The 1153433-nt window shown below is 45.0% G+C and overlaps 8 protein-coding genes, 7 long non-coding RNA genes and 3 pseudogenes across 33 annotated transcripts; 8 read left to right on the forward strand and 10 right to left on the reverse strand.

Moving 5' to 3' along the window:
• Positions 1-1606: 1606 nt before the first annotated feature.
• LOC311597357 lies at positions 1607-44415 on the forward strand. The gene is made up of 3 exons (XR_014779197.1): positions 1607-1920; positions 30250-30325; positions 44113-44415. It is a non-coding gene; the product is annotated as an uncharacterized lncRNA (long non-coding RNA).
• A 40651-nt stretch (positions 44416-85066) lies between these two features.
• On the forward strand, positions 85067-139577 carry LOC311598416 (large ribosomal subunit protein uL6-like; annotated as a pseudogene). The gene is made up of 2 exons: positions 85067-85211; positions 139043-139577. The product of its transcript is annotated as a large ribosomal subunit protein uL6-like (transcript).
• A 1567-nt stretch (positions 139578-141144) lies between these two features.
• Positions 141145-143466, forward strand: LOC311597767. The gene is made up of 3 exons (XR_014779345.1): positions 141145-141288; positions 142718-142856; positions 143450-143466. It is a non-coding gene; the product is annotated as an uncharacterized lncRNA (long non-coding RNA).
• Positions 143467-284718: 141252 nt separating this feature from the next.
• LOC311597373 lies at positions 284719-290490 on the reverse strand. Its single transcript, XR_014779207.1, has 3 exons — positions 290328-290490; positions 290093-290233; positions 284719-285875 (listed from the first exon to the last, which is right to left on the reverse strand). It is a non-coding gene; the product is annotated as an uncharacterized lncRNA (long non-coding RNA).
• Positions 290491-327823: 37333 nt separating this feature from the next.
• LOC311598417 (large ribosomal subunit protein uL1-like) lies at positions 327824-331377 on the forward strand (annotated as a pseudogene). The gene is made up of 2 exons: positions 327824-327969; positions 330878-331377. The product of its transcript is annotated as a large ribosomal subunit protein uL1-like (transcript).
• Positions 331378-388646: 57269 nt separating this feature from the next.
• Positions 388647-943575, forward strand: KIRREL3 (kirre like nephrin family adhesion molecule 3). 4 transcript variants are annotated; one of them, XM_084784204.1, is made up of 18 exons: positions 388647-388787; positions 391365-391816; positions 815647-815724; positions 846036-846185; positions 851352-851501; positions 898143-898300; positions 908190-908340; positions 914205-914310; positions 920360-920508; positions 922139-922266; positions 923258-923384; positions 927125-927225; positions 930573-930771; positions 932161-932196; positions 935345-935527; positions 936877-936986; positions 941390-941476; positions 942040-943575. In XM_084784204.1, the coding sequence occupies exons 2-18, from the start codon at positions 391762-391764 to the stop codon at positions 942481-942483; spliced, it is 2412 nt and encodes an 803-aa protein (XP_084640330.1). In that variant the 5' UTR covers positions 388647-388787; positions 391365-391761; the 3' UTR covers positions 942484-943575. The 4 variants fall into 4 exon arrangements, with proteins under 4 accessions (XP_084640330.1, XP_084640332.1, XP_084640331.1 ...); XM_084784206.1 differs by lacking the exon at positions 388647-388787 and having other exon boundaries at positions 935345-935452; XM_084784205.1 differs by lacking the exons at positions 388647-388787; positions 932161-932196.
• LOC311597679 lies at positions 710133-724828 on the reverse strand. The gene is made up of 3 exons (XR_014779320.1): positions 724730-724828; positions 717179-717896; positions 710133-711373 (listed from the first exon to the last, which is right to left on the reverse strand). It is a non-coding gene; the product is annotated as an uncharacterized lncRNA (long non-coding RNA).
• Positions 752195-777260, reverse strand: LOC311598808. Its single transcript, XR_014779676.1, has 7 exons — positions 776930-777260; positions 764362-764483; positions 763667-763858; positions 759738-760148; positions 755589-755639; positions 753381-753508; positions 752195-752408 (listed from the first exon to the last, which is right to left on the reverse strand). It is a non-coding gene; the product is annotated as an uncharacterized lncRNA (long non-coding RNA).
• Positions 882312-884795, reverse strand: LOC311597374. Its single transcript, XR_014779208.1, has 4 exons — positions 884466-884795; positions 884150-884275; positions 883586-883707; positions 882312-882634 (listed from the first exon to the last, which is right to left on the reverse strand). It is a non-coding gene; the product is annotated as an uncharacterized lncRNA (long non-coding RNA).
• Positions 943576-953242: 9667 nt separating the features above from the next.
• On the reverse strand, positions 953243-996406 carry ST3GAL4 (ST3 beta-galactoside alpha-2,3-sialyltransferase 4). 2 transcript variants are annotated; one of them, XM_084783788.1, is made up of 11 exons: positions 996268-996406; positions 962863-962938; positions 962513-962600; positions 962025-962105; positions 961753-961850; positions 961383-961443; positions 960619-960714; positions 960321-960510; positions 959437-959580; positions 954405-954548; positions 953243-954121 (listed from the first exon to the last, which is right to left on the reverse strand). In XM_084783788.1, the coding sequence occupies exons 2-11, from the start codon at positions 962876-962878 to the stop codon at positions 954035-954037; spliced, it is 1005 nt and encodes a 334-aa protein (XP_084639914.1). In that variant the 5' UTR covers positions 962879-962938; positions 996268-996406; the 3' UTR covers positions 953243-954034. The 2 variants fall into 2 exon arrangements, with proteins under 2 accessions (XP_084639914.1, XP_084639913.1); XM_084783787.1 differs by lacking the exon at positions 996268-996406 and adding an exon at positions 977486-977519.
• A 7270-nt stretch (positions 996407-1003676) lies between these two features.
• On the reverse strand, positions 1003677-1054192 carry DCPS (decapping enzyme, scavenger). The gene is made up of 6 exons (XM_084783574.1): positions 1053703-1054192; positions 1050650-1050824; positions 1016254-1016399; positions 1009424-1009537; positions 1005783-1005893; positions 1003677-1004126 (listed from the first exon to the last, which is right to left on the reverse strand). Exons 1-6 carry the CDS (start codon positions 1054042-1054044, stop codon positions 1003860-1003862), a joined length of 1155 nt encoding a protein of 384 aa, XP_084639700.1. The 5' UTR covers positions 1054045-1054192; the 3' UTR covers positions 1003677-1003859.
• Positions 1030600-1047336, reverse strand: LOC311598506. The gene is made up of 4 exons (XR_014779551.1): positions 1045973-1047336; positions 1042524-1043041; positions 1033785-1033924; positions 1030600-1033046 (listed from the first exon to the last, which is right to left on the reverse strand). It is a non-coding gene; the product is annotated as an uncharacterized lncRNA (long non-coding RNA).
• On the forward strand, positions 1035561-1037793 carry LOC311597507 (U3 small nucleolar RNA-interacting protein 2-like; annotated as a pseudogene). Its single transcript has 4 exons — positions 1035561-1035593; positions 1035885-1036428; positions 1036689-1036702; positions 1036878-1037793. The product of its transcript is annotated as a U3 small nucleolar RNA-interacting protein 2-like (transcript).
• Positions 1054193-1061363: 7171 nt separating the features above from the next.
• On the reverse strand, positions 1061364-1074992 carry TIRAP (TIR domain containing adaptor protein). 8 transcript variants are annotated; one of them, XM_084783579.1, is made up of 7 exons: positions 1074908-1074937; positions 1074272-1074371; positions 1067536-1067661; positions 1067288-1067348; positions 1066978-1067142; positions 1064730-1065392; positions 1061364-1064029 (listed from the first exon to the last, which is right to left on the reverse strand). In XM_084783579.1, the coding sequence occupies exons 5-7, from the start codon at positions 1067048-1067050 to the stop codon at positions 1064010-1064012; spliced, it is 756 nt and encodes a 251-aa protein (XP_084639705.1). In that variant the 5' UTR covers positions 1067051-1067142; positions 1067288-1067348; positions 1067536-1067661; positions 1074272-1074371; positions 1074908-1074937; the 3' UTR covers positions 1061364-1064009. The 8 variants fall into 8 exon arrangements, with proteins under 8 accessions (XP_084639705.1, XP_084639703.1, XP_084639706.1 ...); XM_084783577.1 differs by having other exon boundaries at positions 1067288-1067399; XM_084783580.1 differs by lacking the exon at positions 1067536-1067661 and having other exon boundaries at positions 1074908-1074929.
• Positions 1074993-1078936: 3944 nt separating this feature from the next.
• Positions 1078937-1086391, reverse strand: FOXRED1 (FAD dependent oxidoreductase domain containing 1). Its single transcript, XM_084784213.1, has 11 exons — positions 1086212-1086391; positions 1085331-1085551; positions 1084407-1084520; positions 1084028-1084146; positions 1082852-1082946; positions 1082472-1082573; positions 1081072-1081148; positions 1080571-1080731; positions 1080296-1080425; positions 1079857-1079961; positions 1078937-1079628 (listed from the first exon to the last, which is right to left on the reverse strand). Exons 1-11 carry the CDS (start codon positions 1086294-1086296, stop codon positions 1079374-1079376), a joined length of 1464 nt encoding a protein of 487 aa, XP_084640339.1. The 5' UTR covers positions 1086297-1086391; the 3' UTR covers positions 1078937-1079373.
• A 160-nt stretch (positions 1086392-1086551) lies between these two features.
• Positions 1086552-1092530, forward strand: SRPRA (SRP receptor subunit alpha). Its single transcript, XM_084782605.1, has 14 exons — positions 1086552-1086800; positions 1087383-1087466; positions 1087744-1087907; positions 1088115-1088275; positions 1088569-1088725; positions 1088844-1088997; positions 1089212-1089300; positions 1089406-1089524; positions 1089644-1089730; positions 1090018-1090190; positions 1090277-1090490; positions 1090977-1091140; positions 1091223-1091321; positions 1091440-1092530. Exons 1-14 carry the CDS (start codon positions 1086684-1086686, stop codon positions 1091566-1091568), a joined length of 1911 nt encoding a protein of 636 aa, XP_084638731.1. The 5' UTR covers positions 1086552-1086683; the 3' UTR covers positions 1091569-1092530.
• A 236-nt stretch (positions 1092531-1092766) lies between these two features.
• On the reverse strand, positions 1092767-1139801 carry FAM118B (family with sequence similarity 118 member B). Of its 5 annotated transcripts, none has more exons than XM_084782610.1 (8): positions 1139710-1139801; positions 1116936-1117022; positions 1110279-1110531; positions 1100249-1100476; positions 1098283-1098411; positions 1096966-1097251; positions 1093461-1093517; positions 1092767-1093254 (listed from the first exon to the last, which is right to left on the reverse strand). In XM_084782610.1, the coding sequence occupies exons 2-8, from the start codon at positions 1117013-1117015 to the stop codon at positions 1093241-1093243; spliced, it is 1047 nt and encodes a 348-aa protein (XP_084638736.1). In that variant the 5' UTR covers positions 1117016-1117022; positions 1139710-1139801; the 3' UTR covers positions 1092767-1093240. The 5 variants fall into 5 exon arrangements, with proteins under 5 accessions (XP_084638736.1, XP_084638735.1, XP_084638734.1 ...); XM_084782609.1 differs by having other exon boundaries at positions 1093461-1093520; XM_084782608.1 differs by having other exon boundaries at positions 1098283-1098456.
• Positions 1139802-1139860: 59 nt separating this feature from the next.
• RPUSD4 (RNA pseudouridine synthase D4) lies at positions 1139861-1149644 on the forward strand. Its single transcript, XM_084783266.1, has 7 exons — positions 1139861-1140070; positions 1140344-1140509; positions 1142276-1142477; positions 1145138-1145231; positions 1145306-1145450; positions 1146826-1146923; positions 1148740-1149644. Exons 1-7 carry the CDS (start codon positions 1139882-1139884, stop codon positions 1148977-1148979), a joined length of 1134 nt encoding a protein of 377 aa, XP_084639392.1. The 5' UTR covers positions 1139861-1139881; the 3' UTR covers positions 1148980-1149644.
• The last annotated feature ends 3789 nt before the right edge of the window (positions 1149645-1153433 follow it).

Below are 1153433 nucleotides of genomic sequence, written 5' to 3' on the forward strand. Positions count from 1 at the left end.
ATAGCAGCAACTTGAGGGACCAGGATTAAATCACTGGCATTGGCTGGTGCTGACAGCTGTCTGGTGTGGGTTTACACCTAAGCTGGGCTAGAGCTATTGGCTCTAGCATGGACTTTCCACTGGTATTGGCAATGATTCTAAAAAACAAAAACAACAACAACAAAAAATACACAAAAAGAAAGAAAGAAAGAAAAAGAAAAAGGAAAGGAGAGGAAAGGACCACACACAGACACACAATTAAACTTGATGATGAAGTAAGACAAATTTCAGTATGTAAGTTCCAACAAGGTTCCTCTACAAGCTTCTCTAACTCATACACACACACACACACATACACACACAGAGAGACACACACATATATACACATACACACACACATACACACACACAGAGACACACACACATATATACACATACACACACACTTATACACACACATTCACCTATTGGGTGGATAGAAACGGATCCCAAGAACCTTACCCAATACATATACACATACACACGTCTTTGTGGATGGAAAAAGATTACAAAATCTTTATTATTTCTCCCACAGTTTATATATCCTAGCAAAATCTTTCAAACAGTACAAAAAACCACATTGTAGTAATATTCTATTTTTAAGTGAATTATTACAATGAGTATATGTAAGAAAAACATGTTCCCCAATACCCTCACATGATCAAATGGCTTACATGTTATGGGTAAGAAACAAATATGAAAAACAAATTGTTCCCAAGAAGCCATATACAATTGTAACTAAGCAAATTGTTATATGTTAACAGAGCGTGAGCAATCAAGGTAAGTTCTCAGCAAGTTTTTTGGTTTTGGGGGTTTTTTTTGTTGTTGCTTTTTTTTTTTTTACAAGCAGGCTGCAATTTGTAGTTACAAGAAAAAAAAGATAAATTATATTTAAAAGTAATCATATAGAAATCTTAAAAGAATCACAAATCTAAACTTTTATATAAAAACTATCAGTCATTTTAACTTTAAATCTTAAAGGTATGCATCTATTCAGTAATAATTTTTATTAAATCATATCAGGAAGCTGAGTGCAAAAGAAAAAAGTAAGTATAATGAAATCAATCACTGTCTCAGTCACCAGGCCAATTTGAAAGAGTCACCTCAGCCAGTGCCATTCTGCTCTGTTGTTCCTGCATGCCAACCTCAAAAAGTCCCTAGTTTTACTATTGAGAATGTACTTTTCTTAACTTCAAATTGCTCCCAAAGATTTTCTACATCAGAGCCACTAGCAAAAACATCTTTACCTAACCTTGTTAAACAGTTTGTTTTCCAAATTCATTCTAAGGGTGGCGGTCGTTGCTAACAATCTACATCTATAAGTTCTTTTCAAGGGTGGTGGTTGAATCATTTCTTCTCCAGCAGCAGTGCCTGAGTGAGATGAGGCATTGTTCTTGTTAATGCCAGTGACGCTGCCCAGTGAGGGGCTGACAGCCCCTTAGAATTCTCACACAATTCATATATTATGAGGGATGTGGTGACCACAATGGCAACAATGAAAGTGACACTGCATAACAGCGCGTAGATCTCGGGGGCCCTGCCTCGCCAAGCCACGCCCATCATGGGTAGGCTAGCCTGTGGACCGCATTCCATGAATTCTAGAGCCATTTGCTGTTCCTCTTGCACAGACCCCGGCGAAAACCTCATAATTTTACTGCGAAGGGAGTAAGAAACAATAACAAGCTGTGGAGCGTGTAGTGTATAACCTTGCTTTGTCTAGGTTCCAAGAATTCCCCAAATATCATGTCATGTGAGAACCAAAAGACATACTACGCAAATGAGAGCGAGCTGGCGGGCAGCTGAGTGCTAGAGCATTTGTCAGCCTGAGCAAGGCCTGGGCTTGGCTCTCCAGTGCACAAAAGCAGAAGCAAGCAGCTGGGGATTATCTGAGGAAACACAAAGGTAAGCTGCATATATTCCTAGTATACAGTTCACGTAAGGGTAAAACTGAGTGAATTCCAACCACATGGTAGGTCTCAGAAATACAAATAAATAAAGCCATATAAAAAATAAAGGCAAGTCAGACAGAAATGTATTCAAAACAACTCAACTTCTATTTTTAAACTTTAGAAATAGTACATGTGGTAAACTATAAACAAGATTATAAAAAAACAAAAAACAAAATTAGAGTATCAATTATTTAGTGAATCAGAAAGTTCACTCATGTCCTTAAGCTATTGAGGACTTCATTTGTAAATGTGGGTAGTGATTTTGTTGTTTTATTGTTGACTTAAACCTGTATATTTATTTGCCTATCTTTGTAAAGATTAGTATTTTAGAATGTTTGGTTAGCTGGGCATATTGAGTCACTTCTTTGATTCCAGAAATCAGGAGACAGAGGCAGGATGATCTCTGAGTTCTGGGCCAGCCTGTCTGCATAGCGAATTCCAGGATGGTCATAGCTTCATGGTGAGGCCTTGTATGAAAAAACAAAAACAAAAAAAAAAAGAAAAAAAAAAAAAAAAGAAAAACAAAACTAGAACATTTGGATAAATTGGTATAAAAAGTACAATATAAACATAGAGTATATAAGAAAAGAAAGAAGAGGGAGGAGTGGAAGGAAAGGGTATTTTGCATCAATTAGAAGATTCTCAAAAGCACAGGAAAGGAAGGAAGTTAGAAAACATTCTTAAGTCATTAGCACACTTATGATTAGGTAATGAGCATATAGTTAACATACTCAACCAACTTGAGGCTCAGAAAAGATACCCAACAGCTTGCATCATTTCTTTTGTTTGTTTGGGGTTTTCTGGGGGGGAGGTTGTTTGGGTTTTTTTGCTTTGGCTTTTGGTTTTTCAAGAAAGTATTTCTCTGTGTAGCCTTGGCTGTCCTGTACTCACTTTGTAGACCAGGCTGACCTTGAACTCACAGAGATCTGCCTGCCTCTGCCTCCCTAAGGGCTGGGATTATGGGTGTGCACCACTGCACCCAGCTGGTTGCCTCATTTCTACATGGTAAGCTAGGATATTAAAGCATTTCTTTTGATTTGCTATTTTGGTTTTGTCTTGGTACTAGCCTGCCAAAGTTAGACTGTTCCTGAAGTCTTTAATAATAATCAATAGCTTCATATCAAAAGTAGGCTTTTACAATCATTATGACAGTGTTAAGTGTGTTAGAAAACAAGTGTTTATAGATAACATAGTACATTGCTTTCTTGAACAGCAAAATTTTCCTCTAAACATTGTTCTAAAGATAGAAACTGTCATTTAAATAATGATTATAGACTGTATTTTTCTTTGTAAAAAAAATAATAAATATCACAAATAAATTGGAATTTCCAAGCAGAAATTTTGGAAATGATGAAACTATGTATCAAACAAAAATTTTGTATTCCAAATTTTGCCCCGTCAGGAAAAGAAAAGAAATCCATTTATCTCAAAATGGGCAGCAAGACCAAACAAGAACAAAGGATAATGAGCACCAAGTGGTAGATGCTGAAGATCCTGGGGCCCTGGTTAATCTAAGAAAGTAGAGTAGTGGGGCGGGGGTGGGAGGGATGAGGGTCTGCTTTGTTTTAATTGGGGTGTGTTTGGCTTTCATTTTGTTTTGTTTTGTTTTGTTTTGTTTTGTTTTTAAGCCTAGTGCCTTTCCAAAGACTGAGCTGACCTTTCAAGAGTTAGTTCAACTTAGCTACAAGTTTCAAAGTGAAAGCCAGAGAGAGGAAAGGGTGTATAAGTGAGAGGAGGAGGCACCCGTTGACTAAGAAATATGCTTTTAGCAATGGGGTTCCTTTTCCAAGGCATAGGTTTGGGGATAGCAGAGCTTTATTTACAACAGTTTTGTGTGTGTATGCGTGTGTGTGTGTGTGTGTGTGTGTGTGTGTGTGTGTGTTTAATTTATTGGGTATTTTTGTCCATTCATGTATTGTCCATGGTATATTTTCTTATGCATGAGCATGTCTGTGAAGGTCGGAGTACGACCTCGGGTGCCATTCCTTTGGAGCCATGTATCCTTTTTAGTTCTGAGACAGGCTCCTTCCTCTCATTGGCCTGTACCTCACTAGCTAAGCTAGCTAAGCAGCAAATCCCAGGGTGGAGCTGCCTCTACTTCCCCCTATCTTACAAGCAACAAGCACATGCACGACACCTTAGTGGGCTATGTGGATTACAGGGCTGAGCTCAGGTTCTTGTGTTTGCCAAGACAAGCATTTATTGACTGAGCTATCTCTCAAGTCCTATAATATGCTTTTCTAAACTCTTGAAAATTAAACAAAATAGATTACCTAACACCCATGCACATTCTTAGAAAAACGGTTTTTCAGCTTCACCATTGCAGCTACAGCTCGTTGGTTGGATGCCTGCTACTCTACAGAATAGTAATGAAAAGTACAACTTGAGAAATTAAACATTGTGTGCAAATCTAAACCCCCAGCTTCCTAAACTGTAGGCTTCAGCCCCATATGGGGTGATATAACTTAGTGTGGGGGCTTTGAAAAAAATTGGCAATAAAAAGTTTCTGAACAGACACGAGCAAAAATTAATTCAAAACTAAATGTATAATGAACCCACAGTCCCACAGTGTTTCTAACACTGCACTCTCATGTTGATCACACAACTTCCTTGCAGCCTTTGTTTGAATGAACTAGATGCACACTCCATCCTTCCGTCGTGCATACAAGGACATTGAATGCTGCCTAATAAAACTGGTCCAGATTCAAGACTATTATATGTCACCTACTAAAGTGCTTTTTCTGCATACACACACACATGCGCGCGCACACACACACACACACACAGTTTTCTGCTCTTACAGAAAAACAGAACCAAACAAGGGTATTAGTATTTTCTTGACATCATTCTCCAGTTGGTAAGTATAAAATTCACATCTCTTTGTATTATATTGTTTTAGGATGTTTGATTAAATTTTTTTTTAGTTACTGACTTGAGTTTCAATTACACAAACACACACACAGAGAGACATACACATGATCATGATCACTAAATAAATTTTGGTTGGGATTATAAGAGGATTTCTGAAATTTTCTGAGATGGCCTATAAGTCAACACTTAAAAGCTACTCTTATCAAAAATATTAATCAACCCTGAAGATGTTCTATATCATATTCTATCAACTAAGCAGACAAGATTTAATTCTTTACGATAAGTAAATGCATCTATCTTATTCATATGCAGATTTGCTTTAATTTTTCACAAAGAGCAAATTAAGTATGCAACAAAGAATTGTTTCAAAATAAATTTCTTAATGATTTATCAGTAAGTGATCTGTGTATCTATTTATATATGTGTATGCCTAGGTGGTACAAAGTTTCTCAGATGATGGGATGTGCATACAGAGAGTTTAAAAGACAAAGGAGAGGTTCAGGAAGCATTTTGAATTTAGTACCTCTTAATCCATCATCTCATACTGTTTCAAAACAGGGGGGCTTTTACCTTGAATTACATACCAGGCAGCTATGAAAGTTTTAAGGGTATCTAGTCTTCACGAAGCTAACTGAAATTCAGCGTCCATCTGTGTGGCTAGGGTGAAACTACAGAGATATTTTATACTGAAATTTTACACTAGCTGCCCACAGTTAGTGCAGAGCCCACAAGTGGAAGAGCACAGTTCCTGGAGAATCTGCCACCTTTGCAGGTGCCAGCCAGTTGTGAGCAGTTCCGAGGCCGTATGCACTCCTAAACAACAGCTGGAAAGTTCAGAGTCTCCAGGGTGCCCTCTGCCTTAATAATCACTAGAATCCCTCAGAGAGCTTATTGGAGGGACTGCCACATTTGCTCTGTTTTCATCGTAAAAGGTCGTACCGCAAAAAGTGATTAAGGAAGAAATATGAGGAAGACTTAGCAGAACCCCACCGTGTTCTTTCGTTGGATGTTCCATCTTTTGACATCAGCATGGATCACACCTTCCAGTAGCACCAGGCTGAGCAACAAAGGCAATGATCCCTTGAGGCATGTTCCAGATCCCAAACACAAGAGTCTCTTTATAGCTAACTTCTACTCCTAATGTCTGTACTATAGCTGACAACAAATATAGACCTCTTGCCTCATTTTCCTTCATGAAACAAAGGGTGGACAACATCTTCAGGTCAAAAATTCAAGTAACGGACCACCAACTTGACGCTACTAGAGGATATTGGAAACATTAAGGGAAGGAGAGATGGTTCCTGATTGGGATGGTTTTCACTGGGGACCTGTCCTTAAAGTAAAGAATGGGACCCCAGCCCCCACGCTTTCTTTCATTCACCTCCTGAGCCCAAGTTCAGCAGCTTTGCTCAAGCATACAATCCCAGCCACGGTCCCCTACCACTCTCCACAGGCCTAGAGGCAGTCTTGCAATGAAGCCTTCAGACTGTGAGCTATAATAAACCCTTTCCCTTATTAAGTTGACTTAATTTATATACTTGTGACAGTAATGGAAAACCAGGTAACACGGTTTTATTAATGACTCCTTCACTACCTCAAGGCAGATAAAAACATGTGGATGATTTATGTGTTGTAAGACAAAAGAAGAAGAAGAAAAAAAAAAAACATGATTCTGTCGACATAAAGCAGTAACTTTGAATTAAGAGAATTAGAAAATATTTTTTCCTGAGCCAGATATTAGGGACTATGGATATACAGGAACTTCTAATCAAGTCACTCTGAGGGGCACATTCTACCACAGAAAAGGTTATATCCACGTTTATAGTGGCAGAGGGGAAAAAAAGGTATTTGCAAAGCATATAGGTGGGGCCATTAAGCCAGCAGGCAGAATTCAGCAAGGTAGGAAAATCTATAGGACTTATATGATGTCACTGTCACCTTCTAGTTTTAGGTTTGGTGGAGGCTAAGACTGTCAGGCTTGAGGCTACAGTCCAAGAATTTTATCAAGACGATATTTATTCATGGCAATATCAGGTCAGATAAAAGCCAAAATAACGTTGACTTTTGACCTACAATATTCCCTCCCTGGACAATCTTGATGCTCTAGTCAGCCAAGGTCAGATAAACTGCAGGATCTTTAATACAGATGCAGCTACTTCAGAGAACTTCAGTGAGCACCATCTGTGAAATTCCTTTGTCTTTTAAATTCCTTATGAATGAAATCGTGCAGCTCTTGCAGAGCTTACAAGGGGAGGGGGGGTGCTGGAGGTGAGGCTTAGCAGTCATTATGGTTGTGGGCTGCTCTTGCAGGGGAAGCAAGTTTGATTCCCAGAACCCACATTGAATAGATCCAAGCCATCTGTAGCTCCAGCTTCAGGGGATATGACACCCTTTTTGGCTTTCTCAGACATCTGCACCCACAAACACACATACACACAACTAAAAGTAAAAATGCATTTTAAGAAATGGAATCTACATAAGAACAAGCACATCCCTTGTAAGCGTTCAGTGCGAAATGAAAATTCAGAGATGTTTTTTTCAAAGTTAAGAATTTCAAGATAGCAAACAATAGAGATTGACATTGTTCGAAGAGTAAGAGGTCTTGGAATACTCAAGACCAAACAGGAAGTCTCCATCAAATCTCTTTCCTCAGTACTCAGATTACCCTGCAGTAGAGGAGGCAGAAAAAGTGTAAGAGCCAGATGGTCTGGAGACTCCAAGGCCTTCTAAATCAACATGCACAAAGGCTGAGTCAGCATGCATAGGGCCTGTATAGGTCTATACCACATTCTCTGCTTACATACTGTGGCTTCCAGGTGTGTGTGTGTGTGTGTGTGTGTGTGTGTGTGTGTGTGTGTGTGTGATTTCTGAGTGTGAGAACAAGTTTCTGATCCCTGTGCCTTCTCTTGGCCTCCTATTTTCTGTTTGTTTCCCCTGTCCAACCTGATGTGAAAGTTTTTATTTATCTTATTATAATTTCTATTTGTATTTTATTATGATCCTTTTTCTTTTCTAATGAGAGACAAAAAGGGAATGGATCCAGATGAGAGAAGATGGGGAAACTAGGAGAATTAGAGACCAAAACAATAAACAGACTACATTGTATGAGAAAAGAATCTATTTTCAATAAAAGGGGGAAAGAGAATGTGAGGATAGCAATAACACTGTGCAAAACAAAGCAGAGTCCTTCTGAAGTTAGGTGCCTATGTCATGGCAGGCCAATTACTATGATTTTCACAAGTTGCCATGTGAAGTTGCTGCTAATGACTCACAGACCGTAACTGGCATAGCAGAGGTCCACAGTTGCCCTCAGTTGCCTGCCCTCCATTTTGGATGCATACTTTTGTTTTTCTGTTGGCTTGTCTTTTTTACCCTAAATAAGAAATTCCTCGAGAAATTAATACAGAGGCTTGGGTTCTAGGATTCTCATGAAGACTAAATTAATTGCTCTAGAAATTTTAGTAAATACTTGTTAACATAATGAATAGCGTGCTACATGAGCATACAGCTTGCTCCTAACGCCCTTGCTTCTCTTTCCCTTTTCACAAAGGCCATCTCTTCCTACAAGCTTTGCTATGAAGCATCTGCATGAAAATGATGTACTCACTTCCTCCCATTCTTTTCACATCCTTTCTTCCAGGAAGTTCTTAGGTCAGACATTTTCACCTGCGTGATTATATGTAACAGTGGCTCTTCAGCAGATATGCTCTCACACAAGAACTGTGAGAGCTATAGATATAATTTCTAGAGATTACCAAGTTTCATTTCAGAGTATGATTAACAGTTTCAGCCATTATCTTAGCAAAATAATACTAAAACACATGTGTATTTGCAGCATTTAAAGCAGAGTGTGGAAGCCATGGTATGGGTTTTGGCATTCAGCTGATATTCCATGGATTGCTGTAAATCAGGGATTCCCTTGGAGCTTTTGCAAAGAGGCTCATACCTGTCACTGAAGCACATGAGAGGCTGAGGCAGAGGGATGATTACAAGTATGAAGACATCCTGGGTTATAGACTGAGACACTGCTTCAAAATATTAAAATCAAATAGTAGAAATAAACAAAATAATTTTTTTTCCGAGTCCAGCCATCGAAATACTGACTTTCTCATCTCATTTCTTGTGTATTTAAAACTTTTTCCCTAAATTATTATCTATAACTTCCTAGTGTTGGCAGTTTGTTTTCCTGAAATAGAATTTCCACTGTCAATCCTGTATTTCTAATATGATTTTGAAAATCAGATAGGCACACTTAGTAAGAGAATTTTTCAACAAAGTGGCAGCGATTTACTTAGATTCTATATATAAAGAATTAACTAAGAATAAAAAATTAAACCTTAAGTTTTGTCACACGGGGTCTGAGATACCAGTCTTTTAGTCATTCAGCTTATTTTTTTTTCTGCCTTCTGTATGCCAGATGAAACTGTTATCAGTGATCCAGATAATTATAGCCTTTCTGTGAGGGAGTTTGCCTGACAATAAAGTCCCCAATTCTAATTCACACTTGGATTCCAGATGATTATTTCATCTCTCTGTATTTCTGAGTGGACTAGTTTGTGATTTCCAAGTTTCTTAGATCTTTCCTTTTTTTTGAAAATGAAGTGGGTTAAATGTCTGTGCTTAAATGCATCTAAATTCACCTGCAGTAAATCATTTTCATATTCAGCTCTGCAGAATGTGGTCATTTGTCAGATAGATAACTCAGCAGCAGTCCACACCCACTTCATCTCTCCCGCTGCCCTGGAATCAGTCTCACTTCATCGCTTAGAGGGACGCTCCTGCTGTGTTAATTCCTAAAATGATATACTAATTTTTAAGTGTGTTGCATAGCTGGCTTTTGTGACAACTTCAAGTACAGATGGAATCTGGGAGCCAGTGCCCAACGGCAGGACACACCATAAAGAGAGAGAGTGAGGCAAGGATGTGGGGGCTTTTGCTACCAGGTCCTCGGATCCAGAAATGAGCTTCTGCCTGCAAAGCTCTAGGAGAAGAGGATACAACTTCTGCAACTACTGGGGAGGGAGTGCGAGTTTTCTTTAGCATGGTGGTCCCTAGTACATTGGCCTTGCTGTAGTGGGTGGCCTCACATTCCTGTATATATGGGCAGCACAATTAGACTCAGCATATTATTAAAAATTGAAGGAGGGGTCAGGGAAGGAAGACATGAAGCTAGGAGGAGTTAATGTGTGGGCGGTATCTAGGAGGGCAGTGTGGTGAGTGGGAAATGTATGCACATCTGAGATACTCAAAGAATAAAAAAAAATCCCTATATACATAAAAGTACTTCAGTGGGCAGTCTCTCCTGAAAGTCAAACACATGTCAGCCTTTATACATCAAGGAATCGGAACTTAATAGAGAATATATCACATTAAGTATAAATGAGTGGGGGATTCCTAAGGTGAGCAAGGTGGGGAAGAGAAATAAGGTGCCAACCGAAGTGGAGTAAAGCCATCCCTGTGTCGTACCAGCACTGTGTTCCATTAGGCTGAAGCAGCGCATTGACATTTTCAACTAGAACACTAAACATTTCAGAAAACAGGAAAGCATTCCAGATTTGTTTGGAGAGTAGAACAATAAAGCATTGTTGGCTACAACGAGGACTTAGCAGAAGTTTTTCAGAGAAGCCATTCTTTCAGTGACACTCTATTTTGGTTTCTTGTCCAGTCGCTGTGACACGAAAAGACAATATAATGGAGGAAGGGTTGGCTTTGGCTTATAGTTCCAGAAGAGATCCTGATCTGGAATACGTGGCTGCAGGATCCTGAGGTCAGACTGTCACAACGCATCCGGCTGAGTTGTGCAAGAGGTAGTGAAGAAACAGGAAGTAGGGCCGGACTAGAGACCCTCCAATCCCATCGCCAATGACAGGCTTCCTCTCTCAAGGCTCTCCCTCCTGCAGGCTCCATAACCTCTCTAAACAGTACCACTAGCTGCGGAACAAGTGTTCAAAACCCTGAGTCTATGGTGGACACTTCCCATTTAAACTACAACGCCCCGAAGCACAGAAACATGAAACTACAGTCCATAGGCTGAGTATATTTGCCTGTGCCAAGGAAACTAAATGTTTAAATGATTACCTACTCCAGCAGAGAGAAACTTAGATGCATCTCAGTGCCATTTCCTCTGTGTAACTTAAAATTTCTTATCAGAAACCTTGTTGCTTTCCAAATCCCCGTGTTTGTCCTTCAGCTTAGATCCCTCTGGGCATAAGCATCCAGGAAGAGCAAACTGACTTGGCAGAGACTAAAAATGCTTCACAAATGTATCAGCAGTTCATCCCAAAGAAAGGAATGGCTTGAGGGGAAGAGAGAAAGGGGGTAGGGGTAGGAGAGAGAGAGAGAGAGAGAGAGAGAGAGAGAGAGAGAGAGAGAGAGAGAGAGAGAGAATAATAGGTCTTTTCTTATCCTTATTCTGAACCCTGAATGAAGCTGAAGCGTAGGAGCCACCAGATGGCAATGTTGCAGACCAGCTCTCATTGCCTCCAGACACAGTAACCAAAGAGAGAAAGATACTAAAGAGAACCTCAGACTCTCAGAAGTTGTTGTCTGTGACCAGAAGGCAGTGATAGGAACTGCGGCTTAGCAAGGGTGGAGCTCACTTTCCTTCCAAGCCTTTTCAGAGATAGAAGGAAGCTACAGACATGGATTTGGGAAATTCTCTGTTTAGCCTCACCAGCCCGCTCAGCAGAAATAGAATATATTTCCAGAGAATGAAGATACATGGGACTTTCAGAACACTAGGAAAAAAAAACCAACAAGACAAGTAAGAACACCCAGGTAGCACCTGAGGATGCTTCCCTTGGTTCTTTTCCCCCTGACTGGCTCCCAGTGCTGCCGCTCTCCACAGATCCTCAGCCCTTCAACAGCACCTGCCCACACAGCCATTTCAAGATGAGAATAGTGCAGAATTACCAATAACCATGCCAGCCAACCAAAGAATACTCCCATTGATTTCCTGTGTTGTAAATTGATCCAAATAATTTCTGTGGTTTCAGGGGTTCATTAACTCACTAATTTGAAATAATCTGAACATAAGCTGAGTTAAAGTTTTCTCTTGCCCTGTGTCTAGACTCGTTTAGCTCAATTTCTTAGAGCACGATGCTAAGAAAGCCAGAGTTCAATGTGATAGCTGTAATGGAGATCCCTCTCTCTCTCTCTCTCTCTCTCCCTTTTTCATCTATCCTCCTCACTTTCTTTCTCTATCCATCCCTCTCTCTGCTCTAGGGCAGGCTCCTAGCCCTGCCTGACTTTTAGGAAATAAAATCAGGGGGAAAAAAGACTGAATGTGCATGATAGAAGAGATGAGTAAATATGAACACACTCTAATCCAGGCTCTAGTTTTGGTTTGAAACAAAATGAGTAAGCAAAATCCCCATTGTCCCCTACATTGAAGGAAGCTATGACATCTATACAGAATTCAAGAGAATTCTTTTGAAGACTCTAGTGAAACAGTACCTCAAGGAAGGATTGAGGGAGAGGAAAAAATTCAAAATAGCAATCACATGACAAGAACAAGGAGTTACATGCTTTTTCTCTCTTCTGACACATTGTAGACATATAATACCATAAAACAAGGAAGTGGGCACTGAAGGTGAGTAGAGAGCATTGCATGAGAAGTGAGAAAGACATAAAACACCCCCATCCTCAGATGAAATAATCTTCTCAGTTAAAAAAAAAATCTCAAGAGAATTACAGAAATGTAGAAATAAGAAACAGGTTTATCAATGTCAAACAACAAATAACAAATTCTTTATCCACATAGTGTAATGGACAGTTGGAAACATTAAACAAATCTGTCTAAAATAGCTTTAAGAAACACAAAATGACCAACAGCCCAGACATTAATGTCAACAATTAATAAATGGGATGTCATGAGGCTGAGAAGCTTCTGTAAGGCAGGAGACACTGTCAAGAGAACAAAGCAACAGCCTACAGACTGGGAAAAGATCTTCACCAACCCTACATCTGACAAAGGTCTAATATCCTAAATATATATAAAGAACTCAAGAAATTAAACACTACCAAACCAAATAACCCAATTGAGAAATGGGGCTTGGAACTAAACAGAGAATTCTCAACAGAGGAATATCAAATGGCTGAGAAACACTTAAAGAAATGCTCAACCTCCTTAATCATCAGGGAAATGCAAATCAAAACAACTCTGAGATTCCATCTTACACCCATCAGAATGGCTAAGATCAAAAATTCAAGCGACACCACATGCTGGCGAGGATGTGGGGAGAGAGAAACACTCCTTCATTGCTGGTGGGAATGCAAACTAGTACAACCACTTTGGAAATCTATCTGGTGCTATCTCAGAAAAATGGGAATAGGGCTTCCTCAAGACCCAGCTATTCCACTCCTTGGAATATACCCAGAAGATACTCCAGCACACAACAAGAAAATTTGCTCAACCATGTTCATAGCAGCCTTATTCATAATAGCCAGAACATGGAAACAGCCTAAGTGTCCCTCAATAGAAGAATGGATAAAGAAACTGTGGTACATATACACTATGGAATACTATTCAGCTATTAAAAACAAGGAATTCCCGAAATTTGTGGATAAATGGATTGAGCTAGAAATGATCATAATGAGTGAGTTAACCCAGAAGCAGAAAGACTCAAATGGTATATACTCACTTATATCTGCATATTAGCCCAAGAGGCATGTCCCACGAAAGCCTTCACTTACCAGGAAACTGAGACAGAGGGGAGGACATTCTAGTGGGACTCTAGATGAGTGAAGCATGGGAGAATGGCAAAGTAGAAGGATCCAGAGGGTCCTAGAAGCCTACAAGTAGAACATTATGATAGGCAGATTTGGGCTCAGGGGTCCCGCTCAAACTAAGGCACCAGCCAAGGACAATACAGGCGGTAAACCTTAAACCCCTACCCAGATCTAGACAATGGACAGAACACTCTCCACAGTAGAGTGGAGAGTGGGATATTACTTTCTCACATACTCTGGTGCCTCACCTTTGACCATGTCCCCTGGAGGGGGAGACCTGGTGGCACTCAGAGGAAGGACAGCAGGTTACCAAAAAGAGACTTGATACCCTATGAGCATATACAGGGGGAGGTAATCCCCCTCAGGAACAGTCATAGGGGAGTGGAATAAGGGGAAAATGGGAGGGAGGGAAGAATGGGAGGTTACAAGGGATGGGATAATCATTGAGATGTAACAAGAATAAATTAATAAAGGAGAAAAAACAAAAAAAACAAAACAAACAAACAAACAAAAAGAAACACAAAATGCTCAGATATAAACCCAATGCTATTCTGTATTGCATCTTCATGCTAAGAATGCTAGCACCATAAATCTACAAGGGATCACATATATGGAATACAATCAGAGTGTATGGACCGGAAGGCCTCGTGCAACAGAATAGTTAATTTTCAAATTGATTTGCAGGTAACACAATTTTAGTAGTAAAACATAATGGAATTTAAAAATTAGTGAAAACAATTTGAACCAACATCCCATCTAAGAGGAGGATTATATAGTGAAATAAAATAAATAAATAAATAAATAGCGGCACCACTAACCATTTTCAAAGTGGAAATTGAAGCCACATAGGTACTGCATCATACCTACCGTACTGTTTTGATGAAAGAAGGCATCTGTCAATGCCAAGCTCTGCATAGATCACATGGTAGCTCATATCCCCGAGTGATGCCTGTGGGAATGCGAGGCAGTACAGCCATGACATTTGTCAGCTTCTATAAAGCTAAACACGTGTTTACTGTTAATATGAATCAGAAATTCTGCTCCTGAAATTTTTACTTCAGAGATACATCAAGCGTTTGCAGTGTCTCTGGTTAGAGTTTCCAGATCGGGAAGCAGTCCAAGTGACTGTCGATGAGTGAATGCACAAAGAGTGAGACCTTCCTGCACGTGGACTCCTTTCAGCACCCAGAGACCATCTAATGATAAGGGGCGGCTCAGACTAACATCAACGGTGTTGCATAGAGCTCGGCAGTCTGACATAAAGAGCTAGTGCCTGATTCTTCTATATGGCACGTTTAGAAGGGTAGTCACAGTGATGGAGATGGTATGAGTGTCTGCCAAGAAGAGGGGAGCTGTGTGGGTAAAGGAGTAGTGCATTGAGTATTGGGAGTACGTGTCACTTTTTGTACCATGTCTGTTTAAGTGACATTATCCATAGAACTGTGCACCCCTCCCAAAGATTCAGTTTTATACCACATGTTGATGTAAGAACAAAATGTGAAACCCAATTGCTACTGACAGGTGATTGATAATATTTGCTTAACCTGTCTGAAGGAGAACACACTTCGTTCTGTGAGGGGAATTGCTCACGCCCTTGTAGGACAGCGATGATCTCACTTAATCCATGCAGTTCTGCACTGTATTAAGTTCAGTTACTCTCAGCTTAACAATAGATAGTCATTCAGAATGCCTGCTGTACAATGCTCAGGGTCAGAGAACTTGAACAGAAGATTGGACATTTGCAGAGAGGTGTGGATGCTCTCAGAGAATCTGTGCCTATCTGCTAATCAAGAGCTTCCCAACGTCTACCTAAAAGAGGCGTGGTCCTACTGCTTTGAAAATGAGCTTCCAGATCACTTTAAAGCTGCACTTAGAGCATCAAGTTCACCTCCTACTATCCGGACATAGAAGTACTTATTAACAACAAGTCAGGCTTTGTATACAGTTCCTAAGATGGCCTTCCTGCGACCCTATAGTTCGATGTCTACCAGATTACTCTTGGCTCTTTCCTGGATACCCAAGGGTAAGGCTTCATCTCCTGATAAATCTTACGCACCTGAAAAGCTCTGTTTCTAAGCTTGTTCTGTCTCGAAGCTGAAGCCTTACTCGGGCTCTAATTAAATATGGCACTGCTATTTAAACCCTGCGATTCAAGAACAAGATGGAAAGTGGCTCAACCCTTTAAACACCGTTCAGTATGCAGTTAGAAGAGTGGCGGTCACCTGTGTCTAAGCGTGGGACCCATAAAGCCGTGTCAAAAGGACTGTCATTATTCTGTCCTGCACAGGAAAGTAATAGCACACACCGAATTCCTCCCGTCATCCTGTCAGGCAGCATGCTACACCCCTACAAATGAAAATCCCAAAGAACTGAACCTAAAATAAGAAGCTTTAGCAGCTTCTGCAATAGGCATCCCCATCTTTGCCATTCGGCTCTCTCTGCCAGTAATGCACTGAGCATCTCATGTCCATAAGGGGACATGAACATCTTGCATAGAAGTTCTACGAATGCCAAAGGAAGGCTGAGCACAGTTCTAACTCATCTGTAAGGTATAAAGGGCATAGACAAACATGTGATAGTATTGGCACAAGGCTGTGACAGAGGTGTCTAGTCCAGCTGGTGGAAAAAAAAAAACAATGCTTGGAATTGTTCCACATTTGTTTACAACCCACGTAGAAAAGTACAAAGGATGTGTGGAAAGGAAATCCAAATGGAACTAAGCATAGAATAAAGGTCTTCACTTTATAGCTCTCTTCCTATATAAACACCTGTGAACTGAGGACACTATCACAAGTGGCCCCTCTGAGCCCAAAGTCCAGACCTAAGGCCAAGCACCCCACCCCTAGCTCTCCCGGAGACAGAGTGTATGGAAGACGGTTTGGCTAACTTACCTGCTCCTACCACACCTTCCCTGGTGAAGGGCTGGACCACTCTAGCCTGCCTGTTAGTAGCATGGTTCTTCCAAGTTCTGTTCCTCCTCACAGCCCATATGCTAGCATTGTACTTCTACATTCAGCTCAGCTTACATCACAATACCACTTGGGATTTTCAGTGAAGACAGATTCCAATGGACATCCAGGACCCTAGGTAGTCAAAACTCAACCTGCCTTCCCAGCATTACCCGTTCCATCCATTCCCTCAGACACTAGAACAGAAAATATTTCTTGGCTGTCCTTTGAGCAAACTTTCAGCCATCACTGCATACACTATTTCTTCTACCAAAAAGGACATTTCTTCATTGCACCACCTAAATGTCAGGTCCAAAAGGACAGTTTGATCCTCAAGGTCAACTCATATGCATTCAAGGGTTGCTTAATAATGTGGGTAGTGGCAGCAGTTCGTTCCTTTTATCATTGTGCAGTAATGGTAGATGTGCTTACATGGGACTAGAGGTGTAGGTCAGCCATCCACTAGAGGTTCTTGATGTGATCAAGGGACACAGTAAACATGAGATGTGTGAGGCTGCTGCCAGGGTAACAGGGAACTCTGCTGCACAGAAAGCATGCTTTTACACTTGGGAGGAGTACACTCTAAAATTATATATGGTACCATGCAATAATAGATGCTAAACTATTAGCAGCCACTTCAGTCATTATGAAGTTCATAATTTCATGGAAGATGCTCTCCTGCAGCTGGCAGAGCAGACCTGCCTTCACCACCATCCACAGTCTGCCATACAAGCATTGTGGTGTACTATGACATACAATGTCTGACATCTTTACACAGCAGGATTTTTTTTCCTTCATAAAAGGATCATTATCACGAATGTGGTCAATCTACTGCCTACTAAGATGCTCTTATGCAGCACATGACTGTATTACTTCCCCCACAATCTCTTGTTTGAAAGAATTAAGTGACACAAATAATACATTTGCCATCACCATGAGTAATCAGTGTATGTGCTCAATATACAATGTTAGTGGTATAACTTCCGCTTGACTTTGAATTATGTATCCTCTTTTTCTCCCATAGCTTTCATCCCTCTGCTGCAACAAGATGTTTTAAGAGCATCAATTAAGCATCACTCGTATTTCCAGTATAATTTCAGCATACTACCAGAAGAAGGATTACCTGGTCTGGTCTATGAGTTATTTGGGTGGACTATACACCCTGCTCAGAAAGCTTTCAGTGTTTCTTATTTTTATCCATACACAACACTAATGATACCATACACACTTAATGCTACCCATAATACTAATATTATACTAGTATTATCTGTGTGACGATGAGGAATAAGGGATATCTTAGCAACCTGGGACTCCACTTGGTTTGGGCTGTACACATGTCTCTTTCAATGGTGCATATGACAACTTATGAATTTGTCTGTATATTTTAATATAACACACACACACACACACACACCCCTCCAAATATGTGCAAGGCAGCCTGTTATCAACCTAAGACTCCCACCTGCATTGAGCTGCAGAAATACTTGATTTAAATAAAGGAAATAAGTTACTTCTCTTTACACCCTGTTATAACACCCATTTCTATTTAAACACATTCTGGAACGCTAGTAGAAACTGCAAGCAGTTGCCTTGTCTTGCCTAGACTATCTCTGGGTCCATGCCCAATAAAACACACTGTGTCTTCTAAGTGAATTTTTAGGTAGAATCTCATATTTACTTGTACCTATGCAAAATTAAACGTGTCCATGGTTAACATCAGATGCATCATGGGAGGGGACATGTACAATAATGAAAAGGTTATATACTCCAAGCCTGCCAATCAAAGCATACAACTTCCCATGCTATACTCTTTGGCAACCAAGTGCCCTTTTTTGCTGAACACCATAAAAGCAGCCCCAAGGAATGATCAAAATGCTTGAGTCCTTTACATCTTATGCGGTCTGCTGTTGTTAACTGGACAACATTCCTATGTCATATATGCCACTATTTTTTATTTGAATAGTTTCCATACTATTCTAAAATCTATTTAAACCTTTATTTAATTTCCTTGAATAAGATGTCAAGATGGTAGAGAACCAAACCCAGACCCCAACTGCCAGCCACCATTAGACATTTATGAGACACTGACACTGAGCTAGGTTTCTTTCCACAAATTATGAGGAAGAACCTGGAACCCAGACACACTTTGTGCTTATGTGCATGGGGTCCACTTGCCTTTTTCTAATAAGCACAAATGTATCAGTAATGTTATTCAATATTTCAAGAAGGTCAATGCCCAGTGGAGGATGAATAATATGTCCAGAGAGTAAAATATTAGGCTCCAATTTGTCATTGTATGGAATGAATTAATAAGTCCCCAGTTTGGGGCAATGGTTTCCAAAAAATTTAAATAAGACTTGTTTCCCAGATTTTTTTCATTTGTCTAGGAATCATTCTGTGCTCTGTGTTAAAGGCTGGATGAGATTTCCTTGGAGTTGAGTAGAGTTTGTGTTACTAACCAGTTCCCTAGTGATGGACATGACCTGTTCACTGGGCTACATTCTCAGGATCCAGAAAGATCCATAAGGTGATTCTTAGCACTGAGATTCTAAAGTGAGATAAAGACTAGAGGCTTGCACAGAGGTCTCTAGACTAACAGTGCCATAAATACCCTCAGCCAGACATCACTGGGAAGGGATGTCTTTCCTCCAGGACCCAGTAAGCTATGAAGAGAAAACAAAGATCTGCCTTGAAGAGAGCTAGGAGAAAGGTGACTGTCACCAAACCTGTGACGCTCCCAATGACAACTTCCCTGCCATGAAAATCTGCCTTGTAGAATTCTAAAAGCCTCCCTGCCTGCCACCCACACTGTTACAAAAACCAAGTTCTTGAACCATTTCCTTTGGAAAAACAAAACAAAAATCTGGAGTTCCAAAAAGGGGTGGGGCTGGGTGCTGTCAAGATGGAAAGGGCACAGTTCAGAATCTTTTACCCTCCAAATATTCACCTCCTTTAACACTCTACAGACTAAAGCTCATTAAGAGGGGAAGAAGAAAGTCTAGGCTTTCAATTTGCAAAGCACAGGCTTTCTGGAGAACAACCTTCCAAGTCATGAGGTAATACCAACTTCACAGGGAAGTAGGGGCCTCCATGAAAAAATAACCGCAGAACTGGTTTAGACCGTAGTCTTGAATCGTAAAACCAGCTCTGCCAGCTTATTATATACCCTAGGAATTAATTGGAACCAGCTGATCTGTAATCTGCAAAAATAATACAACATATCTTGTTTTCCTATGTTTGGTCTCTGAGTGACATTTCATTTGTTCAGAGGATTTCGCCTGCTCTTTCCTGTCATGAGACATTGGTGAAGCTGGGTGCAGTCAACATTTCATTCTGTCTGGCAAGGACTGTTAGATGTTTAGACACGAGATGCACAGTGCCGCACTCATGGGTTGGATACAAGGAAGGCTGATACGCTTTAATGAGATGCAGCACCTGAATGTGATCTGTTAGAATTCCCTGCCCCTCCCCCCAAAAAAAAACACAGCTGTTTCCTCCAGCTCTGTGCTGATATTCTCCCCATAAATGGAACAAGGCAAACAAACTCTGTGTGTGTGTGTGTGTGTGTGTGTGTGTGTGTGTGTGTGTGTGTGTGTGTGTGCAGATGACAATCTCACTCCTGCTACCTCTCAGGCTCACTCTGAAGCAAAGGCACAGAAATGGCCCACCCCACCTAATCAGTGTTTAGGACACCTGCTTTGTCCCGAGGGCTAAAGCAGGCAAGCAGGAGTGGAACGGAAAGTTCTCAACATGGAGTCCTTGCTTTCCCTGCTCTGAGGGAGATAAACTTGAGTTCTACAGAGCAGCTGACAATGGCAAAGTGACTTTCCCTCTCATCCACATGAGTGGATGGAAAATGAGGAGCGATGGGTGGGAGTTAAAAATGAGCTGTGGTTCTGCAGGGCTCCCAGGAGAGTGTAAAATGGAAAATGGGCCAAACAAAATAATGTATATTTTTAACTCATAAATAGGCCAACAAAATTATATTCAGTCATTGTAAAGTGCTCTGGTACACATCCGGCCACTAATAGCCTCCTTTGCCCAGCCACCTCTCCATTTCTTAATGCTTTTGAGTTTACTATGTGAGAAGCATGTTAGAGGCATTTGTGGGCAATGACTCCACGTCTCCGGAATTAGAAGTGCAGAAGCAGTCACTCTGGTTGTTTATTGCAGCCATGAAATGCTGGTCACAGGAGCATTTCAGGATATGTTTTCTGTGTACCTCATCTTCTGCCCAGACCCCTATTTTATCTGGGCTAACATTTCTCTTTCTGCTAAGCTCTTTGTTGTATGGCTAAGGACATCTTCTGTATTCTCACTTGGAAATCAAGTATGAGATCCTAGCATCTAGAGTCTATGAAGTTAAATTATAGGTAACAACCTTTGATTTTAGAAATTTACAAATCAAAAGTGTGTTCATTTACTCATTTTTTGTTTTGTTTTGTTCTGTTTTGTTTTCAAGTGGAAAAACCAAATCGCGCAGTGGGCCTGGAGAGATAGCTCAACGGTAAAGAGTGCTTATTGCCCTTACAGAGGACTCAGGCTTGGTTACCCAGACCCGCATGTGGCTCAAAACCACTCGTGATTCCAGTTCTAGGGTGTCTGATGATCTATCTCTTCAGATTTCCACGGGATCATGTTTATATGTGCACACACACGTGTGTGTGTGTGTGTGTGTGTGTGTGTGTGTGTAAAATATGTGTGTGTGTGTATATATATATATATATATATATATATATATATATTATGTGTGTGTACCCACACAGACACACACAATTAAAATAAGTTAAATAAGTATATATATATATATATATATATATATATATATATATATATATTTTAATAAAAATCCCACAAGGCATCAACCCTACACAAAGAACAATAAGCATCTGAGGAAAGCTGGGAGTGGAAGAGGTGATCTTCCCCAGAGGAGAACCACACCGATAGATGCGATAGATGGTCCATGCCAAGTGGTCTTCCCTGAAAATATATATCCAAGTAACATTATAAGACTGGACAGGTTGTATTTAGGAATTCCAGTTAGTGGAAAAGAGGTCATGAGTTTGAGGCAGAACAGGAATAGTATATGGAAAGCTTTTGAGGGAGAAAGGAAAAAAGAGAAATGTAATTATAATAAAGTCAAAAACATTTAAAAACACTAATAAACAACTGTTACCATTTCCAATGGATCTTGATATGAGGACTCATAGTAGGTTTTATAAGAGAAAGTGTTGAACTGAGGAAGCAACAGGTTAAGTTATAGAGGGAGGGTTCTAAGTAAAAGAGCAGGCAAAGGCCCGTGGAGGAGAGAATGCCTTGTAAGGAAGGAGTGAGAGGGTGAAAGAGAAGAAGACTAGAATCTTGGTGCACGTGGCACTGACTGTAAAATAAGTATTACACAATGTCAGGGAAGAAAGCGAGCCTGTAAGAAGTAGCGGTCTCCAAACACTGTGGGATTGGAGCTGCAGTTTAACGGAAAGTACAGACATGGTTAAGTAGCTAACACAGACTACTACACAGTCCTGGCAACTGACACAGAAAAACAAAGTCATCAGAGTAAAAACATGCCATTTTATTGCCTTTCTTACAATTTATAAATGCATGGATTTTTGCTAAAAAAAAAAAATCAAAGCTCTATGCTACCATATATTTTAAATAAACACAAGAATGAAGAGCACTTCTCATATAAACATTAATTTGAGTGCATTAGAGATGTAAATGCCATAGATAAAGTCATATCATTATTTTAAATCCTTTTATTTATTCTTTTCTCATATCTTACATTCTGATTGCAGTTCCCCTCCCTCCTTCCTCCCAGATCCTCCCTCCCTCCTCCCTCCCAGATCCTCTCTCCATCCTCTCCCAACCTGATCTCTCCCCGTCCTAGAATTAGGGTGGTCTCTGGGACCAGCTAGAAAACCAGGGCAATAGAAACTCCCAGAAATCTATGAGGGTGACCCTAGCTAAGACTTTTAGCAATGGGAGATACAGAGCCTAAACCAGTCATCTCCTGTAACCAAGTGTGACTTCCAATGGACACCAAAACTTTGACCTACAATTTGTCCTGTCTATAAGATGTGCTGGGGTAAAGGTGCAAAGAAATTGTGAAAGTGGTCAACCAGTGATTGGTTCAGCTTGAGAACCATGCCATGAGAGGAAATAGCCCCCTCCCCAACTCTGCTAGATAGTCCAAAGACCTAGGATAGAAACAAATAAACAAGACAGACAGACAGACACAGAGAGAGACAGAGAGAGACAGAGACAGAGACAGAGAGAGACAGAGATACAGACACAGACACAGAGACAGAGACAGAGACAAAGAGACAGAGAAAAGAAAAAGGAAAGAAAGAAAAATGGCAAAAAGGGTCAATGAAATGATTCTTAATGATATTTTTCTATATTTATAGACTGGTGCCTAGTCCAATTGTCATCAGAGAGGCTTCACCCAGTACCTACGCAAAAACCCACAGGCAAACATTAGGTGGAGCTTAGGGAATCCTGCTGACGACTGGGAGAAAGAATTTTAGAAGCTAGAAGGATCAAGGACACCACAAGAAAACCAAAAGAAACAACTAGCTTGGGCTCACAGGGGCCCAAAGAGACTGAACTGCCAAACAGGGAGCCTGCCTGGGACAGACCTAGGCCCTCCTCACTTATGTTGCAGTTAGGCAGCTTGCTCTTCTTGTGGGACTCCTAACAGTGGGAACAGTGGGGCAGTCTGTAATTCTGATGCCTGCCTTTGAGACCCTTTTCCTCCTACTGGGTTTCCTCAGCTTACTTTAACAGGCTAGGTAATGCCTAGACTTACTACAAATTGATGAGTCATGGCTAGTTTGTATCCTTGGGAGTCCTGATCTTTTCTGAAGAGAAATGAATGAGTAATTTGGGACAGAGGGGAGAGGGAGGGCGGGGGTAGGGAGTGGCAGGAGAGGAGGAAGGGAAAACATGGTCAGGATGTTAAATTAATTAATTAACTAATTAATTAATTAATAACAAAAATCTAGTTGCCTCCCTTCAAATCAAGACTGGACAAGGTAACCCAGTAAAGGGTCCTAAAATGAGGCAAAAGAGTAAGAGACTGCCCCTGTTCCCACTGTTAGAAGTCCCAAAAGAAGACCAAGATACCCAATCATAACATATATGCATAGGGCAGACCTATGCAGGCACCCTGATTGTCAATTCAGCCTCTTTGGACACCTATGAGCCCAGGTTCTGTGGGTTTTCTTGTCATGTCCTTGACCCCTCTGCTTCCTAAAATCCTTCTGTGCTTCAGCAGGATTCCTTGAGCTCTACCTAATGTTTAGCTGTGGATCTCAGCATCTGCTCCCATCAGTTGCTGATGTAGCCATAACATGTTATATAAAAAAAAAATCAAACGCAGAAGAGCATCTTTAAGATGTGTGATTCAACAAATAGTTCTTAATCTTAACAACAAAAGCACCATTTGTCAAAGGAAGACCTGATAAGTGCATCTCATCTAAATTAAAACTACAAAGGATCATATATAGAAGACAAAGTAGTCATTATTAAAAAAATATCTGCAATACAACAGAGGAATGGGATCTACAATATATACAGAAATATCAAAAGGCAATTCTCTCTCTCTCTCTCCACACAGCCACTCCCTCTCTCATCTCTTTCAATATGCACACATATGTACACTCAGCAAAAGGAAGAAGGACAGATAAGAGTGAATAGGATATAGACGTGGCAAACTAGCCAAAGGAATGACCTGTATTTTCATCAAAGAGACTATTTAAAGCCATGAGATAGATACCTTTCAGAATGGATAAAATGAAATAGGGATGAAATCAAATGCCAGCACAAGTGAAGAGGAACAGGGTTGGCCTTGTATTGCTGGTGAGAAGATGAAGTGGTCAAGGCACTCTATAAAAAAACAAAAAAAAACAAAAAACGGAGCACTTCCCTCATCTCTTCCATAGGACTCACCAAGCACTGCCTAATGTTTGGCTGTGAGTTTCTGCATCTGTTTTCATCAGCTACTGGGTGACGCCTCTCGGAGTAGTCATACTAGATTCCTGTCTACAAGCTTGGCAGAATAGCATTAATAGAAGCAAGGATTGGATCTCTCCCATGGGATAGGTCTCAAGCAGGGCCAGTCTTTTGTTGGCCAGTCCCTCAAACTTTGCTATCTTTGTCCCTATCTATCTTTGTCCCTACACATCTTTAGACAGAACAAATTTCAGGCCAAAGATTTTGTGCGTGAGTTGGTGTCTTTATTCCTCCACTGTCAGTCCTGTGTAGCTACAGAACGTGGCCACTACAAGCTCCATTTCCCCCACTGATTGGAGTCTCAGCTACAGTGATGCCCCCCATTAGACTTTCTAGGGCCTCCCCTAGCCTAGGTCTCTGGCAAATCCCAGAGATGGCCCCTACCTCCGATTTCCAGTCTTTCTTACCCGGCCCTCTCTCTCTGCTCTCCCTACTCCTAATCCCCACCCCAGCTCCCCTCCCTACCCAGTTCCATCTCTCCATCCACTTCCAAAGCTTACTTTATTGCCCTTTCTGGTGAAATTCAAGCATCCTCCTTTAAGCCCTCCTCATAACTTAGGTTCTTTGGGTCTATGATTTTAGCAAGGTTATCCCGCACGTTATGGCTAGCATCCACTTATAATCCACATATACCATTCATGTCTTTTGGGGTTTGGATTACCTAATTCAGGGTAACATTTTCTAGTTCATCCATTTTCGTGCAAATTTCAAGATATCATTGTTTTTAATAGCTGAGGGAAGCAGAGGGAACCAGGACTCTACAAGAAGACCTACAGAGTCAACTAACCTGGGCCCAGGGGGCCTCACAAGACTGAACCACCAACCAAAGAACATGCATGGACTGGTCCTAGGCCCCCTGCACATATGTAGCAGATGCACAGCTTGGTCTTCCTGTTGTTCCCCCAACAATTGGAGTGGGGGCCCTCTTTGACACCGATGGCTTCCTTTAGATCCCACTTCTTCTAATTGGACTTTGTTGTCTGACCTCAGTGGGAGAGGATGCACCTAGTTCTGCAGCAACTTAGTGTCCCAGGGCAGGTTTGTACCCATGGGGGCCTCTCCCTTCTCTGAGGAGAAGGACAGGAGGAGGAGGGGAGGGGTATGCAAGGCAGAGCTGGGAGGAAAAGAGAAAGGCTGCAGTCAGGATGTAAAGTGAATAAATAAATACAATTTTAAAAATAACTGTGCAGTTTCTCAGGAAGCCAAACAAGCAGCTATTGTAGGACCGTGATAGCTCATTTTAATCAACTTCATTGGACTGAAACCACCTTGACCACTAGTGAGGCACACTTCAGGTGTCTATAAAGGAATTTAAAAAAATAATTAATTCAAGAGGTTAGGCACACAGTGAATGTGCCTGGCACCATCCTGGGGGCTCAGGGTCTGGACAGAATAAAAAGAGAAAGAAATGTAATCCTCCTGTGCTCCAGCTTTCATTTCTTTTTGCTTCCTGACTGTAGATGCTGTGTGACCAGCTGCCTCACTCTTCCACCACTCCCCTCAACACGGGCTATAGCCCTGTTAAACCTGAGCAGAAGCCAAACCTTCCTCCCTTTGCTTGTTGTTTTCACAGATTTTGTCAAAGTGATGAGAGAAGCAACTAGTATAATACCTTAGCAATTACCTTCTTTGTTTCAGAGAAATGAAAATATTTTACATGAAAATAACTTACATGATTATTTATAATCATCTCATCCATAATAAACAGAGCCTGGAACCATCCCAGGTGTCCCTCAGTTGGGGACAGAGGCATCTGCTGCAATGGACTATTGTTTTGTGGGATGGCCAACTGAGCCATTAGTGATGTGCAAGGCCTTGTAGAGAGCTTTCTAGTAAAGTAAGTACAAGAGAATTTGGTCTTCAAAGATCACCTACATATCACTCCATTTTATGTGTTACATTTATAATAAAATCTTAGGTAAAGAAAATAAATTGGTGGCACAGTTAAGGATAGGGTACGAAAGGGCAGTTGGCAGTATTTTCATTCATAGAACTTTGAAGCTTGCCTGTTGTTATTGACTTCAGTTTGTTTGCTTGTTTTGTCCCTCCACAGCTTATATGTTAAAACCCAAATCCCTCATGAGCTGTGTGGGTAAAGCCCCTCACACAGTGGTTCTCAACCTTCCTAAGGCTGTGACCCTTTAATACAGCCCTTCATGCTGTGGTGACACTCAACCATAACATTATTTTGTTGCTAGTTCATAACTGTAATTTTGCTTCTGTGATGGGCGGGATATCTGATATGCGAACCCAGAGGGGTCGTGACCCACAGGTTAAGAACCACTGCTCTAGGATGTGAGTAGGTTTAGAGAAGGTCTGAAGGGTAGAGCCTCCATGACGGTTTAATGCCTATCAAGGATCACAAGAGGCTGGAGTATTTTCTTCCCTCCTTCCTCTCCTTCTATTTCTCCTTCTCTGTCTCTCCCTAAAGGAATACATCAGAAGGGGGCCGTCTGCACACCTCAAAGATGCTCATCATCACCACAAAGCAAGAGTACTGCCACCTTGATCGGGAACTTCCTAGGGATCCTTCCAAACTATGAAACCATGCCTGTTAACTATTGAGAGCCCTTTAATGGCTGACTACAGTGCTGGATAAATCTAGGATGTGTGTTAAAATTACACAGAACTAAGAACACACGAATGAGTGCAAGCAAACTGAGAAGCCCACAGTAGGAACTAAGAATGATGGGTTGCTTCAATGTCCCCACTATGGTACTGTTGGATAGTTTTTTGTACGATGTTCCCATTAGGAGAAACTGGGTAATGAGCACACTGCACTGTGATACAGCTGTATAAGAGCGCACAATTATATTCATATCAATTTAAGTGAAAATCATAGCCTTTAAAAGTGCAGCATTCTCCTTGGCCACAGAATAATAACAATACAGAAAAATCATAGGGATATAAAGTGATTTCCCACCTCCACGCGTGAACGTCAAGCCATGGGACAAAGAGTAGCCGGCACTCTGGTGATAATACTGTGAAGAAAATAAGGCACAAGTGGACCCTGAGTGACCAGGGGATTCTAGGTATCCATTCAGAACAGAACGCATCCATCAAAGCACTAAATAGCAGGCATGAGGGGGCCCTTAGAAGAGAAGCCGGGAAGGAAATAACCAGCTTTGCACATCCCCTTGGTTCAGACCATCCACCAGAGCCACCTGCTGTGTGCGCAAGAGCACCCAGTCTGCATGGACGCTGGCTACCTTTGTTCTCTAAGTTTTAGAAACATTATTTTTAAAAGAAGGAAAGAATGCCATCTCTTACCTCATTATAATGAAGGATTTCTGTTAATTTCTGTAACTACTCCATCTTAGGTCTCTGAGATGGCTTAGCCCTTAAAGGTACTTGTAGGTAAGCCTGCCAGTCTGGCCTTGGACCTGTGTGGTAGGGGTCAATCACCACCTATGGAGTAGTCCTCGGAACTCAGCATGTGAGCCCCTCCACTGCATAGATAAATAAGTAAAATGTAATTCAAAAATAAAATAAAGATCTGATTCATCTAAATTTTATGGCAACTTATATTTAGTGTTTGATATGATATATTTGTGTATGTACATATGTATTTTGCATCTTTTGTGTCTTTTGATTTTACTTAAGTTTATTATAATAGTGATGATATTTTAATTCCAATTTAGTTTCACACTTAATATTGGTAATTGGTTGACTTTTTGACACAGTATAAAAATCATTTTTTTTGAAGGGTCTTTTTCTTTTCTTTTTTTTTTAAACCAACAATATGGCAGCTGCTTATCATTTATTATGCCGAATTGGGGGACTAATTGGTATCAGAAGCTAGAAGTTTAGACAAAGGCACTATCAAAGTGAAATTTTTTGCGTGGCCCTAAGCACTACAGTTTGATCCAACATAGACAAGGACATGGTTTAGCTCAAATTTATTAAATCAATTAACGTTTATATAGGAGTGACTATTTAAGCACATTTTATAAAGAACCACTTGACATATCCTGTGCCCTGTACTCATGTGACAACTTAACCGGGAATACAGTGTGTCACTGAACACTTAACAGGTGTGAACATCAGGCCGCTGGATGAGGGTTACTGTATGCTGTGGCTTCTCTGTCCCTCTGGACCCTAGACTGTCTCTGATACCCTCCAACTTTAGCTTTACTGTATTTAAGTGTTTTCTCTCTCAACTCCATTTTGAGTTATCCACTCAGTGACAAAGAGTGCACTTCTGCAGAGGGATTCCAACAATCACTTTATATGTTTTATGTAATTTCAGTCCAATTGACCTATTGCCCTGACATCTCTCAGCTCTCATGTGTATTCTCTTCATGAATCAATGTCCACAATGAAATTTTACTTATACTTTCAAGAACTATTTATTTTTATTTATGTGTGTGTATACCGTGTGTGTGTGTGTGTGTGTGTGTGTGTGTGTGTGTGTGTGTGTGCATGCGTGCTTATGGAGATGAGGAGTCTTAGGTCCCCTGGAGCTGGAATTACAGGTGGTTGGGTGATTCCTGGGATGGGTACTGGGGGCTGAATTCAGGTCCTCCGCAAGAGCTGGAACCATTCTTAATTGCTGGAAATTCTCTCCAGCCCCTTTGTTTTATTTTGCACACTCATTTACTTTAGTCAAATAATTTGGGCATTGTGCAAGCATGATTTTAAATGCAGCTAACTGGAAATTTTCTTTTTAACTGCTGATATTAGATTAAAATAAAGAAGAAATAAAAATAGAAGACAGTTTTTAGAGTTAGTTAGATACCTGAGGTCGTTATATATTATTTCGAGCTGAACCAGAAGGAAAACTTCTAAATGGTGCCAACTCTTTCATTACCTTTGGCTAATATAAAGGCAAACAGAAAAAAATACAAAGTACCATATTTTTAGTGATAATAATTTGACACCACAGTATGAAAATTATGGAGCAGAAAATCTTTGCCCCAAGATTTTTCTCATTTTAGTTATGGTCACTGGGGTTTTATTAAATTTTAATTACAAATACAGAATGCTTATTATTAGTTATACTTTTATATTTAAAGATGACAAAATAAAAATGTATTATATACTATTAAATAGCAAGCTTTAATCTTGTAATTATTTCCTTCTGTAAAACCAAAGAAGTTACAAAAATACACATTTTATCAAGACCATTCTTCTTGTGTCTATGTGTTCGTGTGAATGCATGCATGTTTATGTGTGCCAGTAAAAGCAAGGCCATATGTGCTGGCATCTGTGTGTCTCAGGGTACACATGTGTGCATGTGCATTTGCATGTGGAAATCAGAGGTGAGACTCATGCCCTGTTCCTCATGTATTTAATACTAACCAATGCTAATTCACCTTTCCATTCTATTCTGTCTTATTTTGAGAGATCATTGCTTTATTACATAAATTACTTACATGTGTAAATTATTTAGATTATTTCTTTTCTGCATTGTTTTTTAGTATTTGAATTTCCTCTTACAATGCCTATGCATTTTTTTATAGTGGCTTTTCTTACAGCGGCTATGTCAGAGTCTATAGCATGTGTCTATAATATATTAAAATCTCAATATGAATCAATTTTCTTACCTATTACTACAGAAAGTAGGGACTTTGGGACATTAAAAAGTCTTCAAAGCCCTCCTGATGATTATCTCTTGGGCTTTCATTATAAATGTGTATGATATCTTTGGACATTATGCTATTAAATTCACTTTGTTTTAGTAAATGGTTCACTAGACTCACTGTCTTATTTGCCTACAGAGCTACTGTTTTTCCAGTTCAACACTGGTGGCTTGCTACAAGAAACAAATGGTGGACTAGTGAAATGCCTCAATGGGTAAGGTGTTTGCTGCCAAGCATGACCTGTATTCCTCGTTTGGGGCCCTCTAAACCTCCACATGTGTGCCATGATATATCCACACACACCCCATACACACATAAATAAAATAAGTAGATAATAAAGCAATTTAAAATGGAATAGATAGTGAAGATGTTAAAGTCTATTAGGTCCAATATCACAGAAAAAATGAACAAAGTAGAAGGCAAACCACAACAAAAGATCAAAATCCAAACACAGGGAAAGTGCTGACAATTCAGAGAAGGCAGGGGAGATGAGGTAATTTTAATGGTTAAGCAGTCTATTGTGTATGCCGGACTTTCTAGAGAATGGACTTTAGAGACTGAAATAGTCTAACACAGTTTAGCTGACAAGCCTGCTTTTAAAATGTACTTCCTTAGGCGTGACTGATAGCTCAGCAGGCCAAGTGCTTTCTGTGCAAGCATAAGGACCTGAGTTTGGGTCTCCAGCTCCCAGATAAAATCACAGTGGAGCAGTTGGAGTCTTGCAACCCTAATGGCGGAAGCTAGAGACTAGAGGACCTCAGGCACCTGCTGTCCAGCTAACCTAGCCAAATTAGCACACTCCAGGTTCACTGGGCAATTCTATCTCAAAAATAAGGTTGAGTGTTGGGGAGATGGCTAAATATGTAAAGAATTTGTCATGAAAGAATCAAACCCACAGAACCCATGGAAAGCCTTCCAGGGTAGGACAAGTCTCTAATACCAGTTCTCCCACAGTGACATAGGAGGCAGAGACAAAAATTCTCTAGGAAGTGTAGACAGACCTTCCTAAAGTTCATGGGTCAGACAGCTTGATGCACATACCATCTCAGTCAAGGTGGGGATGGACACCAGAGGTTATCCTCTGACCTCTCTCTCTCTCTCTCTCTCTCTCTCTCTCACACACACACACACACACACACACACACACACACACACACACCACATCAACATACACAAACAAAACAAATGTACACAAACAACTATGTGCACATAACTGTACATATATACAATACACACAGCAATTACAATTGAATAAGATTCAATGTAAAACTCTGATGTCAACTTCAGGCCTCTACAGACATGCAGCCACATGTAACCACATACAGATGTACACACATACATACACCATTAACATGAATAACATCAATAGTAGTAGTAGTAGTAGTAGTAGTAGTAGTAGTAGTAGTAGTAGTAGTAGATTTCCATGGAGCTTAATTTCAGCTTCGGATTCTAGAGCTTTGATGTTCATTTGCATATATTTAGTCCTTGGATGAACTCTCAATGTTACACTTAACATCTCTTAACGTATAAACCTTAGTTTGTGTGAACAGGATGCCACTTAACTCCATTTGCTCTGAGCTTCTCGTTACCCTTGGTTTCTTATACTATCTTTGCACTCCTGTTTGAACTCATTGTCTATTCATAGACATATTTGCCTTCCAGAATGACTGCCTTCCCTCTGAACATTGTCTTTTGACATGTAACTAGGGAAGTAGTAATTCCAAGTGATCTGAATCCAATAAGGCAATTGTGATTAAAATCAGTACATGAATCTATGCAAGAGATGACCTCATCTTATTTACCACCTATACTAGCATAGCCTCATTCAGCTTCTCAACCCTAAGCACAAGTACTTCACAAGACGCTTGTACTTATGAGCTACAAACACTATGGTTGATTTTTTTTTGTTTCATTTTGTTTTGGTTTGGTTTTCGAGACAGGGTCTCTCTGTGTAGCCTTGGCTGTCCTGGACTTACTTTGTAGATCAGGCTGGCTTCGAACTCACATTCAAATTTGTTCTCAAAGTTAAACCAACAAAAATAGATAGGTAAATATATAGGTAGGTAGATAGATAGATAGATAGATAGATAGATAGATAGATAGATAGATCATTGTGTCCAATTTGTGAAACTTTTCTGGCTATGATAATTTTGTTTTTTATATTTTTAACTGAGATGTTTAATCCAGTTTTCACTGTCAGCTTGACTGGATTCCACATTACCTAGGAATTACGAAAGCATCCACTGGGCATCTGTATGTATGTTTCTAAAAGGACTGAGAGGGGGAAACATCCTAAATGACTGTGCCATCTTTCAATGGGCTTCTGAGTGTCAGAAGAATAAGAGGGAAAAAGGCAAGAACCAGGAAAGGGGCAGCCTTGTATTTTCTCTAAGTCCCAGTTTGCCATAATGTGAACACCTCTCCTCCACCACATGCTCCAAGCATAATGGTCTGTCCAGTGTATAGGTCCTGGAGTGACACTCTGAAACCATGGACCAAAAACCTTCCATCCTGAACTTGGGTCAGTAGTTTCATCACCAAAATAAGAATAGTAACTAGTAAAGTCATATCTTCTTGCACTCATGGATCCTGGTGAGAACTCTATTGTGTCTGGAGAAATTTCTTCATATGTCTCCTTTTCACACCATGACTCTTTTCTTCCCCTGGTCACTGCTCCCTCTTGCTAATAAGTACTCTCTTCCCTCTATCTTCCCAGTGCCTTTCTATCAGGCAGCTGTTGGCTCTTCATTATTGGTCATCGATATTCTTATTTGTTCTCTATATTTTTTATCTTTATTGATTTTTGTAAGAAGATCTGGGCAACTTTCCCAATTTTATGTTTTATCCCCTGTATTAGATTTCTATGCATTTATTTTAGCAGTCATATTAATGATTTTCCCTTAATTTTATGAGTTTTTTTCTTGCTATCTCACTATTCAATCTTACAATAGCCCATTCCTGCTTTTGAAATGAAATGTCTACTTTTATCCAAGTACATTGTTTTTTGTGAATATCTCTACGCAGTTTTTACAAAATACACTCAACAAATTCTCCCTGAAATATGGAGACTAATTCTCATTCTCCTGAATGTTGGTTGACATTAATAATACGTTTTTAATTAATACAATACAGCAAAAGTTATCATCAATGATATCTCAGGTTAAACAGTTCAGGATCTAAAGATACCAAATTCATGTAAGCTTCACTTTCATAAATCTGTATTAATGGTTATAGAATAACATATGTGGCAATGACCAAAGATATGTTCAATTTAAGTACAGGGTTGCATATTCTAGGAAGCCAATATGTCATTTCAAATTACAAGGGGAGGGTACTTTAATAGTGACTTTAAATTCTACAAGCTAATAATACAGTTTTTCATAATCAGGCAAATTAAGCATTCTTTTCCAGCAAAGAAAGGCTTGTCTTAAAGGCCAATGTACAAAATCCTAACCTAGTCAACTATCGAGAAAATGAGTCCCATACGGGACATGTAGACAAGATGCTGGAAGGAACTGGAGCAACCCAGATCTAACCACAAAGACTTATCAGGGAAGCTCTTTCCCCAACCATCATGAGGCTTGATGAATAATGGAAGTCTTTGACAGCTCAATGGCATGGGTTGTGTGTATATTAATATATGACTTTATTATAACACTTGACATGTCAGGAGCTAGGTATGAACGATCCAGACTTGAACAGAAAAATAGGCATGGAGCCCATTTTGAAACATTTTCTTGAGAGAGATGGAAACATTAATCAAATAGTCACACAAATAATGATTTGACTAAGTCAGCAATTCCCAACTTTCCAACACAAAATGTATTAAAAATTAAAACATATTGATGCTACTCCAACAACAGATCATAAGATAAAACATGCAAATGAATTAAAGGAGTCAGCATGAAGTGGTATCACAGATTACTTAATTATTTTGAGAAGTGATAAAAATTTTGATTCATATGGATTTTTGTGTCATAGCACAAATCAGAGAGAAAATATTTTATTAAAAAGAAGAATAAACAAGATAATAAAATATCACCCCATATGCTAAAAAACAAGACAAGATATATAAGATACAACAGTGAAGACAAAATAGACCACATACATCAATATGATAGTTAGTTTGTAAACGCTGTCTATGCATCAGTGCACAAACTGAATGTCATTTACCCACACATCAGGTAATCAATCACACAGCATCTTGACATTTTTCATGATAGTACTCCCATTCCTTAAAAGGCCGCCTATCATAGAGCAAAACAAACAAGGGTATAAATGTTATTAAATTCTTTCATGTATGTATTAAAATGGCTCTTGCAAGAAAACCTATTCCGTGTACTTCTTTCTTATTTCATAGACAACTCTCTTCCATCAAGGATTTCTTGAAAGACTCAGGGAAAGTCCATGGGGGCAACATATTTTCACACTGTGTGCAACAACAGGGTAGGAGAACACTAATAATTATAATAGACTTCAGGAATAAAATTTAAAATCATAATACTATAAGTGAGGAAATCCAAACTTAGGAGATATTTTCAATTCTTTGGAGATGAAAGAGTTTTAAAGGCTCAGTAACTAGATCTCCCTCAGGAATCATGGCCCTGCTTACAATTCCTGCCACTCTATAATGTAAGTGCTGTGCAGCGTTCCCATCCAGCTATTCTTCTGTGGTGATTAGCATAAACTACATTGTTATGTCACAGAGCCTGGAGTTGGAGATGTTCAGAAAGCACCATCTTGTAAGCCCTCAAGAAGCATGACTTAAAATTGGATCATGAGACCATCAATATGGCTCAGTGGGTAAAGGCATGTGCAGCCAGCCCTGACAACCTGAGTTCAATCCCCAGAACTCACACGGTGACAGGAAGAAACTGACTCCTGAAAGCTGTCCTCTGTCCCCTTATTTTTACAAGCACTCAGTGGCTGTACACATGTACACAGAAGCACAGTCATACACACACACACACACACACACACACACACACACACACACACACACAAATAATAACAACAATACTTCCTAAAAGTTTCAAATAACTTATTTAACCGGAACATGATTTTAACAATGAAACAAACTATACTTAAGATGCGCTTTAAAAAAGGAAAAAGAAAACAGAATTCCAACCAAACTAAAAGTGCCGAATTAAATATTCAAATGAATAATGCAACCATAAGCTAGTTTCTCACTGACATTAACTAAAATGGGATGTTCCATGTCGAGTAGGGCTCCGGAGATGGACCTGACTAGGATGTCAAAAGACTTGGAGAAAAGGTAAGCACAGACAGATACCCAGAAAAGCTGTAACTGGATGGTCAGAGCTCTCTGCTTAACCCAGCACCCCAGAAGCTATGTGTGCTTATTATGTTAAGTGGAACAGAGAGGCACTCTAATTGCATACAGCTGAACAAGGAGACAGAGTTATTACATGCAGATAAACAAGAAGACAGGGTTTATGGTATACAGTTGAATTAAGGGGACAGGCTTAGCTAATCTTGATGGGATCAGTGTGTAGAGAAGCAGTTTTTAGGCAGCAAACATTGGGTAGGGGAATCTATGATGGACATTTTCTGCACACACTGTCAACACCCACACTCAGCCCCGAGGAAGGCTTTGCCATCCCTCTGAGGCTATCGGGCCCTTGGGGTGACCATGCCTATGTCAACAGCACACAGTCACTCCCTCGCTCAGGGCTTCCTCCCCTCCAAAGAAGGATGGCATTATTGTAGGCAAAAGACTTGCATGAACAGAGGTGTGCACACAAATAACCACAGTATACCGAGAACCCTCAGAAGTGCCTTAGCACTCAGTTTCACTGAGGCTGAAGTGTGGCATCTTCATTATTATAGGCTTCCTTTCAACCACAGTAGCAAGCACACATATCATCCCTGAGGGCTTTCTTGTGCCTCATTGCAGTCCTCCGCTCCTCTTCCACGTTCCAATCAGCCATATACAACCACTGATCTGGATTGGCCACATATCAGTGGTTTGCAAAATTTGTTACATGTGGACAATCAAAGGGTGTATAATCTTATCTTGCCTTGGTTCTGCCATTCTGCATAATTATTCGGAGACTTATGCATGTCATTTCACACATCAACAGTCCATTCATTTTTAATGTGAGTGCATGCATTACAATTTATTTAGCCACATTGATAGGCAAGTGGAAGACAGTTGCTTCCAGTCTGAGTCAATCAAAAACAAATCTGGGTTCCATTTTTGTTTAGACAGACATTTTTACTTTTGTTGCATAACTGTGTGTGTGTGTGTGTGTGTGTGTGTGTGTGTGTGTGTGTGTGTATAAAACCCAGGCTGAATGGGGACTGTTATGATGTTAAGCTTTTTAAAGAAGCATTCACATTGTTGTACGCCTCCTTGCCATGATTTTGTGTGTAGATGCTTCATAGTCTTGTCACTATTTGTCATGGAGATATGTGGTTTAGATAGGTTTCTATAAAGGCCTAACTCATAGTCTACTTTTGTAAGTTTTGCAAGTGTGTTTGAAGGGGGAAGTAGTATTGTTTCTGTCCACTCGGCTTAAGGTCCACATACGGTTGTATGAGAGTGAGGGCATCTGATAGCTTGCTGGAATAATCACTTATGATTGGTGCATTTGCTCTGCCAGCTTCAGAAAGGCAAAAGCTGCAACATTATTGATTCATGTGCATCTTATTTCCTGGTGGTTACTGTTTAATATATGTAGAGTTCTGTGGAAAGATCCATATGTGTTTATGATTTATATTTTCACTTTCCCATACTTAACATTATCAGTATATTATATAACTCATGTTTTGTAATGACATTATTTATTGAGTTCAGGTTTCCCAATGCTCATATTGGTTTCTTAGCTTTTCTTTAATTCATTTTACCTTTGCTTCACATTAACTTGTTATATCATTCCTGCTTGTTTATTTTCAATATTTATTAGCCCATTTATTTTAATGTCCCTTTTGGGGTAATATAATACCATAACATGAAAAAACATAGGGTTGGAAATAACAAATACATTTAATATTCTTACACAGAAAATATAAAATACTATTGAAAACTAAGAAATGCATAAATACAGGTACATAGTATGTTCAAGATTTAGTAGGCTCAATGTTATAAATGTATGAATTATATTAAATTGATCTATGCATCAAATACAATTCCAATAAAACTCTCCCAAGGTTATTTTGTAGGAAATTTCAAGCCAATTATAGAATTCACTTGGAAATACAAAGCAATAAAATCAGTAAAGAAATCTTGAGGTAAACAAAGATGTAAGACTTACTGTGTTGGATATTAAGACCACGGTGTTGTTTTGGAGACAGTGTCTTACTGGGTAGCCCATGCTGGCTTTTAACACACAATCCTGCCTTAGCTTCCTAAACAATAGAATTACAGGTTTAAGCTACCACACTTGGATAAGCCCACCATAATTAAAATTTAAAAATAAATACAGTTTTTAAAAACACACCACAAAATGGTGTTGCTCTACAGAGCGGTTAGTGATTTAAACATACTATACTATTAAACATCCTACTCACACCTGACTTAGGGTAAAGGGTAATCTGTTGATGACTGAGAGAGAACCAATGCCCTAGAGAAGATGTTATCTAATCAGAGATCTATATCGAAGTGTAAAAATTGATTCTGACTTCACTTTATTTGCAAAATTAAATTTCAAGTCAATTGTAACTTATTTACGCATGAGAAACAAAAACATCTAAGAGTAAAGATAGAGGACCTAACTAGACATCTCGGAGAACAGGCTATTACCATGATCAACAACTATGTAAAAGTATGTGACCTCATTAATAATAGGCCGAAATAAGTCAAAACAGTGCAAGGTTACTTAAAATACCCTTCCATAAGTGCTGATAATAAAACAAACAACAAACAACACATAGATGATATCAAGCAGCAAGCAATCGGTGGTGTAGGCTACTGGGAGTATAAGTACATAATGACCTCCAGCCTCAATTTGACAGGATCTGCTAGTATAGACTGGATGTGTAGGACCCAAAATGCGCATTCATAATTTAACTACCAGTGTAATGGCAGAAGCCAGGTGGGGCTCTGAGATGCGCTTAGGTCATGATGCAGAGCCCTCCTGTATAATAGACCTCAGAGAAGTCCTTCACCTTCTTCATCATGTGTAGATACCACAGTAAGAAGGCTGCCTGAGAACAGAGACATTGACATTCACTAAACCCTAAAACACCTACACTCTGCATTTCCTAGTCTCCAAGACTGTAAAAAAAATAAATCCCTTTGCCTATAAGGCACACGGCGCATGGTGGTTTTGTTCTACCTGTTCACAGAACCTCTAATATATAGTAATGTGATAAGCTATGACCCACATGTATCAGGAATCACTGAAATAGTCACAGTGGTTTCATTTGCAGTATTTCCCAAACGGACACGATTTAAATATCTATAAGGAATAGAAGAGATAAACTATATTATGTTTCCACAATAGAACGACTGCAAAGCAATGAAAATGACTTAGCTAGTATTGATATCTAACTTCTTTGAATTTCACAAAATATTTTTTCAATGAAGAAAGCAAACACAAAAGAAGAGATATTATACAGTTTTGTTTATATAAATTCGAAATACAGCCAGAGCTGGAACATTGGATTCAGGAATACAGACTTGGTTAGTAAACCTGTCAACAGGATTGTTTTTGAAAATCACAGTAATGCTTTGAGGGAGGGTGGATTCCCTGCCTGAAGGGAATGTGGGATTTCAGAGTGCTGGCAGGATTTTGTTCCAAGTCTATCAGTAACGACAAGTGTGCTTTCATTCTGGGTGCATTGTATAACCTGAACATCATCTGCTTTGTAGGATTTTAAGGTATGTATCTTATATGAGCTATATTTTAAATGAAATTATTTGTTTCCACAAGAATTATAAAATGAATTATTTGGAAAAAAGGAACACTGTTACAATGAAAGGTATTTCTTCAGAAGATAAATCTGAAGGAAAGTGCAGGTCAGAGTGGAAAGGTCAGACCTTGACATGAATGAATCCAGCTAAGATGACAGAAGTGATGAGGGTCTAAGCATTCATTGTCTAAACACCATGGGGGATTTTTATACTGTGATATTAAAGGGAATGACTAGGTCCTTAAAACAGTTTTGGAAAAGTCACTTCATTTGTGGCACTTGTGTGTTATTTTTAAATTGAAAAAAAAAATGTCCATAGCACACACTAAAAAGTAGCTCCTAAGAGTTTTAGTCATTCGGCTTCTGTCCATTGGGCTGCATAAAGTGAACTTTAGCCTCAATTTACAGAACATCCATTTGAGCATTCAACTATGATAAACACAGGTGGCTAAACTTGTGTAGCAATTTTAATAACAGAATAGTAGGTGTATTAGTTACTTTGTGCGTGGCTAGGACAAAATACCCAGTAATAGCAATTTACAGAAGGAAAGATCCATGTGGGCCCATAGTCAGCCATGTCAGAAAAGTCATAGTGTAGTTAAGCCCTGGTGGCTGGGGCTTGAGGGAGGCAATCACATGGCATCCGCACCTAGGAAGCAGAGAGAGATGAATGCTGGTATTTGTCTCGCTTTCTGTTTTATAGTCACCTCGTATCTCCAGCCCATGGAACGGAACGGTGCTACCCATATTGAGGGTGGGTCTCCCACATCAATGAATTGAACCTAGAGAGTCCCTGGTAGACACGCCCAAAGCTTACTCTCCACTGTGTGTGATTCTTAATGCCATCAACCTGACAGTCAGCCTGAAACATCGCAGTAGAGCCGCATGGAAGGTTGAGCTTGATTTTGTTTAGTCGTTCATCACCTAAATTAATCATTTTCATAAGGTCTCCCCCTGAACCATCTACTCAAAATACAGAAAGTTCCTAAAGAGATTGTTTCCAAACAATTATAACGTATTACAGAAACACACTAGAACTTTCACTCCCTGCTGTGGTTCTGAGTCTACACCATGCCAGTAACAGTCTCTTGTTTCATCAAAGCTAGTTGTTGTGACTGGATGATCCGGTTGTCAAACACTTGTTTTTTGTTGATTAGGGAGAAGCTACTAAAGATGACACATGTTGTGGGTTATCTTTGCCCAACCTGACAATTCACTAAAGCAGTACTTCTTTTCATTAATTAAGTTTAATTTAGACACTTTTACACATGTCCTTTCATTCTTGGCACTCTCCCTACCACCTCCCTGCTCCCTGCAACCTACCCACAAAATCTCTCTCTCTCTCTCTCTCTCTCTCTCTCTCTCTCTCTCTCTCTCTCTCTCTCTCTCTCTCTCTCTCTCATGTTCATGTGCATTTGCTTTATTATATAAGCTAGTGAGCTTAACCAGGAATATCTGTATGCCCTTTGGTTTGGATCTATACAAAGGAACGTGGTGGGCTCAGCAGTGAGTACAGAACTAAAGACACTGATTCTCCTTACCAAGAATCTATCAATAGTAGATTACTCAAGAGTAAGAGGTAAGGCTCTGTTCCCTCCTCCTGGTTCGATGACTGATTGTTAATTGGACCACTTTTCTGTGGACCTAGTTCAGCTATCAACTGTTACTGTGAGTTGCTAATAGTGGTTGTCCTGAGTCTAGAGCATGGATTTTCCTACATAATTACACTGTGGAGCTGAAGAGATGGATCAGCAGTTAAGAGTACTGGTTGCTCTTCCAAAGGTCCTGAGTTCAATTCCCAGAAACCACATGGTGGCTCACAACTATCTGTACGGAACCTGTTGCCTTCTTCTGTTGTACATGAAGACAGAGCACTCATGTATATAAAACACATAAATAAATCCTTAAAAAATAATTACACTGTATCTTTCTGAGCTTTAGAAGGTATGGTGGTTTGAATAAAAAAATGGCCCCCATCAGTCCATAGGGAGTGTCACTATTAGGAGGTACATACAGCCTTGTTGGGGTAGGAATGGTTTTGTTGGAGGAAGTGTGTCACTAGAAAGCAGGCTTTGCAGTCTCAGAAACTCAAACCAGGCTTAGTGGTCCACAGTTCTTTACCCTGTTGTCTTCAGACCCAGATGTACAACTATCAACTATCTCCCAGCACCATGTCTGCCTGTGTGCCACCAGGCTTCCTGTTATTATGATAATGGACTAAACCTCTGAACTACAGGTCAGCTCAGTTACATGTTTTCCTTTGTAAGAGTTGCCATGGCTGTGGTGTCTCATTACAGTAATAGAAACGCTAAGTCAGAGGGGTTGGTATAAATGTCTCGTTCAGGCCTGAGCCCACACTCATCATTTCTTATCAGAATCTTGCACAGCCACGAGTCTCTTCATTTATTATCATTCATTGTAAGAAGAAGCATCTATGGCTTAGGCTGAAAACCTCTTTGACAATGAGTATAAGGTTAGATTTGGAAGGCGGTTTAATGCTGTGTCAATTTGGTTAAACAACCCAAGCAAGTTCCTGACATGGACCTATCATCATGGTCCAAGGCTTGACTTATTAGCCAGGCTTACGGTAGGAAATCTGGGTCATTCCTCTTTACTCTCTACCATGGGACAGGCATCAAATCCAACTGGAGGACAGGTGATCACTCCCACAGCACTCAACCAGTTAATTCACAGGCAGGCCTACGGTATACCTTGCCCAGAAGGTTGGACTTCTGGTTCACAGGGTTCACAGCTGGCTAAGACCGATGATGCCATGCCCTGGCAGCAGCCCACACTGAACCCTCCCAACAGAGTAGAGTCTAGACAGCAGGGGGAGCACTTCCCATTCAGTTCCAGCCTGGACTTTTCTGTGGGGTGTTGTGCAAGGTGGTTTTTTTGTTTGTTTTTCTTTTTCTTTCTTTCTTTTTTTTTTTAGAAGGGGGTAATTTTATTTTATGGACTCTATTAGGTAGTTGCAAAAGTAGACTAATACACAACCTAGAAGATAGCAGAAAGTATATATCTAGCGGACAAGACTATGAAAGGACTAAAGTATATGAGAGGTGAATTGTGGGAACCTGGGTCTACAAAAAAATGAATTACTTATTTTCTGTATGATAAGACCAGTGGCCATACAAACATAGCAAAATCTCGACGAAGATATGAAGTCCAGAAACTGATCACCTAAATGTCTGCCTGTCAGATACACCATTGTTAGGTTTTTATGTTGGGGATTGTTTTCTGTTAGAAGGGTACTGAACAAATATTGATTTTTAAAATATAAAGTTATAATTATATGAAAATGATTTTTTTTAATGTTGAAAATTTTTCATCAGGTTCCTTGAATTTTTTGAACTACACCGAACAAACTAATGGGAAAATAGCTTTCTGATTAGATCTGTTGACTAATGAAATATATTTTAACATCTGTACCATTTGTCTTCTGTTTGCTAGAGTTTTTAAATTATTTCCTCTGTTTTTGAGATTTTAATATAATTACATCATTTTCCTCTTCCCTTTCTTCCATCCAAACCTTCCTATATAACCTCCATCCTCTTTTTCAAATGTATGGCCTCTCTTTTCATTAATTGTTGTTACATAAGTGTGTATGTATGCTTACATATATATCATATAATATATATGTGTGCATATTTATTTATGGAAATAAATGCACAAGTATATTCCTAAACATATAAACACACCCTGATCAGTCTGGATAATGTTACTTATATGTATGTTTAGGGGTGGTCATTTGGTATTAGATAACCAATGGGTGTGCTCTTCCAGGGAAGACTATTTCTCCTGCTCCCAGCATTCCTTAGTTGCCTGAACTTCCTTGTATAGGACTGAGGTCATGTGAGCTTTCTCCTATACATCCTACAAGTCTGTTGTTGTCTTTGTTCAGTTCATGTGTAGGGAGTCAGGCTGGTGAGACTTTATGGGTGTAGCTTATTCCATTCCTAGAAGACACAATCTCATAGCAAACTCCCTGGTCCCCTGGCTCTTTTTGCTCCCTCTGAACAATGATCCCTGAGACTTAGGTATGGGAGAGGAATTGTAAATGTATCAGTGAGGCATTGTCTCCATAACTCTTCATTTTGATTGGCTGTGTTTTTCTGTAAAGATCCCAATCTCTTGCAAATTTACTAGGTCTGGTGGGAACCACTGGGATTAACAAGGGCCCGTATTTGTTTTGCTTTCCTGCCTACCTGACTCAGTTTTGTGGAAGTTATTTTCTTTCTGGAACTAGAAACAGTATTTAGTTACCCACTGCTTCTTGGGGTAGTGCCATTCAGAAATGAAGGGTGAACTCTCCATCTCCATTTTGTATGTTTTACTTGTGTTACAAGACACAGGCTTCCATGTGATTTCTTTGTATTTCTTGGTCCAGCATTCTGCACCTTCTACCCTCAATATCTCCTCTCTTTATTTTCCTTTTACTTATGTTCCCCTATCTTTTTTTTTTATTTAAAACCTCTCCCTCCTGTATCCCCTTCCTATTTGACTGGCTTCCACTGGCACTCCATATTAAATAAACAGAACAGAAGAGTTAGAAACAGGACCACATGTAAGAGGCAATGGTACATCTGTCCTTCGGGGGCTGAGTTATCTCACTCAATATAATTTTTTCATTTCCTTGAAAATTTCATCTTCTTTAGAGCTGAATAAAATTTCACTATGTATGTCTAACAAATTTCATTATCCGTTCATCCGTTGATGAACATCAATCCTGGATCCATTTCCTAGCTACTGTGATAAAGGTGGCAATGAATATGGGAGGGCAGGTATCTCTACAGTGAGATATAGAGCCAAACAGAACACTTTTACAAGGAGCTACTTTTTTCTCATGACTTACATACAAGGTAAAGATACTTGAGTGTGAAAGCATGTGTGGGTAGGCAATAAGGCAATGGAGGAAGAAGGTAGACTGTCCTAAGTCCTATTGTTCTTCAGTAAGTCAGGAATTCACTAGCTTGACTGCTCTTGTCTAGCATTTTGGCTTGTTATAGCTATTGCTGCAGAGAATAACTTGGAAGCTTTTTTTGTAAATTTTTACAGCAATAATGTCATTCATTTCTCAGAATCTCTGATTTTAAATGTTAAAATCTTTATCTTTCATTCCAGGAAATTCAACTGAAGTACTACTCACAGGAAGAGAGGAGCAAGCCCTCTTACTTTCCGAAAGCTGGTATTTTCAGAGTTTACCATACACTACTTGTTTAGCAATCACCTAGAATACTTTCAACTTTGAAAGTAGCTAGACCTTTCGCAGAAATCTGTGGGGGTGGCGTGCTGTAAAGAAATCATGGATTGTATATTGAAGTATCTAGAAGGAGGTCATCGGTTGTTGCCAACCATTTGTATGCCTTTATTTAAAATCCATCATCACGGTAACTTCTCAGGTTCTCTGCATTTCACCACGTTCCAACAGAGACACATGGAGGTACTGTCTGTTGCGAGATGTACCCAATAAACATTCACTACAGAAAATTTACTTTTTAACTTTGTGTGCAATGTGATAATCAATCAATCAACTTACCATGTTTTTACCTACCTATTTTACAGACTGTCATGTAGCTGCCTCTCTTTAGTTAAGAAAAACTACATATTCAGCAGCCAACAGAAAGCTCACATGTGTCAAAGTCATTGCCAAAGCCACTTTATAAATAAGTCCTAGTTTCCATGAAGGTACATTAGGCACACTTCATTGCTGTTCCTACTAAATGCACCAGAAATTTGGAATAGAATGCATGCAGCAATAATGTAAGGACTGAAAAGCAACTGATGGCACAAATTGGAAGAAGAAGGAAGACAAGAAAGAGGATGTGGAAAAAAGGAAAGGAAAGAAGGAGAAAGAAGACCAACTAATTTGGCAGTAAGTTTCCTGGTGCAATTTTTCTTCCATACTTCTCACCTTTTATCTGAATGAAGCAAAATCTCTCAAGTTGTGCCATGTGCATAGTCAAAGAAATCTTTCCGAAGAGACCTTGGCAGATAGCAGGTCCCTTACAAGACAGAGGTCATAGAATAAACTCCAAGTTCCTTGCTTCTCTTTTCCCTTCTCTTTTCAAAGGCATCCCAATTTGAAAGTTGCAACTATACCATTTAAAAACTTTATTCTAGCATTAAGGTAATATGCACTGGAGGACGCTAGTTCTCTCAAACCCAACAGATATAGGTTTCAAGACCACTGAAAGAGTCCATGTTGCTCTTTTTCTCTCACTATCCTGCAGCTCTGAAGTATGACCTAGCTTAGATAAATGAGCATTCATAGACAAAAGACTGAAGTCCTGTTGGTCTCACTCCTGAGTGCTGAAAAGAATATATATCAGAGTAAAGAGAAGAGAACCATTGTTTGAGAAGCATAATTCCTAGAGTCATCTCAGCAGAAATATGCCCCTAAATGGGATGAGTAAGCTATCACAGGAAATCTACTAAAGAGTAGCCGGTGTCTACTCTTGAAGTTGTTCTTAGAGGGCACAAATGCTCAGTAGATGTGGTAGCACTCCATGGTGGTTTAAACAGAAATGTTAGAGGCATAGTCTATGGAAAGTGAGTCAGATTGACAAATCTCTCTCTCTCTCTCTCTCTCTCTCTCTCTCTCTCTCTCTGTCTTTCTCTCTGTGTCTGTCTCTCTCTGTCTCTCTCTGTCTCTCTCTGTCTCTCTCTCTCTCTCTCTCTCTCTCTCTCTCTCTCTCTTTCTCCCTCCCTCCTTCCCTCCCTCAAACACACACAATTTCTATAAGGTTTCTAAAACACTCAGACTCTCATTCTTCAAATTCTTAGTATCCAATAAATCATTACACTACACACAATGGACCAGAAAAGCTTGAAACCCAGAGGAATAAACAGTAGCCAAAAGTTACCTCTGATATGATCCAGATGTGATTATCTGACAAAGACTTTAAAGCAGTTATAATAACACAATAAAGGAAAGATCTAGGAAAGATCCAAAGTTTCATCAAGGAAATATAAGCTTTGTATCAGAGGGAAACTTTAGAGTTGAATAATACAATAATTGCTGTAAAACTCAATGGCTTAATTCAATAACATGATAGAGAAAACAAAAATATCAGTAAATTTGACAATAGGCTAGTAGAAAGTAATGTGAAGAAGTTTTAGAAGGTTGGGAATTATTCCACATGTCTGCAATCTCAACATTTTGCAAGTAGAGACAAGAGTATCAAGAGTTCAAGGTCATCCACAGCCAATTTGAAGCCAGCTTGTGCCACATGAGATCCAGTTTCCAAAAAATAAGGTAGGGAATGAGGACTTATAATTGAGAATTATTTTTAAAAGAACAAAGCCACTCGTATCAACAAAGCAATTAAACAATATCTAGTAGTGCTAGAGAGAAGAAAGAATTTGTTGTGGCAAACATTGGGAAGATACAAAGACTGTGAGACTTTGCATACTTGTTGGGAGACAATAAAAGGGCTTTCTAAACTGCAGTCAGCATAAGCAAGGAGAAATATATGCCCAGAAGTATTGTATCAAAGTGAGAATAAAACATGGTAAAGGTTTGTTTTGATTTTATCTTAATTTATTATTATTGTTTTACATGCTTGTTTTATCCTAACAAAAGAGAGAGAGGGGGCATATGGATTTGGCTGAATAAGAAAGTGGTGAGGAGTTGAGGCAGGAGAAATCATAATCAGAATATGTCACATAAAAATCAATTTTCAATAAAAGTAAGTTTAAAAAGTCAAACAAAGTGGAAAGAAAGAGAAAGAGACACTATTCAGTGCAACTAAAAGCAATCAATGTCATACACAGAAGGGACATCTTGAATTTTGGTGAATCCAAACGACTTTAGGATTCTCCTATGTAACCATTGCTAAGCCAGAACTCTTGAAACTGAACGATCTATGAAATTAATTGGATTATTGAGAGAATTAGTGGTTCTACTCAATAAAGACAATGTCCTAGAATTCCTGACTGCAAGACTGGAGAGCAGTTGGAAAATTATAAGGTCAACCTAGAGTTAACGGCACGTTCAGAAATGGACATTGAGGAAAGAGTTGCATGCATGGTTTATATTGGACATGCACTGGAAGAGAAGTGTGCACTGGCAAAGCAGCTGAGATGTGGGATACACACACAGTCCACAAAGAGAAGTGATTGCTGCTTCTGCGTCGATTTGTAAGGTGAATTTAAGGTGAAGTGAATGAGCACTTAAATATTTGACCCCCAGCTGGCACCCCTGTTTGGAGGAGTTATAGGAAGGTACAGCCTTGCTGAAAGATGACACTAGGAGAGAGCCTCAGGCCACTTCCAGTTCTGTCTCATGTTTGAGGTTAAAGATGTACCCCCTAATCTACCTTGCCTGCTGCTTGCTGTCATACCGCCACACCAGCACGATAGACCCTTACCCACAAAGCCACAGGCCAAATGCTACCATCCTTTCCTGACTTGGCTTGGTTCATGGTGTTTTATCTCAGAACCAGAAAGTAACTCATAGGGTGGGGTGAGCAGTCCGTGCAATAGAGTCAGGATGAGATTTAGGCCAACATTAAACATTAAAAAGGGTGAACGGTCTTTTGTTTCATTCTGCTATTTCTCTCCTGCTTGGCTTTCTAAGTAAATTTAGGATATTTCAGAAGTTTTCTTTTATCACCATGGAGGCCAGAAAATAAAAGAATGACATTTTCAAGTTCTGAAAGTAAATGACTGTCAGTCCACATTTCTATATTTAGTGGTCCCATATTCTGTAGATTTTTAAAACCCAACTTATCGTAGTATCCTCACAACACACTTGTAACACCAAATGTATCAAAGTCTGTCTCTAGAAACCAAGAAATCAATTACTATTGCAGTGAATAATAGCCCCTAACTCACTTTAATTCTGACACTGTTTAACTGGAAACACTGCCAGATCCCATAGGTTGAGGGATAAGTCACACAAGATTGTCCCCGATGCTAGACTCTTATCGAAACTCAGGCATCTGAAAAATCTGGTACACTCAAACAAACAAAACAAGACAAAACAAAACCAAAAACTTTGGATCTCTACAACCCCTTTCTTGTGTGGGTTAACTTTTGAGAAAGAACTTAATAAGGTAAATACTGTCACCAGTCTGTTATAAAGAATATCGTTATGTAAGTAAGGAGATGCTGTGGCACAGACAAAGGACACAGAGCTGCTGTGCAAGCTCCAGGTGCATCTTTCTCTAGGAAGCTGCTCAGCATCCAGAAGTCCATCCAAATCTACACTTCGCAACTTTCTGAATGCTTTTTTTCTACAGACATGCCCGATCAAATGATCACCATTGTGCTCAGTTTAATTATCAACCCTTCTCACCTCCCTTAAAGTTAGCAGTGAAAAATCCAAACCTTTATTTCCTGCTTTGGTTTTTCCTGACAGCAGCTTCCATTTTAATGCCAGCTACCGAGAGGCAGAGGCCAGCTGTAGCTCCACTCACCAGCATATAAAAACTCATTTATGCCTTTGGTGATTACAAGAATTTTGGGAATTATGTGCAAGAAATAAAGAAGTCTGTTGGGTTGGTCTTAATGTCAACTTGACACAAATCAGTATCACCTGAGTAGAGAGTCTCACCTGAAGAACTGTCCTGATGGCCTTAATTGATGTGGGAAGTTCCCCCAAAGTGCACAGTACCTTCTGGTCTCAACCCAGATTTTTTTAAGAACATGGCATAAAGAAGATTCTCTGCTTTTTTGTTTGCTTGGCCTTTCTTTTTTAAAAATGAAAAATAAAATCATTCATATTACATCTCAATTGCTATTCCCACCCTGTGCATCCTCCCATTCCTTCCTCCCTCCCGCTTTCACTCCATTCCCTTTCCCTATGACTGTGACTGAGGGGACCTCCTCCCGCTGAATATGATGCTAGGGTATCAAGTCTCTTCTTGGTAGTCTGTGTAGTCTGTTATCCTTCCTCCGAGTGCCACCAGGCCTCCCCATCAAGGGGCCATGATGCTTGGCCTTTCTTTTGCCACCAAGCTGGTTTACTTTCTTGCTGTCATTGCTGATTCCTTTACTTATATCAGAAGCAACATTTCCAAACTTCTATTACTCCAAATTTTGGTGGAAGGAGGGGCTACTGTTTTAACATAAACCAATTTAATAATTTTATAAGTTTTCTATATTCATCCTACTAGTTCCTTTACCTGGACAAAACTGACCAATACAAAGCACATTAGAACAAAAATTGGGTAGCACCATGCTGAAGCTAATCATGTTGTTTTTTTGGGAGAGGACAGTAGAAGTGTTTGAAACCGAAGTTCCAAGTGGCTCAAAAAGTCAAAGTTCATTTCGAACTAACTTGATGAGCTGCTATGAGCTCTTGCAAGATATAATATTGAGAGCAATACAGATGATAGAGACCTGGCTTGTGAAATTTTAGAAGGGAGCAAATACTTTGGATTAAAAAACTGTGGAAGTGACAGTTGATGTGTATAAGCTCACTTTGAAAATTATCTATGAATAAGAAGAGACCATGAACATTGAGGTGAAATCTTCTTGGAGGTATTTTTCTCAAGATCAGGAGACAGAAGCCAAGGTTCAGGGGTCCAAGGCTGCATCTCAAACTGGCAGATGAACTTATTCATTGTAAGAGTTGCTTATATGATGCTGGTTTGGGAAGCATGAAAGGTACAGGCTTGAATGGGTTAATTGTGCTGGTTGATTTTTATTAAATTGACATAAATTAAAGACAGCTGGGATGAGAGAACCTCAAGAGAGGAATTGCCACCATCAGCTTATCCTAAGGGCATTTCTGTAGGACTTTGTCTTAATAGATGATTGATGTAAGAAATCCAAGGTCATGGTGGGCTGTACCAGCTCTGAAGATGAAGTGGTCCTTGTTGTATTAGAAAACTGGATGAGTATGAAAACTCTGCCAGGAAGCACCATTCCTCCATGGTCTCTCTTTCAGGCCAAGCCTCCACTGTTCCTGTCTTGACTTTCCCCCACGTTAGATTGTGGCCTGCCATTTGTAAGATGAAATAAACCCTTTCTTTCCCAAGCTACTATTGGTATATCTTTATCACAGCAACATTAAGCAAACAAGAACAAAGTCCAAATATGTATTTCACCATGGCACACAGATCTATTCAGAAATAAAAGCAAAGTGAAGAAATTATAGGATGAAAGAAATCCAAGGGAACCCATTACCAAATGACAAGCTTTGAAATCAATGTTAAAGAAAATGAACATGGAAAAAATGCAACAGAAGGGAACTTGGCACTTTAGGAATGGGAAGGCAAAAAATAGGAATTTTAAGTATCAGAATTTGTATAACAGACCAATCTCTCCATTTGGATTCATTAAAACATATATTTCAGTTAACACAATAACAGTAATGAGTAAAGACATTGAATCCATCCTCAAATGACTCATCCAGGGAAAGTGGGTCTGAGAGGAAGGCATCTTACTGGGACTTTAGATGAGAAAAGCATGGGAGAATGGGGAAATAGAAGGATCCAGAGAAGAACATTATGATAGGCAGATCTTGGCCCAGGGGTCCTGCTTAAACTATGCCACCAGCCAAGGACAATACCTGTAGTAAACTTTGAACCCATACCCAGATCTAGCCAATGAACAGGACATTCTCCACAGTTGAGTGGAGAGTGGGGACTGACTTTCACACGTACTCTTGTACCCCGTATTTGACTACATCCCCTTGATAGGGAGGCCTGGTGGCACTTAGAGGAAGGATAGCAGGCTACCAAGATGAGACTTGATACCCTATGAGCATATATAGGGGCAAGAGGTCCCCCTCAGTCACAGACACAGGGGAGGGGAGTAGGGAGAAAGTAGGAGGGAGGGAAGAATGGGAGGATACAAGGGATGGGATACCAATTGAGATGTAATATTAATAAATTAATACAATATTTTTTTAAAAAGAGCTGAGTGTGGTAGTGGATACTTAACCCTAGTACCCTTGAGCAGAGGCAGGCAAAGCTCTGTCATTTTTAGACTAGCTTGTTTTACAAAGCAAGTTCCCATCCAGGCAAAAGTACATAATGAGAGTTTGTCTCAAAAACTATATGTACACATAAAAAAGGTCAGTGGGGCATTGGGACAGATGCTGAAACTTCACATTGGGACCTCAGGTGAGAGAGATATAAGAGAATGAGGAAATATAAGGAGGGTCCTGCCAGGGACCAAATGGCCTGAGGCCGACCTCCACCCATTCAGCATTTGCAGCAAACATCCTGCTGGGCCACTCATTAGGTATGCAAGGCATCCGGCTTAGTCCTGAGAAGACAGCGATCTGATCCTAAGATAACCACAGAGACATCCTGCTTTGTCTCACCTGGAAGACCCCTCCCCTTGCAAATGTTCCCGGGGCTCAACCCAGAAGATTTTGTACTTTTCCACTACTCTCCTTGCGTACCCCCGCCCTCCCTAAAGCAGGTTTTAAAAAGCCTGCCATTACCCTCAATAAACGGCTCTTGACAAGCAACTGTTCGCTTGAGCTCTGCGTCTCTCTCGCCCATGTCTTTAATTACAGGTTGCGACCCCCCTCGGCCCCCCAATAACTGACCAGCTGGACTGGTTGGTGGACTAGTTACATGGACTAGTTATCCTAGTTACGTGGACTAGTTAGGGTCCTGGATCCCTACAAGAAGAACATCAAGGCTGGTGGATCTGAACCCAGGGGGGGCCTGCACAAACTACTGTACCAATCAAGGACAATGCATGCAGTAAACCTAGGCCCCCCCCTAATCATATCTATCCAATGGACAGTGCATTCTCCATAGTTGTGTGGAGATCAGAGACTGCCTTTGACATGAACTCTGGTGACCCCTATTTGACCACTTCCCCTTGGAGGGGAATACCGGTGGCACTCAGAGGAAGGGTAAGTAGGCTACCCTGATGAGACCTGATAGGCAGTGATCATGGTGGGGGAGGAGGTCTCCTTCTGTCACAGGCCTAGGGGAGGGTAATAGGATGAAAGAGGGATGGGAGGGAGGGGGAACGGGAAGATACAAGTGAGGGGATAACAATTGAGATGTAATCTGGTTCCGTAGGCAAGAGTGCTTGCTGCACAAGCAGGACCATGTAAGCATTGATGCCAGCAGTATGGTTTTAGAAAGCTAGGCACTGCCCTGTAGGTGCCTGTAACTCCAGCAGTAAGGAAGGTGGGAGCAAGGGGATCACCAGGGAATACTAACAGGTAGCTTAGTTCCAAGTTTAGTGAGAGGACCCAACCTCAAAGAAATAAATCAGAGAGTAATAGAATGGGCCACCTGATTTCTTCCTCTGGCCCTGCGTATTCATAGGTATATATATATATATATATATATATATATATATATATATATATATATATATATATATATATACCCTCCACAAATATCACACACATAAATACATATATGCAAAATAAAATTAAGAATATTACAAGGAAAAAAACTATTATATGCCAAGAAATCAAATAACCTGGTTTAAAAATTGGTAAGTAATTCTAAGAGATTTGTCTCAAGTGGCGATATAAAAAGCATTTTAAAATGCTCATTAAAATCATTATAAATGCTCAACATCACGGCTTAGGAGAGAAACGCAAATTAAAACCATGGCAAGATATCCTCTTGTATCTTCTATAATGCCTATTCTCAAAAATAAGGTCAACAAGATGGCTTAGAGGGTAAATATATATCACATAGACCTGATGGCCCCATTTCTGTCCCTCCCACCCCAATATAGAAGAAAACTAACTTCACAAAGTTGTCTTCTGACCATGGCACATGCAAGCATATCAAGAGTCACACACGTCATACACATTCACACACATACATACTTAATAAGAATGATGACAAATAAGTGTTGGCGAAGATTTGGAGAGGAACCATCATCATTTGTGGGAATGTGGATGCACGTCTTGACCCTGGGGGGAAAATGAAAGGTCAACAAAAGATTGCAATAGGAATGGCATATGATCTAGCAATCTGATTGCTGAATACATATCAAAAAAAAATGAAGACAACATGTAGACATGATGCCTGCATTCCTGTGTTCACCGTAGCATTAGGAACAATAAGGAAGATATAGGCAGAATCAACCTAAGTTTCCATCCAGGCCTGAAGGGGAAAATATAATTTTACACTACACAATGGAATGCTTTTCAGGCTTTAAAAAGTAGGACTTTTGTTATTTGTAAGGATACAGACAAACCTAGAGAACAAACAAGATAATATAGAGAAAGAGCAATAGCACATGAACTCATACATGTATAGACACTATGAAACAAAAACAAGTAAACCCTCAGATTCACAGAATTAGAGAGTAGTGAACAGAAACTGGGGAAGAGAGAGAGATGATCAAAGCATATAAAATCTCACTTAGGAAAAATGATCCAAAGAGATCTACTATAGAATATGGTGGTGGTTAATGACAGGATTTGAAATTCCTAAAAACTGCTAAGAAAATTGATTTGAGATACTCTGTCCACAATAAGTGTATGAAGTAATCCATAAGAAAATTGGATCAATTTGGTGATTTCACAGGGTATGCCTATTTAAAGACATGTTTTAGGACACACACACACACACACACACACACACACACACACACACACACACATATTATCAATTAAAAATTTTAAAGTAAAACACATATTCTCTACTAATGAAAAAGTCTAATATTTTGAGGAAATTTTTTATTTATATTGACAACTATAACAAAAACCTATACAGTGGCAATGCTTCAAAATTCCATTTAAAGTAGTTAAATAATATTCTGAGAGGTATGTAAAAAGTTAAATAAGAACACTGCATCCCTTGATGAACCGCTGCAAAAGGAGCAATAACATCAAAGACTCAATAAACAGAAGATGTAAACAAGTCATAAACCATACAACTTTTATTGATTGGAAAGCTCAACATAGTAAAGGATTTATTCTCTAAAAATTGATGTATATATTTAATATGATTATAATAAAAAGACTAGTAGGATTTTGTGGGTAATTGTACTCTTAAGTTCACATAGAAAGATTAGATAAATAATAGCTACAAAAGTTGGAAAAATAACAAAGTTAGCAGGAAAAAACACGGCCCAACTTCAGGATTTATTGTAAAGTTACAGACATCATAACACTGTAGGACTAGAGAAAGATATGGGCAGATCAGCTGTATACATCAGTAGGATCTACACACCAGATAGACATGATACCATGATGCTAAGGATGAAACCAATGAAATTCAGTGCATGGGGGAGGATTTTGTCAAAAGTTGTCTTGACAACTAGAAACACACACACACACATACACACACACACACACACTCATGCACGCACGCACGCATGCACGCACACACACAGAGTTTCCATAAGGAAAAGAAAACTGAAAGGTCACCCCAAAATTATAGCAGGAATACCATATGATGTACCAATTTTATTGGTGACTATATATTCAAAGAAGATTAAATCAGTCAATCGAAGAGATGCACACACACACACACACACACACACACACACACACACACACACACACATGTGCATGTTATTGCTAGATGTTGGGAACAATCTACACGGCAAGTAGAAAGACTGGTGTATATACAGCTATACTCAAATCGCTTTCAAAATAACTTCTCGTTAATTGTGGCTGATTTGTAAAATATAAAACCCTTTCAGAAACAAACATCGGAAATTCTTGTTAGACCAAGAATTCTAAAATACAATATCAAGGATAAAACCCATAAATGAAAAAGAATTATACCTCAAACTTTAGCAAGATAAATAAAAATACAGGGGAGAGGTAACAAAAGATACTCCTGGAAAGTAAATGACAAGAAGTTTTTCCTAATCAAAATGTTTTATAAAATAGTTTTATCCAGAGTATGTAAAGGATTTTCATGATACAACAACAAATGTACAAACCATCTAGGTTTTTTTTTAGGGGCAAAATATTTGATCATACATTTCATATAAGAAAATATGTGATTATATGGATAGGAAAGAGTACACAAAAATAGATCCATAATGTCAGTAGGACTTTTGAAAAATACAAGTTAAAGCCCTCATGAGATGCTGTAATATTACAAACTAGACTAGGTCACATGTATTAATAAACTGATAATACCAAGTAATGGTGATGATTTAGAACTCTTAAACATTGTCAGTGCAGATGTAAAATGGAACAACCACCCGAAGAAAGGTTTGGCAGTGTTTTAGAGTTAAATTTGCAATTACCACATGACCTGGAAGTTAGACTTCTATACACCTCGTGTAAAAAAAATTAAACTTACAATCATACAAGACATATGTACTGGTATCTCAATGGATATTAGCTTACTCATAACTGCTAGAAATTAGAAGCAGTTTAAATGGGTAAATAGACAGGCTCAAGTCGGTTTGTAATGGAATGCTACTTGGCACTTGGAAGGGAGTAGCCATCAACGCACAAACAATTTGATGACTCGAAGTGAGAGAAGCCAGTTTCAAGAGGTTGGGTCCTTCATGACTCTCTGGACAAACTTTCAGGAACAACATGAGTAGGCGCTGGGAAGATGATGCGATACAAAGAGGCGATACCAGGAACTGCCTTTCATTATAATTCATCAACATATTTTGTGCCCTGCTTCTGCAGTTGTCTGCTTACAACTGTATTTGTTAAAAGTCACAAAACTATTCCCACAAGAGGCAATTTAGCAGCTTCTTATTTTTTAGTGGCATTTCAGTCTCTTTAAGGAAGCCATCTCTTATCTTTACCTCCTACACATCCAACAACATCAAAGAGCAGGCTGAGCAAAATCTCATGTCTCTTTTTAAATTCTGAATACAGAGCCATAAGAAAATGGGAACAATTAAATACATATAAACATTTTAGCAGTGTAATCAAGAAAATCCTATCAAGTAAAATTTATAACAAAGTTAATTTAACATGCATTACTATTATGAATCATTACTGTTGGGTCACATGGTATGCAGTACATTTAAATGACTGTAATTAAGATTGCTTTTACAGTCAAACCATTTAAATTTTTTTCTCTTGTACCTGAGACTTCTGCCAATGTTTTTAATCTTGATGTACATCATGCACAAAAATCTTTTTCTCTCAGTTGATTTGCAAAAATATGCATAGATTTGGCTCACAAAAGTCAAATGCAATTCATATTTTGGGGCATGAGTAACAAGACAAAGATTGCCTGGAAGTGGAAAACAATTGAAGCATGTATCTATACAAAAGGAACATTGGATTCTGGAGAAAAGAACTTAAAATACAAATGACTGCTTATACACTTACTCCTTACGAGGTAGGGGTTCTAAAACTGCAGACCCAATTACAATACTCCATGACCTCTGACCTACAAAGAGATGTACTGAGTGGTGACCGCAAATGACGTCCATGAAGTGACAAAGGCAACCTTTGTGAATTCTAAAATGCTATTTGATGTCAAAGGGAATGTACAGTGGGTTTGACTACAGTAATGAAATCTGGTTGTTTGGTGTGTGTGTGTGTGTGTGTGTGTGTGTGTGTGTGTGTGTGTGTGTTTAACAGAGGATAGTTTATTTCTAACTTTAAAACAGTGTAGAGCCTGGTGATTGAGCTGAAAAACAATTAGAGGCAAGGGTAGGGGCTTTGTGTAGGGCAGAGTCCCTACCCACAGCACAGAATTTCAATCAAGAGAGGCAGAATCTCTTTGAGAAGAAGTAAAGACCAGTGTGATCGTCACGAGTGGAAGTCTGGTGGGAAGGACTAGCGCTCACATGAAGTCTAGTTGGGAGTCTTCACAAGCCTGGAATGCGTGACTGCATGCTCAAGGCGTCATCCTCCAAGTGACTGTGTAGCCGTGTGAAAGACAAACTACAAGAGGCCTGAAGATGGAGTGGCTGGGAAGTGAACCGAATGCTTCTGAAGAGATCAAATCAATCCCAACCAGCATACAGGTATGGACAGGAAGAGCACATGAAATGCAGAGCGGAGATAGAGTACAGAGAGATATGTCTGCCTAGATTATCTTGATGAGGATTTAAAAAAAAAACGTAAAAACTTAAACTATGGTCAGGAATAGGGAGCTAAGTGATAGAGACTTGTGATGTCATCAGTTGTCAGGTGCCATTGGATTTGACACTGAAAAGGTGAGTTTGGTCAGGACAAGTTGAATTTGAGTTAAATGGAAATCCAGCCAGAAGCCCACAACTATTGTCAGAGGGAAGCCAAGTGCAGAAAAGCTAAAGTAAAAAAAAAAATGGATGGAGAAAGCACGTTGGACACAGGTTGGGCAAGGCCTTAAACAGTAAGGCAAAAGGGGAAAGCTCACAAGAAAGATAAACGAGGAACCACATTAAACCCTGCAAGATGGTGGTGGCTTTCTCTTGATAAGTTAGAATTCAAGAGAGCCAAATTTCAGGTGGATGAAACAGAATGAAAGCCAAGAAGGCAAAGCTACAAAGTGAGGTACATTTAAGAAATCAAGTATGAAAAGCTTTGCACAACCTTTTCACAATCTCAAAATAATTGCACGATGTCAGCCAAGAACTGAGTTAAGTAAGAATTGCCCCATTTCTTCTTTGAACAAATCTATACGTAGGTTGGAAAGACTGCTCACTTGGTAAGGCACTCACCTTGCAAGCGTGCGTAATCTGAGTTCCATCCACAGAACATATGAGGAGGATAGAAAGGGGGTGAAGAGCATCAAATAAATGAACTTACAGAGATGGAGCTACAGCAAGGCGTGGGAGCTTTCAGGGCTAGCTGATCCTACTTAGTCGAGAGACCCTCCTCTCAAGGGAAAACTAAATAAGCAATACTCGAATAAGGGAACAGCTCTCAAAGTTGTCCTGCCTTCATTCCCACACATGCACTTGTATACATCTGTACACACATGTGTATACAGACACACTAAAAAAAAAACATCAATTTATACCTTGCCATCACCATAGAGCCATTAAATTGACACTTGTGGCTCTAGCTAGACAGAGGATCCAGAAAAATCATTGGGAGAATACCTTTTTTTTTTCCTGACGATTTTCCATCCTTTGGGGAGAAATAATGAGAAGAGAAACATGAGCAGAGCTTATCTCCAGCTGTGACTAATTTCCCCACACCCCAGTGAAGCTATCACCTTGGGACTGACCATCTCAGAATCGAACCCCTTCTGTATCTCAGTGCCCATCAAAGGAACAAACAGGCACCTCCTCTTTCTCAGGTGACAGTTTTGCTTTTTGCCTTTTAAGGAACATGTTGACACCATCCACAACGGATTTCTTGGAAAAATCTGTCAGCAGTATTTTGAGGCACATTGTCAAGATTGGCCAAGACGGCCTTGTGATCACAGGGTGCTTTTGATTGGCTGTATACAACCCTCTTCCTAGTCAGCTGGAGGAAGAATGACTCATGACTGGGGAGATGATGGAATAGACAACTCTTCGCAGGCCTGTGGTCCAGCTTCTCAGTGGTCACATGAGATGATAGTGCTGTGGGACAAAATATGACGCTTCGCATACAAGAAAGCAGATGATAAGTATGGCGTGCCTTTCTTAGAATGTGTCAGCCTTCTCCTCCAGGACGTGGCCATTCTCGGAGATTTAAAAAAAAAAAAAATAACTTGCAGAAACAGGCTAAGTGGGCTGTTCAGAGTTGTGTGTTTTGTTTCATTTTCCTGTAGTTTTATTCCGTTGCTACAGAGATGTGGCTTGAGGGTATTAGATAAATGCTAAATAATAATCAGGCTGAGAAAGAGAAATGGATTTCCCAGCATAGTGGCTATAAAGCGAACAGGCTTAATTATTGATTCTCATTCCTGCCTTGTTCACACCTCGGCTCACATTCAAATAACTTGAGGGAGAAAATAGTTCAGAATCTAGTAAGGCAGAAACTATTCTGGGGCTGTTCGTGTGTCAATTCTACCTCTCCTTTAATTTGGAAACATATTTCTATGCCATTGTAGTAGATCAATAAAGAAAACACACAGGAGGCGAGTCTGGTAATGTATGGTCTAGCTGCCGACATCGGAGCTCACTGGATGGAAGAATCGGGAGACGAGAAGTCACGGGGTCTGGCTCATGGGAAGGCCTGAGGCCACTTTTCTATTGGATTTTCAGCTGGTTTCAGTTTAGAAATTGCTCTTAAGAACCAGTTTTTTTAAAAAAGGAACGCAAGGAAATCTCTCAGGTAGTAGCGTGAGTCCTATTTCGGCTTTTTGTAACAGTGAGTTTTGAATCAAGGTTGCTCTAGCTCTTTGCTAATGTACCACATTAAAAATTAAAGCTTTTCCAATTGTGAAACTGGTCCCAAACAGTCTCGTGGTGTGTGCAGGTCAAATCCAATGAGTAGATTTGGATGGTGCGAAGCATCTGATGGGCATATTACATTGTCTACTTTTAACAGGAAATAGCACATTTGAGCTTGCTCAGTAGATAAGGAACTTTAAAAAACGAATCCCAAAGCCATGACATGAGCAAGGACATGTTTGTAATTGTTTCACAATCGTGACTTTCAAGTAGTTTCTACTGACACCTAGTGAAGCTGAGAATTGGGTCAATTACATATTCAATCTACATGTCAATGGGGTCATCCTGCCCTATGAGACTTAAATAAACTAACTTCAACTGACTGTGCTTGTCATTAATAGGAATCCCAATATCCTCTGGAAGAGTTTTCACACATCTAAAATGTACCTCCCTGTGGCTATTTGCATTTTTAATGATCTACCCCCATTAAGATTAATGTCCTCTGCAGTGGCTTTTCCCATCTTCCCACTTGGTGATAATTCAGGCACCTACCCAGCCCTTCATCCCCTTGTCTCTCAAAATTCTGTTCCCACAAGGCAGTTATGTACAACAGATGGTTGTTGCCTCACAATCGAGAGACATAACTTTAAAATTAGGTGAGTGTATTACATACATGTTCTCTAAAGTTATGGCCATAGGAGGTTAAAAAAAAAAACAAAAACAAAAACCTTGAGAGGGCAGGTTCTGGGTCCTGTCCCAGCCTCATTTCCTCATGTAGAATTGCTAAATATCAAAGCATAAACTGTCTGTGCAAGGGGTTAAGAGCAAGTTCAAATCTTACCTTCCTTGAGAATCCTTACAAACTATGTTAGGAGTTCAATTGTGAGTGCACACTTAAAGAGCATCAACAACTCGAAATGAGGGGTATATATAAGTTTACAGACACTGAGATATCTAGTACATACAAATTCAGTAGCGAAGAGTCAAGTCTTTCCCACATTCTCTTGACCTCTGAACTGAAATGAGCATTTCTGCTTTGAACTGCCAATCATTGGACAAAATTCTGCCCCTGTGGACAGAGAGAATATCTATTTTCTCTTCATGTGAAACTACTTCAAATACCTAAGAACAACTGTAATACAAAGATATTTCTTTAATCTTTACTGATTTCCTTTTTTCCTTGTTCTCAAGAATTAGGAATAAAAAAAATGAAATTTTAAGGCACCAAATATTTCTAAAAAGTATAAAATAATGGTGAAAATCTCCATTTGTGTCCAACGCTGAATTATCAACACAACAGAAATTGACACTGGCCTTTTTAACTGCCCAATCATATAATCAGCTTCACAGCATAACTGAAGTCACACACAAACATAATTCTTTATAACTTGTTAGTAGGCCATATTTTCCATGTGCTGCACATCAGGAAGGTCTTTATGGGGAGGAAGGATCCTATAATTGAAGGATTGATCTAATCTGTTTTCTGTTTCTATAGTCGAATATCTGAAAGTAGATGGTTAATGAAGAAAAGAAGTTCTGAAAAATGGAAAGCCCAAGGTTAGGCAGCCCTATCTGGTAAGGGTCATGTGGTTTTTCAAGACATGGTTGAGCCCAGAGGGACACGTGGGTCCGTGCAGAGGCCTGAAACACCAGGGATGCCTCACTGTGCAATAGCCCTTTCATAATAATGGGTTTACTCTGCACAAAGGAGAACAATCTTTCTTCCATAGAGAATATTTGAATTGAATTGTAACTTTAAAAGATTACAAAAAAATATGGGGCTGGGGAGATGGTTCTGTGGTTGAACTACTTGTCTTGATGCTTAAGGACCAGAGTTCTGATCCCCATCACCCACTTAAATGCTGTGTGGGCATGAGAACTGACAAACAACACCGACACTCAGAAGGCAGAGATTGGGGATAACAAGAGCAAACTGGCCAGCTGGTTTAGCTCATTCTGGTGATTGCTGTATTCAGATGAGAGACCTGCCTTAATGAATAATAAGGTGCAGAGGCACCAAGGAAGGTTCCACGTGTCCACACATATCTAAGTGCTCATACTTACCACAAAATGCACATAGTAAGTAAATTAATAAGTATCACTATTACATGCTTTAGTTTGAGAAGTATGTTTTTACACTTTATTTTTAAAACTTCATGATTAAACCATAATGTAATCTATTAGTTTCAGTTCGTCTTTAACTAGCGCTTCAGAAAAAAAAATTTATATCCTTTCAGATATCAATCTGTATAATATATAGAATTACATAAAATATAACATTTGGCTATCCTTTTAGGTAATATGGTAAGGACTGACCAGGGATTTTCGAGATACATTGGTTAAGCAAACATTCTCCAACCATGTTAGGCTTGGATGAGACAGGACAAGAAACAGGATTAAGGTTTGGGAAGCCACCCAGGTCTGATTTACCACTTGGACTTTGATAGCTGCAGGACACTAGGTGGGGGCTTGTCAAAGGTTCTGCTTCTGTCTCACAGGGTCACACCATTATTTGCAAAATCTTACTTAAGAGTTTTTAAAACACAGGTTAGGGATGTAGCTCAGTGGTAGAGCACTTACCTTGCAAGTGTAAGGGCCGAATTCAATCCCTAGTACATATTTACACACACACTAGAAAGAAAGAAACAAAGAAACAAAGAAACAAAGAAACAAAGAAACAAAGAAAGAGACAAAGAAAGAAACAAAGAAAGAAACAAAGAAAGAAAGAGAAAGGAAAGAAAGAAAAATGATTATGTTATTTTATGAGGACACATCCTTACAATCCCAGCACTGAGACACTGAAAAAGGAGGAGTAAGAGTTCAAGGTCATCCCCAATACATAGTCAGTTCAAGGTCAGCTTGGCCACACAAGACTGTTTTTCATCTCTCCCCCAGACCCAGTTCTCAAGATCACCATGAGCACTGCAACAGAACACCACCTGCAGCCTCCACTTGCCCTGTCCACACCTCCTGTGGATCCCAAAGTCCAACCTCACATCTTCCCCTCTAAAAGCCAACCAACTATATGAAAATGATAGACGTCCTTAAGAAGAAAACGTATAAACACCTTAAGGAAATTCAGAAAAACACAAGCAATTGAAGGAAATAATAAATTCCTTAAATAAAGTCCTCCAAAATTAAACAAACAACTGAGGGAAATGAATAAAACTACTCAAGACCAGAAAATATAAATAAAGCCAATACAGACAATATACACTGAGGGAGTCTAGGAAATTAAATTTAGGTCTGTAAATAGGAACTACAGAGGCAAGCTTCACCAACAGAATCCAGATGACTGAAGAGAGAATCTCAGGGATTGAAGATACAAAGAAGAAACAGATACCCTGGTCAAAGTAAATGTTAAATCTAAAAAATAATCCTGGCATAAAACATTCAGAAAATCTGAAACATTATGAAAAGATCAAGCTTAAGGAAAATAGGAATGGAGAATAGAGACGAATCCTACCTCAAAGGCGCAAAATATATTTTCAACAAAAATCATAAAACGAAACTTTCCTAACCTAAAAAGGGTGCCTAAAAAGTTACAAGAAGCATACATAACAGCAAAGATTGGACTAGAAAAAAAAAAAATCTCCCCAGCACACAATGAAAAGAAATACTAAACATGCATAACAAATATTAAAAGCTGCAAGGGAAAAAAAGACCAAGTAACACATAAAGTCAGATCTGTTACAATTATACCTGACTTCTCAATGGAAACTCTAAAAGTCAGAAGAGCATAGGCAGATGTGGTACAGACTCTAAGAGACCACAGATGCCAGCTCAGAGTATTATACCCAGGAAAACTTTGAATCACCATAAATAGAGAAAATGAGATATTCCATGATAAAGTCAAATTTAAAAAATATTTATCTATAAATATAGCCCTATAGAAGATATCAGAGGGAAAGCTCCAAACCAAGGAGGCTAATTATGCCAATGAAACCAAAATAAATAAATAATCTCACACCAGCAAAACCAAAAGAAGGGAAGCACACACCACCTGCCACCACAATAGCAACAGCAACAAAATGACAGGAATAAACATTCATTGATATTTTGAATATGAATGTTCTCAGCTCCCCAATAAAAAGACACAGATTAACAGAACAGATGAGAAAGAAGGATCCGGCTTTTTGTTGCGTATGAGACACACACCTCAATATCGAATATAGTCATTACCTTAGGGTAAAGGGTTGGATAAAATATTCCTAGCAAATAAACCTAAAATGCAAGCTGATGTAGCCATTTTTGTATCTAAGAGAATAAGAATAAAACCAAAATTGATTTTTACAAATGGGAAAGGGCACTATATACTCATCAAAAAAAAAAAAAATCCACCAAGATGACATTTTAATTCTTAACGTCCATGTCCTAAACACAAGGGTACCCAAGTCTGTAAAAGAAACACTACTATAACTCAAAATGCATATTAACACTCAGTAGGAGTGTCAGTAGGAGACCTCAATACCCCAATCTCACCAATGGACAGATCATTCAGACAAAAACTAAACAGAGAAATCCTGGAGATAAGTGATAACCAAATTAACCCAATAGATTTTCATGGAACACCGCACCCAAAACAAAGTATATACGTCCTTCTCAGCACCTCAAGACACTTTCTCTAAAACTGACCACATACAAAATTTTAGAGAAGCTGTCACAGTAGATATAAGAAAATAGAAATAACTCCCTATCAGACAACCATGGATTAAAGCTGTATACCAACAATAAGAGAAATAAGAGAAGGCTTACAAACTCATAGAAATGAAACAGCTCCATTTCAATGAAAAGTAGGTCAAGACATAATAAAGAAATTAAAGATTTCCTAGGATTCAGTGAAAATGAATACACAACATACTCAAATTTATGGGACAAAATGAAAACCTTTCTAAGAGGAAAGTTCATAGTACTAAGTGCCTACATTAACAAAAACAAACAAACAAACAAAAAACCCACAAAGACATCTCTTACTAGCACCTTAACATACCTGAAAACTCTAGAACAACAACAACAAAAATAAGCATACACAAAAGGATACAAATTGTAAAGAAGTCAACGTATTCTTATTTGTAGATAACATGAAATTTTGCCAGCCAGCTCCTACAGCAGATAAAAAAAAAAAAAGCCTTCCGTTAAGTGGCAGCATAGGATTAACTCAAAAAAATTAGTAGCTCCCCTACATAAAATTGACAAATGGATTGAAAAAGAAATCAGAGAAACGCCTTTTTCAATAGCCTCAAATACTATAAAATATCTTGAGGTAACTCTAACCAAGCAAGTGAAAGACTTATATGATTAAAAACTTAAAGTCTTTGATGAAAGAAATTGAAGAAGATATCAGAAGATAGGAAGCTATGCCATGCTCATCGATCAGTAGGAATAACATAGTGAAAATGGCCATCATACCAAAGCCAATCTACAGACTCGATGCAATCCTCATCAAAATCCCAATACAATCCTCTACAGACCTTGAAAGGACAATTCTCAAACTCATATGGAAAAAACAACAACAACAAAACCGAGGAAAGCTAAAATGCTCCTTTATAATAAAAGAACTTGTGGAGGTATTACCATTCCTGATTTCAAGTTGCACTACAGAGCTATAGTAATAAAAAACAGACAAATTGATGAATGAAATAAAATTGAAAGTACAGACATAAGACCATACATTTAAAGATACTTATTTTCTTTTTTATAAAGAACCCAGAAATATGCACTGGGAATGGTGACAACATCTAGTGCTGGTTAAACTAGGTGTCTCCATGTAAAATAATGCAAATCAATCCATATTTATCACTGCACATAACTGAAGTCCAAATGGATCAAAGACCTCAATATAAAATCTGACACACTGAACCAACAGAAGAGAAAGTTCTCACTTGGTATAGGAGACAATGTCCTGAAAAGACCAGCAATAACGCAGACACTAGATCTAAAATTAATGAACAGGATTCCATAAAACTGAAATCTGTTATAAGGCAAAGGACACTGTCAATAGGACAGAGCAACAGCCTACAAAATGGAGAAAGATTTTTACCAACTCCACATCCAAAAGATGTCTAATATTCAAAGTATATAAAGAACTCAAGAAATTAGATATCAAAAAAAGAATCCAGTTTAAAATGGGCACAGATCTAAACAGAATTTTGAATAGAGGAGTTTCAAATGGCTGAGAAACAGTTGAAATGTTCAACATCCTTAACAACCAGGAAAATTCATATAAAAAAAAGACTGAGATTCCATTTTATATGAGTCAGAATCACTAAGATCAAAAGCATAAGTGACAGCTCATGCTGCCTATGATGTGGAGCAAGGGGAACACTCCTATGTTGCTGGTAGAAATGCAAACTTCCACATCCACTATAGAAATCAATATGGTGGTTACCCAGAAAACATGGAATCAATCTATCTCAAGACCTCATTATACTACTCTTGGGCATATACCCAAAGGATATTCCACCCTACAATAAGGACTTGCTCAATTGTGTTCACAGCAGCCTTATTCATAATAACCAGAAACTAGAAACAACCAAGTAACCATCTGAAGAATGGATAAAGAAAACCTGGTACATTTATACAATGGAGTATTATTCAGCTGCTGACAAAAATGGCATCATGGCATCATGAAATTTGCAGGCAAATGAATGTAAATAGAAAAAACTCATCCTAAGTGAGGTAACCCATACCCATAAATACAAAAATGTATTTATTTATAAGTGGTTATTACCTGTTAAGTAAATGATAATTAAACTATAATTCATAGATCTAGAGAGGTTATGTGAAGAGGAGAGCTCAAGAGAGAATGCATATGGTCGGGCATGGTGGCAAACGCCTTTAATCCCAGCACTCAGGAGGCAGAGGTTGCTGGATCGCTGTGAGTTTGAGGCCAGCCAGCCTGGTCTACAAATTGAGTCTAGGACAGCCAAGGCTACACAGAGAGACCCTGTCTCAAAAAACAGAGAGAGAGAGAGAGAGAGAGAGAGAGAGAGAGAGAGAGAGAGAGAGAGTACATAAAATAAATCTCCCTCTGTGAAGGAGAAATTTAATAGATACTTCAAGTGATTTGGGGAAGGAGGGGACAAGAGTAAAAGTGATCAGGTGGGAGAAAGTAAAGGGAAAGAGTTTGGGGAGAGACAGCTAGAACTGGGGGGTCAGTTGGGGGATGGTATAGAAATCCAGTGCAATGGAAATTTTCTGGAATCTATGAGCATGACTGTAGTTAGAACTCTTACATCCTCCTAGTAATGGAGGATACAGAGTCTGAACTGTTCATCTTTGATAACCAGGCAAGACTTCTAGTGGTGGGATTGGATTGCATTCATTTGAATTGTTAGTACCTAGAAGGTCCCATGGAGATCTCTAAACAACCCAGATTAATGCTAGGACAAAAAGTCGACATCTGAAAACTGACAGCAGGCCCCACTGGCACAGACAGCTTCTATTCAGCTCATTGAAAATACACAAGTCAAGCTGGTACTGTCTAGAAGCCTACGTTCTAGGCTCTTTGGAAGGAGAAGGTATTCTGCAGGCTATGGAAAAAGAAACCTGGACACCAGCTCACCCACAATACCCTCCACCTACAATCTGTCCTACCTGTAACATGTGTTAGGGCACTGGTAGCACAGAACATATAAAATTGGTCAACCAATATTTGATTTAACTTCAGGCCCACACCACAAAAGCTCTATACTGTCTCATTGGCTAGGAATCAGAGACTGGATAGCCCAGAGACCTAGGGTAGAATCAAACATAACCTGAACAATAAATCAATTAAATGGCTTATATATAGATAGGAACCTTGTCCAATTGTCCTCAGAGAGACTTCTTCCAGCAGCATGTGGGAACTGATGCAGAGACCCACAGGCTGACATTATGCAGAGAGAGATTCTAAACTGGAAGTCTCCATCAGATTCCTCCCCTGTAGAAGAAGGAGAGGAAAAATTGTAGGATTCAGAAGGGATGAAGGACATCAGAAGAACATGGAATATTCAATCAAGTAAGCAGGGTGCATATGGGCTCCCAGAATGTAAAGTGGCAAGAATAGGGCCAGCAGTGGTCTGCACCAGGTTCTCTGTATATATATCATGGCTGTTGGCATGGTATTTGGGGGGATTACTAACTCTGAGAGCAGTATGTCTTTGACTCTTTTGTCTGTTCTTGTGACCCTTTTCCTCCTATTGGGTTGCCTTGTCCAGCCTTGATGTGAAAGCCTTTGCCAGGTCTTATTGTATCTCCTTTTGTCATGTTTGCTTTTTATCTTTTGGAGGCCTGCTCTTTTCTGAAGAGAAATTAAAAGAGAGTAGATGAGGAGAGGAGGGAAGTCAGGGGGAGTTGTGAAGATTGGGGGAGGGGAAACTGTAGTCAGGATGTATTTATTATATGAGAGAAGAGTCTATTTTCACTAATAAAAAAATCCATTTCAAAACAAAAACAGCATGAATGAATGAGTGAATAAATAAACTGAAATTAAAATAAAAAGGAGCACAGGTTCAAATAATCCAAAATTAAAATAAGTAAAGCTATACATAAAGAAAATTAAAGTTCTGTGACCCAGGATCATCCAGCCTCCCATCTACAACCCTTCCCATCTTCCTGAGGAGATCTAAAAGACAGGTCCACAGGATCATTCAGGTTACACCCCCACCCCCACCCCAATCCTCTGCCTTGGGTCCAGCTAGGATACAACCAGAAGAGGAGAGCTGCAGGCTATTCCTTGAGTTCCAGCCTCAAGCTTAGGGCTCCTCTTGCCTTCCCAAGGAAGCCTACAGGGCCTGCAGGGACATGCGGTTCCAGCCTCCAGCCCAAAGCTCTACCAGCCTACTCATGGAGGGCTCCCAGGCCCCTGAATCATCAAGCATCCTGCCCACAGCCCTACTCACCTTATCAAGGAGGGCTGCTGGACCCCAGAAACAATCCAGCCTCTGGTCCAGAGCTCTACTTGCCTTCCTGAGGAGTAGTGCAGGCACCAGAAATATCTGTCCTACATCAGGGACAACCAGATAGCCAGGACAATATGACACTACCAGAACCCAGCTCTCCTACTACAGCAAACTGTAGAAATTCTAACACAGCTGAAACACACACACACACACACACACACACACACACGCCACCTTAAATTTATTCTTATGAAGATGATAGAGGCCTTTAAAGAGGAAATAAATCCCTTTTTAAAAATACAGGAAAATAAAATCAAACAGGTGAAAGAAATGAACAAAACAGTTTAACACCTGTAAATGGAAATAGAGACAATAAAGAAAACACAAACTGAGGGAATCCTGGAGATGGAAAACTTAGGGAAGTGAATAGGAGCTAGAGATGTAAACATCAGCAACAGAATACAAGAGATGGAGAAGAGAATCTCAGGTGTAGAGGAAGCAATGTCTTTTCAAATTCACCACAAATGAGGCATCCAGCAATCTGCTATCTAAGTCTTTTGGTGGCTGTGAGATAGCTAATGATGGTAATCTCTCTGTTTTTAAATAATTTTCCTTTTTACTTTTTAAAAGATTTATTTATTATTATGTATATAGTGCTCTGCCTGCATGTACACCTGAAAGCCAGAAAGCGTCAGATCACACTATAGATGGTTTTGAGCCACCCTGTGGTTGCTGGGAATTGAACTCAGGACCTCTGGAAGAGCAGTCAGTGTCTTTAACCTCTGAGCCATCTCTCCAGCCCAAGTAGATAATTTTTTAACAGGAGGCTGCTCCTCTGGCAGCTCAGCTTGCTGAAGATTAACCTTTTCTTTTTTTAAATTAATTTATTCATATTACATCTCAGTTGTTAGCCCATCCCTTGTATCCTCCCATTCCTCCCTTCCTCCCACCTCCCCCCCTACTCCCCTCCCCTATGTCTGTGACTGAGGGGGACCTCCTCCCCCTGTATATGTTCATAGGGTATCAAGTCTCTCCTTGGTGACCTATTATCCTTCCTCTGAGTGCCACCAGGCGTCTCCATCCAAAGGACATGGTCAAATATGGGGCACCAGAGTTTGTGTGAAAGTCAGATCTCCTTCTCCACTTAACGGTGGAGAATGTCCTGTCCATCGGCTAGTCTGGATAGGGGTTCGAAGTTGACTGCCTATATTTTCCTTGGCTGTTGCCATAGTTTGACCTTTTCTATTGAAGCGGAATGTTTCTCTTTAAGCCTTTTGTTCTGTATGGCCTTCTGCTCCTCCTGACTCCCCAGCCTGCCCAGGGGCTGTGGGAACTTGACACCAAAAATGTGCAGAGCAGGGCAAGGTGAGACTTTCAGGAAACTCTGGATCTTGGTTACCAGACCCAAACCCTCTTCTTCTCCTTTCTCCAGGGGCGCTATTCACTTCCCAAGCACTTCCATCTCTACCCATGGACTGTGTAGTTGCACAGCCAGCTCTGCAATCCTTTCAAAAATGAGAGAAATGAGTGACAATTCCAGTTGTTCTACGTTACCTAATTTTGTTTCTCAGACCCCTCCATATCCATTCACAACTTTGCCAGTTGTTCAACCATTCCTCCAACCTTTTTAAAACTGGGATACAGGAAGAAGATGAAGCAAAACCAGAAAATTCCCTCTAGAAGGAAAGCAAGAGTACCCAGTGGCAGAAGCTGCAGTAAACCTTTCACGCATGTCCTTAAACACTATAGTCATCCCTTAGTACCATGGTGTCCCTCTACAGCATTAGAAAGCAGGTTTTCCATTATTCCAAGCCCTATGTCAGGGCACTACTTGTAGGCACCTTTTTTTAAAAAAAAAAACTATTTTATTTTATTGCAGTTTATTATATCCTTTTCTTCCTTTTCCACCTCAATCCCTTCCAACATTCCAATACCAGGTAGGAGAGAAAGAAGATCAGTGGGGAGAGGGGTTGGAATTCTCTTTAGCTACTTCTTGCTGTTTAGGGTCATCAGGGTCCTTGAGAAAAACCCAATCTTCATTTCAGGGCATCTCCATCTTCTTCTTGTCAAACTGCATCACAACAATGAGGAGCAGCAGGGGGGGAGCAACTTCTTCTTTCTCGGAGGCCCCAACTTCCTCTGTGCTTTGGCTTTTATTCCCTTTTCAAGATTCCTCATAATTAAACAATCTGTAGCTGACCCCTTTCAGAAGCTGCATGAGGCAAATAGGTTGGTTGCTCTTCTGGACAATCTGAATCAACCCATATCCTATTCTTGGGATTAAAACAAAAAACATGTTTACATAATGTGAGTGTTTAGAGACACTAAAATTTCCCATTACACATCTCAATTCTGAACATCTATGCCCCAAATACAAGGGCACCAAGATTTGCAAAAGAAAGGTTACTAAAGCCTAAATCACATGTTTAACCCCACACATTAATAATGTGAGACTTCAATATCCTACTCTCACCAATGGACAGGTCATCAGAGAAATTAAACAGAAAAATAATTAAAACAGACTTTGTGTATCTCCAACAGCCAGTAGCTGGCTGTTCCTCAAAGGCCATCACAATTGGCTGCCCAGCTGTTGCCACATTTTTTCCCATAACCAGGGATAAAAAGTACTTCTACCAAGTCATTTGAATGCAGTTCAAAGTTATCCTTTTGCCAGATCTATTGATAGGATTGTTTTTCTCTCCTTTCTTTGCCTCTGTTTCTCCCTTCTTTGTTTTGTTTTCTGATTATAAATGAACAATATTAAGCAGCAGAGAAGACAGACATAAGTTTGTGTCTAATGGAACTGCCATATTACCTGTCAGTCTCTGATAGACACTCTTCCGTAATCAAAAGATTAATCTTCAGAACCTAGTCTCTCAGATGTGTTTCTGCTTCTTAAATACAGGGGAAAAAGAAGGATTAAAGAGAAAAATCAGAAAGTGAATTGATTGCCATCAAATATTATCAGCATTTTTCTGATTAGTGATACATTATTTTACATGAGATTCTGTACTGCCATACATTATAACCACAATAAGCCAGCTCTTTAATCTCAGGACTAATCCTACTTGGTCATGGCTTGTGATTATCTGGAGACAGTGCCAAATTTGATTTGGTAACAGTTTAAGTGTTTTACATCAATAAGCAATCAGAGAACGTCTATTTAGACACTTGCCAGTCTCTGGAAGATGTTGCTTTCTGCTTTTTTAAAAATTATTTTATTTTTGTACATATACATTATATATATATATATATATATATATATATATATATATATATATTAGATTATCTATGGCAAGAAGAACCGTGACACAATCAAGAATTATATAAATGTTACATTCTTAGTGTTTTGGCTATCTGTACTTGACAGCCTTGAAGAAGACATCTTTCCTATCTTGGTGCATCTAAATTTCTGAATGTAAATCAATCTCCATCACATATTGTCATCATCAACTTAGATCACCTATCTAGACCTAAAAACATCTTAACCTTAAACAATTAAGCTTTATTGTAAAACTAAGCTACCTCATGTTCAACTCCCTCAGAGACTTGAGAAGGAGTAAACTTGATTATCTGACTATTCCAGGAGTGCAGGTTAGTAGCTTTCCTGCTTTTATTTTATTTTATTTTTGGGTGGTGGAGCTATTGAAAGCAATGAAACAAATAGAAGTCTCTCTAAATGTTTTTGAAAATTGTGGGTGGAATCAAAATTATGTGCTCTGTGAAATTCTAACAGTAAAATTATTTGAACATGGGTCTGCTATTAAAGATTTTAAAAAATCATTTACTTTCTATTTTTGGTCAAACCAAATTTTCTACTTTTTTTAGTTAAATGTTGGACATCGAATTTTTTCCCAAGGAAATAATTTATTTAAAAAAATATCTACTGTGTAGTGTGAGTCATGTCTTCTTGACTTAGAAATTTATCCTCTCTTGTGTTCTCACATCAAAAACTGTGTTTATTTCCTTTCTTTTATCTTGGCTAGGCTCGCCTTTTGCCTTTTTTCATTGATATTGCTGCATTGTGTTTAAAGAAAAGCTCTTAGATTTACTGAGAAGTTACATTTTTTTCATTTTTGAATCCATTAAAAATCTCTCTGTCCTTGTTGTATGTTCTCTTCTGTTTCTTTAGGTGTATTCTGTGGTTCCTTTTTAAAAGTCACAGAGTTGATTGCTATATTTCTTTATTTTATTATTATTTTAATAATGAAAGCATTTAAGATTATTGCCTCTGAGAATAACTTCAGCTGCGTTGCAGTATAATAACGTATTTTTATTTCTATTATTTCCTAAATAGCCTATCATTGCAATTTTGATTTCTTCTTGTTTGTCCTAATAGGTTTTTTAAAGAATGTTTTAAATTACCAATTGCTAGGTCTTATTTCTGTTTGATTTTTAAAGCTTTGGTTATTAATTTACATGCATTATACGGCAACCAGATATTTTCTTATTCAATTTGTGATATGTACTTTATTTGTGAGCTATAATGTAATCAATTTTTATAATTATTCACTGAAATTTGAGAGTGAGATCTATATTTTGTGTACCATAGAGAGAGATCAATATATTTTCAATTTAAAACTTGTTACAATATCAAAATTACACACTTTCAAGTTATATTTTAATGTTCTACCATAATAATGGCGTTTTAGTCATTTGATCATTTACAAAATGATATTGAGCGGTTTCTCTGTGCCAACCTCACATCTAGGTGCTGCGGACACAGCTGTGAAGATGTGTGGATGATGCCATAAAGCAAGAACTAAAAACACAGGCATAGAAACCTAAAACACCTCCCAAGCCCACAATGGGTACAGCCAAGCACATCACACAAGTGCCCACCTTTTTAAAAACAGAGTGGAAGTGTTTTCCTAAATATTTTATTCGCTGTACACACTGTTTCACAATTAGCTGGTGATTTGACTTGAGGTTTCTCACTTCTTTTTTGAGATGGTGTCTTATGTAACCGAGGCTGGCTTTGAACCCTTGATCCTCTTACCTCTGCCTCCTTAGTTGTGGGATTATCAGAGCATGTCATCATGTGTCTTAGTTATGGTTTCTATTGCTGTGCAGAAAAAAAAAATAAAAAATAAAAACACAACCAACAAAAGCAAACTGAGAAAGAAAAGAAAGGGTTTGTTTCATTTATACTTCCAGATCATCAAAGAAAGTCAGCCCACAAACTCATGTAGGCAGAAACCTGGAGGCAGAAGCTAATGCAGAGGCCACAAAGGGATCCTGCTTACCAGCTTACTCCCAGAGGCTTGCTCAGCCTCTTACACTGCCTAGGAATAGCACCACCCACAACCATCTGAGTCCTGCCCCATCAATCACCAATCCAGAAAATGGACCACAGGCTTGCCCACTGTCCAGTTTTGCCAGGTCACTTTCTCAGTTGAGATTTACTCTTCCTAAATGACTATCTTGTGTCAAGTTGACATAAAACTAGTTAGCACACCATGCCTGCCTCGCTATTATCTTATTTTATTTTTTAGTGTTCCCTGTTTGGATGTCTTCTTGAAGATCACAGGGAAACAAACTGGACTCATCAGGAAACAGCACAGTATTTTTAGGGGGTAGGAAGTTTCCTGAGGATGGAATCCGTGGCTTTGGGCGTACTAGGTGGCAGACACTTGAAAGTGGACCCTACTCTATTCAACTGTACTTTTTACCTTTCACCTTATTCTAGCAGTTGTAGTTCAGTGGTTTAACATTCCCTCTCTGCTTTCTGTATGCATTACAACAATGCATTTCAAAGAGCATAAGCCCTATACTGGCATTGTCCACATCTACACACACACACACACACACACACACACACACGCACGCACGCACACACGCACACACATTGTGACAGGGGTAGACTAGGCTTGGATAGATTCCCTAGGTTTTATCCTTTATTCTGGCAGTAGCTGCATCCCAAGGAACCTACCGGAAGATTTCAGTAGTGCATGCACCTGCTTGCTACGTCCCCTCCCCCAAGCAAGACCAAGCTACAAGTGTAGAGAAATGAGCTCCATGCAGGAAGGCTCTCCAACATGCTTCCCCACTCAACAGCCAGATCTGATAGATTAAACAACCTGCTCTCAAGGCTAGACATCCAGACAGAGACTCCCAAAGCTTCTTCCAAGGCATATGGGTGTAGTTTCTTAGAATACTTTTATTGCTCTTTGAGAATCTCATACAATCTAGTGTGATCATATTCAATCCTAACTCCTCCCAGGTTCATCTCAACTTTATGTCCTATTTTGGCTCTTGCTTTTGTTTTACTATTTGACTCTAATTGTGGTGCTCATACACTCCTGGGTATGACTTCATCCTCTGGAGAATGGGAGACCTACCAGGAGCCACATCCTTGAAGAAAACTGACTCATCTTTCCCCAGAAGCCATCCAGTATCCTCCCTCAGAGGTGCTAGCTCCTGGACCATTTCACACTTTGTGCTGGAGTGTGAACTAGCATGATCTACTGCAGGCGACTGCAGCTGGGGTGAGATCGTGAGTACAGCCATCCCACCATGGTCAGGAGACATTGTTCTGTTCAAGTTCTTTGACTTTTGGCTTTCTTCTCCCTCTTCCAAGATGGTTCCTGAGCCTTAAGAGGGTGATAAACATTTCCCATTTGTGGCTGAGCATTCCACCGACACTGAGGTCTTTTATTTTTACCAGTTTTGAGTTTCTCCATTAACTCTCATCCACATCTCAGAGAAAAATCCCCAATGTGGTTTGAGAAAGGCACTAATCTATGAGTAGAGAAACACTGATTTAGAGGGCAGTTGGTACTATGTCATTCAGCAGAGTAATAGTAAGTAGATTCAGCCCTGGGGCCTATGATCTCCCCAACCATGGATTCTTAGCCAGAATGTCTGTGCCTGGCATGTTTTTCTTCCTGTGAAGGCTTCAAATCCAACCAGAAGGCAGTTTTACCTCTATAAGTTCCATGCCACTATTACATCAATGGGAATATATTGCCATGCTGGTTATGATTGCAGTTCACCGTATGTACACTTGGATAAGACTGTTAATGACATTTCCCTCTCTAGTGGCCTGCTTCGTAACTTCCAGTACTATGAGATTCAGCCATCATAGAGGAAGTTTCCCAATTAGTACTGACGTGATTTCTCCATGTCCTATGACTAATGTGTGTGATGTCTTCGGCAATAGGGTCACAACATCAATTTCTGGCAGGCAACTCAACAGTGACCAACTCTACCCTGCATTCTTCTGTGACTTCCCCTCTTCCTGTGGTGCTTGTGACTGCCTTTTTAGGGTTGCTTGTGAACACTTTCCTAGTATGCAAGCCTTTTCTCTGATGCTATTTCCTGGGAAATTCATATTCAGACATCTTCCTTCCTTAGCACCATGAGTTTTATGTTGCTTTTAAATCTCAGTGTTTGTTTGTTTGTTTGTTTGTTTGCTGAGACAGGGTGTTAAACAGCCTTGGCTGTCCTACACTCATTTTGTAGACCAGGCTGACCTACCAAGAAATCTGCCTGCCTCTCCCTCCCTGAGAGGTGGGGCCACAGGCCTGTGTCCTACCACACCTTGCAATCTCAGTGTTTTAAAAATCATCGTATCCAAATCTTTGTCTAACTTAATATTTCAGCTTCTGAAAAACCATTCCTATGCCCTGGCTTCTAAGTTGTTGTTTTGTGGCTTTCATTGATGTTTATTCAACATTTAGCATGTGTCCCTTTAAAATAGAAATCCAACTTGCAGCTTGACAGTTCATTAAGATTTGTAGATTATTTCTTTGCCATTATTAGAATAATTTCTCATTATATGGGATTATTTCCTCTAGTCTTCTTACCAAACCATCCTTCTTAGGTCATCATCGTTCCATCTTTTTTATGGTTTATACACCCACTCTTGTTTCCTGATTACCTTTATATTATTATTATTCAGTTCTGTGTTCTTCCAGGCTCTCTGGAACAATGCAGAATTGCTTTTCTCAAGGCCCTGCTGCTCTCATGACAACAGCCATTCCCTCCCTGCCATGGTTAGAATTAAATTAATAAAATAATTTCCTCTCTGTGGCTTTCTTAACAATAACTTTAGATGTATTTGTTTTACTTTGTGTATATGGATGGTTTGCCTGCATACATGTGTGTGCCTATTGGATCCCCTGGACCTGGGTTACAGATGGCTGTCAGCCATAATATTGGTATAGGAAGTCAAATCCAGGTCCTCTTAACAGCAGTAACTAACCTCTGAGCCAACTCTGCAGTGCTCTCTTTTTCTTTAAAATTTGAAATAAGAGTGGTCCATTGCTTGCATTAACAAGGTGCTTCACTTTTAGAAGTGTTTGCTCAGTGATGAAAGCATTCGAGGCAGCCAGTACCACTGCTGCCTCCTTGAGACGTTTTGTACTGCCTAAGGTACATCTCTATGCTACGTCTGGTGATCCGATCATGTCCTCCATCATCCAGCTCTCTCTCATTTCTGCTACTGGATTCATACATTTCCTTTCAGGACTCCAACCTGTTGCTGATATTGCAGATGATGGGTGTGCTGTATGCTAACAGATGACCTATTTTTTTTTTTTGCTCTTATATTTTATTACTTTTAAAAACAGGTATGCTCTCTCTACTACTAAATTGTATCCATGATCAAAACTCATGAAGTTTCAGCAATTGCACAAAATATTTAATAGTATTATATATGCATAATCTTGTATATGTCTACATGTATACACATATTATATACAAACACACATGTATTTATTCATAAATATAAAGCTGTATTTGGTTATTGAGAATGTTTGGCAGATGTAGATATATGAGTCCCACTAATGTTGTTCCTGTTACAATCAACATTTTCTCATCACTTCTCCACCCAAGAGGTACACCTTTTGCTTTCATTTCATCTGGGCAATTTTTCACCTTCTTTAAATGCTTGTTTATTCTGATCACATTGATGGGTGTGTTTCCATATTCTTCCAGGTATTTGATTGGCAGCTTGCACCATTTGCTCTGACAACATTATTCTTTCATGAGTCATCATGTAGAAAAACAATTTTCCCATTTTGTCAATGTAGTCAACAGGTTACTTCCCGCAGCCTTTCCCAGTCATGATCAAAATAACAACTATGGTTAAAAATGATTGAGTTTCTCCAATGCATCAGCTATATGTCATTTGCACACATTGTATCCAGTCTTAATGACATCCCTGATATATGGGGGTTCCTGAATCCTTTTCCCAGACTGAGCTCTCATAACTGGTAAATGATTGACCTAAATCTGTGATTCTGGATATTTTGTTCTTTCCAACACTTCTATAAGTGTAATAATTATCCTTCTAGATGGTTTTAATGTCCTTTGGATATTGTTGTCATAGGGGAGATAGGAAAGACATATTTTTAAGGCCTACTTGTTTGGTCACCTGTCAGATTTTCAGATGGAATAAAGGCATTTTGGTTTGATTACATTTATTTTTCCTGGTGAAATAAGTAATACTCAGTGTTTGATGCTACAGGTACTCAGGGAGGTTATGTAGCCTTCCAATGGGCATCTTGAATGAGTGTTGACCGTTTCTGTGTTTGTTGCCATTGGCATCATGTTGTCCTCTCAGGCCCATAGAGCCATCCCTACATTGCTATCTTTCTCATGGTAGCATAAGATATTCTTCTGGCTGGACATTGGCTTGTCACTCCACGGAAAGAGGGATAATTTCTTTAGTATCCCTTCTGTGGTTGTAATTTTTATTATCTAGTGGTGGAGGTAAGGAGAGAAGACTACCACTACCAATGATTTAATTGATCACAAAATAAAGAACACAGTAAATTGGTATTCAGACAGAAGTACCTGGAGTTCAACTCTGCTGCCAACTCACAGATATTTATAAAGATAATGGAGGATCACTTTCTTTTTTATTTTTCTTTTTTCCTTTTTTAAATTATAATTTATTCAGATTGCATCACTATTGTTATCCCCTCACTTGTATCTTTCCATTCCAACCCTCCCTCTCTCTTTTGCCCTATTCCCCTCCCCAAGACCTCTGAGAGAAGGGGACATCCTCCCCTACCCTATGACCACAGCTTATCTGGTCTCATCCAGATAGCCTGAATGCCCACCAAGGGAAAGTGATCAAATTGGGGGCACCAGAGTTAATGTCAGAGGCAGTCCCTGCTCTCCCCCATAACTATGAAGAATGAGCTGTCCATTGGCTACATCTGAGCAGAGGGTCTAGGTTTACTTGGTTGGTGCAACAGTTTGTGCAGGCCCCCTTAGATCCAGATCTGCCAGCCTTGATGGTCTCCTTGTGGGGCTCCTGAACTCTCTGGGTCCTTCCATTACCTTCTATGTTGGGCTAATGTCCACTTGTAAGTAAGTATATACCACGGATGTCTTTCTGGGTCTAGGTTACCTCACTCAGGATGATCTTTTCTAGTTCCATCCATTTGCCTGCAAATTTCAAGATTTCCTTGTTTTAAATAGCTGGGTGGTATTCCATTGTATAAATGTACCACAGTTTCTTTATCCATTCTTTGGTTGAGGGACATCATAAGGCTACTATGAACATATCTGGGCAAATACCCTTGTTATATGGTGAAGCATCTTTGGGTATATGCTCAGGAGTTGTATAGCTGGGTCTTGAGGTAGCACGTTTCCCAATTTTCTGAGAAAGCACCAGATTGATTTCCAAAGTGGTTGTACAAGTTTGCACTCCTACCAGCAATGGAGGAGTGTTTCCCTTTCTCCACATCCTCTCCAGCATGTGCTGTTACTTGAGTATTTGATCTTAGCTATTCTGGCCAGTATAAGGTGGAATCTCAGAGTCACTTTGATTGCATTTCCCTGATGACTAAAGATGCTGAATATTTCTTTAAGCGTTTCTCGGCCATTTGACATTCTTCTGTTGAAAATTCTATGTTTAGCTTTGAACCCCATTTCTCAATTGGGCTATTTGGTTTGGTGTTCTTTAATTTATTGAGTTCTTTATATATTTTAGATATTAGCCCTTTGTTGTAGGGTTGGAAAAGATCTTCTTTCCTTGAATTTCCTTATAATTTCTTGAACTTGGTTTTCCCAGGAATTCAGGTTCTGAAACTGACATTCACATTCTCAAATGGAGCCATATAGAGCAAAGATAAAGCAAAAAGTCCAATATCCTTGAATGCTTTTGTGGAGATGATTTTAAATCAAACATCTCTACACATGTGTCAATGTCTCCAATTTCTACAGAGCTGTGTCTCAGTGTGAATGGGTGTTGCCTAAATATGCAACACCTTTAGGATCTTAAATATACATGAGACATTGTGTGGCTTGAAACTTCACAGGGATTTTTGTGGATGCTCTAAAAATCCCCATAAACTTTCTCACTGCTGCTGTATTCCTACTGCTATAATGATATAGCCACTTGCTCAGCCCCATTAGTCCAGTGTTGGAGTACTCTTTTAGAGAAATTTATGTGGCTACAGACCTTAGTCTCTTTGTGTTTGGAATGGTATTCCACTGTGTTTTGGAGGGTCTCCCTTCTTCTTTCTGGGAGAGCATATCTTTAGTAGCTAGCACACACATTGCTAGTTTGCTCTCATAGAAAGTAAGATAGAAAAAATAAAGTGATCCACAAAGTTAAAAAAAAAAAAAAAAAGAAAGTAAGATAGAGGGTTTTTCCAGGTATAATTGAAAATAAAACTAAAAGTGACTCAGTACGCTTCCTCAAGTCATATGGTCAATGGGTGAGTATATCATATAAAATATGTATATCAAATAAAAATCTTTTAAATTTATAATCCAGTGTTTTAACTTTTTGCATTGTTATCCCTACAGGAAATCCCTTAGAAAAGATACTTCCAATACAAGCAAACGCCATATCATGAACACACAAACTTTAGGAGTCAAGTTAGGTTTAGGAATATTACTGGAATAGACCCAGAGATTTCTACATGAAATTCCACATGGGCGAACAAGGAAGAACGTGGGTGAACTCTGGGAAGTCAGAGGAAGAAAGTTCAGAAAGGGCACTAGAACAGCAAAGAAGCAAACAGCTCCTCAGGAACAAAATTCACCAAGTTTACAAGTTCACCTTAGGGTGATGGTGTATATTCTTAAGTTCTTTCTGAGTCAATACATTGAGTATTATTTGGAAAGAGCTTTTATTATGTAATTGAGATCTCATCTTAATTTGTAGAAAACAAGATGTGCAAGGTGCTCAGCACCCACAATTCTTAATAAATATTAATGGATGAGGAGGAGAGAGGAAAATAGAGATAGCAGTGCTGTTTGGCCTTGGGACATCTCACAGAACCCACCTCTTTAGTTTCAGTATCCCCAGTGGATGTGATACTAGTTTTGCTGCATTGATTGCTGTTTCATAATATAAAATTTAATTATCTCTATTATTTTACAATAAGTTTTTCTGCCTTAGGGCCTCTGGCACAGGGTACGGTTAGTAACAAATCTAATAAATAAAGAAATAAAACACTTCATTTCCTTTTCGGAAGGAGGTTGTGTTTTGCTCAGTATGTTTTGAGCTTAAGGGAATTCATGTGAGCTTTCTCAAATACACTTGTTTCTGGGCTCAGCTGAGGCAGAGGCATCTTCCAGAAGAAGAGTTTCAGAAAGGCAATCATCTCAGGGCTCCGGGACATTCATCCATGGGAGCCATTGTGCAGCGATGTCACAGAAGCTGGAGTAAGCACAGCTGTGTCTTCACACACTCTCAGGGAGCGCGCCTTACTCTTCATGCTTCTGTTATTGGATTCCCCCTCATTGCATTTGTTTAGCACAAGCTGCACAGACTGAAGAGCCCTGACTCTGATTAATCCTTCACCCACTTACACTTTTGTTTACCCAATTGTTTTCTTTAGAGCAAAGATCTCACTATTAGACAGATGCAGGTTAGTAGATACAAAACATAGCTTTGGAGAGATGAAAAATGCTATTGAGAATGTAATTGAAGTCAAACACTTAGCCGACCATGTACAATAGCCTAGTGAGATGAGAAATAGATGAGATGTATTTATTATTGAGCTAGCTAGACTTTGGGGAATATGCAATAAAGGGTCTGCCATCTAAATATATACTGTAGTTCTCAGCATCATGCATTTAATAAGCATTTTATAATCATAAATTATGCATATTCTCTAAGTCTAGTGCTATTGAAAACAAGAAAATCAGCGATAAACAGTCTGCCGTTTAAAGACCAATAAACCAGGAGTAAATATAAGAGAATATGAAAAATTATATTACAAGATAGAATATAGGAGTCCCTGGGAAATGAGGAAAAATAAAATTTTATTTGCAGACTATATAGAATCTAGTAGAAGGATAGGAGAATATTACAGAAAACACGAGGCTTAAAGTTGGACTGAAAAAAACTCATCTATTTGCAATTATGCAGGTTGATATGCTAAAAATGAATAGTTGAGCATACAACTGAGTGAAGAAACAATCCCAAAGAATACATTCAGATTCTAACCCTATATGTTTCAGATTTTAAAAATGAAGTATGGGTCATTCAAGATATAAACAAAAATGAATCTAGAAAAAAATGAAGACTGTAAATCATCATCATCATTATTACTACCACCTTTGGCCTTGGGAAGAGGCAATGGGTGTAACTCAATGTTTGACCCACAAAAAGGGTTCCTAGGGAACTGGCAATGATGCATTCTTAAACATGTTAGTTGCTTTATAAGCATTGTTATGGTTAGCTATGCAATTATATGTTTATGTGGGGTCTTCTGTGACTCTGATATATTTCAAAATAAAAAGCTTAAACTATACACAGCATAACTGGATAGTTTTTTATTAATATTGTGAATAGCAAGTGAGTTAGCTGCTGCAGAGGTCAAGCTATCTGGGGCAGGGAGATTGCATTAAAGCTCTATTAAGCCTTATAAGATTAAAGTAGATGAGATTGTGTATATTTAACATGTGAAAAATAGCATTAATATTAGAACTAATTTAATATCTATAGCGATTTTTAAAAAAATAAGATGGGAGGATGCTCTAAGGGTTTGAGAATTATAAGGTAATATCAGAGTTTTCAAACCACAAATTAAACACTGACTATCATAGTATTAAATATATATTATAGTATTACAGAGGTATATCATCCTCTGTTTGCAGTACATATGCTCAACAATGGATCTCTAATGTGAGCATCTTTTTCAGTCTGCAATGATAAGAGCAGAGTATCCAAAGGGAATAGTTCAGGTAGGTGATGTCACAATGGCAAAGGTATCCCAGGGGAGGTACCTCACAGTCTGAGGAATCTGGGAATTTACTCTGAAAGAAAAGGAAAGCCGCTTCGCAGTTTTGAGGAGTTGTGTGATTTCACATCGTTTTTTTTTAAGGCACTATCCTGCTACCTGAGTCTCGGTGGGACTAGGAATCAGCAAGGATAGAAACAAGTCAGACTGGCCAGGAGCCAGCTTCAGTGAGAAGAGAGAGGAGGGTTTGGGCCAGAGCTGCTGTATGTATGTATGCAGGTGGTGAAGATACTTTGAAAGTATAATCCATAAAGTTGATGATAAGGTATTAGAAAAAAGAACATGTAAAGAGAGTTTGAACAATTTGGAACACAGAGCTTTCATCTGATATGTGAAAGATGGGGGATGAACACTGTGCTTAGAGGTGCATCATCCAGGGGACACACATAAGTCTAGATGGGAAAGACCTCAGTTTCAAGGGGGAATTCCTGACGAGTTATTACTGTTTTACCCTCTTGCCTCTCTGTGTCTGTCCTCCATCTTGAAGGTTTCATGATGATGTGTTCAGGACTCTCACAGAGGGCTCCTGTAGTCCGACAGCTCTGTATTCATCTCTAGTGTTTTTTGGTCTTTTTTTTCCAATCTACCTCCCAGCAATCAATATGATAGAAGTTAATCATCGCTTTGCCCGTTAAAAGTATTTGTCCATGACAATGAAAACATGGATGCGGTACAAAGAAGTTGCAGTGTTATAAACATGAAATTGATTCTTCAGAAGAATCCTGCTGTCTCTCTGTCAATTGAGACTATTCTAGCTGAAAAAGTCACCTTTAAATATTCTGCCCATCCTGTCTTCCCAAAGACATTCACATAGCTTCATGTCATGTGAATCTTTTCTCAAAACAGAGAGGCTTTCCCAATCATCATGTATATGCTACTGTCACTTCTTGTGGCTTTAACTGCCTTGTTTTTCTCCATTGATATTCTGAGGTTTTATAGTTGGGTTCAGTTTTGTTATTATTTTATGACACTAGAACAAGGTTTTTAAGCTTTTTTCACTTGAAAACTCTTTCAACTGAGAAGTTTTTACATGACTCAAGAATAGATGTACTCATTAGCTTTAAATGTCTGTTTGCTATAACCTATAAGTACCTGGTATGCTGGTTGGTTGTGTACATTGGACACAAACTAGAACAGCCTGGGAGGACAAAGCCCCAGTTAAAGAATTGCCTCTATCATATTGGCCTGAAGACACGTCTGTGGAACATTTTTTTTAAATTGATGATTTAAATTGATGATTGATTCCTAGCAGGTTATGCTGTGTTGTATGAGAAATAAAAGCTGAGTGAGGCACAGAGGCCAAGTCATTTCTGCCTCTATGTTTCTGCCTTGAGTTTCTGCTATCTTCTCACCCCCAGCCCCCATACACACTGCTCATTATAAACTATAACCCATAAAGCAAATAAGCCTGTTCCTCTCCAAGTTGTTTTTTTTTTAATCAGTGTTTTATCGTAGAAACAGAAAAGCAAACTAGAATATCTAAGAAGAAAGCCTCAGATGAAATATCACCTGGATCAGTTGAGTACAGGCATGTTAATGGGGAACTATCTTGATTATTTATTGATATGGGAAAACTTAAGCCACTGTGGGTGGCGTCATTCTCTTGGCAGTTAGCGCTGATCTACATAAGTGAACAAAGCTCCTGAGCATAAGCGACATCAAAAACAGAAAACATAGGCCCATTCATTTCTCTCTGGATATGATGTGACCAGGTGATTGAGTTCCTACAGTGATTCCTTCTCAAGGATGGACTATAAATTTCAATCATACACAAAATAAACCCTTTGATATCATTTAAGTTAGTTTTGATCAGGGCACTTTCTCCACAGAAACAGAAATGAAAATAGAACCGTAGCTATAAAAAAATCACTATTGCAAATCAAACACTCAGCAATGATCATAAAGGCATTCATTTTAAAATAATTCTTTTTATACATATTTGTATTTATTAAAGATGAAATCAAATTGCATGATAATGAATTATATGGGCTTGTTTATTTTTACATAAAGAATTAAAAATCTTCAGTGGTCTTCAGAGTTAACCAATATTTTTATTTAAAACTGTCAATGTTGAAAACACCGCTTTGCACAAATAAATAATACAAAATGGCAAAAGTACCAATTAGGGGTATTTCAGAAATTGTTTGAAATTTTGTCCTAATCCCAAGCCAAAATTCATTTGGTGATTTTTTAAAAATAAAACTCAAGTCAGCAACTCAAAGAAGCAATTTTTCAAATCAAATATTTTAACACGGTGTAATCCAAAGATATACTAATTTGATACTGACACGCTGAGAAATGATGGTAGGAAAACACTCAAAAATCTTTGTTTTCCATAATTAGACCATGGTACTTCCATAAGAGCAGAAGACATAGTATTTACAGTAAAACACATCACAATGGATAACACTCAATAGTCTGGAATGTGAGCTGGGGTGTCTCAGTGTTTACACATGTTACGTGGCACAATGTGAGGTACGCACACAGAGTGCTCACATAATACCACATGGGTGGCATCTGCTGGACGCACTTCAGAGTCACAAAGCATTTGATTTTCAACCAGTTTTTGATCATTGAGCATCAAGAAACCATTCACATTTCTTCTCTTTGCTGCTGGGTCCCTGGCATTTCAAACAGGGCGTGGCAAAGAACAGGGCCACAGACATTACTTGCTCCACAAGTATGTCTGTGGTTGAAGGATCTTCGTAGATTCAATAGCTCCTGTGCCCAAAGAGCTGGCAGCAACCATGATCAAGCAGATGCCATGAATCTCCTTCTCCTCCTGTCTCTGTTAGGATGCTACATGACATGAGGGTTTGAATTAAAACACTATGACTAGCAATGAAGCAGAAACAAAACCTTTCACGGCAAAGCTTAAAGAGGAACCAGAAATTCTGGTGTGTGGAAAAAGCAGCACTTAAAGTGCCCTCACTCCTTCCGGGCTATACAAATAAACCAAGTGCAAGAATAGACTCTCAGGACACAGGTAAGTTCCAGCCACCTGTCCTGCCTAGCCCTTCTGCCAGCAGCATAACAGTTCATGGGCTGCTGTCACTGAAAATGATGCTCTGAATCCTTTGAGCATCAGAAAACTGTTTTGACAATCTTATAAGGAGCCCACAGGAAGAGGCAGAGAGATTTTTTACAGAATTTTCTTAAAAGAAAGTGGAGTGGATAGAAAATTAGGAGAGGGGAAGAGGAAGACTCGGGGGTATCTATGAAACGGATTATGAGAAAGTGAGCAAACAAGTCTCCTACTTGGATTTACTATTTTCAGTCTTCGGCTCTGTACAAAATTAAGGCTCTCGAGAAGCCTGCCCCCATGTTCCACACAACCTGCTCCTTCACTTTTCATCAGTCACAGAAAAGCAACTGATGTGTGCAGCTCATTTTCTTCGCGGGTTTTTTTTAAGGGTTTTTAAAAGATTTTTCTCTAATGAGTCCATCCCACTGTGTCCACGTTCTGTTTACCTGCAATTCCTCTAGATGGCATTCACTAGAAGAGCATTTGAAAAGAGGGATGAAAATCTCCTGAAGCTGGTCTTCACCTTGAGTCACATAACAGGAGCTGAAATTAGATCCCACCTACCGAGAGGCAAGGGAGCCTGTATCACCCAGCAAAGCTCAGACCCCTCCCCTTGGCACATCCAAAGTCCCATGTCCTTGCCTCCTGGGTTTTGGCACCAGGGGTTCCATAGCTGTGGCCAGGATAAAAGCACTGTCCCCAGTTTGCTCTGAGGCAAAGACAGCCTGCTTTTAATTAGGTGCAGGAGCTGTTGTTAGATTTGTATTTTTCTATCTTTTTTTATTCTTGATGGCATGATGTGTGTTACATATTTAATTAAAGAGGATCTAATGAGTACTTCTAACAGCCCTGAGGTCAAAAGAGCCACTGCAGAGATTCATGCAAATGAGCTGGGCTTTATTGCTTCCCTAGTGAGCAGCAGTGATGTGGTCCAAAATGGTAGAGTCTGTGGGAGCCCTTCAGCTTTCCAGCATCTACGGCAAAAACCCAAAGGGAAGCAAACAAAGACACGGGAAGTGCACTTGGCAGGCTTTGTGTCTGGGCCCAGAAAATGCATCTAAGCATATAAAGGGAAGTCTAAACTTATAAAATAAAATATTCAAATAAGCCAATTGGGACAATAGTCTAGGCCAGAGAACGTTCAAGAGAACAAAGACTCAAGACTCAGGAAAATGTTTCTGGGCATAAAAAAGATGAATCAGAAAAGAAAAGAGATAAAGGGGAGACAAAGCATAGTGTTCTGATGCATTTGGGTCATATCTTGTAGAAATAGGTCACTTCCTGTGCTTCCGTTGCCAGGAGCCATCTTTAAGTCTGTACTTACTGCTCAATAGCACCTGCCTCCTGATTTACCGCCAGACATGTCTACATTCCCAGTAGACTCTTGACTGACTGCTGCAGAGGGAAAGCCATGTGTCTTTGCTGTCATGATCCCTGATACACTTCCTCCGTCATATCTGGCACCTTCCTACACTGTATTTATCTATTGAGGTTTTTTTTTTTATTACCCTGACTGACTTTTAATTGTCTGTTTACTGTTTGTTTCTAGATACTTTTTTTTTTGGTTGGTTAAGCATTCTTAAATTGTTTGCTATATTCATGTTCCATGTTTGGGATATAACACAGTGTGTGGAATATGCCCTCCATGCTATTATTAAAGGAGCAAGTCATCCGAGCACAGTCTCATCTCAGTACACAAGCTGCATCTATAACAAAGAGGGGTTCTGAAAGCACTGAATCAGCTACATGGACAAAGAGGGATGCTTAGGATACTGCATTTTATACCAGTGGTATTCCCCAAAACAAGAAATAAAAAAAAATCAAACATATTATTCATAATAGGAACCAAAAAGCTTTGAAGGAAAAATGATAAACTAGATGTAGGAAAGTCTAACGTCAGAGAATCTTAAAATAATTCAATAACTGCATTGAATCTGTAGATTGCTTTTGGTAAGATGACCGTTTTTATTGGTAATCCTGCCAATCCATGAATTTAGGAGATCTTCCCATCTTTTGATATCTTCAACTAATGGTGCTAGTCTAACTAGATATCTACATGTAGAAGAATGCAAATCTATGCATACTTATCACTCTATGCATACATAACACTATGCATACATAACACACAAAACTCAAGTCCAAATAGACCAAATCTAACACACTGAACCAATAGACGAGAAAGTAGGGAATAGCCTTAAATGTGTCGGAACAGGAGACAACTTCCTGAACAGAACACCAACAGCTCAGGCACTAAGATTAACAATTAATAAATGAGACCTCATGAAATTAAAAAGCTTCTGTGAAGCAAGGGACATTATTCAGTAGAATAAAATGGCAGTCTACAGAATAAAAAAAAAATCTTCACCAACCCCACATCTGACAAATGGCAAACTGCCAAAATATATAAAGAATATTTCCTTTAGTGTTTCCCAGTCATTTGAGATTGTTCTGCTAAGAATTCTTTGTTTAGATACGTACCTCATTATTTAATTGTATTATTTAGTTTGTTGATGTGTGTATAAAGAACCTCCATAGCCATCAGGGAAATGCAAATAAAAATGACTCTGAGATTCCATCTTACACCTGTCAGAATGGCTACGATCAAAATCACAAGCGGGTTGGGATGTGGAGCAAGGGAACTACTCCTCCATTGCTGGTGGGAGTGTAAATTTGTACAACAGCTATGAAAATCAAGATGACTGTTTTTCTACAATTTGGAAATTGACCTATCTCAAGACCCAGCTAAACTGCTCCTAGACATATACCCAAAGGACCCTCCATCAAACCACAAGGACACTTGCCCAACTATGTTCATAGCAGCTTTACTCATAATAGCCAGAAACTAGATGTAACCCAGATGTCGCTCAACTGCAGAATAAAGAACATGCAATGCACTTACACAATGGAGTATTACTCAGCTGTTTAAAATAAGGAAATCTTTAAATTTGCAGGCAGATGGGTGGAACTTTAAAAAAAAATCAGCTTGAACGAAGTAACTCAGACTTAGAATGTCAAACATCATATATACCCACTAAGTGGGTATTAGCTGTAAAATAAAGGTGCAATCCATAGACCAACAGAAGCTAAATAATAAGGAGGGCTCAAGGGGAGTGGGTATGTGTGAATCTCCCTGGGAGGGAGAAATAAAAGTCATTCTAGGTAGAGAGGAGGCAGGGGGTAAGGGGACAGATGGACAGGAGAACAAGAGGGATCACTTGAGGGGGTGGCTAATAGAGACAATACTAAGAAGTTCTGAGACAAACTAGAAACCTAGTGCAATAGGAATTCCCAGGACTCTATGAGGGTGAGCCTAGCTAAGACTCCTAGCAATGGGGGATATGGAGCTTGAACTTGCAATCTCCTGGAACCAGGCAAGACTTCAGAAGAGGGGTTGGGATGCCAAGCCAGGCACACAACCTTTGACCTACAAATTGTTCTACCTACAAGATATGATGGATAAAGGTGGTGCAGAAATTGGAGTGACCAGTCAATGACTGGCCCAGCTTGAAACCCATATCATGAGAAAGAGGCGCCCACCAGACACTGCCTGGAGGGCCAGGACCCAGAGGCTGTATAGCCCAGAGACCTAGGATAGAACCAAATAGCACCATCAAAAAAAAGGTCAATAAAATGATTCCTAATGATATTCGCCTTTACTCATAGATTGGTGCCTAGCCCAATTGCTATCAGAGTGGCTTCAGCCAACAACTGGTTGGGTCAACAACAGGTTGTTCCTACCTGTATAAATAGAGCTCACTGAATGTAATGCTACATAGCTTCCTAGGCTACAGTAAAAAGCCCATTCAGATGCCTCCTGGGCTTCTGAGAACTTCTATTTCTATAGGCTCCTTCTTAAAAATGTTCCCTCTCAGAACCCAAGTCCCATGGTGGAAGATGCCCACAGTACAGGGAAGGACCATATGTAAGCTGTCCAGTGTCCACATCCAATTATATCTTGACTATGAATCATTCTTCATCTAATCTACAGAAACCTCCAGATAATTGTAGCCCTTAGCCATCTAATATTCCCACTAAAACTCCATATAATGTGTGGCAGGAACAAACCATCATTCTGAGCATCCCTGACACGTGGGATCTGTCGGGGACATAACACTCACAGTTGTTATTTTGTGCCCATGAGTTGAGAGAGGTATCTTAGGAAGAAAAATTAACTTGGCACTGTCTTGACAAATTCTGGAGATACCTACCAGAGACCTTAAAGATAAAATGCTGACTTGTAAATGGCTTTGAATAAACATGGGCAAAGATAGCCAGATAGATGGATTGAGCAGATTTAGAAAAACGCTGTCAATTTTCAAGTCTAAATGGTGAATATGTTGTTATTCATTGAACAATTTTTCAACCTTACTGCAAGCTTTAAATTTTTCATAACACTTTTTTAAGCAGTATTTTAAAATGTCTTTCTTTCCCCAAAGTTCTCTTTACCAGGGAAGCTCACATCCACTGCGCATGCCTTCCATTGCCCATAAATCTCTTAAAATAGTCTTTGGATGGGACCTGTTCCTTCCTCCTGCCTTCTTCAGAGCCTTTTTCTTGCTTGGCTGAGACTATCTAATGAAAGGCATCAAACAAACTTCTTCGAAGGACTCTGTCATTCTGCAAGATAGACGAAGGAGTAAGGATTATAACTAACAATACACTCATATATTTTCTTTAAATTATATGACAAGGTTAAAGGAATTTTAAAAAACTATCTAAGATCAATAAAATACAAGTGATTCCCATTAAATTTAATATCTGCTAGTAAAGCTACACACACACACAATGTACAGTTCAAAGGTTACAGTAAAATTTCTCCAGAGCAACTCTATGGGGTATTGTCACCATGCAGCTAAAACAAACAAACTTGGGGGTGGAGTGCGTGCATAAAACAGGCTTCACATCTATCAGCTCACAACCCCAGGCTTTCCTTGGTAAGAATTTATTCTTAATAGTCCTGGCTGAGAACCTTCCTCCTTTATGAGTCCCTGGTCATCTCTCCAACAAGTGTACCCCTCTGTTCTTGAAGGTACTGTTTCTCTAAGGAGCAGAACCAGGGCACACATGGAATCTGATTATATTGGGAACAAGACTCCTCATATCTTTGATATTTTAAGTTACTGTTCCACACCTGGCCACAGAAATTGAAACTCTCTTTTCCTTTGAAAGCACCCCACTTCCTGTATACATGCCCAATGATAATGGTAATAATGGGGAAGGAAGGGAAAACCATTTTTATTTATCATTAAGTGACCTTTATACTACCACTTTCTTTTTTAAATTTTGCAATTAATCCTTCAGGACCTTCTGGGTAGACATTATGTCATCATCATCATCATCATCATCATCATCATCATCATCACCATCACCATCATCAATCATCACTTTAGAAACAAGAGGGTCATATGGGTTGAGTAATTTACCCATGACTACACTACTAAGAGATGACAAAATCAAAATAGAATCAGGTCATCTGACCAAGAATCTGTGCCTATTACCACTATAGTCTTCTCTTCTTCAGAGTTCTTTCTCAACAGGGTTTATTCCTGCAGATGACTTCCAATCCTGGACACCCATATCATTAGAAGGGGTTAGTGTTTGTATATGACACCTTACACAACACTGTTCCTCACCACCACTGGATGTCTGCCAAGCTTTGAAGTCTATACATTATGTCCTCAGTTTCTACCAGATTCAGGAAAGTCAGGTTCTTCCATCTACCTAAAAATTTCAGTTTAATAAGGGCCAATAATCATGGTGGTGCTCTTGTAACTCTTTGGCAGGTAATATGTTCACCAGCACAGTCTATATATATACCACCACCCACCATTTACCACTGTGGCCTTCTAACTCTAGAGACTTGAGCATGCCATCGTTCTTTCCCAGTACTAGCCTTCTTGCCCTCCACTTTGCTTTGCCTCCATTTCAAATGAAATGGTTCACGTAGCTCGAAGTCCCAGAAACCAACCACGTCACACCGTACTCACCTTACTTCCACACTGACTCATGTCAGCCGGCCTTCAAATGCCTTACTTCCTATGCCAACACTCTTCCTTATAGCTCTCAACTTGAGAAGATTGCCATCTGCTTTTTCTATTCATTTTCCAAGGTTTAAAAATATAACTACAGGCCGGAGGTATGGCTCAGAGGTAGAGCCTGTGTTTTGTATGTGAAAATCCATGGGTTCAATTTTTTAGAGTGCTTGTGTATGTATGTGCCTCCACACAAGCACGCTCCACATGCGCTCTCTCTCACGCGCACACACATACACACACACACACACACACACACACACACACACACACACACACACACTGCTTGGGATATAATGTTAAATTATAACTGCATAAGTTCATGAAAATACATTAAACTTTCGTTCACCATAAGAGCCAATTTAATTAAACTCAGATAACATTTTAATCTTAGGTGGAATCTTTGTCCATATAGACTGATTTCATTTTGTCTAAAAGTCACCTGAAGTCTTCCCTCCCAGTCCCAACCACTCATGCTCTAACAGGTGATCCTAAGAATATTTGCATAATTTATGGTGATCACAGCATGCCTCTCTTTGCTGTCTTATTTTAAGCTCTAGACAGAGGCCACTGGGCTTCTTCCTGACTCAGGATGTCCATGCACACTTCTCTGACTACTCTTTCCTTTGCTCTATTGAAAATTCCCCACTTGTCTCAGGTCATCTAGCTTTCTTTCTTCCTGTTGCTGCTCTACTTTATACATATTTCTCCTCCCCTAGCCTATAAAATAAAATGTCATTCTGTTTGCTAGCTAATCAATCTCTTACTGTTTTCAAGCAGCTACTGCGCCCTCTCAGCAGAATTGAACCACAGACACTCAGGGGAGAAAATATCCATTGCCTTGTCACCTGCTTGCTCATGAGATCTTTCCCCCACCCAGCCTCTCCATGCGGTTACGTAAAATTTTTGAACTTGTGATTGTATGTATATAATTTATGTGGAAACACACATATGTGCTGACTGTATGTGGAGATCATAGGACAAGCTTGTGGAGTCAGTTCTCCCACCGTTGCCATGGGTTCGGGGATTTAGCTCAGGTCTATTTGGCAAGTGTTTTACCCACCGAGTATCTCACTGTCCCTCAAATGTAGTTTCTCAACCCCCTTCCCTGACTGAACAACCTAAAACCTTTCATATCCTCTTTATATCCCATATGCCTCTCCTGGCCCCTTACTCTCCTCACGTCTTTTTCACTTTTTCCTTCACTAAACCAGAGCCCTAAGAAGAGGAATCAGCAGGAATGGAAGGTGAACAACAGAGGGTAAAGGTGTGTGTGTGTGTGTGTGTGTGTGTGTGTGTGTGTGTGTGTGTGTGATAGAAACACATTTGCACATGTGTAAAGACGCCATAACAAAACCTGCTATTGTGTAAAACTAACACATGTGCCAGTTGAAAACACTAAAAGAAGCTCCCTAAGATGATGTTCAGTTGTCACCAGATGCCCCTAATCCCTCCACTCCTTTTTAACATTATTGGACTGTCACTTGTGTATGCATAGTTTGTGCATACACAAACTGATCTTTAATCTGCGGGTGCCCAAATGTTCTCAGATATCTACCAAATGACACACATTTTAGATTCCTCTGTAGGTGGGCCCCATACCAAAGCTGTTTACAGTATCTCATTACTCCTTTGTATAGTATGGCTGTCAAGACCACTAACGTCCATCCACTTCTACTGAACAACCCCACGTGGACATCAGCAGCACCACTGTGCAGCCCTCTCCAGTGCACTGCCCTTCTCAAGAGCCCTAGAAGACCCCTGCTGCCACAGAATCTGACCCAGCCTGTTCAGACAGATAAATCTGCCAGTTCTTTAGTTTTTCACCATCCCGCCATCTTCTGCCATGTATTTATATACTTCTTTGATAAGACAGCATTTGAAGAGTTTAGGCTCTTTTTAAATCTGTATGTCATCTGTCCGTGTATTAAAAATTACTTTCAAAAATATTCTCCCTAGTCCAGCATCAGACCCGCTTCCTCCTTATAAGTCCCTGGTCATCTCTGCAACCAGTGCACCCCCTGTTCTTGAAGGTAGTGCTTCTCTGAGGGGCAGAACTATCTCACCCGACCTTGATACTCCAAGGAGAGTTTTGTGACTAACAGCGTGGACTCTATGCTGAAGTTAAAGCAGCTTAGAGCGCCAGTTCTTCCCACTTGGGAGCTGAACACCTAGAGAAAAATTGTATAATCTTCCTAAGTTTCATCTATAAAGTGGGCATCCTAAGAATCAATAAGAGCAATGTAATTTAAATGCTTCCCTGTGTGTGTGTGTGTGTGTGTGTGTGTGTGTGTGTGTGTGTGTGTGAATTTTAATTGTCATTTTTGGTTTTTCATAGTGTATTGTAATGGTAGGTATTTTCTACTTTAATCTGAGCTCCCCCAGAGTCTTTCCTCCAAGGAGAGTCCAATAACAGCTAAGTCCTTCTGTCATAAAGCATTGGCCTTGGCTCTCATTAGCTAGTGCACCATTGTTCTGGTTTAGCAAAGCCAAGTGGCATGTAATCTGTCACTTTCGAGGAGCCACCTAATTTGATTATAAAACTGTCCCAGACCAACTAAAATTAGACATTGAGTACTCCAGCCTTCCAAGGAGGCAAAGAGAAGCCCATTTGTTCCATGGGGTTCTTTTCTTGTTTTTGTAACTCCAGCCATCAATCAGCTGATTGAGTTCTTTCTGAGCAAGGAGTGTGGGGAGTGAGGTGTGTGTTTTGTGGCGGGGAGTCCCGGATCTACTCTCCGATTTCTGGAAGATCGGGAGAAACGAACATTTTTTTCTGGGCCTCTGTTGTCCTCGTCTGTAAAATGAAAACAACAGAAATGCTTTCCATATTTGCCTAAGCCTAGGAAATGGCCTGCACTGGGGACTCCAGGAATAATGTGCCCACCTGAAGAAGAATACTTTACGACAAAATAAATGACTGAAAAGTAATAATTTAAATGTACACAATAGGTTTGTTAAGTGGAAGATGAGTATGCCAAGCCCTGAGGTTTAAAGGATCTACATGGTGCACATAGTCACCTGCTGAAAGCCCTCTGCCTCTCCAAGAAGGCCTAGGGAAACACTTTACAACAGTGCTGCAGAGGAGAAGGAGGGAGGGAGGGAGCGAGGGAGGGAGGGAGGGAGGGAGGGAGAGAGAGAGACAGAGAGAGAGAGAGAGAGAGAGAGAGAGAGAGAGAGAGAGAGAGAGAGAGCAACTGCCATCCTCTGGAGCACTCTTCTGTCTTGCCAGAGCTTGGGGATCTAACAGAATATCAATAACTCCTGCAAGATGCCTGCTACCTGCTCCTTAGCATTACATGAGGCCAGAGAGCTAGGGGAGCCTCCTGGGTACAGCACTAGCTCCTGGCTCCTGTCACCTGGTCCATCTGCTCTTCATGTGACCTCAGTCAGCTAGCAGCTCCCAGGTGCCTCACTTGCACGCAAGCCCCTCGGCTCACTCCCATTGGTTCCCTGAGTCTTGGCTTCTCAGCTAAGAGGCAGTGACTGAGGTAAACCTTGGCACCACAAACCCCACAGCCATAAATTTCACTTACATCTAGTAAAACACAGGCATCCAATTAAACCCATAATCCTATAAACTTGCCAGCAATCAAGCTCCAGGTTTAAAATGAAGACGGACAGGTGCACTCAATCAATACCATCGAGGTTACCAGCCCGCATTTTGTAGGCTGCTCCTACATTGAATCTTGCCCGCTGTTCATGCTGCTGTTTGTTTTCTGCCTGGGTAGAAATAACAAATGCTCTGTTTATTCTTCCGTTACATTGTCCTGTACGGTGATGTATGGCTGAATCCTGCGGGCTGCCACACGTGGGGGAATGTAGGAACATGGTCCCTCCTTGGTGCAGCCCTACTCTGTGGGGCAAGCCTGAATGGTCACGGTCAGGCCAGACTCCAGGTTTAAACCATGCAGGTTAGAGCTCATTGGTGAAATCCTCATCCTAAAATAGGGACGCCCTGAGCACCAGGTGGACTTTCCACTCATTTCCTTGGGCCTCTGGCCACCTCTAGAGGTGGCTGCCCACCCAGAAAGTTAACAAAGGATCGGGTTGCTATGGTTATCCAATTTACAGGGGATTTGGTTTAAAGGTTAAAACATTTGAGGAGTATTTGAAAATAGTGTATCAGTTAACGTTTTAGCAGGCAGCAGTACTCTGAAAACAGAGAGACCAGTATGTGACTTCCAGCACCTTCTTCCAGTTCACCCAGTGCCTCGCTGAGCTCCTCCTTGGCCCCTTCTTTCCTGGGGTTCTGCTTTCTCCACTCATCTCCGAGATTCCTCCTCCACAGAACCCTTCCCCTGACCCCAATTCATTTGCCTAACCCTTAAGCAAAGTCTACTGTGCACACTGTTTACATGCCCTCTCTCCTTGCACAGGCCCTGACAAAGCCTAAATCTATTTGATCTTTAAATGAAAGCCGAGCTTAGTTTTAACTGTACTCTATTTTTTTCCCCAAGAATAAAATGTCTGTAGATGCCTCTCAGTAGATTTCCTTGACTGAATTAATATCTCCCAAAGCTTTCCATCGCCTCCCTTACCTGTTGAAATAAAGATTCGCAAGGGGGAAACTCAGGTGATTAGAAAAGAATACACGTGAGAGACATATTAGTTGTTTTTTAGACTCAGAAGTGGTGTCAGTAGCTAACAAACTGTTTCTTCCTTTAGGAATTACAGGCTGAGCTTCGGGATGGGCTCGTGACCACCAGCTTCTCTGAGGTAGACATCCTCTGTTGGCTCTGGAACTGGGGCATGGCCGTTGCCAAGTCTTGTTCATTATCCTGGGGACATGAGTCATTACAACATATAGGAGAAATGTTCTTGGCAACGTGCAGGCCTCTCCCTGCAAGTAACAACGTCGGGGAGGCAGGAAGGCTTTTGAAGCAGCAGGCTTATTTTTCATGTCTGCTATCTAGGTTCCTCTTGGCCAGGGCTGACACAGTTCCTAAAATTGGGGGAGAAGATACAGAAGGTGATGCAAAGAGGATTGTTAAAGTCCAGTGAGATGGCTCCCGTGGTAAAGGCACTTGCCAAAAACCCTGATGACTTGGGTTTGACTGCTATAGCTCACATGGTGGAAGGATTCTGACCCCTGCACATGCAGGATCACATATGCATGCCCACATACATACACAAACATACATGTGTAATAGATAAATGTAATATTTTTTCTGATAGAATTTTTTTTTTAATTTTTAATTTTTAACTTGTTCACTTTGCATCCGGATGTTAGCACCCTCCCTCGTTGTTTCCAGGTCCCATCCTCTCTCCCTCATACCCTCTCCTTCCTCTGTTGGTCCTCAGAAAGGGAGCCCTCCTCCCCTACCATCTGACCTCAGCCCTATCAAGTCTCATCTGGACTGCCTGTACCCTCTTCCTCTGTAGCCTGACAAGGCGACCCGACCAGGGGAAAGTGATCAACATGTGGGGGCCAGAGTCCATGTCAGAAGTAGCCCCTACTTCCTACATTACGGGACCAACAAGGAGACTGTGCTGCCTATCGACTACATCTGAGCAAAGGGTCTAGTTCTACACCATGCATGGTCCTTGGTTGGCGCATAAGTCTCTGCAGCTCCCCCTGCCTCCTCCCAGATTCATTGGCTCCATTGGTCTCCTTGTGGAACTCCTGACCCCTCCAGGTCCCTCTACTCCCCAAGTCTTCTGTAAGACTCCCTGTGCTCCACCCCAAAGTTTGGCTGTGTGTCTCGGCATCTGCTTCGATCTCCTGCTGGGTAAAAGACTGTTAAGACTACATAAGCACATAGTATTGAAACTCACTCAAGGCTGATATCCATAAGACATTTCACATATTCCTATTCAAATGTAGTAGGAAACATGGCCTTGACCCTGTGCCCCTTACTGGCAGGCCCCAAAGGCTGGAAGAGAACATAAGAGCGTCTCTTCTTTCATGCCTTCCACCTTCTAACAAAGCTGCAAGTGGGCCAGAAAACAAACTCCACCTGATCGTAGTCAAGACAGTTGATTCCACAGATATGCCTGTTAATATTGTGCAATAGCCTCTGAGGCACCCAGAGGGGCACAAACAGTAGCCAGCAGCACAGGTCTAAGCACTTGGCCAGGCACCTCCTCCGGAGAGCCTTCATTTTCAAGGTAACCCATGACTTGAATATTATAGTTACTCCCATTGTGTAGGTAAGAGGGCATTGCCAGAACCAAGTCATAAGCGCATGTCTTCTCAACCTGCAGTTTGGCTTTGCCTTTTGTACTATTTTGCCCATGCTGGACCTGGGTCACTGGACACTAAGGGAACTGGTCAATATACCACTGACAGGTAAGCAGGTAAAGACTTTGTGCGGCAGCCTCAGTTCCAGAAGAATAACAGAGAGGCATTCGCCTCCTGTTTCTCCAAACCTAGTGACAGGATAAATCCAAGAAAGAGGGTTGACCTCAGCTAGTGTGGATAAGCTCCTTCGGAGACTGGTGCACAGGAAATATATAGATATATAGATATATATACTCTGTCATTAAAACAACCCCATTTTTCTAAGCTGCTAATAGGATTATTCAGAACGTTTCAAGCAAAATCCCAAAGCCTGTTATTGGTTTGCCAGAGAACTAAGTCTTTCATTTTATTTTAATCATTCTATGAATGTCAGTTCTCAGTCAGGCAAACAAATGGTCCCCAGTTTTTCAGCCGTGTTGGTCATTTAACATACAAAGATTCCCTGAGTTTAGTCTGTCCCAACAACATTGACTCCCTGGATGTAAGACCTTGCCTATCACCTCTGTTTCTCCCCCTACACACACACACACACACACACACACACACACACACACACACACACACAACTTTCCATTGCCAGGACCCTCTTTGGTTCTCTTTTGAACCATGACAAAACACAGAATGCTTCAAAGGTTAGCTCGTGGAGTTGTTGGGGGGGGAGAAGGGGGGAGGAGGGGTCAGGGGGAGGGCTGGGGGACCAGTGCAGATGTGGTCATGCTGTTTGTCTCCAGAGTTATCATCCTGGATAGGAGGAACTGGTAGTTGTCTAAAGGCTTGCCTGCACACATTCTCCAGCCATCTCAACTTCCTGTGTTTCCCCATCAGTTAGATTTTTAAGGAACCTGAGGACTCTTGTCGTTCTGTGTTGTCGACGCTGGGATTAAATATTGTGACCAAGGCAACGTAAGGAATACAAGGTTTATTTTGACTCACAGCCCCAGGTTTCAGTCCACTGTGGAGAGGAAGTCAGAGGAGAAGGGGCTTGAAAGAGCTAGCCACGCTGCATGTGTAGCCCAGAAGCATAGAGAGAAGAGACAAAGGCATGCTGGTACTCAGCATGCATTCTCCATCTTTTACAGTCTAGCATGCTCTGCCCAGGAAACGGTCCTGCTCTCAATTGAGATGACTCGTCCTACATGAATTAAAGTGATCAAAATCATCCCCACAGGCATTCCCAGAGGCTATCTGCCAGGTGACTCTCGGTCCTGTCGCATTGACAATTATCACTGCTTATCACAATTCTACCCCTTGTCAACTTGATACCCAAGCACTACTCTTAAGCCATAACTGGCCCTGAGACAGGTTCTTTGGTCCTCTCTCTCACCCTTTATTCTGTCTTTCTGTTTTAATGTGTGGTGGGGAATTGAGACAGAGACTCAGTATGTCACCTCAAGCTAATGATCTTCCTGCTTCAGTCTACGCAGCGGGATTGTAACCATGGGCCACCACCACACCCCTGCTTGCTTCTTTATTCTGGACGATCACCCTACCCGTTTGCATTTTTTTGCCACCAGCACACCATCGGTCTGTATACACACCCCCAAAAGAGGGCCGATTCATTAGGAGACAGCATGAGAGTTGGGGTCAGCTTTACACGTAGGGGTGATCTCAGCATTTGTGATCACAAGTCTAGTTAAACCATATGCAACAATACTGAGTGAGATGCAGAGGGAAGTAATATCCAGAAGGACCAAACAGTTGTGAACAGAGCTTACAAGGCGTTTGTGGAAGTTCTTTAGGAAATGTGAAGCTTAGGATGCTCCAGATCAATAAATTACATATGCACATCCCTTTCCCCTCATCGTCTTTGCAAAGCTCCTTTCTTCTCATCCTCCATCCTCTGCTTCAGCTACATCCCAAATTGTCATAGCAATGCAATACTGCTGAGATTCCAGTTTAATTAGTCTCCTTCATAAACACTTTTCCTGCCTGTTTCCTGCACTGTCTACAGCTCTGGCAGGACCCTTGGCTGCTGGACAGCTGTCCCTTCTAAGTCCCAGTTCCCACAGCACACAGAGCTCATGCCTGTTCTTTGGTGATAATTAATTCTTGTTCATTTCTTAAACTCCCAGTGCCAAGCATATGCAGAGAGGTCACTGAGCACATGCTTGTGCATTATGGGTATTTGAGATATGAAAGAATTGATAAATGGATGATAGGCACAGATCAGCAGGTCTCGTGCCTTTCCAGCCTGGCTCTGTTCCCGTGGGCTACTCTTCCGTAGATTTGACCTCTATACACAAACTGCTTAAACTGCAGTTCCAGTTCCTTATCCTTTTACCTGCCGGGGCTCAAGTTTTGTAACTAGTGAAAGGAAGGTAGCGGAATTATAGAATTACATTTATTTTTAGAGTGCCACTTCCTTCTATAACATTACGGCATAGCAGTTCCTATGTATACATACTGTGTATGTCTGTGTACAGCCGCAGCTTATCACAATGAACTTCTAGATAGGTAGACGGTAAAGTCCTCCTGGATTGTGTTAGGTTATTTGAGATATGTGAGGAAGAGTTGAGATTGTGGTAAAGGAGGCAATTAGTGCAATAGAGTCATTAAATTGGCAATGAAAGAAGCAGTGTTCCACATTCCTCCCACAGCGCAGGGTGTCCTAAAGTGGGACACAGGCAGTGATACTAAAAGAAATCGAACATACTCTGCCTCTTTTTGTAGTTCCCTGGGGTCTGGATTTCAGCAGAATGTGCATCTAGAGAGGAGTGTGTGTGTGTGTGTGTGTGTGTTTGTGTGTATGTATGTGTGTGTCTGTGTGTGTGTATGTGTGTGTGTGTGTATGTGTGTGTGTGTTTGTGTGTGTGTGTATGTGTTTGTGTGTGTATGTGTGTGTGTGTGTGTTTATGTGTGGTGTGTGTGTGTGTGTGTGTGTGTGTGTGTGTGTGTGTGTTACATTACAATGCTTGAGTTCTTGAAGGTAAGTGACTCAGAGGGCAGGAAGAGCTGGTAGACACTCTTGGAGTGGAATGGGACGGTACATGTATTAAGAGGATGGAAGTGAAAAAAAAAACCAGTCAATGAAAATGTGCAACTCAAAGAACGTTGTAGGAAGAGGTCCTCAGAAGAAACTTTCTAAAATTAATTTACCCATAACAAAAGCTGTGGTCAAAGACTCCCCTTAGATTCACCATCACACATCAAGTTCCTCACTCTCTGAGTCAGCGAGCTTTTTCTCCCTTGTTTCTCGTCTTCCTCATTATTACAATGGACATGCTAGGCACTCGTTACTCGTCCTTGGGTCTGCTTTCTTGTTCTTTCATCCTCCTAACCCAAGAGAACTGCAAATCCATGTACTCCATGAACCTCATTCCCTGAGCAGGCCAGGTCCTGGGCTTCACCTGGCCACTCTTTTCTCCCTGGCTGGCTGAACTTCCACCAACTCAACCCGGAGCCTTTCCTAGCCACCCTCTCAGGCACAGCTAAGACATAAGTCTCTCTCCTAGCGTTGCTCTCTTGTTTTCCATAGACTCTTTGCACCTTGCAATCATTTAATTTGTATTTTTAAGCCTCTTCTTATGTCCCCGCTAGGATCCAAACTCTGAGAGGAAAGGCCCTCTGTGCTGCTGTTGAGTTCACTGTGCTATCTCCAGAGGCCACTGTCTTACATTAAGGAAATTGGGCAAGTTTGATAAAGAAAATGAATTGATAAATAAGATGCAAAGGTGATACCACTATAAAGAAATGTACTTTGCGACTTGGGGGAGAGATAACATATTCTTGATGAGTCCTAATTCATTGAACAGATAAGACTCATTTATAGCCAGCAACGTCTATTTGTACCCATCTGCATTGCAGTAATTAATGCCAAGTTCTTAGAAGCAGTCTGCTCCCTTAAGAAGGTAAAAAAAAATATCCCTGTTTAAATTTAATAGAGGTGGTCTGGGTAATAGGGAACTTGACTGTATTATCTTGAATTGTTCACTCATTTTTCTCCGCATTTGAAAATCTTTTCAAACCAACTGTAGGATCCCCAATAGAAAAGATTTTGCTCTATAGTTTGGCTTTATTAAAACTGTTAAAAAAAACTGTGAGCTTTTCCTCCGGCTAATCCTAAACAGGAAGCATATGCTTTATATAGGAGGTGAATGTTGCTCGTGTCCCTGTGTGTGTGGTCATGGCAACCATCATTGTCCCAGATGTACCTACAAATAATGGGTTAGAATTTCTTGTTATCTGTTAGTCCAGGTGATGATGACTTTTGTTGTGCCTACCTGGTGTTTCCTTATGCTCTTCAGAATGTAATTGAAAAGGAAATGTGCTTTAATTTTGTGTAGGTAATCTAAAAATACTAATTCTATGAGAGCAGTAGACAAAGTATATTTTGTTCCCTGTTGATTCACCTGTCTGTACTGGGCACAGGAACTGGCACATTCTATTTCTTTTTCCTTTCCTTTTGTAAAAATGAAAGAAGTTATGATATAAAATAAAATAACAATATAATAATATAATATAATATAATATAATATAATATAATATAATATAATATAAATCACCATTCCCTCCTTCCTCCTTTTCCCTGCAAATCCTGCCTTATAGCCTTCCTCGCTCCCATTCAAATCCATGGCCTTTTGTTTATCATTAACTGTTGTTATAAATACATATATGTATACATGTATAGGTATTTATATGTATATATTTGTATTGTGTATGTACGTACAATATAGGTATACTTGTATGTATATAATCTGCTCAGCCTGTATAATGGTGTTTGTATGTATGTTTTCAGGGCTGTCACACTGTAGATCCCAAAGAACAACTAAGACAGGATGATTGCCACAGAGCTTCACTCCTCCCCCCTAAGCCATTCTGCCCCTGGACTCAGTGTAGACGCTCACAAATAAACACCTGTCAGTTTCCTTCAACAGCCTGTCGTCTGTGAATTCACAATTTCCCTTATGACGTCCGTCCCTCCAGCAAAGCTCTTTCTGGGAAGTATTTTCCAGTAGCGTGAGGGGCTATATGATTTATCTGCTGGCAGTTTTTTTTTTTTTTAACAGCTTAAACAAACCAGGGCGGGTGGGAGGTGGAGGGGCCTCAAAGGATCACTTAGCAATATCCAGCTCACAGAGCTGCCCCATGGGTCTGAGCCCTGCAGGGGTCCTCAGGGAAGGAGACTGCCCATCTCAGATCCCTGTGGCACTCCCAGAGTTAACACTTTAAGAGTTATCCCTGGCTTTTTTTTTCTGCTCTCAGATCACTCAGATGAGCTGGGATTAAGAATGTCAAAGTTGGCCTTTTGTTAATCCTCAATGCAGAAGGCAGCAGAGTTAAATCTGAAGAAAAATGGTTAAAGGATAAAGAGGTTCTGAGGCAGAAGAAGGAGCTGGCGATTCCTCCATGTGGGGGGAACCGGGTGTACGTTTCTAAATCCTTCCCAGCATTAAAAGGCTTGATGTTTTCCTTATATTTGCATGCCGCTTCTGGTGTAGGCTGCAGGACTGATGACAAAAGAGGGCTCCTGCAAGATTCCTTGAATTGAGAATCCTTCAGCAAGGGAATGCATCCATATTTTCAGCTCTGCCTCTGCATTCAAGAGCCTTGGCTCAGACTCTATTCCTGCCAGGTAGGATCACAGACCAGCCCTGTAACCTCTATGAACTTGTTTCTCACTCTAAAGTGACACTGTGCATGGTATCTCCCGTACACTGTTCTTATTACCTGTAACCTCAAGCAGCACTTCTAGCAAGTGCATAGTAAGTGCTTACTAAAGCTTGTGCACACCACCACCACCACCACTGTCGTCTTCAAAATCACTGTCGCTGATGTCTACGCTCATGCTTTCCTGTGCCCAACACCACAGTGCGGTAAATTAGCACCTTAGGGTAAAGACATGCCCACTGCATTTCCCTACTCAGTTTTTAAAAGATTTATTATTTATTTATTTATTTATTATGTCAACAGTGCTCTGACTGCACATACACCTGCAGGCCAGAAGAGGGCATCACACAGTTGTGCATCACCATGTGGTTGCTTTGGTAGCCAGCTCCTTTGTATCCTGGATCTCTCATCCCACATTCCCCTCGCTCACCCCTTCCCTTTCACCATGATTGTGGCTCCCAGTATCGTCAATGTAGGTGAGCCCCTGTGCCCTCTCCGTTTACACTACTCTCTGGGTCCTTCCTTACTTAGCCCATCTAACTGCTCATTTTTGTTCCCTCGTATTCTTGTCAATGCTACTGTGTCCAAGAAGCATTTTCTTACTATCAGTTCAGCTCTCCTACTCTGACAATCTCTGACCCTTCACAGTCATTTGTCTTCCATTAGAGAACCAAGTAATCAGACTTCCTTGTTCATGATTTATGTGGAATGCTCATTGGGAGAGCAAACAAGCCTTGTTTCTATCTGTGACATCGAGGCACTCAAGTAGTTTTCTGGGTCTCTATATACCACATATAAAATGAGATATGTTGTATATATAGTTTGAGTAGTAATTTAGATGAGCTAGTATCTCATCTAATGAGATATCACATACAGAAGTCACAAAGAACATGGCTAGGTTCATTTTAGAGAATTAATACAGAGCAATTGCCTTTATCTTTAGTATTGCTTTCCATGCTCCATATGGCATAGAAGAGAAAAGCTTGCGATAGCCTTAATGATATGGTGATTAATGCCTGTCTGTGAATGTCTGTGAATGCATGGTTATACTACACTTCCATCCAACATTTTTCCTATCTAAGTTAGTGTTTACCTAATTGCTATTGCGGTGGTGGTGGTCGTGGTGATATCTTAGTGTCTATCAGTCTCTGTCTCTCGGTCTTGCACTATCTATCTCTGTCTCTGTGTGTGGTGGGGGGTATGTGGGAGGATGGGCTTAAGAGCATAGGATTTGCAATTTATCTAATAGGCTTATTCTTAAGTGTAAAGTAAAATAATTAGAATATTCTAGAAGATCTTAAAATTGACTTCCAATATCATGGTGGCACAAAGACCGGAGGTCTGCCATTAGAGCTAGCCTCATCTGGGATAAGCTTTGAATTCACCCGACAATCTTTTTAAGCACCAGAGCTTTATACAGAGCTCACTCTTCTTATGATGAGAATGTGATCCCAAGTATTTTTCCCCTCCTACAAAGTTAGGGAATGAGTTTCTTTATGTGAGAAAATGACAGGCTTTGTGATTTAGGCAAACTGCACCATGGGCCTCTGAGTAAATTGTTTTCATTGCAACGCGTTCTCCTTGTTGAAAGAAGTATGCATTCCATGGTGGCACATGGCACTTGAGAGACTGAGGCAGGTGGACCAGGAATCCAAGGTCACACTACAAGGCTACAGGATAAGTTCAAGGATTTATATAGCCTGAGCTATATAAGAGTCTGGAGAGAGGGAGAGAGACAGAGACAGACAGACAACAGACAGAGAGATAGAGAGTTGTCACCATAAATTTGCATAGCAGTTCATCCCCTGTCTGTGAATCTTCTAAGCTCTGAGAGAGGAGGCTGGCTGTGAGCCACAGGCATCCACCCTAACATATCTAGTAAATTCTTGCCTTTCTGCCACAAACAGGAGTTGGAGATCACAGCTCTAGGTTTAAACCTGTATTGTTGGTGTTCTACTCTCTGTACCTTATGGAGATCCAAAGCCATGGTTACATACACCAAGAGGAAGAGAAAGGTCTTTGAAGAGAAAATAATTTTTGGAGGTGGGATCATCACTGAATTTCCCAATCATGACCTATGTGAGCACTCAGAATTCTGTTAGTCCAAACAAGGCTGCTGTGGCCTCTGAATATTAATATTGGCCTGCTGGAAAAGTACACTTAAGCTAGAACCATCCCATTCTTTTTCTGCTCTGTTGATTTCTGTGATTGATGCTGTTTTAAAGGGTCTCAATTAGTTGTCTTGCTAGGTTTAGTTTCTTAATTCTTTGAAACAAATTACTGTACAACTTAAAATGTCCCAGTGTTTGTATCTCACAGCTGCAGCACTCAGGACACAGGGCCCAGGTTAGCTGGGCCCTCGTCACCAGGCATCACAGAACTGAGAGTAAGGCGCTGCCTCTGACCTGAGAGAAACTGCATTCCGAATGTGTAAGTCTGAAGTTCCTTCTCTCTCTAAAGCCCCCCTCCAGACTGGCACCTGCCACCCTCTTTATGATATAGCTGCTTGGTCCTTCATACTGAAGAATTCTATGCCCAGGAAAGAGCCAAGCAGTAATTAGGCCCAGTTCTACCCTGAGACTCTCATCTCCTAGGTATTGTAAATCCATTAAGTAGAAAGTTTGGTTGTACTCACAACCCAGTAGCTTTTGCCATGTGTATAGCAGAGTAAAGGTGTTGACTGTCCCCGGGCCTTGCTTCACAATGAAAGGGAGATTAAAAGGCCTCATACATCAGGAGGCAGGAATCTCTCAGGACCTAGCTTGGGATTCCTTCCATCACATCCTCCATTGTGGACTTTGTTTGATTTTATCTCAATTCCTTAGGACTTTCCTGGTTCTCTCTCTCTCTCTCTCTCTCTCTCTCTCTCTCTCTCTCTCTCTCTCTCTCTCTCTCTCCTTCTCTCTCTCTCTCTCTCCTTCTCTCTCTCTCTCTCTCTCCTTCTCTCTCTCTCTCTCTCTCTCTCTCTCTCTCTCTCTCTCTCTCTCTCTCTCTTTCTCCATGCAATGCATACTCTACTCATCCTGCAAAAATCCCCAGGGCCCCATTATACTTCTAAAAACACAACAAAAGAGAGAGTTGCCCACTGAAGCTCTTCCGATTTCATAAAATAACTCTAATTCCATCACCATGCTAGATGACTTGAGTGGGCGCCCCACAGGTGTCCCTATCTCTTAGTCCATTTGAGCTGCCATAAAAACAAACCTCAGCCTGGGTCATTTATAATCAACAGAAGTTTATTGCTCATAGTTCTGAACACTGGGAAGTCTAAGTAGGTACTGGCTGATCTTGTGTCTGCTGAGGGGTGCTTCCTGTGTGTATGATGTGAGAAGCCACTTGCTGTACCCTCCCCTGATGAAAGAAGGAAATGTGGAAGGCTCACATGATGGAAACACCAAAGCCATTCTCTTCTACTCTTTTTTAAAAATAGAATACCTTTTAGTTATGCATTGACAATTTCATATATGCCTTGTCAACTCTCATTACTTAATCACCTACCCAAGCTTCCCTATCTTAATATCATTATAGTGAGTTTTATGTGCCAACATGCAACTTCAAGGGTCATCACTATTTAAGCCACAGAAACACTATTGAAAAAAATCGGAGGTACTTAGCGGGAAGGCAGACCTGAAATGAGACTTCCTGTATTCAGATCCTGACTCAGCACTTACTAGCAGGTGTCTCTTAGCTGTCTGTACCCCTAAAAGTAAGCTATAAGCATGACCATGCCCACATCAAGCCCCTCGTCCATAAGTTTAGGGCCTGTGCAAGAATGTCTGTCAGATCACTGGAAAGCAAAACACACACTAACAATTATTAAATAAAAATACTCTCTTGTGCCAAATCCAGTTTTACATTGGCTTAGAAGCACAGGGCTTGAGGTCAGAGTTCTTGCATTTCATTGGCCCTCTCCGGGTTCTAATGTGCAAGGAACACAACCCGAGCTTTGGCTCTCCTCTTGTTCCTCTTTTCTTCCAGTCCTGGTTCACTCCCATACCACATGCTCCCAGCTGGGTCGACCGGAAGCACTGTCCAAAAGCCACACCAATAGACAGCTTGTGGCCAAGAGGCCCGACATGGTGCTGCAGGCACAGTCGACATAGGATAAAACAGATAAAACTCTCACTCAGAGCCTGGATTGGTCTTAGGACGCTGGGACAGGGTTCCAGAAGGCTGGGGCAATAGCCCTCTTAGCCTCCTCGAGGAGTGTCTTCTTGAACTCACTGATGCCCTTGAAAGTGTCAAGGGCCAGAACAGACACCACAAGGTATCTAGGTAGAGGCCACCATGGTCTAAAGGCAAAAGAACCTGACTCATAGGATGCCAGTATGAAATAAAGAAGAAAATGCATGTTGAGCACACAAGCTAGGGGTTGATATAGGACAGTGTTTTTAGGATATACTAACTTGTTGACTCTGTTTCTTAACAATTAAACTTTATTATACAACCCAACTAGCTTACACAAGAAGGAAAAAAGGTTAAAGGGACAAAAGAGTGAACCTTCCGGTATCCTTCCCACGGGACCGGTCCTTAGGTGTCTCTCTGGCCCGCGTGCTGGTCCGGCCTGGTCGCTGCTCTCCACGGGCTGAACCTGTTGTTCTCTCCTCCCCACCTCCCTCAGTCACATAGAAAGGGCGGTCTCCTTCTCCTGTTGAGGGTCAATTAGGAAAACAATAGCCCAGGTGGGGTTCCCAGGTCTGCTTCCTGAATTCCAGGCCCAGGATGGCTCCACTAAGTCTATCACAAGGTATTCATGGGGTGCCCCAAGGGTAGAGCCCGCCAAGACTGCTTCCACCTGTAACAAAACTTAATCTTTCCCACACTAACTTTCAGTGTTTCCAGATGCTAGGAATTGAGGAATGAAGAAACATCAGTTTCAACAACAGAGCAAATCTCTCCTTTGCATGGCTACATTTTCTAGCATCTTCTCAAGCCTGAAAATAAACAGAGAAGAAAACGGGCAGACAAGATGTTGAGTTTTCAAATCATCTACTGCAGGCAGGGAGGATGTGTTCTAAGCCATGCAAGTCAAATTAAAATCCCTGCATTTGCCCCTGTTTCTAATGGAGCCTGCCTGATCAAACCACCAAACAGACAGAGACAAAACATGCATCTCACCGTGTCTGACACCGCAGATCCCTTCTCCATTTGGCCTGCACTCATTCCCTGTCTCTCTGACTACCTCACTCTGTTTGTGAGTTATCATTAATTACAGAATAAATCACGAATATATGCTAATCCTGGGGATCTTGTCTTTGAAATGCTTCTTTCTGCCTTCCCACTTTGCAGAGAGCTGTGTAGAGAAGCCAAACACATCCTCAGCTGGCAGACTTTGTCTTCCTTAGAGTTTAGGTGTGATCTATATTCAAATGACAGTTTAATGAGCCTTTTCCTATTTCCAGAAACCTTATCACATCATTAAAGCGAAGAAATGAATAATACATCTAGCAGTTGGATTACGCTGAACTTGAGGCCTGATGCGTCTTCAAACAGGGGTTGGGGATGGGGGGGAGGGTGGAGCACCAGCAAAATTTGAGGGCTCTTGAGCTAGAGCATAAGGGTTAAATGAAGTGGGCAGGAAGTGCTATTTTTATTCCAACGTATCAACATAGGTAAATATCACCAGTATTTTCAAAGTCTTAAAGGGGCAATCCTATTTCTTTGAGTGCGAACTAAAGGAGAATCTTTGAAATGATCTGCCAGCCATTACACTGAGAATGAAGAGTTTGCCTGCCATAACTTCATTGGGAGAGAGGCAGGCTGTTGCCATGATGTCCAGCCCATGCTAAGTGTCCTCTAAAGACAGGACAATTCTGGGGTCTCCAAGGAACTGGCATTGAACACCTTAATGTTATCTGAGCCTTGGTTTTCCTATCTACTAGATGAAAGTAGCAAGTATGCCTGTTCTGGGGAGCACACGAGGAAGATCCAAGGAGACAACCTGTACTCTATTGAAAGCATAATCCAATAATGACCTTCGTCACTGCCCCCCCTCCCCCGGCTCCATCAGGACCACTTTCCATCCTTAGCTATTCAGCCTTTTCTCCTTCTAAGAACTACTATTATATACAAAAGCTAGTGGAGATAGTCTCCATTGCCATATCAGATACTCTGGTCAGGTCATGTGCTTCCTTCTGCTGACATCCAACTGGCTTTGGCATGCTTTTGTGAGCACACTAACACTTTGCTGAGATTCCGGGTTCCTTGAAATACATTGGTTGAATGCAGGTTAATTTTCTTCTCCTTCTTAGTATTTAAGAACACAGTGGTAACAGCACATTTCTAGGTGGCCTTAAGACTTTACAATGAAGACAGATGCTCAATGATGACATGAAGCTCTTTAGTTGTTGATAGCAAGGCATATTAAGAAGTACAGATGGGTTGCCTTTTATTCTAATTTCTACTAGTCCTTACTCAAAAAAGGCATAGGTGGGGAAAGGTACATCCTCTTACATTTCACCAGGCCATATATATATGCATCCCCAACCCAAGTCTTATAATCTCTCTAATCTGGATGCTATCTATTTCCCTAATAAATACAGAAATCCAATACTTCACTCTTTCTTTTCTTAATATTTCTTTAGCCTAAGAAAAGGAGTCCATACTTATGGGGTACAAGTTAGGGATACTCATGCTCTGGTGCTGCTGTTCTTCATATTTGATTCTTCTTTCTTTCCCATGTGAATGTGATCTGAAATAAATCTTCAGTGTTGCTGTATCCCTGAAACTAGAGGTGCTTCCAGTGAATGAATCCAACCATGCCTCTCTTCTGCTTAAAGCCTTATCAGATCACAGTGGAGCACTGACTGTCAGGTCTTCTACATCAAGTCTGTGCCCTTGATACTTCTCTTCTTAAATAGACCCAACATAAAACCCTACACACACATATACACAAACACATACAGGCACACACACACACACACACACACACACACACACACACACACACACACACGCAAAGTTCTTCATGGGAAGGTATCAATAATAGCACCAGATGGAAAAGTCTAAGTGCCCTCAATAGAATAGTGAATAAACGCTGTTATAGCCACATGGGGTAATATTGCACAGTAATGATAATAAATTCTCTATAGATAATAAATCCCAATGAGTATCATAAATATAATTCTGAGAAAAAAAGTCAAGCACCAAAGTGTTGACACATATGTTTGAAACATATGATTCCATTTGTGTGAAGAAGGAAAGCAGATGAAGTGGAGCACTGTTGCCCTTGAGACCGTTAGCAATCAGAAGGCGCCTGCACCTGACTAATTTGGTTCTCATCCAAGAATGGTCCAAGTCATTGGACACTGGTGAAGGAGAGCTTATTTGGAAGGATTTTTTAATTGTCTCCTCATGTTTAGATACTGAATATCCCCTAAAGGCTTCTGTGTTAAATTTGGTTTCCAGCTTATGGCTCTATTGAGAAATGGTGGAACACTGAGGAGGTATAAGGAGGCTAGAACAGTGGACATGTTCTCTTGAAGGGGGTGATGGAATCACAGCCCCTTCCCTCCTATTCATTTTCTCTCTGTCTCTGTCTCTGTCTCTCTGTCTCTCTGTCTCTCTGTCTCTCTCCTCCTTCTCCCCCTCCTCCTCCCCTTCCTCCTTCTCCCTCCCTCCCTCCCTCCATCCCTCCCTCCCTCCCGAGTTCTCTGCTTCTTGGCTGCCATGAGATAGGCTTCATTTCTGCCATGACATACTTCCCTGAGCCAACCATTCACAAGATAAAACTTCCACAACTGCGGGACAAAAGGAATCCTTTCAGGTATTTTGAAAATGTAGCCAAATAGCAAGAAAACAGGACTCTCATAAACAGATCATCTGGATGAGTTGGTGAGTGCTCTTATGAAGAAGGAAGGAGCTTTGGGACACACAGGTGAAGACTGTGTGCAGATGGACACATGGACTGGGGCAATGCATTTGTTACACAGAACGATCCGAGGCTTGGTGAGAAGCATGCGCTTGTAAGAGAGAGCTAGTCCTCCCTCAGAGACTAAGTAAACACTAGACGCACCAGATCTGGACTGTAGACATCTGGCCTCCAGAATGTGCCTGGGGCTGTTGCCTTTACTATTTGTTATGTGAGCCATAATAAACTAATAATGGCTATTAAGATGCAGAAACAGTTCTGTATTATTTTTCTTTCTCTTATGAAAACTCACTGAACTGTGCAATCTATGTGAATGTATGCATGTAAGTATGCATACATATAGATAATATATGTGTATACATATACATATATATATGTACATTCTTGTGTGTCAAATTTCTCCTTACTACACTTAGAAATAATTTTTTTGTTATCATAGTACAGCAGCCAGAACATGGTAGGTCATTACATAGTAACGAAAGATTTTGCCCTCAAACCCATAACTATTAAGGACTACACTTCGCTCATGTAATGAATTTTGGGGGATAAACTATGTCTTTGCTTCACATCATCTTCACGAATCAGATCAAGTTGTAATTCCTACATGAGAACTTTTCAGAATTCTCCAGGCAGATAAGTGAGGCAGCAGAAGTCTTTCTCTAATTATATTCTTTGATTTTGGCCACTCGCTTGCACATTTATTTTTGGGTACTAGGTGTGAATGCACAGATTGCAGGATTATCATCTATATGTGTAGCTTAATGACTGGAATCACTTATATATCATACGTGGTGTCCAACAGATTGGTATTTTAATTCCATCTCTGGTGACCTGAGACAACTCAATCCCATGTAGCCTCGGCTTCCTCCTTCACTTTAACAGATTTGAAAATACCACAAGCCTTGTATTATTGGGAGGGTTAAAGATATAACAAATAGGCAAACTTTAAAGACAATCCAAAGCACAAATAAAGTTTTCAGCAAACATTGGCTATCCACTTAATGTTACAGTATACACACACTGCATGCTCCACTTTAATGAATTTCCAGGTTTAGAGGTGGTGAGAACAAAGTCTAGACCCTTAGTAGAAGAGGTGATTGGTTTATTATTCATGGTCTTTATTTGTATGCTCAGTAACAAAATAATAGCACTGCTATATGAAAATACAACACCACATACAGTAGACCCATAGTACATTACAACAAAAGGCACTCATCCTTTTTTTTTTTTTTAATGAAATCTAATTTTGTCTCCACTGTTTGGCCTTATCAGGTTTCCCTTAATATATTTTCTTCTTTGATTCTCATTCTCACTTTTCCATGAGTCATTCCTTTAAAAGATTCCCATTTTGGGTGAGTGTTTAAACCCAGTCATGTTAGCACTGCCTACATAATGATCCATCTTATGAGATGCCCTATTTATAAGGAAATGTAAAGTCATGATGTGGGGAAATTATTCATCTTACATTTTTGTTGAAGAAGCAAAAACACACAGTAAATTAAGTCTGGTCTTCCAGAAATTCTGCATTTAGAGGAATTGTGATCAGAGCTGGGGAACATGCTTTGAACACTGTGGCATTAATTATTTAGTCAGTCTGAATAGGTTTCAATTGCATTACACAAGAAAATGTAAGAGCCCTCCAGTGGCCAAATAATCCCACTCAAATCCCAAGGGTTGTTCACTGCAGACAACATCTCCAATGGAATGATGTGCCTGCTTCATCTTCTACAGGAAAAAAAAATGAGGGCAAGACCTATTAGAGTCCCTCGTTCCCATTTGAAAAAGGAATTTTGTCTGATCTCAAATACTCAGCTTTTGAAGCAAATTGTTTTGTCTTAAAGAAAAGATTGCGCCCCCCCCTCATTTTTCTGAAAGCTAACCTTTGCAAATAGCACTTCTATTTTTTTTTTTTTTAATGAGCCTTTTCTAAAGTCCCAGAATGATGCTGGACTTTGGGGAAAGGAAACAGTCTATTGTGGGGCTGGAAGAAAGCGGAACATGGTTTCGATCTTCAAGTGACTCATACACTGTGGAGGAGACTAAATTAACTCATTTGAAGAAAAGAATGCTCTTTTATAATGCTGGCCTTGATCTTGCTTGTTAGAAGCCACATTTGAGAAAAGGAAGTTTCTCATACAGATAAACACAATACCATTTGCTATATATTAAGGGGAGGCACTTTATATGGGAGGGGGTGGAGCAAGATAGGCATTGTCCTTGTTTTCTTGACCCTTCTCCTCAGGGAAGAGTAATGGTACGTGTAAATAGGTGTGGCAGATGCTGGGGTGTAGGCAGTATAGGAAAGAGCAAGACGCAGAGTAGTATCTAGCCAAAAATTGAGAAGGTAAAGTAGTTAAAAATGGCTTCCTAGAGGAAATTACGCTGAGACCACTGCTTTAAAAACTAAGCAACAGAGAATTATGTGGTGAGGAATGAGGGAAGAATATGAGAAAGAGAGAGAGAGAAAGAAAGAGAGAGAGAGAGAGAGAGAGAGAGAGAGAGAGAGAGAGAGAGAGAGAGAGAGAAGCATGGTGAGGGGTGTAGAATGGAGAATATTTACTGTCAGGATGGGAAATGAGAGTCACAGAATGAGAAGGGATGAGGGAGGGAAAGGACCACTATAATGAAGCCAGGCTCCATAATTATTGCCTAATTGTACTGCCTGATGGTTCGGTGTGGCCTGAGTACCACTGAATCCCATCATCTTACTACTTACCACTAACTCACCATGCTGCTTAATCAGAAATGATTATCATTCTGATTTAAATTTTGATTCTGTTATTGTTCGGGCTCCCTCCTACCTTCAGGCCTGGTGCCAGCCTGGCTTTAGCTCTGATGTTCACTTGCACATCCTGTGAAGAACAATCAATGTTCCTTTTATTTCACCGTTGCCATTCATTGGCTTTTGAGACACGTTTCATTCTGTAGACCAAGCTGGCATAAAATTTATCATGCATCACAGCTGCACCCAAACTCACAACAATCCTCCTGCCTCACCCTTTCAAGTTCTGTGATTAGAAGTGGGTGCCATCATGCTGGGCTTGTGACCATTTTTGGAATACTAGAGTATTACACCTCTGCCCCCCACCCTTCTCTTCTTGACATCTGGGTCATACCATGAGTTTCTCCCCCCCCCCCTCTGCTGGTGCTGATAGACACTAGAAGAAAGATCAGTGGAACATGGGTCAGGTGAGAAGGCCACATCATGAAAGCTCTAGAGGCTCAGCAGCAATGACATCTCTGCCATCAAAGCGGGCCACATGCCTACATTCACTCTCAGAATCAAGAAACAGCACAGCAAGCCTTTGAAATTGAGTGACCCAACATCACAGGCTGTGCAGGAGATCGGAGTGGGGTAGAATTTGTCACTGTGATGAACATCATCCTGAGGACTGGTCTTTGTTGTGAAATAACATCCCTATGCAACGCCACCATGCAGAGGCTTGTCAAAATGAACTCGGCCACAGAGACGAGAAGGAGAGATGCCCTCTTCCAGATCTGCCATGGCTGTGTGTGAAACCCTTCCCAGCACCCAGCTGACCGCCTCCTAGGGGCTATTAAACCTTTTCATGCTTCACTGGTGGCCAAAAAAATGACCCTGACAGTTGATATGGGGGGGGGGGGAATGGATCCTGAAAAGAAATAAATATGCTGTCTTTTTCATCTCAGAAAAAAAATTCCATTGCAGGGATGATCAAGAAGCCCAGATATTTGAGCCACATTAGCCTGAAAGGTCAAGATGGCAAGGTCATCCATTCACACTTGTACAGAAAGTAATTTAGACCCAACAGCTTTTTTTGGTCAGTAGAGAGCAAACCCAGCAATTTCCATCAGGCAGGACTACACATTACCTGCTGCCAGATGGCTTCCCTGTGACTGTCACAGATCAGAGAGAGGTGGCCTCTGAAGGGAAGATGCACATAATGTGGTTTTTTTTTTTAATAAAGGAAGATTTTGAATCCACAAATAGCACCCCAGACCTGCTAGGTCCTTACAGTTAAATGTATGTTGTAGTGCATTTTGCATTTCCATGTTCACAATTTTGAGTTTCTTTCAAGATGAATGTTCAATATCAGGGCTGGTTGGATTTTAATTTTTTTAAGTGGGAATGATAAAGGCTGTGTAGATCCCAGAACACCCCCCCACACACACAATATATGTATATCTGGTGTTTGCAGCCTTTTCAAAGATGCTAGTGAATAAATGTCACATCAGCTGCATCATCCTGTTGTCCTTATCTTCTTCCCGCTCCGTGTTTGTTGTGTTTACTGTGAGAGCACTTCACTTGAGATTTAGTTTCTTAACAACTTTTAAGTATACAGTTCACTGTTGAGGGCAGCAATGCTATTATGCAGCCAATATTTAAACTTACTCATCTAACAGAACTGAAACTTCATACTTAGTAAAAAACAACTCTCAGTGTGTGATATCTCCCTCTCCGGCTCCAGCACCACACGGTCAACTATTTTGATGTTTCTTGAAGAGGTGCTTAACGATCAACAGGAAAAAAAAAACCCATAAAATTAAATAATTAAAACTGAGCAAAAAAAATCAGACATTGTTTCCAAAGAAGAAAGGAGTATGAAGAGGTGAACATCACTGAACAGGGAAAATTTCCCTTTGTTTCACAGAGGAAGAGAATAAGTAGAAATATGCTAGACCTACCTCCAGATCAGAGAATGCCAATAAAGTGTGTGTGTGTGTGTGTGTGTGTGTGTGTGTGTGTGTGTGTGTGTGATGGGGTTGGGGAGTGTTTCTGGCATGTGTATATAGAAGGCAGAGACACAAGGAAGTTGGGCCCGGGTGACTGGGTTGAGCAATGACTTCCCAAGTATTGTATCTTATGTCTGTGGAGAGAAATTAAGTGCTTTGAAGACTGCTGTTCAAGCATTTGAGCTATGCCTCTGGTACTTAACCATACTTGTGATGCAGCCTCCCACATGCTCTCCTTGTCTCAGCTTCCTCAGCAGGGAAGGAAAGAACCACACCTGCCCTTATGGTGGTGTGGATTCACAAATGGCACAAAGGAAGTCAACAAGCCCCAATGACATCACGATGCAGGCAGTAGGACAAGAGTTAAATTCAACTGAGAACAAGGCACTGGAGGAAGTGAAGGGAGACTACTTGTATAAACTATCTGAAAGCCACCTTCTCAAAACCCAAGCGGTGTGTGTCTGCTAGACAGATGTGGACCAGACACCACCTATTTGTATTCCTTACTACAGTGCATGAGCCTAAAAGTAAGGATCGAACCATTTCATCCTTTCTCCCTCTAGGTGAAGCTTACAACCCGTCCACAGTCACCTCAAAACACCCCTGGCCTGAGTGAAGTTACTACGCCCACCTATGCGCGCCAGCCAAGAAGAACTATTGAGTCACAGGTAAAATCTAATAACGATTGGACAGGATGCTACTTTCTAGCCTCCTCTCATCTCTCTCCTATCTCTCACTCAGCTTCCAGGCCCTGCCTAGTGGCTGAGAGTTACTACAGGGTCACCTTGTCAAAGATGCTCGCTGCAGCTGTCCACAAGCCACATGTCAAACTCAAGACCGTACCCTGTTCTCTTCTTCTGCCCTCCTGAAAGTCAGAGCCTGGCCGTTGGAGTTCAAGAGAGGAGTTTGCCTACTTCTAGCCACTCAAAACCAGATAGAGGTCTCCAAACAGTGGGCTGGTGCCCTGGGGGACCACATAGGGAACAAATCAGGCCTAATTTTACCTTTCTCCATGGGAAAGCCTTCTGTCCTGCAGGCTAGAAATTGAAAATAGTCTTTGACTCAAGCTGACCACCCCTGCAGGCCAACCCAGGTGAAGCTTCCAATGCGAGACACAGGCAAGAAACAGAAAATAAAGAGGGGATGCTTTGAACTGCGCCTTTTCACACAGACCACGTCATTATCCCCATGACTTTGAAGATGCCCAAGCATCTTGTGGCTGGTCCTGCCTGTTACATCTCCCGTCAGTCCCAAGATGCAAAAGCCAGAACTGGATATTTTTCATGTAGGTTTGGTGGCTCCACATTCCTGCTGAGACGTGGTTGTCTTATTCTGTTTTATGTAGCTATAACAGGACAGCCAGACCAAGTAACAGACAAAAAAAAAAAATACATATTCTTTTCAGACTGGAGGATGGGAAGTCCAGTGCAGAAGACTGCTGTCATCTGATGAGGGCCTCCATGCTGTGTCATCCAGTGGCAGAAGGAGCTTTCCTTCTGAGACAAGAAAGGGACTGGGATATAGCTCATCCAGCATGCATGAGGAAATAGGTGTGAGCCCTTGTGCCACAAAACAAATATTGAGAAAATAAAGGTATTTTTAAGAAAGAGAAAGAGGTGGCAACATTATTTGCTCTTATAACAAGCCCGTGATTGTGATAACCAACCCACTCCTGGAACAATGGCCTTAATCTGATTTGTGATGGCAGTCTTACTTTTGACCTAATCACCTCTTTCTAGGGTTGGCCCAACACAATATTTGCATAGGGAATGTGTTTCCAATATATGGTGGAGGACACATTCAAGCATAGTTTTGAGCAGTAGTCTGCCCGAGGCAGTAATTCATGTCCTTCTTCCCAATGCAAAATATATTCATCCCATCCCTATAGTCACAAAGGTCTTTACTTGTTCCTGAATCAAAGGAAAACTCCCAAGTCCCCGGTCTCATCTAAATCAAACACAGGTGAGACTTCAGGCATGATTCATTCTGAGGTGAACTCCTCTCTCACTATGAGCCCACATGATGTCAAAACAAGTTACACACTTTTCAAAATGCAGTGGCAGCATTCGCATAAGCAAAACACCCCCTTTCCAAGGAGGAAATATAGACAAAAAGAAAGGGGTAAGACTTTCCCCAAGTCATTTGAAAGCTCAAAGGGGAAAATAAGATGGCATCTTTTCTGTTTTCATTTCTATTGTATGTGGAGTTTACCTTATGGTGTCATTAAGACACTTTGTACATGCGTCATGCATGTAATGACTTTCATCGGGTTCACGTCTCATTACTTTTCTGTGTTCCTCCTTTTGCCTCTTCTTTTACCGTATCCCCAGCAGCCCCCACTTTTAATCTCATGTCCTTTTCCCTCCGGCTTCCACATATGAAGGAAACTAAGTTACTCTTTTCTTTGTAAGACTGACTTATGGCGTTTCACATGATGATCTCCAGGTGCACCTGTTTTTTTGTAAACAACTTAATTTCATTCTTCTTTTTGGCTAAATGAAACTCCACTGTGTATATACCACATTTTCTTTATTTGTTCATCTGTTAATTTTGATTATGTCTTTGAGTCTTTTTAGTGAATATGTTAATGTTTTTGCCAATTTAAGAGGGTATAAAAGCCATGTATAAGGCTTTAGAAAAGTATACCTTGTGTAGTCATTAAACTTCTGGTTTATGAAAATGTTTAGCCATGACACTTTCTGCTAAGCAGCCCATCTGCTCTTACTACAGCTTTTTCTCTAACACCAAAGTTGAATTGGTGAAAAGTTATTATTAAGATAGGTATGGAGACAACAATAGGGGGAAATGGAGATATAGAATATGAAAAAACAGTGAAATAATACAGGAAAAGTTAGAGTTTAGAACAAAAATCTTTTTTTTTTTTACAAATTTGTAAGCTATCATACAAAGTATTAGGTTGCTTTATGCCATGTTCATCTATATGTGTCATTAAACCTTATTCTATCCATCTCCACAGTATCCTCCCTTGTGACCTCTGAACCCCTTTTATTGGTTCTCTTCATCATTCCCATAGGTCTCCCTTCTTTTGTTATATCATATCCCCTACATCACCCTCTACTTTCAACCATTCTTTAGTATTCCTTTCTCCTCTTAGTTGTTTGTGCCTCCAAGTATCTTTTCACTTTCACATGGCCAGGCTGTAAATTTTCCAATTTTTCCCATTCTGTTTCTACTTTAATTATAGATTCCTTATTTGAGCCATTTCCTTTCTCTCTCATCTTATTGCTTGTGGTTAAAAGTAGCCACACAGCTCCTTATACATTTTTCTAGAATATTTTTCTATCAAATATTCAAGCTCTTCAAGCTGGCCTTCCTTAAAACCAATGGGCAAGGGCAGAAGTCAGCCAAGTTCTCTGTCATGTGTCCCAAGGACAGCTTTTGCTCTAGCTTCTACTGTCTTGCTCTTTGTTTCCATATGTGACCTCATCAGAATGACCTTTACAGTCTACATTCCTAAAACAGTCTACTCATAGCTACTTAAGTTACCTCCGGAAAGTTACAAACTCTCCTTACATTCTTTACTTCCCCCAGAGTCTTCGCCAGAATCACCCGTGTTGCTTCTTTGATGACAATCTAGATCTTTTCAGAACTGAACCTCCAAATTCTTCCAGCTGCTACTCATTATAGAGCCCCAAGATGCTTACACACATTTCCAGCTTTGTTGTAGCAATAGCCCTACCTCCTGGGGCCAGTTTTCTATCTGCAATAGAATAGCACATTCCCAGTAATTCCTAAAGGATATGCATTTACTTCTCAGAGTTTTCTAGGCTGAGAAGTCTAACATAAAGCTATGTTCCCAAAGAAAGGTCCTTTATACTGCATCATCTACGTTGAAGATGGGTGGAAAAGAGAGTGTGAAATGAAGACACACAGTAGGCTAAGGATCAAGCACACCCAGTCCTACAAAACATAAGTTTCTTTCCTCTGTAATGATTTCAATCCAAATCACTTTTTTTTTATTTATTTAACCAGAACTCTATACTGTTATTGTGTGAATCAAGTTTCTAAACCTACATTCAAGGGACAAACCATAGCAATCATTAGACTGTATTGGAAAATACCCTAGGATCTACGGTATTCTGCAGGTTAGATTAAGAAAGTAGGAGGATCCAGGTGAGGTGGCACATTCCTGTAATCCCAGATCTCAGTGAGTTCGAGGCCAGCCTGGTCTTCAAAACGAGTCTAGGACAGCCAAGGATACACAGAGAAACCCTGGCTCAAAAAAAGCAGAGGAGGAGGAGGAGGAGAGAAAAGAAAAAAAGAAAAAAAGAAAAGAAAGAAAGAAAAATAAAGAAAATATGATGAGTTCTGCACAGATTTCCCCAAGACCAGCAAGAGAGACACACCCTGCTTCTGGCCAGATTCATCGTACATCCAGAAACCCTAATTTCATCCAGATCTTGTACTCCTCTTTTCAACTTTCTCCATCAATAATCACAACTACAAAGGCACAACTAACTGTGATATTTTGTATAGAAATGTTTATTCAGTGAGGTCCTCTGATTCTTGGAAGTGAGAACCCCTGGCCAGGAATCCAGCTTAAGAGAGGGAAGAGGAGACATGGATACAGCCTGGTGGCCTTTCATTCGGAGCTCCAGGAACTGGGACCATATTATCTCAATGTGTGAGCTATCAGAACCTAATGCAACCTGCTTTGCTTGATTAGTCTTTGCATAACATTTACTTAATATATGTATAACCAAAATAACCAGTATGCTGATTAAATCTCCCTCGGTTGTGTGGAAGTCATGAGTATTGATCGAGATGGGCCAGCAAGAGCCTTCCATTGGAATATGCAAATCCAAACTTGGTCCCGTCCCCACCCACCCAGATGACCTTGAGCTAGGGAGGCAGCTGACTTCCTTTCTGGTATGAGTTTCCTCACCAGTAATAAGATGAGGTTGGAATAAGTGATCAATAAAATGTACCCTTCCAAAAGAAAAATTATGTGATTAAGCAATTATGTAATGGACCTTTAATGAATTTAATTTTTTTCCTTTCCTTTCGAATATCAGTTCTCAGTTTCACAGTCTCCTAGCAGAATTGTGACAGAGGCTGACCGATTTAACTTTGCCATCCAATCCCTCTGCAGCCTTGGCTGAGCCTCTCCTCAGCACCCAGGGGAGAAAATTAAGGGAAGTACTATATGTTAGCAGAGCAACAAAGCACCCATGGCCAAGAATGGGACGGGGGCATGAGCTCACCCTTTGGCATCACCAGCAACATCCGCCTTGAGAGCAGCTGATACTGCAACTCCCAGCCAGTCAAGGACCTTTACCCTTGCCACGATTTTGAAGAAACAAAACAAAATAAAATAAACAAAGCCAAACAAGTAAGGGAGGGGAGAAAATTACAGCATTTGAAGTAAAATCATGAACCCAGGGAAAATGTTTTCAAAGACATCAATGATGCACCAGCAACTCCTTAAAATAATAGAAACCAGTTTAGATCCATTACTTAGTTTCCGTGGGAAACAAACAAGTTCGAATGGAATAGTAATAGTGCATTTAGCCCTCAGTCTTCACTCATCTTCTATGCCCACGCATTCTTAAGACAGGAAAGCATTTTTCCCAATCATAGGTGGAACAGGAAAGAGAAAGGCGAGTGAACGGGCTAGCCAGGTGTCTTGGTGCTTCCACAGACCTGGGATCAAGGTGGATGCAATGATGGTGGCAGTACATGAGCATCGTCTTTAGGGCACAGGAGGAAATTCCTGGGAATTTCCAGGTAAGATCAATCTGTAGGTAATGCCAGGAGAGTGGGGGCTTGCAAAACACTACGGCTATATCAGAAGTACAGTGGAGAACTCTTTGATTCCTGCTCTGGTATCTCAAATGGAGCACCAGCCCCACCCTGTCCTGTTCTCAAATGGAGCACCAGCCCCACCCAGTCCTGTGCCTCCTGGAAAGCAGAGCAGACAGACTGGGTGAATCTTTGCTGTCTGTGGCAGAGAAGCTGGAGCACCTAACTGTGGGCTTGCACTGTCTGACCACACTTCCTCACTTAAGAATAGAAATGACTTCACAAATCCAAAATAGCAGTAGCCGTGAAACCAAACAGTGAAGTTCGGGCAATAGAAGCCAAATGGAGAAACGAAAGAAGTTAAGATGGAAAATTTTAAATCCAACCCAGAATCTGGGCTGAGATTACTCTCTTCTCATGGGGCTCTGCTATGGTCAGCTGAGACACTGGGGCTGTAGCTAATCGGAATATTTTCATTCTAATGAGACAGCAGGGAAACTGATCTATTTTTTTTTTCCCTAATATTCTGCTTTGGTCATTTTGTCAAAGCATTTGAATATATCAGTTTGGGTACTGGGTAAAGTTGTTTATGATTTCTCTACAGTCAGGGGCATAGGGCACCTAGAATTCCAAAACTCATCTCCTCCTCCAGGTCCCAGGCCCCACTCTCCTCTGTCTACAGACATTACCCGTGGGCGAGAGGACCACAGTATGCCAACGCCAGCCGCTCCCATCTCACCTTTCAGGCTGAATTCCTGTCTAGTAATTACTGCCTGCCATCCCAGCTGTAATATGTACTTCTCAGCGAGCTCTCACTGGAGAGGTTAGCAGACCACGGCTTCCCAGTGCAGCCTCGCAGGAGAGGCTTCATTATAACGCTTCTTCAACCCACAGCTGTGTGGAGAGAGTTAGCTCCCCTCCCAAGCTCTGGTTTGCCGTGCACAGTACCACCCCGCTGCAGGTAGAAAAGGATCTAAGGTAACTAACTCTCCCTAGGAGAAGACAAAGCAGAAACAAAGCCTGGAGTGAGGCCTGTGCTCTGGGGAGTTCTCCCACCTCTAGCCTCTAGTTGGAAACCCTGCTTTTTAATTTGGTTATTCTGGGTTCGTCCATGCAGTGGGGTCAATAGCACTGACCTGTGGGGTTTGTGAGGCATAAACTATATAGCACAAATAAAATAAACCACATAGAAAAAGAAGTATACTCAGCACAGCCTCCTGTGTCTTGTGGGAGCTGAGAAACCATTGATGCTATTGTTAATATCAGTTATTTCTATGGTCATTTTGTTATGATAGTTGACAATTGATAATACACCATGTTTACAACAGCACTCAACAGATAATCCCACAGCCCATCTTTCCTAATCAGCCTCTGCTCCATTCACCAGCACACACTTTCACCTGGAGTAGATTAGGTTATCTGAATGAACCTATATGACGACAGTTCTGCCTCCCAGGCCACCGCTTGTGCTCTGCTCACAAGTTGTTGTACTGCACACAGGTGACTTGTACTCCTCAGCTTCCCCTGCAAGTGTTCACAAGGGGGACCTCTTTGGAGCTGCCGGATGGGTTGCTCGGGAATCCACACGCTTCCGTTTGCAAGGCTCCTCCATTTTATCAAGCAGTAGGAGAGAAACGGGAGAAGGCGCTAGGGTTTACACATGGAGCCTCGACATCAGCCCTGCAAGGAAGATATTATTACACCCATTTTACTCCATGCCTCAGTCTGCTTCCTGCTAATACAGAAGGAAAAGAGAGTTAGGTGGCCTAGGATCTTGGTGTTTGGAGAGTCCAAACAGCATGCTGCTCTCTGGTGAGGGCCCCAAGGGTGGATCACATGGGGAGAGGTAAAAAGAGACATAGAAAACAAAAAGGCCATGTGTAGAATGTGTGCTTCTGTGAGAAGTGAAACAAGACTGGGGACATTCAGATTCATCTTTTTATAACAACTCATGATTGTTTGTCTTACGTTGTCCTGTTGCTGTTGTCTTGAGGTACAGTGTCATGCAGCCCTGGCTCACTTTGACCCTCCTATGCAACTGAGGCTGTCCTTGAACTCCTGATCTTCCAGCCTCTAGCTCCCACCAGACAAGGCTCACTCCAGGGAGGCAGCAGTAGGCTACTCAGGAGGGTGGAGTCCACATGACTGAATCACCTCCTAAAGTTCCCACACTAAGCATTATGTGGCTGGACCCTCCAGCTTCCAGAATCATCAACCAAATAATTCTTTTTGCTTTATATATTAGATAGGGCCAGAGATTCCATTATAGCAGCACAAAATAGACTGAGGCACATAGTAAAAACAGTGTAATAATATCTTCCTGGCAGGTCTAACATAAAGGTTGAACAAAGAACCTATTAACTCACAACATGAGTTTTAGTATGAACGAACCACAGTCAAACCAGACCACTGTGATTTTTTTTTTTAAATAGGAGTTTAGCAACTTGTCTTTGTCTCGTAAACTATAGGCTGAAGAAGGGACTGTGCCCCAGACATCCGATAGGAAGCCTGGGCACAATGCCCAGCACACCAAGTAGGCTCGGCAATCTGACCTTTTAGTTCACTTTACCTTCATAATCCACTATTTATTGGGAGGGTGAGGAGATGGCTTAGTGTGTAAGCATGAGAGCCTGAGTTCAGATGCCCGGTAGCCAAGCTAAAAGCTGGGTGTGGTCATGGACACCTTTAAACAACACTTGGTGTTGGGGACAAGAGGCTTGCTGGGGGTTGCTTGCAAAAAAAGAAAGAAAAGAAAAAGCTCTAGGTTCAGTGAGCGACTGTGTCTCAGAAGAACAAGTCTGAGAAGCCTGAAGCCCTGAGAACCACTCCCCATCCCCCACACAGTGTCTGTCCCTTTACATCTGTGCTTGTCTCCCTAGGAGAAAGTCCCTCTTTCCCAAGACATCTTATCCAGTTTCCACTTTTGAAATTTCCCTTGACACAAAACATCAGTTTCCCAAGGAAGAAATGGTGGCATTAACTATGTGCATTTCAATAGCAACTCTCCACTCCACAGCTTTAGTGACGATTATTTTGTTTAGACTCTTTCTCCTACTGGACATAGAATCTTAGAGTCTCAGATTTGGAGGCTTATTCTTTTTTATAATTATAGCCTCTGGTAAATGGGCTGGCACACAGTAGGCATTTGACGCACATTTGTTGAATAAATTGAGGCTGTTGACTAAAACCCACAGACTACCATTATTTGCTAAGTCCCTGCTGACTTCTCTAAATACAGATAATGTAAGCTGAATTGGTAGAGGAACAGCAATTGAGAATCTGGAAAGAAATTCAAGGAAAACTAAGAGCCCACTTCAAGAGCTATCAGTGAGCAAACTGACTCTACATGTCTAGGAGGGATTTCAGTACAGCAAGCTCCATGAAAACTCTGGCCACCCCTCTATTGCTGAAAAATACCATGTCACATCTGTCGATAGCACATAGAGCAATGTGGTACCCTCCAGGGCTGTCCCGATTGGCTGAGCAAGCCTGAAGATAGCAGTCCAGGATGTGTAGATCTACAAGAGAAGCCCTCTAGGCCTGACACTGTGATGGACTATTATTGCAAGAACTGTTGGGAGGCACTTGGATAGCAATCCTGGCTGGGTTTGTGGGCAACTGTGGAGAACCTAAAGCCCCATGAAAGTGCACTGCTACAAATGAAGCCAATTTCCATTTTTCTTTTACTTTTCTCTCCATGTATTCTATAACAGGTCTTGGCTCCTCACAACTGCCCATCAGCCATGTTGAGAGTCAGATCAGGAAAAAATAGGAATCACCAAAAGCCAGGAGATTAAAAATAGCAAAGACTCAGCCAAACAACCAGGGTTGTATGAATATAGCAGAAAACCAGGGTGAGAAGCAGCTAGAGTGGTGTAGTGAAAGTTTCGGTTTCTTTAAAAGCTCAGTTATGTTTTGCAAACATATTTTTGTTTTAATCCCAACTGTGGGGTATGGAGCTGCTCTTAGTGTATCCACAGCTGGTAACAGCCTCCTGAAGCTCTGTGAGGGAGATGGGCCTGGTCTTTGTCAGCAGCAGTTGGCTTAAGCCTAAGGACTCCCATAGGAGATAAATATCAGAGCCCAGAGAGAGGAAGAGGACACTTTGAGGGACATACTCCAAGAAGAAAGAAGGCTGCTGCTGGTATATTCTGCTGTCTGCTGTTTTGTGGTTTAACTGGACTGCTGGATATCCTGACTATGAGGATTTAAATTGCCCCCAAGGAAGTAGGCCTAAAGAGGTCCACGTCCCCTTCCTTTCTAACCTTCTTTCTCTCCTGCCTAGGGTTAGGGGGCTGGTGGCAGGGAGGTAGAGGCAATAAGAAATCTGAATAAAATAGATTATTAAAAAGTAACACCTAGAGAGTGGTCTAAATTACCAGGTCAGGAAATGGTCCCCTTAAAGTTCAGTTTTTTTTTTTCAAATTATCTTGAATGTATCAGTGCTCATAAACGTGAGAAGGTAACATTTTATAATCATAACCTAACCACCCCCAGCAACTTGTTAGTGTGAAGCCTCTCACCTAAGGACAATTAGACAAGGGCTCAGAGAAGTCAAATGTTTCTTCCAACCTTGTACAGTTTGTAACAGTACTAGGAGGAGAAACTGAATGCCCCTCTTCCTCTCCATCACCACCAGTCATCCCAGAAGCATCAAAGATCCTAAGGAGACAGCATCCATTGCCAAATAAACTTTTGGGTTTGTTCTGTGTTGAACCCAGTGGCTGCAGACAGGTAAGCTGCACCTCCAGAAGATCAAGAGCTTTAGGTTTATTTGTATAAAGCTTATGCCTGTGGGTCTGTATTTGTGGTTAGAGACCACATTGAGCATGAAAGTCAGGTAGAGTAGGGGAAATACAACAATCAGATATTTCTTTCCTTGTTCATGCTCTATAAGCCTAAACTTGATGAGGACCCTAGGGAGTTTTGCTCACCATGCTTTCATTCCTGAAGCCTCTGTAATTTGGCTACCCATCAGGTCCTGCCCTGCCTGCCCTGGGTTGGTACATTCTTGTGCATCCACATGCCCACCCACGCTTACCAGATAGAAATAATTGCATCAAGTGGTCATGACGCCCATCACTTCTACACAGCTGGGATCAAAAAGTAAAGCTCTGGGAATGCATTGAGATCAGGAATTAGCTCCTCTGACATGCTCTTTCTGGATCTGCATGCACATGGGCTTATGTGGTAATTAGACTGTATACTGTTGTGGGCACACAGTTCCCAATGGACTGCTGGCCTTCTTAGGTGCATCGTGGAAGAAGACTACTTACTGTTCTTATCTAGAAAAATGAAACAGCACCTGGGTGTCTGTGTCTTGTTTATTTGAGTTTGACAACAGCTTATTGAGACTGTGAAGTTCCAGCATTGGCCTGGACTGTGGGAACTGTAAGAAAAATAGATGTGGATCCCATTCAAAGATGAGAACAGAGAGCAAATTCTAGTGATGTTAGAAACACGCACTATATGGTAAGTGTGAACACATGATGAGTTACAGATGACCAGAGATGGGACAACTAGTCCATCCCTGGATGGATGATGGGAGAAAGAGGAGCAGGATCCAGCACTGAGAATTGGGGAAGACTTTCTTGGGTAAATTGCCAAACCAACTCCTAATTATCTGGGCATACTAATAGGTAAAAGGAGGATGGCAGAGGAATGGGAACAAAGAAATGAAGATTCAGTAGCACGGCTGGAAGGCAGATCTCACAAGCCATGGGGCTTAATGTCCAGAAGGGGTGGGCAGCTGAAATAGGCTTAGAGAGGGTGTGAGTGGCAGGAGAATGGGAGGAGAAAAAAATGCAGGCCAAGAACTCAGTGGCGTCATTCATCTCATTTCACTATCTAGTTCTCTCAGGCAGATTATCTCATCCACCTCGGAGCAACCCCATTAAGTTTTCCTGCTAAGTTCTGGTCCTTACGCAAGTCCACCCTTAGCCACTACCCAGTGAGTCCTTTCTTATGTCCCTCCTGCCTGGTGGCATGAGCTCCTTGGCCCTTTCAGCCTCCAGAACATCAGTCATGCTTCATCTTCCCCCCTCAAGCTTGCCCGCTCATCTGCCTCAAGGTAACCCCAAATTACCCTTACTATCTTAGCTGTCTGGCCTTCCAATTCCTCTGACTCCAGAACCACACCTACTTAAGATCATCAAATCCAGACCGGAAGCTCCTGCCCCTTCTCCTAAAGTCTGACCATGAAGCCCACCTTGGACTGCTTCAGAGAACTCCACCCTGTTCCTTCCCGTCGTTCAAGGTGGAAGCTTATAAATTATCTCTTTGTTCTTCATCCCCAGCCCTCATCAACCTGCATGTAATCCCTTCTAATTCAGAGCCAATTCCTATTTCAGGCCCTCACTCTACTAACCCTATACTGCACCTCCTCGTATGAATGCCCTTCAAGCTGCGCTTGCTCCCTCAAGTCATTATAATAGCCCATACCTACTAAGGGCCCCCCAGAGATGCCTGGAATTACTTACTGGTGGTTCTGAACTCCATATCGACTATGATTTTATTTTACAACAGATACTTGCTAAATAAAGCCATAGTTATAAAAATCTGTGCCAATGTGACTTCCTCTATCCCCTTACCTTTATTTTGTGATGGTCCTTTTTAAAAGGCACTTTATTTGTACTCTCTTCTTAGTATTTCACTTTGCCAGCATCAATATTCTTTCACTTTGAGGTCATTATTAAGTAAAGCACAGGTTCCTTACCTTAAACATTCCAATGCCAAAACAGTATAGCTAATAATCAAGATGGGTCCCAAACTACTAAGGGGTACATAGTATGTATAGTCTAGGTACACTGGACAGATAGTAATTCACATTGCAGGCAGGAAAGAGACAGTCAAAGACCTCTTCACGCTACTCAGTACAGAACATAATTAAAGTCTGAGATTCTTTTATCTCTGGAATTTACTATTTAATATTATTGTAACCATGTTTACTTCTAGGTAAGGGAAAATCTCAGTGGGTGGGGGAATGACACAATGACTACTGTATTTCTAGTTTTCTGAGGAAATGTACCTATCGCTGCTCTAACTTTCTCTAATCAATAACAAAAACAAAGCCCTCTCATTTGGTGTGTTTCCCTAATTAAAATACCCCCATTGTGTTCAGATTAAAATCTGAACTTTTAATTAGACATGTGTAACCCTTCTCAGACTGTCTCTTAAATCATACTCCGGGCATCACATTCTTCCCCATAAACACCGTGCTGGGGCATGCTGTGACCTTCCGTGATTTGTCATCTTGACACAACCTGTTCTCTCTGCTTGAAATTCTCTCCCTGTCCCAGATTGAGACAGAGGTCCTCTTGTGTTTGCTCATCACACCTTGTAGCATAGCATGGCATAAATTGTGTCCCCCTCAATCAGATTAAGAATTTTAGCAATGAGATCTATGTCTTTGTAACAACTACATACATCAAAGCTTAACACAGCAACTGGTATATAGTACACACACACACACACACACACACACACACACACACACACACACACCCCACTGAATTTAATCCCCCATGTGGTTAATTTGTACATCTGCAAGACCTGGTTCAAATGTTTCCTCTTCATTGAAGCCTTTCTCAATTTCACCAAGCGTCTATAACAATTTTTCCTAGTATCTTTCTCCACTTCGTGCACTGATTTTGTTTTTAAATTATCTGTCAGAGAATTGAGTTACTGAAGGATAGAGAATATCTCTCCACCTTATAGCCAGTTCAAGGTTAGAACTCAACAAAACTGTCCAAATAAATCATTAATTTGCAGAAAGGGGAATTGAGACTTAGAGATGTTGGGAATTTTACTAAAAGTCAAACAATAATATACATGGGCCTCTGGATTCACAATTTTTTTTCCCTTGACAGAAAAAGCTAGAATTTCTGCTTTCTCTATGTAGTACTACCCTACTGAACTCTCCACATGCATCACTCCTTTTCTCATGTGGCAGAACTCCCCCACCCAACACATACACACCAGTGGGTCCACAAGAGACAGCCATCTCTCTCTACTGAGGGATACAAGATATCAACAGCCTTCACACCTGGGTAGCAGATTATGACCTCAAATGACCCTGGAAAGCAGTGGGACCTCCCAGTAGATCCTAAACCAGTCTGTCTGTATTTCTCCCTGTGGTAGAACCTGAATCGGACTCTGGTTCTTCCCTTTAGTAGCTTTGTGACCTTGACTAAGCCACAAGTCACTCTGAGCTTCTGTCTTCTAAATTATGAGCATGAAGAGAAATATCCTTCATGATTCTCAGGAAGAAAGCAGATAACAACAACTGCAATATGTATTTTTCATATATTTGTTATTGAATTTCTGCAAATGTATTGGCATAGCAAGAGCCGAACAAATACAAACCATGAATGGCGCCAGGCTATTCTTGGTCTGTATGACAATCTGTTCCCTTTTCAACAACTTCTTGTAGTCCTAAATCCACTCTAGCTCTCAGTTGGCTTCTCAGACTGCAGTATTGTAAAGAGAAGAAAATTAAAATACAAATTAAGAAGCATGGCATTGGTAGTGCTCCTTCTTAGACAAAAGCACCTCCTACTGTTGCTGTTGATCTAATGTGAACTTGCCCTGTTTGACATATTTACAATCCATGCCATAGCCATATAATGAATATTTTGATACTGTCAGTTAAAAACATACACAAATGAAATCCAAGATTAACAGAGAAGATAGAAGGAAATCTATGAAGAATTCCCTTTAGGTCCTTAGTAATCTCCCAAATGAATTGTGTAGATACTGTTCATGCTTTTCCACAGCATAGAGCACCTAGCATTAGAAATTCAGCCAAGTGAGCTGAACATGCAAGAATGAGTTAAGTCTATTTCAGGTGAACCTAAACAGGCTTAATCACTTTTATATGCCTGATATTGTAAACCAAAAGTTTTTGAGTTAAGAGCCAAGTGTCCTTGAACAATATGGAGCTACAGAAAACCATTTCAGATATTAGTGTGCATTAAGTGTCATCTTTCCCTTAGAAAAAAAGCAGTGGCTTGAGTATATAGCCACACTTATTTTATTTTCAAGTGCATTATATATAAATAAAATATATTATCTGGAAAAATCATTACTGAATTTATAATAGCATTTTTGTCATTGTGTGTTTCCCTACAAGATAAAAATTAAAAGGCAGTAATAGTATCATAAAATTTTATAGTGGTAAAATTGGCAACGGGTGAGTTCTGAAAGTTATTTGGGTGTAGATCCAGGTAGACTACCAGAATTCTCCTTCCTTATCAGGTCACCTAAGTCCCACAGCTGCTTGCCAGAGGTACCTACCTCTTCTCCGCCAATCTTCCTCCCTCTGCAGTTCACCAAAGCACATCTCACACTGCTACCCGGGACTCTGTAGCTACCACATGTAGCACAGACTCTTTCTCCACTTCTCCCTCCATTTGGGTCATCCATGTCCTGAGGCAACTTATCAGGGATAGCCTTTCCTCCCTATCTCTCTCCCTCTGACACTCATAAGATCACTACCGGATTCCCTCCAGGCAGCCATCACATGGGACTAAGAGTTCCAGAGCTCTATCTGTTGCTCTGTCTGTTCTGAGGACTCAGAACCAGCACACACTACCAGGGAATTTTCTCCTAGAGCAGAGAACAGAAGAACTGAAGAGAGGAGGCTATGTCCTCAAATACCAAACAAACAGAGGAAATCAACATCCAACCTCAACCTCATGTTGAATTAGCTTCATCCTGAATGTTGTACACACCTCTGTAGAAAGAAGAAAGATGACATGAATGACATAGCGGGGCGGGGGGGGGGGGAGGGGGGAGAGGGGAAGGAGGAAGAGAGAGAGAGAGAGATGTTTAACCAGTAAACTAACTCAATGCGAAAATTCTAATACAAAAACAAAAAGTATGAAAACTCAAAATAACATGTCTCCTCCTGTCACGACCCCTCCAGTGGAGTCTGTGTTACAAATACTACACAGGCTTGAGGCAATGACCCCAGGAAAGGGGAGAGCCGCCTGGACTGGGGCTGATGCTTCTGCCAGGAGGAAATGAATCGCAGTTCTTTTCTCTCGTTGTGCTGGAATCTATTCTTTCTTCTTTACTCTACTTCACTCTAAAATCAGGACTTCTCAGGCATGAACGCTGCTATACGACGACCCTAACTTAGGACTACAGCCAGGGACTGTCCAGGTCCAGAGCAGTTCTGCTTCACTTCCACTTATTAAAGTAAACATGACTAGAAATTAATCATTAGTTAATAAGTTGTATTATGGTTTACAAAGAAATAGAGTGTGTCAAAAAAAATTCCAGATATTGGCACTCAGATATCAGGAAAGGGAACTAAAGAAAAAAAACTGTCATGGCACACAAGTGTTGGGCATAAGTTTTGTTAGGGAGAGAACATTGACCCTGGACAAAGGGAGCACATTCATATTGATACCAAGCCAGTAACTTAGACCTGATGAAGTCTTTGCTGTGTGTTCTATACCCTGTATTGTTTCGTTTAAAGTTGTAATTCAAAATATGACAACACAATAACTTTGCATTCTGCACCTGAACTGTGTGTGTCTGATTGCTGACTTTCTTGAATCTACTCTGTGGGAAAATGTAACCACAGTCCCCCTGCTTTTGAAATGTATGTTTAAAAACTTAGGCTGCTTGGCTGCAAAATACACTCAGACGCAGACTCAATTTTGAGTTTTGTCTCTGTTTGCCACTGCTTTATCTTTGTCCACTGGTGCTTCAAGAACTCCCGATCCCAAGGACCTATCCCTGAATGAGCCAGTCCATGGCATCCTCCAAAGAACACAAATCCACAGTAATGGTGACTAATAAAATGACATGGAATTTATTGTCATACAGTGATGGTACATGCCTTTAGGCCAGCACTGAGGAGGCAGAGGCAGATGGATGTCAGAGTTCAAGGCCAGCCTGGTTTACAAAGCAAGTTCCCGGGCAGCCAAGGATAAACAGAGAAACCCTGTCTCAAAAAAAAAAAAAAAAAAAAAAAAAAAAAAAAAAAAAAGCAGAACATAGAAAAGCTTACAAAGAATTGGAGAGAATGATTTTAACTATGGTCAAACAACTCAAAGAAGACAAAGACAAAGGGAGAAATGAAATTAGAAAGTCAAACTAAGACACAAAAATAGAGTTTAGGACTTGCTTACCCTGTGTTGGCAGAGTTTGGCCTTCAGCTCTGCCTGCATCCAAGCATGCCCAATTTTAGGCATAATTCTGTGTGTGGCCGAAACAAGGACATTTTGCCCAGTGGCTTGTCTGCCACATTTGAAGCTATCTCCACAAGGAGATTCTTTGATGCTCATCATCTGCTTTGAGGTAGGTTGAGTGATGCCAGGAGTTAACCTGTAAATTAACTTGTAAAACTTCCTTATCCTAAACAGTCTGCAACAGCATTTTGGAAATATTGAAATTAAACCTTGTATTATAATTGAGTTGTATGGGTACAATACCTCATATAAGAGTAGAAAAAAAATATATATATATATATATGTATATATATACATATATATATGTATATATATACATATATATACATATACATATATATGAAGAATATTCTTAAATTTGAATTCTATATAATATATAAAGCAAGTCCTCAATAGTTCCTGCCTCACAGATATTTTTGTCAGATACATTGGGCCAGAGGCTGAAGATGATGCTCCAATGTTATAGAGAGTTTTGGGTGACTGTTCAGGCAGAAAACTGTCTCTGTCATCTTCTCATTTGGGAAGCTGCTAACCTGCACTCCTTGTATACTCAGGTAATTAGTTTTATCTCTTCTCACGTCTCTGAGGGGGTTGAAGACCAGATAGTTTAGTTTTACAATTAGGCTTAGTTGTTTAGGGGTTAAGATATTGTATATATGTGTAATAATATAAATATATATATATATATATATATATATATATATATATATATAGTAAATGAAACCCTGTGGAGGGGAATAGAGTTTAGATCTTACTAAAAATTAATTTCTGTAAATAAATAATTTCCTTATTTATCTGATAGTTTTGTTAAGTCCTAAGTTGCACTAGCCAGAAGGTGGAATGATATTCGGTACCCTTCAGCAACTGAATTCTGGGCAAATAACTTTTAAAAAGAAAAAAGAAAATCAGTGTATCAAGTGGAGAAAACACTAGGAGACATCATTGTTACAGATTATTGGTGTAATCATGAAATTCTCCAATTAAGAAGAAACATTTAAATCAGGTCTTGCAGGAATACAAATTAATCAAATAGGGGACTAAGTTCACTCTCTCTCTCTCTCTCTCTCTCTCTCTCTCTCTCTCTCTCTCTCTCTGTGTGTGTGTGTGTGTGTGTGTGTGTGTGTGTGTGTACCAGTTACTATGTTAGGCTTTGACATATATATGTGTGTGTATGTATGTATATATATATATATATATATATATATATATATATATATATGACAAAGACAGATATCATTGTCAAAATGCTTAATCTGATTGAAAGAAATACAACTTACAACATGCAATGCTGCAAAGTGTGATGAGCAGATGCAGGTGGGCCTCTGTCTCTTTATAGGACAATGAAAGAATTTTAAACAGAGAGAACAGGTTGTGCCTGTTTGTATTTAAGAAAATATGAACTGAAACAATTCTGGAAGTGAAAAACTTAATAAACCAGTTAAAATTCTCAGAGGAAAACTTCACCAACACAATGGATCTTGTTGAGAACCAAAAATCAGCAATGGAAGACACAGTAGAGGAACAGGATCATCAAGGAAAGGGTTAAAAATGAAGAAATCATGGAGAGAGTTTGAAGACACTATGAAAATATCTAGCCCATGAATTATGGTCATAGAAGGAGAATAATACTATAACAAAGACACAGGGAATAACTTCATTAAAATCATGGAAAAGAATTTCCTAAATTAGAGAATGAGGTCCATATTCATATTGAAGAGGCCTACAGAACACTAAATAGATAAGACAAGAAAATCAATTATTCATGGAATATTAAAGTTAAAACATTAAAAACACAGAACACAGAAAGTGTTTTGAAAGCTGCATAGGAGAAAAGTCAAAATACTTATACTGGTAGGCATATTAGAAAAACACCTAATTACTCAACAGAATAATTTAAAAGCAGAAGAAACTTGAAAGGTTTACTCCAAGTCCTGAAAGACCTCTATCAACTGAGACTATTATACCCAGCAAAGGTATCCATTAAAATAAAAAAGAAGTAAAACCTTTCAAAGATAAAAACAGATAAAAAGATTTTATGATTCCAAAACCAAAACTATAAAGAATTCTAGATGAAATATTTCAGTTTTAAGAGAAAAATAAGTAGGCTTAAGGAATAAATAAACAATGGTAGGAGAAATAATAAAAATAGACCTGACAAAACATTATCACAAAAGTAATAAAATGATAGAATTAGAGCATACTTCTCAATAGTAACTCTGAATATTAATGACCACAATTCCACAGTAAAAAGAAACAAAGTAAACAGATTAGATTAGAAAATAGAGTTCATCTTCTCTATCTCCAAGAAAAACCTCACCACCAACAATAGATTCCACCTTAGGCAAAAAGATAGAAAATGATATTCTAAGCAGAGGAAATTAAGAAGTAGGAAGGTGTATCTATTCTAATATCTGACAAAAATGACTTCAAACCAAAACTAGTAAGAAGAGATAAAGAGAATACATCATCAGAATATTAGAATCCTAAACATGTACATAACAGGTACAGGAGCACCTAATTTAATAAAAGAAACACTGTTAGACCTAAAACCACATGCTGACCTCAACACACTGATAGTGAGTGATTTCCATACCCCAACTCTTACCAACAGATAAGTCTTCTGGAAATAAATGAGACAGAGAAGCCTTGGAATTAAATGGCATCATAAATCAAATGAACCTAACATTATCTACAGTACATTTCATCGAAATTCTAAAAAATAGACATTCTTCTAGGCAGCCCACTGAACTTTCCTGAACATCAACACTTTAGTGCACAAAATAAGACAACAAATACAGAAAATTTGAAATCACACCATGCATTTTATCTGATCATAATGGAATAAAGCTGGATATCAACAGCAACAGAAACTACATTAATACAAAAACTCACAGAAATGAAACAACATTTACCAAATAACTGGGTCAAGGGTCAAGGATTGATTTTTGCAGAAGAAAATTTAAAGATTCCTACAAACTGAATGAAAATAAAAACACAATATACCAAAATCTATGGGATACAATGAAGGCAGTCCTAATAGGAAAGCTTATAGCTTAAAGTGCTTACATTACAAAAATTCAAGATATCTAAAATTAATGATTCACTTAAAAGCTTTGACAAAACAAGATGAAATAATACCTCCATCCCAAAAAGTAAGTAGGAATAGTTAATCCAAAAAAGGACTAGGACTACAATTAATGAAATAAAAATTAAAAAAAAAAACAGAGTAATGAATAGATGAAAACAATATTGATAAAGAGTTAGCTAATTCAACCAACAGAAAGCAAGGATGAGACTGAGTGTCTGAGAAGAGAGATGGGGTTTCCAAACTAACACAATCAGAGATGAAAAGGACGATTATACTTATAACAGACACTAAGGAAATTCAGAGAATCATTAGGACATACTTTAAAAATATGTATTCCATGAAAATGAAAAATCTAAAAGAAATGGATAAATTTGTAGATATATATGACCTATCAACCCTATATCAAGACAAAATAATTTACATAAACCCATGACATACAGTGAGATAAAGGCAATAATTTAAAATCTCACAACTAAAAACGTTCAATGCCAGATGGATTCAGTGCAGATTTCTACCAGACCCTCAAAGAAAAACTAACGCTGATAGTCCTTAAATAATTCTGTAAAATAGAAGATGAAGAAACATCTCCAAATTCTTTTTATAAAGTCAGTATCACTCTGATACCAAAACCAAAGAATCACACAAAAGAAAATTATAAGGCAATATCTCTGGAGAGCCCAGATGCAAAAACTCTAAAATACTTGCAAATTAAACTAATGATTACCCAAAAATATTTTCCGCCATGGTCAAATCAGCTTTATCCCAGAGATGCAAGGATGTTTCAACATATATAAATCATTAAACATAACCCACCACATAAATAGACTCAAATATAGAAATCATATCATAATCACATTAGATTCCAAAAGGCTTTCTGAAAAAATTTAACATCCTCTCATAATAGACGTCCAAGGGAATCCAGGAGTATGAGAGACATATCTCAGCTCAATAAAGGCAATACACAGCAAGTCCATAACCTGCATTGTTCTAAACAGGGGAAAGCTAAAAACATTCTCATTAAAACCAGGAACAATGTCCCTTTGTGGGGGAGGCCCAATGGCACTCGGAAGAGGGATAGAGGACTACCAAGAAGAGACTTGATGCCCTAGCACCATATTCAGGGGGAGGAGGTCCCCCACAGCCACAGTCATAGGGAAGGGGGATTGGGGTGAAAGTGGGAGGGAGGGAGGAATGGGAGGATGCATGGGATGGGATAGAAAATGAGATGTAATAGGAATTATTTTTAATTTTCAATAAAAATGTGTAAAAAAAAAAAAAGATCTTTCTTTGATTTTCAGTTTTCACCTATATAGTAGCCAATCACTGACTATAGCTTTATTAAATAATAAGAGGTTTCAAAATAGTAGAGAAGTTTGCAATGTCAACCACGATGAATTCTTGTTATTTCACAGAATCTTTTTCTTTACCTCATGTTTTGTTTAGTTAAATATTAACGTGTATTTAATTAACTCCTTGCAGCAATATTCCAATACTCTTAATGGTATCCTGTGTTATTTCTTAATTATTAAATTTATTTCAGTTGGGAGTAATACAATGACTATTAATGCCAAATGTAATTTAACTCATACATTATCCAATTTGTCTCCAATCTAAATATAAAACACCATTGACCTTATATGTTACAATAAAATGTATTGTTTAGAGTTATACACTGTAAATCTAAATGTGATTGAAAGGAACTCATCAGTTGGATTGTCTGTACACCTTAATGCCTTTATTTTATTTTTATTTATTTTTATCTTTTTATTAATTTATTCTTGTTACATCTCAATGGTTATCCCATCCTTTGTATCCTCCCATTCCTCCCTCCCTCCCATTTTTCCTTTATTCCCCTCCCCTATGACTGTTCCTAAGGGGGATTTCCTCCCACTGTATATGCTCATAGGGTATCAAGTCTCTTCTTGGTAACCTGCTGCCCTTCCTCTAAATAAAAAATGTATAGCATAAACTTCTTAAAGAATCAACAAAATATTTGCAGAAGCAAAAAAAAAAAAAAAAAAAACCAGGAACAAGACAAGGATGTCTACTCTCCTGCCTCCCACTCAATACAGTACAAGAAGTCTTAGTTAGGGCAATAAAATGAGTAAGAGAGGAATACAAATAAGGAAGGACAAAGTCAAAGAATTCTTGTTTGCTGATGGCTTGATTCTATACATAAAACACCTTAAAGACTCCACCACACCTTTCATACAGAGGACAAACACATTCAGCAACATAGCAGGATGCCAAATTAACATGCACAAAAATCAGTAGCCTTCCTATACACTAATTACAAGAATGTGCTGAGAAAGAAATCGGGGAAACAATTCCATTCACAATATCATAAAAAATATTATATTAGATCTAGGCAAGGAAGTTAAAAATTTATATAATGAAAATATTAAAAGCCTAAAAAAGGAAACTGTGGAAAATACCAGAAAGTCTCTCTTGCTCATGGATTTGAAGAATTAATTTATTGAATATGCCCATCACATACAAAGCAATTTACAGATTCAATAAAATCCTCGGAAAAATTATACCACAATTCTTTGTAAAATTGAGAAAGATAACTTTACATTTCATATGGAAACACAAAAGATCCAAGATAACCTAAACAATCCTAAGCAATGAAAGAATAACAGGAAGTATCATCATCCAAGATTACAAGTTATACTACAAAGCTAGTACAGGGCTAACATAAAAACAGTATAGGAATAACATAAAAACAGGAAGTTGATCAATGGAATATATCCACAATGAGTATCCACACTGAAGCCCATACTCATACACTCACTTAATATTTGATGAAGAGGCCAATAATACATGCTGAAAACAGAAAAGCATCTTTCAACAAGTAGTGCTGCTCAGACTGGACAGCTACATGTAGAAGACTGACAGTTGGATCTTATCTCTCTCACCCTACCCAAAACTCAAGTCCAAATGGATTAATAACTTCAACATAAGTCTTGATACCCTGAATCTAGTAGACGAGGAAGTGGAGAATACATATGATCTCAACGGCACAGGAAAGGACTCTCTGAACAGCACCCCCATAACACAGGAATAAAATCAACAATCAGACTGTAGACATTCTAATACAGTGATTCTCAACCTTCAGAATGCTATGAACCAATAATACAGTTTCCCTTGTTGTAGTGACCCCGCCCCCAGCCATAAAATTATTTTTGATGCTACTTCACAACTGTCATTGAAATATCTGTGTTTTTCCATGGTCTTAGGCAGCCCCTGTGAAATGGCCATTTGACTCCCAAAGGGGTTGTGACCCACGGGTTCAGAACCACTATTCTAGAAAATGTAAACATCACTCTGAAGGGGTGCACAGTTATCGTGGGAGGCAGCAGAGGAAACCTCAGGCAAAGAAAAAAGATAAGGCTCCAGACTGACAAATGGTGGAGAAACAAAATGGAGCTGGCTAGCGAATGAGCTATCTGTGGTCATGTTCAGAACACAATCAAGGGTGTAACATTGGGCTTCCATTACAACACGAGGTCTGTGTCTGCTCCCTTCTTCAGGAGCATCCTTATTCAGGAGAATGGGTCTCTGGTTGGAATGCAAATTTTCTAGGATGAAAAGTAAACCACAAGGTTCAGATGAGGACGGGTGTTGCTTGTTCTGTTCCTTAAGCTCAGAAGGATGAGTTAATCCTTGAAGGACATGATATTGAACCTGTTTCAAATTCAGCAGCTTTGATTCAGCAAGCCACAACAGTTAAAAACAAGGATATCAGTACGTTTTTGGATGGCACCTCTGTGTCTGAAAAAGCAACAGTGTGGCATGCTGATGAGTAAGACCTCAGTTACCCAGCTCCGGAATCAAGATCCGGCATTATAAGTACAGCTTGAGGTGTCTTTGAGGACAAGAAAGACTTCTATTTAAAAATAAAAACAAAGTCCACAGGTAAATAGATGGAACTAGACGCAATCATTCCGAACGAGGTATCCCAGACCCAGAATGGCAAACGTTATATTTTTTTTCTCTCTCTCGTTTATGGGTGTTAGCTGTGAGTGAATTCAGATATTTGTGTTCCATTTGAAATACCCACTGAAGTCAGGAAATCGGTACAGGCCACAGGGGAAGTCTGAAGAGAGTGGAGCTAGAAGACAGTGGTATAAAGGGTTTTAAAGCACTAATGGTACGGGAAGGGTTAAATGGTGAAGATGAGTGGGAGGGGAAGTCAGAGACGGGCATAGATGCAGTGAGCGCTAACTAAAGTGATGTTTTGAAAAATTCATGTGGTTCTCCACGGTTGTGTGGGGATCGGGGACCGCCTCTGACATGAACTCTGGTGCCTCCTATTTGGCCACTTCCCCTTGGTGGCGAGGCCTGGTGGTACTCAGTGGACCTGGATAATCTGTAATCATATGACTGACAGGGAGGAGGTCCCCTTCTGTCTCAGGTCCAGGGGAAGGGAATAGGGTGAAAGAGAGAAGGAGGGAGCAGGAAGATACAAGTGAGGGGATAACAATCAGGGTGTAATCTGAATAAATTATTTAAAAAAGAAAATTTCATATGAAAGCCTACTACCATAGAAGCTTCTTAAAATACATGTGAATATATATATATATATATATATATATATATATATATACATATATATATATACACACACACATATATACACACACACACACACACACACACATATATATATATATATATACACATATATGGAGAGAGAGAGAGAGAGAGAGAGAGAGAGAGAGAGAGAGAGAGAGAGGGAGGGAGGGAGAGGACACACCATGGTTGGGTGGGCTTGGAAGGGGAAACCATTTGAGGGGGCATGAATATTATCAAAATACACTATACGAAATTCTTAAAGACAATGAAAATATGAAGGGGAGAGGAAACCATTTGACATTTAAAAAGCAGTGCCGCACACAGAGTCAGCCCTGTGGTGATGGCGCACGCCTTTAATCCCAACACTCGGTAGGCAGAGACAGACAGATATTTGTGACTTTGAGGCCAGCCTGGTCTACAGTCAAAGCTACACAGAGAAATCCTGTCTCGAAAAAGAAAAAGAAAAAAAAAGTATAAGAAGCAGCGCCCATACTAAAGGAGTCTGGGGATCACTCTTAATAGTCAGAGCCGTAGGAATCGGCCAATGCACTGACGTGGGAGGCAATGTCCCAGAGCAACCTTAAAGCATCTGCGGTTGCAGGGTGACCTTGAGAAAGACTCTCCGACTCCTGAAGATGAAGCTATTCGGGTCTCTCTGCCAGCCTAATCCACCGCACAGCCCTGGCACGGGATGCAAGAAGAGCTAATCTTTCCTCTTTCCCATCTGGGGGGCCCTGTGGGAAGAGGGGCGTAGCTGAAGCTGCCAGCTGAGGGCCAACAGGAAGATGAGCTGCAAAGGGCAGCAGCAGCACCCAGACAGATGCAAGCCCCTCTCCTCTGTTCCTCTCAGATCCCTCTCCATCAACCCCCAAATGACAAGGCACTGGCGAGAAGTAAGTCTGTGGAGCACCGGGCCAGGAAAACACAGCGGTGCCGAGCAAGGTGAGTAACCTCATCAAGCCATCACAAATTAAATACTGTCTGTGCTGGAGAGTTCATCCCAGCTTGCTCTGGGAACAGGAAGCCCGAATTTTTCATGTTTCAGCCAGATAAGAGGCTGAAAGCTAGCCAGCCTGTGCAGGTGAGAGAGAGAGAGAGGGATGCATGAACCACAGGCTCAGCAGGCTTTGTGTTACATTGGCAACTAATTGCCAGCAGAACATACTGGTCACTCAGGCAGGTCACTGCCCGCCAATTCAGTGACACAAACATGGAACCTGGTAAATTGATTGAAGGCTCTTTTCTTCCCCGCTGAGCAGCAATTGCAGAACAGCCAAGTCACTGATGAACCAGTGAGCCCCACTGGGGCTTTGTCTCAGCAACTGGAAGGGTGCTGTTAATACATGCTTCCTTCCACAGAGGGCCGGAGAACAGAAGGCTTCATTAAGTGTGGTCTGTAAAGTGCTTTGAGGTCACCGCATGAAAGCTGAATGCCGAGTACAAACTATTATCATTAATTAATGATTGTCAACAGAATTATTTACTCCGTTTTCAGTCTGGGAGGCCTCACTTACTGGTAAAAATCAAGGCTCCTGCTTTAACCCGGCCCTTCCACTCCCAGCTGTGGCCTATAAATGTTCTCTTTCTTTCTCTTGTCTGTCTGTCTGCCGGTCTTTAATGCCATTCACCTTCCTTGGGTCTCTACCACAGACTGAAGTGTTTAGTCTCAGCTTTCACTGTAGACGCTGCACAGTGCACACAGCTTTCCGTACAGAGAAACTCCTTATTAATGTAAATGTAAGCAGTGAAGTGAGAGAGAGAGCTGAAACAAAATATCTGCTGCTTTGGCTTGAAATAGGAAACACAAAGCCCCTTGGGGAGGAAATATGCAATTAATCCTAAGCAGAACAGAAACCTAGAATATGGAACTCTTTCTGCTCAGACAGTTTCAACGGATACGCCATCATGACCTCTGAAAAGCAATGAGAGACACCATAAGAAGAGGGCATGGGGGAATTCTCAGAGCCACTTAGCCTGTTTTCTTTTTTTTTATTATTATTATTATTTTTTATTTTTTGCCACCTCCACCACACCACCACACACAAAGCAAAAGCCAATTCCACTCTGATTTCCCCTTCAATTAGTTAGGATAACATTTCTATAGAATTCCTAGCATGGAGTGAGCCTCTGAGATTAAGGAGAGGCTGCGCTGGCATTAGGGAACAAAGCAACCCTATGGAACAATGCATACTTTCCCATCTTGGCTGCCACCTGGCGCTCACCACACTGGCATCTGAATCGAGGGCATTGTGGATGCCAGACAAGAGAGTCCCCACTGAACTGTAGCTTTTATGAATAAATTGTACTTGCCAAAATTGGCCTGTTGTTTGTGGACATTGATTTATTTTCTCTGATTCTTTCTGATTGTTAGATTTTGGCTGGTGCTTACTGATGTGAAAAAGCCATCTCGCATTGCTGATAAATCTAAAGATAATGGCAGAGGTCAAAAAAAAAATGGGAAGGAAGGAAAAAGAAGTGTGCTTGCTGTACAATGGTAAAAAATTTAAAAGGTAAACAGCAATCCTCTGTGCCCATTTCAATGACATGTTGCCTCACTCTGTAATTGGGAAGTTGGTGGGGCCCTTGGTTGGTGTATATTTTTCTTCTAGAGTGAAGGAAAGAAAGCTGGGGCAGAAAGGAAGGTCTGTGTTCTGTGTGTGTGCTCAAGAATCCTTGTGAGATTCCCCTGCCATTCCTTTCCCTTCTGCTTTGACTCTGTGCGTTACTGTTTGCATGCTCGTGTGTGTGTGTGTGTGTAATATTTTAGAAAAACAATACACTGGAAAATGGGCTGTGTCCCTTGCACTTGCTTTGAGTGTACAGCTAGTGTGTTCAAGGTCATATGGAGAGATGTAGTCAACCTTCAAGGTGAACCAGAAGTTCTTGGATTCAGTCGGCCTGAGTGATCTTCTCCACTAGAGTTTCAATGTTAATGGTTCATCTTTCTGCTGTGTGTGTGTGTGTGTGTGTGTGTGTGTGTGTGTGTGTGTGTAATTTCCAGGTAGAGTTGGGCCACAAAGGAGGAGATTCAGAGAGAAGTCCCAGGGCCATGGTGGGTGGATGATCTTGACTGACTCTGACTATTTCCACCTTTGCATCACAGCTTTTGGAACATTACACCTAAAATAGGTCAACAGGGATTTGGGATAAAGTGGGATAAGCTTTAGTTAATTATCCCAATGAGAAGAATGTCTCTGTTTAAACCCCGAGATGGATTTAATCACAGAAGATGAGGATATCCGCCAACATCCACAACCATTTGAAAATTGACCAGAGGAGCGCCCTCTCCAGAGAGCTACCTTGTTCAATAATTGGGAGAAAGTACAACAGTTCTATAAAGACTTGTCTTACCAGGGCTCAGCCACGTGTTGGCTCCGAGTGTCCTTTCAGGTAGCAACCCAACAGACAAAGTCAAAGGAACAAGTGCAGTCTCTGATAATTTCTCCACATCCTCCCTGTCTGGTTGGGTCCGCTCAGCAGAACAAACCTCAAATCCAATACAGCAGAGACAGGAGAAGAGGCAAGGCCTGTCTGTGGTGCCTTGGTGGGGAGCCGTGAATAATACAAGCATTGAGATGGGCATGGCGAGGTTATAACGCCTTAGCTTAAGACACACTTTGTAGTTAAGAGTATTTTTACTCTCCAATAGTCGCATATGAACGAGAGTACAGGGCAGCCCACCTCCTCGGGCCAAGTGCTGCTAAAAGGACTAACTTTTGCCCTAAGTCAATAGCAAATTGATTTATTTCGAGGACAATTTGAAAGCTACTAGAGAAAACAGTTTAGATTCACCTCAGCTGACAGCTCTTAAAAAAAAAAAAAAAGAAAGAAAGAAAGAAAAGCTTCCTGTTACCTTATTGAAGCAAAGATATCAGCAGAAACCTCTCCACAAATTCATTCCCAATCATTAGCCTCCCTAAGTCACAAAGATACTGAATGTAACAGATCTAGTGCTGAAACGTTGTTACTGGTCCCCAGATTTGCCTGCTGGCTTAATATTTACACTTTTTTATTTGTCCATATGCCATATATTCTATATCATGTGTTTCAGGCCACGAATCAGACTCACTTAGGTACAGTTGTTCAAAAACCTCAAAGGTCCTATGATTGCTTTGAAGGGTACCTGGTATGTAATGGATGCTTATTAAATGTTGATGATGAAATGAATTGATGTGACAAGCGTTTATTGGTTCCCAGTATCCATAAATACTGAAATATTTGCAAGAAGTTCAGTCTACACTCAGAAAGGCTACAGAATAATGGAAGATCTATGAGCTTGAAGACATACAAGAAGTACTCTAGAGGGTGAGCCAAATGGGTGCTATGATACCGCCCCAGAACATACAGTCAGGGCAAGAAGGAGGAATAAGCATCACTGTTTGGAGGCTGGGAAGATAGCTCAGAGGTTAAGAGCACTGGCCTTTTCTTCCAAAGGTCCTGAGATCAATTCCCTTGCAACCACATGATGGCTCATCACCATCTCTGACAAGATCTGGTACCCTCTTCTGTCATCTAGGCATACATGCAGGTAGACTATTGTATAAATAATAAGTAAATCTTTTTAAAAAATTAAGAATCACTGTGCATGTGAGCTGGCTGGTTTTAGAGTAGAGCTTTGAGAAAACACAGTGGTGATGGGATTCCAGGCTAAGTGGTAAATTCACAGATAAATGACCATCATGGTGAAACAAGACAGTAGCTACACACTAGTGTCTACAGCGGTACCTAAATGAAGTAGGGATGCTCAAATGGAGGTTCTTGCTGCGGAATCATCTCACTGCCCTGCTTCTAGAAGTAACGAAGGAAGGAATCGGAGAAATGAGGTACCTTGCCGAGTCACACAGCTGGTGCAAGGCAGAGCACATGAAGTGACCGGGGGATTTCAATTCCCAGGTACAATGTAGTTCGAGACCTGAGCTTCCCTGATCTCATTCCTACTCCCCACCCCCTGCCTTCACCAAGAAGCCCTCTGAGGGACCTTGGAGTGACAGATGCAGAGCTTTCTGCAAGACTTTCAAAGCAAGAACTGCACTTTTAAGGTGAGAACGGATATGGGAAATTTCAGCCTAAAGAGTGATTTTTCCCTCAAGGCTGTCATGAGCACCTGAGAGCAGAGGTTTATAATGGAAGTGCCAAGACAACTGCGACTACATTGTGTGAGAGTGTGACCCTGTCCTCAAGTACGAGCTCTGTAATAAGAAGGAGCATTTAAATGCTGCTCAGAAGGACATCTAGGATAGGGAGCCTTCTCTTTCTAGATCAGCACCTCTCCCAATCTGTTCCATTTCCAACTAAAGAGAAGTGCAAGTTCCAGTGAGCTGGGAAGACAGGGACTGGAGAAAAATCAATTATGAAGGACACTGGTCTCTGTCTCCAGGCAACTGTCACAAGGAGGCCGTGATAACCCCGGGGCTCCAGGAGAGTTTACCAGGGTTCAGTCCCCTCCTGGCCAGGCCCCAAGCCTCTGAGCACAGTCCAGATGATACCCCAGAGCCATCGTCTTCCTATTCAGGTGGCATTTAGACACAGTATATTAGGCAGGATCAGCACAAAATGCCACTCTTTGAAGAAACTGTGGCTGATGCTTGCACAAAAGGGCGTCTTCCTCCAGGACTCTTATGAACTCCTTTAGTGACCTGCCTCCATATGCCAACATCATGTCAAAATTCACCAAACCACTAAAAACAAAATGAAAACAACCAACCAAAGAAAAACACCTTAAGATCTACACTCTACACAGAACATTAGGTAGCAAAGGCTAAAACAAACACTGACCCCTTATCACCAGGAAACCACACATACATATGCAAACACTACTGTGAGTGCACATAAAAACAGAAGTATATTTAATTCAAAGCTACAGCAAGTCTCTATACTATAAATGCCCCTGTCTATACAAATACACTTTTGCTATATCAGAATGCTACAACAAAAAGCTATTAGCTTCAGTCTTTCCTTCATGCTAAGTGGAGGCAATTTAGCTAATTCCTGCATGACTTTCCTTCCATTAGCTGAGTTCCAATCCTCTTTCAATGGCTTGCCAATTTTAAGGATCACAAAAGCCCCTCTTCCACTTGCAGCCTCAGAGAGTATTTGCCAAGGTGTGTCTGATGCCCCAGGAAAGATGGCGCAGCCACTTAGGAAAGTCAGGGGTGAAAATGCCTTGAATTTTTAGACTGCATACTTATATAATACTGGCTCTGAGAATCCTGCAGAATAGGGATGACATTTTTCCAGCAGTGTAGCTGTTCTGGAGTCACCTATACTCCTGAAAGCAACCTCACTAAAACTCACTTGTGCACCAACTTAGACATTGATGGAATGTTTTCTTTGCTCTGTCATTGGTGCCGTCTCTGTGGTGAGCAGACACTTGTTCATGTCTCTCCTCTGGCAAATAGTGCAATAGTCCCAAACTTATGAGAGTTAGAAGTTTGGGCTTCTAAATTTAGGAGAACACAAATCTTTCTTCTTCCTTTTAAACCGAATATCAATGATACCACAATGCTGAGCTCCCGTCATGCAAGTATTCTTCAGCAGGGCTTTTCCTCATAACCACGGAGTGAATGCTACACATTAAAGTTCTCAAAAACAAAGAAAAAAACATCTATGTTGAAGATTCTACAAGGTTGGTTAGGGGGCCATGACTGTGAAAACTTGAAACCTTGCAGATTCTTAGAGAAGTGGTTTAGTCTATGCTTAGTGTCCTTAGTAATTAGTTATTACCCACTTCTCCATCTGACCAAATATACTTGTGACTACCATTTTGGAATGTATTAACAGAGACTACTAGCTTCTAACAACCTGAAATCATAGAAAATCTGAAACCTATATCAAAGTTTCCTCCCTTTGGTGAACCACCTTTCACCGGTTGGACCCAGTTACATTGATATATGACTTCCCTTTGTTCCTGAGTCTGTGAAAGTTCATATAGCTGCTTCCATAACCCAAACAGTCCATGACTACTCATGTTTGGTTCAGAATAAGCATCCAACTATTTCTGTTAGAATGAGAGCTCGTGTGTGTGTGTGTGTGTGTGTGTGTGTGTGTGTGTGTGAGAGAGAGAGAGAGAGAGAGAGAGAGAGGCAGAGACAGAGACAGAGAGACAGAGAGAGAGAGAGAGAGAGAGAGAGAGAGAGAGACAGACAGACAGACAGACAGACAGACAGACAGACAGACAGACAGAGAGGGGCGACAATGTAGGAGTTGGTTCTCTTCTTCTACTGTGTGGGTCCTGGGGGTGGAACTTCAGGCTTGCTGGTTGCAAGCACTTTTCCCCAATGAGTGACCTATCTAGGAAAAGAGATGTGTTTTATGTTGGCCATAAGATTCACAGAAAGATCTCTAAGGTAGGACTGATACTAAAATCGATACTTCATTGGCCTACTTCTCCTTAAATTTGTGGTTTAAAAAGTATGTTTGTAAATTACAAATACAGCTGTGGGTGCCAAGGAAGCTTGTGTAGACATTCTCTCTCTAACATCAAGAAGTTGGTCATATTCTTTTCTAGAAGCTTCTAGAAGCAATACTTGAAGAAGAGTAAAAAGTATTAAGTTCTAGCAAGTTACTGGGGAAAAGCAGATGACAACATGCTAGTTGTTTGCAGAGTAGAGACAAGGATGGGAAACAAGGTAGATGCAAAACACAAGGCATTGCCTATTTCTGACCAATGGCTGGAGGTATGTCTGGAAAAACCCTATCCCTTTATTTTTTTCAATGGGTAATCCCTAATTACATAATAACATAGTTGGCCCTTGGCTTGCATTGTGCCATACCCTGATAAAGACTTCATGCACTGACAATACTGAAAATTTGGAGGTATCCAGCCCTCAAACATCAAGGCTTACCTTATCCTTCCTTTAATATGCATGGAGACTTACATAAGCCTATAGTTAGGAAGAGTCAACTGACCATGTGGTTGGTTTTTTTTGTAAACTTGACATAAATTGAAGTCACCTGGGAAGTAGAAACCTCAATTGAGAAATTGATTCCATCAGATTGGACTCTGAACACATCTATGGGATATTTTCTTGACTAATAATTGATGTTGGAGACCCCAGTTCACTGTGGGTGTTGGTACTCCAGCAGTTGGGTCTGAGGTCTGGGTTTTGTGAAGAAGCAAGCTGACCAAAGCAGTAAGCAATGTTCCTCAATGGCCTCTGTTCAGTTCCTGCCTCTATGTTCCTGCTTTGAGTTTCGGCCCTGACTTTCTCTTAATGAAGAGCTGTAACCTGAGAGTTTTATTATAGTAACAGAGAAGCAAACTAATATAGGCATAAATATTATTTTGTATCAGTCTCAGATTTCTCGTGTAATTTACTGAGTATGTCTGTCAAAATATGCAGAAAACAAGTTGACCTATAAAGACTAAGCTGTTATGCCATGATTATATGGCTGAGTGGAGCTGCACTCACCTCTGCTTCTTACCATCCCAGGAGAGAGCATACCACACATCAACAACCTGGGAAAAATAACAATTCAAAACTGGAAGTATAATTTCTAATGAAGGACTCTGTGTTGTTTGCATAACACTATAAAAAACAAATAAGCTGGGGGCCCTCTTTACTTTCCAAACCAAGATCTCTTTTAAAGAGGATGACTGAACAATATACATACATACAAAACAAGAAGCTATATCAGGAATACAAGTATCAAGTACTTGTTAAAATTCTTGGGAAAACAGGTTAAAAGTTGAGCTGTGAGAAACAGGAGCCTTAGCTTCACATCCCAGCTCCACTGCTTGTCTATTATCTTGGGCAGGAAATTATTTTCACTTTTTAATTTCCTTTTTTTTTCTTTTTTTCTTTTTATTCTTTATTTTTGGATTTTGAAATTAAGACATAATTTCATCATTCTCCTCTTTCTCTGTCCTCCCTCCAGCCCCTCCCATGTACCCCACCACCTTGATTCCTCTCAAATTCATATCTGCTGGCCTCTTTTTCTTTAATTATTATTATATTTTTCCTAAATGTATAAATACAATATGTTCAGTCCATATAATATTATTTGTGTGTGTGTATATAATTTCAGGACCGGCCACTTGCCATTGGGAAGCTAACTGATGGGGTTCATGCCCAGGGAAGACTATTTTGTTCTGCTCTCAGTATTCCTTAGGTGCCTGTAGTTCTCTGACTAGGATTTGGTACTAATGAGATTCCTTCTTGCTTAGGCAGCCTTGTTGTGGAGACGTCCTGGGTGTAGCTTCTCAGACATTTCTAGAATGTGCAATCTCTCCACAGACATGCTGTTCCTGTGACTTTTACAATCTTCTGTCCTATCTTCTGATATGTTCCTTCAGCATTATGTCTAGAAGTTGTATTGCAGATGGGTAAGTTGGGGTTGGGTACCCATGATCACTTGTTCTGGACAACTTGATCTGTTGTGGTTTTCTGTAATGGTCTGTGTTTGTTGTAATGGCCTAAGAAGCTTCTGTGAATATAAGGATGTTTAGAATATGGTTAGTAATTATGGAGTGTGTGGAGAGAGGGAAAGGGGAGAGGGGGGAGGGAGGGAAGGAGAGAGAGAGAGAGAGAGAGAGAGAGAGAGAGAGAGAGAGAGAGAGAGAATGTCTGGTGTATTCATATGTATATAGCAGTGATTCTCCCATCCCAACCCCTTACATTCTGGAGTTACAGGTATACATGATCACATCCAGTTCACCCAGTCTTTTATATGGTTTCTAGATCTTTAGACTCAGGTCCTTATGCTACTACAGCAAGTACTCTTACCTGTTGATCTACTTTGTCTCCAGGAATTTTTTATTTTCTCTTCTGGAAAGACATACATTTGAAGTGCTAAAAGTTAGGCAGACTTCCTGTTAGGCAGAGATGTTATAATAACTATTAGGGCCAGTGCATCATATTTGGTAGTCTTATTGTGGGAAAATGGGGAGGGGAGGGAGAAAAGGGGGGAGGGTGCCCCTGACAGAGAGAGAAGGAGACAGAGAGGTGGGGTGGGGAGCATGGGGTGGTGGTGGGTGGATCCTTTCTAGGGAGCACACACCTGGAGGCACATTTGACAGTGATGGCAGGTGATGACATCAAAGGTTACCAGGAACCTGAAAGGCAGAGGCAGGTTAGTGGGACCCTCTGTACACTAAAAAGAGAGATACAAAGAATGGGCATGACTAAGTAGTAAAGGTGGCCTGCTTCTTCCTCAGCCTTGTCACTTGACCAGCAACCCCCTACTCCCCACCCTTCCCATGGAGTGGCTCAATGGGCTTAAGGGTGGAACAGGACACATCACACAGCAGTTGTGGACCAATCAAACATCCCATCTGTCTTCAAACTGATCAACCCTAAAGTAGCAGAGGTAAACTTTTCAGGGGCTTTAAAAGCCCAGCCCTGAGGAAAGACCAGCTTTTTCTGAGTCCCCTCTCTGCTTTGCAGAGGGTCTTTTTCTCTGTGTCCTGCTGCATATGTTTGTTTCCACACTTTCACTTTCACCTTTTAAAAACTGCAGATTCTGTCTGAAATTTCCCTACTGTTACCTGTTGCACTTCAAATTTTTACTGCTTTTTAAATCTTAAACTGGAAGAGAAAACAAACCTGACCCAGACCCCTAGACTCCACCATTTCAAGATCCCAAGACTGCATGATCATGTATAGTTGTTCTTTGGAACTAACAATGAGTACTGCCCAAGTTAAAAGTAGGGCATTTTGTAACCCCTGACCTGTCAGTTGTAATTATTAATATCAATAGTAGTTGTATAATTACCAACAGTATTGCTATGTCTGAACTGCCGTTCTGCAGATGGTGATACATCTTTGTACTTGAAAGGATGATTATTAGTCTCAGTCTCCAGGCTGAAGCTGAGGAGTTTAAGCAAATACCCAAGGCTACTGCTACTTGGTAGGGGAGGAAGAGTTAAGCTCACAGCTCTGCGGTTGTCGTCACTCTCAGCTCTTTGCTCTGCTCTCCTTACTTCTACTCAGTGAAATTCATTTGCACCTGGAAACAAAAGTCCCCAGGCCCCTGTGAGCTGTTCACTTTGTGGAACACATTATCAGGGTCCCTTCTACGAGCACAATAGGCTCACCTGCCTTCCACATAGACTTGCAAATTGAAGAATCTGCTTTGATCTTAAAATTCTATGGTGCTTTTTGTGCTGTGCTTTACATAATCACCACATTTCTCAGTCACTTAAGAAATTTAATGAGGCCAGATAAGTTTTTAACTTGCTTTCCATTATTTTTACTGGAAAATTCCCTCCTATCACCAACTCTTTGGGCAAGAGTTTTTATCACTACAAGTGTATTTGACAAATCCCCAGCTCCTGTTTGGCCTTGCTTTTGAAAGTCTGGTGTTGCTTCTGCCCCATTAAGACAAACACCCATCTCTCCTTTTCCACTTGTGCTGGAGCATGATGATGATGGTGATGATGATGATGATGATGATGATGATGATGATGGGTTTTCACAAGAATGACTCAGAGTTGATGCTCAACCGTTATACCTTAAATGAATCTCTTCAATCCAAGGTCTGTTGATTTCTTTGAATGAAAGGCTTCTTCAGCCTCTGCGATGGCTACATCCAGAATGAACCAAAACACAAATGACTGGGCACATGGCTGCAAGGGATATTTTTCTCAGTTAAACCATTTGAATTGAGAAGATCCACTTCTAATCCAGTGCAAAGATAAAGCTTTAATGCAGACCTTTTGAGATGGGATGAGCCATCTTTAATCTGGGCCACACCTTCTGCTGCCAGTTTATATAAAGGGCAGGGAAGAAGAAAGCTTTATTTCTTTGCCTGTTTGTTCTTGCCTCCCTAGAAAGTCCATTCTTTCATGGGTATTAAAACCTACTTCTCCCTGGTTCCAGCATGTACTGGAGACCAGGTGAGGCATCCAGCCTCATGGACTGAATGACTTCTGGATTCTTGGACCTTTTGTTCATAGGCAGCCATTGTTGAATTAGGTGGACCACAGCCCATAAGTCATTGAATCAAATTCCCTTTCTATACATAGAGATTCATTCTATACCCTCTGTTACTCTAGAGAACCCTGATTAATAGAGATTTGGGTACCAGGAGTGGTTCTGGAACAACAGGAGTATAAAGATACTGTTTTAAGAATCTGGAATAGGCTTTCCAATTTGCCAACGCCTACACTAAATGAAGCCTCTCCAGTTACTGCGGCCTCTCCTGGGAGCTCAGGGAGTGCTGAAAGCCCATTGCGTGAACTAGTTTACAAACAAGAAGACAAATGTATTTGATTATCCTGACTCACCATTGTGAAAGCCAACATATTTGTTGACTCTATACATACAAAAACATTTTTCTTTTTTTGGAAAATTATGATGATGGTTGTTTGGTTCTAGCATCCCTGGATAAATTGACAAAAGAAAGGATGAGCTTCCTGATAAAATTATCCAACTTCTTTCATCTCAGGATATAGTAAAGGGCTGGGTTCAGTGGCAACCTCCTGTAATCCCAGCATTCATGGAGGCAGAGACAGATGTATCTCGGCCAGCCTGGTCTACAAAGGGAGTTCAGGATAGCTAGGGGTACACTGAGAAACCCTGCCCTCACAAGAAGAAGAAGAAGAAGAAGAAGAAGAAGAAGAAGAAGAAGAAGAAGAAGAAGAAGAAGAAGAAGAAGAAGAAGCAGCTGAAGGACAATGAACTCAATAATAAAACTGACTTACTCCAGATGTACATAAAGGTTTCTAAGTGGCCCTAAAAGAGAATCTTCTCTCCAACAGCCACAGAGTTTGAGTTTCAGAAAATCAAACTGAAGCTCTCATTATAAGCTTGGCTGGATTATGGAGAAAATCAAGTTCTAACCTCAAAGGGTGTCAGCAATTAAAATAAGGGCATTGCTTGGTAAAAATGGGATCCTGTATCTCAGGATGGAGATAGATCAGAGGACCCTATTGAAGCTAAGAACTTTGAACCCTCAGATTCTCAAGGGTTTATCTCACCCGAGGAAGCAGTCTCTCTACCCTCTGCATATGTACTCAACCCCTGAAGTAATTGCCCTTTTTACCTTTGTCTAAAGAAATTAATCCTTCATTATCTGCTAAACCAGCAGTGACTTTCTCTGAAGGAAATGCCAGAAAGACAATACTGATTTCCCTCAGGGCCCAGCAGTAGTTTCTCTAGACCTATCACCAGGCTTAAGGGGAAGCAGGCTCCAAGAGGGTAGGTAGAAAGTGTAGTCCATGAGGAGGCACGCTACACTACTGAAGAGCTTAATGAGCTTGCTAATTCATTCAAGCAGAAGTCTGGGGAATATATGTTGGAATGGATTTTAAGAGTGGGGGATAATAGTGGAAGCAAGGAAAAATTGGATCAGGCTGAGTTTATTGATATGGGCCCTCTGAGTAGAGATCCTATGTCTAATACAGAATCTTGTACCATTAAAAAAAAAATGCCAAAAGTTTGTTTAAATGGTTGGCGGAAGCATTTGTCAGAGGATGGCCAACTGAAAAGGAGCTGGAGATGCCTGAGATCCTTTGGCTTAGTGTTGATGAAGGGATTTTTAAGACTCAGGGAAATTGCAATGCCAGAGTGGGTACACTGTGTAAAACCTAATCCTTCACAATTGGAAAGCCCAGAAGACAGGCCCTTCATTAATCCTCTAAGACAGAAAATGGGGAGAGGGGAAGCAGCACATGTGAAGAGCCTTGTTGCTGCTGCCTTTCCTCTTGTGCCAGACTTTAAAGTTGGAGATGCTGCTGCTCCTTTGGATGAATTCAATGAAATGAGTTTAATAGGGCCCCTAAGACCAGGGGCCAGGTGGCAATGCTGAGTTGCCAAAGGCAAGGTGATCACAGTTATCTTAATGGGCAGCATAAACAAAACAATGTCCATAATGGCCTAACCCATAATGGTCAGCACAGGCAAAGCAGTTTTTATGGTCACATGACTCATATGGACCTTTGGTACTGGCTAATCAGTCATGGTGTTTCCTGGCATGCAATAGATAAGAAGCCTACTTGCATTTCTGTTTGATCTGTACAAGTGGAAAGTTTCTCAAACAAATGAAAAATGGCCTCATTGAATCATAGAAAAAGTGAATCTTGGCCTGTAAAGCAATTTCCAGACTTGCTCTTTGCAAGTTTGCATACCTAGAAGCCCTTGTATGAAGAGACAGCCAGGAATCCCTGAGGTAGACCTTGATAAAATCCATAAAGGTTTTACTATTAGCCTTTCCCCAGTCCTTCCCCAGAGGGAAGGGCTTTTTACAAGTGTAACTGTTCACTGGGGAAAGAAAACAACCACACTTCCTGGGGTCTTTTGAATACTGGGTTCTGAATTGACACTGATTCTGAGAGATACCAAAAAACACTGTGGCTCTCCACTTAAAGAGTCTTATGAAGGTCTGTTGATGAGTTTCGGCTGAAGTTTGATGCATGGGAGGTCCAGTGCGCCCCCAAACTCATCCTGTGGTTATTTTCCCAGTCCCAGAATATATATCTGGGATAGATATACTCAGAAGTTGTCAGAATCCTCCCATTGGTTCCCTGACCTGTGGAGGGAGGGCTATTATGATTGGAAAGGCTAAACGGAAGCCTTTAGAGTTGCATCTGCCAAGGAAAATGGTGAGTCAAAAATATTATAGCATCCCTGGAGGAGCTGCAGGAATTAACACCACCACTAAGGGTTTGAAAGGAGGAGGGGTTGGTGGGGTGGTTCCCACCATATTTCCCTTTAATTCTGCTGTCTGGCCAGCACAGAATGACAGTAAACTGTTGAAAACTCAGTTCAGTAGTGATTCCATTTCAGCCTCTGCATCAGAGGTGGTGTTCTTGCCTGAGCAGATTAACACATATCTCCTGGCACATTGTATGGAGCTATTGATCTAGAAAATGCCCTTTTTTCAGTACCTGTCCACAAAGACTACTAAAAGCAAGTTGCAGCATTCAGTTGGCAAGACAGTATACTTTTGTAGTGTTGCCTCAAAGATAAATTAACTCTCTAGCTCAGTGTCATAACTTAGTTAAAAGGGATCTGAAGCATCTGTCTCTTCCACAAAATATCACATTTGCCCATTATATCAATGACAGTATAATGCTGACTGTACCAAGTGAGCAGGAAGTGGCAACAACTTTCTACTCATTGGTAACAAATGAGTATCAAAAGATTAGGGAAAAAAAATTCACCCACCCAAAATTCAAAGGCCTTCTAAATCAGTGAAATTCTTAAATCTCCAGTGGTGTGGGGCTTACAGAGATATTCCTTCTAAGGTGACAGATAAGCTATTGTACCTGGTGCCTTCCACCACCAAGAAAGAAGCACAATGCTAGTGGGCCTATATTTTATTCTGGAACACATTCACTTGTATGTGTTACTCCAGTGCATATAGCAAATGACTCAGAAATCTACTAGCTTTGGGTGGGGCTGGAAGAGAAGAAAGCTCTTCAATTGGTCCAGGCTGATGTGCAGGCTACACACATGGACCACATGATCTAGCAGACCTAACAGTATTTGAGATCAGTGGCAGTTAGGGATGCTGTTTGGAGCCTTTGGCAGGCCCCTATAGGTGAATGACAGAAGAGACCTTTAGGGCTTTGAAATAAGGCCCTACCATCATCTGCAGACTACTATTCTCCCTTTGAGAGACAGCTCTTTGCCTGGTTGTGGGCATTGGTGGAAACTGAAATTAGATAATAGGCCACCAGTTACCACTCCACCTGAGGTGCCCATCATGAGTTGAGCATTATATGACCCAGTAAATCATGAAGTAAAGTGTGCATGCACAGGAGCAATCTATTAACAAATGAAAATAGTATATACATGATCTGGTCCAAGCAGGTCCTGAAGGCATAAGCAAATTACATGAAGAAGTTGCCCAAATGCCTATGGTTTCTATTCCTGTTACAATGCCATCTGCTGCCAAGCATGCACTCATAGCCTTATGGGATGTGCCCTATCATTGGTTGGTTAAGGAAGAGATGACTAGGAACTGATTTACTGATGGTTTTTCATGATATGCAGGCGCCACCAAGATGTGGACATCTGTAGTAACACAACCTCTTTCTGGGACAACCCTGAAAGACACCGGCAAAGGAAATTCTTCACAGTGGGCAGAACTTCAGGCAATATACATGGTCAAACATTTTATATGAAAAGAGAAATGGCCAGATGTGTGATTGCTCACATATTCATGATATGTAGCCAACAAATTGCTTGGGTGGTCAAGAGACTGGGAAAGAGGATGATTGGAAAATTGGTGAGAAAGACATCTGGGAAGTTGTATGTGCATAGATCTCTCCAAATGGGAGAAGAGTGTGAAGATATTTGTGTCCAATGTAACTGCTCATCAAAAGGTGACTTTAACTTAAGAGTTCAATTATCAAGTAGACAGGATGACCCATGGACAGTCAGCCTCTTTCCACACTCATTCTTGTCATTGTCCAATGGGCCTATGGACAAAATAGCCATAGCAGCAGAGATGGGAATTATGCCTGGGATTGATAACGTGGACTTCCATACTCCAAAGCTGACCTGACTTCAGCTGCTGCTGAAGGCCAGATTTGCCAATAGCAGAGAGCAACGTTGGGTACCAAATATGGCACCATTTCCCAGGGTGACCAGCCAGTGACATGGTGGCAGTTTGACTACATTGGACCACTTCCTCTAGACAATGCTGTGTTCTTACTGCAGTAGATATTTATTCTGGTTATGCATTTTCCTTTCTTGCACATAACCTGATTCTTCCAATACCACCACATGTGGACTTATAAAATACTTTGTCCACTATCATGGTATTGCACAAAGTATTGCTTCTTACCAAGGAAGTCACTTCACAGCCAGAGAATGTGTCAGTGGGTCCACAGTCATGGAATATGCTGTCTCATCATATTCCCCACCATCCTAAAGCAGGTGGCCTGAGAGAAAGATGGAATGTGTTGACACAGTTACAGTGCCAATTATGTGACAGCAGCCTGAATGGTTGGGGCAGGGTTCTACAGAAAGTGGTATATGCTTTGAATCAGCATCCAATATACAGTTATGTTTCTCCCAGAACCAGGAACCATGACTCTATGAATCAAGGAGTGGAAAAGAGAATAGTTTCACTCACCATCACCCATCTTGACTTGCTAGACAAACCTTTTCTTCCTGTTCCTGGCATAGAAGTTTTGGTACTAGACGAGAAAAAGCTCCTGCATGGAGCCACAACAAACATTTCAGTGACCTGAAAGGTCAGAATTCTCTTTGGCCACTTTGGGCTTCCTGATGCTCTTAACCAAAAGCCAAAGAAAGAAATAACAGTGTTAGGAGTGGTGATCCAGTTTACCAAGAGGAAATTGGATTGCTTTTCCAAAATGGAGGTAAGAAAGATTATGTCTAGAGTACAGGTGATCCTTTAGATGTCCAAAGAACCCTCTTGGTACTACCGTGTTGTCCTATGATTAAAGTCAATGGGAAACTACAACAACCTAATCCAGACAGGATGACAAAGGGCACAGACCCTTTAGGAATGAAGGTTTGGGTACTTTCTCCAGGAAAAAAGCCAAGACCTGAAGAGGGCAGTAGTAATAACTGTCAGCCAAGACCATGTGACCAGTTGCAGAAATGAGGAGTATAACTGCCATAAGTGTTTCTGTTTCTGATGTGTTTTGCTAAGAATGTGTTAGCATAGATACTTGTGTTTTCTTTCCTTGATTCTTTATCATGTGATATAACATAAATTATCAATAGTTATTATATTTTACCTTCAAAGGGTATTGCCAGCTATTCTAAATTTATAATGTGTCTGCAGTTGTACAAGGGGTAGTTATATCATGTTAGGCATACTTATGACCTGGTTAAAAATAGAATGCATTTGAAATTGTACATGTAATAGTTATATCATGTTTAAGTATAATCATAACTCTGGTTATTGGGTTTATTTGGAAATTAAGTATGCCATAAGACTATATGATGGTCTGTCAAGTTGGCAAGGGGTGGACTTGTGATGGCTATTCTTAGCCATCAGCTTTACTACATCTGGAATTAACTAAAACATAAATGACTGGGAAAAACCAGTGAGGGATTTTTTTTCTTAATTAAACCATGTAAAGTGAGAAGATTCACTTCTAATTCAGATCTTGGCTCTTTGAGTTGGGAAGATTCACCTTTTGTCTGGACCACAGCTTCTGATGGCAGTCTATACAAAGTATATGGAAGAAGTAAGCTCACTTTCTTTGCCTGCTTGCTCTCTCCTGGCAAGCAAGTGAATTCTTTCACTTAACAGCCTAATTCTTCTGGATTCCAGAGTGCACTGAAGACCAACTGAGGCATCCAGCCTTGAGGTCTGAACAACTACTGAACTCTTGCACTTTCAGTTCATAGGCAGCCATCCTTGGACTAGCTAGACCACAGCCTGTACATCATTCTAATAAATCTGTGTGTGTGTGTGTGTGTGTGTGTGTGTGTGTGTGTGTGTGTGTGTGTACGCATGTGTGTGTGTGTGTGTTCATTATACAAGTTCTGTTATTCCAGGGAATTCTGACTAACATAGTGCCATTTAAAAAAAAAGGCAGGGAGGGCTAGGAAGCCAATCTCCTAAAACATATCCTTCTACTTATTAATGCCTTGGGTGGAAAAAATGACACTGTACTCATGTAAGTGCTTACCAACTACGGACAACTGTACCACCAAAAGAGACATTTTACAATGTCTGGAGATGCTTTCAGTTGCCACACTGGCCATGTTACTGGTATTTGGTTGGTAAAAGCCAGAGACGTTCTAAATCCAGTAACACACAGGGAAGCTCTCCTCCCCTGAACAGAATTATCTGGCCCAAAATATCAATAGGTCGGGAAAACTCTGTATTAACATGATATTCTGGAAACTGCGGATATTTGCAAAGCACTTTAAAATTTACAGAGGGCTTTTGAATATGTCCTTCTACTTGATCTTATGACATTTCTCTGAAGTACAGAGGGCAGGCTTTACAATACCCACTCAGCCAATGAGGAATAGCCTGGGGTGGTGGCCCAGATGCACTGCCAATCCTTGCCCCTGGATCCAGTGTACTGTTTCTAGCACAGATATCGGTGCGGTCCAGTCATACTGTGAAAGTGTTGAATATGCTGCAGTGGCCTCCTCCCAGAAACGTTTATGTGGCTACAAACTCTTCCAGTAGCTTATGAAAATAACTAGAACCAAGTAATCATTTCCATCTCAATAACATACTAGAACCTAATAATTTGAAGTTTGCGGGGATACATCTTATGTAAATAAAAGCTCTATAATTTATGTTTTAAATCTATGAAAGCAACCTTATTTGATGCTTGCCTCTCCTTTCTGTAGCACTCATGACTAGCATGTGGGAGAAATGGGATTGGAAAATAAGATGGGTTCAGAGTAGCCTCCTACACTGGCCAAGCCCACAGGGACCAGATGGAACACGTCTTAGGGTGTGTAAAAGTTTGCCTCTGGTGAGGGGTTTCTAGCATCAGGCTTTGGCCCCGTCTGTCTCTTTCACATCTCTGCCTGAGTTAATTAAGCTCCTCTGACACTAAGGTACTACACCGGACACACCAAAGCCTTTGTGAAAGGTATGAGGTTTCAGCTCCAAAGTTTGGCTAAACACTGCTTAGATCCAGCAGAGACCTACCCAGCCCCTGAGCAGGCCTACCAGGCCTCATGGGCATCTCTGCCAACCACCAACCCCACTGGGAGGGCATCATACACCTGTACTAGGAACACTGATTTCACAATATTCCATTTAAACCACACCATCTGCTCTGGGCCCTCATTAGAAATTCATAACGCACATATGCAACAATTACATCTGCAAAGGAAAAAAAAAGATTTTTGTGCTTTAGGCGCAAGTAATTGCCCTTTGTGTAGGCTAGCATGTATGCAAAGTGCCTTTCTTTATTCTGTTGTTTGTTTTGTTTTCCTCTTAATGCATAAGAAGCTATGTGTAACTGGTAAGTTTGAAATCAAAGCTCTACCATTCAATGTAAACTTACCAAAAGTAAGAAGCGAGATACAATACCAAGTCAACCAAGATATACTAATTGGAACCAGGACAGAATATAATCATCATTGCCCCAGACAGCTGGAAACATGGAGTCAGATGGCTAGGGCCTTATCTTTTACCTAACCTGTTTCAAGCTGTGCAACCTGTGCAGTGGCTGAGGCTGTATTGTCCCTCTCCACATGACAGAAAGCACTGTAGTAGCTGTGGCACCGTGGGTGTGCTAAGCAGAGAGAGGAGGCCAACCAAGGAGCAGCACAGTGATGGGCACACAGGCAGGGCAGCAGCCATCACAGCTCTCACCTTTCTTTCTCAGTTTTCTCAACTGTGAAGTAGAGAGAGCGTTGGCTCTCTATGGGGAAAGATATGCAAATATATTTGTCTCTCATGATCATGGGGCTATAAGCTATCATTTTTAATTAAAAAGTAATTTGTGCCATATGTTTTCACCTTTTTCATTCCTTTCCCCCAACTCCTCCAAGATCTCCCCACCTTCTTATCCACCCAACTTAATGTTATCTGTGTGTCTGTGTTTCTGTCTGTCTCTCTGTCTCTCTGTCTCTGTCTCTGTCTCTGTCTGTCTGTCTGTCTGTCTGTGTGTGTGTCTGTCTGTCTGTCTGTCTCTCTGTCTCTCTGTCTCTGTCTCTTTCTCTGTCTGTCTGTCTGTGTGTGTGTGTCTGTCTGTCTGTCTGTCTGTCTCTCTCTCTCTCTCTCTCTCTCTCTCTCTCTCTCTCTCAAAAGAAAAACATGCTGGGCAGTGGTGGCATGCACCTTTAATCCCAGCACTTGGGAGACAAAAGTAGTCATATCTCTGTGAGTTCAAGACCAGCCTGGTCTACAGAATGAGTTCAAGGACAGCCAGACCTGCTACACACACACACACACACACACACACACACACACACACACACACACACACAACCTTTCTCAGAGTCTAAAGAAAGAAAGAAAACCAATAAGACCAAAACAAAACAAACAAACAAACAAACAAAAACAAGTTAACAGAACATCATGGATTCTGGATTGGATTTCCAGACCTGTGTTAGCCAACTCCTCCTGAGCATTGAGCCTGTCCTGGACTGTGGTTGATAATCCTGGGAAGAAAATTGTCCGCTTTCCCAGCAGGTATCAACTACAAAGAGCTTCTTTGTTAGGAGTGTGACATTGAGTCCATTTCCTCTTTTCAGTGCTGGGATTCTGTACAGTTTGAACCTCTGTAGGTCTCAGTTTTTGTGAGTTCATATGTGCACCAGCCATGCGGAGTCTGGAGGACACTGTTTCCTTGGAGTTATCCACCATGTCTAGTTCTTACAATCTTTCTGCCTCCTCTTCCACATACATCCTTCACCACTATTATCTCCTTAAATCCTAAAGGGATGGACTGAGATCTTTGAAACCTAGAGATGTGATTTTCAGAGTGTTTGCATGTTTGTTTTTATGTATATGTATGTGTGTGTATATGTGTGGGACAAAATAGGTAATAGATGGTAAACAAATAGGTAGGTAGTAGACGGATGGATGGATGGATGGATGAATAGACAAAGAGTAGATAGAGAGATATGTTATTACCTAAGGGAAGTTAATGAATCATTTTAGTAATAAATACTTCTGATATTATAATTGGAAAGACAAGGGAAGAAGAAAGTTATAAAAAGAAGAGAAACCAACCTGAATATAGTCTTTATGGAGACTCTGAGCACTATGTCCTGAAGAGTCTAAGATTTGACATTACTGAAATGAGATCTCTGCCACCAGCAATTGCCGTGGGAGACTTTACAGAACATTCTGAATTCATATGAATCTATAGGAGCCAGATTAGACCTAAGGTAACAACTTTAAAACCCAAGAAGCAGGATTTACAGCACTCAGAAATGGTTTCTAATTTGAAAAAGCACAAATTAGTTCTTTCCGGAGGATAAGCAATAGGGGAGGGGCGTGAGCATGGCTGGGAAACTCCATGGCTCTTGTCAGCAACAGGAGTTAGGACATACTAGATCAGGACAACACTTATATAGGACCACAGAGCTGCAGAGAGCTGTAATTCCTTCTAAGGCCTGCAGAGTAGAGCAATAGCCACACTCTGAAAGCAGGGATGTAAAGATCCAGACACACACCACATGGGGTAGATTTAACAAGCTTAGCACTACAGTTAGTTTCTTTTCTCTCTCTCTCTCTCTCTCTCTCTCTCTCTCTCTCTCTCTCTCTCTCTCTCTCTCTCTAAATGAAAAACAAAGTGTAGGGCCACCTGGTGAACAATAGTTGCTGGCTCTCTATCCTGGAGCAGATCAGGCTTGGTACTCATAAATCTCCTTTGTCCAGGAACAGGTCACAGTGACCAGCTAATGATGCTGAGCTAGTCCTAGCTCGGTAGCACTTGTCTGTGCACAACAGTGATGGCCAGGACACAGGAGCTCAGGCAAACTGTGGATCTATGTCTGTGTACCAGGATGCTACAGAGATGTTTGGGTGTCTACTCAGTCCGTTGCAGCAGCAAGTGCACTTGACAGTGAAAAGTCAGTGGTGACACTGATCCAAGTTGACAGTGACAAGTGTTAGAGGCTCAGCATCTCCTAATCTAATCATTTATCTCTTTCCCTCCAGAGGCCCGACCAATGAGGACACATAGAAACAACTTCCCAAAACTGAACTCCTGCCTCGTTAAGCTGCGTCATTAGCCTCCAGCTCCACAATGCTGGCTTCTGAAGAGAGGTCTTTGTGCCATGAACTTTCCCTGTTGTTGTTGCTGTGGAGGTCAAAATAAAAGCATTTGGGCTTTCCGCCTATATCAATATGATTTGTAGGTGTATCTGCCTTGAAGTGGTAGGAAATGAAAGTGCCCTGTCCACCTGTACTCAACAGAAGCCCCGAGTAAGAGGAAAGGACATTGCTGATCTGATCTCTGCATTCTAACTCTGTAACTCTACGCACTAGCAAGTAGTAGCTGGTTGGCCTCCGTCTCTACATGCTTGGCTTGCTGAATCTTTCCCTTTGGGGAAGCAGAGTGGACAGAACAAGAATCCCTTTCCCAAGTATGTGCCTGGTTTCTAGAAAAGGAGAGCAGAGACCATGAGTGACCCTCTCCACCATGGTCCCCACAAATAATTGGCCATCAGGAAGCTCAGGTTTGCCTCTCCTCCCGTGGCTTCCTTCTAGATAGGGAGGAGGGAGGAAAGTAAGCACCTGGAGAGCTTTAGGGCTTCTTTAGAGCTCACTTTCTTCTTCCTCCTCTGCTGCTTGGCTGCCTTATTTCACCCTCGACGGCTTCCTCTGTGCAGCTTAAAGTTCATGGCAGCAGAAGAACAGTAGCACACCGGGACTCAGAAGCCTTGGCCAGAACACTCAAGACTAATGTTGTTTGCTTAGGAACCAACTCGAAGGCTAAGTTGTAGAAAGAGTGTTCAGATAGGCACGTGGGATGATGCTCATGCAGTCTATGAGAGTTGTTGTTCTGGTTGGACCTTAGACGATAGTGCTGTAGACATACCTTAGCGACCCTGAGTTCAATGGTCCTGTCCGTCTTATAAATAAAAGAAATGAATGCTCCAGAGTGACCGTTACTTATAAGATAAAGTTAGTAGCAGCAGTGAACTGGGTGCCAACTTTTTAAACCCCATGTTCTTGCTTTTTATTGCCGAGGCACCTCTCTCACTCACTGAAGTCTCCTTGTACAATTCTGCCTGCTGTCACTCCCTCCATCACTGTTTTCGGGACCCATATGTTCTCAGAAAGGGGTAAAGGATGTGGCCTCATTAACTCAAATAGGTTGAAAAGAAGAACAAGAGGTCTTAATTATTTTTCCTGAATCTTATCTTTAAAGTATAGCTGAGATACACAGGATGCTTTTTTGCCTTATCCCCTGGCCTCCTGCCTCCCCTCCCTGCCCAGGTCCACATGCTTACTTGTTTTCAGTGGTTTCTCACTTACACTTAGAAACCTGACACTCAGTGGTCCCAAGCTTAATCAAATTATTTTAGAGATTCTTTAAATTCCTGTGGGCTTTTTTGATGATATGAAAATGAACAGAGGCATGCTCCAGGTTGCCAGAATAGTGACCTTACACAGGACACCACCAGGCAGTTACAGGGATGGATTTGTGTTTATATTTACAACAACAGTGACAGCCAGTGACACTTTGTACTCCTCTAATGCAGAAAACTAATGAGGAACAAATATAGGTTGAGTAAATACATAAATTACGATTTCTTTCAAAGAGAAGGTCAAATGACCTCAGCATTCACTGCTGTGGTGATGATTTCTCAGTAGACTGAACAGAGAGATAGGGTGGGAAGGTTGAGTCACCGCTCTGCACGTGGCAGCAGACATGTGCCAAACACAAAGGAGCCCACAGTGTGACAGTCAGCAGCCCACACACAACTGCAATTCAGTTTAGGCAAATAACCCAGGGTACTGTATAAATGTGTGTTGCTAATTGTATTGGTTTTTTAGCTTCATGTATTTTTGGTGATGTGTTTCTGTTACATTAGTTTTACTAGGGATGCAAAGCCAGCCTTCCTTAATATGTCTGTCCATACAAAGCTACCATGTAATAAAAATTATTCATCCATATTAGAGGTCCAAGAGTACATAAATCAGAATCCCCAGAGAAAGTGTTGCAGGTGTAGAAGGGTTTGCCTAAGATGAATTCAATGAAGGGGCTATTTACCGAAGAGAGAAGAGTTACACAAATGAGGTAAGGTGAGTATAGTCAGTAAGAAGGCATATTGCACCCTGGGATAGGAGGACAAAGGTGTGCAGCTCAGGAGCAGAGAACACTGGGTTGTCTGACAGAGCGGCCACATGGGCTACTTGCATAGAGCTTATAGAAACAGAACCCTTCCAGAACATTCCACTAAGGCAAGCAGTGTATCATGTCTGTAACTTGGAGGAAGCACAGTAGGACTTCCCTTTAGCTTTAGATCTCAGGCTTCCTCAGTGTGAAATATGCTGAATTTTCCTCTGATTCCTAGCAATGGCACAGTCTGGCATATTCTAGAAGCTCATGCTAGAAAAAGTGAGTGTGCTGATGTGGGGAAGAAGAGAGGAGAAAGGAAAGGGAAGGAGGGAAAAAGAAACAGGCCAGATGAAGACATACATTTTGTCACCGACGGGCACTTACAGAACTTCTCACTTCTATGGGTCTTAACATTCTTGCAAGAAAATAAAGAGAATGATATTCAGGCTCACCTGGACCCTGAAAACTAAGTGAGGATGGAAACTGAAAGCTTGAGGTGCAGGAGCTGACTTGTTGAAAACAAATAAAATTGCTCATTCTCCTATTTATCCAGTCTCCTTGCCTAGTGTTTTTCAGGACCTGGAAACATCTGAAACTCAAATACGTCCAAGTTTCCTAGATGTCTGTCAAAGCTTAATGAAACAACTGTGTGACCCTGGAGCTAGATCTCTCCATGGATGCTTGTGTTTCCCCTTGGAGAGTGAGTGTTCTTCCCTGGCTGGCTAATTAGGTGAGAGAAGGATGTTAAAGATGTGTAGATGCATGTATGTGTTCTTCCAGCTGAAGAGCCAAAGCCTGACAAGTATTCATTCCCAAGATGACCGAACAAAGGATTTTCTTCAGCACATAAATATCCTATTTACATGAAGGGTTCCACCATGAGTCAGCTAGTTTTACACATGGAGGAAAATTTTAGGCCAGGCCAGGCCCCAAAGGAACCCCTGAATGCATTGGGAACAATAGGACAAGTTCCCACCTGTTGCCTTAAACCAACTGAAATCAACTCAACCGTTAAGCTTTGCCTGGAAAGCCATTCATGGCTCCAAGTTTCACAGCAACAACCGCAGAACACAATGAAAATAAGCTTAGACAAGACTATTTCAAGCCCTAAACTTTCTCATGACTTTTGGCATCCCATATAAGTCCCTATAGACCTCTCTTCACTGACTCACTTTACCAAAAATGGCCTAAACAAATGTCAAACATCTACCAACCAGGTAGAAAGGGATTTGCTCCCAGTTTCAATCTGTTGGAAAGGCTGGACCAATGCCATGAATCAGCACTTTGATGATATAACTCTACAAGTATCAATGTTACCTTTTAGGAGAGTCAACAAATTATGTCGCAAACTGTCCAAGTAGGGAACTTACTAGTTATACAACTTGAATCTCAAACATGTTTACAGGGGGAACCTGCGAGTTTAACAGCAGCACCCACTGGATAGATGTCTTACCGCAGCTCGGGTTTATGTCATGTTGTAAATGACAAGAGGATGGGAATAAAACATGTGAGCAAAGAAAGAAGCACCGAGGACTTGCCAAGAATGCAGGAATTTCTCAGACTCGAAGAAATGTTGCTATTCTTTTCAAAATCTTCTCCAATTTTTCTGTATTTCCTTTAAAATACTCTCAATATCAAATTTTAATAGCGTAGGCCAAGCTCTTGTGGAAATATTACTTAAAAGTTTTACAGCATCTTGGTACTTTTCTTTCCATCCCACTGTGGTAAGCTTATTGCTGACTCACCTGCAACTTGTGGGGGTGGCCAGCCTTGGCTTCCTCCTATGCCACCCTGTATTAATTATGCCTGTTTATATTTCAGATGTAGATATTACTGCTGTGTACCTGTTGTGTTTAGAGTCCTGTCACAATTTTAACTTGTAAAGTTCATTTTCAACCTCCCTCATTTTTTTTCTTAGCAACCAGATATATGGTAGGATGGTGTTCAGCTTTTCTCACTGTCCATATGGAGCCTGCCAGGATCAAATTAACTACCAGGATCCTTCTCTGAAATGCCATAGGGGATATGTCTCTGATCTCCATGTGAGTTGACAATAGCCACCCTTTTGGAACTAGCTTCAAAGGATGGTTCATCCAAGACGCAGAGATGATGTGAAGATTGTCTTGACCATTAAAAAATGTATTCCACACAATAAGAAAACCCACTGAGGTTAGGAATGCCACACACTTCCTCTAGGGTCATAATAAGGAACTATACTGTGCAGAAGCCTCGCACTCAACGTGTTGCCCATGGGTCAGCAACAGGAAGGAGACTAGAAAGGCTGTCTAGAGACCAACCTCTCACCATAGTCAACAGGCACCGTGTGACTCGTAACCACACGAAGGTCTGAGAACCCTTGCTCTAGGTGATTTTTTCCTTTGATGAGTTAATGACTTGATTTATGTTTGACCAGAAGTTAATAGACGCATGGCTTCCAGGCTTATGTTGTTTTAGAGGATGGTACCTCATTTGTCTTTTCCAATTCTCCAGATGAGTTCCTGGTCCTATATGACTTCCCTGAAGAAATGTTCAGAAGGCCTGCATTATCAGGCCCACACTTTTTAGACTTTACCACCCCACTGCCCACCCTATCAAACTCAAAATCACACTCTGAATAGGGTAACAAGTCATTTAGAGGGGAAAACAATATTTTTGACTTAGCAAATTATTAAGTGCAAAATGTGCTTTAAGACTCTGCCTCTATAATAAACTGTTCTGTGACATCATAGTCAGTCCTTTCTCAGAACCATTGCTTTCACTATCAATGCTGTTAGTGAGGTCTCAGGGGGAGAGCTGGACGTCAATGCTGCCTTTGCTTGGCCGGCTACTTAATCTCCTTGGGCTTCTGATGTACCATCTGAAAAACAAAACAGCAACAGTACCTACCTCTCATATACTTGTGATAATCAGATGAACAATGCAAAAGCCCCTCTGGATTAGATGGAGCACACAAACAAAGTTATTATTGTTTAAAATTAACCTATAGCAAGCTAGGGGTATAGCTTAATACTAAAATACTTGCCTAGAATCCACAAAGTCCTACCTAGTCTCTCTCTCTCTCTCTCTCTCTCTCTCTCTCTCTCTCTCTCTCTCTCTCTCTCTCTCTCCACACACGCACAAGCACATGTACATGCATATACATACAGACATGCTCATGAGAAAGCTCAGTTTAAAAAAAAAATCAAATACCATCAAGGTCTCTGAAGTTTGAAAAATGCCACTGCATAAAGATTTTATGGCTACTGCCTGTCATACACTAGGGAATCACTGCTCATGGGCAGAATTAATGAGTAAATACTTTTGGGAAGGTGGGTGGGTGAGTGGATGGATTCACAGAGGCTTGAGAATAGGATTCCTAACCAGGAGAGTGACAAGACGAATCTAAACAATTATTAAATTTTCTCTCAAATTCTGACACACGTTTAACCACACTCTCTAGAATTTGAGTGAATATTCATTTGCAGAGATACCCATTTTTTTTCTCTCTTGCTAGGGTGGCAAACAGCAAGCCCCAGGGATCCTCCTGTTTCTATCCCCCACAGGCCGGGGTAACAAGAACACAATCACATAAGGTGACACTTTGCTTGCTACAGTGGATACTAGACTTTGAACTCAGCTCCTCGTGGTTGGATAATAAGTACTTATTTTTAAATTTATTTATTTATTTATTCCCATTACATCCTGGTCATAGCTCCCTCTCTCCTCTCCTCCCAGTCCCATCCTCTCTCTCCTATTCTCCTTTCCCTATTCCTCAAAAAGGGGAGCTCCCCCTACCCACCCGCCCCAGCCCATTAAGTAGCATTAGGACTGAGTTCATCCTCTTCCCCGTGTGGCCTAACAAGCAAGCAACAGAGTCCGTGTCAGAGACAGCACACACACACACACACACACACACACACACACACACACACATACACACACACACACACACACACACACACACACATACACACACACACACACACACACACACACACACACACACACACACAGGGGTCCCCTTACTAGAGGACCCACGTGAAACCTGAGCTGCTCTTTAACCACTGAGCAATCATCCCAGAATCTCAGCCTTAAAAGCAAAGAATTCAGATATTTAGCAGAAAACCTATGCTGTGGGTCTCTGAAAAAGTTACTAAACGTTTCTTTGGGAAGCAAGGGGACAAACTGTGACAGAGCCAGGGAGCACTTTCAGCCTGTCTTTCTGCCTGTGAATGTTATCCATTGTTGCTTTCAGCGAACCAGGGATCCAGAAAATAGGGAAGTGCTAATGACCCCGAGGAGAAAGCAGCTTCTCCATTTTCATACACACACCTAGAGGAAATCACAGTTTCCTGACAACTTGATTTAGATGAACTGTCATGGGGGAAAAGAATGTGATCAATTTTTCAACGAGGAGGAAAAAAAACCACTAAGGAACTATGCCAAGTCTTCAAGTTTCCTTGGAATTAAGAGATGACGCCTTGTGTGTAGCAACAGCCCTTTGGCCTTCGTTCGTATGAAAACCTAGTTTCGTTTCCTTCACAGGTTTTCTCTGTTAGAGCTGCTATCCACAACTGCACCTGCCCAGACCTGGAGCTTGGAGAAGGCTCCTTCAATGCCGTCATCTCCTTTAGTCCTCACACTACAATTTTAAGTAGTAAGTGGAGCTAAGTAAACATGTGTTTATTTTGCAGAACAGCATGCCAAAGATCTGTAAACAACGGCAAAACCAAGAATTTCATCGTCTGAGGTTTGTTTGTTTGTTTTTTGCTTTTTCAAGACATGGTTTCTCTCTATTAGCCTTGGCTGTCCTGGACTCACTTTGTAGACCAGGCTGGCCTCGAACTCACAGCAATCCGCCTGCCTCTGCTTCCCAAGTAAGGGGATTAAAGGCAGGCACCACCATACCCAGCCTCATCCTCTGAGTTTTATATCATCATCAGTACAATTACATTTGTACCACACCGCCTTCTTGAGGCTTCAGAGACCAAGAGTCACAGTACATGGAAGGCACCATCTACTTAATGATAATTATCAAAAAGAATTGCTGCCCCAAGAAAAGTTGATGACAAGCCCTAAGCTGGAAAATAACAAAGAAATGCTTCCCTCTGCTATCGGGGAATTATATTCCTGGACAATTAGAAATCTAGTTTACATTTTTCAGTAACTCATCAAAGAGCCCAGTGACTCAGGATAAAGTGGACCTAGGCTTTGCACTACAGCAGAGCGCATGGTAATCAACCCTCTCCCACTGCCCACATGCGGCACCTTGGAAAAATCAGGAGACTACTTTCCTGAATGCCAGTCTCATGGCCAGGAAAGCGGAGACACACTGTGCACATGAGAAACGAATCATTCAAGTTATATAATTTTTAATACAAGAAGGTCAGTAAGTCATTTTGCAAGAACTCTATAAACTTCATTTTTTCTGCCCTTTGTCATACTCCCCAAACCAAAGGCAAGTGCCTTAATTTTCTTTACATGTGCGTCTTATAAAAGGCAAGCCGAAGAGGAACAGAAGGAGAAGAACAGCAATTGGAAGGATGCTCGGCTGGAACGTCACTCCACATCTCAGTAGCTGTTGGACTGAGTGGCACCTGTTCAGTGGCTTTCCTCCCCCATGGAGCCTTAGCAGGGGACAGCCAAAGAATTCACACCTAAAGACCTTTGCATGACTCTCTCAAGCGCAAAAGATAGGGTTAAACATCTGTGAGTGGTCTTTGGCTCCCAGTACCTATGCAATTCCCAAGGACCTTTGATGAAAGAATGTGTATTAACTATTATCTGGTACTTCTATGATTGTATCAAAATCTGCCTTTCTACTGTGTCAAACTCCAGTTTTCTCCATAAACAGCTTGTATTCAGTCCAAGCTGGCTTACTTGATTTTACCTCGCTTTGTCCTGGTTTTCCAAGTATTAGATCACACACATTGCTCCCTATGGAGTGGCTTTTTCCTCTTTGTTACTTCGAGTCCTAATTATCCAACAAAACCCAGACCAAACATCTCACTTCCCTAGACTTTCTGGCAGAGTGCACTTCTCACCCAAAATTAAAGCTTCCTGGCCTTGGTCTGTCGTTGCATCATGCCTATTTTTTGCCACAATCTCGTTTTCTCTCTTGTACTTATGTATTTGTGTCTGATTTTTATCTCCTCTTTTAGATCAGACCCTCCCTGACACAGAGCACAACATTAGATCCACTTTTCTGCCCTGATGGAACTGAAAACAGAAAATAGCATAGACAGTGAAACAAATACTCAGGAAATGAATAGAAATGATGATGATGATGATGATGATGATGATGATGATGATGATATGAGGAAAGGCTTGCTGTCTGTCACCACAACTCTGGGTTCTTTATATAGCTTATTTCATTGGATGCACACAGCAAACCTTTGCAATAGCCATAGTCATTGCATTTGTTTAGTGGGTTATGATATTGAGGCTCAGAGATGTCAAAAATCGTACCGAAAGTCTGATTGACTAGAATTCAGAAGAATGAGAATTTTAACTAAGTTATACACCTTGAGAGATACCATTAAGGACTATAAATATTACCCTGGCTCACCCTTTCCTTGTCCTTCTAGCCTTATAATTTTAGAAAAGCATTCTCATGATTTTAGACTTAGGAAGTCTCTGAAGAAAAATTTCAAACTCCTTTATTTCCTTTCTTCTTTATCTTCTTTGTTTCCCCACTCTTTTTCAGAAATGAGGCTTTTAACTAATACTTAATGAAAAGACATTTGTGGTTAATTCAGACCAGAACAGGACTGAGAGGAGACTCCTGCTGGGCAGGCACCTGGCTTTGATGTAGACCAAGGGCTGGCTGAGGGAAGTGCTTTCAACTCCCCTTTAAAAAGAGCTATTCCCACAGGATTCTATTTAAAGCCCTTCAGATAGTCACAAAAGCAGACAGCATGGGGCAGCATAGCATCCCTAGGGGGTGTCAAAAGAGAAGGGGGTCCTAGAGTTCCTACCTCACCCCACATGTCAAGTTAACATAGCAAGTCTTACCACAGAGGGGGCATACTCAGAGGGGAAAATGGGCTTGCCTTCACCAGTTCAGAGCCAAATAGCTGCCTATGAACCAGAAGATGGTTCCAATAACTTCAGAGAAGAAAATTGAGGAGAGGAAGATAAGATGACCAAACATCTAGGGTGTGGCCAACGTGAAGGATGTGATGCTGAGGTGATAAGATGGGAAGACTGCAGACTCTGAGCTTTCAACAAACTGTCTTCCTCTGAAACGGTACACAGAGATTCTGTGGAATGGTACTCAGGGGTCCAAAGGCAAGTAGAAGAAACACAATCTGATGTTTGTTGACTGTGTTTCTATTAAAGTGCTTCTGATGTTTTGCTGTGTGTTTGATTCTTCTCAATGCTAGAGAACTGAGGCCAGGGCCTCCCACCTGCAAACATCCTCCCACTGAGTTGCATCCCAACTGTTGTATTAACATTTCTTCGGTATGAGTGGAGATTGAGGAGCCAGGGATTTCTTGATATCCCTTAGTCCTTCTTGCCTGGCAGATACCAGAATCTCACTTTTCACTTAAATCCAAGGACCACTTCCCATAGATTGTGAATTTCCTCGGCCATCTCTTTTTCTATTCTCCATCCATAAACACAGAGCAGGGCCTCATACTTTGTGGGTGTTCAGGAAACATTTATGGGGGTGATTTGGCAAAGAGTTATAGTTAGAGTATCCTTGGCATGAAACCTTTGATCAATAAATGCTGATTGCAATGGAATAAGGAGTGTCTAGCCAGAGAGGGCTTCTGGAACTCCGTGAGCTCGATTGCCTGATTTCAGAGAGCTATGGTGCCTTGGCAAGAAGATAGCCATTTCCAAATTTGAAACATAAATTCCATTTAATTAGTGGCATGAACTGGACGGCCACAGCTGCTGTTTCTTGCAGTGCCCACAGGCCTAGGGGGAGATGGCATCAGTGACTGCAGACTGAATCACACAAGCAAGAACAGAAAACGTGGTGGGTCCATATGGCCTCTGGACCCTCTTTAAGCTCAGCAGAAAGCAACTGATATCAGCCTTCACACTCTGTCTAGAAGAGTCTTGAGTGACCAAAAGATGAATACATACACAAAGACATACTAATCTATGGAGAAATGTAGATTTGGGGACTATATATATACACTTCAGAAGGAGAAGTCTAAAGTTCAAACATGTGGCTCCTTCTTGGAACACTGGCCCGGTGCTCTTGAGCAGCCCTGATGCTCCCTACCTTTGTACTGCTGTGGTTGGCAATGGCGATCATATGAAGATAAATGCTTGTTAACCAGCTGCCTGCTTATGTCACCAGATGACTTGAACAACCACAAAAGGATTTTATTGCACAATAATCTCCCCATACTTCTGTTAAATTACTATTTCCCGATCTAATTTGGAAGAAACTAAAGGTATTTTTTTTTTAATTTGCCAGTAGTCTCATGGTTCAGATTTATAACGTCTTACAATCTGTCAACCATTTTCGTCGATTGTTTCTGTCCCTACCTCAGCATAAATGGATCCACTGGTCCTGATTCTATCTAATTCTCCCTGGGGCTTGTTTGAAGCTTTCAGCCACAGTGTTTCTATCTTTCTATCTTCTGGACAACTAGGCCTGTGTGAAACTCAGACATGCTTTATCCTCGCCCCCTCCCCCCGCCCCCGAATCCAGACATGCATCGAGGCATGAGTTCGGAAGATTTCAAAGCATCTCATGAATGGCAATGTCTGCTTTCAAGACGCCTGCACTCTAGAAGGAAAAACAACCGTAAAAACTATGCAAGACACCACAAACCGCAGGCAAGCGCCACCACCACCAGGTGGGACTGGGTGTCCACCTTGTGCCAAATTGTCCTCTAAGCTTTTCCAATCCCCAGTTACAGGAATAAATAAAGCCCACCCAAATGAGAACAAACCATTTCCTCAGAGTCTACTGTAGTGTGAGGCGGCCACCAATCTTTGTGTTGGGCAGACAATCAGCTGTGAATGCAGGATTGGGATGCAGAATACATGGGTGAAATGCAGGAAGGCTCAGGAGTGTTCCAACAAGATGTTGTTGCTATGGACAATTAGAGCAAGGACCAGCTGCAGCAGGGCGCCGTGCAGTTGCATACAGGAGTGTGCTTGCCTCTCTTTGCTGGGTTGGAAGTTGTTGTACAAAATCTTGACCACTGTGGCCCCATTTTATCATTAGCTTGCTTCCTGGCCTTATCCCATCACACTGTGGGTCAGTGTTGTCTTTTGGCTATGTTCTAGCCATTTTCTGCTTCTATGATCAGCCTCTCATCATTTATTCAAGTCTTACAACAAGATGTGACATATACACTATGTTATCCAATGGAAATAAGGGCACAGAGGGATTAATTAGCCTGCCATGGTCACACAGCTCCAAACAGGCAGAACTATGATTCTAACTAGACTCTCCCTCAGAACCCACACTCTCACCCACTAAACTAATAGAATGCAATTAAATAAAAAAAAAGTGTCAACAATATGAAAGGAAATAAGCAGAACATCCACACAGAAGGAAATGCAATAACTTTTAATATAAAAATGATGTTTAAACTCAATCAAATTAAGGGAAATGGAAAATAAAATTACAATCAGATACCATTGTTTACCTATCTGGTAAGCTTAGTGCAAAAAGCTTGAAGATGGAGATTGCTAGTGAACTTGTAAATTGAAAAAAATCATCTATGAAAGAATTTGATGACATCTATTGAAATTAAGTATGCCCCTTCTGGACCCCAAAATTTCATTCCTGGTTATTTTTTTCTACAAATATAACTCCCATAGGATAGAAATGCATATGATGTTTGTTGTTAGACTTAAAGAGGAAATACTGGGAGTGCACCAAATAACAAACAGAGGACCATAATTCACTGTGTGTTCATAACCAGCGTGAGTGGAGCTGTGCCACACTGGTCCAAATGCTTCTGGGTACTGATTTTCATCATCATTTCATTCTTAGAGCCGTTCTGTGAGGTGGCACTCTTGCCACTCCCATTAACTGGTGAGTTCATTAAAGTACAGAGAGGCCAAGTTACCCAAAGTCAAAGAGGACAGGATTTAAAGTCAGGTGATCTGGCCCCAGAAGCTACATTTATAGGCAATGCATTAAAATGATTGTTCAAACACACACAAAGACACTGTTCTACATGCCTAAATATCATGACCTACAAAATGCTTTATAAAGTGAGAGGGAGGGTGGGGGGGTCTTAGTTAATTAATTAATGGTATTAATACACACAGTGTCATGTGCTGCTTAATGATGAAGCTTTGTGCTGGAAAATGTGTCTTTAAATCATTTCACCGTTAAGTGAAATCAACAGGGTATATTTATACAAGTGATGGCTACAGTGTCACTACAGAATAGTCTTAAGAGACCATGATATATATGAGGCCTATCACCGACCAAAATGCCACTATGCAGCATATGCCTATAAAAACGCATATACTTATCTTGTGTGTACATGTGTATAAAATATTATACATATTATATATACTTAATATGTGTATGTGTATGTATATATATAGGCATATATAATATTCAGAAGAGCATACACTAACCTGGCAGGCCAGCTGGATGCCTGAAGGGTAAGAACAAGTAGACTCATTGCACCAACAAAGATTTACATTTTGAGCTGGGTAGTGGTGGTGTACACACCTTTAATCCCAGAACTCAGAAGGCAGAGGCAGACATATCTCTGTGAGTTCAAGGCCAGCTTGGTCTCCAGAGTGAGTTCCAGGACAGCCAGAATTACATGAAACTCTGTCTTGAAAGAAAAAAAACAAGAGAGAAAAAAAAATTATACATTTTAAGATCTGACCCAAGGGCATGCTTTTCTACAACAACATAATTGGCAAAGTTAAAACAACATATACCACTCTTGCACTGCGAATCCTTAGTCAGATGTTGCCACTCTCGCCACAGCTGAGTCTAAACCTCACAGCATAGCGAATGGGAGAGCCCACCGGATCAACCTCTTGGTCAAAAGCAAGAAAAGCAAGTGTCCATGTGGACCCACCAGCCGTGGGTTCTTGGCCCATTTTTTTTTTAATAGCTTAAACCTGACCAGCTTTTTCCTGCCCCAGGGCTTCACATTTGATGCTCCTTCTGCGAAACACTCCTTCTGCCATGTTTTGCAACTGCTTGGCATCCTAGAGGCCTTGGCCTAGCCTCCTGGCCATTCACTCTAACTTGTTTTCCTGTCTCCTGTCACCTGTAGCAGTTCCGTACTCTGTACCCTCCCCCACCTTTTTTGTTTGTTTGTTTTGAAAATATTTTTTATTATGTTACTATGTTTCTTTTTTAACATATACATTTATATCATTGCACATGAGTGAAATAAACTACATACAGCAGGAAGAACCACGAGACAACCAGGAATTATGTGAATGTTACATTCGTAGTCATTTGGCCATTTGTATTTGGCAAACTCGAAGTAAGCATCTTTCCTATCTTGTTAGGTCTAAATTTCTGAATGGAGATTAATAACTATTATATCTCATCTCTGTTAACTTAAAGCATCTATCTTGATCTAAAAACATCTTAACCCCTAACCTACTAAGCTTAATTGAAAGACTAAACTATCTGGTCTTCAAACCCATCAGAGAATCGGAAAGGGATAAAACGTAAACACCTAAGTGAATCCGGAGTGTGGGTTAGCAGCTTCCAAAACGAAAAAATGATTGAGATAGTTTACTGACTGAACAGTCACCCAACACTCTCTATAATGCCAGAGCATCTTCTTCAGCCTTCTGGACCAATATATCTGACAGACATATTTGCGAGGCAAGAACTATTGAGGACGTGCTTACCTTGTCTTGGCAGAGTTTGACTGTTGACTCTGCCTGCATCTAACCTTTCCCAGTTTTCGGCAGAACTCTGTCTGTGGCAGAAATTAGGACATTTTGCCCAGTGGCTTGTTTGCCACATTTGAAGCCAACTCCATAAGGAGGTTCTTTGATGCTCAACTTTTTCTTTGAGGCAGGCTGGGTGTGGCCAGAAGTTAACTTGTCTTGTCAGAGAATCTTTAGAATAATAAAAAAAAATTTTAATGCCATATTCTGTAGGTCTCTGAGGTTTTTGAAGATCCTACTTAACTACTTTACCTCATATATCTATAGAATCATATCTATCATTAAACCTAGAGTATATATTCTTGTGATAAAATTAAACTGTTTTTTGACATGAGTATGAGTTGCATCAATATGCAAAATTCAATACCATTGAATTAAAAATTAACATTATTTGTGAGTAACAATTAGGGCCTTGAGGAGTAGATTCAATAATCTACATTTCGTTCTATCCTCTGTCTATATTTCTATATCCCCCTTTCCTTCTTTTCAGCTCCTATCTCCTTACCTACAAAAGAAAGATAAAGGAAAAGAGATATGTGCCTGAATCAAATGTAGGTTCCTCTCTGTAAAAGACCAATAATACTTATAACCAATTCCCAATGAAAATAAGCATCTGTAGACCAAGAAAGTAATAGGAACATATCCAACCCCGCTTAGAGGAAATGGGATGTCATTCTCTTAAGGTTTCTTCAGGCTGACTTAGGGTGAATAATTCCTTTGAAGGCCCCCCAAAAAATTTGGGGAAAATGGTTAGGTAAGCCAGGGATAGCATTGTGGTCCATTTTTCATAAGTTGTGAAATTCCAGGCTTAATAGGAGTCCTGTGTGGGACAGTCTGAACTGCTGGATCAATTGGGATCAGAAACTTTCTACAACGTTGCCCTGGAAGCTGTCCTGTTCTGATGGGTAACAGCAACTGAGGTGCCTGGGCCTCGAACGTGGAGGATGGCAGGATGGCAGCATCCAGCTTGCTGAGAGGAATGAATTCTGCCAGATCTGATCCAATGTTGGGGTCCAGATCTTTTGTTCTGAAAACATAACTTCTCAAAAGCATTATACAGTTCTAACATTGTGATGGTATGAAGTGTGCAGGATGCACAGGGCAATTAAGGCTGGTCCTCTGCTCATTGTATGAGCAGAAGTAAGACATCTGCAAATCTTCCTTCAAGCCATACTAAGAATGGACTCTAATTTTAAGTCACAGAGAATCTGTGACCAACATGAAGCCTTGTCTGTGCATAAACCTTCACATGTCAGCCAGTCTCAGAGCGGTACATCTACTCTATGGAATACTATTCAGCTATTAAAAACAAGGAAATCTTGGAATTTGTAGAGAAATGGACGGACCTAGAGACAATCACGCTGAGTGAGGTAACTCAGACCCAGACAGACACACATGGCATATTCTCACTCATAAGCAGGTATTAGCCACTTAATTCAGGTTAACCACATTACAATACCGAGACTAATGAGCCAACCAAGGTCCATGTGGAACGTGGACTTAGACGTCCTGCTCAGATGTAGTAGATAGGCAGCACAGTCTCTATGTGGGTCCCACACTATGTGGAGTAGGGACTAGTTCTGTTATGGATTCAGGCCTCCTAATGTTGTGCACTTCTACCCTGGCGGGTTGGCCTTGCCAGGCCACAGAGGAAGAGGTTACAGGCAGTACAGAGGACACTGAGTAAGCTGAGCTCAAATGTTAGGGGAGGAGGGCTCCCCTTGCTAAGGACTAGGGGAGGGAGGGAAAGGGGATGAAAGAGGGGATGGGATTGGGAGGGGATGAGGGAGGGGTCTTCAGTTGGGATGCAAAGAATTCAAAAGGCAGAACAAGCAGGTAATTAATATTGTTAATCCCACTACATGGAAATGGCGCTGAGACTGGCTGAAATATGAAGGCTTCTACATAGACAAGGTTTCATATTGGGCACAGATTCTCTGTTTCACTTCTTAAAATAGCACTACTCAAAAGCTAGACTCCTTTATTTTCATCCTATTTTCAATGCTTTTGTGAATTTGTTATTCCCTTTTCCCGAGTAGCGCTTGGTCATCTTTCACCTGACAATGGCCGCGTCTAGTCAAGTGTGTGACAAGTACTAGGACCTGAATAACTCCCATTTAATTGTTTCATTGATTAATTCACCCTGGTGTTCACAGAGAAAGAAAAGTAGCGTGAAGGAAAATTTGACGTAAACAGAAAGGATTTTCTTTCTCATCTCATAACATAGGAGGCAGGAAGACGGGATGCTCTTTACAGGACACTTTCCCCTCATTTACTGACAAGGACCTAGCCATCTCCAGCTGAAGTTGTTCTATAGTCTGCTAGGGAAAGATAAACATGTGAGCTTTGAAGTTAGACAGGCTAGAATCATTCCTGCGCAGCTGCAAGCTGGATGGCTTTGGGTAAAATTGCTTGGTACTTCGGAGCTCAACTCGTATCTTAACGCAAAATTAGCATGAAGGGATCGTTGTGAGGGTAAATCCTGCCTCGTGGCAGCCCCTCAATTAATGACAATTGTAGGGCCCTCTCCCATCTCTTTCCTAAGTGTGCAGATGTCTTCAGAGGCTACATCCCCATCTTTTGCATGTTTGAAAAGTGGGTTGTTCCTCTAGGTCCTGGAGCCCTGAGCCTGGAGATGATGAGCTGAACGCTGGAAACCTCTATTCCCACTCCCAGGCCCTGCTGTGCTCTCCTTGTAGTGGACCTACGGCTCTATCACCATGCCTTGCATCCCAGTAGACTGCGGCTTCATCACTATAGCCCAGCCTCTGCAGTCCTAATACACTTCAAGCAAAATGAATGCATGTCAAGTCCTTTCAAATGTTCTGACGAAGGAGAAGCCGGAAGTTCTTTTTCTTTCTCATTATTATTCCATTTCTCTTTGCCTGTGGGGTCAAAGATGGTTGAATTCTAGAAGGCAATCAGGTTATCACTAACCTACTGTATTCCTGTCACACAAGGTCAGGCGACCCAGGTGTCCACCACATGGAACACTACAAGGTTTCAGGCAGCTTGGGCGACGAGGCAAATTGTTCCCAAGGCAAGACTGAGCTTCAGCACTGGAGTCTCACTGCCCCCTGGCACCATCTAATGTGACTCAGTATACTCCTCAGAAGAAGCTGTCCATACCTGTGCCCTTGAACAGCGTCAATAAGCCTGTCTGGAAAATGCAATAAAGGCCAAGAGGAAGAAAAGGAAGCTGAAGCTGTCGAGATGAATTTCCTCCATGCTCCAGGAGGGAAGGGAAGCCCTGGTATGTAGCTTTCTCAAGCCAGGCTCCTGCAGACTGTGTCCCACCATTGCGGGAGGAAGAATGGAGTCAGAGGGTGAGCCAAGGAAAGAAAGAAACCACCCTGCCAACCAAACTCATCAGCCTGTCTCCAGGCTCCGAGAGCGTGAAATGGAAATGGATAGGATCCAATGACCCTGCTCTGATTTTGTTATTTCAAAGTGCTCTGGACACAGATCAACTCCCCTTTTCCTGGTGTTTAGCTCCTTCTTTCCTCCCGATTCTTTCTTCTTCTAGGGAACGGGAGTAGGCTTCTCAGTGATGAATTCATCAGGAGGTGTTATGTCTCCACCAGCACTCCTCAACATGCCTCTCTTGTCCCTTCAGGATGGAAACATGCCAGCTCTGAGCCATGCCCCTCCCTGAATCAGCCCAGACACTCTCACTCAATGCCTCTCCAAACAGCCCAGAACACTTGTCAAGGATCCGGGAGGAGGGAGCGAGCGACAGTAGGGGCTACCATCCCTCTCTGTGCAGGGCCGACTGCACACATCAGTCTCCCAGCAGCCTGTTTCCCGTCCTCTCAGCATTCCTAGCCACTTCAAAGTGACGCAGACGGGATTTCCCAACCACATTTGACTGCTTTGCTTCCAACACCTCGAGGAACCCTGGCAGGAGGTGGGACACCTAGAATGAGTGATGACATTGGCTTGTTCCAAACTGTAGCGGAGGGAAAGCCGCACGAAATACTCCAGACACCATCTGGGCAGGACACGGGTAGCCAGAAAGCAGACAGATCCCCCTGCAAAACAGAATAGGTTTTCAATGCCAAGGGCTAATGAGGAGGCTTCCCAGACAGCATCAAGGTGCCCCGACCTCTCCTCTCTGAATAACAACCCCCTTCTGATGTTGAAAACACCTCTGTCCCAGTTCCACCCTCTGTCAAATGAATTGACTCCAACCTGGAAAATAATCATTTTCCAAGTTTATCACATACTATTTTGGCTCCTTTGTCTTTTTTAGATATGTGCAGAGTCTCTTGGCTAATGATGCAGAGTGTAGTGAAAAGACAAATAAGTTTGAAAAAACAAAAAGGGGTGCGGAGAGATTGATCAATGGCTAAGAATACTTGTAACCCTTCCAGACGACCTAATTTGGTTTCCAGGACTCACATCAGACAGAATCACAAGTACTTGTAATTCTAGCTCCAGGAAATGCTCTGCTTTCTTCTGGCTTTCTCAGGCACCCCCCCACACACACATGTACACATGCATGCACACAGACACACAGACGCTGACGCACACATATGCGCAGAGACTCACACATATACTCAATCAGCTGTTGTACTACGGGAATGACTCTAGACCTCTCCCTCTCTGTTTTCCATTTTATACATTAGGAATTTGCTTTAGCAACTGACCCAGTTAGCTGTGGTTGTCACCTTGACACATCTGGGAAGACGGGACATTACATGAGGAATTGCCACCACAGACTGCCCCATGGCCATGTCTGCGAAGCATTTTCGTGATTGCCAAATGACGTATGTATCCCCAACCCACTGTGAGTAGCACCATGCCTAGGCCGGTGGGTCTGAGCTGTGTAAGAAATATGTCTGAACAGGACAGAGACAGCAGGGCACCAGGCAGCCCTCCTCCACGTTCTCTGCTTCATGTCCTGCCTCCAGGCTCCTGCCTGAGTTCCTCCTCTGACTTCCCTCAGGTAAGTGACTGTCTCACGGAAGTGCTAAGTAGCCCTCCCCTCCCCAAGTTGTTTTTGGTCAGTGGTTGATCACAGCAACAGAAAGCAAACTGGAACAGCCACCTGGTTGGGCGGTGGTGGCGCACACATTTAATCCAGCACTAGGGAAGCAGAGGCAGGTAGATCTCTATGGGTTCAAAGCCAGCTGGGTCTATATTTCTTGTCCAGGACAGCCAGGGCTCTGTTACACAGGGAAATTCTGTCTTTAAAAACAAACAAACAAACAAAACAAAAAACAAAAAAAGCAAAAAACTAAAACAAAAAAACAAAACAACAACAAAAAACCCCAGCAACCTGGGTAAGATGAGAAGAAGACTTGAAATAGCCAACACAGTAGCCCATGTTGTCATTGTCACCAACGTCAACACACTTTACTTTCATTCCTAGCCCAGTTTGGGCATATAGTGGACACTCAGTAAATATTTGCTAATTGATATATTTCAAGTTTGAAGGCAAAACAGAACTCTATTCGCTAATGGTGTCATCCTTGCAAAATGATTTTTATAACCCCATTAGTTTGAGAGAGCTAAATGGAGCTAAAAATGTTCACATCCAGAATTGTAGCATCCAGGCCACTAAAGCATTTGATTTTTCTCCTTCTCTCCATCAAGTGCCAACATGTGAGTGAATTCATCTCCACTCCCCATTTTGATGCCTGTCTCAACGCAAGGCTCATTCTGAAAACGAGCCGATGACACCCAAACCGTATCCTATTAACACATCCCCTCTCTGCTGCTGCTGCTGCTATTTTACAAAATGCTGTTGGGCGTGTTGCAGAGAAAACACTGGTGACAAAGGGAGCTGGGCTTTGATCAGGATTGTTTTCCTTGGCACTTCTCATTCGAGCAGTATGGGAAGATTTCTCTCACAGCAGATTGGCACAGTTATCTGTGGTTCTCATAAACCATCACATGCAAAGATAGCTTCTGTCACCCCTGGCCCTGCCTCGGATGCTGTTGCTCCTGGAATGTGCACGGTGCTCAGCTTTGATCCCCTTGGCCCTAAGGCTCTGACTGTCTCATACCAGTTATTTCCCAGACTCTAAGTATCCCCATATCTAAGAAGGTAGGACCACTTTGCCACCATCTGCAGGTGTAGGGTTGACCCAGCCTATGACTCTGACCCTAAGCCCAGATAGGAAAAAAGAATTTTGGCCTTGATCCAGCACCAAGCCAAAGTTTCTGCAAGGAACTCTGCAGGTCTCATTAAGTCACTCATGTAATCAGACAATCTATAAATGAGCAGCGTGCGTAAGGTCCACAAACCTGCAAGGTAGGCCACAGTATGCTTCCATTTTGCTGATGGAAAGACTGAAGCTCAGAGAAGGAAGCATATTGTTAAGACGTCATACTCAGAATGTTCCAGAGATTCCCCAAGAGAGGCAGGAACCACTCACTGTCCTTCAAGCCTTGCCTGCCAGTTTCTCCTGCATCCTGTCTGCCTGACACTAAAAGCTTCTCCCAGAATGCATGTCGCTGTTGTTAATTGGAATGGTCTTTTCCAAAAAAAATTCTATGAATCACCTAACTCATTTGATATATAATAGTTGTACATGTTGTGTGTATGACATACTACAAATCTCCTACTTTGATACCTGTATATCTGATGCAACGATCAAATCAGGGTAATTATCATACCTGTCACCTCAAACCTTCACCATTTCTTTGTGGTGTGAACATTTACAATCTCCTTTCTGCCTGTTTTGGAATTTTTGCTGCATTCTTGCTGATCTTTGCATCCTGCTGCGTAGTAGAATGTGAAAACTTCTTCCGCCCGTGTAACCGCAATTTGCACCCGTTGGATAATCTCAGTATCTTCTTCTCCCCTCTCCCACCTCATCAACACTGAGCTTCCTTGCCTTAAAAATCTATGCAAGGCTTCTCAGAGATCAGTGTATATCAATGACTTGTGAGGGGCTTGAGGAAGGGAGAGCCTTCACCGAGAAGTGCAGGGAAAGTGGCAAGAGCATGGGAGATGACAAGTGCAGCCACTGGAACATGGCCCTTGAGACTTTAAGGAGCCCAGCAGATCTTACAAACCCTCAGTTTCCACCCTGAAAATATCGCCGGGACTAGACGGTGAAGAGACAGCCCACAGCCAGATATACGTATTATGTGAGAGACATACCGAGGACACTGTACAAAGGCCCATCTGAAAGAGGAAAGATCTATCATGCTAAGTTTCTAGTGATGCTGGAATCCCCTATGTCCTTCCCAGGCGGAAAGGGCCAAGTAAAGTGCTGAGGAGCACAGAGATCCCACTAGAAAGAATCCTTGGTTGAGACTTGGCTGAGACAACAGTGACCACTGTTGGTGCACAGCATGGCCTACATACACTAGACTCAAAACAACATGGTCTGGGTCACAACACTACATCTCTGAAAGTACTACCAACAGTGCATACCTGAATCCTAATTAAGAGGAAACATCAGGCCACCTCAAGGCAAAGGACATTCTATACAATTATTGTACTGTACTATTCCAAATGGTCATGGTCAAGAAAAACATAAACAACTAAGCAACGCTTCCAAATTAAAGAAAACTCAGGGACACAAATGCAAATCTTGATCTTGGCATGGACCCTAAACCTAAGGGTGTGGGAAAACACTATAAAAAAACTATGCCTGGAATGAAAATGTTTACATTACGATGGTTTGGTAGCTAATGGTACTAATGCATCAGTAGCTAATATGTCCATCCTGATGATTGTAATGTCCTCATCCCTGAAGGGTTTAGGTGTGAAGGGATATGGATGAGATCAATTCTAAACAGTTTTTCTGGAAGACAGTGTACATGGATATGTAGAAAATATGTGAGAGCCTGTAGATGGTGGAAGGAACACAACCGAAGAATATGAGTTTTCCCGAAGCACTGAACACAGAGCATTCAATATTCCTGCAATCGTTTTTTGGTTTGGTTTGGTTTTGGAGACAGGGTTTCTCTTTGTAGCCTTGGCTGTCCTGTACTCACTTTGTAGACCAGGTCGGCCTTGAACTCCCAGTGACCCACCTGCCTGTGCCTCCATGAGAGCTGGGGTTAAAGGTGTTTGCCACCAAGCCCAGCTCTTTTCCCATAGTTTTTATTTAGGTTGAGAATTAGTATTATATTTAAAGATTATTTTTTATAAAGAGACATATAAGCATTTTATTTTACTAAGAGACATACAAGATACATACAATGATTCTTTAATCAGAAATTTATTGAAAAGCTAGTCTCTCCAGCTTGATCTGAGAACCAGAGAAAATAATTTACATTTTAACATGAACCCCAAATTATTTAGCTAAAAGTATATTCAGGTTTGAGACTTTGATCTTTGAAATTGATGATTGGGCACCCAATCTTAGCTATTAGGCATATTGATGACAAATCAACGAATTCCATGTTACAAACTCCCATTCACTTCCAAAGTACAATTTAAGCGTGTGTGTCTGGGGGAGAGGCATCCTATTTTCTCTGTGAGATGTTTCTTGTCCCTGATCAAGTCTGTATTCCAGAACATTGCACTATATTCAGTACCTTTCATGGACATCTGAAAAATAGAAATCTACGTTGTACTAAAAATCTATTTCCTTTTCTTGTTAGGCCAGAGTGAGTTGGTTTTGTATCCACAGAGCTGAGCTTTAGAAACATCTGAGTGAATGAATGAATGGCTATTCAAATCAATGAATTTAGCTCTGTCTCCCATTCCTATGTTATATTCATAGATCCAGGGAGATCTACTGGAGTCTCACAAAGAACAAGAGATCATTTCAAGTTGAGCAGACACCAGCAGGGACCAAAATGTTGCTAGGAAGAAATGTCTCAGCGCCAGATCTCCAGTCTCTAACCCAACTTTGCTGTGATGCACTACAAGCCTGGCTCTTTTCAATTTCTTCACAGTCTTAGCGGTTGTATACATTTCCAGTAGCTTTATGGCCTAGTAAAATATTGTTATAGCAGCAATCCATTGGTAATGTATACACCACACTAGATATTTGTGTGTTACAAAAATGCAATCAATAACAAAAGATAAACTTGGCCAACACTGTGGCTAGATCAGTGTTACTAGGGAAAAAAATGAAGGCCCAGGTGGCAGATATTTGGAGCTTCTTGTTGAAAAGCATTGTCATCCTGGACTAGGTCCTTTATCTCCATCTTAGCAGGTGGAGGTGGAAATACAAGGTGGGACATCAGAAGCTCAAAGGCCTGAAAGGATGTAACAGTTTTGGCTCAGGAAGCGTGGTTGCTCCCTCTTGCCTTCAAATGAAGGACAGGGAACAGATTTATAATGAGCTGATTCTGTCCAAGAAGTGAAGAGAATTTAAAAGAACATACTAGTTAGAATCCAGCCTCCCTGGGGTTTTCAGTAAAAGATAATTTTGGGTATCAAACGGAAGCATCCATGAGATAGGGAAGGCTGTATGGACTCAGGGACTTTCAATACAAGGAAGGTCTGCTACCACTGTAATTGTAAAAGAAGGATTTTATTTTAACTCAACGTGGATTTTAAAAGAATTCCCCCTAGGGACAAGGTTTTTTCCAAAAATTGGAGCCTAATTTAATGAGGGTGAAAAGTTTAAGAAGGAAGTATAAGAGGAAAGTCCTAAAAAGACAGAAGAAACTCAGAGTGGGAGTCTGTGCCCAAGCAACTAGTTGAAAATGCCAGTGATGGCAGCCAGCAGATTCATGGTACAGGTGCTGAGCCTCTCCTGGGATTTGCAGCAAGGCTACCTCTGGCCTGCCACACATGCAGGAAACGTCTAGAATGAGCAAAGAAGAGTCCTGTAGAGTTGCGAAAAGGAATGTTTTATTTGACCACTTCTGTTTGAGTTTATGAAGTAGGGTGAAAAGCCTGTGTTTCACACATTCAGAGAAGACAAGAGCAAAGTGACTGGCTTAAGACACGTGGCTTTCAGAAAGGCTCCCAGACCAGCTCAAGGGAGGCCAGAGCTGACCTTCACCATGATGTGTCTCTTTATCGGGCCATCAAGCCATGTTTTCCTGGTCTCTGCTGACTTGCCCTCTGACTCTTCTGGTCATGACTGAATTGCAAACACTGACTGAATGACTTCACCCTGGATGCGTTTGCCACTGTCTGGTTTCATGGATGTATCCATTTAACTCTTCCATTCACTCAAGGCCCCCCATCCCTGAGGTTCCTTCAGGTCACTCATATTGAGAGCTTGGTTCTGTATCCCATGCATTTTTCATCACTGTAGCCAAATCTCTGACAAGAAGCAAATGAGAGGAGAAGTTGGTCATGTGAAGGGCATTGAGTCTAGTGTGAGGTGGGAAGTATAGAGCAGGAACATGCAGCTCCTTGTCCAAAGCTTGTTAAACCCAGAAGCAGAGAAATTTGAGCCTGAAGCCGCCATGTTGGGCTATAGCCCTCAAACCCCACCACCAAGGAACCCTAAGCCACACCCTCTGAGCTCCAAGGTTCTATATGCTCCCATAATGTCACCACTGATTGAGAACTAATACCCAAACACACAAGTTCCCATAGCATCAACTTAAACACAATACATCCAGGTCTTCTGCCTACTCCTGGCACCCAGCATACATCTGAAAAAAAAAAAAAAAAGCAGAGACCTTTGATCTCCAGGGAGTTGAGATTTAAATTCAGATGTGCAAATTCAGACCCAAGTTCAGCCTCTTGTGTGAAGAAGTTTTGGTATATGTGGGAGTCTTGTTTCCAAACAGAAAACATAAAGCAGCTCTCAAGAGCTAAGTAAATTACAGGGGATTCAGATTCTAATGAAGCATCAAGACCTTAAATTTGGACTCCACTGATTAAGAATGTGTGATCATTCCAATGTTGGCAAGACGGAGAATTACCTTGGTACCACCTATGAAGGAAAAAAAATCATACCAGTTAGGCAAATGAATAATTTGAACTGAATCTACAGGTAAGAGAAAGACGGGCTCAGTGCGGGACCATCCTGCTTTTTTGAGCTACTGAAACCCAGAAGTGGCTAGAACAGAATTGGATGAATGGAAGGGTCCACCCTGGGGTCAGACATTATCATAGAAAAAGGAATGAAGAGGAGACCAGAGGCATCATCCTAACTAATTTCAGACAAAATGAGAACATTGTCTTTTGAAATATAGTACATTAGAGTTATTCAAATAATCTTTTGGTTCATTTTTCATTCTAACGGATGACTAGATGTTTGGTTTGCAGGATACTCTGGTCTGCATGTTGGCAGCCCCTCCATCTTCATTTGTTCAAAAGCCCCCAACTCTTAAAGTCACGGTGTTTGGAGGTAATCAGATCCTGACAGTAGACACCTTGGAAAAGTAATCAGAACTGGAACAAAATAAGCCAAAGAGAACCATGTCAGGGCGTGGCAAGAAAACACCATCAACAAATCAGGAAACAAGCCCTCCCAGAAAACCTGTACTGTCTTTGCTCTGATCTCAGATTGCCAGACTAGAGAAGCTTGAGAGAACTTCTGTGATTTATAAGCTGTGCAGCCTATAACATTTTGTTATAGGAATAAAGTTGAACCATGATATAGTTATCCCCCAGTTCTGAATACGCAATATGCTCACTGGATTGAGATCCCTGTGTCCTTCCAGCAGCACACAAGGCTGGCACACGAAGCTACCCATGACTGTGTAGACGGATAAGAAATCCATTGTATGGTGGTTTGTTATTGTGTTTGCACATACCAGGGGCTGAGAAGCCTGCTTTCCCATGTTTATTCTCTCAGTCAAACAGCTAGTTGCCGGGTAAGGCAAAAGCTATTTGCAATACACTCTAACCTCTATAATGTCACACTCTGGCCCTCAGGACTTACGAGCTGACCCCAAACAGCCTCACTAAAGTAAGTTTCCAGTGAATTGTTAACCAAGTACCACACTTGTTCCACCCAAGTTAGTCTTACATCAGCAAGCATGCCATAGATAGATCCGTTCTACATTTCGTCTCAGTATAAAAAAGACAACTATTTTCTATCATTTTTTTTAGCTTTTACTGTGGTAGAATCAACAAAAAAATGTATATACTACACACACACACACACACACACACACACACACACAACGTGTATAGTTTACTGTTTTGATATATGTATGTAGACACACATCGTGAGGTGATTACCACAATCAAGCTAATTAACACATCTGGCACCTCATCCTGTTATTTTTATGTGTGATAAGAATACTAAATCTATTCTCAACCTAAATTTCAAGGATACATTTTATTAGCTACAGTTACCATGCTATGCACTAGATTCCCCAGGATTCATTTATCTCCCAGCTCAAAGTTTGTGCCCATCTACCAGGATCCTCCATCACCCTCCCCTCCCACTCCTAATCCGTGGCAACCACAGGTCTACTGTCTGCTTCCACGTATTTCACATTTCTTTTTGTAATTGGCATGCAAGTGAGGTCATGTATTCTTCTTTCTGTGTCTGGCTTATTTCACTCAGCATAATATCCTCCAGGTTCATTGCAAATGGCTGGATCACTTTCTCTGTAAAAGCTGAACAACATTCTATTGTGCATACACACAATGGTTCCTTTATCCATTCATCCATCAACAGACACTTCTTTTTTCATAGCTTGCCTATTGTAAATCATGCTGCAGTGCGCAGAGGAGTGAAGGCTTCTCTTTACAGAAGTGATATCATTTTCTTGGTCTATAAACCCACAAGAAAAATTGTCAGATCCAGTGGTAGTTCTATATTTGTTTTATATTTTTTTATTTTTTTATATTCTTTTTTTATTAATTTATTCTTGTTACATCTCAATGATTATCCCATCCCTTGTATCCACCCATTCTTCCCTCCCTCCCATTTTCCCCTTATTCCCCTACCCTATGACTGTTCCTGAGGGGGACTTCCGCCCCCTGTATATGCTCATAGGGTATCAAGTCTCTTCTCGGTAACCTGCTGTCCTTCCTCTGAGTGCCACCAGATATCCCCCTCCAGGGGACATGGTCAAATGTGAGGCACCAGAGTATGTGAGAAAGTAATCTCCCACTCTCCACTCAATTGTGGAGACTGTTCTGACCATTGGCTAGATGTGGGTAGGGGTTTAAAGTTTACCGCCTGTATTGTCCTTGGATGGTGCTTTAGTTTGAGCAGGACCCTTGGGCCCAAATCTGCCTACCATAATGTTTGACTTGTAGGTTTCTGGGACCCTCTGGATCCTTCTACTTTGCTATTCTCCCATGCTTCTCTCATCCAGAGTCTCACTGGGATGTCCTCCCCTCTGTCCCAGTTTCCTGGTAAGTGAAGGCTTTCATGGGACATGCCCCTTGGGCTAGTATGCAGATATAAGTGAGTATATGCCATTTGAGTCTTTCTGCTTCTGGATCATTTCTAGCTCAATCCATTTGTCCACAAATTTTGGGAATTCCTTGTTTTTAATAGCTGAGTAGTATTCCATAGTGTATATGTACCACAGTTTCTTTATCCATTCTTCTATTGAGGGACACTTAGGCTGTTTCCATGATCTGGCTATTATGAATAAGGCTGCTATGAACATGGTTGAGCAAATTTTCTTGTTGTGTGCTGGAGCATCTTCTGGATATATTCCAAGGAGTGGAATAGCTGGGTCTTGAGGAAGCCCTATTCCCAGTTTTCTGAGACAGCACCAGATAGATTTCCAAAGTGGCTGTACTAGTTTGCATTCCCACCAGCAATGAAGGAGTGTTCCTCTCTCCCCACATCCTCGCCAGCATGTGGTGTCACTTGAATTTTTGATTTTAGCCATTCTGATGGGTGTAAGATGGAATCTCAGAGTTGTTTTGATTTGCATTTCCCTGATGACTAAGGAGGTTGAGCATTTCTTTAAGTGTTTCTCAGCCATTTGATATTCCTCTGTTGAGAATTCTGTTTAGTTCCAAGCCCCATTTCTCAATTGGATTATTTGGTTTGGTGGTGTTTAATTTCTTGAGTTCTTTATATATTTTGGATATTAGACCTTTGTCAGATGTAGGGTTGGTGAAGATCTTTTCCCAGTCTGTAGGCTGTTGTTTTGTTCTCTTGACAGTGTCTCCTGTCTTACAGAAGCTTCTCAGCCTCATGAGGTCCCATTTATTAATTGTTGACATTAAGGCCTGGGCTGTTGGTGTTCTGTTCAGGAAGTTGTCTCCTGTGCCAATATGTTCCAGGCTCTTCCCCACTTTTTCTTCTATCTGACTTAGTGTCTCTGGTTTTATGTTGAGGTCTTTAACTTGGATTTGAGTTTTGTGCAAGGTGACAAATATTTGTTTTATTTTTTAATGCCACAAGACTCTGTTCTTCTTCACAGGCCTTTTTAAATTTTTTTTGGTATTTTAATATAATTTATGTGACTTTACCATTCCCTTCTCTCACTCCAAACTGTCTTATATGCTTCTCCTTGCTCTCTTTCAGATTCATGGCCTCCTTTTCTTTAACTGCTGATGTACATGTGGATGGGATAGTCCTAAATATATAAATACAACTTGCTCAGTCAATATATTGTTTCCTGTATGTGTATTTTCAGGTCTGACCATTTGGTATTAGACAACTACTGGACTGCTCGTTCGTAAAGATGACCATATCTCTGCTCTCAGAATTCTTTAGTTGACTACAGTTCATTGTCTAGGATTGGGGCCACATAGGCTCTCTCTCATCCATGTTAGCATGTCCATTTGCCATCCTTGCTTCAACTATGTTCAGGCAGCCATGTTGTTGGGACTTCATGTGTGTAGCTACTCTAACATTTCTAGGAGAAACAAGCTCACATTAGACATCTTGTTCCTCTGACTTTTGAAAATATTCCTGGCCTTTCTTATGAAATGTTCTTTGAGCTTTAGATGAAGAAAGTTGTGATTGTGATAGATGTGTCAGCTGGGACTGGGCTCCACAACTCTGGGTTTTAATGGGTTGTGGCTTTCTGTAATGGTCTGTGTCTATTGAAAAGAAATGAGATGTTTCCTTGATTTAAAAAAATTTCACTTATCTGTTGATATAAGTACATATATTTAGAATGTAGTTACGGACTGCACTGGTTTAGGAAAGTGGTGGTTGAGGTTCCTCCTTCAACTTCCATGACTTCACAAGTCTTAGGCAGTTGGCCATGTCTCCTGTACCAGCCATGATTTCTCTCTTGTTGAATGGGCCCCTTGTAGTCATTGACAGATCATTAAGTTTTCTTCCCATAGACAGTGTAAAAAGATTTAAATTTCTCTCCATCCTGCATACATAGCTGCTGTCCATGTCTTCCTGAAACAACCATCCTAACAGAGAAGAGCTGGTAGCTCATTGTTATTTTGTTTGTGTTTCCTCCGATAATAAATATTGAACATTTCTCATGCACTGGCTAGCCATTAATATGTTTTTATGTGTTGATTTGGGGCTCTTGTATATTTAAAAATATTTTTGGTATTGAGTTGTATAAATTTACTGTGTTTTGAGTGTTAAGTGCTTATCAAATATATAGCTTGTAAACATTTTCTCCCAGTATTTATGTTGGTTTTTCATTCTGTTGTTCCCACTACTTTTAGCTTTATGTCATCTTGTTGGTGAATCTTTGCCTTTGCCACCAGAGCTTTGGCTGTTGTACTCAAAATATATTTCCAAGACCAATGTCAAGTTTTTTTTTATAAAGCTCTTTTGTTTCAGGTCTCTAATGCATTTTGAGCTCACTTTTCTGTGAAACATAAGGGCCCAATTCTATTCTTTGTATGTAGACATGTAGCTTTCCTTAAATCATTTATTAATGATATTATCATTTTCCCATTCTTGGCTACCTTCAAGCCTTAAAGGATCATACATGGTGGATGTTATTTCCTGGCTATCTACTGTGTTCCCCCACCATTTTTTTTATAGTATTTGTGCCAACCAGTAGTGCACTAGAGCTAGCGTACTAACATAACTTACAATCCACAGTAGTGTGCCTCCAAACCCATTCTTCTTCTCATGATTGCCTTGTCTGAGGCTTGCTGTAGTTCCATATGAACTTCAGAATTTTCTCTATGAAAAAATGGCATTGGAATCTTGATAGAGATTACACTGAATCGGGTTCTTCCATTAGGTAGTACAGATATTTACAGAATATCCACCATCCGATCCACCAGCGTGAAATAGCTTTCCCCTTAGTTGTATGGTCTTCAATTATTTCCATCACTGTTTTATTCTTCTCATAGTACAGACTTTTACTAACTTGAATCCTTTCTAGGAAAACTAGCTCACGCTGTCGTCAGATAACTTATGTTCTTAATTTCTTTTTAAGACAATTGTTGATGTAAAGAAACTAAACTGATTTTTGTATGTTGATTTTCTACTCTACTATGATTGTTTACTAGTTTCCAGCAAAATTGTGTGTGTGTGTGTGTGTGTGTGTGTGTGTGTGTGTGTGTGTGTGTATAGTCATTAGCATGTTCCACACATAGGATCATGCCATTCACAAATAGATGTGTTTTTTTCTTCCTTTCTAACATGAATTCCTTTTACTTCTTTAGTGTATGCCTGATCTTCCCTAATTTTCCTAGTATTCTTGCATGATTATTCTTGCTAGAACACTGTAGAATAGATCAAGAAAAAGCTTTTGGGTTTCCCACCCAACTTGGCTTCCTATTATGTATGGCTTGCCAATAAATTGTTTTACTCCGTTGAGACCATTTCTTTACATGCCTGTACTGTTGACAATTTATCGCAAAAGGATGAATTTTGTTAAACCTACATCTACTGAGATGATCAAGTGGTCCCTTTCTTCCTTCTCTCATAATCACCATGATTGGGTTGCAAATGAAACCTATATGCCAGGGGTTGACCCCAGTTGCTCATCATGTACCATCTTTTGAGTGTGTAGCCAAATTTAGTTTATTTGTATATATGAAGGAGTTTTCATCTGTGAACATCACAGATATTGGTCTGAACTTTTCTACTGGCAATGTAATCTGGGCTTCTTCAATTTGTTTTGAATGCATTCTCAGCATTCGCTTATTTGTTTGTTTGTTTGTTTGTTTGTTTGCTTGTAACTGGATTACATGTTCTTTGAATGGTAGAATTCAGTCATACAGCTGTCTGGTCCTGCATTTTTCTTTCTCAGGAGGTATTTAATTTCTGTTCAGTTTTCTTGTCTGTTATTAGACTGTTTCTATCTACTCTTGATTCATTCTTGGTCAGTTGCATGTTTCTAGGAATGTATTTCCTTAGTTATCCAATTTATTGGCTTATAATTGTCCATAACAATCCCTTGTGACCCTTTAAATTCCCAAGGCTTCCAATGTGCTGCCACATCTTTCATTTCTGATTTTATTAAGCTTGTCTGTTTTTTTTAGCTAACATTCATCTTTTTTGTTTATTTTATTAAAAACCACTGCCCGTTAGTAATTTCAAGCTTTAGCGTGGTGCCACCTCATGCTTGCTGTTTATGGTCTGAACACCATCTCTTCTTTGAGGGTTGCCAGACTGAGTTTCCATGGGAATGCTCAAAGGTCAACTTCCTTATGAAGCTTGATCCAATTCTCCACAGAATAAATCACTTCTTCTGAGCCACAGAAAGATGCTTTTGCAATTCCATTTGGCCCTGATTCTTCTGCCTTGAGCTGACCTTCTGTGCCCGGTTCTCAATAGACAGTAAGCAACTTGCCTACAGGCTTCTCTTACCTTTCCCTTCTCTCCTCTCTATTCATGTATCTGGGGAAAGCTTTCAACATATTCTACTGCTGTAATTGTGCCCAGGACTAAAGACAGGATGAGATTCTGCATTGAAGAATCTTGGTTGTCATGAGAGAAGAGAGTCTTTTGCATAGGAAATTATAACACAATGTGATTGGGTAAGACAGAGAGTGATTTGAGTTTTATCATCTTTTATAACAAGGTGCTTCATCCTTATAATGATGCTAACTATAGAAAGAAAGAATTCACCACTACAAAAACCTTTCTTCATTGATTTTTCTTTGTTTTTTTTTTTATCCACCCAACAACTTGGTGATTTAAAATTTTTTAAGTAGCTTTTTTTTTCTTTTTAAGGTATGTTTTCATTTTTGTTTGTCTGAAGATACATTTAAATCACCTTTGATGTCCTATTCATTTGATGTTTCCCTGTCTTCTGCCTAGCGAAACTCTACTATTCAAGTTTAATTCCCATTAGACTTGCTGGACCATTCCTCTCCACACTTTTGCAGGTAAGCCCTACTACCATTTAGTTTAACTGCCTTCCAAATTCCTTCATCTATTTTTAGTGCATGCCTGATTTTTCCAATGCTATGGGAAGAAATACGGCAGGAAAAAAAAACATACTATGTATTTCTTTATACATGGTCATACCTGAAATAGAATTTAAGCAAACAGACATAATTCAGTAATTTTGGAAGGTGAGAGAATAATAGTGAAACTATATTTATGCTCTAATAAGTTCAGAATGCATTACATGGAATGAACAATGAGGGCACCTAAGTTATTAAAAATTGTTTCATAGTTCTGAAGAAGGAATGGTGGGAAACTAGACAAACTGGTTTACAATATTATTGTGTAATTATTTACATATGCTTGTTTCTCCCTTTTCTCCCCAGTGTAAGCAAGGTCATCTTGTGCTAGCTTTCCTCTGTAGCCCGGGATATTCTAATCGCAAGCCAAAAGTCATTTAACAACTTAAAAAAAAAATTTTAGGAAATTCAAATCACCAATGAAAACAGAACCTTTTAATTAGAAAAAAAAAAAAACCTAACATAATCCGAATCAAACACAAGGTAATTTGGTACTTCGAGGATGAGGAACAATATAAAGATATTTGAAGTATTCATTTCTATCACTAAACTACTATGTTTCCATAACAGCAGAAGATTTTGCACAGTGAAGGCATCACAGTTCATAGCACACAGTAGTGTCTCATCTAAGCTGAGATGCTGCAGGTGGCATCTGTAGTGTTATATTGCGTGATGGTAAATGCAGTGCAAAATGCTCCTTCTGAGTGTTAGAGACCAAGTCTGTACTAAAGTCACATATGAACTATGAGCAAGCTCTGCCAGGTGCACCTGGGATTTATTACACATTCGATTTTGAATTAATTTTGGGTCATTGTGCATTCAATGAACTTTTACTGTTGCCATTTTTATGACCCCCGTGATATATGGGGTCATAGCCTGCAGTTTAAGAAGCTACAATCTAGGGTTCTCTTTGGCCACTGACTTCTGGTGAGTTTCCTAGGAAGTAGTTCAGAAAGCATGTGTCCTTACTCTCATCACAGTAGCCGCAAAGATCTGGCCTGACTTCATGCTGACAGTGGCTGCCCGGAGCCTCCCTCCCATTTTTCTCCCTACCTTGAAGGTTTCTCAGGGCCAAGACCTGAGCTTTCATAGTGATGGTGACTCTGTTAGAGACCCTGCTGGTGTTTAACAAATGTCACTCAGAGGCCCTTATGTCCCTGAGCAATTGGATATGTGCACATGCTGTGATCAGACAGAACCATCCTGGGCAGACTTTTAACTCTTGACCTCATTCTGGGGACAGCTGTTAGTGAGTGTCATCGGCAAACTAGCTAGGGCGGGACATTTAAAGTCTGAACACAAAAATCTGCTCTTACTTCAGAGACAACCTGGGCTGTGACGATCACAGGCCAGGTTTTGTTTTTCTGTCCTAGTCTATTGGCAACCTCACAGGTGGACAGGAGCTCTGATGTGGCTCTGTACTTGTGTGGCTCAGATCACTCCCAACTGACCCCAAAACCTCATCTTGCCAGTGGCCCTATGGAGTAATTTGCAAATGAGCTTTTCCCCATGCTCTCCTCAGTCTTATTCTCCCATTTGTCCTCTGGACATTACTTCATTTCTCTATGAAAGAGGAGAGAGGAGAAAGGAATAGATTCAAAATAAAGAAAAGCATATCCACATTTAATATACTTTTGTTTATCCCTGCAAAGACTTTCTTCCTGGCATTCATCTTCCAAAGATATTGGTTTGCTCACTTCCGGTAGGAGTTGAGGCCACACAGTCCTCCTTAAATCATCTGTCATCTTCATCTCCTCTCTATCCATCTCCAATCCATTTCAGGTTTGTCCCCCATGTGCACAGAACTCCCTGTACATACACTCATCCTAGCATTTGTCTCTAGGCCAAAATGCTTCCAAGCTTAAGATCTCTGTTTGCCTCATTTCTCCCTCTCCTTTTCAGTTTTTCTTTAGTACCATTTATATACTTATTATATTCCTGGTCTCAGTTATTAGAGCCAGTAATGTATGTAAAAAAAATCTTTTGTAACTTGAGTGTTGCTTCAAAATAGAGCTATATAACCAAAAAATTGTTAATTGGCAGATCAGATCATTTGACTGGATAACACTCTTTCTGATTTAATTAATTTATTCAGATTACCTCTCAATTGTTGTATAAGTACCTCGCGCTAACCGATTGCGTCACTGGAGCTCCGCTACCTCTCAATTGTTATCCCCTCACTTGTATCCTCTTGTTCCACTCTCCCTCCCTCTTTCACCCTATTCCCCTCCCCTAGGTCTGTGACAGAAGGGGACCTCCTCCCCCACCATATGATCACAGTCTATCAAGTCTCATCCTGGTAGCCTGCTTATCCTTTCTCTGAGTGCCACACTTAAAGAAATGTTCAACATCCTTAGTCATCAGAGAAATCAAAATTAAAACAACTCTGAGATTCTATCTTACAACCATCAAATCACTAAGATCAAAAACTCAAGTGACAGTGCATGCTGGTGAGGATGTGGAGAAAGGGGAACACTCCTTCATTGCTGGTGGGAGTGCAAACTTGTACAATCACTTTGTAAATAAATCTTGTGCTTTCTCAGAAAACTGAGAATATGCTACCTCAAGACCCAGCTATTCCACTCCTTGGAATATACCCAGAAGATGTTCTACCACACACACAAAAAAGGACATATGTTCAACCATATTCATAGCAGCCTTATTCGTAATAGCCAGAACCTAAAAACAACCTAAATGTCCCCCAGAAGAAGAATGGATAAAGAAACTGTGGTACATTTACACTATGGAATACTACTCAGCTATTAAAAACAAGGAAATCCTGAAATTTGTGGGCAAATGGATGGAACTAGAAATGATCATACTGAGTGAGTTAACCCAGACTCAGAAAGACACACATGGTCTATACTCACTTATAATTGGACACTATCCCAAAAGGGATGTCCCATGAAAGTCTTCACATACCGGGAGATTGGGATAGATGCAGGGACTTCCTATTGGAAGTCTAGGTGAGAAAAGTATGGGAGAGTGGGGAAATAGAAGGATCCAGAGCACCCTAGAAACCTACAAGAAGAACATCATGATGGGCGGATCTGGACCCAGGGGGTCTGTTCAAACTACTGTACCAACCAAGGACAATACATACAGTAAACATTGAACCCCTATTCAGATCTAGCCAATGGACAGGACATTCTCCACAGTGGTGTGGAGAGCAGAGACTGACTCTGACATGAACTCTGGTGCCCCATATATGACCACTGCCCCTTGGTAGGGAGGCCTGGTGCACACTCCTTTTTTTAATAGCTATACTGCAAACAATTCTCAAGAAAGTTCAGAGGCCAGCCGCATGTCTTAGTTAAGCAGTCAAGTTGGTGACTATCGGGTTTGGTTACATTCTTCTCAACTGTACCATATTTAAGACTTGCCTGGCCTGGTTTATAAAAGTGTTACATTGACTTTATTACTAGCCACAGTAATGTTCTCTTTGGATCCCTCCCCTTTGCAGTGTAATTTCATCACTTCCCCCATTAAAAGGTGAAGTCCACTTTCTGTCCTTTGGTCCTAATGTGACTACAATGGGATTGATGCATACTAGTAAATCATCGGGGTTTCAGGTCCTCCACTCTTTGGTTTCCTTTACAAGGAGACATTCCTGCCTGTTCTGCCCTGAGAATAATCTTTAGCTGCTGGGGCAAAAGAGACCAGCCATAGGTATGCATTATGTTGACCTATGATGGAGCCCAGCTGATAGAAGCAGAATATTATGTTCACTGCACAGTAGGGGGTGTTGAGCTGAAACCCACAGAATGGCCCACTTAATCCTGTGTGTTAGTTGATATTCATATATGACATATATGCATGTATATAAAATTTCATCTAGACTGTGCATGCAGATATGGAAATCTGAAGAAACTCACTCAACGTGGGGGGAAGGGGCTGACAAGTATAACATTAGCAGGTTAAGTTAGCAGGTAAGAAGACACAGGCAAGATTTCTAATATTATTGTTTTCAAATAGAATTCTTCAGAAAACCTTTGTATGTTCATGTAGCCCTCAAACAGCTAGATGTTTCTTTAAACTACTTACAGTATGTAGGCCAATTAACTAAAGTCTAATGATTATACATGTTAATCAAATCTATAAACAAAATCTTTACTGTGACATCTAGACTGGCATTTAACTAAACAACTGGGCACTGTAGCCTAAACAAACTGGTGAGCAAAATTAAGCATCACACCATGTACCTGTGAACAATGAGGAAAGTTTATTTTTATGTTTCCGGGTTTGTTATATAACATTATTGTGATAAGAGTTACATGAAGCCAAAATACACTCTTAATGACCTGATTTTATTTTCATTAAAACGTTAATCCTCACTGATACGGTGGGGCTTAGGTTTTAGTGTAAAGTCCCACCTCTACCTATGTTACATGTCTTAAATCTCTGATATACTAAAATGAGTCAAATTGCTTGCTAATATTTGCTCATTTTAATTTCTAATGAAAGGTCTAGAAACTCAGAGGAATGTTTCTGTGTGTTGTTAGGTCAGCTGAAATTGCAAGAACCCAGATCAGGGCTGGTCCTGTCTTCCCCTCCTTTGCTTTTCTGAAGATGAGGATGCAACAGCATTCTCCATGATTTCCTTTTGGTCCACTGAACCTGACACTTCCATTCTACACCTCTTTTGCCATCAGTCACAATTAGCTTGTTCTTCCCTGTAAACTCCTTTAGTGTATTCCATAAACCATTTATGTTTTTAAAATTATTCTTAAATATTAATTAAAGGGTTGTTCCTCACAAAGAAACACTAAAAAATATGTGATGGTGATCTTTCTATGAAGGTGAGGGGGCCTCTGAACTCATGTAGTTTTTCTTTTCTAAGTCACTAGTTAGGTACTATTGCCTTTACCACCTGTTGATTATCATCTGAATGGTGGCTCCTCGTTGGAGGATACTGGGTAGTTTCTTTGGAAAACCCCAAAGGTGGGCTTCCTTATGAAGCTTAATCTAATTTTCCCCAGAATTAATGTAATTCTCTTTCTTCTTTTGAGCCACAGCGAGATGTTTTTGAAACCTGTTTGGCCCCGATTCTCCTGCCCTGAACTGGATTTCTCTGCACTGGATTTATTTGTATCATGGATCATACATCAGCACAGATGGTGAGAAATGTGTGCACAAGGATCTTTCTCTTTTCTTCCTGTGCCTTATGATTTGGGAAATTTTCCTACTGTGTTCTAGTGCTGATGTTCGCTTCAGAGTTAAAGATATAATTGGTTTCTGAGCTTAAAGAACTCAACAGTCTTGGGGAAGAGAGTCTTATGCATAGGAAATTATAATGCAATGTGATGGTGCCTTGGCAGTTATTGATTTGAGTTTTATCATTCATTATAACAAAGAGCTTCATCCTTATAATGGGGCTAATATAGGAAAGAAATGGACTTGCTATTATAAAACTTCATTGTTAGTAATTTTTTCCATCCTTACTAGAATATATGATTCAGTAAGCAAAGAAACTTTTCTCCTTCATATGTACAGTAGAGGGTAGGTGAGTTTTTTTTCCTGCAGTTTCTCCTTCCCCTTTGCTGGGACTATGCTCTTGAATGCTCAGGGCCACAGAGTTGGTGATATGAGCCAAGCCAAGCCAATCAGAATCTCTCTTTGGGGCCTTTGGAAATTAATTTAAGGAAAGAGACACTCCTAAAGTCTGGCGGTGAAGATAAGAAGACACGAGCATTAGCAGAGCCTGTGGCCATGGATCTGGCCTCATGGAGAAAGCTAGTATGAAAAATTGGAAGTGACATTCATAAAGAAACATGATGAAAGGAAGAGCCCAGTCAGCATCTAGGTTTTGGCATTGTGATACCCATAGTCTCACAATTATCAAGGGATTTTCCCATACCTCACAAGCTTCTTTAAATTGAATTCCTTGAGAAACAAAAGAGTTTGACTCATATAAAGACTGACATCTACATTACCCAAGGCCCCACCACAATTTAATTCCAACCTGCCAATCCTCAAACCCTATGCATACCTTGGGTTTCAACAAACTTGCCTTTTTAAAAGATATTTTTGTGGTTTTTAATTATATGTGTATGTGTGTGTTAGAATGAAGGTATGTCTACAAGAATCCTAGGGTCTGCCAAGGCCAAAGGTGTCAGATTTCCCCTGGTACATGATTGTACATGTTAATACATGTATAAACAAAAGCTTTACTGTGGCATCTAGATTGGTTTTTGTGAGCTACCTGATGTGGTGCTAGGAACTGAACTTTGACCCTCTGCAGAACAGTCTGTGCTCTTGACTGCTGAGATGCCTCACAGGCCTCTTGTTCTTTTAATTAAAGTGAATGAATAGCAGTGAATAACATTTCACATTTTTTTTTCTCACAGACCTGAATTGTATTAGAATAACCATGTTATCAAATTAATATCCAAATATTTATTTTTGTACCCATAGATCTGTGATACTTTTAACCTTGGTCAGAGAAACTTCATTAGCAGTAGACACCAGTTAATAGAGAGATGTGTAACCAGTCAGAATGGTGAGACTATGAGCTGGGAGCTCAGCCTTAAATGGGACATCTCTATTACCTCCACCATCACTGCAGACTCAGCAAACATCCCCTAAGAGGAGAAAGAAAGAATGTAAGTGATGGAGCATGGATACTCCCCCATGAAATGGCAGCCTTGAAACGCTGTCTTCTAGACATGATATGTCTTTTGCTCTCATGAACTACACAAAGCAATACCAGACAGAAACTAAGCATACATGGGTGGATGAGCTCCAGGCCTACCCCTTACTGAGGAGATATTGGTAGGGGTTAGTTTCTGGAGGAAGGAGAATTGGGTTTGTTTTTTTTTTTTTTTTGGTGGGGTGGAATGTGGGGATTTAAGTAGCCACTGGGGTTTTCCATGTTCCAATGGATCATCTATACCCATGTACATATAGGCAGCACTAGCTGTACATAGAGAAGAAGAAGAAGAAGAAGAAGAAGAAGAAGAAGAAGAAGAAGAAGAAGAAGAAGAAGAGGAGGAGGAGGAGGAGGAGGAGGAGGAGGAGGAGGAGGAGGAGGAAGAGGAGGAGGAGGAGGAAGAGGAAGAGGCAGAAGAGGAGGAGGAGGAAGATGATTCCCCCCTTCCCTCTCATAGGAGGATGGGAGGAGGCATGTGGGGAGGGTAGACATATTCGTACAGAATATACGAAGCACTGTGCTGCTTTAATTTTTTAAAAAAATGTAAATATCAGGATTGGGGAGATAGTTGAATAGTTAAGAGTAATCATCACTCTTACAGAAGACCCAGGTTCTGTTCTCAGCATCCACTTAGCCTATAACTTCAGTTAAATTAATATAATGCCTGTTTCTGGCCTCTGAGGGCAATATACATACATAGTGGACATACATACATACAGGAAAAGAAATCATATGCATAAAATAAACAAATAAAAAATATTCATCAATGTTGAAAATAGTAAAGATGCTATATATCCTGCAATGTCAGACATTAAGCCAAGATTTAACTCTTTCTATAAAAATAAATAAGCATTGAATAGATATGATGACACACACACACCTTTAATCCCAGCACTTGGGAAGCAGAAGCAGGCAGATTGCTGTGTGTTCAAAGCCAGCCTGGTCTACATAGACAATTTTTAGGCTATCCAAGGCTACGGAATAATGTGCTGTCTCAAAAAAATTAATGTTTAATGTTTTAAAAAGGAACAAAAACATAAGTACAACAATGTCATTATTATGCAAAAATGCTTGCATCATTCAGAAATGATAAGATTATATGCGTACTAAATAACTGGTTTAGAATAAATTTCTTTAAGGCTTGTTGTCAGTATTTTATTTGCATACTTATTTTGTATATCTGAATACCCATAGTCATGCAAAACATTCTTGGGGTTAGGAGTGAAAAAAAAATTAAGAATCCCTGCTTCAGACAACCAAGAAGGAATGAAGTAGTTTAGAGTTGAGAGTATGAAGAGAGATTGGAAATTAATGATGTTAGAAGCCACCATCCACCCATTGCAGCCATCTTTGCAATTGTGGGCATTAGGGAAGGTTGCTAGAGAGTATGGCCAGGGGCAAGTGAAACTAAAAATAGAGGAAGGAATGGAAAAGGAAGTGTACAGGAGAAAGTCTAATGAATGAGAAATGAGTTGTAACTGCATATTCAATACGAAGGACCTCATGATATTGGAAAGGACACAAAACTGGATATTAAATAAGTCCATCCCAGTGCTCATTTTTCTGCTTATTAGTTATTACTTAACCTTCTCTTGTGTGATTGTAGTGTTGGGGGTTCAACCCAGGGTTGCATGTATACTAGGCAAGCCCCTGACCTCTCACCTACTCCCAGCCCCACTTACCCTCCTTGAGTCTCAGAAAATGGGACAATAATTCTAACTAACATGGCTTGTATGAGCATCAAAGGAGAAAAGATATATGGATATGCCCAGTAACTATAGATGCAGATATTTGAATGTTAATGCCTGCAATTGGTAATCACTTTTAATAAATCAGTGATTCCAGTACACATATTTGCATGCTAATTAAAAGCTAAGAGAATGCTCATGTTATAACTGTAGTCACTGCTGAGGAACCTGGAGCCAGCTAGATCTGTCAAAAAGAAAATAAGAGAAACATGACTCAAGAAGACCTGTCCTCCTTACAAAGCTGATAAGAAAAATAAAAAATAGGATGTATCCTTAGCAGAATGTCCCTTTAGTGCCTTCAGACTAAATATTCATTCTTGCCACTTTCAAAGCTATTCTGAGACAAAGGAGAGATCACCTTTTATCTCTTGGGCTTTTAATGTGCTCCATTTGTATGGTCTGAAATATTGAGACGGGCAAAGCCTAAAGCAGCTTGTACCAAACCTACATCTCCTGCAAACAGCTAGCACTTTTCTACCCAAGAGAATGCCCCTTCAGAAAGCCCAAGTTAAGAAAACACAGAAAAGATGTGAAATATTAAACAAATAAAGACCGAATAGGGAAAAGAAAAGACTATATTCTGAGACATATTTTCCAAATAAGAGAGATAAATTCTGAGAATGAAACATGTTGGGAGAACAAGACAAATGCTGGAATAAATATGAAAAGAAGATAAATTTCCTCATCTAGGAACAGAGGAAGTCAAACTCTAAAATGTTAGAGCATAGTGAAGGAAGGGTAAAACTGAGAGGGTAAGATAAACACCACAGGACAATAAATCACGGAAATAACACTTTGGAGAATTACTGTGAATAAAACACACCCCACAAAGCATGCTTGCAGGAGAAAGACAAATGCAACGGGACTAACAAATACAGATATCCTGGTGAGGGCGGAGACCACTGTTAGAAGGATAAATAACCAGAGCATTTCTACGGCCCTGGTCTTCCCTGGGGAATCATTTACACACACTCCACCCAACTCTCCCTCCTGGCTTGTCCTCCCTTCTCTTCCTTTTTTACACAGGAATGGAGGTCACCTCCCTCTCACCTGACACTGGCTCTTATTTTCCTTGTAAGTGACAGCTGGCACAATCGCCCAGGAGGACCCACAGCTCTCCTTCTGTCACTGGATCACTTCTCTTTCCCGAAGAGCTAGAGGCCTGCTCTTTTTACTCAAATTCAGGCCTCACGATGTGGAAGTGAGCATCTCCAACCCTTCACAGCTGGGCCACCTGTCCTCAAGTGGTTTGTTACTATCTCTCTCCCATATGGCCATCAGAAGCAAGGCTTCTAGTCAGGAGGCCTTACCAGAATGCCGTGGAGACAGCCCTAGAGCATGAAGGAGAGGAGGGAACAGCTTGTCAGAGTGAAATCCAGGCAGGCTTAGAAGCCAGGTGTACCGAGTTCTGTGGCAGTGCTCATTAGCTGTGGGAACCAGGGCTGGTGATGTAAGCACTCATCTCAGAGAGTGATGCTTAATATTCTGGCATTGTCAGGAAGCACATATGGGAAACATTTAACTGTTCTCGAGATTCAAACATGATAGCTTGCCCAGCAGGAATCGTGCAACACAATTTAACCTTCCCTGAATGTGGGTGCAAGGTCATGGTGTACTGTGAGCTCACAGACAAAGGTCAGAACAACAGAAGTCAGGACGGGGAGAAGAGAAACATGCCTGGTAACTAAGGGAACACAAGCGGTCCAGCACACAGTGACAAGCATTCTGCCTAAGGTTTGCATCACGCAGTACAAACTCACCAATGTGTTCCCTCAAGATGGAGCCTAACCTTCCAGTACTGGCTACAGATAACAGGAGGGTAAAAATATCATATTGGAAGGACATATTTTGTATTTTGTATTTTACAATATAGTCTTACATCCATTAGCTAATACGATCACCGCCACTTCATCATATAAGTAAGGCAAGGGTTACTCATCTCTCATTCCTATACACAAAAACCTGAGGACATTTCAAAGGTCATGCAAGGTCATGCCTTTGCTAGGGGGAAGCTGGTAAAAGGCTGGGAGGCTGGGATCCCAGGGAACCAAAGCCATCACTTGAAAAGGGAAATGTTTGTACTTAATGCTTCATCAAGAGGACCCTTGCAGCTAAAAATACCTCATGCAAATGAATTCTCCTTGAGAGAAGATAATGTACAACCAAACAATCAGTAGGGGAGGAAATTGAGTTAACACAACAGTGGAGAGCACGGCTACTGCTGCTCCTCCAGCCCTCACGGTGTGGTCTTCAAAGCACACAGCATTCACCTGCTTGCTTTAAACAACACAGGATCTCGAAATCTACCCCGGGACCACCGAATCAGAATCTTCATTTTAACGAAAGCCCCAAGTGATCCATACACAGGCTACTATTTCAGGAGCATTTGTCTTCCACAATTTAGAAAGGAAATCAGTTTGCCATTGATAAAGTTCTGAATTTACCTTGCCAGAGAAGAGCTCTACTTTGCACTGTCAGTCCAAGGTAATGACTTTTCAGACTGGTCCTCCTAATTAAACACCTCTTGCTCTCTTTCTCTTCTCAGCCACCCAGTTACCTATATTGATCTGTCCACATGCCGGCAGCCTCTTAGAGACCATACCTGGGAGAGACAGCTTTGGAAAGAGATTCCAAAGAGCCAGAAAGGGCATGAACCAGAACCAGACCTTAGCTAAGTTACCTTAGAGGTTGCTTTGCTCACCTCAGATTCTGTGGTCTTACACTTTTAAGCTACCTTCTTGCTTGGCATCCATGTGCAATGTCCCTTTTAGAAGATTCTTCTCTTGTCCTGGTCTTTGATATCCCTCGGTTCTGTTAACCTCGTCATTCCTATTCATTGGAAACAGATTGGCACGCATAGCTGAGGGCTCTCCTGACCACTTCTGCCTTCTGAAGTGAAGGGTTGCCAACGGCCTTTCTATCTACATGGTCACTTATTTTGATGGTTATTTCTGGGGCCAAGAGACAGGTCTCTCTCAAAATATTCTTGGGTGAGGCATGCTAACTCTAGGAGCTACTCCCCTTTCATTTAGCAAGACAGAGGCAGATCCACCTGGCTCAGTTTGGTAGCCATGTGGGAACACATTGCATCATGCATCGGGAGGTCTCCAAGTCTCTCATACAAAAGCACATCATTATTGCACAGTATTATTATCCTATTGCCCCCCTCAATTAAAATAAGTGGCTCTTTAAAATGCAGTAACAGCTGCTCCCAGCAGCATCTCCTTGAAATACGTTTGTGTTCTCAGTTTTCCCTTTTCTCTGGAGCCTTTTGCGTCTCTGTTTAAGCTGTGCTGTGCTTCACACTCACCATCGTGAAATCCACAGGACTTTCAAATAGGAAATACCCAATTCAAACTGGACCAAAAAATGTTTTTAAAAGAGCAAGAATCAAGCAAACGTGATATAGTTCCCAAGCCCACACCCCACAGGCCCTTTGCCCTAAGAGCATTTTTGCAGCAGTAGCAGGTGCCTTCCTGTGAGGCAAGCAAAGCCGTAGGCTTCACACTTGGGTCCTATAAGAAGCCAATGGCACGCAGTGAAAGGCAACACAATATGTCAGCTACATATGCTTGCCATTGGGGAAGAATCCAAAATGCATCTGACTGAACAGGGAAGATCATCACACTTATTTTCCATGGTATATTCTATGCCATGAAATAATTAGTGTCTCCAATATTGTGATTTATAAGAAAAATACAATTTGTTCTCCCGCTCCATTTCTGGCATACATCTCTTAAAATCTTAAGGATCGCTGAAGTGATAACCTGACTTCTTGCATGCTAATGAGATAACTGATGATGAGGGCTTCTGGACTGTCTCAGATTAGGGGCAGGTTGCCAGCAGGACCAAAAATGTCATTAGAACATTGATGCTCTCAGTCCTGTGACTGTGGAGGGGAACAGGGACTAAAAGCTGAGTTGCTCATCAATAGCCAATGATTTCCTCAGTCATGCCTACATTATGAAGCCTTTGTAAAAACTAAACAGAAAAGGAATAAGTTTGGAGAACTGCCTCATTGCTGAACAGGCAATACCCTTGAGAGTTCGCAAGTTGTATACTATTCCCTCCCACCCTTTGTCCAGTGCATCACTTCCATCTTGCCTTTCACCTGTATCCTTTGAAATGTCTTTTATAATAAGGGGATAAATATAAATCAAAATCCTTTGAGTTTTTTACAACCATTTTAGCAAATGGCAGAACCTGATCTAGTTGGTATACTCCATAGGGTAATGGGGGTCCTATGATTTCCAGCCACTCAGTTAGTTGAAAAGCCCAGATTACTGTCAGGCATCTGAAATGGGATGCTGTGTTACGTCACTGAGCCCCTAACACATGGGATTTGACTCTGACCTTAAACAAACAAACAGTACCAGAATGAATCCGAGTATAAGACACTCTGTGGGTGTCTACTGGATAGCTACTTCGAGTATGAGAAAACAGAAGCTTGACTGATGGTGTTTTGGACACTGAGTTTAGTATGATTTTCTATTATGCACTATCATACAAAAATAAAAGTCACAAGATTAGTTAACATTATAATTTACCTGTTCCCTAGCAATTCCTTCCTGCTCCTTAGTTTTAAGTGATAAGCTTGGTTTTTATTTCTCTAAAAGATACTAGAGAATTTTTGTAACCTATATCTATCCACATATTAGCCCTTATTACTGACTCCCTTCTATCAACCCGTGGTAAGATGGTCTAGTGAAGCCAAAAGCAGAAGCCTTACGTGCTCATCAAACCTCATCACCTGTCCCAACTCAGGGACACTCAAAGCACATTCTCTCCATTCCTCTTCACTCTTCTCTTCAACTGGACCATTCCATAGACATTGGGCATAGTATAACTCTCTCTGTTCAACAGTTAACCTTTGTAACCGCATTTCTGTCAGTTTACTTATCCTTTTGAACAATTTTAATACTGCAGTTCTCTGAAAGAATGGCTTATGTGTCCTATCTCCAGTCCTTCCTTCTTGAACTGGGCTTTCACATCTTCTGCCCAGCTCCAATAAACCTACCTTTGTCAAGGCAAATAGTGATTAGTATTTGGTTGACTCCAACTTACAGTGTGATGCATTAGCAACATTCTGTAGAGGCAATCACATCACCACCGATAAACTTTCTCTGCTGACTACAGTGATGATCTTCTGACCCCAGTGGTGGGTCTTCCTTGGTCTTCTTTACTGGATCCTCTTCAGTTCCCTGTCATATAAATATCTGAGTGTTTGAAGACTCAGAATTTTTTTTTGATTCTCCCTACTCTTCCTCAGGGACCTAATCTCATGACCTGAAATATAATCAAGTCTATATGGCTGGACTATCATTAAATGCTATATTCTAACTATTTTATAAATACCGTAACTTAATGTATCCAGAGATGAAATCGTTATTATCTTTCTCAAAGCTGTTCTTCTCACAATGAAAACAATAAGATGACTTATTCATCTTCTCAGGTGGAATTCATGTTTCTATCTATGACTTCCTTCTTTCTTCCTACTTTATAGTCAATGCACCGGAATTTTATTTACCATTGAACGATTGAGATGGGGAGCTCTTTTCACCAGCCACTTTACGCCTTCCACCTTGATTCAAGCTCATGTAAGTTCTCACCTCCTTTATCACTTCTATATTTCTGTTCCTGACCTCAACACTGCACATCACATCAAACTCCCCTTTAACATACTTTGGGCCATATCACTACCTAGCTCAGCCTCTTAATGACTCCCAGTATTTCTTAGAAGCTGGGTCAAGTTGGAATTTCTAGGCCTTCACTCATGCAGTCATGAAACAATGGCAATTATGGCATACAACTCATAAGAAAATTATGAAAAATAAATGAAATAGTATGTGTGGCATGCTTAGGAGAGTTCCTGGAACATTCCAAGAAGCAAGAAATACAACTTATCATCATAATTACCATCATGCATACACTGATGGCAGATTATAACAAAAAGATTCATAACATTGTATATCCAAAAGCTATTATATCTAAAACTAAAACTAATGAATCAGCTGATATTTTTGCAGAGAGCTAGACTTTAACATGAAGCAGAGAACATTACCCTCTTGGGCCTGGGCATCCTTCAAATGTCCATGGTTCTGTGTGTGTGTGTGTGTGTGTGTGTGTGTATGTGTGTGTGTGTGTGTGTTTATGTGTATATGTGTATTGTGTATATGTATATGTGTGTATGTATGTTTATGTATGTATGCATGCATATGTATGTATGTATGTGTATGTATGAATGTGTATAAGTGTGCACATGCACATGTATGTGCATGTGATGTTGGTTATAGTTGTGGTTGCACTCTGAACGCTCACAAATAAATCTTGAGAGATACATAAGATTGTTCAGCGAGTAACAAAAGTGTCTAGCAGGAGAGACAAAAAGATGATGACAACATTAACATCAGAGAAGAAACTGGTGAAAACCACCAGAAATTCAGATGGTAAGACCATCCTAGGCTAGTTAGTAAGTGGCATTCTGCCTCCTTGGTTCCTCTCCCAAGTGCTCTAACCCACAGCAGCTCCCCTCATGGGGAGTCAAAGGCTAGTAGATGCTCTCAGCCAGCTGGAATTGGCATCCTTAGTTCAAAAGGATGTTTTTCCTGCTTCTCTGTCTCTGACCACTCACTTCTGCCCTTCCCCAGACTTTCTGATTGGCTTACCTTCTGCTGGGTCAGCTCTGGTCCAGCTGGCAGAGAGGCCCACATGAGAAGGTAAGTGTTTGGATCTTTGTGCTGGCGTCTGTAATTGTTCTCTGTATGTGTGTGGTTTCTTTACTCCCTAAATTGGCTACTACCATTTTCTTTTCTTTCCTTTTTTTTCTAATCTGAATGGTGCCACTAATGCAATGAGAGAGAAAGAAAAAAGCCCAAAAAAGCCATTAAAATATAACAACAAAATAACCCACAGCTCAGAATGCTGAGGTAGCTCAAAACTCTCCTCTTTCTCATTATCGCTCTTTGCCAGCCAGCTCCCCACCCCCTACATCTGTCTCTGTCTTACTGTTTTAATTTATGTTATTTGGTTACCTACTTCCCCCACCCCCAATTCTCATTTCCTTTCTTCTGTCACAGCACCCTTCTATCTTCCTTCCTCTTCTGAACTATTTCCATTCACAGGCACCATTCTCTCTTCTCTCTGAGCATCGATTGGCTATTCCCTGGTGCTGTGAACTTTTGGGGCCTGGGAACTGAGAAGCTAATAAGGATAATGTGAGTGCAGGAATTCCCAAAGGAATTAGGAAATAGCCATGCCCCCTCAATGCGCCCCATAGCCAGAGGTGACCAAAAATGAGAGGCAAGCAGAAATTAGGAATCAACACACCATGGAGGGGACACCAGGATAGCATGTCATATGGCTTCTGAGACAGAGAGATGTACAGGGAAACACTGGGATGAGAGAGAAAAAAAATAACTGTCACAGTGACTTAAATAGTTAATTAAATATAGATACTTAAACCCTCTGAGCCTTATTTATAAAATGGACATCAAAACAGCATGTACTTCTAACATCTGTAATGATCAAGTGAATGAAGTGTGAATACTGCGAGCTACTGCCATCAGTGCTGAACTCTCTTTTGAGGACTGTCTTACTAATTGCCACAAAACCAACAGATGACCTTGTATGTGGTAGACAGTTAATAGTTTTACTTAATATCTGTTCTTCTCTGCCACATCCTGCATAGCTTGGTCCTGGAAACATGTGGGAATGACTAAATGACAGACACACATACAGAAAATCTGGCATCAGGTGGGCTGTGCTTGTTCTGATATAGAGCATCTACCATAAAACCCCAAAACTCAGGACTTGACAGAGCTGGGTGGTGGTGGCACACGCCTTTAATCCCAGCACTTGGGAGGCAGAGGCAGGTGGATCACTGTGAGTTCGAGGCCAGCCTGGTCTACAAAGTGAGTCCAGGACAGCCAAGGCTACACAGAGAAACCTAGTCTTGAAAAATCAAACAAACAACGACAACAACAAAAACTTGACAGATATATTATGTACAGCACAAAGAGAACAGGTTAGCGAGTCTCTGTGGGATGTCTCTGTAGGGGAGCAGTCTGAGGTTGTAGACAATCAGAAAGAGGAAGCTCTGGTTGCTAGATTTTGCACATTCTGGTCAATCATTGGACCAAAGGAAGGCACACCAATTCCCTGAGCCTGCCTCAAAAGTAGGCATCACCAGTCTCATGAGTCTAAGGCATTGGAATCCTTGACATCACTGTGCCCATGTCAACAATACACATGCACTCATGACTTCATCTGCTCCCTACGTTGCTCGACACTCTGGAACCCCGTACTTCATTCCAACAATAGCCATTTTGCCTTCGTCTTAAGATTGCTAGGACTAAATAAAAACACACTTCTGTCCTGTAATAAAACCCCTCTCCTGCATCGCTTAACAATGATTTTGCTAGTAAGTTGAAATAACCTAGCAAAATGTCCCTGTTGTATTATTGCCTTCAAAGATAGAAGGCACAAAATTATCTTTATAGTTTGAGTCCAATTATTTGTCCTACATATGTACATATTTTTAAACTAAAATTAATAACTAAATACTATTACTCCAGAACATTTATATTTCCAGACTGTAAGGTTATGATTGATTTTAATATTCTGGTATTTTAGGAGTTCTAGCATTAAGTAATATATTAATAATTAAAGGAAACATAAAAGGCAGTTTTGAACAATGACTAAGAACAGCTATATGCTTATTTTTTCAATTTTTACTTTATCGATGGTGCTGGATTCTCAAGAAGATATACGAATTAAAGACAGAAAACCTATAGAAGGCCCATAAGCATATGATTTATTTCATCTCTAGGATAGCATGCCTAAATCATAATGCCTTCGTTCTCTCCATTTACTGGCAACATATAGACAATTTGATCTGGAGTTTCATGTTAGTGGCCATGCTGCAGAAGAGGGAAGAAGGAGGAGGTGCCCACACTCATAACTCATGTGAACTTCCTAATGTCCTCTCTCAATCACCTGACAGCTACAGTCTATAGCCAACTCACTTCTGCTTGTCCTTGAAGGAGTCATGCTTAGTTTCTATTGAGAGAGGTTCAGCCTGTTGTTTCTACCAGTGTGCAGTTGGTACAGAGTTGGCTGTATCAAGGCCCTGGTGGATTTATGTGAAATATATTCAAACATATAGATATATACACATGTACCCATATACACATGCACATACCCATACAAATACATTCTCCAGGATGGAATAAGACACCTGGTCATGAACAAGGAGGGGGCTTTCTGAAACATTTTTGTTTTGTTTTATTTTTGTGCACATTATGTCTTTTGATGTAGTCACTGCTTATCTGAAAGACACACTTCTACCCAAACACACTCATTAGTTCCCATGCTCTCAACTATAGAAATAATGAATATAGCTTGCTTACACTTGCGTGTAGGTTTTTATGTACTTAAAGCTGGCAATCTCACAGAGTAGCCTTCTTGGTCCCATTCTGAGCTGAAGTGGTCTTCGCTCTGCTTCTCCAGGAGTGCATTTGTGTCAAAAGACAAGGGACCCTGCTTCAGCAAAGCTGAACAGGGATGTCCTCCTATAGGGAAAGGTTAAGCACGTCAAACCTGGCAGACTTTCTGAGCTGCACCAGAAGCAATTGCAGTATAAAGACATAAGCATAAAGGAGGACTCTAACAAAGCTGGGACTTGGCAATTTAATTCTTCATGGGAAGCCAACTATTGGCGAAGCTAAGCAAGAGCTCTGGACATAGGGAAGAATGTCTGAGACACTGGGATTTACCCTATTCCCCAGAGATGGGATCTGTACAGAGAAATGCCACTCTTGGACCTGCTTTTTATTAAAAAATAAAAACTATAACTAACTCTGTCTCTGCAGGATATTTTTAAACATTTCGATAAAACATGTGCATAATTTTAAGGGACAGTGTTGAACCATAATAGCCACAAGCAAGAAACTTTTGAGTAATATTCTTTGGTGTTTCTCTAAACAGCTTAGGGAAGGGAACGCTGGTTTGTTGCATGGGCCAAAGATTTATCCTTAAAGGCCTTTGTGTATAGAACAAGCCTTTTGTTTCATATGAATGCATGTTTGATGACTTCCACTGAGCAGCTTACCTTAAACCCCCTTACTCTCACTTAATTTATGAAAAATCACATAGATTCCTAGCCCTGGTTTGCTTCCCTGATGGTAAAATATGTGGTGAAGATCTTCCCTGAGGAAAATCATACATACATAAAGCAGGGGTGTACACATGACAAAGAGAGAAATGTGTGCACAAAAGCAAGTACAAACATACACAGATGTGCATACACAGAGAGACACGTGTATAAGCACACACACAAACTCATGCACACGCGCACACACAAATACACACACCCCAGGCACATCATTCAAGTTACTCTGATTTCAAATACTTACCTAGACTTAATCCACCCTTCCTAAAATTGAGCCATTTATCTTAACTTAGACTCCAAAAAAAGATTTTTTTTGAGCTTATAAGCTTTCAAAATTTGGCTCAGTAGTATTCTCTAGATGGCTCTCAATATTCAGAACAAATCTTTCTTTTTAATATTGAGTCACTGGGTGCTTAGTGCCTTCCCAAAATTCCATTTGTCTTTACCAACTTATTTTCCCATTGGCTGTAAATACATCGATTTGTGTTGTTGTTGTTTTTTTTTCATCTCGCCGTAGAGTGCGGACAAGGAACTCTGTCAACAGAGCTTACCTATTCCTCTTCTATAGTCACAAGAAGAAAAAGTCACAGAGAATGTCAAAACCCAGAGATCACCCGAAGTGCAAGGCCTTTTGTGACTAGATTTCACAACATAAACCACTTTGAGAGGCTTCCAGAATGGCAGGCACAATAGTAAATCGACGATGTCATCTGCCAAATGGCCTGGAGAGGCTGAGAACCATCGGACTCATTAATTATTGATGACAATCAGAGTCAATTTGACTTCATTATAGGCCAAGAAGAGGAAATCATTGAGGAGCTTGTTCTTAATGGACCTAAGTGAAACAGGGAAGCCATGGGGTGGGAGGGCCCAGCTCCCCAGCTCCTGTCTTCAATCTTTTTGAGAGCAACGTTGTGACCAGAACAAGATGAGGCACCTAAATAATTTAGACAAACATCAATTGGTGGGAGGCCATGAATTTCAAACATGTAATATGTGTCTGCATGGGTCATGGGTCACCAGCTAACTGTATTATCATGTCTTATAAGAATGGTGATTGTTTAACTGAAAATTTGGTTTCTTCCAGGATCTTTCTTCTCTCTCTTCAAGGGCTGATGTATGTCTTTGTAGGTGGGGAATGAGGGAGCTGAAGAGAATTGCTGAGGCTCTCTTTCCCTTCTTCATCTCCCTGTCCCTTTACCCAATCCTTAAGCAAGCATCCATTCGTCAGCAACCCACTCCTTACATGCAGCCTCCGCTTTAGGTAAGAAATGGAACAACTATCCTATCTGATTGGAACTGCAGGGGGCTTTCCATAGACAGGATGCAATTATTCAACTTGGGCTGCAGCCAAAACCCATGTTCCTCTGATCGCGCAGGCTCCTTTGTATTTCTCTAGTACCTTCTCTGACCTGGCACATTGCAGTTTCCTCCTTTGAGTGAGAAGTGTACCTGCTTCCTTAGCAGCTTTTCTTTTAAACAACTCACTTCAAGTGAAGAGCACTGAGCCTATGACAGGCCAAATGTCATACGATGCATATGGGCCATTCCAAGTCAAATAGAATTCATAAGCTATATCGTCAAGAAATCCTGTTGATGTGAAAAATTGTAGAACAAAGATGTAGTTAAGGGCAATAAGAAGTGGAGCAATTAAAAAAAAAAGGCAGGGGACCTCAGCTACCGTGTTCATTTTAGAGGGGGAGGGGAAGCATGAACTCTATTCTTGGCTAAAAGGAATACAAAATGAACCTTTAATTCCGTTATTTTACATTTTAGTCATGTATTGAGGAAGAGGATCGGTATGGTATGGTCAGCTATACTCAGTGTACGGATCAGCCTTTGAGTGATAAACACGGGTTTTCAAAAACAAACTACAGGACTGGGGAGATGATTCAGTGAATCAAATACCGCTGAGTGAGTACACAGCCTGAATTTAGTCCTAGGACCCACTTAAAAAGCTGGGTACAGATGTGCACATCTGTAAAGTCAGCACTGGGAAGCAGAGATAAAAGGATATTAAGAACTTGAAGGTTAGTCATTCTAGCTGAAAAGGCCCACACTGGATCCAGCGAGGACCTTGTTTCAAAGAATAAGGCTAAAAACGACAGAGAAATACTGTTTTCATCCTCTAATTGTTGACCTCTGGTTCTTATGTGCATATACATGAGTGTGCATACACACCTGTATATACATATATATATATATGCATGCACATTGCACACATACCATACACACACACACACACACACACACACACACACACACCTTCCTCCACTCTAATCTCTATTTAGCATGGCTTGATCAACGCCATACCCTACACTTGAACTCATCCGTGGACGTTTTGAGCTTCTAAGCACTGTGCATCCCTTTGAGCTTGGTGACACTTCACTCTAACAGCCTGACATATTCTCAGGATCTGTCCTCATTAGGCGCACTAAGCAATTAAATCACACACACACACACAAAAAAAAATCTCTTCTGTCCAATTTTGAAGTTTCCTGTGCAATCCACTTGTATTTATTCTTTGAAATCATTATTTCAAATTTTAATGGACACAGAATTAATTGGACATTATTGTTAAATTTAATAAGAAGCAAACCAAACGGCAATCATGAGAAATCCTCATTAGAGCCCACTATGCAGGCAGTGTGGTCCTTCTCCAAAGCTCACTATAAAGAGCGTATTGCCTTGTAGAGTGCCAGGAAGACTAGTGCTGTTCTCTCTAAGGAAGTGCTTTCATTCCTTTTGCTCAAGGTATTTGCACAGAGATGACTATGCTTGATCCTCCAGGAGGCAGCCAGTTGGGTAAAGTATATGCTACTATCCTGCCATGCATAATAGAGAAACCCAGATTTCACATGTTTATTATGATTTCTCTCAAGTTACACAGCCAGCTAAGTAGTGCAGCACATGATGCTGACCGCTGGGTCTAGTGCTTTCTCCACTACAAACTCTCCCGACATTCCACAGACCTAGGATAAGAGCTAAGAAATTATCAGGCATAGTGGGACACACCTGTCCTGTAATCCAGTACATGGAGGAGGCTGAGGCAGGAGGGATGTGTGTATAAGGCCAGCCCGGACTACATAGTAAGAATGAATCTCAAAAAAAAAAGATAACTTGGTGGTTTATTTTACAGGTTGGCTTCTGGCAGGAGATATGAAACTTCTGGTTTAATGACAAGGTAACACAGATGATCACTCACAGGAAATTCATGGCTGCAGAAACAACATTTTATCATACACTTTCCTCACGAAAGTTCCTGAACAATGCGGTAAGTTAAATCATAGGAGAGAGACTTTGGATATAAAGAGTCCAGGTTTTTTCAAACGGGCATTTACACATGCCTTTACCTTTTCTCAGAAGCAAAACATTGTCATTATTATAGTGATGGTAAGAAAGATACTTTTTTTCAGAAAGATGTGTTTCTGCTCAACATTCTTTGACAGAATCAGGAAAAAGAAAAATTAACCCATATCTGCAAAATGTATAGAGGCCACAGAAAACTGGGAAGTTTTTATCTTAAAGTACTAAGTGGAAAAGGCATTGTGGTCTACTTGAGTTGACGTAGCCGATATGACAGAAAGTAGTAAGTAGCTGAGTTGGGACTTGACCCCAGGGTCTTTTCTGTAAATCCTGTACTGTGGAATTTCATGCTGCCTCTCCAGGGGTGGGGCGATGTCTGGAGACTCTGAGTGTTTCAACATCTAGTAAATCTTGCCTCCTTTTCACAGATCTCTGTGCTCCAGTGTACACAAGTAGTAATAACAAATAGACAAACTTCACACAAATATGCTACACCCACAAGTGGCAGGAAAACATAATGTCAAGAGAGTAGATCGTGGCCACAGATGGGCCTTGGGTCTGTGGAACTATTAATACATGTTATTTTTTTCACCAAGTTTGGATCTAGAGAACAAAGCAGTTTGCAGGGAATGGAAGAAGCTAAAACAGAGAGGAGTGGGCTCGCAAGTTGAACAACTGCCATTGAGCTGCTGACTGAGGGAACTCAAGGCAGAGATTTAGGAAGACAGACTTATTTAATAGGAGGTTTATTTTTTATCATATACTTTAGTACTTTTGTTCAAATATATTTTTGCAAGGACTGGAAAAAGTGCCAATTTTCCTATCTGGGACTCTACGGTTCACAGACAATACAAAGCAAAGGTTTGCAGGGAAGGAATCCAAAGATCCATCCCCCTCTGAAAGTCACCTGGGTCTCAGGAAGGCCTGGGTGCTCTCTGAGATGCTGCTCTGTCAAGAGTCCCCCTGCCAGACTTCTGCCACTTGCCTTCCTCATAACCAGCATTTAGCTGGGTCTGGCCACGAGAGAAACTAAAGGGCCCAGAGTGGAAGTAGGCCCAGCTGAGGTATTACTCCCTTAACAATTATGGTTGGCTGGGCTTTCTCTCTTTGCCCAGGGACAGGGTCCGAGTTCTTGGCAACCAATCTTTACTTGTCACCACTATGTTGAGCTTTGTGTCTTGACCTCAAAGGAATCCCTAAGGGTAGAAAGGCACCAAAAGAGTTTAGAATGAAGGGCCAACCTGAGGTTTTTCATCGGGCATCACCAGTTGTTATGCTTGTGGCCTTGGTTAGTTAATGATCTTCTCTGTACTTCAACATTGTGAGGTATAAATGGGACTAGTAATAGCACCCGCATTAAGTAGGGTGTGTGGGGATTAAGTGAAAGTACCTAACACAGTGACTGGCATGGAAAGAGTCAACACCCACTAATTGTCGCCAGTATTGTTGCTACTGTTATTTTTCAACATCAACAGTGTAGAAAAAGAAGGAAGGTTTGCTCTCAAAGGCCCATTAACTTTTAAAACTAAAAGACCTTGCCAGAGACCCAGTAAATGTCAGTGAACATATGGCCCTCCTAAACTAGAAAAATGTCTAGGACAATCTCATCTTCCTAGCATACTCAGAGCATAGGCTGTGAGCCTTGCAATTGGCATGTCAAATATTAATAGTCCATGTTTGAGTATGTGCACTCAGTTCTAGAAAAGATGTCATCTCCATATCAAGGGATTAATATCATTGCTTGAATGTTTCCTCTAAGCTGAGATTTCTTTCGTATTATAGGATTTTCTATTATTAATCATTTTCTTTAATATCTTAATAATGTGATAGGAAAATCAAATTAGCCTGGTAGAAATTTCCCATCAAACTATATTAACCTAGTCTAGTAAAGACCTCAGCTTTCTTCCTAATGAGAGAGCTAACAGCTATCTCAGTCTGCACACTGCACCGGACACACAAGCTCCCCGCCCCATCTCCTTTTTCTGGTGAATGTAGCAGAGTTGTCTTGAAATTTCCCTTCATTTCTAGTTCTGGCCAATCCATTTCCAATGCTGCTCAATTCTTCCTCTAAATCAGTTTCCTATGATCTTTCCTCTAAACCACCAATTACCCAGCAGCCCTACAATCATGGATTCCAGGAAGGGACTCTGCCAGATCTGTTAATGCTGCATTTTACGCCCCCAGCCACAGAGGTGCTATACTGATTGTTCAAAGCCACATAGCTGATACTGTCACTTCAAAACCCTTCACCACACATGCAAGGGGTTGAATGTTGTCTCCTAAAGTCCCAGTGTTGGAAACTTAATCCCCAAAGACATGTAGTTAATGGCGTTTGTAGAGCAGGCTTTTGGGGCGTGAGATCACAGACATTACTTTTTAATATAAGGATAGGAAGGGCAGCAAGAGCTGTCACACTTGCTCTTACACATTACAGCACAGCAAGAGGGCTCTGGTAGAGTAACAAATGTGGGAGTTGCTGTAAGAAACTGGTCCTTACTGGTGCTTCAGGCTGTGGATTGGAAGGGCCCTGGGCAACTTTAAAAGAGAGAAGTGAGCCTCACTTGCAATAGCACACACACACAGATTATTCCAATTAACAATGGCGGCAGCACAGCACAGGTGGAGATCAAGCTGCTTTGGGACTGAGGTGACAACAGCGATTCTCAAAGTGGGACATCAGATGACTCTGCTCTTGACAGCTAGGGACTGTACAGGGAAGCAGATCCCCTGAACTCCTTCAACTTCAGCCTCAACGTGCGCCTGGGAAGTCAAAAGGCTCCATGACATCTTTGAAAGAGGCCCTCATCCCTACAGCTCTGGGAAGATGCGACTGAGCAAAGTCACAGTGGCAATCCAACATCAAAATTCACCAGGTGTCTTCTACAATGTAGGACACTAGTAGGGATGGAGCAGGACCCTGTGACATGAGATGGGGACTTTAGTCAGATGGAGGGGTCAAAGTCTGAGAACAGTGAGTGTGCAGCTCTCTCTCATACCAGGTTTTGTTTTCTGTGCAAGCTGCCGTCCCTCCCTCCATCCTCCTCAGGGGGCCAGATATCCCTGAGTCATATATTCCAGACCTTATTTTACAAGAGATTATTTTATAATCTAATACAGAACCATAACTTCTCCTCACTACCACCTGTATTGCCTTCAGGACCCCAGGAAGAGTTAGATTCTAGACAGGGAGGCACAAGGCATGATTCAGGACTCTCTGTTTGCCCATAGACAGAGATGATGGGATCACCCACTTGTGGTATGTAGTATGTAGGTGTCATGATCATTGGTATCCCCATAGAAACTGCTAGCCTTCTGAGGGAGTCCTCATCCTAAAGCTCATCCCTATAGAGCCAATATCCACTAGTTGCTCAATGCCTCTAGCCCACTTAGCTGAGAGTTGATTTTGACTCCTTATTGTCGTTTGCCCAAAGGGATTGCATCACCACATGATGGCTTTGCTTAGATCTACTTACTAAGCCATAACATTGAACTTTCCCTAGCTGTTCTGTATAAATGCACTGGACCCTGAAGGGCACTTTCTTCCCTATTTTTTTTTCTCCTGCCTTTCTGTGTAACAGGAAAGCCCAGCTGCGTCTCTTCTCCATTCACACTCAATTCCAAATACTTCACCTCGGGTCATCAAAACATGTCTGGAGCTTTTCTCACACTGACCAGTGCTCTGGTCCTATAATTCAATTCCCTATTCACACCACCAACCTGCAAATAGTGTGAGACCCCCATAGATAGAAGGTATAATTTCCACAGATCACACCCATACTAGATGCCAATCAAAAGAAGTACATTTCATCTATACTTCTGAACAGCCAGCTGTAAATGAGGCCTTCCACAGCCTCCTGCTGGTGTTTGACGAATTTACAGGATGGCTCACAGAACTCAGGAAAACATTTAAGATCGTTGGCTCACTATATATAGTGTTGGAAAGATAGGGGACAGTACAGAGGAGGGTTTGAAGGGCTCCCAGACTTTCTCCAGATGTGCTGCCTCCAGGAACCCTAGCTACTTTGCTATCTACCACATCTTCAAGTCGGGTTTATTTGGATGTTGTGCATCCTCAGGCATGGCTAGTTACACCACTGCTCTCTGGTGATGAAGTTTTTTTCTGCTTCCTCTCTCCTTCCTAGATCTGATGATCAGAGCAAAAATTTCAGCCCTTTCATTACTAGTTTGTTTCTCTGGAAGTCAGGAAGCCAGTTACCACCCGAATCCATTCAGGAGCTACCAAGAGTCACCAGCTAGAGCAAAAGATGCCCCAGAATCCAGGAAATCCTAGGGGAAATGGGAGTTCTATGTCAGGATGCAGAATCAGACATCAAATGTAAGGGGAAAAAAGAGTCCCTTAGTGATGCATCTACAAGGGTGTCAAGAGCTGACTGTCAAGGATAAAGGTGTGTGTGTGTGTGTGTGTGTGTGTGTGTGTGTGTGTGTGTGTGTGTCAAACTTGGGCCTGGAAAATAACATACCACTATATTTAATCAAATATAATTTTCTACATAGTATGTAAATATACTATTCATCTATTTTTTCATGTTCTTCAATCCTCCCTGCTTAGATTTTCTTCCACGCTGCCTTATCTTAAAGCTCTAAACAAGTCCCTGTGGCCAGCACTAAATGTACATTCATATCACACCCCTCCCCCAAAGGCTTAGGCGAATCTTCTCAGAAGAAAGGGCAGAAAGATTGTAAGAGCTAGAGGTGGTTGCCAATATAAAAAAAAAATGGTGTTTTCTAGATATAACAAGGCAGATACACATATGATCTCATAGCAGTTGTGATAGCATGCACAAGACCTGTACAAGAGTTAGCTAAACAAAATCCCAGCAGAGAAGAGAGAATGTAGACATATCATCCTGCCGTGGACTCAGGAGGTGCTGCCATTTGATAACTACTGTGACAAGGAGAATGAGTTTCTGTTAATGACGGGACACCTTGCAGGCTAACTTTATTGGGGGGGTGGGGAGGGCAGGCTTCATGCCTAGGAAAAACTGGACAACACAGACTGAACATGATGGGAGAAGAAAAAAAGGGAAGCAACCATCTCCAAATTAGATGGGAAGAAATAGAAAGGAAGAGAGGGTCATAGGGTGGTGAATACGCACAAACCACATTGGATGCAACTCTCAACAATAAACTCCCTATTTTGGAAGGTGATGTTGACCTCCTACATACATCTTACATATTTTTATCATTTTCTTATGCGTGTTATTGCTATTTTTAAATACAATATGTATACTTTCTCAAGCTATAATCATTATGAAGAAAATATTTAAGTTTGATTGTTATTATAATTTTTGGGGTGAGAGATTTTTTTCAGTTTTTTAATTAATTAAACATTTTTACTTTTTACATATACATTTATGGTATTACACACACATATATAATAGACTATCTATAGTAAGAAGAACCATGACACAATCAGGAATTATATAAATGTCAGGTAATCAGATTTATTCCTTCTCAAGTTTCTGATGGAATTGTTGAAGATCAGATAGCTTAGTTTTACAATGAAGCTTAGTTGTTTAGAGGTTAAGATGTTTTTAGGTCTAACTAGATTTTGTAAGTTGATAATGACAAGATGCAATGGAGATTAATTTACACTCAGAATTTTAGATGCACCAAGACAGGAAAGATGTTTTCTTCAAGACTGCTATTTTAATTTTTGATGGACCTTGTTAAACTATCTGGTAAATAAGAATAATAATTTTATTTTTTTTATTTTAGGTATTAGCCTATGATCTTTGCATAAATTAAATTATTCTATATGATGATAAACTCTAGAAATGACCACTATTGTAATAGCTACTTACAGGGAAAGAACTGGGCCCAAACTACTTGCTCAAGGCCACGCAGCTAGCAAATGAAAGGACAGGGTTAGAGCTCAGCATCCTGGCCTCAGAGTATAAACTCTCAATGAGAGTCATAAGCAGACCTTGTTAAATGAACAGAAACAAAAGGGAAGGAAATTGTGACACTCATGGCGCAGTGTGGAAAAACATTACTCACAGAATGCTCGTGAAGTAAGCAAGCCGCAAGCTCCGTGTGATTTGATTTCTATGAGGTCCAATGAAGAAAACGTTAGGAGAAGAGTTAAAACCAGAGGTTAATGGGAGAGAAGACTGGAGAGCTGGTGTTTTCTGGTTCCGAGTTCCAGTTCAGGAAGGCAGCATTCTGGAGTGACATCGGTCCCAATGTGTGGATATAGAGATACGTATTTGGAAGGTAATTTGGTGTTAAAACTATTATACATAATAACAAAATACTAGAAGCTTCATCCCTAAGACTCACAAACTCCCTGGCCTTGGTCAGAGAAACTTTTTTGTGTATTGGATAGTGATAAATACAAAGACTCATAATTAGCCAAACTATTATCTATGGCCAAGGAAGACTAAAACAATGCGTGCCTTCTGGACACAATGGACCCAGTGTACTCATGCACTAACAGCAGCAATGGTTGCCTAGGTAAAATGTGTACAATAGACATTACAGTGTGGAGGGGACAGGGGTCCACACGCTGCCACCCTCGTGGAGGAGCTATTGACTGTAGATGGCTCTTAGAGGAGGGAAAGCCAGCTTTCCTCAGGGGATGTGGCCCCTGACAGGTTGACTATGCTTCCAAATGCGCATGAGTAACATTAATGAAACTTAGCGGGCTATGGGGGACAAGGAATACATGAATTTGGGAGAGGGACTTGGAGGTTCTAATAACTATTAAATGAGAGGGTTTTTTTTTAATTAAATACTATAAAACTTGTATTTAAGACCAGAAATTTAAGTCTTTCTATTTCCCTCACCTTGAAAGATTTTTTATGTTCATGCTTCAATCCTCCCCACGTGTCTGATGAAACCATTGCTTACATTAGGAAGGGGGAAGGTGGTCGTGGCTACACAGCAGTGTCTGTGTGAATCTCAAGCCACTAAATAGCACACATTAAGATGAGGGTGACTCCTCTGCAAAGAGTCAGCCACCAGCAATACAAAACCCTGAACAAAAAGAAGTTCAAAGTTAAAATGTGTGCCATCTTTAAATTGCCATGGTAGAGGTATCGGTGAGAGAAGACAATTCTCAAGTCCATAAGAGCACATGGCTGGCCAGGTGAGGCAAAAGCATCTACACTGATTTCATCATCAGATCAGTGGCGGTGCTGTGACCAGGGCATGGGCTGCCATAGGCAGGTGTTGTTCATTCCTATTTGAGGGAATGTGACCTTAGGACTCACCTGGGCAAGATATCACATAACCTGAGAAGAACTTAAATAGCCTACCAATAGATAGCGGTGCGAATGGCCAATTTCCTCAAGGAGTATAACAATCAATGCAACTCTATTGGTTTTTTTTCTGAGATCAGTGCTATGTCCAGGGCCATGGTGACTGAGAAGGGGCTCTGTGACTTTTACCGCATCCAGGCTCCCTCACTTCTCCGTAATGAGTGACTGACTCCTCACCAGGATTCCTGTGTCACTCCTGCCTCCCACAGTCCATTCCTACAGTGAAAGCCAAGAATAGAATATTTTTATTGTTGTTTTTTTATTATACTTGCTATTTTATTCTTGAGAATTTTATACATATATCCAATGAAATATGACCATATCCAGTCCCTCTTATCATCCTCCAACAATTTCCCGTGCACTCTCCCTGCCAAATTTCATATCTTCTTTCCTTATAGATTATTAAGTCCAATCAACACTGCCTATATGTGCATAGATGCAGGGCCATACACTGGAGCATAGGAATCTGGCCAGCAAGAACACCCCCAGTAGAGGGAATCCCCCTCAGGAACTGTCATAGGGGAGGGGAATAAGGGGAAAATGGGAGGGAGGGAAGAATGGGAGGATACAAGGGATGGGATAACCATTGAGATGTAACAAGAATAAATTAATAAAGCAGAAAAAAAGAACACCCCCAGTAAAGAGTGATACCCCCTTTATCACTGCCTTATCAGTAGCTATCAACTGCCAATAGCTCCTCAGTAAGGGGTGGGGCCTAATAACCACCTTCCCATCAATGCAGAATTCAGGCTGCTTACTCTCGTGCAGTACTTGTGGAGGAACCCACATTTACCATGAGTTCATGAGTATGATAGCCATGCTGTGTCCAGAAAACAGCAGTTCTCAGCATTTCTCCTCGTCATCCATCTGTTCCACTCTTTGTGCCTCCTCCTCTTAGGTGTTCCCTAAGCGCTGGAGAGGGAGGAAATAAAGATATCCTATTTAGGGCTGAGAACTAAGCCACCACTGACTGCTGTCTGCTGCAGATAAAAGTTTCTTTGGCCTAAGTTGAGAGCAGCTTGAGTCTATGGGTGTAAAGAGAAATTCTTAGAGGCAATTGGACAACAGCGTTGTTGAGCAAAATAAGAGTAGGAGGTCTATATGTCCCCCCGCAGCCCTGGGCTTTTAGCCAGGGTTGCTATACCACACAGAATATTGTCTCCTGTACATCAGTCTCAAACACAATCAGAAAGTGGTCATCACCTCATAGCAGCCATGCCACTATTGCACCAAAGGGCACCTCTTGTCTGACAGAGCAGTATTGTAACAGGCAGGTTCTGCCACTAGGTGAGATGACAACGTTTTTCCTCCACCAGCAGCCCACATGGCACCACTAGTTGGTTTGAGCTTGGGTGTTTCTCTATCCTGCTGCCAAAGCACGTGGTATGCTCAGCTAGAGGGTCTTACCATGTAGTTGTGGTGGGTAAGCAAGGGAAAGGACAAGACCCTCTGTTTCTTTAGAGACACTTGGGGTCTTCCTTGCACTATTATTTACATTTAATGCGCATGTCCCCTGGGAGTAGCATTATGGGCGACGGGATAATAGATTAGACACAAGTAGAGACACAGAGTATTGAAAGTAGACAGGCTGAAGCAGGGAAGAGCTCATGAGTATGGGGAAAATCGATGGTAGAGAGATTGACACAAAGGAAGGGTGATGAGAGGCCTTAAGAAGCTTACTGTTCCAGAACTCAACTAAAACATAATTGCAGGGATAGTAGGATGTATGTGAGATGTGGACTATACTGTGGGTGAGAAAGGATTAAGTGGAAATATGGTAGGGGATGGTAGTGAGTGGGTTAACCAAATTTTAAAATTTATGAAAAAGCCTTATGGGAATTCACGAGTTTGAAAGAAAATAGAATATTAAACTAGAGAAAAGTAAGCTGTTCTCCAGTGCATACACGTATACACATACACATACATGCACAAACATATACACACATATACATAAGTATACATACATATACATGTGCATATACATATACATGCATATACATATATACATATGCATACATACATATACACATGCTTACACATATACATACATACACACAGAGATACAGACAAACACATACACATACACATACACACACACACACACACACACACACACACACACACACACACACACACGAAGCTCCTGATACTGCTTCCAGAAGAGTTAGCTCCACCTCTCCCACCTTACAGCTAGGTGTTTCCATTCATCTTTTACACTTCAGCCCTTGGTTGGTCAGGATGGCACTTCCTGGTCTACCAAGGAGACATTCTTCCTGTAGATCCTTTGCACTAACTGCCCAGTGCCTTCCCAGATTAGGCTACAACTGTTACAGTATCAGAGCTTCATTGGAAACATTATGTCTCCAAAGAGGTTCTCTGGACCACTGGTCCAAAATAGCCATCTACTTACACTGTCTCCATGACAGTTATCCTTCTCTCCCTCCCTCTCTTTCCTCCCTCCTTGTCTCACTTCCTTCTCTCTTTGCTCATTGTTTCTATCTCTCAAATAGAACAAAAGCCTTGTAAGAATAAGGACCATCTCTGTGTGTGGTGGTTCGAATTAAAAATGGCCCCCATAGGCCCAAAGGAAATGGCACTATTAGGAGGTGTGGCTGAGTTGGAGGAAGTGCATCATTGGGCGGGGCTTTAAGGTTTCAGATGCTCAAGCCAGGTCTGCCTGAATGCTGTCAAACTTCCTGCCATGATAACAATGGACTAAACCTCTGAACTATAAGTCAGCCCCAATTAAAATTTTTCCCTTCATAAAAGTTACTGTGGCTGGGCACCGTGGTGCACTCCTATAATCCCAGCACTCAGGAAGGCAGAGGCAGATGAATCTCTGTGAGTTCGGGGCCAGGGTCTACAAAATGAATACAGAGCAGTCAAATCTATGCAGAGAAACCCTGTATGGAAAAATCAACAAACAAAAAAGCTACCGTGGTCATGGTGTCTCTTCACAGCATTGTGCTAAGTATATTGGCCAATCGAATCGTATTTAGTACACAATGAGTATTAGTAGGTGCGTGTTGTACTTCACATATGTTGTGAATAGGTACTTTTATTTCTCTAATTGATTACATAGCCAATTACATGTAAATTAATATTTGAGCTGGGCATGCTAACATACACTTTTAATTACAGCATTTGGAAGGTGCAGAGGTAGTGGGATAATAAATTCAAGGCTATATCCAACTATATGAGTTCAAGGCCAGCCTAGTATATATATGAGATTCTTGTCTTTAAAAAAAATGTGGGGGGATATTTGAATCTAAATATATATGCAGACTGAGAGCTAAAGAAGATGCTAAAGTACAGTGTAAAATATGATTTTAAAAATTACATAACGAAATATAAAAGTAAATGCTCCAAATTTTAAGAAGCATTAAATAGATGAATAAAATATGGCTTGTTCATAATGTGGAATACCATGCAGTAACAAAGAGGAGTGGAATATTGATACAAGCTATGACATAAATGAACCTTTAAAAACTGTTGCAAAGTAAAAGACAGCAAATACAAAACTGCCATAGACTGCATGATTCCATTTGTATTAAGTTTCAGGAAGATGGAAAGATCTATGGAGTCAGAAAGTGGATCAGCAGGTGCTTGGGGGCAGAGGTGAGCCAGAGAACTGGCTATAAATGGGCACAAGAGCCTTCATCAAATGACGGCGCTCTGAAAGTGGAATGTTGCTGATGGGCGCCAAGCAGATAATTATATGAAAACCTCCGCTGAATTGTAAAGGTAAGTGAATTTCATGATAGGTGAAATTTTCCTCAATAAAATAGCAAAAGGAAAAGAAAGCACTACTCTTTCCTTTACTCCCTTCCCCTCACCCCACCCCCACCAAGAAACGTTTACACACTAAAAGCACTTGAAGGCTGCCCTAGGTATAGCCTGTGTGTGGATCTGATTTCCTTCCCACTTTACCCAGCCAAGGACCTACACTTTCTCAGTTTCCAGTAATGACTTCCTTAGCTTATCAACTTTCCATATTTCCCCCTCTCTGACACTTGGCACCTCTGTGGCTGTCACATAAACACAGAGTAAATAAGTTGTATTCACAAGTCCTCAAGCCCCAGGAGAAGCAAGGGCCTCAAGAAGCAGTTGGAAGCAATCACATAAAGACACATTTCTCATTCTAACAAATGGCAGGTTTCTAATCTTATGTGACATTATATGTTTTCAACAAGTTTAGCAAGAGCTGTGTTTTGTCACCTTTGCACCTTAAGTGACACGCTTTCGAATAGATGCACTCACTATGACACAAACGCCCTGCCCAAGATCCATCTCCATAACTATGTAATAATTCTTGTTCATCTGTTGTTCAGACAGGGTCACACCATGTAGACAAAGCTGACCCCTAACTCTATATGGAGTTCAAGGTGACCTCATACTCTGAGGCTGCAGCTGTGCATTATCACGCCCAGCCTCAGCCAGCTCTCTTCATTTTGGCTTACTCCACATGAGGGATGAAATGAGGATGTGGAAACACAGGGAATCAAAAGACCCTACATGAGAGGGTGCCATTCTCAAGTCTGAGCACCACTAGACAGAAGGACCACAGCATCTTTAGTATAAGAAACAACAGAGTAAATAGACTAGAAATGACGTCAGGCTTCCTAGAAGGAAGAGGCAGGCACACAAGGAAACCCAGGCCAGTGTTATCTCTGGATGTTAAGGATCCTGGCTGAGACCATCTCATCTTAACTCAGGAGAAAAAGTCTTTACTTACCAAATTCATTCCTATTTCTTGTTCAGTCACACCACAAATGTGCACTGGAGATTGAGTGTCAGACAATATTATGTTTAATAAATACCACATTCTATTTGCAAGCATAATGGGAAAACAGCATGTCCCGCTTCTAACTGGACTGTTCCAATTTACTGACTGTGCATCTCAAAGTAGAATCTTCTCTAAACCTGTTTGCACACCTATAAAATGGAAAGGAAATATAGACTTCCTCGCAGGTGTTCTTGAATTGTAGATAATAAATGTGAAATTCTTAGCCTGGGGCTTGGTTAATCGGCACACAATCAAACTCACCTTTTATCAATGAATGTTATACATTATTTCCTGGGAGAGTTTGTGAAGATTTACATTATCACTTTCTTAAACGCTGACAGAAATTATCAGCGAAGCAATTGGGGCCTGGAGTTTTCTTCAGGAGGTAATGAATCTAACTTCTGTAGTCAATAGATGTACAAAACAGGAATGATTTCATGCCCCATCTTCCACCAGGATAGCTCATTGTGTCCTCCAAAGCATTTACATCAACCAACTTGTTGAATATACTGACACCGCATTCTTCCTAATGCAGCATCATGTCTTATGCATGAGTATAACATGACTATTACTCCTGGTGTGGGAAGCATCTTCCAGAACTCTCGCAATTTGGTTCATTTTCTTCATAGAACCAACATCAGGTGGTCTTCATTTTGCGATTCTCAGTTTTCTTTTTCAGTAATTTCTGCTCATGTTTATTCTTTCCTTCTGCTTATTTTGGGCTCTCTTTCTTTTGTCTACCTTCTTAAGGCAGCCACAGGCTATTAATACTACATGCCCCTTCTCTGCTATCAAAGGCATTTTCGTGACGTAACTTTTTTTCTCATCACGGCTTTAACAAAAAAAAAAAGTTTAACATATTGTATTTTCATTACACTGAGTTGTGTTTTTTAACAGTTTTCGGTGATTTCCTCTTCGGCCATGGATTATTTAGAAATACATTGCTTAATTTTCGAATCATCAAGTTTTCCAGACAGCTTATTACTTATTTATAATTTAATTCCACTGTAATCAGAGAACATGATCTGTATAATTTCAATCCTTTTAAATTACCAAGGCTTGATTTATAGCCCAACATATGGTCTATCTTGGGGAACACATCATCTGTGCTTGGAAAGAATGTTCCCCACAGTTATTGGGCATAAAGTCTGTGAATATTAATTATATCAAGGCGGATGATTATGTTGTTCAGATACTCTGCATCTTTAGCAATTTTTTTAAAAAGTAATTCTGTGGCAACTGAGTGGAGGGGGTTAAATTTGTGATAAAATCTATGGCATTTTTATTTCTCCTTGTAATTCTACTAATATTATATTTGTCTTTTAAAGCTCCAGTGCCCACTAATGGCTTTTAAACTTGTAAACTGTGTTGTCCGTGAATTGGCCCTTTTGTTACTGTAAGTGGTGTTTCATCTCTAGGAACACTGTCATACTCAAACTCTCTGTGTCTGGAGTTGGGGGGGAGGGGGGCAGGGCAACCTTCCTGTGGCTGCCCATCTTATGCTCTACCTTTACCATCCCTTCCCTTTCGTGTCATCTCTGTCTTGGTACCTAAATCTCTGCTGAGGAGACTAAAATGGTACTTATTTATCATCATCCTCCTGCCTTTGGTTTGGAGTGTTTATAGTCTATTTATATTTAATGCAATGCTAATAAGCTGAATTTAAGTCCATCATTTTATCTTCATTCTTCAAGCTCATACTTCTGTCTCTTACTTCATTCTTTTTCTCAGATCTTTTCCTTAAAGGGACCAACCCCAGGCCTAGGCAGGTGCTCTCACACTGAGCTACACCCTCAGCCTTTTGTCTGTTCACCCTTACAGCATCACTTCTCATTTTTGGTCATTTGGGGATTACAGTTTATCTTTCATTTTTCATGGTACACTTAGAGTCAGTACCTAACCACATCAAAAAAAAAAAAAAAAGAATTTAGCAATTAATCTATTCACAAATCTTGCCTTGGCTGTCATATGCATGGCATAGATATTTATTATAAACTCCAATACAACATATTTTGGCTCAGGTAGCAAGTGTATTGCTTTAATTTTAACAAATATCAAACATTAATTTACTTATTTTACTGTGTATGTGTGTGCTGTGTATATGTTTGTGTGGATGTATGTATGTGCAAAGGCAAGAAGTCAATACTGGGTGTTTTCCTCTATTATTCTTTGTTGCTAGGACCCGTGTCCATGACCCTTTGGGGTGGTGAGCTGGCACTGAGTGAACATACAGACTCTGGGAGTCCGGCATGAGGTAGAAGCAGACTCCTTTATTGCTGAAATAAGGCATGCCTTTATACCCCACTCCCAGTATCCCACTGGCTCCCAGAAGCTCCCAGTGAGCTGCTTCTGTGGCCCCTTCTTCTTGGTTGCCATCGTGACTTCATCAGACGCTGGGCAGTCAGTCTCTGGGCATGCCCAGGCATATCCAGGTACGTCTCAGCCGACTCTAATTGAAGTCCCCTTTCTGCGCATGTGTGTTGCCAGGCGCGCAAGGCAAGTCTCGTTCCTCCTATAATTCTTCACCTTACTTTTTGAGATGGAATCTCTTGCTTAAAACCGAGTCTCAATATTGGGCTACAGTAGCTCTCCAAGGCGCTCCTCGATCTACCTTCCTCCACCTCCCAGTTCTGGGGGTCCAAACTCACACATGCATGCTTGTACAGAGATACCTTCTCCAGCCATCTCTCCAACCCCTAACATCAGACTCTTCTATTTGGTCATGTATGTGGTCTTTCCGATGTCTCTTGTTTTTTCCTAAAAACCCAAATTTCCCTGAAGTAATTCTCTTACAGCCTAAAAGAACTTCTTGTCGTGCAGATCGGGTCGTCATTTATCTCCTTATTTTGTTTTTATTTTAGAAGCTGCTTTTAGAACAATTCCAGTTGGTGGATTTTTGACTCAGCGCTTTAAAATGCCAGTCTGATGCCTTCCTACCGGTACCCACTGTTCTTGGTGCCAACTTTGCATTTACTTTGCCACCGTCCCCAACTCTTGCTGTCATTTTCCTCTGGCGGCTTTCAAGGCTCGACCTGTGGCTTTCAGCATTTGGACTTGACAGATGTAATTTCCTTGGTCATTGCTCTCTATGGAGTTTTCAGAGCTCTGGGGATCTGCAAATTTGTGCTTTACCAAACGTAAAGATTATTTTACTCTTTGTTTATTTAAATAACTTTCCACCAAATCTGAAAGACATGGTCCTGCAAACCTGACTGGGGCGACGAGGGGGTGAAGGGCAGACATACGGAGATCAGGTGGGCTTTACTTTGATGGAGATACACCGACAACAACAGCAACCAGCAACCTCAGCAAGCTTATACATCCGGAGGGAGGAAGCAGGTTTGTTCTATACATCTGAATAAGGAGATTCTTGCTAAACCGCTAAACCTGGAGGGAGGCGAGCCCCCAGTTTCAGGCTGCAGTCTTCCTGGAGAAAGAGGGTGTGTATACACTCTCAACTTTTGCCTCAGACCAGAGGAAGCCTTTGCCAATTTTCCTGAAGCATACCTTGGAAAGGCATTGCCATTTCCCATGGGTCTGAGGCAGTAGAGTCTTTGACATGGGTGTGTTCATGTCAATAGCACACATGCACTTGGGACTTCCCTACTCCCCACAACTTCCCTTCAGCATCTCTCATCGCCTCTCTTTCTGAGTTTCTCATTAAATGTATGTTAGAGTTTTCCTATCGCTCACAGGTGTCTGAACCCTTCTTTCTTTTGAAACAAAATTTTCTCTGCTATTTAACATGGGTAATTTTTATTGTTGTATTTTTAAGTAGAATACTTATTTCATCTCTCATTATTATCTCTCATTAAGCTAATCAGAAATACTGTTTATTTTTAAATTTTGTGAAATTAATTCTAGAAGTTCCATTTGATTCTTTCCTCATTTATATTTATCTGCTGAAATTACTTCCTTGTCCATTGCTACAAGCTTTCTTATAAATCACAGTAGCTGCTTTCAAATTCTTACCTGCTCAATCCAGCCTTATGGTTCCACTTATTTTGTCCTGTCTTAAATACAGCTTACCATACTTTGCCTTGTTGTTTTTCTTTGCCTGCTAAGTTTACATTGTCCTTTAAATTCTACACATTCCAATCATATGACTATAATTAATTTAATTTTACTTTAGTAATCATTAACTTAAATGGACACCTACTGCAAACTCCATGTACTTTTTGGTACTTTTTTTATATGGCAATTCGGATATTAGTAGAATTCTGTGTGTCTGTCTGCTGTTCTATTCTGTTTGTTTGTTACCATGTATTTTGGTTTGATTGAAAGTTCTGGGTTTCAAATCCAGGGTTTTGTGTGTGCTAGGCAAGTACTGTACTACTAAGCAGCTCACACCCCTGCATGTGTGCACTCCACACACCCCTGCATGTGTGCACTCCAGAGGTCAGCCATCCCTATGAACAGGGCCAAGTTTGTTACTACATAGATTTTGGGGCTCTGCCCCTATTCCCACCTTCCAAGGCTTCCTTTCATCTTTACATTCCAGCTGCTGCAAATGTCCTGAGCTCTGTCCTCTTCTCTAGGATAGGACAATAAGACAGCCACCTATTCCTAGAATGAGCTGCTGTCTTCATGGTATGGAAAATAAGTTAAAACAGAGAAAGCATAAAACCATAGCTGCTCTGACGAGTTGAGGAACAGGGCGGGAATGAAAGTGCAAAGTGTAAACTGACTCACTGTATAGAGCAGTCAAGAACTCATCTCAGTGACGGCTTTGTCCCACCTTGCTCACATCAAGTGCTGTGGTTTAGATTCTGCTGTTGTGATAAACAGTATGACCAAAAGCAACTTGCAAGGAAAGATGTCTTAGTTAGGGTTTCTGTTGCTGTGACGAAAATCCATGACCAAAAAGCAATTTGGGGGAGGGAAAGGTTTATTTGGTTTACACTTCTACATCACTGAAGGAAGTCAGGACAGGAACTCAAACAGGGCAGGAACCTGGAGGCAGGAGCTGACGCAGAGGCCGTGGAGGAACACTGTTTACTTCCTTGTTTCACATACTTGCTCAGCCTGCTTATTTATAGAACCCAGGATCACCAGCCCAGGAAGGGCAGCACCCACCTTGGGCTAGGCCCTCCCACCCTGATCACTAATTGAGAAAATGGCCTCACAGCTGGAGCTCATGGAGGCATTTCCTCACCTGAGGCTCCTTTTTCTCTGAGGGCTCTAGCTTGTGTCAACTTGCCTCACAAAACCAACCATTACAAAAGGGTTTATTTTATTTTATGGATTATAGTCCATTCATTGCTGAAGGGAGTCAAGACAGAAGAGGCAGGACCCACAAATGAGGCTGATTGCTGGCCTGTACCCAGGCCTTCATGAAGCGAGTGACCTTTCCCATACACCCCAGGCCCAGCTGCCCAGGCATGGCACTACCCACAATCAGCACTCAAGTGTCTCAGTCTCAGGATGTCGCAGGATTCTGAGAGCATCCTTCAGGGGGTGTTCTAGTTTGCGTCCTAATCCTGTAACAAACATTATCACCAAATGTAATTTGGAGAGTGAAGGGTTTCATTGGCTTACACATCCCAATCATGGTCCATCATTCAGGGAAGTCAGGGCAGGCGCTCAAGCAAAGGCAAAAGCAGAGGCACGAGACTACAGAGGAATGCTGCTTACTGGCTTGCCCTCCATGGCTTGTCTATACAACCGAGATGACCTGCCCAGTAGGTGGGCCTCTTCTCATGATTCATTAATCATAAATAAATAAATAAATAAATAAATAAATAAATGTATGTTCCACAGACTCCATACAGCCCAATCTGATAGGGGCATCTTCTAAATTGGGTTTCCTTCTTCCTGGGTGACTCTAGACAATGTCAAGTTGACAAAGACTAACCAGGGAGGAAGGCAGTCCTCTTCGTGCTGTCAAGTCTGCTGATCAGTTTAAAGTACCAGGTTTTGTCCAAGTTGTCCATTTTAAGGGGACAGAACAAATGCTGTAGTGAGGAAGAAAACTATGCTTTCAGAGGAGCTAAACACAAGAAGAAACGCACTGGGCCAGTGAAATACATCCCTGTACGTGACTCTGGCAACCCTCTGCCTGCTTCCAAGTGGAAACTGGTGAAATCTAGGAAATATGTTTTCTGCGACCAGAGGGGCAGTCCCTTTCAGCCTTACCTGTTGATACCAGAGCACAGCAAATCCTGTGCAGCATTTCAAAACATTGATGCATGACATTGCAGGCATAATGAATGTTAATCTACAGCTGCTCATACCCAAAGGCTTCCTAGGATAAATAACAAAATGCAAAATTATAACAATCAAAGTCTCTGGGCCTCTGTGATGTTCCCAGAAGGAAGCAAATCAAATCAGCACAAAACCCCCAAAGCAGCAGTAGCAGAAAGGGAAGTCAAGGTGCCTTGGCTCACAGAGCCCCACAGAGCTCCAGTGAAGCCAGTGAGAGGCCAGCTGGGGTCTCTCTGGGGAAGCCCTGAGCATCTGACAGTGTGCTGGAGCCCATCTTAAAGCTATACACACTCTCCATAGACAGTCACAAGGAATGAGGAAGCAAGCCTTAAAGCAGAGGTTTCAATGCCCGTTGACTTCCTCTCCTTGCAACAGCGAGGGAGACTTACAGAGAAACTCTACATGAATTAGGAGTCAAAACAGGCAGCGCTCGAGCAGGGGCAGGGACAGAATAAAAGCAAAATGCCTGCACAACTCTACATCCCCGGCTCTGCCCTGCTCACCTTTCCTGGTAATGTAGTTGAATGTCCTTGCTAGGCTGGCTTGGAATGAGATGAGTGAAGGTGTGTTCAATCCATGTTGAATACTGCTTAACAGAAGAATGGGCGTATTTATGGCCTCTCTTTCTCAAATAACACCCACCCCTCAGAACTTCCTTGACCCTAAAATGGGATCAGTCCAACACCGGATCGTTTCTCGGTCTCTGGTTCCCTTGCTGGATGGAATGTTCTGTAAAGACAGAGGCTTTGCCTGAGCCCACCTGGTAGCCATTGTGTCTTTCAGTACGAGGCTTGGCACAAGACTAGAGTTATGTCTTGAGCCCTTCATCTTTAAGTAAGGACAATTAAAGCACTTACTTCATACCACCTTGATGCTGTAATTCACTAAATAAATTAAACATTTAAAGCATTAACTCAATGCTAGTCTGTACTCAATGTCACACAAGTTTAATTTATAATGTTTGATACTAATACTATTAATTTATATCATCATGGCTGAGCTTTCATAGAGCAAAAACAAAATAAAACAAAAACAATCCCCCCCCAATGAAAATGTTCAGCACACCTGGAACGATCCTCTGTTTAAATATTTCCATCACTGAAATTAAAATTCCATATAACAGAGTACTGATCTTTTGTTAAGTTTTTCCCTTCACTTACTGTTCCTTTCATATACAAAACCTCTTGAATACATGCCTTCTGCCTGGATCGAATGGGGAAAAAAAACCAACAAGGCTCCTACGGGGGGTGGGGGGGGGGAGAGTATACAATCCTCAAGGCTTAAAATGTTAAGGAAAAGTAGTGACAAAAAGGATAGATACAAATTTCTCTGGGGTCATTTTTGATATACATAAGTGAACAACTGGAATATTTGTGTGAGAGAGATAAAGTCTCGCTATACAATCTAGGTAGCCTCCATCACTTGAGTGCTGGGGTTAAGGGCACGTGCCTCGTCAAGACTAAATGAGTCTAATGTGCTTTTGTTTCTACTAAGCCATGAGCCCATTTCACCTCAATTTTGAATTTGGATTTTCATCTAAGATCAGACTTGCTAGCTGTTGGGCTACAATGCAGAGAAATCTCATGATTTTCTTTCGTCCTAGCATTCTGATTAGCCAAGGTTCCGTTCTCTCACAGGTCGCATAGGTTAAACAGAAAGTTGTTAAGGTGCTCTCAGGCAACATGGGGGTCGGAAACCCTCACAGTGGAGAAAGAGAGAACTCCTTCAGCCTCTAAGTGTGTGAACGAAGTAAATCCTAGACCAAGACAGTAAGGCATAAATGTTTGTCCCTGCCCTGATTTGGAGTGGAAATGGTTCAAGCACATAGAAAATATGCAAAACAATGTTGTTCTAGAATATTCTTCTGATTACTTTGTTAAGACATAATTTATGCCTTTTTACAGGTAGAGGAAAATACTCTCCCCACAGGTTGCCACATTAGATGATCCTGAGCACTTTTCCTTTGAACCATGTGCTTGTGACTGGGTTCTTTGCACTTCTGTGAGTGAGCTTCCACCCCTCAAAAGCATACAATGCCCTAAGGATGAAGAAATACTTTTGCAAGGAACAGAGACTGTAGAACCAATTGTTGGCTCTGTTTCTTAACAATTAAACTTTATTATACAACCCAACTAGCTTACACAAGAGGGAAAAAAAGTTAAAGGGAAAAAAGAGTGAACCTTCTGGTATCTGTTCCACAGGACGGGTCCCTATGTGTCTCTGGCCTACACGCTAGTCTGGCCTGTTTGCTGATCCTCCTTCTGATCCACGTGCACTCAAGCCCGGTCTGAACCTGCTCCTCCTCTCTCCTGTCCACCTGCCTGTCTGTCGTGTGCAAAGGGCGGTCTCCCTCTCCCATTGAGGGTCAATTAGAAACACAATAGTCCAGGTGGAGTCCCTAGGTCGGCTTCCTGAATTCCAGGCCCAGGATGGCTCTACCCAGTCTATCTCAAGGTTAATCTCAGGGAGTATCCATGGTGTGTCCAAGGGCAAAGCCCACCAAGACTGCTTTCACCTGTGACAATGCCTACAATCCTTCCCACAACTAACAAAATTATTAGCTTCTACTTTCAACAACTCCAGAGAAAACCCATCCTAAACTGTAAATACTGTACAATGAGTAAGGTCTAGCAATCCTCAAAGTAGCAAAGATTGCCTTAAAGAAGCAAATGAGACCTCATGGAGCACCATCCAGGGTTCGGGAGGGCTCCTGGCTTTGGGATGGCTCCCAGATTCCTCTGTGGATCATCTTAAGCTCGCTAGGATATGCCTCTGCTCTGGCCAGGCTCTTCTTTTCATCGCTGCTGTTAAGACGAAGATGCCCAAGGGCTATGTTCAATCTGGCAGCCTCTTCACCTCCAAACTTAAGGAAAGGAAGTAGGGCCAGAATGAGGGTTAAAATGCCAACCTTTTCCTCCCACTGCTTTTAGCTCAAATGGCAAGAAAGGTGAAAAGTGAGATGTTTTGGCTGATTTCCAAGCCCAGAAAAGGAAAGATCTGAAGCCTGCCAGGGAGGGTAAAGAAAGGGATCTTTTACACCCAGAGGTGAGGCAGTCTGTTTGTGGGGAGAATGACCAAAGTATTTATTTACTGAGAAGCTCTCTCGACCTCTAGGATTCTCAAGTGGAAGAAAAGGGCTCAAAAACCTGCCAGTGGCTGCTTTGAGAAATCCCATTAAGCCTGTCCTTATAGAGCCTGCCTCTGCCCCTGCTCGTGGAGAGGCAGTAGCAGGGAAAAAGATGGCTGCCTGCTGGTGGTGCATGGAGGTGCTCTGCATCTCCTCATGGAGGATGAGCAACAACCAAAGATATAAACAAGAGCTTTAGAGAGCCAGGTGTCCCGTTACAGGCCTAGAGGGAGGGAGAATCTCAGCCACAAGAGGCAAGATAGGCCAATACAGAAGATCAGTTATGCAGTTCTCAGAAAGATGCTCACAACTGGCGTGGGAAGGCACGCATCCATCCAAAAAGGATGATACATATATGGAGGTTAAGCCTCTGTCCCTGGGCAGGATGTGTTGAAGCCACAGCTGCCAGTGGGACCACTGTGGGAAGAGAAAGTCCAAGAAAGTGACATAAGTACTGGAAACCCCAGGCTCTGAGATGGTTGGAGGTACCAAATGCCACTAAGAGTGTGTTCATCAACAGGGTCTCTACCAAGAGGTTTTCCTGGGCGTTTTGAGCCAGGAAATGGAAAGCACTGGAAATGTAGAAGGACTTTCCTAGGAGAAAGCCTCTGTAAGAGTTTGGCTGGAAGCCTGTGAACTCTGATGCTGATCTGTCAATTATTAACAGCCACAGAGAGATGAACCACCCCTTGTTAAAGTTAAGCTTTGATAAGTGTCTCGTGACTGAAAATTAGAGGTAATATGGAAGCCTATAGATGTAAATGTTTGGTAAATAATGGAGCGTGATGGTTATAAGTGGTCCAGTTCTTACGGTGAAACAGCCTCCAAGAGGATGTTTAGCCATCCTTAGAAGAGCTGAGTGTCCAGAAACACTTCATCTCTCCCTGGGGCAATGCATCTTACCTGCTCAGCATCCCAGCCACCAGAGCCTCTCATCCACTTGGTTTCACTCTTGTTTCTATTTACTTAGCTGGTAGGGATTCTGCAGGCAAGGAGGTGGACGCATAGATGCCTTGCATTAGGGAGCCTTCTATTTTGAGGGGTAGCACCCACCCCCTACCCCCTTTATTTCCACAAGCTCTCCAAACTGCCCAGCTCTATTCTAAGAGTTGGTTCATCTTCTGCCTCCTTCCATCCCCTGTGTTGGCTTTGAGGTGGCATTGTTCCTCTGTAGACCCAGCCTGGAGTAAATGTTCCTGACCCGAATGAACTTTTCCAGCTGGGTCCTTCTGACCTTTCCAGCATTCATCACGTTCCGCCAGGCTGTAAGAAAGGTAATAACTTCTTTTTGCTCTTCTTTTCTCACAATCCATCACCCGATCCTCAATTCAAGCCCATTAGCTTTGAAAGGATCAGGAAGAATTGTTTTTTCTTTTGTTGAATGTGAGCTGAAACAAATACTGTTTCTCCAGCACAGGCCCGAGACTTAGCTGCCTTCATCCGAGCATCACTTGTTAGATATCTATATTGACAACTACATTCTTGACCATTTGTTGAGAATCCAGGGGTTTTGTTGCTGTTACTTAAACAATCTTTACCTTGATACCTGTTACTACTCAAAAGCGAATTGTATTCAGGCAAAATATTTGTGGGATGGATCTTCCTATAGGGCCTGAGGCCATGTGTCCATCAGACTAACAAGTGCACTCTTAATCCTGCTTCCGAGGGAAAAGCTGGACATTCGCTCCAGTTTCTGGCCTTGCTGCTTTCCTTGTGTAAAAGCCTCCATTATTTTATTTTAAACAAAAATAAAAAACAAGTAGGTTTCGATCCTTTTTGGCATAAGCCAATGGAAAACTAAACGAATGTGATGGGCTGGACAGATGGCTCTGTAGTTCAGAATACTTACTGCTCTCCCAGAGGCCTCCAGTTCAGTTCCCTGCAGGTGGATGGAGGCTTGTAGCTACCTGTACTTTCAGTTCAATGGCATTTAAGGCTGTCTTTTAACCTCTTCCAGAACTTCATGCCTGTGGTACATAGATTTGATGCAGGTAAGCACTAACTCACATAAAAATAGAGACAAATAGCTCTTTTAATAAGTGATTAGATGAGTATTTGAAGTAACGTAGTATGGCAGTACCACTCATAGGCTGGATAGTTCCAAGGCTCATCTATAAATGGCTAGCGCTTTGGGAGGAAAGGACCACCTGTCATAATGAGTGCTTAGGGTACTAACAAGTTTCAGTGTGGGGAGAAACTTAGAACTCAAGCCATCATTTTTCCCACTGGCCATGATGTCACTCATTTTCCCACAAGTTCAAACTCCACATCCCCATCAAAAGAAGAGGAAGAAGATCCCAAGTTTCTACCACAGAACCCAAAGAGCTTGTACCACCCTGTCCCTGCCTCACTGGAAAAGGCATCTGGGAGCATCAGACACTCGCAAACAACTGTCCGATAAGCACCACACAACTCTCTTCTTTAATGTCCTTGCCTCTTTGTTTCCTAGTGGAGGTACCAATCTATGAAGGATAATGCATCTTTCAAAAATAAAAATATCCCACATAGTCTACTCTCAAAGAATCGAAAACAAATCCACATTTCCCTAAAACACATACAAGCAGTAGAGCAATGATTATGATTATCTATCTAGCTGCCTCAGCAGGGAAAAGAAATGTTTGTATTATGCCTAAAGGTCAAAAGCCTGGGGTCATTAAAATATCTGAAACCATGACCCAAAAGCTATCTTCTTTTTCCAGGACAAAAGACCTCCGTTTAAACCAAAAGACTCATGGGCAAGGTGGCTGCAAATGGAGAGCGGAGGAAACTCAAATGATTCGAGCCAGAGTGCTCCAGGGTAGAGGGGTGGAGTTAAACAGAGGAAAGCTATGGACCATTTGACAGGCCAGGACAGGAAGTTAAAGTGATCAAGGTCATCTGCTCTAGTGATTGCTGAGGGCAATTACTCCCACTGCCCACCAACTCCAGACAGGCCACTGTGCACATTAGGCCTTCGATCTAGTCCAGACATACTCCTGCAGTACCTTCACCAGGGCTGACAGCTTGACAGACAGATGGCTTGCATATTGACAGCCCAGACACCCAGCCCTGCCGCCTGGCTGGTCACCCGTCAGCACTTTTAGAAAGTGCACCAAATATCTCTCAGAGGAAACAAAGGCAAGAAGAGAGGGGGAACATTTTTCCGTGAAAAATTGTCAGACAATTTGCTCAGGTCGTAGTTGTGCCCTGGCTTGATTGATTCCCTGTAATGTCATTTAGGTTTAAGTTTTAAAGCTGCTGTGACCTTGACCCTAGGGTGGACAACTTGTAGGGCAGTATGGGCTGCTGGTCATATAATCAGTCACCTGTGGCTGATTCAGGCCTTGCTCCTTCTCTCAGTATTTTTCGAGCTGACCCAACTGTGCCAAAAGAAGCCTGAACTGCACCCTGAACTTATGGCCTACCTTACTGAGCTGTGTTTTTCTGCTCTGAGTCTCTTAACTATATCCTTGAGCAAAGAACACTATAAGCCCAAGAAACGATGAATATGTGGCTTGTTCAGCTATACCATGTGGCAAGACTACAAACACAGGCTAGACACTCAAATATTTGCAGAATGAAAGAATGAATAAGCAACTGAGCAAAGCTATCCCTGTGGCATTCACTGATCAGCCCAGGAAACTTGAATTCTCCATCTCACAGTAACAAGAGCTGGATGGAACAGCCCCTTTCCCTCCTTTGGGTAAGGACTTTGCTGGTGCTTTCACTTGACTCTATTACAGGTTTGTTTGTTTGTTTGTTTGCTTGTTTGTTTTAAACTTAGCAATGAGCTCTTTAGAGCAGAACCAATGCTCATTCCTCCTTTGTGTCACTCACTGGACATATTGCATTGAATACTAAATGCTCAAAAGTTTCAGACAATGAAGAGGTAACCAAAGTTTTGAAGTAAGCAAGCAAAGCACACCTAAATAGAAGAGTTGGGAGTGAGTAGAAATGGTTGGGACACAATCTTGCTGGTTGCTCATATCTGCTGAGTGTTTGCTGTGCTTACAGATCCTTAGTGAATGCTCAAGTGTTAATATCAGCTATTTCAAGACCATGAAAGAACTGTGCCCATTACCAGAGAAAGAAAGAGACTTACTCAGCCTTGGAATAGATAGATAATTAGGAAGGCCTAAGAATCTCAGATCATCTATGATCTTAGATTTAATCTTTCCTCCCCATCTCACCTCTCTCTCTCTCATACATACACAGCACATACATCTCTCTTTCAACACACACACACACACACACACACACACACACACACACTATATCACATCACATATTGACTGCTTTAGTGATAGTATTTCCATTGGTCAGTCTCAAATGTATACATATTTTATATGATAAACTGGATTTGCTAAACTCCAACCAAAAGAGTTAAAGTCCATTCTTCCACTATCCTTCAATTTTTCCTTGAATTAATCTGAAGTGGAAGTTTCTGTTTTCTTCAAAGACTCAGTTGTGTTATGTGATATTTTCCTGGAAGAGATCTTGTAAAAAAAAAAAAACATGCAGTGTCTTGCTTGGAGCAGACACATGAGAGGGCTTGTGGTGTTTGGAAGGATATAAATAGAACCCCAAGGACAGTGGGAGAAGGTTTTTGTGTTGCTACTCTGCCATGCAACATTTAGCTGATCTTTGTTAACCTTCCCTGATTTCCACTGGTCTTTGCTGGTCTTCACTGGTCTTTGCTGATCTTAGCTTCACAGAAAGAAATGTTCCAGAGAACTTCTCATGGTATTACGGCTGATTCTGGCCGCTTCCACTGGCTCATGCCAATTCTGTGGAACCTCGGAGTTTCTTCTGGATTTTGTCACCACTACAGAATCAGGTGACTGTTTGGTTTTGGCCATTGGACTGGACTGCTTGTATCCTGACAATGCAGAGTGTCATTGGCCCAAGGAACTGCATCTAAAGAGGTCCAAACCCTCTTTTTACTATTAACATTCTTTCTCTCCTTCCTCTGGCCAGTGGGTTAGAAGTGAGGTTGAAGTGTTTAAGAAGTAGAAAAATCGAAGCCAGCATTCATCATCCCTATCTCCGAGCTAAGATTTCCAGAAAGTCTTATGGTAGACTCAATTCAGTTGTTAAACTATCCAGTCCACTGTAACCAAAACCTTGATTTCATCCAACTTAAGCTCTGTTCCTTAGGCTCAAGTGTAGTCCCTTCAGGTTAAAAGCCAGAAGGAAGGCTGCAGGCATGGGAGGATTCCTCTTACTTTCCCATCTGCTTTCCTCTTCCTCCACCCTGCGCCTGTCCAGGAGGAGAAAGGAAACCATGGTTATTCAAGGAAATACGTTTGCAACCCCATGGATAACTTCCAGATAACAACTGTGTGATTGTTGAATTCTTCACTCATTTCGTTTATCAAGTTCTGGTTTTTAAACTTCTTGCTGAGCCTGCTAACTACATCCCTCTTGGTGGTAGCAAAGGCTGTGCTGCCATGGCCTCCCAGAACTCTGAAACACCAAGCATGTCTCCCTTAGCATTCATAGACACCTTCCTCGTAGAGCCCACATTTGGGCTCCAAGAACAGTTCTTTGTGTTAGGAAGAGGAGTCACTCCCCAGAGCCTCTTGGTGTTTTAACTCTTCCTCAGGCAGAAATTAAACAGGAAACCTTGCTTTCTCAAGCTCTAGGCATGACATCTGGAGTGTTCCTGGCCAGCTCTGGAAGGAAGCCCAAGGAAACTTTTCTGATAAGCTCTGCAAGCAGAAAGAACTGGTGAGTGCTCAGACACTCCCTCCTAGCCTCTCCATCCAGGTCTGCTCCTGTAGACTAGACTGGACACCCACTAATTTCAGAGTCTTCTCACCAGATTCCACATAGGTGGTCAGCTGCCCCTTTAAAGACACCTGCCCTCTGCCTAATAACCCCCAAGGAACATTAAGCTAGAAGCATTAAACTCTTTGGACCTGGGTGTGATTCCTCTACCTCTAATCCCAATGTGTTTAATGTCAAGCACCTGCAACACCCCACACTCTTGCACATATGTAGCGAAGCCGTGGCAGGCCCTTCCCTTTCAAATTCTTACTTGCTCTGCAGAAATGTCCACTGGTTGCAAATGTTCTTTCCAAATGCTAACTCCAGCCCTTCTGCCTCATTAACTCCAGATGAAGCCCCTCCTCAGAGAGGCCGTCAGGCAGAGTGGACAGCTGCTCATGCTCATCAGTCTGGGTCACACTTCTACCTACTAATCAGCTGGGTGAGGTGGGGCCACTCATTCAAGGTTCTAGAATCTGAAAAGGAGAGGGCAGTGGGAAAGGGAGCAAAAGTGAGCAAAGCCCTTGGGGAGGAGAACCAACAGAGGAAGAGAAGTTTTTTGTTTTCTGATTATTTTTTCTATTTATCTATTTATTTAATCACTTTACAGCCTGATTGAAGCCCCCTCCCTCCTATCCTCCATGTTCCACCCTTAAGCCTCTTCCCTCCCGTCTCATTCCCCTTCTTCTCAGAGAAGGTGAGACTCCTCATGGGTACCAACCCACACTGGCATAGCAAGTCACAGCAAGACCAAGTGCATTCTCTCCCACTGAGGCCAGACAAAGCATCCCAGCTAAAGGAAAGCAATCCAAAGACAGGCAACAGAGTCAGGCATCTCCCATTTTTAGGGGAGCCACATGATGACCAAGCTGCCCATCTGCTACATATGTTTAGGAGGCCTAGGTCAAGCCCATGCATGTTCTTTGGTTGGTAGTTCAGTCCCTGGAGCCCCCATGGGCTCTGTAGATCTTCTTGTTGAACAAGAAGAGTGTTTTAACAGGGCCTACTTTAACAATGCAGTTTTTATCAAGTGCTTTCTGCCAAGAGAGACTCAGAGAATGCAATATGGAGCAACCACTCTCAATCCTGGAGCATGTCAGGAGGGTCTCTACTGTCATTTCTGTGTCATAGATGAGAACACTGAGGTTCAGAGAGTCTGTGAAATTTGTTCAAACTCATTAGGCAAAAATACCAATGGTCTTCTCAAAGCCTGTGAACTTCACTCACCAACCTGTCGTAGTAAAAGAAGTGGAAGTTCAGAGGTGGACTATCCCAGTCTCTTGTGCTAAAATGAGTTTAGAATTATCCTCCCAGGCCTTGGCAAACTATAACCTGTTTTTGAATGGGCTGTGAAGTCAGAATGGTTCTTACATTTTTAGTAGTTGTTTGTATATAAAGCAGCACACAGAAATAAGTTTGGAGAGTGGCCTGCAAAGCCTAAACCACACATTATGCTTTACACAAGGTTGGGCAGTACTTCTCACTGTAGCATGTTGAGCAAATTGTATCTACAGGAATCATAGTGACCATTCTTAAAGGGCCAACAGAGGACAAAGGATGGTAGCTCATGTGCAGACTCAAGACTTGGCGCTCAATCTCCAGCATTAAAAGGGAAAATATTCATGAAAAAAAGAGCCAGTAAAAAAATGCCATATGTGTAATGATATGTGAAGACATAACGATAAAACCTATTATATGGTATTCTAATCTAAAACATCAATCTAAAAATAGTTTTAAAGGGCAATTCAGGATGAAGACTACCAAGTGTTTACCTGAACTGACCTCTTCAAATTCTCTAAACAGAATATTTCTGCATTCTTACGTTTTATTTTGCCTGGCCATTGATTTTTTTTTTAAGTGGAAGAGGGGGGGTGAATATCTGTGCCATAATGCAATAGTTAGTGTTAATCACAGACAGGCAGAACTGAGTATCCCCTAAGAGATCTGTTTCAGAGAATGCCTGTGGGGCTATCTCGTTCGATTTGTTGAGTTGGGATGGTTGCCCTCTGAGGGTGGCACCCATTCCAAGGGATAGAATCCTACATTTCAATAATAATAAGAATATGAACGGAATGCAAATATTGGTCTCTCTTTGCTTTCCTACTGAAGACGCAGTGTGACTGGCTCTCTCAAACTCCTGCCACTGTGACTCCAACCACAGAGGACTGTAAGCTACAACTATGAGCCAGGATAAATCATTTCATCCTTGAGTTGCTTTGGTCAGAGTATTTTATAACAGCAACAAGAAAAAAAAAAAACCTAAGACATGAAAATTCTAAGAAACCATGATGTTCTCCATAGTTAGGGAACGGGTTTACAAAGCAGAAAGGAAGACAGCCTGCTAGGGTGTCCAGGATCAACTACAGAAGGAGAAACTCCAAATGAGAGGGGACATGTTGGCAGTTTTGGTAGTCCTAGCTTGAAACTCCAAGGGTTAGGGATAGGAGAGATGACAGGAACAGAGTGAGGACTCGGGGGGGACTTCACTCGGGAAGAACTCATGGCTCCTCATAAATGACTGAAAATGGAAATCTCAAGAATAACACAAACATTTCACATGGTGGGCACTCGGTGGCAAAGGGATCTAGTAGGATGAAACAGTAGAATGTCATGAGGACAACATCTGAAAGAGGCCTCCATTTGGAAGGAGAGATGTTGAGCCAGTATTCCTTTGCTCAGTTCCTTCTTATAAACCCCCAGAAAAGAATCCGAAGGCTTTCCCTTCCATAACCTAACCTGAGCACCAGAGGACAGCAAAGAGCAGGACCACAGAACAGGAACCTTTGCATTCAAACCCAGCAGCAGGGCAGGGTCACCTGCTACCACAGCTCAAGATGGCGGCGCTCTTAACCATGTCTTTTGAAGTAGAAAACTCAGGCCGTGGGCTTTAAGGTTTTCTTTCATCTCTTTTTCTTTTTCAGTTTCAAACGCTATTTTATCAACAGATAGTAACAGCAATGACAAGGAGATCAGATGTTTAATTTGCATAGTTGAAATCGTGTTCGCTGTGTTTTCATCTTTTCCCTCTTGCGCCCCCAGACAATAAACCTTGGAACTTTGTCTTTCTTTCAGAGACAATCGCAAGCAACAATAGGTCCTTGGTACTGAATTCAACTTCCAGAGAAGCTTATAAAACCTTCTGTCATGAGACTTTAATTCTTTCCCTTCCTTTCAGATTGCTGCCCATCTCAGCAGGGGGCTATTAGAACACGGGACTTTATTACATCTTATCCAACTGTTGGCAAGTCCTGAATCTTAAAGAGCACTGTTTTGAAATATAAAGATTAGAGAGTTCCACTGCATACTGAGAAGGGAAAGGGAAGGAACGATGTCATCAGGAAAAGTTGTTTAAAAACCCTCGCTGGGTATGCTTATTTGAAGAGCCTGTATTATGCATTTGGAATTTACTTTAATTATTAACAGTGAAAGAAAACATACCTTTTCTTTCCCTTTCTTGAAGCATAGAAACTTCAAAGGGCAAATAGTCACCAGGTTTTGGCATCCCTTGCCTCAAGTGCTATGATAATAGCTGTTGCCACCCCATTTGGGAGGTTGGTTATTGTTTGTTTTGGTTTCATTCAGTAATAATAAAAATCTTTTTTAACTTAAAAAAGGGAGGCAGTAAAGCTTTTACTTGCATGGGCCAAACTAAGGCACTAACTCTGACTTAGGTCATGCAGTCAGATATCAGAGCGCTCTGCTCTGCTCTTGAAAACCAAGAACAATTGAGGATCTTGTCTAAGAGAAGACAGAAAGAAGAACCCTGTGTGTGACAGCTTGCTTCATGAACATCTGAGTCACACAAAGCATGCCAGTGACAGAGGAAAAGGACAGATTACTTAGACCCCGCCCCCCAAAGGAGGATGCCTTTTTAGCATCTGAACAGAACAGAAACCACTCACTGTCCAGTTATAGCATGTGACTCCAGGTGTCACTGTAAGTGGCCCATGGCTTCCCAAAGCAGATTCAGTGTGACTTGACTTAAAACTAAGCTGAGGAACATATGAGCCCTCCTTCCTCGGGGACCAGAAAGAACACACTAGCTATTTACCGATTTTACATCTTCACATCCGCTGCCTGGTGGGTTAGAGACAGGCCTTCTAGTGTGGAACAAATGGCTCAGAGGTCACATAGTCAGGCTTAGCTGGTGCTGACCTCTGCGAAGAGGTCTACAGTCATTTCCAAGTTATGGGTAATTATTTTCCTGTCTAGTTTACATTGGGTCCATTTTCTTGCACTTCCTTACCATCCATCTTTACCTGCCCCGTCTTTCACCTACTTCCCCGCAGTGGAAGAGTTTCTTCTCCACAATAGTACTATGACCTTGTTTCTATCAATTAGATTCTGGCCGTTTCTTCCAGTGTCACATCCACAGGAGAGTGTAAACAGGTGTGCTCATATATTCCAGTAGGTTACCAAGAGACCTGTCATTGGGAAGTCACCCGTGAGGTTGAATTGGGAGGCATACACATTCATGAACAAACAGGACGCTTTTGACATATTTGGTGGTGTCCTTGATTCCGTTACTATTTCAAAGGTAGCAAGAGAAAGGAGACAAAACCATGAGATAGGGACAACAGGGGGCATTCATTCGCTAATCAATTCAGTCAACAGAGGTTTATTGAAGTTGTAAATTCAAAATAGTCACACGTCCGGCTTTGTTCTTCAATGTGCTTGATTCTCCACAGAATTTCCTAATGGAGCAGTTAGCTAATGAATTCACCCTTCATCCACTGACAGTTTAAGCAAAGCAAACCCTGTAACCTTGTTTCCATTTGCATTTTGCCTTAGTTTTAGATAAAGTCAGCAAGGAGTCCTGATTGCAGCTCCCCGTCCAGTGTCCCCACACACAGCAACAGCTTTCCTCTTCACAATGCCACTTAATGGCTATCATCATTACCATTGGTACTGTCACTTAATATTATGGAGCAGGCACAGGGTGCTTATAATGAACCGACACCCTCAAGGATTTTGTAAGATCAAGCATGTGTGGCCCCTTTTTGTACAGAAGCTTAAAGAAGGGGCTGCTGCAAAGCCTCCAAGTTGACCAAACCTGGAAAAATGTGTTCTGTAGAATCAGTGCTTTTTGATTTGTGGAAAATACACTCTCCTCTCCTCTAATAACAAGCAAAAAAAAAAAAGCTATTTTCTTTTTTGCCCATAGGGATCTCTACATACAAATAATTCAAACAAAACTAAACTTTCAAACTTCATGCCTTCCCAAGGGAATCATCTTTTATTAGAAATAGTCACTTCAAAGGTTTGAATAAATGTGAGGGTATTTTTTTTTTAGGAAAAAAAAACCACTGGAAGCAATTTACATTTTTGTGTATACATTCTCTAAATGATTCTGATCAGATCCAGGGAAGCCATCCTGCCAGAAATGTTATGAAAGTGTGAAACTTCAGAGCACAGTGACATTAACCAATTAGTGACAGCAGTTGGCTGGGTCTTCAAACCCCCAAATAAGCCAGATCACATGAATGTGACCCATGCTAGGAACCTCCGTGTACTCGGGTGGAATCAGAGTCGTTTGAAGCCACACTTGGCTGACTAAGGTCATTTACAACATTAACCTGCCATTTTCTCTATCACCATACCAAAGTTTGAAAAATACTTCCTTCCCGAATGTATTTTATTTATGTTGTCTCTAAATGGTTGCATAAGTTTGAGCTAGTTATTCTTCTCCTTGTGAGATATGAAAACTAAAAATCAGGCTAAACAAAAACTGCATAGCTAAAATATGGGAGGGGGGAAAGTTGGAATCCTGAAGACAGATTTTATTTTAGTATATTGGAATTTATCCTAAATGTTTTGGCCTGAATTTTTCATGTATCAAACTGTGTAAGGAAGATGGTGATAATGGGGGGGAAAAATAGGACCAAAATTACCCAGAGTGACAGCATGTGCATAACAGCCGTTCTAGATTAATAATGTCCTTTGTATGTTCCCAGATATTAAGCTTAAGTACGTCAATAAAAGACTTAAACTAGTTCTGTCTGAGTAACTATCAAAACTGAATAACGTGAATAAATTGGAAAAAAAAAACCCTGAGACTCACTGATATTCAAGGCCAGTCGTCATGGGCATGCATTGGCACAGCGATGCTCGTTAGTTACAGCTAACTCCTCTTCTGATTAATGAACACTTGCAATTAGAAAGTAAATAATGGCTTCTATAAGCCTTGACACTAAGCTGGACAGCTTCTGCTATTTTGGCTCACAAAATCCACTCTGATAAGCATCTGCTAATTATTTATTCATTTTTATGTATCATAAAGGAATGGAAAAATGTACAATGATAGGTAACACAGGCTAGGATAGTAAAGCTGCTATATTTAGAGGCAGGGGAGGGGCAGTAGGTATTTCATAGTCGAAGCAATTATAGCCTATTGTGTAGCCATTGTGAGGGAGTTTTCTTTTTTTAATCTGCTTATCTTCCATTTAGGATTTATTTGCTTTTGACAAGGCCTCCCTCACACATAGTCTTGCATAATACACAACAGAATGTCAATGATGCAGGATAGCTCTCGGTCCTAGAAATCCTTAGGAAATCATCAGCTCCCCACAGGGACTGGAGTCATTGATTCCCTCCTGGGAGCTGCCTTTAGAAAGAATGATCTCAGAGGAATTTAGAAGCATTAGTTCTGTCAGTAAGCCCAGAGGAGGAAAAGTAGAGACAAATTCTCCTCTCAATCCAATTCAATTCCGTGAGTATTTATTAAGCCTAATACAGTCTTCTGGGTATAAAAGTAGGAAGTACTCCCTGTCATCAAAAAGCTGGGGACAGGGAGTCTGAGCCTAGAAAGGCCATTTACCTGAAGGGACTCCTACTGATGTATTGACGTGAGGTATCTACCCAAGAATACTTGGCCTGGAGAATTCTACCAGAGGACCTCTACCTGACAATCCTATACCTACAAGTACTTCACTTAGAGGTACTTCACCCTAGGTACACTCTCTGAAGTACTCGATCTACCTAAGATACTCTCTCCTAGGTACACTGTAAGATATTCTACCTGAACGTGCTCCCTGAAGTGCTCCCTGAAGGTGCTCCCCTTAAAGCACTCTACCATACTTTACTCAAGGTATAACTACCTGATCTACTTTGATCTGTTGCAATGATAAATGCCATGACCAAAAGAAATTGAGGGGAGAAGGATGTCTTTGGCTTATACTTCAAGGTCACAATCCATCATGGTAGAAACTTGGGCAGGAACTGAAGTAGGAACCTGGGAGGAATGCTGTTTAATGTCTTGTTTCCTGGTTTACGTTCAACTATCTTTATTATAAAGCCCAGACACCTGCCTACCTAGGAATGACACCACCCACTGTGGGCTGGGCCTTTCTCTATCTATTAGCCATCAAGACAATGCCCCACAGACATCCCTAAAGCCAATCTGATGGAAGCGATTTTTCAGTTGAGATTCCCTCTTCCGCGGTGATTCTAGGTTGTGTACAATTAACAGTTGAAGCTAACCCAGAGCACTACCTAAAGGTACTTACTGTAGATATCCTCAAATGGGAGTGCTCTATCAAGGGGTACTCCTCTCTTATGCCCCACCCCCACCCCAAGGAAGTTTCTGCCCAGAACATACTCTCTGGGCCTGTTTCCTACTGAGTGAACACCAGCTTCCAGAGTCCTCCTTAGGAAAGTGATATAACCCCACAAATTCCCAGATACAAAGAGATCTCAAGCACGGCTGGTCTTCAGCCCATGACACTGAAATGTTGCTGCTTTACTGACTTACTAAACTCTTAATGAAACAAAGATTCTGCCACGTTTACAAGAACCCAAATGGGGAACTGACCTGGAGATTCTCTTAGTGTTTCTGGCTTTCAAGCTAGCAAGTATGTGTGGAGAGGTCATAAGGTAATGTGTGCACCAAAGATAAATAAGGCATATCCCTAGGAGTGAGGGGTGTCTCTTGACATGGTCCACTGATGATTTTCAGGGGTCCTCTTCCCTAGTAATAAGTTTGTGAGCTCCATATTGCTTATCATGCAAACATGCTGAGCTTTACAAACACAGAAAACAGACCACAGCAGTCCTAGATACTATTCTATTTCCTAATACCTCAATAAGATTCCTCCCCCCCTCCCCCCGCCTCCCTCCATCCTCCTGGCACACACATGCCCATGAACATTCTCCAGAAAGTAAAGAAAATTTGGATTTGTTTTTCGCTTTGAAGTTGTTTTAATGGCTTTGTGCTGTGCTTACACATAAATCAAAATTTCTAATAAAGTTAATGAAGAATGAGGTTCAAAGGGGGCCTGTCATCTTGGGACAGTGACTTGGAAAAGAGACTTATGTACTTGTTAATAATGATGATTTTGAACAGAACTAAAAACAAATGGAACCTACTTTCAATTAAATGGATGATGTGTGTGTTCAGATCAGAAAATAACAACTGGATTTGAAAAATACTAATTAATATATACTGATTTTGAGAAATTACTAGTTAAGATATGTAAACTGCACATGTACGCGCACACACACACACACACACACACACACACATCACAAATCGTATTAGGTAGATATTGTTTTGTCTATAAATGTTGTGGGACCTAACTCAAGAGAGGACGACATATTTGACAGTCTCAGTACTTAAAAACATTAAACCAATTACTGTAATAAAATGGGTTTCACCAACTGTTGAATATAGTGTGTTTGTTTTGAGTTCAGATTTTCTGAGTTCTAGAGAACTGACCACTAAACAGCGTTTCTCCTCTAGCCACCTCTGGCTTTGTCAGACAGGGTCAAGCTCCTCACACATGGATGAAGATGGGGGAGTCTACAGTGTCCCAGCACACATCCCAGCTGTAGACATACCTACTGCCCACAGCCCACCCTTAGTCACCTGAGACCTAGTGTGTACATGAATGGCATGGTACATCCCCCATAAATGGGTCCTTTGGTATATTGTCAGTGACCTGAGATATAGGAGACTGAAAAACTATAGGAATATAAGTACCCATAGACTGACCCAAAAGAAGGTTCAGGCTCAAGTTAATCTCAGGGTCTTGCCCCATTGGATGAATTATAACTCTCAGGGTTTTTTTCTTTTTTAATAAGCCATCAATTTAGCATTTAAATGACCAGAGAATGGAGAAATTGTCATTTAACAAGGTCCTCAGGTGGAGTGAATGCATGGTGGTGAGGAGGAACTGCTCTGGTGAGTAGAGCCCAGCAACAGTCTACCTTACAAAGTCAAGAAAGTGCATCACTGACCCTGGCAGTATACACTCTGTACCCACACCCGAAAGATGTACATAGACAGCTAGCATATTGGCTTTGCTGGTAAGGGTGCTTGCTGCCAAGCCTGAGGACATGAGTTTAACCCCAGGAACGGACAAGGTAGAAGAAGAGAACCAACTTCCATAAGCTGCCCTCTGACCACAGGCACACCCTTAGAAGTAAACAAATGTAAAGCTGGATACGAAGTAAAAGTCAGTGATATCAGGTTCTCCTCTTGTTGTTTGATCATCCACTGCTGTTAATTGGTGTTGAATGATGTCCTTGATTTTAGCTAGGAGTCATCCAACCCCAAGTGAAGCAGCTCAGATATTCCAAGCCCATCTTCCCGTCCCTTGAAAAGATGTGGCAGAAGCTCAGATGAGCACAGTAAGCATAATTTCAATATCTAAGACCATGCTCCCCTTGGTGTGATATTTGTGACCCTCTAATGCAAAGTGGGTCAAGAAATTCAAAGATAATCAATGCATTTTAAATTGGGAATCTGTTCCCAGTTACTCCATAACAATTTGCAAATGCGAACTTCTCGCTCCTGTGTTTAATTCCTTTCAGAAGGTGTAGGTAGAGAGGGCCTACTTTGTTCCAAAATATCCCTGAGTCATAGCCCCTAGACTGCAGTTCTGAAAGCATTACCACATTGATCTGGGCGATGATTCTGAGCTTAAAGGGTGTCTATTATCGGAGGACCCTGCTGCTAGGCAACATTAAGAGTGCTAGAGGGACTTTAAACGGATATTAAGAGGCTCTAAGATATGAAATAGCTCCCCCGACTGTCATGACTCCGATGCACAGATTCAAACAAGGAATGGCAGAGAAGCAAATACCCAGAAGGAAGAAGAAGATGCACACTTAGAAGACTCCATATTCTAGACAGATTTCTTCCAGCTACTGACTCATGAGTGCTAAGGATTTTGACAGGATGCAAAGAAATTGACCTGTGTCTTTGATAATATTCTTCTCTTCAGCTCTGGAGAAGTCAGGAAGACTATGAGTGTGGCATTTCAGCAAGTGTGTTTCTTCATCAGAACTTTATGTACACAGGTTTCCCAGGGAACAGGGTTTGTCAGTCACCATCATTTTCCAATTCATAACCAAATAGAGACATTTGGGAGGTTGAGTTTTTGTTCTGTTATTTAGAGTGGGAAGGCATGTTCCAGAAGGTCCATTTTTAGGAAGATGACTAATTATTTGCTTAGAGTTATTGCTAATAAAATAGGTTGTCATAACTTGAAGTGGAAAGCAAAGAATCAGCAAGGGGATTTATAATTCATCCCAAATGCTCATCAGAATAACTGCCTTAAAACCCTAACTCACCCAACCCCACCCCACCCTTAAGGGAGTCCTCAGTAGTTCCTGCTTCACAAATACATCTGTCAGATATATTGGACCAGAAGGCTATAGATGATGCCCCAACATTATAAAGAGTTTTGGGTCACTATTCAAGAAGCAAACTGTTTCTGTCTTTTTTTTTTTTTTTTTTCACTTTGGAAGCTGCTATCCTGCACTTCCTGTCTACTCAGGTAATTCATTTTATTCCTTCTCAAGTCTCTGACGGGGTTAAAAACCAGATAGTTTAGTTTTACAATTAAGCTTAGTTGTTTAGGGGTTAAGATGTTTTTAGGTCTAGATAGATGTTTTAAGTTGGTAGAGATGAGATATGATAGATATTGACTTATATTCAGAATTTTAGATGCACCAAGATAGGAAATATATTTGTTTTCTTCAAGGTTTCCAAATACAAATAGCCAAAACACTATGAATGTAACATTAATATCATTCCTGATTGTTTCGTGGTTCTTCTCACTATATATAGTTTATTTTATATATGTGTAAGAATATAAATATATATGTAAACATTTTTTTAAAAACTCTAACTCACCATGTTAGTTTCTCTCAATATATGGACACAGACATGCAGCAGCCCCAGTTCCCCAGTCCATATGTACAACAGTACATCACAATCTGTTGTCTGTCATAGTTCCTCCAAAATGACTTGAATGCATAGTAAATTTTAGAGCTAATACTCATCATGTGGAGAGTGCTAAACAGATACCCAGGGCAGAACCCTACATGGACCAATTAAATCATAGTCCATAGGAGTGAGCCCCAAGCAGTGCCATGATTTTCAGATCTCCTCAGATGGTTCTAATATGCATACAGTGATTGTGAACTCCCGTGTTGGATAAGTTTAGATTGACAAACCCAGCTCTCATTTTCTTCTGAGAAAACTTCCACCTACGAGTCAGTAAGTCATGCAAACAAGGGCATGCTGTCAAAGGCCTATGCCATCGAGGTATGGTCACAAAGTCTCCCCAGGCTTTAGACATAACCTCACTCAAAACCCTTGTATTTTAGGCTACCAAAAGCCATTTGTATAGCTACAATTATTCCAGCCATGGTTAAAAATGAGACAGGAATTAAATTAGCTTGCAATCTTTTTACATGTTTCTAGAGAACATGTCACCTGTCACTCGAAATGAGATGTGCTTCTCCCTCTCTCAGGATGTGGTATAATGAGGTCTCTCTCAGCTATGAATGCAGAAATGTATTTATGGCACAAAAGGAGATTTATGTATTTTCTAAAAATCCTGGCAGCCAATAATAGCCTTGACTGACTCTCTAGGGCTCCAAATGCAACTAGATTGTATTTGGATATAAATCTGGATGCATTGTAATCTTAGTTCTGTTTCTCCCCATTAAAGGCCAGATGGGGCAAAGGGGTTTGGAGGGGGGAAAGAGGTAAAATTATTGATAAAATGCATAAAAATAAAATAGTAAGGCAGGGAAGACCATTTCAGTATAATTTGTGCAAATTCTCAGAGATATGTGTATGCCCAATTCTGGTGACTATGCTAATGAATTCTGAGATAACAAGGATTCTATACAATCACAGCTTGGCAATAACTTATATTTTCCCCCTTAATGTCATGGAAAGATGTAATGTAAATATATTCAGAAAAGGATTTGTCCCAGGGTAAGAAAGAAATTCCAAAACATCTGCAACCAGATATTCCCACTCAACTCTGTCTTTTCAGTATTCTAGAAAGAAATAATAGGAGACTGGAAGGTGAAATCCAGCACATTCCATCCTGGAGTCTGTAATACATGGATGACCTTGGTTCTCCAGCAGACAAGGAGTGAGGCCAAAACAAACAACATGTGCCTCACTCTGGATCTGAGGATGGCATAGACTCTAACAATTAAGTAATAACAATTATATTATATATATTTATATAATAATAATACATTATAATAACAATACTACTACTAATAGTAGTTTTGAAAGAAGGTCTGGCAACGTAGCCTTGGCTGGCCTGAAACTCACAGTATAAACCAGACTGGCCTTAAGCCCATACAAATCTATGTGTCTCTGTCTGCCAATTGCTGGGGTTCAAGGCATGTGCCACCATGCCCTGATGAGTAAAATTATTTTAAGTGCTAAATAGGAGTTCAAAAAAAAGTTAGCGTGCAGCAAAATACATGACAATGTGCTAAGTAAGTAGCACAATCACTTAAGGAACTTAGAGGAGGGAGACACATTTGGAGACAGAAGTGAAACTGGAGTTCAAACTACATCCTAAAAGGTTCTGGAAAATCCACTCTCAGGAAACCATTGTCCCTCCTCCTGTGCATTCATGGACATGACTTACGTTAGAAATTAAGCATCTTCCTGGCATTGTTTAGTCTTAACAAATTGTATTCATCACTCACTGGCTAGAACCAGCTGCAGATAGATCCTTGACCATATAGGAGTACAGTAGCAAAAAATCAAGACTTGTGGAAGCTGAGTGACAGGAAGCCAAGAGCCATGAGTCCTGACAGAAGACAGGCAACAGCACTGCTGTAAACTCCTATCCTTTTGCATGATAGTGACCTACATTAGTTTTGGCCACTTCCATTTGGGGACTTGACTTTTTTTTCTTAAGTGTCCTGTAGAGCAAATCCAAGAGTAGCAAAAATGCCCTAAAGACATTTTCCCCAACTAAATTACATGCATTTATTTTTCACCACGGGGGTCAGAATGGAAAAGCTAACAGGCTCCAGAGGGACAGTGCATGCTAATTCCACTCATGGTAAAGGTCCTCTAAAATGCCACTCATGCCCGAAGCACTGATGAGTTTGCGGGTTGCCAGGCACAAGGTATGTTGTGCACACTCCCATTGGAACCCATTAGACAGCCTATAGATAGATAGATGGGCGCTGAATAGCCACACATGCATGCATGCCATTCAAAGGTTTAAAAAAAAGTTACTCAGCAATTCCACAGATTCCCCAGCTCTAACAACAAGACTAATGGCAGCCTGTTTGCAATCAAGTACAGTAGATTAGCATGCCACAAAGAGAGCTAAACTGTTTAGTGTAGGGCTCAAAGCTCCCATAGAAATTGCATTCAGTTGGAATTATAGGAAATGATGGGGAGGGCTTGTGGCTTATGCTACACGTGCAGCACAGAACACTCATCATGGTGAGTACTCCACCCCCACCAACACACATGCATGGAGAGCTTTATAAATGCCCTCCCAAGGGGTTTACAGGGTCTGTGTCCTCTTACACATCAGCAGTACTGTTAAGAACTCAGACTCATTGATACAGGCACCAGGCTTGGTTTTCCTGCATCTATGGTGCATACAAGGAAACAGATGCTTCTCAGTCTATGCATGAACATGCATATATATATATATGCATAGGCTTCTGCGTGTATGTGCACACACTACAAACCATGCTGGTGTTAGCGTAACTGTCCAGGACTGAATTTTTTATGTCCTTGTATTCTCTCAGACCTGGGGAAAGCAAAAGATGTCATCACCACAGCATATCTAGACCTGCAATGAAAACAATGTAAAATCCTGAAAGCCGCTTGCATGAAGCATCGTCTGACAAAATTCTTTAAGGGAAATCTAATCCAATTACCCAAGTCTTTTGGAATTAAGAGCAGAAAGTACAGATTGCCACTGTCTGAGTTTCTACCTATTCTTGCCTAAATCATGGGGCACCAAGGGGGTAGTAGCACAGCACTGTGGCAATCGTGGTTAGTGATCTGTTTGCACAATTGTTTCTTCCATATCTCACTTACTGCCTTAACCTTCAAGAGGACAAAGTTGTGGTTATTACAGATACTCACTGTTTTATTCCCAATGCCTGGAACAGTGCCTGACCTATAGTAGACATTCCATAAATATTTGTTGAATTGAAGGAACAAATTAAGAAGAGAAGTGTGTGGGTGTTGTGGTGTGGGAGGAGGTTTAAATGGAGCCACACTGTCGAAGCACTCTGGTCTACAAATAGGAAGCCCAGAGAATACATAGTTGCTGCTTTGCAGGCAAAAGCTGACAGATTGTACTTTCCCACTCCATCTCAATCTTTGTTTAATATGAGCATTATTGGTCTGGTTTTCATAGATACAAGGAAATACTTGAGGCTACATATCTATAAAGAAAAAAGCTTAGTTGGGGTGGTGACACAGGTCTATAATCCTAATGTTTATAACAACGAGACATATTGAGGAAGAAGGAACATAAATTCAAGGCTATGGTGGGGGTATCAGCAAAATGAGACACGAACTCTGGTGCCTCGCCTTTGACCATGTCCCCTGGAGGGGGAGACCTGGTGGCACTCAGAGGAAGGACAGCAAGTTACCAAGAAGAGACTTGATACCCTATGAGCATATACAGGGGGAGGAAATCCCCCTCAGGAACAGTCATAGGGGAGGGGAATAAGGGGAAAATGGGAGGGAGGGAAGAATGGGAGGATACAAGGGATGGGATAACCATTGAGATGTAACAAGAATAAATTATTTAAAAATAAAAAAAAATGAGACCCTGGCTCAAAAGAAGAGGGATTGGGGAAGAAAGGAGAGAAAAGGGGAGAAGGTGCATGGAGGGAGAGGAGAGCAGAAGGGAGATGAGGAAAGGGGGAATGGAAAGAGAAAGGACAGGAGAATGAGGAGGGAAGAGAGGAGGGGAGAAGAAGAGGCAAAGAGAAGGAGAGGGAAGGAAGGAGGAAAGAGGAAAGGAAGGGAGATTTCTTCAGTTCACAGTTTTAGGAGCCTGGGTGCATGTCACTGGCATCTGCTTAACTGTGAGGTGCAGAGGGGCAGGGGCGGGGCATTCCTCTACCTATATGACCATCATCATGGACGATGGCATAACAGCATAAGACACAAATATTACATAGTGAGTGACACAGGAAGAATGAATTTGAGATGAGGCCAAGGTCATTCTATGACAACTCTCTCTTAAGGGCTAATTTAAGGTCACACAAAAGCTAGTAATTCCTACCAAGGGCAGTATGCCAATGACCATCTAATAGATCTACCTCTTAAAAGTTCTACCACCTCTCAACATCACCACAAATGAACTTTTGCTAGACACATTTAAACCACAGTCTCACTGCTGCTTTGAATATCAAGGATGAATGCAGGAAGAAGGCTAAGAAATGTTACCTGGCAATAAAGTAAAGGCAGAGTCATCATCCATCTCAGGATAGAATCAGTTTCATAAAGGATGTATGTGTAGGGCACACTTACCACATTTCCCTTATCTGCTCAGTTTCCAGAAGGAATAGGGTAGACCTCATTTGTGGGGGAAAGAGTAGGATAGAGTCCCACCACTATCCTTTGCATGGCATGCAAGGCAAGGCCTGGATCTGACCCAGAAAGCTCTGTGTCTCCCAACTAGCGCCTGCTGGAAACAGCATCCCCAAGGTCTAGAACCATAGCCAGCATGACGGAGGAATTCAATGCTGTTTGTTGGTAGCAACTGAGAGGAGGTGAGAAAAGTATAACCAGACAAAGAAGTTAGTGAGTTGTGATAGACACAAAACTTTACTTTGTTTCCGGTCTTGATAAGGACATAGAGCACAACAAGAGTGCAATGACACAAATGGAGAATGGAGATTTCCATGCCAGCCCAGCCACCTTCTTAAAGTCTGACAGGAAGGATCCAGAGCAGTGCATGTAGTTTTCTTGCACAAATGAAGAAATACTACCAAGCCCAATTAGCTCAGCAAATCAGCTAGTGCCTTATGGCATGATATAAGTTACTTAATTATTGACATGGCCTTCACACTCCACCCCCTCTACAAGAATCCCCAATATCCAATGGCAGCTACTTCACATCTTTTCCCCCTCCTCTGTTTAATTTCCCCCTGCAAGACCAGCTGCAGCTCAATTGTGGACTACGTAATTCAATAGATTTGCAGATATATCTTGAGTCAATTTTAATTCTATTTAAAGGACAGTCGATAGAGTCATCTCTGGGGCTTTTTCTGAGATGAATTTCATATTCCAAGCACTGAACAGAGTGGAAGGGGGAGATGTAGCTCTCTTTAAAGATACAATGAGTTCAGTTTCTGAAGCATTCTGTCTCTCCCACTTGTCCGTTACAACAAGATTGGGGATCACTTGTGAAATTATTTACGAAATCTGAATGGGTGGTAAAGGGGGTATGCATTTAAATGGAAAATGACCATGGCCTCTTGAGTTTGGCAGAGTGTCGTCAGCAGTTCTTTATCCTTGTGAATGCTATTCACTCCATTTGGGAGCCACTCTTTGCCTTTCCATAAGGAATCATGGAGCATCAAGCGCAGCTCGGATCCAGCCCCACCATAGAGCCTTCTCCTGTGGTCTTCTATCTTCTCAGAAGTCTGCTGGTGACTTCCCATCAATATCGCTTCTCTTGGGCATGCATCCGTTTCTTTTTTTTTTTTTTTTTCTGCTATTAAACAGATTTGCTTTCTTTTCCTACCTCATCTGGGATTTTCTTTGAGAGCAAGATTCATCTACCTTGTTTATTTTAGAGTCTTCTTAGAATAAATAGTCAGACGTGTAAGACGTTGGCTGTATAACAAGCATGTCCAAAGATATACTAACTATACCCGCCCAGATTTTCGGTGCCTAACAACAGTGGTTCTCTTCATTTGTCAGGATGCCAAACAGCTGATACTGACCTGGGGACCTAAGACTGAAGAGGCAGCAGCTTCCTGGAGCCAGCTCTTCCTGTGGTGTCTAGCAGAGCAGCAAGAGGTCATGGCAAGGCAACATGTCTAAAGCCTCTGTTCTGTCATAACCCATGCCATCTGGTAGGACGTGCCACAAGACCAGGTCCAAAGGCAGTGGTGGGAAGACAAACAGTCTGCACTACAAAGCCACGTTAAGGTAAAATTCTCCTGAACTCTACCTGCAGGTTGTCAGGGCCCTAAGCACCTTGACCTTCTAGGAGCTCTACTGGAGGCTCTAGCTCTTCTCAGGAGCTGAAGCATGGCCTTCATTGCCTGTCATTGGCTCAGCACAAGTCTGGAAGCTGTCTGAGAGCACGACACACAAGCAAACAGACATGGTCAAAAAATGACGATCTAAGACCCTTTTACTCGGTATTCCCCTAGCCCAGTGTGTGCGTACATACGGCAGGAGATGGGGGAGAGTGGAGGAGAGAGCAGACAGCCATTGCCGAAATCTGGTTGTAAAATTCAGGGGAAAAGTAATCCACTGCACTCGCACCACATCAGTACTAGCAAGAGAATTGTCAGTGGCCTTTAGAAGCGGAGTTCTGCAGATGAAAACAAGATATTTGCTACTTAAGATTTTCATCTGCCCGTGCTGCTTTTTCCCCCACCTAAAGCACTAATCCTCTGCTGACTACATCATAACCGTCTCTGCGGCAGGTCTCACTGCCAGCATCCAAATACCCATTTGTGGATTCAGGTGGTGAGTGGCCAGCAGGTGTGATGAAAACAGACAAACAACTCTAATCCAGATTTCTCCAGGGCTATAAACAAGAAGAAACGGGAAAGGAAAAACAAATGCATCTAAGGATGGTCCTCTTGCACTCCATTGACTTGGCCAAGTACAAGGAAGTCTTCCTACTTGAGCACTGTAGTGTAAGTAGATGGGAAAGAGAAGCACACATCTGCTCTTCCTCAACTGGCGCACAGCAGGGACCAGAAGAGGCAAGTCATCACTGGACAGTCTGCAAGGACTCAACCACTAGGCACGCCAGGATGCTGCTTCCCAAAGGCCCAATGCTCGTCGTCAGCCCGCTGTGTGCAAAGTGTTATTATTAAAGTACTTACTCCACTATTGAATTTCATTCCAGCCAGCGTTCAAGTAGGTTTTTAATTGTACAATAAAGTCCATTTGTTTGATGCACAGTCTCAGCTTTCTAAATTGCGTCTGTTCCCATTCACTCTCATGCACGCTGCTCAGTAATTAGTCAAGTCGATCCCAGCCTTTAGTGCAAATTAACGAGGTTCTACCAGAATGGGCTTCTGAGGTTTTGATGAGACACAAGAATAGCTCTCTCTCCCTTCTCTGACTCCCATGATATATGATCAATTTCTTTAACTCAAAATGTACTTTCAATAGCCCTCTCTTTTCAGAGTCAGCATATCTGCTGTATCTTAGACTTATAAAGGGAGTCTTTGCCAGGGAGTGTGGCTGGAAATATAAAATGAGTGAAAGCAAGTGTTTTCTTGTATACCACTTTGAATAAGAATGGTGACATCTTGAGTAAAGGCAACAATATGGGTATCAGCCCTAGCCCTCCTCAGCCAGTAACAATATCCTATCAGAGCGGTATGGTGTCCCTTCCCTGCATACTCCTGACATGATAGTATGTGGATAATTAATGTATCAAAACGAAACCTCCTCTCACTGACTGTTCAAACAGTTTGAGTATGCCCTTGTCAAATGGTTTCTTTTTAATCTCATAGAAAGCCCAAGTGAACATTTACTTTCCTATTATGTCTTCGACAGCACTAATAATAGCATTATTTTAAAATATATAGTCAAGGGGACATATTCTCCAGTGTCACCAGGATGGTATATTTGTCTTCTGCTTAATTTGCCCTCACTGTGTATTATTAGGAGTTAACACTGTAGTTTTGTTTAATAACTGGCTTCACCGCCCATGGCTGACTCCAAACTGATCACTCAGGCCTGCTGATGAAAGTCCTAATTCATCCTTGTTAGAGCAATTAGAGGGAAATTGGATAACCGCGGCACTTCTTGCAAAGGTCTACGTGTAGCTATAGCCTATCCCCCAAGAGGTTAAACAAACGCTCACTTTAGCTGCAAGTGAAATAGATACTTACCCTGTAAGTGAGATAGGACCAAATTAATTTAGACTTTAAGAAGTTTTTAAGTGGGAGATGCAACTAGGCTTCCTGTCTCCTTGCTCCCTGCCTTGCTCTGCACACAGCCAGGTTAAGCCTTGCCTGCCATTGGAAATCAATTATGTTTCTTGGCATTTACTGTGGGGACATGAGCCATACTTCAACATGCTAGCTTCAGAGGTCTTTCCACCGTGCCCTTGACAACAGCATCTTAAACACAGAATGCCCATAGGATTACCACACAAACTTACTACATTTTCCTGGTGGGAATTTATTGCTTGGCTGATGCATCAGAGGATAACACTTCTTCTGTAGGTAGATTTTTTAAAAACCATATTAGGAAAGTATAGGAGGTAAGAAAGGTTATTATGGTGGCTGAGGAGGTTAGGTGGAAAAGGAGAAATGGAAAAAATGGGTGAGATATGAAGGTGATCTGCTGAGGGCAGGATTTGTTTGGTCCCAGAAACCAAAAGAAGAAGAAACAAAAATCCTAAAAAAAAAAGAAAGAAAGAAAAAAGAAAGACCCTAACTTTCCAACCCCTACTCAGATGTTTCTGCTAATTTTTCTTAGTCTTGGGTGTGTGCTTTAACTTGTTCAGTCTAAGTTTTTTTTATCTGTGTAATAAGATCCTTATAATCTTTAAACTCCAGCTGAGTCCCCCAACTGAAATGCTCTCGGCAGTGAGGAACAGAATAAATGGGTTTCTTTGTGTCAAAGCACAGGAAACACACAGATAAGTGGCTGTTGACCTTGGGTCAGTTTGAAGTCACGCATGTCAGCATCTCTGCAAATCCTTTGGACGTCTTTTCATCCTGCCTTGGGTGACCACCAAGGTGACTGCTGTCTCCCCAATGTGATGTGCATGCTCCACATTAGAGAAAAAGGACAAAAAAGGAAACTTCACTTCCTCGAGCTTTCCCACCAAATTTCTGTCTATATCTCTTTTCTCCGGAGGTTGAACCAGGCACAAAGTATCTGGAAGCCAAGTAATCAGTTTTCCAGCTTGTGAAGGAAATGAGACAGACCAGGAAGGTGCTGAGATGGAAGCTGAGTCAACCTCTACTAGCTAACACACAGTATCTGCAACGTGGTGTAAATGCTACCTAGCTCGTCCTGCACTTGCTGTCACTTTATGTGCCTTCAAACAAAAACATGATGGGATGGGTCAGCCTTGATACCCTACAGCCACAGAGGAAAAGAAGTGTCTCCACCACATGAAGCCAGTCCAGACAGGTAATTTGTTTTGCCCAGTCTCTTGCATGCAGCACTGCTCTGTGCCTGCTGCAGATGAAAAGTGTTTAAACATCATTGTGCAATTACTAATCTCTCCTCCTCCTTTCTTGTCATCTAGAGAGGTCCCAATTTCTCCAACAGAGTAGTAAGTACAAATAACGTAAGATGTTAAAATCCTTTCTGTGTTGATCTAAAGAAATTTGAGAGAGTAGGTCAACTTGGTGAGGCCAAATCTAGGGATGTGGTCAGAATCCAGATGTGGACCGTCATCTACCCAGCTCTGGGGAAGAGGATGAACAGATGAGAGTCTCTGACTGGCACATGGTGGATAGAGCACTGGGTGCTATTATCACATGGCTTGGAGCACTCTGACTAAACAAGTTGGTATTGGTGAAAATCCCATAGCTATTGTCAGGCCCCAACCTAGCATCTAGCATTTCCATCTTTTTCCTGGCCACGGCCATTTACCTTCCTTGTTTAATACCCTATAGTCTGAAGAGCTTCTAAGTAGCCAAGTCCTCCACGGCCTTGAAGACACAATGACAGTGGAAATGAGCTGAGATACATGACTTTTAGAGCTCGGCCACTCTGTGCTGGGATGTGGGACCACATGGTGGGGTTTCTCTCAACAACCTTTTGTTACATTTCTCTCTGGTGCTTCAAAGTGGGAAGAGATTGGGGAATCTTTCTGAGCCGCAGCACTTGCAGTCACTTTTGTGCTGTGGCAAATGTGATAATAATAACGGCGATGGGTTTGCAACAATGCTCTGTGGGCATCATTGTCACCATCATCGTTACCACCACCACCACCATCATCATTATTGCTATTGTTGACACTAATAGCATTTAACACTCAGGGAGCTCTACCAAAGGGTTGGAGTCCTAAAACGTATACTCTCTTCCCATTGAACATGTATCTTTGAAAAGCCACTGGGATAAGTAACTCGTGGAAACCTCAAGAGAAATGGAAAATCTGTGCCTAAAAGTTCAGAGAAAGGTCGGGTCAGGAATAGGAGAACCAGAGGGATTAGGCACTTAGGAAATCTAGACCTTATTTGAACACCTTCTCTGTAACCCTATGCAAGGCTCCCATCTTTTTAGGGTTCTAGTTTCCCCAAAGCACTGTTAGCTATAAAGAACATAGGATACTTAGATCCCTTCTGCGTCTTAGTCAGACTGAGGAGATAATCATTGCTCTTGAGGAAATCTACATAGGGGTCGATTTGTCAAAGCCAAGTCTGGAGTGTGGTCTGGAGAAACAGTTTTTCCAAAGCAATGAGACCCCAGGCTGTGAGCAATTTTTCCTGCCCTGTAGGAACTGCATTGTCATTCAAAAGAGAAAAATCAAAGCAATAGAAAGAACTAACACATCAGGACCACCTAGCTGTTCATGGCCTAGAGTAGTTCCCTTCTAGCCACACACTTTCAGTCACCACTCAGACACGTGGACACCTCGTGACCTTCCCTATGAGGTTTAGTAACTGTGTGAGCATGGCCAGGAGACTTGCCTGGGCTTGTATGAGACAGACACAGTCTTCCACAGAGCTGTGTGCCTCTTTCCTATCAAAGGGCTGGTATATTCCATGTTCATAGAACAGGAAACAGTTAGCCCCTTAGTGATGAGTTTAAAGTCCAGCTCCCTTTGCTAAGACCGCTTCCTCTCGGTGGGGAGTCCTGGTGGCACTCAGAGAAAAAATAGGAAGGCTACCAAGATAAGACCTGACAGGCTGTGACCATATGATGGGGGAGGAGGTCCGCTTCTGTCACAGACCTAGGGGATGGGAAAAGGGTGAAAGAGGGAGGGAGGGAGGAATGGGAGGAGACAAGCAAGGGGATAAAAATTTAGATGTAATCTGAATAAATTAATAAAAAAGAAAAAAGAACAACAACAACAACAAAAAACCCCAAACAAATAAAAAGAAAAAGAAATATGGGCAGTAGAATCCACCCTAAAATGCTTCTCTTTCTTAATCTTTTGAGGGCACCATACATACCATTAACTAAGCCATAGATTGTGTTCCTGCTTTCCCAGATTCCTCATTCTTTTGTTGTTGTTGCTGCTGCTGTTGTTGTTGTTGTTGCTGCTGCTCCTGCTGTTGTTGTTGTTAAAGATACCATACTACATTCAGTTGTCGGAGCTCTGCAGGATTCTCTAATCTGTACATTTATCTTCCTTTCCCCAGTTTTCATGACATTAAACATTTTAAGGAATATTGGTCAGATATTTTGTACATTTATCCTGTGGGGTTTTTTTTTCATGATGGCATTAGAGTTGTAGGTTTGGGCATAAATATCTCAGGAGAGGAAGAGCACACTCCTCATTGTGAAGGAATACGTGATGTCTCCATGACTTCCCACAGAGCACGTCAGAGATGACCTCCTGGGTTGGCAATGCATCACTTCCAATCTTTCTGCACTGTGAGGTGTGACTGTTCCCTTCTCATACTCTGGTCCTTTACAGGACATCTCTGAGTCCAATCCACACTTGAAAGGATCGTGCTAAAACTCAAATGAAGGGTATCTGCATAAACAATACATGATTCTTCTGAAAGAAATACTTGTCTCTTCACGTATTATTCATTTGTATCAATATGAGCTGCTAACTGGTGATATTTTTCTTAGTGTATTTCCATTACAGTTATTGGGAGCTCTTTCACACTGACTCCTGTGTCCTTTTGATGTGTTTTCACCTCTCTCTTTCCTTCTGTTTTTCCCTTTCCTTTCCCCTCTTATAAATTATTTAGCACATTTTGGCCTTCGAACACTAAATTATGCTCTGAGCTTCTATTTCCCAGCCTTGTCTGTACACAGTTTTCCAAAGAACTCTGCTCTGTCCATTCAATGTGATATACAGAAACCAAGAGCTGGGTGCTCAGTGCACTCATTGGTATGAACTATCCTCCTCTCTCAGCCATGTCAACAGATTAAGCTAGGAACTATATTGAACACTATCATCGACTTAACATCCCTGCAAAAATATCTGAGGTGATCAAGTCATACAAAGAAAAAAGGTTGTTCAGCTCATAGCTTTAGGAGTTTCTAATCTACAAGTTGGTGGTCTTGTTTTGGGGTTCCATTGTCATGCACCACACAGGCAATGCATAGAACAGAACAGCACACCTCATGGACATGATCCAAAAGAAAGAAGTGGAAAGAGTTGGGTGCCCAGCTTTACCCTTTAGTGGCACACCCCAGTGATCTCAGACTTCTCACCCCAGTGATCTGAGATTTCCCACTAAGCTCCAAAGGGGCTTCCCACTGACCTCCTAAAGGTTCCACCAGCTCCTAGTAGAACCGAGCTGGGACTCAGCCTTTAACACATGGGGCTTCGATGGATGTTTCAGAGACAAACAATAGCAAAAAGTAACCCATGCATGCATAGAGAGTTGTAGCCACCTACCTGAACGTGCATATGTGCACCCATACATGTCTGTGTACCCACACAATAAATAGCAGTGTCTCGTGTGTGGCACAAATCCAGAATCACAAGAATTCCAGTTTTATTTCTATATTTTCTGCTAACTCTTAATTTCTTTATCTGGCTGTGGAAAGTCTGGCTTCTATTATCGAAAGATCATTATTTACTCAACTTTAACCTCATTTGAAGCCCCCCCCCCCAATCTGTAGTCTCAACTGAGTTTCTGTGCTTGGACCTCTCAGTACACGGGACACATCTCCTTCATGATGTCTGAGGAAATATCAAAATGTCTATCTGTGTGTTGCCCACCACCCTGACATCACAAGCTACCCTGTGATGCTGTGCTCATCGCTATGGACTGTGCAAGTGTTTCCTGAATAAATGAAAGCAGAAGTAATGAGACTCGCTGATGCCTTAGCTGCCTCTGTAAATCTACTTCTATGTGTGGTCTTCCCTGACTTCTCCCCTACACCCAGGCACATTATTCTGAGTGCTTCTGGCCTTCAAAGCGGTCACCATTGTCTGTTGCTCACTGTCTGTCTTCTTCACTAGCTGGAAGGACAATAGAGGAAAAGATCAGAGATTTTTGTCTGGTTTCAGTTGGGGGAAATTTTTGTTTGCTGTGAGTTTGTGGTCTTGTTTCTTTTGTTTGTTTGTTGTTTATTGGCATCTCCTGCCAATTGGATGTATTGCAAAGCAATCAGCTGGTTTTAAAAAGAAATAAGGACAGCATGCAAGCAGTCATTAGGGGGTATTGGAAGGTGGTTGATTTTTTTCTTCTGTTTATACAGACTAACTAGGTATGTGGTTTGTGATGTCAGTTTTGATCTAGTTAGATGATTTTACCGTACATATGGACTCAAGCAAAAACAAAAAACAAAAAGCAAAACAAAACAAAAAACAAAGGGAAAGACAGAGGAGGGAAGAACGGGAGAAAGAAGGAACAGTAGGAGAGAAGTATGAGGCAAGGAGAGAGAGGGGAGGGCAGAGAGAAAGGCAAAAGATGCAAGGCTAAGATAGCCCGAGTTGGACTTCTGTGGGAGACTGTCTTTTAGATGCTGGGAAGATGGCTTGTCTGCTAAGAGCACTTGCTAAACTTGCACAGGACAGAAGCCTGGCTCCCAGCACTCACCCCAAGCTCCCAATCACCTGGACTTCTAATTCCAGTGCATTCAATGCCTTCTTCTGGCACCTGGACACACACACACACACACACACACACACACACACACACACACACACACACACACCAGATATACCTACTTCACATAGGTGATTTGTAAAGATTTTTGTGCGTGTTGAAAAAACGAGAAAGTGTCTATTAGAGGATGTAAGCTTAGAAATACAACGAGGTCCCAGCGAGACCACACACAGCCTGCTTGAGGTTTTCTGCCATTCCTCTGCAAGGCTTCTCCCACCTTGCCCACAGCCCTGACTGGACAGATGGATATTTATGCTATTTCATGTCCCCTGGTCTTCCTCTATGTTTCTCAGAAAACTAATAAAAAAACATAAATTTTCCAAGTTGCAACTAGCTGGAGACTTACTGTCTAAAATAAAACAGGAAACTATCTGTCGAACAGGAAGACACAAGGTAGGTTGCAGAGAAGTCTGAGATTCACAGAAAACCCTGTTCCTGGTCCCAAATCTTCCCATTTCAGTTTGTTTCATATATCTGTAAGTGGCACCATTTTTAGAACTGAAGTTTTTTTTCTTTGGACTTTCTTCAGTCGAGTTGAGCAGCATTTGTAAAGGCACCATAATAAGACATCTGCTCCATGCTCCAGTGATGTCCTGCCCAAGCCAAGGTCAGCATCACCGGAGATACTTTTTTGTGTCTGTTTTGGGTTTTGATTTTTGAGGCTGGGTTTCTCTGTGGAGCCTTGGCTGTCCTGGGCTTCCTTTGTAGACCAGCCTGGCCTTTAACTCACATTGTTCTGCCTGCCTCTACCTCCCGAGTGCTGGGACTAAAGGTTTGCGCCACAACCCCAGACTGTGTTTAAAGGCACAGATTCCTGAAAAATCATTCCAGACCCACTAAGTTGCAGACCCACTGAGCCCTAGAATATGTGGGGTTTTTTTTTTCAGTTTCCTAGCAGAGGCTCATGGCAATAACCCAGAAGTGGACCCACCAAACATATATAGCAGAAGTGTAAACAGGCCATGTTGGCACAGTTTAAATAATACAGACTATTTTTGAGCATTGGATCTTTATTTTTAAAAAACAATAATAATTTCATTTTTTAAGTGCTGGTGACTAAGGCCAGGGCTCGTATAGGATAAGTACACATTCTGTAATATCATTGATTTATATTCCCACCTGAGTCACTCATAAAGTAATTTTTAGGTATTGTTTTTTTAAATATTTATTATTAATTATGTGTTTTCATGTATACATATGAGTTCAATGCCCGCAGAGGCCATAAGAGGGTGTTGGAGCCCCTCGAAAGCTGGAGCTACAGGCTGTTGAGAGCCTCCAGTGTGGGCGCTTGAAACTGACCTTTGTGTTTCCCTGGAGGAGCAGTATGCACTCCTACACACTGAACCTTATATCCAGCTGTAATTCTTAAATATTCCTGCTAAACAAAGGAAAGCAAACATCTCCCCCAGAGAGAAACACTGTACATTTACATTATATTCCAGGATGCATGGACCGCATACATACATACATATATGAGCACATGTGATATAGACTAAGAAAAATTCACTTAGAGAGAGTAAAGGGAGATATACTGCATATGTAAGGTGATCTTACAGAAACAAATATCAAATCAACCCTAAAGGTAGTTCCAAATAAACAATAAAAACTATCCTACTCAAAACCTGTACTTTTCAATCTCATGACCGATGAATGCAATGAGGTCTTGTGTTTAGAGACTATCCCCTAAGTGAATCTGATATTCCTACCACCCAGATCTCAAGCAACTGAAAATAACAAAACCATATTTTTTAAAAAAAATCTAAAATTTAGTAAATGTGCCCAAATGATGAGGTGCTGGTGACTTTTACAAAACTATTTCAAGCTCTCTGGATAAAAGGAAATATGCTAGTTATGGTGTTTGGCTATATGGAGTGCCATTAACTTAAAACCTCACAATTTCCCCATTCCCACCATGATTTCCCTACCACTGACTACATTCCATCCCTCAATTTGAACTCAAGGTTATCTGCTATTATTTTCTCTATAAAGACCAGAGTGGGACTGATTCTGATGATAAATTGTAGACATGTGCTATAATCAAGCGTTCATGCTCTCTTCCCGCTGCGAGGCACTTTTGACAGATGGGCAACAGTGCCCTTCTCATGTCACGTGGCTCCAGAAACCTCCTTACTTGTTAGCTGAGCAAAGTCTAACCAAAGCACTTACCCTGACCTGAACACAGCATCTCCTCACATCCCATCTAAATGCACTCTGACACTGCGCGCTGTTGGTTCCACGCATCTGGCTAGCTGCGTTACTTCTTCCTCTTGCCTTTCTTGTTGTAAAGTTCCAAGGCAGGCTCACCTCAGTGAATAAACATTCTATACAAGAATGCTCAAAATAATGACTACAGATTGAATTTGTTTCCACTCCCCTCTCCAACACTTTGGGACACCCTAAGCTTACAAAATATTTTAAACTGGAGGAGGTGGGTAACAAAGGAGACATTCTTTAAAGTCTGAAGTAATAAATTCATGAACCATTAAAATCTAGACAAGTTTTGCTTAATTAAAAAAAAATACAATGAATAAGAAAACCTGGGTGTGGTCATTTGAGCAAGAACGAGCTCCGTAAGTGAACATGTTTGAATTTTTGGTCTCTAGTTTGTAGAACTGTTTGGGAAGGATCAAGAGGTATGCCTTTGATGGAGAGGGTGTGTCTCTGGGGACTTTGAGGTTTCACATGCCCATGCCAGGCCCAGAGCTTCTCTCGCAGCTAGTACTCCGGCACCTGCTTTCTTCTGCCATGTTCCCCGCCATGATGGTCGTGGACTCTAAATCCCAACAACCTCTTTCTTCTGTTAGTTATCTTGGTCATGGTAACTAAAACACTGGCTGTAATAACTACTGGATGAGACTTCCTGGGAGACTTGCTGTACCATCAACAAACACTGTACACCTAGTGTTTTTCATTGTTGATCCCAAACCAATTTCAAATCTTAGTTTCTATTATTGACATAGCATCAGCTCTCCTTCATCAGATATTACTATGGCTGCCTTACTTGAGCCCAGTCACAGGGCTTAATGATTAACCAATTTAAAAACCAGCTGACTGAGACTTCGAAAAGCCATCTAGCCTGTGGTGCGCAGCTAGTGACCGTAGGACACAGACACTCCTGTCCAAAGCTCCCATCCTAAAGCTCACTTTCTGAATCATCTCATGAACACATTTCGAAGTCTCTGTAAGTAACTTTAAGTACAGAACTTCATGCAGATCCTCAGGAATTTGGAAGCAGAGTGGTCAGAGTTGCTAAAATGTCATTGTAACTGCCCTGGGATATCAGAAATAAAGGAGTGAATTGCTGAAACTAGCACTGTGACTTTAGGTTTTGAGAGCAATTCCCCTAAGGATCTTTGTGTTCAACCCTTATAAATATTCCCAGGCCAGTTCTTCAGGGACACCACCTGCTCACACCTCCCTTTCCTCTAGAGCAGGGTCATTTTGAAAGTTCCAGCCAAAGTGAAGGTACCCTTTGTGAGTTATAGGTCTGAGAAAAATGAACATGTTTTGGTGTGCTGGGGTATTTGTTTTGTTTTGTTTTTAAAAAGTCAAGACCTTTACCCCCAGCTCCCCCATAAGTCACAAATAGCTTTTCTTTCAAAGTTCAACCTTGTCAGGCCGTTAATCCTCTGTGAGGAAAAACACACCATGATAGGTTTAGAAAGGTTTAGCTTTCAAATAAGGAAGTTATTAACTTTTACATTCCTGTTTGGCTGTTCCTCTGTGGTTATGGAACATTCCTGGGATTTACACACCTGGCCAGAGCTCACTCTGAGGCAAGATGGCCACTTCCTCAGTGTACTTTTTCTGGCAGCACTGCACGTTCTTCACAGAAGAGATTCCTGGTCATGAGAAGTCACCACAGACAACAGGGCAGGACAGAAAAGAAAGATATGCCTCAGGGTGGCTCCTGGGAGCCAATTCAGACTCCTCAGGCAGGGAGGGTCCAGCCTGGAAGTTGTCAGGCTCTTGTGGATGATGGCTGAGAAATGCTATTCCACAGTAACAAACTGTCCCTAAGTTCTGATATCCGTAGCCGTAGATCAGTGTAACTCTCAACCCTCATTAGAAAAGATTCCTTTATTAACAGAGACCAACAACTGCTTAACAAGCAGAAAGTAAGACACTGTGGAGTGGTCAGTTCTACGTGGGACATTTATGCAATACTACATCCTCCCAAGGCTCAGGGGTCTGGGCAGAAGATGAGACAAAAATTCGGTAAGAGAAAGAATGGACATCTATAGCAAAACTGCACCTGCCAGACCCGCCTGCCGTGGAACACATGGAGTCATGGCAGCCATGATGCCATGCGGAAGACCTGCACGAGATCAAGCCAAACAAAATGCCAGAATGGATAGGGAAGGGGCTCCTGAAGTGTCCCCCCTGAGGAAATATTGACAGCTGGTGGCTTCTAGAGGAGGAAGAGTTTTTTTTTCTTTAAGAATGAGGTCTCTGAATGGTTGCTTCTGCTGCGGCGGATGGCCCTACACCCATGAGCACATAGGTAGTACTAAGTAGACATGGAGATTTTTTTAAAAGAGCACATCAATTTGGGAAGGAGGCATGGGAGGAACTGTAGGGAAGGCAGTGGGTTCTTGGATTTCACCAGAGCACATTACTTATACATATGAAATCATTAAGCCATAGAACAAATTCCATCACTGAAGGTAGTGACCATCCTCACTATTGGAAAATATCACAGCCCTTTCAGAATTATACCCTAAACAGAAGCGGGCTACAGAACATAACTGTGATCTCAAATAGTCCTTGAGCACACATCCTCCCTTGGTCACATTCCAAGAATTAACAAGATGTTGACGGTGGATTTTTTTAAAGGTAGCTTTAAGAAAAGCCTTAAAAAGGAAAATGATTTCAAGTAAGAAAGACCTGATGTGAAATCTTCAATATTCCTGAGTGGGTGTAACCCTGAAGTGATGCTGAAGAAAAGGGTCAGTTCCTGGATTAGCTCATCCCCACGCTGGGTACCAAGCCTGACAGTACCCTGTTTCCATAAACACATGAAGGAGCAAGCACCCACCTGTACCTACAGTCCAGTCTTTTGCTAGCCTAATTCCAATGCTTGGAACTTCATCCATTGGCATCACAATCAGAAATGCAGAGACTTGGCCCCATCTAGTCTTTACCGAGCAATCAGCTGTTTCTGAGGAGAGGCACTGGGTTGGCTTTCCATAACCTCTTTCCACATAAGGTGACCTGACGCCTGTAGGGATGCCGTGACCTATGTAAAGAGCGTCTCTGAAATGTCATGCTCTGACCTCCCAAGATTTTCCTTCCAAGCCATTTGCACAGATGCCCATCTAGGAGGAAGCTCTCCACTTCAGGGCATCCCAACTGTCACGTGAGGAACATTCCAGCATACTGCTAGGGATGCTCCAGAGCAGGTTGTCTGCCTGTATTCATTTGAGCAGACCCCCTGCTAAGTCTCCATGACCTTCACAAAGGTCATGGAAATGTTAGAGAAAATGACCACACGAGGCCCGAGGGTCTGATTACACAACCATCCTTCTACGGAGGCCTTCTAGCAGCTTCCCTATACTTCCTTTATTTAACTTTTACTACCAGAGTTTTCTTCAAGTCGGAGTCCCGCAGGCTTGACACGCATTCCATGGGTCTTTATTCATATTTGTAGGACTGCTTTAATATTAAAAGGGAAGAGATAGAGAGATTGACATCAAGATTGTCGGCTCATAAAACATTCAAGGGAACTTGGAGATTGTCTGGTTCACCCTTCATATTACTTTATTTTTAAAATTTTATTTGATTGCTTTTATGCTAAAAGGTGTAAGTTCAGTCTGGCCGTATTAAAGAACCTCAGAAAACGGAGAAAATAAAAGGGAAACTCACTCATCATCTTAATGTCCTGTTGTAACTGACATTACCAATTACCCTATTCATATTTTACTCACTTGTAATTGTAATAAACACAGAAGGTTGTTTGCGTCTGTTTTTAAAGTTAGAAGGACAGATGAAGTCACAAGTCACAGAAGCCCTAAACCTAAAATGTACGTAATATCCACCATTGCAGGTATTTATTTATTTATTTATTTATTTATTTATTTATTTATATTCAAGCTAAGAATGTGTTCTCTCTCTCTGTCTCTCTGTCTCTGTCTCTCTCTGTCTCTGTCTGTCTGTCTGTCTGTCTGTCTGTCTGTCTGTCTCTCTCTCTCTCTCTCTCTCTCTCTCTCTCTCTCTCTCTCTTTCTCAGTGTCCCCCACTGTGCCATCTCAGAGCCAGTCTCTAGAATGAGATTACTTAGGCTTGTTACCTGCCCATCACCAAATTGTTACCACTGTTCTTTAAACTTGGCTCGGCCTTCTTCCTCATCTGTGAGCCATGTAACGAGACATGTTGACACAGATGCTGGATTCGTCGTTGGTCCCCATGCCTTGCAGTTTGCAGATTTGGCCATTGCAAACTCTTACAGGTGACAGAGGGAAAGAGGAGAGTAGGGTCAGGATAGTAATTCTCAGGGTTTCTTCCTGCCTGCTAAGCTGGGTATGTTGTATCCTTTGGTGAAAGATCTCTCCTCCTTTGCTGGCAGCTCACTCTACATGAATTCTCACCAGACAACAAAACTGCTTCTTCCCTGCCCCTTCCTTCACCTAGATACTAGTTAAGCTACTATTAAGTTGCTGGTGGCTGGACCAGCCTGTGGTTCTCCCACTACCCACACATTGGGAAAAAAAAAACAACCTTTGTAAATAAGCCTTTATAAAAGGTTTCAGGACAACTGTTTCCTGGCTGGACCCTGACTGGTAGATACCACATGCCTCATCCCCTTTTCATTGAAATGAAATTTGAATTTTCAAAGGCTCATCATCAAGATTATCTGTTGAATGTGCCCAGGTTTTGAGACTAAAGCTCCTCACAGGATGAAGAATGGGTCAACCAGGAACAGGGAATCCAGGCGGCATCTGGGGATGATCTAAGGGCTACCTGGCTTATATTATTTGTAGCTTCCTAAACCACATAAATCTCCATTTATGACCTTCATGTGACAACATGGATACCTGAACAATTTCCTGAATTTGGCAAAGGCAGAGCAGACTTCTCCACCCTAAGATGGCCTTGAACCACATCTATAGTTCCCAAATAGTACCTCATTTGGAAGGTAATCAGAAATGTGGATTCCCAGGCCAGGCCCAGGCTCTCTGAATCAACCTTAGATAACATGTATTTGAGAAGCCATTGTGGGTGAACTAGGCATAATCTAAACTTGAGGAACCCTACTTTATGCAAGGATGCTTGCCCATGGCTTGTCCCACTCAGTCTGGAGGTTACTATGAGAGTCTGGAATTACACCCAGGATGCCACCATTTTGATAACGACAATATTTTTTAAAATGCCCCACAACTTATTATTTATCAAATGAGTTCGTACTCTGATTCAAGATGCTGTATACCATAGGAAAATAAGCAGGGTTCTTCTGAAGTGTATTAATTGGGAAGTGAATTCTGTCTTTTTGGAAGTTAGTAATCTAGTAGCTAAAAGGCCCAGAATCCTTGTTCATAAAATAAGATTAATAATACTATGTGTCCTCTGTGATTACTGGGGGGTTAAACAAGAACCCCATGTGTACAAAGTGTTTACCCAAAACAGTTGCTTAATAAATGCGAGCTATTATTTTTATAAAGCCTTAAGAGGTAGAGATTAGAATAACTGTTGATAGCTCTCCTCAAACCATATTTGCCCAGGAACATTAAGTCTGCTCCAGATAGGCAAAGGGTCTTCTGCTATTTAAAACTCTACGGAGTCCCCAATGTTGGACTTTGTGTTGGGGACAGACAGAGGTGAATGTGCTGAGAAACTAATACATCTTAATACTTCATTGTCCCTCACTGATATAATCTATTTTTAGGCTCTCTGAGTAATTCTGTTTGTGACTTTTGCATTCAGTGTTTTGTAGAGGAGGAATCCTCTGAATTGTATACATTTTAGATATTACAAAGTCGTATCTACTCTGTGGATCAATGTAAGGATTTTAGGCTACTCTGGTAGTACGTAATCTAACTGTGCTAAAGTTACAATCCCAGGGTATAGAAGAGGTCGTGTCTATGAGGCTGCTATAACACAGTTCCATAGGCTAGGTTGCTTATAAAAACAACAACAGAAATTGATTCCTTAGGCTACTGGTATGGCTCTGTGGTAAAACACTTGCTTAGCACACTCAACGCCCTGAGTTCAATCCCCAGCACTGAGAGAAAAAAGGGTTATTTCTCAGTCTGGTGGCCAGAAGTCCAACATCAAAATGCCAGTAGGTTAAGTGGCTGGTCAGTCCCTTAAGGTACCTACTCAGTGTCCTTGCATAGTGGAAGGAATACAGAGTCTACTTAGGAAGGGAACTAATCCCATGCATATTGCCCCACATGGCCTAATCACCTCTCAAAGGCCTTCCTTAGTATTACCCAAATACGAGTTAAGTTCCCATATGCAGTAAACACTGAACCCCTACTCAGATCTAGTCAATGGACAGGACATTCTCCACAGTTGTGTGGAGAGCAAGGACTGACTCTGACACGAACTCTGGTGCCCCATATTTGACCACTTCCCCTTGGTGGGGAGGCCTGGTAGCACTCAGAGAAAGGATAAGCAGGCTATCAAGAAGAGACTTGATAGTCTATGACCATATTGTGAGGGAGGAGGCCACCTTTGGTCACAGACCTAGGGGAGGGCAATAGGATGAAAGCGGGAGGGAGAGAGGAACAGGTGGATACAAGTAAGGGGGAAACAATTTAGATGTAATCTGAATAAATTAATTAAATTTAAAAAAATTTTAAGTTCCCATATTCAAATTTGAGAGGGACATAGATATTACAAGTACCTTATCTGTACAGTATATGTTTGATTTTTAACCGCCCCCCCAACAACCTTACCAAGTAGATGTAAAAAAGGAGAAGCTGGAATTTGCCAAAAATGTTTAAAGTTGAGAAGTACCTTTTTACAGCAACAGAATATATGTAAGTAAACCCATGAGAAACCAGATCTAATTGCGTAAGAGGAACAGTAAATACCAGTTGCCATGATCAATACAGGCAGTAGTAAGTCTAGCACGTTCAGTAAGAATGTGGGTTTGGGAGGACTGGAGAGCTAGCTGATTACTAGTTCTTGCTGATCTTTCAGAGGATCTGAGTTCAATTCCCAGCACCCACACAGGTCAGCTCATAATCACCTGTCTCCAGGTCCAGAGGACCCTGGGTCCCAGAGAATCCCTCTTCTGCCTCCTACAGGCAAGCACGTGGATTGTATATAAATAAAAAATTTTTTAGGAATGTGGTGTTGGGAGGTGGGACAAGCTCTACCTCTAATTCTTTGACCTCTAGCCTCCTTACTAAAGCCTCAATGTTGTCATTGAGAAAATAAGAACTGTAGGCTGTAACTGTAACTCAGTGGAGGGCATCTGCCTACTAATTTCAGGGCTTTGGGTTAATCTCCAACACTGAAACAGAGAAAGTAATCAAACAAGAGGACCAATGCCATCTTGTTGGGTTTTAAAACGGCAAAGTGAATTATTATGTACACCAGTCAAACTTCACACCAGCACTGCTTGTTCTGGAAACTGTAGCCATGGAATGTCAATCACTGGACCAGAAAAGATATCAGGTCACCTCAGTGATAATGGATATGTTTTAGTCACCTTCTCATGCTACTCCCTTGGCCCCAGACCTTCTCTCTGCTGTTTCCAATGTATCACTGATAACTATTACAACTTCACAGCTGTCTAAATGTGGACAACATGCCCTAGAAGGGAAGACAGAGACTTAAAATTACTTCTTCAAGTTGACAACAAACAGATCTCACCATTGGAAGTAGGAAATCTATTCTTAGAGAACACAAATAGTTCATGCTGGCAATCAAAGATTATTCCACCTTATATTTATTGGTGCCTACTATACACAGGGACATACTTGAAGCACTGGGGAAGTCAAAGATAAGAGATTTCCCCATTCTAGAAGAGCTTGCAGATTTCTGCAGTGAGGTTTTTTTGCTGTGAAGTACTATTTAATAGGTGTAATAGGCAAAGGGTACTGCGCAGACCAATACATCGTTAGGTTTTGTGCACAGGTTTCCTGGCACTCCATCTTCATGGTGCTATGCTACACAGAGCTGCCTAGAGAGAAGAACCAATACTGCAATGCTGCCTTCACCTACGGGACTAGCATACGAGCTCATGGGTCTGGTGATCCAAGAAGACACCCAGAGAGTATGGGCTGGGTTTGTGAAGAAAAGAAGAGAAGAGAAAAAGAGGACACAAAGTTGGATGGGTATGAAATGGAGGATGGATTTGGAGGCTTGGAGGGTGAAAATTATCAAAACACATTGTATGGAATTCTCAAAGAACTAAGAAAAGAACTGAGGGAAAAAAATAAAGGACATTCTGGGAAACACTGGAGCCTAAGAATCTCACCAGACACCAGACACAACACAGAATCTCAAGATCCAGCTACATTCAGCACGTAATAGAGGCTAGCAACAGATGGTAAGGATCTGAGTTAGGAAGTACCCGGAAAGGTGTTAGTAGAGGTATAGTTAGATGGATCAAATGGTGTGTGGTTATTGACACAGAGGCAAGAAGATCCCATCAAACAGTTATTGAACAACCAGGAGAGGAACAAAGTCAAGAACATGCAACAGTAAGATGACTCCAGCAGATAAGCAGAGAGCAAGGAGAGTGGGGGAAAAGAGCACAGGCAATAGTGTAGGGTTAGCAACAAGCCAGGGCTGAGAAGCACTGGAGATGACCAAGCAGAGACCAATATGTCCTTTAGGAAAAGCTTGACAGAAAGGTGAGGACTGGACTGGAGCCTGGGAATTTAGAAAATGGAAGAGCAAGCAAAGGCGTCTCATTAATCTCGCAAGAAGTAGTATGTTCATAGACGAGGTGGCAACTAGGATGCTGGGGCTGAAACATTATAGAGTGAAACATTTTAGTGACAAAGTAGAGGTGACCTGACAGCGTCTGCATATTTCCTCACATTGAGTGACATCTTCTAATGGTTGTAAGTGGTCACGTGGCGTGTGTTGCATTGAAGAGCTTGAACACAGCCTAAGTTATTCTCTGCCAGCCTGATGTGGATGAAAATATGATGAGATCACTAATGGACAGGGATGTAAATTGCCACAGTGAAGTATTTCACAGGAAGGACCTGTGAGACTGTGTCAGGCCAGATGGCAGATTCTAGTAAGGCCCCCAAAGTCACCCTGGGGTGGAACTTACCAAGAGGTAGACCTGAAATGCAGCGTGCCAATTCCTTGACACTTGGCTGCCAGAGACTTCCCCAAACACTACTCAGTCTGAATTCAAAGATTTGCAATCCAGAACTCAGACTTTAAACTGCACCCCGTGGTCTAGTCTCTGCCGTCTTGTGGACTAATTGGACAAAATCAAGCATGTGCTGTTTGGTGGCTAATTGTTCAGAAGGGGATCAAACTCCATGAGGGTCTGCTGACCTAGGTTTGGCAGTCCCAAGGTGGCTTACTCACTGCTGTTCCTGGGAGCAAGCCTGAACCAAGAAGGCTGCCCAGCATCAGTCACAAGCAGACCTTGCTGCCCCATATGGCGAGCAGCAGATGTTTTCCTCCTTAATTGTTGAATATTTGCAAAGTAGAATGTAAAAGCACTTCTCCCACACAATTAAAGCCAGTCAAACCACAGGCCTTGGGAAGAAAGGTGATAGTTGCCACATCCAGGTTCGTTCTGGTGAATGTTTTCCCCTTTCCTGAGTTTATTTGGTCACACGTTTATTTGAGTCACCTTCTTAGCCATTTTCTGTCCTGGGCCATTTCTTTCCCTAGGAAAACTGGATAGCCATGCACTTATTTACAAAAAACACTATCTTTGCCAGGAAGAGGTGGCGCACACCTTCAATCTATCTATCTGTCTGTCTATCTGTCTATCTATCTATCTATCTATCATCTCTCTCATCTATTTATCTATCTATCTATCATCTATATATCCATCTATCATGTATCTATTTTTGTATCATCTATCTGTCTGTCATTCATCCCCAGTAACTTAGTTTCAATATCCTAATGCAAAACAACATGCTAGATGCAGTAAGAGACAAAATAGAAAATCATGTATTTAAACTATTATACCTAACTGCGAGTTGTACCCTTTGGGCTGTGCTTGAAGACTGGGAAATTTTTGATAAGCAAACCTAAAAGAGGATTAAAAATAGTATAAGAAAGCAATTGTTAAGAAATTAAAAGTCCTATTCAAGATTCAGTCTCATAAATCAGATTGAAGGCATCAAATGAGTAATTATATGCCATTTATGCCTGAATTATATGAAGAGATAAATAAACGGATCTTGGATTATTTGCATGGCTGATAAAATAGCAATAACCCTATTTATATTTTGTGGGAAATTTGCACTATCTAAAAGGGCTTCGAAGAATTAACTTGCTTGAAGAACAATGTGCAAAATCAAATTAGAATTTGAATCACACCCACATACAGAAACTCTAATTGTCTGATGAAAGGGAGAAATGGACACGTCAACAATTGTTCCTCATTAGACAAGTCCACTCTGCTGTCTGGCCACCCAGCTGGCAGACACACTAATCTTTACACATCTAGACTTGGCAGAAATGAACTATGGCTCATTTTAAATCTCTACATTTGTTTTGGAAGCATAGATACACACCCATTTGGATATAATGAGATACGTTCTGAATGATAAATATTGGTTGATTAAAATGTGCAGCGATTCCATTCAATAACTGTTTAACAAAAAAGTATTTGGCTATTGTTAAAGCTTAATAAATGTTTTAAATAATAAATTCTCCTGTATTTATGACTAGTTATTAGCTGTCTTCCATGTTGTTATCTGCTAACATGGCTCTAGATTTAATGTGGAATTTATCATTGTTGATTTCCACAGTTGTTGCTTAGGCATAGCTCTGCATTTTATTTCTCTGGAGTCTCAAAGTTCATTGCTAATATTAATGATAACTTGTCTCTTTCAGAAGCTCAAAAGGCCTCAACCCAAACACAATTGTACCACTGAGCTTCTGCAAGAAACACCTCATCACATGCAAAATTTACTTAACAGGGTCTGCTGTGGTTCTCTCTCTCTCTCTCTCTCTCTCTCTCTCTCTCTCTCTCTCTCTCTTTCTCTCTCTGACTCTGTCTCTCTCTCTCTCTCTCTCTCTGTCACACACACACACACACACACACACACACACACACACCACAAAACCTCAACTGATTTCCATTTCAGTGATGCTCCAGAAAGTACTGAGGTCTGTGAGCCCTGAAGAAGAGGCGCATCTGTTGAGGAGACTTCCTGCATAGCACTCATCCTCCATGTGAACCTGTCTCCTCAGTCCTTCAATAAACATGAGGAGATTGTTCATTTTATAAGGAGGAATCTGAGGTAGCACAGCACAGCATGGACTCACAGTACTTGTGTTCCCTGGTGCTAGCTCCTGCCCACCTATTGGAGTATTTTTTTTTTTCCTCTACTTGAACCCTCAGAACAGATCTTGGTTCCTTTAAGAACCTTCAGCGAAAATTCAATAATTGTCTCTGTGGAAAGTACGAGTTTCCCCCTAGTGCAGCGTGATAAATCATGGATAATAATAGCTCTTTCCAAAATAATCTTTAGGCAGAAGCAAAATCCAACTGAGAAGGTTGTTCTGAGTCAAAACTAGGACCTGGATCTGTCTCTCTTCTAGCTCTGGGAATGCAGGCACTGAGGCCTTCCTTTGTCATTTCTGTTGACACGGTGCATTATTATTACGATTCAGCTGTTCTTCCCTGAATGTCTATATCCCCGTTGCCTGTCGTCTGTTTCTTGCCATGCCTTCATTCAACAAACCAACTGTCAACTGTTCACATTGAACTCCTAGCCAGCTGCCCAGATTAAGTTCTGTGCTTTGCCACTGTCACCACCAAAAGTCAGAACCATGCTTGAGAAAGATGCCTCGTACAGTATCTTAGAATGAGTGGAGCAGATGCGAGTTTCTAAATCACTCTCATTTTCACTCCATGGTTGCTGGAATTACTAGAGATGAGATTTTTTTTTCCCAGACATAATCCTCACAATATTTGTTTTGTCATTTTCACAGCGTAAAAACAAATTGAACTTTTTATGTCTAGACACAAGGACCCTCAGAACAACCACTGTTCTAACCACAGCCCATCATCTTGTACTAGCTGGGACTCTGATTTAATTGCCAGAGCTGTGGAAATCTTTCCAGGAAAGTATATCAATGGCATAACATACTATCCTGGCAATATTTCGCATTCTCAGTAAAGGCCATAACACTCTCTGGAGGGCCTGTTTCCCACTCTTGGGTTACTTGAATCTTGAACATTTATGTCTACAAAATTTTGCCTCTTGCTCTGGGAATAACGTCCTGTAATGGAAGAAGTCAAGTCCCAGTGTGAAGCATGCCAATCTGTAAACTAAGTTTCTAAGACCCTCAAGTCACTGCCTTACCCACAAGTCTGTGCTTTGCTTCTTTTTGATTTATGGTGCAAACCAAATTCATAATTCTATTTTAAACGATCATAAGGCAGATTGTTTCATTTCCTCCTTTAGAGTATAATTATTCCTAATTCCACAATTATTTTGCAAAGTGACAGCACAGTGATTAAGATCGCTCGCTTTTAGCAAATTTTCTTATCACCAAACCCTATAAAAATTTAACTTCCTCCAAAAATTATGACGTTGTTGGGGAGTTTTTATTGGACAGTTTGGGAGACTTGAAAATTCTGTGTGACTAGTCTTCCATACTCTAGCATGTATATAATTATAATTAATTGCTTCTTTCCATATTTCTCCTTTCTCTAGGAGAAAAGATATGGTTTGGGGGAAATAAGAACAGTGGGAAAAGCAGGGAAGGGACCTTTTCTTTGTTAATTGCACAGAGCTCGTGCCTGTCTAGTGTAAAGTCAGCATTTAAATCAGTCATCTTTTCAAAGCCTGGCTCTGAACAGCTGGAATGTGGTATGAGACGTAGGCCAAGGTACAAAGCCATGGCATAGCATTGTTTCAAAACCAGCAATTCATCACACACACACACACACACACACACACACACACACACACACACACAGTGCATTGAACTATCCTAGGGGCTGTAATTATAATCTATGCTCTCCACGCAGTAGTTGGTAAAAACCTATGCTCTTCACCTTCTCTAAGCCACAAGTCATGTCTGAAACCTCCAAAATCAGGAAAACTAAGAAGTCCAGTAAGTCAGTCAATACATCTACCAGGGACTCCATCACTGTTTGTATACACTCAGGTGTTAGGAAATCAAGCTACAAGGCTCAGAAGCCTCACTTTCCTGGAAGTCTGTGATTGAAGATGAGAATAAAAACTCAGACACAAGGTTGTATCCAAAGATCATGCGGCTATCAGAAGAACAGATTGGCCTGGTCATTAGGATCTTCCAAGCACCACTGCCAAATGGGCTCCTGTTATGAGACAATTGCTGCCGGTTAAAAAGAGGCCCATACTTCCTTGGCCAATCACAAAGGAAGGCTTACAGAAAAATAAGTACCCTGCATTTGATGGAGATGAGCGAGATGAATAATTCCTTATACTTGGGTCTCTTAATTATCAGAGATTCAACACACTGTGCTTGGCCTTTCCTTCATTATTTCTGACCCTTGCTTCCTGACTTTGGACAATGGAATTTGGAGCTAAAAGCTGGAGAAAGGGCAAAGAGCATAGCCACAAACTATTTCTTGGAGGAAGCACCAGTGACTTTTCCAAAACTCCAGCAAGCCATCAATGTGGAAATCACTGCCCACTTCTCAGTGTGGGAGACTTACACCACTTCCCCTTAAAGACAGGCAAAAAGTGCTGCTGTGCATCTCATGTGCATTGGATGTCAACTCTCAAAGTGTGTCCAAGTAAAACTTAAGTAAGGGTCAATGTGCTGAGAGAAGCATTGACAAGCTAACATCTCACTGGTGAATATGGATAAAATCCCTACTGTGTGCCTCAAGTTACTAAAGGAAATGATGGATGTGGCCATTTTTCTTGAGTATTAAAGACTTTTAAGGCAAGATATAAAGCACGATACAAATATACATAAAGTAACAAGGGAAAAAAATAGGACCACAAAGTGTTGTGCTCATCAGAGTTGGGGTATGGACTCTAACTGTTGTTGAGATCTTTGTGTTCAAGTCAGCCTTGGTAGGAAACAACTGTGGTCCTCTTTTCAGTGCCACAAATAAACTGCTGGAAGTGTGCAACAGCTCTCTAGGACTCTGCCTTGACTTCTATTTGCTCACAAAGACTTCCCGAATGCTTTTTTCTGAAATATGTCCTTAAGAACTGGTCTCCCTTCGATTCCACAAGCCGAAACTTCACAAGGACAAACATATGTCCCAGGAATGGTTGGTGACCCATCAGAGAGACAGGTTGCACCCATGATGTTCTGGAGTGGGCAGATGGTGGCCTGTGGTAGGGAGGGCACCCGTCTTCTTCGGAAATTGATTGCCGCAGTCCTTCCATTAATGAGCCCGAAGATCAAACCGAGATGCAAAGGTGGAGTGCGTGACTCTCCACTGCCCTCGGCCTCTCACCTCAAGGTTTCGGAGAGGAGCCCCAACGGCCCAGCTGGGCGGGGAGAGGCGTTCCCCCCTGTCTCTCTGTCAAAAAATAAAATAATAATAATAATAATGGTGATGATAGAAAGCCCATTACGGCCAAAGGGTGAAAATAACAGTTCCATTCCAAAGCCCGTATGAGGCATCAAGACATCTTTCCATAGAAAATGATGAACATGCACATTGAAAAGTGCAAAGACTGTTTAATCAAAGCCTTTAAGAAGATCAAACCTAATCATAAGATGTTAAAAAAATATATAAAAGCAGATAAGACGAGCTTTTGGGTGCATGACCAGAATCTAAAACTCAGAAAAGTGCCTTTTAGATTCTTCCACAGCAAAAGAAATATGTCATTTTTTTTTTCCTCAGCAATTCAATTTATTCACTACAGTGGGTTCGGGATAGAATTTAAACAGCATGGCCAGTCAAACAGCCTGGAGGACCAGGGTGTCCGGGCCAGTACTGCATTCTTCAAAGAGTTTGTTATCGACCATCCCTGCATTTTATATGGGGTATTTAAGAGAGAGAGAGAGAGAGAGAGAGAGAGAGAGAGAGAGAGAGAGAGAGAGAGGGAGAGAATATAGAAAAACTCCACAATTTGTGCCATTAAAAGAAAACAAGTCTAGGCTGGACAGTGGTGGCACATACCTTTAATTTGAGCACTTGGGGGCAGAGGCAGGGGATCTCAGTGAGTTCAATGTCAGCCTGGTCTACAGGAGAAACCCTGTCTTGGGAAAAGAAAAAAAAATTCTGAGGACAGTTCAATAGCCATTGTAATGGCTTCTCCATAAACTGTAGGTCTAGGTCTTTACTGTGCTTTTTTTCTTTTTTTAGCATGCACTTATTTACTTATCTTTGTGTGTTTGTGCATTTTTGTACATGCACAGATGAGATCAGAGTACTACCTTCAGGACTCTGTTCTCTCCTTCCACTTTGTGGATCTTTGGAATCAAATTCAGATCATTAGCTTTAGTGACAACCTCTTTTCCTCTCTGAGCCATTTTACCAGCCAGTTTCTTCATTGATTTGGCCAAGCAAGTATAAGCCACATAGGGTCACCACATAGACAGTGAGACACAAAGAAAGCCCTTAGGCAAGACGACATGAAAACAACACAATAAGGGAAGACTGATGACTAGGTAGACCAAGTTTCAATGCCAAGAGTTTGGCATCTTTTACTATCATTAATATGTCAGGCTTATCAAATTCTCTACCCAATATGTACGCACTGCAGGAAATGCAGACTTAGGATTGTTTAATGCCATTAACAACCAAGCACTTACTGTACACCACATCTAAACTAGATGTTTTCATAAGTTGTATCTACTTCTCTCATCCCTTTGTGGCAGATGCTACTTCAGCTCATTTTGCCTAATTTGTTGAAAGCTCAAATAATTCAATTCCTGCCATAAAGTTAAAGAAAAACAAGAACCCATGTCAGGAAAACAAAAATTCTTTTCTTTCAATTACTGGGGACCCCTCACTACTTTCAAAAGAAATATCTAGAATTTTTACAGAAAAACAGTTGGGTTTCCATGTGCCTGCTTGTAGTTCATGTAAACACTTAGTAGGTGTTTACATTCATATGCCCTTAGCCATCCTTCCACCAGTGTCCCTTGGTATCTACCATTCTTCACACACACACACACACACACACACACACACACACACAAAGTGCCATCCATAAGCATCAGTGATGGTCAAGCACTCAAACCTTCTCACTCCCAGGGCAGTCCTATGTAAAGAGCGAGGGGCTTATGAAGGAGCCCCAGAAGCTCCTCAGTCCCTTCTTGACATCCTCTGTGTGTCAGTACTCTTTTGTAATGCCTTCTTTCTCCATCAAGCTGCCAGAAGACTGCTGCCCAGGCTCCCTTGATGAAGGACTGCTCTTGTTACTAAGATGTCCATGAGATAATTTTCTGGATCCCTTACGTCTGACTAGAAATGGCTCTGTGTACAGTGGAATGGATAGACAAATGCATAAAATGCAATGAAGCATATGTGAAGAATATATATTATCCACAGACATAGGACCGACATTAACACAACTAACAACTACATCCTAAAATATAAATCTGTGGTAAGGGAAAGAGCAAAACAAACAAATAACAACAAAAATGACAGCCCTGTGAAGTTACTTAAACATCCTAACAAGATGGAAAGAAGAAAGAAGACAAAATGAACACTCACACAATAGGGAAATACTCATCAAGTGATAGTGAACCATGATGTATATAGAACACAGACTTTGATGTGTTTACAATTTAACTGAGGAAAATCAATAAACCATAGTTAAACAAAAAGAAAAATATTAAAACAAACAACAGAAGACCTCTTATAAAATGCACTGCCAAGTTTCATGCATCACACAGCATTTTCTGCCATATCTGAGAGGAAGGGACTGCTCGGTAGTGGGAGGCAAAGGATCTAGAACAAATACTGAGCCCAGACAAGCCGAGCCAAGCCCAGCAGACACACTGGGCGTTGCTCAGGAAGGCACAAGGGTGCCAGCTCCTCTGCTCATGCTTCTGGCTGGCCTCTCAGCTGCGGAAGCCTGCCACCTCCAAGGAAGGCAGTGAAAACAGTAGTGAGGAGCCTTTGGTGGGGAGGATGGGTTTGTCCTGAGGCCTGAACCCCGAGGAAGATGTAGACCTGAGTAACTGGGAGAGCTATTTTCAGTCTCTTGAGGAACACTCATTTTATGATAAGAAAAGTACATCTGAGAACTCAGGGTGCATCGAAACTTTCAAGAATTCTTAGGGAATTTTAGAGAAGTCAGAAGTCACCTTTAGTCTTCCCATCCTACATACATAACCAAAAGTACTCAGAGATTACAGAGTCAAACCCACAGGAAGCAATAAGCACATTGGAGACCGAGAGAGAGAGAAAGAGAGAGAGAGAGAGAGAGAGAGAGAGAGTGAGAGTGTGTGTGTGTTCTGGATTATAGCACATTCAGACACAGTGGCCATCTCAGTGCTACTTGCTGCTCTCCTATCTCGGCAAGGTCTGGCTTAGGGAGAGAAGACTACCTGGGTTTTGTTAGTAGCCTTGTTGCTTTAAAACAATCAACACCCATGACTTAATTTAATCCCTACAGCAGCCTTCCATATAGGCAGCATCACTACCATTTACTTTATCAAATCAAATCAGCCAATAGGGGATTTGATTCAAGGCCAGATGGTCTAATCTAAGTCCCATTTTCTTCACGTGAAATCATGCTCTGAAATCTAGAACAAAGGTCTTTAAACAGAAGTGACCTGAGGAAAATATGCAAGATGTCTGGCAGAAAACATTTAGAAAGCAAAATCTGGAAAGTAGAGTTAGGCATCAAGACAGACTAATGGCTTCAACAATATCCCAATGGCCTATTGGGTCACACTACTTGGTTCAGGACTTGGTTGTTGTTGTTGTTGCTGTTTTCTTTCAGAAAAACACTGAAGCAGGGTAGTTTGGTATGTACTTACAGCCCGATTCAGTCCCAAAGAGGCTACACCTGTGTCTTTGCTGGTACTTTGTTGAAAACTTGCTCTTTGTTTTTCCTCACCTCTAACTTCGGGTCTTGCTTTCATCACTCTCATATTGCCTCCTTTGCTCTCACCAGTACCTTCCCCTTCTTGCTTTGATTTTCTATCAACTTTCCTTTTTAGAGAAAGGAAGAGAACAAAAGATTGAAAATGGGAGCCGCCCTTTGCATCTCCCTGAATGATTCATTATCTGGGTTTTTTTTTTCCATTACACTCTTTCAATGAGCTTCACAGGATCTATGGCAACTAGGCACCCCATTTGTGTCAAATGTTCTTTTGATATGTTGACACTGCCTAAATAATCATTTCAGAGCATCTTCATTCTCTTCTGCAGTTTACAAATCTAGTGATTTGGCTTTTAGATGGAAAAAGGGGAAGAAAAAACGAACAGGTCTGCAGAAAGGGAAGACACAGAGAGAGCATGCATTCATCCATTCCCTAATTTTCTCAGACACTTGTATTCTTTCGGAAGAAGATGTAGACACTCATCTGTGTACACGTACACACACACACACACACACACACACACACACACACACACACACACACACGAGAGAGAGAGAGAGAGAGAGAGAGAGAGAGAGTTGCATAGATGGAAAATCACACTTTAGTGATCAGAGGGCAAGGCGCAGATATGCAAAGTAACATGCTAAGATCATAAAAGCAACTTATAGTTAACTTAGGCCTGGAGTAATGGCGCCCTGCGACCAGTACTGCTGTGTTCCTCCGGCTGACCCATCGAAAGGTGGAGCTGTGAATCTTCATAACTTCCACTTCTCTAGGCGTTTTTGGTCCTATTGTCCGCGCACTTGTCTGAAGTCTTCTTGAAGCTATTTCTGTCTTCGGTGTCATGCTCCCAAGCAGAGTCTGAAGCCACTGGGATAGAGGTGAATGGGAATGCAGCAGCTTTATTTTTTGTGCTCTCTCAGATCTCTGACCTCTTTCCTGCAGAGGAAGTCAGAGACCTTACCGCTTAGGAGACGAATCTCGAGGTGAGGTGGTCTCTGGGCAAGGTGTGTGTTTGAATTCCCTAAGAAATGAATTATCATTCCTTCCAGAGGAGGAGGCTGGCAGCAGACATGGCTATCAAAGCTTCTCCAGCCCCACTCTGGTCAGGGACACCAGTGCAGTGCTCACATCACAGTCCTTAGCAAACTTCCAGTTGAGACAAGCCAATGAGTTGTTTCAGCCAGGGACCCTCCCGCTCCCCCCCCCCCACCTGCTTCAGACTTCTTATTAGACCCTGGCAGACCTGGAGCCAAACTGCCCAACAAGGTCTGAAATCCTGGGGAAACAGCCAGCGGAAGTCAGCCAATTCGTTGTCCACATCCAGATCTTGAGATTCAAAACACAGCCCCAAGGGGCTTGACTCGGGCAAGCAGGGCAAGCTCTGGCTTTGTTCTGGGAGGCTTTTCTCTGCCTTTGCCAGCTGCTCAGAATAGAGAGGTTTTCAAATTTCTCTTGAAAATCAAAAGTTGAGAAAGGTCTCCTTTTTAATGGTCTTGGCCCCCTCCTGTTAATTTCTCAGCAACAGTGGTTTTTTCATCTCACCTCCAGCTCAGTAGAAAAGAGCCTGGCTCTGGTGAAGAAACAGACAGGAGGAAGCAGATAATCAGAATCTCAGGCCCTGGTGCAGGATTCTTCCTACTTAAAGGACAAGATACTAGCTGCCAGAGGGATTTGCATAATTAAAGGAATCTACTAATGCAAAAAAAAAAAAAAAAAAAGAACCCGGGGTGATTGTAGATCAGAAAGGCCTTCTAAGGTGTGGAGCAGGGGAAGCGAAGAAGGTGAGGAGTGCTGCCATAAAGAGAAAGTGACAGTCGGAGCCATGGGGAAATGAACTAAACTGTTCCCTTTCTTCTTAAGGAAATTATCATTTCAACTTTGCTCTGTCTTCTGTGTGACCACTTAGAGGAAGGAAGGCTCCCAATCTGCATTTAAATGGAATGATTTCAGGAAGCACAGAATAGGGCATGGGCTTTCAACATCCCACCAGAGCCCCTTAGGGAAAAGGCCTTAGATGCATTAAAATTGACAGCTGCTTCCTATAAATGCAAAGGGCTACACTCTCCCATTTTCCATGGCCCTAGTAGGCCATGGGCTTCTGTGATTTAGTTTTGGGGATGGAGACCATGCCCTACTCAAAGGAAAAGATCACATGTTACTGTCTGGGTTTCTACTATTCAATTTAATAAAACTCTTTCCTATATCATTTTGATTTGTTTTTTAAATACAGATGTCCCAGGAAAAGAGGCAAAGCTATAAGCTGCTGTTGTCCATTTACCTCTAGATGTGACTAGAGGCTTAAGGAACAGATAGGTTCTCACACCTTGAGCTAATATTTCAAACACACAGCTGCCAAGCATGCACTATGCTAGTTTCAGCAACTGCCCCTCTGAGCAGGGGAAATAGGAAGTTGCCTGGCTTAAAGATGTTCACAGCGATCTGGTCTAGCCGTTAAGAGCACTAGCTGCTTATCTAGGGGGCCTGAGTCCTATTCCTGCCACCCATTGCAGGTGGCTCTTGACTTCAGCCTCAGGATATCCAACACCCTTTTCTGGACCTCATGGATACCCACTTCATGTGAACACACCCCTACGAAGACCACCGTTTACACTTAAATAAATAAATAAATAAATAAAAAGACAAATCTTTTTTAAAATGTTCAGAACCGGTGGTTCCCTCCCGCAGGAAAAAGAAAGAAGACTGGAAAAGGGGAGGGGGGGTGGCAGAGGGAGAGACTGCAGGTCATAGGTATGAGAAGACTTGTGGAAGAGTGGGAGGAGCCTGAACTGGAAGCCCAGGAGCTCTGAAAAATGGCAGGTCCTGTCTCTGATGGATGGCACCTAGTAGGTTTCTGAGGATAAAAGGACATCTGTGCTTGTCCTTGCTGTCATCAAAAAGAGCAAGGAAAGGGGGGGGAAGCATTACCACACACCAGGATGCCTTCCTTCTAGTCATATGATCTGCTGCTAAGAGCAGGAGTCAGGGGGCCCCTCCCACTGAGATCTTCACACACGTTGCTTAGTTGGCCTGAGAAACGAGCCCTTTCATTAACACTATTTCTAATTAGGACAGGCTCTCAGGTGGGTCAAGAGGTAGATGTCTCTGCCCAAGGCTAGCTGATGGACCTCCCAGCTTGGTTTACCCTGATAATCACCTTGGGGTCTGACATGTAGCTGAGTGTGTTACCTAGGGCAGGGACAGCCCTGTGAACTCCTCTGAAGGTCAGCTAGATGCAGTGAAGGCAAAGGGTGAGTGGGATGTACGGAGAGAGGTCACTACAAGCAGAGTGAGTCTGTGAGACAGGACCCTGACTAGTACCCATCCTGGCTTCCAAAGAGACAAAATACTTTCCCAGAGGAGAGCTGGGCTGATGTTTCTCCCACTGTGGATCATTGATCAGAAGTAATGAAGGCATTTGGCAGGACAGGTTCACTGCACTTGTCCCTAAGGAAAAAGGTCTTTATTCTGATCTTTGAAGATTCTAGTCTCTGGCTTTGTTAGACAGGTCTTAGAAGCTTCCATTGGTGTCACAGAGTCTTCCGCATGGGAAATTTTGTCTGTCCAGGGACTGTTGTTGGTGATGAGTCTATTTGGGATAGCCCAAAAATGTAACCATGCTTGCCCTGACCACCTGCTGGGGTCTTACAAGAACTGATTGCCTTTCAGTAGGATTTAAGAGGAAGGTGCTGATGGTGTTCAGTAGCCAGGAGGAGCAGCTGCCTATGAGACAAGATAGAAAGGCTGGAGATCATAGGTACCGGGGAAGGGAAAGGGCTCCTTGTCACTTCATCTGGTTGAAGCCTATTGGTTGAAACTAACTGAGAAGCAGGAATCCATCTGGTACAGTTAACATTTGCTATGGAGGTTCTTAACATAGAGATTATATTCCTTTCTTATACAGATATTTAATAGTCACATAGCAATAAACCAGACATAAGGCCTGAATGTATATGGTCTTGCTTAGGGCCCTATTCCTTCACCCAGACATATTGTGGCTCACAAACAAGACCAATACAGGCTAGGTATCTTGATTGACTTCATTGTCTCTGCCAGTTGAAGAGCCAAAAGGCAGGAACATTTGGAGCCTGAGAGGTAGCAGTGGAGAAATCCTAAACAGCACAAACAGGAGCAGCAGTCGAAGGTGTTTGCTGAAGGAGAGGAAGCACACATCTGCAGTAGACTGACAGAGTAAAAGATCTTCTGCACAGCAGATGGGGAACTGGGGAATCCAAAGTTCCCAATCATTTCCCAGGGGCTGGAGAGTGAAGGCTCTGAAGAATTTTCCTCTCCTGATGGAGGGTCAGTCAGTCTGAAGGATGATAGCATGGTTGATGGCCCACAACTGTTGTGCAATCTGACTTGATCAGGCCTTGTCCAGAGAGTCCATTAGCAGTGGGGCTGCCAGCCTTTGCTTTAAGCAGCCACTCTCTCATCTCAGTTCAAGGGGGTGAGGAAGAAGCCAGCCATCTTGGAAGTCCACCACCTCCATTAGCTAGCCATGCCTCCTCTCCCTGTTGGTTTGCCTGCTGGGGAAACTGTCCAACTCCTAGTCTCTCAAAGACTATTAACTTTGTTTACAGGGAAGACATCCTATCTCCTGTCATCCCCTGAATCCAGAGGTTTATTTTATCAGCTGGGATCCTATCAGGTGCCTCTCATGAGCCTGATCTCATTTAGGTTCCTTAGCAACCCGTTAAAGATAACAATCACAAACCCACCAAAATCCTACACACGACTGCTGTAAAGACGAGGGAATGTGAATGGGCTTTGAGAAGCTCACAACCATGCTCCTGGGTGTATCTTACTGTTTTCCTAAGTATGTTCCTTCTTTTAACCCTACTGCTTATAAATCCATACTAAACACCCTTAAGAACTCCCAACTCCACTACACACTGGCTTGCCCTAAAACCCTATTAAAGCCCAGGATCTGGTTTTTACCTGCAATTAGGTCCCAAAATGATTAACAGAATTCTTCAGGCTGCCAGTGATAGTGGCAAGCTATGTCTCTATCTCTGTCACCACCAGAGCCTGGAATAGACCTACGGCCAGGTAAGGAAGAAGTATGAGATGATCATTTGTATTTTGTAGATTTTTTTTTAAAATTTTATCATTGGGACAAGTCAGATCCTAAGAGTCTTCAGGGACAAAAGGTACCACACCCTTGGTCTCCTGGCTCTTTCTACAGATACCTACGGAACCCTCGTCACTCAATTTAGGACTGAAATAAAGGAATTCAGGATTTGGTGAGCTGTGCAGAAGCCACCCTCCACATCTGGGCAGGGAGAGGCAGATGAGGTCCTCTGGAAGCATCTACTGTGGCTGCCCTGTGTCTTCCTCACTCTCAGAGGCCTAAGGCAAGTTCAGGTTCTGCCAGAAGTTTGGTGCCAAGTAGGCAAGGGGAGGTATTAGGAAGCAAGCCCTGGGGAAAATGGGACTTCTGAGACTCTTCCTTGCAGAACCAAATGTTTCCAAGGGTGCTCCTCCCATGCGCTGTCCACAACTTGAGACAGATATGAGAAGACCCTTCCTGTGCTTCAGTGGTCAGACCTACTGAGTTGACGTCTGTATTTATTCAGTCATTTATGCTGGGCTCACCTCATGGGCAGATTGATGCAGCCATATAGGGTGGTTAAAGGAAGACTTGCCTTCTAGAAGCTTCTCGTTCCACAAGGGCATGACATTGCCCTGCTGAACCTGAAAGCCAATATTTACAAAGCAAACTCCGGGGGTTCCTGTTTCCTGTTAATACATCCTAACACAGAGGCAGGGGTTGAATGGCCCAAGGTCACAAGCTTTGCCAAAGCTAAGATTTGAAACTGGCTCTCTGCCTGCAGAGTGTGTGTTTCCAGCCACCTTCTGAATGCAGGCAGATAAGCAGCTGTGGGTGGAAGGTAGACTCCAGGTGTCAGAAATCACAGTAGGTTAAAAAAAAAAAAAAGGATGTATCCCTCCTGCTGCCACCATCACTGCCAGGTGACTGGAGAGCTGCTTCTCCATGTTCCACCAAAAGCCCTGGCAGCTCTGCTGATCCGGCTTATAGACAGGGACAAAAGACCTTCTGCCGGATCGGCCCCTAGGACCAAAGCAAGGACGAATTTTCCATCTCTGGCTTCTCAGACACAATGTGTGGGATCTCTGTCTCTTCAGGGTCTGATAAAAGTTTACACTGGGAAGGGCTACTAGGACAATGTTGTCAAGAGACTCAACTCTAAGCCCAGGATACAGGGAGGGAAACTGAGGCTCAGAAACCCGAGGTCAGGTAGAGAGACTCCAGCCCTGGTTCCTAACTCCCAAACTCAACACTGTTCAGCAACTGGGAATCCCTGGATCTCTGGGAAGCCTTTCTTCAGAGAGAGAAGCGGTTGGCTTAAGGACATACCATCTATTAGATCAAACTAAACCTAAAGATCTAGATCCTGACTGCAGGCCTGGGGTGGTTCTTCACATTTGCCAAATACCAGAACCTGAAAATGCTCATTTAGAAGAAACCTCACCACTGATTGGCTCTCTGGCTTATGCTACCCAGCAGCCTTTATTGAACATACCTTGCAAAACTGGGGTTCTCTGACCAAAGGGTTGTGCTGTATTTGCACTCCTCTTAGGGGTGCGGCTCATCTCTGGGAACATCTGGACAGAAATCCTCTCTCTGTTCTGGTTTTCTCCTTGGCTCTCCTCACCCATATCCAGAAGATATAGTGAGGAGCAATCTGTATTGAGACCGGTGGACCTGCCTGTGCTGGCTGTACGCGTAGCCCATGGATGCACGATGTAATGTGGACACCCTGCGGCCCAGAGATGTTTTGAGTGGGGACCCAGAGCCACCTGGGGTTTGAGTCTGGAGAATGCACTTCTGGGGTCACCTCCTTAGTAGACAGGTTCTGTAAACAGTAGTAGGAGCATTACAGAGAAGGCTGTGGTGGCGATAACATCTCCTACGAGGAGCCAGAGTGATCATTTAACCAGCCCTGAGTCTAGGGCCTGACTCAGCACCAGCTCTTTGTTTTATTGTATCCAGTGAAACTTGATCATCCCCAGTGGGGCTTTGCCAGGGAATTGGGGAACCTTCAGGCCCTTGGTTAGGTAAGGATTAAATCGCTGATGCCAGCAAATGAGAAGTAATGAGCCAGGCTGGTCTCCCATTTATAGAAGACAAAGGCCTCGCGAGCGAGGTGGGAGCTTGCGTGCAATGAGGAAAATCGGGTTCTTGGCTGCCAGTGCATGTTGGACACTTGGGTTGTGTCCCCTTACCTCTAGGGTTCTGACATTCAAAGGACAGAGCATAGTGTCTTGCTGGGGCTCGGTTTCTTTCTGAGTCGGCACAGTGGGAGGGTGGGAGTGAAGAGGAGATCTGGGAATTTCGGGAATCTTACCCAAGCATCTTGTGAGCTCTTGTACAGGTGGCAAGTCACTCAATGTTGGCTCCACGCTGTGTCACATTCCTTAGGAGCATCTCTACCTCCCTTCAGATAATGCTCAGCGAGAGATCATCCGATCTTTGTTCCCACTCAAGGCTGGGAAGAAGATGGCTGCTCTCTTTAGGGCACATAAATTCTCTCCTTCAAGTATCTCCATCTGAAATGCAAATACAACTAAGGCCAATGCCTCATCAGGCAACACATTAGCCTGGCTTAATAACAATCAACGAGATTTTAAAAAAATGAGGCTTAGCATCTGCAATAATGATATTATCTATCATTTATTGAATAATTATTATGAACTAAGCACTATGCTAAGCTCTCTCTCTGTCTAAAAGAAAATCCTTTGTTTCTTTTTTAATCTTCCTAGAGCTGGAGGACTGAGATTCCATGTGTCACTCAAGAAGGCTCAGCTGTACCTGAGGTCACATCACAGATTAAAGAATTGTCAAGAGTCCAACCCAGGTGGCGAGGCCACCTTCCCCTTTGGTACAGGTGCTTAGGATTTCATCTGAAGTTGGGGAGAGGGAACACAAGTGTGACAGTGCATATTGTTGGCCAGGTGTCCTTAGAATCCTGTAGCTTCTGAGCCCAACCTAGATTCCGACAATCTCTCTACTTTGTGAGATCTCAAATGACTTACTTGTCACTGACTGTCATTCATGTGAGGGCCAAGCCTCATGAGTGAGTCCCTTCTCTCTCAGGGTCCTTTCAGGGTATCCCCCTCTTGGAAGCCTCCCTGAACTTTCCCTTTACACCTGTTTAACCATGCTAGCACCTGCTCAGCTGTGCTCCTGAAGGCAGGGCATGTGCCCCTCCACTGTTACGTACCCACAGATTCATGAGCTCTTAACCATTTAGGAAGTGAGTATAGTTACTGACCTAACAATGAGGCCCCGAGTCCAGCAGAACACAGATCGTACTCAAGAGATGAGTTACATTCGTGCCGTCACAGAACTCAGCTTCATGGTAAATCCCAGAGTCACGATTAGTGCCTCATAAGTTAGGAAGACAGGGAGACGGACTTCCAAAAGAAAAGTACTTGTCACTCTGACTTCCATTGACAATAGAGTTTCTTGTTGACAACATGATGTTCACATGGTCTAGCTTCCAGAATGCTGAAAGGCTGAGTTGGCCAGTTGTGAAATAAATGCTGAGAGGGCCAGAGCGGGTAGCATTCCTTCTGGAGAGGGTGAAGACTCATTCTGAAGCAGCACCAAAGCCCTGGAGGAGGAGTGAGTTATCCTGGCTCTCCCAGACCAGGGCGCAGAGTCCAGGCAGCTAGCCAAGAGCAGATGAGCCTGTGGGCAGAACCTGATTCATAGAGCCATCCCCTTAGGTCCTGACATTTGGTGCAAAGTAAGAGCCTCCCAACAGCATCCCAGGAAGATATGGGGCAGATGGTAGAGGCAATCATAGAAGTCTTGTCACTGCTCTAAATATGAACATCCCTGTACACTTTTTTTTTCTTTTGTGCTGACCAAAGAAATAATTCACTCACTCAGCTTGCCCTGTTACCTTCATCTTCATCTTAACATTTGATGCTATAAAGCAAACATATTATGTTTCCTTTCTGTATTTAAACATTTTGACACCTAGGTGGCCTCATTACCAGGTAAGTGGTCACCAGGAAAGGAATAAAATATGCGTAATGTTGTGTAAATGAATTTGAGACAGTGTTCAGCAGTGCAGGTCTTCTGCTCCTCCAGGTTCATCCCTATCTGTCTTTGTGGTATTCTATTTTACAGCAGCTACATGGAAATACAATATAAAAGCAAAACTTATAAGTATTCAAATTATGTGACATGATAATTTGGTTTACACCCATATGTGTAACACAAATATATATATATATATATGCATGCTGTAAGAATTGTTCCCACAGTCAAATTTACCAAAACACCTTACAAAGAGTTACCCTCACACCAGTGGCTGATGGACATGATAAGGACCTTTACTATCTAATGTGTGAACAAATGTCAAATGAAAAATACAGTGCGTGCGTGCCTCTGTGTGTGTGGTGTGGTATGTGGAACAACAGATACATGCAGAGGCCCAAAGTTAATATCTGGTGTCTTCTTAAATCACTCGCTATTTTAATTTTGAAATAGGGTTTTTCCACTGAACTAAGAGATTACGAATTTGGCTTGCTGGCCAAGAATCCTCCTGCCTATGCCTCCCCAGTGCTGGGATTACATGTGCACACTGTCATGTCCGCCTTTTACATGTGTGCTGGCATTAAACGAAGATACTCACACTTGCGCAGCAATCACTTTACCAGCTGTGCCATCTTTCTAGCCCTAAATACAACACTATTAGCTATAGATTCCAGAGTCTACTTTGGATCCACAGAAATTACATCTTTCCTCCATTTCCCCAATCTCAGCCCCTGGCATCTACCACTCTGTTCTCTTCTTCTGTCAGTTCAGTTATTTCAGGTTCCTCATGTGTCAACCTGGCTGGCCTGCAGACTGTCCAGAGACCTGGCGACACAGCATTTCTATGTGGCTGTACGTGACAGTGTCTCCAGAAACATTGGAATCAGTCAGTAGGCTATGGTTTTCATATAAAGTATCTTCAAAAGACTTGAGCACTCAAGGATTGATCCCCATTTGGTCCCTGTAACTCCTAGTTCTTCATCTACTCCCAGCATCCACCAGACCAGTTCTCTTCACCTGGGAGGGGCTGATGATCTTCCATCCTCTCTGCAAATATCAACATCCTCCTTCTCCTTCCAACACCAGTGGGTACAAATGCAAATCTGACATTCTGTATGTGGATTCTGCAAAACATGCTCACTGGACTTCCCAAGACCCACTCCTTCCCACTCCCTCTTTCTCTGTACACACACACACACACACACACACACACACACACACACACGCATGCACGCACGCACATATGCACACATCCATACACCTCCTAGACCCTGCCAGAAATACCAGCTACCACCCTCACCAGCAAGTGCCCTGGGTCTCCTTGTGCTAATGGAACATCTCCTCTTCCCTGGTGCCTTCCTCACCTACGTCGGCTTTTGACAACTAGGCAGATATTTTTCAAAGCACTTTTGTTTTTTACTGAACAAAGAAAAAAAAATGTTCCTGTCATTGTTCACTGTGCTGTGCCTTCCTCCTATTAGCTCTGCCGAGATGCACCCAAAGAAAAGAAAATACAATTGCGTACAATTAGCAATGGAAATTATTAATAGGAGCAAGAGATTCAATCCATTCTACAAGTAATTCTGCAGTGATTTTGGTAATTGATAGTAATTAAACACTAATTAATTCATTTCCCAAGTAATGTATTTACTTTATTTATGGGTATTCACTTTAATTACACTTGTTTGCATTCCTTGGGTTAAGTAATACAAATTTGCTCTGTTTTCTGAAAATGTTTATTTGGGCTTCTTTAAGCCATTCTTTGAGAACCTGTGGGAGCAGAGACTAATTGCTTTCCATTGCGGTTGGGCACATTGATTTCTCACTTTGGGATGCAATGCTAATGGAAGGTGAGGCTCTGCTGCCTTCCCATTATGGTACTTGGCTCCTCACGCTTAGCATTCGGTTCCTCTGTCTGATAAATGGTTTTTCTGGGTTCATACAGGGAAACGACCCTGACCCTTGGCCTGGGAATAAGGCAACTCTGAGCCTTATTTAGGAATGTACACAGCGACCCTGGGGAGACACTTCAGACTTGTCTGTCCTTGGGACTGAAGGGTTGTAACTTCGTCAGTTTGACTTCCAGATATGGAAGAGAAATGGAAAAAGCCACCTACTCCAGCCCTTGTCTGTCTCTGGAAAACAGACATCTTTATCTCATGCACCATTTTCCACACTTTCCCAGAGAAATAAAATATTAAGAAATAAAAAAAAAAAAAAAAAAGGAAATGGAGTTTTCTTTATCTATTTATCGTGCTTCTTCGTTTCTTGTTTATTTTCTTTTTTAAGTTATGTGTGTGAGTGTTCCTGTCTAGGTATATGCATGGGAGTGATCATCCCCAAAGAGGACAGGAGATGGCATCAGGTCCCCTGGAGCTGGAATTACAGGTGGCTGTGAACGACCCAACAAATGGGTGCTGGGATCCCAGCTCTGCCCCTCTGCCACAGCAACACGTGTCCCTCATAGCTGAGCCACCTCTCCAGCCCTACTTCTTCCCAAGACTGAATATATTGGTGGCACACAAGATGATGGTTTGATATATGCATGCCTTGAATAATGATTGCGAAATCAAACTAATTAGCACATTCCTTACCGCGCATCAATCTCCACATCAAGCCTCTGGACCTTCCCGTATTATAACCAATTGTGCATGTCTTTGGCCCAGCATCTGCCTATGTCTACCATGCTCCGGCCACTAAAGCCACCATCTGTTCTCTGTAAGTTCTTCTGTGAGTTATTTTTAATCAATTACTTACTTTACGTGTATGGATGTTTGGCATGTATGTATATCTGTGAACCACTTGAGTGCCTGAAAATAGCATTAGATTTCCTGGAACTGGAGCAATAGGTGGTTGGGAGCCAGTATGTGGGTTCTGGGAATCAAACCCATGTCCTTTGGAAAGGCAGCAAGTGCTCCTAAGCACGGAGATACTTATCAAGCCCCTAAACGATCTGTTATTTTAAAGATTCCATATAAGTAAAGTCATGTGTAACAGTTCTTACTGTGTGTGTGTGTGTGTGTGTGTGTGTGTGTGTGTGTGTGTGTGTATTTACTTTAACTCAGGATCCTCTGGGTTTATCAGTGTCATAATAAATGGAAAGAGTTTCTTCTTTTTGTGCCTGAACAACATCCTATTATACATATAGCCAATTCCTTTATTTACTCATCCATTGATGAACACTTAATTTTTCTGTTTACATACATAGGAGACCAATATATGTGTGTGTGTGTGTGTGTGTGTGTGTGTGTGTGTGTGTGTATGTGTGTGTACAATATATTTATGTTAATTATATCTATACCTACATATGTGTGTGATATTATATATAATCAATCCCATATTTTCCATGACAGATGCAACGATTTTAACCCCACCCACAGTGTACAAGTGTCCCTTTTCTCTACACCCTCACAAGCCTCTCTTACCTCTTGTCTTCTTGATCCAGCCACTCTAAAGGGTACAAGGTGATATCTCATAGAGATTCTGACTTATGTTTCCCTGGTGCTAAGGGATATTGAGCACTTTTTTTTTTATATAAACCATATTTTACTCCAGACTACCCAGAAGCAAATTAGTCAGGGGTCAACCACAAATATCTGCATGTGAATTTTGGGTTAAAATAAGCCTTCAGTCATGATAAGTTGTCTCGATAGCAATTTGTCCCTGATGTTTCTGCCTTTCTAGGTTTTATCCTGGGGAAAGTAGTCCACGGCAGGAGAGCCATGATTTCAGTAAGAAGACACAGAGAAGGGAAAGAAGGAACTGTCCTTGGAGAAGTTCTCAGACTAACCTCTGTGAGAAGTGGATGACAATGATGCAAGACAGACTCTCATATAAACTCATAATCCCCATAATCCCCAGCCAGGAGGATCACTTTTCCCCACTCTGGAACAGAGGGAAGGCTAACACGTCGAGCTGAAGGCACAATCAGAAGGTGAGTCTTTGCAGCACGCTCCTGCTTCCTTTGCTGGTCCTTGTAGCCGCAGTCATCCTGAGTGTGAGTCTGAAGCTTCCCCAGAGGAAAACAGTAAGGCACAGGCAAAGGTGAGGTCATGGGCACCAACAAAGAGCTTTCCAGAAGGGCAAGTGCCAGTCAGATGTCACCTCTTGGCACAGAAGCCACTGCCAGACCTGACTTCAGGGACTTCGCCTTTGCAAGGAAGGCAGGAAGTGGTGGAAATAGCCACAGCCTAAACTTTATAGGAATTGGAGTTTGCGATGTCATAAGAACGGTGTTGAAAAATGGGGAGACTCAAAGTCATGGAAGAAACCCATGCCAGTCCTAGAGAACCAGACACTTGTAGAAGATAGCTGATACACAAAAGAGAAGGGCCGCCACTCCCTTCCCTGGTTGATGGGGGGTCTGGTGTCTCCTGCGAAGATAACCCTTGACTTCCAACCCTCCTGTCATTGCTGTCTGTTCCTTAGAAATTCCTGTTGTTCCACCAAATCGCTCCTGCCTGGCTGCCTTTGGAAACTGGAAAATAAAGGATTTCCAGCTCTGCAGAAGAGAATATTGCAGTAACACTGACGATGTGTCTGCATCTTAATGAAAACCGTGTCCACGTGTCTGTGTGTGTACACGCCATCTAGGGATGACAGGCATGTGTGGCTTGCTGTCATCTGCATGTGGCTCAGCATTTGCATCTGCTCATCAGTTTTGGGATCCAGAAAAGGAGCTTTTGATAGAAGAATCCCATTACTAGTCAGCCGGCTGTGAAATACTGTACCTGTGCCATACCTTGTAAATAAAAGCCTGTTTTCATTCTCTGTATGTACACTCCCCACCCCCTCGCTGGCTGCCACAAGGGAAATCAGCTGAGAATTCCTGAAAAAGCCACAGGGGAGGTGCAGAATCCAGGGTTTTTTTTTTTTTAATGTAGTTTTTCTATGAACTGGAATGAGGTTGAGGAGCAGAAGGTTAACCATGTTTTGTAATTAAGAAAGGAAAGAAGGAAGACAAAGAGAGAAGGAAGGAGGAAGTGATTCCTGCAGATGTGGAGGAGCATGACCCCAATAAGTCATGCTAACTGAAATAACCAGGACAGGTGTAGGGTACCCGGGACCACAGGTAAAACAGACTGTCTTCCCTCATCTCATATCCTGTAGTCTTTGAAGGACTGGCATTTGGAAACTGACTGGAGTCACATCCTCTCAGTGATTCCACTTGAGGAGATGGCTCTGACTGGGTACTGTTATCCAAACTTTAAGAAAACAAGACTCGGAATGGGAAGTGAATCAGAGTGGCAACCATGGAGGGAGGGTGCTGGCCATTGTTAAAAAGTAATCTCTTAATACATTTGCTGCTAATCATGAGCTTCTGGCCAGGTTTCAGGTAGATCCTCTCTGCATTCAATGTAAGGTAAGTTTTTGATTCATTTTAGATAAGGAGATTTCTGACCCAGAAAAATGGACCAAGTGAATACCCACCATTGAAAGGGAATAATTCAAATTAGCAATTGAGTGACATTTCCACCATTTGGTCTAGGGAGCAAGCCAAAACTTTAGAGCAAATTAAATTTTGTAAACAATAGCCTAATTACTGAAAGGCTCTCATGGCCATGAGAGAGAACTGGGGCAAGCCCATGACCCAGTAATTTCCCACTCAGTGGAAGACCACAGCCGTGAAGTAAAGCAAACAGTTGAGAATCAGGTACTCAGTTTCCAACTTAATGGTTCAATAAATCAATGTAAAAACCAAGAAAATACTTAGTTCAATATATCTGTCCTGATGCATGATGATTCTGCTTCTTACTGTCTCTCTCTATATGTCTTTATCGAATTTCTTTCATCTCTATTGCTTCTGTAATTCCTGCTCCTCCAAACACCTAGATGAGAGTTGAGCGTATGCATAATGCTCAAGTGCTTGTATTCGTAGGAGCATAACCACTCCCCACCAACAAAGCCAGCTAGCTACCTGTGGTGCTTGAGCCTGGCTATTCTCTCTTCACTGGATGCTACTGCCCATCCCACCCCACCGCCCGCCCCCACTTCCTCCCTTGGTGACTGAAGCCCACACTCCCTTGTCTCTTTGTCTTCTCCCAACTGTGGGGAGTTGTCTGTAGTAGCAGGCTAGATCTGTCTGGTTTTCCACCTAAATGATGTGCACACACACTGACACCAGCTGCTGACAGTACACAGGGGTCTCTTCATCCTCCTTCCTTTTTTCTCTCCTCCTGAACATGGACAGCTATCATCCCGCCAGCTCATTAGTCTTTTCTGGGTCTGTTCTCCATTATGCGTTCACTTAGAAGACACCAACCACCTTCTCTCTAAATATGGTCATCAAGCTTAGCTTCAGTCATGTGATCCCTTCCCGGAGTACTGCTCACAATTACCCAATGTCCCGCTGAACTTCTCTACCCACTGGCAATACACCAAGTGTTGCCAACTTGGTATAACACAGAGTGTTTTCCTAGTAGGAGAAATGGCAGGTGCCACCCTCACAACATCATAGACAAACAACACTGGATACATTCTCCTGCTTTCCATCAAATAAAATGAACTTTCCATATCCCTCCCTCCCCCCACCCCCTGTGAACTATGACGCTCCTCTGGCCTTGTCCCCAGATCTTTCATCCTCCTCCTTCCCCCTGTAGTGGATTCACTATGAATGCTATCATATTGACTTGGTGATATTTTCTTTATCTACTCCTATCAGCACCTAAATTCAGGCCCTCATTATGTTAATCAGCTGTCAGTTATTATGACAAAATACCCAAGATAAATAACGTAAAAAGAATAGAGGGTTATTTTGGCTCACAGTTTCAGAAAAGCCATGTGTGCATTTATACGTTCAGTGTAGAAGTTAACCTATTCACTTACAATGTGCTCACAGGAAGACCCTTGTGTTTCTGATTGCACGTTCATGTACACCCATGCTGAAAAGGACAATAAAATGAACTCTTTGAAGACAGGATCAGTGGCTTCCTCTCCCTCTCTGAGTACTGAAAAACATATACTTGTCTGATATTGCTCTGAAGATGCCAGGCCACAGGAAAGTGCTGCTGAGGCTAAAAAGGAAAATCCACAGATAGTAGATAGATATGAAAAGCAGGACCACAGCCAACCTAGGCTTCCAGTGGTGGGGCTAAGAAAGGCCGCCCGAGAATAGGCTTAGAATGAAGAAAACAAAACGCACACAACCCCGATGTGGCTCACAAGCACAAGAAGTCACTTTCCAAGATACACAGCAGCCAACACTGATATGTAGAGAGCTCTCTCTCCTTCTTCCTCTTCTTCCCTCCTTTCGTGTGTGTGTGTGTGTGTGTGTGTGTGTGTGTGTGTGTGTGTGTGTGTGTGTGTGTGTTTGGGACCAGGAGGAATATAAGAATGAATGAATGAATGAATTTAGTGCGCCCTGATAAATTCCCCCAGGGATAAAATCCAACGCGTCTGCTTCTCAGAGATAAACAGAAAGCTTTGCTCCTCGGAGGCATGGCCAGTGGCTGAGCACGCTAATCTCCTCTGCACCAGGTCCCAGGCACCACAGCAAATGTGTATCAAAAAGAATTTTTTTTTTTAAATTGAGGCAAAGAAGAGAGATTCTTTCTCACTAAAGGCAGTAATGTGAATTCAAATGTTCTTTGCCGTCTGGATGAAAGCAACCAAAATTGATGTTGTTTCCAAAAGGGTGTAGGAGCGCTAGCAGAGGAATAGATTAATTTGGAGGTACTGATGAAGCCCACTCCCTGGGTAACGGGGTGGGGCTAGGCCAGCTGCCAGTGAGCCTGAGCCGAGGCACACTTCCCCTGTGTCGTGTGTTTGCCTTTACGAGTGCTTTCCTATCCAGTGTGTCATTTGATCTTCCAAGCACTGCAGTGAGCCGAAGCAGAGAAGCTAGGATTTCACATCCACAGAAGAAGTTAACTGCGGCCCAAGAGATCCCCTAGACAGGCATCCATTTCTGTTACTCCAAAACCAGGGCCCTGGGCCAGTGTTCCCCAGCTAAAAGACAAACATCACCTCCAAGAATATCCTGGAAGTCAGGCTTGCTCTTCAAGTGTGGGTGGGCCTGAGCTTCTGTATTTGAACTGGTTCCCAGGTGAGTCCAGTGCCACCGGGTTTGGGATCATTCAGCTTCGGAATCCCCGAAATTGGTACTGAGTTTGAAAAGGCCTTTCCAAAATGTCCACTAACAAACTCTTTCTTTGATAGGACACAGTTTAAACCATTAAGCTCAAGAACAGATGTCACAAGTGGACCCCAGCTAGGATCGAGTGGTTTTCAGCTCCCAGATATAGGCGCCAGAGGAAATGCCACCTAATGGTAGACTCAGTGACCCTGACATGGCTCTATCCTTTCCCAGGCTTCTGTGGCTTAGTTGTGCAAAAATCAGCCTCCCCCTCAGGTAAAAATGCCCAGAGAAGACCCCTGGTTTGAGTATGTTTGACTCTGGTGCATCCAAGTCTCCAGAAAAGACCCTTAATGACCCTCCAGGGCTTATTACAAGAAGGATCTCATTCATGCTGTCATCACTCCCTAGTTTTATTTTCCTTCAAAACTCTCAACTCTAAGGGCCAAGGGGATGAGAGAGACTGGTAGAGTACTCACATTGAAAACATGAGGGCTTGAATTTGCACCCCAGAACCCACACTGAAAACATCCAGGCATGGTGGCTTGTGCTTGTAGACTAACCTCTGGGTAGGAGATGGGTAGAACATGAGGCTAGCTGGAAAGCCAACCTATCCTGACTGTTGTTCCAGGCCAGTGAGAGACCCTGTCTCAAAAACAAATGTGCTCAGCACCTGAGGGAGGGCAATGAGGTTACACCACACACGCGCGTGCGCCATGCGCACACACACACACACACACACACATGACTTCACACCATATCACATCACATCACATTTGACATACAGAGAATCTTAACACATTTCATCCCAAACTTTGCCCCCTCCTAGGTTAAAAGCCCAGGTAATTGTCATTCTTCTGGTCTCATTTTGCGTGTAGGGATGGATGATGCCTAAGGAAAAAGAACTTTTCACCCAGCATCCTCGAACAGGGTGAAGACTATGCAGGGTGTCCTGTCCTCCCACCGCACACTTCAGTACTGTCTGTAAAGCAGAGGCTTGTCCTCTGGTCCTTCCTCATTAACCAAATGTGTCATCTTAATTTCACCATCTAAAGCAGATTCCTTTGGGATTCTGTGTCCTTTCTGGCTTCAAAAACGCCTTTCAGCAACTGTACACATTCCTGAGATGCATGTTTAACACCTTTGAACTAGAATTATCTCTCAGCATTGAGGGAGTTTATAGATAACAGACTCAGTGACAGCCAGATGACACCAAGAAAGTGCAACTGGAATGTGGTAACAGGGAGACAAGAGGTCAGAGAAGATTCCCAAAGCAACAGTGAGGAGTCCCAAAAGATGACCATTGTCTCCTGCCCGTTTTGCCAAGGCCAAACTTATTCCTATGTTTTCTCCAACATCCTCAGACTTGCTCTAACATCTTGCCCTGAAGGTCACTAGGCTACAGTAGTACTCCTCCTTTTACACTGTCGCCTTCCTGGGCAATTATCACTTAGGCTGCAGGGACTGCATGAGGCTATCTCAAAGGAAGCCAATTCAAGCTAGGAGGACTCAGGTCACAGCTTTCAGAGGCCTCAGTGCTGACCAGGCTCCCATCATGCAATCTGCCCTCAGTGGGCTCCAGGAGGCCAGGCCTCTATTCCCCTGATCTTCACTCTAAAGTCTCTACCTTGGCCTCCAAGGTAGCCCTAACTGCTCTTCAAAGATTACAAACCTCTAAGAAAAATTAAACCCTCACCAAACAACCTTTAATTTTATCCACTTGCTTTAATGAAGGTTCCGGTGTTAATGACCTCAGAGGCTTTTGTCTGACAGTTCTCCTGCTAACTGAACCCTGAGCTTACATCCCCCAGCACTGCAGCCTGGAATCTTGAGTGTTGCCTCTAATCTTATTTTCTATTTCTGGGCTATATTGCATTAGCACCTTTTTATTTCTCCTGGCATGTTTGACAGTGAGTTCAGGCTAGTGAGAATCATCTCTTTGTGCAGGCAAATGGGAATTGCATTGGTTGTTTTAGAATAATGACTTATAGTTAAAATTACCCCCAGGATGTCATAATTACATGGTCTCAGCTTTCTTCTCTGACTAGGCAGAGAAGCTGCACTCAGGTGGTCTGTGGAAAGTTGCTTAGAGTGGAGGTGGGGGGGTTACAGATGTGGAGGGCACGTCTTCCATAAAAAGCAGGCAGACGAGGAACAGGACTAAATGGCATCCTGTGATGAGGCAGGAAAGAGTCCCTCACCCTCCTTGATACTCATCCATACAGCAGGTGTATGCATACACTCATCCTGGAGGGCACCAGCCTAGCCAAGGTTGGGATGATTTTCAGGGTTCCTGACACTCTCTGGGATTCACAAGCATCTGAAATTCACAGATGAAGCTTGCCTTTAGCCTCACTCATTCAACAGAATATCTCGGCTAAAAGGCAAATATGATTTGGAAGGGCTCCCATCATTACCACAAACAACAGGAGCTGGATTAACTTGTGGGTGTTCTGTTGCAGTTACTTTTAGCAGTTAAATCGCCATAGCAGTAGGCACATGGTACTGTAGTGGGATTCGGCCCTCGTGGCCTGCAGCCCTATGCCACCTGAAAGAACTTCTAATGAGGAAAAGTGCTGTACTCTGCTTGGACACCTCCCAAAGGAGGACCCCTCTGCGGAACTTGGGGCAGGAGAAGATTCAAAATGTTTACTCCTGCTAAGGCAGAAGGGCAAGATCAGGCAGAGGACGAGGGCTCTGATCAAAGAGGGAAGTGATGGTGGCCCCAGAAGAACAGAAGGATACAGGTGCGGTCCACACTGTCAAGGCATATCAAACCAAGAGCCATGCTGTCACCACAACCTGCATTCCCAGGGAATATTATTCAACTTCTTGATGACTCCATTTCCTCATGGGAACCAACATATACTCTAGTGTCAAGTATCTGAAGAATCTGAAAGTGAGAACCGGTACTCAGAACAGCACTGGCCTGAGTCTTGCCTTTAAAAGGCAGAGGCGATTAGCGCTGTTTTCAGGCAGCTTTCATGGGACTTTCCCTCTCTATTGCCAACACATATTTGTCTTGTTCTTTTCCTTTGGAAGAGTCTAAAATGCCATAGTCATCCCTGGGGAAGAAGGACAGGGGGAAGGGATGGAAGCTGAATTGATTGGGTCCCAAGAGACCCCAGTGAAGTGTGATGGGGGAGCCAGGCAGGGTCCGCAGCCCATACTGTTTGTCAAGAAGGTGAAGAAGAGACCAGCCAATGCCTGGAATAGAGGCCAGGTGTGTGGTAAAGATGAGTTTTTAAAAAAAAATCATACCTTCTGATCTGTGTAATTACTGCCGCTGGGCCCCAGCACTAGAGAGAAGGCATCTTGCAGACCATCTTCTCTTTGTTTTTCTCTCCATCAGAGAGACCTAAGACTTCCCCAAGGCTTTTAAAACAAAATTACATTTTTTTCTCAAAGCAGGGCAGACTCAGCCTTCAGGGATGAGCTGACTCCCAGCCTCCCAGGACTGCAATTGAGGCTGGAGCGGAAGCAATGGTGCAGTGGGGCCTTCTCTGCAAATGACACTAATTAAGATGGGGCTTGCCGGTAAAGCAAATCTACTCCAACTCTTTTGTTAAAACCTTGAATGGTCCCCCAGAGGCTCCCCTTATTCACATGTGGGCTTTTAGGAACAACTGTGGAGGCAGCTGTCTGTGGGAAGAAGCACCTTCTTGCTTGATCTGTTGCCCCCATCCCAGATCTGTCACCTCAGCTAATCTGCCACCTGAGAGCCTGACTCAGGTTTCCCCTGGCTTCGGGATTGCCATCAGCACCCAAGGTGTGGGCAAAGAGGCCAACGTGATCTCCTGCAAAGTTCTCCCTACAGGGTGGGGGGCGGGGAGGCTACGCAGGCTAGCTCTACCTTCTAGGAGTCAGGCTTTCTATTTAGTGTCTTTGTCTGCTGCGCTGAACTGCTGTTTGTATACCCTACAAGCTTGGGATACGGAAAGAACGACTGGAAGGCTGCTAAAGAACCTTCAAACCTCAGACTTCGCACAGATAAATTACTAGGCCAGGATACAGGAGGGGAAAGTCTGCCTAGCAACACCAGCAGGTCAACAGAAGCCTTGGTGGAGTTGGGGAGCTTCTATACCTGGCCAGAAGGTCAGTGAACTTCACAGTGAACTTCTCCAGTGACAATGGATGGGCACGTTACCAGAGAACGCCCTGGATGAGGCTCCTGAGCCTGTTGCTTATTTTTTGAATATTTTAGTTGAGACATGAAAATTTTATCCGCTTACGGGACATGGAGTGATGGCTCCCGACATATGTACATTGTTTTATATACCAGTCACAGTAATCCTCTTTCCTCAAGCGTTTATCATTTCTTTGTAGTGAAAGCATCCAAAATTCTTTTGTATGGCTCTTTTGAAGTGCACGACAGAATGTCACTCTCTGTCGTCACCCCAGTCATAGCACAGCTGAATTCCTACGTGAGAGTAGCCTACCGCCCAATCATTCTCCTATCCCTCTCTCCTCGCTTGTTCTCCTGACCTCTGGCACTCACTTATCTCAGCTTATAGGAGGTCTACTTTTTACACCCTGCATATGAATGGGGAAATAAATATAATGCTTGCCTTTCTGTTCCTGGCTTACTTTAGGATGCATAGTGATCCTGAGGCTGGTGCTCTTATGAGGGTCTTCTTAAGCCTCACCTCTCTGTGATGCCACCCTGAGGGCCCCAGTCCACAGGGAGTTCTGTCTCCCTCTCCAAGGTTGCCAGCCAAGTCTCTCTGGTTCGTCAGTGAATTGGCAGATGTCCCTTTCATGGACACAGATGGCTTGGTGTGTCTTTGGGGCTCTTTGCTGTATAGCAAGTGTTTCTTTGTGTATGGATGGTTTTGCAGCCCCTAGACTGGGGCCTGATATGATACACTCTTTAGGCTATAACTCAGTTTTTATGAACTGCTTGAGTTGTCCTGGCTCATTGTTGCAGGCTCTGGCTGTGTGAAGATCCTTGGTGTCTTTATTTCCCAAGATTATGTCTCTCTGATGCCCTCCCTATAGATATTGGTTTTTTTTTTTGCAATATCACTTTGCAGTTCACAGAAGCACCTGTGCAGGAGGCTCTCCCTGTGCCCTAGTCTCTTGCCCTTTATGGCTCTGAAGTAAGCTCCATGTTGTTCTAGTAAAACTCAAAGCCAGGGGGCCTTAGGGTTGGAAGCTAGTGTTCACATTCTGATTTTTCCTCTTTCCGTGTGTTTTACTCATGATAGGTAATTTACTGCCCTGATCTTCAGTTTAAGCATTCGTTATCCAGATGAAGAACATAATGTATCTGTCTAATAGATCTTGGTGAAGACACACTAAGTGCTGTGCTTAGCTGTTGACACACTTTAAGTGCTCAGCGGATGATAGCTCAGGGATAAAAGCGGAGTCATGTGAGGGCCACACAGGGAGGTACAGCTTGTGAAGCTGTTTAAGACATTTGTGCCTTAAAGAGAAGGAATTTTAGAAATTAACCCTCAGGTCCCAGAGTCATGTGGGATTAAATGCGAGCTAGGCTAGCTCCAAGCCTGATGTCCCAGGACTTCTTGGGGTTCACTTTGTTCCTTAACATGAACTCTAACCCCTCCTATCTTTTGAAAGCATGATCTTACTCCCACACATACCTCTCTGGAAATGCCCATTGGGACCACGCTCCCTCCTAGGTACCTGCTCTAGGCTGGGATCCCCTCACACAAGAGAGTAGCATCTGCCTTCTTGGTATCTGAAAGCTGTGCCATGCCACTCTCTAGAGATGGCAGTTTCTTTGCTGACGTTCTGCTGAATGCATTTTTTAAAGACTCCCTTGGTCACTGCCGCCCCCCCCCCCTTTTCTTTGTGGTTAGATGCACTGACTAGAATCTCGCACGTCCTTACAAGTCAATTTTCCTTTAATGATGATTTTACTTGCTCTGAAGCTTATCAGAAAGAAGGAGGGTTCGCGCACCCGGGGTCTCGGCTTGCCGCTTTCAGTGGGCCGAGGCAGCTGTTCTATAGGCAGTTGCACCTGTTTTGAATGTCATCAATGTAGTGCTAATATGCAAAGCGATTCCTGAGGCAGGAAACCGGAACCAACAGTGAAAGAAACCGCATTCTGGATTATAAATCACTTTCCATCCGCCCAGGCACTTTCTTTGGGATTCAACAGAGGAAGTTCTGTAGGCAAAGGGACCCTGCAAAACTTCTGTTCTGATGAGGAGGTAGAGGAGGGGACCCAGAAGGACACTCTCATGTCTGGGCAAGGAATTGGTGCTGAAGTGGCAGAGAGGGCATTGGCCCAATGAGAGGGGGAAAGGCATATTTTGGACAAGAGCTCCAAAAAAAACATGCATTTGCTTCTATGGCCATGGCCCACAGCGTTTCCAAAGGATTTAGGGGGGAAATCTGGAAAGGTTCCAACAGGGCTCATCTGAAACTGATTCTAAAATCCTCACCTTCTATTTCAAAATACTTTAGGCTTCTTTTTTTTTTTTTTTTCCAGAACTAAGGGTAGAGCTCTCAGCCCTGAGTGCAGTGTCCCGCACCAAGCTATAAACCCAGTCCCAAAGCACTTTTCTGTCCCTTTGAACTAACCTAGTCCCTTAGCAAAGCATGAGGGGTAAATGTGTAGGATCCAGAAAGGAATGGAGAGCTCGTCCTGATGGGAATGCTTGATCTCTTGGCTTCTAGAATCCAGACAGCAGACTGCCTCACCTACCACACTTATAAAATGTATCCAAGCTATTTGATGAGGTGCCAGGCCTTGCAAATTTCTCCCAAAGAAGAGCTTTGCTGTTTGTCAAGGCTGACCAAGACTGACCTCACTCCCTTTGGTTTCACACAAGCGTGTGGATTTAGTGTAAAAACAATGAACAAGAAGTAGCTCTGAAAGCAGGCCCTTGCTATCACTAAAGCGGCAAGCCCTCTTCTGTTTAAGACCTAGGCAGAGAGAGCTTACATTTGTTTGGTTGCCCTGGTATGTAAGAAATTTCTGGAAAGTTGGGAGAGAATATTGAGCTGAAGGTGACAGAGGGCAGCAAGAGGTCAAACAAAAGAGAGAAGCAACCCTTGGGCATAAGGTTGCTCTATGACAGTGGTTCCCAGTCTTCCCAATGCTTTGGCTCTTTGATACAGTTAAATACGTGTTGTGGTGACCCTACCCATAAAGTTATTTGTTGCTACTTCATGACTGTAATTTTTCATAACATTTTATGAATCGTAATGCAAACATCTGTGTTTTCTGATGGCTTTAGGCAATCCCTAATTGAAAGGGTCGGATTCATGACCCACAGGTTGAGAACCACTCTTCTGCAGCAAGGGTTAGGAATTTGAGTTGCTGCAAGCTATAAGTTCCTGTGATAGACAAGGTTAGACCTCTCCTGTGTTTGGAACTCCTGTTAACCTCCCACCCACAGAGCTCTTACTGTAGCCCTACAAAGTTAAATACGGGCCAGGAGACTGAGTGGGAAGCAGAGGTTGGGGAACTGCCTCGGGGAGTGAAGTGTTTCCAGTGTAAGGATGAAGGGCCAAAGTGCTGACCTGCCTGTGAAAAGCCAGGCACAGCAGCACTTACCTGAAACCCCTGTGCGGGGGAGGTGGAGATAGGCACTGCCTCGGGCTTCCTGAATCTGTGAGAGAATGTCCCAAAACAGTAAGGAGAGTGATGGAGCAAGATATGTGACACTGACCTCTGAACACACACACACACACACACACACACACACACACACACGAAGCTAAATGAAAGCATACGTGCCTAATTGGCATGTCACAAATTTAAGTTATCGGTGCCCTAAAACACTAGAGGATTTGACGGCAAGCGAGCTTATTATCGTGTGTGACAAAGAGAAGAGGGAAATTGACCTGGAATGCGAATAATTGGCAAAGAAGTAGAAGGAATCTAGAAAAATGAATGGCAGAGTCAAGTGCGGTGACAAGAATAAACATCACAGCTTCACAGAGAGGGAAGAACAGGGGTGGGGACAGGCAGCCTGAGGCCACACACAGAGAGACACCTTGAATATAGCTGAACACCTGGAGCAGATGACCAAAGCTGTGATGGTGTCACCTTGGAACTTAAAAATTCTAGATCTCTGGTCTCCCCCACCAGCCCTGTGTCTGAGTTACAGGAGATGAACAGGGAACAGAACCCCCGCTCAGAGATTTACCACCCCCACACCCCCAATGGGCCTGCTCTGTTGTAGCAAATATTTATCTGAATCAACACTAGAGGGGGTTAGCTGCCAGTGTGTGAACCCGCAGGTGTCTGGGACTAGGGAAGTCCCAGAGCTGTGTACTCCACAGGTGACTCGTGCCTGTGTTTGGTGACAGCTGTGTTTCTTCTGTCCAAATGATAACCGTTAGAGTCAACCTGAAAGTCGGGGTGTACGAAGTTTTCCTGTCTTCATTCCGGCATCCCAGTTTCAAAGTACAATAGCATAGGCGTCCCTCTGGATTTCCCAGGGAGAGAATACAGTTATTTACCCATTGGCTTTATTAAAAATGCACCCATTACCTGAATGCCTCTAGGCAACAGCACAAAAATACACTTTCGAAAAGATGAGAATTCAATTAGGCAGAGATGCATATCCACCTTCGGCAAGTAGGCCAGCTGAGAAGTACCCCACCCACCCCCCAACCCCCGAGCCCAAAATCAATGGGAGCCCAAACAAAAGATGCCCCTGTCTACACACTGGAATATCAGGCACTGCTAAACCAAGAAGTGAGGGGCTGGGGGATATGAGCAGCAGCCCCCCAGTCCAGCCTATAGTTCCAAAAACGACTCCCAGATTGGGCGTTGAGCCTATGATGAGGCTAGGAAATGGGACTGGGTCTCAGGTAACAGAGAGAGAAAAACATTCAAGTAGGGACTTTTGAGACACTTTTAATTAGCTGTCGTGTGTGCTATTTTGACTTTGTGCTTAGCTACAATCTGTAGCGGTTTTGTGAGTCGGCTGAGCCTGTTTCCTGCAGAAATCTTATGAGACAGGCAGTGATTTTTCTAAAACTCAAATCTAATGATGTCACTCTCTACTAAGAATATACATAGCTCCCTATTGCTTCAGAACCCAGAATCTCCCCACTATGTGAGACTCTGAGGCCAGACGCTGGGCTATTTTTCTTCGTACCCCTCACCCCATGCCCACTTAGTCACACACATCCATCTGTAGGTCCTCAAGCTGTGCTGACCTAATCCACATCTCCTAGTCTTTCAAACACATCTTACATCTGCGTGTCTGGAGTACCATTTAACATAAGGCATGCTGCCGCTGGGACACTACTGTAGATCACACCAGTGACAGACTCCTCACCTCCCACAACACTTCTCTGCTTTTCCATCCTGAGACAGGTGAGCCTTCTCAAATCCTAAGGAGCCCAATCACACACTATCACACCCTTTGTTGACACTTCTGTCTCTCGCCGGATATATGTAGCCAAAACAGAACCCAGGAGCCAAAAGGCCAGAGCAGAAGGCAGCCTCCCCAAGATACAGCTCTAAGCTGCAAGCTCTTCAAACCATGGCCTCTCCTCTCCTGTAAAAAGGAGCTTATAACCAGAACCTGTCTCAGTCATTTCATTTAAAGACTGTGAGCGTACAATAAGACTGTACATGGGAAACTCCCAGCTCAGTGTCTCATGCCATGTCCCTGATCCTTGTTGATGGAACGCAAGGAATGTGCTATAACTAGTGAATTTGACAGTTTACAAGGAAGAGCCTAAGGTCAGCAACAAAGTCACTTGTCCAGGGTTACCCCATTGCTAAGGAAATGGCTGACCCCCTACAACCCTCTAACCTTCAGTGTCATCAAGGGCTCTGGAGAGGTAAGACCCCACTCTCGGCCTGGTCTCTATTCAGACAGAAAACCCAAAGCAAAGTGACTTCCCTTACAGAAAACTCACAAACTCTGGGTTCTTCTGCCTTTCTCCACCCTCAGCACCTAGAGCAGCGCTCCCCAAATAAAGCCAAATGCTAGAGACATTAATTTTTGTTTTGGAAACAAAATGCTATATTTAAAAAAAAGCAACAGACAGGAAGTTATTATTGCACAGTAATATGGTGCTGTCCAGCCAGTTCTCTGGTTCTTTTTCCTTAGTTTAAAGCTTTTGGAATAAACCATCTTGCTGGCCCACCCATCTCTAAAACCTCTGTGCCACCGTGAAATCAAACAACCATCACACCCTAGAGCAAACACAGTCCTGAGTTGCCAGCTCTTCAGGAGCATGCAGCTTTCTTGCTTGGTCTGCACTTTAATGGGATCTGGGTACACTGCTGTAGTCCCACTAGGTGAGGTCAGAGTGCTGAGGTCAGCTGCAGAAAGAAAGCACTCATGCCAAATAAAGGTGGCTCAAGCCTCCTCAGGTTCCGCTGCACTCTTGGGAAGAGGGAGGCAGTCTCAGACCCAAAGCCTGCAGTTTCTCAACCACCTGAACAGATGTCAGCCTCGCTGCCCACCAGCCCTACAATGGCAATTTTCCTGGGGTAATAAGCCTGGCAGAAAACCAAGCATCTCCATCAGTGCTACTGCAAGAAACTGATTTTAACTGCCAGAGAGTGACGCCACTAAGAGACAGTTCTCCTGTGGGGATAGCAGCTGTGCTTGCACTAACTGTCTAGGGTGACCTGCCTTCCTCTGAGGCTCCAGCATTCACTCAGCCCCAAAGCTCAGCTCAGAAAGGTCCTCGCTTTCAAGGAAAGAAGCAGTGTTTGCCATGGATCATGCTACTGGGAAACTGAGACTTGCTTGACTTGGCAGCAGCTGTGTGCACAAGTGCCATAAACTCCTGAGCAGACTGATAGATAACCCTCCCTGCTTAGTGCACAGCAAGAATCAACCCTCACATGCTATCTCCCCTGCAGGCTATCCAGTAGGAACCCAGGAGAAAGCCCCAGGGGCCTGCACATAACAGCTCGGGTTCCTGGGTGTGGTGGTACACATCCAGCACTAAAAGAAGCAGAAGTAGGTGGATCTCTGTGAATCCGAGGCCAGCCTGGTCTACAAAGCTAATCCAGGAAAGCCAGGACTACAAAAGAGAGACCCTGTCTCAAAAAACAAACAACTGCAGCAACAACAATCTGGGTTCCAGAGATGCTAAGTGGCCTTCCTCTCCATCATCCCTGCCATCCATGAACTGCCTGGGTTCCAGCGATGCTAAGTGGCTTTCCTCTCCATCACCCTTGCCATCCATGAACTGCTTGGGTCCCAGCGATGCTAAGCGGCCTTCCTCTCCATCATCCCTGCCATCCATGAACTGCCTGGGTTCCAGCGATGCTAAGTGGCCTTCCTCTCCATCACCCTTGCCATCCACGAACTTCAGCACAAACTCAAGCGCTTTCTGTAAAGAGTGAATGGATCCACAAACAGTATCTGACACCTAGTAAGCTGTGCTCACGGTTCAGCTGTTTTCATTCCTTCAGTCTAATGAGCATGCGTGGGGCACCCACCAAATGCCTGGAACAACCAGGTCACCCGCAACCCAAATGCTTTCTCTTTGCCCTTGAGACACTTCATCTCCTTGGGCAAAATTCTCCAGTGTCTGGGGACCTTCTCCACGGCATAAAAATCTGCCCTGAGGGGGTGTGCACGTGGACAGTAGTCGCTCAAATCCCCATTTTTTCAAAGAGCAGAGGCCAGAAATTCAGTGGCCACTTCTGCCTGCAAGGTGAGAGCGGCCGGTCCTCCCTCCAGCGCCCAAGATCCTCGGTGTCAACGCTGGCCCCCAAGACCGAGCATCTGTCTCCCTTTACTTCAACCCCATATGACTCCTGAGAAGCTATTTCTAGCCAGGGCCCTTTGGTCACACAGCCATTTCAGTCCAAGGACACTGGGACCCCAGCCTATCGGCAAAGCTATCCTTGTCTGGGATAAAGCTACACCAAGACCATGACCCCATCAGGGCCCTCAGCGTCCCCAGATTGGTGCCCGAAAGACCTTGTTGCCAAGTGGACAACGAGGATGAGTCTCCCTCTGAGGCCAGTGCTGTACCTCGGTCTCCTTTTCATCAGATTCAAGGACACTCACTCCCCATCCTCGAGGAAAACCCTTCAGAGTGGAAGGTGCGGCACAGCCTCAGCAAAGTCCACGCTCCTCCAGGGAAAGGGTCCTGATCGCTCATCAGTTGGCAGATACTGAGTACATAGTGTTTGCCGGGCACCAGGGGTAAAAAGAATAATAGGAAACATCTCTTCATCCAAAGAGCTGGTGATCCTGCAGGGAGACAAATGTAGATAGCTTACAATACAGTTGGATGAGTCTGATAATAGAAATATGCAGCCGGTGGCTCCTCACTGTGGGTAATTTGTTTAAAATGTTATTCCATTGCTGACAACCTTTTCATCCTCGGCAATTGCCACTCCATCTTCTCATCTGTTCTCTGGCAATTCCCTGGTTACTTCAGGTTGATCAGCTCCTTCACCTGCTACCCCCTTTCCTTTTGCTCCTTGTCCTATTATAAACTCCTATTCATCCTTTAAAACCCTTTTCACTGCTATTCTAACTCTCCTCAGCAGTCCTTATTCTCCACTATTTTTTCCAGTTTTCATATTTCTACTCTTGTACATATTTTTCTATACTCAAGAATATATTTCTTGCTGCAGTGTGGTGACACACATCTTTAATCCCAGCACTCAGGAGGCAGAAACAATTAGATCTCTATCGGTTCCAGGCTAGCCTCGGCTACCCAATGATCCCATGCCAGCCGAAGCTACATAGTGAGACCCTGTCTCAAACAAGCAAACAAGAGAATTACTTCCTTATGGCCCAATACAATGTGTCTATTTAACCTTAAGTGTTCATTGAATTGAACTGTGTATAAGATACAATAGCAAACCAGGTAGTGTACAGGTAGTATACACCTGTAATCCTAGCCTTGGAGGAAAGAGGCTGGATGGTTGAAAGCTGCAGGCCAGTTTGGTCTACACAGGAACAATCTGGTGGTGGTGGTGGTGGTGGTGGTGGTGGTGGTGGTGATAGGGGTCAGGTGATGATAGCGGTAGGGGTTCTAAAAACAGTGTTGTAGGTTGTAGACATAGCTCCTCCATTAAGAGTGCATACTGCTCTTGTAGTGGACCCAAGTTCAGTTCCTAGCACCCATGTCTCAGGGCTCACAACAGGGCCAGTGGAATCTGATGCCCTTTGCACTTGCATTCACAAGCACACATACAGACACACATAATTAAAAACAAAAACATCATTTTAAAGACTAATAAATAGAAAAAAATAGTATAACTACCAATAAGCACTATTTTGGTCATATCTGTGAGGCAGGAACTGTGGAAAGTGTTCCACATCCATTTCTCAGTTTTTCATTTAAACAACACTGAAAACACAAAATGTCACAGATGACTGCTTAAGTAAGTTACACCTGTCCCAAGGTTGCATTAAGTGAATTAGTACTTTCCCTAGACTGCATGAATGTCTGTCTCTGCCTGCCTCTTACATACACACACACACACACACACACACACACACACACACACACACACTCATACATACTCATACATAAAACATCACATCCCTCCAGGGAAGGGGTCCTAATCCCACTGACTATTTCTAGGCCTTGGTAGTCTGATGTAGAAGCTCCTTATGGATTGTCACAATACCTGTGTCCGCAAAAACATCTGAATCTAGTGTGACTATTGACATGCTTGCTTCTTGCCTTAGACTGTAAATTCCTTCAAGTCAGGGGTGTCTTACCCACATTTTTCCTTTGTTCCAAGTCACTCTCATGGTACATAGAGAACACTAAGTGGTCAATAAATGCATGTGGTAATTGAAGGAAAGAATTAAGAAAGGAGGGAAGGAGGGATCCAGAAAGAGGAGGAAGGAGAGGTGGAGACAGAGAGAGGGAGGGATGCTAGGAGGAAGGGAAGAAGAGGAGAGAGAAAAGATAATGTGTCTTAGACCAAGCAGGCTATTTAGATAGCAAATCTTTCCAATAAAACCTAAATGCCCTTTAGCCAGGCAAAGGACACCCAGGTATGTCAGTGAGCTTCGGGACATCACTCGCTTTGCGTCAAGCACCCTGGCTTCCTGGACTGTTGTTGAATGCCTGGACCCACAGCTATCTGCAGCCAGTCACACTGGCCTCCTGTGCTCTGTTTCGGCAAAGAACTGTGCACGGAACCAATGGAAATGGTGGAAACACTGACTTAATCAGATCTCTCATCTCAGTTTTGTGCCCTGTACACTGCCAGACTCTGGGAACACGGGCTCGGCTCTCTCTGGGTTAGTGCTTTCAACACAGGCTCAGTCTGCATGCCTCCCAGAACTCGCTCCATGCTGAGTCTGTGCACTCAAGCCAACAAAGCTTTTAGCTCTACACTAGGACTAAAGAAAGGGCAAGGCCAAACCCCAACATTGAATTGACCTATGATTTTGGCCTGTAACCTGGAGTGAGTGGGTTCCCGGTATGCAGGGAAGGTAAATAAGAAATGCGTCCACATCTTTTGCTGGATTGTACTTAACAACCATTTTATCCACAGTAAAAAACCCTTTCTAGAAAAAGGTCTCCAGATTTATGGGAAGCTATCTAGAGTGTGAAATCTAGCCGCCTGTGCTCCCTTCCAGTCATAATTTGCTATCTGGTTTGAAGATCTCATGACAGGAGTTAGTAGCCATGTGACAAAACACATCCTTCTCCTGAAATTCAGAAGGAACTATTAGTGGTGTTTAGTGTTCCTCAAATAGAGGAAGGTCAACAGCAGGCCTTGTGGAACCCTGTATCTCTGGCCCCATGCTCTCCACTGACAACCACTCTCCGACATCCCAGCATTTCAACCACTCTCCGACATCCCAGCATTTCAACCACTCTCCGACATCCCAGCATTTCGGTGAGGTATCAATCACCTAGGTCAATCCACTCACCAAAGGGTCCTACTGCCTCCTAGCTGGGGCAATTGCTGCCTAAGAAGAGACTCTGCCCCCTCTTCTTTGGTGAAAAGAGCCTGCACTTCTTCCACCCATAGCCGACTGTTCCCTTCCTCTCTCACCCTGTGAGTCCTGTCACACCTGTGGCCACAAGGCCACAGGAGAATATTCACCTGTCACATCTTACTTTGATGCCCTAAGTGTTCCCACCCACCAGCGCTCCTTAGCCAGCAGGAAAGTGATTAGAACCTGTAATTTCTCATAGCGGTTAGCAGGTGACAGGCTCCCATAGCATGGCATCCATATGGCGTCACCCCTTCTGTTGAGCACAATTTTAGGGCAAGATTCATACCGCTTTTCTCTGTGCTCAAAATAGATGCCCAAAATTGGGATAGAATTTACATAAGTTGGCTGAAGAGACTGTGTTCAATTAAAAAGCTTTTGTTGCCAAGGAATTTTTTTAGTTGATACATATGCTCCTTTATTGCAGTCCTCTGAGGAGAAATGATTCTCTCTCTCTCTCTCTCTCTCTCTCTCTCTCTCTCTCTCTCTCTCTCTCTCTCTCTCTCTCCTCCTCCTCCTCCTCCTCCTCCTCCTCCTCCTCCTCCTCCTCCTCCTCTCCCTCTCTCTCTCTCTCTCTCCTTATCTACCTGCCCTGAAGGTTGAGCAGACAAGAAGCCCCCTTTCTACACAGAAGTCACAGAGTCCCATGCTATGAGAAATAGAAGCTGAGGTGCCCACTTGCCTAGCCTTGACAGGCAAGTCATGAAGTTTCTTTCCGAGTCTGTTCTGGGCCCAGCCGTGAAGAAGACAGGCCACCCTACTTGCAATTGCCATAAATTCAATGCAATGTGTTTCTAGTTGCCCAGATGCAGAAACACACATATAAAAACTACAAAATGTGCTGGGGGAAAATATTTGGGAAACAGAAAAATATAAAGGGAGGGAAAATTCACTGGTAATTTTACCACTCCTAGAACTTTTAACATTTCTGAGTGTTTCTTCCCAGCCTTTACTAAAACTATGTATATTCACACAAATTTGGATTGCAACATATAAATTCTTTACATCTTGGCATTTTTGCTTAACATTATATCATTACTCTCTGAGCCTTTTTCTATATCAAGTACTTTGCAAGAACATCATTTTTTTTTTAATGACTGTACTACAAGGTAGCTGAGCCATACTTTACTTGAGATAGTCATTTGTTATTTTAGAACTTGCTGTTCTTCTTATATAGATGTTGGTACAATTAACATCCTCAACTCCTTGCACATGCCTCGGTGACTTTTTCAGGACAGTTTTGCATGGATTGTGAGTTGAGGTGTGTATTCCATAGACAAGCTGCCCTGAGCTCTTCACAAGCTTTGGGAATGACTTATCTTATGATTAATGCATGCTTTTTTTTTTTTTTGTACAATGCCTGTTTAGCATCAGAAATGAAATCAGTGTTAAAGAACATAACTTGGTGGTGGAGTATTTTCCCAGGAAAAGTTAAACAACCCCGGCTTGGGCATCTGCTGTTTGCGCCTGCTTAGCATCCACCGCCTTCTCTTCAGAGTGAGAGTCGACACCTGTTCCCTCTCCCGGCTTCAAGTAGGGGCTCATGACCTTCCCACACAGGAGTAGCCAATCAGATACATGACAAAGGGTCGGCCTTAAATTTGTGTCAGTGTTTCTAGGAAAGGGAGTTTCCTTTCCTCTGCAATGTCTGAGCAGGTGAGGCAGATGCCCAGAGATGCTGAGCACCACTTCTATCCTCTATTGCAAAAGGCAACCTATCTAAGAATGGAGTCAAGTTGGTGAGAAAGCAGACCTAAGAGATGAGGACGGACGAGCTCCTAGCAATATTTTCAAACTCCAATCTGCATAGACTAGAGGCTAGCAAAAACACACCACTTCCTGTTAAGTTTGCTGTTGTCCGACCTCAAGTGTCCGGCTAAGACAAGTCACTTCAAGGATCAAAGCCTTGGCCTCAAAACCTGTGTATTCCACAACACGTTGCTGGTACACTGTATGGTTGCTTGCTATATCCTGCTGAAGGGTTCTGTGCTGAAATGTATAGGTCCTGGCTTCGAGACACTTAGATCCCAGTAAGGTAATGGGGAAAGAACAAACAACACTGGGAGTCACAACACGGGATCAAAGAAATAATACAAGTTTCAGAGGGTGGGCCTGTCTGCCTTTCCGAAAAGGAGTGGGTCTAGTTTTACTAGGGAGGACTCAATTTGAACTTAACTCTGTGGCACCGTTCAAGGTTGAAGAGCGGCTTGCTAGCCAAGCCACACAGCATGAACCAAAGAGCAGAAGACGAAAGCACTGGGGCAGGTCAGAGTGAGTGCAGAGAGTCCCATGAGAAGTGTCAATAAGACTGACTGAAGAGGAGCCAAACGCAGCCTGCAGGGCTATGATTATGGGCTTGTTATTGTCCTGAATTGCAATTCCCCAGACTTGTAGCCCACTGTCATCTCCCCTGCTGAAGTGAAGGCTTCCTGAGGCTGGCCACAAGCCCTGTACATCAAGTGTTTAGCATTTTACCCTGTCTTCTTTGGATGGTCCCAAAGAATTTCATTGACCAATCTTAGCATAAGGCTAATTTCACTTTTGGCCTGAACAGGTTCTAACAGACACTGAGAAGCAACATCCTCACCTGGCATTGGCAGCTTCATTTTGGAAGTAGGGCAGTTGAACAAGCAACATCAGTGGTTTGAGACTGCTAAATGACCCACAGTGCTCATCCCTGGCTGCCTTTTATTTTCCCAGAAGACATTGTTTACCTACCATGCAAGACTGGACAAGGTACCTTTTTTGTAAATATGTACCCCTTGCCCAATTTTCGGTGCCATGAACTAGCCGCCCCTGTTTGCCCCAGCCTTCTCCTGAAGGCTTACTAGGTGTCTCTAACACAGGGAATACAAGATCTGAGTGCAAAGCTGGGAATCTCCGGGGAGGACTCTCTGGCCCAGAATTCCCCAGCTAGTCCTCATCAACAGAACCATCCAGAATTCTTCAGCAATATACAAACTACTGGGTCTTTCTTCTGGAAATCCTGACTTAGGAGGTTTGGATTCTATCACAGATGTCAGCGTTAAAGCAAACACCTGAAGTTATGGTTTGAGTAAATTTAGGAAGCCCCCAAAACTCAACAGTTATCCTGACTGGAGAGTGTTAATTACCTACAATCATAAGCAACCGTTTCCCTCGAGAAAAAGCAACCCCATCAAGCAGAAAGAGCACTGTCAAGGGAATTGAATATCTTTGACATGAGCACTTGCCAGCTGGGTGACTTTGAACGAATTATATAACCTCCTCGAAGTCATCCTTCTGCCTTTGTGAACTAAGGAAGACATTGCTTGCCTCTTTCCCTCTGAGGAATCCAATTAGATGATGTGTGTAAAAGAGTATCATCTATGTGAGGAATTTTCAGCATGCCATCTTGGCTGCAAGCGAAAGCCATGTGACAATGTGCTCAGTGGAGGAGATCGGCCTTGTGACACTTGCCAGCGACTTGTAAACATTAGGCACCACAACCCCCTCCATTATAACACGCTTCTCCTGCTTTGTGCCAATATACCAAAGCTGGAAGGTCACCTCAATAAATAGCAATTAGCATTTATTGAATGCTTACTCTATTTGACTCAGGATTAATTATTCAGAACCATTAAATTAATCCTCATAACAACTCTCTGGGCTCAGTATTATTTGTGTTGCCATTTGTGGAAGGGGAAACTGAGATTAAAAAAAAAAAAGAAAGAAAGGTATGAAGGGTACACTTAGCTTGGTACCTCAAAAGTTTCTCAGCAGACCACAGGCCTTCCCATGGTGATAAGAAGTGCAGACTGTAACACAGACCACATTGAAGGCCTCCAGCTCTTTTTCTTTACATTTCCAGAGTACAGAAGCTAACTATTTCCAATTGGCCTCTTCATGGTAGACACTGACTTCCATGCATTTCTGCCTCACCCTGTGAACTCCTTCATGGTTACTGTAGAAATTAGAGCTAGGAGCAATGTTAGCAGACATTTCATGCCCGAGGCCTCAAACTAAAAGTTCCCAAATGACCCCACAATCTTTACAAGTCTCTATACTGAGACTAAGCATACTGCCTACAGAGAAGACGTACACTAGGTGCCTTGCTCTGGTCTACACCTGACCATTTTACATCTGTGTTACCTTCCCAGCCCCCAAAGGGATTTGAGCTTGCTTTTTAAATCCAACAAGACCTTTTCCAAGAGTAAACGGATCAGATCGATGAGGTGGATCCCCCCCTTCCAAGTCCAAAGCAAGTGCATAGCAGAGTCCACACAGTAGTCTGACACTCGGCTCAGCAACCCCCAAAACATGAGAAAGAGAGGGTGAAGCGATATAGGGACTGGGACACCTCAGAGTCTTCTCCAAGTGGACCTCTTGACACTCAAAGCCCTGCCCAGCACCCAACAGTGTCTCTGCTCATAGCACCATTGCTCATTGCAGCCCCTGAAACATATGAGCGCATGGGAAAAACCAGGCTGCCAGGGCGACTGTGGTGTTTTAGGCAGAGGCAGCCCAGAAGAATACTGAAGACAGCTGCTTTCTCTTTGGCCTGGGAAGAAAGAAAAGGCGAGAAGAGCCACACAAAGCTATGCCTCCTGGTCTGCACTCAGGTTGCTGTCTCGGAGTGCCTCGGAGCTCTGGAGAACTTTTAATAGAAATCTGCAGAATGAAATGGGCTACAGCTGTTTGCCTTGATAAATATATTTTATGCTACATGCCTCAGCCCGCCATCTGTTTGCTGATACGAGCACTTCTTCGTGGCAACTAAGGAGAAGTCATCAAAAGGCATAGCAGGAGTGAGGTTCGGAGCAGGTAGACGGGGGCTGAGGAGGGCAGGGCCACGGATTGTGTGCAGGCTGAAAGGGGCCAGCCAGAGATCAAAGAAGATGGGGCCGGGTGCAGAACATCGAGGCCCACTGTACAAGTCGGATAGCTCGCCTGCCCAGGAGTCCCTCCATACCTTTCTTGGAGTCTTCTTAACATATTAAGCCATCCATTCTCCTTCCATGTTTCTCTGGCCTCTCCAGTTTAAAGATAAGTGAGGATCCAGATTGCGTCAGTGTCCACATCTCAGCCTGTGCTGCCCAGCAAGCATGCCCATGGGCCTGATCTGAAGAAGCTGCCCACTTACTTCAATCCATGCTGCTTCCTTACACAGACCACCCTGTCTACTAGCTCACCCTCACTTCCTCCAATCTGGGCTGGGTCCTCAGTAGGCACAGAGATGCTCCATGGCTGGGGGCTCTAGCAGTGATGGGACCTAGTCTTGGGCCAAAGCTTCAGAGCCTGCGAGCTGTTACTGAGCAATACGGTCATGCCGCTCCCCATCCCTACCACCAGTGCTAGAGAAGTCCTCTTCACTTGCTCAGGTTGGACGTGGCTGGGGAAGATGGACCCATTGTTATAGAGTGGCTCAGGCTTAAGTTCCAGCCTGAAAGGAGCAATCGTTAGAAATTTGATCCCTAGTATGGTACTTTTGAGAAGTACTGGAATCCTTAAGAGATGAGGACTAGTGAAAGACAAGTAGGCGGATGGGGCAACCTTTGCAAATTGATTAACGGAGTTCTCACAAAATCTGAGTTAGCCTCTGTGAAGGAGTGGATGTGGCTCCAAGTTCCCCTGCATTTTACCCACTCCTACCTGTTGTGATGGTGCCGGAAGACCCTCACCACACCTAAGCAAGTACCAGCATCGTGCTCCTGACTCCAGACCTGTAGACTAAGCTACTTTGCTTTAGCAGCTATCTAACCCTTGGCATTTTTTTTTATTATTATAACAATCAAAAAAGGAATTAGAACCCCATTCTAAGAAGCTACAATGCTTTTGTGAATGGAAACATTTCCCTGGATCCTGGACCATCACACCACAAAAACACTGTGCTTGCCATAGAAGAAGCCCGCCTCCTCAGGGACTGCCTTGGGTACCCGAAGATTTCTGCTGATCCAGAGTCTGTGTGAATCAATCCTGCTACTTTCCCTAGAGGAAAATGTGAGAGACCTGTGTGACTCACCACTGTCCTGAATGGATCCTATTTGCTGGCATCCCATGGGCACATCCAGGCTCTTCTGCCTCCTCCCTGCAGCTCTCCTGCCACGTCACTTTGAGAACACAGCCTGCCTGCCAAAATGGAGAAATGGAAGATCCCAAAAAGCAGAGCACAAGAGCAGAGGAGTACCCAAAGCATCCCTTCTGCTCTTCCCTAAACAGCTGCATCCAAGGGAAGGGAGGTGGTAGCTGTAGCTGGTCCTCTTGGCAACACAAAGGCTGCCTGTATTCCAGCATCTCCTTCAGCATCCTAATGGAGCTGTGAGCCTCCACAATGGCTGGGTGAGCGAAGAGTTATGATGTGGGGAGTCAGAAAGAAGCACCCCTCCCAACATTCATGGTTGTGAAGAGAATATGGGCACCGTAAACACACCAAAGCAAAAGAACTACTGTGGAGCTGAAAAGGCCACATGCTTCCAAGGACTAATGAGTCAGAAGCAAAGCAACCAAGCACCTGCTGCTCAGTGCCACCTCCTCCCAAGGATGCCAGTCGGGTGACGGCTGCTTACATGCTGCGAGATGCTCTGACAGAAGGCACTGAATCGCTGCGTACTGAGTATTGTCCAAGAAACCAAGTGCTTTGGACGAGCATCAGAACTGCTGGCTGCTCGCTACTCAGAGCAGAGCATGCCGCAGGCTCCACTGGAGCCCCAGCCCTGGTATTAATAAGTGTTTCCATGGCATTTGTTGGTTTACAAGGATCCTTCCGAACACAACTATCCCAGAAGTGGCAGGACAAAATGTAAATGCATCTGCCTTCCCTTCTGCCTGCCATCATTTGAGGCAGGAGTCCTGGTCTACCGTATACCTTGAGAGCCTAGAGCCTTTCTATATTGAAGAGGCCCACACTCACTGTTCTGCCTCTCTCCCCTCCACATTTCCAGGCCTGTTCACAACACGCTCCATCTGCTTACCCACTTATTCACTCAGTAAACACGTGTTGAGCACTGACTGTGTGTATTACATTTGGCACCAAGATATAGCAGTGATTAAGAGCGAAACAAAGATCTCCTTCCTCGTAGGACTTGAGTGAGATAAGGAGTTAGATAAGCCTACAGATACTTAATGCTATAAATAAAAGTGGAGCTGAGTAACTGGCAGAAATAAGCAGTGGGTTTGATTCCAGATCCAGAAGACAGAGGTTCTTATTTGAGCAAGAGTCTAAGTGGAATGAAGGGTCATGTTGGCCATGCAAAGGCCCTGCGGTGGGATCACAGTGCATGTAGAGAAGCAGCAAGCCCAACAAGGACAGGCAGGAACCAGGGAGGGAGAGGGTTGCTATGGCAACATACAGCCAAAAGCCAGATTGGACCCTCTTCCTGAATACCTGCAATGACCATGTGTCAGGTGGTTCCTGTGACCATGTCCAGCAGCTGCTCTGTAGTGTCTCCATCAGACATGCTTGAGGACTTTCATCCAAAGTCCTTGAAGGCTTCCGGGATTTTTCTTCCAGATCTCTGTGGCTTCCACTTATTCTCATGCTCTAGCATACTAGTTGATCTGGGTGCCCCTTTGAAGCCAAATATGTGGCTGAACCTTCCCCCATCCATGCCACGGGCTGGTAAACTCAGCTGTCCTTGCTTTATTTTCAGTTGGTGATGCAGCAATCAGATCAGTCTTACTCCATGATCCATCTTTGAGGAAGGCACATATTCACTTCACAGGCATTGGTCCAGTCATTTAACATTCTCTCTCTCTCTCTCTCTCTCTCTCTCTCTCTCTCTCTCTCTCTCTCTCTGCCTGTGAGAGTGCACATGCACAAGCAAGAACAGGTGGAGGTGAACCTCCCCCATTGTTCCTCAGGCACCATTCACTTATTTCTGAAAGACCCAGAGCTCACCAGTTTGACTAGACGAGCCTGCCAGTGAGTTTCAGGGATTTTCCGGTCTCCACCTCAGCACTAGAATAAGCCTGTGCTACCATGCATAGCTTTGTACATGGGTGCTGGAGACTGAACTCAAGTCCATGTGCTTGTGAGGTAGGAGTTTTAACAACTGGTCATCTCCCTAGCCACTAATTTATCTTTCTAAAAGAGTTATAACCTACTGCACACTAGACATTGACTTGGAGGCTGGAGAGAGCCTAGGACATCAGCAAGCCTGTGCACTGAAAGTGGTGATTTGGGGAGGAAGTGCCACACAAAAGCACAAAGTGCCGTAAAAGCAAAGCCAGAAAGCAATGATTGACTCTCGCTGGAGAAGGTGGGAAGGCTTTCCAGTGGGGACTAGCATGCCAGTGGGCACTGAAGGATATGTAGGAGTCTACTAGAGACAAAACAGAGAAGAGGTAAGGATAATGCTTCCCACCTTGGCGAAATTTTATCACCATGAGACATTTGACAATTCAAAGAGACTTTCTGAGTGATATGACCATGGGCAAGAGTACGGCCTTCCAGTAGGTTCCCCTTAAGGGGATCCTCACTTGGCTTAATATACAGTTGGACACAGAGACCCCATTAGGGTTAAAGAGACCACTGCATAAAGGCATTCAGATACACATGGGGCAGGCAGGTTCACAGAGCCCGTGTGGAGCAGCTATCAGAGAAATGGAAGCAGAGGGGCAGATGAGGCTGTGGGCTCCATCAGCCAGAGAAGCTTGCTCCCAGACAACAGAGCCAATTAAAGAGAGGCTCAGGTAGGGGAAAGCAACAGCTGGCAACTACTGAGCCTCGGCTTTGCTCAGGGCTGGTGCTTTACGTAACTTCCAAGGGTGGGGAGGGAGGGACAGGGGAGAGAGGGAGAGAGAGAGAGAGAGAGAGAGAGAGAGAGAGAGAGAGAGAGAGAGAGAGAGAGAGAGAGAGAGAGAGAGGTTGTTTCTGAATTAGAGATCAGAAAACAAGAAGTCAAATCTCAGAAGAGGAAGGAAGACTGTCTGTCTACTGTCTGTCTGCTGTCTATTCAAGGTCACCAGAGAATCATCAGCAAAGGATTCTGGTTCAAGTGGAGCTCAGTCTGACTCTTGAGCCAGACACTTGGAGCAGACAGTCAGCCTCTAAGCCTGACTTCAGATGGAGCTGAGAATATACAGTGGCTGCCATAGAAAGCTCCCCATGGCTACTTTACTCTGTTGGAATTTGGCCCTGTGGGGGCACACAGAGACTGAACCACCAACCAAGGACCAAGCATGGCTAGACTTAGACTCCCTACACATATGTACAGATGTGCAGCTTCGTCAACAGATAGGTCCCTTAACAATGGGAGTAGGGGCCTTCTCTGATCTGTTGCCTGCCTCTGGATCCCTTTCCCTTAGCTGGGCTGCCTGTCCAACCCCAGTTGGAGAGGATGCCATTGGGCCTACTGAGACTTGAGGTGCCAGGGTGGGTTTGTACACCTCGCGGGAGGCAGTCCTCTTCTCTGAGAAGGAGAGGTAAGAATGGGGAAGGGGTGTGTGAGAGTAGGACTGGGAGGAGGGGAGGGAGGTGGCTGAGATCAGGCTGTAAAGTGATTAAATAAATAAAAATATAGGCTTAAGTCCACTCCTCACCCCAAGGTCTCGGTGAGCATCCTGGGGGGACCAGAAGCACTGTGATGAGACCAAGACCATGGATACCCCTACATTGACATCAAGGCACTAAAGAAACTTCATAAGAACAAGAAGTTTGTAAAAAAAAAAAAACTGGCCAAGAAGTATGATGCTTTTTTGGCCTCAGAGTCTCTGGTCAAGCAGATCCTACATATCCTGGGCCCAGGCCTAACCAAGGCTGGCAAGTTCCTTTCCCTGCTGACACACAATGGAAACATGGTGATCAAAGTTGATGAGGTAAAAGTCGACGATCAAGTTCCAGATGAAGAAGGTGCTGTGTCTGGCTGTTGCTGTTGACCATGTAAAGATGACTATTGATGAGCTGTTCTATAACATCCACCTGGCTGTCAATTTCTTGGTGTCCTTGCTCAAGAGGAACTGGCGAAACGTCCAGGCTATGGACATTAAGAGCACTATGGGCAAGCCCCACCATCTGTACTAGGATGCCCCAATAAACCTTAGCACCACCATCTCACCAAATAAATAAATAAATAAATAAATAAATAAATAAATAAATATTTAAATTAGAAATAAAAAGAAAAGTCCCACGAGTGATCTGAGCACAGCAAAAGTCTAAGGAGGAGGAGGAGGTAGATACTGGTGACACAAAGTCAGCCAATAATCAGGTGACACTAGTTCTGGGTTTCTACTGCCTGTCAGGGTCTATGTCTCTATTTCCAGGAAGCATCAGCAGTTGCTTGTCTTTCCATCCCCTTCCTTCCCCTCCTTTTCTTTTCCTTCTCCTCCCCTTCCTTCCTCCCCTTCCTTCCTTCTCTCTCCTTGCCTCCTTCCCCATGCTCCCTTCTCTGCCCTTCTCTTCTTAACTTTCCTCTTCCTTTCTCAACCCTTCCCTTTCCTAGTTTCCCTTCCTCTCTTCCCTTCTCTTTTTTCTGCCCTTCTCCCATTCTTTCCTACTACCTTCCCTCTTTCCTCCCCACTTCTTCCATTTCCTTCTTTCCTTCTTTTTCTTTTCCTCTGTCTTTGGGTATGTTTTCAAACCAGGACATACTTACCAAACTTGAGTCCTTTGCCCTAGCACATATACAGACTGTACTCCCCACCTGCCTTTATAGAGCTGTGACTGAATTCTGGCAATAAATACTGGGGAAAAAATAGCATCTATTTCAATGGACCGTGGCCTAGGACGAGCTACCATGTGTCTTTCCTGCCCAGTTATCTCATCCTGTGCCTTCCAGATGACACTGTGCAGAGATTTTACTCAGTGGAGGCCCAGGATAGGGGGAGCACAGGGTACTCAGTCACAGGAAAGTAGCAGCCAACTCACTCCTTCTACACTGGGCCAGGGGTGTGAATGGCCAAGTGTTATAAGGTTAAATTATTAAGGTTTCCAAGTTGACTTGGAACAGCAGAGAGACTTTCCTGCTGACCTACTGTGGGAAACAGAGAGAAGGCATGTATGTCTCCCAGATTTAAGGGCCACTGCAGGCACAAAATGCTAAAAAAAAAAAATGGCTTTGTACACAGAAGTTCTAAATCAACAGATTCAGCCTTCCTCTGGCCTGTTCTATGCTACATGCTCCATGGTCCCCACTGTGCAGTGCTGTTACTGACCCCTTGAGAGCAGACATGCAGATATACAGTTGGGAGGTTCATGGAGAAAGGCCTTGCCCCTCTGCCTACCAGTGGCTTCCTTAGAAGCCAATGCTTGGTGACTTCCTGTGACTGACGTGCAAGAAAGGTTGTCAAGCTGTGTCTTCTGACTTGGTTTCTTTCTACTTAAGTCAGGTTTGTTCGTAGAGAAGGGAGATTGTTGAGTGGGAAAACAAAGTGTATCAAAGGAAGGGAAGGGGTACTGAGAAGAACAGCTCAGCTCCGTGATGCACTGGCCAGCTTTTCCTTTCTGCACAGGGCTAGTTTCCGACTTCCACAGTCCATGGGCTACAGGTGGAGGGCGAGAGATCAGAGTGCAGCCAACTTTCTCAATTTGTCCAAAGACCAATCTAGGAAGCAAGCATCTCACTCACCCCTTCTGTTCAGCCCAAACCCCACATGTAGTCATTCTATTTCTCAGGGTCCCTCGTCCCTCTTCTGCCTCTCCACATCATTTCTAGTAGAGTCTCCAGGGCGGGAACACAGCCCTGTAGCAGCCTTGGTGATCCAGGCACCTGAGAAGGAGCCGCGCTGGCACCCCGAACACTGCCTGCATTTCCCTTCTTCACAGTTAACACCATAAAAACACACATCTCCTTGCCTCCGACTCGGCCAATTTCCATGTGGAGTTAACGCTGCTCTCTCTGCCTCTCCTGCTTGGCGTTGCTAAATGCCATTCCCTGTGGCACTCAGTACAAGCCTGCAGGGAGAAAATAACACAGAATTAACCTTGAACATAGGTGTGGGGGTGAACAAAACAACCTTACCAAGACTAGAATAATAAAGGGCCAGTAATCACCCCTTTAATGTTATCTCTCTGGGGGGCCATGTGGGGGAAAAATCCAATGCTGGATTTTTGCCTTTGATAATAGGACTTAGGGCCTGGATTAGTTACTCCCCTTCTTTCCACCCTCATGTCCAGGCAGTGCTGGCAAACATGCCAGCTAAGAAACAGAAATTAGCAGCCTTGGCATCCGTCGCCCAGGAACCAAGCATGGTAGGACAGCCTAGTCAGGAGCCAAAGCTAGCTCCAGGAGCCTGAGACCCTGGCACATATATGTTGGGATTTCAAGGCCAGGTTTTACATGGCTCAGTATAACTCAGTGGTTTACGGCAAGTCCAACTGACTCCCTTTGTCTTCTCGAATTTCTATTTCATGAGTCTGATTCTAGAAACCCATCTTGTGTACCCATCACAAGGACATTGGAAAACTCTGGGTCCTGGTGCTCAGACAGTAATGTGCCTAGATGTTCCTCAGTGGAGTGGAATTGAGAGAGGGACTTGCTTAATGTAGTTGCTACTGTACTTGTCTGGGGTGTCTCTAGAGTGTATATTTTATCCAATTCCCAGGCAATATCAATGCTGCTGTGGCTCATACTTTCCTTGGCTTGGCATCCATAGCCAGTGAACTTTAATTGAGTTAAGCAACCTGGATGTGTATTTGTTAAAGCAGGACGAAGAAGATATTTAGGACCTTGGGTGGGAGACCCTGTGCCTTTCAGAACTGCTGATCTCTGCACCTCAAAAGGTCATGAGTCTAAACCTTAGAGCAACCTTTAAAGTTAGACACCCTGATTAATGAGACAGTCATGCAACATCAGATAGGAGAATGGACTCATTTCCAAGAGATAGATGAACTGTGTACAGGCTATAAACAGTGAGTGACTCTTAACTCTATGGCCAACTTGTCATGGCTTTGTCCTTCAAGTGGCCTCTCAAAAAGAGGGGTCAAGGAATCATAAGCTTCCTTCCTCTCTGGGGTCACCAAATGACTGGCAGAAACACCCCCAATGAGCTAGGAAAAGAAAGGTGGGGTAAAGGTACTTATAAGAAGGCCATTTCCTTCTACAAGAGCATTGCAAGGGTTGCCCAGTTGATGCTGGAGGAACTGGCCAACCAGTTCTGTGTTCTTCATGGCTGCTTTCAGACAGCAGGCAAGATCTATCAATGCTGGAGAGTGCTTCTCCAAACACAATGGGCTAAGTCATCACATCCACAGTTTTCTACTCCTCACCTAGTCTGATTCCTCCTTTCCTATAGATTCTTAACTAGCTCCTTCAGTCTTAGAGAGTTACCACTCCTGTTTGTTTTGTCCTTGTTTCACCCTTTTTGTATTCGACACACCCCATTGCCTTCCCAATTACAACTGTGGAAATTCACTTTCTCCTGCGTCTATTTCTGGCTCGAGAATGAGCCTGCCATCACCAGCCACTTCAGCTAAGACTCTTCTCTTGTTGCACTCTCCCACATGATCCTACCCAACTCACAGTGTCAACAGCCATCTATGCTCTGAGAGGCCCCAGATCTGTACCGCCAATGTTACAGGTTCCAATATCTACACACTCCTCAAAGGCTAGGTGGTCTGAAGAATGCTGATTGTCAGCCAGGGGGGAAAAAAAGTGGACAAAGAGGAAAGAAAGAAGGAAAGAGTTTGCTTTTGAGTCCTGCAAAGTCTCATAAAATGACAGGTATCTACCAAGAGGCTTCAGCCAGGCACCTAGGGATGGTCAGTTAAGTCCTAAAAATTCTTTATTGTGAATGTATGTGGAACAAAGAACTCATTTTTGATGACCGTTGCGTCTTCATACAGCCTCTTCCCATAGTTTAGGTACATTTTTCTCCCTTTTAGTAATCCAATTAAGTTTTTATATAAAAAACAAATTGTAATAAATTTTAACTTATTAAAAAATTCAATTAGCATTAGATTAGTATTCAGTTAGTACTAAATCTCATTCTGTAATTTTCAAACAATATTTGCTTTTGTTGATTCCCTCTTCCTCTCTTCCCCTAAGCCCCTAGAGCCTCCTTGGACTCCCTGCCCTCTTAGCATCCTTTCCACTTTCATTTCACTTGTGTCTGTTGCCCTCCCTCTATTCATCAACATCTCTTTTTTTCCGATCCCTTTGCCCTTTTCTAGCTTCATAGCTTGTTCCCACACTCACGCCCACTCACATATACACATATAAACACTGAGAGCTGGGACCAATATAAGAGAACAAACTTGTGATTTTAGTGGTTCTGAGTCCCGGTCCTGGCCTTCCAGCTACACCCATTCTCTTTTTTCTTTTCCTTTCTTCCATTTTTCTTCCTTCCTTCCTTTCTTCCTTTCTTTCTTTCTTTATTCAATTTAATATTTGTTTCTATTTTATTAAAGATCTGTTTGTTTTTGTATGTGTGTGTATGCACACATGTATGCATGTGTACATGCCTATCACCCTAGGAAACTAGAGAAGGCCAGATAACCTAGAAGTAGAGTTATTGATGTCCTTGACCTGCCATGTAGATGCTGGGAGCTAAAGCCAAGTCATCTACAAGAGCAGCAAGTGCTCAAAATCAACTGTAATTTTTTTCTTTACAGCTAAACAAAACTCCAGCTTCTGCTTTTTCTGTACTGGCAATCAAACACAAGACCTTGTACATAACAGCTCCTCCTCTTTTACATTGGCTTACCAGTAAATGCCTCTGAAGCTACTTCTCAGTCTTCCTTACCCTCCTACAGAGTGTTACTGCTTGCTGCACACCACTCTTACAGAGTAGCATGAGAAAGCAATGAAGGAATGACAAGGTCTGCCTGGACAGGCCTTTTAGCATGTTGGGAGTTTTAACAGGAGCCACATTAGCCTTGGCGTTTATGTCATTTAGGCAGCACTAATGTTTTCCCCAGGAGAGTGACAGCTCCAATTACTCTTAGAAAGAACTGCCCCCATGACTCAGCAGTCAACAGCAGACTCCACCCATCGATGCTGGGTTTTTTCTCTCTAGGGATAGGGTCCCTGCAGGTGGAAGTTTACCACACAAATCCCCTCTGACTTATTTCTGGTCCGTTGGGAAGACAGGAACAATAAAAGATTGGTTAGAAGGGCTTAATGAGCCCTCAGGCTGGTGGTTCAATAGGTTTGTTTTTCTCCTTTCTCTTTTACCTCTCCTCCATCTGCCTCGGAACACTTTTCATGAAGTCTTTCTAGTCCGTACATGAGCTAGTTACTACGGTGCCTTATCCCAAATATCAAAATGCTGTACAGCACCTAGAAAACAATGCATGCACTCTTCATGACTGTGTGCATGCTCAAATATGAAATTTCTAAACAAGACTTCCAGGTCTACTGCTTGTCCATAACAAGAAAGTGGTTGAGTATCTTATCATCTCATGATAAGACATCATGATGCCTTTACTTATAAAACCGACCCCCACAGCTATCATTTTACAAATGGAAATAGTATCTGAATTTTACAAACTCTAGTTCATATTATAAAAAATAAAGGTCATTACAACTGATGATAGTAGTGTTATAAATAGATTTTTGAAATTGGTTGGGATGAACCCAAATTATGAAACCAGGTAACTGAAAAGCTGTAAGCAGGGGTAAATTGACAATGGATCGTAAGAAGAGGAAAAGACCCAGTGCTGAGTTTGGTGGAGGAGAGAGACTGGCAAGTGACAGTGTGGGAAAGTAAAGTCTCAACTCATGCCGACTTTGAAGGGTACCCTAGAGAGTTTGGACATTTTCTGAAGAGTGTTTTAAGGCAAAAGAAGACAATGGTAAAAGTTTCCACTTAAGAAAATCATTGTAATGCATTATGGAAGAGAATAGACCCAAAACACATGAAACCAGAACGAGACACACACACTGGCATAAGACTGTGGTTGTAGGAATCCGTCTTTAATATGACCACTGCCTGGCCAATCAGATGGCCCCAGCATGCATTCCAAATGCTATCCAGTCAACAGAACCAACAAATAGTCAGCTGACCACTTAGTGCGGGATGAAGACCCAAATTGTGTCTCGATGTGTACTCTTCATGTTAGTGGATTCTGAGGAAGCCAGTGTGCATTCTGATGGCTATGAATCGGGTCTATCTAGCACAACATAGAAGATGCTTTCTCCTGCCTTGTGGTAAAGGGATCCACTTGCCTTGTTATCATTCAAGACACATTTTTGTCTATCCTCACATCCATTATAAACTATACTGTATATCTTTGGGTTTGTCTGACTATCTTTGGTTTCTGGGTACCTTCAGTCTTTCTTAGCTGATTACTATACACTGGGATTTTCCACGATTGCAAGTGATCCGAGTGAGAGAGGGCAATGGCCAGGGCTGGGATGGTAACAATGGAGATCAAGAGGGTTGGTTAGATGCACAACTAAATGAACACTGGCATCCAGGGGGTTCTCATCTCATCTGAGAAATAGTTACCCAAAATACTGCCCCCAGGAAGGTGAACTAGGTCAGCAGATGACATGAACTTCCAACCAGAAGATCTGTTTGATTCACAGCCTTGAAATGTATCAATTAGTTATGACTAGCTATATGAATTGGGTAAGCCACTTAACCTCCCCCAAAATCCCAGTTCCCTCCTCAATAAGACCGAATAATCACCTGCTTCATCAAGTAGTTGTAGGCTCCAGTCAAATACAATACACAGCATGTTTGTATATAGTCAAGTACTGCATAACTATCGAACAATGCCACCATTCTTCAGAGACCCAGTCACATCAGACACAAAAGAAATAGACAAAGAGACATCCATCCATCTTTTCATCCAGGGCCCTGCCTGGTGCTTCCTAGGCCTACCTTGATTTGTAACCACCAGGGCTTTATTTCCATGCTTCCTTAAATTTTATAAAGCCTTTCATCGTGAGAAAACTTCACAAGAATCGTATTAGACACAGCAAAGACCCAAATCAGCACAAAGCTTACATATAAAAGCTATAGCCAAAAAATAAGGATTTCTCTGGAGGCTCTATATGTGCTTAAATGGCGCGGAGAGCTAAATTGTGAAATTACAAATGAGATGTGGAATGGCATATTTGATTATACAGAGTCATCTGCAATGCCTCATAACATGTAAGAAATCTGAGAGGCTGTTTATCTGGCAGTGAGCCCTGGCAGGGTGTGCAGAAGAGCCCAGGGAGTTCTAACGGGACCTTCATGCCTGCAGCCTGCATCTCACTTTCTCCCCTGATTCTAAAGGTTCACGGAGACATGGAGAGATTTGACTTGATTTATGTGAAAAGAAATGAAAGGATCAGCTCTGTTTCGTGGACAAAGAGATAGTGTTATGAAGCAATGGAAAATCATGGTCTCTATTCTCAACCAGTTTACCAAGGGCCTAGGATCACCACATACAGCCCAGAGCTGACAGCGGCTACTTTATCTGCTGAAGATTCCCCCCCCCCCAGTCATTCTGGCAGTAAATTCTGGATCTACTGCTAACTAGCCTTGAGGAATTAACATCCCCTCTGCTGTAAAGAGGAGTTGGTGTCACATAGTGAAATGACACAGGTGCATAGCCAGCCCCTCCACCCAGCAACCATCCCATAGTTAGCCAAGTGCCTTGAGTTTTGTGGGTGGTGCTGTGACAAAAAGATGTGGTAGAAAGACACTCAGTGACCCTTCAGCTCCTGTGAGCCCCAGATGACTTCTGAGTTCTTGATTAAATGTCCCAAGATATACATGAGACGGAAGTATCTTCATAACCCATGAGTTTTGCTTCATTGCTCAAACTAAAGCCAAGAGCAAAAGCAGTAGCATCCAAAGCCAGACTTTGGCTTGACCCTGACCCTGACTTCTCCTCTCTGGTCTCCTAGAGCTGCACCAGAGCTTTCTTCTATACTGGCATTTCCCTGGAGGTGTTGACATGGCTTCAGGCAGGTGTGCGGGAGGCAAGCAGAGGAGAGCAGATTGAGGGGTGTGTCGGGAAGTCCCTGGTCCAGATGCAAAGGCAGAAGGAGAGTCTGTCTCTGTGTTCCATCATCTAGCTCTTAAAAATTCCAGAAGAGGGGCAGGGAACTCCACGTCAGGGAAGTGTCTTGCTTCTCCTCCCTCTTACCAGGCCACTGAGGTTGAATCCCTGGAGGTCAGCAGCAAGGTATATTTAAAGCCTTGTGCAGAGGGGTCCACAGCAGCCCTAACTACAAGAATTTATACCCTGCATATAGAGAGCCCAGACAGATCCATCACAGCGGACAACACACATAATAAATCTGTGTGTGTGTGTGTGTGTGTGTGTGTGTGTGTGTGTGTGTGTGTGTTAGTACAAAGGTGCACAGAACATGCTGAACGGATAGGATAAGAAGGGAGGTCACTGATGTATTTTAACTTGATTTTGTTTCTTAAGCATGGTTAAATGAATGGGGGCAAAGCATAAAGCAAATATCCTCTCTACATGGACCCTCTTCTTGTTTCCCTCATGCCATAAACCCATCTGTGCCATATATTGCATTCTCTCTCTCTCTCTCTCTCTCTCTCTCTCTCTCTCTCTCTCTCTCTCTCTCTCTCTCTCTCTCTCTCTCTCTCACACACACACACACACACACATACACACAGTTTGGTAACAGCCCTCAGTATGGGGAAACACTGTTTATCTACCCTTTTATTAGTGCTTTTGGTAGGCATATACTTCAGGAAACCTCAATTACAAGATCCTTTGAATAATGAACACAGAATTGTTTTAGGACCTGCCTAACCTCTTACCTAACTCCATTAGTGGACAGATGCTAAATGGATATCAAGGGATCGTACTGCACAGTACTTCCTAGAAGACTCAGGAAAATAAAAATGTATGCACCCTGCACCTACATCCAACCATGAAGCCCTACTGACTTGCTCTGCTGAATTTACCTGCAGTGTTTCTCCTCTCCTCTCTCTCTCTCTCTCTCTCTCTCTCTCTCTCTCTCTCTCTCTCTCTCTCTCTCTCTCTCTCTCTCTCTCTGTGTATGTGTGTGTGTGTGTGTGTGTGTGTGTGTGTGTGTGTGTGTGTGTGTGTGCTTCCCTTGTCTGACTCACCCCACACCCCACAATCTTGTTCCACGTCCCTTATCTATGTCCACAAAGACCTTGGGTGTACATTTTCACAGCACTTTTACCACATGGTATTAAAAATCATGTGTTTGGGGATCTGTCTTGGACATCAAACTGAAAACAGGGCTTTGTCGCCTTTAAGTGCCTAGGATGTGTCTGTCACCCTCAAGGTGTTCAAGAGGCATTGCTGGCCTGCTATGACACATCTTGCAAGGCTACCTGGTGATGTATCTGCCTGTCTCACTGGGCTGGAGGTGGATATACGGGCTTGAGGTCAGGGTGACATAATTTGGATACTCAAATGTCTGGCACAGCTCTGGGCACTGTGGTATGAACAGGGGAAAAAAATGAGTGAATTTGTGCATGCATAAGCCTTCATTTTTCCTCCGCATTCTTGAAGGCGTTTCCTAATTCTAAAATAATTCTGGTTGTAATTGTTATTGTCTGCTCTGTGTGTGCACACAGACAATAAGAACTAGTTCATTTGGCTAGGGGAAGACGACTTTCCTGTAGAACAGATGGGAAAAGCTTTCACCTGGGCCTGGAGCATGGCCCTGTGTTTTAGTCAGGGTTTCTATTACTGTGATAAAACATGGTGACTAGATACAACTTGGGGGAGAAAGAGTCTGTTTTGTCTTACAGTTTATGCTCCTTCATCCAAGGTAGTTACGGCAGGAATTCAGGACTGGAGTCTGGATGCAAGGTCTGATGCAGGAGCCATGGAAGAGTGCTGCTCACTGGCTTGCTCACCATGGCTTACTTAACCTGCTTTTTTTTTCTTTTTTGTAGCGCCCAGGAACCCCGATCCAGTGACAGCATAAGCCACAGTGATCTGGGCCATCCCACAGGGAAATCTGGTGGAAGCATTGTCTCAACTGAAGTTCTCTCTCCTACAATGTCTCTAGCCTGTGCCAGGCTGTCATAAAATTAGTCAGAGCACTATACTTGGGGAGACTGGAGGAAGGGAAAGGATACCCCAGAAGGAAGGGACAGTGGCAGGAAAGGGTAGCCACTCAGGCCTTGGCACTTGTTTTTCCAGTCTGATCTATAGAGAAGGGGACAAATGGGCATGGCCCCTTTCCTCCTGCTCTTTTCTCTGCATCCACTTCAGGTTTTCAGAGCAAGCATGTCACCTGGCTTGTTCTTCATGTGGAATTTCTCGTAGCTGAGGATGTTGGGACAGAAGTCAAAGGGTCAGTAAGTGAACAAATGTTTTCCCAGGATTAAGTGTTTTCTAGGACTCAAGATCAGGAGAATGTCAGGCAAACAAGGATGGGATGGTCACTTTAAGCCTATTAGCCAGATGAAAAGTAAAATAAAATAAAATAAAAATAACTTGAGACAGCTTTCAGAAAGCTCACCCTTCACACATTCCTTATTGTGGGTTCTAGTTTCTGGTTTATTTTCAAATTTGGAAATGGAACCAAACAATTTTGCAACTAAAACACAAAAGTTTCTCCCACCAAGGAGTTTCTTTCCACGACTTCGAAGCTTCCAGGGCACTGCAGCAGGACAATGACCTCCACGGATTTACAAGCTGTTGCACAGCCACCTTCAGCAGGGAGGATGTCCCAAGTACACAGCATTGCTCTTCCTGGAACTCGTCCTACAGGCCCGGTAACAGAGCAAGCACCTGGCACATATGTGGTGCCTGCTCCTGTTAGTCAAGTTGGCATTCTTGCACCTCTTGCAGGTAGGGAGCCTCACCTGAGAGGTTTTCCCTGTTAGACTGCCCTATGGTCATGTCTGTGGGGCATTTTATTGACTGCCAGTTGACAGGGATGGATTAATTCACTATGGGTGGTGCCATACATGGGCAGGTAGTAACGGGCTGTCAAAACGCTAACCAGAAGCGGGCCATTAAACAGAACTCCTCCACCCTCTCTAGTTCAGTGCCTGCCTCCATACATACACAAGATGGCTTCCAGTCTAGTGTTTTTATGGGACTCCTGAGTAATGTGAACAAGGGGGTCTCTGATATTTGTGCATTTTCTTGAGCTCATTTCCTTCTGCTGATTTTTTTTTTTTTTGGCCAATTGGGTGTTATAGTTTTGTTTTTATCTTATTATATCTTATTACATTACGTATTTTTAAATGGATGGATGGATGGATGGATGGATGGATGGATGGATGAATTAATAAATACCCAGCCACTAGGGTAAAGGTTAACAATGGAACTATCACTTATATCTGCTGAGAGGGAAATTTGTTTTTCTCCAAAAAAGTGCTTTTGGGTATATCAACCACTCCAGAGCAGGCCTCACGTTCAGTAGCTGACAAACATACTGGCCTCCACAGTAGTGTGTGTGTGTGTGTGTGTGTGTGTGTGTGTGTGTGTGTGTTTGGTGTTTTATCTTTTTAGGTGAGAGGGGAATTTGTTTTCTTGGTTTGGGGGCATTTGTGTTGTATTGGGTTTTTGTTGTTGTTGTTTTTTGAGAAAGAACTTAAAGATGGGTAGGTAGGAATGAGGAGGGGATCTGGAAGGACTTGAGGGAGGGAAAGAAAATGATCAAGATGCATTTAAATTTAAAAATTGTTTTAAATTACAAAAAGAAAAAAGTAATAAAGCTGCTTTTTCCTTGCAAACAAAATAATAATAATAACCATCTATTTTCAGCTCTGTTCTATCCTGAAGGGAAGCTAATTAAGACAGAAAATAAAAACTCAAAAATTGATTCAGGTAGCCCCTGAAACTGACAGGATTCATTCTGTTTAACTCCCATGAAGAAGCTCAGATCATTGATGCTATTTGGAAGAGGCCTTGGCAAACTGAACCACCAAAGTAGGATGCCCCTTAACCAGTAGATATGGCTGCATGCGGCAAGGGTGTCTGAGGCTGCTGCTGTTGTTGAGCAAAACCTACCCTGTTCCATCATCTTGAGACACAGAGATGCAAGTGATTACTCTATACGCACAAAGGCCCAGTAGTGTGGCCTTGGAAGCTCTCTGTCACACTCTTGGGTTCAGTGATGGGTCACACAGGTTCCACTAACAGTGGGGTGTTAGCATACAATCCCGAGGTGAGTGTCTCAAGCCCTCTCTGCTGATTTCGTAGGCCCCGGCACCATTGGGCCATTCAGCTTAAAGCAACTCTAGCTTTCTTCTGTTGAGATTTAAGAAGAGGAATTTCAGCTTAGATTTAGGATAAAGAAGTAATTTATAGATGAACTGATTTCAAAGTTTTACATTTTCTCCAAGTTTTTACTTTTAAAAAATATCATAAAAAGTTTAAAATACAATGGAGTGGAAACTCATTTGCCTTTCTTTCATCCTGGTTGCTACAATACTGCCTTATGTACGTGACATGTCCCCTCTTCGAAACCATTTGAAAATGAACCCTGGATATCTTAACACTTCACTCTTGAAATATTAAGTATGTTTTTTTTCCCCTAAGGAGATCATTATCCCACAGAAGCACAGTGATTTTTGCATTCTCAAGCTTCTTAGCTCCCATGATATTAACACAATAATATTATCTAATGTATTGTTCATATGCAAATTTTTCTAAGTGTTCTTTGTAGCATTGTTTGATCCAGAGTCCAATAAAAAAAATCATTTACTGCATACAATTGTCATTTTCATTAGTCTCTTTAATCTAAAACAGTCTCTCTGTTGGGTTTTTTTGCTGTTCCTTTGCTTGAGTGCTATTTTTTCTTAATTTTTAAGAGTTTTTAAATTATTTTTATTTATATATCTCTACACATGGGTATGTCCATAATTGTGTATGTGCTATCAAGGACAGACAATTGGGAGATCTACAGAGCTGGAGTCATAAGCAGTTATAGGATTCCCAATGTGGTGTGGGTGTTGGAAACTGAACATGGGACCTCTGGAAGAGCAGTATGCACTCCTAATAGCTGAGTCATCTCTCCAACTCTTTGTTTTCATTTCTTCTAAGGAACTGTACACTGTACCCAGCACTGGATCACATAAGAACAACTGTCATATAAGCAAATAATACATTCATTTGGTGCTTTTTTTTTTTTTTTTTTTTTTTTTTTTTTTTGTCTTTCATGGAGTTGATAGTTCTGAATTTGGGGCTAGTTTTATTATAGAATGTGCAATAGTCTAAAGTTATGAATTTATTTCTTCATTAATTGATTCCAACTGCATACTTACTGTATAAGTCCCCCTGGGTAGCATCTTCCAAACCACCATAGCAGGGAGTTCCAACTACCTTTCTGTTTCCATACTGGTACACCTCTACATCATGTTGAAGAGTCAGTATCCAGAAATTATGCAATGACTACTTTCTTCAGTAGTTCCCAGGATGAGACAATGGCAACACCACTTCTACAAGAGCTTTCTTCCAATGGTGCTACCATCCATGAGGGTCTTTACCTAATCAGTCATTGCAAATGATGGATTTCCTAATAATGTTATTTTTCTCTATGTAAAAAATGATATTCTATAAGAAATACTGCCCCCCTTACACACACACACACACACACACACACACACACAGAGAGAGAGAGAGAGAGAGAGAGAGAGAGAGAGAGAGAGAGAGAGTTTGGTTTTGTTTTGTTTATTTTAGAGAACAGTATGAAACCAGAAAACTGACATTGACATAATAGGATTAATTCGACCTAATTTGAATTAAAACACCTTTAAAGTTTCTCATATCTCTTTAACTCTCACCTTTTAAAATTGTATTATAATCTGTTGCCATCACTATTCTTTCAGCTGCTCACATTAAGGATGCTCAGCCAGAATACTGCATTCAAATGTTTCTGAAGTTCTTTATTTTCCATAGAGTTGTGTTGTAAATTTAATATATGGTTGATTTCTTTTGTTTCATCTTATATGCAGCTTTAAGCTCTGTTTTATATTCATTCCCCTTGATTTGATTTAATTTTATTTTGGCATGCATAAAACAGTCATATGATTTATAAGTCAACATTATATTAAAAGGTCTATGCAGAAAAGTCTCACTCCCATCCCTATCATGGTCACCCTACTCCTCCATACCCCCAGTAGGCAAGCATTCCAAATAGCTTCTGAGTCAAGCTTTCCACCTTCGTGTAAGTCTATATAAAAATAAGCAAATGAATATATGTCAGGAGGTATGATTCTTTATTTCTTCTACTAAAAATGTAGCACGCTACCTGTATTCTTTCACACCTTGCTGTTTGCCCTTAATAACACTTGCTAGAAATCATTGCATATCAATTCACAGAGAGCTTCCTCGTTCATTTTTGCATTGTGTGTATGCTGTTGTGAGAATGTACCAAACTTATTCACAGGTCTATCATAGACGGGCTTTAAGCCTATGCCAATGTTTTCTTACAGTAAATAATGTCTCAATTAAAAAAAACTTATCATAAGTAGTTCACATCTGTGGAGTCCGATCTCAAGGTAAATCTCATCAAGGAAAATTACAAGATTCCCAGAAGAAATGCATAACCTTGCTAGCTATTTTCCTCCATGGCGACTGGCCTTTCTACTTACCAGAGATTTATAGGGGTGCCTATTTCTCTGCAACCTCATGAAAGCTGAATTCTGCCAAACCAACAGGTAAAAAGGGAGTGTCTAAAGTACAGTTTTAGTTGGCATTTTCTGAGCAGTAACTTGTGCGCTGTCTCAGTCTTATTTGTATCTATTTTCTGTGAGATGCCTATTTGTTTCTTTTGCTCATATGTCTTTCAGGTTTGAGTGCTTTGATTTACTGATTCTTTAATGACCGTATGTACTAAGAAAACATCAACCTGTAGAAGTACACCACATGCTTTCTCCAACTTCGTCACTTGTGTTTTGGGTTTGTGCTTTGTCTCGCCATGTTTTCAGAAGGGTCGGAATTTTACTAGTTTCAAATTTGGAAGAATTGGAAAGTGTGGGGAAGTGGAAGGGGAAATGAGGGATCAGGTATTATTATGATACGTTGTATACGTGTGTGAAATTCTCAGAAAATGAGTTAGAAAGCAAAATACAACAAAGCAAAGGGAATGATGGTCTATCTTTTCTCATATTAAACCTGGATCTTGTTTTCTTCCACTACTTGTGTGTGGATTTTTTGTTGTTGTTGTTGTTACTGTTTAATTTGGTTTGTGTGCATGTTTTTAACTTTTATTTAAATCTCTGGTCCATTTAGCATTGTTTTGGAATTAGGATATGACGTGTTTTTGGCTTTTTCCAAATGGCTCTGCAGGTATCAGAACCTTTAGCTTTTAAAGTCCATCTACGCCCTGGTACTTCTTCAATTGGGATGCACTCCAGCATGCCACATCCAATGAGGCCTACAGTCAATACCAGGCATGTCAAAACAAAAGCAACATGCACAGAATTTTCTTTCTGTACATGTTCAATATAAACTGCCAATTGTGAAAGGAAGGCACTGGAGGGAAGGGGGCTCAGAAATCAGAAACTCAGAATTTCTAAGCTTGTATGTTTTTGCTTAATTTTGGTTTTATTTTTCCTTGTGTCCGTGCCAATGTAGTCCACTCGAGCCTTGAAGTCCTTCTGTAGCAGAGGCTAGCATTGAACTCCTCATCCTCCTGCTTTGACCCCTAAAGTCCTGATATTATAATCATGTGCCACCACGCCCAACACTTTGGTTTTTTTTTTTTTTTTGCTGAATATTTTAAACAATACAAGCTAATAGAGAGGCTTCAAGTGAAAATTACATGGAGAAAAGTAAAACCATTGTCTATATCAGATCACAGCCTCTCTAGAAGGAACCACACCCTGTCCAGAAGGCTCAACAAGTGGAAGTTTTTGCCTCCAAGACAGATGATCAGAATTTGATCCCAGAAACGCACATGGTGGAAGGAGCTGCCCAACTCTTTCGGGTTCTTCTCTAACCTCCACACAGGCACTGTGGCGCATCCATGCCTCCCTGCATAAAACAGAACAAATAAAAGAAAAATGAAAGCAATTGTTGTTGTCGGTTTCATAGAGATTCATCCATAGGTAATGTATGATTCCTATGCAGAAGGGAGTGGGGAACAGACCAACAAAGAGAGGGAGGAGTTTTTTAAAAAAGAGAGAAGGAATATTAAATATTAATTCATCTCCACCAAGGGACTGCTGGTGCACATGTGCCCATTATCACAACTTATCATGCCATAGTCGGCCAGGGTTACTATGTACATCATGTTGTGTTGATGAAAGGCTGACACTCATAGGGGGCAAAGAAACTTCCAAAGATGTGAGCCAGAATTCAGGTCTGAATCTGCTCTCCCCTTTGTACCACAGGGTGGGCATTCGGGAAGTGAATGCTTGCCTTGTACAATTGGCCATTTGGAACACAAGATGCACACTAAGAAAAGTGTGTTCCCCAAAATGGCTTGACAGCAGAAACAAAGGGCGTCAAAGGCCTGAATATGAAGCTAACACACCCGGTTATGTTCACATGCTTCTCTGTCAGGAAGCTATGCCGGTAATGGTGGCTCATGCGTAACAGTAAATGCACCCATCCCCAAACACTCAAACAAGAGTTTCTTAAGCAGTACTAGTAGAAGGAGGGGAAAAAATCAAAAGAAGAACAGATTGTGTCAAGTAATGTTAACAGCTATGACTCAAAGACGCATGGGGGCTAGAGATCTGGTGACTCAGAAGGGTCCATTTCTTAGTCACTTAGCAGTTTCTACTGCACTTTAATCTTTGAGAAAAAGAAGGATTTGCAAAGCTGAGAGGGGAGGCAAAAATAAAGGATGGCAACAGAAGGATTTTGCTTCGCAACAGCAGCTCTCCTGGCAGCATGCAAGGGAAATATAGAGGGGGAAAGCATTGTTATGCTGTTCCAGAGAGAGGGCTTTTGAATAGGGAAGTAGATGGGTGTCAATTTCTGTGTATTCAAACATTCAAAACACAGCTCCCTTCTAATAGAAGTCCCCTCTATTGTAGTGGAAATGTGGTTTTTTTTTCTTTTTCCCTTATCATCTCCAGTAGAGATGCGCATGTTAAAAGTAGGAAAGTGCAGCTCCCCTGGAAATGTCATATGCAGCTTTGCTGGAGGTTCAGGGGGATGCTGCTTTAGGACCCATGTCCTTGAATGACTCCACTTCTTGAGATCCTGCAGTGTTTAATTGTGCTGGGGCCCTTCAATGGATGCTTTATTAGGAAACGGTGTAAATCTAGCTCATGAGCAAGCCAATGATTCCCACCCCCACCCCCTTCTCACGATTACCCAGTTTTCACCACATCCAAAGGAATGTGGAGGTTCTGGGATTTGAGGTTTTCTATCTGTGCTTGACTCTGCGCGTCTTCTCTCTACCCTGCTCACCAACTGCATGTGCATGTCTCTAGCTTTGCAAGCACTCTTATTGACACCTGGATTCCTACCTGAACAGGAATGCTCATCTTTAGCCAGATGGTCGCATGTGCATGGATGCCCATTTTTGCATCAGTATTGACCCGAGTATGAATTCTCATCCTAGCATTAATGCCCATATTTTCAGAGGTGCCAATTCTTTCGTGAACGCCCATCTTTGCATGAATGCACAACCCTGCATAGTTGCCCTGCACGTTTTTGTGGATGGCTACCTGTAAATATATGGCCAGCCTTGCATAAATGTCCATCTTTATGTAGATCTCAGTGTGAATGTATACTTTTACAGGTGCCTATCTTTGCATGAATGCTCAACTTTGCCTGGATGCCCATCTTTGCATGGATGGCCAGGCTGCCATTAAATACCCATCCTTGTGTGAATTTTATTTTTACATGGATGCTTTTGTGTGGATATCATTTTTGCATGAAATGCCCATTTTGCATGTATGCCTATTCCTACATGGATGTCCAAGATTTCATGAATATCCATGTTTGCATGCCTGCCCACCCTTGAATTGATGCCCAGGCTTGCACAGATGTGCATCTTTTTGTGGTTTCTCATTTTTATTTACATGTTCAGTCTTGTGTAAATGCACATCCTTATGTGGATATTATTTTAATATAAATGTCATCTTTCACGGAAGCCCATCTCGTAGATAGCCATTTTACAGGCATGCCCAACTTTGCATGTATGTCTATCCTTGCATGAATGACTATCTTTAGTATCATAGTACACATATACTTAGTATGATAAATAATAATCTGGCATACATGCTCATTCTTGTATGGATTCCACCATGACATATATATATTCCTCTTTGCATGGATATGAGACCATCAGATAGTTAGTTCCTCAAGGAAAATCTCTAGTCCAGAATCTAACCTTTGACTTTTCAGCTCCTTCCATTAATTCTCCTTTCTCCACTCTTTACATTAAGTGCTTTTAACTGTGACTTTAAGAGTCGAGCCAAGGAAATTATGCTCCCCCCCCCTCAGATTTTCTCATCTCTGTAATGAGGAATGTCCCTCTGCTTTTCCTTGCAGGGATACACCCTCTCACTTAAAAACCCAACTAAAAGTCTGTGATTCAATTTGTTTGTTTGCTTCTTTGTTTGTGTGTGTATTCGTGTGTCTGTATACGTGTGTGTGTGTGTGTGTGTGTGTGTGAGAGAGAGAGAGAGAGAGAGAGAGAGAGAGAGAGAGAGAGAGAGAGAGAATATCAGAGGACAATTTCTGGGAATTTGTTCTCTCTGCTTTTTCTCTTCCCGCCATGTGCACTCCAGGGATCAAACTCAAGTCATCAGCTTTGGTGGCAGGTGCCTTTACTCACCCCAAGCCATCTTCCTGGCCCCACAAGTGTCCACAATTTATAATAGATTCCCTTGGATTTTGCAGATGTTGAAAGGACTATGCTTTTCTCCCATAGCATCAGCTGGCAGATTTAATTGCTACCTTGCTACCTGCTGGACAAAGCTAATAGCAGAAGTAAGTGAATTTGCGCAATATATCCTCATCTTGAACGCACTTCTACATGATTGTTTACATGAGCAGACGGGACAAAACACTTACTAGCCCAATTGCAGACTGAAAAACAGGCTCAGAAAGTCCAATGTTGACTAAGAAAAGGCAGGGCCAAACAATTCGAACACCATTTGTTTAAAAGTTTAAGCCTGACGTAGTTACCATAGAGCTCCGTGCATGTGCACACATATATCCTCTGCCCTACCGCCCTCCCCTCCTCCCAGCTATAGCCATAATTATGTGTAAGTATGTTTTTCTGGGTTTTTTTTTTCTAACGTGTTTGTTCTCTCTTCCCTTTAATCATAAGGTCCCTGCAGACAGGATCCCAGAGTGGCTCTGTGGATTTGAGGCTGAAAGCGGTGAGGAAAGTCAAGTACATGCGCAGATCACGCAGGCAAAGCTGGAGACAGGCTTCCACGTGCAGAGGAGCAACTCTGTCTGAGAGAAGAGCAGGAGGTGGTGGGAGCAGAGGCCGGTCGACTCCTCGGTTCTAGGCCCGCTGTCTAAGTATTAGCAGGTTTGGAGTTTCCATCCAGTCAACACAGCACTGAATGAATCAGCTCGGCACTCTCCAATCCAGCCACACTCCCTCCCCTTGACACGAAAGCCAGTGCTCATGAAAAGCCCCCATAGTGGGCACGTAATTATCATCAAGCCGCAAACCCATTTCTCAAGGATCCTTCCCCATTGCTAGAGAGCTGGATTAATCAGCACCGCTCGCGGTGGTTTTGCATCTCTTAATTTACGACCAAACACTCCTTCTCTCCTGAGAGGAGATGTTTTGTTACGTGTAATTAGACCATGTACGCAATCCTGTGTGGGCCTTGTTATTTTTGCACAGGAGGATTACGGCGCTGTCTCCAGGCGGGGAATGGTGACATGCTGCAGGAACAAAGGTATGCTGTGTGTTCATTTGCAAACCTCCGCCAGCCTGGCGCAAGCTCGGTTAGAGGAGATATTAGGCCTGGAGGCACACACGTGGGCTCAGCTCCTGCGCCTAATTGTCTGGGGCCTGGAGGTGCAGAAGATAATGGCTGAAACATATGCTCTCTACGGCTTCTAAGGTTTTGTGTCTCCTGAGAGCAACGCTGGCAGCAGCTACCACAGAGCGGAAGGGCTTGACAGTAACTTCACTGCCTGTCCTTCCTCGAACACAGCCTCTATGTGCGACTGGCTCTCAATTCAAAGAACCCTGGGGTGGTTGGTCTTTGGAAAATGAGCATCCTAGAAGGCCTTAAGCCCTATCCTGGGGTTTTCCACGTAAGTGTCTGCCTCCCTCCTTAACATCCAGCACCGTATGAGACGAAACTCTTGAAGTGCCTGACTCCCGCAGAAGTAGAGTGAAATACAGCACCGAGGCCTCATCTCTCCTGTTTCAAATGCTCTTCACCAACAGCCTCGGAAAGTCTCTCACAACTCAGGATGCTCTAGAGAAGGCTGCTCAGCCTCAGAATCAGTTGGCAGAACGGACACAACTCTTACATTTTTTTTTCCCTAAACTGTCCTCACATTCCCAAAGGATGTAGCGGTGAGAACTCCAGGATAGCATTAGTTTCATGAAGGCCTGAGCAGCCTGGCTAGCTGGGAGGAAAAAGATACTTGACACCAACCCCCAGGCCACAGTGAGGAGGCACTGGGTGTGTAGACTATGTTCTGGGTCAGTGCTTTCAGGTGTCTGCTTGTCACCTACTGCTGTGTGACCTTGGCCAAGTCACTCAGCTTCCTCAGCATCCATCCTCTAGTGCCTCTGAGGGCGATAATAGCAATACTGTATCTGACCTACCCTCCTGGGGCCTTGGTGAGGATCAAATGCGATAACGGCAGGAAAGAGCTGTGTAAACCGTATTCCAGGGTACAAAGGACAGTCCTTGTTATTAATAATAATGGCTCTTTCAGCTGATTGTAACTTCAACCTGGGAGTTGGGTGGGATTGCTTTTCTCTGATGCCACTACCCTTTGTGAAGAAACTGCACTGAGGAGCTGCCAGCCTGTGCCCTGTCACTCACCAGGGACATCTCAGGAGACAGCAGTTGAAGGTGCTGGAGGAAAGGTGCCATGACATTCTGTCCCTCAGGTTTGACACAGCGTAATTGTTTTGACATATGATGGAATTTGTCCTCTCACGGGTCAGAAAAAAAAGCCCAATACTGATGCTTTTCATCTAATTTCAATTACAGTCATTAAAACCCTTACTCCTGAGTCAAACCTTTCCAAAAAGCCATCAACGACAGCCCATTACAGATGAGTTATTTATAGCGGTGCATGTTAATTTTACAGTACCACAGACCGGTGATTCATGGCTTGGCATTAGGGAGAGACATCATTCATGGGCTGAGTGATCCCTGACATGACAAGCATCACTCTGTGTCTCCAGGAGGACAGTTCAAGGCCTCAGGGGCCAGATCCCAGCTATGGCTACAGTGGAGCAGGTGGGCCTCGCCCATGCCAGCCAAGATTGCCTATGCTGAGGAGGGAAGAAGGTCCCATTTGCTTTAGGATTGGCTAGAGACATCCTGAGAATTGGAGACAATCCTTGGCATTGGCCTGAGGTTCAGCTCCTCTTCTCATATTTATAGCTATGAGTGTGGGCAGCCGGTTGACCTCATAGTACTCGCCTCTCCTGCTCAATAACTATGAGGGGATGTCTGATATTCACCTGGACTTGGTGGGAGGCGGGGGGAATGATGTCTCTGGAGCCATAGAAAGCCCAGCATCCTTTTATCCAAACTGCTTCAACCTCAAGTTCGTAAGTGCCACTTTGGCCGATCAATATTGGGCCTCTTGATTCTTGGTCTATTTGTAGCTGAAATTCTCCCCCTTGATTAAAAATTCACCAGGAGGCAGCCTGATGTGACATTTATGAGTTCCTGGAAGTCCATAAATGTTGAATGTTAGAAATTAGCACCAAGTTGTTTAGATGATAAAAAAGCAATAAGCAAGAAAGCAAAAGGGCTAATATTCAACACTCTGGTGTTTTTATTGCCTTTCCATGTGGCCTGGTGGCAAAGGGGAAGTAAAACTTCATGCCAAGTCTTCTGCTGAATTTCACCATGACACCAATCCCTACAGCCTCCCCTAGTTAGACCCAATGAAACTATCTGGCCATTCTACTTCCTTCCAACTTTGTAGCACTGTGTCAGCTGGCAGCTTGCTCCAGGTCCTTCCTCTATTTTAATGCTGGCCATGATAACGAAGGCTGACACACTAGGCTCTTTTATCACAACAGCAATAGCTCTGCCAAAAGAGGGACCATAGATCACTGGTAGAAATAAATGTATGACCTTATTATTTTGGAGTTTGCAACGATATGATTGGCTTACATTGTTCCCATGAATAATTGTTTTCGCATTAGTCTCCGCCCGCATTCTAGCCCTTTCCTGAGTATCGTGTCCCTTATTTTAGTGAGTTTCTTTGATAGAAATTTCTCCCTGTAGACCAAATAGATGACTAACCATGGTTCTGGGAACTTTATACACTTGTAGGCTTTGTCTAGTCTTAAGCTGAGGCCAGTGAAGAGACAGAGAAGAGAAAATTAAATGACTGCATCTCCAATCACCCAGCCTGATGGCTGTCCTCCCTCCTCTGCTAATGTCCACACAGAGGGTGGCTTGTATATAGAATATCAATGCTGTCAAGTTGCTGATGAATTTTACAGAATACAGTAGACATTCTTTATGATGCTTATATGGGAAACTTTGGTGTTATTGTATGCACAGAAGAGAAGTGCAAGGAGAGGCCCAAAGCCAAGCCTTCTGGGTTATCTCAAAGCTCTGCTGTCTGCTAGGTTTGTGACCTCTTTACTCCATCTCTTTCTATACCGATGTCATCTTCTGTGAAAGGGCATCAATCAGAGCACTTTCTTCACAGAATGTGATGAGACCCTAATTGAGCCACTCTTTGAGGGCATTCCCTAGCCCATGGTAAATATAAATATATTATGTGTGTGTGTGTGTGTGTGTGTGTGTGTGTGTGTGTGTGTGTGTGTGTGTGCAGGAGATACAGAGATGGGGAGGACTGCGAATCTCTCACAGGGAGCATGTTAGAGGATGCACAGACAATAACTGGCAATCGGCAGAAGGCAATGGTAAATGTACTCCGAAGGAGCCTAGAGTCAAACTGTCCCTTTCTGCTCACCAATCCCAGCAAGTTCCCTCCACTGGCAAGCCACTGCCCAACTCCTCCTTTACCTGTCTTCCTTCTTCTTCTTATCCCTTCCTCCATTTGGAAATTGCAGGATCGCCTTTTCTCCTCAATCAATTCCCTCTTACTTCTATTTCTTGAACTCTCCAAAACAATGTAAGTGTTTAAAAAATAATAAACCAAATAATGTACAAGGATATAGTGTGAAAATCAGAGTCTTCCTCCTTGGCCTCCCACTCTTTAGAAATAAAGACTGGGCCACAAATTCCTGACACTTCTCTGCGAATATGAGTTTTGTAGCCTCTCCATGAATCTGAGGATGCCTCTGACTATGTCAGCCCATGTAGCACTATGGAAAGGATGCTATAACTTTCAAGAATAAGTCATAAAAGGCCATGAAGCAGCCACCTCATTCACCCAGCACTCTTTCTGGGAGCCTCAATTTGATAGCTAAGAAAGTTAGCTTCCCTAATACATTTTCTTTCTGGAAAAGGTACGTTGTGGCCAAGTCAGCCAGCTTCATCTGGTGTGTCTGTAACATTGTAGAAGCACAGCACAGTTCACTGTCCACTCTTAATGATAGATATTGTAGATACTTTCAGTTCTGACACTATAAACAATACAGCTTTACTCATTCTTTTCCATCTACCTTTATGTATTCCATGGGGACTTCTGCAAGATAAACTGCTAAAAATAAAACTACTGAGCAAAAGTGCAGGTAGGTTTTAAAACACTGCCAAGTACTGCAAATGCTCAACTAGTTTATGCTTCTGGTGATCTAGAAGAGTGGAAGTTTCCCTCCAACCTCACCAACACTGAGTATTATCCATCTTTTTAGTATTTCACATTCTGATGTTATCTCTGCCATTGCCGTGATGAGCCCCAGTGTACAAAGTAAAAGCAAGCTGGCCTAAACATAACTTACCCCCACCTCAAATTCAAAGCTGACACACATGTAGAAATGAGGAGTTGGTGAGTACAGTGCATGATGGAGATAACACAAAAAGCCGTACTATTAATAGCACAGGTGTCTGAGAGCTCATTTAACATAAAGGTGAGCCACAGCACATCACAGACTTGCCAAGCAAATGTGTCAGGACATAATGAGATTCAGCTCAATGACATTCTGGGAATGGCTGGTGTTATCTGAAGTCCAGAATAACTCAGTTGGGAAAAGACGGATGGGGAACATAAGGAATGCGGGAGAGAAAGAGGGAAGAATGGGAAAGAAAACTCTCCCAGTTAATAAAATGCTTGCTGGACGGTTGGATATAAATGGGACATTTTGCAATGATTGATTTTAACCTAGATGGCTTCAGGAGATGCTCAAAATCCTGCAGTTTAACAACATCATTCTGAGTATTCTTTTAGAAAATAGAACTCCTTTAACTCCCTCCTCATCTCATCCAAATGTGCACGAACACAGCCATTGGAGCTACTGATTCAGCTGGTCTGTGTTTCCATGATCCGATGATTCTGAGACAGAGCAAAGCAAACAAACATTTTCTAGAAAAGAGAAGGTAAATTTGCAATGCAAGCACACTGAAGACTTATAAATACAGACGCTGGCCTCCACCACCAGACCAAGAGTTTCAGGAAGTTTGGGGCTAAAGCTGAGAACTGTTGCCTTTCCATCAGGCTCCCAGGTGACAGAGACCCACATGTTAATGACCTTTGTCATAGCAACAGCAGCAGCAACATCTGGGGACTTACTGTAAATGCAACGCCACTAGCCTACCTCAGGCCTAATGGATTCTAATCTGTATCTAACAAGATCCCAGGTGACCTGTGTGAACCTTCTAAGTTTGAGAAGCGCTGCCTGCCAGTCCTGCAGGTGACTGTCGAGGAGTCAGGGTGAGGCTGCAGGAGTGGCAGGCTGCAGGAATGCCCTCAGAACTAGTATCAGCATAATCACTGATGACATTTGTGATAATAACAAATCCCTCCATTTTATGTAGCTTCACCTTCCTCCACTTAAAAAAAAATAGATGCTGGGTAAGGGGAAATTGCTGTCTGTAGTTGTATATATACCCTTTGATGAGCCCGCTGGGCTCCAATGGGCCAAAACCATGGTCCTGGTTAATCTTGATGGAGCACAGGGTAAAATGAATGGACATAAGGCTGAGAGAGAGAGAGAGAGAGAGAGAGAGAGAGAGAGAGAGAGAGAGAGAGAGAGAGAGAGAGAGATCTATGAAGAGGGTGGACAGGAGTGGTAGAAAGGTGGGATCTAGTCAGAACACATGGCCAAACATGTGAAATTATAAAATTATTATGTTTTGCTATTATAGTTTTAAAAGACTGGACTAAATTTGTTTGCTTGCTTGCTCTTTTGTATCTGAGACAAAGTCTCTCTAGGTAGTCCAAGCATGCCTTGAATTCATTATGTAGCCCAGGTTGGCCTTGAACTTTCAACATCATATTGCCTTAGCCTTGAGTCACAGGATTGTAGGAAGGCACCACCCCCCAACAGTGTGTGAGCTTGTTTTTGAGACAAAAGAGTCTTGGTATACACCCAGGGCTAGCCTTCTGTCTTGTGCCTCTGGCTGGAATAACAGCCATGTGCCACCAGATTCTACTAAAGTCATTGTTTTCCATTCTTCCTTTCTTTCTTGTAACTCTAATTGGTAATTTACATTGCTACAGACTGAATTATATCCATTTACACCTGTATATTGATGTCCTAACTCCCAGTGTCTCAGAACATGAGTTTATGCTTAGATAATGATTTTAATGGGGAGTGATTAGAGATGAACGTTGAGTTCACGTGGAGTAGTCCAGAATCCATGCAGACTATTGTTTTACAGGAATGGGAGATTAGAGAGTAAAAAAAAAATGGCTTAGCAAGTTAAGGGTCCTGCCACCAATCCTGATGACATGTGCTTAACCCCCAGAACCCTCACACGGTGTCCTCTGACCTTCACTTGTATTACATGGCATGCCCAAACACAAACACATACACAAAAGAATAAATAAATAAATAAATAAATAAATAAATAAATAAGAATAAAAATAAAAAAGAACAGGTTAGGACACAGGCTCCCACAGTGCAGGGGAAATGTCCTGTGAGACATAGTGAGTGACACAGCAGCCATCTATACACCAAGGAGAGAAGCCACACAAGAGACCAAACCTGGCGTCTTCATTTTGGACTTCGAACTCTTGGAATTGTGATAAAATAAATTCCTTATCTTTAGGCGAACCAGTCTGCAGTGCTCACCAGGACAACCTAGGCTGACTCCTGCATACATACTGAGCTTTAGAACAAAATCCAGATCAAATGCTAAGTGCAGAAATCTCACGTTTTATTACAGACCAATCTGCTAGTGTAGCCAGCTACTCCTGTGACCAGACTGTCATCAGCACCATTGCTCATGACCTCTAGGCAATACCCATAAATGGTGGACATCTAGTCTCCTGATCCATATCCTAGTGCTTAGAACTCCTTGCTTGTCATTCAACACCCATCCCATCTTCCCCTCTCTGAGCACCATCCCCACTCCTCCAGTCCCATCTTCCCTTTCCACTCCACCAGAATCTAGCTTTAAAGTTTTACCTCTGACCTCTGACATCCAGTTGCCTTCGTTTACAAAACTAGCCAATTGTACTTCTGTTCCCTGGATTGCTTCAGCCTCCTCTACCAGAGAACAGAGGGACATTTATTACGTTTTTATTTGATTTGTTTTTCCCTCTCATCGGCACTAGAGAACCCTTATAGTGCAAATACAAGTAGAGTAAGGAATGCAGGGCCCTTCCACTACAGAGCCCTGCTGAATCTCTGCAACTCCTAAGTGTGAAGAAAGAAAAAACCAAAATCTGAGAATCCCTTGGGTAAATGCAGAGAGACACAGTCACCAAAACAGAAACACAAGGGCAATTACTCTTTTTAAAAAGCCCTAAAAGTGAAGTAGTTGTTTTTACAAGCAATAAGAATTAGATATTGGGACTTTTTTAGTAGAGACACGAAGCAATCAAGAAAGCACCAAATCAACAGATGTTTAGACTTTTTCTGACTTATGAGAATACTTTTTTTTTTCTTCATATCATCATGGTCTAAGACAGTGGTTCTCAACCTTCCTAATGTGGTGACCCTTTAATACAATTCAACATGTTATGGTGGCCTTTAACGATAAAATTATTTCATAGCTACAATTACCTCACAACTGTAATTTTGCTACTTTTATGGATAGTAATGTAAGTATGTGATAGGTGATACCCATGAGAGTTGTGACCCACAAATTGAGAACCGCTAGTCTTAGACCATGCTTCTTGGCTTTAAATGTATGTTCATGACACTGAAGGCCTTCGTAATGAGTGGATCCTGAGTCAATGGGTCTGAGGGAGAGCCTGAGAATCTGCATTCTCCAAAAAGTTCCTAGTGGAAACACAACACTTTGTCACTTATTTTGAGTGACAAAGATTCAGCACCATAAGACTGAACACATGGTTTTTAAAGCACCAAATAACAGATGTTTAGACTTCTTCTGACCTATAAGAATAATTTTTTTTATATCATATCATAACAGAAGTTTGAATACTGACTGTGAAGGGCAATCTCCATTGTCTTCCTGACTGGGTATAAGAATTACCCACTACTCCCACATCTCTGAGTATGTATGTGAGGACATTTCCAGAGCAGTTTAGTTACAAAGGAAAGAGCCACCTTGAGCGTGGCACTATACCATAAACTAAGGCATGGTGTCAGATTGGATAAAAAAAGAAGAGAGGAAACAGTGAGCTAAACATCAGCATCCATCACCCCTTTCTGCTTCCTGACTTTGGATGCTTCATGCTTCTGGCTCTCTTAATCAGAGCCACAGGGACCCTCATAAGGGACTGTATCCCATGCAACTGTGAGCCAACATAAACAGCAAGGAGAAAAGTAACTAATGCACAGAATTCTGTTTTGACTGGGTTGTAGGCCACCACCCTCTGTGCAGGGGAGAATTTGAGAGGCCAACACTGATGACATTCACTTAAAATTGACCATCACTTGATCCTTCAAGAGGTAGGCGCCTGTAGGCAAAGACCTCCAATTTGTTGATTATATAACAGTCCAGCTTCCTCTCCTGCACCAACATTAATAAAGGGAAACAGATAACTAAGACAAACACGTGCAGAAATATTAGAGCATAACACCTTCACATATCCATGGAGACATACTCAACAACTGGGTAGAAGAGCTCAAAAGGTTGCCTGCTGGCTCTCAGAAGGCACATGGAGGACATTTCTTTTATTTGGGGGACCCATCAGGAAAGCCATCACAACATCATTTTTATTTCAATGCATTACAGAGTAAAGCTACAAAGCAGTGCTTTCCAACATTATCTGTGCACTAAAGTCACCTAGAGAGCTTAAAAAAAATCATTGATGTCTAGTCCACAAAATATTGTGATTTAATCAGTCTGGGTTGTGTCCCGGGCTTTGTAAAGACAACCCCCGAGGTGATTGCAATGTGCAAACAAGTCTGAGAATAACTGTTACAGTATATTGATTAAGTGAAAGCAATGAGATAGGAGAAAACTAGTATTCTGAAGGGCTCAAGAGAGCTGCCTCTCAATTGATTGTTAATTTAGTTATTTATTCATGCGTGTATGCAACAAATAATTACTGAGGACAGATTTTGCACCACTGCTATGTTGGATTCTTATGATTTAAAGAGGAAAATACATAGCCCCTTTCCTGACAGGCCTCTGAATCTAGCAGAAGTAGTACAGAGAAGAAAACAGACAAGCAGAGCAGAGCCCTCTGTGACATAATCACATGTTGCTTGATTACAGGCATGTTCTGAAGAACATGTTTGTTGGTTGATATTGTCATTGTGCACACGACAGAGTGCACTTACACAAACAAACGGCTACCACAATGTCACTAGTAGTGAAATATCCTTAGGAGACTTTGATTATATATGGGGTCCATAGTTGACCAAAATGCTCTCACACAGCATGTGACTGTCATTCCCTCTGAGTCCCATGAAATACTTGGAGGATGGACACAGAGCCACACAACTTCTGGGCAATCGTGTCTCTCAGGTTCTGGAAATCAGGCAGCAGTGCTGGCAGAAAGTGCACATTGCATTCATGCACTTTGTTTTCTCCTCCAACAAATATTTGAGGTATCCTGCCTCTATCACTGAGATAGCTGCCGAGTGGCTTACAAATGAAGTGGAGAATCAATAGCTCGGGTCTCATGCGCCTTTTCAGAATTTTTGAATTGGTTAATAAGAGCAGATGTTGCTTATCTTTACCTGCTTGTCACCCATCCTCCCTCTGGGCATCGGTAGTTGGAATTTCTGTAGAGAAGCGATTCCTCTCTTAGTCCATGCTGTCCCCAAGGAGAACACTCCTTAGCCATCTTTGGAGTACCAAATCTTTCTGACTTTCTTTTGGCTGTAGGAATTAAATCCAGATACATGAATGGGCATCAGACGACAGGTATACCATCCTCACTGACAAACAGGGCTAAGGATGAAGCTGTTCTGAAGAAATGACAAGAGGCCGACTTCATGACCTCACTGGACTAAACCATGTATGTTCTTCTCTGCTACACAAAGAAAGAAATACTCTGTATAGTCAAATCAATTTAAGGTTCCTTGCTCCACTGTTTTTGCAACCCAAAGAGTCCTAACTATGATACTTTTAAGATGGATTCATCCGGACTGTTTTCTTTGTGATTGAGGTAAATAAGTAAGTCCATTAGTACCCACTCATGCACTGCCCAGCTACCTGTTTTCTAAAACTACATTTAATATACACCCTGTGCTAATATATCTTCAGGGGTGTAAATGGAATTCTGTAAAATAAAGCGGAGTAAGGGCTCAAGATGTTCTGCAGGCAGTGATTTACATGATGCTCCACCCAGTCAGCAGCTGCCAGCCAATGGCTCAAGAGCAGGTGGAAAGAAATGTTCCAGGTTGTTCAACTTATCTTCCAGCAAGTGCCTGAGAAAACTTCTGGGTTGGAAGAGGCTGCTTGTGGCATCTGACTTTCTGAGTAATGTTGCTGCAGGAGCGGGAGCTGCAGATGAAGAGGAGGCAACAAACATTTCAAAGGTTGTAGGGCAAGCTGGAGACAGACAGGTAAGCTAAGGCTACCTCTTCACAAGATATTACTGGCCTTTCTCCTAAGCAACTTTTACTCCTCTAGTCACTGGCCAACTAAAGTGCAGCTGTGTAACAAACACCCAGCTGATGTTCCATGGGCCGAAGCGATTGCCTTCATCCCTAAGTCAGTGCTGAAGGTGACCTGGAAAGGAGTGTTCTAGAAATCTAGGGCAGGATGAAAATTAGGTTATGATGGCACAGATAGTAGCTCAGAATTTGTGATGAAATTTTTTCCATGTGTGATCATCTCCAAAAGATTATTTGATCTAATATGTAAGGCTTGCCAAATTTATCTTTTGCATTAGAGGTAATATATTGTAACTAATATCTAAAAGCCATGTATTTATAAAGTATGTACATTTGAGCTGAAATCCCATAAAATTTTCAAAAACATGCCCTTACTTATATCTAAACACCTTGTCGTTTACCCTGGAAGGAACAGGGGGGATTCTAATTATTTGCCATAATTAAGAATGTAAAAGAGTAAATATAAAAATGTAAATTATGTTCAAAGGGAGAGAGAGAGAGAGAGAGAGAGAGAGAGAGAGAGAGAGAGAGAGAGAGAGAAATGTTGTCTCAATCTTAAATATACAAAGCTAAGATTAAGTCCCTGAGACCACAGGCTAAATCCAAAAGGGTCAATGTGAGCCCAGGAAAGGGCCGATGTATCATCTCTACTCTGCTTGACTCAGGTGACTGCCTTCCTCAGCAAACACTTCAAACAATCCTGTCCAGACACAGGGATGGATCAGGTAGTCCTCTGTATTTCTTGTCTCTGAGCTTACCCTGATTGGACAAGTCCTACTGGCTCTGGGCCGTGTTCCTTCCTAGCAACAGAGCTATGGTATCGCTGTAAGTTGGCTGCAGTATACGAAAGGAGACACAACAGCAAGGGGAGGGGTGACTGCCTTGTAAATTGGCAAGGACTTTCACTTGCTTTTCCGCCGGCGCTTTTAAATTCAAGGCTGGTTTTTAATGGTCCGAGAGTCCTATTTCACTACCAACTGACCCTCAGTGGAAAAAGTAGAGCATTTGAGGGCAATTCTTTTCCATTTCACCTCTTGTTTAGCATTGCAATTTTCCTTGTTAACAAAACAAGATTAGCTGCACTGAGTGTGTAGCCTCCCCCATGCCAAGACCACCAGAATGTTCATAAGCACAATAAATAGGTTAAAAAAAAAACCCTAGCAATCAAGAGACAAATGTAACAACCTGGAATTTCGGGATTTTCCAGCAATCTAATTACAATAGCAGTGAAAGGACATGTACCTAATTAAACTGCCAATCACAGCAAAATGATATGCATCCCATTTATACAAATATTTACTCTCCTGGCTGGAACCAGACATTTTGGCAGAGAAAGAAGCATCTGGCTATTAAAAAGGAAGTAGGTCACACTTCAGCCAAGTAAACCAACTTTGCCTTCCCTGGAAGCTAAAATGCATCTTACTCCTTTCCCCTCCCCCTAACTTTACTTTTTAAAATCTTCTCAAGGTAAATGTATGTAGTACATATGTGGTTCCGTTTCTTCAAATGGCATACACCCATTTACCCCACACTCCATCTGTTACCAGTCCCTGCAAGACGGCCTTCTCCTCCCAAAGGTATAAGCTCTCCTAGCTGCTATCAGCATCACTTGAACTTGCTTGGTTTTCCTCCATATATATAAATAACAACCAGCAGAGGCATTGCTCAGGTGTCTGCTGCCTTTCACTCAGCAGTGGAGTCAACCTTGACGATTTCCCTTTACCCTACCAATTGTTTCCGTTCTCAGGAGCCTCTCAACTCAAGCAGAAAGGCCTCTTTGACTTCCAGAAATGGAATGTTCCCTGGTGCTCCTCCTTGATCTCTGAATGTACAGGTGCCTACCCTTGGCTTCTGGTGGTTGTGGTCACCACTAGTGCTCATGCCTGTGACCTGAGAATTCAGGACGCAGAGGCAGGAGAACCAGAAATCCAAGCTGATTCACCATCGGAGGCTACTACACCCAGTGTGGGCTGAGTGAGGACCTGTCCCATGAGAAATAGCTAAATAAACAAATAAATGGATAGTATACTTCACAATCTAGACAAATTTGGAATCCTGGACTTCTCTCACTTTCTCCCACTTTGGAGAGTCTTTAGTCATCCACATCTCAGGTAATCCTCAAATTTAGCATTCCTCTTGCTCCGGCTCAAAGCACAGTGTTGTTTTCTCTTCCTTATCCCCTTCCTCCCACATCACGCCCATTATTAGCAAGCCCCATGTGCTGGCTCACTTTCAAAGCACAAGCCGACTGTGACCCACCTCGTTACCCACCTTGGTCACCTATTCTAGACAGTGTGTTCCTCACAATGATCCCTCTTACCCTCCCCCCACATACTCAAGTGACAATACACCTTTCTGCTCCTCCTAGACCCTTTCCTTTTTACCCTCTGGTTCCTCTTTATTCTGTTTCTATGAGGAAAATCAGGGCTACACATGGCTTGCATTTTCACTTTTATCCCTGCTTCACAAGATGCATATATAACAATGGTGGTGCTGGGGGTGCTTTTGAAAGGCACACGGCTGAGTATTTCTATTTTAATATGCATTACTATACTTTAAACTACCACAGAACGCCTGAGAGATATTACAGCTTAGATGAAGTCAAACAAATTAGTTTAAGTCAGTTTAAAGTAAAATACTTAATAAATGACGCTTCAGTGTCTGAGGCAGGTAAAAATGTAAGTGGCAGGCAAATGACATGTAAGAAATACAGAATGGACTTTCAAATAACAAATGTACTCCATTTTCCTTAAGGGGTGGCTGGCTCTAATGGCCACCCATGGCAGTCCACTTGGGTGGGCCATCCTATCCTTACCATCAATAAACTAATCCCTATGCCCAATTCTTATATGAATTGAATAAGTGCATACTAGAGTAAGCTAGGGCCAACAACCCTTCATCCTTTTTGACTCACGCCTCCCTTTTGTCCTTTTCACTCATTAAAGTTTTTAATCTTGAAATGTCTATCACTTTTACTCTTTCCCTTTTAATCTCATTAACATCATCCCAAGCCATGACCCAATTACCTCATACCCAGATCATCACAATGACCTCCCAACTATTCTCCTGACTCCAGCGCAACTCAGTGGCCCCGAAACACCATTTCCATGTTCAAAACCTTCATTAGCTCCCGCTGAACACAGTGTTCATGATCCCTAACCCCAGGCCAATCATTACAAGCTTTTACTGACTGTTGTATGTTAAAAGATGTAGGACTTTTCTTATTTATGCCTCATGGCAACAGTATGAGTCAAATACCATAGACTGGGAGCTAAGTCAAATACCATAGACTGGGAGCTAAAGTTTGGGAGTCAAGCGATTTGCCAAGAACTGTAACTGTGAGAAGCAGAATCCTGAATAAGTAGCCACAGGTCAACACTTCTTCTCTTAAACTGACATCCTCTCCTCTGACTGTTGACAACTTCACGTTTTCTCATCACACACTATCCTTGTGTCCTGGGTTCTATTCTCCTTTCCTTCATTCAAGTAACTCTCATTTCTGTATCTTGGAACTCTTATGAAAATCCACTGGATTATGAAGTTCTCACTTTTACCCATAGAAATGCCACCATCTGATACAATGTCCAGAGTGTAGCTATATTTCAGGACTTAATCTAGAGTCACCACTGGAGCAAATAGATACTTTGTCTACCTGACTAAACTGTGCTTGTCCTAGACTCTGGATTGCCCAGCTGCAGTCTTGATAGCAGCTTGACACTGGGCAAATAGGTTGGAAGAAAACAAGCCCACAGCTCAGTCTTACAGAAGAAGGTCTCCTCACCTCTGAATTAAGAACATTTTGGAGTCATGCATGGGGTCTTTTTTGGCATTTGTTTGTTTGTTGGTTGGTTGGTATGTACTTGATAGCCATTTGGCAACTACAATAAACAGATTAACTTCCAATTGCACCAATAATTCAGGAAATAGGGACCTGCCCACTGGAGAATTTGACTGACTATGGAACATTTGACTCACTGATTCTTTTCTTCTTCAATTCAACAATTTATTCCTCAAGGCATTATCTACAGAGAAAAGATAGAAAGAAATTTGGTAAACATGCTTTACACTGTCTCTTCTGATCTTTTGTGTAATAAGAATTAAGGGGAAATTTAATCATGATCCTGTCCCTTCCTTTCAGGGATAAGAAAACCAAGACGTTGACTGGTGAAGTGATACAGCTAGGATCATGTCATTCAGAACTGACTGATCAAGAATTAGAACCCAGATGCCAGGCAGTGGTGGCACATGCCTTTAATCCTAGCACATCGGAGGCAGAAACAGGCAGATTGCTGTGAGCTCGAAGCCAGCCTGGTCTACAAAGAAAGTCCAGGACAACCAGGGCTACACAGAGAAACTCTGTCTCAAAACAATAAAAAACAAACAAACAAACAAACAAAAAATAAAGAAAAAAAAGAATTAGAACACATAACTTCAAGTATCAAGGTACCTAGACATTTGACCTTTATGAGGTTCAGGTTTTTTAATATATTTAGGAGGATAATATCAATGATAGCACCTACTGCAACAGAATAAGATAAAAGCACATTAAAGTCAAGCTCAGTACAATAGTGAGAGAGCATCTCACACATAGTAGGTGCCTATCTGGTGCTCACTTAGTCACTGTCAGCTGACACCCAGAAAGTACTGAGAAAAAACATTTGCTAGGACGATGACTGAAGTGAACATCATACCAAATTCCTGAAAGTCTGAAGAAATTAGAAATTAGAGTGGGGACAGGGTAGCAGCAGGAAGGGGAAGGTGTTCAGTGGAAGGAGTGTCTTGGGTGCTTGCTTCTAAAAAGAAAAGGTGTGTGTCAGCACTGTGACTCATGAAAAACACTAATTACATTTTTTATTCTTTTCCTCCTCATAAAACAAGCACACTGCTTTTAGCAATACGGAGCTCTTAGACCCAAGAAAATAATTGCTCAGGTTTCACCTTAATTGCTTTTAAAAGTTGATTTTTAAATTTGAAGTTTGGGGTCTGCTTTTCAAGAAGCTAAGTAAGTGTTAAAGCCAAATCCTAAATCATGTGGTGACTCCTAGCCTAGAGCAAGGTGGGGGCCTCCCAGCCTCTCTAAGTTAAGATCGCAGACTCCATACTGGCTGGCTGTTTAGCTCAGTGAGTTCATGGTGCCTGCTCCCAGCTGGGACATCACACCCCCAGCCGGCCCTTCACTTGCTGGGACTCTCAGCAAGGCAGTCTTCCTGAGTGCCTCTTCCTGTCCGCATGCTGGAATCCGGCTGTGGATACTGAATGGCCACTGAAATGCTGACATGGAAAAACGCTTGAAGATCTTTCTTTACATAGATTAGGTAGAGATGAAAATACACCAACACTCTTGTGCTGACTGGACTTAGTACGTCAAGTACCTTTTTTTTGTCTTTTTTGGAAAATAATGAAATAATATGCCTAATGTATTTGAGGGGCTGGAGAGAAGGCATGAGGGCCTGAGTTGAGCACTCCTGTAAAAAGTCAGTACTGGGAGGCAGAAACAAAAGGATCCCCTAGGACTCACTGGTGAGCCAGTTTAGAAAAGCAATGAACTCCAGGCTCAGTGACACAAAATAAGACAGAGAGCAACAGAGGACGGTACCTGATAGCCACCTCTGCCACACACTTGGATGAGTGAACACACACACACACACACACACACACACACACACACACACACACACACACAGAAAATGTAACTGAGCCCTTCCCTGTACCATTTATTCCTCACTTTTTCTCAGAGGTAACCACCACCTTGAAGTTTTCCCAGGTGGCTATAACAAAACACCACAAACCGGGTGGTGTTGAACAACAATGAGCTCATCAGCCTGCAGACGGATAGAATGGAGCCAGCTTGATTAGTTTCTACAAAAGAGATCTTTTCCTGGCTTGGAACCAGCCAGATGCCTTCCCTCTGGCTCACACAACCTTGAAAATAATTCTATTTATATCTATATTATTTGTTTTTTTGACTGTGTGTTCACAAAAATATGTAAAGGCAATTTGGTCTTGAGTCTTAAAAAGTTATATCTACATATATACTTTCAAAGTTGCCCTTTTTACTAGTATCATGATCTTGAGATGTATTTATATTGATGCATTTTGGTCAAGTTCATTTGATTTAACTGCTAATGAGTAATTCTTTATATATGAGAGAACTACATTTGCTCCATTAATTTATTGATGGACTTTTAGCTTTTATCTAATTTTTGTGATCAGTAACAGGACTGCAATGAGCATTTCTGATCATCCTTGATTGGATGCACGTGCAATATTTTCTTAGCCTGCCCATCTGAAAGTCAGCTCCTGGGACATGGCGTGTAGACGTTGAACGTTAGTAGATAACGATGAGCTGTTCTCTACACCAGAGCATGCTCCTACCCCCAGCTTGTCTGAGTTCCTACTCCCTGCTCCCCACTTGATATTCCAAGACTTTTAAATGTTGTCTCTAATTGGAAAGTAATGCAAATGACCTTTCTTAATTTTAACATGCATTTTCTTTTATACCAACAAATTTTCACATTTAAAAATAATTTCTTGGCTGTTTGAATTGCTTCTAGATTTCTTTTCAAGTCCTTTTCCAATTGCTCTTTTCTCATTTTGTTTTGAAAATGCATTTGTAGAAAAAATGTTCCTAAGATCTGGGCACAAATCTTTGGTTGAGTGTAAGATGTTGATTTCATTGCTTCTGACCTCTCAGGTTCCACTGGACAGATTCCAGTGCAAATCTGAGGGATGAGGCCTTGTGTTCTGAGTTTCCAGGCTCAGCCGGAACCAAGCAATCGCAGGCCTCTAAGGCATGTGGAGCCGGGGACCAGAAAGCAGCACATTCTAGAGCTCTGAGTTCTAGTGTCAGCGTGACTCTGATTAGCTGAGTGGTCTCAGGTTTCTCTTTTCTCATCCATAAAAATCAGAGAAACCATAACGGCCTCAGGGGCTTTTTTTTTTTTTTTTTTTTTTTTTTTTTTTGGTAAAGAACTCAAGATGCATAAAATCATCAAGCAAAATGTTCCACAAGCATGAGCTCTATTAGCAGCAATAACCTAGATACAAGTTCATTGCATTAGTCTGCTCAGGTGGCTATGAAAAAAAATACCATAAACTAGATGGTTTTAAACAGTAGAAATCAGCACAACCACTGGAAGTCATATATAAGCATGCCAGCATGAGTAGTTTCTGGAAGAAGGCTCTCTTCCTGGCTAACAGCCAGCCATCTACCTACTCCCTAGGTGTTTACAAACCCTCTTACTGACCCCAAGGAGAGAAGGAAAGAAATAGTGAGGAAGAGTTCTCTGAAGCTGTTTTGTCTCTAAGCCCCACTCTTGAGGCCTCACTTAACCTTTATCACATTTTGCAAGCTTTACCTCACATTAGTCACATTAGGCAACAGGACCCCAACATAGGCATTTGGAAGGACACAACCCAGTCCACAGCAGGTGGGATAGACCAATGCCCATCATTTATTTCCAAACAAACTTAAGCTCCTTTAATGTTCCATTTGGTGCCATTAATTTTGTTATCTCTGACTCACTCAATTCAAAGATAATATTGTTATCAAACCAAGGTTTGATCATTCCTGTGATTGTCACTCGAAAGAGACACATTTGACAGCGCCATCTTAAATCTGATTATGTGAAGAAAGTAGATGAGCTCTGTCCAATAGAAATTTCTGTCTATAAAATGGACTATATAATCTACCTACCCAGTACTGTCCTCACTAGTCAGATGTGACCACTGAGCACTCAGCCAGTGGTGAGTATGACTGAGCGTTGTGAATTTTATTTAACTGTGGCTAGAATGCTCTGCCTCTGTGATGTGGGTTAGACTACTGTGCTCTCCAACACACTCCCCTTTATTCACAGAGTCTATGCAAGATGGCACGTTGTGCCTCCCTCTCATACAATGGGACAGATGCAACAACAAAGGATAAGAAGAGACATTTGTTGCTGACATGGTAACTCCAAGCCTGTGTGATGAAGGAGCTAAGCTTTTGGAAGCCAAATAATAGAGGGATTGAGGAACAGTATTGAGGAGGGAAGCCCAGAGCTACAAGAAATAGCCCTGTCCTAGTTATATCAACTGTCAGCTTGACCACCTGGGAACAGGAGAGCCTCAACTACAGAACTGCCTAGATCAGGTTGGCCTGTGAGCACATCAGTAGGGCATTGTCTTAACTGATGATTGATGATGGTGGTGGTGACATTCTCAGAGAGTGGTCCTTGGATATATAAGAAAGCTAGCTGAGCATAAGTCAGTGAACAAGCCAGAGAGTGGGACAGTATATGTGGTATTCTTCCAAGGTTTCTATTTTAGTTCCTGCTTGAGTTCCAGTCCTGTCTTCCTTTAACGATGGGTTGTGACCTGGAAATATAAGTCAAATAAACCCTTTTCCTTCCCTTGCTTCCGGCCAGAGTGCTCTATCAGAGCAGCAGGAGAGCAAACTGGAAGAGACTCTGAAGAAAAAGCACAACCCTGACATGTGCCTCAAAGGTCAGGCATTCGGAAAAACATCAAGTTTTTTACCTTTCCTATTTCTCTTTTACTTTCAGAAAAATCTATGAAATATTGCGTAAGTACAGAGGACTTCCAGCCTTATGATGGAGAGGTCCCTCTGCAACCACTGTGAAGTAAAACTCAGCATGCCTGAAATGAGAAGAGAAAAAAGCAGCCACTTGTTACTTCAAAAGGTTTCAGCTTTTAAAATGATTTTCGCTGGGTCCAAACAGCAGCAGCTCATAGTGGGAGCTCACAGGGCTTAGAGCATTCAATCACCAGTCAGGACACACTGGTCCTCTTCTTAGCTCGTCATTTTGCCCTCAGATTCTTTAAGGATAACCAAGGAAGATGGAGAGATGCAAACTCCAGAGCATCTGAAGCCTAGTTCAAGTGAGGAAGGACCTTTGGCCTCCTGGACAGGATGGGTATTCATTGAAACCTTGATTCTGAGTTATTGGTCAAAGTAGAAGGGAGGGGTCCAAATCTTCTCTGAAAAATAGAGCCTCAAAAGTACTAGCTTTTCCAGAACATATACAGAATCGTTTCTTCTTTATGCAGAATTCTTAACGGCACAAGTAACAGTACGCACTAAAATCATCTCTTAACTAATCATATTGAAAACCTCACATAGAAAACTATTAGGACATATTTACATTTCAAGCAGTTATGGTTATATTATTTTCAACTATCTTCCTGATGAGCTTTCTTTGTGGAGGGGGTTTCAACTTTTCTCCAGTATACATTTATTTATATGTTGACAAAAATAAATATTATAAAAATATGACATCATTATATATTCTGCTTCCATTTTGCAAAACAGTTCAATTTCCACTTTGAAATGTTTTTCTTTTTCTTTTTTTTTTTAATGACATTTTATGAAGATGGCAGTCTCCTGAGAGCTGATTACATAAAGAGGATAACGGAACTTTAATTTTTATTCTTAGTTGACAAATAAAATTGCACATATTTATGGTATATAGAAAGATGCTTTGAAATACATACATCTGTAGCGTGGCTGACTTGAGCCAATTAGCATATGCATTACATCATATACTTATCAATTTTCTGTGGCAAAACACTTAAAGTCAGTTCTCTCTTAGCACACAGTGTATTGTCCTTAATTACAGTCGCAGGGTGTTCAGAATCTTGAGAGCTACTTCTCTTTTCTCCCACTGTCCTTATCCCTTGTCTCACCCCTGCCACTCACACTCCCAACTTGTACTTACTGTGCTCATGATGGAGACAAATTATTTAAAAAAAAAAAAACCTGTCTATTGGGGTCAGATCAATGGGCCAAACCCACACTTACTTTTTAGCTCCTAAAACAGCTTCCTATTTTCCCTCTCCTGTTGGCCTTTAACACGCTTGCCCAAAGCCATCAAGCCAGGAAAAGATGCTACAGAACAGGAACAAGAGACGAGACACATCTTCCTACAACCCCTTAGTCTTGGACACCGGAGCTCCCTCAAGAGATGTGCCTTTCCAGGGTCTTCATTCCTCCAAGGAGCCACTCAATCAACCTCCACCTTGCTTCTGTCTGCAGACACTTGTGCCTAGAACCCTGAGATGCCTGGGCCTCCTCTGCGTCTTACAAGTCACTGGAGCTTACGAAACAGCATTAGGGTCCAGATTTACTGCAGTGGCATGGTCTGGGCACACACCACAGAAGCGTGAAGGCCAGAGCACACAAGTGACTTCTGCGAAGTCTCGTTCTTATCCCATTACTCATTTAACAGACCCAATCCCATGGCTTTCCTTCTCTGCACATCTTGACTTCCAGTTTTAAAATAGCAAGAAGAAACAACTCTAAAAGAATGATTGTCAATTGACCCTCATACCCTGACTTACTTGGGGAAAAATCTCTTAACCTCTCAGAGTCTGTTCCTCTGCCATCCCAAGGAGATCATAACAGATATGGGCCAGGCCTTGTATTAATAGTGGGATATTTAATAGAAGTGGTGAATATACGGGATCTGTAAAGGGGCCACCTGCAGGCTCAGGTGTTTGCTGAATTTGATTCTTCGCCTCTGTTAAAACTTGCAGCAAGGCGTGAGCTAAAACTGTTTTTCTCATCCTCCCCCATCTTCTCACCTAGTCCCAAGAACAACAAATCATAGCAGGCCTAACACCATCCACCGGTGACATTCGAGCATGTCTTGCACCTACAAATTTGAAAGAAAAGAAAAGAAAAAAAAAGTGTCACTTGGCCAGCAACACAGAAAAACCAGGGGCAGAGCTCAGCACAGCCTAGGCACTTTCTGCCTGTCTCCTTTCCCAGCAGATCCCCCCCTCTGATTGCTTTACAGAGGCCCCTGCATGAAGGTGGGTCCCTCAGAGACTCCACACCCTTGGGACCCGTATTTCCTTGCATGCTTTGCAAGGATTCTAATATTTCCTTGAGCTCCTAGGTATATTCCTCTTTTCTGCACTAAGCTGCAGATCCATAAGCGCTACCAGGCTTGGCACGTAGCCCTCAGCAATCTTGTACCAACCAGCAGAGACAGCTGGAGGAGACACGAGTCACCCGGTCTTACTTTTAAAACCATGTCACTGTGGAGTAAGCAGCTGGACTGTTTTATCTTTGGAAAACGCATGGCTTGTCCCTCTCCACCTCCCATTCACACAGGCTTTGGAAGTAACCGGCCAACGACACACTGGTGAATTTTTCATAGCCATTTCAAAGGATTGTGCAGGGCCCACCAGTGTGCTGGACAGACCTGTGTCCACCTACTGGTGAGAAACAGGAAGAGACCCTCAGACAGAGCTTGGAAGGAGAAGGCTGGCTTTCAGGAGCCGAGGACACCTGCTCCATCATTTAAAGCAAAAGAGAAAGCAGACGAAGAAAGCTCTTTCCACAACCAGAGACAGTATGCTTAGGTGGGGTTGGTTCTAAGTCCCTTTGAATGTGGATGTTTTAGAGAAAATTTCTTTCCCCAAAGAGATAAATTTAAAACATTTGGAAAGTGGGAATATCAAGCTCCCCCCGCCCACAAATAATCATAGATTATAAAACTAACCAATCTTTTAGAGTCTTTTAAATTGATGAAAATGGAAAGAAAGTGCATTTTATAGATGTCTGGCCCCAAAACATCTCCGGTATGTTTTTCCCTGTGATTACATACCTATGGCATATAGACAAGGCCCATTCCTGGTCCCAGAGAAGCAAGGAGAAGCAGCTATTTTTCCCAACACATATGTTGATATGCAGAAAACAGGACAGCTCTACTTGCTGCAAGCTGTCCTATTGAAGCCCTGCTTCCTGTCAATCTTCCTTTTCCCCCCATGAAGCTTTAATTTTTTTGCCACAGCGCTTTCTACATTTGAGTTTCCTGCAAACCTCAGGAAATAGACTGAAATTAATATCGTCAGATGCTTCTGAAAGTGCTGGCTTGGCGGCATTGCAGAACGCTTTCCGCTGCCATTTTGGGATTAAAATATACCACTTCTGCCCCATTGTTTGTAAGAGAAATCTGGGGGAAGGATTGCACGGGAGATTGAAGTGCAGTGAAATGTAGGTTAAGAAACAATTCGAAACAGAGAGCTGACCTTTCAGAAAAAAGTGAAATCAGCAGGTAAGCAAACCAAGAGAGCAAGCTAGAAAAACAACGCCTTCATGACGCGCGCATCAGTGCGGGGGTGGGGGGTCGGGGAGGAAGCGGGGGGGGGGGGTATGGGGGGAACTGAGGCAGAGGAGCCTCCCTCTTGTTTTTAGTGTCTGTGGGCATTTAAAGCTTTGGGTAAGAACAGAGCCTAAAGGACTGACTCCGCAGAGAAGCCCAATGTATCACAAAGAAAGGAAGCGGCAGCGAGAATTTATTAGAATACGAGTTCAGAATCGTTCATATGTAACAAGGGAACATTCAAATCTTAGCTTTTCTCACATCTCAAGTTTCCAGAGGATTCCCATGTCAGGGGTGAGGCTAGCTTATTATATAGTCACTGGAGTCTGATATCAGCTCTACTTTGACCCTGCCTAGCGGTGGCACCGTGGGCAGATCCCTGCTCCTTCACACAACAGTCTCTCTGTCACTCAAGAGAGAGATGACACTTGCCTCTCTTCTCCTTTGCGCAAGGGCATAGCGATGATAAACTTGTAACAACTATATAAACATGCCTTGGGTTCTTGAGGAGGGGACATGTGACATGAATCAAAGTTATTTTTATTATTGTTGCCTTATGCAGCCCTGACTTCCCAAGAGTGTGAGAGAAAGTCACACACTATTTTTATATCTTATGAAAAAAAATCTATTCTAAATTTTTGTAATATCGAAGAATAATCACTCTTTTTGATATTCTTTGTGTTTTGTTCACCTTTTGAGTCAGTTAGCTGCAGCTTCTCTGCGCAGCACAGCTTCCACCGGATTGATCTAAGAGACCCATTGATTTCACACCCAGCTCCATTTCCTGCATCTACACTCCTCTGGTTCCCCTCACTGTTTTCTGCCTCTCCACGTAGAATAATTGTGTGGCTGGCTGGCTGACTGGCTCTATACTGTCACTTTGTAACCGGTCCCTACTCTTCCACCTGCCACCTCTCTAATACATTGGTCAAGTCAAGACTATGGGGTGGGATGGTCCTTCGGAGACCTCCTACGAAAACCATGGCTCCAACATGAGGATGCTAAGCGAGAGCCAGGATCCACCTGCCCAACAAGGATAAGAGCTAGATTTGCAGTAGCCGGATCCTTTCAGGCCAACTCTAGACTCTTCAGTCTAAGGATAGATGCTCATTAGAGGTAAAGTTCACTCAGTTCAGGTCTGCTCTGTCACTCTCCAGGCTCCAATGACTTCACCATCTGCAATGTAACCTCCAGCATTCAATTTATAGGCTGGTTTAAACAATTCATTTCTCTCCACCCCCTTTCCCCCCACCCCCGTCCCGCACCAAAAAAAAAAAAAAAAGAAAAGAAAAGAAAAAAGAAAAAGAAAAAGAAAAGATGACTATGGGTTTCATTTTCTCATGAAATAAAAAATCAGAAAGATGGCACAAGACAGAAGCTGCTCTTCTAGGAAGTGGCCAAAGATCCTGCTTCTTTCTCATTCTTTTTCTGCTCTTCCAAGGACACACGATGCCTGCTCTTCATTAGGCCTCACATTCTACCCAGGAAGATGAAGACAAGAGCTAGATGCACATGGTATGAGCAGCTGAGTCTCTTTATTAAGCATACAGCAGCTTTCTCAGAAACCTTGTCTAGTGGGTATCTACCTCCATGTGAGGGTGTAGTCAGGTGAGACTTGTGCAGTGGGAAATATACCTGGGGAAGCTGGTAGTTTATATGTATGCATACGTATGTTTTATATAGATAGCACCATTCAGAAAAGAAAGTGAGGGCTTTGTTAGTGTGTGACTCAGCCTTCTGTTATGTACAATACTTGGTGCAATCTACTTTTAATGAGACAAAGGTCATTTAACCCACACTTTTGATGGTTATAGTCTGTAATCATCTGCACTTATTGTTTATGGCTTAGAATAATGTAGCCAGGATGACGGGAGTGCCTGGCAGAGCAAAACCATTCACTTCATGAGCCAAAAAGAATAGAGGAAAGACCTAAAGTTCCCATAATCCCCTTCCAGGACACTGCTTCAACAGCCAAAGGACTTCTCATAATGACACCCACCCCTAAGACTTTAAACACATGCGCCCTTAGAGGACATTGCTCCAAACAATTGCAATAAAGATGAAGAAAATAAAAATATTGCACAGGCTGTCTCCATCCCATTTACCTCTGAATTATATTCAGCGGTACTCTGTGGTTCAAACTCTGCTGACTTTTTGAGTCCCATTGTCACAGCACCCAGCCACTCCCTGCATCTCAGCCCTTCCATACACTCCCACACACGACCTATACACAAATCATCACTTCTCTGTTGTTACCAACATCACTGCCCTCTATTTCTGAGATTTTTTTTTGTCCACTTGCTTCAGTGTTCATAGTTCAGCTTCCAACTTTGCTATTCTTCTGGCACATGTTGCATTTGCCTCCGCTGGATCACTTATCCTATCCCAGTTTGAATTATAATCCTCCACCTCACCTGACTCATTTTGAACAAAGAGCCTCAGAAGAGGGAAAAAAATTGCAAAGATCACATTGTGCCTGTCACTATACCCAGGGCAAAGTTCAAAACCTTGCATGCCAAAGTAAATGCTTAAATGCTTATAATTGTAATCGTTCGTTTCTAGTTTGCTTATGTGGCTGATAATGTATAAAAATGCACATCCTCCTGTGTGTCAGTAAAAATGCTGACATTCCCACATCTCCCTGGAATAGTCTAGCTTTATCCTTAGAGGCAGGGGCCTGGTGTCTGGAATTCTCTGTCAGCCTGTGCTATCTATAGGATCAGGGCTCTGAAAATTCAGTGACAGGTGGCTTTACTCTGTATCCTTCTTGCTCCTGTGACACTGAGGTGAGATAGACCGTACTTTCTTTGCCCTTTTTATTTGATCCTGAGCTACATGACACTTGGCCATATGTCTCTGCCTTGACCGGTCTTAGTCTCCAGTCTAAATCTCCGTTAGAAATGATTATTAACCTGTCTTCCCCACCATCACCACTAAAAGTTTTTTCTCCACCTTCATTTTTCTCTGTGCCCTCTGGTGCTGGCTCTGTGGAGTTCAGCCTCAGGCTCCTTTCCTTCTGGCCTTCTGCTCAGATCCAGCCATTAGGAGGCAACAGGAGAGGTCGAAGTACTGGCTGGAAAGAGAGGTCAATGCCTCCTACATGTTTCCTTCCTCTGGGACAATAGCTCCTGCTGGTGGTCACATCCCAGTGGGCCTATTCTTAAAAGGCTCAATAACCCTGATCCCTCCCTTTCCCACTTCAGGGCTAGGAGTGATAACAGCTTCCTATCGATTCTGCACCCCTGACAGTGTTCAGAACACTGCCACTCATCCCTTTAACTCTACACAGACCCTCTAAACCAGCAGTTCTCAACCTTCCTTTTAATTCAGTTCCTCATGCTGTGGTGACCGCTCCGCCCCCCCCCCCCCCCCCGCCAACCATAAAATTATTTTCATTGCTACTTCATAGCTGTAATTTTTTTCTACTGTTATGAATTGTAATATAAACATCTGTGTTTTCCAATGGTCTTAGGTGACCCCTTTGAAAGAGTAAGTCAGCCTCCAAGGGGGTTGGGACCCATGGGTGGAGAGCTGTTACTCTAAATAGTCATCTTATGATTCTTCATTAGAGTCCTATCTGAGTGCACCTTACCGTTAATAATTATCTATTTCTATTTTATCTGTATGTGTGCGAGTGCATTTATATGTAGCACATGTATGCATGAGCCCTAAGAGGTCAGAAGGTGGCATCACTTCCTTTGGAACTGTATTTACAGGCTGTCGTGAGATGCCTTGTGGGTGCTGGCAACTCACCCCCTGTCTTCTGTACAAGAAAGAGCTCTTAACAGCTGAACCGTAATTCCTACAGACCCCAACTACCAAGTGCACCATATCTTGTGTCAGGAGTCACCCTGACTTCTCTGCCAAGACCACTACCAGAGAATCAACTTTGTTTCTTCCTCATGCAAAGACTGTCAGTGTTTTGCCAGCAGTTCTCCAGGTGTGTTCTCTCTGATAGCTTCCCTAGATACCCTGGTGTCACTTCCCCTGTGCTCTTCAGGATTTAGTGAATCTTCACCGAAGACTTAGATGTTCTGCCTGTTTCCCCAGCTACACAAATGTAAATTCTAAGTCATTTTTATATACGACTCTCTCTCTCTCTCTCTCTCTCTCTCTCTCTCTCTCTTTCTCTCTCTCTCTCTCCCCACCCCCTCTTTCCCTCTCTCTCTTCTCTGTGTGGGTGTGGTTGGATGTACATGCACATGCGTGCATGTGTGTGTGATTGTGTACCACAGCAAGTACGTGAGGGCCCAAGGACAACTTTGGGGAGTTGATTTTTTTTTTCTCCTTTGACCAGGAAGGTCCTAGGAATTAAATTCAGATCATCAGACTCGGGAGCAACTGCCTCTACCTGCTGAACTATCTACCCAGGCTCTGCACCAAGATATTTTGTGTTTCGTGCATTCAATCATTAATCTCCTTTACCGATATAAAATCAATGCCTCTGAAGTTTTGATTGCTTATGCTTTGGGAGATAAGGAAGGGACAAGATGTCAGGGCTCCGTGGTTAATTGAGTCTAAAACCAAATAAAGCTGAGGGCTTCCCATGACTCAGCCCTCTCCACTGAGGACAGGGACAAGTATGGAGAGCAGATGAGCTTAGAAAAAACTACAGAGACCTTTTTTTTTTTCCCTCCTTCTGGGTGGCTGAAAAAACGAAGTCATCAATCACTACATGAGAAGTACCTGAAACTCACTATAGGCCCTGCAGAAGGTGGAGGCCTTTCCTTCCTTCCCCTACTCTCTTTCCTCCAAAACCACCTCACCTTTCTTCCCCCACCTCCTTCCCCTTCCAGGTTCCTCTAGCACTATCTCCCTTGCTCTATTTCTCTCTCTCTCTCTCTCTCTCTCTCTCTCTCTCTCTCTCTCTCTCTCTCACTCTCTTTTTCCTCCATAGAGGGGCAGTGCTGGGAAGAACATCACTAAAACACTTGGGATTTTTTTTCTTTTGCACATGAAAAACAATCGACAAATATGGACTTGCCAGTGAATAGTCTGAGATCAGGACTATCTTCCTCCGCAAAGCCAACCGATTATTGTGTGTCTAAAAGTTTCAAAAAATAATTCTCAGTCAAGTTTCCAGTCCCTGTATTTGGACTAGATGTTAAAACCTGAAGACCCAGTCAGTGTGGCTCATATTCTCTCCTCTGGCTTCACCTTCTTCTCCCCGCCCCCTTCCCCAGGGCTGGCCAGCAATTACTGCAACCATGAGAGCCTGGATCAGATATGAATGAAAGAAGGGAGCCTTCCCTGAGAAAGCAGAGCACAAAAGGAAATGAATGCTTCAATTTCTGTTTCCTCCAGGCATATTAAAGCAGAATATCATTGGGAAAAAAAATCTATGAGATGTATTGTTAAATTCAAAGAAGATGTAATTGCAAAATAATACATATTATATGAGACTCCCTTTATGTGCGCGTGTATAGGCACTTATTTTTATATGTGTACAAAAATGCCTAGCAAAAGACTAGAAATGTTCATAGTAAATTACTAGTAGTGGCTTTCTCTGCAGTTGCATGCAAGGGAAGGTAGGTTAGGAAAAAAAGATATTCTCATTGCAATCAATATGCTCCCATAATATTTGATTTTTAAGAAGTGAAAATATTTTTATTACATTTTGCTTATATAACTGCTATGTGGATTCTATCATTGGTAGTAAATTCTCAACATTATTTTAGACCTTTCATTTCTAGTATATTCTACAAGGGGGAAAAAAACCCTGGTTATTCAAAAAAGAAAGTTTAAAAAATTAAAAATTTCTTCTCTTGAAATACATTCCCTGTCATTTCGGGGTGTCATTGTGCTTCCTGATCATGATTTAAAATAGATGGTAATGAATCATCTTCCGCGGCAAGTTTGACTCAGGCAAGTAAAAACGCTTCAAAGGAAATCAAAATTAGGAATTAATCTCCTCCGTTACACGACGCCTCTCGCACTCTGCTTCATCATGGTGCTTTGGGAGAATGAGAGGGCAAAGGGTAGCAGGGTCTGACTCAGGTGGGAGGCGTTCAGGCTTGAAGCCTGTCCTTTCCTTCTTCAAAGGCCCAGCTGAGGGCAGCTGGAAAACAGCTAAGTGCTTACTTTCCAGAGTTCCTGCCTCCTGGGATCCTTTTTGGCTTCCTGCTGAAGTTTATGCTATCCCCCCCCCCCCCACTTTGCTCTCCCAGACTGCAAGGGATCTCTAAGGACACTTGTGTACCGTTTACATTCCTGCACTGCAAGTGGCCACACATAATGCCTGATGCAAAGTTGGTGCTCAGGTGGCTCCATAAATATTTATAGCGAGAACATTTGAATGAAGGCATAAATAGCAGCCAAATCAAATAATGCCTGTTTTTATAGCTTCATACTGAATTGGGAGGTACTTCGCGACAGCGGCCTGTACATCTTGGTTTCTTTTCTTTCTTATTTATTTGTTTGTTTGTTTATGTATTTAGGTGACAGGATCTTACAAAGCCAAGGACCAAGGACCTTAAATTTGCTATGTAGCAGTGTATGACCTTGGGCTTGTCCATCCTCCTGCTTCCCCTTCCGAAGTGCTAGGATTACAGGAACATATCACCATGCTCCAATTACAAGATATGAGCAAGTTGTGTACAGGCTTCACACACACACACACACACACACACACACACACAGAGAGAGAGAGAGGGGGGGGGGGGAGGGAGGGAGATCTTAGTTTATTTATCAGTCTGCTGTCAAGCAGGAGGAACTCTCTTATCTTTTGTTGTAGATAAATCTATTGAAACACACAAAGGTAAGAAATTTGGTGGTGGAGATTGGCTGTTTTCTCCCCAAACATTCCAGGTCCAGGCTGCTCTCCAGGGAGTTTTCTGGACTCTTAAGAGTCCAGTGTTTTCCTGCCATGAACTCTTCTCACACTTCAGGGAGCACCCAAAGCTCACTGGGGTCTGTAGCAAGGCCATCCCTGAATTTCATGTAGTTAAAGTAGGGACTAGCACTTCCTAAATAGATAGTAATAGCATAATTATTTGAAGGCACCTTATAAGTACATCCCACCCTGCCCCAAGCTTCGTTAGCAACTTCAAATGGAATCTCTAGTTCTGGTCTCCTTCCTTTCTTCTGCTAACACAATGCCACTGGCCAATACTGAGCATTCGTTAGAACTGGTTGTATTGTATTAAGGGAGAAGCCCGTTAGTAGATTCCCCCTAAAGAGCTTAAATCTCTCAGGTGACTGTTGCTACCACATGCTTTAGATCATTTTGCCCAGGTGGGTGAGCATCAGGTCTTTGAGACAGGAAACTTAGAAATCGCTGCACAGCCATTTAAACTTCATTAAAGCCTCTTGAGTATTTTTCTGAAAGGGACTCCTTGACCTTAACACACCACTCCAAAGATCCCTCACTGCCATGTGCAATTATTCCTTATTTCCAACTTCTAGTCCCCTGAAAAAGATCTTTACTACTGGTAAGAAAAATCACCACCCATTCCCGCCCCAGAAAGACTCTCTGTGCTTTCCTTGCCCCTTGAGGTGTAATGAACCTCTAAACCCAACAACCTCTGAGCAAGCAGCGCATCCATATTTAAGAGCAGAGAGCAAACGCAGTTGGCTCTGATGGGAGTAGTATGGAAGACTTCAGTCAATAGCATACATCTCCCCCCCCCCTTTGAAAAATGGCTGACTGAAAGAGCATCCCCTCTCAAGAAAGGCAGGGGAGCCATTAGTGAAAGCAAGAACCTCAGCTTTCCATCTCATTCGAAAGATGGATTCACTACCTTCCGCCCAGCCCAGGTGGGTGAGTTAGTTCAGAGTGGAATTTGTCTGCCCTCACTGAAAACTCCAGTTAGGCAATGAATTATTCCAAGTAAATTAAGTGTATTGATCCCCTCCCCTTTCTGACACTTTGCAGATATTGCTATCAAATCATGCTCCATGCAAGTGTCAGTTTTTGCTACAGACATCTGAAGGTGGGATCAAATATTCACTTGAGTTTCTCAGCATCTAATAAAAACTCACAGGCATGGCAGGACTTGGGGAGAACAGGCAACATAGCCCCAGGATGAGGTGCCTTTTATGGAAACAGCACACGTGGCTGATGAAAACAGGGTGATGGGTTGGCACCTCTTCATCAAATAACACCTAGTCAAGGTTACGGTTTGTGACTTAACTTTAGCCCATTTTTATACAAGCACACATATCAAAACAAAACTGAATGAAGGAGCATGGAGATACGTTGTAAATATATCCCAGTTCTGGCAAAACAACCCAGTCACGTTGTAAGTCACCCCCATCAGCTGCTCTGATTCAGTCTCTTTGAAGCCAAAGACACACATCATTCTAACAAGACACTAAATGGGACGCAATTCTTTGATGTGCATGTAGTTCCTCCTCAGTATGGACTGGGTGTTCGTTCCATCCAAAGGAAATTCAAATGAAAATCTAATCTCTGATTGGATGGCAGTAGGATGCAGGACCTTAGATTCATGGAGCGTAATTAGGTCATGAGTGTGGGGCCCACATGAATGGGGCTAATGAGAAGATGGCCATTGTCAAGCCAGAAAGTAAGGTCTCACCATCACCAGCTACACAAGCATTTTTATGTTAGAAGCAGACATAATGCCAGGCTCCTGAATGGTGAGAAATGTATTTTTGCTGGCTAAGACACCAGTCTACGGTATTCAGCAATAGCATCCCAGGCTGACTGAGATACCCACCATAATGATCAGACATCCATCTCCAGGTAATAAGTCCTTAATCCTCAAAAGGAAAAGAATCTTTTCCTGCCTGACACAGTTGAGATGACTTTTTTTTGACCAAAAAACTGTTATATTAAAACTGTTGCATATATTCTAAGAATAGATCATCTAAGGACAAAAGGTCTAGAGATTCTGATCAAGATCTAAGAAATGTAACAATAAAGTGTTGTGTTTTGTCTGTTTTAAAGGCCCTGACTGCACAGGGAATACACTCACAGGTGGAAGCCTATGATCTGTGAGTTGAATTTGCTTAAAAACAACACAATGGGATGGAGGGAAGCAAAAACGATAGGTATAACAGGTTCCAATACAGCTTCTTTATCGTTGTACTGGGTGATGGCACACAGGAGTGCTCATAACAATAGTCCTCTAACACATCAAGATTATCTGAAAGGATTGTTGAGACACTGAATCAGGGACTCTTATTCTGGCAGGCTAGTGGAGGGCTTCAGGATTCACACTGCAACAAGTTCTCAGGGTGTTGTTAGTCAGGGAGGTTTAGTTTTTGTTTCTGTCCCCGAACAAATTCCTGAAAGCAATATCCTAAGGCAGGAAAGGTTTGTTTGGGCTTACAGGTTCAAGGGTCTTAGTTCATGCTGGGCAGCTGTGGTGAGGCAGACCGACATGGTGCAAGTTGAGCATTAGCAGAACAGAGCCTCTCTCATTAGCAGCAGGAAGAAAGAGAGGAGGGAGCCAGGACAAGACGTGCCCTTTATTGGCAGACCTCCAGTGACTGACCTCCTTGAGCAAAGATTTACTTCTTAACGCCTCTCTCCCAAATAGCACCACAAACCGGGGAACAGAATAAGAAAACACAAGCCTGTCGGAGAGCATCCCATATTCAAAGCATAACACAAGGATGCAGATGCTGCAGCTCAAGGACCTCATGTTGAGATTCACCATATTATACTTACCCTCTATGTTTATGTGATCAAAAAAAAAGTCAAAAATCAAGTGGAGCTGTACCAAGCTGGCAAAAAAAGGCAAGATGCAAGAGGAATTGTCTCTGCTACTGCTGACTTCCGATCTCAGCCAGTCAGCAGCTGAAAAGATGAGGAAGAGACACACAGACTTCAGGAAAACACTGAACCATCAACTCTATTCAAATTGGTTCTAGTGTGGGGAAAATTAATGTTGGTTTTTCTCATTTACTTTGAACCTATGTCTGCATAATTGTTATAGAGTGTGACAGCTCCTGCGCTGGTTTGGAAATGTGTAGTTAAACAATATGAATAATAGGAGATTCTAGCTCTTTCTATGTGAGTGCCAGACTTAGGTAGTGATTTACACAGACTGTGATGGCATCACTTCCCACATTTGCCCGAGACTCAGGTTGGGTTCAAAAGGTAGTCAGAAGTATTTCTCTCCAACCTTCTCCTAGAGTAGACAAATGTGGACTTCTCTGTCTCCAGCTTGTTCAAACAACGCAGAGAATTTCAAAGCATAGATACTCAACGAGGTGGATACACAAAGGACAGTAGTACTTTGAGCTGACTTTTATTTCCTTTTACACTAACTAGCAAACAATTACCATAGGCCAGACATTGGGTTTCATATACTCTGGGATAGGCAAATACATAGTCAAAAGAAATGGTCCCAAGTCTTGAAGATCTCACATCTAGTTTTGAAATATATATAAATATAATTGCAATATGACAGTTGTGTAACAAGAGATTGTAAGGACACTAAAAAAAATCTATATGAAGACGCTACTTATAACGTACATACAAGTAAGAGTATAGAAACTGAGCAGGCTATGTTTATGCATTTAGTAGTGTGTGTGTGTGTGTGTGTGTGTGTGTGTGTGTGTGTGTGTGCGCGCGCGCGCGTGTGATAACAACAATGAAAAAAGAAAGGTCATGAGTTTGAAAAAACAGCAAGTAGGTGCATAAGAGAAGTTGAGAAGGAAGATAAGAAAGGGGGAAATGGTGCAATTATACTATAATCACAAAAGGAAGCCATTCATTATTGGCCAAGGGGGAGAAGTGGCATTTGTTATAGTTTGTATGACTGTCTCCAATGGGTCACTGAGGGTCATACACAGCCATATGCTTTTATAAAGGACCCTAGTCTCTCTTTCTTTCTCTGTTTCCTGGCTCACGAGGTGAACATTTTTGTTCTGACATGTGCTTTTCAGCAATAATGTACAGCTCACCACTAGTCCAAAACAATGAAGCCTTTGATCACAGAGCAGAGTCTCCGAGACTGTGAGCTAGAATAATTCCTTTCTCTCTTTAAGTTGATTACCTCAATGTTTTATTGCAATAAAAGAAAGCTGAGTTGCGAAGATTTTCACCTGATTCAAGGAACACCTACCATTTGCCAAAGGGACAGAATAAAGTGAGGGGGAGAAAAAAAAGCACACCAGGCAGAAGAAACAATACAGCAAACTCTACAGTGTGGATGAGTTCCTTGTTGACTGGAATCAGTGAACTAATTTGGTATGATTAAATTTCAGGTTGCAAAGGAGTATGATGAGGAGACCAGAATGGTGGTTTGACCTGCCCTATACAGTGTGGCATAAAAGTGTGCGCTCAGTGTTAAGGACTTGATGGGCTAAATGGTGCCCCTTGGATATTTTTGATAAGTACTACTGTACTTATAGATAGATAGAGCCTTTGGGTAGCAATAAAGACAAATTAGGTCATAAGGTTCAGGTAGCAAAACAGTAGCATTCGTGGCCACATAAGAAGAAAGAAGGTTCTGCCAAATCCAAAGAAAGGCCAAGTGAGTACATTAAAAAAAAAAAAAAAGCTGGCTACAGAGCAGAAAGGAGACTTTTGTCATAACCTGACTCTGTTTGGCATCTTGGTAGTGGACTTTTAGCCCTTCATATCTATGGGGAAAGAACTTTCTGTTGTTCAGTTCAGCAGTCAGCAGGCTATTGTTCTAGCCCCCTAAGCAGACCAAGTTGGCTACTTTCCACACATTTAAGCCTGAGGAGCTATTACAGAAATGTATTTCAAACAGAGTTAACAGCAGGTTAAACATGGGAGGGGGATATGCATGTCTGGGGGCCACACTACAAGGAGAGGATGTATAGATTCAAGTAGACATGAGAGAAGTTGGGCCGTGAGTTGAGGAGTTTGGGGTGTTGGAATAGGAGATTCATTGCTAGCGTGTAAATAATAAAGGTGTGTGTGTGTGTGTGTTTAAAATTTTATATTCACATAAACTCAGGCAACTTTGCATATTATAATTTTAATATCTTCTATGTGGAAGTATGTCATTTTATTATGTGAGTATGGAAAAGAAGAAAGATTGAGGAAGGGAGAAGGGAGAAAAAGAAAGAAGGAAAAGTTATATAAAACAGAAACTAATTTATAACATAGGCTAAGGTTGGGGTAGCATGGAAATAATAGAGAAAAAGAATAAATGTAGCATAATTTCTCTGACTTTGAATAGCAAAAATTAGTCATATAACAGGAATTTCATCTTTGTCTTCCAATATTTTCTACATAATTAGCCTATTCATATACACAAAAAGAGCACATGGCATATTCCAAAATGACGCCAGACCTGTTCCAAGCTCTGAATAAAGATGCTGAGGCCTTTTCTCATTGCTGTCCCTGGAGCTTAGATGCAGGTCTTGACCTGTCTACACAGCTACCAATGAAACAAAGCACAGGCACCACCACCTCCTTTTACAATATTCACCCTATCTTTTCTTCCCTGTAAAGAGTATATTCTTTGGGCCTTTACTGAGAAAGATAACGCCTCTCCCGTGTGAACTCAATACCCAGAGCCCTGAACGCATGAGTGTGTCAAGGCTAAACAGGTCTATTGTTCTTACACGGGGCTGCCAGAGAATCATAATCTTGTGCAGAATGATGCTAAAGAGATAAAAATATCTTTCATTTCTATAGTGCCATGCATCTTAAAGTGTGTTCCACATTTCACAAACTATATATAGGCTCAATTCATTACCCATCCCCATAAAATACAGCCAGAGCGTGGCAGGCACATGCCAGATGTTTGACAATGGTCTAATAACAGAATGAGGATGAAGTTAAATTGGATTTAGAAAACAGGAAGCAAGATGTGGGCCACTAGGTAAAGCTTTGTTATTCATTCAGCAGTGTGCATGGTGTTTCTTGCCTGCCAGAGTGAGAGCAGGGACACAAGTGAACTAGAGTGACATCTTCCCACATGCACGGAGCAGCCAGAGTATCAAAGAAAATATATTTGGCAGTTAAATGTGATTCATGTTAGGATCAAGTGCAAAGTGTTGTGGTCTTCACAGACTTCACAGGAATTCTTTTCCCATCAGCTGCACTGCCATCATCTTTCTCGTGTTAATAAAGGGTTTGCAGTCAACATAATGATAGGATTTATGGTGAAGAAAATCTATTCTGGAATCCAGAACCCAGATTGCATGTGAGGATGGGGAGGTGGGGCGGGGAAGAAGAGGAGGAAAATGCACAGTAAGTTCTGGACCCGGAGTACAATGCATGTGGAGCCACTGACAGAAAGCTTGAACTCTGAAATCAGAGAAGCCCCAGGAGACTTCATGGGGCCTAATTTCCCAGGAATGTTCCGCTGAAATAATCTACCCTAACGCTGATGGCACTGGCGACACTATTGTAAATCTCATAATGCTGACAACTGTGGCCTCTCAAAAACAGAAGGGTTTTAAGTTTGAGGAGGATCTCAAACATCCATAGTCATTTGGAGTAGTCCTTTTGTAAATGAAAGAGACACACCCAAGATATATACATATGTGTGTGTGTGTGTGTGTGTGTGTGTGTGTGTGTGTGTGTGTGTCCAGACCAGAAGATGGTCCAGAGGCAGACATGACCCACACAGCTGGACCTAATCTTGGGTGAATCAGGGAGCAGACACCCTGGGCTTTGGAAGATACTCTAAAAAACTGCACACCTGGTTCCTCCGGCCCTTTCCACTGCAACAGAGAGACCAACCACAGTGAACAGGGGTTAAGGTCTTATAATCCAGCTACACCAATGTGAGCAAGAAACGTGGCTCAGAGAAATGAAAAAGAAATAGGCTGGAAGATTGTCCCTGTCCGGGTCAGATGGCTGCCACCCAGAGAGGCCTCTATAAACCATTTGGTTTCTGGAAGTGTATGTAGTTAGTTTCCAGCCCTTATTAACTTCACCGGGCATGGAGAGCCAGCTTACTCTGAACTCCCAGTAGGGACCCCTTCAAAGTGTGTTAAGTCTCTGGCAAGAAAGTTTCAACCAAACAGGCAGAATGTGTAACAATCAAAAGACAATACAGTGTATAATGTATCTCTTACAAAGATGTCATCAGCTGGGAATTCTGTGCTGACTGCCTGACTCTAAAGAATAGCCACTCCCTTTCCTTAGGGGTCCTAAGGATACACATGGGTCCATCAAGTCAGGGTGTGGTGGGAAGCCAGCAGGGAGGAGCAGCAGAGGCTCAAGGCTACAGGATGTCTGCCTCCCCGTATGCCTAACCCTTGTGTCCTGGCATCTTTCAGCCCTGCAGTTTCCTCCAAGTCTTCAGGCAAATCAACTTGATCCAGTCTAGAAAGGATGGTCCTTGATAGACGACCTTCAGGGCAATTTCTGTCTTATTAAAAAGCCAGTAAGGTGTTTTATGGTTTTTCATAGGTATGCACCTATGCACACCTCTTCCCAATAAAGGACAAACTTTCCAAAAAGAGGAAATCATGTATTCTTTCTACAAGTCCTTAAAGAACACAAACCAAGCCTTTGCAGAAAACCCAGGCAACAATCGTTATTCATTGCAGATGGAGAGCCACAAAGGTCAACTGAAAGGTTGCCACTGGGACCGGAAGAAGCCTGAATCTGTAGGGTCTGTCTGAAGGCCAGCCTGTTCAAGACATAGAGCAACAGTACTCTCCTTTGATTTCACAAACAAACAAACAAACAAACAAACAAACAAAACCCAAAGGACATGCTCGCTGCCAAAGAACAGGGCTTGGAAGCTATCCCGGTGGAGCTTGACTTGATCCTTCTGCAACTTGTTGGCCTGCAGGTAGCAGAACTCAGAGCTAATAGAGATTCTCTGTGGGCACCCAGCTGCGTGCGGCTCTCCGGGAGATCTCCTTCCTGCTTGCCCCGCAGGAAAGTGGAGGTAAGGGATTTCGTTCACTAGCGAAAAGGTCTGGGGAAGGGGTCCTAGAGTCTAATGAAGTCCCCCTCCCAGGTTACAAGCCTGGAGAAGAAAGACTGGAGAGGGTGCCACCTGCTGGTGAGGGACCCAGCCTTGTACAGTGGACGCCAGAGAGACCTGGAGTCTGCATATAGGTTGAAAGCTGGATTTGGGCGGCTTCCCAACTTGCTGGTTTTCAGCTGTCTCTCGATAGCTACGAGCTCCGCAGGCTGTGTGCTCTGAAACCCCGACCCATGCATGTCACCCCTTAGATGGTGAGGTTGCCTTCAGGGATGGTGCTCGCTCTCCTTGGGCGCGCACTCCGGCTCTAAGGACTCTCCAAGCTTCTCCATCAGGTGGAGCCGTGCTCTCGCCGCCTGCCTCTCTCCTCCCTCGCTGCGAACTGCTAGCAGGCCATCCTGCAGCGTCGGGAAGTTAACCGAGCCCGCGGAGGAGGTGAGGCCGCCAGCCTGAGCGGGCGGAGATGGCGGGGCCGCCGTCGGGGCAGGCGCCAGAGCCTGGCAGCCTGTGGGTGCTGCAGGTACCACTCGCGTTCTCTCTGCCCCACGTGGTGGCCGCGGAAGATTGCCGTTGGTTTTCCGGCACTCAGGGCTTAAAACGCCTCCTGGTCCTTTTATAGGCAGGCAGCTCATTACTTAATCCAAGCCTTTTCTTTTTCTGCGAGAGACTAGAGGCTGCGGTAGAGAGTGAATGGGGTGGATGGGGAAGGGGGGGCTGAGCTGGGGGGGGGGGAGGGGGAGGAACAGACCCGACTGGCTGGAAAAGGGGAGTTCTGCCACCAGCTCTAGAGGTCATGAGGCAGATCTTGGGAACTAGCTCGAAAGCAAAAGGTGATTCTCCCAACCTTGGACTCCCACTCCTCTCTCAAGACTGAGCTTGCCTTCCCAGTGTGATGCGCACACACTGCTATGTGTGTCTGATGACCGGCTGCGCATTGCACACTTCACTGGCCTCATGACCCTGTTTATCTAATATTTCCCCCCAGAGGGGCTGAATTAAGCAAACCTGGGCCGCAGGCCATTTAGAAGCTTGCAATGAAAATTCACCAACAGCTGAGAGGATAAATCTTTAGTTAAAATATCAAATGCTGCCTGGGCAGGTACATTTCTTCTACATCTTAGCGGGGTTGGTTCGCTGCATGCTTTGGCCTTTGAAGTGGGACTCAGACCTTTCATCTCCCCTGGCCCTGAATATTTAGTGAAAAACTGCTACTATACTATACATACCAAATAATGTACAGCATTACACATACTAAATCCTCACCCTTCGTGTATTATATGCCATATGCTTCTCGGGATTATTATTCATCCGTTTTATGTTTCTGATTTACCTCTTATATTTTATTGCATTATCTCGTATGCCAAGCTAATGGACCAAGGCCATACTAATGTTGCTTCTGTGCCTGGCTAATTTGGCTGATGGGATTGCCTCTGTTATTCAGCATCACACACAAACACACACACACACACACACACACACATACACACACCTACCTACCTTTCTTATAGATATCCCTCGGATATGTTCAATACCCTCTAAGAGATGTGGTTATAAATAAGCTATAATGTTAAGATTGGAAAAGTCAACAAAGCAGACATCTATTAATTTATAGATCTTTGATGCCAGCTGGCAGGTATCACCAGCTCGTACCAGTACATGCTTGGGCACATATCCCTGCTTCCTTCTTTGTTGTTCATAAATTCTAAGATACGTATTTTTTCAGTTAACATCCACATGGAAACTCAAAGTTGGAATGTGCTTTGCAGTCAGCAAAGGCCCCATACCTGTAATACTGATGGAAGGGTAAGAGATTCCTAAAAGGACTCCCTAAGGTCCAAAGACTGCAGAAAGTAATGATTGATTTTATAATTGAATGTTGAATGGCACACGTTGAGAAAGCATCTTTCATTTTCCTCTTCTCTCCCTTCTGTCCCCCTTCACCCACTCTAGATAACACTCCACAGTTTTGTGTGCTGCTTTGTAAGATACTTACAGTGTGTGTCTCATGTGGACCCAACTTCCACTTTGCTCCTGGAGACCTTTCCAGCTGGTCTATTTTACTTCCCCCCATGGTGTGCTTATTCTAGGCATGCCTAAGTGTCCATCAAGTAAATAGACCTAGCTAAATTCATGTTGATGTCCTAGAGGAAATGGAGTTTGATTCAAGTGTGGATTTCATGACAGGTAAAAAGACTTGCAGGTTCTTAAGAAACGGTTGCCTATGACCTTGGCCTCTCCTTGGCAATCAGACTCACAGCACCTTTTGGTGAAAAGGCATCCTTAGAGTGATGGAGTGCTCATTAGGGGAGAGGCTCCAAATGCAAAGACAGAGTGCTGCTCCTGGTCCTTGTTAGGAAAGGCACAGACTGGGATAATAATAACAAATAGCTGTGTGTCACAAACCTGCCTGCGTTTGCTCTTGTCCCTGCATTTTGTTTTCTAGGAGCAGTGCAAAGCAAACTAAGATCCAAACAGTCAGGACTTATCAACCCCCGCTCCCCCCCCCCCCCGCCACATATCTACCAACACACACACACACACACACACACACACACACACACACACACACACACACCAGAAATGTCCCCCAAATGCAAAGCTTGCTTATCTATTCAACTCCTTATCCTTGGGCACACACATTAGCCAAGTCCTTGCTGGGGAAAGATGTACCCCCTCCTGGCCTCTCCCTACTCCCTTTTAGCCCAGTTACCAGTCCCTAGTGCAACAACGAGGAGGCAGGCACATTTTGATGCATGTGCACGAGTCTAATCATCGGTAACTTCACTCCCGTTTAACAACATTACATCTTGTGAAGAAAAAGTCACAGCTCCGCTTGGTTCTCACTAAGCGTTCTGGTCAATAATGGTAACAAAAGCGGAATATCCCTCTGTTTGGGGAAGAAAAGGAAAGCACAGCCTTTCTGCAACCCTCCCGTTTTGCAAAGCGTCCCCCTCTCCAAGTGTTTCCTCTTTAATTATGACCTGTTTCCCCTCCCTCTTCCCCCCGCCCCAGCTTCTGTGAAAGGAGCCCTTCTGTCACTCGTCACTCGCTCGCTCGCTTGCTTGCTCGCTCTCTCGCTCGCCGTGGGAGGAGCCCGCCAGAGGAAGCCGTGTGCCTGGGATGCCAAGAGCCAGAGAATGGATCTGCTCCGAGTGGGGACATTGCTGAGGATCCCGGCTTCCCGAGGCGGCTAAAAACAAGCATTTGGTTTTGGCTGCCTGTAGATATCCAGGGACAATAGGAGACCTAAGCGGACCGGAGGAGGGACGGACCGACGAACAGATAGATGGTCGGCGCGAACCCAGGAGGACCGGCGGCGGAGGCTGAGCACCGCGAGCCCAGCCGCCGCTCTTGAAGAGAAACTAACTGCACGCCCAAGTTGCCCCGCCGGCTGCCCGCGCGCTGAGGAATGAGACCATTCCAGCTGGATTTGCTCTTCCTCTGCTTCTTCCTCTTCAGTCAAGGTAGGAACCCGGCGCGCCGGAGTTGGAGCAAAGTCGGCGGTGGCGGAGGGCGCAGGAGGCTAAGGGCTGGGAGGTGGGCAGGCTCGGGAACTCGTACTGGCCGCGGGTCTCAAAGCAGGCTCAGAGGCAGTAAATAACGTCGCTTCTTATCGTTCGCAAATGCAACAATATGGTACTGTTGGTTTGCCTTCTGAAGGAAGGGGCTGAGAGAACAGGGAGGCTGCACTTTCTCCTCTCTGGTCCACGTCCAACTCAAACTCTCCGTTGCAGATGAGTTCTTTATGCACCCGGTATGTTAATTAGGTAGTATCCATGTGGCCAGGCCAGGGAACTTCTGGGCGCCCGCTTGTCGTTGCAGCCAGGTTGGGGAAAGGGAGCCTGGCATAGGTGGAGATTTCAGCTCAAATAAGGTCTAACTTGCCAGAGTGTGTTTAAAGCAAATCTGCTGTGCGAGCTTTGCACTGCTGCAGAAAAGGATGCGATTACGGAACGTACTGAGGCGGGTATTTACAGTGAGTAGGGGAAAGAAAGCTTGTAAAGAGTTACATTGAATGTCACCCGTTTCCCTGAGCAAGGCTGAATTCTGAATCCTACCAACCACTGGATTCAGTGTATGAAATGGAATTTCGCCCCTAGTGCTGATTGCTTCCTTTCTGCAGCCTAGCAGGTGGACTCTCCAGAAAGAACTTTACTACCTCTGGGCTTCTTGCCACTGAGAGCCATGGGGCTGGTCATGGTGGAGGGAGAACTAAGCGCCTACTTAGCTAAAGGCATCAACAGTCACCTGTGGAATTGAGACTGAAGGGGCCAAGTAAACGAGTTCCTTCCCACTCTTTTGGAATGCCAATGCCGCCTCTGCCATCTGAGGCAGCATTTGTGCCAGCCAGCACAGCTCTTGGAGGGACAGGACTCTCAGAAAAATCCACAACAGAAAAACGTCCATCTGTTGATTAAATGAAGGGTAAAAGTTTTCGAGAAAGCAGAACATCACCATGGGTGGCTGCCTTTGCAAGCAAGCAGCATGTGTTCCTTGCTTTCTCTTGTCAGGAGAAGACAAATATAAGTAAAGCCAGGCTTCTTTCTGTCTTTGCCCGGTCCCTGTGGTCACTGTAGCTTTCCCCCCTTATCCATGCAGTTAAAACTTTGCTGCGGTCGTTCCCTCCTGATTAAACTTAAGGGAGTCCTCACGCTACAAGTATGTGTAAAAGCGTGTATATGCAAGATTATAATGAGTTCACACACGCATACATGCAGTTGTGTACATGCGCCCAGGACTCCCTACAGCAACATGAAGATAAGTAGCCTTTCCACATGTTTGCAAGCTGGGTGAGTAAGAACCATCCCAGAATCCTGCTGTAGAGAGAGGCAAGTTTGGTTATAGTACGGACGGGATGTGTGCACGCTTGCATATAGACACTCCACACACAGACACACTCATATACTGAGTCTCTTTCTCCTTCACTTCTTAACTAATTCACTTGGGAAGTTTCCTGTAGAGTCCCTGAGGGGAGAAAGGGGACCTTAACACACACACACACACACACACACACACACACACACACACACACTTGCGTGGAACTCGTGCAAGTTTTTGTCAGTCTTTTTGTATTTTTAGAAGCTTGATCAGTACTTTCTCAGACTGGCATGAGAAGCCTGAGGTGTCTAAGTGCTTCCCTGCCTGCCTGAAGTATTAGAGTGTATTTTCTACTGTGCTTTTTCCTTTCTCAGTACCAAGCTATTTCTTGACTGCCTCATATGAATCTTTAAATATTTACCTACCAAGGGTAAACGCTGTGTTCCGTCCATTTTTAGCCCTGAGGGCAGTAGGAAGAAACCACAGCCCAATGCAATTTGTATTATCTCCTTATTCTTGGTGTTCTGAACTTGGCTTGAAATATCCAATGGTGGATGTATAGTCCATAGAATTCCAACGCAGGTTCAAGAAGACACTGAAAACAAAGTGGACCCAGGCAATCTAAGTAGCTTCCTGCTCTGAACACCAGCAATCATGAACATAGGAGCATCACCATACACTTAAGAGGGAAGATATTTGATTGGTTCATTGCAATGTGATATCAAGATCTTTTTACTTGATTGCTGAACACTTAAAAATTATATGACAATTCATCTACATGGTCTTTTGTGCCTGCTCTCATGCTGGGGCGGGGGGATGTAATAGTGCATGTGTCAGAGGACAACATGCAGAATTAGTTCTCTCCTTCCACCATGGGGTTCCTGGGGGTCAAATTCAGTTCATCAGCCTTGGTGGCAAGCTTATTTACTCATGGAGCCATCTCTCTGCCCTAATTCACAGTTTTTAAAATATGGGTGTTGTGTGGAACATTGTAAGTTCCCCCAGAAGATTTTGTTTGGGGAAAAATTATACACACACACACACACACACACACACACACACACACACACACACATATATATTATTAGACACAGCAGATCATGTTTCTAGATGACCCCCACTGTGATTTCCTAACCAAAGAGTGAGGTTGCAACCATAATTGGTGTGCGCACTCACACACACACTCACACAACCACTCACCTAGACCCTGCCTCCTACACACCGAACCCTCTGGATGCTTTCCCACAGAAATGAATAAAGAGTCAGGACAGTCTTCCACTCAGAGGGAACAAGCAGTCAGGGGTCTCATTAGGGCTATATAGGTCATGCTGGCGACATGACCGCCTGCTACCCAGCACTCATCCCAGTGGGAACCTGTATCTTCCTGGAGTTCTGAGAATGCAGTCTCCATGCTCTTCTCCCAGGATCCAGAGCACCCCAGCGCCATGAAGTTTTCATTAATATGTGAGTCAATTGCTAAAGTACATCTCAATCATCTTTCCCCTCCAGATTTTTTGACAATGGTTCCACCTTTACTTTGTCCCACAACCTTTATGAGAGGGCAGAAGTTAACGTCAGTAATGTTCTGTCTCTTTCTCTTAAAAGTTTGGGTTTCTCACACAGACTGGGATCAGGTATTTCTTGTTAAGGTAGCAGTAGAAAGGACAGTCTCCTGTTCTCGTGTGGGTCCGGCCGATGTCTCTGAGTTCGGCTTCTGATAGGGGATGGAGAGCTGCCAGCACAGGCTATTTGTGGCTCTCTCTCTTGCTGGGGATGCCTCTTCCCTCAGCTGTCAGGATGGCCATGCTTTGTATAGAGAAGGATAATGTCACAGCACAATTTGCCTCCCGCAGAGAAACGGTATATTCTGCCCCTGGGTGGAGAAGAGTCGATTCCCTTGTCATCCATAAACTTAGAACTTGCTACATTTTTCCCCTTTATTATTTCAGTTCACCACAAGTGTTTCCTTCTATGCCCTCCTTAGTCTTCCAGCCTCATTCCGTCTACCCTGCACACGCACACAGCTTAGGTGGCTTTGAAGAAATAGAGTCTCAGCACGACTGAAGACTCCCTGCTTCTCTCGCTTCTTAAGTTCCGAGACACTTTGGGCAACGTGCAGTGGTAAAGACATGGTGGCTTCTACTGCACATACTCTAGGGAAAGTGTTTCCACCATGTACGGGCATTCCACTCAGCATTCCTAGAGTGTCCTGCCCTGTCCAGTGATGGGATGTTCACAGGATTCCCAACTCTGCCCTACCTAGAACATGTGTTTGCTTTGCCTATGCGACTTGCTCTACTGAACACTTAGGGTAAAAAGAAACACATGCTTTTCCTGTGAGTGCTTTTCCCTAGCTGAAGATCAGTCTGGGTCCATCTCCTTAATAGATGCTCTTCTGATAATTGGGACACATCAAAAGGAGAGCCAGGTAGCCATTGGATGGCAGAGTTACAAGACAACCTGAATCTCCCAGGAAACAGAAGAACATCAGACAGAGTGAACAGAGTGGGTGATGAGAGCTGACCATGGTGCAGGAGCCCTCAGGGTGACAGGAAACGTGGAGGGAGAGGAGCCCCTGCAAGAAGCTCCAATTGCCAAGAGCTCTCTTGGGGATGGGAGTGTAAGGGAAGAGCTTGGGTAAAGAGCACAAACAAGTCAGGCAGGGCCCCCAAAATGAAGGAGGGGGTTGGGAGTACGGGTGGGGGAGAGGGATTGGTTCAGTCAGGGAAGAACCTGAAAAAAGAAACTGGGAGTGAGCCACCCTGGGAATACTTGTCCTCACCCAGAAATGTCATAGAAGGAACAATGACGTGAGTGACGTGAGTGATACAGATGGGGCTCCCTACTGCTGGCACCCCAGTAGCACAGCCCCTAGGGGAGGAAGAACCACTTCTTTTATCTCAAAAGGTCAGAGCACCACTGCCAAGGAGGATGTGTGACCACTCCTTTAGCAAACCTTCTGGGTGGGGAAATGGGGCCCGCCAGTAGGGCATGGGGGTGGTTTCAGTGGTTGCTGCCCAACAGGGAGCCCTCAGATCTATGGAGGAATAAAAAGGAGCTCTCCAGGGGCACAAGAGAGTGTGTGGGGAGTAGGGGGAGGGTCAGCATCTCAGCATGGCACTGAGAGCGTGCCATGAGTACAGGAAGGAGGATCTAGCTCAGAGCATAGCAGCAGTGAGCTAGGCATTGTACCAAGGAGCAGCCCTGCCTGCTGTGTGTGCCTCTGTTGGTGAAAGCCTGGGCCAGCAGGAGATGGGGTGGAGCCAGAGATTAGGCCTGAAGATGCAATTTTTCATTTTTGTTTTGCTCAGTGGGGGTGACTTAGGCAGTATTATAGTGCAGACCCCAAAAAAAAAAAGCACATGAATAATCCCGAGTGAATTCAAGAGATTTCAATAGCAAAATAATAACAATACTAATGATACCTTTGATTTGTGGAGTACTTTTCTTCCAAGGAGATAAAAAAAAAGATAAACTGTTTTGGAAACAGGAACGAGAAAAATAAAATTGCCTTTGATGGAGGAGTGGAGAGAAGGGCCAAGAATGCTTGTTTTAGGGTCTTGGTGGAGATGGCAATGGTGGGAGGAGTGAGGTGCGCACACCCACGATCTGAGCTGCAACCAGTCCTATTCCGTGGAAGATGTTGAGATTTCTAGGTGGAAAACCAGTTCAGCCATCTTTAAAACTGGGGTCAGTCAAGAGACAGAGAGGCCCTGAGGGTGACCTGTGCCTGTTCCTAGCCATGACCTAATCCATCAGTAGGTAGGCAAAACCACGAGCATGCCTTTATCCAGGGACAGCAAGCCTCCTTACTTCAGTGGTTGTTCTTGCAGCCATGGGGAGCCCTGGTTTTCCCTCAAAGCCAATGAATACCCCAGAATCCTTAGACCACCCCCCAGGGTTCAGCTGGGGCTGCTTTGCTGGAGGCTGTCCATTGCCTGGAGTTCCATGAGCCATCACTGATATCTATACGCTATCTACCGAAGTACCAGTCAGTGCCCGTGCCTGGGTTCTCACCGCCTCACCCGCACGCGCGCTGTAAGTGGAATAGGGCTTTATTTCCAGTTAGAGGAATGAAGTGAGAGCCGACTTCACCGGCACATAGCACTATTCCATATGTCATTGTGTGGCATTTTCTTTTCCTAAGGGGAAATCGGAATTTACCCAGTTAGGTGTGCACATCAAGCGAGAATATAGATGCCTTCTAGATCATTAAAACGCATCTCTCCCAGGCACACAAGGGATGATGGGCCCGCTTTCTACAGAGTTTTTAACGGGGAGCACGACAGAGCTTTGACCCCACTTGCACACCACTCCAAACCCACTCTGTGCTATAGAGTGAAAGGTCACGCACGAAGCCTATGAAGACACCAACACGCACGTTCATCTGGGTTCTGCTTTCCAGAGCTTAGCATCGAACGCCAGGCTTATCCTTGCCCCCTTCTCCTCTCCCACAGGTAAAGAATGAGTATTCTGGCTGCACACTTCCAGAAGTCAGTAAATGTCAATATTGGATAAGTGTTTCCTTTATATCATGGCAATTTAGCATAAGCTGCTTGGAAACAAATATCTTCCGTAAGCATACAGTGTTTCAGTGAGTACACAGTCAACACCACTATGAGGATTAAATAAATGTCAGCATCCTCTGGGTACACTTGGTAACAAGCTTAGACCTTGGAATAGTGGCCAGTATGGTAGACAATCGTCTGACTCCTTCCTGGCAATACCGGGCAAGACTGTGACCACACAGACACTTCCTACGTACACAGGAAGGTTTCTCCTGGCAACCTAGAAGCCTTACGTGCCCTCCTGCACTCCTCCACATGTACACACAGACCTGCCTATGTCTCTAATGTCAGGGTCAAACAAATTTGCCCAACTCTGGCTTTTGGACATTGAAACTAAACCCACCAGATTTTTACATGCGTCTGTCTTCGACACATCAGGCTGAATAGTCTAGGTGGCCTGTTCCCTTGAGAAAAAACACCGGATGGCTGTTGCAACTTTAGAGTCTTCTCAAGTGATGCTGACATGGTGGGAATTAAACATAGGAGGCCAATGGCTCTTGCCTTTAACCCTTCCACATTCCCCCCAGGAGCTCCATAGAGTCTGGTGTCTCAGGGGACAAAGCTGATTGCTCCTTGTTTTGTGACATGAAGCTCAGCTCTTGGCCACTCACTCAGGCAGTACTTATTGCAGACATACTGTGTGGCAGGTGTACAGCGTCAGAGGTTGATATGGAAGTAGGTCGACCATATTTCTGGACAGGAAGCCAACACTTCCACAAAGGCTATAGGATGGTGCTCTAAGAACAACAGAGACACCCTGGGACATCAGAAAAAGATGTCTAGAGGAGATGCTATGCACACTTGCTCTTCAAGGATGTATAGGAGCGCTCCAGATCAAGCTGGAAAGAAGTAGTTCAGGCTGTACCTGGGAGTGTTCACAGATAAGAAGACTGAATACAACGTGAGATACTCAGAAGCAGGGGCTAGAATGGGTGTGTCTGAAGTCAGAGAGGAACCCTGGGAAGGGCGAAGCTGGCTGGCTCATGGTTGTGAACAATATGAGACATCTTTTAAGGATGGATTGATAGCATGATGCTTAGTAGCTTAGGGTCTGGCGTCCTCTCTATATCAGAGCTTTGGGGATTCACCTGTTATTCTTGGTATTCCCAGTGCCTCCTCGGGGCTGAAAACCTGTAGAATTGAGCAGACATGCACTTACCTCTCTCTAGCTCATCTTCTTTTATGGCTGCTATGTTCAGATATGGGAAAGTGGGCAATAGAAAAACAATAGGGAACCTAGTTAACTGTTGGTCTGCCCTCCCAAGGGAAGACTGAGAATGGGTGGTGAAGAGAGCCCAAAGCACCAGAGGCCTGGAATGCTGAGGACACCCGGGCTGTGGGTGGTTGGAGAATATGAAGAATGGGAGTTGACTCTCTCTCTCTCTGAAGGCTACAGGGATGGAGGGGACACGACACTGAAGAGGGGGAGTGAATCAGAAGGAAGGAAGAAGGAAAGCTGTCTGGGGCATTTTGCTGGCAATGCCTTTCTTGTTCTCAAGGGGAGGTAAACTGTAAGCTTTGGGGAAAACAAGGTTACACATTAGATGGATCTACCCAGATGTCAGAAATACCTCCTAAGTCTCCCATGCCAAGGAACCTCTCACTCCAGAATAGAGACTGTATTTCAACAGATTTACCCATGCCTTCTGTGGCCTATCCTCTTCACGAACTGAGGGCAGCTATCAGGAAGCTCAGTGGAGGACAAAACCCTCAAATGTCCTACAAGAAGTAGTCAGTGACATTTCCAAAGCTGTAGATATCTGAAGGTCCTGTCTGAGGCTGGCCTGTTTAGCAGGACTCTGCTGTCAGTGTCCTCAGAGACAAATTCAGGTCATCAGGAATGCAGAAGGGGACGAGAGTGTACAAGGTGACGAGGTACCAAACTCTACAGTTCCCAGGATCCTATCTCTTAGCAACAACTGGGTTGTTTTGGATAGTTCTCCCCAGTAGGTGAGTTTGGTACCTAGAAAATTCCTTTGGCCAATGTTCCCGATAATAATAATAGCAATAACTGTTTTCATCACGGTGGCTATGATAATTAGCATCTATGCAAATCTTCAGAAATTACCGAGGTCAATCTGCACAAACAAGAGCAATGCAGGCAGGGTTGGATGGCATCAGACCCCCAGAGAGGTGACGTCTGACCAAAGTTCTTTCCAATCCTGTTTACTTCTTTGCGTGTGAGGGTCGATGCTTCTCAGAGAAGCTGGTAGCTTCCAGTTGCTTCAAATCAACATAAACTATACACAAAAAGTTCAGATGCTTGAACGGAAGAAAAACCATGTTCTCCCCCACCCCCACCCCCACTTCCACCCCCACCCGCCACCACCCCTCCCCGCACTGGAGATAGAATCCAGGGCCTCACTACACAAATGCCCTCCTACTGCCATCCCCTGCACGTTCATGTAATCCATGGTAATAATCTATGTCCAAGCATAAAATAGGGAGTTTAGCTGTTCCTTAAAAAGATCAGGGAGTTGAGTCCCAGAGCTGACCTTCAGAAGGTAACCCAGACTAGTATCCCCATTTCTTTATGATTCCAGACTCTTGCCAAGTTGGTTTGTCACATTTCTGAGGTTCGCCTTTACCCTAAAGGCTCAAGGTTTCCAGGCCACTGGGGCCTGGCAAATGTCAGGGCTGAAAAGTAAGTAAGAAGTTACCTTTGCAAATCCTTTTGTCTCTGCCCCACCCCACCCCACCACCAACTGTACCTTTACATATCTGTAAATCAAGGAGTTGAGGGATCTTTCATAATCAGTTGGTTAAAATACCTTACCTTTTATCATGCTGGTGTCTAGCACACTGACGGATACCTAGAAGTCTGTGCACAAATCAAAACTATCCGATGAAATATAAGGACTGATGAAAAAAGAGAGGAAAACAGAACCTGTGCTGTCAGGGCACATAAAGATGTTGAGGAGCCCAAGCTGCAGTCAAAGGGAAGCTTCAAGTTTATTTAAAGCTGTTTCTCCAAGGTAGGCCATGAATGCTCACCAGGTCACCAGGGATGCTGCCAAGAGAAACGTCCGCTGGGAAGCCACTCACTCCTGGGCAAGAGACCATTGTGCCCTTCTGTTCTCCAATGTATGTCACTGCCCATTTCTGTCAGTCACCTGCAAGTGTCACAGGTGACTCCACTCTGGTGCAGAGTGACAGTCCACCTGTCACCCTTGGCAATGCTGGAAGCTATGTCAGCTTCGGAATCACATTGGGGCTTAGTTAGCTCTTTGGGGGAAGCAAGCATTCGAGGGACAGAAAGTTAACTATACATCATCGAAGTGCTGTACAGGAAGATGCTAGGTCTTAGGCTGCTTTGCTGCCCTATGACTAAGGAGAAACCAGCACTTAATCCCGTAGTGGCTCTGCTCCCTCTACTGTGGGACTTGCTCTTTTCTGTGCCTCGGTCGTAGATTCTGGGGTCCACTTCATATTTGCGTTGAACTGTAGCTCTTAGGGGAAGCTGGCTTCTGGAGCCATTTTCTTAGACAAGGTGCTGAGCCTTTATGAGGGGCTAGGGCAGAGACCAGAGTTAGAGGAGTGTTTGGAGACTCAGATCAACGCCGGAAGATTGCAGTCCCGAATTCAGCCTGATGGTGGCAGCAGCCGCGCTTGCAAAGCCCAGGAGTGCGCTCAGAGCAAGATGTAGTGGGATGGATGCCCAGTGGTTTTAGGCACAGCAGGGCAGCCTGACGCTATACCCCTTTCCCTCATGCCTCCTTCCCCCAGAAACCAGGCGAAAAGCTGGGAGTGCAAACGCAGAAAGAGCACGATGAAACATTTCTGATAGCAACAGTTCTCCCTCCCAGGGAGAGGCTAGGCTCTGCTCTCCCCAGAGCCCACTATGTAGCCAAGATAGAATGTTCGGTAAAATTCCTACACAGAGAGGCTAGAGCTAGGTGGCTTCAATTAATAATGGTCAAAGGGGCTTGGAAGAGCTGCACGAAGGGGAGCGAGCAATCTCTGTTCATCAGCATACCAGCATTTTCCTCCAGCGAGGGCTGCTCCTTCTCCTGGATGTATTGAATCTCAACCCACCCCAAGCCAGCACACTTGCTGTCAGTCCTGTGCCCTCTGTCCCTCTTCAAGTTACCAATTGCTTCACATCCAAGAATCAGTATAGGCTATTTCCATGCTGCAAGGGGGCATCATTATCCCTGGTGTCCCAAGCAAGCTGTTGAGGTGCATTCTGTTTTCACTTCTGGGAAAAGATACTAAATTCTAATGGCACCCTTAGAAGAAGCTCACTACCAACTGCAGCTGTCTTTCCAGGGAAGGGAACAAGGTGCCAGGTGCTAAAAGCAGGTGTCCTGCACTGTGCAGGACAGATGGTAGCAGAGTGTCGGTGGGCCCACGGACTCCTTGCTGTTACTCTTTCTATTGATTTCCTGGATTTCCTCAGAGTATTCGTATTTGAGCCCCACTCCAGAGTTGGTCCATGAATCACCAACTGAGGTTGTGGGGATAGGCTAAAGGAAAGACGCAACCACTGTCAGGGACATACCACAATCCTGCCTGGTCTGAATGACCCAAGTCACTGGTAGCCTTAATGTTGCCTGAAGTCATCAGGTGATATGTGACCATTCTGTAGATAAAGGGTGTTAGTGGAATTTCCAGTGAGATTTGCCTAAACCCAAACCACATCCCTCACCTGGCTCACCATCATAGTCCGTTGCTGGTTGCACTGGAATAAGGTGAGCTGCTACCTCCTCAATGTGTCTTTACAACTGCCGTTCCCAGTGTTTAGAGGCAGCGGAGTTAGAGAGACAATATATATATTTAGTCTTCACAGGAAGATCAAGTGGTGAATGGCAGAGGTCATCTAAAGCATCTCGTGTCAAAGTGGAGAGGGCTTTTGCGTAAAAATGTCAAAGCCTTAATTGAGAACACAGAGCCTTCTAATCCTATTGTATGCTTTGAGAAGCTGATGAAAATATTAGGTACCCCCTCCTAAATTTAGGCTTGCTGTACCAATAAGACGTGTGACCTTGGCCTTGCTGTCCTTCTGCTCCCCCAGTTAGGTCACCTAACCACTCATGAGCAAGGTTTACTACTGGTGCTTCGAGAGCTCGCCTTGAAAAGGTGGGCTCGGAAGCGATGAGCAGTGGGGAAAATCAGCCTTGGAATGCTGCTATCTGGTGTTCAGCTGTGCCCTGGAGCCTGTAACTACTGAGTCAGCTGGGCCAGCTGTGGCTAGGTGTCCTTAAGGCCTGGTGACAGGTCCTTTGTTGGGCCTTGCACACTTTCTCTGACTTAGACCCACGGCTTCGAAATGAAGCAGCGATGGCTAAACCCATTCGCTAATGAGGACAGCTGAGGCTTTGCCTGAAGTTCACACAATTGGCAGAATGGCAGCTACGTTCCTGCGTGCAAGACCCCAAGAGCCCCTTCTGCCAGGCCGTTGCGAAGAATAGCAGTCACAGTGGTGCTTTGGCAGCTGTGTGAGTGTCGGCGAGCCAGAAAGCCTAGTGTGGCCTGTGACTCTTCTTTGTAACGTTGTCTACACTGGCTCAGGGAGAGGTTAGGCTCCTATTAGCCGTATGCTGTGAGAATGGAACTAGTCTATGTAAAAAGGCATTTCAGGACATCAAATCTCTCCTTTTTTTTTTTTTTCCAAGTCTGGAATAGTAAAAATGCCAGGAGACTACGTGGTTCTGAAATGATTAATAATTGTCGTTAAATGGAAATTTAGAGAGAGAGTGTGTGTGTGTGTGTGTCTTGGAGTGCAGGAGAGCCTGAATGCCGTTCAGCTTGCGATTCTCCTCGCTTTGGCTTCAGCAGCTGGCTTACCTGGTGTTAGAAATCACAGTGGAAGTTGGCACGTACCTTGCCTAGGCCATGCTTAAAATTGTAACATTGGCTTAAGATAGACACTTATGATAAACTAGCAATACATGAAAGTTCCTTGAAAGTTTAAAAGCACCTTTAAGATCAAATCAGAGGAAGAATGCATGGTACATAGACGTTGGCATGGAAGACATCAACTTCTGTCATCTTATCCCACAGCGTGAGCACTCCCCTGGGCCACAGGATCATATCAGCACTGCATTGTCAGACTGTGGCTGCCCAAGCTCCAAACCCACAGGGATGCCCAGGCTCGAGCTTTGCTTTGTGTTTACTCTTCAGCAAACCAGGGCAGTGGAATTCACAGATAGAAATCCATGCATTATGGGCAAAATGACTGTTAGAGCTGGTCAGAATCAAGTAGCATTCAGAAAGCTCTGTTAGTTTTCTCTTCTGGTCTCCTGCAAAAGAGAAAAGCAACCTACGTTTCTTTCTCATCAGCAGAAGACATTCTAAGATCAATAATCAAATTCATGCCAAGGAAAATGGAGAAGTTTTGTACTGTTATATAGTTAGGTTTTAGCCAGATTATTCTTTTCTCTCCTGTCATTGATTTTGAACTGATGTGAAATCCATTAGCTTCCTCATTCGGAATTGCAGAGAAAAGGGGATCTAAGGGGTATGGCCATATAGCCCTCTATTTGTAGATATAAACTTAATGTATGTGTTTTTAAGCTAGGAGCTCTTTGATATGTCAGGCCTGCTTAGGGCTCTCAGCTTCTCTATCACAATGCCTTTCAGCATGTTGTCTGCAGGTCAGCTACCTCGCCAGTAGCAGCATTTCGTGGGCAGAAGGAAGATTTCTTAGCCCTCAAACCTCCTAAATCAGAAACTCTGGGGCTGGTCCCAGCAGAATGTGCCTTAACAACTCCCCTCCCCCTACACACACACACACACACACACACACACACACACACACACCACTGATCTGGACACACGTGACGCTGCTTCTCTATTGCTCTGAATCTGGCTTCTGTACCTCTTTCCCTCACTGGTTTTGCATGAGCACTGCTGACACTGAGCCCACAGAGGTTTGAGAGATGTTTCTAGCCAGAGGATTTAAGGTGACTCAAGGGAGCTACTGCTAATGGTTTTCATATTACATTACCCTCGGGTGATTTGTAGCTAGAGAGGATGGAACGAAGAATTACACTCAGTCCTGAGTCTGAGAAACCAAAACTCACGATGAGATCAAGCACAGAGGACTGGGGACATGGCACTTATGCCAGGCTGCAATTAGCATCACTGCCTTCCTCACAGCTTAGAAGAAACGAAGATGCCTTCCTTTCAACATGACGTTCAGACCCATGCCACCTCCATAGAACCAGGACAACTGTATGGTGATCTATGCTGACAGAGAAGAATGTAGCTAAGCTCAGGCATAGATTTTCCTCACCTGCACTTTAGAATGCTTATTTTAAACGCAGCGCTGTACACTAGAGATGCACGGGTCCAGAAGGGGAGATTTTCTGCTTTGTATAGTGAAGCGGTTCAGAATGTCTATCATAATGCACCATGAGAGTTCTCGTTCTATTTTTTAGAAAAAAAATCTTCAAGGTCAATACCACCATAGACATTGATATTCATTTCATTGTGAACTGGGATCCGCTAGCTGCTTACTGTCATTTTATTTTTCAATTCATAAAAAAAAAAATGTTCTCATCACTAGGCCTCTGGGCCTCTTTCTTCAAGTCGCCAAAGGAAAATCACATGCCTGAGTTGCTGAGTCCACTAGGAGGGTGAGGGGAGCCAGTGGTGCTCAAAGGCACTCTTATCCCACTTATACTGCAATCTGTGCTTTCACTGCCTCACAAAGACCTGGGTATTAAAGCCATAGTCTCCAGAGCACTGAAATAGGGAGGTAGTGGGACCTTTAAGAAGAGTGGTGTAGTGGGAGGCTTTTGGGTCTCTTTGGCTGTGTCCTTGAGGGAGATTACAAGATGGCGGCCCCTCTATGCTCTTTTACTTCCTGGTGAGGAGGGAAGTAAGGTGAGGAGGAACTGCCCATGCTCCATCCTGATGGGCTGCCTTGCTCGTCATGGACAGGACTCCTCCCCCCTCCCCCCCCAACCTATAGCCTGAAATATTTTCCTTTATATGTCTCAGGTATTTTTCACAGTGACTGAAAACTGAGAAAAATAATTAAGGATGGCTGAGGAAAGACAAGGGGGAAAGAGGAGAGACAGGTGGACAGGCAAAAAAACTGAGCAGGCACGTGTAGGAGAGAGCTTGGCCAAGTCACAGCATTACTTCTCCTGATCCAGACAGGGACCACAAGGCATAACTTATACTCAAAGATGTTTGGAAGAGTCCATAGCCGGGTGTGCAGACATAGAGACCCACAGGAGATCCGGCTTTAGCACAGGGCCATGAGACACATTGGCTTTTAGGGACAAATTCATTCAGGATGGAGTTTTGGACTCCCTGGGTTTATCAAAAGTAGCCTGGGATCACTTTACTCCCCTCCCCAACACTCCCACATCTCTCTCTACAGCCAGCCACTCAAGCTGCTGCACTCTTCCCTTCCAGAATGCCCCCTCCCCCAGGTAACTCTGGCTAACTCCTGCTATAAACACTAAACTACTCCCACGAAGATGGAAGTTTCTACACCTTCCTCCCCATAAGCTCAAGCAAGTGCCTCCCTCCCTCCCATAGCCCATCTTGGAACCCGCTTAGGGATCTAATTACAGCCCATCTAAGTGGCTTATGTCCTTCCTGATTTCCCTTCCAGAGCCCGCAGAAGACCAGGCCAATCCTCTAGATTTTCTTGGGCTATACCTTTATTGGACTAGGATACATAGTAGGTACTCAGCCAATAGTTCCTAGGCAGAAAATGAATCTCACATATCATATGTCCATAACTATGGATGATGTCTTCCTCCTGTGTCATGCTGTAGTCCGTTATATAAACAATTAATACCAATATCAACCAAGACGTACCAGGAAGCTCCTCCCAGGGCAGGCTTTCATTGGGCATCTGACCACAGCTCTTTGCCGTACACCATTTCTACGTAGTGTCAGTCTGTCAACTGGTGAAAAACTTTCTGAGAGTCTAAAACTCCCAGTTCAAAGTCTCATCCTCCGAGAATGTAACCCTGGCCCTACACCACTCGCTCTACCTAGTACAGGACTTTGGGCCTGACCCTCCTATGTAAATAGAAATCAGAGATCCCCTCTTGCCTGCCCCAAATGGTTCTTGTGGCTCTATGAAAATAATATATTGGGGCTAGTGATTTGTCACACTGTGAAGGGCTCTCATCACAGGTGAGGTCACTCTGTCTGCATGCTTCCAGATGTGTCAATCTGCTCAGGGCAGTGTAGTCTCTTTTGAGGCTAGATTCTGTGTGGCTTTCAGGGGAAAGCAAGGAGGGTTTGTCAAAGCCAACTTCACAATGATCTCAAGGCATCCATTGTCCACCATAATAAGGAATTAAATCATTCCCCAGGCTTCTGAAACAGCACCAGGATTGATCCCATGATCTCTAGGGGAAGTGAGGAAAAGTTACTCATAATATTTGCTGAGTCCCCTGCTTGAGAAAAGGAACCCCAGCTGAGAAAAGCTGCACAGGAATGGTTTTAGTTTCCTTTCCTTCCCTGCCTTAATAAGCCATGGGAAAGTTATTGGCTTAAAATAACACAAATGATTATCTGACATTTTCGGAGGTGAGCAGTCTCGAAAAGGGTCCTGTGGGGCTGCAGTCTGGGTGTTGACAGGGCTTTTTCTTCCTGAGTGCTACAGAGAAGGGGGAAAAAAATGAAGAAATCCAGTTTCCTGCCTTTTCCAGCAGACTATCTGCATTCCTTGGCCCGTTGCCCTTCCTCTTATCCTCCCAACTCCCAGCTCGCATTACACAGCATCCATGGCTCCTGCCTCTCATCCTGGGCCTCCTCCTTACAAGGAGCCTTAGTGTTTATAGCAGGCCCAACAGGCTTGACATAATCATGGCCATCTTCTCCTCTAGATCTTTAACTTAATGATGTCCACCAAAATCTCTTTTGTCACACAGGGTTACCTATTCAGGGTTCAGGGACTAGACATGGGAATCTTTGGGGTCTATTCTTCTGTCTACTGCAGGGACCAATGACATAAAGCTGTATGGGTTCTCCCACTCTGGAAAAGCATCCTGCCCATGTGGAACTCTGCCTCAGTCTCTCTCTCTCTCTCTCTCTCTCTCTCTCTCTCTCTCTCTCTCTCTCTCTCTCTCTCTCTCTCTCTCTCTCTCTCTCTCTCTCTCTCTCTCTCTCTCTTCTCTCTCTCTTTCTCTCTCTCTCTCTCTCTCTGTCAGAGAGAAAGACACCCCTGATCTGCCATTTATACCTATAAATAAAGTACTTGGGGATTATTAAATAAAGGAGGTTGCTGAGTGCGAGATGGTTATTATACTATGAATTGACATAAATTCCGCCTGCATTATTCAATGGAGCCGCTGCTATCATTGGGTTCCGTAGGGGAGAGATTAGGGGCGCATCTATTAGATTCTGTAGTTAAATCGCACTAAATGGTTCTTAATAGCAATTGACTTTGCCTTCATTAGCATAGAGCAAGAGAACTCCCCTTTAAAACATCATCTATCCGGGGCCTCCTCCTGTCTTTGGAGTAATTGAAGTGAAATAGAGATGCAGTAGCAACAATGGGGCAGGAGAAGGGACAACTGCTCACTGTGACTTTCTGCATTCAGTCTGCTGCAGGTAGGTAAGGGTTTGCTGCGTGCACTTGGACTTTGCCTCCTGGCCTATGTTTGAGTGTCTGGCTTTTGACTGAGAATCTGGTATGCGGAAAAGGGCATTTTGATGGACAGGAGGGCTGGACTGGAGGACAGGTTGGTTTGTCTGCCTTGTCTTGGCGACGGAGCATCTCCCAGGACCATCTTGCGCTTTGGAGTCAGTCAATGTCCATTAGAGCTTTCATGAGGCCTGATTCTCATTAGAGAATAATTTTTAGAAAGTTGAAAGTTTAGGTCTCCCCATCCAGGTGCATCAAGGGCGTCAGGTGCTCCAGGTGCAACTGGTGCATCAAGCCTCCTTGGGAGTTTTGGGACCGTGAGGCCACTTCTCTGGAAGCTTACACATCAGTTCATTGTGGCCTGCCAAGGGTCAGAGAGATCAACTCTGGCTAAACTCGGCTCCTAGACCTCCCAGAGTCTGCCTCCACTTATCCACAACCCCTCCAACTCTATCTGAAGAGAAAGAGAAAGAAACAATTGGTACTTCATGATAATGTCTTTAAATAGATTTGTAAAGGGTTCAACCTTCAAAGACCCTGTGTCCAGAAAGGGTTCTTTTGGCCACTAAACAGTCCCAGGTGAGAGCATTAAGGCCAACTCCAGGCCTTGGGGCTTGGGGAATTAAAGGAGAGAGACAAACTCTGAGAATGATTATAATCCCATTATGCACAGCTTCCCCTATTTATTTCTTCATATGGATGAATTTGTATATATTTGCATTTTGTTCTATCTGATAATATGCATAGAATTCAAATTGAAGTGACTTGAATAGATTTGAATATTAATGAGGCGTTTAAAGGCTGCCATCCCTGGCAGAGTCCCCAGCAAGGGAATGTGCCAGGCAGAAGCTCCGATCTGTCCTCCAGCACTGCCACCAGAGGCCCCGCAGGCTCAGGGCCGGGAGGCACCCTGAGGAGAGACTGCCTCTGGAGTGGAGCTGGAGGACCCCCCAGCTCCCCAGGCCTGAACTTATGCTGTACTGAAGCGGCCATTGAGAAAAGGCCCTGGAGCATGTGAGCCTTAGACATTCAGACACAGGTTAAACAACACTGTAAAAGGCAAGCTATTTTCCAGACATACTTCACTGCTCTCCCTTCAGGGAGTTGGTGATAGGGGACAGGTTCTCCTCAGAGAGACTTTCCTCAGTACTCCTAAAAGTGCCGGAGCATCTTCTGCCTACGTCTGGAACACACATGACCCTTCTTCATTACTTTTCAACTAAAAATGCCCATTAGGCTGCATGCGTACAGAGGGTCTGAAGGCCTGGGAGTTCTGCTAGGAAGTCAGCCTATGTCTGTGCCCTGTAACACAGTCAAGCCTATTCATTGGTCTGCGTCAGTCAAGGGCTAAACCTTAAGGGGAAAAGAGAGAGAGAGAGAGAGAGAGAGAGAGAGAGAGAGAGAGAGAGAGAGAGAGAGAGAGACAATGGCTTGTGATAATAAAGTCATCAGTACAGTTCAGCTAGCCATTTTCTACTCCATTTGTTTTTTAAAAAATCTGGGTAATAAGTCATTCCAAGATGTGGGCCTATGGTACCAGGCTTCAAATATTGAAGTCTTCAAATATTAAAATCAAAAATTGTAGGCCAATCATTGAAGAATATAGTACCATTGTCTTAGGGTTTGTATCACTGTGAAGAGACACCGTGACCAGGGCAGCACTTATAAATGAAAACATTTCATTGGGGGCTGGTTTACAGTTTCAGAGGTTTAGTCCATTATCATTATGGCAAGAAGCATGGCAGCGTGCAGGCAGACATGGTGCTGGAGAAGGAGCGGAGAGTGCTACATCTTAATCCGTAGGCAGCAGAAGGAGACTGTGCCACATTGCCCATAGTTTGAGCATATGTGACCTCAAAGGCCACCCCAACAGTAACACACTTCCTCCAACAAGGCCACACCTACTTCAACAAGGCCACGCCTACTAACAGTGCCATATTCCTTATGGGTCTATGGAAGCCGTTTTATTCAAACCAACACAACCATGTAGTGATTTAAATAGCATTAATGGTAGTCTATAGAGAGCTAAATATACCACATTCATTTATAAAAGTTATAACTTCTAGTTATAACCTTTAAATTATGCTTTTTTTTTTTTTTTTTTTTTTTTTTTTTTTGGTTTTTCGAGACAGGGTTTCTCTGTGTAGCCTGGGCTGTCCTGGACTCACTTTGTAGACCAGGCTGGCCTCGAACTCACAGCGATCCGCCCGCCTCTGCCTCCCGAGTGCTGGGATTAAAGGTGTGCGCCACCACACCCAGCTCAAATTATGCTATTTTTATACTAATTGACTCTTATCTAGCTCGAAGTTCATACTCCTAACACCACTCTGATAGCAAATTTTAAGAGTAACAACAAATATGTACCTGTAGGCCATTCTATTTCCTTCTCGGTGGTGCTCTCTTGTATGCTTCAATGGCTTCCTTGTGGTATTCTGACAACCAAATTCATGATTTCTTTCCCCATTGTCCTAATTCTGTCACCATATTCCTAATACTCAGCTCTTGGGTTAGAGTCTCTCTCTCCTCCCTGACACCCAGTCATTCTTCCATCATGACACACATTTCTCTGGCTCTTTTCCTTTTCCTTCCATTGCCTGAGTAGACTTCTCATCTTCCCGAGGTGACACAGCATCCCATCCAGTCCCCCTTGTCCCCAAGTCACCCAGGACTATGGTCATTCTTCACTACTTGCATCTTCAGAGAACACACGACAGAGTCGACCTTCTCTTAAGAAGTTCACTTACTACCCTTTGCCTTCCAGGGTAAGGAACCTTGGATCACACCTTCATCCCATGTGGAAGGCCCTCCACCTCTAGGAACAACCACATCCAGCATCCTCTCTTGCTCTCCAAACTCCATCTCCCCAAAAGAGAAATAAATAATTTGCTCTTCCCTGGATGGGGCATGTGCGGTGTCTTTGTTTCTGCTATCCCTTCAGACTAAAATTTCTTTTCCTCCTCATCCTTTGTTGACATACTACTTAAACATCAAGGCTCTGCTTAGATGTCACTTCTTCCATGAAGCTTTTTCCTGATTCTTGCTCAGCCATTTTGTTCTTTCTTTTCCCTGGACGATACCATATATATTCTCCTACATCATATGTCCAATCCCATCCAGCTTCTTGTTTGCTTGACGCCTTCCAACTCAACTGAGAGCCCTACAAGGAGAGAAATTGTTTCAACGTTTATTTTGTCATCTCTGTCAGTGCTCAACACTGCTTGGGTGAATGAATAAACAAACAGGCAGAAAGTTCCAGGATTGTGTATGGCTCCTCCAGTTCTCCCCGGCATTCTTTCTATGCAGCTGTCTCCCCTGTCTCAGTTACTTTATTCCTTGTTGTGATAAAACACACAACTAAAGCAACTTAAAGAAGAAAGGGTTTAATTTGGTTCACAGTTCAAAGCTAGAGTCCATGATGGTGGACAAGTCATAGACAGCATCAGGATCTGCAGGCACCTGGTCTCACTTTCTCCACAGTGAGAAGGAAGCCATGGAGAATGCTGTTGCTCTATCCCCCTTGCTTCTTTTTAACATTCAGTTCATGACCCTAGCCCACGAAATGGTAACTCATATTTAAGGCAGGTCTTCCCACCTTAACTAACCTAATCTAGAAAAACCTCTTGCAGACATACCCAGAGCTATGTTTCCATGGTGATCATACATCCTGTCAAGTTGGCAATCAAGATTAACCATTCTACGCCCTGAAACACCTGATGCCTTGAAAATACACCAAGGTTACTAAGTACCCTCCAGCCTCTCAGATACTTTTCCTTCTCCGGTGAAAATATCCTTAGCTCAACTTTGTAGTTGAGGAACTGGAATCTCAATGAGGTTAATTTATTTGCCCCACCTTTAGATAATAGAATAAAAATTAAAGAGTGAGCCTTCTGTCTCCAGTCTAAATTTCCCCAGCCCCCCGGGCTCTTCTGAGTCAGCCCAGCAACAGACAGACACTCACCTTCCCCAGACTCTGAGTCAGGCTTCAGTGCTCCCAGAGAATGAATTCCCTGCGAATCAATCCTGGATGCAGTTATTATTTTATAGGGATGTTGTAAGTTGATAAGGTAGCTGTTATATGCTAATAGCTATTGTAATGTTGTTCTTAAGGCCTATTACTTGTGCCGGTTTGTACTTTAATGTGTGCAAAGGTGATTACAACTTTAATATGAATGTTAAACAGATTAGCTGATTTATATGTAAAATAAATAAATAAATGGAAACTCATACTCTCATTTCTATTCATTTCTCCCTCCCTTTCTTTCTTCCCACTCTGTCCAAAGGCTGATGTGGTCCATCGGGCATTGACAATGGGACAGAAAGAGAGTGTTTGCTGGGTGATAAATAATGGTTATAGATGGGTCTTTTGTAACAGGTAAATTCAGACTTTGTGTTCTTAATAGCTGCTTGTCTGAGAGTTGGTGCTTTTGACTGGATTTTAAACACTGAAGTTTTGTTTGAACATTGTGCAGTCTCCCCTCTCCACGACTATGAAATTGTTTCCCATCTCTGGTATTCCACTGATTGCTTAGTATACTCGAGAAAGTTTACCAAACTTTCTGAAAGGCAACCACAGCCCAATGCATGCAGACACACAGGACATAGTCCAGTAAGCAAGTGAGCAGCTCAAGGCTCAAGAGTTCCTTCTTTGGAGCAGACAGTAGCGATAGTGGCAAGAGCTCTTGAGGTAAGCATCTTTGTAAGGCAAACCTCCAGGGATAAATTGAAGTTACATATGCAAATGGGCAGGGAGTGGGATGCGGAAGCATGGAAGGACCAAATGGACTATCATTGCTGGAGTCTGGAAGAAGGAGAGAGTGTAGCCTACTGAAGGAGTGAGGAGTTTGGTATGTCCCTACTAAGGGACCTGGGAATCATTGGCAGTACCAGAATTTAATTCACTCTGCATAGAAGCCAAAGTCAGGAAGCTTCCTGAGAAAGTAATAGTGTCCTGGATTGATGGCGAAGGAAGCCTTGCAAGGTCACCAGCAGGCTTCTCTTTAGAAGGCCGTTGCTGCAAAGGACGAAGGGGAAGAAAAGAATGAGTGTGGATTGTTTGCAGAAATTACATAGGTAAGGATAGACAGATCCTAGCTGTGCTTTAAACTGATGTTTGTAAAGGAGAGAGAAACACACACACACAAAACTTACAAGGAAAGATATGACACACCCGTGAGTGTAGGGAAAAGAATATGTGACCTTCCAAAAAAGTGTTGGAGAAGAGGATCAGAAGCAATCCTGAGAGAACTGCATTGTTTATTACCTAAACCTGGTGAATAACAATAAAGTAATGGAGTATAAAAATCTAATGCTGCAGAATGTCCACTGCAGTGACTTGAACTTCATGTCTGTGTCAGTAGGAGGCACTTCCGATTGGGTCACAATGTTGGCAAAGATGCTTGTTCATAGACATACCAAAGAAGCATAGTCCTAGTACAGAAATCCCACAGGGTGGGATGCAACATGGAAAAAAGCTGAGTGGGGACACACACACATGCGTCATGCACACACACACACACACACACACACACACACACACACACACACACACACACAGAGGTGGGAGGGTTGAAGTGACTTCTCTCGGATTGTGTGTTAGACTGGTAAACTGGCTGTGGATGCTCTTTGTTTATCCAAAGCATCCATTGGCCCCAGGAGCCAATCACCGCAGGGAGGGCCTTGGAGCTTTGGATGAAGGCTGGAAAGCTCATCCTATTAACATAGAATTCCTGACATATTTTTAATTATCTTAGCGGCAGCTTGATGGCTCAGAAAGTTGGAGCAGGGGGAGGAGGGTGCATGGGGTGGGGGGGGGGATCAATAAGACTCTGTTACATTGGGCTTAAGTCAAACTCTTTTTCACTTTTTCGACAAATATTTATCAAGCACCCAATATGTGCCAGACATCGTGCCAACAAGGCATAAACTTCTCCACAGACTTGACAGGCATTTAATAGACACTTGAGAGACATGTGTTGAAGGAATGTAGAGATAAATGAATAAATAGAAATAGACCCTTAGAAAACACATAATAATCCTAGGAATTTGTAATTAAAAAAACCCAAGGCATTGGGTATGATAAGCTACCTATCCTAACTTTAGGACCGTCACTGAAGTCCACAGAAAAGGACAAAGCAAAATGATCAGTGACATAAGGGAAAAATGCTCTAGAAACATGGCAAGTCCAAAAACTAAAGTCTGTTTGGTGCCGTATAAGTTATTTTGACTTAGAAGGTAACAGTGTGGCCTCTGGAGAAACCAATATGGCTGCACAGATCCCCAGGAGCTCAGGTGTGAAGGTTCCATGCACAAAAGATTAAAGACAAGATACCTAGCAACAGATGAGGACAAAAGAGGAGCAGGTGCCTGTGACAATGGTGCCCAGTGACACGAAGAACCAGAATGAGATGAAGCTAGCAAAAGAAAGAAGAAAAAAAGGGGGGAAAGGGGAATCATGGGAAGTGATGAAAAGGAAATTTTTAGGTTCCAAGAAAGAAGAAAAAGGACAAACGAGCTGCAAATAACTTCCCATATCTCCTTTGCTTTTTTTTTCCCTCTCTCTCTCTCTTTGGATTTTGTTATTGTTTTGTTTTGTTTTGTTTCCTACCAATGCTTCTCATAGTTAAGTGAGAATAAGTGTAGTACACACACACACACATACACACACACACATACACTAATAATAATGATAATAAATGTTTTAAATTATAAATATTTTTAATTAGTACAACAAATTTTAGTTTTAGACCTGATGAAATTATCTCCCAGGATCTTTAAACAATTTGAGGACATGATCTTGGAATTAGTAGAATCTGAAAAAAATGCTGTGATTTTTTTTTAAAGAGTAAAAGTAACAAAAGCAAGGCCATGGTGACACACATCTTAATCCTAGCACTTGAGAGACTGAGACAGGTGGATCTCTGTGAATTTGAGGCCCACCTGGTCTACAAAGCAAGTTCCAGGATAGCCAGGGTGGCTACAAAGAGGAACCCTGTCTTAAAAACACACAAACAGAGGAACTAAAGAAAAGTAGACTCTGAGATAGCAGACAAGTGTACAGTTCCAGAAAAGGGGTCTGTAAGAGATGACTAATGGTTTGTCCCTACTCAAAATATCATCTGTGAGCACTGGAAGCAACCTTGGACTCACGAGGAACTAACATCATCTCATAAAGGGAAAAACTGTCATTAATGTACCTCCCCTTTGTGATATTGTGCTGCTCTAAATTTGATAAACACATCTTCTGTCCAGTGTATTTCAGAGTCCTAACTGGGGAGGTGGGGAGTTATCCTATTGAAATCTTAACACAAGCCAACAGTGTGACATACTTACACTGTTTGACTTCCTCTCTAGCAGGTAGTACATTCATACTGAAGATGGTCACACTCCGTGGTTCCTTCTGCTGATGTGCCCACATCTGCAATGGCGGTGTTCCACTCTGAGAGTAACATCTTAGAGTCACTTACAAATAAGAATGAACTGGGAATTTGTCATATGAGCAAAGATGGAATTGCAGGTTCCTTCAGCAGAAAAGACAAAGCATAAGTCTCCTCCCGCCGCCCTCCCACCACCCCAGAGTTTGAGGATGCTGAAGAACCACTCGGGGCATTTGCTTAAACTAAAGATTCCAGAGATGTCAGTCCCTACAACTACGAAGGGTTTGAGTCATTAATTGTAGGAGGAACCCAGGAAATTGTACTGGAAGAAAAGTCCCAGGGATTCTTACAGCCATGGTGTAAGGACTGGGCGTTCAGAAACACTGGTTTAGAGGAAAGCTGCTGAACTGCCCAGTGAGCTCAGCCTTGCTTCCCCAAATGGCTGAGAAGACAGACTCCTCATCCACAAGCTCTGACCTTGATCATTTCCTACTAAGGGGTGGGAGCACTGCATCGCACTTCTGTATCCCCATGTTTCAAATACACAGTGAGTGTGGAACGCAGTAGGTGGGCAGTAAAAGTCAGTGTGGTGATAGTATGAGATGGTCAGAGAAGGAAAGAAACCGGAAAGAACAAAGGCTTCCTAAAGATGCTGCAGGCCGCCTTGTTAAGCAGCCAGCCTGCCATCCATGCCATCCGTCTTCTTGGGAAGATTGGATAATAAGGTGGCGGAGATGGCAGAAAAGGGGCTTGTTTTCCGGAAGAGAGGTTCAGGGAAGGTGACCTCCAGGACATTACACATTCTTAAAACTCAGCCGGAGACACTCACATATATTGAGAAATTCTTCCCGAGGTAATAGAGCCAAAGAGATGTAAAAGGCAAAAGACAATGGAGAATAGTGAGTGCTACAGAAAAGAACATGGAACGAATATCGGGACACAAAGAGACGATCATGTAGGAGGAAGCCTGTGATCAGAGGCGTTCAGATTTTAGATGCGGCACCTGCAGTGTGTCACATTGCCTGGCATTTAATCTAGCCGTACATGTGCTTTAAGCACCCACCTTACACAGGCAGGAAGCAGGGTCTGACTCTCCTGCTCTCTCGCCCCCAGAAGTCCATGGGCCTCATTCTTCTAGTTAGGAGAAGTGTGAGAGTGCCACAGTGAGGAACATTATCTGTCACATGTATCACTGTGTTCCTGATGCTCTGAATGGAGCCCAGTGCACAGTGGCATTATCCGTAAGTATCTGAGCTGGCAAATGAGCAAAAGGGAGAAACTAACATGCGTTGAGGCCCTCCTTGCCAGATACTGCAGTATAAAGTTTGTATATGTGTTACTTTTTATTCTCCTAAACTCTGAAAAAGTACCAGCGTTCTCATTTATGATGTTTAAGTAGTAATGCATTGAATCACTCTTAAATGGCAAAAGCTGAGGGGTGTTTTTTTTTTAAACTCAAGTAATCTACCTCCTAAGTCCACATTATGATTTTTCAACTTACTAGTGTCAATAGCTTCATTTTCAGATAATTCTTTTACTCAAGATCAAGAGGTGAAAGGACTTCCTTGAGGCCACCGTGTTGTAGTTTGTAAGGGAGTAGGCTCTGGGAGTTAAGCAGCATCTCATTGCAGGTTGCTGATCTTGGACATCCGATGACTAGTTCCTGCTGATCCCACACTCCGACTGTCCGCAGGAAGGTCATGTTCCCTGGGCAGCTCTGTTATAACTGCATCATGGCACCTGAGGCTAGCTCCAGCGTTGGCTGGGTCAGTTAGAGCATGGCACTGTGAAACAGATGCTCTCCGTGATGCTGAAACCCTAGCAAGACCCCTCCAGCATGAAAATGGGCAGAGTGGTACACCATAGGGCTTTCAGCCTGCTACGCAGAGAGGTCTGCGACTACGATGCAGATCGACCCCAGCGTTCAATTTCTGTCCTCCTTATTTATTCTTTTTCAAAACTTAGATTTGGCAGCGGAATAAGTTATAAGTCGTATGCTCAGTTATTTTCCACTCTCCCTGGGTCGAGCGATGCCTTTAGTAATACAAATACAATTCCCATTGACTTTGGGGCTGCATCCTGCTTCAGCGGAAGGGCAAGGAGAATTTAAGGCGATCAACACAATCAGAGCCGCGCATCACTTCTTCTTCTTCTTCTTCTTCTTCTTCTTCTTCTTCTTCTTCTTCTTCTTCTTCTTTTTTTCTGTCAGCTTTTATGTGGGTGATAGAGAGAGGAAACTGAAAAGGAGGCTGTTTTAGTAAACCCTTGTTTGTTGTTCTGCCCCTACTACATCACTGCAGGCGAGGAGAGAGGACATTTGATGGGAAGACAAGGGGTGTGTGCATGGGGTGCATCAGGTGGGTGGGCACTGTGTCAACCAGGTCCTTAGTGGCAAGCAACAGAAGCAACCTGGCTGATATAAATGGAAGTAAATATTGGGCAGACCACAGAGCTGCCAGAAGAGCTGAGGGACCAGATTCTGGGGTGGTTCGATGGTATCCCAAACTATTGTTAGGAACAAACAGCTTCCCTTTTAAGTTCCGAGCAGAATTGCTCTGGTTCCTTTTTAAATGCCTCCCCCTCCAAGTCTGACCCTTTGGGGGATCTTAGTGTTGACAGGACACCTCTTCCCATCTGTGGAGGAGGTACATATCTATTATATTTGGAATATTTTTCAGGAAAAAAAAAAGGGGTGCCAAGGCATCATGCCCACCAGCTCAGCTAGAGTTCTTATCTGCCCAGACTAGAGAAAAAGCCAGAGGAGTTTCCATGTCACTTTTGTGCCGCTTTTGCAGCAGCAGCTGGGGTCACAAGCTGGAGGAAAGGCTGCTGCCCCACATCGCTCTTATTCTGTCCGTCTTGAGCTGATCGAATCTCTGGCTTTTCTCTGACCTCACTGAGTTCAGTTTCTGGCCGTGGTGGCCATAGCAAGCAGGCCCTCAGCCCAAGTCACAGGCATCACGCATGGTTGGAAATTCCTTGCAAGAGATTTATTAGAATCTTTAAAAATAGATGCTGTGGGCTTGGGAGGCACTTCCTGGGGCTTCCTGTCCAGCTAAAGTAGTCAGCTTGGCAAGTTCCAGGCCACTGAGTGGCTGCATTTTAAAAACATAACAAAAACAGGTAAACAGCATCTGAAGATTGTCCTCTAACATGGCCCCACATACCTGCACAAGTATGGACATGCACATACTGCACATGCAATTAATTAAAGGCACCAAGGATAGTCTTGTTGTACCTTGTGCATCCTAGTCAGACATGCTGTTATGGAACAAACATCTTCCCTTTTTAAGTTCCAAGCAGAATTGCTCTGGTTCCTTTTTAAATGACTCCCCTCCAAGTCTGACCCTACATTTATGGTTGCACACTTCAGGAAGAAAAAAGATCAGTGATCAAATGACAGCGTGGGGAAAAGGGTGTGCCCAGAGCAGACCATAAAATCCTGTCCAGTCCTCAGCAGCTTCCACATGTCTCATTTTCCACATGCCTAATTGTTACCGCTTGAGAATTTCCAAGCAATTTGTAGCGATCACAATCTTTTAGATAGAGATCAGAGTTCTGAGGTGATAGCTAGGAAAACCAGGGCACCTGAAGCTGCCTCAGCAACCCCTCCTCATTCAAGAATCAGGCACGTATCTTAATGATTTCTCACGAACGGCATAACCTTCAAAACATTGCACCTCCTAATGTTTATTCAGTTTTGCTTCTGGAATTTATCTCACTGGAAATGTAAATAATCTTTTCCATTCACAAATAGTCAAAAAAAAAACCCACCCAAATAAAAATCTTCCTTGGTAAAGGAAGATGACAATAAGGAGCCACTAAGGGAGACAACTGCCAGCACGCTGTGTGGGGGAGGTTACAGATAAAAGGGAAGCTAAAAGTGATGTTCAGTCAATGTGTCAAATGCCACATCCTGCAGAACCCTTTGGCACCACTGTCAGAGAGATGACCTCTCTCGATGAGAACCAGTAGAAGGGACCAGAGCTGGGACAGCATGCATTTCTGACAGTGGTTTCCTCAAACCATACACATCTGGTGGTCAGTGGACCACTTCAAATCCTCGCTTGAAGAGTTCCTACAGGTCCCTTGGCTGGCACTTCAGGACCCAGAAAATATTGCTTTTATAGTAGCAGTGCTCTGATAAATAAGCTGCGACCTTTTTCCAGTTCGTGTAATGTTATCTAACCAGGGATGGGGCCAGAATATTCTCCCTTTGTCATTTTACAAGTCAGAAGAAAGCAGTCCAGTTCCACTATCAGTGATCTCAGTGACAATTCAGTAACTGAATAAGCGAAAGGAAAAAAATGAAAAAACCCCAAACTTTTCTGTAGTTTGATATCTAATGAAAGTCACGTTTATTTAGATGATAGTATGTTTGCACAGAGTTTTCTAGACTCTGGAGGGCTGGCCATGTGCTTTGCAGGAAAAGGAAGGATAAAGATTTTTACTACTGGTTACTTTATGTTTATTGCATTCCAATCCTATAGCTTACAACTAGCTGATTTAGCTGTATTGCGTAACCTCACACTTACCTGTCTCCTGAAGGTCCTCCAGCAGTCTGCACTTAAGACTGCACAGACCTCCTGTCCAATAAGGAGAACGGGGAGAACCAAGGTCAGGAAGTCCCCCATAGCCCTCAGTCATATTAAGAGGAGCAAACAGGGTGCAGGCATGAAAAGCAGAGTATCAGGAGTAGAATTGCCTTGCCACTAATGTTGAATATCGTGACGAGGGAATTTTCCTGAAGGGACTTAGGTAGTGTCAGGGAGAGTACATTTCCCTACTTAGGCCTGTAAGTGGCAGTGCCAACTTAGAGCAGCTTGGCTGTTCTGTGAACAGTGTGCTCGTGGTGGCGGAGGGGAGGGTGAAGGCGGGGTAAAATATTAATTATGCCGAGCGGTCTTGCTTGTATTGTGATACCTTAATCCAGGTGGAGTCTCTCTTTTATCACGTCAGTAGAAAACTGCTCACATCTCCTCATTGGCTTTTCTGGAACTCCCTGCCACATTGCCTTTGCAGGAACTGTCTGCCCCTAAGTGTATGTGTCAGACTCAGCACCTTGTGAAGGCACACAGTATGGAAATGGCAGGGGAGGGAGGAACAAAGGCCTAGAGACCACCAACTTCCTATTTCCTCTACTCTACACCAGAACCCGGGAAGCATCCATCTCTTGCCTAGAAATGCCATAGAAGTGAGTTGTATGGGCCAAGTGGCTCCTTGGTTACGTCCCACACATCGGCCTGCTGTTGACAATAGTGCAAGGAGCGTCATGACCTCAGCTCAGCTCATGGAGCCACTTTTAAAACTACTCACAGATCTTTCTTCCTCAGCCCCATTGTCCTTGAGCATGCCACCTTGTGGGTATTTCTGGACTTTCTATGAGCCTGCTTGATTTATCCTAAACTGACGGGCACCTTTGTCACCTTGCTAGCCTGTCTCTCACCCCCCTCGTCACACCTACCCAGTTCTTCATGTTCTCTTGGCTCTGTAGCTTTCTCCACCTCTCCTGAAGGTCCTCCAGCAGTCTGCACTTAAGTCTGCATTACCTATTCCTGCCCCACCTCACAGACCTGCCCCCCTCCTCCCCTGAGTAAGCCCCCTTCTGTGGAACCTGCAACCTGCTTTATTATTCCCTATGGCCAAGAAGACATTAGGTACAGGGTTATGTGGTAATGAGTTAAATCAACAATGCCCAACTCCTCACCTCTTGTACTCAACCTTTTTTTTTTCCCTGACAGTGACTGGGAGGGCTGGGTGGTGGTGGTGCACACCTTTAATCCCTTTAATGCCTTTGGGAGGTAGAGACAAGCTCTGTGAGTTTGAGGCCAGCCTGATCTACACAGTGAAATCCAGCATATCCATGGCCAGGGCTACACAGAGAGAACCTATCTCAAAAATTCAAAACAAAAAGGAAAAGAAAAGAAAGAAAGAAAGAAAGAGTAACATAAAGTCTGGGGACACCTGGGCACCTCCCTTCTGAGGTCTACTCAAGGGTAAAGCAGGGTTTCAGGCTCTGAAGGGATTGACAGAAACATCTGAAAGGGTTTTGCAAAGTCTGAGAGGTGCAGTCTCATTCCCAGTGTCACACAGCAAACTTGATGTCAGGCTAGAGGTGGGACCTTCTACCTTCTGCCCTGACTCCCATTTCCATGGAAACATCCCTATGTGTGTGTGTAGTTCCGGATCTGTAGGATCCCCTGGGAGCCCACTCCAGGAACACATGGCATAAGGGGGCAGTGCAATTGATGGGCTAAATAAATGTAGATTGCCGTGTCTTCATCCGAGGGAGGCTTTCTTCGGGAGGGGCTTTACGAGTTTGATGGGGTGCTTGTAAACAGCAGCGATTTGAATAGTTTCTCCAGCACACTGTTAACATTTATATGTGCCCCATTTCATCTGTAATCTGCTTTTACAAGGCGCTGGTGGGCCTTTGATGGCAGCAGCGAATGACCCAGGCGGCTTCCTCCCACATGTTCAAACTGAGAAGGAAATTTGGGAGAATCTAAGGTTCCCGTCTCTGTAAACAACCCAAACCCATCGACTGAAATTGCCCAGCTCCATCCAGACACATGAACTTCTCCTTCTTCTGCGGCTTCCCACCCTCTGCCTTTCATATTTGCCATTACCCTGCTCTGGTTATTGCCCACATCTGGAGTATGGCAGCTGTCCTGTAATGTGCAAGCTGCGGTATGTAATTTGGAGAACTTGAATACAAATATCTGTTAATTAAAAAAAATACAGAAGCGTGTTTGTCAGCTTGTAATTATGTAAAGAGGAGCACCAACTCCCAAACTAATTAAAAAAAAACAAAAATAACTTTACCAGCGGCTCTACAAAAGATTCCATGGCTCTACATGTAGCTGTTGACTTTCTTCAGAGAATCCCGAAGTTCTTTTGCAAATGCGTGGGAAATGCTTTAGGGGTGACAGGTAGGGTTAGAAGCATAAACAGGAAAGCAGGACTGGGGTGACAGGTTTGTGATCTGAGTCTCTTATATGCCTTCATCTGATAAGCGTGACGTGGGTCTTCTCAGCCCACGCACTGTTGACACAGGCACCATAACGCTGTCATGAAAAGTGCGGGAGAGGCAGCTTATTTGGCCTCTTCCACTACATGTCAGCAGTGCTCACTCCCTCCTTAGTTGTGACGCACCGAAATAATGCCTCATGGAGCTAAATTGCCCCCAGGTGAGGACTCCTGTCATTTTCATTTGCTGTACAATATACATGGGTGTAAGTGGACGTTTTCTCTTTTGAGTTTGTGACCCTGTCTGGGTTACTGGCTTTTCTCCATGTTTGTCTCATCTTGAGCATGGATGTGACAAGTCCCGCAATGGCATTTTATGGGGTTGCCATGAAGATCAAATAAGATGTGGAAGATTTTCAAGCTCAGGAAAGGACATGTGGAAGGTGAAGTTTTATCATGGTTACTGTCGCAAGACGGGCCCTGAAGTGTGATGCTGCACCTGGTCCAGAAAAGCAGCCTGGCGACTTTGACCTTGGTAGCACAGTGGCCTCCAGCTCCCGGGAGAGGCAGTTAGAACTACCTTTGTACATGGCCCAAGAGCACAGAGGAAAGGCCTGCTGCAGAGGAAAAGCTAGGGCCAAAGGGATATTGTACAGACACAAAAGACAAGGCTGGATGAGGGGCTCAGCCTCCCGGCCCAAGGACACAGGGTGTCCAAGCTACTCTGCTGCTATTAACTTGTATAGAATGTGGCCTCCCAGCTCACATTTTCATATTTTTTCTAGCCTTTTTACTGTATCAGAGTATCACATTGTACCCCCAAATACAAATTATCACTATTTCTATTTTTATTATTATTTATAAAAACCATTTAGGGGCTAGAGAGATGGTTCATCTGCTCTTCCAGAGGACCTGGTTTGATTCCCAGCCCCATATGGTAGCTTACAGCCATCTGTAACTCCAGTTCCAGGGGATTCCCATGCCCTCTTCTGGCCTCAGCAGGTACCAGGTATGTATATGCAAACACACATATATAGGCAGGCATGACATCTATATGCATAAAAAAATAATAAAATACAGCAATTTCTATAAAAGAGTAAAGAAATTGTTAACTGTCTGGGAAGGCAGGTGATGTCTCGAGAAGATGGCTTCTCAGTGATCTTCTGGCTCAAGAATTCTGGGGTTTCAAGCCAGATCCTGCCCTTAGCTAATTAGGATTTGATGCTCAGCATTCATTAATAACCATGGCTACCACTTTTTGAGGACTGTTCTATCCAGAAGATAAGTTGATCACTTCCCATTTGTTATCTCAATCTTCTCCACAGTTCCATACAGTGTGTATGCTCCTATTTTACAGAGGGGAAAGCGGAAACACACATAGCTTGTGTAACCTGCCTCAGAGCACATCTGTCGATATGTCAGCAAAACAGATAAAGAGAAGGGTTTTGGCCTTGCATCTAGACTCCGAGGGTCCAGGGCCATGGAGAGCAGCCTCATCTCACCACAGCGCTGCCCTTTAGGAGAGATAGCTCACCTGTTGGGTGAACCCTTGGGATCTCTTTCTCCACACTCACTCATCCTCAAGTGTGAAGACTAAAAGGTTCATGACAGTTTGGGAGGTTCTTACCGTGGAGACAATAAAAAAATAAAGACAGGCAGGCAAATCCTACAGGCTGAGTGCTGCGTATACAATCAATACACCCAAGATAACAGTTTCTGCAGACGAGCGCCTTGCTTATTCAGGTCCCCAGGAGAGACACACACTGCTCTGACAGTCACAGAAATCCTGACTTGCTACAGATCCTTCATCTCCAGCCTGCTTCCCAGCTTTTTTTTATTTTATATTATTAAATATTAAACCCTGTAAACAGGTTCATTTGGCTGTATCATACTGCCCATCTGGTTAGCCTTTTGTACATATTTCAAGCAGTATTGATATCACTTGTGTCCCCGGACCACAAAGACAAGCTTCATATCCTACTGTAGGAAGGAACTGCTCCTGCCACAGTAGAGTGTGCCAGGACTCCTAAGTTCCCTTTTCAGATCCTGGCATTGGCTCTGCACTTACATCTCTACAAGTCAAATTGTTTCCTTTGAAAGTGAACCCGATAGTCATGCTAAGATTATTCCTTCCCTACATCAGATTTAAAACCTGTCGAAATAATTTTTAAGATTCTCAAATTCTGAAAGGTGAGCCCTATCCACTCAAGACTCTATTGCATGAATTTCACAAACCACACATCCCAGCTCCTGACTTGATATCCAGCATGCATCCAATTCCTTTCCCCTTCCCCCCCCCCCCCCATCATTTGCTCTTTCTCTGGAATTGCTCATTATTTCCTAATATTGGATATCCAGAGAAAAACATAATTAGAGCAGCATGATACATGGGAAAGTAATGTATTCTGAAGTCAGAGGGAAATAAGATCATTGAGCCCGGCTGATGTTTCGATTGTCCAAGGCTCTGTCCTCCCCAATAGCAAAGATAACAGAGCCTTGGGAAGCATAATTGCATCGATGCATCCAACTGTGAATGACTTTGGTGTTCTTATTTCAAAATGTTTCTAAGTCTCAGCACTCCAGGACCCCACAGTGAAAGACAAGGACTTCCTGAGTATTGGAATCTAGTAACTATTGTTCAAACAGAACAGTGGACCAGGAACTGTTCCCTCCCAGTGACTTTGAACTAACCATTGATGTACTGTCACCTAAGAGTTGAGTGCTAATGTTCAAAAGTAAAATGTATGATGTGTGAACACTCACACCATCCCTCTGAATGACCAATACAGTTGACCAGCCCAAGTAGGTTTGCTGACAATGGGAAATAGATTAACTAAATAAAAGTGGCTCAATCAAGTGGCTTTTATCCTTGTGCCAAGGAAATTAATCAAGGCTCCTTCTTGGTAGATCTTTGCTAGTTTTCCTGAAATCCACCCCAAAGTATCTTCATGGCCTATGTTGTACTTCCTGTGGCCTGGTCAAAATTATTAACTTTTTTTTTTATTCCAAGGATCCAGATGTTGAGTGGGGGAGAGAAACACTTTTATACATCTGGCAGAGGGTGATGCACTTTAATGAAGGTTTGGAAAGGACTTTGAACATGAAGTGTTTATATTAATATTGCTTTCCAATGCACTAGACATTCTACCAGAATGGCATCTTAATCCATGTCACAGCTAATTCATTTTGGAACTGAGTCTACTGTATACAGATTTCAGTGTGGGGGGGGGGCGTTACTGTGAAGATTTCTTTGCCTTGGGGCAAATATTGACTGGGTTTCCATCAATATTTACCTTTTGAGTCAATAAATCTGTGTTGACCTTGATTTTAAAAAGTCGACATTTCCACCAAATCTCAGAGTCTTCCTCATCTGTGCAGCCTGATACTGGGTCTGTCACTTAACTCTGTTCTAATAAACCCATATTGACAGGAGTTATGACACAGCTGTTGGCATGCCCTCAGGGGTGAAGTTGCAGGGTGTGTCCCTAGGCATTTGTGTAGAAATGCTGAAGTGAGAATATCATAGTGTTTCTAAAAGAATTTCTCATATTATGTTCTTACAGCACCCCCTCTCCCGGGAAGGGGCTTTCTTGAACGTTCTTTCTACTTATTGTAGCATAAAATATCAAGTAGGAAAACTGAGCTGTCAAATAGGACACAGTCAAGAAAGAAGTACTGCCCAACTTGTGTTTGTAGAAATCAGACATCGAGCCCTAATCTGGCTACCCTGGGGCCATCACTAGTGCTCTTCATAGCTAGACCATGCATGGTTCCAAACCACGAATGTCAGATGGGTTTTGCTGGTTTACAGGCAGATTGTATCAAGTAACAATTGTCTATTTATTGAATAATTATTGAGAAACTGCTATCTGTCTGATTTTTGAAATGCATTATTTTCCCTCTGCACAAATAAAATTCTTCTCTCTTTAGAATCCTATCATGGTCCAACATACTTGCTAGGAGTTGAGAATCTAAAATGGAATAGTCAGGCTCCTAATCCTGAGGGGACATCCTAGACACAGTGAAGTGGCATCTTCATTTTTTCCTGTATCTCTAGACACACAACATGTTGTGCACTCACTATTTTCATATCTGCATGGGCACATCTGGAAATGGCCCATATGAGTCCCTTTCAGCTATCTGCAAACATGCTACAAGCAACATATCTATCATTTCTGGCTACTGGAGTGGTTGTATTGGTTGAAGACATAAGAATCTTGTACCCAACTACCCACCTTGGGGGACATATGGAGAAGAAAGGGGACAAGGACAGTTGGGAAATGCCAAATCAATAGCACAGCTGCTGTGTTCATCATATTTTGTCTTTGGGGTTTGAATTTAATTGCTCTCCATATAGATTCTAGTAGAAAGAATGGTTCATCACAAAACATTTTGCTTAGAAATGTTGCACAGATAAACAGATTTCTAGAATAAATATATGTAAAACTCAAAACCCTGTCCAACAGGCCTTTATGATAAATGAGACTTTTTTATGCATTTCCCATTGATTTATCTGCTTTTAATGGGCCCATTTGCAAGCAGCAGTGTATCCAAACTCTCAACGATGGTGTGTGTGTGTGTGTGTGTGTGTGTGTCTGTGTGTGTGTGTGTGTGTGTGTGTGTTTCTGTTTGGTGAAGGATGATAAAGAGAGGCTAGCACTTTACTCCAGGAAGCCTTTAGAAGGCTGACTCTCTCCAACAACTTCCTATTATTTTATCAGCACTATCAGCAAGTCAAGCCATAAAAACTCATTTTTCATTTGCGTAGATATTTTCAAACAGTTCAGGAAAAAAAAAATACAAGGATAAGATGAAAAGGAAGGGGCTGCCTCGAGAGTGACACCCAAACTGGGTCCATTCTGTCTGAAGTTTTAGCTTCATAGTCAGCTTTCTGTGCATATTTTGCAGGGCATTCTGGGCTGCATCCTTTCCAAACCACAGCCAGCTCAGCAGTTCAGGCTCTGGACTGTTGGCAGCTGCCTGGAACCACGATTCCAATCAAATCCATCTTGATGACTTAGATTAATTGAGCTTCAGGAGTTTTGCTCTGTTCTGGTCCTTTGACCCAAAGCCTTGAGATCCCAGGCAGTGAGTGATCTGACAGCGAACAACTTAAATATACCCACGGGACTCCTTAGAAAGACTGGGCTCGCCTCAGTCCTTGGCTGGATTTCTGAAAAGAACAAACAAAAAAAGCAAAAACAGACAAACAAACCAACCAGAACCTCTTACAACAGTTAGTCCTGGCCCACAGGGGGTCGTTAGATCTTAGCTACCCTGCTTTGTAGAGACTTGTTTGTTTCTGTTTTCCTCACTTCAAATTTAATCAAGGAGAATTTGCCTTTTATTTATTTCTAAAAAACAAATTAACTTCTCATTCTATTTCCTGTCTCCAGAGTCAGGCCAAGGTTTCCTTGTAGCTCTGCCTCCTTCCTGACTCCCCACAGACTTTCAAGCAGACATCATTCATTCATCAATTCATTCCTTCAGAAAATGGCTACTTATTAGGAATTTGCTGTCTGCCAATCTCACACCCAGAGGGTGAAGTGTAGAAGCCATGGGCCCCTGGTCATTCCTATGCAGAACAAATATAGAAACTGACCTCATGAGGTAGGCCTTCATCAACCTGGATGATTAACTCTCTTGACAGGAGGAAGTCAAGAATGGCCTAAGGCTCTGGGAGTGCATATAGGAAGGAAGGTGTAGATTTGAGAGAAGTCAGAAGTGGGGGGTGTGTGGTGGTGGTGGTGGGGTCATCTGTTCTAGAACTTCAGTGTTCCAGTGGGTTTAGCAACAGCAGGAGGTATGGCCCAACACAGGTACCTGAGGAGGAGGTGGGACATTCCCTTCTGGGTAGGGAGCAAGACTCAGCTGGGTATTGATGATCTCATTGTCTTCTTCAGAGAAGAGGACTGAGGAAGACTTGTAAGATACTCAAAGGAAGGATACTATGAGACTGGTATCCCTGGGGTGATCTGGAGCTACTGATAAAGGTTGAGATTTTTGTGAAATACGTGATTATTGGAGGGCTGGAGGGATGACTCAGCTGTCAAATGCTAAGACTCACAACCAAGAGAACAAGAATGGTTGTTAGAGTCATGGTGGCCAGTGACATGACTGAAGTACAGTGTGAAGAGTGAAGAGAAAAATTTCAACAGAAAGACACAAACACACACACACACACACACACACACACACACACACACACACACACACAAATACTGTTTAGGAGTATATTCACTTAAGAATGTTCAGATAAATGGAACCAGTTGTGTGTCAGGCTGCAGACAGAAAGACAGACAGACAGATAGGATAGATAGATAGATAGATAGATAGATAGATAGATAGATAGATAGATAGATAGATAGAAGTTAGAGATTTATTATAAGAAATTGGCTTATAAGTGATTATAGAGACTAAAATAACCAAACTCGGCATTGCTGGAAACTAGAGACGTGGGAGAGCTGATGATGTGGTTCTGTTCTCTGAGCCTTCATTCAAACACCAAGAAGAACTTTTAGTTATAGTCAAGGAAAGCTGAGAGTCAATGTTCAAGATAGTCTGACAGGAGGATGTCCCTCTGAATGAGGACAAAGAAGGACTGGGAGAAAGGGCTCTCAGTCTTTCTGTTCCACTTCTCCTTTTTGGGCACAGCTCATGCACATTGGGAAGACACTAACTCAAATGCCAATCTCATACAGAAATAGCCTCACTGAGATACCAAGAAAAAGACTATCTAGATATCTGTGACCTAGTGGAGCCCACACATAACATTAAACACCACTAATGCCAGGCAGGGGAGAAAGACAAGATGCAGAAGGTGATTTTAAAAAACAGAAGAAATGTCTCACTTGTGTATAACCATCTGAACCACCTTAGCCACCCTTCCCTGAAGAAGTATTATATAGGTCTGTGTGTAATTGTGTATGTGTTTTAACATGATAAAGCAGAAAATCTGTGTGAGAGCCACTGTAAGAGACACTGTAGGTATGCTCTTATCCCATCAAACTTGATGAAAAAGGTAGGCAAGTCCACTGATGAACTGGGAGAAAGAGTAAACATGCCTTTGGGGCAGGAACATGGGCTGATAAGTACAAATATGGCCACACAAGTCTCAGGATCCTGTCTGTTAACTGCTATCACATATGAGCCCAGGGGCAGAAGGATCCATTGAGCCAGGAAATGGGAGGTGGGGCCAGATGGAAGACATTCCTACAGATGCTTGGCCAAAGTCAGATGGATAGTATCTCAGTGGAGAGCCAGGCCATGAAAACTTATTTAGGATCTGGCTTCCCCAAGGAACATCCCAGTGCTTCCAGCTTTCTTTGTGCTTGATCAATGTTCACGATCACACAATTATTCTTTCCTTGTCATACTCCCAGATGTCTCCCAATTTCATTATTTTTTTAACTTTGTATTTATTCTTTGTGGATGTCATATCATGCACCCAAATCCAGATCATCTCCCCATCCCCCCATATCCACTTTCTGCCCCTACAATCTCTCCCATAAAAATAAAATAAATAAATAAAGACAGAAAAAAAGACCCTGCAATGGAAGCTGCAGCATGTCACAGTGTGTCACACAGTACACCCTTTTGCCCAAACAGCTTTACTTGCAAGCATGCATTGCAGAGAGTCATTGGTCTGGTTCAAGGCCTCTGGCTTCTGCTACACTATCACTGTCAATACTAGATCCTCTTGGGGACTCCTCTCTAGTATTCTGTTGTTGCTCTGTGTCATGGAGATCCTGCAGCTTTGGTTCTGTAGGACCAACCCTTTTATGTGCTCCAGCCCATCATAGATGGAGTAAATGTTGGGGTGGGCCAACTCAAAGCCCTGGATCTGTGCCTGGGTAGTAGCTGAATGGTCAGCCTGCGAGCTCACTTATGTCTGTGTCACCAGGGCCAGCTCTCCCAATTTGCCCAGGTAACAGACAGGGCCAGCTCTTATGCCTACAGCAGCCAGCTCTCCCAATCTTATGTCACCAGAGCCAGCTCTTCAGCACTGCCCTAGTGAGGGTGAGGGGCAGGGCCATCTCTACATAGCCTTAGGACATCAACACAGTCCAGACCACAGCCCAGACTAGAGATATTCACATGGCCTTTGGTGCTAACATGGGCCATGAACATAGATGCAGACCTCCACTACTGTAAGGTCACAGACCCATACATGGCCCTCAGTGGCAGCATGGTTGAGGATAACACCATGGTCTCAGGTCTCGCTTTGCCTCTCACATCAGGCTGCTGTCCCTCACCATCCTTGCATCTCTAGTTCCACCTCTCTTCATAGTGCACAAACCTTTCTGCTTCTCTTTCTCTCCTATCTCTCTACCACATACTTGTCCATTGTAGTGGTGCCCACCCAGTTGCTATGTGGGGCAAGGGCAGGCTTCTGGGTCTCTTCTACTTGCACACCCTGGGTAACTTCTGCACTGCCTAGTGAGCCTCATTATTATTATTTTTTAAATCCCAAACTGCAGCCTCTAGAAGGAGTCAGCTAGCATTTGTTGAGTGGCCAGCACCATATTCTCAACGCACTGTCTCCTGCCAGCTGGCCTTTAAGGTGCACCAACAAAACCGCACTGTCAACCCATATAATATATCATAAGAGGCTGCCAGACTTGGGTAACAACAAAAACTTCCCCAGTCTTCATTTGCCTCGTGCGCTGCAAAGTCACATACAAGTAAACACTGTGGCTGCTGAGTGGGAGAGCAGCTTCTGGGAACCATGGCATGGCCCACTGAGCAAAGAAGAGATCTGAAATTCTCTGGGATGGTTTTCTGGAAAACAGTAATGACTGACGCCAAACATGGGTTTCCATATGTTGACCTAATGATAACCAAGCTTTTACCTACATGCCCTCATGGGCATAGCTCAAGGTAAGTTGGCCTCAGACCGCCTTCCGGTCCTGGCAGAAATCAGTGCAGCTCAGACAGAAGCCCCCTGCCCACACCAGAGCCAACCTGGTTTTCTGCTCCTCAGAAACTTCCTTTATCCAAGACCTTAGGAAATAGTCAGTGGATCAGCTTTCCTTTGCAGCCTGGGTTTTTCTTTAGGCTGGGAAATCACAAGCTGGTATGTCCAAAGGCCGTATTCTCAGTATACTGGAGCATCAAGGAGACTCACTCTGAATTCTCACCTTCCCCTGGAAACCTCTGATAAAAAATTAAATAGTAATGCTTGACAACTAATCTCTGATTTGAAAGAATCGCATGTACCATATGTGTAACCTCTGCACATTTCAACTCCCAATCTGAACAAGGAAGAGAACCCCCTGAAAATGAGATGTACTCATCAATTAGCAATGTTCCTCAGGACAGATGGATCTGCAGTGGTGAGCAGTTTTCACCACCCAGGCAATGGGTGGTTATTCCAGGCAGCAAGAACATCAGAGGAAGAGGAATGATGAGCTGTCCAGCTTCACAGTAAATAGCTGAGGCTGGAAGTTGGAGGACCAGTGTCCACAAAGCACGAGCATCTTCTGTCCTCTCTCTGCCTTCATGGGGCTGAGCTCAGGGAATCCATTAGTCAGCGTTCATTTGGCATGTGCTCCAGCACAAAGGTTTTGACTGGGGGACCCCAGTAGGGACATGCCACAAAATGGTGACTCTAGCTCCTTCGATGAAGACTTTGTGCGCTGGAACAAGTAGTTGGGAGAATGCTTGCTTAGCATATACAATACCCTGGCTTTGGTCCCTAGCATCACCAAGAAACAGAAGCTGATATCATGCGGTACCCTCATCCATGTCAAGAACATACCTGAGAGGTATGCGCAGGGGTATAAATTCTTACAGCAACATGTAAGAATCCTGGGCCTGTGTTTCTGTCTTTGTGTCACCAAGAGGGTGACAACTAGAAGTGCCAGGCAGCAGTTGTCAAAAGTGCTTGTAGATCCTTGGTGAGGGGTCGTCGGACCAGAACAGTGCTTTGTGACTTCTTATTATATTTAATGGAAAATTGAAGCACTCGGATATTTCCAAAGTGTAATTTGTTCTGATGGGTAGGCCGACAGTGGATTGGGCTGCTTCACCAGGGAAGAGGCAAAAAATAAATTAAACAAATTAATGACTGTGACGCATTCCAGGGGAAAGAAAATGCAGCTGATAATCCACCCCCACTCTGGTCCCGAACAAAAATCATCATTTTTATTGCAGTCACATCTCCTTGGGCTGCTGATTCTTGTGAGTATTTTTAAAGAAAACTTCCCCTCCAGTCGTTTTCTTTAGCCCAATAAGCACAGTTGCTAATTTTCTCTCATTTGGAGATTTCCCCCCTGGAACCATATGCCATTAAAATGCTTAGACGTGTGGAAATGGACTGATGAAGATATGAGGAGACAGGGAGTTTCAGACGAGGAGAGACTTTGTCAGATGGATGACTCTGACATCAGATTCCTTAACTGAAAGAGAAAGATCCTGCCACCTATGGAAGGGGGGGTGGATGGAGGGACTTCTGTCCAATCACTGGGATGGTCCAGCAGTCACAGAGAGAGAGGGATGGAGGAGGGAGGCACTGTGTCCCTATGTACCTTTCCAAATCTGACTTTTAGCAAGTGCGTATAGAGTGAGCAAATGAATGAGTGAGTGAACAAGATGGACAAGTGACTGAAGCAAACGGGGGGGCTTGCACACTGGTGGCTGTTCGTAGCCATGACAGCAGAGGGCAAGCCAGAGTGTGCAGGAGGTGAGCTTTGGCATGACTACCTGGTGGTGGCATGGTCTCAGAGCCCCTTGGACCTTTCTTCATAAGACGTTTCCCATTTCTGTGCAGTTACTCCGTTCATACTTCTACGGTACTCTTCAAAATATTTAAGAACGGATATTTCTGTAACTCTTACTAATCAGAACATAGAACATCTTATAACTCTCAGCAATGAAGGCCAGCACCGTGGTTCAGAAGAATAGCCCTGATGGACTCTTGCAGGAGAGTGAAGCATTCTGGGAGTACATATCACCTTTGTCTTTCCACTTTGTTAAATAAAGCACCTACCTCGGTGCTATGGGTTAAATCAAGCTCCTTACTTTAGTCACTGGGCAGAGTAGCCACTCAATAAACACACCCAGCCCTCCTTACTTTTGCATTCTGCATCCACAGACTCAGCCACCCATGGCTAGAAAATGTTTGCCAGGAAACAGTTCTAGCTATAATGAATATGTACGGCTGTTTTCCTCTTGGGCATTATCCCATAAACAATATAACGATTTCACTAAGATTTAGATTGTTTTAGGTTTTACCAGTAACCCAGTCGTGATTCCAAGTGTGTTCGGGGGTGTCTGCAAGCTATAAATGAACTCGAGAACTCCGTGTGAGATGTAAGCACCGTGGGAGTCCTAAGCCAATCTGCTTTGGATGCCTAAGAACTGCTGATATGTTGACTAGGAAATGAATGGCATAAAGACGGCATGATTGGGAGTGGGGTGAAATGAAACCTATCAGGAAATGTTATTGTCCTAAGATACTATCCTACCTAAACTACGGGGTGACTCACCTTCCCTCTGGGGCCAGATAAGTCTCTCTTAGGACTTGGGTGTGCTGGAAAGGAAGGGCCAGTGCAGACACTGGGTCCACAGGCATCCAGGGCACCATCGTCCAGAGCCTTCTCTGGCTTGGCAAAGTCAATCTGTTAATGCTCTCCAGCCTCCCTCTCTTTGTTAGGGAGCCCAGTGTATTAATTAAAAACTGCAGGCAGCTGTAAGTATCTCCAGAACAAGGATTAAGCCAGCTTTCTGTCAATTGCTTTCAAAGCCATTGCTATTTGCTAGAGCAGTGCTTTCTTTAGGGGTTAAAGCAACTTGCTTTTCACTTCTCTGTCTCCTCCATTACCACATAACCCTGCTGCCCCCTTCCCCTGATCCGTGCTTCAAATCAACTGCAAAAGGAAGACCGTGTGCAAAAGACACAGCGGTCCCCTTCACATAGTCACACATGTCCTCAAGCAGGACCAGTGCAGGAGAACCCCCCAGCCCCCTCCCTGGTATTTTTGCCAATCTCTCGCCCTCAGCTGTGTTAAAGTATTATTAGTCAATGCTTAGGTGTGCCAATGACAGTGAGCGGGGAGGCAGAGTTTCATCCTACATAACCCATTTTTGTTCATTCTTACTTTCACTTCTGTGCCCTAAGAGTTGCTCCCCCTCTGATAGTAAGTGAGCACTCCAGGACAGAAGGGTGTACCCACCAAGACAACAGTGGACAGATCACAGGTAGTCCAGCAGGGGTAAGCTATGGCACCTATGGAGGTGGAGCCCACCAATGTCGATCCTCAACAAACAAATGGCTGCTAAGACAAAGTTCCTGCCACGGTCTACTAGAGGGGCCTCAAAGGGCTCTGCCTAGGCTGGAAGACAACACTGTGAACCAAGACGTGCTGTTGTTAAGGTTTGTGAAGTTTGGCTTGAAGCCTGCAGCAGAGACAAACAGGGCCCGTGCACTCCACGTCCTTCCCAGGCAATATGTAAGCTGGAAGAGTACGTGGGGAGGAAGGTGGACATCTACAAAGGCAGGGCGTAATTAAACATCTCAGAGCCCCTAGACGATTTGTAATTTACAGATCTTTCATGTTATCAGCAATGAATATTAATAAAAATCAATACATTCTCTACTGAAGTGATAAATAATCAACAATAATAGCACAAAATCGGTCTGAACTCAACTCTAATGTGACTATAAAGTAAAATGTCAAATCCAAAGCAGGCTTTATTTATTTATTCATTTTTGAGGCCAAATGGGAATGCTCTAGAATTCCTCTCTATTGGTGACTGGAGGCCATTGCTGACTCCATATCCTTCTATCCTTACTTTAATGTCCTCAACACCTCACAGCGCCCTCACTTGGAAGCTTATGGAACTAACTGGATATGAAATAGCCACAGTCCTGAGTGCACACAAGCACTCAATGTGGCAGGCATATGTCTTGTTGCCATGCTACCCAGCAGAGTACACTATGAAAACCACTGCAGCAAAGAAGGCACGGGGACGAGGAGATCTAAATCAGGATAACATAAATAAGCCTGTGGCAGGCAGAGAAACCCAAACATCTAATAACACCAGGGAAAAGTCACTGCAGAATTTATATAAAAACAGTATATCAGAGAAGCCATTTGAGAGACCTTGGAGAGGCAGAAATCACACACACACACACACACACACACACACACACACACACACACACCATCTCTTGTTTACTACAGTGTGGCTTAAATGTGTAAGAATTACTCTTTTGTGAAGAATTGGAGGTCAATTTGATTATTTGCTGCCACCAATCAATCCTTTTTATCTGACCATCATACTTGTGCTCTCTGAACTCTGTGCTCTCTCTCTCTCTCTCTCTCTCTCTCTCTCTCTCTCTCTCTCTCTCTCTCTCTCTCTCTGTCTGTCTTTGTGTATTGTATCTGACCTACGCTTGTAATTGTGCATAAACAGTTTCGTTGTGATATGTTCACTCTTGCATCTTTCATCTTCTTTCTTAGATTTTATTGTCAACATGTTTAAATCATTAACACAGACTTGGGGGAATGACTCAGTTGGCAAAATGCTTTGTGCTCCAACTTGAGGACTGAAGTTCAAGTCTCAGCTCTTACATTAAAGCTGGGGGTAATAGTGTATGTCTTTGGCCCCAGTCCTGGGGAGATAGTGGAAAGAGGCTCTCTAGAGCTTGCATTAAGCTCGAGGTCCAGTAAGAGACTGTCTCAAACCATAAGGTGGAATGTGACAGAGAAAGACACCCAGTGTTAACCTTGGGCCTCCATAGCATATAGCTGCACACATAGAGAGATATATAAGCATGCACACACACAAAGATTAAATAAGTCATAAACAAAACTCCATTTATCCTTCAATCTTCATTTTCTTTACTTCCTCCAAACCCTTCCAGGATAGACAGGATGAGTAACATGGACTAGGTTTTGTTCTTGGTTGGCCCAGTTTGAAGCAGAATTTCTACCCTACTTTCCCTTTCCTTGCTCAACTGCTTTTTTCTTCCAGGTAAGCTCATTCATCTAGACTGCGTTAGCATGGCAAGGGTGTCCAAGGAACTTCAGCCAGTCCCACGGCTCGATGCAGGAGCGGCTGAGCCAGGCCATCTGTGCCTAGGAGGTTTGCATCTCCTGGTTGTATTGACTCCAGTGTCCCATCAGCCAATGACTGTGCAGCTTTTTCGGGCATATTTTCTGACCCTATAGGGCAGTTAGTCATTCAGTAAGGCGGGGGATATGAGCACAGGTTTCACACTGGGGCCTCAGCCTCATCTTAGTGTTCCTAACCTGGTTACATACTGGTATACTGACCTGTCTCACTCGTAAACAGATCTATACCCGACTTCCAGCACAACTGGCTCCATGGCTTCCTAGAAGCTCGGCACTCTCGCGCTGCTCAGTAAGACACCACTGGGCATCTACTGAGTGCCCTCAGTGAACCAGATGCTGCGGGCAATAAACTGGAAAATGTAAAACATGGTTTCTGCCCCTCTGCAGCTTATGTTCTCATTAGAGGAAATTCAGAAATATGAAAATCCATTACTGAACACCCAGAGCATCTCTCTTGATTTGCCACTTTGTTCCCAGTCTTGGCTCTCTTCTGTTTTGTTATAACATAAAGGGCATGGGTGAGCCCCCTCCTCCAGGAGGATCCTTACCAGGGTGTACTGCATCTGTGGCAGGTAGCCAGCCAGCTGCTCCCAGGCAGGTGCTAACATGTGGTTCTTGAATGTTCCTCAAATACCCATGTGTTAAAGGGGCAGTCTCCAAGGTGGTTTTCTTGGCACAGGCAGTCATAGGAAGGGATCATTGGAGGCAGACCTTTGACAGAAAGTATATAACTCAGAGCTCCTGTTTTGATTTCTGGGCAATGTGGTGGGAAGGTTTGCTCTGCCGTGCCACCTAGTACCCTCCTCGGAGGCTTAAGAACAACCCAGCCACAGCCTGGAGCTTCTAAGCATGAACCAATATAAACTCTTTCTCTTCAAAAGTTGCTTATCATTGGTATTTTGTTACAGTGATAGAAAACTGACTAACACAGGACTAAAGGAACACCAAGAAACTTTTTTTCTGAACTAGGTGTGCAGCTTTGAATTTTCTCCTACTTGAGAAAATTCTCTGGCCTCCAGGACCATGAATCTTTTCTCTAATTGGTCTAATATCGGCAATTCCCCCTCCTTTGCGAAGGTCAATCTTTGTTCCTAGGTAGGCTTGACTTTCAATCTCTTTAGTCACATTTTAGGTGAAGGAGTTGGCGTGCTGAATACAAATGAGACTCTTGGTAGAGCACCCTAGCATGCCAAAACTCCTAAGATAAGCATGCAGAAAAGACTCATGCCTTCGCACCCAACTTTCATTCTGTGAGGTGAGACTTGAGGAAGAAGAAGAGAGGGAGAATAAAAAGGGAGGGAAGGAGGGTAGGAGGGAGGGAGGAAGGGTGGGATGGAGGGAGGGAGGGGCATGGTGGCAAGGAACAGCACTGGTTGGCCAAAGTGTCCCCAGCTACGCCTCACAGAAGGCTATGTCTTCGTGTGTAAGAGGAAAGTGAAAGTGTCTTGAAATATGCCAAGCATGAGTAAGGAAGGACCTATAAACAGAAACAAGAATGAGTGATGAAAAAATCATAGTGAGGGAGCAAGCATTGTCAGAACTGGACCATTTATGAGTCATGAAATTAGGTGACTAAATGAGGCCAGATCCCAAAGACCTTAACCACCAAGCAATGCCAACAATGGAGGTCAGTGTTGTCGTTATGGACATAAGACACCCTTCTATATTTTAAAGCTGAGAAATAAGCTAATGCTTAGGATGAGAATTGTGGCCAGATGCCTTACATTCCTCTTGGGCCCATTGCCTGATCTATCTTGGACCCCAAACACACTGACATGCAGATTTTCTTGGATTCTTTATTTTGCTTTGGATGTACACAGAGGAGAACTCGATGTGAGCTTGGCTGGCTGGTTGCTCTGAAGGAAAGGGCTGTGTTGCATATGCATCTGTTGATGCAACTGGTACCAAGACCATCTGTGGGTGGTTCCTGCCATTCTTAGCAGCCTTCCTCTCTTGGAGAATGAAGGCTGCTACATTGAGTCACTTGGTGGCCACCAAAGTTTATTTTCAGAATGTGTCCTAGATACAGCAGGCTTCCCACTCATCAAGCAGAAGGAAATGCCCTTTTGGAAGAGGATCCCTGACAACTCTGTTTCAGCAACCTCTCTTCTGTCAGAGGCTGAATGGGGAGATGCCCAGCTTTTGGTCTCTGCCTGCAAAACAAATTAAGCATCCTGGGGTGTTCCCAGTCTGACGTGCACCTTCCTGTCACTCCACGCATAGCCATTTCCGTGTTCCAGAAGAATCAGAATACTAAAATCTGAGAGATAGAATGAACCAGAAATTCCAACAAGTCATATCACCCCCTCTGCAGCAGTTCTAATCTAAAGTCATTCTGCAGAGGCTTGCTAGCTTCCCCCGGTGGAAGACTTACCACCCCACAATGTGGGGAGGACATCATCACTGTGGAAACACTGAACTATGTATCCAGTGCTTGCTGAAAATCCCTGTGGGTCCAGCTGACTTGTGTCTAAGAACTTGTTCAAATGAATAAATGAATGAGTGAATATGGATAAATAAATGTATAGTATTTGTGTCTGTATGCACTAGTAGAGGACCATTTACTAGGTTCAAAGCCTGTTGAAGAATGCTGAATGTTAAGACACAGAACAAAGAATAGCCAACAATTTTGGCCCTTGCTGTGTGCCAGGCACTTTCCTGAAAACTTTCCATGGATTCTTTCATATGTTTTTCACTTGATCCTATGTGCTCTGTGAAGTATGTATTTGCGTGCTTGCAGCCCTTGACAGTGAGTACTCTAGAGATTTTGATGGGCAACTGGAGATGCCTTCTTCCTCACATCTCTTTCATACGGAGTCCTGAATTTCTCTTCTCTCTGGCTCCATACTGTAGAACTAACTTTTTGACTCAAGCCAGTCACCTTTTCCTCCCATCCAGGCAGAGCAGTCTGCCAGACCAAGTGGGGGCTTTAGCAGGACTTGTGGAGAAGAAAGGGAAACACAGGGAAAGCCTGGAGGAAAGAAACTGAATCCCACTGGTCTGTCAAATGTGTCTTTCTGTCAAATGCATTTTCCTGGTTAATTGTTTCCAATGTCTTAGGAAGCCTGAGTCTTCCAGAGCAATCTTCCTTTTAGCCCTAGAGTGGAGCTAATCCACCTCTTAGCATGCTGTATGGTGAGCCAGGGTTTCTACATGGTGTTCTACTTTCTTCTACCTCTCAGCCTAGCATGGGACCCTGTCTGTGGTTGGGACAGGACTGAGAACTTTGGGGTTCTCAGTTGCACTAATCTCTTCCATAAAGATCCATATAGTAAGAGAGCTTTTACTTTATTCTGATCTTGAAATTTGACCATTTTTTTTTACTATCGAGTGTAATTTCAATAATATAGAATTGGTTTCTTATTAAATCATAGGAGAAAGATATCAAGCGTGGTAGGTATTGTACTTTAAGTTGATTACAAAAAGCATTTATTGAGGTTTAGCCACTAGGAAGTGGATAGAAAATCAATTACACGGTAGTTAAGCATCCAATAATATGTGTTTTAATGAACAATTCATATTTAACACCTCTTATGAAATAATGAACTGTGTTGGAGTTTGGGGACAGCCAAGCAGCACTTGGTATATCAGGGCTGACTCTCAAGGAACCTGGCACCATGTTTGATCAAATAGCATCTCAGAGCTTTGGAAAAATGGTATGTGCGAGCTGGTTCACTGCCCATGCCAGCCTCATGCCTCAGGATTGGCTTCTGGGAGTTTCTCCATATAGACTGAGAAGTAAGCAGAGCCCTTGAATAGGTGGTGCTGTGCTCTAAGACAGCAGCATTCTAGATTTCCTGGGTACACGGAAACTAATTCTTCAATAATCCCATCCAGTCTATAACAGCTGCAGCGGCCCACCCTGCATTGCTGACTACAGTGCCCCCTATGTGATGTGTCAGATCCAATCCAGGACTCTCTCCCTGGAAGCTGTGTGTGCAATGCACATGTAACTCTGCTCAGTATAATCCAGGCTTCTCCTTTAATGCCACCCCTGAAATCAAATGTGATTTTTCAGGTCAGAAGGAGCTGGAGAGTTTCAGAACCTGCCAAGATCTTCACATTTCCAACCTCATTGAGAGTTGGTCTGGATTCTCCATCCCTAATTCCATTCTGGGCTCTGTATCATGGGGCTAATAAGAATAAAGGAATCCACAGGGTTTTGTTGCTTTTGTTGTGTAATGTATATATGTATCCGTGCAGTATAAGTGTGTGTGTGTGTGTGTGTGTGTGTGTGTGTGTGTGTGTGTGTGTGTGTGTGCAGGTGTATAGGCAGACATGTGTGTTATTGTGCTTCTGAAAGTCAAAGTATCTTCCTCCATCCATTTTATCTTTTCAGGAAAAATCTCTTACTGAACCTGGAGTTCTGCTGGTTGGCTGGACCTGCTGGCCAGAGATCGCTAGAGATCTGCCTATCCCCAACCCAGCTCCAGGATTAGGACTACAGATGTATGCTGCCTGGCAAGCCATTTTACATGGGTGCTGGGGATCCGAACTCAGATCCTTGTGCTTGAAGTGCAGGCACTTTACTCTGCAAGCAATCTCCTAGCCCTTACTAGCTCACAGCTTGTTCTTCTCAAGAGTCCTTCAGTTTATCCAATTCACAGGTCTTTGGCAGTTATAGGAGAGGTGAAGGAGAGTGCAAAAGTGGAAGACAAGAAGAAAATAGCTGTGTTCAGATGGCCATCAAAAATGAGAACCAGCAAGCACAGGGATTACAAAATACAAAATGCCCATTGCAAAAGGACCTCCACGGGGAAGGTTGGCCACGAATGGGAGAAGCTGAGGGGGAAAGGGATTGAGGAGTGAATGAGCTATTGATTTAGAAACATTGACTTTGGCTAGCATGAAGACATGGGTCTTGAAACCATGCTGTGGTGTGTCTGAGAACTGGCAGATGGGATTGGGCTCCAGTGCCTGGCAGACTGGGCCTCCTGGTTCTTTCTGCCACGTGCTTAACTTGTTATACCAACTGCCTAGTATACATCTCTCACATGCTAGTTAACAGGAAATATTGATTGACCAGTGTGTGTGTGTGTGTGTGTGTGTGTGTGTGTGTGTGTGTGATGGCATTCACCTTATGTGGTCAATTTGTGAGGATAAATTGAAGAACCTCATGTATTAGCTGGTATATAATCAGTACAAAATTAATACAGCAGTTATTATTATTATTACCTTTATTATTAGAATATCTAATCACCTGATTTCTGCAGCCGTTTAATCTTATTATCTAAGTAATGTCCTTCCTGTCATAGATGTGGGGACATATTTTATGACTTCTTTTCATAGTGACTGACATAAAACATGTTCTCAAGGTGTTTCAAGTAAATGAATCAATTAATTCATAGAATTTTACTGTGGGGGAAAAATCTCATTGAGTGTCTTACTCTAGCTATAGATTATGTGGACAAAACCCATTAGCCCCCTTCTGACCGTGAATAAATAGGTAAGGTAGAATGAAATTTTATTAATGAAGAAGCGGAGGCACAGAAAGGTTAGGTACTTTGGGCAAGATGATCCAGCCCATTAATACCATATAGATTTGTAGCCCAGGTCTTGAAAGTGCCAGTTTGGTGACATACTGTATCAACCAAATCTTCCCTTTCAGTGGACAAAGGTGGCTAGTTAGTTTCAAAGCCTCAGTAGCACAGTCTGGCCTGTACCTACTCATTCATTTTGCAGCCTCAGGGATCTTGAGGCCATTTCATGGGAAGCGATCACAACTGGACACCTATGCTTGAAGTTTTTATGATCGTGGGGTTAAAACACCTATTCTAGAGTTCTGTATTTCCACTTAGAAACCTCAGCAGTTATGCTTACAGCTCATGACCATCTGAATTCCCCCCTGCAACTTCCTTCCAGGGGGAGTAATAGATGCTGTAGGGTGTAGAAAGGACTCTTGGCAAAGCCAGATGGAAGGTGGAGAGGGCAATACCACAGTGAAGGACAATGGTGGCTCATCGCTGCTGATTGTGGGCTCTGTAATAGGTTGGAGAAAAAGGATGGTGTGTGTATGTGTGTGTGTGTGTGTGTGTGTGTGTGTGTGTGTGTGTGTGTAAGCAACAAGAGAAGATAACAGTTGGAAAGGGACTAAACAAAACTGTGAAGTGAGGAAAATGCCTGAAGATATGCATCCTGCCTCATCAAGGCCCCAGGTCAGCAGCTTTTACCAGAGAGGTCTCGACTCCTGGTGAGTATTGGATAAATAGATAAATAAACCAATGAAGAAATAGCTAAAGAGACTTTAACAGGCCCCAGGTAATGAATACAGCCATGTCATTGCACTATTAATCCCAACAAAGTGATAACAAAGCCACTAGCAGAGGCTTAGAGTGCAGAATGTGTGGTCATCAACATGGCGGCTCAACTGGGATACATCCCCTGTCTTTTTCAGCCATCCCAAGGAAATCAGACCGCTTAAGCACAGGAACTGTGTGAAAGGGAGAACACCTCTTGGGTCTAATGAGGCAATTAGGGTGGGTGTGGGTTAGCAGCATCCCCTGAAGGCACCAGGGAAACCTGAGATCTGTTTGCTCACTGCCTGGAGGGACATCTCTAAAGATTTGCTAAATTGCAAGTGCAGATTCAAATGGCACTGAAACTGCTCCAGGCCACATTCTCCTAGGGGCCTTGTGGAGAACAGGGCATGGAGAACGGCATCTTTGAAAGGCAGTGAAACGGGGCCTGGAAGGAAGGTGAGAAAAGAAGCTTCCACACCACCCACAGCCTGGTAGGTGGAAGTATTTCCTCCTCTGTGCTAGAGCCATCAGGAGCCCTTGTGTTGTGACTGTCATTTATAGGCAGCTGAGCATCCAGCCACAGGTGCCAGGACACTGGAGAAGGACAGCGGTGTTTTTTCCATTGCCAGGACCACAGTGGACAGGAGAGGTTTGAGGTGGGGTCAGGGCAAGAGTCCAGGCTGAGAACCTATGCACGTGTCAAAGCAGTTTTGTCATTGCCGAAGCAAACCCAAAGCGAAGCGTAATGGAGAACCCAAGGCAGATAGAGTCTGTCAGTGAGATTTAATTTGTTTCAGAACTGAGAGAACTGTGGGGCAGGGGCAGCGGCTCTTGATTGGAGTGGACAGCAGCGAGGTAGACAGAACGCGTGTGGCACAGGAGTGATTCATTCCAGATAGGACTGGGGTAAACCAATCCGATAAATCTCTTCATTAGGGTCTTGAATAAAAGGCAAGTGGAAAGAGGGCAGAGCACAGGCTGCAGATTAAATTTGGTCAGAGCCAATATCTGACAATCCCCCATGCTGTTATCCAAATGAAAGCTAATGCAACTATGAATTAGCAGCCCCAGGAGCCATGGAAGAGGGAATTCAATTCACTAAACCGGGCTCTAGCCTAGACTGAGAGAGGAGCCGCGGGGAGTCGGCTGCGGCTCTCCAAGTAGGCAGGTATCAGGAAGTAGGCAGGTATGGGGAAGAGCTGTACGATGCAAAAGCCCTGTGTGCATCTCTGCTCAAGTCTCAGGGAGTGGGCATCTTTAGTTGGCAATGGGATGGAAATACAGACCTTTAGGTGCCAACGGCCCGGGAACCCACCCACACCGAGTGTCAGCAGCCAAGAACCCATGCCTGTCCTCTCACGTTCACCTCGCCAACCTTGCGTATCGCTTTCTTCACAGCTTGCTCCATCACTTGAATCAAATAACAGGGAGCCCCAAACCCTGAGACTAGCTGCCACCGCCTTACTTTGTTCTGATTTATTTATATTGGATGGTATTGAAAGTAAGGGGACATAAAGAGTATGTGTGACCTTCCATCAGTTACAGAGATCATCCCTTAGTGCTTTCCTTAGAGCGCATATGCCTGCCCTTGACTCTTGTGTCTGTCGTTCTAAGCCCAGTGACCTTGCAGTCCTGCCCTCTGCCCTGTTCTTCTGCCCAGATGACATGCTTCGTGACGGGCTTGATTTGAATGCATTACTATCCATTTATCTCAGTCTCTGCTGACTTAATCTTGTCCTGAGCATGTCTGTCCTTCCCTAATAATCCATAGTATGATGGAAGTATGCCTGAATGCTTCTCATAGGCAAAGCCAGCCATGTGTAGGCTACTCTGTTCCTACAACGCAAAAGGGGGAGCCTTCTTCTAAGGATGTGGATAATAAGGACATCACATTGTGGGTGGACACACTGAAAAAAAAACATGGTTCATTCCAGGAGCCAGGCATCCTGAGTAGAGGTGGTCCCTTCCTACTGTCCCCAGTCCCACCTCACCCCCACCCCACCCCACCCCACCCCCACCCCCATCCCCAGCAGAGTTTTAACTGTAAGCCAGTTGATGAGAAGCAAGAAAGAATGAAGGTGAATGTTTGACCGCAGAAGCTATTCAAGGCCCAGAAGCAGCAGAAAACAATTCTGAGGATCCACAGAGAGTGAACCTCCAGACCAGCCCTGGGTCCTCTCACCCCAGTGAGATCATTCACCACTGAGATCTCTGTGTGCTAGCCTGAGCTCGAGAGTAGAGTCTGGTCTCAGGAGACTGGGTCTGCAGTGGGTAGGAGGCGGAAGCATCTGTGAGTAAGATCTTTTAAAGCTACTCTCCACTGCTGTATTGCCTCCTTAACATGACAAATTGGAGACCCTGTCTTACTCTACTGCCTGCATGTTAATGAGGCAAGTCTTGTAGCCCTGGTAAGGGGAGTTTACAAACAACATGCCTTTGATGTACTCATGGAAGAAAGAGAAATTGCACAGAACAGCAGCCTAAAGGAAAAAGGTGGCTTCTTGCAAGCCCTGGATTCAAGGGGGGGCTCTGAAAGGAAAGTGCCCACAGAGTACCGCCCAGGGGTGCAGGGTGAAGGCCAGGGTGTTTAGACCTCTGAGATCCCATTATGCTCAAGGACTTCATTTATTAAAATAATAAAGGATACAGCCTATAGCACAATGAATGCTGAGCCACTGCACCTGAGTAACCCTCTGCAGCTTAGAGAACAGATCTGGCTAGTGAGTGGGGCTTTCTCTGAAGGGAACCTCAGTTTTCTGAATCTGGGGTTGGAATAATGACTTGATTTTTTGATGTCAGGTTGCTGTGTTTATTTGGAGACATGTGGCTAGTGAGAATTTCACCCTTGAGGTACAAGAGATGATGATGATGATGATGATGATGATTACGATGATGATATTGTGCTAAGTGTACTGCTTATCATGTACCAGGCATGATGCTAGAGGTATACCATGCATTTCTCACTTAATCCTTAGTCCAATATGTGCTTAGTATAACACTTTAAGGGAAAATCAAGGTTGAGAAATGAATAAATTGATCACAGTTACAAAGCTCTTTAGTACAAACATTACTCAAAAGGAAAATATGTACTGGATACACTGGAGCATACTATTTTCTAGAGGGGGCTTAGGTATGACATAGCCAAATCTTTCTTATCCCAGAAAACTTCTTCAAGGCTATGCTGTGGGCTGTGGTATTAAAGTCTGTTTCTCCTAAATTTAGTCCTCTATCGTTTTCCCCTTGGCCCACTTATAACCTCTTTAAATTTCACTTTGGAGTAGTGCAGTATTTTAGTTCTTGGGGGAAACTGTTGGTGGCTTCCAGTGAATGGAATGTGCATTGGAAGGAGAATGTCTAAAAGCTGGATTCTGACCAGGAACAAATCCACGGAATGACCATACCCATAATAACAGAGATAGCTACCCAGGAGGCCAGCCCTCCTGCTCTGGTGACATCACCCGACTTGGGGCCAGCTACCTCCGAGAAGACTGAAAGAGTTAGAAGTGTCCTGTTCTACTCCTGAAAGCTTTGCTGATCCATCTAAGAAAGAATGACAGAAGGAAAATGATCGTTCTCGGATTTCCATCCATTAGCTCATGGGCTAGAGTGTTATCACTGCCACTGAATTCTCCATGCCAGGTCTCATTCTGTAGTCCAGGCTGCTCCAGACTAGCCTTGAGGGAAGTGGAGGATCACTTCCTCCTCTTTTCTCCCCACCCCCATGCCCAGTGCTGGGATTACAGCCATAGACTACGATAGTTCCTGGATCTAGAGAAATAATTTAAATGCATATATGTAAAGACTCTGCTTCTAGAATTTCTGACTCCATTTATACAATGTTTTAGTTCCTTCAGAGATGATTCTGCTATCGGTCAGAATTATAGTCACTCCCAAAAGCTTTATTTCTGTCGAGCAAACATGGACTGCAGAGATGGGAATAGCCCGACCAGTCAAATGAAAGTTCTTGTAGGGGGATCCGTTTGCTTGCGTACTTTCTTGCTTTGCTATGTTTCCAGCACCATAGCTAAAGAGGATACTTAGGAGGATTCCATCACCAAGGGACATAAGAGAAGGGATATGTACACAAGACTCATTCTTTTCGTGCCGATGAAACATTCAGTCATTACAACTTCTTGTCATACATGAAGGCTCAGTTGAGATAGAATCATGACCATCTAGATAATTCTAGATCAACTGGTCCCAATAGCAAGAAGATCAGATTTCCACCAAGCTAGGTAATTATCTGGACAAATACAATAACTAACTGCAAGCCAAAGCCAACCTCTCAGTAACACAGTCACATGTGAATGCACTGGAACAACTAGTGCCACAGAAGCAACAGGAGATGTAGAAGCCAGACCCCAAACATCTCATGACCATTATGACTTCCTCTGGTGTGTTTGCCCATAAGTACATATGCGTACTCACACACATGCCCTACGTGGAAATGAAGAAAAGTTCCTTCTCTCAGCTGTAAATTTAAATGAAGTCGGGATAGTGAAGGCCATTTGTAAGGTCTGCTGAGCTAATGGATTCATAATGACTTTTAAAGCTTCACTCGGGTAAGAAATACTGTTCATTTTTTTAATTGCATATAATTATACTTTTTCATAATCTAGGACGGCATAGCAAAAAGTAAATCTACTGGCTTAATTATAAATCTTTTTATTATCTGGAACCCTGCTGAAATAAGAGGACAAAAAAAAAAAAACAACTATTGTTTTTCCAATCTAAGAGAAAGGACTTAAACAGTTCATGTCCTCAGTGTTAAATGAGTTAGGTTGCTTTTGATGGGGGAACTCTAGTTAGTCATACATGCCTCTAGGAGGCAATGTGTAGATGTACTGGGACACTCTGATCTACCAGAATTAGTGTTGCACCATGGCATGGGCAACCAGACATGGGTGGTCTATTTGAGAAGCTAAGAGTTTTCCATGGCAGGAAAACTTCAGGCTTAAAGGAATTGAGGGTTGACTAATGCAGTGAAGGTGTTGAGAAGTCAAAGAAGATAACACTCCAAGAGCCGAATAAGAGTTCTCATCTTCAGAGTTTCGCCTAATAATTTCTCACCCAGACCCTTAGATGACTTTATAGCTATTCACGCTGCCACTTATGACCCTGGGGAAGGAGACTCGCTTCTTAGGAAGAAGCACAGGAGCACAATACGGCTGTGAGCATTGTCTTCAGAGTAATAAGGTTTGCTGAAATCTCAGTTTCTTGTAAAGTAGAAATGCTGAATCAATGAATCAATCCTACGTAGGACAACAGCGCCATCTCGAAGGATGCTGGGCAAGGTTGATTCTGAACAGTGATGCTGAGGGGACTGAAGGGACACATGCTTCATAAAGGTACCAGCATGCTGCCTCTTGAAGGGAGCAGAGCACATGACTGTAATCAGGAGAGGCCCTTTGCAAGAAACCTGGCAGAATAAGGTTGCTGCTGAGTGTACCAGCCACATTTTGTGGAAGGTGCTGAGAACTGTCTTCTTCCTAGCTTTAGGAATCCATGATCTTCTGAAAGGCTCGTCCATCAGTTTTGGATGCTCCAGTATAAGCCAATCAATTATTCAGTCATTGTTGGGGGTGGCAGGGAACCCAGAAGGAAAAACCAATTAAGTTCTTAAAGGTTGAACAACTCATTTGGGTCCAATAGAGATGAATGATGTTGCTGCCCGTCTCAGAGGGAGAGGGGGCTTCTTGTGGAGACACAGTACACTGCAATTAGCATCCTTCATATCCCTTGGAATAGTTTTGTACCACTCTCCTGTAAGTCTAGCCCAACCCACATAACTGCTATGGCAACACAAGTACAAACTACTAAGGCTGCCCTTAGTGTCCCAGCATGTAGACATGGAGTCTACACCCTGTGCCTGGGTACCAATTAATTTCTTCTCACACCAAAGCTCCAGTCCCGGCAGCCACTGGTCTCTGGAGCCTCCTTTTCTTCTCTTCTTACTTCTTCTGGGCCCAAACTGCTGTCCTTGCATCTAGTTCTAATGAGAAGTGTTGTTTGATTTTTAACCCTATCTCCAGTTAACAATTCCCTACATCCTGGAGGCAGTGTGAGCTCTTCTGAAAGACACAATGATGATTTATTTTTTTAAAGAGCAAAAAAGACCATGCTTCTAGGAACTTCTCTTCTGTGTCTTATAGGATCACAACCGCCGTAAACACAAACACAAAAACATTGGAAGTTGGCTATCTAATCTGAATGCCATATGGTAACCCAGGCCTGTTGTGTGGTTTTAGTGGGTGGAGACGCAGAACAGCAAGTGCCTTCTAGCCTAGGAACAGGTCTCATCCCTTAATCCCTCAGAGCACTCAAGGCATGCATGCCTCTAGTTAGCATCCCATTCGCTGTGACCTTCAGCAGCAGACTTGACTTTTCTTGACCTCAGTGTTTTCATCTAAAACCAAGGGATGAGGAGAATCCCTCACCTGTAGAGCTGTAAGAATTGGAAGACATAGGGAAGTCAAGTGCCCTACCGGTTCAGAGAGAGGCCTGGAGCTCTGGGCTCAGTAGTTGTTACTTCTATTATTAGGTACAGAAACCTGGCTACCAGTCCCTGCTTCTCCTCTCACCGATAACCTGACCTTGGTTGGGCTGCATAATTTTTTTCAGACTTAGTCTTTACGTCTATTAGATAGATGACTAATATTTTCTGCCTTACCAGCTATGTGTAGGTTTGGCAATAACATACAGAAAGCCCAACCAAGATGGCTTCAGCAGGCAGAAATCCATTTGTCTCAGTTAGCACAGAGTCCAAGGAGCTGCCACTTCAGCCAGCTCAGGACCAGGACTGACACCCCCTGGATGCTCTCTTTTTCAGCCTTTCTTACTCATTGATATTCCTTGATGTCCCAGTATGACGGCTCTTCTTTGAAGGTGTCATCAGTGTTCTTGGTGTGGAAAAAGAGGGAGAATTGGGGATAGAGAGTCTGCCTCATTGTGCACACACACACACACACACACACACACACACACACACACACACACACACAGCAAATTCCTGCTTTCATCCTGTTGACCAGGACTGAGCTGACTGCAGAGGTTATCAGCCAACACTGTCACTTGTACTGATAGAGCTGCTACAAGGATACATGAACTAGTGTGTGTTAAAGCGCTTTGTAAGTACCTAACAAAAATAAGTTGTTATCCTCACCCACACCCTGTACAAAGGAGAGGGCAGTCAGGTGGCAAGTGATAACTATATGGTTCGGGCCTTTTAACCCACACTGGGATAAACGGAAGGCATTTGGAAGGCGATGGTAGCTTTAGCAGCAGCTGACAGGTCCTGTCTTCTTGTAGGCTAAGCTGGAAGTTATCCTGTTTCACTCTGCTGGAGACATGATGCTTGGATTGAGTTTGGTTGCTTCAATTGTCTCTGCTTGATGTAACTGGGAGGCTGAAGCCTAGATAAATACAGAGACTCTCTAGGAACAGCAGGAAGTATTCCTGAAAGACTCATTCACCAGTAATGGGATTATGTTAAGCTAATGATAGGTAGTCCTTAATGTGTGCCCTCCCCATTCATGTAGCCTTCTGACATCCTTAATAAGCATCTGCTATTTTTTAACAGCTTTATTGAGGTATAATTTATGTACCACGAAATTCACTGCTTAGTAAATGTACACCATTGTGTGACTATCACTGCAATCCAATTTTAGAACAATCTCATCTCCCCCAAATGATCCTTCATGGCAATTTGAGGACAGCCCCCATTCCCAGGCTTTGCTGCAAATGACAGTCCTATTTTCTACGTCTGTGGTGTTGTCTTTTCTGGACACTTTGTCCCAATGGAGTTGTACAATAATGGAGCTTTGGATCTGCCTTTTTACGCATGATGGGATTTGAGGGTTTGTTCGTGTTATATCGGATAACAGTAGTCTGTTAACATTTGATTGTAGACAAGTATCTGTTACAAAGATTCACCCCATTTTATTTATCCTTTACCAGTTGGAGGACATTGTTTATTTTCCCACTTTACTGCCATTATGCCATGGGCATTTCTGTTCCTGTCTTGGCAGAGATGCATGTTTTCATTTCTCATGTGTAGATATCTAGAAACAGAATTGTTGGATATTATGACAGCTTGATGCTTTTCATGTTTAGAAGCTACCATTTTCATTCCTTCCATCAGTGTTGTGCATTCTCACCTGCACTGCTCCAGAAACACTGATCATCCCAGCTACATCGTATCCTCACCAACAGCTCTTAGGGATCACAGCCATTTTTCCGGGCATGAAGTAGCAACTTGTTATGGTTTAATCTTATTTCCTTGGTGACTAATGATGTTGAACATTTTTCCCATGGTATTAATCAGTTGGTATATATTTTGTGATAAGTCTTTTGACTATTTGAAAGTAGACTGGGGGGCTGGGGAGACAGCTTCGTTAATGCAATCTTTAATGCACAAGCATGACGGCCTGAGTTTGGATCCCTCAGAAAAAAAAATCTGAAGGTAACAGCACACATCTGTAATCCCAAAGCTGCTACAGTTATATGGGAGGTAGAGACAGGAAGCTTGTAAGCCAGCCAGCTCGGCGATCACAATGGTGAGCAAGAGACTCTGTGGCAAGGTGAACGGTAAAGATAGACACCTAAGGTTGCCCTGTGACCTGCACACGTGCTCTACACTACACCACACACTACCCTAACACACAAATCTCTCCCTCTCCCTCTCCCATCTCCCTCTCATACACTCATATATGTATCACACATACACAGTTCATTAAGTAGATTTCAATTTTTAGAACAGCTTTACATTCACAGCAAAATCCCCCATGTTGCTGCCCAACCTCCGTCCTGGCAGAGCCCAGAGCCTACTGCTTGTGTTAAGATTACCTTCTACTTGCTGCTGTGTACACCCTGCACGTTTAGAAAACACATAGAGGACAGGTGGCCACCATTAGAGTATCCTACCAAAGCAGTGTCTCTGCCCTGAACCCTCTGAATTCTGTCTATTCATTCTCCCCTCCCCTAAACCCCTGCAGATGCTACTGTTTTTACTGCCACCATAGGTTTGCCTTTTCTAGAGTGTCATATAATTGCAGTCATATACTGTGCAGCCTCTTTAGATTAACTTCTTTCACTCGCTAACATGTGCATAAGTTTCACCCATGTTGTTCTTATGGCTCGATAGATCTGCTTTTTTGGGGGGCGGGGGTTGTTTTGGTGAGGCCTTGGCACTGAATAATATTGCATTGTCTGGATAAAGTGGTCTGTCATCCATCCATTCATCTACTCAAGGACATCCATTGCTTCCAACTTTTGGCAATTATGAATAGCATCACTCTAAGCAACCATGTGCAGGTCTTTGTATAGACACAGGTTTTTTTTTTTTCTGGCTTAGTTGGGTAAATGCCAACAAGCACAGTAGCTGTGTCTTCTGTTACTGACCTCCAAGAGATGGCTTTCCCCATCCTTGCCATCAGTGAGCATCCCTACTCTCTTATCTGTCAGTGTTCACTTCTGGTGGTACTCTAGATGCTCTTTGTCGAGCAACTGTGTAGCTGTGTCTCTTGGTTTATTTTGAAATTCCTTCTTGACTTATGATGTTGAGATATTTTATTATGCTTATCTGCCCTCTGCTAATTTTCTTTAGGAAATAGCCTTAAGATTAGGCACTCGGCCTATTTGTCATTAGGGTATTTGTGTTGTTATTGCTGAGTCTTAGGAGTTCTTTGTCTATTTTGGATAACAATCCTATATCAGATCTCACTTTGGTAACTATTTCCTCTTGTGTTGTGTCTTACCTCCTTCTCTTGACTTTTGCCCAGTTTTAATTTGGGTTGTTGGCTTTCTTATTACTGACTTTCAAGAGCTCTTTATAAGCTCTGGGCATGCTATTCATCAAGGATATAATTTACAAAACGATCTCCCAGAGTGTGGCTCATGTTTTCACTTTCTTAATACAAGTCTTTTTTAAGTGCAAATGATTTTAATCCTGATGACATAGAAAGTCTTGATATGTTCTTTCATGGCTCATGTTTCTAGTGTGAATTAAAAGTCTCGAGTACACAATGATTTTACATTAGAATGTTGATAATGTCAGCTCTTACATTTTTGTCAGAATCAGTTTTTTGTTTAGTCTGTGGATGCGTGGTGTGATTGGATCTAAACTCATATATTCCCATGCAAGTTTCTAAATGAACATCAGACATTAAGAAGACTATTCTTCTTCCCTTACATGCCTAAGCACTTTATTTCAAAATCAGTTAATGACAAATGCTATAAACATGGGAGTGTATTTCTGAGTAGTAGTTGGCTCTGCCCTATTGACCTATGAGTCTATGATCCTGCCAGTACCATACTGTGCAGATTAAAATAGCTTCACGGCATGTTTTAAAACCAGACAGTATAAGTTTTCAATTTTACTCTTTTTTAGTTTTTGTTCATTTGGCTCTCCTGGGCCCTTTGAATTTCCATATAAATCTTAGGATTAGACTGTCAGCTTCTTAAAACCAATTATCTCAGGGACTGAGATTTTGATAGGACTTGTATTTAAATCCAAAGATAATTTAAGAAAAACTGCCATCTTAGCATTTTTCAGTTTTCCTGAATCAGTGTTCATTGTCTCTCTTTTTATTTAGAATTACTTTAATTTCTCTGAGCAACATTTTTAGTGGGAAGTAAAGAAAATTTTCACTCTTTTGCTAAGTTTTTCTCTAGTCTTTTGTTATTTGTATGTTATTGTGAATGGAATTGTTTTCTTAATTTCTCTTTGGGATCAGTGTTTGTACATGGAATCAAAATTATGCATTTTGCATATTGTCTTACATCTTGTAAACTTGCTGAACTTATTTATTAGGTATAGTGATATTTTTGTAGATTCCTTAGGTGTTTTAATATATATAGATTGTCTACAAATAAAGACAATTTGTCTTCTATCTGCCTTCCAGTCTGGTTGCTAGGCATCTCTTATTGAATTTGAGATGTTATAAGACACTCTGAAAGAGTGCAGGGAGGGTCCCCAGAGCAGATAATGTGATCATTCTAAGAAGGAAGGGTTTGCAAATTGGGGCTGGGATGGCCGAAGGGACCAGAGAGTCCCCACTGGGCTGCAATGAGTTTAAGTCTAAGGAACTAAGAGAGAAGAGTATGAGAAAGGCAGACACATACCTGAGGCAGGCACCTTGACAAGGACACCGGAGAGGCTGCTTGCCTTTCAGAGCTGTTGAACTATGCCCCATTGTTACTTTGCTCCCTGAAGAGAAGAGGTATCTCTTCTTCCCATTAATCTGGATGCTTTTCTCTTAAGCAGGCACAGTCTACACACTCCTTTCAATGAAGACGGGGTCACAGTGACGCCAGGCAGCCTTGTATATGTGTGTGAGCTCCTATGCCACCACAGCAATAACTCCACATTTAACAAGCCTCCCGCTCTCCAGCGAGATGGCTCTTAAATAACCCCTCATTACTTAATATGCAATGGCTGCTATGGCTCTGTGAGCTGTTATCTGTTTATGTTGACTATTAATAAATTATTAGACCATATCGTGTGGGTTTTAATAACTCCATAGAAAGAGAAGTGTGGCCAGAAGGTGAAATCTCAAGCAATTACAAATTCGTAGTTTGAGTGTATTTTTTTTTCCCCCTTCTTCTTCTAGTGCACAGAAGCCATTCACTTGCAGGGAAATTAAATACTCAGGCCTTTGCCCTTACTTAGGATTCTGGCCATGCACTGGGAAGGAGCTCACAACAGTCCTGGTGGGAGCAGCCTGCTGGGATGTCTATAGCAGAGACTGCCCCAGGCACGAGCCTGATGCTTGTTAGGCTCTCTGCCTTGAGTCTCAGCTTTTCCTTATGGACTGAAAACCTCTGTAAGGACAAAAAGGTTGTGGGTAGTCTGTGTGCAGCTAAGCAAGGCTTTAAAATGCATCACTCTAAATCAGCCTTGAAATAGGGCTTCTCAAGTTGGCCCGCTTGGCTGCTCCCAGATGAGACTCAGGAAGCTGCCCTGCACCCTCACGCGCATGTCCTTGCTGTTGGAGACAAACAGGCATGAGACCATGTGAGACTAGGATTGAAGTATCACCCTAGGAAGGGGGACTCCATCGTCATAGCCCTGGGAGGTCAGGCAGAGGCTGAGGGGGTGCCAGATCTCAGCCATAACACAGAAATAGACTCAAATCATTTTGGCATCAGTGTGGTTTTAGAAATCAATACCAAGCCTTTTGATACAGTCTTAATTCTTTTTCTTTTCTTGCTGTCTGTGGAGGGGTTGATAGATTTCCTTCTCCATGTAGCTATGGAAGAAAACATTGATCCTGTCTTTGGCATAGGAGTGCTTTGCTCAACCCTGGCATCCTGGCTGAGGGGCAGCATGCATCTGAAGCTCCCAGAATACACAACAATACCTCAGTCCATTACATCTTCTGTCAACAGATTTCTCTTTGCTTCAAGGGGGTTGGTTTGCACATTACCTATCCCATTGCAACCATCTGGAAACTTGTGGCAATCTGCTCTAGGATGTCAGAAAGGTGAGTGAGTGCAAATGTCCGCCTACCTATACTCCACTGAGTTTGTGGACACTAGCACTGCTCAGTATCTCCTTCTTACACTTTGTGCCCACAAGGTTGTGCAGATGGACCAGCTTCATTCTCTAGGATGGCGATCCTAGAGGGATGAACAGGTGAATAACCAGAAGAAGGCTGTTTAAGATTATTTCAAAGTCTCCCAAATCTGTGTGCCCCTAGACAACAGGGCAATCCCTCTGTGTGCCTCCTCTTCCATGTAACTGAATGCTTGTGAGGTGATGGGCAGAAAGGAAGAGAGAGGCAGGAGGAGATAGAAAACGGAAGGGAGGGAAGGAGAGGGTGAAGGATGGAGGGAAGGAAAAAGAGAAAGGTCATAATGTATTCCAGCCTATTGATTCATTCACTCACGCGTTCAGTCAATCTGATAGGCAGGCATAATGATAGGTAGGGTTTGTGACAGAAAGGCAGTGTGGTAGGCAGGCTCTGTGTCAGATGTCAGAGACACAGCAATGCCTAGAAGCAACCCCTTCCTTCTATGAGCTTGCTGACAACCTGAGGAAGCAAGTATTATTTATGTTCATACAACTGGGATCCATAGGCTCTATGATAGGCCAAGCTCTCAGGGTAGGGTGAAAACCCCATGGAGATTCCTGAGAGCAGGTATGCCTATTTTTTCCATGTGTGAAAACAGAAATGGACAGAGGGAATAAACCGTGCCAAGCTTAGAGGAAAACACCCATGGCATAGTATGGCAATGTTAGGGTGACTAGGAGTAAAGGCCTCTGCTGGCCTATGGTGAAGTCAAGGCAGCATGCCTGCAGGTCTTGAGTAGCCTAATAGTCTGGGGCAAGATTATGACACAGTTCTAAGAGAAAGGAGATGCCCTTTATGTAGAGGTGGAGTGTGACCTCTGGTTGCCATGGTATACGATGTGCCAGAGGGGGCATGGAAGAGCACAGGGAGAGGAAAGGAAGTTCCTTGCAGAGGAAGAAGACAACTGGTGAAATGGAGGTTAGGACCAAGGGATAGAGAGAACCCAGTGGCCAGCTTTGACCCACTGCTAACTTCCTAGTTAAGGTCTAAGGTTGTGGTAGCAAAGGGCAGAGTACTGGAGTCCAGAAAGACAGATTAGCCATAGACACACATGTTAAGTTGGAAAACCTTTGTGGTCAGGGAAGCACTCTTGCCACAGAATCTTAGTGGGCTTAGGAAAGGTGAGGAGGGCCTGCAGCAGATGTTCCTGCAGGGCAGGAGGTAACGGGCATCGGATGTTGTCTTAGGGTCCATGCCCAGGGCAGCCTCATTCCAATACACCAAGCACAGTGCTCCCTTGGCAAGGAAGAAACATGCGCATCTCAAATAATGGTGGAGGAGAGGGCTTTGTGGGCACAAAGGGGCTCATTCATGAACTCGCCAAGTTGTGCCTGTTGCCACAGTAACATGTCAAGGGTTTGGCAGATCAGGGAGGGAGGTTAAAAAAAAACCCCACACAACTAAAACAAAAACAAAACCCCCCTGAGTTACAGTACTCAAAGCAAATTAGGTCACTGTTACGAGTTATTAATTTTAATGCATTAAGAAAAGTGTGAGGGGGGAGGGAACGAAGGGCTGTTTTTTTTTTTAACGCAGCAAATGGGGAACAGGAAAAAGTACAACAATAATTATGTTGAAAGCAAAGTGAAGTGTTCCATAAAATGCAAGAAATGAACAAATTACACACCCCTCCCTCCTCTTCCCTCAAGTGTAGTTAGGAGTTGGTGGGGTGGGGGTGGGGTGGCTCCCTCACAGCCTTCTGATGCAATTACAAACTCTCATCTTGCTTCTTTGTGTTGTGTCGCTGTTGTTTAAGCCAGACTGAAGCTCAAGGATGAAAAGAAAGCACCACCGAGGACCACTTTCTGGGGCAGAGTCACGTTCAGTGTCGCGCTTAGGAGAATGTATACCCCGGTGAGGGGGAACTGGATGCTGTGGATAGATTCTCCGGTGCCTAGGGACTCAGAGACTCCAGGCATTTTGGTTTTTAGGCCTAGCTGACTCAGTGGGCCACCAGCTTCCCCAGTATAATGTCGTGTCTCTGTCTGCAAAACTGGGTCATGTGCCACTCTGGCTTCTTTGGCTTTGTTCAAGGCTTCCCCGGGGGGATGAAGAATCCTGCTAAGGAAACCTAGGCCTCTCCTCCCAGTGCCACCTTTGCCGCCTCTCACTCTCTGTCCTTAGGTCTAGTCCGGCCACAGTCCCTGAACTGCCAAAGAGGCAGGAGCTGTGAGCATTGTGTCTGATTTCTGAGCAATCTTCCCAAAGCCTAGCCCACATCAGGGGATTCCCCAGCTATGCTCTACACACACACACACACACACACACACACACACACACACACACACACACACTACTTATGCTCTCTCTCTCTCTCTCTCTCTCTCTCTCTCTCTCTCTCTCTCTCTTCTCTCTCTCTCTCTCTCTCTCTCTCTCTCTCTCTCACACACACACACACACACACACACACACATACACACACACACACACACACACACACACACACACACACACACACTGCCTACATGACAAATTGTGAAGCATTTCTAGCCCAAGGAAATCAGATCCCTTGCCCAATTTTCCTGTCCTCTTTTCTGGGCATCCTTCCCTCAACCTGTAATGCCGCCAAGGAAATGCCACTATGTTCTGCAAGTCAGAACCTTTGCCCCTTATTGTCCCTCTACTGGGAGGCATCCTAGTTCTCTGCTGAGCAATCATCTGTGCATCCTCAAGGTCACTGGCATTTTATGCAGAATGACACTCCCTTCTGTGGGCTCTCTTGAAAAACACCTTGACCATAGTATATATCAGTGGCTCAGGCATCACTACACTCAGCAGCTCCTGACACCCTGGACAAGCTCTGTCCAGCATGGGGAAGCAAGAGGGCACTCAGCAAGCAGTTGTTGTATAGCTTTCCTTGCCTAAATTCTCCACTTATAAATGGGGAAGCTCCCAGGCTTCACCAAAGACTATTTTAAACTGCAGATGCCCATGCAGCACCCCCTGCCATGTGACTTGGGAATCAGGGAGCTAGAACTCCTGCCTGGACAGTCTTCTTGGAAGATGCTGTCTCCAAGGTCACACATCCCAAGAACAGTTTCTCTGAGATTTTGTGAGCACACAGGAGTCTCAAGTGGATAAAGTGCTTGGCGCATACATGGGTGGTGCTGGAAGCTGGGGAGATGAGGCAAGGGGAGCTCATACATGGATAGTGCCGGAGGCCAGAAGATGGGCCAAGGGGAGTGTGGAAATACTTGAGCCCCTGCTATGTTTTCTACTCTGTGGTACCTCAGTAGATGGCATGGCCACATTTTCTTGTGCTTCCAGGAAGCAGGGGTTAAAGCAGACCTTTAATTATTTTTCATTTGTTAAAGTGTGTTTTTATTTTTTCTCTCGCAATAAACCGGGAAAGGAAGTTGCAAGCCCAGCAGGATCTCTTAGAAGCCTGACACATTTCACATCTAGCATTGCAAAATGAAAAGTAATGTGGACGCATGTGTGTGTGTAAATGGGCAGCATGTACGCAGACATGAGCATGTCCATGTGTCGCCGGAAGTTGAGCTAGTGTTTACTGGGTCACCCTTGGGTACCAGGTATGCACAGTGTGTTTGCAGTGCTTTCACGTGCAATCACCCCATTTCAGCTACCCTTAGTATTTTCCAGGCACTATAGGGAAGGGCAGATGTTTTCTCTAAAAGCTAATTTACTTGGTGAGTGGAAGGCTCCGTTTTAATTGATTCTATCTTTCAAGATGCAAGGAACTTGTAATCTCAGCCCAATTGTCAATCCTTCGCAGGCCCTCTCCCCCAGTCTTTAGCATGCAGATAGGGCAAGCAGGGAGCTGCTGTCACGGCTAAGGATGAAAAAGAAGAGCAGCTCAGGATAATAATCCGCTTTTGATTTTCCCCTTCCTTTCCCTACGCCCTCTCTCAAATCCACTAAAACGAGGGAAAATCCATAGCGATTAGAAAAACTTCTGACCAAGACATCTTTCTCCCTTTCCTTTCCTTTCCTCCCCCACTCGCTTTAGTATTCATAAGCTGCCCGAATAGAAGAGGTTTCCATAAGGCTTGGCTGTGCATGACGTCCAAACCACAGAATGGGCAAAGTCATGCCCGCTGAAGAGTCTGTGATTCCCCTCAGGTGGCTGCCAGGTGGCTTCTGTCACCTTATATCCTATCTGGCAGTCTGACAGCAAGTCACAGGGGTCACCATGGTGCAGTCCAGGGCCATCTACCAAGATAGGGAGAGTATGAGAGTCCCCTAAGTTCCTCCACTGACCACGGGGCCCTTTCTGTGGCCCCCCTGTATGCTGCTACATACCTTGGCAGGCCCTAAGAAGGAAAGCACAAAAAAGACTGGCATGGCTCCAGAGAGCCACAGTGAAGGGAGCGCGATAAGAAAAATGCTCTGGCATTTCTAGGCTTCAGCGTGCTTCACTGAGATGAGGGACTGTCTTAGTCACTGTTCTAGTGCTGTGAAGAGACACCATGACCACAGCAACTCTTATGAAGGAAACCATTTAGTTGGGGCTGGCTTCCAGTTTCAGAGGTTTAGTCCATTATCATCATGGTGGGGAGCTTGGCAGCATGGTGCTGGAGAAGTCAGTAGCTGTGAGTTCTACATCTGGGTCCGCAGGCAGCAGGAAGGGAGAGAGAGAGAGAGAGAGAGACTCTGGGCTTGGCATGGACTTTTGAAACTTCAAAGGGCACCCCCAGTGACACACTCCAACAGGGCCATACTTCCTAATCCTTTCAAATACTGCCACTCCTGGTGACCAAGCATTCAGGCCTATGAGCCTGTGAGAGCCATTTCCGTTCAAACCACAGCAGGAGGATACTAAGTTAGGAATGCTCAATGTTGCCTGGCCTTTCTTTTCTGTAGCTGTAGTCACACATTTGGATGCAGGGCAGTATGCATCTCTGACCAGAACACTTCACTCCTGGACACCTGGACCTAGCTAGACATTACCTAACAATCTGAGCAGAGAGACCATGGGCTGGTACACAAACGGCAAAGATAAGATTGTATGGGGAGCAGTGAGGGAAGAGCATTTATACGCTTGACCAAGTCATTGTCAGTCATGGATAGGACAGGCGATGCATCCATACATGGCTGGCAAGTGGAAGGATCCATTTTAATTGATTCTATCTTTCAAGATCGAAGTGGCCTGTAAGCTCAGCTCAAGTGTGCTGCAGGTTTCACTCCAGTGACAAGCCCTGTTCCCTGAGTTTCACAAGTGGAGGGAGGAGGAAGGAGTGGGTATCTGGTAGGGAAAGGAAAAAGACTCTGTAGTCCCGAGGAAGCTACTGTAGCACAGCCTCTTGGCCCCTGGCCTAGGGAATGGCTAAGCACAGGCAGGAGGGAGAGAGGCAACACATCATGACCACAATGCCCTCAGCTTGCCCAGGTACCCATGACCCCGGAAGTTGTTAGCATCACCTCAGTGAATAATGACTGGCAAGAAATCACAACTTCAAGGGGTAGAGAGCAGGCGGGTCCAAATGAGCTACCTGTCCCTGACATCAGCTCTCCTGCTAAGTTCAGCTGGGATAGCATTTTCTGCTTAATCCATGAACTTCCCAATATTCTCCAGGCAGCTCATGGGACTCCTGGTCTGTGGTGCAGAAGAGCCCCTCAGTCCACTGTTCATTCCTAGACTCTGGTCACTGACAGGGGACAGCTCCCTTGTGCTACCTACCATTCTCACTCAGTCAGAACACCTGAATATTAGACCCAGGGCTATCAACATCCTAGGGAATGGTCAAAGACCATCCTGTGAACAGATATGGTGTGGGACAGTGAAGCTACAGCAGAGGAGCTTATCTACCAAACCCTTGGCAAAGCTTTGAGGGAGACTATAAGCTCTTCCCTATCTTGTTAAGAAAAAGGTCACACCTCCCTCTAGGGCAAGGGAACCTCCTTTTCCCTTTGCTCTAAGGGCAAAGCTCTCAGGGATGGCTTCCCCCTCCCACTGCCCTCTCTCTTTCACACACACACACACACACACACACACACACACAGAGAGAGAGAGAGAGAGAGAGAGAGAGAGAGAGAGAGAGAGAGAGAGAGAGGCTTATAGTGAATACCCATACTACAGTAAAGTGAGTCACTCTACTAAACAACCTCATCCTCAACAACAAAGAAGCCACCAGAGTGTTGGGGAGGTGTAGAGGATGCTGGTGACCTCAGATCAGCAGACAACTGATTGTGTCAGTCAGCACAGTGAACAACAGCAGAGGCCAGAGTGAGCATGGTGCTCATATTTAGAAACATGTGGATTATAATGCAGCTAAAATACTTCTTATCTGTAATTCTTCCACACATCGCCCAAGATTCCCTCCTTCAAGTAAATCCTTCTCTGAGGCTGCTTTCTGAAAGGGAGCCAATAGGCAGAGAAGAGCAGCCGAGGGTCTAATGTGTGAAGTCAGATACACCCTAATTGCAAATGGACAAACACACACAATGACCAGAGCTAATGGGCATTTATGCTTCCTGCACTCACGGAAATCAAATCCTCTTTAGTGTAGATTCCAATCATTTTTTTTTCATGAACAAATATTTTTTGAGCACTTAATGAGTGTCTTGCACTATGACATGCGTGTGCGTGAAGAAGGCTTTCTGAAGCTGGGCGTAATCAAGAGAGTGAGAAGCTGGTTTATATTGCAAACTGTTCTACTCTCCCTGTAGTATGGGGAGTGGCCAGCTGAACGTGGCTTGTTCTGGGAAACCAAGTGGATACACTCAGCCAGGTGAAAGATGACAGTGGCTTCAACTAGGAAACAGAAGAAATGAAGGCAACCAAGTCAACAGGTGTCTGATCAGTCAGCCTAAGATATCTATTTGCAGGTATCCTTGCACAGGGTACCATGACAGATGCTACATACAGAATGAGGACCAGCAGTCAAATAAGAAGAATTTAGTGACTGATGGGTCCCAGGGGATGTGGGATGGGGGAATTCATTGACTACACAATATGCTTCAGTTTGAGCAAATGGGGAGATGAAGGAACTGCTCCTGATGATAGTCAAATGAAAGAAAGGGTTGAAAGGAAAAAGAAAAGAATTCTTCATTTGATACACCAAACAAGAACTGACTACAGAGAATTTGCATATGGGTGTCAATAAACATGTGGATACGTGGGCTGTGACCCAAGAGAGAAACTTCTCCTAGGATGAAGGGAAGAATCTAAACCAAACCTGGAAGGGATACAGGGAAATGAGAAAACGAGGAGGGATACACCAGCACACCAGAAGAAGCCTCCAAAGGAGTAGGCAGATCGAGTGAGCACGCTGCGAGGAAGCCCAGACAAGGAGGACAGCATTTAGTAAGCAAGGGACACTGACTCTAATGATGTGTACGCTTGACCACCACACTGGAACATCCAGCAACAAAGTCACTAGCAACCTCAGAGTGTCGTTTAGGAGGAATGGCAGACATAGACACCAGAATGCTCTGGGTTGTGGGCAGAGCGGGGTCTGGGAAATGAATATAAACTGTGAATAATGCTTTCAGGAAATTGAAGAGGAGGAAATAAAGAAGTAACCACAGAGGCCACTTTGTGGACCAAAGGTAGACTTTTCTGTTGCTGTTGTCACTGCTCCCATTGGATTTTTCTCTTAATTAACTAATCCTATTAAGAAAATAAAAAGGGTAAAAGTGGTCAGAACAACAGCTCTAAAGTGGTAATGAAAGAGTTCTGCAGATAGTGTCTTTAAGGTAAAGCCCCATGACTGAATACAGATGGCTTTATAAGAAGGAGAGGCTGTAAGAGACGCCCATGCTCCCTATCTCTTGAGTGCAGGTGGTGTGGAGGGGCTGAAAATGGGTAGGACACATGACAAATAGAACTCTGATCACAAGAATGGACCCAACAGGATATATAACTGTGAATCTCAGAAATGGATTGTATTAGGTTATGAGTGGGAAAGTGCCGTGATACACCATCTGTGATCTAAGCCAGTGGTGTGGCTCAGCCTGAGCCCAGTGGCTGCAGATATAGAAGGACCAGTGGTGTAACTACTGAGGCCACACATCCAGGAAGCTAAGTGACAACTATGCACATTCTAGGGTGCAAAGTCTGAAGAAACTGTATGTCCAAGGGCAGGGGTAGGGGTACCTGAGCACTAGAGGGAGAGAATTGTGTTTTTTTTCCCCCTCTGTCATTTGCTTTCTGTGGGATCAGCTAATTGGGGAATGCCCACCCATGTTGAGGGCAAACTTCCCTATTTATCTACAGATCTAGATGCTAGTCTGTTCCTAAAGCATCCTCAGTGACATCCCATTAATGATGCTTTACCAACTGTCTCACCATCCCTGAGGCCGGTCACACTGGCATCTATAAAGTAGCCATAACAAGGCCAGAACCTCTCATCCCAGGATTGGAGAAGTAGGTCATGATGCAACCTGGACTTTAGTGTGTGTGTGGGCCGGGGGCAGGGGGCCTCGAGGGTGCCTTGCTGAGTGTTTGTGTTGTGAGAACCTGCATAGGTGAGGATTTAGTATTGTGTATGGTGGTGATGAGGTTGCGTAAGTGAGGATTTGGTGTGTATGTGTGTTGTGTGTTGGTTATCTATGTGAGACTCTGTGTGTGTGTGTGTGTGTGTGTGTGTGTGTGTGTGTGTGTGTGTTATGGTGTGGTGTGGTGTGGCATGGTTCAGTGTGTGTGAGGGGGGCAGGTGCCTAGTCTGAAATGATAAACCTTAAATGCCCAGGCTGATTAAAGAAGAAAGTAAATGCACAGAAGTCTGTCTACAGGGTAGGGAGAAAGTCAAGCCAAATAGGGCAACTTTTTGAGAACAAAGAACTAGAGTCAAATTCCCAATGACTAAACTCCAATATACTCCCATGAGTATATTGGCAACACAAATTGGACAACGACTACTCCTCCTCCTCCTCCTCCTCCTCCTCCTCCTCCTCCTCTTTCTCCTTCTCCTACTCCTCCACCTCGCCCTCCTTCTTCTTCCTCTTTTGGGGGCATTACAAAGATGAGGGCAGACCTAGAAGAACTGAGGATTGAACGTAATCAGGGTACATGATGTGAAATTCCAAAATAAACAATAACAACAACAACAACAACAACAATAGTTTAGGCAGTAGCCAAGTATTATCGCAAGAGTTAGGGAATGGTGGGCATAGAGTATTAATAAAACTTCTAAATGGAAGAGAAAAAGCCCCCCCCCAAAAAAACACCAAAACTGAGCAAAGGTAGCAGCTTTTCACAGGACGTCTCATCTGAAAGCCCAAACCCACATCAAATGGACCAGAAAGCACACAGCCATATGGGGTTGTTACACACCAGCAGCTTTAGGGTTGCCTTTTGTTCAACAGTGAGGTGATTTGATGGTGCTATGACAGTGTTGGGCATTTGTCTTCATCTGACCACTAGCTCTCATGGAAGGTCAGGCACCCCTTACAGCGATGACAAAGTGAGGACATCCTATAGATGAAGTAAATTACAGGGGGGCAGAACAATGACAAGGTCAGTTAGGAGAATGATCTTGGGAGGGGGTGCCATATTTCTAACCTACCCGTTTACTGTCTAACTCTAGGAAAATTGTTTAATTTTTAAAATCTTTCCTTCATACAAGAGGGAGAGAGATAAGTGCTCTGAGGAGTTGGTGTGAAGATTAAACGATAGAATTGGATGACAAAATTAAATGGTATCATTATAAACACATTTAGCAAAATGCCACACATCTAGTAATCTCTCAATAAATGGCATGTAGATTAGCGATAGTACCGTTATTGCATATGTTGGAAGTCAAACCAAAGTATATCTCTTTTATCTATATTGTGCTAGCCTGTATGCTTTTAGCTCAGGCTAGTCCCATGCCTCTTCTTCTTACCCCGATGCCACCTCCAGCTGCAGCTCTTACAGTTTTCTTTGAATACATCAACTCAGAAACTTGTCTGTATCCATTCTGAAAGCCACGCATGCCTCTGCAGCCATGTTTGTATCAGGAAAAGGGCTTCTCTTCCAGACCACAAAGGCCTCAACTGGCTGTGTGTTCAAAAGAAACAATTGGCAGCGCGGGCGCGTGTGCACACACACACATACACACACACACACACACACACACACACACACACACACACACACAAATAAATAAATAAATAAATAACAAATAAAACAAAACCCCAGCACGTCCTTGGCCACTGCAGCTTATGTGACAAGAGAGCCCAGCTCCAGCACTGTGTTCTCTAACTGGTGAAGCCGGCTCTCCACTGATGTGTGGCAAGCCTTGGGTGGCAACTCCACATCAAGGACCTAGTTATCAATTACTCTAATTGTCATTCCATGGCCAGCACAGCCAAGCTTTAAAGTAGTTTCTGTCCTACAGATCTATAAACTTGCCTTTGGCTTATTGAGCCAACCATGCTCATTTAACAAAAGTGATTTTAATTACTCGACAGGAACTTCAGAAAGGGGAAAGTGAAGAGAATACGTGGCTATGATGAGTCTTTAACCAAGGGGCCCACTGTTCTCCTGTCTTGGAAGCAAGGCCGTTAATGAAGGTTCCACCTACCACAGGGCTCTTGCCCACTCATAGCACAAGAGATCCACACTGAGAAATCAGATTTAAGAAAGCAACAAAAGGCCTTAAAGTCTCTAAACAGCCTATATGTTAACCTGGAAAGTACAAAAGAACAAAAACAAACAAACAAACAACAACAAAAACAAAACACCAACCAACCAAATACACAAATAAAAAAACCAACCTTTTTCCTTTGATTCTCCCCTTTCTTCTCTTTGCGTAGGAAAAATATCTTGCAAGCTCATCCCTCCCTCCCAGGAATGTGCACAGAGTAGGAAGTCCTTGTACACACAGTAATCAGCTGATGGCGGCTACCTGGCATCCAATGCAGAAAATGATTCTACAAAGTGGCACTCAATTAATAATGTCTGCATCGGCACAAGGTTTAAGAACGAAACAGTCTCTGTTTTTATCTGAAACCTGTATCTTATATTTAAAAGAAAACCCCCAGGAGGCATAGAAATTATCATTTTCATTCTCTGTAAGTGTACCTAATATATGCCATGAATCATTCATGATGACGGTAAAGAATATTTATGCAAAAATAGAAGAATGTAACCAGTTCGCTGAAATCTGATGATCACCTCATGCTCTGTAAGCTCACTCATCACCTTGTCAGAGAATAAGCAACTCAGTTTGCAAAGACTTCCTTACACTAAAACTCCTTGAACAGTCTAAAGTACCACTGTAAATATTAGACACAAAATTGTCAAAATAAACGAAAGGGGAAGTTTTTGTGGTGTGGCAAATCCTTGTCTTCCGCTGTTAAATCATGTTTATTCGCTTACTTGTAATTCACTGGCTCTCCCCAGCAGACAGGTTGCGACTGAGTCCAGCCAAACACAGGCAGCGCAGGGGTGCGTCATGATGAGCAAGTGAACGACAAGCGTTTCACTGGCATTCCCGACATCCATCTCACTCACTCAAGTCGTGTGTCCTTCATCCACTGGGCCCAGCCTCTCCTCCCTCGGAGAGACATGTATCATGATGGGCCAGACTCATAATTCTGAGAACGCAGAAAACTAGTTTCCCAGGAAGCAATAAACATGCCAAGGATGAGCTCGGAGTCTTACGGAAACCCAGCTTGCAGAGGTGAGTCACAGGATTTTAAATTCTGCCCTGTCACCGTAAGCTGTGTAATCACACATCAAGAGAAACAGGAGTTGAACGTTCATCAGATGCACTGCCAGGCACCTGTCCCAGGCACAGCTGGGACGGAGGAAAAGCAAAGCCCTCACTAGTGTACCAGAGTCCCCAGAATCTTCTCTCCAGTGATAAGGAGGAAGTGTGTGTGTGTGTGTGTGTGTGTGTGTGTGTGTGTGTGTGTGTGTGTGTGTGCGTGCACGAGCGCACGCAAATGAGATTGCAGGAGGCCATGGGTTTCAGTTCACACCTAATTTGGGGCTACACAGGGCTCTGCAGGGAACAGTGTGTGTTGTGGTGTGGTGCAGTTTGGAAAGATTTTCTGGTTTATAGGTTTGTCATTATTCTTCTGTGTGTTTATTATAACAACATGTATAAAATGTTACACGGTCACCATTCTCAAGTATACAATTCAGTGGTGTTAATTACATACACAGGGCTGTACAAACTCCGCGGCCCTCTAGCTCCAGGATAGTCTCAGCATCCCAACTAGAGCTTCTGCTCCCACTAAATAGTAACGCTTTGGTGGCTCTTAGGAAGAGCTAAGGGTTTTTTTTCTTCTGTTTTTATAAATTTGACTCTTCTAGATGTTGCATTGCATGGATGTGGATTTATAGATTTGTCCTGGTTTGGGTTCACATAATTATCTTCATGGCCCGTTCTTATACGATGTGCATGCCAGAATTTCATTTCCTCTTTTGATACCGAATGATATCTGTTGCACTCTATAGGAGGACCACACTTACTACCAGAGAAGTAGCTGGGAGTCCTGCCTCCCTTTGATTATGGGAGATCAAATGGAAGGAGACGCTGGGTCTCTGGGTCAGGCGCATCTTTAAACCTTCATTTCCTTTATAGAGGTGTAGAAACGGGGAAACTGGACCAGCTCACTTCTAATGTCCTCGGCGACTTCAAAATCTAAACCTAACTCCAAACCCAGCTCATCCAAACCTACCTCATTCAGGAGAGCTCTAGGTGGTGATCAATCTACATCGAAGCATCCTTAATTTGCGATATCCTACCGCATGATCTGGATTCACAGAGGATTTGTTTGTCGTCACCACCCCTGCTTCTACTCTCCTCCTTTCTCCTTTTCTCTTCCCCTTCTGCTCATCCCTTTTCTTCCTCCTCTTCCCTGCCTCGTTCTCCTCATCTTTCTGCTGCTTCTTCTTGGTGGCAGTGGGAATTGAACCCAGGATCCCTCCACATCCACAGGAGCTCCATCCACAGCTGTTTTACATTTGTTTGTTTGTTACAGTGCCTCACTATGTAGCTCTGGCTGTCCAGGAACTCACTGTATACACCAGGCTGGCCTCGAACTCAGAGACCCACCTCCTTCTGCCTCCCCAGTGCTGGGATTGAACACCATCCCTCCCGGCACTGTTTTACTTTCTAATGAACAGCCTCTTCTGTAATTAGACCAGAGAGCTTGTCTTTCTACACTGATGATGAGTTTAGTTCTGTGCTCTGGTCACTGTCCCCGGGAATGTTAGGAACTGCCTGTGTCTCTTGTACACCTTTTGTTCCACACTTGGTAAAGAGATAGTCTTAATGGTTGTTTATCAACCTGGTCCATTGCTTCAACGTCACCTAGGAGCTTTTCAGAGAGCAGATTATTGAAGCTGGATCTCCTGAGGCTACACCTTGAGGGTGGAGCTCTACTGCATGCTAAACTGCCAGAAGCACAGACTTGTATAAAAATAGCACTTCCTGAAAACCAGGCGATCTGAAACCTCTACTTTTACCACTGATTAGCCATAAAGTCTTATGTTATACAATGGGCCTTCACTGACCTTAAAAATCACCCACGAATCCCTCTACCTATGTTATGGAATATAGTTGGAACACTATTGATCTGTGAGACTAGAGAGATGGGTCCTCAGTTAAAAGCACTGGTTGATCTTCCAGAAAACCAGGTTTAGTTCTTGCATTCACATGGTGGCTCACAACCATTCGCCACTCCAGTCACAGGGCATCTGACACTCCCCTCTGGCTTCTGAGGCCAGGTGTTCCAGTAGCGCACAGACACAGATGCTGGCAAATCACTTATATACATAAAATAATTTGTAAAAAAAAATGAATTAGTAAATGTGGAAGTACTGAGAAAAGGTTAAATATGATTTAGATACCATTAGATTGTTATTACTTCGTTTATTCCCTCAATAAATACTACACTGTACCAGACACTGGACAACACTGGGGAGAAAGCTTGCAGAGCACAAATGAGGCTCTGATGCTGTGAAGCCTAGATCTAAGGGTGTGTGTGTGTGAGTGTGTGTGTGTGTGTGTGTGTGTGTGTGTGTGTGTGTGTGTGTGTGTAAATGGTGATATGAGTTAGCGATATCCAGTTCAGATCTGTCAAAAGAATTAAGAGAATCTGAAATGGATTTGCCTATAAGTAAGATCTAGAATGTCAGATATAAGCAGTGCCAGCTGCCAGGAGATAATGTATGAAGAGCCTGAAACTGGCCTTAGCTGGATGAGGGTAGCTGACATGGATGAATGCTACCCCAGGCCTCTCCCACCTTGTAACACTTGGCTTCTATCTTCTTCAGATGACTCAAAGGTTGCAGCTTGCCCTGAGAAAACTGTGTACTACAAAGAGTCAAGTCAAGCGTGTAGCTCCTGGACCAGATCTCTACTCTCTGAGACACTGGCCCAAAGAGAATAGGCAAACAGGTATCAGACTGGTGGATTCAAGACAAATTCTAAGAATTACAGTTTTAATCCTTAGCCACTATCATGAACAAACAGCTGCCTTTGCTATTTTTTAAATCCCTTTTGGATCTAGAGCTAAAATTCAATTTCCTAAATTTTGGGAAAAGAAATGAAAAATGTGCTTGGGGCAAGGGGGGAGAGTGACTCAGGAGAGTTCCTGGACTTCAAAAACTCTCAAAGATCTTTTAATGATTTAAATGCGAAGGAATCACAAACATACTGATGAAATCTCCCCCTTGATATCCACATGGTGCTTACAGATTCTGGAGGGAAGATTCCAGCAATGAAATCTGCTGGGTTTTTTTTTTCAAACCTAAAGTATTTGAGATGCCTGGTGAACTCCAGGATGTAGTAATCATATCTTTTTCCTAACAATCTCTTCTCCCTAAGGCAGGAGAGGAAAGAAAGGCCTAATTAAGGCGCATTGATTTTTAAGGTCCGTCTTAGGAGAGTGTCTAGTATGCTGTGCTGAGTTGTTAGTGATGTTTACATTGACCCACAGATGTGTTGTGAATATACAAAGTTAAAATATTAATTGTCTAATCTTGCATCACTTTTCAACATACACTTGGCAAGACTTGTTGCACACTCAGTAGGAAAACAGTACATTTCCAAGCTGTCACAATATTGAGGTCTCATATGTATTACTTGCTCTGCATAATTAATTGTAAAGTGATAATTTGTACACACAGATTATTTTCATTCAAACGTGGAAGTGAGTGTCTCGGCATCTTTGCCTCTGGCAGGCAGAAGAAAGAGTGCAGTGGTGTTCATGTGCCAACCAGGCACTTGCGAAGCCACACCTCTCATGGGGCCAGCTGGCAAGGAGGGTGGCCGGGGGTGTGGGGTCTCCAAGCTTTACCTGTTCTTAGCCTTATCCATCATCTTCAGCACGTATCCTATCGTGAAAGTCATTCTAGCTGCCGTCCTCCTTCCACTGAATTCTAGAGTCCTCTACAGTGCCTGTGTACACTGTACTTCCAAGTTCTAATCCCCTCTATACGTCTTCTTGTATTGTGGCCATAAAATCAGAGCGGAAGCCATGGCTCATGATTCTTCATCATCCACATTTCTCTGAAGTATTATAGACATGCTAGCATGTCTGGTGTAGACTTGTTAGGCTCTCGGTGGTTTACAACATGAAGTGTTTCTATCCCACTCTTGTCATGAGTAAGTGATGGGACACATGTAACCCTGCCCCGTACCCATTTTATGTGAGGGACCTGTTTGCAGAGCACATCTACCTGACGTACTCTTTCCTCCTGACAAAGAACAGAAATTGACCAAGACAAATCAGACATTTGTGCTCAAAGCCCTTGTTTATACATCACAGGCATCACGTTCCTTTATAATCCACTGACCTAAGAGACATGCAAAGCAATGCCCAATACCAACCAGCAGTTGGGAACAAAATATGGCCAACCACAATACTCCTGACCCATGGCACAACATTTAGACACTGTGGGTTTCCTAAGTTGACTATGCAGCCTGGTCACGACTGCCCCCTAAAGGACAAACATAAGGTGTGACCTACATAGAGTGTCTTCTGTTTGGTCTTCACATGCCCCCTGCACTCCATTCTATTGGTGCACATTTACTGTTCTTCAGTAAGCTCCTGTACGGTGGTCTCTCCCCCAAGAAGACTCGAATGGAACTTCTAAATTCTACAGAAAACACTCATGGAGCTTCAATAACAGGAACAGACTCCAGTTGGCTAAAGCAATACAGAACTGTGCTGGTTAACAGAACCAGAAGTCCAGATTTAGGCACTGTTAAATGCAGGCATTGTCTTAGCCCCTTCCTCCTCCGTGGGTTTTCCCTTTCTCCAAGACAGTCTCTTTCATGGCCATCAGGTAGTGGCTAAGAGCAATTTAGGCAAAATGTTTCTAGGTTTACATCTAATAGGAGCAAACGTGGCTTCTCTTTATGAAGAATAAGTACCAGGCACCTTTCAGCCACCTTCTCTTGCATGGCTTTGGTCTGAATAGAGACACAGCCTATTCTGAGAGAGTCTCCAAGGGAAATCAGATAGCGCCAAAACCCGTCAAGCTCATTCAGCAAGCTGCCTTGGGCAGTTGGAGAATACTAAGTTAGGGGTGGTTAAGGGCAGAGTTGGATTCTAGATTTCACATCTAACAGGTGTTAATTATGTGTGCATGACTGAGAGCCTCTTTCAGTGAGCTGGTGGCTCCCTAAGGCACCCTTCTCTTGGCTTTTTGAGTGAGAGGTGCATCCCAGATGTCATGACTCGTCACCTGGTCTTGTGTCATGAGAATAAAATAGCATCTCTAATTATGCTAATGGATAGGCAGAGGGTCCAGGAAAGCTTATCACGGGATCCATTATTGCAACAAGTCCCCTCCCACTCCCAGTTACACTTGACTCACCATGCCAGTGGGAATGAGGGAGAAAGTGGTAATTAGGTGGATGGAGTGGACTGCTTTGTAGTACCACAGGTCAGAGACAAAGCCCCCAGAAATAGCATGCTACACAGCATGGCTGTTCCTTGGAGAGAAGCAAAGTTCTTCCTTTCCATGCTCACCAACATCATGTTACAAGATAATAGAGAAGACAGACTGCTTCTGTCTCACACTCAGGGAGTATTGCCTGCTTTTGCATGTATCTACAGTGCATCCTTGGTTGGGGTGTACGGTATGAAAGGGGTTCAGGCTGGGCCCTCAAAGTGCTGGAACTTTTACCAGGACCTGCTGGAAGAGTGTGAGACAGGAAGAAGGAAAGTGATGACTGATGTTAATCTAGGATCATAAAGAGTAGGAGATGGTATGGAACAAGGACCATTTCGGGGCAGATGTGGTACAGGAAGCCCCTCCAGGGACTGGGCCACATTAGTTTGTCAGGTATGAAATGGGAAGAAACTATTCCCTCCCAGGGAAGACACTCCTGCTGCCTGTTGCTTGTGCTTTCAGCCTACTTTGTCTTCCTAAGAGAAGGTTTGGGCTTTGGACTGGTCTTGCCATAGAGACCTTGCTCCATGTCATCCAGGCCTTTAGATTTAGCCCAGCTCTTGACATAGGCCCAAACATTGGTTTTTTGCCTCTCTTTTGGCATGCATGTGAGACTAGTAGCCACTTGGGAGGGCTACCGTTAGGTCCTACTGCATGGTCTCACATCTTATTAACGCTCCCACCACCCACCCTGGTCCAGAAGAGGAACACCCTTCCCAACACCCCTTCTCTCTCCTACTGTCCCCTCCTACTCCTGACAAGTTCTAAGGCTCCTCCACCCCTACATCATTATTCTTAGGAAAAGAAAAGGGGCAACACAGAAATCCGAGCTGAGCCTCCACCTCTCTGGCTGCCAGTAGCCACAAGGCCATAATTTAATGGCTGGGCAGTTTTAACACAAAGTCCCTGCTTGGTCTCTGCAGCAGAGTACACATTGGATTGGGCCATATGGAGACTTTTCCAGCAGATGCACTGGCGGATTCGCTCTGTCTGCAAAAAAAAAAAAAATCTCTATTAGTTTTTTTTTTTTAATTAAACAAATGTCAGTGTTTTATTCAGGGTGGGAAACTGTTTTCTGAGTTTGACAACAATGCCATTTTCAAAGAATCTCAGTATGGTGACTGCCTTTTCTTTGCAAGGCTCCTTCCCACCTTGTGTCTCCTGCTTAGATAGGCCATGCCTGGAACATAGAATTGTCATACTGTCACCACCAGCACCACCCTCTCTCCTTCTGTCACCCCTTGGAGCTTTATATTTTCTGTTGCTTCCCACCTCCCATACCCTCCTGCCCCATCTCCTTCTGTTCAGAGATACTGCTTCCCCAGAGAAGATAAAATGCAGAAAAGCCATTAGCCTGGGGCAGAGTGTTTGTGAAGCTCACCCTTTCTCCTGCAAATGAAACACATCTTGACTTGCTCACTGCTAAGCCCGAGGCTTAAACCAGAGTTACCTTTGGGCCCTTCTGCTGCCACAATCAGAGACTAGGAAGGATCTCTCCAGGCTTCATGAGCTTTGAGTGTTGAGAATTCACTGCACCCTGCTGGGATAAACACCCTGTTTCCTGGGAAGAGGAGCGTTGTCTTAGCCAGGGTTTTTATTAATGTGGTGAAACACCATGACCAAAAAGCAAGTTAGGAAGGGAAGGGTTTATTTGACTTATACTTCCAGATCATAGTCCATCAATGGAGGAAGTCAGGACAGGAACTCAGGAGGCACTAGGACCCAGAGGCAGGAGTTGGTGCAGAGACCATGGAAGGGTGCTGCCTAAAGGCTTGCTTCCCATGGCTTTCTCAGTGTGCTTTCTTATAGAACCCAGGAATGGCACCACAGACAATGGGTCGAGCCCCGCCCCCCACTGATCACTAATTGAGAAAATATGTTACAACTGGATCTTATGGAAACATTTTTCTCAACTGAGGCTCCTTCCTCTCTGATGACTCTACTTTGCATCAAGTTGATTCACAAAAGCAAGCAGTACAACTGTGTTCTGGAAAACACATCAAACTGTTTTATTGACTTTAGACTCCGGCTATCTTAGCTGTCTTACTGACTACCAGGTTTTCAGTCTTTGAGAGACTGGGAAACTCCCCCAATTTCCTTATCCATACAATAGTGATATTATGATTTACTTCGTGGGTCTGGTCTACGAGTTAATGAGTGAGCTTATGAAAATCTCTTAACACGGCATCTGTGCCTGGCTATTTGTAAATAGTAGCCAGGGTTTTCATTAGAATGGTCCCACTGGGTCTTACCTTAAGCTTTCCAGATCCTTGCCATGCCTTGTATTGCATGTACACACTAACTAAGGAGCACTGGTGACAATTTAAAGATTTTTCTGCTTGGCAAAAACAATCAAAAAGGCCTTATGATTCCCCAATTCCCAGATAGACTCTTCTGTGCTATAACCAGTGTCCCTTGGTTGAGCTGTTCCTCTTGTAAACCAAGGTTTCTTTCATCTGATAGGGTATTTATCACATAGCTATACCCTATCTCCTGACCCAGGTACTTACAATCACCTCTTCCAGGAAGGTCTGGGATTTGGTTCTGCAAAGCCCTGTGCCTTTGAGGAGTACAAGATTGAACATTGTGTCAGGTATACGAGAGCTAGGATGCTGTAGAGGAGGGTAACCTGCTTATACACATAGGGCCCAGTCAGGTTTGTTGCTCTGATTTCAGATAGACAATTTAGATGGATTCTAATGACTCTTAAATGTTTCATCTTTTATAACCCCTGAAACTGCTTTGAACCCTTAACAAATTGCAGGCTTTCCATCCCTTGCTGGCTGTCATCTTCAGTTAATACAGGGTCCATTAGGACTTGAGAAACTTATTATTGCAATAAAAAAATATATCCTATCCATATCACAGACCATATATCTGAATCTCGCATAACACTCTCCCAGGGATTAATGCATATTTTAACCAAGTGTTTTATAATGGTGATGTTTTGGCCCCATGCACAGCCATTTCTATGAATACTGTGATGGTGATAGCGAAAGGTCACTACTGAGGTCAAGGCCACCTCTCCAGGCTTTATGGAGGACAAAGGGCTTTTCCCTGTCTTCTGCTAGGCTTCCTGGGAGACCTCTGGCCAGCTGAAAATGTGACAGATAGTGAAGCCTGGAGTTTCTGTGGCACCTTCGGGAAGCCCACTCTTCATTGCTTCTTGCCTATGTGGTGCAGGATATGGTGTGTTCCTGAGTTCATAACACCAGTTCCTCATCAGAGCCATAGTCTGAGAGCCCATGCTAAGCATGTCCAGAAGGAACGTGTTATTACGCTTATTCTTTCAGCACCATGGCTAGCGGACACTGACTTGGCCAGAAGCAAATAAGACGTACAAGGCTTATTTCAATGAATCCTTGTGCTTTTGACTAGAGAAAATAGCAGGCTCTTGAAGAAGTTCACACCTATACACACATGCCATTTTCTTGGAGACATTCCTGTTATATCCTATGAAAAATACACCTGAAATCCCCTATTCCTCATGCTCCTATGTCTTCATAGCCTCCATCTACACTGTAATGCATGAGTGAGGCCCTGAGTTCAATCCCCATCCAGTATGGCAAAGCAAAACAAAACAATAACAACCATGACGCATACTCATGTAAGAAAAGCAAGCAGACAGGATCCTTCCTTTTATGGACTGACATTCTGATGTAAGAGGCAGAATCATAAATAAAACCATAGCATGTGTTATTTGTTTGGTATTGATTAACCTATGGGGAAAAGAGAAAGCAAGCAGGGAGCTTCGAGGGTTTGTGGGTGGCGGTATGATCTCATGTAAGGTAGTTGTGGAAGATGTCATTGAAAATAAGGCATGCAATAAAGATCTCAGGGCATTAGAAACACACAGCACAGCTCATGGGGAAAGGATGAGAAGGTACAGTCTGGATGTGGTGGTGAAACTTAGTGCTGTGTGCTTGGAACAGGTGAGAGAGAGGAGAGAGAAGGGCAGCAGGAGGCAGATCTGCTAGCTTTGTATGTATCACAGTCACACCCATTTTGTTTCTTACTTTTGAGACGTGTGCATCTTCCCTGCTAGATCAAAGGAGACATACGCCTGCCGATCAAGACCAGCCCTGAGCCCTGCTACACTTAGTCTCGGGATGCTCTCAGAACAAATTGCAGAGAAGCTGTGTTCTCCTTTTTTCTGCCTTTAATTTTGTTCTCCTGTGCTTTCCAGCTGTCTTTCCAGTCAGAGGTTTCCCAGCTAGCCCCACATCTGCAGGACATCTTTTTCTTAGAGTTCACTGTTATGTGCTGTGGGAAATGATCTTGCCTTTCAATTTCCTCTCTATCATAACCATCATAAAGTGTTGAGGAAACTATGATACTCTTTGATGAAAGTAATCATGACTATATTTGACACAGATGATTATTTGATAAACTACAGACCCAACCTCCTGGCAGGCTGTGAGGTATGTAGGGCGTCTCCACCAGGAATATGGGAGGCACGGGAATCTCAGTGGCACTCACAGAATTCCATCAATGGGGACATTTCCAAGTGGAAGAAGCATAGCTTGGGCTTTGACAGAGTCTCCTTTAGAAATCCAAACATTCGAACAGGGATGATACTGATGCTATTTGTTGGGGTCATTGTGTGATGTTCCACGACATGTGAGCTCATTTGCATGATGAGGGTGATCCAGTAAGAAAAAAAACTAAGGAAGCTGAGCACCCCTTCCTGGGTTTTCTTCCCTTCTAGCTTTGGATATTCATACAATGAGCCTTTTTTAGGGTCTTCTACTGAATAAAATTATTCAGAAGGCAAAATTCAGAGATTCGGCCAAACTATTCTGACTGTAGGTCATGATCCTCCAAAGGTGGAACAGCCCACAACAAAGGATAACAGATGTCCTACTAGGAAGCAGAGGGCAGCCTGGGACTTTTGGCAGAGAGGAAAGTGTTGGGGACTTAAAGGGCTTACAAATTTTCAGGTTGTAAATTGTTTTATGATACATGAGATTTACATCTTCTAGTTTTATTACTATTCCTTATTTCTAGTAGGTACGCCCAGCATCATGAAAAGAGATGAGGAAAATAACTACCTTTTTGCTGCAGGAACCCCACCTACTTACTTACTTGAAGAGCACAGATGGAAATTACTGATCAGGGGCTGGGGAAATAGCTCATTCAGTAGTGCTTGCCGCCAAAGCGTGAGGACCTGAGTTCAGAACCCTGGCGACACAAAGGCTAGTTGTGGCAGCGCAGTGTATAATCCCAACACTGGGAAACAGCTAGCCCCCTGAAGCTCAGTGTCTACGCATTTACTGGCCAGATCAACGAGCTCCACCTTCAGTGAGAAACCTTGTCTCAAAACAATATGGGAAGAACTGGACACCAGCCTTTGCCTTCCACATGCACCTGTGTGCATATGTACATGTAACTACCTAAACATGTATGTACATGCACACGTACACACGAGCGCACGCACACACACACACATACACACATACACACACACACTGTTCAGGAGAAATAGTGAGATAGTACTTCAAGCCTTTTGCCATCTGGTATTGGCTGAAACATGCCTCTTTGGGAGTCATCTTGTATTGATAGGCTCAATTTCTGATGGTATGGCTTACAGTTTTCCAATTTTACCACAGGACAAATAAGCTATGAATTCAGCAAGAATCATATACTGAATTTAGAAGGTGGGCTTTTATGATGATGGTTTTATATACTGTGATCCTCTCTGGAGATGCTAAACAGTGTCAGCAAGCCACTGCTGCCAATCATCGCCATGTCATGAGGGGCAACCATCAGCTCTGCAGCACGCTATGTTGTTCTTCCAGGATGTGTAGTGGGTCAAGTATGTTACAGGTATTTTCAATTTATAATAGTTCCAAATTACCATAGGTTTATCCATTGTAAGTTAAAGAGTACCTACACTTATGCCTCAGTTTCCCCTTCCTAGCAAAGGACAGAGGGCCTTTCTATGCATCTGCTACCTCGTAACTAAGCAATCAATACAGGAAAGTGCCTCTGAAGCCACACAAGGCAGGGTAACTTTGATTTCAGTGACTGGAGATACATCTTTGAACATGCTGCCTCTTGAGTGGTCAGCAGGCAAAAAGGGAGCTCATCAGAGGATCTTCAAAGGCAGTGGGGTGCATGGGGAGAACAGGGAGCCAGTGTCTGAGTAAAGAATTCAGAGAACGGCAGGCTGGGCTAGAGCCGCTGCCAAGAATGGCAGCCGGGGGCTCTGCATACCTCCTAGCCTTGAAGTCGGCCTGGCATTTTGTTCTATAAAGCATCTGCTTCAGCAGATAAAATGGTTTTTGACCCAGAGGCCTGAACTGGCAACTTTGTAGACAAACCCCAAGCAGAGCGGCCCTGCCAGTCTCTGGTCTCAGGGCCCCTATGCAGGCACTTTCGTGTACCTCTGCGGCACCAGGAGTGTCACACTGCTGAGTGTGGCTGAAGGAACCGCTGGCGTCACTCAGGGCCACATTCCCATTCTAGCCGTTCCTGGTGTGCTACTTCGTTCACTGTCACCACAGACTGACAGGTGTCAGATAGGGCTGTTGTCAGGGTGTAGTGGTGGGTGAGAGCTCCAGCTTGCATACCCCTCTGGTATTCTATAGCAGGTTCCTGAACAGACAGAGTAAAATAAAATAAATAAAAGGGTGAGACACCTTTTAGCAAGCTGAACTGCATGCCACTCTAACGTTCAGGGTAGGCTCTGGGTGTGTTTACAGATCATGCATGGAACAGGCCCTGAGCCATAAACAGCGGGTGTAATTAACTCATGGTCTTAGAATCTTGATGAGAAGGACGGTCTGAGAAGTCTTACGTATTGGAGGTCCCTCTGCTACACAGACGTGTTGAAGTTGTATCAGATTGTTTACATCTCAGGGCTGTTTTCTAAATGAGATGTGAGGTTTCCCCCACTGACTCCCAGAAGCCTGTCAATCAATAACCCTGAACTTTAATCTGCTTTAGGATCACTTCTTTTGCTAGAGCATATGCACCCCTACCTCTCTTTGCCTATGCATGGCAGTGGGTTAGTTAGGATGGAGACAAGCCCCGCCTTTGAAAACAGAAGCCTGTGGACCAAGCTTATGTGTCTTCTACAGATGAAGCCAGGTGCCATCAGAGCCTCCTCTGATGGCAATCATTTTCGTTGTGTTATACAGACACCAAGTGCAGTGCTGCCTTTTTTTTTTTTTTTTTTTTTTTTTTTTTTTTTTTTTTTTTTTGCCAAACCAGAGCAGCTCTCAGTCTCTCCCAGCTGCCTCTCCCTCTGCAGCATAGCTGCACATCTAAGGAAGGCCTGTTTTGCCACCCACTGGTTCTGTTGTCACCGTCACCATCGTCCAGCCAGTTATTTATCATATACGTTCCTTGAGGCTGTCCTAGATACACACCTTCGAAGAACATCTCACAGTTTCTATTCTCTGGGGTCTGAGTGTCTCTAAGGAATCCTGTGGATGCTGGTAGACACAGGGAGAATGCCGCAAATATTTAGTGAAAGCAGCTGAAAACCAGATGAGACAAGATTAAATATGTACATTGTGCGTATCTCCTCCTTGACCTCCTTACCCTGGGCTGTAGCTGTGTTGAACAGTAGCAGGAGACAGCTTATTTTCCTGGTGAAGTAAGAAGAGTATTGTAAAACAGATTATTTCCCCTCCTGCTGTCAAAAACATATATTTAAAGCCATCAGTTGGAAGCCATCAACAGCCGAGCTGAGAAGTGTGGCTAAGAAGTTTTAAGGAAATGCTATTAGCGATGACCTCTTATTCATAAGGGATACTGTGACCGTGTACCAGCTGTTACTGCTGTCCTGGAGGAAGTCCCCTTTGATGGCTGCCGTATTCTGACTAGTGATCAGTCTGCTTCGAGTGGGCCACGGAGTAAATATCAAGACACAATTTAACCAGCAACTGTGAGAGCAAATACAAGTTTGGGGGGGGGGGTCTGGGCCATAAAAATACAGACATTTACCTTGAATGTGGATTTATAGCATCAAGATTTTGCACCAAACGGAGCTTAAAATGGATCATCTGAAGTACAATGTCCAAGTGGTAAAAAATAGTCATAAAAACTTTACCTTTGTGTTAATGAGAGGCTTCAAAGGAAATGGTCCTCTTAAAACAAGGCAGTGTACTCTGTGCCACCTTTACAAAACCGTAGCGGGTTTGAGTTGGAAAAGACCTTTGGGGTCTTAAAGTAGAACTCCCTCCCTGTGCAGAGATCCTGCCTGAGAATTAGCCCCAGGCCGGTTTTGACATAGACCTCTACCAAAGGCGGGTCTACTCCAGAATAGTCGAAGGGACTGCTTTCATTGTTGGGTATGTGAGCCTACCAAGCATGGTACTCAAATAACCCACATCCCTAGAGGGAGCAGTGGTAGGACTTCTGATGTGTGGCATTTTCTTTGATTTAGGACCATCTTCTTATTTTTCCAGCCAGCTACACTCGTTGTTATGTTGACCTATTAAGGTGATTACAGAAAGCGTCGGCGGCCTAGCAGATCTCATTTTCATCATTCCCAGCCCCACGCAATTGCAAGCTTCAGAACGTGTCATAAATCCAACAGACTGACCGTGTCCAGGAGCTCAGCAAAGAGGTGGCAGCTTTTTGTTTGTTTGTTTGTTTCCGCTTAGGCCAGGCTTATGGGTAGTAATAAACTCGGCAGTCAAGGCCAGAAATGTGGTAATAGTGGGGAAAGGAGGAAAAGGAGTAGAAAGGGAAAGCAAAGCCAGAGAACTGCCCAGCTCTCCCTGCTTTGCTGAGTTTTCAAATTCATTAGCAACCTCAATTATTCATTCCCTCCATTTTAATCTCTAATTAAACACTGCCACAGACACAGTATCTATGGAGAGTTGAATTGAAGTGGCCTCTTTTTAATAACTGTGAACCTCTGATCTCTGTATTGTTAACCTGGGGGAAGGGGAGGCTTATTTTAAAACAGGAGAGGATGAAGAGAAGGAAAACCGTGAGTTCTAAAACTTTACAGGAAGTGGTAATTGCAGAAGGATATTATTTTCCCTCCAAATATAGCAAAGATGACTACACAGCTTCCAGCATTTTTCTGTACTAATTTCTTAAATCAAAAGCATATTTGCTGACAAGGGAGTGCTTTAACACAGCCATTCTTTCTGGAATAATTAGACAAGCAAAAAAAATGGGCAGGTACAAATTGTTGCCAAGGAATGATTTTTTTCCCCCTTATTTCTCAAGGTTCTTAGGCCCTGGGCTTCCTTTAAAAAATATATTGTTAGGATGAAGTAATGAGAAAAATATAGGCAATGACATTGGAAGGTAACATTTTGCTACCCAGATTTCTTTTTATATAAAGAAAAGACCTTGCTGAGAGATGAGGGCACATTCACAGAGCATCAAAGGGGGTGTGATTAATATACAGGTAAGAGGGGAAACAGAATATATAATAGATGGTATGCTTTCCATGATCATAGCCATGAACAAATATTGGCAGGGAGCTGAGTCCTTGCATCCTATCCACTTCCAAGCACACTGCCTGGTAGTTGTTCGCTCTGTTGCTCATCACCTCAATAGGTCGCGAAGCCAGCAGGGGAGTGGTATATACCTGCTCCCTCTGGACCCATGGGGATCAGCACCCACTGACAGAGAAAGTTCCAAACCAATGTTTGTGAGTCAGGTTCCTATTACCAGGAAGGCCTAATTATTGAGTGCATTCATTCAAATTCCATCCCCAGATTCTTAATGAGTTACACGAGAAGTGTGTGTTTTTTGATTTTTGGGATTATAATGAAAATATTTCTCTCTTCCCTTTCCTCCCTCCAGATCCTTTCACAATCGCCTCCTGACTCTACTTCAAACCTATGGCCTCTTTTTGCTCTTATGTTATTGCACACATAGATGGATATACATTTATATTCCTAAATATAATACTTTAAGTCACAAAAACATGAACTTTATACATACACACATATAAATGTATATGCATATATATTTCAAATAGCTAAATTAATTCCACAAAAAAATCAGACTGAATAAAAGCCAAAATTGTAAACAATGGGAATTGCTCTGCGACAGACATAAAAATTACATTCTATCTGGCCAAGAACAAGGCCTCTTTTATAGATTATCCCAACTCCTTCCCTAGAGTTGGTGCGTTTCTGTCAGTATGAAAGCTGGGATCCCTTCTTCAGGCCAGTTGATGCTCACATGGGACTAAAGCCCTGTGTATGCTCCAGGCAACTGACACTACTAAAGCGATACTCTGAGGGTCTTTCTGAATGAAAGATGGTGCTCAGAAGAATGCAACCAGAAGGTCCATTGACTGTTGCTAAGATTTTCCAGTGTGGCTGTCCCCAAAGCCACCTAGCAAACACTGCAATTGTTTTTTAGTTGAAAACTCTCGTATGATATCGAGTCCAGGGAAACTCATTGGCCCTTTTCTACTAGAAGGTAGAAAACCAGTTTTTGAAGTACCTGTCTTGAGTATTCTCAGGAGCATGGATTTGATTGGATATATCAAGTAAGAAAAAAGAGTTTTCAATCTCTGTCTTCCTGGTGATTATAACCATGTATGGGAGATTAATTATCATCTCCCAACACTGTCAGCATTGTACATCCTGGCTTATACATCCAAGTCATGACATAAATAATATAGTGTTATAATTTGTATCTGGAATGCTTCCCAAAGGCTGGTGAGTTGAAGGCTTGGTATCAAGTTTGTGACATTAGTAGCAAGTGGCAGAACCTTCAGGAGGCAGGACCTAGGAGAAGAAGTTAGGTTATTGGCATTGGCTCTCCATAGGGGGCCCTCAGCTCCTTTCTCTCTTTTGCTTTCTGCTACCATTTTGAACAGCTTTGCTTTCCCACTTGCTTCCTGCTATGATGTGCTACATTTCCATGAGCCCAAAATTGACAGGGCCAAATAATCATACTTGAAATATTGGAAATCATGAGCCACTGTAGACCTTGCCTCTAAAGTTGATCAGCTCAGGTATTTTGTTAGTGGCAGAGAGCTAACATGGAAAATGATTGAAATCACTGATGGGATACCAAGAGCTTCTAGCTGCTGTAAGAGTTTCCCAGAAGGACCACCGTCATCCCATCAGCCTTTGCCCATGTTTCCTCCAGTCAATATCTTCCTTCCTTACTGATCGAAGAGTCTCTGTGCTCCCTCTGGCTCTCTGAATTGCCCTCCTGAGAGAATGAGCATTAATTTGCTGAGGCAGTGCAGAATTTTTTTAGACTAGCAAGGAACTGTCTCCTCTTAAAGTAGCCCCTGATCCCCAAGGAAAAGGTCACAACTTTTTGCTGCATGGATAAAGATGGTTTCTTTGTCAGCACTTCCCTGAGAGAAGGAAAAGGATAAGAGCTGAACTTAAAAACAGTCAAAGCTCGAAGCAGATGCATGAGCTGATTAGAGCCACTATCCCAGAGCGCAGCATCTGGTCCCTGTTTTGGTCTTTACTGGCACCTACTTTAAGTCACTTCTTCTTCTCATCTCTTACCAACTTGCCCTTCTCCTCATAACTGAAAATGAAAAGATGATTACTTGAATGATCTTGAAACTGTTTTGAGCATGTCTTTAAACAGGTGCTATGCTTTCCCTCAAAAGGGACACCCTGAAGGAGCCCCACAGCCCTGAATATATACAATCAATACCTTGCCTGAACCATTGATACCTTGCCCATCAGTTAAATATCATTACAGGAAAGATTTCAACAAGATCAGGGCACATTATACTTTAAAGTTAGACTTTAAAGGATGCCTGTGCTTTGCTGAAAGGCATTAGTAATGGAATTCTTTATCTCTGAGCTTAATTTATTCTGAGGAGAATAGGCACATTATCTTAAATCTATTTTTTTTCCAACAGAGAAAACAGGCAGGCCTCAGAAGTCCAGCACTTATAAAGAAATCATTGTTTAATTACCTTTTTGTTTAACTCTTTGAGGAAGGAAAAGGAGAAGGAAGTGACTTCTTAGAAAATAAATAGCATTCCTATTGGACTGCCATTAATAAAGTAGCTTTCTTCTTTTCCTTTTCTCTTTTTTCTTCTTTCAGTCCTTTTTTTCCTCATGCTTCTTGCTTCCATCTCTCAAATGAAGTTAAGGAGACTTTTAAATAGGAGTGCCCTTGAACCCACTTTCGCTGGTGATGAGTGAGTCTCGAGTTTGATGACTACAGGGCTCATAAACAAAGGGAGACCATGCCAGTATCCCACTACCTGCTGCCAGATGAATGTGAGCTCTGTGTTTATGCACCGACCATGACATGTGATCTCTATGCAGATCAGCTGACTTGAGGAGTAAAGAAACAAGTAACCCATGAACCAGCTACATCTTTTACAAAGTACCAAATACCAAGGAATTAATAGGATGACTTGTTGCTTTCCACACTGGCTAACTGAAGACTATCACTGGCCTGGCAGGAGATCAGAGCTCTGAGTTAAGTCTCCAAGAAGATGCCGTAGCTGTGGGAGCTCTGCTAGCTTGCCCCACCCACACACTCTTGACTGTTTCTTCCAGTTCTAAAATGTAAAACTCAACCACTAGGCATCCAAGAGGGTCCCTTGTAAACAAAAATGGTATACTCTGCTGTTGTCAACCTTCAGGGCAGCTGCTTTCCTGGGCCTAGGCTAAAACAACACCCCTATTCATCCCTTTCACTTGATAGCACCTTTAACCACAGCTATTTCTGGAACCTGTCCTAGGATTTGTCTGCTCTGACAAACGACGTGACTTCCAGAGGCTGATCCAGCTCCGAGGAAGTCTCCTCCTACATCGCCACACACAGCTTCAATGGAAAAGAAAAGTGAGCCCTGTTATAATTCCAGGAACTGGAAGCTAATCAGAGCCCCACATCTGCCTTCCAGCTCCTTTCTGCCTCTGTCAGTAGGATAGGTGACCCTTTCTGTAAATACTGCCGTTATCAGAGATTTGTGTTTAATGGCTACAAGAGCAAATGACTTTGAGGCCCTCTGTTCACTTCTTCTAGGCAATCTGCATGTCTACCAGAAGTGAAAGGCTATAAAGAAGCAAGCACACTCCTGTTTGGGTCAGCTGCTCCTGTTGTTCATTATGCCCGAGTCTGAAAGTCACACAGATGGGAGTATATTTTAATTTTGTACGAGTAGAAGACACACAGTATCTCTCAGTTCTGTTTTCAGTTTAGCTTGGTTTTTGACAAGCCCCCGTCATTTTGGAAGTTATTTATTTGTGGTTGGCTAACTGGCCTTCTACCTTCAGGTAGCCTTTGTCAGCTGCAGCCACAGGGCCCTCTAGAATGAAGAGTTTGCGCTCCCCCCCCCCAACACCACATCTTTACAGCATTCTCATCTTACAGCATTCAGACAAGAAGGGTTTGAGGGCAATTGAAAAGGGGAAAACTGGACCATAACCATTGACATCGTCACTTATCTTGCCACTTACTATGTACTTTGAGTCATGCGCTGTCCTTTTAAGTTGACTATAAACTGGAAAGAACCAAATTAGTCATATTTTTCAGCTTTTGACATATTACTTTCACATATATAAAAAATATATATCTTACCCTTACCTCTGGTTCTCAGTTCTATTTCCCTTCTTTATCCACAGGTAACAGATTTAATATGTTTGACATCTGCCTTTGTCTATATCCATATATCATTGATATAGCATTGATATGTGATACATATATGTATCGTTTATGTGAAATTTTTTCAATTAATTTAAGTAATATTGTGCTGCAGCCACAACACTGAATATTTTCCCCCTAAGAATTCTCAGGAAGTTCTCACAATTGTTAGGCATTGACCCTACCCTAATCATTGTTTCTATTTGTTGCATCCTCAGAGTTTTATTTATCCATTTCTGTGTGACAGAGATCTCAGTGGTTTCAATTCTTCCCATCCCTATGGCCCTACCTGTGTGAAAATCCTAGCACTCGTGTCACCTGAGGAGAGAGATTTCTGTGTCTAAGTGTATTTCCACACACGATTCTATTAAAGCCTGATACACTGGGAAATAACTGACCACTTTACATTCTCAACAGTGGCTCACAGGATTCCAGTTTCCCCTCCTTGCTAATAACCTTGATCCTACCTCTTTATTCTCAACTGTCCATATGACAGGAAACCGTGGCATCAGGCACTGGAGTCAGGACACATGCTACCTGGCAATGACTGGATTAAAATAACCACATGGGTCAGCTAGTGAATCATAGTCCCCACACCAATCTGAGTGATCATAGAGAGTCTATGGGAATTCAGTGGCGCATGGGGACAGCCTGAGCGCCCACCCCCGTGCCCCAGCAGAAGGACAAAGCTGCAGGTGCTCCCAGGCCCCGCTGCACTGGGAGGTGCCCTGCATCAGCAGCTCTGTGCAGACTCGCTTGCTTTAACGTTTCTGACAAAGTCGCCCACAAGTGCCATCTTATCAGAGGATCAATTTTATATCAGAGGGTCATTAAATTCTTTTTCATGAGAATAAAATGGGCTTTCTCTGCTGCATGCTGTACTGCTGCTCGGCCGAAACTGGAGATGAAATCAAAGTGGAAGAGATTTAACCAAATTATCCGTCTTCAGAAAATAAGCTCCACTGCAAATGTATTTTTGATGTGGTATTGTGCAACATAGAGAGAGGAAAAATAAAAATACTCTAATGGCCCTGCTATATACAAACAGGAGGAGGCTGTGGGTTTAACTCTCTGTAGGAGCAGCTTTCTCTTGCCCTTCGAAGAGAGGGCAGTTTAGGGAGCTGAGCATTAAGTGATCAAGGTATATAGCTCATGATGGACTTAGGTGAGGGCCCAACTGCTATATATCCGTGTGTGTTGTGCATGCACATGTTCATATGTGTGTATTTGTGTGGATGCATACACATGTGTGCTCATGCACATGGATGCTAAGATCAGCATGAGTATGCTCCTCTCACACCTTGGACTTTTTTTTTTTTTTTTAGGCAGAGTCTCTCACTGAATTTATTGATTTAGCTGAGCTCCTTAGTGAGCATCAGAGATCCACCTATCTTGCTCTCTTCCTGTCCCCAGCTCTGGGGTAACAGACACATACCTCTGTTCATAGTAATTGTTTTTAACACGAGTGTTAGATATCTGAACACAGATCCTCATGTTAGGCAGCAGGCACTTGGCCCACGGAACCACGTCTTCAGCTCCAGGTTTTAATTGTCTAGGAAGGTGTAAGTCCTTAACATAAAAGCCTGTGCTGTACTGGGTCCTCTCACCTTCCAAAACGTGTCTCTTCCTCTTGAGATATCTTCCTACCTGCAAAAAGCATTTAGCAGGCTCCACCCACCATGGTGGCCCTGTGACCCAATCAGGGCTTTTCTCAAGGAGGCGCACAACCAATTGGACACCGGGTTTACTGTAGCTATGCAGTTAGTTACAGCCCACGTTCATGAACCCTTTTTCTCCCTTCATTTTGATCACATAGCTGGTAGAAAGAGCATGGTACGAAGAGGCCCAGAGAGTCTCCTCAGGATTGCTTAGCTCAGCACTGTATACAAACCCGAAGAGCAAAGTCTATTCCTGCTACATTTGCCCCCCATCTTCTTAGGGTCCTTTGACTCTACAAAGTCGCTGAGTAACAAAAGAAAGGAGTCAGATGTATCAAAGGAAAAAAATGGCGCTATCTATTGAAGCATGTAACACGTGCTTGCGTTTGGTTGGAGGTGGAGATGTGACCAGTAACAAACAAGGAGGACCTGTTTGCATAAGGCGTAAGTAGGTGCTTCTAGAAAGGAAAGCCGCAGTAAGAGTGAGTGAATACCCAGACGCCGGAGACTGCCACAAGGCATGCCATAACCTTGCTGCCTTTTATCTGTGGCCGAGCACAGTCTGGATCTCTACAGAAGTAAAGGCCCCATCCAGCTTACTTGGTCTCCTGCACCCTGGATGGTGGGCACGGAAGCCCATTGGGCAGTCACCACATTCTCCAGGCAGCTTTGCGGCGCATCTAGGCCATTGCTTCATGCTCGAGATCACCTTCAGTGTTCTGCTTTCAGATTTTGTTGCCTTTTCTATTCCCAGTAAAGATGCGCATTCTTTCTAAAGCTTGCTTTAGAGAGTAGGGCGTGGGAAGCTAGAGTTCGCTTTGGAGAACCAGGCAGCAGACCTCCCAGCCCAGAGCCCAGCGCTGGGAGATCAGAAGGCACGCACTGGTATGGGCGGGCGGGCTGGTCATTCTGCTCTGTCCTTTCCTCTTTGCAGACCAGCAAAGAGGAGGTTTTGCCTCGGGTAGTCTAGGGTTAGTTTCTTAGGTGTGGAGCTGCCTAACAGTGGATTAGGAGGCTCATGGGGCCTTTGAGAACGCCTTGCCTCGGATGAATGGGGCCTTGCCTCTCAGAGGTCCGGCTATATTTTATATTTGCCATAAGCCACACATGCGCTCTTTGAGGAGAATGGGAATTAAAAAAAAAAAAACTATTTGCAAGATAAGTAAAGAGAAATGTAATCCCTGAGTGGGATGAAGGGTGCTTTGAAATGAATGGGGGATAATCCTTTTGTTGACTATTACAAATGCACTTTATTTCTGCATTATCTGGCTGTGAGCATGTGCCATTCGCTCTAGTGACAAAGCCACTGCAGTTTCTTCTCTTTATGTCATCTTAAGTGTGACTGCAAGTCCTGTTTATTGCCTGGGGTCTGAAGCAGCCAGCTCAATGGGGGCAGCTGGGTCATATGGCCACTGTGGTTCCTGACAGATTGAGCTTTGTACCAGGCTCTGGACAGCAGTAAACAGGAGGTTAGTGGGGTGGCTATGCTGCCATCTAACACCCACCATCACCAGAGGCCATAACCCAACACTCTACAGGCACTTTGAATAGCCAGACTTGTAACTCTATTCTTGAACAGTCCAGGACCTGTGACTAATGCCTCTCTTTCATGTTTTTGTATTCAGTTCTCTTGAAGGGGGTGGTAGAAAAATTCAGAGGGCTTGTTAGAGAGCATTCATTGGAAATCACTGGGGTAGAGCACATAATTATGTGTGATTGGGGGCAGATCCGTAAATACTAAATAAGAAGGTGGAAATATGCTTGAATAGGGCTGAGTAGATGGTTCTAGACAGCAAACTTGTGATGGGAATAAGAACCCCTTAACTGAACTCTGATTTTTTTCTTCCATTCCACCTACACACACACACACACACACACACACACACACACACACACACACACACACACTCCTTGACAAGTAAGGTTTTCTCTGAGAAGGCAAGCCTTGTGGAAGCTAGCACTGGGAATTCATGGGTTACAACCACTAGGAATGGAGAGTCTCTCTTCCCAGAGGTAGTGTACCTGAAAATCTCAGGCTTGGGGAGAGCAGTGGAGCTCAGCACATGATTAGCATGCATGAGGCCCTGGGTGCCATCTCTAGCACAGGAAGGAAGGAGGGAGAGAAGAAGAGAGGGAAGAAGGGAGAGATGGAAGGTTCAGTCACCTAATAGTCTGTTGGTTTGAAGGGAGGACTCTGGAGCCTCATACCCTACGGACTCTTAGGACCACACACATTATGAATAATGGTTATATCCACCACTTTGGGCAGCTAAAATGATGTCAAGAGTGGTACCCAGAGTTTAAGAACTCTATCCTGACCCTGGTGAAGAAAACATCAGTGACAAGGAAAGGCATAAATGTTCATGTTGCTCTCCTTCTCAAGAGTCTCCAGTAGCTTCCCAAGGCAAAGACACAGATGGCACAGTATGATGTGCACATAGACTTCTCCATGGTCCAGCCCCAGCCTGGCTGGCCAGGTACATCAGCACCACCCTCTCTTGGCCTGTTGGCCATTACTACTCTTACTTCGGGGCCCTCATGCTTGCCACTCTTCACCCCAGATCAGCCTTTCCTCCTCTGACTATCTAGTCATTCGCACTCCCCAGAGCTCAGCTGACCCATCAGTGCCTCAAGGAGTCCCATGACCCTTCTGAGTAAATAGAGCAAACCAGTCACTCATGCATCATGCATGTCTTTATTATGCTTAACAGATTTAAAGTAAAAACCAGCCCCATAATTAGCTGCTTTCTATGGTCACCCCACACTGCCCTACAAACTCAAGGGGCTAGGATGATGCCTGTCTTATTCTGCACTGTGTTCCTACTAGCCCTTGGTATTCCCAAAACATTGCCCGGGGTAGACAGTCAGAGCAAATAAATGAAATTTAGACCACTTAGCTTCTCTCTCTCTCTCTCTCTCTCTCTCTCTCTCTCTCTCTCTCTCTCTCTCTCTCTCTCTCTCCCTCTCTCTCTCTCCTTCTCCCTCTCTCTCTCTTCCTCTCCCCCGCCTCTCTCTGTGTGTGTTTTTATCTGTCTGTCTGTCTGTCCATCCGTCCATCCATCCATCCATCCCATTCATCTCTTAGGTCCTTTAGAAGGAAGGCAGGAAGCTGATTTTTTAATCTAACCCATATCATCCTACAAAACTATGCTATCCAGCTGCACTGAAGGAGCCATCTGCTTCCAGTGTATAAGTCTTACCATCCTCGGACCCATCTTCCCAGTGTAGACAGCCCACCATAAAGCCCACATAAAGTACTGAGTCACTCATCATCCAGATTAGACATTTTATAGGAAAACTTGTGGGTTTGCAATCTGCCTCCTGACCACTTACAGTCTAAGGGGGGAGAGGGGCATTGACTCCAGCAGAATAGCCAGAATACATTGTCAGTAGGATTATGTCCTGAATCTGTGGGTGTTCTAGATACTCAGAATATACGCACTTGGGTTACAATAATCAGTGCTCTGGTGCTGTGACGAGACACTACAGGCTGAGTCATTTAAAAGGACTATCTGCTTAATTGTCTCAAAGTTCTGGAAAACAGGAAATCCTGACATTGACATCCATCAGGTGAGGGTCTTCTCGCTGTATCACAGCCTGGCTCAAGACAAAGTGAGGTGAGACAAGGCCAGCAGACCAGCTCCATTTCGTCTCTCTGTAAGGACACTAACAACATCGGGGGGCTCTGTGCTCATGGCTTCATCTCATTTTCACAACTTCCCAAATGCTCAACCCCAGATACTGTTAACTCATGAATCTGATGACTCGGCTTCCCAACACCTGAGCTTTTAGGGGCACACACTGTCCTGGTGTGTTTCTAACAACTTGACACAACTCAATGACCTGGGAAGAGGAAATTCAGATGAGAAAATGCCTCCATCAGAGTGCCTGTAGGCAAGTCTGCAGGGAGCTTTCCTGAGTATTATAACTGAGATGGAGGCACAGCCCACTAGGCCCAGTGCTGCTTCTGGGCAGGTGGTCCTGGGAGATCCAAGAAAGGAGGCTGAAGAAGCCACCGAATGCTAGCCGGTAAGCAGCATTCCGCCATGGTCTCTGAACCAGTCCTTGCCTCCAGGCTCCTGCCCTAAGTTCCTGCCTTGAGTTCTACCTTGGCTTCCCTCAGTGATGGGTTACAACTGTAAGCTTAAGAAAAAAAAACAACCCTTTTCTCGTTAAGTGGCTTTTAGCCAGTGTTCTTATCCCAGCAATAGAAAGTAAACCAGGGCACATTTAAGTATATTTGGAAGTGGGAGATGGAGTTGGAACAACCAGTAGATGACAAAGAGGATGTGGGGCTTCTAAGGCATAGGCAAACAAATGCCTACCTCTTGGTAATCCTTAGCTGGGCCTTAGATAGGATTGACTGTAGGAGAGTTTAAAACTTCTGGGCTTTCAGGTGCCTGGCTCACTTTCACTCTTAGGGCAGGAGCTCAGCAACAAATTAAGTGAAGTGTCCCAATAAATGCTAATAGGCCCCAAGAGGAAGTGGGGGCATTCCCATGCATACCAAATGCACTCATTAGAACCCCTGCCACTATGAAGAATAGCAAAATGACCTTGCAGTCGTTAGGAACTTAAAATGCTATGACTTAAGTTTAGAGAAACACATATTACATTGTAGAACCTAATTAGTGTTACGTTTGCTTAATTGCTGCCTAGCACCAAGCCTGGATGAATAAACGCTTGATGGACATTTGAAGCATCAGACATAACCCATCACTATTTTTAAAGATAGTGAAATTACAGAAGAGCCATTTGAAAAGGTGTTTATCCGAGCTGTTGTGAGTGGTTTGGGGGAGGGGGAGGGGCTGGGCAGTCAGAGTGTTTATTTGCATGAATGCTAAATGCTGGAATTTTCTCCTGAGAACACAATTTTTCTCCTATCCTTCTTGAATGTGAATGCAAGGATGTCAGACAATGGAGGAAAATTACCGTAGCGCCAAAATCCAACCCCAGCATGAAAACAGCTGCTCAGAGGTATGTATCGCACAGGCAATTAGACTCTTCAGCATTAGCCCAGCACAGCTCTGCAGCGAGGTGTTGGGCAGTACTCTGTGGCCAGGAGCAAGCAGATTTGTTCACCAGATAAGCACCACTCATGTCTGTCTTTTGTTCGTGCTTGAGAGTCCAGTGAGCTGCAGGTACTGTCTTGGCATTGGGAGGCAGCACAGAGCCCCTCTGTCCCATCTCAGTGCTGTAGTCACCAAAGCTCTGGAGACAGAACACAAGCTATGGCACTATTTCTGTACTTGCTACTGAAGATGAAATCAACAACAGAAAGGTTGAGCCTGCCAGTACACCCACTCACTAGCAACACACACACACACACACACACACACACACACACACACACACACACACTGCAGAGCATGCCTTACTTCCAGCTGTGCTCAGCATTTGTAATAAGGGTATAAAAAGGAAATCATTTTCTCAGTTGTCATTTTTCTTCTTCTTAAGGATAAATGATAGCTGATGTTTCAAGGGGAAAAAAAATGACTGTACCACACTCAGGGCCCCCAGTTGCATAGATCCTAAATGCTACAGATTAAAATCAGGCCATAAAATTCTATAACCTGGAGCAGCCCTGAAGTCAGCTGAGGGCTGGGAACTCATGTTGAGATCTGAGAGGAACAGAGGTTCTCCAAAACCCCTCAGCTGAGCAGGAAGGAGACAGAGCTGGTACTTTACATATTGAATCCATCCATGCTTTTGAGGAAAAGCAAGACACTTCCACTACTGAAAACTGCTGGAAGATCACCAAGAGGCCATGGAGATCAAGGAACTTGTGTATCTTGCCTAGAGCCGCAAGAGCACACACTAAGCGAGGACCAGAGCCCAGATGGAAGAAAAGCAGCCACCGCCAGCACTCATGATTGGCACAGCACTCACAACAGCAGGCATCAAACTCTGACCTCATTTTATAGGTTAGCTATCCATAGGTAAGATTCATTTCCTTATACTGGATTCCAATGACCTTTTCCCCTTGAAACATTAGAGGATCACAGATGATACTTTTAGGGTGTGGCTTGGCTAGGAAGATCAGAAGGTGCTGTTGCCACTGCTCCAATGTAGCCTGTCCTCCCCCATGCCCATGCTCTGGAGATAGCAGAACCTGGCAGACATTCTTCTCTGACTGTGCTGGCCAGGGCTGCACTTCAGAAACTAAACGACTTCTAGGTGATTGAAGTCTGTGTGCTCCTCCTCCCCTCATCCTTTCTCATGTATGTAAATGTATGTACAAGTGGGGGCTGGTACACAGGTACGCATGTGCATATGGAAGCCAGAGGTCAATGTCAGGTGCTGTCCACCTTATACTTTTGAGGCAGGGTCTCTCACTGGCCTGAAGCTTGCCAACCAGTCTAAGATCTTACTAGCTAGAGCCACCTCTGCTTCCTCGGTGCTGGGATTAGAAGCACTCCCCACCACACGCCAAGCTTCCTTAATGTGTGTTCTGGGGATTGTACTCGGGCACAGTGCTTGGACCCCAAGCTCTTTTGTCTCTGAGTGACCTATGGAGCCCCATGCATTTCTCTTGATTTCAGGGCCACTTGACTCCTTTACAACAGGCTTTTTCTGCCTGTCAGAAGAATGGCTGGCAAGAAGAACTACCACACTCCTTCAGCGAAAAACCTCATCTGTCCATGGATAGCGGGGCGCTGGCAAAGAGAAATGACATCTTCCCCACATCCCCTCTCCTTTCCCTTCCTCTTCCTTCTCTCCTGCCCTTCCTCCCAACTGCTCTCTCTGTTCTTTAAAATGCTAAAGATTCAAAAGTGAAAAAAAGGAGCAGCGGATAATTAAAATTAAATCTTTGTGGCCCCGATGTCTGAAACTCCAGGAAGTCATTATCAGAGTCAGACAGTGATATTTTGATATCCTGGAATCTTTTTGATATAAGGAATAAAGTTCTATGTCATGAGAAGATAGAAAGCCATGCGATTTCCTAATCACCCTTTATAATTTGCAGTGTCTTGGGAAGATTTCTCAGATGTTTCCACCATGGCTTATGTACACTTCAAACCCATGTGCCGTTAAATGCAGACGCTCAATGCTGAATTAATGACGGCAGCTTCAAATACCCACCTCACTGGCAGGCTGGAGATCTAAGGACGAACTCAAAGAGGGTGATGGGCCTTTGAAAATCACCAAGCACAAACAATAAATCTCATTAAATAAAGTCAGCAGAGTGGGCCCAAAAATGCAGTAGGACATAGGGACATAAAGGATTTGAGTCAGCCTTAGCATTGACTTTTATCAGGGAATTTGATGGGGCGAGCTGAAGGAAACCAGCTGTGTTTGGAAAATTCACATGACCCAAACAGAAGCAAAACTGAAGCCAGTGTCAGTAGGAGGCAGTGGGGACAAGGTTATCCTTGGCAAGAGAGTGCACTCCAGGCTCGTGATAGTGTCACAGTTGGCATCGTTAGTGACTCTCACCCCAACAGTTTTTGTACCAGTTTTGGTAGAGTTCAAGGAAGGAAGGGTTTTGAGCAGGGCTGACAAAAGAAGGGCAAAGCACACAAATTAATAGTCATCAGTGTGAGCCACCAGCCCCCAAAGTCCTTGGGTGAAATGTGTAGTCACTGTGTCCCACAGAGGCGGACCACCTTTCAAGGTACCTCTGGCCACAGGGACAGGGGAAGAAACCAAGGTACTGATATTGAGTGGCAAAGTAGTAGAAATGATCCAATAGAGAGCTGTACAAACACGGGGGGACAGCCATTGCACCAGACATGCATGTGGTATTTCCAGAAGGAAATTGGGTTACTGCCTCTCACATGGGAGATAATATAAAGCCTGGGAGCATGGACAAGGACTGCCAGACATAGGGGTATGGGTCCAGGCTAACCCAAAGACTCCGTGATGACAATGAAGCCCTTGGCTGGCTGCCACTCCTGGTCAGGGCTGAATGGTTCAAGAGCAGCACTCTCTGGGGGCTACTGAGGGAAAGCCAGGTCTCTTTTATGAGCTTGCCCAGCCCAATTCCTTCTCTCAATTCTCTCTCTCTCCCCTACCTCAGTTTTCTCCTCTTTCCCTCCCTCCCTTTCCCCAATGACTCTAACTCCATTTTAATGCAAGAATTTAACTACAGAGATCACACCGACCCTTTCCCCAAGAAAGAAAGGATGTGCGGTCCTCTACCGGAGATTTATTTGTGATTGTGACTGAGGGTTTATTTAAACTAATTTTATTATTCATGACACAGACAATTTATGCAGTGAATGCAATTAGGGGCTATGATTGGCTGCCACAGCTAAAGGCTAAAAGTGCCACTTCCTTGAATATGCAGGCAAGGAATATTAGAAAAATAATCAGTCGCACCAATGTTTTTATGAAGTGATCCCACAAACCTTCATTTTTTAAAAAAAGCTAATTTAATTTCCCAAACACTCGGCGAAAGATATCTAATTATCCACTTCTAAATTGCTCTCATAATTTTTCCAAAGTTTTCTATTGTTTATACCTTTGTGAGATGTCCCTGTATACAAGTGAAGAAGCTGTCAGATTGATGTACAGGTCCCAGTAAACCCTTTAAGAGGGTCCTCCTGATGCCAAGCACAGGGGCTCTACTGCAGCCTTTTAGGGGTTTGTCCACTTAACCAGGAAACAGTTGAGACACAAGACTGGTTTGTAATGATTTATAATTTTAAGTGAAGAAGAAAGAGAAAGGATTGACCCTTTTTTCTTTTTCTTTCTTTTCCTTTGAAAAGCAATCTTTAGAAAAATATCAGACATAAAATCAAAACAAATCCTGGTGTGCTCAAAGGATGGGGTACTCCTTGGTGCTCGAAGGGGATGAGTTGCAGATGCAGTCAGGTAGAGGTGCCCTGAGAGACAGATGTTAATGACAGAAGCCAGACAAAAAGGAGTTCATACTTTTTAATAACACTTACGGAAAGCACTAAAGAAGTAAACTACAGATAGAAAGTAGATTAATTTCCATAGTGAAACAGCTGAAGAAGGCAAAAGAGAGGACCCCCTACAAAGATATAAGAAAGGTTTGAAGTTTTGGTCCTGCCCACTGGCTTCATTGGAGTGATGGTTTCCAGAGAGTATGTATACCCAAACTGGTCACATTATACAGTATGATGAAGCCTTCTCTGCTTAATCCATGCAGATGTTATACATGCAATACAAGAAAGCAAGATGCACAGTACAGGCATATGTGTACTCATGAATCCACCCATGGACACCAATGCTGTCATCCTTGTAGATGTGAAAGAGGAGATGGCTATTTTCTTGGGGACTCAGTTATGCTTTTCAATTGTTCTAGGACTCAATGTCTCTGGGCCTGAAGTGAGCGATATTTAGTAAACCTCAGTTGGCACCACAATCTACTACTAATTTCTTTATTGAACATCTTCTTGGAACCCATAGAATCCTGAAACAAGACATCTTAGGATGTTCTGTGAGGGCCTGAAGAAAGCCTAGGCAACATGTCTTATCTTCAGGGAGATGAAACATACGCTGTGTGGTACCTGACTTGGGGCCTATAGCTTAGGCTCTAAAAATGATTAGAAAAGAGAGGAGGGAAGAGAGAGACAGAGATATAGATACAAACAGAGAAATAGAGACAAACAGAGAGAATAGTGTGTGGGGCAACCAAAAGAGAAGACCCAGAACTTTGAGCATGTTCTCCTATGATTATTCCTGTTGTAGGAAGAATCTGGAAAGAGCCCTTTAAATCTATAGCACAGCAGGGCAGGCCAGAGATGGAAGACAGGGTGTCCTCTCTCACTTCAAAGGCACGTCTGTTCCCCAAGAGCTTTTGGCTCACACCAGACTTTGTGGCTGCCACATAGTCCTCAGACTCTCAGGATTTTCTCCCTAGCTTCCTGACAATCAGTTCAGGCCTCTTGATCACACCCCTGTCTCATCCAGTAATGCACTGAACGTGTGTCACATGCCTCCTGGTGGATTTCAAGTGATTTCATGGAATCCCACCATGAGCTTCTCCTGTTTGTTCTGTGTGGTACATGGAGTAGGTCCTACTAGGATCCCTGATTGTCTGGATCTTGCAATTAAATGGAGAAACAGGGATAAAGCCTTTCCTCTTGCCTGTTCCCATCCTATCTTCTTCCTTCTTAGAACTCTTCTTACCCCCCTATGACGTGGCACCTCTAGTTACTGGTCATAACAGGACCTACATAAAGTCATCTCGCAGTTAAGAAGAGATTATGAATATTTCAAATGCCGCCTTCTTCCCACTAACCTGATTCCCTTGCTCTGCATTTGCTTAATTTCAAACATTACTTAAGCCAGGTGTGTTATCTTTAAATTCCTGGACATGTTGGAGACCCTGGAAGAATGTTACAGAAAGGCAGGGAAATGAAAACCCACTCGCCAAATCCCCCCAGATCTCTGTCTTTTCAGGTCCATACTGGCAGTTTTAGATGGATTAGAAGAAAATATAGCTAGCCAAGGGACAACAGTGACCTTTCTGACTTCATGAATTTGAATTTGGGAGCTAAATTGGGTCAGAGAGGAGGATCCTCCTTGGAAAGCTTGCTGACCATGACCAGAACCAGAGCGCATCTTGGTCTCTAATCCCTGAAACGTCTCCCCACCACCCCACCAGCAAGACATGCCTGTCTATCAGTCTTAGGATGATAAACGCTTACTTGCCCCTGTCCTCATAAGCTATGTTCAGAATGGAACCTGGGCAATTATCTTGAGTTTGAGATGTTGCCAGTGACATTATAGCTTAATTATTCATAGGCTATCATCTGCAAATTGCCTTCCATAATCTCACATGCCGTTCACTTTGCATGGATTCCTACCTTCACCCTCCCTAGGCCACTCTGCCTTTCCCTGGCCTTCTGGGAGGACAGTCAAGGTGAAGCAAGGTGAGGTAAGGGGCTCATCTCTAATGTATGTGATAACCTTAGGTTTTGACTTTCCTCCTCCCACTAAAAACCATTATCCGTTTTTTCCCCCCTTTGAACATTGAAGGTTTCTTTTTTCCCCTGAGGAGACATTTCTAAAACTGATCACCATGGGTGTGTGAATTTTCCTGTCAAGAGTGGGACAGGATAAAGAATGTGACCATTATTCCCTGCCTATAAAAGCAACCTCCTTCCAGCTGTTACTCCGAGAGCAGACTAACCCTCTTGACACCAGGTCACCCTGTGCCCTGGCATCCTAGATCCAAGACCAGCCCAAGACTTAAGCCATGGGACCAAGTTGTTGGCAGACTGCAGAACCTGGCTCTCTATCCCAACTGCTTGATAATGTTCTGATTAACTACTGCAAACTTCAGAGGACCCAGCTAACTAGAATTGAGAGATCAGCAGAGCCTTCATGGAGTTAGATGTGCATACTAATTACTGAATTATCCAACACCTGCTTGGGAGTGTAGCAACAGAAATATGGCTTTGTTTCCAAGCAGAAGACCTTTCATTGAAGAAGTTTGTCTTTGGTGACCAAAATGGAGCCCGCTTCTTGTCTGATGTCTCTTCCTGGTACTAGTAGGAGTGGAGACCAAGGCATTGATAATGAAACTAGATGATGAAATAGCTATGCAGCCAGATCTCAGGACTGATTCTGAGGGGCAGAATGGGGCTGCTGGAAATAGACATTAATGAGAACAGCATCGTCCTGATGGAGGGAGGGACACTCTGCATTGGCCCATTTAGGTCTATATCTGAACGGCAACATGCTTCTCCATTGTTTGCATCTGGCTCTGTCCCCTGGAACTGGATTGGCACCACCATCTAAAAGCTATTCATGGGTCATAGCCACTTAGCCTTTTTACTAAGAGTAGCATAAGCCTGCTGCAGGGAGAGAGTCACGGGTTGGGGGGAGGGGCAGGGGACATTGTACCCAATCAGGGTTTTGAGCTAGATAAGGGCAAGCAAGCAACAGAACATGAGGTTAAATTGGGAAACAGATGGAGCACAGGGAAGAGGCGAAACTTTGCCTTAATCCCATTTCTCATTTTTACTGATAGGTTCAATAACCTAAAATCAGTGAATTCAGGCCAGAGTGAAATCAGAGCTTAGCCTGCACCTCACAATTTTTTTAGAGGAGCATTTGTCATCAAATTGAAAGATGACACCTCTGTTTAAAGCTCAAAGAACCTTAGAATTAGACAGTACGGTGGAGTGTGTCTAAGACCTGCAACCTGAGACAGTACTCATGCCAGTGGCTGCCCTCTGCCACCCTCAAGGTAGCTCACGTTCTTTTACTCACAGAAGAGAAAGCTCCCAGTTACCACCTAAGAGCTGCCTGCAAGGAAACTGCAAGACAGCTTCACCACTTCCGGCTTTTTCTTGGTTGGAACAATGTTGATGACGGTAATGATAATAAGGTTGGCGGTGATAATGGTGATAATGATTAATATGATCATCAGCATTCACAAACAATGCAGACAAAACTTAAATAGATTGTGGGTACGCTGGGATTCTGTCATGGTCTAAGTGGGCGCTGTCTTCCCTAGAAACTCAATCCACTTGAAAAGTCTATGCCGGATATCCATCTCTCAAACACTCTGCATTCCCACGCTGCCATCCCCTTTCCCTGGGAAGGCTGTGCTCATCATAAAGCCAGCATATACTTAGAAGAAGCCACCATACTGAGACTCCTTATGTTTCCAACTGACTGCTATGTTTGGGAGCCAGTTAAACTTGACCATGATCTTTTCAGATTTTATACACCTCTGCGTTTGGGGTTTTTCTCATTGTTGACATGTAAAGTTGAAGCCCTGCTTGTCTAAGAATGAAGCACTGTAGTATCCACAGTTATCTATTGGCAACAAATTCTTCTCCCATATGGCAGCCTTTGAAACAACCCTGGTTTCCTTTACCATCCAAGTTGAATCTGTGGGCACTCTACTAACTTTAAACTTGCAGAAAGGTTTCAATATGTAAAAATGGCACGACAACATCTTAGCACATTTCCCTTTCACCCATCAGTTAGTCACAGAAGGTTGAGTTAAAATTCCTCAAATCCAAATGATGTGACACTTAGAAAACACTGCTGCATGGACACTATGTAACATGAAGGTACCTCACTGCCAAGAAAGCACTGTGGGTATATTTTTCAGATACCTACTATCCCCCACTCCTCTGCGATGAGTACGGCTGCTTTACATTCCAGATGACTTGACCTTTCCCTCCTCATTAGCCTCTCCAGATAGGTGATGCCATTGCCTTTGAGCTCTCCCACAATCTTGGTAAGTTGCCTTGTCTTTAGGAAGAGACCTCAAAATCTGCCATGGAGAGGGTTGATTAATTCTTCTCCTGAGTCATGGACCTTTCTTTCTTGCACATCTGTTTTATAACCCTGCTGAGTACCATGTTGTTTTACATGTCAGGCAAGTGGGACCTATAGTACTTTTGGGCACATACCTGTCCTACAGCTGCCCGACATTTTGCCAGCACTCTCCCAGAGCGTTTCCTAAGACAGCCCTTCATTCATTTGGCTTGATTGGCTCCCTGTACTTGAACTTTGAACCGAAATTACAATTTTTTTTCACATGCATGTATTGGGAAACACTTGGGTGTTGGGTGAACTATTGCGTAAAAGCGATTTAGGATCCCTTGACATATTCTAGAAAGTACGTCTTCAGCAATAGTCCTGGAGCTACTGAACCTAGAGATTTAACATGGGCTGAGATTGTTTGAGGTGCTCATGGCCAGTGACTACCACCACAATAATGAAGTCTTTCTAGGGATGGAGTCACACAAATGAAGTTTGTATACAACGAAAGCCATGGTGCTAGATACTTTTGTCTAACGAGTAGATATAAGCATGTTTAGTTATTTATTCATGAACCGCTGGTGACTTGTAGAGCCTTGAATTTCAAAAGTATTCTAGAGATCATTGAAGCCATTTGTACACTCTCCCCAGGGAGCCAGATAGCCTCCACTTTCATCTTGCTGTAATTGACAGCTCATGGCTTCCAGAAACTTCCACTGTTGCACTGCTTCAATGATGCTGAAATTCTTTGTGTTAATTCAGAGCCTATGTCTTCACTCTCCTTCCCAATGCTGACCCTGATAAATACATAATTCTTTCATACTACCTGCTGTCTAATTGTGTATGTTTAACTCCAATAAGGCATTTTATTCATTTTTATGAATCTATCATCTGGCTCATTTTAGACTTAGGAATTACAGTCCAAAGTTGTGAGCCTTCTCCTACTTCACAGGAGTCCCATGGTATGACCGGGGAGAAGGAGAGTATATCTGTATGGAAGTAAAAGCTAAAGAAAAAAAAAGCAGATGAATGTATCAATGCCATAATAGTGAATTCTTCTTAAAGCATTGAGCGAGCTGCCACAGAAATATACCGTTTTGTTAGTTTTTTTGTTTTGGTTCGTTTTTTGGTTTTTGAGACAGGGTTTCTCTGTGTTGCCCTGGCCATCCTGGAACTCATTCTGTAGAACAGGCTGGCCTCAAACTCAGAAATCTGTCTGCACCTGCCTTCCAAATGCTGGAATTAAAGGTATGCGCCACCACTACCTGGCTTAGAAAAGTAGCTTTTGGAAAACTTGAAGAAAGTATAGGATCTTTCCAGGTAAATAGTGTCGTAAAAGACATTCCAAGGAGAAGTGATGACTTGAGTATATCATAAAAATTATCATGGTAGCCATGTACTTTGGAAGTAATAAAATCCTGGGTGTACAGACCTCATGTAGCTAGGGATATAGGACAGGAAGGTGGCAGAGAGTTAGATGAAAGGATAAGATGCAGGGAACAAGCTGTAAATACTGGACTTCCTGAAGAGCACGGCTCTCTTACCTGCGTTGCCTTCCCAAGATGCCCCACTTTTCCTCTTTCCTACATCTCATCATCATGCAAGGCATCTCAGCAGTTGTCAAGTACCAGGGTCACTGTGATCATTTCCATGACTCAACTCATGCTTGAAACTATTTTGGAAACTCCTCCACCCCTTTTCTTTTCCAACCTGGAAACTCCTATCTCCTAATCAGTTGTCATGGAATTTGTCCTCAGGTTCTTTACCTGACTCAGTCCCTTTGGAGAAGTAGGGGCAAGGTAAAGTCTAGCCATGGTGTTGCTTTCATGGTAATACCATGCGTACCCATAGAAATTGGGCTACTATCAATCAGCCTGCAGCCCTGCAGTGTCTAAACACTGGGTTCTTATCTGTATTACACTGTCACTGGCTGTCCAGTAGGTCAAATTGAGGGAGGTCACAATCTCTGAATTCATGGTCTGTTAAACCAGATACTTCAAAGTTTCTTGCATTTGGGTGAGTTTTACACTTACTGCAGAAGTGGAAGGCTGTCACTCAACAGACACCCATTTACCTGCTCAGTAGAGAAATTCCCTCCACTCACTGCAATCAACCGAAATCAACTCTTTGCTATGCTTCAGGCAGTCAGCAATGTCAATGACTGCCTGATGCCTTTGCAACATTTGTTGCCATCACCAGAGAGCAGGAAAATCCTAGAAATAAGACTGTAGAAGAGCAGTGGATTTAGGGAGGGGGTGTCTCCCTGCCTTCGACTTTCTACCGAGATATCTCCAAGTCTTTTCATACCAAGAAGCAGAGTACCTGCCGTAGTTACAGGTGTGTGTGTGTGTGTGTGTGTGTGTGTGTGTGTGTGTGTGTGTGTGTGTGTGTGTGTGTTTTGTTTTTTGCAAAGGGCAAGCTGGACGAGCCATTCCAGGATTTCATAATACCAAAGGGCAGATATGTAAGTGTGATTCACACTGTAAGTTCAGCTAACCAGGGAGTGGACTATGCAGCATGGGGGAGGGGCGTCTACCCACGAGCTTACTCCCAACTAGTAGCTCCAGTGTGTATAAAGCAAAACTCCACAATGGACCCCACATGGAAAAGTTCAGCAATCAGAGTCTAGAGGGAAGTGATGTGTGCACCTGCTCACACTTCGGCAGGTGGGTGGCAAATTGTAGATGCATTTGAAAGGATCCTTCAGTGAAAAGTATCCTCAGAGAAAGTCAAGAGAGCATGAGCTGGGGCAGGCACACACAAAGTTTCCAGCACCAACATCCTCATTTCCTAGATGCGCCGGAGGACAGCACAGGATGATAGGAAGTGACACTGCTGGGGTCCTATTTAGGACTTGCCCTCTTCTCCACCCCAGGAAAGGTCCTGTGTAGGATTCCCGTTCTCCAAGCACTGATCCATTCACTCTGACACCATTTACAACTTGGGCGGCTTTTCTTCCAAACTAGACTCCTGTTGGGGGGCGGTGGGGATGGAGGTTGTTTGTTTACTCTGGATTTTTGTTGTTGTTGTTGTTTGTTTTGTTTTTCAAGACAGGGTTTCTGTGTAGCCTTGGCTGTTCTCGATTCGCATTGTAGACCAGACTGGCCTCAAACTCACAGGGATCTACCTGCCTCTGCCTCCAGAGTGCTGGGGTTAAAGGCATGTGCTACCACCACCACGTGGCTATTTTTTGGGTTTAAGATTTGCTAGCAGCTTTACGGGAAGCCCATCCAGGCAACTGCAGCAGTGTAGCCTAAGATGTCTCACCTCCATGACCAGGAGGAGCTGTTGCTAAGGAACTGGAGGAAGCCGTTGGCCAAGAGCCTGATCAGAATGCTAGTCTCCTAAGGCCAGCTAATTTCTAGGCTTTATAGCTTGTTGTTTTTTTGTTTGTTTGTTTATTTGTTTTTGTTTTTTTCAAATGAGGGCATGTCTCTAGAAGAGCAAAAGAGAACAGATAAAGGAAACGGGACGGGTGAACAACCTTGAGAAAGGCTTCATTAGCAGATATAAGAATGGATGGGAAAGCCACACACCAAGTTCAACCCATCCAAGCCAGTTGGCTCCATTCTAGCTAAGAAAGGATATACCCCTCCTATTAGGTATATTACAGTGACACGGTGATTGGTGGAGGAGAGCAAAGTACTTGTCAGCTGGGTGAGTATTGGCTGTCACTCCTGCTATCAAGCTGCCTGCTTATTTGCGATTTTATTTTCAGATGTGATTGACAGCTGGATGGCTCTGACATTCTCGGCGCAAACATACAGCCTGTTATTATGCTTGCATTAACATTTTGATAAACACACGGTGCAGCATTGGAGAAGTAATTACATGTCATCACTTCAGTGCTTCATCAAAGAAAAGTTTACTGTGTAATTGCGCTGTGATTTACCTACGTAGACTGTGTTACGCTCCACAAAAGCTCTCTCTATTTAATAGTTTACATTTACTCTTTAAAATACACAATATCCCTTCCCAGGGGCTTCTTTGGTCTAAAATAAACTTGGCAATATAATTTAGCTTTCCATAAATATACTTAGATATTACTGTGGAGTACTTTTGCATAATAGTTATTTAATGCTAAGCGTAAATATGCTGTGCATTATATTGGCTGAGCTATCCAAAAAAAAAAAAAAAGGACTTCTGATGACAAGGAAAAACAGGATATTGTTACCTTGGTTTCTACATTAAGGAAAAGGACTTTTGCTCTTATATTTATATCCATGCTTTTCACAATGACATCTAATTTTACAATAAAGTGACTTGAGCTGAAGCGCCTCGCAGTAGAATCTAAAATATTGGTTCTTGTTAGAGTTTAAAGAGCTCTTGTGATGTGCCTCTGAAAGAGGCTTCTGAAGAAAAGCACAAATGATTGCAGGGTACTTGGGAACCGGAGACGAATGAAGGGGTGATTTGACTGACGTTCGCTCGGTGAGATCTGTCTGAACAGCTGGGTATCCAGAAAGTAGAAGGTGTTGGGGGGGCTGGGCAGTAGCCAACAGTAATTTAAGAGCCCCCAGCAGAATCTCCAATGACAAATTATATTTTTATGGCTGATGTTGGCAGGGCATTTTGAATTGCTGTGGGCTTTGTAATTATTGATGAGGCAAACCCTTACAGTGGCAGCCCAGGTCAAGTAGGCAAGCCTTTCTAGTATGCTTAAAGATAATGGTGAATATTTGGATGAGTCTCCATTCTAGAAAGAATAGGCAAAGAGGAGGGACAGAAAGGCATGAGGTGGCTGGGATGCTCTCACTATGGTTCCTAAGGCTTCTCCATAGACACTAAATTTTCCTTCTTAAGTAACTGAGATGGGCAGAGCTGGGGAGTGGGGGATGGAGCCATAGTGATGAAGCAAGGCTGTGGAGTCCTTGAGCTGTCCTTCACCATTTCTCTAAGCATTCTCTTTACCAAAAGGCCATTCTCTCAAATGACCCACTCAGTGCTGCACAGAGGTCAAATGACTGAACCACACAAGTAGAGGTGAATGCCTTGTCATTTCGGGGGGGGAGGGGGGTGAGGGGAGACCTCATAGCTGCAGGGAAAGGAGCCTAGCAGTGAGAGAATTAGGACAAATGGAAGAGATCACAGCCTGAACTTGAACATGAAGGTGGAAAGCAAGGATAAAGAGAAGGAATGAAAGGATTGCCAGGGGGCAAGGACCTTCAACTGAGTCAGGAGACCCGAGTGTCATTTATTCAGCGGGGCACCAGGACCAATGGCAGTCACATCAGCTGCTTCTTCAATTCAGCTGGCAGCTGGGGAGGGGGGAGTTAAAACTTGTATTTCCAGATGTGTATAATGGTTCAATAATTCCACGTTAGTGTATATTAATCCTCCCTGGAAATTGGCATTAACTCAGCTTTAGCACTCGTCTAAATAAACACATCAACTCTGAGAACAGGCGCTCCTTTGCATAACAGCTGCATATGGCATCTGTATCCTGGTTATAGGTTCCCTGTGTGCACTACCTCTGGAGCAAGCTCCGTTCCTCCTTAGAATAGTTCCTCCTTTTGCTGTCAGTGCTAGGGGAAAATACAAGACACCATTGTAATTGCCAGTTGGCCTGCAGAGTAATGTCCTGTAATTGACAAAGATTGCTTAGCTGCAGGTAAGAAAGACACACTGATTAGAAAGGATCGTCTTTAATATCGCATTTAACCTGCATTCTTTCTCCGTTTTCTCTTCACCTAAGCCCTGCAAGGGATGTCTTGCTTTTGTTTCCCCCCCCCCCTTCCATTTCTCATAGAGGGAGAATGAAAAAGGGCAACAAGGTCCACATGGGGACACTTGGTGACCAAACAGTAATTTCATCGACTTGGGAGACTTAAAAGCTTTAACATGAATATATGCTGAACTATCCAAAAACAAAATTTGTTCACCATCACATTTAACGTACCCTTTGACCTGTGGCCCCAGAGGTGCTCAAGAATGCTGCCATTTTTCTTCTGTACTTCAAATTACTAGGTCAGATCTTTAGATCTTCATTATTCTTGTTTTTATCCTTTGCTCCTGATTCAGGGTTGTGTAGCTTTTTTTTTTCCTTGAGAATCACATTGACTCTCTCTCTCTCCCTCTTTAAGAGAGCTTTAAAAAATTGCTCTGTTAGAAAAAATGCGGGTTAAAATGCATTTTTCATGTCCTTTCATGCTCTATTGATTTTTTTCCTCTCGTTTTTCTTACAAAAGAAAGTTTTAATGCAGTTTTAGGGGGGAAACCATCAGCAGTTGTTCTCTTCCCCAGGAGTAAAAATACTGGACATCTTGCTTATAAATGCAATGTAATGCTATCTAGCCGTTATACATCTCTCTGTTTACCTATCAACTGTCTATCCGTTATCTATGTACGTGGGGATTGGAGGTAATGTGAAATGCCATCAGTCACCTGTAATACAATTTCCTCACTATGCCCTATTTTACTAGCTATGAAGACTTTTAACTCTTCTCAGTTTACAAAGGTTTAGATAGCCTATAAAGAATTTTGATGCACCCATGAAATAATCTTTCATGTGTCTAAAACATGAACACCATCTAGAGAATGTGTATTTTTAATCTCTCAGTTCCTGTCTATCTGCCTACTTGTCTGTTTTGTTTGTTTGTTTGTTTGAGGGGTTAGAAGGTCTTATGGGCAATGGGAAAGTGACAATTGACAGGTCAGAAGTCCAAGCAAGCCCCATGGATTAATCTGAGACCTCACAGAAGTTCTTTACACAGCTTGGGATGAAGGCCCCACTGTGTGTAAAATAAGAAGCATGAGGCCCACTGTGTGTGAGATGAGAAGCACAGGCTGGCCCACTGTGTGTGAGATGAGAAGCACAGGCTGGCCTACTGTGTGTGAGATGAGAAGCACAGGCTGGCCCACTGTGTGTGAGGTGAGAAGCACAGGCTGGCCCACTGTGTGTGAGGTGAGAAGCACAGGCTGGCCCACTGTGTGTGAGATGAGAAGCACAGGCTGGCCCACTGTGTGTGAGGTGAGAAGCACAGGCTGGCCCACTGTGTGTGAGGTGAGAAGCACAGGCTGGCCCACTGTGTGTGAGATGAGAGAAGCGGGGCAGGTATGTAAGGGGAAATGCAGGTATGACACTCCATACTGCTTTCTTTCCTTTGCACCGAGAGGCTGTTCTCCTCTGTGTGGATTGTATGACTGTGAGATATAGGCTCTCGCTTATTCCATGCTGCTCAGTGTCACTCCTGTGCTGTGTTATTCCTGTCATTTCTGTAGGTTTGTACACCATTCTGTACCCAGATATATTGCAGTGACAACTCAACCAAGTTGCTTCCCTGTTCAGAGTTTTCCTAGCCAGATAAATTTGACAAATGGGGATGATTTTCTAAATAAGTTAAAAAAAAAAACCCACATCTAAATCAATAGATGCAGAAATTATTTTATCTCAAACATTCATTTTCTAAGGAAGAGAGTCAGTGCACGTAGGTGTGGGGGAAGGACAGGGAAGGAGGTGAGTGAAGGTCATCACTGCATAACAAGATTCTGGTAGGTCACAAGCTGCATCTTCACCATGGTCCCATATTATGACTCGGTGACATCATGGGCATAAATAAGCACAGGTGCAGCCTATGATGCTCACCAATTACAAAACTGCCCAAGGCCATATCAGACTATCTCTCCATGGCATGTGGTCCTGCTTTCCACTGTAGGGTTGCTGATTCTCCCAATACTGCTTGGGCTTCACAGACCAGATGAGCTGGGCACAGGTGTCCATCTGCACTCATGTGTGTCTTGAGAGTAGACACAGGAACTTCCTGAAGTCTGTACAGAGGAAACCCACTTCTCCTGTCTGAGCCCAGTCTCGGGGGGGTGGGGGTGGGGGGGGTCATGCAGCTCCTGGCTGATTATCCAGGACAGAGAACTTTCCCACCAATGGATCCATGCCACTTTCTGTCAACTAAGAAGCGTGACCAAGGTCCTTCTTAATCAGTGGTCTCTTAATGGGGCTGGACATCTGCTTGGCTTCCCTTCTTCTCATTCAACACATCTGCCAGGCCTCCAATGTGCCCAGCAGGGGGTCCCCAGGCCTGCCCAGGCCCAGTGCACACACACAGCTTTTATGCTCGTGCAAACTCAGCAGCAGCTGCTGCTTCCAGCTCTCCCTCCCTTTCTTGGTCCACATTAATCCGAGCCTATTTCATCACATTAGTGTGAGTCCATCTCGAAGGCTTCTGTGATCTTTCATTGGAAGTATCAATTATAATATTTGCGCTTTGCGAAGAATTTATCCATTTCTAAAAAGTTCTCTTTAAAAATATATCTGCCCAGCATGTATTAGGAGCTAAGCACTGACATAGAGGCTGTAGGACGTTGAGCAAACAACGATGTTCTAATGTCTCGAGTGCCCAGCTATGTGTTTGTTACCATTTTGACGGCCTTCTCCTGCATTTTAATTTTTTTTTCTAGTCAGTGTCCTTAGCCTTAGAAACTGAGTTCAGGGATCTTGGCATCCAGGAGGGATCCTCCTTACCATATGGCCTCTCTCTTTTTTTTTTCATCCACGTAAAATTTATTTGGAACAATGGGTTTTAGTACATGACATAATGTTTCATAATAGAAATAAACACAAAACACTTACTCCATGGCTACATATATGTAGGTGTACACATTAACTGATTTAGGGTAACACAATTTTTCCTTTTTTTAAATTAATTTATTCATATTACATCTCGATTGTTAGCCCTTCTCTTGTTTCCTCCTATTCCTCCCTCCTTCCTACTTTCCCACATGGCCTCTCTTGAGTCCCACTGTAGCACACCATGGCCCATCAGGAGAACCTGCCAATGCTTATTCTTGGGAGAAAGTACTGCGCCTAATCTCAGTTGCTTGTTAAACAAGTTGTGGGGCCAGAAAGTTCTGAAGGGTAGACAGAAGAACAAACGCACTGTGAAGCGATCACTTCCAACATGAGGTCACCTCTCACACCCCCACCTGCCCCTCCCATCATCAAAGTCAGGCAGGGCCATGCTGCTCTCACTCCCTCTAGGGAGCCTAGGATTTAATTTGTTTCACCTCCAAACCTTTGCCTGTTTCTAATGTCTTATGATATAGGCACAAGTTCTCTCCTGGGATGCCATGTTTCCTCTCAAAGTATTCATTGCATTAATGATCATACTGTGCTATTATGTTTTCCTTGTACTGTTTCTATAGATCATTTTTATTATGTAGATACAAACTCTTTGATATTGTAATTGTGAAGTACATATTATGAAGACAAATGCATCTGGCATAATGAGAATGGATTGCCAATGAAAGTGGAAAAGCAGGGAGCAGGGGTTTTTTATTTTTATTGTTTTGGTTTGTTTTGTTTTTGTTTTTGTTTTTTAAGTGCTATGCTCTACCCAGAGCACTGCCAATCTGAATGCTCCATAGAAAGGCCCTTGGATAGAAAGAGCTTATTTTCAGTCTAATGTTGATAAAGGCTTGACTTTGGTAGCATCTTAATTATCTGATAAAAGCCAGCCTCCTCTGCCTCGCTCACCTCTAATGTCGAATGCCTTCTGCTGGTATTAAAAATTATTGCCACTGCTCCAGAGAGAAAAGTGAGAGATAGCAGTTGTGTTACATTTCCAAGATGTGAATTAGAGTTTAAAGAGTCACTTGGTTTCGTTTAAACAAATTGCAAAAATAATGGGTTGCCCTTAAAAGGTCTGTCTCATATATTGTTATCCGTCACTTGTGACACCCCTGTCAGTGTCATCCCTAATATTATGTCTTCCATTAGCTGCTAGAAGAGAGGAGTGATAGCTGGGGGTCCCATTGGTGCTTCTCCACTTTGTCCCTGATTGAAAAACAGAAGGGACTTGAAGGGGACAACCAGCGAGCCAATGATCCTATGCCCTGGGCACAGGGTCACATAGGGAGGGTACACTGAAGAATATGTGAATTGATTAATTGATTGACTGATTGAAATGTATTTTGCCGTTAGGGAATTTAGAAGTAGAAAAGCACAGGAAGTATAGTTGGCCACGTGACCTTGCTGTAAGATGAGGAGACTGGCCGCTCTGGGAATCTCCAGTCGGCTTCCTCCTTAGCATTTTTTTTTTCTGAGCCTCTGGAGGCTGCAAGCTACACTGCTATGATTCTAAGCACAGCCAACTGTGCCAGTTTAAGTATTTGAGGAAACATTTTGTAGGGCTGACCCAGTTCCCACATTAAGAAAATAATGCCCCAAAGCCCATATGGCTAATTCCTTCCCAAACTGTTTGTTTGCCATCATGAAGACCTACCCTGAGAATAAAGTGCCGAGGCGGCGTTCGGAATCTAAATGGAGCAGGATGCAAATGAGTGTGATAGTGGTGAAAAGAACGTTTACTTTGAAAATTCTTGGGGGTGTCACCATCATCGACACAGGCTCCGGCTCCACTGAGTTTTGCAGGGTGGGCTTATAGCTTCTGCCCTTTGCTTGCGGGCCTTTACCACTCCATCCTGCAGTGTTTGGGCTATGGCAGTACACCTATCCCGCCTCATGTGCATGGCCAGAGGTCTGGGAACCAGGATGTTTTTCTTGCATCTAAATAAAGGGAACCTTGGACCTCACATTATACCCTGCCCTCTAAGCCATGGCCAAGGTCGGAGAAATGAAGGGGCCTGAGAAAGCCAGACTGGGATTTCACCTCAAAATCCTGTTGGAGATTCTTGCCAGTTGAGAGTAAACAGATGAGAATGAGGTCTGGGTTGGGTAGTTGAGTCGTAGAATGTTTGCCTCACATTTATGGGGCCCTAATTTCAATCTTTAGGCCCTGCCAAGGGGAAGGGGGAGGGAGAGAGGAAGGGAGGGTGGAAGGAGGGAAGAGAAAGAAAGAGAGAAAATAAAAATGGGAAGAGCATCTAGAAAATGCTAATCAGGCAGGAACATTTGGGCGAGGCATGCTCCTCTCACCTTGCAATGTCTGCTCTGCACAGGAAGGGGGTGTGGCAGTCCAGAGACCTAGACATCACTAGAGCAATTTTAACGCTAGCACCAGGCTAAGAGGTGGGAATCCTTAAGGAAATTTTCTTTAGCAGGAGAAGGAGAAGTGGGGAGGTGGTCTGGATTGCTTAATCTGTGGCATTGCAGACTGAATTAAACTTTTTTTTTTTCTTTTTGGCTTCTCAAGACAGGGTTGCTCTATGTAGCCCTGGCTGTCCTGGATACTCGCTTTGTAGACCAGGCTGGCCTCGAACTCATGGAGATCAGCCTGCTTCTGCTTCCCCGAGTGATGGGATTACAGGCATGCGACACCATGCCTGGCTGAATGAATCTTACGACGTCAGACCACATGTTCTTTTATACTCAAGAAACCATTCCCCATTGTTTGCTTGCAGAAGCGCTGCCTTCTGATCACACGTGTAGCCACGTTAGAGACTGTGGCTCTACAAGTGAGTAGGACTGGATGGGAGGGGTCGCTTGATGCCCCTCCCTCCCGGGAGCAGCTCCTTGAGCCTGGAGAGGTGTCCTGGAGGCCTTTACACTCTGTGGCTCTCTCCTAAGCTTTTGGCATATTGAAAAATAATTTTCTATGAGCTGGTAATTATATAAAAATTGCTTTTGCCTAAAAAAAGAATTATGTTTGGATCTTTTGAGCAAAAAAAAAAAAAGAGAGAGAGAGAGAGAAATGTACAGAGGGAATCATTAATTTTGAATAAAAACAGGTACTTTTCCTGTAGCCAGCAAAGAAGACGAAATGCGAAATTGGTGTTTTCTACAAACAGCTCAGCGTCACTCCCTAATCTGTTTGCTTGATCTATTATCCAGTTGCCTGCAAACTTGAATGTCTTGTTTGGCCTAAATCTGACTTTTATTCTTTTCCCACTCCCTATTTTTTAAGGAGTGTGTTATATGCATAGCTCAGCCTTCATTTGCATCACATTAAAGTAAAACATTTTAAATTTCTTCACAGCAGAAGTAAATCTGACAGACTTTATGAAGCTATTATACCTGCAGGTATTTTATACTTTTAAAATACATTCTTGTCAAGCTATCTTAATTATATTATTATATGTACTTTTGAACTTGTATCCGCTATTCTGTGATATATTACACTTTTGACAGAGACGTCCTAAAAAGCTACAATTTATACCCAAGTTCTTTGGCTGAACAAAGATGTATCTGTTATGGGTTCTGGGGGAGGTTTGTTAATTTCCACATGGGACTACTGCATTACCATAGTCAGAACCAACTGCTTTAAGTTACCCATTCAGTTGATTAGAGGAGGCACCTGTGACCTCTGGCCTGTTTAAAACCTTGCATGAGCCAATGAACACTGGCCCTCCCCTAGGCCTGTTTAGGAAGAGGGCTTACTTTCAAATGCTCTTGTCATTCTGGTATTGTTCATCACGCCAAGAAAATACAGAGCAGACCATATCTAAATGACTTTGTCATTCATATGTGGTACCATCCTGGCAGGACCAGGGCCCATACTCATGAAACTGGAACCCAGGCATGGCTGGCAGCGGCATGAGATGAGATGAAGCCGAAGAAAGCTGAGCACCATGAGGCTTTCTCAAAGGGGTCAAGGCCTGAACTTCCTTAGGGCAGGTGACCGTTGTAGCTCCTCTCTGGCTAAAGTGCTCAACAGGAAAAAACGGCAGGCTGGAGCAGCCCAGCCCAGTAGACTGCATGACTGCAGGGCACATTTCTTCTTCTGCTCCCTGATAGCAGGTATCCAGGGGTGCAAACGCCTCAAATGTGGACCCAAGGGAATCTTTATTCACCCGTGTTTCTAGCATTCAGGACATTGAGGAACCAGTGTGATAAAGGCAGAGCTGATCTCCATTCCGACCAGGAAGAATTCCAAGTAGTCTGGTCTCATTTATAAACAGTTGGAGGAAAAAACCGTCTGCCTTGCTTCTTTCTTCTTGCTTGGGAACACGCAGCCCAAACCTGGAAGTCAGCACAGCGAGTAGAGTGCTCGGCATTCCCTAAGTGGCAGCACACAGCTGTTTGAGGCACGGATTCATTCGAAATGGTCCATTTGGGTGGTTTCGGACATCATCTGCTTCTTTTATCAAGCAGGCCTTCATGGATGCTCTTGAAGTCTGCCCCTGGCTCCAGAGTCCATGCTAGGCCAGCTTCCAGGGCTTGAGTGGGCTTCGTGTTTGGAGAAATCAGCTCTTTGTTGCTTGAGGCCAAGTAGCATAGTTCTGGTCCAACCTGTCCCTGCTCAGGGACTATCTTGCGCAGTTTCCAGCACATGTATGGTGTGCTGCGCACAGTGCAATGGCAGCCAGCCTGCTTTTGTTTGCTTCAGACTTTCTCATTTGGTAAGCAGCATGCCAGTGCCTCCAGGGAACATCTATTTTGGCAAATAGGCAGGAGGCAGAGGGTATGCCTGGATGTGCTCAGGGTAAAGCTCCTCCTCTGCGTGGCAGGAGGTGAGCAGGCCTTGAGGCCTCTTAGAGTTTTTGGACACCTGATCGATGCTACCTTCCCAGATGATCTATGCAAACAGATAGGTGGTTTGGAGGAAGCATCTGTCCATCCAGTTTAGGACCTGCCAAGCCTGGCACCATGCAGGTTTATTGGAGCCAGGGGGACCCGCCAAGACTATGGTGACATGGACTAGCCAGCAGCCTGCATTCTACTAAGCCGATTGCCTTCTCCAATGTGGCCTCTGATTTATCACAGAAGATTTGCCTTCTAAGAGATTGGCATCTCTAAAGTCCAAACTGGCAACCTTAAGGAGAGCCCTGCGGATCTGGGGAGCAGTTTGGTTGTGACCCATGCATCTCTGAGTGCCAATCATTTGCCTGGATGGGGCCTCTAGCTGGCCTCAGCACTAGAAACCAGCTTGGCTCAGGTGTCACATTCAGTAATTATACCCTCCCCAGTAGCCAGCTACCTTATGGATCAACAATTGAGTGTGTGGCACAGACAGCTCAGCATTTGGGGATGGCTTCTCAGTGCGATCATGATACTGCAGAACAACAAAGGCAGTCCAGAGTACCAGAGCATGAAACTGGGGCAGAAAGATCATGGACTGTGGCTGCACATCATAGGCAAGAGTCCTACCCCTGTGCATTGCACCTGCGTTACACATTGATTGGCTCCACACTCACCCCTGTGCATCAGTCAACTGCCCTCAGCCCAGTTTTCAAAGGAGGTGCCAGGCTATGGGTTCTAGAAGGGGTACTCAGGAGACTGAAAGGCCACTCATAGATAAATAAGGCAATGAATGCAGTGTGCATTCACACACAGAACCACTGTGGCTTTGGAAACTGGCCTTCATTGCTTGGAAAGTAGTGAAAGGAGTAGGGACTAGCTTGCCTTTGGATGGAGGGCGTTGGTGTTCAAGATGACTTACTTAGTGCCATTCTGCACAAGGAATTTACAGTAATGGTCCAGTGTGACAGAGCTCCTGTTTTCCAGGTCTTTAAAATACTGGTTGGAAGTGGGTAGAAGAAACAGGTAGATAATTTAAGTACCATGATGAGTGTCCCATGAGAGGGATTCAGCTCACTCCCAGTGGGTGACACCTAAGCTGTTGGGAATACATGGACCTGGCTTACAGTACTCGAGCAGGACCCAGTAGGACAACTGGGGAGATTTAGCAATTAGAAATATGCCTATCCCTACACTTAATTGGCTACAATGTCCTATGTTTGTGCCTGCCTCCAGAAGCAGAGCCAAGCACTTCATACGAAGTGACCCCTGAACACACTGCAAGAGAGTGGGAAGGAAAGCAGAGGATGAAGGCAGCCAGCCCATGGGTAGATCATTATCAACAGGTCACTATCTAGAATCCAGGCTTGACCCGGCTGGGAACAGAAGCCAGAGCCATCCCACCAAAGGCTGAGGAAGCAGTGTCCATCTGTCATCCTCATCTATGGCTAACTGGGGACAGTTCTGAGGAGTTAACTCCCTGGTAATTCTGCTTTTCCTAATAGAAAAATAGCCCTCAGGCAGAGAGAACCGCCTCTGAGAACCGCTCTCATGATAGCAGCTTCATGGGTTAGATGCCAACCTCCCCCCCCACCCCCCCCACCACATGCCTGTGTTATTCTGCTTCCCCAAAGCCCAAAGCCACATGTTGAAACCTAACCCCAGAGGTGATAGTATGAGGAGGCAGGGCCTTAAGGAGGTGACTAGCCCTTGAAGGTGGAGTCCTAGCAAATGGGATTAGTGCCTTTATAAAAGACACCCTTTATGTGTGGCTCCTTCACAACTTTCAGCCATGCAAAGACACAATGAGTAAACACCTGCATGTGAATGAGGAATCACACCTTCACCAGACACCACATCTACCTTGCACTTGGACTTTATGGCCTCCAGAAAGATCAGAAACACATAAGGCACCCAGCCTGTGGTGTTCTGTGATACCAGTGCAGAGAGAGAAGAGTGGAACCCTTCTCGGCGGATACAGCAGGATGTGTCTACCATCTCGGAACATGCTGTACTCTGTTCTTTATCAAGTGGTACCTTCCTGGCCAATCCTAAGAAAGCCTGTGTAGACAACACAGCTTAGGAGCCAGCATGAGTAGAGCAAAGGCCAAATATCCTAGTTGCTGCAGGATGCAACCACCACCAAATGAAGGCTGTCAGCAGGGAGGGAGCCAGCTCTTCCTTTTCTCTCCGCTGCCCATCTCAAAGCCCCAGCAGCCCTCCTTCTCCTGAGCTCTCTGCCCAGCCTCATTGGCGACTCGCATCCACCTGCAGAGCCCTTTGCTGCCCCTCCCCCTCCTCGCCCTCCCCTCATCCAGCGCTGCTTTGCTCAGCTCCTCCTGTATCCTCTTTGAGCTGGAGCCTTGTTACCTTCATGACACAAAGGTTTTGTTCCCGAGCCCCACGCATGGCCCGCAGTAGTACATGCTTAGCATTCATCCAGGTGGTTTGTTTGAAGTGGTGCAGAGTGACATTCCCCTAATGAGGAAATGGTTATGCTCACCCAGCACCCCCCCCACCCCCACCCCCAGCCCCAGTCTTCCTCCAGAACTATATTACTTAGGCCTTTCTGTAATGAGAAGAGAGTGCAGATCCCAAGTCTGGGAGCTGTCTGAGCAATCAATGGACGATCAAGTTTATATTGAATGCCTATCGCCTGTCTAGCTCTGAGGTTAGGTGCCGCAGGGGAGGCAGATATATAAGACATGCGTGGCCTCCTTGGGGAGTCCACAGTTTTATTGCGGAACTAAACTGAAACCTAAAAATCAATTACCTTAGAAGTAATACTGGACTGAGAGGCAGTAAAAAAAAAATAGTGGTTAAAGGATCATAAAGGAGAGAGAGAGAAAGAAAGATGGGGGGAGGGGCGAGGAAACGGAGGGAGGAGACAGACAGATGAGGGCACAAAGTCTGAGTTCAGATGCTGGCAGTGTATTTGCAGCCTGTTGTAGCTGCAACCCCATCCCCCGGAACTAGGAGTTGAAACCAGGGACTCATACATTCTCATGACGTTCTCTGCCCCTGAGCTTACATCCCCAGCCTGGGTGGGGCTTTAAATAAGGGCCTTATGCATACTAAGCCTCCATTTGTTTCCTTTACCTGGAAATATTGATAGGCCATCCTGGTGGGGCCGTTGTGAAAGTAAAGAGGGACGACACATAAGCCGCTCACTGGTCACCTTGTAAAATTTATTAGAATCATCGTCTAGTGATTTTACCGTTTGTTGTCTCATCATATTCATTGCCGGCTCTAGGGCTGGCTTGGTCACAGAGGGTGAAACAGGTAAAGTGAGTGTTCAGTGGGTTCTTGAGAAAAGGTTTTGGAGTGGGAGGAAGAGGACACGTTCCAGGCAGAGAGAAGGCCACACAGGAAACTTGATGGCTGACGCACATAGAGTGTGGTACCTCAAGCCACCTGGACCCTGAGGAGGCTAGGCGGTCAGAAAAGGTCCTACGGGCCTGCCATCACTAGTGAGCAACGATGGAATCTACCTTGGTACGGGGCTTTTTAGTACTTAAAGGGAGCGTGGCATGATAGCGGTAGGGTTTGAGGAGGTTAAACGCATCAAGGTTTAGAGTGGATCCAGGTGAAAAGACCTGGGCAGAAAAAGATCCCACGGGCTCTGGAAGAGCTGCCTTACATAGCCTAGCTAGGTGGAAATGGAAGCTGGAGCTCTCTATGAGATTCAAACCATTCTCTTCCCATTGTCTGTCTCCCTCAGCGCCGGACAGTCTTTGGCCCCTCGGAAGTGTTTAGGGAAGGACTAAAGCCCAGCCTGCCCTCTTCCCCATTGCTTTCTTAGGTCCTGATGTACAACAGGGCATGCATAATCCTGTCTCTTCTTTCTTTGTGCTCAAAGACAGGCTGACATTGGTAAATCACTGCGGCGGGCTTTAAATGATGTATGAAATGAAAAATCCCTTCCCTGTGCATTGGGAGCTCTCCCCGTAGTCAGGGGTTGTCTACTGGGCTGGCTACTGTTTTATTCAGCTCAGAAGGGGTAGCTGGAAACTCAGTGGAGGTGAGGAGGTAAGATCAGAAAGAAAAAGCAAAAGTAAAATTAAAACAGAAAAGGGAAAAGTATATTAAAATATACATAAGTCCATCTTATCTTTCAACCTTAATTTTTTTCTACTGAAGCATTCTAGAAAAAAAATTAATAGCATGTTAGTTATTTATTTTGTGTGTACTTGTGTGTATGTATGTGGAGGGTACCCATGTGCCATGGAGACCAGAAGATAGCTTGTAGGAGTTAATCCTCTTCTTCCACGGAATCCTGGAGATCAAACTCAGGTCACCAGACTTGAAGACAGACATCTCACCTGCCCAGCCATCTTTTTATTTTTCTTGCCCTCTTTTATTTTTCCTTCATGCATTTTATTCTAATCATGTCTATGCTCTCATTCTTTGACGTCATCAATAACAACAAAGACCGTACTGAACCCTCGGGGTCCTGAACAGTCGGGAGTACTTCTCAATGGTTCTCAATGTTCATCTTCAGTTTGGCCTTCTCTTTGTGAACTGTTTAGGATGTCCACTGTGACGAAGGTGTGAAAGACTCCCACAGTGGACCAGCTCTCTCACAGCAGCTCTCACTCCAGGGAATTCTGGAGGGGCCCTGCAGGGTGTGGGAGCATAGGGGCTATTGCAGTAATAACCCAAGTTGGCTGGAAGAAGCCTCCCTGATCTATTGTGCGGTACCTCCTGATCACGGACAAAGCACATCAATGACCACTCTGCGAACGCCTTCGCTACAGAAAGCAGCAGGCGGCCTGCACTCAGAGCGGCCGCTTCTCACATATCAGACTGAGCTACAAATAGACCGAGAGCCTCCTTAGTCTGGAGGGAAGACAAGAGCTTGATCAATTTGCTTTTAGCCGATGAAATAATCATTGACGTTTAGACGGACTTCTAATCTTGGCTCAGGGCAGTCAAGAGGCATTTTAGCTACAGATGGCAAATGGGTTCATACAGGGATATATTTAGTAATGTGGCCTGGGGGCAGCACAGAAAAATGCTTTGGAATCCAGAAAGCAGGCAGAAGCTGGAATAGCCACAGTACTGGAGGCAAATCACGTAATTTCATGAGCCTTCTCCCAAAAGCCTCTAGGTAGATCCCGAATTTATGCATCTCTCTCTCTCTCTCTCTCTCTCTCTCTCTCTCTCTCTCTCTCTCTCTCTCTCTCTCTCTCTCTGTGTGTGTGTGTGTAGGGAGGAACCTTTTGAGCTGTGTGCTGGGCTTTGCATATCTAAGCAAGAATATGCATGTCTTCTGTGACAATGAGAGAGAGACAGACAGACGGAGACAGAGACATACAGACAGACAGAGACAAATCTTTGGATGATATAGAGGATGAGATTTGAGCAAATTCCTAGTCAGGCCTTAGTTTCCTCAACTGAAAATAATTACCCCACTTGCTTGATTTCCCTGGAGAAACAGATGCACAAAAGTCTTCTACGAACTGCAGCATTCTCTAGCTTGGTAGCATGTGCTATCTCACGAGTCCCTCCCTTAAGCCAAGCCATAGAAGCCAACTTGGTCATCAGCAGATTGCCACTGATACAGCCACATATCAGAGGTGGTTCCAGGAAACTAGTGAGCCTGAAGCCTCTTTTTACTCCATGAGCTTCAGCAGGACAGAGCACAGAAAGAGGAGGCACAGGAGCTCCTCAGAGTCTCAGAGAAGCCAGGAGATACCATTTCAAGTGTCTTCAAGAATCTGAGCTACACTGGTTCTGTCCCTCTTCCTTCCTCTAACTGCACTGCAACACACATGTGCGCATGCACACATACACACACACCAGTGCACATGCATACATATACATGTATGTATATGCCTGTACTTACGTAAAAAGACAAATGCACATCTATGTACACGCATGTGTACATATGAATGTCCACACACACACACTTCTGAAGACCTAGCTTGGGCTGCACTGTATTTGTTTCTAGGCAGTAGGAAGATTCTGGAAAGCCTGCATAGGATGGCAGATTAAGCAGTCCCCTCACTCTCCCCCAGGTAGTTAGTTCCAAACCAGTAGCCCAGGTGCTGTAGAAACATTTCCATGTCAGCAAGCTGTAGCAGCAGCAGCCGTCCACAGGAGTTGCTGACAGCCCTTCAGAGGAGAGGAGAGAACAGAACATGGTGGGCCAGTTCCCTAACCATCACACTTCCTAAGCCTTGAATTAGCACCTTGTCATTCACAGCTCTGCTTTCCCAGTGCTGGCTGTCACAGCCACTGAACCAAGTGAGATGCTCAGGCTGTCCTTGGTCAGAGAGCCACAGCTAGCAGACACCGGCAACGCTCTCACTCTGTCTATCTCTTGAGTACCTAGCAGTGCAGACAGGCCTCAAGGGTGTGTACACTGTCAAAGAGATCACGCTGGCAGCTTGCTTCCTCTGACCCTAACCTGTCTTTGGACATCATGGGAGTCCAGAACTGAAGGGACCTTCAACATTGTCCATAGAATAATGAGGCTCAGTGGAGTCGGGTAGAAGGCAGCAGTGACTAGTAGGAGCTGGGAAAGCCAGGTGCCCTGCTTCCTGCAATGCCAGCTCTTGGCCGCACCATAGAAAGCACTGAGCTTCCTCTTTCATTGGCTCCTCACTGTAAAGAAGAGGTAAAGTGCTTCCCATGTGCCCATACAGCTTACATCAGTGTGCCAGGTGTCTGCCCAGATGGGCTCAGATTTATTCAGTGGAAGAAAAGCCACTCCCAGGAGGGATGGAGATTTTTGTCAATACCCACTGCAGAGGGCTGGCTTAATTTCCAGTAAGAGTCAGTGAAGCTGGGAAAATTACTCATTACAATTTTATTGATATTCACTTCACTCTGCAAATGACGTGGGATGGTTCTGACAGGATGTCTTAATGGGACTGGCCGAGAATCCATTTGGGTGGATGTGGGTTAATGGGGCTGAAGAGAAGAGAGGGCTCCACTGCACCAGCCCCATTACCCAAGCCTCTTCTCTGTTGTCAGAAGCAAATAACGCATGCAGAGTGCCCAGCCTGAGGCTGGGCAGGTGGACCAGCTGCTCCACACATGCACAGGTGTCTTCTACACCCCTTCTCCCCATCATCCGAATAGCATGGAAGCTCTTCACTGCTCACTGTGACTTCATTCCTCAGGGGGCACTCACTGCCAGAAAGGGTGGGTGTTGGAAGGTCTCCTTTCAAAATCCATGTGCCCATGAGCTCTGTCCATATAAACCAAACCAGCCAGGTACTGAAGGCTTTGAAGCAAGTGGTCAGAGGTCATCTGCAGGTGTCACCTGTAGTGGTTCACTAGCTCCCTGATATTGGTGACAGCCTGTTGGATGGTCAATGCCCTGTGTTCTGGCTCCAAAAGTATTCCCACACTCCAAACCCAGGCAGGGAGACAGTTAAGCTTGACTTTCTTTGACCTCCAGTCAAGGCTTGGATCCACCAGCATATATTTGAGTAGAAATTCATGACTTGTAAAGGCTTTTTTCCCATATTATCCCATTCAGTACTCACTGATAGTCTCTTGGGGAAAAGTAGGCTTGGTGGCTCTCTCTGTCTCTCTGTCTCTGTCTCTCTGTCTCTGTGTATGTGTGTATGTATGTATGTATGTATGTATGTATGTATGTGTGTGTTTTCATGCACAATTATCTTATGTTGGCTATTTCCTTTTGCACAGTCAAAGCCATTCCCCATGTGCTAGCTGCAAACTACACCTCCCAGGATTCCTTGCTAACTGATTTCCACGTAAGTTTAGTCAATGATAGATTCTATCTAAGGTTGGAGTATAAAGAATAGGAGATGTGAGCTGAAGAAACCTATGTTCCTCCTTGTCAGCTCTGGGTGACTTATAAGATAATAGTTTTGTCTCCTGGATGGACTAAGGGTCTCAGTTCCTCCAGGATGGCCTTGGTTCCTGAGTTCCAAAATCACCATATTTCTTTATCTAGCTCTGACAGGCAGCTTCCTGTTGCTAACTTTGAGCTGCCTCATCTTCCTGTTATTACCTGAATATCTCTATGATCCAGATAACAGCCTCAGTGGTACATTCCCCGAAAATGATATACCCAAGACTCCCAAAAAAGGGAAATAATTATTCCCAGTGCAATGTAAGAACTGACTATTGTATCATTAGTAAAGAACGAAACCTTAAACTTCCAGAACACCATCTTTTCCTTTAACCATGTTGAGAGCACAGAAAGTGGATACTCTAAACACCATCCATAAACCCAGCGAATCCAGAGAAAAAAGACAAGCAGATCAGGGAGCAAAGGAGGGGGAAACAGGTTTGTGCTGGAGCACAGGAAAGGCTTTGCAGATTAAAAAACAAACAAACAAACAAACAAAAACCAAAACAAAACAGCCCGTAAGATGGGGGAACATGAACCTATGCCACAGCAGTGAAGGAGGTAATTTTGTTCAAAGAATTAGAAAATATATCAAGCAAGTGCTTACTCAGCCTTTAAAGGGTCCCCAGATGCCTGCCATCCTGCATCTGCAGCTCTGCTCCTCCCTTGGGGCCACAGAGATTCTCACTCTCTGTCTCTTGGACCAGTGCAGGAGACTCTTCGGTAGCTTATATGTCCATTCTCCATCTCCATTGTTAGGCAGAGTCAAAAAGACACGAAACACACCAGGCATTCCAGAATCCCAGGACCCTGGGCCACCTGGCTCTACTGCCGCCTCTCAGCTTGTTTTCTGCGCACACCCACGAAAACTGCTAGGTCTTCTGGTTGTGTCATACCTCTTACAGAAGGTAACTTAAGGAAAACGTCGGTTTACCGTTGGCTTGCGGTTTGTGGGTACAGTCCGGGATGTTGGTTGGAGCAGCCTGAGCCTTGGTGACAGGGCTGTGGGACATCATTTCTGTCGTCAGGAAGCTGCTGCTCTTATCCTCTCCTCCTTCCCGTTTTTATCCATCCTCGGTTCTGAAACCCACGAAATGGTATCACATTAAGAGTGGGTCTTCCTCCTCAGTTATGCCTCCCCAGAAACATTCCCCACCCACAAGCCCAGAAGTGTGTCTACTAGGTGACTCTAAATCCACTGGTCAATGAAGACCAACTCTTGGTCAACTTTGGCTCAAGCTCTTCTTCTTCCTGCCCAGAATACTATTTCCCTTCTTCATTCAGTAACTTCTCTCCCACCACTTACTCTTCAATGATTTCATTCCCATAGCTTCTCCAAGTACTTATACCTAAAACATAAATAAAGTCTCCCTTTTCTGTGCTCCCAGACACAATGTCCACCTTTTATTATATTTTTATCACGATGTACTGTCATGGCACATTCATAAGTTAGTTCTCACACCCAAGAATATTCCAGATTCATGGGTGAGGACTTTTCTTCTGTATTCCCAACATCAACCAACTGGTAGATCATATATGCTCACATGAAAAGGAATCCCAACGTCAGGAACCATCCTCACCTCCTTGCTCTCTTTACTTCCTTCCCTAAATTCATTCAATTTACAGTATTAATCAAAAAGGTGTGTCCCCTGGGAAATTGTGTTGAGATTTCTCGAAAGTGCCTGTGAATCTGGGTGTGGAGACTATCAGGATACAGATAAGGGGAGCCACAAGGATGCCTTACTTTTGGTTGTTGCTTTCAGGCATTGGCAGGGTGAAGAATAGCAGGCAGGGACTGAGGAAGAAACATCGAAGGAAAAAAATCAGTTTTGAGCTATGTGAAGAGGTTGAAACTGGCCTAGGGTGGTAGACATGGCATAGAAAGCCGAGAGGTTAGTCCTATAAAGAGCAGTCTCAGCCATCAACAGCCCCTTGCTGGGCCTCTGTTCATCCAGGGAGCTAGGGATTGAGGAAGACATGGACTTTAAACTGTCTTTCACAGGCATGCATGCACACATATACATATATACTCTTACGTTCATGTGCCCATATACATGCATGGACACACACACACATATGCACAAAGGAAACACACACACCATCTGAATTTGTGTGCTGCTGACCCCCAGTTAGATCAAATCCAAAATTCAAGTGGGTCTTATAGGTGACATATGAAGTCTGTGTCGAGAGGGAGAAAAAAGAAGGGAGAGAGAAAGACAGAGAGAGAGAGAGAGAGCTAGAGACTTAAGAGAATAGAACTAAAATCACTCTCCTTTGCTGATAATAAACAGCACCCAGCAGCAAACAAGATGCACCTTGCCACATCATCACACACTCCTGCACCTCCCACATCTCTCTTCTCAATATCCCTGATGGATCCGTAGAGTGTATTAAGAGGGAAAGTGCACTTGGCAGTGCTGAGGTCTGCTGTGTAAGTCCTATTGCTTCATCGAACCTGATCTCATGATCACAGACTGCAGACAGCCTTCCACAGGATGTGCATTGTCCTGCAAGGTTAATGAGAGAAAAGCTCCGCTGTGAGAATGTTTGGGTGTTTCTCTGTGTGGCTTAAGAGCTGAAATGGACCTCGCTGCTTCTCAGCATGGGCACACAGTCATATTTCTCTGGCTTTCACTCACAAAGCTCCGGGCATGTCTGGCAAGGTGGTCTGTGTGGTAAGTGGAGCACTGGCTAGGTGCCAGTGTGTTAGCGTCGTATGTCTGTTGCTTTCTTCATCTTCATATGAGTGCTGTGTCCTTTGGCTGTCTGGGACTCTGGTGTGGGTTAATTTCTCTGAGGGGTGTATATGAAGGAATGAGGGGACACCTTTGGAATCTTTCTGGCAGCCTCCCTTCTACTGTGTACAGCCTAATCTAGTGCTAGTCCTATTCCAGGCACCTAGCTTGCCCAGCCTCACTGCAGCAGCCAGCAGAATCACATCCCACAAGTACCCGCTACCTCCGTTGGAACCCAGCAAAGAGTCATGATGCAAATCTGCTGACTCTGAGGTCTGGAGAACCTGGAAATGCTGCTTCTCCTTTCAACAGAAACTACCAAGAACCACTGAACCAGAGGTTGACCTTAAACAACAGAAACGGGCAGAACGGGGCCTCTAGGAGAAACAGGAAGGAGGAAGAGAAAACAAATAGAAACCTGGAAGAAGTCAGGGCACATTTCTGCTCCTGAACCAAGCCACAGGCTCAGCTTGATCCTGCAGGGCAGCTCCAGGATGTAAATTACACCCTGGAGTTTATCTGACTTTCGGCAAACATTCATCCTCCCGTGCCAGTCCTTGGCTAAGTGAACGCTCAGGCATTTCTTATCCTCTGTAAGCTAGGGAAGAAGAGCAAAGCCACAGTCTCGGGCACGCGTGTGCCATGATCAGCAGAGAAATCAGGTTAAGGACACCACAAGCGGAAGAGATGCAGGGGGTGGGTGGAGCACAGCCCCTCTCTAGTCCCGCGCTGCTCCATCCCCCTTGGCGTAGGGATAGTAATGCTCTGTATGCCAGGAAGCTGCCAGGTGAATAAAACACAGTCCCAAATGCCAATAATCCTACACAGGTACTCAAATTGTTACTAACCTTCCGTTGCCAGGCGAGCAGGACCAGCAGCTTCCTTGCTTCCTGTAGAAGCCCCCACTCAGGTCAGAAACCGAATTCTTAGGTAACATCAAGTGGAGAAGACAAATCTGAATATAAAACCCTATCTTTCAACATTTTATAAAGATATTATCTTATATATATATATATATATTTAAAATATCATTGAAAAACATTTGATTGTGAGCCTAGCCTTTAACGGCTGCAGGTTACCAAGAAGAGACTTGATACCCTATGAGCATATACAAGGGGAGTTAATCCCCCTCAGGAACACTCATAGGGGAGGGGAATAAGGGGAAAATGGGAGGGAGGGAAGAATGGGAGGATACAAGGCATGGGATAACCATTGAGATGTAATAAGAATAAACTAATAAAAAAAGGAAAAAAACAAAAAAAACAAATTAAGAAACTATCATGAAGTATACACATGTAATTTTATACTTTAGTGTTTATGATTTCAGTTAATATCAGTTTTATTCAAATTATTAAAGGATGTCAGATGATTCTTCAAAAAAAAAAAAAAAAAAAAGAAAAGAAAAACATTTGGCCTGATAATAGTGACGCTCTCGGGATATCGGGATTGTGGGTGGTTTTTTTGGTTTCTCTTTGGGCTTTTCTGATTTCTCTATCATAAGCAAGTGTTATTTTTCTGTTAAAAATGATACTTTAAAACACCACAGTTTAGAAAGACCAAGTAGTTTAATTAAATACCATGAGGAAAAAAAAACAAACAAACAAACTTAAAGCCATCCTGTTTTCACTTGTTTCCAATTCCTACATTTAGATGCAGAGGCAAAATCCTGAGGAGATAGGCACTTGCATTGCTTCATAATTCCCACTCTAGCTGTGTTTTGCATTTTAACAAAGATCTTGTTGGATAGCAAGGCCTAAGTAAAATGAATCCAGTTTCACTGGTGCAGAATTTCCCAGAAATGTCACTGAATTAAAGAGCATTGTGACCTTCCTGGACACAGGTGACCCACAAAATATCCCCCCAAACGTACCACAAGCATGTCTGGCATCCTTTATCATGGAATATTGGAAGAATTTTAACCCAAACAAGCCTCGGGGTATATCAAGTACAAGACAATTGGGAGGTGGGAGTCTTCAGTGCTCATTAAGGGGATGTTTGGGGACAATCCATAGTCTCCCCGTGTTAGCACTTCCTGCACATTCTCACCCCACCTCTACCACCATAACCCAGATTAGGCTCAGCCAACTGAAAAGCCCTGCTGGAGGAGCTCTCAGACTGCACAGCAGTAACACTGGGAGGAGAGAGAGCACAGGTCATCACCCAGAAGTACGGATTTCCCATACCCAGGAGTGGCTAGGGAAGCTACGAAGATTGGAGCCTCCACGCTGCAAGGGCTGCTGGTGAGACTGATAGGCGAGCATGCGCCTGGACCTTCCCATGTCTCCCACCACTGACTGGGCGTAACGCTACTGGCCATAAAGCAGTTCTGAGTTGTAAGCCAGTAAATTTGGAAAGTAAGGTTGCACTCTGAGAGCCATTTCCCCGAGAGCTGCTGTAGCGCTGTGACGGTGATAAATGTGTGTCCAAGCTCCTCATCCGACTGCCAGGGGGGATGAAGCCTGCTGCTACTCTGCTTCAGGCCCTCAGGCCCTGGCTGAGCATCACTATGCCTCTAACTCCTTGTTTACAACACGGACAGTGCTTAGGGACTAAGATGGATCTCCATCGCTTGTTTTAATGAGGAGGACAGCCAGTTATTCCAAGTGGAGATAAAGAGAAATGGAAATCAGAGCAGAGGAGAAGTGGGAACTCTGGTGCAGCGTCGTTGGGAGTGCGCAGTGATGCAGTCGCTATGGAAAACAGCATGGCAGTCCCTCAAAAACCTCAACATAGAATTACCATCTCGCCTAGCAAGTCCACTTCTACATATTTACCCCCAAAGAATTAAAAGCAGGGACTCAGACTGATGTTTGTAGGTCCATGTCCCTAGCAATGTTATTCACAATAGCTAAAAGATGAGAGCAGCTCAAAAATCTATAAATAGACAGATAAACAAATGTGCCACACCATAGAATATTATCTGGTCTTGAAATGGAAGGAAATCCTGACAACATGGATGTTCTAACACAGATGAGCCTAAAAGAACAGATAGAAATGATTCTGTCTCTATGAGGTACCTAGAATAATCAAATTCATTGTCAGAAAGTTGGAGTGTGGCTGCCAGGCACTGGGGAGAGGGGACCACATGTGTGGCAAGGTTATCCTTTATCAGGTACAGAGTTTCCTTTGGGAAAAATGGATGCTGGAAGCAGTGTGGATGCTCTGAACAGCAATGCCCTATACAACTCAACATGATTAAAATAAGAAATTGTATGCACACATATGTATCCAGCTCAATCAAAAATATTTATCAAGAGTTACAGGCAAAATAGGAATACTAACTTTCAAAAAAGAAACCAATGGCAGAAGTTGAGGCCATATGTTAATGGAAATTTTTCCTGGTGGGAAAGGGCATCATGGAACATGAAACGTGTTTCCCCTTGAGTGATTTAGGAGGGAATGTGCATGAGAGAAGGTGGCATCTGTGAGATGAGGAGATGCAGGCACAATTTTTATTGATGCAGAAGGTTCCATAATTGACCTTGAAGGCCAGTCACCATGTATTTGATTTTGGCTTCACTGAGAACGAAGATGGCTCAGCAGTTAAGAGCACTTGCTGCTCTTTCAGGGGACCCATGTTTGGATTCCCAGCACCCTCGTCAGGAGGCTCACAATCACCTGTAACTCCAGGCCACCCAGCACCATCTTTAAAATGAAAGTTAATCTTTTGAAAAATTAAAAAATAACATCCTGAGGATGTAGCCTTTGTCTCTTAAACATAAAGGGCCTGTATTATTCTGCAATGAAATAGAAAAATATTCCTTCCACACAGGTCTAGAGTTTGAGAAGAATAGTTAAGAAAATGTTGATTTAAATTTGTATATCATTTTTGTTCCTTTTTCTGTAGAATTATTTCAGACCATTGTTGTAGCTCCAGAAAAGCATATGCTTGGTGACAAAGACTTGGCGGAGGAGCAGGTAGATGTGAGTGGCTGTCTTCCGCTAGTGAAGCTGTGGGTGGATGCTTTTTATGCTTTTATTTCTTTTACGGCATCAAATATTGTATTAATAATAAATAAAGTCAACAAAATAGTAAAAAGTAACATTTGGGAAAATAAATCTATGAAAAGCATATTAAGACTGACATCACTTTTTTTTTCTTACTCATTTAAGACTCAGAAATGAGGAGTGGGTGTGATAAAAAGCTGAGTGTGCCTGCTGCTTATTATAAACAAAGACATTCTCCGTCTATTAGAGACTCAAATTAAGGCCATGAGATAACTTCATGAAATGGCAGTTCAGGGAATCAATAAAACTCCAGTTTGTTTAGAAAGCCAAGTTGCCTATGTGCCAAAATATGTATTTTGCAAATTGCTTCATTTACATTTGAAAAGACCAAACCTTAATTCTTCAAGAAGCTGAGTGGAAGGATTGAGAGACACACATACACACACAACACAACACAGAGAAAGGAGAGAGGTGGGGGGGGGGGAGAGAAACTTTAAGCATCTTAGCATCTTTTACAGGTCCTACAATATGCATCATTAGAATGAAACTGATAGTGTTTAGAAAAACAAACTCTCTTTCCTCTTTGTTGTTGTTGTCTTAAGCTAGAAAAAGCACAACTTGAGCTTCATGAAGTCCTTGTTGCCAGTGATCTGTACTGCCTCCTCCCAGCCCAGGGGGTGTCTGCCTTCATTCACAGGGACACCTGGCAGAGGACCTGGGGGCAATTTCTCCTCCCTAGACCTTCTCTATGTTGGCTCGGTTTTTTTTTCAATCCTGCTGAGGACCACATGGCTTCTGCTCAGAGCATCCATGTGCCCTCCAGAACTAGGCAGAGAGGGAAAAGCGAAGGAGCCAGAGCTGAGTGTGCCATCACTAGGCTGAGGGACTCCACGCCTCCATTTCCTTTGAGAAGAAAACACAGTGGATGTTCTGAGCTCAGACAAAGCATCTTAAATTTGAGCTGGGATTTTGAATTCATAATTTGCTTCTTCCCTGTCACTTGCCCATGATGCCCACATTTGACAGAGAGAACAGAAGTCAGGCTTTGGTGTCATAAAAGCTGGGTCACCCTATCCAATGGCTTATCTCAGAACATGAGTTCCTAGTTGTGGTGAGTCCTGGGAAGGCAGGCACACACACACACATACATACATACACACACACACACACACACACACACACACACACACACATATGCTTGTCAGGTACAGACTGAGTACTCAGGAATAGCCGTGCAAGTCAAGGTTTTATGCAGGTGGACTTAAGAGCGATTAGATGATTGGTCTCAGGCCAGACAGGTAATAAATAGCAGAGCTGAGATTAAAAAGATTAAAACTGTTATTTCTGAATGCAACAAGACCAGGGGTGATCCACCTTATTCTCTCTGAGGAGCTGTTCTGCGTGTAACAGTGGCAAGAGGAAAGCTGTTGGGCTTAGGCAAGGAGGCAGCCTCAGAAAGGCTTTGCACCAACCAGCCCCATCCTCCCCACAGCAAGAAACCAAGGCCTGCTTTGAAGCCCTGCCTTGCTGAAGCAGCTGAGCTGTCCAGCCTGTTTATTGGAGCCACCTGCCCATGTGGACTTTGATGGTCCCGAGGGAGCCTCAGGAAATGATCCAGCTTTGTGCTGTCCCATCAAAAATGAACAAATAAAGAGCTTGCCTCCTGCCAGGATGTCTTCATTGCTCTCACTAGGGACCTGAGTCCACAATTCACATCCTGCAGTCTGAACAGGAGAAAGAATACCCTGGGGAGATAGTGTGAGTGGCCTGAATAAAGGCACCTCGGGCCTGGTATGAGGAAGGGATGCAGTCTGGGGCCAAGTGGAGGACATTCGGGATGTTCTGTCTTAAATGCACAGTGTGGCCTGAACTGGAAAGCAGGGTAGGCACTTACCTTCCATCATGGACAGTCCCGCACACAGTCTAGATGCTTACTTCCCCTTTCAGACCCACTGGTTGGTAAGTGATACCCTGATCTCTGCTCCAGGATTTTTTTCCCCAATGACTACCAGCATTACAGCCCAGTGAACCCAACACTCAGATAACCAAGCCACCGCCCTTTCCTTCAATAGAGCACCTTGGAACACCTCATCTGTATGCACTAGCATGCTAGGCTTGTGTGTGGCTGGATACTGGCAAAATAGTTTGAGATGAAACCACCTCTGTGCAGAATCCTCCTCCTCCCCAAGCTCTGTGTCCCAGGAGGCTCACTCATATTCATCACCATCAGGCTGCTGGGGTGGGGGTGGGGGGGGGAGGGGGGAGAGGGTTTCTGCATGGCACTTCCTGGACCAGTGGGGACCACGCGTGCAGAACTCCAGGACTATTCTCTCTTCTGTTTCCTCTCGGCTTCCACTTCCTCTTTGGAAAAGTAGAAATAATAAAAAAAAACAAAAACAAAATAAAAACCCACTTGACAGGTGGTTGGGAAGCTCAAGCGAGACAATGGGATGGGGACTAAAACATTTGCAGAAACTCCAAGGGCTGTACAGATCCTGGCTGCTAGATCTGTGTCATGCACCATGTGACTCCTGACAATTCAAGCCCAAGCTGTGCCAGATTGCATGGGCCTCCCCTTTGTCTGGTAGCTAAAGAAAAATGTACTGTCATTCCCTGACCAAAAAAAAAAAAATGGATTGTTTGTGGTTGCTATTCACCTCTTATTTTAGAAAGCGAAATGAATAAAACTTATGCAGGTCATGGTCACTAAAGAGCCTTTTCATATCACTTTGGGAGGAGTTGTCAGCTTTGATTTATTAAGTAAAGTTCTGAGACAGGCAGTGGGTGTGTTGTCAATCTCCTGGTAATGGATGGACCTCACACTCGGTTATGCCATTCCTTGATGACTGTGTGCCGCAGCCCTCCATCTTCACATCTTCAACGGAGTCATGAATTGAAAAAGCAGAACATACACCAAAATGGCCTTAGCTCCAGTTATGTCCCACTTCCCAGGCCCCTCTACTTTGGGTCTCCGTCAGCTCTCAGTGTTCCTCTGACATTAGGAATACCACATTTCAATCCACCCTTTCGTACCTTCTTCTGGTCAGCAACTAGGAAATATTGTAGGGGATTCCAAGTCTGTCTTTTTTGTCTGCTTGGCTATCCACCTGTCTGAAGAGATAGGGCAGATAGGAAGACACAAACAGAATAGGCCGCCCCAGAAACTCCATGTTTTTGCCAGTATTGGCCTCTAGTGCTCGGCACTCCGATGGTGATTTTGTACCTGCTGCTTGGTAGACAGTTGAGTAAGCAGGAGGAATGCCTTGGGAGGAAGCTAGGTAGATCAACCCTAAATGCAGGGCATTTCTCCCTGTTAGAACAAACAGGAGACTGAGCCAGCTTTCCCACCCCAACACCTGGCACAAAATCTCTCTTGCTCTAAGTAATTCACAGACGCCTTTACAGCTGGACTCCTTCCAAGTTCCCTTTCACTTGGAGACAAGATCAAAGCCTATCTCTGGGCCCACACACTTGCCTTTCATGCTGATGGAGACACAGTTTGAACCGCACCAGTGAGTTTTCCATTAGTGTTTCTTCTTGTTTTTGTCTTGCTCAGAAACCATATCTTCCTCCCAGAGAGCAGCTCTGTGACATCTCTTGCTGCTCTGAGCATACAGGATATTGTCCTAAAGGGCAGGAGAGAACAAGGAGACTACCATACAAAAACATGGGCCAGCCCCTTGGCTCAGCTCTGGCTTGTGTGCAGTTAGGCAGGGAGTCTAGGATCAGATGAACTCGGAACTCTCTGGGTCTTCCCAGCACCAAGCAAAGGGCGTGCATTTGCAGATTGAAAAAAATATCTATCTGTGATGCTTGTTCCTTCTGAACTTGACCCACATTCTCTCCAGATGGAGAGGTCAACTTTAAATCGGACTGAGGTGATATCATATGGAGCCATACTTGTGGTCCAGTGCTCTGTCTGTGGTGAGGCCAAAGGGACATTGGCCCTCTGGGATGTATTAGTCCTGATTCTAAAAATAAATGTGTCTTCCTCATTCATAGTGATTACTTGCTCATCACAACCTCTGTGTCTCCATCACCTCTTTGCTTGAATAGGAAGGGTCTGTTTTCTTGTTGTAGGAAGGCCAGAGCCATATCAAGCCATGAAAATCTGAAGATTCTTCTATCTGACAAGGTGTAGACCATCTATTCCAAACTGGGGCTGTGTATTGCAGGGTCTACTCCCAAATGAAAGGAATCCCGAACAGGTGTTAGGAGATTTAGTGTAAAACGAAGATGGAGAATTTTAATATAATCTGATATTCCAATGCTAAGTGCTAATTACAACAAGGGAGGGAGCACGATGCTGGCTTTTTCCATTTAAAGCAGTGTTGATGGAAACAATGTATCTTATGGAAGCCTTGTATTTGATTCAATCAGTGTTTCTCTCACTGCTTAGATAATTAGATCCTGAAACAAGTTCATAGATGCTCTTCAGAAATTCATACACACCTAGGACACAGCTCAGTGCCAGGTCATAGCTCAGTTAGTAGAGTGCCTGCCTAGTATGTATGAAGCTCTGGGTTCGATTCCCCAGCACTACATAAAATGGGGATGGTGGTAAATTCCTGTAATCCCAAAATACAAGAGGCAGGGGTAGAAGGTTAAGAAATTCAAAGTTAATCTCAGATACATAGTGAGTTTGGGAACATTCTGGGCTACACAAAAACCTGTCTTAAAAGAGAAAAAAAAAGTTATGTATAGAGGGCTGAGCATAAAGGATCTTGGGGCAGGAGCAGAATGGGCTTAACATCATGTGTTAGCCATCTTATCTCAGTCCTTTGTTCCGGACAGAGACTAGGGACAACTTCTAGTGTATTCCACGCTTCCAAAACACAATCTCATCAAGGAAACCCCAGCAGGTGTTTGTACCCTGCCCCCCCTCCCCCGCCACTTCTCTGTAGGGTTCTGTCTTTTCTCCCTAGGCGTACTTCTTCATTTCTCCAGAACTCAATGGACCTGAGCACACCCAGCCATTCCTCATGCTGCCATATCCTCACTGGACTGAGAGGTTGCCTAGGACTGGTCCAGAGCTGAGGATAAAAAAGAGGAAGATGGCTTCTTTATCCTTTCTTATTTCAACCCAAAGACCACAGCTATAGCCTTGGTCTTTTCTGTTGAACCTAAGTGGAAAAAAAAGACAACCAATGGTGTGGCGCAGACATAAGAATACTGTTGCTGGAGCTAGCTGGCAGAAGTTCAGGAAGGACCATTGTCACTGGTCGCCTAGAACTGAACATAGCCCTGAGAGACAAAGATTACAATATAAGTATGCCAGAGCTAGTGAGTCTCAGGCTTGTTGCTCCAATCAACTGCAATGCAATGCATATAACATTCTTTCAATAAAAGAAACATTCATCAAATACTTATGTCACTTGGTACTGAGAACACAAGATCACTAGGAACTTTGCCTTTGAGGGCTCAGCTGTCTTGACAAGCCAGACTTACGTGTAAGCAAGCAACGAATCACAGTGGTCCCTCTTTATCTATTGAGGATATATTTTTAGATGTCTCACAGAATCCTGAAGCCATGAATAATAATAAATTTTCTATATATTTTTCCCTATGTATACACACCCATGATAAGGCTTCATTTATCAATTAGGCATAGTAAGAGATTAACATTAATAAAATATAATAGGCCAATTATAATAATGTACTATAAACACGTTTAAGAGTATGAATTTATGTGTATAACTTCCCTTTTAATATGTTTGGACCACAGTTGAGTATGACTAACTGAACTGCAGAAAGTGAAGGCATAGATTTGGAGGGGCAACTATATGGCAGTCTTCCAAGTAGCATAGAAAGATTTATGAAGTAAAGTTTAGCCACAAGAAGGGCTCTGTTCTGAATAGTTCTTCGTGCCCAGAATCATGCTAGATGCTAGGGAGACGTGGCAAAGAAGAGGATACAAACCTTGTCCTCATTGGCTTCCAAGAAGGTGAACATACCCGGCTCTGCTCGGAAAGAGCAGACTCTCACAGGAAAAGAAGTGTGGTTGTGTTAGTGAAAGGGGGATGGAAGCTCTGTACACAGGAAACAGAACATACAAGAACACATTAATATGAGAGCAGGACCTGGAAAAGTTTGAAAACTATTAATTTCTAACTCCAACTACATCTGCTCTTCAACCCAGATGCTCTCTTCTTCTCAGGCTTTGTTTTTTACTTTGTCTTTGTTTTTGCTTGAATGATGAAAAAAATAACACTGTGTCATAGAGGTGCAGCCTCCAGGGATTAATCGAGGTCTTCCGACTTGACTCTGAGAGCTGGAATGCTCTGGAAAGTGTAGACCAGGATGAGCCAATCTTCATGCCTGAAGATTCTGGTGGAAATCATGCACTATAGCTGGAATCCTAAGTGTCATACAAAGATGCACATGCCAAAGGCCTAGTAGGAGTGGGCCTATAGGAGTTGTGATGAAGTCGACATGCTAAGAGGTCTTTGGGGAACTAGGGAATATGCCACTTGAAGGAGTAGTAGGACTCCAAACCCTCCCTCTCTTTCATTTCTTGGCCATGAAGTGAGTTATTTTGCTCCATCACATGTTCAGAACCTGTCCTAATTAGCATTGTCAATTTGACAGAGCCTAGAATAGCCCTGAAAAAAAAAAGTCTCAATTAAGCAATTGCCTTTATCAGGTTGGCTTATAGGCATGTCTATGAGAGATTGTCTTCAGTGTTAAACAACATAGGAGGGCCTACATTGGGAATCTAAGCCCCTGGAGAATGGTGGCCAACACCTTTCTTTGGAAAAGCAGTCCTGGGCTATATAAGAAGTCTGGATGAGCGTGAGGCTCAGTGTGCCAGAGAGTGAGCTAGCAAGCAGCATTCTTCCATGGTCTCTGCTCTTAGTTCCTTCTTGAGTCCTGCCCTGATCTCCCTCAAAGATAAGACTATGACTTGGAACTATAAGCCGAATAAGTTATTTCTAAGTTGCTTTTGGTCCAAGTGTTTTATCACAGCAAAAGAAAGGAAGCCATGACACCATTATAATGTGTTGCCTCCACCTTCCACAGGCTGAAAAGTTGTCAATCAACCATGGACTGAAACCTCCAAGCTGTGCACCAAAACAAACTCTTTCACTTTATAAGTTGCTTGCCTCAGGTATTTATTTATGGTGCTTGGAGCTAACACACCATATATAAATCAGGAAGATGCTGGTCTGCATTTCAGTTCATTCTAGAGTTGAAATTTGTATCAACTGTCTGCTTCTACTCAGAGAATGATAAAACTGATAACTTCCCTCGAGCTCTGTGTCTCCACAATTGAGTGAAAAGGCAGCGATTTCCTGTGTCAGTAGACACCGATATAATTTAATCTCCATAATGGATCTCTTTTAAATGTATCACTCTTCCAAGCCAGATTTCTCAGTGTTCATGTCCCTGGTGAGGAGTCAATTTTGTTTCTCTAGCCTTGTTCAATTTCTTTCCTGAAAGCAAGAATGCAGAATGCACTCTGTAAGAAACATAGCAGGAAGATGGTTCATTCTTGTCCACTTAAATATTCATGACAGCTTGCATTTTGGTTCAAAAAGACACTTGTTTATTTAGATAAGATTTAATTTATTCATAATTTACCTAAATTTGCAGGAGCATGCATGTACATTTTAGCGTATAAGTAGCGTAATACATAAAACATCGCCAAGGCTTGCAAATTGTACAGTGACAGCAGTGGAATATGCCTGGATGTTTTAGGGAGATAACACATTTTCACCAGAGCAAAGACCTTCACGCAATAGCCTGGGAGTATGTACCTGTGATATGCTGACTCATCACCATCTTCTTAACCCAAGACAAATTTCTCATTAAAAACAAAATGTACATAATAATATAAAGGGATGTTGAAGAATTGCCTTTAGAGTCAGTATCGTATTTCTTTCTGTGTGTCCAGAGAGGAGCCATTACCTTCATTGTTGAATATGGAAAACCCCCTCTGTTCCTTAAGTCTTCCAAACAAACAAAGCAAACTTTCTGGTACCCCCTGTTGCCTCCCAAGCTAATTAATGGCAAGCTGACATCCATGTTTGATTCTGATACACTGTTCACTTGGTGCATGGAAAGACTGTTCTAGACCACCTCATCAGCCTTGTACAAGTACCTTCTCTTCAAAAGAGACCAAGTCTGGCCCAGTTCGTCCTTGCTTTGCAGCATCCTGCCCTGCCTCTGGCATATGGGCTGCGGTGAGTAAATACTCAAGATCTTGCTCAGCATTGTTTTGGGGGAGCATATGGAAATTCTTAGAAATAGAAGCCAAAGAAAATTTTCTATTCGTGCTGTTTTCTGCATGCTTCTGAGCCTGACATGGTCTTCACCTTGGCCCTCTACAAACAAGGAAAAGCTAAGTGGCAGGACGGCAGAAAGGACTAAGGCCAGGCCTTTTTGGTTTTGATATACAGCCTCTCTAACCCACGGGGAGCACCGTTTATAGGTTTTGGAGCAGGACTGTGGAAGATGTGAAGCTTAAAGAAAAGGATTTGTTTTGAGTCCTTGCTACCTAAAGGCATTAAAACTTTATAATGCCAAACAAGTCCCGTTTTTCTTTATTTATGGATCATATATTTCCCCCTTTATTACCACTATACATTTTTCCAACCTGACAGCTGATAACACCAAAATTCACAGCTAGAAAAAAAAACCCATTCACCACTCTCCAAGATAATAATTTTAAAGTTAAAGAGAAATGGAGAGAAATGGTGTGTGTATGTGTGTGTGTGTGTGTGTGTGTGTGTGTGTGTGTGTATGCAAAACTATCTATCTTTATTTATATCTTCTAAACTGATAAAAAAAATTCTTTGTTTTTATTCACCCCCACTGAATACAGATTTGGGGTTTGAAATCATACATTTTGATAAGAAAGGATTCTTTAGGAATATAACCCTTGCACTCCTATAATTCCAGCACAAGGGAGGCAGAGGCGGGTGGATCTCTGTGAGTTTAAGGCCAGCCTAGACTACAAAGGGAGTACAGGGTAGCCAAGGCTACATAGAGAAACCCCGTCTCAAAAAAAAAAAAAGCAGAAAAAAACAAACAAACAAAAGAATATAACCCTTGAGCAACCTTTTGTACCTGTTAACTGTTATCAGGAAAGAAATATCAAAGCATGTCATCTACGTTTCTCCAGAGCTGGTGCAATCTAATTTCAATTTGTCAGATATGGCATGATGGCAGAGACTTGTTTTTCCCCTTGATTTATTAGAAATATTTTAAAAGAAGCAGTCTGTCACACAGGTGATTACAGCCAAGCGCCTCGAACTTTCTTTTCCTTGGGCTTGCCATGGAAATCCACGGGAAGGGTAAAAACAGCCAAAGAGATATCAACCACAAAAAGAAGGAGAGAGAGAGAGAAATCAATGTGCTTTAAACATGATGGCAGGATGGGCTGTTTAAATTGCTTGTGCACATTGATTTAAAGCGTGCCCAGTAGAAGCCTCTATTATATTAACCATCTTTCCACTTCGTTTCAATCATTGGAGTTGCTATATCTTACTACCTTCAGACAGACGACATCCAAATATAATGTTAAGTGGGATTTTTTTTATTATTATTTGTTGGAGGAATCATGAGCAATGACTTAGAGATCTGGGGACAAGATTAGGAGCATAAATAACATAGATTCTAAATAACCTAAGATAATGATAAATCAACTGTGCACTTAACTGCAGATTATACCCTAAATATATTTCTACAAATGGCAGTTCTTGCCTGCTTCGGGAGTGTCAGGAGGCAGGATGTATTCCTGACTACTGCCTGCCTGCCAGTTGATAGGAATGCAAAGCAAGCAGCTGCCTGGTATTCAGTCAAAAAAAGCTTCCCATGTGAGAGATAGCACTGGGCTTTGATAAAATCGCCAGTAATCATCAGAGGTTGCTATGGATAACCTCTGCTGGACCACTGACACCTTTGTGACTTTCCTTGGCTCACCCACCTGTTGCTATGTTAGAGGACCTGGAGCCAGCATTCCCACGGTTGGTAGTTTTGCACCAGAGCGAGTTGCTCAGTGATGGGTAGGCTTGCAACTGTGTGGAAGTCCAGCTCCTTCTAATCTGGACCTGAGATCTGCCTCCCTTCTAGTGTTCCTGGGAATGATCCATGGTACAGAATCTAGTCAATCAGCATCTTAGACTAGATTTTTGGCAGAACCTACAAGGATCCGGATACAGCAGCTTCATAGATTTGAATTCTGATTTTTTTTAAATATCTTAGCAATGTTTGAAACCTTTTTGTTTGTTTATTTGGTTGGTTGGTTGGGTTTTCGTTGTTGTTGTTGTTGTTGTTGTTGTTGTTGTTGTTGTTGTTGTTTTGTGTGTGTGTGTGTGTGTGTGTGTGTGTTTTGTACTCGGAGAAGAAGAAAGGTTTACTGAGCATCAGACATAGAGTGTTTTTACTTGCATCACACCTTCCAAGGTTGGCTGGCTACATTAAACCCATTTCACAGTTGAGCTAACTGGGTTTTAGGCAAAGTTGTCATCCAAGGGCACACACCTGCCAAAGACTGAGATTCGATTTGACCTCAAGTGGGTTTTTGCTCCAAATCCCTTTTCCTCTATGTCACACTACTCCAAAGCTATTGTTTTGTTTATTCACTTAGAACCACAGTAGGTTCTGTAAATATATCCAAGTTCGCCTGTGTTTAAAGTGCTGAGAATACCAAAGCAAAGACCAATCTGCCTGCAAAAGCGGAGGGAGTCTCAGATGTCATCTGGATGCACAGGCTGCTGGAATGGCACAGATGTGGTCTCTATGACCACCAGGCTATCCATGGGATTCCCCAAGGATGTGATCTCAAGCAAGGCTCATGCCTCATTTCCCCAGAGGGCATCCACCTTGTGCACAAGGAGGTCATAACCCTTGCATACACTCACTCTGCAATGGGAGGAGGGGGGGGCGATCCCTGGGAATAAAAACAGCACTCCCTCTCTCTCTTCTCTCTACAAGTGAAAGGTTGCCTTTTAGTTATCACGTCCTTTCATTCACTGAAGAAAGAAAAGCAACTCCATCCTGGAGGAGCCTCGGACAGACATCTTTAACCAGATTGTCGATGAAGTAAAGACTTTTTGAATTGTTTGGTTTAACTTAAGTTCAGTCCGTCTGTTACCTGCCTGCTGCCTGCTAGGCTCAGATTCTTATCTTATGCCTTAGAATCCTGGTAGGGGAAACAAAGGCTATTTATCCAGGCTTTGTTGGAGTCAGGATTTATGCCAAGCAAGAACCTTCAAGATACCAGATTTAATAGTTATCCTCACAACACCTTTATTCTTTCCCTAACAAACTCTTCTATTCTTGTGTGAATTAAACTATACAGAGACCAACTCACTTCTAACATAAAGTACAAGTCCAAGACAGGTCCCAAAGCCACCTTTTTCCTAGGACCCTCAAGACCCCCCCCCCCGAAAGCTACTATATGTGTATTTAGAATGTGTAACAGAGAAAAATGTTAAAATTGGCTGGAGGAAATAACGTACAGAGCAGAGTCTGCAAAAGAACAGAACACAAAGCTTTGATGATCTTTCTCCTGTCCAGCAAGGGCAAGTTGCTTCCCTGGCATCAGTGATCCCTTGACATCAGTGTGTGACTGACTCTACTCAAAGACTGCTGCCAGCCAGAAAGCTCATCCAAGCCTCAGCACACAGTTTTTAGTGAGGATTTCCCTGTAGAGGTGCCTGGATTGATGGCTGAATGACTACCTGTGCTGTCTTTATCCTCCAGTTAAGTAATGTGTTGCAACCCCACCTTTACCCTAAATCTCCAAATATGAGCCAAGGTATACGGATCAAAGACAGATACCACGTCAGCGCTTCTCAGCCTTCCTAATGCTGCGACCCTTTAGTACAATTCCTCATGTTGTGGTAACCCCCAGCCGTTAAATTATTTCCACTGCTACTTCATAACTGTAATTTTGCTACTCTTATGAATCATAATGTAAATGTCTGTGTTTCCCGATGGCCTTAGGTGACCCCTGTGAAAGGGTCGCTTGACTCCCAAAGAAGTCACTGTCCACAGGTTGAGAACCATTGCCACAGCGACACCAGCAATGGCACTGGCACGGGCCAGATCCCTTTGAGGACCAGGTTCAATTCTTTATGTCAGCCTCCTCTATGCCCTGCCCCTATGTGATGTATCCCTCCATGCAGATCTGTGCTCTTGAATGAGTCTCCATGGTGCTATGCTTGTTGGCCTCAATTATACTATAAAATGTGAGGCACTGGGACTCACATCTGAATTCTTCTTCTACTTCCAATACTGACTAACTGTAGAGCCAAGCATATAGGGTGTATTTGCTATGTTTTCATTAGGTGGCATTTTCTCTTTTATGGGAACCTATCTACTCACCCCACAACCCCCCACCCTCACCCCCACTTCAATTTACAAGAAGCTTGGATCTCTCTAGCTGCATTTATTTTCCTTTCCGGCAGACATTTAATTTATTTTAATGCAGTATCACCCAGACATCCAAGTCAGAGATTGTACAGATTTAAAATTCCTTATGTACCTATAAACTGCTTGCCTCTACCAGTGGTCAAAGAAGGGGAGGGACTCACAAGACCCCATCTCTACCTGAGGTAGTTAATGGCTACTGGGGAGAGTCGGTTTTCTCCAAGAGAGTGGACCCCTGTAGGTTACCTGGACTCCAGTGGCTGGTGCTCCTCCACATGCATACATACAGTCAATACTGATTGACTCAGTGGGTTGTTTTGTCTTAAAGAAATAAGGACATGAAGTTGGCAGGGACACATACTGAGGGGGTTTCCTCTCGGGAAGAAGTTGGAGGGAGGGGTAGGGCATAGATATGGTCCCAACACATAAACACATGTATGATATTCTCAAAAAATTCTCAAAGAATAAATAATTTTTAAAAATTGTGACCATGCCAATGGTAGTAATCAGAGAAAATTGTTTTCAAACCCAAAAGGTATAGACCTCCAGACAGCCATTCTTTTGTTGTTGTTGTTGTTGTTGTTGTTGTTGCTGCTGCTGCTGCTGCTGCTGCTGCTGCTGCTGCTGCTGCTGTTGCTGTTGTTTTTCTCTCTCTGGTGACATGATTAAAGATAAGTCTCCATTGGAGAATGCAACTCACTGGAGATAATCAAACAGGACTTTGGCGGAGGAAACTCTACCGTAGTTGAAACAGAAATGTTCAAACAGAACTATGGGAAGGCAGAAAGTGGAGGGCCAACTACTGTCAAAGACACAACCGGACGCACCTGTTCCCCTGTTTGTTGTCATGTGGGCGGAGCTGCTATGCTCCAACCCTGATCAGTGGGAGGCTCTCTCACAAAACAGCAATGATTTGTTCACTCAGAGCTTCTAATTATGTACAGCTGTGGACTGCAGTGAAGGCGTAGAATAGGGCCCATTCCACCAGCTGTGCATATGACCAAGCAGGCTGACAGGACAGGCTCCAAACCAATGAAGAGGACCTACAAGGACATGGTTGCTGAGACTCTTGCTGTAATAATTCTCTTCTTTACAACTTGGGAGAGGGCAGTGGTGGAAGATGGCCAAGAGTTTTAAACCAACAGCATCTCAAAGTAATACTTAGTAATGATGTTCATAATACCCCCAATACTTAGTAGCAGTGTTCTCTATACTCCAATACTTAATAACAGTGTTCTTAATACTCCAATACTTAGTAACGGTTTCTCTATACTCTAATACTTAGTAACAGTGTTCCCTATACTTCAATACTTAGTAACAGTCTTCTTAATACTCCAATACTCACCAACTGTGTTGTTATCTGCCGAGTGAACTCATTTCTGATTTTTTTTTCTCAATGGCAAATGAATAAGAGGACCTTCAGTATCTCTTGTTGTTCTTTCTACCATTGAAATACCAGAGCCTGGTAAAGAAGATTCTTAGGGCTTCTGAAAAAGAAAGAAGCCTCTATGTAATTCCTTCTCAGCCCCAGCCGGGTTACTGGGTTAGCCGCTTTCTAATTAGCAGTTTCTCCCTGTCTTTGACCCATTCTGGTAGCTGCACTCGTCTGAAAGGTAAGCCCTCAAAAGGAAGCAAAGAGCAGGTCTGATAGTTCACACCCATAGTCGCAGCCCTCTGGATCTGACTACCTGTGGCATCATTGCTTACCTGCCATGAAAGCATGGCCCTGCCCAGGGCTTTATGTAAAAGGACAAACCCTCCTCATGGTCTCTCTCTGCTCCCCCTTACTCTTTCTCTTTCTCTCTCTCTCTCCCTCCCTCCTTCCCTCCCTCCTCTCCTCTTCTCTCCCCTCTCCTCTCCTCCTCTCTCCTCACCCTCTCTCTCCTCTCTTCTTCTTGCTCTTCCTGTCTCTGTCTTTCTATGGGGTACTCCTCCCCCTTTCCTTCTTCTCCTCCATGCTCACTTAATAAACCTCATATATTCGAATATCTGGCACCTGGTATCTTATTATACCTTATATCATATTCTTATATTAATCATAAAAATCATGAGTCAAGTCTAGTGAGTTCCAGGCTACCCTGGACTATAGAGTGAGACCCTTAAAAAATAATATTTCATATCAAACTCCACCTAATCTCTGGGCCATGTGAATTTTGCTGATGTCTGTTCCCTGCCTGTTATTTGCAGGTCAGGAGTTGGGATCTCAAAGCCCTAGATCATGGCTCTGGAATTGGAAGGGAGACAGCTCCCATCCACTGTGTAAATCCTGTATTATTGCAGAAAGTGTAAGGGTGGCATGTATTTATTTCTAGTGACATACATAATTACACAGTAGAAAAAAAAGAATGAATAGAAAACAAACTTTCTCCTGAAGGCATATGTATGTAGGTGAATTTATTTAAAGACATGGAAACTGAATACATTAGGATTTTCCAGAAAAGGGACTGGGGTAACAATTCAGTCAATAAAAGGGACCATGCTAGCCAATTGGTGAACCTTGTCTAAAAAGACAAGGTGAATGAGGAAGGATATCTATCTAGTGTTGACCTCTGTACACACGCGCACATACACACACACACACACACACACACACACACACACACACTAACACACACTCACACGCACGCACGCACGCATGCACGCGTGTGCATGCACTCATGCATGCGGTAGCCCCAAAAGCTAAGAGAGAAGCAGACCTTCAATGGAATAAAGCCTTAAAAAGCAACAGGGTGTCAATTCTTCCTCACAACTCTAGAGTCAGATCTAGGCCAAACCTCATTTTCAGGCAGGTAAAAATCTAATCAGACCTGTACAAACAATGAACAAAGAGAAATGTGAGACTCAAGGGTGGGCTGTCTTTGCAAGACTTCAAATCATGGCGTGCTGAACAAACAACCACAGGAAGCCCTGCGCGTCAGCAGCCTGTCCTTCCACCTGGAGACGCGCGGGGCTTCAGGGCTAAAGGCACAAGGGCAGACATGCTCCCTGTGTGCTATCATGCCACTGCCTGTCAACACAAAGCAATTCCAATTTGCATGTTTCTTCTGTGAGAGGAAACACCCTCATGACTCCCATCCTAGGGCTCTCAGAGTGGAAAGCTGACACTATTCCTAGGGAGCTGATTAAGTGGAGGCCACACACACACACACACACACACACACACACACACACACACACAGCGGGGTGTAAGTTTAGCTACAGCCAACACCCTGCTGGTGGAAACAGCCACACACACGTGGTCTCTCTCTCTGTCCATGGGATATTGTTCATGCAGATCCACAGTGGGCAAACTGGTCCTCAAACTATCCCCAGCTCCTAAGCCATGAATTGTTTCAACTTACCTTTGGGTGTGTGGTTTTGTAATATGTGGGTGTGCCTGCCCATCCTTTCAAGGGGGGAGAGGGGAGTCATTACCTCTGTAAATAAAGCACTTACTTGAGGAAAAGGAAGATAGGACCCCATTAAAGCAAGCTGGCTGTGCCATTTGCAGCAGGGAGGGTGCCGCTGTGTGACAAATCACTTCTGTTTGAAATAGTTGGAACGGAGCATCTAGGAGACCAGATAAGAGAACTTGAATGATCCTATTATGAGGCTAACAGCAGTGAGAAGAGTCCATGGACGGCCATACACCGGCACATTCCATTGATTTAAAGGCAGCATGGCAGCCTGAAACGTGGGACTCTCTGCCTGGGATTGCTTCACTGTGAAGCTTTATCATTATTTTAACTTAGCTGGAGCCACACCACAGTGAGGTCTGCTTGAACAAATCCACACTAAAAGGAATATGCTGTCTGTGCACCAAACAGAAACACCAAATCAGGCTCTGTTAGGGCCTTGAAGAATAAGAGCAGAGGGACTGGGTCCAGATCACAAAGGAATCGCTCTCTGTTCCCAGGGCCGCCTCCTGGGCCATGTAGACCCTTTCAGAATCCACTCTGCTCATTAAGATGTTCTCGGTTGTGCTAGCCCAGTGCCACCTCTGGGAGGAGAGGACTTTGAAGAGCCCCAGGGAGGATGCATTTTGCAAGAGCAACACTGCGGCACCACACATTTACTTGTACTCAAGGATGAGATACAGCCCTCGGTCTCAGAGCAGTTTTGAATGTTCCCGGAACCCACTGCCTTGATACTCACTCCTGCCTGGCACCTTCTGAGGGAGAATCTCTGAAACCTGGAGAGGGAGCAAGCTGCCTACATGCCCGCCTCCCTAGGGCTCTCCATTGGGTAACAGGTTTATGTTAAAATAATGACAGTTTTCACATTGATTTGTTTACTTTGCCCATAACATTGAGCTCCCACACATGTACTCATTGTGAGAGTCTCTTTCAAAATAAACATATTCTGACCCTTGGCTTTACATTAGCAGCTGCTGGTTACGTGCATTTAGCACAACACTGAGCTGAAAGGAGAGGCATCTGCTCCCAGGGATGACTCACTTGTTCGTGCCACTGAGCAGGAGATAGCGTGACCTCATTGTTCTGTATGGCTCTCAAGCGGGACATACCTCATTTCCTCATCTTAAAAGGTGCAGAAATGCTTGATAAGGAAATAAAGTTGAATTTTTTCAGAATGTCCGAGGCATAAGTTCTATGAAGCCTATTGCATATAAGGATGTAAGGAGAAATTACTTGGTCAGCTCTGTCCAACCTTCTGGCCTGCGGACTGTGTGTGGCTGAAGACAGCTGTGCATGTGCTCCGATGCATCACTGTAAATTATAAAGCATTATGGGATTTTGTTTGGAGTGACGGGTAGGTTCTTGAGTGTGTGAGCTGAAGATGGCAACTTCGTGTGGCAATGTCAAAAGGTGGGTCAAGGGGCTGGGCAGATGGTGCAGTGGGTGAAGTGCTTCCTGTGCAAGAATGAGGGCCTCGGTGTGGGTTCCCTGTGCACACCTGTAACACTTCCCTTGGGGAATAAGGATGAGGAGAAAGGGGAATTTCTGCAGTCACTGGACAGATAGTCTAGCTAAAGTAGGGAAGCCTAGTTCACGAAGAGACCCTGCCTCACAAAATAAGAGGGGAAACAAGAGAGTAAGACACTCAAAGCTATTCTCTTTCCTACACACACACACACACACACACACACACACACACACACACACACACACACACACGCAGAGAGAGAGAGAGGGAGAGGGAGAGGGAGAGAGGGAGGGAGGTAGGGAGAACATATACACATATGAACATGCATATATGTGTATATATATAGGCTATGTATATGCACGCATACATAAAAGGTTAACTTGGCTAGATTTTATATATATATATATATATATATATATATATATATATATATATATATATACACTGACAATAAGTAGATAGATAGATAGATAGATAGATATTCAGATGTTTTAATTTGTTTGTTGTCCGGTTATCTGACATAGAGACAATGTCTAAGCAATGTTTTACAAATAAAAAGGCATTTTCGGATCCTTAGCCATAAGATGAGCTCATCACTGGTTCTTTGGTCATCTCCTATGTTAAGCCACCACTTCAAATTGATTTACAACTCAAAATTGGTGTTTTAAAAGGATATTAGAATCCCCTCAGTAAATACTACAGATCCACATCACTTCAAAAACAGACAAGAAAGCAAAAAAGAAATGAAATGTTTTAAGTATTTTGTGTACCCCCTTGCCAGCTTGTAAGTTTGGGGTAGAAGTGATCTGGGGAGACAGTCTATAATCACTGAATTGACCAAGAAGGGTTGTGTTTACTGTTTCTAATGTGTCTTGGTGACCTCAGAATGATCCGTGAATATTTACTTGAAGAACATGGTTGAAAGAACACCTTCAGGTTGTGCAAAAGTCATCTGGTTAGCACAGGTGGCTATTCTGAACTGGGACAGGATGGGAGAAAGGAGAAAGAAGGAAGGGAGGGAGGGAGAAAGAGAGTGAAAGAGAGATATTGACGCTTAACAAGTGTAGGGAAACCCTGATGCCACTAAGGTTGAAGTCTGATGAACTTGGTGTGAAATGGCGGACTTCCCTTGTCAGGGATGCTTCCTTTGCTCTTCCTGTGGGGATCCCAGACCCCACACACTCTACCTGAGGGACGTCATGTAGCCCTTAGGGAAATCACAGGTCTTAACTAATAAGAACCCAGTCAGCAAGCACCTGGGATTCCTGGAATGCCTCCCTATGCTGTCTAGGTCTCTCAGCCCCTCAGCCATGCAGCCAAGGATATTTTCTCAGCCTGGATGTTCCTATCCTCTCCCCCAAAGTCCTTTATAAGCCTTGTTCAGCCCGAGGAAAATTGAGCTGCTCTCTGGAAACTGAGCCTGGCGTGTTGCCATTTCTGTTTATACTCACAGGGCTTCCAAACTGCCCGTCTGCGCTCCCTTTGCCCTCATGAACCAATATCAGGGCAGCAAGTACTGACCAAACTCTCCAGAAGAACTGGACTCTAACTTGATTCAGGAGCATTGCTAAGTCCATCACCCTCCTCCAAGAACAGCTCCTTGGTGAAGGTGAGGCTGGGGAAATAGAACATTGGTGATCTCCAAATTGTGCCCACTGCAAGAGCTGTCTCCTGCCACGGTTAGATTCTTACCCAGGAACCCAAAGTCAGTGGCACTGCTCAAGTGGGAGAGGGAATAAGTGACCGTGACAGTGCCAGGACTCAACTTACCCAAAGTCCGTGCTCCTAACTAACGTGCTGGAGTTCAGCATCTGTAACAGCTCGGTGATCACATCCAAAGGGTCCTATTATACATGAAAGGCATACACAGACCAGCTTTGTCTACTAAGCAACATTCTTGTTATTATAACATGATTTTTCCTCCAACTTTTCTAATAAAGAACCAGAGGTGACAAAATGCATGGAGACCAGGAATCCAGACAGCAGTGACATCAGCAGCGATGCCACCACTTGGCACGGGAAATGTGTGGATTGAGATGAAATCATTTCAAGAGCTCACACATTCAGGCGCTATGCTAAGTTAGTTTTGCATCCAAAGAGCGCTTCTGGCACTGACACCTCTCTAAATGCTTGCCGGTCCAATCCCTGCTTAGCTCGCTTTTCACAGCCGCACTAAGATGGAAACACTAAGAGAGCACTGTCACCACCACCAAGCCACCTGTGGAATCCAGGGATGCAAAGGATCAGACCCTCATTTAATTGTAAATGTGAGCTCCTTGCAGTCCAATCTGGAAACCTGTCACTTAGAACTGCTAATGCTAGTCATTGTGGCACGCCTGGGCTAATGGCACCTCTCAACATCTGTTTTCAGTTAAAGTTTCCAAGTTGCCTTTGTGAGTACCACCTTGGTAATGATTCAATTCAAGAGGAGGACGGTGGGAGGTGGCAAGTGGGAACCCAAACAAAATATTATTAATGAATACGTGCAGCTGCTGATGGGACTTGGTAAGAAGCTGTCAGTGCTGGTGACAGAATTCATCTTGTAAAATATGCCTGTGACAAATATCAACTTGGAGTGACTAGCAGCTTCCTGAACAGCTTCCAGGGAATCCAGCGGTTTGAGTAAGATGAGGACCAGGTTGATGTGTTTTCTTTCTTTTAAATATTTGGGATTATAATGCGGCCATTGTTGCTATGTTCTTGGCTTTCTTTCTGTGCCTTGAGAAGGTTTGTATGGCTAAACAAACAAAATGAGGTAGAAATGTCTGTGTACTTGGAGAAATGAAGCAGAAACAATAGAAAGGGTCAGATCAAAACCAACTTCTGCCTTACAGCCTTTCTTGGCAGTGCCAGCCTTCTGGAACCACCTAGGTTCCCATTGCATGGTCTGACACAGTTGTCCGTCTTGAGTGTTTAATTCATTTTTCTCCTTAATGGTAAAGCTCTTCATGTTTGTCTATTCCATCTTCTAATGACCATAGACACTCTCTATGTCTCTCAAGGGCTCACTCTCAAGGGGCTCAGTTTCTAGCACCTGGTAGGTCTTTGTTAATGTATGAATATGTAAATTAACAAAGGGGAAATCCAATGCCTGGGAGGGGGTAGGGGGATATACAACCCGAAGGTTTTAAGTAACTGTGGGGCAAATGAGGAAGTAGTTTGAAGCACCCAAGAACTCTGAAATTACATCTTATAGACAGTTCCTACTACCTATGAGTTAGATTATACTTTTAAAGAATCTATTTATTATCTTAATTGCATGTACCTACGTGTGTGTGTATACATAAAGTGTGTGCATCGTCCTTGGAGGTTAAGAAGTGTGTGTCACAAAGTTGTTGGCCACCAGTGTGAGGTAAGAAATGAGCCTGAGTCCTCTAGAAGAGCAGCGAGACCTTTTAACAGCTGCCCCAGCCCCTGAGCTGGGATCCTTCAGGCCTGTTGAATCCAGATGAGTGAATGTTAGTTAAAAAACATTACACAGGCTCTTTTCTATCAAACTGGACTGATTAGCAAAAGCTATTAATTCATGGCTGGCTCACACGCAAATTCCCTCTCACATCTGTTTCATGTCATGTGACTTTTGCTCTGTGTTCTTAAATGAGGTGCAGGATATCCCTCTTGTCTCAGCAGTTAGTGTCCTGTGACATCTCTCATGGATCCGCTTACAAGTTAGCCCAAGCTGGGCTGGACCATAAAGCTAAGACTCCATCCTGCCTCCACCTTAACTGTTCCCTAGCTCAGAGCCTTGGGCAACACTATGGAGGCTCCCTCTGCCTTCAAGTTGAGCTCTGCCAGAGAACAACCACCACAGGGAAGCCACCTCAGCCAGTGGTGGAGAAGGAACCCGAAGGTGAACCCTTCAGCTTCCTGTCACCTGAGGATGTGTCTGGAGGCATTCTGCATACTTCCCGGGAGGTCCAAGAGAGTCACAGCAGTGACCTTACTGACATTTCTCTCCTGCTTGCCTCTCCTTTCTCTCTCTTGCTCTCCTATCCTTTTTCAAGTCTATTTCTGGCTATCTCTCCCCAGTCCACTCCTCTTCCCACCACTGCTGAAAGAGGCGCCACACCACTCTTTCTGATCTTGAAAACTAAATATAAAGAAATCAAATGAAACTCTCAGAACATAGACATCTAAATGGGGGCTCTTTCAAAATCCCTCACACCAGAGGCTGCCTCTGCTGGAGTATCCTTGAGAGCTCCTGCACCGCCTGTCTGCCAGGGTACAGAATGTTAGCGGATAATCCATCACTAGCTGACCAGGTCATTAAGGGCAGGTGACACCTAAGACGGATGCTTCCCTGAAGATCACACCTTCGGTACCCACTTGTCTCCCTGGTACTTCCCCCTGTTCTTTATAAACCATGGTAGACAGCTATGCTCACTGCCTGAATACCATCCTGTGTTAAATCTGCCACATCCTAGGAAATGCAGCACCCTTGTGCAATGACCTTCAAGATCCCTGTGTGGGAGAGAGACAGCAAAGCTCTAGGTAGAGAAAGCCACCGCAGCCAAGGCCAGAAGGCCTACTTTATGTGATGGCTTTCCCAGGCACCACCTCTGTCGTTTCACCCCACTACCTTGCCAGCACCTCCTCGGCTTTAGCGGGGAAGTAGTGCCCATTCTACGGGGTAGATGCTGAGATCAGCTGGGACCCTGCACGGCAATGCATGCAGTATACTGTTTAGGAAGCCAGAATCTGTGATGAAGCACTGGGTGTTTAAAACTGCTTCAACTAAATGAGTGTTTACTGCTGTATTTAGTGCTGTACTAAATGTTGCACATTGCTTACTTCATTTAATGCCCATGGTAGTCCTTTGAGGGGAATAATAGTATCTGCATTTACAGAGGAGAAACTAGGACAGAAAACACAAGGAATAGCACTCCCTGGAGGTCAAAGCAGCTAAGATTGAACCCTGCTTGGTGTAATTCCTCAGACGCATTGCTCTTTTCACCGCACAAACCATTGGAATACTATGTACTGACAAGGAATACAAGGAAGCAGGACCAGTTCATCCTTTGAGGCAGTTCATGCAAATAGAAGACAGTTGAGGTAGCCATCATTTGGAGCATTCCTTCTTGTACCCGCAATACCTTCAGTTTCCTTGGGTGTAAGGAAAAGCAAGAATACATACCAAAAAAAGGGTCCTCATCTCCAGTGCAGGTACTTTGTGACCTGCCCAACTGAGTGCTGCGGCCGCACACTGATGTATTAGACATCCTTTAGAATGAGTTTCAAAGCCGTTTCAAATGAAGCTCCTCTAAAGTGCATTACTATTTTCATCACCCTCCAAGAGGTGATCCTCTAGAGCAAGCCAAATTGCTCAAAGCAAGGAATTCAATAAAACGCCTTCATCTTGGAAGGACTTCAGTAAGTCCTTAATATCTGGGAACTCAGGATGCCCGGATGGTACTTTGCTCCTATGCATTATTGATCTAAATATCAAACAGGGGAGCAGAGAAATACAGACTAGGCCGAAGGTAGCTGGGGTAGTGAGTACCCCATAAACAGACCAAGGAATCTCCTACAGGCTTACCATAATAATGCCTACAGAATGAAATGGGGTGGACACTGTGAGGTAGCCCAAACTTCAGACTAACAGCTCTGGAACTGAAGCCAAACATCTTCTTTTGCAGTAGGATCATAAATGAGATGTCCTTGTGAAGACATGCTGTTTTCAGGGAAGCATCATAGACACTGTGATAGACACCCATCGGTTGCCAGCCTAGACACTGTGATAGATACCCGTCGGTTGCCAGCCTAAACATTTGTTTCCTGTCTCTCGGCTTGTTCCTACAGAAGGGCAAGAACAGTGAGATCGGTGGAAACCCCATAGGTTTCTACCCTGTGGCAGACCAGACACATGGCTTTGGAAGGGAGCCAGCCCTTGTGGTTCACACCGTCTTCCGACACATCCAACAGATATTTCCCAGAACATCCAGTCCTGGAAGTTCAAAGTGAAAATAGTGTTTGAAAAGAAATTGGAGGAGATTCAGAGGAGAGAAAGAATGATGATCCGAAGGCCAGAGAGGCAAAAGGACCCATTTAATAAGCAGCAGTAAGAGAATGTAGCCAATGGGTGGTTGGAGGAGAATGGGGGAGACAGAAGCATCCAGAAAGTCAGCATCATGAGTAAGTACTCATTCGGTAGGTACCGAGCATCTACAGTGTGCCAGGCAGCTGGTGGTATAGAGATGCAAAGGTGATCCAGAGGAGGCAGAGAGCAGCAGCATGCATTCACTATCTAGTGAAAGAAATCAGTATCAACAGTCACACAGAACTAGAGACTCACTTGCCACAGTGACAAATGCTGTGGGCGAGTCTCACATGTGAGACTGTCTAAAAGATGACTAGGAGTTCATCAGGCCCAGGGCAGAGGACAGGGACTAGGTCTCCCCAGGCCCCCCAAATCTTTAGGAGGGTAAGCAACTAGACAACACTAAACTCAACTGGGGAGAATCCAAAAGGAAGATTCTTAGCGAAACAAAATTTCCTCGGTCAAGGCTGCAGGATCCAGGACACAGCGGGAAACACTGATTGGCTGTATCAACCCAGTAATCCTGTGAAACCCTGAAAAAAGGTCCTTTGCTCCTCTGTGCCCTGTAGGGAACCCCCTTCTGTGCATTGATTTGGAGGAATCAAGAGAGTCATGAAACTTGGGAATAAAAAAAACAAAACAAAACAAAACAAACAAAAAAAGAAAATCATGCAATAGGATCTTAGTATTCCCTTTAATAATAAAATATACAACAGACGCAAGAGTAGCAATTACTTGCGACTTTGCCACCTATGGAAATCACAGGCATTTTCACATTGCCTCGCTGTTTTTGCAGACATCTCAAAATATTAGTCACTTCCTCGCCACTTGAAAGTACGGCAGTTGTTGGAGTGGTGGCGGATATTGCTTGCACGTTAGATGAATAATGAAGTAGGGTCTTACTACAGCCCAGCCTTAAACATTTTTACAGTTGCAATGTCCTTGCTTTTGTTTGTAATTAAATGTCTTTTGTTTTTACATCTTAAAGCATTGCTGACAGAATGCTCCCCAGACTCACCGGAGTGCCAGTGCCTGTGTGTGGAGGACAGAGGCCAACCTCAGATGTGGTTCCTCAGGGCTTGTTCTCTTTCTTTCCTTTCAGACAGGATCTCTCAAGGACCTGGAACTCACCAAGACAGGCTGGCTAGTAAGACCCAAAGGCCTCCCCTGTTATGGGATTACAGGCACTTTCCACCACCATCCTGGACTCTTAAAAAAAAAATTGAGTATAAGAATCAAACTCTGGTCCTCCCGCTTGCAAGGCTAGCACTTTACCATCTGAGCCCTCTAAGCCTAATTTTGAGGGACATTTTTTTTAAATCCAGGAGCATATTAGTCCCTGGACCTGCTCTGAATTCATCCCAGGCTGAGGACTCTTTAGTTCATTTGCAAATTCAGATGGCAGCTTGTAGGATGAGAAGGCTTTTTTGTCTCCCTCCTGCTGGGATGCTCAGAGATGGCTCTGACAGCTAGGTGCCAAGAGGAAACCTGGGCTTCTGTTTCCAACCATGTCCCCATGGGCAACCCGGGCTGAGCCAGAGTTCACAAGGATCGGCATGAAAAGGGAAAACAATTTGTTCAGGAGCCCTAGAGTCAGACACTCAGCATGCTGAGCTAGTGGGGGTTTTCAGCTTTAATCAGCATCAACTTAATCTTATTTTGAGAGATGCCGAAGGATCCAGAAAAATCTACAGGTAGCTCCAGAAAGTAGGCCCTGCCCCTACACCTGGTCCTGGTCCTGTCTGCTGCTTCCTTTGGTCCACGATTCCCTCTTTTCTGGCCCTCCTGGAGCCAGCCTGGCAGCAGGCACCTGGCCTGTTCTAGATACAACTGCCAGCATTTGCCCCCAGGCTTCACCTGGGCCAACTCAGCAACAGAGCTGTGTCTCTCTTTTTTCACTCTTGTCATATTGGTTGAGGTTTTGTTTTTTTTCTTTCTTTTCTTTTTCCTTTTTCCCTCTGTCTCTTGCTAAAGTTCTTCCTGCCCCCATGCCCCCCCCCAACACACACACACAAATCAATTAATCACAGCTAGTTAGACGACAGATAGAACTTGGAGACTGATTGGCCTCTCTGCGTCTAAGACATCATCAGCCTTGTGATGGCAGCAACAAAGCATGCTATCTGTGGCAGACATCCACTGATGCAACAGACTAGCCAAGCCTCTACTGTCTGAGCTACTCAAAGCACTTTTGACACTTGAGCTTATTTGGGGTCTATTTTGAACCCATTCAAAGTACCTCTGGGTCTTCCCTAGACCCTGATGTCAAGCCAGCCTGCATCCTACTTAGCATTTTCTTCCTGCTTGGAGTTGGGAAAGTGGAGATACCAAGTCCCAGAACCCTATGCATGTGTGTAGAGCGATGCCTGAAGCTGAAGAAGCTGACCCAGTGTCCCCAAGGCTTTGGCTAATATCAGTGGTTCTCAACCTTCCTAATGCTGGAACCCTTTAATACTGGTCCTCATGAGGCAGTGACCCTCAACCATAGAACTATTTTTGTTGCTACCTTATAACTGTAATTTTGCTGCTGTTACGAATTGTAATGCAAACATCCGTTTGCCAGTCATCTTTTGGTGGGTTGCAACTCACAGGTAGAGAACCGCTAGCCTTAGATGGAGCTTTGTGCTTTCATTACAAAACATTCAAATAAACACACTTGGCAAAGTGCTTTCTAGACAGTAGAAACTCAGGAACTGCTGGCTGAAAGGTTGGTGGGAGGCGTGCTCTGGGCTGAGATGGGCAGCTGTGTCATGGCTTCTCATCCCTTGAGTCACCTTTAGTAAGTGTAGTCACAGCCACTTTGACATCCCTTCCATGAATAGGTTGGGTCACTGGAGAATCCTGAGTCTGGGCAGACTTTGACCTCTAAGATATAGAAGGTGGAATCTCTGAGACCATCCTGCCTCCACCTTTAAGACACAACCCCTGGAAACACTTTCCGGAAGCCCCAGATCTTCTTCATAGATATGATGAGAAAGCATCGCAAGCCAGACTCAAGTTCCCATAGCCATCCCAGTGTACCCAGAGCAGGCATGTGAATAAATCTAGATTGCCCCCTCACCCGAGACCTGCTGAGTATCTCTGAGTGACCTCAACAGGTGCTGTGTGCAGCAGGAGGCTCAGTGAACCCAGCCTTGTCTGCATTGTTAGCCAACAGCTTGAGAGCTGTGTGAATACCATGGCGATTAGAAGTCACTAAGTATTGGGGTTGTTGTTGAGTAACAGCAGAAGACCCCAACATGATGTGACTGGCAACAGCTACCCAACATCAGACCACTTTCCTTAGGATGACATATAAACTCCCATTAGCAGCGATTAGCCAAAGCATGCAAGAGTGGGGCTCCTGGAATCTGTGATGTGTGGCTGTATTACAGGTGTCACAGGAGCACTGGATGCTCCCACAGTAGGTGTCACTGTCTAGGCTGGGTGCTCCCAGTTTTGTGGTGTCCTTCTTCCTCCAAGAACTGAAGAAGTACATACAACAACCAAAGCAGCAGTGAAGGGTTTTATTCAGAATCAACATGGAAATACAGAGTAGACTTCCTGCAAGAGAGCAGCAGCACCTGACTACTTTGCTGAGAGCCTCTAGTTCCAGCCAGTGGCTTCTGGTGAATTGGTTGCTAGGAGCAAATATGGGTGGTTTCTGTGTATACTGATAGGCTTGGGTTATGTAAGCCTTTGTTCATGGTGTGTCTGATTTTAATCATGTACACATGACCATACATAGACATAATATAGGAAATAGGGGTTTCCCCTAACAGTTTGTTCAGAGAGTAGAGGCTGCCTTACTGCACAGGTTCCTAAAATCCAGTCTAGGCTGGATCTTCCTACTGCTGCTAGTTGCAGGGCATGTTTCAGGATTTGTCTGACCACAAAAAAAAGAAAATTATCAAGATGTCATTAGGGTGTTGCTAGGGTTTTTATGGCAGAGAAACCTGTTACTTTGGTGATTGGTGTGTATAGTGCATTGCAGATGGCAGCACCAGGATGCTGAGCTGTCCCCACAAACCACCTGCCTCACTTGGATTGGAACTGGTGCCACTACCAAAAAATAAAAAACCAAAAAATATCCCAAAGCAGTAGCCAAGGCCTCTCACCATGCTTTTCATCCACTAACTATTGTGTTTGAAGACATGTTACATATCCATGCTATGTGCTCTATAAAATAGCAATGCTGCCATTCTCGTAGCCCTAAGCACATGTCAGTGTTATAATATTTGTAGCCTTATCATCTGATTCAGAAAGCAGTCCCCCAGACAGCCCTTAGAATCAACCCCATGGGAGAATCAAATGTGGAGGGGGAGGAAAGAAGAGAGAAAATACATGGAGGGACAGCTAAAACTAAGGGCCATTCGAGGGGTTGTATGGAAACCTAATACGGTTAAAGTTTCCTAAAACATATATGTATGAACATGATCTAAATGGAACCACCAAATAATGGGGGAGCCCCAACTGGCCATTTCTTGTCACTTAATGAAGGTTCCAGTTCTGGAGATGGGTTATGTCTAGTCAAATTGTTGGCCAAGGAGGACCCAGGGAAACCCCCAAACATCCCAAGCTATTTCCAAGGTTACTGGTTGCTCTCCACAATCTGATGGTAAGGCCTCGTTGCAGGAGATAACACCTAAACAACTCATTGAACATGGATAAGTCAAGCTGGTGTCTACCCAGCACCTTCACTACTAACTAGCATTCATGGTACCAGAAGGTCCTCTGCTCACTACCAAAGGAGAAAGGTAAACACCATCGTAGGCACAAATCTTTCAATCTACAACGGTAGCCTGCCTGCAAAATGCGCTAGGGAAGTGGTGGCACAGAGCTTGTGGGAGCATCCAACCAATATCTGATTGGATTTAAGGCCCACTCCATGAGACAGAAGCCACCCTCAACACTGCTTGGGTGGCCAAAAACCTGCAATTAAAGAGGCCAGAGACCTAGGGCAAAGCCAAATACTATCATTCTGCTAAAGGAAGACAGCAGTAAAATGACTCCTAAAGACATTAGTCTCTACTCATAAATCAGTGGTTTGCTCACTCATCGTCAGATAAGCTTCCTCCTGCAGTAAATAGGAATAAATACTGGACTCACAGCTGAAGAATGTACAGAGAGTGAGGGTCCTTGGGACACTAAATGAGATGTCTTCATCAAATCTCTCCCTCCAATGCTCAGGGAACCCTGTGGAAAGTAGAAAGTAACAAGGAAACAAGGCCTTCTACACATGGCAGAAGCAATGCACATATGAGCTTACATAGACTACAGGAACATGAACAGAGCCTGTACAGGTGAGGGCCTAATGGGCTGCCAGTGCTGACAGGGGAAGCACATAGAAGCCCCCATCCCTGACTCAGAAGCTATCTCCAACTGATAAACTCTCTTACATGAAAAATTAGTTTTCTGCAACTGAGTCTTCACTTGTTATACATACTGCTTTTAAGGCCAGGCCACATGTCAAGTAAAAGATGGCTGGCACAAAACAAAGTCAGTGGCACTTCTGGGCGTTCATTGTCTCATAACACTTTGTCAGAGCTTTTTTTTTTCTTTCTTACAGATTCTTTGCATAAATATCTTGGTTTCTGGTTTTATGTTTTTATGGGATTGGTGTGTGTTTCTTGAGCTTTTTTTTTTTTTTTTGTCTCTTTTTCTTCTGTTTGTTTTATGCTATTCTGGCTCATTTGATTTTAAATAATAATAATAATAATAATAATAATTATTATTATTATTATTATTATTATTATTATTATTATTAGTCTGTATCCTAATGAGAGAGAGAAAGAAAGGGTATGTATGAACTTAGGTGGGAACGGAAATTGAGAGGATCTGGGAGGAGTTGGGGGAGGAAAAAAACGATAATCAGAATATACTGCTTTTTAAAAAATCTATTTTCAACGTAAAAAAATTTCTAAAAATAAACCCCATGTAATATGTAAATGAAGGAACCGAGGACTCAGGTCTAACCCAAGACAAGATTACTAATTTAGAAGTGCATTGTCATATTGAATTTAATATTTGCGCAAATCATTTCCTTATTGTTGCTATAACAACTTGCAACAAACTTGGTGACTTAAAATGACAAATATATTAACTTTTTCATTTGGAGGTTAGAAATATAACACATGTTTAACTGGGCTAACGTCATCAAGGTGTTGGTGGGGCAGTGACACTTACGGAGCTTTGAGGACAATTTTTTTCCTTATGACATCCAGTTCCTGGAGGTGGCTCCTATTTCTGAGGTGATGGCTTTCAACTTCAAAGCCAACGTGGAAGGCGGAGTGTTTTTCACACAGTGCTACTATCTCAAATTTCTAATTCTACCTGCAACTTCAATCCACTCCCCCGGACAGTAGAACACATTCTTGTGGCCATGGGCACCTTTAAGAGGAAGAAGTTGGCAACTGGTACTTTTCTGCTACGCCTTACATGACAGGAATAATTGCCTCCCTCCATTATGAGTGAGGGGCCGGGAGCCAGGGATGTTGATAGTTAAATCATGTTTTCAAGGTCACAGATAGAACATCACCGCCTCTCTCGAAGACAGAGGAGTCCTAGGTTAAAATCGCAGGAGGAATACCCTGGTAAATGGCCAAGATTTCCTCCCTAAAAAGCATGGATGTTATTTGGCAGACAAAGCAAAAGAAGAAAGAAAAAGAGAACAAAAGACAGAGGCGAGAGAGGAGGAAGAAAAGGAGACAGAGAGTGTTAGAGAGTGGGGTGGAGGAGAGGATGGAGGATGGAGCAAGGAGCAGGGAGCTTTGTACCAGTCCCTAGAAACGTGCTTTTCTGCCAGCTCTACAGTGGTGAGAGGCAAGGTTGTAGCTTTCCCTTGGCCAGCAGTTTCAGCTTCAACAAAGGGAGGAGGAGCCTAGGCCAGGAAAACTCCCCAGAAATGGCTTGCTCATCCATCCCTAGCATTGAAGAAGGAGACTTTTCCTGTTCGCTGAGATAAGGGACTCAATGATAAAGGCTCTGTTCACAGCAAAGCTACAAACTGTTACATTAGCTCCTGTGTGTGTGTGTGTGTGTGAGAGAGAGAGAGAGAGAGAGAGAGAGAGAGAGAGAGAGAGAGAGAGAGACAGACAGACAGACAGACAGACAGACAGACAGACAGACAGACAGACAGACAGAGAAAGAATGTTTTGGAATTATTTAGAAAGACCTTGTGAGGATGTCCCACAGCACAGTTCAGTAGCCCGCCCCAGTACAAGACCCTTTCCCTCACTCTACTGTGAGGCCCATGCAAACAGCATCCATAAACCGAGCTTAAAATAAAGCTTCTTATCTGGGGAAACCCGGCAGGTGATTAGCCTTAACCTCCTTTCCATGAATCTCCAGACCTGAGCCATGTACTTCCTATCCCTTTTACCTAAAAGCAGCCTGACGGGACCTTCTACTTCCTTCTCTAGTCTTAAGTTTTGTTCATTTTCCCTTTCTGGAAGATGACAAGCCTTTCTGGATCAGAACCCACGCTGTACACAGCGGTTTGCTTGGCGCCCTCATGGAGTCGCCCATAGCATCAGCATCCCAGCCGTTCCCAAGTGGTCAGTTGTTTCCACATGTTCTTGGTGGATATTTTTTATGGTTTGGTTTAGTTTTGTGGTGTTTTGTTTCTCGGTTTTTGTTTTTGAGACGGGGTCTTGATATGTACCTCAACTGGCGTTTACCTCAAGCTCCTCCTGCCTCAGCCTCCTGGAGCTTAGTGTGTCAGGTGCATGGCGGCCTTTCTGTATATGGCTTTGAAAATTACCATAAAGCTTCGTTCAGAAAACTAAGGAACTTATCTAGCACCGACGGCCAATTTAATACCGAGGCAAACTGAAACTCAGGCCTTCTGCCTCCACTGTATGTGGAAACTCCAAGTGTGGACTAATGTGCCTCCTAAAGAAAGCAGTCATGTGAATGAAATGAGAGGCTTTCTGGTCACCTGAGCCTTTGGTGCCGCTCCTTCCAGCACCTTCAAGGCTTGCCACATATAGAGGAGTTTGAAAAACAAATGAATGAAAGATTAGATAGGAAGGATTGAAAGCGCTCTCAATACATCTGAATCTGGTAATAAGACGGCTAGCTTGATTTGCCATGATCAAGTGGACCACAGGTGTTCCGGGCCTCCATCGTATGCAGGGACCAGCTCCAAGAGTTCGCAGTGGGCTAAGTAGTTTCGGTGAACCACTGTAATACGCAACAATGTTTCAGTGTGGTAGCCTTTAGGGACGTTGCTTGCTGTTGTTTCTGAGCCTTCCAAACACTTCTGAGTGCGTTGACAGGTTGTCTGAAGGTAAATTCCTTCTCGTAGGCAGGGGCTTGGTCCTTTATCCTATGCCCAGCTGGAAATGTGAGGATGCCTACATCCTCCAGCCCATCTTCCACAAGCTGACTCCAGCTCCACCGGGGAACTTCATGCTGCTGTCGTTGTAGGAAGGGTTCTGCTGGATGGTTGTAGAAGGGAGTGAGTGCCATGGGTGATTTGGAGGCAAGGTGGGAGAACAATTTATCACTTCTGTTGGTGGCAAAGAGCAGGAAGACATAGCCTCTGTGGAATAGGTCCACAGTATGTTATGCCTCAAAAATTAATATTCATGTTGCTTTGTCTTGATCAATAGGGTGCAGTGATGTCAGGCAGTTGCCCCCTATTTCCCCAGCCTCTTTTTCCATGTTTCCATGAGACCTCTGAAGGAAGAGGTGCTTCCAATCTTTAAGACTTCCTGGAGGAGAGGGCTGAACCTGGCCAGATGGCTCAGCATCCAAGGCATCCCTTGTTGATGTATCTCTGGAGTACTACCTCTCTCTCTTCTCATTTTCCTCCTTCCCTGGGGCTGGTAGGGTCTAAATACCTAAAGCCACCTATGGGTCCTCACCATGTACTTACATTCCGTTCACTTTCCTCACTCTCATTACCCCCAGCATCCTGGCCACTGACTTTATCTAGATCAATTCAACAAGACTTTGAGTATCATGGGCAAGGTGTTATCTGCCCAGTGGGAACAGAGGAGATGGCACCTATGTGTCCTACCTAAGGAAGTAGAGTGGCTACGAGAATCCCAACAGAACTTGGAAGATGGAGAACAAGTGAGGCAGACGTGAAAACCAAGACAAGAACTTTGTACAGCCCATATAATAAGCAGAAAGGAATGATTCCAATGGCAGAACTGTCCATCAGTGGGGACTTATTTCTCTATAGTACTCCTAGAGACTTTGGATGACTCTGAAGTCCCTTCCGCCAACACACAGAGCAGCTCTGTACTTTCCACTTTAAGAGCACTCATAGTAGAGAGGAGTGGTTCCCATTTCACTGAAGCCCTACAACATTCTAAATGTAGTGTGGATGTGTTTTTATTTATTATGTGCAAAAGCTCTGTGGAGGTGATGTTATCGTAATTAGGTGAAGATACTGTAGCATAGAGAGATTCTGGAATGGGCCACACGGCTAGTAAAGGGCACAGATAGGATTCAGGATTGTTCTGCAGTCCTTAAAGCCTATTGGGCAGTTCATTCTCTGTCACCCTGCCTCCCCAAAATGCAACCTTTCTTCTCTGTTCCTTGTCCTGCATCACTCCCTTGGCCTTTTGATGAACCACATGTGATTACACAGAGCTAGTCTATAATCTGTGCCTTTCCTTCAACCACCTAGCAAAACACTTTATCTGGCTCATGGCTGGCAGCTCCCCTGGATGTGCGGTGTCCTTGGCCCTAGCCATTTAGATGTGCCTCAGGCTGATCTCTGACAGATGCTCCTGAGCACCAGAGAGCAGCACCGCGCCGGTGTCTGCTAAGATGAGACTTCCTCCGACAGTTCCTAAGACCCTAATCAAGATTGATCCACACTTCTGTGGAGCTCAGTGACTGTCCTTAATCAGTGAGGACTCTGAGCCTCTGCTTTTTCTACGACCACTGATTTGAACGCTGACTGGCTCAGCAAAGGTGCTGAGTGGGAGACGCTTGTAGGGGTGCCAAGGTCTGGGGCCAGGACTCCGGGAGCCTCCTGCCCATGGGTTACAGTGGGTCCCCATTGTGGCCTATTACATTCATCCAGATGAAACTGGGACAGCCAGGCCCACCTGCAAGCATGGATCTATCATCAGTACCCCCTCCGGGTGGCCTAGAAATAGTCTCATATTCTGGAAGCCTTGAGACAAAGAAAGCAAAGGAACTCACGGACACTTGTTAGTTCATCTGAGATCTGGCTTGGGTTCAATTGTCCTTCATTGTGTCATTCCATGAGTGTCGCTTTGCTGTCATTGAGGCTAGAAAGGTGCAAACACAAAGCAGCCATCCTGGGCAGGGTCACTGGACCAGTTTTCTGTGGGACCAGAGCTTGACTGGTCACAGAATGGCCCTGCAAGCCTGAAGCTCTTGGCTCCCTCCTATGCTTGGGTCCAGTGCTAAGGGGGTCACCATGCCATTGGCCTTTGTTAACTGCCAGAACCACCGCCCTCAACAGGCTGCATTCACCAGCTTAAAAACCCGTTAAGTTTAGGTAAATCCTCATTTCGGTCCTGTTCAGTTGACAGACACAAAAGGGAACCTCACCGGAGTCATGGGAACTGGTCATCTTCTCTGCTTCCTCTGATCCTGATAAGCTGTTCTATGCACTAGGCTTTGGGGGCCTAGGAGTCCACAGGCTAGCTGCTTCATTTTTGGTTGTGGTTTTGGTTTTTCCTCCTTCCTGTTAATTTCATTAGAGTTGGTTCTTCCGTATTTAGAACACACGCACACACACACACACACACACACACACACATACACACACACACTTCCATACTCTTTGCCTTATTCCTGTTTTCAGTGCGACTGACTGTCCTTCTCATCCAGAATCACGATCCCTTTAAATGTTTTTGACTGTGCAGAGAGATATCCATGTATTTAAGGAAGCTCTGTTCCCTGCTTTCCTTGGGTGCTGTGCATATGGTTAGAAGGATTGTCTTGCTTGGGCCACGTCTGAAGACTTTTTCAATAAATCACTTATTTCTCTTCTCTGAGTTTGTTTCCTGGACAATTATTGATTGTGGTGAGCGTCCCACAGCTCCTGCAGCATCTTCAGGCTATTACAACAAAGAGTGCAGACTCTGGAGCACACGAGGGTCTCTAATTCTACTTTCCTGGGGGCCAATGACCTCTCCACAGGGGCAGAGAGAGAACGGTTAGAAGGAGGAGGTGACCACCACCCCAGGGACTTTGTGAACACTTAAGTGCTACACTCTGGTCTCACCTTGAAATTTGGCCGGAGGGATTACAAAATGGACTTTTGCATGGCTAGGCCACACGAGAGCCAGGACTAAGGTTTCCACCGTGAGTGTCTATCTCTAACATTCTAAACTTTCTAATATACCTCCTTCAGAGTTGAGGCAGAATCCTGAGCACAAAGACATAAAACTCACCCAGCGGTCCAGATCGTTGAGCCCCTGTCTGTGGTGTCCGCACTCACCCTCCACCAAAATGACTAGAAACTCAGGGAAAAGCCAATTTGCCTACTCTCTACACACTTACAGGATAATTGAGCTAGCAGGCATTTTAGTGATAAAGAATAAATGCTGTTCCTATTTGCTATTTACCCACTTTCTAATTTTAACATGTAACACTAGTAATAATTTGCATATTCCATATTTCCAGAAAACTGATTCCTTCTTACAAATCCAATGGGCAATTATTTTTGTACTGTATGTGTTGTTTTTGTATAAACGTTGAAGACTCAGTAATCATTGCTAGAAGGACCTTCAGCATGTGGAATACAGATACGTAAAAAGAAAAGAGGTCATCTGGCCGTTAATATTCAAAACACACACCAGCTCCTCTTCTATGGTGGATGAGCTCAGGTTTGCGTTTTCTGAGGTCTCTTCTAAGCCAGTTGAAACTCTGTAAATGTGTGGTTTTGGTTTATTAACAGTCAATAAGAGCTGTCTCATGGAGAAAAGAAAGCAAGCACATCTCATAATAAAAAATAATAGCTGTCATTTGTGGAGTGCCTCTCCTGTGCCAAGCAGTGTGTGGCTTCAGGGCTGTCCCTATGCATTTGCTCATCAGCTTTAAGGGATGGACTCCCACTGGAAAGCATGTCTAGAGCTCAGAGAAGCTAACTGTCCATTTCCATTGCCTTTTCTCTGCATCTGAGTCACCTCCAAGACTGTGTTGTATGGTTTTAGACTCACAGTGAGCCTAGGAACCAGTTGGAGCTGCATGTTACCTGTTTAGAAGTAAGCCAACACTGTAAAAATGGGCTTCACTTTTCTTTTTTAAAATTTATATGAGTATTTTGCCTCCTTTTATGTTAGTGTGCCAAGTGGCTGCTGTGCCCATGAAGGCCAGAACTGGACATCAGATCCCCGGAACTTAAGTTAAACAGAGAGTTTTGAGCTACCATGAGGGTTCTAGAAATTGAATCAGGGTCCTCTGGAAGAGCAGCCAGTGCTCTTAACCACTGAGCCAGCTCTCCAGCCAAGCTTTACTTTTCTTAAGGCCTTATGGCCAAAAGAATCTATGTTGATTTCAGATCCTATACATTTGAGGCACAGCTGCAGGAAGGGGGCGCTAAAAGAAATCCCCATGTAGATTTTTGAATGAAAAGCTTTCAGGTAAGGGCCCTATTATTTACTAACAGTAAAGATTCCGTTTGAACTTTGTCACCTCCATACACCACACCAGTTGTCTGTGTTCACAGGTCTGAGTAGCTAAAGGGTTAATGGTAGGCAGGATGAGTAGAAAGATGTGCTCACAAAAAAGCAAGGCGATTCATTCTTCAATCATTTTTTTTTTTTTTTTTGGATAAATTTGTCTGCCTGCTGTGCACATCGGGTGGACAAAAATCTCAAGATAATATTTTGGTCCAGAATATTTATAACTTCTTAATAAAAAAAATGCTCTTGGCAGTATGGCTTGTGATAAGGAGATGAAGGAGGAACTACCCTAGGAGCACTACGCTGCAAGGGTCCCAGGTTCCACCAATTTACTTCCTTCTCACACACAGGTGGTACCAGGTGCTCCGTACTAATGAACGTGTTTTTAATGATTCTGAAGTGAATCCCAGAGTCTTGTTAACGCCTCAGTCACAAAGGAAAAGCGAGGCTGCAGATGCCTTCATCTTCGCGGTTCCCAGGTATCTGAAGGCACAGTCCTTGAATCAAGCTATTTTCACCTCAAACAAGTGGCTGAATTATTTTCGCTCAATTTCTATCACTCCCTTAAAGCCTGGCCATTATTACAAGGAGTGAGTATTATGGCAATGGTGGAAATGAATTTCTAGGTCTGAACTGGGGGAAAAACAGGGCCTGACATGCAGTAAGCCATGCTAAGGGCATGGAGAGATGGGCATTAGGATTCATTATGTTCCACAGTGCCGTCCCACCAGGGCTGTGGACTGCAGCCCACCGTCCCCAGCCAGAACAGAGATGAGTGACTCTGATAGTCCCCCTTTCTTTAGATAGTCTCAATTAACTCAATGGGAAATGGGGAGGCATTGTCGAGACCAGAACGAGACAATTGCCAGGCTTGTCTGAAACACACTGATCTACTGCCTCAGCCTGCACCCCAGTGACACAGTGACTCAGCTGCTCGTTCCAAGGAAGAGACCTCCTCAACTTCCAGTCTAGTACTTTGAGGACAGAGACCCAACGTCAAGGCAATCTAGGAAAGCCTAGTTACTAAGCCTAATATACCTTGCCTCCAAAATCCATAAATGTGAATCTGGTTGTTGAATAGTTGTTTGCATCTACGAAATGTGTCTGTTTTGTGCCAGGAACCATGTGAGTACTGAAATGCAGACTAATGACTCTGTGTGTGTGTGTGTGTGTGTGTGTGTGTGTGTGTGTGTGTGTTGTGTCCTTACCTTTCTAATAGAAAAGTGCTTAGTGTGCATAATTCTGTGCCCCTAGGCAATAGTTACTGAGGAGCATCTGAGAGAGCATGCACACATGTATACACACATACACACACAAACACACACACACACACACACACACACACACACACACACACACACACTCAGCTTCATCCTTAGTAGCATCAGCCACATCTACAAAGCAATATTAGCAAAGGCGTACTGTGCATACAGAGTTGTCACAAAAGTTCCCCTACTTCCTCAGAAGGGTGAACACGGGCCTCTGACATCCTGTTTCTTATACTTATGATAGAAAGAGTAGGTTAAGTGGCAGCACAAGGCAAAGGGTTCAACTGTGCAGAATCTATTAAGTCTGAACATGAAGATGAACAGTTTTGTTGTACATCAAGTTTGGAAGTTCTGTAGGTCTAAAAAGTATCAGAATTGCTCATATTTACCGCTGGGAATAGATGTACACTTCTGTCCATGGCAGCAGGAGTTCTGGGTTCCAACCAAATCTAGGTATGCAAAGCACCATTTGGAAGTCTGACTCTGCTTGCTTTTGGAAGCACACTGCTAACATTGTATGCGATGAGAGAAAGCTTAGCTCTCACTGTCTCTGCCTGACACATACCCATCTTTATTTCTTTACTCATCCACATACTCCATCCACAACTTTTTATTGAGAATCCTGCATGCCAGGGACTTTGTGAGGTGTTAAGGGACATGGCAGATGCAGCTCCCTACCCTCTTGGATCTTATAGGCCATAACCACATGGACCAGGACTTCCTGGCTCCATAGCAATGCCATCTGGTCAAAGTTTCCCTAGAGGAAGTGGATGGTAAGGAGGAGGAGGAAGAGAGTGCTGAAAAACCCGGAGAAGAGAGAACTTCCCAGAGCAGAAGAAAGAAGACAATGTGGGTTCACACATGGCGACAGCCTTGGAGTCGCCGGCTGGCTGCTTAAGAGTTTAGCTGCAGCCAGAGCTTAGAATAAGGATGGCAACCCTCCCTGCCCAAGGCAGGGACTGCTAGGTGCTCTGAGGTACAGTCAGGGACAGGCAGAGAGGCTGGGTGGCCAGTAGAGTGGAGCAGATGGGGATTGTCAGATGGGCTGCACGGCTCATTAGTGTGCCACCTCCTCCCCGACAGCAGCCAGATGCACAGCAGCAGCACAGCTGTCAAGGGGAGAGCAAGGGGCTTGAAGGGCTTAAGGCAGCCATCACATCCTCAGAGTTTCAGCCAGGACCTGGACGGAAGGTGGAAGCTGCCCTCTCCACTCGGCCTCCCCGATTAAGTCTGTGTCTAAGACTCAGGAGCCCATGAGGTCTTCATCTCTTTCCCTTACTCCTCTAAACAGATGTCCACTTTATAGGCCGTTCCTAAGCCTTTCCTTAGGAGCCAGTTTCTCCACTTGTCGACACAAATGCCTCTGGCTTCTACAGGCCTCTGAAGCCCTCGCGACGATGGCCAGGTATAGCCAGAGCACAGACAAGCTCTCTGAGCTTCTGGTCTCTCTTTGCTCCCACATTGGGAATGTTTGCAAGCCTCTTATCCTAATGAGAGGACACGGTGCAGATTGGAAATGTACAGAAACCAGAGATTCTGGAGGGACTGATGGGGCTTGAGGGGTTATAGAGAATATTTTTAAATTCCTGTCCAGAAAGAAGGCCTCCCCCAAAGTCCCCGAGCTCTGCAGAAAGCAAACATATGCTAATCAGCATAGTGCGGAGGCTCTGTAAGTTTCCAGGACATAACAAGAAACTTATCACTGTTTTCCGCTGTTGCTGCATATTCCTGGAATCCGTGCTTGCTGGAGAGGCGTGAATGGAAGATTTATTTTGCATTGTTAGACTGTCAAGGCACTCTAGAGCAACAACTTTCAAATGATAACTTCCCAAGCTTACAGAAGTTGTGAATTACATGCTTTTAGTCTAGTGAGAGCGAGAAGCTGACAGCTCTCTCCTTCCCGTCATCCCTCACTCCGCCACTTTGATGCCTTGTGTGGCCAGTGACTCCACACGGCTGCCCTTCCCAAACCAAACGGGACTGTTATTAAGAATGACAGAAATCTATTTCTAGCTAGGAAGCAAGCTGAGGGACGGACATGTCATCACAGGAAGAGAACTTTTTCACACCAAAACCCCCAGAGCCCCAGGGAAAAAACATCATTGCCAAAATTCAGAGCATCTCAAGTAAACGGGATGCGAGAAGGGATCCCAGAGGGTCTAAGGAAAGGAGGAGGGATACATCAGAAGAGGGAGGAAGAGATGGGGATACGCTAGGGGTGAGAGGCTGTATCAAAGTGCTTTGTCTCTTTTCCATGTTAGCTTGTCACTTGGATCTTGGAGGGGCATAGCTATTTCCTATAAGTAGGAACAATACCGAAGCCTTAAGTGGTGTAGGTCCCAGCCAGGGTATTTGCCCTTGACCTGTAAGCGATCTCTATCAAGCCCCCTAATTTTTTCCAGTTAACATAGAGGAATTGAATCTCATAATTAGTTAGTAAGAATCTCTCCAATAAGGTAACCTTGCCATGAGGCCGTTGGTCTAAACACAGGGGTGAATAACCGGTTCATGTTTTCCCTGCTGCTGGTTTCTCTTAGCATGGGTGTGTCACTCTAATTATTACACAGGTACTTCTGCTCCACTCACCCACCTCCACCCTTCTGCTAACCTATAGGATTCTTCGTGGGCATGCTTTAGTGCCTTATTGGCCTATTCTCTGTACTTCCCAGCATGCATTGCCTCTGGGGTGGCTATTAGATTGGATTAGGGACCCTGATAATAAGACTTGTCTATAGCTCTGTAAATGCCACCCTCCTCACCCCACCCCTCACACAGAGGCTACTCTATTGCCTCTTGATTTGCTCCTAGCATATATGAACCAGGGCTTGTTTTCAGTACCGCAAACATCCTGTACTCCTGCGCCTCTTAATGAAACTTTGGCTGAAGCCAAACGCTCCAGGTTGTATGATTCTTATTGTAGGCTGCACATGACTGCTGAACAACTGGCCATGCGTTCAAGTTTATTATTTGAGGCCTGAACAGGAGAGCTGGCATTTTGCCTATTTTTCTTTCTCTCCTAAGGCAGAGAACACAGAATAGATGTATTTGTTTTGGGGGGAAAGAAAAAAACAAGAGATTTTTCAAACGGTTCTGAATAAAGGAGAATTGGTCCATTTTGGAACCTCTCGACCTTGACAGTGTCCCTCTAATGCCATATAAACATTTGTTTTGGGTATTTAATAAGCTGCCAGCTGACAAATTGAAGAACTTTTTTTTTTCGAGAGCGCCTTATCTTTTCTAGAACCACTGAGATGGCAAAATATGTTCTTCATTTCAACAATCCCCTCTCTATTTGCATGTGGAAATTGGAAAGCAAGTTGTTTTTCTTCGTTTGCATGACAAAACTCAGACCCCAAAATACAATTCAGCATTTAATTTGAGCTAGTTAGAGAGTGCAGAAAAAGAAGCCCAGCCCATTTGGCTCCATTTTGCTGCTGATGTTTCTGTTGTCACAATTAAAATTGATTTATAAGGCTAAGAACATAAAATACCTTCCACAGCATTGCAGAGAGCCTGGTGGAGTCTGAGTCCTCAGGAGGTCACTGGGAGGGAAAAAAAAAAAAACAAACAAATCCCCGACCATGCCTGTATCTTAGGGCACCAGTGACTCCCACTGCATCTAGTGGAGGCCCTCAACACAAATGCACATACAGAGTTAGAAGGTGGACACTGCTCAGGGGAAAGGAATGAAGGCACCGGAGTGACTTTTCAAAAGCTCCCCCACAATCACAGCTTGCCAAAAAGCAGGTCATGGGGCCTCTAGACAAAGAACGTAAGGCCTTTAATTTTTAACTAAGTGTTCTTTGCTAATGACTCCCCTGTAGGGATGTTTTACTACATTGATGCTGCTTTCTTTTGACTTCTACATTCAGGAGTGGGAGGGTTTGCCAAGCTACCTGCAATTGTTCTCCCTGCCCTCGCTAGCAAGGGAGCAGCCAGGTGGAAGTGACTCCTGTATGTGCCCAGTCCTCACCAGTTTGGGCGTGCCTTCCTTCCAGTGCTGAGTGAGCAGGGAGTGAATGACAATGCCAAGCATTCAGGAAGTGACCCCAAAATCAGAAATGAAATAAAAGACAGCTTTGCAGAATCCAGGTACCGAGTGAGAGGAAAAGACATTCCAAATCGCAGAGACATGCTCAGAGACGTGATGATGGAAATGAACGCAGAGCAACTGGGGACCTGGACGTGACTCTGTGTGACTATGAACAGGCGAGACGTGAGTTTCATGTCACGGTGGCCATCACTGAGAGACTCGAGGTGACATTTTTACCTTTCCACATTGAGACCATTTTAAATGTTAATAGCTATCTATGTAATAGGATGGTTAAGTGCATAACTGAGGAGATCTCCGTCACTAGAAGCTATGGGACAGGGTAGACCATCAGTGCCTGAAGAATCTCATTTATCTTCCTTAGCATCTTTCCCCAGGTATGAGAATAGGCCCCTCACTCCCCCAGCAGACTCACAGTCCCTGAACTACATTTAACATCTCAGCATCTATAGGTTCCTTTCTCAAATAGGATGTCGAGGTCTTTTTCAGTGGGCTAAAAGGAATCAGACTCCTGCAGTGGGCTACCCTGGGGCAGTCAGCACACCTGGCATCCAGGCCACATCCCCTCACAAACATGCCCACAGCCTTGGAAAGTGGAAATTAGCTTCTCAGGATAGAAGTCTCACACTACAGTTGGAAACAGCATGGTTAACAGCCCATCCTTATGTAGGAATGTTCTTATAGTCCCCCAGGCAAGCAAGGCAATGTTCTTATAGTCCCTAGCCAATTGTAAGGAGCTGAAGACAGAGGAGCACACACTATCCCTAGGCTCTCTAGTGCTAAGCATCCCTCCACAGTCTGTGAGGAGTGACTGTGGCAAGGAGCTGCCATAGTTGGCTGAATCAAAGACTTTTATAACATAAAAAAAACTTTGTGAGCCCCATGCTCTGAAATTATAGACTCTTGGGGCTAGGAAAGTCTAACTCGTCTCCCAGTCCACTCCCTTTACAGACATCTCTGCAGGGACAAGATGCTGCTAGCTCACGGCCCCAAGGCTACTTCAGGGCAATGCAAAGCAAAGGATGGGGTGCGGAGGCAATATATTCCTTTTATTACCATCACTATTAGTATTCATATTATTATTGTGAGTACACGAGGGAGAGTATCATTCATGCTTTTATTGTCTCCACGAGGCTCATCAAGGCTACAAAGTCGAGACAATAGCTGTCCCTGAAGATCTTAGCTGGGCTTCCATCTTACTGATTCCCTCACTTCTCTTCTTGTGTTTTCGCAGTTGGAACTCAAATTCAGATTCAGAGTCTAGATGTTTGTACAACCGCCAGGCAGGTGACTCCTCGGGTGTTTAGCCGAGGTGTGACAGGCTAAGGTGGGTCACGGGACAGCAAAGGATTGTCAGAAGGCAGACAGCCCTGGGCAAGAAGACAGAGGCTGGGCATCTATAGGACCAGGGAAATCTGTTCTAGGATTGCCCCCCCCCACTCCCAGAGCTGAGGCCCTTGTGGAAGGAGAACAGGAACTCGTGTGAAGAGGCTAGATAGAAGGCACTGATAAGGCTTCCTCCCACCTCTCCTTATCCACCTAGCTCTTTGTTACTCTTTTCTTCCCCTCCCCCCTTTCCCCTTGCATTATTTCTTCCCTCCCTCCCTCCTACCTTCCCTCCCTCCCTCCTTCCCTCCCTCCCTCTTATGTTCAAAGGCCTTGATTCTCCCCCTCTTCCTCCCTCCCTTCTTTATTTACCTGTAAATACATATTTAGTATCTGTTATATACTTTGAATGCAGAGCCTCTTAATCGCCTCGGAAATGGATGTTCTTCAAGGGACAAGTTGACAGACTGAGGAAGTATTCTTTAATTTGCTCATTAATTAATGAATGGCAACTTGGAGACAGTGTGCATTCAGATCAAGGCTTTCTTCTTCTGAAGGGACACTGCACTTCTCTAAATGTTATGCTCAGATCCAAACCAGATGAGACAGGGCAAGGCTAGTGAGGAGCTGCCCAGACAGGTGCCCTAGGACCTGTGCACAGGATGAGAAGAAACTGCATCTACCCAAGAGGATGCCCAGTAGCCTCCTCCCTCTAAACACCCCTCTTCATACTTGCTACTGGGCAATAATCTTTTTCCTGACATTCAGTGAGACCTGATTTTTAAAAACTTGTCGTTTTACAGTTTTTTAAACACTTGTCATCAGGACACTGTTTAATGCATTTATTTTGGAAAGCACGGATCTAAATACAGATGGTGTCTGAATGCATTAATGTATAAATATACACATGCATACTGGAGACTCTTTCGTTGCAGCTTAAGCCCCACCTACTAGGATGCCTTGGGTTTTATGAATTGCTGTCCTTAAGTAATATGCCAACTGTCTTCAATCCTAATCCCTTTGTCACCTCACCTCTCTCCCAAGCAACTGCCTGGATTCCTCTTCCACTCTGGGAGCATGGAATTTAAGGGATCATACAGGCACCCTGAGTACACGTGGGGAATGGTTCTTATTCTCTGTGAGGCTCATTGGAATTGGACAGATGGCCACTGGAAGGTGGTCTTTGACTACTTGTGTTGTGCATGAATCCTATCAATAACCTTCTTAAATCTGAAATCGCAGCCCTCAAAGCACAATTTTTGAGTTGTTCATATGTGTTGTGCATGAATCCTATCAATAACCTTAAATCTGAAATCGCAGCCCTCAAAGCACAATTTTTTGAGTTGTTCATCTGCTGCTGGGAATCTGGCATTCTCGGGTTGTGAGTCCAGTCCTGGGGGAAACAAAAGGAGATCATTATATACCTATGACTTTTCAATTTCTGTTAGTAAATGTTGCTGAAAATGTGATCCATCTACGGCTTTTATGGTTTTTTTTTTCCGCCTACAAATGTCCATGAATTTTTAAAAACAAAAAGAAATGACAAATTAAAACTGGGAGGCATATTTCATAGTTTCTTGGTTTTTATTTTTATATTTGCTTTAAAAAATGGTTTCTTCAAAAAGATATTTACCCAAATGCCACCTCCAACTCTCCAACCCAAAGCCCATTTGGGGAATCCATTTCAGCCTGACTTCTGGCTCCTTCTAGCATCCATCCATAAGGCAGTAACGGGACTGTTATCCTTTATCTCTCCAAGTAAGAGGAACTTGGCCATAGGAGAGCCTCTGTCCGTTTGTAGACATTTCCCTTCCACCCTTATGTATTTAAGGAGGAAAATTGCCACTGATTTGAACAAAGTAAATTGGCTTGCGCTCCATAATGGGCTTCTCCTTTCTCGCCTCTGCCAGGAAAAGGTCATCTGTAGACTTTTGCTCTGCACACAACTCAGGGATTCTTGACAGCAAGTAAAGAAATCACACACTCCTAAACTGTAATTTCCTCCTCTGATTAAGACCTCAGTGGTCACAGGTTTCTTGGCTGTAGCCAGTTTATTTTCTACTATGTTACTGGCTATTGACTAGGATGTAAATTGTCCCTCACATGCCCTTATTGAAATACAACCAGACACACGCATGGGGTGGCGGTGAGGGGGGTGAGGGGGGCGGGGGACACAGGCAGACAAAGACAGCAAAGCAGAAGCAGAGGCTGCCAAGCAGACACGATATACACATATTTTAAAAAAAATATTAGCAAGCACATATATGCATACAAGCAGGCACACACATGTCCACACACCGTCCCCTCCCTCTGAGTCCGGGCCACTCTTCTAGCTACCACGTATCTGTGTGCTATCACAAAGGGCCCCCCACAACTGGATTCCATTATCATCCGGTTGACAATAGATGGAGCTGTACGTGTGACAGTAGCATCCCAGATCCCTGTGGAACTCTTACTCTCGACTGTATCTGGTTGATATCTGGGACAGAATGAGCATAAACAAGCCTAGGATGATTGGTGGCAGCCCCGCTGATGGCACAGCTGACTGCCAGCAACTGCCCAAGGGCTATGTTTGGAAAGTTAACATGACTACGCCGAGTGGGCAGCCTCCTCCCAGCTCTCGCACTGCTCCTAATCTGTGGATTGAGTGACTTACAGAGGAATATGAGCATAGCTGGGGTTTACAAGGATTCTCCCAATCCTTTAGGAGGACACAGCCTTTCCTAACATGGCCCTCATGGGCCTAGACCCATCTCCAGGGAAAGCAATGAGGTCGCCGTTCCTCTAGACTTCTGCAAGAGCTGTGGCCTTATATTGCATTGGTGACCTCAGTCTCGCGCTGTGTCCACCTCTGCGAAGCCTTCACACAGGCCTCTGAACAGCAGTGATGGATGACATATTCTTGCAAAGTCCTACCCCGGGTAAGGCTTGTGGGAGCACACGTTGAATTTCACTAGCTGGGCTTGGACACCTCAGACTGAGCTCCTCCTCGGAGAGCCAGGTGTATCCCTCTGGGTCTTTCCACTCTGCATAGCACCTGGCATCGTGGCTGGCACTTAATTTTCACACATCCAGCATTTCTGGATTAATGAATGAAGGAATCAATTAGAAAACGCTGCCGTATCCATTTAGGAAGCACCCAGGGAATATAGTTCCTCCTCCCTCCCCCACTCCACGTGAGAGAGGAGCTGACAGGATGAATGTCTTGTTGCTTAGACTGCTCATGTCCCCCCACTTCTGCTCCCATGCCTTCCCCCCACTTCTGCTCCCATTTGCCACAGCCACAGCCCACTCACCTGTGGAACATGGGGCAATCCTCGGCTCACTTCTCCCACTGAGGTAGGGCCAAGGCTGAAAGAAGAAACCTAGACAGCCAAGGGCCAGGAGAAATGATCCATAACAGTATTAAACTGAGTGCCTGTTGTCCCAGTGCTGTTTACCCACATCATGTTCCACAAGCAAGTGGCAGGCAGTATGTTCTGCCAGTGGAATAGGAGGGATCTGTTTTTACGCCCCTTAATTGGCATTTGAGGTATATGAAGTCAGAAAGATAAAATATTTGCTTCTAGGGGGGAAAATTCAATGTTTTACTTTTATATGTTTATGCAGTGTGTATGCATGCGTGTGTGTGTGTGTGTATGTGTGTATGTGTATGTGTATGTGTGTGCATGTGTGTGCGTGTGTGTGTGTGTGTGTGTGTGTGTGTGTGTGTGTGTGTGTTTTGCTAGGGATAAAATCTAGAGCTTCATAGATAGCAATCAAGTATTCTGCCATTGAGCTATAGCCCCAACCCTCATATTTTATTTTAAACAAAAAGTAACTAAGAATTGGTTTTCTGACAGGTGGACACATGCATGTCTCTTCCTCACTTCTCCTTTCCCACTTTGTAGGGCATATGTTCTTATGATTTTATCTTACAGAGGAGGGACCTTTCAGGAAACACAGTGTTAGGGGGGATCCCACAGTGGATGAGTGGCATAGTGAGAATCAGCAGGGTCCCTTGCTGAGGGCCATGTTCTGTCCGGACTCTAACATGGCTCTGATTTCAGTCAGAATGTCTGTCATCTGACTTTCATGTATTTGGGGTCCATGGCTGATCACCCCACACAGAATTACCTCACAAGTAGGGGAACTTGACTTGGGATCTGTGCACAGAATGTGTACTGTCCACATTCATGGCTGTCCCTGAGGCTGCAGCATGGTAGCACTTGCAGGGCACTGGAGAAATGTTGGAGCAAATGACTCCATATAAATGATCTGCCTAGTGTCTCTGCAGACTCTGAAATCATCCATCTTTAATTCTTAGAAAAGAAAGGTAGTGTATTTAAAGAATATTTTCTACAAAAATTGAAATGTAAGAGGGGTGGAGTTTCTAGTTAATCCTCAATTATGCAGAGTACACTTAGTTAGCCATAAATTTACATACTTTTCAAGCACTCAAGCTAATCAAGGTTTTCCTGGAAATCAGAGAGTCCAATGGGATTGAATTTTTGCAAATATCAGATCTGTGGGCATGCATGCACAAGAGATATTAGCTGTGAAATTAGTGCCCAGTGTTCTGAAAGTCCCTGCCCTCACCAGCCGTGCATCACACTCCCAGCCAGCAGGCCTCCTGGTAACCATAGAATCCTAAAGCTGAGGTTCAGGAGCAGCCACTCTGCTCTGCATCCCCAAAACCCCAACCCAGCTGCACCCCAAAATCCTAACTGGTACCTGTACCATTGTACCTCCCTCATGGTCTGTGAAATGAATAGTCCCGTTAGACGCTGGAGTTCCTGCCTGGCCGCAGAGCTGTGTTGGTTGTGTCTTAGTCACTAGTATGACTGCAAAGGTGCCCAGAGCTCATTGTTCCTGAGGTGACGCTGAAGGTTGAATAACCACAAATTCTGTGTGCAGGCAGAAAAGGGGGTGAGAAGCCTATCTTAGCTATTTCAGAATCCCAGCACTTTTTTTGTGTTCTATATAGGAGTTGTAATGTGTGTATATATATATATATATATATATATATATATATATATATATATATATATATATATATATATTCCTCTGTTGCTGAATCTTAACTGGGGGAGAAAGGCCTCCCTGGAGGCCTGCGTACCTGCCAGTGGCACCGCTTGCGCACAGGCCCTAACAAGCTTTTGTTTTTCCTAGTTTCTAGCTTCTCACCTGGCTTATTGTAGTGACTCTGTCCCCAGAGCTCCTACAGGTGGCCTGGAGTCCAAATGTGGAGCTGGGGATGCCCAAGAGCGCAGGAATGGCAAGATAAAGACTCTAGGTCTGGTTCTGAGGAGCCTAACTTCATGCCTTTTCCACTGGTCTAGGCCTCTTTCCTAGGAGAGTATTTTTCCTCCTGGTTTAAAAAAAAATGTTTCTTAGGCAGGAGCTACTCAATTTGTTTTCTCCAAAGAGGTTATCATGCTAAAACCAAGTAAGTGTCCTCCCTGTCAGTCAGAACACAGAACCCAGCAGGGATCAGGGAATTGAGAAGGGAAGGACAGCAGTCGCATATCTAAAGATCTGTGTTCCTATTTTAAAAGTTTGTGCATCACCTCTGAGCCCAGGCCATTACAGATTTACAATCCTAAACTTAGCCCCCATCCACCACTTTTCCCTCAGCTCTTTAAAGGAGCTTTCAGTGATTCCAGATTCTTTCCAAAGCCTGCCTTCCTACACATTGATTGGTTACGTCTGCTTCTATTTCTGCAGCCTGCTAGAACCAAACCCTGAGCAAGGCCAACAGGGGGTACTTTGAACATCGGACAGCAGCTTAGGAATTTCAGCCAGCAGTAGAGGGAGACTGGACAGACAGAAAGGGAGAATGGAGCTGTGGACTTGCGGCCTCCCCAGCACACTCTGGTACACCAGAGAAGCAGAGTGGGTGCTGTAGGTGCCTGCCCAGGTCTGAATGCCCAGGGAAGTCTTTTCCCTCCACATGGCCATGGTGGGTGTGATATGCCATCACACTGCCCAGTCATCAGGTTTTCCTCACTGTAGGAGAACAGAAATCCACCAGGCCCCAAAAATATTAGCTTTCGTCCTCCACTCCAGGTGCTCATGAGAGTTGAGAAAAACAGCCCCAGGCATTACTTTGCAGCATCCGTAGGCCTCAGATTGGCGAGTACACGTGGATGAATTCTTTTGAGCAAGTCAGAATGCAATTATTTCATTTTCCTTCCAATTCCGAATTGTTGATGTTTAGAAATAAATTGCTCCCGGTGCTTCTGATTTACAAGGACAAAATGTGAAGGCAGAAAGCAGGTTCAGTGGAGTGATTTGAATTTCCATTACAATTACAGTTCTTTTCAACCATATGATTCTGTGCTTCCCTCGGATGGACGCATCATCCTGGTGCTGACTGTGCTTGGATGCTGATGCTTACACTGCCTGGGGTCTCCTCAGCATCCTCATCACATAGCCCCAGCTGCCGCAGGCCACTGAGTAGATTAAACTAAGCTTCCCAGAAGGCCACTAATAAAACTGAGGTGTCCATCAGGGCTGGCTTCTGGGGCTCAACAGAGAGTGGAGGGGTGGTGAGTTCAGCCACATAGACAGTGGGGGCATGTGGTATCTGCAGAAAGTAGTTTGGGAGACCCCAAACACTGACCAGCAGATTTCTTCCAACCACACAGAGCCATGTCAGCAAAGCTAGAAGAATCAAATAATTCTCTCTGCCAGATGTGCCCAGCACTGGGTAGGTATGATAGTCACCACAGTGCCAGTAAATAAGGTTATTACTGTTAGTTTGTTCTGCACATGAGAAGCAGAGTCTTGCTGAATTCACCAAGTGGCAGAGACAAAGGCTAAACTGAAATTAATTCACTATTCAGAACCTAATTTCCTAGGTCCTGAGTGCTAGGGATCTTTGTGGTCCTCCAGCTTGTGGAGTAAGCCCTTTACCTGCTAAACCAGATCCCCCAGCCCTTTATTTATTTATTTATTTATTTTTAAATTTAGCTTTTTAAATTCTTTGTGAGAGCCTTTTATTTTTAATGTATAATCAGCTTGTTCTTAATCTCTATCTGGGCCCCATCCTTCCTCCACTAGTCACCTCTAGCATCTTAAGACAGTGTGTTCCAGATGGAGCGTGGATGCAATAGCAAATACAAAGTAAAAAGCCTGTCCTCCCTGCCCCCAGGATACAGAAGTGTCCCAGTGAAAGGTTAGTCTAAATAACTAATTAAAAAGAAGACAGGATAGCAGAGTACCTTATTATTGGCTGAATGAAAAGCGAAATAACCAGACGCGATAATAGTTCGGCATGAAAAACGTGCTGTCATTTTTGATTCATGTTTTTCCTAATCCCCATGTGAGCCTTTTGCCTGGAGTGGAAAGGAGCCAGCAATACAGAGGGTGGGCAGGCTGTGGAGGGCTGACGTCCCCCCCCCCCCACCTAAGAGCGGGCTCTCTCGGGGTACCAGCGGTTTAAGCAGCTCTGTAATTAATGTTTTTAATTAATAGATTTTGTTTCTTGGAGTAGGTTTAGGTGTATAGTTAAGACTGGACTGAAATTGGAGATGAGTCCTCACATCCTCTCCCTCTCCACAGCCCCATCACATTTCACCTGTAATCAGCATCCTGCATGACTGCGGTACATGTGTTACCACTGGCAAGCCAAGTTCATGTTGTTACCGCTAAAAAAACACGCAAGTATTGATTAAAGCCCCTTCTTGACCTTAGGGTTGGTTGGACAAATGTATTAGATAAGAGTGTGTATACAGTATCATGGTGCCATTCCCCTAAAACCACTGTGGCCCTCTGTTCAAATCCCTCTTCCTTCCATTGTCCACTCTCTGACAATGACAACAACAGGTCAGAATGTGACATACTTGAAATCAATGAGTATTTATTTGCCTCTGGGAGATTTTAGTACTTCGTTTAGTATTGTGAATCTAGTTTTCTTCAGTGTACTTTGTTAGCTTGGTAGTTCATTACTTTTGGTTGACAAGTAGCATTCTACTGTATGGACATACCACAGTTGGTTTATCTAGTCTCCTATTGAAGGGCATCTTGGTTGATTCCTGGTTTTTTTTTTTTTTTACTTACTCATCTTGGGGAAAGCTGCCGCAAGCATTCGTATCAGGGGTGCAAGAAGCAATGCGTTTTTCACTGCCTTTGGATGAATACTAAGGATCTTTGTTGCAGGATCCTATGATAAGACTATGCTAATTTTACACAAAAGTCTTCCAGTTGTCTTTCAAGTAGTTAGTGCTCATTATTCCATACCCTCACCAGCAATGGGCTTTGAAAAACTTAGGAAACACACAGCTTAAAACGTTTTAACAACCACGCGATTATTTGACACATTCACATGTATTCTCTCCTTTAATCTCTGTTGCCACCTCTGAGGAAGGTTTTAATAGCCACATTTGATAGATAAGGAAACTAAAGTTCTGAGTGATCCTTTGAAAACCCCAGGATGACCACACACTGCCTGTCAATCAAGCCTGAGTGCCTGAGTTCAATTCCTAGAAGCCATTCAAAGGCAGACGGAGAAGATCAACGCCTCAAAAGCTGTCTGCTGACCTCCACGTGTGCACTGTGGCGTGTTTGTGCTCCCACACACAAATCAATCGATCAATATTTTAAATCCATTCTCTTAAACATATGTTATTTTCGGATTTTCAAAGAGCCACCGCTGAAGCTCCAGGCCTTGGCCGTATGTGTGTGTGGTTGTAGGATTGCTGGTCCTTACGTAGTCCATAGCAGGGCAACCGAGCTTAGTGCATTTCTGTCCATTCTCAGTCTCCAGTGAAACTGTGTCATCTCAAATTCCTCCCTTCTCCCTCTTAGAAAAGACTTTCTTGACCTTTCACTGGGTCCTCTGACTAATGTCGCCCAATTGACACAAGCCATGGCTATGGGCCTTTCTCTGGACCTTCTGGTGACATCTGAGGCTGGTGTGCCCATGGTCACCCATCTGACTTCCTCTATGTCTGCCTCTTTCTGCCCGCTTCATCAGACTCTTGTTTCACCCAAGGAGCTAAGAGGACTGGAAGAGGGCAAGTAAATCCTTCCTCACCCAGCCCCTTGCCCACACACAGGCTGCCCACACTGTGGCCTCCTGCGGTTTTGAGAATCCTTTACCTGCTGCCTCTGAATGAAACAACCTTTAGTTGTCTCATTAAAAATTCACTTGCGTATTGGGGTAGGCAGGGGTAGAAAGCTAAAACTGTATCCCATTACACATGTGGAATACTGAACACTTTAATTTTATTGGATAATATTTGAAACATTAAAAAAGAACAGGGTTCAGCCAAGATGTAAGCCAATAACCAAGTGGCCATGTGTGTGAACCTATGTAAGAACGGGAGCATATCCACACCACCAACCCTTAGCACCCTCCTCTAGCACACAAGAAACTATTTTTATTTCTCTTCTTCTCTTGCACCTTTTCCATGGTCTTATTTCATTTGCATGTACTTACACACAACATTTTAGCTCTGGAACTTTATGAAAATGAATTCAGACGTTATAAAATCTTTTGTAGCCTGCCTTTTATGCTTAGTATTGTATTTAAGATTTATCACATAACTGTCATTCGTAGCAGTGTGTGCATATGCCATCATTTATTTACTTGTTCTCCTATTGCTGGGCAATTAGGTTGTGTTATGCGTTGAATGTGAAATGTTCCCCACAGGCTCAGTACTGAATGTGTGGTGTCCACTTGGTGGCACTATTGGGGAAAGTTTGGGAAGCTAGAAGATGAGGCTATTTGGAGGAATAAGTCCTTGGAGGAATGCCGTTGGAGGCTATACCTGGTCCCCAGTCTCCTCCTCGCTTTCCGTTTCCAGTCCCTATTGGGGCACAGTCCCCTCCTTTACACTCTCCAGCCACCATGTTTTTCTGCTTCACGAGGATCTTAGAAGCAGTTAAGCGAGGGCATGCAGGACTCTGAAACCATAAGGCGAAATCAATAATTCCTCTCTCTAAGTTGTTTCTGTCAGACGTTTTATCATAGTGATGTACGGACAATAGTAATACTGGTCAGACCCAGCATGGGAGCTGTTATGTACAGTGCTGCTGTATATTGCTGCGTAGGTTTGAACATGAGGTCTCATGCCTGGAGGAATCATAGCATCATTGGAGAAGTAAAGGCTCACAGTCTGATGGAGCAGGATGGTGGAGAAGATGGGTTTTGGTGCCAGATTGCCTGTCTCTCATCCAGGCTCTGTCTCTGACCAGCTGTGTGCCTTGGAAAGAATTATGAACGTCATGGAACCTCCATTTTTCCTCACTATAGGATAAGGACAGTGATAGTGTCAGGGTGAAATAAGAGTAGTTTTGCCCACACCATTCATGAGTTCAGCTGCTCCTTAGATGCACCCCCACGGTGTGTGGTCGTGCACTCCTTTCTATAGCAGAAGTTTGGCTCCAGTCACTCATTTTCAAAAACACACAATGAACTCATTTCCTCTGGAATAAGGGTAGGAAAGGGCCACAGATCTGCCTGATATGTGTAATTTTCTGAGTAGCCTATAAAAATCAGGAGTGGCTACGCTTTCTTTGCTCAAAGCTGGAGCTGAGAGGAAGCTCCCACGAGTGGAGCCTCGTGGCTTGGTAGCTGGCTGTGTCAGCTGGGACCGGTGATGACAAATTGGGGTTTTTATTGTAACACCTGCCCTCTTCTTGGAACTTAATACCAGGACAATTTCCCATCTCATCAGGTCAACAAATACCAATCAGTTGTATGTGCAGGGCCCCAGAATGCACTCTTTCCCAATGAAAGGCTTCCTAAAAACAGAGCTTTTCTGAGTCACTCGGGCAGCACTCAGGAGGTAATTTCTGGTCTTTTGTTAGCAAACATGCCTTTCCCTTTCCCATCCTAACAGAAGAAAAGGGCCATTTAAGGGGTGCTTGTTGTTTTTATTGTTTTCCTCCCAAGACCTAAGAATTGACCTCCGTCTCATTTTCATTTTCATTTGCAACTGCCCCCCTCCCCACCGTGTTTATTGTCTTGTTCATATTTTGTAGAAGATCACAGGTCTTGTGGAAGCAGACACAGTAAGCATTGTTCTTGTCTGGGATGTCCCCATGCGTCATTGGCTCTTCCAGCAGTTGGACTAGGAGACTGCAGAAAAACTAGGTGATGATGGAGGTGGGCATAGGAACAGGGCTGCTGGGAGCAGGGAATACCCACACTGACGGCAGCAGCTGGTTCTCGCCATTGAGTGCCAGTCACTCATCCAGGCCTGGCAAAGCTTAGATCAGGGTTAACCTGACTCTTTCCCATCTCACCTGAGCTCATTTACTCACTGCAGCACATGCTGCTTAGGCTCAGCTAAAGCCGAGGGAGACATAGGCAAAGGCAGAAGGAGAAAGGGAATTGAGCAAGTGGTTGGATGTGGTTTTTTTTTTCCTCTCAAGTCCAAATTAAGAATTAACTCCATACTTGGTGGTGTGCTGTTAGATACTTATTTCTGTGAGGACTGACAAGATGGCTCAGTGGATAAAGGCATGGGCTGCCAAGCCTGGGGACCTGAGTCCATTCCCAGAGACCCTCATAGTGGAAGGAGAGAACTGGTTCCTACAAGTTGTCCTCTGGCCGCCATATGTTCGTTGTGGCACCTATGTGCCCACCCCCACATAGATACACAGACAGACAGATAGACAGATGGATGGATGGGTGAATGGATGGGTGGGTGGATGGATGGATGGTACTTAGGGGTGGGTTGCTTTTGCCCCTAAGGAGCTCATGGTCACATGGAAGAGACAGATACATATGTTCAACTTTGCTCTAGGCTCAGATACACCCCATCATGTAGCCATATCTGTGGCCTGTATCCCTTCACAGGGATTGGTTGATAGGGTGCCCAGCCTCACCCTCCTAGAGAGGCTTAATACATTTCTTTGTTGATGATAACGGTTAATTAGAATGCTGATTCCCCTACCAATGGAGGTCACAGCTTAGGGACTGATGTCTCCATAAGAGTTTGTTAGTTCTTACTTACAATGCAGATGTGACACATTGCTGCCTGGATGACTCCACGTTGAACTATGACCATTTCCAGTTCCAAACAATCATACCCTTAGATGGCAATCACACAGCCTCTGGGGGACAACAGAGCACTGGTGATGATGGGTCTGGCAAGCCTAACAAGGGCATTATCCCGGTCAGCAAAGAAACTGCAGCACACTCTGGAAGAGCACAGTCTTCTCCTTCCTCCAAGCAGACTTCTCAGAGGCTGCCTTGATGCTGCAAGTGTCTGGCCAGGGAAAGTCACCCTGAAGTGTCTGCATTCACTTGGATCCATTTGGTGGAAAAGTTTGTCGATGTGCAGGGCTCCTGTTAGGAAACCGACCTGTAAGATAAAGGATATGAGCATAGCCCTGTCTCAGGCTCAAAGCCAAAGGCATCCAAGCCCACAGATGTGTAGAGGGCAATTTGCATACCCTCTCTGAGAAGGACCTCAGACTAGCAACTTGACTCAGTGTTTTATGAGACCAAAATAAATGTCAGAGTGGAGGCTTACAGAGCAGCCGGGAAGAGAGCTTCCACGGGAACAGGAGAGTTAGGAGCACTGTATTTTCTGATTGTGGATTGGTCGGTTTTTGTCCCAATCCTAGCTCCATCGAATGCTGTGCGAGGCAGGATGCTGTCCTGGCGCAGAGCATGGGCTCCCAGGCCTTAAAAGCTGTTTCCTGTGCTACTGTGAGTTACCTGACCCCTCTCTCTCTACTTAAATGTTCTCATCCATAGCAGAAATGATAGCAGTAACTGTCTAGCATGGTCACAGGCACAGAGCAGGGATCCTTACCTGGAGTACCTAACAAATGAAGCCGGAGGAACACGGAGGGAAGCCGAGTGAGAAGGTACATTGCTGTGGACCCACAAGAGTGCTTCCTCTATGACAAGCCCACTTCCGGCTATAAGAAAGGCAAGCTTGGGTGCAAGGCCTGAGTGTAAAGCGTCTGTGCTTTACTGTGTAGTGAAACAGGACAGAACTAACAGGAAGGGGCAGCTGTATTCTAGAGACTGTCTGCCCATGAAGCACCATCCCACCCACAGAACTGAGGGACTGAACGAACATTTACTTTCATTCGAAATTAATCTTTCCCAGAAAAAAAAATAGTCAGTCATCTCTTTGCTCTAGTAAAACGGGATGTGTGTGGAGTAGGGGGAGGGCGCGGAATATGCCAAGAATTTGCCTGCCATGTTACATCTCACTTCCTTCTCTTTGGCAGAAAAGGCAATATTAGGGAAGTTCTTCTGTGTTTGGGGTGTGTTTATGCTGCTTTGGGGGTGGGGTATGTTCTACTTGTCTTCAGCATCTGGCCAGGCTTTTGCTTATGTCGAAAACAAACACTGCCAAGTTACTGCCTTTTGTAACACTCATTGTGCACTCCCCCAGGTAAAGCGGGCTATTTCTTTGTGGCTCCAAACTACAATACAAAAAAAAAAATCACAAACTGGGACTGGGACTGCGGGGGGCTCATAGTGCCCACTGGAAGCTGATTGGCTCCAGCACCTCATCCTCCTTTCATCCGTTCCTCAGCTGGCCTCTCCTCCGAGCAGCCTCCCCAGCCCAGCTCACACCCCTCCTGAAAACAAGGCTGCCCCCTGTGCTGTCCCTCGGCTTGCATTAATACAGGCAAAAGCCCAAACCCACCATCTTCCATTACCTGTAATGGTTTCCCTCCAGCTTAGACGAAGGTATCTGGAAACAGCCATTGCCCTCCCTTCACCCTCCTGCCTCCCACCAGGCACGGAGCCACTGATTGCTTGTTAGAGAAGCCCAGCTCAGTTTGATTTCTACAACTTGCCACCTGTCCAGCAGCTCCAGCACTGTTAGTGACTCAAGCCAGGGTTTCTTTGGGTGCCTGTGAGCTGGAGCAGACCAGCCTCACCAGAGTTCCAGAGTGCTGCCCAAGGACCCCCCAGGGCAGGAATATTGGCAGAGAGCTAAATGGGGCATCTGCTACTTGGCTGCACTCTGTGAGTAGCAAGCAAGCCTGGGTTGACCTGTTTTCTTAATCAGACAAAGCTACAGTCACTTTCATAAGAAAAAGACCCCAAAACTGATGCCAGAGGAAGTAGTGTCTGCGTTAGAACTCAGGGTACTATTCCTTCTCTGGCTGAGTTTCTTTTAATGTTATTAATTTTTATTAAGGTTGTTTTATTATTGATGACTATTATTATGTTTCTCTATAAACATAATAGAACCCTGTTCTACTATTCATATGCTTTGGGAGACAGGACCTGACACAGTTTAAAAATAATTTTTCTATTATAATGTGATATTACCACATCAGTGAAAATTTGGAAACAGAGAAAAGAAAAAAGAATATACCCAGTCCCACCAGTCTTACACAAACACTGTTAGCATTTAGGGGAATCTCCTGTGGGTCTTTATCTTATGTATATTTTAACAGGGTAGTAATTATCTCTACTTACATTTTTTATCTTTATTTGTTCACTTAGGATAGTTATCATATGTAATTTCCATATTATGTAATTCTCATAAATGATCATTTTAATGACTCCATCAAGTCTCTGAACCATAATTTATTTAACCATTTCTCAACTGTTGAATATTTTCACTGTTTTTGCAGTTATGCTTATAGGATGTTTTTGTTTGTTTGTTTTGGGGCTAGGGTCTTTTGTTTTGTTGTTTTGTTTTTAGAGGAGACCAACAAAGTCTGTTCAAATTCACTCAGAATTACTGAGTGAAATGGATGACTGTTTTAGAGCTATTGATATGTCCTAAGAATGGCTTTCTAGTCTATAGTCTAGCCTAACATATATATTTGTTAATGTTTGGAACGTTAACACTTGATGGAGAAGGCAGCAACAAATGAGATTTCTTCTAGCTGCCCATAGTGGAAGCCTCAGAAAAACACATACCATAACGTTTCTCTGCTAGAGTGAAAAGTAGAAAATTAATTTCCTACATAACTCAAAGAGCTTATTCTGCTGTGTGTAGAGGGTGCCATACAGATAGGGACCTGGCTCACTGTCACTGGGCCACAAATAATAATGACAAGCTGCTCTCTGAGGGCAAGGTTTTAGAGAGACACCCTCCCTTTGACCACCGTACCCCAAGCCACTGTGCCCACCACCCTTCTGTCCCCATGAGAACTCAGAAGACTGTGCTACAAGTGTTCATCTGCTTTATCCTTGAGGGCAAATGTGTTTTGAAGACCTTTTCCCTCTAAGAAGTGCATTCCCTTAGGTCGCTAACCCAGTGTGTTGAAGTTTCAAACCACAATGCCTCCAAATGTGAATTTGTATGCAAACGTCTGCTACAGATGTAACTAGTTCAGATGAAGTCGTAGTGGAATATGATAGGATGTCAACATCAGAGCCACTGGTGCCTTTACAGACACACACAGGGAAAAGAGGGTGATGATGGCAGAGACAGAAATGAGGTTTTCCATGAGGAACTTCCAGAGAGTGCTAAACATTACTTGAAAAACACCTAAAAGTAGGATGAGGAGGGGTAGGATTGCCCCACCCATGCACCCTATAGGTTTCAGGGGAAACGGGGCTCTGCAGACACCTTAATTTTAGTCTTCTATTCTTCAGGACTGTGAGAAGATAAACCGCTGCTGTTTCAAGCTGCCTAGTTCATTGTAATTCACCTTGGGAGACCTTGGGAACAGACAAGGCGCTTTTTCACACAGGCATGTGTCCTGGGCTTCTTACATCATAAGATGCCCTGGGATCTTCTTATGTACTTCCCGCCACAGTCCCAGAATGCACTCTTCTCGAGGAGCCCTGCTCTTTTCTTTTATAGAGAAAGGTATTAGAAACCAAAATCTGTGGTTTGGGAGGGCTTGTTGCTGTAAGAGTGCTGTTGCTTCCAGGCTTTGTCAGGAGACAGAGCAAGGAAGTACATATGTGCATCCTGGCCCTCACATGCCCGCCCACCTCTAAATACTCCCATCTATATTCAACTAAACATAAGTTCATCCCGATGTCTCCATCTCCAATCCATTACCACATGGATCCTTCTAGCATCCTCCTCTTGCTTTTCTGAAACTTCCCACTCACACCATCTGCCATCCATCCACTTAGTTGGCCAGTTCTGTGCACCTGCATAGCAGACAGTATGCTTTCCTAATTTATACGAGTGCTAGCTGATAGCCCAGCAGCACCCCATGTCCACGCACCCAAGCTCCAAGACCTGCACTTTCCTCCCCCCGCCCCACTTCCCTAAAACCTAAAGGTCCTCTCACGAAAGGATCTGTTATCAGTTATCGGTATCTTTGTATCAGTCCGGGTAAGCTAGGCTAAGCTGCAGGAACAATGAGACATCAAAGTCTCCGTAAGCTTTGCACAGCAAGGCTTTATTTCTCGTTGGCGTGAGAGGCAGTGTGGGCAAGCTTCCCCCACTTTCAGCTTTCTCATTTTGAACTTGCAGCCTCCAGAGCGGGGAGCAGAAAGGAAAGAGAGGGCTGAAGGAAAGCGCAGGGCTGGCTTTTAGAGCCAGGCTTGGAAGTCATTTCTGTTCCCTCGACAGGCATGCAGCGGTCAGAACAGTGAGTGTCACAGCTTGGTCCCAACTTGTAGCCAAGCTGAGCATCAGTCCTCTTCCCTGGGGCCCAGGAAGGACAGCCATGGGCCAAACACATACCCTTGTCTTCATCTCAGTGTGTTAACTTCCCTCAAAATTATTTTTATTTTAAATCTTAACTTTATAACTAATAGTCTTGCTTTATGATAGAAAAAAAAATGTTGAATGTCTACAGCCAGGGGAAAAAAGAAAGAGAAGTTCAATGGAAGTTTTAGCAATCTGCCCTTGAGAATCTATATCTAGTTAGTCCCTTCCTTGAGCATGTCCGGTCCTTCCTGGTGTTTTTTTTTTTAAAGCATATTCACGCACGTGTGCACGGAGGGGGGCCCGATGGCTGCTGTGACATGCTGCGGTGGCAGCGGGTGGATGGCAGCTCATGAGGCCTGTGATAGCCCAGGGCCTTGAGAGCAGTGTCCAGGCCCCCTGCCACTCCCTGCCACTGACATGTCGGGCCATTTGGTTTGGGTCAAGACCTGTAGCAGGGCCAAAGATGACATAAAGAAGGTGATGGCAGCCATTGAGAAAGTACGGAAATGGGAGAAGAAATGGGTGACACATCCCTGAGGATATTCAAAAGCGTGCCTGTGACAGATAGCAAGGAGGGATTTCGAACTTTAAACAAAATGAATCGTAGGGCTGGAGAGATGGCTCAGCAGTTTGGAGCACTGGATGCTGTTCCGGAGGACCTGAGTTCAGTTCCCCGCACCCACACTGTGGCTCACACCACGCCCCCCCCCCATCTGTAGCTCCAGTTCCAGATCTAATGCCCTGTTCTGGCCTCTGCTGGCACCAGGTACATTTGTGGTACATAGACGTACATGCAAGCATTGCACCCATACACATAAAATAAAAATTAAAAGAATAAAAAGTAAAAAAATAAAATAAAATAAAAAGTATATCCATTTGCCAATGCTACCCCAGAACAAGTCCATATCCCCCTTATTCTCCCCCTCAGGTGCTAAATCCAGGTACGTGAGCTCGGTCAGAGGAGGAGCCCTTGGCTGCCCTTGAATAATGCACAGGGCAAAGGGACTCAGGAGCCTGTGATGGAGGGCATGCCACAGGGTGTCTGATGCCATTGGGAAAGTTAATGCTTTCAATAGCACAGAAAGGCACCCCATTCTTCTGCAAAGTTAATGTCAGAGGGAACCTCACAAATGAGGCTCAAATAATGTTTTAATGACATAGCAGAAATGCTTATATAATTTAACATCGGCAAGAAAAAGCATGACACAAAATTGAGTGCACAGTCTGATTTCACTGTCTAATACACTATGTACCAAGAACGCAGAATATAGTAAAATATTAACAATGTTTTTCTCTGGGTGGTGGGATAACGTGTGGTTTGAATTATCTTAGACTTGTGTGTGTGTGTGTGTGTGTGTGTGTGTGTGTGTGTGTGTGTGTGTTTCTAAGCTTTCTATAATGAGTATACATGACTTGTGTAATCAGAAAAGGAGTGCTAAGAGGGAAATTCTTTAAAGCATCCAGTCCAGTGCACCTCCTATTGTAGGGATGAGGAAACTAATGGGCAGAGAGATCAGCTGAATTTGTTCAACACTGTGTCATTATTAACTTGAAAGGTCAGAAGCCAAGGCATTCACATAGAGTTGGCTCTTCCCCACAGATCCCCTTAGACTCTGGCAGCTTGACATAGCTGAGCCTCTACCTTATGGGGAATGTCACTCAACACCCCACCTCACACCACCCACTTACCCTGACCCCAAGATCCCACAGTTGCAAGTGCTTCCCAGAAGCCTGGGAACTCATAACGCTAGCCGAGAAGGAAAAGCAATCTCGTCTTCAGCATCTGCCATCAGCCAGGCATTCTGTTGGAACTCAGTAGGGAAAATGAGATGGCAACAGTGGACAGACACTTATACTCATGGCAAACGGAAACATGAGCCTGTTTCATCCCATTTTGTGGATGAAGAGACCCACGCACGCCCAGAGTGCCAATGGCTTTCTGACCTGAGGCCCGTGCATCCTCATCACTAAGCTACCGTGTATCTGGCACTAATTAAAAGTCATGGTGTATTAGCTGAATTCTCAGAAGGACCACAACTGCATCCTAATCTTGAGATTGCAGCCAGCTCTCCAACTCAGCCTCAGATCCTCCCGTCAGCCTCACCCAGGTGGCTTGTCCTGGCTTCTGAGGTGATGGATCTGTTGGCAGATGTAGACATCTGGGCTCTTCCGAGTCCCTGCTTACCTTTGCACAGGACAGTCCCCAAGCCTGCTGGCCTGTCAGGAAGCTGCTCTGAGAAGATGTATACTGATGAGGAATCTCGGCCCCCAAATTCATTTTTCAAAGAAGCCAAGCAAAGCTGGTGATTTATCCTCTGTCACTCTGATCCCAGCATATGTTCCACATCAGGTAAGTGAGATAGAAGGGATGGTTCAGCAAACATTAAGTTAAAAAGAAACCCTGTCAGGCTTTCCCTCGAAGAGCTGCTTTTTATTTAAAGCCACAAAGTAATTAATTATGTTGGGTAAAAAGCTAAGGCTGTCTCCTCCACCGCCCTTCTCCGTATTCAGCAAGAGATGCTCTCCTGACACAGTCACCGTGCACACGCCCACACTCGCTCTTGGTTGGTGTGGCTCCTACATTTCCTTCTGACTTATCAGCAAACAGGGCTCCCTTGTTTTCTTTCCATTGAATTTGACCCCTTGCTGCCTGTCTGCCCCTGTGCTTCTTATTTGGTCCCCTCTCATGCTCTTCTATTCTGTCACCTACACACACACACACACACACACACACACACACACACACACACACACACACACTTCTTTTTTGTTGTTCTAGAAGTATAGGTCTTTCTTCCACACAGAGCATGGGCTTCTTGTCCATCCCTTGTAGAATTGGTGGCAGAGGACTTGGTTCCGTCGATTTGCTTGATCCTAAGAAGGGAATATTATGGTATGTCATTAGTTCATGAAGTTTGGGAAAAATCATTTGGTTATGAGAAGTCAATGAAGACTCTAGCATGTTTATTACCAACAGTAACAGAACCCTACAGGTGGAAGGAAAGGAGGGAAGAAGGGAGGGAAGGCAGCCATCATTTCATTCAGACATGCAGAAAACACTTAGCACCTACCACGTGCCAAGCTTGGAGTCAGGCACTGGGGAGATGGACAGGAGTGAGACAAGGTTCTGGCTGGGGAGACTCCCACACAGACAATAACTACAACCAATGGGAGATGTGCCCTAGATAGTGATTGGGTAAGATTTTCAGAGCTATTCAACAACAGGATTGTATGGTTTGGGTCAGACAAGTAGAAAAAACCTACCTAGGTTTCCCAAGAGGCACATTTTATAAATAAACAAGGTAGGAAAGGCAGTAAAGGCATTTCAAGGGTGAAGACTATCCCTGTGCTAAAGCACAGAGGAGTAAGGGGATGAATCGGTCTGAGTCACCCACTGGCACTGCATGGCTGGACCATGGGTGAGCACAAACAACTGGAGATCTATAGGAGATGAGGCTGGTCTCTCTACAGACGACCCTGGGCCTTCTCGGGTTTACCACCAAGTCCTGTTCTTAGTGTGCCCATGGCGGAGAGCAGCTGAAGATATTTAAGCAAGGCAGGGACGTACTCCATCTTGTATTTTTGCTAAATCGTTCCAGTACTTATGTAAATCGGCATATTGGTTTTCAAGGCAGCAAGCTAGAGATGGCTCCAAGATAAGGCAAAAAGGGCTATCACCACAGCAGCAACCATGGGCATGGACAGTAGAAGCACTTCTCCAGTTTCCGCCATATTGCAGGCGCTATGTTACATACTGGTACCTATGTTTCCTCATGGGTATGTTCCGAAGCATGAAACCAACCGCATGACTCATCACGGCAAAACTGAACCACACATCCCTGTTAGCTGATGGCACAACAAATGGCAGTTCTTCTGTGCTAGAGTCACAGAGATAGGTCATGGGAAGGAGTGAAAGTCGTTTTACGTCTTTGTCTAGAAAGCTCTAACAGGAATGCTCTCGATGCAGTGCTGGTAGGATGTCTGTTCATTGGTACAACCATTCTGGAGAGCCTTGTGACTGCACTTTTCAAAATCTGCAAAATACGCATTTATTTTGCTCCAGCAATTTCTACTAGACAGGTTCAAAGTAGGAGAAATTAGAGATATGTGCAAAGATTTCACTAGAAGGGTATTTATCATAGCACTGTTGTCACAGTAAAATATAAACATAATACAAGTTCCAACAATTGAGGGCTGCTTTAATACATTACAGCACAACTATACGGCCGTCTGGTTTGCAGCCATTAAATGCTATGGAGTGGAAGTGTATTTATAGATATGGAAAGATGTTCACACCGATGGAGCCCCTCTTCAAAGGTGCAGCTTAAATAAAAATGGGTGATTGCTATGCAAACATGACTTTAAGACAAATCTCTTAGCCTACCTCTGTGCTAGTTCCCAATATATTTTAAGTGATTAGAAGCTGAGTGCCAAGCAACATGTATAATACAAACTCATTTTAATTAAAGAAAAAATAGATGCACGTGAATCTCATGAATACTGGGCCTCAGCAAGGGTGGCGAGGAGAATGAGCCGTTAAAGACATTTTTCACGGGGCAGGGAGATCATTGGGACGAAGTAATTTCACTGTATTCTCTTGCGTCATCTATAACTTTTCTTCCTTTTTTTTTCTACAATGAGCATGTGGGTTTTTTGTTTTGTTTTGTTTTGTTTTTGTACACTGTGTAGGATTTTTAACTTATTTTTTAATTTTTTAACAGTTTTTTTACACATAAATATAATACACTACACACAAGAAGAAGAAGAACCATGAAACAATCAGGAATTGTATAAATGTTACATTCATAGTATTTTGGTAATTTGGAGCATATGCTTCTTACATGCCAGAAAAAAAGGGAACAGATTCATTCCAACAGTCCGGCAGGTTGGCTGCCTCCTGCCGTGCCATTCGTTCAAGCATTGGACCCGATGTGCCTCATGGAAAGGGATACAGGGATGACCAGAACTTAGTTCTTGTACTCAGAGAGTTCACAGTCTAACAGAAAGGCTAATCTGAAGTCTAATTATAACCCAAGGTGGGACTTTAACCAGTGCACAGTTAACCTCTTCTGTTGGTGATGAAACTGGACTTGATTTGGTTGCTACGCCTCTGTGCCCCAGGAGCTTACTCCCATATAACAGTGGAGAGAAAACAATCAGAATGATACGGGGAAAGAGAGAGCACTGTTCTGGGAGTCACACTATTCAGGAAACCTTTGTAGTCTGAGGAGAAAATCTTGGCCACTGATCGATAAGACCCTTCTCTCCCTGGTCCCAACCCTCTTTTCTGCTTCCCCTCCCACTGTTGCCTTCACTAACTCCGTATTCCTGCTTCAAGCCTGACCTACCCCAGTCCCACAGACCTTTAAAAACCTCTCGATTAGTCTGTTTTGTCTCCTTACCTAAAATTTGAGGACACTGAAGCAGATGTGTGGTGATGTTCCGGAGGATCCAAGTGCCCACAGCTGTGCTTGGAGCGGTGTTTCCAGAGCCCCTCCCACACAGAGCCTTCTCCTAGGTGCTGAAAGGTTTGGGAAGGCACTGTGTGCTGTTGCTCTGAGATGGTAGGGAGGATATCTGTGCATCAGATAGCAACATGCCACACACGGGGGGTGAGTTGGCAAGAAAGGGGACCAACATGAGCTCACAGTCCCACGCCCCAGGTTATACACTGGATTTGGGGTGGACTCAATGGCTGGCAAAGGCCTGAGGGTATTACACTGCACACAGGAAACGTGCAGTACCCTCTGATCGCTCTCCTTCTAATGCCAGCAGTGCTCTATGCTGGTAAGTTCACCTAATCTCATCGCTTCCACAGGCCCCACCTCTAAACATCACAATCAACTAAGTGTCCATCCTCTTTACCTCATGGTAGGGGTTCAACCACAGCTTATTTCAAGGGGAGACAACTGCATTTCAGTCTTGGCATCCTTGCAACTCAGTTTCTTCATATGTATCCTCTTTACCTCTAAACCAAGATGTCTTTTATGTCGGTGCTGTTGACACTTTGGACCAGATAGTTTGGGGGATGCTATGTATGAGAATGGGTGCACCATCCTTGTTTGTCCTTAATTCACTGCCGCATCTCTGTGGTCACAATAATCAGTAATGTCCCCTGGAGGTCAAAGTTGCCCCCAGTTGAAAGCTGACATAATCACCAACAATGTAACCTGTAAAGGTCATTTAACATCTCTACGTCTAAGACCTTATCCAGAAAACTAGAACATGGAAGTAGATGTGTGCTTATGTCTTGAGGGCTCTGAATGCCCACAGCTGTCAACGGAGCAGTATTGTACAAGATGCCGAGGGCTTCAAGAAGGCATTGTGCTCTGGGGTGTAGGGGGGAAGAAACCTGTCGGTACCAGTTAGCAAGCAATCCATGCAATGCAGGAGTCGTGTGCAGTTCTGTGGCTTTGAGCGCCCCGTTATCACAGTACAACTGTTCATGTGGCTCAGGACCTATGCAATGAAGATGTTTCTCTCCTAACATGTGAAACTCAGGACAGTTCTTAGAAGACAGTGCTGCTGCCTCCCAACAAGCCAACATGGAGGACCTCTGGGTGCAAATCTAACTTTCCATGATCTTCTGAGAAGCCCAGTAGACACTGGGTACTGGACTTTACCTCTGCTTCAGCAGGCAGAGCATGGATACTGGGATACTCCTGGCTGGCTCAGAGTCTCATTGCCCTGGGCTTATTTGCAGATGCTGCCATGGGGGAAGGCAGCAAGGAGAGGCCTTGGTGAGTGACATCAGATATTCTGTAAGCAAGCCTGTTCCTCTCCAGTCACTGTGAGCTTTAGGCGGCTGGCCCCTGTTGGCCTCACATCTTTGATGTGTTTCAGAGCAGACACACTGAGGGAAGATATTCTGCCACTGGGTCACACTGGTGCCTCTTGTTAAAGAATAACTCTTGTCTCTAGTAAGGGACCTTGGTTCATCTTAAGCGTTGATTCAACTACCAGTGACACCCATCATAGACCTGCTCTTGCAATCAGCACCCTATATCAACACATCTCTGCCAAAATGTTTTTACAGTACAGTGTGTCACCTTTATAAGCTCGGTGTTCTTATTCTGCCAAGAGAGGGCTGTGGTGCACTGCAGTTTCATTGCTTTCTTAAGGCAGACCTCAGCCCCAAGGGTGTGGATTCCTCAGAAACATCCACTTTGTTCCCAGGGCTCAATGCATAGAAGAAACAAACCCAGGGGACAAAGCAGAATTGACTCTGCAGTGACGATGGGAGAAGAGGCATTTTGTGGACAGATGTAGCTTCTGGAGTCCAGGGTCCTGACAGCTGGCAGAGGCTCCTTTGGGAGCCTCCAAAGTTAGGGTCACCAGGTATCCCCTAGGCGAAGCATGACTTCCCTGTGGAGATCTGGGGAAGTTGCCACATACTTCCTGGTGCTAGCTCAGCAGCACCACCCCTAATCTGGCCCTGAGTGACATGAGTGACTCTTGCCCACTAGCATTGACGGGTCTCCAGGCAGCCTTTCAGAATTCTTCAAGCTAAAAGAGCAGGGCCATTGTCAGTGTGCCATGGCAAAGAAATGCATGCTTGGCTTAAGGAGACATAAACTCAAGTCCCCATGTCCTTGCCCCCAGCTGGATTCCCATGTCTATTATTGTACACCTGAGTCATAGCTTCATGCTGTGTCCAGGCATGGCAACACATGCCTGCGATCCAAGCAGTGAGGCAGCAGAGATGGGCAAGTGGAGACTTCAAGGACCCCTCGGGCTACATGGTGAGATGCTCCCTCAAACTATAAGATCCATACCAGTAGCCTATAAATAAGAACAATAATTATGTAATGACAAAAAAAAACCCACTTTTGAATACAAATAACACTTCTACCTCTAAGATCTGAGTGATGCTAAAAGTTAAAGTTATTAGAGCATATACTTAAGGCTGTTCTCAGTACCTGCTACCCAGAAAGCATTCTTCTACTAAAGGCTGTTTCTTGAGTACCTACTAATGCACCAAGAACCCTGAGTTACCAGCAGTGAACAAGGGCCAAGCTGGTCCGGAACTGGGCTTTTCACACTCACTGGAAAGGACGCATGGGGGAAATGGAAAAGAAGAGTGCGAAGAAAGGCCAGGGCTGCTGTGGAAGGAGAAGGGTAGTGAACAGTCCCAGGAGGCATTTCCTGCCTAGGGGTGGGCGTCAGCTCCCCATCAAGAAACTGCCAGCCTGCCTCCCTGAACAAAGTTTACTGTACTGGAAATGTCCACGCTGGCAGGGAAGATATGTAACATGGTGCTTAACTCGGTGGGGCTGGGGAGAATTCCATTTTGCTGCCGGGAACCCACATCTAGCACATCTATCTAAATTTTTAAAATCGATGGATTCCTTAAGTGAGCGCATCTGGCGCACAGCTCCTCGTGCTGGCCTCCCATGGCTTGAATATTCTCTTGCAGAAAAACTGGGAGGTGGAATCCATTGATGTCTAAGAATGGGAAGCTGTTCTGTGTTGGTAGTGGGAGGTAGTTGGAGGGGGGCAGTGTATTTATTCAGCAGCTTCCCCAGCTGCTTAGGCGAGCTGAAGCCTTGTGGACAGCAGCATGTTGAGCTGTCTCTGTTATTGTATTAGGGCAATCCCTGTTTAGAAGTTCTGGGCCACTGCAGGGGCCCATCCTGGGGTGATGTAGGTTAGAACAGCTTACAGGAATTGTCCAAGACTTGTTAAGGAACAGACAGGAGCATCACCATTAAAAATAGAAGCTTGGGGCAGTGGGCCCTGCAGAGGCCAGGCTGTCAACTCAGTTTCCATTCAGGATGCAGGTCCAATTGGCTCAGAAGATGGGCCAGCCCCTGAGAGCGCCGTCCTGGAGAAACCCACCAGCCCAGGGGCTCTGCTGTCCACATGAGACTCTTTCCAGCTGCCACTGAGAGAACCTGACAGGAGCCTCCCTTGTTTTGCCTCCATCCTGGAGAAGCACAGGCCCATATGCATGCAGTGGTGGGGTGCAGGAGTATGCAGCCCAGTCTGCCAGCATGCCAACCATTTTCACGGAGTGTACACCCGCTATAGTGGGATGCACATGGACACACTTAGCATCCTTACTGCAGGTTCAGCCAGACCACTTTAATATCTCCCTATGACTGTGTCTCTGAGGGTACAGTGATCAAAAAGACCACAGAGACCCCAATTCTACTTCCTCAGAGGACCAAAGGGACAGGCTTAGGACACTTGAGGGGGTTAACTAAGGTGGCCACTAACAGACTTACTATACTTTTCCCCTTCTCCTGTACATGAGTTCGTTCCTGGGGCCTGCTCTCTTACACATGTAGTGTAAGGTGTCAGAGCCTATGTCCCCAGCCTCCATCTCTGCTTTCCATTTCTTCTTCATTGTTTGAGATATATACTTATTCTACACATTTACATGAATATCATGAGTAAATAAGCTTGAGTAAATAAATACCCCACGGTATGGGATCCCCCCGAGGTATTTCCTATTCTTTCTCTTTCATTCAACCCTTAAGGACTCCTGTCATTTCTTCCTTGAGTCAGAGATGATACACTGCTCACTCCTACCCTTCTCCTTGTTTTTGATCAGGCCTTTGGGGTGCAGGTAGAAAAGAGACATGCAAACAAGCTTCCTGGATCCCTGGGATGTGATTGGAAGCCTGAAGCTTTGGAAAGTCCCCACAACTATCCACATTAAATTTAGAGACACAGAATTTTTTTTAACTGTCATCCATTTGCCTACACTCACTAGACACTGTCTGCCACATTTGGTCTTGGGGGATGGGACAATGGAGATGGGTAAGAGATGTGAGTCCCACCCTCCATGTTATTCACAGGGATAGACCATGAACGTAGGTACTAACAATGCACACGCACACCTGAACCCTGATGCCCTTCAAGGCAATGATGGAAGCTTGTGCCCTTCTCCATGTAGGGAGAACCATGAATGATGTCCTAAGTCCCACATCTCTGCGGTGATCTGGCATCTAGATCCAACTCTAGATCCTTGAATTAGCTAGACATTTCCAGGAAAACAAGACCAGCAGGATTTGTGCCCTAACTTGAATCATAAACATCTCCCCCCTTCACCAACAAAGAGCCATGTGCTAAGGACTGGCTCCTCATTGTGGCATTATTGACAGGCAGTAGAGCCTTGGAGGAAAGGAGCATCATGGGAGGCCTTTAGGTCATTGGGGATGTAACCCTAGGCCCTTCTGCCTTACGACATTTCTCCATAGCACAAGATATACGTGGTATTGCCCTAACATGGTGCTATGACGTGCTCCTTAGCCACTGGGCTAAAACCCATGAGGCCTATTGCTAATAATGGAGTAAAACCTCCAAAACCATGATCCAAGATAAACCTTTTCTCTTTATGAGCTTTATAACAGCTCAGCTATTTGGTTACAGTGATGAAAAGCTCATTAGCACAACATTGTATATATATATATATTAGAGAATTGGGTTTTTTGGGTTTGTTGTTGTTGTTGTTGTTTTTAAGGAAGTGGATCACACAAGAGTGGGACCTAGTACGCCTCAAATCTTACAAGGCAGTCATAGCCTGGAGACTCAAGTCTAATCCAAAGGCTATTTATGGACAGAGTTCCCTCTTGCTCTGGGAAGTTCAGCTTTTTGTTCTATTCTGTCCTGTTCATATCACAAGTGGCTTTCCATATGTACTATCCGTATCCACATCTCACCCAAAAGCAACACGACAGAGATATTCAGGATGCTTGACCAAGTATCTGGGCACCTCAAACCAGCCCAAGAGGACAGAAAAGTAATCAATCACAAGTTTATTCAGTGACTTCTTAGAGGACCTCTAGGCCCTTAGATGTTTTCCCAAGGTCAGAGTTCCTCAGCCATTACATGGTATGCTTCCCTGCCTCCCCTCAGAATCCGGGTTCTAGTGTTCATAATGTTCATCTGAGGAGCTTCTCCAACAAGCAGCCCCCGGGCCACCTGTAAGCATAAATCTTCTTATGTGTAGTGTGGATATGACAAAGCCTAACTCTAACCAGCAAGGAAATAGCTACCTAGGAGCGAGAAACACACAGGGAAGGGTGAGACTAGAACACCATGGCTGCAGCCCACGAGGGTGAGTGTGAGGATGACCTCATCCTAGGATGCTACTCTGGCCTGTGCAAAGCATCCAACACTGAAGCAGTGATGGGGAGACAAGACTATAAAGGATACAGGTGCCTTTGAAAAGTACAAGTTAGCAACTTGTCATCTGCCTCTGCTCTTTCTTGTTCTTCTTCACTGTGTTCACTACCCCCTCCAGCCCCATAAGCCTCACTGCGTGACTCAAAGCAGGAAAGGTAGACCACTGCAAGTCTTCAGAACAGCAGCTGTCTCAAAAGCCTGCTAGAAACTCCATCCAGGAACAGTCTATTGATAAGAAGCCACCCTTGTTATATACCTCCTCCACCTAAGCCCTGCCTCCTGAAGTCTCCAGAGATGCCAAAACTGGTACCACCATTAAGGACTATGTTGTTCAGTATGTAAACCGTTGGGGGAAATATCATGTTCAATCCATAATTCTTTCCTGCCCTGAATCTTGCCATATTTTGTGGTTTTCACTTGTCTTTTAGCCAGCACTTGGCAATATCATCAAAACCTAGCACTGTGCACGTCTGCTGTTCTAAAACTGACCAGTATTTGGCTAGAGAGATGGCGCAGAGGTTCAGATTGTATGTTGCTCTTCCAAAGGACCTGATTTGATTCTCAGCACCCATGTTGGATGGCTAGTAACCACCTGTAACCAGTTGCAGGGTACCCAACACCCTCTCTAGCCTGCGAGGACATGGACTCACATGAAAGAGCAGTGCATGGCAGAAAAACCTGTGTCCTGCTTCTGCCTACAAAGCCCAGGGAGCACAGCAAAGGTGAAATGTACTGCTTCCTATTGATGCATGCAGTGCAGACAGGCTCCCAAACTCCACCTCAGGGGGAGAGTATCGCAAGACAAAGTCTATGAACGCCTGCATTAGCCAGCACCAAATCTATTACTCCACAGGACAACATTTTTGTTTGCTTTTAAAAACAAAGATGTTAGCTTATCATCAGACAGTCTTATATTGGGCACTTTCATGATTCATCACAGCCGGAGAGAGCCAGTTATTCTTTCAGACAATATTTATTAACTGCCCTGGGGCATCAGCATTATTGCCTCTGACTACACAGTGCTGAATATGGAAGAGCATCTTCCCTGCCCTGGAAGATCCTGCAGCAAAGCCAGGCTGGGAGACCGACAGATGACCAGACAGGCACATAATGAGTGACAGTTTTAAGTACTGCAGGGAAGCAAGCACAGGAGCCTCATCCAGCAGAAAAGATTGTAGGCTCCATAAAGATGTACTTCAAAGTTCAGATTTCATTTCTGCTAACTGGCCTCCAGCAAGTCATTTAACCTCTCTAAACCTCAGTTTCCTCATCTATTTTTTAAGAAGTGAGGGAATAAAACTTCCTTGCCAGGCTGTTTAAGGACGTGCTGCAACATTGGCTGTAAAAGCAGCTAACACGACTTGGTGTGTAATAAATGCATGTTCTTCTTTCCTCAGACGCTGCTGATTTTCTGTTCCCTTTCCAGCCTTGGGGTATAGTGTGGGACTAAGAAAAGGGCTTTTTCCTCAAAAGCTGTCACTGAGGAAGACACCCAGGGGTTACAGGTTGAAAGCTGAGGCATCATCTATTGCTTGGTGTGTGGCTGGGTGGAAGGACCAGGTCACTCAGAATCTATGCAAAGCAGCCACCTCCATAATTACTTGCAACAAGAGGCAGGATGTGCCTTGACTTCCATTTTTTTCTAACCATCAAGGCATTTTTTAAAGATTCCATTAATTGCCATTTACAGACGATTATTATCTATTCAGAATCCCCTGATGCAAATGAGCCACCATACGCCTTGCCTGAGCTCTCAACCTACTCACTGACCCCAAGGGCTCCTGGCCCTCTAGAGACAAAAGGAGAAAAGTGAATGACTGGCAGGGAAAGGGCAGGAGTCTTGGGTGGAATCCAGATGGCATTTCCAGTGTCAGTGGGTAGTGGGTAAATCAGTGTATGATCTTTCTGGAGTCAAGAGAAGAGAAATGAGGGAAAATGGTAGAGCCTGTTTATGTCTAGAGATGGCTACAAAGTGAGCCCTTGCGAGACCAGAAGTCCTGAGGCTCTAGGTGCCCTTCCCTAACACAGGCTTCCTACTTGCTCAGGTAGTCACTGTTCCAAGTTGAATCATACTTTATTGGGGCTCTGGGGGCTTGGAGTTAAGAAAGAAGGAGGCTGGGCTCACCCTAAACAGAGTTCAGGCAAGATTTTTAATGAGCTCGGTGAATCCTTCACAGTTTCCATTTCCCGGAATCAGCAGCTTTAGTCTGAAAAAAAATATTAAATTGGAATTCCAGAAATAACCAATTTCAGTGTCAAATTGTGTTTTTGTTGAATGACATGATAAAATTCCATATTTGGGCTGTTTCATCTTCCATAGGACACGAGTCGTTCCCTTACCAGCATATCTACGATGTATGTCTGCTTTACCTACCTACTAGTTGCCTAGTAGCCAGAATTCTTAATTACCAGTCATGCAGTGTTCATGCCTGTGGGTTCGTGGATCCACAGACTGTAGTCTCCATGGAAAGGAGAAGGATGGACACATTACTACCTAGTTTCATAAATGTGGAAATGAAAGGTCAGAAAAGTTAAGCCCATTGCCCGAGACAGACAATACGGCACCTCAGAGTGACTACTCAGAGACGCGTTGTCTAATTTCAGAGCTCTAGGTGGAAACCATTGTGCCGTCCTGCCTCTCCCTTGGACTCTGAAATAATGAGTTTATATACTACTTGTTTGTCCTACATCGGGCCTAGCCCTATGTAAGATGTTCAGGAGACAATTCAAGGTTGTTAAATGAAGGACAGAAAGAAGGAGGGGATTGTAAAGTCTGTCTGTCTGTCTGTCCATGCATTTCATTGTAGATGAAAATGTGAAAAATGTACAAATATCATATGCAAAGCACCCTCTCCCGTTCTCCTTAACTGCCTGCATTCATTGTGCTGCTCTGCAGGAAAGATGAGGTCACATGGTTTTCATTAGGATGTGCGCTTTCCTTCTCCACAGCAATATCTTTCCAGTCATGCCTCACGTTGACTTGAACAGATATTGCAGGATTTGGGGGACTCTGGCTTTTCTTTATTACCTATCAAAATTCCATCCACCCACCAAGATTTGTTTCCATGGAGGCTACCCTGACCACTGGCCCTTAGCAAACTTATTAAGGCCCTACCGTGTCCCAGGCCCTTCACTAGAGGAGACACATGTAAGCAGGTGGTGGCAACGGCTTGAACTTCATGCACTATTAGAGGTATGCTGAAGCATTAGAGCGAGGAGGAGGCAGCAGGGGACAGAACCTGAAGAAGTTACAGGGAAGGAAAGGAAGAAGTATATGAGCCGGCATTCAGTGGCTATGCAGAGTGGCTGGAAAAGGTAAGGTAAGGAAGTCCCAGGGACCACATTATGTAGACACATAGATATATGTGTACTTTAGAAACTCTAAATAGTGATTTTAAAAAAATGGTTATGAAACATGTTGAATGTTTTGCATAATGCCTTTGATGGATCCCTTACAAACAAGAAGCAATCTCAGCTCCCTTCCTTGGCTTGTATTGATTTGATGGCCTTCTATACCCAGTCCTACCTTCTGCCCAGACGTGTTCCTGTACCACCTGTCACGCAGGATCTGCAGCTTCAGCCACAACATCCTTGTAGTTGTGCCCGAAGGAAACTAGGCTTGCGTCCACCTCAAGACCTTCACACCTGCTGCTCCATCTACCTGGAACATTTTCTTTAGCCTCATTCCTCCATTTGGAGAGACAGGCTCTCATATTCAGGTCCCAGGCCAAAAGTCACGCTCCTCCAGGGTTTAATCTGACCCTTACACCTAATCTTCCAACCAAGCTCCAGCCACTCTCCATCTTGGAATCTCCTTCCGCTCCCTCCCTTGCCCTTCTCAATGCTTGAGTCTCTCTTGCATCAGTCTTTCTACTTCCGGTCTCCTCTACTCCTTTCAAACCATCCATTCATGAGGCGCCAGCCTGGCTAACTCATTTACAAACTGGAAAACAGTGCTAATACGCACCTGGCATTCAGTATTTGTGGAATTAAGGGGGCAGGTGTGTGGGCAGGTGGATGATGGATGGATGAGTAGATTTGGTAGAATGAGAGGAGGATGAAATGAAAATGGTAGGCTGCTATGGGGAGCCGTATAGTTGTGCGGCTAAGGAGACCTTCAGGGAGCTAATCCCATAAAATGTCATGATTGGGCGCTTCATCCTATAGCTGATGAGGACATTAGAGAAACGGCCATTCTTACCAGTCAAGGGAGCACGGGCTTAGCTTTCTCTTTGATAAGCTTCTGACAGTTGCTTAGGCAACCTCGTCTCCCCATTCAAATTGTCAGCCATGTAACATTAGCCGCTTCTTTTTTTTTTTTTTTTTTTTTTTTTTTTTTTTTTGGCAAAGAATTCAACATACCCTTTCAGCATCCATTATTTTAGTGGATCCACATGGCAAGTTTCCTCCCTCACACTTTTGTAGCACTGAATTGAAAATATAGGGGGTTCTGAGTAGATATCAAGCTACTGGTATCTGAGGTAGTCTCTTCCATGAGTAAAATGAAGGAAGTGTTATGGTTTGGGCCTGAAATGGCCCCCATTTGGGGGTGTTTTTTCCCCAACTGGTGGTGCTCTTGGGTGGGGGAGGAGCTAGCCACAGGAGGCAGGCCTTTGATGCTTTACCCAGCTTCTACTTCTTACTGTGCTTTCTGCTCCCGGGTCTACTTTCATGCCCTGAGACCTGAGACCCCCCTCATCTTGTTTCTGTTGACTTTCCATGGCATGCCTATCCACAGGCCTGGTGGTCATGGCTGAGCCAAGAGCTTGATCATTAATGTCATATTCTCTGTCTCTTGACCCAAAGATGCCATCAGCATCAGCTTGATACACACTCTCAGTGTCTTCAGGTGCTGTGACTTTTGGACCTAGCTGGTGTGTCTAGTAGAAAAAGCAGCAGAAGGCTGCTTATGTGTTCTGCTGTGTGCTGTTAGGCTCCTTTCTCTCCCCATTTGCACTTGGCACCACCTCAAAACCCAGTATGCGCACTTCCAGTGTTGTTCCTTAATGTCTATGTTCAGCAGGAGTCTGACGTGTCCTCTGGGCCTGGCTCATCTTATTGTTGCCTTAAACTGACTCGACATTTGCACTGAATGCACTGCAACTACAAAGCAGCCATCCCCTGTGCAATGCCTGGACCAGTCTCTCATGGTCAAACAGGGCTATTACTTGGTCTTTGACCACAGCTTTATGCCTTGATTGGGCCATACACAAGATGGAGCAATCTCTTTGTCTTACCTCCACAAGGGAGTCCTATGAACTAATTACTGTAGGCAAATCACTTTCATTATCATAATTATCAACAGTACTTTATGATCCCCAGTCAGAGAGATGATCATTAAGTTTTGCAACACCCCATATCCCCCAGCCCAAGGCAGAAAGTTAATTCTGTGCATGCCTGTTGAGATTTCCCAAGCCCCAGCATAGAGCTGTGGTGTATGTATGCTGCCTTTGAGGAGACGATATTGGAATGGCATGCCAAGCTCCACTGGGAGGCACAATGATCTTTCAGATGGATCCCTAAGACCCAAGCGATACTGTCACCTTCTTGAAAATGTGTTATCTGACTTGGATTACCTAGTTGCTGGCCTGTTTATCTTTTTTAACAGAACAAAAGAGAAGGAAGATAGTGCCTGCATCTTAGGGGGGGGGGGGAAGAAAGAAAGCAAAACAGCACGTGATTCCTGCCCTGCCCCCTCTCTCCCCAGCTTCTCCCCCGCCCCCCCTTCCCTATGTAGGAGTGAGTGTTCTAATTCTGCAATGCTGTCATTACCGTAATGGGTTTGGCAGGCCCATATTACAGCACCGAGGCTGTCAGGAACGGATGACATGCTGTCTGTTATGAGCTCCTACTGTTCTCAGCCAACCGAGGGCCCAGGAAGACAGGAGGGAGAAGTGAGCGGAGGTAGGGGGAGGGGGACTCCAGCTAGTTTCAACAGTCTAAGAAGAGATGATGGTTCTAACCCACTCACAGCACTCACTACATAGGAAACTGATGCCAGGAAAGCTGGCAATAGCATGTGGGGTGGAGGTAGCAGGGGGGGCAGCAGCAGGAAACACCAAAATGAAGTGGTGAACTTGCTACTTGCTAGAGATTAGATTAAGGGTGTCCTCCCAATGTGGCCATGCTGGGTCTGCTGAGGGTGATGGGGGCGGGGGGGGGGGGGAGTGCCTCCTTCCTCAGTAGCCAATTGGAGGTGAGAATGATTAGCTGGGAAAAGAAACTATGAGTTTGAGCCTGGGAACACTGTAATCACTTCCTCACTTTTCTACCAGGCTTTGGGATTTACAAGCAGTTATTCCCACAAGGACTGAGTTATATTTACCTCTTCTGGCTGGGGTCAACTTTGTTGTGTGTGTGTGTGTGAGGGGGTCACTTCTGAGAGTGCCTGACTCCCTTTGTCTGACCCTTGACCTCATTAAAGTGAGATCGCGTATGAAATTATAGTATTGTGGTCTTAGTGGAACCAGGAGGGAAAGGGCTTTCTTCCATAAAGTAACTGTGGAAGTAAATAATGGTTACCTGGCAATTTTCAGAAAGTTGCTTATTCTGCAGTCAAACATGGGAGGGGGTGGGGGGGAAGACCTCCTCCACCAACCCACCCCCACCCCCACCGTGCTCATCTGCTGAGAGGCCATATTCTAGATATCTGTGACCGGGAGGATCAGAGGCAGGCCTTGTCGTCTGTGAGGACACCTGGGAAGGTTGTCCTCTGGGGTTGCTAGTCTTGTCTAGATGCCCCTCCTGTCCCCCTGACAATGTGACCAGGGTTGAAGTTTTGACACAGGTGATTTCTTTGCAACCTCTGCAGTGTTTGCTGCTGGGGGCCAGCCTGGGCTGGTGGGAGGAAGCGCAGAGCTTCACTCTCTAGCATTTCAGGGAGAGACTGACTCTTATCTACAGGTGTGCTTGAAATGATTTTGACAAGATTCTCCTTTTCAGCCCTGGATGACTGCCAGTGATAAGGCCACTGTTTCACAGGTGGTAAAACTGATATCTAGGGAGTGAGAGGGTTTGCAGAATTGTGACTGTGGTTGGACCAGGAGTGCTTGGTGACATATGGAGCTAGCTTCTCCGCTTTTGTTCTTTTAGCCATAGCTGTCTTGGAAGGGTCCAGATACTTCTAGTGTCTTTTGATAGCTGATGAGTGGTCTTTTGCTCAATCTGTTGAAGTATCACAATAGTCCCCTCCTTCACTTACATACTGGGTGTTGCTCAGAATGCCTCAGTCCCTAGCAAGACCATAGCTCTTGCCTAGGGAAAAGAACTGCAGTACCTATAGGAAGTGTCCCTAGGCCTGGCACTTGGGTAGTTCATGAAGGACGATCCAAGCCAACAAGAGTGGGATTTTGGGGCCTGAGCTAGTGCCAGGAGATCTGCTCCCTATGAACACTGAAATAGAACGATAAAAACACCCCTATTTGCAGAGCCTTATAGAGTGACAGTGCAGGCCCTAAGTAGCTGGGGCTCTATTCATCTGTGAAACAACAGAAAACCAGCATGCAGAACCTACATGATGAGAATGCATATGTATGTCTCTGAAAAAGTAAGCCAAGGGGGGGGGGATCACGCACACAGACTCATGGGTTGAGTGGAGAACAGTTTGGGAGATGAAAGCCCAGGTGTCAGTGGCTCCCAATGAGCTGACAGGAGCCTCAGGATGCAGTAGAAGACTGAATAAAGAAGGAAGTGAGACAGATGTGAAAGACACTCGAAGCCAGGCTGGCCTGCTTAGCCTCTGAGATCAGACGAGAGGGGACACACTCTGGGATGGGGTGTTTCCAGGCTGGAAAAGATCTTTCTCTGCAATCCCTCACTGACCACCAGGCTGGCAAATTCACACTGCTGCCTCTGAGCTCAACAGAAATGCACAGAAGCTGCTAGGGAGAGCAGAACTCAGCACAACACAGTCCTTTTCCTCTGCCTACACCTAGCTAACAAAGAGGTGGCAAGAGGCAGGACGAATGACAGAACTGACATTTGCCAAGAATGTGCCACTGCTGCTGCTGTCTGCCCACTGACCAGAATGACCTGTCTTCTGATGCCTTTCTTGGAGAAACTGAGTTATGCTTCGTTTTGCCCCAGGGTATGCGGGTGAGTCGGTTAGACAGGGGAGACGTTAGCATTTTATTCACTGTGAGCTGAATCCCTTTTAAAGCTCAAATGGCATGCATAATCTTCCCTTAATTAGAGCTTCTGAAATATCACTGGGCATCTGTATAACCCTACCTCTCCTTGCCCTTCCGTGAAGAAAGGAATGATGGGAGAACTTCGCCGCAGGTAGGGAGGGGGGTGAGGAGAGGGAGAAAAGAGAGACAGAGGAGGACAGCTCAGGGGGCAGAAGGCAGGGGAGCTTGCTTGGCAGCTGGAAACCAAGTAGTCTTTAATCAGACAGCCAGTTGCTGTCAGAGGAGTGAGGGCGCAGGAGCTGGAGTTTGCTCCGTGCCTGGAGCCTACTGTGTGCAGGTGCCTTGCCAGCCGTCCAGCCCCACCTCTCAGATTCAAGGGGCTGTTCTATTATTACTTCACAAGACAGGAAACTGAGGCTCCAAAGCCTGTAAACCTCCCTACGTAGAGCATCATAAAGAAGCTCTAAAAGAAAACAGGCCACAGCCTTGCGCTGACTGAATCCACCTTTGCTCACCTCTTATATGACCTCACCTTGCTCTACTCTCACACAGAGGGCACAGTCCAACAGTAAGTTACTATGCTACTCGCACAGATTTGTGCAATCTCATTTTTAGGCTCCCCAAAGAAAGGTGTCACTGGACATTTCTGTCAGGCCCCCTACCACCTCCTCCACCGTCTCCTCATTCCACCACCAGGAGCCTGTTCCCACTTAGTGCTGAGAGGCAAGTGAGCATGATGGAAAGTGACAGGGTGTGGGGGTATGTGGGGGGGAGCAGGGGGCCCTGATCCATCCTTTAGCATAGATGTGGACCTTTGGTTCATGGATTGAAGGAGCTGCCAGAGCCACAAAGTTGGTCGTCGATTTGCCGCTCTGTAGGAGGCTGACGCTGGATAGCCTTCTAGAAATTATTTAGTCTCCCTCATTGGACTTGGGGAGAAGAGTTGTTCAAGATGACACAGATGTTGAAGGACAGAGCTGGATTGGTTTCCAAACCCTGTGAGGCCCATCTCCTCTATGTCAGACCTTGACACCACAGCTAAAGGTAATAACACAACAGAGGTATCAGGACCAAATGTGTGTTAGGAAGTTTGGTTGCAAAAGATGACCCAAAACCCGCTGGAGTCTTGTTCTAGATCTTGCTCAGTTTTGAGCCACAAAGAGCCCATTGGGAAGGTTGAGACAGGAGAGTATGACATGAGTTCAAAAAAGAATACATGTCTCAATCATAAGAATTCTGGAGATGAGCAACAAAGCAGGACTTCCATCACTGACCCACAATGGATTCCCGTTGCCAGGGCCAGATTTCAGTCAGTGGGAAGGGCAGAAACAGTGGGAAAGGTCTAGTGCAAAAATTACACACAATCCTACTGCCCACATTCCATTGGGTAGGACTTGCTTATACAATTGCAAGGGAGTCTGGGAAATATAAGCTTACTCTGGGCAGTCATACTTTGGCTATTAATACCTAGAGCGTCTTGCAGTCAAATTTTTTAAAGGGGAAATGGATATTAAAGAACAGCTATTGCTTCCTTTCTTTTCCTTCCTTCTTTTCCCCCCTCTTCCACTCTGCTTCTTCCCATGCTCAACCTCTCCCTTTCTTTTGTGTCAGCATGTATTTTGCCCTGTCTGGAACTCCTGGGTACAATAGTTCTTCCTGTCTCATCTTTGTCTAGAGATATGCTCCACTGCATACCCAGCTTGGTGGGCACTATTTCTACTGAATACTACACATCAGGTTTGTAAACCAACCCAGACCCCGTTTCCAGCTAAGTGGTCCCTCTACAGAGGACTCATCGGGAAGTCTGCATAAGGAAAGGCAAATAAGCCAAGATGAATAGCCAGGAGCCCCAGACCAAGTCCAGTTATAGAAAATTCAGAATTGGTTATCAGAAAATGAGATAGAAAACAGGAAGCATCTTCTTGGAAAGGCACCTCCCAAGAGCTTTTATAAGAATGGAGATAAAACTAGTGCAGCCTGGTAAGTGATCCTACCCCCAGAGGCAGAATGGAGCCTACTGGTCTACCTCATAAGATCTGGGGATATACAAAAGCTACATAGTAATTACATTTCTACAAGATGAGTTAAGATTAGCAGTAACTGTGTCCCAAAGCAATAGCAGCACAACCAAATGGGACGCTCTGAGTGTCTTTCTGAATTCTCATTTACTAATCTCAATACCTCAGGGCATTTGCATTCAACTTTCACCTGGAAGCTATGCAAGGAGAGAGGAGGAGAGAACAGAACTGAAAGCGTCTTGCTTTTCCTCAGCAAAGATAAGACGTGGATACTGTACTTTCTTGGTGACTAGCAGGAGATGATTCACTGTGTGCCACAGGCTCCAATGAATCCTAACTCTCCTGAGAAGGCACTTTCTTAAGGTCTTCTCTGGAGAACCACAGAGGTGGGAGATCTAGTAACAGTATTTGCTCAGGAAGAACACAAAAGCCAGATACCTAATAAATACCCTTCTCTTCCGCCTTTCATTATCCCATAGTCCTCTATGTCCCATTTCTGGCCAGTTTTTCCATTCTTCTCAGACTGATAAAATAAGTATTCAAACCCCAGAAGTTTCTTCAAAAGAAAAAAAAAATGGGTTAGGGGAAGTGGGCCACCTTCATGCTCATCCTGTGGTCTCCCCATGGCCCAGCATAGCAGAATGCTCAAAGAAACACCTCCAGCTTCCCACTTGTACTGGTGTGTGACAGCATCCCTTCTAGTAGGCAGTAAAATAAAGCCTTGCCCAACTCTCCCAGGCAAAAATGACCACCTCATTTCTGTTAATAGTAATTCCTAATAGGTGTGTAACACTTGCTCCCTTACTAGGCATTTTCAGGTCCAGTGTCTCATTTAATCTTCAACAAGTACTATAATTCTATACTATACTATACTATACTATACTATACTATACTATACTATACTATACTGATGAGGAAACTGAGACCCAATTGCAGATAGAAATGGTTTGCCTGGGGACCTTTCCCTGATATATACCGCTAAGACAGGAATCGAGGTTTAAACACTACACCTACCTCGTCACAATTGCCTCTCAGCTCTCACCAGGTCCCAAAAATCTCCACTGCCCACCCTCATCTGCAATGGCACTTCTCTGTCTCCCCAACTACTGTGTCAGCTTGAGCGACAACAAGGGCAAGGCCAAGGAGTTTCTTGGGCTCTCTCTCTCTCATGGAACCCAAGATGGAGCATAAAGAACACTATCTGCATAACCAGAGTTATTCATTTTTGTTCTCCAGAAATTCAAGCATCAGTGCTCATCAATCCTAGCCGGAAATGCCTAAATCCAAGACAGTGCAGGGAGGGTGAGCAGAGAAGGCTCGGCCCTCTGCGACAGTTCTCACCTCTACTCTACCTGTCATAGCTCTACTTGAAGCCTGTGTGAAGACCTAGGTGTCTCACTAGCAGAACGAGGAGCGAATTTGTTGTTCTGATCTGTTGTTCTCCCAGACTCTGACTTTAGAGCCCAAGAGAAATGCTGAAAACCTCAAAACGGCCATAACTGTCTTAAGCATTGGGCAAGTATTTGTGGTTGAACAAATTGGGGACAAGAACAGAAGGCCAATGGGGATAAGGACAGAAATGTGAGGGTACAGGAAGTCTTAGGGGTCCTTCTGTCTATATACAGTCTTGGGGTTAGGGTTGGGTTGGCACAGAGGGGATTAGTGACAACACAGCAAGGCCAGGTGCTTAGACTTAACTTCTCTACTACTCTCCCAGCGACTTCTCCATCATGGCTGTTAGGCTGTTGAAAAAGCCCCCCCATCTCATTTGCATAAATCAGCTTTCTGTCGCTGTAACAAAAATGCCTGAGATGTACAACTTGAGAAAGGCAGTTGTAGAGACTGGACTCTGTGGTCCTATCTTTGGGCCTGTGATAAAGTAGGACACCATGGCAGAAGAACACAGCCCAGCTGCGCACCTCACCTCACGCATAGATGCCAGGAAAACAAGAAAAGGGGAGAAGGTGGCATTTCAATGGTCCCTTCAAGATCACACAGCCAGTGACCTAATTTCTCCTCTTAGTCTCTATCTCCTCAGAGTTCCAGTCTGTCCCCACAGTGCTAACCTGAGCACCAAACTTTTGGCAGAGAGGCCTTTGAGGAACTAAGGCCCAAATCTAGAGCTAAACTGTAGCGTGTATTGAAGATATGTTTTTCTATCTCCAAAAGAATTAAATCTGTAGTTCCTCATCTTGAAAGACAAATGATAAATGCATAGTTTTTTTTTCAGGACAGTACATTTCTTTGAATAGAAGGAAACAAAACATTAACATTTTCATCCAGGCTTCTTTAGGCCAAAGAAGTACATTCTCTAGCAATATATTTTATGGACATAGCCGTCCTTCTAGAAAATTCTGTTTAGGAAGCAGACCATGTCCTTGACCAGCATCATAAATATGTTCTAACAATAATCTCCCAATACTTTTCATTTACCACTGACTACTAATAGAAAAAAAAAAAAAGAGTCCAGCCTACATCCAGGATATACCCATTTCTCTGCCATACATATGTACTCCAATTCTAAAGATAGATATATATTTTTAAAGTACCATCAAAAATAGGAATGATTGAATTAAAAGATACAATAGCTTCTCTCTGTACCCGCAGAAAGTCAAATGAATTCCTTGAGGTATACTTAACCCACTTGGAAGTTGCACAAGATAGCAGCTGATAAACTCAAAGGAAATAGAATTTTACAAAGCACACATTTTAAATTGTTTTCTTGGTGTTTCCCTTTTCCAAATCAGTGCTCCAACTCCTAAGTCCAACAGGCCCCATTTCATTTTTTGAGTTTAAAAAAAAAATAATGACATGTCTTCTTTTATATCTTCCAAAGTGTGTGTGTGTGTGTGTGTGTGTGTGTGTGTGTGTGTGTGTGTGTGTGTGTGTTTTCCCTGCTATAGAAGCAGTCTGAGAGAGAAGTTGTCAAATAGCCCCACAGTTATGTAAATCAGATAGTTATTTTTGACACTGGTAAATAATAGTTCTGTGCACCGACGCTGTTTGCCTTCCTTATTGTGCAAGGTCTCAAGTCATAATTTAGATGTTGGTATGTGCTTAGTATTTTTGGGCTGTGGCAAGCAATTTGTACAGTGTTCTCCATCTCTCTTGAAAAGGTGATTAGCTTCTTTGATCAAGGCAAATCAAGCTGTGTGATGAGATGATCAGCTGGTATGTGTACACCATCCATACCCTGGTTTGTTCCACATTCAGGTTGGAATTAATGAGGTCTGCTTGTATCAGAAATTCATCTGACTTCTCTTTAGATAGTGTGAAAATTACTACCCTACGATAGGATTACTACAAATTACTTGATGCAGAGCAAAAATAGAATCAAAACGTACATGTGACAGTGGCAATACAAAAAAAAATAATACTATAATAAAAATGCCTAAAAGACTAAGACAATGTTTCCAGCCCATTCTAAAAATAGCTAATTGAGAAAGATTCCTTCATGCTAATGTTCTTAATTGCTGGGGCAGTTTTATAGAAAAGCCAGTTAGTTACTGGCTAGTGCTTTGAGAGTCTTAAAAGCCAAAGCCAGGGGCTTGCCTTAAATAACGTCACAGCAGGGGAGCCTTTGCCTTCCTGTATGGCTGTACTGGAAGTCTTTCTGGCTAATTAGTGAATCAGTCATTATGCAAATGAGCAACTCCTGATTGGCAACAGCTTGTATCTTTTCTCCACCACCCTTGCAAATGAGGCCAACTGAGTGGTTGTTTGCAGTCTTAATGCAGAATAAGAAAATGATAAAAATCCTACAGATGGGCTCCTTTGGAGATCACGTGGTCTAACATCTCACTTTGCAGATGAGGAAACAGCCCTCAGAGGTTGGAAGTCTTGCCTAGAGTCCCTGACTCAGCTAGGGTAAAACTGAGCTGAATTCCAGGGCTTTCGTTTTGGGTTTTGGGTTGGTTGGTTGTTTTTAACTTGAAAGAGGTTCTATTTTTTTTTCTGCTGTTTGTTTTTATCTCAGTTTGTAAATTTGGTATTGTACACACAGAACCTGGAGGTGGAGTAGAGTATAGCAATGGACAAACGGGATAGGATAAAAATTGTCACCAGGTCAAGGGTTCTTAAGACCTAAGCTGTTTTGGACTTGAACTTCTTAGTTTCTTTTCTGGGGACTTGGAGCTTTTTCTCAGGGGAAAAAAATCCCTGTGTCTTAGTCCAGTGAGTAAAGCGATGGATGTGACACTCACAAGCCCTTCATCACCTTCCCCACCTGCTTAGGAAACGCCCAGGGCTTCTGTTTTTCCCTAGAGATCTAAGCTGAGGCCAATGTTTTAGGTCAGAAAATGTATATTTTGAAACCTCTACACTTCTGAACAGTTGTGGCTGGATCCTTTCTTTCTTCTTTTCTTTTTTTCTTCTTTTTCCAATCCCCTTTGTAATCATCTCAAAGCCAAGTGCTCATTTGCAGCAGAACTTTAAACATTGTGCCTTTATGTAGCACAGCTTTTAATTTTCCTCCCTAACAGAAGTGATTGTTTATGTTGTAAATGCCACATTAGTCTCCATGAAATGGAGATGGAATTGATTTTCATTTCAGAGATTTCACAGCTTGCCCCAGAACTTTATGCTTGATTGCCAATGCTCTGAAATGCACGGGCTTCCGAGAGGCTTAGAAATGATGTGTGTAACACGGCATAGCAAAATGTGAGAAGAGGAGCCACATTTGTCACAGGACAGACCCCGTAAGTCTCAGGATGTATCTGGCCAGGAAGTCAAGGAAACCAATGTTCTGAGTGCAGGTGAGGGTGTTGTCAAGAAACAGAGTTCAGTCCAACAGGCATTCAACCCACAGAACCATCAGTTTCCCTGCCCAAGTGTCTGGAGGCTTAGCCACAGGGAATCTCTTTCCCGAGAAAACCTATTCAGAGCTTTTCACATCTTGGGAGCAAAAAGAGGTGACGTACATCCCTTAAGAAGCTTGTGATGTAGCTGGGAAGAGAAAACACAGGATGCCACCAGAGAATTTGGCAGGGACAAAAGGATGTGCTCCAAGTTAGGTTTTGAACATGTGCTGCTCAGAGCCAATGAAGGAGATGAGTGCACTGGCCCATTGTGAGATGGCGGGGGTGGGGGGTGGGGTGCAGATGTCAGACTGACCTAAAGGGAAGGTTTTTATGCTTGCCTTAACTCCCCCTCTGCCTTTGGATCTGCAGCCCCACCCCCTGGGGGAACCTGTTGCATTCAGCTGCAAAAGCCAACACTGAGCAGATGGCAACACTCTCTTCCAGGGATGTGAGATAATGCAACTGGCATTCCATGGCCTTGGACCACAATACATCTGTCCTGGTCTTAGTCAGCTGTTGGCCTAATCACCTAAAGTCCAGGTCTTCCAGAGAACCCAACATACTTGAGCATGCCCTGTCCTTGAACCCCCAGAAGTCTCTGCAGCTTCAAGAACTCCCCCGTAGCTGAAGGTTTCCGAATACAATTGGCATTCCATACAGTGCAATACAGACATTCATTATCTGCCTATGTATCATTTGTCACATCTGACAGACCACTTTCAAGGGTTTATGTTTAAATAAGGGGTGGGCAGAGCAACATCACCACCGCTCACGGTTTCCATGGCAAGGTTGGGGGTGGATCAGCCTGCTGGAAGACATCAGGGGAATCTCATTTTGAATGATTATCATCATTGTTAATTTGAACATTTCTACTTAATTATGTCTAGCTCCATTGAGTTATAAATATGTATATATTAATGTTAACAATATGAGCTTTATTGGCCAAATACATAATCGGTGATTAAAACAGAAATCTCCTGATGTGTCTGAAACTGCCACCCTAAATGAGTGATACAGTATAAAAGAGCCCCAGTTTTATTGCCAGTCAGTTAATGACACCTTTCCCTCAGCTGGGAGCAACTAGATGTGAGTGCATATTTTTACGAAAGGCTACAAAATTGGAGATTAACACGGACACTCTCTCTCTCTCTCTCTCTCTCTCTCTCTCTCTCTCTCTCTCTCTCTCTCCTTTCTTCCCTCCTCCCATTCCCTTTCCTCCCTCCCTTCCTGTTCCCCTTCCTCCCTTTCCTCCTCTGCCTTAATGTTAGATAGCAAACACACCCACACAGGGTGAATGTGGGGGGGGGAGGTTAGGAAAAAGATGCAATTGCATGGCACAGGAAAGAGTAACATGGAGACAACAGGAAGACACATTGTGACAAGGGGTAGCTGGAATTAGATCCTGCCAGAAGTTCACAGCAGGCATAAGGGGAGCGGATGGTGGGGAAGTTGAGACTGTCAGCATGCACTCTTTGTATTGCAGGGCCTCCTCTCTGTTTATTCATCCATTCACTCATCCATCCATCCATCCATTTTGGTACCTTCCAGTGTGGAAGAAGCAGGAGGAGGAGGAGGCAGCTCTATCGGCCCCAGTGCTCATTTTGCATCAGAGAGCAGTATTGATTTTCCACCCATGACTACTGAAATTAGAATTTCTTCATGAAGCAGGGCTCCTTTCTTGTCCTGTTCCTTATCTTTTTAAATATGATTACCTGCACTTCAGGGCTTCATGGCTAAAATTGTAATGAACTTCCCCGCCCACTCTAGTGGAAGGGATCAAGAGAAGCTGCCTGCAGGCCTCTGTTTGTGGCAGGAGGAGGGCAGGCACAGACCTTGGACTGGAATAAATTCTCCTTTGGTTACTTAATGCCCTATCTGTGGGCCACAGACTATTGACTTCCCGCTAATTTTCTTGCCAGGGTAACTCTTCCAATCAAGATTTAAAACAAACTAGGTTACAAAAGTGCTGGAGATTAAAGCCTAATACTTTTTTTAAAAAAAATATTTGATTAAGATGCCCTTATCTGGATTCTTTGGGCCCAATTTAAACTTCCGCAGAGTTTCCTTAAAGGGCCAGGTCTGTTTGTTTGCAGCACATGCCTGCCTCACACATCTGCCTCTCCTGCTATGTGTTTGCTCACCAGGAACAAGAAATAGATTATTCCCACTGCATCAACTCTCAGACAGCTGCTCCGTGCAATTTTCTGCACTGTCTTACCATGTAAAAAGAGACCACTCATTTCCAAAGTGGTGATTTGGACTGACCTATATTTTAGGAAACTGCTAGACTCACCGTCAGCTCCTCTCCTTCCATTGTATAGCCCCAAAGCCTTAATAGAGAGTTACACTTAGGGAGAGGATTGAGGAGCAGACAGCTCAGAAAGAGCCCAGCATGGCCACCTGATGAAGCTTCTCAGATCAGGCTCCCTGGTGGCTTTAAAGGTGGTCTTTTCTCTTGCCTCCCCACTCTTGACTCCTCAGGTGAGTTGGTATCCTTCTGACCGTCATCTGAAGAAACTTTTGTCTGACATCTAGGCCATGAGCCTGGCAGACGCTGGGCATTTGGCTCTTTGCTGTACATGCGCTGTGGAAAGAAAAGTCTCCAAGCTAACACTCAGCTCAGCTGCGTGGTGCGAGCGCAAGTCAGAGGGAGGGGTGCAGGGACCATACAGCCATGGAAGCCAGTTCTATGGAAATCTGGTTTCTGCACCAAACATCTTTATTTTTCCACCAAGTTTTCCTTTAATCTCGCTTTCTATTAAAAGTCTTCTCAGCGCTAATGCAATAAATTTAGATCTGTAGCCAGATGCAGAGCAAAACTTTTGGCAGGGAACACTCCATCAAAAGACATTGCAAATGAAATATGCATTCCCTTGGGGATTATTCTACAGTTTAATTTAATTTGAAATATCAAATTAAATTAATTCAAATGGTTATGCAGTTTCCAGGGAAAGCAGACTTCATTTATGACGTTCTGCCACCAAACTGTTTAGCAGCCATCATGTATCTTAGATTGTTAACTAAGTGATAAATAGTGACAGGGCAATGTCCTCCCCTGGTTTCCCAGGCCCTGACTTGCATAGAATGTACACAAGCCCTTCCAGCACGATATACCCTCTCCTTGGGCAGCATAAACATCTAATAAGACCATGTGTGTTGAGACAAATATTATCCATGGGTCTTTCTATCCACTCCTTCCAAGGAAATAATAAAACACAAGAAGCCTCATGAGGGCCTGGATCCGATGACTCTTATTTTATAAATGGGAGACAGGTGGCAAAAGATTTATCCAACAGGTTCCATATTTAAAAAAAAAAAAACAGGACAGGAGTCAAGAACGCTGACCTAGGGCTCAGGTTCTCAACCCTCTGTTTCATCAAGTGCTACTGCTAGTTTGTAGCCAATCTCAAAATTCTTTGCCTCCACTGCTCAAAAATTTAGAAAATTAAGTTGTTATTGAATCAATGAATCAATACAGAATCTGAGAAGCTGAAAAGGAGACCCCTTTCCAACCTCCCTGTAACTTTCTCTTATTTAATTTTATATCATCATGCTTTTTGTTTGTTTGTTTGTTTGTTTGTATGTGCTTTTTTTTCTAAGCAATCCAGAAAAGGGAGCCATCTTTATTCCAATAGTGCAGGAAGGTCACATCCCATAGTGGTAACCAAAGGATGCTCTGTCAGGGGCTGGAAGGAGCAGCTGCCTGTGAGCTGCAGCAAAGGCCACAGAAGCCTCTGAGAGCTATGATCCAAGTCCTTTTGATTTGAGAGGCATACTCAGGCATGGAAAATTGACAAACAAGAACTTGCTGGGACTTTTATTTTAGGAAATCCTCTCACCTGTTTTGTCCTTTTTTTTCTTTTTTTGGCGGGGGGATAGGTGGGAGTCTAATTAAAGTATTTTTCCCTTCCCTTTCCTCCTTCCAAACCTTTCCATATATTCCTCCTTGTCCTCTCTTTCTCTTTCATTCATTGCCTCTTTTTCTATTAATTTCTATTATTTAATATATATGTGTGCACATGTGTTTACACACATATATGGATATATTAGGAATAGCTATGGAGCATATACTATAGTGTATATACACACACATGCACACACACACACACACACACACACACACACATACACACAGATATATCTCCAGATCAGTCTGTATAATGTTGCTTGTATGTATGTTTTCAGTGCTGACCACTTGGTACTGAATAACCAGTTGGTGTGTTCTTACCTGGGGAAGACTAATTCTCCCACTCATAGCATTCTTTAGTTGCTTGTAGTTCCTTTTGTAGGGTTGAGACCTCACGGGGTTTCCCCCTCCACAGTGGCTTGTCTAATTAGTGTCATCCTTGTTCAGCCCATGCTTAGGGAGTCATGTTGGTGAGATTTTATGGGTGTAACTTCTGACATCACTAGGAGACACAATCTCACAGCAAACTCCCTGATCCTCTGTTTCTTACACTCTTCATCAATATTCCCTGAGCCATAGGTGCCAGATGTTTAGTCAACATATCCATTGGGCCTGGGATTCACAACTCTGCATTTTGATTGGTTGTGGTTTTCTGTAGTAGTCTCCATCTGCTTCAAAGAGAAGTTACTTTAGCAAAGGCTGAAGGCTTCACTTGTATGTGAAAATATACCAAGTGCAAGCAAGGACTCAGTGAAAACCACCAAACTAGACTACTCTGTGGGCAAAAAAAAAAGTGTATTGGGGAATTAAAACTCCCAGGGTTGACTCTAGGTAAGAGAAATATAGGAGAATGGGGAAATAGAAGGATCCAGAGGGTCCTAGAAACCTACAAGAAGAACATCATGATGGATGGATCTGGGCCCAGGGGGGGTCTGCTCAAACTATTGCACTAACCAAGGACAATACAAGCAGTAAACCTAGAACCCCTACTCTGATCTAGCCAATGGACAGGACATTCTCCACAGTTTTGTGGAGAGCGGGGACTGACTCTGACATGAGCTCTGGTGCTCCATATTTGAGCACTTCCCCTTGGTGGGGAGGCCTGGTGGCACTCAGAGAAAGGATAAGCAGGCTACCAAGATGAGACTTGATAGCCTATGACCATATAGTCGGGGAGGAGGTCCCCCTCAGTCATAGACCTAGGGGAGAGGAATAGGGTGAAAGTAGGATGGAGGAACAAGAGGATACAAGTGATGGAATAACAATTGAGATGTAATCTGAATAAATCAATAAAATTAAAAATTTAAAAAAAAAACCAACTCCCACAGTTGTTGTCTCTGGATCGAGGGGCAGGGAGAATAACAAAAGCCTGACAGGTTAAGGTGGGGATGGCATGTGACCTCCCCTTCAGATCCCTGAGGAAACATACAGGACTAGTTGTTCCTTCTCCCACTTTCCTCTTTGGGGATCTGTTTTTTCCCCTCTATAGTACAGCTAGAAAAAAATCCACGGATTTGGATTTTTTTTCCATCATAAGAAATGGAATTTCCATTCTTTCCCACGCAAATCTTTGGGAGGAGAAAACGATTAGTGATTACAATGTCTGCAGTAGGCGCAATGCCGTTCTGATGCTCAGAGACTAGTGAAGAGTCTTCGACTCTTGCGTCAGTTTCCAGGTACAACGCCCCGTGATCTTATTCTGCTGACATAATAACGTTATTATGCAATCATCAGTGTTAACACAGTAGTGATAATGTTAGTTCCACAACTACATAATTAACTCATCAGCTACTTAACGTGTAGAATTTCCTTGAACTCAAATAACACAGACGCCGGGCATCCTAAAACTCTCTTTCCCATTCTGGGGAGGAGGAATCTCCAAACTTCCAAAAGGTCGAATCTCCGAAAGATGATCTCAAAACCCAAGGCCCAGTGATCCTACTTGGCTTGCAGAGAGTGATGAAAGCTGCAGGGTTCTGAGAACCTTCCAGAGCCTGGGGGAATCTTTTCAATGAAGTATCTTCCTCCACTTTCATAACCAAGTGATAGAGATTGCTGCTGTACATATTTTAACAAAATTAAAGCAGGGGAGATGGAATAACTGGGCCATCGCCACGGTCAAACGGGAGTTGGAGTTTGAAGCTATGTCATTCTGCCCTATAGACCGCACTCTTACTGCAAATGTTCTGAATTGTGGGTGACGTAAAGTGTAGACTGAGAAGCTCGGACTGATGTGTTTTGTTCTTCCTTCACCCTCTCCCACGTTGTCTTTCCGTGCTTTCCCTCTTTAGCTTTCTTCTTCCCATCAGTTCCAGATAAACCTTGGAATCTTCTGCTCTACACTCGGAAGAACCCTGAGACAAGAATGCATTTTCCGTGTATATTGCGTAATTACTTGGCCCAGCTTTTGAACCAGTGGTCACTCTTGCCCCCTAAGAACTCACCCTCCAAAGTTATTGTGACTCTCCCATCAAACAGGTGCATGGGAGACAATTATCGCTCTGTGACAAACGCTAACGGAATCAAGTTTATTTGGCTGGCAGAAGAGAAACTGCAGCACTGTTTTTAAAACAGCTTTCCAGTTCATAACAGAGCTATCGAAACCTTCCCAGCTGCCAGCAAGAACGGAACAGAAGGAAAACGGATTCGTTCAAAGCAATAGACATCCTGATTATGTATAGGAACTTTCTGGCTGTTAGGAGTTATGAGAGGAGAGATAGTCACCCAAGCAGGTTGTCCTTGAAGATCCTCCAGAATGAGATAGTTGGCTTTCTGGGGTATTGGACTTTGGGGAGTAAGACTGAACAAGCTGAGAAGAGAGGTCACCCCATACCAGCCTAAGTGTTCTGTAGGATACATCCAGACCACATGTGTACACTCTGGACATGAAGAAGAAGTGTTATCAATTCTCTGGTTGATTCCACAGAACAGACACAACAGAAAATATTTAGTCTAAATAATCCTGATTGATTTCCCTGTCGAAACCACACTTGTACACATCCATATGGAGAAACTAGACAAGATCATATTAAGATAACTAACTTAATTGGATTTATAAAAATCTATAAATGTGCTTATCTCCTTAGAGAGAGGTTCCCTTCAAACCCAAGCCCTCTCTAGAGGGGGGCAGCGCCATGTGTTTTATTAGCACACTGCTAGGGAGGAGGGTGAGCATGGACGGGCCTGGTTCAGGTGCTGATGCTGCCTTTTGTCAGCTTGTGCGATGTGTGGGATATGTCTGCATGCTGTATCTTTCTCTGTAAAAGCAGAAACATTGTACCAACATCCTATATGGAAATGGAGGCCCTCAAATTAGACCAGACTTGTAAATGTCCCCAAAGAAGGCTTGGTGCTTCCCCAGTTTAAAAAAAAATCATGGAATGTTTTCCTAAAGCCAGGACCTTACTTCCATAGAAGACAACAGAGTTCTTTAGCTCTTGGCCCTTGAAACTTCCCTGTAAGCTCTGAGCTCCTGCAATGGGGAATCTGTCTGTACACCTGTGAGTCCTAAATGATGAACATTTCCCTGGTACCCTTAGGGCCCATACTGATGGGAAAGTGGCCATGCCACAATACCTGAACCAAGAAATAAAGGCCACAGTCCGGCGCGCAGGTTGCTGGAGTTGCTCTCGTCCATCACGTCACTGTCCGTGCCTCCGCAGTAACAGCCATTTATTCTGTCCCTACTGTGCACCAGACATGTATCTATTTCATTCGTTTTCTTTTCAGTGAGCATGATAAACTCCAAAGTGCGTTCTTCAGATGAGGATCTAGGTAACTGAGGTTTCATAAAGTGGGGAACCTTCATCAAGAGCCACTGTAGCTGAGGGGAAGCAAATAAGTGGACACTGGAACCTGGCATGTGTGACATCAAAAGGTGTGGCCCCGGCTTGGTTTCGTCCTGTAGAAAATGGTCAATCTGTGATCTCCAGAGTCCTCTGTGGCCCAGAGAGAGGAGTGTAAATCTGAAAGCTTCTGAGTCCCGTCAGCCAGACTGAGAACACACAACAATGGCGTTATAAAAAAAAAAGAAAGAAAGAAAGAATACAAGTCAATTTCCACATATACCCTCACTGAGTACTATCTTCTGTCCCTTTAGAGGCTGGTGTTGGGACGGGCATTAAAATTTCCTTCTTGGGAAAATACCTGTTGGCTTTTAGTTAGAGGCAAGGCCTTTCCCATGGCGCTGGGTTTAGGAACTGAAAGGAGTGCTTTGATAAACAAGTTCCTGGAGGTGTGACCTCACTTCCTCTGGCTCTGCTCTTGGAATATAATCATGAGCCATCTGTTAACCTCCTCTCCCTTTGCCTGATCTTCCTGGCTCTCAACAGCAAAGAGCCCCAAGAGAGAAGCCACGCAAATGAGGAGATGAGCTTTCCTTATTGGCACAGAGGGACCGGACGAGCTGAGCAACAGCAGTCAGTGCAGTTTAGAAGAGGTGCGGGAGGGCCCCAGCCAAACACAAGCACCAACAAATGGTCTAGGGATTAGCAGATAAATTGTGTCAGGAGAGAGTGAGAGAAGCAAATGCATGTAGTTGAGAAAGAATAGGCTCTGAGGGAACACACGCAAACAGTATATATAAAGGAAGAGAATCTTTGCTCCAAAGCCTCAGGATATGGTGCCGTCACCCTCAGCTTGGAGCAGAAGACAGACAGCAGAACAGAAGGAGTTCCAAGCTAGGAGCTGCCCGGGGCACCAGGACAAGCTCTGGGGAACACGGTGGCAGCCACCCCACTGCAGCCTGAAGACCAGAGGAGAGAGGGAGACAGAGAGAGAGAGAGTAAATGCACCTAGGAGCAGCAGCCAAGGAGGTCAAATAAGATCTGAAGGGTTCTTCCACCTAGGAGTCAATGACCTGAGAAGTAATTACTTGTTCTTGCAAATTGCTTGGTAAATACACTGAGTAAATCAAAGAGGCCAGTTTCAGCCGCTTGCTGGGTAGAGGCCAGTAGATGGAAGGCTGCAGATTCCGACTACAGCTTGTGCAAGGCCTCCTCTTCCCCCCCCCACCCCCCCATGAGAATTTATCAGCCCATCAGATAGCACAGGTGCCCAGTTTAATCCCCAGTTTCTAACACAGAGAGAAGTATCCCCTTTTGTTAGACTGCAGGCTGAGCCAGCTCCCTTCCTCAGCCCTTTCTTCTGCCTCCTCAGGCAGTCCACTTCCTGTCCTTCCTGCCCCACCCTCCCCTCCAACAATATTAATGGCTGCTGCCTGAGTACTTGAGAGGAGCAAGGCCTCTCCTCCACAGTGCCTGTTTAGCGATGGCCCAAAATGCCTGCTGGGAATAATTCTCGCCGTAGGCAAGCTCAAGAATTATTGATGAAATAACCTTTTGGGGCCTGAGTCTGGGTTTTTGCAGATGCAATGGCAAGATTATTGTTTAAGTGGGGACTTGATCAGGCGGTGACCTAGAAAACATTTAGTTCTTTTATTGCTTTCACAGCTTCCTGGGGCGAGCACAGCCTCTCTCACTAGGATGCTGGGCGGCTTATTGGGAAAGGGAGTAAAAAGGCACTGGGTGAGGCTGGGTGGTTGTAGGCACACTGCCCAGAAGCCAGGAAGCACCCAGGCAGGGTAAGAGGAACCCAGACTTCCCCTAGGTCCCCCAAACTAGATCCTGTTCAGAACAATATAGGTTCTGGGGGTGCATTTTTACCTTAAAAGGTCAACCTCTCTGAGATTCAAGGAACTACAATTGCACTCCTAGGGAAGCTGTTGGAGATGGGACAGACCTGTATAGGGGCCCTTGTACAAGGCATTGCTCACTTGGAAGAATGGAACCTCACCGAAAAGGCTACATCTAGGCCTCAGGGACAAGACAAGAAGGTGCCTAGTATCTCTGTTGTATAGCAGAGGCTGGGATGGCTGTGATTTTCCAGCGAGGGGGAGCCCACAGAGAGTCTCATCTGCAGACAGACAGATCTGCAGAGAACGGTGCACAGGGGTGTTGTTGTAATTTCCTTTCAGAAGAGTCCTTGCCTCACCCCATTCCTTCATCTGCTCAGTGTGTGCCAAGGGCTTTCTCTACACCAGGCACAATAGATCTGTAGATTCCAGAGCAAACAAAACTGTCTTTAGACTCACAGAGCTCAAGAGAGATGCACTCCAGGTCACACCAGGTGCCTAATGCCATACACGGAGAGTATCCAAAGCCATTTCTGTGAACACAGCAGCAACAGGAGAGGATGCTGCTTTAGGATACCATGCAAGCAAGCTTTGGAAGGATGAAGAGAAGTTTCCTGGCTAGGGAGGGGCAGTAGTCAGGTAGTCACAGTAGACTGAAATGGCTTAATGGGTTTTAGAGTGTCCAGTATGAACATGAGACGATCAGTTTAGCTTTGTGTTGTGGCCTTGCTACGTGCTAGGTCCTGAGCTGAGAGCTTTGCTACCACACTTTAATCCCTCCATAACAATGCAATCATTGCGTGACTTGTCACAGGTCAGAGCTCACCGGGAAGAACATGGATGTGAGGCCCACAAGCCAGGGGTGAAGCCAGGCTCTGGTCTCTACATTATTAGTGGAGTTTGTTCAAAGGAGGGCCAAGAAGCTGGAGAGTTAGAATCTACGGCAGCAGAGCTGACAATCGGTTCAGAGGCCATTGGGATGGGCTCACTCACTTGAGAGAGAAAGAAAGTCAATGAGTTACAAAGCTCAAAGGACTCTGGCTGCTTGACATTGGGCCTTCGAGGCCCATGAAGTCCAAAAGTACCGTAAGCTTTTAATCCAAGGCACAACATGCACCTGTCTGGGCTTCAGACCATTCTGTGGCAGTGACAACTAACTAGAGACAGGTAAACCAAAGCAGAGAAGTATCATTTCTGCAGTGAGGATCTACATATCACTGATTTTGGGGTCCACTGGCCTGAGCCAGAATCTTTAGGGGTGGGGCTGGTGAGTGAAGATTTCTGATGAGCTCCCTGGAGGGAGTGCCAGCACACTGAGAGCGGAGACAGTGAGTTGGGAGATGGCTAGGATACTGGACACACTCCAGGTTAGAGCTCACAAAAAGCTGGACTTGAATAGAATGATGGCTACGTACAAGGAGGCAGAACTTACGTATAGGTGTGACCACCAGGACGTGGTTGAGCAGAAAAGTAGGAGGAGCCCTTGACCCTTCTGAGATTTGAAGGCTGAGGTTGTAGTGGCTGATGATGGCAAGAGCAGAGGTTTAGGGAGACATGGGAGGTCCTTAGGTTTGAAGATCTTGTGGACGGGGCATCTGCAGGACATGCCAGTGGAGATGCCTAGCAGTCACTTGCTGCCTAAATGTGTGTCTTGAAAGACGGAGGCAGCTTAGGGCTGGAGATGGGAGTTTGGAAGTCCAGCTATGTGGCTGTCGGCTTCATAGCAGGGTCTTGAGGCACCGGACGCAGTCCGCCCTTTTTCTCTGCACTTCAGAACATAGGGTGCAGCTCTGTCTCCCTTACTTCTCTGCACCTACTTGTCGACCAACCCCTAGGCTGGTTAAGAGCAAGAACCTGGCATTCAGGATCATATTGCCAACAAATGCCTCAAGTACATATGAGGCTCTTTTTAAAAAAAAATTGCTGAATAGGGCTGGGTGACAACTCTTCCAGGAAAGTACTTGCAGGTGGTGGACCTGAGTTTGGTTCACAGACCACACATAAGAACCAATGACACGTGCTGTGGTTCCAGTACACTGGAGAGGCATAAACAAGTGCATCCCTGGATCTCACTGGTCAGCCAGCCTGGGATAACTCCATGCCAGAAGAGATACATCTCAAAAAACAAAGTGGATGATACCCAAGGAACCATCCTCACATTCCAGGTTGACATCTGTCCTCCACACGCACACATGTACACATGCATACAAACTGAATCAATGAATTAGTGAAGGAAAATAAAGAACATAGACAAAATTAAGAAAAATGATATGGCCATAACTTCAAGGGTCATCAACATTTAAAAAACATGTGGAAGATAGATCTATGAATAAACTAACTTTTATAGCACACAGCTATAATCCCAGAATGCTGGATTCTCTAACAAACAAACAATCCAAAGAACAGAAAAAAGAACTTAAGAGACTATGAAGAGTGTTGTGGGGAGACAGCATGGACTGAAAGAACATAGTGACATGGGAAATAAAGCTATTCAGGAGTAAGAACATGGCTTCCAGCATCAATTGCTACCAAGAGGCCAAGCAGAGCCTCTTCTGGCTGTATCCCACCATTGGGAATGATACCATGATGGCAAGGGTGCAAGAGACTCAGGAGAGTGGAGTAGAGACAGAAAGAAGAGTAAAAGTAAAGAGAGAAGAGACAGCGACAAAGACCAAGAGATGTTGCATGGTAAAATATGAATCTAGAGTCTAGGTGAGGCCAGCAACTCAGCAAGTCTTTCAAATAAATGCCTCAAGGACCCCAGGAGAACCATTTAACCCTTTCAGAGGGCATCATGACCAACCTAAGACTTCTCACTAGACCTCACATTTTAAAGGCTCCACCATCTCTAACATCATCAGACTGGAATCAAACCTTCAACACATAAAACCTTGTGGAAGAAACCACATACAGTGCTAGTAACAGGGACGCTGGGTGGTCAGACCGACCCAATCTACCTGAATAATGGTTTTATTGTCTCCTTCATCTCCACTGGCCTTGTCTTGTTTTGATGCAAGTATTTGAGAATTCCATGGTGGGGACAAAGGGCCCATAGAAACAGCTGTTCCAAGTGTTTGCGGCCGTGCAGCTAGTCATCTGGGGGGCGAGTGCTCTCTGGGTTAGTTTTCTTTCCTTTCTTCTTTCTTTCCTTTTGTTTCCCCCCATCTTGATCTCGCGTCAGTTGCTTCAGTTCATGTGGCCACGTTGTAAAATTTCATTTTGATTTCTCTCAGATGTTGAAATGTGAACCAAGTGCTGCTTTTAATGAGCTAAGAGATTGTTTAGACTTTTTCTTTCCCCCCTTTGGAGTTGCAACACACTGTACTGCAAAGCTTCACTTGGAAGCTGCAATTTGAACGCACTGTTGTATGTTGTAGGGATTTTGCTACGGGTCTGATTCAGAGAGAGCCTATGGGGGGAGAAACCTGGAGAGGAGAAGCTGGCTTGGAGGAAGGTCCTCTGTGTTCTTTCAAGTTAAGGGGCAGAGGCAAATGTCTGGGCTGAAAGGAAGCACCCACCAGGGAGCAAGGTCTCCCTCTCCAAACTGCACTTCTAGCCCATAAGACATGACTGTCAGTGGGGATTTCTCCCAGACAGGCCTACCACTTCAAACTGGTGTGCTTCAAAACCAGCCGATTGCATCCTCAGTAAGCCAGGGCTGGGACACAGCCGACCTCACTGTACCTGCCTCACAGAACCAACAAGCAAGCAGGCAAAACAATAGTGATGTGGGCATTAGCACTACAAATAATCATGTAAGAGTCCTTCCTTCTCTGTAGCCCCACAGTTTCAGTCACCGCTGGTTAACCTATGGTCTAAAATATTAAACATTCTAGAAATGACACTTAAGTCTTAAATCATTCTTATTGCTGGGCATTACCATAACTTCTATTATACTATTTCTTGTCACTGTTAATCTCTTATTTCCCAATTTGTAAATTGTGCTTTACCATAGATGAGGCTGTAATAGGAAAACATAATACATACAGGGTTTGTGTGAGTCACCTGTTCAGAAATCTAGATTCTAGAATTTATTCTTTCAGGGCAAGCAGGGCAGCTGATATAATGGATTAGCTGATATTACCAGGTTATTACTGCTTGACAGGTTCTCTAGCCCAGCACCATGGAGCATAGAACAGGGCCCCGCAGCCCACTGAAGGGCCTAGAAAACTTCAGAGTCTTTTTCCTCAGCCCCATTGGTCCCCATGTTCTTCCTGATAGTCTGATGGTCCATCCTACACCCATTCTCCCTCTGTCCCTTGCTCCCTCTCACGTTATCACAACACCTGGAATGGAAACGACCCTCTGCCCTCCCTTCCTCTGGCTTCCCTTCCATGTAGCTTACATATCACTTCCAGGTGAACTTTCCAGAAAGGCGGGTTCCCTGTTTGACAGCTGAGTGATTTGTTCAATGAATATTTATAAAATATGTGCGTGTGTTTCAAAAAAGAAGCTAAGTTGCTTGTGCCCATTGACTAAAGATGAAATCCCTCTTCATATGTGGTGACCTTTAAAGTCTTCTTCACTCAACATGTGGGCCTTTCCCCGAAGGCCAGCTGTCTGGGATCATCTCCATAAGTAGCCTTTTTATGACTCCCCCAAGCGTACCCCTGCTTTGCTGGATCCTCTACCCCTTGTTTTGTTTCCCATTTCCAAGAACACTGCCTGCTGTTCCTGCTTATTAAAATTCTACCTATCTTATAAGATAAGTGAGTACATACCATGTGTGTCTTTATGGGGTGTGGGTTACCTCACTCAGGATGATTATTTCTAGTTCCGTCTATTCGCCTGCAAATTTCATAATTTCTTTGTTTTTAATAGCTGTGTAAATGTACCACAGTTTCTTTATCCATTCTTCAGTTGAGGGACATCTAAGTTGTTTCCATATTCTAGCTATTACTGATGAAGCTGCTAGAACATAGTTGAGCAAATGTCTTTGTTGTATGGTGGAGCATCATTCGGGAATATGTCCAGGAATTGTATAGCTGAGTGTTGAGGTAGAACTATTCTCAATTTTCTGAGAAAGCACCCGATTAATTTCCAAAGTGGTTGCACAGCTTTCATTCCCACCAGCAATGAAGGAGTGTTCCCCTTTCTCCACATCCTCTCCAGAATGTGCTGTCACTTAAGATTTTTATCTTAGCCGTTCTGGTGTGTCTAAGATGGAATCTCAGAATCATATTTATTTGCATTTCCCTGATGACCAGGGACGTTGAGCATTTCTTCAAGTGTTTTTCAGCCATTCGATATTCCTTTGTTGAGAATTCTCTCCATTAGCCACATAATACAGGATAACCACACTACAATGCACAGAGCTAAAGAAGCTAAATAACAAAGGGGACCCTAGGGAGAATGCCTAATTCTCATTCAGAAGGGCAAATAGAATAGGCATCAGAAACAGTTGAAGAGAAGGAACAGGATGGGAGCCTACCTAAGAGGTCCTCCGAAAGACTCCATCCAGCTGGAGATCGAAGCAGATGCCGAGACTCACAAACTTTGGAGTGGAGCACAGGGAATTTTATTGAAGAGTTGTGGGGATAGAAGAACCTGGGGGGGGAGGGGAGAGGCAGGAGCTGCACAAGGAGACCAATGGAGCCAACAAACTGGGCCAAAGGGGGGTATGGGTGCCCCACACACTGATGCATCAGCCAAGGACCATTCATGACGAGGACCTAGACCCTCTGCTCAGATGTAACCAATAGGCAGCACAGTCTCCTTGTGGGTCCCATAATATGGGGAATAGGGGCTGCCTCTGACATGGATTCTGGTCCCCACTCATTTGATCGCTTCCCCCTGGTGGGGCAGCCTTGCCAAGTCACAGAGGAAGAGTGTGGCAGGCAGTCCAGATGAGACTTGATTGGCTGAGGTCAGATGATAAGGAAGGAGGGCTCCCCATTTCTGAGAATAAGTTGCAGGGGAAAGGGGATGGGGGGAGGGGCTACAATCAGGATGTAAAGTGAACAAATTAAAAAGACAAGAAAACATTCTACCCATCACCAATACTCAGTCTCACTCCATTGTCTCCTAATGAAGCAAAGCAGAAGATCAAAATAGTCTCTTGCTGTGGCTAACTGTCCCCACTGACACTACATGGCCCTGTGTGTCATACATTTGTACATACCTTACACACTTCTGTGGGAATATCTGTCACTGGCAAACATGGCTGTGTTACAGAAACTGTGCTGGGCAACTCGGCCTTGTTCATTTAGGTAAGAATCACAACTGCAATATGAAGTAGGCCCCATCACTACATGCCCAGAGTTCCGACGAGAGGTTAGGTGGGATTGCTTGCACTGGGTCATACATCTAGTAAGTGGGAAAGTGAAGAATTCAAACCCCAGTGTTGAGGAGCCCTTGTGCATCTAATAGGACACTACTGTTCATCAGGCCAAGAATTCTTCTGTAACCAAGGATGCAGTTGTCTTGCAGAGTGCTTTGTGTGCAGTGCACCCTCACAGTTATATCCCTGCATCTCCAAGATGCACGGTGATCCCTGTGAATGAAAAAGTAGAATTAATGTCTCCCGCTCCTCCTCCAGAGGAGGAGGGCACTTAAAGGGCAAATGTATTGATCTCTACAGCCCTACTAGATGACTAGCTAGCTCCTGTCTACAAACTGAAGCTACAAGAACTAGTATAGCTGGGCTAGGCTACAACTGGCAAAACTGGCCACACTAGCCAAGAGACTCGTCTAGGATGACCAGCACGCCTGCCCTCTGCTCCCAACCCATGTCACTGGCTGGATTTATGTTGTTGGCTTTTTCTTTTGTTTTTTGTTTTGTTTTGTTTTTCTCAGCCAGCTCCTCTGATTTTTAGCCTAGCTGAAAGATAAGATATAGTCCTAACATCAGGCAAGAAACAAGCCCATATCTTTATCTGCCCTGGCTAAAGGGATCTTAAATTGGTTTTCCCAACTCCTCTCTCTGAGGAGGTCTTTACTGATGGCCTCATCTCAGATAAGCTGAGCAGGGGACGGCCCCTGGGCAGCTGACCTAGAAACTCCAAACCACAGAAAACCATGTCTTTGACCTGAAAGTGTCTTGTTATTGGGTTTTGCTTAATGCAGATCCATCATCATTGGGGTCTCCTTTTTGTCTCGTCAGAGAAAAGCCATGTTGCCCAGCAACCTGCATGTCCCTGATGCCCCAACACTGTTTAATCAATACAGTGCTGGCTGCCTAGCCTCTTGTTGAAGTCTTATTTGCCATGGAGTTCCAAACTCTAGCATCTGATGATTTCTTAGCAGCTGGATAAAGTATAAAAGAAAATAAGATTTGGAATTAGACATCTCTGGATTGATGCCATAGTTCAGCCACATACTGACTGTGTGATGTTGAAAACCGCTTGCCCTCCCTGAACTTCTGTTTCTTCATGCCTGGGTGTGAGGACTTTTATGGAAAATCTCTCATTCCTTTCAACCCTGAATCCTGTGACCGAGGATGAAAGCTGTCCGTTACTACCCAAGTTCACTGTGATACAGAGACCGAGCTCTGCTTTGTGCTGGACATTTTGTGTTATGTATCCACCTCACTGTGGCATGAAAACCGATCTGGGCCACAGAGAGAGTAGGATACGTTCTCTTCCCATGGGTACCCCCTTTTCCCTGGCTTAGGTGGTAAAGCTCCCTTGCATACAGACAGACAGCAACTCTCTGGGAAATCTTCAAGAAACACCATCCATATGTTTTTGAGTCATTTACACTGAAACCCATCATAATATTGTTCTTTGAGGATCCATTTACATTTGTTCTAAAGGCTTATTTTAAAGCTTATGCAAATGAACAAGATTAAGGTTGCATTCTGGAAGCTGAAGCTGGAAAATGGGAAGTTCAGTTTAAAGCGGGATGTAAATAGAGCTTCACGTGTGCTCAAAGTCATTCTTCCTTTTTAGCCCAAGTGCCCTTCATTCAACCCCCTGGTGCCCGCAGATCCGCACGATTCCCCACCAACAATCTGATGGAGTTAGAAGAAGTAAGGAGAACAATAGAATGTTAATCTAATTCTGACCCTCTGGATAGACATCTGGATCTGTTAGTGTGTTCCAGCTGCAGTGGTTTTACTTGGGAGCCACCTAAGACCTCCATGGATCTCAAATACCAGCTGCCTTAGAACTGCCTAAGAAGTAGGTCCTTGCATTCTCTGTCCTAGTAACTTGTCATCCTCAAGAACAAAGCCCCAGAATACGAACCGCTCACAGTCTCTGCACTACAAGCTTTCTCATCTCTAGCCACACAAAGCTAGAGTATCCTCGTTTCAACCGGCATTTCTCTATCTGCCTCCTAAGCTCGTGTTAAAAGTTCCCGTTCTCCTGTAGCCCCAGTATGGGCTCCTTCTTGGGTGTTTTCTTGGAAGATTCGTGGTTCATTCATTGGTTACCCTCGGCACACTAAAGTGTGGGGTTCAGTGTCAATCAAAGGTCAAAACCTGCAAGGGTTAGTGTGCTTGCCATGGAAATAGATTGGTGTAAAGATACAGCAATATTAACTAAGAGGATGAAAAGACCCACAGAGGCTACATCATGAAAACTATAGGCATTTTTCATATGTGTTTGTGTGTGCATATGGAGGGGGTGCATGTTGGGGTGTGTGTGGAGATCGGTGGTATCATTTCTCAGGGACCATCCACCTTGGTTTTTAAGACAAGGTCTCTCACTGGCTTGGAACACAACAACCATAGGCTAGGACGGCCTGACTGAATTCGTTCATTAGTGATCTGCCTGTCTCTACTCCAGTGCTAGGGTTACAAGCACATGCCATCACCAAGCCTGGCCTTTTTGGACAAGTTCTAGAGCTCAAACTCAGGTTTTCATGACAAGCCTTTTACAAACTGATCTCTCCCGCCCCAATCGTAATTATCCAGGGTCTATATGCTTATGTAGGTGACAGTAGCACTATAGGGATCTGAGCTAGAACTTGGGACTGTGTTCCATGGAATGGGAAAATGATGAAACGGGACAAAGGCTTCAGCACACACAAAGAAATAAAAAAGAGGCGTAAGGTCCACACATAAGAGAGGACACTCTGTCTTGAACCCAAATCGCCTCCTCTACCATTTGAAAGAATAACCTACCTTCCATGACACTGGAGGCGGCTTCCCACCCCAGGCTTGTATTTTGTGCTGAAACCTCTTCCCTGGCCAGGCACTCCTCCTAATCCCACACTTCCCAAAATAAGCGCTGCTCAATGCTACCTCCAGAAGCCCAACACTTGTACCTTGGGGAAGACTTTATAGAACAAAATGTGTCTCCTGCTCTGCCGGTCTCTTTTATCCAAGGAGCATGACCTCATTTTAAATGTAAATCTAGCCTAAGGATGTAGTTTAGTGACAGAGCACTTCCCAGGCGAGAGAGCATGACCTTGGGGTTTGATCCTTAGCATCACTAATTAATTAACTAATTAATTAATTAAAATGAATGTAAATCTAGGGAGCATTACCGCTGTGTGCTCCTAACCCCCCCCCAAAAAAGGCTTGGCTATGCCAAAGTGAGAAGTTGCTCTAGAGTGTCTTTGTGCACTTTTGTGTTGTGTGTACCAAGCCCTGAGCTTTCCCTTGCTCCACAAAGACATCACATGCTCCCTGCCAGCTTTGGGGCCTTAGATCCTCGGTCAGCCAAAGGCAAGAATGTCTTGTTAGTTTTCACCCCCAAGATAAAAGAAGATGATGCCAGAATGCCCAGCTCTGCTGTAGGGAAATGGAAAATAGAAGCAAAGTGCTTCCGGGGAGGAAAACATCTGTGGATTGGGTGTATCTGTGTCCCCTCTACCTCAGGGCGACTCACAGCCACTGAAGTCAGGCCTGGTGTGTCCTTGAGAGCTCCCTCCAGATTGCAGACTACTTCAGGAAAAAAGGAGGCCATCTCCACTGCGGTTCACATTTCAGTCCTGTTTATAAAATTATATGTAGATTGTCACTTCTTTCCAGCCCTGTCTGCATTCCTTCTCGTTGATCATAATAGAACTCCCTTCTGCCGCCTTCATTACCTGATCAAAATGGATGTGGAAAGAAAACAGAACTAGATGCCACTTAAAACAAAAAGAAAAAAAAAAAGAAAAGAAAGAAGTGACTTAACTTTTTTCAAAAGGGGAAGGTGGAAAGCGCACAGTCTCAATGGATGGGCTAAACTATCCACTTGGGGGAGGCTGGATTTTAAGTGAGTTTTGCTTCCTTTCTGCCCCTGCCCCCACCTCTTCCCCTCTAGTGAATTGAGACAAATCAGTAGTTCACCTGGATGGATGATTACATTTCCTCCTCTTGGTTGCAACAATGAAATATTTCTATAATATTAAACCTGTCAAACTGATCAAAGTGCAGTGTCAAAATTCTAAGCACTCCTTCTTGTCCAATGCCCTCAGCTCTGGCAGAATGGAGCACATTTTATTTGCCTGCCCCAACCTCCCTGAGGTTTTTAAAATCTGATGCACATTGTTTCATCTGTGGCGTTCGCTGCATTGCTGTTGTAGGTGTCTGCCACTGCTGACACTGATGGCAAGAGTACTCACTCATTCACTGCCTGCCAAGCAGGCACACGCCTCTGAAAGCTGCTTGCTTCACCACATTCCTGCGTGAATGAAATACGAGTGTCAATTGCACACTGCCACTATGTTGTCGTGTGGAACCACTCAGCCAGGTGAGGAGCATAGGAGAGCGTCCTCGTTAGCAGGGACTGCTTATGGAACCAGCACACTAAATACATTTTGGCGCCGACTCTACCAAAGCCTTACTGTCTCAGAATCCCTGTTACTCCATGTATAAAATGAAAGTCCCACTGTTGCCTGTCTGTACATACACACAACATGACACAGACGAACAGGAAGCCCACGACCAAGCCCCAACAAGGTCAGATAAAAAGTATTATGGCTTGCTTCAGGAGAGGCAACTCATGAAGTGTGGATCTACACTAAGATCAATCTGACAGACGAATTCTGCTTTGAAGCCTCATGTGAACTTGGTTGTTTCCATTCTGCCATTTTCTATCTATGTGACCTTGAACAAATGACTTTGTCTTTTTGAAACCTAGCTTCTTCATTGAACAATGGAGATGTCTATCTGCCTTTCGACTGTTCTATCTTAAGAGAATTAAATGAAATATATGTATTATGTGTGTGATATACACATGTATTATGTATAACACACACACACACACACACACACACACACACACACACACACACACACACACACACACCATGGAGCATAGTAGCCCACAGCCCAAGAGAAGTCACCAGTCTGACACAGGTCTGGCCTGAGGATGAGGTGAGAGTCTGTCTGCTTCTTTTGGATTTTCATAATCCTCCTTTTTAAGCAGTGAGGAAAAAAAAAACCCTTTCTCTGTTTTTAGCTTTCTGTTCCTAAAACTTGCTAAGGTTAAAATAGTACAGGACATTTCTGGGAAGAATGATGGAGAAAAAGGAGCCAAAGGTGGTGGTGAAGGGGGTGGGGGTGGGCGGTAGCTCTGTCAACTTCATTTCTTAACAAATGAGAAGCAGGCTCCAGACTTACAGATTAAGTGCTATTAATTACCACCCAGCAGATATTGAACCACAGTGCTGCGCTCTTAGGAAGAAAGTCAGAAGCTCAACCTGAATACGAAAGACTCCATTAGCACTCTCTATAAGCCCTGCCTCAAAGACAGTCCTACCACTGTGTGAATTCCGGGGAGACACAGGAAGAGCTAGATGTGGGACATCCTCCACAAACCGCACTTCCTGTGTCTGGGAGTCTAGAGAGAAGAAAGACAGAATGAGATCATGGGTTTAGAGAGCCAGGTAGAGTGAGTGGGGCTCAAGGGGAGATGCCAACATGTGTCCCATAAACACTGAAAGAGACATTGGGTGTTGCTTCTGGGCACGGCTTCTAGCTTTACATACTCCGTATCTACCACATGTTGGAAGATTTGGGCATCCAGTTGATCCTTGATACCCACGGGAATGGATTCCCTCTGCAGCTATGAAAATCTGAGGATGCTTATATGATTCCTCCTTGCATGTACTTTAAATGTATCTCTAAATTCCCTACAGTATTTCATACAATGCAATATGTAATACACTGTAATGTAAACGAAGTGTAAGTACACACTCAGGACACAGGTCAAATATTCTAACAAATAAACATGTTGATCTGTCTTTGGTTAAATCTGTGGGTGTGTGGAGCCCACAGACACAGAAAGCCAAATGCACTGTAAAATGTCTTGCCTTAGACTAATGTTCTGACTATGTTCCATGCCTAAAGATGCCCTTGCACGCCCCAGGGAGAGACTAAATCATGATGAGATTCATGGGTCCTACTCTTGGCACTGGGCTCTGTTCCCAATGAAGACATTTCTCCAGATACTTGTATTACAGTCATCACTGAACCAGTAGGGACACTGAGACTCAGAGACAGTATCATCAAGAATGTCACCCAGAAGCCTTCTCTCTCTCTTCTCAAAGCTGTCCTGGGTAATAATGTCTAGAGGACCAGCCACCTCTGCCCTTCCCTCACTTAGCTCACAGTGAGTGCCCAGGGCTTGCTCTGAGCTCTGGAACGAGATGCTAATGTCAGGCCATGCTCTGCACTGAAGGTGTGTCGATACATCTTTTTCCAAGACCTGGGCCCCAGCACAATGGCCAGATAGCCACCGTTGTCCTTTAGGCCAGCTCCACCAGAGGAAACTTGTACTTCTCCTTCGGCAGGCTCATCCTACTCCAATTCTATCTGATATCCACAGAGAAAATTAGGAAACACAGGGTTTGGCTCCTTGGCTTTCACACATCCATATGGAGTGCCATTCTGAAGAAACCACTGTCTGATGTGACACATTTCTAGCTCTAGGATGGCTAGATGATGCCTTTTCACACCTAATGCTCACTAGCACCAGACAAGGGTACATCCCCAGAGGTCTTCCTAGGCTCTAGGGTGAGGGTGGTGATCCCTAGAAGGCTCTGTGCTGTAAGTAAGCAGGACCCTGAAGGATACCTCAGTTTTCTCATCTGTAGAGTTGAGCAGTTGGTGTAGACCTTAGCACTATGACATTAGTACAGAGACTTTCCTGTTCATTGCAGGATGCTTTATGACAATTTTGGCATCTACTCACCAGAAGCCAGTAGTGGGGACTTCTGTCTGCCCAGTTGTGATAACTTAAGTACCTCCTCACACTATCACACACACTCTTGAGGAAAAACAGCCTCAGTTGTGAACCTGAGGCCTAGGTGATCCTTGGGGAAGCGGGGTCCTCACAGCTCCCAGGCTTTAAAGTTGGAAAGGGATATGTGCCCCCACCGCAGCTGGGGTTGAGTCATCATCCATCACCACAGGTGCCAAGCTCTTACATTTACATTTTAGCTTTCTATAACCGGTACAATGGTTTCATCTCTTCGAGCCTCAGTTTGCTTATCTGCAAAGTGGAGGCGGTAATGGCAGTTACGCTTGGTTGATTGGAACACTAACTGAGGGGCCATGTATAAAACTCCCTGCATGTTGAATAGTGCCCCATCTATGCTCCCATGATTGCCATGACTAGGACTGAAAGTAAACCAACCCATCCACTCCCTCCACAATTCCTCTTGAGATGGAACCCACCCAAATGCAAAGTTTCCAGCAGGTATCACTGTGCAAAGAGAGAAACGAATGGATGCATGAAGCATGTGCTTTGTGCCAGGAACTATGCTAGGCAGTTTTGTAAGATTCCTCAAACTAAATCAAGGCCAATGACGACTGCCAACTGCAAAGACAACTGGTAGACCAACTTGGAACATAGCCACACCAACAAGCCAAGGCAAGGTCTCATAGATACTTGGGTATTTATAAGGCACCTTCACAGGAGGAATGATTTCTCTTTCTTTTGCCATTAAATTAAGATGACCAACTGTTGCCCGTGATAAATGCCTTCTATAAGGAAGAAGTGACGAGAAAGGAATTTTTAGCGAGATTTGTTCCCTTGCAACGAGTTCATGTCTTCTTTTCTTTTTGGCTCTACCTAAATGGCAATTGACTTCGGCTCATACAGAAAGAGACAAGGAAATAATATCTGTCCTTAAATCTGAGTTACAGGTTTCGATTTCTGCTACTCCCTGTTTCCCATTTCTTGGCCTGACAGCTGCCTGTTACCGCCAAAGCTACCTTAGGCAATAAGGCCCAGCTGGCCAGTGCACATCCCTGAGATCACATCCCTGCTATGGCCTGCCCCAAGAGAGGTTTTATTCTTCAGTGGAGTATTGATCTGTCACCAGTTATAGGCCTAGTTTCTATATTAAGTGTCAACAAAGAGTAGGTAAGAGAGGCTACAGACAGGCCACTGGAAGGGCTCCCGTCTTCTCTTCTTGGCCTACTGTCCCTCGGGTCTCTATCACTTCAGGCTTCGGTGGCACTTCCCTGGGATTGTTTTTATCCCGTCTTTGCTGTCACCCCCTTTCTTATTTATCATCCTCCACTTCATGTTCAGCTGATGTAGCCTACCGACTACCTGCTCCTGTCGCATACTCTAGCTCGGCTTCACAGCAAACATGGAATGACTTTGGGAAAGGCTCATGGAGTGGCGGGCTTACGGGCTGAGCTGAGTCTGCATGTCCCTGTCTGCTCTCCTCCACCCAGGCCACAGGATACACTCCTCTGTCCTGCAGAAGCTAACTGTGACCCCATGGGAAACCTTTTCTTTCTAATGCCCACCATGAAGCTCCCCACAGCAGGCACTGTGAACACACCAGCCCTGTCCTCCTCACAGCCAGACAGAACCAGATCAGAAGACGATGCCATTCCAGCCACAAACCCCATGCTGCCTCACTTACTGTTGTCCTCGAGCAATCCTTTCTGCCTAGGGAAACTGTGATGGTTTGAATAAGAATGCCCTTCATTGGCTCACGTGTTTAAACACTTGGACTCTAGTTAGTAGCACTATTTGGAGGCTTTGGAGGTGTGGCCTGGCTGGAGGAAGTGTGTTGCTGGAAGGGAGAGGCTTTGAGATCTTAGGGCCTTGCCCTGTTTCCAGTTTGCTCTCTACTTCATGTGTTCAGTTCATGATACCTGCTCCTATCACTGTGCCTGCTGCTAGTTGACAACCCCCCTCACCATGATGGCGATGAATTCTTATCCTTCTGGATAAGCCCAAATAACCCCTCCCTTCTATGAGTTGCCCTGGTCATGGTCTTTTATCAAAGCAACAGGATAGTAATTACTACAGAAATTCTTTTTCATCCTCCAATAGCCAGTTCCGAAGTCACTTTCCCAATGGAAACATCTCTAACCTGCCCATGATTGTCCACAGCTGCCTGTCTTCAGCATTTCAACCCATCTATGTTTGTGCGTATAGTCACACTACCTTCCCTCCTCCTTGACACGTGGTACTAGGTATGAGATTTCTTAATTGAATGAGTAGATGAATTAAAGCATTGGGTGTAGGGGGGTGGACACCAGAAAGAGGAAGAGAAAGAAGACCGGGTACAGTAGTATACACTTGTCATCTCGGTAGGGCAGGAAGGTTCAAGAACAAGAGTTCACCTCCAGTTCAAGAACAGACTGATTTATATAAGGACACTGTTTTCTTCACACTACCTGATTCCTTTAATGCTTTGCTTCTCAGATTGCAATGGTCAAACAAACCACATGAGAGGACCCAGTGGTCCCTGGGTAGGGTTATCTAGTGATGTCATTTTGAGAGGTAGAGTCTGATTTATTCCAAGTTGTACCATATCTGGCCTGATGTCACTGCCCTGCCCTCTGAGCCTCCAGCAAAGCCAAAATACCTCAGCTTCCCTGTGCCAGCTTGCCGAAGCATCTCTTGGTTGCCTTACCTAATCCCTCCCATTATCACTGCATGTGGGAGGGGAGGTGGGGGGAAACCAGACACATGCCACAGCTTGTTTACAGCAAGCCTAGGAAAAGAAAAAAGTACAAGTTTAAAAAAATGTATCATCAGCTCCTTAGAATCTCACATGTGAGGGAAAGGGGGCTAAAGGAAATTCATAAAATATTAAACGACACTGTGTCAAGACACAGATAGGGGCAGAACAATAATTAAAGTAAACAGCACATCAAAACCCCAGCTAAAACCGTTATTTCAATTGAAAGTAAATGCAGGAACTGATCATGTAGCCTTGTATAAATGTGTTTCCAGGAGCCTTTTAAGAATATTAATGATTATGGGAGTATAATGGCTGAATATCAATGATTGTTTTTACAACAAGTGACAGCTCAGAGGGAGAAGAAAAGAACCCAGATCTTTCCAGAGATGCACACTGGCTTGATCTCCCTAGCACATGCATCCCTTCTGGGGATAGAGGGAGGGCTGGGGGTGGGGACTAAGTGTTGGGGCTTAGCACACAGCTTTCTTACAGGGCAGATGAAAGGCTGTTCAGAGGTGCCTTGCCATGGTTGCAGGCCTCCTCCTCTCAAAGCCTATGGAGCTATTACGTGTGCCTCTGGAAGCTGGCAAACGGACTGTATGCAAGCCTCTTCCTGTAACTTGCCACCATCCACAAAACACTTTCCCATCTTGCCTAAAGCATTCAGAAAAGTTCACACCCCAACACAGAGTGATGATGTAAAGTGTGAGCTGACTTCTCAACAAAGATGCTTGAAATTATATGTGGGCATTCTTACCTTCAAGGTCAAATGGTCAGAATGCAAGGTAGCTCCAAGCCTAAACTTAGTTTCTTCTGGAGTCACCATGTGAATGGCTCCCTCCTTAGGTGTGACAGCTTACTGAAAAATCACTTGCAACATCTGTGAGGGCAGTGGGAGAACACTTTGCCTGGAGCCTCAAACAAGACACTGAAATGCTATCCCTAAAGGTAGGGTCCAGCCTACTGCTACCTTCTGATTTGATTCATTTCTGAGTAAAATAAGCCCAGGACAAGGCCACCTCTTCTGCCTGCAGCTCCCCGAGGACAGATCTCAAGACTGTCCTTGGAAGCAATCTCTACTGCAGCATAAAAGTCACTGTCTTTAGTGGCACCTGCCCCCGTGCACACCCCACACCCCCATACCCCCCCACACCCCAGCCCCTGCTTTCTTCCAAATGTCTCCAGCATGAAGATGATGCTGGCCCAACACCAGACTGCCCAAGCCACAGAGACCAGTAATTGAAGGAAAACATTCACTTCCATGGCCTCCCTGTCTTCAGCCACAGGCTACAGCCTTCTTATGTCAGCAACTATACTGGATTGGCTGCTATGAGGCTGGGTAGTCCTAACTTGCTTAGTAGCCATTGCCGAGTCAGCAGACCAAAGAGCTCTGGAGATGTGAGCATATGTCTGGCTCGCTGTCCAGCATCATTTTGCCTTCTTTTGTGAACTTGTTTTCTTGGGGGACCTCACAAGGACACCTGGCTATTTTGGTGACAGGATCAGGGCACTCCTGCAATCCTGGTCTCAATACACTTATCTACTACGTACTACACAAACTAAAAAAAAAAAATTACAGTGCTGATAATTTCTTATTAATGATTCTGTTATTCTACTCATCCCTTGTAATTCTCCTCCTCAAATCTCAGCTCAGATTGCCATTCCTGTAGGAATCCTAAATCTCCTAATGGAGCAGATTGTAAAGGCCCGAGGCAGGGCAGCAAGGAGGGGAGATTAATGAGACCCCCACACACCAACCGCTGTGCTTGCCAGAAGCCTGAAGAGAGGCTAGAAGCCCCCTCCCTGCCTGCAATGATTTTGCTCACCTTCTGGCAGCTCCTTCTCCTCACTGCTGGGGGCACCATCCCTGGTTGCTTCCTCAAAGACTTGCCTGCATCAAAGTGGCTACTGTTTCCAGTTCTTTCTTTCACAATCCTTTTTGTTCTCTGCTTTTGATCCGGCATATGCTACGGGCCAGGCTCTTGTCTTTCTGCTCGTGAATAAATGGAAACACTTAAGGAGGCAACAGAGCCAAGCGTGTTCTTGTTCTCTTCTAATGAGGAGTCACAGGGACCCCATTACAGCCTCTTGGTGTTTTGGGTCTGGCTAGGAGTGTAGATAGTGTGAAAGGTCAGAGACCTAAATCTGGTCCTGGCTTCCTAGAAGCAAAGATGAGCTTTGCCAAAGCCACCTTCTGTATCTGCTCCTCCCCCAGGCCCTGGGGCTGTGAAGATAAACATCATCACATGTGGGTGACCTCAAGGAACGTTCAGAAGCATGGGGGGGGGAGATAGGTGGTAATGGAAGCATAGCAAGTAGAAAAGCCTTTGCAGGGGAAACGCTGCTGGGCTGAGCCTGGAAAGACTGGGTGAGCTCTCATCAGAAGCCAACCTTGGGCGTGGTGTGGAAGACCCTGAGAAATGGCCATTTGAAACTTGGGAAGGGATCAAGATGCGTGCAAGAGCATGAGTCATGTAGAGAGCTGTGACTTGTCTGGTCTTGTGGGAACATGGAGTTGGGGGAGAAGTGAAGGTGGGGCCAGGGAGGTCATCAAGGCCTCGATGCTGAGAGTCTGGCAAATGGCACTAACTGCTGTATACCAGTTCATTTGTAGAATTAGAATTATGCCAGAAGGCAATGAACAGAGAGGAGTGAAAGGGAGGCTGCTGTCACAGAGACCAGACCATAAGCCCGAGTTTCTTTGCTTGGGTATACGCAGTTGGTGCTCAGCTGTGGAGGAGGCTCTCCCGGGATGTCCTGCAGCATCCCTGGTCTCCAAGCATCTGATGATAGAACAGTCGTTCAGGTAGGATGCTGGAAAATGCCACAGGCCACTGCTAGTACTCTCTGGGGGAGAAAACTCACCCCTGGGTGGAATCTCCAAGCTAAGCATCCCTGAAGCTGGGCGTTGGGCAAGTACAAAGATAGGAAGGCAAGGCCAACTGAAGTCAGTTGCAGGAGTTGGGTCAGGGTGGCCCCTGCCTTTTGGTGGACACCTAAGGTGTGCTCCGCTGGCCAGGGTTGCAGGAACAGTGGACAGACTAAGCCCAAAGAACAAAAGATTCAATAGTTGGGGCCCCAGTTGGAAAACTCTCTTGGTAGTGGTACCTAGAGTTCTGTAGGTCAGAGCAGAGCCAAGGGCCGGGTAAGAGACCCATATGGGAGAGTATTCTTGCGCACGATCAGAACACCTTCTGGAGACTAGAAGAAGAGGAAGAGGGCTGAGGTGAGAACACAAGATATCGGCGTTCGGTGTCTGTGCAGAAGGGGGATTGGCACAGATACCCAGGAGAAATGAAAGCCAGGGGGAAGTGTTCCAGAAAGAAGATGGCAAAAGACAGTTTCCAGAAGAATCTATCCAAATGTTGCAGAAGTGGGTTGGGAAGTGGAGGTGGGGGGGGAGGGGGAGAGTGGAGGCAGAATCTGCTGGATACCTAGAAGGAATAGTTTGGGAGCAGATGGGCTCATGAACATGAAGATTTGGAAAGGTTAAAAACACTAGACAGACATGCTGCCGTGTACACAATATTCCACCACAACTAGGGATTGCCAGGTACCCGCCCTTGAGCCTCAAGCTATACGGTCCTCTGAAGCTCATTAGACAGTAAGCGTGTGCCCTGCGGCCTGCCTCGGTGGCCATCACCTTCCTTGCCCAAAAGAACAAGTGTTCTGGGCCCTGTGAGTATCTACAAAGCATTCCTAGGCACCCACCTGTGGGACCCCTGACAGCCAGTCTTCTGGGCTCAACAGCAAAACACCAGGGTGCTCCCCTCCTAGCCCAACTGTCAGTCTCATTGTTTACCTGGATGATCCCCTGGCACATTAAGCCTAATCACTCTCTGATGCCATCGAGGAGAAGCACCTATTGACCCATCGATTCACTCGTGTGGCACAGTGAGGATCTGGCTGAGGCTGATTGGCCAGAAAAACTTCCTGTCTTTCCTGCATTATGTCCCTGTGTTTTCTCCCCACGGCCGGGAGGATGGAGCTCAGGCCCCTGTGCATATTAGCCACGTGCTCTGCTACCAAGCTACATCCCCCACCGCTGCTGATACCATTCATCCCTCACCAGGCTTCACTTGTTCCTTTTTGTCCACACTGCACCCCACCATCTCTTTCCTGACGGAGATTCCTTATTAAAGCAGAATTCTTGTGCTTGGAAGTCGGCTTCCCAAGAAAGATTTAGAAGCCAGGCTCGAGCAGGCCATCCCTTTATTGTTATTTCTCTGATCCCCACAACATGTTTTTGTCCTACCTACCAATTCCAGCAGCACTAGGGGTGAAGGCAGATGTCCCTCCAGAGGTGAAACGAGAGGGCCAAGGCTCTTGCTTCCTGGCAGGAGGACCTGCTTCCCATGGCCTTGGTTCACTCCACGCCTGCCAGCAAGCATGCCTGCCCCCCCAAAGCCACCTCCCCCAATATCTCCTCAGCAGTGCCCCAGCTCCTTCCCCAGCAAGCCCGTTTAGCATCACATCCTTTAAACCTCTTGGTTTAGACCCTGTTCTCTGAATATAGATAGCATCCTATAAAAGGAGTGGTACCTTCAGCGTAAAGGATTCAGGAAGCAGCTGCGGCCCTGCCCTGCTTGGGTTAGTAGAGGATGGAAGAGAAGCTACGGAATTAATGAAGGAAGCTGAAAGACCCGAAGGTCCAAGTCCCAGGGGATCCTCACTCACTAACCTAGATCGACCCACACCGCTTGAACCCAGCTGCTTTTACTCCACAGATAAGCATTCAGGGCTCGTGTCTTGCTCCCTCTCCTGCACAAAAAGACAAAGGTTTTTTTTTTCTCCAAGTTCCCATCAGTCCTGCATGAGCATGAAGCCAACAGCTGTAGGCACTTGTGGGCAGCCGTGTCCTGTTTATCACCTTGGCTCAGGTGAGCAGACGCTACTGAACTCCACGGGATGGGAGCAGACAGGACAAGATGCTCAGCACTGGGAATGGATCAGTAAATGAGATGCCAGCAGCCTCTCTAAGAAGCCTGCAGGGGACTAGGGAAAATGTGCCTCTGTGGTGGGGAAGTGAGACGTGCCCCTGCATGCCCAAATGGACACACACACAGCATATGGTGACCAAAGCACTGATACTGATAACACCTGTAAGGCATGCTCATCTTATTCTGCAAGTAGGATAACCGAGACTCCCAGCTTTTGCCTCCGTGGGACTCCTCCCAAGCTCCACGGCCACCAAGGGGCACTATGAGTCTGTGCTTCCTAAAGTCCTGGTCACTTCACAGGTCTGGTAATCATTGGCATGATAGCCCACTCTTTTACACTACTGGCATGGGCTTGCAACATGATAACCCGGGTGTCCTCTGTCTATGTTAGAGTTTCCAACAATGTGACAAATGCTGGCAGGACCTATTTAAAAGAAGACAGGTATATTTTGGCTCATATTTTTAACACTTCTGGTCCAGAGTTTCTGCCTCGATTTTTTTTTTCTGGGCCTGTAGTGAGGCAAGGCATCATGGTAAAACTGTACAGTGAATCATATGATGACAGCCAACAAAAAGAAGAGAGGCAGAAAGTGACCAGACACAAGATTGCTTTTGAAGACACACACACACACACACACACACATACACACACACATACACAAACACACACACACACACACACACACACACACACACACATACACACCACAGTGGCCTAATTCTTCCACTTAGGCCCCATCCCCTAAAACTCCTCCCACCCCTCAAAATTTCACTGCCAGCAAGACACTAATCTCCCCACACATCTGGTGGGGCATGCCAGAGCTAAACCATATCATAGCCTATATAAGTTAGCTTTCCCACCACTGGGACTAAAACACTTGAGAGACCAACTTAGGGGAAGAAATTGTGTTAGCCCATGGGTTTAAGGAGTTTAACCTATTGTGGTAAAATATAATGGTTCATTTCATGGCAGCCAAGAAGCAAAGAAAGGAAAAAATATAGGAAGATGCCAGCTTAAGACAGAGTGCCCAAGGACACACTGCCGTCCCATTATCTGTTTCCTCCCCCTGGGTCCTGCCTTCCACCCTTCACCACATCCCAAAAAGTCATCACATTATGAATCTATCAGGAATTAATCCATTTGTTACCTCATAGCCTTCATGATCACTAGTGGGCTGTGGAGACTACCTCAGAGGCACACCTAGAAGTGCCCTTCTAGATAAATCGTTAATCCCATCAAGTGGACAGTTAAAATTATTGAGGCCAGTTTTCTGGGACTCTGGTGTACGCCTCTGTATATTGACTGCTTTACATGCTTTTGGGGGGAATCTAGGCAGGGGGGAATCTCCCACAGTTCCTGGCGGGTGGGACATGGGTAAGGAATGCTCACATGTGGGACAGCCCCTTTCCAAAGCCTTCCTTGTGGTCCCTCGTCACTGGATTGTGGGACTCGGGGCTTCAGATCCATGTCCTTCAGCCTGCAGAAGTCTTTCCAGGGTCGCTGGGCACTCCCTGCACTGGGAGGTCCTACTTTGGTCCTTTCTTCCTTACAGAGACACTAACTGTCTCAGAAGCAATTGAGAAAATGGACCCAGGGAAGTCGAATCTGATTTTCTTGAGGAAGAAAATCGAATTCTCTACTTGGTGAGGCAGACAGCGACGAGCAGGAAGAGGATTGGAAGTACACAGCTCACCCAGGAACGGAGAGCCAGAGACCCAAAGGGTGAAGGAGAGAGAGCTGAGAAGCCAGAAATACCAGCAGAGTCAATGCTCACAGCACAGGCAAGCAGCCTTAGCTTTAGGCCTCTGGCTTACATGGATGTCAAGTCTTCCAAATTTAGAACAAACCCAGGGACTTCGGTGCATGTCCTCACTGGTTTCAGTCTTAAGCTCTGTAAGCTCCTCAGGTTGAGGCCACCACAAAGTCATTTTGGGAAAGTAACATCTTCCCTGAAGAGAAAAGGGGGAGGGAAAGAGCTGAGATTGAGACCCTGCTCCACTGTGTGTGGCCACCCAGGCTGCAATGAGCACCAGCACCCAGCCCAGCCACCAAAAAAGCTGCCTCTTCTGGGGAACTACCCAAGTGCATACCTGTCTTGGCTGTTTCACACTGTTGTTTTGCAAGCAAGATGCAGTAGCTTCTAAGCATCAAGGCCTATGAGAATTCACAAGTAAATCTGCCTTTAAGGAATTCTTCATTGTCTGGGGAAGGTGGCCATGTAAATTAGCCATGGTGAACTGTGTCCTGGGCTGTACAAAAGTATGTCTCAAAAGACAAAGCAACTCAGGGAAAATTGAAGCTAATTGCCTGTGTGGGTGAGTGAGTGATGGTTTTTGTGTTGTTGTTGTTGTTGTTGTTTGGGTTTGTTTTGTTTTTAAGAAAGGGGCATTGAGCCAGATCCTAAAGAATGAGTAGGAGTTTTAAGCTAGGAAACTGGGCATGGAATGCCATGGGGAATAACAGCATAAGCTGAGACAGGGACCCTCAAATGCATATATATGCCCAGAAATGATGCACAGCCCAACCAGGCCTTGTCAGGAGACTAGAAGCTCAGGATAGGGAGAAAAGACAGGTAAGGTGGGCTGGGACTGCTCAAAAACAGACAACTTAAGAATATTGCATGGCTTTATGAAACCAACAGAAGAGACCCCAGAGAATCCCCAGAAGAAATGCAAGGACATTCCTGAGAGAACATTCTAGAATACATGTGTCAGAGATCGTCCATAGATTGGTGAGGGATTTGAACTTAATGCCTCTCCTTGGTCACTGACTGTCAAAGCTTTAAGGAACTTATGACAGTGGTTGTCACACTGGGTCCCATGGAACAGTATCAGAGACCCACTGTAGGTATCAGGGCTGGGACTCAATGGAGATATTGGAGTTAAGAGTAAAGGGAGGCTTCTTGGCTGGTCTCCCAGGCCCTCCTCCCTGAGCACCAGAGCAGCCTTCTCTTATCTTTGCTTATTTGCTTTGACACATTCAGCAGTGGAGTTGGGTTTTCATTTGGCAACTTTTGCTACCAGCGAAGATAAAAGTGATACCTACTAACAATGGCTTGAGTTTTTGAGGAGGAAAGTGAGGGAGATAAAGCAATGTAACTAAATCTCACAGTGAGCTGACAGCTAAATCCCAACCCCTGCTCCCATGCTCTCCACAGGTAGAGCTTGCCTGTGCCTTAGCACAGGCTAGACCAGATACAGAGAGCCACCAACCCTTCCCTCTGCTGACCCTTTAACTAGGGTAAAGCTATAATACCATTCACAACAAACAGGGTGGTCTCCATTAGAATAGCCTAAAGGAAGACATTGAACATGAACACTCAGGAAGACACAGGAGGCCACCCAGATTTGGAATAAGCTTGGGCAAACTGAGAGGCATGGCAGTGTGCTTGGTGCTGGGCACACTGCCGTGAGCTCTAAGATGTAGCCAGAGGAAACTGATAGGTATGGGGCGGTGCGCTTGGTGCTGGACATGGCTGCCGTGAGATGGAAGGTGCAGATGGAGGCGGGACTCTAGGTGAGTGTGAGCGCATTTTCCAAGTTATGACAGCTTTCTTTGTGCCCAGCCTCAGCCAGGTAATCACCAGTGCACAAGACACCATAAAAGGCCCTTTTGTTTTGCTTTGATCCCGTCTGATAGCTGAGTCTGGCCCAGGGATCACGTCTTTGATCTCTCACATGGACGGCAAGTCTCTGGAGCTCACAGAAGCTCCTTGAGTTTAATTCTTAGTGGCATACCCAGCATCACACTGTCCTCTCCTATACATCACTTGCTGTCCTGGGTCCTTCTGGCCTGTTGCCTCTGTGGTTAAGATGGACATGGGAAACAACACCTGTTTCTCTCCCTCTCCTGGCCTCGCCTCACCTAAACCTGGGAAGTGGGGAAAGCCTGCATAAGAAGAGACGGCTTGGGTTCCTCAAGCAAGTACTTTCTAGACTGACTCTCTCACCTCTCTCAATGTCAGCCTCCTCCTAGGAAAAGGAGGAATGCGTGTGTGTACCTTGGCAATGGGCACACACACTGCCTGGCACTGTAAACAGTAAATGAAGGGCCCATTGACTACTTGCTCGACGACAAAGAGGAATGCAGGAGGCTTGATCCTGTTGTCACTTGAAGTGTGCTAAGGACTCTTGGCACATCAGCAGGGCTCAGACTTGCTTTTCAATCTCAATACACAAACTGGAGCAGAACAGAAAGGGAGAAGACTCCAGAAGGATAGAGGCTAAAGTATAGCCCTGGATTCGTTCCCAGCACGGTCCATTCACAGAACAGCTCGAGAGATTCCTCCATCCCTCAGGGAGAGAAAGGTTTTGCTCCAGCTGGAAAGATGCAGAGCCCACCTATTTCAGCAGCAGCAGCAGCAGCAGCCCCTCCCAGAGGCTTCTGGGATCTCTGGAGAGGGTTGATAAGGAGTGACATGGCTCAGAACCTCCAGGGTGTCCATCTGCTAGCTCACTCACTCCGCATCTTGTCCATAAGAGGAATGAACTATGACAACCAGCCTGCCTGTGCATGTGTGTAAGTGTGCCTGTGTTTACACACGTCCTGGACCAGGAGGGGAGGGCTCTCGCTTAGAATGGAGAGTACTACAGTGCTGACTCAAAGAGTATAGACAATTAGCTGACCTCAAAGGAGACAGGAAGGAAGGAATAAGATGGTTCCACAGGAAGCAGTCTTCCTGCTGCCACATCAGAGACATGGGGCAGGGGACACAGACTGTGCTGACCATCTCCAGAAGAAGACTTGATGGCCATGAAGCGCCACAGCCAGGCAAGACAAAGACTTTCAAGAGGTCTCAGTGTTTCTCACGTGATCACACAAGCCCTGTGTCTGCCCACACCGCTGTTCAACAGCACGGAGCTTCACAAGCGCCATCAGATCATAGGGCTAGTTTTTGACAAATGTGATCTCAAATAGAAGAAAATTCCCAGGCGCCCCAGCCTGGGAGAAAACAACAATAGTTTTTGTTTTGTTTTGTTTTTTTAACCTTCTCTTGAAGTATTTTGCTGATGATTAAGCATGTTACCCAGCAAATCCCAACAAGCATTTGTGAGGATCTCTTTCTCCTCCCCCACCCTTCTCTTCCCCCTCCTCCCGTCTTCTCTTCTCTTTTCAGATCGCATCATTTATGTAACTCAGCAAAAATTAATTAAGCATCTGTGATAGAATCATGGGCTAGGTACCAGGAATATAAAATGAATTAGACAACTGCTACTCTCGAAGTCTCACAATGCAGAAGGGCAGAAAACGTTCTGTTTGCTCCACTTGGGATCCACGAGGCGTCTTTAGTTTGAAAAGCATTAGGGAAATGAGTTCAGGAATGTTTTCTCCCCGGGTAAGGAAGCCATGAAGCAAAGGCTGGCTTCTGATAGTTTGCGATGCTGCAGGGCAGCTGTGTTGGAGGACGAGAGTAGCTCATTCTGAGGAACGGTGGCTTTGTGTGCAGAGTGGGACAGCAGAGCGGAGCGTTCCCTCTGCTTCTCCGCTTGGCCATTCCCAGCCCCCTCTGAATAGCCCCTACCAGCACAGTGTCCTGGGCTCCACACTGCTCCCTTGGCCTTCTGTTCTCTTCCAGTTATCCATAGCTACCGGCGGGCATGTCTCTACCAGGAAGACTTGTGGAGGTTTCCGTGAGGAAATCACCTCTGCTCATAGAGACCTACTATGTGCCAGAGCGGCAGGCTTTAGCTAGGTGCTGGGGACAGCAACGACCAAATCAGAAGCCATGCTCATGTGGCTCTCAGTCATCTGCAGATTCTGGCAAGTACCAAAGATTACCATAGCCCATGATGTGAGCAGCGACACATAGAAGGGTCAGTTTTGTCCCGGGAGACAAAGGACAGCTTCGCAACAGGAGAGATACCTGGAGCTCGCCATCTAGTGGGGGAAATGAGATTCTGTGTAGAAATCACTGCAATTCAAAGGAACATTAAAACATCCTGAACTCAGAAGGTAGAAGGATCTATTTAGCCAGGCAACGGTTACAGTTCTGAACTTCCTAACGCCGCGACCCTTTAATACAGTTCCTCATGATGTGGTGACCCCCCCCAGCATAAAATTATTCCATTGCTACTTCATATCTATAATTTTGCTACTGTTACAAATCATAATGCAAGTATCTGAAAAGTAATTGCCAGGGGGTCACGACCCCCAGGCTGAGAACCACTGAGCTAGATGCTCAAGGGGTACAAGATTAAAGGGTGATACTTCACTGCCTCCTTGCCAGTGAGTAGAATTTGCCACAACCATCACTCCACAGATATTTACTAAGTGGCCCATATGTTATTCTAGTAAGAAAGCAGCCTTGTCATGATGGAGCTTACATTTTAGTGGGGGTGATAAAAAAAAAAAAACAGAACCAATAAGCTAGAGCATGGGTCAGAGCCCTTTTCCTCGGAAGGCCTGGTTAATAAATATTATAGGACCATATGCTTCTCTGATGCAACTACTCAGTTTTGCCTTTGTAGTACAGTACAACCATTGAAACACATAAGTAAATAAAACATACAATAAAAGTTTATTTGCAAAAACAAAGGGTGGGCTGGCTCTGGTCCACAGATCATAGTTTGCCAACCCAACAGTCAGAAGCGCTAAAGGGAAAATAAATGCAAGAAATGTTAGAAAAACGGCTTGAATTTTAGTAAGGGAAAACATGAGACTTCCTACAGGAAGTGAGCCATGCAGACCATGCAGGGATCCAGCAGAGGAGCCATCAGGACGGGGGGGGGGGGGGGGGGGGGAGCAAGTTTAAACTGTAGAAGCAGCAATAGTGAGTCCGCCATGTTCAAAAGCAAAGAAGGAGGTGACCACCAGAAAGAGGGAGTTTCCAGGCAGAGAGAACTGGCGTGGAAGATGGACGTGACAGCAGATGCTTGAGGACAACAAAATGCCCTCAGAGCAACTAGACAGGAGCATGGAATGATAAGATAATGTTACAGATAGAAGAAAGGGCTGGGAAGCGAAAATCCACAGCGTACTGTCCGGGAGCCTCAAGCTCCGTGCTGAGGGAGCTTGGACTGGCTCAGAAGGAAGGACTTTCCTGAGAATTCTCTTATGGCACAAGAGTACACAAATAGTTCAAGGCCCCTAACAAACTTTGGCACTGCGAGATGCTGTTCTCTCATCAGCTGTATGAAACTGTCCCAAGTCAGGGACAATGCTTAGGAAACTAAAGCCTGTCCCCATCCCCTTTGGTGCACAGACCCCATGCCTGGCCCTGGAAGAAAGTGCAGTTAGAAGGCTTCAAGTTCATCCTCTCATTTCTCTCTGCAAGTCCAACGTGAAGCCTTCCCCTTCAGCATATCTCTGTCTTGAGGAGGAACAGGCTCCTTCGTTCGGTCGCCGGAGAAGCACCTACTGTGTGCACGTAGTGCTAGCTATCTGCCTTGGTTGTCTTCCTTATCCATCACGATTCTTTAAGGAAGGTGGTTTTCGCCTTGTTTTTAGAGGCATGGGAGCTGTGACTGAGTTCCATCAGTGACATTCCCACAGTCAGAGTCCGCGAGCACCAGGGCCAAGACCACACCAATCCCAATCTGGACTTGCAGATCTTTCCCAGTCACTGTGATGCTCTCTATTCAATCTGGCCCGGATAGCACTTTGGCTCCCATCCCAAGGTTTCCTCATTTCACGGACCCCTCCCTTGTTAGCTCAGCTGGTACCCAATTAGCTTCTTCCTCAGGAATCCCAATTGCTCTTTCCTCACTCAGGCATGTGGCAAGACCCTTCTCCAGACGGTGCTCAACCTTTCACAGTGAGATAGCAGATCCTTCTTGGCTGTTCCTCCTGGGAGCTTCCCTCTCCACCTCCTCCCACTCTCTCCCTGGCATCCCCCCAACCCTAGCTGACCTGCACCCACTTTGTGTCCCCAGGCAGAGCCCCTCCTTCTCTCCCTCCTGTACCAGGGTGCTTATACACTGTTTTCTGGAGGCCAGTACTGGTGTGTGCATCCCCCTGGGAATGTTGTCCTTGATTAGCTATTGATGACTCAGATTCATTCTAGAAGTGTCTCTATCTGAGTGGTGAAGTGTCTTATCTTGCATACAGAATAGGTATAAAAACCAATTTAAACCTTTTGGATTTAAGTTGCAAATAAGTTTCAGTTTGTCACAATCTTCTTTTTCTCTCTCTCTCTTTTAACTCTGTGTGTGTGTGTGTGTGTGTGTGTGTGTGTGTGTGTGTGCGCATGTTTGTGCACAACACAGCATGCAAGTGGAGGTAAGAATTAGTCCTCTCCATCCACCATGTGGGTACCAAGAACTAAACTCCGGTCACTAGGCTTGGCACCAAGTTCTTTACCCACTGAGCCATCTCACCAGTCCAATACCTTTCTTATTTGCTTCCGTGTGTATGCCCTGTGACCTAACATGTCTTGTTGGGGTCTGATTACTAAGTGCAGTGTTGAACTTCTTCTTGAAGGGATGTGGGCCTTTTTGGGCAGTTACAACTGTCTTCATGAGGGAACCAGGAAGATGCTCTCTTTTCATGCCACCCTCTGTGCCTCCTATTGTGACTCCCTCCAGGTGGACCAGGAGATCAAATAAATCAGTGATTCCTGAGACATTCAGTGCCCTTTGTACATATTTATTAGGGGCCTAGTATATTCCTGGTGTTAATACTTCAGTTGTAAACACTGACATATTGGTATAACAATGGACAAAACAAAGACAGTCCCTGCCTTTGGGAAACTTACATTCAGGCTGGGCAATATGACCAATTCACAAACAAATGTGATGAGGCTAAAAACAAAAAACAAAAACAAAAACAAAAACCACAAGACTATACAAAGGATAGCAGGAAGAAAATTCAGGAAAGTCAATATACTGAGAAGAAGCCTGCTTTGTGGATCTGAGGAACAGCAAGGCCTGTTCAATTAATAGGGAAAATGGAATGGGGAGCAAAAAGAGGAGAAATGTAAGACTAAACCTCATCCCTGAGTGTCAGAGGGTTTGAATGCCAGAGCACACGAAGATTCAGCTTATATGTATAAGGTTGTTTGGGGCTGTAGATTTGAGAAGAGACTCTAAATGACTCCTCCTCTTCCTCCTCTTCCTTCTCTTCCTCCTCCTCCTCTTCCTCCTCCTCCTCTTCTTCCTCTTTCTTTGTGCTCAGACTCGAACTCAGGGTTTTGCACCTGCTAAGCAAGAGCTCTACACTAAGTATGTGCCCAGTCAGGAGAGGCCCTCTTGGGAGCTAAGCGCCCTAATCCTGGTGCAGAATGGTGCTGTTTGGGATCATGTGGCAGCTCACAGAAAAGATGATTCAAAGCAGTTATGAGAGAGAGGGAGAAAGAGGGAGAGAGGGCGGCAGTAGGGAGGGAGGAAGGGACAGAGAGAAGGGGGCCGGGTAGGGAGGGAGAGATAACATCTTCCAAGGTGGTAACCTGAGCAAGAGGAAACACAATGTTCCTATTGCCTGCGTTGAAGATTTCGATTTTGACAACATCGGGAGGGAGGCCTCTGTGTGTAGGATACAGGCTGGGAACCAGGAGTGGCTTAATATAGATGACGAGTGAGATGTTTTGAGACATGTGAGTGTGGACATGCTGTGTTGATAGTACTTAAAGCCATGGGACTAAGATAACCTAGGTAGACAGAGCAAAGAGCCCTGAGACCCTTCAGCATCAGAGAGCAATAAAGATAGTGATGAGCCAACGAGAGGAACAGAAGCAAGTCAACCATGAGTAGGCCCAAAAATACCACTTTCCTGTGGGCTATAGGAAGAAAGGGGTCTAACAGGAAGAGTGGATATTATTTGGTATGGTAGCTACCTTTATCATAACTGTGGCCAATACTAGGCAGGACCAACTCAGAGAGAGGGAAGATTGAACTTAGCTCATGATTTCTGAAGTAGCCATCCGTCACGTGGAAGGGTACAGCCAAGCAAAGCTCTTCACACTAGAGTGGCCAGGAAGCAGAGAAAAGGAATACAAGAAGGGGTCACGACAAGACATAGCTCCCAAGGACATGGCCCAAATGCCTCCAATGGTGACCCCACTTGCTACTTTTTACCACCTGCCACATTGCCAACATATTCCAAATCCATCAAGAGATGAATCCATTCATTCAGTCAAAACCATAACAGACTGCTATGATAAAATGGCGGAGAAAAAACAATTGTGAAGAAGTGTCTTTTGGTTCATGGTTTTACTTCATGCTGGGCCTGTGACAAGGCAGAGTGCTGTGCAGAGAGTGTGTAGGAGAAGATAAGTTCTGCCTTCCAGCAACTGGAAAGCAAAGGGAACGTGAAGAGGACGCCGCATCTCCTCAGAGGGCACCCCCAAGTGACCTAACTTCCTCCTATAGGCCTCACCTCCTTAAGGGCCTACAACCTCCGAAGAGCACCACAAGTTCAGGACCAAGTTTTCAGCTCATGGACTCTGGAGGCCACCTCAGACCCAGCACATGGCAGTGAACAAGGCCTTGGCTGTGGGGTTGGCCCGGAAGGAACCGTCCATCAGAAAGCCTCCTCAGCTGACCTTGGGAAAAGCTGTCTTGGTGACAGATGAGATGACACCTGAAGGATGGGCTCAAGGAAAGATGGCTGAAGCTGACCACGAGAGGAGGGCCAGCGCTTGTGGGTTCTATGACAGGGACTCCACAGAAGGTACAGGACAGACAAGCATGGAAGGCAACACCTCCACCTAAAGACTCTAATGCTTCCTTGTGAGGTGATGATTAAGTTAAAGAGCATGACCATAGTGGTGCTGGCGGGAAAGGGATCAGACCTTTGTCTCTGAGTGGAGGGAAAGTTTAGGACTAAGCATCTCAGGCGGACTTGACCTCCTTCCTCTAGGACAGAAACGCCCCTATAGGGTCATAGCAGTGGGAGTGCCAGGCTAGCACAAAGTAGCCCAGAGACCAGGAAGCTCTGTGAGAGAGCAGCAAACAGCTGGACCCATGGATCTCCTCTGCCCCTGGTAAACTTGGAAGATTGATTATTATAGAATTCTCAGCTTCTTTATCTTAAATATCAGCTTACCATGCCCACTTCAAATAACTGTGAGGACTAAATGAAATCATATAGTAAATCACTGGGCTTATCTCTTGTGAGGATAAGCTGAAATGAAAGCCAGCTCCTTCTGCCCTCTCTCTGTCTGTTTGACATCCAGGGTTTCCCTGGGGACCTCTGACTCACCTCTGACTTTGCAATGGCCTTCTGCTCCGATGGCTCCTTAAAGGCCAACTGCAGCGGAAGCAGGACCAGGAGCTGCCAGTGTCCCAAAGCACCCCCTCCTTAGCTTTCTACCCATGGGTGTGATGAGTCATCTGCGCCTGATAGGGTTTTCTTGTCTGTGCAGCCTCTTGGAGCTGTTTCTGTAATCCCCACCTGTGTGCAGCTAAGATCTTCAAAGAGTTGCTTCCTGCGGAGTGGAGCCCAGCCAGCAAGCTCCATCCCTCCCTCAGAGCTACAGCAGAGGCAAGGTGGATGCCTGGCTGCAGCTTCAGGCCACCCAGCCTGCAGGAGCCTGAGGCAGGAGAAAGATCTTTCTTCTCTGTCTCTCTCTCTGTCTCTCTCTGTCTGTCTGTTTCTCTGAGGCAGGAGAAAGATCTCTCTTCTCTCTCTCTCTCTCTCTCTCTCTCTCTCTCTCTCTCTCTCTCTCTCTCTCTCTCTCTCTCTCTCTCTCTCTCCTGACACAGCCTCGAGGCAAACAGCCAAGGAGACAGCCCCATCCCACTGGGTCTTACAGACCTGCCTCTTTTGTGATGCTACCTGACCCAGGTAGGAGATCACTGAATCCCTGACCCAGAAAGACAGGGCTCTTGTCATAAGGTTGTCATAAGGAGAGGGATGTTTTAACTTCCATCTGCAAACCTCCTGAGGAAAAAAAATTAAAGTTCTGTCAAAGCAGGTTAGCATATTAGCAATCACGGCTCGGTACCATCTGTATTTGTTCCATTTGTGGCGTTTATGACGGTTATCCACATTAATTATTTCTCTGCTAAAGTCCCTTTTAATTTCTGAACACTGTTATTTCAAAGAAAGATGGATATTGGATATGCCACACATCAGCACAGGGTGGCATTACAGCATGCTATTAAGTTCAGATGCTGAGGCCCCAGCCGAAATAACTTTGTTATTTGTAATCGCAATAAAACAGTTTATGTTGTGGCTCAAAATGAGAAACAGCATTGGTAGAAGCTGACTTCTTCGTTTGTCAATGACCCCGAATTCACCAAGGAAGACAGAATCTACTTAGGCTGTGGTGGCTGAGCATCCAAGAGACAGCGGTGATGAGGGTGCTGTGAATATACCTCAGTGGCTAGAGACCAGGGTAGCATACTTGAGGCTCTGGGTTGATTCCCCAACACCCCTTAAAGCAGGATGGTAGAGACTAAAAGGTCTATCATGTCATCCCAGCCACTCCAGAGGTAGAAGTGGAGCATGAAGACTCTAAGGTTGCTATGAGGCTCAGGCAGCTCAAAGCCTGCCTGGACTGTGTTACACCTGAGCTCAGAACAACCAAAGGAAAATTAGCCTGAGAGTCCTGAGCAGGACAGAGGGAAGGTGTGTGGAAACAGTTGTTACCAAGCTTGAGGAGAACTGGCAAAGACCAGTTCACAATGAGAACACCCTGAGATCCTGATTCAATAGAGACAGGGTGAAGACCAGAGCATTTCTAGAACTTTCTATTACTGCCGGCTCACACACCCACTTGATGCAGCACCAAGAGGATGGCAATGTACAAACGCCAATCGCATGTCCACACACCAGCCCTGGAAGGCACCCCCTATTGCTCTATAGGAGAATAACTAAAATCCCTCCTACTTTCCGGCCATCAGCTCGAACAAAAGGAGTCAGTGGGTTAAATAACCACACGCCAGGAAAGGCAGGCAGCCTTGAATGAAGCCAAAGGGGGTGCTAGAAGGAGAAAAGAAAATGGCGTCTGTGGAGTGAGTTGCCAGAAGTGACATTAGTGCTTCTGAGTTGAGCTAGGCTAGGTAAGACCAGATGCCTCCTCAAGATTCCTTCCCGCTCAAGCATGTCTTAGCCTTCCCATTAGCTCATTCACTTGTCAAAAATATTCCGGCCATCTGTGATGCACCGGGCACTTTGCCGGCCCCAAGCCCATTGGTGTTAGTGAGCAGACATGCCTCGGTTGTCAAGGGTGACAGACAGATAACCACAGCACAGAAAGTCCACAGCTACTAGCTGGAAAGGGAAGCAAATCTGCCTTGAGGAACGGGTGGATCCCATTTGGGTGAGGTCCGAGACAAAAATGAAAATCAGCTGACTGGAATCGGCTTACTCTACTGTAGTCTGCCTTGAGCACCCCCAGATGCCCTACATTTTAAAATTCAAGATAGCAAATAATAACTGACTGCTTCAAGTGTCTGGTGCTTAGAGAAACTAGGTTCCTGCTTCTGCTAGAGACATAGCTCCTCCTGGTGGTCGGAGGCCCAAGGTCTCACAGGCTACAGTCTGTCCAGACTCTCTTCCTCAGGCATGCTTGGTTTAGATAGGAAACTAAAGTCCAAAAAGCAAATGCCCTCCTGTTTCCATTGGAGGAGGCAGTCTTGAGTCACCCGAAACTTTCATTATGCTGATTTTGAATCCCACCATCCCATCTTGCTTGGTGTTGTGATTTCAGGTGGTTAAGTGAAGCTCTCAGAGCAGTTTCAGGTTATTGTATTTGATCTTAGAAAAACAAAAAAGTGACCAAGCAATCCATTTCAGGGCAATGGTGCCAATGAGGAGCTGATAGGAAGATTAAATATGACAACACAATATTAAATATGACAACAGAATAATACCTAGCTTCTGGAAGATCGCGCCACACTGCTTTGTTTTTACCTTAAAGCTTCAAATTCTTTCTTCTCTGCATCCTGCCTCCCCCCTTCTCTCCCTGGCCTGTCTAACCCTTACCCCACCCTCTCTTCTCTTGCCCAGCTCTTCTTCTTCCCCTCCAGGCTTCCTTGCTTCTTTCCACCTCTGTTCTTTACAGTCAACACACACGCGCGCATGCACGCACCCACACGCGCACACACGTACGCACGCACGCACTCACGCACGCACGCACACACACCCCTATTCTTTCAATCCACCTCTTTTCTCCACCTTTTTCATCCCCGCCACGTGCCTAGGACCTATCACTGGGTACATTCAGATACTCAGACTATAATTTGCAATGCTGTGCTACGGCAAAGAGAAGCCTTTTTCCATGAGTAGTGAACACTGTGGCTCACTGCCTATTCTTCCGAGGGGCACTGGAAGCTTGTCCGCATGGGTTATGGGTTGCACCGGAGCACGAGTTCCTCCGCCCACCTTCGTCCGTGCTGGTATTTGAACACACTGCCTCCTCTCTAGTCCTTTTGAGGTCTCTGGTATTTGCAACCACTGTCTTTTCGTCCTTGCCTTGCCTATCTTCCCTTTTCTTTTTTCTTCTCTCATCTCACTTCTCTTTTGTATTACTTCACATGCTACGGTCCCTTCCCTCTTGTTTTTGATTTGCACAATGACCCACGTTCCTCCCTATTCCCAAACTGCATTTTCTCAAGCAGCATGCAATAGCTCTTCCCTGTCAGTGTAAAAGCTTTTTCATCTCCATTTGGAGCCATTTGCCCTGATCATGCCTCTCTTGGAGATCACACTGATAAAACCATGTGGTCTTTGGCTGTCAGCAATATCCTAGAAGGACAAGTATGTACTTAGGACGTGCATTTTAATTTGGAGACACCCCTCCTCAAAGGCTAGTGGGTGCAAGCAAAAGCTGCCAACAGGCCCAGCCAGCCCCAGTGGTGCAACAGTGCTCTTCCTGAAGGAAACTAAGAAATGCTAAATAGTTGCCTCGGCTACCCCCACAGAACAGATGAGGATGGGATGGACAGGCCAAGGCTGGCTTTCCCAATTGCTTTCTTTCTCAGCTCAGTTCCCTGTGAGGAGGGAAGCAACAGAATTATCTGATGACAAAACAGAAAGCAGCCTGGTTGTCTGGGCATTGTTCTTGGGGTGAAGGGGTAATCGGCTTGTGCAGGGTGTGATTGTGCGCGTGGAGAGTCCCCGTCCATTCAGTTCTACAGGCGGCTGGTGTGTGAGTTTGAAGCTAAAAAGGGGATTAAGCTCAAGTCTGCAGGCTGTGGCTTGAAGCCAGGGAGGGCTAGAAAGAACCCAAACAAACAAAACTCTGCCAATCAGCCAGAGGGAGACTCCCTCTCATGGCAGGACTTGGTACACAGGTCCTGCCTTAGGCAGCTTGGGGATACCCCAAATTTTATTTAGGCTCTTCTTGGGGCAGGTTCTGAGACAGCAATTCAAATGTGAGTCATTTGTTGTGGGAGAAATATGGGACACCCTGCAGAGGAAGGAGAAAGGGGTCGGGAAATGGGCAGAAGGATGTTAACAGACGAGTTTAACTAGGCACCAGGTACAGTTGCCTCTCAGCCCCGGTGGGAACGTAAAGACAAAATAGTCTTTCCCTCTGAAGAAGGATCCACCTGCCCATCGTTTGAGGAGGCTTCTTTCCCAGGACAGTTACTCTCTAGTGCCTGTCGCTTGGCTTGTACATGAAGCGAGCACACTTCCAGAGCCAGCCAGCCGGCCACCCCGCTACCATACCACACTCCTAGAACAATAAATCAGATAGGACCACAGCTACTACCTGCTTCCTAAAGGTGGTCATGGGGGCCTTGGCCAGTCCTGTGCCCCTGACACACTGCTTTAAAATCCAAGGTCAACCGGCTTTGTTTATATATATAAATAAATATTATAAACTTAAAAACTAGAAAGTCTCTCTTATGGCTCTTCTATTCTGTCATTGTCATGTGGTGAAGTGAGGAGAAGATGTATAAAGAAAGACGTTGTTGGAGCTCGTGTCCCCTCCTACTGGCTCAGACACCCAAAGCATCAAAGTTCCCACAACCCAAAAAGTCCGCAGAAATGAGTGTGGCTGTGAGTCAATAAAACGCCATTGAGTAAAACCAACAGAGCTGCGTTGGGCCCACAGACTACAGTTGGCGCATATCTACTCTAGCCAGACTGACTTATTAGGCCCCCTCAAATACCCTGCTACTCTTATGCCCATCTTTTCAGGAGTTGTTCTCTGTCCCATAATTGTCACGGACACCTGGATATTTCCTACTCACCCATTCCTAAGTGCTCAGCCAAATGTCATTACCTGAGGGAAGCCTCACCCACTAAGCTAACCAAGGCAGGTTAGCTTCCCCTGACAGGGCTCCAGACCTTCTGTCTTCTGGAGACTACTTCTCACAGTGGTAATTGCATAATTAATTATGTAATTAGTTATTTGATGCCTATCTCTCTCTCTCTCTCCAGCATGCCTGCTTCCCTCAGTCACTAAGGCCCATCCTGTGTTTCCTAGTGTCTGCTTCCTACTTTCCCAACCTAACTGCTATAAACAGCACAACCCAGTCCAGACTCTTCATCTCTGCAGCAGCTTCCTCACTCATCTTCCTGGAAGCACCCAGTGGCCCACTCTGCTTTCATGAGAATGCCTGACTTTTAAGAATGGCATCAGAGGCCTAACCACCCACAGCTTTTTCTTCCACACCTAAGCTAATTCCCTTACCTCCAATCATGTCATTCTTCCAACTGTCCTTTACCTTCAAACTCAAAACGCACTCTCAAGCCCCCAGGCCTCTGCAGATGCAATACCTCCTGCCTGAAAATTCAGGAAGAAAATAGGAGTATTGCAGTGTTTCCTACCAGTTAGCTTCCGTTTCCTGGGTCTCTGGTCAATCAGCTTGTCTTTACTTCCCACATCACTCAAGGCCGTTGGCTTTCCAAAGATGACACCCAAGACCATTTTTCATCACATCCCAACTGCTCTAGTCTCAGTTGACCCCAGGGCTTTCCAGATTTTCTGTTTTACACTACATTACAGCTGCCTATTTGCCTATCTGTTACTCCTACCAGACTCTAACTAAGAACCTAGCACCTAGCATGTAGCACTGAGAACCTAGCACCCAGCACCAATCTCTTTAGCGCCACGGCAGAGAATAGGAGTCATTCAGTAAACAACTACACAAACTCCCAGGGCACCTACTATGGTTCTCTTTGACAACAAGGTGGAAGGAATTCAGAGCCTCAGATCTTACATTTTGTAGGAGGAGCCAGATGAACAAGTGGGGGAGTCTCAGTCAGCATATCCTACCTCCTCCCATTGCGTTTATGTCCTGCCAGCCTCTCAGCAGTCACCCACCTCAGACAGCTGCTGTGCTAAGTTCAAAGATCTCACCCGCTTCCACTCCCTTCTCATGAGCTAACAATGTTACTAACCCAAAGCACAAACTCTGCAACCCCAGGAGAACAGGGCACCACACTGTCCCTCCACCACCGGCAGGGATGCCACCAGAAGGGGTAATGACCGTGGGCCTCCACCTTCTCCTCCCCTTCCTTATCCTTAGCAAGCAGAAAACAACTTGCAACTAGACTGCAGCCCCAGAGCTGGAGAGAAGGCCAGGTTGCAGGAAGGACTCCATGGCCTGAGAGATGCTAGCCTTCTGCTATTGATAACAGTACCCAGGCAGAAAGGACTGTGAGAGGCTCGCCCTTGCCAGCCCGGTTTCACCGAGCAAGGCTCACTTAGCATTTGCTTTGGTAAATAAGAACAGCCTGCCCCCATGTACACACTCACACCCACACCAGTGCACGCTCCTTCCTTATCCGAAACACTTCCTTCAGGCCATCTGCAGCCAGCCACACCATCACTTTTTATGATTGCGGATGATTCACACATTCAAACAAACTCACTTGTCAGAGACGCAGCAGGAGAGAAGGCCGCCTGGATGAGAGCCACTGCAGCTCTCTGGTTTTGCCCTCCTCTCCTCTGGTATCTTTTGTTTCCAGAGAGTGCCACTGGGAGAGGGTTTTGGCCAGTTGGTGGCTGAAACAGAGATACCAATGCAGGTGTGAAATCGTAAGCCTGTAGCACCCAGGAGTGGCCTTCTTGAATGCCACAGAAGCATTCTCACTGGAGTTTCAACTTTCAGACTCGCACAAGGCCATTTTCTAACCAAGTGGCTTCTTGTGAATCAATCAGCATCACCTGGAGAAGAGGGCTCTACAAAGAGTGGCTTGCCACCCTGGCCTTTGCTTGCCATAGAGGTTTCAGAGGGATAAAGATGCAGGTTCCCAAAGCCCATGACATCACTATCTTATGAAACCAACCCACTCAGCCTATCCCTACTAAAGCAGACTCTCTAATGGATAGGACATAGATCTCAATGTGTGTGTGTGTGTGTGTGTGTGTGTGTGTGTGTGTGTGTGTGTTTCTCCTTCACTCCCTCTTTCTTCTCAGATAACCTGATATTAAATCTTTTACTAAACAGTAACCATTGATTTAATAATGCGTTATGTCAACAGTTCTCCTTAAATCTGGTTGGCTGCCTGCACAAACATTAGGCAGGATGGAGATCATTACTTTGTGGGAAACCCATCACTCAACTACCCATTTGGCCCCATAAAAAAGTAGAGCAAGGACTTCTCTAAGGACCCCCAGCTCACTGCATTATCTCCCAAGGTTTATCTTGGAAGCCTGGGCAGCCAGAGTGATTGACAATGCTGTGCTTATCTTTATTAGCACAGACCCAGACTTTCCTGGGAACGCAGACCTGGACCACTCAACTTCCAGCCAAGAGGAGGCTGCTGCAGCTCTCCTAGCCCTGGGGAAGGCAACTGAGAGCCTAACCTTCCCTTGTCTGTTCTCTGATAAGCATCTTCCTGGCAGCCCACAGCCCAGTTGAAACCTGAAGCTTGTGAGATCTATTGAGTTGGCACTGTTGCCATGCACTAATTAAAGTTCAATTAATTATTAAAATGGTATTTGTTGAGGTTTAGCAACTTGGAAATAAGATTTGCGTTTGTGGTAGCTGTAGACTTCCGTCATCTAGTCTTAGTAATCAGTTGTGATCCGTTTGATTTGGAATCCTTTTTCTTATTAAATCAAAATCAAACCTTTCTTTGAGACACCTAATTGTAAGTGAAACTAATTTGCTTCCCCTCGGGGCACCAGGGACTCTGAGTCTATGCAAGATGAGGAGACCCCACATTAGGACAGAAACGGCCCCTCTCCCTGCCAGATATGAGGGGCGATGATTATTCATGGAGAGCATCAGTTAGAGAAATGGTCCCCCAAGCGCCCATCTGCGCACACGTTAGCTGGAGCTTCAAAGACTGCGTTCCTATCTCATTAGAAATGTCAGCAAACCGTGGGTGTCTCCTCCAATGATCCTGAACTGTCTCAGAGTTGCTTCTCCATTCAGGTAACTTCTGGGACTGTGCAGGACTGCAATAGGAGGGAGAGAAGGAAGGATCCTGAGTCACATATCTGTTCCTCTCGCTTCTCTAGCTTCCAGAAGCCCTGTGAGCTTAACCTCAGGAATCCAGTGAGCATAACTGCTCCTAAACCCCTCCTGGTGGTGAGTGCCCTGATGCTGCAGACAGGTCCTAGGGCAAATGGCCATCAGATGCCTGGCACACACACACAGTATAGAGTGAATATAAGCTTAATGGGGGACACAAAGATTGAAACCCCCCAGATCTGATGCTTAGTATTTGTGAGTCCTGGGGACATGTCCTAACATTCATAGCATGGAGTCTCACGTCTCTAACTTGACTGTGACAACAACACCCTCACAGGGTGTTTATAAAGGCCAGAGATAATGAATATGAGGTGCCTGCAAAGCAACACAGATCCTGGTGTTTAGAAGATGCTCAACCACTAGGCAGTTGATCTTTTGGGGTTTTTGTTGTTGTTATTTTGGTTTGGGTTTTCTGTTTGTTTGTTTCTTTGTTTTTGTTTTTTGACTATGGATTATCAAACATCCCTCAAATGGTATCAAATAACATAAACACAGAGAAGAACAGAGTGGCCCCAGGTGACCTAACCATCACTCTCCTGTTTTGATCAGGAGGGATGAGGGGACCATGGTGTTATAGAAAAACACATCTGATCATGGTAGCATGGGCTTCCTGGGAGGGACTGCTGTATTAACACAGATCAGGATAGTAAGTATGGGACAGGGAAACAGATTCCAGAGATGCCCTAGAAAAAAAGAAACCCTGGATTCAGGGATCACTGGGCGGAAGGGAGGAGGGAAGTAAGGTGAGAATACAAGGGATGAAGCGTTGGACAGGAATGGGGGCTTGAAGGTGCAGGGGCAGGGAAGAAGAAAGCAGGGGAGCCCCTCCTAGAAGTCGGGTTGCACTTCAAGCCAGGACCCTCGGCTTGTGTTGGGGATGGTTTTGTGCGCTGTGTTTTCAAATGCTGACTTCTGTACCCAGAGAGCTGGTTGCAGTCGGACATTAGCATTGTCCCTTCTATGGAGCATCTCCTGTCTCAGTGTTGTGTAAAAAGTGTTCACCATCACCTCTGATTGGTTAATAAAAAGACTAACAGCCTATAGCAGAGAGGAGAGGAGAGGCAAGGCATACGATCCTAGGGGGAGGGTCCCAGGTTGAGGAGAGAGAGTGGAGAAAGTTGCCATGAGGACACGGATGGAGCAGAAGCACCCAGGGCAAGACTAGTTGGCAAGTAACGGGGCATATGGCTGGGAAGTAGGCCAGGCCAGCACAGTCAGGTTAGAATAGATGAGTATCTCTGCCCTGCTATAGTGCTTGAAGCTTATTAATAAATGTAATAGGTCTCTGTGTTGTTATTTAGGCACTGGAACAGGTATAGAAAAAAACTCATTAGTTTTACAGGGCTGCTAGAGATGTGAAAGAGAAGGTTTAGCACTACCGACCAAGGAATGCCACACTAAGACTACTGCTCCTGCCTCTATGCATAGGGCCTCTTCAGGACATGATGATTTGTTTCCCAATCATGGCAAGCCGAAACGATATCTGCAGCTGTTCATTATCCTGTGCTAACTAGATGGTGGGGACGCCAGGTTTCATGTACCCTGGGCCAAGGTTTGAGATCCACGGGTAAAGGACTATCTTGCCTGTCTCTCCTTCCAGCTATTTTTTTAAAAAAGGAAATGGAGCAGACAAGGCAAAAATCTCAGGTCTGTGCTCCCATTTTCCAAGGGAAACACATAGGATTCCTACACAGGCCCGGCTTTCTGGCTAACCACCTTTGGTGAGTAGGAAATTATCATCCAATCCTGTTTACTCAGATTTTCTGGGACTTCTCCCATGCTTGATTTCACATACTCATTTTGGCTGCTTTAGCTGCAGAACAAACGTTGTAAATTGCTGAGGAGGAAAGAGAAGCAGCCTGGGCAGATGGTGGTTTCCTGACTCCTTGACTAGGGTTCTTTTCACATACGAGAAGCAGGTGGAAGAGGGAGACTGTTTCTTTTCAGATAGTCAGATAGCACAAGAAGCCCTCCTCTCCCTCAGGGAAATCTGTCCTTCTCCATCCACCAGTCTCCTGTTTTTCTTTTCACTCAACTTGCTCAAGTTACCCCCAAATGACTCTGCAGGTGAGTGAACTGTTGAGAGAGAGAGAAAGAGAGAGAGAGAAAGACAGAGACAGAGACAGAGACAGAGACAGAGACAGAGACAGAGAGAGATGTATATGCATGGCCCACACAGCAGATGAAGAGCCTAAGAGTCATGATTAGAAAGAATTCTTCTGGTCCAGGAGACATGGGCCAGATGAGGGAGCTGTCTATGGTGCTGAATGGAGGAGAGATTTACAGATGGGTTCGATTGGAACTGAAATGCATTAAAAACCCATTGTGTTGACTCATACCTGTGATCCTGGCCCTCAGGAGGCAGAGACAGAAGGATTTCTAGTTGGTAGCCAACCCGGAACAAATAATGAGATTCTTTCTTTAAAAAAAAAATCTTTGAGAATTAATTAATCAGGGCATGTAGCAAAGATAAATGGATTCCCAAACAAAACATCAGTCCCAGAGTAAATGCTAAGCCAACTTTCAGTAAAAACATTTGAACAAAAAGATTGATCAATGGAACAAAAAGAGGGTACAGTAATCGATCTAAATATATATATATAAGGAGGAGGCCATATATGATAAAGGAGTGTTTCCAAACATCGAGCCACCAGTCAATTAACAATCAATGCTCCTGAGCAACAGACTAGGTTATTTAAGGAGAAAAAAAACTTAACAAGATTCCCTTTTCAGCTCTCATAGCAAAACAACTCCCACCTGGATAAAAATGTGGCAAATAAAATTATAAATTGAGGAAAAGAAAACTGCATTGTGTGCTCCATGAAACATCCATGCGTTAGTGAATATACGTACAGCCAAGTGCCAAAGAGCAATCCACATAACACAATGGCAGATGAAGAACTCACTTAATTCTAATTTGACATTGGAGAATTACAACCCAACAAAGAAAGAAAAGGGAATTTTCTTAAGACTCAATAAAGATAAGAGCTCTTACAAGCCATTAGGAAAGTGGACAAAAGACATCCTCCGAACGGGGGAAATTTTCTTATAAACATATCAAAAGACGAACCACTTCAATTTTCATAGGAGAAAAGTAAACTAAATGATATTTTTGATCTATTAGACAAGATGAAAGGTGTAATTATGTCCTCATGCACTTGTACATGAGGGAACCGGAAATCAGCCATGTTCAGATACTTTTGGAGGATAAGAGTGAAACAAATGCCCTGAAAGTCTTAAATGTATGTATCAATTGTATCTAAATATACATTTTAATATATATCTAGGTTGTAACACTTGCTGTACAGTGAACACTTACTGCTCTATCTAATATCCAGTCTATCACCCTTGCAAAGAACCAGATACAACAATATAAATGTGAGTTTCCCCACAAGTCTGTACTATGCAGTTCTATATTTCTGGGTAACCACCTCCAAATGTACTAGCTTCCAACAAGAGCGTTTGCTATCCTTCCGGGCTCCATGGCGATGCTAAGTTCAGTTGTGGGGGGTCATCAGCTCCATGTAATGTGACCTGGTGCTGCAGTCACCCAGACAGAGGCTCTGCTGGGCTGGGAGGCACTACCTGGCCCACTCCTACGGCCACATATGGTGGTAGCCCAGCTCACGTTTCTCTTCGTGTGCACTGTGGATACTCACTGGGTACCAGCCAGATTCCCAGAGGGAGTGTTCTAAGCACCTGGAAACAAACCCACAGTCCTTAAGTTTTGTCTCCCATGTTTTGTAATGTTGCATGCTTCACTTTCCAGCTGTCAGAGTGAGTCTTGGAGATACTGCTATTCTACAAGAAAAATTATGGGAGAGATGGCAAAACCTGTGTGACCATCAATAATAAGACACAGGTTGCTTTCTATTTAAACTCAGACATAATGATGTATGCATATGTGTTCATGCATATATGCATATATGTATACACACACACACACACACACACACACACACACACACACATTTTTCACTAAACTGGCAGAATGATCCCTAAAAAAACCTGTTTATAAATTTGGCATCAATGAAAAATGAAAAAAGAGCCTGGCATTTTATTGCTGTTTGTATTCTTCCTATGAGTATATATACATACATATATATGTGCATTATACATATATATTAACTTTAAAAAGAAATGTGTTTTTAAGAAAACCAAACCCATTTATTAAGATATTGCAAGTTTTATTCAGTGGCTCAGGCATAAATTCCCCACCCACATATAGACTGTCATCAGCTTACAAAGGTTCTACCTAGGATTATTCAGCTTTACAATGTTGCTGAAACAATGTACATGTAGCAGAAACTGCGCTCCAAATCCTGATCTTTTTTCATGTTTGTGATTTGTGGTGTGATACTGTCTCTTAATGTTGGGCAGCAGCATCATGTCCTGGACCACAGGAAGACACAGCCAGCACCTTTGCACGCGCCCAGTTAGGATGCTCTGCAAAGATTTTTGCCTCCCAATTCCTTTCCCTCTAGTCACGTAGTTCTACCTTCCAAGGAACTGACAGATAGTTTCTAGGAAACTGATCTGCACCTGGAGGAAGGCCTCCCTCCAGCCCACTCCTCTGTTTAGGATGACACTGTTTCGCTTTGGGTGGTACCCTGGTATGAGCCCTGGTGTCTTCCCTTGGAAAAACCCATGGCTTATTCATCATTGATCTTTTTTTTTTTTTTTTAGCCAGCATCTTACCATGCAGCCCTGCCTGTCCTGGAACTTGCTATGTATGCCAGGCTGGCCTCAGGCATACAGTTATCCACTTACCCCAGCCTCTAAAATGCTGAGATTAAAGGTAGATGCCACTATGCCTTGCTGTTTGTCCTTAATTTTGGTGTGGTTAGTGAGACAAACCTTAGGACTAGCTTAGGTACTAGGGCCGAACGTAACTTGCTAAAACACAGAGGCAGAGTTATGGTGGAAACCCAGGTATCAGAAGAGAATAGGACATCCATTTGGCCATAACCTGAGAAAAAACAAGAGATTCCCCAAACACAGCCCTGCTTGTGGGTGGCAAGCTAGCTCAAGCCAAAGAGCCACATATGAGGCACAAGGCATGAACAGGATGGGCTGGTGGATCGTTAGACTTTCTAAATAGGAATCTAGAAGCCCTGCAGTCACCAGGGCTGGCTGCTGCAATCTGCTGCAAGCCTCCCATCTCACTTTTATTTTCCCCATACTTCCTCCACTCTCTCCTCACACATGGTCATATGTGTGCATACATGTGCACATGCAGAGGCCTACTACAAGCTGTTCTAAGCAGGTGTGCTCAATTAATTGTACTGTAAAACAGAATAGTGCACATGCAGGTGCATGAACATGTGTGCACAGTCGCATGTACTGTATGAGAATCAAATGCCCAGCTTTGGGGTGGGGCATGTAGATACATGGATGGTAGCAGGACTGAAGAGCAGCTTACTGAGCCTATTTATCATGAGCATGTGTGGGGCTCAAGCTATAAAGTATGTCAGAAGTGTGAAGGTATGTCTAGTGTGTGTGTGTGTGTGTGTGTGTGTGTGTGTGTGTAAGTAGCAGAGAGAGGAGTCTATTTGGAAGATATAATGGCAACTCTGGAGAATTAATCCAGATGACCTGAGTGTTGGCTTCATTGTATTTTCCATCTTGAGTAAGGGGGAGCAAAAGTCAGGAGTAGATAATTCCTCAACACACATACACCCAACCCTGGCTCTGGCCCTGGCCCTGGCCCTTGAATGGGAGTTGCTATCTGTTTGGGGGGAAATTCCCAGACGAGAATGACAAGTCGTGCAATGACCCCTGCCATTGAGAAGGGCTTCTGGCCCAGAGTCACTGGCCCATCAGTCAAAGGGCCCAGGTCTATGAGCCCTTCTTCCTGAGCCACTCATTTACAAGAAAGCAGATAGCTTTCACACTGACAAAAATAAATAAATTAATTAAGACAGATTTCCGTGTAGCAGGCTCTGCGTTAGGATCACGGTGCCCACACACCTTCTGTGAGTCACCATTGATGAGTTGCTTCTTCTCTCCGCTCTCAGCTTTCTAGTCCCTGAAAAAAGGAGTCGATGATGCTACCTATGCTCTCTAAGGTGCCAGGGACAATAAAATGTAAGGGGCTTAGCACAGAGCCCGGCACCAAATAGGTAAGCAATAGTTAGCTAATAAAATTAAATTAATTAAAGAAATAGGGGGAAGCAGCCTGTGCCACCGCTGCTGCTGCTGCTGTTGATGATAATGATGATGATGATGATGAAGAAGAAGAAGATGACAATGGTGGTGGTGATGGTGGTGATGTTTTGGTCTGAATCTTACAAGAGTGCTATGAGCAAAGTAGGCCAGACAGGAAACAAGAAGGAAGGGACAAGACGTAATAAGTCCATGTCTCCTGGGTCATCTTGCCATTGCACCTCTTGTCCGAGCACAGCAATGACCAGCTAGACTGATATTTTAGCTTGGAAAAAAATGCAATCCATTCAGCTCCCCATCTAGAGAGAGAGAGAGAGAGAGAGAGAGAGAGAGAGAGAGAGAGAGTCCTATCTTTCAGAATCCAGCTAGAAAAGCAAAAGAGTGTAGGTGGTACAAGCTTTGGCAAAGAGTCATAACTAGGACGTGTTCTCTTGTGCAGGCTTGTCCATCCTGGACACAGCTTGGGCCCAGGGTGGTACACAGGACTGCCTGGCTTTCCTTGGGTACAACATGCCTCTTTGTTAAATGAGAAACATTGAACTATCCCAAGCACCTGACTTCTAAGACCCCTGTGGCTAGTGTGATCAGTGTGATGCCTCAGCAGGAGGCTGGCAGCACAAAAAAAAAAAAAAGTGCCGAAAGCTGCCTCACTTGTGGCAGCATTGCTTGAGGCAAGCTGAAGGCCATTTCATAAGCCAGCATTCTCCACCAAGCAGCCTCCTGTGGTTTTGCTCTAAAAGGGCATCAGCACATCTGCTAAGATAAGCAAAAGAATTTGCCTCAGTGGTGACCTCAGCCTAAGAGGGGGCTCTTAACCCTAGGCCGTCCCGGCCTAAACAGTGTGGCTGCCGCCCACAGCCCTGACTCTTTGCACAACCTGTAACGTTTGCAGTGATGATCATAGCAACACGATGTCAGAGGTACCTGGATTCTTGCACAGTGTTTCCTTTCTTCAGCTTGCTTCCCAGAACAAGGGCGGTCTTCTACCATCAACAGGAATGTGTCTGAGACAGGCCCGTGCTGACTACCTTACACGCATGTGCCATGATGAAATCCCCACAGCAAGCCTATGATGTAGGTGATACTTGTCTCCACATACAGATGAGGATAGGACTACGAGACAGTGTCCTTATCTGACTTCTGGATGTGACACAGCAGAGCCCCAAGCCAAAGTCAGGTGTCTGGCCCCAAGCAAGCCCACACTCACTTTGCTTGTGCATTATATGAGGACAGAGGAGACTGCTCAGTGGGCCAAGTGCTCGCCTTACAAACCTGAGAACCCATGTAACAAAATGCCAGGGTGTCGCCACTTACTTGTAATCCCAACACTGAGAAAGCGAAAGCAAACAGGTCCCTGAGGCTCACCAGCCAGCCAGCCTAACCCGTGAGCTCCAGGCCAATAAGAGAGCATGTCTTAAAAAGCAAAGCATGTGGCGCCTGAGGAATGATGCCCGAGGTTAACCTCTGGCTAGATGCATGTGCATACACTCCTGCACACACATACACACACACACACACACACACACACACACACACACACACACAATTATATGGGGAGGTGGGTTGTTACTCTGATGTAAAAGTGGGGCCTAAATAAGTTTGTCAAAAATACCCAGATTAATGACAAGTCAAGGGCTGAAGAACAATCACCTATGAAGGAAAGAGTAGAGTGACAAGGTCTTGCTATGTGTAGCTCGGATTGGCCTTAAACTCAGGGTCCTCCTGCCTCTGTTTCCCTAGAGCTCGGAGTATATGCATGCACCACCATGCCAGTTTCATCATATTTTTAGACAAAATGGTACCGTAAAATATGCAGTAGCAGCTTTTTAGTGGAACAATATTGTGTTAGAAATGGCTGGAATGGCGTCAACAGTAGTTCAGTTTGCCCAGATATGCTGATGATATCAAACTAAACAAAAATGGGTGAGACACACATTGTTTCCAAGATTTCTTTTAAGGAAACATAAGGAAACACGGAGAAGTTGGGAGGCCTCTTCCTTAGCTGACTGGGATGGTTCCCACCATCGCTGAGAAGACTGTGGCTTCTCATATTTAGCTTGAAGGCATTACAGATTTGTCTGGGCAAGATCTGGGGAGGGAAGAAAGAGATTCTTGTTGGAAGGAAGAAAGCATCTTTGGGGGAGAGTATAGACATTTGTTCCATTATAAATGGAAACCTAGGGACCGGGCAGGAAAGGGTTTTTCCAAACCTCAGCAATGAAAATACGGCCTGCCTGTGAAATGGGCTCTCGGGGCTGTCAGACCACCTCCCCCTTGAAGCCCTGTCTCCTGCTGCGAGTGAAGAGCAGTGCTCTGCTGTCCCCTCTCCTCAGCATGCTGGGAAAGCCCTGGCTCAGGACATAAGAGAAGCTACTTTCATAAGGGCCCAACACAAAATCACTCTCCACGATGCCTTCGGCCTTGGGATGATGGGCCCCAGAGTAAGTCACAGAGGAGAAAGTCATTGACTCTCAGCACAGGTGCTGGATCCCTTCTCGCTGCTGCTGCTGCCTTTTTCCAGAAGCCCTTTCCCAGTAGGGTGAATAGCCCCCACTCCCTCTCCCACCAAGGCCTGGAGAACTCAGGAGCTCATGTTGCTGCCTGAATTACTGATGAGAGATGGGCACACAAACTGATCACCCATGACAGTGACTCATCTAGAAATGTACCAGAAAAACTCCCCTCCCTTTCTTTCCCTGCCACGCACGCACACACGCACGAACGCACGCACGCTCTCATACACATGCTGTTCACTCAATGTCTGGCTGACTGTGTTACTGAGAAACAAACCTTGATGCTGCAAAGTGATTGAAACCCATTGGGATGACCCCGCTGTGGTTACCTTGTCCAAATAGTCCTTTCATGACAATGCAGTGTCCCTCTGTAAAGGGACACTGACGTATGCGCAGGCTTTCAGAGGCTATTTTAGGATGAATGGGCGGCTGGGCTGGCTTTTGTGGCTTCTCACGAAATAAAATAAATCTGGAGGCCTTAATTCCGGGCTTTGTCTTCATGGCCAGACACAAAGCAAGGAGGATCTGGGATGAGGCAGTAACCAGTTTAAAGGGACTGGACTCATTAACCTGACACTGCCGCTGGGCTGAGAGTAGGTAAGATGAACTGCATAGCTGGGAGTAAGATCTCACAGAGATGGATGGCCACCACACCTCAGGCCTCTTCAACGTTGTGGGGCCAGAAGGGATCACAGCGGAGACCCACTGAAGTGTGGAGTGAGTCCACAAAAAAAAAAAAAAAAAAAACCTACAGCGCCTGGGCCCCAGCTCAGCTGCTTCCTGCGTCTTCTCTCAGCCCTCTGAGACTGGTATATACCAGGCATGCTTGGAGCAGAGGGCCAGCCAAAGGGGGAGCTCAGCTGACACAGGCACAGAGGGAAAGCGAGGGATATGCACGGAGCCCCGTGTCATGACCTGGGCTGTCCAGATCTGTTGCTCAGTGTGCTCTAAAATGAGAGGGGGCGGGGAGGGGACTGAAGAGATAGCTCAGCAGCTAAGAGCACCTACTGCCCTTCTGAAGGATCCAAGAGCTCATCCCAAAACCCATTTTGGATGGCTCACAACCCTCTGTAGCTCCAGGGTACCTCGAGCCCTCTTCCGACCTCCATGAGTACCCACACAGACATACTCACGTAAGACATAACTAAAAGGAAATCGAAGAGGAGGCTGCAGGGAAGTCCAAAGTAAGCCAACCCAAAAAGTTACGAGGAGTACATATATCACGGTCACTCTGTTAGGTGATCAAAGGGCTAGAGGGTGTTTACCTCACCCCCACTGGACTTTCTCGGGGATATAAATATTCTCAAGAGCCTGTGAGTTACTCTGCTGACCCATTGAATGAGATGGATGAGAGTGAAGAGGTTGTGACTATAATCAATATTCCTTCATTATAGCTGCAGCAGGGCGAACACTGACTCCAAGACGTGGACATGAGCTCAGCCCCTGGTGAGCAATGCTTCTGCATGCGGCTCCTTGCAAGGCTCTCCATTTATTCCTGAGCACTAGCATGCACTGGGGACAGCACCGGGGGAATGGATGGTGCAATAATAAGCAAAGGAGACATGTTCCCTGCCCTGGAGGAGCTCACAGTCTAGGGGCAGATATAGACATGTAAGTAGTTCTAATACCATTAAGTGTTCCAACAAATCACCGTGGAAGAGAGAAAGGCGCACGCGAGTGGCTAGCTACTGAATGAAGACCGTCTATGGGGTCTTTGCAAGAGACTGGAGATGCTCTTAAGGGATGAGCCAAGAAGGCAGAGGGAAGAGAAGGATATACTCAAAGAAGGAACGCCATGCGTACAACCCCCAAGGCCAGAAGGAGCACAGCACTAGCAGGAATCAGGAGGCACAGTGGGAGCAGTGTTCTTCCCTGGCTGAGATCTTCCAACCAGAGGAAAAGGTAGCCAGCAACTGCAACCTTGCCTGACGCAGTGGAGCCCGTGAGGGCTCTCACACACAGGAGCTTCTTTGATTGGATTTTCGGAGCAGCCCTGGGGGGTTCCAGCCCCATTCTACAGATGAGTAATGAGCTTGGGGTAGAAATAACACATTTAGCTGCTGTGCTAATGAGACAGGGCGGAGGAGGAGGGAGCCACCACAAATCCATAGAGCCCTTCCTCCATTCCAGTGTTGGTCTGGAGGGGGAGGCCACAGGTGGAGAGAGCAGGAGCTAGAGTCGGCCCAGATAGCCTCTTCATTGATCCTAGAAGGAATAAATGCCACCTCGCCACCTCGGGAAGCTAGGTGACTCCTAGTTAGCAAGAAGAGATGGCTTAGGAACTGCGTTCTCTTATGTACCAGAAAGTGCAAGCTGGAAAGGGAATATTAAGACATCACCACACTCACTTCTGCCCATTCCAGAAAGTTGAGAGAGTGGGGGGAGTCCCTCCAGGGAGGACTTCTCAGGGAGCACGGAAATTATGCTTCCTGGGACTGCCCTGCCTGTGCTCAGAGGAGCACTGTTTCTTGTCCTCAGAGCTGAAGCCATGGAGCCCTCCCTACCTTCCTTGTCCTGCAGCTTCTAGTCACAATGAGCTTTTAATGCCTCTTGCATCCATCTCTTTTCTTGTCCACTACTACTTTAGGCCTACACTGCACTAAGGGGCTCTTCTTCATTTCCTCTGCCTCTCCCTTGTCTCTCATCTCGGTCCACTCAACGGCTGTGATGACATCACTTGACCTAAGGCAAGGCTCTGGCTTCAGTAGGACATTCCAAGTTCTCAATTAATGTTTGATGTATGGAAGTCTTCAGTGGCTTTACAGTGGCTACTTAGTGAAATCCGTATCCACCCCGCTGGGTCCAGCACTTCATGCAACAAGGCCCTAAGTCACATTTCCAGCCCCCTCTTCCATGACTCCCTCTCTTAGCCTGTTCTACAGATAACTGAGCAAAGGCTACTCAGCTCTGAGCAGAACGTTTCTCAAATGAGAAATCTCATGACCACCTTCTCCACTCCCTGTAGATCAGCAGTTCTAGGCCTGTGGGGTCACAACCCCTTTGGGAGTCAAACAACTTTTTCACCTGGATCACCTAAGACTATCTGTATGTCAGGTATCTACATCATGATACATAACAGTAGCAAAATTACAGTTAACAAGTAACAACGAAAATAAGTTTATGGTTGGGGGTCACCACAACATGGAGAGCTGATCAAAAGGTCACAGCATTAGGAAAGTTGAGAACCTCCCATCACCAACATCCTATGGGATGCCTCCTCGGATGAGCCACGCTGCTGTCATTCCAGAGAGGTGTGTCTCCGTATGCGTTTAAGAAAGAAGAGAAGGGCCTGAGGAGATAGGTCAGTCAAGGATGTGCTCATCCCACAAGCATAAGGATCTGGGCATGGTCCCCAGCATCCATGTTTTGAAAAAGATGCATGGTAGCACATGCTTGTATTCTAGTACATGTATGTGTGGTTACCCATGTGTGCACATGAGTGTGCCTGTAACCACACATACATGCACAAGTATGTACATGCATACACACACATACACACACACACACACACACACACACGTTTACTTCTTTAAAGTCACAAGCACAAGCTATTTCAGTGCTCTTGTGTCTCGTGTTTATTTATCTGTTATAAAACAGCAATAACTGTCACCTCATAAAATTGCTGGGATTACATGAGATAATGCATGGGAAAGTGTTTAGCAAGTGGTTGTCTGGAGTTTAACTATGATAATTATCCTACACGTTTAAAAATTATAATTGAGAACACATTTTTTTTCTTCCCTTAGAAGCTCTGAGTCTTCACTGTCTAGAGAGTAACTACTGGCTACACACGGCCACTGAGCAATGAAAATGTGTCCTGTTCCAACTGGTCTGTGTGTAGCGATGGCAGATTTTGAAGGTTTATCATCTCAACAATAGTGGAATATCAAATAATTTTATAGTGATTATATATTGAGCTAATGTTGTGGATATGTTAGCTTAAATGAAGCCTAGTAATAAAATAAGTTCACGTTTCCTTTTGCTCACTCTGGCTCCTAGGGAATTTTAGATTGCAGATGGGCCTTGCTATGTACTTATAGTAGACAGCACTACCCTAGAGAATTGGATGCGTGCTGTATGCATCTTTTACAGCATCCTCTGGGAACCCTATCAGTATTTGTCCACTGAATTGGGATGCGAGCGAGCACTCATCTCCATCTGCTTGGCAGTCATGGGAGAAGATAAGCTGTGCTCTTGGCCTGAGTGAGGATAAGCTGGGTGGAGGCTCCAACTACGCCATAAGTTGCAAGGCTTTTCTGGTTCATCCCAAATCTAGTAAATAGCTCACAGGCACTATGCCAATGCCACCACACCTCTCAGCCTTCAGGAGACATTCAGGGAAACTGGCCCTTACTCCTTCTTTCTCCTATCACGAACCTCTCCCAGTTAACTTTCCTGAGATGGATTATCTTCCTGAGGAGGAACCTATAGAAGCATCTTAGCAGCAGCAGCAGCAGCAGCAGCAGCCTGAGAAAGCCACCCTGTCTATACAACAGGAATATGGGGTTCACTCTGCCTCCGCAGGGGAAAATCAGTGACTTGGGTGGGAAGCTTCTACTGAGCTACATGACCAGGCCACCTGTCTTCTCTGGGGCTCACTGCCAGGGTATGGAGAAGAGCCAAAGGCTCCCCTGAACTCAGAGCTGTCCATCACTGCTCAGAGCTCTGGTCAGTGGCACTAGGGAACCCTCCTCAGCCTGCAAGCTGAGCTATAGTCTGTGCCATGGCCATCCGCGGCCCCTCCCACTTGGCTTCTTTCTTCATTATCACCCAGCCCAAGCTTGGCTAAACACCTGGGACCCACTCCAGACTCTCTCGGACCTACCTATCAGAGCCTGTCACCTGGGAACACAAAGCCAGTGTCCACCAGACCAAGTCCCGGCCATGGAGTACTAGTCTTTCCAGCAGGATCTGCCCTGACAAGCCCATAGAGGAGAACACCCAAGCTGGAAGACCACATGGACCAACCACCTTTGACCCAATGAGAGCATTTGAAGAGATGACATGACTTTTAAAAATAGGGTCGTAGAAGGTTTGGGAGAGGGATTTGTCTCTCTAGAGTGTCTTTTCTTCGGGATCTGTGTCAGAAGGGTTCTTAAATCTTCAGAAAGCCCTCATCTCTCCGCAACCATGAGAACGTGGTAGCAGCGAGGCACAGTAAAAAACCTGCTGATAGACAGATGGAATGGTGTAATTATACGCAGGAGGGAGAGAGGGAGCGTTTGCTGAAATTATTAGTGTGGGCAGACAATTAGAGGCTTTTCCAGAAGATTACACTTTTCCCTCCCATCTGCGCTCCATTTAGGAGTTTTTACATTCACAATGCTATTTCCTCCTCAGCTGTGCCATTTGCCATTTTGCCCAAATTATTATTGTGCTTGACTTTGCGTTTGTTCAGACTTCACCAACACTGCCGTCTCTCTCTACTTGGCACTCGCCTCCTTCCCCAAGCCGCCCCACACCTCTCCCCTCCTTTCCATCCCTTCTTCCTATGCTTTCCCTCCTGTCCCCAGGTTAACCAAACAAGACTCTCAAATGCGTAGCAAGATGTGTGCCGCTTGTTTGTAGCACAGGACAGCCTAGTGCACAGTCATCATAGGTGAGCATGGCGCGAGGACAGCTCAGAAACCACGAAGGGGAAGCCCTGAGCCTGAAAAGAAAAGGTTCCTTTTTTAAAATCATGGTATACTTTTTGCAAATGTTATTGATTAGCATATGCTAATGGTGCATATCGATGGGGTACAGGGTGTACTATTAGATCAGGGTGATTAGCAATCTCGTCTTCTTATCAGCTCCTTCTGTTGGCAGCCTTCACTTTCCAGTCGTCTAGTTCCTAATAAAACATATACTAACTTATGGCGAACTACAGCCACCCACTACACCACATCTCGTCCTCCTAACTGTGCTTTGATGTCCTTTAGAATCTGTGGCCTGTGGTGAGAGGTGAGAGAGAGAGTCCTTGTTCGCTCCCTGTCCAGTTCTAACCTGTGGGTCTGAAGTTCTCAGGTTCCAGGGTCTCATTCGCCATCACTGTTATTTATCCATGTATCCAGTGGAGAGTTACTGAAAGGATTATATGTCGCCATAGTCTTTAACTCTGAAGAGGCCAAGGACAACCAGCATTGCTCCTGCCGCTGAACGGCTTTCCCGAGCTAGTGTCTGTGGAGGTTGCTTTGGCAAGTGGGAATTAGTGTCCTCCTACTACAGACAAAGGGGGGGGGGGGAAAAAAGAAAAGATTATGAGAGGTTGGATTGCTTGTTCAAGCTACAGCCATGGCGCCAGATCCTATATCCTGCTCCGCTCAGTCAGCCTCCAAGCTGATGCTCTCTACAGTAAATGCTCTTGCCTAGGAAAACAGGAGAACCCTGCCTTCTTGAAGTTCTGTCATATACTAAACAGAGACACACATAAGGAAATGAAGAAGGACTTGAGGAAGGCTGCAGAAGTCACTGAACATAGCTCTATATGCTCCCAGAACTTAGTACAGTTTCTGTTGCTATGACAAACTACCTAAGACCAGATAGTTTATAAAACCTAGAGATTTATTTGGCTCATGGCTCTGGATGCTGGGAAGTCCAAGGGCATGCCACTTGGCATCTTACCAAGGGCCCTGATACAGTGTTACAACTAATTGGAGGTTATTACACAGTGAGACAGAGCAAGTATGTTAGCTCAAGTGTCTCTTCCTCATCTCAAAAAATCACTAAAGGCATTCTGGGGACCCCCATCTTCATGACTTCATTTAATCCCAATTATACCCCCAAAGCTCCAACCCCCAAAATATCATTGACATATGAGTTTAGGGATTAAGTTTCTACTATATGACCCTTGAGGAAAATGTCAAACTATAGCAGCCCTAAGCATTTGTTCTCAAGAGGAATGGGAGGATGCCAGGCAGTTGGAATGGAAACGGGTTTTGAGCAAGGGTAGAAGCATGAAGCAGAAGCTTCAGGAAGGAGCCACCACTGAACATAATCATTTTTTTTTGGGCCCTTGTATCTATGTCAACCCTTGGGCCTACCCTCAAGTGGTTTTCTTCAACACAGATGAAGAAAATGGGTCTAAGAAAAGATACATAATTTTTCTTGAGAGTAAAAGGGGAATGCAGAGCCAGAGAAGAAGTCTGGTTACACTTATTCCAAAATGTAGCACTTGTCCTTGGCCTGGTGCTTGCCAGTGGGCCAGCCTGCAGTGCATGCAGGAAGGCCTGTATAACTCTAAGTGGGAATCAGTGCCTTATGGCAACTCTTCAAGGGCCTTAGGGACCAGTCATCAGGGCTTGAACCACCTTGGATAACAAAGCATCCTTATGGATTTTTAGTTATGGCATGATGATCAGTGATGTTTAGCAGTTAAGTGATGTCACAACGAGGATAAAAACTAGCCTAGCAGTCAGGAAGCAGGCTACAGTGGAGGTCCGAAAAGCAAGGTAGGTGATGCTGTACCTGCTCTGAGGCTAGAGGAGTTCGGAGGAAGGTCTGGTACCTGGTTAGAGATTTGGGTGAAGGAGGACCAGCAGGAGGCAATGACTCCAAAGAAGTTGTAGTCTGAAGAAGAAAGAAAAAATGGATGGCTGCAGTTGTCATTAGCCACTCGAGGGAATCAAGAAGGAACGCCAGGACCAAAGAAAGAAAGGAGATTTCCCCTCTCTCTGCAAGCCCTCTGTCCTCCCACCCCACACTCCCCACATCTGATGCTCATCCCCATTCCTCTCAGCACTCCCTCCTCTGTGCTGTTCTCTCTCTTCAACCACTCCCGCTGCCTACCCTATCCCCTTCTGAGTGAGATTCAAACATCCTCCCTTGGGCCCTACTTGTTACTTAGCCTCTTCGGGTCTGTGAATTGTAGTATGGTTATTCTATACTAACTAGCTAATATCTGCTTATGGGTGAGTACATATCATGTGTGCATGTGTGTCTTTCTGGATCTGGGTTACCTCGCTCAGGATGATCTTTTCTAGTTCCATCCATTCGCCTACCCATTTCATGATTTCCTTGTTTTTAATAGCCAAGTAGTATTCCATCATTGTGTAAATATATCAGTTTCTTTATCCATTCTTCAGTTGAGGGACATGTGGGTCGTTTCCAGTTTCTGGTTATTACAAATAAAACTGCTATGAACATAGTTGAGCAAATGTCCTGTTGCATGGTGGAGCACCTTTGGTTATATTCCCAGGAGTGGTATAGCTGACTCTTGAGGTAGAGTTATTCCCAATTTTCTGAGACAGCACAGGATTGATTTCCAAAGTAGTTTACAAGTGTGGGCAGGGGCATCTCTGAGACAAGCTGGAGACCTATGACAGGCTAGAATCTTGGGAGGATATGGGGGTGACTCTAGCCGAGACCCCCTAATAGCAGGTGTCATGGAGGCTGAAGAGGACACCCTCTAACTAGCCAGGACTCCTAGTGAAGGGATGGGGACTCCAACCAAGCCACACAAACTTCTACCCAAAATTTACCCTACCTGTAAGATGTGTAGGGATAAAGATACAACAAGCGTTGAGTGAACATGCAACCAGTACCTGGCCCAACCTGAGATCCACACCAACAGAGAGAGCCAACCCCTGACACTATGGACACTCTGCTAGGCTTCCAGTTGGGATCCTAGCATAGCTGTCCTTTGAGAGGCTGCACCCAGCAGCAGATAGAAACAGATGCTGAGACTCACAGCCAAACATTGGGTAGAGCATAGGGAGCCCTCTGGAAGAGTGGGGAGAAAGACAGAAGAACCTGGAGGGAATAGGAACTCAACAAGAAGACCAACAGAGCCATTAACCTGGTCCCAGGAGGCTTGTGGACACTGAAGCACCAACCAAAGTCCAAGCATGAACTGAATCTGGGCTCCCTACATATATGTACCTGACTGGCAGCTTGGTCTACATGTGGGTCCCCCTAGTAAAAGGAGTGAGGGCTGTCTCTGACATGGACTCTGTCGCATGCTTTTTAATCACTTCCCCCTAGAGGTACTGCTTTGCCAGGCCACTGAGGAAGAGGATACACTCAGTCCTGATGTGACTTGATTTACTGGGGTGGGTTGGTGGGGGTGATACTCTCCTTTTCTGAGGGCCAGGAGAGGGAGGATAGGAGGAAAAGGGAGGGAAGGTGGGACCCGGAGGAAAGGAGGGAGGAGCTACAGTTAGGATGTAAATTGAATAAATAAATTAATGAATTTAAAAGAAAGAAAGAAAGAAGGATAACAGTAATCCAGAAGGAAGCCACGGTCACAGAGGCCTTTGTAGCCCAGACCCTTGGGAGGAAGCATGACCAGGAACTGAGAGCCCACCATGAATTAGAGGAAACCAGACCCTTTCCCAGCCAAAATTAAAAAGAAAGGAAGGAAGGAAGGAAGGAAGGAAGGAAAGAAGGAAGGAAGGAAGGGAGGAAGGAAGGAAAGAAAGAAAAAAGGAAAGGAAGGAAGGAAAAGTCTTCCTAGGGTGTGGCTCTCCACCTGTGCCCTGCTTGCACATCTCTTCAGGATGTCCAAGTTCTTTCATCCAGATTCTTGTTGTAGTTCCACGGAGCCCCAGAGATGAGGAAGCCTACGCAGACACACAGAGACAGATCCCCTACTGAGGCACTGACTCAGACTCTGCATCCCAGAACAGGGGCCAGCAAACTGCCTCATAAAGCCTTCCAGCTGGGGCCAGGGCAATCAGTCTCTATTTTAACAGAGCATGAAGAAACAGGGGCAGGGACCAGGGGCACAAGGAAGGGACTTGAGACATGTAGGAGAAACCATTGCCAACTTGACCAGTCAGATAAATATCAGGTGCATGTGGCTTATTGATGCTCCCTTAGAAAGAAAGAAAGAAAGAAAGAAAGAAAGAAAGAAAGAAAGAAAGAAAGAAAGAAAGAAAGAAAAAAGAAAGCCCCCAAAGCTAATCCTGACAGTTTTGGTGTCTCTATGTAAGACAAATTTAAATGATATTTACAAAAAAAAAAATCTGGCTTCACTCTAACTCAGGTGACAACCGTGCAACAGTGACAATTTACTTTCTTCCCTGACGCTCAGATCCTCTCTGCTCTAATATGTTATAGGTTTTGATTCTTCTGGTGACACATAGAGATCCGCAGGAATACTCATGTCAGAGTAGGTGGGGACAATCTTCTGAGAAGGGTCACATGGTAAACATCTTGATGTTGAGAGTCCTAAGGTCTGTTTTGCCACTACCCTGAAAGCAGCCACAGAGAATGCACAAACAAGAGGGTGTGGCTATGTTCTAATAAAACTTTATTTATAGAAACACAGGCCAAATTTCTCAGGTTTGCTTAACTCTGGAATAGAACAGTAGGCAGAGTGAGCTACGCAACTCATCTTCCAAAGGGGGCGGGGGGGCGGGCTTTCATCTCTTTGGGAGAAAATGGGTTGGGACTACTGCCCTGCTCTTCCATCCCCCACTCTAGCCAAACCCAGAAGCAAATTGTATGGTTTGAGAGCATTTGCCGCATTTAAAAGTGAGCACTTTCACATATAGAGCAAATCTTCTTCATTGTCATCATTATTAATAGTCTTTCACTGATAAACTTTTATAGTTGTTTTTTTTTAAATGAGTCATAGAGGTTACGGAAATACACTCAAGATTTCATTGCTCTGAGTAGAATCAGATTAAAACTTCAAAGACTTCAAAGGCACACCGTCGTCCGCTAACCCCAACATGCAGATTCCTCTTCATCAGAAAGGCTGAGCAGTGTCCTTAGGCTAACCACGGGTGCCACTAACCCTACACCCAGCCAGGGCTAGATGCTTGATCCAGAACCTTGAGCCATCACTCCCCACGCTTCCCTTACTCCTTCAGCTGTATTTTTCCCCACTCCCCGTTAAATGCTATGGAGTGTGATGCTGACACAATCAGACAGAATTCCCCAGTCCAGACACAGCCCTCAGCCAGGGGAGACACAACTCTGGCATCTGCTCACTGGGATACAATGGAAAAGTGCAATTCACTTTAAATAGATTCCCATAAATAAGCAATAAAACAGGAACAGCCATTTGCAGTGAGCATTTCCAAGGTTTGATGAGCTAGGAGTTCGGACTGGGGGGGAAAACAAAGAGCCTTTTTCATTATTTCCCCATCCCTGCAATTTTCTTTTACTGCCTGATGACTTTGAGAAGGAACAAGCGAATGTGGCTCCCTTAGGGATGGAGCGCCGTGTCCATCGGCTGTGCAACTGCCAAATTGCCCAGGTATTAATTCCAGCGGATTGTCTTTCCTCTACCTCTTCTACCTGTGGCTTAGCGCTGTGGCCCTGCGACCTCCTCCTACCACGCACCCTAATGTCTGTCTTTAAGTTTCCAGGGTCCTAGGAGAAAGGGTGGGAAGACCAGGTGGGACCTGGGGCGGGAAGAGAGTAGATTGAGCCCAGATGTTCGGAGCTGAAAAGATGTAGCTCCATGGTGCCTGAAGTGCGGTGCCGCCAGGCTAGAGCTCAGTGGGAAGTGTCCGCTTCTTCGCATGGCTTCTCAGATGGCATGTGGAACTTGACCACATAGTGGCCCTATCTCAATTTACCTTAACATGGAAAGCTACAGAGGTTGTCCTCGTAGCTCTCCTCTCACTATGGAAGGAGTACAAGCACAGTTTTGCACTTACACACATGCTCAAGTATGCACTACACCATAAGCTTAAAGTTTTCCATGTCACGTCTGTCTTCCACGCTTCTGTGGTCTACTAGCATGGTCTTTATCCTTTATTTCTTTCCTCCCCGCAACCTCCCCAACACAGAATTTCTCTGTGTAGCCCTGGCTGTCCTGGACTCACTTTGTAGACCAGGATGGCCTCAAACTCACAGCAATCCACCTGCCTCTGCCTCGATGAGTGCTGAGATTACAGGCATGTGCCACCTCACCCACCTCTCTTTATCTTTCCTTGGTGATTTTTAAATTCACTCCTCGCCTCTCAATGGAAGTTGGTCTACATTGAAATTATTTGTGGGTCCAAGAAAGTGTCCTCCTTCTCTTGCGGTCAGAGTCTTCAGACACTCCTGTCCTCTGACTCCTTATATTAAGTCCTAGCTAAAAATATGCCTCAAACTAAAAATCACTGCAATCAATATCTTATCCCCTGCCCAACAAATGTCTAGTCACCCTTCCTGTTCCTTTCCTTGAATTCATCATCCCTCTTAGGACTGGTCAGTAAGTGTAGAATCCCAGAAGAGCTGTTATGCAGTGCAGTTCTCACCAAGGAATGACATAGGACCAGGTTGCCAGGTCACACAACTTAGCATGTGAGTTTACATTCCTCATTTTGTTTTCAAAGTGGTTATTAATCTGGTATGCTCTATGAAAACAAAAGGCAAAGATTGCATGCACACATGTGCACATACACACACACAGGAGGAGAGAGAAAGAAAGATAGATAGATAGATAGATAGATAGATAGATAGATAGATAGATATAGAGAGTTCTCATTTATACTTACAGCATCAATTAGTTATTGCTGAATAAGGAACAATGCCACACTTGATGACTTAAAAACAAGCATTTCTCTTTTTAAATTTAATTTATTTATTCACTTTAGATTCCAATAGTATCCCCTTCCCTCCTTTCCTCCAGGTACCACCCTTCCTCCTTCTTCCCCCTATCCTCTCTCCCATGCCTCTCAGAAAAGGGGAGTCCCTCACTAGTTCACCCTAGCACATCAAGGTGCACCAGGACTGAGTTCCTCCTCTTCCTCAGTGGCCTGGCAAGGCAAAGCCTCTAGGGAGAAGTGAAGGAAAAGCAGGAAACAGTGTCTGTGTCAGAGACAGGCCCTTCTCCTCTTATTACAGCACCCACATGAAGACCAAGCTACCCATTGGGTACATATGTGTAGAGGGTCTAGGTCTAGTTCATGCAGTTCTTGGTTGGTGCTTCAGTCTCTGCAAGGCCTCCTGGGCCCAGGTTAATTGGCTCTGTTGACCTTCTTATGGAAAACAAGCATTTCTTATTGCTCATTTCTCTGCATGAGCTGGCTTTTGCTGATGTGAACCAGGTTCTGTGGAATTAGTTGGAGCCATTCATCCAGCACACATCACCCAAGGGTCACCAGGTGGGTGGCCAGCCTAGGATGACATCACATGTCTAGTGTTTGCTGGATGGTTCTTGTGGTGACAGGGTGGCTGTACTGTATGATTGTATGTATGTCTTTCCTTGTGTTTTTGAAAAGCTGAGTGATAGTCCACTGTGTGTATATGTATGCCACATTTTGTTTATGTAGTCACCATTAATGGCTAACTAGTTCGTTCCATTTCTTGGAGTTTAGGACTAATGTGACTTTGAACACGAGTGTGCCCATATCACTCCAACACCTTGTTCTGATTAATTCAAATACACTTGCAGCATATTGTAGCAATTCTGTTCTTAATCTTTAGGGGCCCCTCCAAACTGTTTTCCATAATAGTTGCAACCATTTTACAGTCTATCAGCACAGAGTCCTGATTTCCTCATATCTCTAAAAGAGTTATCTATATTCTGGGGCTTGTGGTCATGGTCATTCTAATAGGCCATGTTTTGTTGTGGTTGTGATGTGCACGTCAACGACGGTTAGCGATGTCAGACATCTTATCACATGATCATTGCCCCTTGTATATCGTCTTTGGAGAAGTGCCCTTTGCCCGTTTTTAATCTGGTTTGTTTGATTTTTTTATTGTTTCACTTATGTGTTTCTTTCACAACTGTAATAACTATCTATTAAATCACCAAACTAGAAACCTAAAGGCTCAACTTTAATCTGTGCAGCATCCTTTCATCTTTTGCCAAGAGAAACCACTGTTTAGAATCTTACATTTATTGTCAACTTGCTTTCTTTTTTTTTCCAAATAAGGTTTTACCTGCCACATCTCTCTCTCTCTCTCTCTCTCTCTCTCTCTCTCTCTCTCTCTCTCTCTCTCTCTCTCTCTCTCTCTGTGTGTGTGTGTGTGTGTGTGTGTGTGTGTGTGTGTGTGCGTGTGCGCGTGCGCATGCGCGCACATGTGTAGGTACATCTATATCTGCTGACACTAGAGGAGAATATGGTATGTCTTACACTATCACTTTCTACCTTATTCCTTTGGTACACAGTCTCTCACTAAACCAAGAGTACTGACAGCCAACAAGTCCTCTTGTCCCCACCCCAACACTGTTGTGATTATAGACACACACGTGGTCATACTTACCTTTTTATGTGGCTATTAAAGAAAAGAACTCAGGTCTTCATCCGTGCACAGTAAGTGCTCTCACACTAAGCCTTCTCCCAATTCCTGACAGGGTCTCACTGTCTATCCTTGCCTGGCCTGAACTCACAGAGTTCCTGCCTCTGCTTTGTGAGTGCGGGGATTAAAGATATATGCACCCACTACTGGCCCCCTCCATGTATTTTTTTTTAGAAAAAGAATGGTTTTGGTTTGAGTTTTTAACTTTATACAAAGGATATCATGTGGTGTGTATTCTTTTGTGACTTGTTTTTTTTGCTCAAATTCTATTACTGAGGCTAATCCATATTGTTGCGTGTGGCTATTCTTCATCCCGTTTGAGGTTTATTATTCTGTTATATATACACACCATAATATACTTCTCCATTTTCCTGTCAGAGTGCATTTGTATTGGGTTTGCTTTTTACAAATAGCGCCAACACGAGCATTCTCACACATGTCGACCAACGTTCATATGCAAGAGTTGGTCTTGCAAACATTCCCATGAATAGATTGCTTGAGTTATGAAGTATTCAGATGTTCCATGTCACAAGATGATGCCAAAGTGTCTGTACAATTTCACACACCCACCAGCACAGACAGAAGGTTCTAGAGACCCACGTTCTCCCCAGTGTTGAATTGTCAGGCTTCTTTCTTAACAGCAAAACTGGCGACGTCAGTATCTCACTTGCCCTTGATACGTCTTTCTCTGATTATTTATGAGGACAGCCGTACCCTTCATATGTTTATTGGCCATATGTGTTTCTTTACTCAAATTAAGAATTCTGTTCATTAAGACATTGCAAAGAAACTGAAAAACAAGTTACAAGCGAAGACAAATTCCTTATCACATACATAGCTGACAAAGTATGCGTGTGAAGAATATACACAAGGAGAAGATAGCCCACTTAATTTTTTTTTAATGGGCAAAAGAAATGACAAGATTTCACAGAAAATCTCCAAGTCATTACTGTCAGTTGTAAAGATGTGCTGTGTTCATTCCATAAGCTAGCCATACAGGCGTGTTTTCCTCACTACTGAAGGGAAATATCGTTTTGTGGAGACAAAAGCTACCTTGTTGGGGGGGTTTCGTTTATCTGTTTGATTTTCGAGAGAGTATCTTGCAATATAACCTAGGATGGCCTCAGTATTGAAATCCCCCTGCCTCGGCCTCAAGAGTGATAGTCTTACAGCTCCTGCATGACCATGTCAGGTCACAGCTGTCTAGGCAGTCCTTAGTGCTAGGATTCATCTGAAGTCTTATGCTTGCCCCCTGCTGACTGTTTGATTCATCTGTATCCAGAGAAGGTGCTGACAGGAACAAAATCATGAAATGAAGATGCGCCTGCAGACGGTTACCGAAGAGCACTCTGATTTCATGTACCCTAAACCTGAGGGATGAAATAACTGAGGCTGGGGAGATGGCTGAACTGTTAAGAGCATGGACTCTTGCACAGGGCCCCAGATCAGTTTTTAGTGCCACATCCAGCGACTGATGACCACCTGTGCCTCCAGTTCCAGAAAGATCTGATGCTTCAGGCCTACATGAGCACCTCCACTTACATGCACACGCACACACACACACACACACACACACACACACACACACACACACACGCACACAGGCACATAATTAAAAATCAAACGCCTTTAGTCCCAGTACTCAGGAGGCAGAGGCAGGTGGACCTTTGTGAGTTGAGGCCAGCCTGGTCTGCAGAGTGAGTTCCAGGACAGACAAAGCTACACAGAGAAACTCTGTTTCAAAAACCAAAATAAATAAACACATAAATACATAAAATTTTAAAAAGAAAGATGAGATAATTATCTTTCCCAACTAGAAACCAGTAACATTTTCCTAACCACAGTACTTTCAGAGTAGGAGGTTGAGGATGTCATCACTAGCCTACTCACCAAAAAAGGAAGGACCTAAAATGGTGCTTAGACCAAAGAAAAAAATAAGAATTAAAAAAAAAATATATATATATACTGCCTCTCCCCTACTCAGAACTAATTTCTCTCAAACACTCCCTGGAGCAAAGAAATGGTTAAGCATTTAGACTTCAAAGAACTTCCCTGCTGGAGCAGGAGATACTCCTAAGAAGTAAGAAGACAGGGAAAGCTGCCTGCTAACACCCGCATTAAGGAGTGTAGACAGTGGCTGCCAAAGATCTCAGATATAGACTGCACTGAATAGTAGGTTCAAACCATCCGTTTTGAAGACACGCCCCTGAAGCAGGGCATGATGGGTGACTCTGGGGAAACATGTCAGTCACACACACATGACGGCAAAAGTTCTCCCCACACTTGGGGAAAACAAAAACAAACTGAGGGGAGACTCCACCCAGGAAAAGCAGTATGAGGTAGGGCAATGCAAATCAGCAGGAGGCGGAGCTCTCACACACCTGTGCCTGCATCACCAACGAGCTCCCTAAGGTGCGTGCGGCTTGCCACTTGCAGGTAACAGCTAGCATCTCCCCACAGAAATTCACTTACCCATCGTGGCATCTAGTCACTCCCTGTGCAGCCCTGTGCAATCTGACTGGCAGATTATGCTTTTGCCCTAAGTTGTAATTCCTGTACGGGGGTCCTCTGCAGACACCCAGGTGGCCAGAGAGCAGTGAGAGGCAGGGCAGCTAACTAGGTGCGCTTACATGAAGGGGGTATAGCAAAGATGAACCTTTCAGTCCAGGACACCAGAGTCACTCGCTGGGTTTGGATAGGATGACTAGACAGAAGCATGGAGGCTGGCCCTGCTTCACAGCATAGGAAAAGTCCCTCACTGCCCTGTGATCTTCACACACACACACACACACACACACACACACACAGTGTGGGGAGAGTTCTACACAGTATCCACATACCACGCCATAAACTATACTAGGAATGCAGGGGGAAATTCCCCCCCACAATCATTTTCTTGTTTTATCTCTTTCTCCCTCATCATCTTTCCATTTCTCTTTGGGGCCCAGAGAGCTCAAAAGTAGTTAGTGCTGGATGTTACTGAGCACAGATTTCCTGCGACAGCTATCTTGTCACCTCTAAGTTTTTCGACACTGACAAAGACAAGAACAGAGTTTGTAAAATACACGTTTCCTCCATCACAGAAAACTGGCGTGGCAACGGCACTGATAAAATGCACACCGCCCCCTCCTTACAGAGCACTGGCTGCACATATTCAGAGCAAGCGACTACCCCATCCTTTATTGTTTAATTATGAGCTGACGCTGTGAAGATAAAGGCCCGACCAATCCAGGGCTCAGGCCTGCCAATCATTCTCTGCAAAGAGGCTGAGGCTCACCCGCTCGCTCCCTTTCATTATATTTGTTATGATTTTTAGTTTGTTCAGCAGTAAATGCAATATTGACATTTAAAACCACGAAAAGGAAAAAAAATTAATAATAAAAGAAAGAAAAGAAACAGGCAACCAAAACATCATTAGCTTCCAAGATGTGAGCAGTTTCTAACTGGGGGCCATGAATCCATTTCCACTCTTTTTTCAGATTTTATTCCCCCACCCGTACCCCTTCCTAGCATGTCCACAGAGGCATGTTTTCCAGTCAACAATGTGTCCGCAGTCAATACCTCTTATGTACAGCATGCACGCGATAGTGTTCCAAATGGAAGAGGAAAGCACTGATCGCCTGACTGTGGCCAGAGCTAGGTGAGAAGGCAGCTGGGGAGTGCAAGCCGGGCAAGTGGGAGAGCAAGCTCTGCAGCTCTGCGGGCTGACTTATAAGGCTGGGGATAGCACCAAGCTCTCTAACTACATCCATCTTCGGCTCAAATCACTTTAGGCTCTCAGTCCTGACGTGCTAGCAGAGGTAGGAGTTATTCTCAAGGAAAGTTATACATTTCCTTCCCCTTGACATTTTCACAAACAAAACTATTTATCTCTCAAATGTAATCGGGGCCCTGAATACAATTTAGGGGCATTAAAACTTTCATTTTCTTTTCCTGGAGGTTGTGTTACTGGGGAGTAGGGAAGGGGTCTCCCTTGCTGACTGCAGAGCCTGTTCCTCACGCCAGCACCTCTCCTAGGCCTTGCCCACTGCCATGTTCCACCTCCATCTCTGACTGCCATAATGTATGGTCCTGACCAGCTTTCGCAACAAGCTGTGAGTATCAGATGATAGGGCCTTATAGCACTCATCTTTACACCCCCCAACATCCATGACAGGGTTGGTACTGAGCATATGAGAGGTGCTCTCAGGATAACTTCTCGGGGGGAAATAGTAAAGCCTCTTGAAAGCTAAGGGAAAAGCTGCAGTTCCCTCCCCTCCCCCCCCAAGATGTCTTTGAAACCAGCAGCTCTAAAGGACCATGGGAATTCCTGGAGGCTTTTGGTGTGTATTTCTTTGGATTCTCCACAGGAAAGATTCCAGCTGGGTGAGATTGCCGTGTTTTCGGCATTTAATCATCCGAAAGCGAAAATATTTTTAAATATCTTCCGACTAGGTAAATTTGGGGATGTTAAGACTCTAAGTGGAGGGGCGAATGTTATGAGTCTAGATGTGTGTGCATGCATGTGTATGTATGTGCTCATATATGTGCCTACATCATGTGTGTATGTGCGAGACTGTGTGTGTGTGTGTGTGTGTGTGTGTGTGTATGTGTGTGTGTGTATGCGCGTGCGCATGCATGCATATTTGTGCCTGTGTGTCTATAGGTATGTGCACACAGACTTGTTATTTCCTTTCTGGCAAATATGTTGAAAACTTTGCAAACCAGGAGGGCAAACACACCTAGCCTACTTCCGGGCACCAAGCAAGACTGACTGACACATTCCACAAGAGCGTGGTAGCCTTTAGTCAGCTCCTTTCTGTCATGGCTCAGAAACTCACACTTCCCTCAGAAGTGCCTTGAGTCTCTTGAATTCTACTCTCTGGCCAGCCATCTTCTTACCGCTCCAGGAACACCATGTTTCTGAGTGTGATGTGTGATATTGTGTGTGTGGATATTGGCACTCGGTCACATACATAGTATACTTTGCCAGCCTTCCAACAGTTTGGGTCAGAGCCCACCCTTGCAGAGTCCACACCAGCCAGCTCTTAGAAATCCTCTGCGGATCTTGTACTGCATTCCACTCAACCCAAAGGTTTACAGAGCCGGGAAGAAAGCTGTCCTTATGGCCTGTAAATATTTACCGAATACAATCACATGGCTGGATTAATAAAAGACTTACTACTGTCAAAATCTCAAGATGGTTTTGGGAATAGGTACCCATACATAAGAGCATGCCTCTAGACATGAGCCATGGGTCAGAAGTCACCTGCAGATAGGCAAGCTATGGCAGAGAAGCTGCAAGTGGAGGCAGAGACTCCAACTGATAACCAAACCAAGAGAGAAGACGGAAACAGAAGGCATCCTGGCTTCTCATTTCTCATCTGGTTTGCTCAGACCCATAGCATGATGCCCATGGAGCCAGAGCATGGAATCCCTTCCAAGGGAGTACAGTGGCCTGAGAGTACACACGTTCTAGTAAAGAGAGTCTGTCTGGGACCAAGCAGAGGCAGGATCCGCATGAGGGAAGCAGACACAGCTTTTCTTAGGTGCTCTGTGATAAGCTGACAGGAAAGTGGAAGGTTTGAGAGGTCCAGAGGACTTGCTCTCTGACCCAGGAGGTATGAAGCATCTTTGGACATCACTGAATGACGTGCAGGCAACTGCTCCGAACAGCTGCGCTGCTACCAGCAGTGGGGAGGCATTTGTCCTCACCAGCAAGAGCCCAAAATGAGATGGAAACGACATGTCACAGCATTTTAATCAGCCATTGTATTTTGGAATGTTTTAATTAAGGTTTATCTGTTACCATTATGACTATAATCCAGAGAAGCACCAAGCCTGCCCTGGCAGGGGGAAGAGAGGAGGAATACATGTCACAATTAAAATAATTATTAATTTAATCTCATTAAGTATGGATTATTAATTATTGTTGCTATTCTCATGCACAGGAGGCAAGCCCCTTTCCCAATGGGGCTCATCAGCCCGTGAGGAGGTAGGATGTGCAGCTGTGCTGGGGAACCCACCCCCACTTAGAAGGCAGAGACTTCACCCCCTCCTTGTAGACTTTACCTTAGGCCTCCACCCGAAAAACCCCCACAAAAATGTATTTAATGGATCTATGGATGTACCCTGCACTTGACTAGCACACTCAAGGCCCTAGGTTCCTTTCCCACTCTTTCCAAAAACATTGCTTAATAGTGGCTGAGAGAGAGTCTCCATGTGTGCTTAGCTCATGACACAAGCACCCACTCTGTCCCCCTTTCACTCCCTTGGACAAGGTTAGGTCCGTGTTCTGCTCTCAAGTGCCCGAGCATCCTAGCCCAATCTTTTTTACTCTGGGCTTCTCCCGGATGGCCTCTCACATTTGCCTATGACTTGGAAGAGGTTTTCTCTGTCCTTGCTCTTTGTATTTCTCCCAAAAAGCATTCTCTCTAACCTAACACCTACAGGGAGTATGTGACTAATATCACTTCAGATTAGAGGAGGAAGAAGAGAAGAGGGTGGAAGAAGAGTGCTTGAGGAGGGAGAAAAGACAGCATAAAGAAGCCCTTCCTGTCCAGGCTCATTGGTGTCAGGATTGAATTGTCAGCTTCTCCACCCTCCCACACACTGCTGCTGCAATGAGCCAGACCAACCCCTTACCCCCTCCGCACACAAACAGCCCACTCCATCTGTGTGAAATGACTAATGACAGTCAAAGCAAAGCGATTAGGTGGCCTTTACAAGCTTCAGCACCTACCAGCTTTACTATAAGTCACCCTGACATCATAAATGACTTCTCGGAAAATATAAACAAAAAAAGAGGCCACCTCAGAGAGATGAAGTCAATACTGAAACCTTCTCTTTTGTTTGGCCATCAGTGGGTCACATTAGACTGGCCTAGAAAGAGACATTCATCAGAATCATGCAGTGACATAGTAGCCCACAGAATGACCTACACAATGGACCTTAATGGCTTCCCAAGCATACCTGAGATACTGGGGTTCTTCTGTGCTGGTGACTTAGGACCACTTTGAGGGTGAGGGTAAGCCAATTAAGTTTAATCAGGAATCTCTGCTTTGATGTGCTTTTGTGTATCTTCTTTGTTTAGTTGCTACTTATAAAAAGGACTTTGCTGCTTAAAGAAAAAGCAGCCCTGAGAGTCCCTGACTTAGTCAACACTTTCTTTTAGAGGGGAGAGGTTTTAGAGGGGAGAGGTTGGAGAATCTTCCCAGAGTCACACAGTGACCTGGTGACAAGGATAGGCATGGGCATGTCACCTGCACACTCTGGTCCATTTTCCACCACAATACACACACCTTTCCCTTTGTCCCTGTATAGGGAGCCTCCTGGTTGAGGGCTTTGAGTAGCTGTCCAATGCTGGTATCTCCCTGTCTGGAGCATCAGGCTCAGCTGGCCTCACAGCTGTCAGCTGGTTGGACCACACCACACTGAGCTGCCTTCCGATGAAGCTGGAAGGCTCAGAGGCCCTTAGCCAAACCTCAGCCTCCTGCTCTCACATCCTGTGAGGCAGCTCTGTAGATGCAGCCCACTGCAGTTCTTGAAAGAGGACCCCAGTAGACTAATGGTAAGCAGACCCACACTTGTCTGAGGTCCGGTCAAGTGTTTCAAGCCTGCTGCTTATTTGCACTGGGTTTGTGTTCACCCAGTGAACACAAGGAAAGCTTTTCCCTTCTTTTTACAAATTTTTTGTTGTTTATTTTTAAGTTAGTTAATTTTTTCAGTTTATGTGCATTGGTGTGAGGGTGTTGCATCCCCTGGAACTGGAGTTACAGACAGCTGTGAGCTGCCATGTGGGTGCTGGGGATTGAACCTGGGTCCTTTAGAAGAGCAGACAGTGCTCTTAAGCACTGAGCCATCTCTCCAGCCCCCACCAAAGCTTTTCAAGTGGAGCTTATTTGGAGACTTGTGTTCCTCACAGACAAGGGCTAAGGGAGCTTCTTAGTTAAAGATATCATCACTTAACGTCCAGCTCCCATGCATTAAGCCCACATCACTACAGCCCCATGCCCCTCTCGATACATAGCCCCAGCCCGGCTGGGACCCCTCTTTAGATGACACATCTAAGGGATTTATCCCAATCCCTCAAGCTCTGCCACAAACCATATTACCACTTTTGACAATTTCATATGCGTGTACTATGATCATATTCAGCTCACATCACCCTCTAGTCCTCTTCATATTCCCACTGGCCCACTTTTCTCATATAGTCCCCCATTCTGTATTCATGTGTCTCTCATGTATGCCAGGTCTTGTGTGGGTAGCCACAACTGCTGTGTGTTTTACTGAAATGGCCCCGTTACATCCAGTAGACTGTTTTCCAGAACACTCCTCCCCCTCCCCTGACTCTCACAATCTTTCTGTCCTCTCTTCCTTGATGTTTCCTGAGCCTGGAAACAGTTGATATTGATTTCCCACTCAGGGCTGAACATTCAACAGTCACTTAATCTCAATCTTCTGCCCACTTACAAATCTCTGCTTAACTGGTACCTACTACAAAAGGAAGTTTTTCTGGCTGAGAGTAGCATTAATATAGGAGTATAAACACAAATATCAGAAGGCAGTTTGACTACGTGTCTATTTAGGGAAACAACAGCAGAAATTTCCCCCTTGGTTTTTTGTTTTTTTTCAAATCTCACCAGCCATAGAGTAAGCCTCTAACAATCAGGAAGCAGTTGGTTACCCCCAAAACATCCATACCACGATTACACTATTGCATATTGCTATTGTAGCAAACACAGTGTTCACAGCTGAATAAGACAACTGATGATGTCTCTGTCTTCCAGCAGCCTTCATAGCACTTCTGGTGCCTTGAACACAGCCAGCTTCCGTCCCAGTTCCAGTTTGATTTCTTTGTCTGTACCCAAGCAATAGGGTCTTATGATCTAGTTCTGGTGGCAATAGAAATAGCCTATATTGTTTGGGGTAGCTTCTGGGAACTCCCTGGTGAGCAACTCATAAGAAAGTCTGACGGCAGCATCAATACCCACACAGGGTTCCTACATTGAAACTCTTCTTTAAATTATATTTTTAATTAGGTTATGAAATAGTAGGTTTCTATATGTTTATTACATATATTCAAAGTTTGATTTACCCACACACACCCTACCTTTCCTCCATTCCCCTGCCCTAATCCCTGCTTCAACCATTCAACCTCTAGTATTTGTCCCCTAAATTCTCTATCACATATGTCTTACTGTCTGCCCCAAACCTCTTTTTGTCCCTATTTGCTTTTAGATTCTCTACCTCTCCCCGCTGTCCTTTCTTAAAGTTCCATCAGCCTAAATGGCAAGACAGTGACATCATAGCATCTGAACATAAAGCCATTTGCCGGATTTTCCCATCCTTTCTTAGAATCCTGACAATGGGCTCAGGACACAGGGATCATTGGTCATTCATGAGGAGGGCCTGAGGGTAGTGACAGATTAAAATGAAGCCTACTCAGCCTCCTCCCTGTCTCATGAGACACCTGATGCCCCGTCGCTCTGGTGCCTCATTTCTACCCTGCGAGCTGGTATCAGCACCCTGTTGACAGATGAAGAATCTGCTTCAGAGAAGCTGAGTGGACTGTCTAGCATCAACACTCCACTCTTGAAAGAAGAAAGTGTGAGAGAAAGAATGGAAGGAAGGAAGGAGGGCACTCAAGAGATGTTCAGGGAAGAAGGTGGCATACTTTTGAGCCCTGCAGTGCCCACTGATCTAGTGCAGAGAACATGAAGACACACTGTCCACCGGCTCTGTGACCCCATTCTCTCTACTTCCAGGTCCTTAGTGTGACCTACCTTTTCAGTGGCTTTGGGTCTGAGAAATATTTTATTGCTTTGCATCAAATAATATATAACCTAGAACTTTAAATTAAGAAACAGCTGCCAAGATGTTTCTAATCTTGTAATCTAATCTTGACATCTGGCCCCCCGATTCCCAAATAAATGCATTCTTTCTCCTTTCTGGATTATGTATCTTTTCAATACTGAGTGCACGAGGGAAAAAGCAGATTTTTTATTCCATGACTTCATATTTCTAATGTATATTTGATCTCCTCGCAAAATATTTCTTGTCTCTCAAGACTGGAGATTCTGAAAGCAGACTCATCAGGAATATCAATGTAATGTTGTTAGCCTTGAAGGCCTGAAACAGAAGAGCATGGGGGTAGGTTAACTCTGTGAAAAAATCAACTCAACTAGTATTGATCGAGCACCTACCGTGGGTGAGAGACGACAATTTGTAAGTCTGAAACATTGATCTCCAGGTTATACTCTGATCTGGTAGGTGAGTGGGTGGGTAGATATGTGCACACATGCGCACCTGTGCATAAATTCCACGGGCACGAATCCAGGAAAGTTACTGCCCACTCGGCACCACACACACACACACACACACACACACACACACACACACCCATTTTCCCCTAGTGAACTGAAATGAATAAATCTCTATAAACGGCCTTCCCCGTGTGAAACCTTGGAAATAAGTCCTATTTACAAATATTCCACTGGCCCACCTACATCAAGCACCACGCTCCCCTGATGACTGTAGGCAATAACGTGAATAAAGCTCAGAATGATTTATTTCTGCTGATGAATCATCACTTCTCCTGGACAGGTAGGCCTGAGTGATCAGGCACAGGGCTGCACTTGTTGATGCTGGGGAATGCCTGCAAATTCCAGGCCCCCCCCCAAAAAAAATCCCAGGGCTTCTGGCTTTGGATCCTAAAGAGCTTGACCAGGGAAAGAGAAGGTAGCATCCAGACAGGGGACAGCAGCTGTCTTTGGGAAGGACCCACCATTATTCTTAGCCATTTGCCACCCAAGAGGGAGATCTAAGTCCCTTTAGTCATCACTGCAGGAAAACGTTTTGACATGAACTCTCATACATCATGGCAGAGGTTAGTTACCAAGACGCACACACTTGCTTTAGCTGGATACATTTACTACCCTTTAAATTATTTCTCAGCCTTGCAAATCTTGCTGTGACAGACAGAGCAAGGAGGGGAGCACTAAGTGTTCCATTTTTTCGTATAATATATTCCAATCCTGTTAGGTCGTGCTGCTGAAGGTAATATTTCTGGCATTCTTTTAATGAAATTGACATTGATGAATGGTTAATTATACAAATTACATTCTTATTAAATCCCCTAGAATCAGTGCCTTACATTTTCCTAGCTATGGGCTCCTTACAGTTGATACTTTTTTTTTTTTTTTTTATGCTTTGCTCTGAGTATCTTCTCTATTGGCTGCTACGGAACTCACTCTGCATATTTTTCCTCCTTTAAGAAACTTTGAAAAACATTAAAAAAAATCCCCTAGTTAAGGCAATTACTGAAGATAAGTTAATCTTCACGGGATGTTTAAGCTCTAGCTCTTGCATATGTTTATTCTGGTTTCTCTCTCCTCTCTAGACAGCTCCTGCCCTGGAGGGGCTGTGGGGAGGGAAGATTGTCTGTCTCCTGCTGAATAAAAGGTCTGGTGGGTCAGGGAGGCTGCAAGGAAAGAGAATTTAGCTGTGTGGCCAAGTCCCTCTGTTGGATGCTACAGATCTTCTATGTATCTCCTGAGAAAAAGCGGATGAACCAGGCTAATAGTAAAAGATCGATAAGTGGCACTAAGTAGCCCCTTGAATACTAAGTACCTCGGGCTGGTACGTTTCCAAGAGAGCCAGCTTGGTTTTGCCTTCTCACTGGGGGGCGTGGAAGGGTGCGCCATGTTCACTGAGTTCGTTTTGTTTTTTGTTTGTTTGTTTGTTTGTTTTGTTTTGTTTTTCCTGTTACCTGGCTGTTCACAAAGGCAACAGATAGTTACTGAGCAGTTGTTAAGAAGTGAGATCACACTAGCCAACACCAGAAACTGGGGGCAGACTCAAAGAGTTGACTCATTTGTGGATTTGTGGCAGGAACTTACTATTAATGGACCATTGTCAACCTGGATTATTTTCTCCAATTGAGGGATAACAGAAATACTCCCTGGAAAAATCAGAGCCACTTTTCCAACTCACTTCATTCATCTTTCAAGGTTTCCCAATCTATGGACCAAGATGCTTCTTGCTCTGGGTATAAGAGCCATGGGTAGGCTCCAGTGAGCTCCAGAGGCTCAAGTCTAGGGTCTTTTAGCCTGAATTCTCCCTGAACCTTTCCTTCCCACAGCAGGTTTGGTCAGTGGACATCCCATTGCTAGGGTAGGTTAGGCTAGCTTGATTAGTTTCAATGTGAAAATGCACTTGTCTGGTCTGGGCTCCTCAGCAGTGAGCTGTGGCTGGGAATAGCATTCCATATCCAATCACCGGTTAGACTGAGCATCACCTGAGTTCAGTGGACCCTTTGGAGAAAGCTCATGGTTTGTGCTGAGTACTGTGAAGCCAACTGAGCTCTGAGAAACGGCACATCTAAGGGTTCACCTGTTTCTTGAGTGTTTCCAGGGCTTACTGCTCAGTTGACGCATCAAGGAAGTTGTAGAGAATAGTGATTAGTGCTAAGCATTTTGATTATCACAGAGACCTGGGTTCAAATCTGAGCTCTGCTCTTTCCCAGCTATGCGCGCGCACACACACACACACACACACACACACACACACACACACACACACACGCTCGCACGCACGCACACACCTGCGTCCTCATCTAAAACATGGAGGCAATGATAACACTTTCAAAAAAGTTTCAGAAGCAGAACGCCCCTCTAGCTACAGCTAAAGCCACAAAGCCATGCATCGCCTCTTCACAAAAGGTCTGAGAGTCAGGTGGCTTCAGCGCTGCTCTGTCAGCCAAGTGAGGTAATCAGCAAGCTTGACCCTTTCTGTCTTAGGACTCCACCTGTTTCCAGCGCATGTTGTCTTTCCGTCCTAATGCTCACAAAGTGGCTGCCAAACTTCAGAGTGCATCCCCATTAGGAAGGAGCAACCGGTGGCACCACATAGTCTTTGTGTGGCACCTTGCCTTTTTCTTTTTTCAAGAAAACCAAGTATTCCCCCACACACAACCAGAGATCCCTTAGCTGTTTTCTCTATATGGCTCATTGATCATAACTTGGCAAGGTGCCAGCTGTTTGGTAGCAGGCAGGACAGAGACGAAATTAGGAGTGGTTTTTGAGTGTGTGCGTCAGTTCCCTGCCTTCTTAGAAAGTGAGGCCACATCTAACCACCACCATTTTTGCTAATTTTCCTCGGCCGGCCTCTGTATGTGTGTGCACGGCCACACTCCCCGCCTTAAGGCATGGGGAATGGGTAGGACCGAGCTGTAGAAGTTGCCAGGGTGGGTTGCAGGGTGTTCTTCTGGAGTCTGTTGCATTCCGTATGAACAGTCCTTGAGAGGCTATGCCATCAAACCTGCACGAGCTCCCCTCCTGCTCCCCTCCATCACAACCTGGGATGGAAAGTTCTTCTCTAGGTCTTCCCTTAGCCTCTGATTCCATCTCCATCTGGGCCGGAGTCTGGCTGTGCAATCACATAGCACCAGTTTTAATTGTGTAGTGGGGGGGGGGGAACTCTGAGGGGAGGGAGAGGGGGGCGATATGAATCAGGTGCTGTAAGCTCTGAGAGTGAATGTAATAAATAGACTATTAAGTTAACCAAGTTTTCGGCTTCACTAGTGAGAGCTGCCATCTATCTTGTGTGGTTTTCTGCATGCTTCATTACCGCATATAACCATACTGAAAAAAAAATATGCCTATCCTTTATAATGAGATGATAGGTTCCCATGGCAGTAGACAGAATGGCCCCCACCCCCATTCTGAGGCTCTGTGAGAGAAAAGTCAGTGGGTGGTGGTGGGAGGGGGGGACAGATCATCACTCTGTGTCTCAACGGATGACAGTGGGGCCAGTGACTAGGCAGGATCAGGGATAATAGTGTCTTTAATTGTATAGCCCAGAACATCCCTATAGGCCCAGATGCCTAAGGACACCCTGTCCGCACAATAGAGAAGCACAGAAGAGGGACATTGACTCTGATCGGTGGGTAACTGTGAAGCTGCTCCCAGATGCAGCCCCATCTGCCTTTGACATGTCCTTTAGCCTCTCTGACCTTGCCTCTCTCATCTGTAGATGAGGTGAATTAGGGTACTACAGAAAAGCACCCATTACTCTGCACGCGGCCAGCATCTTTGCTCCAGAGTCTACAAAACATATTCAGAACAGACGGAGAAATCTATCGAAGTTATGAGAGACCATGTATATTACAGAATTCCTCCACTGAAGTGCCCAGCACAGGAAACACATAGTCAGAAAGTGGATTAGTGGTTGCCCAGGACTAAGGTTGCTGTCTTAGTTCATTTTCTCTTGCTATAACAGGATACTTGAGGCTAAGGAGTCTATAAAAACTGAATGTTTATTTGGGCCATGGTTCTGGAGGCTGGAAAGGCTAAAAGCATGGCTCCAGAGGGGACCTCATGCTACTTCAGGTCACGGCAGAAAGTGGAAAGGCCAGTGGCCATGAGGAAACACATAACATGCTGGACTCACACTGTAATAACTACCCCACCGCAAGAGGGCCTCTACTGACCTAGTCACTGCTTATAGCCCCACCCCCAGGACAGTGGATGAGAAGATGAGTTTCAGAGTAGACAAACGATGTTTGAACGACAGCAGAGGCTAAGTCTAGTAGGGCAGCTAAAGAGTTCTGGGTTTGGGAGAAGTAATAACAAAGCCTCAAATTGACTTGTGGGAGTGACTACACATATTGTGACTACACATGAACCCCTGGGTTGTGCACTTTAACTTGTAAATTACTGCAGGAAGTGTATCTTAAAGCAGCTGATTTTACAAAAGAGAAAAGAAAAGAAAAAGTAATCCAGGCATGGTGACTCAAACAGGTAATTCCAGAACTCAGGAGGCTGGGGCAGAGGAATCACCATGAGTTTGTAGCCAACTTTTGGTATATAGTGAATTCCCAGACACAAAGGAAAAGGAAAGGAAAGGAAAGGAAAAAACTACTAGTGCATGTTAAAATGAAAAAGTTACAGTAGTGAATACCAGAGCACGTGGTGGCAGGGAATGCACACCTGGGCCACAGCTGCACCTCTGGGTGAGGCAGATACCTCATGTCTAGGCAAGGAGAGTCCAGGGCCACATCAGAACCCCTTGATCACTGCAATGGCTGAGGGCCTTTATTCCCACACTGCTAAGGATTAGTCTTTAGGGAACTCACAGCACCAGTCCCTAACACAAAGCTGTGCACCTGCAGGTACAAGTTTGAGAAACTTGAAGAGCTTGGTGAGGGCATTCTCTCGAACCAAACCAGTTATGTGCGGGAGGGGAAGAGGAAGTGCTTCCCTTCTTCTGCCACAGCACATCTGTGACAGGATTCACCACAGGACAGCAGGAGCACTATATCCCTCCAGGGGCTGCTTCTCTGTCCCTCCTGCTCCTTGGGTGTGTACTCCAATGGGCCTGTGCTTCCCCCTCCTGGAAGGCTTTTGGCTGGACACTCCCTATGGACAGTCTCTAGTGTGGTCTCCTCCCAGTCTCCGTTACGTAGAAAAACCACTTCAGTACAGTATGTCTCAAACCTAACCAGCCTTCCTCTCCCTTTCTCCAACTTCTTCATCCTGCTGGATCCCCCACGTATTAATGAATTAATAAACAAAGCCAACCCCCTCCCCAATCTTCAAATCGGAAGCATGGATAATAAGACCACTTCCTCTTTCAGCCCCTCCATCAAAAGGCTGGGTTGGTCCTGCCTACTGACTCATTTCCTCTCCTCATCTAGGATTACTGCTATGGATCCCTGAGTGGTCTCTGGGATTCCAATCTTCCCTCGTTAATGCATTACCCAGACCACTGCTAACATGATCATTTTTCAGCTTCAAACAGCTTCCCGTTGCCCATAGAATAAAGTTCAGACTCCTACGCCTGGCTTACAAACCCTTTCATGAGTTGACCCTGTTGGTCCATCTCTTTTTAATCCCTATCTCCACCAGACCAGGCTCCAGCCATCCAGGAAGCAAGCTCTTTGTTCTTCTGAGTGGCAAAGACAGATGGGAGTCATTGGGATGCCTCCATATTACTTGCTGATTAACCCCCTTTGTCCCTGTCACTCCCAGGCCCCCAGACAGAGAAGAATTGTCTAACACTGCTCCCTGCCACCTTCAATATCATCATATCGGACTCCCCTTCCAACATCCCCCTCCATCCCTCACCCCCATGTGAAAGCAGATGCAAGCCTAGGCAAAGTGTTTTTTTGTTGTAGCCTCAGTCCAAAATGGTAGGCTGTTAAAATATAGAATAGAGCCTTAATTAATAACACGCTCAGTGCATAATCACAGAGCAAAACAAGGAAGGTCCGGCCCATTAGATCAAAGCCTGCTGAGTGCTGTGAGCAGCAGAAATCCATTTCTAAAGACTTGAACAGTTGCTGGGAACATAAAAGGTCAGCCCATTGGCTCAGTTGGACTTGATAATATGAGACTCGTGTGTAAATAAAGGCTATGATACCAGGATGATGTGTTCAACAGATAAACGGAGCCAGCAGGGAGCCTGCTGATATCATTCATTCCCCATGAAGATCAAAGAGGCCGAGGGAGAGGAGCCTGAGCAGACCTGAGCCCCAGGCTGAGGGTCGCCTACAAGCAATGACCTAGAAAGGGGCCCAGTAGAACCAGGTGCACCTCCTTTTCACACAAGATTGCCCCTTCGTCTGTTCGATGATTCACAGGAGCTCGCTGCAGCTGGCTTCCGTTTTCAGGTAGAGCTGAAACATGTTCTGCCATCTCCTCCAGTTGGCTCAACAATGGGGTAGACACGTTTCCACTCTGGCCCAGCTTAGGACACTGAACAAGTGTGCCCACAAAGCACATCAGCTCCTTGGAGCCCATGACCATCTCTTAGGCCAAAGGTAAAATTAGTCCCCCAAGAAAAAGTGAACTGCAAAGCCCCTTCTGGCTGTCCCTACTAATTCTTTCCAGTGCCCTGACAGGAAAACCTGGAGGAGAAGTGAATAGGTGCTGTTTTCTGAGTCCTTAAGCAGTAGCAGGCTTGTAGGTAAATATCTGTTACTGCAAGATAGGGTCTTCAGGTTAGGAAAAAGAGTGCACTGGGCAACAGCATCATGATTCTGAGTTGAACCTGGCAGGTGTCTGAAGCTCTGTCTCCTAAGTGAGCTCAGGAAGAGCCCTCCTCACAATTGAGCTGGCTGGAGCCCTTTCTTATACGACACTCTTCTATCTAAATGTCTTCAAAGAAATCGGGACCGAGTAGCACAAAGGTTTGCACGTGCATCCAATAAGTACTTGGGATGGCTGAAAACCTGACAGCACATCTCTTTGCATGCCTTCAAAACTTCAGTCATCCCGAGATGCAGTTGGGGATTGCTTTGGTCTGAGTGTTTGTGCCCCCTGCAAAATGTGTACGCTGAAATCCAATTCCCAATACCGTGGTGTTAAGAAAGGAAGTACATGGGAGGTGATTAGGTCTCTGTTTCTCTTGAATGACATAAGCTCCCTTGTGAAAGAGGCCTGAGGAAATGGGTTTGTTCCTTCTACCACTTGAGGACACATAAAAAGCACCATGAATGAGCAGCAAGCCTTTAGCAGACACCAAATCTGCTTGCTCCTTGATCTTGGCCATCAAAACTGTGAGCAATAAATCACCCACTTTAAGGTATTTCGGTATTTCAGCCCAAACTAACACAGGGATAAATCTGACATAAAGGTAGAAGATAAAGTCTTTGAAGTCTCTTCTAAGCTACAAAAACCCCAAAATACTTCTCAAAAGCAAACTGCTCTTGGACTGGGAGTGTAGCTCGGTGGTACAGTCCTTTGCCTACCAGGCATGAGGTCCTGGTGATCCCTAGCCATGAAAAATGTAACAACAAAAATTGTTCCTGCCTTCTTTCTGGAACATTCTAGCAGAACCATGTGACCTTCTAGTCTTGGCATGTAAACCTTTTGTCCACAACTAAAGATATACATGCCCAACCAGGGCTAAGAGTTCACTCAGTATCACAAAGGTAATGACAGAGCCAGGGACAAAAGTAGCATCATTCTCAGAGAAGACCTTACAGAGTTAAGAGCCTGCAGGTGTACACCGAGAGCCCTTCCCTCCAGACTCTTGCGTTAGATAGGAAGAAACTACATGGCAAGGAGAAACCCCAGTCTACTGTCTCAAGCTTGTTAAAACTCTTCTGTGGGCAGAACAGGAATTTAGGGAGAAAGGTTTCTCAGCATTCCACTCCCATCCACACACGCACAGACTCTCCTTGGACTGTGGCGATTCTAAACCCCTCTGCTTTGCTCCAGGACAGTTCTCAGAGTGTTCATGATGGGTGAGGCTCTGGGCTGCCATTTATTATTTATTTTTCTCTCTTCAGTTGCTGGGCCAACCCCAATGGCAGGCAATGAATGAAAACACAGATGAGTCTTGGAAACACGTGAAGAAGCAATTATAGATTCATTCCTTTCCCTGGCCCCTCCTCCCCGTTGGCTCCTGAGCATTAGCATAAATTCCTTGGTCAGGAGAAGCTATCAAAATCCCATCCATCTGGATCTAATTTCCAGAGCTTCTGAGCTGCAAAGTGACCAGAGTTAAAGGTCTATACATAAATTTTTCTCTTGCACTCTGCCAGAACCCAAATTCTGCCTGCAAGCTGTCTGTCCAGGGCAGATAACAGATGGAACTGGCTTGCACTGTGCACACGCAGCACAGCTCTCTCTCTGACCAATGGACTCCATGCCCTTCCCAGCCAGCTGTGGCCTTGAGGCCTTGAGGCCTTGAACTTCATCTGCCTGACTCTTCTGCTTTGCTCAGGTCCTCTGTCTCAGCAAGCTGCTTACAGCTGACTGCCGACCTTGCCCAGATCTGCTTCTACGGTTGTCCAAGCCTTTGTGGCATCCTTCCCTTCTGCCTTTCCAAATACAATTTCTTTCCTTTCTTTAATTGACTAATTTTGATCACTTTAGATACACATGTAATGTATTCTGTTTAATCTCTCTTAGATTCAGGGCTTTTGGTTTTGTTTTGTGGCCCACCTGTGTGACCACTGCATTTGAATTATCCATTGGAGCCATCCGTGAGTACATACCCGAGGGCACTGATTTCCCCCTTTCCATTACTTTATCAGTGGACAGTGAGATGGAGGAGGAGGGAACCATTGCTGTCTCTTGTTCTTTACCTCAGAGAATGAGGATGAACGCAGAAGGGGCAGGGAGACTCCCACCTTCTTACACTACTTTCTATAATTTGATAAAGGGCAGACTACTAATAATTGGCCTCTTTAACATCTGAAACTCAACACAAAGAAATCACAGCATTATTCATACAGAAGTGAGAGAAGTAGTTGATAGGTTAGTTGGCTGGTTTGTTAGTTTGGAGGGATAACAAGTCAAGGGGAGAATTAGATAAATCAAGAAAATAATTTCTTCATTCATCTAACTAGATAGCACAGTCCCTAAATATTATGAAGCTGTCTTAATTCTTCTTTGTTTCCTCTTAGCTCTATGCACAAAATAAAGACTATATGGTGCTGGAGAGATGGCTCAGCGGTTAAGAGCATTGGCTGCTCTTCCAGAGGTCCTGAGTTCAATTCCCAGCAACCACATGGGGGCTCACAACCATCTATAATGAGATCTGGTGCCCTCTTCTGGCGTGCAGGTGTACCAGCAGGCAGAAGACTGTATAAATAATTAATAAATAAATCTTTAAAAAAAAAAAGATCTGCATGTTGAATGATCTCTAGGGGGAAAAACAGAACATATACCATATACATGTGTGTGTTTATGTGTTTGTTCTATTCTATATTATATTAGTTCTTCAACTACTCAGCCCTCAGTCTTTCCAGGCCTTTAGCGTTAACCTAGCTGCACTTTCTCCGGTACGATACATGTGGAGTTGTAAAGTATGTGGTCTTATTCAGACTGGCATCTATCATTTTGCAATGGAGTTATCCATGTTATGGCCTGCCAGCTCTTTTCTTTTTCTTGTTCCATGGTAGTCATCCTATGGGTTTGCCCACCTTTATTTATCTAACTTTGTTACCTGCTGAGGGTCATCTTTGTTGCTTCCAGTTTTTGATAGCACACGTGAGCTTTCCAATCAGCTGGGCAGATGCCCAGGGATGTGGGTGCTTTTTCTCATGGTAAGACTGTGCCTAGCTTGCACAGTGCCTTGCCATGGATGGTGCCTTCCCACCAGCAGTGAGGAGAGGTCCTTGCTTTGCCAGTGCCACCAGCTCTTTGGATTTCAGCTGCTGTAATGCGTGTGTCAAGGTATCTCATTGTATTTTTTTTTAACTTGCATTTCCCTAGTTACAAGTGATGGGGACATCTTTTGTCTCGCTTCTTTGCTATCTGTTTATGTTCTTTAGAGCAATGTCATTGGTATCTTCTCCTCATTTTCACATAGGACAGCTTGTTTTCTCACTGATGAACTTTAAAGAGTTCGTTGTATATTTGGGGTTCAAGTCCTTTTACTGATATGTGACTAATCAATACTTTTCCCTTTGTTGGTGGTCTCTCTTTTCTGAAAGCAAAAAACTCTCAAGAGTATTTTCAGCAAAGAATGTTTATTTTAATAAAATCTAAGTTGCCAACTATTAGTCTTAAGGATCATGTCTTTTATGTTTAAAAATCCATTCCCAAACCCATAGCCATGCAGATTTTATTCCCCTACATTTTCTTTTGTAATTACTATAAGTTTTATATTTTACATGTGTCTTTATAATTCATCACAAGTTAGTTTTTAATGTGCCATATAAATCTATGTCTGTTTTCTTTTTCACATTTACATGGCTAATTGTTTTTGTTTTTGTTTCTGTTTTTTTGTTGTTGGTGGTGGTGGTGATGGTGGTTTTTTTTTTTTTCCAATACTATCTTTTCTCCATCTAATTGCCTGGCACCTTGGTTTTCTATAACAATTGACGTCACCTGAGTGTGGCTCTCCAGCCTGTTCCACTTGTCTGTCTCTTAGCTCACCAGTACTGTGCTGTCTTGATTCCTGTAGCTTATACTGAGTCTTGAAATCAGATCATATGAATCTTCCAACTTGGTTCTTTCTTAGCATTTTGCTGACTACTCTAGGTCCTTTGCCTTTCTATAAAAAAATGTTTGTACTTACTCTGCCAATATCTATAAAACAATTTTCTTGGATTTATGTTGTGGTTATATTGACTCTGTAGATCAGTTGAAAAAATAATTTACATTGTAACAAGGTTGGGTCTTCCAATCTCTGAACATGAAATTCATCTCCATTTTATTCTCCTCTGCTTTGATGTCTTCTATTAGGGTTTTTAGTTTTTGTTCCCACCTTGAAAGAAGAGAATTAATTACCCAAAATTGTTCTCTGGCCTTCATATCCTCCACACACAGCCAGTAGCATGTGCACTTCTTCATTCACACACACCAGACACACAAGCACAAAATAATAGTAGCAAGAATAACAGTTAATTTAAGTTAAAAATGTAAAGGAGCAGTAATAGAAAACCTAACTTCTGAATATCACTTTGTATCTCGGTTTACTACAGCAAGAACTTTTGGCGGACTACATATTTTTATACATTTATTTTTTATGCGGTTTTTGGTTGTTCTACATAAATAACCTCTGTGGACAAGAATAGTTGTAATTTCTTTTCCCAATCTATATTGTCTTACTACACCACCTAGGGCTCACAGAGCTATACTGAGTAGACTCTGACATCTTCAGTTCCTCCCAGACTTAGGACAGAAGCCTTCAGCCTCCTGCCTGGTTTTGTGATGTTAGTTCTGGGTTTTCCTCTTATTAAGTTAAAAAAAAAAGTCTTACATTCCTAATCACTTAACAGCTTTCACAATGGACATTGAACTCATAGAACATTGGAGTGTAATACAGGGCATATACATACATACATATATATATATACATATATATATATATATATATATATATATATATATATATATATATATATATATGTGTGTGTCAAAACACATCAGAGAAACTGTTGGGAAGACTAAAGCAGGAACTGAGACAGGAACTGGGGATGACCTAACTTAAAATGGAGGCAGTGCAAGGAAACCAGTTGTAGATATATCTCCAGAGAAAGGGACAACAGGACTTGCTGCCTATTGAATATGGTGGAAGAAGATAAGACAGACCCCAGGACACTTTTAGACAAAGGGCTTGAATAGCTGGAGGGATCCTGTTTAAACACACTGACTTACGAGGACTGAGAGAGACAGCCCAGCAGGGTAAGGATTACCAGTGTCTTTTGGACGTGTTACAGTTTTCAGTAGCTATAAGACATCACACACACACACACACACACACACACACACACACACACACACACACACACCAGGAAAGCAGTCAAATCCACAAATCTAGACCTCAGGGGATAGGCCGGGGCCAAATTTATAATTTTAAAAATCATCTGTATCTCAGTGGTAGTTGAAGCCTTGGAATTTCGTGCCATTACCTTGGGAGAAAAAAAAATTTTATATAAAAATGGAGAAGAGAGGAAAGCCCAGGAGCCCGCCAGCATTTGCTGGCTGGCTGCGTAATCTGACTCATGGGAGGGCTTGAGTGAGTGAGCCACGCAGAGAGCAAGCGTTCTGTACGTGTGGCTGAGATCTACAGCTGTACGCTTGGGAAGATGCATTGCTTCCACCACACCAGGAGCTGAAAATCCAGCTGCCCCCGCCCCCCCCCCCCGTGGTTAACAGAGCCCTGAAACATCCACTGAAACATTATGAGAGTTTGCTAACGAGGTGCAAGGACGAGGGACTGTGTTCGCGGTTTACTAGGTGGGGCTTATAGCAGAAAGGTGTCTGCGGAGGGAGAAGAAGCGATCTCGTCCGGGAAAGGAGAAGGACAAGCTAAGCATCTGAAGCAGCCTGGGGAGAGGAGGCCTCAAGACAGGGAGCTCAAGACCTATATCTTCTCATCTCTACAGTGGGTCTAGCAACTCCCTTTATCAGTCAAAAAGGGAAATTCCTGTCCCAAGAAAGGAGAGAAAGGTCCACGCCCCAGAGAAGCAAGGGTAGCACGGCCAGACAAGTTGAAAGCAGACATCGCCTGCTTAGCTGAGTACTGTCAACACTGTTGCCAGGGGTTGGGACAGGAAGTGCTAGTGACTGAGACCTGAGGCTGACCCCGGAAACTCACTTCTCATTCTCCCAGTACAGGCACCGCCCCCACCCCCCAATACCTGAGGAAGAATTCTTAGCTGCAGTGTAAGGGCTGGTGGGCGGGGGGGGGGGGGGGGGGGGGGTGCTTAAAATGAAACTGGGAGTTATTAAAAGACCAGGTAAGCCACTGAGGGCAATTACACTGTTTTTTTAAAAATGAATGGGCTGGAATGGGCTGCCAACTCCTCCTAAGAGACTTGAGACAGCAAAGGCCACCCCACCACCATCAAAGGATACCATTGAAATGGGCCTTCTCCCCTGAGGGACAATCTCCAAGCCTGGATACTCAGTCACAATGAAGGGGAAAGCACTCTGGGGAAAATCATAGGGCAGCCTCCTTCCAAGGCCAGGGCACCACGGCCTGAATACTTACTTCCACAAAGCTCTCGTTTTGAAATTCTTTGCCTCTAACGTAATGGTAGGGGGCAATGCATAGGAGGCCACTGGGTCCTGAGGAGAGTCTTCATGGGTAGGATTGCTGTTTATATTTGTCAGCTTTCTAGTAGTATTAGAAAATACATGAGACAAGATAATGATGAAGAAATTGGGACTTTTTTTTTTTTTTTTTTGCTCACGGTTTGGGGGACCCATAGGCATAGTGTCTCAGCTCTGCCGAGGGGCCTTTTGGCTGCATTATATCATGGCAGATGGCACGAAAAGAACATAAATGAGAGCTATGATCACACCCCAGTACATGAACATAAAGATAGCTGGGTGCTACCACATACAGGCCTTTACATCAACCCTCTAGTGAGTTCCCCCCACCCCCCAAGAGTTTTCACATGAACTACTGTAATCTATTCCAAGGGCAGGGTCCCCAGTGAACTACCAGCCACCCACCAAGACCCACCTCTTATATGGTCCATCCTTTCCCAACAGTGCCAGCTTAGATATAAAACCACTGACACGCTGGCCATTAGGGAACAAATTATACCCTAGCCATGGCAGAGATGTGTTCTGCCTCTTTCACCAGGTGATGCCACAGCTAGAAGTCACCATCTGTGGGTTTTCATCAAGTCCTGGTCCCACTGTTCCCTTGATCTTGGACTTCTCAGCCTCCGAAATCCTCAAAACGAAAGTTCTGTGCTTTATAGCCTGCGCTGTTTATAGCATCCGATCACGGCATCCTAAACGAGCTAAGACTCAGGATCAGGCAGCAACAAGGCTCCGAAGTTGTTCAGAGGCAGAGATTCCTTGTGACCTCATAGCCCAAACATTATGGCCACACAGTCCTTCCCCAGCATTATCTGTCTTGTGATTTCTCATGGCTGCAGGGGTTCCAAATCAGACGTCTGCCCCAGTCCTCTCCAAAGAAGAGTTTCCCTAAACATCACTGTCTCTGTTTTGCTGCTGTAAAATCGCACTAAACACACACACACACACACACACACACACACACACACACACACACACACGAAAGTTGTAAATATCCATGATACTACAAAATGGGTCTCGGAACCCAGGTAGACACCAGTGCAGCTGGGTGGACTATCTGGAAGAGACTCAGGGGCAAAGTCGAAGTTGTTTCAGGCACAGCTCTCTGGGGGAAACTGCTTCTGCAGAGGCAGCCAGCCTATCTCTCTCTATTCTCTGCCATTCTTTCTTCCACCGTTCATTGCAAGTCAAAAGTTCACCCTTAAAAGGCCCTGTTTTCCAGGCAATTCTCTTCTGCAAAACTCCGTTAGATGCGGAGGCAGTGTGTGCGAGCAAGCCGGCTCTTTCTAAATCCGTGGTATTGCAGCTGCAGCAGCCATCCCTAGGCAGGCAGTTCTGATCCAAAATGTTTATGGGGCAACTTAATACCCAGCCATGTATGTGCAGTGCTTCCGAAAGATACTCGTGAGATGGAAATTGTTTGTGTAGAATCCAAGGGAATAGAAAATGGAGTTCGCTTTGATTGAATTCATTAGTGGTACATTCTGGGGTTGTTGTTGGTGTTTTGGATTTTTTTTTTTAACTGTGACTTTCAGCTTTCATAGACATCCCATGAGATGAATTGTTCTCCGTCCTGGAGTCATCCAGACCTTTGTTCTTTTGGTTTTTCTCCCAAAGTGGTATTTTTCTGTGAAATAAATTGGACAGAAAGATGCAAAGCTATTGGCAAATTGAAGTGTCTTGTTCAAAACGCTTCCTACCTGAGCATTTCCTAGGCCAGACAGTAGCTATGGGAATTGGTAGGACTAGAAGAGGTGAGCCTGAGACCGTCCTCAGAGCCTGTCACTCCGCAAGAGTCTCTCAGCAGACGTTAACCCATTCTAGACCCAAAGAGAGCATTGTCACCCCAGCAACATACACAGACCTATACAACTGTGACCAAGACCATGGTGATTTGTTCCTCTGATGGAAGACATCACTGACAACACAAGTGAAATTAGTAAAAGCAAAACCTTCAGCCAAGAGAAAACAGAGCTGTGTTCAGCCTGCAGAATCAATGTCACTCCACAGAAAGTGAGCCAGGTTGGTGGAAAGAGTTGGAAATAGGCAGCATAAATTACTAACACCTTTTCCTGTACCCAAATGTAAGATTATGTCTTCATTGCTTTAGGTGACATGAATAGGTTATATTGTTCAACGAAAGTCACTATTTTTGTCCCATCTTTGTGAATTCTGAGGGATGTCAACAACCCCAGAGAGCTGCAGAGAGGATGGACCCTCTACCTGCCTTTACAGTTGGTGATTAGCCCACTCCAGTCTTTATCTCCCCCCCATTCTCCCCCCTGCCTCTCCCCACTACCCCCTGTTTCTCGGGTGCTCTCTGATCATATAAGTCTCTACAGGAAGGGGAAGTAATGTCTAGACAGGAGTGAAACCCAAAGCTAGCTCTTACTGATTCAGCAGGGAGATTGGTGAGATCATTTAGAAAAAAAAAATTGGCCTAAATGAGAATTGAGTGCTGGGAATCTATGTTCCCCCGGGTTAACCGAGATCGTATTGCACTTATCTAGTATTGACCTGTGTTTCCTGTTTCCGTAATATATGAACCCCAATAAAGAAGTGGCTCTGAATTGAGAGTACAACTCGGAATCCTTCAAGTAGTACTTCCAGATGAAAATGCCCAGATCATACCTGCAGAATTTCTGATTTCATAACTACAACAATTTACATGTCTATGGTATGGCATCAGCTAAACCCTCAGTATAAGTCCCCTTTGTGATCCCCATAGCCTTCCTGAGTAAATTCTATTATAATTCCACTTTACAAATGGAGAAATGACAGACACAAAGAGTGGGAAACCTCCCCTGGGGTCACACTGCTAAATGCTAGAGGCAGGAGGCCAACCCAACTCTCACTTCTGGGTGCAGGGCCTTTGTTGATGGAGATAGAGAGCATGTTTTAGGTCATTTAAGTTTCTGTAACAAAATCCCTTAGATCAATGGGTAGTGGATCAGCTTAACTTACCCATTCCACATTTTACACCATAAATAAATACAATTATTGTCAATCAAAGGTGATGTTAATAATAAATAATAATACAGAGAAACCAAGGTTTATGGACATAATGAACTTGCAAAACAAACAAAAAAAAAAAGACAAATATCTAGTAACGTACAGGGGAGCCAAATTTAAGACAGAGATCCAGAGTGACAGCGGATTTTTCACACACACAAAATAAATGATGTTTCCATCAGGCCACCACCCCCTTTACATACTAAGTAGATACTGTGGAGTCTAAAAGACAGTAACAACAAAAGCCTCATAACAGATACGGAGGTCAGTTGTAATCCTAATTTAGCTCTCTAGAGTCACCTGGGGAGAGTCTCCCCAGGGAACTGTCTAGGTTATCTTGGCCTATCACATACTTATGAAGATTTTTTTTAATTGTATTAAATTAGATGGGAAGACTCACCCTGGATGTAGGCAGCAGAACTGCCTGGCTGGGTCCTGAACTGAAGGAAAAGGGGAGAAGGAGCTAAGCGCTGGCAAGCAGGCACATGCGGGTTTCTCTCCTTTGCGGACTTGACTTTGGATGTGATATAGCTGTTTCAACTTACTGCTGCCTTGACTTCCCCAAAATGACAGACTGTAACCTGAATTTTGTGAGCTAAAACAAGTCTTCTTGTCCCTACATTACTTTTGCCGGGGCATTTTATCATAGCAATGGGAGACAAATTAGGGCCCTGGGTCCTTTGGAAACAATAGAAAGTTACTCTCACCGTTCTGAAAGCTAGAAGTCTGAGATCTAAGTGAGAGAAGACTTGATGAGGCGAAGCCATGCCCCCCCCCCACTCCCACCAAGACCCCCACCACACCGAAGCCCCCACCCCCATCCCCGACCCCTGGGAGAGTCTTAGCCGGTATTCTATCTTGCTTGTCGGTTGCAATGATCAAACAGTGACCAAAAGCAACTTTGGAAAATCGGTAAGTTCAATAGCATGGACTATTTCCAAGACTGTGGCACCAATACGCTGCCTTGTCAAAGGGCAGAGGATGGCTATGGCCTAGGAAGCAGGATCAGCCAGCCAGCTGCAGTCAAGGATAGAGACCGTTCACTGAGCCATCATTTGAGCAAGCCTTCCTGAGCCCTAAAAGAAGTACGCATGTTCCCAAGATGTCCCACAAACTGGCTTGAGGTATAGGTAGAGTTCATATAGATGGCAGACCTCTAAGTGACTCTGCTATAGAAATGTCCCCACAAGTTGAGGCCTAGAATCTTCTGTCCATTTTAGCATCCTCATTCCCCATGAAAAACCTGATGTCCTCCCTCCTGCTCAGACTTCCATGCCACTGCAACAGTCTCTTTTGAAAGATGCAGGTGGGCGTGGCTACTTTTCCATGCTGCCTTCGGACCCTTGAGACCCCTCGTGCCTCACTTTCTACCCCTACCTGCCTCCTCTCCCACGCTCCCATGCCTGTCACACAGAAAGGGTGGGGTGGGATTCTGGGTCATCTTCTTTGTACTTTTGTTCATTCTAGGTAGCAGATGCTGGGAAAGATGATAGGACTCTGGGGGAAACGCTAGTGGCCCCAGCAGAGGTGCACAACCTCATCCCCTCCCCCGCTCCCCCCACCCCCACCCCTGCCACCATCCTCAGAATGGTAATAGAGTATGGAAGGTGCATTATGGATCGTCTCATTCAACTTGATCTAAACAACCCCAGTATTAATGGAAAATTTAATGAAAAACTAAGCCTTGATTAGGTTGCCATGCGCAATCCCCACAACACACAGAGTCTGGTTAATTTCCCTGATGTCAGGGGCCTGGGCTCAGAAGCATAGACACACACGCACTCAGGCAAACTCCCTCCAATCCCCAAGCCACAGGCACTCCTCTTCTGGCCAGGCCCTGGGCACTGCAGGATTACACTGTTTCTCTAGGCTCAGCCTGGAGCAAGCGTGGTGGCACTCAGGGGGAAAGCCGATTCCTCACCCCTGGCCTTCCTTCTGAGAAAGGAAGCAGGCAGCTCAAGAGCAGCAAGCAAGCCTTTCACTCTCCTGCTGCTCGGATGGAACGGGGCCGCTGGCTCCAGGGAGTGGTGGGCTCTGAGGCTAGAAATCCAGAGGCTAAAGAGGCTGTGCTCTCCTGGGTCACGTGCCACTTCTCCGCGAAGCTGCCACCCTCAGCTATTTGTACACCTGCTCCCGGGGGGGGGGGCATTTTAATCATGATAGGCAGATCCCATCCTGTGTAGGAGAAACCATCCTAAGGAACGCCAAGGGCTGGAAGGAAGCAGCAGCCGGCAACCATCTTGGTAAAGCCCAGCATGTCGGAGACAGCTTCCCTCGCACATTACTAACGGCCCCCTCATCCCATCCTGTGAATCCTGTGCTTGAGAATCACTGTACTTTTTTTTACGTATTTCCTGCCCTACCAAGACAGTATGGCAGACATGTGCTCTTCCCTGGGGAGTGAGCCTGAGTAGAAATATGTGAGGAGAAAAGGAGGGAGGGGAGGAGCATCTATCGAAGAGGTGAACAGAGGGAAATCTACCTAGTAGTCTCCTAGGAAGCCTGTTTGAAGCTTGGGTAGTCCAGTCAGCCCTCTCTTACTGCTCTACTCTACAGCTCACTCCTTTGTCAGCCCACACAGTGCTTTGGCACCCCCAGTATTGCCAGTGCACCACATCCATCAGCTTTGTCATAGTGTGGCTGTGTCCCCCACCATGTGGTAAAGGTGGGGGTTGCCAGTCTAGTGCTATTGAAAGGTAGTGAAGTCTTTGACAATCAGGACCTAGGAGAAGGAATTTACTGTCACTGGGCTCACACCCGGTGAGGAGGAGCCTCATCCTAATTACCTCTCTTTGCTTCCCAGCCACTAAGAAGGGGAAGGCTTCCTCCATTGTGCTCCCTCAAATGATAAGGCAAATTAAACCTTTGCTGCTTAAGTTGATTGTCTCAGGCGTTTTGTTACAGTAAAAGATGGCTGAATACTGCAGGCTTTGGTGCTCTCCAACACTACCACCAACGCCCTTTCCACTTTTACTTTTTTCCTAATTTCTTCTGTAGTCAAGATGCAGATTCCCCAAAGTCACTGACAATTGTTATGGTGATAGGCTTTTACTGACAGGGCTGCACTGTTGTTTTTAATGAGTCTTCAAGGTTGCCGCTCACCAGTTGCTAGCAGAAACATTGCTTTGTCACAACCCGTGTATCTTTAACCAGAAACTACCAGCTTTACCTTTCACACTCTGGTGTAAAAACTACTCAAGCAAAAAATCTAACTTATTTATCTCCGAGACTTCCTAATTCTCTTCTTTTTTACTCAACTTTCCTTCTTTCCTTTCTATCCACAACTCACCCATTTACTTCTTTTTTTCCCCCTCTCATTCATCTATTTATTTAATCACTTTACAGCCTGATACCAGCCCCCTCCCTCCTTTCCCCCCCAGTCCTACCCTCCCTCTTCTTCTCAGAGAACAGGGGCCCCCAAGGGGTACAAACCCACCCTAGGCCCTCATGTTGCACAAGGACTAAGTGCATCCTCTCCCTTTGAGGCCAGACAAAGCAGCCCAGCTAAGGGGAAGGGATCCAGCATCAGGCAACAGAGTCAGAGACAGCTCCTACTCCTATTGTTAGGAGACTCACATGATGACTAAGCTTCATATCAGCTACATATGTGTGTGGGGGGGGGTCTAGGTCCAGTCAGTGCATGCTCTTTGGTTGGTGGTTCAGTCTCTATGAGCTCCCATGGGCCCAGGTTAGTTGACTCAGTAGATCTTCTTGTGATGGCCTTGACCCCTCTATCTCTTTCACTCCTTCCTCCCACTCTTCTACAAAACTCCCCAAGTTCAGCCTATTGTTTGGCTGTGGGTCTCTGCATCTGCTTCCATCCGCTGCTTAATGAAGCCTCTCAGAGGAAAGTTATGCTAGGTTCCTGTCTGCAATCATAGCAGAGTATCTTTAATAGTGTCAGGGGTTGGCTCTCTCCCGTGGGGTGGGTCTCAAGTTGGGCCAGTCATTGGTTGGTCATTCCCTTAACTTTGGCTCCAATTTTATCCTTACACTTCTTGCAGGTGAGACAATTTGGGGGTCAAAGGTTTTATGAGTGGGTTGGCATTCCCCTCCGTCCACTGGAAGTCCCACTTGGCTAGGAGGTGGCCACTTCAGGCTCCATATCCTCCACTGCTAGTGTCTCAGCCAGGGTCACCCCCATAGACTCCAGGGAGCCTTCCTGTACCAAAGATGTCACCCACTGAGATCCTTCCCCCCCCCACCACCTCATTCCCTACACCTGATTCCCACCCCAACTTCCCCTCCCCACTTCCTCTCCCACCCAGTTTCCTCCTTCCATATACTTCAGATGTCTATTTTATTTCCTCTTCTGAGTGAAATTGAAATATCCTTTGGCTCTTCTTGGATTCTTTGGGTCTGTAGATTGTAGCATGGTTATCCTGCACTTTATGGCTAATATCCACATATGAATACATACCATGTGTGTCTTTCTAGGTGTGGGTTACCTCAATCAAAATCATCTTCCTAGTTTTATCCATTTGCCTCCAAATTGAATGATGTTTTTGATGTTAATAGCTGAGTAGTGTTCCATGTGTAAATGTACCACAGTTTCTTTATCCATTCTTCAGCTGACATCTAAGTTGTTTCCAGATTCTGGCTACTAATGATAAAGTTGCTATGAACATAGTTCAGCAAGTGCCCCCTGGGGAATGGTGGAGCATCTTTTGAGTATATGCCCAGAAGATGGTATAGCTGGGTCTTGAGGCAGTACTATTACCAATTTTCTGAGAAACTGCCAGGTTGATTTCCAAAGTGGTTGTGCAAGTTTGCACTCCCACCAACAATGGAAGAGTGTTCTCCTTGCTCCGTATCCTCACCAGCATGTGCTGTCACTTGAGTTTTTTTATCTTAGCCATTCTGATGGGTGTAAGATGGAATCTCAGAGTCATGTTGATTTGCATTTCCCTGATGACTAAGGATGCTGAATATTTCTTTAAGTGCTTCTCGGCCATTAGAGATTCCTCTGTTGAGAATTCTCGGTTTAGCTCTGTACTCCATTTTTTAATTGGGTTATTTGGCTTGTTGGTACTTAATTTCTTGAGTTCTTTATATATCTTAGATATTAGTCCTCTGTTGGATGTAGGGTTGGTGAAGGTCTTTTCCCATTCTGTAGGGTTAGGAGGCTTCATAGCATCCTATAAAGACAAAAAGTGTTGCTTCAGAATCTTGGCTTGATCACAGTAGACTGAAATGGAGCCTCCTGGCACTGATGTTCCTCTCACCACCTCCTGGCTTCAACTTAGCTTTCATTCCCCTTATGCTTAAGATCTTCTGGGTGCTGGGTCAAATGACCCAGGCTGGGTAAGCCAGAATCTTCAGTGGGATATATCAAGCTTTGGGGGCCCTCCTAGGAAAGTCTGATGTGAGTCAATGCAAACTACCTTATCTAACTCCATACCCAAATCTTCTATAACCACCCTCAGAACCCACCATGCAATGATTCAGTTCACGTCCTCAAGCAGTGACTAGGAAGCAGGTCCAGGGGTTGAGCAGGTACATATGGAGTCATCTGACCTCTGACTGGTAGAGGATGCACACACACTAAGACTCCTTGAGTACAGTTTAACCCGGAGCATAGATTTTTCTAGCCTTCCTGAGAAATATGCCTCTGAGTCCCACCGCCATCAGCCCAGGATTTGCATTTCTTATTGTTTGGGACAGAATGCAGAATTGGGAAAGTTCTAGGGGACTTCTTCCATTCTTCTTGCAAAAGGCAGCTGCTCACGAGTCTGTCTGACAATACTATCTGTTGTCTTTGTGATAAACAGCATACAACCAAACAATACTTATCAGAGACCCACATGAGGCATGACCCTCTGTAGCCTGCTATTTATTCCAAGAGACAATGCCTGTGCCATCTGGGAGCTTATGTCATAAGAAAAATGACACCATCTAAAAATGTGGTTATATTTTGTGCTTTGTCTTTTTTTTCTCTTTTTAATTTTTATTTTTTAAATAATTTATTCAGATTACCTCCCAATTGTTATTCCCTAACTTGTATCTTCCCATTCCCCCCTCCCTCCCTCTTTTACCCTATTCCCCTCCTCTAGACCTGTGATGGAAGGTGACCTCCTCCCCCACCATATGATCACGGCCTATCAGGTCTCATCCAGATAGCCTGCTTTCCTCTGAGTGCCACCAGGCCTCCGCACCAAGAGGAAGTGGTCAAATAGAGGGCACCATAGTTCATGTCAGAAGCAATCCCTGCTCTCCACACAACTGTGGAGAATACGCTATCCATTGGCGAGATGTGAATAGGGGGTTTAGGTTTACTGCATGCATTGTCCATGGTTTGTACAGCAGTTTGGGCAGCATCACCCCCACCCCGGGTCCAGATCTGCCAGCCTTAATGGTCTTCTTGTAGGGTTCCTGGACCCTCTTGATCCTTCTATCTCCTCATTCTTCCGTACCACTCTCACCTGGAGTCCTAATAGCGAGTCCCTCTACCCTCATTTCTTGGTTTTGTTGTTTGGTGAGTAGTTTTGTTGTTTGGGATTTTTTGGTTTTGAGGGGTTTTTTGTTGCTATTTTTTTTTCCCTCAGCATATTTGAGATCTGTTGGAAGTATTACACTATGATGCCCTGAGACAAAAGAATGTGACTAAGGCATATAAGCAGAAGTTTCTGTTCAGGGTAGGTTTCTGTAGAAGCTTTGCCCATCCTGGTCTACATAAGTGAGCTCCAGGCCAGACAGAGCTACATAGTGGGACCTTGGGTGATTTCCTAACTGGCCTCAATCTCATCCTCACTATACAGAATCAAATAGAACATATGGCTGTTTGCCTTGTTCCTTGTAGCCTCCAGGAAGGTGTTGATATACAGCCCAAGGAAAGCCACATTGCATCTTTTATTGGTCTGAGGATGGCTTCATCCTTTACTAGCCAAGCCTCATCTTCCTCTGAGTTGTTGTGCGTTCTAGCTGGAGGACAGTTTTACAGTTTGCTGACTTGGAAATCAATGTGACATGCCAAACAAGATTGCTTCCCTGGCCTGGGACTGGTTGGATCATCCTTAAAAGCGTACTCCTCTTCCAACGGGCGCCCGACTTGGTATCCCTCTCTATTTGCTCAGCTCTCTTGAGGCGCTCATATCACTCCAGGCAATGGGTTCCCTGCTTGGCAATGGTCCAAGACACACAGTCAGCTCTCAATTAGCCATGCTAATGGAGAGAGCAGTGGTGCAGAGGATCCAAAGCATCAGATTATCTGAAAATCACTTTTATTGGCTTTAGAACAAAGGCAGTGGTGTGGCACATGTACGTATGTGTGCACAGGAACATGTCCAGTGACAGTGTGGCTTCTGTGGGCTGGCTCTGTGTTTACAATCACAGATGCCACATTACTTGGAAGCGAGAGTGAGTGACAAAGGGGAGGAGAAGGCGGTGAAAATACTCCATTGAGAGAGGCAGTGAAAAGAAGAGGGGACCCTGCTGCAGTAGTGCTGTGGACACCCTCGGCCTCTCTCCTCCTAGATTGCCCCCAAGGTGGACAAGAGTGGGCTATGTGCCTAAGATTCAGGGAGGACCATTGGGACGTCTCCAAATCATGCTATAAAACGTGTCCCTGCTTGGTAGGGACCCCCGAGCTTCCATTGTCCCTTTCAATACCAGAATGCCACTGGGCTATAGAGTTTATTAGGTGCTTTTGCAAGATAAATATTCTACAGCCTTTTTGGGGGGGGGCGAGGGTTATTGCAAGTTTGGAGTTGACATTGGAGGACCATTTAGTGACATGTGACTCTTGCCATAGAGCAGAATCCCTTTTAATCGCAAATGTCTGAACCTTCCTCAGTTAGTGTAGCTGGGAAATATGTCCTTTAGTTCGCCTGTTAGCTGCACATCACCCTCTGGAAGACACTCTAGGGCACTCTGTTTAAACAGCCATTGTGATCATCTCACTTTGATTTCCTGTTGCTGTGCTAGAACACCCTGACAAAGGCATCTTAAGGGAGAAATGGATTATTTGGCTCCAGGTTATAATCACTGCAGAGAAGTCGAGGAGGCTAGAACTTGAAGCAGCTAGTCCCATTACATTCAGCAGAGAGCAATGACTTAATGTATGCCTACTCATGCCCTTTTTTTACTCTAAAAGAGTTCAGAATCCCTTGCCAAGGGAATAGTACTACCTATAGTGGGTACGTCTTCCCATTTCAATAAACAGTCAAGATAATTCTCCACATACTCAACCACAGGCTAATCTAACTTCATTGAGACTCCTCTCAGCTGACTCTGCATGTGCCAAGCTGTCCATCAAAACTATCACATTGACTAGTCTTCAATATGACTTTGAGAAGTGGCCTGTATGAAGATAAGCATTTGCCTTCCAAGGGCCTCTTTCCCTCCACAGTTCACTATCTTTGGTCCGAACTGACTTGTAGTAGGGACCTAAGGATGCTAATATACAAGGGGAGATGGGTGTCAGAGGACTAAGCAAATGCTCAGTTACTCAAGCCACTCTAAAAATAGTCAGCAGTTCACAGGCAAACCATGAGTCATCAAGCTGACTAAGATGATACAGTAATAATAGCTTCTATTCATTGAGCACTTACTAGGTGGTACGAATTATGGTAAGTGTTCCACATGGGTCTCCTGATTGAATTCTCTTAATCCTATGAGGTGTTATTCTCAATTTTGAAAAAGCCTATGGAGAAGCTCTCTCAGCCTTTGTGGAGACAATTTTTAAAATAAGAGAAACAAAATAAACAAGCCCAGCATGTTTGAGACTCTTGAGGGAAAGAAAGCATGTAAATCAACTAATTATTAACATTCATGAGTATTTCTATGCAGCCAAGAAGAGGGGCAGGGAATCTGATTTTCTATAGCTCTCCAAGGAGTTTAGGGTAGAATGGTTAGCTAATTGGCCAGTCCAAATAGCTTCCTATGACTCCTCTTGATGGATGCCCACTTGCCTCTCCTCCTTGTGTGATAGAACAATAAGGTTAATCCCAAGGTTGTGACCCATGCTCTCAAACAGAGCTATCAACGGGGAGGGAGCTCTGTGCTCCAATGTTCATGGTAGACAAAGCAGCAAGTCCTATTGCTTATGTGATCAATGACCTTCTAGAACAATCGCTAGGGTTCGTAGCCCCATAAAGGATGCCCATCCCAATGTCAGTCTCCAGGCAGAAGCAAATTGATGTGGTAGAGGAGCAGGAGGTAGAGTAAAGGCCTAGAAGGGACAAGAAGAAGAAGAAGCTGTTGACAAAGAGCCCTAAAGAAAAGGAAAGAGCTTAACAAGATGCAAAGCCCATTCAGGAGAGCTCTCTGAGTCAGTAATTAAAGTATATCCAGCAATGTAGGGCTGGCAAGGTATAAAAGATCAATAGGTTAAATACTTTATGTTGTTTAATCAGATACTTAGCACAAATCAAATATTACCTTGCTGGGGTTATTAGGCTAAATGAGGGCACTGCTGTGGTGAACATTCATTACCAAGACACCAATGGATCATGAAAATTGCAAGGTACATCCCTGAGTCACCTCCAGCCCTAAGATGAGGAAGAAAGAGCACAGAAAGCCTTTCTCCTTGGGATATAAGAGAAATCTAAATTTTTTCATAACAATGGCTTAGAAAGTCAGGGATATCAGGGATATGTGCTGCCCTGGAGAATTAAAGAATTATATTTATATATATATATATATATATATATATATATATATATATATATATATATATATATATATATATATATACACCTCTCATTAAAGTGGGAATACTTTGTGCACAACTGACGTAGATGAATTCATCCTTCAGGACCATGAGGAAGCACCAATTTGTAGACAGATGACTGATTTTATGTATTACCATGACAGACATGGCTGCACTTGGAACTTGGGCATTCAAGGCATGGCTCCTAAAGAGTCCTTCCCTGGGAAGGGATCCCAGGGCAAGAGAAGCTAACTGGACTCCTCCAGAACACTGACTGAACCACAAGGAAAATGAATGAGGCTCAACAAATGGGCATGTTGTACAAAAAAAAAAACTTGTAGAAAAACCCCAAATGGCCTCACCAGGATTGACCTTAACATGGTGGAAATATTTCCTGCCTTTCCCCCATGTCATAGGCAAAGTATATTTGGGATAGCACCAAAAGCAAATGGGAAGTAAAATAGAAAGATGTTATGGAACTGTCAAAGCATCATGGGAATAAACCCTACCTATGCCCTTGCATAGATGGAACCAGAGCTTTTAGGCACACCTAATACTTCCTACAAGAAGCCCAGATGATTCTCCCTCCCAGGAAGTAGCCGCACTGGTCCTCTCTGGGAAGGATTCACACTCCCTCCACCAGTGTCTGCATTTCAGCATTTCCACACTTCCAGGCCTCCCTCCAGATAGGAAAAGGGAGGGATACTGTCCTTCCTACCAAAGAGCACATTCCACTGGGGCTTCTGCCAGCACACACCTTGTGATCCTGTGCCCAGTGTGCCTGCAGGTTTCCCCTGAGCCCCTGAATTCATTTGCTGGCTTCTACCTTGCCGGAAATGATCTGCTCACTTTGAGGGGCTTTTCTGATGGGCTCTTCAGAGTCTTAGGGTTCCATTAAAGTCCAAAGTGCCTCTACAACCAACGCAAAAGATGAACAGGAATGCTGAGGATCCAGCCATCCTGTCCCCTGCTGCCTTGCCCTTCCCTTCTGTCAGTTTTGTATGTTGTGATTACATAGCAAATCTTTGAAGAAAAAACTGGATTAAGATCAAGACTTTTTGATGCCAATATTCTGGGTATCTGGAGACTTTGATCATAGTATTCATCTTAGTCTGTTCCATGTTGCTATAACAAAATAACACAAATTGAGCAAATTGAATCAGATTTAGTTCTGCCTTTCTGTATCAGGGTGTCAGGCCTGGTTGTCTTGGAGGGCTGCTGTCTGATTCCAAGATGGTGCCTTGTTGCGTTTTGGGAATCTGCACTCACATGGCAGCAGGATAGCACAAGAGGACACACAACCTCATCAAGCCCTTTTGTAAGGGACCTAATACTACTCAGAGGGGAGCATCCCTTGTAGCCTAATCACCTGATAATGGCCCCTGTTAATATTGCTACAGTGGTAAACATGGACTTTGGAGAAGACACAGACTAGTATCATTTATTCTACTGCCTTCCTCAAACATGACAAAAATCTCTATAATTATGATGAAGAACTTTCACAGGCTTGTTGTTTATTCAGGCTATCTAATATGTTGTCCTTTTAAAAAGCCTTTTGTCTTTAGGAGTTTTTATTATATTTACTTATTTTCATGTGTGCATAGAGGTATGTATGGGACATAGGTGGAAATCAGAGGAAAGACAACCTGCAACAGTCGGTCTCTCCTTTTACCAAATGTGCCATGAATCAAATCCAGACAGTCAGGCTTGCTGCGAGCGCCTTCATCTGCTGAACCATCTCACTAGCTTTGTATTGTCTGATTTCAATCATTTCGCAGATGGCAAAGTGAAGCGCAGATGGAGGAGCTGTCCTAAGATCTAACAGAGAGCCAACAGACATTTCCAACCCTACTAGATAGCATCTCTGACCTCGCACACCTTCACGTACCCTGGGAGGACTTGATGGCTTTCTGGTTTAAGAAACATCTCAATTTTCCCTCCCTGCAGAGCATGGACAATGATCAGTCTCAGGACAGGGTGGATTCACAAGACTTTCCTAGCTTGGGGCTCTCCTTTCCACTCATTTCTGGGGGTGTCCTTATTAGCTTCCAGTACCTTTCACCCTTTCTCCAGCCACACTCACTCTGTAGACTTAAGAAGTTGTATTACCAGACACTGCCTGAGCAGCACCAACAATGTAAGAGAAGGCACACAGTCCTCAAAACCAGGAGTGGGGTGTTGAGGTCACCACTGAGGATAGGGCCACATTCTAGCAAAGCAAGCAAGATTTCATTCAGGCTTTGGCCACAAAGAAATCTGGGTCATGAAAAGCCTGTAGAAACCGAGCCACAAAGACTCTCTGATACCCAGCCCAGGGCTTACCTCTGATACTGCTGGCCCCAGCAGGGTCCACCAGCCTTCCTAAGAATGCCAGTCCACACCCTCCTCAGAGTGGCTTCCAGCCCCCAGAGAGATAGCACAGCAGGGAAAGAAGCGAGTTCTGAGGAGGAGAGAGTGCTTGATAAGTGGGGATTTTTCTTCTCTTTCTAAATTCAGTTGTCTGTGGGGAAACCAAAAAAAAAAAGAAAGAGCAAGTATGGGCACTTCGGCAAGTCAGACTTTTCAGGGAAACAAAGGAAGCATTTGTCAGAGCAGAGTACAGAGCCAGCCCATAGAGGATTCAGGCAGTTCATACCTTGGCGAGGCTCTGCCATCACAAGCCCTGACCTAATTGTCAGAGATACTGCTCCTATTGTTTTCCAGATAAAAGCAGGCACCAGCGAAAGCTCTCCTGGGTGACGGTTGACACCAGGAAACATTATCCTGACTGAAGTTACTTATCTCTTTTCCTACCCCTTCCCTAAGCCCCAATCCCACCCTTCTCTCTGCCTCTCACAAACCTTCCCAGAGCTGTCAAATCACAAGGCACAAAACAGGACTGGATAGATGACCCGGCCATCATCTGCCCTCAGTGGGCAAGACTCACCCGCCCTCAGTACAGCCTGGGCCAGAGTGAACTAGCACAAGTCTTCCATATGTCCTTTACTCCTCCCGAAGACGAGGCAGATTGGCACTCTTCTGAAAGCCAAGAAGACAAGGAGTGATGTCTGTGAACTCCTGAATTATCACCTAATAGATTAATGATGCCTCTGGAGGACAAAGGGTAAAACCTCTAAAGAAAAGCATTCTTAAAACATGCATTTTTTTTTAAGTTAAGTTTTGAGGCAGTGTGGAAGGAAAAGGGGGCATGTACATGTTTAGATACACAAAGCCAGTGGCATGTCAGGGTTGGAGGGGCTCAGACCTCTCACCTGTCATCTTATTGCAACCCTAAGGTGGCCAGGATAAGACTCCCGCACAGACAGACAGGGTGAGGGGATGAAGTAGTCTCTGTCACATTTGACTCTCTTCATTTCTTCATGAACTCCTCTCCTGAAGTTCTTCTGGAAAATAAAATCAATCTGTCTCCATCTTCAGTATTTTAGAGGCAGCTTTCTGGAGGAGGAGGAGGAGGATGAGGAGGAGGAGGAGGACAAGGAGGAGGACAAGGAGGAGGAAGAGGAGAAGAAGAGGAAGAAGAAGAAGAAGAAGAAGAAGAAGAAGAAGAAGAAGAAGAAGAAGAAGAAGAAGAAGAAGAAGAAGAAGAAAAGAACGTGTTCCTCATTGAAAATTCCTTTTGGTTAACTAGCCCAGATCCATCTCCTAGGGGTTGATTCTTCATTCTGTCACTGAATTGGTGAAAGTCCTGGCTACAAGAAAGAAAACTCATTCTCAGCAACTTTTAGCAATAAATCAGTGTCCCCAGTTGGGAAGTTCCCTCCCTGTCCTACTAAACAGCTTAGCCATGAGCCCTCACTCCTCAGTCTCGTGAAGCTGGGTGCAGACATGCAAAACAGCCCAATATCTCAAAGGAGAAATGAGTGAGTCAGCATTTAGAAGCACAGGCTCATGATAGGAAGATTTGAGGGTGTCAGACTCTAGAATGGAGCACTATGGGCTCACTGTGGCCAAGGTAGGTTTGTGCCGGGCTTGAAGCGTAAGGCAGTAGAAGATAATACAGTATCTAAAATGTGCCTCTTACCCTACGGAAGCGACCCTTCAGGAAGAAACTGTACCAGTTTCCCCTGAAACACACAATAAAACAGGGGCTGTTACAGGCTTTTAGTTTACTTATTTGATGCAGATGAGTATAGTTACTGTAAAAGTTGACACCAGTTGCACAAGAGACTAGAAAAGCAAGAAGCTCCTCCTCTTTCTCTGTCCTAGGTGCTACTATTCACTCTGGTACCATATCTGGGAAGCCTGGAGGGTGGCCTTGGTCTCACCACACCTCACTGGCTTCTCCAACAGTTGTCCCTCATTGTCCTGGCTATACCTCCTCAAAGTCTGCATCCATAGCGTTGAGACCCAGTGTCTATGTGATTTTCAAACAGACCTTCTCCTAAGGATGAACTTAGAATCTGGCCTTTCTAAGAGTAGCACCTGTGGCAACAGGTTTTCTCCCACTGGGGTGGTGTTTGGGTTGTTGGGTTTTGGTTTGGGTTTGGGTTTTGGTTTTTTACATCATTCAGCATCATTTCATATGCACTTCTCTATTGTGGGGACGCTGTGAAGTATCTTTATCTCCATCTTGCACTGGGGTTATGGGACAGCAATTCTTTCCCAAAGTCCAACATCTAGTTATAGACAGAGGAAGGACAAAAGCTTAGTTTTCTGTCAGGGTCCAGCTGAGGATCCTTCTGCCATCCTGTCCCTGTGCATCCTTCACTGAACTGCCGCATTCTGCTTCCTCTGGAAAGCTTTGCTGGCCCACAGCAGGCCCCGATGCTGTCTGCCCCATTTTGCTGAAGAAAGCTTGCTGTCTGCATCTCTCAGTTGCCTGGTTATTCAATCACTCTCTTGTTTACTTAACTTTTCAGCTGTGTACATATATTCTTCACAAGAAAATTATAAACAAGGTGTCTGGCATAAGCTTTATTATACCTGCTCTCTTCCCTCTCCTCCCCCCGCCCCCACCTCAACAAAACCCAATTAAGAGTGGAGGAGACATTTAACAAATACCGGCTGCTGAATGCATGAATGAATGACTTTTTTAATCAAATATAAATTAAACTGGTGTCTCGTGCAACGGCAGAACTTCTTTTTGCATTAACCCTTGTGTAGCTTTTCCTAATAGTAATGGGGGACCATTGGGGTGGCGGCTGGTCCTTGGCTCTCATCCCATGGAGTCCCCCAGGGGAGAAAATGAAAAGGCTTCTGTTTGAGAGTCCTGGTGGGATTTCTGGAAAGAGACAACCCAAGGTTAATATTTCAAAGAAGAGCCAGGTATAGAGGCATAGTCTGAAAATTCCAGCACTCTAGAGCAGGAGGATGGGTGAGTTCAAGGCCAACCTGATCTGCACATGAGTTCTAAGCATCCAGAGCTCCACACTGAGTCCCTGTATCAATAAGAGTGGTAGGTAGGGATGGGGTCATAATAGCAGGACTGTTATTCTGGCACAGCAGAACTTATTGGAAGCCATACAAGGCAGGGCTCCCATCAGACACACCCAGGACCTGGCTCCATAACTGGGTAGTTATGGGCAAGTTCCATGAGTTCTTGCGCTTATTCCCTTGACCTCTGGAAACAACAGCCGTGTTTACCCCCCCAGGAGACCTCTTACGTAAGTGAGATAACACACACAAGGAGGTGCCCAGAACTTGCTTGGCGCTGGTGTGTTTCTAGTTTTGGCATGCTAGGGACTGAGCCCAGAGCCTCACACATGCCCAGCACCCACTTTGCCACTGAGTTACATCTTCTTAGACCTTCCAAACACTGGGAGTGTGCCCAAGGTGTGGCACCTCCTTCCACAGTTTCCACAGAATCCCTAGCTTGCCAGAAGCCTCTACTGCCTTGCTTCCTCCTCATTCCCTAGCAAGAAAGCTGGCATTCACCACACACAGAGACTACAGGGAGGCTCACAGTCCAGAGGGAGCTAGTACCACATAAATAACAAGAAGATAAGAGCAAGGGGATTACAGTCGGGATGTAATGTAAATAAATTATAATAAATAGATAAATAAATAAATAAATAAATAAATAACAGCAAGGTCAGCAAATACCGGGGCCAACCCAAACCCCACTTTCTCTTTGCAAAGGCAGAAATGCTGGCTTGCCTGTGACCTCAGGACCTCGGAGGTTTTTTGTCAGAGTCCTCCACACAGATGCGGGCGGCATGAGTGTGTCCTTCTGCCACAGAACTAACAAACCCCACCTGGTTCATCTTTTCTTCTTGCTCAGCACAAGGTCAAACTCCCCCTTTTTGCCTCATCTTCCAGTTGGCACAATGGCTTCTCCCACCTTCTTTTAAATATCTGAATTCAGAAATGTTAATTAGGGACTTCCCACGACTTTATGGAGGTGTCATGATTAGACCTATTATTACCACCCCAAATGGGAAAATTGAACATCTACTGCTTTATGAACCCTTTATCACAATTAATGCTGTCTCTAAAGCTTCTCATTTATTGGGTTCTGTAGTATAATCATCCCTTATATGTGTTTCAAGACCTTGTACAAGTACAAATAATTTAAACTAATTAGCTTATTATAAAAAAGGAATGAAAACAAATGGCACATGAATGAATTGTGAGGTTTCATATAGAATTAATATCTCCCTAATACCCTCAAATTTGGTAAGTTCATTATGCATCTATAATCAAACCTGATGAATCCCCTAGATAATTCAGAAGTAATTATGCATGAACTCCTGCCACTTATTTTAAAGTGCTACCAAAATAAGAGATTTATCCTCAGGATCCAGTTAGGCTCTCAGATAACTAGCTCTAACCTGACATCTCCTGTCAAGATCGGCCCGGAGAAATGACAGGACTTCCCTTCCCCCCAATGCTCACCGCTCACCACTGACATCTGCAGAGCACAGCCTCAGCAGGAGCTCTGTGCGGGACTGGGGGCTGATTCCTCACTGGTGCTGGTTAGTGAGAAGCAGGGAGAATGGACATGACAAGCGGCCACCAGGGCTCCGTGCGATACCACACAAGGTGCCTGGTCACAGGATTCCAAGGATCTTTCTAGGTCCAGTCATAGACTGCTGTATCAAAGGGCCCTCTGTCTCCAGTCCGAAAGGATTATAGCTCCTTCCTGACGTAACATACCTGTGACTCTGAGGCCCTGTTTTTGTCTGATTCATTCAAGATGGCAAAAAGAATTTTGCACTTTTTGAACTATCACATCTAGCTTTCTTGAAGAATAGCTCCTGTTTCTTTTTAGATACACTTTCAGAGTCATTGTAAATTCCTTGAAGGCCATGATAATGATATTTATTACAAGTATTCACTGTGTGTGTGTGTGTGTGTGTGTGTGTGTGTGTGTGTGTGTAAATAGTCAAGTATTTTTTTAAATGTCTATGTGCTAGTCCTTTGTATATCAGTAAATAAAACAGAAATGCCTACACTTTTGTGGAATTTACATTCTAGTGGAGAAAAACATAAAATAAATAAAGGAAATAATGTCACCTGAAGGACACCATGGAGACAAAGAAATGTGGAGACCTAGTGCAGAAATAGGTGCGCATTTTAAACCAACTGGCCAGTGCAGAAAAGCTGGCAACGGGGCCATGTCCTGGTAAGGAATAGACATGTGTTTAACTAAAGAGAGAACATCCCAAACAGAAGGATCATAGGTAACCATGGGGCGGTAAGGGCTTGTCTTGTGAGTTTAAGGAACATCAAAGAAGCGGAAGTGACGGAAACAGGGTGAACAGAGGGAAAATGAGAGACCTAGACAGAGAGAGAGGCAAAACCAGGCCTTTCCTCTAAGTGAGGCAGAAAGCTCTGGAGCCTTTTGAAGAAATGGCACCATCACAGTTTACATTTTAAATGGTCACTCTGCTGTGTTGAGAACAGACAGTAGGAAACGAGGGCAGAGGCAGTGTATATTAGCTACTTTCCTCGTCATTGTGACAAAATCCATGCCAACAGCAACTCAAAGGAGGAAGGGCTCAATTTGGCTCACAGTTTGAGGAGTTACAGTCCATCCTCTCAGGGACACTGTGGATGTAAAAGCATGAGGTCACACTACATCCGCAGTCAGGAATCGGACTCAGCTTCCTGGTGCTCAGTTTGCCTTCTCCTGTTTCCTCCTTTTCCTCCCAGAAGCACATGGCGACAGTGTTAGCCACGTTAACGATAGATCTTCTTTCTTGAGTAATCCTGTGGTCACAGCCAAAGAGTCAGTCAGGTTGGCACAGGTCTCCCTCATCCACAGAGACCAATAAGAAGGTTCAGGCCACAAACCAGGCTAAGGGTCACCGTGAGTGGCCCAAGTCAAAGCCATGGAGGATCCAAAAGGACCAGATTCCCAAATTCCTGATAAAGAAAGAGCCAACAGGGTTTGCTGACAGATTAGATCGTCTTTGTAAAGCAGTCAGCTCCCAGAGGAATAGCTTATAGCTCAGAGGTGCTTGCTGAATGTTTGCTGAACGGCTGGAGCAAACATATGCGTAAATGAAGTACTCAAATAATTTGGAGCCCAGCTGGGGGGTGGGAGGGGGCGTTGGAGTTGAATTTGATTAGAGGAAAAAGAACATGCCAGGTACATCTCAGCTGTCTCCTGGGAGCCAGTTTTCTTACCTAGTGGAAACTCATTAAATATTTGTTGAATAAGTGAACAAATGAGTTAATTGTTTAACGTGAGTGTGCAAGTCCTGGGACCTTGTTCTGACAACCACCTGAATCCTCAGCAGAGAGGCGTGGAGTCTGGGGCATTCTCTTTCTCCAGCCCCTGACAGAGGAGCAGGGGTAACTAAGCCTGTCTTCCCAGTTCTGCAAAATGATATCAGCATAGAGGTCCAGAGAAGTGAGTGACTGAGCCAGTTGTCTGGCCTCCTGTTTGTCAGGGTGGGAAGATGAGAAATATATCCTAAGTATTTAAATGCCATCATCATTACTAAATTGCTGTAGGAATAAAAATTCAGTTTATACCATTGAGGATCATTAAACTCTCTTCTGAATCTGACGCCAAAATTGAAATAATTGGCTCACCAGTGATACAGCAGAGAGGATAACTGCAGGCCTCACCGGGAAAGTGCAGTCTCAACATGAAGAATGGGACAGGAGCTTGGGTAGGTGCACCGGTTTTGTTGGCAAAGGGTTGCTGTGTTGCAATTACAATCGACAGCGGTAATCCTGATTAAAAATACTTGGAGCACAAATTGAGAGTCACAGGAAGGTAAATGGATTTTGCAATTAGACAAGAGTTTCAAGAGGCCTGGGATTTTCCAAGGGCTGGTGACGACCTGGTGCAAGAGGTCACCTGCAGATCAGACGGCCTGATACCCGAGCGCAGGGGGAGGCACCAAACAAGAACAAAATAAATAACGGTAATAATAGATGGAGCTACCGTCCAAGGAACTAAGATGCACTTTAAATGAAAATCATTACTCAAAGATGTTGAACGCGAGCCCAGCCAGGTTCAGTTGCTGACTGGAAGGTAGGAGGGGGCCCGCTGGGCGATCATATCTCTAACCTGCAGACGCTAATGCTGACCTGTGGAGGGTGGGGCGGGTTAATTAGCTGCTGGTTGTAAAGCATTATTGCCTTGCTGAGTATTATTATTTTAATAAAAGAGGCTCATGAAAATGTCTCTGGTGGTAACTCATGAGGCATCATTCTGAGGACAAGAGTGCTCGTACATCACTCTGAGTGCCGCCCATGTATTTGAGTGTCAACAAAAAAATTTACTGTTTAAACATAAATCTCTGGAAGAAGTTGAAGTTAATTAAAAAGGTTTAACAGCATATGCATTAGTATTAGCCCTGGCCCTCTTTAGCATGGAAGGAAGGAAAGGAAATAAAACAGGGTATGTGAGGATGCAGTCAGTGTAGGCATTTAATTAGATGTGGTCCAAGTAGAGGTCCAGACAGCACGTTATCTGCCATTCAGTGCAAGGGGAGAGAATGGAGGGATACAAAGCCCTCTGGAGAACTGAGAGTGTCTTTAATTAGCAACGGCTCTGAGAGTTTCAGATGTTTTCTTTGGAAATCTAGAGTTTCTTTTTTGTACCATGGAGACTTCTGGTCAGCTGTGGGAGGCTCCTGCCCGATACTGGAGCCCAGGTCCCCACACTCTCTGACTCGTGCCCAGTTATTCATCAGGGCTCATGGTACCACACTTACTTTCCAAGCTGTCCCTCTACCTAAGATGGAATGCCCTCCACACTGAAGGAGCTGCAGAGACCAGCCTCTCTCTGCCTTAGACAGGGGAAGTCCGCTGTGCCAATCACCAGGATCATGTCATCAATGCCACAAGAGATCTACGTATTCAGTATTGAGACTGTCATAATTAATCTTCATTGTCATTTATGGGCTCTAAGATCACCATGGAAACAAATCTCCAGATATATGCATGAGAGAGAGATTACCAAGATTAGGTTAATTGAGGTGGGAAGACTAACTCTAAATGTGGGCAGTGGCATTCCACCGGCTGGGTCCCAGACTGAATGTAAAGGAAAATGTAAGCCAAGCCAAAGCCTTTCCTCTTCCTCTTCCTCTTCCTCTTCCTCTTCCTCTTCCTCCTCCTCTTCCTCTTCCTCCTCCTCTTCCTCCTCCTTCTTCTTCTTCTTCTTCTTCTTCTTCTTCTTCTTCTTCCTCTTCTTCTTCTTTTTCTTTTGTTTGTTTGGTTTTTTGTTTTGTTTTGTTTTTTGAGACAGGGTCTCTCTGTGTAGCCTTGGCTGTCCTGAATTTTGCTTTGTAGACCAGGCTGGCCTTGAACTCACAGCGATCCACCTGCCTCTGCCTCTGCCTCAAAAGTGCTGGGATTAAAGGCGTGTGCCACCATGCCTGGCTTTATTCTTCTTATTCTTCTTCCTCTTCCTCTTCTCCTCCGTCTCCTGCCATGGTAGGACTTTTTTTTTTTAAGTGCAAACAGAACTAAGCCTTTCCTGCTTTAATTTGCTCTTAATCCAGCATTTTGTTGCCATACTGAGACAAGAGATGAGCACAGGTACCATGGCTCAGGATGTTTGACATGCATATTAAAACTAATGGTGAGAGTGGCCCAAGCCTATGATGGCAAGAGAATCAGGAGAGAAAAAAATGCCATTGTTTTTTAATGCTATGTAGCTGCATTTCTCTTGACCCATTTGGTACCCCTCCACCCTTTCCTTGTATGATGCTCACCCTGTATCAACCTTGTATGAGCTTAAGGACCCTGTGCTCATCCCCCCTCTGTTGTGTATTGTGGTCAGTGCCAGACATTTTAAGCACTTTTCTTATTTTCTAGCTTTGAAACCTATTGATTATTTCTTTGATAAATTTATTTTGCCCCCCCAACAAAAAATTTTAAGGTTTTGAGGTATTAAGAAGGAAATGAGTCAGTGGGTCCTATCCAGCACTTTCTCCACGTTCACTTCACTCAGGTGCTTTTGCCCCTTGATTCTTTACATCACAGCACGTCCTATTCTTCTCGTCTCGTCTGCAGGCTTTCTGGGTCATGCCATTCTCCTTCAGGTGTTTAGCACTAGCTCTCAGCTCTCCTGACCCTACCCAGTCTATCACCTGCTGCGTGCTTGGTGACTTCAGACCCTCCCAGGAGTCTGACCTCTTCAATTCCACCTGTCTCTCAACTCAGAGCTACTAAGCAATCCGTTGCCAAACTCCCCTTGGGTCCTCCCTTGCTCACTCTCTCGTGACCCGCTTTCTAGTTCTCCTTTGGCTTTCCGTTTTCTCGCCTGTTTCTAGTTTTCCATGTGCTACTCAGGCTTCAGTGGACCTGAACTTTAGGACCCCATATGTGGTCCATCCCATGCCTGAACTTTAGAATTCCCACCATTTTTGCCATTCCCCTTGGTTTTTCCAAAGCCCAATTCAGCGCCTGCTATTCACTGGATCCATTTTAACTTAGCATATAGGTTCCATAGGTCCAGATTTATTTTCGCCCTTAGCCCTTTCTTGACTGTTTCCTTGCCAGTGCTTTCTGTGCCCACCCCATAAACATGCTCCCACCCCATGAACATGCTCCCACCCCATGAACATGCTCCCACATTCTTGCTCCAAGAGTTAGACTCAGTCCTAGACCACGGGCTTAGTTTCACCTATATTGAGCATCTGCACAAGGGTGTTCTACACGGTCCCTAAAGTGCCACCCACAATGTAGATTATTTCCCTCTAAAAGCCACTGCATTTTCTCCATGTTTCAAGAACAATGGCCGACTCCCTATGAAGGAGAGATAAACCTGTTTTTTATGATCCCAAGTGTGGGATTGGAATGGTCTTATGAGAGAACAGGTGAGGTTAATCCACTAGAAGACCAACCACCTCATGCAGGAGCTTGATTGTTGCCAGCTGAAAAGATCTGTGACCAGACTCTGGGAGGAGATATATAAATGAGCCCAGAACTGGAGGAGGGATTTTTGTTTTGTTTTGTTTTGTTCTTTGTTTGTTTTTTTGTTTTGTTTTGTTTTGTTTTGTTTGGAGACTTCAGATGGTTTTGGCTGTTCATTGCTCCACTTCAAGCCACTCCTAGAGGGAACCACTCGAGGGAAGGTTTCGGGGCTCTGGCTCCTGCTAAGGTTCTGGGTTCTGCTTACTCCAGGTTCCAGCAGAAGAAATCCTGCTGATTACACCAGGAGAATCATTCCTCAGAACTGATATCCTTACGGTTTTGTTAGTGTGTTCATTTAATCCTCCTGTTCATATTGTTTTGGTTAGGCGGGTTATAAGTGACATATGCTTGGTTATAAGTTGTAATAAAATATAGTGGTTAAGAAAATTGAGCCTATATCCCTGGGTGCATCAGTTCTCTCCTTAAATGCTCAAAGTCAGCCTTCATCTTCGCTCTCTGCATTCCATGGTCACCAGTACACATCAGCTGCTCAGTTTCTTCCTTTCTACGGCCATCAGCTTTGTTATGCATCTCACTTGATTTCCCTGTGATGATCAGTGCCTCTGTGCTCCTCCTCCATCTTCAGTTCTCCACTATAATTCTACTGGCTTAATTGCCACCTGGACCTTCCTACACCTCAGTCTGAAGCCTGTAACGATTCGCTTTGCCCAGCATCCAGTCCTTGTCCCTTGCAAAGCAATCAGGGCCTCCTGTGACTGAGCCTCAGCCTCTCCCTCCCGCCCTGTTTCCTCCACACACCGCCCCAGAAGCATGCCTCTCTCTTTCCCATTTCATCCCTCAAGCTGTTTCTGTCCACACAGCCTTCATCTTTATCCATGAGTCCTCTCTGCTCTACAAGGTCCTCCCTAATACTGTCCTCCCTGTGGGCTTCAGCCTAACCACCAGCACATGATGAGCTCTCCATCCGCCATCACTGGCATTCTTTCACCTACCATTACTAAGCATCAACTAGGTGCCCAGAGCTTTAATATACATTCTTCTTAATCCCCATGTTAACCCCGAGAAATAGAACATCTTACCATTCTCCTTACAGAACTGAGGGAAATGAAGCTATGCGCGCAGTGCTACATAGGTAGTGAGTGGTGGAGCCAGATTTCCAGCCCAGTTCCTGTGCTGTTCTAATGCTGTTCATTGCTGCGTCTTCTTTGCTTGCGTGTGCTTTGTGCTGAATGGAAATGAAGAAAGGAGAGAGAAAAAGAGTGAAGGGGAAAGGGATATTAGAGAAAGAAGAGGAGGAAGGAAGGGAGAAAGGAGGAGACCAGATACTTTCTCGCCATTCTAGATCATACAGATTCGTGGACTCTGAAACTCTGTTTTGTTCACCTTTGAATTCTTTGCCTTGAACCTCACACACAGGAGATGCTTGATAAGTGTTCCCTCCAGGAGCTGAGGTCAATAACTGTTTGCTACACAAGCATAAGGACCCGAGTTCAACTCCCAGACCCTACATTAAAACTCAGGTGTCATGGCACGTGCTCATAGTCCCATAACAGAGAGGCAGAGATGTGGAGACAGAGGCATCCCTGGGGCTCCCAGCCAGCCAGCCTAGCCTAACAGATGAGCCCCAGGTTCCAAGAAGAAACTCTACCTCAAATGAGAGGATGGGTGGCTCTAAGGAATGACACCAGAGATTGACCACACACACACACACACATACACACACACACACACACAAATCTGTGCCTGCACTCACAGGTATGTGCACCTGCACACATGAACATGCACATGCACACATGTATAATACACACTCTGTTCAATTGGGTGTGCAACTTAGAGTTTTTCACATACAAAGTGTTAGGCCCAGATGGGGAGCAGTGACATGTTTTCACTGGACCCTGCCTGTTCCTGGGTCACCCTTCTTTGTTACAACTCCCTGTAGCCTATCCCTTCCTTTTCCCGTGGGAAAGTGTCAGTGTCTCTGGGGCTCCTGACTTGCTGTTGACTTGATCTTAGCTTACTCTTTTGGAGTTGGTGGGACCTGTTATAGCCTGAGAGTTTGTTTGGGAAAGGCAGAGTTTGCATTTCTGGAGAGTCTAGGTTGTGCATTCACAGGCAGGCAATTCCAGCCCCCGCTGTGTTTCCCTCAGGAATGCAGTGCCTGGTGTGGGCACAACCAGGCATCTCCAACAAGACTTGGCACATTCAGAGCCTCTCGGTGGTCTCAGAAGAGGGAACAGTGAGAACAAATCACCAATCCCAGAGAGACTAGTGAGAAAGAAGTGTGAGGAAGGAACTGGAAGGCAGGAAGGCATCTGTCAAAAATCCATTACTTGATGTGTTAACAAGATTGTTAGGGCCCCCTGCCGTCCTGCTGGTTATAGAGACATGCCCTTTCCACAAGGGCCTGCAGGGGGACTTTTCTGTGAACAGCCCTGCAGAGAGCCAGGCTCCTACCAAAACACCTTAGGACACCTGCCTGCCCACCTCTGCACATTTCAGAGCTTCTTCTCACTGCATGTCTTCCCTGTGTGAGACGGAGAGACAGAGAGTCCTTTCACAATTGCCCCCTGGAGCCTTCCTTCTGATAAGTACAAGTAAAGGCTAGGGATGCTCAGATCCAAGGCAGAGGGCTGTGGTGGGGGTTGGCAGATAAAACGTGGCTCTACGTGGAACTGAATTCACTCTGAATTCTCAAGATCCTACAAATTAATATGTAAATGCATTTAAATAGAGCAGGAATCTGGTTGTTAAGAGCTAAGTTCCTAGTGCACAACAGGGAAATGGAGCTAGCAGCAAGGGTCAGTGGGACATCATGCAGTCTTAAGAGATGCCCCATAGGAAGCCTAGAGGCCCATGTTGAGTGCAGCTTGCAAATGCCTTAGTAAGGCATACCCTGCCAACGGGAACCTTACTTTCCTATAGTGCCACATTCTCCTTTCTTATTGTTACAAGAACCAATGATCTCGTTTTCCTTCAAGTCTGTGGATCCGTAATCTTTCAAAGTCCATAATGACATCCTGACTTTGATTCAATGAAGTAACAAACAGCCCTGAAAACACTAAGTGGCTCTTCTGAAATAAGGCCTAAGACAGAGACTGCTAACCCCAGAACTAGGAAAAGGCTTTGCAACCCTCTGGGTAGCTAGTGATGATGGCTGGGGCCAAGGAGACAACAGGAAAAGTGCTGAAAGGTGACTGGCTGGTGGATACATTTTGACACCACAGGCCATGGCGACAGCTTGTACGTGGGTGGGACAGAATGAGAGAAGTCTAAGAGTACTCTAGGGTTGGTGGCCTGAGTCACAGACAGCTTTAAACTCCCATTTACAAAGACAGGCAGGTCTTTGATCCTGGAGTACAGGAGTGTCCCAGAATGGGTATAGACTTAGGTGATATCCAAATAAATCTATTGAACTGACAGAAGAGCTGGAGGGTGAGGTGGAGCTCTCTGGTGTGAAGACCAAAGACCAAAGACAGAGGAAGAGATCGCTTACCTGGGAGCATGACCAGAAGAGAAAACCCAGGGCCATTCTTTCACCTGGGCCTCCACCACTCCTTCCCAGACCTAGACCTCCAATCTGGAGGTCTTATGGTTAACCCAGAGACTTGCCGAGAACCTGCATGAAGCAAATCACAGGAGAAGATGCATCTTTGACCCAAAGTCATGTGATTCAGACTAAATGTCACACATATTAACCTGACCAACTGGACTGTCCTAGCCGTACTTTCCAGGAACAGGAAGCCCAGGAGGAAAATGAAGACTTCATTCAGAGGCCAAAGTCTTCCCTCGGATCTGCAGAATAATGTGTGCAAGGGGCAGATTGGAAATGCTTTGGTTGTTGCTAATCCGAACCGACAGTCTGTTTGCAGGTTCCACAGGAGGACTGTGTGTGTGTGTGTGTGTGTGTGTGTGTGTGTGTGTGTGTGTGTGTGTGTGTGTGTGATGCTCAGTCAGTCTTAACATCCTTCTTCCATAAACCAAAATAAGACACCAGGGTTCTCACTTCTCCTCTGTTGATGGACACAACTCAGAGTAGCCCAAGGCGGTCTCCACTTACCAGGACCACTCAGTGGCTGAAAGGAAATAATAAACACAGAAAAGGGAATCGTAAGGCTGCCGCTGGATTTTTTTTTTTCTTTAGTCAGTGCAGGGGAAAATAAAACAGCAATGGCTTGGGAAGGTGGGAGATGAATTGTCTTCTCTGAGCACACTCATTTCATATTCATTGTCACAGCACTGATCATAATGAAGTTATTTAGTATTCATGCGGATGTCACATCAAGTTCCTCCATAGATGTTTTACTGTAATTTAGCATAAGTTAATGGATATCTGTATTAAAGTGTTCCCAATTAAGCAGGCGGCCTTTCTATTCTCCAGGCCAGATCGGATTGGATGGCCATGAAGTGTAAGCAAACCGAGCTCCTCAGATCCCAGCCGCAGAGGTCAAACCTGAAATGAGTTTAGCTCCTTCTTGTGTCTATTTCACAAGAATCCTAGGGGCTCAAAAATAACTTTGTAATTGACTGATCCAGACAGATGAGTTGGAAAGTGGGTGATTGATGGGCCCAATATATTTGAAGAAAATCAACACCAGAGAGAATACTAATTGCACAGTTGGGCCAGCTAGCAGAGCAGACACAAAAATAGAGTCGGATTAGCGATCACATCTCCAGCTTCTGGAGCCCTGAGACTTTCCCCACAACTGTCCTGGGACGCAATTGGTGGTTGGTTAGCATCTGTCTTCTGAGCTCTCCTGGATTCAAAGCTGCCACATTGGAAATGGTTTATTGAGCTCAGCAGAGGTTACTTTTAAAGGCTTAAAGGATTGGGTTCCACTTAAAAAAATACAAACAACTTTTAAATGAGATTTGGTCAAGCAAAGGAACTTTCCTTCCTTTGTGCTTACCCGGAGGTGCAAAAAGAAAAGAACCAAGAAATTCAAATAGAAGTACAAATAGCTGTCTAGACCTCCACTGAAGATAGGGCTGATTTGGTCAATACCTAGGTTTCTTTTTTTGAAATGTTATTGAAAGGTCAGAGTAAGTGGGCTTTGAAGGTAAATCTTATGTGACAGGTGGCCTTCCAGAGCTTAAGTCTCCAGATCCATTAGCACTCATGTGTTTCATTTGCCTGGTCTCTGAGATTACTGTGGCATAGCTGCCACAAAGAAGGGGCAGGCAGGCTCTGGCAACATAGCCCAGGGCTCAGATTCCAGTGGGCCAAATGGTGATTCCTCTCACATTACTTATAGATCTTAATTCATGTGGGGTGCGGGGAAGGGGGCAGAGAGTCATTAATCTGCTTAGTCTCGAGTCCCGGGGATAGAGTGGCAAATATAATAGAATTTATATCATCTAGCAAAGGAGTTGAGAATTATTCAGTATCTAAACACTGCCTTCTACCACTAGGACCATAGGGAGACAACAGGGTGGTGTTAAAGTCACCACCTAGCTCTTAAAGTCCTTGCAAATCCTGGTCCTACATACAGAGGAAACCTTTTCACTAGGGATCCTAGACTAAATTAATTTCATGCCTTCCAGCTGGGGTCCTTCTCAGCAAAGCTGATCCATGATGACCACTGTTGAACATATGAACACAGTGATGAGCACATGTAGAATAAATGAAAGGTAAAGAGGAGAGAATTGGCCATGAAACAATGTGCCGATGTAGCAATACCCTCTAAGACAAAATGGCTGCCCCAGCGTCTGAGTGTCCCAGATTTTTGTTGATGTGACTTCATGCTCATGGTGTTGCCATGTCCTGTGCAGCTTCTGTGAGCCCAGGCTGACCTACTGTAGACTCCAAACAATCTATTCACCATGAACAAGAGAGGAAGTGAGTTCTGGAGCTGCCTAAGGAGGAAGATGGCTAGCTGTAGCCAGAGGCCAGACATGAGCTTCCCAGACAGCAAGAGGGGATGAAACAGAGCACCCTCAAATGTTCTGTTCTTTAGAAATGAACAAGCTCTTCTATTCCAGTCTCCAGCATGTTTCAGGAAAGTCTTCTCAAGAGGACATGGGTGGTAAGGAAACCGTGTTGACTCAAATCATCCCTCACCCAGAGTGCTGTAAGAAATACCAACAATGGCCAGTAAGATGGCTCCACAGTCCTGGAGACCTGAGTTTAATCCACAGCACCCACAGAAAGACGTAAGAGGGCAACTGATTCCAGAAGGCTGTCCCAACCTCCATATGTATGCCATGGCATGTACACACACACACACACACACACACACACACACACACACACACACATCACACCATACATACACACCATTATAAATAAATACAAATCTATAAGAAATACTAATGGAATTTAATGGGTTGTCAATTTTTTAAAAAGAAGGGAAGGAAAAAAATGAAAACAGCAAGTACAATGGCTAGGAGAAGGAAGGAGATCATTTGGAGGGAGAGAGGGACAGCAGAGATAAAGAGGAGAAATATGATTAAAAATACATTATATACATATATGAATATGCCATAATGAAACACACTGTTGTGTATAATTAAATATGTGCCAAGTTTCAAAAAAAACAAAAAAAAAAAGACTGGTAACTAGAAAAAGAGGAAGCTACATTCTTAGATTCTGAGAAACTGGAACTAAACAACCCCGAAACAAAGGCGAGTTGTCTTCTTGATCTGAGCTCTCCATTTCCAAAACATTCCAATTCTCCATGAAAGCCTGAGAAGGTAAAGACAGTAGACGACGGTTGAGTCCGCACTGGAGAAACAGCTTGGCAGTGAAGAGTGGTGGGTACTGCCTGCTTTCCAACACCCATGCCAGGCAGCTCACAACCACCCCACAACTCCTGCTCCAGGGAACCTACTACTTCTCCTACCCTCAGGGGCACCTGCACTCACATGCATATACCCACAATTGTGGACACATGATTCTTAATTTCTTTTTAAAAAGGATTCTCTAGCTGGGTATGGTGCTACACAACTTTAACCCCAGTGCTCAGGGAGGCAGAGGCAGACAGATCTCTATGAGTCCAAGGCCAGCCTGGTCCACAAAGGGAGTCCAGGACTGCTAACTACACAGAGAAGCCCTATCTAGAAAAACAAACAAACAAACAACACCATTGTCTATTTTTTTGATCCTGGTACCACCCATGTAACACTGACAGAAAACTTTAAGGGCAAATTTGCTTTGTTCCTCAGTCTTGAATTCAAGACTGACTCTTTGAAGAAGCCAGGTAGAGACTCGGTGTCGGGGAAGAAGGATGACGCATGCTAGCTGAACAAGAGGCTAGGAGCCAGAGGAAGGCCAGACATCACTGGCAAGGGCCTTCAGAGCATGCGGACAAGAGCAGAAGTGGGTAAGGGAGAATGCAACGTGGTGCACCCTGCTGCTGCTGCTGCTGCTGCTGCTGCTACTACTACTACTACTGTTGCTGCTACCAATTTCTGAATTTTTTCACTCACTCTGAACTTAGGCAATATGGGAATTAGACCAAGTGAGGTCTTCACCCTCAAAGATATTATTGGATAAAAACCAACTTCGGTGTGAGTTTTCCAGAGCACACTGAGGGGATATAGGTTCCAGAGTGGGGACAGTAACAGAGGTGAGTCTTGTTGGAGGAGAAGCGACACTCTACCTTGCCCTCTGCCTTTTCTCTCTGCAGCTTCAAGACCAGAGGAAGTAGGGCACGTGGAACCTTGAGCTTACCCCCTGTCTATCTTCCTAGTACTTCTGTGTGTTACCTCCTTTCCCCTCTCAGTAACGCCCCAATGTGAGTCTCTTCCCATTGCACTGATACACCAAATGTCCCTGACACCAAGTGGCTCTCTTAAGAGTACACATTACATGGTCAACATGGGGTTCAAATTCAACATCAGTGTAGCCAGTCTCCCACTCAGTACCTCCTACTGCTCTGAGGAGGTACAAAGGACTCATCGTAGCCCAGGCCAGGACCAGTACAGCAAAAAAAAAAAAACAAGTGTTCAAGTGAATGTTGAGAGAGCCCAGCCTAGTAGGAGTACAGCAAGTAGAGTCAGAGATAGTGTAGGAAGGCAGAAAGACTGGAGTACGAATGTGAAAGCTGCCGGCCCCAGGAGGCAGGATGAGTTCTATGTCAGCCTAACTTGAGGATGAAGCTTTCATAGAGCTGACAACATCCTATCTTTTCCCACCAGAGTTAAGAACATCAAGAGCCCTCAAGAGAATACACTCCAGAGATGGGTAAAAGAAAGACGCTCAGTTCCTGAGCATATCTCATACACTGGGTGCTACCAGCCTGTCTCCTCACTCCATCCTTTAGAATCCTTGAAAGGAGTATTTCCTCCATAGCAAAGAGAGATAATTGGCTCAAGAATCACAAATAGCAACAGTAATAGTCCATGCTTAGTGTGTGTCTGATGCATGTCAAGCCTTGGGTCCACCCGGAGCATCCATGGTCTCACAGTTCTAAGAAGAATGTATACCACCTCCATTTTACAAACACAGAAGCAGAAATGCAGTGTTAGGTGATTTTTCTCCCAAGTCCTAAAAATAGCAAACGACGGAGTTGAGTTGTATCCTCACATCTGTCACTCTGAGGTGGGGGACTGGATTTGGGGAACAGACTTTAAATTGAGGACATTTGTGTCTTATAAGAGTCATTTTCTCCAGCCTTAGCTACCCGACCAGTCCCCTCCGCTTGTCCACTGGCCCTTAATGATTCAGCCTTATTGTCCCATTATTCTTTGCTGAAAGCCTGGAGGTGCCCAAACAGCTACTCCTCTAAACAATGACCCTTCTCTGCTCCCACAAAACCACAGTGTAACCCCTACATCTAAGCCCTGCGTATATTGCTCTCTTGTACTTGTGACAGTGATTTTCTCTGTGACACTTCCTTTGATGAAAGCACAAAACATCCCCCATGAGCATCTTTAGAGCCAGGCACTCAGCTGAAGAAGGCAGCATATGCCCTTCTGTGCCTGCTTAGAGGTGAGTTACCCAGCCTAGCCGCTTGTTGGGACACAAGTTCAAGGTTGAGTCCTATCTACTGAGCAGAGAAACAAAGCTTAGTCTTCAGAAAGTGTTCTTTGTGCTCATGGTCAGATCAGAATGAGTCCTGATCTAGAAGTTGAAGGGCAAACAGAGCCATTTTTCCATGAATTGCATCATGTACCCCTCCCTCCCTTTTTTGAGACAGGGTTTCCCTGTGTAACCCTGGCTGTCCTAGAACTCTCTTTGTAGACCAGGCTGCCCTTGAACTCACAGAGATCCACCTGCCTCTGTCTCTCTGAGTGCTGAGACTAAAGGCGTACACCACCACGCCTAGCCCCTTGATCTCTCTTGTACAGCGGACCCTCTAGAGAACAGGGGAGCAGTGGTACATAGTAAAAGGAATACCAGCAAGACTACCAAGAAATCCAGACTTGGAGCCTGGAGCCTGGAGCCCGGGCTGCGATTTTGGGTATTTCTAAATGTAGAGCACAGGGTCCAAGCTGGTGGAAGATGAGCATAAAAAGGGCTTGTGGATGGAGAACATTGCTACACCTTAGTACACTACTTGCCAGGTATATCATGGGAACTACTAGCCAGAGAAACTTGGTTCTTTTTATCTTTTCCCAAGGAAAAAAATGCAAACCTTAACCCCTGAGAACTAAACTCGAATCTCCTTCCTTTTGGAATACTTCCCAGCCTCTCCAATCCAATTCAGGTCTTTCCCCTGAATGCTAGAGAGAATTGTCCCGCCCCTCCCCCAGGTTGGCTCCACCTTCCAAGTCCATCAGCTGCTTCTATTTAGTTGTGTCTGGAGATGTCCCAGGCATTGGGATGGGGGGAGGTGTAGACATTTACCCTGGGGAGCAGTCATCTGAGCTACTGTGATGGTGCAGGTTAGAAAGTCACAATGTCTGCCTCAGCTATAGAAGATGGAGAACGGTGTTATGCTTTGCCTTTGACTGTTATGAAGACTACCTGGAATATTCCTCATGAGGTGTTCATCACAGTGTAGATGCTCAACTGGCAGCTCTTGGTACCCTCACCGCTAAAGTGAGCTCCAGTCCCACTGGTCCAGAGTCTCTAATGTGTATGGACAGAGCAGTATAGAAGACACCCCCCTCAGTCTTCCTACAATGCTGTATCTGGGGAAAGACAACATTTTCATTTCCCACTGGGATTTGGAAGGGAATTAAGCCAGGTCATCAAACCAGAGCTCAGATCAGGAGGGGAGAATTCCCCAGAAGACCCCAGTCTTGATTCCTATGGAGTGCAGTTTCTGAAGACATAGAAAGAGGCAGGAAATGGTGTCTGAACACAAACATTACGGCGGGAACATGACCAAACCATGGGAAACAAGATCTCAGTCCATTCTGTCCTCCCTGTCTTTTTCATGTCTACAGCGTAGATAAGTTGCCAGCACCCAGGTTCTGCCTAACTAAGCATAGTTGCTGGTGCAAAAAACATACACTGATGGAGGATTTAAAGCAAGGCAAAATAATGTTTAAACTGGATTTTTATCAGTGGCCAATATATGATTTTAAAATTAGGCTCCAACAGGCTGTGCATAGGGAGATAAGTACGGATGGGGTGTTGTCAGTACATTCCCCAACACTGTCCTTGTGCAGCTGAGGAGACTTCTGGGAAAACAAACCCAGGAGCTGTCTGAAGTGTTGATGACAGCCCTCTGTAGCCTAGATGCCCAGGGCACCTCGGAGACACAAAGGAGAGGCCCAGATGAATGAAAGGCTTCTTAGAGAGCTGGAAAACAGGGCATGCGGGCTGTGTTCAGGACCGAAAGGAGGTAGAAAGTAAAAGCAGCAGACACACCCACCTTCACCAGGATGTATGGACCTTGGCACACACTGTAACAGCAACCGCCTCTCAGGTCAGCTTTAAGTGCACATGGCAGAAATGGAAGTGTGAGCCTGAGTTCAGGCAGGCTTTAATGAGGGCTCTCAACAGCTGGGTCCGTACTCCTTCACACCATTGCCTCTTCCTTGGGGCTACTTTTGGGTGGCGGATAGAACAGAAGCTGCAGCAGAAAGGAGGTTGTTAACTGGGAGGGATGAGCAAGGAAAGAGACAAGACAGTAAATGCTTAAAGCTGAGAAGAAGAAGAAGAGGGAGGGAGGGGAGGAAGGGGAGGAAGGTGATCTGTGTTATTGCCAATGTGTCAGTCACAATTACTCGCAAGCTAGAAAAGTAATAAAGTTACATTATTCACACATTACGTGGAACAAGCTATTCAATGCCGCTTTCCTCCGAGCCAAATATTGTGATAATTTTAGAGATCATAACTTAATTGAACAATGAATTAATAATCACATGTGTGGACATTTTCCTTTTGTATGTGAACCAAAAAGCCTGGGGTTTTCTTCCCATTCTGTAGGCCACACAGGCATCAGTCAGGGAGAGGCAAGACACACACTAATTTCTCACCGCTCAGAGAAAAGCACACATGAGGCAAACCTTTCTATTTTTTTTTTTTAACTCCGGCTGATAATATGAGCCCTGGTAAGAGCAGACATGAGGCACCGCTTTAGTTCAGAGCTTTTCAAATTGCATGGCCCCAGGACAAAACTCATTAAAAATGCAGATTCCAGACTGGAGGTAGAGCATCCTTGTAGGGAACTCGCTAGCATATGCAAAGCCCTGAGCTTGACCCTATGATTGAGATGAAGCAAGAGACAGAGAGGGAAAGAAGCTGGGAGTGGGGACTCATAGGCTTCATGTAGCAGTTTTGAGTCAATACCTTTGACAGTAAAGTTCAAGACCTGATGCCAAATGTGAGAACCACTAAGTCCTTTGTTTATTATATGTATCTGTGTATGTACTGTGTGTTCATGTGCTCTCATGTGTGTGGGCACATGTGGAAGGGTATGTGGGTGCATGTGCACACACGTGTGTGTACATGTGTGTGTGTGTGTGTGTGTGTGTGTGTGTGTGTGTGTGTGTGTGTGTATGTGAAGGCCCAAAGTTGCCATTACATTATCTTTCTCCATCTTTCTCCACTCCCTAAACCAGAGGGTTGACAATTCCTTTTAGTCTAGCTAGCCATCTCTGCCCCCCTGAGTGCTGGGATCGCAGGTGTCTGCCACACGTGCCCGCTTTTCCATGAGTTCTGGGAGCCTCAACTCCAGTTTTCACATTTGAAGTCAAGAGTTCAATCCACTGAACCATCTCCCAAGCCTGAGAACCCTGACTTCAGGCATCCAGATGGCTGGGACTTCAGGAGCTACTTGTCTAGACGAGTTGACCCATTCCTTCCTAGAAAATGATGCTGAGGTTCAGCACATAGATGCTGAATCAGAGATGCTCCAGGACCAGGGATAAGTTACACAGCTCCTGAGCCTGTTCATCTACAAAATAAGAGTAACAGTTCCCGCCTCTTTGCTTGACTGTGGTAAAGATAAAATAAGCTAATGGATTTGAAAGTGCTTTGAAAACTACAACGTGCTAACAACAAAAAAGGGGGGATTGTTATTATGTCAATACAGGGAAAGGCTGTGACAGTGTGACATGTCCCCTCTGCTAGAGATGCAAATCATGTCAGGGTGAATTGAGCCACCTGCCCCACCCCACACCTCTCCATTGGCAGCTTCCCTCCTCCTCTCTCTGGCTCTCTAAAGTGCACAGGGCTCTATCTGTTCTGATCAAAGCCAACGGCTTGTGCATTGCAGGGAAGGGGGCTAAAAATCATCTCCCCAGCCTCTGGCTCTGCATAGGCCATCTCAAGGTGCCAGTAACAAGATGCTGGGGTTGGAGACTGCCAGTGCTCATGCGCAAAAAGGTCAGCTCCAACATCTCCCTCCTCACTCTTTGATTCCATTTACTCGCGTGCAGAATAGCAATAGTGATGAAACACATCTGGCTGGCGTCAGTGAAGATGAAATAAGATGAAGGTTGCTAATTCTACATGTGAGATTCCCCCATATGTGGTAGAATGAATGGCCGAGCCAACGAGTGATTAGTGACCGTGACCAACTGTACAGACAGCTACATAAAGAGTAGAAGAGAAGAACCGAGCCACCTGACTGACAGCTGGCCTCACTCAGTGCAGTCTCCTTGCACAGTCTCAAAACCAAGTATTCATAGCAAAGAAGGAGAAGGAAAAAAAAATAATGCGAAGGAAAAAAAGGAGAGAGAGAATCTTATCATTAGCTCCAAAACACTGCTTAAACTCTCCCCAAGATACAGCTGGAGAGACCAGGCCTCTTAAACGCTTGTCAAGTCATTCAACTTCAGGGGCCTTATCTAGAAAGTAAAAACAGCACAGTGGCCCAGGTCAAGCCCTTTGGAAAGACAGAAGTCCTCTCTCTCAGCTTGCCCATGCCACACACAGCGACCTTCTGTTCCTCCTTGCCACAGAACACTGAAGAATCCCAAACACTCCTATTGGCTTTTGTGAAGCAAAGTCACGCACACCATTCCAAACTTAGCCATAAATCTGGAAAGGGGACTTTTGTCACAACTCTGCAATCTGTCCCACATCCAAGCTGAAGTCCAGGGATCCACAGACCTCACAGGATGCCTCCAGCCACGTGTCTACCATGAAGGGGTGGCCCGAAGATGGTTCGATTGGACTCTCTGCAGAAGACAGAAGATGCTCTTCAACTGGGTGATATGGAGAGTTATAATAAAGGAGGTGCTTACAAGGCTGTACATGAGGAGTAATGTGGGGGTACAGCCACAGCCGCTAAAACTCTAGGTCCACAGGGTGACACAAAAAGCAGTCAAAAGAAGAAGGCCAGCATCCTACAGAGAAGCCACCATGACAGGGAGCATGGGCTTCCCTAAGAGACACAGCCTCCTCACTGGTCCCACCAGAAACCTCTGGTGTAAATGTCCTCACAGCGTAGACTCCTGAGGTGCACACAAGATAGGCATGGACCTGGGGAGCAAGCAGAAGGTTTTCCAGAAGTAGTCAGTCTCACAATCAATGGCATTGCAGCTGCTCTGACGCTCTCTATTTAGCAACTTGGAAAGAAAAGCACCACAGAGGCCCAAGAAACACCCATTTGGCCCAGAGGTCCCTCAGCTGGTCCCCACCTCTCACCCTAGAGTTTCACCCCAGGAAGCTCACAAGGCTGGCAGCTGTCACTCATTCATGAGCACTCTCAAATCCCCACTGTGCTTCCTGAGGGAGGGACATCTGCTGGGCTTGGCCCCCCACAGAGTCCTGGTCTGCCTCTGCCCACGTGGGCATGTCCCCTGTCAAAGCAAACTTCCCAAGCTCTCAGGCTGAAAGACATCTCCAAGCATCCCCAAGAGCAAGTTAATGGAGGGAAAAAACTGGCTTTTTGCTGGCCCAGAAGTAAGACTTCCATCATAGAGGGGGGCGGAGGGCAGTGGGCAAAGGAGAGGGAAGAGGAAAACTGAAAACACAGAGGCATTGTAATTAAAATCTTCAGCCTGCGTTTCCCACCCAGTCAGTCTCGAATCCCTTCATTAGGATGTGCCCTTTAAATGCTCATTATCGAAGATTTACAAATTGTGTGGGTTTGGCGCTTCTGAGGGGCTGCCAGATGCAGCCACAGCATCCTCAGTTGCTCAGGCTTCACCCAGGACAGACCCGGCACAGGGACAGAGTGATGGAGAAAGCAGCAGAGAGCAGGGACCAGCTCCAGGCAAGAGGCTGCCCTGGACAGACACAGCAAATCCTATACACACGGGGAAGGTGAGGAGAGATAGAAGTTACCCTGCATGCAGGTAGAGAGAATGGCAATGCCAAGTCTTTGCTAGAAGCCCTGCTGGCTGGAAGAGGTCGGAGCCTGCAAGGTCAGGCTCTAGAATAAGACCTATAAAGAGGCTTGCAAAGGACAAACTGTTCAGGAAGACTAATTTCACCAACCTCATGAGAGCTGTGAGAAGGGAATAATATAATGGCTTCTCAGCCAGCTGACATTGATCAGCTGCCTCCTGGGCACTCTCATGGATGCAGAGATTAGAAACACAGAGTTCAAGATCCAGGCACAAAGGGCTAAGGCACTGGCAGGCCAGGCCAGGGGAGGAGATAGAGTGGGGCTGTTTAGGTGATGCCTCAGGACTGCATCTCTCTGAGCTGTTATGATATTCCTCCTCAGGGAGGAGGTAAGGCTGGCTGGGCCTAACGGAGGGAAGGAGTTGGACCACCACGAGAGGCTAGAGAGCCAGCACTTGATCAAAGAGAGGACAGACACCACAACTAGGGGACCAGCAGGAAAGTTTGAAAGTGTGAATGAGTTGTGTCCTGAGCAACATCGTGGAGCCAAGCTAAAGATTTCTCCTTTATGGGATGCCATTTTGGGGTCTTGCTCCTCAGAACAGCATAAGCTCTTACCCCCATAAGAGCCACTCAGCAGAACTTCCAGGTAGGGTGAGTAGAGACAACTCACGTTTTCACTGGAGCAATCTGAGCCACCTGGGTGGTAGGAGAAACAGATTGAGAAGTGTGTGTCTGCTTCCAGGGCACTTTCCTAACCACAGTGGATCACTCTGTCTTCAAGGAGAAAGGTTCACCATGCTTGGAACCAAGCCCTCTACTGGACCCTCAGTTCCTCCCCAGCATCTGACATCCCTCTCACCCTACCAATACCCCATAAAGAGCATTTCTGTCTTGCCCCCCCCATTGCTGGTACCACCTCCCTTCTCCACACTAATGAGGCAGCAGGTCCCACGCAGGGTCCCAGTGACAGCTGCTCAGAGCATGTTTACTGAAGCTGGCCGCTAGACCTGACAAGATGTGTTAATTAGGAGATGATGTACCATGTAGGCGCATTGGCCACGTGGCAGCCGGATGGGCAGCATCAGTCACCATGAGCCAGGGAGCTGCCATGACACTCTTAATTAAGGGAATGCCTGCTCTCATTTCCAGGTGACAGCCTCGGACTCGGTGAAGATGGCACCACTGGTTGTCCCAGCAGGAGCCACCCTGAAGCCTGCCCCAGCAATAAGGTTGGGCTAGCAGGCTGCTTGAGGCATCACAGACAATATGACAATGCTTCTGTTTGCCTTTCAAAGTTGCTCACAGCCTGGCTTGGATTATTTCTCCTTCCTCTTCTCCCAGCACTGCTGGGCATCCTCTGCTTGCCTCCCCTAACAGTTGCATTCACACCTCCGTTAGTACGCTGTTTGCTCAGTCCCCAGCCTGAAATCCTTCAGTATACCAAATTTCAATCACAAAGGTAAGATTCTTCTCAAAAAGCTTCTTGCCTACAAAAATGTCATTTTTGTACACACAAACACACACACGGTCAGGGGGTTCAAATTTGTGCTTACCCTTTCAGGGGACCCATCAATAGCTATTGTACCCGGGGCAATGTCACCAGGAAAGCTGTTAACATCCTAAAAAGATTTCATACTGGCTGATCAGTAGCCTCTACTCCCAGCCTCCCACACCCAAGACTGTTTCTCCTTCTTTCTCCAGATGCTTCCCCCCAAGAAACTGGTCAATTAAAAACAGTACTTTGCACAAAAGATTCTCTGAGTGTCTGCTGTCACCCTTCAGGCTGTCTTTATAGCTGGCACATATACATGCTTGTCCTCACAGCCTAATGTCTGCCGACGCTGGGCATACAACCTCCTCCATTAGAATGTTGGATGATGGTCCCCAAGGTGGAGTCTGATGCACATAGGCTTATGGACATTAATTTCAAGGAGCATGGTGTCAAGGGCTTACCCAGCCTTGTAGACTGCCTCCCAGATACCCAACGTGCTGCTAAAGTAAGACTCTGTTTTTCTGACCCTAGTTCTCAATCCCTTGAGGGTCCCAAGACCCAGTTCTATTTTTAAAAAACCCTGTATCTCACAGGGCCAATGTGCTTGACCTAAACCCTGAAAAAAAAAACCCCACAGGCTTCTGATTCTAGATTGAAGAATCATCTACAGCATACCTACCTACATGTGCCAAGAGCACAGGTATTCTTTGAGCATTTCAAATGCATACAATGAAATATGATCATATATACCCCCATTTCTACTCCCCAACTCTGCCTGGATCTCCCTCAACACGTTTTCATTCTAACTTCACATGCTCTTTTTGAGTGACTTACTAAATTCAGTTAGTGTTACCCATGTGTGTATGGGTGTGTGGCCATCTGCTGGTATATGAAAACCTACCAGTAGCCATAACCCAAAGAAGAATGATTTTTTTTTCCCTGCCTCATTAGCCAATAGCATCTCTACAAGGTGGAGATCATCTCTCCCATCTATGAAAGGTTGTGGTTGGCTTGATCTTAGGTAGATCTTGTGCAGGTAACCACAACAGGTGTGCGTTCATGAAAGCAGTGGTCATTCACGTCCAGGTGACAGCCCTTCACACCACTCCTCCGCATCCTCGGGGTCTTTAACTCTGCTTCCTTTTCCTCCATGTTCCTTGAGCTTTCCTAAGGGTTGTAAAGCTAATAAGATGTCACACTTAGGACTAAGCCCTCAGTGTTTTTGAAATGCTGCCCATTTCAAAAAAAAAGGAAGCCTCTCTGATCAAGATTGAGACCAGCCCATGTCTGCAGATTTTAGAAACAGAAATATTTAGAAACTTTACCGTTTAACAAAGTAACAATACAGGTTCTGCCTTAGGACTTACCACCTCCCCATAGTACAAGCATAAAATCTCCTCTTGTTGAGAAGACTTCAAATCCAATTAAAGAGCAGCCAGCAACACTATGACAGTCAAGCCACTGCTGCACCAGTGGGCACATCTTGGCTGACAGGTCAGTACTGTAAGTAGCGTGGAGTGTCCAGTAACGGGTAAAACTATTAATGTCTTCTCTTCTAGCTGCCTGAGCAGCATATTCCAGCATTAGGAAACCTAGCCAGCAGGGGGAAAGATTGCCAGTCAGTTAGAGATCAATTCCTCTATGTCCTGAAGCCAAAGTAAAGACATAACTCTTGACCACAAACATTCAAAAAAATTTTTAAAGAAAGAAAAACAGGCAAAGAAATGCAGTGTCATGGGCAAACACGGTGGCCAATAACAGGTGGACAGTGTTCTATAGCCCTACAGAGAAACTGCTCACTGTCTGCCGTGAGTAGCAGGGGTGGTTCTTGGGGGCTAGTGGGATGGATCTGGTGCTTGATGGATGGGTAGGGGTTTCCTGCGCTACAGGTAGGGAGGAGATGGTCCAAACATAAGGAATTGCCTATTTGCAATATTAGGGAGTTAAACAGACCAGGAACAACAGCAATGCACAGAGTGCTGGCAAAAAGGGGGGCAGGGGGGAGAGGGGCAGGACACACCACTGTGCAGACTCTGGGTAAAGATGTAACAGACGCGTGTTTATTCTGAGGAGAGAAGGAGAAGCTGATGGAGGTCTTCATTCTAGAGAGTGACAAGATCAGATTCATCCTGCAGCAAGATAATGTGAGCAGCAGTGTAGAGAATGAATCTGGGTGTAGGAAAGATTGGGCCGCCTGCGGAATTTGACTGAAATGGGGGATTTGTTTGAGAGTAGATGTATTCCTTCCAATTACTGACCCTGAGTGTCTTAGTCAAGCTTTCTAGAAAGAAACATCACCTGCCTTTGGCCATATATTCAAGTGGATTCTAGAAATATTATTGGCAAGTATCAAGAGCAGAGCTGGGTATGAAATCCCAGAACCCTACTACTACTAGCCTAGTCCATGACTACCTGGATGCTTGACCTTAAGCCAGTCCCCTGCCCTCTCCAAAAGCCCTCTGGAATCACGTATGCTCCAGCCAAGTGGGGGTGGGATTGGTTAGGGTCACAGCGGTCCTGCTATGCTGTTCTTGCTGCTGCGGACAACAAGGGAGGAAACTTACCCTTTTCCTACAACAGGGCAGAGGCTGAAGGCCCTTGACGTAGCAATAGCTGAGCACCTTTTCCTCGCAGCGGGCCCCGTCCTCCAGTCCTCCGTGATTGGCCCCAAGTCAAGCATCTTAAGGTCACCCTGCATTACATCATGACAGATGTTATTGATGCCTGGGAATTACTCAGCCCTTTGAAAAATCACAGCCACAATATTTGTCTCCATTAACATCCATGGCAGCACTTCAGTGAATCAATAAGATACTTAATGCTGAATTACAGGACGTGGAGCCTAGGCTTGGTGAGCTTAATCTGTCAGGCGACTAGCCCAGGAGGGTGTTCCTGGCTACTGTGAAGCCACCTGAATGAAAAGGGGAAAGAGTTTTCACACTGTAGAAGCATGCATTTGTTTACCCGCTAGAAATAAATGTCTAATTCTTGCCCTTTCCAAATATAATTGCATTTTAAACACCTGACGGCACTTTCTTCATCTGTCTGGCAAGAGTGATTCATGCTTCCTGTTCTAAGAAAGACCTCGGGTTTTGTTTTTTTTCTCCCATGCAGAAATCAGGGAAGAAAAGAATAATCTGGTTAGGGAGAAAACAGATGATCCCAGGCAAGCCAACTTGACCTCGCTCTCTGTCCCTCCTGTTCTCCGCATCAGTGTCGGACTTCTTTACTCCTATTGATTTGAGTCCAAACAGCACTGTCCTTGTTTGTGCCCTGACTTGTCCTGCAGGGATCTCAAAGCACAAAATCCACATCCATCACCACTGAGGAGGGGCCCTCTTGGCTCCAGGTGGAAGGCAGCATGACAGGCGAGGAGAGGCTGGCTCCTCAGACACCCCATCTCTTCTGTGTCTTCTTCCACTCTGGCCAGTTAGTGCATCCATTGAATGCAGATAACCACTGACTGTGGGTTCCTTGGTTGAGCCGAGACATCTACCAGCAGTGCCTTTGGAGGTAGGCAGGACAGGCATGCTGTGTTTAGCGGAGGTGTCAGCACATGGGAAGGGGGCTTTTCTATTTAGTCTGTTGGTTTTCTTGAAAACATAGATCTCTACGTGTGTGTGTGTTTGTTTTCCAACTTGATGCTCCACAGTGACTCTCTCCTACCTAGGTTGTTTAATTTTAAGAAAGAGCTGAGTTGGTGGCCTGTACACAGCCCGTGAGCGTAGGCACCTCTCTCCTTCCTCCCTTACAGGCCTATCAGCTGCTGCCCATCATGTGTTCCCATTTGCCCGTCCTTACTGATTTCGCTCTCCATCGAGATCCACACAGGTACTTTTGTGTCCATCCCAGCCATTGCAAACTCTCAGGGTTTTCTCAGCCTCAGATAGAACACGAACGACACTGCCCCTTCCTCCCAGGAACGTGGAATTAGAGTGAAATACAGCAAGTGTAGGGAAGAGGGCCCCCGATGTGCCTTCATATAATGCAGAGTAAGGCTGAATGCTGATTTAAACACTGACCCCAAGGGGCTTGTCTCCGACGCTGCAAGGAGGGGCCAGTTTGCTAGTGAAGCAGTCTGCTCTGCCTTTGGCTTCCCTGCCCATGACATGTCCATAGATCTTCCACTGTGTGGGTGTATCTAAGAAAAGGAGAGTTTAGGCTGTGTCACCTTAGACAAATGACTGCCTATTTCTGTTTTCTTATCCTAAATATGGAATAAAACGTTGTTGGGAAAGTCAAGTGATTTTTAGTGGGCAGTTCTTTGTAAATTATAAGTGTGATATCCCAGTAATTAATTTGAAGTCTGGCAGCTGAGAGTTGTATTGCTTAGTTTTGAATTGTGGGATTATCTCTAGCTAGCATTGTGACCTGAGGCATGATAGTCTTCCTGTCCATGTCTAGTGGACAGACATGGAGCTAAAGGGTTGGAAAGGTAGCTCAATGGTTAAGGGCATGCACTTCTCTTCGAGAAGATTCCCTAGCACCCACATCAGGCAGCTCTTAGCTTTCTGGAACTCCAGCCCCAGGAGGATCTGGTGCCCCGGCCTCTGCAATTCTTGAGCACATACCCACACAGAAGCACACATGCATACACATAATTTTAAATAATAAAAATAAATATTTTAAAATAAAATGGAGCTAATAATAGTATCTCTCTTAGCAGAGTATGTAATGTAAGTAGTTGGGAGGCTGAGGCTATAAAGTTGAAAGTTCAAAGCCAACCCTGGTCTATACAGTGAGACTTTATATTCAAGTAAAATAAACAGTACCTTCCTGTGAGATCTACTGTGAGGATATGTAGATTTGCTGCTGCTGAAGCCCTAGACACGTAGGGAGAGGCAGTTAGCAGAGTGAGATGTGGAGTCAGCATTTCCGGTTTGTAGAAACTGAGCCCCCAGCTGTCAAGAATCTAGTCTCCTGCAAAGTGTAACGAAGAGTTAACTGCACCGAGATCTGATTAGGATAAGACACTGTGTCCCTCAGTAACAGCCAGGAGGGCTCTCAGTAGCTGTCCTTCCTCTCCTTCTCAAGCCGGACCCCACTCCTTCCCCAACTCCTGCACACCATGACTCTCCTTCCTGCAGACCCAAAATCTTTCTCTAAAGAACAGGGGTTGTCAAGTCAACCTGAGATAAAATGCATCACTATTTTTAACAACATTTAGGAAACACCTCAAAAAAGACATATTAAAACATTACCCAGAGGTTCTGTAACTTACTCTGAAAACATCAAGTTCTCCAGAAGCTGGTTCAGCATATGAATAATTGCCATAAACAAAGTACCTTGTGTAAGCCATACATCCCCTCAAAAGGGAAGCAAAACAGAAAGGCAGCTGGAATCTCTCGAGCCTCCTCAAAGATGCAACTCACTGTGGTCCTCACAGTGCCCACGATCAGAGACTACCACCCCTCCCATCCTCCCCAGACTCCACCCATCCTGAGCAACACCATTATCTACAGAAGGTTCGAGAACCGTTGATAACATTATTTTATTTTGTAAAGCACATTAAGACTGGGGCATGGCAGTGAAACATATCTAAAACTATAGGGTAATATAATAAAATCAATAGGGATTATTAGGAGCAAAGTGTTATATCTGAGGCAATAAGGCTTTGGAAACCCAAGAAAACAATGTTCTTGTAAAGCTGTAACAAATGACTGTGATTTAATCACTAAACAAATAGCACGGCATTCCGATGAGCTTTAGACTTTCATTGTATAAAAACAGGCACATTAGGGATTCATCCAAGATGTTTCCCATGAAGACTCTATCTCAGAGTAGCATCATTTTGACAATTTGTGCTTTTAAATAATCGTGTATTATTTTCTCACAGATCTAATTTCTAAGCCTCTGGCATGCTTTTAAAATATCATTTACTATTAGTCTATCACAGAGTCTCAAGCCTTTGAGCACATGAAACTGTTTTTCAAAACTTTCTTCCAACTTCAGAGAAAAGGCAAAGACTTGGGAATTCCTAGAGGAACTTGATTTTCTTAGCTGTTTTCTCTTCTACTGGGTACTAATTGCAAGACATCCCAATGCCGGTTTAGAACATAGGAAGCCATTTTGCTTGAAGTTCTCATCACCTATTTAAATAACCCAAATCAAAAGGGGCTGTGTGCACCCCCCACTCAGAGCTGTTCTGAATAGTCAAATGAAGATTAAACTCTTGATTTAAGTAGCTACATCTTAGCAGTAATTAACACGTACATCAAATACTTTTTTCCCCTTTGATATGATATGGTACTAGAATTTAAACCCTGATGAAGGTGCCAAAATTAACTGCAATGGGAAATGAATAATAATTCTTTTTCAGATGACTTTGCCCTTTGCATTCGCTATGTTCAAGGTCTTTACCAGGTTCTGTCCCTACCCTTAGGAAGTTTGCAAGTCAGTGACACAGGTCAGTTCCCAAAACAATCAGTCCAAAAAAAGAAAGGAAAAGTAAAGACATCTCCTCCTGCTCTGCTCTCCAGCCACCTCTCAGTATGGTCTCTCAGAGCTGGGGCAGCTGCCCTTAACAGCTCCTGATCTAAGAAAAAAAGCAGAAGTTGTCTTCTTTGGGTTTGGATGATTTATAAGAGGCTAAAGTAGGAATTTTAAGTGGAGTGTGAGTCGGGAAGAAGAGAAAAAGGGTGGGTGAAGGCAGCTGAAGGAGGCAGGACAGGAATAGATGGGGGACCAGAGTGGGACTCATCTGTCACTTCTGCTTTAAAAACCCCTGGATTTAATTTTCTGTCACAATAACACAGGAGGTGGGGTAGGGAGGGCCTCCTGAAGACATTTGTGGAAGTGTATGGGGTGTGTTGAGCGTCCGTGAACCCAGAAGCCCCACGTTAAGCGCATCTGTTCCAATAAGGATGAAGTCTAACATTGTTAACTAATGAGCATCCTTGGAGTTAACAGTCCTTGGGAATCCCGAGCCGATCGAAAATGTGTTTAAGAACTGTACATGGAGGTTCACTCCCATATTCTTGGCAGGAGGCTCAAGTAGGAGGCCCATGAGTTTTAGGCCAACCTGGACTACATAAGGAGTACAAAGCCAGCCTGTCTCAAGAGCATTCAGTACTGGGTGCTACATTTTACTAAGGATGGGGCAAACTAGATCAGGCAATTATATGGTGAGTCTAGATATCCCAGGGCCCACTGGAACACCTGTAGTTCTTTAGAAAGAAGCCATGGAAATGTCACAGGCATAAGGTTCTGTGGTTTATCTTGGCATGGTCCAGTTGGGTTTTTGGTGCAGAGGTCATTACGAGGACCAGATTTGATCAATAAGAGCTGGAACAGTAGGTCCAGTACTTAGAAGTGTCTCCTGCAGTCCAGCCTCTACAAAGCATCACTTTTAAGATTTTAATTGAATGATGTCACTTCCTCACCCAAGCCCATCTGATGGCATCCTGCCTCTTAGGAACAAATCCAAACCCCACAATGGTAGGGGGGCCCTCTACCATCTGGCTCCTGCCCACCTCCCCATGCTCCTCTCCCACCTCTCTTCCAACATTTACTAGGTGGTGGTTTTCCAATCCAACTACCATGGCAAACCCACATCTCCTCTCAAAGCTTTGATAGAGCCTCTTTCCTCTGCATCAACTCCTCCCCACCGCCAGAGCTTTGAAACATCTGTCCTTCTTGTGCAGGACTGTGCTCAGCTGATAGCTCTCTAACAGGATCTCCCCTGACCCTTTAGTCCAAAGCAATCCCTATGGCCAGGCATGCTCTACAACCATCTCCTTTTATCTAGGGCCTTTAACTCTTGCTTACTTGCTGTCATATTTTCTACTGCTTATTTCTCCCGCTGGATCAAGATCCAGGAGAGCCATGTTTTTGTCTGGCCTGCCAGCTTCTAGACTAGCACCTGATACCTAGTAGACATTTACTAAATATTCTGTAGATGGACGAACAAAGGAAGGAAGGGAATAATGGTGCTTCAGGGCCTAATCGATGACGTCATCAAGTCGCAGCTGGTACCAGGGCTGCCAGGAAAGGTTCTTTGGATTAATGAGGTAAGGGACGCTAAACCGTAGTTTTCCTATTTGCACTATTTGCACGACTTCGGTCACACAGTGGAAAGATCGCCAGCTCTGTGTTTTGTGTGTGGTTTGAGTTTATACCCCAACGTATCATACATGGGAGCTCGGTCCCTTGTGGAATACCTAATGGAGGCAGTAGAGCCTTAAAAGGGAGGGGGTCTAGTGGGAAGACTTTAGGTCATTCAGGGCCGGGCTTTTAGGGGGGGCCAGTGCATGTTATAGTTTCGATATGAAGTCCCCTTCCTGGAGGCTCATGTGTTTTAGGCTTAATCACCAACTGCTAACACAGCTAAGCTGAGATTGGCTTGCTACAGAGCTAACTTCACCAAGTAGGTTAGTTTGCTGATGCGTTCAGAAAGGGAGGGGCTGTTAGGAGGAGGAGACGATTTCTATGACCTAGGCCACTGGGAGGGGTGTATCTGAAGGAGGTAGCTTGCCCTGCCGCATTCCTGGCCACCAGGATGTAAGCATGTCTGCTCTACTACCTGTACCCACCATGATGGTCCGCCTCACTATCATCCAGGAACCATGGAACCACGTGATCATGGACTGAAACAATGAGCGGAAATAAGCCTTCCGTCCTTCAAATTATTTTTCACAAGTATTTGGTCACAGAAATGAAAAGATTGACTAACACAATATAACTGTCTTGGGATCCTGGTTGGTTCTTGTCAGAGTGGGCTGTTATAAAAGCAGCCTTGGTCCTTGATTGCTCTCTAGTTTTCTGCCCTACACTGTAATCTCACAGCTACACAAGGTCCAGCCGTGACCCTATTCACTGAAGGTCCTCACCAGGCCTCATAGGGCTGCCTGATCTTAGATTGGATTTTTCAACCTCTAAAACTCTGAGTCTCTTTGCTTTAAAAAAAAAAGTTGCCAGCTTACTAGTATAATAAAAATATGCTAATATATCCCTTTGGAGTCAGGCGCAGCCAGGTTCAAATCCTACGCTTGCTAGTTGTTTCTGGTAGGTCTCAGAGAAGTCAGCTAACCACCCCAAGCCCCCAGTTCCATGTCTGAAAAGTGAGAATAACATTGTCTTGATGAAGTACAGGAAACATTTATGGATACATATGTTCAGTGTGTTCCACACAGAGTCAGAAACCTAGGAAGGATTCAACAAATAGCCTCTTTAGTTAGGCCTTCATAATTTGGTGCACATCCTATCACATTTGATAAGCAGTCTGATTTGCTAGCAATGTGCACACAAGGAAACCATTTAGAGGGCATCTTTTACTTTCCTGAGAAAACAGCATGACTCTTCAAATTCTTTTTGAAAGTAGATCAGTGTAAATTCTGAAAAACACAAATCAAAATGGATATTCAGCCTTGAGCTTTTTTTTTTTTTTTAAATGAAACATCAGTTCACCCAAGCTCTAGACATAGTCTCAAATTCTTTGTAGGGAATCTGTTGCTCCTCTCTGCACTATGCCTCCGTGAGAAAAGGTGATGCTTTCCCATAGTCTGCCATTTACTTTTAGGGGTGTGGCCACCCCCCAAATCCATGTTTGTCTGATGAAAAGAACATCTTTACAGCTCAAATCAGCTCAGATTCTTCTGCCCTGGGGATGGGGCTTAGCATGCCAGCAAGTCTACCAACCAGGAGCAATGGCCTCCCTGCAGAAGACAGTGAGCCTACAAAGCTGTGAGCCTATGAAAACGTTCTCTTAGGTCATCTACTCAGTTAGTTTGCCCTAATGGAAGATGGAGGAGGAGGAGATGGCCTAAGAATAAAATGTAAGCTTTTCAAGGCATGATTAGGCAATATGTGCTCATTTTTATTTCTGAACTTAATCACCGAAAGCCTTATGAGCCTCTATTTCTTCTCTCTCGTAAAGCGGAAGTGCTGTCACCAATCCCCTCCCTCGTGGGTTTGCTCCGAACTGCAAGTGGGGTGGCTGACACCAATTCCAAGGCATCATTCTCAAGTGCCACTCCCTTTGTTGACTAACAGCATCCCCCACTACACTCACCCTCGGCCCCTCCAGAAACAGTGTGCCCTAAAACACCTGTAAGCCTAATCAACAAACAGGAGAGGCATCATTGCCTCTGACTCTATCCTGTCTTCCTGGACAAGCATTCCTGTGGCTCAGAAAGAGCACCATGACCTTCAAGCAGCCAGCCCCATTTTAAAGAAATCACAGTTCCCTCCAGCTTCTTCCTCCCTCGATTTTTGTCCTGTCTCTCCCTGGCCCATTCTAGCCTTTCTCCCATCCATTCTCCCAGACCTCCATTTCAGAGTCCTCCTCGGGGCTGCCCACTAATTGGCAGTGCCATCGCAGTAATATCCCTGCTATGCCTTTAGCTATGCCATCACTTTGATGAAAGATTTCCTTGGAGCAAACTGCTCCCACCCCTGTACTGAGTACCCTGGGCTATCTAGTAATGCGATCACAGTGTGTGTGCGTGCAAGGAAAGGAAATGCAACACCATGCTTCCTGGGTGGAATGGCCACGCAGCAATACCCACTACACCCTTTAGGATTTCTTGCTCCATCTTGCCCAGTTGCCAAGGGCATATTACAAAGGTATCTGCTCCCCAGACAGGTGACAGAGAGGGCCACCTATATATACTAGGAAATTGAGACCCACTTTTTGCACACGTATCTCTCCAGCCTTGCCTGGTGAGACATTGCTTGGCTCAGCTCTAGCTTAGTGAAGGAGTGACATGGTTGACCTAAGGGTCTCAGATATATATATATAGATATATAGATATATAGATAGATATATATTTGATATTGAAAATTTCATATATGAGTATGGTATTTCTATCATGTTATAGCATTTCCATCCTTCCCACTCCATCCTCCAACTTCTCCCATGTCTCTTGCACTCCATATCAAATTCGTGACTTCTTACTCTTTAATCATTACTGACACATACGTGTGTGTGTGTGTGTGTGTGTGTGTGTGTACATAAATATGACCTGCTAAGCCCACTTAATATTGCTCATATGTATCTGTTTAGAGCTGACCACATGAGGTGATATAGCTTTCACAGGCTCATCCCTGAAGAAGACTGGTTCTCTCGGAAGCCATTAATTTCTGGGAGGTCTTCATCTTTGATGAGGCTTTGTGAGAACTTCTCCATCCATGTTGACTCAGTATACTTTTCAAAGCTAGCCAGGGAATTCTAATGCATAGCCAGGATTAAATCCCATCTATTCTCACTTCACAATTCCTTTTGTGCTTGAGGAATCAGTCCAAAGAGTGTCAGCAATTTGCCCAAGGTCACAAAATTACTTGGATGTGAGAAGGCCAGCTTTCCTGCCTTCTGACTTCCTATCAAGGATCTTTCACAAAAGTTCTCTGCAAATTAGCGTCCTGACTTTGAACTAGAGTCCGAAGTGTGTGCCATTAGATGCAATAAGGAAAAAATAATAGTTAATTCCTCTATCCCCTAAAACCCAACAAAGTCTCTCTCTCTCTCTCTCTCTCTCTCTCTCTCTCTCTCTCTCTCTCTCTCTCTCTCTCTCTCTCGTGTGTGTGTGTGTGTGTGTGTGTGTGTGTGTGTGTGTGTGTGTGTATACACTAGGGAGCGAACCAGGGCTACCTGCACTCTACACTCATGTCTACCTCTCAGCTATACCCCAACCCTACCATCTTCCCTTTCTGAGTCTTCTCTGCTCCCACCCCACCCCCACCCTGCAGCCCTGTATCCTGTCTTTAAATGCAGTGTCAAAATGCCAACCACAAAGGGAGACCTCTATTCAGTTTTCAGCCAAAAGAATTACACAGAAAAGAACCTCATCGTAAATCAAAAGCCAAAAGCAATTCTTAAAACCAAATTAAGGCCCTGAGCAGTCAGCAATGCCTCTTTAGAAATCAAGTCATCAGGTTCATTCCTCAGCTGGAGAAAGGCTACGGAAGTGGGGGGGGAGGGGGCGGAAGAGCAACAATATTAAAATTCCAGAAATGTAATCTGAAATAAATAAGTGATATTTTCTGGCCAAGGTAATGCAGGGATTTTAGTTCCCAATATGATGGAGCTACTTTACATTTTAATAAATGCACATTGAGAAAATAATATTATTGCTCCGATATTGGGAGATTATTTGTGAACATAAAATATTAGGACTTGTCGGGAAGGCATTTATTTTCTTTTCCCTTCTTCCTCTGCTGCAATATTCTTTCACCTAATAGAAGATGATTGTGAAAAATAATTATATCAAACTGTGGCCAATACATACAAAATAAATGGGGGAAAGAATGAAGGTTATCTGGCGTTGGATGGGAAACATGAGAAAAGGGAAGTGAGTGGAAGCAGGGGAGGTAATTGTACATCAATCAGATGATTACAGAGTGGGTGGGAAAATTAAGGGGACTGATTGGCTTCTAGGTGTTCTGATCCCAGATGGAAATCAGAACATGGATCGGAACTCATTAGCCAAATTATCTGCTTCCTATATTCATGTGGTAAAGCCAAACACATAGTAGATAGAGGTCTCCATTTTAGAAAATAGCCTAACCTTATACTGTGTGCATGTATGCACCTGTAATCGCACAAGTCACAGCCAATTTTTATGGTGCTTGAACCCCCAAAATGAGGCATATTGGCATTTCTGCATTATCTGCAATGACATTCTGAGATTTTTTAAATGTGCTTCTAAAGAAGCTTGATCAAAAATAAGTAAAAAATAAAAACTAAGATCCTCCCACACACAACTTACACGCTCATTCATTAAAAAACAACAACAACAAAAATTTAATCATGAGTTTGAGGCAAGCTTGGACTACTTTGAGGCTAGCAAGACGTTATATTAAAAACAAAACAAAACAATAACAATTTTTAAACCCCTTACTTTTAGTAACTTACAAGTTCTGGGCAGTCGTTAGCAAAGCTTGATAATGGAAAAGCACAGCGGACAAAATATAAGACGGGATCCAAACAGTCTCTTCACAGAAATGGACTCACTCTGATCCTGCAGGAGCAAAGCACACATGCCCAGGAGCTTAAGCCTGCAGCTGCTCTGTGAGCACATGAACAGGCGCCTCACTCCCTCGGAACCTGTATGGTAGTGGGAAGAGACAGTTCACCACACAGACCAAATTGTGTAAATCCAGCATTAATGATCATAGTGAAGAAAAAGGCCAGGTGACATGAGCATTGAGTGTGATCAGAAAAAGAGTTAGCTTGGTCCCAGTAGGTGGCGCCCTTGAGAGATGACTGGACGATGAGGGCGCTAACTCTCTATTGATGGAATACTCTATTATAGAGTTGACAGCTAGACTGGCTATTAGGACATTAGGCCTGGTTGGAGGAAGCAGATCCCTAAGCATACACCTTGAAGGGTCTGTCTTGTCCCCAGATGCTTTCTCTTTCCTCCCTTTACCCTTGGTTTCACTTTCATTCTCATTCTTTTTCTCTCTTGTTCTGCTCCCTGGCTGCCATAAGGTGAGCAGTTTTGCTCTACTGTGCACCCTCTGTTTTGAATCTCTCCTTCAAGGCTTTATAGCAAGCAAACGTGACTGGCAGCTCTAAAACCAGAAACCAAAAACCAATCTCTCTACCTTTTAAGTTGTTTCCAGTATTGTGTGGACACAACCAACAGTTGACGAACATAATGGGAAATGGGAGTATGCGACAAGCCTGCCAGAGACAGGATCAGGAGACATCTTTGGAGATGTAGGCCCTGAGGAAGAAGCAGAGTAGAACAGTGGGTAGTTTCTTTTAAAAAACCAGCAGTGGCCTGCAGGCAGAAGAAGGGCAAAGCGGTGCATTGTTGGCAGCCTAAGCCAATAAACCAAACTCAGACATAAACTTGGCTAGGTCAGATATAAGACAACAGATGGGAGAAAGACAGCCCTGATGATCAGGGAGTGCATAGAAGGCTACTGTGGTCTCAGAAGCCAGAAGGAAAAAAAAAGGGGGGGCGGGGCCTGGTTTCTGCCATCTCCTTCACAGATGATCCAGAGGCCTCCATGTATGTCTGGCTCCGTCCTGCCTTAGAGATATACATCCAAAAGTCAAAACCTCCAAAGCTGGTCCCCAGTCACTTTGCTAAGGCTGCAGCATCTGCAGTAGTGTTCTTGGCTTTCTGGGAAAACATCTCTGTCCATACCTGCACAGGTCAGGGAAACCACTGACGTACACAGTTCCAGTGGCCTTCCAAGGGAGGCAGAGAAAGATGTACCGCAGCAGGTCCCACCCACCCATGTCCTACCTGCAGTCCTAGACCCCAAGGACAAGGGAATGGCCCCTTCAGACTTTCATTATTGGCTCCCCAACCCCTTTGGTCATAGCATCAGGCCATGTGCTTGCAGAGTGCTCCACAAATCACAGCTCCTCTTCAGACTCAGTGAGTACGACATTGGCCATTATCCCTTCTTTTGTGCCATGAGGTGGTGGACAAGCCAAGTTAGCCTGTCTTTCTTGAGCCTCATTGCTTTGGAAACTGTTCGCCAAAATATTCTTGCAGATGCAACGTCAAAAGGACCTGACCCCTGGCACCATCCTGAGGATGTTTTGAAGCAGGAGACAGTGTGCCTAATGGCTAACAGCCCAGGCTTTGTAAGTAGGTCAGACCCATCTTTGCAACTGAACACATGTGTAACATTGCGGCCAGTTTACTTAGCTTCACCACGTCTGTTTCTTCATTAATAAACTGGAATTTATAACAATACCTTCTAACAACATTGTTCGTTCCGTGGATTCAAATTAAGCTCTGTTTACAAAAATTCTTATCTCAGCGTCTGTTATGCAGTAAATGTTCAGTTGATGTTACCTGCTACTACTGTTTTCGTTAAAAAAAAAACAAGCAACAAAAAACTGGCACAGCAGGAAGAGTGGGAACCATGTGAGGGTGGCCTTCAGTCCTGGCTGCATGTTGGGTCAGCCTGGGGCCTGGCACCTCCAGCCGCTCCTCCAACCAATTAGGTCTGCATTTTGGGTCAGGGCAGAGTTTTTCAAAGCTCTTTGACATAATTCCACCATGCAGCCAACGCTGACAGCCACCAGAACAGGACCCACTACCCAGGACTTCCTAGATCCACTAGTGCTCAGGTTTCTGTAGGTCAGCATACTTTAGAGGTCCCCAGAAAGGAGCATTGTGCCACGCTGACACTGAAAGGCTCTCGCAGGTCCGAGCATGCCCGAGCATGGCAAATGTGGCACCTGTAGACTTTACCCTTTACCTTTCCTTCTCCCCCTTGCTAAACACCCTTGGGTGACATTTCTAAAGCTGTCCACCAAGGTCTATTTGGCTACTTCCCCTTCCTGAAGCTGACCTCCAAGGTTCCAACTCTCACAGTATTGGAGTCCGGCAATCAGAGCAATATGCCCAATTAAAATTAGACACCTCATCCTAAGCTGGGTCCCCTTGTCCCTTTATAAACTACCATTTGCCTACGGACCATGTCTGCCTCCTCTTTCTCCAGAGGTAAATACTCCCCCTCTGAGCCGCCGCCCCATTTCTCTTCCCCTTTGCCCTCTGCCTCCCATCTCTGTCTCTTATACCCTACCTTTTGTCCCTGTGGGGCAAATAAATCTCCTCTGTGCTGAGAACTCGGTCTTGGCATGTCCTGTACTGACCTAGTCCTTTCAGTCACCTTGCTCTACATTAGGACGTATTTGCTCATTACTCTCCCACTCAGTGCCCCTGCACTTGCCTTTCATGAAGTGGGTCTTGTTGACATCTCTTCAGTCACTTCAGGTAGGTTGAGGAAGCAAGCCTCGTACACATCCCAAGGCAGGAGTAACTCTGCGTAGGTCTCCATGCTCAGAATAGTCCCAAAGAAACCATAAACAATAACTCCCACATCAACAGTGTCCCATTAACCCTCCCACCAACCCCAGGGGGAGACGGGCAATCAGTTCTCTTGACCAGAGCGTAAGCAGCCTAGAGCCACACAGGGGAGGCTCTGGATTCCATCTGGTCATCAGAAGCTGCCCCTGTCCCCATGTCTTCTTGGCATTTGGGGCCTCAGCAGGAAGGACACACCTCCAAGTCAGTGGACAGTCAGCTAAGGCTCCTCAGCTTAGCACCAATCTGTGTAGCGTTCACCTCGGCCATAACATGAGCTTTATCAGCAAGCTAGCTCTCCCCAATCCACCTATGGTACCAATTGCCCTCTATTTCTCTTCCACAGCAAATAGCCCTCTGGTGTGTATATTTCTGCCACCATCACCCCACCCCAAGTGGTGACTTGTTTCTTTAACAGGATGCAGAGCAAGTCTCTGAACTGCCTGCCTACAACGTAGGTGGCTACAGGATTCAATGTGGCCATGCCATCTCCACAGCTTGATCTCTGTGTTAAGTGTCTCATCCACATGCCAGAAGAAGTCCCAGGTCTAAGGCTCCAACAAACACGAGCCGGAGCTGGTTACTAGGAGGCAAGAGGCCCCAGCACTTTGCTTCTAACCAGTCTCTCTTCCCTTATTCCCAGGCCTTACACTGCAGCCCAGGGGCATGTAGGGAGGCGTGGCAGTGTTTGATTGCAGCCTAACCAGGCAGCTAGGTTAGCTCAGGGTGCTTCCCCTGAACTCAGAAGCAAAGAGCTTTGTGATTAAAGAAGCCTTTGGGGGAGGGGCAATCCTGCTTACACCTGCCTGGGAAGACACTGGAGGAATGCCAGACAGGCGCCTCCCACGGACAGAGGAAGGGCACCAGAGGCTAAATGTAGCGGAAAAGCAAGGTTAGTGAATTTAATGAGGTGATCTTAGGCAGCTTAATTCTCGAGATAGCCCGGGGCTAGAGGAGGAGCCCCGCTCAGGAAGTCGAAGTTAGGTCTGTACTAATTGGATCTCGAAAAGTCTTTTTTTTTTTTTTTTTTTTTTTTTTTTTGAGCCTTGTTTGCACAGCCTGCCAGGTGGGTGGGAGGCTCCTTGTGGTATCTCTAAATCTCTCCTTTCCGCTATCCTGACTTTCTCCCTACCTGCTCTGACAGAAGTCTCCACCACACCCACTCACTCCAGCAGCCGGTCTACAATTGGTACACAAGTCAAGCTACCACACACACACTTCTGTATTGGTGAGCCCCAGGACTGAGAACAGTTGCAGAGACGTGTACCCCCCTGGACTCTGTTACAAAGCTGAGCAGCTGCCACAGTGCCCAGACTGGTCCTTTTCCCTTCACCACACCACACCACCTCCCCCTACCATGATGACACCCTTGCCTTGCTGCACCTGTGGGCTGCACGCTCTCACTCAATGGTGCTGTTCACCTGTTACCCGGCTAGACTAAATCCTAATAGGAAAAAGAGGAGATCCTGGAGGGAAGTGGCCCAGGAGCGAATCATGAAGGCCTGAGGTTCTCAGCTGGTAAAATGGCTGGCCGGAGAGGTCATGGCTGGAAGGAGGCAGAATTGGAGTGTGGCTTTGACCTTGCCAGCAGAGGCTTTGAGTGTCATGTCTGGGCTCTGAGAGAAGTAGAAGGCATTGAACGCCTACATAATTAAGAACAACCAGCAATTAAGAGTGGCAATGAGATTTCTTTGAACCTGGATGCAGGAGCTTGCGTGCTCCCAGGGGATGACCCACCTGTGGAGACCTTGCTCCCCCCAGTGGAAGGAGGCTGCTATGCGCCCTATAACAGAAAACAGACCAGACGCCAATCAAACCTGCCGGTTCTGTCCAAAATCATCTACAATTTTGCATTAGGACGAAGTCTATGCCTGGCCATTCAGACTTCAGTTTCCTTCTGTGTGAAAGAGACAGCAGCTAATCTCAGGTCGGCTGCTCTGTCACTGACTCATGGAGCGGGCTGCCCGACTCATCCCCATGGCTGAACCCCATAGAGTCCATGGCCTCCTGGAAGGCTCTGGCCTCTCCAAAGCCTCCAGATAAGCCCAGCTGCTGGAGAGACTCTTTTCTCAGTAGGAAATAGGGAAATATTGTTTAATTGAGGCAAACGAGAGAGCGTGTCATTATAAGTACAGGCCCAGCAGCAGTCAAGCTCCAAAACTGCTCACTACTTCACCTGGTTACGTCCCAGACACACAGGGCATCCCTACCCCTAGACCCCTTCCTGTCTTTGATCCATCTGCATTTTTAGAGGAAAAAAAAATGGCAGCAGGGTTGTGAAGAAGCACGGAGAAAAACAAGCTGTGTGTGTGTGTGTGTGTGTGTGTGTGTGTGTGTGTGTGTGTGTGTTTTCAAGTTTTAATGCCTCTACAGAGTTCAAGGGAAATGTTCCCAGAATTATAATCATGCTCTGAGCCCCCCTCCTCTCACAGCCGACTATGAACCAACTTACAAATGCTAAAAATCTGGACTGGCTCTCTCTATCCTCCCTCAGAGGCCACCTTGCCTTGCTTCCCACCCTGTGGTGTGTGTAGGATCTCAGGCGCTATCAGGCCCTACAAAGTGTGGAGCCATCTGGGATGTGGCCCAGTGACCACCCTAAGGTAGTGACACATAAGCAGCAGATCCCAGCATGTCTGGACTCCCTTTCCCCCAGGGCCCTGTGAAGTTGATGATGGTATTACTAAAATCTCTAAGCATTTTCTGAGTAGATAATTCGTCCTTGAAGTTCATCTGTAAACCCATGTGTTTAATCCGATCAACAACCCAAAGAGATAAGTGTTATCAGTTTCCCATTAGTTTACAGATTAGGGAAGTAAGGCCCAGAGAGTTAGGTTACTTGCCCAGTGTCACCTAGCATGGGTTTAAACCCAGGCAGCATGGCTACAGAGCCCATGTATGTACACACTACACTAAGCAGTGGCTTATGAAGACTCCTGATACCCATTCTGATTTGCTATGTGCTAGGCACTGTTTAGAGCTCTGTCTGCCTCTTGCTGTGGAATGCTCCCAACAAGCACTGTGAGGCAAACACATACTCTCCGTATTACATGTAGAAAAACAGAGGCTCGGAGAGATGAAATACCTTACCCAAAGTCACAGAGTGAGTAGTCAACTAGATCCAAAGTCAAACAGTATCTGAAATCCACATGTCTCTGGGTCACATGAGAGCCTCCCTGTGTCCTGCCCACAGCCGTTGAGTGAGTGCCTCCCCCTTCCCATGCTAAAGAATAAATGAGGAGAACCAGTGATGGCTGCTTCTGCCTGCGCCCCTGATCTGAGTCTGGGAAAGGGGACAATGCTATTGATCTCTGTACTTTGCTCTTAGAGGGACTGCTCCTCCCACAGCCCACTCTTACCAGTATGTCCTGCTGGCCTCTTCCCGGTATCAGGCAAGGATGCACAGCAGGCCCAGCACGATGTGACATATGGCCAGCAATGGCCATGTAATTATTAAGTGAAACAGACAACTTTCATTAACCCAAGTAGACGTTATCAAAGCACACTGGTTGTCTCTGAGAAATGGAGTGGCCAGCTCGGGCTGTGAGCAGAGCCTGCTTTGCATGCTCTGAGATGCAGAGAGTGGGGCTCTCTCCCGGCCTTCAGCAGTCCATCCATCATTTCCCCTAAACTGAGCTCCGACATCTCACTCCACTCCCTTTTCCCAGTGACCACAGGCTCTTCTTTATTGCCCTTTGAGCCATGAATGTGAACCCAAGCTGTCTCTGGCCAGACCAGGATCCTCTGTTATTTCTCACCTATGCTTGAAGGCACGGCCACCCAATGAGTCCCTGATTGTAGACATTAACTGCAGCACACCGAACCTGGCCAGACACCCAGCAATAACTGATGAGGGTTAGGGTTCAGATTACTGGCTGGAAATGTGGGTTGGTGTGACCCCCAACTTTTCAACCTATCGGAACCCATTACTAGAGACAGTTATCTATGGGGACCCCCTTGGAGACGAAGTCAGAGAGTACAGGAGCCTTGGCAAGAAGGTAAAAGGATGCCAGAATTGGGAGGACCAGTGGGACTACAGTCTTAGGCCACCCTGGTCATACACTACCTCTGACTAGGAGTCTTAGCTGAAGTGCAGATCATAACAATGATCAACCCTGCCACTTTGCAGTTTATAAGATGCTTTTACATATGTTATCACGTTAGCTCCCCTAGCCAGCCAGCAAGCTCAGCCTGATCTGCCTGTCTTTGGATGGGGAAAGGAGGCTCAGGGGCTAAACCCAGCACAATTAGTGAGCTGTGCTGCAAGATGAACAGTGTCGTATCCCTCCTGATCCACCTCATCTCTATGACTTCTTGTGATTATGATCCAAAGACTACTGTCTGCCTTGAGAGGAAGCTGTTCTTTGCTACCTTAGGTGCACCACCATGGCCACCACATGGTCCCCACAGCTCTGGGCAAAGTGCTGAATGTGGCCTGCAGCAGATATTAATAAGACCACTGGCAGAACTTTTGCCCTTTAGTGTAACACTTATTGGACCTGATCTGCTGTGCCAATATCTGTACTGTAGCAAAGGCTAAGTGGGGCTCTGCACACACTGGGGCTCTGCAAGTGGATACTTGATATGGAGCCAACCATGGTGGCTCTTGTTCCCAGTAAGGAATAGAGGAGGGGCTACCCAAGAGCCCATGGCAACCAGGGCTTATTGAACACTCTAGTTTCAGAAGTCTCAGCCCATCTGGGGGTCTCCATGACCATCCTCACATGGGTTCTCATCCTCATCAGATCTGGGTCTTCATCTTGGGATGAGATGGCCCATGGTCATCTACTGAGGAGATGGCACAAAGGTAGATGGGACAACTTAGTCACCTTTCTTGTTCCATCGCTTTGCATCTTGCTTTTGGTGGAGAGTGTCAATAGATGTTAACGGGTGACTAGAAAGGAAGAGGACAGAGGAGAGGGCAGGGAGCTAACTAGAGGGTGGGTGGTAAGATTATTCATGCCTCCTGACGTCAGCACTCTGAAGCTGATCTTGTCTGGAAGCTCGTCTAAGGAGGGAGCCTGTGCGGTGGGCATTAGCCACAGCCTGGCCTTAAAAGGATATGGAGTCTCAGCTCTCTCCCACACTTCCATTTCCTTTAGCATTCTCACCAAGCCCAGAGCCACCCAACCTCTGGCGGCCAGGGAAAAGTGACCACTGTTGAGTCTGGCTCTTTGGCATGCTACAAAGCCTAGAAAGTCAGCGTGGTCAGCTGCATGCCATCAGTGACCAATATCATGCCTGGGCTCATCTACACAGCTCCCCTAGTGGCGCAAAGGCGTTCTTACAGTTTAGTACTTGGTGGGGAGCTGGAGGGACAGGGACCAGACAGGGCAGTCACTGGGACTGACTAGTGCCCTGTCCTTTTCTTGCTATCACCATCCCACCCTTGTCTCTATTCACAATTGCCCCAGGCCTGTGCCCAGTGTCCCTTCCTTAGACTTGGGGACAACTGTTCCCTCAGTCATTAAGAACGGGGTGGGGGGGGCCTCCTGTCACAGGGGAGAGAGAGATATTTCTCTCCAACTCAGCTGCTGTGAAATGATGTCAGGAGGCAGTGGGAGTTACCATGAGTTAGCAGAGTCCCAAGTGAGCAGACACCCCCTGCGGTGGCAAATCCTAGTTGTCTCTTGACTACAATCAACTAAAACTCAAGTATCTGGGCATACTTCTAAGAGATTTTTTTTTCCTTAGTAAAATTGTTTGAGGTGGGAAAAACCACGCCTTCTGGATGCAGCCTAGGGGTAGGTGGGGGGAGGACACGAAAGAAGGAATCTTTTTCTTTTTGCCTGCTTGCCTTCACTCTTGCTGGCAAGCTCATCTATTCTGCTGTTGATGCACTCCTTCACTGGCATTAGAGCCTATTTCTTCAATATTCCAAAGTATTCTAAAGACTCTCTCAAGCATCCAGCCTTGTGGACTGAACAACTATCTTATTCCTGACCATTTCTGTCTGGAGACATTGTAATCCACCTAATAAATCCTCTTTCAATATTCACTCTATTAGCTCCGTTCCTCTAGAGAATCCGGAACTAACATCCCTGCAGCATGGCACAGGCCAGCACAAGGAAGTGCATCCTCAGGCCCCTCTAAGTCAGTGGTTCTTAACCTTCCTGATCCTGCGATCCTTTATTAATACAGTTCCTCGTATTGTGGTGGCCCCTGCAATGAAATGATTTCATTGCTGCTTCGTAACTGCAATTTTGCTACTGTTGTGGATTGTAAGGTAAATGTCTGGTATGCAGGATATCTGATGTGTGACCCCTGTGGGGGTTGCAGCCCACAGGTTGAGGCCCGCTGCTATAAGCCAAAGCTCACAGACCACATCCCATACAGGTGTCCATGTGTTTGTCATTCCGCCAATGAGTTAGTTCCTGAGCCCTCCCCCCCCCCCCCCGCCCGGAAGACATGACCAAGGGAGAGAGAGAGGCCGCTCCCACTTTGTGCTGTCAATCAAACCTTGACCATTGCTTTGAACTTTTCCAAAGTTGCTCTGGAATGCCTCCCCCCAATTTCTTGCCTGACTCCTGGCCCCCAAGCTTTCCCGGACAGCACAGCAAGCTAGGGCAAATGGACATATCCAAGTTATGACTCTGATGTCAAACTGAGGAACTCGAGCTGAGTGGCAGAGGCCTGGAGAGATGACCAGTGTTCAGCATAGAGCATGGAGCTGCTCCTATGCTTTCTGTAATGGAACTGGGGTCAAATGACAACATCGAAGGCTTTGAAGTTCAAGGATCCAGGGCTCACTTTGGTCACTTAATAGCTGTGTGACTTCAGACACAGCACTTGACCTATCTGGGCCTTTCCCTCCTCTGTCTCGGGAGGATGGTAGTGAGGATCAAATGAGGTGATGAGCACGGGCGGGCAGGCACAAGCAGGAGGCCCCTAGCAAGGGCTGTTCTGCCTCGTGCAGAATGCAGGAGGCTAGGAGAGGAAATGGAAGCTGGGTTTCTGCATGCACCTCACTCCACTGGTAACATCCTGTGCTCAAAGCTCTAACAGTGCTGCCCTCCCTGTGGGAGGCCCTCTGCATACTATGCACCCCTTTCCTTGGCCTAAAATTGATCAAAAGGCAAACGGCAGTGCTGCCACCTTGTACTGCTCCTGGGGACAGCCTTCGCTTTGTGGAGGAAGAGGGAGTCTGTCCTCCTCTCAGTAAACAAGCTCAGCCATTCAATCAGCTCCAGACAGTGTTGATCACACTACATACAGCAAAGGCCTCAGCCCTGCAGAGCCTCGTGTCTCCGGATTTACCAGGAGACTCAAAGCAACAGCCTTGGGTGACCCCGTTTCATCTCGGATAAGCCTGGGTCCTGAAGCCTCTGCTGCTCACTCCTCTACTCTGCCACCCCACCCTTGTGGAAGGGAGGAGCACTCGAGAGCAGCTCTCTAACTGAGGGAGCCCACGTAGCACCTTTAAGGCAGGGTTCAAGGACAGGGAACGCAGTTCTTGAGAATGTTCCACTGGAGGCGCAGTGGGTGGCATGAAAAACCCACCACAGGAGTGTCTAGTGAGCCAGCAGCACAGGCTGCTGAGGCCTAAACCGGTTGCAGGAGTCAGGGGCCTCCTCTCAGGCTTCTCCCAGGCACCCGGAGCAAAACCGGCTGAGCGGTGAAGGAAAAGCTGGCTCCTGTTTACAGCCATCTATCTCCCATAATTAGCCATTTAGGAAGAAAATAGCCTTCAAATTCAAAGGTAAATTGACTTACATTGGGATAATAACGTTTGATTGAGCACGGGAAGTTCATCTTCAGAGTATGAGAGCAAACAAATTGCTTTTCTTCCCCAGTGCTTGGAAAGAAACAAAATGAAATTGCAGGTGCTCTGGAGCCTCCGTGTGCCAGTGCCTCCTCCGGGCCCTCAGTGGCCCCAGGCTCCAGACACAGGCAAGGGCTTTGGCGGCTGCTCTGTTGCCGTGCCGGTCCTTTGCTGGTCCTTGTTCTGAGGGTCTTAAAATTATACTGCCTCACATCAGTGTGGCAATCAGTTATTATTGTCAACAAGAGCATGAAGGGACATCAAATCCCTCCCTTCCACGGAGGCTGTTCGTAAGTGCGCTGCTTTATTGATTCCTCAATTGCGGAGCTTGCTCCCTGCTTTAGCACTGGGGCACCGGGGAGAGATGACGGACTAAGGAAAGATTCAAGAGATTGAGATTTTGGGTTCCAGCTGGGTTGGAACTCCTGGGTGATTTCCTTTTGGAGGCTGAGCTCCATGAGGCAGGGGATCTGTAGAGGGGATAGCAGGTGAGCAGAGGCCATTCCAGTGTGGAGACAGAGCTCATGAACTAGGCTATAGTGGAGAGCCTGAGAGAGCGCTGCCAGAAGCATGGTCTCGCCAGCCACGCCCTTCTGGCACCTTGGATCCTGGCAAAATCCCCCCTTGTATTTGTGTCCCTAACAGAAACCTGATTGAGTCAATGGAGTCTTTGCTTCATCCCTGTTCATATCTCTTCCTATGGGTCGTAGTAGTAGTAGTAGTGAAAGGACGCAGGCTTGAGAGTCTGTGCGCATGTGCCGGGTCAGGCATGCGCACCTGCTCCACTGCCTGCCAGCTCCCCCAACACTGACAAAACCCGGAGGAAAACAGCTTTTAAAGGAGCAAGGGATTTTCTTTTCTGGCTCCTAGATTTGGAGGTTTCAGTTCATGGTCACTTGACCACATGGTCACATGGTCTAGGAACCCGGGCTGAGTGCAGCAAGATGATGGCAGCCCACGTTAGAGCATACCTGTTCACTTCACCAGGGTCAGAAAGCAGAGGGTGAGGGATACCACTGGACAGTGTCCACCCTCCAAAGGCATGATGCCCCCAGGGAGGGAGTACCTTCATGTAGACCCCACCTCAGAGTCAGAACCTTGACAATCCAGTCATCCTAAACAGTGCTCTTCTGGGGACTAAGCCTTCAACATAGGAATCTGGGTATGTGAGGGGCCTGGTATTCTAGATACAAATCCATGACAGTTGTCCTGGCCACGGCTGGTGGCATGAGAGTTTTGAGAGTTGAAAGAACCCGAGTCCTGATAGGAAGGGGGAAAAAACGCATGCAGAAGTGCATTTCTTCTTTGCTAATTCAGCCCACAAATCCATCTATTGCTGGGTTGAAATCATCAGCTTATGATAATGCATGTTCTTTATCTCCAGATTTATGTGGGTCAAGAACCTAGATGTGGCTTTAGTGGCCTCCCACTTCCACCTCCTCAGGGTTCAGTGGTAGCACTGGCTGGAGCATGCCTGGGCCAGGGGTGGGTTCCACTCCTGCTCTTATAGCTAAGGTCTGGATTTAGCTCTGTGGATGCCAGGGTGTCACTGTGGCGCACTGCATACCAGCCAATGGCCACCCTCAGTCCCTGCTACAGAGGGAAGACCAAGAGGGGGAGGGTTCCAAGACAAATTGGAAGCAACGTCTGTTACTTTTGCTCCATCCTGTTAGAGAGAAGCAAGTTACCCAGGCCCAGGTGATGCTCATCAGAAATTAGAGGCTGTAGTTGTACCTTAAATGTCCCCCAAAGACCTTATAGCTTGTCTCCCAAGAGAGGATAACAGAACCTTCAGGAGGTGGAGCCTCACCGTCAGTCTTCTGGTCACTGGCATGCCCTGAGGAGGTCTGTGGGACCCTCTTCTCTTCCTCTTTCTCTTTCACTTTTCAATCCTGAGAAGGGCCTTGTGCCTCCTTCACGAAATGCTACCATGGGTCCAAGGCTAAGCTAAATGGTCACAGAATGAGACCTCTAAAACCATGGTCTCAAAAACCTGGTCTCTTTAAAACCTGCTTTATCTGGAGTACACCATTATGGCCAAGGAAAGCTGACCCACCGCAGGCATTATGCAAGGCACCAGGGTGTTGAACCAGAAGGCAGATTTCTGTGGAAGCTGTTGTCACAGGACCTCGGTTAGCCTGTCACATCCAGATTTTAGACTAAGATAGGAACCACCCAGAAGTCTTGGTCTTTAGGAACTCTCAAACCCTGAGCAGTCTCAGCCTCAGAGAGCATTGGATGTGGGTGCAAGAATCCAGCTTCTGTACACAAGCTGACCCTGTAGGCAGGTGACTAAAGAGGTTCAAAACAGCCCCGGGTAGTGGTTTCACTCAAAAGAAAAGCCTGGTTCTCAGCACAAGCCTCTGTGTCCCCCACCTGGACCCAAGCAAATGCCAGGAGAGAAAGAGGTGGCATAGAGGTCATGCAAGGGAGTGAGAAATAAACAGCCTGAGAAGGGCAGGGACCTTTTCATGGGAAGTGTTAAAGGAAAGGAAAGGAAAGGAAAGGAAAGGAAAGGAAAGGAAAGGAAGAAAAGAGATGGGAAGTAGAATAGCCAGAGCAGCTCAAGGCTCACCTGCCTCTGTGCAATGGCCCCACCAGGGTCCAAGACACCCAGCAGGGATGGTGCAGCGGAAGACAATGGAAGACGCTGGAAAGCCCTAGAAATAGGGGCCCAGCACAGCTCCCTGGACGTCTTAGCAGATTAATAAGGCTTTTGAGGACTCCCAGAAACGTCTTTGTGAGTCAGAACCTGACAGAGGCCAATGCGGGGTTCTTTGAAGCCTCTTTTGCAGCTGCTTGAAACCGCAGACGCAGACGCTCTGTGCCCGTGAGGAGGGGGCAAAGCCTGGGCGAGCCAGGAAAAGCTATTGTGTCTCTAGAAAATGGGAACCCACAAGGGGAGTTCATAACAGCCGTGAGCCAGCCATTGAAGCTGGAAGGCAGACACATTCTTAGTTCAAGCACAATGATCTGGCCAGACAATGAGAGGGAAGCAGGCACTTCTCACACACAAAAGCCATGACGGGGCTGAGAACATTCTGGGAAGCCCAGGAGTGGGCTCGCCGGGCAGAACAGGAATATTACTCCTGCTACACTAAAGAAACTGAAACTCGGAGACATTAAGAGCATTGCCCCAAGTCCCTCAAGAGTAAATGGCAATGTGGGTAGTCAATCTGTGTCAGTTTGACATTCAGTGATTTATAAGAGAGATCCAAAGTAATGGGCAGTAGCCTAAGCAAAGGGGTGGGGGGGGGGGTGGGGGGGGGACTAAGTTTTCTCTCACACGACAAGAAGTCTAAGGGCACACTGGAAACCCATCACAAGCTTCCACTCTCGTTACAACCTCACAGTCATAAAATAACAAAAAATTAAATAAATGAATTAATTAATTAATTAACTGCTGGGGCTCCAGCTTTCAAGCTGAAAGGAAAAAGGGAGGAAAGCGCAGAAGGGGTGCAACTTCTCAGGTAAATGTTGTCTTTAGAGAAGCCCCCCCCACTTCTTTATTCTCCCTAGTCACTTTGCTTATTATTGTATCTCATTAACCACACTTGCTTTTTCCATGAAGCTAGGGGATCCATATTTTGGTAATTGAGGTGTATTGCCACAATGGCATAAATACTCCGGTGGTAAATAGCTGGTAGATAATACTGGTGAGCCAGCTTCAGCCCAAAGACTCCAGTCTCCGAAATCTAAATCCAAAGTCCTTTCCGTTCTCGTAGTGTAGTGCCGCCTACGGCCACCAGAGGCAGCACACGGCCCAAGGGCCCCAACCTTAGCACCCCAAGTCTGAGTACACTGAATTATACCCCTCTAAGGTTTGAACCCCTCGAGCTGTTGGGCAGGCTAGGTGCCATCTCCCTGGGATGATACACACTCTACTCAGGTTCTCGGAGTCTTCTGCTGCGCCCAAGGCCTGGGCAGGACTTCTGCAATGTGGTATCACTGCCCAGCGAAGACGGGATGTTGTAGTGGAAGGAGGGCAGTGGTGCCCACGGTAGCCAGAACTGCATTTCCAAATAATGGTCACATTAACCGGGATCTATAGACAAGGGTAGCGTGCCTAAGAACCAGGATGGTTGTGTAGGTTTGTGTTATCTTCCCGTGGCACCCCACGGAAACGCACTGTGTTCTGCGCCAGGGACATGTGACTAAAGGCGGCAGCATAGGGGGAGCAGAATGGGGCCTGCCCTTTGAGACCAAAATAGTTTGGATCTCCCACATGATCGAGTGGCAGCACGGTATGACAGAGCTGCCCTTCCCACCGGCCTCCCTTCCCCATCTCCAAATTCCTTCTTGTGACATTTCCAGTTACAAGGCTCCTGTCTCAGAACCTTGACTTTGAATGTCTTTTCATATTGGCCTTGAAGAAGATGGTGTCATCAGTGACCTTTGGAAAAGACCACGGGGGCTTAATTAAAAACTAAACTTGGCCTCTTAATTCAGGGGGTCCTGACGACTCCCTGGCACTGACAAGTGCTCAGGCTTGTCAGCTTACAGGAGGCTCATGGCTCTGCCCTTTAGTGTCCCCAAGCTATGGAGCCATAATGACAGATAGGCTCAGGAACCAGGGCCAGCCACGCTGCTCCTGGCAGAAGATGCACTGGCTACCAAGACCCAGGCTGCAACAGTGCTGGAACTGGACAGTGTGGGCTTGGAGGGACCTCCCCTCCTCCTGCACCACACAGCTGCCACACCCAAAGTGAAGATACATTCTTGCTTTCCTCGGGTGCTTGTGAGGAGGGACAGGACCCAGATGATGCTTTCTTCTGCTTCCCTGCCATACTAATGATATCATCAGGCCTGCCCCTCTTGTTCATCCCTAGAGGCCATCAAACTACCCTAGAGGATCAGAAAGGACAGAGTTTCTGTCTTTTTCCCTCTATCCCACATGTACTTGTTAGGTTCATGGTCTGAGAAATGTACCACTAAGCAATCTTACTGTCACTCTGGGTGTCACCTATGACCCCGCCCCTCTCTGTGTATCTATGTGACTCTGTCTCATATATAATTAACTTGTTTTGTTTGTTTTATAAGCACAAAAAGCGTACACTAAAACTAGGAAATGACTTGTAGCACTGTGGCCAGCAGGAGGCGCTGCACATGCAACCACCTATGCTGCCAGCCTGGTGGGTGTGTTCTTACTGCAAACCTGTGAGTGCTGCTTTGTGCTGAGATGTCAGAGACAGGGACAAAGCAATAGCCGCAGTGTCACCAGGCAAGAATCAGTACCGCTGATCGCTGCCGTACAGTTGTGTGGTCCACTGTGTCTGAAAGTACCTGAGAGACTGCCATGGCCAGGGAAGAAGAACACTGGATGCAGGCGTGCAGGTGGTCTCATGCTCTCAAGTAAGTGTGAAGCATTGGAGACACTTCTATCCATCCTGCATGCCAGTCAGCACAGAGCTATCTCCTCCAGATAAGTCTGTTTCCTCTTCCCGGCCATATTTGCTCACTGTATCCCCAGTGCCGCTATAAACATGGAAAGAATGCCACAGGAGTCAGATCAGCTTTCCCCCTTCTAGAAAGAAAAGGTTCAAAAGATGGAATTTTCCCCACTACTAACTGTCCATGAGACCTTAATCAAGTTGCTGGATCTCTCTGGGCCTCAGGGTCTGCCTCTGTAAAATATGGCTGAGATTTGGCTTATCTGCGTAAGAGCATTTTCTTTGTTTCCTTTTCACTTCTTCATGTATTGATTTACTGAGCATCTAGTCTGTGCTGGACTCTGTGTTGGGAGTGATGTAAGGCAGCAGGCAAGGTATCATGCTAGGTCTTCATAGGCATGAACCAACCTTGGATGTCAGGGTAACAGGACCAGCAGGACTGGTGCTTGAGGTCAGTATCATCCTCTGAGGGGGCAGCTTTGCTGTGGGCAGTTCCATGATCCTGGCATCTTCAGCTTCACGGGGCTCAGGAGCCTCACACGGAGACCATTCCCCATCCTGGATGCTTACAACTGCATGGAGGTTGTGATCACACTCCTGCTTCTGCGAGAACCACAAAGCCAGCTATGCCTTCAGTCAGATGATTCCTGTATGCCTGTGCCAGCCAAGCTCAAGAGGTCAGGGAAGGATGTCCAACACGTGCCCACCACTGCTGGCCTCTGGACCCCACATGCTTCAGTGCTCATCAGTATTGTTCATCTCCATGTCCAAAGTGGGCAATATGCCTTGGATGGGAGGGCCCCAGGAGAATAATGGCCAACTGAGTCCCCTTGGAAAGGACACCCTCATAGTAGCCTTGATTTTTGCCACTAACTAGCTATGATGATATAGCCAAAGCCCTCAGATTCTCTGAGTCACCTTCCAAGGGTTACACAAGGTGAACTTCATGTGCTGTGTAAACATTTCGCTTAAATCAAAGGCTAAAATTCAAAATATAAAGAGAGAAGGCCAAGACCAGGGTCACCTGCCCTCCTACTCAGCAGCAGCTCTGCTCCTTCTTGCCCAGATCTCTGCCGGCTCCACCAGGCTGGGACTCCGCCTTGCCAAGGGGCTCAGCCAGAGGCTGGCTCCAGCTCCCCCATCTGGCCATGGGGGTGCCCTCCCCACCACTCCAGTGGGCTAAGAGCCTTGGGAAGAAAAGAGAAAGTCAATGAAGTGGATGTCAAGAGCTCTCCAGCCGGGCTGATAGCCCACAAACCTTGCCACTGTCCCCACAGCTGCAGGAAAACAGTGCCACAGCAGCTGAGGGCACTCTGGCTCCACAAGCGTGTGCCTGCCTCTTCAATAAAGGGCACTAAGAGCCTTAGATCTTCTCGCCAGGAAATCCCAAGTGTGCCAGGGCCCGGGCAGCTGTGAGATGGCTTCGTCGAACAACTGGATTCTCCTCCCAGGGGTACCAGGAGCTACTGGAACTGAGGGCTAAGAAATGTAAGGTGGACAGGCAGCAGAAAACAGCAGGCAACTCCTAAACAAAGCATCCTTCCTCCTCTGGGGGGCTTCATGTGTGTCCTGATCCAAGTGGCTGTCTGTGAGACCCTGGAGCCGGGGGTGGGTGCGGGGGGCTGGACAGAGGAGAGGAAATGACTGGGGCTGTGTGTTAAACAATAAGGCTGGCCTTAGAGACATCTCTGCTGGGCCTCACTGGCCACTTCATTGGACCATTCCCCAGGCCTTTGAGATGAAGGCTGGCTGTCAGCTCTACTATAGCCTCCCTCTCTGGGCAGTGGCTGCCTCAGCATCTCCCCAGTTCCTCATACTCTCTCCAGTTCCTGCCTTCCTCTCTAGCTGAGGAAGTCCCACATCATCTTCATCTCCTCCTAGAAAACAGACGTAAAAGGAAACAGACCTGTGACCAGTTGTCGGGAGACACTATGCCAGAGCACAGAAATGACAGAGCCAAGGAACATACATTCTTTTGATCAGAAGTACAGGGCAGGGCTCTGCAGAGCCCAGCTAAGCTACCTCTGTATTTTTATGAGGCCAGCCAACCAGCAGCACCTACCTGCATCCCCTCTGAGTGAGGTGTGGTCCCGAATGTGGCTTTCAGGAGGGAGCCCCATCACATCACCTGGCACTCTAATGTTATCCCAGTGAGAGCGCCCGTCCAAAGGATTGTTGGAATGACTTCCGGCACAGATGTCTGAGAACTGCTGCTCAGAAGTGGGCATCTCAGCTTTTCACAGTCATAATACCTCTTGAGAACCCTCCCAAAGTATGGAAACTGTGGGCACAACTTCCTAATGCTACATGCACAGCCTCTAAAAATTAAGGAACTACACAAGACCCGCAGCTCCTGAGTCTAAACTTACCCAGCATCCCTCAGGCCCTCATTTCTAGATCACCTCCTGTATTTGGGTCAGCATGGCGTCTGGAGATGACCAGATGACTAGCAGGCCAGCAGTTTGTGCCAAACAGATCTTTACAAGTGGGTGACCATTGCCTGTCCTGTCCTCAAAGAGGCAAGCCAGTCTGCCCCACCCACCTAGTATTCCACCTAGCCCTTGGTCGCCGCAGGGAGCAACCACCTGGTCCCTACCCCCCATAGGAATCAGAGTAGGCTAGGGCTTAGGCTCTGGACTGGAAGATAAGTCTGCTGGGTGCTACCAGCTAGAGTGAGGGGGAACGGGAGAAATGCCAGTGCCTGCAGCCTCCCAATACAAGTGCTAAATAAAGGTAAACTTCAAGTCTCCAGTTAACAATTGCAGAGCAAGCCCAGTGGTCAGTGTCTCAGTCAATTACAGGGTGAGCTGAAAGGGAGCACTCTGAAGAGCTGCCTGACCGATGGCTTGTATCCCTGTGAGTGACCTATGGAAGACACACCTCGGTCCCTGCAGAGCTCCTTGTCCACAGGGAGCCTGTAGTACGGGCTTCTCCAAAGCCCTGCCTTTTCATGATGGGAGAACCATTCCCACAGGCTGCTGACCTGCACAGGTAGGTCTCGAGCTGTAGCAGTGAAGCCTTTTGTGCAAGCCTCCTCAGGTAGCTGAACCATGGGACCTTCCCATCTGCATCACAGCCCCACCTTCCTTCCTGGAAAAGCAGCGGCTGCAGGCCCCTGTGGTACCTTCTACCTGAGCTCCATCTCGTTCCCAGATTCCTTCCTGGCTCCTGGTTCCAGGCTCCAGCCTTTATATCCCTAAGCATGGGGAAAAGAGACTCACTTCAGATGGTTGCTTGACACCCCTGAAGGCTATAGAGTGAATCTGGAATCACTTGACAATCAAATCTCAGGTATCCCTACTGCCTAGTTGTGTGACCTTCACCCCAGTTTTCTCTTCCATATAAGGAAATGATGATACCTGCTCTACTGTGTTATAAGGGAAAAAAAAAAAACCACCTGAGACTACCTGAAACATCACCAAATCTTGCTGCATCTGAGCCCCACCCAAGGGACCCAAGGAAGCCTACAGAGGGTTCTGGAATTTTGTTTCACTGTCTACCTATGTGTGTGAGCAAGCGCTCAGATATGTTAGGGCCTCTTCTTTGTGATGTCCAAGAGCATGCAGCTCTACCTGTAACTTTGCAGCACCATATGTGGAGGGAGTGGGTTGTGATGAGAGACGAGCAAGAGGCATGGGCCACATGGACCGCAGGAACAGGGAGCAGGCACGAATGCTGATGCAGGCTAACTTTACTGCTTTTAGGACTTGTGGCTTCATAGCCACATGCAAGTTACTTAAACTTTCTGATCCTCAGTTTCCGTACTGGTAAGACAGAGTGTGATAATAAGTAATAAACAGTGTGATGCTGTTGCCATAATCCCAGAGCTCACGCTGCCTGTCGGCACAAACGCCAATGAGCAAACGTAGGAGTTGAATCTTCAAGTTGTGCTTTATTCAGAGAGGCAGGGATCTGGGAAGACTGGGCAGAGGGCTATGGGAGTGGGGACTAACAACCACCCCCAAATTCTCTCCCTGATCTCCAGGAACAAACTTTATCTATCAATAATGCCAGAGTTACATTGTGTCCCTCCATTCAGATGGTCAGCCCTAGGTCAAAGATTCACAGTGTTGATGTGTCTCTGCTTATCACTTCCCCAGTTTTCCTCGTTATCATCTCTCTGTGTGTGCGTGCAGTCCCAAGGTCACTGACTCTTCCATTCCCCCCAAGATGCCATCTGGCTTACACCTAGGTTAATGGCTAACTCGGAACAAACGAATAGTCGTACGAGTGTGCTGGGTTATTTGCAGCTTGCACATGCTGACTCCTATCTATGATATGAAGTGCAGTTGTGTTCCTCTGGAATCTAACAAAAAATGTACAACTATCTGTCCATCTTGCCTCTATCAATATGAGTATTTTAAAAGGGACACGTGCTGTCAGGGATATGTTAAGTGACTGAAAAAAAAAATCCATACCTTGCCACTTCTCTCCCCTGGCCTTTGATAGAAGTCTTTGTGAATATACCAGATCTTTCTAGCTGTTCTATCACAGTGATAAGGGTTACAGCATCCAGCATTCTATTGCGGTGATAAAATACCTGGCTAACCAAGCTCACAGGAGGGACGGTTTGTTGTAACTGGCAGTGTCAGAGATCTCAATTCATGGTGGCTTGTCCCTGTTGCTTTGGGCATGTCGGTGGCTGTGGTAGGAATGCATGAAGAAGGAGGCTTGCCCACCCTACAGCACCCAGGAAGCAAAGGGAAAGGACTGTCCATGTCTCAGGCATGCTCCATTTAAGTCAGCTTCCTTTCATTTAGTAGACCTCTCCTCCTAAAGAGTCCAATCAGTCTGGAGACCAAACCTTCAGCACAAGGGCCTCTGAGAGCATTCAGGGTCCAAACCCTAGCAGCACCTCACGGCTGGCGGTAGATCCAGGATGTATAAGCTCTGGAGGAAGAGCACCATCCCTGACTCCTCCCCACCAGCCTTGACACCTCCCCTATCATCCATGACTCCTCCCTTACCAGCCCTGACACCTCTCCTATTATCCCTGACTCCTCCTCCACCAGCCCTGACTCCTCCCCTACCAGCCTTGACTCCTGCCCTTTCAGCCATGACTCCTCCCTTACCAGCCCCGACTCCTCCCCTACTCTGCCACCCATGAACAGTGGGGACTTTTAGGAGAATAGAGTCACTGCTGGGAATCTCTAACTGATCAGCCGCAGGAAGTACCAAGAGCCTGCGAGATAATACCCTCCACGTTAGGAACCCATGGGGCCCACTCTACACAGGCTACCTCTCTTCAGAGCCCATGCAGCTTCACCCCACTAGATGCTTGCCTTTCGGGTTAAGGAACACACCCTTGGGATGTGGCTGGTCACTGACATCAAGCCAGTTAGACTTGGACAGCTTAATACTACGTTGGCACTCTGGATCACTCACTAATAAGACAAGACCTCAAGGGAACAGGGTAAGGGGTAAGGCAAGGCACACAGGACAAATAAATTTTGCTGAGAGACATGGGAATGGTGAAGGAAAGCTGGGGTCTGTTCTGAGCAGCCGGGTGGCAATAGCGAGACAGCTCAGAGGGGGAAGATGTTGCATCCCCCCCAACCCCCCACCCCTGCCCCGCCTCTGTCACCAGCACAGCAGCTGCTAGAGGTACAGTTCAGGCTCTCGTTACACTCTCCATCTCCTTTCCAGTGAGCCTGAAACAGGGACAGATTGCTCTCTGAGCAGCGGTGTTCGAAAGCTTGACAGTGGCAGTGATCTTCACGGGCTGTTTTGCCTCCTCCCAGACCCCACTGGATTGATTATCAGGATCTCTTCTGTCAACTCCAACCACTGTGAGCCATAGCTGAGCTGAGTGTTGTCCCTGCAGACACAGCCTAGTGAGAGGCCTGCCCCCAGCTGGTGGTGGCCATTTCTGGAGTCCTTGAGCAAGTTGTAGGGCTGACCAAGCAGCCCATTAGGAGGGGCTAGGGATGGGGAGCAGGAAAGTGGCGCAGAGACTGTTGTAACTGCTAAGGGATATTCCAGATTGAGGGAAGTAACACCCTAGATTTTGCTTGATCTATCTGGCCATTTCTGGGATATGAGCCCACCCCCCTTTGGGGTGTGTGTGTGTGTGTGTGTGTGTGTGTGTGTGTGTGTGTGTGTGTGTGTACATACACATGTGGAGATCAGAGGACAACTTGTGGGTTCCTCAGGGCCTGTCCATCTTGCGTTTGTGAGACTAAGTATCTCACTGGCCTGAAGCTTGGAAAGTAAGCTCAGCTGACTGGCCAGAGAAGTCCAAAGATGCAGCTGCCTCCACCTCCCAGTGCTGGGATTACAAGCACACACCACCACACACAGCTCTTTTTAACATGGGTTACAGGGAGTTGAACTCAGGTCCCCATGCCACTGTAACAACTGACTCTGTTCCCAGCCCTGGGCTGAGTTCCAGAAATAAGTTTAAAGAGAGAAGTCCATTTTTAAAAAGCAAAAGTCCATTGGAGTAGTTAAGGTCAAAAGATCATGTGAGATGAGAAAGGCAGGATAATCCTGAGCGGCCCACTCCTAGGACCCTATTTGAGCTTAGTAAGTGCTCACTGGTTTAAGCCAGAGTCACTGACAGTCCTGGTGTTAATGTCAGCATCCTAGGACTGTGGTGTGTCCTGCTGTGATCAAACCTAGTCAGAGCCCCATCCTTAGGAGGAGGCTTCTGCTCTTTCCCAGTGAAAGAGGAACTCCCAGGGACCAACTGTGCTAGGCCCTCATCTCACAATAGTAGATGAGCTCAAACCAAGGGCAGTCTGGGCAGGATGAAGTGGGTTGAGCTATAGGACACACCCATCAGGCCTATCAAAAGCTAGAAAGTAAGGCCTGCATCTTCCCCCTGTGGACAGTGTGCGCATCGTGGGGGACTCAGTGTACATTTGTAAGCGCAGCATTCTTTCGTCAGTACTGACTGTTAAATGAGCCAAGCTTCCTCCGCTCACGGGTCAATGGTTGGATCCAGAATCACCTCTAGGCTGGTGCTCAAGTTCCTTGGATGGAAGGGCATATAATTTGCATAGAACATGCATAAATCTTCCCACATACTTGAAATCATCTCTTGTTTACTTATAATACCTAATACAACATAAATCTCATGTAAATGGCTGTTGGAATATATTGTTGAAGGGATAATGACAGGGAAAACATTTGTAATGTGTTCAGAGCAGGTGTGATCTTTTTAAAGGTGCCTTTTATCTGGGGTGGGCAGAACCCGCAGAGGCAAATACGGATGGAAAAGGCGGATGCAACTCCTCCGAGCAGCTCTTTCCTTGCTTGAATGGGAGAGTAGCTGCTTCCCAGGATGAGTTCAAAAGAGGAAGGGAAGCACTTAGCAAAGTATTTGAGGCAGGTAGCTGGGCAGAATTCCAGCTCCTCCCCCCTCCCCCACACACACCCTGCCCCCCCTCACCCCCATCTACCATCCCCGCTTCCCACCCACCCACCTGTCCACCCCCTTCCCCACCCCCATCTTACTGAATGGTACCTAGTATAGGAACCTGGCCTCTGCAGGATAGTGGGTGGCTGGCTGCCACCATCCTGTCTGCCCCAGCCAGGAACAACATGGGCCGTGCACTGTGGTGTCCAGAGTGGCAGCTGCAGTTGCCGCCTACCCTCCCCAGCAGATGTGGCTGCCAGCCCGACCTCCTTCAGCTCTGGAGGGTTTGGAGGGCCCTTCATTGGCATGATGTTATTTGTTGTCCCTGTTGTCACGATGAGCAAAAGAGAAATATTGTCTCCTGCTGGAGCCACAGGAGGCTGACACCTCAAGTGGCTGTGGTTTCAGGGGTGGCAGCGATTGCTCTGCATTTTGCCTGGTTGTTGGGAAGCAGATAGAGAATTGCACTCGCGAGTGTCCCCAGGATGTGGAGAAACTCCTGAGGGCTGTGGTTCCCTTGCAGAGTGTGTGCCAGGATCCACACCCCCAAGTGTTGTTCTTTCTCCTTGCAGCAAGCTCCCGCCGGCATGACTGATGCCTTTGGTTTTTCCGGGTTCTCCCCGACTGTGCTCAGTTATCTCCAAGGGGTAGAAGTCAAGCCTCGCTCGAGCCATTCACTCAATGGCGTGTATTGTATTTTCATGGGCACCTCCTGACCTTCCAAGCTGGGCTCTGAGTGAAAGGACTCCCTGCCCTTGTCTGTCTTACCTTTGATCCAGGCATGCCATCACTAAAGCAAGAGCCCAGTGCATTGTACAGACTGTGATATACACCAAACAGGGAACACAATAGGCAAACCAGAAGTATCCTGAGCATGCGTGCTTCATGGGGCTCCAAAGGAAAACTTCACTCTGGGCTCCTTCTGACTCCGGGCCTTAGCAAGCCTCCCCAACAGCCTGTTTTTCCAGGGAAGTAGAGGCCCCAGGCACCTGTTCCCAGCTCTACCAGCCAGACAACCTTTTTAGTTGGCTCACAAGCTTCAAATTATGCGTTTATATAACATGATAGTACATATGTAATATAATGTATATGATCATATTATTTTATACTGTTATAAATATAATTATATATAGTAAATATGTATAATATATTTCACTTAAGACTCTCTGGTAAAACAATAGCCAAGTGCATTAGTCCCATCTTTGTGGATTGGAAAGACTGAGCTTTGACAGGCTGAAAAACAGAGGCCAAGGTCACACAGACGAAACCTGACCAGGAGTTCAACTTTTCCATGAAGCTTTTAGTCACTCCGCAGTGCCGTTTTCCTACCCCTGACCTCATCCCACCACCACACAAGCTCACAGGCAGGAGCAGCACACCCTCGTCAGAGAGCATCAGCACCTTGCCTCAGGCCACAAAGCTCACAAACAGCAGGCCAAGGACCAGCCTCCCATCTGCTCCACAGCTTGGGACTTCTGGCTTGTCCCAGACCCTGAGGCTTCCTGACTGCCTCTTTCCTTGAAAGCCCTCCAAAGACAGAGCTCCTCCTCTCCCTGCCCAGCCCCGGCTCTTCTTGGAGTCCTTCATTCCTTGCATTCAATCAGCCTCGTGAACACTTAAAGAGAAGGGGGAAAAGATAGATGGCAATAAGAATTGTCTTCAACTATTTCACTTAAGTCATAATCACTCCTAATCTAAATTTGCTGGGATGTATTACACAACCTAATCATTCACATATATTGTACTGCGGTTTCAATTTAGTAAAAGTAAAAGCCATTCAGAAGGCAGAAATATGTTAAATGAACATCTCACAGATTCCATCCCTCCGTTAGATAAAGCACACAGCGCTCTTTGATTCTGGGCTGGTGCTGCCGGCTTGGGTCTGGTAGATCTCCGGTTCCTCCCAGCGCAATCAGAGGCTGCGGGAGTTGGAGCAAAACAAAGATGATCTGGGCTCTAGGGATGAGGTTAGGGAAGGGATGGAGATTTGATGACATGATAGCTCCCTGACTTTCTACTGTGGAGTAGACCCACAAGTTGGTCTACTAGCTCTTCCTGCTTTTAACTTCCCAGCTGTATCTATGACAACTTTCCCTCCAGCTCTGCTTCCCACTGGGTGGGTGTTACCTCAGCTTAATGTCACACACACACACACACACACACACACACACACACACACACAAGCCTTTGCACATGCTGTGTCTTCAGAATAGCATACTCTGAAGACCCTTCTTTATCTGTCCTTTCCCCCATCTTTCCTTTGAGTTCCTCCTTAGAATGTGAAAGAACAGCAGGTTCTCCCTGCGCTTATGGTGGTGCATGGGCCTTGGTCATTACAACACTCCTGTCACTATACAGACTGAGTATTCCTTAACCAAAATACTTATAACCATAAGTGTTTGAGATTTTCTATTTTTCATGATATACATCTCATGGACAAGAACCAAATCTAAGCACAAAACTCATTCATGTTCCATATATATGCCTTTGCACGCAGCTCTTAGCTAACTTTATGGAATATTTTTAGTACACCTCTATCTTGACCATGATACAAAGCATAAGATTAGATGTGGACTTTTCCATCTATGACATCACACTGGTATTCAAAACCCGTTTCCAGTTTTGGACCATTTTGGATTTCAGATTTTTCAGACTATAGATGCTCAAACTATTAGGTTGGTTGGTCTCTCCCACTAAACTGCTGGCTCCCTGAGGCACAGATTCCATATGCTTTGGAGGTGTGGTTCCCACTTATTCATACTATGGGCTCAATCAATGCAGACTGACCGGACCAACCAGCCTTGAGCCTGGACATGTGACTGGCCTTCTCCCCGGACTGCCAGGGTCTGTGCCTGACACCTGCCTCAGCACTCCTTTGGAAGCTTGTCCAGGTGCTGGCCTCCTCTGACTAACTGCCAGCAAGTCCACAGCAGATCAGTGGTCATCAGAAGTGACACCATTTGCTAGCTATTGACACAGTGCCAGCCTGTAACTGCAGCTTCAATGTGGCCAGGTGGCAGCACCATAGTCCCCGCAGCTCAGAAGTCATGCTAAGGCTTGGGGCGTTTTAAAAACTGGAGTTGAAGCTGAAGTATACGAGCTCCTACTTCTGCCCTATATATTTTGGGGGCCTGGAATAAGTTACCAAATTAATCTCATTGAGCCTTGGTTTTAAGTATCATAAAAGGGAGCCTAGGTATGACAGTCAGCTTTTCATCGATGCTATGCCTGAGAGAAAAACCAAAAGGATGGCCAGAAAGATGGCTCGGCAGGAGAAGGTACTTGCTGCCAAGCCCGATGGCCCGAGTTCAATCCCCAGAATCTTTATGGTAGAAGGAGAGAACCAACTCCTACAGGTTGTCTTCTGACCTCCATATGTGCACCACAGTACACGTGGGTACACACATACACACACACACACACACACACACACACACACAGAGAGAGAGAGAGAGAGATGATAGATAGAAGGTAGATAGATAGATTATAGATAGATAGATAGATAGATAGATAGATAGATAGATAGATAGATAGATAGAAATGTAAAAACTTAAAAGGGGAAGCTTTATTTTGGCCTCACTTTCAGTGCAAGGTTAGTTGGCTTCTTGTTTTGGGGCTTGTGGTAGACCGGTGAATCACGGGGGCAGGGGAGGGAGTCCATGGTAGAAGGAGCTGCTTACCTTGTGGCAGCCAGGAAACTGAGATAGAGAAATGAGCAGGGTTCCAATAGCCCTTTCAAGATACAACCCCAATGACCTAACTTCATCCCATTAGGGATGAAGAAACACCATGATCGGGGGCTCGAGCCCTCAACCCATACTCTCTAGGAGACATTTCAGATTCAAGGCCATGACAGCAGCCACAACCCACCACCTCTCTCCAATTTTGTAGTGAAGAACTAATGAGAGCTGAAGTCGAGGATCGACATCCTTCAGGGCAGCAGTGCCCACACAAGCAGGGCACCTCACTCTTCAGCACTCCCCCAGCTGTGCCCAGGGACAGGATATACAGTGGGAGGCTCCACAGTCCAGCTGCACACTTCCTGCAAAGTAACTGGCTTGGGCAAGATTACCCAGTTACCTCGTTACCCCGTGATGGTTTAGGAAAGGCAACTGGCAGCACCGAGCAATGTAATCCTTAATGACTTTGGCTCTGTGTCTGTCCTGAAGAGTGGCCACCATCATCAAGGTCCTCGGATGCCTTTTCTGGGCCAAATGTCTGGCTGTGTTTTCCCAAATGTGCATTGTAATCTGAGCTCATCCCTCATATTCTGCCGGGGGAGGGACCCTGTGGCTGAGTGATGCTCTCCAATAGAGAGTTTGTTTGCAGGGGGAGGAAGTAAAGAATAATGTTCCTGCTCCGAGCTGCACAGGGAATTAGGAAGGCAGACGGCCATTACTCAGGTTGGAGAGCTGCCAAAGCTTATGATATCATGTTTATTTGCCAAGAAAAACACCTCCCCCATATCTCTCAGTAAGAGAAAGGAGGTAAAGACCAACTCCAATCAGGATGTGGGTAATGGGCTTAAGACCCACAGCAGAGCTTACCGATAGTGACGCCCATTTGGATTTGTAGAGAGCACCTTTTAGCAAGATGGAGCCCCAGCATTTGACACACATTCTGGACATATAAACAGACAGGCAAGTGGCAGACACAGATCCCTTTCCTCCCATGCTTCTCAGAGGCATCCTCCTTCTGGCCCTCTTGGCTATTTGGCATGAAGCGGGAAAGCCAGGCAATTTTCTTATCCAGTCCTTTGCTTCCAAACACTGTTAAGAAAACTGGGGATGGAAACACATCATGTTGATACAGTTCCACAGACGGCCTTGGAATAGGTTACTCTCTTCACAGCAGAGCTCATCCCAGTGAATTCCAAATTGTCTAACATATGACAATATTGAAGCGAGTGACCATAACTGGTTTCCTGGCTTATGGATTGTGTCCCACATGTAAGGCGTGTCCTCTGTCCTGCAACTTGAAGGCTGTCACAGTGGGAACCCCTTCTCCCATGTAAATTAAATCCTTTGAGCTTAGCTGCTGTAAATCTTGGGGCAGAGAGAGGAGAGAGAGAGAGGAGGGGGGGAGGGAGGGAGGGAGGGAGAGAAGCCAGGGGAAAGAGGGACACCTTCCATTCTGAGCACTTTGGTATAAGAGAAAGTGAGATGAGCCCAGTTGAAAGGTGTGGAAAGGCTGGGCCATGCCCATGCAATGTAGGGACAAGAATAAGATGAGTTCGCAGATCACTGGAGTGACTTGGGCCAAGGAGAAGAAAGATACTAGGATCCAGAAAATGAGGAGCCGCGTTAACAAGGGCAACTGTCAGGTGCCAGGTACAAGCAAGTGCAGAGTGATGGATGGATGTTGGCCATCACTAGATCCAGCAGCGAAGCGGGGCAAGACCCAGCACCCAACTTCTAGGGCCATACAACCACCCTCCTCCTCCACCAAATCATCTATGCTCCCAGGCTTGTGTTTATTGATAGCTCTCCTTGCCGTCGCACGCAGCCCACGCTTCTGCAAGCATGCACAGGGTACGCCGACCGCTGCCACGTATTTCTCAAATTTCGTTCCCGAGGACAGCATTGTGGCAGATACATCATCTCATTTTCCTGGAGGTCCTCAGGGGCAGCCACCAGATTGCACACACTGAATGTCAGCTACATTAAGCTAACACATTCACATCCTTGAAAAAGCCCTATTTACACATAATAAACATGGGGATAGATGCCGGGGAGGAAATAATATAGTATTGATTAAAACAATGCCCTGTAATGTCTTCGGAAAGGCTCCAGTCACTAGCAGCTTCCAAAGCAGGTGGGAGCAGAGGCAGCCTCCCTACCTGGCAGCCCCTAGCCTGCCTTCAACCGTCACTCAAAGCTAAGAAGGTAGGTAGTGATTCCACAGGCCATGGGTACACGACTTAATAGAGTCCTCAGTGCATGCCAGGCACTATACTAAGTGCTTGGTCTCATTTTATCCCTAGCAGCTCTAATCTATTTTACAGGGGGAAGAAGCAGGTTTACCTGAGGAGCTAAGTAAGTGGTGGGCCCGGATTGGGAACCTGGTCTGTCTGACTCGGCAGCACATACTATTTCATTATGCTGGATGCCTTTATATAGTCAGCTCCTATGTAAGGGAGAAATGCTCTGGTGTGCTAGGCCACGCACAAGACACTGGGGCCTTCCACAGGTTGCCATCTCCGGTTTGAAGGACTTGAGGAGGGGTCTGTGAGCAGCTTGGCCTTGGCCACGATCCCAGCTATCTAGAGCGGGGAGAGCCTGCATTTTTTTTTTTGGCTAACGTGGAGGTTTCAGAGTCTCTGAAATGGGAAAACCTCGTTTTAGAATGGCAGCCTATTACTCTAGAGCTGTTGGCAAGCCTGGAGCTTAAGCACATTTTCCTTGGTAACCACACAATTCACTCGGCTCAGGAGGCCACAGTCAGCTGAGGACAGCAGGAGCAACTGGAACCACAGACAGGGTGTGTCAGATGGTGGAGGCTCCAATTGCACACAGGGGTAGGCTGACCACATGAGAGCAATTTCCCACGATGCTGGTAGCTGGTGTGAGACAGAGGAGAGAGGGGGCCACCTTCTGCTAAGAATAGAAAGTGATGTCCCCGTCCACAGGGCGCAGCTTTGTTCTTCTCCACCATTTCCTGATTAACTTCATCTCAAAATTAAGGGTAGTCCTACTTCGTGTGCCAGTGCTGTGAGAACTAAAGAGGAGGATGAGTAGGACACAGCACCAAGCCCTGGGCTGCTGTATAGCGGGCACAAGGTCAAATGGCTGCCTTTTAAAAATCTTTTTGTGACTAGCCATCGACCTTCGCCGTTCCTGGAGCTTCAGGCCTTGGGAGATTTAGGCCCCCGGATTTCTATTTAGCCCTAGCTCCTATCCCTGCCCTAGAAGGCACCCACTGCCTCCTCAGGCCGTGCTGCCTGGATTTAGAAGGTAAATGGTCAGATTCTGCATCTGCTAAAATCCTTACTTCACTGGCTTTCGCTTTCTTCTGCCATGGTGGAGGATTTCCACTAACCCTCTGAACCGTGTCTGGATTATTGTTCCCGGCAGCATTAAGGGAGCAAGTTCTGAAACCAATTCACACAAGGCAAAACACAGGAGACAGAAACACAAACCAGGGCTTAGCAGAGTCAGTAAAGGAGCCACTGGGCCGCAGCTGAGTAGATGCAAGCTGCCTAGCAAAAAAAGCCTGTCCTGGCAGTAGACAGCGGGCACGGGGCCCTGCTTGGTCTGTCCTGAGCAGGGAAAACAGCCCTGGGGAGTACGTTTATTTGACAGGTAAAACTGAAACCCCAGAGAGACACGGATATTTGGTCAAGATCACCCAGGATAGCCATGTAATTCACACAGGATAAAAACCAAGGGCACACTAGCACCAGGAGCCTGGCTGTGGTAGTTGATTGCGGCCGCCAGACTGACACAGTGAGAATCACTTGCGAAGAGTCCTAATGCGCGATCATATGGATCAGGGCAGCCTGAGCATCTGTGTGTGGCGACTGTCCTGATAACTTTAATCCATATGGGAAGACCCAGCCCATGCAGGTGGCACCACCATTCTCTAGATGATATCAAGTGTAGAGAGTAGGCTGCTCGCAAGCTCTTCTCTCCATCTCATTTTCTCTCTGCTTTTGACTGTGGGTGGGGCTGACTGCTTCAGGGTCCTTCCTTGACTTCCCCACAATGAGGGCCTGTGGCCTGGAATGGAAAGTGGAATAAACCCTTTCTCCCTAAAGTTGCTTTTGATAGGGTGTTTCCCCCCACAGCGACCGAAATGAAACTAATACACTGGCTTTGGGTGGGGGTTGGCTCCAACCCCTTAGTGAAGCTGTGAGACCCCGAGAGGCTGGCTTAGGTCTGTCTCCTATGTGTGAAAAGCAGCTATAATCTCCTGCCACGTGCACCAGGACTCTGTGAGGCCAAGACTGGGCTTTTTTTTTTTTAATGTCACCCTCCAGAACCTTGGCTTTATACCCTTCAGGGTCCTCTCTCCCCACCATCAAAACCCCAGTGACTATGTTAGGGGCATGGTCTCCTGCTCAGGATCTAACACTACATCCTGGTTCAAAGAAGAATCTTACCTTCTTTGGTCAATGCTGTGTTACATAATTGACAATAGCTAAGAGGGCAGACATTGAAAGCTCTCACCCCCAAAACGTAAGTATGTGAGGTAATAGATATATCCATTAGTTTGATTTTAGTCATTCCTCATTGTATCCGTCTTACTCACATACATATATATTTCAAGATGAATAAAATGCAACCAGGTTTAATGCCTCAAACTGGAGCAAAATCACAGTTGATAATCTAATGAATGATTATGTGCACTGGGGGTCCAGGTCCCCAGCTTTATCTCAGAGCTTCCATTCACTGTGACCACTGTCCTTTCTTCCCAGCCAACAAACTTGTACCAGGGATGTCTGAGATCGAGCCAGGCATAGGCAAGGGTTTGGTATTCACAATCACGGCTATTCAACAACAGAACAAAAATTCGAACAATGGAAATGTTTGTTTACTAAGCATGTGCAAAGACAGAGAGGATGACACTGTGGGACATGTAAAACCAAGTGACAATAGAATCAGGAAATCTGAGGAGAAAGAGAGAGAACCAAAGTAAAATAAAAAATAAAAAAAGAGGTCCTCTCAAGCCAGAAGAGTTGAGACTGGGGGACTGGTTCTTCCCTCCTGACAAAGAAGAAGACAAGAGAGGGTATTCCCAGGCCACTTATAGCCCAGTTTGCACAGAAGCCATGCAGACTCCTCCCTGAGGAATATTCCTGGAAAGAACAGTGTGAATGGACTTGCCTGACACCTGGGTAGGACCTGGGTGAGCTAGGGAACTCTCTAGGAGGAGAAATCCCAAGATCCTACTTCTGTGTCCGAGCCTTTCACAGTGTGCCTCCACTTGCCAGACTTCCCTGCATAGATCTAGTCCTGTCTGGCAATCTATTGCCCAGTCCTACCTGAGCTGCATGACTCAAGCCATTCCTCATGTCCAGACCAGGGTATCCCCTCCACCTGGCTGTTGCTACACAGTCTAGGTGGCCCACCATCCTCCCTCTGCCTCCATGAAGACTCTGGCCAAAGCAGCCGTGGTGGCTTTGACTGCCTTTTTGCATACACATCCTGTCGTCCAGACTCTAGGGTCTCTTGAGGGGTAAGAGTTGGAGTCGGCTGCATCTTTGCTCACTAAGTTTCTCCTACAACTGGCCCACTGGGCAAAAAAATATATCTTAAACTATATTTGTGGGCCAGGCACAGTGACACCAGCCAAGGACGAGGCTTGGTTTCTTCTTTCAAGACCTCACAGCTTGAGAAGGAAAGCATACAAACAGATCATCCTAACTCACTGTTGGATCGAGGCGGGGATTTGGGGGTCATGGAGATCATCAGGATAACATGGGAGATCTGCCTAGATCCGAGTGTAAATCCAGATGTGAAGAATAATGGGTCTCTGAGAGAGAGAGAGAGAGAGAGAGAGAGAGAGAGAGAGAGAGAGAGAGAGAGAGAGAGAGAGCTACTACTTCTCTCTGTGTCTTCCACCCCGCCACTGCCTTCCCCATTTTCCTCTTCCACTCATTTTTCACCAGATCCCACGTGTCTATCTCATTCGTGAGAGAATGTAATGGTTAAATTAGAGATGGTTTCTGGGGATACTGAAGGCTCAGCTGAGGAAAGGCCTAGTAAAAAATCTAATAAGTAAGTCAGAGAAATGAATGCTCTGGCAACAAGCAGAAGGATTTAGGAAAATGAGGAGCCATAGTCCCAGACACCTGAGAGAGCCCTAATTGACAGGGCAGCCTGAGTTCTCTGGCCTCAGATGGAATTTAGAAAATTGGATTTTATGCTCACTTGTGTTTGGAAGCTAACAACTCTTCCCACAGCGAATCCCCAGGCCTCATGCTGGGAGCCCCAAAGCCCACACTACCACCACTTGTTTTAAATGACCTGCGCACCCTTCAGTTCCATAGATGGCTGTAGGATAAGGGAAAACCCTGCACAGCTCTTGACAAATTCAGTCTGGGAGACCTTCGGTGGCTGCTGCCTTGTGGAGGTGACTGACACACAGAGGTGCCACATGTTTGACAGAGCATAATGAGAGGAGATTTCATGCATGTCCGGTCTGATTTTTTTCTAGCTGTGTGGCCTCAGATGGCAGAGGCACCTTGATGGCCCTCAGTAAGTCAGATGAGTATAAACCCCCCACCTCTAGGTGCAATGACAAGTAGCATGAGGTTGCATGGAAAGGCTCTCACTGGGTAGACGTCTGCTCATGGATGGTCTTCCGCATATGGCTGTCTCCTCACACCTGAAAGTCATCAGGGCCAGACCTGCGTCATATAGAAGAACTATTTTTATACCTCCAACAAGACTGAGACAGAAGGAGAAGAAAGCGGACTTGGTCAGAAGCACAAAAATCTACTGTTAGATACAGCGTTGTCCAGTTTCCAAGAGCTCTCCAAGGAAGGGAGGCAGATCCTGGGTCCCAGCCTGGGGCCTGCAGGAGGAATGCAATCCCTCTTTACACATACACTCACACACACTCACACACACGCATGCATGCACACACATCTCTAGCCCTCACTACTCACCGCGTATGTACACATCAGGAACAAGCCACACTCCACATTCTTACCCCATCTCCCGTCACACTGACATTTATACATTTATAACCACACCACCTATAGGGAAGTCGCACCAACATCCAGAGTCATTCCCTCGCCCTTCCAAAGCTATGAGTCAGGCTCCGTTGGCAGCAAATGTTCATTTCACCTTGCCTCTTTACTGAGGCACCAAAGGACAGTAAGGGAATCCAAGGTCTCGAAGGTCCAAGGAGTATTTCCTGAGCTGCAAGCATCCAAGGGCTCAAGGGGCCAAGAGACCTTTCTCTTCCAGAGCAGAAGATTTCTGTTGAACTTGACTTTAGCTCTTCAAAGATGAAAACCCCAGGTAGCGAAGTAATGACTTCCCCATCTTTAGAAGGGTACAAGAGGAACCTGTGACTTTCTCAAAACTGCAGCAAAGGAGATTTCCACTGGCTGTGACAGTGAAACCAAGCGATGCTGAAGCTGCTTCCATGCAGAGAACCTGAGGCCAGGAGGTCTCCGCTTAGCTGCCTTCCCTGAAATGGCCCTGGAAGGATGATGATGCGTACAGCGGTTTCTGCAGAACCATATGCCAGCTAAGGTCCCCTCACTTCCAGGTTAATAGACCTGCACACAGTGAAGCAATAGACTTTCCCAGACCATCTTCCCAAGAGACCTGGCATTCCCCCAGGCCCTGCCCCTGTCCCTGGGCGTCTACCCAATTCAGTTCAGAAGTCTAGAGAGTAAGTTTGTTTCAGATGACATTTTGTTAAATTTAGATCCAACCTCACTCAGCTTATTATCCTGAGAAAAACCACTCCCGCTACATTCTTAATCCATGTGCCAGGCGCTGGGTTGATATGAAGGGTTGCCCAAGACAAACGTGTTGCTGAGCTATTGGGTGTGTGTTGGTCTCTTGTCTTTCCATTCTGCTTGCAGCACAGCCTGCTGGGATTGGGGATCTCTGGATCCTAGTTAAAATGGGTGACGCCCCAGACACACAGGCTGGGTGACACACACTGTCCTAGTAATGGTCTTTAGTAAAAGCATTTTACATATGGAGATGCTGAATCCATGGCATGTTAAAAACATGAACAAGTCTCAGATTTTCCTACTGCTAAGTCACAGGTACCAAAAAAAAAAAAAAAAAAAAAAGGCTAAACAGATGCTTTCTAAAGTGGCACTCATTGTCTGGCTTATTCACCACAATATCCAGCTCAGCCGGAACTGGCCCAGGGAGATCTCAACAAATGCTGAATGAGGCATGCATGACTGCATAATAGAAAGAACTCAGAGACTGAATCCTGAATGCCTAGCAGGGGACCACATAAGACCAATCTGTCCATGCGGTTGACCTGTGGCATATTTCTGTGAGATGACAGATGATGGTAGATAGGATAAAAGTGGGGGTCTGCTCCCAAACCACCAGAGAAATGCTTAGAACTGAGCTCTCACTTTGGCCCCCACAACACTAAAAGGACATACGGTGCCAAGTCACATGACAATCTAGAGGCCCAGAGAAGGGCTGCCCGTTGAGTCCCCACCATGACTAAGTCTACCAGGTGTCAGGCCCGGTGCATGGACACAAAAATGCAAAGGCAGTGAAAATGGTCCCCATCTCTCAGCCCAGAAGGGTGGAGCCCAAGATAAGATACCAAGGTCACAACTATGGAACTTTCATAGCAGGGGTCTACATAGTTGGCCCTAATGTTCACATCTATATGGTTCACATCCCTGGATTCTCCAACTGAGAACCAAAAATCTTAAGAGGAAAACCACATCTATATGACAGATATGTAGATTATTGTCTTGTTATTCTATAAGCAATATAGAATTTACCTAGCATTTGGTATGGAAGGCAATCTAGAGATCATTCAATGAATATAGGAGCATGTGCTCTATTTCATGTAAGTGCTTCAGTTTGAGCAGAGTTTGGTATCCACAGAGGAGCTGTGTCCTGAGACCCACCCCACTATGATACCAAGGTACAACTGGCTACCAAAAAAAAAAAAAAAAAAAAAAAAAGGCCTACCCATCTACAGGGAAGGGTAAGAGGACTTAGGCCAAGGGGTTTCCTCGAGGGATCTTGAGGATGTCTACAATGAGGCTAACAAGGAGCATGGACAGCCCCTGGGAAGAGAGTGAGGACAACAGTACAGAGCTGGCATGTGGGGACACAGTCTCAGAATAACTCACACGACCGGCACCATGGGGTGAGGGCAAAGAGAAGGCTGGAAATAAAGCTGGCAGGACTGGCAGCTATGCTTGCTCCCAGCATCTGGTACATTTACAGGCTGGGAAATAAATGGCTCTTGTCCCCAGGGGGGACTCTGGACAGATCCCCTCCCTCTTTCCTCTGAACTTCCTCTCCTCTGCTATGCTATGTTGGACCAGTGACTTCTAAGGCTTCTTCCCAGTTCTAACATTAGGTGACATTTCAGACTAACGCCCAAGATCAAATGTGTACACAAGACCAGAGGAATAAGGAAACACGTGGGTCAATCTAGTATAAGCAACCTACAACCTGTATGGGCTAGGCATGCTGGCCAGTATCAGACATACCTGTAAGGCAGCCCCTTGCTTACTGACCCCAGCTCCTCCCTAAGCCCTCAAGGAGGGGCATTCTATTTGCCCTTTGGAACCTGTTCTTGAGAGGGTTCGTGGCCCAAGAGATGCTAAAGGAAGAAGCACACAGTAGGGCTGCTGGGCCAGAGGCAACTTAAATGAAAGCCGCAACATTTCCTGTAACCTCGGTTCCCTTAACCATCTTTGTTTTGTAAGCTACAGACTTCCGAAAAGGGGTCTCTGAATGCAAGGAATCTTGCTTGGTTGTTTTGCTAAGGAAGTTGTGGTTAAGCACGAAGGTGTTCAGGTCCACTGTGGTCTGAATGTTCTATCTCCAAAATTCATGTATTGATATCTTGACTCCCAACATGATGGGGCTAGGAGGACAGGCCTTACTTTTCTTGTAAATGGTGTCTTATAAAAAGTGACCCAAGGCAGCTTGCTTGTCCTTTCCCCCATTTGAGGACACAGGGAAAAGATGCTAACTATGAGCCAGAGGCCACTTGCTGTGTGGCCTTGATCTTATGACAGAACTGGAAGTGTATAGTCCTCTTGCTCACAAGTGGCCCCACCTATAATCATCTTAGAGCTGTCCAGGTCGGGGAGCGGCATCATCCCTATCTTATGAAAGCCACAGTTCTCTGGGCAAAAAAGATACGTTTATATTGTCAGTATGCAAATTCAGTTGAGTTCTCAGGATTAAGTCTCATCTGGTTCAATCTCTGTTCTCTGTGTGAAGAAATTTAGGCTCAGGATAATGACATAATCCCTCTGGGTCACACAGCTAAGGACAACAGAGCCAGGTCTTGGAATCCAGGTGGTTATCTGTCCCAAGCAAGGGGCCATGAGATATGGTCGGAGAGGCTGGCTCAGAGCTCAGTGTCCATCAGGGGTGATGACTCCATTCAGAGGAAGAGCAGAGAATCCAACAGCAGGGCTGGCTGGCCAATTGCTCAGCCTCTGAGACCCCAGGCAGTCTTCAGTTCCTCTGTGCTGCAGTCAAGCTTCCTGAGGTGGAGCCAGAAGGGACCTGGACAATGGATCTGAGAGTCTGTAGCCTCTGACAAACTGCAGGCTTTATCTTGCACTCACACAAAGTACTCCATTAAGGAAAACTGGGGCAAACCTATCAACTTACTGGAACTCAGAGTTGCCCACACCACCACCCCTGTTGTGTGAACAAGGAACTTGGATCTACTGGTGACAAAATTCCACATTCTAGGGAAGGGAGAAGGTTTAATAGCATTTAGAATTCAGGGCCTCGTATCAGGCAGGTCCAGATTCAAATCTTGGCTGAGTCAAAGTACAGATCAGCTGACATTTAACCTATCCCAGCCTCAATTTCTTCATCTGCACAATCAGAACCATCATGGAACTGCTTAAGGGGGCGTTGGTGTCCAGGTTAAATGAGATAATGTACACAAAGGACTGAATGCTATGTCTGGCAACACATTTCATTTATTTACTCTGTGTGTGTGTGTGTGTGTGTGTGTGTGTGTGTGTGTGTGTGTGTGTGTAGACATGTATATCTGTATACCACAAAGAATAACTTTTCAGGAGTCGGTCCTTCCTTCTGTCTTGTTTCAAGGAAGCATCTCTATTGTTTCTCCTGCATTGTGTACTCTAAGCTAGCTAGTCTTCAAGCTTCTGGAAGATTCTCCTGTCTCTGCTTCCCTTCTTGTCATGGGCCTGTTCTTCAAACTACCAGCCTTAGCCTCACACTCACATGTAAAGCAGGGAGCTGAGCACAGCAGGTTCTTGGGTGCTGTCAGACTTAGGGTGAGAGCAGCTGCTAGCCACTGAGCTTAGAGCACATTATTCTGGTCCCCACTTTGAACACACCCCTTTCTTTATAATAGCATACTGTTATTTATAACTACTAATTATGGGGTCCTTATAATACATCCAACTTTGGTTTTGTATATTGGGTAAATGGTAGGTACATGCCCCGTCTCACCTTCGGCTCCTTGTATTAGACATTTCTCAGGACTGTTTGTTTGTTTTTAATTTGTTGCTATTAATCACTGTTGTTGTTGCATATGTTTGTATGGGGGGGTGGTATGTGGGTACATATATACAGCATGCATATGGAAGTTAGAGGACAGCTCTGTGGAGTCCGCTCTCTCCTCTGCCTTTGTATGGGATGGAACTCCAATGTATTTATCTAATGAGCCACCATACTGGCTGAGGGCTACTCCCACATTAAAAAACACTAAAGGTGGATACCAATGCTTAAGAGCTGATAGGCCACTGGAGGATCTCGCTGCTGTATGTGAAGTCCCACAGACTGTCAGTGATGGTCAGTGGCCCAAGTTTCCTGATCTGGCTTCTCCAGGCCTCGAATGCTAAGAGAGACCCTAGTTAGTAGGCCCTAAGCCAGGTAACTCAGGACTTCCTTCTCAGTAGGCCTTTTAGTTGAATGATTCTCTCGCTTAGACTAGACTCCCTCATTTCCACCAGTCTAGAATCTTCCTGCCTTTAGACCCAGTGCTACCAGTTACCTTCGTAGTGCTGTGATTGTCCTCAGTGACCTGGCACGAGATCCCCCTGGAGGGTTCACATGGGCAGAAGCACAGTGGTTCCCACCTCCCATCTCACTGAAAGCCTTGACAGTTCCATAGTTCCTGACCAGGCCTGGAAAACACTTACATGAGCCAAGATATCTTCTGGTCCTATGCGGCTCTACAAAACAATACTTAAGTGAGCTAAAGGCTGTGAGCTTGTGAGTTAGTGCTGCAAGGGTGGAGGAGATGAAGACTGATCATTATCTCTTCAAGGGAATTAAATCTAGGTTGTCAGTTCAGTCTGGAATCCCTTCGCACTGTTACATGTAAGCACAAACACACACACACACACACACACACACACACACACACACACACTGAACCTCCCTCATCTTCTGCCCCAGTGGGGATGCTAGGCAGTATAGCCTCTAAATGGACCATTTCTCAGGGACCTGGTTATTGCAATGCATGGCTTGTGTAGCCCCTGGTGTGCCCTTCACAATCAGCCTCCTGCTGATTCAGCCCTGTAGGAAGTAAACTTTCACGTTCCTTTTAAGTGGTGTCTGGCTGTTTTGCATCACCCCCCTGGATCTGTTTGAAGGCGAGTTCTTAATCAAAACTATCAGGATCTCCTCAACCTCCTTGGTTGAAAGGCTAGCGTTAAAGAGGGAAAAGAAGCAATGGGTTTTGAGGCTAGACCTCTAGCTAGTATCTGGAGCTCTGAGGAAAATGGAGGGGGTTTATTTTCACCCTGAGCCGGGTGTTCAAGTCACAATTGTCCTGTTAGCAGTGGAAAGACTTTGGGTAGGATGTTGAGCCTCCCTGACTTCAGTGATCATTCCCAGGAGGTGTGCAGGTTGAAGGGAAACACACACTAAACACATCTTCCACTGCAAGGCCCCACCCATGTGTTAGCGCCTAATCATTTCTAGTCACAGCCTGGTTTCCATATTCTCTGATGTGTATTCTAATCATCCAAGAGGTAGCTCCTTGGCTGGGCCTCCAAGAGCTTTTCACAGAACTTTCTAGAATTGACATGTCATCAGTGACCAGAATGAAGCTGGTAGCATCAGATCAGAATCCAAACCTTGCCTGGCAACAAAGCTTCCCCTATGACCTTCACTCTAACCTTGTCCCAGTGCAGCCCTCTGCCCTCCAGGCCTACTGCAGCCATGAGATGCTATCAGAGGAATCTACATTTGAGAGATTTTTGTTGTTGTTGTTTATTTGAGAAGGCAAAAGAAATATTGAGCTAAAGCCTCCATACACCTACATGGGTAGCTGGATAAATAATTACTAAATAAATAAATAAGGAGAAATAAACAAAGAAAGCCTCCAATGAGCTTGAATTGCTGCCGTGCTGAGCGGTAACTGGCAGATTCAATTTAATTATAAGATACAGAATCGTAATGGAGTGTGCAGGGCTCAGGGAGGCTTTCAGCCATGGCAGGGCAGCAGGGAGCCCTGACTGTTCCTTGATGCATTCTAACCTGCCACTAACTGCCTTCCTAGCCGGGTAAGCATGGCGTGGGGGGTAGGGGGGTGGGCGGCGGCAGCTGCCTCAGCCCTAGAGGCTGAGTCTCTCTAAGCTGGGGACCTCTACTCCTGGTGAGGTGGCTCAGATACAGATGCCCTGGACGACAGGAAGGGCCAGTGGGTGGAGGAGGATGGGAACACACACCCTGCTTTCCCCCAGCCGAGGTGGGCAGTGTGGGTAGACAAGACCCACCCCCACAATGCAGCAGCTCTTCCTGGGTCGTTACTGGCATCATCGCCCTCTGTATTGCTTTTCCGAAGAAAAGTAAAAGGTAAGCCCCCTAGCCCACAGGAGCCTAGTCTGCCATAAGGTCCCTAAAGGCTGACACTCTACAACCAGTAGGGCAGTTTTTCTTCTACCTTTTTTCTCCTTCCCTCTCTCCGCCCCCATGTTTGGTGGCACATAGGGGCTGTGAGGGCAAAGTCTGGCTGTCCTTGCCAAGTTCCAATGATAAGTTCTTAGGGCCCCTTCTCAGTCCTCTGTGGTTGAGTTTTATTTGGACCATATATAGGTGATAAAGTGGTTTGTAAGCGCATCACCAAGCCACAGGCATGCCCCTGTTGCTAGCCCACCCTCAGCAGAAGCGTAGGTGCTGTCATGCCTCCTGCATCCCTATTCACTGCCTATCCCCTCCCCCAGAAGCTACATTTTCTTCCCCTGGCCCTGAACTCCACCAAATGCTGCTCTGTGCGCCCCGTCTCCAAGCTGTAACGTCTATAACCATAAGCCAGCACCCTGTTGGTCCCTTCTCCCCCAGGGTTAGGCTGGTCCTCAAGGCAATGTGTTCAATCTCACACTACATCCCAGGAGAAGGGCCTGGGCCTGCGCTCTAGAACCAAGCAGGTCTGGGATTAATTCTGGGTCCTCCATTCCCCAAATGCAAGTTCAGGAGCACTAATCAGTTTCCTGGAACCCCGCCTGTTCATCAGAGCTAATGCTCTGATGATATAATAATAATGTTCATCATATCTTCACTAATCTGTATGAAGTTAAATCCACAAACCAAGCTTGTCTTTGAGCATCTCCAGGGGCCTCTGCCTTTCCATAGATCTGGCCCATGAAAGACCTGTGGGTAGTGTAAAGGGGCCCAGAATGGTGAGGTGGCCACAGGGACATGTAGAAGTGAGGTGAGACTTCACAGAGCTACGGACCACCCGCATGCTTAGCTTTTTGAAAACGGTTGGTCATATTAGAAATAAAGAAAAACAGAAGATGTCTCTTTCTGCCTGGCCTCCCATCTGTGATTGACAGGATATACTGGGCTGAGACTCCCCAGGGGGCAGGACATACAGCTGGCACGCATCTGGCCCCATTCAAAGTCTGTGACTTTCTCATAGGAAGAGTATAAAAGCCTTCTAGGCATGGGGCCCTCGACAGCACCTGTTCCTTACAGGTTAGATGAACTGCTAACAAGCCAGGGGAGAGGGGCTGGAGTGGCTTTCATGTGTCTCTGTTAGGTTCCCCACAAAGCAGAAGACTCACTGGGACTAGAAATCCTGAGTGAGAGACGAGCTGAGGAATCCTTGTATCTGTGATAAAAATAAAATAATAATAATAAAAAAACATTGCCCACAAAATTTCTCAACCAACACTATTAAATGCCTCCCACAGAAATTCTACCAGAATCCCACAAAATGAAGATTATGATTTGGTTTATCTGACCACAACACCTACTGGCTTCCTGGTCATGAGGGGGTCATTAATACTTAGCCCTTTGGATTCCCCACTTTCCTCTTCCATCAGATAGAAATATCATATAGAGTTTCTGAGGATTGGCACAGACACGTGCATACAAAACAGCCCAAAAAAATAATGAACTGCAGCCAGTTTACACCAGGCAACTTTGATTACAGTGGCAAATGAAAGTGGGATTGGTCACCACAAAAATAGACAAGGCTTGACTGTGTCCAGAACCCAAGGACTAATGTCCTCATTCCAGTGTATAGAGGGTTATGGTGGACATTCCCTGCCCACAGTCTTTACTGATGGAAAAGCACTGCAAAGGAGACACATTCAGAGTCAGATGGCACCTCTGCTGGAATGCAGGCAGTTGACAGAAGGACCCCAGGCAGTGCCGGACAGGAGCTATACAGCCCTGCCAGAGAAGAAGGGGAAAAAAAGCCAGGCATGGTCACAGAGAGCCAGCCCATAGGGCTAAAACTGAGACTCAGCAGGCAGCTGTGTCTAGCAGAGAAGAGCCTGGAGTGCTGCGCAGCATGCTCAGAGTGAGGTCAGCCAGACAACACCATGCCAAGTCTCTCGGCTCAGCAGCAGCAGCACGGCTGTGGGTAAATTCCTTGCCTCTCTAAAATGTCAGTTTCTGGGCTGGAGCTATAGCTCAGTGGAAGAGTTTTGCCCTGGATGTGCAAAGCCCTGGATGTTCAATCCCCAGCATGGTGGGACAGGGGAAGAGGGTGTTCTTTATAAGTAACAAGAGGCATAACAATGCCTCTTTCTATGATGTGCAAAAACAAAGCAAGATAAGAGGACTGATGAGAAGGTTTAGCAAGTAAACACACTTACTGTATGAAGGGCTGAGTTTAATTCTTGGAAGCCTCAGTAGGACAAAACTGCCACCTAGAAATTGTCCTCTAACCTCCATGTGCATAGTCACACATACACACACACACACACACACACACACACACACACACACACACACAAATTATTATTGTGATTATAAATTTAAAAAATACTTTTAAAACAAGATGTGAAGTCCCATGCCAACTGCTGTCATTGTTGGCTGGCTTTTTTCCTCCCTGAGATTCATAAGCCTAGGCCAGCAGGGTAGAGATTTGGAGGAGCCAAAGGACTGGTGACCACATGGTCACTCAGATTTCCTCTGAGCACATGGGATGTGGGGCCAATAGCAGAACAGACTATTCTAGACCCACAGCTGGTGGTGAGGAGCTGTTAATAACACTGTCTGCCTCAGCCACACTGTGGATGTGGCTGTGCCAGCTAGCCATGGCACAGCTAGGCAGGCTTAGGAGGGCAGGAGCAAGTGAAGGCCATCACTGTCAGTGACTGTTATCCTGTATGAAGCTGCAAGGTTTTGATCAGCAGGTTCTGAGGAAGCCATGATACCTGCAGAAGCAAGTGAGGCTGGGCTGGTAGACTCAGGGCTCCCTTGGAATTACCACAAATGAGCGTTGACTCTTCCTACGAGTCAGGAGCTCAGCACAAGATTTTTATGTGATCCACTATTTTTAAAAACTCAATGTAAGACCACAGCTGTTTCAAGTTTCTCTTATAATAATTTAATTGGTATGTAATAGCGTAGTTAATTAAATACAAATCAATAGTTTAAAACAACTAATTGATACTTAATATGAATGGGGGAAAACTTGGTTCTAATATAATTAACCCATATTAAATTAGCTATGAAATAACAATTATGTCTTTACAACAATGTAAAGTTTATGGTTCTTTAATAAACTTAGATTAGCAAGCAGTGAGACTCAAAAATTATGAAACAGGTATTATTGGCCTATTAAACATTTATTATGTGTCCTAGAGGGCTAGGGCCAGGCAACTAGTCAATATGAACAAACCTTTCTTAATCTTCTCCTCGGGTCTCTTTATTATAGGGCTTGATCAGAAAACAGGGAACTTTGCTGATTTATGGGTATCTTAATTGCATGTGATGTGAGTAATTATACTGAAAATAGCACCAGGTAGAAGTGAGGCGGGAAGCTGGAGGTTAGCAGAATGAAGGTGCAAACTTTCCAAACACAAGGCCTGCTGCAGTCCCACAGTTGGCGAGGCATCCAGGGACAGAACAGCTATTGGTGACTATAGATGGTAGTCGCCTGTGAGAGGCCACTGGGCAGACATAACTTAAGACAGCCCCAGGGCGAGTTCCAGCTTCAGGACTTTTTACCAGAGGACCTGCGGCCATCTCCCAGCCCTCATCTCTCTATTCTTCCTTCCACTCAAGCAGAAGTGACCTGATGTCACCTCATGACACCGCCTTACTGAGCATTTATTTGTCTTTCATTTTCACGCACTTTTCACAAGTCCGGCAGGAACATTAGACTCCCCAAATCCAACGCGGAAAATGCTCCAACATCTGAAAATTCCTCTCCAAAATGCTTAGAATGTCAAACCTTTTCAGGTTTTGGGGCTCCGTATTAGGAATATTCAAATAAGTAACATCTACGCAAATGTTCTCTAAGCCAGAAATTACAAAATCGGAAGCACTTCTGGCCCCAGGCATTTGGATAAAGGATGCTCAACCCATATACACCTATGGAAACCAACTGGATAATTATTTTTGCTGGGGTAGGAAGCATGCTTTGTGTGTGGTACTCTCTGAATGTCTGTGGAGTGGATATTACCTCCATCGATTTTTAAAAATATGTACTGTCTATGGAGGGTTGTATTTTTTCTCCACAAGACTTTCACCCTCTAAGCTGAATATAATTGATTAAAAGTTTATTTCTTGCCAGGTGTGGTGGCGCACGCCTTTAATCCCAGCACCTTGGAGGCAGAGGCAGGCGGATCTCTGTGAGTTCGAGGCCAGCCTGGTCTACAAAGAGAGTTCCAAGACAGCCAGGGCTACATGGAGAAAGCCTGTCTCGAAAAACAAAACAAAACAAAAAGTATTTCTTCAGACTAAAACCTCTGCTCAAATTATTACCTGGGTATTTTTCATTTGGAAACTTGATGCCCACAGTGTACCTCACTGCCCTGTAACTCAGCTCTCTTTGTAACCACTGAAAATCTGATATAGACATAAGGATACTTTGATCTTTGCAGTGAAAGACAATGTGGCCATCTCTGCCTCCTTCCTTGAGCTATAAAGTCCTTTAGGTCCAAAGTTGTGTCCAAGAACCTCATACTCAATATTTTTCCTTGTTTCCAGGACTTCTGGGTCCTAAGTCTCTCTTGTGATGGCGTCTTTCTAACCCCCTTCAACTTTTCCATTTTGTTTGACTTGTAGCTACCATGCTGACCTGATAGTTCACCACATGGACTTGGTGAGGTCCTTCCCTCTCGCGTTTCCATTTTCACACCTGCAAGAAGGGTACTTGACCTCCAGACCCGACTCTGATATTTGCCTCACCGGACTCATGCTTTTTGGGTACTTTAGTCTCAGCTCCTTTTACCTTATGTTGGCTTTCTGGCCTTTCATATAAGCCATGCAAGGGAGATCTCAGGAGCCGTAATTTATAGATGGAAAAAGGAAGCTGAAGCTCAGAGGAGCCCGTGGTGTGCTTCACTGCCGAGAGCCGCATCGCAGTATCAGCCAGCTCGGCTCATTCGGAAGCGTCAGGACCTCCCAGCAACTCCAACCAGGGCCAGCTGGCGTTTCCTCCATATGGTCCAAGGCACCATCTGGGGAATTCGAGCTATTTTCAGCCATTCCGCTGCTCTCTGTGTTGAGATGGCAAGGATCTGTGGGCTCTGTGTGTGCCCCCTGAGAAGCCTCTGTGTCCTTCTTCCTGTTTCCAGATCGCTGCTGTATTCAGAGAGCAAGAAGGAGCAGCAGATGGGAACGCGCCATCTCTCACCTGGAGCACGGGGGACTCTCGGAGCTGCTCTCACTCTTCCCGGGGCTTATCTCTGCTGTGTATCATGTAGGCTGGGTTAAAGTCCTCTTTAGTGAGTGCGCGGCGGCCTCCTTTCTCCAGCTTAGCGGTTCTAAGGGTTCCCTGAAGGAAAAGGTGTAGACTCCTCTGCTGCCCCAGGATCTGACCTCCACCTGCTTCTCCTCGCTCATCTTCCCTCTGCTCCTGAAATCTTCACAGCCGCTCCACTTCCTGTTTAGTAGCTTGTACAAACATGCTGGAGTCAAACAGTTTCAGGAGGAAAAGTGTTAATCTCTTGTTTTCGATTTTTTTTTACTAGACTATATTAATTGTACAAGGTAATGGGTTTCACTCTACCGTTTGCGCGAACATATATAATGTACCTTGATCAGAGCATCATTATCCTCTTCTGCATCCTCCCTCCATAGGTCACTTCCGTCTTCTGGTCATTCCTCTTCCAAAATAATCCCCTTGCTACTTTCACACACATGAGAAAACATGTGATATTTGTCTGCCTGAGTCTAGCTTATTTCACTTAAAGTAATGCTTACCAACCAGCTCAACTGATTTTTCCCACAAGTGACATGATGTCAATCTTCTTCATGGCTGAATAAAATTCCATTGTGTATATGCAATACATGTTCTCAATCTAGTCACCTTTGGTGACCACCTCAGATGATTCTTTGTCTTGGCTATTGGTGTGCAGATATCGCTGTGGTCTGCTGACTTAGATTCCTTTGACTACAAACCCAAATATGGTAAAACAGGAAAATCTGGTATTTTTACTATTAGAAAATGTAGGAGCCTCCACCCTGATTTCCCTAAATTGCTGTTCCATTTATATCCCTACCAAGAGCACGTAAGTGTTTGGAAAGGTTAGTCTTTGGCAACTGAGTGAGAATATGGCAGCATGGTCAAAAACTAAGTAGCCCACAAGTGGAAAATGTTATCACCATATCACCCCAGCTAACATGAGGAGGTAGGCTGGGAAGAGAATAAGAAGTCCTGCTCCAAACAGCCATCCCCTCATACTCTGCACAACCTTGGAAATGGGAGGGGCAGGAGCTGGTTCCTGTCCACCATTGTCCCCTGTCTTAGCTTGCATTACTTGAGAGCTCTTTAGTCTCTAGGGTAACAAATGGAAAGCAAAACTCTCACAACATCCCAGACTGCCTATGAATGTCGCTGGCCATGTGGACACACAGCAGCCATTGGGTTTTGTGCCCACCAACCCTATCGTTTGGTTGCAGCCCCCCCCTCCATCAATGCTCTCCCATCAGCTGGGACCCAGTGAATAGTCATGTGACACTCTTCTCTAAGAGTAGCTCTGTGGCCAAACAAAGGGGGGGGGGGTTGTGAAAAGAATCACAGACACTGGAAATAGCCAAGTCTCACTGGAAAGCCAGCTCCTCCCTTTCCTGTCTGTCTGAGTTAGCTAGAGCTACTGTAACAAGTTATCACACAGTGGGTGAGCAACACTGAAACAAATGCATTCCCTTGGGATTGCAAGGCTGAAAGTACAAGGTCAAGATGTCGGTGAGTCCTTCTGAAGGCTACTTATAAGAGGAAGACATTGAAGATCTCTCTCCCTCTGCCTTAAAAATGGCCATCTTTGTGTTTATCTATCTATCTATCTATCTATCTTGTATGTTTCCTTCAACTTCCGCTTTTATAAGTACACCTGTGATATGGACTAAGCCTAATCCTTATGACTTCATTTTAACCTGACTACCCCTGCAAAGTCCCAGTCTCCACATAAGATTACATATAGGAATGAGGAATTTGGCAGGGGCGGAGTGGAATAGGACTACAACACATGAATAGGAGACGGTATACCCAACTCATCCTGCAAAGCAGTCCTAGCGCTGACCTCTGGTCTCTGATATTCCCTGGTCTGTTTTGACTTGCAGCACCTACAGTCCTGGTATCCATAAGAACTAAGCCTGAAACCAGCTCTGAGTTCTAGGGGGAGACCCAGAAAGAGCTAGGTCTTTGGCCTTGAAGTGTCATTTTAGTTCTCTAAGCCTTGGTTTCTAAATCCAAAATGGAGGAAATATTTTCTGCCTTTCTTACTTCGCCAAGCTACTGTGAGCATCTAATGAGATAGTAAATATGACAGCATTGTGAAAAAAAATAAGTGCGCCACAAACGGAATGCAGCATCACCGAGTCATTAGGAGAAGCGAGAATAAAGGGATCCAGAGGCTAGAAAGCCCCACCCACAGCCTGTGAGCTGAAGAAACCCACTCCATTTATAAAGCTATCTTTTTTTATTCCCCCCTGGAGAACATCCCACAGTGTTCCCTACTTGTGGAACAGTTCGCTGTTTGGATGAATTACAAGTTTCATTCACTCCACGCGCATCCCAACCTAACCTAAATGCATCCTGCTCCATCTCAGCCCATCTATCTTCGTTCTGATCTGGGTTGGGGAGAACTGCTCGCCCCACCACTAACATTTTTGAGTCTGCCCTTTCTTTAAGTCAGCATCCCTCTTGCTCCGTGCTACGCACTGAGCCTGGTAGTAGGGGCTCAGGACTGGAAAAGGACACTCTGGTCCTTCTGTTGCTCAGAATCCAGAGCCCCAGAGTTCCCAGGGTGCCAAGCATCCCTTCTTCCTAAGGAACATTGCTGTTCTGAAACCTGATTCTTTGCACACAGCTCTGATTAAGCCTTTGTCCCCCTCTTACTACCCAACTGCAAATGACTTCTAACTTGGCTACGAACAGTCTACTTTAAGCCAAGGCTCCATTCAATCATATTCAATAAAGCCTTTGGAGAATCCAGGTGATTCTGCCACTGATAAAGCCAAACATAGCAGCCCACTTGAAGAAGACCCCTTATCTTGAGGTCCAAAACTGACATCTGTGTCTTCAGTCTACTGTCCATCTCAGAGGTAAGAGAGGGGGTGGGCTGGTGGCCACACTGACTCAGGGAGAAAGACTCCTGCTCTCTCTGCCAAGCTGTACCATTTCTCCCCTGGTAGTTTTGTTCTTTTGACTTGATGAATGTTTCCCCAACCTCCAAGATTACTTCCTGCTTCTGCCTTGGTCTGTGTATAGCCAGTACCTCTGACAAGGCTCTTTGTCTCAGAAGGGCACCCACCTTCATTTCTGTCCCTGCTGCTGTGGGCTTCCACGTGTGGATTTGGTGACTTCTGATTTAGCTACACAAATCTCTCCAAAGAGCATACCCAATTTTTGCACATGACAAGCTAGCTAATCCTCATGCGACCAGTCCTCCAGCTCACTTACTCTCTAAAGGCTCCCAGTGGCTTCTCCCCACTTCTCGGCAGTGATGCAGCCAGAAAGCCCTCTCACTTAATAAATTTCTGCACTGTGCTTATTAGCGCCTTGTAATGTAGCCGCCTAAATAATTAAGACTAACCCACACGTGTCAAATTAAATGAGCCAAATACATTGAGAAATTACCTCGTCCTCAATTTCTTTTATTAATCAGAGCTTTAAAAAAAATTCTTTCCTTGCTCATTTACAAAAATCAAATATAGTCAAGGAGACTCTTGCTTATAATAACTATATGAGTCCCAAGCCTCTCTCCGCCACTCCCTTGGGAGGTATCCTGGTATGTGACACATAAAATAAGCTAGGTTGAGTTGTAGAGACAAACTCTGTGGACAATCAGATGTCACAGGTCACTCATGCGCTCTTCTTTAGATCTGCTTCCCTTACATTCACCTGAAAGTGTGGGGACCCGCCCAGAAGACAGAGGAAACAGTGACCAAATCCTTCCAGCATCTTCTGCCCTCCTACCTCAATGCTTCCTTAGAGTCCCTCCTAGGCTCAGTCTAGTATCCCAGGCTCCCTTTCTCATTAGAAGCCACCACTGGTGTGCTTTTGGTGGGCCTGAGTCAGTGGTAAATATAATAGGAACCTTCAGCATTTATTCTGGTGATGAACAATGCACCCATCATTCTAATGGCCAGGCTCTCTTCCTATTGTCAACACCTGGACTTTAGATGCAAGCTCAGGCAAAAAGCTATTGTTGGCTGAAGCCAGGAGCCTCCGCACAGCCTGTACTTCCACTGGCCCCTTCTCTGCATGCTGCGTTTCTGCCTTTTGGAGGTGGCTATTAGAAGGAATCCACAAATATAGTAAGTAAACATCAAAGGGGCTTTGATCCACACGGCCCTCGACAGTACAGGAGCCCCTGAAGAAAGGGCCAAGGCCTCGGCTGGGAGAACTTAACATGTCAATTTGGGTGCCTGAGATGTGAAGCTGTTTGAAGTGAGGGCGGTTTGGCTGCGCCTTCAGATGAGTGAGCAAGCGTGCAGGGGAAGGAAGGGAAGTGGGGCCTTTGGAAACAGGACTCTCAGATCTGCCTCTCTGCTCTTCACTGATAGTCAATAAATCCCTTTAAAAGAAATCAGGGGATCAAAGCTGATGACCTCCCTAGGCTACAGCATCCTGCTAAGCTTTGTTTTTTCCCTAGGGCATGAGCCCCTAAGCTTGACTTATCTGTTCTCGAGGGCCCTGCCTTTCTTTTCATCCCTCTGTCCTCGGAGGCTAGACCTGAGCAGCAGCAAATGGATGCAGAACATCCTGAGCAGAGGCAGGAGGAGGTACCATCCCACCTCATCTATTCTCTGGTAGCCAAGACACCTGCGGGTGGAGGGCCAAGGGCACATCCATGTTATAGACAGATGTGATGCCACTCAGTAGGAGACTCCTTCTCTGAGAACCCAGGGTGGAAGCAGCCAGGCAGCATAAACCCTGGCTGTAGAGTCTGTAGGGGCTAGCTGTAGTCATATGCCCTCTAGAACACTATTATGTACCCATTTGCCCAGCTTAGGGCAGCTATCACATTTTTTATGGTTTCTTAACAAACAAGTAGAAATGAGAAGTCAAAGGTATCAAAGGCAGTCAAGTCCGTCAACATAGTTGAGCCTCCATTCCCCAATCTGTGTCAAACAAACAGCAACAGCCCATCTGCTGCCACAAAGCATTGCTGTGGGACCTAAGAATTAAGGTCAATGTCAAGTTGTTTCAGAACACATGAAGTGCCCAAGACAAATCAGGACTAAAAGCCAAATACCAGAACAGGTAGCTTACTTTCTAGTGAGGGAGATATACTCAAGGCCAGCACTCACACACCATAGAAGCTGCTCCATAAAATGTTCTGCTACCCAGAGTTGCTTTTCTGTTTTGTTCTTCTGGGGAAGTCGGCGTGCCAGGAGTCTTTGTGGGCCCCTGTGCTCCGAGTCTACACCCCTCAAGTCCTAGATGCTGCTGCTGACCAGGGATACACAAGAATCAACACCTGCAGGATCCCACCCTTCCAGAAGGTGGCGCACATCCTGCCTTTCCATCTCTGTCCATTCTCACTATTTTTCTCAGGTCGCCCACTGTGTCTGATCGTGCTGTCCCACTCTGGACACTAACAGGTGTTTTTGTTTAGCTAAGTCTAGCCACGGTCTCAAAGTGACCTGAGCATGGTCCTCAAATACTTAACTATAAAAAGCCCCTAGAGCCTAGAGCAACAGTTATGAGAATTGTATTCTGCAGCCTACCTTTCAAATCCTGACTCCAACACTGGCGAAGGCTGCTTACTTCATATATCTGTAAATGAGGGTGGTAGAAAATGAAAAGCACAATGCCCTATGTCTCACAAGATGCTGAGAGAACCTAGCAAGAACCTTTAAGTTACGTTATGCCTGGGATATACGTGCTGTAGAGAAACTTTCTAAATAAGCAGCCCTGCTTATCTACAGCCCAGGTGCTAAGGAGTCTCCTCACTTCCGGACCCATTCCCAACTCACCCAACCTATGCTTTCCTTCCAGAGCTTGGCCTCCAGAAGAGAGGATGCTGTCTGGTGCTGGGCTACATGGCCAAGGACAAGTTTCGGAGAATGAATGAAGGTGAGACCCTCCCCGCCCCTCAGGGGTAATACAATGAGGGGAAGGCATGCCTACAATGGTGGTGCAGAGGAACCTGGGTGAGGAACACAAATCAGCTCAGGAAGGAGAGTGGAGGCTCAGCTTGATCTTCATGGTGCTATTTACACAAGGGAGAACAGCTAGTGCCAAAGCACAGGGTGATGAATCAGTGTTTTTCTTTTGCTATGTTCTCTTCCTCCCAACGTGTCCCTTACTTCTCTTTTTCTTTCTTCCATACCTTTGTTTTCTACCCACTCACCCAACCCAGTAAAATCTGCTTCTATTATCTTTTTTGGTTGGTTGGTTTGGTTTGGTTTGGTTTGGGTTTGGTTTGGGTTTTTAAGACAGGGTTTCTCTGGGTAGCCTTGGCTGTCCTGGACTCCATTTGTACACCAGGGCGGCCTTGAACTCACAGTGATCCTCTCTGCCTCTGCCTCCTGAGCACTGGGATTCCATTATCTTTTTAATCCAAAGTTCTCCCTCCTTCTCTTGAATCATTTCTACTTCTTGAATTGACAGCACTGTACAGAGTGCTCAGGAGAATCATACAGAATAAGGCAGTATTATACTCCAAGAGCTTGTCCTTAGAGGTCTGCCTACTTTCCAACTCCACAGATAACTCCACAGATTGAATTCTGTCTCCCACTCAGAGGTGGTTCTGCCTTCCTCAAACACTGGGCCTTTTCTGAGGTTCACCTATATCCCAGAGGGCTTGGCGGAATGTATTGACTTTGACGTGAGGACTGGGATGTGAGAAAATCACTGTCACTTATGGGTCTGCTGTAATAAAGAGCCAATCCTCTCCATCCCCAGCCATCTGTCTCCATGCAGCTAATAACCCTCTTCATCAGATGCCACAAACTGTTTGTCAGGGTTCAAAAGCAGATAAACAATGGCTGGGGATGCCATTTATTCATTAAAGTCAAGCAAATGAAGTCTTGGCTTCTTACCACCAGCCCAGCTTGCCATGAGCTCTCCCCGCATCAGGGCTCATAGTTCCTGTAGCCTCTTTCCCACTCCAGACAAAAAGGGAGGCTGAACATCCCATCATCTGCCTGTGAGTTACACTATACACAGCCCAGTGCCTTCTCTGCGTGCTCAGCAGCCAACTGTCCTCCTAACTCACCATCCATGACACTCATGCCTCTGTGTATGACCCAAGCCAGAACCCGAGGCTAGCTATGGGCCTGCCACCAGAACCCATCAAGATGGCAGTCTTCTAGAAGTTAGATCAGCATAAGAACATCCAGAAAGTTCTTATCTCTTACATTCACTGCCTGCCTGTTCAAGAAAGCAGCAGCTTCCAGAAGCCACTTATCATCAGTAGGAGCCCCATGGCTGATCACAGCCAGGGGTTGGGGCTGCATACCTTGTGGCAAGCCCATATCTCTCTCTCTCTCTCTCTCTCTCTCTCTCTCTCTCTCTCTCTCTCTCTCTCTCTCTCTCTCTCTCACACACACACACACACACACACACACACACACACACACACACACAGACACACACACAGACACACACACACACACACACACACACACACACACACACACACACACACACACACCTTCTCCACTCTCAACACTGCAGCCCAGGAGAGGTAGGCAGTAACTTCTAATTTGTGGGAACTGACGGCATGACTCTGTCCATGGTGCTGAATAGACATGTTCTCTTGCTAGAGATGCTCGTTACAGAAACAGAGGCTAGGCTCCTAGGGATTGGGCAAGCAGAAAAAGTCAGGAACTGGCCTGCATTTGGATCTTGAAGCTCTGGGTGTCTGACATGAGTGTCTAAGTGACAAAGAAAATGAAGGGAGGGGTGCTGAGCAAGCTGGACCAAGATGTGTGATGGGTTACAAGTCTGAACCAACAAAATGGAGACAGGCTAGAGGAGGCCAAGACAGTGGGGTAGAACAAGCCATATGCAGTGTGTTAGTTCTGGGTCTGGAAAAGTCCACGTCACAATGGGAAGAGGGGAGAGAGATTTTCTTCCAGGCCAGACAGCCTTGTTTGCCAAGTGCCAGACAGCACATTTTCCCTCTTCTAAAGTTCATGTGCTTGTTTCAGGAAGCAAATGAGAGGCATGTTCTACTCAGAGGCTCTTAAGCCCAACCCATTTGCAGATAAGAAAGCCATCCACAAGCACAGGGACTGTTTTATGGTATATAATTATCTCATAGCAATACTAAAAATAATTATAACTCCTACATATTAATAATTGAACAGGAATAGCAGCCATGACATCGATCAAGTAACAGAATCCCTGGCCCATGCCAGACAACACACCTTGGTATGATTTAAAGAACTGGTAAAACAGTAAAAAATAATAATAATAATTACTGTTTTTCTCCAAGTGGCCAGAATTCATGAGCTATTGAGACAATTAGCTGCTTCTTCCATTAGAGATAAAGTGGTGATTGCTATATTTCCATTTCAGAATAAAATATAAAAGCCTTGCTTGTGCTGTATTAAAACATATTTGTTTTGTTTAACATCATTTAATAGAGTGTCTGTCACCTAGGGAGAAGCAATCCCCTGTTTCATTTGTTTCCCTGTTAATTTCATATCTCCTTTTATTTTATTTTCATTCCACCACCACCCCCTCCTCACCACATTCCAAAAAGTAACAGACATTTGAGAAGGAGCAAGAGGAAAATAATGAATGAACAAGAGCTTTATAGATCTGGGCCTTGTCATAAGTTAGAATAATCGCAATTGGTGCTGTTAAGCTACACAAAGCAATAAAAAGAAAATGCTATTCAAAGATCATTTAAGGAAGCATGTGGTAGTCAATGAGAGAGCTGCTCTATTTGGGAGTGCCTAATCGCCTCTCAGAGAAAAATCTGTAGCATTCTCAGGAATGGAGGGTGTCTGGTAAATGCTGGTGGTGGAGTGTGGGGCAGGTTCTTTCCTGTTTGGACTCAACAATCTGGCGATCCAGTAGAGATACAGGCAGAGATCAGCTAAGGGCAGACAAGGATGGAGCGGGTACAGACAGACGGGGCACAGAATGTCAGTGTTGTCCGATATCATTGTCTTCGTCTTCTTCAGAACTCGGTGCTTTACAGGAACTGTTGGGAAGAAACTGTTTATTTATTCATCAAACATTCATTGAATACCATAAAAATGATACCCGTTTTTCATAATAAGTGTCAGGCTACATTATAAGTACTGGAGCTGTTAAAGTGAAGAAGATGTAGTGCTTGCCCACAAGGAGCTCACGGTAAAAATCACAAGGCATGTCCCCATGAAGCATCTTCTCCACAAAGAGCTCTGCCCACACCTCCCTCACCATATGCTCCACCTGGCCAACCAGCTTGCTCTCTTTCCCAGTATGTATCACACTTTGTGGTGATGTATCAACTTCCCACTTGCGTACCGTTGGCCCCACCTGTGGGAAAGGGAAGACCTCACATCCATCTCTTCACATCCTAGGCACTTAGCTCAATGACTCACACATAGGGAGAGTCACTTACGGCAAACTACCTAAGTAAATGTTTAATAGAGACTGTGAGTCACAATAGATGAATGTCCAAAGCCACCCGCAGCTATCAGTTGGGTCGTGAGAAGGAAACAGAGGATTTTATATAATGCATCTCTGGGCTGGCCATGCTTTAACCCCGGACATTGGAGGGCAGTGGCTGGAGGATATCCGTGAGTTCTAGGTCAGCCTGGTTTATGTAGCAAGTTCCAGGTCAGCCAGGGCTACATGATAAGTGCCTGATCAGGGTTCTCTCCACATCTTCAGCAGCACCTGAGTTACAGGTTTAGAGGCCTCTCAAGCCCCAGGTGGAGTGGAAGGTCAGGGAGACTGTCCTTGCCCATGGTGTACCAAAGGTAAAACATCTAAACCAAGCATCACAAGTCCCTTAGGCACCAGGAAGTTCTGTGAAGCCCATCTTGAGAAGGGTAAACAAGAGTGTTCTTAAAGGAAAGAGGAGACAAGGAAACCTTGGCATCCCTTCCATCCAGCCCCTGCCCCCACACTGGGGTGGGTGGGCCGGCACAGATAGCTTTCCTGCACAGAGATGGCCTCTTGAGCCGCAGAGATGGGCAAACAGCAAACTTCCAAGGCATTCAGAGCCGCAGTGTGTGACTGCTTCTCTATATTCGGTGACGGGAAAACAGCAGTGGCTCCTGGCTTTGTCTCACTGAACCGAGAAAAGCTACTCAGTGATCAGCACAGATGCCTTGTGCTGAATGAAGACTCTGACCTCCTGGAGCACCCAGGAAAAGTGAAACAAGATGCCTGGTCCCAAGTCCATTCGCAGACCCTGGGAACACCACCATGCCAGCTCTGGTTCTATGGACAAGTGCACGTCCACCATAGCTCTTGTCCTCACCTCTCAGCCCTATGCAGGCGATGGGGCCGTAGAGGATGGGAGCTCAGAGTCTTCTACAGGGAACATGAAGTTCTTTGTGATGATATAGGCGCCTGCTCTTTCTTTAATGAGTATAAGACAACCCTGGTCTACTATCTCCTAAAAGAGATGGTAAGAAAAAAAAATAGCTTCCCCCATAGTTGGAGCAAGTATATGGAGCCAAGTGTGGGAGCTTGTCTCAGCAAGACGCTGGGCATCTAGAATTCAACCTTGTCAAACTCGAAGTTGAATAATCTGGATAAGGTCATCTGTAAGGCTCTATATGGGTTTGTTTTTCTGGTGCTGTGACAAAATGTTGAACAAAAACAACTTGGGGAGGAAAAGGTTTATTTGACTTACAGTTGAGGGAAGCCAGGGCTGGAACACAGGGAAGGAAACTGGAAGCAGAAAGCAAAGAGGAGTGCTGCTCACAGCTTGTTCTTTGTGACTTGCTTGGTCTGTCTTCCTATGTATAAGAAAACCCCAGCATCATGTGATGAGGGATGCCACTTCCCACAGTGAGCTGGGCCCCCCTATATCAATTATTAATCACAAAAATATCCCCCACAGCCTTGCCTACAGGCCAAGCTGATCGGGGAAACTCTTCATGTGAAGTTTCACCTTCCCAGGTGACTGTAGTCCATGCCCAGTTGACAAAAACTAACTAGCAAATGCTCTAAATTGTGGTGATGCAAACTCAAATCTGACTTTCAACCCACCGCCCACACAATGCTTTCTCATCCATCCCATAGTGTTGGTGATTATGCTCCAAAGGAGTCTGTTTTAAGTTGAGTGGGTTTGCCAACTGCCCCCAAAAGCCCTTGGGAGTTTCTTTCTCCTACCTCTCCTTGTAGAGAAGATAGAAGTCGTGGTTGGCTTCAATGCCACCCAATCTGAAAACTAACTGTATTTCCATCCATGCAAAGGGGAAACAGAAGTAGGTAGCCTGGGACCTCTGCCCAGAGCCCTGAACCTAGGAAAGACAAGCCCTGCTAGTGTGGACAGCTCTGGCCAGAAGGCTCCTTGGGGCCAGTTTCGATCATAAAGAGGGCACGCAATCATTTTCCTGAGAGTACTCCTGAGGTGCCTGCCATAGTCCCCTAGACATTGGCTAATACTGTCATTTTGTTAGTTGGCGCTTTGGGGTGCATTTTTTTCTTATTCATTTTTCTTGATGATGTGTTTTCCTCCACCGGGGCTACAAAGCTGGTTATTTGTATAATGTCCCTGTTTATTATTTATGGCAAGACTCAGGCTTCCAGAGCACTTTATGATTGTTATTTAATTCACTCAGCATCTTGGAACAAGAAACCAGCTATTTCCATTCTCCTGCCACAATCTGATGGAAGATTCTAGAGCTTTGTCCCAGGCTTATTCCTTATTCCATCATTCCTACAGAAGACCTGTTTATGGAAGGTCAGAGAATTCCCTTGGCTGCAGACCATGCCAAATTACTTTATAACCATCCCCTTCCTTTCCTTTCACATCCTGGTTTCACCATATCCTGGGGATTTAACCTTCTGGGTATCTTCTGAATCTCTCTCTCTCTCTCTCTCTCTCTCTCTCTCTCTCTCTCTCTCTCTCTCTCTCTCTCTGTCTCTCTCTCTCTCTCTCTCTCTGTCTCTCTCTCTCTCTCTCTCTGTCTCTCTGTCTCTCTCTCTCTCTCTCTCTCTCTCTCTCTCTCTCTCTCTCTCTCTCTCTCCCCAACATATGCATCTCCCTACTCTTTGCATGCTAATTCTTGCTTATCCTCTAAGATCCAATATCATTCCCCACTGAGTCCTCCTCTGACCTGTTCTCCTCAGTGTGTGCCTTTTTAGACCACACCCCTGCCCTCCAGAACTCTTACCTTTGTGTACAGATGTAAGTTCGTATTCCAGTTGCCTCACTAATAGCTGCCTGCCCTCCCAGTCAATAAGCTCCATTAGGTCTGTTATATCTCAAGATCCTAACTCAAATGTTTGCACAGAATGGATAATGGCAGAAGAGTAAAGATGGGAGATGTCTCCGGCCCCAAGATGCGGGACTGGGTAAAAAGAAACATAAGCATGCTCCTGGAAAAGAGGAAACTGCCTCAAGAAAGGCATGTGACTTGCTCAGCATAACACAGCCAGGGGGAACGTAGAGCCCAGGACTCAAATCTGAGCATCAGTGAAGACTGGGGCAACATAATTGAGTGGACCATTCAGGGGGAAATGCCTAATTAGGTGGGTTAGGGTATGCTTTGTAAGAGACAGGCTGCAAGAACCTCTGGGGAAAAAGGAGTGGGTTCTTCACAGTGACATGAGAGAACATGTAGAAGTCACACCTGGCCACCCTCACCCCCACCGCTCAGCCCTGCACCAGGCTCAGAAATCATGAGCTGGACAAGCGCTTTGTCCCCACAAACGCCACCATCCACCTGGGAAGAGCAGCCATTCTTCATGCCAATTGTTTTGATACACATTTCAGTTTAAATATTTCATTTAGCACTGTACCTCATAAGCCTAAAGGTCAAACACTGTAGCTTGGGAGTTGGAGAAATCGGGATGCAATTCCAGCCCTAGTCATAACAGGCTTAGAAGCAAATCATCATAGCTTTGTGGGGCTAAGAAGGGAGCCAAAGGTTATCTAGCTGATGGCTCCTTAAACTTTTTCCACTTGCCCACCTTCTGTTGGAGAAAATTTAATATAAATGTTTAAACTAAACATATAAATGTTTAAACCAAACATTTATATGACTCCAGGTACATAGGCATGTAAACTAAGCATTTACTAATGATAAATCATAAAGGAATTAATATTTTTTCATCTTTGATACACACATAATTTTACCACTTATTAAAAACAAAGGCAAATTTGTACACTAATGAGATGGGTGTTCTTGTTTATTTTTACATAAAGAATTAAATCATGACTAAATATTTGCCGCTGCAGGGTGTGTGTGGAACATGTCCAATGGTTTTCAGATCAGAATTTTGATCTTAAAATTGCCAGTGCTGAGAATTCTGCTTTGCATAAGCACATCATATGACATGGCAGAAGCATATTTAGTGCACTTCGGAAATTGCTGGAAGTTCTGTCCTAAGCCCAAGCCAAAGTTCATTTCATGTTTTGTTTTGTTTTGTTTTTTCATAAAACTCAAATTACCAATTTAAATAGCAAATTTTAAGATCAAACACTCAAATTCAGACACACTGCTTTGATACCTACATGCTAAGGAATGATGGTAGAAAAATACTTAAGTCTGTCTTCCATAATTATGTGGTATGTTTCTGTGAGAGCAAAAACTTTGTATACATAGTAAAAAAAAAATCACCATTTATAACATTTGGTAGCCTCAAAACTGAGCTGAGGTGACTCAGGAAGCATTGGTTGGCACTGTGTGGTATGACAGCATATGTAGTGAAAAGTGCACATGCTGTGTGTTCAGAACCTAGGCTGCAGTGAGTTTATCTAGGTGATGGGACACAGGTGAGTACTGCCACAAACACCTGATTCATGGCATGTTTGATTTCAAATTAATTTTTTTTGGTCTTTGCATGCCCAGAAACCTTTCATTGATACCAGTTTCTTATAACCTACACATACAGCTTATGACAACCCCCAATGATGCCATGACCCACAGTTGAATAAGCTGGGATGTAGTCCACATCATCTTTTGATAGTTCAACATCCTTGCCAAGTTCCCCTGGATGGAAAGGCTTCTCAAACACTGTGGATCTGGGCACATAGGACTGACCACCATTCACCCAGTGCCTCCCTGTGCATGGCACAGTGCCAGCCCCATGGCCTGCGAAGGCGGTCCCTGCTTCCAAGGCTATAAAGCACATAATATTGCAGTACAGTGTCACAGCTGCCTTGACCAAAGTATGAATAATCAGATGTAGCCACAGAGAAGGAGACTCCATTCTGGCTGAAAGCCATGCAAGATGTATCCAAGGTGGCCTCTTGGAGAACTTGACACTTGGCTGCATTTCTTGAAGAGGCTGTTGCAACCAATGCTTGAATCCTTCTAAAGCATGAGAGATATGATCTTTTTTTAATTTACTTTATTTCAATTTATTTATGTATTTTATGTATAAGGTACTTTGTCTGCATTTACATCTGTATACCAGAAGAGGGCATCAGACAGTTTTGAGCTGTCATGTGGGTGCTGGGAATTGAACTCAGGACCTTTGGAAGAGCAGTGAATGCTCTTAACTACTGAGCCATCTCTCCAGCCCCTATGAGATACACGCTCTTGTCAAGGCCATGGACACCTGTCTCCAAGAGTCCTCATCCTGGCATTCCAACTGCACTAAGAAGGGATCGAGCGACCTGGGAAGCAACAGTTATGGGCAAGGTATAGGGGTCTCCCCCTACACTGTGTCCTAAGGAGACCCCCTCTCTCCTCTCGGCCTCTCAGCCTCTCTGCCCTCATCTAGTAGTCCCAAAACTCCAACACTGAATTCGCTGAATCCTGAGACCTACGCCCCAGACCCCTCCTCCTCTAGAGAAGGCAGAGAAGAGTGGAAATAAATGAGGTGCCTAATGACCTGTAGTGCCATAAAGTTTTTAGAGCTGTGCGGCAGAATGAGTAGGTTTGGGGCTGAGATGAATTACCCAGGACTGTTTTGAAGGGAAGTCAATAAAATCTGACAGCACTTGTACCACCTTCGCAGGGTGGTCATTGCACAGCGCCCGGTCCATCACTCTGGAAGCAGCAATGGGGTACTGTTTTCCCCCTCTACTCTATCAGCTTCTTCCCTGTGCCTTCCTGGCTGAAATATATTTGTTTCCATGGAAACGATGTTGTTACTGGTATGGGAGGAGTTTAATGACATTCAAAAGTACCAAATCAAGTCCATTTATATAATGGTTTGAAATACACATAATAGCCTATGGAATATAGGACACGGTGACAGTTTCAGTAACTGCATACCGAGTGTGGGATAAATAGAGCAATGTAACAGTCCCCCGCCCCTGAGTCAAATGGACTAGGAATAACCACAACTCTTAGCAGTAAAGAGTAACACATCTCAACTGCTATTCATGAAAGGATCTCAAAACATGGCACAGGCCACTCCTCTCTTGTGGAGGAAAGATGCTAGGCCATGGCTCCTCTGCACCTGGCAAGGTATGGCCCCAAATCAGGTTTTGTGGGTGCAGAGGTGAGGACGTAGCAGTGGATGCTGTCATTCATACAAAGGGACAAGATTCCCATCCAGTGCCCCTTAGTCTGCCACTCTGGCTAGCCAGCTCCTCTCACTGCACTGAGAGCTGCACTTGGGTCTGTTTTGAAAGTTCATTTCTATTTGAACTGGGGATTTATCAGGGCTGACTGTGTACTCAGAGCAGTGGGAGATGTGGAGGAATAGTCCCATTTTGCCCAGTTATCCCAGAGGCACATTCAAATGTGTGATTATTTATCTGCAGGAGAAAAGGGTACCAGAGTGACATTTAAAAAGGGACATGGGAGGCCAGGCATGGTGGCTCACGCCTTTGATCCCAGCACTCGGGAGGCAGAAGCAGGTGGATCTCTGTGGGTTCCAGGCCAGCCTCATCTACAAAGTGAATCCAGAACAGCCAAGGCTACACAGAGAAATACTGTCTCCAAAAAAATTGACATGGGAGAATGGAGGCAACACAGGGTATCATCAGGCCTCTTACCACTGTGGCCAACTAAAGCCTAGATTCATGGGAACTCTGGGACAAGCTATAGAGTAGTGGCTCAAAGTCAGGAGACCCAAGGAGAAGGAGACTTACACACTATCTCTTGAGAGACATGGGTTAGATGTTTGGGCCTCATACATCTTGAGGTGAGAGGGTTAACTTCCAGCACTGCGTACCTGACTGGTGTGAGTACCACACACACACACACACACACACACACACACACACACACACACACACAGAAAGCCCCCCAACAGTGAGGTTTTCAGGTACTGGGTATCAGAAACTGTCCTGTGGATCCTAAAGTGGTACAGCCTAGAGGTCCAAGGGGGCCCAACAGAGCTCCTAACTTCCATCAGAAATTGAGACTCAGGGACAGATGAGTGGCTAGTGACAGAGAAAGGTGGGGTGAGAGACCGAAAGATGTGTGAAGGATGCTCTCTTGGGGTACAACAGTGGGTAAAGCTAGAAGCTGCAGCAAAACTAGGGAACTTCAAGAAAGAGAAAGGACCAGAGCAAACCTATGAGGATGTAAGATCAAAACACCACTTGTATATGCTTTGTATCTGTTATCACCCACCACAACAAAAGTGTCATCTCCACTTTTTAGATGTCTTATTTTATGCATATGTGTGTTTTGCCTGCATGTGTATCTGTACACCACATACGTGCCTGCTGCCTGCGGCAGACAGAAGAGGCCATGAGACTCTCTGGTACTGGAGTTAACAGACGGAGAGGCACTAGAGAGCCTCTATGTGAGCGCTCAGAATTGAGCTTGGGTCCTCTAGAGCAACAGTTAGGTTGGGGCCCTTTGGTGGGTCAAATATATTCTGTATATCAGACATTCACATTACGATTCATAACAGTAGCAAAATCACAGTTATGAAGTAGCAATGAAAACAATTCTATGATTGGCGGGGGGGGGGGGGAGGGGGTGTTACCAGAACGTGAGGAACTGTAGTAAAGGGCCACAGCACTAGGAAGGTTAGTAACCACTGCTTCAGAAGAACAGAAAGAGCTCTTAATTGCTGAGCCATCATTCCAGCTCCATCCTTATTTTTCTTTAACTCTTATTCACTTTACTGAACTGTATCAACTGCATTCTGACGACTTTAATCCTCTGTCCTCCTCAATCTCAGCTCCACCCCTCAAATCCCTTTTCCACATTCCTGTGTCTAATGTTGGCTTTGTTTTGAGATTCCCCAAGTTTAGCCAGGATCATCTGTATGACCGTGGGTCTAACACTCACCATGGGAGTCTGGTGGGCTCCTCAGTGGGTTCATGTTGGAGATAGTGACTGTTCTTCTCCCAAAATCCAACAATAGCTAACAGTTCTCCTAGGAAGGGGAAGGCCTAGAAAGTCCTTCCCTGAACCATGATTGACTGTTGCTAGGTTTAGTCTTGTGCAGACCCACTGCAGGCAGCCATAGATACTGTGAAATCATGGCTGCACTGGCTATGCCGTACGCAGAAGACAGCACTTCACATCTCTTCTTCCTATCTCCCCGCCCTTAGTGTCTTTCCAGACCCTCTTCCTTGTTGGTCCCTAAGCTTCAGAGAAGGTAGGTGGTGTCTATGTCTCGTTTAAGGCTGAGCACTCAACTGTTGCTTATTCTCAGCATCCTGAACAGCCATACATCTCTCACTCACCACCATTCGTTGCAAAGAGCAGCTTCTCTGATTAAGGCTGGGAGTGGCATTTGTCTTTTGTTATGAACATAACTATTTAGAAATTATTCTATACCATGACAAGTTACTTAAGTAACAATAGTAACTTTACCGTTTGGATTAAGATCTCCTCAGCAAAGTAGTGTTGGCTGATTTTACAGTATCAGGTATGTATTCCCTCTTGTGGATCAAGCCTTGAATCTGATTAGAAAGTAGTTAGTTACCCCATAATAGACATACCAATATTGTACCCATGGGTACATCTTTCCTGGCAAATTGGTATTGTAGTTGATAGAGTTGACAGCTGAGTAAAAGCTTTGATGTTTTTTTCTTTTCCAGTGACTATGGGAGCCAGCCAGCAGGGAGGAAGCTTGGTTTCCATATATTTTATATCTTACAACCAAGGTGTGTGATATCTTTAGCAATAGGGTTTTATCAACTAGTTCTCATGGACAACAATAAGCAATGACAAGAGCCTGTATTGTTTGAAGGTCTCTGGGGTCTCCCTAGACAGTAATTCATGAGGCAGCACCTCCCACCTGGCACTACGGATCCTGTTATCAACACTTGGCTTTCTGGAGCACCATTATCTAGACATTTGAGATTTCTCCCATACCGTTTGTTTTTTAACTTATAGTCTTTTTGTTTGTTTGTTTTTGTTTGATTTGGTTTTTTCTGTTTTTGAAACATGGTTTCTCTGTGTACCCCTGGATGTCCTGGGACTCATTTTGTAGACCAACGGGGCTGGCCTTGAACTTAAGAGCCCTGGGATTAAAGGCATGCTGGAATTAAAGGCCTTCCTCTGCCTTTCAAATGTTGGGATTAAAGCTGTGTGCCACTATGGCCAATCTTAACTTGTGTTTTTTAGTTGGCTTACAAATAAGTGGGTTTCCATATGGCTTTTTAAAATATATCCTTAGTTTTAATTAACTCTCCCCAACTCATTCTCCTAGACCCATTCCTGCTTAATTCTACCCCTGAATTCCCTGTCTCTGTTTTTGTATCACCTATTGTTCTGCTGTCCCCATTTTGAGGATGAAGAAACTGGAGCCTAGAAAGATTGGTACATTTACCTAAGGCATATGGCCAGGAAGTGTAGGCACATTTTAAAGCTCTATTTTAATGGGGCTTCTTATACCTTTATCTCCTTTCCACCAATGCCCCCAGCACTAGGTAGGAAAGAAAGAAGGTTAGTGGGGAAAGGGGGCATTGGTCTCTTTACTATTTCTGTCTTGTTAGGGTCATCAAGTTCTTTGAGGCAATATCAATCTCAGTTGTCAAGACATCCAGAAGTCCAGCACTAATAAACAGCAAATGAACCACCAGCCTTCTTCTTCTTCCAACGGATTCTCAAATCATCCATTTCTCTCTCTGGACTCTGATATTTATACCCTCTCAGAGTCCTCAGAATTGAATTATCCGCAGACATCAAAGATCATGCTTCTGTTCAAGTCACATGAGGCTGTTATCACCTGGCAAAGACATACCCCCTGCACAAGGCAATTATAGTTAACAGCTATGGATAAACTAAGGTAGCCTCATATCCCACAATTGGGATTAAAACAAAAACATGTTTACGTAACGTAATGGGGTACTTAAAGACACCAAAACTTCCACAACAGAAAGTGCTGTGGCTTCTTATTTTCACTCAGCTTACTTCCACAGGTGATATAATGAGGTGCTGTCCCCATCATCAGGAAGGGTAGATGTGACTAAAAGGGCTGCAGTGTGTCCCTGTGCACTTCTCCCAAGGCTCAGAGCTGCTGCCTCATATCTCCCCACCATGCACTACCCACACACCCTACTCTGATCTTACCCCAGATCAAGTCTTGGCTAACCCAGCCTGGTATTGAGTGAATTCTCTGGGCAGCACTGTCCAGAGTCAAAGAAAGGAAAGGTGTATCTAAGGGGCTTCAACTCTGATGGTCTATCGAAGAAAGCCTCTTCCCCATCCTTCCTCTCCTCTCTCCTCCTTACCCCTGAAAACACAGTGGAGGGATGTGGGCCCACACTCATCCCTGAAGCAATATTTCTACAGCCTGTTTATTAGTTGGGTTTTTGTTTTGTTTTATTTTATTTGTAAAATATAGCCTCAATGCTTAGACAAGGTAGGTAAAAGCTGAACAATTTCTAATTAAACAGTCTCTTTCTTATTGAATATCTTGGAAACTAATATGCCAAAGGGCACGATGAACCACCAAAAGTGAGAAACAGTTCTCAAACTCACTGTCTATAAAACATCTTTACAAGATGTGTCAAGCTTAGTGTTCCCTTGAAATCCACATTGAGAAATTGTGGTTTAAGGCCCATACCTGCTACTAGCTAGTTGAGTTAGCATTGTCAGACAAGAAAAAAAAAACCATTGCTGCCTTGTGAGGACCAGTAAAGTAAGATAGGTGAACGCTGCAAATTGTAAGGTATTATACAAATAAGATAGTGTTTTATTTGCATGAAGCAAACACTTCCACAGGTAATGTTTAATTGGGGCTCAAACAAAGAATGTATTTTTAAACATTAGTCCTGCTCTTGATGAGGAATAAAACCTTGACCTTGATCTCTCTTGGAAAACTTGTGTTTTCTCATCTGCAAAATGGGTATATTCACAACACCAACCCTCTTTGTTGCATGCATTTGTTTTAGAGATAATATACACATGATAGTTGTGCAGGTGCTTTGGAACAATATAAAGTTCCATAGTACTTACTGTTCCGAGTGGATGCCCCAGTTCAGTCCCACTTGTCCAGAGACCAAACAGGAGTGGTGGGAAACAGATGGCCTGTGGGAGAAATTACAATGATAACTATTCTTTAGGGGCCTTACACATAAATGTTACCAAGGAGGAAAGCAGGACTATTTCATGAGCAAATAGCAAGTGCAGTATTAAGAGGAAGCAGTCTGGCAGGGGGCCCCGGTTGTGCTGGAGAGTAACAGTCTATACTCTATACAAGGTAGCAATGTCAGCATGAATGACTTCAGCCTCCAAGGTCAACTCAGGAGCTGTCGTGGGAGGACTGACAGAAGGTACTCTGCCCTGGGATGTAGGAGAACTAATTTCCCCTCCACATACCAACTGGGTAGCCTTGGGCAAGTCACTAATAAGTCTGTGCCTCCATGCCCACACTATGCAACCCTGACCATCATGAAGGCCAAATCCAAGGTCAGCTGTTTGAAAGAGGGTTTTGTAATCCACATAAGTGAGAGGTGGCACGGTTCACTTATTCCCTCGGCCAATATCGGTTGGCCATCTACTGTGTACCAACCACTGCCACCACAATCCTTATCCATCATTTGGTCTGTGCCACACACCATGTTCATCACTTTAGACACATCAGCTTGTTTAATGATCACCACAGCCCTAAGGGATAGCTATGCTGACTCCCATTATCCACATGAGAAAAATCAAATTCAGGAGAGAATAACTTGCACAAAGCCAGCCAGCCAGTACGCTGCAGAAGCCAGCACTGGATCAGCTAGGACTCCAAGCTCCATGCTCAGTGCCTCGCCCTTTTCTGTGCTGCTTCTGCTGAGTCTTACACTTGGGGTGACCCTCCTCTACAACAAAGTCATTTGGGCTCTAATTTCCATCACAACTCAAGACCTCAGCTTCCCAACACTCTGGGCAATGATCATCGCTCATCTAGAGCAGCCACTGGTTGGGTGAAAACTGAACACCTCCCATAATGCAAAAGTCTTCAGAAAACAGAGTAAGAACAGATGGGAGAGTGGTGGGTTAACTACAGCCAAGTCTTCCCCACTCCTGATAGATGTCCCCAGAGGCAAAGCCAAATGACCTTTGGTGCCAGCTCAGAGCTCTTGGCTCCCTCTCATCCCCCACACAGTACAAGGACACAATGCTTCTGCAAATCTCTTCTCTACAGGGCACTGTAGTGTTATCTTGGCTCTCTACTCCTCCAGAGATGAAGAGATTGTTTTAAACCTGCCGCCCCACCAGCTCTGCTCCTAGCTTCCAATGCCATTAAGTTTCATTATAACGAATAAACACCACAATGACATTTATAAGTTACCACTGAGCACAGAAGCACAAATATGAAGCAGATAAACTGCATTTGATCCAAATAATTACTGCAGGCAATATTGGGCTTAGTCTGAGCTGGCAGCCGGCTATGGAGTAATTTATTAGATTGCGTAAGGCAATGTTGTACGTTGAGTTTTTCATTATTGCGTCTCTTCCCCTCTCTGTGGCCTAAATAGGTTATGGGAGTTTAGACAGTGCATGGCCAAACTAAGACAGACTTTGCTCAAGCAGATTAGGGCTGAGAACAGCATCCAAGGTCCGGGGATGGCTGCTTCCCAAGCAACCCGCGTACTTGTGAGAGAAGGGAGAACTGAGGTTATGTTAATGCTGCCAGCCAAGGACGGCTCCCTGCCCTCCCAGCCACTGGCCCAGATACAAGAAAAGGGGCCCCATGGAGGGAGTCAATGACAGGCTGGATGCATAGCCTGAGTTTCTGCAGCAGACTCTGGCCAAAGACCTTCCCCCATCAAAAGACCCCTCTATAATCCTAGGTGGCCCTGGGCAGTCCCACAGCCCAGTCTCAGGCCTGTCCTTCTGCAATGAATAAAAGAAAGGAAGCAATCTGCCGCCAACCCTGCAAAACAAAGCAAGGAGAGCTGGCGGCGAGCAACCTCTTCTCTGCCAAACCTGAACTCATAAAGTTTGATTCAAGGGGTTACAATACCTCCTATTCAGCATCCCTCCTGCCCCATTCTCCCAGCCTTAGTAAATTACCCAATAAGCAGCAAGGACCTGTAGTTATTGTGCAGTTAAATGGTATTTGCCCAGTAAATCCTGAGCAGAGTACTCACGGTGATATACAGTAACTAATTACGGACATGAATTCTCTCCCCAAGACGCCAAGTGTTACCAAATATTGCTGCATTTAGGGGAGGAAGTTTCAACGCTGTTCCACTCTCTCCAGTGAAGCCATGAGTAACACCGCTATAATAGGAGCCATAAGCATCTCCAGAGGCCCTCCAGCTAGAAAACAGAGATGTCCTGAAAGGCAGACAGGCACTGACCACTCTCCCGAGATGGCAGCCAACAGCAGGCCCCTGATCCCACGGCCCAGCACAAGGGTTCAGGTAGGCACCCGCCAGCCCTCCCTGAGTTATAGCACAACAAATAAGCTGCTCAGCACTGCGGAAGCAGCGATTGCAAAGGCCCACAGCTCCAGCGGTGCAGGGAATGGAAGTCATTAGTCACTAAGCTCAGGACTGAGCTGAGAAAGCTCTCGTAGAGGATCAGTTTCCCATCTAAAAATGCACCAAGACGAAGAGTGGAAATCGCCATTCCAAGCCAGGCATGATGGGGCACGCCCTTAAGCCCAGTACTGAGCAAGTGAGAGCAGGAACATTATGAGTTCAAGGCTGGTCTGAGCTACAGAATGAGATCCCATGGAAAGAGGGAGAAACAGAGGGGGGGGGTGTGCAGGGGAGACGATAACTTAGTCAGTTAGAAAAGTGCTTGCCACGCAAACAGGAGGACCTGAGTTTGATCTTGAAAACACATGTCAAAAAGCTTGTAATCCAAGCACTGAGGAGGTTGAGGTAGGAAGGTTCCTGGATATTGAGAGCTCCAGTTCTGTGCGTGATGTTCTTAAAAAGAAAAAAAAAGTAGATGGCATTGGAAGTTGAAAGCTGGCCTCTAGGCATGCACACATATAAAAGGAAAAAATAATAATGCTTATGCCTTATCCTAGGTACAGAGAATGTTCGTCCTGAATTACTGTGTATAGGGCTCAGCTCAGCCCGAATAGTACTTGATGGGAGCATTACCCTGATCTAGAGTTGGAAGGTCTAAAGCAGATGGCCTATCATTGCCACATCTGTTCTTAGAGCACAGCTGCAGCAGTTAGAAAGCACTGTACCCAGGTTCCGCCCTCTAAAGAGGAAAGCCAGGGATCTAGCGCCCTCCACACTCAGTACAGCTGTGTAAACAAAAGCCGGCAAACCTTAGTGCCATTGGCCATCACCGGTAACCTTGGACTTTTCTTCTCTGAGCTTCAGGCTCCTCATCCAAGAAGTGGGAAAGGCTGTCTCTCTGTCTGTCTGTCTGTCTGTCTGTCTGTCTGTCTGTCTGTCTGTCTGTCTGTCCATCCCAGGATAGCTGTGGAAATGGCCAGCCTGGAACTGGGTCTGATCCTATATCCTAGGAAATCCCCACGGCCAGCCCATCTTCTGGGACACCGGATGGCAACCTTGGGCTCCTCGAATGGAAGAACCTAACTCCTACCCTGTGTACCACCAAAGGCCTGCACATCCTCTCTCATTTTTCCTCAGTGCTTTAAGTATAAAACTTCTCCTTCATACACAAGCTTACATCAAACTTTTGATGTTTACAAGCTTTGGCTGTTACAAACTAGCTGTGCGTTCCTTGCTGGTGCCTTCTTGGGTGGAAACAAATAATGAAAGCCCTCTCCAGGGTGTCAGAGTGAGGGGGAGGAAGACTGAATAGGGTGGCCATTGCTACAGCGGGAGCGTTGGCGTTGAGCCTTGGCCTCTCAAGTCTCTGCTTGGGAGGCGATGAACCCTCCTCCATGGGGCACTGAGAGGATTATTAAGTAAGATCATGTATGAGAATCACTCTGGGAAGCAGAAAGTGTACATACAAAAGTCTGCTGTGGCTAATATCCCAGACCAACCAGAAGCCTGAGCCCAGAATCCCAGGGCAGTGACAAGAATCGTTTTTTTTTTTAATTAGGACACATATATAGTCAGCTCTCAATTATCTGTTGGCAAATTATCCCCATTCCTGGCAAATGCTATCACCAAGACTGCTTAATGAAGTCCTCTGTTAACATTTCACAGCTTCTTATTCTGCTCTTATTTGCATGAGGCCCAAAGGGAATGAAAGTCCTTTCAAGGCAAAATCAGTTAATATCCCCAGTCTCCCCCATGGAAGGTGTGAGCCAGAGAGATGACAAGAAGGGAGGGAGAGCATGGCTAACACTCACTTTGGACCAGTACAGAAGTGACACTCTCCACCCAGTCAAGGAGGAGACAGGCAGGGAGCCCCATCATCAGATTGTGAGTTTGCATTTTTAAGTATATATATATATATATATTAAAAATTCCCAGGAAATCAAATCCATTCATATTCAAACAAGAATACCAAAACAATTGCAAAGTGAAAATAAGTTCATTAGCTCAGGCTGTCTATCCATCATGTGGATTATTCACGCCCTTGCTCCTCTCCATTAACAAAGACTAGAAAAGAGTTGGTTGTATTTAAGGAGACACAAGATCATTTGGTGGGTAAAGATGCCTGCTGCCAAGCCTGACTATCGGAGTTTGATTCCTAGGACTCACATGGTAAAAGAGGAGAACTGCCTTCCACAACACACACACACACACACACACACACTATATAAATATTTTGTTTTAATTTACTGATGATTTTTAAATTTACATCAGTCTCAATGAGGAAAGGAACTGAGGACAGGCACTAGGATGGTTTACTTGTAGCCAGGACTAAGCACTCATCTCATTAAGTGCCAGATTCAAGCTGTAGTTCTCAATGTAAGGTCAGTACAGAGGGACCAGAGCACCTGCTGCTTAATTCCTGCCCTAGCCAAATGGGTGTTCCAAAGGGCTAGGCTTATGCTCCTGTCAGTGGGACATAGCCACACCACCCTTTAGAACCACTGCGGACCATCTAAACTGAAGCAGGCCTTCTGAGCCTTTGAGCATTGTGGGAGCCAGATCATGGCAAGGGCAGGACTCGGTTCTCCAGCCAAACCTTTGCAGTGCCACATGACATTTCATTGACAAAAGGATGGCAGACAACTTTAAAGGTGTATGAAAAACTGTTGACTTTATCCAACACCTTCTCTGTTTAGGTTGGGAAAGAAATGGGGCACATTTAGAAAGAGACAGTAGCTGCCCAAGAAGACTGTTAATCTTGAGAGTCTAGAAAGAGTGCATACCCTGAGCCCAGTGTTGTTTGTTATGTACAGATGCGCCTCAGCTGTGATCCACAAACTGCTGGAAGCTCTTATACACAGGTTCCTTGACACCGTGCAAATCTACCATCTCAACCTCTCTAAGCTTGAGTCCAGGAAACTATATTTCAACTTAGTCCCATGGATAATCCTTACATACATAAGACTTTTAGAACCATTCTGAAGGGCAAGGTCTATAGCACTATAAAAATTATTATTTTAAGATGCTTGCTGTCTAAAATATATATATTTTTTAGGAGACAGATCTTCGCCCAAAACAGTCCAAGAGTCTCTGAGGGTTTGTTTTGACTTCCCTGTGCCTCAAGTTTTATTATTTTCATCTTTAGGGCTTGCAAAAGCAGACATTTGGGTAAGTTAGAGCATGCAGCATCAAGGTTGTGAAGAAGGGGCCCGGAAGGGGGTTGGTTATCTAGTGGTCTAGATTCTGCATCTCACAGGCGATCGAGCCAAGCCTGAGGAATGGCGGTGTCAAGTCCAAAGGCACACGACTGTGACGTGGTAAAGCAGGATCCTCATGGCACAGAGACAGCTCCCTGTTTCCAACCTGTGATCTTTATTAAAAAGAGTTAAAGATGCTGGGCATCATAGGCCAGGCTAATCCATAGCCCAGTCTTAACCTTAGCTCAGTGGTACCCAAACTGATGCTCTGTAAGAAGCAACTCTGAATGTACTTTCTGCCCATGGCCAGGGCCTGCATCCCTATCTGGCATACCAACATAACCCTATCCCTGCATTTCATCCCCACTTTCCTATTGCTCACCGCCTTTATCTATTTGAAGCCACAAAAAATCTTAGTTCCAGACAGAGAAACAGAAGTAGGAACCCAGCCTGAATCCAGTGGCCAAGCAGGAGCAGCCTGGATGCCATCCAGAGTTCTGCTTCGTGGCTCTTCTACACCTCCCACTGTCCCCCACAGGCCTATACCCCTCTGCCCATCTTCATCCCCTTTGGGTGACCTCAGACAAGAATGGATGAGCTCCTTCATGGGCACAGAGGAACCCCATTTGCCACAGCACTTATCAGCATCTTCTTGGCACCCAGGCCTCTGCTGAATCGATGGAGGAGTCCGTCTCCTGCTGCTAATGAACACAGGACAGGCTCTGGCTGGGGCTGCAATGCTGATTATCAGCAGCCACAGGATTTATGATGACTTTGGACTCACCCTGCCTTGGTCAGCCCGATTGCTCTTCATTAGAGACTCAAAGTGTCCAGGACAACCTTGGCAACTTGTGTCCTGAGGACAGGAGTGTGAGGCCGTCAGAATCACAGGCTGTCTGTGCTGCCCTAGCTCCTGCAAGGAATTAGGGAGCAGAAAAGGAATAAACTCCATATGTCTGCCCCCCACCCAGGCCTGGGAAGAGCAGTGGGCATTCCCATGTATACCCAAAAAAATCCTCATGTAGCTTGTAGAACATTCATGGCACTAGCAAGCTTCTCCTCACCTGCACATCAGTAGCGAATTGCCAGTGCCTACAAATGACAAAGCTGGGGTTAAAAGTGACTCGGTATCTCTGTCCCACCAAAAGTCAACAAGAAAGGGACAGTAGGAAAAAGGCCCTGTCTCCAACTGAGTTCTCCCAGCTTCCGTTTCTCCCAAGGAAGATAGACCTCTTGCTCTCACAGCACAACTCAAAGCCTGTATGAACCCTGGCCAGAGTTAAATACTGATTCCACACAGCACACCATGACTAAATGAACCTTGGCCCACTTAGATAGTCACATCAGTGTATATAGGGGGGCATATATACACGCGTATATGTGTACATACATATACACACATGTCAATACATGTACAAATTCTCAGCTCTACACCAAACATTATATAAGAGATGAAAGTACAAGGAACTATTTAGAGAAAGGAAGGCTAAGGAAGAGTAGAGAACAAGAGAGAGTATTGGAGGTGTGAATATGTTGTGGGGTGGGGAGAGAGAGAAAGAGAGAGAGAGAGAGAGAGAGAGAGAGAGAGAGAGAGAGAGAGAGAGAGAGAGAGAATGAAACCCTTTGTATGGTGGCTAAAAATAAATTTTAAAGGGGAGAGCTTGGAGGATAGCTTTCTATGAAAGTGTGAGTTCAATCCCCAACATGTATATAAAAAGTCAGGCCTAACAGTGTGTGCTTATAATCCTAGTCTTGGGGAGGCAGAGACAGACGGATCCCTAGGACTCACTGGCCACCAGCCTGGCCCATTTAGCAAGCCCCGGGTCCTAATGAGCACTGTCTCAAAAGTAAGGTGGAGAGTGATTGAAAAAGGTGCTACACACGCTCTCTCTCTCTCTCTCTCTCTCTCTCTCTCTCTCTCTCTCTCTCTCTCTCTCTCTCTCTCTCTCTCTTCTTACACACACACACACACACACACACACACACACACACACACACACAAACACACACACACACACACACACACACCACACCACACCCCTGGGCCAGAACAAGTGTTCAGTAAGTATTTGTGCCTTCTCACTTCCAGATCCATTGTAGTGTAGTGACCCAGCTACACCCAACACACCTTTCTTGTGTGGTTCAGAGCTGTCCCCATCAACACACTTACCACGGAACTGTCTCACCTCAGCCCAGCTTGATCTCTGAAAACAGCAAGAGGCTCACCATCACTAATAGCAACTGCCTCCATTTCCCCACCAAATGCTATCACTCCTACCCCCAAGTAGATGCTAAACCCATTTTCTTCTTTCTATCAATACGGCTTTAGCTGAGCCCTTATGACAACACAATCTTCCCGATCAGTCTTCCTGTCTTTGGATGATCTTTCTCCATCCATCTTCCCCACCATCATCCTGTGATCTTCTTAAAACTGAGATCTGAGTAAATAGGTCCCAAACCCTTGATGGCTTCTCATTATGTGTAAGTGTCTCCAAATAAATTGAGGTCTAATGCAGTCAGCTCTTCCTACCCTCCCTCCTCATCTTCTATTCTTAGCCCACCCCTCTCTCTGCCACCCCCTCTGGGTTACTGTCCCCTCTGATTATTTTCTTACATTTATACTCCACACACCAGTTCAAAATGAGAATGCTAGCTATCTTTAAAGAATATAAGAGGTTCTGTGTACATTAGACCCCATTCTCGCAAACAACCCACAAGTTTCCAACACAGAAACCAGATCTGGAGAAACTGAGCAATTTTCCCAGGGGGGAGGGCAGGTGTCCCAGCTGCCAAAGAGATAACAGAACATAAGCCTGGAATGATATGTCCCTCCCTGGCCACATCCTGACCCCTGGAACTTTGCTTAGATGTTTCATAACTCCAAGAGACAAGCCAGCATCACCCGCATCTGGCTTGCCCAGCAGCCACCTGTGCCTCCTTCCTTATACCTCACTCTGGGCACTAATTCTATGTCACTTCCTACTCCAGCTCTGAGCACACACCTTTGCTTGCTCCAGGTTCTAAGTCCAAGGCCAGCAGAAAGGGCACAGTTCTCTGCCCTCCTACGCAGATGGCTCCTGCCTCTACCTCAGGCACTGAGGCTGCCACAGCCACTATCCCCGACTTAGGTCCACTATAAAAATCAGATTTCTTATCTGTCAGTAAGTAGGATAGTGCATTTGCACCACCCCAATCAGTGACATTTTGCACAGGTGCTGATGGGTCAAATGGCAAGAAGCAAGCCCCGCCCCGTGCCACCTGCTGGGACTCTTCCCTGATGTCTCCCAGTCCTGTTCTTGTATCATTAAAAGGCACTGGACCCTGCTCTTCTTCCTCTCCCTTTTCGCTTCTCATGACAAGGACAGCTTTCTTTAACCTCAAAAGAGACAATTTACTACATGCTCTGAGCTGAGAAAACGCTGGCGATAAATATCTCTGGAGTGAGTATTCTTACGCTTCCTCCAATTGGTCACTAATAAGAACAGATGGCCACATCGGAGCCCTGTCTGTGCTGCTGGCCAGGCACTCTGGGAGCCTCCAGGGCTGGCTAGTAAGAGATGCTCTGACAGAACCAGAAGGGCTCCGCGCTGATCTCTACCTGCAGATTGCTAATGGGGCCCAACATCACATTTGTATGAGTTCCGTTCTCTGCTCGTGACATGAGCTGCTTCGGTAACGGCTTATATAGTCCTGGGATCACAGAGACGTGTGTGGATGGTGGTGACAAGAGCCATTTTTGGAGCACTGTGTACACAGGATGATTTACATGCAAGGCCTGCATTCTTATAGGACCTTCATTGCTGTCATCCCCACTGTGGACACCAGGAAACCAAGTTAGGGTTTCTATTGCTATGAAGAGACACCATGACTGTAGTAACTCTTATGAAGGAAAATATTTATTTAATAGGGGATGGATTACAGTTTCAGAGGCTTAATCCATTATCAACATGATGAAAGCATGGTGGCATGCAAGCAGACATGGTGCTGGAGAAGGAGCTGAGATCAGCGGGCAGCGGGAAGGGATGTCACACTAGACCTGGCTCCAGCATTTGAGTCCTCAAAGCCTACTGCCTCATGATGCACTTCCTCCAACAAGGCCACCCATTCCTTATGAGCCTATGGGGGCCATTTTTATCCAAACAACCACACTGAGGCTCAGAGAAGGTAAGGAGCTTGCCTCAATTATATAGGTAGTGACAGGGTAGAGTTCTTTTTTAGGACCAGATTGCAGCAATGTCTCTTCTACTGTCCAGGACTTAGAAAAATGACAATATTCAGGCACTCTAAGAGGTAGCTGAGGAATCTCACCCATCATGCCTTTGATATAGTTCTTCCTGCCCCAGAATGCATTTCTCCTTCTCTGTTTCCCATATCACAATCCACTCCAGGAAGCTTCTCCATATCTCCAACTCCCATCTTGAAGTAGGGCTTTCTATTTTTATATATTAACAGTGGGGTGTGTGTGTGTGTGAGTGTGTGTGTGTGTGTGTTTGTGTAATAATGGTACACACGTGGAAGTTGGGGGACAAGTTTGTAGAGTTAATTCTCTCGTTTCCCCTTTATATGGGTTCCTTGCATTGAGCTCAGATCATTGGGTTTTCATAGCTAGCACCTTTACCTACTGAACCATCTCACCAGCCTCCTTGAAGCAGGGATTTCTTAAAGCCCACACAAACTTTATATGAGCTCTCTGAGATGGTTGCATGACTCTTTATATTCTAGGGTGACTATCCAGGAACTCTCAGTAAATCCCAGCAGAAGTGTTGAGTTTTGACACAGGGGGAGGCAGGATTTTAGTTGACTGCCACTACCCACGGCCATGGTACTTGTCATACACACATGTCTACAGATCATAGGTTTTAACAGCAAGAGCAAGCATCCTAGAACCCTGGCTTTCTGTCTAGAGTGTTAAAAGTGATGGCTACATCCCCCAAAGTGGAGCTGGGTTGACAACACACACCTGCTATTCCAGCATTCAAGAGACAGAGGCAGGAAGATTGCAAGTTCAAGGGTCATATGGACTGCATAAGAAGACCCTGTCTCAAAAGGAAGAAAAAATTAAGTTTATTAATAAAAGAATAACAGAAACTGTTCAACTGAAGAAGTAAAGCTGGAAGGACAATTCTGTCTGCTCCCAAGTGTGCCACATGTGCATATCCCATGGGAGGCGGTGACATGAAGTCAAGGAATCACTTGTAAGCCCCTTGGCCTTGGGTGATCTGGTTGGTGGTGTGAGTCCTGGATGGAGGACTGGAACCCGGGTCCAGGCCCTCAGTGGAGTGCTAAGACAACAGGGCTGCACAGACTCTCAAGTTTGAGTTTTACCTGTGATAACCATTCAAACTTGTACAGTTGGGCAAATTCCTCCATTTTTGTGAGCCTCTGTGTATTCAGCAACTTTCTGACATACTGAAAATGCCTAAGACGATAAACTTATGAAAACAAAAGGGTTGTTTGGGCTCATGGTCTAGGGGACTCAAGGGCTTGGTCAAGGGGTTCCTTTGCTTCTAAGTCAGTGTCAGGACACAACTATTGACTTCAAGCTGAGAAGCAAGCAAGAGAGAAAATTGGGGTCCCACAAGTCCCTCCACGGACATGCCCCCAGGCTGAAGGGATGTCTCCGTGGATAAAGCATGAAGACCTGAGCTTGACTCCTCAAACCCTAGAAATTAGGATCTCTAGGACACATCTGCACTATTCCTACTGAAAGATGGGAGGAGACAGGAAACTCCCTGGAAGGTCAAGCGCCAACTAGTCAGGAGTCCACAGTGGTGAAGTATAAAGGATCTTCTCTCAAACATGGCTAAAGATGGCAGCAGAGGCGGTCCTCTGACCCCCACATGCACCTACACACACACACACATACACACACACACACACACACACACACACACATACACACACACACACACACACACACACACACACACACACACACACACACCAAGGCATACCCACTATGACTTAAAGACCTCCCAGGAGGCGCTATCTCTTATTGTGCCACTACCATCTCTTATAAGCATCAAGCTAGGCCTTCTGGAGACTGTAGCACTCAGTTCACCTATAAACTATGGTAATGATTGTCACTAGTGTGCATCACAGAGCCATAGTAATGATGGCTGCCATATGTAAGAGAGCCTTAAGTACATTCAGGGCCACAGAGCCACCATAAAGGGGGTTTCCCACAAATAACTAAGTAGTTCTCTCTCCTGTGAAGCTGATCCCTTGTGACTGTCCCTTTCCCTTTGTCTCTTACCTTTCCCCTTCTGTGTGGTGTGCTCAGCACAATATTTACTCAGTCAATGGTTTATTATCCAAAAGCTACTTTCCTACAGTAAACGCGGAACAGGGAACAAACTGGAGGCGGCAAGCTACAAGCATTTAACATGACGTTCACATGCTGTGCCAGGCACTAGAACAGAAAGGCTGTGTGCTTCTGTCCTTCAGGAGATGCGCTGTGGGTCTTCATTTGTGTTTACCCAGCATTAGATGGATAGTAAGTTTGTAATAATGCAGGCCTGCAATCTCAGCAATTGAGGAGGCAGAGGCAGGCAGATCTCTGTGAGTTCGAAGCCAGCCTGGTCTACAAACAGAGTCCAGGACATCCAAGGCTACACAGAAAAACTTCATCTAGAAACAAACAAACAACAAAGATTTGGAGAAATTGACTGTCCTGGTTGATCTTGTTGGTCATGTGACTGGATTAAGTAGGTGCTAGGAGGTTAGTAAAGGGCATCTCTGGGTGTGTCCACATGGAAGTTTACTGAGATTAAGGAGAGATGGTGTGGGTGGCACCATCCCATAGGCTGGGGGTCAAAATGGAAGGGGAAAAAGGAAGTTAGTTTGCCTAAGGTGGAAAGCAAATGGGAAGCATTTTTAGAGAGAGCTTCTCTCTACCCCTCACACACTGAGTTCCTAAGAACCTACGAACTTCTTGACTTGATCTTGTACAGATCGTATGAACCATCCATAGCTGCAGTGAGGTCCAGAAGACAGCACTGCATGGCACTTCTCCGCATCTCCCGGCTCTAGAGTTCTTTCTGTCCCCTCTTTCTGTTTCCTAGGCCTTGGAAAGTGGGGGTAGAAGATGATATAGATAGATCTCATTTGTGGCTGGACACTCCACAGTAAATTGTTCTCAACACTCTGCGCAGTTGTGAGTCTACATTAGCTGCTTACTGGCGCACGAAAGAAGCTTCTCTGACAAACATTGAAAGCAAGGTTGAAATCTGCGGGTACAATCATAAAGATTTAGAAGGCAGTTTGACAACTTGACCATTTAAACAGTTCCCTTCCTGGAGCCTCTGACCTCTTTTGCCATTGGCTTTTGACCGGGTTTACCCTATCAGGTACATTTTCTCTCTCTGGAGCAGGCCTTGAGTCCAATCAGAAGGCAGTTGGTTAACCCCACAAACAGCATGCCACTACTGTACCAGTGGGCACACCTGGCCTGGCAAGTCAATAGCCGTTAGGTAATTCCATTAAGGCTTTTTCGCCTGTAGCCTTCACAGTACCTTCTAGAATTCCAAACTGTAGCCAGCAAAGACAAAGTTCTCAGTTCAGTTCTCGTTTGATTTTTTTACCGCCTAAACACGTTGTGTTTTCATAACATCTAATTTTACTATCTAGTCACAGAGCTACGACAATAGCCTATGCTGCCAGGGAGGCCCCATATCCCACAGCCGGTACTGAGAAACAGAGTGATTTTAGTGGCCTGAACATAATATGAAAAACATTAAAATAGGACTGAAAGGAAGACTGTTGGTTGGAGAGTACTGAGATCCCACTCCACTCCTCCCAAATGATTGTAGATCACATCCTCTCCCCTTAGAAACATGTTTCTACAGAAAATCCAAGCGAGTCTAAGCATAACCAGGAGGTGACTAACACCCCTTGTATCTGCCATCGGAACTCCACCTAAGCAGCTCTCTGGCCGCTCCTGATTTGCCCTCCGGCTATTCTTAGGAGGATCTTGTGTTTGCTCCAACTCCTGGCTTTGAGACACCCTACAATGTACCCTTGTGACTACTCAGAGTTGACCTCTCCAGTGTTACCTTTGACCTCTCTTCCCAATGTCTCCTACCATCCAACTGGCCTGATTTTCATGATGACCATCCAGAACTTTGCCTCCTGCCCAGAGATGGATGCCCAAGCATCTTCAGCAATGCCTCCTGTTCCTTCTACCAAGCATAGAAAGGACGGGGTGCGTGCGGTGATGGGCAGTCACCTCCCGCGGAAGCTCCTAATAAGGGATGTTTGGAAGCTCAGGAGCCTCTTCCTTCAGGCTTTTCTCATTACAGCCCCTTTAGCCCCTGCCTGACAACCTGATAATTCTCTCTGATCACACAATCTTTGGCTGCTACTGAAGCTGCCGTGACACTGTTCTTGGAAAAAACAAAAAAAAAAGATACCAGGATAAAAGATAAGAGCAAGGAGAGCCGCCTAGAAAAGGTGTCTTCTCTCCTTCGCTTTCCTTCTCCCTCCTCCTCCTCCCTCACCATCATCTAGTCTTCCTCCTCTTCCCTCTCCTATCTCTTTCTCTCCTCTGCCTCTTCTCCTCCCCTGCCCTCTGCCAGCCTCCTTCCTCCATGACTGGACCCTAATTTTATGGCTCTTCCCTTTACTCCTCTTCCTCTTCTGCCTCATCATTTTCTCTTTCTTATTTTGGTGCCAGAAAGAGCCTAATTAACAACAGAAGACTTGAGAAGACAGAGTAAGGGAGAAAAAAAAAACCTACTACCCAGAGCTGGTGAAAATACCCTACATAATCTAATTTATAAAGCTCAAATCACAATAGGGAGAGTTACTCCCACTATTCCAGGCCAATCTGGTTTTTAATGAGACTCCTCAGCGAGGTCGCCAAGATTCCATCAGACTGTGAGCTCCAGACATGCCTATAGCCCCCACTCTTTGCTGCTTGGGGGCCACGTGTGCTCCCCTGCACCTCGGCTCTCCCTGTGTCCATAGCTTGGTCCTGTGTGGCACAGTAACCCAAGTCCAGGTCATCTGTGGTTCTATGGGAAGGAGGCTCCTGGGCACCATTCCCTCCACTGCATACCTGTGTCTTCAGGGCTGGGGTGGGAGGAACTGAAGGTTCAAAACTCAAGTGGGCCTGTCCCAGCCTCAGCTCCACCATTCATTATATGTGTGACCCTGACTTGTTGTATCTCTCTCACCTGGCTTCTCTGTTATAAAATGGTGTGTGTGTTGGGGGTGGAGGGGGGAATTCCTGCCCTGAAGCATTAGGTTGCCTCTAGGATGATTATGGGAAGCACTGACTCCAATCCTGCCAGATGGTCAGTGTCAGTGTCCCACTGTCCACTCAGTTGTGACCTCCCAGGAACACAGACGCTGCTACCTCCCCTTTTCAGTGATTTCCCCAACCCCATGCTTTGGGAGCTGCACGAATCCTAGTTCCGCAGATGAGAACAGCACTCCGTCAGAGACAGAATGAGGCGGGTTCACAGCGCCCAAGCTGCCACAGACAGCCATTGGCAAACACCTCGGTTCCCAGTCCTGCACAGCTGTCTGCTGATGCTCTGAGGGGTGCTGTTAGCATAGTACCCTCCAGGCATACACCCAACATCGGAAGTACTGAGCAGCTCAGCGCTGCTCTACTTTGCCCCCCCCCCCCCACTTATGCCAGCCTCCCCGTCTCCATGTAGAGACAGTGCCTGCTGTGGTCACGCTGTTAGCAGAATGACAGGATTCATGAGCCGATGTGTAAAGTCTCAGCACAGAGCTCGGCGTCTCACATGTGCGGCAAACTATCTGTTTAATAAAATATGAGGCAACAGCTTCAATGGTTGTGGCATCTTGCTTTGAGGTGTGGATGAACGGCATGAACTTCCAAATGATTTCCAAGGTGGGCGGCGGGGGAGGGCGGGGTGGGCACTGAAAGAGCCAACCTTAGAAAAAGAAGGGAGATGGGTGTAGGTAAACATGGCCACCAGCTCCTGCCAAGGCCCTGCTGGCCACTCAGATTGCCTGGCTTGCCCGGTTGAACTAAAACCATATCACTCCTGAACAAGTGAGGTAAGTTAGGAATCTCACACGGGGAAGGGAGGTGACACGTCCCATGGTAGCCAAGGTTCATCCCCAAAGTCACCATTGGGGTTGAGTAAGGGGGGGAGGGGGGGACGGAGTCTGGAGCCAGCCCCTGAAAGACACTAACGGGGCTGGAGTTGGGTTCTCGAGACAACCTAGCTCCGATTGTGAAGCGTGAAAGGCACTGCGGACCTCACTGACTGACCACTGTGCTTCTCCCTCCCCAGGCCAAGTCTACTCCTTCAGCCAACAACCCCAGGACCAAGTGGTGGTGTCAGGACAGCCAGTGACGCTGCTGTGCGCCATCCCAGAATACGATGGCTTCGTCCTGTGGATCAAAGATGGCTTGGCTCTGGGTGTAGGCAGAGACCTCTCAAGTGAGTACTTTCAGATTCCCCGACCCGTACATGACGGCCCAGTGCCTGCAACTGCCTCACCTCATCTGTTCCACTATGGAAACTCCCATAACCCATCCCCGGTGTCATTTGGGGTTCAAATCCCCAGCCAGCCCTGCAACTCTCTAGACGGCAAAGGTCTGACTTTAGATCCAGGGGCCTCTGGCTGTGAGTATTCATCCCACCTCTGGTGGTCAGTCCTGAATCTAGGGCGAGATCCATCCGAAAGCCAATGTGATCCCCATGACGTCTGGTTTCCAAACACCCGTGCTCCTGTTTCTCGGCCCAACATGAATCCTCGTTTATCAAGGCATGTGATCCAGCTCCCCACCCAGGGAGAGAGCCAACGAACTGAAAACTCACAAGAAAAAGCTGCTGCTCCCAGGATTCAGCTCATGATGGCAAAAAAAAAAAAAAAAAAAAAAAGACAGGAGGGGTTTATGCTAACTGCCAACCTTGTTCAGCCACCCGGGCAAGCTGCACCATGGGGGCCTCCTGCAGCTGCCACTGGCTGGCACATCAACTCTGTAGTTTGTGCCCGGCCATGTCATTTGGTAACTGCTTTACGTGGCTACCTCAGAAGCTCATCCAAACACTTTGCCAATCTCTCCTCTCCCCTGAGCGTAAAGAATGCAGCCATTCTCGGTCACTTGCCCATTTCATCATTACTCAGCCCTGGGATGGGTAAGCAAGGGGGCTGACTGCGGGGCTGATATGCATGATGAAATTCAGAAGGACAGATCTGGGTGTCGCTGCCCTCCCATCTGGGAGTGTCGGGGGGTTAGAGGATGGATGAGGAATATGCATTCAACTGGGAAGTAGTTTCACCTCGTTCGTGCTGTACAGCTGCAGGAAAATAAAAAATCGAAGTGCGCTCAGAGAAACACTGAGGCTGGGAAATTAATATTTTAAAATGTGAGTTATGTCTTGCCAAAAATGCATATTGAAACATTATAGCAATGGTCAATAGCAGTCACAGGGCCTAATGCTGCAGCCCAGCTGAGCATAGATAAAATATCCAAGAATGTCTCCAAAATATACTGTGCTGCTGTAAAGTTTAAGTGTTATGGGAGCCAGCCAACTTCCGAGATGCTCGGCACTGCTACCCTAGAGAGATGGGAAAACAGCAACAACCTTCCCAAGTGAGAATTGCTTATGCTCTGGACAGCTGTGAATCTGGCCCGACACCATGACTGATGAAAGGGACTGTCTGGGCTCCTGGTCAGTGATTATCAGCCTTTTGTGGGGTATTGTCTCATCTGGTCAGTGGCCAAGTGAAGGCCACAGGTCACTTGGGACAGATCATAGAGTTTTCATCAAGGCACAGATAATTGCACTCGTTGGCCTGACCTTTCATACCTGGTTCTCTAGGATCTGGGAGTCTCTCACTGACACATGAATGTCTTTCTAGTCAACAAGGCTGAGGCACCAGAAAGACAATATTTGCCAACACAAAACACATTCTCAGGTGCTAAGAAGTACTTCTGAGAGGTCTCATGAATCTATGATTGCCCAGAGGGAGAAAAAGATTATATCCTCTTTTATTTGAAAGGTAAACAGAGTAATGATTGAGTTAAAAAAAAAAAAAAGACTCAACTGTGTTAACAATCTCAATACATGAAATCCTGTATGCACACTTCCAAAATGGATACCTCCCCTCTACTTCCCTGACATTTGTACTTTCTTCACTGTGTGATGTATGTGTGTTTTATATATATATATGTATATATGTATATTATCCACGTGTGTGCAGGTGAGTGTGCCTACGGGTATTGTATTAAGGTTTCTATTACTGTGAAGAGACACACTGACCATGGCAACTCTTTAATTGGGGCTGGCTTACAGGTTCAGAGATTTAGTCTATTATTGTCACCGCAGGAAGCACAGTGGCACGTAGGCAGACAGGGTGCTGGAGAAGGAGCTGAGAGTCCTACATCTGAATCCTCAGGCAGCAGGAAGAGAGTGAGACACTGGCTGGAGCATCTGAAACCTCAAAGCCCACCCCGCCCCCCCCCAGGGACACACATACTCCAACAAAGTCACGCCTACTCTAATAAGGCTACACCTCCTAAGAGTTCCACTCCCTGTGAGTCTATGGGAGCCGTTTTCATTCAGACCACCATACATGTCTTTATAGAGCAGGCCAGAGGTCTATGTTGCATGTCTTTTTCAGTCAGTCTCTACCTATTGTTTGAGACAGGTTCCCTCACTGTACCTGGAGCCCACCAGTTGGCTGCACTGCCTGGATGGCAAGAAAGCCCCTGGGATTACTGGTCTCTGCCCCTTACCCCCTAACACCACCATGCCCAGCTTTTGGGGTGCCAAGGATCTGAACGCAGATCTCCAGGTTTGCACAGCAAATGCTTTGCCCTCTGAGTCATCTCCTTAGCCCTGCCACCTGTGTTTACAGTAGCACATATAGAGGATAAAGGTGGGCATAGTGGCTGATACCTGTAATTTTAGCACTTGAGGAGGTTAGTGCAGCATTGACATAAGTTCAAAGCCGTAGCTACAGAGTAAAGCACGTGACATGCAACAGGCATTTTATGTAGATCATCCTGGTTTAATCTTCACCCATGAGGTGCTAGCATTTCAGTGGTAAGGAAGCTGAGACACAACAAAACTAAAGCACCAGGTAAATGAGCAAGAAAGAGTAAGCCGGAGTTTGAACCCACACAACATCACTAGAACCTAGACGCTCTGAACCTTTGCCTCCTTTGAGAATAGAAAGCAATGATAGCATGGAAGGAGCTAGAAATGCCTCAGAAGCTGTGCTCCTGTGTATGTTTTCCAAAGGCGCTGCCAATCCTTGAGATAGCATCGCAGCTCACTGCCTAATTAGGCAAATACAAACAAACCCATCACTGATGTTTTCCACAGCTCATGAGAGTGAAATCCTGCTGCTGATAGCTTGCAAGACAACAACAACATCAAAAAAAAACCCACCAGTTCTATCCAAGATGCCTGCAGGGGACAGACCTAATTGCAGAACAGCAGGACAGGAGCTGGGCTGGAGGGCAGGGTGGCCAGCTGCACAGAAGCCAGCAGTGGTTGGCAACCCAGTTTCACCTGCTTGGGCTTACTCCGTTTGCCCCTCAGAAGGCAGGAAAGTGGGTGAGGGATAGGCAGGGCCCTCCTTGGGTGCAGCTGATCCTTGGCAGCATTTCTGTCTGGCCCTGCTCAGCTGCGGAGAGCAGCATCCTTTGGTGTCACAATGAGATCAGTATGGTCTCAGTTGTACAAGTGCCCACAGAACACGCTGCTGGGCCTTTTGGGAGCCCGTGCTTCTCCACCTCACTGGCCAGGAATTGGCACTGATGGGTCCTGGTGCAGTCACCCCCAGAGAGCCCTGTCCCATCTCTCAACAACTCTTAGTTTATCCAGAGTAGGCTCTGAGGAGAGAGGGCAACCAGGACAGTCACAAGAAGGGGCCCCTGCATAATGCCATGCTGCAAAGGATGTGAGGGAAGCAGAACTCAGGTGAGAGGGTTGGAAGGATGACACCCCGGCTGGGCAAACCAAGAGGCCTGGAGCCCAAGACCACGGAGAGAGCAAGGCCCTGTCTGTGGCCATGGCTTCACTCCGTGTTTGCATTCAGCCTGCTGGCCGCAGCAACTGATGAATGATTCATCATCCTCAAACTTTTATTTATCTATTATTCATCGCCAGTGTGTATGTACTGAGGCCCCAAATTCCTAAGTGTCCTGAGTGCCTCCTAAGTGCTTAATCAGGCCCTGGGGCTTGGGGATGGGAGGTAGGAATGCCTAGAAAGGGGCCAGCGTGGTTCACGGTGCCCGGCATTCCTAGACGGCCGGGATTCCCAGGTTCCCGTGCTTCCTGGGACAAAACTTCCCTCCTGATCATTTCCAAGTAAATAAATCCCCTCGGCCTCTCTCCTTCCGTTTCTCTCTTGCTTGCTCTTCTCTTTGCGGATCTCAGACTCACTTTCCCCTCTCCCCTCCCCCTGCCCTCTCCCTTCTCCCGCTGCTTCTCTCCCTCTCCCTCCCCCTCCCCACCCCCTGTATCCTCTCAGTGAACTCTACTGGATATAGATAGCAGGGTCTGAGAGCAATACTCCCTAGCCAGGTCTGCCCACTCAGCATGCCCTATACTTCTGTCTCTAACGCTGGCTTCCTCCATGTTCTTTAGAACTTAGTACCAACAACACACACACACACACACACACACACACACACACACACACACACACACACACACCAGCTCATCCTTGGTAACTCTTGCTTTTATGCTCCTTTACGTTGAGATCAAACACATGAGCAAGTGCCAGAAGGCTCCCACTGATGTACCTTTGTCACCAGAACCTACTCCACCCCAGCCGTCCCCCAAATTCCACACCAGCTAGGGAAGTGTTACTCTTCCCTTTTCCTTCTGAAGGCCCAATCGGTTTCGGTTTTTATTTGTTTGTTTGTTTGTTTGTTTGCCCATGAAATACACAGGTAAACCAGGGGAGTCATCCATAAAGTAAGGAGCTCAATAAAAGAGCCTGAAGGCTGAGGCTCTGTTAGCACATTGAGCTACAGGAAACGAGGGAGCCAATGAAAGGAGTCAGCAGGTAGAGGTGCCTTGCCACTATGCCTGATGACCGGAGGCCAATCCTGGTGACCTGCGTGACAGCGAGAACTGACTTCTACACGTTGTCCTCTGACCTTCGCATGGGTGGCACATCTGTGTTCACACACACACAAAGAAACAAACAAGCAAATAAATGAAAGAAAGGGATTTAAAAAAAAATAAAGAAACAAGAGCTTGAGCTGTTGGTGGTGGACGGCGCTGTGAGTTAGGGCAGGGAGCAGAGAGGAAGCTGCTCAGAGGAAGTTTTATTATGAAATGTTTCCACTGTGTTAGTCATCAGAGGGCCACCTGAGGTCAGCTCTGCCCAGGCCAGGCACCAGACACCCTGGCCAACATACCAGAAAGATCTTTCAGAAAGGAAGAAGTCAGACAGAAAGGCCTCTGCCTGGGCCACTGTTTACTAGATGTCTATTTCCTTTTGCAAGAGAGATTTTATTTGTTTATTTATTTTGGAGCTATTCTATGCAAAGGGGTCACAGCATCTCCAAATACCCCCTGCCTGGAAACTGGTAACAGGACTATTTTGATCTCATTGCTCCCCTGCTTTCTCCCCAGGTTACCCCCAGTACCTGGTGGTGGGGAACCACCTGTCAGGAGAGCATCACTTGAAGATCCTGAGGGCTGAGCTGCAGGATGATGCTGTGTATGAGTGCCAGGCCATTCAGGCTGCCATCCGCTCCCGCCCCGCACGCCTCACAGTCCTGGGTAAGTCACCTGGACACAAGCACGCAGGGGTGACATAAGGACTATAGGAAACACCGAGGACTCGGCTACTGGAGGGTCCTTCTACAAAGCTAGTGGTGGGAAACTTCCCATAGAAGGTCAGCCCATCTGGCTCCACCCACTTCTGCCCTCTCCTCTCTCTTCCCATTCAAAGGGGGATGGGTAAAGATCCCTCACCTTAGGCAATCATAATGCCACCAGCCTATTACTGTCCTACCCAGTGGAAAATAGGTGAGGGTCCTAGATGCTCTGCAGTATAAAGGGGGGGGGGACACCCCTGCAACAGCGGTACAAGCTCAGAAAATAATGTAGCACAGTCTGAAAGCCCTTTCTTCCAGGGCCGACTTCCAGAGGGGCCAGAAAAACTCCATGTGCCTTGACCCCCCACCTCTTAAAAAAAGAATGAGCCTCTTTTCCTTAAGAGTTCCGCCCTGTCGCCTCCTTCCTCCGGCCAGGTTTTCCTGAGAAGGCTGCCTTGGGGGAACAGTCCCCTCACATAACTGATAATCACTCACAGTTGCAGAGCAGCTCCCAGCAGCTCTCAAAGCTCCTCCGGCTGGGTCAGGGATTGTCACCCTAGGTGAGAAACTGAGGCTCAGAGAAGCAGAAGGCCTAGGCCAGAGCCTCCCTGCCTGAGCTCTTTGTTCCCCCTCCCTGCCCCCCCCCCCCGCCAGGGTTGCATCTCTGCACATGTGGATGGTGCCTGGGCAGGCCAGAGCGAGAAGGCCCAGCCTGGCCTCGGCTGCCTCCTGGCAGCTTCTATGGAGCTCTGATGACAGGGTCAGCAGCTGGGATGCTGTTCGCACTCTGAGATGAAATATTTAAGAGCGTGTCGGGTTATCTTCAGATCTACACAGCTAGTGCATGATTCCAAGTGCCACAGCAGACAGGCCACGGAGGACCACTTAGCAACCCAGCCTGACCTGAGACAGAGAGGGGAGGCTTCAGAACCTCACTCTCCTCCAGCCTGCTCTGCCTGACAGGAAAGGGATGGGGAAGAAGTCTTCTGTGGGATAGATGGGCTGGGGGCTGGGGAATTGGGGGGGGGGGATGAAACCAGGCAGGGCGTGCTTTACAGGACAGCCAGGGACACTACAAGGGGTGGTAGCCATTTTCTTTCCCCCTTGAGATGGAGCTGGGGTCTGCAACTCATTGTTGAGTTGTGAGAGGAGATGGGGAAGACTTGGGGACCAAGTATCTTTCCTGATCTGGGCACTGAAGGCAAACTGACAGAACACATCTACCACTTGAAGCTGTGAGACCATCACCTGCAGAAAGCACTCAGCCCCTGTCCTCTGCTCCCTTACACCCTCCGTGAGGCAGCCAGAGAACGCTGGAAAGAGAGGACCTAAGCACCGTCCATTCATCCGACACCATGCAGGAGCTAGCTAGACAGGACGCTGCCTTGTCTTCACAATATAAATGATTCACCAGCCAAGCCCAGCCACTTGAGCTTCCTTTCTACCTCAATTCATCATCAAAGTACACTGTGCTGAAACTCCAACTTATTCTATGTGTTTTACTGATAAGCTTATGGGGAGACTCAGAGAGGCAAAGATATGCACAGGAGGTCAAACAGCTTAATTAACATTTTAAAATCACATTTTCTAACTCCAGACCAATGTTCTTTGCCCAGTCTTCTGGCCCCAAATGCCAGCAGAATGTCATCTGTGCACCTGGTTAAAAGCCAGGCTTCTCAGAACAGGGCCTCGGGATTCAATCTGAACAGATCCAGATTAGTTTTGGGGTCACCTCTAAAAGTCATTCACTCTTCTCTCTGTGGGACTGTCAAGACCTCAGCCTGGCATTGTGCTTAGGGCCCAGGGCTGGGTTTCTGTGGGTCTGGTGTTTATTCACACCTAGAGGTCAGCTGGAAGACTGGATGGTTATGGAGGGCCCCATGGGGCACACAGAGAATTCCTGCAGATGGAAAGGAAGTTTACATCTCCTATATCAGCCACCCTCCTAAGCAAACTGACCTCGGCTATTTCTGCAGGTGAAGAATTCCCACTTTTCCATCCCAGAGAGATCTGAACACATCTCTTGCCAGTCTTGTAAATCCTCTTTCTAGGGTCCTGGTCCTACCATCCCTAACTGGGAGACAACCTAGTCACTGGAAAGGGTTCCTGGCCTAGGGAGAGGACAGATACAATGGCTGTTAAGGACCCTAAAGGCTGCTAAAGCCTCTCTCCTTCCCAACCAACCAAGACCTCCCACCTGCTATGCTGTGACATCTCAGCCGAGGAGGAAACTGTCTGGGCCAGTTCCCCCGAGGAAGGCAGCTTTCCCTGTGTTCCAGGAATAGGAGAGCTTCCTAATTTACTCTGTATTTGCCTGAGATAGATTTTTAATTAAATAAAGTAAGAGCTTGATTAGAACCTGCAGAAGATGTGAGGGCAGAATCAGATGGTATTCCGGCAAAATCGCAAAGCAAACACTCTGGCTGGAACACAGGGAGGCCCCCGGGGGTCTCCCATCAAAGTGCCAAGTGAGGAGGGCAAATACAAGAGATTATATAGCCAGCAGATGTGCACTGCTAAAATATGCATCTGCCGGCAGCGTGCTCAAAGAAGCCAGGGGGCCAGCTCTCCAAGCCTGCCTGACTCCGGGGAGGGCATGGGGACCAGCCCAGAGCCAAGCCTAGAGTCACAGACACATTAATTAGCATTGTGTTTGCAGCACTCAGATGCAATCAGGCAAAAAGGCAACTCTGAGCAGAGCTTTTTCTACCCTGGGAGACAGAGAAGGAAGGAGTCAGATATGAGGGGAAGGTAAGGGAGTGAACTGAACCCATAAAGGCAAGCACTACAGACAAGTAAGCTATTACAATACCTAGTTATAGTCAGCTTGAGTTCCTTCAGCAATCCAGCCAGCTACCAAGGGCTATGCTTAATTTGGCCCATGTCAACACAGAGATCTTTCCAGACACACATCAACTCAAGAAGTCATGCTATCCAGGAAAGGACCTCAGACTTAGTCAGCTGTGTGACCCTGACACCATTACTAACCCTCCCAGTTTCTTGGCCTATAGAATGTGAGGAGATGACCAAACAAATGGCTCTAAGAATTCTTTTTAGCTCCCAAAAGGCCTTATTTCCAGTCAAGAGTCCAATATGCTGTACCAACTATTTTAGGAAAATGGGCCATTCCCCGCTGGAGCCAAGATCCAAGTGGTGCCTGAGGCTGAGAAGGTAACTGATCGTGACAGTTTAGACAGCAGCCCACCTTGAAGCTGCAAGACAAGACCTCAAAAAGTCCCACCAGGCCTTGGGCCAGGCCTCCCTAGGTACCCAGCATTCACACACACCCTTAGCCATCTCTGCAGCAGCTCAGCTGAGATCAGCAGTTCTCGACCTATGAGATGCAACCCCTTTGGGGGAAGATCAAACGACTGTTTCACAGGGGTCACATATCAGATATCCTACATATCAGATATTTATTTTATGATTCATAACAGTAGCAAAATTACAGTTATAAAGTAGCAATGAAAATAAGCTTATGGTTGGGGTCACCACAACATGAGGAACTGTATTAAAGGGTCATAGCATTAGGAAGGTTGAGAATCACTGACTTAGATGGATGTCATAAGACACACACACACACATGTGCAGAGCTGTGGGGCAGTAGGAGAAATCCTGGCTGGGGAAAGAGAATGCTGTCTAACAAAAAAACGTATGACACCCCACCCATTTTAAAGCAATATACCTGCATATGCATGATGGCACCCACACTGTTCCCACATGCAGGAGCTTCATTCATTGTAGGGTGCCATGACACTTGATCTTCCCAAACACCAGAAGAGTCAGGTAGCAAAGACTTCCACCAAAGAGGAAGTGGAGGCCATGGATTTGGCCAAGAAATCTTTTCTAGATGCTTCTCATTTCTGGATGTTCAACATTCTTCAGTGAATGAAAGACAAAGCCATCCTTGGCCTGGTGAAGCTTGCATTTAGCCAGGTCCAAGGCAGCTGACAAATGCCAATCAGACTGAGCAAGCTAATGGTGTCATTAGAAGGATTGTGGTAACAAATGCCTAGGGCAAGAGTGGAGATGGGGCAGGAGAACCAAAGCAAGAAAAGGAGCTGGATGTCAGTAATTAAAGGGCTTTGTCCACCGCTCTCCCCATGTCCTCTTCCTCCTGGCTCAGTCCAATACTGACTCCGCTATTTTTGAGGCTTCCATTAGAAACCAGGTTTCCTAACTGAACACGAGCTCTTTAAGATGGAGACCGAGTCAGTGCAATTAAGGAGGGCATCTTTTACGATGGTGTCAAGCCCCAGATACAGGGAGGGCAAAGAGATGCGTTCCAACCTGTTCTTGCACAGGGTGGGCTCAACTCTGAATTGGCTACTTCTCTTGTTGCTATGACAAAGTCACAGACAGAAGCAACTGAACTATGGGAGGATCTGTTTTAGCCGAGGCCTTTAAAGGGATAATGCATAGCAGCTGGGACCAGTTTAGTCCAGGGTGTAAGTGGCTCTGGCCAGGTTTCCTCGTACCAGTATGGGTCAGAAGCAGCACGAGGGATGAACGCTGGCGCTCACCTCTCTTTTTTCCTTCTATCCCCTTTATTGTTTGGCCCACCCTCCCATGGGATGGTGCCACCTACATTCAGGCTGGGTCTCCTCCACTAATTCTGTCTGGAAACACTCTCGCACACACGCCCAGAGGTGTGCCTCCTAGGCGATTCTATGTCCAGTCTGGTTGGTAATGAAGACTAGCCATCACAAGCTCTCTCGGGCCTCAATTCCCAAACCACAGCTGGCTACAGAGAGGAGCCGTGACTAGCAGAAGCACTGTCGATCACGGACGGAGAGCAGATACAGTGCAGGAGGATGCTGGCTTCTGGTTGAAACAAGCCCACCCCGAGCTACTTGACATAAAATGACACGAAAGTAGGGGTGGTTGAGGCATTTCGGAGAAGTGGGGGAGAATTCGTCTCTGTAGAACAGAACCCAGGTCCCTGCCGTGGCCCACAAGCTCTCTGAAGTATCTTCCTTCTCTCCAGCATAATCTACTTCCCCATTAGTCCCGACCATCTGCTCTGCTCCTGGTGCCTCTGAGCCTGCCTCCAGCCTTTCCTACAACCCTTCCTCCATCTTCCCTTGGCTAACTCCCACCCATCTGACAGGATATACTTTAGGCATCACCTCCTCTAGGAAGACTTTCCTGAAGATCACACAGCCTGACTGTTGTCTTCTGTGTTCCTTCTGCCGTCTGTAGTCTCCATGACAACAGCATGTTGTATTGAGAGTGGCTTTTTTCTGTCCGCTTCTAACACGCAGCCTGTCAGGAGCAACTGGCAATCTTCATGCCTGGCCTGGGAGTACACACTGGGCGCTCAATGAATGTTCATTACGGCAATTGAAGCAACAGGGCTTGGCGGCAGCTAGAGGAAGGCTAGTGCAAGCAGATAGTGGTGCCAAGCTCATATGAACGTTATATGGTATAGTGTGGCATGGCGTTGTACCGTGTAATATGTAATATGGCGCTGTATGTGTTGTACGGTGTGATGCTCATGACGTGGTGTTGTGTTGTACGCTATTGTGTGATATGGTGTTTTGTGGTATGGTGTTGTGTGATGTGATGTTGTATTAAATGGTATAGTGCTGTGTTTTGCGGTGTGATATTGTATGGTGTGGTGTGATATGGTATTCTGTGGCATGGTACTGTGTGGCGTGGTGTTGTATGGTGTAGCACTATGTAGTGTGGTTCTGTGCAGTATGATTGTATGTGATTTGGTATGTGTGATGCCACATGGTATAGTAGTATGGTATGGTGTTGTGTGGTGTGTGGGTGTACACTATGATGTGGAGGTACCTAGGGCTCTGTTGTGTAGTGTGCGCTGGCATGGTGTGGTGTTGTGTTTATTATTTGGAGACCCACAATAACCTCTCATAGTTTGGAGGCCAGACTTTGGAAGCCAGATTGCCTGCACTTAGAACCTGGCGGCATTCCTTTACCAGCAGTGTAGCCTTGATCAAGTTGCTCACTCCCCTGTGCATATAAAGTGGGAGACATAGCCACTTCATGGTGACAAGAATGATTAAATGGGACAGCGTATGCAAGCATGTCTCAAAACAGTGTCTGATACACAGCAAGACATAAAAGCATATGGCTGTTATTACACTAGCTAGTCCGATCACCGCTATTACTGTTCAGTGTCCACAATCACCAGCCAGTAGCTCTCCTTCCCAGAGCACCAGCATCTGGCTTGGAGAAGCTTATTCACAGCAACAGCAGGCAGGAAGCTGGATTCCCGGAGGCCCCTCCCGGGCACATGCACGGAAAACAAGCAGAATTGATTCTTTATCTCCTTATTAAGTCTGTTTAGCCTGGGCTGTGGCCTGGTCTTAGGTGCTGAATCTCATTTAGGCTGTGTGCCTGTTTTCTGCCACATTCATTACCCTCAATCACCCCCCCCAAATAGGGGCAGCAAACAAGCCAGAGATGGGAGAAGAGAGTGAGAAAAACATCGTTATCTTCCAAAGTTCCAGGTGAGAGCCAGGCTCAGCTAGTCTGCCCACCTCCTGTACACTCATCAGGACACCAGGACACTCCCTCTCCTGTTGTGCTCTTCTGGGGTCCAGACCACCCCCAGTTGCCCCTCCATTCCCTCCCTTTCAGCCATTACCCACACCCTTCTTTTCTAGTCCAGCCCTTCTTACCCAGCCCCTCAGGTGACAAAGTAAGCACAAGTAAAAGCTGTGCAGCTGCCAAACTGACTGACTGACTGGAGCATCATCTCTCTTCTAAATTCAAAGTCTCAGGCTGAGGAGTCAGAGGCAGTAACCTCTGGGATCTGCAAGTGGGTTCCATGCCACCCTGAGCATCTGCACCACAGTTAGTGGGGGCCAGGAGTGATAAGGCCACTCCTGGGTTTAACGGTGCTGACCTGCAGGGTTGGGTCACTCAGTGACACTTCTCATTTCAGCTTCTTTGGACATGAGGCCTCTCCCTAGCTAGGGCCACCCACCGTGGAGAGAAGTGGAGAGGACTCAGGAAACTAAGCCACTCCAAGCAAGGCTCCAGGAGGCCTAGGGAGCCATCAGGGGTTGAGGCAAACACGAAGCTTCCATTCCCTGCCCACATACAGGGCAGATAGAAGAGGCAGGCCACTCCTCTTCTAGAGTTGGGAAGCCAGGACCAGGCCTGTACTTCCCAAGTGGCCTGGAAACCTGATGTTGCCTGTGCAGAGGCTCACTGTTTAGAGCTGGAGGTGACATTCCAATGGACTTCCCCTCAGCATCTTGGACTTTCAAAACCAGGACACAGGAAGGCAGGGAGATCCTTGGGAGCCCGATTAGGATCTGCCACACACACACAGGGCATTCAGTCTCCCACTTGCTCTGAGACCCAATGAGCCTTAAGTGTCTCCACCCCCATCTCCATGGGACTGAGGTCTACCAGGGCATCCTCCAGGTTGTCCTAAAGTATGGCACCACCATACCCAGAGTGGTGGCAATTCTCCAGGTCCACATAGGACAAGGGGCACACCCTGGAACTGAAAATCACACGTTACTGCCTTCCCCTCCCCCCATCCCCCCACCTCCCTCTCTGCCACTGCCCAGTGTGAGATATGGGACCATGGTGTATAACAGCTCTGGCCGCCCTCCCCCTGGTAAAGCCAGGACCTGGAAAGATGAAGTGGGAATCCATCCCCACAGTTTACCTGTGATTTTCCCATAACCACTCACGGTACGGTGGTCCACACAAAGGGCATTGTTCCCTGAATTCCTCTTCCCTTGCTTCTGAGAGCAAGGATAATATGTCCTTCCGCTGTTTTAGCCAAGCGTGACCCTGCTCAACACAGAGCACGCTCAGCCACTCAGCAAGTGTCACACCACAGAGATCTGCAAAAGTCAGGAGCAAATCCTCTGGTGTCTGTATTCGGAGTGAAACCAGCAGCTCCATGGGCAACACAGACCCCTTTCCCTCAACCTTCAGGCATCAAGTGCCTTCTGAAAACCCTGGTCCACCCTACCTTTCATGGTGCTGGTTCCTCTGGCCTGGGTTGCTTCCAATAGCTGGGCGAGCTTCATAAAGCACAAACAAGAGAGCTACCTGTGCCTGGTACCCTCTAGATTCCTTGTTCACGATATCCAGATAGCTACTGATCATTTGAAAGGGCTCTTGCTCATGCAGTCGAACCCATCACATAGACACCTGGGTCTCTGAACTAACGCATTGGTATACACACAGGGACATCACTAGCGACCACTTGGTAGAAAAGCACAGGAATGTGGCTAAAAGAAATCAAGTCACTGTGGAAAATGGACTGGCCCTTGTGGCCTAACAAAGGTATCAACTCTTACCCTTTGTCTGCCCCAGAGAAGAAAGGGGCAGATAGAATGAGTGCTGTTTCATCAGCTTGAGTCTGCTTCTCTATTGATCCCCCAATGATAAATGCAATGCAGAGAAAGAATCACTACAGGGACTGGGGCAGGGATACCAGGCCACGCATGAATAAATTGCCCCTTTCCTGTCTTGGCATCCCTGGTGTCAGCCCTGAGACTCTGAGCCAGCCCAGGGTATGTCTAGAAAGACTGAGTTGGACAGGGAGCCCTCTCAGGGCTAAAAATAGCTCATCACCACTCTGCTCTGACCTCAGCCCAGGCCTGAGATGAGGCTTTCATGGCAAATTATGGATTTAAAACTGGCAATGAATCCCCATTACAGCATGAAATGAGAAAGGAAAACGCTGCTCAACAGAAGCCTTTCCCCGGCGGCCAGTGGGCTGAGGGAAGGCGGGGCTTCAGGAAAGGTTTAGAGGCAGTCACACACAACCACACACCCCACACTCTATGAGAAGACTCACAGAGGTCATAGACAAGGAGAGTGGGACCTGGGAGAGAGGACAGAGCCCCAAGCCTGGGGGCAGGGGGGCGGGGGCAGGGGCAGTGTTCCTCCTCTTCACACCAAGCCAGAATGCCACAGAGGCAGAGGGTGCAATGGCCTGTGGCCAGAAGCCATGTCCAGAATGTGATATATGTTCTTTGTCTTTTTCTGGGGGGCAGGGCGAGTAGGCATGGAGTGGAATGCAGGTATGCTTATGTGTGGAGCCGTATGCAGAGGTCAGAGGTCAATGCTGAGTGTCTTGCTCCATCACTCTCCAGTTTTTTTTTTGTTATTTGTTTGTTGTTGTTTCTTCCAAGTTCTCCCACTGAACTTGTACTCACCAACTTAATTAGGCCGGCTAACTATGAGCTCCCAGGGACCCAACTCTTCTTCCTCCTACCCTCCCACCCCAGGGCTGGAGTTACAGATGTGCATGCCTAGCTGTTTATGTGGTTGCTGGAAATCTGATCTCAGGTTCTCAAGCCTACACAGAACCCTTTCCCAACTGAGCCAACTCTCCAGCCTCCAGTGATTAATTTTATGCAGGAAAAAAAAAAAGATGGCATGCTGTGAGTGGAGAGAAAGCTCAATGGCTAAGAACACTTCGGGGTAGAGGACCCAAGCTCCCAACCCCGAAATCTACATGGCAGCTTATGACCCCATGTAACTCCAGTTCCAGGAAATGTGGCGCCCTCTTCTGGTCTCTATAGACACCAGACTTTCACACAATTCACGTACATAGAAGCAGGGGAAAACACTCTTACACATAGCATTTTTAAACTAAAAGATGTCTTGCTGCTTCTTGAGTGCGATGGCCACGGCTTTGTTCCTGAGCTGCTTCGATTGGTCCAGCCATATGCACGTGGGCATCTATGATGCCTATACACGCTTCCCAGACATCGGTGCAGGCCCTGAAGCTATCTTCCTCATAACATCCTTATGGGCTCTAGAGATGGCAGATACAAGCAGGAATTCTCTGTTCTGCTCCAGCTTGCTACCAACACTGTAGATCCGTTGCAGGCCCAGCCTACTCTCGTGTGTCCCTTTGGATACAACCTTCAGCCGTTTACCCTCTCTATGGCACGCTGACCTAGGGGCACCAGAAGGATTGTCATCACCTTGAGAACAGACACTTAAGAACAAGTGCAGGGGGCTGGAGAGATGGCTCAGTGGTTTTAAGAGCACTGCCTGCCCTTCCAAAGGACCTGGGTTCAATTCCCAGCACCCACATGGCAGCTCACAACTGTCTGTAACTCCAAGATCTGACACTCTCATACTAAGGCACATTAAAAATTAAATAAAATATTTTTTAAAAAAAGAACAAGTGCAGGGAGGATTGAGGGATCAGTATATCCTGAGAGGCACAGACACAATCCTTGGTATATGCATAAGATAGATACTATATGCACAATTAAAAGAAGGGGGGCCTGGGAAGATAGCTCAGTGGTTAAGTGCTTGTGGCACATGTGTGAGGACCAGAGGTCTGATCTCCAGGACCCACATAAATGCTGAGGGAAAGTGGCATCTCACCTGAAACTCCACCCTCAGAAGGCAGAAATGCAGGATCCCCACAGCAAGTTAGCTAGTAAGACTACTCCTGTCAGTGAGCTCTGTGTTTGCTTGAGGGACCCTGACTCATTGAATATTATAGAAGGGCAGAGAGATCTAGTATGGTTCCCAACATGAACCTCTAGCCTCTATATGTACACACACCCACGTGTCTGTATACCTGCCTAAACATGTGTGCCCACGCGTATACAAACACATAGGAACAAAATGGAAAAAGAAAGCCCTAAGTAAGGAAGTTTAAGCGGTTACATAGAAGACCTGAGGGGGAGAAGCTCCCTCTCAAATATTTGAAGAAGGGAAATAGATTTATTTCATGGAGCTCAAGAACAGAACCAGACCGTGTAGGATGTGTTTTATCTTAGCAATTAAAACTGAGCCGGGCAGTGGTGGCGCACACCTTTAATCCCAGCATTCGGGAGGCAGAGGCAGGTGGATCCCTGTGAGTTCGAGGCCAGCCTGGTCTACAATGCGAGTCCAGGACAGCCAAGGGTACAAAGAGAAACCCTGTCTCAACCAAAACAAAACAAAACAAACCATGAATCTGAGCTCAGTGAAGTGGTAAGCTCTCTGTCTCCTGTAGTATCCAAGCCGACTCTGAGTTTCCCGTGTGCCTGTTTCTAGAGGGATGAAATGAATTAATCCACAGATTTGAGAATCTTATTCTGGGACTGAGCTCCAGGAACTGAGGGGATGTCCTGAGGTAAGGGACAGTGTAGAGAAGACCTAGAATCATGTTGACATGCTCCTGTCTAATGAATGTCTCCATCACACAGTGTGCCATGGCTCTACAGAAAGGATAACCACTGTGGGTGAGTGGAATATTAGCCCAGATCAAAAGCCAGTAAAAATGTAAAGACACCGTGCTACTTCCAGGGTGGTAGCCCTGTCACGAGGGGAGTCACAGACAGTGGAAGTCATTGAGTAATAATCAAGCCCTGTGTAGCCTGCAAGCCTGTTAACAAAATCTTGGTGTGCCATGTGCAATGGGAAAGTCATGATATGAACCAGAGCAAAGGACCGATACAAGGGGAGGCAGAGCCTAATATGACCCTTGTAATGCCAATGTCAACAAAAACAACTCGACATCCAGACAGCATGCTAAAAGGTTCAGGTGATGGCAACAAAATGCAGCCACCTCCCTGGAAGAGTTCCACGGGAATCCAAGTTCGGGTGGCCTCATACGTGGTTTAATATGGAGCAGGGAGGGCTTCTCGCCTAAGTGAAAGGTAAAGTGGGACGTGGTGCAGTTGTAACTACGTGAGTCCAGGCTCCCACCAGGAAGAAAAGGTGTGTGCCGGGATGCTCTGACATGTCCTCGTCAGAGCTGAGAGACCCATGCTTAAGACACTGGGATTCACTCCCAGGAAGGTCTGATCATCATCAGATTACTGATAAGGACAGGATGGGGCCTAGATGCATACCTCCATCCCCAAATCTGTTGCTCCCAGACCTCAGGCAGCTGCCCCTGGATGTATGCCACTGGGCACATCATCTGTCCACAGGAATGGCAGCATGTCAGCTGTTTCTGAGTGGGGAAAAAAAACAAAAACAAAAAACCTCCAGTTAGTTCCTCTGTATGCTTGCCAGGGCCCCATTAGTCCACATGTGAGCATATTTCCTTACCATCTTGCCAACTCTATCAGGCAGTCCCATGTCACCAGAGAGGTTTGGTACCATGCCCAAGCTCACATAAGAAAATTAAAGAGCCAGAATCTGAACCGGCCCTTTCCAAATTCTGCTTACAGCCACAGCTGCCTGTCTCCCACATACGACCATGGCCAGTATTAAGGTCTCCTTCCATCTGGCCTCTAGGAACTGCAGAAGCTTGTCAGAACCCTAATGACATCTCAGGGCCCACAGAGTCAGAGTTTTAGCCAGGACTGAAGTTTCCAGAAAGCCGTTCCTGGCAGGCCCTGTCCCTCAGTGTCCTTTGGAAGCCAAGTGACCCACTCCTGTGCCACTGAGTGTCACTCATGGCTGCTCTCCTCTCTTCTTGCCTTTATCACTCAAGGCATGGATGCTGCCCCGGCTATGTAGAGTAGGTTTTTCACAGGCCGGGGAAACCCTCATGGCTTCCCCCTTCTCACAGCAATAAACAGCTGAGCCCCACAACACAAGAAGACTGACTTCCGAAACACTCACATTTTCACAAAGCAGGCAAATGTTTATATAAAGGAAGAGCTTCCTATATGTAAATATGTGGGAAGAGGCAGGGAGATCACCCAGGTGACAGCTCCAGGGGTGATGAGAAGAGAAGGGTGAGGACCACGCCTTCTCCAGAATCCCTGGCTCTGCTCTAAGACAAACGCACGTCTCTCATCCTCTGCTCACTTTCTCCCACACACACTCACTAGGATGCTGATGATAACCCATTTTACACATGGGTCGACTGAGGCCAGACTCTGCCTTTCATTGTTCTGCATCCACAAATGCGTGTCCACATGGCAGTTACACTGTATCCATCATCATGGGTGGTCTACAGGATATGGGAGGATGAACACAGGATATACATGACTATCACGTCATTTCATGTGAACGTGAGCATCCGTGAATTTTGATATCTGAGAAAAATCTTTTGTCAAACATTTCTAATTATTTTGTTCTTTCTGGTGTTGTTGAATTATTTTCATCTCATTTTCAAATTGTTCATTGCCAGTATATAAAAACACAATTGGTTTTGTATAGATGGAGTCACATGTCAATAAACTCCTTCATCTGGTAAAAATGCATTTTATATGCCTGAGCTGCCAAACATCCTCACTTAGGCCCACAGTGCATTGTAGAGTAACAGTCCCTAACCTTCACTAACATGGGGCTGTTTGGAAACTCTGGCTCACTGCCCAGCCTCAGGAGAGTGTGGAACCACATCCCCGGCCCAAGAAAACATGACAACTCAAAATGTAGTTTGCCCTGGATGCATGTTGCTTTCACACCACCATAAACAAAAAAAAAAATCATACTGTAAGCCAGGGACCATCTGTAAATGGATCTTGGATCCTGTAACCTTGCTAACAATTTTTTTTTTTGGCTGATCTAATTATTTCTTCTGAATTCTATAAGATTTTCTGCTCACAGAATTACTTTGTGTGCACATAAAGACTGTTTAATTTTCTCTTGCTCTGCGGCCTTTTGTCCGTTTGTCCCAGCCATCACTTCCAGTCCAATGCTGAATGCAAGTGGTGAAAACAGACACTCTAGCTTGGTTTCCAAGATTAGAGGAAATCATCTCTCCACACTGTATAATGCCAGCTGTACAGTTTCCATCAGTGCTGCGTCTCAGGTTGAAGCACCCATATGTCCCTACTTTGTTGAGATGGCTTTTTTTTTTTAATTTAATTTTTAAGTGACATACAAAGCTGTGCATGTCCATGCAGTACAATGTGACACTTCCAAACAGGCATGTGTTAGACAGTGATCAGACAAACATAATTAGCATATCACCACCTCAAATATTCAGAATGTCATTGTGGTAAGAGCATTAGAATCCCCTGGTATACCTTTCTTAAAATGTGCATGACGTTTTTATGCTAACCATGGTCACCCTACCGTTTAACATGACACCAGAACTTATTTGTCCTATCAAATTATAACTCCTCACTAACTGAGTACTCTATTGAGAGTCTTTATCTTAAATAGTGTCAGATTCTGTGACATGCTTTTCTGCTTTCTTAACATGATCATATGGGGTTCCCTATCCCATTAATATGTTCTGTTAATTGGATTTCAACTGTAAGGGCCTGAAAAATCACACACTCAAATAGTATGTAAAAACAAATAGCGTTTATTCCACAGAAACATCCTGCATGTAGGGGTCAACCACCCATACAAAATGGCAGCAACCCCGAGCAGAAGCTCATAGGCTCTGGGTTTTTTTTTTCATTTCAATTTTTTAAATAATATTTTTATTTTTTACATATACATTTATATTATTACACATATGTAAAATAAACTACATACAGCAAGAAGAACCACAAAACAATCAGGAATTATATTAATGTTACATTCATAGTATTTTAGCTATTTGTATTTGGCAGCCTTGAAGCACTTTCCTATCTTGGTGAGTCTAAAATTCTGAATGTAAATCAATATCTATCATATCTCATCTCATCTCTATCAACTTAAAGCATCTATCTCACAGGTTCTTTTAAAGGCTTCTGGGGAACTCTATCTGTAGTTCTAACCAGGATTCGCCAGCACCTGTGGAGGCAGGCCAGTGCTCACAGAGGCTGCATGACGCTAGCCACGCCCTTTTAGCAATGTCTGATCCTTACATCCCCCCTCTTTACTGTTCCATCTCAGATCCTTGAGTGGGGTTTAAGGGCTGATATTGGGATTTGAACACCATGAGCTGAACAGTAGAGCTCCACTTGGGTCATTCGGCCTTTCACAACTATCCAACAATCCTTAAATTCTCAGGAATAAGGCATCCCATTTGGTCTCTGGGTGGTGTTTCTTGATGTAGCGGCCATCAGTTTGCTAATACTTTGCTGAGTAGTTTTCATCTATGTTCACAATGGACAACAGCCCTTAGTTTCCTTTTCTTGTAATATCCTCATCTGTCTTTAGGATCTGGGTACGTATTGGTCTTGTAGAATGAGTTTCCCTCTTCTATTTTCTGGAAGGTTCCATGAAGGAGTGATTCCAGTTGCTAGAATTCATCAGTAAAGTGATCTAAATCTAGGGCTCTTTTTATGGGACGACTTTCATTATTAACTCAATTTCTCTATTTCATTTGCACAATTCAGACGACTCTATGGAATTTAGCTTTTGTACAAAGCTGTCCATCTTGGAGCCAAATCTCCCACCCCACCTTGGAAAAAAAAAGCAGAGTCACAGAACAGTTCTTAACAGAGGAACAACAGGATCAGACACATTTGAAAACACACACTCTCATTGAGGACAGGTTGTAAGGGACAGGGGAAGGAGACCTATGGAGAGGCTGTTATGGTCAGTGAGACCAGGACAGCAGTGGAGGCGGAAAGGAAGGAACACAACTTGTTGCCAAAGTTTCTGCTACGGGCCTTTAAGCTCCATAAAATGAGATGCAAGATTCAGAATGCTTGCAAGCATTTCTGAGACAGGATCTGCATTCTTACCTCCCTAAAATTTGAGAAGGATTGTTTTAAATCAGTGTGCTGCTCAGTCCAGGCTGCTGTAGCAAACTCCAAGCTGGGGTCGCTTAGTCACTTATTCTGCACAGTTCTGCAGTTGGTCTTCATGCACAGAACAGGGCACCAGCAGGGCCAGGTTCTGCTGAGCATGTGCTTTAGGTCCCTACTAGTCCTTTCTGGGAGTGTGACCACAGACAGGGATTCTGTCTTCTTTTACCAGGGACACTAATGCTTTTGAGAGAATATTACTCTTATGGCCTGGTTTCATCTAACTTGAATTTCCTCCCAAATGCCTTGTCTGTTAACACTATTTCATTGAGGGTTAAAATTTTGGCATCTATCTATGGCCAGACACACCAGATGTCACCTGACTTCGGAAGCTAAGCAGAGCTGGACCTGATTAGTACTTGGATTAAAGGGTTTTGTTATATGAGTTGGGGTTCGGGGAATTCATAGACATTCCTCCCACAACAGCCAACCTCTGCAGCTTGGGGAAACTGTGGCTTAGAAAATTTGAATTGCTGCTCCACATCAACCTTGATAAGTAGATATAAAGCCAGAGCTGCTTAAGAGCTGTGTACACTGCAGTGGGAAATTACCCCATGGGAAGCCCACTCAGAACCCCTCTGCCCAGACCAGTGAAACCACTAGCCCCCACTCATGTGCAGAGAGTAGGTACACCAAGCTGGCTCCTTTTCTTCTTCTAGCATCTAGCGCCCTCCTGCCTCCCAGGCTAGGATCCTACCTCAGTGTCCATGCCAGCTGCTGTCATCCTTTTCCACTGCCTCCTTGGTCTCTCCAAGATCCACTGGTACCAAACCCAACCCACTCCCAGAAGATCTAAGAGCAGGCCTGTCACCAACCCAGCTCCCTTTGCACCCGATGGCTCAGCAAAGCAGTTGCTTATCTGCCTACAAAAATGGAAGTCTTTGGTTATTATCTATATGGCAATCTTATCTAAACAGATTCAGGTGGCAAGAACAAGGGAGAAAAATAATTAAAGGGGAAGCAGGTGAAATGTTGACATTATTATTACTTAAGTCTGGAAAGCTTTTAGTCTGTGTTTTTATACTTGGCGACACCAATGGGGAGGTGGGGGTCGGCTGGGCCGATTATCTAGGCTGCACACCCGCTCACCCCTCCGCCTCACTGCCTATAAATCTTATTAAACAGCTTCCATTGGCAAGACAGAAAAATAATTAAGGCAAAGGTGGGTGAAATGTTGATGTTATTACTGTAATGCAACAGCCTGTTTAGGTTCTACACCAATAAAATGCAAGGGAAGGAAATCAGTTTGCAAGATTACCTTTCTGAGGTGTGAAACAGAGCTTCGGGAAGCAGCGGTCAGAGCAGAGAACAGTGACAGGCCAGGAACATTTTCAACCCTGTGCCTGTCTCTTAGGAGCCTTTAAGCCGACAATTTACCTTTTGACTGCGTTCTGTTTTTTCACAAATCCTTTATTTCCCAATTATTTAGTGACTAGAGATACCACACCAAAAAGGAAAAGAGAGAGAGAGAGAGAGAGAGAGAGAGAGAAAGAGAGAGAGAGAGTGATTCTCCACTGATCTTATAAACCTATAACAGAAAACAGTTCTCTGGAGGGGGGAGGGGGGGGAAGGGTTTTAATACTCGCTGGGAACTAGGGCTTAATTGAATTTACTTTCCCTCCAAGGTGTGCACACCTAGAGGCACTGACTTCTGACTGCATCCATCTCAGCCTGCCAAGGGGACATGAAGGGGTCATCCAGACAGCCTCAACCTCATACTGACCGGTCTAGAACTGTCTTTCCCAGAGACATGCAGATCGTGTGAGGCAGGTCTCAGTCATAGTCTGTACTGGGCAGCAGGGGTTTGCAGTTGAGTCATGCACCCGTAACCTGATTTTCAGAGTGAGGGGCCGCTGTCTGAATGGCTGAGGCCAGCTTCCTGAGCCACAGCTGGCAACTAGCAGGCCAGAGAGCAAGCTAGGAGATGAGGCTGATTAGCTCCTAGAGTACCATTAGAGTTTTTGGGTTGTTGTTTTTTTTAAACAGTTATTGCCAACAATTTAAGATTCTGGAGCTTTTGTATGAAAATTCAGCTCTCTGCTTTCTCTTGCAAAGCCTTGGCAGGGGTGGGCCCATTTGCCTGCTTGGCAGCCCTCATGTTCATGCCAGCCCCCCTGCCCCCCCCCCCAAGCAGATGTGGCCTTCTAGTCGCCTCCCACCTCTCACCATGGCTCACCTTGGCTGCAAGATGCATACATGTCACCAAGTGGAGGTGCTACCCCTGATCTCACCCACCCCAGAGGAAAACTATGCTTCAGAGAGATTGCGTTATAGATGAAGATAAACTGAAAACAGAGCAGGAAAGAGAGCTGAAGGGTGACAGAGACAAGCAATGTTCTCTTGTGCCAGGGGAGATGGCAAGGGCAGGCTTTAAAGAACTTGTAGGTGAGGCATGAACACGGCTGGAATTTGGACAAATTAATCGAATTGCCATGGGTACGTGGGCAGGAGGAGTTTCTTCCTGCTAAGAGCCGTTCTCGTTTAAAGAGCCCAGAGTTTGGAGCTGAACTTCCTGGACCCACATCCTAGCTGGGAAGTGCTCCGTACAACATATATGTAAGAAGGAGGGGCCAGGAAGAGCTGAGGTGGCGCCCACCTATCTCATGTGAGGCTTCACCTTCCCAGGAAGGAGGAACAGTGGCCTGTGGAATACACAAGGAGATACAAGCAAGTGCACATCTGGAAATGTGCACGCACAGATCTGCCTCTCTGTCCCTGTCCATCTCACCCACACCCCAGGCAAGTGTCCTAAGCCTCTAAGACTCACCGGGCTCCTCCACTGATGCAAATATGGAAGGAAGTGATGGCTCAGCCATCCACGATTGCGCCAGAGCCAGGCTAGCTCCACAGTTTGCCCACCAAGCTGCCATCCGCGACCTCAGCCACTGCCCTAGGAGACCACAGATGAGCAGAGAAAAGCAAGCGAGGGAGTCTCCTACTGACTCCCAGTGGTCCCTTTGTGCTAGAAATGTTATGCCCTGGGCACAAGGCTCATAGTCAAAAAGTAAGACCCAGAGGAAAAGGCAGAGAAAGGCAGATCTGAGAGAGCTAAAAGGTAGCAGATGCCAGAATTGGGGGTCCTGTGCAGATTCAAGCATGTACGCACATGTGCAGACCTGGCAGCGACCAGCCCACAATTCAAGATGCTATTCAGCCTCCTATGATATCACATAGTTATATGGCTTTTCCCTTTTCTCAGGATTAAACCCCTGAGGGCACACAAGGTACTTGGCTGTCACTGCATTTCTCCGTCTCATCTGATACAACACACTTAGTAGGCATCTAACAAAGACCCCGACGCTATCTGATTGAATGTGAGTTGGTGAGAAGCTGCTATCCACCAGCTACCTACTGGCACCGGTGCAAAAGCTTTAGGCCAGCTTGGTCTCCTCAGGCCCAGCCCCCAAGCCTGTCTCATGATTGCATGCTATTGGCTTGCTGTGGGATGATTAAGTAGCTTTCCACCAGAGGACACAGGGATGCTTAAATCCCACTTAAACCAGCCTTGCCAAGGCCACCTGGGCTTTGCAGCACTAAAGAAAGCCAGTGCAATGGAGGGGCTGCATTTTAAGTTTAACTAGAGTTAATTCACACTTAAAGAACCATTTGCGGCCAGTGGCTACCACAGTGTAAATCAGCCCATAGCCTTTGGGGAACTCATGGGTGCAGCAGGAAGAAAAGGCTAGACCCCAAGACTTTTTGGCGACAGGTGAGCCTGGGTGCCAAACAACCAGTGACCCACTTTGATTTGTTTGAAAACAACATTCACAGGTTATGAGGTTTTGTTTTGGTTTTTTTTTTTTTCCTTTCTTTCTTTTCTTTTGGTGTTTTAAGACAGGGTTTCTCTGTGTAGCCTTGGCTGTCCTGGAGCTCACTCTGTAGACCAGGCTGGCCTCGAACTCACAGAGGTCCTCTTGCCTCTGCCTCCCGAGTGCTGGGATTAAAGGTGTGTCCCCAGCACCCAGCCAGGGTATGTGTTTTCTGCGCTCTTATTTTTTTTCCCTCTGTGGTGGTGTGGATGTGTTGATTTCGTTGACTCCTTTAACCAGAATGTGAGCCTAACAGGGACCAACCACTACTGCTGGACCACGTCAGGGGCAGAGGTCTAAACTCTACGCCATTCAGAGCCTGTGGGCTGGTTGTTGCCAGGTCTGCACATGTGTGTACATGTCATTTCTACTGAGGAAAGGTGGGGAGCCTTCGGGAGGTAGCAGCTTATGAACCCTGCCCCGGGCGGGATGAGGAGGACTTGATGGCGAAAAGATAAAAACACACCACAGTGACATGAGCGAAGGTCCAGCTAGCAAAGTGTTTGGCAAAGAGATTTGAGGACGTGCAGTGGGGGTTGGGACTAATGGAGAACCAGAGAATCAGAGGAAAGGGCCTTGAGCCATGCTAACGAGTCTGTCTGAGCCCTGCAGGCGGTGGGGAGCCATGGTTGTTGCCTAATGAAGCCTCCTTCAGGATTCAACGGTGCCCAGAATGGAGCTGTGCGGGGGGGGGGGGTGCAGGGCCTGGATATAAAGGGCGGAAGTGCTGGCTAATTCGATCCTGGTTACCAGAAGTAGGACAGCCCCAAGTTTGTACAAATACTTGCTAGAGGCAAGAGCAGGAGGCAGTCCTGAGACAAGGGCACTAAACAGTCGGGGAGAACCCTTCCCTCTGCTTTTGTGAGGAAGCCCTCGGCAGTGCCTTTAACCCGATGGCGTCCAGCAGTGATTCTAGCAGCCAAGTACCCACGCTGCGCTGCGCAGTGTGCTGTTTCTTTGATGTATTGAATGTTTCCAAGCCTCTGTGTGGAATCGGTAGAGGGGCTCCGTGGTCACACCATGTAAGAGAGAGAAGACCTCACCCAAGACATATATGGAGCAAGCGTGTCTGACGGGGCCCGAGAACCGGAACACGCACCCACCAGCTCAGTTCCCTGCGCTGCTGTCTCTGGCTCTGCTCTCCTTCGCTTGCCATAAGGTCAGGGACAGGAGAGAAGGTGGCACCATCCTTGGAGGCCCCTTGCTCCTTGGCACTCCGCCTGCCCTGGAGACCATTAGCAGCTCTCGGGGAATATTTCACTGAAAACAATTTCTAGTCGCGATCTGTTATAATTACTAATTAGATCTGATTGTAATTATCTTTTGCTGCCATCCTTTACCTGACACACGGGGTAGCGTGATGCCTGGCAACAATTAACGGCAAAGTCTTTCCTGATACACTGGATGATTTGAAATACAATTGCGGGGTCGGGGGTGCGGGGGGAAGAGCCTGGCTTATTAAAGAGAGGCCGCTGTTTACCGAGGAATGTTGTGAGCAAATTAGATTAAATTAATGAGGAGAAACTTGGAGAGAGGAGATGGGCTTTTTTTTTCTTTTTTTCTTTCTGCTGATGACATCATTTGAGGAAAGAAGCTCGACTCCCCTGCATGGTTTCCTTCTGTAACTCACTTCAGGCTTTCAAGGTTTGGTTGCTACCGCCATTCAGGTAGGCCAGTCTAGGCCAGTGCAATACAATGGACCACATAAGCAAATGTATTCACTGTGTGGCTTTGACAAGTGCCTTATACTTTCTATGTTTCTGTGAGAGAGAAGATAGATGTCATAGAGAGTTGTCTGCGGGGTCTGTGGGAGGGTGAGGAAAAGTACTGTGTGTGTGTGTGTGTGTGTGTGTGTGTGTGTGTAAAATGGGCCCACAAACTTTCTTGGGGCAGAGGCCATAGGTATTTTGCAGTCTATGGGTTCAACCTCAAGACTGACAGAATGGTAACAAAAGGAAGAATTGCAGTAAGCCCTCACTCCAGACCATTAAGGGGCCTCTCCCTCTCCAAGAACAGCTGCTGCAAAAGCCCTGTGCATGCTGGTGGGGTTTCATTGGTAAATTAAATCAGGGACTTTTCAATTAGTGTTCACTGTGAAGAAGGAAAGCTGGAAGCCTGCCGTGCATCTCAGGCTTCTCAGGGCATCTCAGGGAACATCGGCTCACCTTGCTAACCCCGAGCATCTCCCTTCACAAGGACTCTGTGTGGAATCTGAGCTAAGGTTGAGAAGCAGAGGAAAGATCTGGCCACTCTGGGGATAGGGCCACGTGGCCATTGAGTTGTCAAAGTGGTCACTGTAGCCTGACAGATGTAGGAGAGCCAAATAATTTGTTTCCACCCCCAGATTTCCAGAAAGGCTTGCCTTTGACTCTCTACACTGGTGGCTGCACACAGAAAACCAACCCCTATGTTATTTCAATGAAAAAGAAGACACACCTGTACACATGCACACACATAGAGCCTAACAGAAAGAGAGAGAGGAGAGAGAGATTGGTTTTGATTTTGGGCTGGCCTAACTGTGAAATATCCTTGCTGTCACATGCAAGAGGGGGCCAGGGTCATCCCAAAACCCATTTCTTTTGCCTGTCTTGTGCCTATGCTACATCAAAAGCACACCCAGGGCTCCTAGGCAGGATCTGAACCACGCTGAGTAATCTCTCCAACACATACATGGCTTTAAGGTATGTGGTTAGTTTTCTATTGCTGTGATAAAAATACCATGACCAAAGCAACTTATTTCTTAAAAAGCATTTAATTTGGTGCTCACCATTTCCCAGAGTTAGAGTCTGTGACTGTCGTTGTGGGAAGCCTGGTAACAGGCAGGCAGGCGTGGGGCTTGAGCACCAGCTGCGAGCTCACATCCCGAGGCAGAGAAAGTTAGCTGGAAACAGCAAGTGCTTTCGAAACCTCAGAGCCCATCCCTCAATGATGAGTCTCCTCCCACAAGGCCACGCCTCCTAATCCGTCCCCCAACAGCTCCACCATCTGGAGACCAAGTACTCAAACATTTGAAGCTATGGGGGGGCCTTCTCATTCAAGCCATTATGGGGTGGCTTAACTTCTTGGCTGCTTAGGGCTCCAAAGGTCATATGCAATTCCCACTTACAAACATTATGGAAGAGGATCCACTGTCTGCAATGCATCTAAACCAGTGTTTTCTCTCAAATTCAGACAAGCCCTTCAGAGAAAGGGAAGGTCTTGCAGAGTAGGGTTTTGTTTCAGCCCTTCTCCCATCAGCCCTCTGAGGATAACCATCTCTGTCCAACCCATTCTAACACGTGATCTGCCTCGGTGATACCCAACCAGTATCCAAACATGAGCATCTGTGAACCCCATGCCTCATGCTTGCCCTCTCAGAGACTGGGATCTTAGGGAAGGCAGAAACAAAGAAAAGATGCCAGGTACCCCAACCTCTACCAGGCTCTGGAGTCAGGGGTTTAAGGCCAGTTAACATGCAAAGGCACCACATTCATCTGTGGCCTTGGCCACCACACTGCCTCCCAAGTTCTTGGGAGCAAACTTACAGAGACGACATGCTCAGAATCATGGATCCCCAGAAAGCCAGACCTGCAGAGACCTTGAGCACAGCCCTCCCCTCCCCCAGGAGGGTTGTGTTTACCTCAAGACCTGCCGGTGTCTGCAGCTCCTTGCTCAAACTGCCCACACCAGCCTGGCAGCCTCCCCTCTGGGTGTTCACACCTAACTCAGCTTCTTCCACAGGGTGTTCACACCTAACTCAGCTTCTTCCACATGGGGCATAACTGCCTCTCCCCATTATCTACCAGCTCCACAGGGACCCTTCCGGCCTCAGCCTGCTTCCCCCAGCTTTCCTGGACTCAGGAAGAACATACACATGCTGTTCCCCATCACAGCACTAGCCACAGTTGCTCTGAGCATCTCTCCTCTACCCGGACAGTGTCCTCTGAAGTCACGGACCATGACTCTTTGTCCTCTATATTTCTATGGCCCAGCATTGCCTAGCCCGCCAGAGTCCTCAGTGAAGATCACTGAACAAATGAATGATCCCCAAGGTCACCCACAAACTAAGGGAACCTTAACCCCCGCAACAACACCCTGTGTGCTCTGAACCCAACACTGGCCCTATTGGATGGAAAGTGCCAGTAAATCTTGGGAAAGGGACTAAAAGGCTGAACCAGGAAGGATTTCCATCACTCCTCCCAACACCAGCTTCACCTGACCCTGTCCCGTCCCCCTCCTGCCTCACACAGTCTTTCTAAGCCTCAGTTTTATCATCTGAAAAGGATGGGCATAATGATAACAGGTGCCCATCCAACAGGGTTGCTATGAAACAGGTGCCCATCCAACAGGGTTGCTATGAAACAGGTGCCCATCCAAAATGGGTTGCTATGAAACAGGTGCCCATCCAAAATGAGTTTCTATGAAACAGGTGTCCATCCAAAAGGGCTGCTATGAAACAGGTAAGGACTGAGCAGAACGTGCTTTGTGAACTGGGACTGTGGCTTATAGGCACTGACAGTGTCGATCTCTGCCCAACTTTCCTCCAGGGATAGCCACTGAGAGAGTAGTCACAGCTAAGTACCTGGAAATGCCACAAAGCAGGGTATGTTGGTTCCGTCTGGCTTCATTTGGGTTGGTTGACTTGACTTAGCCTGGCTGAGTTTGGTTTTACTCAGTTCAATTCAGATAGCCAGAGTCCCAGCACAGTTGCTGATATGTCAGCCACTAGGCAAGGCACTATATCTTTCTTGGACCCGGCCTTCCTAACTGTACCTTAGAAACAGACATTCCTGTCTGCCTCCTGTTAGAAATGAACAGAGCCACCCTGCGTCCTAACAAAACCAAGCTGGAGAACCCCCAAGTGTGGGCCACCACGGTCCCTGATTAATGGCCTTTATTATAATCATCCTTCATTGGAAAGTAATGAAGAGCAGTGACAGTGCGGTGGATGACAACTGGAACAGTGCCCAGACCAGGGAGATCAGAGATCTGCACAGCCGCCTCCCAAGCAACTGCCCAAGCATGGCCCCCAAAGAGCACACGTCATTGTGACTGCCAGGACCACCCTAGATGGTGATGCTTGGCTCCAGGAGGACGGCTCTCCAACCAGCCCCTGGCTGCAACCCAAGCATGGCCTGAGCATTTCCCTGAACTTCACTCTGAGCATCCAAAGGTCTTGCAGTCTCCTCCAGGACTACCAGGTAGATTAACTAGGACCATACACGGGAAAGCTATCAGAAACATAAAACAACAGCTCAATGCACACCAGAGACTGTGGGACATAGCATGCGCTGTGACAGCTGAAGAAACCCAGGCCAAGTTAGGGAAAGGCATATTTCCCCTATCATGAAATTAGCAACTAAGGTGCCTATGCTAAGCACCTATATGCTATCACCACTCTCAGCAGAAGGAATGCACCAGTAAGTAGAAAAATGTGTCCTCGCACCTGCTCCTAATACAAGGAGACAAAAGGGAACCGCTGTGTGCTATAAAAAGGGCCATAAACTCAAACACACACACACACACACACACACACACAAAAAAAAAAACACACGAGGTCAGAGGGTGCTACAGAGTGCCAGTTTATATGAATAATCGGATAAGCCCTCTCTGAGTAGCCTGACCAAAGACCTGAGGAAACTGAGGGTGAGCCAAGCAAATATTTGAAGAAAGAATGGTCCAGAAAGGCAGTTCACAGTACATGGTCCCTGTGGCATGTGTGTACTTGTCACTTTTCAGGCCACAAGGAGGTCTATGTGAGAGTCACCCACGGGGCTCTGACAGGTCAGAAGCGGTCTCTGAGCTCTCCTTTGTGGTCCAGGTTTAACAGCAACAGGGAGCTGGTTCCAAGCAATGACACCCTGAGGAACACAAGGTCACTTGATGCTTCCTACTGTCAGCATGATGCCACTGTCCCTGGCGTGAGCAGCTAGATGGGCCCTATAAGAATTCAGCGCTTCCTCAGGAGATGGTCCACCCACACACGCAGCCTCACACACTGTGTACATGCTAACCCACACAAGCACAGCCCACATGTCTACACTCACAGTAGTCATTTGCTTTTCTCACACCATGATCATGCTTATCCATACCCAGTGGACCTGAGTGCCCACACACGCACTGGTCGTAGACAGCCATGGCGCACAGCAGTGATAGAGCCGCGAGGACTAGGAATGGGGGGGAGGGGGAGGGGTGTGCATGAGTGGTCAGGGCTTTGTGTGGAAGCAACACCAAGGTCTCAAGGATGAGCCTTTCCAGAATCTACCAGGGAGAGCAGAGGCCCTGGGAGCAAGACTCAGAGATGGGGCAGTGTGGAGACCCGGAGTACTCAACACCTCGTGGGACTGGTAGGGTTAGCATGTCTAGGCCTGGGCCTACGGAAGTCTTTTCTCTCTGCCTCCTGGGCCTAACAGGGACCTGATGGGTGAGCTGGGAGCCAGCTGCTATCTAGGAAGCCAATCCTTCTTTCCTCACCCTCCCGCTCCCTACCCCCCTAAGCCCCCCACCCCCCCCACCCCACCCCCCACCCCCGCCATAGCCCATCTTAGAGCTCACCTCTCTAGGCCCTCCCTAGTCTCCAAAACCCTGTATCCCCAGCGCCCTGACAACTGAGTCTACAGCCACACACCACTCTCAGGCACAAAATGTACCGCCTGCTGCCCACCATGAAGGTCATTGTCATGCAAATCTTTAAGAAGTCCAAATGAGGGCTAATCCCTCCCATGAACAAGACATCCAACATTTAAACAGCGACGGGCCACTTGAGGCTGAGCAGAGCCCCAACCAGAGCCTGAGGCAAAAGGAAAACCTTGCGCCCGATATTTTTACATACCTCTTAATAGCTAACTTTTTTTTCCCCAAAAGAACATTAGGTCGTTTTAAGAATATTGAAACAGTTAAAGCCAGTGTATTAAAATTCACAACCTTATTTTAAGCTTAAATATTTTGTTTACAGGAAAAAAAAATGAAATGAACTAGTTCGGCTTTCCAGGCTGGCGTGGTTGTGAAACCCATTTGCCATAGTAATCCCACTTGCTAACCTCCTTCCCACTCAGAACTTCCTGTGTGGCTTTTTCACTCGACCAGACGCCCCACCTTCAGCCCCTGCGCTAACTTCAACTTCCTGCCTTCGCCTAATTGCACTTTTTGGTTGCTGTGGGGGTTTTGGTTTGGTTGTTGTTGTTGTTTTGTTTTGTTCTTTTTTTTTTTTTTTTTTTTTTTTTTTTTTTTTTGGTGGGGAGCGGGATCCTGTTTTAAAAGTTTGTATTAGGACATTTATCTGCAATCCAGGGGTTTGGGGCATGCCCTTAAACCCTTAAGCTTTGCGCTGGCGTCCCTGATCCAAGCCTCAGGTAGGAGCAGAGAGCCCTCACAGCCCTATAGCCTGAACCAGAAAAGGATCCTGCAGGTGGGGCCGTCCTAGCCGGCAACTGGCAGCCATTGTGTTTGTGCAAATGGGGCATTGAATACCGTGAGTACAGGGGCTTAGGGCGCCAGGAGGACCTGTGATTCCACAAATCCCTACCGTCACTGAGTTGTATCTGGGTCGTAGGAATTGCTGAAGCCTGCACCAGGACAAATGCCGGTCCCTTGCTGGTCTCTCATGCTCCCCACAAACCACACTATAAGGAAGTCCTGCTTTGTGTCAGACCTTACTCCTGCCCCCATATTTGCTGGGTGTTGTTAGTGTCCTACATGGAGGTCTCTGTTCGGTCTACTTGGTCACCTCTCCAGCAAAGGCGATGGGGAAGGTCGGGGTGGGAGAGGGCTCCAAGCTCATCTCTCCTGCCAGCCCGCCAGAGAGCCACCAGAGCGGTGACAGCCTACCACTGACAGGCACTGAGGAGCAAGCCACAAGCAGGGAAGCTCTGTCTGGAGGCTGTTAATTGAACATTAAAGTGGAGCCAAGGGAAGTCAGGCAGTGGTGGCGCAAGCCTTTAATCTCAGCACTTGGGAGGCAGAGGCAGGCAGATCACTGTGAGTTCAAGGCCAGCCTGGTCTACAAAGCGAGTCCAGGACAGGCAAGGCTACACAGAGAAACCCTGTCTCAAAAAAACAAAAAACAACAAAAAAAAGTGGAGCCAAGGAAACTGTGGGGTAAAGGGGAGGCCTTTTCCATATAGCTGCCTGGCAGAGCCACCAGCAGTCTCAGCCTACATCCTCCATGGCTGCTCATCCCTTCCTGGTCCCTCTACCCACCTCCACCGTTTCCTCCTCTACTAACAGCAGCCACATGGCCAAGACCAGACAGAGGCTGACTCAGAGCAGGCCAGTAACTCTAGAAAAGCTGATGATCACCATACAAGTGGACAGGAGCTAAGAGGGGCTCTGAGAAGCCACTAAGTCCATCCCCCTGCCTCAGAGTCCTGTTACCTTGTAGCATCCAGCTTACCTCCAACAAGCAATAATAAACATCAGTTGGGGGAGGGGGGGTGGAGGGGGGGAGGTTAGGCCTCTCTCCCTCCTGCTGTGTTTCCCACACTACTTGCTACTGTCTAACTTGAGTCTCTTACGCTACATCCTCAGTCCATCTCTCTCCCCGCTAACGGTGACAAGGAGACTCTACAGAGAACAGCTTCTCTATATTGAAGGCCATTCAGCTACCAGATGCCCCTCTGTGAGTTAGTTACTCGTCTATTTTATGAGATGTGAAAAAAAACTTGAGGCACACATGGGATAGAGATGCCCTCTTGGCTCAGTGAAGGCAAGTAAGAAAATGAAAGTCTGATTCTGAACTCATCCTTTCAAACCCGGCATCTAAGCTATGGGAACACCCGTGAGATGGCTACTTGCTGTATGGATTTAGATGTGCACTGAACTTCCCTGGGCCAGATAGGAGAGGCACACAGAGCTGCGTTAGTCCCGAGCGGGTTCCACGCTGACAGCGAGCCCAGGCCCACTCTACAGTACCAGGAGTCTCTCTGTGAGACGCATGTGGGCAGGTACCCCTTGACGCGTTACCTGCCAAAGAGAGCACATCACGGGAAGGTCAGAGACCAGCGCCCTGATGGGAGCAGGGAGCCATGCCAGGCTTCAGTTTACTCTCAGCCTGCCCAGCTGCTGGAAGGGAAGTGAGCTGCTTCCCGTGGGCCCCACACAGGAGCTCCCACATCTCATGCAACTCTGTGCAAAACCCCACGGGTACGTGAATGTTCGTGCTCCTTCAGACAGCACTTCCTGTCGTGCCCACTTTGTAGGCGCAGACACTCAAGTTCCTAGAACTGACACTCTACCCACAGCCCAAGAAGCAGGAGCTCTGAGCGCTCGGGTCCGTATTTGGGACTCGGCATCAAGACAATCCGAGGTGTCCCTCTCTCTCTACTGTGAGATGGACACAGAATCCATCCACAGCTCTACCTCACTTTCCAAGGGGACACCTCTGTCAATCTACCCAGGGCAGGCGGCTTGTAGATTCTGCAGCATCTCTGCATGTTTTGTAGTATGTGACCACATCCTCCCAACCTTAGGCTCAGCTAGAAAGCATTTCTTCCTGTCTGATCCAAGGCCTACTTCTGCTTTAAGCATTGGAGCCCAGATTCGCCATCTGAGGCAGAGCCATTGCCCCACTGTGCATTTACATATGCCATCTTCTAGAACCTGCACACCAACCCTTCCCAGTAAGATGTCCATCTTCTGGCTTCTTGCACTACAGCCAGGCTCAGAGCCACCTAGCCATGGCCACACGACCAGGAACAATCTGACATTCCAACAGTTCTACACCGAGGCCAAAGGCACTCTCACCACTCCCTGACACAACAGCCTAACTTCTGGGGACTGAAAGCCCTGATAGGGAACAGGCTGGCCAGTCTAGTCACAGCTGCCTGTCTCATGGACAAGCCAATGATGAATGCCTCCTGCACAGACCTTTCTGCCTACTGCTCTCTTGGATGTAGCTGGGGAATGCAAATTAATGATGGGAGTCTGAAACAGGTTCAGAAAGGGAGGCTGCCTTGCTCCGCCTAGTCTCTTTCTCCTTTCTGTCTCTCTGTCTCTGTCTCTCTGTCTTTGTCTCTCTCTCTCTGTCTCTCTCTGTCTCTCTCTCTCTCTGTTGCTCTGTCTCTCTCTGTCTGTCTGTCACTCTATCTCTCTCTCTCTCTCTCTCTCTCTCTCTTACACACACACACACACACACACACACACACACACACACACCAATTCCAAAGTGAAATTCAAATGATACTTTCATTTGTGGCCGAGTTTGAGTTGTCCATGCCTCTGGCCATAAACACACTAACAATGTTCGTCATTGGCCCTGCCAATGCCCTTAAGACATACTCAATCCAGCATATCCAATCCCAGCATAGAGCCCCTCACTGACCCCTCCTCAGAGCAGCTCACAGGCAGTTGCCAAGCAACACAATCTCATATGGACCAATGGGCACAGCCCTTACATCCCCGGCTTGGTATGGTGACCATGTTCTAAATCCAAGCTGAATACTAAGTGCCTGCTCAGTATAGGCTCCAGGTATGACAGGAAGTACAAAGAGAAACAAAAAGGGTGTCCTCTTAGAAGCTTACAGACATGACGCCCCAAGCAGTGTGAGGCAGAGACAGCCCTCATACAGCTGAGCCCATGGCTGGGGCACCATGAATGGCAACGAGATATACATGTGGGCCAGACTGGTCACTGTCTTCCGGTCAGGGACTGGGGGTCAGAGGAGGCATTTGAACAAAACCTGACATTCACTTAGAGTATCCAAAGGTCAGAGTAGAGAGGGAAAGCCCTTCCAGGAAGAAAATATTGCAACGCTTTGTTCCAAGGCCTGAAAGGCATGGCTACAATCTCAAAAAGCACTCCTGTGGCTCCTCCCCTCACTGGGTGAGGTTGCATACATTCAGTAGACCCAGATGTGGTGGAGCTTAGAGACTGTTAGGAGTGTCCTGGGGCAGGGGGTGGGGGAGGGTGGGGGAGATGCTTGGAAGCCGTAGGGAACAGCTAGCTTAGGAAAAGCTTGAAAAGAGAGGTCTCCTCAAACTCAGGAGTGGCTACCTCTATCCTTCTTGCCCCTCACCCAAATGTCCCGCTCCAGAGGCCTTCACTATCCAAACCCCCAGATGAGAACCAGCCTCCACAAAGCCATCAAGAAGGCTGGAGAGGCAAGAGAAAAGCCATCCTTCTCTGTTCACTATCATCAAACTCCTCAGACCCTGAACTGAAATTAAAAACAAATAAAACATAATGTGGCGGGGGGGGGGGGGTGGCGGGAGGGAGGGCGGGGAGGGTGGGCAGGAGGGGTGCGCGGTTTGCTTTGTAAACCTCTCTCATGCCCGGGGTTCACCCATGCACACCATATAAACAGGGTGTGTTGTGGTACGGTGGGTCACGTCCGCAGTCACAGCACTCAAGGAGGCCAAGGTCGGAAGTTCAAGGTCGGCTCAGCTACACAGTGAGTTTAATGGCAGACTGAGCTGAAAGAGAAACAATCAGCTCACCTCACAGTTGTGCCAAGCTACTCCCTGGTGTGAGCTGGCATTGTGAAGGATGACAGCAGCTTGGAGACCCATCAGGATCCACTTCCCCAACCCAAGGGCATTAACGTTCAGAGTAAGCCCCCCCCCTCCCCCGGAGTGACTGAGAAAGTGGGTGGGCGTGGCGTAGAGATGTGAGGAAATCCTGGACTTTGCATTAGAATCAGAGCGGGGGAACTGCTCATCCATGAAGCCACTAACCAGACAGGTAGGAGACCTCTATCTTGTGGCCTTCACAAGCCCAGGTTGCTTGGCCCCCACTGGGGAGGAATTCGATGGACAGGCACCTGTGCCTAAAAGCAAGAGGGTGAGATTAAAGTCTCTTCCCGGGCTAATGGCTCAGCCAGGTAAAGGCACTTGCCACCAAGCCTGGTGGCCTGAGATTGATCCCCAGGACCCATACTAATTTTTTAAATCCTTATTTAGTCCCTTTGATCCTCGTCATTACAACAGTCCCACCCTCCTGGGATGTGAGGTGACTAGGAACGCGCCCAGCCCAGGGCCAGCATCTGCTACTGCAAAATAGAACGTCAGTGGAGACACGAGGACAGCTAAGAGAACATCTTCCCTATGCAGGCCAGTCTCCTCACCCACCACTGGCATCCTACAGCCCACCAGCCCTCCATGGCACCCCGGGCGGATCTGATACAGTCACCATGGTCATTGTCACCAGGTGATTACGTGGCTCCTCCCACTGCATCTGTGCATCTGACTTGAGTTCCCCTGAGAGAACAGCTCACCTGGCCAGGGTGAACAGAGGGTGTTCAGGCACCAGGAGACCTCATCTGCAGACCAGCTGGCCATGACCACAGCAAAGAGCAGACAAGCCCCAGCCCCGCTACTCTTTGTCTGCGCACCTCCCTCACCATGGAAGGTACAGGCTGGCTCTGCCTATGAGCTCACTGAGGCTCCAGAAGGTGAATTTTGTGCAAAATGCCCGTTAGACTACGCCTTTTCCTCAACCTCAGCCATGCTCCCCAGGGGTAAACTATCCCCGTTAATGCTAGAAATACTAGTTATGGGGCCAGATTGGGAGTCTGTCCCCAGCAAACATGGCTCAGTAGTAGCCATGGAAGAAGTTACCGGCTACTAACTTCACCCAGTAATCAAGTTCTGCCTATCCAGGCCTTATTCTGATGCAAGAACACTCTGGTACCCTAGCCACCCCCCTCCCACCTAGAGAGTGATGAACAACAAGTACACACTGGGAGGAAGGATGCTGTCCTCCACCCTGTGCGCCCTACACCATGGCCAACACTGTGTGCTCTGCCATCCAGGTTTCTTTTCCCAGAACCGAACTGATGGCCCCCACGGCCAAAGCACCAGAGGTCACCGGGCCACTTCCTGGTTCCATGCTGGATTCTTCCTGTAGACAAAAGGTCCACTTCCATAGCTGGTACCCGCGGGGTACAAAGATCAGACCTTCTTGTTCCTGAATAGGATTCTTCTTTGGGTCTCTGAGCATAAGCATCTACTAAGACCTCTCGGCTGCCATCTCGTCCCTCATCTTTGCATCTCGTTCTACTTCTAATGCTCACAGCAGGATCTGCTTCTGAGGCAGGAATAGTGCAGCCGGGATCTCTGTACTCAAAGGGAAGAGGCAGAATCACAAGCTCAAGGTCAGCCTGGGCACACAGTGAAGCCCTGAGAATCCTGAAGAAAAGAGGGGGAGGAGGGAGAGGAGAGTGAGGGAGAGGAGAGTGAGGGCAGGGGAGAAAGGGAACGGGGGAAGAGAATGAAAGAGAGTACCGATTTGGTCCCGGACCCTCCCAGCTAACCTTCTTCTGCCCTCTGTCTTGGGGTCAAACCTGTGGCAACACTGAAGCAGGCACAGTTTCGTATCCTCAAAGATGTCCTGCAGCTTCAAAGACTCTGCAGCCTTTTGAAGTCTCCTGTCGCAGCACCCTAAAAGGCTGCGGAGCTGGCCAGCCCACCTGTTAAAAAAAAAAACCGCGCCCTCTCTTTGCAGAATGAGGCGCAGTGCCCCGTGAGCATCCACAGAGAAATAGACTCCCCGTCACAAAATGCAAGGAGGCCCCGGGAGAGCTCAAAAACACGGCAGACCAAACTAGGGGGTGAGAATTAAAACCCTGCCTCGTGATGAATTATAAATGCATTTGTTACCCTTTTTCAAATCCGGAGAGGCTTGTACTTTGAGGATGAAAGGCATGGGTCACAGATTAGGTTTTGACTCTTTCTTCTTGGGATTTTTGGCGAGTGGTGAGTCTGGTAAATTTGCATGAGGTTGAGAGGTACATGGAAGTGGTTTTCTGGGGTTCCCTAAATGAATGCCTGTGGCAGGAGGCCTGAGAATGTATTTCTGTGGCGTCCTTTCATAGCGCACAGCCGCGAGTTTGATTCCCGCCTCCCTTCACATCTGTCTTTTCCTTGAGTGGGTGACCTGCACCCAGTTGGGCTGTTTTCCTCTGTGCCTGACCGCCTCTGTGTCCTCCTCACTCCTGGCCACTCTACCACCTCCTCCTGCTGTCCTTCAACAAGTACAGTTTTATCATGCAAAAGGCAATGTTCCTAGTGCCCTTTTAAAGGACTGTCGTTGGCATGTCTCGTGTTTATGGTTTAAGCCTTTTAATGAGGTGACCCTTTCTCCTGTGCCCTTGGCTTTCTGCAAAGGCTTCCAGGGCTCCAGGCTGTGGGAGGGAAGGTCCCCACCTGGCCTGGTTTTACTCCTTTCTGAAAGCCACAGCAGTCCTTGGAAGGTGGCTGTTCTGGGTGGGAGGCTGTAGCAAAGCCAACCAGATCAGTTCTGGTTTCTATTTATGGGAGCAATGGGGACTCTGCTCTCAGCCTGGCTTTTGTGGGGCCAGGATGGCTGCCTCGAGGCTTTAAAGCAACTGAAGCAAACAAAACTGCAGCCTCACGCGTGGAGATCCTTGAGCGCCACCATTGGGAGCCGACCAGATTTCCGGCTCCCAATGACAGCAGTGTGACTTGCCACAAGTGGGTTGGCCAGTCTCTGCTTCCGTTTCCTCACATGTGAGATGAGGATACTTCTATAGGATTCCCCACTTGAGGTTGCTGTGAGGATTAAACTGGTCCATGCAAGCACCATAGCAGCCTTCTTCTAGTCAAGCCGGCAACGTATGAGCAGAAAACCCTAAAACACCCTCACGGCCAGAAGTAGACAGGAAGCAAAGGTGATGCCCTAGGAGGTCACCAAGGTCACCCAGGAGTTAAGCAACAGAGATAAGCCAGCCCCTTCTACAATATGGTTTAGATGACTCTTGAAGCCCTCCAACAGTCTTAAAGTGTCCCCCATGCCTGCTGCTCTTTTTTGCCCTCCCTATCCAAACCCTCCCTATTTGTTTGTTTGTTTGCTTTTTGAGACAGGGTTTCTCTGTGTAGCCTTGGCTGTCCTGGACTCACTTTGTAGACCAGGCTGGCCTCAAACTCACAGCGATCCGCCTGCCCCTGCCTCCCGAGTGCTGAGATTAAAGGCGTGCGCCACCACCGGGGCCCTTCCTCTCTCTTTCGCCCTCTCCTTGCTATGCTTTTCCTGCCATCACTTCCCCCAGGGGACAGAAAGTACTCCCTCAAGCCTTCCCATGCTCAGCACCCGCCCAACATCCACACACCAGCACCAAGAGCTGGGCACACATCGGGCCACGTACGCACGAGCGAGGGCTGTGTGGGTCTGTCTGTGGTTTGCTGTGTCACCCTCTTGGTCCCCCCCCCATTTTCCTCCAGCTTCACAAGCTCCCTCTGATTTGTTTGCTTGCTGAATTAATATTTTGAGGGGCCTCAAAATAGCCCCTCCCTGATGAGACAGCTCATATCTTCTTTTGAGGCTTATTGAAAACACACAGACCATTCCCTGCCTTAATCGGAAAGGGAAGGCAGCGAACTGTTGACTCTCTGTCTCTGACAGTATCTGTCTTCCTTGGCCCTGCTCCCTAGGCACCCCTACTGCTTCTGCTACCTACTCGTTAGCACAGCAGTTGTGTGGGTGCTCTGGAGCCAGTACGCACCATTCTTTCTTGAGCTGGACCCAGGACACAGAACAAGACAGTAACAAGACAAGAGACTGAAGCTTTTTCACACATACACAGTTACTTATTGAGTAGGCAACAGCAACACTAAGAAGAGCTCCAATGCACTAAGCTCTCACTATGGTGGCAAACTCTGGGGGAAGTCACATTTATAGACATTGCATTAGCTCATTAATCAGTATATCAACCCTGTGAAACAGCTACTGTAATGTCTCCAACAGACATCCAGCACAGACAACTAGGAAACTGGCCAGTGAGTGATGGAGCCAGCAGCCAGACTCCCTACCTCACCTCCAGCCTCCCTTGCTTACCCCCAGCAGCATAAGGTCCAAACTAAAGTGGACTTCCCAGTGTCCTGAACCTCTGAAGGCAACCTCAGGTGCCTGCTGGTCCAGAGTCTCGTCTGTGTTTGGGGCAGAGCTAGGATGCAGCCTCCAGCGCACCATCCTCTAATGCCTACAGCATCACTTCCAGCCTACATCTCATTCTCTCTCCACCCTCCGGTATTCCCCTCACTCCCCAGGAGATGTGTCTGTGCTACTCTGCCACAGACTGGCTGATCGTCAGCTTACTGCCGCTGCAACAGATACAGAAACAATCAACTTGCTCAGAGAAAGGTCTTGGGTTTTGTTCGGTTTCAGGGGGCTTTGTCCATGGTCTGTTGGTCCTGTCCCTTTGCCTGTGAATGACACATCATGGTGGGGCAAAATCATTCACCTCAAGCCTAGGAAATGAAAGAGAAAAAGGGAAGAGTCTGGAGTCCTACAGAGCTTTTCTAGAACATTCCTCTGATAACCTCCTAAGAGTTTTCACCACCTCCAGTAACAACTAATATAGGGACCAAGCCTCAAGCACCTGGGCATTTGAAAATTCCAGATGCAAGCTTCCCAGACATTGCTGACCCCTGCACTGCCAAGACTGAGAGGTCGGATGGCTATTGCGTGGTCTTAGGGAAGATGAAAGATGGCATGAGTGTTGTGGAAACCGTGAAGTGCTTTGGGTCCAGGAATGGGAAGACAGGCAAGAAGCTCTCCAGTGCTGCCTGTGGACAGCTCTGATACTGTATCCTGTGTGCATCCTAGCACCAGACAATCCTTCCAGAGGTCAGGGGAGCACCCCTCTACCCCATCTGTTCTCAGTACCCCATAATCTCTGTGGTCCCACTGCAGCTCTTTGAGTTCCATGTTTTCCTCCTTCCTCTCTGTGATGGTTTGAGTGAGAATGGCCCCTGTATACAGGCTTATAGATCTGAATGCTTGTTTCCCAGTTGGTGGAACTGTTTGGGAAGGATTAGGAGGTGTGGCCTCGTGGATGAGGCCTGTCACAGGGGATAGGCTTCAAGTTTCAAAAGTCCATGCCAGGCTCTTCTCTCTCTCTCTCTCTCTCTCTCTCTCTCTCTCTCTCTCTCTCTCTCTCTCTCTCTCTCTCTCCCTCTCTCTCCCTCCCTCTCTCTCTCTCTCCCCACTCCCCCAATGTGGGCCAGATTGATATGCACTCTCAGCTACTGCTCCAGCACCACACCTGCCTGCTTGCTGCCATGTCTGTCATGATAAGCATGGCTTTACCCTCTCAAGCGCTGAGCAAGCTTCCAATTAAGTGCTTTCTTTTATAAGCTGCCTTGGTCATGGTGTCTCTTCACAGCACTAGAACAGTAACTAAGACACTCCAATTAGATTTTAGAATTAACTTTATGATTACGAATAATAACTTAAAAAAAGAAATTTCTAGACACGAACCATAGCACATCCCATATCCTAAAATGTTCCTTTTATATCCTTCCCAAAATTGTCTTTATGTAGACCAAAGGAGGGGAAGGGAGGGTTAGAAGAGAGGAGAAAGACGCCTATATTACTTAAATCACATAGGTAAAATTAACTCATCTACAGGATTGCCAGATAAAATACAGGATGCCCTATTAACTGCGCACTTCAAGTGGAGATACTGACGTGCTAACACCAAAGTCTACATTTTGGGGCATCCTGACATGCTAACACTAAAGTCTACATTTTGGGGCATCCTGTGAGGAACCTGGCAACCCCAGGCGTAGTCCAGCTCTGCTACTCATGGGCTTGTGTTGCTGGGCAAGAAACTTAGTTCCTTGCTCTGTTCACTGCTAAGATGTGCATAATTATTGTGTGTGCCTTATATAGCCTTGTTAAGAGAATCAAATGATGTGTTTAAGGGGTCCAGAAGCATACTTGCAGTTCTGTAGGCTACTGTTCACACTATGATCATTTCCCTGTAATTATGTCTAAGGCAAAGCACTATGTAGTAGAAGAAATACAAAGAGGTGACAAGACCTCTACTCCAGAGGACTTGAAGTAAGTCCGCAGATCACTGTCATGGAGATGAGATGAATGTCATGTGTGCAAGATGTGTGTAAGAGGCAAAAGGGAGGTGCTCGTGTGCCCAGGAGGGTGCTTTCTTCTGATGAGATAGGGATGGATCAAGGCACAAGGCGACAGGCATGGGCCTGTAATTCTCTAATGAGTGGAGACAGAAAGCCAAATATGCGGAAAGGCTCTTCAAGGAGCTCACAGATCAGTGGAGGCAACAGAGGGAAGGTTACAAAGTGCCACAGGAACCTATGGAGACGGCTCATGCTCTCTAAACAGTGTAGAGGCTGGAGGAGGAAGGAGTAGGGATCAGTGGGGCTAAGATAGACAGCTTTTCTGATAGTAATGTAAGTCCTAAAGAAAGACCAGGTGTTAAAAGGGCCAGGAGTAGCTTCTGGGCTGATAGAGGAAGATTATGGCATCCCTGCCTAGGGTAGACTCATGATAAGGACTCTTCCTGGAGAGGGAGCATCACAAAAACAGGCTACAATTGAGAAAGGGGAACTGTCCAGTTCAACTAAGGCCTCACAAAAGGAGCTGGAAGTCTTGATGCAGGGCACTGACCGTGCCACATGAGCAGATTGCTGTAGTCATCACTCTGGAGTAGTGTAGTAGACAGTTGGGTGGGTTGGAGGTCTTGTGGAAGGGCAAGGAATTACAATCCATACTAGAAGCAGTGACTTCCTAAACCAAGAAGGGTGTGGGCATAGAAAGGGAGAGGCAAAGTAGAGCGAGGTTCCAGAGAATCAAGCAGGCTGGCTAGCCATGCAGAAGAAAGATGGCGGAACCCAGAAAGGCAGCTCTAGGTATATGGCTGTCTTAGTAACTGAACATTGGGGCCATTTCCCCCAGTAGGATATGGAGAAGGAGGAGCAGGTCTTGCAGCAGAGATGGGAAGTTTGATTCAGACATGCTGAGCTATAAAGGCCAAGAGCAACTAGATCATGACCCTGGGACTAGGCATGTGCCTTGCTGGTAGACTGCTTGCCTCGCATGCGTGAGCCCTCCCCAGCACTGCAGGAAACCTGGCATGGTGGCACACCCTGTATGGGAAGTTTAAGGTCATCCTTGGTGACACAGTGAGTTCAAGGCCAGCCTGGGATACCTGAGACCTTGTTCGGCATGGGGCTCTGAGCTCAGATTTCCTGCCTAAGATTTATTTTATCAGCGTAAAGATGGTAGCTGAGTAGCCGGGCATGGTGGCGCGCGCCTTTAATCCAGCACTCGGGAGGCAGAGGCAGGCGGATCTCTGTGGGTTTAAGGCCAGCCTGGTCTACAAAGTGAGTCTAGGACAGTGAGGGCTGTTACACAGAAAGACCCTGTCTCAAAAAAGAATGGTAGCTGGGTACACTTTTGAATGCATGATATGGAGAATGAGAAATACCTGGCAAGAACAAGCCTAGGGAGGGAGCCAAAAAGAAAGCACTAAGGAGGTTGGGAAGATAACTCGGTGGGATAAAAGGCCTGCTATGCAAGCATAAAGACTTGAGTTCAGACCCCAAGCACCCATGTAAAAAGCCAGGCGTCTGTAAACCCAAATCTGGGAGAGAACAGGTGCCAGGGACAGGCAGATCCCAGGCTCTATCCTAAGCATCAAGCCCTAGGTTCAGTGAGAAAGCCGGCCGGAAAATATAAGGGGGCGGCTGGAGAGGTGGCTCAGCAGTTAAGAGCCCTTGTTGCTGTTTTAAAAGAGCAGGGTGCAGTTCCCAGTCATGACATGGTGGCTTACAACTATCTGTCACTCCAGCTCCAGGGGATCTGATGCCCTCTCAACCTCCACAAGCACCATACACATGTGGTGCACATAAATACATGCAGGCAAATACTCACCACATACACACACACACACACACACACACACACACACACACACACACACACACGGGGGGTGGTGGGAGATTCCCAAGGTTAACCAGCCTGAAACTCTCATTGTGAGCAGGCCGAACTGAAGTAACTCCCAGTGCTCTTTCCTACTCCGTCTCCGAGGTGTATGCCACCACACCTAGCTAATATATTTTCTTCTTAATATTTACCAACACTGAGGTTTTTATTTATTTTCTAATACTCTCGCCAGGACCAGTGATTTGTATCCTAGTGTTTAGAACAGGGCTTGGCACATAGTAGGTTCTCCATACAAATGTTCTAGGTAAACATTTGGATAGCACCAGAAACCTGCCCTGGAAACCAGAGCCAGGGTAGCGTGATATCCTATCCTGCAATTCTGCATATTGGCCAATAGGTGGCGCATCCATGTAAGTGAGGAAAGTAGCAGCTGGCATCACACATGGGCTCAGAGACTGAGAAGGGAAAAATCACAAAAGTGAACAATCAGTGACTCTGACCTGCAGAAGTCTGCATCCGTTCCCTTAACAGACGTCACTAAAGTACCATGTGCAAGTCTGGGCCGGCCTATGCTTTCTGGAGCTCTCTGAAATTCAGGTTGTCGGATAGCAGTGAGATGGGAGCAGAGGGGGGCCGGCTGGGGAGGCAGGTTCAAGATGAGGACAGAAGGGCCTGAGGCCTATAAGCAGGGCTGCCTAGCTTCAGAGGCAGTCAGTGAGCAGCTCAGACTCTAGGGAATACATTGTTAATAGTCAACAAACCTCAGTCCCAATTCTGATGTCATTACCTCCAGCTGTGTAATTTTTACCTAAGCAGTTTACCTCTGGAACTCAGTTTCCTCACCTGTTAAAGGGAGGTCTTAGCAGATCCTACTTGAAAGGACACTGACAATAAAACAAAAAACAGTAGACCCAGTGCCTTTCACATAACCACAACATAAGCCTGGTAGTTCTTTACAGAGCCCTTTATGCCATAAACCTAATCTTCTTAATCACCCTGCAGGATAAGTATTTTTATTACCCTACTTCCCAGATAAGAGGGCTCAACTTCTCAGGTTGCTTAACCTGTCTATAATAATAATAAACAGCAAACGAACAAACAAGCTTGTAAAAAAAAGATGAGTCTGGGCCAAGTTCACCAGCAAACACACATGGCACACTCTGTCCTGTATTACATGTGCTGTCCTGGGTGTAGAGGATCCAGGATGGGCGAAGTTACCTTGTGGGGGCGAGGCAGCAAACACAGACCTTTCCATGAGACATTCTAGAGAGTGAGATGGGAGGGTGCCTGAAGACTACAGAACAGAGACGGAAGTTACCAGACCCAACTGGAAGACTCTGAAAAGACTGATTGAAGATAGCAGACTCTTAGCTGGTCCCAAAGGTTGGGTAAGAGCCACCTGGGAGGAGGAGGGGGTCCAGAGAACCTTTCCATCCTAAGCTAGAGATGGCATCTCCAGAGGACCGTCTCTAAAGCAAGGCCTTGTGACTTTAAAGAGGACAATGAACAGTCAGCCTGTTCTCCAACCTAAGCTAAGAAAGAATGGAGCTGCCAGAGGGACTGAGAAGCCTGGAGTTGCTCCCAGCGTCGAGTCCTGCTTCACACCCATTAGTCTATACTTTCTTCTAATGGCCCTTAGAGCAGTACTCCTCAAACCCGGATATGCACGAAGGTCCAGGGTCTCTAACAAGCTCACGAGTGAAGATGCAGCTTCTGGATACATCCAGGCATAATCCTTGAGTAACTAGGGTCTCATTGTCAGCCCTAAGAGAGGAGTTTTGTCTGGCATTACTCACCATAGGATCCACAGCTCACGACACCAAGCAGGCATGGAAGGACCGGAAGGACCGAAAGGGCGGTGGGATGGGCAGGGGCAGTAGAGGACACTGGCTCACCATTGTATAGGACCGCAGCTGAGAGTAAGACAAAGAAGAGTCTGAAGATGTGACTGTTGACCCCAGAGGCCTCAGCTGCCCTTCTCCAACTCTGGACGATACTGGGTCTCATGGTACAGAGCCAGGCTGCTCCTCAGTGCTTCCCTCAGAGTTGCTGGGGCAGGCGATGGGGTAACCCCTGAAGGAGGAAGTATAGACTGCCAGCAAGCCTGCGTCTCTGAGCTCAGCCTGCAGCCTCTCTCTCGAGCCTCTGAATCAGGCAAATCAGGTTGCTGCCCCTTCTCTGCTAAGATGGCTCGTGCCCCCAAGGAGCCAGGTTACGAACCACTTCTAACGCTATGCCTCCTCAGTTCCGGTGTCCTTAGATCTAGGAATTTTAGACCAGAAGTTCCTCCACAGCTATCCAGCCAGACCAGGGAAGGACTTTGCCCACCACTCCCTGTAAATGTACCCTGAATGAGCATACACACACACACACACACACACACACACACACACACTTACACAAGGTGGGAGGGGAGGAGGGAGGGAGAGAGACAGACAGAGATTATAAAAACATAGAGCTCCTAAACCAATGTCTGTGCTTCCTCCCAAGGGGCTCTTGCACTACTGACTCAGCAAGTGTGTGGCAGTGCCCCTGAGATTTGGGTACCCACCTAGGCACAGCACCGCCGTGAGGACCATTAAAAAAAAATGACGTCTTTCCTGTTCTTTGCTACTCAGTCATGAGCAAGATAATATGGGAACTTCAATGGAAAGCCATGAGGCTGTTACTCCGGGTGGCTAGGGCAAGCTTGTCTGAGGAGGCAAGGCTGAAACGGCACCTTCATTGGACCCTGAAGCAGAGAGGCTGAAGGGCCAGGACCACCCAGGGAAGAAGGCAGATGGGTGCACTGGTGTCTGAGGGGCACCAGGGTTCATGAGTGAAAGTGTTTGTGGGCCACTCCGTGTGCAAATCATGTTTCAAGCACAAGGAGCCCCAGGGGCTTTGAGGTACAACAGGGACACCGCCCATTCCAGTTTTGTGTAGATCTTTCCATTATAGGATGGAGAATTCACTGCTGCTCAGGTAAAGACCGGCCCTGTCCGTCCATGTCCCCCACATACCCAAAGCCTAACGTCTGTGAGTTCCCCCATGCTGGCTGAAGGCAGGAAGATGGCCTGGCTGGCCTCCCACCCTTCTGCTGCCACACAGAGCCTTCTGTGTGACACGGCTGACTCATGAGGCAGTTGTGCCCAGATGGCTGTCTGTAGTGCCAACCGTCTGCACTGACATAGTATCCGAGGAGTTCCTGGAAGCCCAGCCAGAAGCCCACTTGAGTGACCAATGGAAGTGTTGTCCCAAGACAGTGTCCCTGGGCTACTCAGGGGGCTTTGGCCAAGCTGGTAAGTCAAGACCAGTGAGTCAAATGAGCTTGGCTCCATCACTGTGCACCAGGGCAGTTAGTTGACAGCAACCTCAGGATGGGCCGACAGTCCTCCAACCTAGCCGCAGGCAGCCTTCCAGCCAGCTGACGTTGCGAAGGAAGACATCTTGGCCGCAAGCTCCAGCTCCAAGTTCAAGGTCATCTCAGGGAGAACTGTAAGGCCGTGTGGTGCTTCCTCACAGCTTTTAGATGCAGAGCAATGTGGGGTGGCATGGGGTGAGGTGACTTAACCTATTAACAAGCGGAAGCTTTGCTTCCCTGCACGTGCCTTTCGTATCCACTCCTTTCCTTCCTTGCTTCCTCCCTGGTGGCTTTGCTCTCTGGCCTCAGTTTCCTCGTGTCAGTGAAGAATTGGACTGTGCAGTGCCTCCCCACCCTATTCCTCCGAAGAGACCCCCTCCCCCTTTGTTCTTGGCAGCAGAACTCAAAGAGGGTTTTCAAGGGCTCCCCACCCACACAGAGTGAGAGATAGATGCCTCACAGTGCCCACTGTAGGGCAGGTGCCAGAGAAAGGACACAGCAGCGGGAGAGTTCCTAGGTGCTACCCAAACCCTGGGTGACAGGAGGGTCAACTACAAAGAGACAGCACCCCTATGATGGAAACATGTACGGGCGGGTCTGCTCTCCTCTGTATAAGGAGCCAGCTGCGTGAAGTGTGCTCACTCCAGCTGGCCTTACCTGAAGCAGGCTCAAATCCAGAGACTCTGCTCGGCCTCTGCTCTTCCCCAGGCCTCAGTCCCCCCAACAGTTAATGCAAATTTAGTTCCTGACTGACAACAGGAGCAACACCAAAACAGTCAACTATTTTTATCTCCAGATTAATCACAAAAAGGCTAACGCTTCCCACCTTCCTTGTGATTAAAAATTAGGAGACCAAACTCTATCGTGGTTGAGGATAATAACCAATCCTGAGAGAGGATGTATGAATAATGCATCTCCAGGCCTGGGCTTCTCTGAGACTTCCTCTCCTCCCCACATGGCCCTAGCAATGGGCCCCATCTGAATGGTGAGGTAATGAGTAACACACACACACACACACACACACACACACACACACACACACGCCTCCCATCTGAGCTACAGCTGCCAAGAACGGACTGTTGATTTCTATTCAGCCGATGGCCCCCCAAACATCCTCCCTCCTCCCCAACCCCACCCTCCCCTCCCCCACCCGCCCCTCCCACCCCCATCTGGTGTGCAGCGAGGCGAAGGCCAATCAATAATGCATGGCTACATGAATAACCAGCATGATAACCACTTATTTGGGAAGATGTAATCAGGACCCATTCTGAGGGTGGATGTTTGTGTGTGTGAATGTGTGTGCGTGCCTAAGAACTCCCACAAACACAGCCCCGCTCCCTTCCTCCCCGGCACCCCCCCCTCCCCGGCACCCCCCCTCCCCGGCACCCCCCCCCTCATCCCCAATCCTGCTCATGCAATCTCCTCAACACACAACACTGGTGATGCAGGAGGGAAGGGAAGTACAGGGCCTCCAGTGTGAATCCAGGAAGAACACACACACACACACACACACACACACACACACACACACACACACCTTGATCAGAATATAGAACAGATCTATGCACCTGAGCCAAAAGCCCAGAGGAAATCTGGTACTCAAATATAGCCACTTTTCCACATGCTGGGGAAAGACTCTTTAAAAGACATGATGCCCAAGATCCAGTTGCCAGCTCTGGGGTCTCATTGATCTGTGAGCATGCGGGCAACAGGATTGATCAAACTTCCCCCCAGAAGTTTGCCAGCCAACCCTTGTCTTATTCCAACACATGTCAGTGCTAGAGGGGGTGCTCACGCTCTCTTCCTGAAGACACTGACAAGCAGAAGGGGCACCTGTGCCTTACTGTCATCCTCCGACCCAGGACACCTTCTGCCGTCCACATCTCTTGACTCATCACTGCAAGGCAGGGAATGCCAAAAGGACCAGGTGGTCCAGTTATTCTAGTCCCAGCCCAACTGAGGAGTGTGAGCCCCTCCCGTTCTTGAGCATCCAGCACTGGGGAGGGGACTGCCACCACTGAGAGCTGAGCAGGACCACCCAGCTTTCCACAGAATACTGCAAAGCCCCAGTGCTCACTGCTGGAGGGGCCCAGCTCATCCCACTGCAGGAAGCTGAAATCCCTTTCATCAGTCACTAGCCACACCCCTCACTGATGGAAAGCCCTAATTAGCTCCCCCCCCTTTTGCTCTCCGGCCACGCCTACACCAAGAAGGCCACAGGCTCTAATAAGAGGGTACAGTGGGCACAAGTGGTTGTCTTTGGTGTCCAGCCCATACCCGCCTGTCTCCTCCAGCCTGGCAGCCTTAGGACCCCCTGGAGAGGCCTAGCTTCAGAGTAATGGGCATGGAAGGTTAGATAAGGGCAACTCTCTCCCTGGGCCAGAATCTTTGTGGCATCCAGAGCTGGGCTTGGTCTCTTCTCCAAAGCCCTACATAGTTAGGGTCCCTTAGGAAATGGTTCTTTGGGGGATGTTAAAGCTGAGCCCCAGACTTCTGCTGGAACCAGATAGGCATAGGTGGGGTGACCAGCCTGAAGGCTTGCTGCTTTGGGTACTGGGGTCCTCCTGTCTGTTAGAGAAGCCCAGGAGGCTAGGTGAGGCACTGACAGAGGGGAGGAAGGCACACGAGTTCTGAGCTTCAGCTGGAAGACACTGCACGCCACAAGCATAGGTGTTCACCCAGGGGCAGGATGGACAGTTAGCTTGCCCCTAAAAGCTGATAAGAAGACCTTTGCTTTAGGTCATGAAACCCTAACCACCCACCCGCCTACCTGCCCTTCATTCCTGAGAACACGCAAAGTTCCCACCTCTAGTGTGTCAAGGGAGTCCCTGAGCCCCCTTCAGCTTCTGGGGCTACCTGGATAGACACTTCAGTAGAAGAGATAGAAACTCCTCTGGAGACAGTCTCTTCAGATAGTCTCCATGGAGCCCTGCCTCCTCCATGGCGTGTGCGTGGAGCAGTGAAGGCCTGAGGAGCTTCAATGTGTCCTGAAGTGGCAGCCTCACAAGAAACTGTGTCCTTAAGTCAAGTCTTGACGTCGAAGAGCTTGCTTACTAAGTAATAATCGATTCCCACCAGACCTGTTCATCCTGCAGTGTGGTCGTCATGGGAACCAAGGGGGTTCATTGGAACCAGAGGATGCCTGTGGAGGTGCTCCAAGGCACGCGGTTCTGGATTGGCCCTGTAGAGGTCTTGCTCCATGAGGAAGGGGACAATCCCATGTCCTTCTCTCTTTTGGCACTATGGATATGTGATGGAGCCACCAATCACCAACCACACTGTTACATGTTACATGCAGCAAACTTACATACATACACATACATATACACATACATACATCACATACGTACATAGAGATAGATGATAGATAGATAGATAGATAGATAGATAGATAGATAGATAGATAGATAGATAGAATTTTTAAAATCTCAGGGCAGGGAGGCTCCTCCTAAGTGGGGATTGATGTGCACGAGCTACTCTAAAGGACAGAGCTCAGAAAAGGCCAGGGGCGCAAACTCTGAAGAGCCAAAGACCTGCCTGGTCACCAGTCACCTGCCACCTGTCACCTGTGAGGGAGGACGCCAGTTGACTCAAGGGCCAAAGGCCCAGCTTCTAGCCCCAATTCTGCCATACATTCACCACGTGCATGACCTTGAACAAGTATCTTGCTAAGCCTCCATTTCCAGGTCTATGTAATTGGAATGAAAATAGTATTTCCCATGCAAAATGGTTGTGAGAGATGCAACAAAGCTTGGCAAAAAGAAAAGGAAAAAAACTGCTGGGGCTGGATCAATGGTTCAATTACTAAGATCAGGAGCTACTCTTCCAAGGACCAGAGTGTGGGTCCTGATGCAAACATCAGGCAGCTCACAACCGTCTGTAACTCCAGCTCCAGAGGATCCAATGCCTCTAGTGTCTGTGCATACTGACACTCATGCGTGAGCACATGCATACATACAACTAAAAATAAAATCTAATAAGAACAAATAAAAGTAAATCTTTTTTATTTTTAGTTGAAAATAAAGATCTTGGTATCTCAATTGCAAAGCACCGCTCCCAGGCCTTTGAAACAAGCTAAGGACACCTGTCCATCATAGCACAGGCTTATTCCTCTAATGACAAGATGAAGAATAGCACATCCTTTTAGTATGACTATCATCGTAATGCAGTGGGTGGCAATCCTTATCAAAGTATAACAATTATTGCTCATTCTCCTCTGCCAATTCAAGCAAAGACCTGCCCCAACCTGACCTCTCTACTCCTCTCCCCACAGTGCCACCAGATGACCCCATCATCCTAGGGGGGCCTGTGATCAGCCTCCGGGCAGGGGACCCCCTCAACCTCACCTGCCATGCGGATAATGCCAAGCCTGCAGCTTCTATCATCTGGCTTCGTAAAGGAGAGGTCATCAATGGGGCTACCTACTCCAAGGTGAGCCCGAGGGAGAGAACGGGGGTGGGGGGATGGGCAGTGGGACAAAGGAGAAAGGGGGCAAGGGTGGTGGTGTTAGATGCATGAGGACAAGCTCTGTCTCTCTCCATGTGGACATGCTTCTGAGGCAGTTTCACTCGCCCTGGGATTTTGTTTGCTTGCTTGCTTGCTTGCTTGCTTGCTTGCTTGCTTGCTTAGTTCTCAGGTTGTTTTTTCCACTAGCTTCCCTTCCTATCCCCTACCCAGGATACAGTTATGGTCAGAAGAGGAGTCTTGAGGCAGCAGAAGCCAGGCCTAGGGTTGCCACAACTAATATGTGATCCTTTGAATAACTGTGCTCCCACTCCCAAAAAAGAAACTCTCCTGTTTTTGAACCCTAAACCCCAAGAGAGTGAAGAAGAAGCCATTGGAAGGTGGTTATGTCATGAGGATGGTACCCTAATGACTGGGATTAGTGTCCTTATAAAAGAGGTCCAGGAGAGACCATGTGCAGACACTGTAAGAGGATGGACACTAACGAACAGGCCTCTGGTCCTTGATGTACAGTCAGTCAGTCTGCCCCGTCTTGGGCTTCCTGGCTTCTGGAACTATAAAAAAAAAAAATGTTGCTTCCCAGCTTTTAATGTTTTGTTTTTTTAAAAAAAAATAGCCTGAATGGAATAAGATTTATTTCAGAAAATACAATAAGTTAATTTTTTAGCATGTTTCTTCCAAGTGTTGCATGACCACACTCACACTAACAAATCATGCATTGTTTATCAGAAGTCCAAGGTTAATAGGTCATCCTGTGTTTTAATTTGCTAAATCTGGACTGCTATGCAATGAGACGCCAGCACAGGGACCAGGAAGGGCTAAAATTTAAGCTTTGCACCCTGAAGTGCCTGCCTCTGGGGCTGCTTTTCTTCAGCTCACACAGTTGCACCCTGAACTAGCCCCTGTGATGCTCCTTTGCTCTATTTTTTTATTTATTTATTTTTTTTATAATGTTTTAACAGCTTGCGGCCTCGAAGATCCTGGGCCGTGAAGCCAGCCCAGGCTAACCAGTACCTGGAAAGAGTTAACGACTTACAATTTACTCTCCAGGCCCTGGAGCATCTGCAGCCCATGCTTACCTTTTTTTTCTCCCTCCTGTAGTCCAGAGCAGTAGCCCCAGGACCAGGAATCAGAAACATCAGACCCCAGTACAGCCCTGAGCCTACTAAAGCTATCCAAGCTATCCAACCCCAAACCTGGGCAGCCCCTCCCCTCCCCACAAAGCACAGCAGAGAATCATCACACACTACCCACTCCACTCCCAGAGGCTTGGTGTGGTATGGCTTACCCTGCCCCCTCCTCTTAGGAACTGTGAATGACAAACCATCTCTGCAATGGCAGTGGCTTCCTCATAGGCTAGCCTCACTGTTCGTGGATGCGGTCAGAAATAACCAGTGCCCCACACCTCCCCAGGAGACTCTTATGCACTCCCAGGTAGGGGTTATATCCTGTAGAGCCTTCCAAATGAAGGAGACCTTGGAGGTCCACTGTCCCATGGAGACAGAAAGCTGGGACCTTGAAGAGAAGTGTCCCCACTGCTCAGCTGTGTTCCAGCAACATCAGGACTAGAGACAAGATCTGTCCCCTGGCTTTTTTTTTCTTTTCCTTTCTTTCTGGGCCTCTCCCAGAACAGGCTCAGCTCCCTATGGGCTCCCAAAAACACCACCAGAGGCTATGTCAGGGCCCCAGGCAAAGCAGCCCCCAGGCTCTGAAGTTGGGGTGTAATCTTCCAGGACCCTGACTCTGGGCCCTCAGGTTCAGAAGGTGACAAGGTGCAGACTTGTTCTTTAGTCCTGATTGCCAGCTGGCTCCTCTCCACAGGTCCTAAAAAGAAGAAATGTCTTTTTCCATTAGCAGAGGATGTGAAGAAAGGACATTCCTATTCTAAGGGTGGTTCCTTCCCATCCCAAACCAACTCTACTGCCAACGGCCACCGATCAAAGCTTAGCTTATTACCCAGTTCCTGGGGCCGGATTCCCAAACAAATGGCTTCTCTTGGTTCTGAATCCACCCTAGGAACAATGCTTTCTCTTGGGAAATAAGTCCTCTGCTCACATCCTGGGTGGAGTCGCACTGTGAGAATACCATGAAAGACAAACAGGGGCCAAGGTCACCCAAAGGAGGCTAGGAAGGAAGAGCAGGGCGTTCCTGCACCAGCGACACCTGTCCATCCATAGTCTCTCTGAAGCTGGGCCAGCCTGACCCTCCCAAGATCTCTGAGCAGAAGAGGACATTCCTCATCTCGTGAGGACAGAGGTCAGGGTCTCCCTCAGACCTGTTCCAGGGAAGCCTACTCCACAGACCATTTTCGTACACATGACGAAAGATGCTTCAGCAAGCCTGGCACTTTGCCTTTCTGGAAAGGAGACCGTGTGCCTGACCTTGCCAAGTTCTACTGCTTTCTGTGACCCCAGGCAACTTATTTCCTGCCCTCAGTTTCCTCCTCGGAACGTGAAAGAGCTGGAAGAGATACTCAGGAAGGGCTTCAGCTGTGAGAGGCTGTAAATCCATGGATTGATTGGACCTTCAAGTGAGGGGCAGACATGCCCACAAGAGAGATGATGGCCCAAGCTAAAGAGCTGTCAGAGTCTGACCCCTCAACCCATCTCCTCCCAGAAACTCAGCCCAGGCTATTTCTTCTCCAGAACTGCAAAGGCAATTGTCATAAGCCAAACAGTACTTCCATGTTACTTACAAAGGCAGAATAGCTAGGACATCAGAGGGAAGCTGGGAACACACAAGTACACATAACCACTCAGGCAGGGTCCACAGGGAGGTCCCCAGAAAGCAGCTCTAACAGAATTCGACCTAAGGCTTTCAGTATTTGTCACACATGGTGGGTGTTAAAGCCACTAATACTAAAGCTAGGTGACCTAAATTTGATTTCAGGCTCCACCTCCCTCTAGCCACGTGATCTAAACTTGCCATGGTCTGCGACCTCCTCTGTACACTGGGAGCATCATTAGCACCAGGCCTAGGGATGGCTGGGGCCATGACCAAGAAACCTGCCTGGCCTACTGAGCCTGCAATAAGCACAGCTATTAGGGCCATCACTGGTCCTCTCCATCCTCACACCTGGCCACCTGCATTTCTAGATGCTGTGGCAGTATCCAAACGGAGCAGTCCCCGGGGTCCTGCAGAGCAGCCTTTCATCATGGCATAATATTGGCTTAATCTTTCTGTCTCGGCTTCCCCAGCTGCAAAATGGGAATGACTGTAATCATGGCCATTTGTTAGGCTCACCGCAGCACTCAAATAAATCACACATCCAAGTTCCTCGTAGGTGAGAAGATGACTCAGCAGGTACACACACTTGCTGCCAAGCCTGACTACTCAAAGCTCCATCCCCAGGCCCCACATGACAGAAAGAGAGAACTGTTTCTTACCCACAAATTGTCCTCTGACCCCTACATGCACACTATGGCATGTGTGCACACAGACAATACACAAACAAACAAATGTAAATTGCTTGTTTTGTTTTATTTTGGGTGGTTTTTTCTTTTTTTTTTTTGAGACAGGGTCTCACACTATGTAGCCCTGTCCTTTATCTCGCAGACCAGGCTGGTCTTGAACTTAGAGAGATCTGCCTGCCTCTGCCTTCCCGGGGCTAGAATTCAAGCTGTGCATCACCATGCCCAGCACAATGACTGTGTATTCATTAATTTTTCTCACTACTATGACCAAAATACCTGGCAAAAACCGCTTAAAGAAGGAAGGTTTCTTTTTTTTTCTGGCTCATGCTTGAGGGTAGGTGTCACTGTGGAAGGAAGGCACAGCAGCAGGAGTTTGAGGCTGCCAGTATTGCTTCCTGTCTACCCAGCGTGGACTGCAGAGTTTCCGCTGTGGCCGGGTACTAGTGAGAGCAGCTTTGACCGTGTTAACAGCTCTGATGCTGCCTGCCAGGTCTGCTGAAAGAGGAGACTGCGGGGGGGGGGGGGGGGGGCGCGGCGGATGAGAGAGACTACCTCTCACTCTATCACTTCATGGAAACTCTGTCCTGCGGATGGGGTCGGGGTGGGCAGCTGGGAAACTTCCTTGTTCCTCCCAGGCCTGATACAAGAATGGATGTCCGGCTGGAGAGGTGGCTCAGAGGTTAAGAGCACTAACTGCTCTTCCGAGATCCGGAGTTCAATTCCTGGCAACCAAGTGGTGGCTCACAACCATCTATAATGTGATCTGATGCCCTCTTCTGGCGTGTAGGTGTACATGCAGATGGAGCGCTCATATATATATATATATATATATATATATATATATATATATATATATATATATATAATAAATTAATTAATTTAAAAAAAAGAAAGAATGGATGTCACAGAGAATGGATGTCTGAAATACCAGCAAATCTACAAACTCCAGGAGAGAGGAACGAGTGATTAAAAAAAAATGAATGATGAGTATGGGCTTAGGAAAAACAAAAAACAAAAACCAAAAAACCTTCCCTGGGAGCATTCTTCACGCCCCTTCTGCTACCACGGCAGGAAGGGTGATCGACCCACTAGGGACCAGACAGAAGATGGTTTCGTTTCCGGAGATACAGCCTTCCACACCAATTCTTTGTTTTCTCCACTTTCCGGCTGGCTACCACCCTGCCTACTCAAGGGGCTGCCACCCCTTGGTCCCCGCTGGGCCGGTGCTTAGATGACCTTGCTCCAGAGACCTTGCTCAGGACCGAGATGCTGGCTCACACCCTCCAGGTCCTCACTCTCTGTGGTACACACTGTCCCCTCCAGTCATTCCTTCCCATTGCGTCCTGTCAAACTTAGGGGGCCTAGGATCTCTACCCTGTTCTGTGTGCGGTAGCCACCTGTGCTCACTGTATCTGTGAATGACCTCTCTTCTCGCCCTAGGGCAGAAGGCTGGATAAAGGTCTTAAGCAAATGACACTGTGCAGACCTATATTATCTATGCAGCTCCAATTCGGTCTGCCTATATGGACTCCTCAAACGTCTTTAAAGGGGGAAGCAGAGAGATAATTTAAAAATTAAAAAAAAAAAAGACTCAGCAGGTGGGGGAGGTGGGTGGGGAGGGAGAAGAGAACAGGCCTTGTTGCCAGGCAATCGGGCCTGCTCAAGGCCTCTCCAGGCTGTCTGCATATCAATGAGCAGCCCATATTTAGCACCAGAGTTGGGGCACCCACACTTACTGCCTTCAGGCTGCCCATTTCTAAGGGCTCAGTCTTGCTTTCCTCTGCTCACCAGAGGCCCTGGAAGAGCTGGAAAGATCTGCCACCCACACTGGGCGATTGCCCCAACAGTACACTCAGCACCCCCACCCCACCCCCAACCCCCATGCACACTCAGGCCAGTGCTGAGAAACCAGGGCAATAAATGCCAATTTAGTGACCACAGAAATGGATCAGTGGAGCTGGGTGTGCAAACAGGAAGTGGCACAGGAGCCATTTCTGTTCAGACAGGTACCACCGAGAGCCTCACATAGCCACTGGAGTCCGCAAGAAAGTTCCTTAGGTGCAATCAGTGGGCAGTAGCCTGTGAACACCCACAAACAGAAGTGGGTACATGAATGCAGGGGAGAGGCAGAAATACACTCTTGGAGAACTGTTCCTGGTCACATGATGTTGCCAATGCAAAAACCACAGCTTTCGTCTTAAAGGGAATAAGAGGCAGTTTATTTTGGAGCCATTTTAAGCAACTACGGGCCAGGAACATAGATTTAGTTTACTTCAAATTCCATGTACCAGCGTGAAGGAAGTTTCATGAAGTTTTTATAGTTTTACAGAATAAAGACATTCATAAATCAATCCAAGTTTAAAATACATTGGTGGGCCCATCAGAGAGGCAGGTAGAACAAGATCGGGGAAGTTTTCTATAGGCCCCAGATGCTCTCTGAGCTTTTGGGTTGGTGGAAGCTAATGGTCAGCTAAGTTAATAGATTCCCCACAGAGGTGGGCAAAGAATGGCTGTTCTGGAGAACTGAAAGAAGCCCAAGATAGGGGCTGAAGAGATAGCTCAGAGGGTAAGAGCACCATCTGCTCTTCCGAAGGTCCCAAGTTCAATTCCCAGCAGCCACATGGTGGCTTACAACCACCTGTAATGAGATCTGGTGTCTTCTTGTGGAAGGCAGGCACACTTGTGGGCAGAATACTGTATAAATAATAAATACATCTTAAAAAAAAAAAAAAAAAAGAAGCCCAAGATAAGCAATTAGCACCTGGGCCTGCACTATTCCAACTCCCCCATCACACTGAAATTCTAATGAGTCGATCAGTCTCAGCAGACACAGTTGAGCCTCAGGAATCTTGTTCACCATGCCTATATATTGTATATATGCCCAGACCAATATGGGCTGGATCACTGTAGGCCTTCAGAGGTTGGCATCAAAGTCATATCGATAAGCCTAGAAAACTGGGAGGCTGGGGTCTGGAGCCTGATGCCACATCAGTGCCCAGCAAGCTCCAAGGAGGTAGTGAGTCAAGAAACTAGTGACCCTGTTATAATCTGCTCCCCACCCCCCAACCCCAACCCCTGATTTGCATGCTGGTAAAAGACTCAGCACCTGAAGTGTGCCCCAGAGACAAACTCAGTGAGGAGAAGAGGAGAGAGAGAGAGAGAGGTGAAGGGCAGAGGGATGAATGAGAGAGGCCGGTTTCTGATAGAATCAGCGAAGGAAGGAATGTCCTACTTGCAAGACACCTTCAAGGCTACCAAGTCTCAAGGCCTCATTTGCATAGGTGAAAAGTGATAGAGAAGACTTTAAAAAAAAAAAAGGAACAAAGCAAAAGATGAAAGAAGGAAGGAGGGCAGTGGGCAAGGGGGAACTGGATGCTTGTACTCACCACTCCAAGCACAACACTCAAGGCAGGTAGTGGGAAGGAAGTCACACTTCCTCGAAGGTCAGCTCTGAAAAGATGGAGGGGCCTGTCATCCTATCATCCTCAGAGCTTCGTCTTAGGAAGCACAGGTACATGACAGGGCTTTATAGAGACAGAAAGGAGATACAATGGGATGGGGGGGGGCGGATCTATGCACAGAGCAGGGCCCCGCCCTTGGAACCAGCCTGGACATCCTAGATCCTTAGTGCAAATCTTAACTTCCTACCATGTAACCCTCATAGCAGCTTACTTGCCTTGCCAGAGTTGATGCACAGAGCCATAAAAAGAAGAACAGTCTTTACAAAACTTTATACAGTTTTACAATTACATCTAAAGATCACCAGACATTGTGGGTTCTACCAGGTGCATTTTTCTTCGGGACTTTGGGTAAAGAGCAAAGGGAGAGGAAGCAAAAAGGAGCTTTGCCAAGAACCATTTCCAAAGGAGCCACCAAGGCACAGCCGTAGATACCTTCCACCCCTGCAGGCTGGGAGCTTCTGGCTTCCCTCCCCACAGTCAGTCCACAGCTGTGTCAGCAAATCTGCCTGAGGGGCCAACAGACACAGCCCTCCTCCCTGGGGCTGCTGCCCTGGCTCTGAGCTCTTTCCCGAGACCTGGAAGCCAGAGCTGGGTACACAGCGGGCCTTCTACAAGGGTGGTTCACTACGAGGGCACTCGCCTTCTCCTCATTTCCCTTTTTGTTTAATGAACACATCTTCCTCTTTCTCTAATTAGGTGGAACAAACAACTTGAACCAGAATTTTTATTTCCCAGAAAAGCACCCGCCTGGACACAGTAAATATGTCATTAATCATCATTCTGAGGCGGAGGAACATGCTGGGCTGGGGAGGAGGGAAAGCAGGCAGAGGGCCTAATTAGAGCTAGGCCTCCCAGCTCCCCTCCCACCTCCATCCTCCCAGCTCCTTTCCCACCACCAACTCCAGAGCCCATCAGTTGGAGGGGTTCTTGGCTGAGTCAAACTTATGTAAATGTCCCTCGTTAACACCTCAGAAAAGCAAAGGAAAGGATATGGAAGAACAATAGTCACCCTGTCCCTTCCCCTCCCCTCCCTTCCCCTCCTCTCCCCTCCCCTCCCCTCCCTTCCCTTCCCCTCCCCTTCTCCCAGCTTCTACCCGGAGGTCTTATTTTCATCCAGGAAATTGTTCTTATTATCGCTTAGCTATTTATAGAGGTGATGAGGTCTACTGAGCAGCCCCAAGCCAGTTTGGTAATAGGGTGCTGGCTGCAGCTCCCTCCCTCCACACACTGGCTTTGGTTTGGGGCTAAATTATACTTCCTCTAACCCTGTTCTGAGAACCTCCAGCTGTGCCCCTTGCCCAAAGGCTCACCTGAAGACTGTGGGCTACTAACACTGGCCACTTAGACTGCTGAAACAAGCCACATCCCTCTTCCCAGCCCCTCTGCACATGGTGAGGACCGACACCCCTCCTGCCGGGACAGGCCTGTAGTAGAAGGTTTCAAGCCGCGGATCCTAAATCTGGCCAGTTTTACAATTACAGGAGAAAAGGCAGGGCTGCATCTTTGCTCTGTCTTGCTCTAGAATGTTACAGACTAGCTTGACCTACAGTAGGAACCACTTATCTGGAGACTCATACCAGGTACCAGGTTCTATTCATCCCATAGGCCACAAGCTGAGAAGGGCCATGCTGAGCTGCGGCGGGTCTAGAATTCTGGTAGCCTATAAGCTGCTGTCAGCTATCTCTTGGTCACTGCGGTGCCACCCATCATGCCCAGGTCAGGTGCCCATCAGAGACTGTCCTCAGGGGTACCCACTCTTAAGTATGCCTCCCAGCTCTGCCCAGCAAGTTTACTGGGAGCTCAGCATTCACTTGCAAAAATGCAGAAAATGCTTCTTCCCGGCACAGCATCACAACTTGGTGCCTAAAGTATTGTTGGGGAAGCCGTTGTGGTGGTGCCTGCCTTTAATCCCAGCACTTGGGGGGTGGAGGGGCCAAAGGCAGGTGGGTCTCTGTGAGTTCGAGACCAGCTTGGTCTAGAGCATGAGTTCAAGTCAGCTAGGGATACACAAGAACCCTGGGGGTTGTTTGGTTTTTTGTTTGTTTGTTTGTTTGTTTGTTTAAAAAAGCATTGTTGGGGTCAAAGAAACTTAACAACTCTGAAGCCACCAAGCTGCCAAACAGGCTGCACAGTTTCAATGATGCAGAGGCCTGCCATTGTCTCTTGTAGATCCTGGCAGCTCCCAGTGTCCCTTGGTTTGTAGCAGGGGCATGCTAACCTCTGTCTTTATCATTACAGAGGCTACCAAAGCCTCTCTGTGCCATCTCCTTTGCAGGAAAGGACACTTTCTGAACCCAGCATGGTCTCATCTGCAAAAGAATCTGTTCTAGGTCTGGGGTGGACATGATTGTATAGTGGGGAAAGTCAACCCTTTGTTGAAGTGCCACCTTCTACCACTGACTTGGGCATGAGTTTGGGAAAGAGTCCCTGTCCTGATGAGCCTTGCCTGTGTCCTCCCTGGAAGATCTAATGAGATCAGGACGTGCAATGATTTGGGGAGGTGCAGAGGCTTACATAGGGAAACAATCAAAAGTGGGTACACACAGACTGCTAACACCCCTGCCTGGGTCTGTCCTTAACTCAGTGCTCCTAACCGTGTCACCCTTCCACAGGCTTATTCCTTCTGTCTGTGGCAACCCCACCCCTGGCATGCTGCAAATCCTGAGAGTCACCAACACCAGGGGAAGAACAAATGCCTGGCTTCTGCTAAGCTTTTGGCTTGCAAGGCCAGGCTGTTTTCACACACCGTGGCAGTCTCTCTAGTTCCTTTTTTCTCCCACCATCCAGCACTCAGCCAGGCAAGGACAGTAAGGAAACTCACTCAGTTCTGCATGGAGACGGAAGTCAATGCCACCAAAGCCACCAGTGCCACCGACGCCCCCATCCGCAGCTCTCTCTTCTCTGAGCTGTGGTCTCTCTTTCTCCCTCAGGCTATCAGCTCAGTAACACAGCCTTCTATTCCTTCACCACCTCTCTCTCCAGACCCTGCTTCGAGACGGCAAACGTGAGAGCATCGTCAGCACCCTCTTCATCTCCCCAGGAGATGTAGAAAATGGGCAGAGTATTGTGTGCCGAGCCACCAACAAAGCCATCCCTGGAGGAAAGGAGACCTCAGTCACCATAGACATCCAGTGTGAGTACCAACTGAGCATGGCTGGCCTGGCCAGGCCCAGTTGAGTGTATGTGCTTGTGTATATACGGGTTGACACACCTGTGCATGTGCACAAAGGCCAGAAGAGTGTCCCTCCTCTATCAGCTTTCCCTATTCCTTTAAGGCAACCTCTCTCCCTGAACCTGGGTCATATGTTTTCTCTGGTAGGCCAGAAGCCATTAAACCCAATAGGTCTCCTGTCTCTGTCTCCCTTGTGTAAGGGTCTGAAAATGGCTGAAGGAAGACGCTAGACTCAAATAGGTTGTTAAAAAAAAAAAACAAAAAACAAAGAACCTTTATTCTGCAGAAACAGCCTGCATGAAGGGGTCAACCATCCATACAAAATGGCGGTGACCCAGAGGAGAAGCTCGCGGGCTCTTTCACAGGCTTCTAGGGGACTCCTGTCTGTGGCTGTGTGACTCTAACTGGGATTGGCCAGTGCCCAGAGAGGCTATGTGACTCCAGCTGGGATTCTGCCAGTACCTGTGGAGGCTGCGTAACTCTAGCCATGTCCTTTTAGCAATTCACCACCCATGAATACTGGTCCATCTTAAGTCCTCGAGGGTTGATATTGGAATTTTAGCACCATGAGTTAAACAGTAGCGATCCAATCAGACTCACTCCAGTCCTTCACTTGAAGCCGGAGTTACAGGTGTGTGTGGATGCCAGCCTGTTATGTGGGTACTGTGATCCCAAATCTCATCCTTGCGGTTGCACAGCGAACACTTTTAACTACTGAGCCATCTCACCAGTCCCCTAGTGCTGACGGATTTAAAAAAAAAAAAAAACAACCCCACTTTCTAACAGCCTTGGCTCATTTAGGGATTTTGGATTCTGTGTTCTACTCAGCTCTCCAGAGTTAAGCAGTCCATGGGAACTGTGTCCTGGGGTTCTCAAAGCCTGTTTTGACAGCAAGAGGGCACCAAGGCTACAGAGAAACACTCTCAAACACACACACACACACACACACACACACACACACACACACACACACACAGACACACACACTCAGTACAGAGAGGCACCCAGGGCAATACTTCTTCATCCAGGGCCCTGGTCCCACCCTGGGTCTTAGCACCACGCGGCAAAGCCCAGCTCTGGGAAGAAGGTAAGATGCTCACTCAGGGAGGATACAAGTGGCAGGTTAACAATTGAGTTGTAATCTGAATAAATTAACAAAATTAATTTTTTTTAAAAAAGATGCTTATTCAGCATGTTGTTTAACACTCAGAATAGGTCCATTATCATGAACTGGGTGGCTCTAGACTTGTCACTTCTCTCTGATAATTTGAATTTCTTGCTGGTTTGCTGGTGACAACTGAGGACGCCTCCTATCCTAGGAGCAACCAATGCTGAGAGCTCTCTCACACACACAAGCCAAATCTGGGAAAATGAGGGTGGGAGAGAATGCTTATCTAAGTCCTTTGCTTCCTGGCTGCCATTTGTGGCGCTGTGACACTGTGGAACTCCTGTCCTCCTGCCCCCTAGCCCTGCTTAGGCAGGTTGCAATGCCAACTACAGAGTCCCACATAAACATAGTTGGTTCCCAAGGACAGAAGGCAGGACCTTGGCAGAGAAAGATGGAGGAAAAACGGCAATTCTGCTCCAGACCACTGTCCATTGCCCCAAGAAAACCTAGTGACAAAAAAAATGCCATCATAATAGCATCCCATGGACATTCAAATACACCCTTCCTCCAGACCGAAGGCTGGTTGACCTGGACACATGGTTAACAGGATCCTATGCCTGAAAGGACACAGGAATAAGGCCAGCATCAGGCTTAGACACAGGCTTTAGGTTTCCCAGCTGGGATCCTTCCACAATAGTACAGAGTAGTGGTCGGGGTCCAATATTCTCCCTAGTTTGAATTCTGGCATTGCCAGTTACCGATTGGCCTCATTAGTGAATTGGTTTGAGCCTTTGTTTCCTCATCAATACATAAAGGGAACCACATCTTTCTCTTAAGGTCCCAGTTAGGATTAGATGACATCATCCATGTCAACCCTTAGCACCATGCATGACATATTTTGATTAAAGTCTATATTGTGGTTGAAATCCACTGTGGCAGGTGTGTGGTGACCCTTCCCCAGATGTCATCACAGCTGGATCCATTTGAACCAACACTCCATCTCCCCTAGCAGGGAGATGTTTATGAATACTCCTCCTCCTCCTCCTCCTCCTCCTCCTCCTCCTCCTCCTGTCTTCTCATGCTCACTTGCTCATTCAGTATGCATCCAGCTGTGAGCAGTGGACACCACAGGCTGGATCAGAACTGCCTTTGCAATCCTGCTCATTTTCTCAGTCAATCAAGAAGTCTCCAAACTCAGCAAAAGCACATTTGTTGTTTGTTTCCCTTGGTCTTTATATGTTACCCAACGAAAGACAAAGCCCCCAGATTGAGTAATGGGGGAGAAAGCGCGGCCCCTCCCTCAAAGCCTCACCACATCTGGACTCTGTGTCCAGCTGCCAAGTTTCAAATGGATGTACTATAAAATCACTGAATCATGAAGCTCCTCTCTGCACCCCCCCAACACTTCCCCTGAAAATGCACATGCCCATGTACATGCACTCGTGTGCTCGAGCGCACACACACACACACACACACACACACACACACACCACCGGTTGCTGATGGAAACACTAACAGGCTCTCAGCTGTAACATCTGTTCAATGTGATCTCAGTTCCACCCTCCTGCAAATTATGCATCCGACATCTCAAGTGGGATTAAAATCATGTTTAATAGTTGGGTATGACATAAACTATTTATACCTCTGGAACTTGGCAGAATCCTAGAAACTCACAACCTGCACATCCTGAGGAGAGGACTGGAAACAGGGGCATGGCATCCCTGGGCCTAGGGCTAGAGATGCAAATGAAAAATGACTAGAGTAGAAGCCCCTGGGTCTTTTCTCCTGAGGCCCTAGGGACTAAGGGTGTTGAAAAGAGTGAGGGAAGAAGTAGAAGAGACTGATAGCAGAGGTGTAAGTGAGCATCCAGCAAGTGAGGCCCCAAGAAGGGTCCTCCAGCGGGTCATGGAGCTGGTCCTCCAGCAAGTATGTGCTCCATCCTTTTGCTTCCCAAGGAATTGTCGCCAGGGAAAGACCACCAGGTGAAGGAGGATGATCCTTTGGGAAAATGAGGTTTTTTGAACTGGCACCATCATACTGAACAAGAGTTGGATTGAGATCATCAGCCACACACCGGGACCAGATTTCACAGTGCAAGGCTAGCAATACACAGGGGTCCTGACAGCAATTAGTAAACTCCTCTGGACAAGCTTCTTTATGAGGAGACATGCTCAGCTTGGCCAGCCTGCCCTGCCCAGAACAGTGAGTCAGCCTTGTCTCAAAAGCTGCTGGGAAGATGGGAAGGGAGAGGTGCTGAGTCTACGAAGATAGGAGGAGAGTTCTAATGGTGGTCTCTTGCCACAGATACCTTAGTGAGCCCTTGAATCTTGCTTTGAAATTCGAAATTGAGGTGGATGAAGTACCTACCTGTGTTACTCAGCTTCCTGTTATTATAACAAAAACCTGAGACAGAAAAAACGTGGGTTGTTTTTTTTTTTTTTTCAGTTTACAGTTTGAAATGATCTACTTCATGATCAGGTGGCCTCATTGCTTTGGATGTGATGAGATAGCACCTCATGGCAGGAGTGTGTGCTCAAGAAAAAGCCCTCACTTGAGGGCCAGAGAAGAAGGGAATCCCACAAGACCTCTGCTAGACTTCCTACTGCCCCGCCCCCCCCAGTTTCCAACTCCCCCTTATTACTATGTCTCTGAAGACCAAGTCATTAATAACCCATGACCCTGAGGGTGTGAGGAGGCTTAAGTTCCACACTGTAGTGCCACAAGGTTCCTTGTCACCCCAAATACAAAGATACACGGGCCAGCTGCTCCTGTAGCAGATGAGTCACCTCTTTAGGTCTCCCTTCCGGAACTAGGAGACAACGTAGGAAGATCAGACTCTCCATCCCAGGTGGCCACCTGCTGCTCAGAAATGGGGTTCTCTCCTGGCATTTTCAGATATCAACCCAGCTCAGTCCCCATGCCCACACTCAGCACCCAACCTGAGCAGCAGCTAACAGAAGACACGGAACAAACAAAGGTTCCGATCCCCAAACTCAGCTCAGTTCACAGCTTGGGCATGACTCTCAGAGCCCTCCTATAGTCTTGAACCAGGAGCCCAGAGCACCAGGATAGAGTCATTCCCTGCGGTGTCCCTCACAGACATCCTCTACAGCCTCTGAGAAACTGGCCTCTCGCTGCATTCTCTGAGACTGAGCTGAATCCACAGAAAGGTCTTGTGAACTTCTGGTACCTGGCCACTCATTGCCAGGTCCTGGCCCAGGAGATGAGGCCATGAGGACTCAGCACTCTCTCAGTCAGCCTGGAACTGCACTCTAGCCATGCTTCCTTAGCTGGTTATCTCCCTTCCCCTGCACTCTGGGTGCCAAGGTGCCTGGAAATGCCCAGGCTTGGGAGCTACAGGGAGCACAGCGTCAGGATGAGGCCACACCTCTGAGGGGAGTGTGAGGCTGAGAAGGGAAAAGCCAGGCCAACATGCTATTCCCTGGGCCTAGGTCTGCCCCTCTGCATCTGCCAGGGACCTTCATGTTCTACTAGTTATATCCTTCCATTTTCCCCATGTCTCTCTGCCTGTCTCTTTCTGTCTCTCCGACTCTGTCCCCCAACCCCAGCCCCATTTTCCTGTGATCTTTGTTTCCTGTGCTCTTTGTCTCCAATGCCCTGCTTTTTTAAAAAAAAAAAATATTTATTTATTATGTATACAGTGTTCTGCTTGTATGTACACCTGCAGGCCAGGAGAGGGCACCAGATCTCATTGTGGATGGTTGTGAGCCACCATGTGGTTTCTGGGGATTGAACTCACGACCTCTGGTAGAGCAGTCAGTACTCTTAACCGCTGAGCCATCTCTCCAGCCCCCCAGTGCCCTGCTTTCGGCACAGTATCTTTGTCTGGGCGTGTGTCTGTGCACAGCTCCGCGCCACTCTTCATTCCTCTTCCTGCCCCCCATCTCTAGTTTCTCCTCTTCCTTCCCTTCTGCAATCCTCAGTGGCTGTGCTTATGCACCTCTCTGTCTGTCTGTCTCTCTCCCACTCCCTCGTCTCTGCACCTGTCTCTGCTTCTCCGGGTTCCCTGTCCTTCCCTGTGGTTGTCACTTCTGTCCTCTATGTTGCATGCTTTGCCATGCCCACCGCAAGCCCTTCCATGCGGGTCTCTCTGTGAGCTCCCCACCTCTCCCTTTCCATCTCCTCCACCTCAGACCATTTAGTACGTCGTCGGAGTGTGGCTTCTTATCATGTCAGATGAGAAAACAAGCCGCCCCAGCTCGGGATGCTGAGGGCCTGGTGACACCCAGTCCAGGACTCAGGAGAGATAGATGACTGAGCCGATGAAAGGGTGTAAATGCCACTTTCGAGTTACTAGAGGCCCCACAACTTTTGCATGGAGATAATAAACAGACATCCCACAGACAGGAAGCTTGTTCTGTGGGCTGAGTACCCTTTACCACCACTCAAGTGGACTGGAAGTTGAAGGGAGGCTGCACACTAGGCTGCGCACATCTGAGGCCTGGGAAGCCAGTTCACTCGAGATGGGTGCTCCTTTCAGTTTAGACCCTGAGTCACAGAGGGACCTGCACCCAACACTCTGGGCTATCTAAAGCAGCCATTTTCAGGGAGTAGTCACCTCCTGCTAAGGCCTCCCTCCCTCTCCGGGGAACCCATCACCATGGTCCTTGAGTGATGGGATCCCTGGCTTTGCCCTTCTAATGTCTCCCTGCCCTACTCTTCCCCAAGTCTGTATGTGAATCTCTTCTCCCTGCAGATGCCCCACTTGTCAACATGACCATAGAACCACAACCGGTGTTGGAGGACAACATCGTCACGTTCCACTGCTCTGCAAAGGCCAACCCAGCTGTCACCCAGTACAGGTGAGCATCACTGTGGTGAAGACAGCTCGGTCTAAGCGCCCCCCCCCCCATGTCTGTCATGTGGGATGTCACACAGGGCCACAGTATTGCTCCACAGCAGGTGTCCAAATAGCCTCCTCCCCCTCCCACATGCAGATCCACCTGCTAGCCAAACAGACCCTCTATTTCCTTCAAGCTCACATGCACTCTCTCTGCTAAGGAACCGGGAGTGCCCTCTTCTTTCAATGGCTTGTTTATTCTGTATTTCTAAACAACAGAGCAAGGCTCAGACAAATGTTGAAAACGCTAGCAGAGTGGGTCAGTCAGTGTACTTAGTGCTATAGAGCAGGACGGAGCCCGAAGGACACCTGGAATCCTGCAGAGCCACCACCTCACCCTGCATCCTCATCCACAACACTGATAAGGACATCACTCGTTTTTCACATGCTTGTCTCTGCCTTCTGACTGAATTTCTCAGAGGCAAGAGCTGCAATTTAGTCACTTATGGCTCTCAGCATGCAGTGTGTCGCATGGCATAAACTAGGCATTCCTTGCATGCATCTGATCAAATAAGCCTTCAGAGCTGCTCCTCTGGGCGCCTGCCTGCCTGCACATACCACCACACAGAAACTAAGTGATCTCAGAGGTGTCCAAGTACAGGTAATGGATGCGCACTCCTTTAGATGTTTTTGCAGAAGCTGCCAGTAACCCTAACTTCTCACCAGCCTACGCTTGATGGCAGAGTCCAGGACATCACTTCCACCATGGATACGAGCTATTAAGCTGCAGCTTCTGCAAGTGGCAAGAATGCTAATGGTCCCAGACAAGGAAGGCAATGACTAGGGATGTGGAGGAGAGGGAAGACACGAGGCATGAGGCTGCGCAGCCCCAGCAGGTGGAAGAAAGGGCAATGGGCCACAGAGGAAGCCATGGCAGGCTCAGAGTGGACAGGGTGAACTGTCCTGGCTCCCTGCAGTGTGGATAATAGAACAGCAGTGGGACCAGAAATCAAGAAGACCTACAACTTCTTTCCTTCCCTCCTGAGTTAACCCTTGCCACGCTGGAAGCAGGAAGATCAGACAGCCTCTGACATCCACCACAAAGGTGAGGTGCCTCCCCCCAGAAATCCTATGGTCCAGCCAGGTCCAGAGGCTGGTTTGGCATGGATCTGGCACTATCCAGAAGTGACAAGAAGATGCAGAAGGAACTTTTTTTAAAAAGTGCCTGCTCTGGGCTTCTAACTGCACCTGCCATCCCTGTACCTTTCTCCTGTCTGCTCCAAGCTCTCAGCACAGGGTCCCTAGATAGATATACTGTTCCCAGGAGACACTTCAAATGCCAGTTCCTTTCTCATCCATAAGCACCTTCCACCAGACTGGCAGACAGCCTGTCCACTGTCCATCACAGCAATCCCCAAGACGCCTCCGGGGCCCAAGAGATGGGGACACTCAACTCCCCCGTTTCCATGTCACTACCTGTTATCTGGGGGCCTAGTGATCCCTTGAGCAGAAAGCATGGTAGTGCACCTCAGACAGTCAGCAGCCTTCACCCAAAGGCCTGCAGCCCTCCACCTGCCTTTTGACCTCAGGCAGGAGGGAGCCCAGCTGCTGGGTCTCCCTCAGAAACCCAGGACAACAAGAATAAGAAGAAAGTGTGAGCCTCCACAGGGGTGATGTCACTGTGAAACACATGTGATCAGACATGAACAGCTAGCAAGTCAAGGTGAAGAAAAGATGGCGGCTAGTGGAAATTATTTAAAACCTTCCTTTCTGTTTGATATTTGTATTTCTTCGAGCTAATGGTGTAATAAATGCACACATGCAATTTCCCTAGACTTTGGGTTCTGTAAGACTCCCTCCCTCCCTTCCTCTCCTGCTCTGAAGCATTCTGAATCCTACATGAGCTCCTGGTAGATGAAGAAGAAGACGAGCCGGGCAGTGCTAGCGCACGCCTTTAATCCCAGCACTCGGGAGGCGGAGGCAAGTGGATCGCTGTGAGTTCAAGGCCACCCTGATCTAAAACATGAGTCTAGGACAACCAAGGCTACACAGAGAAACCCTGTCTCGAAAAAGCAAAAGAAGAAGAGGAGGAGGAGGAGGAGGAGGACGAGGAGGAGGACGAGGAGGAGGAGGAGGAACATCAGTGGTTCAGCTCCCTGCAGATGATCACTGTTCTTATTTACCAATTCATAAAGCCTTCTGATTGGCTGAAGGGTCTGTGCTTGTACAGTACCAACTTGGGCTCGCTGTAGGACTCAACAGGCCTTCTGGCCCCCAGGAAGAGGTGGGGAAGCTGGGCTGGGCTGTAAAAGCAAGAAGAGGTTTTAGGCTCCTGTTCAGCCCCTTCCCTCCAACAAAGTCTTGTCAGCACCCCTACATTCATTTTCCACATAGCACTAGGACCCAGGAGAAAAATGGCTTAAACAAATCTATAACATGGGTCCATTGATTTTTTCCCCCCAAATGACGTTGACAAGATTACAGAGAGCTTTGCTTCTTTCACTCATTCATTTTGATTGTGTCCTCCCTTGTCTACCTCAGAGGCTGTAATCTCTGAAATTAGACGTGTCTCCTCTCTCAACCCTACCCTGAGATAGGACCTGACTGGGCGTGGAATGTGCCACTTCACCACCTTCAGGAACCCAGGGCCTGGGTTTGTGGACCAGGCTTAAGGGAAACAAGAAATGTTTGGGGCTTTATTCACTGAGGTCTCTGGCAAATATGTGATAGGAGAACACACAGTCACCTAGACAGTGTATGTGGGGCTGTTTGACACACCAACCCACACCTGTGACGTGTTGGGTCTCTCGATTCTGTGATATAAATAATTAATCCTCTTACATTTGTTCAGACCAAATTAGACGGTGATTGAAAAGGCTTAAGCTGAAGCAGTTCAAGGAGGAACTGGGAGAGATGGCGGGGATGAGGTGGTGGGGACCAGGCAGAGGAGGCTGAGCCACAAACTGGGGTTGGGGTGCGGGTATGTGGGGTAAGAAGAACGCTGCTCTTTGGTTCTGGGACCCTGTGGCCCAAGACTGGAATGAGACAGTCTCGTTCCATATGCTTCTAGAAGGGCCTTTAAGAAAGCCATTTGATGTGTGATGGGAGTGAAGGAGGGCAGGGGTGGGGGGGGGGAAGACTGGTCAGCCAAGATATGAGCAGGGGGCTCTTAAAGAGCTGGGATATGAGCCGGGTGTGTTAGCGCACGCCTTTAACCCCAGCACTTGGGAGGCAGAGGTAGGCGGATCACTGTGAGTTCAAGGCCAGCCTGGTCTACAAATCAGTCCAGGACAGCCAAGGCTACACAGAGAAACACTGTCTCAGAAAACAACAAAATAAGAGTTGCGGTATGGGTTGCCACCTTTCCAAAAGCCCTGAATTCAGCCCTCTGACATCCAGTCCTATAGTCACCTCCCTCCTCCCTCCATGACCCTGAGCCAGGACAATCAGAGCATCCTTCCTGCCTTCCCTCCTTTGGACGCCCACAGTGCGCGTTGGTTTTGATCTCTTCTGAGGCAGAAAACTTCCTGTGGCAAGCTGTATCCTAATTCTTCTTCCCTGTGGCTCCTTTGGGTGCAAAGAAAGGTCAACTTGACCTGGAGGGTGTAGCTGAAGACCTTGGAGTACTGGGTTACAGGCCCGAGGGGTTCTGACAATCTGATCCTGGGGAGGTTGGCCCTCCCTAAGCTCCCCAGTAAAGGCGCCATGAACAAGAAGAAGCCTCCATCTTCTCCATGGGAAAACAGCCTGCCTATCTGAACCAGCACCCCTGGGCACAAACACAGGGCCAGCCCCAGCTACATGTTATAAGCATCAAGAACAGAGAAGGTTTACCTGGGCCTTTCCTCACTCTCCTCTCAGCTCTCAGCTCCCCCTCCCCCCTGCCACCCCCCACGGCCCCCCCCCCACAGCCTCCCACCACTCCTAAGCCCTCCCTTCAACAGGGTGGAAGGAGTAGAGACTGGACACTGATCTCCAGCTGTGTGTCTGGAGCAGAATTAATCCACCTCAGGCAGGGGCCCGTGCCTGACTATTAAGTCTGGTCATTAAATTAAAGTTAGGAATTGAAACGACTCATGAATAACTCATAATGGTTTGTTGGGAAGCTCCTTAAGCTCTCAGGGAGCTATGGTTCGCTCTGTTGTTAAACTATAATTGTTATTATTAATCGTGTTCTTAATAGTTCCTCGATACTAATTCGAGATAACAACCACATGGCACCAGTCTAGGTGTTCCTTGGGATGTAGACAAGTGGCCATGTCTCTAGGGGCTAGACAGGCCACACTGAGCCAAGAGCTGGTGGAGAAAGAGGGAAACAGTCTGTGTCACCAAGAAAGGGCCAGGAGCAGTGGAAGGAAGAGGGGGAAAGTAGCAGCGGTCAGAGGGAGTGGTGACTCCACGGAACAGCCAGCGAGGGAGCCCAGAGGCCTCTCCAGCTTGAGAAACACGCCCGGACAGGTTGCAGACCTAGGAACCTGGTTAGAAGTTTTATGTTCTCAAAGAGTGAGTGTTGTGCACACAATAGCTTTAAGCTGAGGAGCTGTAAATGCTTTCCCCTAAGGGAGCTGTAATCTACATGTACACAAGCACACAAGCATATACGTGCATACTCACACATGCAGTCCCCCAGAGGGACACATGTACACACATGCACATACACCTGCACACATACTAACCCTCACATATACAAATAAACACATGTACATACACACATGCTCTCATGCCACAGACCCTGGCACTCTCATACTTGTACACATGCAAGTCCTCACATTCACATATATGTACATGCCCATACTTTCACACATTTACTCACCTGCACTCATGTACAGATGTGTATATACATTCACATACACTTACACACATATGAACACACAAGCACATGTTCACACTTTATGTATGTAACTCCTCCATGCCCACATACACATAAGTACATACTCACAAGTGCATACAGGCAAACCTTCATGTGCACACATATATGCACAATCTCACACTTATAGGCACACATGCATGCACACACACAGATAACATGCACATATTCAAACTTGCACACATACATAGGGACATTGGCACATATTCACATGCACACAGCACACCCTCAGATGCACATATATACATATAGGCATATGTGCATATACTCAGACTTTCACACACAGGAAAACCCTCATGAGCATATGTGCATACATTATGTGCACTTTTGCACATACACACACACACACACTCACACATACCTTTGTGCACATGGCCATCACCCAGTGGCTGATCCAACACGCTGATCACAACCCCAGAACTGAGATCAAGCAAAGCTTAAGGCTTTTCAGTCTCTTCCTTTCAATATGGTACTGATCAGCTCATGAGAGAAATTTCTTCCCCAGTGGACTTCCCTGCCCCCCACCCCACCCCCGCCCCTCAACCAGGGCTAATGAATCTGTGGCCTCAAAGTGACAAAGCCATGGGGGAAAGGCAGAGTCAGCAAATAGTAAAAAATCAAGTATCTACCTTGGGAGGAAGACTGAAAAGATTTAAAAGAAGATAGGGGCCACAGTGAGGGAGGGACCTGCGCTAAGGCAGGAGCCAGATCAGAGCTAAGAGAGTTGCTGACTGAGCTAGCATAATGTAGGCGTTCAATAACCAGGTCCTACATTTTCTTACCTTGTCCGGAAGCCAAATTTCGTGAAGCCTATTTTGTCTGTGTGTGTGTGGGGGGGGTGCACACACTAATGTGTGTAACATACATGCATGTGTGGGGAATGCATCCTTAGCCCTCTGACGCCATACACTCACCATCCCCCCTTTTCCTTCATGGCCCAAGACAGGGCCCAGGATAGAACTCGGAGCAGTATGGCCATGCTATCTGGTGACTAAGAGTCGGATTAACAAATGACCCGCTCACCATGGAGTGGCCAGCCAGGAAACTCACCCCCAGCATGGCCTACTTCTCAAGTGGCCATGGCTCAAAGGTGGATCACCATCACCTTGTGGTACACGCTCATCCCCTCATTTTCTTGAGGGGTAGGTATGTCCAGCTTCCCGTGGGATGCCTTCCCCCCATAGACCTCTGGCCTCCATTGCAGGTGGGCCAAACGGGGTCACATCATCAAGGAGGCATCTGGGGAGCTGTATAGGACCACTGTGGATTACACGTACTTCTCAGAGCCTGTGTCCTGTGAAGTGACCAATGCCCTCGGCAGCACCAACCTTAGCCGCACCGTGGATGTCTACTGTAAGTGTGGGGACTCGGAGACTCTGGGGGGCAGGCAGTGGGTGGTGGGACCATGGCTAGACTCATCTCCCACAGCACAGTGTACAGTTTGTGTTTACAGCCTCTCCTAGTACCACTTCCATTTAGATCTTTGATTGACCCAGGGCCCCAGAGCACCAGCTCAGAGTGCAGTGACTACTTACCGTGAACTGGGAGGACTGACCAGCAGGAGCCAGGAGCCAGCATGACTGTTCTAGCGCCCTTGCATCCTAATCACCTCCCAAGGGCCCCACCTCCTAATATATCTACACTGCGAGTTTCAGCATAGGAGTTTGAGGAGGACACACACACACAGTCGATAAGTATATCTTATTATCCATATTATCAAAATGAAGGAGATGGACACTCAGGGGTGCACAGGGACTACATGTCAGGGTGAGAACTGAGGCCAGGCAATAACTAAATCCATCACCTATACACACACTCCAATGTCCCACTGACTCATGGACAGCTGCATTTTCTCACCAGTGGCCTAACAGATGTGGCCAACCTATTTTTGAGAACTAGCTAGCTGGATGCATTATTAAAAAAAAAAATTTACAAAACCCAGAGTGGTGGCACACACCTATAATCCAGGCACTCGAAAGGCTGAACCAGAAGAACTGCCAGGTAGGGCTACATAGTGAGTTCAAGACCAGCCTGGGATACATATCACAAGTACACAAGTATGTGTGTGTGTGTGCATATATGTGATATATATATATATATATATATATGTGTGTGTGTGTGTGTGTGTGTGTGTGTGTGTGTGTGTGTGTGTGTGTGTATATATATATATAATTAGCTCACGTGCTACCCATTAGTTTTGAAAGCACTTCCACAAACTTGACTTTGTCCCTTTTGTCTCACAAAGACTCGGTAGATGTATTGTCTTACCTGTTACATCTTGAAACTAGTCTCAACCTCCCAGCTCCAGAGTTCAGGCTTTGTCCCCTCAAAGAAGTGCTCCAAGGCCTCCCTGGCCTGCTCTCTGAGTACCTCAGCCATTCTACAGAACAAGGCTTGGCCTATAGGCCAGTGTGTTGGAATAGGGCAGAGAAAGGCTTTCACATACTGAGCAGAGGTGTCAGAAGTGGGGCCAGGAGCTAGTCTACTTCTAGAGGACTAAGGAGGGTCTGAGGTGTCTTGGCTAGAAGGCAAGTCCCTAGAAAGACACCCTAGAAGGGTGGACCAGGTCATTTCGAGTCATGGTCCCAATGCCTATGATTTCTGAAGCAGTAGGTTCCTTCCACTTTCTCGAGCCAGATGGGACAAGGACAAAAAGAAGGGGATGAGCACTAAATAGAGGTAGAAGTTGGTCTAAGTGCCTTTGTCCTGTGACTGGTACCACCTCCTCTGTAGACCTGAGCGAGGTTGAACCTGGAGAAGAGGGGTCTTGTCCTCACTTCCAGAGTCTTCCTCCCACGCCTCAGGCCCAGCCTCCTCAGAAAGCTGAAACCTAAGGGAGTGGGCGGAAGTGGACGGAGGTGCTTAGGTACCCAGCTGCCTCTCTTCCTCCAGTTGGGGTGGGTGAAAAGGAGAAGAGAATAAGATGGCTCCCCAGAGCTCCCCAGCCCTCCTGAAACCATCTCCTCTTTCCTCCCCATCACAGTTGGTCCCCGAATGACGTCAGAGCCTCAGTCCCTGCTGGTAGATCTAGGATCAGAAGCCATCTTCAGCTGTGCATGGATCGGCAACCCGTCTCTGACCATCGTGTGGATGAAACGGGGTTCTGGTGTGGTAAGTTCTCAGGCCAGGCTCCAGGGTCCTATGGCAGAAACCGGGGCATATCTAGTGGAGCAGACAGGAGGGCTTTGGGGGAGTCAATCTGTAATAAGCCAGCAGAAAGAGGAGCAGGAACTCGGAGCTCTGCCTGTACCCATATCGCTCTGAACATGCTATGCCTAGGGCAGTTTGCCCTAGCCCTAGAAAGATGTCTAAGCTTTCCCTCAGATAAACTTACCCTTTGTCACTGCAGAATGGTGGCATACACCTTTAATCCCAGCACTTGGGAGGCAGAGGCAGGCGGATCTCTGTGAGTCTGAGGCCAGTATGATCTACAGAGTGAGTTCCATAACAGCCAGTGTTACAAAAAGAAACTCTGCCTCGGCTAGAGGAGAGGCGGGAGGGGGAGGGACGGAACAAAACAAACAAACAGAGCCTTAATCTTAGCACAACATTTTGGGGACAGGCAGAAGGACTTCCTTTGGGTAGCCCTTATGTGCTCACAGCAGTGTTTCAGGTGGCATTACTGCCCCCATTATATGGATGAGCCTCTGAGATAGTAACTGAGCAATTCCATGCAGGTAATTAGTGTCCAAGATTAGGTCAGATCATCACCTCAAGCTATCTCCCAAGGAGACACTAAGAATGATTCAGACAGCGTGGATTCAAGGACTGTCCATATTCAGTTGTGGGATAAATTCAGCCACGGGCAGCTGGGAGGTGGTAGGAGGGTACCGTCCTCTCTCTGTATAAAGAGGCCATGAGTCTTTAGTTAGGGAGTCCCACATTCCTGTCACCACCATGCACTACTCCCACAGGCCTTCATCTGGAAGGGGGTCTCTGTGTGAGTGGGAGTCTCCTCTCAAGGCCTTAATGGCACTATCTGTCTCTTAGCTTTCTCTTCACCATGGTGTTTACAGAGATGCTGGTGTCTGGGTAGCAATCTATCCCTGGCAGAAGAAGCTTTCCCTTACTCTTTGTGTCTCATCCTCCTCTGGCCTCCTAGGTCCTGAGCAATGAAAAGACCCTGACTCTCAAATCTGTCCGTCAAGAGGATGCTGGGAAGTACGTGTGCCGGGCTGTGGTGCCCAGGGTAGGCGCTGGGGAGCGAGAGGTGACCTTGACTGTCAACGGTAAGCCCCGCCCCTGCACAAACCCCACAGTGGGAATGGGGGATATAGGGTGAGTGGGAATGCTGGTATGTTTGTGGACACTCTCCTTTTCAATACCGTCAAAAGGATCTCAGTCATGGAGTGTGGTAGGTGATGAATTTTGTCCTGGCCAGGAAAAAGAGGTCAGAGGTCACAGGATGACCATATTCCTTTATCTACCTTTTGACCTGCCTGACAAGGCCCATGGAGAGGTTACGGGCTCATCTCTCATTTTTCATGATCAGCCACTTCCCATTGCATTAGGGCTGCTCAGCCGGAGAGACATATCACCGTCCCCAGGGACCAAGCCTACAGGATCCTCCTGAGGTCATGAGACATGTCTTATACACAGCGAACATAACCATGGCAGGAAAGGGTGCTCATAGTGGGAGTTTATTGACAGCTATTCATGAACCACTGAGGGGTTGAGGTATCAGACCGCACCTGGATGCTGGAATGGAGGTGGCTATAAGGAAGCTAGAACCAGCTCAAGTCAGACTCAGGAAGACTGGCAGCAAGCTGGAAATTTCAAGATCCCTGCACAGTGCACACTTGGGCTATGGTCAGAAATCAGGGCTGCCCATTTATAGAAGTGAGAAACTCTAAGGCCTAAACTTTACTACAACCACCACCACCACCACCACCACCACCACCATCATGAACTGCTACGTGCTGGTGGCCAAAGTCTGCCTCAGATCAAAACCCTGAGCTTCAGGCCTTTATGTGAGATTTTGGGTAGGGCCTTGGCCTGAGAACAAGGTGTGAGCCAAGCTCTAGAAATGAGCCGAAGTGACTATATCTCAACCTAGGAGGCTGCCCATGGACAATCCCATCTATTCCCCTCCTATGCTAGAAAGCCAAGCCCAGCTTGATGCCTCCTCAGCACCCCTCTGCTGCCCCCGTTACTCCGTTCCTGCCCAGATGTTCCACTTCTCCTGGCCTGAGAGGGACAACTGCTGCAGAGAAATGGTCAATCTACTCAGGCTACCCAGACCCCAGAGCATTCACACATCGCCTATCCCAGGCAGAGCCCAGACTCCCAGGGCCTCCTGCCTTTCCTGTGTGTCCCCAGGATGCCACCAATAAATTGGCACTGCAGGGCTAAAAATAACAGCATCTGATCGCGCCTCGGTATATCCATGGCAACACAGGCTGCAGCCTTTTCCTGCCGCGCCAGTGTCTCACACTCCACTCGGTGGGCCAGGCCACAGTGAAATCGGCAGCCCTCCCCACTGCCTGCTCTGGGGGAGGGCGCTGAGGAGCCAAGCTGCCATACCTGTGGTCAGCTGTGACCCGAAGGCCCGGGACCCTCAGTTACACACATGCTCATCAGAGTCTCCAGCCCTGGAGCTATTAACTGAGCATCCTTGTGTCTAGGGGGAAGGGGTATTGTAAGGAGGAGGCTGGCAGTTTTATTATTGCTTTAAGACGTTCAGGCACTTCCTAATGGGAACTTACGACTTTTGGGGGGGGAGGGGGCTCTTCCTTTGCTCCTGGGAAACACACACACACCTCACAGAAACCCACAGGCATCCAGCCAACATTTATTCTGTCTGCCCCCTCCCCGCCCCCCCCCGCCCCCTTCCTAAGCCTGCTTGCCTTTCCTAGGTTGCTAGCTGGAGAACAACTAAAGAGATCCGCAGGAAAAAGGAAACTGCTCCTTACCTATATTCTATATTCTGCTAGTCACAGGGAGACTGGGGCCCGGATGAAATGACCCAAAGGGAGGAACCTGCCAGCCTAACCTGGGGATGGGTCTGTCTGTCCTGCCTGCAGTTGGGGAACAGGTGGAGAGGTGGCGAGGCTGGTAGACAGGGGCCTGGGTGTCTAGAATGCAGACATCTCCCATGACGGCCAGCCCAGCGGCCTTGGGAAATGAATTGGCACCGCTATAACCCGAGCTGGCACAAAGCAGGTACCAGAAAGAAAGGGGCAATGGGATGCCAATTACCCGCTGCTTCTCTGGGCCTGGTTTCCTTTATTTTAGTTTTTTTATTTTCTTTCAAGAAGCCCATAAACGCATATGTATTTGTTGACAGCTTTTAGAGCCCTGTGAACCCCTTGGGGGATTCCTAGTTCCTGGGAAATGAAAGGAAAAGATTTTTACGGTATCATCACTTCTCAGCCCAGCTGCAAAGCATCATCCTGCTTCCATAGGATGTAGAGCTGCTGTGGCTTGGGGCCAAAGGCTTCTGGGAGGTGAGGAACTCTAAGGAGGAAAGCAAGATTCAGCCCATTTTAAGGCCTTCTGAGGGCAAGGCTTTTGCCTAGAAGTCCCCCGGGGGTCCTGTGCACCAGAGCTCTATCCATTCTGAACTCAGAAGCCATCTCTCCCAATACCTGTTTTCCCCTTGGCTGAGAACTACTCATGGAAAATGCAAATCTGTTTTAATTAAGGTGGTTAATAAACAGCAATTATGTTTGCAGCAATTTTTGTTTTGTTCCCAGCATAAATTTGCCTGTTCTCAGGATCTCTCCTTCTTAGCCATCTTTCCTCTGTTCTGAGGTCTAAATCCCAACCATCATCCTAGGGATCGGGGACACGCAAGAAGGTTTCATCCCCACCCTCAGCATTCAACCAGCCTGGTCCAGCCCAACTTAGGGGCACTGAAGTGGAAGTGTCAATGAAGCAGACTTCACTCCCCATGGCATCTCTTGGGGTGCTCAATGTGATGAGACTGGCCCTCAGAAGCTGACGGATCTCTCTCTCTCTCTCTCTCTCTCTCTCTCTCTCTCTCTCTCTCTCTCTCTCTATGTCTCTCTGTCACTCTCTCTGTCTCTGTGTCCCTGTGTCTCTGTCTCTGTGTCTCTTTGTCTCTCTGTCTCTGTGTCTCCGTCTCTGTGTCTCTGTCTCTGTCTCTCTGTCTCTCTCTGTCTCTGTCTGTCTCTGTCTGTCTGTCTGTCTGTCTGTCTGTCTGTCTCTCTCTCTCTCTCTCTCTCTCTCTCTCTCTCTCTCTCTCTCTCTCTCTCTCTCTCTCTCACACACACACACACACACACACACACACACACACACTGGAATAATACTGGGTCAGGTTTGGAGCTGTGCTTTTGCCTAGCATGACTGAGTATGTAAATGCAGAAAAACAAGATAATAAACTACAAGATCTTCTGAGGCCTGTATAGGATTAAGGCTAGTACACTTACCCTTTGCAGGGTAATTCCCGCCCTTGGTGAAGGAACAGCACCACTTTTCCCTTCTTGGGCCGGCAGAGACACCGGTTTCTTAGGCAAGTGTGCCCTCTGCTGGACAACTCGGAAATCGCTTGGATTCCAACAACAGGAAAGCTGGGCGGCATTCCTTCTGTTCTTCTTCCTTGCAGTCTTCTCTGATACCGGTGCTTGCTTTCCCAAGCTCACCTCCTCCTTTTTAAAGCATTCCCCATCTGCAGACAGAGTTATTCTCTCTCCTCTGAAGCCTGTTAGTACTCTATCTGCATCGCTCCTGCGGTATGAACACTCACCACCTTTTATCAGTTATTTATGTCTTCTGGGGATTCTGTCTTGGAAGCATTCACTCGTGATCCCTGGAGAGGTTTATGACTGAATGCCTAATTTACCTTCAGGTCCCCTACCTCGCACTCTGCCTTGCACACACGAGCCTTCTGTAAATGTTTGCCGAGTGCTTGGATTGGTGAATATACTTCTGATACCCACCAAAGAGGGTGGCAGCAGAGGCTGTGCCCTTCCCGCATCCTAACATGATGTCATCTTCTCAACAGGACCACCTATCATCTCCAGCACACAGACGCAGCATGCCCTCCACGGCGAGAAGGGTCAGATCAAGTGCTTCATCCGGAGCACCCCACCACCAGACCGCATTGTGAGTGCTCCAGGGAGGTGGTGAGGGTATGCACCCAGCATCCAGGGGTCACCTCTTCCAACACCTGAGCACCCCAAAAGCTGGTACAAACCCTGGAGCTTCCTTTCCCTCCATGGTGGGAAAAGATAACTATCTGTGTCCTGAGAATATACTCTGAAGATGAAATAGGGGGAGGCAGCCTCCTGTCTCAGAACAGGCCAGCTTAGGGGTGAACGTGCCTTCAAGGCCCAGCATTAATGATTTGGACTGAATAGGCATCCTTCATGCAGAGGGGAAGGACAAGACATTTCTTTTCTTTCCTGGGCTCAAAGCCAGTGTGACAAAACTGTAAACTGGATGTGGTTTACTGCTGGTTAACTGCCTGCACCTCCCATCATCATACTCTTCCAGGCTCTTCTCCTCCTGATGCCCAAGAGGTACTCTGTGCCTTCCAGCTCTAACATGATCACTGTATTAGCCTTTCTTCCTCCAATCTCTCAGCCTCTAGGGTACACCAGGCATACCTTACCCCCAATTCACCCTCATTACACTATGGTGCTTGCATTTTCTTTTATTAAGAGAGACTTTTTTTTTTTTTTTGAGACAGGGTTTCTCTGTGTAGCCTTGGCTGTCCTGGACTCACTTCGTAGACCAGGCTGGCCTCGAACTCACAGAGATCCACCTGCCTCTGCCTCCTGAGTGCTGCTATTGAGACTTGACTTTTTTTTTAATTTATTGTTACTGTGTGAGTAGCGTGTGGAGGCGGAGTGAATGCCACCGTACATGAGTAGAGATCAGACGCCAACTTTGTGGAACCAGTTCTCTCCTTCCACATTTCTGTAGGTTTTGGAGGTCCAACTCATGTCATCAGACTCATGTGGCAAATGCCTTACTCACTAAGCCATCAACACACGAGCCCCACCCCCAATCAACCTGAAACCAGTAGCTGCTCCAGTATGAAGACAAAGAAAAAGGAAGAGTTTGTGGAGCATCTGAGGGAAACTGTTCTTTTAGTAACCCCTGGGCCCTGGGATGGTGTCTTAGTTACTTTGTATCACTGTAACAAAGCACCAAGACCAAAGTCACTTACAAAAGAAAACATTTAATTGGGCTTCCAGTTCAAAGAGTTAGAGTCCCTAATGGCAGACCAAGGGCATAGTGGCAGGAACAGCTGAGGGCTCGCATCTTGACATGCAAATAGGAGACAGAGAGCACACTGGGAATGGTGATAGTGGTTTTGAAACCTCAAAGCCCACCCCACCCCCACCCTCAGTGACCCACCTACTCCAAGAAGGCCACACTTTCTAATCCTTGCCAAACAGTTCCACCAATGCAGGACATTCAAGCATATGCACCTAGGGGAGCTCTTCTCATTCAAACCACTACAGATGGGCAGGGCCCAGAGGCCAGCTCTGAAGTGAAACAGTGCTGGAAGCCTGTGGCTCAGACGGGCACTGCTCAGATAAGACTGCATGTGTGCTAGAGACGCTGCCTGGTACACCAAGACATGGCTAGAAGATTAGTGCTGTTAAATGTTGTCTCGGGCATCTGGTTCATTTGATGTCTGAAAGATTCACACAAAGTTCCAATTAATTGCACATAGCAACTATTATCTGTGTCTCCTCGTTCACTCTTTAATTTTTTTTATTATAAATATGACTCGTGGCTATTGTAAAAGATCCCCTTCAATCACCCTTGAGCATTTTTATACCATCTTTTTCTTTATAGATATTTGTTTCTAGGCTAGTGGTTCTCACTAGGTCCCCTAGCAGCACCTGGCAGTGTCTGGAGATCTTTGTGGTTGTCACAATGGTGAAGGGTGCTAGCTGGCCTTAGTGAGTAGAGCCAAGGGTGCCATTAACAGCCCCACAGCCAGGAAGGATCTGGTCCAGGGTGAGGGAAGCCATGTTTCCTGGCATCACACAAGGGTGTAGACAGGGTTGATGTGATAAAGTTCATGCAAAGTCACCCCTGTAAACAAAGAGTAATAGAGATGATGGAGCACACAATTTCAAACATATTATGTAGAAAACCAAGTCCCCAGACTAGACGTGATGGGCCACATCATGACCTCAACAGTGGGAGGTGAAAAGAGGTGGATAAGCAGGTCAAGGTCATCTTCTGTTACAGTCAGAGTTGAAAAGCAGTCTGGTGACAACCTGTTAAATTGTTAAAGTCTTCCATCGCTCCAAGGCTCAGCACTGGGGAGCACTGGCAAAGAAGCCCAGACAGGTAGCCATGGGGAGGGCTACATTGCTGCCATAAAAGCTCCCTCTTGGCCTAGAAAATGTTCCCAGTGCAGAACTACATAGGGTCCCCTTCAGAGAAGGAAACATCCTCTAAAGTGTTCCCAACCTATATGGGTATGCATGTACATGGTCAGTAGAACATGTGTACATGCATTGTGTCTGTGTGGTATGCACATGTGCATGTGGTTTGTATGATGCCCACATATAATAGTGTGTGTGTGTGTGTGTGTGTGTGTGTGTGTGTGTGTGTGTGTGTGTGTTAGGGTATATGTGCATCTGCACTGATAATGTGGTCTTGGTGTGTGTGATACGGTGTGAGTGCACAACGTGTTGTGGTATAGTTATGTGTGCATGGGGGTGGAATTCAGTATCTGATGTGCTATTGGGTGTCAAAGCATGTGTAATTATATGTATCTGAGGTATATATATGTGTTGTATGTAGTTTGTGATGTAGGAATAATGTATGTTTGTACTATGTGGACTATGTGGTATGTGATATGGTTTGATGTGCATATGTGGTGTGGCATATGTTTATATGTTGTGATGTGCATATATCATGTGGCACACGTTTATATGTTGTGATATATATTTATGTGTACCATGGTACATACACACATGTGCACTGTGATGTGATATGGTATATGAATACCTCTGAATACATGGATTGTGTTATGAGCACATGTACTCATGTACACAAAGGCATATGTGCTTCTGTACATACTTGTGAATAATGTGTTGTACGTGTGTGTTTGTTTTTATAGTTTGTGGTATAGTATGTATACATACTGTGTTTGCACATGTATATATGTTTTATAATATGAATGTGTGGGTGTGTTTTTAGTGTGGGGTATATGCATGTACACATATCACCATGCACACATGTTGGTCATATGTTTGATATGGTGTATGTGTTCCTGTATGATAATGTGTTCATGTGGGTTGTTTATATTTGTGACATGTGTTTACATTTGTAGTGTGTGGCATATGTATGAAGGTTCATGTATTTGTATTGGTGGTATGTGGCAATGATTGTGAACATGAGCCTAGCTATGTCAGCATCTTGGAGGGGTGTCGCCACGGTCCTGGTATGGACTCTCATATCCCTGCACAATCTGGCAGGCCTGGTCCTGGAAGGAGAATGTGCTGGAATCAGGGACATCAGGGCGCTACACAGTAGAGACCGTGAGCACCGAGGAGGGCGTCATCTCCACACTGACCATTAGCAACATTGTGCGTGCCGACTTCCAAACCATCTACAACTGTACAGCCTGGAACAGCTTCGGCTCTGACACAGAGATCATCCGACTCAAGGAACAAGGTGAGAACTGTCAGGGTGCCCAAGGGACCAGGGAATGCTGGCCAGATCCAAGGATGGGGCACAGTGTTCTTCCTCACTGCCACACAGCCTCACATAGCCAACCCCTGCACCAAGGAGCATTGGCCCCACCAAGGGAGCAAAGACTGCGTGGTGGCCTCTGAGGCTGTTCAGGGTAACCACAAGAACCTGGGCTGATGGCAGTGATAAGCACCCAATGGCATCCAAAGACCCTGGCTTCCACATGTTCCACCTTCCCCTGAGGGCTCCAAACTGATGCCCAAGTGCCCTTGCTAGGTTGTGCTTAGACACGCTGAGGAACCTGGCCCAAACCTGATAGAACAACAGGAATCCCAAGGATGGGCCAAAGCTAAAGCTGAAGGGCAGCCCTGCCTATGTGAGGGGGTGGGGGCTGGGCTCAGACCACTTGCAAGCCCCAGGACACACCTGGACCACTGTATGCTAGAGGAGACTGGCCAGTTCCAGAGCACAGAGCAGCTGGATTTTGAGAGAGAGGAGGAAAGAGGAAGGAAGCTCACCTCAGTGTGATCCATCACTATGACCCCATATGCCCACTGCCCTAGCTCCTGATCAGATGCTAAGAACTTGGTTTCCTGCTAGACGTGAGTGCCTGAACTCTCAGTTATGTAGTAGGCAGCAGGACCACTTGAGCCTTCACATTCAAGACCAACCTGGGCAACAGAGCAAGCCCTGGCCTCAGAACAAACAGTAGAACTCCAGTCTCCATGTAAAGTTTTCCAGCTGACTACCAAACAGAAAGATGAGAGCGGGGCCCAGAGACTTTCACTCAGGTCCTGGAATAGGCTGCAGGACTTCCCTCTGCTTAGGCAGTGCCACGCCATGGGGTTCAGGGGTGGTGTTCAGCAGGCCTGGGCCTCTGGGTCAGAGGTTGGAAGCTCAGCAAGAGGTCCCAGACGGACCCAAAAAGCCTCAGGAAACCATGAGGTGGCCGTGATCCTACCAGCAGATCAAAAGTCTCAGTGTCTCCAAATGTCTTCCTAATAGGTGCTACTTTGCATAACGCTTTGCATATAATTTGCATAATACCATCCACCCATCATCCAAACATCCCTGGTCCCCTGTTGCCTACCCTCTTCGTCTTCCCCTGTGCCCTCCTCTAGTAGCCCCACCCACCTCCAAAACCTCCCCTCCAGGTTTGACTTTTCTCTCTGTCCCTCCCCCTGCTCCGGAGGGCCATGGCAGGCTGACTGAACTCAAGTTCAGTTGTGGGAACCAGGATCTATGGAGCGGTCCCAGAGACATGACATAGAAGGGAATTCCCCTTCACCCTTCCAGGTGACCAATCCCCTGTCTCGCCCCACCCTGGCCAGCCAGGCCCTGGCTGTGGACGCTTGCTTTATTTCCAAACAGGTTCGGAAATGAAGTCGGGAGCCGGGCTGGAAGCAGGTACGGAAGGAGCCGCTGAGAACTTACCCCGGGGTTGGAGGGAGGGACTCGGCTAGTAGGGGAGGGGCTCAAAAGGGGCCAGGGAGGCTGCTAAATTCTCTTCCGCCCCACGTCAAGGGCTTAGTGCGGTCAGAGCAGTGGGGGAGGGGCTCCCAGCCATTGGTGTCCAGGGACCCCAGACACCTGCCTGATACCACAGCCCAGGGCTCCTTCCTCCCCAGGACACAGCTCTTGCTCCCCCACCCCCACCTCACCCTTTGTCCTCCGAAGCCCTAGCTCCCATCCCTGCCCTGGCCTCCCTCTACTTCCAGGCCCTCCCCTCTGCTCCTCAGCACGTCACCAGCTCAACATTGCTCCCCAGGGGTCTGGGGCCTGTTCCATGCATGCTTGCTGCCTCGCCTCCTCCTTCCCTGCTCCCTGTATCCCTTCCCCCTCCCCCAGCCCCTCCCATGGAAGCATCATTTCATCATCAAGCCAAGGCTGCTGGACACTGCCCCTCCAGGGCTCCCATAGCAAAATGGTCATCAAGCTCCCTCTATGGGTTGATTTGTTCCATCTAGACAACTGTCCCCCTTGCATCTCACTCCCAGGCAGGACACCAGAGGAGAATAGCAGAATCCTACTACTCTGCAGGGCCGGCCAAGGCCTCAGTTCTCTGCCCACACTGGTTGCCTGGCTTCTTTTGCTCCTTTAATGAGCTACATGTGGAGCCGACAGCCCGCGCTCCAGGCCAGATCACAACTGTCCCACCGAGGCCCCTGTGCCCCACCCGGAGGCAGTATGCAAGGTTCTGCCACCTGCATCGTCAGATCTCTTGAAGGCCTATGGAGGCACTGGCTTGTTCCTGTCTCTATTTCACACTCCTTCCTTCCTTTGGTGGCTAAGACACACCCCACACACGCACCCATGCCCAGTCCCCTTCCTTGAATGGAAAGGAGACTAAGAAAGGCAACCCCTCCTGAGTCCTCCGTAAACAAATGCCCTACCCAGAAAGGAGTAGCCGGAAAAGGTGACCTAAGGCAGATTTCGAGAGGCCAGGAGAGGAAGAGACACTCTGGGACCTGGTAAGGGATGCCACCTGGGGTCACCTGCTTTCACAGAGCCCCTCTCCACTGCCACTGCCAACCCAAGATGCACCCAGCCCCTGCTGTTAACAGGGCAAGAAAATGTGGATTTTTGAGGATACAAGACAGCAGTGACCAGAGTTCTGCTGCCTAGGCTCTCTGAGTTATGGACGAAAGGTTGAAACCCAGGAATGTTAAGAGAGTATGGCTTGGCTCTGACATGAGCTGTGATAGCCCTGGGTTTTCCCTAGGAAACTTCTTAGGAATCCCAAGAGTGCTGGACCAAACACAAACCAAGGGACTACAAACCACCGAACTAATGAGGTTTAACCAGAAACACCTGTTTGCCAAGGCCAGCTCGGCTGAGAGCACATTTCTTTTAGAGCACATCTCTTTTCTCAGTCCTGATTTCTGAGCACAGCCCCTCACAGTTCCCCTCTCAGTCCTTGGGATTTGCCAATTTTTTTTTTTTTTAAATCTCCTCTTGGTCACCTCCTGGCCATGAATAGGTAGGTAACAAAAGCATTCATGTGTGAATCTTGCAGTAGTGCGACACTATACTAGGTCGCATCTAGTAGGTGCTCCTCCCCCCCAGCTTCATAGCAGCAGCTTGGGAATTTCAGTGTTTCTTTCTCTTCAGTAAACAGGGGGGTGGGGGGCGGAGGGGGGCAGAGCACTCACTTAGTATGCGTGAAACCCTGAGTTTCATTCCGAAAACAGCAAACAAACAAACAAAAAAAACAGCAATGCTCCAGCCACAGCTCCAGAACAGACACCTGGCCTTCTGCAGGTCATTCAAGCTGCCTCGATGAATGTGGGTGGGGACAGGGCTCAGGCTCTCAGAGGAACTGTCTCAGCTACTGACCTCCCCCCCCCACACACACACACACACAGTAACTAGACCACATATTTAAAAGGGGCTGGATCCCCAACTCTGCTCCAAGACCTTCCCCCACATTCTTTCACCTAAAGCTCATAACAACATTTAAAGTCACACTATTACTACTCCATCGGACAGATATGATGCTCAGAAGTTTGCGATGAAGCAAGGGACACAGTGGCAGCCTGGAGGATGCCATGTGACACAGTTCAGGGCTGGGAAGAGGATGGGGAGCCCTGGATTGACCTCGTTCACACACAGTAGCCACACCGTCCTTGAAATAACTCACTGCACTTCTCTGCGTGTCCAGTGTCTTTACCAAAGGAGAGGCTTGAGTTTCTTATAATGCAATCACACCCTGCCTCAGAATTTCCCAGAGCTGTTCCTCATAGAGTACTCAGGACCTAGAGTCGTGTGCTCAGGGCCCATATGCATCCATAGGAGGGGCGGGGCCTTTTGGAAAAACAGTCATCACCTAGCATTCCTGCCCATTTGGCAAGGATCAGAGACAGACTGGAGAATGAGCAAGGCTGAGGAGTTCTGGGCCCCTTGGGGCTGGAGCAGGTGGCCTTGAAAGAGGAATGGGGTGTGGAGGGCAAGGAAAAAAGAAAGAGCTGTCCTCCTGAGCACTGTGGGAGCTCCCAGCAGGGCGCAGGGGGAAGTTGCCTCAGACCTGAAACCTCTGAGAGCTGGTTGTCTGTGTGTACCCTCCCTGTACCACAGAAACAGGAGGAAGGAAGGAACTAGACAAACAAGGGCAGGAACCATCACCATTTGTTTTTTCAAAGAAAACCCGTGGGCATATGACTCACTAGCCACTGCACGCATAGCAAATCACTTCAGTAATACTCAAGAGAACTAAATTAGCCTAGCCTCGCCCAGCATCTCCAGTTTTCCTCTCCCCTGGCTTTCCACCTGTTCTAGCATCTACCCCTTCCCCTGGCTCCTCCCTCCTCTTGACCTACCCTGTGTCCTCTATCCAATCTCAACATTCCTCTCCAGGGCTGACTCCTCCTATTGGACTGTCTATGCTGCCCAGGCCCCACCAAGGCATTCCCAAGAGGGGCCCACATGGCAGTGGTCTGGCTCCAGCTTGGCAAGGGATGAACCTGGGGGACTGGGTAGGGGTTGGGGTGGGGGTGTCCTAGCAGGACAGTAGTTTTCTTTTTGTCTCTTATCAGCCTTGTCTTTTTCTTTCCTGCAGAGTCTGTGCCAATGGCCGTCATCATCGGGGTGGCCGTAGGAGCTGGTGTGGCCTTCCTCGTCCTAATGGCAACCATTGTGGCCTTCTGCTGTGCCCGTTCCCAGAGAAGTACGGGAGGGAGACCCGGGATCTCAGGGAGGGGGACAGAGAAAAAGGCCAGGCTTAGACTGCCCAGGAGAGCAAGTAAGCAGGAGTATACCGAACAGGGGCCATAACAGTGTTATGAGCTCCTGGGGCAGGGATGGGTGTGATGCATTTATTGTTATGCACCTGGAGGGTGTCTTGGCAGCAAGTGGGAACTTTACTGAGGCTGAACCGAACTCAACCGGCCTCCATCTAGCAGGACAGGCCACTAGTGCTTTGGGTGGGACACATAGCACTGTTATTTGCTGTGTATATAAAATCTCAGAGGGAACAGGGTAATTTAGTGCTCTTTGCTCTGCAAAGACTGCTAGCTTAACCTGAAAAGCAAGCCACCCACGCAGGGTACCAAAGCATGTGACGGGTTGCCCTGGATGGACTTTTAAAGAACTTTCCATTTTGGCAATACAGGTCTAGCCCCAGTACACTCTTAAAGGGTTGTATGTACATGGGGCTTCTGGACTGGGCTCGGTTCTGGAGTTATACATGATTGGCAGGAGTAAGGGAAAGGTACGGGGGCAGAGAGATAAGTTGAAGACAGAAGTGCAATCTTCTACTCTGTGACCCTGGGCAAGTCGCATGTACATACGGCCTCAGCTTCCTCGTTTGTGATATGAGAGGGTTAGATGGCATGACGTACGACCTCAACCAGCTCTGAGCTTCTGGGATCAGAGTGCAGAGTCACCAGGACAAGTTGTGACCACCTAGCATCCTTCACTTGCTGGAAGGAAGCCACTGGCTCACATGCTCTCCAGTCCCAGCTGAGCAACCTTACCATGTTGTGGCTACCCAACGAGATGGCCTTGCAACTTCCTTTGCTGCCTCCTCATGAAAATGATAGGAGAGCATATTTCAGCAAGATTTGTCAAACAGGCTGCTCCTGTAGCACACCTCTGTGTGCTCCGGGTTGGCTAAGAGGTTTTAATGTCTTTTTAACATTAAAGTTTGAGGTCCTATAAGTAGAGATGTCCCAAGTAGAGATGGACAGAGAGGACTTGTCAAAGGGAGTGGGGACTCAGGGTGACAGAGCCTGGCTAGGTGAGACAGAGGGATGGATGAGGAGGCCCTCTCCAACCACAAGAGATACCGAGGTAGCTGGGCAGCCAGCATGGCCAGCCTTTGGGGCCCAATCAGCCATCAGGAGACCTCTACAGAGGTTCTATGGGTTGAGGGTGGGGGGGCACAGGACTGACAGAACTGAAAAGTCAGAGTCTGAGGGGAGGTTAAATCCTGAAGTGGGGTGGGGAAAAGGGTGGCAGCAGGGGGCTGTGGGGCAGTAGACATCTCTTGCCTTAAGATGAGAACTGAGTGGGGTTATTTTTGTTTGGTTGGTTGGGTTTTTTTGTTTGTTTGTTTTTGTTTTTGTCTACACTTTCCTATCTTATGTCCAGATCTCAAAGGTGTTGTATCAGCCAAAAATGATATCCGAGTGGAGATTGTTCACAAGGAGCCAGCTTCTGGCCGGGAGGCTGAAGATCACACCACTATCAAGCAGCTGATGGTAAGGCTGCTCCCTGTGTCCCGCCCCATCCTGACAACAGAGACTTCTTGGTGCTCTCCATACTGCGGAGAGGCAGCGCATCCAGGCAGACCCCTGAAGTGAGCCAGTCATGCACTCAGCCAGTGAGCCAATTGTGCATCTGTGAAGTGATGTGGGAGATCCAAAGACATCTATGATGCAGTTCCTGGCCTGGATCCTGACCACTGAGTAGGGAAAGCACCTGTGCTTAAATTTATATGTGCAGCTACATACAGTCTTACACACAGGAGGGGGGTATTATAGATACTTGATGTGTTTTTTTTCCCTCTTCCCCCTTCACACATACACACACACATACACACACACACACACACACACACACACACACAAGTGTGCCAGAAGCACCAGTTTCTTCTTGGGAGATGGATGTCCACTAGAAGCAAATGCAAAACTTTTCCAACAGCACCAAGCTGACTCCTCCTCTTCCTGGTCCTCCCTTCAAGGACCAGAATGGTCCTCACTGTACAGGCAGAAGGCTAGTCAACAATACCAGAAACTCTGTACAGCACACTATATCATGGTGGTAATGTCTAGGAACAGTGACAAGAGAACAAGAAATAAAGGACATGAGCTTCTCTGAGCCTTAGTGACCCTGTCTATGAAATGGATATGAAGGGTCATCATCAGAATTACAGGGGTAACAACCTGGGTACACATGGCGTTCAGTAGAGTTTTCCCTTGACATCTGTGTGGAGTTTGATCCCCTAATTCCCAGATACGCAAATCTGAGTATATATGAGTCTCTTGTATTAAATGGTATATAACATTTACACAGAAGCTACCCACATCCTTTCATATCCATAAATTGTCTCTACTTATAATATGTAATATAATGTAAATGCTGTGTAAACAATTACTATACCATATTGCTTAAGGATTAACGGTGAATAAAATAAGCACATTCGGTACAGGCAATTTTCCCTAAACATTTTTGATCCATGGTTGGCTGAATCTGCAGTGCAGAATCCAGGAATGCAGAGACCCGCCTGCAAGAGCCCAAGGATGGCTAACGAGTGTGTTGCTCTAAATCCACCCACTAGATGGGGAGCAACTGCTGCCTTATTTATCTCTGGCAGAGGCTCACAATTGTTTGATGACTGGAACTGACTTTTCTCTCTGCTACACTTTCTCTGGTCAATGGATTTTCAAGGTCTGTCAATTCTGCTTGAAAAATACGTCTGAAATGTGTGCCCTACCTCTCCTCCATAGTCACTTCCTTAGTTTGGGCCTATTCATTGCCCCCTGGGCAACTGCAGCAACCCACTAAAGGAACTTGGCTTTGGCCATTTGTCACAATCATCCTCGGTGGCCCTGCAAAAAGTGTCATTCTGAAACACAAATCTGGTGGCCCACGCCTATAACCCCATCACTCAGGAAGCAGAAACAAACAGTAGTATCTCTGTGACCTTGAGGCCAGCCTGAGCTAATTAATAAGACTCTATCTCAAGCTAAAGAAGCCAGGAAATGTAAGTCTGGTCCTGTGACAATCTACTGAAGTCCCACAGTGGCGTCCACGTCTTCAGAATGATGTCCGGCTGCCCTACATGTCATCAAGCTCTTTGCTGCAAGGGACCTGCCGATCTTTCCAGTTCCATATTCCAGCCAAACACATCTGGCTTTCCAGACACACCAAGAGCTGGTGATTCCCGGTCCGGGAGTCCTCTCTACATCAAAGACCCATGTCACCTCTCCTTGTTGACCTGTCTGCTGAAGTTCACGTCCTGCAATAAGAATTGGTTCAAATGCCATCCACTCTGAGATTTTCCTCAGCCTGCCCCCTCCTCACACACTGTTGAGCTGTGCACTTTTTGCTGCACTACCCATGAGCCTCTTTGACAGACCACTGCTGGAAAAGGAAGACTCTTCAGGTACCTGAGAGCTTCTCAAGGGCAAAGGTCATGTATTTCTGCCCCCCCCCCCGCCCTGCAGGGGTGCAGGGAGAGCCCTAACACGGTACCTGACATCATGAAGCATTCCTTCATACAGGAGGGAAGCCACACCCCATACCTGAGAAGGAATAATGCTACTGAGGCTTCATCAGGTCTGTCCCTCATCCTTAATGGGCTCTTTAGTTCTCTCCCAAGGAAGCATTTCTTCTGTCTCAAAGCCATGCCCTCAGGAAGGAAGCAGGTATGCCTGTGTATTTTGGGCCGAGCAGAGGGAGCAATTTGGCAGAAGGGACTTGCTAGTCTCTTCCTTGGGAAGATAGTCGCTGGTCCCCTTCCAGCACACTGGGAGATCGTATACCCTATGATCTGGGAAATACTCCATCATCAACGGGAAGTGCCCTTAGACATTATATCTGGTGGGAAAGAACAACAATCTAGGTGGAACCAGAACATTTACTCGAAAAGTGAAGGGGGAAAAAAAAATAATAATGCAATTGGTGAGGGAATAACAGGATGAAAGCACACTGGCCTATTCTTTGGGCCTTCCAGACTGAGATGCAAGAGAGACAAACATCCTGCTCTAAGTGCTGGGTGGGAGCCTGAGCCAGAGTGCCACTGCAGGCATGGTGCACCTTACGTCTAGGGGAGCATCCCTGTGGTCCCCGGTCATCCATATACCCACTGCACACGGTGGAAGCTCTGTCGTGATCTTACCCCTAATCATTATTCAGACTTAGTGCTCAGCTGCTCACTCACTCACAGACACCAAGGACTCGCCCTGGAAAGCCAGATGCCTTCTGGCCAGTGACCACAATATGCAAGGCTCTAAAAGCAAGGTGTGGTGGGAATTTGAAGAGAGCAAGATCTTTCCCCTAAGGCTGTTTGGCACCTGCCAAGAAAGACTCATTTGAGTCACTGTTGTGAGGAATGGGTGTGGCGTACGTTATTAGTCAGTTTTCTGTTGCTATGACAAAATGCTAAGAAAATCCGAGTTGGAGTTGGGGGTCGGGGATGGCCCAGTTGAGATGGTGTTTTGACACACAAACGTGAGGACCTGGGTTCAACTCTGTCAGAACTCATGTGAAAAAAGCGTGCACCAGCAACCGCAGTCTTGAGGAGGTAGAGACTGGACAATCCTGTGGGCTCGCTGCCCAGCCAGGCTAGCTAAACTGGTGAGCCCTAGGCTCAGTTAGAAGCCCTATCACAAAAAATAAGATGGAGCATGATTTTAAAAGATGCCCAATATCAACCTCTGGCCCACATACACATGTGCACATGCACACACACACAACTTATTCACACAGAGTTATACATACAACACATATAAAAAGAAGGAAAAAAAAGGCATAGTGGCTCATACCTCTAATCCCAGGACTCTGGAAGCTGAAGCAGGAGAATTGCCATAAGTCAACTTGAGCTACAATGTGAGTTTCTCTGTCTCTAAGCAGCAACAGCAAAAGCCAGCACTGGGGAGATGACTCAGAAGGTAAGAGCCAGGGGTGCTCAAGCCAGACAACCCGAGCCTGAACCCCAGAACCACAGGGGAAAGAGAACCGACTCCTAAACATTGTCATTTGGTGTCCATACACAGTGTGGTATGCATATACATAAGTGCACCTGTTGCACACATACACAGAAAGACTAGCTCATTAATTAAAAATAAAATAAAATAAAAGAAGAACAGTTTCTTTTGGCCCCTGGTTTCAGTTCATGTTCACGTGGTCCTGAGGCCTTCAGACCTGAGTCAAGGCAGAACATTGCCGCAACAGTATGCAGCAAAGGAAACTGTCTACCTTATGCTGTCCAGGAAGCAAAAAGAGACAAGAGGGGGGCAGGGTTCCACTGGCCTCTTCTAGGGCACAACCTCTAGTGACCTCACTCCCTGGGGGTGGGGGTGGGGTACCAAGCCTTGAACACATGGCCTTTGTGTGATAGTTCAGATCAAACCAGAGCACCCATTGTACCAGCATCTCAACAGGGACTCTTCCCAACAGCCTGGCCCTGGCTGAAGGACTGCCCTAAGGAGCCTGCTCTACAATGGTGTCACTGTTCAGTTGGTACATACCAATCCCAGGTATATCTCCCTGGTGGGCAGAGCTCTAGCTCACTGAATCTTACTATTCACATACAAGACCCTTAGTGCAGGGCCTGGCCAGAAGTTTTCAACAAAATATTCAAATGAGAAGTCCGGAGAAGATGTCCCTGCCCAGTGGAAGAACACATGGCCTCACAGTTATACCAATGCTGCATGTACCCTCCCCTTCTGGCTCTCTCCTGGGATGAAGGTTTCCAGAACACAGCTGACATCTGGAGTGTTGTATCGAGCCTTTCGCCTGCCTTTCTGCAATCCAGGCCATCCAGGGGACACACATGGCAATCCTTGGAGCCCATGTCTTCATCTTCTTCTGGGAGGAGGTGGAGTTGAGCCCACCTTTAATGTACTGAGTAGCCATTTTTTTTTTTTTTGGGTTGCAGATGGATCGGGGTGAATTCCAGCAGGACTCAGTGCTGAAGCAGCTGGAGGTCCTCAAAGAAGAGGAGAAAGAGTTTCAGAACCTGAAGGTAAGAGTAGCCACAGAGGGGCTGAACTATCCCTTACCCAAACAAAGAGCCACAGCAAGCAGAGTGGAAGAGCTCAAGGCCAGCCTGGGGACAGGTGTCACTGTCTAAGAGGAGGAGGATGGCGGAGAGCAGCTGTTCTCCTTGCCCCAACACTGAGAAACCAAGTAAAATCTGCGTTCCTACAGTTCTCCTCTCCCACAGGCTTGTAACAAATAGATTTTAAAAGTCAGTATTCATGTTCTGGACAAATACACACACACACACACACACACACACAATTAAAGGCTGTTTTTCAAATGATCTTGCATTGCCCTGATGTAAACCAGGTCTGGAACACCATCACCTTCCCTCCTGACAAGTGAGCACCTGCCAGGCTCTGCTAGCATCCCTGCCATGCTAACCCTTCCTGTATCCTGGTCAGTACCCTTCCTCCCCAAGCCTTCCTTCCCTCCCTCCGTGACCCCACCCGACACCCTTGTACAAATTAGTACTGGTCAGCCCAGCCTCCTGCCACAGCCAGTGAAGGCTCCCTGGTGACATGCCTCTTGTTCTTGCCTACCCAGGACCCCACCAACGGCTACTACAGCGTCAACACCTTCAAAGAGCACCACTCAACTCCAACCATCTCCCTGTCCAGCTGCCAGCCAGACCTGCGTCCTACAGGCAAACAGCGCGTACCCACAGGAATGTCCTTCACCAACATCTACAGCACCTTGAGCGGGCAGGGCCGCCTCTACGACTATGGACAGAGGTTCGTGTTGGGCATGGGCAGCTCTTCCATCGAGCTTTGTGAGCGGGAGTTTCAGAGGGGCTCCCTTAGCGACAGCAGCTCCTTCCTGGACACGCAGTGTGACAGCAGCGTCAGCAGCAGCGGCAAGCAGGATGGCTACGTGCAATTCGACAAGGCCAGCAAGGCTTCTGCCTCCTCTTCCCATCACTCCCAGTCCTCTTCCCAGAACTCCGACCCCAGTCGACCCCTGCAGCGGCGGATGCAGACTCACGTCTGAGGATCACGCACTGTGGTGGGGATGGGCCAGGGAGGAGGACAGGGCACATTCTCCTTCTCCACAAAGTGGGCCTACTTTGCAGAGGACCCTACTAGAACTGGCCGCCTCCGGAGTGGCCTCAGAGCACCTCTGTTACCTTCCTTCGAAGCTCTGATGAAGCACAAATCTGACTCCCAGATGGAAAACGAAGAGGACGCGGCCGAGTACATAGTGCTCAGGGCTGGACACCTTTGTCTCTTGCGCTCCCCTGAAGGTCCCTCAACCGCCTTGTCCTCCTTACAGGCACTAGGGGCAGCTAGAACTTTGCTTTTATTGAAACTGCCGTCCGCTCTCCTACATCCTCTTGCTGCCCATAAGCTAGCCCTGGTGCCTCTATATTCCTTACAGCCTTGGGGATCGGAGGCCTTTTTCCCAGCACTGAGGTGCTCCAGAGACACCCCCGCCCCAGCTTCCCCACTGTGCATAGCGCATAACCCATACCACAGAGGCTGAGGGCTGAGAAATGACCCTGACCAAAGGATCATCTGCCTGGGAGCCCACCCCACCCCCACCCCCAGTCTGTACGGTGTTTGTGTCTATGTTGTTGTTGAGGTTCTGTTGTTGGATTTTATACCTCTGGGCCTGGTGGTGGGACTGGCCCATCAGAGTCTAGTGTCTTTGGAGCTGAGGAAGGGAAGGAGGGAGAATACGGATTGCCTGGAGAACACCACACCCACCACACCCGGCACCAGGCTGTGCAATTCAGAGCCCTTGCCCTCACATCATCCCCTGCCCCGCTTTGTGCTCTCCCTTCTTTCCTTCCTACAGCACAAGCAAGCTAATAATATAAGGAGTGTGAGGACTTCTCTGGTCAGGGTTTGTTGGACAGTTGCTGCAGAGGGCTGCCTGGGAGACGTGGATCTGAGGGGGCTGCAACGCAGGCTGGAGGATGAGACAGACTTTTTCAGCTGATGAACACAAGGAACAATGATCCATTCTCCAGTAGACAGGACTGTGTGTGCAAAGGGGACAGTTTCTCTGCACCTCTTTTTCCCATCACTCCCCCACGTAAGAATAAACGTTAGGGCCGTTACCCGCCACCCCCCACCCCGACCAATCTGTTCTGTGCTTTTGTTTCTGCCTGGCTACAGGGAGACCCCATGAGTCTGAGTGCCATGTGGGAACTCAGGGCTTTGGGTTGGTTGGTTGGTTTTTGTGCTGTGCTGTGCTGCATTGCTTATTCTTCACATCAGTTTTTCGCAGGCAGGGATGGTCACTGTTGGGGCTGGTTGTGATCATAATAGAACCTATAGGTTTAACTCTCTGCTTGTGAATGAAGCCAGCCACAACAAAGAACAATAACAACGTCAAAAAACCAAAACAACAAACAAAAACAGGTCTCAACCAACCTCAATTTTTGCCAAGTACAGCTAGGTCAATGCCATGACTCTGGACACTGGCCAGATCCTTCTAGCCTTAATCTGAGTAATATTCTGCAGGGGAGTCTCTGTCCATTTCAGATACAAGAAACAGGCCCTCTTGTTTTGTTTTTTGTTTTGTTTTGTTTTTTGTTTTTTCGAGATGGGTTTCTCTGTGTAGCCTTGGCTGTCCTGGACTCACTTTGTAGACCAGGCTAGCCTCGAACTCATGGCTATCCGCTGAAGCAGGCCCTCTTGAAAGACTATATCCCACCACCAACACTCTAACACTCAAGTATAGGAATCAAAAAAAAAAAAAGATCTCAGAATATACTTACCTGGGTAGATAACTAAACATCATTAGAGCTGACAGGATGGATAAATACATTAGTGTTCTAGTACAGGGAGTGGAGTTCAAAGGGAACTTTGAAGAACCAATATTGTTCCTATGGTTGGGTGGTCTTCACCAGCTTCTGACTCTTCTTCTGAAACCTTGGAGGTCCTTACCTACCACGAGATTCTTCAAAATCAAACTTGTGCTTTTTCCATACTCTGCTTCCTTGGGTGATCCTAACCTTGGATCTTATGCCTAGTTTTTATAGCTACTCCACACAGAGTAACTTTCTGCTTCCGTTCTATTTCCTAATGTTTAAAAAACTCTCTCAGTTCCCTTGATATCATCCTCTGCAGTCCCCAAGACAGAAGGATTAGAACCCCTTCAGAAATGAAAGTGTGTATTCAAACTCCGCATCCTGCTGCTTGTACCATTCTGTCTTGTCATAGACCTGGGACAATAGACAACATATGGACATAGACAACAATCCATAGACCACAGAGATAATAGGAAGTAAATGGAAGATTTCGACACACATGCCTGCTGGCGCACAATGTCTCCACACCACAGTGCAAGCTCAAAGCCACGCTCTCTAGGACCCCGGGGTGGATGGAGCCAGCAATAAAGACCACATGTTACTCAAGAGTGGGCTGGACAAGAGGAAGCCACAGCTCCATCAAGGAGGCTGGCCTTCATCCTCCACCTTAAGTCCCCAGATGACCTGGAAAGCCCACAGACTCCCTGAGAGACAAAGCCATTCTGTGTATCACCACCCTCCCCACCCTCCCCCCCCCCAACTCCCCGGCCAGGATCCAGTTTTCTGATAGCTGGGACTTCATTATTGGCTCACAGCCACTGGACAGGAGCCCAGTTTCTAATTCTCAGTCTGCAAAGGCCATGGTTCTTTCCACCGCCCTTCAACTTCCACAGAATAGGAAGTGCTCTCGAATGAAGAGCTAAAAATGCCACACCAACTCTATTTCTGAGAAGCCTGTTGAAACAAGTCATTATAAAGCCCAGGCCTAGAAACTACCTTTGAGTTTCAGGAATGCGAAGGACTCGAGGAAATGAGAGCAGCAAACTGATGCAGCCCTTGGATGGTTTCTCAGAGCCAAGCTGAGTTAACAGGAAACTCATCCCTCACTTCCTGGTTGGGCAGGAAAATATGCTGGGTATGGTATGTGCAATTATGGAGCAGGAAATGAAACAGAAGGGTTCACATCCACCAGTGTGATTAGAACGTCCCAGGAATGTGTGATTTGTGATGCTGTCCATCAGGGAGGGAAAAAAAAAAATGAAGGGAAGAGCTCTTTACAAACTTTTCCCACAAGACAAACTTCTAATAATTTTTTTTTCTTTTTTCTTTTGTAGTGGTAAGGATCAAGGCCCTGGCCCTGAGTATACTATGAAAGTACTCTTTCACTGGCCACACCCCTGCTCTCAAACTCTTACTAACTGTACAGATTTTTAAATTTAAAAAAATCTTAATTCAAATATAAATCATTAAAGGGCCAGTAAGTTTATTAGTGGAAAAAATTCTAAACATAAACTTATTTCAAATTTCCCTTTCGATTTACAAAGGTCTTTTAAAAGTGTCTTTTTTTTTTTTTTAAACAAGGTTTCTCTGTGTAGCCTTGGCGGTCCTGAAACTCTGCAGACCAGGCTGGCCTCGGACTCAGAGACCTGCCTGCTTCTGCCTACAGAGTGGTGGAATTAAAGGCATGCACTACCACTGCCAGGCTTTGAATGCACCTTATCTGGAGTGGTTTGAGAAGCTGCAAGTGCATATCAGCCATCAGCAGTCAGTTCTAGCATCAGAATCTGCAGCAATCACTGGTAGTCAAGGATAAACAGGTCTCTGCCCATAAAAGAGAACTCCAGAGCTGCCAGGTCACAAACAGGGAAAAAGGAGAAAATGCCAAAGATGCCATTCTTTCTATACAAAAGGATCAAGCTCCTGGATAAGGAAGTGTTTGCTGATGGATCATCACTTCTCTTCCTCCCTCTTGGCTATTCTTCCTTGAGACAACTGCCCTCATGTCTAATCTGGGTCTTTAGCAAGCACTGAAAGCTTTCAGCAAACACCCTGCAGCTTTAATCCTACCACAGCCTTTCCTGAAAGGCCTTTCTTGTAGGATGAGGGTGTAACTTAGCGGCAAGGCGCTTGCCTAGACCCAAGGGGCAAAGCCCTGGGTCTGAGCCTCAGAACTTCAAAACAAACAATCAAATAAGTGAATAAACAGCCCTTTGTGAACACACATCATTCACAGGATACATCTTTGAGCTGTGGCGTATAGCTTTGATTTTTATATGTACACGTGCCCCTTATGCCATGGGGTTTAGATGTCACACTTACCATGTGCCTTCCACTGAGCTATACCCGTAGCTAGTCCTCGCTGGATGTATGCCTCTGCCAATACCTGCCTGCCACTCCTTGTTCCCAGTGCTCTTCTTCAGGACAGTCTGGCCACTCACAAGACAGGGAGATCCTGAGCCCCTAGTCAAGAGGGTTGAACTCCCTGACAACACCAGACAACACTAGACAAACACAAGCATCTCTTTCCGCTGCTCCTCGACCTTATGGCCCTTGGCTATATCTTGGAATGCAATGAGGACATCCAAAGAATGTTTTTTGTTTTTTAAATAATTGTAGTGGGGGCGGTGCTAGTGGTATTGTGTGTATAGGGGTGAATCTAAAGAATTAACACCAAAAAAGATTAGAAAATGATGTTGGGAAGGTGCAACTTCATTGGGAGAATGTTAGTCCCGTGAAATCTAGCCCCGGGGCTGGAAAGATGGCTCAGTGGTTAAGAGTGCCTCCTGCTCTTCCAAAGGTCCTGAGTTCAATTCCTAGCAACCACATGGTGGCTCACATCTGAAACAAGTCATTATAAAGCCCAGGCCCAGAAACTACCTTTGAGTTTCTGAAATGTGATCTGATGCCCTCTTCTGACCTACAGGTGTACATGCAGACAGAACACTGTATACAAAATAAATAAATAAGAAATCTAGCCCCAGTTATGCAAGAGGAAAACATTAGTCCAGATAGGAAGCTGAATTTAGTTGGAAATTCATTCCCCAAGATCCACTGTCAATTAGGCCAAGAGGATATGAGGGGGACTAAATTAATGATACCACCTTCTTCCCTTTTTAAATTTTTAAAATAGCTTTAAGAACCTCCCATCCATAATCCCAAATTTAAGGATCAGGGCTTTGTTGCCTGAGCATTAAGAAACTGAATTCTTGTCAATAAATGGGCACTGAACTTTGCAGAAAGGGGAAAAATACAGACAAGGTGGTAAAGAGCTAGAGCAGGATTTTCAAGTAAATGAATTACAAACTTCCTCTGGCTCTTCTCTTATCCACCTCAGACCCACAGAGGAAAGGCCAGCCCAGGACTCCCTACAGGACTCCAACTTCTATTCCTGAGATTCACCTCCTGGGGCAGACGCTTGCAAAGAGAAAATCTCACTTTCAAACAAACGAAGTGTTAAAGTTCATGGTAGATGTAAAAAAATAAGTATTAGATTCCAGGCGTGGTGGCACAGGCCTTTAATCCCAGCACTCGGGAGGCAGAGGCAGGCGGATCACTGTGAGTTTCAGGCCAGCCTGGTCTACAAAGTTAGTCTAGGACAGCCAGGGCTACACAGAGAAACCCTGTCTTGGAAAACCAAAAAGAAAAAGAAAAAGAGAATAATAGATGGTTCTGAAATAGCCAGCTCAGTAATTGCAATTTAGGCCCCCAGGCCTCCCGAGGCCTCCCGAGGCGTCCCCAGGCCTCCCGAGGCCTCCCCAGGCATCCCCTCTTTCTCTGTCTCCACCCAGGTCTGTCCCCCTGTGCCCCCTGTGCCCCCTGTCCCCCCTAGAGAGGAAGACATGCCCCAGTATTCTTTATACTGTTAGCTCTCCCCAGGAATCTGCTATAAACAAGCAATAACACCTGCCTCCCAGAGTTCACGTTTCCCTAAGCCCTCTGCCAAACACTTCTAACTAGCTCAGCTGCTCTGCCTGCTGTCTTCCTAAGTGTGAAGAAGCTGAGGCTTCCAGGGGATCTGGCCTCCTCCCAAATTTGCCATCCAATGAGTCTCAAGGTCATCTGCCGCCAGTGGTTACTTTTCTTTTCCCTTTCCTTTCCTTTTCGAAACAGGGTCTCATGTAAGCGGGACTTGGTCCCAGTCTGGCTACATACCCTGGGATAACCTCAGACTTTGGATTGCCGTGCCACTACTTCCTGAGTGCTGGGACTGCAGGTGTGGGTAACCACATTTTATTTATGTGATATTGAGAGTCTGACCCAGAGCTGTATGTGTGTAGGCAAGCACTCAACCACCTGTATTGCACACACCCCTTACCCCTCTACTTTATTTCTTATTGTCTTGTTTTTCACACAGGGGTTATCTCTGTTGCCCTATCCTGGAACCGCTATGTAGACCAGGCTGGCCTTGAACTGAGAAACCTACCTCCCTCTACTTCCACAGTGCTGGGATTAAAAGTATACACACCATTATATTTGGCCAGGTTATTTCTTGTGCAAAGAAATTCAAAGATCCTAATTGTATAATGTGAGGACATGGCCACTTCAAGGTATGGTTGAGGGGAAGGTTTTTATTATAGATAAAATATATAGTACAGCCAGAGAAAGTAGTAGATTAAACAGGGCCAGCAAAATGAAGAGAGAGAGAGAGAGAGAGAGAGAGAGAGAGAGAGAGAGAGAGAGAGAGAGAGAGAAGTAGAGGACCAAGAGAGAAAGAGAAAAGAGAATGGGAAAGTGCCGGGCAGTGGTGGTGCACTCCGGAGGCAGAGGCAGGTGGATCGCTGTGAGTTCGAGGCAGCCTGGTCTACAAAGCGAGTCCAGGACAAGGCTACACAGAGAGACCCTGTCTTGAAAAAAACCAGAGAGAGAGACAGACAGACAGACAGACAGACAGAGAGAGAGACTGAGAGACAGAGAGAGAACCAAGAAGGCACATGGCCCAAAAGGCGGATTATCTAGGAAGGAGAAGCTGGGGACCAGGACAGGGAGCCGGGTGAGAAGGGCTGAGAGAAGCATCTGTGAGACCAGTGCGTGCTTTGCTATGCTAATCGGCACCAGACAGCCATGTGTCCCTTTTGACCTGACACTGAGCAAGGTTTTTGTTTGCTTTTTGTTCTTGAAAAGAATGGTTTAGGGCAAAAAAAAAAAAAAGTAAATGGAGCACCCCCCCAACACACACACACACTACTTGATTAATAATGGGGTTATATCCTGATACACTTCTTTGTTCATGATAAATAGTATAAGTAAAAATATGCATTTAAGACTAGGTGTGGTGACACAATTTGTAGTCCCAGCACTGCAGAGGCAGGAGGATGGCTGTGAGCTCAAGATCAGCGTGGGTGACATCGTGAGTACCAGAGCTAGCTTAGGACACACACCAAGGCCTTGCCTCAAGAAAAAAGAATGCAATAATACATGTAACCACAGCACAGCCCAAAGCAGAGCAGAATGGGTTTCCCCCATGACCACATGAATGGCTAGGTGCTGTGGGTCACTGCCCATGCCCAGCATCAAGGGAATAATGTTTTCCACATCAACTAGGAAGGTCAAAATTCCACTGAATGCTTCTTGACTTCACAGTGGAATCCTCGTTAGTTGCGGGCCGTCCCCACACACCTCAGACTCTTTTAAGTTGGAAAACAGATCTAATTTCCTAGAACCACAGCTTGTACAAAACCAAGGTGAGTTTGAACTACCACATCATTTTCTGTAGCTAAAATTAAGATTACAAAAACCATCAGAGGGCTTAGAGGAACGCAACACCAACTATGAAGTTGTGTTTAGGAAGCTACTGTGACACACCACATCCCACCAAAATGGGTGACATCACTTTCCAAACTTTTCCAAGAATCTCTAGAGGTGTCAGACTGTACTGTGAAAAACCACTGCTAGAGAGGGTTTTGCACTAGGTTCGCTGATTAGGCAAAACCTTCATTTCCCTTTCACCGCCTCAGGCCTCTACTAAGCTTATGGGTGTGATTCGAGACAGGGGTTTCTCCCAAAGTGGATTAATTCAGGACCGGGGCAAGATTTGGTCCCACAACTCTAACTCACCCGTTCCACACACTCTCCAGCATTTCCCATTATGCAAGGCTGCTTTCCAGTCCCGTTATTTATAACTCACTTTTCAATCCACACAATGTCTTTACAACCACGGTCCCATTAGATCTTCAAGATTTCATTGTGAGACAGGCATGGGTAATCGGTATTTTCCAGATGGAGAAACAGAGGTTTCTTCGGCTAATTAAATGACACAGCAAGGAGGAGCTGGTTTTGTGTGTGTGTGTGTGTGTGTGCACACTACACTTAACTGTCTCGCAGACAGTATTGTTTCCAAGCGCAACCTTTTTGTAGGCTAGACAGTCTCAGGAGGAAAGCAACTGAATATATACTTATGTCCTCTGAAAGTGTAAATCAAAACCTCAAGTAGAGGGGCTGAAAAGATGGCTCAGCGGTTAGGAGCCGATAGGACCAGAAATCGGGGAGATGAGGAGCTCACAAGTGCGTGTAACTTCAGCTCAAGGGGGATGCGACGCTTCTGACCTCACGTGTACATACCAATCACGGACACATAATTTTAACATAAAACAATTTAAAAAAAAAAAAAAAGCAAAACCCTGAAGTAGCTGAAATTAAGACATCATTTAAACGTGGTAGATGCGACGCTTCTGACCTATACTCTGCGTCGCCCAGGATGGTGGTCTCAAGCTGGGAGAGCCTCACCAGGTTTACCCCCTGTGAAGGAGGACTTCGTTTGTAGAATCTAATGCAGCAGTGAAGGCGGCTTTAGCGCCCCAGCAGAGGGTCTGTTGTTCTCTCTGGCCTCCAGGGGAGTGGCGATCATTCCTCCATTCCCCAACTCGGACCTCCCCATCCCCCCCCCACTCCCCCCCCCCCCCCCGAGAGACCCCTAGGCCCAGTGCTAAGGTAGACTTGGGCGGAGGCCACTGTAAAGGATAGAAAGACTCCGAGCAGTCACCATCTCTCCCCGTCCACCCCCCTCCCCGCCGCCGCTCCCCCCCTCCCCCGCCTTCCCTCCCTCCCCTCAACCCCCGCTGGGGCGGAACCTGCGCTTGCCGCTTGCGCCTAATTTAACTCTGCTCAAGGGCACCGGGGATTAGGATGGGCTTTACGGCAAACCAGACGGGGAGGGTTGCAAAGAGGCCCATGAGGTCTTCCTAGACGGGAGTCTAGACTTAAGAGCAGTGGATCTGGATGCTTGTTAGAGTTTGATTCCTGAGCCCCCCACACACCCAGCAGCACGTGCCTAGGAACCTCCGCTTTCCAGTCACCCCCAGGTAACTGAGATAAGTCGATGCATCTTCTGCCTTTAAGAAGGCCTGAATCGGAACTTGAAGCAGAGTTACCCGGCCTCACCTGATGTAAACTCAGTTTTGTACCCCATTATTTCCTCTTTCCTCTCCTGCAGCCTTTTCAGGGCACGGATTAATCAGTACCAGGCAAGCTGGCAGGCAGTCCGTTCACATCAGTCGGGCTGAAAGCTTCTTTCCCAGAACACTGAAGAACCCCGTCCAACAACTCCACATCAAAGCTCCACTCCCAGCCTTGACCCATGCAGGGTATTGCCTCAGCTTGCAAACAGTTTGGAGAGCGTTAGGTCCGTTCCCACCCACCCCCACCCCGCCCCGCAAAGAACGGTCTGGGTGGATCGGTGCCCAGATACACACTTCGCTATATATGTGATCCTGATGGTCTCGCTGTCATCTGAACATTATAAACTCTCCCATCTATGAGAACTTGTAGAGTTGGGAGGGGCAGTGTGACCCAGAGTACTGGCTTCTGGCTCAAGTTTAGGCACGTTTAGTGTATCAAGCGGTGGCCTCAGTCCAGGGCAGCTGGATCGTATGTGCACACAGTCACTTTAAAAGGCCTCAGATGGAGAAACGGACACTCCCTTTTAGACGGGCAAAACATACATGTCTAGAGGCAGTCCCAAGACAAAGCCTGTAAGACAGCTTGTCCCAGTGGGTAGAGAAAAGAGGGGCCTTCAGAAAATATGGTCCTGCGGCCTTTCAGAATCCACTCGGGCTACACACAGCGCGAGCTGCTCCTCAGGAGTGTTCAGTCAGACCAGGCAGGCCATTCTCTGTACTGTGTCAGTGGTGTCGTCCTTTGGTGGTCCAGTGATGTCCAGGATGTGGTGTCATCCTCTTCAGTTCCCCCACCCCCCCCCCAACCCCCGCTAGCCACTGCCCTTCGGTAGATCCCATGCCAGCCTGGCTTGTCTCAAAACCTCAAGTGTGCAGCTCCGTCTGAGAAAGCTAGGCACACAGCTGTGAGTTCCAGTCCCCTAGGGGCAGTTCCAACACTCCCTCCTGGCTCCAGATGTAAAGGAACAGCTGTGGGGGTGGCAGCAGGCCCAGTTGGCAGTAGAGTAAGGCCTGGAAGATGGAGACTGAGGGCCAGAGAGCCAAGCAAATGGCAGGACTGTGAAGATTCAAACGACCCGGGAAAGGAACAGTCTCATTCCCTGGACGGGTGACTGACAGGACTTGCCAAATCCCTCCAGTACTGTCCCTCAGCCCGGCCCACTGCAATCCTGGCAACCCATACTGCTGCACTCATACGACCTTCCACCAGCTCTAGTTTATGATTTCCACTTAATTTGAGAAAGGAAACAGCTTTCTCTGTCTGACCCCACCCTGTCCTTAAAACATTGCAATTCTCAGCCTAAGGTCTGGGTAACTGAAGAACTGGAGATGCTGGAGGGATGCTGCCACTTCCATCTGGTACCCTTCACCTCTCCTCCTTTTCTTTGTCCCTGGGGATGTAAGATGGCAGGCTGGGTGTCTGAAGACAGGGCTGGTCTGGCCTCTGATTGCTCATATGCTCTGCTAGGATAGTAATGCTCGCCTCTGCACCATCTCAATTATTTGCTGGTCCTGCTGTAATCTCGGGTCTGTATGCCATCACATCCCCAGCAATGTTTGCCCCAGCCTGAAAGGACACAAAGCCTCACAAGTGCTTCCATTTTAGGAAAAAATATTTTAATGGTCTTTTGCAACCTCTTTTCCAGGTGAGGCCCCTTCTAGGTGGAACCCCCTTGTCAGTGCTCTTCCCATGCCTGCTGGGAAAGAGCAAAACCCCTCTCTGGAGGACACCCTCCCACTCTTGATGCCTCCATCTTCCTGGGAGGCCAGCTCTAGGATTAGGCCTTAACAGGCCAAACAAATGTAAATTTTATTAAAAAGTGGGCAGAACACTGTATTGTGTCCCTTTTGTGAATGCCATGGGACCAGCCCATTGCAGTTTTCTACCCCTTAATTAAATATCATGTTAAATAATCTCTTGGTGCAGGGGCCAGGCGCGTAGTACACGCCTTTAATCCCAACACTTGGGAGGCAGAGGCAGTTGGATCTCTGTGAGTTCAAGGCCAGCCTGGTCTACATAGTGAGTTCCAGATAAACCAGGGCAACACAGTCAGACCCTGTCTCAAAACAAAACAAAACAAAACAAAAATTTAAAAAAATAAACAAAACCCAAAACAAAACAAAACAAAACAAAACAAAAAAAACAAAACCTCTTTGTGCTGGCAGAGAGGGGATGCTACAGCAGCAAGACCCCCCTGCCTTGGCCAGGCTCCTGCCTATCTGGATTTGGACTGCACCTAAGTAGCCAGGGGCTCTCTCCTGAGACCTAGCCAGTCCCAGAACACTCTCCCCATTGAGGGTGAGTGCAATTAGGTTGTACTGGCACCAGGTACCCCAAGCCGTAGACAGGGGCCACTCAGACGGCAACAGAAGTGTCCAACTCTCGTCCAAGTCAGAAGTACGTGAGGTTCTTAACAGCTCCCATCTCCAGCATCCGTTTGATGGCTAGGGCCTCTTGGGAGACATTGTGGCCTGACCCCTGTGGAGACAGCGAGGAAGTAAATGAGGCACCCCCCCCGACCCCCCAGGCAGCTCTCTGTCTTCAGAAAGGTCTCCCTCCCCTCCCTCCCTGGTCCCACACTTCTTGGGAGTTTTCTTCCTTATGTGGGCTCTCAGAAAGGAGACTGAAGTCAAGTGGCGTCCAGACGCCCAGGTACCACATCCAGAATCACTCTGTGCCCCTGTACCTCCCCGCTTACCCAACATCTCTCTAGGCGTGTCATCCTAGGCCGTTCACTGGGTTCCCGAACAGGGCTGCTTACCGCCATAGACTTAAGCGTGATCTGTTCATAGTAGTGGATGGTCTGCTTCTTGTTGTAGGCATCTGGGTAGCCGAAGCCAGCTATATGCACTAAGTCGCAGAGGTGTAGGGCCAAGGTGATGGCTAGCAGACCCGTGGTTGGCTTCTGAGGGACAGAGTAGAGGGGCATTTGAAGGAGCCAAAATCCCCTCCTCCTCCACCACCCACCTTATACACACTCAGGTTCAGTGCTCTGCCACGGAAACATCCTTTACCTTACTGTCCAACAGGGTAAGCTCCGAATCAACTAAGCACCTGAATGGGGTTAATGCAGATGAGAAGGTGGATTTGCTACTCTGGGAGGCTCTCAACTCTCAGCAGTGCTGGAGATAGAACCCGGGCCTCATGTACTCTAAACAAGTGTTCTACCACAGGTTCACACCCCTGGCCCTGATTATTAAGTTCTAATTTAGAATTTTAACCTTTGTTTTGTTTTGTGTTGTGTTGTGTTTTTCAAGACAGGGTTTCTCTGTGTAGCCTTGGCTGTCCTGGATTCGCTTGTAGACCAGGCTGGCCTCCAACTCACAAAGATCCACCTGCCTCTGGCTCCCAAGTGCTGGGATTACAGGTGTGTGCGCCACCATACCTGGCTAACAATTTATTATATTTCTGTGTAAGCGTCTGCTTGAGTTATGTGCATTCTGTGCATGCCGGAGCCTCTGGAGGCCAGAAGAAGGCATTGGGTGGCCTGGAATTAGAGACAGAGGTGGTGGTGAACTAAAGCAAGTACAGAGAACTAAACCCAGCTCTTCTGCCGAAGCAGCAAGTGCCCTGAGCTGCCGAGCCATCTCTTCACCTCTTAAGTTTAAAATTTAAATTGCTATGTGTCTAGTGGCTACCATGGTTATCTTGTCAACTCGATTAGATTGAGACATATCTAGGAAACGGCTATAGTACACTTCTGGGAATATCTGTGAATAATAACAGTAAGGATTAACTGAAGAGCAAAAAAAAAAAAAAAAAAAAGGTTAACTAAAGGTGGGTGGCACCACCTCATATGTACGGGACCTGTAGGCATTTCCTCTCTGCTTCTCACATGCCACATGCGAGTGCTCTGCTCCACCATGTCCTCCCCGCCATGGCTAAAACCTCTTTCCTTTTGTAAGTTGTTGCTATCAAGGGTGAACATCTGGCTGACACAGCAGTGTACTAGATAACACAAGTGCACAAAACTGGGGAAGACCTGAGTCTCCAGTTAGAGCAGGGCAGTCAGCATCGCCATACTACTACCTGCTGCTTGAGTACGGTACGTACTATGTGTGAGGCATTACGCTGCATATGAACATAGTAATAACACCCCATCTCACTCAGTCCCCCTCCAAACACACATTTACAGATACGATAAAATGAGCCTCACTTTATAAATGAAAAGGCCAGCGTTTGCAAATATAAGTGAGCTATTCAAAGAAAAGGAGAGAGATCTGCCTCCTCCTGGGGCCTGACAGTTCGACACTCATGGCCGTGTGATCTTTCATGGGATGGCATTACCGCTTCTGTAATACCTTGCCTGCCCCCCCCCCCCCACTTTATGGGCTGCTGTGAGTATCCCAGCCCTTCCATCCCCAACTTATCCACAGCAATGGTCAGCCTCATGCTCAAACTGCAGAAAGCTTGTCCTCCAACAGGCGGGCTTTATAGAACATTTCGCCTGCCCACTCACCCTGAGAGTCACTTCCTGGACTTCATAAGGCCTCTTCAAGGCCAATTTTCTCCCAGCATCCCTTTCAATTGTCTCTTTCTCTGCATTGCTTCTTGTTAACCCTTCTTTTTTCACTGTTGCTACCTTTTGACTTTAAGACGAGATGTCACGTGGCTCCAGCTGGCTTTGAACTTAAGGAGTAGATGAGGCCAATCCGTGAAATCCTACCTCTGCCTCTCAAGTGCTAGGATGATGGGAATCTACTACTACACTTGGCCTCCCTTGGCACTTTAACTAACCACCCTGTGCTCTCTCATCCAGCTTGGGGTCCTGCAGAATCACATGGCCATCACCTCCTCGCCAGTTCTGCCCCTTCTCCTGGCTTTCTCTGTATTAAACAAGTATACCACAACTGATCATCATTCAGCCAAGCAGGAAACCAGGAATTACTCATAAACCTCCAATCCTACCTTCAAGACACGGGTGGTAGGAGATGGAATTGTACAGGAACTCATGGCCGCTAGCCTTGTTGCTTTTGGGTTTGTTTGTTTGTTTGTTTGTTTTTTGAGACAAAGTTTCTCTGTGTAGCCTTGGCTGCCCTAGAACTTACTCTGTAGACCAGGCTGGCCTCAAACTCATAGAAATCCTCCTGCCTCTAACTACCTAGTGCTGGGATTAAAGGTATGTGTGTGCTGTCTCCACCACCACCACCACCACCACCACCACCGGTTGTTTATGTCAACTTGACACAAACTAGAGTCATCTTAGAGGAAGGGGCATCAATTGAGAAACTGCCCCCAGAAAAGACTGCTGTAGGCAAGCCTGTAGAACATGTTCTTAATTAGTGGTTGGTGAGTACGGCCCAGATCATTGTGGCTGGTGTCCCTTTGGAGCTGGTGGTCCTTGGTTCTATGAAAACCCAGGCTGAGCAAGCCATGAGCAGCAAACCAGTAAGCAGCACTCCTCCAGCTTCCTGCCCTGCTGGAGTTCCTACCCTGAATTCCTTTGAAAATAAACTCTGATATGGAAGTGTAAGCAAAATAAACCCACTCCTCCCCAACTTGCTTTTTTGGTCATGGCTTTTCATCACAGCAATAGTAACCCTAACTGAAACTGGACCCCCCCCCCCTCTTCTCTCTTATAATTGCCTTCTCTCACAGGTATGGGAAATAAAAAAAAAAAAAGGATATTTAAATAATAGTTCCTTATTTGACACAGTTCTTATGAGGGGGAAACCACCCTACCAGACTGATCTAATTACCTAGCCATCTAAATCTGGATGCTGAGATCAGAGATGAAGTCAGATTTGAGCTGTAAGTGGCTTGAAGATAGGATGGGCGACAGGACAAGGACTGCAGGCAGCCAGCCTTCAAGACCCGAGGGTGCCTCTTCACTCACTCCACAGTCTGCAGGAACAAGGGAGCCCTAGTCCTACAAGCATGGAAACCCAACTCTTCCCTCTTAAACAAGGTTGAAAGGAAACAATGCCCACAAAGCCTCCAGATAGGAACTTGGCTCTTTTATAATCAACTTGGGACACTAAAAAGAACCTACAGGTCTATGAGCCAATGCCAGAGTGTTTTTAAGGCCACTAAACTGACTGCAATTGGGCATCAGTGGAAAACTAGCGCAACGTCAAGGCCATATACGGTCCTTTCTTTTTCCTTCCCACTGCCACGAGCTGGATTCAGATCCTCATCTTCTCGTACTGGCCTCTAAAGCCTTGACACCCTTATCCATGGCATGATAGCGCATGCCTTTAACCCCAGGGCTCGGGAGGCAGAGGCAAGCAGATCTCTCTGAGTTCCACGTTCGCCTGGTCTACACAGTGAGAGCCTATCTTAAAAGAAATCCCCCTTGCTGCCCTTACCTCCACCTGCACTAGACCAACTTGGTATTGGCAGGGTTATATGTCCACACCAAATGGACTGCCTCCTCCCACTGCAGGCCTAATAGACACCATGGTCCCCACAGGACCAATGACAGTACCGCTTCAACTGTAAAGTTCCCAAGAGTGCTTAGCAGAAGTGTGTCCCGCTCTGTGCTCCTACTACACTTTAACAACTCTAGTGTGAGATGTTGTCACTCCACAGTGTGGACTGCAGCTTACTCTGCTACGCAGTGTCTTCTTTAGAGCAGGCGGCACAGCGTATTCTCTAAGCATGTGTGGTCAGGCTCACCACTGGGCAGTCACACTGCAGGCATTCAATGCACGATATTGAATAATATAGATAGTCAAGAATAAACATACCGATTTAAAATTTGGCTAATATTAGCTGGGTGTACTTGGCAAGATTACCCTAAGTTTGAGGGCAGCCTTTCTCAAGTAAACTAACACACAGCGGAGGGCAAATGCTGACAGAGCAGCTGTTGTGTTCTAATCTTTATGACTGACACTTCATATTATTATTATTTTAATATAGCCTTAAGCCATAGCCTTAAGAGGTCAGTACAACTATTATTCCCACTATTCAGGTAAGCAATTGGAATCGCCCAGTGCTGGACCTGCCCGGTAACCATAGAAAGTGTCCTGCCAATACCTGCCGGTGACCTCCTTCTGCTGCCTCACATGCCCCCACGAGAGTCTAAGGCACATGGAGACAATATGTTGCAAAGCTACCATATGGGGTAAACCCTGCCAGCTGAAGACTACCAACACACAGAGTGCTGAAATCAAAGCTGTAACTCACGGAACCGACTACAGCTCCCTAAACTGGTCTACCATACCCATGACACGCAACACAGACTGTCGACGCTTAGTCTCCATTCACTCCATCAGATCAATATGTTTCAGTGCAATAACGTAGGCTAAAAGTCTACCAGTAGCCTGGCGTGGTGGTGCACACCTTTAGTCCCAGCACTTGGGAGGCAGAGGCAGGCGGATCATTGTGAGTTCGAGGCCAGCCTGGTCTACAAAGTGAGTCTAGGACAGCCAAAGGCTGAACAGAGAAACCCTGTCTCAAAAAAAAAAAAAAAAAAAAAAAAGTCTAACAGTAACTGCCCTGACTCAAGCTGCTCCTAAAGATAAGTGCCAGTGAGTGTGCCAGCAGCTCCCGGCTTACAGATTCTGATTATAACCTGCTGAAAGCATCTTAAAGTCCAGCGCCCAAGCCCCAGTCTAGAGCTTTCACTCACTCACTCACTCCTTTCTCCAATGTCACAGTGTTCATCAAGGCAACATGCTAAAAAAACAAAAAAACAAACAAACAAAAACCAAACAAACCTCTCTTCAAAGGTCAAGTGCAAGCTGCACCCATTCTCACTCACCCTCTGCCGCTCATGAGTTCCTCTTTGCTTTCCACCCATGGCCGCACCCTCCCCCAGCTTGGTCTCACTGTCCCCAGCCCGTCGTCACCTGCTTGATCTTGCGTGGCTGTTGTATAGGCAGGCTCAGGAGCTTGTCGGCTGCAATCTCCATAAAGAAGGGGTTAAGAATCCGGATCTGTTTGGGGTTGACATCCCAGATGAGGGGGGGCTGTTTCCAGAAGCCTTTTCGTACCTGTGAGGGTACGGTTAGAAGGGAGAGATGAAGGTAAGACCTATTTCTCAACTCTAACCTAGTTGGTGGTCTTTAGGGGGGTAGCGGGGGGAGAGGGTGGGATCCCAGTCTAGTTAGATGTCTCAGGAGTGCAGACACCTCAGAATTGAGGTAAGACTTGTGTCAGAGATGACAGACCAAAGGAGAGGTCAAGGGATTCCCCTTATTAGAAAAGAAAGGTGATAACATGTGCGGAGGGTGGGGTCTGACCACCACCTGTTTCAGCAACATGCAAGCAAAAAGGGACTTGAACCTTAGGCTGTCTACATATGGGCCAAAAAGATGCCGTTATCAGACAGTCCAGCCTTCACCCAGATGGCCCAGTGAGGTAGCAGGTTCTTTGTTTTATAGTATGATCATAAGGCACAAAAACGCTCCCTGTTCCAAAGTAATGGAGGGGGCAGCTTCCCTGTTCCCAGGCTCCCAAATATTCGGACAGTGCTCCTACTCCAGGCAATCCTCCAGTCCCGAGGGCCTCTGGCTGCCACCCCAGCTCCTACAGGCTCTTGAGCTGTAAGGCAGGGCAGCTTATCAGCAGCCCCATAAAACAATGTCCTTGGCGAGAAGCCCAAGGCTCCGGCTGTGGGAAGCCTGGTTCACCCTGTCCCTTCGCCTACCCCTTAGGATCACCACAAGGCACTCTGTGGGACGTGAGGCCCTGCCTAGGAGAGCATCCGCATCTCCCACATGTCCCAACTTACTCGCTTCTTATCACTCAGGATGGTCTCAATCCAGTGGAAGTCCATCGCCTTGAAAGCTACCAGGACCAAAAGCGTGTCTGGGTTGTTTTCTATCTTGGGGTCAAAGTGGGCCGACTCTGGGTAAAAGAGACGGATGGTGGTCTTGGAGCCCACGTCTCCCTCGTAGCCAGCCACGGGAGCGTTGTTCAGTCTGGGCGAGGGGAAGAATATATCCATGACTGGAGATGCCCAGCCTTCCGACAGCCCCCTGTTTGGGACACCCGGGACCCAGAATGAAGCACGACGGATGACCACATACCTGATGACCACATCATACTTGTTGATGATGCTTCCCAGTGAGCTGTTCCGCAACCGGTGACCATTTCCCACCACGACACAGCGCCGGCACTCGAGGCTGCCATGAGAAGAGTAATGGTGACACCTTCTGAACGCTCTCTGATCTGGACCTGCTTAGGGGCTATCTTGGCTTACTTCTAGGTTCTCCTCAGCCCCTGATCTGCATGGATCAGGCACGCTAAGTGGCCCTGCTAATGGCTTTACTGACCCTGAAGTCCTGGACCTCAAAAAACAAGCCAAGCATAGCAACGAGATAATGACATAAGGGAAGGCACATAGACGTACAACAAGAAACTCCAGCACAAGAAGTGTGCAAGGTGGCACACACCTGTATAGCGCCAGAAGAAAAGTCTAGAGTTCAAATCCAGCTTAGGGTACATAAAGAAACCCTGTCTCAAAAGGAAAAAGAAAATGAAATGAAACGCTAGAAAGAAGAGGGGAAGGGAGGGAAAGAGAAACCCTAGGACACAGTTCCCTTGCCTGTTGCCCAGGTCTGCCTGTTGCCATGGCAATACCTTCAGCAGCTTCTGCCTACTCTGGCATCTAGATAGATGCTGCTGTGGTTTTAGAGTACCTATAGCTCCTGGAGACAGGCAGACCAGGGTGGGCTAAATTGGCCACAGTGGACAGAAGGCTGGATGACATGGCACTACACCACAATGGTTTTGCCCTGGAGTAGGGTGAGGTGAAGGTGCCCAGACTACAGTGAGAAGATCACCTCCTTACCTTTGTATGCTCTCAGGTATAGAATAGCTAGTGATGGCCAACACCCGGAGGAGAAGGTCTTCTACAAAAAGGATGAATAGAAGGAACAGTATGAATGAAGACTGTGGTCATCAGCATTCTACACGATGCTCCCATTTCACTCTTCAGATTTTCCATCCTTGACATAGGCACCTGGGCCTGGGCAAAAGAACTCAGGCATGGAGCCCATGGACTGCAAAATCCAACAGCATGGCCCACATGACCACAGCTTGAACTTTCCACTTGCTTGGGCAGAACAACTCATTAAGCATAAATTAACCTTGTCCTTTAGTCCCATAAAGCAGCTTATAGGCAGCAAGTTGCTATTCCACTGAGCTGAGCAATAACTTACCACTTCCTTTGGTCCCAAAGGGCAACTCATAGGCAGATGGTGTCTTTACCCAGAAATAATCCTTAAGCTGCAGGAAGAAGGGCTGCTCTCTAGAACGGCTATACAGGGTAGGGATGAGAAAAAGATTGGTCTGACTGAACAGTGTCAGACCTCTGACTGTATTATGTATTATACCCTTCTCTCAGCTGCCTCTACCCTCCAGCCCATTAGCACTGAGGCAAAAACCTTTAATCCTGAGCTCCCCGTGCCCTGTTCCATCTTCAGGTGCTTACTTGCCGAAAATCTTAGAGGCCTGCCTCTCTGCCTCACCCTGGAAGCACGGCTCTTTCTTCTCTGCGACGGGAAAATAAAAGCTGGAGAGATAAAGAAGAGTTAGAAGGCCCAGTGAGACTGAGGCCCTGAGGCCAGCATCCCAGGTAGGGCCCAATTCCCCAGTAATGACACAGAGGTCCCAGGGTTCTGGAGGACTTATAGAGTTAGTATCTCCCCAACCTAAGTTCCAGTTTGAGCCCAAAGCATTGAGGGTCCAGATCTTTCTGCCCTAATATTTCCTCTGTGGGAGATTACAGAGGCCACACGGATCCCCACCTCTACCCATCCCCCACCTCATCCCACCCTCATGGTAGGACTGTGAGCTAGCAGCTGAGGAAGGGAGGTCAGGCCAAGGGTCTCGAAAGCTTCCTGTCTGGCTAGGTACCCTGTCTTTGTATCAGTCCATCTCTGGGAAGAAACGATGGAAGGGCACAGAAAGTGTACTCACAGTTCAATGTACCTATCTTCTCGGGAGATGGAATACCACACCATGACAACAACGAGGACGAGAGCCAGCATGGCCAGGAACTTCCAGCCTGCAAGGCATATGTGCAGAGGAGCTGAAGGGAGAGTCAGACAGGGGCGACCCCAGACCTCCTCCTCTTTTACCAATCCTGGGCCCCTCCACCCACTGCACAGCAAACCCAGTCCCTGGCACTCTCCTGACCCTAGCCAAGATGAAGAGAGTGTCCCTGGCTCCCAGTGTGACCCTCTACCATCCCAGAGGGGTCCCAATATGCTGCTGAGAATGGCTGCTGGATCCTCCACCAAGCGGGGGAGCCCCTGAACAACACTCACGGGATTTGCTGGTCATGTTTCTCAGCAGATAGCAGGGTTCCTGGGGAGAAGTGTCATCCCGGCTACCTCGGGCCACCTAGGAAGCAGGAGTCCCAGATGTCAGTCTAGGCTCCGCTTACACTCCCACTAGACACCAGAGCAGACCTCACCCCTTGTCTGCCCCTTTCCTCCTCTAGGAAGCACAAAGCCACTCCGTGGGTGTGGACAGCCAGCCCCAGGTCATCTTCCTCCTGAGCTCTCAGAGAGCAGTGTGAGGGATCTACGTGGAGCCTAGCTATCGGAAGTGGAACCGAGGTCCCAGCCCTCTTTCATTTCCCATGCCAGACTTGCTGACACCAGTCTCTAATATGGATCTCCAGTACTCGGAAGAAGCAGTTTGGGGAACACAAAAGTTAACTGTGCCAGAACTTGATATGTACTATGAAAGTCCTCAAAAAGCCCCCTTCCCAGCCCTTCTAGTCATCAACAGTGCAGAGGCCTCACCTCCTAAGATGCACAGTAAAATGAGTGCAGCAGGGGGACAGGTCAGGGAGTCCTGACAGTATGTATGGCTTGGCAAGGACGCAGAGGCCAGCGAGGTAACTGGGGGAGGTCAGCAAGCAGTGAATTGCGCTATAGGCCAACTTCTAGGCACGCACTACTAAGAAATGTGTGTGGCTCAGCAGCCACAGGAAGATGTACGGATGCCAAGTGGCAGCTTCTTCCAGCCTATGTCCCTTCCATCCTGCTCTGTTTCTCCAGTGGTCATGAAAAGAATAATCACGGAGCCAAGCACGGAACGCACACATTCCACAAACATGGGCTCTCACGGGTTCGGGTGAGTTTTCACATACGGAGCAGGTGACTTAGGAAAAGCCAGAAAAGGAAGCACCGGGGTGTACTGAGGACCAGCACAACATCTGAGACTGCCTCTTGGAGGCAGGATCACCATCCGGAGGAAGTGCTGTTTATTACAATCACAGAATTACTAAATCATAAATTATTAAATCATAAATCTATTCTGCATACAGGTCTATTATGGAGTCAAGGCTATTATGGACTCCAAGTGGGGGATATTTCCCAGATGCCACTATGAGTTCAAAAACCATGATCAAAAGCAAACAAAACAAAAGAAATTTAAAAACCACCCTAAACAACACCTCCTCCGTGTAGAGGAAGTCCCAGACACTTCCTCATAGTTCAGTAATCTTACTGAGCAGCCACCCACAAAACTCTGGAGATGACTCAAGATGGTCTCCCCATTAAAAAAGAAAGAGATCTAGTTTTTTTTTCTATTGTGTTCTTTCTCTCCCCTTCTTTCCTTCCTTTCGTGTGTGTGTGTGTGTGTGAGAGAGAGAGAGAGAGAGAGAGAGAGAGAGAGAGAGAGAGAGAGAGAGAGAGAGAGAGAGATTTAATAGCCCAGGCTAGCCTACCACTTACTATGTAGCTCAAGCTACGCAAACATGAGTTCCTCTTCCTTCTGCATGCTGAGATTACAGGCAGGTGCCACCACATTCACTCAGGCAAAACAGATTTACAATCATAAATTTCCAGTTAAGTCACCCTTAATAATCCTTAAAGTCTCTCCTGAAAGTGAGCATTCCTTCCCTTGCTCCCCACAGCAGCCACCAGATCATTCCTCATTACATGGCTCTTCTCCTGCAGCGCTGTCTCCCATGGGTGACATAGTAAGACCCTGTCTCAAAAATTAATTAGTTACTTACTTAATTAAAACCATTAAATGGCTGAGTCCTCTTTGAGAAACTTAAATCAATGCACTGGGGTACATCTTTCTTTCTTGGCACTTCTCTCTTAGCCTTCATGCTTAGAATTATATTAAAATGCCTTAAACAACCTCACCTCTGCTTTCCACCAAAAGTTACCAACTTAAAGCATTAAATGATTGACATGTTGGGTGACCATGAGACATCATATGTACTTCTCTGACTCTCGTTTTCGGCAGCTGTCAACATAGGAAGTAAACCAACAGATAGATCCCTGCTGCTGCCCAAAACATATTTGTCAGCTCAGCGACCTGGACACAAAGGAACCCTTATTAGCAGCATCCTAGGCCTCCTGCACAGCTACAAAATCAGAACTAGGTTTGATCTCGATCCTACATTTAAGTTTGAGAAGCAGTGCTCAGGGAGGAGGCTCTGGATGACAGCTGAACAAGGGAATGGTCTGATGTGAAGGCTACAAGATGTCTCTACAGGCAAAAGTGATTGAGGCCAAGCCTGATGACCTGTGTTCAATGCCCATGGCAAGAGGAGAGAACCAACTCGGTCCAGTTGTCCCCTGCCCTCCATATACAAGTCTGTCTCTGTCTGTCTGTCTGTCTGTCTGTCTGTCTCTGTCTCTGTCTCTGTGTCTCTGTCTCTCTCTTTCTCCCTCCTTCTCTCTCTGTCTCTGTCTCTCTCTGTCTCTCTCTGTCTCTCTCTGTCTCTCTCTCTCTCTCTCTCTCTCTCTCTCTCTCTCTCTCTCTCTCTCTCTCTCTCACACACACACACACACACACACACACATACACACACACACCAATATACAAAATAAATGAATGTAATAAAACCACTTAAAACTCTGACAGAATATTTGTTTGTGTCCCATACGAATAAATTCTGGTTCGTTGCTTTAGTCCAGCTCTGGAATTTTGTACACAGGGCAAGTGATTCTAACATGCAGTCACAGTGGAAAACCACCAGATTAAATAGATAGCCTCCAAAGCGGCTTACTTAACCTTTGATGAGGACATTTGATTCCAGGGGTTATGGATGAGGCCTACCTGAGGATCTGTGGTCTTACCAGCTCCCTTGGGTCCTAGGGACCACACTTGGAGTTGCAAAACTCTGTGCCAAAGTTGTTCATTAACTGCCTCCTCTCCTCTCCTCCTTCCTCCAGATCTTTCCTAGAGGGAGAGGCTTTCCAGTTGAAGCTGGCTACACAATCCAATGACCTGGGTTTTTTTTTTTTTAAAACATCTAGATGTCTAGGTCTGGCTCACCATGATTTTTATTAAATTATTTAGAGGCTAGGCATCAGTAGTAAGAAGGAAAACAAACAAACAAACAAACAAACAGCAAAGCCCACCTCCTCTATGACTCTAGCATGTAGCCAGAATGGAAAGTCCTACAGAGACAGGGTCCAGACAACTACTTAGCCACACTCTGGCCTTGATCTTTATGGAAGAGCCTGGCAGTCATTGCTAAGTAGGCTGGAGCAGACCCATGCAACGAGACACTACTCCTTCTTTGGCTCCCTTCCCAATGCAGGTCTACACTGGCACATCTTTGTACCAAATCAGAACCAGGACAGTTCTAAAGCAGCCTGGCTAGCCTTAGGGTTTGTTTCAAGATGCCCAACCACAAACTTAAACATGTTGCTTCCTTTCCTTGTTGGGCCTTGGTATGCTTGGGTATCCCAGGGGCACAGGGCTTCTTTCTTTCTTTTTTATTTTTATTTTTTTCTGAGACAGAGTTTCTCTGTGTAACCTTGGCTGTCCTGGACTCCCTTTGGAGACGAGGCTGTCCTCGAACTCACAGCAATCCGCCTGCCTCTGCCTCCCGAGTGCTGGGATTAAAGGCATGCGCCACCATGCCCGGCTGGGCACAGAGCTTCGTAGACTGGTTGCTGCAGGACAATCTGTTAAGGGAAGCCTTCAGTAGATGTATCCAGGTCCAAGACTCAGCAGCCTCTCCTCCTAACCAGTTACCAAGGAGAACCGCTCACCCAACAGGCTGGGCAAACCTAGCCCACAGCTGTCTGTGCCCTTGGTATTTTGCCATGAACCAAGGTGTCCCTGGCTTAAAATAAGCTGATGAGCTCAGCCAGGGGACCCTCACAGTGGCAGCACAAGGGACATGGGAACCTGTAGGAACTGGCACCCAGCCAGTCAGTGCCTGCTATCCAAAAGGAGTCCCCAAGGGCTGAGCAGGGGGCGGGCAGAAGCCCAAGGTTTGCTGAATAGTTCTGTGCCCGTCAGTCCTTGATTTTCTGTCCCTCAGGATTGTTTGTTTGTTCATTTGTATTGAACCCAAGCCTTTGGCATGCTAGGCCAGCACTCTCCCATGGAACCCTATCCCTGCCAGCTCTCCATTCTGTCAGAACAAACTAAAACCACCCGCCTTCCTAACACCTTTAGACTCACCCATCATTTTTTTTTTTTTCCAAACTCTACCACCTAGATGAGGGATCCCTCTCTATCCCGGAATCTGGAGCCACCAAAGACCCCACCTCTCTGCTCCTCCCACCTCCTTCCAGTTCTATCTCTGACACATAAACAGGGTCCCCTTCAAGTAAACTTCCGTGCATCACATCCCCCTCCTCAGGCTATCCCCGCCTCAGGCTATCCTCCTCCACTTGCCAAACCTCTGCTTCCCACCCCAGTTCTTCCTGAGAAATGAAACGCAGCAAGCCTCGCTCTGGCTGAGAACACTCCATCCTACTCTTGTGAGAGCTGATGCTGGCACTGCGCAGCCAGGAACTGACACTGTCAGGCCTTGTGCCCTGAAGATGCATCAGAGGCATGTATGGTGACTGGTACAGGCAACCTGTCAGGGCCTAGAACCATCTAGGACACTGTCTACGTGACCTTTCATGTTAGGTTTAATTTACATGGTGGGAAGATCCATTCCAGAGGCACTGCAGTTCCACTGGCTAGCTGCGGCCAAGACAGACTATAAAGGAGGAAGTGAGCTGGGCATCAGCGTCGAAGACTCCCTGCTTCCCCTGTTTGAATGCAGTGTGACCAGCCACCTCTCACCACGGATGCCATGGCTTTTCCCACTATGACGTACTGCACGCTCAAACTATGAGCCCTTCCTTTAACTAGTGTCAAGTATTCTGTCATGGCGACTAGGAAAGAAACTAAAATACATTGTGTAGCCATCCCCCAAGCACGTTAACAGAATGCAGTTCCTCCCCACAGCACACTTCCACCACACACCCCCACTCTGCCAGGTTTGTCTGCATTAGGATGCCTTATATGGCCAAACACTGGAGCCAAGTAACCAGGGCCCAGAGAGGCTTGTGGAGAATGAAACACCAACAAAGGACCATGCATGGACTGGACCTAGGCCCCCTACACAGATGCAGGGGGAGATGGAACCTCTAAGGAATGTGTAGGGCTCAACAGTAGAAAACTTGCCTGGCATTCGATTCTCACTACTTTGGGCAGAGAGCTCTGCCCTCATGAGTGGGTTAGTGGTTTTACCACAGGAATGGATTCTATAAGACGGAAATGGAGCCATGATGAAAAGACAAATTCCGAGTCTCACCCTCCCCCTTACTTAGGAGTAAAGATCATCCTAGTAAGAAAGTGGCTAACAACTTGGCTGAATTGTTTATGCCCTAAACTTCATGGATAGCAGAGGGATAAAAGAGGACATTTGGTGGAAGTAAAGGGCTTGGTCACAAAGCACTCAGGATGCTGTGTGACTTACCTGTCTACAGTAGACTGTGAGTAGAAATACATGATTTTAAAGTAAAATTGACAATTAAAACAGAACTTAGGGGTTTGAAGGATTCTCAGCCTTGACTCTGGAGAGAATTAAAAGCATTTTCATGAGACAAAAATGCAGGTGTGGCCAAGTAATCTTTTAATAAGATTATGATAGAGTGAGATCTGGACCTATTCACCAGGACAATGAGAGAATGACCCCAAAGGCCTCTTGAAGATTTCTACCGAGGTCCCTCCCATTTCACACCCAGAATGCCAAGAGTGAGAAAAGAAAATAATCAAAAGGGTAGCCAGACCTTGGGGCTTGCTGCCAAGGGCAACATAGGCCTTCACTCCCCCACATTCTTGGGCAGCCTCCTGCTGCCTCAGCCATTACTCTCCAGAACAGCTTGATCCATCCCTCCAGAATCAGCAAGAGACAAGCTGTGGCGATGTTCCCTTGATGCCAGCTCTGTAGATACTGCATATAAGAGCAGTGGGGCATGACTTCCTCCGCTTGTATTTCAAAGGATGTCATGGCAGCCTGGGACCTGAGAACAGGCAGAGCCAGAGCCCAGCAGAACTATGCAGTCAGAACACAGCAGAGTCCTAGGAAGACTAGTGGAACCACAGGGTAGGGTGGGACCATCCTCTGGGTGGGCGCGGGGCCTTCCATGAGATTCCAAGATTGTTGGGCCACCAGAATGTATCAGTCTGAGAGCTGAGGGCAAGACTCCAACACTCTAGGGCAGGGTGCCTAGGTCCTCCAATGCCTCTACCCACTGTCTAGAGACAGAACAAGGAGTTAGAGAAAGATCATCCTGGAGGGTAATAGGCAATTATTTTCCTTGTAGGGTTTGGACCTTCGCAGACAATTATCACTCCCTTCTTACCAATTTCCCCTCTTGCTTATGCCACTATTGTTAATTTGGAACAAGCTCGTGTGGTTTCACAGGCTAGTGACTAAATGATTCAAGAGTCAAAACAAACAAACAAAAAATGCCATGAAAATGAGGAAATATCTAGAATTAAACAGGAGGAGCATTTTTAGTATGCAGCTACAACAGGAACTAGAGGAACATGTATAAACAAATTCAAATTGGGGGAGGGGAGGAAACTGTAATTAAGTATTCCAACCAAAATATTATGAGTGCGTGCCTGAGACAGAGTGTCACTATGTAGCTCTCGGTCAGCCTGGAACTCACAACGCAGACCAGGCAGGCCTCAAACTCACAATAACCTACCTGCCTCTGCCTCTCAAGTGCTGGGATTAAAAAAATCACATGATATCACAGCCAGCCCCGAAATATTACTTTAAGCTATAAAGTAAACCATAGATAGAAAAGAGAAGGAAATATGGTAGAGGAAGAAACGAAGAGAAGGAAAAATACAGTATCAGCAAAATCAAACATAACACAGTCTATGATTGGATAAATCTGCCTTGAATAGGCATACTCGATCTCAGAGACCCTAGACTCTGGATTTCTAAGATCCAAGTTGAGAAGTGGGGACCTTTAAGGTGTGTTTAGGTTCAGAGAGCCCTTCCCTTATGGAAAGCGTAATGGAGGGAATGGGCGCCTGATTGTGAGAGTAAGTTCCCTATCAGAGAAAGAGTCCTTCCATTTCCTAGCATGGGACGAGGCAGCCCGTTCTGCTCATCATAAGCAACCCTGCCTAGAGTGTGCTGTTACAAGGGCATAAAGGAACTAAGACGACACCCTCGCCATCCCTCCCCTGAGTGGCTGAACGACCCCATCCCTGTGACACCCAGCTCAGATGACTCTGCTCTTACGATTCGTTCCAGGTATTTCTAGATGGCTTAGGTTTTGTTGCCACAAACTATTATACATTGATTTGAGCACCAAACAGATCATAGACTTTTATATCTTACAGCTACTGGCTTGTGTGTCTTGCTCAATTAGAGATCTAGAATGCTTGGATTATATCCCAAAGTGTAATTTCTTATTATAAAATTATTGAGCTTTTCTATCTTGTCCATAAAACAATCACTTCTAATCAGGGACGTCTTTTGTCTCCAGGCCATACTGTACCAGCTATTATAGAGAAGATGTTTAACAAAAAAAAGTGGTAATACAAAAAAAAAAAGTGGTAATACAAAAAAAAAAAAAGGTGGTAATACAAAATTAAATACTGTGTGTGTGTGTTTGTTTCTGGGGTTCAAACCCAGGGCCTTACATATGCCAGGCATGTATTTTTATCACTGAGATACATTTGCAGCCCTTGATGCAAAGTCCTTTTAAAGTTGGACTCATCAGAGAATCTCACAGCAGATAGTGAAGGTGCAGAGGAGACTGCAGAGTGCTCAGCCCTAAGTAGTATATCCATATCTCACGCCTTCTTCCCAAGGCTCAGGATTATTGTAGAAGGGTAGAAGAGCCAAAGAAAGTAGATGACAAGACATCTTGGGAACACAGCAGGCCTGATGCACAATAAATTCAGAGAGATTGTGACAGCATGCATGAGACCTGTGCAAGCTCAAGGCAAACCAAATCCCAGCATGAAGACGTGAGGTAGGCATGAAGTCCCATTTTTAGCCAAGGAGCTATTGATTGGCAACTGACAGCTCCTGGTAGCAGAAGAGTCATTTTTCTTCTCTTTCTGTAGCCACTAGTAAATCAAACACACTCCAGCAGAAAGCTACACACCCAAGAACATATGGATAGTATAAATTGGATTTCATGGGTATTAAAACACACACACACATGTACGAGCGCGCACGCACACACACAGACACACACACACACACACACACACACACACACACACACATATTTGGTGTAGGGAAGGAGGTGTGTACCTGGGAAGAGTTTGGGGGAAGGAGTGAAAAATGATCAAACACATTGTATGAAATTCTCAAAGAACTAATTTTGAAGCAACAAAACAAATTAAACAAAAACTTAAAGATAAAAACAAAGCCAGTCCCACTACTTTGCTGTGGCTGACTTTAAACTCACTATGTAGCCTAGTTTGGCCTGGAACTCCTGACCCTCCTGACTCTGCCACCAGAGTGCTGGACTATGTGTGCATACCACCATGCATACATTAAAGATGTTCTGTGTCTCTTAATAGTAACTGAAATGCACAGTTACTACAGGCAGGACCGGGTTCTCTGCACTATTGGTTTTAGGAGCCAGGTAACTCTCTGTCGCACCATCTTTTGCACTTTGGGATACTTAGCATATTTGGACTGTAACTACTAGACTCCATTGGGACTCCAGACACTGCTAAGGGGCCATTTCAGCATTGTCTACATCCTCTAGATAAAGCACTGTAATGGCTTCCATTGTAGAGACAGGAAACTAAGGCAAAAGGCAGTCCACAGTACAATAACACACCCAAGTATGACGCTATTGAAGAACTGACTTAGGGTGGAACGTAAACTTCTCTGGGGCTCCACCCTTAGTCTCTCGTAGAGACTGTAGACTCCCACCAATAATGCTAATCATGAAAGAGTATCTCACTAGATAAGTATTGGCCATCTGATGCCCTTTGGAACAAGCAGAGAAGTGGGAACCCCTCACACCAAAGTCCTTTAACTGCTTCCAATAGTTATAAAGATCTTTCTTAACCCTTCTTAGGCAACCCTCCCCCAGGAGACACAATTGCTAGTACACAAAGCCCTCGTGTCCCTCTGAAAGCTCTCCAGCATGTTTTCATTACATATGGCCTGCAGGCACATAACACTCTACTGATGAGCCAGGTCTCCAGGGCTCTGCACACATGTGGCCTCTCTTCTGAGCCTTTCCCCACACATTTCCCTGCACATGAAGATGAGTCTCCCTGGTGTCTGCTAACCCACACAGCAATCCTTCCTAGCTTAGTATTATTGCCAGTATCCCAAGGGGACCTCAGGCGGGACCGAATGTTATGGGACAAATGCAAACCCACGGGCCCTTCATCTCAGTAGAGGGTCAAGGCCCTGGCTCTGCTTTACAGTGATGCCCATTTGATGGCTTGCTTCCCCACGCCAACACAGAGCCACATGACCTGTCTCTGCTGACCTCCAGGGACCCACATGACCAACTCTTCTCTCCTGTGCCTTGCCTCTATGCCGCGGTGAAGGAGGCCAGGCATGCGCCTTCCTTTGGCCTCTGTACTGGCTTATATGCTAGGCAGGAAGGCTTCTGTCTTAGACACAGGCTTGCATATATATATTTATTCATCCTGCCCTTCATTTACCTTTCCCACACTTGCCAGCAGCAATCCCCCACACAGGTAATGCTCCTCTACCTGCGATGATTATTTGTTGTTCTTGTTCCGCTTGCCGCTGTGCCAAGAATAATCAGAAGTGCGCGCTGGGCACACAGTTAGCTCTCAAGACAAATTTGCTGGATTAACAAACGGATCCCTTCATCAGGAATCACTGTCATAATGTAGGTGATAGAAGAATAGAAGAAACAGTGAAGACACGTTGGGTCCCCTTGGTGGCACTTGTGGTACAGGCCCCCAACAAATGTCCTAGCTGGATGCCAGTCCCCATCCCTGTGTAGTGTGATCACAGGAAGCCTGGGATGAAACTTTTCTTCCAGGCTCATTTAGAGACTGCAGAGGACAGAGAAAATGACCAAATGCTTCAAGGGCACCTGTAGAAGGTGGGGCCATCCTCCAACCCATCCAAGCACAACTGGAAAGGAGGCACACTGCCTTCCCAATGTAATCACAAGGTTCTCTCCGGTGCTGGCCTTTGGGCTTCATACCCAACCCAACCTCCTAGCCTGGAAGAGCTCTGTGTAGAAACTCTGTATATTCCATCTGATGGGGGAGGGGCGGGTCTTAATGATTGATACAACACCAAGATATCCATTTGCTGTCTTGCCAGTCACAAGACAGCACAGGGAGCTGCCTGAAAATTATACTTCCAGTATTTGCCTAGAGGGGCAGACATCAAATTCCATGAATTCTCAGGCCTAAAATGCTGAAGCCCATGTGACCAAGTGGCCACTCAGGAGGCCGTGTCAGGGCCAGGATAAATAAAGGAGAAATGGTTGTCAATAGTGACCTGCTGCAGGTTCCTCCAAGCCAGGGCCTCCTGAGGATAGGTTCTCATCCAATACTGCCTACCCAGGAGGCCACAGACACTGGAATCTCAGTGGGCTCACCATCAGCACAGCCAGGCCCTCTCTCCTCTGGCCTCCGGACACCTTATCTGAAAACAGTGGATTATACTAGCCCTGGTCTGGCCACATAATACCAACAAGTCAGGTGGTTTAAAATACTTGTGTCCGGTCACAAGATGGCTCACTGGGTAAAGGTGTTTGCCACCAATACTGATGACCTGAACTTGACCCCCCCCCCCCAGGGCCCATATACTAGAGGGAAAGAATCAACTCTTGAAATAAGCTGTCCTTTGGCTTTCACGGGTGCACGTGCATGTGTGCGAGCACACAAACACACATGAAAATGGACAAGTGGAAAATTAATTAGAAGTACTTACGTGGCCAGTCAACAGTGACAAGGTTTCTAAGTGGAAACATCTGCTAACTTCACAGACATACTAATTTTTAAAAAGTAAATATCACCTAATATAGTAATTACACTTTGAAAGTGTAATATTGTGACAATATTACAATACTAAAATTAACTTCTTTATTTTTTTTAATTTATTTTTTAAATGTGATCCAGGACTTGGGAGGCAGGATGATCAAGAAGTTAAGGTTATCCTCAGCTCTACAGCAGGTCTGAGGCCAGCCTGGGCTACATGAAATTCTTTCTCAAACAAAACAAAGGCTGAAGAGATGGCTCAGTGGCAAATGAATTGCCACTAAGCTTGATGACCTGGTTTTGAGTCCCTAGGAACCATGTAGTAGACAAACAGAATCCACTCCTGTAAGTTGTTTTCTGTCCTCCACATGTACACTGTTACATGTGCATAGATATGTGCATGTATGTGCATGCATATACACAACAGGGCCTCTCTACATAGTCCTGGCTGTCCAGGAACTACTATGTACAGCAGGCTGGCCTCAAACTCACAGAGATCCTCCTGCCTCTGCCTGCCAACTGCTGGGATTAACGGTGTGCACCACTTTTTATTTTACTTTATGTGTATACCCGAGTGTGCATACGTGCACTATATGCCTACAGAGGCCAGAAGAGAGCATCAGATCCCCTGGGTGGAGTTACAAGCAGTTGTGAGCTGCCCGACAGCTGGGAACTAAACCTGGGTCCTTTGCAGAAGCATCAAGCACTCTTAACCACTGAGCCATCTGTCTATAGCCCCATTATGGGTGGCTTATGATTATGGCTCCCCTTCTATAGAAGAGTATTAGGCTACAAAGATCAAGAGCCATTCGAATTGAACTCTGTGACAGAAGACAGTGGTGCCCACCCTTGAGGGCCCACAGGAAACAGGGCATGTAGTTTCCTATGCTCTGCCTTAAAAGAACGGAATGAATGAAATCTGAGATGTTTAGGAATGGTGTCACTGTCACTAATTATTCTGATGTACAGCCAAGGAGTACAGGAATCCCAATGTCCTAAACACTTCAGAGTCAAGAAGACCACCTCCCTTGCCCCTGACTCCTCCTCTTGGGCCATTTGGGCCCTGAGTATAGAAGCATAATTCAAGGTGGCATTGTCACCTTGTCCCATAGGCTCTTCTTTGTTCCCCACTCAACCTCTTTCTCGCTCGCCATCTTGCCCCAATGGCTGCTTTTTGCAAACTTTTCCAGAACCTACCCCATTGAGCAGCCACCTTGGGTGGATGGGCAGGTCAGATGGAACTGGCTGAACAGAGCCGTCTGTGCTTTAGGGGCAGGCCACTGGGACTGATCTTGCCCTCTGCCACCGGCAAGCTGAGGGACTTAGGGATGACTTGGCTTCCCTAAGCCTCAGGTCTCTCTGGTTTATAAAAAGGAAGTACAGGTCCTCCCACAGTTTCCTCATGGCTCTAAGTACATATCTAAATGATCCCAAGCAAGGCATGGGGAATGCCCATGAATAATAGATACTAGCAGCACCCCAAAACTGAGGCCATGTAGCCAGGCAGGTGGTGCACACCTGTAATCCCAGCATCAGGGAAGCTGAGGCAGGAGGATCTCTGTGAGTTCGAGGCCAGCCTGGTCTACAAAGTGAGACCAGGACAGCCAAGGCTACACAGAGAAGCCCTGTCTCAAAAAAAAAAAATGACAAAGAACAGAAAACAAATAAACAAACAAACCAAAACTGAAGCCAGGAGTGAAACAGGAGAGAAATGTGAGTAAAAATATTTTGGAGACAAGGGCTCACTGTGTGGCCTTGGCTGGCCTGGTGGAGCTAACTGGGCCGGGCTATACTCACAGAGAGCCACCTGCCTCTGCCTTCTAAGTCCTGGGATTAAAGGCCAACGACACCATGCCCATCCTTAACTCTTTTTTTAAAATTGTTTTAACTTTATGTGCCTATGTGTTTTACATGTGTGTCTCTGTACCATGTGCATGCCTGATAGCCACAGAGGCCAGAATTGACCTCTGGACACTGGAGTTATGGGCAGTTGTGAGCTACCATGTGAATTCTGGGAATCAAACATAGGTCCTCTAGAAAAAAACAGTTAGTACTCTTAATCATTAAGCCACCTCTCCATCCTTGAGTAAAAATATTTCCTTTTCGGGGGGGAGGGATGTTTTTGAGGCAGGGTCTTACTATACAACCCAAGATGTCCATGACCTTTAGATAACTCCTGCCTCAGCTTCCTCTATGCTGCTATTACAGGTCTATAACACTATGTCTAGTACGGGTTCACTATGCCTAGTGTGTGGAAAAAGCACAAACAGTAGCATTAAACAGCAGTTCAAGGTCCTTGCACTATGCACATCTAATTGTCCTCACCGTAGCTATTAAACGCACCTTCCTTCTGCAGTGAGAACAGCTTTGGCTTCATGCTACCAACTCCCAATCCACACAAAATGGGGGCTGGGTAGAGGCAGAGGCAGAAGGCAAAGCCAACAGCAGCAGGTTTAGGTCTGAGTTAGGACAGGGCTCAATAGTGTTATACATATGGGATTTGGAATCAGCGTTAAGGTCAGACTCCCCTCCCTTCCTGGCCACAGCACCCTCCTAGCTAGTCAGCTGCCAGGAGCCTTCTCACTCCCACATCCGTCTTTGTCACAACGATTCGCTTCAGCTCCAGCGTGGCAGTTATACCACGCTTTCTCTAACGTTCACTAGACCAGCCTCCTCACACCAAACTGAGTACCAGGCACATGGTGAGTAACTGACACATTTGAAAATGAACAAATGTCTAAATTATTATCATTTGGTCACTCAAGCCAATAAGGAAAACAACTATGAGCAGAAAGTTTCATCAAGTTAGAAAAATCCCAGATCTCTAAGGCTTGCTAGAGTCCCACACTTGAGCCAACAAGGGTGCCTACTCTCTGCCAAATGCCTGTGGCTACTTTCAGAAGGACACCTTTATCGTAAGGCGCCTGTGGTTTCTGCAGACATGGCAGTTGACATCTTTTGACTCAACTCAACTACTTCCAGTTCCAGAGTGTGCGGAAACACAGCAGAAGCTGAAGACAGCCGACTCTGGGTGGCCCCAGGAAAGATAAAGGCCCGCTGGCCCCCTATTCCTCTTTCCTCCTCATTTGTTCCTCAAGATAGTCAGTCTGGCGCAAAACATCAAGACCCAGATGAGGGGAGCTCAAAGCACCGGCTGCAGAGAAAAGGCCTATGGACTCTAAAAACTCCTCTGCAGCCACCAACTGGGAACTCAGCCTCGGATTCCTCCTCTGGAAAAGAGGGTGCCAGGTTCAGGAGCCCCCCTCTAATCCCAGTACCCAGGAGGCAGTGGCAAGCCAGGGATCCACAGTAAGAGCCTGTCTCGTATACCTCTAACCCCAGCACTTGGTGGGCAGAGGCAGGCACATCTCTAAGAGGTCAAGGTCAGCCTTGTCTATACAGGAAGTTTCATGACAGCAAGGGCTACATAGTGTTACTCTCTCACAAAACGAAGCAAAGCCGAACCAAACAAACCACCACTTAAAAGACCCAAAACAACAAAATGAGAGGGCCAAGACCAAGTTCCCGGCAGTGTCAGGACCTTAAGACATAGTGTGCTATTTAAAGCCACAGCCTCGGTGCTGGACCAGTAGAGAGGAGGCACTTGGCATGTGACACAGCAGCCCCTGTTGGCTCCAGGTCTGCCCCACTCCAGCAAAGGGAAGGAGCTCAGCCACACCTCCCAACCATTCCCACAGCTGTGCTCACCTGTCTGTTCAGTGGCTGGCTTTGCTGCTGCATCTACAGCACAAGACTACAGCTGCCTGGAGAGACAACAGGGGCACCACTGCCCTGACTCCACCCAGCACTGAGTGCAGATCCACCTATTGGCTCAGATTCCCGGGCACATTGGTAGGGTGGAGCATGGTGGAGGGGGCAGGAAGGAGGTAGTCTGAGGGAGCTTTTTTCATCGTCTCCATGCAGCACCCCGGGGCTCCTGAGTAAAGCTTCTCGCTGGACAGCTGTCTCTCTCCAGAAGAGATCTTTCTAAAGCCGATGCCTGCCTCCCAGCCGTGCACAGTGCTCAGGATTTGGCCTTCAAATGAGTCACACACAGTGCACATAAGCTACAAGTATCAGCAATCCCACAAATTGGAAAGAAACACCAGACCAAAGAAAAACAAAGGGCACGATTGGATCCAACAACTCTATTTCCGGGTATGTACCCAATGGAAGTGAAACCCTGACCTACAAGAGATTTGTGTGCACATTTACAACAGCATTGGTCAGTCACAAGGTCCAAAATGTAGGGGCTACTACCCAAGTGTCTGTGAAAGAGTGAAGCGATCAGCAACATTTGGTACCCGTGTTTCGTGCAGTATTGTTCGGCCACAGCAAAAAAATTCTATCAATTTCCACACAATGGATGGACATTGAGTACAATGTGCTAAGAGAAATAATGTAGTCACATTATAGGCAAATACTATATGATTCTACTTACAAGAGGTACTCAGTAGTCAAAAGCATAGAAACACCAAGTAGAAAAGTGGTTGACGGGATAGGGTGGGGAGCAGAAAATGAGTTGCTTGGGGGCGTTCAAGGTTTCTACTTCACAAAATGAAGAGTTCTTCAGTTTGATGGTGGAGATGGCTACATACTATGAATGTACTTAGTGCACTTGAACGATGCACTTATAATTGGTTAAAAAAGGAATTAGGGGGTGGGGTCTGGAGAGATGGCTCAGTGGTTAAGAGCACTGTCTGCTCGTCCAAAGGACTCAGGTTCAATTCCCAGCACCCACATGGCAGCTCACAGCTGTCTGTAATTCCAGTTCCAATGGCTCTGACACCTTCACACTAAAATAAAATTAAATAAATTATTAAAAAAAAAAAGAGGGGGCTGGAGAGTTGGCTCAGTGGTTAAGAGCACTGTCTGCTCTTCCAAAGGTCCTGGGTTCAATTCCTAACACCCACATGGCAGCTCATAACTGTCTGTACCTTCAAGATCTGATACCCTCACACCAATGCATACAAATTAAATAAAGATATATCTTTTAAAAAAAAAGAAAAAGAAAAAGAAAGGAATTAGGGGAATGGCTCATTCCATCAAGTATTTGCTCTGAAACATAAAAATCTGAGTTCACTGTCAGGAGCTCCACAAGGAGACTATCAAGGCTGGCAGAACTGGATCCAGGGGCCCTGCACAAACTGATGCACCAACCAAGGACATCGCAAGCAGAGGACCTAGACCCCCTGTTCAGATATAGCCAATGGACAGCGCATTCTCCACAGGGGGAAGTCGGAGAGCAGGGGGACTGCCTCTGACAGGAGCACTGGTACCCTCAATTTGATCACTGCCCCTTAGGAGAGAGGCCCTGTGGGAACACAAAGGAAGGGGATGCAGGCTATCCAGATGAGACCTGATAGGCTGTGGTCAGACATTGAGGTAGGAAGACCCCACCTGCCATAGGTCTAGGGAAGAGGAATAGAAAGGAAAAGGGAAGGGAGGTGGGACAGGAAGATAAGAGCGAGGGGATTACAATTGGGATGTAATGTAAATCAATTATAATAATAATAAAAAAATTTTAAACCCTGAGTTCAGCCCCTCAAAATCCATGTAAAAATCCATAGATCAATCTGGATAAACCTAAAAATACATATTTAACTCATGAATGTGGTAGGACACACACAGACAAGCCTGACTGGCGAGCTCCAGACCAATGACAGATTCTATCTCAAAGAGAAAGAGAGGAAAAGGTAGATAGTGCTTCTGAAGATGACACCCAAAGCTGTCCTCTGGACTCCACATGAATGAACACACACACACACACACACACACACACACACACGCACATACTTTAAATTTTTTGTTTGTTTGTTTGTTTGTTTGTTTTGTTTTTCAAGACAGAGTTTCTGTGTAGCCTTGGTTGTCCTGGAATGCTCCTTGTAGACCAGGCTGGCTCAACCTCCCAGAGATCCACCTGTCTCTGCTGGGATTAAAGGTATGTGCCACCTGCCCAGCTACACATGTTAACATTTTTAAGTGATTAAGATAGAAAATATAATGTTACGATTATGCATTCTCCTGTAATAAATCAGGGAGTCAGATTTGATGGTACGTGCTTATAATCCTAGCCTATAATCCTATAATCCTAATACCTGCCTGAGAAGAGAAGAGCTCAAGGCCAGCCTGGGCTACAAAATCAGAACATGTACTTTTAAAAAGAGAAAGAAAGGCCAGGTGTGATGGTGCATGCCTTTAATCCCAGCACTTGAGAGGCAGAGGCAGGCAGATCTCTATGAGTTTAGGGCCATCCTGGTCTACAAAGTTACAAAGTGAGTCAAGGACATCCAGGACTACAAGAGAAACCCTGCCTCAAAAAACAAAAGTGTGTGTGTGGGGGGGTGCGGATCAGGGAAATGTGGATCCGGTGACCTGGAATGCAGAATAAATCCCAGTACTTTTTCTTACACAAGGCTAGCAGTGGAGATGTGAACCAACACAAAAGCTTAGCACCACACTTCACAGTAGAGTGAGCCTGAAGTCAGGCACACCTCAAGATGTGTGCAATTCCATTTCTGGGTATACCCCAGAGTAAACCTCCCCATTCAAGAGCACTGTAACAACAGAACAGAGAAACAAGTACCAGGCAGGGACCTAAGTAAACTGTGCTCTATTCCCACAGTTGAGCACCACTTAAGCTGATTAATTAATTAATTAATCCATGTGGGTCGATTCAGATAAACCTAAAAACACAAATTTACCAACAGATGAAGTATGGATCACAGCTCGTATTGTGTGTGTGTGTGTGCATGGGTGTGAGTTTGTGTATGCATGTGTGTGAATTAATGTGTGTAAGTGTAATACCACTTAATCCTTCACTCTTTTCTTTCTTAAAGGGAAAAGAAATCCTGACATAATATGGGAAAATGTTTACTTTTACTAACTTGATGATTTGGTTGACTAGTGTCCATTTTGCTATGGTTTGTAATGAAGAGGCTGGAGGCTCAGTAGAAAGAATGTTTGCAGAGTATGCGCAAGGCCCCAGGTTTAGTCCTCAGCACTGTGTAAGTAAGCCAGGTATGATGCGTCATGCCTGGTATCTCAGCTCTCAGTACATGGGAATTGAAAGAACAGAGACCAGAAGGTCAAGGTAATTCTTGGCTCCATAGTGAATTTTGAGGCTAGCACGGGCTACATGAGCCCCTACCTCAGGAAAAAAAAAATCAAAGTAGAACAAGGGCATGAATTACAGCTTACGGTGAAGAATACAAAAACAGGATATATGGGAAACTCGTCATCTACATTTAACATGTCAGCCTGGGTAGAGCCCTGCACCAGGGTGAAAACCCCACACTCCGGTGTGGTTGGGGCACCAATTTTTTTTTTCACTGATCTTAAGAGAGGTCTGAGGTGGAGTATACGGGAAACGGGGGCCCCTTAAGAAGAACTGAAAACCAAGTCAACTCTGCGGGTAAAGATTGGGCAATATTTATCAACATCCTTGTCTCCCTGGAATCTCTACTGCCAGTTTACTCTGGGGGGAAGCCTTGTGTTTGCACAGAGACCTGTCTATCAGGGTTCTTAATGGAGCACCTTTATGTAGATATTGCTATTGCTTTCGTAGACAGCTCTCAGTCTACTGCCCATACTGGCATTGAATTCCTCAGCATAACCACCCTTTTTCTTCACTCTTCCTGAGGCTGGAACTATAGGGAGACCCCACAGCACTGGGCTCCCAGCACTTTGGATATCAGCAAGAAGTGGAAGCGATGTAAATATCTAGCCACACAGTCCTGTCTAAACGCATTATCGTGACAGAGACTGGAAACCACCACGCAGCTGGCAGAGACTCTAAAGCCGCACATGTTCTGCCATTGAGTGATCCCTAAAGTCCAATATTAGACGCTGAGAAGCAGGTGGAAGAAGTGTTCGATGTATCACCGGACTCGCTTTTAGCAAAGGGTCATGTGCACATATACGTATGTCTGCATATGAGTAATTTAGTCAGCGGGCTGCAGAAAGCATGAGAGGCAGCACTTTACAGGAACAGGGTTTGGAATAGAAGAGACGTTACTCATGTTTGGGGAGTTGTTTTTATTTCTTTATTCCTTTATTTCTTTATTCCTTTATTTTACTAAAGTGAAGGCAGGATCTTACTGTGTTGTCTATTGTGGCCCCAAACTCACAATCCTCCTTCCCCAGCCTCTGAGATGCAAGGACTACAGGTATGAGTCACTATATCCAGTTGAAACTTGTGTGCGGGGTGTGTGTTGTGTGTGTGTGTGTCCATCTATCTGCCCATCCACCCATCTGTCTGTGTTTAAGGCAGGCCTCACTCAGCACAGGCTAACCTCCAACTCACTACGTAACTGAGGATAGCCTTGAACTCCTGAGCTCGTGTCTCCATCTCTCAAGTACTGCAATTACAGGGGTGCACCACCACAGCTGGCACTCATATACCCTTTGGCTATTTAACTTTTTTAAACTGTTGAGTACAATATACTTTTAATTGAAAAAAAAAACTCAGTGGGAAGAAGAGAGAGATAAAATAAATACTAAATACTAAAATTAAGAATACAGTGTTGGAGTCTCACATACCCGGTCCTGAGTTCTGAGTTACGCATCGGTTTTGAGATTCTAGGGCACAGTTTTTCTGCTGTGTGACTGAGGATGAAAACAGCTCTACGTGGTAGAGTGCCTCAAAGTGGCAAAAAGCAGCGACTGTTAGGATTTTTGCTGAGGTGGAAGCAGCTGATCTTAGTCCAAAGAACACATGTCCGGCTCCCGCCTACCTTGCTCACAGATCTGCTCTTCTTATTCTTCCCTGTGTCCCACTCCAAGGACAGAGACCAACACAAACGCACACTGTGCGTGTGTACACAAGCATACACACACGCATACTCGCATGCGCACACACACATACACACTATCCAGGACGGACTAGCCGACCTTCACTCTGCTTGGCAAGCCATATGCTGTGGTGCAGGGATCCTTCCAGATGGAGAGGTTATTTCTGATGTACACAACAGCTCTGCATAGGCAAGGACCACCACACATGACAGCGATGCCTTCTGCAAAAGATCTGGGAGGACAACAGGTCAAGAGCTTGCCAGAGCTCTCCTGGAACAGCTGGCATGGCCACGTTCTCTGTGTTTATCCTTCTGTGTATCGCTTCCTCATGCTCTCACATTCATTAGTGGTTTGGGAGGAACTGACTCCTGCACCTGTTGACTGGCTCTGATGGACTCTAATTCTAGGGTCACTGGCCAGAACCCTGGAAGTGAAGTCACCATGTAGTCCCACGTAGCAGCTGGAGACCATGAGCAGTCCCTCCTTTACTGACTGCTCAGAAGAGCCGGTCTAGAACAACACACCATCCCCAGTGCAATGTCCCTAAGCTCCAAGAACGTACAAGGGCTCCGAGAGGTGGTGGTGGTCATCGCCTGTAACCCCAGCACTCAGGAGGCAGAGGCAGGCAGATCTCTGAGTTTGAGGCCAGCCTGGTCAACAGAGTGAGCTCCAAGACAGCCAGGGCTACATAGAGAAACCCTGTCCTGAAGGGGGCTGGAGGAGGAGGAAGAGGAGGAAAAGGAGGAGGAGGAGGAGGAGGCGGAGGAGGTTGTGCACAGAGCAGAAACAGAAGCCAACTTGGACCACAGCCTCCTACATCCATGGAACTCTCTTATGTACCACCAAGAGCTATAAACAAGACAACAAGCCCACCAAGAGTCTCCACTTAGACAGAGACAGGCATGACAAATAGAAAACGATGAAGGTGATGTTATGATGACTCATATTATGAAGCCACTGACCCAGGGCAGTGGTGCAAAGAGTAACTGGGCAGGCCCTCTGCAATAAAGTTATGACCATCTATTTAAGAAGCTGGTTTTAACCTGAGATCTATACAGAACAGGGACAGAAGGTTCTGGACTGAGAAAAACACAAAGACCTGCATTTGTCAGACGTAAAGAACAGAAACAAGTCTGGCGGTCAGAGATAGCCAAATGTGATATTAAGGATGCCACAGGTACTGGGGGACCTAAGACCTAAGACCTGCACAGGCCTCCTGAGGAGCAGCGGGTTGTCTAGGTGTCATAAAATGTCAACAGCAGGATATCAGCAAAGGAGCGAGCCTACTACTCGATCACATTTTAAAAGATTCCCTAGAGCAATTCTACAGCCCCAAGTAATTTCTCTTCATTGTTAAACCACTTCACGTGCTCCTGTTTTTGCTCTTATTTACTGATGGCAACTGTCCATTTCCTCATGCCAGAGATCACGACCCCACGCCCAGCATTCACACTGACACCTGCAGCCAAAACTAGACAGTTCACGGGCGCTACTGGGTGAGGGAAATGGGGGAGGTCACCCGACTCTTCCCTCTCTCTCTAAGTGAAGTACCTTTGCCAGTTGATAGTCAGTGCCCAGGCCTCTCCGCTAGTTCCACCTGACCTTGAACAGACCCTCTTAGCTTAGGTGGCCCAGGCACCAGCCTCCCAGACAGTACTGTTCACTAAGCAACTTCTTCCAGAGTAAAATTCTTTCAGCATTGACTGGCCCTCTCTAGCTCAGATACAGGCACTCTGACCTACAACGGGACTACATACTAAAATAGCTTCATGATTTGAAAATATTGAAACTCTAAAATGCGTTTACTATGCATGATCTGTATGTTAAACATTCTATCTTGACAGCCCAGGCAACTGCTAGGGGAGCAGTCTTGTTCACCCTGTGACTGTGTGGCTAGAAGGGGTTCCAGTGCCTGCCCTTTGCCAGCATCATAAGACAGTCAGTCACCCTGCATACATCTGGCCTGATAAAGAGCAAAATTCAAAACCTTATATACAGTTTCTATTCAGTGTGTATTGCTTCACATTAGATAGTTGGGTTTTTGTTGTTGTTTTGTTTTTTGTTTGTTGTTGTTGTTGTTTGGGGTTTTTGGGGTGTTGTTTTTTTCAAGACAAGGTTTCTCTGTGTATCCTTGGCTGTCCTGGACTTACTTTGTAAACCAGGCTGGCCTCGAACTCACAGCAATCCGCCTGCCTCTGCCTCCTGAGTGCTGGGATTAAAGATGTGTAGCACAACTGCCTGACTTGTTTTGGTTTTTTAATCTTTGTAAGTCTTCACATGCCGTTATAAACTTTTTTCTTTTACCATAAATCAAAGCTTTGTAAATTAGGAACCATCTGTGTTCCCTAAGTCTCCCAGCAGGGACAAGGTAAGGAAATGTGCAGTCCAAGAAGCCCCACAAAGGTGAACAGGGTCTACCCAGAGCTCCGAATCTGCTGCTGCCTCTCAGCTCTTATCTGAGAGTTGGGAGCCCCTCGCCTGATCTGGGCCATTCTGTAGGACTGACTGTATATTCTCTCCTCCCCTCCCCAGAACACCCAGTCAGCTCTAAGTGGACCAGCGGCTCACATCGGCAAGTCAAGAACAAGGAGATTTCTAGGCAGCCACAGGGAGTCTTTCTGGGTTCACAGGAAGAACCCAGGGTTACAGGCATAGGGAAGTGTGAAAGGCTGGGCTGTAGCGGAGAGGTACGGTGATGTGTGAGCAAAGTGCCTCCTAGGAGGGATGTGAAGAGTGGGGAAGGAGAGTCAAGGCCTCCCCTTCCTATATCAGCTTGTCTCCAGACAAGGGAGAGGTTGGAAAGCATCCCTCTCTGGGCAGTCCACAGCAGGAAGATATAGAGGAGCTAGTCAGACACAGACAGACATACACAGACACATACACAGACATACACACAGACACAGACATAGACACAGACACAGACATACATAAAACACACACAGAGACATATATACAGACACAGACACAAACACACACACAGACAGACACACACACAGAGACATATACACAGACACATACACAGACATACACACAGACACAGACATAGACACACACACAGACACACACACAGACATACATACAAACACACACACAGACATATATACAGACACAGACACAAACACACACACAGACAGACACACACACAGAGACATATACACACACACACAGACAGACACACACACAGAGACATATACACACACACACACAGGCATACACACAGAAACAAACACACAGACAGACAGACACACACACACACACAAACATGCCTTTCCTCAAAGTAAAAGCACATGATGAGGGCAGAAGATCAGCTGGTGTGCTGGGTGCTGCTGGAAAACACCAGGCTTTGAAGTCTCCGTACAACAAACCCTCTGGGTCAGCAGGCTGGCTGGTGTTCAGGCTTTCAGAGCTAAACTTGGGCCATCTCTTGCCCACCTAGACCCTTGCGGGGACAGTAGAAATGACTGTCTGAGAACCTACAGCACTATCACATCAGAGAACCACGGGACATGGGTGGCCCCTTCCCCAGTCAAGCTTGCTGTACCTCAACGACACCTACACGGAAGCCCTCCATGGCAATAACTTGCACATATCCTTCAGTGCATACCAGCCGCTACTGAGAACACACACAGCAGCACAGTGGCCTCCTACATACACACGCATGCTCACAAGCGGCTCTCAGTCTCTCCCCGTTCCCTACCCACTCCACTACCACATACAGCTTCTGAGGTCTGCTGGGCCCCGCTCGCCAGTGCACTCTCTTCCTCCATGCCTTGCTTGGTTTATTGCTCTCTGGTTTCGTCAATTTCAGCGCTGGCTTCTGCTGTTTGTTTGTTTGGTTGAAGGTCCCTAGAGATATCGCCAGAGAGCCTGGAGCTTCCAGAAGCAGGGAGTGGCTACATCTTGCTCTGTGGGGACCTCTGAAAGTTGGATAAAGGGAATCCCTGATCTCTCCCCCCACCCCCACCCCACCCCCCGTCCTTCCAAACCGAGCTTCTAAGGGGAAAGAGCACCTCCTGTCATCCTCAGAAGCAGTGAGAAGGGGATGCCAAAGAGGCTGCCGCCAAGAATACAAACAGAAGGAAGATACAGGGTAGGGGTCATGGAGATCCATTTCAACGGATAGACCCCTTGGTAGACCCCCACAGTCTTGGGGAAGTCTATGTGCTCATAGCCCCGCCCTCGGTGGAGTTTGCTGTTCAGTGGTGAGATCTTCCAACCTGACACCCACAGCCTGCACTTACGCCAGCATTGTTCAGTCCTGCATCTGATCCTAATCTATGAGGGACTGACTTCTTCTCTGTTCACTGAGCACCAAGCCTAGAAAGCCCTAGGTCCCCTAGGTCAGCCGCCCCCGCTTCCGTGCCAACACACCCTGTTCAAACACAGTGTGGGGCTCAAGGCTGAGGCTTCAGTATTCACAGGCTCATCCCAGCACCCAGGCCTAGAACCAGGCATTTGACTCCAGCTGGTCAGTGCCTGGGGACTGAGGACAAGAGTCCGGAATCATTCAGCAGGTCTAGGCTATGCCCCATACCCACTTGCCCCATGGAGCAGCGGGCCCAGGTGTCATCCTACAGAATACCTCTGGGCAGAGACCCCAGATGAACTGCGGCAGTGCCATGGGTCAAGATACACGTCCAAACCCCCACCTATTAGGCACCAAATCCATGGTCAGGTTAAAAGATACCTTAGTTAACTAAGATAACTAGTTCTCCTCCCCATACTTTTAGGAACCATAATTTTCTACAGTTTTCTACAAGTGAATGGCCCCTGAAACACTTTTCCAGATGCAGAAAAAGCTTTTTAAACGAGAAAGAATAAACAACAACAGGTACCAGAAAAACTGAGAAACTGAGGCATAAAGAACAGAAGAAATACAGATGATCTAGGATGACTCTCCTCTGGGGTGCAGGCTCCCTGTAAGGCAGGAGAGGCCAGAGGCCCCACGGAATCTCCAGGCCTCTTTTAGTGTTCATTAAATGATCGGGTCCCAGGCTCCAGTCCCCCACCCTACTCCAGCTCGGGCCAGCTCACCTGGCCTTGCTGGCCTGTCAGTCCAGCTGCTCCTGAAAGAGGATATTTTCATTCCTCTTGATTTGGACAGCTGTGCTGAGAAGAGAGCAGGGGACAGAGCAGGGGACAGGGTCACAGATGGCGCTAACCAGCAGGCTGAGTGGAGTGGGAAGGGGCCTTAGGGCTAGCCTGGCAGGGTACGCAGAAGAGCTGCCTCCCAGTCACTGCAGAAGAAAGCAGCCCAGGGTTCCCGAGGCTGGCCTGGTCCAGGACAAGGGAACAGAAGTCCAGTGGCGAGAGAAGAAAATGAACACTTATTTTTTTATTGTGTGTGTGTGTGTGTTTGAGGTGTTTTGTTTTGTTTTGTTTTTGACAGGGTTTCTCTGTATAGTTCTGGCTGTCCTGGAACTCTCTCTGCAGGTCAGGCTGGCCTCATGGAGATCCACCTGCCTCTGCCTCCTGAGTGCTGGGATTAAAGGTGTGTGCCACTGCCACCGCTGAACTATGTGGCATCTGTTCAGTTAACAGGGTGGGTCAAGGACCAGCTTCTCAGGCCCACTACTAGATCCTACCTGGCCTCACTCTCAAAACAGGTCCCACAGCCCTGTCTTAGCTGATGTTGGCTGATTGGATGGGTCCAAAGGGAGGAAGACAACACAGAAAGGAAGAGTGCTGGACCTGAAACTCATCCCCCGGCCTGCCACCACCCATTTCTGGAGTCAAGAAATGGATTGCAATGTCAAAACCTATGCCCCGCCCCCCGTTCCTCATTCTTCCTCTCTACTCAGCTCCACTCTCTCCCAAGCCCCTTCGTGGTGTCTTCTGATCTCCAACTCCACCCTGTCCTGTTCCTCCCCTGCCCCCACCCGAGTTACATAAGGGGCCAGAGAACACACAGAGGGATCTTTGTTGTCAAACCAAATCCATACGGAGCCGGAGCCGGAATCAGCCAAGCAGCTGTTCCCCATTCCCTCCGCCTTGGCAGGGTTGAAACCCTGGGCAGGAATCCCCTACCCGCCTCCATTTGGGAAGACAGGGGACAAATACTGCCCCCAGGGCCCCTGGGCAGCTGAATGGGTGGCCGGGGATCAGTCACCACTGTGTGGGACCACAGCAAGGAACCAGCTGGTCTCTAATAGAGAACAAAGCCACAGTGCAAAGCCCAGGTCCCAAAGACAACAAAGAAGCAGACTCTAGGCCAGGAGCGGAGAACACAGCGTCAGGCTCAAGGCTAGGATTACAGATCCACACAAGGACTGCTTCGCAGCTTCTGCTCGCACTCACATGCCCCTAAGCTCTCTTGCACACAGGTAACCCATGTACACACTCACCCATACATTTACAAGCAGACAGCGTGTGCGCGTGCACACATTACAGATCCACACAAGGACTGCTTCGAAGCTTCTGCTCACACTCACATGCCCCTAAGCTCTCTTGCACACAGGTAACCCATGTACACACTCACCCATACATTTACAAGCAGACAGCGTGTGAGCGTGCGCGCACGCGCGCGCACACACACACACACACACACAGAGAGAGAGAGAGAGAGAGACAGAGACAGAGAGACAGAGACAGAGACACAGAGACAGAGGAGAAGAGAAGAGAAGAGAAGAGAAGAGAAGAGAAGAGAAGAGAAATGAGAAAAGAGAAGAGAGAGGGAGATTTAACATCCCAAGTACAAAAGGTGTTCTTGCTGGCAGGTGCCTGGGCAGAAACCTCTCTGCTCAGGTCAACTCTCTCTAGTAGGTGCCTCTGAGACAAGACTAGGAGCTCTGGAGAGCTGAAAGAGATAAAAGAGGGGGCCAGTAGGAGATCCAAAAGGAGAAGAGGCAATGAATCCGGAGAGAAGAGCCCACAATGCTTGTAAGGATAGTCCCGACACGCCATCAACACACGCTCTTCCCCAAATCCCTCGGCCCTTGCCCTCTCAAGTAGACATGGCCAGGCCAGTCTAGTCCAAGACACTGGGCATTTCCAGACCATTCATTTTAGTTCACCAAGTCCTGGGGCCCACCGTACCCCCAGAGAAGAGGGGCAACTAGGAACATGTAAAGCAGACGGACTGAAGGAGAAAGGCACGTGGGGGGGGGGGGGATGTCCAGGAGTGAGAAAATCACGGTCACACTTGAGGCTAGGCCCTGAACATTCTTACCCTGCCTGGGGAGAGATGCTCTTGTGACCTTGAACAAGAAGAGAGACCTGTCTGTGCTTCCGCTCCATCTTAGGGGAAAGGGAACATTATGGAGCAGTGATACTGGGTACCAGCCAGGTGCTAGTACTGGGATATGGTGGCAATGGGTTCCCAACCTTCCAGCAGGTGGACACTGGACCTCTGAGGTGGTTCCAGGGGGAAGGAATGTTTATCTCACTTTGCATTGCAGTCCCTTACATGAAGCAGATACTAGTATCTGTACCACAATAAACAAACATTTTACTCTAGAGCCAATCAAAAGCAAGCTCTGCCTGGACTCACTTGGCTGGACAGAGGACATAGAGGTGGCTCTAGGTCTTGCCCAGCTCAATGCCTTTCTTCTCCAGGGCCCAAAGGCAGGGAGTCTCTCTGGCATAAAAGCAGGCCAGGCAGGCAGCGTTTGTAAGGTACTGCACTCCAGCCAGGCACTGAATGTTATCTGAAGAGCTATCTCATTAAGGAGTGTTAATTTCTTGGAGGTGTAAATAATACTAACAAGGGCTGCTGATGGTGGCAAAGAAGGGACACCGTGAGCGCCTACAACCTGTCCCCAGGGACACAAATCCCCTGGCTTCACAGCTCCTCACAGGAGCACAGCCTTTGGCTCAGCCCGCACTCAGAGAGGTACCGTCTCCGGACTCAAGCTCGCAGGAGTGAGATGTGTGCAGAGTGGAGAAGGCAAAGGGACTCAGGAAGCCTTCACAGAACATTAGCTCAAGGTGACATAAAGGACAGAGAAGGCAATTCAGACTGATCATTACCAAAGATGACCAAGCCATGTGATAAGACTGGGAACAAAGGCCGAGAGGTGACAAACTCATATGGGCACGCTACCAGGAACAGGAGAACACTCTTGGTGGAGATCAATAGAGGGAGAAGCAAACAAAGAAACCCTCTGTCCCAGTTTTAGGGGAGTTCAGCTGGAACCCCTGTACATAGAAAGGAGGATAAAGCCCTGAGTCTACAGATGCCACCCAACTCAGCACTCAGCCCCCAAGATGCCAATCTTGCGGAAATAACAAGCTGACACAGGAACAGGAAGTGGTATTGTAAGTAGTGTATGCAGGGACCTGAAAGTTACTTAAAAAGGGTGACATGGCGCATGTTCTCCTTCAGGGACTCCCACCTGCCTGTGTCTGAGTATAGAACCTTCATCCTTTTACCCTAGCACAAGATGGGGCTGGGCGATGTGAAGACAAAGTTAGAAAAGACTCATCTATATGTTTCCATTAGCTCCTCAAAGAAATGCTCACCCAGCAATTAACTGCCAGTCACCATTCCAGGCAGTAAGAAAACAGCAATGAGAGGCAGGGTAGTGGAGGATACATTTAGTCCCGGCACTAGAGAGGCAGAGGCGGGCAGACCCATCCCACACCAAGAAACCTCCCTGTCCCTCCCTGTCCATTGGGTCCTTGGTACTGCCCTTGTCAAGGCTGCTGGTGTGCCTCAGTGACTTTCAATGGACATCTTACAGCATGCTTCTAAAGCCTGAAAGTGACCATCTGAATGGGCTGAGTGCTACTGTGTGCATTTCATTTTAGAGCAAGGTAAAATGTGCATCTCCTCTCCAGTTCTGTTACTATCACTTGGGACCAAAGTAACTGTAGCTGTATTTTTCCCATTCCCAGAGCTCCAGGACCCCTCCAGGGTACCCATCAATAATTCCACGAATCCTCAACACCTGGGCATGCCCAGTGCAGCATCCCTCCTCTGGGGCAGTGACCTCAAAGGACAAGAGGGGGGAGAGGGGCTTTGGGGAGCCCCTCTGTCACCGACTGAGTCAGCCCAGAACCAGGCACCAGATAGGCAAGGTAATCCTTCCTAAGCACAGACACCGCCCAGGAGCAGTAACCTGTGTGGGTTCCCAGGCTCAGACACCAACAGAGCCCCTCCCCTTCCCCACGTGTCCGGCACAAGGAGGACTTCCAGCCTAGTGGGTGGTGGCCGCATTTCCAAGGAATTGGAGGCTGCAGGCAGGCGGGGCAGATGGAAGCAATTACAGGCTCCAAAGAGAAGAGGCTGGGAGGGGCCAGCTGGGAAGGAGGGAGAGAGAGGGAGGGAGAGAGGGAGAGCCTTGGCCTGCCCCACTGAAAGGGATGAAAAGCCCAACTCCTGGCTAGACAGACATAGATTCAGGCAGCCTAGAAAGGCCTGGGTTTGTAGTCCCCACTTTGACACCAAATCACTGTGACCTTGACATCTTTCCTCTGATGAAACTGGTTAAGACAAGCTCCAGCTTGGAAGTGGAGAAAAACAGGGCTGAAAAGTGCAGCTCCACAGTTTATGAGTGGTGTGACCTTGGTAGATTAATTTTCCATCTTTCCTGCCTTGTTTCATTTACAAATGGGCCTCGTTTACAAACAGGCTTATGTGAGGTGTCACAGAGTCTACTGCCATGCCAACCTTCCCCTCCCTGTTTCTCAGTCTTGCAGTATTAACTCGCGTGTTCTCAAACTCATGCGCTTACAGCTGGGGACACATACCACAGTGTATATGTGGAGGTCAAAGGACAATCTGAGCCTCTTACCTTGTTTGAAACGGGGTCTCTTTGTTGTTCACCACTGCATATGACAAGCTAGCTGGCCCTCGGGCTTCCAGTGGCTCTCCTGTCACTATTAGAACAGTCGGATAACAGAGGCACACTACTCAGACTGGTCTCCCACAAGTCTTGGGGACTCACTTAGGCCCCCCCCCCCCCGTGATTAAGCAGCAAGTGCTTTGCCCACCTAATTATTTTTCAAGTCAAAATTTCCTGTAATCCGGACTGGCCTCCAATTTGCTTTGAATTCCTGGTCCTCCAGCTTCTACCTCTGAAATACGAGGATCAAGAGGATGAACCACCACGCCCGGCCCTAAGTCCCTTTCTCATTATAACAGCATGCTTCAATGGGAGAGGACACAGGGTGGACCATGGGCACCAGCTGCAGTAGAGCTCACACCTGGAAGAAGATTTGGGTCCAAAGCAGACATGGTGGGTGTGTTTTGGCCCAGCCCTTGCAAAACTGGTCCCTGGACTCTGAAAGCTGCTTCCCTTCAAAGATGAAAGCAAGACCCTGGTGCCCCTTTCCCCCAGAACAGGCCCAAACAAAGTTGTAGGCGAGAGGAGAGGGGCTATCCTCATGCTCCAGCCACTCTTGGGCTTCCTCACAGTCACTGAGAATCTAGTCAGACCCATGTTTCTTTACCTCAGGCTGAGCAGCAGCAGCGCCCTCCTCCCTGCTGGGCCTAGAGCAGACCTGAGGGCTTCAGATTGCAGACAGTCACACCTGCCTTCTGCTTGGCAGCTCTGGGAGTCAGGTGGGAAGAGCTGCACAGCCCTTCCATAACCCTTGGGTGGACTTCAGACCAGTCTCTCGTTGAGATTTGCGTACACCTCAAGGCCCCATGTGACCACTACCTCCACCTCATTAGTGCATTAGTCAGACACACCTCAGGACTGTAGAAGGTATGTGGGGGGGGGGGGTAGGCAGCACTGAACACTCACACAGAAGTCTTGAAGCTTCTCTGGGAAATGCTGACGGAAGGACATGTAGGCTAATGACTACAGCCATGTCCTAGTCATTTCCAGGTGGAAGCTAAAGACTTTGGGTCAAAGCCAAAGGAGGATCCTGAGGTCTAGAGGAAAGAGAAGCAGGAGCTATGCCACATAGCACCAGCTCATCATTGCATTGCAGGGAAGTGCTTTGGGGCTCAACACTGGAGAATGCAACAGGTGGCGTGACCCCCACTTTCCCTGCCCTCCGATCTCCTAGTGGCTGTTGCTTGTAGGTTTAGTCTTCAGACCTTTCTAGGGATCCACATCTGCGGTCTTCAACTTGACAGTTTACAACTGCTTAGTATCATCTGAAGTAGAGTGATGTCCTCCCTCCAGTACACGGTGTAAACATTGAACCATGACTCTCTTTAGTCCCAGAAGGGGACTTACCTCTCTTATCTCTCTCCTTCTCTCTCTCTCTCTCTCTCTCTAGTCCCAGAAGGGGGGGTTATTGGAACAGGGCCTCATGCAGCCCAGGTTGGCCCCTCAAGCTCCACATGGAACAGAAGATGACCTCATGCGACCCAAGGGCTGGCAGAAGAGCAGGGGTTCTCTCCTTCACTGGGCAATCTTGGGGCAGGTACTCCGGGGAGAGAACAGGGGCGCGGAGTAGCCTGCAGAGCAAGGGCAGACAGGTGCCAGCCCAGTGGGGTAACTGCAGACTGACCATGATTCAAGATGGCGCTGAGAAGTAGGACTGACCTCTGCTTCCTCCCTACCCATGTTAGAAGGAGGTCTTTCCCAGGATTTCTGACGATTCCAGAAAGGGGCAGATTCTTACTTCTACCCGGAAAACAAAATCCTATGAGACTAAACCAGTTGGCAGGGTAGAGGGGCCAAGGCACTCTTGTGGGTGAGTCACTGGTTCAGGGAAAGGAGTAGGGGAGTAGAGGGAAGAAAGCCTAGAAGGTACCAGGGGCTTCCTCTCTGAGCAGCAATCCACTCCTGCACTAAATATGTCTTTCAGTTTAAAGGCTAAGCAGGCAACTCTAAAATAAATAAATAAATAAATAAATAAATATTAAATAAAAAAGGACATGTATGAGTGTTTTGCCTGCCTGTGTTTACTTGCACACACATGCATGTGCAAGCTAGAAGAGGATGTGGGTTCCCCTGGAACTGGAATGAGCCACTATATGGGTACTTAGGACCACCCAGTGCTCTTAACCACTGAGCTCTCTCTCTAGGCCCAGAAGGGGGTTATTGAGACAGGATTTCACGCAGCTCGGGTTGGCCTCAAGCTCCATATGGAACGGAAGATAACCTTGAACGATCTACCACCAAGTGCTGGCATCCCGTCCCTCCGGAGTGCTGGGGTTATAGGCATGGACCACCACACCAAGTGCTACAGTGTAGGAGATCAAGCTTAGGGGTTTAGACAGGCAAGCTCCTTACCAGCTGCAACCCTGTGTCTCTGCCTCTGCCTCACTGGGATAGCAGCAGGCAACTGTTCTGCCACCGAGCCACACCCCCAATTCCTAACTTACTTTTTTTTTTTTTTGGTTTTCAAGACGTTTCTCTGTGTACCCTTGGCTGTGTGGGACTCGCTTTGTAGACCAGGCTGGCCTGGAACTTACGGCGACCCGCCAGCCTCTGCCTCCCGAGTGCTGAAATCAAACGTGTGTGTGCCACCACGCCCGGCCCTAACTTACTTTTATGACTTCTGTCTACATCCCTCTCTTTATCTCCACTGTCACTGGGAAGTCTTTGTGGGCTGGTCCCAACTCCTGGCTCACCCTGGGGAGGGGGGATGTGTATGGGGGGCTGTGTGTCCAGGGTTCACTTAGAAGCCAAAGATGCCTCTCCCTATGCAATAGGACAGGCCATGAGGGCCGCTCAGAGTAGAGGCAGAGGCCGAATAAGTTTGAGGAAGCTGGGTGGCCGCAGCTTTCTCAGAGAGTATTTGCAGGCCAACTCCCAACAGAGCAAAACATGTCCAGTTATTTCCCAGACCCTAAGTTACTGGCGCCTCCTACCTAGCGCTCTAGAACTGCTTGGGAAAGTAACGATATAGATGTAGTTTCAATAGCAAACTCACAGCTCGTCCTCTGTGCCTCTGATTCGTACACATATCAGTTCATTTACAGCCTCCTGGGTAAAGGCCTGGAGGGCCAAGTGGGATCTAAAAACTGGCCCTGCACTGTGGTACAGGTCTGTGGCCCTTCTGACAGACAACCTACTCTGTGGCACTGTACATTTAGCCTGCAGGCAGCTGTAGCCTTCTAAGCCCAGCCCTCAGGATCCAGCCTGGAGGATGGAAAACGTAGCATATCAAGCTCATAGACCAGAAACGTCTACCCCTCAGACTGGGGATGGCAGTTTTGGCAGACACGTTGGCATCTCGGGGCTGCCCAGAGGTCCCAAGCAGTAAGGGCTTCAGAGAGACGCCTAGAACAGACATGACCGCTCTAGCTCAACCTTAGTCCTATTCCTTCCCACTGTCCACCACCCAGTCAACTTTGAAGCCCAGCTGTCTAGGCCCAAAGACCCCCTGAGTCCATGGACACAGCCAGCCTGCGATTGGCAAGCCCATCTTTGGGCTTTGCTCAGCGACCTTGCGACTCCCAACACACAGGCAGACCCTGAAAAGCGTGTCACCTCTAGCAAAGCCAGCCCACATATCCTGGACTTCAGAGGATGCTAGAGGTTGGTGGATACCTATTTAGTCGGGGCGCTGGAGCGACAGGAGTGGGGGTTAGAAACTTTCTGGAGGATTGTCCTCTTTGCTCACTCTGAGAGAGCAGACAAATCAGGCTTCCCGCGAAAATCTAGTCCAGGAAAAGGGACCCAGCTCCCCAGGGTTGTGGCCACCCCACACCAACCCTGTGCAGCGTGGCGTCCACGTGCCGGGCCCCGACCACCTCCCCGAGCCGTGGCGTGAGGCTAGAGCCCCGCAGCCTCGGCGCTCCCCGCCCTCCGCCGCGGGGCCCCAGAGCCCGGCCGCCGCGTACTCACCCTCACGGGTGGAGCGGGGCGGGGCGAGGTAGATCCGCGCGCAGCTCCGATCCGCTAGGCGCCCCGACTGGCGGGGCAGCACTGGCGCAGCGGCTCCGCTCGGCCCGGTCCCTGTCCCGGGAGCAGGGCCGGCCTGAGAGCGGGCAAGTCCTCCTGAAGGGGAGGCGGGGGCCAGGGCTCGGGCGGGGGGCGGGGGAAGGGGCCGGACACGCTTGCGCACACGGCCGGGAAGCCGACTGCCGCTAACGCCGCGCTGAAGGGAGGGCTCCGAGGAGGGAGGGCGCGGAGAAAGGAGGGAGCTAAGGAGGGAGGGAGGGCGCGGGGAGGAGGGAGGGCGGGGGCGTGAGGCGGCCTGGCGACTGGGGTTGGTGGGGAGGCTTTAGAGGCCTGAAGAGAGGCGATTGGGGTGCGGGAGGCCGGATCCGGTGCGAGCAGGCCCAGGGCAAACGCTGCCTGTGAGTGGCGCAGAGATGAATGTGCCCAACGTAGTGATCCCACACTCTTTTGGGAACAATAAGGCCCAAGAAAGGCTTCTTTGCTGTCCCCGCGCGGTGGAAAGTGTCCTTTTCTCTCTACAGAAACTGAGGTACGGGAGTGGTAATCCATCCTTCCTTCCTGTTATCCTCTCGTCCCCATAAAACAGTCAGGTGACCTATTCGCGGGCCTTTTTCTCTGCCCAAGGCTGGCCCCCCTGGGCGCCCCGAACTGCACCCTCTGCACCCTCCCTTGCATACCCTGTTTTAGCCTCGGATAAGGTCTAAGTTTCCGCCCTTGCTAAAGGCGCCAGGCATCCTGTCTCCAGGGGAAACCCCCTGCAAAAGCCTTTAACCCTGATTCCCTGGGCTCTGGAATTGCCTGGACTGAAGAACAGTCCAGAAAACACCCTGCAGGACAGTCCTTTTCCGGAATCAGCACATGCTACCCAGTTACCATCGTGAACACCCTGGGGCGCCAAGTAAAGTGTTAGATCCAGTCCCAGTAGCCGGAGTAAGCTTACGCTAGCTAGATGCTGAGAAAAAGAGGGCTTGCGCTGGACTTCCTTCAAGAATCAGGCGGCACAGGATGTGACTAAGTGCAAAATATGAATAACTGACAGTAAGTGCCCAGGCTTCTAGTGAACTGGCAGTTTAAAGTCATCTTCAGGAGAAGTTGGAGGGCTCACCTGTTGGGAACCTCCAATTCACAAGTTTTTCTCTGTTGGAACAAAATGAAGAGTTGGCTTGGAGCTTCTTCCACTAGTGACTATTGCTACCTAAAGTACTCCTTGCATAGGCAGAAGCCCTTTGGCAGCTCTCCAAAGCCTAGTTTTATTTGAATGGTTCCTTTGGCCTGTCTGTCACGTATTCATTCAACGAATATTTATTATACATCATGTCCTGAGCTGGGATTGAGCTGGGAATAGATAATAAATACACCGACGATGTCTCTGTGTTGGGCAAGCCAAAAAGAAACAGATTCATGTTTCGCAGAAGAAAAACTGCCCCAGGAGAAACAGCAACTCAGATATGTCCAAGCTGACCAAAGAAATAGCCCATCCTCCACACCTGGCTACGTCTTCACCAAACTGGGTTCAAAGACAAGTTCACAATTCTTGCTGGAGGCCACGGAAAAATCCTTCTGCTGTAAAATTGCGCTTAAGCATCAGGGGTTTTGGTGGTGGTGGTGGTGGTATTTTTTGCTCTACAAGACCTGAGTTCCAATTCTGCCTCTGCTACTAAATAGCTCTCCTTTTCTTACTAAAAAAACAAAACAATGGAAATAACTGAGCTTATTCAAAGGTCTGTTGTTAGCATTGAATGAGACTATGGAGGTGAACTTGTCCTGAAATCACCATATGATTTAGCTATGCTCTTATTAAATACCAAGTATACTTATAAGATGTACTCAGAACCACAAACTCCCAGCCTGATCGTCCACTTTAGGTCACTACATGTTTATAACCTTTTCCCTCCGTTTTTTGTTCCTTTTTTTTTTTTTTTTAAAGACAGTTTCACTGTGTAGCCTGGGCTGACCTCAAACTTGTGATCCTCCTGCCTCAAGATTACAGGTGTGCCACCATGCCAGGCTTCCATCCAGTTTCTTAGCAGTACAGACAGTAGTTGAGCAGGAGACCGAGAGGCCCATATGTCTTGAAGCAATTCTAGTACAAAGGCACCCTTCCATCCTAGAGTCTGGGGCCTAGGTCCTTGCTGACCCCACTGCACCCCTTGATAGGCCACTACAAGCTGCTTACCAAAAGGAAGGGAGAAAACCGGCTGGGCTTGGGCCGGAAGGGGCTGTTCCTCTCAGAGGTCAGCTGGGCTGAGGGGAGCCAAGGCATTAGCAGGGAGTCCTACTCAGCTGGCAAGCAATACCACCACCACCACCACCTCCCATGCTTTTGTTCCCTTTTTACCTTTCCTCCTCTCCTGACCGCTGGGACAACCACTGGAACCTCAGAAAGGAGAAGACAGAGGAGGACAGAGCGTGAGAGGGGGCAGGTGCAACTGGGAAGCCACTGTCCCCGAGGCTCCTCCTGGGCAGGCTACCACCTGACAAATGTGCCTCCCAGATAGCTGGCTCCTGTCCCTCACATGTGCCACGTTCACATCGTGCCTACCAGGAGGAGGGGACAGCAAAATGCCATTTGGGGAAGAAAAAAACCCAATCCAGCGTCTCAGACGCGTTTAAAAATAGCAACCCCAGGATGGTATTTCAGCTCCTATTTTTATCAGATTTATAATGCTGGACCATGGAGCTGATCTGTTGTTCTCAGGCATCTCAGTAGCAGGAGATACCTCTATTGTAGTGCTAGAAGCCTGCCAGGAGGCCAAGTCTAAAATGCATTCCAAGAACCTCAAGGTTGGAAGGAATCCCAAGGAGTCGTTGCATGTAGCCCCTGCCTTTCTTTGGGGCCACAATGAATTAGCCACCGTTTGTGGCTTTTTTCCCTTAAAATCTAAGCTGGGTGTAGTGGAATATGGCTACAGTCCCAGCACTCAGAAGACTGAGGCAGTAGCATCATTAAGAGTGCTAGGCCAAGCCAGCTTATAGACCCTGTCTCAAAAACACTTGGGCATGGTGGTATAACACTAATGCCACGGAGGATGCTGTTGTCATGACCTAATCACTTCCCAAAGGGCCCCCGTCTCTAATACTGTCCCCTGGGGTGTTAGAATATGAACGCACAGAGGCTCTAGCAAGGATCTAGTCCCCAAAAATCTTTCCTTTTAGATCACTCATGGCAGAAAAGTAGCTAAAATTTACTTATACTATATGCTTATAATTTTTTTAAATGTATGTGTATAGATGTTTTGCCTGCACATATGTTTGTGTACCATGTAAGTGCCTGGTGCCTGTGGAAGTCAGAAGGGTGTGGGATCCTCTGGAACTGGAGATACAGAGGGTACGAGCTGCCATGTCAGTGCTGGGAATCAAACCTAGATACTCCGGAAGACCAGGCAGTACTCTTAACCACTGAGTCATCTCTCCAGTTCCATAACAAGCCTTTTATTTAATCCTCACAACCCCCCATGGAGTTGGCATGGTTGCCACCCTATTTTATGAGCAAGATGTAAGTTGTTCTAGAGTGTATTTGTTTATGGTCCAGAGTCTATGTTGGAGCCATCAGCTACTTTGCCTCCCAAGCACTAGAAAGACAGAACATCACCCATTAGGGTTGAAAAGACAGTTCAGTTGGTAAAGTACCTTAATCCAGGGAACTCATGTTAAAATGTGGAATATGGCCAGGAGTGGTGGCGCACGCCTTTAATCCCAGCACTCGGGAGGCAGAGGCTGGTGGATCGCTGTGAGTTCGAGGCCAGCCTGGTCTACAAAGTGAGTCCAGGACAGCCAAGGCTACCCAGAGAAACCCTGTCTCGAAAAACCAAAAAAAAAAAAAAAAAAAAAAAGTGGAATATGGTGCCACATTATCTGTAATCCCAGCACTGAGGAGGCAAAGACAAATGGCTTCCTAGTGACGATAAAATAATCATTAAGTTCAAGATTCTGCCTTCTTTCCCCCAATTCCCTCTTGAGGAAAAATGCTAGGATGTAGCTTAGTGGAAGAATACTCGCCTAGCATGCATGAATCTATGGGTTCAACAATCCTTCCAGCTCTTAAAAAAAAAAAAAAAAAAAGGTATGGGGCCAGAAAGATGGCTTAGCAGTTAAGAACACTGGCTGTTCTTCCAGAGGACTCAGGTTCAATTCCTAGCACTGACACCGTGGCTCATAACTGTATGTAGTAACTACAGTTATGGGGGAACTGATATCCTTTCTGGCCTCCCTGATTTATGTGGGAAGGGTGACATCTGCCACTGCCCCCAGCATACACTCGAGGATCTCACTGCCAGTGAGGGCTGGCATCTGTACATGGTCAGGAAGGGCTAAGCGTAATATGCCCTGCTCAGGAAGCTCTGTCCCAGGAGACAGGTCATTGAGCTCTGAAATGACAGGAGGAAAACCTGAGACAGAGGGATACTTGTCACCCCCACACTGTCCTGGCCTTGGAACTCAGGTACAGTTCTACTCCTGTGCTCATCTCATTGAGTGAATACATTTCTATAGGCCCAAAGGCAGAAGTTTCAGCCTCCTGGGGCTGACTTTCACCCTGTAGTAAGGCACTGAGAGTCTGTTTAGCTATAAAAATAGAGGATAAGAGCTCCATGAATGATTTGCTATACAAATATAAACTGTCACAATGTTGATTTGCCCTAATGTTTTGCCCAGTCAGACAGAACCCCAGGTGTTGGGAAGCCAGAATAAGATTTTTTTTAAAGATTTATTTATTTATTTATTTATTATGTATATAATGCTCTGCCTGCACACCTGCAGGCCAGAACAGGACACATTATAGATTAGATCACATTATAGATGGTTGTGAGCTACCATGTGGTTGCTGGGAATTGAACTCAGGACCTCTGGAAGAGTAGTGCTCTTAACCTCTGAGCCATCTCTCCAGTCTGGGTAAGATGGTCTTACCTTTAAGGTCCTCTCAGTCCAACAGAAAAGGCACCAAGCCAATAGATACAACAGGAATGAAAGAGAGCACGTATGTGAAGCTACCCAGACAAGTCATGCAGGAGAATCTGTCAGTAAGGGCTACCCCATAAAGACATAAAGGGTATTGTTAGGATCTCAATACCACCAGACTGCAGGCAGGCTGCCTGGCAGGAGACTCAGTGGGATGAGGCACTGGTCTAGGGGGAGAGCTTCCATCACCTTCTTTGGTGGACAGTGCAGAGGAATGGCTAGCTCTGAAGGGACCTTTGCCAGGCCAGAGGCTGGTTCTTCTAAGTATAAGAAAACTACGTAGCCAGGCCTAGAGGAGACCTCTCTCTGACATCATGTAGGCTTATGTCACTATCCCAGAGGCACCTCCTTGCAGAATAAGCCAAAAGGAAAACAGGAGTGGTTAACAGGTATGTGGGGGGTAGGGCAAGGCAGAAGGTCATCCAGAGCATAGGTTTATGCCCTAGGGAGGAATGAATACCTGGTCTTTCCAGACTTAATTACTGTCCTTCCAACTTTGACACCATGACCCCTCTAACCTGTCTACATGAATAAGCAGGCTGCTGCCTCCCTGTAGGTTGTATATCCAGCAATTACCCTACCCCACCCCACCCAGACACAGTGAGATTATAGCACGTAACACAACAGTTAGCCTGTGTGTGAGCCTGAGCCAACAGGCAGCACAGTTGGGGTGGGGGTTGGGTGGGGCAAAGAGCATGGGATGTGGTAGTAGGGTTGTAATGTCCTGGAGGGAGGCCTCATCTGGTACCTCAGCAGTTCATCTCCCCTCAGAGCTCATTCCCCTGAGGCTACAGGGCACAGTCAGTGCTATTTGCTTTCAAAGAAGAGGTCACTTCTTTTTTTTTTTTTTTAACCCCGGTACCTGGAAAAGGAGCAAGTGAGATCCAGGAAGTTGCCATGCACGCTGAAAACATCTCTAATAAACGATCTCTCTCAGCCTCCTCTAAACAAACCCTTGGCATTGGCACACAGCCGTGCCCAGGAGAACATCGGCTTTGTGTTTAGGGAACCACTAGTCTGTGTGGCAGCCAAGAACAGGTCTGGTCTACACTTGTAATACACACACCTGCTTTGGTTACCACCAGAATAACTGCAAGTCCGTGTAGTGGCTGGATGCATACCTCAACCTTGGGATGCTTGCAGAACTGCAGAGAAGGCTGGGTTAGGACAGCAGTCATGCCTCAACTGGACTTGCTGGAGGCTAGAGTGGCCTCAGATTCTCTGACCACTCACCCCAAACCTCTGCTGTTTTTAAATAGGGAATCTCTTTTTCAGGGGCACCAAGGTCCAAGTACTCTCCACCATAGGCAGTGTGGGGCCTGGAGCAAGTGACGGGGTTAGGGCCACCACTGAGGGCCTCACTGGCAAAAATAGCAATTGGGCACTGAATCAAGGCTCTTGGTTCTCAGGCGAAGGTATGCAGGGTCACAGACACCCATCTTCCTCATGCTTCCCTCCCAGTCACTTCAAGGTCCAACATCCTGAGTCCCAAGGGGCAGCTTCCAGAACAGGGCACAGTATCTTTAGCCTTCCCCTGCCCAAGAGTAAACACCAGCTCCATTCTGCAGGATGCTATACAGATAGACAATTGTCCTTTGTGCTGGACAGTGACCTCATGGTGCTCCCTGTGGCCCTGTTCTGTGGGACAGTGGCCGATGTCACTCTCCTGAGGTAGGCTCCTGCCAGCTCCATGGCTGGTCATCAGCCTCTGATACCCTGAAGTCCATTCCTGGCCTCAAGATTCTGTGAAGCAAAGTGCTGGTCAGACTGTGGTCGTGAGCCCCTCCACTGCAGCCAGGCCCTTCTGCCCTGATAGTGTTTTGAACTTCCTGGCTGCCCCATATGAATTTGTTTTGTCTTTCTGCCTAGATAACAACATCAAGGACAGGGTTCTGCGGACCAAATTACAGAAGCAAAGGCAGGCTTTGGGGGTTTCATCATCTGATTCTCAGGAAAACACTCCCAATTCCAGGCATCTATCCATAGTCCCCTCATCAACTATATCAACAGCCTTGACGCACATGCAGGGTGTAACCTCATTACTAGGGAGGGAAGAAGGAAGTGGCATCTAAGGCCTCCACAGACTATTTCCGGAAATGTTTATGAATTTGGTTTTAAGGATGGGCATTAAAGTGGAGGGAGAGAGAAACATGGCAGTCGAGTTAGAAGGAGTGTGTGAGCAGCCGTGTAGACTTAAGACAAGGAAATCAACAGGTACAAAAAGCGTGGGGAAGTGGAAGAAGTCTTCAAACCTGCCAGGAAGCTGTGACTCACTAGCCGTGATGACACCCTGAAACTTTGCACCTTTTCCAAGATGTCCCCAGCAGATCTGCCCACTCACCTTCCCTACCACTTGTCATTTTCCCTACCACCCCACCAGGCTACACCATTAGTCCTCACCAATAAGAAAGTAGTTTATTCTCATGTGAGGAGTAAACCAGTACAAAACACATCTTACACTTGACCTTTGCTGAAAGGCCACACAACTACAAAATACAGTTTAGGAAAATCCCTCAGAAATAAAGACCAAGGCCGCACTACCCGAGGCCTGGCCCACTTGTTCCCCTCTCTTCAGCGACTCAGGTTTGCTGGGTCTTCTGCAGGAGCTGGAGCAGGGGGTCATCCATCCTGAGGGCAAACGTAAGAGTGCGCTGCTGATAGTGCTTGGGGTCACACTCTAGGTTCTCGATCACTTCAGCCAGCAGGTGTGCCCGTTCCACACCTGAGCCGGGGGCCTCGAAGCCCAGGGCAGTGAAGTGCACGTGCAGGTGGTAGTAAGAAGGCAGGTAGTGTAGGTACACGCGCAGACGGTCTCCTGTCACCTGGTAGCGCTTCAGGATGGCTTCCTGGTAAGGAATGACAGTGACAAAAGGGTCATCACCTTGCCAAGGAGCCAGTACCCCAACCTCTGACCTCCCCAACTGGGTCATTACATCCTGGCACCAGCTGGCCTGGGATGGCTATAAACCCTCCAACCAGCTCTCTGCCCTGTCTGCCTTAGATCCTGGTCTCTCTAAGAAACTGGCAAACATGGTGACACAGCCAAGCTGAGACATTCCTCAGTGGAGATGGCCCTGAGTCACTCCAAGTTCCAGAAAACATGGGCTTCTTCCTTTGGCAGTCTAGGAAGTCCCAGATCCTAAGGTCGGCCCAGGGTCCCAAGGCTGGGGACCTGCAGCACCTGAACAATCCTAAAGTAGGCAATAAGGCTGTGGAGATGGGGCTGGGCTAGCAACTTGGTAAAAGGGACACAGGGAGGGGTTTCAGGAAGGGCTCTCAGACCCCAGCAGAGCTCCGTGTAAAAGAAGAAAGCACTGAAGTTGGCCCTGGCTCCTTTCCCCAGGTCCACCTTGCTCAGAGAGCAAGGAAGTGGTTGGAGACAGGAAGTGGTCTACCAACCCCACAGCTCTGTCAGAGGGAAAAAAGACTCAGGCCCCTGTGGGCTCAAAATTTAACCCCAAATCATACTCTGCCTTTGGTGCTACCATTGGAAAAACACAGCAGCAGGGTGGACTGGAGGGTTTTCTGGGATAAGCAGGGCTGATGGGCAGGGCAAGCCGCCAAAACTGCCGGGGCAGGGAAGTGAGACCATGCTGTGCCACTGAGAGTACCCAAAGGCTACTTCTTGAGAAACTAGTGGCTCCAAAAAGGAAAAGGCAGAGGAAGGCACCAAGAGGAGAAGGTAGTTAGGGTACAAGGGTATGGGGGGCAGTATCTAGTGTGTACCCCAATACTGTCCTGGAAAAGTAAGAGGGCATCCTGGCTAGGTACCTATGTGATTGTTGGTCCCTGGCAGGACAGGTGTCTTTACATAATCAAAAAAAAAAAAAAAAAAAAAAAAAAAAAAGGCTGAGGCTCAGCTCATACAGTGGTAGCTTCAAAAGGGATCCATCCCAACTAGATCCTGAGGAAGCTCGGAGGCAAAGGAAGTGACCTGTTCAAGGACCCTGAGACAGTTAGGACTCAAATGGCAGGCCACGGCCACAGACCCAAGCTGCTAGTCACTCTTGTCTCACCCTCTCCTGCCCTGGTGGCTCCTTTCCCTGTCTTATAACGTCCCAGATAGAAAGAACCTCCAGAGCATTAAGTGTTGCAGTATTCAGCCAGCCTTCAGTCTAGGTGAAGAAGGTATGTGCATATATACAAGTCAAAGTCATGTGACCAACATCCAAGGGACTCCTCTGGCACAAGGTGGTTGTCATGAACAAGACAGGTAATTTTGGGATGGGAGGGACCCTGTGGGGTCTACTTGTGGGGTAGAGGGGTATCCTACATGGGACTACAGACAAAGGCAGGGGAGGGCAAGTCTGGGGGCAAGGAAAGATAATTGGAAGTAGAGCTGGAGTGCTGGGCAGGACAAGCTATGAATCAATCTAAGAGTTCTAGAAGCATTCATGACTGAAATCCAGACAGACTTTGAGGAAAGTGAGGGAAAAGACCTGGGCAGGGGACACACTGGAATCTGCTAGAAGCTTGGGCTTCTGCACTGAGAAGCAACTCACTTGTCCTTCCCGGAGAATGTTCCTCAACAGTGGCAGGTGCTCGGGAGTGAGGTCTCGAAGTGATCTGATACCCCGGCGATGGCAAATGGCAATCAAGTACAGGTCATCAAGCTGTGCAGAGACCAAAGGAAAAACAGTGCAGTGCTAGGTTCAGCAAGGAGGCTGCCAGGCAGGGCACTCCTACCCAAAAGGCTAATCCAGGAGACCCTACAGCAGGACCGATGAGCACGTACTATAGCTGTCTGTCTGCCCTGGCTACCAAGGACTAGCTGAAGAACAGGATTTCTTGTGTACTCTTTCTGTTAAAACATCTTAAGGATCTAGGTGTGGTGTTACACATCTGTAATCCCAGCACTCAAGCAGAAAGACTGAGGGTTCGAGGTCACTCTGCTACACAGTAAAACCCTGTCTCAAAAAGTAGAAGAAACTGGGAAAGAAAAGAAAGGAAGAAAAAGAAACTATAAACAACAACAACAACAAAATGCATCATCTGCGAATGTCTTCAGAGTTGACAGGGAGAGATGGAGAAGTTCAGAAAGGGCCAAGCACAGGTCTTTGTCCTGAAGAATTTACAGCTTAACCCATGTGCATGTCTTTGTGTTGTATGAAACAAAAGCAGGGCAGGTCTCCTTTTCTTTGGTACTGAGGACAGAACCCAGGGTCTTCTGCATGCCCATCACAACTTCTACCACTGAGCTACTTCCCCCAAAGTCATCAACACACAAGAGGAAAGGGAGTCCAGCCAGCTGGGTGACCAGAAAGTCCTCTGAGGGAAGGCAGAGGACCTGGAGTGAAGGCTCTGAAAGGCTGGCAGCTCAACGTATGTGGAGTCGAAGGTACATGCAGGGGTGTGGGGAGCCACACAGAGGGAAAGAGTCCCTAGGTCTGTCTGCAATAAGCGCCACAGTTACTGTCAGCTATTTCTCTCTTTTCCTATCTCAGTGGTTCACAGAGAGCCCTTCCTTCCTGTAAATGGCGCCTGGCTGAAAATCTGGAGTCACAACACAGCAAAGAACCAGTGTCAACAAGATCTTGTGCCAGAGAGCAAATGAATTCTTTCTCTTGCCCGGAAACCCCTCCCACACCGTCCCTGCTCACCAAACCTTGGCCTTGCTTGGTTATCACATCCATGTGCCAGGCTGTGGAGCCAAGTCCAGAGAGAATCCAGCAGCCCCTAGTCCTGAGGCCTGACCTGCCAGATTCCTCAGGGAGATGATTTGGGAACCATGAGTCACGCAGCCACATCCCCAAGAGTCCTAACTTAAGAACTGGGAATGAGAGCATCCACAGGAGGCCTGCTGTCCAAGTGTGTCATTCTTTTTGTGGCAGTCATTCATCCCACCAGAGTTACAAGAATCTGGGCTGTGCCCAAAAGCTGCTGTCTGAGCTGTGTCCATCAGGCCTTTCTTTGATCCCAAGCCCTATTTTGGATCCTCCCTTCAGGTCTTGTGCCCAGGTGGTGTACTTTCACATTAGTAAGCAGTCAAGGGGAAAAAAGAAAACACAAGGGCTTTATTTTGAGCATATATCTGGCTGTAGGGTGTGTTACCGTCACAGGACACTCAAAATAAATAAAAGCCTTTATTTTCAGTATCAGGGAGCAAATCCCAAACATCACACCAGATAGTTTCTCTCTGCTCCACTGGCATGGACTGAGGCGTGGAGCCTGGCGCTTAATGTCAGCTCACAGGTTGGGTGAGAAGGAGAAGGAACCATTCTTTGATATTAGACATGATGGAAGGTTTTCTGCAAGTAGCCAAAGATCCTCCTTGCTCAGAAAAATGAGCTGAAAAAGGTAGATAAGGACAGGTGAGGCTTGTGACTCATACTCAATTAGGGGGCTTATTGGTCACCTTAGGGAGACTTTTTTATAAAAATGCTGGATGAAAAAAAAAATCAAAGTAAGTTTTCTGGGACAGCACAAGTATTAGCTTTATCATAGCCTCTAGGGACTCAAAGAAAGGATTCCTGGCCTGAGAACTTTGGGCCAAAGAGCTTATGCTGTACGGACTGAAAACGTGTGTTCATGCATACACATTTATATCCACAATATATAAAAATTACTTCTGGAAGCTAAGATGACATAACAGTAGTGGCTTCTGAAGAAGGGGGTCTGAGGAGTGTGGAGTGAGGAAACCTACTCTTCCTACACTGCCTTTGTATTAGATCTATTTTAATCACAGGCACATGGTACCAACATAAAAGGAACCACAAAAGAACATACAGGTAATCTCTTAATAGAACTGAGGAAGTCAGGTTCGGTGGCACACATCTAGGAAGGCTGGGGATCAGAAGTTTGAGGATAGCCTGGGCTACAGAGCCAAACTTTATCATCAAAGCAAGGAGTAGGAGAAGCATGACCGCGGAAGGCATAACCTCTAGAAAATACTAGACACCTGCCACATACTTATTGAATGCATGAAATGAATATACCCAGGGCCACCAGTTTGGGGACTATAAATACATGCTTTTTTGTTAGTTTTTGGGACAAGGTTTCTCTGTGTAGCCTTGGCTGTCCTGGACTCTCTTTGTAGATGAGGCTGGCCTCAAACTCAGAAATCCGCCTGCTTCTGCCTCCCAGAATGCTGGGATTACACCGCGCCTGGCTAAATACATATTGCAAAGGCTAGAGAGATAGCTCATGACTAGAGCTTTTGCCTAATATGCTTAGCATCTGAGGGTTGATCCTCAGCAGAAAGAGACAGGAGCAGAGAGGAAGAACAGTATGTTCCTGGGGAAGTGGGGGTGGTGAACAATACTCAAGGGAGCCAGGAATGCTCCTCAAAATTGCAGTTTTTCCAGTTTTTCCATCTCCTTGATCTTTCCCTTGACCCTGACCCCACTACAAGAACCAGAAGCTCAGATATGACCCATCTTACTGCTGGGGAAGCTGCCAACTTCTAAAGGAGCAATGGCGTTCTCTGTTGTCATAAGCCAAGGAGTTGAGGCACTGAATAAAACATGGCACTATTCACACACAACTAAGGAAAGGCTAGGAAGGGCCAACCCTCACTATCAAGCAAGGTGAAACACTTACCTTGGCTTCTTCACTGCTACTCCTGAAGCAAGGAGTTGCAGCCACTTTCCAAATCCTTTCGCATCTCACAGAGGACAGGCCGCTGTACTGGTAGGCCAGAAGGGCTCCTGATAGGCCTGGGTCAGATGGTTCATGATTTCTGTTCTCTATGCCTTGGGCTCGGGCATATTCAGGGCTGTGTACAAGTCTGTCTATATCTCTCCTCCATCCCTAGACTGTAATCTACCTGCAGTCATGAGCATTTCAATCCTCAACAGTTTCAGAAGGAAGTTCTTCCTGTCCACACTTATTTCCCATGACTAACTGGGCTTTAACTCAGAATTTCCAGGTGCAGGGCTGCCTGGGGGGACAGAGAACTTTGTCTGCAGCCATGGAGGCAGGCAAACATCACCCCATGATACCTTTTGGCTAAGAGCAGAGCCAGCAAAGGCTTTAGGTTGACCCATGGAAGCAAAAGCAATTGCCATTTCTTGCTGGGTAACAGTAATTAGTGATGTAAGGGAGGCGGGCCTCCAGAGACAGGCCAGCAGCATGGTGGTGGCAGCTCAGAGGCTGCAGTGCCTGGGAGCTTAGAGGCTAGAGTGCTCCCACGCCTGGTCTTTACCTGCTGCTGGTTCCACTTGAGGTCTGGAATGAGGACAAAGCCATCAGAAGGATCTGGGTTCTCATAAACAATCCGGTCAGCTTCAGCCTTCTTGTCAAGAATGTTATATACCCACTAGAAGGAAAGAAAGGAGTTTACGAAGCCACTTCTACTGACTGGGACCTTCCAAGGGAAATGGTCCAGCTATGAAAGGCCACCAACTCCAGATGGACAATCACTGGCTTTGGAAAACTCTTCATTTCCTGGTTATCACTGTCATCAAACAGGCCTCTGAGCTCAGACACAGCTGGGCCCTTTAGGTTTCTCCTGGTCCATACAGACATATATACCCCACCCTTGCTCCTATATGAACCTCTCCAGTGCCCACCGAGGTAGGGGGAACGCTGTATATACATGGATCATTTGAGGACAAGAGCACAGGAATTTCTTTCTTTAATGGCAGCCAGCCACAGGGCAGGAAAACCTTTGGTTCTTCTATAGGCCAGTGAGTGTGGAAGAACTGTCATCACCTGGAGCTGCTTGATACGCTATATATCAGCAGACCTTGCTGACAAGCCCTAGAAGTCAAAGCAAAACAGGAAGTCACACAGACAGGGAGTCTCAATGACACTCTCACAGGATTTCCAGCCCTCTTACTACCTTCTGATCAGCAGCTCAGAGTCTTTGGAGGACCCTTCCCCAGACCTGAAGAGACTCCAAGGACATCACTCACTGTACAGTTCCATCTGGGGGCCTCTGTGAGGAAGGCAGGCTTGAAGGCGGTTAGGCTGAGGTGCTCCTGAGCTCACAGCACTCAGGAGCCCAGGTGCCTTTGGTCCTTTGCTATTTCCCCAGCCGTGAGGGCCGATGTGCACCCAGGAGTGCCCCGTATCCCAAAACCAAAGCTGCTGCAAATGGGGTGAAATAAGCAGCTGGGGCCACACCACTTCCTCTTCTTCCTCCAACTCAGAAGGAATTCAGCTCATGGACAGAGAAGGGAGGGGGTGACAAGCCTCTCTCTACTCTAAGAAGTACTGGCACAGGTGGCGTCCCCAAAGGCCACAGCAGGGGGGCTGGCCTGAGGGCAGGGAGTAGAGGACTTCTGCTGGGGTCCCCATAATTACTCAAGGAGATACTTCAGTCCTGAGGGTTTGCAGACCCCACAACTAGTTTACAGGACAAGCCAGGTCTGCAGAACACTTACTTGTAAAGGAACTTGAAAACAAGGAGAGGGGACTCCCCCATAGACCCCCAGGTTAGGCACAGACCACACTCACACACCTATTTTCACAGACAGTTCCTTTATTAAGTGAGGAAGATAGGTAAAGTGGCTGATTTCTGACTCAGGCAGAAAACAGCAATAAATGATTCTGCAGGTGTGATTTTTTTATAAGAGAAAAAAAAAGGGGAGGCCTGTGTGAATGGGCTAGGATGGGGTGGTGTGTTTTAATTAGACATGTTAATTAGGGTAGCCAAAAGGGGGGCTTTTGATTGATGAACTTTAGTCCTTTGATAGCTGACCTTAGTGCTCAACCTTTGGAATGACTCTGGCATAAGAAAGTGTCCACATAAGGGAACAGACCTTGGTGGCTAGCTTCAGGGATGTAATCTGAGGTTTACAAAGGAGGGGGGAAGGGGAAAGAGGAAGGTCTGCCAGCGCCATGTTTGTCATGCCTGGGCCTGCTAGAGCACTTCAACTTGGAGATGGCTTCTTCACAAAGTACCTGTGGCTGAGCCACACACAAGCTAGTGGGCCAAGATTCTTCCAGAAGCATTTCCTCTGCCACCAAAGACACCTTTGGGCATGTGCTGCCAGAGGGAAAAGAGCCAGCAAAGCTGATTCAAGACTCTCAGAGACAGAGGAAAGAGGGAGACCCCCTACTTCTACCATGGAAAGTCCCGGTGCACCTCTGGGACTATCCCTTGCCTAGAGGCACACACTTCCCACTGAAGAGCAGCATGCACTGTCACAAAGCATGAAGGAGCTCTGGAGCACGACAGCTCCTCAGCTCCACCCTGATTTGCTTCCACCATGGCCAAGCAAGTGAATCTTCTTTCCCAAAACAGCCTCTGTGCATGAGGCTTATGGGGAAGATTTTGACCAGGGCATGCACATAAAAGCACAATCCTAGAGCCTGCTTGAAGGAGGCACCCAAGGAACACCAACAGTGCGGAGGCAACAATGGGACAGTTTAATGGAGGCTGAGCGGCCACACGCATATGTGAGGACAGCTAAAGCTGCCCCATACTTGTGCTGCTCTATGCGCCACAGAAACCTGTTGTCATCATCCCCAATTTGCAGATGAGGAAGAAGCAGGAGTGAGGAAGCTCAGGCAAGCTCAAACAATTCCAAGCCCAGGAGCCTCGGCATAGCACGTCCTGCTTCCTAGGAAAGGCCAGGCCAAGGGCAGGACATCCACAGGAAGTCTCATGGCCAGCAGCCCAGAGAAGGCAGGCTGAGATAGCAAAGGGCGAAATTCACACAGAATTCACATGAATCACACAGGGTCAGGGAATGGGAGGACTGCCCTCAAAAGCCAGTCCTGGTAGACTGTGCTTTCTAGAAGCCATGGAGCTACAGTGTGACACTGGCAATGACTTCTAAGTCCTCTTTCCTCCCTGACCTCCCAGGAGACACCCTGGTCCAGGTCGATGGCCCCTCCGTTCTTCACTCTACTCACACATCCTGCCCTTCTCCTCTGGCCATGCTGTCCCTCCGGACTATGCCGCCCAGGTGTCTGCACAGCACACTCCTTCCCCATTCCTCCGCACTATCTGTGTGTGGTAATGGCAGCTCCACTCGAAATCGTTTTCTCTGCTGGCAACAGCAACGGGTACAGGATAAACGGGATGCCTCTCAGTTCTCACGAACCTAACAGGGAGGAGCTATGAGTCACAATTTCCAGACAAGGATACCTCGGCTCAGGGATTAAGGGAGATGCCCCACTGCTCTTGGCCAGAAGGATGAGAATCCAAACACTCCGTGAGGCAGAAGCTGGATGTGACAACTTGCAAATGCACACGTTTAGCCAGATGATCTTGAAGGCTTCAGGTCCAGACACCACTGCATTTTGTGTCTTTTACTGAACTTGTGCTAGGAAATTATAAGTACTTCAAATCTGAGGACCCAGACAGAGTAACTTGCTAAGAACCCAGACACCGGAACCAGATAGCCTGTTTTTCTGTCTTGCTTCCAAAAGGCCTGGTGGGAAGAGTTGAGGTAATGCATGTAAAATGCCTACAGCAGTTCCTGGCACCCAGCATGTGCTCAATAAACCCCAAACTGAACATGCTGTCTTCCACATAAGTTCCCCTCTCCCAGCGGTCAACATGTTGCCTGTTAAGAAGGCTCCACCCCAGTAGAACCCGGGGTCACCCGACAGTCCTTCCTCTCTGTATCTCCATTCTGAACCCTGTAACCCACTGACAGCTTCCTCCTGAATGGGTCCTTCTGCTTTGGATCCATGCTGGTTTCTAATCCTGCTCCATTTGCACTTGTTAAAATTTGATCTCACCCTTAGAAACATCAGATATTTAGGGATGGAAAAATGGCTCAAGAGATGAAGCACCTGCCACACAAGCAAATGGGCCAACCTGAGTTCAGATCCCTAGGAGCGACATAAAAAAGCCACTGCTAGTAATCTATCTTAGTGCTCAGGAGACAGAGACAGGGAGCTCCCAGGGCAAGCCGGCTAGCCAGGCTGGCTGGATCTGCATGCTCTCAACTTAGTAAATAAAGTGGAGAATGACGGAGGTAGACGTCCAACATCAACCTCTGACCTCCACAAGTGTATGACAGAAGAGGATCTCATTATAGATGGTTGTGAGCCACCATGTGGTTACTGGGCCCTGAACACAGGACCTCTGGAACAATAGCCAGTGCTCTTAACCACTGAGCTATCTTTCCAGCCCCAATAGCATACATTTTTAAATGTACATGTGGGACTGTCAAGATGGCTTATAGATAAAGGCACTTTACTGCCGAGCTTGATAACCTGAGTCTGATCCCCAAAATCCATAAGAAGTCCTCTTATCTCCACCTGCACACTATGGTGCATGAATACATGCACACCCACATACATAACAAAATGGATAAGATGTAAAAAGTTTCATTAAGAAAACAAAACGCACATGCCTCCGTTTCAGTCCTTGAAGGGCCAGACAGTGGATACAAAACAGAGTCTCTTGCTGCTGTTTTTAAGAATGTCCCCCAAGTGCTTGTGAACTTCCAGTCTCCTGAACACAGTCCACAGACCTCCTCCAGGCCACTCAGGGCTGTTCCCACTGAGCCTCGTGTTGCCAGTGACTACTCACACCAATACTGAACCTTTGGACCTGTTCTTCCCTCTGTCTTGTCTACATATGGTCTAAGACTCAAGGGGAGAAGTCCGTCTCTATGACCCATGTCTGCACTGGTCCCTCTCACCACACCACTATGCTCACATAGTCCACCCGTGTCATGATCACAACTGCCTATCTGCATGTCCTCCACCCGTGTCATGATCACAACTGCCTATCTGCATGTCCTCCACCCATGTCATGATCACAACTGCCTATCTGCATGTCCTCCACCCGTCTCATGATCATAACTGCCTATCTGCACGTCCATCTTCCTGAAGAGATTTTGGATATTAGCAAGAGCTTGTCAGCTGGGAGTCTCCTTAAAGCCCTGCACAGGGCCTCGAACACAGCAGACAGTCACAAATACAGAGTCTGCTGCCAATTATGCTAGAAATTTCTGTCAATCAAGATCTGGGAGACAGGAGCTCTGCTGAATTACTTTTGTTCACAAGTAGACCTGGGTAATGGTTCACAGTAAGGACTCACATCAGCTAGGCAAGGGCCTCCTCTCTCTTGAATCCCAGATATGTACAAACAGCCCCCAAAAGGTCCCTCAAGGATCCTACACAGAAGTTATCTAGGAATGGAGAGAGAGACTTCTTTTGTACTCAGAAGACAGAACAAATGTCAGAGCATTTTTAAAAAAGAAAGGGGCAGGGGAGTACTTGCCTAGGATCCATGTGCCTACCCCTCTCCCCCATGTTGAATCCCACTATCACATGAACTGAGTGTAGTGACATACATCTATGGCCCTAGTATCTGGGGGACTGGTGCAGTAGGGGCATCTTCTGCTACAGTGAGTTTGAGGCCAGCCTGGGCTACTTGAGACTATATGATGGTTGGTTTTAATTGTCAACTAAACACAACTTGATCACCTGGGAAGAGAACGTCTCAATGAAAGCTAGCTTGCTAGATCAGGTTGCAGGCACGCCTGTTTGGCAGTGCTTCTCAACCTGTGGGTCACAACCCCTTTGGGAGCTGAATGACCCTTTCACAGGGGTCACCTGTCAGATATCCTGCATGCCAGATATTTACTCTATGATCCATTACAGTAGCAAAGTTACAGTTATGAAGTAGCAATGATGGCTGGGGTCACCACAACACGAAGAACTGCATTAAAGGGTCACAGCGGTAGGAAGGCTGAGAACCACTACTATAGGGCATTGTCTTAGTTGACTTAGCGGATGTGGAAAGATCCAGCCTGAATGTGGGCGGCCTCATTGCCTGGATTGGGGCCCTGGGCTGAGTACACGCAGAGAAAGCTGGCTGAGCACTAAGCACGTATTCATTGAACTGTGGATGTGGGGTGACCAGGTTGTCTCCGTTCCTGACACTGTGTCTTCCCCACAGTCATGAACGGTGGGGAGCTGTGGTTCTGGACTTGTGAGCTAAAATAAGGCCCCACTCCAGGTTGCTCTTTATCAGGATATTTTAATCACAGCAACTGAAATGAAACTAGGACACTCTGTCTCAAATGTTAAAAAGGAGAGAACATAGGTGATCCCGAGCCAAAAGAGCCAAAAGAGCCGAGTGGCAATGACTGCACTTCCAGGTCTTATGCCCTAGGGGGTCAGCATCAGCATACCACTTTCCCAGGGGAACAGCTTTCCCCAGGCCCTGACAATCTCCCCTTCCTTATTTCTCTCTGTTACACCTGCTAGACCCTCACCTCACACCCGGTGTCCACCTTTCTTCTGAACTCAGGAGGAACGGCTGTAAGCATGAGAGTCTCCACCATGTACCCGAATATGGAAAGGGTAGTAAAAAAAAAAAAAAAAAGGCCCAACATGAGTGAGCGAGAATGAGAAGGAACCAGTGAGTGCCAGTGAGTGGGCAAGGAAGTGACTCATCAATATGTGTCAATCATATTTAACTGTGAATATCCACATGGGGCCAATTCCGGGCACAGGCTCTAGTTGGCACTGGGCCTAAACCCAAAGAACTGCCAGGATATCTGAGCTAAGCATCCTGCATCTGGCTCCGGCAGAACACTCTGTCATCCTATATACACAGGTCTATACCAAACACACACTGGGGACCATTGTACAGTCTGCTGTAGAAATATCTGAAGGGAGTAAATGACAGGTAAATTTTTGCTCTAAGACTTGTCTCCTGCATGCTGGAGTGCTACAAGAAAGACTAGGGATACGAGGCTGTATCCAGATCACCTAACCCACCAGAAGGCTTTTACCCATTCATAGATCTTTAGTGAAGAGACAAGACAGGGCTATCCCAGAGCAGATAAAAGTTCTCTAGTGGGATGGATTTCTTAGGGTGGCATGCCTAGTACTTCATAAAGGGCCCACAAAGCCTGCCCTGACTGAATAAAATGGCAACCAGCACACACCAAAAGGCTCCATCCAAGTTCCATTTTGCAGGCTCACAGTCACACATACTGCTCAGGCCTTCAGGTTAATTGTGTACTATCTCTGGGATGACCCCAACAAGTGCTTGGAAGAAGAGAAGCCAGCTACAGGATTAACAGTTCATGAGCCCTGGCAGTTAGTCACCTGGATGCTGAGGCTCTGAGACTCCAGATGGGGTAAGGTGATGCTCCTGTAGTCCTCTCCAGTCTCTCGGATCAGGCGGAGGTCCTGGCGCATGTATTTTTGAAGGTGTTTCTCTGTGGCAGGGTACACCACGGTTGTCTTCACATCTACAATGATACAGCATGGCCTGACTAGTAAGATCATTGCCTTCATGAGCTGAGCCACATTCCTGTCAGGACAAAGCTTTTGATGATGACTTTCTGGTCCCTCATGAAATTAACTACAGCCACCCCTGACCTTCATGTTCCAGGCACAGTGACCAAAGGTTTCTTACTTCTTATACGGACATGTCTAGTTATATGGCTTTCTGAATGCAAAGCAGGAATTGTAGCTTGAAGCCCAGTGGCTCCCTTTAGGAGAGGTAGTACAGCATAGCTTGGTGGCTCCGTGTGAACTCTGGAGCCAGGTTGTTTGGGCTCAAGGCCTGCCTCTGTCTGCTCCTCATTCACTCTGAGTAGGACTGTCCCCACCACCACCACCTGGAATTTGGTCCAGTTACTTAAGTTCTGTGTGCTGACTTCCCCATCTACCAAATGAAGACAGCAACAGCTCTTATGTCATAATACTGGAAGAAGAAGTGTGTTAATTACCCGAGAAGCACTTAGAACAATGTCTTCTGCTTATAAACACTTCAAAAGCACTGGGTGGGGTACTGATGAGATGGCTCAGGGTTAAAGGCCACATGGCCTTGAGTTTAAACCCTGGGACCCACATGGTAGATGGAAAAAAACAACTCTTGCAAGCTGGTCTCTGACCTCAACACACACAATATGGCAACACAAATAAGTAAACAAAGTGGTAGATGTTGAATCCAGGTTTCTCAGGAGGCACTATCAATACTTTGGCTTGGATGGCTCTACAGTGCGGTGTCCTGCAGGATCTCTACTGCAGCAGCAGCCTAGCCTCAGCTTGGATACTAGTGTTCTATAGCAACCAGATGTCTGCAGAGATTTCCAAAATGTCCTTTGGAATTTTTAAAATGTTTGTATTTGTAAAAGCTGTGAGATTTTTTAGTTTGTAAAATAGTTCATATTGCAGTGTTACTAATATGTGATCTTGGGGATGAACAAGAAAGGAAAGGTCATAGCTTAACAGTGATGCGTATGTTGTGTGTCAAGTTGGCCAGGCATCAATTATGCTAGATAGTCTCCTGTCATCTTGACACAAGTTAGAGTCATCTGAAAGGAGGAAACATCAATTGAGAAAATGCCTCCATAAGATCTGTTTGTAAAGCCAGGTGAGGTGCTCCCAGGTGGGAGGTAATCTCAGCACTCTGGGAGGCAGAGGCAGGTGGATCTCTGTGAGTTCGAGGCCAGCGTGGTCTTTACAAAGTGAGTCCAGGACAGCCAAGTCTACACAGACAAACTCTGTGTGGGGGTGGTGGTGGTGGTGGTAGGGATTAAAAGTCAGCTGTAGAGCATTTTCTTAATTAGTGATTGATGGGGAAGGGCCCAGGTGGTACTGCCCTGAGATGGTGGTCCTGGGTTCTATAAGAAATCAGGCTGACCAAGCCATGAGGAGCAAGCCAATAAGCAGCACCCTTCATGGCCTTTGCTCCTGCCTCCAGGTTCCTGCTCTGACTTCCTTGGATGAGTGCTGTGGAAGTGTAAAAGCCAAATAACTCTTTTCCTCACCAACGTGTTTTTGGTCATGGTGTTCCATCACAGCATAGCAACACTAAGTAGGACAGTGTTTGTTTATATTTGTGTCTGTTTCATTGCTATAGTCTCACCCTGTAGCCCAGGCTGGCCTAGACATCACTATGCAAATCAGGCTGGAGCTGAACTTGAGAAGATCCTGTCTTTGTCTCCCAAGTGCTGGAATTACATCCAAGAATAGCAGTTTTAATTAGCAACAAACCCTGAGCCAGGTGTGAAGGTGCTCACACCTTTAATGCCAACACTTGGGAAGCAGACACAGGCCAGGCGATCTCTGTGAGTTTGAGGCCAGGTCTGGGCTACATGGTGAGTTCCAAGACAGCCAGGACTGCTACACAGAGAAACCTTGTCTTGGAGGGAGGATCCTGTAATTTTCCTGAGCAGACTATATTCGAATGCTCTGGTCTAGCATCACCTGGCTACAGTTAAGTCCTTCCTACTATTGTCAATGGCATATGGCATAGCTGGTGTTTCAACAAAGATTTTGGCATTGCAAAATCGGCTAGATGTTTCTGAAGAGCCCCGCATGCCCCCTCTTGTAGGACTCAGGTATGCTCTTCCATGGACTACCATTCCATCCATATATCAGCACCCGGCTGCGAACCAGCAGCCTGCACTTTCACAGTGGGTCTGAGGATGCAGACGGTTCTGTTGCACTTTTGTTAATAAGGAAAGCGAGAGGCAGGAATTCAAAGCTCATCCAGTGTGATGCTGGAGACACAGCAGAGGCAAGACTGGAACAAAGGCCGCCTTAGCCTAAAATTGGTACTCTTTCAAGACTGCAGCCCAGTTTTTCTAAAGCCAGGTCAACACAGGCAAGTGACACACCAGTGAGCACAAAGTATCCCATCCCATCAGCTCTGGGACAGGGAAGCAATGTGGGGGGAGACCTGAGTTTGGGTTTACCTTTTCTGCTGGGTGACCCTGGGCATATGCTCAGATCCTTTCCTGATACATGGTGACCCCATCTGCTGCCTCTCAGCTTTTGTTAGCATTCAGTAAAGCATGTCCTCCCCTCTGGATCACCAATCAGCCAATTCTCTGCTCCTGACGCTGAAAATAAGGCACAAAAACTCACAACCTTCTGGAACAAAAGACTTGCTTTTCACTCTCCATGACTCTAATAACCAACCCACAGTCAGACACCAAACACATAAATTTCAAAAGACAAGAGACTGCCTGGAACCGCCTGAAGGGCACCACCCTGGAACTTGCAGGGGCCGCAAGAGAAATTGCCAGACACAACATCTGTAATCAAGGTAGAGGATGAGACTAGAGGTCTGGGGCCAGGTAGCTGGGTGTACACCCTGAGTCTGCATTCACTAGCTATGTGATCAAGGGCAAGTGGCCAACCCTCTCTGTTGCTTCATTCTCCTCACCTACATAGCTTGAGGGTGACGACAGCACTGTCCCTGAAGTGTTGGAATGAGACCTACAGGAGTTAGTGGGTGGAAGGCATTTAGGAACTTTCTCACACACACAGAAGTGCTGCACTGACAACCAGTGTCTGTCTACCTTTGTTTGTGTTGTGCTGTCAGTTGCCTGAACTGGAGAGAGACGAGCCTTGGCAAGTGAACTCTGTGAAAGTTGGGGAGAGATCCTGGAACAAAGGTGAGGTTGACACTAGAAAACAGCCTGACTCTGCTGGCAGGGGACACATAGCCCTGGGCATATAGCCTGGGGCTCCTGGCTGTTCCAGAGAGCAAGCCCTGGTCTGTCCAGGCTTGTCAGGGATCTGGCCCAGCCACCCAGGGTGCAGGGAGATAGGAATCTTCCCAAGCCAGCCCTCTACTGCCCTCCACCCACCTCAGCACTGAGAAACTCCAGAATCTTTGACCCTCTTTCCTCAGAAGCCAGTGGAACACCGGCCCTTGCACGCGCACGCAAACACGCATGCGCACACACACACACACACACACACGCTAATGTGAGGCTAGGGCCTCTTTCCTGCTGCCTCTGTTGCAGCCACAGAGGCCCACTATTGGGCCACCGAACACTGCACTGACAAGTGCCCCTCTAGGCTTGGTGTAGCAGTTCCCACTGCTTCTTTGTTTCTGTTGGGTTTCAGGCCAGCTTGGCAGCCTGGTAGGGTTCCATGACCCTCCTTTGTCTACTGTCCCCCCTACCACTATGAGAACAAAAGTCCAAGAAGAGATTTGACTTTTATTTTTACTATTCATCCCTGGCACCTCACATGCAGTGAGCACTCAATAGTAATTACTGTGCAAATGAACGCATGAATTTGGCTTTTTCAGACTTTAAACCTGGAAAGAACATCTGTGTCCCAGATGGAATAAATACTCCTTGATTTAAAAAAAAAAAAATCAATGTTTCTTTCTCAATGCTGTTTTCCACCAGCAGCCTCCAAACCACCTCCAGAGTCTCACCTGCAGCTGAACTTTGGGAGTGTGGTCAAGAGCTGATGATCAATAAACACAGAAACGTCTGTTAGAAATATGCTGGGAAACAGGAGGCACCTGTGCAAGCTCTGTTTCTCTCACAGGTCAGTCAATGACTACATGGGAAAACAATGCCCTCGCCTCAACCTCACTGCTAAAGCAGACTCCACATCAATCACAAAGAAACCCCAGCACCCCAAATCCTGAGAGCATTCCCAACATGAGTGAGCAGCCTAAGGACGCTTCCAAAAGGCCAATGTTAAGGGTGTAATGGTGCATGTCCTGCAGTCCCAGCGCTCCGGAGGCAGAGTCAGGGTTTTGAGGCCAGCATGGGCAACTTACGGAGACCATGTTTCAATAAACAAAACAAAACCCAAGATGTTAAAGCTAGGAAAGAGTGGCTGAGGAATTGCTCCAGAAGAGACTAAATGAATGGAACTGAGGGGGTTTCAGTGGATCCTGTGTGGGACAAAAACCCTGCTTTACACAGGACACTGAAACAGGTACTTAATAATGGGCCTACAGCATGGAACCACTCTACAGAGGTGAGATCTGGGACACGTTCTTCCAGAGGGCTCCCTGCTCATCTGATTTCCAGCACCCAAAGCTGGCAGCTCACAGCTGCCTACAACACCAGCTTCAGGGGGATCTGACATGCGTGCACACACACTTCTTAAAAATAATAAAAAATAAAATTGAAAACTGAGATTATTCTGAAATGAATAGTTTGCCCATTTTCATGCTTGGACCCACTGCAACACTTTATCTGCCTGGAAGGAGAAGCAAAGCACAGAGACATAGGAAGTCTTCAATTGTCTTCACCACTTTCCTGTAGGATGTTTTTGTTATTGTTGTCCTTTCACTTGTTTCAAAGTAAGAGCTTAACAAAACAGAAGAGGTGTCAAACACCCTTCCGAACCTTGGCTTGAGTTTCTAACAGACACACCAGACTCCATGTTAAGTCAGTGAGTGCACTGAGTCATTTGCTTCTCACAAAGTGGGCATCAAGGCAATCTCCTTTAACACAAGGGGGGGACGGGGGGTAGTGGGGACAGACAGAAAAGCCTGAGTATTCCTGAGGCTCCTGGCACCATAGCGGCAGCCTTGTCTAGCCACTAGGTGAAACCACTTGGGATCCTTCTCGGCAAACGGCGCCAAGGAAGCAAGTTGGCTGGAGGGAGCACTGGCTCTGCTCGGCATGATCGATACCCTGCAGCAGCTTTTCCACCCCAAACCCTTCCTGATTGTGTAGCTTGGGAAGCAACAAAGAATTCCCCAACCATGCCCTCCTGCCAGCATCCTTTAAAAAGAATGCTGACAATCTAGTAAACAACTCCATGGTACTCCTCACAAGGGCTCCTGCCTGTCATGTTTTCTTTATTTTTTTATTTTCCTGTGTGTGTGTGTGTGTGTGTGTGTGTGTGTGTGTGTGTGTGTGTGTGTGTGTGTGTTTGTTTTTGGAGACAGGGTTTCTCTGTGTAGCCTGGGCTGTCCTGGCCTTACTCTGCTTGACTCTGCCTCCCAGAGTGCTGGGGATTACAGGTGTGCTGTCATGTTTCTTAAATTTTGCCTTTTATTTTTAACTCAACCTGAATTTGCAGAGGCTGAATGAAGTCAGGTGGTGCTTGCTTTGAAATGTTTCACTCCTCCCTGTGCCCCCAATTTCTAGCCTCCTAAAGGCACCACTCAGAACGCCACTCACCACTCGTCTCGTTCCTACCTGCCTTTTGAGGTTTGCCGGCACTGCACTGGCCACTCCTCTGGAAGGTAGGACTCGCCTCCGACTGGCCATCTACCAAGTGCGCATGCACACACGCCACATGTCTGGCCGCATGCTTCTCAAGCATCATCACAGGTTTTGACAAACTGATATTCAATACTACCATTGTTTTTTCCTTTTTAGTACAATTTCTAATGTTCAAAATTAGTAATTACCTTTTTACCTGGTTAATTCCTGTTAAGATCATGATGTCAAGAGTTTGCTCAAGAGTCACGAACATATGAACACCTGTTAAAAATATACTAGGGAACAGGAGACACACATGCAATCTCTGTATCTTCCACAGGCCACTCTATGATTATCTAGGAAAGCTATACCCCTCCTTAACCTCACTGCTAATGCAGACCCCAATTCAGTTACAAGGGAACCCCAGCACACCAAAACCCAGGGCATCTCAAACTCACTTTTCTGTTTACAGAAACCTTCAGACGTGTTAAAACTCATCAGGCACATGAGCAGTGATTATGCCTTCCTGGGGCCTCTGCCTAAGCACTACCGTCCTGGTACTGCCTCCCCCTTTTTCTGAAACTGGGCACTGGAAAAATGATCATCTGCTTTCGTGATTATTTCCTTTTTTTGCTGAAACAGTGGTCTTTAAACTTCAAGTTGTCATTATTTTTGAAATTACTTCTTAGAATTTTCATTAGAAAAATCCACACAAATATTTTCAATTCTTGACAATAACTTACCTAGTAAATCAGTAGGCAGAATTTAAAAGCACATATAATGGAGTACTATTCAGCCATTAAAAAGATAAAACTGCGGGGGGGGGGTGTTAAGACAGCTTAGCAACCAAGAGCACATTCTGTTCTTGCAGAGGACTAGTTTGGTTCTCAACACCCATCTGAGTTACTTACAGCTGTGCGTAACTCCAGTACCACAGGATTTGATGCCTTCATCTCAATTTCATCAGCAAATGTTTATATGCACAAACTCACACAGACATACATACATTCACATAAGTCTAAAAATAAAAATAAGAGGGCTAGAGAGATGGCTCAATGGTTAAGAGCACTGTCTGCTCTTCCAGAGGTCCTGAGTTCAATTCCCAACAACGACATGGTGGCTCACAACCATCTATACCCTCTAATGCCATCTTTTGGCCTACAGGTGTACATGCAGATAGAGCACTCATATACATAAAATAAATAAATAAAATCTTTAAAAATAAAAATAAGAGGCTGTAGGATGGCTCTGTGAATAGGGTACCTGACGACCTTCCCTCTGGAGTTCTACTCCTGGGACTCCATGGTGGAAGGAGAAAACAAACTAAAAGCTGTCTCAGAGTTTGGAAATACATGTCCTCTGGCAGTGCATATCCACACATATACAAATATATGCACAAAATAAATTTTAATGTATTAAAAATTAAAAACAAAACAAATCTTAAGGGCTGAGTGTGGTGTTTAATCCTGGCACTTGGGAGGCAAAGGCAGTTTGTGGCCAGTCTGGTCTACACAGGGATTTCCAGGTCAGCCAGGGCTACATAATAATATCTTGGAGGGCGTTGGGGGCATAAAACAAGCCCATATATGGCCCTGTAGTTGTGTGCTTAACTAACATGCAAAAGGCTGTGGATTCAATGCCTAGCAACACACACACACACACACACACACACACACACACACACACACACAGAGTATAGCACATGCCTATACTCCCAGTTCCTCTAGAGGCTAAGGCAAGAGGATCATCGTGAGTTCTAGGCCAGGCTGGCTGCCAAAGCAAGACCCCATTTCAATAAAACAAAAACCAATAAAAAAGATGAAAATCTGTCTTCTGCAGCAAAGTGCCCAATCTCACCCCTCCAGCCCCAGCAATGGTCCCTTCTGAAGTCATTGAAGTGGAAGGGGACCATTATACAGGACTATCCTCTGAGCCAAACTGCTACCATCTTTAGGAGTTTGGCTAGGCCTGCTCACCAAAGATCATCATAGCTGGGCTTGCCGACTGTCGAGCTCTGTCCTGGATGGAGGGGGCAAGGAGTCATAGAACTCTTAAGCATCCAATCACCCTTCTAACCAGTTGTATGTGTGCAATTCTGCCCTAGTTGCACATGGCCTGGGAGTCTCTGGGAAGGACTCAGGCATATAAATAGGAAAGGAAATGGGACAGAGTCTCCATCTACATGGCCAAGGGTGTGATCATCCATGTTGAGTGTGACTACTTTAAAGTCATCCATGTTCTTGCCTGTGCCCCCTCACTTACTGCTGTGTAAGGAAGCCAATAAACTCACTGGTTCCCCAGAGAGAACTCTGGAAGAACCACACCTTGGCTTGTGGCTGTCCGAGGAGAGGATAAATGTTGCTTATGTCTCCCCAAGGGAAGGGAGAAGGAGAAAGAGAGTAAGATCAGCATATGTGTGCTGGATGGTTTATGTCAACTTGACACATGCTAGAGTTATCTGAAGGGGGAAACCTCAATCGAGAAAATGATTCCATAAGAACCAGCCGCGGGGCATTTTCTTAATGCCACCCCTGGGCTGGTAGTTCTGGGTTCTGTAAGAAGGCAGGCTAAGTAAGTAACAGGGAGTGAGCCAGTAAGCAGCTCCCCCCCTTCCTGGCCTCTCCATCAGCTCCTGCCTCCAGGTTCCTGCCCTGTTTGAGTTCCTGTCCTGACTTCCTTCGATGATGAACAGTGCTGTGGAAGTGTAAGCCAAATAAAGCCTTTCCTCCCCAATTTGTTTTTGGTTATGGTGTTTTTATCACAACATTAACCCTAACTAAGATAACACATTATATACATGCATGAGAATATCCTAAAGAAGCCTATTATTTTGTCTAATTAACATAGGTTAATACAACTTTCCCCCCTTGACACAGTGTCTCACTATATAGCTCTAGATGGTCTGGAACCCACTTTGTAGACCAAGCTAGCCCTAGACTCTGAGATCCACCTGCCTCTGGCTAGTATTAAAGGTGTGTACTAGCACTCCAAGTCCAAAACAACTTTTAACACCAAAATTGCACTTACCATTAAAATATCCCTGTTTTGAAAAATAGATGGAGCCAGGGGCCATATACAACATCAAAATACTACCACTACCACCACCATCATCATCCTGAGAAAACAATCTTGCTATGTGTCTCTGGCAATAAAGGCCAGCCTGGCCTCCACCTTGCAGCAACCCCCTTGCCTCTGGCTTCCAAGTGTTGGGATTACAGGCGTGTGAAACCACATCTGGTAGTTATTCTTCTTGTTGTTGTTCTGCTGTGTTGGAGTGTGAACCCAGACTCTCATGTACGCCAGACAAGAACTCTATCATTGAGTTAGACCGCTAACTCAACTCAATGTTTTTAAAGCTGATTTCTATTAGACGGGAAGAGAAACTATATTTTGAACAGCTTCCCAGATAAAAGGATTAAAATGCCTCCTGTTACTATTGTTAAGAGTATAAAAACATCTAATGTGTAAATTGGTAATCTTAGCTTATGTTTCTTTTTGCTATATATAAAGCTGGGTATCTTCATCAGCATGTTAAATGTAAACAAGGAACATTTATCAGCCAAAAAAAACAAAAAAACCTGACAAAGTTTCCATGTGCAGCACAGCCACCTGACTTGTGAGGCCTCCGGTAGAGCCATAGAATTTGTGTACCTAACAAGTTCCCAGGTGGCCTGATGCTGCTGGCCCAGGGACCACACAGGAGAACAACTGGGCAAAAGCACAAACTCAAGTTGCTTCCACAGCGATGGTGCAAGGAGATAAATCTGCAACTTGGAACATCTCAAAATGTCTTTATTCTATTGTCACACTTCAGAAGTTAGCTAAAAAAAAAAAAAATTCTAGCATAGAAGGAAACAGAGATGTCTCAGAGGGCAAGCGTGTTTGCTGCCAAATCTGATGCTCTGAGTTTCATCCCCAGAAGGCACATGGTAGAGGAGAGACTGGACTTCAGAAAACTGCCCTGTCACCTGTACATGTATGCTGTGGCATACCTGAAGCCCTCCTACACAGAAAATACATAAGCAGTGATAATAATAATAAAGTAAAACTTGGGGAGCTGGCTCAGTGGCTGGCTCATATCCTGCTCTTGTAGGAGACCAGAGTTTGAATCCCAGCATCCATGTTGGGCAGCTTATAACTACCCGCAACTCTAACTCAGGGGATCTGATGCTTCTGACCTACCAGTACCTGCATTCACATGAACAGATACAGACACACGCAGACACAGATGCACACACATAAACATTTTTTTTCTTTAAAAATTTAAACCTTAAAAAGTTTTTAAAGATCCTGCCCACAACTCTGACAGAACTTCTGCTTTGCCAGAGGCCATACCAATACTAGGGACCCCAGGAAAGACACTGCCAAAAGCCCCCAACAGCATCCCATCCCTGGGGATCCATATTCTAGCTGGCCCATAACTCACACAGGAAATTCCTGCTTTACCAGAGGCCAGGGCAGTACTAAGAACCCCAGATAACTAGAGGCTAGCATAAGAATACAATCAACAGCGGCCAGAGCCAAGCTATCCTACTACAAGCCCTGGATATTCCAACAGCAGAAGCACAAGAAAATGACCTTAAATCCAAGTTAAAGATGATATAGCACCCCTTAAAAATAAAATGAATGCATCCCTTAAAGAAATCAAGGAAAATACAAACAGGGAAATGAATAAAACTGTTCAAGACCTGAAAATAGAAATAGAAGCAGCACAAACACACACACACACACACACACACACACACACACTGATGGAATCTTGGAGATGGGAAATCTAGGTAAGTGAACAAGAAAAGAACTACAGAGGCAAGCATCACCAACAGACTACAAAAGATGATAGAGAGAATCTCAGATGTAGAAGATACTAGAAGAAATTGATACACCAGTCAGAAAAAAATATTAACTCTACAGAGTTCCTGATACAAAACATCTAGGATATCTGGGACACCATGAAAAAAAAAAATCAAACCTAAAGTAACAGGAAAAGAAGAAGATTCCCAGCTCAAAGGCCCAGAAAATATTTTCAACAAAATCACAGGAGAAATTTTTCCTAACCTAAAGAAAGAGGTGTCTATAAACATACAAGAAGCTTGCATGGGGGCTGGAGAGATGGCTCTGGGGTTAAGAACACTGACTGCTCTTCCAGAGGACCCAGGTTCAAATCCCAGCACCCACATGGCAGTTCACAACTGTCTGTAACTCCAAGATCTGACACTCTCACACAGACACACATGTAGGCAAAACACCAATGCACATAAAATAAAGGTAAATAAATTTTTAAAAAAAGTTTACACAAACCACATAGATTGGACCAAAAAAGAAAGTCTTCTCACCATATAATAATAAAAACCCTAAATGTACAGAACAAAAAATAATATTAAAAGCTACGAGAGAAAGAGGGCAAGTAACATATAAAGGCAGACCTATTAGAATTATACCCAGCTTCTCAAGAGATACTCTGAAAGCCAGAAAGGCTTGGACAGATATCTTACAGGCTCAAAGAGACTACAGGTGCCGGCCAAGACTACTATACCCAGCAAAACTTTCAATCACCATAGATGGAGAAAACAAGATATTCCATGACAAAGTCTAATTTAAACAGGATCTGTCCACAATCCAGCCCTATAGAAGGTACTAGAAGGAAAACTCCAACCCAAGGAGGTTAACTACACCCAAGAAAAAATAGAAAATAAATAATTTCACACCAGCAAAACCAAAAGAAGGGAAGTGCGTGCGTACGCACAGACACACAGACCCAGACCCAGACTCCCCCCAAAACACACACACGCCAACATCAAAATAACAGGAATTAACAATCTTTGATCATTAATATCTCCCAATTTAAATGGACTCAATTCCCTAATAAGAAGACACAGGCTAACAGAATAGATGAAAAAACAGGATCCATCATTATGGAAGAAACACACAAGAAACACACATGCGCATCAAAGATAGACATTATCTCACAGTAAAGAGTTGGAAAAAGATTTTCCAAGCAAATGGACACAAGAAACAAGCTGGTTTATCAATTCTAACATCTAACAAAATAGACTTTCAGCAAAAATTAATCACAAGAGACAGGGAAGGACACTTCATACTCATCAAAGGAAAAATCCACCAGGATGACTCAAGATATTCAATTCTGAACATCTATGCCCCAAATGCAAGGGCACCCACATTTGTAAAAGAAACACTATGAAAACTTAAATCACACATTGAACCCCTCATATTAATAGTTGGAAACTTCAATATCCTATTCTCATCAAAGGACAGGCCAACCAGACAGAAAGTAAACAGAGAAAAATTACAACTAACAGATGTTACGACTCAAATGCATCTATCAGATATCTACAGAACATTTCACCCAAACACAAAAGAATATACTTCTTTTCAAAACCTCACAGAACCTTCTTCAAAATTGATCATGTACTCTGTCACAAAGCAAACCTCAACAGATATAAGAAAACTGAAATAACAAGATAGACAAACCCTTATATAAACTAATTAAAAGACAGAGAGAGAATATCCAAATTAACAAAACCAGAAAGGAAAGGAAAAGGGGGCATAACAGACACCAAAGAAATTTAAAAATAAAAATCATTAGGTCATACTTCAAAAACCTATACTCCATAAAATTGGAACAGCTAAACGAATGGACAAATTTCTTGATAGATAACACTTACCAAAGTTAAATCAGATAAATTATTTAAATAGACCCATAACTCCTAAGGAAATAGAAGCAGTCATTAAAAGCCCCCCAACGCCCCCATAATAGTCCAGGGCCAGATGGTTTTAGCTCAGAATTCTACCAGATTTTCAAAGAAGAGCTAATACCAATGCTCCTCAAATCATTCCACAAAATAGAAAGAGAAGGAATATTGCCAAATTCATTTTTATGAGGCCACAGTCACCCTGGTACCCAAACCACCCAAAGACTCAACAAAGGAAGAGAATTACAGACCAATTTTACTCATGAACATTGATGTAAAAATTCTCAATAAAATACTCACAAATCAAATCAAGTAAGCTACATCCCTGAGATGCAGGGATGGGTCAAAATATGAAAATCTGTCAATGTAATCCACCACATAAACAAACTGAAAGAAAAGAAAACACATGATGATCATCTCATAAGATGTTGCAAAAGCCTTTGACAAAATCCAACACCCCTTTATGATAAAAGCCTTGGAGAGATCAGGGATACAAGAGACAGACCTAACCATAATAAAGGCAATATACATCAAGACAATAGCCAACAGCAAATTAAATAGAGAGAAACTTAAAGCAATTCCATTAAAATCAAAGACAAGACAAGGCTGTCCACTGTCTCCACATCTATTCAACATAGTACTTGAAGTTCTAGCTAGAGCAGTGACACAACTAAAGGAGATCAAGAGGATACAAATTGGAAAGAAGTAAAAAATATTGCTATTTTCAGATGATATAATAGTAGACATAAATGACCCCAAAAATTCTACTAGGGAACTTCTACAGGTGAAAAACACCTTTAGGAAGTGGCTGGGTACTAGATTAACTATTTTTTTAAAAAAATCAGTAGCCTTCCTATATACATAGGATAAAAGGGCTGAGAAAGAAATCAGGGAAACAACATCCTTCACAATAGCCACAAAGAATATAAAGTATCTTGGTATAACACTAACTAAGGAAGTGAAAAACAGGTATGACAAGAACTTCAAGTCTTTGATGAAAAATTGGAGAAGATATCAGAAGATACAAAGATTCATGGATCGGCAGGAATAACATAGAAAAATGGCCATTTACCAAAAGCAATCTACTGATTCAACACAATTCCCATCAAAATTCCAACTCAATTCTTTCCAGACCTTGAAAGAATAATTCTCAACTTCATATGGACAAACAAACAAACCAACCAAAACCCAGGATAGCTAAAAACAATCCTGTACAACAGAAGAATTTCTAGAGGTATCACCATCTCTGATTTCAAGCTTTACTACAGAGCGAAAGCAATAAAAAACTGCATGGTATTGACATAAAAATGGACAGTTGATCAATGGAATCGAATTGAAGACCCAGAAATAAACCCACACACCTACAGACACTTGATTTTTGAAAGAGCCAAAATTATACAATGGGAAAAAAGAAAGCATCTTCAACAAATGGTGCTGGTCTAACTGGATGTCAGCATACAGAAGAATGCAAATAGATCCATATCTATCATCATGCACAATACTCAAGTACAAGTAGATCAAAGACTTCAACATAAAACCAAATATACTGGCACAGGAGAAAACTTCCTGAACAGAACATCAATAGTGCAGGTATAACATCAATTTATACATGGGACCTCATGAAACTAAAAGGCTTCTGTATGGGAAAGGATACCACCAATAGGACAAAACGGCAGCCTACAGAATGGGAAAAAAAAAATCTTCACTAACCTCACATCTGAGAGAGGACAAATTTCCAAAATCCATAAAGAAACCACACATCAACAAACTAAATGGTCCACTTTTAAAATGGTGTACATATCTAAATAAAATTTTCTCTTGCTCTCTTGGTGGTTTCGAGACAGGGTTTCTCCTTGGCTGTCCTGAACTCACTTTGTAGACCAAGCTGGCCTTGAACTCACAGAGATCCTCCTGCTTCTGCCTCCTTGAACACTGGGATTATAAGCATATGCCACCTTGCCCAGCTTAAACAGAGAACTTTCCACAGAGGAATCTCAAATGGATGAGAAGCACTTAAAGAAATGTTCAACATCCTTAGCTGTCAAGGAAATGAAAATCAAGATAACTCTGTGATTCCACTTTACACCTGTCAAAAAGGCTAAGATAGAAAATACAAGTGGCATCTTGTTCTGGCAAGGATATGGAGCAAGGGGAACACTCTTCCATTACTGGTGGGAATGCAAAATTGTACAGACATTAGCAAATCAATATGGTGGTTTCTCGGAAAACTGGGAATTGATCTATCTCAAAACCCATCTATACTACTCCTGGGCATATACCCAAAGGACACTCCACCATACTACAAGGACATTTGCTCAACTATGGTTATAGCAGCTTGGCTATTATGAAAGTTGTAGTCTTACTGCAACGTGATGTGCCATAGTTGGTTGATACCCATGGAAAGCCTGCACTTATCTGAATAAAGATGGAGGAGGAGGAGATGGGGAGGGCAGAGGGGAGCTGGGAAGAATGAACTGGGAGGAGAGGAGGGAGGGAAAACTGAGGTCAGGATGTAAGAAAAGTAAGTAAGAAAATAAGGGGTGTGTGTGTGTGTGTGTGTGTGTGTGTGTGTATGTGTGTGTTAAAACCAAAGGAATTCAAAGATGAAAAGCAGTAACCTGGAATCATAAAGCTACTGTTGAGGAGTCCAAGGTCATTTTGATTCTGTTCTGTCACGCAACTTGTTTCTGCCTGTTCCCAATGTGCTAATCACACAGTGGGTACTGCACTGAGTTTATTTTCATCCACTAAGATAGCTAACTGATAGGCTTTCCCTTTTTTTTTTTTTTTTTTTGAGGGTACAGGGGGCTTTAATCTCAGAAGTCATCTTCAGTCCTGGGAAGCTGTCTTGAATGAACTCTGATTTTTCTTCTGGAATTCTCACTTGGATATTTTACCTACCTTAATGAAAAATATCCTGGGACTGCTAATGAAGTGTTTTTTCTACCTCTGAGCAGTCCCAACCCTACCCCTAGACACAAAGACAGCTGTCACTAAAACCATCAAGTATGAGGTGCCAATGTGACCAGACTGCAACCAGAGGGTGGTTGGTATCGGTCAAAGTGTGGAGAGACCACCACTATGCCTCTCACCATGATGTTTCCTGGGAAGTGGCACATGCAAACCCCACTCCCCTCCCTGCTAGAGGATGATACACAGACTGAAGCCAGCTGTGGCTGGAGAACAGGCCCTGGAGTATGCAGCGTAAAACTGGAAAGGACCGGCTCTACCTCTCACTGTTCACAGCCGCGACTTAACATTTGTGACACCATGCCCCTCCCCCCACTAGTGTGAGCTCATGAGGAGGGAGACTTGGGGTAGAGAAGTTTAGCAGAAGAGCCAAGTGGTTGTGTTTCCAGCCCTCGGGCTCTGGCAGCAGCTCATTATCCACAGAAATGTTCTCGCAGTGAGATGGTCACACTGATGCACCCCAGCTGGACAGCAGCCCACACAGTCCTTTTCTCTGTGGCTCTCATGAGCAGGTTGTTGAGGCTCTGGCTAGGATGGCTCCACCTTGACTGCTAAGACCTGGTGGATCTCCTGCAATGCCTTCTCCGGTAAATCAAGCCACCTCGTCTCCAAGCTGGATACAGAAACCCAACTGCTCTCAGAGGTGAGAGGCAGGGCTCTCCAGAAGAAAGTTAAGAGCAGCTGCTGCCACTCACTGCCAAGGCTAGCTTAGCCAAATCCCCAGGAAAATGCTGCAGCACATGAACATGAAAACACAAACCACAGACAGTCTGCTCTCCTTCCTATACACATGTTCAAACAAAGCTGCCTCCCCAGGCAAGGCCTGGACTTCAGCAGGATGAGGTCATTTCAATAGCTCTGTCTGTGGCTTTTGCTTTCCCTTCATTCTGATGAGCCAGTTTCCACTAATTTCACCCAGATGTGGCCCTTGGGGAAGAGAGAAGCAAGAGCAGATCGTGAGTGGAGTGTGTGGCTCCAGCTTTAAGAGCCTTCCAGAGCAAGCCAGGTGACGGAATGCACAAGCCAGCAGGCCCAGCAAGACATTGGGTCACTGGGCTCCTCTAGGAAGCCTACAGGCTGCCCCACCTGCTGGGTCTGCGTTAACATTCCTCTTCTGTAGATGTCCCCTGGCTGTATGGTCAGAGGGTGGAGTGGAGGCTAGCTGTTGGTCACAGGCTCGGGTGGGTTGTCACTGTCCCATACTGTGGGCTGCTGGAAGTATTCATTGGAGGCCTGAAGAGACCAGCACGTGAAGAGTCAACTTGGCTGAGGGTGGGTCCAGATGCTGCCTCTGTGAAAGCACAGGGGAGCCAACTCATCACTCATTGGGAGGCAGAGGCAGGCAGACTGCTGTGAGGCCAGCCTGGTCTACAGAGAGAGTCCAGGGCAGCCAGACAGAGAAACTCTGTTTTGAAAAACAAAAAACAAACAAACAAACAGCACTGGGGTGCTGCTGGATACAGAGGGGAGATTGTCACTGACTTTAACAGAACCAACCATCAGCAAGCCTGTAGCCAACTCCTCTGTGTCTTAAGTCCAGAAAGGAGCATGTGACAACACCTGGTAACAAAACCCCTAGGCCTCCTGGTCCCCAGGCACAAGCAGCAGCTGTGAATGTGGCCACCTGGGGTGGTAGTCTTGGGGGAAAGGAAATAGCGCCAAGAGGCAAACAGCTCACTCTGAAAAGCTCCACTTTCAGAGAGCTGATCCCCAGTGAGACTAAAAAAAACTGCTGAATGACAGCCCTGACCTTAGGGCCGAGAGCCCACCTGCTCCCCCACCCCCACCCCCCACACACACGTAGGAAGAAACTATTTTTGGTGCTGAGTACACCAGATCACAAGGGCCGAACACTCCAAAATACAGCACTTCCTTTAGGTTTCCTATTCAAAGGATTTGCTTGGTTCATTCAGGGGACTGTGGGTACAGGGTCTCAACGTAGCACCCCTGAGCCCTGATATGGGAAAGAAGGCCAAGGCACAGGATAACTCCCCAGGAGAGGAGCTGGGAATCCTATGTTGTTACTTACTCAGACATGAGGACTGGAAACAGAACCGGCCACCATCCGAGTTGTGAGGAGCCACGTGGTGGGACTGGTTGTGGGTAATCAGCCTTTACCCAGTGGCAAATGGATAGACCAATTCACAGGGTATTGGGACCTTGTCCCATCTGAGGAAGGCAGAGAGAGAGACCACGGTTCTTCCTGTGGTGGATACCTCTCAGCACCCCAGACCTACTCATTCCTAGAGTGTTCTGAATGCAACAGTCCCTCCAGCATCTTTAAAGAGAGTACTGAGGAGAGAGGCCTTTGCTGTCAAGATGGTTGGTGGAGAGACATGAGTCCAACGATCAGAAGAAGGGACACAGATTCGGGGTCAAGAATCTGAGTTGGGTATCGGGACCTTCCCATCTCCCCGTCTTGCAATCATTCTGCTTACTGTCTTCCACTGTCCCTCTCAGGCTAGAAGGCCCTGGCACACTCAGGTCAGAAGCTCTGAAAGCACTGGCAAAGAGCAGGAGAAAAACCTGTCCTCTCTATGCAGTGCCACCACCCCTGTAGAACTCATTTCCAGTTAGGTCTGTTAATAAAGCAGTATTGCACAAAGTGAGTTCCAGGACAGACAGGGCTGTTAAACAAAGAAACCTCGTCTCAGAAAAACAGGAGGGAGGGGGGTGCGGGGGGGGGGGGGCGACACGCCAGTTGGGGGGGGGGGGCATTTCTACTCTGTCTACCCCAGCCCTCCACATCATTAAACACAGACCATCTGGGAAGAGACTGCATATACCTGTCCCCAGACCAGGAATCTCCTGCACACACTCCAGCCCATCGGCTCTCGAGGACTGCCTACTCTGCAGCCACCTCACTTAATTTAGCACTCACTGATGTATATCCTAGAGCAGCAGTTCTCAAAATGTAGGTTGAAACCCTTTTGGGTGAACGACCCTTTCACAGGGGTCTCATCAGATATCCTGCATATTACAGATTTACATTGCAGTTCATAACAGCAGCAAAATTACAGTTATGAAGTAGCAACGATGGTTGGGGTCACCACAACTTGAGGAACCACAGCATTAAAAAGGTTGAGAACCAATGCCCTAGAGGTAGATGTGGGTCATCACAGCTGGAGCACACATGGTTTGGGGCTATGCAATACTTGGTGGTCAACTGATAGGTTCCATCTGACCAGAGTCAAAGGCATGCTGCAAAGGAAGCAACTGAACCTCAGACAGGCTTTTTTTTCTTTTTTTAATTTGTTCCTTTGTCTCACTTGAAGAGTTAGCAACCTAAAAAAAAAAACTCTCTGTGTGTTTAAGCATCGCATGACTAGTCTCGAAGAACTCACAAATCTAGCCCCACTCCTTTTCTTCTTCCTTTAATGAATGATTGATTGATTGACAGGGCCTCACTATGTATCCTAAGCTGGCCTGGAATTGTTAACCAGGCTTGCCTCAAACTCACAGAGACCCACTCACTTTCCAAGTGCTGGGATCAAAGGCTTGAGCCAGCACACCCAGTGTACCCCAGTTCTTTCAATACTGATATTCATCTCATTCCTCATCCCAGCCTTTCCTTTTTTGATTTTATACTAATATGAGCATACACATATTCAGTTCTCTTTAAGTACAAGTGGTCATCTGATTCTCCAGGGCCCATGACATGCACACAGCATGCTTTACTGACCTCACAGGGTCATTTAGGTTGTTCTTGTTTTGTTTTTATCACAAACGATGCTGCAATGAATGCTTTCCACCCCCTTACGCATACAAATGAGCATGTATCTAAGCCAACTATCAGGAAGTAGAAATGCTAGCTCAAAGGGATGCAGTTCTTACAAAGGTGGGTGTCCGTGGATCTGGTCGTGTCTAATGTTCATCTATACCCACCGCACGGGAGCACCTGGAAATCTGCGCGTGGGAATTAGGGAGATGCTAGGGTCTTGATTCTCTCTGCTGTGCTCTCAATGAGGTGGCCTTCTGTGTGCTATGCTACAGATATCTACAGGGCCCTCAGCCATCAAATGTAGACATATATGGGAGACACTCAACTCCTTTGTAATGGTGACTCTCAGTCATTAAAAAAGCCCATCACGGCAGCTGGGCTTTAGCAGCCATATGAGTTCTCCCGCAGCCACAGCAGCACTTTGATGAGCAGCATGTCAACCACCATGGCAGCTCATGTAAGCACAAGCAGGCAAGCTGGCCACCAGGCCAAACCCAGCCTGGGGCTGGCAAGCGGTGGTGAAAGGTTGACTGTGCTGGGGACAGAGGCAAGTCTAAGGGTGGTGGCAAAATAAATGAAGAGATTTCCAGCGATTCTGAGAGCGAGAGCTTGCCTCTGTTGAAAAACAGAAGAGGAGGAGGAGGAGGAGCTGGAGGAAGCAACACTTGGCCAAACTCTACCTTGAATAGCTCTGGAAGCAAGAGAAAGAGACGGCTAGAACTAGTGCATTTGAGGAGGATCAGGTGGTGTGGTGCTTGCTCGAGCAGAGAGGCAGGCTGGAGAAATCAGTGGCAAAGGAGATCTAAGTCCCAGCTCCCACTGACATTCGAGTTTTGCAGGGCCACCAGCTCTCCATCACATGTTCAGTTACCACTCCTGAGGACTTCGCCATCTTCATCACCATCAAAGGCTGCACCATTATGTGGAGTATTGTGGAAGCCTTGGTTTATACGTAAACATGCTTTTGTTTTAATCCCAAGTGTGGGATTCGGGGGGGGGGGGGGCTGCTCCAGTTTGTCCACAGCTGCTAACTGCCTACCGAGAGGGCAAGTGATGTTTGTCAGCTGGGAAGTGCCTTGTGTGGTGGGTGTGGTCTTTGCCAAGAGGATAAGAGCCAGACTGGGCAAGAAACTGGGGGCTCCCAGAAAGAAGAAGGCTGCTGGTGCTTCCCCCACACCCCCACCCCACTGCTCCTGGTTACTATTGTGGCAGGATGATGAGAAGAAGTCAGAGATAGCCTTAAAAGAAGTTTTGGACTTGCTTCAAGGAACTGACAGCCCTAAACAGCAGGAAGCAGCTAAGGAAAACTATGTCCCCTCTCCCCACTAACCTTCTTTCTCCCCTACCTGGTGTTGGGGTGTTGAAAGTGACTGGGGTAGAAAAGGGAGAAAGAGATTTAAGGAACCCCAAATAAAAACAGTTGTTTAAAAGTACGCCAAGAGTGGAGTGTAGAGGGTGGGCGGGAGCTGCGTGTGATTCCTCAAACTGAAAAGGGGACCCAGGGCTGGCCTGCAGGCCACAGCACCCACATCCTCTGCACGGGCATTCCCTCTGATGGCAAGCACCTCGCCTCTGGCAACTGTAGCAAGCTCATTCTAATTTGCCAGCACCTATACACCTTCATGGGACACCAGGGTGCTGTGTCAGGACTAGCCTTCCAAAGAGGTACCCACAAGCTCTACGGCACTTCCCAGGAACACTCTGTGAGATGTAGCAGAAAACTCCTTTGTGGAGACATTTTTGTGCACCCGGATGCTGTGGCTGCATTGCATGTCCTGAGCAGAGAGTACTGTGTGACACCTGGGGGTCGGGATGGGGCTGTGTGTGCGCACGCGCATGCGCAAAATCCCAGAGGACTCCCAGCTTGTCTTCTATGGCCACCAGTATTCCACTGACTGTATCCATCAAGGAGCATATGGTGTCACGTGCAATGACACCTCTGTGGTCTTGTGGAGCCTAAGACGTGGTCACTTGCCTTCCAGCATGAAGCTCATGGGCTGCATAAGGAGCCAAACCGGAAACAGCCCTTCTGGGTATCATCCGTGGCAGCCCTACTCAATACAGACCACGTGGCCATCACAACGCCTGTGTGCGGCTTTGGCAGTGTGGAGAGGGCGTCCAGCAGCTTGACCTTCTCCATGACACATCCAGGTTGGTTTTATTAACAGCCTTAAGTTCTCCAGTGCCGGGGACTTCTTGGGGGCTGGAGTGGGACAGGAGGACAGGCTTGGCCAATGGTGAAGGATCAAAAAGGCTCAGAACTCAGTCTGTATCATCCCACTCCAGAGTCCCTGCACCCCCTGTTGCTGGCTCCTGACACTCATCTTTATTTAAGTGCTTTCCAGGCCCTGCCCTTCTTTCTGTATTAAAGCCTTCTATTTAACAAAACAAAAAAACCCACCACTTAGGCCAGGGGTGGTGGTGCGCACCTTTAATCCCAGCACTGAGGAGGAAGAGGCAGGCGGATCTCTGTGAGTTGCAAGCCAGCCGGGGCTACATAGTGAGACACTGTCTTTAAAAAGTAAAGCAGTCCACTGCAATGGCGGTAAAATGATGGCAAGGACAAGAGTGGGAGTCAGGAGGAATGGGACCAGTTCACATCTTAAAAGTGAAGTGGAGCGCGGACGTACAAGACAGCACAGGAGGCAGCTGCCACACGGGCATCAGCAGCAGGCTACATGGAGAGCTTCATCAGACCTGTCCAGGGCGTCCAGGAGGGAAGCTAGGTTCTGAAGAACAGCTACTGAGGACAGGAAGGGAAACGAAGCTGAACACCAAGATCAGCTTGAGGGCCGCCTGCAGAACAGGCGCACTAATTGGCTCCATGGTTGTCATATCCCAGGGGAAGCATCTAATGCCAGGTGGAAATAGGAGGGCTGGCCTCCAAAATATTAAACCCATGGACTAGAGCAGAAGTTGACAAACATCTATAAAGACCCAGCTGGTAAACGCTTAGGGCTTTGTAGGCCAGATCGGGTCTAGAGCTCATATTATTCTTCATTTGGGAGCATGAGCTGACAGTATCAATTGGACTGCAAGAGTCAAGCCCAGTCTGGCAGCCAATAAGCCCCTCTCCCAACTATAGAGTGGCTTCTCACTCAGGGCACAGGCCTACTGTAGAAAGAGATCAACTCCTTGTGCTGGCAGCTGAAACATCAGCTCTCATGAATACACACCCAATGCTTCATTTTAAAGTATGAATGAACTACTGTGCATCACCAGACACTGAGGGAAAACAGAAGCCTGAAGAAGAATGACCAAGATAAACAAGGGAACCAGATCCCAGAGGAATGAAATAGTTTCAGGGTCAGGAGATAATTTAAAAACAACAACTCTAATTAGTGTGTCAGAGAAACCCAACACAATTTAACTTTTCTAAAGCAGGAGCAGGATACTATGAGAACGAAACCGGAGAACCAGAGGAAAGAGCATTTAAAGTATCAATGGCAAATTAATACCTACACTACACCTGAAAGACACAGTGTAGACAATGTATCAAAGTACAGTAAGAAAAGACATGGAGAAGGTAAGACAACTGGAAAGCTCTGTCTTAGAAGTCTGTTCATTAATAGCACACACAAGAACCTAAGTTTGAGTCTAACATGGGGTAGGGGTGTCAAGCAAAAAGAAATGGGTGAAAAGAAATCAAAGAAGCAGGGAGAACAAAGTGTGTACAGAGCAGGAGAATGCCCAAAGGCTTCAACTGAATGGCCTAAGATTACTCAAAACAATAGAAATTTCTACCCAACGAAGGAAACAAAATAAAAACAACCCACCCCAAGGTACCTTCAAATCAATGAGACTCCGGCTGGCACCAGCTACGTTGTCTTTTTGGTTATGAGCCTAGCCTTGACCGTCTGAGATGTCTCTTCAGCCCTGGCATCAGATAGCTTAACCGTGACACAGATGGCTTGAAATCAACAGGCCAATGTTTTAATGTTTTGAAGGGAAATAAATTCAGTTAGACTAAATCAACCAAAGCAACAACAAAACAGAGGTTTCAGAATTTACCTTCCACACACTCTGAGAAATTATTTTGTAATTGCTTCACCTAATCAAGAGAGGAAGCAAGAAAGAAAAGATACAGAATTTAGAAGGCACAGTCTGACCTAGGGAAGTTGTGAAAAGAAGCTTCTGGTTGAGAGCTATATAGCATGCCTGCAGCATCAGCTGTCCAGCCTGAAGCAGTAGGAAAGGGTTTTCTGCAAATGGAAGGTGATGCCATGTAGCAAACTGCCAAACTAAAACCACATGTGTGGATCACTTCACAGGCAAGGAGGAAAGACATAGCATTCTTTCAAACACAGTGAAGAGAGGCCTCCACAACACCATGAGAAAAGTAAAAGCTGATTTTTTTTTTAAAAAGTGGTTTAGATGTTACTCAGACTAAAACGCAGTACGATTCAAAGGAATTGCCAGGACCTAGGAAACGAGAATGACTGGGCTTGAATATCACAAGCACTCTCTACACAGTGTGGTGATAATTCACTATGAAGGTGGGAAAGAAGCCACAACACTGCACTCTGCTTGAGCATCAGCAAATATTAACATGCCAAAATAAGGCGAGTGCTGTTCGGTGATTTTTCAACTTAGAACCAACATTGAGACAAAACCTGAAAGATTACCCAACCTGGCTAGAGATACATATAGCTCAGTGGTAGAGCACTTGCCAAGAATTCTTAAGGCCCCAGTTTCAATGCCTGGTGCTACAAAAACAACATAAGACCATGTAAGAAAATACACTGGCAATGTGAAGGAAAGAAAGATACAAGTTTAAAAGACAGTGAGGGATGTAAGGATACGGTAAAAAGCAGAAGAAATAATAGAACATACTCATATTTCCACCTGATTTGTATTAAAACAAAAACAAGGGCTGGAGAGTTGGCTCAGCAGTTAAGAGCACTGCCTGCTCTTCTAGAGGACCTGGGTTCAATTCCCAGCACCCACACGGCAGCTCACAACTGTCTGTAACTCTTGTTCCAGGGGATCCAACACCCTCACACAGACATACGTGCAGTCAAGTCACCAATGTACATAAAAATAAATAAATTATTAAGAAAACAAAACAAAATGGCTAGGTTTAAAGACACCTAGGGTTCCAAAGGCAGATATATAAAAACTAGGAGTGCAAGGAATGAGGAACAAGGAAAAGGAGTTGATACTTCTCTTCTTTCCTTTTTTTCCCCCCTCTTTTGAGACAGGGTTTCTCTGTGTAGGCCTGGTTGTCCTGGAACTCACTCTATAGACCAGGCTGGCCTCAAACTCAGAAATCTACCTGTCTCTGCTTCCTGGGGGCTGGGATTAAAGGCATGTGCCATCAAGCCCAGCGATAATTTACTTTCTTAATGGATCAAGAAAGAATTGAATAATTGAATACTTAGAGTCAATGCTTAGAGGAAGCCACCAGAAGCATGAACCCCAGGAACTTCAGCGGTTTGTTTGTTTTTAGATGGTGGTGGTAGTTTTCTTTCTTTTTCAGACAGGGTCTCATTAACACTGATAATGGTCTAGTTGCTTCTGAGAAAGGGGGTGGGAAGAGGGCACAGTAGTTAAGAGTCTGTTCACTGCCCACCATAAGCCTCCTGGTGCTATCTGGTTATCTGACGAAGTAATTGCACATCTGACTGACAAATGCCCAACCCTGCCCCAGAGATGTAAACAATTCTGCTGAACAGTTCAGGTTAAGAGTTATTTACTAATAAAGTCTGACATTTTATTTTATTTCCATTCTGTCACAGACATGAGGATAAGTTGTAGAGGCTTTGGTTGACAAAGTTCCAGAGACCTCCGACTGTCCAGCATGGTCTCTAGACACTCACAACAGCTATTGAAGCTTTGCTTGACAAAGTTCCAAAAATCTCTGACTGATCACCACTGCCCTTAAATATTATGTATGGTCCAGGTGTAATTTTGTCTAAAAATCTGCCTTTTTCTCTGAAAACTGCCTTTTTTCTTTATTTCTGAGCCCTAATGAAAATCATACAGGGAAAACTTTTCCCCACAGAGAATGTTGAAAGAGGGCATCTGGCCAAAGGCTTGAGACAACGAGAGAGTTTTCTGCTATGACTGTGAGCACCTAAGCAGAAGCTGCATGAAAGAAAGTTAAGACCTTGACATAACAGTACCTGGGTAGATATTGCTACCTATAGAAAAGTTTTAAAATCTGCTTTGAGAGCAATAGAAGGTGGGCTGGGAACGTTATGCTTTACAGATATCTTACAATAGAGGACCCCTTGCCAGTTAGCCTAGATTTGGATGCAGCACACCTATTGGTTTGGGACTGGGAATAAGTTATTTTTGGTTTTGTTTTGTTTTTTTAGTTAGAGAACATTTAGCTCAAACTATGTTGTTATGACAATCTTGTAAACACAATGGCGTTAGCCCAGGAAAATTTATAATTAAACTTTCCCAAGTATTGTTTAAGAAATGATAATCGGGTTATGCTGACCATTGCTTGGATATTGATTGATATTTGCTGCCTGCTTTATTGTAGGTTATACAGAACTGTTTGTATTTCCTTGTTAGACTGTTCTCTTTGTCGATTTTTGAATGCCCTATTGATTGTAAAAGATGAAAAAAAATCATGATGTAATCTGTAATGAAAAAATTGAACTTCATTTTAATAAAATACTGGGGTTGGCTTAAGGAAAACGGCAAGCAAGTAACAGACATGAGAGAACAGGCTAGAGTGAGACGGAATGGCAACAAAGACAGATAGATGAGGAACAGCAAGAGAGAAGGTAGAAAGACGGGTAACAGCAAGCAAGAAGAAAGATAAAAAAGATGGGTAACAAGCAGGAAGAGAGAAAGAAAGATGGGTGACAACGAGCAAGGAGTCAGACAGCAGGACAGAGACAGACAGACAGAAAATAAAGTTCTCCTGGGCTTTAAGACCTTCAGCTTGTACCGCATATGCCTGAGTTTCCAAGAGTTTCTTTTTCTGCCATTCCTCAGCCTCTCCTCAACAACTAGTTCCTCTAGCTAGTTGTTCAACCAACGGTTGGTTTCCCTTAGCCAGCTGGTCACTGCCTGCTCAATTCTCCCTACCTCAGATCCACCGCTCTTCTTTCCTCTTCACTGTTTCCAGAACTGGTCTTTGGGGGCAACATCATCCAACTTGAGGTTCTATGGTCTCATATGATAGAGAGACCTTCTCAGGTGGGCAAGCCAGCTTTCTGACTCCACACTTGTCATTCAGAGAAACTGAGTCTCCACAATTCGGTGGCTTCCTCTGGTCCGATGGCTGTAAAAGCCAACAGTATTTCTCATCTTAGACGACCATGGCATGCCGGAAGTGTTCTGGCTGAGACTTGTCTGGCAAAACACTCTCTTGCTGGCCACCGTTCAGGTAACTCTTGTCCCTTGGCTCCGCTGCAGTAGAAGGGCTGCCGAGGACATCACAGCGGAAGGGTTGAGAGCCTTGTGCCAGTCTGTGCTGGAGAGGCTCCAACGGACTCGGGCACCCAGGCTGCTTCCAATGGCTGGAGGATCTGCCACAGTGCTTTATTCTGTCAGGGCTGGCATCATCTTGGGGTACCTTCCAGAATAGCACAGGGCTCCCTTATCTACAGGAGAGAAAATAATCTGGCCTGGTCACTCCCCTGCCTCAGAGAAGAAGAGTTATGCACAAACAGAAGCCTGATAATGTCCAAAATCTAGAATGTTGAAACTCAACACTTTCACTTTTAGCCACACTGTGGGGGGGGGATGGGGGGGAGCAAAAACAAAACCAAGCTAGAATGAGGATTGAGCCATTCTAAAGTGTGGGGAAATATTTTAATTCATTTAGGAAAGGGCCAGTTTTTCTTATCTATTAACTAAGAAACATATGCTCATACCCATAAAAAGCAAGTCTCTGTCTGTCCGTCTGCCTGCCTGTCTGTCTCTTTTCACCCCAGCTGTCTGTATATGTATGTGTCTCTCTCTGTGTATGCAGCATGTACCACTTAGAGACTAAAATAAAAAGAATACCTGTAACTTAGAACAAATGGTTAAAGAGGCAGAATGTTGCCCAAATTTCTGGGCCCTGTCCCACCATTTTGATTTCAGGATTAATTATTTCTTTCCTGTCCTCCGAGCACTATTACAAACGCACACATGCCTAAACAGCATACTGTTTGGATCTGCTTGTTCATGTCACCTGAAGCACACAGCATGTGTACTTCCTGCTTTCTTGCCCCATGGACACATGCAGCTATAGTTCACTCCCACTGCCAGAGAGAGCTAGTCCCCTGCGGGACTATACTTGGCTCCTGACCTTCTCTACTGCTATTCAGATAATTCTAGTTTTTCCTATCATGAACAGTTAGTTCTTCATGAACAGTTCCGTCAGGGGAAACTCTTCTGAGAATAGCCAGTCTTTTAAAATGCTCCTCCCAAACAAATCCTTCCAGAGTTTTGAGTTTTGCCTCTGCAAAGAGGACACAGTAAAACAACTTGGCCTGTGGGTTAAAGTACTGAGTGTTCTAGGCAACCAACAGAGTGATTCTCAAGATCTCATCCCTCTGCTCCCTGTCCAGGCCTCTCACACAGACTCCTGTCTCCTCCAGTAAACCCAAGATTCCACACCCTGCTTTATAACGGGTAAACAATCGGCCTTTTAAAAGACAGTCTGTATTGCTGAGCCACACCTCTCGCCTACTGTCTTCACCCCCTCCCCCTTTCCCTGGGTGAGAAGAAACACAGACCTCAAAGAAAGACTCCATTAACAGGCTGTAGGAGCCAAGGAGGAGCCAACACAGGCTCTGCCCTATCAGATGGCATAAGAAGACCAACCATATGAGATACCAACAAGCTGGCTCACGGGCTCTTCGTGTTTGCCACCTACCATGATGGGGCAGGCCACATTTCCTGTGTGATCTATCAAGGATCAGATAATGGGAAAGCTGCAAACGCAGTTAAGAGATAGCTTATCAGCGCCCTCAGAGCTGTACCATATGCCTGCTGTAGTGGTAAGAGTTTTGTACACCTTACTTATCTCAATGGGTTGAAATCCATGGCATCACTTTAGGTTAACCCAGCATTTCAAAAAGGAAGCAAACAAGACTTAAAACAAGTAGAAAACCACTGATTATTATATCATAGAGTCATTTTGTTTTGTGTAACCTCTGGTCTGCTTATATTCATGTACAATTAAGGCGTAAAATAAAATAATCCCCCTCACTGAGGACAGAGACTGAAAACTGTTGCAAAATACTTCCTTATCTATTTCATAGCTGTCCCATCTAGATGGATTCAGTTACTAGCCCAGTTTAACAAAGAAAAAAGCTAAAGTCACTTCCCCCAACTTCCTGTGTCCATGTCTCAGCCACTGTTCTCACCTGCAGTTCCAACACAACAGCCTCCTCTCTGTTCCTCTTTCCTCTCCAGACCACATGCTATTCTCAAACCTCCCCCCCTATCTTTCTTGGGCTGCTTCCTTCTTACCCGTCAGGTCTCTGCCTGGTCTATGCCCTCCACTTGCAAAGCCCCCTTGGTCCCACAGTCTGGACAGCTCTCTGCCCATGGCCACTGAGACACTGTTCACTTGTTTGTTGTCTGTCTTCCCCCAAGACCCCAAAGAGAACTGACACATGTTGTTTGTACTCACACACTAGACCACTGGATCAGAACTTCACAGTTGTTAAACGAACAAAGAATGTCCGGGGCTTTTTCAATGCGCAGCGTTAGGGCCAGGACTCCATGCCTGGTCGGCCTGAGCCAACACTTACGCCTTATCCTGTACCATTAGGGAAGTGTCCGCTCTGGGGTAGAACCTAAGTAAGCCTAGTTCCCAGGTCCAGGCTCCTTTCGTGGTGGCACTGGTGGAAGGAACCATGAGAGACTCTCAAAGGCTGCCTCCTCTGGTCAGCTGAGAAGCTGAGGGGAATAAATGAGAGAGGAGACTATATACTCTTAGATTTATTTGGGGTTTTGTTTTGTTGTTTTGTTTTGTTTTTCGAGGCAAGGTAGGCCTGGCTGTCCTGGACTTGCTTTGTAGACCAGGCTGACCTTGAACTCACAAAGATCTGCCTGCCTCTGCCACCCAAGTGCTGGGATTAAAGAAGTACGCCACCACCACCCTCAGATTTGAACAAGAGGAAAACACTGCCAGGCATTGAAGAAACACCAGAGGAAGTCAGCCAAACTCATGGTTTGTGCTGAGTTCAGGACAGCAGCCAGCTCAGAAAGAAGGGGAGGAGTGATATTACTCCTCTTACTCAAGTGATATTATGGGAAGAAAGGCTAAAAAAGCAGCCAGAGATCAGCAAAAAACTTCAAAGATACATCTGCGTACTGGGCAAGAGGACTAAGATTGCAAGAACTTCACTTTAAAGCTCATGAGATAGGCCACAGTGAGCTGTAATTCTCAATCTCAACAGAGGCAAGGTCACACAAGGCTCCAGGTGGAGCCTGACTAGGCTGCCCAGAGCTGGAGCGCTAATGGTTGGAATAATTTGGTAACACTGCCACCTTGTGGCTAAGGAATGCCTGTCCCACAGGAAAAGGAATCTTACCATTACTCATACTGCTGACATCTGTTAAAATTGATGTCAGTGAGGCTGGAGAGATGGCTCAGAGCACTGGCTGCTCTTCCAAAAGTCCTGAGTTCAATTCCCAGCAATCACACGGTGGCTCATAGCCATCTATGATGAGATCTGGCGGCCTCTTCTGGCATGAAGGCACACATGCAGGGAGAATACTGTTTATATAATAAGTAAATAAATCTTTACAAAAATTCATGTCAGTGCTAATAATTATATTGGTAAGTCTTCAAACATTACTTTTGATGTTTATTTTTATTTTTTTGTAAGTAAGCCAAGCCACTGGGTAATGGGGCAACCTGACTCCAAAACTGAGTTGCGGGACTCCCAGCCACCTTAAGTAAAGGGGGTCTCAGTCAAACGGCCAGCCAGCACTGACCATTTTAAATGCTCCATGGATGACATGAAGAAACTATGCAACAATCACAGCTAATTGCCTGGGTTCCTGACGGGCAACCTCAGCTACCTTTGACTATTTCAAATAGCCTATAACAGACCTTTTGTTCTTATAACCTTTGCTGAACTCTGCGACCACTTACTCACTAGACCAGAAAGGGAGCACTTACTCTAGTGACCTAGCAAACGGAATACATGTGATGAGCACGAACAAACCTTCATCTGCATGTGAGGTGTGCTTGCATTTTCCTTCCTTCTCTGGCTGTGAGCAGAAATTCTGTTCACTCAAGTAAACAGAGAGACAATCACCAGCTCCTGAAGGCACACGCCTAGCCACAACCATTTCAAAGAGTGTGCACCAGACTTCTTGCCATCACAACCCTCAGTGGATGTGATATCTTATAACCAGGTCTATTCAGCTAGACAAGGAGCATTTATCCTGATGAGCTTGCAGAGGGACTCTGCTGTGACTGGTACAAAAGAGACAATGCCATGATTCATGAGCACACATACTTTCATTTGCATGATTGAGGCAGCATCCCCTTTAGCTATATAAGCAGGCAGGCTAGGAGACACTCTTCTGTCCAATTAGAGCCAATAAATGTCTTCTCGTAAGTGGTCTTTTCTTGCCACCTTTTGTTAACGCAGCTGAGCTGGCAACACAAAGAAGAGCAACAGACACAGCAGAGCGGCAGCAACCACAGAGGGGTGGAAAGGCAATGGCAGTGACAGCTGAGCAGTCCCGCAAAAACAGCATGGCACCTGGCTGCCTGACGGCGGAAGAAGCAGCTGGGCAGCTCAAGAGTGGACAGAGCAAGAAAAGAAGAGTGAGAGAAACAAGAGGAGGAGAGAAGGGGACTGGAGAGATGGTTAAGAACACTGGCTACTCTTCCAGAGGACTGGGTTTTGTTCTCAGCTCTCACTTGATCCAATCCCAAGGAATCTGATGCCCTCTCCTGGCCTCCAGGGGCACTGAACACACACATGGTGCACAGACATACATGCAAGCAAACACTCACATGCATAAAAAAAATAAACTTTTTTTTTTTTAAGTAGAGAGAAGGCAAGAAGGGGCAGAAGGTGAGAAGGGATAAGAGAGTGTAAGGGGTCAGAAAAGAGAAACTACAGGCTCTGACTGCTGGAAGAGCTCCAGAAAACTCAGTTCATTAAAACCAACATTCTCAGACACCCTAAGCCAAAATCTGTAACACTGGCTGGTATTGACACTCACTGAACTAAGGGTCCCCGAGGCAGTGAACAAGGACTGGAACAGTCTATCTGCAAGCCTGCGCGCCCGCTGCCACAGCTCACTGCTGTCAAGCGCCTGCTGTCAAGCGCTGGGACATACAAAAGCTGATAAAGGCCAGACTCTGTAGCTCAGCTTCTTCTCAATTGCCCATGACTTGATTTCTTCCTTTGCTTTTTGTTGTGAAGGGGATTAAACCACATGGGTGCAAGCACTCTACAGTTAAGCTACAACCTCAGTGTCCTTTCACTTTTAAGATAGGGTCTCACTAAGTTGTCCAGGCCAGTCCTTAACTCGCTCTATGGCCCACACAGGCCTTAAGCTTTTGAGCCTTCTGCTTCGGCTTTTCAGGAGCAGGGACTACAGTCCTGTGCCCAAAGCCTCCATCCAGGTAGAAAGAATCACAGCATTTGTCTCTCTATCTCTTCATGGCCCTCTTGCCACTGCCTAAACATCTTATTGGACTCTAAAGCACTGGGCCCAGCACATCAAAATAGTAATAGTAACTACAACTAAATAGGTGCTGACTACCTCTGAATAAATCACACACTGTTTGGATTTTGTTTATTTGTTTGTTTGTTTTGTTTTTTGAGACAGGGTTTCTCTGTGTAGCTTGGCTGTCCTGGATTCACTTTGTAGACCAGGCTGGCCTCGAACTCACAGGGATCTGCCTGCCTCTGCCTCTGCCTCCCGAGTGTTGGATTAAAGGTGGGCACCACCATGGCTGGCATAAATCACACACTGTATTCTTGAATTTCACCTATTCAGTACCTATGAAAACTTCAAATGCAAACTACAAGTACATTTATTTCGATACCAGCTGGGAGATCTTTGAGAGGCCAAGGATTGAGAAATAACGGCAGGCATCCCCAGGAAACAAAGTGTCTTTTAAGGATCAGTATCTTTCTAATTATTATGTGCATACAACTTGGAGGAAGAGCTGGCTAGCACATGGGCTCCAGTTCCGTAGTCTGCAGTAGGGTCTGGGATTCTGTGCCTGAGAAACTCCTGCGCAGTGCTCACAGTACCATTCCACAGACCACACTCTGAATGGCAAAAACCTGCATGCTGGGCTGAGAAACTATGTCCAGCAGGTCCTATTTGACCCACCGCCTGAGCGAATAGCTAGCAAGCTGGAAGAGGCACATTCATTTTTAGAGGGGTGGAGGAAGAGAAGGAATGAGGAGACCATCCGTGCCTCACAAAGCCTAGAGCATTTACTTTGGTTTTTTATAAAAAAGAGTCTGCCAAATTACTATTTATGAAGTCACAGGGACTTCAGGGACAGGATAAATAGTCAAACAGAGGAGAAACACAGGTCAGGCCCTGAAGACAACTGTTATGACTTCCAAACCTCCAGGCCAGGCCTAGATAGGGAAGGCAAGCCCACAAAACACAGCACATGTGCTAAAGAGGCAGGGCAAGGAGAGTTCCCACCCCAGGCTCCCAGGTAGGTACAGGTGAGCACAGGGAAAGCGTTATGGAGGCATGGGCGGCTGGGTGGGAAGGAGCCCTCACCAACTGCCACTATCAATACTCATCCAGGAACAAAACAAAACAAAAACAATAACAACAACAACAACAAACGGAGTGCAGTGGCCACTACCACTTACGCGCAGTGTCACAGAAGTGCTATGGAGAGGGAGGCAGCTTTGTGAATGCTGCAGGGCTGATCCCAGCAGCAGCAGAACCTTCTGAATTCTGGCTAGGGGTGGGGATAATAGTGGGAGAGGGATGGGAGTAACAGTCCAGAGCCTGTAGTCTGGTGGCTTCCGTAAGCCAGGCCTGGCCACAGTGCCTTCTGTCAGGCTTCTGCTGCCTCGTGCCATGGAACAGATTTCCTTAAAGGTCAACACTTATGAAAATAAATACAGCTGTCCATTCCATCGACTTAAACCAAAGAATCCGGCTGCCTTTCCGTGAAACGCAGGGCCTTGTGCCGCCTGCTCTGAGAGGTTTGCTTGTCTCACATCAAGGGATCACATGTATTTTTCAAAGAACAACAATAGCCCTCAGTTACAGAGCTGTAGGGAATACTATAAAAAGACATTGGGACAGGATATCTGGAAAGCCAAATTGTTCTTAAATGTTAAGGGGTAAATAAGAATACACTGCGCAGCTAGGTGTGGTGGGGCCCGCCTTTAATCCCAGCACTCGGGAGGCAGAAGCAGGTGGATCTCTGTGAGTCTGAGGCCAGCCTGGTCTACAAAGCGAGTCCAGGACAGCCAAGGCTACACAGAGAAACCCTGTCTCAAAAACAAACAAATAAGCAAAAATACATCACACAAGGATTTGACCAACTCACCATGTGCACAAATGTAATTCTGAAATATCCTGTTGGAACCATTAAGGTCAACTCATTTCTCTCATGTGTTGCCAACAAAATTTTGACAGATCAGGCATTGCTTGGAGCATGGCCCCATATGTTCCTGCCCTACTCAAGTTCATCCTGCCTGATCAGACCGTTTGTCTCTTCTACCCGGAAGTGGGAATCTTCACGAAGTAACTACCTATACAGCATCCAGCACACTGCATAGCACGTGGTTTGAGAGTATGGTGAGCAGACGCAGGCAGATCTCTGTGAGTTTGAGGCCAGCCTGGTCTACAAAGGGAGCCCAGGACAGCCAAGGCTACACAGAGAAACCCTGTCTTTGGGGGGTGGGGGGGCAGGGGGAAGAAGTATAGTGAGATCTCGGCCTATTGAAATACTTCATTTTCCTGCCATCTGTTGTGGTAGCCTACCCTGTGCATTGTGGGATGTTTCCCAGCATGCCTATCCTCTACAGACTACAAGTCAGTCAGTAGCGCATGCACAGCCAATTCCAGCTACCAAAACTGTCTTGAGAGATGGCCAAGCTCTCTGAAGGGAAACACCCTCCCTCTTTAATTTAGAACTACTGTACTAGAATTTCCCAGTTTGAAAGAGGGTCTATCCACCACAGCCCATAGTTTCTCCCCCCCCCACCCACCCTCCCCACACGCAAGCATGACAGACAACACGTGCTCACCACTCAGATGCCTTGGAGGAAACAGGTTATAGGTGCTGTAGACATCATTGGAGAACTGCAGCTTGAGCTCAGGGCTCCCCGATAGGAGCTGCGCCACGTGTTCGACCTGAAACGGAGTCTTCTCCAGGATCACAACAGCATCCTCTCCGTGTGTGTCCCCAGAGTCCTCATTCACCTGCAGGCAGAGATGTCATCAGTGCGTGCAAGGGCAGCGCCTGCAGAGCAAGAGGCTTCCGAACCCTAGCGCTTGGGACTAGGGAGAAAGTTTTGTTAATAAAATGCATTCCATGCAAGCATGAGGGCCTGAGTGTCCATTTACAGAAGCCATGTAAAAAAGCTGGGAGTGAGAGAAATCCTGTCTGGGGGGGGGGGGGGGAAAAAAAGAAAGCTGGGTGTGATGGTGCTACTTAAAATCCCAGAACTGGGAAGGCAAATATAAGTGGACCCCTGGGGCTGCTGGCTAACCAGCCTAGCCTAATTGGCGAGTTCTTCATCAGTGGGAAAGTGTGCGCCAAAAAGCAATGCAAATAAGCAAAAACAAAAAACAAAAAACAAAAAAACCTGAAGTTGACACACACACACACACACACACACACACACACACACACAGAATAAAGATAAATAAATAAAAAGAAATCCCAGCACTTGTGACTCCAGGGCCTCTTAAGCCACAGCACCTGTGTTTCTTTTCCTGCGGGCTCCCTTCTGAGGAAGTACAGCACTCTTCTTCTCCCAGAAAAGACACCTTAATCCAAATCCTTGTGAAAATTCTCAGACCTTTCTTCCAAAAGATTCAGTTTTTCAGCTATCATCTATTTTAGGTTTACAAGACCACTAGAGAAATTAAGTGACTTGTTCAAGGTCACCTGAACAGTGTAACAAATTAGAATCCAGGCATCTCTGCTAACTTCCAGCTAGAAGTCTCTTGGACCTAAAATCTTCAGTAAATGATACATACTAAAGACAAAGGGGCTAAGAAAACCAGACAGGACCTAATAAAAGACAGGAGACACAGAATTGAAGCTACGTCCCCCGATCCTCCCAAATGTGAGCTCTTGCAAGTGGTTCTTGTGTTTGTGGAGGCTAGACGTCAAGGTAGGGTGTCTTCCTTAATTGCTCTTTACATTGTCGTCATCATCATCACTAGAGACAGTATCTCTCACTGAACTTGGAGCTCACCAATTCACCTAGTCAATGAGCTCCAGGTATCTGCCTACCCCCCAACCCCCGCCCAACCCCAGTACACTAGGGTTACAGCAGGACACCATCATAGCCAGATTTTTACATAGGTTCTGGGAATCCAAACTTAGGTATTCACATTTGTGCTTCAGGTGCTTCCCTCACCGAGCCATCCCCCTGCCCCAGGAACAACTTCTTGAGATTGCGGGTTTCACTGGTGGAGATCATTACAGAAAACCACAAGGGATCAAACTGCAGAGAATAAGTGACCGTGTCCCATCCAGACCCAACTGGTACAACGCAACTCCTGCATCTAAGGCTCAAGAATCATGGCGGAAGAGAGAATGGAAAGACTCCAAGAGCCAGAAGAAGAGGAAGTCTTCTGTGAGGCTGTGTCTCTAGCAATGTCAAAGAAGCGACACCCAAGATGTCTCAGCAATGTGGCTGACTAAATAAGACCTGAACAGGATGGCACCAACAGACATGCTAACACGAAAGGGAGGAAACCCATGGGGCCTAAACCCTAGACTAAGAAGTACAAGCAACTAAGAAATGCTGCAAGTAGGCAGCACAGTCTTCCCCATGGAAGAATATATATATATACTGTAAAATGTGAGGGTCGTGGAAAAACTAGGCAAGAATAAAAGATATCCAAACACACAAGGAGCAGGAATTAATTCACACCCAAATGCCTAAGGAATGGAAGGTGGTTTTGGCAGTGCTCTCCTGTGCTGCTATGGACAGCTTTACCATGGTTGTAGATCACCACACAACATTTGTACGGTTCATGGTATCAAGCCATGCAGCACCCACAAATTCTGCCTTGAACACCTTGGTTCAGATGCAAGACTTCCATACCTCATGATCTGAAATATTTTCACTGTACATACAAAGTTTTCTTCTGCTCTTAAGTGGCTTGGCCACAGAAAACATAATCCTGCCACTTTGTAGTACATGTTAATGCAGAGTAGCACTCTCAGCTCTGTTGTCAAATCAAAATATTAACCAACCCGGGAAAAATACTCAAAGTGCTCTATATCTTGCAGTATTAAATGGTCAAGATCTTATTATCAGCAAGCACATGCATGTCATTAGCATGTAAATTTGCTTACACCAAAGAATTGTTTAAAAATTACTTTCTTTATGATTATCAATAACTATTTGATTTGTATACCTATTTTGTATGCCTATATACCCAGGGTTGTGTAAAGCACCCTCAGCAGAATGAAGTCGCGAGTGGAAGGCTGAAGCCCCGCATTCTAGAGAAACTCTGGTGTCTGCCTTGACTCGGCCTCCTCAGTAACTTGGGATGATCTCCAGCTCTCCCCTCCTACTAGACAGCTAAGCGCACGGCCGTGAGAGGCAGCAGCCTAGCTGCCGTCAACAGACATGCTTTGCAGCCCAGGAGACCAAGAACAGCAACTCTCGTCTCCACATCCCAAGCACCTGCCTGGGTCCCTGTCACACGTGAGAGCGCACAGCATGTGGAATGGGTTAACTTAGGCTGTGAAGCCTCATAAACCAAGCACCACATTTCACAGTTATCATTTCTAAGGACAGGGCCCAGAGCAAACGTTTGCTGAGTTCCTGGCGTCTTTACACGTAAAATAAAATGATGATGAATGGCTTGGGGAATCTAACACGTGGTTTTAAAACTGGCAGATATTTCTAGGGAAGAAGGAAATGGGACAATCAGACCTAGACGTGTGTATTCCTTTAATTCCACAGTGAGCCTGTCGCTCCGCGCATCGTAGTGGTGGTACGCTCCACCTTCCCCCGAATAATGGGATAGGTAGTTCCCAATGGAAAAAGTTCCGCTTCTGAGCGAAGGTTGGTTCCCTCCTTCCCGCGTGCCCCGAGGTGTTTAGTGGTACCTTCCCATGCAGGAAAATAATTTTGTCCCGCGCAGACTCCCTCAGCACTTTTTGTACTCTAAAGCCGGAGAACGGTAAGCGGACAGGGGCAGAGGTACCATTGCCAACGCCTGCTTCCTTCTCCTCGGTGCTGGGGGTTTCTGCCTCCTCTGCCTCCGGTTCGCGCTTTCTCTTGAGTAGAGGCGCTGTATCCGCCATACTGCCTAGGAAGAGCGGTACCCGCCTGCACGCATGAGCCGCTGCCCACGCCCCTTGCCGTCCTTCCTCACAGCCTGTGAGGGGCTGGACTTCAACACCCGGCATGCTCCGCGTAGGCAAGGCAGCTACTCCATTTCCCGGCATGCTTCGCGTCACAGTCCGCTTCTGTAGGTTTTACCCGTTTGGGTGGCGGGTCCTCCGATGGTCTTTGTGGACTGGCCGATTTCGATCGAATCACTGAGCCCCGGTCCCGCTGGCAGGCGGTGAGGACCTAATGTGGCAGGCTAGAGGTGTTTGACGGTGAAGCACCTCAGCAAACCTCAGCCCAGCGCCTGCTGTGGGAAACCAAAACACCTTGGATTCAGTATGATGGACACACAGTGTTAAATTGTTAAATTTGTTTCGTTTGACAGGGTTTCTCTGTATAGTCCTGGTTGTCCTGGAACTCTCTCTGTAGAAACAGGCTGGCCTCGAACTCACAGCGATCCGCCTACTTCTGCCTCCCAAGTGCTAGTATTAATGGCGTGTACCACCATGCCCGGTGGCAACTCCAAATATTATCAAGAACATTGTTCCCTTTAACTTGGCAACTCCAAATATTGTCTGCCAAACATTATTTTTGTCAATATCAGTGAGTTTTAATTTTTCAAGTAAATGTAATGGGTATGACACAACTCTTTTTTTTTTCAGTTCTTAATATTAACAAGATATAATTTTCTGTATGTTTCAGTAACTAAAAAGTGTACCATGGTTTAATAATAGATTGAGTTTTGGATAGGAACACAAGCGGGTATGACTAGTTGTTTTAGAAGTAGAAAAACTTTTGGAGAGCTGGGTAAGAACATATGGGGGTGGGGGCTGGGGAACCTGGAAGCTGGTATCGTTATTTGCAAGGTGTCACTTGTCCTCACGCTCCCTTATCTTCTAGGAATGTACAATATGAGGTTATCAATTATGTGTAAGACCAAAAGGAAATGTCCCACAAGGCCAATGGCAGCAAAAAACCTACTTAGTTACAGGACCTTGTTCTTAGGAAAATTTCTGAGCATTTTTCCAACTCACAAAAATGAAAGAAAACGGTCAAACATGATGACATATGTGTTTAATCCCAGCACTCCACAGGCAGAGACAGATAAATTGCTGAGTTCCGGCCAGGGCTACACAATAAGACCCTGTTTCTTGAAACGTTCATTAGTTTGGATATTTGTAGCCAAACAAGGGAAGAAATTATAAATTCTAAATTCTAGTACATGACATCAACACCTTGGTAATAGATATAGCTTGCTTTCTCTTTCTCTTTAGACAGGGTCTCAGTAGTAGACCTGACCTGGCCTGGCCTGGAGTTCCCTGTGTGTATTAGGCTTGCCTTAAACTCAGATCCTCCGGCCTGTGCCTCCTGGCTTCTGGGATTAAAGGCGTGTGCCATCACACCCAGCTCCAACATGTTTTAAAATACGTATATTCCTGTTAGGCTTAGAATGCTAGTTTTACATAAATCCAAGAATGGCAGTTAGTTATATAGGCTTTTCCGACTTTACTTTGCTGGATTCTTTGATGAGGGATTTTGTGTTAGATGTATGAGTGTTGTGCCGGGCTTAAATGAAACACCAATCGACACTAGGAGCCGATGTGGATGTAAAAACACAGGGTCTTTTAATTGTTCAGCTTAAACTGTACCCACACTATCACCGACACAGCAGATCAGGTGTGAGTCCTGAGTACAAGCAGGAAAGAACTTTTTATAAATTGTAGTGAACCAGAAGGCCGGTAAGTGGGTTTCTAGTTTGGCAAGCATCCTATTGATTATTTCTTGAACTAATTGATATTCATCTGGTACAGGTCTGGTATCAACCCATGAATAATTAACTTCTAAGGAATAACTTTTGAGAAATCCGGGGGAAGCGTTTGAATTTTTAGTACTTTCTTATTTTCCAGCTGATTGGTTTTTCTATATCTCTGTGCCAAGTATATCATTGTGGGTTTTTCTAGATCTGGAGTTCAAGAGTAGGTCACCCAAATACAAAAAATGAAAGTTTTAAGCAAAAAGGAGTTACTTTGGTCCATATGAACACACATGTTCAGTGGGGATTGAACCTTGAACAGTTAAGCATGTGCTCAGCCACAGAAATATACCCCAAGTGCTTGAGTGGGCTTCTAACTTCTGGAGACAGAAACCAAGCTTATCAGACTTCACCAGTAGTGCCTAGTGAGTTCCTTGGTCTTGGTACCTCTAGTCCTGGCAGAAAGCAACATTCTGGAGTAGAAAGCTTAAGGGGCCTTTTCTCTCCTTCTTTCTTTCTTTCCTTCCTTCCTTCCTTCCTACCTTCTTTCCTTCCTTTCTTTCTTCTTTCTTTTGGGTTTGTTTTTCTGTGTAGCCCTGAATAGCTTGGAACTCACTCTGTAGACCAGGCTAGCCTTGAACTCACAGAGATCCACCTGCCTCTGCCTCCTGGGTGCTGGGATTAAAGGCGGGAACTGTCACTGCTCAGTGCTGCCACCGCCGCAGTTGCAGCCGCCCCCTGCCACTGCATCCTCCTCCTCCTCCTCCTCCTCCTCTTCCTCCTCCTCCTCCTCCTCCTCCTCCACCACCACCCAGCACCCAGCACCCAGCACCCAGCACCCAGCACCCAGCATAAAGGCTTTTTAACGTTTTTAAAGTTCTGGTTGGGGTCGCTTTTGAATCCTGCAGTAACTGCGCCCTCTAGTGGATTTAGCCGTTTTAAGACAGTTTCTCCTAATCTAACAGACCAATACACTCAGAAAAAAACTGATGTTTCTTAAATTATTTCAGAGACAATTCTAAATCTGGAACAATTATATATGTGAGGGTTATATTTTGTTTGTGTTTTGGTTCTTTGAAACAGGCTAGCTTCAAACTGACCCCAACAGGAGTACAGGCATGCACTAAAATACTTAATTTGTGTTTGGAATATTCAGTCATTCTTTCATTCATTCATTGTCTCAATGGGGACAAAAGCTATTTGTAAGAGAAATGATTTGATATATGGGCTGAAACATTATAAACTCAATCTACAGATAAAGATTAGCTCTGCCACGCATCTCCTTAAGTTTTTTTTTTTATTACTTTCCAATCAAAGCCCAATTTTAATTATATAGATTCAAGCCAAAAGGAAAAGAGAGCTGTGCTATCCAATAAGGGGCATAACCCACATTATTGGCCACAGTGCTAAGGTCACAGCCATTGGTTGGCCACCTACATACTAGGTTCTCAGAACCTCTGTGTATCTCCACTAGAAAGATACTCAAAGGAGCATACTGAATAAGACAACACAGGGAAACAAACAAAAGCTGCCCAAGCGGGTTCCCCGAAAGTCAAGCCAGAGTTTATTAATAATTTAAACAAGCCAAGCTTACGGGCGTGGTGGCATGGGCCTCTAATTCCAGCACATGGGAGGCAGAGGCAGGAGGATCATGTGTTGAAGGCTAGCCTGGGATTCATAGAGAGATCCTGTCTCAGACAACAAAAACACCAAACACACACACACACACACACACACACACACACACACACACACACCAACTTTTGTGCTATAAATTCCTAAGCCAAATTAAAAAAAAAATAGGGATCTGGAGAGATGGCTCAGTGGTTCAGAGCACTCACTGCTCTTCTGGAGGACCCAGGTTCAATTTCCAGCACCCACATGGCAGCTCACAGCTGTCTGTAACTCCAGCATCTGACATCCTCACCCAGGCATACATACAGGCAATGCACATAAAATAAAAATAAATTATTTTCAAAAACTTGGACCAGCTAGATGGCTCAAAGTGCTTGCCAGGTAAGCCTGGTGACCTGAGCTCCATGCCCAGAACCCGTGGTAAAGGTGTCCTTTGACCTCCACACATGAGGCATAGCATGAGTACACATGAACACACCCACACACACACACACTCACACACGTGCGCACACACACACACACACACGCACACACCCACACTCACACACACATTTAGGGATTTCTCCATGCCTAACACTACTTAGCACCCCCCCCAACGCTGTGATGGCATACCTTCCCCAAGCTGTGGGGACCCCCTCACTCCCCACCCCAGTATTTCAGCCCAGAGTGCCTAACCTTATGACCACCCCCAAGAGCTACGTAGTCCTTAAGCAGCTGGCCACTACAATTTAAAGTTGCTTGATGCCAGCTGTCCTCCCCACCTCAGGGCAATCACCCCCTCCTTCCTTGCTCCCCCCCCCCCCCTCACGGGCTGTGGAACTGCCTCAGACAACTCTTTCCTGCTGTCTCCATGGGAGCTGCCTATGTCTATTCCTGCTTCAGCCAGCTGCTCAGTGAAAATTGGACACCTTTCCTGCCTCAGAAAGCCTGCTGCCACTGCCATGGGAGCTATCCATGGTAACAACAGCCTTTTCTGTTTCAGCCTACTGCCTTCACAGTGGACTCTTTGTAAATCTTTGACACATTGTAAAGTTTATTACCCCTCAAGGCAGAAAATTGGCCGAAGCTCTGCCTGAGAAAGCTCCAGCAACCCAGCCGCTCTCTCTCACCCTCACCTCTGTAAACCGCCATCTCCAGCTCCTCAGTAGGGCTCATCCCAGATTATGCTAATTTGGGATGAGAGGTCTGGACAAAAACCCACCAATCCCCTAGCGTCTCCCAGCCTGGGCTTGAAATCTCACCAATCCACACTCAGGAAATCCCTGCCCCAGAAAGCTCCGCCCCCTAAGAAACCCTATATAAAAGCTGTGTCTGCCCAATTCTCTGCTGTCTTCTCCTGGGAGCAGAGGCAGCCACTCTTGGATTCATCCCTTCAATAAACTTCTTAAGAGATTTACTGCCTGCTGTTACCTTTCACCAGAAGAAGAAGAAAAGGAGGAGGAGGAGGAATGAAGGAGCAAGGCTCAGGTTCCAAGGCTCCTCAGTTCCTCAGGACTTAGAGGCAGCCCTTCCCTGGGAGCTACATCATCTCTGTTGAGGAGACCTCCTGTCAGAGCTGTGAGGTCCTTGGGCTCCCGGGTCTCAGGATACTCTTGGGACACAGTCTCATCTCAGGACTGGGATTCCTTCCCAGCTCTAGGAGTCGTGGACACCCTTCCAGCTGAGTCCCAGAAGTCAGGACACACAACACTCACAAACAACAGTGTAGAGCAGTCAGTCTGGCCTCAGGCTTGTGGCTGGTCTTCATGCCTCTGCCTCTAGAGTGCTGGGATTACAGGTGCACACCATCATACACAGCTTTGGGGAAAATGCCAGGCTTCTTACCAAATTTCTAGCTGTAGTACCTACTTGAGAAGACGTCTTCATTTGTTTTCTATACTATAGCAAAATACCTGAGCCTAGGTTCTTTGTAAAAAAAAAAAAAAAGTTTATTTGGTTTGGGAAACCAAAGTTCCAGCTCAGATGGCCACACCTGGGCTACCTCTCTTGACATCATAATGGCAAGAATATGTGCATGTAAGATCTCATAAAAAGATAGAAAACTAGAGATTTGGGAGCTCAGGAACAGTCTTTATAAAATAACTTGTTCTCATAAAAACTAACAGCAGGTGCCAGTGAGATGGCTCAGAGGTTAAGAACACCGGCTGCTCTTCCAGAGGGCCTCAGCTCAAGTCCCAGCAAGCACATGGTGGTTCACAGCCATCTATAAAGAGCTCTAATGCCTATTCTGGCATGTAGGTGTACACACAGACAGAGCACTCCTATGTTTAAAAATATAAACAAACAAACAAACAACAAATAAAACTAATAGCAACACAGTAGGAGATTGTAGTAGAGTATTTCCTAAGCATGTACAGGCCCCTGTGCTCTAACCCCAGCCCTACAAGGGAACTATAATACACAAAGTCCTGTTGCATGATATTTGATTCCATTGTGAACCCTGAGATTGTGAACTGTAAAAACCTGTTTTTAGGCTGGGCATGGTGGAGCACGCCTTTAATGCCAGAACTTGAGAGACAGGGGCAGGTGGATCCTTGTGAGTTCCAAGTCAGCCTGGTCTACAAAGTGAGTCCAGGACAGCCAGGGATACACACAGAGAAACCCTGTCTCAAAAAACAAACAAACAAACAACAAACCCCCAAACAAACAAAAAACCAAAAAGACAGTGTGGAAAAGAAGGGCCTTTTGGCTTTTACCTTCTGGGTTGTAAGCTGAGTAGGAAGAGCTTTTTCCCTTCTGAGACATCAGCTGATGCTTTTTCTGCCTCTCTGAGCTAGTAGGTTTTTGCCTCAGCATCTGGCTCGAGTCTTTATTAGCAAAACCAAATTGGGCTTTTTTCTTTCTTTCTTTCTTTCCTTTCTTTCTTTCTTTCTTTCTTTCTTTCTTTCTTTCTTTTTAACAACAAAGTGCTTCCAAGAACAGCACTGTGATGACCTAACAATCTTCCAGGAGAGTGACTGTTTCAATGAGAATGACCCCCATAGGCTCCTATGTTTTAACACTTGGCTCTGATTGGTGGAACTGATTAGAAGGTGTTTCCTTTTTGGAAGAGGTGTGTCACTGGGCTTGGGCTTTAAGGTTTTAAAAAATTTGCATTATTTCGTTTGTTTGTTTGTTTGTTTTTTCCTTTCTTTTCCTCTGCCTCATAGGTCTCAAGGTGTGAGCTCTCAGCTATGGCTCTAGCACCATGCCTGCCTGCCAGCTTGCCTGTCTGCCTGTTACCATGCTCTGTTTCATAGTCACACTGTAACCTTTTGAAGCTATAAGCCCCAATAGACTCTTTCTTCTCTAAGTGTCCTAGGTCATGTTGTCTTATCACAGGAATAGAAAGTAACTAATACAAGTACTGTGCTGACTACTTTTATATCAACTCAATGCAAACTAGAGTTATTTTGGAAGAGGGAACTTCAGTCGAAAAAGTGTCCCCACCAGACTGGCTGTGGGCAAGCCTATGGTACATTTTCTTGATTGATGATTGATGTGGAAGGACCTAATCTTACTATGGGTGGTGCCATCCCTGGGCTGCTGGTCCTGAGTTCTAAAAGAAAGCAACTGAGCAAGCCATACTGCACAAGCCAGTAAATAGCAACCTTCCATGGTCTCTGCATCTGTTCCTACCTCTAGGTTCCTGCCCTGCTTGAGTTCTTGTCCTGACTACCCTCAGTGATGGATTTACCTGAAAGTAGAAGATGAAACAAACACTTTTCTTTCCAAATGGCTTTCAGTCATGGTGTTTTATCACATCAACAGAAACATTTTAATGTTTGAAGCATTCCCTTAAAGCAGTGTGACATCAATGCCTGAATGGCTGCTGTTCTCAATTCTTTCACAATTGCACTAGGTCCTAGGAAGCCTAGAAACCCAGTAAAATAGTCATTTAAATAAGTAGCTCAGCACACTACTTAATGTGAGACCAAACAAATTACATATAACCCTTTATGCTACCGAGAGGCATTTGTATACATAATTTTAAAACCTCTTTATAGTAGGAAGATATATGAAGTGAGACAAAATAAGTCTAACAAAGGATGAGATTAATAAATATGAAAATATTATACAAATTTATTGAAATGCATTTAACAAATGATGGTGCTTCTTTATGGATACAAAGGCTGCATCATAAAAGTACCTGTTCTTCCTAGTCAAATCCATAAGCTGAATATAACTCCAATAAAAATACAGAAGGTTTTTCTGTGTAGCCCTGGCTATCCCAGAACTCTCTCTCTGTAAACCAGGCTGGCCTCGAAATCACAGAGATCCACCTGCCTCTGCCTCCCAAGTGCTGAGATTAAAGGTGTGTATAGCTTCATGGACAGTGTTTTATGTTATGGTAAAAATGTAACTTTAAAAGGTTCTATGGTCATGATTAAAAAAAAAAACCCTCATGGGGCTAGAGAGATGGCTCAGAGGTTAAGAGCACTGGCTGCTTTTCCAGAGGTCCCGAGTTCAATTCCCAGCAACCACATTACCATGTGTAGTAGCTTACAACCATCTTTAATGAGATCTTCTGGCAGGCAGGCACACATACAGGCCAGATGTTGTATTTATAATAAATAAATAAACCTTTAAAAAAAATGATCCTCATGAGTTAGAGGTATGCAACTAAAAATCTAGGGAGGAAGTACCTGGAATTCATTTTAAGGTGATCTTACGACAGTAGTTCTCAACCTTCCTAATGCTGTGATCCTTTAACATAGTTCTTCATGTGGTGACCCCCAACCATAAAATTATTTTTGTTGCCACTTCATAACTGTGATTTTGCTACCGTTATGAATCACAATGTAAATATCTGATGTGAAGGATGTCTGATATGTGGCCCTTGTGAAGGAGGCCATTGGACCCAAAGGGGTCGCGACCCACAGGTTGAGAACTGCTCTAGAAGTACACTCATGAGTGACCCATCAACGTGAACACATTTCACAAGCATGTCAAACAAAGGAAACACACGTTGAGATGCAATGTGTATATATATATATATATAAAAGGTAGTCATAAAATTAAATAACATGTTGCCGATGTGCACACACCTATAGAAACTTCATGTTAGAAAAGCTCACAATAATCAAAATTCACAGTAGTGGCTATTTTTGTTAGGAAACATGAAGGCCCTGGAACTCAGAACACAAAGGAAACTATGTTGGGAATAAGGTTTTCTTAAGCTATATGGTAGGTACATGAGTGTGCTATAGTATCCTTTAGATTTTTGGTATGTAATGAAAAATCATAATTTAAAAATAAGGGTTTTTTTTTCCCCAGGACTGGAGAGATGGTTCAATGGTTAAGAGCGCTGTCTGCTCTTCCAAAGGATCTGGGTTCAATCCCCAGCACCCACATGGCAGCTCACAGCTGTCTGTAACTCCAGTTCCAGGGGACCCCCCTGACACCCTCACACCAATGCACATAAAATTTAAAGTTATTTTTAAAATATTTTTTTTCACAGCAAAAGGTCATGTCAAAAGGAAGAGAAGAGGCTCAAGGTACACACCAGGGGAGGCAATAACATCCAGTTGACTATGTTTCTGTTCTTACAGGTGACAGCTGGTTTCTCCACAGGAATACAACTAAACACTGGCTTCTCTCCGTTCCACATCCACATGAAGCATGGGCTCTGGCAGACGTCTGAGGAGGTCCGTGTAGCACAGGATCAGTGGGTTTTGACCTGGGTGAAGGAGCCCTGCGCCCTGGCTTTCCTTCTCCCTACTTGCTCATGCATTCAGAACAGCTTCTAGGTTTGTGTTTTCTTTTTCGTTCAGGTAGTGCTAGGCGTGAACCCAAGTCCTAGGACATGCTAGGCAAGCATTCTACCATGGGCTCCATCTACAGCCCTAGGTTTGTGTTTCTAATTTTTAAAAAAGATTTCTTTATGTGCATGATTGCTTTGCCTGAATGTATATATGTGTTCCACATGCGTGACTGGTGTCCAAGGAGGGCCTGGTCAGAGAAGGCATCAGATCCACTGGAAGCAGAGTTATAGGAAAGGTTATGAACCACCATGTGGATCCTGGGAACTGAGCCCTTATCCTCTGTAAAGGCAGTAAGAGCTCTTAACCACTGAGCCATCTCTCTAGCCCCCAGGTTTGCATTTTTAATGACATCTGTCCAATAAGAGAAGTTCAGTGTAGGGTTGAATGTATCTGTCATCCAGCTTTGGGAAGTGAACTGACGCCTCTGGGAAAGAGCTGTGGTAGTGTGAGTGGGAAGGACTTGATGCTTGCCTCCTCTTCCCAGCTTCCCTAAGCAACTGGGAAGAACACTGACTTCCAGTTCCTCAATCAGGCCCATCCCCCTTGAGGAGTGGTACCTATTTACCCCAGTGCCTGATTCCAGGGGAAGAAGACAGCTGTGTGTCCGTTTCCTGTCCCATTAAGCAGCAGACGAGACACTGCTGACCTTCCTGATACCACGATCTCTTGACAACTCCAATTTCTGACTTCCTTGTTGCCTTCCTGGGGGAGTCCCTGGCTTCCTGTTGCCCTTCTTGGGGGAATCCCCATCTTCCTCCTGGTCTCCTTGGGGCGGGTCCCATCTTCTGCCTGGCCATCTTGTAGAGGCCACAGTAATGGAAGCTGGGGGCAATTTGATCCTGTGTCATGTACACAGTGCAGCTCTCTCTGCCTCCTGATGCCTCTACTGGAATCCAAGGCCTGGTGTGAGCTATTTCCAGCTTTTCTCACGAAAACTGGACGTTAAGTGTCAGCTTAGTGTCTCCAGATCTGAAAGAGACCAAACAGAATCACAAGGTGTGTCACTCTACCCAAACCCAGCACATCTCTTTCTCCCCTCTTCTGTTTTCATAATGTTTTTGCCCTACCCGCTACAAAATGCTGTCCCTCCCTTGGTACACTTACAGGGTGCAATCGGTGCCATTTTGCATTGCTGACCTATTGGCACTCCTGCATCTGCCCAGCTCCTGGAACACACCTCTAATCCAACTTTAGAGAGAAACCTATTACCCTCACTAATGCTACTTGCTAATTAACGCTAATTGAGGAGTCAGTTTGTGCTGGGCCCTGCCTCTTCTGAGTACTTGACAGGTGCTATTTCTACAGCAATGGAGTCCTGATGAACAATGAAAAACTCAAGGTAATCCCTGTAATCCCAGCCCTCGGGGAGGCAGAGGCAGGCAGATTGCTGCGAATTCGAGACCAGCCTGGTCTACAAAGTAAGTCCAGGACAGCCAAGGCTACACAGAGAAACCCTGTCTCGAAAAAAGAAAAAAAAAAAAAGGAAAAGAAAAGAAAAAACTCAAGGTTCAGAAGGGCTGAGTAACAAGCCCAAGCGAATTCTCAAATGCTAATGGGTGAAGGTGCCAGGGTACAAACGCAGTCAGAATTCTCCAGAAGCTCTTTTAATCACTAAAGCTACAGAGACTATCTCTGAAAGTCCTTCTATGGACACCAGCTGACTCCTCACCCCTTGCCCGGCCCTCTGGTGTCTTACAGCGTATGACAGCCTCCTTGACTTGGTAAAAGCCTCGGTCCTGGCCTCTCTCATCCACATAGTACATGAATCGGAGTTCTGGCGGGTAGGCGGCTCTCGTCAGGCCAGATAGCAGGGGTACGGTGCAACCCTCCGACCCCGGGGCCTCTGTCAGGGCCTGCAGCATCTGGTACTTGCACCAGGGGTCCCGAAGGAAGGCCGGGGTGATGAGTAGCACGCGACAGTGACTACTACTAAGCGCCTGGCAAAGCTCAGAAACGATGGCGCCCCCTGGGGTAGCATCCCGTAGCTGCAGGAAGCAGCGCAGGCTGGCCCTGCAACCCTCCAAGTAGGAGACCAGCTCCTGGGCAGTCTCTAAGTCCTCCTCACTGTGGCACACACAGACGTCGTAGTCTTTGCTCCAGCGGCCACTGCTGCAGCTGCTGTCCACATGTGTTGGTGACGAGGCAGGAGACACTCCTGAACTGTGGCTCGCGGGTGAACTGCCGCTCTGGGGTGAGCTACGGCTTGAGGGTGAGCTGGGGCTTGAGGGTGAGAGGCCGTCTTGTGTGGCCGGCTGTGAAGCGTCACTGAGGTGGCTTTCCTGAGAGACTGGCATCTTCTTGGACTTCTTCAACAGGGCCTGCCTGAACCAGTCTACAAGGGAGAAACACTAAACTGAGACTTGTGGCCTGCTAGCTGAAGCACCTCCAGCAAGGGAAACGGGGGAGCGGGGAGAGGGGGGAGTCTGCTAGCTTTACCTTACTCTCAGCGTCCTACCCTGCTGTCTGGCGCATCCCTCAGGTCATGCCTAAGAGTTCCTGCTGTCATTAAAGGTCCCAATACTGAGAGAATTTGAATCCTGTCCAAGTGTTTTACCAACCCAACTAAGAAAGGCAACTTTAGCCGGGCTGTGGTGGTGCTCACCTTTAATCCCAGCATAGGCAGAGGCAGATCTGTGTGAGTTCGAGGCCAGCCTGGTGTAGAAGTGAGTTCCAGGGAAGTCAGGAGTACAGAGAGAAAACCTATCTTAAACAAACACTCAGAGAAAGAGAGAGAGAGAGGAGCTGAGTGAGGTGTTGGTATGCCTAAAATCACAGTATTCAGGGAGGCAGAGGCAGGCAGATCTCTGTGAGTTTGAGTCCAGCCTGTCTACAAAGGAAGGAAGGAAAGAAAGAAAGGAAGGCAGCCTTTGTGGGGTCTGTTATTGTATAGTTACCCAGGAGGAGACAGTGAAAATGTAAATTATAACAAAGCAATGTAATTATAAATTAATAATTTAATTCTAAAATAAGCTAGAGATGACTCTGTTCTGTTCTAGATCATTTGATATCTGCTCCCCAGAGCCCACTTTGAATCAGGAGGCTCTGCATCCACAGGGCAGTCAACTGCCTGAGTGAGTGGACAATGAACCTATAGCTACAGGCATGGATTAGTCAGGCCCGAAGCCTAATGTAGCCCTGAGAGGGGGTGAATCTGGATGAGGGTGAGAAGGAAAAGGGCCAGGGAAGATGGGCACAGTGACACATGCCCGTAACCTCAGCATTTGGGAGCTAGAAACAGAGGACCGGAAGTTCAGGGTCAGCCTCAACAACAGCGGCAAGTTCAAGGCAGCTTGGGTTAAACCGAATGGATAACTAAGGAAGAAGGGCCAGCGGACTGACATTTGCTCTGTTGTTCAGGGGTCCAGGGCTAGGAGTCAGAGCTCCCAGGGAACACAGAGCTTGGTACTGCCAAAGCCAAATATGTCTGTAGGCCATCGTACTGCTTCCTCTGTGGCCTAAAGCAAATTGGCCCAGATCTCTACTCATCTATAAAATGAAGGTGAACAGAGATGATGCAGTGCCCAGTAACTTGTAAGTACCCTATAAGACGGAAAACTCGGCTGTTCTGGAGATTGCTTAATTGTTTCTTCCCTTGTCTCCTCCCTCTGAATGATTCTGGAAAAAAAGATTCATAGGACAAGACACACCATGTTAAGTGCTCAGCCCCCATGCCTTTCAGACCAAGCAGGCCAGATTCAAGGAAACCTGAACCAAAGGCCTGCAGAATCCAGCATGCCTACCTTAGGCCGCCCTCCCCATGAAGCTCTGGGTTGTACCACCAAGCAGCTTTTCCCCTATCGCCAGCTTTCTGCCTCTCTTCCCTGAGTTAGGACAAGCCAGTCCTCACGCCCCTCCAGCAGACGGGGGAATTATTCTCTTAGGAGCCAGAGCACAATCAGGAGATAGACTCCACTCACCAGCTATCTTGTCTCGAGGCTTCTTGGACTGAGTTCGAGAGGCTGGGATGGAGGAGGAGGAGGAGGAAGCCATAGTGCAGGCCTCCAAACTAATCCTGGGAGAGCAGGCATCAGGGGAGCAGCAAGGAGCAAGACAGCCAGTCTTAACTTCATGGAACAGCCATCCTGCAAGGCATGGGGGGGAATCATAAAAGCTGTGGTTACCCACCTGGAAGCTCTGCTTTTCTCCTAATCCCTAATGGCTCAGTCTCTGAACAGGCTCACGGGACCAGGGAGATAATCCAGATGTGTGCAGTGTGACCAGACTTACAAGGTATGACCTGAGTAGATGACTGTTCTTTGCTTCACCTGGCCAGGAGTGCATTCGGGCTCTGGGAAAACAGAGGACCAGCAGCTCTTTAGAGGGACTTCCTGTGTCAATGCTGAAATGGGAGAAGGACTGATCATTTGGACAGGAAGGCAAGTGCTGAGCACTAGGAATACTTGAAGCAAGTGTCTTCCTTCATTTCCTCTGTCTGTCTTCCCCTAGCCCCATCCATTCACTCACCTAGCCCTTACCTGTCAGCTAGGGAAACAATGTCATAAAATGGTGAAAAGGTTTGCTGACCACCCGCAGATGGAATGGATTTGCACCTCATGCTGACCATAGCCTTCAACAGTCTTTCTAGGCCTTGGTGTCTCCATCTGTGAAATGGGAATACTGTAATGCTAGAAACTGCAACTCCGCATATGGATAACATGAATAGCTTATGTAATGTGCTATATATAAAAACATAGTAAAATGTTGTGGGCTGGCATTTCCTTGACACAGTCAATTCAGATGTGGTGGCATACACTTGTCACCCCAGGTACACAGGAGGTTGAGACGTTGCATCTATAAATTTAGATCAGCCTCAGAAATCTTTTGAGGAGCTGGGCACAGTGGTGCACGCCTGTAACCCCAGCACTTGGCAGGCAGAGGCTAGCGGATCTCTGTGAGTAATCCCAGAAATCGGGAGGCCAGCCCAGTCTACAAAGTGATTCCAGGACAGCCAGGACTATAAGAGAAACCTTGTCTTGAAAACAAAACAAAACGAAAAAGAAGACAATGATGACCTCAAAGAAGAAGGAAACAGAGGAGGAGGAAGAGGAGGAAGAGAAGAAGAGGAAGAAGAGGAGGAGGAGGGAGAAGAGGAGGAGGAGGGAGAAGAGGAGGAGGAAGAGGAAGAGGAGGAGGAGGAGGAGGAGGAGGAGGAGGAAGAAGAAGAAGAAGAAGAAGAAGAAGAAGAAGAAGAAGAAGAAGAAGAAGAAATTTTTTGCCACCTTATCTTAAAAGAAAGCAAGCAGCTGCGTGTGGTGGTGCACATCTGTAATCCCTGCATTCACAGGATTGGTGCAAGTTTCAGGCTGGCTTGGGCCACAGTGTGAGGCCCACTATATATCACTAGGGGCATATAGTGAGGCCCTATCTCAAATAATCTAGCTATGAGAGACAACTTCTTAGTACTCTTAAATTTGTGTGTGTGTGTGTGTGTGTGTGTGTGTGTGAGAGAGAGAGAGAGAGAGAGAGAGAGAGAGAGAGAGAGAGAGACAGAGACAGAGACAGAGACAGAGAGAGAGACAGAGAGAGACAGAGAGATTCCACGGCACAAGTGTGGAAGATAGAGGGCAACTCTTTTGGATGCTGTTTCTCGACGCTGTTTCTTTCCTTCCATCCCAGGTTCTGGGAATCAGACTCAAGTCATCAGGTTTGCATAGCAAGCACTTTTACTCACTGAGCCTTCTTGCCCTAAACATGAGAGGGATAATAATGTTCCCCAAACTGATCTTTAGTTCAGTGCTATCTCTGATTCCAGAAGGATTTCTGGTTTTTCATTTTGGGGTAGAGGTTATCAAATTGCCCCCAAATTCGTATGGAAATGGAAGGGACCAAGAGTCTTTAGATGGGTGACTTGCTATCGCTTCACACTGCAAGGAGAGAGTGGTCCTGATGCTGGAGGCTGGTTTAGCTTTACTTTTAGCAAGAAGACTGTGGGGGCAGAGCCTGTTCAGGTGCAGGGGACCCTTAGCATTCTAGATGCAATTCTCCAACTATAGAGAGCTGCGTTCAGGAGAGCTAGGCATAATCAACACAGGGTTGCTTTCTAGCTTTTTTGCTGGACTTGTAGAAGTCATAACAAAAGTTTCCTCCTAGAATTCAGAGAGAAACAAATCTGATGATTAGACACATTGTAATCAGAGGCTTCAAATTTTTTAAAATGTGAGCCTGTTAGGTACTAATAAACAAGTGCCACAGTTAAAAAAGCCTTACACTGCAGCGACTACCGAGGCATGTGGTGACTGATCTTAATTGTTGGCCTAGTTAGAATGAGAAATGCCAGGAAACTAGTAAGGCTGTCTCCTGGGGATATTTGTGAGGGTGTTGATGATAAGAACACATAGTGTTGATGGAATCAATGCATCAACCATGGATTCATAATTTGATGACATGGCAGGGAGGTATGAAGGCTGGAAATGGGTCACTGGATGTGTGCCCTTGCATGTTAGATCTTGCCCTGTGTCCTTCCTGAATTCCGTGTCTCCACTTCATAGCAACCATGACCTGAACTGCTCTGCTCCTCCCCGCTCTCCCTCCTGCTATTATGAGTCAAATCTTCAGAAACCATGAGCCTCATGTAGCTTTCCTTCTTTAAGTCACTCTCGAAGGCATCTGTCCACTAACACAGAACAAAAAGAAGAGTGTTGGAGTCAGAGGAGATACTTAAGAGAAAGGCAGTTAGATCATATAGGGCAGGGCACCTAGAGTGGACTGTGTCCTTTTCTTCCCCATGCCCTCTGGGCTCTGACAATCTAAGGAAGAGGTGGTAGTTCCATAGTACCTCAGACAGACCATCAGCAGGCATTGAAAGCCTTTCCTGGTCAGGAGCTGCTCTCTCTATATATACCTCAGGAAACCATTCAAGAGGTCTCTGCCAGGGGCTGAGGAGATGGCTCAGGGCTTAAGAGCACCTACTCCTCCTTCAAGAGAACCCCAGTTTGGTTCCCAGATCCCACATGGGTCACAACCACCTGTAACTCCGCCTGTCTTCCAAGGGGACCCCCCCAACACACACCTTGCATACACTTACATAGACATATGCACACCAATAAAAATAAAATAAACTTTTAAAATAGTAAATAAAAAGATGTCTTTCTCCCTGGCATAAGACCACTTAACTCTGAGAGTCTCAAAAGATTTTTCTCTATTTTTGTTTTAGTATAAAATGTGTTATTTGGCCTTGATACAAACCAGAGATTTGTTCATTCATTCATTTATTTATTTTGGTTTTCCGAGACAGTGTTTCTCTGTGTAATAGCCAGGCTGTCCTGCTACTTACTTTGTAGATTAGGCTGGCCTTGAACTCAGAGATCCACCTGCCTCTGCCTCCTGGAGTGCTGGGACTACAGTCCTGCACCACCACACCAGCTTTTTGTTGTTGTTGTTGTTGTTGTTGTTGTTGTTGTTATTGTTGTTGTTTTCTCTCCTGTCTAGTCCCCTTGCTCCTCCTCTGAGAGCTGAGGACCAAACCTAGCTAGGGCCTTGAGCTTGCTAAGCAAAAGTTCTATCCCTAAGCTAAATCCCCAACCCTCATTTAACTTTAAAACTAATATTCTAAAGTTTAAAAAAAGAACATAAAACTAGTATGGAGACAAAAATTCACACATTGTGATATTTACTTAAATATAAAGATGTAAAACTTTCATGAAACAGGCCTGGGGCATAGCTTAGTGATGGAGCCCGCACTTAGCATATGCAAAGGCCTGCATCAATCCTCAGTGCTGGAAAGAAAAAAGGAGAAGGAGCAGAAGGAAGAGGGTCAAGAAGAGTAGGAGAGGAGAAACAAAGCAAGCAAGTGTTTCTGAAATAACCTAACCTTTTGACAACACATCCTGATTTTGGGGCAACTGCCTTGTTTATTGCTTCAGAAAAAAAAAAAAAAAAAAAGGAGGACTGAAGATGTAGCTGGAGTGCTTGCTTAGCATGCATAGATGAAGCCTAGCACTGTGGAGGTAAGGGGGAGAAGAAAAAAGAGGGGCAGGCGGAGAATTAAGTGAGTTGTTCAATAGTATATCCACTGGAAACACGGAGGGTGGGGAGGCTGCGGGGGGGGGGGGGGGGGGCAGGATATGCCCTGTAAAGTGTAAGCATAGGAAGTAACAGCATCTCTGAAAGGATAATTGTGCAAGATAGCAATAAGTTCCAGAAACCATGTCCTTCCTGGACAAAACCTCGACGACCTTCCTTTTTCATTGTATGTTCTTCTGCAATCAAGGCTGCAAAGCAATCACGCAGACATGACTTAACTTTTTCCAAGACGCAGAGTGACAGTCAACCACACAGCAAGGCACACACGTCAAACAGATAAGATAGTGAATCCAAACTCCCAGCTGGAAGGACTAATCACTAGCTTTGTCTAATCTCTGATTTGCTGGGGCTCATAAGAAGTCCCTTTTTCTTTTAAAAAAAAAAATTTACAATGCAGAATGGCATATGCCTCAAAAACCCGCTTTACAGAAAATGAGAGAGACTTCATGGGAAGTTAGCAAAGGAGCGCCCTCAAAAAAAAAAAAAAACAACAACAACAAACCAGTAAACCGGGCGTGGTGGCGCATGTCTTTAATCCCAGCACTCAGAGGCACTGGCAGGAAGATCCATGTGAGTTCAAGGCCAGCCTGGTCTACAAAGTGAGTCTAGGACAGCCAAGGCTACACAGAGAAACCCTGCCTCAAAAAACAAAAATCAAAAAACAAACAACAACAACAACAAAAAGAACCAGCAAGAGAGCTGGGGATGGTGGCACATACCTATAATCCCATTAGGGATTTAGAAAGCAGGGGAAGTGCTTCTAGTCCAAGGCCAGCCTGGGGTACTTACTGAGTTCCAGGCCAGGTTGGACTATAAACTGAAACTCCTCCACAATGAAACAAAACAGATTAAATAATACGCCTCCCGTTTCCCCTCACCCCTCACACAAATGAAACAACCTGCAGTAGGGAAAAGCAAAGCAAAATATAAAATTACTTCTGGAGATTCTTATTGGGTGGTTTAGAAGTAAAGCCTAAATTTTATGAGTTTTCTAGAAAATTCTGAGACTTGGAAGCATTAGTCTAGATGTTAAACTATAGACATATCTACACTTGATGTGACTATAAAATATATATGCACACATAAGCATACTAAAATACATATTATAGTATATATATTTTTTGAGACAGGGTTTTGCTATGGAGTCTATGCTACATATTTATTTACTTTGTTTTGCATGTAGGAGCTAAGGTAGAATCTCCTATAGCTCAGTCAGGGCCTCCAATTCATTCTGTAGCCCAGAGTGACTTTAACCTTCAGATCTTCCTGCCTCCACATTCCCAGTGCTAGGATTGCATCATGTGCCTGCTTTCCTGGACAGCACTGAACAAGTTAAAATTGCCCATCAAATTTTGTGATTATCTCTGTGAAATAAACTCCCAAACTATTCTCCATACTATATTTTGTAAGTTCTGAAGAATTAAAAATGTCAAAAAAAGTGTGTGTGTTCATGAATAAAAGCATCCAGCGTTTTAAACTTAAGTATAAAGTAAAAGGTTTTCTGGGTGTTATAGCATCATGGGGAAAATTAATCTCAATCTACATCTCAAACCACAAAAACTCAATTTTAAATGGACAGTAGAGACACCTGTGACTAACAAGACAATAAAGATCTTACAGAAAGATATGTGACATTATTTCTAACTCTGGCGTAGACAAAGCAAAAGAAAACAATTTTTGAGACACGATATGCCAGGCTGGTCTCAAACTCACAGCTGAAAGTACTCAGGTGAGAACCACTGGTCTGGAAAAAAAAAAAGGCAAATGTGATGCAGTCTGTGTAAGGGGAAAATGATAAATTGGAAAACATTAACGAGAAGACTTTTGCTCTAACACTATCATCAGAAGAGTGGGGAGGCAGCCTACTGAGACAGAGCAAATGTTTAAGAAAAAACATGGATCTAACAACTGTCTTAAATCCAAAATATTTTTTTAAAAAAATCCAAAATATTTCAAGAACTCACTGAAACTACTAACAGACACAAATGGGGAGGAGAAGACCTGAACAGTCATTTCACAGAAAGGATATTCAAATGACCAACAGACCGAAAGATGCTCAGTTTACCAGTCCTCAGAGAAATGCAAATCAAAACATCGGGGCATCGAAGCCGTGCAGTCAGCAGAACAGCGGCGGGAGGACAGTGGTGGAGCTTGACGGGACATGGACAGTGGGAGCGCACACCCTGAGCTGGGAGTGAGCGGTGTGGCTTCTGTCTGTTTGCCTGCTTGCTTGCTTTGTTTTGAAAGATGGGTCTCATAGCCCAACTTGGCCTTGAACTTAATCTCTTCTCATCTCCACCACAGACCGCTGAGATCACAGGCATCTGCTAGGGTAGCCAGAAACACCTTTTTTTTTTTTTTTAAAGATTTATTTATTTATGTTCTGTCTTCCTGTATATCTGCATTACAGAAGAGGGCATCAGATCCTATTATAGATGGCTGTGAGCCACCATGTGGTTGCTGGGAATTGAACTCAGGACCTCTGGAAGAGCAACCAGTGCTCTTAACCTCTGAGCCATCTTTTCAGCCCAACCTTTTTTTTTTTTTTTTTTTTTTTTTAGCTTAAAACATGTTAGTCTGTGACTATGGATATTTTGCCTGTGGGAATGTCTATGGACCACTTTCATGCCGTGTGCCTGTAGAGGCCAGAGAGGGCACTGGACCATCTGGAACTGGAGTTAACAGCGTTCATGGGCAACTAGGTGGGTGCGGAGATGGAACCAGGGTCCTCTGACAGGGCAGTCAGTGCTCTTAACCACTGAGCTTTTGCTCTAGTTCCAAGCACAACTATTTTTGGAAAGCTGCTGCATGCTATATAATCGAACTGAGCAGACACACAAAAGTCACACTACTCAAAAGAAGCCAAAGCTGCTGGCCATGGTGGCCCGCTCCTTTGATCCTAGCACTTGGGAAGCAGAGGCAGGTGGATCGCTGTGAGTTCGAGGCCAGCCTGGTCTATAAAGAGAGCCCAGGACAGCCAAGGAGACACAGAGAAACCCTGTCTTGAAAAACGAAAGAGGAGGAGGAGGAGGAGGAGGAGGAGGAGGAGGAGGAGGAGGAGGAGGAGGAGGAGGAGGAGAAGCCAAAGCTGAAAATAACCGTATTTACCAGTACTCTGGATAATCTAAACAACAAGAAGTCCATCTTTTTGACAGAATATTATACATCAACAAGCACACACAGACTTACTGTTCTGGATGCAGGTTACACAAGAAAGCCTGTGAAAAGTAGTGATTCGGTGGGATCTGTGCACTTTTCCGTGTGTCTGTTGTGCATTGTTTCTTAAAGTCTGAAAACAAAGCAGGCAAGGTTTTTTTATGAGTCATTCTCTGGTAGGTCTGTCCGCTGGAGCACTCCCTGCTTCCCTCCCTGGTTGAACCCGGGAGTTTCTAGTTTACCTGCTACCCAGTGGACCTAAGGACCGAATTGTTCCTACTCCCCGCGTCCCTTTGGTACATGGCAAAGTAGTAGGCCCTGGTGGTCGTCCATTAAATGACCCTGGTACCAACCTCCAGTAGGTTCTTCAGACTAAATAAACTGACATTCTTGCAGAACACTGCCACAGAGTCAAGCCCAGGAGCAGGGGCCAGGTTGTGACCAGAGTAGAGACTTTAGGGAGTCAGAGAGAGCCACTTTGATGTGAAGCCCAACCGCACTAACAGCCCCGCGCCCGCATTGGTGCCACGGAAAGGTGGTGGCTTTCGGTGGAGTGCTGGACCCGGGGCTGGAAGGGGCGGGGCAGGGGAGCGGGTGTCCCGGGGGATGGGGGAGCTGACTCCGCTGGGCCCGGCCACCCACCGCCCCGCGTCCACGCCGTCCGCTCACCTGCGCGGCCCCGTGCTGCAGGCTCCGCCGGGAAGTGCCCGCGCCCGGGCTCCCGGAAGCTCCTCGGCCACCGCCCTCCCGCCCGCACCAGCCACCCTTCTGCCCAGGCCCGCCGTCCGAGCCTAGGGGGCGCTCGCCCGTCCGCGTCGCCTAGGCTTCCCGGCTGCCTGGCCACTGTCCCGCAGCTGAACCCATCCACCAATCCCTGAGCCGGGATTTGTCCTGCTTGAGAGCAAGGGACTAGAAAACTCCTCCAGCAAGGAAGGTGCAGGCCTTACCTCTTTTCACATGGTGGTGGAAAATAAGTCTTCCCCACCCTCACACCAAATTCTCTTAAAGACGACAGGCCAGCTCCGGAGAGGTCCTTACCTTTATGGTTTAATGCTGACCTGCTGACGCCACCAGGCTGGAATCAATCTGGCCCAAAGTGCTTGCCATCAGGGCAGAGATTTCTGAGTGAAATTTCCACTGCAGTTCTGAGGGTACCAAAATAACTGCAAAAAAAGGTGGCTAAGCAAGACCTTGGCAAGTCCTGATGGAATACTTAATTAAGTCCTTTGCCTCCACTTTCTAGAGTTCTTGCTGTGAGCTTTGTGAAACTCCAAAGAAATAATACAGCACTCAGCATTCCCTGCCATAGAAGTGTTATTAAAATACTAACCTGGGAGGGGGGGGGGAACCCTGAAAACAACACTAATGAAATGCTGCAGGCTGAAGTTTAATGGGCAGGAAAGGAAGGCCTTCTTAGCTGTTAAGTCTGATTTCCTTTTCTCTCCAGCCAGTCAAAACGGATAACTTTTCCTGAGGGAGGCAGTTTATGCTGTGAGGCTGTTCATGCATGATCTTTCTAGGTTTACTCGTCAAAATTACATTCTCTGGTTCCTGGTGTTGTAAGAGATGAATATTCATAAGGAAGGCGCTGTCACCAAGAATTCCTGGAAAGAAGCTGTGCCTGCAAAGAGCGACCGACTGATTAGAATTGCAGTGAGGTGGAGTGGTTGGAATACTGCCTGTTCTAGAGCTTAGCTGCCTTACCTCAGCTAGCTTCAGCCCCCTGAAGAGCCAGCCATTCCTTGAGCAGACCCCTCGCTGCCAAACCCAAAAGCTAAGGACATCATCAGATAACATCGTAGTTCAATAGGAAAGTTTCTCCCATCTTGAGGTAACTGCCTCTCGGATGCACCCACCATCCTCTTCCCCTTCCCCCTCCCAGACAGCCCTGGCTGTCCTGGCCTCTCTTTGCAGACCAGGCTGGCCTCAAACTCATAGAGATCCTCTTGCCTCTGCCTCCTGAGTGCTGGGATTAAAGGCATGTGCCACCAATGTATTTTACACTTGGCTTGATTTATGACTACGTTTTGTAAAACTTTAAAACTTTGTAAGGTGCTTCCACATCGAAACATGTAATTTGGAGTAACCTAAGTCTGTGTGCCTGGGCCATGGCCATACTTGAAGTATGGCTCAGGAATAAACCATCTCTTATTCCCTTTAGGGAAAGAGCTGTCCCATCCCCATCCTGTGCCACTCCCCTACCCCGGCAGCTGGACACCTAGCCATTGCCCACTTGGTGAATGCTTTTGCTCTTTGGTGAGGACATTTCTGCTTCTCCCTTCTGCCTCTGCCCACCATGCTTGTTTTAAAAAAAAAATGCCTCTTGCAAAAAAATAGCCAGGCTCATTTCTGCATTCTGTTAGGAAAGCCTCCCCCGCCCCTCCTTTTTTTAAAGAGAGAGTCTCCAATAGCCTAGGCTAACCTGAAACTTGTAATTAAAATGACATTAAACTTTTCTGATCTTTTTGCCTCCAAGTTCTGTGACTACAGGCTTGGGCCACTCTACCTAGCCAGAAAAGCCTTCTAAAAAAAATTGAGACTAAAGAGTAGTTAAGAGTATCTGCTACTCTTCCAGAGGACCTGAGTTGATTCCCAGTTCTCACATCAGGTGGCTCCCAATTCCCTGTAACTCCAACTTGGGGAAGAGGAATCAGGCCCTCTGGCCTCCACTACCTCCCCAACCCACATACTTAGCATATACTCACAAACAGAATAAAAAATTTAACATCATTTTTATTATAAAAATATTAACAAATTTAACATTATGTGCGTAGGTCAGAGGACAGCTTTTGGAAGTTGGTTCTCTTCTTCCACCTTGTCGAGGCAGGATCTCTCTTGTTCCTCCATGCTATATATGCCACGCTGGCTGACTCTTCAGCTTCCAAGAAGAGGGCTTGCTCCAGCCCTTCACACAGTTTAAATGGCAAGACAGGTGCAATCATTTGCCCATGGTAGAGGATTCCTTAAGCATTAATTAGTGTCCCGCCACCCCCCCCCCCCCGCCTCCCCTGCCTGCCTGAGACAGGGTTTCTCTGTGTAGCCTTGGCTGTTCTCGAACTCTCTTTGTAGACCAGGCTGGCCTTGAACTCACAGAGATCTGCCTGCCTCTGCCTCCCGAGTGCTGGGATTAGAGGCATATAGCATCTACTCTTTGGACCCTTAGCCTGATGGCTGTGGTGAAGTCATTATGGGAAACCTGAAGAGCTACCATCAGGGTTAACCAATTTTCTGGCCTGTCTTTTCAGCGGCCAAAGCCAGTCCACTATGTTCCTGACAAGTCCCTTCTAATCTTGCGGCATTACCTTCTGGTGACTTTTCTATTGCTCACCACCTCATGTTTCCAGCTGGCCCATCTCCTCTCCTGTCCCCACCCCTGTATGAAGTCTACTTCTGTCTTTTACTTTTCATTTGTTCCAAAGGACTTTTGATGAAGCCATTTCCCCAGTAAGCTCTATGCTAGTTCACTATCTTCTGTAGCCTACGCCTTAAACTGCACTCCCCGGCATGTGACATTTCATTCTGGTGCCTACTTCTTGGTTTTCATGATTCCATACTATTAAAATTTCCCTGCCTCACGGCCCACTTCTTCAGAACTCATTTTCTCTAGACATCAGTGGGTCTCTGCACGTTTTCTGTGCTGTCCCTAGCACTCTGCTCTCCTTTGATGCTGCTGTTCTATCACCTGTCTACAAGCCAGACTGCCCACCCCAATTAGTCCAATCACCCATTACACCTCCCTCAGGCACTCTGAGCTTGTACCACGCTGGACCACTCATTTCCCTGTTCTCCCTGAGTCATTTCTATACGAAACATGGTACCCATCTGGCTGTTCAGCTACCAACCTGGGAAATACTGACTCCATTTCATGGTGCCACTGTCATGTCACACTGCTCCACGTGCTTCCCACCATGACTGTTACCTGCTAAATGGACTGGCATGGCCTTTACCTAGAACCTGTTCCCTACAAGGGAACCAGTGTCTTCCCCTAGCTCCCCTCTTGTGTTGGTGCTGAGGGTCAAAGCCAGGGCCGTCCACTGCTAAGCAAGCACTCCACCACTTGCTGCACCCTTAGCCAGAGGGAGATTTCTAAAAGGAAACTCTGATCATGTTGCTTCCCTATTTAAAACTCTTCTGCTGGGCTGCTGCTGAGATGAAATCCAATCTTGTCAGCGTGGCTCTTCACACCCTGGCTCCTCTTCTTTCCAAAGCTCTATGATCCAGTCAGAATGCCACTTTGAATCCTGCTATAGACTGAATGTTGGTAGCTAGAAGCTGAGGCTTTATAAAAGTTGACTAAGTGAACAATCCCATTTCTCTCCTCTAGAACCATTGTTCCTGTAGAATGCAGGAACAGGGGATGCTAGCTTGCAAACTAGATGCCTCCCACAGAGGATTTAAGAAGCACTCCCAAGAGTATGAGGCTGCTCTTTCTCTCTGTCTCTCTCCCTCCCTTCCGCCCCCCCCCCCCTTTCTTTCTTTTTCTGAGATGGGGTTTCTCTGTGTAGCCCTGGTTGTCCTGGAACTCACTCTGTAGGCCAGGCTGACCTCAAACTCAGAGATCTGCCTGCTTCTGCCTCCACCCCGAGTGCTGGGATTAAAAGAGTGCACCACCACCACCTGGCTGAGGCTGTCTTTTCAATGGCATGATACTTCAAAAGCTTCTATCATAAGAAAAGTAGAAAGAACATAAGACCACAATGAAGAGGTTAATCATATATATATTGATTGAAGAATAGGTAAACAACAAGTCAATACATTTGGGTCAGGTTATCCTAGGATGCTGTGTGCCTTGGCTCTGGCCAGAGTCAGAGACTCATTTCTCTGCATCAGCACTAGGAAGGAGGCCCGTCCTGGGCCCTCTGCCAGGATGCCAACTGAACTATTTTGGATAGCAGCATGAGCCTAAGCTATATTCAGTCCTAGGGTCCCACTTCATCACTTTCCATTGGCCTGGGTCCTTGTACCTGTGCTCATCCCATGTCTAGAGACCTTGGGGAAGAGTGGCCTGGCTTAGAAGATGGTGAGGAAAAGGATGTAGCACTGGCATAGTCCTGGGGAAGACTCGGTCAGTGACTATAGCCAAAGTGAGACAAGGTGATACCCCGGCTGGTGAGGCCCAGAGAAGAGCTGTCACGTCAGAGGATATTGTACTCCTGTAACTTCTCTCCTAAGTAGAAGCGGGTGAAGAGGAAGGGGCTCATGTCGATGGTTTTGAATTGGCCCTCTAGTATCATTTCAGCTACAGCTCGGCCAATGCCTGGTGCATGCTGAAGCCCACGACCACTGAAGCCCGTAGCAAAATACATGTTGACAACTAGTGGGTGGGGGCCTACCACGCCATTCTGGTCAAAAGTGTTGTAGTCATAATAGCCAGCCCAGGCTCTCTGTACCTGCAGGTGCAAAAGATGCGGAGGTTCTTGGCAAAGCCACAGACATGCTCAACTCACACCCTCCTTGGGTTCATCTACTAAAGGGCTCATGGGATGGATCGATCTAACAGATTCCTTAGCAATCCTTAGGTGGAGGGAACAAGACAGGGCAAAGGGACTAAGATGTCCATTTGTCATCCATCCTGTTTGGTACTCAGACCCTAACAGGAACACTCATTCGTTAGTTACCTTCAGAGTCTTGAAAGATGGCACCCTCTGGACCAAATGGGGCCACACTTTGTTCTGAAAGAAATCATGGTCCACTTCCAGATTTGCTGGGTCTGGTTCTTCTTCCTAAGTGAGACATGGAGGCAAGGTTTTTATACTGCTTGGAATATGAGGGCAAACCAAGATCTGATTGCTATGATCAATCCCTTCAGTGGATTCCAATTCTTTTTTTTTTTCCTTTGTTTTTCAAGACAGAGTTTCTCTGTATAGCTTTGGCTGTCCTGGACTCACTTTGTAGACCAGGCTGGCCTTGAACTCACAGGATCTACCTGCCTCTGCCTCCCAAGTGCTGGGATTAAGGGTTCCAATTCTAACCCCGATGCCAGCATAGCCCTCTCCCTACCAAAAGGCTTGCCTCTTTAGTGGCACTTTGTCTATGTCTCCTTGCAACTTAATTTACCTCAGTGGGGCTGTAGCCACCTAGGTAGTTGCTGCCCAATCCTTCCCGTCGGAAATAGACTCCATTGATGTCGGCAACCAACGGTGTCTCCAGACCTGGTCCCTGTGGGCAGTGCCATAAGTGCACATACCTGTCATGATCATGGGAGTTATGACATTGCAGGAATAACACTCACCAACCCTCTGCCCACACCACACACATGCACACACAGACAAATACATCTTAAATTTTTTTATCGTTTCTTTCTCATCCTCAGCTGCCCTGAGGGTACCTACCTTTTCCTTGGCTCCACAGGTAGCTTGGTGCCCTGGAGGGTGCCAGGAAGTCCCTTCCCAATACCAGCCAGCTCTGCAATTTGCCCAGACCAGGCTCCTGCGGCATTGATCACTATAGCACACTCCACCGGCTGATACTCTAGGCTCTTGTCCATTTTCACCTGTAGGCACCAGAGGGTGAGAGGAAGGAGGATGGGTTGCGGATGTAGAGCACAAGGGACCCTGAGAGTTTTGGTTATTTGTTTTTAAAGGGTTTTTTTGAAACAGGGTTTCTCTGTGTAGCCCTGGACTTGTGAACTCACAGCGATCTGTCTGCCTCTGCCTTCCAAGTGCTGGGATTAAAGGTGTACACCACCATGCCCGGCTAACCCTAAGAGGTTTATTTCCTCCTGAGCCTAACTTTATCAGTACTGTGAATCAGGCAGCAGACCTACATCTGGGCAGATTATCACCTTTCTTGCCCTCCACTGTAGTAAGGAGCACACTGAATTCGGGACTTACATGGACATTGTGGATCCTACTCATGACCACCTGCTCCCCATTTGGGGTCTCCATTTGGTTAGATGAAGTGATGAAACCTACAGGAAAGAAATTAAAAAAAAAAAAAAGCCTTTCAGGAAGGGTTAGTTCAGTGGTAGAGTAGATGGTTAACATGCATGAGACTCTGAGTTCTATTCCCAGTGTTCCTATCAGCAGACACACAGACACACACACACACAATGTTCCCATCAACACACACACACACACACACACACACACACACACAGAGAGAGAGAGAGAGACAGAGAGAATGAATGAATGAATGAATGAATGAATGATGGGTTGAGTGAGAAGGGCCCTGTAGGCTCATATATTTGCATGCCTAGTCCTCAGCTGACGGACTGTTTGGGGAGGATTAGGAGGTGCTGGGAGATGTGTCCTTGTTGGATGAGGTGTGCTTCTGAGCATGGGTTTTGAGGTTTCAAAAACCCACAGTAGGCCCAGTGAGTGTGTCTGTGTGTGTGTGTCTGCCTGTTTTTCTCTCGCTGCCTGCTGCCTGTGGATCAGATATGGTTCTTAGCCACCTCTCCAGCACCATGCCTGTCTGCTTGCCACCATGTTCCCCACCATAATCATGACGGACTAACCATCTGAAGCAGTAAGCAAGCCCTTAATTAAATTCTTTCTTGCATAAGAGTTGCCTTGGTCATGGTGTCTCTTCAAAGCAATATAACAGTAATTAAGAAATGACAGACAGACAGACACACACACACACACCCCTTTAGGAAAATGGAGTCACACTGGTTTCTTTTTTAAAAAGGGTTCTGGGTCTGGAGAGATGGCTCAGAGGTTGAGAGCACTGGCTGCTCTTCCAGAGGTCCTGAGTTCAATTCCCAGCAACCACATGGTGGCTCACAACCATTTATAATGTGATCTGATGCCTGCTTCTGGCCTGAAGGTGTACATGCAGGCAGAACATTGTATACAAAATAAATAAATAAATAAATAAATCTTAAAAAAGAAAGAAAGAAAAAACAAGAACAACAACAAAAAAAAAGGGTTCCATGTTCCAGGTATCATGACTGGCCTCAGACTTGCTATTTGGTGGAGGATTACCTAGAACTTCTGATTCTCCTGCCTGTAGCTCCAGAGTTCAGGGATTACAGGCATGTAGCATTGTGCCCAGATTCTGTGATTCTGGGGTTATAACCTAGGCCAGCACTCTTAACAGCTACATTCCTGGTTTCTCAAGGAAAGAACACAGGAAGGATGAGTGCTTTCCCACAAACACTCAGGTGAAGAAACCAAAATGAACTTGGCTACCCAAGAACAGGGCAGTGTAAGGAGGAAAAAGTTGAGCTGCTTCTAGGCCTGCTTCTGGGTGCAAGACTTAAAGAGAGGGAACAAGATTTGGGACTCACGTGTCACCTCTCCTTGGCAGAAAAAGACTCCCATTGACTGGACCTTTCGACGAAGACCAGAGAGCAGAGACCAAGCATCAAACCAACCTTCGTCCTCCAACCCTGACATAAGGAAAAAGAAAACTCATGAACCACTGGGAGCCTCCTTTTCCTACTGTATAGCCCACAGAGTGTTTCGGGGCTTTAGAAGCAGGGAAGGTCATCTTGACCAACTGTACTGGAGTCCCGTCATGCTGAAGGTCTGCGGAAGACTCTGTTGCTCAGGAGGAAAACGGTCCTCCTTCAGTGTGGAGCTGGCACATCGAGACTTCCAACCCTCAGAGCTCTTCACTCCCCCTCTGTAGGGAAAGAGAGCCACGTGCTCTGCAGGCGAGCCTCACCGTAAGACGCCAGAGCCACTCCTTCCACGTTTATCCAAGGAAACTTGTTCTGCAGTTGCTCAGGAGATATCAGAGAGACTTTGGCTCCTTCCTGCCTAACAGAAACATGTGCATCTCAGTTAATGTGTTAAGGAGAGTTTTCAGACAGGAGGCAAGGACCCCAACTCCAGGAGAGGGAAGTCCAGCTCACTCATAGCTCTGCTCTGCCTCACATGACCTCATCTCTCCTGACTGCTCAACGTGAAGGCTCATTTTTCCTTCTCTACACTGTCTCCCTTCAGTACCCTCAAGTCCTTCTTGCCCCAACCTACTCCACCTCCATTCACAACACGGTGAGGAGCCACGTTCCACGGACTCCTGAAAAACACTTTCTTCTCTGCTGCCTAGTACAACCTTATCTCTCATATTGATTGTCTCCTCTGGAGCACTTACTGGCTAGGGAATGAAAGTGTCAAGAAACACTCCTATGATCCAGTGTCTAGTGTAAACTGAGTCACAATGCCAGCTTTACTAGATCTTCTTGCCATAGTTTCCCCTCATATAAAATGGGATGCTCTGATTAAATGAGTTGTCATCTTCGAACATTTATCTGATGTGCCTAGTGAGATTTATAGCACAGCGGAAGACAGCCTGTGCATAACGGATCACAAAGATGCCCAAATGCAGACCTCGGACTTTTTCAAACCTACACGCAACCTGCTGCCTCCTTTTATAGATGGGTCACATCAAGTATCTGCATTCTTTTTCTGTGGCTGCTCTTGCATTATAGTGGCAGAGCAGACAAGTTGTAACAGAGACAAAATGACAAGTAAAACCTACAATATTTATGGTCTGGCCCTTGATAGAGAGAACTTTGCTGAGTCCTAAATTAGGATTCTTGTTAGAAGATCAATCCGCTGGCCAATCCCTAGAGACTCTGGCTTTTTAGGTTTGGGAGATATCTTATATGGGTGTTATGATCTGCTAAGTGTAGGAGCCACATTCTGTCCACGGCTGGGGTATAGTATTCCTCATGGGGCCTTGAAGGTTTGAATAGACCCATCTTTCTGATAATATGTGCTACTGAAGAGGAGATTCCTGTGACATCACCTTCAGCTTCCCTATTCTTAACTTGTTACAGGGGCTCACCAAGCATGTGAAGCCAAGAAGCAGCTTAGGGCAGTTCTGGGGACCTACCTTTGCATTTTCACATTGTTTTCCAAGGTGGCAGCATCCTTTTCTGAAGCTAGCAAGAGACAGCCTGAGGGGTTGAACTGGAGGTCGACAGGAGGAGCATCCACCACACCCAAGTACTCCTGTGTGCAAAGAGAAACTGTTTTCTAAAGAGGCTGACATAAAGGGGAGCCTCCCTGGCCTTCTCACTACAGCTCCCAGGGTCAGTGGCCCAGATCAGGACCAACCCTTCTCTAGGCACCAACACTGGAAGACAGTCAAGGATCCCAATGGTTTGTTGGCGCTGACAAACTACTTCCTGTTCCCCTTGCAAGCTGGGCTCCTGTTCTTTAGGATAAAGAAGGGGCCTCCACCCCAGCCCTTCAAATCTTACTGTACATACATTTATGTTCCGTAGAAAGTTGATTGAAAAGCGGGAGAGTTGGACATTCTCAGGCACAGAAAATTGTTGCCAAATCCCACCCACAGAATACCCTGTGGAGGAAGCTCGTGAATACTGTGGAAAAAACACACACACACACAAAAACAACTGAGGTAGACTGTCAGGATGTCATTCATAATGGAATCCTGCAATGCAAACTAGCAGTTATACATCTAAACTTAAAAGGGAATCCCGTTTTCAAGGAAGGCTGGGTAAACCTGTATGCAAGTCAACCCACAGCTCAAAGATAAACATAGTGTTTTAAATCATCCATGGCAGATGCACTGAGCAGAGGTCAGTTGTCTTTATAGGGTTGGACATATTGGAAACCCACGGGTAGGAAGTTAACCTTTGACAGCTAATTTATAAAAACCGGAAGGATGTAATGAAGATAGACATGAGATTTGCACCTAACTGCCAACAGCAAACAAGAACAACAAAACTCATAAACAGTTGAGCCTAAAAGAAGACAGCGGTAGCTGTTTGCACTAATAAGTAGTGCAAACACAAGCTGTCTTGGACAGACCTTCAGACATGGAAGCACAATCGCTGTAGAATCTGCTTTTATAAGGAAAAGTCTAGGCAAATGTGCTGAAGCACACCTGTAACCCCAGCACTTGGGAGGCTGAGACAGGACGATGTTGAGCTCAAGGCCAGCCTCAGCTATGTATTTTAAGACCCTGCTACCAAAGAGATTTAAACAACACTGACAAAGCCTCATCCTCAACCCCCCAACCAAACAATGTTATTGCCAAGGGTTTTCTTTGAGGGAGGAAGAATCTGAGACTATTTCTCAAGCTCCAAAGTCCAAAGCACAGTCCCCGCCCTTCAGAATTCTACAGGCTGTGTCCTCAGTAAGATGGCTACCCTACTCCCTGACCTCACCGTGTGGTCCTGTTCCACCACCAGCACCCGAATGGCACCTCGTCTACTCTCCAGCTTCTTCAGCCAGAAGGCCACCGACAGGCCAAGGATCCCGCCTCCTACGATGACCACATCTGACTGTTCTGGGGGCAGGTGGCTGGTGTCATACAGCACCTCCCACTTCTTTCCAGGCAGGATGGACTCAATCTTCTTCTTAAACTCAGACACCTTTGCATCCCAGTCTGCAGGACATAGTTTACAGTTAGCTGGACTTAGGTTTCCTTTCCACGTGGTGTGAGGTTGGAGGATGGGCACGGGAAAAGGTGAGCTGAATAGACACTCGGGGTTGGCACCTGTCCCGTGCCATCCTTCCTCATAAGATCAGCTCACACGCAGCAGTACCGTGGTGGCTTTGCTGTTTGGTCTTTGCCCCCATCAGGCCCCACTATCATGTATCTTCTGAAGTACTGAAAGAGGCAACTTCCTAAAAATTTCTCGACAAGCTAGATGACTTACATTTACCTCCCGCGGACCTCTCTCCCTCCTGAGCCCCATTCTCGGATATTCACATGGACAGTTAGCTCCACTCAGGTATCCCAGGCCCAAGGAACCCCTAGAATACTCCACACTGCACAGCCTTCTAAAGCCAGGCACCTCCTTAATATTGATTACCACCAGCAAGCATCCATTTATATATATCTTGTCCGCTGAGAAAGTGCCTCCTTAAGATTCATACACCTGCCCTGGCTCTTTAATCTCTGGCAGGCAAGCCTACCCCTTTCCCTAGCTAACTCCCTGTCCTGCCAGAATGAGGCAGCGTGTCGAATCTTGAAGGTCACACATATGGAGGTTTTGGGTATCCCAGAACCACTATATATACTCTTTGCTGCCTTCAGCTTTACCCAGAGTAAAGCCTCCTCTGCGTGTGCGTAACCCTCGGTTTGGGAAGCCTGGGCCTAAGCCAAGACGCAGGACTCTGCGAAACATGGCCTTAAAGAGCCCGGTTTCTTGCAGCCTGGTGTGCCCGGGAGGCCGAATCTGTCTCTCTAGTCATCGCTGCGCGCCACAGTGAATTGACGTGAATGCACCAATGAGCCAGCAAGGCCCCACCCATCCACGCTATAGGTAGCTAGCGCCCTTGGAGCCCCGCCCATCTATGCTATTGGTTAGCTTTGAGTTTACGTCAGTCCTGCGCGCCGGGGGCCGGGAGGGGGAGGGACCCCGGCGGCTGGTAGCGGAAGTGCGGCTGAGCCGGTTTCCGGGGGCTGCTGGTGTGACGTGTCCCGCGCTTGGCGCAGCAGGAAGCGGCGGCGGACGCGGCCCGAGTTCCCGGTGCCGGCCTCCCTCGTCCCCAAGTCTTCTCCCTCTCCCATCATGCTCGACTTCTTCACCATCTTCTCGAAGGGCGGGCTTGTGCTCTGGTGTTTCCAGGGCGTGAGCGACTCGTGCACCGGGCCAGTGAATGCGTTGATTCGTTCCGTACTGCTGCAGGTAGCACCCCCCGCGGGGCAGACCTCCGGGCTGACCCTTAGACCCAGTCTGTAGACCCCCTTCCATTAATCACCCCGAGCCTTCCGCCCTGCCCTCCTCATACTGGCCGCTTACCGGCCACCCAGACTCAACTTCCTTGCCTGGCATTATAGTATCCCGAAACTTTGCGACGCCCCCAACACCTCCGGTATCTGGGGGCTCTAGCCATAATCTGGCGTCGTATGGGACTTGATCCTTCCCTCACTCCTCCGGGGCAGCCTGGTTTTCTGCCGTTTTGAGGCTGGGTGACACTGTGGATGAGAGTACGCCTTTTAGGAACAGTAAAGAATCCACGGCTGCTAGAAGATCTGATCGTTTACCCTCTGCCTCCCACGTGTCACGCTTCTCTCCCAGATTTACCCCTTCACCTAATTGGTGTCTTCTTCCCCCCTCCCCCACCCCCGCCCCCGGACTGGGATGCTAGAGAGAAATGTCTCAGTACTCCCTCGCTGAGGCCAGGATCATATCTGGTTCTTTTCCGAACATAGTCCAAAGTCTGATTTTGCTGCGGATAGCCTAAATGCTGTAACACTCTTTTTCCAGGAACGGGGAGGTAACAACTCTTTCACTCATGAGGCCCTCACACTCAAGTATAAACTGGACAACCAGTTTGAGCTGGTGTTTGTGGTAAGTGGGGGGTTATGTTAGAAAGACAAGTTATGTTCTCAACAGAATCCCTAGTGATGAACGCAATTAATTGTACTGTGTATGTGATGAAGTAGTAGGGGAAAAAAAATCAGGAATGTGAAGGGGAGAAAGAAAGCATTTTCTGGGCAAGGTGGAAAGCGTGGCTCCCTCTCAGGACAGGAAAACTTATCTCTGGAGGCCTGAGTTGAGTTGGCATCCTTCCATTCTGGGCTAACATGTAAGGAGATCTGCTGGCCCTGTTTCCTTCCATAAACAGGTTGGCTTTCAGAAGATCCTCACACTGACCTACGTAGACAAATTGATAGATGATGTGCACCGGCTGTTTCGGGATAAGTACCGCACCGAGATACAGCAACAAAGTGCTTTAAGTCTATTGAATGGCACTTTCGATTTCCAAAATGACTTCCTGCGGCTCCTTCGGTGAGAGGCTTACCCTTCTCAAAATAATTCTTCCTGGTTTGCTGAGTGCCCTGCCTGCAGGTGGCTCAACAGTATTAAAATATCGATTCAAACCTGTCAACATTTGTAGCTCTGGTTTTCCTCTTGATGTGTGGGACCTTTTTCTGAAGTCAGATTTGTTTCCAATTATGTGGGTACAAAGACCCAACTATTCTCTTTTCTCTTTAGTGAGGCGGAGCAGAGCAGTAAGATCCGTGCTCCCACTACCATGAAGAAATTTGAAGATTCTGAAAAAGCTAAGAAACCTGTGAGGTCCATGATTGAACCACGGGGGGAAAAGACCAAGGAAAAAGCAAAAAACAACAAAAAAAAGGGGGCCAAAAAGGAAGGTGTGTACCTAACTGAACACACTAGGGCATGAAAGGTGTTGAGATGCTGCTCCTTCTGTCATAGCTTGCCTCCCTTAACTTGAATGCTTACCACCACCCTGTCATCCAAGGTGTTTGGTCCAAGTTTGCTTCAAGCCACCATTATCGGGTAGTTGTGTGTGTGTGTTTTCCCTCCAGTCTCCAGGTTCGGATGGCCCTTTGGCTGGTGTGTGTGTGTGTGTGTGTGTGTGTGTGTGTGTGTGTGTGTGTGTGTGTGTTTTCCCTCCAGTCTCCAGTGAGATTTCTTTTAACAGGTTCGGATGGCCCTTTGGCTACCAGCAAAACAACCCCTGCAGAAAAGTCAGGTCTCCCAGTGGGACCCGAGAATGGAGAACTTTCCAAAGAGGAGCTGATACGCAGAAAGAGAGAGGAGTTCATTCAGAAGCATGGGAAGGGTCTGGACAAATCCAGGTGAACAGTGTTCTCTCTCTGGTGACTTTTAGCCAGCTGTGTTAGAGGCCAGGGAATTCCTTTCTCACGTCCTTTCCTACTTTTCTACTATAACCTTTTCTCTTGTGATCCTTTGCAGCAAATCTACAAAGTCAGATATTCCAAAGGAGAAGGGCAAAAAAGCACCCCGGGTGTGGGAACTAGGTGGCTGTGCTAACAAGGAAGTCTTGGACTACAGTACTCCCACCACCAATGGAACCCCAGAGGCAGCTCTGTCTGAAGACATCAACTTGGTAAGAAGTGTAAAGATCAGCGTGGAGGTCGCTGTTAACCAGAAATTGGGAGGGAAACAAGAGTTGGAGGGTATACCTGGATTTGAGAGAGGAGTGAACTATATTTAGAATTTCTCCAAGCTTCTCAGACAATATTGCCTCGGTACATCCAGGCTCGTCCCCTCAGCTGTTACTATTCCTGATCCCATCTCCTTCCTTTGCTCATGTCCTCCAGATTCGAGGAACTGGGCCTGGGGGGCAACTTCAAGATCTGGATTGCAGCAGCTCAGATGATGAAGGGGCTACGCAAAGCACCAAACCTAGGTAGCAATATTTCAGGTGGGAGGTGGAGACGATGGCTGCAGAATTGATGAGCCATACCTCCTGCCTGCTGGCCTTATACCTGTTTGTGACCTTCTGTGCTTGTAGTGCTACCAAGGGAGCTCTGGGTGGCATGTTTGGGATGCTGAAGGGCCTTGTGGGTTCCAAGAGCTTGAATCGCGAAGACATGGAATCTGTGCTAGACAAGATGCGTGACCATCTTATTGGTGAGTCTGGAGGACTGGGCTGACCATATGACCATGAGTAATAGAACCACTTTCTAAGCTGTGCTTTTGAGAACTGGTCATTGTTAACACAGAACCCAAAACTGTCCGTCTCTTCTCAGCTAAGAATGTGGCTGCAGACATTGCTGTCCAGCTCTGTGAATCTGTCGCTAACAAGTTGGAAGGAAAAGTGATGGGGACATTTAGCAGTAAGTATCTCCACAAGACAGTGCACACGCCTTTCACAGGTGATCCAGTCAGGCGGCTTGGTTATGTGCTTTTTGGCAAATATCTTGATTTCTAAACCTCTATAATAGATCAGACTTTAGGACCTAAAAGGACAGTTAAGCAAACTAATAAAGTACTGGAATAGTATGATCTGAGTCCCAGGGAAGAAACCACGAAACCTAGCATGGTCTTAATTCCATTAGATCAGAAAGATGTTGGGTATCAAGTATGTTTGACTTTCTGACTGAATTCCCAACTCCCTTTTAAGCGGTAACTTCCACAGTCAAGCAAGCGCTACAGGAGTCTCTGGTGCAGATCCTGCAGCCACAGCGTCGTGTAGATATGCTCCGAGATATCATGGATGCCCAACGTCGCCAGCGCCCTTATGTTGTCACCTTCTGTGGTGTTAATGGAGTGGGGAAATCTACTAATCTTGCCAAGGTTAGCTCAGTTCCCCAGCTTGCTTCTACTTTTTCCACTCTGTGTTTTGGAATCATGCTTCAATATGATGATTTTCTTTTTTGCAGATTTCCTTCTGGCTTTTAGAGAATGGCTTCAGTGTCCTCATTGCTGCCTGTGATACATTTCGGGCTGGGGCTGTTGAGCAGCTTCGTACACACACCCGGCGCCTGACTGCCCTCCATCCCCCTGAGAAGCATGGTGGCCGTACAATGGTGCAGTTGTTTGAAAAAGGCTATGGCAAGGATGCTGCCGGCATTGCCATGGAAGCCATTGCCTTTGGTACAGTGTATGGGGACCAAAGGGCTTGTGTTATTTTCCTTGTATTCCCTGGGAATTTGCACAGATTTAGGCTACTATAAACTTACCACATGGTCCCCAGAGAAGTCAGGGAAAGTTACTTGTGTGGGTGATGCTATTGGGTGGTAATGTGTGTAGCTGAAAGAAAAAAGCTAGTGTATCCTAACCACCGACCTGAATGTGTTCACCTTTACCCCACTTCTGTCCTTTCTCTGAATGGTTTTGGTGGTGGCCAAGAATAGGAAAGGTTTTTCCTTATGTTACCTTGTAACCAAATCCAGACTTTGAATAAGTAAACAGGATAGGCTTTTCAAATAGCCAGACTTGGACATCTCAGGCAGCTGGCAGTGAACATGAGTGACAGTTGAGTGTCGTCACATAGCCAGAGTCCAAAAGAAATCTTCAAAAGTTGGCAGGGAGTATCAGTGACAGTTGTGTGCTTGGATTTGACTGTGTTTTTCTCTCCAGCACGTAACCAAGGCTTTGATGTGGTGTTGGTGGACACAGCTGGCCGCATGCAAGACAATGCCCCCTTGATGACTGCCCTGGCCAAACTCATTACTGTCAATACACCTGACTTGGTGCTGTTTGTTGGGGAGGCCTTAGTAGGCAATGAAGCCGTGGATCAGCTGGTGAGGATTTGGAACTAGTTCCCTCCACAACTGAAACTTTGGCAAATTAGATGAATTCTTATGTTACCATTTCCCTTTTTAGGTCAAGTTCAACAGAGCCTTGGCTGACCATTCTATGGCTCAAACACCTCGGCTCATTGATGGAATTGTTCTTACCAAATTTGACACCATTGATGACAAGGTAAAAATAGATGACGCTGGAGAATGGGACTGGAAGGAGGAATGTACTTCTTTATAAGGATGCTGAGGCATCCAGTCAAACAGTGCTTGAGTTGATTGGCCATCTTCTTTCTCTTCAGGTGGGAGCTGCTATTTCTATGACATACATTACAAGCAAACCCATCGTCTTTGTGGGAACTGGCCAGACCTACTGTGACCTACGCAGTCTCAACGCCAAGGCTGTGGTGGCTGCCCTCATGAAGGCTTAATGTGGCTTTTGCCTAATACCAAATTGCCGCTTGCCCCAAGTCCCTATTCCTATATCAAGAATGTGCTTTAGAGTATGTGAGCAACTTGTCTTCAGTGTGGTACAAAGGCAGAGTGAGGGGAGCTTTGGAGACTTACAGCTCATTCTAACCCTACTCCTTGTTCAGCCCTACCTCCTCCTTTCTGCAAGGAGGGCCTAATCATGTTACAATCACTGCCCAGTGACCCCCCCTTATCACCACAAGCCTCCCTATTCCTACTCAGGCAGCCCCCTCACTCTGCCTGCAGACTCCGCATCATAGCTTTGAGCAATGGTTGGGAAACCCAACACCTGGAGTATTGCTAACTAGTGTGATCATAGAGCCATCTGAGATAAGGAGCAGTTTGAGGTCCCAGCTCTATTGGGTTACTTCCAGAGTCAGCTCTGGGTCTTAGTGGCACCTCTCTCTAGAATACACAGCTTTCAGGTCCCTGGTGCCAGGATGACAGCCACCTCACTGTGGCAGTGATGGTGGCCTGTTCTTAATTGCTGCTAATTCTAAATCTGGTGATGAACTCTACACCTGATTATTGCCCCAAAGCATCAGCTGGACCTTGTTACAAATGAATGAACGGTGAGTACCCGCTTCTCTCAGAGACAAAGGGAGCTGAGTTGCCTTCCAACTTGTCCCTGCTCCCAGAATCCAGATGTAAGCTTTGCATGTTTACCTTCCTGGAAGAAAACCAGGTGTCAGAGGGGTTATCGTTGTCCCAATGCCCATCCCGCCCCCTGAGCAGGTCCTGGCTTGTCCTCATCCTCTTCTACAGTGCCTGGTAGACAAGTGCTACGTTGAAGAACACAAACCTCTTGTTAAGACTTGTCTTGTAGTTTGGTATTACAGATGTGCTACTAGTGCAATAAGGTGAAGGCTGTCTGCCCAGAGAAATACATAATTTATATAAGAAAATAAATTTCATAAAGAAATTGCCTCTTAGGTTTATATTATTTTATATAGGACTTAAAACTAAAATGCTAACACATACTGGCTGTGTCGTTCTTGGGTTTCTTTCTGGCAAGAAGGGCATGAGAAGAACTAGTGGTGACCTGAGGGCTGGGTAAGTCCTCGACCTGAGAAAGACCACCCAGCTAACACACAGATTAAGAACGCAAGTGTCAGGTTTGACAGTAACTCTTGAAAGTAGAGCCAGAGCCCTGGCAAGTAAACGAACAAGCTTTTAATACAGCTCAGTTGTGTAAAATACTGTACACTGTAAAAGATCTAGAAAACTAGAGCTTCAAGTCATGTTTTTAAAAAAGCCATAAGCTCAATTGAAAAACCAAGTAGAGTACAAAACTGCAGCAAGAGCCCACTGACTCCATGACTTCTTGCTTCCCAAGTCCTGCAGAGCTGCAGCCGTAGCCACGAGGCATCACATTGGTCTGCTATGTAGACAAGCATGTCCAGCCTTGGGGTAGGTAGGGGCTGCATTGGGTCCTGAAGTGGACCAGGCAGCAGAGTATCAAACAGCCAGCATGAAGGGAAGGTGCAACAGTGCCACCCCTATTCTACCCCAAGCTTCCACTTGGGGGTATTGGTCCTTCCTGGGAGTTGTGCTGGGTTCCTGTAAGTTTGCTTCTTACACACATCCAGGAAGGCCCCACAGCGTGGTCTAACGGTGATTTCTCCAGCTTGCTCAAGTGCTACAGCCTATGGAAAAACAAAAGGAAGGCAATGAAGTTTCATAAAGCGAATCTACACATCTATACCTGCAGGTACTTAAGTCACTTAGTCCTAAGTTTTCAAAAAGCAGATTCAGAGAATCTCTAAATGGGAGAAGCAAATTATGATTCTCCACAATCTGAGTTTTAGGAGGTTTTTTTTTTTTTTGATTGATAGAATAGGAAGTAGCGTACCTCTTATTTCACCATGTGCTGCAGATGAGCCATTTAGCTGGCCTTCTCTTGCCATCCCTGCTAAAAACAACATTGGTATAGACATTAGGTGAAGAAGCGGAAACTTTTTTTTTTTTTTTAACATTTTAATGTGCATGTGGTAAAGTCAGGACATCTTTTTAACATTGGTTCTCTCCACTATGTGGGTTGCAGGACTAGAACTCAGGTTGCCAAACTTGGCAGCAAATGCCTTTACCCACAGCCACTGGAAAGCTAAAACTATTAATGGCAGAAATGAAAACTAAGGGAAGCTAAGGGCACAGTGCGTAACTAAAGACATCTAGGAATGACTCAAGGTGAGGTAAAGAGAAGCCTTCAGACTGTCCTATTAAACAGAAGCAGTAGGTTCTTTGTTACAACTGTCTGTGAGTCACCATACGGGTGCTGGGAGTAGAACCCAGACCCTCTGGAGCAGTCAGCGCTTTTACCCAGTGAACTGTCCCCTCCAGCCTCCAGACCATTTTACGTAGACAAAACATGGCTGCTTACTCTATTCCCAACGAGTACACATGCAAAGCTAATTTGGATTAAAAATTTTGTGTCTTAGTTTTACTAGCTGTATCTCATTAAGTCAATATACATGTACCAATAAATACAAAGCAAGGCGTGGCGATGCATGTCTATAAACTCACGTCTTAGCAGGGTGAAGACAAAGGATCATGAGTTCAGGCCAGTCTGGGCTACACAGCTATTTTCAGGCAAATACAGAGCAAAGAGTAAAACCCTATGTTTTTGTCTGTCTTTGCTTTTTTAAAAGGTGCACAAGACTAAGCTTTGTTTACAACTGGAAAAAATGCATTGGTTAAAGTTATACTAGCACAGTTTCTGGTATAGTAATGCTTTACACTTTTCTAGTCCCCTTGATGACTTCTTGGCAGCATGTATAGACTGAGACTTCAAGCGTAATTGGTGGAAGATGGGCTTGACTCCTCAAATGAAATAAAACTGCTCTGCTAGACTGTAAGTTACCAGACAGGCCATTCCAATAGAGAGCCCCAAGCCCATATGGAAAACCCTTGATTTAAAAATGAATAGCTGAAGAAGAAGAAGAAAAAAAAGCTGCTACTTTTTTTGTTTTTCCCGAGACAGGGTTTCTCCATGTAGACCAGGCTGGCCTTGAACTCACAGACCCTCCTGCCTCTGCCTCCCGAGCGCTGAGACTAAAGGTAGAAAGGCTTCTTGGCTGGCCAGTGTGGAAAGTCACTCTAGAGGGCCTGATAGCTAGTGGCTGTACCCACACAGCACTCAGGACAGTAACCTAAAATTGAGTTCAACGTAAGGCACTCTTGTCCAAATTTTATTTTACTATAGTTTTTCCTGGTAGAGGATCTCAGTATAGACCAAATCAGCTGTGTATAGCTTGAGTGTGTGTCTCTAGTTTAAAGTAATCAGAGAACATAGAACTGAAAAAAATCAACCCAGTCAATGCTGCAAACATCAGGCTAAAGGTCTGTTAAACTGAGGGACACCAGATCATTTCATGAAAGAGACAAGCGTGTTGTTTTTCTAAATGTTTTTTAAGCCTTTGGGGAAGAGGAGGGGTACATGAAACCTTCAGTGTTCAGTTACAACGACAGCATTTTATTTACCATGTACACAGTGTTCTGCCCGCATGTGTGCCTGCACAACAGAAGAGGGCACCAGATCTCATAGATGATTGAGAGCCACCATGTGGTTTCTGGGAAATTGGAACTCAGGACCTCTAGAAGAACAACATCTTAACCTCTGAGCCATCTCTCCAGCCCCTACAATGACAGCATTTTAAATAACAGACAAGTCTCCTATGTGTAGCCCAGCACTCTCAACAAACCTGCTTCAAGCCTCCCAAGTGCTCGGATTACGGGGACAAGCCACCATGTTTAGTACACTGATGGCTTTTTAAAACTCTTTATCACAGCACTGCTGTGACAGAACTTTTGCTACATTAGAATTCTACTTGGAGTCATCTGATTCAGAAAATAAATCTTGGGATGACTAGATTTAGGGACATTACATACTAGATTACTTGTAATTAACAATAAAAATATCCATTAAGAAGTTTGAAGCTGGGCTGGAGAGGTGGCTCAGTAGTTAAGAGCACTGGCTTATCTTCCAGAGGTCCTGGGTTCAAACCCAGCACACACTTGGCAGCATACAGCTGTCTGTACCTCCAGTTCCAGGACTTCTGACACCCCAACACATATATACATGTAGGTAAAACACCAGTGACTATAATTTTTAAAAAGTTTGAAGCAGGAGGGGCAAAGTGGCTATATATTTATAATCACTATACTTGTGAAGTTGAGACAAAAGGATTCAAAGTTTGAGGCCAACCTAGATTACATAGTGAGTCCCTGTCTCAAACAAAACAAAACCTAGAATTGAGAAAAACACTCCCCAAACAAACCAACAAACCCAGGTTCTTAACAACAGTCTGTAACAAATAAGAAAATTTCTTTAAATTTGGGTAAATTGTATTGGAGAGTCAGAATAACCAAAGTGACCTTATTTCCTCCTTAATCCCCCAGGTTTTGTGTCTGTGTGTGGTTTTTATTTATTTATTTTTTTAATTTTTTTTTTTTAGTGTTTTGTCCCCCAACCTCTGCCCGCCCCCAAGCTGGAGGCTTGATATATTGCCAGAGCTGGCTTTGACCTTTTGACCCTCCAGCCTTAGCCTTCTGAGTGCTGAGATTATAGATATGTACCACCATAATTGTTCACACATCTTTAGTTGTATGTGCCAGCACATTTCTTTAGGAAAAGTTTCTTATAGGATAAATTGTATTAGTAGAATTTCTGAAACAAGGTTTTGAAGTTTTTGATATATACATGAAAAACGTTTCCTCATAAACTTATTAGCCAAGGTTAATGGTCATCTGCCTCCATTTTGAAATCTGAATTTTAATTGCATCTCACTTGAACTAAGCATCTTCAATAGTGTTCCCGCGCACGTGCGTGTGTGTGTGTGTGTGTGTGTGTGTGTGTGTGTGTGTGTGTGTGTGCGCGTGTGTGTGTGTGCGCGCGCGCGCGTGTATGCTCATGGAGGCCAGAAGAGGACTATGACCTGTAGCTGGAGTTACAGGAAGAAGTGAGCCTCCTGATGTGGGTGCCGGAACTGACTTTGCTGCTTTGGAAAAATAGCAAGCGCTTTTAACAACAAGCCATCTCTCCAGCACCTCAAACATTTTTTACTGTGTGTGGGGGACATGAATGTGCCACAGCACATGTACCCGTCCAAGGACCACTTTTAGGAGTAGGTTCCTTTCCACAGTAGGTTAAAAGACTGAATACGGGCAGTAAGGCTTAAGGTGCAACGGCTTTTCCCGGCTGAGGAAAGCTGGCCTGAAGATAAAAATCTTTACACTCTTTTCTTTCCTCATTATCAAAATGGCACTTTTATACGGTCAGACACTGCTCATTACCCACCGTGGTAGTGATTTTATTCATCACAAACAACAAAAGGGTTGTTGCTCTGACTTTCTCTTACCTGATCTGCCTCTTGTGGAGATCTCACATGTCAGTCGCTTGAAATATTCTGGGAGATCAGCATAATCATTTCCATAGGAAATGACCTTAATCCCCTTGTCCAGCATGTTTTCTCGAAGCTTCTTGAACTCATCTACATCGCCTCTCCGAACCAGCATGAAATGTTCTAGGTCAGATTTATGCTTGACAGCCTCTAGGAACAGGGCCTGGAAAGTAGTGTCATCCACTGTCCAGCCACAACCCAGGAAAAGGAACGACTTGTTTTCATAGAGCTTCTGAATCTCTCTCTTCAAGGAAAAGAAAACAGCATGTTAATGACACAGAAGACAGACACGCGATATGGCTGAAGCAAAAAGGCAGTAGTTCCTAACTGCCACATTTAGCAGACTACTGAGCCACTGATCAAGACTTAAGAGGGAAAGATACTACAAGAAAGTTTGATTTCCTAGTTATTACTACCGTGTGATACTTGGTCTAAGATCGTACTCTTCTGCAGGTCTTTGGTTCCCCTTGAAACAAAGTATTTTATGTGAATGATGTGTGCCCAAGAGTGTGCATGCATACGGAAATCAGAGGCCTATGAAGTCATCTCTCTCCTTCCCACCTTTACTTCCAGGGACTGAAGTCAGACTGCAAGGCTTGCACAAGCGCCTAAACCACTGATCCATTGTTGGCTCTTCTGTAGGGCCTTTTTTTTTTGTTTTTTGTTTTTTTTTGTTTTTCCATACAGGGTTTCTCAGTAGCCTTGGTTGTCCTAGACTCAGAGATCCACTTGCCTCTGCCGCCCAAGTGTGGAGATTACAGGTGTGTGCCACCACCGCCTGGCCTTTTGTAGGGTCTTTAAACAGTTTTATCCCATTCACACTAGTCTTGCAGGTTTAATTTTTTATATTTATGTTCTTGGGTAATTAGACAATCAGTATCTTTTCTATTTTCTGGGAAAATGTTGCCTATTTAAAATTTTTATTTTTGAGTGTGTAAGTGTATATGTATGCTGTATGTAATATATGGAGGCCAGAAGTTGATGGTGGGAGTTTGTCCATTACTCTCTACTTTATATATTGAGGCAGGTCTCTTATTTGAACCCTAACTTGTAGATTCACCAAATACAGGTAAATACCCACCCTATGATCTGATACTTGAAATAAAGTTTCTTCATTCCCCAGGATGGCATACACATCCAAGAGCTAAGAGACAAAGGAGTAAGGTCTGACTTTCTAGTTTTGAAAAGTAAATGTTCCCCTCTTACTACTTAGAATATGCTTTAAAATGTTTTTGAGGGCAACTTGCAGAGCCCAGCTAGAGCAGTACTACTTACCATAACTTCAGTGTTCCTGAGCACATTCTGATATCCAGCTGGGTGGAGGACAATGCCACTAGGATTGGTGTAGACCCCGTGGATATGTAACACGCTTAGCTTCCGCTTCTCCTGAGCCCACTCCAGGACCTGCACAACACATACACAGCTCGACCAGGATGGCAAGGTGAGCACCTGCTTCAAAGTCACAGTGTGTAAGAGGCTGCCTGAGCTTCACAGCCTCACAGGACAAGAATTTGAAAACCTGATGTGCCCAAGTTCCTATGTTATGACTCAGGAATGATGACAGCAAATCCAGTGACTTCTTTCTCAAAGTCATCATCAGAAATTAGAATTTGTCACCATTTGCAGAATAATAAGGAAAGTTTCTACTTGTGATAGTCCAAGCCCTGGTACAATTCTGCCACCATGCCTACCCTTCCCCCTCCCCCTCCCCCACCCCATTCATTCCTCTCTATCTCCTCCCCCACAGCCACCGGCTCTCTCTATTGAAGCCCGGGCTCTCCTGGAACTCTAGACCAGGCTGGCCTCAAACTCAAGAGTTCCACCTGCCTCTGCCTCCTGAGTGCTGGGAGGAAAGGTGTGTGCCACTATGCCCAGTTGTTTTCATTCTTTTTGGGTCATTATTTAGCCCAGGCTGGCCTACAACTTTAAATCTCACCTGGGATTACAGGACTGCACCACCACACCTGGCACAATTCCTAATCTGTAGCATTCCGGCCACTTGGCAGACAGGCCTGTGGCACTGGGGGAATCATTATTCCATTCAGATCACTCAGATGGGCGTAACTAAGCTTACAAAGGCTGGTTCCAAGGAAACAACAATGACAGCTCCAGAATCACAGAGCAGGGCAAATGAACTTAAAGGAGTCATCTCTTCATCAGTATCTTTCAAATTTGGGGGGTGTGTGTTTGGGAAGGGTGTACCACGGTGCACATGTAGAGGCCAGAGGACAACTTGGAAAAGTCAGATCTCTCCCTCTACCATGTAGGTCCTGGGGACTGAGCTGAGGTCATTGGCTTTGGTGGTAAGTGTCCACCAAGCCATCTCACAGCTCACCTCCATTTTTATTTTTTAAAAATTTGAGATAAGATTTCCCTCTTCTTTGGCTTACTGGCTTGGAAGTCCTCAAGTTTGCTTACATAGCTGACCTGTAAGCCCAGGGACCCTGTACTTGCGAGGCAAGCAGTTTACTAAATGAATCAATGCTCCAGTCCGTCAAACAACTAATCCTACCCTATAGTCAGGCAAAACTGTCAGTACTCATAAGGACAAAAATCGTTGTATTTATTGCATACTGATTTTACCTCAAGAAACAACCAAGCCCAAAAGTGCAAAGAGAAAAAAACAGCTTCCTTTCTCACTCTTACTATTTTTTTCCCCCAAAACAGGGTTTCTCTGTGTAGCCTACTCTCTTTGTAGACTAGGTTGGCCTCAAACTCACAATGATCCACCTGCCTCTGCCTCCCGAGTGCTGGGATTAAAGGTGTGCACCACCACATCCACCTCACTGTTACTGTTTTAACTAGAAATACCCCTATAGGTTCACTGTTTAAATGCTGCTCCCCAACTCATGATGCTATTGAGAGGTGGGGCCTTGCCAGTAAAAATAGACACTAGGAGAGAGATTTATGAAGGTTATAATCTAGTCCTAACTCAGGTCCACTTTCCAGCTCTCTGTTCTGCCACGATGTCAACAGCCTTACCAAATGCTCCCACCACCATGAAAGGGAGTCTCTCCACTGTACTCCTCTTACTGTGAGGCCCCAAACTCTCCGAAACAGTGAGCTCAAGTAAGCCTTTCCTATTTTAAGTTGTTTCTGTTGGGTATTTTGGTCATAGCAATGCGAAGAGTAACTAAAACATCTCTGCCACATAAGCACTAACATCCTGAGCAGAAGGCAGCTTTTCTGAGGAAGATACTACCCACTATCCCAAAGAGAAGACTCAGGGTTAACATTTCACCTTTTTCTCATCAGTAAGGTCAAGGGATTCGAGCTGTTTTCCCTGGTCAGCTGCATATAGTTCTAGGAGATTATCAAAATTTGTAGTTAATACTAGGGCTCCATTTTCCATCAGATGGAGAACAGACTGAAGGAGTTGTTTTCCAGAATCTTCCATCTTTGACTCCAGGTCATCAAATACTTCATATAAACAGTCTTTGAAAAATGTGGACCGAACATTACTGGTACGCTGCAGGTGTGGGGGATTTGAAAGACAAAAAACAATTCAAAGTGTTTTGTTAACTTGTTTTAGTTGCAGAATTACAAATATTGAATACCTTATAGTTAAAACATCATCACTCTCATTGTAATAAGGAAAATAGAATGGTACATGCCAAACACAATGCCTAGCAAACAGTAAACAATCAATACTACCACATATGATACAAATGAGCACAAGCCTTTTAAATAGAGACATTTTAAAACTGGAGAAACGGTCTTGCTGTGGCCTCTTGGCTGTCCTAGAATTCACTGTGTAGGCCAAGCTGGCCTCATTCTCTCAATGATCTTCCTGTCTCTGCCTCCTAAGTGCTGGGATTATATGTGATAACATGTCCAGTTTCTAAACTGTCATTTTATAGAAGGAAGGAAATGGACAAGACTAAGAGATCTGGACTAATGAGTGAGGATAGAAAGCAAAGTACCAGCTACCCTCAAATTAGGCCTCTGGTAAGAAGGCAACACCCAGTGCAGTATTATTCCTCTCCTTCATTTTTTAAGAGGGTCTGCTAGTTGAGGTTGGTTTTTTGTTTGTTTGTTTGTTTGTTTGTTTTTGGCAACCTACACAAACTAGACTGGGAAGACTGATCCAAATTGAGCAAAGCCTCAATCAGATTGCCTATGGCAAGTCTATAGGGCATTTTCTTGATTAATGACTGAAAATGGGAAGGCCCTGTCCATAGGGGGTGGAGGTGGGAGAGCAGTAATGCCCTGGGGCAGGTGGTCCTGGGTGGTATAGAAAGCAGGCTGGGGGAAAAGGTCCACAACTTTAATCCCAGCACTCGGGTGGTAGATGGAGGAGAATCTCTATGGACTGAAGGCCAGACTGGTATTCTATGGCCAAGACTACACTGACAGACTGTCTAAAATCAAACAAAACAAAACAAAAGCCAATCCACCCAGGCATGGTGGCACACGTGTAATCCCAGCACTCAGGGAAGAAGAGGCAGGCAGATCTCTCAGTTCCAGGCCAGCCTGGTCTACATAGTGAGCCAGGACATCCAAGGCTACACAGAGAAACCCTGTCTCAAAAAACCAGACCCAAAACACACACAAATCTAAAACCAAATAACTAAAAAACAAAATACATAAATGAAGGAAGGCAGGCAGGCAGAGACCGGCTGATGAAGCTGTGAGGAGCAAGGCAGTAAGCAGCACTCCTCACTCCTCTGCTCCAGTTCCATCCCTGACTTACTTTCCTCCCCATGTTACTTTTAGTTATGGTGTTTTAAGCACAACAACAGAAAACCTAACTAAGACTGAGGGAAAATAGGGAACATGTGGGAACAACATGCAGCCCATGCTAGCTTTGAACTCATTATACGGTTGACTGACACTGGTCTCAAACTAGCCTCAGCCACCCCTGTGCTAGTTATAGGTATGTACTGCCACATCCAATTTGGCGATTCTTTTTCTAAATCTGGATACTTGGCTGCTTACAGGGTTAAGAAACACTTAATGCTTCCTTGTACTGTTTTTCCCTGATCTTATCCAGCATTTTGTTTATAGGCTTGCTATAACAAACATGTGCTATGTGACAAAATTATGAATAGATTTAAAATAAATTTTACCATTAAAAACTTACATTTTGCTTTTGTTTGTGCTGGGGATGGAACCCAGAGCCTTGGACATGTACTGCTGGGTTATATCCATAGCTATCAATTATTAAAAATACTAAAGTTAGGGAATGGAGAGATGGCTCCATGGTTAAGCTTATGTACTATTCTTGCAGAGGATGCAAGTTTGGTTCCCAGTTCCCAGGCTAGGTGGCTCACAGCTGCCTGTAGCTCTCATGCCAAACAATTTGGCACCTTCTTCTGGACTCCACAGGCACTTGCACCCACATATACACAACAAAAAATAAAATTAACTGGGCTAGAGTGACAGCTAAGTGGCTAAGAGTATTTGCTACTCTTTCAGAGGGCCTGAGTTCAGTTCCTAGAAGCCACATCAGGTGACTCGCAACTACCTATAACTCTAGCTCTAGGGGATCTAACGACCCCTTCTGGCCTCTGCTGACACCAGGTCCACATGTGGTACACGTAAAATAAAAATAAAACAATAAAGAATAGGAAAGAAAAAAGAGAACCAGGTGGGTGTAGTGGTACACACTTTCAATCCCAGAACTCAAGAGGCAGAGACAGGCAGATCTTTGTGAGTTTGAAGGCAGAATGGTCTACTTGGTGAGTTCTAGGATAGCCAGGGCAATAATAAATTCTAACCACTAATCAATTTGAAATAAACTATTTAGCATATGGGTTTAATTACCTTCCCAGCTTCATTCAGGGTATATGTAAATAAGATTTGTGCTTCATAATAATGGCACATTTACAGGTGGTCCTGTACAACTGTATCATCTCAGTGATGTCACAGTAATCTTGACTTGTGTAAGTGCACCCTGTAAGTTTGCACAGTAGCAAAAAGGCCTAGTAATGTGTTTCTCAAAATGCATTCCATTGCTAAGCAATGAATGAATGAATACATCTCTAAGGATTAAGGAAATAATGCCCACTTCAGGTGAGAAGTTGGTTTTATAACCAAGAACACAGTGACCCCTGGGACAAAAGAAATTTGAAGTGAGAAAGAAACTAGGTGAAATGTTTTAACAAACATCTTATCCCTAGGCTATTCTTTTTTTCTTTTTCTTTTTCTTTTCTTTTCTTTTTTTTTTTTGAGATAGGGTTTCTCTGTGTAGCCTTGGCTGTCCTGGACTCACTTTGTAGACCATACTGGCCTTGAACTCACAGCGATCGCCTGCCTCTGCTTCCCAAGTGATGGGATTAAAGGCGTGCCCCACCACACCCAGCTCCCTAGGGTATTCTTGATGTTATTCAATTAGATATGCTCAGAGGAAGAATTGCTATGCTGTCCAAGTTGCCACTGAACTCTGAGACTCAAATGATCTTCCTCTCTCAGCATCCAGATAAGCTAGGGCTGCTGGTGCAAGCCAGCATGCTTGGTTCCCAGGCAAGCTATGAGTTACTGCATGTAGCTACCAGGGAGTAAATTTCAAGCTCCCTGGAATAGACAGGTCCTTCTAGGTTCTCTCAAAGCAGTCCCCTATACCTTCCAGCTTTCCTTGTCTATCAAGCATGAAATGCTCAAGTTTCCATGGACTCTCGTAAGCAGATACAGACACACATTTCAGTGTTCCTTTCTCAATGTGTCACACCACAGTGTCTTATAAAATAACCATTTTTTGGTCATACTTATCAAATAAGTGCTATTTCCAGTGAAAACATTAGAACACAGTTAAGATTATGCATAGCCCTGCTAGAAACAAGCCATATTACCTGGGCTCTGTCCAGTATAGTTATATGATGTTCTACTGCACAGCAGAGGGTTCTTACTGGGCAGCAGCTGCAAGGATTCTTTCCTAGTGTGTAAACGGATGGAGTGATCTATAACTTACGTGGCTAAGAATGCAGGTCATGGTCTTCAGTGTTTATCTAGTTTCATTACACAATCACATAATTATATCACACTAATGGCACACAGGCAGTCATCAACAGGAGATGCTAATACAACTTAGTTAGATGGCTAACCTGATCAAAAACAGTGAAGAGGGGGCTGGAGAGATAGCTCAGTTATTAAGAGCATTTGCTACTCTCCAAGAGGATGCAGGTTAGGTTTCCAGCATCGAAACGGTAGCTCATAATCATCTCAAACTCCAGTTCCAAGGGATCTGATACCCTCTTCTGGCCTCCAAGGGCTCCAGGCACGCACAAAGTGGACATACATAAGTGCAAGCAAAACTCATAATATATAAAATTAAAAAAAAATCTACCTCCTATCAAGACAGTGATGAGTATGAACTATAGTTACTCAGCTCACTACACACAACAGTCAACCACTACTAAATGCCAGTACCACGTTTATTATTAAGGAAACATAATGCTCCCTGACTTTATAAATTCACACATCTGTTAACCTAACATGCAGCAGCCATTCCCTTTCTTGGATGGAATCCTGCTGATATAACTGCAACCAGATAAAATGACATATATAAGCCTCTCACTGCTTTGTTAGCTCCAGGAGCGACAGACTATGTATCCATACATGAAAGATTGGTATAGCCCAGGACCATATCCTATCATTTGGATCTTGAATTTACACCACCAAACCCCAAAGTATTAAAGACATGAAAACAAAAGTTGTGCCATTAAGAAAATTGTGGAACCAATTGAGAAGTCCTTCTGTCTTTGGGGGCATATCCTAGAAGGTGACTCTGGGGACCTGGCCTTTCCATTAGCCTTTTTTATCTATGGCTTATAATGTATTTTTGTTATATCACATGCCGCTGTCATGATGTACTGCCTCACCACAAGCAAAAAGCAATGGGGCTAACTAGCCCTAGAGTGCAACGTCCTCCCACCCCTCTTCTTTTTAGAAGCCAATTAGGTGTTTTGCTATAGTGAGGACACTGATTTATACACTGTATACAAGAGCTCCACAATATACTACTAGGTAAAACAAACTAGGATAGTATGTATTTTTGTTTTTTGTTTTTTCTTTTTGACTTAGAAGGTGGCAACAGTGAGGGAAAGATAGATACATTTCTGCTTACATCTGCAAAGCTGGAGGGTTACATAACAATATGTGACTGATGACTTAGGGCAGAAAGGAGATGAGACAAATAGACCAACAGGAACAAGATATCTTAGTAGATATAAACAGCTACACATCCCTCTGATTTTTGCAGTGTACACACCAATACTTACTCCAAAAAGCAGAATTATGTTTCATATTTAATAAAGATAGTGACTGCATACTAAGAAGTTATTTGTCGTGCTCTGTAACTCCGTCTTGTACTTGGCCCATGCATATACACAATCATACACACTATATTCCCACACCAGCTTGTTTTCTATGAGCACATGTGGAAGAGCCTAGGTAGCCCATGAGTTAGTTAGTCATGGGTGAAGAACATGAGTTATTTTTGTTGTTACTTTGGGTTTTTCTATGAAAAGACTAAAACTTGGAAATTTCTTGAGTCACTTGCTTTAGCTACATATCTTTTAGTCCCAGTTCTGTGAGTTATCAAATCTTGTACTGCAATATTAAAAAGACTGGGGATTTCTGTTGTGTGTTCTCCTTTGAGATGTGGCCTCACTTATCTAGGCCAGGGTAGCATTGAATGTGTGATCCTCTAGTCTGTCAAATGCTGGGATTCCCGGTATGAACCAACACACTGGCTTGGAAAGATGCTTTTGTCATTGTGTTGATTTTCTTAGATTTGAAATCAAAGTTTTCGTCTTAGAGCAGGCAACCGCAGAACTAAAGTTCCTGCCAGTGGCCTCTCTAAGCTAAGACAAAGGAATGAAAACATAAACAGGGAGTGCACAAGCCAAAAGGGAATGTCAGCCTCCCACTAAGCCTCTAAGAATTCTCCTCTTCTCTTAAACCAGTGCAGTAAGTCCCATGCTATTTCATTTTTTTATCCTGTAATTCATCTTTCTAGCTGCACATAGAGTAAAAGCAAACCCAAGTGCTCCTGGCCCGTCTCCTTCAAGGCCATTGACATTTCTACTGCATTTACGTTTAGCACAAGTTTCATTCTTTCAAGTAAAATTGATGTTTGATGAAAAAGGTTGTCCCTCCAGCTCCGATCCAGTTACCCAAGCATTGCTAGTGCCATTTATTCTTCACAAAACACCACGACGTAAGCAATATTTGGTGCTGGGGAATCCAACCTCCCAACCATGCTCTAGGCAGTGTGATAATCCCAGGTCTACTGTGCAAAAAGCACATGTTGAGAGGTCAGTTGATTTGCACAGGATTCCAGTGCATTTAAACGGCAAGGTTTCGCTGATTCTGACAGCCAACCTCTCTGCTTTGAATTCACAATGCTACTTCTCTATCATACGAACCTGGATCAACAGAAGGGGCGAATTAGCCACGCTGTGTTACTATTGAGAAATCTAACAAAATTTTTTATACTAACATTTTCCCAAAGACACAAAAACAAACATCTGACTAACTTGAGAAGAGTTCAATCCACAGCACTGCAATAAAAAAAATCAGATAGATAGATAAGATAGACAGACAAACAGACAGACAGATGAGCACCCCTCCCCACCATGCACCAATCACCCAATCATGACACAAGGCCAATCTAGGTGAACTTAAACTCCTCACTTCACTGGGTTGTTGGGAGCCAATATCAAAGTATTAAATAATTTTACTTATAGATCCTTCATTATGTTTCCCCTGGGCTGGAAAGATGGCTCAGTGGTTGCACATGTTACTTTTCCTTTCACCCACATGATAGCTCACAACCATCTATAACTCCAGGTCCAGGGGAACCAAGAGCCTCTTGTGGCCTCCATAGGTACCAGCACACACACAAATGTTGCATAGGTATACTTGATGCAACACATTCATATACATAAAATAAAAGCAAGTATTTTTAAAAATGACCCTTTGATCTATACACCTGACTACTTCTTTCTCTCTTCCCTGCCCCCCCACCCCCCACCCAAGAGAGGGTTTTTCTGTGTAGCCTTGGCTGCCTTGGACTTACTTTGTAGACCAGGCTGTCCTGGAACTCACAGTGATCCACCTGCCTCTGCCTCCCAAGTGCTGGGATTAAAGGCGTGTGCTGCCACCGCCCAGGCCACACCTGACTTCTTACTAGCTGTCTATAGACATTCTTTATACATTATACTGACACTCATATGTTAAATCAACTTCCTAGGAAAGTTCATACTTCCTCATGGTGCATAATTCTTTTTTATATGCTACATTATGTTTAGATATATCCTAATGAAGACTCTTGCATCAATATTCATAAGAGATAGTGGGAGGTATAATGTCCAATATTGGTAAACCATCACATGTTATTGGACCTCACTGAGCTGCTTGTTTTGGGAGTGGAGACTCTCCTACTTCAGACCCAAGCATTCTTGTTTCAAAGTGTCCTCCAAGGTCTGTGGTAGATGGGCTAACCTCTATAACTGTGATAGGAAAGAGAATAAACAGCCCAAGAATAAAACAGCATGCCCTTGAGAATAGCCAGGCAGTAAGCCACTTCCAACAGCAGTTACTACTGTTTATCCCATGATGTAAGAGCATCTGCACTGGGAAAAAGTAGCTGCAAGTCTAGTCCTAGGAAGCTCAGCCATAGAAAGAAAGCTCGACTTAGACTGTGAGTGGACTCCCTTAACTTCCCCAGTCTGTTTCTTCTGCATGTTATGAGTATCTGTGCCTGACCTGATGCTCTCTGTAGCTGCTGCTATTTGTAATTGGAAGCCTCACCTGAAGAGATACTCTGCTTTGCCCTGGACGCTTTCTATTGGAAACTCCAGCTGGCTACATTAAAGAGAGGTTTCCCTTAGTCAGTTTCTGCTGGGATTACAGGCATGGACTACTCTATTTGGATCCTTTAAAAAAATGAATGTTGTTGGGGGATGGAAGGACCCAAGGGTTCAGGAGCCCAACAAGGAGACCATCATGGATTCAGAGGGTCCTGCACAAACTATTACACCAACCAAGGCCAATGCATGCAGTAAACCTAGACCCTCTGTTCAGATCTAGTCAATAGACAGCTCATTCTCCACAGCTGTGGGAGAGCCGGGACTACCTCTGACAGGAAGTCTGGTACTCCTGGTTTGATCACTTCCCCTTGGTGGAAAAGCCCAGTGGCGCAGAAAGGAAGGGGAAGCAGGCTTTCCTGATGAGACCTGATAGGCTGTGGTCATATGATCAGGGAAGAGGTCCTCTTCTGTCACAGGTCTAGGGGAGGGGAATAGGGCAGAAGAGGGAGGGAGGGTGGGAATGAGAAGATACAAGGGGATAACAATCGGGATGTAATCTGAATAAACTATAACAAATTAAAAAGAAAAAAATGAATGTTTTTCTTGAGATTTTATTTGATGTGCATGGGTGTTTTACCTTCACACATACAGTGCAGTGCCCCTGGAGACAAGAAGAGGGCATCATATTCCCAGAACTAGAGTTATAAATGGTACGGGGCTGCGATCTGAACTTGGATCCTTTGAAAGGACAGCCAGTGCTCTTAAGATTATTTATTTATTATGTAAACAGCGCTCTATCTGCATTTACACCTGCAGGCCAGAAGAGGACATTAGATCACATTATAGTCGGTTGTGAGGCACCATGTGGTTGTTGGGAATTGAACTCATGACCTCTGGAAGAACAGTCCGTGCTCTTAACCACTAAGCCATCTCTCCAGCCCCCAGCCAGTGCTCCCAACTGCTCCGCTTTCTCTCTAGTCCCCATGCCTGGATTCTTATTAGCCCTCTGTATCTGTTCTTGGGAGAAATGTTTACTCAAACCTATTGCCTTCTTAAAAACAGATTATTCAGTTTATGATCAAATTACTGCCAAACTCAGGTTATAAATTGTTTTCTTCTAAGAATTTTATAACTCTGATAATTAGGTTTGGGATCCACTTTGAATTAATTTTGCATACTGTATAAAGATCTCATTGTCTAGAAAGATAGCTCTGAGGTTAAGAGCACTGGCTGATCTTCCAGGACTGGGGTTTGATCTCCAGCAACCACATAGTGGCTTACTAATAAACAGCAACCAACCCCCATGAATGATCAACAACCATCAACCCCACCTCTCAGTGCCCTAGCCTTTACAGACCCTCTGAAAAGTACCCAGAATTCCAAACATCACATTTGTAGAACCTATCTGCAGTTGGCAAATTATGCCTCTGCTAGAGCACAAGGCAAATCATAGTCAGCTGCTGCGGACAGTCTGAAGCAGCCCCACGTCTCCACATCTAGGATTAAAACAAAAGCACATTTAAAAAAATATGTCTGGGCCTGGAAAGATGGCTCAGAGGTTGAGAGCACTGACTGTTCTTCCAGAGGTCCAGAGTTCAATTCCCAGCAACCACATGGTGGCTCACAACCACCTATGATGTGCTCTGATGCTCTCTTCTGGCATGCACAAGTATATTCAGGCAGAATACTGTATAAATAATAAATAAATCTTTTTTTAAAAAATATATATTTTTTGGAGACAGGGTTTCTCTGTATAGTCTTCATTATCCTGGACTCCTTTTGTAGACCAAATATTGTTATGCATCACAGGCTGGCCTGAAAATCACAATCCCCTTGCTTTCACTGATGTAATATTTCAAGCTTATATCAATAGTCCTAGCTTAAATGAATCCTAAATTTCAAGAAATTTTTATGGTGAAGAAAGAAAGACAATTAGTTTTTTGTTTGTTTGTTTGTTTTTTGGTTTGTTTGTTTTTTTAAATAAGGTTGGGTTGTTAGTTTGATAAAATTCTGTGTGACTACTTTGAGCTACACCCACTAAAAACTAGTTTTGCTTTATTCATTAGACAGTAAGAATTATCTCAGCTTGGCAAGGACATATGCCTATACTCACAGCACCCAGAATGCTGGGATAGGAGAACTGCAAGTCTGTGGCCAGTATGTGATGCACAAAATGCTTTCTCAAAACACAAAAACCAAATCCCAACTTAAACCTAGTATTTCCTTAAAGTCATGGACAACAGGGCATCTTTCATAGTGAACGTAGAAAAAGTAAATTTAAAACGTAGAGAAAGTGTGTCAGTAGCTTTGTCTTCAGACATATGAAGTCCTCAGCATATCACAGAGTGAAATGGGGTCAGGATGATTACCCTGAACAGGCTCTAAAAACAGATCCTTTTTCAGAAGAGCCCAATGTTACAAACACAAAAGCAATAAACAAATACCCCTGCTAGGATAAGCACACTAATCACGGTTTCTGGAGATCTCACATGCCGTGGCATACAGCAGACTACTCACAGGGGATAGTTTCTGAATGAGGTCATGGGCAACATGGACAAGGTTCTTGTCTTCATGGAGACACTTCTGAAACTTTTTGCTTTCCTCATCCTCTAGAAGATCAAAATCAATAGCAGCATCCAGTAAGGCCTGAATTAACCCCTTCCAGGATTTCAGGGCTGGGACCTGTGGTGCAACTGCAGCACTAATGCCTGTTCCAATCACCAGCACAAGCTCTCGAGGTTTTTTGGTTTTCAAACTTGGAAGCAGCTTCCTGAAAAGAAAAGACACAAGAGGATTGGAGCATCCAGCAGACACCAGGCACATGCAAAGGCATCTGCCACAGATGTAGCTGGCTCTCCCTGATCAACAGCTGTAACTCTTGCTTTGTTTTTTAAACAGGGTCTCACTGTTTAGTCTTAGCTGGCCTAGAACTCACTATATAGACCAGGCTGGCCTTCAACTCACAGAGATCTGCCTGCCTCTTCCTCCCCAGTGCTAGGATTAAAGGCTTTATACACATTTAGCTACAAAAATGAAGATTCCAGTTTCTGACATTTCTCCCAAGTAGATTAAATGAAAGACCATATTATTATTCCAGTTCTTTTTTGGAAGGCAAGTAAAAAACTATTTCAGGAATCCTGGAAAACAATCTTAAAGTCAACTTTTCCTTTATAGTCCTCCCTGCAAAGAAAACCACTAATATTACAACAGACTCAAATGTGCTACGGCTCCAGTTCTGCCAACTAAATTATTCTTTAAGCCAATAGTAATTTCAGAAGAACAGTTGATTTGTTTTCAAAAAGAAGATATTTTCATACAAGTTAAGTTTGATGTTGTTTGTTGAAAAATGTAAAACAACGAAGACAATAAAAAACTATGCCACATTTTGTAAGCAATGATAAAACTCAGCATGAAAGCCAGACCTGGAGACAATCTCAGTAATGGCTTTGTTCTAGGTCACTGGGGAAAAGCGCTCAGCAGGCTTCTGAGAACATGAGAGCCTCATGTTTTCTGTCACAACAAAACAGCCTTTCTCACGGCAAGGAGCGCTTTCCTGTCGTGAGATAGCATGAGGACAAACGTGCTTCAGCTCCCCTTTCCCTCTGACCATAGTAAATCAGCACTGGCCCCAGTGCAAACAGTACAAGGAACAGAAAGCATGATCAGTGTTAGACAAGCCCAGGAGAGAGCGAGTGCGCACTGTGAAGCCTTAGGAAACAAGCCTTAGAACCGCCTGTCCTGCTCTCATCTCCTACAGTCAACCATGTAACGAGTAGGAAGACCTGGAAACACACAGACACTAAGGATAGGCCCAGATAGAAAATAGTTTATCTACTGGGAAAAAAACTGTTAACAGCTTTTAGGAGCACATAATGGAGTGTGTTTTAAAAAGAGGAATCAAGATGATGAATGAAAGTTTGATGTGATGGCCAAAGTCTATAATCCCAGAAGTTGGGAGGTAAAGACAGAAGGATTAGAAATTTAAGGCCAGCTATAGGAAAGCTTGTCTTAAATAAAAACAAAAACAAAGCCGGGCGTGGTGGCGCACGCCTTTAATCCCAGCACTCGGGAGGCAGAGGCAGGTGGATCGCTGTGAGTTCGAGGCCAGCCTGGTCTACAAAGTGAGTCCAGGCCAGCCAAGGCTACACAGAGAAACCCTGTCTCGACAAACCAAAAAAAAAAAAAAAAAAAAAACCAAACAAAAAACAAAAATTAGCAAATGACACATAAATATACAAGCTAATATAAACACCCATAAAATACTTTCACAAAAGGGATTTCAGTAAAAAATGAAAACAAAAATTGCAATTGTGCTTTCTGATGCCACTAAACCACTAAGTAATTTTTTTAAAAACCCAAATGTATATTTTAGTTTGTATTTCTGTGTGGGTGGGCACAGCCACAGTGCATGTGTGGAGATCAGAGGATAACTTTTGGAAGTTGTTTTGCTCTTCTCACCATGTTGATCCTTAGCACAGACCGAACTTAGCTCATCAGGCTTAGTGCCATCTACAGCCATCATGATGGCCTTAATACTTTTAAGGAAAAGTATTAAGATAGAAAGGGAAAATCAAGGAGACATGAGAAGGGGAAAAAGCCTTTCAGTTAAGAATCAGGCTGGGTATCAGAAACTTGGTCACAAATGACAAAGCCAAGATTCCCTATAAATACAATATTCTCTTTTCTAAAAGATATGTCAAACAAGGATGTTAAAAACAACAAATGAACTATACACTTAAATTAGGGGGTTTATAATCTTGAATTTAGATACTAATTATATGCCTCCCCCATACTTAAATCTAGACAAATCACTTCATAAAATTACCTTACAAGCTCATTTATAAAAGGAAGTTCAGGGGAATGGAGAGATGGCTCAGCAGTTAAGAACACTGGCTGCTCTTCTAAAGACCCTGGTTCAATTTCCAGCACTCACATGGCAGCTCACAACTGTAACTCCAATTCCAGAGGATCTGCTACCCTTGCCCAGACATACATGCAGGTCAAACACCACTGCATATAAAAATAAGGAAGTTCAATAAGAGAAGTAAAATCAGTTCATTTTTAATAGAGTGTGTATGTATGTATGTTTGTGTGGATCTGTGTATCTATCTATCTACATATACACATACACATATATTTGTGCTTTTAAGATAGCATCTCAGGTAGCTTGGGAGTCCCTTAACTCCTGGTTCTCCTGCCTCCATCTCACACGTGTGGGAATTGGGGGCATACACCACCTCACTCGGCTCAAACTTTACTAATTTTTAAGCTTTAAGTAATCTTTAGTCCCTGTTGTCAATTATACTCTGAGAAATATAACATTAAAAGCCACAGAATCGTATGAACAGCTATTATAAAGACATCTCAGCACAGTTCTCAAGCGAGTACTGCCCTTTCCCTAAGCAGTCTCTCTTGTAAGCCTCATACTAAACTAAAACCATGTACTGTGCCCTTCTTAATAAGCTCAATAGCTTTGATTGCCCTGAAATCCTCTCTGCAGCTTTACCTGTACGGAGGTCTCTAAAGTATAAGGCCTCAGGCTATTGGTAGCAGTGTTGGGCAGTAACTTCCTGCCACAGCAGAGTAGGGTAGGACAAGACAACAGCAGACAGCAGACATAAGAAGGCAACATAATTTTAGAAGTTCCAGAATAAAACCTAATTTCCTAAGTAGAAGCTCAGGCACATGCTCACAGGTAGGCAGGTGGCACTAAAACTCAACTGCAAGTCTGTCTGCACAAAGTCAGCCAGAGGACTCTGCGTTTGAGAACACTGTGCACTGTGCCAGGTGGGAGGGATTAAGGGAGAATCTGTATGAAATCTAAGACTCCCAGACACTAGGGGTTACCCTTGTCTCTGTACCCAGTCCCCATGCATTCAGGGATGGGAGGAGTTCTCTTTGGGAAGAGGGCCATGATGGCAGAAGAGACCCACAGCCTTAGAGTAGTTAGAGGTCAACTGCTGAATTTGCTCCAGGCTTAATGTTCCGAGGAAACTCATCAGCATATTGTGATGATGATTACTGGTTACCAACCTAGCAGAATCTGGAAGCAACTAGGAGAAAAGCCGCTGGAATCTTCTTGATCAGGTTATTCAAAGTGGGAAGACCAACCTTAAATGTGGGTGGCACCTTCTGGTGGCAGCCAGATTTAAAAAAGGAGGCTGGCATTGCCTTCCCGCCCGCTGACAAGTCACTGCGGCACTTCTTCACTGACAGCAGAACCCAGCCGCTTCTGACTTCCAATGTGGACTGAAGACCCATGTTTTTCCAGGAGTCCCTCAGGCCTTCACCACCAGACTGGGACTGCTGGGAAACTACTGGGTTCTTAGCCTCTGCACTGCTGGACTACCCAGATCACACCACGTACGCCAATCTAACAGCCTCCCCACACCACAGACGTAGGTAATTCTGTCAGTTCTGTTCCTCTATAGAACCCTGGCTAATATCCATTGTCACAAAGACTCCTCACTGCTTCTCAGTAGCTTAAATATGAACAAACTTTGGTCATTTTATTTGCAAAAGGCCCACACAATAACAGGTACATACAAACAAGCTAGCAGGTAGAGAGGAAATTACTCAGGAGGTTAAGGCAGGAAGATCATACTTGCAAACCTGCCTTGGGCTACAGGGTGACAAACAGTCTTCAAAAAACAAAACAGCAACAAGAAAATTAAAGAAAATGAAAAATGTAACAAAAAAACTTTAAAATATGTAAGAAAAAAACCCCGAGAACTTTAAGAAAACAAAACTGAAAATAGACAAACAAAACCTCTGGGCCAGGTACAGAGGTACATGCTTGTAATCCAAATACTCAGGAGGCTGATGCAGGAGAGAGCTGGAGTTCAGGATGAGTCACATACAAAGACCTTGTCACCACCAAGCAGAAGAGAGGTGGGGAAAGAGGAACACACTAACGACAGAAGGCTCAACATCTGAACAACAAGGATGACACGAAGACAGAAGAATCTTTGTGGAAGTTTAACATCCGGTTAACACAAGACAATTCAAAATGAAGTTACTAGGAAGTAGTTTGTAGATGCCATAGTATTTTGTTTTGACAAGAAGATATGGTATTACACAATTTTTTGTTATTAAGAATGATATGATTTTTGTAAGGTTCTAGTGAGCAAAGGCAAAAGAGATCACACCATTAAAAAACTGGTATTTTGATTTGGGTCTGGAACACACTCTGGCAAGGTTCAAGCACAGGTTTGGTTCCCAATGCAGCTGCGTTTGGGGCGAGGTTCTAGAAGGTGACCTGATCCAGGGTTCTTACCTTATCAATGGCTAGTCCACTGATGGGTGGGTTCACTTATCAATGGCTAGTCCACTGATGGGTGGGTTCACTTATCAATGGCTAGTCCACTGATGGGTGGGTTCACTTATCAATGGCTAGTCCACTGATGGGTGGGTTCACGATAGGAGGGCCTACTTGGAGGTAATCTCAAAGGTGGGACCTGAAGAACATTATCTGGTCTCTGGCACCTTCTTCCCGGTTCCAATTCCCAGCAGTCAAATGGTGGGCAACTCTGTTCTACGTGTCCTTGAATGATATCCTACCTCACGATATAATACTCTAAAAGCAATGGAGCCAGCAGACCATAAGCTAAAAATCTCTGAAACTGGGACCAAATCACCATTTCCTCTTTTATTTTTTTATTTTTTAAAGATTTATTTATTCTATACATACTGTTTTGTCTGCATGTATACCAGAAGAGGGCATCAGATCTCATTATAGATGGTTGTGAGCCACCATGTGGTTGCTGGGAACTGAACTCAGGACCTTTGGAAGAGCAAGCAGTTGTCTTAACCTCTGCGACATCTCTCCAGCCCCCACCATTTCCTCTTTTAAGTCGAGGATATTTTTCTGTTACCAAAGAAATGAGAGGAACTATCAAAATTCTAAGAAAAAAAATGTTTCCCTTCCTAACAATCTACTCTCAACCATATGATTAAATCAATGTAAGGACACGATGAAGACATTTAGCATCTCTGACAATAGTTTTTCTATGTATTCTTACTAAGGAAGATAGCTGAGAGCATGCTTCAGCAACATGGAGTACATTAAAACAAAAGGCAGGAGACTAGCATGGTTGAGTCTAGAGGTAAGAATCCATGAAATCAACTAAACTATCCAGTTTCTAAACCTCTTCCAGCATAGGACAGATTAATTCTTTTGCTAATGTTTGAAGGGGAAAGGACACAGAAAACAAAACAAAAACCCCAAGACAACTTTTAGTAATATGAAGGTTAAAAAAGAAGGCATAAAAGGAAATATAATCACAATAATTTAGGCTGGGCTACTAGTACTATTTATGGTTTGTTTTGTTTTGATTTTCAAGACAGGGTCTCATTATGCAGCTCTGGCTGTCCTGGAACTTGTTATATAGACTAGGCTGGCCTCAAACTCACAGGGATCTGCCTGCCTCTCTCTGTCTCCTGAATGCTGGGATTAAAAGTATCATGCTGGGCTTATTAATACTATTTATTTTTTTAAGATGTATTTATTATGTATATAGATCTAATTATGATGGTTGTGAGCCAACATGTGGTTAATGGGAATTGAACTCATGACCTTTGGAAGAGCAGTCAGTGCTCTTAACCTCTGAGCCATCTCTCCAGCCCTAATACTATTTATAAAGACACAATAATGTAAATATTGAGAATCTGCTGGTCAAATATTGAAATAAGCATATGGAAAGATAGAGGTGAAGCCTCTTGAGTAGCAGCAATACAGGGAGGAGAACCAGGAAAACAAATGGAGTCCTTATTTTCTATTACCAGAGAGAGTATGTAGCAGTGCACACAACATTTAAGTGTGTGCTGTCAGGCGCATGGCTGCAGTCTCAGCATCCGAAGCCTGAGGCAAGAGTTCTAGGCCAGCCTGGGCTATGTAGCAAGACCTAGTCTCACAGTCAAAAACAAAACAAAACATATGTCAAGAGTAGAGGAAACAGAAAATGGTTATCACTGAGGAGTAGGGTGTTATGAGCTTTAAAGTAACAAATTTTAAAACTATGCATATATTACCTTGATAAAAAATTAAACCCAAAGTAAAAATAATTTAGTCTTTAAATGAAGGTCATGTTAATTAGTGACACACCTACAATGCAGGGTAAGCACCTCCCACTGATGGTGACTTTCTGTTCCTCTGATTCCCTTTCTCTTGTTTACCTGGGCTTTTTGGTGGGGGGTTCGCCATCATTGAAGGAAATCTTGTCTATATCAGAGGCCTGGCTCCCTGTAGAAGCCATCCAGTTTCTAAAATAGATTAAACATCATGTACCATGATTAGATCTGTAAAGCACACCATTTATAACAGCACATACATTAAGCATTTTAATAAGCCATATACCCATTAGGGTATTGTGGGTTTTTTCCTGCTTAGCAGAAATCTATTAACTAACAAGCACATCAAACTTAAGAAGTGAAATTAACCCAAGGAAAGTTGTCTTGAAATTACAACTGTGTATCAGCACTCCACATTCCCATACTACTTCTGCTCCTAAGAACCCCATACCACCATCTCCCACCAAAAGCAGCATTGTCAACTCATGTGACATCACTCTGTGGACTTACATAAGGGGCCTAGGAACCATTGAGGACATTAAAACCCACAGATGAGTGTGCTAACAGTGCTTAATTACCCACCTACACTTGGCAATACAGTGTGCTCAATGTTAGACATTCTTTGTTGTTAAACACTGTCCTCACAGGCTGCAGACCTGTCTCTCCAAACAAGGAAGAAATTTTAATCAGGCCACTGTGATAAAGCGGCAGGGGTACTAGCAAAGACTGTGAAAGACAACAAACACCAATACAAGACTCACCGAAGATTAGAGTAAGAACTACAACGGAAGTTTTAACTTTAGTAAACTAGTCACATTTAAAGACTGACACTTGCAACTTAAAAAAAAAAGATGTGTGCTTGTGTGTGAGTCTGCATGTATATATTGGTGTGTCTCAGTGCGTGTGGAGATCAGAGAGTACTTTCAGGGTGTGGCTCTTCCACCACACGGATGCCAGGGATCAAACTCACTGGCCCAGCAGTAAATTTCACCACTAACAATGTGGAAGAGAATAGGGGAAGAGCTCCGGATGTTGTCATGCACCTCTGTTGCTATCAGGACTTTACTATTAGAGAGTTCACCATTTATTAAAGCTGTGTGTTGAATTTTCCTTGTGAAAAGAAGGCTCAGCTCCTTACCCCCATCTTCCATTTCACACAGTGATCTTTCCTTTGATATTATAGCCATCAGGGAACTAGAGGTCATAATATCCCAAGAGTTACGACACAGATCACCTTTCTAGTCAAATCTTTCATTCTGATCTCAAGAAAACAAGACTTGGGAACACAGGTCAATCACCAAAGTTGGAAAATCTGGCCTGAACTTAATCATCTGATGTGACTGTTAAAAGGCACTGTAAATTCTTAAAACTAAAGTCAACCTTAAACAAAAGTACCTGTTTCCTGAGAACAGAATCTCTGGGGACAGCTAAATAAGGTCAAGCTTGGTCTTTCTAGACCCCAGAGCCTCTGTGAGTGATGGGCGCACAGGAGGTGCACACTGTCGGCTGCCTTCTCCAAGTGTGTTCCGTTTCTTAGAGTCTAGAAGCTTTCATTTGCTGACAGCCAGGATTTGACCATTACTGAAATGTTTTCATCAAATTCTGCCTAACATGTTTTATGGAGAACCAGCAATTCTTAAAAAGATTATTTCTTTCACACAAACCACAATCTCTCTGTTTCGGAATATGATTTAAAATAACACTAAGGAAGGCAAATATATTTATGCTCTCTCACCCCTCATAAACATGGTTGTAGAAACCTGTTACTTAAACACAAGTAAAACCATTGTGCACTGACAATGTGTAGTAAATGGAACTTAATGTAAGTTTTGAATCCTGGAATATTCAGATTTTAGTACTTAATTCAAATACTAAGCCAGTTTTGTTTAAATTTAAAAATTAGCCAGACAGTGGTGAGGCAGGCTTTTAATCTCAGTATTCAGGAGGCAGAGGCAGGCAGAACTCTGAGTTCAAGGCCAGCCTGGTCTACAGAGCAAGTTCCAGGACAGCCAGGGCTACCCAGAGAAACCCTATCTTGAAACAAACAAAAAACAAAAGCAAATTTACAAACTCCTGGGCAGTGGTAGCACAGCTCTCGTGGCACAGAGTCAGGCGGATCTCTTTGAATTTGAGGCCAGCCTTTTCTACAGAGAGAGTTCCAGGACAGTCAGGGTTACACAGAGAAACCCTGCCTCAAAAAACCAAAACAACAACAGTAAAACCAAAAAGTTTAAAAAGTCATAGTACCTATCACACAGGTCATGTACGATTTGTAAATATTAGCTCATTTAATTCCTACAACCTTATTGGGTATTATAGATTCAACAACTCTTACCTGAAAATCCAAAATCTAAAATGTTCTAAAATTGAAAACATTTGGACCCCTGATAAAATGCCATCAAGTACAAAATTCCACACCTGACAACCTGTTACAGTAAAAATGCAGGCTCACTAAAAATATTCTATCCACCACCATCAGTCTATCTACCGCCATCAGTCTATCCACCGCCATCAGTCTATCCACCGCCATCAGTCTATCCACCGCCATCAGTCTATCCACCGCCATCAGTCTATCCACCGCCATCAGTCTATCCACCGCCATCAGTCTATCCACCGCCATCAGTCTATCCACCGCCATCAGTCTATACAACACCATCAGTCTATACAACACCATCAGTCTATACAACACCATCAGTCTATATGCACATAAAAATAATACCGTGTTTTAGACTAGGGTCTCATTTCCAAGACACTTCATTATATAAACCCAAATATTAAACAAAACAAAACAAAACCCCATACCCGAAATACTTCTGGTCTCAAACATTTCAGATAAAGGAGTCTCAACTTGCATTATTAACCAACTTTACATATGAGAAAACTGTGACACAAAATGTTTGGTTCTTAGTAGTCCACGATTTCAAACCACAGCAGCTCTGCTTGCAATGCCGTGCTCGCTACACTACTGCTAATTAAAATGTTCTCCAACTTCTCAGTTTTCAGCTTTAAAATATTTCCTTTAGTCCAAAGTTGTTTTTTAAAGTGCTACCATTGTAGCAAGCATATTTACTTCACAGTTACTCAGGGCAGAGGTGTGTGCTCTCGCAGCCTACTCAGTTTGGAAGTTGGAAGAGCTATTACACACCCCTCACCATCGCAAACCACCAGCCAAACTCTAGACTAGTTCCCCCCTTTTTCTCTGGGAAAATGCATCATCAACCCTGCTGCATTCTCACCCTGACCACCGGTGAATCCCGGCTGCTTTTCTCTATAGAGCCTTTCTCAATGCTTTCTTCAGCTGCTGTAGTTTGAGAAAACTAAACACCCACAACAGGCTCCGACTGGAATGTTTTAGGTCCTGTTACTGAGAAGCTGAATGAAAAGTAATTCTTTATGTCTTAGTCACAGCTATTCCTCCTTGTTTTTGAATGGACTAATATTTTGCCCTCAGTCAAGGACATGAGCTATGTCCAAGTATATACCACAGTGATTATGTTATTAGATCGTATCTCATTCATTCTAGGGTACTGTTTTCAGGGTGGGAGGATCCCGCTTAGCATTTATCCTAAACAATGTGCAGGGCTGCTAAAGAGCCTCAAAGGTGAGTATGGAAATCTGGTACGGAATTCCTAACAGGCATTCACTAGCCAGCTCACATATGAATTTTGCTGTGTGACTACTATTTGAGCTTTCACTTCAGTGGATTTGCTATGTGTAAAAAGTGAGTGAAGTCTTGAGTGAATGTGAGTTGTAGACACTGGCTTAGTCACGCCATGTACTGGTCGTGGACCCCAATGTCAGAAGACAAGCCTTCCCCAGGTGAGGCTCAATGGCAAAGATGTTCACAGCACATGCAGAAAATGTCCACTGTAGCTTTCTGCTGTCAGATGTTTATGGCCTGAAGACCTCTCTCCTACAGACTGCTCCAACTGAGACCAACTACGCTTCCCTCCTTGTTCAGCTGTATGGGATAACCCTCCCTCCCTGTTCACAGTGAGATAATAAACATACTGAGCACGGGGGTGAGGAGCTGGCTTTGGCTTCTCCAGAGAGCCTAGGCCATCGAGTCCCAGCTTCTCTTTCTGTGTGTCTATCCTTTCTTCATTTCCTTTCTGCCCTAGCCAGGTCGATCCCTGGAGCCATGCAGAATGCAGCAGCTATGTAGAGTTAAGTGGCAACCCCTTCTCTGCCACAAGTGAACAGAGGCACTTCCTGTGGCAGTGTCCTCACTGCTCCAATGACTGCTAACAAAATATATCGAAATCAAAGTCAGATGCTCAGTGAACACTGAAAAAAGTGAGAGGGATGCTGTTAACAAAACTTTCAGGCCAAAAATTTCAAATGAGAGAGAACACTTAGCGGGCTTCTAACCCAAGATCTTGAGTGGTAGAGACAGAAGGATCATGAGTTCAAGGCCAGTTTCAGCTACATAGAGAGTTTGAGGCCAATGTGGCCCACACAAGACCCTCTATTAAAAAAATTTAATAAGACAGAGCATTTATTCTTTGAAACCTTTCATCCTGGAAGGAAATAAGGGTTGGAGATGCAAGATAGCTTTCTGAGAAAACCCCTGAAGTAAGGAGGGAAAGAGAGGGAGAGAAAAGGAAGTGATTATCTGGAAGATGGCTAGGTTGGCAGCTAATAGCAGAGCTGGGACCTGAAACCAGCAGAAGCCCAGCAGTTCTTGCTTTCCCAGAATCTTGGAGGCAGCGCAGAGAGCAAACTCCGGCTCTTTTCTGCACTCAGCAGTCAGGTGGGTCTCCCAGCTGCTTCCTCCTTTTCTCAGGCTTCCAGCACGCGCACAGCCAACTCAGCCAAGCCGCAGGCTGCAGGGAAGTTGGAAGAGCACCATGCGGTAGATGGGCAGATGGAATAAGTCAAGTGGTGGGAAAGTGCAACTTACTTTTTTTCCAGAAAGCAAAGGATTTACAAATAACTAGTGTAAAAGACTGGCACATGTCTTGCAGCAAGATTCTCCATCTTTGTTTATGAAAGATGAAACAGTAACTGGAATAAAGAACACCTTTTCTTTTGCAGCAAAAAAAAAAAAAACCCCACAAAAAAGGGTTAACTTTTTATTATTTTTTTAAGGGAAACAACTTGAGAAATACCCAAGCTCCCCTAATTGTAGCTTTTGGACTAATTCCAACACATCTGTGGTTTAGCAGCTGTAGGGGAAGAGAGGACAGAAACGATGCCCAGTTAAGTGAGGTACTACAAAGGAACATTCCACAAGCTTGTTGAGGTGAACACATTCAATATAAAATGGTGCCTGGATAGTGGATGAATCCTGCCCACGATGTGGACTGCAGCCTTTCCTCTAGTGTGCAGAGCAGGCTCGCTGCGTCCCACTAAGACTCACACGGAGACAGGAGCAATGTCCAGCTGAGCAGGGACTTGAGCCTCTCTCCAAGCCAGGCTTAAAACATTTCCTCTACCCATGGTTAATCTGAGCTCCTACCATTATTCTTAAGCATGCCTGCTGGAAACCTTTGACTTTTGTCAGATACTGTCTACAACAAACTCATTTCTTGAAAACTTGTCACTGGTAACATGCTAGTTTAATGTTATTATTCTTTTACCAACATTCACTCATATCCATTGTGAAAAGAGCCTCATTACTGGCAACGGCTCTGAAAGACCTTAAGAACTACCAGGCAAACCCCCAAATTCTAGTAAGTCATTTCACTCAAGCCCCAAATAAGTCATATTGAAATTTCAGGCTCATGATACTGAATGTATTTTATGTATATGGGTGTTTTGCCTGCATGCATATCTGAGCATCATTTATGTGCTGTGCTCTCAGAAGCCAGAGGGTGTCTGATTTCCTGGGTCTGGAAACAGTTGTAACTGCCATGTATGTGCTGGGAATTGAACCTAGGTCCTCTATATGAGTAATCAGTGTTCTTAACCACTGGGCCATCTCTCCAGTCACTTTATCAATTATTTTAAATTATAAGGCCAAAGTGATAGCTCAGTTGATAAAGGCTTCCCTTGCATGCACAAAGTCCTTATTACAATCTTCCGGAGCCCACTTTTTAAAAAAGCAGGGTACAACTGGGCACGGTGGCACAGGCCTTTAATCCCAGCATTCCGGAGGCAGAGGCAGGTGAATCTGTGTGAGTTCAAGGCCAACCTCAAAAGTGAGGCCAACCTCCAAAGTGAGTCCAGGATAGCCAGGGTTATAGAGAGAAACCCTGTCTCGGAAAAACCAAGGAGTGTGGGGGAAGCAGGGTATTGTGGTATACAATCCCAGGTATATGGGGTATAATAATCCCAGGACTGGAGAGATGGAAAGCAGCAGACCACTGTGGTTTGCTGGCCAGTTAGCCTACACTGTTTGGCAAGTACCAAGCTAAAGAGAAACCTTGCTTAAAAAAAAAAAAAACCAAGCACAAAGACTTGGCTGAAAAATGACAGCCAAGGTCCTCTGGCTTCTATAAGCATATATGCACTGAGGGAGGCAGAGGCAGGTAGATCTTTGTGAGTCCAAGGCCAGCCCGGTCTACAAAGCGAATCCAGAACAGCAAAGGCTACACAAAGAGACCCTGTCTTGAATGGATAAATAAGAAAATAGAATTGGTGGACATTCTCATCCTGTGCTATTATTCACTCCTCTAACTCACCTACCCATTAGTGAAATGTAGTCACACTTCTGTCTATTACACGATTCCTCCCACAGGAAGGTAAAGATCCTCGAAGACAGGGACTTCTTTCTGTCTGTTTAGCTCCTGGATACGTCATGGAACAGTGCCTGTGCACAGAAACCACTCACATGTTTATCAAGAGAACTACCAGATGAAAGAAGGTGCTCGTGGTTGTAATGACAGGGATTTCTTATGAATCAGAAAAAGTATTTCCTCTTCTAAACAGGCAATATTAGCAGGTGTCTATAGTTACAGGTGCTTGGAGGATCACTTAAGCCAAGGGGTCTGACATCAACCTGGACAACAGAGAGATATCCCCCCATCTCAAAGTGTGTGTGTGTGGGAGGGGGCGGAGGATCAAAGATTTAGAATCTATTACTAATTTTAATGCAGCGAACATCGCAGAAGGGTATTTTTATTTTTAAGTGGAACAAATAGAAAAATTATGTACACAAGCAAACCAATACCCGCAATCATTTTCAGATACCTTAAATGGTCACAGGAGCTAAAGTACTTTGATTCAGTAGATAAAAGCAGCAGATTTAAGGTATGAAGAACATCATCTGTCACTAAATGAACATTGTACACCTAAATCACTGTACTTGTTATTTGTGGAGGGCATATGTTTTTTGTTTTGTTTGCATGTGTGTACATGTATGAGTGTGTGCATACTCACATGAAGGTCAGTAGTCAATCTCAGGTGTTGTTCCTCAATCTACTCACCTTGTTCTTTCAGATAAAGTTTCTCACCAGGACCTGTGGTTCAGCTGAGCTGACTGGCTCAATAAGTCATCTCTGCCTTCTTAGTGCTGGGATTTTAAATGATGCTTTTGGGGGGAGAGTTGAGACAGAGTTTCTCTGTGTAGCCTTGGCTGTTCTAGACTCACTTTGTAGACCAGACTGGCCTCAAACTCACAATGATCCACCTGCCTTTGCCTCCCAAGAGCTGGGATTAAAGGCACGCATGCACCACCATGTCTGATTTAAATGATGCTTTTTATGTGGTTGATGGGAATTGAAGGCAGGACTTTATGCTTGCATGGCAATCACTTTACCAACTGAGTTCTCACCCTATCCCCAAGTAACCTTATTTTTGCAACTCAAATACCTAGAGATGTAAGCAAATTTTTAAGGATAGATTCTTTTTATTTTGTTTTAGACTATACATGTTTTCTTATACATACCAGGCTAGCCTTGAACAGTTCAACTATCTCAGCCTCCCAAGTGCTGGGATCAGACATGAACCATCATGCTTAAGTGCAAATGTATTATTTTGTTAATGTCTGTGCATGAGTGTGACAGAACAGGCATGGGTGTGTTGCGGTGTGGGTCTGGAGGTCAGAGGACAACCTCAAGTGTTGGCCTCACTTTCCACCTTGTTTTGATATAGTGTCACCCGTTTACTGCTGCAATGCCAGAGCTTTCAGTGATTCTGTCTGTCTCCTGTCTCGCTGTGGGTATGGCAGGATTACAGACTTACATGGGCTCTGGGGATCTTAAGACTGATCCTCATGCTTACAAAACAAACACTTCGTCCACTGAGTCATCACTACAGGCAAGGGTGGTTCCCCACCACCACCACCACCAGGACAGGCTTCTCTGTGTAATCTTGGAGGTCCTGGAATGCAGCCTGTAGACCAGGCTGCCCTGGATCTCATGAGATCCATGAGGTATTAAAGTGTCCAGCCAGGTGTCCCCTCCCCCCCTTTTTTTTGGTTCCAAGGATGGATTCTTAAGAGAAGGACTCTTTCTGTCAAGAGACTCAGAGGTACTAGTATTTGGGGGCAAGAAACTAGTGTTTCTTATCTCAAAACAAATTGGGTTAAATAAAAGCATTCCATAACTTCTCACCATCATGGTTATAAAGTCCTGGTTCCACCCACCATCAGCTCTTCATCCAGCCCCCTGTCCACTTACTGAGCCTCCTACTAGGAGGCTGCCTGCCCTCCCTCCTTCTCTAAGTGCCTCTGCTATACTTTGACCCTTAGTAGTATCTTTTAACACTTTCCATTACTGGTCTCTCCCACAAGAATAACTCTTCTTTCAGGAGGAGGAGTTGTTCTATCATCTTCTTCCTAGGTGAGTTTCTATTACAGTGTTTTACACAACAGAATAAATGTTCAAATATTTTCTGACTCAATGACTTAAAGTCTAGGAGATAAAATGGTAAGTTTAAATGTTCTAAATGTTAGAACCCAAGATGAATAGGTAAAGTTACAGTGTTTTCTTTCATACCAACCAAATACCTGTGAGTGACACTACCAAGCACCATGCCCTTCTAGGTCAAGGCTTTTTTACTACACGAAAAGAAAATAACGCCTGTAATCTCAGTACTCAGGGAGGCAGAGGCAGGTGCATCTCTGTAAGTTTGAGGGCAGCCTGGTCTACAGAGTGAGTCCAGGACAGCCAAGGCTACACAGAGAAACCCTGTCTCAGGAGAGGGGGGAAAAAAAGAAAGAAAAAAACAAAAAAAGAAAAGGTCACATAGGCCTTTTGTTGAGAGTCTATCAATGCATGTTATGAAACAGAGCTACATGCACTCAACTTAGCCCATTTCTAATGTGTAGTTGCCTCTGATTATACTCTGCACATGCCTATAGACTTTAAAACAATAATCCCATTAGTTACAATCTGTTGGATTTTCATGTTTCGATATATAGGAAGAGTCAGGCATAGTGTTAAGACTAGTATTGTTGCATCCAGCTTACCTCCCCCAAAACACTACATAGCATTTATATTTTGCTCAATACCACTCTCCTCTGAAGAAAGTATGTATCGCAAAAAACCTAGCTAACACAACTGATTAAGCAGCTTGCTACAAATCGCCTGGACTGTTATGCAGTGGTCAAGGGATACTGACTGCAGAGTCAACTTTGTTCAGACATACTGTGACGTCTCAGTACAGTAGACATAGTTAGTATACTGACTTCAAAGTCAATCATGTTATGACATAATGACATGTGATATTATCCCAACTGACGAATAAGGCATATGCTATTTTCCTTGGAAAGTCTAGCCTTTGGGGACAGAGGACTGTGAACAAATACTTGTAACAGTTCATGCAAGTTGAGTCCACACACACTAACACTGAGGAGGCAGCACTTGTGCTCCTGGAACCCTTTATGGCAGATGAAATCCTAAGGACAAAGTCATTGTGACTGTGCTGCTGCTTGGCTTCCTTTACATCCTGAAGCATCTCTGAATGCCATTCTTAGCTTTCCCTCCTCCCCTCCACCCCCTAGGGAAAGATCAATCACCCTCTCTTTAGTCTCCAAAGCTCTCCTCTGGCTCACCACATTTCCTCCCTCCCCAGCACAGTGTTCATATGGTCTAAAGTACCAACTAACTGTTAGAGATGCCTGGCTATGTTTATGCTGTGCTTTGGGCCCATGAGATAAAACTTTTAAGTTCAGTGAGACTAACCTAAACATATGTGGTTCTTTGAGACAGACAGTATTTCAAAGTAGAGGTCAAAACAGTTTAACAATTACTGTGTGCCACAGACCCCTGAATGGCAGAGATAATATCTGCATATTAAGATTATGGGCAATTACCAACCTAAGTATATATTGATTTTTTAAAAACCATTTTAACAATCCTTTAGGAACAAAAGAATGGTTATCTACAGGTAACCTAATTATGTGACTAAATATGAAATCTTCACCTACCACAATAGGACTTTTTTTCCCTAATAATCAAACAAACAAACAACAACAACAACAACAACAACAACAAAACAGCTGGACAGTGGTGGTGCACACCTTTAATCCCAGCCATAGGGAGGCAGAGGCAAGTGGATGGCTGTGAGTTGGAGGCCAGCCTGGTCTACAGAGTGAGTTCAGGACAGCCAGGGCTGTTACAGAGAAACTTTGTCTCAGAAATAAACAAACAAACAAACAAACAAACAAAGAGACTGAGCATCTAAAGCATTGTTTAGACTAAAATAAAAAGAATCTGAAAGTGCCACAAAAACCAAGAGATTATCATCTCCACAGAGCCCACCAAGTTGTTTTTCGTTTGTTTGAGACAGGGTTTCTCTGTGTAGCCTTGATGTCCTGGACTTGCTCTCCTTGAACTCACAGCGATCTACCTGCCTCTGTCTCCCAAGTGCTGGGATTAAAGGCGTGTACCACCAATGCCCAGCTGAGCCCACCCAGCTCTAAAAGCACTGCTTTGCTGAGCAGGCCACAGCAGTTTCAAAATGGCCTGTGAAAAAAACCAAAAGGGAAGACATTATCAGGAAGAAGCAGGTTAGGGAAACCTACAAACACCCTGTATATTAAAGAGCTTAGGAGGCCATCGAAGATAAGGAAGGGACTCCCGGGCAGGGGACAGCCAGGGGGCAGCTGGCACCTCTCCTGTTCCTTGGAGAACGGATCCCAAGCGCATGCCAGGAAAGAAAAGTTATATAGAAAGTTATGCTGAAAAAGCCAGAGGGCTGGAGAGATGGTTCGCTTGGTAAGAGCACTTGCTGCTCTTGTAGAGGACCCAGGTTTGGTTCCCAGCACCCATGTGGTGCTTCATAACCCTCCATAGCCCCAGTTCCAGGTCTGATGTCTTCTTTTGGTTTCTCTTTCTTTCTTTTTTTATTTTTTGCTTTTTCGAGACAGGTTTTCTCTGTATATCCCTGGCTGTCCTGAACTTACTTTGTAGAGCAGGCTGGCCTCGACCTTACAGAGATCTGCTTGCCTCTGCCTCCGGAGTGCTGGGATTAAAGGCGTGTGCTGCCACGCCCAGCTTCCTTTTGATTTCTAAGGGCATCCAGTATGAACATGGTACATAAACACAAAGGCAAAAACACTCACATACACTCTTTTTTTTCAAGACAGGGTTTCTCTGTGTAGCTTTGGCTGTCCTGGACTCACTTTGTAGATCAGCCTAGCCTCGAACTCACAGTGATCCGTCTGCCTCTGCCTCCCAAGTGCTGGGATTAAAGGTATGCACCACCACGTCCCACCCTACATAATTCTTTTAAAAGAGATAGCAAAAAAAAGAAACACCCTGTTACCCCAATGGAGGTAACTACTGCAGGGTCTGTTTACTGGTCAAAAAGTTTAGTGGGTGCTTGGCACACCTGATAGTTCATGTTCACATCAATTCACAAAGTCCCTTCCTTAGAGTGTCCCTGCTTTGTCCCAGCATGTCCTTACATCCCTTGAAGTATTTTCCTGCCAGTTCTTCCTCCTCCATGGACCTCGGCATCTTAGCAAATTAACCTTTAAAGCCATTCAGTGCTGGGTATGGTTGTGTACACTCAGCACCCAGGAAGTCCAGACAGGTCATCAAAAGGTGGAGGTTGTGGCTGGAAAGATGGCTCAGCAGTTAAGAACATTGCCTACTCTTCCAGGGAACACAAGATCAACTCCTGGGGCCTATATGGCAGTTTACGACTGTCTATAACCCCAGTACCAGGGGGTCGGATAACCTCCTCTGCACTGCATGCATGTGGTGGACAGAGTCCATAGGTACAGGCAAAACACTCAAATGATAAAAGTAATGTTCTTAACATTTGTAGGCCAGTTTGTTTTATGCAGCAAAATTCTGTCTTAAATGAACAAATACAATTTACACAGAGCAAGATGTGGTGGTACCTACCTATAATCCCAGCTATAGAGGTAGAAGCAAGAAGGTTCAAGGCCAGCCTGGGCAACTTAGCAAGAATCTTGTTTCTATAAGATGAAGGCGGAAAGGTCTGTATGGCTCTGCAGTAGAGAACTTATCTAGCATGTGTAAAGCCTTGGGGGTTTTGCACTCCATAACTACAGGAACAAAACCAAGAAGTGGCAAGACAGGGCAGCAGTACATTTCTACAGCTGGCGGGGGCTGTGGGGCACCAGGATGAGGGAGCTGGGGAGAAGGCAGCCTAGGACCAGGTGTTCTCAGGCTCTATCGCATGCGGGAGAGATGCCTGTGGATTCCATAACACTGTAACAAAGCACTAACTGTGACATTTAATACCAAGCTTTTCAGCAAGAGTTTAAAAGGCTGACCTACCAAAGAGCCTGAAGATAAGAAAGAAATAAAGCAAACACTTCTGAAAACAGTTAAGGAAGTTTATGGGTAATCTTTGTTTCTCTTTACTATATACACATATCATTGTACCCACTTCCATGACCCTTAATAAAACTTGTTGACTTTGGCCCTGATGTAATTAATACTCTCTTTCCAAGTACTCCATTAAAATGAGAGAATAATGTTGTAACTATAAAACCAAGACTGGAACAAAAGAGAGAAGACTGTGCAGAAGCCGAAGGCTTTGAATAAATGTTTGGAGCTGGGAAACATCTTTAAATGCAGACCTATAGACATAGAGGGATTATCATGGGGTCTTATTCACTGCACCACTCTCTCCACCCACTGCCAAGCCAGAAAACAAGCTCATTTTCTCCACCTCTCAACTCAAAGGGTTAGAGAAAATCAAAATGAAATCTGAAACAACTTGAGTCACAGACAGCCAGGATTGTTAGACTTCCAAAGAAATCATAAGATAAAAGAGTTCAATTGTTTCTCAAATTACTTACTAAGTGTCTACTAAGTGCAAGGCCTTTCTCCACAACAGTCAGTAGAACAGAACAGAACAGAACAGAACCACATGCCCGGTGGAATCTGCAGTAATAGTGAGGGTGAACCAGGTGAGAAATACTCCTGGAAACAGGGAAGGAAAAGGGAGATGGGCACCTCAGGCAGGTATTCTGAAGCCAACCCGAAGGAGAAATGTGCCATTGTGTAACAGAGGCAACATACATGTAGGCCGTTTCCAGAGAAAGTCCTCCAGTCACTTGTAGGAAATGGAGCTGAAGCAAAGAAAGATCTGAGAAAAATCTAAAAAACTGCAACGGACCCACTTGCAGCCTATCACATCCATATCACAAGAGTAGACATTGTAAAAAAGAATCAAACTCTGGCCGGGCGGTGGTGGCCCAGGCCTTTAATCCCAGCACTTGGGAGGGAAAAGCAGGCATATCACTGAGTTCAAGGCCACCCTGGTTTACCAAGCGAGTCTTGGAGAGCCAAGTCTTGTCTTGAAAAACAAAAACAAACAAACAAACAAACAAACAGAGCCAACCCCTGGCATGGTGGCATATACTTGTAATTGCCAGCACTTAGGAGGTGGAAGTAGGAGGATGTAAAGTTCAATGATGGATTCAACTACTTACGTGAGTTCAAGGCCAGCTGAGGCTATAGAAAGAGGAAGAGGGGTGAGAGGAGAAGAGAAAGAGAGGAGAGGGACCGAAGAAGAGAGTGGGATAGAAAGAGAAAGGGGGAGAGAGGAAAAACAGAAGACGGGGGAGAGAGATGGGAGAGGGAGGGAGTGGGGAGAAGGGGAGGAAGGAGAAGAAGGGAGGGAGCAGCAACATGAATCAAAGAGGATGGGAGAAAAATCTGACAGATGCCTTAGAACTGAAGGGCATGAGTGGGATCCCTGTAACATGGCAAGGACGCAGAGGAAAGTGCCACCCCATCTGACACTACCATGAAACTGCACAAGGCCAGGACAGAAAGCTTCCTCGTAGCTTCCAAGTTGGGAGAAAAGGAAACAAGGTCATGTGACAAGAATATGACAGGCTGTCTCTAGAGCAATAACCAACTCCAGAAGACAATACAGCAATGCCTCAACATCCTACGGGAGAATTACTTCATTCATTTTGGGATGCTGCTAGAGACAGGAATTCTCTGTGTAGCCTTGGCTATCCTGGACTCCCATTGTAGACCAGGCTGGCCTCGAACTCACAGACATCCGCCTGCGTCTGCCTCCCTGAGTGCTGGGATTACAGGGGTGCACCACTGTGCCTGGCTGCAAACCTTCATTTCTACATGCTGCCAAACATCAAATAAGAAGGGTAGGCTGAACCAAGTCATCCAAATGCTTCTCAGGAAATTATTGGAGTGTGTGCTTCAATAAAACAAGGTAATAGGCCAGAAAAGGACATGGTTCCACACAGGAAGGAGGTGACAGAAAAGCAGGTCCAGGCCAGCAGCTGGGCAGGTGGGAGGAGTAGACAGGGCTCCAGCAGAGGGGTGACACAGCTCAGCTCACAGTGTTACTGGTACGTTAGGCATGCTTGGGGTAGAAAGGCAACAGCAGACAGGTGAGCACTGAAGTGCTGCACAGCGTCTTCTGGCTGCTCCAGGCACTGCGTGTCTCTAGAGGACATTTGTTGCTCAGGGGCAGCTGGGGCGTTTTGGGGTAAGGGCAACCTAAACCCTGAGGAGCACAGGGGGAGGGAAGTGTATGGCTCAACAGTGAACACTATTTGGCGTAAAGGTGAAGTAGCAATATTTAAAATCAGCCATTATTCTTACTTTTTTTCTTTTCTTTAAGGAGCCTGCCTTTTGTCTGGCACACCCATAAACAAAATGTTAGCTTGGCAAACAGAAGGGAAGGAAACTGACTCCTGGACTCCAAGTTACCAAATCAGAACCTCTACAGAGAGATCTGGCTACTGATTCCTTGCCTGGAATTCTTACTATGTAGCTCAGTCTGGCCATGAACTCAAGCCACCCTCCTATCTGAACCTCTCAAGTGCTAGGGTAACAGTGCCCCGCCCCCCCCCCCCCCCACCAAGTAACTCTTACCAAGTTTCAGAAATGTTGACAACATATTGGATTGGTCAACTGACTGTATCCATTTTTCTAAGTAGTTTAACTGTGCTACCACCTAGTGAGATATATAACAATGGTACTGGGACAAAGGTGGCAGCGTGTGCCAGCCATTAACATGGAAAGCATACACAATGATCCACATTGTAATTGTTCTTACTCAAAATTCCTACAAACAGGAAAACGCTGCTCAAAATACACATTTAACTCTCTTAGGGTCTTAACATCTGGCTTTTATCTGACCATGTGGGCTTACACGTCCTTAAGTTTCTCTGCTGACAGTCTAGAAACTCTACCTTTCTGGTGTGCGCTCACTCCCCAATAAGAATACCTTAATCTTTACACAAGGCATGCATATATTACATTTGCAAATGGTGCAGATCCATGGTGGAGCATTTGCTTAGCACTTGCCAGGCCAAGAGGCGATAGATAATGGTTAGTCCTGAGTAGCAACTTAATTGGCTTAAGAAAAGCCCCAAAAATAGCCGAGCCCCACTGTAATCCTAGCCCTCAGGAGGGAGAAGCAGGAGGATCTCTGTGAGTTCGAGGCCAGTCTGCTCTACAAAGTGAGTCCACGAGAGCCAAGGCTACACAGAGAAACTTTGTCAAAAAAAAAAAAAAAGCCCCCATTTGAGCATGTCTGTGAGAGGGTTTCCTGAGAACCGGATCCTAAGTGTACTGACCTCATCAGTGAGCCAATCCTTTGTTGGGTCACAGTGCCACAGAATTAACAGTAGGTGGAGAAAGGTAAGAAGTGGGACCTATGAGGAGGTTGTCACTAGTGGCATGTCCTTGAGAGCTAGATCTTGCTCTGGCCCCTTCCTTCCTATTTCCTGGTCAACCTAACTGCTCCAACCAGGCTCCTTCCACCATGATGGACTCACCTCTGGAGCTATGAGCTATAATAAACCTTTCTTCCTTTGAGCTATTGTTCTTGGGTATCTGATCACCGGGTCACAGAAGTCTAATACAATGGAGACTAACAAAGTAGCTAATGCACGCTAGACACAACATATATTTATCTTGTTGCTTACCACAACAATCTTTTTTTTTCCTTTTTTCCTGAGACAGGGTTTCTCTGTGTAGCCTTGGCTGTCCTGGAGCTCACTCTGTAGACCAGGCTGGCCTTGAACTCACAGAGATCAGCCTGCCTCTAGCTCCCAAGTGCTGGGATTAAACGTGTGCGCCACCACGCCCAGATACAACAATCTTATTAGGAAGGTATTATTAATTCATTTTACAAATGAAGAATGAGGGTGTGGAGCTTAAATGCTCATCAATGACAAAGTCCCTAACCCCAATTTGTTTTCTTTTTGTGTAGGAGTGTTTTGACAGAACATATGTATATGTATCACCTGAGTGCCTGGTGCTTGCAGATATCGGAAGAGGGTGCTGGGTTCCCTGACACTGGGGCTATGGATGATTGTGAACCACCATGTGGGTGCTGCGAACTGAGCCCGGGTCCACTGCAGGAGCAACAAGCGCTCTAAATCACTGAGCCAACTGTCCCAATCTATTTTCAAAGCTCCTTACTTTACTAAATATCAGTTGTTTACTTTCAATATCATATAGTTGTTTACACTATCTTCTTTTTTTCCCAAGACAGGGTTTCCCCATGTAGCCCTGGCTGTTCTCTCTCTTTTTGTAGACCAGGCTGGCCTCAAATTCAGTGATCTGCTGCCTCTGTGTCCCAACTGCTGGACTTAAAGGCATGTGCTCAGAGACAAAATTAGACTAAATTCTGTATTTCATGACTCCTGGTTCAGTTACAAACTATCTGAGAAGTACTTATGCACCTGGTCCTATACTATATGCTGAGACTAGATGATACTCTTTATATACAGGCAGTGTGCTAGGCTTTACAAGAGTGCTTTAATCCCCATTAAGTTAAACCTCAGGTGGCCCAGAAGCAGCTAGCAGAGTTTCAAACACACAGAGTATGTGTATGTAGCTTAATGAACAGGTGCATGTTTAACTTGTGTAAAGACCAAGTGATATAAAATACGCATCTGGGCATGGTGGCTTACACCTGTACTCCTGACACTGACGAGGCTAAGGCAGGTGGCTCTTGTGTCTGAGAACACCGTGTCTAAAACAAGTCCAGTGAAATCCAGCTGGGCATGGGGAATCCTAGCACTCAGGAAGCTAAAGCAAGAGAACAGTCTCAGGTTTGAGGATAGCCTGTTACACACTGACTATAAGGCCCAGCCATGCTAACAGCAAGACCCTAACCTCAATACATAAATAAATTACCACAAAACCAAAAAAAGTCAAAGATTAAATTTTATGAAATTACACAGACTAAAGCCAGTTTGCCTGCCTCCAAATGGCTCTTGGCCACCTTGCACTCTATCATCTGCAAGACTTACAGGCCACCGTCTTTTCTGGATCACTATTCTGTATTATTTTCCTAATGAAGAGTATATTCAAAATAGTTTCTCTAGTTAAAATTATGTAAGCACAGGCTAACATGTATAAACCACTGACTGTGATTCGTATCAACAGAACAAGTGTGCAAGATACGCAGCTCCTACTTGGAACATCTCCTCCACTCAGCTGCTAAAAAGAGTAACAGTTTCCTGTTTGGCAACATTAACAAATCCTTTGTTTACAAATGGATAACAAAGTTTTAAATGACTTATCTATGGGATTTGAGTCAGAACCATCTGGGGGGGAGGGACACACTGGGTATAGGATAAGATTTGTCCTCTGCTAGCTAATTGTTGAAGCTGGTGGATCCATAGGTAAGAATTTAGCACTTCCCCCATCCCAGCCCCAACACACTTTTCTTTTTTGAGAGGACCTCATGTAGCTTAGATTGGCCTTGCTTTCACAGTGTAGCTGAAGATGACCTTTGACCTCTTACATTCCCCTGCCTCTGATGATCTGAGATGAGAAAACTGGCAAGCCCTGTATACACCCACTTTACTTCTTTTTATTCCTTAAAATTTTCATAGTTGAAAAAGAAAAAAAGAGTACACAAAACCCTGAAGATAAGCCATGATATTAATGTCTTGAAATAGATCTGTGAATGGCCCCTGTTCTGATTGTTTTACTTTTCATGCTACAACTAATATTTTTATAATAGAAAGCAGTAAAATTAAAGAAACACCAATTCCTTGTACAGCATCTTTGATTTTAGGTAGTTTTTACTTTAAATAGGCAGACCAAGACTTCTCACAGTCTCCCATGGTCAAACAAAACAGCAAAATCACTTTTCATCTCTTTATCTGTTACCTGCTATGCATATACTTTTAGAACGCCACTGCACCAGAACAGGAATGACTAGTTCGTAGAACCTAGGCAAGAATCAGTAATCGGAGCATAACCATAGCAAACCAGAGACCAAGCTGAGAAATATCCATGGCACAGGTCTTCTTCCCAGCCTGTCAGTTTTCAGTAAGGGCTTTGAATGCGGAAAGTGGTTAGACTACCTCAGGGTAGGGATGTATTTCCTCAGCCTTTGGTGCTACTGGGTTGGTGACTGGACAGACAAAATTCCTAGTTTAGTAGCCTCATGTGGCCCACCTCCAGCATTCTCTAGTGACACAGGTACTACCTCCCTGCCTCATGAAATGACAAAGTCCAGGAAGACTAATTTAAACTACACCTTCTGGATCACTCGTAAGGTAGATAAAGGTATGATGCAAAAGAGCAAAGGAATTTTCTTGGAAGTGTTGGTCTGAGACTGGGTGTGGCGGCAGACCTGTAATCTCAGCATTCAGAAGAACAAGACCAAGAGTTCAAGGCTAGCCTAGGTGATAAAGTGAGTTCTAGGATAGCATGAACTTCAAAAAATACAAAGGTATGGTGGTTTGAAAACAATTGCCACTATCCACATCCACAACCTACCTTATAAGGTTATAGGATTCTTTTTTTTTTTTAAGGGTCCCACTATGCTGGCCTAGAGTTCACTGTGCAAACCCATCAGGCTGGCTTCAAACTCACAGAGATGTACCTGCTTCTGCCTTCTGAGTGCTGGGATTAAAGGTGTGTGCCACCACACCTGACCTAGGAAATCTTTTCTTCTTCTTCTTCTTCTTCTTCTTCTTCTTCTTCTTCTTCTTCTTCTTCTTCTTCTTCTTCTTCTTCTTCTTCCTCTCCTCCTCCTCCTCCTCCTCTTCCTCCTCCAATTATTTATTGGAGGGGAGCATAAGTGCCATTTGGAGCACATGGAGGTCAGATGGCAACTTTGTGGTAGGTTTTTTTTCTTTCCTCTTTATGGAGGCTTTTGGAGCAAACACCTTTACACATGCTGAGCCACCTCTCCAACCCCCATCCAGGAAATCTTAAACACCATCCCAATACAATTCATTAGGTAAACTCCAAAACCAAATGTCAGCACAGTAGAGTGAAATGGGGGGAGGGGAGACTAGGGAGGAACAAAATCTAGAATCTTTGTGCTGATGGTAAATACATTCAAGGTAAGTCTGAAATAAACTTCATTTGTTAAGTTCAAAAGAGAAGTTCTGAAGTGACATCTGAAAACCTTCAAAGAACAGATAGAGTTGCTTAAAAAAAAAACTGTTAAATGATGAAAAACCAAAACCCATATTACCTGTCAAGTTCATAGCAACCAGTCCCTATATCACCTGGCTCCAAGACCAAACTTTTCAGAAACCACCAGTGAGTTCTTGCTAATCACTTCTCTTAATCTCCCTAAAATTATAAACCAATGCCCAAGTACTTCCTGCTCTTCAGGCAAATGGAATCCCTGGTTAATCTGAAACTGGTAAATCTCTGTTTTGGGGAGCACAATTTTGCATTCTGCAACTAACCAATCTTCCACATATGGTGCTTAAGGTTCATTATTAATCAGTCCTTGTCTATACTTATGAAATACTAAGGCAGCTTCTGTGCCTTTCCATAGGATAGCAAATAAATATCTTTAAAACTTTTAAAAAAGTTAGTACATTGTGTGTGTGCACCTCCCCCACATGTGCTCAAGTGCACACAAACACAGAGGTGAAAGGACAATCTGTGAGAAGTTGTCAGGCTGTCAGGCTTGGTGGCAAGTGCCTTTACAAGCTGAGCCAGCCATCACCTTCTTTATGTAGCTATAGAAATAAGCCATGTTTGAATATATCTGTACTCTGTAAAAATGATGACCCTGTAACAGAATAGCCTTCTATTTCCTTCCTTGGGCTGAAAAACATCTTTTGGATAAGAGGTGCCCCTAACCAAGAAAGACAACATGAAACTGGTGAGGGAGTAGAAAAGATAATGCCTGAAATAGCTTTGGAAGAATGAGGAAGAGGGCAACCAGACTTGAAGGACAGCAGGATGTACATTTATAAACTGTTTTGTTTTGAGACAGTCTATGTAGCCCTGGCTGTACTGGAACTTGCTATGTAGACCAGGCCAGTCTTGTTCAGAGTCCCTCCTGCCTCTGCTCCTTTGGGCTAGGACTAAAGGTCTGCACACCACACCCAGTTATAACTCTATTTTAAACTGTGAAATGCCAAGATTCATGGGAGAAGCATTAAGGAAAGTATAACGTTTGAAACAACATGTAGAGATAAACAACAAAACTGAAATCTCTAAATTCTTCCTAGAAAATTTCAGCAAGAAAAATGATAAAAGTCTTCCTCAACACAGTAACTGGTATCTTTATTTTCAGGCATTAGAGAGTGTGCTTAGAGCTAACCTAAAACCAAGAAGGCAACTTTGTGTCACTGTCAGTAACATCTGAGTTGTTTCTTTGTTTCCTGCCACAGAAGATCAATTCTGTAAAAACAAGCATTATTTCTTGAGCAGTGCAGGTATATACAGGTTTTTACAGACTTTTCCCCAAGTCATAGAGGTCCTATAGCAAGTATAGGCGTGTAATTAATGTAATGGCGTGACTTTAAGTCCTGATGCCCATGTCTTAGGAAAAGGGGCCTTCATATGACCAACACGTGATGCTCAACAGTTCAGTGACATTAGAACCTGGAACCGGAGCTTATCAGAAAGGAAATCATTCTTTTAGAGTGGAACTTCTCAACTCTTTTTTTTTTTTAAGGTGTTCTTGTGAATTTATTGGTGAGAGGGGACAGAGACATAGAATAAACAGTGCTTCCCAAGCTGTTCCCACGGAGCTCTATATCCAGATCTTATTACAAAAATACAGACGAGTCCACCATTCTCTGCCTTCATTCCTCATGTCAAAAACCAACAGGAATATCACACGGCTCAAAGTGCTCATAAGCAGGCTGGGTATGGGGTACAGTCTTTAATCCTAGGCTTGGGCAACAGAGGCAGATAAAGCTCTGTGAATTAGTGGCTAGCGTGGTCTACAATGTTATATACCTTTAAAACGGACAGGCAGGCAAGCAGACAGACAGACAAAATACCCAACCCAACTCAGAAGAAGCACTGCAGCCACATAAATATTTGTGAGCTTACTGTATTAACAGGTTTGGAGATTAAAAAAAAAAAAAACCTCCTCAGGTAATTCACATCAACAGTAACTGCCAATCATGTATCTTGACTGCAGAGTTGGTAATTCATATTCCAAGGACAGTACTGAGCACGGGGTAAAAGACCTTGGGCCGTGGCCTCACTAAAGATCACCTACATTACAGCAGCCTACCTGATTTCCCAGATAGAAACCCATTTCCTTTCGCCCTGTCCTGCTTTGCATGATCAGATTCCTATCTACAATTCCACTTGCAAGAAATTTCTCAAGAAGCCTCACAGACTCCCAACTATCTATCGTCCCAAGTTTAAATTCTTCAGCTTCTGGTCTTCTAAGGCTCTGCTCGACTGCTTCACACATAAAAAAAAGTGGGTTACTGGGCTAATCCTTTTTGGAGGAAGAAGGACCCAAGTCTATCTCAACTAATTATTCTCCAACTGAAAGGCGGCCCCGCTATCATCAGGGAAGAGTCACTAGCTCTCATGATAGGCGGGTAGCATCAGCTTCCCCAGAAAATGGCATGCGCATCCCAAGGTGTTTCCGAAATTACCATTTCAAACAGCTGTTCATATTCCCAGCTGCTCTTTGGTGATAGGAGAGTCGTCGTTTGCAGGTGGGGAGTTTGCAGGAAAGGGAGAGAGGGTTCTTTCAAGATATGGACTGAAAAACTAAAGGAGGCAAAAGGGAAAAGGGTCTGTGCTCCGTACTTTCTGCCCTTTTCTTTGGGAAGGGTAGAGAAGAGAGAAGAGACTCCAAGAAACGAACTCTCGAGGAAGGACAGAATAAACCCATCGTGCTCTTGAGGTAGTCCATATGGGGTGGGAGTCCTGGATGAAGGAAAAGAACCGTCATCCCCGGGAGAAGGACTGGTTACAAACAAGGCGAAACAAAGGGGTTGGCAGTCGCAAAGTGAGAGGTTGGAATACGAGAGATCCGGGAATCTCCGGAGGGCGAGCAGGAAGAAAAAGAGAAGGAACACCACACGGTCCCTCCCTGGACCCGCCGAGGACGTGGTTGCTATGAGGGACGAGGCAGGTGCCAGTGAAGGTTAAGGAGCCAGCTTCGCTTCTAAAGGGCGCGGGGGCGGGGAAGTGTTTTTGAGTGGGGTCGTATCCCCACGTGCGAAACGCTTCCCAGGGCAGTGTTCTCCAAGAACGGAGATCCGGGCCACGCGAAATCCGTTGAGGCACCGGCATTTCCCAGCCCTACCCTGGCTTCCCTACACACTCACCGCGTCTGCTCCAAACGCCACCGCTCCAGCTGCAGCTACCGGCCGGCGCAGCCGCAATGAGCGCGCACCGTCCACGTGACCCGCAGGCGGGTCTACCCACGTGACCAGCAGAGCCCACCCCTTTTCCCTCGCTCTCCTTTGAGTGGCGTTGTCTGGCCCCGCCCTCGGCAAGATGGCGGCCCCCGGGTTGGGTACACCTGGTCTCCGGGTCCTGAGTAGGAGTTCGCGTCCCGGGAGATTGTTCACTCAGTGCTCCAGGCCGTTTTGTTCTAGCGCTACTTCCTCTAGGCCACTGAATGCTCAGAGATTGGCGGAGAAGCTCCGAGCCCAGAAACAAGAGCAAAAGACGAAGAAAGTGCCGGTGAGTCTGGAGAGAACCACAACTCCCAAGAGGCAATGCTGTCACGGCGTTCCCAGGTGTGGGGTGCTACGGGCAGGTTCAGTGTCCTTGTTGGGGCACTTTTGCTTCTGCCAGGCTCAGACCCAAACACCGCGTGGGTATACAGGTGAGACAGTTACCTATGTATGGTACCAAAGGAAGCATGCGTCTAATTCTACAACATAGCCATCCCCCCGCACGAATTTTCACCTAAATCTCACTCATTAAGCTTTATGCAGCCTTCTCTCTCCTTAGGTGCCTACAAACCCTGTTCAGCGGAGGGTGCAGGAACTAGTGCGGTTCACACAGCAGCTACAGCGAGTTCACCCCAATGTGCTTGCTAAGGAGCTGAGCCGAGGGATTCTCTACCAGGACAAGGACCTTGTGGTCATTAACAAGCCCTACGGCCTCCCTGTCCACGGTAAGAACCACGTGGGCAAAGGACAGGAACCCGCTGCCGCAGCCTCCTAGGATTACCTCTGAAGCCTTACTTGTGAGGCACTCTTGAATTCAAGTTAACTAACCCTTAGTATTATGTCGTGGGTATGACTACTGGTAATACAAACCAGGGTCCAGTGCCCACTTCCAAATATCTGACAGTGGCCTGTGTGCAACCTCCCACAGGATTATTAAATATTGTTGTTGTTTTCTTTCTTTCTTTCTTTCTTTCTTTTCTTTTTTCTTTTTTTTCTTTTTTGAGACAGTTTCTCAGTGTAGCCTTGGCTGTTCTGGACCCAATTTGTAGACCAGGCTGGTCTCAAAGTCACAGAAATCTGCCTGCCTCTGCCTTCCGGAGTGCCGGAGTGCTGGCATTACAGGTTTGTGCCATCACGCCCAGCTTTCCACAGGGATTATATTGCAAAGTAATACAAAAAGGTGTTTTCTGGCAGCCTAATGGTTATTTCCCATCAAAACAGGAAAAGGGGGGAGGGAGGGGAAGAGCTGGGTGCCAGTGTGCAGCTGTCATCCCAGGTCTAGGAGAGACTGAAGCAGGAAGGTCAGGTGATCAGTCTCGCAACAGCAAAACCTCGTTGCAAAATGAGAGAGGCAGAGAAACTAGAACGACCTGGGAAAGAGGAAATAATATATAAGGGGAGGGGAAGGGAGTGGTGTGTATTGGTGTGTTGGATTACCTAACGTGGAACCCCAGAGGGGCTGATGATGCTGAACGTAGTGATGAGGGAGAGCTGAAGCGAGCCAGAATTGATTGGGAAAAAATACATTTGTCAAAGATTTGCAGGGGGAGAAGAAATACTTTATTTTATTTATTTATTTATTTGTTTATCTTATTTGCCATTGAGGGTTTCTCTGTGTAGCCTTGGCTGTCCTGGACTCGCTTTGTAGACCAGGCTGGCTTTGAACTCATAATGATCCACCTGCCTCTGCCTCCCTGAGTGTTGGGATTAAAGGTGTGTATCACCACACCCATCTAAAATAAATGTTTTAGCTAAAAATATTTTAGTTGGAGCAAATAGCCTTGTTGGTGGCACTACCTCCTCTTGATTTCCTAACAGGTTCTTGCCTTACTATTCTTTGCTTAGGTTTTTAGTTGTTGGGGTTATTTATTCATTTTTTTTTAAAAAAAGATACTTATATTTTATAGCTAACAAGGCAGAGTTGGGAAGCTAGGGCTGTGAGGTCAAATGGAGGGTTCAAAGAGTAAAATCCAGGGGCGCCTGCTCTCAGTCTATCAGCTTTGCTTGCTTGTTTGGTTGGTTTGTGGTAGTTGTTGTTGTTTTGAGACAGTCTTTCTGTGTTGCCCTGGCTGTCCTGTAACTAGCTCTGTAGGATTTGAACTCATGGAGACCCCCGTCTCTGGAGTGCTGGGATTAAAGGCTGTGCCAGCATCGCGCAGCTAGAGCCCATCACTTTAACCTCTCTGCTCTAATGCCTCCGCAGAGCTTCCCAGCCCCACAGAATCTGAAGAGAAAGCCACAGTGCGTCCCAGACTTGAGTTACTTGTGAGTCCTGCGATGCTTGTGAAAATACAAGTTCTGCCTTCATAGTCTGGACTGGGAACCTGAGGCTCATTCTGTAGCTGAGATCTCTGGGCCTAGTAAGATTAGTAATTTGTGCCGTGTGTTCCTGGCGCAGCTGTAGAAAATGGAAACAAATTTGTGCAGTGAGGATTGTTTTCTCAAAAAGTTCTTCAGTGAAAACCGCAGCTTCTGGCTCTTTCCTTCCTAGGTGGCCCTGGTGTCCAGCTCTGCATCAGTGATGTACTGCCCATCTTGGCAAAGATGCTTCATGGCCACAAGGCAGAACCTCTGCACCTGTGCCACCGTCTGGACAAGGAAACCACAGGTGTCATGGTGTTGGCTTGGGAGAAGGACATGGCACATGGAGTCCAGGAGTTGTTTCGAACCCGCCAGGTGGAGAAGAAATACTGGTGAGAGGCCCGCTGTTGTCTGAGGAGGAATAAATGAAGACATCTCTTTTATCTGTCATGCTACAGGGACTAGTGATAGAAGGCAATGCACTAGAGCTCAGGAGGAGATAGAGTATATGCAATAGCTTGGTACTTAGCACATTGAGTGATAAAATAATGGTTCTGTATATGTGTGTATGTGATTGTGTGTGTCCATGTGGAAGTCAGAATAGGATGTCAGACTTCTTCTGTCACTCCTTTTTATTTTATTGAGATAGATAGGGTGTCTCACTGAGCCTGGAACTCGCTGATTAGCCAGCTAACCTCCATGATCTGCCAGGCTCTGCCCCCTTTGAGCATTGGGTTGCTGGTGTGAACTGCTGTACCTGGGCTTTGCATGGGTCCTCGGATTCCAAGCTCATCGTCATTGTATGTGCAGCCAGCACTTTACTTGTTGAGCCATCTTCTTGGCCTCTATTGGTTGGTTGGTTGGTTGGTTGGTTGGTTGGTTTTGATACAGTCTTACTTTGTAAGTTTGGCTGGTCTGGGACTTACTGCATAGGCAAGGATGGCTTTGAACTCAGAGAGATAGGCCTGCCTCGGCCTTCCAAACGCTGAGTAGAAAGGCCTGCACCACTATACCCAGTGTTGTTTTTTTTAATAATTTATTTATTTTTATTTTATGTGCATTAGTGTTTTGCTTGCATGTATGTCTGTGGGCTTGTCTCAGATCTTGGAGTTACAGGCAGTTGTGAGCTGCCATGTGGGTGCTAGGAATTGAACCTGGGTCCTTTAGAAGAACAGTCAGTACTCTTAACTGCTGAGCCATCTTTCCAGCCCCCCAGTGTTGTTTTTTAAACATCTCCTCCCCACTCCACCCCACCCCCCTGTGTGTGTGTGTGTGTGTGTGTGTGTGTGTGTGTGTGTGTGTGAGTGTCTGTCTGTCTGTCTGTCTGTCTGTCTGTCTGTGTCCATTTGGGCACAAGCTTGCCACTTCATATGTGCAGAGTTCAGAGGACCACTTGGAGTCAATTCTCTCTTTCCGTTATGCGGGTTCCAGAGGTCAAGCATCTTTACCTGCTGTGCCATCTCCATAGCCACCAACTTGTTTTTTGAGACAGAGTCTCATGTAGCCCAGGTGGACCTTGAACCCCTAATCCTCCAGCCTCTATCTTCTGAGTGCTGGATTCACAGGGGTACATCACCACATCCTGGTCTGTAGCAGTGTCGTAAGAATATATTTCTTAAAAACAATTGCAGATTTGAAGGCATGCATGTGGAAAAAAATTTAGTATGTTTTTGAAATATTTTTATTTTGGTCTATGCACCACATGCATGCCAGAAGGAGGAATTGAATCCCCTAGTAGTGGAATTACAGATGATGTTAGCCACTATATGAGTGCTGGGCATTGAACATCCTCTCAAAGCACAGTCAGTCTTCTTAACTTCCAAACTATCTCTCCAGCCTCGGGTTTTAAAATTTTAATACTACTTAAACTGCCCTCCAAAAAAGTTGTGTCAGTTTCAACTCTCACCAGCCATGGTGAATACACACAGCTCCCCTCTGCCACTCAAAGCATTTTTAAAAAGCCACTCAGGTAGGGTTTTTTTGTGTGTTTATTTTCTGTTTGAATTTTCCTTTCTAAGAGTAGACTATTTTCCAATTAAATTATTATTTTATATTTGATTTGCAAGTATTATTTTATGCTTTGAATATAGTCTGTTTTGTGTTAGAAATTGTGTAGGAACTTTGTGGTCAAAGGAGCCTTTTAGAAGTAGATATGGGGTCTGGTGAGATGGTTCAGGGGTCAAGACCTCTTGCTGCTCTCCTAGCTATCCTGAGTTTGGACCCCAGCACCCGCAACTGTCAGCTGACAACCATTTGTAGCTCCATCACCTGCCTCAGGCCTCTGTGGGCACCTGCATTCATATGACAGATACAGACATACACATACAGAGATAACAATAGTACATTTGTGTGAGAATCTGTATGTCTGTGGTCCACCCACAGTGGTTCTCGTTCATGTCTGGGGGACTTGGGTTTAGCATCTTTGTCTTTTACACTTTTCAAAGGCTTCGTGATAGAGCTAGGGGACCTAGCGTGCCTGAGGCCCTGAGTTTGATTCTTACATGAAAATGTAGTAAGTTGCATAAATAACTAGACTATACGGTCAAATTTAAAGGCTAATGGAATAATTGGGGGAGTCCCCACATGGTTTCATGGTATAGTGCCTAGCCTAAGAGCTAGGTATTTCTACTTAGCTTTAAGTCAAGCGTACTGATTGTAGAATCCTTTGGGAAAAAAAATTAAATGATCATTCATGGCTATGTACAATTAAGAGAGAATTAAGGTAATAGTCTGTCATATTCCATTCACCTTTTGATTATAAATGGTTGTGGGTTCTAATTACATACTAGGTGAACAAACGTGACTGAGTGACATGAGTATAGTAAAAAAAAAAAAAAGTCACAGGACTGTCCCTACATATTTGTTAGTCAAAGAAGTCATAGAAACTACAGCCATAACTCAATGAATGACCTGTTGTAAATCTCTTTCACATAGACAAGAAGCTGTAAAACTGGTAGTAAAGATGCTTCATTGTGAGGTTCTAAGCCCGCACCTTCCAGCAGCCCCTCCCTGGCTCTTGTAGCTCAAGCAGCAATCTGTATGTCGCCCCCAGGGCCGTCACTGTGCGTGTTCCCATGCCCTCGGCAGGAGTGGTGGATATCCCCATTGTGGAGAAGGAAGTGCAAGGACAACAGCAGCACCACAAGGTGGGTCGGCTGCTTCCCTGGGGCAGGGCTTCCGTCTCTCCTTGGGAATCATACCTTGCTTTCTTTGGCTTCAGATGACGCTGTCCCCAAGCTACCATATGGAGAATGGGAAAGTGGTGAAGGTGCGAGCCAACCGCGATGCCCATGTTGCTGTAACTCAGTACCAGGTGCTTAGCAGCACTCCCAGCTGTGCCCTCGTGGAGCTGCAGCCTGTTACTGGTGAGCATGCTGTGTCCAGGGCCTTGTGCTGGAAGCTTGAGCCACTGATCCTGTGTAAAGGCTGTGGGTATAGCCGACTTGTGCGAGTCTGGGCGTCTGGTGCAGATCTGAAACTAGGGCTTCAGTGGGGGTAACTGGGCGCTAGAAGACTAGGTGGAATACACTGTGGGTCCTACACTGCCTGGAGTTTAGGCTCCTCCTGCCTCAGCCTCCAGGAGCTGGAATTATAGGAAGCTGTGCCCAGCTTCAGGAGAGCACAGTTTGAATAGCTTTATTTAAAAATACATGAAGCATTTCTTTTAAAAACAAAAACAAAAAAACAAAACAAAAATATTTGATCCAACAATTTTTATTTCTGCACATAAAGGCAGACATTTGGGTCCCTCTCTTTTTTTTTTTTTTTTTTTTTCGAGACAGGTCTCTCTGTGTATCCTTGGCTGTCCTGGACTCACTTTGTAGACCAGGCTGGCCTCGAACTCACAGCGATCCGCCTGCCTCTGCCTCCCGAGTGCTGGGACTAAAGGCGTGCGCCACCACGCCCGGCTGCGTCCCTCTCTTTATTGCAATAACCCGGGATGGATGAATGAGAAATAACATGGAATGGGTGTGTATGTTCAAAAAAATGTTATTTTTAGCCATAGAAGAGTTATGAAGTTCCGACATACGCTACATGGATGAATCTTGAAAATATTATGCGAGGTGAAGTAAGCTAGACATTAAGGACAGATTCTGCGTGCTTTCTCTCAGATGATGTACTTCGAGCAGTCAGATTTATAGAGAACACAGAACGATGCTTGCCAAGAACTAGTGGTGAGGGGAGCCGGAGGAGAGAATTACATAGCCGTTGTTTAAGTCTGGGTTTTAATTTGGGAGGATAGGAAATTTCTAACAATGGACAATGCTGATGGTTGCAAACAGTGTAATGTAGCTGATGCTGCTGAACTGGGCACTTTAAGTGGCTCGAGTGAGAAATTTAAGTATAATTTGCTGTAATTAAGAAATCTGGGCCTGGGGAGATGGCTCAGTAGTAGAGCACTTGCCTAGCATACACAAGGCCATTGGTTCAATCCCCAGCACTGTGAAACAAAGAAACAAAGAAACAAAGGATACAAAATATTAGTTTACCACTATATAGTAAAATTATTAAAGGTTAGAGTAACAGTAGACACTAAGGTCATGATAATAGCTATCCAGAATGTACATGTTTATTTCCTAAGCTGGCTGGTACTGCATAGCTTATAGTTTCCTCCATAATTCCTTATTATAACTGGTGATACCATTTAACTGTGCTTTGATTTAATATGACTTGAAGCAGATGTCACAGTAGCATCATTTTTACTGCTCCTCCTAAGAGTCTTTCGTTTTTTCTCCTAAGGGATAAAACATCAGCTTCGAGTTCACCTGTCCTTTGGGTTGGATTGCCCAGTCCTTGGCGATCACAAGTACTCAGACTGGAATAGGTTGGCCCCTCAGGTAATACTGGCTGTATAAATTTTCTGTTACTGTGATAAAATAGCATGGCCAAGGCAATTTATACATGCAAGAGTCTATTTTGGCTCCTGTTCCAGAGAGATGAGAGCCCTCATGGTGGGGAAGCACGGCAGCTAGCAGCCAGCATGGTGGCAGGCACTGGTGCCAAGAGCTCATATCTCAGATGCAAGGGGGAAGCAGGAGAACAAACTGGGAGTAGGGGCAAAGCCTTAGGCTCCCGAAGCCTACCCCCAGTGACACGCTTCCTCTAGCAGAGTGGTTCTCAACCTGTGGGCCGCCACCATTGGAAACTACACATTTCTAATGGCTTTAGGATCTGAGATACCACTCAGTAGCAAAATCACAGCTACAAAGAAGCAATGAGCCTGGCTAAAATCAATTAATAAAAAAAGATTTCCCCCATGGTTCTTTTTTTTGTTTTTTTGAGACAGGGTTTCTCTGTGTAGCTTTGGCTGTCCTGGACTCACTTTGTAGACCAGGCTGGCCTCGAACTCACAGAGATCCGCCTGCCTCTGCCTCCTGACCACTGGGATTAAAGGCGTGCACCACCATGCCCAGCTCCCCCATGGTTCTTTAGATAGCATGAAAGGCAGCTTTTACCTTGTCAGTTTCCTAACAATATCTAAGGTTCTATGAAGACAGTAACTACTCTGATACCTCTAAAAATTAGAAGGATGTCTCCATACTTCTAGAGACAATACTTCTTTGTCATGATCTACTTCAGGTTTTAACAACAACAACAAAAGAACAAAAGAATTAAGTTTTACCAAAACTTTTTTAAATCTTCTAAACGCTTTGAACAATAATTTCAGAAGCTCCCAAAATTATATACATTGCTATTGTTAAGACACTTAGATGTCACGTTTTTTTCTTGAGAAGCCTCACTCACTCTAGGGGATGTTCTCTTCCTACACATCTCTCTCCCTCTGTCTTGATGCCCATGTTTGTATCTATAGTAAACCCATTTACTAATAAACTTCAATGTTGCTTCAAAACAAAGGAAAGAAAGAAGCACTTGGAAGGCGGAGTCTGGTGGATCTGTGGGAGTTCACAGCCAACCAGGCCCACATAGAGAGAGCATGTCTCAAAAAAGACCAAGGGGACTCCTAATTGACACACCAAGGGTGAAGGCATTCATTTATTTATTATCTCAATAATATCTTCTTCAAAACTAAAACCACAAAAACCAAGGTGGGGAGGGGGAGAGCTTTCTCTCTTACTCTGCTAAACAGTACACTGAGTTAAACCACTGGTGGTTTAAAAGAGAAATGCCTCCCACACAGTCTTGGGCTTTTGAACACTTGGTCCATACTTAGTGCAATTTGAAGAGGTTTAGGTGTGCTAGGGAGTGGTAGTCAACCTTCCTAATGCTGTGACCCTTTAATACAGTTCCTCATGTTGTGGTGACCCCCAACAATAAAATTATTTTCATTGCTTCTTTTTTTTTTTCAAGACAGGGTTTCTCTGTGTAGCCTTGGCTATCTTGGACTCACTCTGTAGACCAGGCTGGCCTTGAACTCACAGAGATCCACCTGCCTCTGCCTCCTGAGTGCTGGGATTAAAGGTGTGCGCCACCTCCGCCCGGCTTAGCACCCATTTCTTAAAAGGCCAGGAAACTGACCAATAGGAGTTTCTCTGGTATGGTTGTATTTTTTTTGCCTAGGTGCTAGCCCTTCCTAGACATGCCCTGTAGCCAGCTAGCCATTACTGGGTCTTCTAGGGGTTAGTGCAGTGCCTTTGCTGGTTGAGACAGCAGTAGTTGGCTGCGCTCATAAGGCTTTGACTTTGCTCTGTGTAGAAACTTTCTGCTGGCACACTGAAGAAGCTGGGGCTCCAGCAGTCGAAGGCTCGCTACATCCCCCTTCACCTGCACGCCAAGCAGCTTGTCCTGCCTGCTCTGGGCTCCAGAACAGAGGAACTCCTCCTGTCCTGCAAGCTTCCTCACTTCTTTGCACGTTCTCTGCGCCGTCTGGGTTTAGAGATCCCGAATCAGGATCAAAGCCAAGGCAACAAGGCCAGGCATGTAGAGGCACAGTGAAGACTGCTGGGCGGTTTGGCCCCAGAGTGCTGCTGTATTTATTCCGTGGGTTCTGCTAACTTCTCACTTGGAACAGATGACAGAAGAGCCAGGTGGGAGGCGGGGAAGAACCTTGGCCACTTCAGGACTTCTGATGGAGATGAAGTCTTACTTAGGGGCAGTTTGGCTGTAATGTGGAAAAGCCTGCTGGAAGTCTCTGCTCCTGCCTTTGCCAAGATGGAAGAGAGCGGGCAGATTGAACCAGTAAAGAGAACCAAGGGATGGAGTCTGTGTCCAGGAACTGTCTTCATCCAACAGGAAGAAAAGCTGCTGAACTATCAGAAGTGCCCCCTTGGAAAACATGTCTTGGATAAACATGTATCGTGGACCCACGGATTTTGTCAACTAGATCGTGGGTGCCACACTGCCCTAGCAATGAACCTGTGAAAGGGCTGTTTAGGCAGGGTAAATGACAGGCAGCTAATACGAGTGAGTGAAGCTGGCAGGGTGGAAGGCAGTGGCTGGGACAGGAGACCAAGCACACAAACTGTCTTAAGGGTTCTTCACTCCAGCTGACTGTTGCCCTGGGGGCAGAGCTACTGTTTTCTTTTAGAGAAGTAGGAAACCCAGATATTTCTGTGAAATCTCCCAACCTGTTTCCATCTAAATAAAAACATTTTAAAGTATGTATTTCTTTTTTAATTTTAGGGGAATTGTAATTACATCTTTCCCTTTCCCTCTCCTCCCTCTAGACATCCTCCTATGCACCCTGTCCTCCCTCCCACTCTTTCACATCCATGACCTCTTTTTTTAAAATTGGTATTTATGTGTATATGTGTGCATTCCTAAATACACAGATACAGCCTGCTAACTCTAAATAAGCTACTTGTATATATGTTTTCAGGGCTTACCTTTTGGTGTTGGATAACCAATTGGTGTGCTCTTTCCAGTTTCTCCCAATCTGCATTCCTTAGTTGCCTATAGTTACTTGTGTCGGGTTAAGGCCTTGTGAGCTTTCTGCTGACCACATTAGCATGTCCACTGGTGTCATCCTTGTTCAGGTCATACTTAGGTGGTAAGACTTCATGGATGCAGCTTCTGACATTTCTTTTTCTTTTTCTTTTATTTTTTTTTTATGTTCATTGGTGTTTGCCTGCATTCATGTATGTCTGTGTGAGGGTGTCAGATCCCCTGGAACTGGAGTCACAGACACTTGTGAGCTGCCATGTGGTTGCTGGGAATTGAACCCAAGACGTCTGGAAGAGCAGCCAGTGTTCTAACCACTGAGCCGTCTCTCCAGCCCCAGCTTCTAATATGTCTAAGAGACATGATTTCACAGCAAACGGCCTGACCCTCTTGCCTTTGCAGTCTTTCCTCCCTGTGTTCTGCAGTGATCCCTGAGCTTTTGATTGGTTGTGGGTGCCTGTAATGACCTTCATCCCTTCATCAGTTGGAAAGAGAAGTTTCCTTGATGGCGGGTGAGAATACTCATCTGTGGGTGTAAGGACAAATATTCAGAATGAAGTAAGGGTTTATGCTGGTTTTGTAAAGTGGCCAAACAAAAAATTGATGACGCTCAGTGGGGCTGGGAAAAGGCACAAGTAAAGTGCTGGCTGTGCAGACATGAGGCCCTGAGTTTGACTCCCAGCACCCATGTAAATGCCAGGCATGGTAACAGTAGTGCTGAGGAGGCAGAGATGGATCCCTGGGGCTTGCTGGCTAGGCAGTCCAGTCAAATTGTCAAGTTCCAGATTCTGTGAGAGACCCTGTCTCAAAATAGGTTGAGGAAGACCTGTCACCCTCTGGCCTTGATGCGCACCTGCACCCAGAAGCACACAGGCATAAACATGCACTCCCACACACACTCAGGCAGCTAAGCACATATTTGTAGGTTGAATTTGGTCTTCGGATTACTAGTCTGAATCTGTTTAAATGTGGGACTTGGGAGATTAGGGAGAGACTTCTTTTTTTTTTTTTTTTTTTTGAAATAAGGGTTAACTTTTATTGAGTGCTTTCTGTATGCCAGTTACATTGTGTATATCTCATTTAACATATACCAATTCTAAAATTGGGTATTTTTTTTAATTTTAATGACATATTTTTATTGAAAAATAAAATAATTCATATTACATCTCATTTTCTATCCCATCCCATGCATCCTCCCATTCCTCCCTTCCTCTTTCACCCCAACCCCCCTTCCCTATGACTGTGGCTGTCGGGGACCTCCTCCCCCTGAATATGGTGTTAGGGTATCAAGTCTCTTCTTGGTAGTCCGCTATCCTTCCTCCAAGTGCCATTGGGCCTGCCCAACAAAGGGACATGGCCAAATATGGGGCACCAGAGATCCTGTGAGAGTCAGTCCTCAGTCTCCACTTAACTGTGCAGAATGTTCTGTCCCTTGGCTAGATCTGGGTAGGGGTTGATGATGACTGCACGTTTTGTCCTTGGTTGGTGGGGAGAGACTTCTTGAAAGTTGTGTTTCACACTTCTGCTGCTTGGGATGCTTGGCTCTGGGTAAGTCGTGACTGGTGACCAGGGTGCTGCCATTTACTGAGTCCTTGCTGTGGACACAGTGTTCCTCTTCAGCAGGAAGGGGATGGCCAGGCTGAGCACCCCTGCAAGGGGCATTTCACTGGCGTCCTGGTCAGTTGATACATCCAGCTCTTACCTTTTGTCTTCATAAGCATTCTTTTACACAGATAGAACTCCTAGTTGGAGTGACAGCGCACGTGGGAAAGGTCCAGGGCAGCTTTTGTGTGCTCTCTCTGTATGGAGTAGCCCCCCCTTAGTTGTGGTTTCTTTTTCAGTGGTTTTAGTTACCTATGTTTAACTTTAGTCTGGACAGGGTAAGTGGAAACTTCTAGAAATAGACAATTGGTAAGCTTTATGTTACACTCCATTCTGAATACTTGCTTATGCTCCCTGGGTGGTGGGTGTTCTCTTTGTCCCACACATTGGTGTTACACTACCACTTCCCAGTCGTCACTGTAGTTACGTAGTAGATGTGTTATAAGATCAGTTGTCTGTCACTGAGTTTGTTCAACATTTTTTAAAAACCATATTCACTTGTTTTATTATAATATATTGTTATAATTGGGTGTTCTGAAGCCGGGCGTGATGGCACACACCTTTAATCCCAGCACTCAGGCCAGCCTGATCTACACAGTTTCAGGACAGCCAAGGCTACATAGACTCTGTCTCAAAAAACAAAACAAAACCCCAAAAAGTATGTATGTGTGTTGTGTGTGTGTATGGTGAGTGCGTGCACGTGTGTGTGTGGGGGGGCGAGTATGCGTGCACATGTGTGTGCTATACCACATGAATGGAGGTCAGGACAACTTGGATGAGTCAGTTCTCTCATTTCACCATTTGGGATCTGGGGTTGAATTTAGGTTGTCAGGCTTGGTGTCAAGCAGCCTTACTTCCTGATCCGTCTCTCTGGCCTCAGTATCTGTGGTTATGAGCTCACTGTCACCGTGAATGCTACACTGCTATTCTCTGTCAGCTTTTGAAAAGGAGCAGGGTCTCACTATCTGGCCAAGGTTAGTGTTGAACTCATGGTCCTGCTGCCTCAGCCTCCTGAGCGTGCTGTTTCGGGTGTGCATCACCATGCCTGGCTTTGTGATGCTTTTAGTCCTTTGGTGTTAGACAAGCAGCTAGTAACTGTATCTGGACCTTTTGGCTACTTTATCGGGTTCACTTTCCTACCACCCCTATCCCTACAAGCCCCCAACACTAGGTAGGAGAGGAAGAAGGATAGAGGGAAATGGGGTAGATCTCTTTAGACTACTCCTGCCCATTAGGGGCTTTGAGTTCCTTGGGGCAAGTCCAATCTTCATTGCCAGGGTATTTCTAACCAGCAATCTAACAAACAGCAAAAGTAGCAGCAGGGAGATCCGTTGCTGCTGTTGCTGCTGGGGTTTTTTTGTTTGTTTTTGTTTTTGTTTTTTGCTCTGGGATTTTTTTTTTATACCCTCTCAAGAGTCCCCAGAATTCCAGAATAAACCCAAAATCACACGCGTCCTAGAGCATGCGACAAATCATAGTTAGCTGCTGTGGACTATCTGAGGCAGCCCCATATTCCACACCTGGGATTAAAACAAAAACATACTCACATAACAACTGGTCTTATGTTTTGTGTTTGAAGAAACCAAAATTCTCACTACAAGTAACAGTTGGCACTTTGAGAGTGGTTAACCTACCCTAGAATACTGGGTATCCACATTGGCGCCTGGGACAGATGCCACTCGGTCCACAGACCCTGAAGCCCATGCTAACACCTTCAAGATGCTTTCCACCAAAGGGCTGTCTTCATCCCTGTTGCCTGAGTCACAGGATGCCCTAATGACCAGAGACCCTGAACAACCTAGGAAAGGTGTGGGTTTTGATTGGAGGGACAAGGACCATTTGACTTTTAGCCAGTATGTCATTTGGTCAACTATAGTAAGCATGGGTTTTGCTGGGCAGTGGTTGCA

This window comes from Acomys minous (assembly GCF_964271855.1).
Source record: "Acomys minous genome assembly, chromosome: 5".
Taxonomy (NCBI): domain Eukaryota; kingdom Metazoa; phylum Chordata; class Mammalia; order Rodentia; family Muridae; genus Acomys; species Acomys minous.

What these genes read in the sequence shown, in the direction of transcription:
- KIRREL3 (XM_084784204.1), top strand. Translation starts at nt 391,762, where the DNA reads ATGAGACCATTCCAGCTGGATTTGCTCTTCCTCTGCTTCTTCCTCTTC. An exon ending in CCAGCTGTCACCCAGTACAG is followed by an intron (nt 914,311 to 920,359) that starts GTGAGCATCACT and finishes CCTCCATTGCAG; the next exon opens with GTGGGCCAAACGGGGTCACA. An exon ending in GGTGACCTTGACTGTCAACG is followed by an intron (nt 923,385 to 927,124) that starts GTAAGCCCCGCC and finishes TCTTCTCAACAG; the next exon opens with GACCACCTATCATCTCCAGC.
- ST3GAL4 (XM_084783787.1), bottom strand. Translation starts at nt 977,518, where the DNA reads ATGCAGCAGCAAAGCCAGCCACTGAACAGACAG. An exon ending in GAAGATAGGTACATTGAACT is followed by an intron (nt 962,106 to 962,512) that starts GTGAGTACACTT and finishes TTATCTCTCCAG; the next exon opens with CTTTTATTTTCCCGTCGCAG. An exon ending in CTTTGGGACCAAAGGAAGTG is followed by an intron (nt 961,444 to 961,752) that starts GTAAGTTATTGC and finishes TCCTTTTTGTAG; the next exon opens with AAGACCTTCTCCTCCGGGTG.
- DCPS (XM_084783574.1), bottom strand. Translation starts at nt 1,054,044, where the DNA reads ATGCCGGGAAATGGAGTAGCTGCCTTGCCTACGCGGAGCATGCCGGGT. An exon ending in TTATTTTCCTGCATGGGAAG is followed by an intron (nt 1,050,825 to 1,053,702) that starts GTACCACTAAAC and finishes CTCTGCCTGCAG; the next exon opens with GTGAATGAGGACTCTGGGGA. An exon ending in TCCTCCAAGGCATCTGAGTG is followed by an intron (nt 1,016,400 to 1,050,649) that starts GTGAGCACGTGT and finishes GTATCATTGTAG; the next exon opens with ATGTGAAGACAACCGTGGTG.
- TIRAP (XM_084783582.1), bottom strand. Translation starts at nt 1,067,050, where the DNA reads ATGGCTTCCTCCTCCTCCTCCTCCATCCCAGCCTCTCGAACTCAGTCC. An exon ending in GCCTCGAGACAAGATAGCTG is followed by an intron (nt 1,065,393 to 1,066,977) that starts GTGAGTGGAGTC and finishes TCTCCCTTGTAG; the next exon opens with ACTGGTTCAGGCAGGCCCTG. An exon ending in ACCAGAGGGCCGGGCAAGGG is followed by an intron (nt 1,064,030 to 1,064,729) that starts GTGAGGAGTCAG and finishes GGTCTCTTTCAG; the next exon opens with ATCTGGAGACACTAAGCTGA.
- FOXRED1 (XM_084784213.1), bottom strand. Translation starts at nt 1,086,296, where the DNA reads ATGTTTCGCAGAGTCCTGCGTCTTGGCTTAGGCCCAGGCTTCCCAAAC. An exon ending in CAGAGGAGGCTTTACTCTGG is followed by an intron (nt 1,085,552 to 1,086,211) that starts GTAAAGCTGAAG and finishes TATGTCCTGCAG; the next exon opens with ACTGGGATGCAAAGGTGTCT. An exon ending in CATCTTTCAAGACTCTGAAG is followed by an intron (nt 1,079,629 to 1,079,856) that starts GTAACTAACGAA and finishes TTGCACCTGCAG; the next exon opens with GTACAGAGAGCCTGGGCTGG.
- SRPRA (XM_084782605.1), top strand. Translation starts at nt 1,086,684, where the DNA reads ATGCTCGACTTCTTCACCATCTTCTCGAAGGGCGGGCTTGTGCTCTGG. An exon ending in TTCGTTCCGTACTGCTGCAG is followed by an intron (nt 1,086,801 to 1,087,382) that starts GTAGCACCCCCC and finishes CTCTTTTTCCAG; the next exon opens with GAACGGGGAGGTAACAACTC. An exon ending in ATGAAGCCGTGGATCAGCTG is followed by an intron (nt 1,091,141 to 1,091,222) that starts GTGAGGATTTGG and finishes TTCCCTTTTTAG; the next exon opens with GTCAAGTTCAACAGAGCCTT.
- FAM118B (XM_084782606.1), bottom strand. Translation starts at nt 1,117,015, where the DNA reads ATGGCTTCTACAGGGAGCCAGGCCTCTGATATAGACAAGATTTCCTTC. An exon ending in CCCCCCACCAAAAAGCCCAG is followed by an intron (nt 1,110,532 to 1,116,935) that starts GTAAACAAGAGA and finishes TTTTCTTTTCAG; the next exon opens with GAAGCTGCTTCCAAGTTTGA. An exon ending in ACCTTACTGATGAGAAAAAG is followed by an intron (nt 1,098,457 to 1,100,248) that starts GTGAAATGTTAA and finishes ACTTTGAAGCAG; the next exon opens with GTGCTCACCTTGCCATCCTG.
- RPUSD4 (XM_084783266.1), top strand. Translation starts at nt 1,139,882, where the DNA reads ATGGCGGCCCCCGGGTTGGGTACACCTGGTCTCCGGGTCCTGAGTAGG. An exon ending in CTACGGCCTCCCTGTCCACG is followed by an intron (nt 1,140,510 to 1,142,275) that starts GTAAGAACCACG and finishes TTTCCTTCCTAG; the next exon opens with GTGGCCCTGGTGTCCAGCTC. An exon ending in GGAATAGGTTGGCCCCTCAG is followed by an intron (nt 1,146,924 to 1,148,739) that starts GTAATACTGGCT and finishes TGCTCTGTGTAG; the next exon opens with AAACTTTCTGCTGGCACACT.